A 1,153,433-nucleotide genomic window follows, 5' to 3' on the forward strand; every position below is an offset into this window, starting at 1 on the left:
TTATGACAGTAGGGATAACAAGGCTATATTTATTCAGTTTTTAAAAAGAGCAGGGGATTTTCATAAATAAAACTTTAATATTGGTGTCAGTGAGCTATACTCATGGGAGTGCGAGGTGTAGAATTGGGTCTTTTAATACTAGTTCCCAGATTGGAATGCTTTCCAAAGCCAGATTGAAACCTCTTCTAAAGCAAAGGAAGATATTTACCTTAAGAAGCTAAGGCACAGGAACTCGATTGGAGACTGTTTGCTGCACAAATAAATGCTAATGCAGTGGAATGTGATTTGCGTCAGTCTGTTCCTAAATACATCAATTTTCTCTTTTGGTATTCTAAATGCTCAATTAAATTCTTCAATTTATTTTTCCCTAAGGAGAATAACTTGAACACAGAATTAGTTCCAGCTGAAGCAAGACTATGTTAACCTGTTATTTCTGGGCTGTATTTGTGTATTTTGTATACTAGTTTGAAAATGATTTAATAATGAATTTGCAGATCATGACACAAAGTAATACTATTAATGCGCTGAACTATGTGGTTAAATGAGCACTGAGTTTTAAATGAGTATTACCTTTTAACGGTTTATAATTAAGATTTTCCTAACTATATATTTTTACAGTACATTTCTTCTGAACCTATTTTTATATTTGCATATACTTCTAAAAAGAAACCACACTAAAAGAAAAAAGGATTTAACATAAAGGCCCAGGAGTAAGGCTCTGCAATTTGGAGATATAAGAAGATACATTAGATCTGGCTCTTTTTTATACAGCTAATGGCAAAGAGGATTTTATTGTGCTTTTATTTCATAAACTAAAGTACATTGTTATCACTTGGATAGTACCTTGGAAAATGTTTACCACTCTTTGTGAAGCATTCATTTTCTACAATATGTTGTATATTGAGTTAAGAGATTTATGTGGCAATAACGGAGTAGAAAAATAATGTAATGAAGAGTCATTTATCATTGAAATAAATTCTCCTTTTGAGAGCTCATATTGGAAAATCTGAGATAGAGTAATGTAAACAATATCTATAAACACTGAATTTATTATAGAAATGATGAATTATCATTTTTATGGAATCAAAATCAAATGCCAAGAAGAGACAGTTTGAAGTGATAAAAATCAAGGCCACTGCCTCTTATGCCCACCCCATTTAGATAGCCAATGAACTTGAGTCCTTTCTTTAGACTCTGCTGAGGAAAAGTCACTAATTTATACAGAAATTTGATGCTTAATGAAAACAAGATATCTATCTATCTATCTATATACATATATATACAAGTAAAATATCTCTTTATAATTTAGCTAAGTAAGTTGATAACAGCAATATATAAAATTATATGTATATTATTATTTATAGCAAATATACCTATTAAAAGACTCTTCAGAGACCTATTACATATGATATGTAGACATTGTTTGGATCCTGATTCAAATACCAGGTCTAAAAGGACAGTTTTGAGATAATTGGAGAAATTAAACATAAATTAAAATATAGACAGTATGAAGAGTTCAGTAATTTGTTGAGTTTAATAAAAGAACAGTGGTTTTGTTTTTTAAAAAATCTCTTATTTGATGTAAATACTGATATATTTGTAGGAGAAATGATATAATATCTGGACTTTGCTTTAAAATATTTTGGAAAAATTTTGGAAGGAGGTTGATGAAACAAGATGAGAAAGTTGGTGGTTGTTGAAGCTAGGCAAAAACATTTAAAATCTTCCATAATAAAAAGTTGACAAAAAAATAGAGCACTCACATATGCATGCACACAATCAAGTATTATTTTAAAAGTAATCATCTTGAAAGGTCTTAAGCTCATTCTATACTCATTCTAATAGTATCCCTGGTAGTTACAATAACTCTGAAACACTTATTTTGAAATTGTGTTCATAACAGTGGAATTCTCAGTGTGGACCACATGGTTCACATCAGAATTTGGGTTTTCAGGCGAGCCAGGTAGAGTAGGGAGTTCTTTGTCAGCAAACACACAGCATCCAAAGGCAAAAGAAAATTTTAACTCAGAGTATACTTAGAAAACTACTAGTTTAAACAATGGGGAAATCATAGCTAATATCCAGTTAAAAGAGCCACAAGTAGAATCAAGTTCTGGATTCAAGATCTTTAAGTTGGAAGTAGGGTTGAGATGGACATAAGGCTGAAAAACACTGCTGAGCTCAAGCTAAGTTATGTCACATTCTTCGATAATAATGAACACCAGTAGGCTCATTACAATAGGTGAACTGGGGGGTGGGCAGGAAATGAGCAGAAGAGCCAGCACAGGAAAATCAGGATAGTTTACTCCAGAACTGCACCTCCTTTTTAAGCCCAGATTATATCACCCAGTGTGGACATCTACTTGTAATCATTGAACTTGGCTCTGAATGCTTTTTATTTTCACCAATTAGATACACTCTGAAGAGAGAAGTTTTGTCACTATGGACAATATTCAAAAGAATGTCATGGGTTCCAAACACCATTCTAAAATAAGAGTTGCAAAAAAAAAGACTGGCCAATAGAATCCTTGAAATAAACATATAGCTTCTTTTCTTTACAAGGACAAAACTTGTTTACGTAATGTAAAAACTCTGTTTTATTTGTTAAAAAGTCAGTCATATTACTTTGTAGTTATACCTCACCATTGTTATTAATTTGTGATTTTTCATTTAAAGATGGTAAAATGAACAGCATAATTAAATTCTAATAATTCACAGGAAAAGGAGTGTGTATATGTGTGTGTGTGTGAGAGAGAGAGAGAGAAAGAGACAGAGAGACAGACTCTCACTCTCACGCACGCACACACACATATAGACAGACGCAGAGGCCTTCACTTTTAGCTCTTTGAGCAGCTGGGAGGTTCTACTCCCTTGCTTCCTCCTCTCATGTAATCTATCTTGGTTCTTATAACAATTGATTCTGTCAGTGATTCATGTGAGACGAAGCACTGACTCCTCTGTTCTAGCTGTCCGCAACCTCTTTCAAATCAAGCACCTATTTTGTGGAAGACAATTTTTCCACAGACAGGGGAGGAGGGATGGTTTGGGGATGATTCAAGCACATTACATTTATTGCTCACTTTATTTCTATTATTATTACATCAGCTCCACCTCAGATCATCAGGCATTAGATCCCGGAGGATTGGGGCTCATGCTCTAAAAGATTGGCTTATTCATTCATTAAATGCCTTCAACCTTGCTATATCCCACAACATGAGAGCACTTTCCCTGACCATTAGGAACACTGAGAATAAATCCAGTCACTTCCTCTCTTTCCCTTGGGGCTCATGACTACCTAGCCACACAAAGATGAGGATGTAGGTGATAAACACAAAGCTTATGTTGACACACACACCGCCACTCACATGCTACACGAATGAACAAGATGCCTTATAACTAGAGTCTGAACAGAAATCATTGCAAAGGTGCCCTTGATCCTGCGGGTCCCTCTGCGGTCACCACCTACATGGACTGGGGATTGCTCTTCTAGTGATACTGTCATGCGGACAGACGGGAGGAAGACAGGAGCAAATGCTGTTTCTCCTTCTTTGTAGTTCTCACAACCCCACTGTTCGCCTGACATCTGACACAATGAATGCATTATCAAGTCATTAGCCCTCATCAAATCTGTGATGCCTGGATCTTCTGTCAGTCCATGTAGTATAGATTCAGAAGAGAAGTAGTTAAGTGTTAATGGATTTGCTTTAGGCATTTCCCAACCTATTGGTCCTGATTAGCCTGAAAATGGGTTGCTATAGACAACCTGGAAATTTAAATAATGCATTTGTTCTCATATATTCTTCCTAAACAAGTCAGCAAGAACCTAAAACAAAAAGAGCGATGTCTTAAAGCAATATTGGAATTTGCTTTTTCTAAACATGGGGCCAAAACCACACTGAATTTTTATGTGCATCTGATAGTTTGACTTGGCAAATCTCAAAATGGTATTCTGAATATAGCAGCACATGCAATAAGCTTACACCATGTATTACCTAAACAATGTGGTTGCAAAAGACATTTAAATTGATCACTAGAAATGAAAAGGGTAAACCGTAGAAAAGCACAGATTCTCCAAACAAGGGGTGGGGTCTGAAACCAGCATGGGTCCTGTGATGTTAACCTGGAAAATAAGAGCAGAGGGGGTCATTTTTATATGAGATTTAATTAGCTACAAGAAAGCGGTGCCACAGTGGAGATCCTTTGAAGTACCCAGAACTCTCAGAAGGCAACGTTTGGAGAGACATACAAATGTTTACAATAGTCAATAGGAACCGTGGCAAAAGCATTCATTAAAGCTGCTGCAGTTTCGTGCAATCTAGCGAGGCTGAGGTTTCAGATAATTGTAGTACAGTAAATGCACTAAAGAAACTAAAGCTATTTGTCTCATATGCAGACCAATTTTCCATGCACAATCAAATTTTACTCCTTATATTTCCTAACAGCTGCTCTAAACCCACTGAGGATTCGGAAGTCGTGATACAATATTAGTAAGAAAATTAGAGGGGCAGCAAATCGCAAGTCGTTTTCTGAGCAACACAGTAGGAGGTCAGTTAACAGTAAATATCCACAGCCTGTGTGCACACACTCATGTTTCCTAGGAGAGTCTAAGCACAATACTGCCTTTAGGTATCCACTCTTAGGAGATTTTGCATAACAATAACCAAGATGCCGATAGCAATGAATGAAATTCTGATGCTGAAGAAGGAGCCCCAAGGCTCAGAACAAAGCCCTCTAGGAAAACAGGGGTAAACTCCTTATTTAAAAAGTAAACAGTCAGTCTAATTACTCACTCATCATATATTTATCAGGGACCTTCTTTCTGTCACTTTGGTTAGGCTCTGGAGATGTCATAGTGAGAAAATACAGACTTTGTTCCTGACCTCATGAAGTTTAAAAATAGAAGGAGACAAATTCTAATGAAAACAGTCACATGAATAAATGTACTTTTACAAACAGTGAAATTGCTTTGAAGTAAATGTACCTGGTACTATGAAAGCAAAAAATAGAAGACACTGACCTTGACTGGAAAGGGTGATGAGGGAATATGAGGGATGGCTAGAAATTCTAGAGAAGAGGAACTCAATAAAACTCCTGTTGGAAGGGAAAGTATGTGCAAAGAACCTATGGCCTGAAGGAGCTTAGTGCTTTAAGAAGTGTGAGAGCCAGGATGTTTGCTGGACAGAGAGTGAGAAGCAAGATGTGAAATGAGATGGAGACACATAGGTAGACACTAGACCCTGCAGGCCCCAAGAACTTTTTATTCCACAAAACAATGGGAAATGGTTGAAATTTAGGCCAAGGAATGACATAGCTTGTTGAAATGGTCACTCTGGATAGACTGAAGAATGGACTGGAAGAAGTTAAGATTTGCTATAGCCAGTGGCCCCGGAAAGAGAATGGCAGTTTGGACAAGGATGGTAATGAGGTACCTAGAGGGCCATGAACAATTCAGGGGGAGAATTGTACCTCCTAAATAGGAGGTACAGTGCATAGGAGTTAATACAATTTTAGATATGGGGGTGGCATATGAGAGGAAGCTGTTGGGGATGGCTTTGGATTGTGACTTCCGTAATAGGATGCAAAAGGCATGATTTCCTTGGACAAAAACCTTGGAAAACTAACTGGTTTATTATACGTTCATTTAGGGGCATATATGGAGGTTGGAAGTAATTTTGATGGATGCATGCAAGTGGAAGTTTTTGACTCCAATTAGATATTTGATTCTGGATCTAAGATAGGACATATATAAATTTGTGTGTCATTGATATGTAGCTGATAACGGAAGCTATGGGTGTGTATGAAATCATCAATAGAAAGAATAGAAAGTGAAAAGGGTGGATAGCTACAATTGAGCCTAGAGGAAATGTATTTAATACAGGGAAGCCCCATATTTAATACAGTGGTTCCCAAAGCATAACCCCCAGACCAGCAGTATCCAAATCACCTGGGAATCCATTGGAAAAGCAAAAAAATTAGAGCTACTGAAATCTAAAACTCTGGGAGTGGAGCTCAGCAACATGTCCAGATGATTTTGCGTGTGCACACTCAAGGAATGGTTAGGGCTAATCCTGACCATTGATAACAGAAAGGTGGTGGATGTGTCAGTAAAGATAGAGACTGAGCTGCTTGCCAGGTGGTGAAAGGAAAATCAAGCATCATTAGAGTCTTTGGGGAAAGGGATAGAAAAATTCAAGGAGAAGGTTAAGATCAAGAGCTAAGTGTAGTTGGGAGATCAAGTGAAATGAAGATCACTTTTGGCTTTAGGAAAGCTGTTTTATTCTAAAGATGGAGATGGAAATATACTAGAGAGTACTGAGGACTGAGTGGGAGGGGAAGAAAAGGGATAAGTACTGACAACTCTTTTTTAAATATTTATTTTTATCTATTTATTTGGCTGCTCCAGGTCTTAGTTGCATCACGCAGGATCTTTGGTTTTCATGGCAGCAAGTGGGATTTTTACTTGTGGCAGGCAAACTCCTAGTTGTGGCAGGTGGGATCTAGTTCCCTGATCAGGGATTGAACTCAGGCCCCCTACACTGGGAGCATGGAGTCTAGACTACTAGACCACTGAGAAAGTCTAGGCAACTCTTTTTCAAAGTTCAAATAGGCTCTGGATCTGGAGGAGAAAGTGGAGGTGTGTTGTGAACATGTTTAAATGCTGATAGAAAAGAGCAGATTGAGAGAATACAGAAGAGGTAGTCTAGTAAATCAGCTCTGAGCATCCTTGGGAAAGCAGAGGGCTGGGTTTGATAGCCCAGATAGAAATAACTGCATCCAGCCAGGTCAGTATCCCTTGTTTAAGGGATGAGTCAAGAACTTGTCTCATATCATTCTCTCCCTTGCTCACTGTGCTCAGGCCACATGAGCTTCTTTATTGTCATTGTTACTTCAACATGTAATAAAACCGTCTCTTCAGGAACTTGGTTCTGGATTTCTCTCTTGATCTTTCCATGATTGATTCACTCTAGTCATCTGAGGCATACCTAAAATGCCCCTTCCTCACAGAACACTGTATCTTTTTAAAAAATTTTTTTAAATTGAAGGATAGTTGCTTTACAGAATTTTGTTGTTTTCTGTCAAACCTCAACATGAATCAGCCACAGGTATACGTATATCCCCTCCCTTCTGAACCTCCCTCCCGTCTCCCTCCCTACCCCACCCCTTTAGGGTGATACAGAGCCCCTGTGTGAGTTTCCTGAGCCACACAGCAAATTCCTGTTGGCTATTTTACACATGGTAATGTAAGTTTCCATGTTACTCTTTCCATACATCTCACCCTCTCCTTCCCTCTCCCCATGGCCATAAGTCTATTCTCTATGTCTGCTTCTCTATTGCTGCCCTGTAAATAAATTCTTCAGTACCATTTTTCTAGATTCCGTGTATATGTGTTAGAATATGATATTTATCTTTCTTTTTCTGGCTTATTTCACTCTGTGTAATAGGTTCTAGGTTCATCCACCTCATTAGAACTCACTCAAATTTGTTCCATTTTATGACTAATATTCCACTGTGTATATGTACCACCACTTCTTTATCCATTCATCTGTCAGTGGCCATCTAGGCTGCTTCCATGTTTTAGCTATTGTAAATAGTGCTGCAGTGAACAATGGGATACATGTGTCTTATTCAATTTTGGTTTCCTCAGGGTATATGCCTAGGAGTGGGATTGCTGGGTCATATGGTGGTTTTATTCCTAGTTGTTTAAGGAATCTCCACACCATTTTCCATAGTGGCTGTATCAATTTACATTCCCACCAACAGTGCAAGAGTGTTCCCTTTTCTCCACACCCTCTCCAGCATTAATTGTTTGTACACTTTCTGAGGATGGCCATTCTGACTGGTGTGAGGTGATATCTCTCGTAGTTTTGATTTGCATTTCTCTAATAATGAGTGATGCTGAGCGTCTTTTCACGTGTTTGTTAGCCATCTGTATGTCTTCTTTGAAGAAATGTCTGTTTAGGTCTTTCTCCCACTTTTTGATTGGGTTGGTTGTTTTTCTGGTTTTGAGTGGTGTGAGCTGCTTGTATATTTTGGAAATTAATCCTTTGTCAGTTGTTTCATTTGCTATTATTTTCTCCCATTCTGAGGGTTGTCTTTTCACCTTGCTTATAGTTTTCTTTGCTGTGCAAAAGCTTTTAAGTTTAATCAGGTCCTACTTGTTTACTTTTGTTAATATTTCCATTACTCTAGGAGGTGGGTCATAGAGGAACTTGCCTTGATTTATGTCATTGAGTGTTCTGCCTATGTTTTCCTCTAAGAGTTTTATAGTTTCTGGTCTTACATTTAGGTCTTTAATGCATTTTGATTTTATCTTTGTGTATGGTGTTAGGAAGTGTTCTAATTTCATTCTTTTACATGTAGCTGTCCAGTTTTCCAGTTTAAATTTAGCACAATTTATTGAAGAGGTTTTCTTTGCCCCATTGTATAATCTTGCCTCCTTTGTTAAAAATAAGGTACCCATAGGTGCATAGGTTTATTTCTGGGCTTTCTATCTTGTTCCATTGGTCCATATTTCTGTTTTTGTGCCAGTATGATTACTGTCTTGATGTCTGTAGCTTTGCAGTGTAATCTGAAGTCAGGAAAGTTGATTCCTCCAGCTCCATTCTTCTTTCTCAAGACTGCTTTGGCTATTCAGAAAAGGGTCTTTTGTGTTTCCATATGATTTGTGAAATTTTTTGCTCTAGTTCTGTGAAAAATGCCATTGGTTATTTGATAGGGATTGCACTGAATCTGTAGGTTGTGTTTGGTAGTATAGTCATTTATACAATATTGATTCTTCCTACTCAGAAACATGGAATATCTCTCCATCTATTTATATCATCTTTGATTTCTTTCATCAGTGTCTCATAATTTTCTGTGTACAGTTCTTTTGTCTACTTGAGTAAGTTTATTCCTAGATATTTTATTCTTTTTGTTGCAATGGTGAATAGGATTGATTCCTTAACTTTCCTGATTTTTCATTGTTAGTATATAGAAATGCAAGTGAATTCTGTGTATTGATTTTGTATCCTGCGGCTTTGCTAAATTCACTGATTATCTCTAGTAATTTTCTGATACTATCTTTAGGGTTTTCTATGTACACTATCATGTCATCTGCAAACAGTGAGAGCTTTACTTCTTCTTTTCCAATCTGGATTCCTCGTGTTCCTTTTTCTTCTCTGATTGCTGTAGCCAGGACTTCCAGAACTATATTGAATAACAGTGGTGAAAGTGGATACCCTTGTCTATTCCTCATCTTAGCGGGAATGCTTTCAGTTTTTCACCATTGAGAATAATGTTTGCTGCAGGCTTATCATAAATGGCCTTTACTAAGTTGAGGTAGATTCTTTCTCTGCCCATTTTTTGAAGAATTTTAATCATAAATGAGTGCTGAATTTTGTCAAAGGCTTTTCCTGCATCTATTGAGATGGTCATATGGTTTTTATCTTTCAGTTTGTTAATATGCTGTATCACATTGTTTTGCATATATTGAAGAATTCTAGCTCCCTGGAATAAACCCAACTTGATCATGGTGTAAGAACTTTTTGATGTGTTGCTGAATTCTGCTTGTGAAAATTTTGTTGAGGATTTTTGCATCTATGCTCATCAGTGATATTGGCCTGTAGTTTTCTTTTTTTGTGTTCTCTTTGTCTGGTTTTGGTATCAGGGTGATGGTGGCCTTGTAGAATGAGTTTGGAAATGTTCCTTCCTCTGCAATTTTTGGAAGAGTTTTAGAAGGATAAGCTTTAGCTCTTCTCTAAATGTTTGATAGAATTCTCCTGTGAAGTCATCTGGCCCTGGACTTTTGTATTTTGGGAGATTTTTGATCATAGCTTCAATGTCTGTGCTTGAAATTGGGTTGTTCATAATTTCTATTTCTTTATGGTTCAGTCTTGGAAGATTGAACTTTTCTAAGAATCTGTCCATTTTTTCCAGGTTGACCATTTTATTGCCATATAGTTGTTCATAAAAGTCTCTTATAATCCTTTGTATTTCTACATTGTCTGTTGTAACCTCTCCTTTTTCATTTCTAATTTTGTTGATTAGATTCTTCTCTTTATTTTCTTGATGAGTCTGGCTAAAGACTTGTCAATTTTTTTTATCTTCTCAAAGAACCAGCTTTTAGTTTTAATAATCTTTACTATTATTGTTCCTATCATTTCTTTTTCATTTATTTCTGCTCTGATCTTTGATTTCTTTCCTTCTACTAATTTTGGGGTTTCTTGGTTCATCTTTTTCCAGTTGTTTTAGGTGTAAAGTTAGGTTGTCTATTCGATGTTTTTCTTGTTTATTGAGGTAGGATTGTATTGCTATAAACTTCCCTCTTAGAACTGCTTTTGCTGCATCTGATAAGTTTTCAGTTGTTGTGTTTTCATTGTCATTTGCTTCTAGAAATTTTTTGATTTCTAGTCCCTTTTGATTTATTAACCTGTTGGTTATTTAGAATGTATTGTTTAAGCTCCATGTGTTTGTGGTTTTTACATTTTTGCCCTTGTAATTGATATCTAGTCTCATAGCATTGTGGTCAGAGAAGATGTTTGATACGATTTCAATTTTCTTAAATTTACTGACGTTTGATTTGTGACCCAGGATGTGGTCTATCGTGGAGAATGTTCCATGTGCACTTGAGAAGAAGGTGTATTCTTCTACATTTGGATGAAATGTTCTGATGATATCAATGAGATCCATCTCACCTAATGTATCATTTAAGATTTGTTTCCTTATTAATTTTCTGTTTTGATGATCTGTCCATTGGTGTTAGTGGGGTGTTAAAGTCTCCTACTATTATTGTGTTACTGTCCGTTTCTCCTTTTATGTCTGTTAGTGTTTGTCTTATGTATTGAGGTGCTCCTGTGTTGAGTGCATAGATATTTCCGATTGTTATGTCTTCCTGTTGGATTGATTCCTTGATTATTATGTAGTGTCCTTCCTTATCTCTTGTAGTCTTTATTTTAAGGTCTATTTTGTCTGATACGAGGATTGCTACTCCAGCTTTCTTTTGTTTCCCATTTGCATGGAATATATTTTTCCAACCTCTCACTTTCCGTCTATGTGTGTCTTGAGGTTTGAAGTGAGTTTCTTGTAGACAGCATATATATGGGTCTTGTTTTTGTATCCATTTAGCTGTGTCTTTTGTTTGGAGCATTTAATCCATTTACATTTAAAGTAATTATTGGTATATATGTTCCTATTGCCATTTTCTTAATTGTTTGCGGTTGATATTGCAGATCTTTTTCTTCTCTTGAATTTCTTGACTTTATAAGTTCCTTTAACATTTCTTATAAAGCTGGTTTGGTAGTATTGAATTCTGTAAACTTTTGCTTGTCTGAAAAGCTTTTGATTTCTCCATCAATTTTGAATGAGATCCTTGCCAGGTACAGTAATCTTGGCTGTAGGTTTCTCCCTTTCAGAACTTGAAATATATCCTGTCATTCCTTTCTGGCCTGCAGAGTTTCTGCTGAGTGATCAGAAACCCATAAACATATTGTACATTACTTGTTGCTTTTCCCTTGCTGCTTTTAATATTATTTCTTTGTGTTTAGTCTCTGTTAGTTTGATTAGTATGTGTCTTGGTGTGTTTCTCCTGGGGTTTATCCTGTATGGACTCCTTGTGCCTCTTGGAATTGATTGACTATTTTCTTTTCCATGTTGGAGAAATTTTCAACTATAATCCCTTCAAAAATTTTCTCATACCCTTTCTTTTTCTCTTCTTCTTTTGGGATTCCTATAATTCAAATGTTGGTGTTTTTGATATTATCCAAGAGGTCTCTGAGACTATCCTCAGTTCTTTTCATTCTTTTTACTTTATTCTGCTCTTCAGAAGTTATTTCCACCATTTTATCTTCCAGCTCACTGATTTGTTCTTCTGCTTCAGATATTCTATTGATTACTTCTAGAGTATTTTTAATTTCAATAATTGTGTTGTTTGTCTCTGTGTGTTTATTCTTTAATTCATTTAGGTCTTTGTTAATTGATTCTTGCATTTTCTCCATTCTGTTTTCAAGGTTTTTGATCACCTGTACTATCATTATTCTGAATTCTTCTTCAGGTAGTTTACCTATTTCTCCTTCATTTTTTTTGACTTCCGTGTTTCTAGTTGTTCCTTCATTTGTGTAGTGTTTCTCTGCCTTTTCATTATTTTTTTTTAACTTATTGTGTTTGAGGAGTCCTTTTCCAAGCTTTCAAGTTTGAATTCCTTCTTCCTTTTGGTTTCTGCCCTCCTAAGGCTGGTCCTGCGGTTTATGTAAGCTTCATATAGGGTGAGATTTGTGTGAGTTTTGTTGTTGATGTTGTTTTTCCTCTGATGGGTAAGGCTGAGTGAGGTGGTAATCCTGCCTGCTAATGATTGGGTTTGTATTTTTGCTTGTTTGTTGTTTAGATGAGGCGTCCTGCACAGGGTGCTACTGCTGGTTGGGTGATGCCGGGTCTTGTATCCAAGTGGTTTCGTGTGAGTTCTCACTGCTTGATACTCCTGAGGGTTAGTTCTCTGGTAGTCTAGGGTCTTGGAGTCAATGCTCCCACTCCAAAGGCTCAGGGCTTGCTCTCTTCCAAGTGTTGGGGAGCAGGTTCCTTGTTCACAAGGCTCCAGCCCCCTGATGCCTCCACTCAGTGTTACTCAGACACTGCCAGTAACCCATCTTGTTGGCTCTTCTCCAACTGATTCTTCCTTCCTAGTGATAAGCTCCATTGCCAAGGGGACAGATGTGATGTCATCTGTCGGGAGCACTTGCCCTGGAAGTGCTCTGGACTCTCTGTACCCACTGCAACCAAGAGACAGCCTGGGTGCTGCCTCCCAGCCTTTCCTGGGAGGGGGAGGGGAAGAAGATGGGAGCGGGTCAGAACACTGTATCTTAATGTCACCTCCTTTTATGGCCATCCCCAGTTGTGGCCTAAGCCAGTATCCTGTCATTCTTCACAACTTCACTTTCCCCTCCCTTAAATTATTTATTTATTCTCTGGTAGGTAATTCCACCTGCTTACCTGGTGTCTCAGATGGTACATAATCTGCTGCAGTGCAGGAAACCTGGGTTCAATCCCTGGGTCAGGAAGATTCCCTGGAGAAGAGAATGGCTACCCACTCCAGTATTCTTCCCTGGAGAATCCCATGGACAGAGGAGCCTGGTGGGCTACAGTAACTATATAGGACAGAAGGATTTTTTTCCTGTTTCCAGATTTAGCTCTGGTTTTCAGAACAATATGTGGAGTATGGTAGGCATTCTATAAACATTTGTTGATGGAAAGAATAGAGTGAAAGCAGATAAATCTACCTTGTACATTTGATGAAGGGAGGTAGAAGAGTTTCCTTTCACTAGGTTTTACTTTCTCTCAAAGGAATAAAAGGGGAGTCATCATCTAAGGACAAAGGTCAGGGGAAATCAGGGCTATTATTTTACTAAAGAGTGGAGAAGGGGCTTCCCAGGTGGCACTAGTGGTAAAGAACTTACCTGTCAGTGCAAGAGAAATAAGAGACATGGGTTCTATCCCTGAGTCAGGAAGATCCCCTGGAGGAGGGCATGGCAACCCACTCCAGTATCCTTGCCTGGAGAATCCCATGGACAGAGTAGCCTGGTGGGCTACAGTCCATGGGGTTGCAAGAGTTGGACACAACTGAAGCGACTTAGCATGATTGTAGAAAGTTTCCATCCAGAGTGAATTACAGGTGGTGTTGAGAGTCATTTGAGAGAGATAACCAATAACCTTGAACTTAGGGTGACGCAAGTTGTTCTGCTGAGTGACTCTTTCCAGTGGTGCTCAGCTATGTAGAGGAAATCTGGAAAACCCAGGTGGTTAGGTACATCAGGGCTGGTATTTTTCCCAGTATGATGGACTTCAGGGCCTGACAAGGCTACAGGGTCATAGCCGAAATAGTTGAGTAGGAAACACGAATGTTTGGAAAGCCGTGCCCATGACCAGGATGTCTCGTTTTGAGTCACAGCTTCCATGATCACCGAAGGCAGAGGCAGAGGTGGAAGAAGTCATTAGGAAAGGTCAGTGAATCGAGTTTTCCTAAAATGTTTTGAGGGCCTGAAATGTCTTATAAACCCATTAGATATTTCAAATCATAATATAAAATACTTCACTAAAAAAAAAAAAGCGGATAAAAATTGCCTTGTAAATCCTAAACCATGAGTGTATATGTATTACCGTGAGTGTAATCTGTTACCATCACAGTAGATGTCATTTTTGTGCAGGCCTGAAAGTTGCATCTCTGAATTGTAAATGATAAAGTGAAACCTCATTACCTCCTTCCACTAATGAAGAATTAGTGATAATTTGATTACCAGCTGGGCTAATACTTTGTTTCATTAGTGAAAAAGCCATAGCATAAGAAGAAATGGATTTGTATATTGACTTTGTCACTTTTTCTGTGTGTGTGGCCTGGGACTAGCTTCTTAACATGACTGAATCTCTGGTTTTTTGCATCTGTATAAAGGAGGGAAAATTATATGTTTCACAGCATTGTCCTAAGGATTAAATGAGGACATGTAGGTGAAAGTGTAAACAATAAACCCCCCCGACAAAAAGAAGGCCTTTTTATGGTCTACAGAAAAGATATCCACTAAGGAAATTAACATTCTAATAAGACCTCAATCAAATGCTTATCTCATTACAAATTTTTAATCATCTTAGAAGTGCTGTTTACAAATAACATAATTGCATAAGGTGGACCAAAAAGAACTGCCCTGTTTTGCCAACTCTACCTGAAATTAATGAAAACACATTTATTCAAAATAGTTTATAAAAATGCCTTATAGTCCTGATTTTTCCTGATGTTAGAGGCTATTTTATCAGAGCATAATTTTATTTTATTTTAAAATACAGCAATTCAATCAGAGCAGAAAAAGAAGTAAAAGGAATCCAGATAGGAAAAGAAGAAGTGAAACTCTCGCTGTTTGCAGATGACATGATCCTCTACATAGAAAACCCTAAAGACTCTACCAGAAAATTACTAGAGCTAATCAATGAATATAGTAAAGTTGCAGGATATAAAATTAACACACAAAAATCCCTTGCATTCCTATATACTAACAATGAAAAAACAGAAAGAGAAATTAAGGAAACAATACCATTCACCATTGCAACAAAAAGAATAAAATACTTAGGAATATATCTACCTAAAGAAACAAAAGACCTATACGTAGAAAACTATAAAACACTGATGAAAGAAATCAAAGAGGACACAAACAGATGGAGAAACATACCATGCTCATGGATTGGAAGAATCAATATTGTCAAAATGGCTATTCTACCCAAAGCAATCTATAGATTCAATGCAATCCCTATCAAGCTACCAACAGTATTTTTCACAGAACTAGAACAAATAATTTCACAATTTGTATGGAAATACAAAAAACCTCAAATAGCCAAAGTAATCTTGAGAAAGAAGAATGGAACTGGAGGAATCAACCTGCCTGACTTCAGGCTCTACTACAAAGCCACAGTCATCAAGACAGTATGGTACTGGCACAAAGACAGAAATATAGATCAATGGAACAGAATAGAAAGCCCAGAGATAAATCCACGCACCTATGGTCACCTTATCTTCGACAAAGGAGGCAAGGATATACAATAGAAAAAAGACAACCTCTTTAACAAGTGGTGCTGGGATAACTGGTCAACCATTTGTAAAAGAATGAAACCAGAACACTTTCTAACACCATACACAAAAATAAACTCAAAATGGATTAAAGATCTAAATGTAAGACCAGAAACTATAAAACTCCTAGAGGAGAACATAGGCAAAACACTCTTCGACATAAACCACAGCAAGATCCTCTATGACCCACCTCCCAGAATATTGGAAATAAAAGCAAAACTAAACAAATGGGACCTAATGAAACTTAAAAGCTTTTGCACAACAAAGGAAACTATAAGTAAGGTGAAAAGACAGCCCTCAGATTGGGAGAAAATAATAGCAAATGAAGAAACAGACAAAGGATTAATCTCAAAAATATACAAGCAACTCTTGAAGCTCAATTCCAGAAAAATAAATAACCCAATCAAAAAATGGGCCAAAGAACTAAACAGACATTTCTCCAAAGAAGACATACAGATGGCTAACAAACACATGAAAAGATGCTCAACATCACTCATTATCAGAGAAATGCAAATCAAAACCACAATGAGGTACCATTACACGCCAGTCAGGATGGCTGCTGTCCAAAAGTCTACAAGCAATAAATGCTGGAGAGGGTGTGGAGAAAAGGGAACCCTTTTACACTGTTGGTGGGAATGCAAACTAGTACAGCCGCTATGGAGAACAGTGTGGAGATTTCTTAAAAAACTGGAAATAGAACTGCCATATGACCCAGCAATCCTACTTCTGGGCATACACACTGAGGAAACCAGATCTGAAAGAGACACGTGTACCCCAATGTTCATCGCAGCACTGTTTATAATAGCCAGGACATGGAAGCAACCTAGATGCCCATCAGCAGACGAATGGATAAGGAAGCTGTGGTACATATACACCATGGAATATTACTCAGCCGCTAAAAAGAATTCATTTGAACCAGTTCTAATGAGATGGATGAAACTGGAGCCCATTATACAGAGTGAAGTAAGCCAGAAAGATAAAGAACATTACAGCATACTAACACATATATATGGAATTTAGAAAGATGGTAATGACAACCCTATATGCAAAACAGAAAAAGAGACACAGAAATACAGAACAGACTTTTGAACTCTGTGGGAGAAGGTGAGGGTGGGATGTTTCGAAAGAACAGCATGTATACTATCTATGGTGAAACAGATCACCAGCCCAGGTGGGATGCATGAGACAAGTGCTCAGGCCTGGTGCACTGGGAAGACCCAGAGGAATCGGGTGGAGAGGGAGGTGGGAGGGGGGATCGGGATGGGGAATACGTGTAAATCTATTGCTGATTCATGTCAATGTATGACAAAACCCACTGAAAAAATAAATAAATTAAAAAAAAAAAAGAAAATCCATAAAAAAAATAAAATAAAATAAAATACAGCAATTCTAGCATAAAAACTGTGGTGTGTGTGTGTGTGTTTGTGCTCTTGCACGTATAGTTTGCACATTATACCTGTAACTTCTGTAATATTTTTTCTTGTCAGATCAAAGTTGATACCTATATATACCTATCCTCACCCAGACCAGTTTAATTATGGGGGCACAATTTCCTATATCAATGAAAAGATTGATCGATGCAACTTTATTAACATCTATAGCATGACCAGATATTTAAAGTCATAACATAAAATACATAACTGAAAATAAGAAGACAGCATTACTATGTAAAATATACATAAATTATTTTGCTATATTTTTATAGTGTTTTTCTTATTTTTAGGGAGAGACACATTGACCCAAACCTAGTGTTTGGTGGTGTGAGCAGGAGAGAAATGGAAGATGTTATTTATTCATATATTAATATCAAGATGTGAGGACAAACCTCTCATTTTTACAGTGTGGCCAAGGTTATAAAATATCTCCAAATCTATTTACTGACTTGACAACACCTACATATTGAGTTGGCCAAAAAGTTTGTTCCCATCTTACAGAAAAACCTTAACGAACTTTTTGGCCAACCCAATACCTCCCCTGCACTGGCTTCATGTTGGCTCCATGGGGGTATAATTGAAAACAGGCTGGTTACTTGGTTTTTTGAAAAATCATGGCTGTGTCTGCTCTCCAGTGTGTGTTGCCCAGGACCTGTTGAGTGAAGATGCTGTTTGAAAGTTCTGTGAATACTTGTTTTGATTGCTTACATTTAGGTTGTCTCAAGCTATTACGAGAAGGAAGCTATGTTTCTTTCCACATCAACTCACTGAAGTCTGAGCTTACTTACCATCAAGTGAAAATGGAATTTAATTGGTGGCTGCTGAGAAAGTTCAACAAAAATTCGCCAGTATGATTTCCCGAGCTATGGATGCTTTCTGAGTTAAACCTGCCAGGATGCTAGCAAATGTGAACCAATTTTCAGTAAACATTCTGTTATTCTAAAAATTTTGGTAAGGAAATTCTTAATTCATGTTTTTTCCTCCACCTGTTTTGGAAAACATCACTCAGGGACAATACAGATCATTGTACCATAGACCCGAGGAAGTGAAGTAGAATATTCAAATGTTATAATAGAGGGAAAACATGTCAAACACAATAATGTTTGTAACAATGATGCATATTTTGTTTTCTTCAAGTTGGGTATAGATTAGGAAATGTAATTAGGTAGACTATTACTTTCCTATTCATGCTGCCTCCTGATTGAAAAAGGCAACAATTTGAATTCTTTCATGTTTTTCCCATCTTGTTTTGGAAGAGCCTAGAAATCAGAGCCCAGCTATGAGCTCATAAAGAAAGCATTCTACCTATACTCCCTTCTAAGGGAAAAGTCAGAACTGACATCTCATTAGATGCACACTTGGTTACTTATCATCCCGTGTAGCCCTGGCATGGTGTTCTCTAGTGTCAGGGCCAGCTGGGGACAGTTGACTACGCAATGGGCAGCGATGGATGCTTCAAGGATTCACCAGTCAAATGGATTGGTGGCAAGATAGGGAAAGGGCCAGGAAATGAAATCCCAACTAATATTGGGCCCTCTGCATGCCATCCTTGTCATTGCTTTGCTCATCTCACCCTTGTCTTTGATTTTCAGCCACAAGGAACTTCTTTCACTTACTGAATCAGTGATGTATCTGGAGGGGGTGGGTGTGGGAGGAAGGGGGAACACCTGTGGTCCTGAGCACATCTCCAAAAGCAGTGCCTGTTCAGACCATAGTGAGGACAAGAAAGTTGAAGAGTGGCCCATAACCCCAAGAGGAGACTCTGACTGCACCTCTGATCCGAAGGGGCCATTTGTTTATGCACACTCCCTCTTCCCAGTCTGTCCACGTGCTATTCCTTTTCCCTGCTCTTCCCTTTTATCTTGAATAAGTCTTGCTCACACTCTAGGTCTCTGCTTGGACATTGCTTCCAGTTGGAAGCCTTCCCCATCTCCTCCTAACTAGTCTGGATTCTTTTCTATGTATCCATTGCCCTATTTACAGTTCAGCATTCATCACAGGGTGTGTGCCAGCCTGTTGATTGGGTCGCTCACTAAATCATATGCTCTCTAAGGAAAAAAGTTCAATCTCTAGTATCTCAGGGTCTGACATCCCCACTGGATCATAATAGGCATGTGGTAAACATTTGTTAGATGGAGAAATGAATGAATGAACGAATGATGAATGAATTGCAACAGTGTATACATCATCTCAGGTGGATTTGAAATACAGCTTTTTCTTATTTAAAATCACATCTGTTGTAAATAAAACATCAGAGCTACAATGGCAGGGGAAAATTACATGAGTTTAATTTTGGTCTACTCATTGATTAGGAGGCCTTAAAATGAGACTTTAACAGATCGATCTCAGTTGACTTATTAAAAATACCAATGTAATGACTTAGCTATTATTTATAGAATGTACATGCATAATGGCATAAGTTAATATTTATGCAGTTCCAGTTTTTTACAAACAAGTCTTTATAGCAATGAGTATAAAATTTGAAACTAAGAACAACAGTTCTTTTAAAACCTGAATTAGAGTACCAAGAAAGTTGTCTGAAGATGGCATGGTATCTATTTTGTTGATTGTGTGAAAGGAGGTAAGAAGACATGTTCTAGAAGTCTTGTCACTTGAGACCAGACAGGAGAAATTTCTGCTGGGGGTCAAGTTAGGACTTAAATATGATGAAGGAAACAAATATCAGTAAAGCTCAGAGATGGTAATGGTAATGGATTTGGGCTTCTCTGGTAGATCCCTAGTAGAGGTTTGACAGTTATCAACCTTGAATGGGACAAAGGTTTCTATATTAATAGTTGGTCATATACATGGAAATTTTAGGAAAGGACATATTCCGTTGTGATCTCAATACTTCTATTGGGACGAATCTTCTCTATTGTGCTAATCTCACTTGTTGTTGTTGCTCTTCAGCCGCTAAGTCATGTCCAGCTCTTTGTGACCCGTGGACTGCAGCATGCCAGGCTCCCCTGTCCCTCACTATCTCCTGGAGTTTGTTCAAATACACTCTTGTGTTTGTTCCTACTGGGGAGAACTAATTTGGTTGAGCCCCTTTTATCTCTTACCTAGACCACTGGATAACCTTTTCATTGGCTCTCGTTTGATTCTATTCTCTTCATTCTTCAGGAAGTTTGCTTCAGCCATTGAGGTGATCATCTAAAGCAGGCACTGGCAACTCTTTCTGTAAAGGGCTAGACAATAAATGTGATCTCTGTTGTAACTATTCAACCAGACTGGTATAATGTGAAAGCAGCTATAGAAAATACATAAATGAATGAACATAGCTATGTTCCTATATGACATTTATATGGGTGTTAAATTTTATACAATTTCCATGTATTGCAAAATATTCTTATTTTGATTTTTTCAGTCATTATAGAATATAAAAAACATCTTGCTCGTGGGTCATACAGAAACATAAAAGGGAAGAGATTGGCTTGCGGACCATCATTCACTGACTCCTCTTTTCCCCTCTTTAAAAACTTTTATTTTATTTATTTATTTTTGGCTGCACAGGGTCTCCCTCGTGGCCCATGGGCTTTCTCTAGTTGCAGCAGAGGCTTTGTTGCCCTGCTACATGTAGGATCTTGGTTCCCCAACCAGGGATCAAACCCACTTCCCTTGAAGGTGGATTCTTAACCACTGGACCATCAGGGAAGTCCCTGACTCCTATTTTAAAGCATAAATTTAATTGTAACATCTGCATTTTCTTTTCTGAAGTCCTCTGGTTATAGTTAGGTTATTGATTCCCCTGGCTGTGACAGGTGGCCTCTCTATATTGGCTTAAACTGGATTAAAGGTGATGTTTATTTTCATGTAATAGCCTAAGGGTGATGATTCCAGGGCATGTGTGGAAGCTGCAGGGAGCTGGGGACCCAGGCACCTTCAGTCTGGTTGCTCCCTATCCTCAGGGTGCTGCTCTCATCAGCAAGGTCCAAGATGGCTCACCACCAGTATGTTTACACTCTCAGTTTTCAAACACCTGGAAGAGAGAGGAGAATTGGCCTAGCTTGAATCTAAGACCAACGTGTAGGTAGCACATGGTGGAATATTGACAGTGATAGTTTGCAGACAGCAGGGAGGGAGTAAGAGGCAGTTCCCCAAAGAAAGGGATACATCACCTCACTATTAAAAAAGTGGATGACTATCACAAAGGTTTCCAGTAGCCATAACATGTTTCTATTTCATTACTGCTCCTTGGAGATGGTGTCACTCTGCTGTAGAGGTAGTATATTAGCCTTGAAACTGCTCTGTGGTCATGAGCCGGATGCCAGGAGGCAGCACTGTCTGTTAGAAATCTTAGCTCACCGTGTTGACAGCCTCTGTCCCAGTGAGTCTTGCCAGGAGTAGAAGGGAAGGAGAAAATTCATAGAAAAATCCCCGATGACATTCCAAGGAGAGAAGAGAAAAACAGCAAGAAATGCAGAATTTTTAAAAAAATAGTTCTTCCTGTATCTAATTCTGAATCATTGATTCACCTTTTCAATCAGTTAATGTCTCCCCCCAAGGGAATGGAGACTATGAATGACTTTGTATGACTTTGTTATTGCTACTTTGTTGTTGTTATGGATGTTCTTTTTCCATAAACCTTAAGCAGAGGGGTTTGTTGTAAAATTTGTATTTACCCAAGATACAAAAGAAAAAACTACCATCTCATCAAAATTGCAGAAAATCGATATCATTAAATACCTTGAGCATAAAAGTGGTATCAGGGTTGGGACTGAGAGGGGAGATGTAAGTGGGAAACTGAAATTAGAAAAACGCGCAAGAGGAAATTCTTTGACGAAAATGTCCCTAGAATTCCTTGGAAAATGACAGAAGACTGGATGTAGGGCTTTGGAGGGGACAGATTATCTGGAGGGAGAATGTGAGCAGATTTGTAGAAAGTTGTACCAGGTAACTGATTTAGCCCAGCGAATTAGAGAACAGTTGAATACACTGAAATGATATCAAATGTCGTCCAGTTACATCATGGAATTTAATACATTAAATTTTATGCTCACAAATTATGAGAAGGGAGGGATAAGGGTTCTAAGATGGGCCTCCAAGAATGACTTCTGGAAGAGTTCATAATTTACTTGGAGTTACCACCTGTAACACTATAAATGGTGCTATAAGTTCAAGGACACAGCCCATAATTTTGATCCCAGGATTCAGTCATCTTTACTAAAGCAGGACTATGGTGAAGCTGCTGCTGTGAACCACTTCCTCTCATCACCCAGGAATCTACGGAATGGACCTAGAGTTAAGATCCAGAGATCTCAAAGCTAGAAGAAGCTGACCCAATCATGTCTTAACACCCAGACAGCTCTTGAATAGGGCCTGAATCATTGCTGCAGAAAGCAGCTCCCATTCCCACGCATTGCTTGCCAGCACAAAGAACCCAAAAGGAACAGACGGATTCTTTTGTCTTTCTTGGTCTCACATAGCTCATGCAGGTGCATTGAAGAATCTTATTTGTGAGACTTCCCTGGTGGCACAGAGGTTAAGATTCTGCCTTCCAATGCCGGGGACTGGTGTTCGATCCCTGGTCGGGGATCTAAGGTCCTTTGAGCTGCGGGCAATTTAGCACGTGGGCCACAACCTGAGCCCAAGTGTGTGAGCGCCACAGCGAGAGAAGGAGCCCGTGTGCAGAGGGAATTTTTCCAAGACCTGACACGGCCATACATAAATATGTTTTAAAAAAGAATCTTATTTGCAACAAAAATGTTAGATTCACATTAAGAATTTTACATTCAAGGAAGCCTAGATGTTTATTTTTAGGCTTTCCAGCCTGTCTAATTAGAAGATAAAGTGGAACTTGAGAATCTAACCTTCGCTACCTGGGTCTTCCCAGGTGGCTCAGGGTAAAGAATCTGCCTGCCAAGCAGGAGACATGGGTTTGGGCCCTGGGTCAGGAAGATCCCCTGGAGAAGGAAGTGGCAACCCACTCCAGTATTCTTGCCTGGGAAATCCCACAGACGAGGAGCCTGTTGGGCTACAGTTCATGGGGTCTCAAAAGAATCAGACACAACTTAGTGACTAAAAACAACAACCTTCAATATCCAGCATATATGTGTAGCATTTATTTATGTGTGTGTTTACATATGTATATGTATTTGTGTCATATATGTATATACTTACACCATGTAAAGCATAATCGTGCCTTGTGTATTTGTGTATAGTACTCAATTAACTTGTAACTGAAATGATAAAGTAGGCTTAAAGGTCTTAAGAAAATCACACCTGTAAGGAAGGAAATATATATTTTTAGTTAGCTCTACTTGTAGTTGAAGAGGATAAAGAGAAATGCGGCACTCCAAGTTAATTTTTTAGGTGGCTTAATACCTGATGAATTTATATGCAAAACACATGCTAATTAAAAAAAAAAGCTTTCAAAAGTCAATAACCACTACCTTCAATGGTGCTTTGATTCATTTATCTATAGATTGTCTTTCCTACTTTCTGATTTTCCCCTTACATCACAGGAACTCTGGCTTAACATAAAGCGCTTGATATTTGTGAGGTATCAGCTTGCCCTTTTGCTAGTCCTCTCCTTTATGCAGCAAATAAAATGACTATAACCACAGTGAGCTAATTTTTACCTCATTTCCTTCTCTTGGGGAGCAAGACAAGGGAATATAGTTTGACCTCAATAAAACAAAATGGATTTATATTAATTGCATACTAGAGAAAATCCATTAAAGTCATTTCAGATGATGAAAAAAAATTGTTAAGATTTTCAGACCATATTAAGGTTTTTAATGTAAAATAACTAATTTTCTTATCACTGGAATAAAATTAAAATGCAGCTCTTTTCTCATTTCTCTGACTGGGGAAAAAAATTTGCAAGGGTTTGGTTTAACCATACTACTGAACTAAATATACGACAATGTATGTGAAGCTTTTCAAGCTATGAGGACAATTCATCCAGGAGACAGATTCATTTGAGGCTATTCTTTATCAGTACATTTTAAGCCTAGGGATATAGTATATCTGAGAAGGATGATGCATGCTTGAAGCATAAAGGTTCTTAGGTAAAAATAAACAAACATACATATTAGTAGCTTTTTTATAAAATGGGGAAATAAAAAGGATTGGGAAGGAATGCTGTGTGGTTCATGCCACTGTGAGGGGGTGTTTGCTTTTTAACGGGCTATTCTACTCAATAGAAGATAAAGGCCATATTTAGTTTCCTTTTTCCTGAGAGGGTTTCCAGTACCCTTTCCTCACTGTAAGCCAAGAATATGCATCAGACAGCAGACTCACAGCAGAAGGCTATCAGAGTTAGACAGGGAAAAGCCCTTCTGGGTTATTAAATAATTCATTGCAAGCATTTTCAGAGCATGCTGGTTGGAGGAAATATACTTAGATATAAAAAAATAGACACATAATTTTAAGTCCAGTCAACATTCTTAAAGTCCGTACAAGGAGATTGAAAATGATATCCTAATACAAAGAAGTGATATCCCAGAATAGGGTGATGTGGGGCCAGAGATGGGGGACATGGAGGAAGAAAGTAGCTAGCTAGCTGTTTCAAATTCTCTCCCTTGATATTTTGCCATTCTAAATTTCCCAGCCCTCTTGTGTGTGACCAAGTTCCCGCCAATGGCATGTAGATGAAAGGAATGTGTGCCATTTTCAGGCTTGGTTCATATGCCTCCCATGAGAATATGCAGATCCTCTTCACATGTTGCTTATTAGCTGGTCTGCATCTAGAGACTGCAGAGAGGCTCTGAAGTATAGTTGCTACAAAGAGCCTTCAACTGGAAGGAGCCTGGTCCTTCTGTGATTGGTGGAGTGGACCACCCTGCCCCATCTCACTGACTCTGCCTTTATGGCAACCTGAAAAAGAAAGACACCCTTGTTGGTTTCAACCACTACAATCTACGAGTTGTTCATTGCAATGATTAGCCACTCTGACTAATAAATCACATAAGTGAAACAGCAGAACTTAAAAAGTTCAAGAAGGAATGTTCAGACCAAAATACAGAATAGAATAGAGACTTGCCAATAAGGATGTTCTGGCAGAAATCCCTCGGTGCTGTTTACCATTACTAACTCTAAAATCTGGTCAAATTTATTCTAAAAATTTCATTTGTTTTTAGGCTTACTTATTCTCTCTTGACTTTTTGTAAAGTTAAAGCACTCTCCAGGTTTTATCAAATTCCCTGAGGTGAGGTTCTGATGCCCCAAGTAGATAATATTATTTGGATATACTCTGTATTTTGAATGCATGTTATGATGCTATCAAAATCCTCTGTTCATTCATTCATTCAGTCACTCAATCAACAAACAAAAAATAAACAACACATGTGCCAGATATAGTGACTGGGTGGGTGGGAGAGAAGGAATTCTTGCTTCTTTCCACAGGTAGTGGCCCCAGGACTCCATCTGTATTCCACATGCCTTTTTAGGAATCCCTTTCACTTCAATGCAGCATCTTCAATGGTTACTTCTGAGTCAGTTACTATCACTTTGCTCACTTTAAAATACTCACATCTTAGACACTCGGCAGTTTCACGCACAAATAAAAGTATGTAAAGACAAGATTTCAGTGAAAAGCAAAGTAAAGTTTGGAACCTCAGTTTTCATCATGATTTTTGGGTTTTTCATGTTGTTAGTCTCACCAGATGATTATACCTACTTGAGTTAAAGAACTCATCTTAGTTACCTAAATCTTTAAAGTTGAGGCTCTACAAATAGGATGTTTGTTGGTCCTGAGTAAGAAGGTGTATCAGAGGAAACTGTCTTTCTTTTTTAGGATATGATCGTATGTATTTATCTATGTTATTTTTGGCTGTGCGGGTCTTTGTTGATGTCTGAGCTTTTCTCTGGCTGAGGTGAGTGGGGACTCCTCTAGTAGCTGGCTCAGCGTCTGGTTGCAGTGGCTTCCCTTTCGTGGAGCACAGCTCCAGGGCATGCGGGCTTCACTAGTTGCAGCATGCAGGTCAGTAGCTGTGACTTCTGGGCTCCAGAGCACAGGCTCATAGCTGTGGTGCACGGGCTTCGTTGCTCTGCGGTATGTGGGATCTTCCCAGATCAGGGATTGAACCCATATCTCCTGCGTTGGCAGGTGGATTCTTCACCACGGAGCCCCCAGGGAAGCCCAGGAAATGTCTTTCACACACAGGTTTATATATTTTTTCTCTCAAGTCCAAGTGTTGGAACAGTGATTGTGTTGCAGACATTTTTGAATGTGAGATAGAGCTTTTTCTGCTTTAAGGAAGAATGAGTCATTCTTATATAAGTGACCAAATAAAACGCCAGTGATTCTGATACAGAATCATCAAATCAATTTTTATACAAGTCCTTCTCCCCCAACAAAACCACATAATTGTTCTTTAAAACCATTATTAATTAGATTTGTGACTTTTCCTAGTGTTTTTCTCCAATGTCTTTACTAAAAAGAAGCATTTCAAAATAATTATCCGTGTTAATGGTTTTCTGACTAAAATTTGTTTTATGCTGTTTATGTAGATTATATAAAAAATTCAGTTTCTTAACTAAATATTGAACACCATACCAGAAATTTACTAATGACTACAAAAAAGTTACAATTTTATCTCATGGAATGGGGATGATGATATGCATCTAAGAATCAAACAAATAAATTCAAATGATTAGTTTTAAAATTTGTTTTAATTTATTGGAGTATAGTTGATTTACAATGTTGTATTAATTTCAGCTGTACAGCAAAGTAATTTTTTTTCATTTATTTTTATTAGTTGGAGGCTAATTACTTTACAATATTGTAGTCATTTTTGCCATGCATTGACATGAATCAGCCGTGGATTTACATGTGTTCCCCATCCCAGTTATGTCCATACTCATTCTTTTTCAGATTCTTTTCTCATATGAGTTATCACAGAATATTGAGTAGAGTTCCCCATGCTATACAGTGGGTCCTTGCTGGTTATCTGTTATATATAGTAGTGTGTATGTTAATCCCAAATTCCAGATTTATCCCTCCCCACCACCTTTCCCCTTTGGTAACCATAAGTTTGGTTTTGATATCTTTGACTCTGTTTCTGTTTTGTAAATAAGTTCATTTGTATCATTTAAAATAAATTAGATTCCAGATATGGGTGACATGATATTTGTCTTTGTCTGACTTACTTCACTTAGTACAATAATCTCTAGGTCTGTCCAGGTTGCTGCAAATGGCTTTATTTCATCCTTAATGGCTGAGTAGTGTTCCATACGCCACATCTTCTTTATCCATTCCTTTGTCGATGGATATTTAGGGCTCCTCTCTGCAAACGATTACTTTGATAAGTGTAATGAGGGAGAAGCACATGAAGAAAGTGAGACCTGGTGATCAACTGAGTGAAGCTTTCCTGAAGGCTGTGATCGCAGAGCTGAAGTCTGAAGGAAGGGATAGCTTCCCCCATCAGTTTCGAGCTGGGGTACACCTAGAGGTAGAAGGTGGAGTGTGTTTCAAGTCCCAGAGGTGGAAGGAAGTGAGGACTGTTGGAGAGGTTGGGCGGAGGGGTGCGTGGTAGATAGCAGACAGGGGAGAGGGAAGGGAAGCAGTCCCTGGAGAGGAAAAGACACGATAATAAGGTACGACAGGGTAGAGGCACAGCGTTGTTTTTTACCCCAATAATTGTTAGAAGCCATTGACAGAATTATGAAGAGAACTGGGGCTAGAGGGTTCATTTAAAATGATAGAATTTATCTTTGGCTTATTCTTCTCAGTTCAGGTACTGCTTGTTAGAAAATTATAGTATTTCCTGTTGTTACATACAGTGAAACACACTGAAGTACCCAAATAGGAGCTACCACAGATATAAAAATAGGGTCAATTTCACTCTGCACAGGAGCAAGAGTATTCTGTTTTCAGAAGCAACAGGATTCTGAATCAAAGAATGAAGCTATAATTTGTACATACTGAAAACTTCCCCAAAACAGAGATAAATCATGTTGTTTTAAAAGTATTAGTTGCTTACAGGAAGGACCTTTGAGGTCTTTGCATTATCAACTTGGGTGTAAAATCATTCAGCTCAAAGGGGGATTGAGTGTTGTGTCTATGAAAACACTTTGAAGATGGTGATGTTATATTCCCAGTGGATTGAAAGCTACAGTTTCCATCAAATTATGTAAAGTGTATCAGAGAGGCTTAATGTTCATGGTGATCTATCAGTTCAGTTCAGTTGCTCAGTCGTGTGCGACTCTTTGAGACCCCATGGACTGCAGCACACCAGGCCTTCCTGTCCATCACCAACTCCCAGAGTTTACTCAAACTTATGTCCATTGAGTCAGTGATGCCACCCAACCATCTCAACCTCTGTCATCCCCTTCTCCTCTTGCCTTTAATCTTTCCCAGCATCAGGGTCTTTTCAAATGAGTCAGTTATTTGCATCACGTGGCCTAAGTATTGGAGTTTCAGCTTCAACATCAGTCCTTCCAATGAATATTCAGGACTGATGGACTGATTGGATCTCCTTGCAGTCCAAGGGACTCTCAAGAATTTTCTCTAATGCCACAGTTCAAAAGCATCAATTCTTCCTCACTCAGCTTTCTTTGTAGTCCAACTCTCACATCCATACATGACTACTGAAAAAACCATAGCCTTGACTAGATGGACCTTTGTTGGCAAAGTAATGTCTCTGCTTTTTAATATGCTACCTATGTTGGCCATAACTTTCCTTCCAAGGAGCAAGTGTCTTTTAATTTCATGGCTGCAATCACCATCTGCAGTGATTTTGGAACCCCCAAAAATAAAGTTTGACACTGTTTCCACTGTTTCCCCATCTATTTGCCATGAAGCGATGGGACTGGATGCCATGATCTTAGTTTTCTGATTGTTGAGTTTTAAGCCAACATTTTCACTCTCCTCTTTCACTTTCATCAAGAGGCTCTTTAGTCCTTTACTTTCCGACATAAGGGTGGTATCATCTGCATATCTGAGGTTGATATTTCTCCTGGCAATCTTGATTCCAGCTCGTGCTTCAGCCAGCCCAGCATTTTCATGATGTACTCTGCATATAAGTTAAATAAGCAGGGTGACAATATACAGCCTTGCTGTACTCCTTTCCCAATTTGGAACCAGTCTCTTGTTCCATGTCCAGTTCTAACTGTTGCTTCCTGACCTGCATACAGATTTCTCAGGAGTCAGGTCAGGTGGTCTGGTATTCCTATCTCTTTAAGAATTTTCCAGTTTGTTGTAATCCTCACAGTCAAAGGCTCTGGCATAATCAATAAAGCAGAAGTAGATGTTCTTCTGGAACTCTCTTGCTTTTTTGATGATCCAATGGATGTTGGCAATTTGATCTCCGGTTCCTCTGCCTTTTCTCAATCCAGCTTGAACATCTGGAAGTTCATGGTTCACGTACTATTGAAACGTGGCTTGGAGAATTTTGGATATTACTTTGCTAGTGTGTGAGATGAATGCAATTGTGGGGTAGTTTGAGCATTTTTTGGGATTGCCTTTCTTTGGGACTGGAATGAAAACTGATGTTTTCCAGTCCTGTGGCCACTGTTGCATTTTCCAAATTTGCTGGCATATTGAGTGAAGCACTTTCATAGCATCATCTTTCAGGATTTGAAATAGCTCAACTGGAATTCCATCACCTCCACTAGTTTTGTTCATAGTGATGCTTTCTAAGGCCTACTTGGTGATTTATACCCATAGATTAAACTTTGTTGGTCCATGTGCAATGATGTAAATAGATTGAATAATGAGTTATTTCTTGATATTGCACAGAAAAAGAAAGGGACTTTTTTCAGTTGCCTTAGTGTCTGAACTGAAAATGTAATTATGGATTGGAAGGATAGGATTGATATGACTTCTGTGTGGCTGAGTCAATGAAAGGTTTTGTTTCTTTGAGAGTTTCTGCCTTAAAGAAGGACTCTTGGCTGATAACAGGGACAACTTGGTGAAACTGATGTCTTCAATCTAATGACTAATCTGTTACAAAGCAGGTGGCTAGTGCCTCGGTGCTTGGGAACACCACAGCAGTGAGGCTGACAAAGGACCAAAGGGAAGAATGGGACCTCATTAGGGACAGTCTGGAGCTTTATGCATGACCAAGAGATGATGCAGGCAAACTCAGTTGTATCTGACTCTCTCTGACCCCATCGACTGCAGCCCATGAAGATCCTCTCTTCATGGAATTTTCCAGGCAAGGATACTGCAGTGCATTGCCATTTCCTTCTCCGGAGGATCTTCCTGACCCGGGGATCAAACCTGTGTCTCTTATGTCTCCTGCATTGGCAGGTGGATTCCTTACTGCTGAGCCACCTGGGATTCCAAGAGATTATTAGTCTTTGTTGTTTTTTGAGCATTGATTTTTATGTTTGGTACATAGTTTTTTTCTTTTTCTCTAATTTATATTTCTTGGTTCTATTTTTTCTAGAATTCTCTTGTCATATATGCAAATAAAATGCTTTCGTTTGTCATGAAATTGACTTTTCCAGAACGTGTCACCCCACCTGGAGTAGAAATCTGCTATTTGTGTTGTTTGAGAAGGGGCATACGTTCAATGTCACCTTTGGATGGGCTCTCAGTTTCTGTCCAGTGGGACATTTTATTCAGTGATCACAGTAGGTTCCATTTCTGCATTCAAAGGCTTGGATCTCTCTCTTTGATCATTTTAAGGTGCTGTCAGAGAAAAATGCTGGTTTCTTTCTTATAAGGTTTGTATTAAGTGCAAACACAAGGAACTCTAACCTTCCTAGAGGTTATCTCTTCTAGCCTCTTGGTTTTAAAAATTTGAAGTAGACAGGCTTTAGTATAAACTGCCTAAAGCATAGACTTCTTAACTTGAAGCCAGAAAAACTTGTTTGTGATCCATTCATTCACTGTTACAGTGTCCGTTGTCTGCCTGGCCTTGAGTCTGCCCGATGCTTAGCTATGAGGGTGTTAAGGGAAGGCAATAATGGTCTCTGTTTTCAAGAAGCCAAAAACTAATGAATAAGAAAGACACACTATTTCCTTATCTTTTAATTGGCAATATCAATAATGATCTCAGGGTTAGATTGGGGCAGAGAGAAAAACAAACAAGGTGGACAGAAGATTCTTTGCAAATGCTCTGTGTTTCTAAGGGGAGGGAACTGAAGACTACACCTCAGCAGGAGTGATAAGGAGGAGTTGGTGGTTTCTCACCCTCCTTTCGGTAGCAGGTAGAGAAAAGATTGCTACTCACCTCACATCTCTTCTCCTTGAGCCTCTGGCCTCTGGCTAAAGGTAAGGTTTCTTTGCCACGATGTGTTCAAAGTTAGTTTAGAGGAAAGAAGCATCTCCTTTACAGCAGAACTGAGTTTGAATCCTGATTGCACACTTATTAGCTATTTGACTTTGGGCAAGCTTTAATACTTCCCAAACTCTTGCTTTTCTCTACTCTTTTCTTTTTTGGCCACTCCGTGCAGCATTGCAGGATCTTGGTTCCCCAACCAGGGGCCCAACCTGGGCCCCTGCATTCGAAGTGTGTGTGTGCTAATTGGCTTCAGTCATGTCTGACTCTTTGTGACCCTTTGGACTGTACCCTCCCAGGCTCCTTCTCCAGGCATGAATACTGGAAAGGGTTTTCATGCCCTCCTCCAGAGGATCTTCCTGACTCGGGGATCAAACCCACTTCTCTTAATCTCTTGCATTGGAAGGCGGGTTCTTTACCACTAGGACCTGGGAAGGCCAGATTTTTAACCACTGGGAAGGACTGCCAGGGAGTTCCTGAACTCTATCTATTTCATCAGTAAAACGAAGTGTCAGAGCCTGGTGGCTCAGAGGTTAAAGTGTCTCCCTGCAATGCGGGAGACCCGGGTTCGATCCCGGGGTCAGGAAGATCCCCAGGAGAAGGAAATGGCAACCCACTCCAGTACTCTTGCCTGGAGAATCCCATGGACAGAGGAGCCTGGTGGGCTACAGTCCATGGGGTCGCAAAGAGTCAGACATGACTAAGCGACTTCACTATGCTATAGAGCATCATTATGCTTTGGCTAGAATAAAGGTGTATAAATTATTTCTTTCAATATTGATCTTTTACATAAATGAAATTAGTGGAGTGTTGTGATTTGAGAGAAAGCCTAAAATATCACCCAGTATTTCTCAAAATCCCACCAGTTACAGATAATAAAATGATACAAACAATGGAAAATTCTTTTCTTATAAATATACATCTACCTTTTAACTCGTATAGACTCCAAAGATGAAGTCATAAGTCCACACAAAAATTTCTCCTTGAATATTCAGAGCTGTTTTATTTCTATCAGCCTCAAATTGTAAGCAACACAAATGTCTATCAACAGGGGAATGGATAAACTGTGGTATATCCATATACTGGGATACTACTCAGCAATAAAAACAAAAAAGAATGAACAGCTGAATGCAATTGCAACAATATGGATAAACTTCAAAAATACTACACAAAGTGGAAGATGCCAGAGACCAAAAAAGTATATACTGTATGACACTTTACATGAACTTGAAAAACAGCCAAACCTAATCTCTAGTGATAGAATAGTGGTTGTTTATGAGAGGCTAGAATTGAATGGAAAGTAACATGTGGAAACTTTCTGTTGTGGTCTAAATCTTCACTAGAGTGGTGGTTACATGAGTGTACATAATATCAAATCTCTTCAGATTTTGCTCTTAAGATCTGTGTATTTTACGTAATGTATGTATGTAAAATTTACCTAAATAAAAATAAATCCACCAATTAAAGATCCATTCAACTTGGAGAGTTAGATCAACTTGGTGAGTTAAAGAAGAGTTAAGCAAGAAGCATAGTGATCATGCCCTTCTTATATTAGTTTATTGTCAGTTGCTTTGTTGACCAAGGGCAAATTTAGAATTAGAAACATCTCTGTTGAAGGTAATCATGCTGAGACTCTCAAAACAAAACTTTCAATTTAAGAAGTGTATGGCTCTAAAAGTGTGAAATGTTAGTCACTCAATAGCATCTGACTCTGCAGCCCCATGGACAGTAGCCCACCAGGCTCCTTTGTCCCTGAAATTCTCCAGGCACTAAAGACCAGCCTAAAATATATTTTCAGTCATAGGTCTCCTCTAGGATGGTGCGTGTCCAGGGGAATAAGCTTCTCAGATCATCAGTTACAGGGAGCATAATGGACGGAGGGCCCCAGATGTGGAGCTCTGAAGGTCATCCCCAAGTTTGGGCCGAGGCCATGCCTCCCACAGGCTGCTCTCAGCCAATGATTGAACTCTCCTAGGATACCAAGGTAGGCCTTCCCAGATGGTGCTAGTGGTAGAGAACCTGCCTGCCAATGCAGGAGACATAAGAGATGCCCGTTCAATCTCTGGGTAGGGAAGATCCCCTGGAGAAGGGCACAACAACCCACCCCAATATTCTTGCTTGGAGAATCCCTTGGACAGAGGAGCCTGGTGGGCTGCAGTGTATAGGGTCTCACAGAATGGGATACCAATGAAGCGATTTAGCACGGATCCCCAGGAGATGTGGGACTCCTCTGACAGGTGACATTGGCTTGAGGTCCTTCCTATTCTCCCCCAACCCTACCTCTCATGGCTCTGCTGAACTTCTCTTAGAAGTTACTGCAGAGTAAGACACGGCATCCAGCCCCCTCCCTTCCTCCCATCCCCTCTTTCTCCACTCAGGCAGACCTGCATCAAGGTTTGGCTGCCTTCCCCATTTTCTCTTATAGGTGGGTCTCTAATAAATTTATTAACTGTGTCATTCTGTCCTGATGTCTACTTCTTGAAAGTTCTGACTAAAAATATCTGTGTTGTGTGTGTGGTGGAGGGCAGATGGAAGGAGTCAGAAAGATGCCCGTGTCTAAGCACACCCATCCCACGGGCCATCTCTGCCCGACACTCATGGGTTTACAGAATTCTGAGGCTTCAGACACCTTGACAGTATTATAAAACATTCAGTAGGCCCTCTCATGCTCCTTTTTATAATAAATCTGTAGCAGAAAGCACAGAAAATCTGTAGCTGTAGTTCTTATGCTGTTCAGGATATTGAATTAGAGCTAAACTTCCACCTGCTTTAAATCTTGCCTAATTTTTTCAAGCCTATGTCAGCTTCTGTAGCTGTAGTGTGTGTGTTTTTTGATGCTATAGCATAAATCTAAATCTGGCTTATGTGTACCTCTAGATTTTTTTCCTTAAAAGATAAGCCCATTAACAACTTCAACAATTAAAAGAAGAATCAAAGTAAATATAAGGGTTTAGTGATCTCTGGGAATATGTAATGGAAAAACCTGGGGATATTTGATTTTGAAGCAATAGATTTGTCATTTGAAATTTGATTTTAAGAATGATAACATTATTCCTCTCTGAGAATAAAATTTAAAGGGTCCTTCGTAGGATAAAGTTTGAGGGAGCTAATTATGGTACACATACTCTTAAGGGTAGCACTTGCTGAGGATTAGTCACGTTGTAAAATGCAGCCTACAGAATCTAAAGACTTGACTTAATCCACTCAGAAGGTTTGCAGCAGCTTAGAGCTAATCCTGTCAGAGACTAGGGTCTAAAACAAAAAATGTGAGGACCCTATCATTAAGAAAGAATCATTTATGCTGTAGTAGGGAAAGCTCTCTTTAAAAGGAGAATTGAGTATATGTGAAGTATTTCTGGCAAAATACCAAAACTGATTGCCTAGGAGGACTAGGACAGGGAACTGGGCTTGCTAGAAAATTTACTTTGCATCCTATACCCCCACTTTCTGTGTTTTTTTAAATTAAATCTTGTGAATAAATAAAAAGTGTTCAAATAAAATGTAGGGCATGCAACAAAGAATATAATAGGGGTGTAATTTTGGTGAATTACAGTTATAAATGGAGGTCAGAAAAAATGAGTAAGTGACTGGACATCTTCGTGTTAATCTTTAGAAGAAAGGGTGTGACTATTGCAAGAGAAACCAAGAAGGGACTTGCATGATATATTATATTTTAAAAGACTTTTTATACAAATCATGGTTGTAATTCTATAACTCAGTCATTTGGTGTCTGCTGGTGATTCATAACTTACTGGATACTCTGGTTAAAATGTCAACATCACTTAGAATGAAAATGCAGAGTTATCAAAGAAAGAAATGCAATGTTTTAGGGAGATCAGCAGATCATCCTGTGACCAAGCTCTGCTAAATAAGCATGATCTCATAGTTGTTGGGGTTTTTTTTTTGCAGAATCAGTCTCAGTATATGAGAGTGTGATTAATAGCATGCATTATGAAAGCTAACGCTCTGTATTTCTATTCCTGATTCTATAACCACAGACTTTTTAAAAAATTAACATGAAATATACAGGGATGGATTTAAAGGATGCTTACACATTGAAAAGTTTTATTAAATGTGGCTCCATGTTTGTTTTCTTTCATCAGGTTCTAGAAATCTTGTTCATTAAGAAATTTACAACTAATTTTTTAAAAAACAAAAAAAGAATCTGAAAATTCAGCTGTGTTCTCTTTTCCTTTTCTATTTCCCATCGAGACTAAACTGCAAATTGCATGATTCATAAAGCAGGATGCAATTCAACTGTTTCTGTCACCATCCTGGGATAGATCCAGTAGGGAAGGCCCTGAAAGTGGATTAGAAGATTATTTTAATAAATCTGTAACTCACTGACTTTAGCAAACTTGCCCCTAATTCTTACCTCTCTCTGTCTTTCCATTTTCTAGAGCATTTGTGAAATTAATGAGATGATAGATTATTGAGAAAGTGTTTTAAATTCTTAGAGAAAAATATAATCTGTGATGTGAGTAGAGGGAACCCCCTGAAAGATGCACCCCCAGAACCTTTGAATGAGACCTTATTTGCAAAAGAGGACTTTGCAAATATAACTAAGTTAAAGATCTTGAGATCATTCTGGATTACCTTGTGGACTCTAAATCCAGTGACAGGAGTCCTATAGAAAAGGATAGGACACAGAGAAGACCATGTGAAGATAAAGGCAGAGATTGAAATGATACAGCCAGGAGCTAGGTCTTCCCTGGTGGCACAGTGGTGAAGAATCTGCCTGCAATGCAGGAGATTCAGTCCCTAGGTCATCAAGATCCCCTGGAGGAGGGCTTGGCAACCCACTTCAGGACTCTTGCCTGGAGCCTGGCAGGCTGTGGTCCAGAGCGTCACACAGAGTAGGGCACTACTGATTCGACCAAGCAGCAGCCGCGGCCCCACGCCAGGGCTTCCCTAGCAGCTCAGTGGGTTAAGAATCCGCCTGCAATGCAGGAGACCCTGGTTCGATTCCTGGGCTGGGAAGTTCCCCTGGAAAAGGGATAGGCTACCCCACTCCAGTATTCTTGGGCTCCCCTGGTGGCTCAGACGGTAAACAATCTGCCTGCAATGCAGGAGACTTGGGTTGGGAAGATCCCCTGGAGGAGGGCATGGCAACCCACTCCAGTGTTCTTGCCTGGAAAGTGCCCATGGACAGAGGCGCCACGGCAGGGTCGCATGGGGCTCATGGGGTCACAAAGAGTCGGACACAGCTGAGCCGCTAAGCCCAGCACAGCACAGCCAAGGAGCACCTGGCGTCACTAGGAGCTGGGAGGGCCAAGGATTCTTCTCTACAGCTTTCAGAGGGAATGTGGCTCCACCAACACCTTTACTTCTGACTGCTGGCCTCCAGAACTCCAGAACACTCTCTTACTTTAAGCCATCAAGTTTGTGATCATTTGTTATGGCAAACACAGGAAAGCAAATACCCTCTGATTCCACGTGATCATTGTTACCTACCTACGGTAATATGATCAAGCTTGTGAGTATTATTTGAAAATGGATGAAGTTGGCATGGGGTATGGCAGGTTTTCAGCGGTGGTGATTTTGCCGGTAAAGGACACTTGGCAACATCTTTGCTGTCGTGATTGCGGGAGGGGCGCTACTTGTTTCTAGTGGGAGGAGCCAGCGATGCTGCAAAACATCCTGCAATACAGAGGACAGCCCGCATCCCCAAAGAGTTATCCAGCCTACCATGTCAATAGTGCGGAGACTGAGAAAGCCTAATGTATGAGAAAGCCTCACATCGTGAGATTAAAACCTTAGCTCTGCCATGACTTTGTTAGACAATTTACCCCAGGCAATAAACTTCTTAGAGCTTTTTAGTTTTCTCATCTCTAAGACATGATGGCACGAACACGTGCCAAAGCATTATACAATTCCAATGTTGGTCAAAGAATTTTATACTTTGGGTTCTTTAATAGTAATGGAGAGGATTTCATTATTATTATCCCTATATTTCTTCAGTGGAAACAAAAGCAAACCTTTGATTTTTAATTAATACCATCAGGAAGTTCACAATGAATGGATGCACTGAGCCACAGGAGACTCCATTTTGTGTTTATGATTATTATCTCCAATAGAATAGTTCTTGGAAATTTCATGGCTATTACTGTTTAATGATGTTTTTCAGTGGCAAGGATACTTTGGAAGTATTCATAAAGTTTCTCTGGGGAGCGTATACTTTATGTCAGATGAATAACAAAACTGAAGCCAAATAGAATATTGCACAGAATTTTAATGTGTAATAAAATGTGTAATAAATAAATAATATGTGTAATGTGTAATAAAAGCAGAGACAGCGCTATGTAGCCTTTAAAGTGTTTTTGCTATATATTTTTTCTAATTATTATTAAAGAGCCCTGTGAAGCTAGTTGGACAAGCGTTATCTTTTTTGGACTTATGAGAAAACTGAAGACTGGAGGAACGTTGCGCTTGGTCAGCAAATGGCAGCACGATGGTTAGAACTCAGATTTTTTTCATCCTTATTCAGTGACAAAGTGTCTGCACACACCAGCCCATTAGAATAGGGTGATAATAATGATCATTGAAGAGCATCAGGAAAAGTGGATATAGGTTTACCTTATCTTATTATACTTTGCAGGCACTGTATTTTTTAAAAATTTAGGGCTTGATTGAGCAAGTCTATTGGTGCCATATTTCCAAACAGCAATGGCTTACTTCCTGTCTCTGTGTATCATTTTAGTAATCTTTGCAACATTTTAATCTTTCTCACGGCTATTATATTTGTTATAATGATCTGTGATCAGTGATTTTTGATGTCACTATTGTAACTATTTTGACATTTCCTAGCAATAAAGAATTTTTGAGGTATATAATCTTTTTAGATATAATGCTATTACACAATAGACTACAGTATAGTATACACATGACTTTTACATGCACTTGAAAACCAAAATTTGTGTAGCTCAATTTATTGTGATATTTGCTTTATTTCAGTGGTTTGGAACTGAACCTTCAACATCTCTGAGATATGCCTGTGTTAATATGAGGTTAAAAGGCAGGAAATTCTTTGACAGACATTTTAGAAAGAAAGTTTTAGTTACAAGACAGAACATAATTAAAATTGTTTTGGAAGCAGGCTGGGAAAACTTCCATGATGCTCACAGTCCTGGACCTTCATCTTAGAACTTTTGTTGACCACCTTGTGGCTCATACGGTAAAGAAATCTGCTTGCAATGCAGGAGACCTGGATTTGATCCCCAGGTCAGAAAGATCCCCTGGAGAAGGAAGTGGCTACCCATTCCAATATTCTTGCTTGGCGAATTCCATGGACAGAGGAGCCTGGAAGGCTATAGTCCATGGAGTCCCAAAGAGTCGGACATGAATGAGCGACTAACGCTTTTACTTTCACTGAAGTGTAATGAAAGGTTTCCTAGACACTGTGGGGAGGGCAGACAGGAGAAGCAGTAGGCATAACCTTTTGTTCAGAAGGGTCGTATACTAACAAAAAAATAAATTGTTTAAATCAACTTATGCCAAAGGGTAATGTAATGTAGAGAAGGAATATATTTAAGGCAGTATTTTTCAAAAATAAGATTCAGGAAATGCTAGTGCCTTGAGACAGTTCTTTAAAAGTGAGGGTTTCTTCTGTGGTTGATCTTGTTTAGGAATAATGATACTTCCATTGATTTTAAGATGAAATCTGTGTGTGTTTTCAATTTTATCATCTCTGAATTCAAGATATATCTTACAAGTGGTGTTGGCCAAGTAGCAGTTGTCGTATAGTTATTTTGCCTACACGTGGGTGAACTTAATTATTACTCCTGGTACCAAACTGGAAAATGAAACCCTCTGGACATTTAAGTCAATTTGCACACCATTTGAATCCTTGACTGGTCTCTGAAACTTTCTTTGACATCTAATCCAAAATGTGCCAACATCAAAACTTCCAAAATAGGTATAAGTGGCTTGGAAGAATATTCTAGAGACAATATTGAAACATACTTAAAAACAATTGCATCATCAGTGCTTCTAGATGTCACAGAGGGAAATATTATATGGAAAAATGATAGTGAAAATCAGTTGAAAAGTGTTCAGAAGAGTCAGACTGAATGTGAAGACATTTTGTTAATGCTGTAACAGATGTTCTTTACTTATATTTTCCTTTTTATATATGTAGGTGGGTGATTAAGTTTAGGTAAATCTACAAGCGCTCAGTCCGTAAGTATCTAAAAAATCAGGTGACTCACAAAACACTGTGTCATACTAAATTGGTGTCATTATTTCCTCTTTAGTGGTACCTAAATTGATATGTCTTAACATTAGAATGCCATTTTAGATTCCATGAAATATGACACATTTCTGTCTTGGCCTATATAGGAGGATATATAATATACTGCTTATTGGCATGCAGAGATGCCAATAATTAGCATTTTAAAGACCCTAAAAAGTTTTACAGTAAAGGAAGTGGTTTAATTTTTGCATACAGTTTATGATAACCCTTCCCTTTTCCTCTAAAACTTATTATGTTTAGGATTACTTAATTTGATATTTTTCACATTGGAGTATAGCTTCCCTGGTGGTTCAGACAGTGAAGAATCCACCTGCAATACGGGAGACCTGGGTTTGATCCCTGGGTTGGGAAGATCCCCTGGAGGAGGGCATGGCAGCCCACTCCAGTATTCTTGCCTGGAGAATCCCATGGACAGAGGAGCCTGGCGGGTTATGGTTCACGGGGTCTCAAAGAGTCAGACGTGGCTGAGTGACTAAGTACGTACACGCACACATGGAAGATTAACAGTGTTGTGACAGTTTCAGGTGGACAACAGGGGCTTATGTCTGTGTAGGTACATATACACATCCTTCCCCAAACTCCTCTCCCGTCCACGTTGCCACACAGCATTGAGCAGTTATCCGTAACAGTTTTTAAAATTCTTTATTGAAGGACAGTTGCTTTACAAAATTGCGCTGGTTTCTGCCATGTATCAGCATGAAGCAGCCAGAGGTACACATATGTTCCCTCCCCCTTGAATCTCCCTCCCACCTCCCACCCCTTCCCACCCCTATAGGTTGTCACAGAGCACTGGGCTGAGCTCTCTGCATAAGACAGTTTTGAGAAAGACAGGCAATATACGCCAAACTTTACTTTTAAAATTGTATTTTTGAGATAAATATTGCCTTCTTTAGTTAAGATGGATTATTTTTATTACCTCTAAAGGTGGTTTATACAGCCAATCAACACTACTTGTCTCCTTCACTTATTATGGATCAAGTTCATAATAAATTAGGGGTTTCAAATAAGTTCTTTGGAATTATTTTAATTAGATTATTAAGATTTGATTGAAATAAAAAAACATGTATTAGAGTAGCAATAGCACTTGAGATGGCTCATTTTATGTGTCAGCTTGACTGGCCTATGGGGTACTCAGATATTTGGTCAGACGTCATTCTGGGTGTGTCTGAGAGTGCTTTTGAATGTCTAACTTTGGGGTTGGTAGAATGAGTACAGCAGCTTTCCTTCCCTACCACGCTTGGCCCTCCTCCAGCAGTTGAAATCTTGAATAGAATGAAAAGGCTGACCCTCCCGCTGGTAAGGGGGAACTGCTCCCGCCTTACTGCTTGAGCTGGTACATCAGTCTTTTCCTGATTTTAGACCTGAACTGAAACATTGCCGCTTCTTGGGTCTCAGCAGGCAGGCTTTTGGACTGGCTGGATCTAAACCATTGGTTCTCCTAGGTCTCCAGCTGCTAATTGAAGATCTTGGGACTTCTCAGGCCCTATAATTGAGTGAACCAATTCCCTATAATAAATCAATCTTTCTTCCTCCCTCTCTCATCTGTATATAGAATAACAGGGTTCTATTTATCTGTGGAACCCTAACTAATACAGCACCCAACCTTGATAAGTTTTTTAGACTTCAAGTATGGCCCTTAACTAGCGGCACTGACATCAGTTGGGAACTTATTAGAAATGCAGAATCTCAGGCCCTCAGGCCTCAGTTCAGACCTACTGAGTCAATCTGCATTTTAATAAGATCTCTAGGTGATCTGCATGCACATTAAATCTGAGAAGCACTTTAAAGTATTTTGAAGTCTTTGCCTAGAATTTGTGTTGCTGAAGAAGAATACAAAGGAACCTTATAATTATTTGACATTAATACTTCAGAAAGACATAATAGGGAGATTGTAACAGAGGGTTTTCTCTTTTCAGACATTGCATAACATTTGATGAATAATTATGTAATGATGATAAGAAAAAAATTTTTTTGAAATTTGTATTCCTAGATAATTTCTAGATTTACCAGTTTCTAAATAGTAATATACTACAATTGACATCTGCTTATCCTTAAGCATTAAAAAGAAGATTTCTGAAATTAATTTTACAGATAAACATTATGGATATCAATGTAAACACCTTCAGACATTTTAATATTTATTACAGTGGATTTCACAACAAATAAATTATGGCTGGCAGTAACAACCAAATACTATTTTGGATTTCTGAATGCTAAGATTAAGATTTACATAGCACTTTATAATTTTCTAAGTAGTTTCATGTTCATCAATAGCTCATGAGATTGTTTCAATAAGCTTATAAGAAATAGCTATAGGGTATTTCTTCTGAAACACTTTTATAATTATTCACTTGTATTTTCACCTTTTGCAAGTCAGAGAAGTCAGCATGAATTTAAATTTAATGTATATGTATTTACACTGCTCAAATAATTTTATTATTTTCAGTTATTTTTAGTTTTATTGCCCAACCAAGGCTAGATTGGTTTGTGGTTGTTGATGACTGAATTTTGCTCTGCTTTCTCTTTGATGTGGCGGTGAAATCAATAGCAGTTTCTTTTCTTCTGTTCAGCCCACTTACCTCCTTTCATATGTAATAGGGAAATACTCATGTGTGATTCATTGGACAGTATCTGCTTCTTATTTCTGGGGAAGTAACTCAGTAATCATCACCCGAAAGTGGCTAGCTGTTCTGCAGGAGATGAAGTTGCTATTATATCTGCCTGTCTAGGATTTAATTGTAAGAGAAAATGATATCCTATCACACTGAAATTTTATCTTACCCAAGGGACATTTAGGCATGGGAGGTTAACTGAGAGATGTCAAAGGAACAGCTGCTTCATCTGAGACTGCTTCTCAATACTAGAGAACTGGGTTGCTGGTGCTTGGAGGAATGATGAAGACTAGAAGGAACATGTCTTTTGGTTTAGATAGACAGTAATACTCTGAACTCAGGGAATAAACTGCCAGTTTAGAATATTGCCTTATAATACTCAGTATTTGGAAGAGTTCAGTAATGCAAAAAATGAGGAAATTGCTTTTTGGTAATTATTCAACTTCATGGATACATTTATATAATTTTTAGAATACATCAATGTCTAATGAGGCAAAATGATTTGAGGGAAGCAGTGATTGATATCACTGCTATGAGATAAAACTTTCAAATTTTTTTATTATAATAAGCTATGTGAGCAATATCTAGTTGATTTTTATGGAAGGTTTTCAATTCCTTGGATTTTTTTAATGTAATTTATAAATGTAAGATCAGGTCAACAATTAGGCTGATAATTCAAAATTTCAAGGGTATAGCGGAATGAAAAAGACTTTGTTTTTAAGAGTGAAAACCCGTAAAAGCAAATGGCAGGGAGACAAAGAGAGCTGATATAGAAACAGACTCACTCTGTGTATAATTAAGCAAAATGATCTCTTTGATAGGGAATATAGAATGACTGATTATTGCTAATAATGATAAAACTGCACTTTTTCAACATTTACCTTTGCAGTCACTTAGCTTCTATCATCAGTTCAGTTCAGTTCAGTTCAGTTGCTCAGTTGTGTCCGACTCTTTGTGACCCCATGAATCGCAGCACGTCAGGCCTCCCTGTCCATCACCACCTCCTGGAGTTTACTCAAACGCACATCCTTGGAGTTGGTGATGCCATCCAGCCATCCATCCTCTGTCGTCCCCTTCTCCTCCTGCCCCCAATCCCTCCCAGCATCAGGATCTTTTCCACTGAGTCAACTCTTTGTGTGAGGTGGCCAAAGTATTGGAGTTTCAGCTTCAGCATCAGTCCTTCCAGTGAACGCCCAGAGCTGATCTCCTTTAGGATGGACTGGTTGGATCTCCTTGCAGTCCAAGGGACTCTCAAGAGTCTTCTCCAACACCACAGTTCAAAAGCATCAATTCTTCAGTGCTCAGCTTTCTTCACAGTCCAACTCTCACATCCATACATGACCACTGGAAAAACCATAGCCTTGACTAGATGGACCTTTGTTGGCAAAGTAATGTCTCTGCTTTTTAATATGCTATCTAGGTTGGTCATAACTTTCCTTCCAAGGAGTAAGCGTCTTTTAATTTCATGGCTGCAATCACCATCTGCAGTGATTTTGGAGCCCAAAAAAATAAAGTCTGACACTGTTTCCACTATTTCCCCATCTATTTCCCATGAGGTGATGGGACCAGATGCCATGATCTTAGTTTTCTGAATGTTGAGCTTTCAGCCAACTTTTTCACTCTCCTCTTTCACTTTCATCAAGAGGCTTTTTAGTTCCTCTTCACTTTCTGCCATAAGGGTGGTGTCATCTGCATATCTGAGGTTATTGATATTTCTCCCAGCAATCTTGATTCCAGCTTGTGCTTCATCCAGCCTGGCATTTCTCATGATGTACTCTGCATGTAAGTTATATAAGCAGGGTGACAATATACAGCTTTGACATACTCCTTTTCCTATTTGGAACCAGTCTGTTGTTCCATGTCCAGTTCTAACTGGTGCTTCCTGACCTACATACAGGTTTCTCAGGAGGCAGGTCAGGTGGTCTGGTATTCCCATCTCCTTCAGAATGTTCCACAGTTTCTTGTGCTCCACGCAGCTTCTATCACAACCCCTTCCGATTTCTCTCCCTATAGGTTTCTCCCTCCCTGCTTGCAAGCAAGTAGAGATGGCAGGAGATTCTAGCTTGATGCTCCTCATCGCTTGAGTCCCCAGTTCTGTTCTATCCCCGTCAACATTCTCTATCTGGTCTCAACATCCAGGGACACGATAAACCTTTTTTTCTTAAACATCTCATGTAAGTAAAAGCACCTGGTACATAGTTGGCATGTAAACATTTCTACCTTTTTCTTTGTATAAAATCCAAGGATTTATTTTTAGACTTTTTGTGTCCTCTGATCTCTCCATGACATTTAATACTGTTGACTTCCATCTCATTGAATTTCTCTTTAGGTTTTTCATGTTATCACTCTTTACAAATTTCCATGTTACCCTGATATTCATTTCCATCTCCAAGTCAACAATACATGACTGTCTTTTTGACCATACAGACGTACCTCATTTCACTGTGATTTGCTTTATTGTGCTTCCCAGATATTTTGTTTCTGACAACTTGAAGGTTTGTGGCAACTGTGCAGCGAACAATTTTTATTGCTCACTTTGTGTCTTTCAGTTTCAATTTGGTAATTCTTGTGCTACCTCAAGCTTTTAAAGTATTACTATATTTGTTATGGTCATCTGTGATCTTTGATGTTACTACTGCAAAAAGATTACAGCTTGTTGAAGGCTAAGGTGATTTTTTTTTTTTTTTAGCAATAGACTGTTCTTTAATTGAGGTATATGCATTACTTTTTAAAAATAATGCTCTTGTACATATAAGAGACTACAGTGTAAACATAACTTTTATATGCACTGGGAAACAGAAATGTTCACGTGACTTGCTTTATTGTAATATTTGCTTTATTGTGAATCTGCAGTGTCTCTGAGGTGCCTGTATTTTCTTTGATTTCTTTGATGACACATCTTTTCCACCCCACTCTTTACTTACCCTTAATGAGCTGATCTATGAGGTTATAAACCTCTGAGAAGTAAAAGATTCAACTTTGTACACATTGACTTCTAATTTTTGACCATGGTCTGTTTTTTAAAATTTTGAATTGTCCATTAATCATTTATATTTGAATGTTCTACTCTTAAAAAGCACAAAACCAATATTTCTCAAAGTGAATGAGTCTTTGCTTAACTTCTACTTCTTCATTGTATCAGTATTATTTTCTTCTCATCTTCATCACTCAGCCTTAAAATTTTGTATCACACTTGACTTTATTTTTTCTTTCCATATTTTATTTTGTGGTCTAATAAAAAATCCAACCTGTCTCTAGGTTCAATAAAGTAGTTTTTTTAGTCAATTATCCTTTAAAGAATTTTAATTTATTTTTTATTGAAACATAGTCGATATATTGTATGTTACAGGTGTACAGACAGGGAGTCACAATTTTTAAAGGCTGTACTCCATTTACAGTTATTATAAAATAGTTGCTATATTCTTTATGCTGTATAATATATCCTTTTAGCTTATTTTATACATAATAGTTTGTACCTCTTTTTCCCATACCCGCATACTGTCCCTCCCTGCTTCTCTTTCCCAACTGATAACTGTTAGTTTGTTCTATATATCTGTGAGTCTGCTTCTTTATTGTTATATCCAGTAGCTGTATTTTTTAGATTCCACATGTGATATCATAAATTGTTTGTCTTTCTCTGTCTGACTTATTTCACTGAGCATAATCCAGTAAAGTTTTTCTTGGGAAATGGCTCTACTTAGCATTCAAACATTTCCATCCCCAACTCCAATGTTAATACCTTTTTCCCCAGGTCTTTGTTAAATCACAATGACACCCACTTGGCAAATAGACACATTCCAGTTTTATTAATCTGTGCATAGCAGAATATCCTTTCAGAGTTTACCTTTTTAAAAACGTATTTTGCACGATTTCTTCTTGCAAAATGTGTAGTTTTATTAAATAAAAAAGGAGAAAATAAAAATAGCAATGTTTGCACCTTCTCTCTCTGAAATTTTTAAAGCTTTTTTAAAAAGAGCTTAAGAGAACTTTTCTAGTTCTTTTAAAAATTCTTTTCCAGTTTTACAGAGAAATAATTGACATGCATCACTGTTTAAGTTTAAGGCATACAGTATGATGGTTTGATTTACATGTATTGTGAGTGATTACCACAACAGGTTCAGCTAACCTTTATCTCCTTGTACAGGTATAACAAAAGGAAAAGAAAGAAAAAGAGGATAAAAGAAAATAATTTTTCTCCTTGTGATAAGAACTCTCAGAGTAACCCTCTTAACAATTTTGCGGTATATCACACACCAGCTACAGTTGTCATGCTGTACATTGCATCCCTAGGACTTATTTATCTTATAACTTAAAAAGAATCTCTCTAAATAGAGGTGCCAACATTTGGTTTTGGAACCATAAGAGGTATCATCCACCTTTATCTTCCTCCAAATGTATCAGAGTTCCTTAATAGCAAGGTAAACGATCTTTGATTCATGGAGTATTGCCTTCTCAGAAGAGTAACACGTTGTATCTGGAGAATATAAGACAACAAGCTGTCCAACACCCTGGAGAGGGGGGCTGACATGGTCTGTGGTTGTCTGACACTGAACCCGTCCATAACCATCTTGTCAACCACATTGACAGCGAAGACCTGTAAGTGTTGCCAGCTCAAGTGAGAGGCACGCTTGCCCTTATTTATACTGAAGAAGTGGGTTCCTTCTTCCTTGCAGAATGACAGTGGCCTGAGCATGGATCTGGATTTTTAAATCCTTATTTCCATGGTGGATTGGCAATGACTCTGGAATTTTGCAGAACACAGCTTCAACAGGGCCAAACACATAGCAGGAGGAAGCGATGCACAGATTACAGTGTTCTTCCTGATTGAATATATGGGTGGGTCTGTGTGAACACTGGAGGTTTTGGTTGATGGAAGGGCAGTTCTAAAGAAGAAGGTATGTGCCTGCCTACTAATAAAGAAATTAGGGGCTCAAGATAGTATTTGGAGGAGTGAAAGAGATTTCACAGTCTCTACATTCTGAGTTTTTAGGGCACTTTATACCAATTTCACGTGCAATCACACTGTAATTTATAGGGTAACACAGGTTTGTTCAGGAGAGTCTTAGTTTACATCTGTTGTTGTGGTATGGTTTTAAGGAATTTTCTCTTTTTACCTAACTTTTACCTAGGATAAAAGTTATCCTAGTTTGAAAAGTATATTGTTAACCTCTCTATAAACCCCCAATTTTGGGGCTTAGGGTTGAGGAGGGCCTTTTACTTTCCTTAAAGAATCTAGACCTTGGGACTCTGGTCCTCAGACAAAAATCCTGCATCTTTGGAATCTATTTGCCCCAAAAGAATCTACTTGATCAACAGGTATCTAGGTCACCAACAAGAATCTACTTAACCAACAAGCTTCCTTGTAAGGACCAGAAGCTGCCTCACCCACCCATTTTTATGAAAAACAGAGGAGGACAGGTTTCCAGATTCATTGCCATTCCCTACCTTCCCAACCCTCCTGTGGGTGGGATATGCAAACTCTGCTCTAGTGTGTTTATTCCACAAGAACAAGAAGTGCAAGATAGTTCTCTAGTGAAAGGGCAGCAAGGCCAATTCATGCTTTTTTAAATTATTTGGCTTCGTGGAGTCTTAGTTGCAGCATGCAGGCTTCTCGCAGCATCATGAGGGACCTTCCCTGGGGTGCCCAGGCCCTCCGATTGTTGTGGCTCGGAGGCTCAGTAGTTGTGGTGGGTGAGCTTGCCCTGTGACATATGGGATGTGGGGGTCTTAGTTCCCCAACCAGGAATCAAACCTGCACTGCAAGGCAGATTACTGACTACTGGACCACCACAAAAGTCCCCCAGTTCATGCTTTCAAGGAACAGAATTTAGGGCCACTAGCAAGACATAGCTCAATGAATCACAGGCTCTAACCAGTAGGATTCACTTCTCTCTCCTTTGGCTGCAAGTACAAATGTTACTTTTAGCTCTTTTTCCTTATGGAAGAAAAGAACTTGCATGGACAATTGCCAGAATACATGGTATGTCTTCTTCAGGGTACGTTTTCCTAATTGATGTCGTGGTTCTCCATATGTGCATGTGTGCTAAGTCATTTCAGTCGTGTCCGACTCTGTGATCCTATGGACTATAGTCCCCCAGGCTCCTCTGTCCATGGGATTCTCCAGACAAGAATACTGGAGTGGGTTGCCATGCCCTCTTCCAGGGGATCTTCCTGATCCAGGAATCAAACCCATATCTCTTTCGTCTCCTGCCTTGACAGGTGAATTCCTTACCACTAGAACTACCTGGGAAGCCTGGTTCTCCTTATAGCTGTTTTCTAATACTTTCTATACTTGATCACCGCGTACAGAAAAATGAATTAAGGTGAACTTTTGGGGCCCTTCACTGTCTGATTTTGCTTATGACTATCATCTTAGCTATTTTGTTCTTTCAGTTCAAGGACACATCTGTCCATAACAGTCTCAAATTTAAAGGGCATATGGTTGATTTTGAAAAAGAATGGAATGAAAATGAATATTCTGATTAACAGATCTGAGTTGAGGGCTGAGATTCTGTATCTGTAACCACCTTCCAGTGATGCATTTATCACTGGTCCTTTGGATCACATATTAAGTATTTAAGGCTCTGTAAGGCCTTGTTAAAAGTCACTCGCTCAGTTTAACCCCATTTCCTCAGACATTCAAATTAAAAAGGGCTGGAAAATTATCATTGTTCTTAATGACAAATCACTCATTTGAAATGTATATTCTCTTATATTACTGTTTAAATGCTTCATTCTCATAAGCTGTATTCCCAGGTAGACAGAAAGCTTCTTTAGTACAGGCATGACTCCTTACAACTTTTGTATAATCTCTTATAGTGAGGTTACTCTGTCCTATATAGGTCCACACTAAATTTGCTGATTAATCATTATTAAGGGATTGCTACTTACCATTTTATCATGTGAGAACTCATGAGGTATATTTAAATTTACGATTTGGCAACAAACAAATGTTTTAGGCAAAATTTTAAAATACACTGAAGTGAGGAAATCTGAGCATTCTGAATAAAATGCTATATTTGAATTATTAAATTACAGTGCTAAAGTAGGAAGTAAAGGTCTTTGCTATTTTGAAGGTAATATAGATCTGAATGAGACTTTGTAAACCAGGTTAGGGAAAATATTATTGTTTTATTGCTTCGATTACAATACATATGTTCTGGAAAACTCACAGTCACAAAATAACAGGTTATAACCCTGACAATTACTTCCAAACTTAGTTTTTAATTGATTTGTTGGATACAGATATTATCAATTTGTATGGGTAGAGTAATCTTTGCAGAGAGTTCCTATTAAAAGGATTTGAAGGATTTAAAATTTAGGCAATCTATAGAAATAACATGCTCTAAACTCTCTTCTTTTGAGAACTTTGAAACAGAGTTGGAAACCTCCCAGACAGCAGGATATAACAGTCTGTAGAAATGATGGTGAAAATTTGGGGAAAAAGTAATAACATGGTCATAAATCCTGAGTCAGATTTTGGATCTCCACTTTCAAATGATTATATTGATTGAGTCATCTCTTAAAACCCCCAAAGGAAGTCAGATGCTCCTGAATAAATTTTATGGATGTGTGTGTTTCAAAATACAAGCTCTGCTATGGTTTGCACTTGCCTTCAATGGAACAAATCTGTGTCTTCAATCACTCTAACACTTCCTCATGAAAAATCTCACCATTTCTTAGAGATCTCAGAGTTCAGGAAATAAATTGGAAGGACCAGATACATTCTCATCATCTGTGCATGATTCTCTATGAGCTTTTTGTTCAGTTTTGCTTCATTGTTTAAATTAATGAGATAATCTTTGGGCATGTGTTCTTATGACTAGCATTCAGATGATCCTTCTCCACTCACACCCTATTTGGCAGTATCAGCAAGAAAGAAATGGTTCTTATCTGGGTGTTTTTAAAGATATTAGTGCAATTTTTATGTAAAGGAAATTATCATTTATCTTCACCAGTCCCAGCATCTGTCATTCTAACTGGATACTGTGTATATAGCGAAGGGTGGGAGACATAAATACATTTTGATTCTCAGGTGGATTAATGATAACTGGTATTATTACAGAACAAACACAGTTGTTGACAGAAGTAGTAAGTGTTGCCCTTTTAGGTAAGACTCCTGATTAAGCTGGAAATAAAAAAGGCTTCGTAACACTCATGACTTCAACAAGTTTATAAATTACCAGGAAAACCTCACTAGTCTGCAAAACATCAAGGAGACAGACGTTAGCATTTCATATCTACTCTCCTATGACAGTTATTATAGGACGTGAGATACGCCTCCACATTCCATATCATTTGATTCAGGTCCTATCCATCCTTTCAGCTTCTCGAATTGCAGACTGTGACTAGAATCAAGTGTTTACACAGAAGAGTTATACAGTGAATAAAATGTGGTTTCAAAATGAAGTATCTTGGTTTGTCATAAACAGGGTTGGGGTTCTTGTTAAGCTAAATAAGATATTCCTTTTAAGAAATAGGAAAGGTTTGAGAATTTTGCTTAAGAATTTTTTGAGAGTGGGAAATCAAAGCCCATGCTTTTGATACTATTTAGGTGCCAATAAGCAAAGGTCTGTCTAGTCAAGGCTATGGTCAGGTATAGATGTGAGAGTTGGACTGTGAAGAAAGCTGAGCACTGAAGAATTGATGCTTTTGAACTGTGGTGTTGGAGGAGACTCTTCAGCGTCCCTTGGACTGCAAGGAGATCCAACTAGTCCATCCTAAAGGACATCAGTCCTGGGTGTTCATTGGAAGGACAGATGTTGAAGCTGAAACTCCAATACTTTGGCCACCTGATGCAAAGAGTTGACTCATTTGTAAAGACCCTGATGTTGGGAAAGATTGAGGGCAGGCAGGGAAGGGGATGACAGAGGATGAGATGGTTGGATGGCATCACTGACTCAATGGACATGAGTTTGGGTAAACTCCAGGAGTTGGTGATGGACAGGGAGGCCTAGAGTTCTGCAGTCCATGGGGTTGCAAAAAGTTGGACATGACTGAGTGACTAAACTGAACTGAAGGAAGCATTTAAATAGTAGATATTAATGAAACATAAATTGGAAATATGCTAGCTCATTTTCATCAAACATGTAGACTGAACCCTTACATGTAATGTATTAGGAACTCTGAGTTTTAAAAGTTTTCCATGCAGTAAATCAGATTTACAGTGCAGATTCAAGTACATTTCTATTTATTATGTATATATTTGTATATATGACATAAGTGTAATATGTAGCTTGAGTATTTGGGGATTGCATGAAGTGAGAAGTAGATTTGGACTGCATGAAGTTATGGGGAAAAAAGCTGTCTTCAAGCAATTTTTAAATAGTTATTTTGCCCGAGGGTTATATCTGCTATTCATCCATTATCCACATTATTTGTAATAAGTTAACTTTTCTATATTTGAATTCCCAACAGCTATGGTTAGGTGGGCATTCTGTGAATGGAATAAGCAAATCAATAAAGTGGCCTATACTGGTGTTTTAGTCTCTAAAAACATTAGAAGAAACCAATAATCCATTAATGAAAATTAATGAAATTCCTCCCCAACTGGCCCTTGTCAATCCCTTGGTAGGAGAAAATGATACACTCTTAGCACTGCGCTTGATGGAATATAAATGAGTAAACTTCTCCTAACACCTACCCACCTCCACTTACTGCAAGCGTTCAGGACTGCACTCTTGCTTTCCTGTTCCATATCACTTCCAGTTAGGACTTGGAACTTTGAATGCATAGAAAACACAGGATTCCCCTTAGGGGAACCAAATTTTACCAAGATCTATTGCTTTGAGGAACAAAACTCTCTCCTATACATCTGAACTTTTCACATATTCAGTGTAGACTCTCTACAGGGCTGAATAACTAAGAGGTGATCCTAGCTTTCTATTTATGACTTATTTTAACTTTATTGAGTGTTCTGTAGAAGTGTGGTTTTGTATTTACTGATGAGGACAATTGAATGTTTAATTCTTCTCCCGATATATTGAGCTACTCAAATAGAAATTTCCTTACCTGATTCTTTATTTCTGAAAGAAAAGAATAACATCCTCCTTGTGTTCTCCTAGCAAACACATCTTGAATTTTTATATGTGTTGTCAGTGTGTGGCCAGAAATGATTAAGTTTTCCTAACTTTATCTTTTCTTTATACCCTCTGGCATGTAGGAAAAAATCACTCTCTGTTCCATTTTATTTTCACACTAACTAGTCTTCCATTTTTGCTTGTTTCCCCCTAAAATTAAAGAATCTATGCAAGTCATGGTGGACCAAATACTGGAAATCAAAATCTTTCCCTCTCCTCATTACTTAGAAAATTAGGATTGTTCTAACAGAAACAGGGCAGGTGCTTTGAAGAAACTGAATATACCTGGCTTATTTTGATCCCATTTTAGTTGGTTATTTGTAGGAATATGTGTCTTCTGGGGAATTCTAAGTCATAAAACTTAAGATAGGCGCTGACTTCATATTTAATGATCTGGGTGTGATTCAGGGTTTGGGATTACTTTTTTGTAAGAATTTTTAAGGAAACCTTAGCATGGGTTACTGGGGTCAGCATCCATGAAGATTTAGCATATGGAAGGACATTTTTATGGGTTAAAAGTTCGTGAAAACAACAGGTAAAGATGATTTAATGACAGGAAAATATATGAATAGTCTGGACATGTCATGGCTTCAAGGGTGATGTTCACTTTACATTGTCTGCTAAGTTGCTTCAGTTGTGTCCAACTCTTTGAGACCCTATGGACTATAACCCACCAGGCTCCTTTGTACATGGGATTTTCCAGGCAAGAAAACTGGAGTGGGTTGCCATTTCCTTCTCCAGAAGATCTTCCTGACCCAGGGATCAAACCCAGGTCTCTTATATCTCCTACATTGGCAGGCAGGTTCTTTACCACTAGCGCCACCTGGGAAGCGAGGTTTAGAATTCTACTCTTAGTTTGGAATACAGAAAAGTATAAATTTACTGGTCCTGGTGTTGTAGTGGGTACCTCTGAGGGGCTCACTCAACTGCTTGTAGCTCTTAAATCTGACCATACAGAAGGTTCTCAGGGCGGCAGCTCTCCTGACCAACCATAAGGGTTGTCATGAGGCCTCTGGGAGAGAGAGAAATGTGATTGAGTGCTGATGAGCAGGGAAATGCAGGCCTCACAGCTGGCCAGGCTTGCTCATTGTCTTCTAGGTAACCAAGGCTATAAACAAGAGGGAACAGGAATGGCTTAGAAATCAATTTGCAGAATATTCAAAGGTCACCATGGTGCAGACTAGTGTTCTGATTGCTTGCAAGATATGATGTGCTAAAATGTGTTTGCCTCATCTCTAATGACAATAATAGTCCTACAAGAGGGGAACACGTTGCCAATCTCTTGTTAATGGTGTTTAGAAGAGACTAAGAATCTATTTTCAGCATCCTCATTTTAAACTCTTTTTGTATTGTTCCTTTGAGTCACTTACTTTGCAGAAATTTTATTAATCTCTTCTTTTTTAATTACACTTTTTGTTTTGAAAAAGTTGCAACTCTGCAGAGAAGTTATACGTCTATTACAAATTACTTAGATTCACCTACATACATCTTTCATTAATGTTCATCACATTTGTATTCTTTCTCTGTATATAAAACATAAGTCTTAAAATTTTTTTAAGTTGAAGTATTGTTGTAGTTGATTTAAAATATTGTGCTAATTTCAGATGTATGGCATGGTGACTCAGATATATGTATATATATAAATTATATATATAAATTATATATATATATATTCCTTTTCAGAGTCTTCCCTTGTAGGGTATTATAAAATATTGAGTATAATTCCCTGGGCTATACTGTAGGTCCTTGCTGATTATCTATTTTATATATAGTAGTATGTATATATTAATCCTATCCTCCTAAATGATCATATTCTTATTCTTATATAAAGATAAGAAAGACATTCATATTCTTATATAAGAATAAGGAACATTTTAATTCTTATATAAGCACTTATTATTATTATTTTTATAGCTGTTTCAGTGTCACTTCAGCTGAAATCTCCTAGAACAGGGATATTCTCTTATGTAACCTCACAGCTACTTTCAAATTCAGGTAGTAATCTATTTTTAACAGTCCTCTGATTTGAAAATTTAGCTTTTTATTATTTTTCCCAAAGAGATCTACTCCCTAATGAAACGCCCCAGCTGTTTCTCTGAAACTGACACTCTCCCAGTGAAGGCTGTCTTGCCATTCACAGCAACTCCCTTCCCAGCTATTCTTACATGCCCTTTCTTTTCATCATCTTTATCTGCTTTTTGTTCCCTTACATTTCCCTCCCTCCCAAATGATATTTCTAAAGGCCACTTCCTGCTGTTCATCTAAGCAACTTAGTTACGTTTCTCAGAGCTGCATTGCTTATTTAAGTATATATGCCTTAAAAAAAAAAGAAATCTAGGTGACATTTTGCTGTGTGGTGGAGACTATTATTTCCTCCAGCCTTGATAGGAGGAGACTTCATTCAAACTTTAAGACCTTTGGAGAGAAATCGGTTCAGTGGCGGATGTAGTAATTAACAATGTGGCTATTTGAAATCGCACAGGCAAACACAGGCTGGTGGCTCACTCTTAGAAAGGCTTTTCTCTTGTCAGCAATTCAGCACCCGAGGTTTCGGCAGGCATCTTGGAGCTCTTTTAGGATCTTCTCCCTGGAGCTCTCATCTGTTAAAGCAGAGAAATGCCATTGATCCTAAAGTAGTCTCAGAAAGAAAATGCAGTTTAGCGGTCTATTTCGGAAATTTTCAAAAGCAATTGCCAAGTAGAGGCAGGGTCTCATACTATTAAAAAAATAAAAAAATAAAAAGCTTATCCCCCAAAGATCCTCCCTGAAGGATCCAGGTTAGTAGCCTGAAATCAATTCAAGCAGCTAAAAGGATGAAAGGAGATTTCATGGTCCGGGGTGTCTTCTTTTGAGTGCTCTGGTTGGGGGTTTTCTCTGGCTGCCTGACCAGAGGCAAAGATTAGTGACACAGTCTTTGCTTTCAGTGACTGCACTTCTATGCTTTTCCCTGGAAAGCAGCCCAGGCTGTGGGAATGGGGGTTCTTTTAACGTCTGTGGCTCAGGATGGACCAAGTTTATACAGTTACATTTACACCAAGGCACTGAGAAGTTTTTTTTTTTTTTTGCTTTTAGAGAATGAACAGGTTTTTCTTCCTTCTTTAAGCAATTACACAAAGAAGAGTAGCCTCTTTGGGAAGGCAAATCGGCTCATATGTGTAGCCAGAGGGCAAAATTTTCACCAGCAGTTTTCTTATGCCCTGGACCTGGTGCTTTGGTTTGAGAAGAGAGGGACTGTCTTTTCTTTCTTTCCTTTTTTTTCCCCTGAGGTTTTCCTGCAATCCAATATAGGAACTTTTCCCAATCACATTCATTACCATGGTGCCCACAGCTTTTAGTGCTGAATACCAAAGGTTTTTTTCTGCCCTGGTAATTCAACATAGGTTAAAAAGTATGTATTAGCATGATCTTCCTTACTTTTTAAAATTGATTCTCAGGGAATAAGGTACAAGAATACTCATAATAAGCTTGATGGAGCCAAACACATTGGTTTTATTTTGGGACAGGTTCCTTTTGAAAACAAATCTCAGGATTATTAATGCTTAGTTACAGGGCTGGGGACATAGTAGGACAGTGGTTCTCAAACTGTGATCCCTGATCCTGCAACATCAGTATGATCTGGAAGCTTGTTAGAACCACCATGGTAGGGATTCAATAGATGATTACCGAAGGTAACACCAAGTTCTTAATGCCAAAGGAGAGTGATGCCATTTAATACCATGTTGTAAGGCATGTTGGTGCACACATGCGTGCTCCACTGTCTTTCAACTCTTTGTGACCCCTATGGACTGTAGCCTGTCAGGCTCCACTATCTCTGGAATTCTCTAGGCAAGAATACTGGAGTGGGTTGCCATTTTCTTCTTCAGGCGATCTTCCCAACTCAGGGATCGAACCCACATCTCCTGCATTGGCAGGTGGGTTCTTTACCCCTGAGCCAGCTGGGAAGCCCAAGTTGTAAGGCAGTGGTTCCCGCACTTTAGTGCACATCAGAGTAACCAGGAGGACTTGTGGAAAGACCATGTTCTGGATCCCACCAGGAGCACTTCCGACTCGACAGATCTGGGATGGGAGTGAGAGTCTGCATGTCCAGCAGGTTCCCAGGTGATGCCTCTGGTGCTGTTCTGAGGACTCTGTCTTGAGAGCTGTTGGTATAAGACCATAATCCTCAAACAGAGCACAACATTAGAATCCCCTGGGGTTGCTTTTAGCTGCAGGAAGGACTGGGCCCCAGCTAAACCAAATCAGAATCTCTACAGGTGGGTCTGGGCCTGGTGGCCTTTAACACTTCCCAGGTGATTCTAAAGGGGTGGCCACAACCGGAGTCTGCTGCAGATCATCTCAGACGCGGTCCTCAATCCTGCTTGTCCATTAGAATCACCTGGTGGGCTTTAGCGTCATTAACGCCTGGATACCAGTCCTGGAGGTTCTGATACAACTGCTTCCAGGTGCAGGGTGGGCACTGAGCTATTTGAATTCTCCACAAGTGACTCTACTATGCAGCTAACCTGTGAACTACTGCCCTAAAGATACCTTCTAGCTGTAAGAATGTCATGATTTTAGCATAATCCTACATAAAGGACACAACATTCATGGCAAATGAACATTCCTAAAGAGAGGTACTAATTTATTCTGTCATTGTACGGTTCCCCATTTTACACTCATTTTATGAGCTCTGAGAGTTGGTTTATTTATAACACATTAGCTGAACTTTTCATTGAAGCCTTACTGCAGATGTCTATAAAATCTTTTTAAAAAAACTCACTTCTGTTAAATATAAAAAAGGGAGCATAAATAATTTTATCTACCTTACTTTTTTTTTCTACCTTACTTTTAATATTCACATATTTTCTTGCTAGTTAGTGTTGACCTCCATTATAGTATTATACGATGTAGTACAGTGGAAAGAACCGCAAGTAAAGAACTCTGGCCCTGTCACCATAATGGATGTTTACCTGTCTGGTTTGGTTGGTTGCTTACAACTTTATATAACATGAAGGACACGACACACAGGTTGAGTACGGCCCCATAGAAATGACATCCAGCAGTCAGAGAAGCCTTGAGTCATGGAAGGATCAGTAAAGCCTTTGAGGCCTCAGCCCTTGAGGCAGATTCCCTTCTGACAGGAAGGGGAGTGAGAGATCAAGCGGCACTCAAAGTAACAAGAACTCATGACTATTTAGATATTTAGATATAGACATTTATATATAAATTAAGCGCATGCATACCTGTGGTAAGCAGTCTCTGTGGTGCTGGCAGTGAAGCGGGAGCTCCCTCCCCTCGATCCACAAGAGCCACCAAACAGCTGCGTGATGTTAAGCAAGCGACTTCACTTTTCCTCGCCTGAGCCTTCAGGTAATGTTTGTCTTGCAGGGTTGCTTTGAGGAATAGGAGAGGTAAGAGTGTCTGGCTGCTCTAACAAGAATATCCGAGACTAGGTTGCTTGAATGACAAATGTTCATGTCTCACAGTTTTGGAGGCTGGTGAGTCCATGATCAAGAAGCCAGATTCGGTGTTGGGTGGGGACAAGCTTCCTAGTTCACAGATGACCATCTTCTCACTGTGTCCTCCTGTGGAGAAAGAGGTGAGGGAACCCTCTGGAATCTCACACAGACATAAATTCCACTTCTGAGACACTATCCTCGTGACCTAACGCCCTCCCCAAAGTCCCCACCTTCAGATACCATCACACTGGAGATTAGCTTTCAACATATGAATTTTGGGGAGATACAAACATTGTTTATCATAGCAAACATGCAAAGCATTTAACCCAGCATCTGATACATGCTAGAAGTTCAGAAATATTCTGCCCCCCCCACCCCCGGCCCTTTCTAATATTATTGTGTGCATTAGTCACTCAGTTGTGTCCGACTCTTGAGACCGCACGGACAGTAGGTCACGAGGCTCCTCTGTCCACGGAATTCTCCAGGAAGGAATACTGGAGTGGGTTGCCATTCCCTTCTCCAGGGGATCTTCCTGACCCAGGGATCAAACCCAGGTCTCTTGCATTGCAGGCAGATTCTTTACCAACTGAGCCACCAGGGAATTACTGCTTCTATTATGTCACTCGATCCTTTGTCTTTACCATCATCACAGTGAAAAACGGTGTCCATCTTCCTCTCCTTCTCTCTCCTCACCCGCCTCCACATTTATTGAGTTGCAATATCTTGGCCAATGTGCTAAGTACTTGGGGATGTGGGAATAAGTAAGCTATAGTCCCTGCCCTTAGCACAGCCAGTCTAGTGAGGAAGCAGACAAACATGCAGTTGTTATACCTAAGGTGTGAAAAGCGGGCACAGTGGCAGCACAAGGGGTGGTGTAAACTCAGGTGTGGGACCCACGAGTGTTCAGGGAGGCATCCTGAACGACTTGAGTTTTCTGGTTGAGCAAGTTATCAGATGCGGTGATGGCGGATGTGGGGAAAGTGGGGGAAGAATTCCTGGCAGAAACCAGCAGATGTTTGAGAAAGCATGGCATCAGTAAGTTTGACTGGCTTAGCAAATGCAGGGTAGGTGTAAAGGATGAAGCAGCAGGAGTAGGCAGGTGCTACATCATAAAAGATGGTTTTAAAAGGATGGGTCCCAGATCCACAGCATCAGCTGGGATCTTGTCAGGACTACAAATTCTGCTGCCCCACCCTTGATCCATTAAAGAGGAAAAGTTGAACAGGAATACAGGGTCTAGAAGTCTTTGTTTAATTTTGGTTATCTGGTTATCATTTTGATGCATGATAAAGTTTGAGAAACCCTATACTATGCCACAGTAAAAAAATTGGTTATTTCCCTGAAGGAAATGGGGAACTATGGGAGGATTTAGATAAGACTATTGTTTATTGCAGGCTCACTCTGGAAGCAGGGTAAAAGAGAGCATGATGGATGCATGGAACAGGTGTCAGTACTGGAGGTCAGTCCATAGGGAGAGACAGGGAAGAAATTTAAGACCCTTGAGTTAGAATGTAGCATCCTTACTCAGTGCTGGGCTCCTGAGAATGTATACGGTCTAAGAGAAGTATCCATGTCTCCTGCCCACAAGGTGTTGATAATCTAGACTGACTAGATTCATTCCTTCGGACAATACATTCTACCAACCCAATAGAATGCCCTCCCTGTTTATGGACTAGCTGCTACCCTTTGCAAGAGTAACTCTGTGAAATCTGCTTGATTGATTTGGACAAGACCACAGGGAGGGTCTCCTTGTTTTTTACCCCCATTGTGGAACTGTACCACAATGGCTGTTTACTATATACAAAGCAGTGAAATGTAGTGGTTAGAATAGTAAAATAAATTGGATCATAATTTCTCTGGTACTCGTACATCCATGATGGCATTAAATCATGTAATTTATAAACACATTCTGCCTGGGCTGTATGTTGGGAATAGCACAAATCTGAGCTTTATTTACAATAGCAGTGACAGAACTGCCCATTGAAAACTGGTTTTCCGCTAGGCATTGAAGAGGGCCAGCCAGACTAGATGTTTCTTTCTGATAGACACATCCATCGCTGTAGGGAAAAGGTGCCGGCAGGAATGCAATTTGTCGGATCATGCTGGACCAGAGGTTGGATTCTACCCTCATGCGTATTCTCCACGGCTGGGAGGGAAGGGAAAAGGAGATGCTTCGCTAGCTGAGAGGAGGAGAAAAATAAAAATTATTTTTTTCAAGATATTTGACAGCTATATCTTCCCGCCACCACCTTCCTTCCAAACCCATGCGTGTCTGCTTAGAGTCTGACATAAAACGAGGAGTGACGCCCTCCATTTGTCTCTCGGTGCTTTCATTGAAAAAAGTCGCTGCACAAGGACGGAAACGAGCGCGGCTGAAAATAGGTGCATGACTTGTTGAGCATACAAATCATTTCCCCGCTAGTCTCCCAGGGAGGGGAAAAAAAAATCCCTCTTACTCTGCTTGCAGCCTGCGTTGCGCATTCGGGAGAGGAGGCCGGGGCCGGTTTCAGGCGCTCCCCGCGTCGTCCCCGCAGAAAACTTTCCTCGCAGGGCTGGCTCGGGCCGCTGGGCGGGGGCGCAGGCGGCGGGCGCCCAGCGTGCCGCTCTCCCGGGCCGCGGCCCCGACCTCGCGCCGCGCCTGTCTCTTTAAATTCCAGCTGCGCGGCCGGGAGACAGCGCCGCCCGGCGCCCAGGCCGGCAGGCGGCGGCTCGCTCGCGCTCCCGCTCCCGCTCCCGGCTGCGCGCCGCGGAGGGCTCGCTCAGCCCGCGGGCTGCTCGGCGGCGGCGGCGGCGGCGGCGGCGGCGCGGGGCGGGGAGGCGCGGCCCGGCCGAGGAGCGAAGAAAGAGCGAGCCGGGCCGGCAGAGGCGCCGCGCCCGGTCCCGCTCCCGCGCCCGGCGGCCCCAGCGGCTCCCTTCGGGGGTGACGAGGATGTGCCTGGCTGCTGGCTTTCCCCTCCGCCCTCCTCCTTAAAACGATTTCCATAGTAACCTGATCAAGTGGCTCAGGATCGCAAACCTGAGGATCTCCGCGGCCCGCCGGCTTGACCTCAGTCAGGTAACGCTCGGATCTCGTCCTCTCCCCTGGCAAACGGCTGCGCTCGCTCTAAACTTCCTTTTGTGGACAATCGCCCAGCCCCACGCAGCCCGGGGTATTTGCAACAGCGTGCTCCTTCCCAGGTGCCTTCCACGGGTCTCCTCCCCTGCTGCTCCCCCAGGACCCACGAGCACGTTATTTAAATATATATATTATATTATAATCGTATATATATGTGTCTAATTTTTTGTTGGTCGCCCCCTCCCCTCCTCTTTTTGATTTCTCCATCTCTGCGCTCTCGCTGGCTTTTTCCCTGAGACTAGTGATGGGGGCGCGGGGAGAAGTAGGGGCGGGGGTGGGCGGCCAGTGCGGTCCAGGGAGTGGCGGGCTCGGGTGGCTGGGCTCCGGCGGGCTACTTTGGGCATTTGGGCGCTGGGTGCGCCGGGCAGGGGTCGCGGGGAGGGCTGTCAGCCCCAGGGCGGCGGTCCCGGGGAGCCCCGCGTCTCCAGACGGGCGAGCGAGGGACGCAGGCTTGGGGGGCGATGGAGCGCTCGGCTGGGTGGCTGGCGAGCGTCCATGCATCATATCTCTCCTCCTTACTCCCCCGCCCCTCTCCGGGTTTCTCTCTTTCTCTTCCCCCCTTGCCGTTTCTTTCTTCCTTTTCTCATCGCTGGCTCCATTATCTTCCCTTCCTTATCTCTTTTTTCCCCCTCCTCTCGTTTCCCTGTCTCCTTTCCCTCTTAAAAGAAAGGGGGATGGTTTGTAACCTTTGGTTTTGCCAACATGGGAAGAGCGGTGAAACCTGCAGCGTGGCCACCTCAAACTGGTCGTTTTCCGACTCGTCTTCATCCATCAACATATTTGTTTCCTGAGTCTATTGATCTCCCTGGATTCTGCAGAAATGCGTTCTGAGCTGGGCGTCTGTATGTCAGAATCAGAGTTCTGCAGCTCGCTTCGGTGCTCGCAGGAGGACGTGTATTGTAAGGACTGCTTATGTTTTAAATCCACATAAGCCAAGGGTGTAAAGAAATCTATCTTTAAAAAAAAAAAACCCTAGTTTTATTCTAGAGGAACTTCCCTCTCAGACTGATACTCCCTTTCCCCTCTTTGATATTTAATTTTAGGAGAACCGAGAGACAGGTGTGTGTTTTTCTTCTCCCAGTTGATTAGGAACATGCAACTTCTATTACCTTAATTATCTCTTTAAACCTCATTCGGTTTTGCGCTTCTTCGTCCCCACAATGAGTAGATAGAGCATAACTAAGGTTCAGAGCCTTGCTTCCAAAACTCCAGGCTGGGTAAGAAAGTAGGGGGCCAGGACATTGAAACCTGCCAAAGAATAGAAAAGGCATAGCAACTCTACTGTAAAATACATAACTAGATTCAGACTTCAGTTCTGAAGACATGAAAATACAGTAAAATGAGACTTTTGCTTTTGGTTCTTAGCATGTGTATAACCATGCTAGGTAGGTATAAGTTAAAACTTACTTGAAAACAGAGCCCCTATGTAGTATAGAACCCATTCAGCCTTGTTTATGTTGAAGTGATTTTCCCCATGGTTTTATTTTTCTTTGAAACTTAAGATGTCTGTATCATGTGAAAACAAAGAAAAAGAGGATGACTTCAATTTTTACCAGAAATAGGATTTATATGGATTTCCTTTGTTTCTCAAAAAGATCTACGTGTGATGCTCTCAAGTTTTCCTGAGGTCAGAATATGTCAGGGGTGAAAACAATGTTAAGCAATGATTTTCCTCCACTGTTTCAGTGGCGTTCATAGTTTATACCGAAAAAGGTCTCAGTTTTTAGAGAGCCCCCCTTGCCTCCTTTGCCTTTGTCTGCACACATGTTTTTAAATTCAACTTTTAATATAGAATAAAGGATCTTGGAGCAGAGAATGAATCAGGAAGAAGAGAAACTACTGGTACAATGGAAACTATACCGAAACCAAGCAAAGATAAATATTACCATGCCACCTCACAGTGTCTTTGTTTTTAGCCAATTAAGAAGCTGCAGCTGTTTTAAATGGATTTTCCTCTGCTTAAATCTGTACCTAATACTTTTCGGACCTGGGGTCGTATTTATGCAGTTTAGATGAATATTTACAAAAGACTTAGATCTCCTTGCCAGTGATATCTGAAAAGCACGTTTTTTTCCCTACGACGTTTTCTTCTTCTAGTGAATGCTGATAATAGTAATGGTCCTATGTGATTGTTTGCACCTGACTTCTGATTTTTGGCATTCTTTGGGTTGGGTGGGTTGCTCCTGACACATTTTACAAGATTCTCCTAGCACGCTGCTTGAAACTTGAATGTGCAATTAATTGTACATACAATAAAATGTTCATTTTTGTTGTTGTTGTTCTTAGTTTAAGAGATGGCATGTCCTCCTGGACATTGAATGTTTTGATGTGATTGCTCGTGTGTGTGTGTGTGTGTGTGTGTGTGTGTAAAGGATTTACTATAAAGCCTGTTCTGACTGAGCCTGTGTGATTTGAGGTTAAAAGGTATGTTAGTGACAAGACATAAATTACTCTCTTATTTATAGTACATTGATCCTAAAACTGTTTTCTCCTCCTTGTGATTGCATGTTTATATGGATCACTTAATGAAAGGTTGGGGATGTTATCTGTTTTAAAATAGGAAAAATATCCCTCACGTTTACTTATCTCAAGTCCCCATTTTCATCTCAAGGGATTAATAGGTATTTTTGATCTGCTATTTTGGCAGACTGTATTGCTGAGCACTACTAATTACCAGGAATATATTTAGTTAATTCTGACATTGGTATAAGACATCTCTCAAGTTGTCTGGAGGGCTGCAAGTGACTCATCCTTGTAACCCATGGCAACAGGAAATGGTTTTCCTGGGTGGAAGCTGAAGTGTGGACCCATATCCACACTTTGTCATCATTCAGGAACTTGATAGGAAGAGTGTGCTGCCTCCTTGGTTTGGACTGGCGTTACGTTTTTGACTTTAGTCAGAATAATAGTTCCCCCCTTTGCAATTCCCCTTAGCTCCTCATTCACTTGAATGTTCTAAAATTCTCAGAAAACAAGTGAGTTATATTTTTAAATTTAAAAGTGTTTATAAAGAAGTGCATAGCTTTGTGCATAGCTAGGATAATTAGGGTGAGAATAGCACCCAATCAAACCTGAGAGACATTGTCAACTTTAAAATGTTGAGTCGGGGAGGTGTGTTTGTAAATAGGAGCCAAGAGGCCAAGGTGTTATATTCTCCCTTCTGACTGCATCACAGAGTGCTTCTTGGAGTGGCTTCCTTGTTCACAGATGTCACTTAGCTTTGTTCTTCTTCCAGAAGAAAAATGGGCATAGTGATCTTTTTCTTGTTTTTTGAATTCTCAAATATATGTGAATATGACATAATCATATACATACAAGTGTACATGTGTAGAAGTGGTGGATGCTAAAATACGCACATGCTCAGAGGCAACAGACAAGATTTCTGTCTCAGGAAAGGAAGTATTTCCTTATACCATTGAGATATGTATAATGGTGCTGAATATTTCCTTCTATTCAGGAAAAGGCAAATACATCTCTCTGTTCTGTGGGTATGGGTAGTCAGTGCTCAGTGAGTAATCATATAATTGAATATGCTGAATAATCCCAGCAGGTTTCACCCTTTTTAGTTACGTGAATTCAAGTGAGGAATAAATTTCTTCTTCTTTTTTTTAACCATTTAAGATCTCCTCTTTCCCTCCTCCATTTTGTAACAAAAAAGTAATTTTCTATTAGGTTAAGTGGACCTCAGGGTATGAAAAATCCCCTGAGCTTTCTGCAGAGACATTTTTTCCTCCCAAGTCTGGCTGTCAACAGTAATATGTGATATGTGCCTCAGGTGGTGGAGTTTCCACAGGTCATCCTTCTCTGGCCCAGATGAAGTCTCAAGACAAGTACTGCAGTAACATAGATTCTGAATTCAGTGCATTGCTCAAGTTGGTTATGTAACTTAATGGTCTTTTTTTTTTTCTTTTTAAGCTCCAGGTCTTTATAATTATATCTGTTTACTATTGTATTTTTCCAAATATTATAATTTTTAAAATTAGCTTGGTCCCTGTAAGAATTTAAAAGCTGCTTGTTCATTATACAATGTTTGTACAGTGCTCCTCTTTTTGTTAATCTGTGCAACATTTTCATGAGAGCCGTGGCAGTTGGGACCGTTGCTGGTTGTGCTTCTTTGGTTAACAGGGACCTGGAGATATGAAGGCCTGGAAACACTACCAGCAACATAGGGCCAGAGTTTTCTAGAGAGAAGACTGGAAAGTCAGCGTTTTTGATGAGTAATAGAGAACAGTTCAGATATAGTCAAGAAGATTTGAAAAAAAAAGTTTCTATATTTTAAAATCTTTCTTTGTAGATATATGCAGAACTCATGTCCAGCTTTCATTTTTTTTTTCTACTGGGAAGCACCGTTGAAATCTCCAGTCTTACTTGGTGGCTTTTGGTAGGTTTGAAGGCGTAGCGTTGAGGAAGAAATGGTTCCTTTTACGTGCTTGTGTTACCGTTACAAGCATGACCACAAAATCATACCATTAGTTTTTTTCCCCAATCAAAAGAAACATTTATGTTACTGAACTCCATCTTAGGCCACCTTATTAAGATGGAATCAGACACCATGGCTGTCTGATTATATTGCTAAATTTTAAGGCAGTATTGCACAGCGCTTGGAGATGTAGCTTCTTGAGTAGACTGCATTGGGATTTGAATCCCAGCTCTGGCACTTACTATTTAGGTTACTTTTGGTACTTTTCCTAATCTGAGTCTTAGTTTCCTTCTCTGTAAAACAATTGTTGAAGGATTTTTTGTAAAGACTAACTGGAAGAGGGTGTTGCTAATAATATTGAGGACGGCTTCTGGCATGTAGCACACATTCATTCATTATTATTGTTCCATTTTGACAACAGCAACATTATCAGAAGTCCAGTTCTTTTTCTGTTGAGATTTTTCCTTCTGAGTCTGAATGTGCTTTATAATATTTGTCCATAGAAGAGCTGTGCCCTTTTCTTGCTCCCCCCACCCCACCCTAACCTTCCACTTTAGCTTTTCCCGGCAATTTCAAGCTGAAAATAATGACCAGGTGCCTGGGTGATAAGAATACATTTATTTGGGAGGGTTTAATTCTCCTTATTTCCAGAAAAGCTTATTTTATATTCAGTATCAACATTAGCCATGGGATTTTTAAAAAATTCACAAATTGAAACTCGCGATCAGGATTAGCTCCAGTAGTACTAAACTACATCAGCTTAGAAAGCTGACAAACGTAAGACTTATGTTATGCTTCAGTTTACAGAGCTGTTTACTCACAAGCCACACCTGCCTCTTATTACCCTAATATAATCATAAAGCTCCAAACTTTTACTAAAGAAGGTTGCTGAATAATTTTTTTGTATGAAGTCGCTTGAAGTCTCATTGATGAGAAAATGTTGTTTAAAGATTTGTTTCATCCTTCTTTTTTTCCTTTGTGAGCTCCGGTATAAAGAGCTGCATTGACTAGGTCAATTTCTTTACATATTGAAAGGTTGTTCTCATCTGCAAAGTGAATATATTGGGTTAGTATACCTCTTTTTTTTTCAAAACTTTCCATAATGAAAAAAATTAAAAACCAAAGTAGAAAAGACAGTACAATGGGTTTCCAAGGACTCATCGTTCAACTGCAACAAATTAGGTAACAACCTCTTAAGATCCTTCCTAGTTCTGCGATTCTCAGACCACGGAAATTCTGATTCCCTCTGGTTTTGAGAATCCAGAATATCTGCCTTTAAATAATATTGACACTATTGTCAGGAATATTGATACTAAAGTGATAGGATTATTATAACACTGAGAATTTAATGGCAGGTGAACAAAATGATACATGAGCAATGTGTTGGGATTAGTTTGGTTCAACAGACACTTATTAAATGTCTCCCTCGAAGAAGTTAGGGCTTCCCACATGGCATGGTGGTAAGAAATCCACCTGCCAATGCAGAAGATGCAGGAGATGCGGTTCGATCCCTGGGTTGGGAAGATCCCCAGGAGGAGGAAATGGCAACCCACTCCAGTATTCTAGCCTGGAAAATTCCATGGACAGAGGAGTCTGGCAGGCTACAGTCCATGGGGTCACAAAGAGTCATACACTACTAAGCATGCACTCAAAAGATGTTATCCAGTAGGATTGATCCCATATTACCATATTTAAGATGAAATTCTCTGGTGGTCCAGTGGATAAGTCTCTGTGCTTTCACTGCCAAGGGCCCATGTTTAGTCTCCCTGGTCGGGGAACCTAACATCTTACAAGCCATGCGGAGTGGCGAAGAAAAATTTTTTTAAAAGAAATTGAGCTCTAATAGTTCTAAAACTGTACTGAGCATTGTCTTTCATTTGGAAGCTTATTTTAAAATAGTCAAAGCCAGCTTCCAAGATGGTCCCCAGTGATTCTTGCCTTTTTGCTATTCATTCTCTTGTTACTTCCCCACATGTACAGGGTGTTTTTCTGTGACCAGTGAAATATGGTGGATGTGATGGGTGTGGCTAAGTCGTAAAAGACATTGCCCCTTGTGCCTTGCTCTCTGGGATGACTCGTTCTGGGAGCAGCTGGCTCCCATGTTGTGAGGATGTTCAAGCCGGCCATAGAGATTCCTGTGGCGAGGCAGGGAGGCCTTCTGCTGCCAGCCAGCACTGCTTTACCAACCACATGGAGCATCATCAGCCTTGGAAGAGGGTGTTTAGCCCCGGTAAAAGTCTTCAGATGACTGCCGTCCTCGGTAACATACTGATTGTATCCTTTTGAGGGATCACAAACCAGAACCACCTAGCTAGGCTGCTTCTGAATTCATAACCCATAGGAACTGCATGAATTATTAAATGTTTGAAATGGCCAAGTTTTGGAGTAATTTGTTATGCAGCAACTCTATAAAAACCTTAAACTGCCTCAAGATTGTTAGTATATAAATAGTTATGATTGTTCTATAGGTAAAAGCATCAGTTAGTAGAGTTCTAGCTGTGAGACTGCTGTTTAAATCTGCATTTAGCACAGTGAATTTCTGGCATCCTAGCTTCCTTTTAAACTTTTAACTCAGAATGAATCTTCTGTGGACATTATCCATAATTAGATGAGGGCAGAAGGCATGGTGTCTCTTCTTTCATTAATTGCTCACCTGGAACCTAATCTCAGCACTTCCATTTGGCAGTGTATCTGTTTAAGAGAGTGGGGCTGAGGTTGAGGACTGGGACGTGCTTTAGCTGATGCTCAGGTAAACTTTGAGCTAGTATTGTAGTTTACTTTCAGCGTGTGTGTGCTCTATTGTGTCTACTTTTTGTGACACCATGGAGTATGGCCTGCCAGGCTCCTCTGTCCGTGAGATTTTCCTGGCAAGAATACTGGAGTGGGTTGCATTTCCTTCTCCATGGGCTCTTTCCAACCTGGGGATTGAACCCATGTTTCCTGCTTTGGCAGGCCGATTCGGTACCACTGAGCCACCTGAGATTCCCCAGTTTACTTTTAGGTTATCCCCCAGAGAGTTCCCCTGACCCTCAGACACACAGAAAGACATTTAAAATTTTGGCTTTCATTGCCATAGAAGTTTTCTTTTGTTATCTTCTGAACTAGGCAAGATTAAAGTGCCTCAAATAAAATATGCCCTGATGAGGCCCTGGTAATGTTACCTAACGTAGCCATTCTTCATGAATTTGTCTGCACTTCTGGTCTTTTGTGAATATTGTTAGACTCAGATGGTAAAGCATCTGTCTGCAATGCAGGATACCCAGGTTCGATCCCTGAGTCAGGAAGATCCCCTGGAGAAGGGAATGGCTGCCCACTCCAATATTCTTGCCTGGAAAATTCCATGGGTCGAGGAGCCTGGTAGGCTACAGTCCATGGGGTCACAAAGAGTTGGATACGACTGAGCAACTTCACTTCACTTCACTTCCCTCCTTAAGCATGGTTCTGGGTTGTACATATCGAACTTTTTTCTCATAAATTTAAGGGAATCTAAAAATTGTATATTACTATAGATATAAAAGATTCTATAGAACTATGACATTTTGGTACATACAAAATGACATGATTTAGAAAACCAAAAAAAGACCATAACCTCACTTTTTACTTCATGGATCTGTTTAATGCTATCTACATAAATTATCATCCCATAAAAATTTAAAGGGTGACTGAATTGGAGACCTGGGTTCAATCCTTGGGTTGGGAAGATCCCCTGGGGAAGGAATGGGTACCCACTCCAGTATTCTCGCCTGGAGAATTCCATGGACAGAGGAGCCTGGCGGGCTACAGTCCACGGGGTCACAAAGAGTCAGGCATGACTGAGCGACTGACACGTACTAGTAGACATTAGGCACTTGGAGAAAACTAAGAAGTAAGGTTTTCAAGCCTTTATATTGGCGTGAATATTATTTTCATAAATGAGCCATTAGTCTTATGCTTTGGAGCTTAAGGTTTTAGTACATTTGCTTTTTAATTTGTCAGGTAGGGTTACTAATAGGATTCTTTTGCCTCTGAGAATGTTTTCAGACCCAAGTTTATCTCAGTATAAAACAATGATGGTGTTCACTGACCTGTACCAATATCATGCTCTCTGGGAATTGGAATTGATTTTTTTTTTTTTTTTTGGTCCTTGGTATGTGCATTTGCTATTTGAACAAGCGTCACCTGGGATGGCTTAGGAAAACCGGTAAGTAGATGTTCAGAAATTAGAATTAGTTTTCAAGACATCACAAATGAGTTGCATCACAAGCCTCAGGAGAAAAATAATGAAGTCACTAGCTCTTCTTGATGTTTTTATGTTTGAGCACAGTGTGTGATAAGAACTACCTTTAGAACTGAGGATAAGCAACATGTCTGGTTTTTCTGTTCTTTTTGAAAATGTAGAAATTAAACTACTATTCATTGCCAGTGAAAAGGCTATATGGCAGATGTGTAGAGAGTCTGGGAGTGTTTTCATAAATGTCTTCTGCTAAGCAGGTTTTTGTTTTTGTTGGATAATGTGACTCATGTGCTTGTTTTATGTTCTTTGCACACTTGATGTGGCTTTAATTTACCCTATAAAGTAAGCTTGATTTATAAGAGAAAGCTTTAGGTATATATTAATTACTTTCTGTACTGTGATGAGGATAACAGGGGCACACAAATGAATAAGACAAGGTCCTTGCCCTAGAGGAAGTTGGGATGTGCTTAATTAATTTAAATTTTTTTTCAGAGTATTTAGTTGCTTATTTATGGTGAACTTTACAAGTTATGGTTAGGCTGCACTCAACACAAAATCCAGTTAAATTATGTTACCATAATTGAGAGTTATCCTGAGTTCTACACTGTTAATTAATGCTAATACTCTTTTGAAGGTCTCCTATGTATGGCCTCAATAACCACAAAGGCTTTTCTGCCTACAGCAGATAAACTCAATAATGTCACAGGAACTTGTATTAGAAATTCTGCCATTACCTATTTTTTAACTGACTAGCTAGTCATGTCTGTTCAGTGTATTCCCTATAGGGCAAATGTCTGTATCATACTTGGGAAATATATATATGTGTGTGTGTGTGTGTGTGTGTGTGTGTGTATGCCAGAAATGCATCTTATAAATGTTTAAATAAATTTTCTGATATTTGTGCTTGCTAATTGCATGTTTTAAGAATTGAGGTGGGGATTAGATAGTATGTTAGAATCCCAGACATACCTGAATCTGTTCTGTCAATTACCTTTGTCCCTGTGCAGGGCCCCCAGGGAAGATAAATGCAGGCAATAGCAGCCAAATGGTAATCAGAATACCACTTTATTAATTGCTTGAGCTGGGGCCAATTACCCTTGATACAGGGCTCTTTGGAAAGAAGTAGTTGGAGCACATACTCTGGCTTAAGTCCAAATATATATGTATTTAGTCTTGATATGTTCTGGTCTAGCTGCAGTTTGGGAAGGAAGTCAGGAAGAGAAAGAAATGATCATGTCCCAAGAGGGGTCCTAATTTCAACTTAAAAACCATATAAAACTAGGAAGGAGAAAGAGAGTGGGACTAGATCTTGGTTTTGTTGCCTTTAAAGCATGGTGACCCTGCTCACTCATAATTAAACTCCAGTCATTGTTTTTATATCTGACCTACTAGAAGAGCAATTCCTTCTTTGAAAGGGGTGGACAGAGGAGTTCCTGATGAGGAGGGAGAGATCCAACTGGACAGATTCATCATAGTACGGGTCACAGCCACTTATCTGAAAGCCTAGGGACAAGAAATATTTCAGAATTTGCACTTTCTCATGTTTTAGAAAGACAGGAGTGTATGTGTGTGTGTATGTATATGTGTATATATCATGTAACAAACCCAGTGTGACCTGTGACAGCTTCTCTTGACGTAACATATGACTATTTCTGTAAGAAAATCCTTGAATATTCAGAATGAGTGAGAGTAGTGGACAGAATAATGCCCCCTTCCTAAAATATCCACATTCTAATCCCCAGAACCCGTGAATACATCACCTTTCATGGCCAAGAGGACTTGAAATTTGTGATTAAGGTTTAAGGACTGTGAGATAAGGCCACGATGCTGGATGGTCTGTGTGGGCCCTGTGTAATCACAAGGGTCCTTGAAAGCAGGGGACCTTGCCCAGCTGTGGTGGGAGGAGGAGGTGCGGTGATGGAAACAGAAGATGCTACCTGGCTGCCTTCAAAAATGGAGCAAGGGGCTGGGGCGAAGAAATGCAGGTGGCCTCTAGAAGTCAGCAAACGCAAGGAAACAGATTGTCACCTGGAGCCTCCAGACAGGAACGCCATCCTGCTGACACTCTGGTTTTGGCTCAGTGAGTCCACTTTCGCACCTTTGGACTCCAGAACTGTAAGACAATAAATTTTTTAAGCTACTACATTTGTGGTAACTTATTATAGCAGTGGTACAAAACTAATATGGGCTTCCCTGGTGCCTCAGATGGTAAAGAATCTGCCTGTAATGTAGGAGACTTAGGTTTGATCCCTGGGTTGGGGAGATCCCCTGGAGAAGGGTATGGCTACCTACTCCAATATTCTTGCCTGGAGAATTCCATGGATAGAGGAGCCTGGCGGGCTACAGTCCATGAGGTCGCAAAGAGTCGGACACAGCTGAGTGACTAACACTGAGTAACTCTGATGCAGTGAGATAATGACTATAACCTTACTTTACTTCAGGTCTAGTTGTGAGAAACCTTTCGATTTGCAGAGCTTTTTAGATTATGAATTGCACTTAGGAACTGTGAGCCCGTAAAAGAAATTGAAAATCTTGATGTTTTAACTGGATGACCTTACGCTGTTTGAATTAATCATGGGATGAAGAATTCTTAGGAGGAAAGTCTTCGTTGTTCTCATCTGAATACTTGAGGCTCTGGTGATTTCTTTGTATGCATGTCTGTTGCCTGTATGGACCTTACACTGGTTGATGATGACTCTGGTCAACTGGCCCCCGTGGACCTCAGTTCACCTTGATTTAGATTAAAGTAACATATATGGAGGGACTCAAACTCTGAAGTACCGTATAAATGTTCATGGTCCTTGATGACAGCTGCCTCCTGTCCCTCCTACCTGTATTGGGGTTGGAGGGGAAGAAATACCACAGGGTGATTTTGTGAATGTGGCAGTGGGGTTGCTTCTTCCTTCTGGCTCTGAGAAATCCTTCCCCTACATTACAAGTCTCTAGTGTTCATGTGACTCCAAGGGAGGTGGCATCTGGGATGAATGTTTCAGCACAAAGGCTGCATACCTTGGGCTCGTCCACGGACCCCCATTCTCACCCATTTAATTACATTAAGTGAGGAAGAAATGTCCATCTTCTGCTCCTTCTCATAGCAGATTCCAGGGCAAAGTCTCTGTATTTTGAAATTTTCCCAGAAAATAACCTGCACAGTATAAAGCATACTTTAGAATACAAGGCACCAATTCGCACTCAAGAGGCAGTATTTGTTTTATTTTGTTGTGAGGCTGTGTCCTTGTAGTAGATGCCATGATTCTGGAATGACTGTAGTTGTCTGATACATGTTTGAAGGTTATACCTTCGGTGAAATGTTTCAGCATGATGATGCTAGCTCTGATTCAAATTAAAATGCTAACATCTAGCATGCACCTTACACTGTCCTTGATCTGTAAGTGAAACTTCAGGAACATCAATTTCCCTGTTGCTTCCTTTGCTCATGTGCTGGGAGAGTGAGTGTTGCTTTGCCTGGTCCCGGGTGGTATGGGTGTGTGGTTGTGTTACTATTTTTCTTTTTTCTTCTAGAAAAATGGTAGATTTTAAGCTGTGATTTATGACCAAATATGTGACTTTAAACATTTTTTCTTACTGAAGACTATATCTCCTCTTTGTCCCACAAGCACATCACCCTTACCCATAACACAACCCTTTTCTCCCCCAACATTTTCAGTAGGATGCATCTGAAATCTCTTCTAAGCTTCTGATGAAAGTGATTGTGAATCAAATACAACCTTACAACGTACCCTAGACAAGAGACTGTGTTGAGACTTCATGTCTGTGTCATCAAGAACAAGATGGCTAGTTGCTCAAAGTTTTGTGCCCAAATGAAGATCTAGAATAATGGGAATTCTGGAGAGAAATTTTATTTGAAATCTGTCTTAAAATTTAGCAGTGATATATAATCATATATTGGTTTTCATGCTTATAGACACTACTGAACTTACTATAAAGTAATTTCAGAACCTAGGGAATGTGTTATTCTTCACACCACAATGTATTAGGCTCTGGGCTATGTTCTGGGTTGTAAGTGGCCTGAAAAAGGATCTAGACTTTGCCCTTAATGAGTTTATGCTCAGCAGGTAAGGTAAGCCTTATACAAAGGAAGAGGTAGATGGCTAGTTCTCTGGACAATTAACATGTGTCCATGCAGAAGAGCAGATAAAGGAGGGAGGGAGGCTTCTTCCAGATGGGAAAATACAGTGTGCTTGGACGGAGGAAGTGTCATTTGAACCGTGAAAGTTAGGAAACCATTCATGCAAAATTTAATCTGTATTATCACGTATGGGCCTCCAGAACCTAGTTCTGCCTCCTCTTGCCTCTGGCCACTTTCACCTTCCACTCCAGCCACACTGAACTATTCATAGGGTCCTACAAGCATCATGCCTTTCACACTTGGAACCTACGCTAACAGGTCTAGGGGCTGTACAATGAGAGTTCCATGTTGGGTACTTTTTTTTCTAAACTCCTCTTAAGACATAGACATGACTTTCTGTAAATAACATCTTCCTGGTTGTTCAATCTTGCCATCCACAAAGTCCTGGAATTCCTAAGCTTATATGTAGGTGATGTTGTTCAACTCCAATAATGCCACTTATGCCGTCTCTGCTTATTCTTTGAAGCATGTGTACTGCTAAAGGAATGACAAAGAAAATAGTTGTTCTTGAGGATCTCACTGCTGGAGAGACTCACAAACAGTTTTAATGTGAAACTTTCATAGCCATACTAGACGTGTGACGAGGGGGCCTGGGAAAGCAGGAGTGGGGGTGACCGTTCCGCCTGCTGGCGGGGCCCCAGGGATGAATGCCCAGAGAGGAGATGCTTGAAGTGAGTCATGAAAGATGAGTGGGAACCTGCCAGATGGACACAATGGAGGAGGATGTTTTGGGATGTGACTCTGCAAGTGTACAAAGACATAAGGGAACATGAAAAGTTAGAGTACAGTCAGTCCCCACCAGCAAAATATGTGCTGGGGATGGGTGCATCGTGATGAAGCTGGAAGGGCAGGCAGCTGAGAAAGAGTATACATTCTAGATCAAGGAGTTGGTACTTTACTCTGCAAGTATCAGGTATGGCAGAATGTTAAACAGGGGAGCCTTATGTCTAATTCCCTTTGAAAGCAGATACAAGGATTATAATATCTTAATAAAAAAATTGTTCAGTGCAGAAGCAACAAAGGAAAGTGAAGTCGCTTAGTTGTGTCCGACTCTTTGCAACCCCATGGACTGCAGCCTCCCAGGCTCCTCCGTCCATTGGATTTTCCAGGCAAGAATACTGGAGCGGGTTGCCATTTCCTTCTCCAGGGGATCTTCCGCCTCAGGGATTGAACCCAGGTCTCCTGCGCTGCAGGCAGATGCTTTACCCTCTAAGCCACCAGGGAAGCCGTACCATGTGTCAACTAAGAGTTGAGGCTTCACAATATGCTAACACTTGTTGCAGGTTGTGTGAGTGTGGACAAATTATGTAGCTTCTCTGCATCTCAGTTTTTTTATCTGCTTAGTGGGCATGATAATACCCCTGTTGCAGAATCGATATGAGAATTAGGTGAGTTATTGTTGCTAAAGAACCCAACTGTTATACTAAGTACACAATAATTAAGTGTACATTTACTATGCATTTTGATTTTATTAAGAATAAAGACTAGATGTCCAGCAAGAACTTAGTGTGAAAACTGAAAGAGTCCTTAAAAGTCAGTTGCAGCATGTATTGTTTTATGTGCTAAGTTGCTTTAGTCATGTCCCACTCTTTGCGACCCCATGGGCTGTAGCCCGCCAGGCTCCTCTGTCCATGGTATTCTCCAGGCAAGAATACTGAAGTGGGTTGCCATTTCCTTCTCTAGGGGATCATCTTTCCGACCCAGGGGTTGAACCCAACTCTCTTAAGCCTTTTGCATTGGCAGGCAGGTTCTTTACCACTGAGCCACCTGGGAAGGCCATTTCAAGTTTGTAATAAAGGCCAAAAGCCATAGGCTGGATGTTACATATGTCTTGAAATCTGAGATGGTCCTGTTTACCTGCCTGAAGAAGGGTCCTTAGAAAATGAGATGTGGTAGGAAGCAAAAATGAGGCAGTCTATGGCAAGTAGCATGTGTGGGGCTTTGACTGGGATTAGCCACATTTGGCTGAGGCTTTAGAAATCCCACCCCACAGTCAGCATTATTGTGTTGCGATATCAGGAAAGGTAGCGTCTTCACGTGATGCGGTCAACAGAACATAGGGAATCTTGGAGATTGAAAGAGCTGCCCCTGCAGTGACTCCGTTGGTTCAGAGAAATGTGAGCGGAAGCTAGGGCCCCAAAATGATGTAACGGTTTGGCATGACTTCTTCTGGCCTGGTGGAGGAATGATCAGTGAAATGTGGATAACCACAGAAGCGTGTGTTTGAATGGTCACTTGAAAATCTCTCACATATCCTTAGGTATCACAGTTCAGCTGATAGTAACCACTTAACATGTAATAAATCTTTCTCTGAACAGAATGAGACACAGATTAATGCTTCAACTGGTGTATGTAGTAGTAGCACAAAGCATTTCACAAACACAAACATTCTAACAATCGAACTCCTGCATACCAAGACGTAGTACATATATCATTGGTCTTTCTGTTAGTGTAAAAATCAAATGTTTTAATAAGATGGAAAGATGAACTGAGACTTCCTAGAATATCTACCATTTTATTAGTTGATAATTACATTTTCTTTGCTGTTTTGAAAACTGTTTTTTGCCTCCCTTTTACTGTAGCAAGATTTTAAGGTAGTAGCCATGATAATTTTTTTTTTGATGTGAGGTGTGACTTATTTTTTTAACTGGAAGATAATTGTGTTGTGTTTCTGCTGGGCATCCAAGTGAATCAGCTACACGTATACATATATTTCTCCCCTCCTGATCCCCCCACTTCTCCCATCCCACCTCTAGGTCATCACAGAGCCCTGGGCTGAGCTGCTGTATTATATAGCACCTTCCGCTAGCTGCCTGTCTCACACGTGGCCGTGTATATATATCTCAGTGCAGCTCCCAGCTTGCCTCACCTTCTTCTCCCACTTGTACACAAGTTTATTCTCTATGTCTGTGTCTATTCCTCTCCTGCAAACAGGCTCATCAGTACCAGTTTTCTAGGGTCCATATATATGTATTAATATATGATATTTGTTTTTCTGGGAGCAGTTTTATTTCCCTGACTTTCCAGCGAACATTGAGATGTCCCTAGTTCATCAGTTTTTTTTTCACTGACTTTCCAGTGAAAATTGAGATGTCCCTAGTCCTAGTTAGCAGGACTTTTAAATACTTGGAACTTCTCATAAAATCTGTCACAGGTAATACAAAGATGAAGTCAGACCTTGGTCCTTCTTGCTGAGCAGTTACTATAGATTGAATGATGAATGATTGTTACTCTGCCAGTCACGTGAATCATGAGTTCCAATGGACGGCACAGTCTGGAGAAGTCTTTAATGACAAGTTGGTGCCACTAATGAAGGAAGTGGTTGGTAAATTACAGATCCAAGCCCTTGAAAATGAACGTCTAGTGCATGTTATTAGTTTCATTTTTTGCTTAGTTAGAGTTTCATTTTTTGGGTAAAGCAGTTTATTGTCCTCTAAAAGATACTTAAAACAGAAAATGGCTTCTTTTGTGGTGCTTACCACTCCCCCCAGTTTCCCAGCTGCTTGTCTCGTATACATTCTGAACCCAGTCTTAGGGCTCTTGTTAGGAACCTGTATGGATTTATTTGTAGAGGAGGACACATTGAATTGGACCTCAGGATTAAATGAATTCCGTGAATTAGAAGGATGACCTTGTAGACAGAAAAAGGCTTCATTATATGTCTTCCCTGCTTTCTGTGTAATAGATTTTGTTGTATGCTTCATATTCAGTCTTTGTGTATGTGTGTTTGTGTGTGTTTTACGTTGGAAGAATAGATCAAAATTAGCACCCTGACAGTGGACAATAAATTGACTGAGTTCTAACTGTGAAGACTGTAGCACTGCATTTTATTTTTCCTCCTGTCATGCTCAGCAAATAAATAATCCCATTTACATTTCAGCCTGCAAACACGCTTGTGTCTTTGGGCATCATGGGGATACCATGTGGGCAAATGGGGTTACGGTTAGAATCCTAGTTATATGGATTTTTATTTCTTGTGTGTGTTGCCAAGTAGTGTAGAGTCTGCTTTTACACAGGTATTAAAGCTTAGCTGGAGCGAGAGAGGAGAAAATAGAGGGGGATGAAAGCACTGGACTGCCAGGGTCTGTTTCTAGTGGAAACACAGTTCATAGCTGACTGTGGCAGGGGGACGCTTTGGAAGCTGCAAAATGATCAAACCAAATGGTAAAGTTTTAACGATTTACTGCTAATTGATTGACTTTATGTAGAAGGAGATGCAGTTACGTGCTTTTACAGCCTACTGTATTTTATTTATTTGTTTTTTTGCTCAGTTTATGTGACTTCTAAACCAGTTTCATTTGCTGCCTCTTCAGAGTTGTTTTATTCTGTACAAGGCCTGATTGATTTGACCAAGGGCTGAGTCTCCGTGATAGCTAACTGTGATGATGGGGGATAAATTAAAATCGCCCATGGCCAGGATCAGACCATCTCCAAGAGTCAATAGAAGAGTCCCTGAGGCCTGGTAACAGAGTGCTGAAATTCTGTTTTCTACTTTGGTTAAAAACTTGTTTAAAATGGTATCATTTAAAATACATGGGATTCAGTAAGTCATTTCCTCTTTACAAATTGTTTATAGGCAACCTCTAGGAAGTCCTTTTGCTTTATTCTGAAGTACTTTAGCATATGATGGTTTTAAATTTGGAAGGCACATGGTACATATATTTGCTTCAATGTACAGGTAGCTAAACTGAGGCTTGGAAGAAAGTGCAGTGATTTATTCAAATTCAGAACAGTGATTGGTGATAGAGTAAAATTAGAACCCAGCTCAGCTAGTGTAGAGTTTTGAATTGGCATCTGTAATTAATCAGGAAAGGCATGTAGTTGCTAAGGCAATGGGGTAGGGATGCTATTTCTCATTACTTCTGGGGCATTCTCAACCATAATAGGGCTTTAATTATATCTGCAACATTGGGGGAAGCATGCATATTTTAAAATTAGTAATAAAAATTGAAGGGAAAAAAGCATGATCTGCTTATTAGGGAGTCATGGATGGAAGGAACAAATACATCCTTTTACAAAACAGTTCTGCTTACATTTGGGGTCAGTGTGTTTCATCTTTTGACACAGGCTTCTGCAGAGTCGATAGTGATGGTAAATTATAGTTCCGTGATGTAGTCTCTTCTTTCTGTACATCACAGTGAATCAGGTGTGGTAATTTTTGTTTCTATTCTCACCGTAAATGATCATTGTGGATAATTTACTCACTTTTTTCCTCAGGAGTGTATAATTTAAAGTACCATCATTTTTTTTTTTTTTTCATTCTCAAAAGGGACTAATAAAACCTGCCTCTGGAATGAGTAAGTAATTAATCATTGGTGTTGAAATTGTTCAAATAGAAATGTTTATCCCATCCTTGAGTAAAGATATATTATCTTCAACACAAACACTGTCAATAGAAGCATTTGAATGTGTCCTTCAATCAGCTCAAGATCACTTTGTATAGCTAGGGTTCAATCAAACACCACTTTTAATCACCTAATTATATAAAAGCAGATCAGGTTTTCCTGCCAAATAAATGACTGGGGAGGACTAATTCTGTAAGTATACAGCCCTGCATAGTCCCCCCTTAACAGATAGTCCTTTGAGGAAACCATCAGACAAGGTGAAAGTTGTATACGTTTCAAATTTTGAAATGGTTGCTTATTACTTTGGGAGGAATTTGGGCATGTTTGATTGTATTTAGAAAAGAAGATTCTTTTGGCCTTTCTTCCTTCCTTGTCCCTACTGCCTAGTCCCCGAATCTCCATGTTTCCCTTCGTGCATTAACCTTTTCTCCCCAAGTCTTCAGGGGTCCTGAGTCTCAGAAGGCCCGGGGCACATGCTGTCTTTGTGGGGACATCATCCATTTGTCATGGTGATGGTTTCCTGGTCCTCTGAAGACCGTGCAGCCTTTCTGTGGTCTTTTAAAGCCAGATAGTTGTATATGTCTTTCGATATTGCTAGAAGCCCCCAACTTACATCATTTTGCACGGTTAGTAGGGTAAAGTTCACCTCACTGGGGCCCAGGGAGGCTAGAGATTTACACACGCAGGTGAGTCCTGCAGTGGAGACACGCGTGCAGGTTTGTTTGCATCCAGATCTTTGCATTTAAACTAGGGCATTGATAAGTAATACAGTTGCCAAGGTGAAATAATCTATCCATCCTTCTACTTACAGTGCAGTCTCAATGACAGTAGGAAGCCGTAGCTCACATACAATAAATATCTTTTAAGGCTGTGAGAGCTGAGAGAGCAACGTTGTTCCTGACCTGGGACTGTTGGAAGCTGTGCTTCAGCTGTTCTCATCGCTGTTCCAGTGCTTGTTACTTGCTTCTACCTTTTAGTGTTTCTTCTGTCGCCGATAGGTTTCATATGAGCATCAGTCAAGTAATAGAAGTAGAGGTTGACAAGATTTTCTCATGTAAACAACTTAGCACGTTGCTTGAGAATGGGAGCATACAATACTCGGAGTGCATGTACTGGTAAGGGGCTTGTCATAACCCCTGTTCTTTTGTCTCTGCACTTGTGTTTATCTCTGGGTGTGGAGGCAGCTTGGCTGTGCTGAGGTACGTCTCTGGGTCAGCATTTGTAGGACAGTGCATCATCTCATCTTGAGTGAGTGTCAGCAGTCTCTTTCCCCCAGCTCACAAAAATTCCTGTTTGGATGTTAATGGCCCAAATGGGACGTGGTCCTCCTAAAGCTTGAGGGAAGAGGCGATACCTTTTTTTTTTCAGGGAGGCACAACATAAGGAAGACTATAAACAGATGCGGTCACATTCTGAAAAGCAGTGATAGTGACCACCATGGCGGGTCAGGGGTGGCGGCTGTAAATAGTTATCATGGGACACTTACAGTAACGTTGATCAGCTTGAAGATGGAAGATAGTGAATACATGCTCTAAGGTTCATGGGGCTGGTCTATGGGAACAAGGAGAGAATCACTTGAAATCTCACATTTCATATGAAAGTGAATGCAGATTTTTCATTCAGCTTCCTAATTTTTATGTTATTTGCATTATTAACAAATGAGTGAAATAGAAAATCTGGAAATAAGGACCCTGTCTATGGTGAGAATTCCCTCTAGTACACATCTCTGGGTCATTCCCAGATGGTTTTTATACCTCAATTTAAGTCTGTGCTACTGAAAAAAAATCCAGAAGTCTAACATAACTTTTCAGATGGACAATACAAACGGACTCTGTGGTGTTTGATTAATATCTAAGGCAAAGAAGCAGTGTAGAATAAAATAAGGAAAACGTTCCAGTGATCATTTATATTTTTTCTAATGGGTGCTATTAGGTTATAATGGAATTCTTTCCCCCGTCAGTGAAACACAAGCAAAATGCAAATAAAAACCATTCTTTCTGATAAGAGGCTAAGTCTGAGTAACAGGAATAACATAAGAGCCATGATCTGGTATTGGCTGAGTCTAGGCTATAGTCAGGCAGTCATGTCTGACTCTTTGTGACCCTTTAGACTGTAGCCCACCAGGCTTCTCCATCCGTGGGACTTTCCAGGCAAGGATATTGGAGTGAGCTGCCATTTACCTCTCCAGGGGATATTCCTGACCCAGGGATTGAACCTGTGTCTCCTGCATTGTAGAGGGATTCTTTACCTGCTGGGCCAATGGATACTGGCTGAACCACACAGGAATGTGGGACCTTGGGCAAATCTGTAACTTAATTGCGCTTGGGTGACTACATAATTTATTGTCACATTATGGAGCTGCTATTCAAAATTACATCAGGTCATCAGGCATCAACCTGACTGTCCTGGGCTGACTTGTTAGCTCTCTTCAGTTCTCCATGTTTGTTGGTGAAATTAGATGGTTCCATTAAATTAGATGTTATTAAACCTCTTTTTTTTTTTTTCCTTCAAGAGGCCCAAAATATAAAAGGAACATTCAGTTTGCAGATGGACTGGGGCTGAGTTCCAGTTCCCCACCCTCCGTTCCACACACACCCAGCCAAAGATCCTAGGAGATCCCTGGAGGACAGTTTGAAAACTCTGACATTCCATGAGTGTATTCCACCCATCACTTGCCCTGGGCTGGAATCCCATGCCACATCTCTATATCCGGAAGATCATAGGCGAACACATCCTTGCAGGAGGAGGATACAGTCACACCCGGGATGTTCCTTGGGGGCTTCATCTTTTTATTTGTGTCTTAAAAAAAAAAGCTCATATTTTGTCTTTCCATCTGGAGTGATTCCATCTGCCAAAAGTGATTGCAACCCTCATCCACACCGGCCATTAAGTGAAACGGGAGAGGAGAAGCCTCCTGATTTTGTGTTTTCCCTCATTATTGACTGGGGCAGCAGGCTCTTGAATTTTTGTGTGTCAGCCCTTCTCCGTGATCATCTGGGGGTTCCTTGTTATGGATGCCATCAGATTTATAGGCTCAGTAGTCTTAGACCTGGCCTGAGGCGAGTAGACATGCTTTTTTGTTATTTCTTTTCAAAGCACTGTGGGTTTTTTCTCTTTTGAATTACAAGATTGCCTTGGGCTAATGATATTCCTGTCTAGGTTTGCTCATCATCAAAATTCAGCTGCATCTTAGTTGATGGTACCTCCCTTTCTGGTTCATTTACTTATCTGGACTATTTCAGGTGCAATTATCTGAGAATGGATGGCTAGAGAATGATGTCTATCTATAACTTTGATATGTGGCAGGAGGCATACAGGTTGCTACAGGTAACAGACATCAGCTGCAGTGGAAAACTAGATGACTGAGGTTTCTGAGAAACATTGAGTCCCACTAGTCACTGGCATCTGTCAGATAGAATTCAACAACCATCATTTATTCAGAGCCTCTTATGTGTGGTGCGTTTTGCATAATACCTACATCTCCTTCTCTGTCTCTGGCTCCTCTGCTTCCCTCTTCCTTGTAAAGACCCTTGTGATTACATCAGATCTACCTGGATAATCCAGGCTAACCTCCCTATCTCAAGACTCTTTTGTGTAATCACAGGTACAAAGTTCCTATTGGCATGTAGAGTATGTATCCACAGGTTCTGTAACTGGAAGTGGGGTCTGCCTGCTTACCCCTCTAAAGCCAGTAAGGAGACCATGTTAGTGGAAAGGAGAGTTTGCTTTATTCTGGATGTGAGCAACCAGGCGGAGGCGGGGGCTGGGGAGGGTGGGGAATCGGGTTCAAAGGCTGACTCCCCCCACCCTCACCTCTTGCACCAACAGTGAGTGGGAAAGAGCTTTCACATGTGAGGGGCGGGGGCTGCATGCAGACGTAGTACAGTTAGCTCCGACGGTCACCTTGAAATTGGTCTTATGGTGGTCTGACCAGCATCATCTTGATTATTTTAAGTACAGTTAATCTGCAGTTCCTGAGTCAGTTTGTTGCCATTTCCTTGAGGCCCATTCTTGGAATTGCAGTGGCTTCTGTCACGGCCGCAGACTAGCTGTCCCGTGGTTAACTTCTTCTACCTGTTAGGGGCTTCAGTGCCTGGGATGTAAGGCAGTCACTGTGTATGGCTCAGGATGCTGTCCATGGCCCTTAAGGAGATGCTAAAGGCCTCGACTTTGCTTAATGACTACGAGACTATCGCTGTGTCCTGTTGGACCGCTCTCCTTTGCTTCTACATTTGCTCACTTCTCTGATTGAACTGACTCTTTGGCTAAAGTTTTACCGCAGACAAAAGGCAGGAGGAGGACTTGGTGGTGGGTGGGGGGGGGGGGGGGGGGGGGAGGACCATAGGGTCTGACTCCATTTCAGTCCCAGGGATTAGGATGTGGCCATCTTTAGGGGACCATTGTCCTGCCTACCACAGGCAGGCAGCTCCCGCCACCGGAATGACGGCGATGACCTTAACCGTAACACGTATTCATCTCCTACCGTGTTCCGGTCGGGTCTTACTCAGCGTTCTTGGCCACTGGAAGGGGTGCTCAGTCGCTCAATTGTGTCCAGTTCTTTGCGGGCCCTAGGACTGTAGCCCACCAGGCTGTCTGTCCATGGGGTTCTCCAGTCAAGAATACTGGAGTGGGTTGCCATTTCCTCCTCCAGGGGATCTTCCAGGCCCAGGGATTAAACCCACATATCTTGCATCTTCTACATGTGGCATACCATCTGGGAAGCTGTAAGGGTAGGTAAGGTTATCCTTATTTTACAGCTGAAAGCACTGAAGCTTGGAGAAGTTAAATAACTTGTCTAAAGTCACAAAGGATAACAATCCATGCTGTTTGTGGCCAGTACGCAGTTCGACAGTTATTGCATGGTTAGTACACAGAGGCTTAGGTGAAAAGAGGGTGCTTTCTCTGGGTCGTGTTGGTGCTCAGTAGCTGGGTCAGCATTCAGATTGAATCTCTGACTCCAAAGCCTCAGGCTGAAATGCTGTTCTGCCTGTGCTGCTGATCCCGGACCTCTGTTCTGGGATTTTTTGTTTTCAGCTGTGGTTACTTGTGACCTTTGTTGTGTTGATTTGCTGTGATTCCGTTTCTGGGTGGCCTTTATATATTGGTGGAGCATGTTGTCCCTTAGGTTGGGGTGTCACAGGGCTGAGAGTTAATGGGTGAAAGCCGTCGGTGCCGGGCAGCTGAGCTCTCCTGGATGGTGGCCGCTACTCTGCTCCTGTGAGGTTTGTTCTTGGCATGGCTTATTGTGGGTAAAGGTGCCAGCCCTGTCTCATATGGCGCGGAGACCCTGCCTCATGGTGCATTTTAAACACGATCCCTGCGATGGAAGGCTGATGTTTGATGGAACCAGCCACAATTTAGTTACCATAACAACTTGGTAATACTCATTCTGTCTTGGCTTACTGCCTCCAAATGTGATGTGCAGCAATCATTCTGGCCAGCTGAAATGGACTCTCACCTTCTTCTTGTCAGGTGTGTTGATAAATGGCTCTGTTTCATGACACACGTTTCAAAGTCATCGCTTTTTGTATACGTCTGACCTTCCCATAAGCCGCAGGTTGTATAAAGAGAAGTGGTTGAAGTAACACGCTGCCATTGTGCCGCTTTTCTCTTCCTGGGCTATTTTATTGTAAAATAGTGTGTGTGTGTGCTGTGTGTATGTGTGTGTAAGGCAGGGGAGGGGTGGTGAGGAGAGAAATAAGTACATAGTTGAATCCAAGTCTTGGAGCGGAATATCATAGTACTGTAGTAGTGTGTTTATGTCATCTGCCCTGACCCCAAAGCTTGAAATAATGTTATTAAATTCAATCTCATTCTTTATGCAGTAAATTTGATATGCTCTGGAAAAGGTGTGGGTAGTACAATTAAAGAGAGGGTTCCTTTCTTTCATTTAAGTGTTACAAATGCACCAACTATTTATGTCCAGTGTTGCCATGATGATAAATAACCTGTAGTAGAATTTGAATTTTTTCATATGGGGAGATAGCTGAGTTAGTGGGAATTTGAGGGAAGGCAGACATCAAGATTTTATTTTCTATTCTAGTAGGTAAGAGAGTGTTCTTCCCATTCAGGAAGGGTTAATAGGTTTTCCTTAGGGGGGATCAGGGAAGGAAAAGGCTGGGTAATGATGCATTCTTTATTCCTCTCTGGGAGATAACAGAATCTATATTCACATTCCAAGGCTCTGAAAAGTCCAGCGGCAGAGAAACCTATTTAATTAACTGTTTCACTCAGCCGTGGGGGCCATGGGAGCCCCCTTTCTAGCAGAGCATCTGTGAATATCTCATAGAACACTGTTTGGGAAATGGTGCTTTAAAGCAGTAATGATGACGAGGAAACCAAAGTCAGAATTTCACCTTCTGTTCCTAACCGTCTCTGTAGTGATTCAGCTATAGGACAGGTTCAGTACTGTACTTTGATTCTTCTTTGTGAGCAGACACATTTTCTCCCCAGATGTTAACATGGTATTTCTTATGATTTGTGCCATCCGGGGCTCCATCTTGGCATTGACTTTGGGCACTTTGTACAACATTCTATTTAGCTGCTAAGTATGTGAGCTTATTGTTATGGAAGATTATGGAATCTCCTTTGAAGAGTTCCAAGGATAAGTAGTGATCATCTTTTTTATGGGATGTCTGGAGTTCAGTCTTCTAGGAAACCCGTAATGCAGCCACAAAAATCTATATTTTTATTCTAATCATTTCATGAAAACGTGAAAGTCTAGTGCTTAATAATAAATTCTGAACTCTTTGTATACATTGGAGAAAATCTTAGAATAAGTTAGTTATACCTCTCTTTCTCTAATGATGAAAAAACTCATGTCTAAGAAAACTGGCTCTAGAATTTGGATCTCCCAAATCCCTAAAAATGGATTTCTTTGTTTTGTTATTGGTAATCTTAAGAAAGTTAGGGAAGCAGAAATACTTATGAAAGGGATATTAAACCCCTCTTGGTGGCAGCCCCTTTTTAAAGAGAGAAACTGGAAAGATCTTCGTCCTTGTTGGCTCTCTAAGGCACTGATTGCTTAAGATACTGAGGAATAGAATTTTTAAGATAATTGCTTTCATACATGCTTATTCAAGATATTATCCAGGGTTATGTGATTTTCTTCCAATCCCAGAGTTGGAAGGAAGCATATTTGAGTAACTTGTTATGTAGGAATAAAGTCATTGACTGCTATTGACTTACCAGATGTTCTCAGATCCATCCCCAACCCAGCTGGCTTGCTGGATTATTTGCCACAGTCATGGAGAGCTGGTGGTCAGTGTATTGTATGTGATTTAGCAGAGTCAGTAGCTTTTAAAATTCAGAACAGCCTTTGTGTACTCTGTTGTCTACCCATGGTTAACATTATCCAAATAACAATGCCATGCCATGGTTTTGAGGTGATTGTTAATCTGTCTGATGAAGCTTTCCTGTATCCCATTTGTTAGAATTTAATATGCTTCTCTCTTCCTTTCTTTCTTTAAAGTTTTCCCCCTACAGTAGCATTGTATGAAATTTTTCTGTAATTGATATTTGCATTCTGGTTAAAAAAATGGATTTATCCAGCACTGTCTATATTGTTAGCCAGAGTAATTGTACGGTAGGATAACTTGATAATGGAGCACCCATATGTATACTTAAAAATTTCAAGTATTTTCTCTTTTGTTGATAGAAATTAGAGCTTAATGGCAATAAGCAGATAATAACCCAAGACGTGTGGAAATATTGGGGTATTGTGCACAGCCCAGGGGAAAGAAATAGACACTTGTGTGTATGACTGCTAAAATGCTGACTCTGTTTATTTTCAATAAACATAATAACTGGTTTCATATGAGTATATAATTTCTTGGAAGAAATTAGAAAGAGCTGGAGTAAAGTGGAAGGTATATAAGACACATATATTTACCCACTAAAGATACACTTCCTGGTATGTAGTCACTCAATTTTTATTTTTAGGAGGGAAAATCAGATGAAGATAATGTGTTAAAAATCCTTCTTGGCTTCAGAAATGTCAGTACTTTGCATATTTTCTTAGGTGCATTTAACATAGTTACTCATTTCCTGGCATGATATGCTGAAAGTATGTCTTTATGATGATTAAAATGAGAAGGAAAAGGAATATAGGGATCGGGCTTTTGGAAAATTATCTCCCAAGGCAGGATAGACAAAGAAAGACATCATCTGTGTTGCTTCAGTGAAGCTATAAAAATAAGGCATGCTGTGGGCATGAATAGGATTGGAACCCAGTGAAAGTCAGATATCATAAAGACAAGAAATGTGTTGACACTGTCATTTCACATGCTCTATTTTTATCTTAATTTTTTCGTTCTGATCAGCCGCTGGGGTGAAGACTTTCTCTTTTATATCATTAAGTCTTTGGTTGGTTAGCCAGTGTGGTTTAGCCTTTTCAGTCTGATCAGCATTGTTTGTCACTGATAGAATTGAGCTATAGAAGGACCATCCCCTGAAATTCACTGAGTTCAAAGTATGCCCTTTGAGTGGGCACCCAGGTGCTCCTCTTGAGCACCCCACACTCTGAACAGCCCTCCAGAGAATGGCCCGTGCACTGTGGGAGCCTAGAGATGGTGTCAGTTGCTGCAAGGGGGAGGGTTTACGCCAAGAAAAGTCTTCAGAGGAGGAGATGATGTTTGAGTTGAATCTCAGAGGATTTATAAGAGTTTGCAAGAGGTATGGAGGGGTAAATCAGCACAGCATATGTAGGGCTCTGAAAATATACTCCGAGTGCTACATGGGTGTAGTCTAGAGAGCTTGATTGGCAGGGGGTGAGAGTCAAGTGTCCAGAGGCAGATAGGGATGGTATCACATGGAGCTTTCTCTGAGGGTTTAGAACATGTGGCACTGGAGAGAGTGATGACCTTGTGTCCTCTAAGGATAAATGCTCCAGGAGAGTGGGGGATTGATTGTGGGAGGGCTGAGACTTGAGAGTAGGAATTTAGTAAGAAAATACATTCAGTGGTTTATGTTAGAGGCCATGAGGACCCAAGATAATGTAGGAGGAATGGGTAACCGGAAATGTGATGCCGTGATCCCCCATGCTTGGTAATGAACATATTAGAAATGAGAAGCAACAGGTTGTTAGAATTAAATGAGATGCTATATTTTAAGTGTTTGACACAATGTGTGGTACCTGGCACATTGTGAGCACACAGGAAATGAGAACTTATAGTTCTTTTATTACCCCTTGTTGACAATAAGAAACATCTTGGAGATTCCTGTTTGCCATAACAATAACTCGGGACTTCACCTCTGTAAAACCCCAGCTCCAAATATACACTCTAGCAGGTTTCATACGTTTGGATTTTGCTTATTAGAGCAACTGTGGCCATCTTGTGTTCACTTTACATGATGGCCTGAGAGTAATATTGAAATATTTTCAAGTTGTTAACAGTCTCAATTTTTACACACCCTCATCCAATGATCTGACTCATGTTTTAAATGCAGTCCACTTGTGGGACCACATCTGTTTACCTTTATGCTCTCATTAGGGAGAAAGCCCCAACCCACCACTCACATTTGACTATTTGTCTAGGGTTTTATTCTGCAAGTATTTCCTTTTCTTCCATGTCTTTGGAGGTACCTGAAGATTCTGTTCCTGCTGAGGGTCAACTTCCTAGCTTTGTAGACAGCTGCCTTCTCTCAGCGTCCTCACTTGCAGAGAGAGAGAGCGATCTCCCTCCTCTTTTAAAACCACTAATCCCATCATGAAGGCCTCACCCTCATGACCTCATTGAACCCTAATTACTTATTGAGGACCCCATTTCAATACCATGACATTGGGGGTTAAGGCTTCAGCATAGCATTTCCGGTGGGTTCAGTTCTGCACTAGTTACTGGGATCGAGAAGTCTGAATTAAGGTGTTTGCTGCCTTTATGCCCTGCTTTTACATACTACCATCTCCAGACCAGACTTCATGGTCATCTCAACGTGGTTCTGCTGGTGGTTTTAGGTATCTTGAAGAGCTGTTCATTAACTGACTCATCAGACAGCCACAGAGCTAGGATTTAGAAGCCAGTAAGATAATTTGGTGCTTTAAAAGCTTGTGGAGCATAGCTGTACTTTCTTAACTGGGAGGTAAAACAAACATGCAGATTGTAACAATGGGAGTAATTGTCTCTTAGGGAATGGGAATCTGGAAGGTACAGAATCAGGGTCTGGCAAAAAGGCTACTCTCCAAGATTCCTTTCAAGGCCCATATAACACTTGATGTGCTGCTGAAATTGACATTGCATCATGATGAAATTCTGTCCTTTGATTAAGTTAATGATTGAGTTAATCTTCACTATAAACATGGATAATTTCCCTTCAGGTATGGTCCTGTATTTAAAGGAAGGCTGTTAATTTAATTACTTTTAGTTAGTATCATTTTTTTTCTCTAATGCTAAAACACACATTCTTCCACATTAAAAAAAAATCTCTGAAGGCTTCCTCGGTGGCTCAGTGGTAAAGAATCAGCCTGCCAATGCAGGAGACACAGGTTCGATCCCTGATTTGGGAAGATTCCTGACAGACCCACGGGAAATGCAGATCCAGCACAGCCATAAGTAAATAAATAAAATTATAGAAAGAAATCTCTGAAACCAGGATGTATCTTAAAAATCAGTGATGCATTACGGTTCCTTGATGGTTTTTTTTCCTTTTCTTCCCTTTTATTGTATATTTTATATTGTTAATTTTATTCTTGTAATAGTATACAATTGATGGCACAGACATTTAATGAGATATGGTATTAAAAGCTATGATGATATGTACTTACGTGAGCTCCTTCCATACTATCTCATTTAATGCTCACAGTGACCCTGTTATCATGCTCAGTTTACAGAAGGTTTAGTGATGTTAAGTTACTTGCTCAAGGTTGTTTTTTCTTTATTTGATTTCTCCGTGAAATAAACACATATTTTTCTTAGAAGGCCGGGCCACACATCTTTTAGTAACTCTCTATAAGGCTGCATATTTTAGAGGAAAATGCTGAGGAGGTTTTCTCTTAATTTTGTATGAATTTGAATCACATAGTTGTTGGAGGAAAATTCTATCTTCTTGTATTTGCTGATGTCCCATATGAATTGTATAGTGGTTTTATCCTTCAGGGTATTAGAAGAGATCTTTGTAGACAGCTGAAATGACACACCCGGCTTCCTCCTACTCGAGTCTTCTAAATCCTGTAGCTGAGACTCCCGAGGTCTCGCTTGCAGACTTAGTCTCATCCCTGTCTCTAAGGGGAATCTCTTAGTCAGAGGGAATTTCAGAAAGCCAGGCAATTATCTTGATTGGCTAAGCATAAAATTAGCCATGATTCTTGTCCTGCTCTTTACAAAGTCTGGGTTCCATTCACTGGGTTCTCTTGTGAGCAGGCTTTGAACCTAGTGTCAGTAGCCGTGTCTGCATTATCTCAGCATGTCAGAGCCTCTGCCCAGGTCTTCCAGCACCCAGGCAGGGCCTGCTTTCATCCTCCCTGATAGAGGCCTTGATCTTCTATATCTGGACTTGTTCTTTGGTGCCAGACACTTTGGCCCATCTGCCTTTCTTTGGGGAAAGTCTGTATGTGCTCTGCTGGTATTCCCTGGCCCTGCCTGTTGCAGATAGGGGTGGGTCCTGACCTCAGTTCATTTTACTCTCTGCCCTGGGCTCTGATTCAGACGTCGGAGATGCTACCTTGAACACTACCCAACTTAGCCTTAGCCTAGCATTCATGCTCTCCAGAATCCACCTGTAACTTTTCCAACAGTTTTGTACTATCCACTACTATATCAAATTTCCTATATTATGGTATTCTTTTTTATTTCTGTATTATGACTTTTGTATTTGTATATTTGTCTAATCTTGGCTAGTACATTCTAAGTCTTTTGTCTTTAGATACTCCCATAGTAACTTGCGCATAGGGAGCATAATGAATGACTGGTAGTAGGACACGACTGAAGTGACTTAGCAGCAGCAGCAGCAGCAGGGCTAATAACTGTTAGGCACCCAGTGTGTACCTGATGATTGAAGGCTCATAATAAACAGAAAAGCATTCACAGGAAGTTGTCCCTGATCATATAATCTGTGCCTTACGGGTTCATGTGTTTTGTCTTTGGAATAAAGCTCTTTAGGTTTTGGGTATTTGGTTATATATCTCTCTAATCCATCTTGTGTATAATCTGTTAACTCATTAACCTAGAATTTTGCTGTTTTTCAATTTCTGGGTACAAATTTTATGCATGATTTATGCATGAAGTGTGTGTGCACATATACACTGTATAATTTTTCTGTATAAATGAAGGTTTATAATGGTTTGAGTTTTTTATAGTTCAGGTACTTTAGAACTGTTTGAATGTGTCACTAGAATATAAGCTCATGGGGGCAGTGGCTTTTGTCAGCTTATTTTTGTATGCCCAGGTCCTAGAACAATGTGTAATGTATGGTGGATGCTCAATAAATATTGAAAAGTGAAAAAGTCTAACACTCTCAGCTTTTCTCAGGAAGAAGACAACTTCAGATAGGGTATATTGTTTTTCTTAATTTTATTTTTAATTGAAGGATAATTTTACAATATTGTGTGATTTCTGCCATACATCAACATGAATCAGCCACAAGTACACATACGTCCCCTCCCTCTTGACCATCTCGCCCCCCTCCCACCCCAGCCCAGCCCTCTAGGTTGTCACAAACACCAATTTGAGCTCCCTGAGCACATTCCCACTGGCTCTGTATTTCACATACGGTAGTGCACACGATTCCATGCTGCTTTCCCCATTGGTACACCCTCTCCTCCCCACCCCCTCCACGTCCACACGTCTGCTCTGTGTCTGCATCTCCCCTGCTGCCCTGCAGATAGAGTCATCAACACCATCCTTCTACATTCCATATATACATTATGTTATTTGCAGTTTGATTCAACTTTAATTTCCAAGTTGCATGAGCTTATACACTCTTGTGTTTGGATTGGAACTTAAAGCTATATATAGTCCAGCTTCTCTACCACAGAAGAGCTAACATGTACCATACACATTGTTGCTGCTGCTGCTAAGTCGCTTCAGTCGTGTCCGACTCTGTGCGACCCCATAGACGGCGGCCCACAAGACTCCCCCCACCCCTGGGATTCTCCAGGCAAGAACACTGGAGTGGGTTACCATTTCCTTCTCCAATGCATGAAAGTGAGAAGTGAAAGTGAAGTCGCTCAGTTGTGTCCGACTCTTAGCGACCCCATGGACTGCAGCCCACCAGGCTCCTCCGTCCATGGGATGTTAGTAAGTAGACTATTAAGAAATTGTCACAGAGAGCGTATGACTGAAACACCAATGAGGAGCTACTGGTTTCTCAAGGACTTCCCCACTCAGACCACCACTTAAAACACTGTTTATATGGGAACTGCAGGAAATTATATTAAAGTAATTTGTGATGTCAGCTGAAGGGGCCCAAAAGTGGCTTGTTGTTGATTGGAGAGATCAGAACCGATTCTTCTGTTTATTCAAACATGTACCATACACGTTGTTGCTGCTGCTGCTGCTAAGTCACTTCAGTCGTGTCCGACTCTGTGCGACCCCATAGACGGCAGCCCACCAGGCTCCCCCATCCCTGGGATTCATCCAGGCAAGAACACTGGATTGGGTTGCCATTTCCTTCTCCAAGCATGAAAGTGAAAAGTGAAAGGGAAGTCATTCAGTCGTGTCCGACTCTCAGTGACCCCATGGACTGCAGCCTACCAGGCTCCTCCATCCATGGGATTTTCCAGGCAAGAGGACTGGAGTGGGTTGCCATTGCCTTCTCTGACCCTGTTTTAAGTAAAACCTTATTTTAGAAAAAGTGAAATAAACATTAACTTAAATTTTGTAGTTGGCCAGTTGGCACTGTCAGCAAATTAGTGGCTAATTAGTCCTTTGCTTGTTTCAGAGGGGAGTATATCATTTTTCTATTCTTGGTTAATAACATTTCTGGTGACCAGGTATCCTATTTAAAAGGACCTGAAATGTTATGGAATCATTTTTCTTAAGCTTGAATTTTCTCTCTAACCTCTTAGCTTTCTGTATTATACTTACACACCAAAGTGCAAAACTCTTTCCATCTTTGTGTGCTAAGTTGCTTCAGTTGTGTCCGACTCTTTGCGACCCTGTGGACTGTAGCCTGCCAGGCTCGTCTGTCCATGGAATTTTCCAGGCAAGAATACTGGAGTGGGTTGCTGTGCCCTTCTCCAGGGGATCTTCCCAACCCGGGGATCGAACCCGTATCTCTTTACATCTCCTATTAGGTTTCTTTACTACTAGTGTCTCCTGGAAAGCCCCTTTCCATCTTTAAATAATGCCAATTAAAAAAAAATATTTATTTATTAAAAAAAATATTTATTTATTTTAATTGGAGGCTAATTATAATATTGTGGTGGTTTTTGCCGTACGTTGACATGAATCAGCCATGGGTGCACACGTGTCCCCCCATCCTGAACCCCCCTCCCACCTCCCTCCCCATCCCATCCCTCAGGGTTGTCCCAGAGCACTGGCTTTGAGTGCCCTGTCTCATGCATCGAACTTGGACTGGTGATCTGTTTTTGCCAATTTTTTAAAATAGGAAGTTTCCTTTATTTTAAGTTGTCATTTGTTTGCCTCAGCTCCTGGCCACTATTATTAGTTCGATATTGGTGCCATCAGGAACCTGTCTAACCCCCATCACATAGGCGGCTCTTCTTGCGTTCAATCTGCTTCCTCAGGTTAAATCAGCACAAGCCTAGGACTGCTTCTCCGCCACGGCTCTCTCCCCTTACTAGCCCACTATCGTTATTTCTTTATTTTTAAAATAAGTTTATTAATTTACCTAGTTTTGGTTGTGTTGGGTCTTCGTTGCTGCATGGGCTTTTTTCGCTAGTTGCGGCCGGTGGGTGCTGCTCTCCTTGCAGTGCATGGGTTTCTCATCGCGGTCGCTTCTCTTTGTTGCAGAGCATGTGCTCTAGGGCACACAGGCTTCAGTAGTTCCGGCTCCTGGGCTCTGGACCAGGGATCGAACCTGCGTCTCCTACAATGGCAGGCAGATTCCTCACCATTGAACCAGCAGGGAAACCTCCCATTATCTTTACATTAGATGTGCCTTTCTTGCTGTATGCTATTTTAAAAAAAGATTTTGGACAACAGGAACATGGAGCCGGTTGTGTCCTGGGCTATAATCATAGAGGTTTTCTCTTGAAATAAATGAAATTTTGTGCATTGTTAAGTGAAAGTTTTATCTTAATAAATGAGGCAAGCATCACTTTTTTTCAATTTATAGTTTGAAAATGGTCACTAGGTGTCTGTGCCTGCTATTATGATCTTTACAACAAACTCAGTGATAATCGTTCTTCCTCAACTATTAACAAACACAAACAGAAGGGACATAAACCTGTAATTGCATAGCTGAGACTTAAGGCCAGAAAGATTGTTTAATATGTATTTAGCATACATAAATGAGATTAGAAATGAGAAGCTCTGTCATCTGCACTTGCTCCAGCCCAATTCTTGTTCATTAAAATGAAAGACGGTTCATTCTCTTTTGGAGCATTGCCATTATAAAAATAAATGTCAATATGTTTCATACTTGCAGAATTTTAGCACTTGTCTACAAAATGCCAAAGGATGACTACACCAGTCCTTCTGGGTGTGGGCTGTGTATTCACAGTAGAATGACATCAATTACAAAAATGTAAGCTTGTGCTCTTAGAGGAGTTTCCCGATTGCAATGGTTATTTAATTACAACAAATGCTTTGTTGACTGGCGAATTCTAAGAAGAAATGTAGGAACAGACTAACTGAGAATAGTTTTGGAGGTTTTCTCTCTGCCACTTGCTCCCATCTAGTTCCAAGGCTTTCTTTTTTTTTTAAATTTTCCGTCTGACTTGTCTAACTCTTTCTCTCTTCAATCATTTTCCCCTTTGCCTTGCGCTGAGCAGCATGGACATTACTTTGTCCTGATGGTGGCATAGGGATTTAATAAGACTGCTGACCTCTGGGTCAGAGTGACTCTTGCCTGGCTGACAGTGGTTAACTCCTAGTGGGCTATGTAGGTAAGAGAAGTGAAGTGATTGAATTTTGCAGGAGCTGCTGCTGAAGCAGGCGTTGAAGACTGGGGACTTCTGTCAGCGCTTTTTTTTTTTTTCCTTTCTTTTCTAGCACTGGGTCTGGGTGGGCATTGATCTGCCTGGTTCAGAATTAGATGACAAGAAGGGATTGGTAGTTTTGTATTCCATTTTGCTTATAATCACAGGTGCTCACTGTAGTCAAGGACTTAGACAGGTAGAGGGGAAAGAGAGCAAGATAAAGAGGTGCTGTGAAGACCAATTGTGTCGTCCTTTTTCTGTTCCTTAGAGTATGGGTTCTGACTGCGGTTGTGGAGGTGGACCTGCTGTAGTACTGATGAGGACTGGGACCTGAAAAATGGGTTTGGACGAGGAAATTCTGGGAATGTTGGGGCGATTGCTATGGTTTCTAGGACACAGGCAGAGAGGAAACCTATAGGAAATGCTGGTTCACTGTTAGCGCAGTGAAGGTCAAGCCAGTTTTGCGAATTATGTATTTGTTTAATTTATTGCTGTTCACAGTAGAACTGCTATGATTTTTATATCTATATAAAACTTTCCAAGTTTTGGACTTCTTAGTACCAATAAATGGATTCAATTTTTTAAAGTAAAGGAATATTTCATTCTAGATGAATGATACCTTATGACTTCTTAATACCTTATTATATGGTATATAATATGAGAGAATATGGTATATTCTCTCATATATATCTGATTTACAGGAAAAAGATATTAGTCCCAAACTGGTCTTATACACGAGGTACCTGTGAATTCCTAGCTTTGGGAACAGACAGGTCAGTTTCATGGGTAGTCTTGCCTGGAGAATCCGCCAGACAGAGGAGCCTGGCAGGCTACAGTCAGTAGGGTTGCAGAGAGTCAGACACGACTAAAGTGACTTGGCATTCACATGATTCACACATGCTTACTTACATGTAACCATTTGCCATAAAAACTGAGAGGGGGGGCAGAGTGGATGAGTAGAGAGTTTTCTGTAATCTACTGAGTTATTGTTTTTTTTTTTTTTTTTACCCAGTACAAAATCAAATAGCTAATCCAAGGCAATCAATTTCTGCCTATCCCCTCTGCCCCAAACCCTTAAACTAGAATATAGGATTTGAAATTTGAAAGTAGTTCTTAAAACTCTCCTGTGAAAATATATATATATATATGTAACAGTTATTTGAAATGGAGAGTTCTACTGACTTACTTGATCTTCCTCTCTACCCTTTCTACCAATAAAACAAAATAAGACTTAGTATTAAGTCTTTGGTTAGGTCAGTTATGATTTATGGGGAATCCATTAATGTACTGCACAGACAGGAATTACACAGATCTGATGAATCAACAAAGCAGGAAATGGAAAACACCTTCTCACCTCTGGGTTTTATGAGTCAGGAAGAACACGTCCCTGGCCACGGTTAGGCTTTCTTATCAGTCATGCAAAAGAAAACGTGAACTGGTTTCCGTTTGTGCTGACCTATTATGCTGTGAAAATACTGTGTGTATTTTCATCTTTAGGAAGGATTTCTGCAAACAGAGCTCTAAGAAAGGAACATAAATGATTGTGGAGATTGTCTTATTTATCCTAAAAGCAATATCCTTTCTGTCAAAGCAAGGGATTGAGATGGCAGAATCAATAACTTGGTTTCCGTGGGGGACTTGCTAATACACAAATTAGTGTATGGTGCTTATGAGCTTGATAAGCTTAAAAGGCTATATTCTCTCAGTATTTTATTGCCATGCAGTCAAATGAAAGAACAGACAGAAACAATGTAAGGGAATGAAGCGATATATATCAGAATCTTCCTAGGATGTTAATTCACATGTGTAGTGGCAACAGCTGACATCTGTGTACTACCTCATTGCATGAAAAACTCCTATAACAAATCACTGGTATTGTGTATGGTGTGTTTTCCTAAAGCAAAAATCAGATAAAACCTGTTTGTTTGTTTTTTTTTTAATAAGGACTCATCATCCTTTGGCATGTATAACTAGGAAGCATTGGCAAATGGACACCCGGCTGGGATTTATTCCCTGAAATGCTCTTTTCAGGGCTCCGTGTGAAAGCGTTAGCTGTGTCAGTTAGTTGAGATGAAATGACATAATTTATTGACCGGTAGTGATAACTTTCTAAATACATCGAACATTTGGCGCCACATAACTGCCTGCCTCACTAATTGCTTAGACGCATGCCTGCTTTTGTAATCAATGTGCTACTTGGGCTAGCCTCTGCAGAATTTATTGCCTCATTTTCTGTTTCAGACTGCTTAACTATTCACTGGGTGGTATCCCTGAAAATGACAGTCCCTAAGGAGAGGAATTCACGTGTCAGGGGCCAGAGGTCTCCCCTTTTCATGGCTTTGGAATCACTCTTTCATATTCTAAGAGTGAGGCAAAGCTGGCAATTTGCATTTAAAGCACTGCTCTCCAAGGTTACCTTCTGCTGAGTGTATCTTTCAGATAGTGGACATTTATCATGGTGTAGCTCTCAAATCTGAAATAGCTGCTGAAGGTATAGCCAAGGAGCCATCACAGTCCCAGGGAACAAGGTAATAAATCAGGAGCTGCCACATGATCACTATGGTAACCGTCAGGCCCTGTCGCACTGCAAACATTATTGAAGGGTAGGTACAATGTTCAGCTCATCACGTGTTTGTGATCATAAACCTGTTGACATTATAGATTTGATATGATCATATTATTGTCTTTGTGGATTGAAAGGAACTGCTCTCAGACTCCATGTTGGAGGAAAATAGTATCATATTTAAGGGCACATTTTATGAATGTAGGCTTGAACTTGTCGATATAGATAGGCATAATAGAGTAGCATGTAGTTTTTCTTTTTAAAGATAAAACCTGTTTTTTCATCACTGTGAGGCTAAACATTTTTTTCTAATGAGACATTTCATACTGAGCTGTACATGTAGACATATGTAATTTTATCCATATTGATTAAAGTCACCAGTTGATTCAATATTTTATCTATTGAATCACTTAGTATTCAATACTTATATTTGACACATTTTTTAAATGATTATCATGAATAAAGGATCTTAAGATAATGCTCTCTTCCAACTCTGGTTTTAAATACATGCACATAATTGTATTTTGAAATTTTATAGCATGACATTTAGAGTTAGATATAGATAGCATGTTGGTAAAATTGTTGATGAATTCATTGTGAAACAATTCGATTTTATTATGGTTATGAAAGGTAGTGTTTTTTAATTATAAGAACGAACTGAATTCTCACAATTATAGTAACTTTAGATAAGTATATTCCCTAAAAGCAAAATTTGTGTATCCAGTATATCTTGTATGAATGTCATGAGTAGTAGTATTTTCAACTGTATTACTCATAATAGAAGGTGGTTCCCCCAAACACATTTAGTATGTACTCATTTAGCATTTTATTAAATCACGTATATTTAGAACTCATCAGCCAGGGAGGAAAACTCCACATTTATCATTATTATAAAATTGTTAGTATTTTCATAATTATTTTTGAATTTTAACATCTTTCTTCCAGCTGTCTGGGAGGGCATTACAAAACGCTAATGGCAGTAACTATGGTAATCCCCTTGGAAGTGAGATAAAAACTCATTAAGAGGATAATAAGGCTGTCACATCTATATATTCCTCCCAAGGTTTTGAATTTTCTTCCTTTCCCTCTCCCCCTTGAAAAGAGGAATCCAACATTAAATTAGTGAGCACACAGCCGTCGTCACGTCTGCAGAACATCCTGTCCCATGATGGGCAGGCGTCATACCCTGGAAGGTTGGCACTGAGCATCATCCTTAGTATCCTGATCAGCAGGCAGGAAGGAACGAAGGAGCATGGGAGGGAAGGAGGGAAGCCATCTAGCATGTCCTATCTCTTTTGTACACTGCATGAGTGTGGAATCAATATATTTTGTGAGTTGCAGAGGAAGAGGCACAGCACATATCTAGCAGTTTTCAAAAAAATAAAGGGCTTCTCCCTGCCACCACTCTTTTCATTTGAAGGGAGCCTGTAATGGGGCCTGGTGCTGCTGAAATGTAATGGAACTCAGAGATAGGGCTGCTCAGCGGCGTCTGAGCTGGGTGGTGCGTGCCGCCTTCTCATGTGGGAGGCCGAGCAGCCGGCGCATGGGGAGCCCCTTTGCACTGTTTATGAGCTGGAGCTGAAGGAGCGGGCTGGAGAGGAAAGACCTGGGGCCCACCAGCTAGCTTCTGAGGGCTCTGTCGCAAAGAGTGCTCATAGAGGCAGCAGGCAGCCGTCACTCGTTATCCTGACTCAGTTCACGTTGCTCAGACTCAGTTTCCGGTATGCTTACTGCATTAGATGCGCATTCAGAGTTACTTACACTAGCATTTTTGCAAAGAAAAACGCCATGAAGAAGTCCCGGATAATTGTACACTGTCAATCAAGGAAGGATGCTAATACTGCTCACTGGCTGTGTGCTAGGTACTCCGATAGGTATTTGCATATATACTTTAATCCTGAGCACCATCCTGAGAATTCCCACGTTACTGATAAGAGGGCTGAGCCTAAGAAAGATTTAAATGCCTACAAAGTGGCTGAGCTGGATTTTCAGCCCAATTCTCTCTGATACCGTGTCTGTGCTCTATTTTTTTCTGTACTCTGTGCATGGTGCTCAAGGAGGCATAGCTTCTCATTTCTTCTGTGTGTTTTTACTCTTGTGGTAAGGAATACTTAACATGAGACCTACCCTCTTAGCAATTTTTTTAATTAATTAATTTTTTTATTGAAGGATAGTTGCTTGACAGAACTTTGTTGTTTTCAACATGCATCAGCCACAGGTATACATATATCCCCTCCCTTCTCAACCTCCCTCCCGTCTCCCTCCCCACCCCACCCCCTATGTTGATACAGAGCCCCTGTGTGAGTTTCCTGAGCCAGACAGCAAATTCCCGTTGGCTGTCTATTTTATGTATGGTAATGTAACTTTCCATGTTACTCTTTCCGTACATCTCACCCTCTCCTCCCCTCTCCTCATGTCCATAAGTCTATTCACCATGTCTGTTTCCCCATTATTCCCCTGTAAATAAATTCTTCAGTACCATTTCTCTAGATTCTGTGTATATGTGTTAGAATACAATATGTAGCTTTCTCTTTCTGACTTACTTCACTCTGTATAATAGGTTCTAGCTTCATCCACCTCATTAGGACTGACTCAAATGCATTCCTTTTTATGGCTGAGTAATATTCCATTGTGTACATGTACCACAACTTCTTTATCCATTTATCTGTCCATGGACATCTAGGTTGCTTCCATAGCTATTGTAAATAGTGCTGCAGTGAACAATGGGATACATGTGTCTCTTTCAACTTTGGTTTCCTCAGGGTGTATGCCTAGGAGTGGGATTGCTGGGTCATATGGTGGTTTTATTCCTAGTTTTTTAAGGAATCTCCATACCATCTTCCATGGTGGCTGTATCAACTTATATTCCCACCAACAGTGCACTGCTTAGCAAATTTTAAGTGGTCTTAACCAGAGGCATACTGTTATACAGCAGGTCTCTTAGAACTTAGTTATCTTGTGTAACTGAAGTCTCATACCCACTGAATAGCAACCCCCCATTTCCCCTGCTACCCCCTGGCTGAAGCTGAAACTCCAGTACTTTGGCCGCCTCATGTGAAGAGTTGACTCATTGGAAAAGACCCTGATGCTGGGAGGGACTGGGGGCAGGAGGAGAAGGGGAGGCAGAGGATGAGATGGCTGGATGGCATCACTGACTCGATGGGCATGAGTTTGAGTAAACTCCGGGAGCTGGTGATGGACAGGGAGGCCTGGGGTGCTGCGATTCATGGGGTCGCAAAGAGTCGGACACGACTGAGCAACTGAACTGAACTGAACTGAACCCCCTGGCAACCACCACTTGACCTTCTGCTTCTGTGATTTTAACTGTTTTGGATAACTCATCTAAGTGGAATCATAGAGTATTTGTCCTGGGTCTGCCTCATTTCACTTAGTGTATCTTCCAGGTTCATCCATGTTGTTGTGTGTGGCAGGATTTCCTTCATCCTTAAGGCTGAGTAATATTCCTCTGTGTGTGTGTGTGTATCACGTTTTCTTTATCCTTTCATATCATGGGCACTCGGGTTGCTTCTGTGTCTTGGTTATTGTGATTGATGTTAAACTTTAACAAGGGAGGGCAGATTTCTCTTTGAGATCCTGATTTTAATTCCTTTGGATAAATACCAAGCTGCAGGATTGCTGGGTCATATGGTAGTTCTGTGTTTAACTTGTTGAGGAAACTCCATATGGTTTTCCATATGGTTGCACCATTTTTCATTTCTACCAGTAACATACAATAGCATCCTATATCTCTGCATTCTTGCCAACACTTGTTATCTTTTTTTTATATATAATAGCAAAGAGCAAACATGACTTATTGACTGAAGAGCCACAAAATTCTAATAGATAGGAGATGATATCTCATTGTGGTTTTAACTTGAATTTTCCTCATGATCTATGATGCTAAACATCTTTTCATATACTTGTTTGTCATTTGTATGTTATCTGTAGAGAAATATTTGTTCAAGTCCTTTGCCCATTTTAAATTGAATTTTTTTTTTTGCTATTGAGTTATAGGAATTCTTTATATATTTTGGATATTAACCCCTTAACAGATACATGATTTGCAACTATTTTCTCCCATTCCACAGATTGTCTTTTCACTGTTTCCTTTGCTATGCAGAAACTTTTACATTTGATCTAGTCCCATGTGTCTGTTTTTGCTTCTATTGCTTGTGTTTTTGGTGTTATATCCAAGAAAGCATTTGACCAATGTCAAAGATTTTCCCCTGTGTTTTTCTCAAATAATTTTACAGTTTCAGATCTTGTGTTTAAATATTTAATCCATTTTTGATTTTTTGTGTATGATACAAGGATCCACTTTTCATTCTTTCTGTGGACATCCAGTTTTCCCAACACCATTTGTTGGAGAGACTGTCCTTTTCTCATTGTGTGTTTTTGGCAGCTTTATCTAAGAGCCGTTGACATACATGCCTGGATTTATTTCTGGGCTTTCTGTTCTAGTTCATTAGTCTGTGTGTCTGTTTTTATGCCAGTACCATACTGTTTTAATTACTGTGGCTTTGTAATATTAGCCTGACTATTGAACAGTGCAGGGGTTAAGGCTGCTGAACCTCTGTGCAATCCAAATTCTGGGTATGATTTATAGTCGACCCTCTGACTACATATGGTTCCACGTCCACAGAGTCAACTGATTGTGTGTTTTGTAGCACTATAATAATTATTATTGAAAAAAAATCCTCATATTCATGGACCTGTACAGTTTAAACCCATGTTGATCAAGAGTCATTATAATTTGAAATTTGATGTGATGCCTTCAACTTTGTTCTTTCTCAGGATTGTTTTGGCTATTTGAAGTTCTTTAAAAGGTTCCATATGAATTTTAGGATTTTCCCCATTTCTGTAAGAACATGCCATTGGGATTTTGATAGAGATTTGTGTTGAATCTGTGGAGCAATTTGGGTAGTATGGACATTTTAAGAATATTAAATATTCCAGTTCATGAACATGGGAGAAATAAAAGGTATCCATATTGGGAAGGAAGAAGTAAAATTATCTGTCTAAAGATCACATGGTCTTGTGTGTTCAAAACCCTAAAGATTCCACAAAAAAACTATTAGAACTAATTAACAGATTCAGTAAAGTTGCAAGATACAAAATCAACATATTAAAATCAGTTTCTGTTTTCTTTTTTTAATTGAGATATAATTGGCATAACATTGTATTAACTACTTTTCTATATACTGACAGTGAACTCTCCAAGAAGGAAATTAAGAAAATGATCACATTTAAAATAACATCAAAAAGAATAAAATATTAGAGCATAAACTTACCCAAGGAAGTGCAAGGCTTGTACACTGAAAACTGTTTAATATTGATGAAAGCAATCAAATAAGACATGAATAAATGGTAACACTTCTTTCGGCTTCATTGGTGGATATTTGTATCTCTGTTCTTCCACTGTGTAGTTCATCATTGCGTACACGCTCAGTCGTGTTTGACTGTTTGAAACACCATGGACTGTAGTCTGCCAGATGCCTCTGTGGAATTTTTCCAGGCAGGAATACTGGAGTGGGTTGCCATTTTGTACTCCAGCGATCTTCTCAACCCAGGGATGAACCTGAGTCTCTTGCATCTCCTGCATTGGCAGGCAGGGTCTTTACCACTGTGCCACCTAGGAAGCCCTGGGTAGCCCATCACCTCTTAGAATTACATTTTAGACACTGTACCTGGTACTAGACAAATGTAACCAAGTTCAGACCTCTGGAATTCCATTTGGTGTTACTATAAAGATCACTAAGGAAAGTAAGCTACTTCTTGGAATAGTATACTTCCACTGGTATACTTAGAAGGTGATAGGGAAGAGAGGAACCTGCACCCTAGCTCTGATGGAGGCAGATTAGGGTAAGGAATCATGCTTTAGCGATCATATTGGGGGTTTGATTTTAGGCCTTATCCTGTATTACTTAACTCTTTAATTTGGGGCTGACAACGTTACCTTTCTGGACCACTTTCCTCCTCTTTAGGGGAGAGAGATAATGCTTACCTTGCCATTTTGCAGTCAGGATTCAATGAGGCGCTTGATGATGAGGACTGGTGTGGACTGGGTGCTGCTCCTCTGCTTTCTTGCTTGCTGATACTTCCAATTATAACAGAGTTAAAGTTAGATTAAAGTAAGCCAAAAAAGTTAATTAGGTCAGAGTCAGCATTCATTTTCATGCAATTCCATTGTATATAATACACTTACTAGTAGAGTATATCGCATTTATAATAATGATATTGTATTCGTATCTTATTAGAGATTTCTTTCTTCACTTATACATTTGACCCTGAACTATTATCTTGACCACTGGAGGCAAATATGGAAGAGAAAAATGAGAGACACTGTTCTCCTCAAGGCTTAATCTGCAGCTGAACCCTGGGGGTCCTGCAGCACCCCCCTGGGGAGCCTGTGCAGAAGAGTGTCCTGTGGATTAGAATCTGGAAGGAAATGTTAACGTGCTAATCCCTACCCTTCCTCTGGGAATTGGGTCCTGTCTGCTTCGGTTAATTTGCCTGCCTTTGTTTTTGTCTGTCATCTCATTCTTCAGAGCAACATCTTAGGTTATATACTTTTCACCTCTTCTTACATTTTATTATAAACTTTGCTGCCCAAGGGCGGGCAGTTGTTTCGTTTCGTCTGGGTTGTTATAGTTACGTTGATCTTTAAAAAAAATAGGCTTCCGGTTCTGCAGCCCCACTACCTGGAGAAATCCGAGTGTGTGAAGGCTCAGTTCGCCCCTGCTGTGGAGATAGGCAGCCAGTGTGGCTGGCTGGGGTCGTCAGAATCATAGTTACAACTTCACGTCGTTGCCATGTTGATTAACATTCTTTTGAAATGATGGTAATTATTTGATTAATTGAAAGATCCTTCTCATAATAAAGGATTTAAAAAAAATTTAAGGTTTCAATTTTGTAATAACTTTGTCTAATGCTGTCAGTTGATGGCGATGGTCTGTGTTTTGAAGTTTTTGTGTGTGTCCTTTTTATTTCAAAGGCTGATGGATGTGTGCAGAAAACATAAAATACTGTGGGTTTTGTTATCTCATGTAATACTTAAAGTAGAGTGGCCATGGTAAGGCATGTTTGGATAGAAATTCTTGATGGCAGTGATATCATCCCTATTCAATTCTGAACAACAGACAGTAGCTTGAAATTCTTGTTTCTATTAGATGAAAACTCACCTTCTTACTGCAATGTTTTATTTATCTTGGTTTTGCTTTTCCAATGGTAAACAAATAAGCATTACTGTGTGCAGAGTTGGACTAAGTTTAAAACAGCTTTTTATGTTTAGGATTCTTGATTCTAGTCATACTATCCCATATATTTTGATGCACTGTTTTCTAAGAAGTTGAAACGGAAATATTTATAATTGGCAAACCAGGGAATGCTGTGATTGATGTGTGTGTATGTGCAGTTGTCTAGTTCTAGAAGTTCTGTGTTTTCTTATAAGATTTGGGAGCTGAATGAAAGGCAACAAGAGACTTAGTGAATATAGGTAAATTTTAAAAATAACTTTTGTGTGTTGAAAAGTTTTCAACAGTTTTACTCACTTTTTGATGAGTATTTCTGTGAATTGTGGCAAGTTGCATGGGATAGTGTAACCATCAGCACAGTCAAAGTTCAGATTATTCCTTGGCTTTTATTTCTTTTTATTTATTTATTTAGCTGTACCGAGTCTTAGTTGCAGCATGCAAAATCTAATTCCCTGACCAGGAATCAAACCCTGGCCCCCTGCATTGGGAGCAAGGAGTCTCAGCCACTGGACCAGCAGGGGAGTCCTTCTTCATTTTCTTTTAAAAATTCCTTCACGCTGCCTCTTTGTAGTCAACAACCACCGCCCCCTCCCCCCCCCGCCACTCCCCACGACCCTTGACAACCACTGATTTGTTCTCCTTCCCTATAATTTGACCTTTTCAGAATGTGATATAAATGGAATAATATGTCGCCTTTTACGTTGGGCTTTTCCCATTCACTACAGTGCATTTGGGGGCTTCCCAGGTGGCACTAATGGGAAAGAACGCACCTGCAAATGCAGGAGATGTAAGAGACTTGGGTTCGGTCCCTGGGTTGGGAAGATCCCCGGGAGGAGGGCACGGTAACCCATTTCAGTGTTCTTGCCTGGAGAATCCCATGGACAGAGGAGCCTGGAGGGCTAAGGTCCAAAGTGTCACAAAGAATTGGATTTGACTAAAGCAACTTAGCTCGCCCGCATGCATACTGCATTAGATTTCTCTAAGCTGTTTGTATGTATCAGTTTTTTCCTTTTTATTGAGTAATATTCACTGTGTGGATTTATCATGGTTTGTGTACCCATATACCATTTGAGACATCTGGGCTGGTTCCAGTTTTTGGCAGTTATGAATAAGGCTGCTTTAAACATTCACATACAAGTTTTTGTGTGAATTTTGTGAATTTAAGTATCTTTCTTGGATAAACATGTAGGAGTGGGATTGTTGAATTGTATGATAAGTGTATAATTAACTTTATAAGAAACTGTCAAACTGTTTTAAAGTGACTAACATTTGAACTCTTCCCACTAGCAAAGTATGAATGTCTTTGTTACTCTCCTCCTTTGTGAGCACTTGGTATCTTTTTTTTTTAAATTTAGCTGTTCTAATAGGTGTGTAATTATCTCATTGTACTTCTGTTTTGCATTTTTCTAATGACTAATGTTGAGCATCTTTTCGTGTGCTTATCTGTTTATCTTCCACAGTGAATTCTGTGTTCAAACATTTTACACATTGAAAAAAAAGGGTGTTTTCTTATTCTTAAGTGTTCCTGGTATTCTCTAGATAGAAAGTCCTTTGTCAGTTTTGTAACTTGAAAGATTATTTTTTTTCCCCACTCTGTGGCTTGTCTTTTAATTCTCTTTTTTAAAAAATATTCAGCTTTTTTGACTGCACAGCATGTGGGATCTTAGTTCCCAGCTGAGGGATCAAACCCATGAACCCTGCAGTGGAAACACAGATTCTTAACCACTGGACCACTAGGGAAGTCCCTCTTTTAATCCTTTTGACAAAGGCCCTTGCAAAGCAAAATGTTTTAAATTTTAAGTCCAGTTTATCTGTATTTCTTTTGGGGGTCATACTTTTAATGCTGTACTTAAGAACTATTTTCTTTACCTATGGTTAGGAAAAAATTTCTTCCATGTTTTCCCATAAAAATTTTATGGTTTTAGGCATTACATTTAGATCTATAATCCATTGTCAGTTAATTTTTGTATAAGATGTAGAATATATGGCAAGAGTTCTTATTTTTTTGGGGGGGAGGGGTCCTTATATATGTTCAGCTGTGGGCTTCCATGGTGGCTCAGTGGTAAAGAATCTGCCAGCGATGCAGGAGATGTGGGTTTGATCCCTGGGTCAGAAAGATCTCCTGGAGAGGAAATCGCAATCCACTCCAGTATTCTTGCCTGGAAAATTCTGTGGACAGAAGAGTCTAGTGGGCTACAGTCCATGGGGTCGCGAAGAGTCGGATACAACTCAGTGATTAAACAGCACCGATGACAACATACATGTTCAATTATTCCAGGACCGGTTATTGAAAAAGTTCTTCTTCATTTAATCACCTTGGCGTCCATGTTCAAATTGATTGTATTTGTGTGCTTTTATTTCTGGTCTGTCCATTCTGTCCCATTGATATATGTGTCAGTTCTTTGGTAACACCATACTTTGTTGATTACCATAACTTTATTAAAAAAAAAGCCTCAGAATCAGGTCCTGGAAATCCCCCAACTTTTTTTATTTTCAAAGTTCCTTTGGCTTTCTGGTTCCTTTGCCTTCCCATATGAATTTAAAAATCAGCTTGTTTGATTTCTACAAAAATCCCTCCTAGGCGTTTTTAAAGAAGTTGTATTGATTCTATAATGCAATTTCTGTATATCAATTTGGGGTAGTTGACACCTTAATAATATTGAATCTTTCAATCTATGAATATGATATATCTCTCCCTTTATTTTTTATTTCTCTTACATCAATGTTTTGTAAATTTTCAGCATACAGATACTGGATATTAAAGTATTAATCATGTAAATGTTTTAGAGAGTGCTATTATAAATGGTAGTTTAAAACATTTTTTATATCTTAATTGCTTATTGTTACTTATAGAAATACTAATTTTTGCATTTCTACCTGTTTCCTACGGTCATAGTAAATTTTATTTACTAGTTTTAGGAACTGCTTATGAGTGTGGGCTTCCCTGGAGGCTCAGATGGTAAAGCATCTGCCTGCAATAGGGGAGACCTGAGTTTGATCCCTGGGTTGGGAAGATACCCTGAAGAAGGAAATGGTAACCCACTCCAGTACTCTTGCCTGGAAAATCCCATGGATGGAGGAGCCTGGCAGGCTACAGTCCATGGGGTCACAGAGTCGGACACGGCTGAGTGACTCCACTATGAATATTTCTTGATTCTTTTTTTTTTTTAAATTCAGGCAGTCATCTTGTCTACAGATAAGAACAGTTTTACTGCTTCTCTTCAATCTGTTGCCTTTTCCTTTTTCATCTTATTGTACTGGTTAGAACTTAGAGATGTTAAAAAGAAATTGTGAGAGCAGATAGCTTTATATTTCCCCCCAATTTTTGAGGAAAGCATCCAGTCTGTTATCAAGTTTGAGGTTAGCTCTAGGGATATTTTTGTAGATATCCTTTACTAGGTTAAGATTCTCATTCTGCTGTTGACATAGCTTTTAAAAAATTATGCATGGGTGTTGAATTTTGTTATGTGCTTTTTTCTGCATCTACTGATATAATCAGATTTTTTCACTAGTCTGTTACTAGGGTGAATTATATTTATTTTTAGAATGTGAAAGTAGACTTGTATTATTGGGATGAACCTCAATTAATTATGAAATAATATATGTTTGCCTATGGTATGTGTGAATTAATGAATGTTTGCACATGCCATGTGTAAGTGTGTGCTCAGTCACTCAGCTGTGTCCAACTCTGTGACTCCATGGACTGTAGCCCGCCAGGTTCTTCTGTCCATGGAACTTCCCAGGCATGAACACTGAGGTGGGCTGCCATTTCCTCCTCCAGGGGATCTTCCCAACCCAGAGATTGAACCTGCATCTCTGACGTCTTCTGCATTGGCAGGTGGATTCCCACTGTGCCACCTGGGAAGCTATGTTTGTGTATACATACATACATATGATGTGCTGGTATTTTCTTGAGGATTTTTGAATCTATATTCATGAGGATATTAGTACTTTTCTTGTGTGCCTGTCTAGGGTTAGTCTCAGTGTAATGCTAGACTCACAATGAGTTTGGAAGTGTTCTTTCCTCTTCCATTTTCTGAAAGAGCTACTGTGAAACTGATAGGATTTCTTCCTTGAGTATTTGGTAGAATTTCTAAGCGGAACCATCTGAGCCTGGAGTTGTCTTTGTTGGAAGGATTTTAAATGTAAATTTAATTTAAAAATTATTTATTTTAATTGGAGGATAATTACTTTATGGTATTAGTTGTAGGCCTATTCAGGTCATCTGTTTCAGTTTGATATTTTGTGTCTTTCAAGGAATTCTCTCTTTTATTTAAGTTGTCAAAAATGCTGTTCATAGTGTCCCTGATTATCCTCTTAATGTTTGTAGCGTTTGTAGTGATACTATCTCTCCCATTCCTGTTATTGGTAATCCTGTCTTTCTTTCATTCTTTGTAAATCTCCATAGAGATTTACATTTCTATCTGATGAGAAAGATCAAGTCTGATAAAAATCAATTTTATTGGTCTTTTCAGAGAGTTGGCTTTTTGTTTCACTGATATTTTTTGTTTTTTTGTTGTTGTTGTTGTTGTCAGTTTCGTTAGTTTTTTTCTCTTGCCTTTACTGTTTCACTTTTTTCTGCTTGTTTTTGATGTAATGTGCCAGTTTTGAACCCAGGTCACCTGCATTGCAGGCAGATTCCTTACTTTCTGAGCCACCAGGGAAGCCCAAGGTGAAAGCTTCTTATATTAATGATTTTGAACTTTCTTATATAAGCTTTTAATGATACCATTTACCCTCAGTGGACTTGGGCAGAATCCAACAGATTTTGATGTATTGTAATTTCATTTTATTTTTATTTATTCAAAATGTATTCTAATTTCCCTGGAGACTTCTTTTTTGACCTGAGGATTATTTAGAAATGTGTTGTTTAATTTTCAAATATTTGGGCATTTTCCAGTTATCTTTCTGTTACTGTTTTTGGTTTAATTCTGCTGTGGTCAGAAAACATACTTTGTAGCATTTAATTTCTTTTAAATTTGTTTATTTTGTGGCCCAGGATGAATGTTCCATCTTCACTTGAAAGAACAGGGATTTGGCTATTGTTGGAGTATATTAAAAATGTCAAGTCAAATTGGTTGGTAGTATTGTTTACTTCTACTTTTTAAATAAATTTTTCTATATACTTTTTTCATAAGTTTCTGAGAAGTACTGAAGTCTCCCAGTATATTTGTGGATATATTTATTCCTCTTTTCTGTTCCATCAGCTTTTGCTTTATGTATTTTGATATTCTGTTGTTAGATGAATAAGATAGTTTTTTAAAAAATGTCTCCTTGTTGAATTGATGCTTTTTGTCATCATGAAATGTTCCTTTTTAATCCTTATTTTTTTGGTTCTGATATGTTCTTTGCCTAATATTAATATAGCTACTCAAGCTTTCTTTTGATTTAAATTTGCGTGATATGTTTTTATTTCTTTTGACTTTTAACTCACCTATATCCTTGTATTTAATGTGAGTTTTTATAGACAAAATATAGTTTGGGTCTTTGGTATTATTGTTGCATTTCCTCATACTTAATCCTTTAGTGTGTGTGTTTAAACCATTTCACTTAACATAATTACTGATATAGTTGGATTTAGGTCTACCATTGTATTATTTTCTGTTTTTATCTTCTGTTTTTTCCCTTCTCTGGTAGGTATCTCTTCCTGCCTTTGTGTGTGTGTGTGTTGTTTGAAATTTTAGTATGTTATTAATTACTTTTTTGACTATTTTATTCATAGGATTTTAAAAAATTACAGTCTACATAACTGACTTCTGCAGTCTACTTTGTATGTCTTTATCCTTCCTACCTACACAGTGCTAGAGTTTTTGCTTTATGTATCATACTTATTTTTAAAAGCTTTGAGAAGAAAAATAATCTATTTACCCTGTTATTTATTATTTCTCTTGGTCCTCCTTCGTTCCTGGTATTTCCCTTTGACATGAAGGACTTCCCTTAAGCATTTCTTTTGTTGTTAAGTCTGCTGGTGACAAATTCTATTTGCTTTCTTTTGTCTGAGAATGTCTTAATTTTGATTTCATTCCTAAAGTGCATGTTCACTGAATCTGTAGACATGGGCTGACTAATTCTTTTCCTCTAGTACTTTAACACTGTTGTTCCACTGTCTTCTGCCCTCCATGGTTTCTCATGAGAAATCCACAGTCATTTGGATCCTCACCCATGTTTAATGGTCTTTTTTTCTCTGACTGCTTTCAGCCATTTGCTTACAATGTGTGTGGGTATGATTTTGAGTTTATCTTTTTTGAGGTTCATTTGGCTTAATGAATCTGTAAATTAGTGTTCTACCAGGTTTAGGGTTCTGTCCACCATTATTCCTTCATATATTTTTTCTGCACCCTGATCATTCTCCTCTCCTTCCAGGAATCCACTAGCACACATGTGTAACCTTTTGAGTTTTCTCTTACATGTCCTTGAAATTCTGTTGCTTAAAAAAAAAATCAGTCTTCTTCAGACTGGTTAATTTCTGTTGATTTATCTTCAGGTCCACTGACACTTTCCCTCTTCATCTCTGTTTTGCTAGTGAGACAATCCACTGAATTTTTAGATTTCAAAATTTTAGTGTAAGTGCTGTACAAATTTTTAACTTTTTGTACTTGCGTCAGAATAAAAAGGAATGGGGAAAAATTTAATACTTACTCTTTCTTTTTTATGATTTCTTGATTTCTATGGAGACCTTTCCCTTTCAATTCAAGAGTGTGTTCATGTTTACCGCAGTTATAATTGCCTTTTAAAAAATCTTCATTAATTTTAAGATCGTCTTAGACTGGTCCCTATTGTTTGTTGTTTTCCTTGTGAATTGGTCAGACTTTCCTAGCATTTTGTGTGTTGAATGAGTTTGGATTGTATCCTGGACTTTTTGCGTGTTGTTTTCTGAGACTATGAGTCTTGCTAAAGTCCCCTTGAGAATGTAGATTTCTTTTGTTTCTTTGTTTGGGCAGGCAGTCGGCCCACTTAGGTGTGTGCCATCGGTGGGTGGTTTTCCCAGTGTCTGTCCTGTTCTCCAGCCCTTCGCTCTGCTGCTTTGGGTCCACTGCATGCATTCCTCACCCTGGACTTCATTTCAGACGCGGGCGGTGGTCTGGATCAGAGCTGACTTCTCAAAGCTTCTGTTGGGTTTGTCTCTGTGTCACAGAGCGCTCAGTTGGAAGGCACTGGGGCTTGTGTTGGTTTATACACAGCGTTAGAGGACCCGCTTCTCTAGATCTTTCCTCCTTGGATTTCCCCCAGTACTCTCTGACTCACAGGGATCTGTTTTCCTATTCCTTTTGGGGGAGAAAGAGGCTAGTGTTCAGTTCAGTTCCCTGTGCTGTTGTCTGGTTCTGCCCATTTGGGCTGCCCTAGGGAACAGAGCAATAGTGGTTGAGTGGAGTGGGAGGTTTGGGGGAAGACCGAGAGAGAAAGAAATGCTGATGCCGTCACATTCTTCAGACCACTTGGGTTCATTTGTGCAGTTCCTCTGAGTCAAGTGAAGGGTTTTCCCTCTAGATCTTAATGCTTGAGTCAGCTGTGGCAGAACTGCTTGGGGGGTGGAGGACTGCAGCTGGTTTCTGGGCAGGACAGGAACAGGAAGAAGGATGATTCCCTCCATACCCTCCTGTTTGCAGGAGTACCTTTGCCACGTCCCCTGTAGAGAGAGGACTTTCTCTCGGAGTTTTTTGTTGTTGTTGCCATTTGTACCTCCCATGTAGTTCTGGGATTCAGGTTCAGCCTTGAGTCAAATCAGGAATGTAAAGAAGAGGGGTAAAATCTAGAAACCACCATTGTACTGGTTCTTTAGGTTTTTACTTCCCTCCCTAAATCACCTGCTCTTGTTTACTTCTCAGAGTTTTCAAGTAGCTGCATTTTGTGTTTTGTCCAGAGTTTTCAGAAGAGGATGTAAAGGTACTTCTCCATCTTGGGGTGGTATAAAGAAACCAAAATAGTGTTTTTTAAAATTATTATTTGACTTGCCAATAATAAAATGCACATTATAGAAAGTCTGGAAAGTACAAAATTAAGGGGAAAACTACCCATTTTACTGTAACTTAAAATTAAGTACTCCTAGCATTTTTTTGTATACCGATTCTCACTTTTTTTTTTTTTTTTTTGATTTGGCTGTGTGGAGTCCTAACTGCAGCGCTCAGCATCTTCATTGTGTTGTGAAGGGTCTTTTGCTACAGTGCTTTCTAGTTGTGGCCTGGGGGCTCCAGAGCATGGGGGCTCAGTAGTTACAGTGTGGACTTGAGTTACTCTGTGGCCTGTGGGATTTCATTTCCCAGACCAGGGACTGAACCTGTTTCCCCTGCATTGCAAGGTGGATTCTTAACCACTGGATCACCGTGGAAATCCTCAATTCTCACTTTTTAATATACAGTTTTTAGTGGTGATCACAGCAAATACAATTTTGTATCTTGCTTTTTTTCTCTTATTACAAAGGAAACTTGTTTTGTGTTATTAAAATTATATTTACAATGATTTTATAATGAGTTAATTGAATAAATATACTATCATTTATTCAGGCATTTCTCTGTTGTTTGATGTTTTTTTGCCAAATATTTGCTCCCATAAAATTGCTGTGATTAACATCTCTGTGGATAAACATTTCCCTAATTTTAGATTTTTCTTTAGGCTATCTTTCCAGATACATAATTACTAAGTCAAAGGGTATGAATGTTTTTAGGAGATTTGCTGCGTAATTCTAAATTGTATAATACCAGCATCTTAGCAACATGTAGGGTTGATCAAAAGAGATTTTCTGTAAGATGTTACGGGCTCTTTGGCCAACCCAATACTGTCCCACTAGCAGTGTGTCAGAGGGCCCAATTCCTAGCAATGGATGTTGCTTCATCATCTTTTAGAAACCCTTATCTTGATCAGGGCTCTGTCTATCCCCCTGAACCCCTTGGACATAATCAGGAATCTGCTCACCACAGGAATGCATATATGTATATACGTATGCATATATGTTTGTTACAGCTGTATTCAATTTATTTTTCATAGATTTCCCCCCTACAGTAGATTATGAACCATGCACAGTGAAAGTGCTTATTTTATATCCCCAGAACCCAATACATGCATGCCAGCACTTTAAGAAACACTGGCTAATTGAATTAATGCATATCTGCAGGAATGAAGGCATTCCTCTGAAATGCTCTTGCTTCTGCTTGTTTTTAATGTTCCGGTGACTTAGAGGAACATCTTACTTTTTATCGTTTGTTTCCGTGTGTGTGTCTGTGACTGGTGATGGTGGGCAGTGATGTATATGGACTGCTGTCTTAGCACTGCTACATTATGAATGACAGTTCTTGAGTCACGGGATTAAAATGAATATATGTTCATGTGGCTTGACCAGTTATTTCAGGCTCTGATATATGACAGGAAGACACAAGTCTTTGTGTATGTTATGTTAACTAATGTTGTGTGCCATGGAGTTAATGCTTTTTTGTCAGTGTTTTTTCTTCATTTCTTTCCCTGTCCTTTGAAGGTTCTACATTTTGTGCCTATAAAAACCTCAGTATGTATGATTGAAATTACTTTGCAGTTGGTCAGTTAAAGAACTCTGAGAACCATTTGGCTTCACTCTTAGAAAGTAAAAACAGATTAAAAATGATAAAATACAATGAGTGGCTTTTCGAGGAAGGGCATTTGAGATAATAAAATTGTTCATCTATAAAAGTATTGCCTGGGCTTTCTACTTTTTTCTCTCCCCCTAATTCTCTAGCACATGCCCAAACTCGGTTAAATCTAGATTTTAACGATTTCCAAATAGGTACTCACTTTAAAGTAAACAGGCTATGAAATAAATTGTAGGCAAATAGGTACAGCAGAATATAAAGTAGAAATAAAGTGAGGTAAAATCTCTTGATTATCAGTTATTTGTATTCTCTTTGGATCTTAACCCATTAATGTGGATTGACACGTCACAATTGTCATTGTCACTTTCAGCTTTTCCTGCTGGCAGTGTTTTCCATTTTCCCCTATCACTCAGCATCCTTTTTTTTTTTTTTCCCCAGCATCCTTTTGTGTCCTTCTACAAGCACCACCATGGGGCAAACACCCACCTTTTTCTTTTCCTGTTTAATAAAATACTTGTTCTAGTTTCAAATTGCTTTTAAGTGATCCTGAACTCTAACATGCTATCTCTGGATCTCAAGATGAGTTAGGGTTTAGAATCTGATAGCTGGTTTGGCCTGTATCATTCATTCATTCATTCAAAAAAAATTATTGGGTGTCTGTTATGTGCCAGATGTAGTACAGACATGGAGTATACATGTCATAAGACACAGTGTCTGCACTAATGGACCGCACATGGGGAGCAAGTCAAGAGGCACCTGCCCATCACAGTATTGTGAAAGGCTCCAGGGTAAGAGTGAGTGTGTGGTTCTTAGGCTTGGGCTTCCCAGGTGGCTCAGTGGGTAAATAATCTGCCTGCAGTGCAGGAGATGAAGGCAGACGCAAGTCTGAAGATCCCCTGGAGGAGGGCATGGTGACCCACTCCAGTATTATTGCCTGGAGAATCCCATGGACAGAGAAACCTGGTGGGCTACAGTCCACAGGGTTGCAAAGAGTCAGACACGACCGAAGCAGCTACGCACGCACGCATTCACAGTAACCTTGGTGAATCAGGAATCATTTCTGGGAGGCAGTGAGAACTTCAGCTGTTGATGTTACTGATTTATCATCTGGGATATAAAAAATCCTTCTGTGCTTTTGGATACGGGTGTTTGGCTCTCACCCCTGGGTTTCCAAGTCAGTCCTTATGACTCTATACCTTACTACTCAAGCAATCTGTCCTTTCTCTTTCTGGCATTACATCTTTAACACCATGAAGCATCCAAAGAACTCTTCTTGGAATCTGTGATGAAATCCATAAGGCACATTTATTCAGGGCCCCATGCTTTCTCCCCTCCTTCTCTGGATCCTTGGGCCAACTGGGAACAGTCTTGCCATCCGTGTTTCCCAAGTGCTGTCTGCCAGAAAGAGTGCTGGAGGAGGCAGGTGGTGAAGGTGAGGTTGTGTGTGGCCTGGCTAACTCTTTGACTATTGACAAATTGTTACTTCAATTTCTCAGAGGCAAAAGAGGGAACTTTTGTCAGCAATTTCAAACAGAGGAAAAAGTGTTGTCGCTAGAGAAATGATAATTTGAAACATACTGTTTTCCATTTTGGAGCTCGTCCTGGTAGCTCTGTGTATTTTCTCTTCCCAGCTGGGTGAATGACACTCTGTCAACTTCCAGCAATTGGGGTGAGTCTCTTGGCTCCAGTCCCTAGGTTATGGCTGAGTAACTGCAAGCGCCACGCTGGCTACACATTCTCCCCTTGAACCATACACAACTATAGGAATTCACATTAAAAAAACACCACCCAAATCTCTTGGTCTTATATATCACTTTACAAATAGATTGAGTGTAATTTTTTTGAGGGGGAATACATTTAAACAGAATATATTTATTGTTTGTTATAGTCAGTGGTGGTATAGGTTTTAAGATTTTTTAATTGAAGTATAATTTACCATGTTGTGTTTGTTTCAAATGTACAGCAAAATTATTCAGTTATGATATTATATATATATTTATTCAGATTCTTTTCCATTATGGGTTATTACAAGATATTGAATATAGTTCCATATGCTGTACAGTAGGTCCTTGCTTACCAATTTTATATATAGAACTATGGATATGTTGGACACCTGATGTGAAGAGCTGACTGACTGGGAAAGACCCTGATGCTTGGAAAGATTGAGGGCAGGAGAAGGGGACAACAGAGAATGAGATGGTTGGATGGCATCACCAACTCAATGTGGACATGAGTTTGGGCGAACTCAGGGAGATGGAGGAGGACAGGGAAGCCTGGTGTGCTACAGTTCATGGGTTCACAAAGAGTCAATATGACTCTGCGACTGAACAGCAATGTGTATGGTAACCCAAACGCTTTAGAACTGTATTGTTTGGGTTCAAATCTAGCTATGTGTAACTTGTTTTTGATGACTCTATAGAGCTTCTCCATCTTTGGCTGCAAAGAATATAATCAATTTGATTTCAGTGTCGACCATCTGGTTATGTCCATGTGTAGAGTCTTCTCTTGTGTTGTTGGAAGAGAGTGTTTGCTATGACCAGTGTGTTCTCTTGACATAACTCTATTAGCCTTTGCCCTGCTTCATTCTGTACTCCAAGGCCAAATTTGCCTGTTATTCCAGGTGTTTCTTGACTTCCTACTTTTGCATTCCAGTCCCCTATAATGGAAAGGACATCTTTTTTGGGTGTTAGTTCTAGAAGGTCTTGTAGGTCTTCATAGAACTGTTCAACTTCAGCTTCCTCAGTATTACTGGTTGGAGCATAGCCTTGGATTACTGTGACATTGAATGGTTTGCCTTGGAAATGAACAGAGATCATTCTGTCATTTTTGAGATTGCATCCAAGTACTGCATTTCGGACTCTCTTGTTGACTATGATAGCTACTCCATTTCTTCTCAGGGATTCCTGCCCATAGTAGTAGACATAATGGTCATCTGAGTTAAATTCACCCATTCCAGCCCATTTTAGTTCGCTGATTCCTAGAATGTGGATGTTCACTCTTGTCATCTCCTGTTTGACCACTTCCAATTTACCTTGATTCATGGACCTACCATTCCAGGTTCCTATGCAGTATTGCTCTTTACAGCATCGAATCTTGCTTCCACCACCAGTCACATCCACAACTGGGTATTGTTTTTGCTTTGGCTCCATCCCTTCTTTCTTTCTGGAGTTATTTCTCCACTGATCTCCAGTAGCATATTGGGCACCACTGACCTGGGGAGCTCATCTTTCAGTGTCCTATTTTTTTGTCTTTTCATCCTGTTCATGGGGTTTTGAAGGCAAGAATACTGAAGTGGTTTGCCATTCCCTTCTTCAGTGGACCACATTCTGTCAGACCTCTCCACCATGACCCGTCCGTCTTGGGTGGCCCCACACGGCATGGCTTAGTTTCACTGAGTTAGACAAGGCTGTGGTCCGTGTGATCAGATTGGCTAGTTTTCTGTGATTGTGGTTTCAGTCTAACTGCCCTCTGATGCCCTCTCAAAACACCTACCCTCTTACCTGGGTTTCTCTTACCTTGGACACGGGGTCTCTCTTCACGGCAGATGGAGAAGCTCTATACAGTCAAAAAAAAACAAGACTGGGAGCTGACTGTGGCTTGGTTTCTTATTGCCAAATTCAGACTGAAATTGAAGAAAGTGGAGAATATCAATAGACCATTCAGGTATGACCTAAATCGAATCCCTTATGACTATACAGTGGAAGTGAGAAATAGATTTAAGGGACTAGATCTGATAGACAGAGTGCATGATGAACTATGGACGGAGGTTTGTGACATTGTACAGGAGACAGGAATCAAGACCATCCCCAAGAAAAAGAAATGCAAACAAGCAAAATGGCTGTCTGAGGAGGCCTTACAAATAGCTGTGAAAAGAAGAGAAGCAAAAAGCAAAGGAGAAAAGGAAAGATATTTGAATGCAGAGTTCCAAAGAATAGCAAGGAGAGATAAGAAAGCCTTCCTCACCAATCAATGCAAAGAAATAGAGGGAAACAATAGAATGGCAAAGACTAGAGATCTCTTCAAGAAAATTAGAGATACCAAGGGAACATTTCATGCAAAGATGGGCTGAATAAAGGACAGAAATGGTATGGATATAATAGAAGCAGAAGATATTAAGAAGAGGTGGCAAGAATACACAGAAGAACTGTATAAAAAAGATCTTCATGACCCAGATAATCACAATGGTGTGATTACTCACCTAGAGCCAGACATTCCTGGAATGTGAAGTCAAGTGGGCCTTAGGAAGCATCACTACGAACAAAGCTAACGGAGGTCATGGAATTCCAGTTAAGCTATTTCAAATCCTGAAAGATGATGCTGTGAAAGTGCTGCACTCAATATGCCAACAAATTTGGAGAACTCAGCAGTGACCACAGGACTGGAAAAGGTCAGTTTTCATTCCAATCTCAAAGAAAGGCAATACCAAACAATGCTCAAACTACCACACAATTGCACTCATCTCACACGCTAGTAATGTAATGCTCAAAATTCTCCAAGCCAGGCTTCAGCAATACGTGAACTGTGAACTTCCAGATGTTCAAACTGGTTTTAGAAAAGGCAGAGGAGCCAGAGATCAGATAGCCAACACCTGCTGGATCATTGAAAAAGCAAGAGAGTTCCAGAAAAACATCTACTTCTGCTTTATTGACTATGCCAAAGACTTTGACTGTGTGGATCACAATAAACTGTGGAAAATTCTTCAAGAGATGGGAATACCAGACCACCTGACCTGCCTCTTGAGAAACCTGTACGCAGGTCAGGAAGCAACAGTTAGAACTGGACATGAAACAACAGACTAGTTCCAAATAAGAAAAGGAGTACGTCAAGGCTGTATATTGTCACCCTGCTTATTTAACTTATATGCAGAATACATCATGGGAAACGCTGGACTGGAAGAAGCACCAGCTGGAATCAAGATTGCTGGGAGAAATATCAATAACCTCAGAGATGCAGATGACACCACCCTTATGGCAGAAAGTGAAGAACTAAAGAGCCTCTTGATGAAAGTGAAAGAGGAGAGTGAAAAAATTGGCTTAAAGGTCACCATTCAGAAAACTAAGATCATGGCATCCGGTCCCATCACTTCACGGCAGATAGATGGGGAAACACTGGAAACAGTAGCTGACTTTATTTTGGGGGGCTCCAAAATCACTGCAGATGGTGATTACAGCCATGAAATTAAAAGATCCTTACTCCTTGGAAGGAAAGTTATGACCAACCTAGACAGCATATTAAAAAGCAGAGACATTACTTTGCGAACAAAGATCTGTCTAGTCAAGGCTTTGGTTTTTCCAGTGGTCATGTGTGGATGTGAGAGTTGGACTATAAAGAAAGTTGAGCACCAAAGAATTGATACTTTTGAACTGTGGTGTTGGAGAAGACTCTTGAGAGTCCCTTGGACTGCAAGGAGATCCAGCCAGTCCATCCTAAAGCAGATCAGTCCTGGGTGTTCATTGGAAGGACTGACGTTGAAGCTCAAAGTCCAATACTTTGGCCACCTGATGCGAAGAGTTGACTCATTGGAAAAGACCCTGATGCTGGGAAAGATTGAGTGCAGGAGGAGAAGGGGACGACAGAGGATGAGATGGTTGGATGGCATCGTTGACCCTATGGACCTGGGTTTGGGTTGACTCCGGGAGTTGATGATGGACAGGGAGGCCTGGCATGCTGCGGTTCATGGGATCGCAAAGAGTCGGACACGACTGAGTGACTGAACTGAACTACTTAACTTTGTTAAGCCACTTAATCTTGTGTCTCGTGTAAAATGGAACAGTAATAATCACTTTCTGTAAGAATTAAATAAATTTATATACATGCATGCATGCATGAGTGTGACCAGTCATGTCCACTGTTTGCAACCCCATGAACTATAGCCCACCAGGCTCTTCTGTCCATGGGGTTTTTCCAGGTAGGAATAATGGAGCCGGTTGCCATATCCTATTCCAGGGGATCTTCCCATCCCAGGGATCGAACCATGTCGCTGGAGTCTCCTGCATTACAGGTGAATTTTTACCACTGTGCTACCTGGGAATGCCCCAAGTTTATTTACAAATAGCACTGAAACAGTACCTGGCATGGGAAAAGTGCTAAAGTGCTATTGGAAGTCATTAAAAATGAACAACACTGAATTAAATGGCATCAGAGAATAACAGAAGTAGGAATTGATTAGGGTTTTTGATAAAGATCTGCATAGCCACTGAAGATTGCTTTGTGTGGCATGTATAAATTTAAAGAAATATGTTAGCAATTTCTGTATTCAGTGTATTGTGGCATTTTTCATCTACTCTGCCCTCCCTGATCCATATCCAAGAGAGAATTTTGGTCCCCTTGGACATACCTCATTCTTTTATCATGGTTAGTTATCATATAAGTTAATTTAAATCACCCTTGAGGTTACTAGTCCAGTGGTCGCCTCTGGCAGCCTTTTTGAAAGTGTCTCATCTTAAATAGGTTTCATAAATAAAGCTTGTTTATCAGAGTCTTGGATTTTTTTGTTTATTTGTTTGTTTTACTCTCTGTTGTGTTATTTATTCACTTGTTATTTCTTCGGAGTACTTTCTCTTTTTGTTTGAAATTTGTTTTGTGAATGGAGGTTCTCCCTTTGTTTATGACATTGCTTTGAAATGCTTTCTGTCCTGCTTTTTCCTGTTTCATTTCTTACCAATTTGAGGAAATTTTTTCTTTCATTTAGTAATAAAATGAAAGGCTTGAAGTGCAGCTTCCACATTGTCTTATTCCTGTTTGCATTAGAGCAGTGAGTGAATCTCAAGTTCAAGGACAATTGTTGCATAGCCTACATATGTGCAGCTTTAAAAGCAATATAAGAGGTAATTTTCATTTGGTGAAGTTTGACTCTAGTTCTCCTCTCAACAAAAATCCTTTAAAGTCACTAGGGTAGCCTCTTCTCTGAGTGCTTTGCTGTATATATGGATTCATAATCCATGATAAAGCTTTATTATCAGTCTGTCTCATTATAAATGTTGCCTAAACTAAAAGGAACTTTTTTTTATTATATCTCGTTTCAGTCTCTGTTCAGGGAAGACCATGACAATGTGCCCTTTAATTGGCTTAAACATAGCTCATCTCAAAGTTAATAAACCTTTCCAGAAATGCTCTTCGTATAACATATATGGAAAGTTTTACTTAAATGATAGAAGGACGCTTAGGGGAAAACACTATCTCGCAGCCACTATTATGACATTTTTGGTAAAAGGTCATTAGTATGTGTAGTATGTGCAGAGTACATACTAGTCTCATTCTTTCTTAACACATGCTGCTCACAATTTACTTATAAACACGTTTCCCCAATGTTTTCAGATACTTTTCCTCAACATATAAATATGGTACTCTTCAATGTCTCCCTTGGTGTGGACTTTTCCTATTGAGTCTCCTTAATTTTACACCCTTTTTATTGATCTGGCAGCTTTGAACACACTCAGCTTGTTTTGAATGCTCCTTGTTTCCTCTAGTTTTTCTTTCTTTCCTGAGATTCTGTGTAGATATTGTTGAGTTATGAGATACTGAACGGGTTGTAAAACTCAAAAGTGGCTTTGTTTTGTTCCGTTTATCTCAGCTAACAGTTCTTAGGTTTCTCTGCAGTGTGATGTTGAAGAGGCCCAAGTATATACAGTGGATACGTGGTTTTGAAATTGAAACCAGTGGTGGAGATATCTGGAAAGGTGTCATTTCTGTACTTCATGCCAAGTGTAATGATAGAACCATCCATGGGAAGTGCCATGAGAGCTCAGAGAAAGAGCACGCAAGTAGGTGGGCTGGCCAGCCATCGAAGTTTGCTGGAAGAGCTTAATTTTAAGGGAAAGTAGGATTTAATTAGCGTGAGCGTAAACCTCAGATGCAGGGTGGCACTCCAGCCAATGGGAACAATTTTACATGGTTATGTAAAATATCAAAATCATGTGGTCACTGCAGGATACAGTCAGGTCTGCTATAACGTGGCATATGCATTCCTAAAAATCACTGTTGCAGAATTCCACAGTGAAAAACCACTTGGCTTATGGGGAAAAGGGGATTGGAGCAAAGCATTCAAAAGCTGTATAATCGTAAGGAACTTGATTTAGGTCATAAGTGAATGATCTAGTGCTTTTCCCTACTTTCTTCAATTTCAGTCTGAATTTGGCAATAAGAAGTTCATGATCTGAGTCACAGTCAGCTCCTGGTCTTGTTTTTGCTGACTTTGTTTTGTATAGAACTTCTCCATCTTTGGCTGCAAAGAATATAATCAATCTGATTTCAGTATGACCATCTGGTGAGGTACATGTGTAGAGTCTTCTCTTGTGTTGTTGGAAGAGGGTGTTTGCTATGACCAGTGTGTTCTGTTGGAAAAAGTCTATTAGCCTTTGCCCTGCATCATTCTGTACTCCAAGGCCAAATTTGCCTGTTACTCCAGGTGTTTCTAGACTTCCTACTTTTGCATTCCAGTTCCCTATACTGAAGAGGATATCTTTTGCGGGTGTTAGTTCTAGAAGGTCTTGTAGGTCTTCATAGGAATGTTCAACTTCAGCTTCTTCAGTATTACTGGTCAGGGCATAGACTTGGATTACCGTGATATTGAATGGTTTGCCTTGGAAATGAACAGAGGTCATTCTGTCGTTTTTGAGATTGCATCCAAGTACTGCATTTTGGACTCTCTTGTTGACTATGATGGCTACTCCATTTCTTCTAAGGGATTCTTGCCCACAGTAGTAGATATAATGGCCATCTGAGGTAAGTTCACCCATTCCAGTCCATTTTAGTTTGCTGATTCCTAAAATGTCAATGTTCACTCTTGCCATCTCCTGTTTGACCACTTCCAATTTACCTTGATTCATGGACCTAACATTCCAGGTTCCTATGCAATATTGCTCTTTACAGCATCGGACCTTGCTTCTATCACCAGTCACATCCACAACTGGGTGGTGGTTTTGCTTTGGCTCCATCCCTTCTTTCTTTCTGGAGTTATTTCTCCACTGATCTCCAGTAGCATATTGGGAACCTTTTGACCTGGGGAGTTCATCTTTCAGTGTCCTATTTTTTTTCCTTTTCATACTGTTCATGGGGTTCTTGATGCAAGAATACTGAAGTGGTTTACCATTCCCTCCTCCAGTGGACCACGTTTTGTCAGACCTCTCCACCATGACCAGTCTTGCCAAGGAATGCTCAAACTACCTCACAATTTGACTCATCTCACATGCTAGTAAATTAATGCTCAAAATTCTCCAAGCCAGACTTCAACAGTACGTGAACCATGAACTTCCAGATGTTCAAGCTGGATTTAGAAAAGGCAGAGGAACCAGAGATCAAATTGCCAACATCCACTGGAACATCAAAAAAGCAAGAGAATTCCAGAAAAATAGCTACTTCTGCATTATTGACTATGCCAAAGCCTTTGACTGTGTGGATCACAACAAACTGTGGAAAATTCTGAAAGAGATGGGAATACCAGACCACCTGACCTACGTCTTGAGAAATCTGTATGCAGGTCAGGAAGCAACAGTTAGAACTGGACATGGAACTAAAGACTGGTTCCAAATCAGGAAAGGAGTACATCAAGGCTGTTGATTGTCACCCTGCCTATTTAACTTATATGCAGAGTACACCATGAGAAACCCTGAGCTGGAGGAAGCACAAGCTGGAATCAAGATTGCTGGGAGAAATATCAATAACCTCAGATATGCAGATGACACCACCCTTATGGCAGAAAGTGAAGAAGAACTAAAGGGCCTTTTAATAAAGTGAAAGAGGAGAGGGATAAGTTTGGCTTAAAGCTCAACATTTAGAAAACTAAGATCATGGCATCTGGTTCTATCACTTCATGGCAAATAGATGGGGAAACAGTGCAAACAGTGACAGACTTTATTTTGGGGGGCTCCAAAATCACTGCAGATGGTGACTGCAGCCATGAAATTAAAAGACGCTTGCTCCTTGGAAGAAAAGTTATGACCAACCTAGATGGCATTTTAAAAAGCAGAGACATTACTTTACCAACAAAGGTCCGTCTAGTCAAAGCTATGATTTTTCCAGCAGTCATGTATGGATATGAGAGTTGGACCATAAAGAAAGCTGAACGTGGAAGAATTGATGCTTTTGAACTGTGGTTTTGGAGAAGACTCTTGAGAGTCCCTTGGACTGAAGGGAGATCCAACAGGTCCATCCTAAAGGAAATCAGTCCTGAATTCATTGGAAGGACTGATAATGAAGCTGAAACTCCAATACTTAGGCCACCTGATGAGAAGAACTGACTCATTGAAAAAGACCCTGATCCTGGGAAAGATTGAAGGTAGGAGGAGAAGGGGACAACAGAGGATGAGATGGTTGGATGGCATCACCGACTCAATGGACACGGGTTTGAGTGAACCCTGGGAGTTGGAGATGGACAGGGAGGCCTGGTATGCTGCAGTCCATGGGGTTGCAAAGAGTCGGACATAACTGAACTGAACTGAGTCAGAACTTCCCAAGTGACTTTCGAGGAAAAAGATAGAAACCTAATAAACATGCAAGCACAGTTTTACATAAGTGTTAGGAATTACAGAAATACCGCAACAAAGGTGGCACATTTTCTTGAAAAGAATCTGAGGTTTACCTGTAGAAGCTGCTGTCAGAAGTGTTGTAGCCTGTGAATTATTGCAAAGTGGTGGCCGGAGGGTTATCTGAGGAAGGAGTGAAAGTTGTAACAGCAGACGTGGGTGGCGAGGCTCATAGGACAGCAACGGGAGCTGGTAGATGCTCAGGTGTGGGTCCTGTCTGGTCCTCTGTATACCTACCTGGCTTGGTTCAGCCGGCTGTGTTCTCTTTGTTCATCTGGTCTTCCCTGAAGATGACATCGCACCCAAGCCCATGCAAGATCTGCTTACGCTTAAGTTGTTTTCTGATACAGTTGATCGTGTTGGAAGCCATTCTTGAGCTGTAGCAGAACTGACTGGCTTGCGCCACTGGAGGGTGATAGGTACATCTGGTGGGGGAGGGCAGGATAATGGGGGCTGGGGTCCAGCCTGTGGCTTCCATTTTCATCTCCAGCATGTTTTAATATTCTTTCATTAAGTAAGGTCGTTAAGATGTCTTCAAACCCTTCGTGAGTCTGCTTGATTTTTCATGACCTTCTTGGTTTTCTGGTCAGTTCTCTTCAGGACACCACCTTGAATTCCAGAGGAATTTCCCCTGTGGTCATGTTGTCTGTTTCTGACCTGGTTGCTCCTGAGTGGCCTGCTTTTTTGTCAGTAGCCCCAGCTTTTCCTTGGCCGCCCGTCCTCTTCTGCATTCATGTGAAGGCCAGCAGGACCTCAGGCCTGTGCCCCCAGCCTTACCTTGAGTGCCTTCTTGCTGTAGTTTGCTTTCTGTGTGGACTGGCCACTCTTACACCTCAGATGTTGCTGCAGGTATGTTTATATGTCATGCTTTTTGAAAACTTACACTCAGGTGCTCACTGTTTATATCTTTGCTTAGCAACTAAAGTGGACCTGTGAAGGTTGGGTGGGGGGGAGGATTAGGAGTTCTTTTAAATCATTTACCTATTTGGAAGTCAGTAATACCTTGCATCTCTCTCGTTCAATCGTGATAAGTAGCTGCTAACATTTCCTGAGTGTGTAGTGTAATGTCAGACATACAGTCACATGGTTGACTTGGATTATCTCGTTTTATCTCCACAATGGCCATAGGAAGTAGGTACTGTCTTCATTTTACATGGAAGCCAACTGAGAGTGAGATAGTTAAGTGGCTCGTCAAAGTCTCCCAGGTACTTGTTCAAGATCACATGGTCTAACGCACATAGGAATCTGGATGGTTTGATCCAGAGCCCGCACTATTAATCATTGCTGCCTAATTGAAAAAGTTCCCTTCAGACGCTGTCATAGACATCTTGAATTTATACTGGAAGAGGGCAGATGTCACTGTGAAGGACGATGACATTTGGATAGTTTTCAAATCAGATATACTAGTACTGTAAGTCTTTGCCCTTAGCTACATGAGTCTTATCTTCATCCCATTGTGTGTGTGGCATTCATTCAGAATATTTCAGTGCTGTGTTAATAAATGTCAGCTAACTTTTCCATCCACACTTTTATTAGTCTTTTGTTCTCCTTAGGTAAACTTGCCTTGTGGCAGCCCAGATGGGGAGAAGAGAAATGTGATCCTTACTCTGTTTCAGGTTATAGAATCCTTCCTACATACTGGGGTGAGAGAAGGGAGATGTTGTGCAATCTACCTATGAGGAATGCGCTCAAGTATGAAACCTGAAAAGTTCATGGTTATAAATAAATCAACTTCTTGGTTCTGTTGTTGTCAAGCTTAGTCACTCAGTCATGTCTGACTCTTAGCAACCCCATGGACTGTAGCCCGCCAGGCTCCTCTGCCCGTAGGAATTCTCCAGGCAAGAATACTGCAGTGGGTTGCCATGCCCTCCTCCAGGGGATCTTCCTCACCCAGAGATCGAACCCTTGTCTCCTGCGTTGACAGGCGGATTCTTTACTGTCTCAGCCACCAGCAAAGGATATCTGTAAGCAAAATACTGAAGATGAAAACTGACAGCGAGGAAGCTCTAGCGCCATCTCGTGGAAAGACCGCCTGCGTCGGGTTCTGCCATTTCTGCTGGGGCACTTGGTGAACGGGGCAGTCGGATGAGGGTGTTGTGATGTGTTTGCAGCTAAGCGTTTCTAACCACTGTTTCACCTCGGACAGTTAGGCATGGATGAAATTGGATACCCCGTGTAATAGGTAACATGGGCACTTTACAGTGCCCTTCCATATGTATTATTTTATTTTTTCATTTCTGCAAGATAGACAGGGAAGCTATTATTCTTATTTAATAGGAGAGGAAATGGGCATTCTGGGAGGGTTAATTTGCTTGCCCAGGGTCACAACCAGTAAGTGATAAAGCTGTGACTTGAAATAACAGCCTTTTGTGTCTTAATCCAGGGGATTTTCTTGCTCTCCCATGTTCTTCATAATGCATCAGACGGTTTCATGTGCAGGCAGCAGCTGTTTCACCAGACAACTGCTTCTGCAGCTTCTTTTATTATTTTATAGTATTTTGATGCCTCTCGTCATCTTCTTTGTGACTGGCAGTCTGGGATCTGAGACTTCATATACTTAAGGAAGCCATAAACCTATTTTTTTCTAGAGCTGGATGGATAGAAAGTGGCAAGTCCATATATACATGGGCTTCCTTGGTGGCTGAGACAGTGAAGAATCTGCCTGTAGTGCAGGAGACCCAGGTTCGATCCCTGGGTCGGGAAGATCCCCTGAAGAAGGGAATGGCAACCCACTCCAGTATTCTTGCCTGGAGAGTCCCATGGACAGAGGGGCCTGGGGGGCTACAGTCCATGGGGTCTCAAAGAGTTGGATAGGGCTGAGTGACCAGCACTTTCATTTACATATATATATATATATATACATACACACACACACGTATATACACACATATGTATACACACACATACACACACACACACATATATACACACACATATATGCAAATATATATATATGCTGAAGAAATTATAGATACAAATTATACATATGTATATAATTTATGTATATATGTATACATATATGTATATATGTGTACATATGTATATAATTTACATATATGTATATATAAAATTATGTTATGTATATAATTATACATATACACAAATTATACATGTATTATATATGTTAGATATAATATACTATATTATATATAGTATATAAACTATATGTGTATATAATATATGTATATATACACACACATATATATGTATGTATATATTGTTTGGAATTTGTCATCAAATGGTCTTTGGGGAGAAAGAGCTCTTTCTATTTGTATGGGAAGCAAAGTTTAACTTTGGGTTTTAAGGGAGGAGAGGCCTCTGTCCATGATTAGGCTGTGCTTTGCCCTGGGCCTAGTTAAAGGGAGTCAGAATTTCTTGAACAAATAGGAAGCTCCTGTTTCTGCTTTGTCCTTACAGGCTTTGTCATCAAAGACTCCAGCTAACCCCAGAGTTTCATTCTGGAGATTTTTCTACCCCTGCTGGTTTGTTAGTTGTCTGAGATCAAGGCATCTGTCTGTCCTCTTCATTGAAGTATTCTTAGCATCTAGGAGGCACTCAAATAATTGAGGGATAAATGAAGGAATGTTGCTTTTTGCCTCTTTCTTTTGGATCAGTACTCTCATTCATTAGGAAGTTGGTATGGTACAGTGGTTAAAACTAGACTCGGGAGTCAGAAATACCTATGTTTGATTCCTACATTTTTCTAATTATTACCTTCTCTCTCAGAGCCTAAGTTTTCCGAAATGTAAAATAAAGTTTATGATAACCACTCAACATTGTGTCTGTAAAGAATCCAGCATGTATTTGGCATGCAGGAAGTTTTGAACTGATGCTAGTTGCTGTTTTCATCATGATCATTATCTGGATTCATTTAAACTTCCATATGTTTCGTAGGATGAACTGAAAATCCCAAGGGTATAATGTCTACTTTTGTTTCATCTCTAAATACAGATGCAGTGCTTAAGATTTTGGTATCTCTCCAACCCCAAACTCTTCGTCTCACCGAATCACTTTGCGTATTTGGGTGCCAGCTCAGACTCATGCTCATGTTCTTTGGTCAGTTGGATAGCAGCTAGACCCTTTCACATCACTATCAACATGAGTGTTAAAGTTTTGTAGAAAACAGTTGGCCTGCTTCTGGGCTATGCAGATCAGCACAAGCAAAGTGAAATCTTTCCTGGTGAACCTTTTGTACCTGGTAAAAAGACCTTGTTTAATTGTCCCTGCAATCATTTTTCATGTTTTACAGGAGTTTAGACCAGGGTTTCTCAACCTCAGCACCAGTGGTGTTCTAGGCTAGGATGGATAATCCTTTTTTTTTTTTAATTAAAAAAATTTTAATTGAAGTATAGTTGATTTACAATGTAGAGTTAGTTTCTGGTGTATAGCAAAGTTATTCAGTTTATGTATATATATGTATATATACGTGTAAATAGAAATTGTTTATTTTGTTTTATATATATATGGTTTATCTGTTTTATGTATAGTAGTATTTACTTGTTAATCCTAAACTCCTAATTTATCCCTCCTCCTCCCATTTCCTCTTTGGGGAACATAAGTTTTTTTTTCTATATCTGTTTCTGTTTTATAAATAATTTCACTTGTACCATTTAAGATTCTACATATAAGTGATATCACATGACACTTGTTTTTCTCTGTCTCTCGTCTCTCACTTACTGGGATAATCTCTAGGTCAGTCCGTGGGCTGGATGGCTCTTTATTGTGGGGCTGTCCTACGTATGGTAAGATGTTTAGCATCATCCCCGACCCCATCTGCTAGACTCCGGGGCATCCTTTCCCTCCCAGTTCTGACAACTAAAAGTGTCTCCAGATGGGCCTCCTGTCTTCTGGGGGACAGGATCACCACTGGTTGAGAACCCCTGCGGCAGGTTTGTTAAGCGCTAGAAACACCTCCCTCTAACTAATGACGGACTTTTCTCAGTTTCTTGCTTTCTCAGTGTCCTTCATTTTCTCAGCTCCCTCCTTTTCTCTCTGAAGATACCCATGTGCTTAGGTTGAGGGAATAACTAAAGTGCTGTTTGCTATTTCAAAAGCATCCCATGATTATAAAAGTCTCAAGGGCCACAACAATCTGCAGAATGTAAAAGTGGTGTTCTTGTTCTCATTTATTAAGGAAATTCAACTTTTGAAGGAAGGATAGGGTTTTGTCAACATTCTGAGGCAATAACATTTGTCATGCTTCCTACTTTCTTTTATCTCCATATGTTTCCTTTCCCAAACTTCAAACGTATTCCTTAATTATGCTCTATAATGCAAAACATTTTACTGTCAGTCCTCACTTTATAAGGAGTTCCGTAGGTATTGAATCTCAGCTAATTATTAGAGGAGCCAGATGATCCATCTGATTTATGTGAAATTAGAAATACAGCTGACCCTTGACCAGCATAGGTTCGAACTCTGTGGGTCCACTTATATGCAGAGTTTTAAAAAAATACATATTACAGTACTACATGTCAGTTGAATCCACGAATGCAGAACCTGGTTGTAAAATTACATATGGATTTTCAATGATCTGTACCCCTAACCCTTAGGGGTCAAGGGTCAAGTATAATTCATAGGAGGCACTGTATTGCTCCTCTGAGCATTTGAATTTTGTTAACAGTAAAGCTTTCTATTAATATCTTAAATAAATCTCATGGATTGTGCTGTTGATACATTGAAATGAAGCATTTTCAGCAGATGGGTGAGATACTTTTAGACAGAGGAGTCTGCCTTGTACTTATTAAGTCATGTCTCCCAGCCAGCTGCTTTTTCTATATAGTGACAACCAAAATCCATTTCCAGAATTTTAAAATAGAGGCTGTCTCATTTTTTTGCCATCTTGTAGCTTCTTGGAGTCTTCCCCTATTGAGCATAATCACTTCTTCTAATTAAACTAATTTTGTTGTTATTGGTATTGATGGGACTTTCCCATATTTATGGTCTGCCAGTGGATAAGGACATTGAGCAGCAGGACAGTTGGTTAGGCATCGATCCAAGCTGATGGAGGCTGCAAGTGAAGTTTCAAAATTGTGTGAGTTATCTGGGGGGCTTTGGAGAGAAGTGGTGGTATAGATCTGGTTATGGGAAAGAGTTAATTTATTCTGAAGATTTAAATAACTTTAGAAGAGAAAAGACAACTGGAGAAAAATGTTCTATGTGGCAGAGATGAGGACACTCTAAAGAGGAAGATTGGGGGAGGATTAGAGAGACTGTAGGGAAACTTTTGAAAGCTTGCATAGAGGAGCTCTGTGAGGATTTATTTATTATCTGTAAAATGAGACTATTGGCGTGCTATCCTCTGAGTCTAATACTCTGTTATTACTAGATGACATTCTTGAGAAGCTGAGAAAGTGGGAATGCTTGCTTTTTAATACCAAAAATGCAATAGGAGGACCTTCTTCTCTGTACTTCATTATAGGGAATGTCAAGTAACAGGGAAATAACTACAGGCTGTGACAGTTGTTTCGGCAAAACCTTGGGCGTATTTCCTCTCTCCTTTTATGCTTGAGTGTAATCTGTGTTCACAGGCTTAGGACTTACAGGTATCTGAGTTTGATTCAAAATAAATGTGTCACTTAAAATATTTTCATGGGAAGGGACAAATTAGGAGGTTGGGATTTATGTGTGTACCCACTACTGTAATATGAAATAAATAACCAACAAGGACCTATTCTGTGTGTGTGACTGAGTTGCTGTGCTTTACACATGAAACTAACATGGTGTTGTAAATAAACTGTATTCTAATAAGAACAAACAAAAAAATAAGATGCTCTCATGGGACTAAGTAGCTTTCATAGGTCTTGCTTTCTTTCTGGATATTATAAAGTATCATAGAATAATATTTTAGTGGAATCACTGTCTTCTTTCATAATTTCCAAAATTTGTCTGGGATGATCTTTAAAAACATGTCAACAGAGCAAGTGATAGAGGCAGTCAAAGTAGTGCCTCTCAGTAGAACATGATGTTAAAAAAATAATTCTTCAACAAGCCTCTATTAAGTGCCTACAATATGCGAGGCATTGTGCTATATGCTGGGGCTATTAAGGAGCAAACAAACACACACAACAGCAACAGTTTTCAAATTATAGTTTGCCTTTCTCAGTTCACAGAAGCGCGGTGATTAGCATGGAGTCAATACACAATACTCGGGAGCCGCGGGCTTGGAGTACAGATGGTCAGGGCCCTTTGCTCTGGACATCTAAACATCTGGGGTCAGCTGCAGAGGCAGTTTCTGAAGGCAGGGGGAGAAGCAGAGAAAGGCACCCCAGTGTGGGAGGGGCTGTGATTCTCGTGGAGTCATTTTCTGTTGTTCTTGATGGATTCTTGGTACACCCTGCCCCGTTTAAGCTTTTCTGAAAGATTGATTCTGGGTTCAGGTTTCAGCTAGAGGCCATACAGTTCTTGGGTCTTTTCCAGACTATGGGAAAAGACCAAAACCATGTTAAAATTCTGGGGCAGGCTCTACTTTCATGGAGGGTCTTCCTGCCTACAAGTGGGTCACCTGTGTGCTTTTGTGGGATCTTCAGGCTGAACCTCCATCTCCTTCAGAGAAGTTCTGGATTGATAAATGGCCCAGACTGAAAGAGAGAAGCCTTGGACAGGAAGGTTGGAAGTGGGTTGTTAATGACGGTTTAATGTAACCAGTTGTTATCCTTGTGGTAAAATGTCTAACTGGTAAAGAGATTGAATTCCACCTCTGGCTTTCAGCTCCCTTTGTGACTGTCAAGTCATGTTTATGCATTGGGACTCTGTTTCACATCTGTCACATGAGGAAACTAGATTCTGTAATTTCTAAAATTGATCAAAGAAGAAATTGTGTCTAATTGTGTGTCTTCTTGCTATTTCTAGTGTTTTTTTTTTTTTTTTTTTTTTAAGAATAGGATTTATTCTGAAGCAATTTATCCTAGTTAACAAAATTGTGCCTGTAAAAACCTTACTTCTTTGCATTAAAGAGGGAGCCATTTTAGGGTGGGAATAAGCACCCATGCTTTCTCTTCCAAATAAGATGCCCCATTTAGTCCTACTGCCAAGATCAAGATGGGTTCTGCGGTTGGCCTGCAGCATCAGAGGAGAAGAGCGATGATGAAATGGGAGAGAGTGGATTGACTGTTACTGCTGCTTGAGTGGACACAGGCATGGGGCCTCAGGCTTCTGGCTGCCAGTTAGTCCAGTTTTATCATTCTTGCCATTTATCTAGAGAAAATGCATGGCTTCCGAGTTGGGAGACTCAGAGTTGGGAGACTCAGAGGGTAACTTACAACAGAGAGTATTTCTGTGTAGAAGGAAAAGGGTAGCAATGGGGGATGGTAGCCAGCTTCAGAAAATGCAGGACTGCTTTGAGATTAAAACATCATGATGTCCAGAAAAATGGTTATGCATAAATGGTACATTCCCACTGAATTTGTCATCAGCCATAGTGTTTGTTTCGTACTGACCTCTTTTGTAGGAAAAATAAAATAAAATTAGGTACACGTGGCTGTTAACATCAAAGAAGCAATCCAGATCTGAAGAAAGAGCTGGACGCTTTCCTTGCATTATCTCCAAAGCTGTCAGTGATGTAAAATGTGATCGTGAACTTCTGCCATTGTGACAGTGTTATAAGTAGGAGGGGTCCCCGATGAAATGTGTGTGGCTGGCACTTACATCCTTGATTTTGATTTATAAAAACAAGAACAGAATCGTGAAGGGAGTGTAAAATTTGCCCCACCTAATCTGTCATTTTGTTGGGTTACATCCAATTTTATAACTTCTTTCAGTACAGTATTTCCCCCTTCCCTCTTACTGGAAAAATAAATGCAGTGCTATCATTTTTAGGAAGAAAATTCCAGTGTTTATTGTATTTAGAGGGAATCATGAGTGATTTATTTATAATAAGTATGAGAGTTTCCAGAACAGTGATTAAAAGCACTTATAAATTCTAGATTAGAAGTGTGGGAATTTCCTTTTGGGATAATCACCCTTTGCTGCTGCTGCTAAGTCGCTTCAGTCGTGTCCGACTCTGTGCCACCCCATAGACGGCAGCCCACCAGGCTCCACCATCCCTGGGATAATCACCCTTTAGAAAGTTACAAATATAACATAACTCACAGGAACCAATTAAAATCAGGTCATTTGCATTTATTCTTTTCTCTTCAGGGCAGTGTATATTTTACCTTTTGTGATTCTTAATTCTAAAAAATTTTTAACTTGCCATCAAAATTTTGAACATTTATTGATTTTTGGAAATCATAGTTCTCCCTGATTTAATGTGATTGGAACCATTCCTGAGACACACATCTTGTATCCTCTGATTAAACTCAGTTTTACTTCTACTAAGTTGGAAATAGGGAATGTTTAAACTGCATACAGTAATCACGAGTAATTCTTCTCTAGTATTCTTTGTTGGAAACATCTGGAACATGACTAATGGTTTGGGAAATAGGACCTGTGAGTAAAAGTGAACAGGAATTGGAAATTATTTCATATGTAGATAAATATATGGTAATTTAAATACAAGTTGCAAGTTCATGAAGAGGAGTTGGAAGAAGGACAGTAAATGTCATCCATTCTTCTCAAAACTAACGAAAATCCTATAAAACAGCAGGAGAAATTTGTGTTGGGAAAGAACTTGACGACTTGTAGGCATGGCCCAGGGAGATATCAGATTCTATAATATGTTAGAGAAAGAACAAATAGTTGACTGTCTACGAAGTACCAGGATTTTGGAGCCCTGGACACAATTATTTCTGAAGTCTGTTGTGATTTTTTTCACTCATCAGTGGAGTGGTAAATATGAACTCGTATTCTTGAAGTTCATAACATTTGTATCCGTTTTTCTGCAGAAGAGTGATTTGATCAGATTCTTCTAGAAGCAAACTGAGGTCCGTGGAATTGGTTGTTTCAGAAAACAAAGTCCAGGAGACAGAGACTCTGCTGGATTCTCTCTGAGCAGATTAGAGGTACTCTGGTAAGAGACAAACCAGGATAAGCTGTGTTTAGCTGAAGGAGTCTCTAATGTCCTGAGCCATGAAAGAGTGTGACTAGGGATTCATAATTTCATGGAGAGGAGTTGTGGGCAAAGTGAACACATTGGTTTAAAAATCACCATTGGAAAATGTGCATTTTTTTTGTAGTCAGATTTCCAGTGCTGAAACTATGGTCCGAAGGAGGGGCTTCAGTTAAAATGTAGTGAGAGCAATCTGTTAGATCAGATTTTCACATATTTTTGAGAAAGTGCTAAATATGTTGAGGGCATTTCTTGACTCCCTGGCATTCCTTTTCCTTTGTTTCTTTACTTCTTAGAATGATATTTTATGATGCATTCTTTTAGTCCACAAGCACCTCTTTCTTCCTCTATGCTTTTTCCTGGGATTGAAATAAAATAAAAAATGTAGGGCTACACAATGCTGTCAAGCCCATAATGAAATCTAGCTTTATTTATGTGTGCTTAGAGGGTTTAGGGCAGTCTAAGCTGCTAACTGTGGTGTTAAACATTGTTTGACACTCCCCTCCCTTAAATCCTTTGAAAGGAGCTGATTTTTTATGTTAGTGGAAAGAGCCCTTAGAGAATTGTGAGGAAGGCTTGTGATTTGCTCATACATGGGATTATCTTATAAGATATAACCATTGCAGCTGTTAGAAGCAGCAGCAGACTTAACATAGTACTGAGCTGTTTCCTATAGGGTGATGTCCAAGCGCTCTATAGCTTAGAAACATACAGGAAGACCCTGGGCAATTGAATATTTTCCAATGGTCTGAATATAGGTGATGATTATTGGGATGCTTTTTAAAAATAGGATTTCATGACCTAAAATATCAGAGCTGACTTTTTCCATTAATAGCTGCCTAGGTATTGCATAATCATGGCCTTCTGTTTGTATCAGGATATTCCTGATGATTTTGTGAGGAGGGACAGGGTGCCTCATGTTTAGCAAGAGGAATATGCACACTGGAAGAACAAGTGATAACTAACAATTAGGAATGTTAAGGTCCAGGAAAGTAAGGGGGATGAAGAGAAATGTGTTACTCAAATTAGCAAGACCTGCAGCCTAGGTGTGACCTGGGAGCTTGTGAGAAATGCAGAATCTGAGTTACTGCCCTAGACCAGCCGATTCCAGATCTACATTTTTCACAAGCCTCCGAGGTGGGTGGTGTGCGCTGTAAACTGTCTGGTATGTTCTCCAAATTCATGTGTTGATACCTCGATATGATGGTATTTGGAGGTGGCGTCTCTGAGAGGTGACTGGATCATGAGGACAGAGCCTTTATGATTAGGATTAATGCCCTTATAAAAGAGACCCCAGAAAGCTCCCCGCCCCTTCTGCTGGGTGAGGACACACCTGGAAGACTGCCTTCTAGGAACCCAGGTCCTTGCCTGAACCTGCAGCTTCCCGGATGCTGGACTCCCCAGCCTTCAGAACTGTGAGAAATACATTTCTGTTGTTTATATGCCTTCCAACCTGTGGTATTTGTTTCCACAGCCTGAACTAAATAGTGTGCACATTCAAGTTGGAGGAAGACTTGATCTACAGAGTCCCCAAAATGGAATGGGCCAGAAATTGAAGTGTAATTTAGAATATACAGAGCTGAAGGAGCTGGAGCCTGGGAAGCTCAAGTTAAATCAAGGGAATCAGGATCAAAGGGAAATATATGAGTTTGGGTTTGCTTTTTAGTGATGGGGCGGGTAGGAGTCAGTGAAAAGATGGTTGGTATCTTGAGTATTTGCCACAGTTAGAACCACAGTTGTTGCTTGGCACTTGGTTTTATGGAGTGTGCATGGGATGAATTTGTTTACAGTTGAGGATAGAACACATTGGATGACTACAGAATTTTGCAGCCATTAAACATTGGAACAGATCAGAAACTTGGATGTCTGGTGAGAGTGGAAGACCCCCACTGAGTCAAGTCTGGGGAAATGAATGTTGTTGGCTGAAGGTGGTTCAGCCTTGTGGAAGTGGAAAACCAATCAAATGTTGCCCTCAGGAGGAAAGACATTTTATTGGTGGGATGTTTGCTGAGTCTGGCTTAGCTGTGTCTATCTTCCAGGTCATATGAGTAACTATTGCATGTATGGATTTTCTCCAGATACCGGTGAGCTGGGTCTTTATGGGCAGGCCCAAAGTTTAGTAAAAAAAAAAAAAAAAAAGGCATGAGGTTTTGCAAAGTTGAGATAAGAGAAGCATTAAGGTGTACATTGACTACTGGAAATAAGAAGTCACCCATCTCATAATTGGGGAAAGATCAATACTTAATTTAAAATTTTAATTAAATTAAAAATTTTAATGTTTTCATTATTTTACTTTTAGAAGTTCACACATAGTAATATGAAAAGTTAAAAGAGTAACAATTTAAATCAATTCATATTATACTATACTTCCCTGGTGACTCAGTGGTATAGAATTCACCTGCCAATTCAGGAGACATGGGTTTGATCCCTGGTTCAGGAAGATCCTCTGGAAAAGGAAATGATAACCCATTCCAGTATTCTTGCCTGAGAAATCCCATGGACAGAGGAGCCTGGTGGGCTACAGTCCATGGGGTCGAAAAAGAGTGGGACACAGCTTAGCGACTAAATAACAATTATACTATACTGCAGTACTATTTTTAGGTTGTATCTCTTTATATACACTCCCTCTAGTTTCATTTCTTCTTCCTTTCCTTGGTAACCATATTATGACTTGGTATGTAACTTTACACTTCTTATGAGAAGAAAAGACTCTTACTGTGATAGCATTTGGAATTTTCAGAAGAGAACAAAGCATATTTTAGTAACAACAAATTTTCTGAATAAAAGTTGTATAGGGCTTTTAAAGATTGTAATAAAGACCAAGGCAAGATGTTTCTTTGAACTACTAACACTGTAGGCAGGAAATGGGGGAGATGAGTTGCAGTGTATTTGCAGTATATTTTGGTCTGTGCCAATTATGTAGTTGAGATCAGAGGTATATATAAAATATATTTTTAGTGGTTGTACAGCACTTAAGCTGTGGCGGTCCTTGTCCTGCACTTCTGTGGTTTAGCTTGGCAGATGTGAGATGAGACATAAGCCACAAAGTGCTACGGGTCTTAAGACATAATGAAGTCATGCATTCATTACGGTAAAGGGTAGGGAGAGGAAAACCAATGGTTTTCAATAGCCAAGCTCTGCACATTGAGATGCTTCAGATACGTTTCACTCTTTCTGTATTTATAACCTATTAAAACTCAGTAAAGATTGCCTTAATTTCTGCACCTATAAATTCAGAGGACTGAGTGACTTGTCTTTGTTCATGTCTTGGGGCTACTTAGGGCTGTGTGGAGCCCTGCAAAGCAATGACCCGGCTCTTCTTGGTGCAGTGAGTGCTACGTGGCCTGTTTTTGTTGTTGTTCATTAGTATTAATATTTTGTTGGGTACCCATGGTGGAACTTCTTGACATTGTAGCTAGGGAGGAACTAACTATGGAGGCCCTTCACTTGACTAGAGTGGTGAATCTGGGTGAGAGGTAAATGCAGTGGAGTGAGGAGATGGTGTGGGTAGACTCCAGCCAGATATAGGAGGATGACACGCCATTTATGATCATGTGGCTGATGGCTCAACCTCCGTGGTCCTCATGGTCTTGATGCCAGAAGTGGAATATGACTGGAGGAGCTCCTGGACTGTGAGTAACTAGGACGGTTAGGAAGCCTTTGGTTTAAGTTAATACTTCAGTTGGAAATTCCCACCAGAGTGTAATCATGCCTGGTAAAGGATGCTTTATCCAAATAAGTTAATGTTGTTTGGGCTCCAATTATCTGTAAATGGTAGAGTGAGAATATATGCTGAAATATAAAGATGAATGAAATGTTTGTCTTTTTGTTGCTTCTGCTGTGTTTTCTATTCAGATTTATAACTATGCCTTCTTTCTGTTATCCACCTGTATTAAAAAAAGTTGTTAGTATGAATCCCTTGCAGAAAAATGACTATTTTTATCCATTTTTTAATGCAAATGCATATTGTTCTTTTTTAAGAGATGGTTTGTTGGTATAGGGAAGTCCATTCATTTAAATATTTTCCCTTTGCATGTTTTTTGTTATTTTAGCCTCATTTGACTCAGTAATCTGTGCTCTGCATTTATGTATATCCCTTCTGATTTAGGGGGATGTATTCCTAGGTTTAAATCCATTTCTCCTGTAGGTGTTTATGATGTATTCAGAAAGGGGAACTGAAAACTATCCTCAGAGTAATCTTGAGAGTTTTCTGTTGCTTCTTTCTTTTTAAAAGACACTAAAGCATTTTCTGAATTGTTTCCACTAAGATTGATTTTGTTTCTGAATGGTCAAGGGAATTGAAAAGTAACCCAATAATTATTTAAACAGGGGTTGTTAAAATTCACCTGGAGATGTTTTTCTTGGAGAAAAAAAATGTCAGCTTACAGTTTACTGTTCAAGTAACTATCATTCTACTGCACGTCAAGTATAGATGTGTATATTGTATGTTAAAATTTAGACTAAATATGAATAAATGCATGGTAGTTGTACCATTGTTGTCTATTAGTGCCTTGATCATTTTTTTATATTCATGTCAAGTCACTTTTCAAATCAGTTAGTTAAATGTATACTTGTTTTTTTAGAGGCAGAAGATTTTTCAAGGGGAAGAGAGGCAGCCTTTTGTCTTTCATAAGTGGATTCATGGAGTGCATTTCAGAAATGGATTTTCTGTGGCAAGACTTGATCCCACATGTTGTTGAAACTTTTTATTAGTCAGGCCTTCTCAAATTTCCATTTAGCACATTTCCCCCTCCATTTAAACACCAGGACATGAAGATAATTTTAAATAGCCTAGAAAATTTAGACATATCTCTTCATGGAATTAAACTACTTCCTTTTACATTTATAATTTTGACATTGAAGATTATGTCATAAAGCATGATCATCACTATTGAGACAGCATGGAGCATAGACAAGAAGGTGCTGGAGCCCCCTATGAAGAGTAACAATTTTAATGGGAACTTATTTTATGTTTTTTGGAGGAATAGTATTTAAGGTCTCACTTGTAAAAACCACCCTGACACTAGCTCTTAATTAAATTTCCGTCTAAAAGCCCTCTGTGTAATAAGCAATGAGCAACTTCCCTGTGTGTTAAGTACAAAGATCTTGAGCCTGTGTGTGTGTGCTGGGTTTGTAAGTGGAGCTGAGGAGCACATGGGTGTTTGCCTGTGTGTGTGTGGGGGTGAAGGTAGGATCTTTGCTCCTGAAGATGCTGTGTAAATGTCTCTTGTTTTCATGCATCTTTCTCTCCCTTTGTCTGCAGTCGGTTGGATTGTCCTCTGCACCAGTACCCTCTGTGACAGCCCCTGGCAGTAATGAGGCTGCACGCGCCACCGTAATTGAACCCTGTCAGGGCTGCCCATTAAGGCCGCAGTGTGTATGCCAGCTCATTAATCCGAGCCTCTTTCTTCTCCTCCGTCATCTCCCTTTTTTATCCTGGCATGGTTTCAAGTCCTGATCCCCTCATTGTGCACGTGGAGATTCAGGAATGGAGACTAATTGGTGTTATTGCATCCGTCCTGAGGAGTAACCCTTTTAATAAAAGACTTGTTCACATCTGCAAACTAAGATCATTGTGTCATGATTGCATATTGTTTGGGTTTCTTGGAGACTCTGTTTGCAGTCAGAATTTTTCGTACAGCTTTAGATCTAGCATATCAAACTCGCATAGTTCCGTGAGCTAAAGATAGGTCTTTATGATTAAAACAACACACATATGTGTATTTGTGTATCTCTGTATATTTTTTCTTATATAACTGATTATATATTATGAAATCCCAGTTGACTCTAAAACTGCAACTAATTGTTAATTTTCTCCAATGCGCTGGTATATAAATAATGGGCTGGTATATAAATAATTGGCTTCTTTATTATTATACTTTCTTTTAGTCAAAATTTCAGAGAAAAATCTTCCCTTCTTTCATTAGATATTGTTAAGTGTTAGGATATTAACATCAAAATAATAGCCAGCTAATACTAGCAGGCTTTCATCTTCTTTACTGTTTCTCATACAATGCATTCAGATTTTGTAATTGTTTTCATTTTTTGTGCTTTGTACACATGATCCTCTTGCATGTTCAAATTCTGTGATAGTACAGCAGAAATGACTTAATTATCACTCACATGGCAAAATGTTTCTAACATTGTTATGTGAAACTCTGCTTAGAACTCTTCTTTCATTCCGTCATGCTAAGTACACCCCCCCTTTTTTTACACTTGAAAATCGTAATTAAATTCCTTTTTGAATCATTTTGAATCTATAATCTAATTGAGGCTTCTCTCTTAATGTGCTTTCTAAGTAGGAATTAAAGAAAACATACTTTGAGCCTTAGTGTAGAGAAGGCAGTTCAACTCAAGGTATCACCTAATTGAAATGCAGAAATGAGGGAGTGGTCTGGTCTGTGGATCCTGGATGAGGAGATGGGTGTGGGAAATAACTTAGAGGTACTGACAAAAATGGTTTAAACATTCAGGTGAGTCTCCAGAAATGAACAGTTCTGAATGAGTCAAATTTGTCAACATTACCACTTGCTTCTATTGTAGACAGCTTTGAAGTTTATCATAATGAGATTAGGGAACACTTTTTAAAAGAACAAAATAAATGGAAATGCTTGATATTTGGTAGTTTATTATCTATTAAGATTTTTTTAGGCTAACTTGGGCCTAAGTATCCTAGGATGCACTTTCTATAAAAGTAAAAGAAAAAAAAAATAGGAGAAAATACAAAAATAAAGTTAGTAGGAAAAAGCAAGTAAATTGCGACTTCTTAAGGGTGAGATTGTGTTTTAATCACTGTTAATGTATTTGCTGTTTAGTTCAATGTCTGAACACAACAGTGAGTTTTCAGTCAAGATTTAGTCAAAGAATGAAGGTTATGCGTGGACAGAGATTATTCGCCTCTTTTTGTCTATACTTTCCCTACTTCCCAGAATGGTGCCTGGCATAGAGGATGGTGCTCAATAGATAGTTACTGAATTCATTAATTAATTCATTTTATAATAGGTAGAAAAATATTGCTGTTGAAACAGGGATTTTCAGTCTAGCATCTAGGTTGATAATGGAAAGCAAAGAGGAGTGTGTAGCAGAATAGCCAAATAAAATATCCTTTTATTATCTAGAAGAAGTGAAGTGAAGTCACTCAGTTGTGTCCGACTCTTTGCTACCCCCATGGACTGTAGCCTGCCAGGCTCCTTCATCCATTGGATTTTCCAGGCAAGAGTACTGGAGTGGGTTGCCATTTCCTTCTCCAGAGGATCTTCCCGACCCAGGGATTGAACCCAGGTCTCCTGCATTACAGGCAGACTCCTTAACGTCTAAGCCACCAGGGATCTAGAAGAATAGTATGCAATATGAAACTTAGTCTCTAAAGTAAGCCTTTAAACTTTCCTCAACCAGTCATCTTTGTAACTGTTCCTATCCCTGTAATCAGATGTCTAAAGTATTAGTTTTAATTTTTTTGCATTTTTCTGATAACTTTTTTCTGTTTCACTGTCAGTTAAAACATACACTATATACATTCAAAATTTAATCTCTGTTAAAGGCCATGTAACCTATATTTTAATTTCTTTTTTTAGAAAAGAAAGTTCAGAAAAGGCTCTTTAAGGTTATTCAGTTGTTTTGAGCTAAATGAAATTGGCACATTTTAAATCAGACCTACCAATTTATATCTAATTTCTGGATCATGAGGTCAGAAAATATTTGAGCTTTTGAGGTTTTTGTGTGTGTGTATGTGTGTGTAAGGGAGTGGAGGTGAAGGAAAATTTGGACACTGAATGTGGAATAGGGGCTGCTGTCATGTATTTCTAAATAAATCATCCAAGAAGCCAGAGTGCTTGAAGCCTCCTTTTATCCTAAAAAGAAAACCTTAAGGTGGGTGTGGCAGTCAAGTGGGCCCCACCTTCTAATTTCAGTGCTCTCATTGATGTTGATGTCATTAGCAATTTCACCCTTGATTATAACCACAGGACTGGGAATTTTCACAAAGATGGAGACATGATTCAATTTTTTTTAAAAATAACAGCCCAATTATGGTGAAAGGAAAATAAGCATATGTTACAGGTCTTGAAAAATACTTGAAGAATTTGACATCATGGAAGTTTTATACACTGTTTAAATGAAAGCTGAGTATTAATTAATCTGTGGTATTGTGAATATTTATGTGAATGAAGACATTAGTATTAGACATCTTCCTGATATTTTTTTCCCCAATCTTCATTTTCCTCTGCATTTTTCCCCCAGTTTTTGGAATTGGCCACTATTGTACCTCTTACAGATGTTGCATTCTACAGGAGTCCTCACAAAACTGGGTGTGCGACTGAATGAGCCTCTGGGAGCCACAGACAGTGGCATAGCCTCTGGCAGGGGGGTGGGTATATTCTCTCTTGTGCAGGAGGTACGGCTCTTGCAGAAAAGATGATCAGGCTTAAAAATGAAAACAAAAAAACTTACCTATTCCCTGGTGGCTCAGATGGTAAAGAGTCTGCCTGCAGTGTGGGAGACCTGGGTTTGATCCCTGGGTTGGGAAGATCCCTTGGAGAAGGAAATGGCAACCCACTCCAGTGTTCTTGCCTGGAGAATCCCATGGATGGAGGAGCCTGGCGAGCTACAGTCCATGAGGTTGCAAAGAGTTGGACATGGCGAGCGACTTCACTTTCACCGCCCCCCCGCCCCCACCCTTTTTTCTGACTTTCCTTGAGGTTCAAGCAAACTAACACCTCCAGAGTCTCATTGAATCCCAGTTCCTAAATTCATCACCTTCCTCTTTGGCCCTACCTTTAGACCTTGGTAGCCTCCAAATCAGCTAATGGTTGTATTTTCAATAAGGGTATGACCTAGTCTGGTCTGGTAGAGAGACCTTATAAGTCAGATTGTCATGGCTCACCAGTAACTTTGGCTGGAGTTGTTGGGTATGTGGGATGTGTGTGTGTGTCAGGGGGGCGGGTGGGCAGCTAATGTAGACTCTTCTATAAGTCTGCTGACGTTAGGTGCTTGGGGACCAATAAGCAAGACTTGCAATTAGATGGGACTGCATGTCACGTGCCGAAGAACTGTGATGTCCATCAACATGAATCAGTCAATACCTGTTGGATCAATTCATGCCTTAAATTTTTGATAATCTTCTTTTTACTGAACTTTCTTGTGACTTGGAACCTTTTGTTTACTGTGATAGAGTTAAATGATAGGATATGACTATTTTTTTATTTTCCTATGTTCTAATTTCTAAATTTTTTCTTGGGTTTATCCTCTTGTGTTCTTTGATAAGAGCTTTACCCATGTCTAGTTACTTGTCTCAGAAAATATGGTACTTTTTGCCTTCTCCCAAACACTTCTGCTTTACTCCTTGAAATGTACTTAGAACTTGACTTCCTTTGAGTGAGATAAATGAATAATTTTTCACTAATTTATTATTTTAATATTCTCATTGGCACAGAATTACAAAACTTAGATTTTACCTGATAAAACTCATTCTTCGATTCTCTTAATTCTTTCACATACTGTGTTATTTCTTCTGCATTCAGCTCTGAGATTTTTGGCCTCTTGTGTACCTAGGACAAGTCATTGTTTTATAGTATTGTTATATGGTCGGTTGCCTGAAGGAGAGGTTAGATTTTAAAAAATCTCTTGATGTGGGCCATTTGTTGATGGTGAGATAGGTTAGGATAAGTGGAGTTCTTGAGTCATAGCTTCTGACTTATAGTTAAAATTCTGAAGATGAGTCTTCTGTTCTGCTTCTTGTGCTGTGAGAAGTTAGTCTTTCTGAAGGATAGTTTGGAAGTGCACAAGGGTGTTAGAATATACGTGTCCTTTCAGGAATATTTCCTAAAGAAACTATTAGGGAGTGCACAGAGAGTTGACCAAAGAGTACCTCTTTTCAGACAAAGGGGAGAATAATAACAGAGGAGGAATAATTTAGATCTTCAGTAGCAGAGGCATTTCTTAAATTTCATTTATTCGTAAAATGACTGTGTATGTAGCCATTCATAATGAAGCTGAATGTTATAACATTCAGCAATGACACTAGTGAAGATTAGCATGGAGTATGATTCCTTGTTTGTTGAAAAAATAAGTGGCTTGAAGTATATTTACTAGGATACAAATGGATGTTAAATGTAAACTGTGAGAATTATGTTTTGCTTTTGTTTCCAAATTTTTCCTGATCTTTCTACAAATGCATACTAGGTTGGTAATTAACATGTTTTTCCTTTAAGAGCCCTGCATGTTTATTGAAACATATTTGTTGAAAGCTTAGTGAAATAACATGTCATGAAATAATAGCCAGTATTCCTCTAGACATCATGTAACTAAAGTGAACTTCATGCAACTATTAGTAGTCATTCCCTAATGAACAAACAAAAAGTCTGTTACTTTTCTTCGAAAAATGAACATGAATATTTTACAGAGTTGTGCTTTTCATCACCAAGGGTATTCTCACTGATAGTGGTGGTTAAAGAAAACTTGTTGAGGACCATTTTTCATAATGAATATTTTTGTAGACTTCAGCCTCATTCCATTTGTCCTGAATTTCCTTTAGGTATGAAGGTGAAGTTTGTCAAGAGATTGTACACACAGGTTATCTCTTCTAACTTAGGAGCAGTTTATACTTAAGAGTCTCTAATCACTTACAAAGTAAAAAAAGTGTATTTTTGTAAAAAGAGAACTCAGCCTAATTAGTAGCTTTGCATACCAAGTGGAGCAGTGATATTTCACTATGGATTTCATTAGTGGTGAGAGGGAGAGACTCTACAATCACAAATCTATTATCTAAATTAAATTCCAAATTAGCCTTTTAGGAAACTTGTTAACGGGAATGCTGTAAGTCCCTAAAATACTGTGTTATTGTGTCACTGTGTTTTTTTAATTTAAATTATGTTTTGTAGTAATGTATTTAACTGCCAAAACAACCATTCTGCTGTTAATAGACCAAGAAAACATAAATAACTTTTTGCAAATTAAAATGGCTTAAACTGTTCAGGATGGTGGTAATGAAGATACCACAGGTTAATTTTAATTAGTACTTAATCAGTACTTTTTTCAAATGGCTGCAAAAGCAAGATACCTCAGTTAGATCATGTAGGAGAATGACTTCATACACTGGTATTCCACAACGCATTATTTCTTGGTATGTGGTAATGATGGTGATAGTACAGAGTGAAGGGTTTTGATAACAAAAATAGTTGGGTAATATTACATGCTGTGTTCTCTCAGAGATACCGAAGAACACAAGCATGCTAAAGGCTACGAGAAATCCTGCAACAAAGAGGCCGACTCAGCTTTGTTTAATCTAAAGGTTTTAAAAATTAAAAAAACAATTACAGTTGATTTCCAGTGTTGTATTAATTTTAGGTGTGTGTTTGTGTGTATGTGTTAGTTGCACAGTCCTGTCTGACTCTTTGCAAGCACATGGACTGGGGCCTGCCAGGCTCCTCTGTCCATGGGATTCTCCAGGCGAAAATACTGGAGTGGGGCCATTCCCTTCTCCAGGGGTTCTTCCCGACCCAGGGATCAAACCCAGGTCTTTATTGCAGGCAGATTCTTTACCGTTTGAGCCATCAGAGAAGCCCGACTTTAGGTATACAGCAGAATCATTCAGTTATACATATACAACCCAATATTGTCACCTTGCTTATTTACCTTCTATGCAGAGTATGTCATGCAAAATGCCGAACTGGATGAAGCACAAGCTGGACTCAAGATTTCCGGGAGAAATATCAATAACTTCAGCTATGTAGATGACACCGCCCTTATGGCAGAAAGTGAAGAGGAACTGAAGAGCCTTTTGAGGAAAGCAAAAGAGGAGAGTAAAAAAGCTGGCTTAAAAAAAGCCAGAGAACATTCAGTATTCAAAAAACTAACATCACAGAATCCAGTCCCATTACTTCATGTCAAATAGATGGGGAAACAATGGAAACAGAAAAGTTATTTTTCTGGGCTCCAAAATAACTGTAGATGGTGACTGCAGCCATGAAATTAAAAGACATTTGCTCCTTGGAAGAAAAGCTATGACCAACCTAGATGGCATATTAAAAAGCAGAGATGTTACTTTCCTGACAAAGGTCTGTCTAGTCAAAGTTATGCTTTTTCCAGTAGTCATGTATGGATATGAGAGTTGGCCCATAAAGAAAGCTGAGCACCAAAGAATTGATGCTTTTGAACTGTGGTGTTGGACAGGACTCTTGAGAGTCCCTTTGACTGCATGGAGATCAAACCAGTAAATCCTAAAAGAAATCAGTCCTGAATATTCATTGGAAGGACTGATGCTGGAGCTGAAACTCCAATACTTTGGCCAGCTGATGTGAAGAGCTGACTCATTGGAAAAGACCCTGATGCTGAGAAAGATTGAAGGCTGGAGGAGAAGGGAACGACAGAGGATGAGATGGTTGGATGGCATTACTGACTCGATGGACATGAGTTTGAGCAAGCTCCAGGAGTCGGTGATGGACAGGGAAGCCTGGTGTGCTGCAATTCATGGGGTCACAAAAGAGTCAGACACGACTTAATGACTGAGTAGACATACAACCATACGTTTGTTTTTGAATTCTGTGACTCTGTTTTGTAGTTCTTTTTTCTCTTTTTGAAACTAAAGTTTAAAAATTTGTTTAACCAGGAATTTTTTTGCATTTCCTTCCTGATAACTCTGTGAAGCCTCCTTGGCCTGGGTGGGCTAAGCTGTAGAGCAGTGTTTCTGAAACTACTATAGTAACAAAGCATCTTGACCATTTCTTCTGTCATAATAGGTCGCTTGTGGTGACGAGCACACAGCTGGGATGTAGCACATGAGTCCGCCCACATTCCAGCTGACCTGTATCCAGTTCAGTATGATGAGTCCAGTGACCATGCAGTTCTTGCAAAAATGCAAGAACAGTAATAGTTTCTCAAAGCTCATTCTCAGTTTTCCCCTTCTGTTCCTGCCTCCTTTAGGCTGATAGCAGATGCTTGAAGAACAGCACTGCTCTATATGGCACACGTGGGTAGCACATGTGCAGAGCCTTGATTCCCAAAGTGAGGTCTGCAGACCAGTTCCACTGGGATCAGATTACCTGGGAGTTTGTTAGAATGCAGCATGTTAGTCCTCACCCCAGACCAGATGAATCATGAAGCTGCATTTTATCAAGATCCCAGGTGAGTTTGATGAACATTGAAATTTGGGAAACATGAATCTAGAACCATGCTGTCCAATAGAAATAGAATGCAAGTCACATGTGTAATTTAATATTTTTTGATACACTCATAAAAAGTAAGGTGAAAGTAACTTTAATAGATCTTATTTAACTCATATATCCCAAGCAATGATCATTTCCACATCTCTCTCTGAAGTGTTTGTAAGATATTCTATGTTTTTCTCGTGTTTTTGAAATTCTGCATGCATTTACACTTAAAGAACGTCTCAGTTCATACTGGTCACATTGCAAGTGTTCAGTGGCTGCTTGTGGCCAGTGGCTATCACATTGGGCAGTGCAGAACAGGCACGTAGTAGGTGTTTAGCAAATATTTATGAAATAGAAGTATTATAGTTGGGGGAAAACATTTATTGAAGGCCGGATATGTACCAGCTACATTGCCAGCTCATAACTTGAAGGGTAGGTAGTTTTCTTGAAACAGCACTTAGAACTAGGTCTGACTCCTTGATCTACCATGTTCTTTTTAACTCCTGACTTTTTTTTTTTAAATTTCTGGTGATTCTCTTTAAGTGCTTTAAGTAGAATTTTTAAAAATTTAACTCTTAAAGAGCTTACTTTCTCAGTATGCATATGCTTATTTTCAGATCGTTCTGGAAAAAAATTTAACTGTGACTAGATAAATAATCAAGACTGAGTTTTTATGGTTTCTTTGTTTCTCTGATACTTTCCTGACCATGTCTCTTTCTCACTTCTTGGAATTTATAACTTAAAATCCACTTTAAGAAAACTAATCAGATATGTCCTTCATTCCAGAAATTCTTTTTTCAGATTCGCGGAGAAAAGTCTTAGGAAACTGAGAACAGTCAAATAAACAGATTATAAATCATGATACTTTTCTATGTAATGAGACCTATTTGATTTAAAAAAAAATACTATTGATTCCTGGTGTCTAGGAGATGTAGAACCTTGTTGGCCTTGGAGAACAAAACAGAACACCCATAGGATGCTGAGGTAGTTATGAGCCTACAGATTTTATTATCATAGATAGAGCTTGTGTGCTTAGCAGTGCAGTCACGTTTGACTCTTTGCTACCCCGTGGACTGTAGTCCACCAGGCTCCTCTGTCCCTGGGATTTCCCAGGTTATCTTCCTGACCAGGGATCAAACCTGTGTCTCCTGCATTGGCAGGTGGATTTTTTCTTTTTTTTTTTTTTTTTTTGCCACTGAGCCACCTGGGAAACCCAGAGATTGGGAGAGAGTGGTAATTGAAAATTTCTCATAGCACAGGATGGTGAAGGGCAAGTACTTCGAAGCCGTGTTCTCTTAAGTGTTGTGGTTAGTGTTTTTGATAGGACAAGAAATGTTTTCCTCTTCTGTCTTCTTTCTTTCCCCTGACTCCTCCCAGTTTATTTCTTTGGCTGTGCTGGGTCTGTTGTGGCGCACAGGCCCTTCGCTGCAGCCCGTAGGCTTTTCTCCAGTAGAGGCACTGGTGGCTTCACTAGTTGCGGCACTGCCTTCTCTTGGGCAGAGCACAAGCTCTCGGGTACATAGGCTTACTAATTTCGTCATGTGGTCCTCTCTAGTTGGAGCATGTGAGCCTAGTTGCTCTGTGGCGTGTGGGATCTTAGTTCCCTGTCCAGGGCTCGAACCCCAGACCCCTGCACTGCAAGGAAGATTTTAAACTCCTGGATCACCCGAGAAGTCCCTCTCCTCCCATGCTAAAGGCAAATAAAATCAGAATATTGATGCTGGACACCTAAATAGCTATTCTGAGATTACTGTTGCTTCTCAGTCATCTACTGCTTGCTTTGGTGGGTGAAACTTCTCAAGACAGCTGGTGGGGCAAGTTCCTAAATTTTAATTATGAGCCCACAGTCTGTTGAATCACATGGGAACTTAATAGATTGGAAAAAGCTTGTCTCTAGGAACTAGGCAGCCTAGGTTTTAATCTTGATTTTGACTCAACCCAACTTTTCTAAATCTGAGTTTCCTCATCTGTTAGAATGAGGATAATACAAAACTTGCAAGATTGTGTTGAGAGGAATAAATGAAACAACATGTTTTAAGATTCTTCCGTAAAGGTGGGCCAACAGAACTTAGTTATCCATCCTTGTTTTTTGAATGAGGGTGCGGAGAAATGGGAGTTTTCACAACCAGTGCTTACTAGTAGAGCATTAACAAGGGCAAGCTTTATGGAAGGCAGTTTGACAGTCTTTGTGCATAACTGTACTATCATTCTTGTGTTTTGGCAGCCTAAGTATATATTCTTAGGATATATGGACTAGGGGGCTCATGATAGCATTGTTTTATAAAATTTAAAACTACTGACAACTGAACTGCTCATAAGTTAGAAACTGATTAAATTATGGCAAATCTGTGCAGTGAGATCGATAGAGATTACAAAGAATCTACCCTAGGTATCCTTGGGAAGATAGCTAAGCCATAGTAAGTGGAAAAAAAAGTTGCAGGATGCTCTTCCTTGTACAGAAAATGTTTCAAAGAATATGCAATAAATTATTAAGCGGTTCGCTCCTGAGAAGTAGAAATGGGGTCTGGAGGAAAGGAGGCCTTTGATTTTTTACCTTCTGCACTGTCTGGAATTTTTGTTATGAGCAGGCATTACTTTTTCAAAGTATTTCTATCAATATTTGTAATAGGGAATGTATTGCCTTCTAGCTAACTATTTTAAATTTTGGATTCAAAAAACAATTAGGGGGTGGGAGCTCAACTTCTTACAGTGTAGTCATTTTGAAGTTTTGCCAGACACACACTACAAAATCAGTTCAAACGCCTGCGTACTCTGAATTTGATTATTCAGCTTGTGAAGTTTAGTCTAGAAGTGATTGTTCCAGTGATTTCATTTTAAACAACCTAGTGTTCTGCATTGGGATTTTGGGAACAACTTAATTCAATATCTTACAAGGATTCAAATGCTTAAAGTAGATAGGAAAAGTGCTGCCTTAAAGTCCTCGATTCCATTTCTTCTCAATTTTGTATAAACTCATTAGGTCTGACTTAATCTTTCTGGGGGAGGTCAGTTTTTAACTCTTTTTTTCTGCACTGCATAAAGATACATGAAAGACGAAATAAATGCAAATTGATTTTTTATAGGAGGGGCATATTCTGAATGAGCTTAGCTAAGTAGATATTAAAACAAATGCAGCTTATGAAAAAATGCAATAATGTAAGGATTTTTTCCTAATCCTGATTAGATTTCAAATTGTCCCTTCAGTAGTTTGCATAATTATAAGGCACTGCCATAGAATGAGTAACAATAGAAAATAACTCATTAATGCCTGTTTCTCTCTGGCATTGTTCCAGGGCATGTAGCTTGATGTTTGCTGAGGAGACAGTCTGGAGCATCTCCCTGTCTGGTAGGGAACATCAAAGATTACTAAGATTTCTCTGTGCTCAGACATTCCTGATTTTGTCTGAAGTGGTAATATCCTGAGGAGCCAATAGCAGCATGAAATTCCAAGTGTTTTGGCACTTCCTATTTCTTGTATTATTTTCAAATGTAGTGATATTAGAGAAGTGGATTGAGATTTCTTGGCTTTTAAACAAAGAAAACTGTTACAAAATCAGGTTTTGAGCCCAAGGTTAGAAGGTCATTATCATGCTGGTGACTGAGCTGATTTGGTTTCCAGAGCTAGGTTTTAAATACCCACCCCTTTTAAGCCATTGTTTCATTAGCCTTAGTGCATTTTCAGTGGATTGCTGTGATGAGATACTAGATATGCATCCCTGATTAATAAATAATGAGATGTTGAGTTTGAGTCTTCACTTTATCATAGTTTTGAATACATATTGTGCCCAGCCATGGTGTATTAGGGAATAGCTATTAGGGAATAGCTATATGCAGCTGATGAGTTGCAAATACTTACAAAGTAAGAAGTTCCTATCTTAAAATGGTTCAATCATTGACAACCTCTATGGTTTTAGACTGATCGCGCCTACTTAGAGGAGAACCCTTTGATATACAGACATGAGTCCAAATGTGAAACTTAAATGTATATGTTCTTTTATGTGTGTGTGTGTGTGTGCGTGCATGCGTGTGCGTGTGTGCTCAGTCGCTCAGTTGTGTCTGACTTTTTGCGACCCTATGGACTTTAGCCTGCCAGTCTCCTCTGTCCATGGAATTTTCCAGGCAAGAATACTGGAGTGGGTTGCCATTTTCTCCTCCAGGGGATCTTCCTGACCCAGGGATTGAACCCACGTCTCTTGTGTTTCCTGCATTAGCAGGCATATTCTTTACTACTGTGCCACCTGGGAAACCCGTGTGTGTGTGTGTGTGTGTGTGTGTGTGTGTGTATTCTCCTTGGAACAGACACTGTGGAACAAATTAAGACACACTCTAGTGGTTTAGTACAAAGATATAGAGTAAGTATTACGACAATTAGCCATTTGACATATAATTCTTTACTGTTGTTTCTTACTAATAAATGCTAAGTTTATCAGTTTGAAACTCTCAAATAATTATTCTTTAGATCTCTGCTTTTTAAAAACATATTCTTTGGGTATTTATTTAAAATTTTTTTTTTACTACTACCGCCCAGTGAAGTTTGAACATTCAACAAGGATTACGTAGTTTTTTGTTAGTTTTTTTATGAGATATAATATTCATGACAGTAAGATATGTATATTTGTATATGTTTATATGTGCATATAGTACTTTCACACAATAATACATATAATAATAATGTATTGGCAATGGTAATTTGAAAATGTTAGGGTATAGATATTGTAAATCGGTTTTACTGAACTACCTGAAGGAAAAAAATTTCATCGTTTAACTTCTGACAGTGAACTTCCGTTTAATTTATTCTTGACAGTGTAAGAGAAAATTGCCCTCTGTGTTCCTCAACCTGACAGGCACGTGCTTTGCCAGATGTGTGGCCTCTGTCTACTTTCTGGCAATCATGTTTATGGTCCTTAAATAGCCACAACCAGCAGGACCGTAGTCACTGATGTCTTCCCTAGGATTGGAGGTCTCCACTTCTGAAATAAGACTAGTAAAACATGCTGCCCTTGTTGACCATACCTGAGTGTGTGGAAAGGAAACCAAACTCGGGTAGCACTTTTTTAGTGGACCTCTTTACTTCTGAATTGTAGACCCAGTTTTTCTACTGAATATGTGGATCCATGGATCTATCAGGTATAAGGTACCTTTAGTGGCTCTGAGCAACTCTTCCTGTGTTCCTCCTGTGAAGAATTTCATGGTGTGCATTAGGAAAGTGAAAAGAACTCAGTCAACATTAAAGAATATCTCTTTAGATACATAAGGACAGTTTTACTTTCAAATACATAATTGTGTTACTCTAACAATAATACCTGTTTGCTTCAAACAGGCTGATTGTGACCTAAAATTGAAAAAAAGACAGTTGTACCAGAATTCTGCATAGCTATATTTTCTGAAATGTCTACTGTAATGTCTAGGAAGACATAGTTCTTTTTTTTTTATTAAAGTATACTTGATTTACAAAGTTGTCTTAGTTTCTCCTGTATAGCAAAGTGGTTCACGTATGCATATATACAATTTTTTATGCTTTTTTCCATTGTGGCATATCACAGGATATTGAATATAGTTCCTTGTGCTATAATGTAGGACCTTGTTTATCCATTCTGTATATGCTAGTTTGTTTGCTAACCCCAACCTCTCACTCCCTTCCTTTTCCACTGCCTTAGCAGCCACCAGTCTGCTCTCTATGTCTATGAGTCTGTTACATAGATAAGTTCATTTATGTCATATTTTAGATTCCACTTATAAGTGGTATCATATGGTATTTGTCTTTCTCTGACGTACTTCACTTAATGTGATCCAGCCATGTTGCTCAAATGGCATTATTCCATTTTTTATGGCTGTGTAGTAGTCCATTGTGTGTATGAACATGTATGTACCGCATCTTCTTTATACAGTTATCTGTAGATGGACATTTAGGCTGTTTCCAGGTCTTGGCTATTGTGAATCGTGTTGCTATAAGCATGCAGGTATGTGTGTATCTTTTCAAATTATAGTTTTGTCCAGATATATGTCTAGGAGTGGGATTTCTGAATCATGTGGCAACTCTAGTTTTCTGAGGAACCACCATGTTGTTTTTCCTAAAGGCTGCACCAACTTGCCTTCCCACCAGCAGTGTAGGAGGGTTCCGTTTTCTTCACACCCTCTCCAGCATTTGTTACTTGTAGACGTTTTAATGGTGGTTGTTCTGATCAGTGTCAGGTGGTATCTCGTTGTGGTCTTGATTTGCATTTCTCTAATAATTAGCGATATTGAGCATCTTTTCATAGGCTTGTTGGTCATCTGTATGGAAAGACATAATTCTTGGACATAAATTTTCCAGATATAGAGTATCAGTGAGAATGTTGTGAAATGAGATCCTCTCTGTGGTGTTGTTCTGTTTCAGAGTGATGCTCATATGACATTGATACATTTTTGTGTTATTAATATTTTCTTTTTCCCCCTTCATTTTTCTTGACTTTTAGATTTTCTCCAGTAGGTATGGATTTGCTGAATGAGAAATGAAATTTAACTTGTAAATACATTATATAAATGAATATATTATGAAAGATGCTGTTAAAGAAAATAGTTTATTATTGACCTACTTCATTATACCAAATCAATATATAAGAACAGATATAAAGTATCTGGGCTTCCCAGCAGGAGACACAGGTTCGATCCCTGAGTTGGGGAGCTCCCCTGGAGAAGGCAATGGCAACCCACTCCAGTATTCTTGCCTGGAGAATTCCCTGGACAGAGGAGCCTGTCGGGCTGCAGTCCATGGGGTCACAAAAGAGTCAGACGTGACTTAGTGACAAAACAACATAATTACAATAAAGTATCTGTAGATACGCCTCTGTATTGGTTTTCTAGGACTCTGCCATAACCCAGTACCCAAAACTGGGTGGTTAAAACAACATAAGTTTATTGTCTCACAATTCTGGAGGCTGGAAGTCTGAGAGAAAGTGCTATAGAGGAGAAGGCTTCCTTGCTTCATTAGATGTCTGGTGTCTGCCACGAGACTTGGTGTTTCTTGGCTGTGGGATGTGTCATTCCAGTTACGCGTCCGTCTTTTCTGTCTGTACTTTCACACTGTCTTCTCTCTGTGTATGTCTTTCTCTTTGTCCAAACGTCTCTTTTCCATAAGCACAACGGTAATACTGAGTTACGGTGTACCGTAGTGACCTCATTTTACCTCGATTTCCTGATAAGGTCATGTCCTTAGCTACTGGAGGTTAAGACTGAAGCATAACTTCTTTGCAGAAAACCAGTCAACCCGCAATACCATCTCATGCTTGAAATGTGGAGGATGTTTATTCATTGATTTAGAACGTGTTTACTGAAGTCAAGTTATAGGATACAGCCAAATAAGCCAGGTAGCAGCAGACAAACCTCTGAATAATCTCTTATCATTATTCATTATTTATTCAATTACTTAAATAGTTTAGAGAATCTCGTGGATTAAAGCGGCATCACAGTTAGCAGAGTGTTTGTTTTAGGGACACTGGTGCTTGAGACTGTAATCGTGAGAAAAAGTTTCTGGGGCTAAAAAATGTACAAAATGCTAGGTTAAATAGTTGAAAAAGTTCTTCTTTGCAAGACTTCTCAGAGCCTTGAATATGCTGTTGTGATTTGAGAGCAACCAGCAAGAGGTCACAATATTTTCCAACTTACTCAACCACAGGATTCTTTTTTAAAATCATCTCCAAGAATTATGTTCCCTAGGACAACACTGGAAAATAATTTAGCATCAAACCATATGATCTTATTTAAAATGTCATTACAGAGTTACAGTAATCTAATGGTACAAAAATAATTCATGGCCCTTGGGAGTTAGACTAAAGGTTTTCAGAATTTACAAAACTGTCATGTAGATAAAGTCAATCTTTCTCAAGAGTACAAATTTCTTTCATGACAGATGCGTGAGAATTATGATTAGAGGACTGAATTCTATGTTTTACTCAGCAAATTTGATTTACTTTCAAATTAATAAAAAGCAAGTGACCTGCCCTTGAAACAAAGCAAAGTAGTATATTTGCTTCACTTTTTACACACACTATTTATTGCCGTATTTGAGACACAGGAAGTGTTCTTAACAGCCAATATTGAACCCTGTCTGATATCCCCTGGGGAATTTTTAATATCTCAATATGGGTGTGGTTAGAAAAATGTGATACATAGCTATTATTCTGGACCTTGAAAATGTGTATATCCTGAATACTTTTGAGACAATGCCTCATTACTTACTGTCTGTGTTAGAAAGTGAAGCCATGTACTAAATTAGGAAAAATCTTCCTAACTACATTTGTATTAGCAGATGACAGTCAGAACAGTTAATTTAAACCCATCTTCAGTATGGGGAATCTGGGAAATAAGGTTATTGAACAGTGGTCTTCACAACATTGAGAACCACAGATCAGCTAAGAGATACTTAAATGAGTAACCTGGCCCGTCTTTTCAATGGGATATGGGATTGAGATGGTTCTAGCTCTTGCAGAGAAGACTAGTTTTATTATGATTATTTGCCATACTTATGGGAAACCCATTTCGAGTCATGAAGTCATGGCCAATCTGAGGTGTTGTGGGGACTTATAGACGTATTTACTCTCCCCAGATATGGCAGTGGTAGTCAGTTTGCTACAACTTTCCAATAACAGAAGCTCCCAATGTTACTAAACCAGACTTACGTCCCCTTACGTCCGTGTGCTTTGTAAAGCCAGTCTGTTGACACTGGATTGTGGTGAAGGAAAGTGCAACATTGATTGTAAAGCCCCATATAAGTAGTCTTGGATAGTTAGTGCTGGAAACTGGCCCAAACTCCCCATGCGTTTCAGGAAGGGATTTTAAAGCCTAGGGGAGGGACGGTGGTTGCAGGGTCTGTGATCAGCGCCTGCATGGTTCTCTGGTTGGTTGATGGTGAAATCACAGGGCAGTGTCACAGAGGTGAACATTTTCAGTTGTTAAGTTCTGGTGGGTCTGGGAGCTGTGTGTTTCTGGCCATCAGGGAGTTAACATCTCCTACTTGTTTGGGGTTTTCACATCTGTAAAACAACTGAGGAAATGTGCAACAGATGCTACTATCTGGGTGCTTACGAGAGGAGTTAAAGCAGAGACTATGGGGTAGAGGTCTGTCTCAAGAAGGCCCCATGGATTCCTTCACAGTTACAGCAAGAATCACTGAATTGTCCTGCATGTGGTTTCTTTTCTTCATTCTACAGCCATCTCCTAATCTTTTTTATCTTCATTATTCTGTACCTACAGATAGAGCTAGCTTAGCTAACCATCTCAGTGGTTCCACCAAAAAAAAAAAAAAAAAAAAAAAGAGGTGGCATGCTTTCCTCTAACCACAGGTCAAATAACTGTGCAGAACTAAACATGAATTCTTTGACTTCCAGGTCCCAGACTGATGATTTTCCAAACTTCCAAACTCAAATATCTCATTAAATGTATCTGTTTTGAGTTTCGTAGATGTTGTTGCTATTAAATTTAAGAAAAAAAAAGAGGATCGGGTCTCACTGGTGTTGGTGTTGTATTTAACATCATAGTGCCCAGAAGACTCCGTGTGCCTGGCACAGCGTTTGTTGAATCGCTTGAAAATGTCCCTGATGTACAGATTCATCGGAAAGCTAAATGGGTACTCTGTACAGCCAGACGGCCGTCAGAAAGGTTACATGTTCCCCAGAAATGGAAAGCCACAGCACTAGACAGTGGTCCCCATTGCCTCTCTGGGGCCTCTGTTGAGTCATCCAGCCTGTGGTATTCTTTGATTGCAGAGTTAATCTGGAGGTCTTGAATATATTCTCTTATGCCTCAAGAATGGCTCACTTTCAGAAATGGATGTTGAAACTTCTGTGTTTCTTAAAAATTTTTTCAGCTTTCAGATAAATAGCAAAAGAGAAATGTAACACATGATGTTATTCTTCATGGTGATAATCTTCTTTGAGGCTACTCCCTGTAAAGAGAGAAAGCCAAGAACTTTCTATTCATTTAAGCTTATGAGGAGAAATCAGAGTATTGGACAGCAGAGGAAGCTCTGGGATGGATATAAACTTCTCTTTGCAGTGGCCAACAAACGTTTCCCCTCCATTGAGCTCATACGGCAGATGTTCTTAATATCTGGCTGATAACTGGAAATGCAACTCATCATTTCAGAAATGCACATCAGTGACTGGTGTTCAAGCAATAGTGTCTGGGAGGAATATTTTTACAGATTACAGGCATTTCTCTAACATTCTGAAGGCAGATTTGAGGGTTATGTTAAAGAATACTATCGTGGCATGCATTTAACTTCTAGGAGGAACAACCATGCAGTTGATTCCATCCTAAGTGTGAATCCACAAGACATGGCTGTTTTTGTTGAGATCATGTGCAGAAGTTTTTGTTTACTTAAGTTATCCTCATTTAATTGGAGCAGCTGTGGAAATGTATTTGGTTTGCTCATCTAAGCTTAGAGCAAACTTTTCATTAGAAATTCCATTGAGGACTGGAATTGCCCCCTTTCCCTTGCATTGAAACTCCCAGTTTTCAGTACCAATAATTAAACTGTTTTCAGAGCATTAGTTCTTCCATTCTGTATATTTATCTCATTGTTACCCAGGTAGGTGTTATCAGGTGACTGCATGTTGTTTTTTTGGACTTCCAATTAAGATTCTTATTGTAGGCAACTTGATACATCTACTGCCCAATCCAGACTGTCTTGTAGCATTCCAGATTTGCTTTCATGCAGAGGTAGCAATCTAAGTGATATCAAATAGGGATGTAGCACTTTTGTTTGGCAGGACTGAAACCATTTACTCATATAGAAACTGTTACTAGAAAAAGCATATATTCTAATGTAATCTATAAAGATATTGGGTGGACAGAAAAAAGGAGCTGACTATATGGCATTGAAATGATTGTTTTCATCTCTGGGCTGTGAGTTTCTTGAGCATGCCTCTTTTAACTGGTATCACAAACCTTATCCATCACCCGACTCCTGTAGTTTAGCTTGAACAACATTCTCAATAATTCTGAGTGGCTTTTTCTATAACCAGTGAAGGGAAATCTTACATCTGATATTACAACTTTCAAATCTTTGTTACAGATTTACAGGGTATGAATACAATTTGACTTGATGCCTGTCACAACCCCATGAAGGAGAAAAGGCATTTTCTCTTCATTTTTCATAAAAGAAAAGAAACAGGAACAGAGAGAGTACATAATATCCTCAAAGCTGCAACTGGAATTTCTCTGTAAGGAAGAATCCAACATTTTAACTGATACCGTTTACCTTGTAAAAAAGAATAAACTTTCTAACAGCCTTTAATTCTTGAAATCACCTGTGAATTATAGGAAGAAATGAATTCTTGTTGGCTTGTCAATTTTAAATGCTAAATCTTTAAATTTTAAATACTAAATCTTGGAAAAGTAGAGGGATTCCAAATTAGAATTAAAAATTATCTTAATTTTGATTAGTTGACTAACTATATATGGATTTAGTTACTTCTCTTTATTTTTGCCTGCTTTTACTTCTGAAATATTTGAATGATAGTAGTTCTACTTTAAAGCATGTCAATAGGCTTTATTTCTGGGTAACTGACACAAGAAATGTCTCATATTAACTTTTGTGTTTCCCTATATTTAAACTTTATTTTCCAATGGGATAATTAAAAAAAGAAATATATTCATGTAAGGCATTATTATTTTAAAAACTTTTTACAGTATATTATACATATCCTAAAATTCACTCATTGCAATGTATAATTAAGTAATAATCAGTTTATGGAGTTGTGCCACAATATAGCACAATTCAGTTTTGCAGGATTTCTATCCAGCCCCAAGTTCCTATGAGCATTTTTGCAGTCACAGTCCAGGTTCACTATTTTTTCCCATAGATTTACACTTTCTGGATATTTCATATAAATGTTACCATAGAATATGCAGTTTTTTTGTGTCTGGCTTATTTCACTTGGCATTAGTTTTTGAGATTTATCCATGTTGTATCAGTAGTTCATTCCTATTTTATTGCTAAATGGTGGTCAATTGTATGGATATGTTATGCTCATTTATGTATGGACATTTGAATTGTTTCCATTGTTTTGGCTAATCTGAATAATAATATTGTTGTTAGCATTTGTGTACAAGTCTTTGTGTGAACATGTTTTCATCCCTTTAATTTAGATTCCCAGGAGTGGAATTGCTGGGTTGTATGGTATGTTTTATGTTTAACTTTAAAGAAACTACCGATATCTTTTTCAAACTGTCTAAGCCAGTTCTTGCCAGAAGTGTTCCATTTTCTCTCTGTTCTCACAAGTTTGGTCTTGTCTTTGATTTCAGCTATCTCATTTTAGATTTAGTTTGCATCTGCTAATGAATGATGGACTTCCCAGGTGGCACAGTTGTAAAGAGTCCACCTACCAATGTGGGAGATGCAAGAGACGCCGGTTTGATCCCTGGGTCAGGAAGATCCCCTGGAGTAGGAAATGGAACCCCACTCCAATATTCTTGCCTGGAGAATACCATGGACAGAGGAGCCTGGCAGTCCATGGGGTCACCAGGAGTCGGACATGACTGATCGTGCACACATCCTTTAAAGAGTAATGATGTTGATCATGTGCTTACTAGCCATTCTTCTTCTTTGGTAAAATGCCTATTGAATTGTTTTGCCATTTTTTAAATTGATTTGTCTACTTATTGTCGAGTTGTAAGAGTTCATTATGGATTCCACAGACAAGTCCTGTATCAGATATATGATTTACAGGTAATTTCTGCTAGTCTTTGATTCATCTTAGAAATTTCTTATTGGTGTCTTTTGATGTGGAAAAGTTTTAGCTTTAAATCCAGTTCATCAATTTTTTAATTTTATGGTTTGTGATTTTGATGTCAAGGTGTTAAGTGGTAGGATTGCTATAGTTTTTGAGTTCAGCATCCCTACTGACTTCTGTTTGGATGACTGAAAAATGAAAGTGTGAAAGATGCTGTTTGGAATGATTTTCGTTCTAGGAAACATTAAGGAAAAGGATCCTGTCTAAGAGTTGGGGTGTATGCTTGTGAACTCCGTGTTGGCACCTGGGATTAGTGGGCACCTGTGAACAATGATGGTGTCCAGGGACCATCTTGACTTCTTGTAATACCTGGGTCTTTGTATTAACATTGCTTTCTGTGAGAAAAATGAAAAGGACCTCTGTAGAAGAAAAATACACTGTATGCAGTCACTTATCCTTTTTGCACTCTTATGTTTTAACTCTTAATACATATACACTTAACTTTTAAAAAGAAAAAAATGTTGATTTTAACACCTCACTAGATTATTCTGATAAAAATTTATTTCCAAGAATTCTGTGTTATAAAAAGGTCTTTAGGCTTTTTATTGTTTGTCCGGTTATTTAAGAGATACTAATGATCATTGACCTCCTTTTTCAAAAGCAGGGTCTCATATGATTTAGCTTCACTTCTTTAAAAAAAAATTTTTTTTAATATAAATTTATTTATTTGAATTGGAGACTAATTACTTTACAATATTGTATTGGTTTTGCCATACATTGACATGAATCTGCTGCGGGTGTTCATGTGTTCCCCATCCTGAACCTCCCTCCCACCTCCCTCCGCATCCCACCCCTCTGGGTCATCCCAGTGCACCAGTGCCGAGCAGCCTGTCTCATGCATCGAACCTGGACTGGTGATTCGTTTCACATATGATAATTTACATGTTTCAATGCCATTCTCCCAAATCAAACCCCCTCGCCCTCTCCCACAGAGTCCAAAAGACTGTTCTATACATCTGTGTCTCTTTTGCTGTCTTGCATACAGGGTTATCATTACCATCCTTCTAAATTTCATATATATGCGCTAATATACTATTATTGGTGATTCTCTTTCTGGCTTACTTCACTCTGTATAATATGCTCCAGTTTCATCCATCTCATTAGAACTGATTCAAATGTGTTCTTTTTAATGGCTGAGTAATATTCCATTATGTCTGTGTACCACAGCTTTCTTTCTTTCTTTCTTTTTTTTTTAATTAGTTGGAGGCTAATTACTTTACAATATTGTAGTGGTTTTTGCCATACATTGACATGAATCAGCCATGGATTTACATGTGTTCCCCATCCTGATCCCCCCTCCCACCTCCCTCCTCATCCCATCCCTCTGGGTCATCCCAGTGCACCAGCCCTGAGCACTTGTCTTATGCATCCAACCTAGACTGACGATCTGTTTCACACTTGATAATATACTTGTTTCGATGCTATTCTCTCAGATCATCCCACCCTCGCCTTCTCCCATTGAGTCCAAAACTCTGTTCTATACATCTGTGTCTCTTTTTCTGTCTTGTTACCATCTTTCTAAATTCCATACACATGCGTTAGTATACTGTATTGGTGTTTATCTTTCTGGCTTACTTCACTCTGTATAATGGGCTCCAGTTTCATCCATCTCATTAGAACTGATTCAAATGAATTCTTTTTAATGGCTGAGTAATATTCCATTGCGTATATGTACCATAGCTGCCTTATCCATTCGTCTGCTGATGGGCATCTAGGTTGCTTCCATGTCCTGGCTATTATAAACAGTGCTGCGATGAACATTGGGGTTCACGTGTCTCTTTCAGTTCTGATTTCCTTGGTGTGTATGCCCAGCAGTGGGATTGCTGGGTCATATGGCAGTTCTATTTCCAGTTTTTTAAGAAATCTCCACACTGTTCTCCATAGCGGCTGTACTAGTTTGCATTCCCACCAACAGTGTAAGAGGGTTCCCTTTTCCCCACACCCTCTCCAGCATTTATTGCTTGTAGACTTTTGGATAGCAGCCATTCTGGCTGGTGTGAAATGGTACCTCATTGTGGTTTTGATTAGTGTTTCTCTGATAATGAGTGATGTTGAGCATCTTTTCATGTGTTTGTTAGCCATCTGTATGTCTTCTTTGGAAGACATGTCTTTCTAGTTCTTTGGCCCATTTTTTGATTGGGTCATTTATTTTTCTAGAATTGAGCTGCAGGAGCTGCTTGTGTATTTTTGAGATTAATTCTTTGTCAGCTGCTTTGTTTGCTATTATTTTCTCCCATTCTGAAGGCTGTCTTTTCACCTTGCTTATAGTTTCCTTTGTTGTGCAAAAGCTTTTAAGTTTCATTAGGTCCCATTTGTTTAGTTTTGCTTTTATTTCCAATATTCTGGGAGGTGGGTCATAGAGGATCCTGCTGTGATTTACGTCGGAGAGTGTTTTGCCTATGTTCTCCTCTAGGAGTTTTATAGTTTCTGGTCTTACATTTAGATCTTTAATCCATTTTGAGTTTATTTTTGTGTATGGTGTTAGAAAGTGTTCTAGTTTCATTCTTTGACAAGTGGTTGACCAGTTTTCCCAGCACCACTTGTTAAAGAGGTTGTCTTTTTTCCATTGTATATCCTTGCCTCCTTTGTCGAAGATAAGGTGTCCATAGGTGTGTGGATTTATCTCTGGGCTTTCTATTCTGTTCCATTGATCTATATTTCTGTCTTTGTGCCAGTACCATACTGTCTTGATGACTGTGGCTTTGTGGTAGAGCCTGAAGTCAGGCAGGTTGATTTCTCCAGTTCCATTCTTCTTTCTCAAGATTGCTTTGGCTATTCGGGGTTTTTTGTATTTCCATACAAATTGTGAAATAATTTTTCTATTTCTGTGAAAAATACCGTTGGCAGCTTGATAGGGATTGCATTGAATCTATAGATTGCTTTGGGTAGTATACTCATTTTCACATTATTGATTCTTCCAATCCACGAACACAGTATATTTCTCCATCTATGTCCTCTTTGATTTCTTTCACCAGTGTTTTATAGTTTTCTATATATAGGTCTTCTGTTTCTTTAGGTAGATATACTCCTAAGTATTTTATTCTTTTTGTTGCAATGGTGAATGGAATTGTTTCCTTAATTTCTCTTTCTGTTTTCTCATTGTTAGTGTATAGGAATGCAAGGGATTTTTGTGTGTTGATTTTATATCCTGCAACTTTACTATATTCATTAATTAGCTCAGGTAATTTTCTGGTGGGATCGTTAGGGTTTTCTATGTAGAGGATCATGTCATCTGCAAACAGTGAGAGTTTTACTTGTTTTCCAACCTGGATTCCTTTTATTTCTTTTTCTGCTCTGATTGCTGTGGCCAAAACTTCCAAAACTATGTTGAATAGTAGTGGTGAGAGTGGGCACCCTTGCCTTGTTCCTGACTTTAGGGGAAATGCTTTCAATTTTTCACCATTGAGAGTAATGCTTGCTGTGGGTTTGTCACATATAGCTTTTATTATGTTGAGGTATGTTCCTTCTATGCCTGCTTTCTGGAGTGTTTTTATCATAAATGGATGCTGAATTTTGTCAAAGGCTTTCTCTGCACCTAATGAGATAATTATATGGTTTTTATTTTTCAATTTGTTAATGTGCTGTATCACATTGATTGATTTGCAGATGTTGAAGAATCCTTGCATCCCTGGAATAAAGCCCTCTTGGTCATGATGTATGATCTTTTTAATATGTTGTTTCATTCTGTTTGCTAGAATTTTGTTAAGGATTTTTGCATCTATGTTCATCAGTGATATTGGCCTGTAGTTTTCCTTTTTTGTGGCATCTTTGTCAGGTTTTGGTATTAGGGTGATGGTGGCCTCATAGAATGAGTTTGGCAGTTTACCTTCCTCTGCAATTTTCTGAAAGAGTTTGAGTAGGATAGGTGTTAGCTCTTCTCTAAATTTTTGGTAGAATTCACCTGTGAAGCCATCTGGTCCTGTGCTTTTGTTTGTTGGAATATTTCTGATTACAGTTTCAATTTCCGTGCTTGTGATGGGTCTGTTAAGATTTTCTGTTTCTTCCTGGTTCAGATTGGAAAGTTGTACTTTTCTAAGAATTCATCCATTTCTTCCAAGTTGTCCATTTTATTGGCATATAGTTGCTGATAGTAGTCTCTTATGATCCTTTGTATTTCAGTGTTGTCTGTTGTGATCTCTCCATTTTCATTCTAATTTTGTTGATTTGATTTTTCTCCCTTTGTTTCTTGATGAGTCTGGCTAATGGTTTGTCAATTTTATTTATCTTATCAAAGAACCATCTTTTGGCTTTTTTGATTTTTGCTATGGTCTCTTTTGTTTCTTTTGCATTTATTTCTGCCCTAATTTTTAAGATTTCTTTCCTTCTACTAACCCTGGGGTTCTTCATTTCTTCCTTTTCTAGTTGCTTTAGATGTAGAGTTAGGTTATTTATTTGACTTTTTTCTTGTTTCTTGAGGTAAGCCTGTATTGCTATGAACCTTCCCCTTAGCACTGCTTTTACTGAATCCCATAGGTTTTGGGTTGTTGTGTTTTCATTTCATTCATTTCTATGCATATTTTGGTTTCTTTTTTGATTTATTCTGTGACTTGTTGGTTGTTCATCAGCGTGTTTTTCAGCCTCCATATGTTGGAATTTTTAATGGTTTTTCTCCTGTAATTGATATCTAACCTTACTGCATTGTGGTCAGAAAATTAACTTCACTTCTTGATGGGGTCACAAAGAGTCGGACATGACTAAGCAACTGAACCAGACTGAACTTGAATTTCTTACACAAAGTGACACTATAGTGTAGATTTGTTTTGTTATTGTTGTCAACAAGCTGCCTGGTATTAATACCAGGATTGACTGATGCCTGTGAAAGTGAAAGTTGCTCAGTTGTAGCCTACTCTTTGCGACCACGTCGACTGTATCATGCCAGGCTCCTCTGTCTGTGAGATTCTTCAGGCAAAAATACTGGAGTGGGTTGCCATTTCCTCCTCCAGGGCAGATTCCCAACCCAGGGATCGAACCTGGGTCTCCTGAATTACAGGCAGATTCTTTATCCTCTGGGTCACCAGGAAGCCCCTGACTGCTGTCTGTAGCTGTCACCTTAGAGAGGTGTGGTGTTACAGTATGCTGTAGAGAATGCTTCTGTGGGAGAAGAATTAGCATCAGGACATAGGTGTTGCCAGGAAGAAGAAATACCTGTCATCATCGCCTTATTCATTTCATTATACCAGTATCACAGCTTGGCTGGCCCCCTGGTCTTTGGGTGAGAGCTATTTGCCAACTTTGATTTGATTTCTAGCTCTCCTGGTTACTAGTTGAATGATTGTGGACAGGCGCTTTGACCTTGTAAACCCTGCAGTTCCATTGCCCATAGAATGGAATAGCTATACTTGCCTGTGCTGGGTTGTTTTAAGAGAAAATAGACACAAGTTATCTAACATTGTGATTAGCATATGGTAGGTGCTTTATTGGAGATGGTTATTATTGCTAATTTTTTTATCCTCTCGATTGTTTATAATTTAAAGGACTCTTACATACAGAAGTATGAAGAAGGAAAAATTGAAGGTGGAACAAATAACCCGAGTACTATAATGAAACTTCAACTTGAAAAATGTTAATTGTTCAGATGTGAATTCATTCCTTTCTCTTCTCAATTTTTTTCTTCCTTTTACATTCTCGAAAATAGAACCTCTGAGAAGTTTGTGTGTCTGTGTTAGTCACTCAGTAGTGTCTGACTCTTTGTGACCCAGTGGACTGTAGTCTGCCAGGCTTCTCTGTCCATAGGATTTTCCAGGCAAGAATGTTGCCATTCCATTCTTCAAGGGATCTTCTTGACCCAGGGATTGAACCCAGGTCTCCCTCCTTGCAGGAGGATTCTTTACTGCTTGAGCCATAAGGGAAGACTAAGTAGTTTAGAGACAAGAAGACCCTAGCATGAATGTAGTCTGTAGCTTGGAGAGATTTGAGCCTTCTGTAAAACTGTGGGGTGCTCTGAGATCATGGAATTCCTGTATATGAATCATTTTTTTTCCTACCTCATGACTCTCAATACTTTCAAGGTCTGAAGAGCTGAGACTCTTGCCTTTGCTTTCTTTGAAGTATCACTTTTGAGAATGAATAATTGAGATTTTTGAGCCTAAACATGAAGCATGCTCTCTCAATTCATTATTAGAAAGTGCAGATATCTTGCAGCTTTAACATAAAATCAAGTTAAAATTGTTATATTGTAATAGTCAAAAATCAAACATTGTCAGATACTCTAGACATGAAGTGAATAATTTGTCTCACGATATGTATCATTCATTATTAAAGTGAATTATTTATTTGCAGCTGCTCAAAAGATTGGTTTTCCTGTTTCTTTCAGATGAAAGTTACTAAAAGTATAGAAAACGAAAAGATTAAATGACTCTCTTCTGTATGTTCTCATGGTTAAAATTCTTCATTTTCCTCCAACATATATTTTTCCCTCATAATTATACATCTCAATTTCAGAACTCAATTACAGATTTATCCATACTAATATTAATAAGAATCTCCTTCTGAATTATTGACTTATGAAATATTGTAAGACATTTAATTAGTTCTCATAGCTAAATGCATTTAAAATGCTGCTGAATATCTTGACAACTAAGCCATATTATGTGTTAAAAATATCCCCAATTTGTATGAATTTAATCTATGTGCAAGTCTTAAGTATTAAAATTAGTTAATGTAGTATGTGATCTGTAGAAACAGGAGCACATGGGTATCTCTCTATAAATAGGATAGGAGTGTTAATACCTAGTCTGCATAGAATCCCAATTATAATTTTCAGTTGGCTTCATCTCAGGTAGCTTTCTTTAACAACATCTTTCTTTAACAATATCTAAAAGAGTGATTCTGATATTGAAAAAGGAGTCAACATTTATCAGCTGCCTACAATATGTAAGAGATGTGCTGCGTGTTGTATTCTGCCATATTTTATTCATGAGTGTGTGTGTGTATGTGTGCGTGCTCAGTCATGTCCAACTCTTTGCCACCCTATGGGCAAAGTGGCACCTTAGTGTAGATTTGTTTTCTTGTTGTCAACGAGCTCCCTGGTGTTAATATCAGGATTGACTGATGCCTGTGAAGGTGAAAGCTGCTCAGTCATAGCCGACTCTTCGCTACCCCTGGACTCTAGCCTGCCAGGCTCCTCTGTCCATGGAATTCTCCAGGCAAGAATACTGGAGTGGGTTGCCAGTTCATTGTCCAGGGATCTTCCCAACCTAGGGATTGAGCCCGTGTCTCTTGCATTTCCTACACTGGCAGGTGGACTCCTTACCATGTGCCACCTGGTTAGCTCCCATTTTATTCATACGTGGCTAGAATATTTAAACCCCCATTTGGTATGGAGTGGTAAAGAAGTAGCTAAATAGCTCAAATGTGGAAACATATGTAGAAAATTAAAATGAAAATATTACTCTGATTTTGACATAGTCAGCTCCTTCCTCTGCCTAAGTACTGGTGCCCTTTTCCTACTCCTCAGCCTCACTGGGGTTCCTCTGGTCTTGATGCTTTTCTTTCCTCATTTACCTGCTTTGTGTTCTCAGCCATTCTCTGTACTATGTTATCCTACATTCCATGAGAAGGTTTCCTAGACTTGCTATGTCTGACATGCTAGCTACTAGCCCCCTGTGGCTATTTGAGTTAAAATACAATTAAAAATAATTAAAAAAAAAATAAAGGTTCACTTACCATATTTCAAGTTCTGTAGCCACACGGACATATTGGATAGAACAGAATAGAATCTCTCCATCATCACAGAAAGTTGTATTGGACAACACTGCATTAAGCCAGCTGTGTCTTTATTTGAACTCATAGGCTAATTGCAGAATATCTTTGCTTCCTCTTCGTGAAAGTTCAAACTTTGGTCTTCGTTAACTCGTTTTATTGTCTTACCTGCTTTTCTACATACTTCACTACTTTACTGCTCTGTGGAATGCTGGAAGCTAAGGGTCTTCATTCTTCTCTATGAAATATAGTCACTGCTCTGTAACTTGCTTTGGCTCCTTTAGCAGAACAATTCTGAAGGATTATCTTTCCATTGAAGGATGCTTTTTTTTGAAATATACTTTGGTAGTTGGTCTTTTAAAATGTTTTTAATACTCAGTACTCCAGGAAAAAGAACTAGTGGGTCATGTCATGTATTTCTTCTTGTAATTGAAATAAGACAAAGATGGGAGAGGTATTTACTACTACTAGTGGGGTGATGGACATTGTTCTTTCTTAGTGCCTCTTCAGCAGCAATTATAATTTAATTAGTGCACTCATCAGTTCAGTTCAATTGCTCAGTCATGTCTGACTCTTTGTGGCTTCATGAACTGCAGCATGCCAGGCCTCCCTGACCATCACCAACTCCTGGAGTCCACCTAAACTCATGTCCATTGAGTCGGTGATGCCATCCAGCCATCTCATCCTCTGTTGTCACCTTCTCCTTCTGCCCCCAATCCCTCCCAGCATCAGGGCCTTTTCCAATGAGTCAGTTCTTCACATCAGGTGGCCAAAGTATTGGAGTTTCAGCTTCAGCATCAGTCCTTCCAATGAACACCCAGTACTGATCTCCTTTAGGATGGACTGGTCGGATCTCCTTGCTGTCCAAGGGACTCTCAAGAGTCTTCTCCAACACCACAGTTCAAAAACATCAATTCTTCAGCACTCAGCTCTCTTTATAGTCCAACTCTCACATCCATACATGACTACTGGAAAAACCATAGCCTTGACTAGGTGGACCTTTGTGGACAAAGTAATGTCTCTGCTTTTTCATATGTTGTCTAGGTTGGTCATAACTTTCCTTCCAAGGAGTAAGTGTCTTTTAATTTCATGGCTGCAATCACCATCTGCAGTGATTTTTGGAGCCAAAAAAATAAATAAATAAAATTAGCCACTGTTTCTCCTGTTTCCTCATCTATTTGCCATGAAGTGACGGGACTGGATGCCATGACCTTAGTTTTCTGAATGTTGAGCTTTAAGCCAACTTTTCCCCTCGCCTCTTTCACTTTCATCAAGAGGCTCTTTACTTCTTCACTTTTTGCCATAAGGGTGGTGTCATCTGCATGTCTGAGGTTATTGATATTTCTCCTGGAAAAGGTCAGTTTTCATTCCAATCCCAAAGAAAGGCAATGCCAAAGAATGCTCAAACTACTGCACAACTGCTCTCATCTCACACACTAGTAAAGTAATGCTCAAAATTCTCCAAGCCAGGTTTCAGCAATACATGAACTTGCAGATGTTCAAGCTGATTTTAGGAAAGGCAGAGGAACCAGAGATCAAATTGCCAACATCCGCTGGATCATTGAAAAAGCAACAGAGTTCCAGAAAAACATCTATTTCTGCTTTAGTGACTATGCCAAAGCCTTTGACTGTGTGGATCACAATAAACTGTGGAAAATTCTGAAAGAGATGGGAATACCAGACCACTTGACCTGCCTCTTGAGAAACCGGTATGCAGGTCAGGAAGCAACAGTTAGAACTGGACATGGAACAACAGGCTGGTTTCAAATAAGAAAAGGGGTACATCAAGGCTGTATATTGTCACTGTGCTTATTTAACTTATATGCAGAGTGCATCATGAGAAACGCTGGGCTGGAAGAAGCACAAGCTGGAATCAAGATGTCTGGGAGAGATGTCAATAACCTCAGATATGCAGTGCACTCATTAATATACTCAAAACATGAATAGTTTAACATGTCTATTTTAAACACCACCTGGTGGTTATCAATAGACAATTAATGATTCATTGACCCTATTATGATAATCAATGCTTTAGAACTTCAGATGCCTTGGAAATGATACAAAAAATTTTATTTTGATTTAAAAATATTCTAATGAGCTTTATAACTGCCTGCTATATTGCAAGTAGAATAACTTTCTGGGGTATCTAAAGGAAATAGGAAGCCATTTATATTGATTATTTAATGCAGAATTTTGTCTTCATGATGTATTAATACTTTTGGATTATGAGACCAATATTTTTGTTTGTTCTGAATGATCCCGTTTATTTGTTCTGTTTGATCAGTACTGTATCAGTTTCCATTATCTTAAGTTGACTCCTGGGAAAGTTCTAATGACCTAAGCATTTTAATGTGAAAAGGAAACTGGGAAAACTATGTGGTAAATAACTTTTAAGACATAGCAAAACACACGAAGAATGGCTGTAAATGCTTTCCATTTGTCCCTATGCGTCTGAGATTGATTATATATCGAGCTAGACTGGAATTGCCACCACTTTAGTCATTAAACTTCACCATGCTGATGCTGCTATGTTAAATGTCCTTTCAGGAGGACACATCCAAGCAATTTTCACATTCTCAAGCAATTTTCAGGTACACAGAAGAAAGAGATAACTTCAAGATATTTGTAAGATTAAAATATTTCATTAAAAATGGCCTCTATGGAGCCACCCATAACTCTACAGGTTTGGATCTACAAAAAGGTGATATAAGACAGTAAAATAATGTGTCTTGTATTGAAAACTATCTCTTGCAAAGCAATTTAAAACATGGTAGACAATTGGTACAGCATTTTGGGTCCTGGGAAAAAGAGTTTTGGGGAACAAGAGTGTGTGTAAAGTGAAAGTGAAAGTGTTAGTTGCTCAAACTTTTTGCAACCCCATGGACTGTAGCCTGCCAGGTTCCTCTGTTTTTGGAATTCTCCAGGCAAGAATGCTGGAGTGGGTTGCCATTCCTTTCTCCAGGGGATCTTTACAGCCCAAAGATGGAACCTGGGTCACCTGCATTGCAGGCAGATTCTTTACTGTCTGAGCCATCAGGGAAGCCCCATGTGAAGTGAGGTTCATGTGTAGTGAGCGGTTAGTATTCCTGTTTTGCTTTTGGAAGCAGAGCCATAAAGTACTTAGAGTTTATCTGGTGTATTAAAACAGGGTTTTCTGAAAATACTCTCTAAATTTCTTCATTTTGGGGAGAAATGTCAATGTTTTCCTTCAAAGAAAACACTATTTGCACACGAATGGTATGTATTAAGCATAATGTTTGTGAGGTTAAAGAAACCATAATGATGGTCATTTGGTAAACTTTGTTCTCTAGACTGTGTACAGGAAAAGAAAATAAAAATTCCGTAGGCACTAAAAGGTATGCTTAAGCTCAGTGTGCTCCTTCTTCTTTTCCTAAATGTGGGTTCCTATCAGTTCTAGATTTTTGCCTTAAGCAATTATAGGAAACTTAAAAGTCATTATACTTTTCCAAAGAAATAGCGCTTTCAAAGGATGTTGAATTTCTTAACAAGGACCAAGTAGTTGTAACAAAATAGTAAAGGTAACAAGATTAAGAATTTCAGCTAAAATTCACTGTGGCCTACAATACTTAAAATATTGTATTTCTGTTAAATATTTAAGGTGTTTTAATACATTTTATTTTAAATACTCTCATAAAATTTGACATCACTCAAATAAATATGCCAGATAGAGTTGTTACAATGAATATTTGATTACCAGTAATTTCCTCTACCTGAGAATTGAGCAGAGTATTTACTTTAGGAAGGATTTGAATTGTTCCTCTGAAATTTCTTTTCAGATTGATTATTCCCACAGAGTTGCATTTATTCACATTATTTGAATTTCCCAACAGCCGAGCAAGAATGTTTTAATCGATTCTATAGCTCAGTAGACCCAGTCTCAGAGAGTAATTCACGTACAGCACACGTGTTTAATCAAAAATTTTATTGCAATTTTCTTTTAAATGTACTCTCAGTCTAACATAAGAGATATTATAATGTAATCTCATAGATGTTGAAGACCTGGATATAAAATTCATTTGGACCTGACCTTGTAGACTGGGGGCTGTCTGAAGTCACTTGGTATAAAGATAAATCATTCACTTTGACAAACATGACTACTATCACAGGGTGGTAAGTTTGGGTCATTTCCAAATAAAGGATGTGGGTAGGAATTTTTTCTGTCTCAAAATGTTGCTGCTACAGAGCAGGACCCAAGTTCGTACTCAGGTCTTCTGATTCCATGTTAAGGCCTGCTTCTAGTGTACATGTGATAAAAGTTAAGTGATTGCTTATTTTACATACTTAGAATAATTCCATGGATCCTGTAATTTTAAGTTGTGATTATCCTTTCAAAACAGGAGACCTAAATATTTGGGTCTTTCATTATTTTAGGTGTGAAAATTTGAGTGATTTGTTTTTTCTTTGACTGTTCCTCTTCCCAGTAAAAAACAGTAAAACCTAGGAAGGGTAAATTAAAAAAAAGAAATCCTAAGGGAATGAGTCAGAGAGCCATACTTCTTTGCTACAGTATTCTGGCTGTAGAGCATGTATGTAAGTTGGAGAAAAGGTGACAGGATTGTGGAAAAGATGTATATTTATTCACCTCCAAGCTCTGATGGCACGCCTGTATCAGCATATACTAGGGTATGCTGCACAACAACCCCGAAATCTTAGCACTTTACAAAAATAAAAGTTTATTTCTCATAAAACATTTCTATTGTGATTCAGCTGCAACACTGCTTCACATTTTCTCCAGTCAATTCCATGCCTGTAAGGCAATAGAATATTGCTGCTCTCGTGGCAGAGAGGGAGAGTTAATGTCCAGTGCATTGATTCTGAAAGCCAGAGGTGGCATATGTCACTTCTGCCTACATTTCATTGGCTAAATTGCAAGGAGAGGCATCATGGCGGTTGCCACAGAATGAACATGGGGTGAGCAGAAATCCAGTCTACAAAAACCCCCTTCTAACATCTTCAGTTTTTTCCCAGAATCACCAGAGGCAAAGGGCCTTTATTAATCTATTTTGTTATGTTAGTCAAAAAGAATATATATGAATATAGAAAATGTGTGTGTATGCACACACGTGCATGTATATACATGTATGTGTATCCACATACACATGCATACATGAATGTATGTTAATGTAACAGCTACTTAAAAAAAAATCGTTTTTGTCTGTGCTGGGTCTTTGCTGCTGCTTGTGGCCGCTCTCTAGACGTGGTGCACAGGCTTCTTATTGAGGTGGCTTCTCCTGTGGAACACTGGTCCGAGGCGGTGGGCTTCAGTAGTTGCGGCACTCAGGCCCAGCATTGTGGGGCACGAGCTTAGTTGTTCCACAGCACGTGGGATCTTTCCAGATCAAGGATGGAACCCGTGTCTCCTGCATTGGCAGGTGGATTCTTTACCACTGAGCCACCAGGAAAGCCCACAGTTACCTTTTTTGTTTTGATGTTTACATTTGTTTTGATGTTTACATTTACATTCTTATCAAGACTCACTGCCTTTCATCACCAGTATTTACTGATGCTTACAGTGTACTAGGTACAGTAGAAAAATATATTTATGCTCTTGAGGAGTGTGCACTCAAAGAAAAATCTGTATGGACCTCTTTTAAAAATAGAGGAGTTTCAGGTTCAAAGCAAAATTGAGGTGAAGGGACACAGTTTTCCTATGTGTCTCCTGAGCCCACACACCCATAGTCTCTCCCATTGCCAGTATTGCCTGCCAGACTGGCAAATTTATTACAATTGGTGAGCCTACATTGACACATCATTATCACTTAGTCTATAGTTTACATTAGGATTCACTCTTGGTGGTGTACCTTGTGTGGGTCTGGACAGATTTATAATGACATGTATTCATTGTTATGGTATCATAGAGAGCAATTTCACTGCCCTGAAAACCTTTTGTGCTTCACTTAGTCATCCCTCCCTCTGTTCCTCTAGACCCTTGCAACCACTGATCTTTTTTAGTGTCTTTATCATTTTTGCCTTTTCCAGTAAGTCTTATAGTTAAAATCATACAATATATAGCTTATTCAGACTGGATTCTTTCACTTAGTATTATGATTTTTGTTTGCTCCATGTCTCTTCATGGCTTAATAGTTTATTTCTTTTTAGCACTGTTGAAAAAGCATTGTCTGGACGTGCCAGAGTTTAGCCATTCACTTACTGAAGGACATCTTAGATGCTTTCAGTTTTTTCCAATTATGAATAAGGCTGATGTAAACATCTGTGTGCCATTCTTTGTGTGGACTTAAATTTTCAACTCGTTTTGGTAAATACTAAAGAGCCCGATTGTTGGATCTTGTGGTTGGGGCGTGTTTGATTTTGTTAAAAACAAAGCAAAACATGGAACTGTCTTCCAAAGAAGCTGTACCATTTTACATCCCCACCAGGGAGTGAGAGCTTTGGTTACTCCCCAGCTTCGCCGGCCTGTGGTACTGTCACTGTCTGGGTCTGGGCTGCTCTGATAGGTGTGTAATCATTACTCATGATTGTTTTATTTTGCATTTCCTGGATGACATGTAGTGTGGAGCACTTCTTCATCTGTTCATTTGTTATTTTTATATCTTCTTTGGTGTGGTGTCCTTTAAGATCTTCGGTCAGTTTTAAAATTTTAGGTTGTTTCATTATTGTTGAAATTTAATAGTCTTTTTTTCCCATTTATTTTTATTAATTGAAAGTTAATTACTTTACAATATTGTAGTGGTTTTTGCCATACATTGACATGAATCAGCCATGGATTTACATGTGTTCCCCATCCTGATCCGCCCCCCCTCCTCCCTCCCCATCTGATCCCTCTGGGTCTTCCCAGTGCACCAGCCCTGAGCACTTGTCTCATGCATCCAACCTGGGCTGGTGATCTGTTTCACCCTTGATAGTATACTTGTTTCAATGCTGTTCTCTCAGATCATCACACCCTCGCCTTCTCCCACAGAGTCCAAAAGTCTGTTCTGTACATCTGTGTCTCTTTTTCTGTTTTGCATATAGGGTTATCGTTACCATCTTTTTAAATTCCATATATATGTGTAAGTATACTGTATTGGTTTTTATCTTTCTGGCTTACTTCACTCTGTATAATGGGCTCCAGTTTCATCCATCTCGTTAGAACTGATTCAAATGAATTTTTTTAATGGCTGAGTAATATTCCATTGTGTATATGTACCATAGTTTCCTTATCCATTCGTCTGCATGATTTTTTTACTAGATATGTTTTTGGGAAATGTTTTCTGCCTGTCTCTGGCTTGTCTTTGCATTTACTTGACAATGTCTTTTGCTGAAAAATTAAAATTTTTTTAAAAAATGAAGTCTGGCTCATCAGTTCTTTGTTTCATAGATCATGCCTATTGTATTGTATCTAAAAAGTCACTTGCCAAACCCTGAATCATCTAGATCTCCCCTTAGGTTACCATCTAGAAGTTTCATAGTTTTGTGTTTTTTTTTTTTTACATTTAGGTCCGTGGTCTGTTTTCAATGAATTTCTATGATGGGTGTAAATTAATATCTAGAGTCCTTCTTTTTTTATTTTTGCTTGTGAATGTCCAGTTGTTCCAGAACCATTTTGGGGGAAAAACACCACCTTTTTCCATAGACTAATTCTTTAAATTTTTATATAATTTTAAGGGTTATAGTCCATTTGCAATTACTATAAAATATTGGCTGTATTCCTCATATGTGTAGTGCATCCTTGTGGCCTGTCTTATACCCAGTGACTGGTATCTTCACTCCCCAACCCCAACATTGCCCCTCCCCGCCTCTCCCCTCTCCCCACTAGTAATTGCTGGTTTGTTCTCTGCATTTATGAACCTGTTCCTTTTTTGTATATTCAGTAGTTCGGTGTATGTTTAAGAGTCCACACATAAGTGATATCATGTAGTATTTGTCTTTCTCTGCTGTATTTCACTCAGCATATTGCCTCCCACATCCATCCGTGTTGCTGTACATGGCAATACTTCCTTCTTTCTTATGGCTGAGCAGTGTTCCCCTGTATATACCACATTGTCTTTATCCGTTCATCTGTTGATGGCCTTTTAGCTTGTTTCCTTGTCTTGGCTTATTGTAAATACTGCTGCTGTCCATATTGAGAGGTGTGTGTATTGTTCAAATTAGTCTATTTGCAGTTATTATCAAATATTGTCTATATTCCAGATATATGCCCAGGAGTGGGATTGCTGGATCATATGGTAAGTAGTTCTATTTTTAGTTTTCTGAGACACCTCCATACTGTTCTCCAAAGTGGCTGCACCAGTTTACATTCTCACCAACAGTATAGGAAGATTCTGTTTTCTCCACATCTTCCCTGGCATGACATGGCATTTTTATTTGGTGGTTTCTGCAGAGTACTTAGGAAATATTCTGTAGGGTGGGCTTTGCTCAACCCATCTCTGAAGAATAGAGGAAGAGAGAGATTATAAAGTTTATTTAATGGCAACTCTGTATTAGCCATTATACGACCCAGTTTATTTATATTATTTAGACTTTGTAACAGACTTTTAATTATGTATTGATATACTTCAACAAGATATGGAATTTCAATGTAGAGCTTAGATATTGATTTCCACCAGATTCACACGGTGCAGGTAGGAAGTAGCATATATACTAGGGCACCATAGCATCTGGAACAAGTTTCCTGTTCAGTTCAGTTCAGTTGCTCAGTCACGCCCGACTATTTGTGACCCATGAATTGCAGCACACCAGGCCTCCCTATCCATCACCAACTCCTGGAGTTTACTCAAACTCATCTCCATTGAGTCGGTGATGCCATCCAACCATCTCAACCTCCATTGTCCCCTTCTCCTCCTGCCTTCAATCTTTCCCAGCATCAGGGTCTTTTCCAGTGAGTAAGTTCTTCACATCAGGTGGCCAAAGTATTGGAGTTTCAGCTTCAACATCAGTCCTTCCAATGAACACCCAGGACTGATCTCTGTTAGGATGGACTGGTTGGATCTCCTTGCAGTCCAATGGACTCTCAAGAGTCTTCTCCACACCACAATTCAAAAGCATCAGTTCTTCAGCACTGAACTTTCTTTATAGTCCAACTCTCACATCCATACATGACTACTGGAAACACCATAGCTTTGACTAGATGGGCCTTTGTTGGCAAAGTAATGTCACTGCTTCTTAATATGCTGTCTAGGTTGGTCATAACTTTTCTTCCAAGCAGCATCTTTTAATTTCATGGCTACAGTCACCACCTGCAGTGATTTTGGAGCCCCCCAAAATAAAGTCAGCCACTCTTTCCACTGTTTCCCCATCTATTTGCCATGAAGTGATGGGACTGGATGCCATGATCTTAGTTTTCTGAATGTTGAGCTTTTTAAGCCAACTTTTTCCCTCTCCTCTTTCATTTTCATCAAGAGGCTCTTTAGTTCTTCTTTGCTTTCTGCCATAAGGGTTGTGTCACCTGCATATTTGAGGTTAATTCTCCCAGCAATCTTGATTCCAGCTTGTGCTTAGTCTAGGCCAGCGTTTCTCATGATGTACTCTGCATTTAAGTTAAAAAAGCAGGGTAACAGCTTTGATGTACTTACTCCTTTCCTGATTTGGAACCAGTCTGTTGTTCCACGTCCAGTTCTAACTGTTGCTTCCTGACCTGCATACAGGTTTCTCGAGGGGCAGGTCAGGTGATCTGGTATTCCCATCTCTTGAAGAATTTTCCACAGTTTATTGTGATCCACACAGTCAAAGGCTTTCTTATAGTCAATAAGGCAGATATTTTTCTGGAACTCTCTTGCTTTTTCAATGATCCAACGGATGTTGGCAATTTGATCTTTGGTTCCTCTGCCTTTTCTAAATCCAGCTTGAACATCTGGAAGTTCACAGTTCATGTACTGTTGAAGCCTGTCTTGGAGAATTTTTTGAGCATTACTTTGATACCATGTGAGATGAGTGCAATGGTGCGGGAGTTTGAACAATCTTTGGCATTGCCTTTCTTTGGGATTGGAATGAAAACTGACCTATTCCAATCCTGTGGCCACTGTTGAGTTTTCCAAATTTGTTGGCATATTGAGAGCAGTACTTTGACAGCATCATCTTTTAGAATTTGAAATAGCTCAACTGGAATTCCATCACTTCTACTAACTTTATTCTTAGTGATGCTTCCTAAGGCACACTTGACTTCTTATTCCAGGATGTCTGGCTCTAGGTGAGTAATCACACCATCATGATTATCTGGGTTGTGAAGATATTTTTGTATAGTTCTTCTGTGTATTCTTGCCCCCTCTTCTTAATATCTTCTGCTTCTGTTAGGTCCATACCATTTCTGTCCTTTATTCAGCCCATCTTTGCATGAAATGTTCCCTTGGTATCTCTAATTTTCTTGAAGAGATCTCTAGTCTTTCCCATTTTATTGTTTTCCTCTATTTCTTTGCATTGATCACTGAGGAAGACTTTCTTAACTTTCCTTGCGCTTCTTTGGAACTCTGCATTCAAATGGGTATATCTTTCCTTTTCTCCTTTGCTTTTCACTTTTCTTCTTTTCACAGCTATTTGTAAGACCTCCTCAGACAACCATTTTCCATTTTTGCATTTCTTTTTCTTGGGTATGGTCTTGGTCTCTGTCTCCTGTTCATTGTCACAAACCTCTGTCCATAGTTCTTCAGACATTGTCTATCAGATCTAATCCTGTGAATCTATTTCTCATCTCCACTGTATAATAGAAGAGATTTGATTTAGGTCATACCTGAATGGTCTAGTAGTTTCCCCTACTTTCTTCAATTTAACTCTGAATTTGGCAGTAAGGAGTTCATGATCTGAGACACAGTCAGCTCCTGGTATTGTTTTTGCTGACTGTATAGAGCTTCTCCATCTTTGGCTGCAAAGAATATAATCAGTCTAATTTTGGTATTGACCATCTGGTGATGTCCATGTGTATAGTCTTCTCTTGTGTTGTTGGAAGAGGGTGTTTGCTATGACCAGTGCATTCTCTTGGCAAAACTCTGTTAGCCTTTGCCCTGCTTCATTCTGTACTCCAGGGCCAAATTTGCCTTTTACTCCATGTGTTTCTTGACTTCCTACTTTTGCATTCCAGTCTCCTATATTGAAAAGGACATCTTTTTCCAGTGTTAGTTCTATAAGGTCTTGTAGGTCTTCACAGAAATGTTCAACTTCAGCTTCTTCAGCATTACTGGTTGGGGCATAGACTTGGATTACTGTGATATTGAATGATTTGCCTTGGAAACGAACGGAGATCATTCTGTCGTTTTTGAGATTGCATCCAAGTACTACATTTAGAACTCTTTTGTTGACTATGATGGCTACTCCATTTCTTCTAAGGGATTCTTGCCCACAGAGGTAGTTATAATGGTTATCTGAGTTAAGTTCACCCATTCCAGTCCATTTTAGTTCACTGATTCCTAATATGTCGATGTTCACCCTTGCCATCTCCTGTTTGACCACTTCCAATTTACCTTGATTCATGGACCTAGCATTCCAGGTTCCTGTGCAATATTGCTATTTACAACATTGGCCTTTACTTCCATCAACAGTCATATCCACAACTGGGTGTTGTTTTTGCTTTGGCTCCGTGTTTTCATTCTTTCTGGAGTTATTTCTTCACTGGTCTCTAGCATACTGGGCACCTACGGACCTGGGGAGTTCATCTTTCATTGTCCTATCTTTTTGTCTTTTCATACTGTTAATGGGGTTCTGAAGGCAAGAATACTGAAGTGGTTAAGCATTCCCTTCTCTAGTAGACCACATTTTGTCAGCACTCTCCACCATGACCCGTCTGTTTTGGCTTCCCTACATGACATGGCTCATAGTTTCATTAAGTTAGACAAGGCTGTGGTCCATGTGATCAGATTGGTTAGTTTTCTGTCATTGTGGTTTTCTTTCTGTCTGCCTTCTGATGGAGAAAGATAGGAGGCTTATGGAAGCTTCCTGATCAGAGAGACTGACTGAGGGGAAAACTGGGTCTTGTTCTGATGGGGTGGGGCCATGCTCAGTAAATCTTTAATCCAATTTTCTGTTGAAGGGTGGGGCTGTGTTCCCTCCCTGTTATTTCCTGGGGCCAAACTGTGGTGGAGGTAATGAAGACAATGGTGACCTCCTTCAGAAGGTCCCATGCATGCACTGCTACACTCAATACCCCCAACCCTGAAACAGGTCACTGCCAACCCACGCCTCCACTGCAGACTCCTGGACACTCATGGGAAAGTCTGGGTCAGTCTCTTGTGGGGTCACTGCTCCTTTCTCTTAGGTACTGGTGTGCACAAGGTTCTCTTTGTGCCCTCCAAGCATCTGTTTCCCCAGTTCTGTGTACGGTCTGGAGGCTCTATGGTGGGGTTAATGGTGACCTCCTCCAAGAGGGCTTATGCCATACCCAGGTCTGCTGCACCCAGAGCCCCTGTCCCTGGGGCCAGGCACTGCTGACCTGTACCTCCTCAGGAGACACCCAAACACAGTTCTGTCTCAGTTTCTGGGGCGTCTCTGGGTCCTGGTGCACACGAGGTTTGTTTGAGCCTTCTGTGCATCTCTGGCAGGTATGGGGTTTGATTCTAAATGTGAATTTGCCCCTCCTGTTGTCTTGCTGGGGCTTCTCCTTTGCCCTTGGACGTGGGGTATCTCCTCACAGCCGCTCCAGCGCCTGCTTTCTGATTGGAATGGAATGTATTGGAATGTGAGCCTCGCCACTTTCCAGCTGTGTGGCCTTTGTCAGGTTATGTAATTCTCTGTTGCATTTTCTCCCTTCCTATAATGTGGGTGATAATTACATCTACTTTAGAGAACTTTTGTAAGAATTAGTGCATGTGAAGTGTTTCCTGCTAGGACTGGTGTGTAGTGACGCTCAGTAAACGAGATGTCAGCCATCGTTCAAACCCAGACACACCCATTCTTTCCATCTGACAGACCATGCTAGTTTTGAGGAGGGAAGCAGCTGCCGTGATTGAGGCCTGGTTGTATGGATACAGCAATGATATTTTTGAGAAGCTGCCCATGTTGCATCACAGGAGAATGATACTCAAGGCACTTCCACATGGATGCATAAAGTAATAAAAATGGTTTAAGATTTAGTATAGCACTTTGAAAACATGTTGCCATGATGAAATAATAAAGAAGCAGTGAGAATTGCCAATGGAGAATTAAAGCTGAGGGTCAACATGAGACACATCTGTCAGATTGCATCAAAACCCTGATTAGCCCAGGTATCATAAATTAAAATGAACTCTTATCACAAGGGATTGTCAGTTGTTAATACACTATTCCACTGAAGCACTTTGGTTTTTTTTTTTTTTGCACTTTGTTTTATAATAAACCAGTAGAACATGTCTTAATCCAATTTCTTGTTGAGGAACTTTTTTGAAAGAAGGTATCAAGGTAGTGTTTTATCTGTGGTCAGTCTAGAAACTTTTAGGGATCAGTTGTGTTCATATGGTTTTGTGGATGTCCATCCTTGTGGAAATCACTAGGTGTTGGATTTGAAAGTGTTAGTCGCTCAGTTATGTCCGACTCTTTGCAACCCCTCTGTCCAGATTACTGGAAGGACTAGCCATTCCCTTCTCCAGGGGATCTTCCTGACCCAGGGATTGACCGTGGGCCTCCTGCATTGCAGGCAGGTTCTTTACTGTCTAAGAAGCTACCCAGGAAGCCCAGGTGTTGGGGGGACCAAGTACTTACATTTAATCCAACCAGCAGTTCTGTGAGGAAGGTCCTGCTATCACCCCCTTCCCCTTTTTACAAATAAAGAAACCGAGATACATAGAGGTTACATAACCAGCCCAAGGTTGTCTGACTAGTATGTGATTGCGGCTGAAATGAGATTCATATCAATATTGTCTGGTCCCGGGTCCTGCCTTTCACCACTCTCTAATGAAGTGTGGGCTTCCCAGGTGGCACTAGTGGTAAAGAACCTGCCCCGCCAGTGCAGGGGACGTAAGAGAGGCAGGTGTGATCCCTGGGTCGGGAAGATTCCCTGGAGGAGGGTATGGCGACCCACTCGAGTCTCCTTGCCTAGAATCCATGGACAGAGGAGCCTGGCAGGCTGCAGTCCGTAGGGTCACACAGAGTTGGACATGACTGAAGTGACTTAGCATGGAGCAGGCACAATGGAGTGTATAAATTATCTTTAATCTTCCAAAAGCTCTATGAGAAACACCTTAATTATCAGCATTACTATTGCATAATCTATTTAAATTGTCCTTTAATTTGGGCTGAAGTTGACACAAATTCTTTTGAAATACAGGGTCTGAGGGGAAAAGGAATAAATGTGAGGTCCTTAGAGGGGAGCTATGAGATGAGACTAATATTTAGAGCAGGAGTTAGGAATTGATGCACATGTGGACTCAGTCTATAGAGATGTTAGTTTCCATCAAATATGGGTTTAAAAAAATATTCACGTTTGGATACGTTGGATCAAGGTGTGTGCAGCCCACCTCAGTTCCTTTCCATCCTCAGATCATCTTCGTTGAGTGTGTGGTTCCAGGTCTAAAGAGAGGGTCCCAGTTAGTTTCCTGAAGTCTTTGTTGCTGTTGGTGTTTCACTCAAAATACAGCATTTCTTTTGTCCTATTTTTCATTTGCTAAACTTTCTTGAGACAGTACAGCTTTAAATACTGTGTGTTGTATTTGGCCCTTAAGATTAGGAAATTGTGTTCCTAACTTTTATGTGTAATGGTTTGAGCCAGTTATTATCATGACCAGTTAATCCATATCATGATTATTCATGGGTTGATTTCCTTTGGCATTGACTAGTTTGGTCTCCTTGCAGTCCGTGGGACTCTCAAGAGTTTTCTCCCGCACCACAGTTCGAAGTAGCCTTATAGACGATGTATTTTCAGGAAAGTTGTGAAATAAATACTGAACAGTTGCAGTTAAAAAGACATTTAAACATTCAGTTCTCTAGTATGTTCTAAACTCAGGTGGCACAGAGATAGCATTGAGGGTGCAGCTGAGAGGGGCCAGGGTGAAGGGCACAGACGCTGAACCTGCATTAGCTGAGGTTGAATCCTGCTCCGTCACATCCTTACTGGTGGTTGCTGTGCCTCAGTTTCTTCAGCTGCATGAGTAGCCCCTCCGTACTTGTATGGTTGTTTAACTGGTGAAGTTAACCTGAGTTAATGTATCGAGCTTGGCTAGAACAGTGCCAGGCACTCACAGATTAAAAAGGTGTGCATGTTAGCCTTCCTCATTAACATTCTTCTCATTGAGAACAGCCTTGATTCTTCAATACCAGAGAAAAATATAAACAACACCACACATATTGTACAATAGAAAATAAGTCATTTAAAAACTCCTCATACTGGAGAGTTTTTAGGAAAATAATCTCGGTTGTCCTTGAGAAGGAGCTTGCATTTAGCAAACCCCAGTTCTTCATGATGAAGTTCGAGTGTCTCCTCAGAGGTCAAGGTTTTGACTGAGAAAGCATTCCCATCCATTGTGTTCAAGGAGGGCTCACCTGTACAGGTCCTCTGAATACGAACTATAGAAATGGATTGAGTCTTATTTTTTTTTTTCCTCGCATAACTAGCTTTTGAGCAGTAACATTCAGTGGCAAAATAGCCTACAGTTGTTTTTGTAAATAAAGGAAGAGTGAATGTAAGCGTTTCTACACGGCACACATGCTGAAGGACATGTTGGTGTCATCACTAAGAGCTGAGAGTAGGTCTAAAAAGAGTGAAAACATCATAAAATTTTGTCGGTGTTCACTTTTATGGTATTCACGGCCTAAAGTTTGCAATAGGTCTGCTACTTCACTCGGTACATCTGCAGTTCATGGCTGCATTTTCTTTAAAATTTTGAATTTTTGATGTTAAGAAAGATAAAGAACATTACAGCATACTAACACATATATATGGAATTTAGATACTGGGAACGTTTCTAATGGACTCTGCCCTCTGAGGACTGACAGTAGTCATTACATGTTTATGCAACTCCCTGGCTTCCTGTATCCCCATCTTTGCTCTTGGGCCCCAGCAATGCACTGTAGTTTGCTCTGCTTAGGAACTCTAAATTTAACATTGATTTTGGATGGGAGGAACCCATGGGTCTGCTTTTTTCCTGGGCCCAGGAGGACAAGAGACAGGGTGCTGTTAAATAAGATAGAAATAGAGATTGAGTGGGAGTCTTCTGGCTTGTGTATTCAATGAGGGAAGTAAAACGCTTTCAGGCAGAAGATAATTTTTCTCTGGTTCTTCTATAGCAAAAATCTAAATCGTCTGGCTAAAGGAAGAAAAAAATAGGAGCTCTATTTTCAACACCTCCTCCAGCTCCTTGTAGACAGACTCCTTATAGAAGCAAGGAGCTCATTAAAACTACACTTACTATCCTTTGCATTGCCCACTTGCACTCCAGGGGTGGAAAAGGTGAGAAAAAGCCAAGAAAGCCGTGACAATAACCACTATTAAATTCGCTCAAATCTTGCATTAATACATACTTAAACTTAGAATGTTCTTTTCCTATGTATTCTTACAGTTGTAATTCTCTTTGATGGACAAATATTTGTTCAAGTAGATTTTTTGGTATCTTAATGCAGCTATGTGAGAGCTTGTTAATTGCAGATAGGAGAAGGGAAACATTGACAGTTTTGTAGTGCTCTCCCAAAGTATAAGCTAGATTTTTTAAAAGGGTATTTACTGTTTATGCTGCAATTTTTGCACGTCATTAGCTATGAGCTTATTCCTTAATTGTTTCTGGCCTTGTTTCTTCTTACATGTAGTAAGATATTTGGAATAAACCTTGTTAATGTCCCATGGCACACATAACATGCGTTTGACTTTGTTTTTCATTCCCTACAACCCTAGTGGTACTGGGCACTTAGTAGGTATTCACTAAATACTTGAATAACCAGGTATACTTTCCGCCCATTCCACAGAAGAATAGGGATAACTGTTACCTTAGGTTTAGTCCCCGGAGAACTGACAGCTTCCTAAGTCCCCACGAGCTCCCTTCTGCATCTGTTGTTCGTGTGTAAACCTCTTGGTTTTGACTGCTGGTCCTTTCTGGTTTAGGAAGGATTAGACCCTGTTCTTCCCTTATGGTTGTGTAGTTGCTTGTTTTAGCAGAGGTGTTATCAGTAGTGGCTAAGAGCATGGGCCAGTCCTATTTCTTCCGTTTATAAGCCATGTGACCTTGGAGGTTGTAAGCACACCTACCTGTTGTTGAGAGAGTTAAATAGAAGTAAATTACAAGGTAGAGAAGAATCTGATACGTGGTGTTAGTTAGATACATATTAGTGTTAGCTTTGTAGAGTGACAGTCCTTTATTCCATGAACTGTGACAATATTGGGTATTCAAAAAGCTCTGTGGAAATGAGGCTGCTTATTTTATTTAGACTAATTCGAGACTTTTGTATTGGGTTTATTTCCCTTGACCTTGGATTCCTTTCTTCAACAGAAACCTTTCTCCTTAGAGTTGCCTCCTGGAAAAGACAATGATCTTTATGTTTAGAGGAGATAGGCTGAATTACAGACAGAATATTCCTTATTTTCACCAATTTTCCTTGGCATGTTAAATACAGGTAGTCTCTAATGGGTTGATGAGACCCTTGACAATACTAATATGTGGCCAATTTAGATTTTATGATTATATATCTTTGGATGTAAAGGGAGTTTTTAAAATTTTCTCAAACAATTTTATATTAAAAGAGCACTGTAACTTGTTCTTTACTTTGGTAAGCACTTTTAGACTATCAGGTCTTCTTTATTTTTGATATTGAGGTATTATAAAAGTGTTCTTCTGGCTTTAGTAAATATGATACCATTGAAGCAGTAAATAGTACCTTCTTGGAATCCATAGGTCATTAGCTGAATATTTTAAAAACTGATTTCATAGGCTGTATAAGTACCTTCCCCCAATAGATCTACACAGACTTAAATGACTTGGTTCTCATAGCCTGATAGTTTTTAAATGTATTTATGCAGATCCATTATGAGGACTGGAGCTTGTAAGGGCCTCTCACTTTAACTCCAGGGAAATTGGCCTAACTTTACAATTCATCTAGAATTCCAAGTTATCAATTAGCTATCAAGTTTGCTGCTTTAGAAATCAAATAGCCTCTAAAATCCAACTCTAAATCTCAGTAGATTTCTTTCTAACCACATCTGAATCATGGTCCACAGTTGTAAAGTGCTGAATTAAATCACCCAGATACTATTTCTGACTCTACCCCTCCCCGTCAAAATGAAACTTCTAGTGGATCACTTAGGAAGCATACTTATTTTTTCATAAAAGGCTCTTATCCTAGATAGAACTTACAAACCGCAAGAACATCTCTCTTTATTTATGTACAGTTTTGGTCAGTAACTCAGATGGCTCTCCACCCTTTGCCAGTATGATACTGAAGTACAATTTCCAGTGAACTATCTGTTTTTTAAATGGGTCACCAGGGAGGATTCATTGTTAAATGACAGCGGGAAATAGAGGCACCGTATTTAAAGTGTGTGTTTCATTTTAGAAAAATGCATTTCAACATTAGAGACGCTAAAGATTCAAAAATATATCTGCCTTTTTACAATAATCTGCTTTGGTTATTGTCTATTTTGACTGAATTAACTCATGGGAGTTTAGGTTTTTAATAGTCCAATTTAGAAAAAAAAGATTCTGTGTTCTGTGACAGTATTTACTAAAAAATCCTTCAAAAGCATTAATAATCATATTTATAAACATTTAAAGTAAAATATAGCTTATTCAGGATCAAACTTATACATATAATGCAGAATACAATTGGATTGATTCCATGGCAGCTTATTTCTCTTTCAAAGATGATGCATATAACTTGTTGCTTTTTCCTCTATGAGTTCTAGCTTTATATAATATGTTTGTTTTTATAATGAACTATTAAAAATAAAATATACAAAAGTATCCCCTGAGAGGTCAAGCAATAAACATTGCTGTATCCTAAGTATTTTTGTCACTTCTGTTTTGGAATTACAGAGGTTGAATCATGCAAGTTAACTTTATAAAGTTAAGTTTTTCTCTAAGCCCTTAAAGTGAAAGTCGCTCAGTCATGGCCGACTCTTGGCAGCTCCATGGACTATACAGTCTATGGAATTCTCCAGGCCAAAATACTCGAGTGAGTAGCCTTTCCCTTCTCCAGGGGATTTTCCCAATTCAGGGATCAAATCCAGGTCTCCCACATTGCAAGCGAATTCTTTACCAGCTGAGCCACAAGGGAAGCCCAAGAATACTGGAATAGGTAGCCTGTCCCTTCTCCAGGGGATCTTCCTGACCCAGGAATCGAACTGGGGTCTCCTGCATTGCAGGCAGATTCTTTACCACCTAAGCTATGAGGGAAGCCCCTCTCTAAACACAGTGTTGCCCCAAATGATCACCAACCTCATTCGTGAACTTTTGTCTGAATGACTTGGCTATAACCAAAAATTGAAACCCTCTTCAAATAATGAAGATATTCTTGTAACAGTGGTACAGATTCTACAAATAGTTCAGCTTTGGAGTCATTCTTATCGATGACTTTGGAGGTTGTTATAAATGTAATAGCTTTGCCAAAGGAGGCAAACATTTACAAAGAAGAGTGGAAATTTGCTGTCTGCTGAGTAGGGGAGACAAGGGGAGATTGAATCAGCATTCACTGCCTCACCCCAGTCCTGATTATTTTCCCTTTTCTTCCTTCAAGTATGTATTAATGCTATTTTCTAAATTCTCAGAATGTGTCCCAAGTTTCCTAACGAAATACCAGGTTGTTTTTTGAACAGTGGGCCAAGGGGGCATGATGGAGTAGCAGAAACAGTCTTGTGTACTATGTGGAACTATTTGTGATATGAAGAATTGCTCACTGTAGGAAGATATGGAATCTAAAGTTAAATTACCTTTTCTTGAAATAGCCATGATTAAAGAGTTGAACTTATGAAACAGCTTAAACATACTTATTAAATGCTACATTGTCCTGATCATTGTTGAAAACACTCCATCTGGGAATCTTCTCTGCCTTCGTGTAGTGAAGACTTGATGGGAATGTGAAAATATAAATCCCATTGTAAGAGCTAAATGACAGCTGTGAAAGGAGAGAGAGCAGAAGGCAGTTCATGGTTTATTGATAGTATTTTACGTATGTTTTACAATTGTCAAAGTACTGCATGTACTGCATCATGTTAGCTTTGCACAATAACCAGGTACACAGGCTAGATATTATTATCCTTATTTGTTGCTTTTGTTCAGTCATTCAGTCATGTCTGACTCTTTGCAACCGCATGGACTGCAGCACGCAACGCTTCCTTGTCCTTCACCATCTCCTAGGGCTTGTTCAAACTCATATTCATTGAGTCGTTGATGCCATCCAACTATCTTGTCCTCTTCTGCTCCTGCCTTCAATTTCTCCCAGCATCAGGGTCTTTTCTAATGAGTCAGTTCTTTGCATCAGGTGGCCAAAGTATAGAAGCTTCAACATCAGTCCTTCCAATGAATATTCAGGATTGATTTCCTTTAGGATTGACTGGTTTGATCTCCTTGCAGTCAATGGGACTCTCAAGAGTCTTCTCCAACACCACAGTTCAAAAGCATCAGTTCTTCAGTGCTCAGCCTTCTTTATGGTCCAACTCTCACATCCATACATGACCACTGGAAAAAACCATAGCTTTGACTATATGGACCTTTGCTGGCAAAGTAATGTCTTTGCTTTTTAATATGCTGTCTAGGTTGGTCATAGCTTTTCTTCCAAGGAGCAAGTGTCTTTTAATTTCATGGCTGCAGTCACCATCTGATGATAAAGAAACCTTTCAAAAATTAGCATTCAAACTGACACAGCCAGAAAAAAATGTTGGCAGTTGAAAATAAAGGCAGATCTTGAAGAAGATACAGATGGCATATTCTGGAAAAATAGGAAAATGAGGAAGTCTAACAGTTTTCTGAACTAGAACTGAGGTTTTGTTTTGGAAGCTTTCTGTGGGCCTCTTGGTTATAAAACCTGCTGGAAACATGGCTTGTGTTAAGTCAGTGATCTTCAGTAGGACCTGATTCTCGGCCATGTCTGGAGATGGTTTTGGTTGTCAAATCTGGGGAGGAATTACTGGCATCTAGTTGGTAGGGACAGGGACGCTCCCAAAAACTGAAAAATCAACAGGACTGTCCCACATAAATAATCTTCTGGCCTCAAGTGTGAGTAGTGCTGAGGCAGTGAAATCCTGAAGTAGATTGTGGAGGGTCAAAAATGTCGATTCAAGGAGTTAGAACTTAACCCTATGTGCATTAGGGAGTCACTGAATTTTGTTTTTTTCTTTTGGTTTCAGGAGGGAGAGCCTGTACCCGGTGGAAGTAGGTCAGAGATGGTAATCTATAAAATAGATGTGACTTTCCAAGTTCTTTGACAGAAATAAAACTCCAATCTGCTACCTTTTACACACAGGAAATTACAAAATCACTTTCTAATGAGCTTTGTAGGCGCTCCTTGCAGGGAAGAGGGAGGTCTTGAAAGGTACATAAAACCTTACAGGCAAACCCTTTCTAGGTGTGTGAGATAATGAGAATTCAGCTCACAGAAAGGTAGACTCGAGCAGCCAACACAAATTTCTTTTACTGAAATGAGTCTGGACATTCCTGTTGCGCCCAGCAGAGCTGATAGGGCACAACACGTCTGCCGATGCCTATAAATCACGACATGGTTTACAGCAAGGGTGGACTGTGCCGAGGTGATGGATGGGCTCCAAACCATCAATGGGACGTTCCTCACGATGATGAGATGCGAATGCTGCCAGGGTCATGGGAATCTTGGATTTATCCAACTCTTCTCTACTCCAAGTAGCCTCACCAAGAGAGAATTATCACACCCCCAGCCCCCATTTCTAACCTGCAGGAGATTTCAAATCAGTGAGCTACACATGAAATTTAGCGGCTAGCTTCCGCTCCATTTGAAATCATCTTCCCATTGCTTTCCCAGCTTTTTACTTTTCACTTACATAGTGTTAGTTTTCATTCTGTCATTGAGCTCTAGGCGCTGAAAAGCTGGTTGCTTTTTGCTGCTGTTCCATGCATCTCTCTTTCAGACATTCTCCTGTGAGAAAAACAACCCACTAACAATGAAAGGTGTCTGTTGCTTTAATAGGGTAGCGAAAAATGAAAGATAAATATCAGGTTATCATTTGATAGTGGGCTCAATGCCAGTATTGATAAGTACATTGCTGTACCTAAGCAACTCCTCTTTGGGCTGACTGCCTGGGCGGAATATGATTAATGTGATGCAGACCTCTCCCAGTGGAAAAACTGGAGGTTTTCAGTTACCTAGATAGGTTACCACTTGCTTTAAGCAAAAGTGCATGTTTGCTCCCACTGTAAACTACCTTCAGGGCTAAGAAAATATCTAACCTTATAGATTGCTTCAAACTGATTCAATCCTGGAAAAAGGTCAGCCTGCAAAAATTTTATTTTATAGTTTTCAAAATCTTCTAGCAGAGAATGTCTGTGTCCTGAGGTATATGCTTTGACTCCTGGGCTTGGGGGCACTTGGTCATAATCTTTTATTCATATTCTTGGTTTTCTTTGGTGCTGTTTCAAGTGTGGCCAGATGCATACCCTGGATCAATGCTTATTTGTAGGGGAATAAGACCCATTTTAAGTTCATTGCATTTAGCCAGTCTTTAAGGGAAAAGAATGTGACTCTTAGGAAGATATTTTAAACCTTTTAGGTTGGAACTTTACTCAAGAAAACCACAAATGCAGTTGGTAAATGACTTAAGCATGGGATGTGTGGGTGACCCATTTTGTTGGTTGATTGTATCAATTCAGAAGAAATATATTGTGATTATCAAACATTAATGTGAGATAATACAGGGCTAAGCCTGAATTTAGCTATTAGAATGAGGTGCTTCCTGAATTTTATCAATTTCACTCCTTTCTTACTGAACCCATAGGTATAGTTACTAAATATCCTTTGAATGTAAATATGTTGTTGGTTGAGTGTTTTTCTTAATAGTTTGGCCATGGCATTTCCTTCATATTCTGAATCTATACTAATACAGTTTAATACATGCACCCAGCATTTATGGTTAGTCTTAAATTTTATTTTGTTTGCTATCTGTTTTTACCTTCTAATTTTCTAGTTCAGTAAATTTAAGCTAATGGATTAGATAAAAAGCAAATGTAACTAGTTAGAAATTTACAGGCATATACTACTTGGCAAACTCAAGAAGGGCGTTTGCATTTTGCATTGCCAGTTTTGAGAAGACTATTCCTACTTTGAATTTGTTTGAAAAATGCTACAGCTTGGGGGAATTCCCTGACGATCCAATGGTTAGGCCTCTGTGCTTTCATTGCCTTGGCTTGGATTCAGTCCCTGGGTTGGGGAACTGAGATTCTACAAGCCACGTGGTGCAGCCAAAAAAAAAAAAAGACTGCAGCTTAATTTGGAAAGTGTAGGTTTGCTATAAGGGAATCTTTAAATAAAAGAACTTAAAACATGCCTTGGAAGAGTCTTCAGAATTCTCAAGAGGCCTGAAATCACTTTGATGATATTTGTCAAAATGTTGCTGAAGACCCCTTTTTGAATTTTATGATACTAGATTTGATGAGAAAACAATAGAACGTGGCTTATATGACACTCAGGTCATGTTAAATAATATATAACAAAATTGGTTACTGGATTCTTTGACTACTGTGAACTTTGGAAATTTTTATGCCATGTTGTACCCCAAATGGCTAAATACAATATTTATGCTCATTTCTATAAAAAGTTAGGCATTTGAACCTTGAACTTGAGTGTAGTTTCCAATTATAAAATATTCATCTTGCTTAATTTATGCTTGTGGATCCTTAGTTAGAAAAGCAATTAGCAAAACATGTATATTATCTATGGTGAAACAGATCACCAGCCCAGGTTGGATGCATGAGACAAGTGCTCGGGGCTGGTGCACTGGGAAGACCCAGAGGAATCGGGTGGGGAGGGAGGTGGGAGGGGGGATTGGGATGGGGAACACATGTAAATCTATGGCTGATTCATGTCAATGTATGACAAAACCCACTACAATATTATAAAGTAATTAGCCTCCAACTAATAAAAATAAATGAAAAAAAAGAAAAGCAATTAGCCAAATACATATGAACTTTTCTTTCTAACTTTGGTTTTGGGTTCTAAGGTCTGGAATTATAGGAGAGATTTTTAATTTATATTAATAATTAATATATAAATATAAATGTTTATAATAGGCCGGCTGGTATGGTTTACACTATGGTAAGATGGTAAGGTTTACATTATGGTAAGATGATCCATGGCTATTAGGTAATGAATAAGTATCCACATGATCCTCTGTGTGTCTTGTAAGATTCATTAAATGAGGGTATCTGGGTCAAGATGGCAGATTAGGAAGATCCAGAGCTCATCTCTCCCTAGAGCCATACCCAAAATACAACTGCATATTGAACGACTGTCTCCAGGAACAGCCTGAAGACCAGTGTAACAGACAACTACGGACGTAAAAACTGAGATGAGATGAGTAGGAGGGGCTCAGACACAGTCCAGTCAGAACCCTTGGCTCCAGTGTTGCAACCTGCAGGTCCAGTGGGAGTGAGGTTCCCCCCAGAGGAGAGAGGGGTCCGAGCCCCATGCTGGGCTCTCCAGCCCTGGGGACCTGCACTGTGAAGAGGAGATCCTCATAGCACCAGGCTTCAAAACCAGCAGGGCTTACATCTGAGAGCTTTGGAGGACTGTGGGAAACAAACTGCTTTCTTGAAGCATTCAACTCATTGATGTTGAATTCCAGTGCAAGGGAGCAGCTTGACAACTATCTGAATTATACAAGGATATTCACTGACAGATTTTAGGTCACGTGCTAGAGTGGTGGGGATCTGGTGGAACTATGTCTGGTGCCGAGTATGCTGGTGGGCACCGCTGTTTTCTGTGGAACAGAATAGCCCAGAGATAAACTCATGCTCATATGATCAATTAATTTATGAGCCAAGGAGCCAAGATTATACAGTGGAGAAATGACACTCTCTTCAATAAATGGTGTTGGCAAAACAAATCACTTTCTCACATCACAGACAAAAATAAACTCAAAATGGATTAAAGACTTAAATGTAAGACCTAAAACCTTAAGAATCATAGAAGAAAATATAAGCAGTATGCTCTTTGATTTTCGTCTTACTATTATTATTATTATTATTTTTGGTCTGTGTCTTCAGGCAAGGGCAACAAAAGCAAAAATAAACAAGTGCAACTGTATCAACCTAAAAAGCTTTTTGCACAGCGGAAGCGTTAGGAAGATGAAAAGACAAACTACTGAATGGGAAAAGCTATTTGCAAATGATATGTCTTATAAGAGGTTAATATTCAAAATATATAAATAACTCACACAACTTAATATCAAGAGACTCATCTAATTAAAAAATGTACAAAGGGCCTCAATAGACATTTTTCCAAGGAAGACATACAGATGGCCAACAGGTACATGAAAAGATGCTTATCATTACTAATCGTCAGGAAAATGCAAATCAAAACCTTGAGATATTACCACATTTGTCAAAATGGCTATTATTAAAAAGCCAAGTGGTGGTGAGGATATGGAGAAAAGAGAACCCTCCTGCACTGTTGCTGGAAATGCAAATTAGTACAGCCACTGTGGCAAACGGTATGGAGGTTCCTCAAAAAATTAAAGATAGGATTACCCTATCCAGGAATTCCACTACTGGGTATTTATCAAGTGAAAATGACACACATTCAAAGTAAAGAACATCTATATACATTACAATTATTACAATAGGCCTAGTAACCGCCTGTCACTATACAAAGTTATTGTAGTATTATTGACCATATTGCCTCTGCAGTACATTACATCCTTGTGATTTATTTATGTATATAAGGGCTTTCCTGGTGGCTCTATTGGTAAAGAATCTGCCTACAGTGCATGAGATGTGGGAGACGTGGGTTCAATCCCTGGGTTGGGAAAATCCCCTGAGTAGGAAATGGCAACCCCCTGTAGTATTCTTGCTTGGAAAATTCCATGGACAGAGGGGCCTGGTGGGCTACAGTCCATGGGATCACAAAGAGTCATATATGACTAAGCATGCATGCAATGTATGTAAATATTGAATTACTTTTGTACACCTGCAACTCAATTAAAAGAAGGTACATTAAAATAAAATTTCAGGCAATTCATACCTGTTGAGACAAGATAACTTATTTATATATTAAAGTCCAAGTTATTTTCAGTGTCTTATTTAAATAACATTCCATCTTCCATAAATAAGCCTTTCATATACAATCGCTTGATAAATTGGTTTTTGAATGCTTGCTAAAATTAAGTCAGTTTGAATGAGTCTTTGCCCTTAGACTAGCTTGCTTTCTCTGTGACATGTACTCAATGCTTTTCACTCAGCGATTATTTTCTCCCCATGTATTCAGTTTTAAAAGCCAGTTTGTATCAAAGATTCTTGATATTCAAATTCCTATTGATGGTGCTACCGTAAATAATAAAAAAGTAGAACTTTGACCATGAGTAATACAAATAATTGTTTATGTAAATTTCAGTGTACTTTCTTTCAGCATGTAGTAGATACTAAATAAAAATATTTTGGTATCTTTAAGTTTCACTGCAGCCAGATTTAGTCTTCCCGATTGCCTTTTTCCATTTAACTTCACTAACCCATACTTGTAAAGCTTTTCTCCCTCTAGCCAACTGCCAACTGGATTTGGCCAACGTCACGTATTGAAGTGATAGCTGTTTCAGTTTTCTATTGCTGCCATAACAAATTACAATAGATTTAGTGGCTTCAAACAATATCTTTTCCTATGCAACTGGAGATATCATACTAAGTGAAGTAAGAAAGACAAATAGCATATCACTTACTCATGGAATCTAAAATATAGTAGAGATGAACATATCTACAGAAGAGGACAGACTCACAGACATAGAGAACAGTCTTGTGGTTGCCAAGGAGAAGTGAGCCGGAAGGGAGAGGAATAGACTGGGAGTTTGGGTTTGGTAGATCCAAAGTATTATAATAAACAACAAGGTCTTAATGCATAGCTCAGGAACTGTATTCAATATCCTATGATAAACCATAATGGAAAAGACTATAAAAAAATGTATATATGTGTATAACTGAATCATTTTGCTATATAGCCGAGTTTGGTGCAACATTGTAAATCGACTAGACTTCAGTAAAAAATAATAAACACACATACACAAAAAACACTGTCCTTTTATTATCTCATGCTTCTGTGGTTCAGAAATCCAGGATGCAGTGTGGCCCAGCTGGGTTCTTTGCTTACAGTCTCCCAAGGATGGTGTGAGGTTGTGCGGTGGGCCATGTCTGTTTCCCGGGGATGGACCCACTCCCAGGCTCACTCTGGCTCATAGCTGAGTTCGGTTTCTTGCAGTCCTGGGACAGAGGCCACCCTTTCCTTGCAGACTGTCAACCAGGGGCCGGTCCTTGCTGCATTCCTTCACGTGCTTTCTGCTTTGCATGTGTCTCTTCCTCTCCACCCTCGGCAGCAACACATGACGTCCCTCTTATACTTTAGGTTTCTCTGACACCAGTGAGAGAAATTGCTCTGCCTTTAAGATCTTGTATGATTTGGTTAACCTTGATGATACAGGCTAATGCCCCTGCTTTAAAGTTTGCAACCTTAATTGCATCTCCAAAATCACCTCTTTCACATAACAGATTCACAGGTTCCACAGATGAGGATGTGGACATCTTTCGAGTACCATTCTGTATACTGAAATTGTAATAGAAACAAACCCCAAAGTTCCTCTAGTCCTCTTTAGTCTCCCCCACTAGTCAGTTTGTGACCTTGATCTTTCTGTTTGCTCATTGAATATGTTGGATCATGAAATCTTAAAAAAAAAGGCCCATCTGGTTGTTTACACAGTGAGTGTTTAACTCTTTCTAACTTTCCTTCTTTTTCTATTTAATCTTGTCTCCCTCATTTAATTTTTGCTCAAATATTTTCATTTTTTCTATTATGTTTGTTTTCATTTTTTTCTCTTAATGTGTTTGAGGATAGCATGATAGTCTTAACTCCCCAGAAAGAGTTGTGTAATATATAGAACATCACCACATTACTTTCCTAAAATCTGGATTGTTTTGAGTTCTGTATCAGTCTGATCTCAGTCATTTGGAAAAGACAGCTTCCTGAGTGGTGCGGTCTTGCATTCCTATGATAGATCATTTGGTTTTAAGGCCTTTTCTATCTTGACGATGCTAGGTGTCAAATATTTGTTGAAAATTAAAATGAATCATACTTAACTGTGATTTGTTTAAAGTACTTTTGAAAATTGCCCACCCATTGTGCTAATAACACGCATCACTTTTGAGAATTGATGTCACAGAGCTTGGCCAGAAAAATACAGTCTCCAAGAATGTGTTCCCAAAACTATTGAGAAGCAAAATGTGCATGAACCACGGAGGGAGAAGACCTCTTTCTTTCAGGGATTTGTTTGGTTTTCAGTTAACAAAAAATTCTGGGCATTGTTCCAGAATTTAAATTTACAGTGTTGATAGCAACACATGAATTTGAAACTTGGGAGATTATGCTAATTGTGGTGGATTCCCATAAGATGCACTGGACTTCAGCTATGCTGGATACAAATTGTGATGGGCAAATTTACTGTGTATATCTAGCAACCTTGCTAATTTATTAATTTGTTTAATTTGTGATGCTAAAAATAATTCTTTTCTTGAGCTTTTTCTTTTATTTTGGATATAGCTCCTGTTAACACTTCATCTGGTTAATTTCTTCACTTGATTTTTAGAAGGCTAAAGAAATCTTATTCAAAAACAAACCTATGGCTGACTTTTAATTGCTAATTTGCAGAAATGCAAATGCATTTATTTTCTGGTAGTGTTACAGACATTTAAAGCAAGAATCGCATATATTGGAGCTGTGAATGTGTTGACATAGAGTTAAATATCTCCAGAATAAGGGACAACCTATATTTAAAAATTTGCTGTCCCCACCCCAACTTTTCTGGAGTTTTACCAAATGAGCTCCAGGTTAGTTATTTTAGCAATGAGCCTCAGGCTCTTAAATAAGAGGAGTTATTAGGATCTTGCCCCGATTATGTTGCCTGGATACCCTGAGGTGTATGGTAAGAGGATGAAAATGAACTATGAACTTGCAGCTGTTTTATATTTATGATTCTCCATGATGGCAGCTTTTTGCGTGCGGTACTCCCCGAAGTACCAAAGGGGTGGTGGTAGTGATTGCTCCTGTTGCTATTTTTCATAATTCTCATTGATTTCTGAACTCAAATAACCTTATTTAGATATCCAACTATTCATTTAAATTAAAGTATATCTACTGTGGTAAATTATTATTGCTTAAGATATGGCTAATTCATTTGTCATCAAGTTCTAGAACAGCATCACAAATAATTTGACATTCTGACTTTCCTTTTCTTGGTTTATTTTTCTCTTTTATAAGTAAACACTAATAGTAGCTAACATGAAAAAATATTTCTTATTCATCACATCTTCACTTCTTTTGGGTGTGGAGTACTTATGGGAATGGAAATTTTTACTCTGTTCTCTTTGCTGTTATGAATTTATTACCTATGAGTATTTCAAAGTCCTTTCAATCAAAATGACTTAATTTCTTTGAAACTTTTTTTCACATTCTACTATTTGTTTAAGTTTATCACCTAATGATGAGAATCATTTCCTTGTTTGTGTCTAAAAAACTTATCTTTTAAGCTTCTAAATGAGTATATGGGATGGGTAGAAATTATAGTCTTAGTTTTCTGTAATTTTATTAGTTTCAATATTCCCAGATAATTTAAAATATCAGGTTTTTAGTGTAACATCATTGTACTTTGGTCACATTCTTTGTTAGTTTTTGGAAATAAGGAACACCCCCTTTACCAGTGGTTCTCAAAGTTTGTCCTGGGGACCCTTGGAGGTTCCCCCAACTTTCAGGAGTCCACAAGGTGCACCAGCTCTTTTTCAACTACAAGTCTCTGTGAGTTAGATCGTCTTTACATACTTCAACCAAAACAGTATACTCAATAGATCCATATTGGTTTTATTTAAGCCAGATAGTAAAGAGCTTAACAAAGAAGTAGATTAATGCCACTCGTCACTAATTATTTTTGTTAAAATAGTTATTTTTCACAAAAGATACATATGTATATTTTAACAGGCATTGGGTACAGTGTTGTTATTTAAAATGCGTTTGGAAATACTGGGTTGGCCAAGAAGTTAAAGTTAAATGAACTTTTTGGTCAACCCATTATTTAAACACTTCTCAATTTTAATTCTAAAAGGAAGCTGAGCACCGAAGAATTGATGCTTTTGAACTGTGGTGTTGGAGACGACTCTTGAGAGTCCCTTGGACAGCAGGAAGATCCAACCAGTCCATCCTAAAGGAGATCAGTCCTGAATATTCATTGGAAGGACTGATGCTGAAGCTGAAGCTCTAATACTTTGGCCACCTGATGCAAAGAACTGACTTATTTGAAAAGACCCTGATGCTGGGAAAGATTGAGGGCAGGAGGAGAAGGGGACAACGGAGGATGAGATGGTTAGATGGCATCACCGACTCAATGGAGATGAGATTGCGTAAACTCCGGGAGTTGGTGATGGACAGGGAGGCCTGACGTACTGCAGTTATGGGGTCACAAAGAGTCGGACATGACTGAGCAACTAAACTGAACTGAATTTTAATTCTTAATAGGTAGATTTTTTTTAATTTAATTAATTTACTTTTAATTGAAGGATAATTGCTTTACAGAATTTTGTTGTTTTCTGCCAAACATCAACATGAACCAGTCATAGGTACACCCATGTCCCATCCCTCCCGGATCTCCCTCCCATCTCCCTCCCCACCCCACCCCTCTAGGTTGGTGCAGAGCCCCCTTTGAGTTTCCTGAGCCTCACAGCAGATTCCCGTTGGCTATCCATCTTACACTCGGTGATGTAAGCGTCCATGTTACTCTCTGCATACATCCTCTCTCCTTCCTCCCTGTGCTGTGGCCATAAGTCTGTTCTCTGTGTCTGTTTCTCCATTGCTACCCTGAAAATAAATTCTTTAGTACTATCATTCTAGATTCTGTATATAGGTATTAGTATATGGTATTTTATCTGTCACTTTCTGACTTACTTCATTCTGTATAATAGGTTCTGGGTTCATCCACCTCATCAGAACTGACTCAAATGCATTCCATTTTATGGCTGAGTAATATTCCATTGTGTATATGTACCCACACTTCTTTATCCATTTATCTGTCAGTGGACATATAGGCTGCTTCCACGGTCTAACTATTGTAAATAGTGCTGCAATGAACAATGGGATACATATGTCTTTTTCAATTTTGGTTTTCTCAGGGTATGTGCCTTGGAGTGGGATTACTGGGTCATATGGTGGTCTCATTCCTAGTTTTTTAACGAGTCTCCATACCGTCTTCCATAGAGGCTGTATCAGTTTACATTCCCACCAACAGTGCAAGAGTGCTCCCTTTTCTCCACACCCTCTTCAGCATTTATTGTTTGTAGACTTTTTGATGATGGCCATTCTGACCAGTGTTAGGTGAGATCTCATTGTGGCTTTATTTGCATTTCTCATTATTAGAGAATTATTAGAGTGACATTGAGCATCTTTTTATGTGTTTGTTAGCCATCTGTATGTCTTCTTCGGAGAAATGTCTGTTTAGAACTTGCTTTGATTTATGTCATCGAGTGTTCTGCCTATGCTTTCATCTAAGTGTTATAGTTTCTGGTCTTACATTTAGGTCTTTAATCCATTTTGAGTTTATCTTTGTGTATGGTGTTAGGAAGTGTTCTGATTTCATTCTTTTGCACATAGCTGTCCAGTTTTCCCAGCATCACTTATTGAAGAGCCTATCTTTGCTCCACTGTATATTCTTGCCTGCTTTGTCAAAGATAAGGTACCCATAGGTGTGTGGGTTTATCTCTGGGCTCTCTTTCTTGTTCCATTGGTCTGTATTTCTTAACAGGTAAATGTTGATAGATCCAACCCATATAAACAAAAGATTGCTATGGTCCTCAGTAATTTTTAAGGGTTTTCAGGGGTTCTGAAACCTCAGTATTTGACAAGACCTACCTTATATACCTTTCACAAAGCCTTCTAAACTTGTATTTCCTTAAAATCTTTTCTTGTGAGTTTTAGTGTTTGGGTATAGAGGGTTTATTGGAGAAGGAAATGGCAACCCACTCCAGTATTCTTGCCTGGAGAATCCCAGGGACAGGGGAGCCTGGTGGGCTGCCGTCTATGGGGTTGCACAGAGTCAGATACGACTGAAGTGACTTAGCACAGAGGGTTTATAACTATTTTCTGATACTTCTCTTTAGTTTTCTGACCTAAAAAATATCAGAAAAGGAATGTTCTGTTTTCCCGTACCTGTCCAGGGATATTTGACTGGTTTAGGGAGTGGTAGTCCAGAATGGGGCAATTGCAGCAGAATATTGTACCTGAAACTCTTGAAGCCATCAATAAGTAGATGAGGGAGAATGATGAATAGCTTTGTAGTCACCACTCAGCTTTATCAAAATTCAACATATTGCTATATTTGCTTTATTTGACCTTCCTACCTGCTCGTTCTTATAAGAACCCTTACTATTATATTGGATCCACTTGGATAATCCCTCACCCCATCTCAAATCTGCAAAATCCCTTGGTCATATAATGTGAACATAGTCATAGGTTTCCGGAATTAAAAGTTAGACATCTTTGGTGGTGGTTTAGTCACTAAGTCGTGTCCAACTCTTGTGACCCTGTGGACTATAGCGTGACAGGCTCTGCTGGGAATCCATGGGATTCTCCAGGCAAGAATATTGGAGTGGGTTGCCATTTCCTTCTCCAGAGGATCACCCGACCCAGGGATTGAACCAGGATCTCCTACTTTGCAGGAGGAATCTTTACCGACTGAGCTATGAGGGAAGCCCTCAACATCTCCTAGTCGTCTTTGGAGAGCCATTATTCTGCCTTATTGTGGGCATATATATCTTTACTAGGTGTTAACACTTCATTCTCCAAAGCTGTTTACCAAGTTTTTCAAGAATTGGTCAACTTCCTTGTCAACACTCATTATTAGACTTTATTATTTTTGCTACTTTAGGTATAAAAGATTTTGTATTTTCATTACTGTTAGTAGGGTTGATCCTTTTGAATAATCATTCTCTGATTACATTGTAAGCACCATCACACAAATATGGAGAAGGAAATGGCCACCCACTCCAGTACTCTTGCCTGGAAAATCCCATGGACGGAGGAGCCTGGTAGGCTATAGTCCATGGGGTCGCCAAGAGTTGGACACGACTGGGCAACTTCATTTTGCTCCCTTCACTTCATGCTTTATCACTGGAGAAGGAAATGGCAGCCCAGTCCAGTGTTCTTGCCTGGAGAATCCCATGGACAGAGGAGCCTGGCGGGCCATGGTCCACGGAGTCACAGAGAGTCGGGCATGACTGAAGTGATTGAGCACCCCGTCATACAAATATAACTTGAATAATTTTGGCTAGGGATATTTGGTCACATTTCTTCTCACTTAGCTTTGTGCAGTCTTCTTGTAGTTTATTTCTGTGATTGACATTTTGCTAGTCAGAAACACTTAGTATCGCCTGCAAGTTGAAAGATGTTTTCAAGTTGTAAATTAAAACCATTCTCAGATTCAGATGGATGAAATTAATCCAGAGATTTACCAGAAATCCACTTGTATGTAATTCTCTTCCTGGTAAATGTATCCTTGGAGATTTAAAATGTATACATACTTGTAGACTCATTATGGTATACATGATTATAGCGAGATTATTGTTGCCTGTTGGTTGTTCTCAGTAGAAGTTCTGAACTGCCTGATTTAAGTGCTGTCTGTATTTTTTGTAGCCTGGGCACTTCCTATAGTCTCTGACCTGATTTCCCTTCTTCAGTATCGTGTACTATCTGCCCAGTCTATATTCAGTCCTTGATCCAGATTCATCTCTCCAATGCATAACCTGAAGAAAATTTCCCTGCAGGTGATGCCAACAGATTTCATAACCATTCTTCATTCATGGACTACTTTTAGAATTTAAAAACAGTTGTAGGTCCTTTTCCAGTGCACACACGCGCACACACACACACACACACACACACACACACACACACACACACACACACATTGTAATTATAGTCTCAGAGTATTCAGTGACCACATCTATTGTCTGTGTCTTGCAAAGTAAAACGTCTGACTTTCAGGATAAAGATGAAACTGATTAGCCCACACATAATGTCATGATGCCTTTTATTATTAGATCCCTATGTTCTGCTTCTCCTGATTAATTTCCTACTACTGTATCCTGCATAAACATTCTACTACTTGAAATTCTTTGAACATTCTGTCCTCTTATCAGTTGAAACCAAATACAAAATTCACTTGAAACCAAATCTGAAATTCTGGCTATAGAATCCTGATATCTAATTCTGGATGTCTGAGAACCATATTGGGGCTTCCCTGGTGGCTCAGATGATAAAGAATTTGCCTGCAATGCAGGAGCCCCGAATTTGATTCCTGGGTTGGGGAGACCCCCTGGAGAAGGGAATGGCAGCCCACTGCAGTATTCTTGCCTGGAGAATCCCATGGACAGAGGAGCCTGGCGGATACAGTCCATGGGGTCGCAGAGAGTCGGACGCCACTGAGAACTAACGCTTTCACTTTAGCACAGGTAGGAGCCTGCTCGTGCCTTCCTCCGTCAGATGCTTTAGATGGCTTTCAGTGTTTGTTTTTTAATGTTTTTCTCCTTCTTTGCTCTTAGTAGTTGTTTGTCAGCATGTCAGCTTTGAATCCCTTTCATGCCAGAAGCCCTGGACAAGGGCAGACCCTGTTTCTTCCATATAAAAACTTTGGGATAATTATTTGCTGCTCATTGTCTTTTAAAAAATCTTACTGTTTTCTTGATTCTGCAGTATTCTACAAGTAATAACTGTTTGAGTGTCTGACAGTGGGAAAAGCGGGAGCCAGTATGGTAGTGGTTATGAAGTTGTGTTTTAAAGCCAGGTGGAGTGGATCTGTCAGCAACCTAAGACTTGCAAGTTTTGGAAAATGCGCGGGAAGGTGACTTGATGAAGAGCACTTTTCTGATTTATGTAAGTGAAGGCCCAGCAGTATGTTCTTCAGCTGGGGCTTGATCTCAGCTCCCGCACCGTTTATCTGTGATTCTCTTGGTCATGTGATTCTTTCTGAATTGTCTTTTCTTTAGAATACTGTCTCTCGTAGGAAAAGTAACTGCCCTAATTCTAGGCCTTATACCCTATATCAAACCATGCAAAAGTACCGAGTATACTCTTTCTAAACCCTAGAATAGGAGCTTTAAAATTTACTTAACTTGAAAAAACTTGGACCACATGCTGAACCCCATGGCTAAGGAAATCTCACGTGCTCATTGCTATCTATAGGGGCTAGTGCTCATCAATAAAAACAGCTGTCTTTGAATAAATTAGCGCATTAAAAAATTAGTGTCTGGAGGACAAGAATATTTAGGGTAAATGACAGGGGCATGAATTCCTCTCATATCACGCCTGGACTAATATCATTGAGATACAGCTTGATTGATCTAAAAAACTAACTGGTTTAAGATACCACAGTTTACTTGGCAGAACTCATCTGAAAAACGTCTGCTTCTGAGATTATGAGTGTTGAGAAATGTGGAGAGTCTGAGATTTTACTCTGTTTGCAAGATAATATATTAGTCTGCAGCAATTCATGTTTGCTGGCAGACACAAGACTTCTGATTCAGATACAAAGGATTTTGTTGCTCACAGCAATAGCAATAGCTGAAGTATTAGCATTTGTACTACTTTTCTTAGCCCTGTTTCCACAGTTAAAAGACAGCTTGATAATGCCTGTATGCTGAGAGGGTTACATTAGAGAAAGGGAATGCAAAAAACCAGGACTGGGGAACTGAATATTTTACATTGGCCTCTAAGCAAACCTGCCTGACCTTTGCCTTGGACAGAGTCATTATTTTTATTATACTGGACAGTAAAAATAAACCTGGTCTTTGCTTCAAAGAGAGATACTGTTCTATCTTCCAAAGCTATTTTCTTTTTTTTCCAAAGCTATTTTCTACACAGACCTCCTTGAAAACATAGTCCAGAACAGACTGTTTGTGTTTCTGCTTGTAAGATGCGTGTAAATGCGAGGACCTCATAGAAAATTGTCTCTAATAATATCCTTCTTTTGTTTCTATTTCATCTTGACTTCTGAAGAATTTTCCCATGGGTGTGCCTCTCCATTGGCCATGCTAATTAATCTGACCAACAGAAACTGTATCAAATCTGTTTATCTTATACAGTATTTAATTAAGACTCCTATCAACAGGATTCCAAGCAGAATGATGAGGCCAAACTCAACCTCCAGGGTCCCAAACTAGCTAACTGAACAAATCCCATCAAACATCAGGGCCAGTCTTAGGAAAGTGAAAGTGAAGTTGCTCAGTCGTGTCCGACTCTTGGCGACCCCATGGACTGTAGCCTACCAGGCTCCTCCGTCCATGGAGTTTTCCAGGCAAGAGTACTGGAGTGGGTTGTTATTTCCTTCTCCAGGGGATCTTCCCAACCCAGGGATCGAACCCGGGTCTCCCGCATTGCAGGCAGACGCTTTACCTTCTGAGCCACCAGGGAAGCTGCTTTTTCTCCTTAAGCTTATGTATTGAGCTTTCCACTTGACCCAAGGCATTAGTTCAGCCATAGCCCAAAATGAGTAGGTCTAGTGCATTTTTATCATCCATAATAGCCTTGGCCAGTGAACTGAGGCTGGCTTGAATGCCTTCCAGGGCCTAGGTGGTGTCATTGATCACTTCAGCTAAAGTCAGGGATAAATTTCCCACCACCTTTTCTAATTAGATGACTCCTGATACAGGGAAAAGTGCCCACAGGGTGTGTGTTAGTTATAACTCTGGGAAGCTCACCCAAGTAACCCTCTTTTTTTTATTATTATTATTATAGATTTTTGCCATTTTCTGAGAGCTATGTGATCTAGTGGTAGTATTTCTAGAAGCAGTTGTGGTATTCCTTAAACCTTCTATGACTTCTCATCCTTAGCAGAACCTAGGAGCTTGTGTGTGTGATCTGGCCTTTGCCTACCTTTCAACTTTATCTTGTCCTAGCTTTCTCTTTGGACATCCCAGCTGATACTAGTGGTAAAAGAATCTGCCTGCCAATGCAGGAGAAGCAGGTTCGATCCCTGGGTTGGGAAGATCCATGGTAACCCACTCCAGTATTCTTGGGTGAAAAATTCCATGAACAGAGGAGCCCGGTGGGCTGTGGTCCATGGGGTCACAAAAAATAGGACACAACTGAGTGACCAAGCATAGCCTTCCTCTCACTCTTTGCATTCTTTAATCCCCTTTTGTTTACCATGCTCTTTTGCCACTGAGCCCTTGTATAATAGGGCCCTCAATATAAAGTGCTTTTTATTAGACAATCTGTGACTAATTAATTTCCGCTTACCCACTGTTGTCTCTGCCCTCTCCTCTTGCATTTTCATTATATTCATGGGGTTCTCCAGACAAGAATATTGAAGTGGTTTGCCATTCCCTTCTCCAGTGAACCACGTTTTTTCAGGCCCTGAAGGTACATGACTTCAGCCATTCCATGTTGCTGGCTCCAGAATCACTGTGGACGGTGACTGCAGCCATGAAATTAAAAGACGCTTGCTCCTTGGCAGAAAAGCTATGACAAACTTAGCGTATTAAAAAGCAGAGACATCACTTTACTGACAAAGGTCCATCTAGTCAAAGCTATCGTTTTTCCAGTAGTCATGTATGGATGTGAGTGTTTGGACCATAAGGAAGGCTGAGTGCCAAAGAATTGATGCTTTCGAACTATGGTGTTGAAGTCTCTTGAGAGTCCCTTGGACAGCAAGGAGACCAAATCAGTCAACCCTAAAGGAAATCAATCCTGGATATTCACTGGAAGGACTGATGCTGAAGCTCCAGTGTTTTGGCTACCTGCAAAGAGTTGACTCATTGGAAAAGACCCTGATGCTGGGAAAGATTGAGGGCAAGAGGAGAAGAGGGTGACAGAGGATGAGGTGGTTGGATGGTATCACCGACTCAATGGACATGAGTTTGAGTAAGCTCCGGGAGGTAATGAAGGACAGGGAAGCCTGAGTTGCTGCAGTTCATGGGGTTGCAAAGAATTAGACAAGACTGAGCAACTGAAAAACAACAATAACACCCTCTCCTAGGCTCGTTATCCTATTATACTATATCTTCTACTTTTTTTTTTTCTTTTAAGTTTTTTTTTTGTTGTTGCTCTGTGGACTATTTTTAAAGTCTTTATTGTATTTGTTACAATATTGCTTTTGTTTTATGTTTTGTTTTTTTTGGGTGGGATCTTAGGCCCCCGACCAGGTATGGAACCTGCACCCCTCCAATGGAAGGCAAAGTCTTAACTACTGGACTGCCAGAGAAGTCTTATCTTATGCCTTCGACGTGTTAGGCATTGCTTCATAGCCCTTGTCATAACTGTAGTTTACATCTACTTGAGTTTCATTCGTGCCTAGTCACTGCTAAGCCGTATGTTCTTTGATGGCTGCTAATGCATTTGATTTGTTTTTACTTACCTTTATACTCCTGCACCTGCCTAGCACAATCTATGGGAAGTAGTCAGAGATTCAGTAAATATTATGAAATGAGTGACTTTTGTAGTGCATTTAAAATTAAGAGTTTAGAATATTATCATCCAGCCCTTGGGCGGTCCCTTCACAGTCATCAGAGCCTGCTCACTGTAGTTGGCTGTAGCTTGACTGACCAGAAATCAGACTGAGTAGTAGGATACCAAGGAAAATACGGGAGGGTGTAATTAGCCGCCGGTAAGGGAGACCAAAGGGACTTTTGAAGCATTCAGGAAAACAACACCTTGAGGCCAAAGAATGTGGCATTGGCTTCTTTGAAATCAGCAGCAGTCCACCTAACGGGCAGGCAACAATTAATCAAGCGGTGACTTAATCTGTAACTAAACCCTGGGCTGCTTAGAGGGCTTAATAGAGCAGTCCTCCTAAGAGCCAGGGTACAAGAAATGAATGTCAGCTGATCCTGTCCCTTAGCTGCTTCCTCCAGGGATTCCGGCTGAGGAAGGCCTTGGGGTGATGCCTGTGAGTTGTAGATGTTCGTTCAAATGGAAAAATAGTGACAGTGTTCCCAGGAAGCTGCCATTCCAAATTTACCTGGACGTTCTTTTTATTTTGTTTGTGCTTTTATTTATTTTTATTAAAGTGGCTTATTATTAGAGTGCTTTTTAGGGTAGTGGAAACTCTCAGTGTTCGCTTTCAATCATTTCCCCACTTGGCTATAAAAACTTCTCCAAGTCAGGAGTCCTCCTTGCTCTGGGTGTCCCGGTTACCTGGCACAGTGCGTGGGAGGTGCAGAGTACTGACACCATGAAGATTTGTCCTGAGAGCTCTGGGGAGAGTCTGCTGGTTTCAGCCAAGCTCCGCCTCCTCTTGCTGTGTTTACTGAGTGTTCCCTAGCTTCAGCTTCCTCCTGGGGATAATCAGGCTAATCCATTCTCGTGAGAACTGTGCCATCACGGACAGGTAATGCTTAGGAAGTGCCTGGTATGTATGTAGTCCTCAATGAATATTAGCCTTCATTTTTAGATATATAACATCACATCCTACATTTTGATAGAGTTTGAGAACCTGAAAATCAGCTGGAACATGAGCAGCTCTGTTAGTAGAGGTGATTAGTGGTAATTGCAAGTTAAAAGGCACTCCTAAAAAAAAAAAAAAAAAAAAGGCACTCCTGGGTGGTTCTCATTCATTGGTGACAGAAGGATGCAGAACCCTTCTTTCTTGTGGCTCTGTCTGTGCCCTAAGTCAGGGGTCCCCAGTCTTCGGGATCTAATGCCTGATGATCTGAGGTGAAAGTGATGGGATAATAACAGAAATAAAGTGCATAGGAAATGTGCTTGAATCATCTGGGCCATCCCCCTGACCCCATCCATGGAAAAATTGTCTTCCATGAAACTGGTCTCTGGTGCCAAACAGGTTGAGGGCTGCTGCCTAGAACACCCTTGGAATTCTAATTGTAATTTCAGTGGCCAGCATCCCCTCTCCCTACTCACTGACCAGGTGGATTGGAGGAATGGAATTCCCTTCTACCACTGTTCTCTTAGCCAGAATTTGGTCATGTAGCCCCACCTGGATTGCTAGAGGACTGGAAAACATCTTCCTGTGTGCCTAGAAAATGTATGAGGGACCCATGTTTCTCTTGCCACAGATTTCATTGCTAATTGTCAAATATCCACGAGCAACTTGAAATAGTATCATTTTCAGTGCATTTACTCTAGTCTTATTAATGTTATTATTTTCCTTAAACTTGTTTTCACAGATTGCCTCATATGGTTGTGTCCTGCCTGTGGGTAAATTCATTTTGGCAGCTGGAAGAACAGTAGGAAAGATGGTGAAAACAAGGGATCTGCCTCCAAACAGGCACCATGAAATTGCTGAAGCTGTTTTATGCCTTGGAAATTATAAGAACTTCAGAGATATTTCATTATGAAATCTATTGATTTCTCATTAAACTCTCCTTTGGTTTAACTGTAGGTTTAAACAGATCCCAGGGTAAGCATTAAACAGCTTCATATTTGAGATTCTAATTAATCTAAAGCTTTTTTTAGTATGGTACATATGGGCATATCTTGGGCTTCCCAGGTGGCACCAGTGGTAAAGAACCCACCTGCCAAGGCAGGAGATGTAAGAGATGTGGATTAGATCCCTGGGTCAGGGAGATCTCCTAGAGGAGGGCATGACAATCCATGCCTTAGAAATGGACATGACTAAAGTGACTTAGCATGCACGCGTATGGTACGTCTTACTTGCTAGTTGTATGATAAGCTTTTAGCAGTTATTTCTCAAGAGACTCATGCTCCAGAGGTCAGATATTACCTCTGTCTCACCAAGTTACTTAATTCTTACTCTAAGGTTACTTAATTCTTACTCTAAGTCAGTTGACCAAGTTGGTTTGACATCCATTTGGGTTTCAGTTTCTTGGCACCTAACCTGGCACATTTCACCTGACCTGCCTCTTGAGAAACCTGTATGCAGGTCAGGAAGCAACAGTGAGAACTGGACATGGAACAACAGACTGGTTCCAAATAGGAAAAGGAGTACGTCAAGGCTGTATATTGTTACCCTGCTTATTTAACTTATATGCAGAGTACATCATGAGAAATGCTGGGCTGGAAGAAGCACAAGCTGGAATCAAGATTGCCGGGAGAGATATCAATAACCTCAGATATGCAGATGACACCACCCTTATGGCAGAAAGCAGAGAAGAACTAAAGAGGCTCTTGATGAAAGTGGAAGAGGAGAGTGAAAAAGTTGGCTTAAAACTCAACATTCAGAAAACTAAGATCATGGCATCCAGTCCCATCATTTCATGGCAAATAGATGGAGAAACAGTGGAAACAGTGAGAGACTTTATTTTTGGGGGCTCCAAAATCACTACAGATGGTGACTGCAGCCATGAAATTAAAAGACACTTACTCCTTGGAAGGAAAGTTATGACCAACCTAGACAGCATATTAAAAAGCAGAGACAGTACTTTGCCAACAAAGGTCCGTCTAGTCAAGGCTATGGTTTTTCCAGTGGTTATGTATGGATGTGAGAGTTGGACTGTGGAGAAAGCTGAGCACCGAAAAATTGGTGCTTTTGAACTGTGGTGTTGGAGAAGACTCTTGAGAGTAGTCCCTTGGACTGCAAGGAGATCCAACCAGTCCATCCTAAAGGAGATCAGTCCTGGATGTTCATTGGAAGGACTGATGCTGAAGCTGAAACTCCAGTACTTTGGCCACCTGATGCCAAGAGCTGACTCATTTGAAAAGACCCTGATGCTGGGAAAGATTGAGGGCGGGAGGAGAAGGGGACGATAGAGGATGAGATGGTTGGATGGCATCACCGACTCAGATGAGTTTGAGTAAACTCCATAGTTGGTGATGGACAGGGAGGCCTGGCATGCTTCAGTCCGTGGAGTCACAGAGTCAGACACGACTGACTGGACTGAACTGAAGTTCTTGGCATTATTTTTAGTCATTCCTTTTTTCCAAATTTTATTTATTTATTCATGACTGTGCAGGCTTTCTCTAGCTGTGGAGAGTGGGCACTACTCTCTAGTTGTGGTCAGGGGCTTCTCACTGCTGTGGCCTCTCTTGTTGCCGAGCACAGGGGCTTCAGTAGTTGCGGCCCACAGGCTGTAGAGTGTGGGCCCAATAGTTGTGGTACATGGGCTTAGTTGCCCCATGGCATGTAAGATCTTCCTGGACTGGGGATCGAACCTGTGTCCCCTGCATCAGCAGATAGATTCTTAACCACTGCACCACCAGGGGAGCCCTATTTTTAGTCTTTCTTTATTATCTATATTTTTAATTCATTTTATGAAGAAGGTTTTGGATTCCCCAAGGTAAGAAACAAGTGAGGCTGAGTGTCCTCCTTATTGCTTTTGAACCTGAGGGATTATCAGATGCATTACAACTCCGTTAGGCTGAAGGCAATTTAATAACTTGCATATTCCAAATCATAAGAACATGTAAAACAACTAGGACAGTAACAGCTTAAGTAGGACATTTCCTTACTAACCACTGAGAGGTAGAAGCATTAGACTGAGCCACACTGGAGCTAAATTCTACTCCTGTACCTGACCTTTGCAATCAGTTAAGACTCTGAAATTGTTTGTAGTGATTGGGTGGATTACCTTTGAGTCTTACCAAGTGCTTATCTTGAATATTATCAAAAGTTTATGTGAAATTTTGATGGTTAGTTATATGTATGGAAACAGATGTGGGTCATGAGGTTATGTTAATATTGCTGCCACTTGGGTACGTGTGCTAGTGTTAATACTAGCCCCTATTGTGGCCCTTCTGCTCTGGGAGCCAGAGGCCCAGGATTTGGGTGCAGGCCTTAAGTTTTCTCATTTTCACTTTTGGAGAGCTGTAAATCTAGATCAGAAAACTGCAATATGCCTACTGGGTGATCTTGTGTAGGGATTCATGATATTACGTTTAAAGGCCTCTTTGATTGAATACATTTCCCTGTAAGTCATACTCTTTCATATTATCTGTGCCAAAAACTCCTGAAAAAGGGCTAGAAGATGAAGTATTGTAACTTCTCCAACTGTGGTTTCCAAATAGCTCTTTATTCAGCTGTATTTAATGACCACATCTAGGAGCTGTTTCAACAGACTCTAAGGTTGTCTTAAAGGGACTTGATCAGCATGAAACTTTTACCCCCCGGTAAGATGTCAACAGCATATTTTTGTCCGTGGGACCTTGCTGGGTGTTGGCTGGAACCCAAGGAGTCAGAAAGAAGGGCAGTGCTGTTTTTCTTTGATTTATTTTTTTCCTGACTGTTGTATTTTTATGTTTCATGTGTGCTTAGCAGCTCTGTGCCGTTTTATTGACTTCTAAACTAAGCAAATAGAACAAACTCTGGTGGTATAAAGTGCTAAGTGAGTGAGCCGCAGGGAGCACATTATAGCAAGGCTCTTGACTCACGTGGCTCTAGCTGCCAGTTTGCTTTCAAGTGTGATTCAGGAAACTGGTTTTGGTCGATCAGGTCCTAAGTAATGTAGGCCTCTTCACCTGACACATTAGCTCCTTGTGTTTATACCATCCCCACGATTAATCATAACTCATCGTTCTCAAGTCACGTGGAGGAAGTTTCTGCAAATATGTCATCTGATGGACTCTTTGCACAACATTGTCCCCCTTGTTTACGATGAGCAGCAGTGTAGACGAGAGGTTAGGGGCTGGACATTTTTGGGAGTGGAGTTCAAAATTCAGTTTTATTATGTAATAGCTGTGGGATGTTGATTGACATACTACAGCCAGTGGTATTGTTAATGGTATGAGCAAACGCAGCACAACACAACTATATGTCAGGTACTTTTGTGAATTTTAACAAGTAATAATTCTTTCACTTATCATTCCCAGCCCTGTCCTACAGGTATTATTGTTTTCCCCATTTTGAAGGTGAAGAGACTGAGAAAAAAAATAGTGAATATTAAAGTCTTCCCATTTAAATGTTAATCTCATTCAAGAAACACCCAGAATAATGTTTGGTCAAATACCTGGATACTCTGTGGCCCAGTCAAATTGACAAATTGAAATTAACCATCACAATAGTATTTCTGATACCATAATTCATATGATAAACATATTCCCCATGAAATGCAGTCATCTTAGGAGAGTCACATCTGATTTATTTTTGACAGTTCGGGGTTTTAGGTCCACCTGTGTGTGGACGTGTGTATGTTTATGGGTGTGTGTACGTTTATTGTTTCCTGTCTAAAATCATCTATTTCCTCCATGCAGACAAGGACATTGCCTTTTTTTTTTTTTTTTTTTTAATGCTTATTTTGGGGAAGGAGTGTCTTTCTTAACTCCTAGATTCCTGGGAATTTGGGCATCCGTGAGGGATGCCTAAAGCGGTGACTCTAGATTGCTCCAGTTGTAACTGCTATTAGGTGAGGATGTGCCTAAAAGTCTCCTACATGAGTGTTTGTTCTAAGGCTGAGACCCAATAGATCACTTTTGTTTCTAAATATATTTGACCACGAGGTAATTTTTTTAAGTTCACCTTTATACGTGGAAGAATCCAGTCAAAATCCACATTTTACTACTCTGTCAATTTCAGTTTCTCTATTTTAGTTGTTTTAAAAAAGGAGAGGAAATGTTTGTAAAGCTCTTCGTGTTTTATGATGCTGTTATCTCCGCAATGGCATCTAGTTATTTCAGGATGTAATGTAACTGGCTTTGTGTACAAACATGCAGCAGCCATTGTGAAATCATCCTTCCACCTGATTCTTCATAATCGCACTGTAACATGTTATCTTTGTACGCAGTTGGAATAATCTGAAACAAAATGCCAGTTTATCAGAAGACATCTGATAATTAATCATTTCCTGTATCTACATTTTCTCTCCTAAACTTGTTTGCAAAATCTAAGGCTCCATAATACTCACTTTAACTCTTTTTGACTCACTCTTCAGTAGGATATTTTCAATGCTGCAGCTGCTCTTTAATTTATGTAGTAACTTAATTTACACACCCCATGCTGTTTGTGAAACTTCTGAACTGTTATAATACTGAGATTGCTGATAGTAAGAAACAAGTCAGAAAAGGGATGTGATATTGAAAACTGGACTCCATACAGCAGGTTGAACCTTTCTATTAAAAAAACAACAGAACAGATAGAATTCAGTCAGTGGGGCTGTCATCCTCTTATATTGGGAAAGCCAGGGTAGAAAGACTAGGAAGACAAACAGTAAAATTGCCAGAAGAAAACAAACCCTCAAGGCGGTTAAAAGTCTTAAACAATGGGGTGCTATTTCTGCCATTCTGTCATTTCCTACCTTAGGCAAAATGAATCTGCTTAATCTTCCTTCAAAATCCTTTCAGTAAACAACTATCGGTGGGGAAAAAGGGAAACAGAAAGCACTGATGTTAAGGAAGGTCTTCTCTTAGCATCCTGGAGAAGGAAATGGCACCCCACTCCAGTACTCCTGCCCGGAAAATCCCATGGACGGAGAAGCCTGGTAGGCTACAGTTCATGGGGTCACAAAGAGTCGGACGCGACTGAGTGACTTCACTTTCATTTTCTCTTAGCATATATAATGCCCACTTTCTCTTTGTAAAAGCAATGCAGTGCCCTATTGTGACTTTCTCTGTGTCACATAATTTGTGTGTAAGGTTCCCCAGTTGATTCCTCATCATAACTGGTTGAAGAGAATATTTCTTTCTTTGAGACTCTGGTGAGATACAGGAGTAAAAACACAATGCCTGATGACTTTTGAGGTGGTGCATTTAAGCGGTTCTACCTGTAGGCAATCCCTCTAGAAAGAATGGCTTTCATGTTTATCGGTGGCTCATCATGACTCCTTAATGAGGGGGACCTTTTGGTGTTCAGCTCCATAGTCTTGAGTAAGAACTAATCTCCAAGGTTAAAAATGGGCAGAGCGCAGATAGAATAGAAGATATGTGTTTTTATTAGCCTTGGCTTGCTTTTTTAAAACAATGTCTAGATGGAAACGAGCCTAGAGCCAGTTTAACAAAGTTGACTCCTGCTGTTGACCCCAGAAGTCTTGACAGCCATCTCTCACAGTCAACTTGGAGAAAAACATTCTCGACTCTACCCCACTGTTGGCTTGGAAACAGACCCATTTAGGCGAGAGGGACAAGGCCGGCCCAAGGACAGCCTCCTCACATGGATAGGCATTAGGCAGAATGCAAAGCCACCTCCTGTGTTGCGCTTAATGAGGCCATGACAGGTGGAGGATTGGCATCTGAAACAGAAATGTTGTAGCATCTGAGCAAGAAACTCTGACCATGAAAACCTTGGAGCAGGTGCAATGAAAATGTACAGGTTGCTGATGACTCTACAGCCTTCCTTCTGCCCTTCCTTCTGCATATAGCGTTCGACTAGTAAGGGAACATTCAAGGGAAAACAGCTCTTAAGAGCGCATGTAGGGTAGCTTCAGGAGACAGATGCACAGCATCAGAGGCTGATGCAACCTGGGCAGTCCAGGCCACCCCTCAACCCTCCTCCCTTCAATGAATATTCCATTCCTAATCAAAAAGATCCCCACCCATTGAAAGGGCTAAAAGTAAGATGAAAAGGAGGATCTTCAACCTCAGTGTGTGAGTTTTCCTTTGTATTTTGTGTTCCTCACCCACATTGTTTTGTATGAGTTGCACAAGAGCCTGGGATTTTGACAAAGCTTTCCCATTATCACTGGTTCATGCATTTTCCAAACTTAAATATGGTAGGTTTATACTCATGGTGTGAAGAAACAGCTCTTGACAAGGTGAGGTTGTTGCAAAGTTGTGAGGTGGAATAAATACCATGGCCCATTTTGTACACTCTACTGAAATAAAGAATGCTTGTGCTTATTTATGGAGATTCTTGATCTAGACTTCTGGCTGTCCACATAGCAGAGAGAAGCAGAGACCGCTCCCCGAAGGCTCAGGATGCATGTTAACAAAACAGTTTCTACTGATAGCTACTCTCCTGGTAGGATCATTGTGGGAGAGCAACTCTTCCCAGCGCCCCGAGGCTCCATTCTGCCTTAGGGCCTTTGAACTTAATATTCTCTTCCTGGAGGCTTGTGACCCAGATCTTCTCAATGCAGGTGCTTTTCTGTTGTTAAGAAATCAGCTCAAAGTGTTTACTTTTCAGAGACTCTTTTCCAGTTCTCAAACTAAAGCAGCAGTTGCTGTCACTTCGGCTGTTTTAGCAGAACACTGTCCCTCTGTCTATGTACCTATTGTCTATCTTTCTCCATCTCATCCCTGGACTGGAGGATCCAGAAGGAGGGAGCTTGCCTTTGTGTTTGGGCTTCTATTACTGCACATAATAATCTATATCTCTATACACATGCATCCCGTGTAGGTGTATATAGATGTAGTGTGTGCATGTACGCTCAGTCACTGGATCATGTCTGACTCTGTGACCCCATGGACTGTAGCCCTCCAGGCTGCTCTGTCCATGGGATTCTCCAGGTAAGAATACTGGAGGTCGTTGCCATGCCCTTTTCTGCTGGATCTTTCTGACCCAGGAATTGGACCTGCATCTCCTGCATTGGCACGTGGGTTCTTTACCACTGAGCCACCTGGGAAACCCTTATATGGATATAATAATAATATAGATATAGTAAGTGCCTTAAAAATATTTGTTGAATGAATTATTGTCACTCAGAAGACGGACACCTTGAGGTTTGTTTTTACTGCTATTTATGGGTAATAATAGCAATAACAACACTCTGTAAAATGTTTTCAGGGCAGTTTCCAGGTACTAAACCTCAGCACAGGGCTTTACCTGCATTTTCTCATGTCAATCTCAAAATAATCTTAAAATCTGGACCTTATCATTATCCTCATTTTATAAATGAAGAAACTGAGGTACTGAAAGATTCTTATGTGTGTGTTAGTCACTTAGTCGTGTCTGACTCTTCTTCAACCACACGGACTGTAGCCTGCCAGGCTCCTCTGTCCATGGAATTCTCCAGAGAAGAATACTGGAGTGGGTTGCCATTCCCTTCTCCAGGAGATCTTCCTGACCCAGGGACTGAACCCAGGTCTCCCTCACTGTGGGCAGATTCTCTACCGTCTGAGTTACTAGGGAAGCCTGAAAGGTTCTTAACACTTGGAAATCTCACATGGTGATAAAGTGGTAAGCGGCAAAGCTGGGAGTACGATGCACACAGTATGAACTCTTAGTAGCTAACTGTGTATTTCACATCCAGAGATGTTTTGCTCTGGATTATGACAGTTTCTGAGCTTTGCTTTAATATGAATTAAGATTATTGATGCTTGGCACTTTGTGCTATGATAGTTTTGGAATTCCATTCTGAGTGATACTGAATGACAGAGTCTCTGAGGGTAACTTTTTTTTCCTCACGCACACTTTACATTACATGTTCTTAAGCTTTCGTGGAGGATGCAAACGGTAATTATTATTGTTCAAGACATATGATGAAGCAAATGTTTCTTGTATCCTGTCTACTGTCAAAATTTTTCTGTTTACATGTATCAACTATTGATAAACGATGACTCTCTGAGGCTTGAGGTAGTGTCTCATTGGCTAAAAGCGTCTTTTCATTTGTTGTAACTGGCAATTTTAGTTCACTCATGGGCTTTAGGAAGAATTTACCTGTGATCTTCACATATATAAACCAAAGGTAATATATTCTGTTAAAAATCCCTCAAATCTCAATGGTGAGACATTTGCCATGTTTGTGCTGTATGTAAGTCTTAACAGTGTCATTTCTTTGAGTAATAATGCAAAATGAAAAATGTTCCTTCATTTGACCTGCAAAATCATTGAATGCCCTAATCTTGTGTGGAGCTAGGATGGCAAAAAGGCTTAGCGTATCAAGCATTTGATTTTGACCGACTCTCAGTAGAATATCAAGGTAGATAGCTAGTCTGACTCACCCTCCATAAACTTAAGTATGCTGAAGATGCTGTATTGCTTCACGTTTTGTAACTAACAGAACTCCATTTGGCAGAACCTGCTGTCATGATGGGAACGCCAAGCTCATTTAAATGATACACGCTCTCCTTCCTCCGTGTCTGTGCAGAGGCCCAGGGCTGTGCAACCCAGGAAGGCATGGTGTGTCATCAGTGTCATGGTGGTGACGATGGGCACAGCATCATTCCCATCCCAGATGTCTCCTTAGGGTCCTCACTCCATTCATGCCATACTGGAATTGTGGGTCAGGATTCGAAAGTGATGTTGAGAATCCAGGAGCCCTGGAAGCTAGGACCTCTTCTCCCTCTGTGTCCCACACAGCCGTTTCCCTTCCTGGCCCGACTCCCTCCCTAAAGGAGAATGAGGTGCCAGCCCTCTGACCTCTGTCCCTCTCCAAGTCCTAGGATATCCTGCCTGCCCCCCTCCTCCCGCCCAGTTCTTCTCAGTATTACTTTCAATGGACCAGTTCAAATCTCCAAAATAAGAAATTGCAAGGGAAGGCAGTTTAGTATTTCAACAGATTATTTTGTCACAATAAATTTGAATGCTTTTTTGAAAAATGAATGCTGCCATGCAGCATGACTTCTATCCACTTACTTCATGTAACAAAATAACCATTTTGGAAGTAAGGTCTAGGTCCAGATGCTATGTAGGTTGGAGATCATACTAAATGTTAACCCATAATTCCTTAGAGCAGGGTTCAAGATACTGTCTTGAAAAATGCTGTTGTCATCAGGACCCTATTTCCTGCGAGAACTTATTTTATTGCATAGTACTAAGCAGGCCTTTTACCAGGGAGGCCTTCATAGCTTCCATACTTTTCCACCATATCCTTAAAAAAAAAAAAAAAGTGAATGAACAAACAACTAAAGAACTCAAATTGGTTAGCCTCCTTCACTAATAGGAATCATACAACTCCCTGGTCCACACCACAGAGCAGCTGAGTGGTGAGATAGGAGGAGGGCCCCACAGCACACCTTCTGGCCTCCTCTGGAATAGCACCCTTGGAGGAGTTACTTCCATTTGGAGGATTTAAAAAAGGGCAAGGCCAACAAATATTTGATAATTATAACACCAGAGATACATATTTGCCATAAACAAAAATGAAAGAGACCTAGAAGGAGGACTTTCTGTTGGTGTTTTCGCACAGTTGATTAGAGAAATATTCTTTTTCCCCCCTTTTTTATTACTGTAATTCTAAATGTTCTTAGAGGTGTCTGGCCTTTGGATGCAAGTAAGTGTCATTCACATTGTTTAATTGTAGCAATTCTCTTGACTTTGTTTCAACTGTTATTTAAGTCTTATTTTTAATTTCACTTTGAAAAGTCCATGATAGTGGAATTAATTTTGCTTTGATGTGGGGCCTTCTTTGTTGACTGAATACTATAATTTACCCAGCGCACTGACTTTGATATGTTTTTCTTGGTTAAGCTTACGCAGGTATTACATGTCTTAACTGGTGGTGCTCTAATAATTTTACTGCTCACTGAATGTCAAATTAAAAATGTATATGAGATAGTTAAGGATCCTGTCCCATTAATTATTCTTTTGGGATTTTTGAAATTCTTCATTAATGAGCTGAAACATTCTAAAGACCAAATTCCTGGATGTTTAAAAGGAGTGAGTGAGCAAACTGGAAAATGCACACCAGACCTCCCTGCATTTCCCCATCTGTGAGAGTTTGCTCAAACTCATGTCCATTGAGTCAGTGATACCATCCAACCGTCTTATCTTCTCTTTCCCCCTTCTCCTCCTTCCTTCAGTACTTCCCAGCATCAGGGTCTTTTCCAAAGAGTCACCTCTTCACATCAGGTGGCCAAAGTATTGGAGCTTCAGTTTCAACAACAAGAAAGTTAATTTGAGTTTTTCTGTAAGATGTTACTGAACTTTTTGGCCAACACAGTATTTTTAATTTTCGAGTTCTTTGAATACTTCTGCAGTTTCTTAGCAATCCATGGCCATTTTGATTGAACTGAGGGAGCTTTGTAGAGTGTGTTCTGTGTTGATTACTCTTTTAGTTCATTGAAGGACAATCTGATAATTGCTTTATCTGTTTTTATATAGGAATGGTTTGTTAGAAAATATAGCTTTAACAAGCTATACCTATTTGGGCAAGTAAAAAAATAAGCTGGAGGAAGGGGTGTGTCATAAGAATTTCAAAGATGTTATGGAAAATCTGAGGTCAGCAATGAATCCTGGTAATGATATTTTGCTCTAAGCAGCCAGGTGGTCCCATATGGCAGAGTTCAGTTCAGTCGCTCAGTGATGCCATCCAACCATCTCATCCTCTGTCGTCCCCTTCTCCTCGTGCCTTCAACCTTTCCCAGCATCAGGGTCTTTTCAGATGAGTCAGTTCTTCGCATCAGGTGGCCAAAGTATTGGGGTTTCAGCTTCAACATCAGTCCTTCCAATGAACACTCAGGACTGATTTCATTTAGGATGGACTGGTTGGATCTCCTTGCAGTCCAAGGGACTCGCAGGAGTCTTCTCCAACACCACAGGTCAAAAGGATCAATTCCTTGGTGCTCAGCTTTCTTTATAGTCCAACTCTCACATCCATACACGACCACTGAAAAAGACCATAGCCTTGACTAGATGTACCTTTGTTGGCAAAGTAATGTCTCTGCTTTTTAATATGCTGTCTAGGTTGGTCATAACTTTCCTTCCAAGGAGTAAGCGTCTTTTAATTTCATGGCTGCAGTCACCATCTGCAGTGATTTTGGAGCCCCCCAAAATAAAGTCATTCACTGTTTTCACTGTTTCCCTATCTATTTGCCATGAAGCGATGGGACCAGATGCCATGATCTTAGTTTTCTGAATGTTGAGTTTTAAGCCAACATTTTCCCTCTCCTCTTTCACTTTCATCAAGAAGCTCTTTAGTTCCTCTTCACTTTCTGCCATGAGGGTGGTGTAATCTGCATATCTGAGGTTATTGATATTTCTCCCAGCAATCTTTATTCCAGCTTGTGCTTCCTCCAGCCCAGCATTTCTCATGATGTACTCTGCACATAAGTTAAATTATCAGGGTGACAATATACAGCCTTGACGTACTCCTTTTCCTGTTAGGAACCAGTCTGTTGTTTCCTGTCTAGTTCTAACTGTTGCTTCCTGACCCGCATACAGATTTTTCAAGAGGCAGGTCAGGTGCTCTGGTATTCCCATCTCTTTCAGAATTTTCCACAGTTTATTGTGATCCACACAGTCAAAGGCTTTGACATAGTAAATAAAGAAGAAATAGATGTTTTTCTGGAATTCTCTTACTTTTTTGATGATCCAGCAGATGTTGGCAATTTGACCTCTGCCTCCTCTGCCTTTTCTAAAACCAACTTGAACATCTGGAAAGTTCATCGTTCACATACTGTTGAAGCCTGGCATGGAGAATTTTGAGCATTACTTTGTGAGCACGTGAGATGAGTGCAATTGTGCGGTAGTTTGAGCATTCTTTGGCATTGCCTTTGGGATTGGAATGAAAATGGACCTTTTCCAGTCCTGTGGCCACTGCTGAGTTTTCCAAATTTGCTGGCATATTGACTGCAGCACTTTCACACTATCATCTTTTAGGATTTGAAATAGCTCAACTGGAATTCCATCACCTTCACTAGCTTTATTCATAGGGGTGCTTCCTAAGGACCACTTGACTTCTCATTCCAGGATGTCTGGCTCTAGGTGAGTGGTCACACCATTGTGATTATCTGAGTCGTGAAGATCTTTTTGTATAGTTCTTCTGTCTATTCTTGCCACCTCTTCTTGATATCTTCTGCTTCTGTTAGGTCCCTACCATTTCTGTCCTTTATTGAGCCCATCTTTGCATGAAATGTTGCCTTGGTATCTCTAATTTTATTGAAGAGATATCTAGTCTTTCCCTTTCTATTGTTTTCTTCTATTTCTTTGCACTGATCACTGAGGAAGACTTCTTTATCTCTCCCTGCTATTCTTTGGAACTCTGCATTCAAATGGGTATATCTTTCCTTTTCTCCTTTGCTTCTCTTTTTTTCACAGCTATTTGTAGGGCCTCCTCAGTCAGCCATCTTGCTTTTTTGCATTTCTTTTTCTTGGGTATGGTCTTGATCTCTGTCTCCTGTACAATGTCACAAACCTCTGTCCATAGTTCTTCAGACACTGTCTATCAGATCTAATCCTGTGAATCTATTTCTCATCTCCACTGTATAATAGAAGAGATTTGATTTAGGTCATACCTGAATGGTCTAGTGGTTTCCCCTACTTTCTTCAATTTAACTCTGAATTTGGCAGTAAGGAGTTCATGATCTGAGACACAGTCAGCTCCTGGTATTGTTTTTGCTGACTGTATAGAGCTTCTCCATCTTTGGCTGCAAAGAATATAATCAGTCTAATTTTGGTGTTGACCATCTGGTGATGTCCATATGTAGAGTCTTCTCTTGTGTTGTTGGAAGTGGGTGTTTGCTATGACCCTTGCGTTCTCTTGGCAAAGCTCTGTTAGCCTTTGCCCTGCTTCATTCTGTATTCCAAGACCAAATTTGCCTGTTACTCCACGTGTTTCTTGACTTCCTACTTTTGTATTCCAGTCCCCTATCATGAAAAGGACATCTTTTTCCAGTGTTAGTTCTAGAAGGTCTTGTAGATCTTCATCGAACCATTCAACTTCAGCTTCTTCAGCATTACTGGTGGGGGCATAGACTTGGATTACTCTGATATTGAATGGTTTGCCTTGGAAACGAACAGAGATCATTCTGTTGTGTTTTTTTTTTAATATGAAAACTGGAAGGAAAGTGATTTTATTTCAGATTTAGCAATATAAAATGTCAATTAGAAAAAAGAAAAAAACATATGCCAATAGCCAAAAGCATTTGCTTATATCATTCGTTGACTATGATGGCTACTCCATTTCTTCTAAGAGATTCTTGCCCACAGATGTAGATTTAATGGTCATCTGAGTTAAATTCACCCATTCCAGTCTATTTTAGTTCTCTGATTCCTAAAATGTCAGTGTTCACATTTGCCATCTCCTGTTTTACCGCTTTCAATTTGCCTTGATTCATGGACCTAACATTCCAGGTTCCTATGCAGTATTGCTCTTTATAGCACTGGACCTTGCTTCTATCACCAGTCACATCCACAACTGGGTGTTGTTTTTGCTTTGGCTTTGTTTCTTCATTATTTCTGGAGTTATTTCTCTACTAATCTCTAGTAGCATATTGGGCACCACTGACCTGGGGAGTTCATCTTTCAGTCTCCTATCTTTTTGCCTTTTCATACTCTTCATGGGGTTGTCCTGGCAAGAATACTGAAGTGGTTTGCCATTCCCTTCTCCAGTGGACCATGTTTTGTCAGAATTTTCCACCATGACCCATCCATCTTGGGTGGCCCTACATGGCATGGCTCACAGTTTCATTAAGTTAGACAAGGCTGTGGTCCATGTGATCAGATTGGTTTTCTGTGATTGTGGTTTCAGTCTTTCTGCCCTCTGATGCCCTCTCTCAGCTTCTACCCTCTTACTGGGGTTTCTGTGACCTTGGACATGGAGAATCTCCACTCTGCCACTCGCCACTCAGGACCACTCTAAATGAAAGCTTTAATTTTGAAATTGCAAAGAATCTTCATTTTTAGGCTTTCATTCATCTTGTCATGTGAGCCACCAAAAGCTTTACTGAGAAATTTTGCCTGTGTTTGGCTGGATTTCTACATTCTTGACAATAATGCTATGTAGCTTTATCCTAAGAATAAATATCACCAAGGAGTTACATAATGTAAGACTATACTTACTCTTTCAGGGGCAGTGAAGATTTTCATCTCATTTTTGTGAACTCTGAAAATTGAGTAAAAGCAAAACAATGGTAGAAAAGTTATGTGGGCTGTGAGTGATTAGGAGGAGTGTGGTATAAGGGCCAACACAATTTTAGGTTTCTGGTTTCTTTTTTTTTACTTTTTATTTTTAAATTTGGTTTTGGCGGTGCTAGGCCTTCATTGCTGTGCAGGGGCTTTCTCTAGTTCCAGGGAGCAGGGCTACTCTCTCGCTGGGATGTGTGGACTTCTCTTGTTACAGCGCACAGGCTCTCGGCAGGCTGGCTTCAGTAGTTGCAGCTTGCAGTCTCTAGAGCACTGGCTCAGACGTTGTGGAGCACAGGCTATAGCTGTCCTACTGCATGTGGGGTTTTCCTGGACCGGGAATTGAACCTATGTCCCCTGCATTGGGAGGCAGATTCTTAACCAGTGGACCGCCAGGGAAGCCCGTGGTTTCTTTAATGAGTCTTTAAATGAGACATTAAAGAATCAGACATTAAAGACATTTAGTGAAACTAAAAGGTATGTTTTGCATAATATGAATTGTTTGGAAAGAGGAGCTAGCACTTCTTAAAATGTTTTTATGTTTTGAATATGCAAGAGGAAGTTCAGTCTGCAGGTGTTTGAGCAAGGATTGCTTTTCCATGACACTAAGCTACGGCTCTAGCTCCATGTTTACCTCTACGGCATCCCTACCCTCTGACCTGTTAACTCATGCTAAATTTCATGTAGCTTGGTACTCTATCTGAACCTTCATCTTAATCTTATGCAGTTACTTCTCTTCAAGTTTTTTCAAACATGTCTGAAAGTGTTTCCATATTCTTATCTTCCATTGAAGCTGCATAGCCGTCAAAGGCAAGTTTTCTGTGAAGCCACTGAGGCTTAAACTTCAGGGCCCCTTATTTTCATGAACTCTTTCCTAGACCTTCATAGGGGCCTTCGCAATTTTGTATTCATAATTTTGTCCTTTTAAAGGGGATTCTAAAACTGGTTAAATTTTACATCCCCTTAAATCTATATCTGTCCAAGTTTCTGTTGCCGGGCACCTCTGACGGGTTGATACTAATGCTAAAATGATCACTAATTTTAAGTTTTGCCTAACTAGACTTCTTGTACCTAACGATTCATCTCTTTCCCATGAAAACATCATTCATTTGGTCCCTATTTTTCCTTGTTTCTGTGTGTTAAGTTCTTCCTCATCTCAGATGTAGGTTATTTTTCCATCATCTCACTGCTCCACTGATGCAATCCAGGGCTCTATTCTTAGGCTTCCTTCTTCACTTACACATTCCTTGTGATGCACTCATCCTCAAGTCTTCAACTACACTCAGTGTACAGTGCAGTAGCCGCTAACAGCATATGACTGCTTAGCTTGAAACAGGGCTAGTGCCACATGCTAAAAAAATATTTTGGATACATTTGTAGAATAAAATATAACTTTGTTTACTCCTTTGTTCTTAAAAAAGGAACTACTAGAAAATTTTAAACTTCATACACGAATTGCATTATATTTCTGAGAGCACTTTTAAAAGATGCCGATGGTTGCCCGATCTGTCTACAGTTCAGACCAACCTCACTGGAATTTCTAATGTGAAAATCCTACTGGATATTCTCCTGAGCATCTTATGAAGTTCTGGACTGAATGAATATGTCACCTCCTTAGCCAATTACTTTTTCTGTTTTCTTTATCTCAGCTGGAGGTACTCACTATTAATTCACCTAAACTGTAGACCTGATTTCATACTTGATTCCAAGTTCTTGCTCATGTACAAATGCAATCAACTATAGGTCCTAGTCAATTTGATCTCAAAAACATATTTCAGGTATTTCCTTTTTTGTCCTCACTGCATCTAACCTGGTTTGAATTTTTATAAGTTTTTATCTGAATTACTGTAACTTTCAAGTATTTTCCCTGTTTGATACCCCTCAAATATGTTCTCTGGTGACTGATGGTTTATATAGGAGAGGAAATACAGGCAAACTCTTGAAAAAAAAAAAAAACAAAACCATGAGGTTTATCAGGAGACATTGTCATAACTTAGAGTGAAGAAGTAACCATTCTAGTATAAAGCAAGTGCCTTATATATGTGGAGTGAATTACTGTATTAGATCATTAATCCCTAGGTATAAACTGCAAACCCCATCAGAAGATAGGGTCAGTTCAGTTCAGTCGCTCAGTCTTGTCTGACTCTCTGTGACCCCATGGACTACAGCACACCAGGCCTCCCTGTCCATCACCAGCTCCCAGAGTTTACTCAAACTCTTGTCCATGACGTCAGTGATGCCATCCAACCATCTCATGCTGTCGTCCCCTTCTCCTCCTGCCTTCAGTCTTTCCCAACATCAGGGTTTTTTCCAATGAGTGAGTTCTTCACATCAGGTGGCCAAAGTATTGGAGTTTCAGCTTCAACATCAGTCTTTCAAATGAATATTCAGAACTGATTTCCTTTAAGATGGACTGGTTGGATTTCCTTGCAGTTCAAGAGACTCTCAGGAGTCTTCTCCAATACCACAGTTCACAAAGCATCAATTCTTTGGCGCTCAGCTTTCTTTATAGTCCAATATCCATACATGAGTACTGGAAAAAGCATAGCCTTGACTAGATGGACCTTTGCTGGCAAAGTACTGTCTCTGCTTTTTAATAAGCTGTCTAGGTTGGTCATAACTTTTCTTCCAAGGGGCAAGCGTCTTTTAATTTCACGGCTGCAGTCACCATCTGCAGTGATTTTGGAGCCCCCCCAAAGTTGTCTCTCACCGTTTCCATTGTTCCCCATCTATTTGCCATGAAGTGATGGGACCAGATGCCATGATCTTAGTTTTCTGAATGTTGAGTTTTAAGCCAACTTTTTCACTCTCCTCTTTCACTTTCATCAAGAGGCTTTTTAGTTCCTCTTCACTTTCTGCCATAAGGTTGGTGTCATCTGTATACATGAAGTTGTTGATATTTCTCCCAGCAGTCTTGATGCCAGCTTGTGCTTCCTCCAGCCCAGCGTTTCTCATGATGTACTCTGTATATAAGTTAAATAAGCAGGGTGACAATATACAGCCTTGACGTACTCCTTCCCCAATTCGGAACCAATCTGTTCCATGTACAGTTCTGCTTCTTGACCTGCACACGATTTCTCATAAGGCAGGTCAGGTGGTCTGGTATTCTCATCTCTTTCAAAATTTTCCAGTTTGTTGTGAACCACACAGTCACAGGCTCTGGCATAGTCAATAAAGCAGAAGTACGTGTTTTTTCTGGAACTCTCTTGCTTTTTTGATGATCCAGTGGTTGTTGGGAATTTGATCTCTGGTTCCTCTGCCTTTTGTAAATCCAGCTTGAACATCTGGAAGTTCACAGTTCATGTACTGTTGAAGCCTGGCTTGGAGAATTTTTAGCATTATTTTGGTAGCGTGTGAGATGAGTGCAGTTGTGCAGTAGTTTGGGCATTCTTTGGCATTGCCTTTCTTTGGGATTGGAATGAAAACTGACCTTTTCCAATCCCTTGGCCACTGCTGAGTTTTCCAAATTTGCTGGCATATTGATTGCAGCACTTTCACAGCATCATCTTTCAGGATTTGAAATAGCTCAACTGGAATTCCATCATCTCCACTAGATTTTTTCGTAATGATGCTTCTTAAGGCCTGCTTGCCTTCTCATTCCAGGATGTCTGGCTCTAGGTGAGTGATCACGCCATCATGGTTATCTTGGTCTTGAAGATCTTTTTGTATAGTTCTTTTGTGTATTCTTGACACCTCTTCTTAGTCTCTTCTGCTTCTGTTAGTTCCATACTATTTCTTTTGTTTATCGAGCCCATCTTTGCATGAAATTTTCCCTTGGTATCTCTAATTTTCTTGAAGAGATCTCTAGTCTTTCCCATGCTGTTAGTTTTCTCTCTTTCTTTCTACTGATCACTGAGGAAGGCTTTCTTTACTCTCCTTGCTGTTCTTTGGAAGTCTGCTTTCAAATGGGTATGTCTTTCTTTTCCTCCTTTGCTTGTAGCTTCTCTTCTTTTCTCAGTTATTTGTAAGGCCTCCTCAGACAGCTATTTTGCTTTTTTGCGTTTCTTTTTCTTGGGGATGGTTGTTCCTTGTCTCCTGCACAATATCAAGAACTCAGTCCATCATTCTTCAGGCCCTATCAGATCTAATCCCTTGACTTTATTTGTCACTTCCACCGTATAATCGTATGGGAATGTTGGATCCCACCAAAAAAAGATACCACAGGTCCAAGGGCAAAGGAGAAGCCCCAGCAAGATGGTAGGAGGGGCAAAATCGCATTTAGAATTAAATGGAATTAATTTAATTCCTTTTCCCCACCAGAGATGCTCAGAGGGCTCAAAGAACCCTTGTACACACCAGGACCCAGAGGCCCCACAGAAAATGAGCCACAACTGTGTTTGGGTGTCTCCTGAGGATGTACGGGCCAGCAGTGGCCGGCCACAGGGGCAGAGGCTCTGGGTGCCGTAGACCTGGGTGTGGCATGAGCCCTCTTGGAGGAGGTCACCATCAACCCCACCATGGAGCTGCCTGAACTTACACAGGACTGGGGCAACAGACTCTTGGAGGGCACAAACAGAATCTTGTACACACCAGGACCCAGAGGCCCCACAGAAAATGAGCCACAACTGTGTGTGGGTGTCTCCTGAGGATGTACGGGCCAGCAGTGGCCGGCCGCAGGGGCAGAGGCTCTGGGTGCCATAGACCTGGGTGTGGCATAAGCCCTCTTGGAGGAGGTCACCATCAACCCCACCATGGAGCTGCCTGAACTTACACAGGACTGGGGCAACAGACTCTTGGAGGGCACAAACAGAATCTTGTACACACCAGGACCCAGAGGCCCCACAGAAAATGAGCCACAACTGTGTGTGGGTGTCTCCTGAGGATGTACGGGTCAGCAGTGGCTGGCCCCAGGGGCAGGGGCTCTGGGTGCCGTAGACCTGGGTATGACATAAGCCCTCTTGGAAGAGGTCGCCATTAACCCCAGCATAGAGCCGCCAGAGCTTACACAGGACTGGGAAACAGACTCTTGGAGGCACAAACAGAACCTTGGGCACAGCAGGACCCAAGAGAAAGGAGCAGCAACCCCACAAGAGATGGACCCGGACTTGCCCAGGCGTGTCCAGGAGTGTCCCGCAGAGGCGTGGGTCGGCGGTGGCCTGCTGCAGGGTCGGGGGTACTGGAGCAGTGCCTGTGTAGGAGCTTCTGGAGGAGCTCCCCATTGTCTACATTCTTTCCACCATAGTGTGGCCTCAGGTCAAGTAAGGGGGAGAGAACACAGCCCCACCCATCAACAGAAAATTGGACTACAGATTTCCTGAACATGGCCCCACCCATCAGAACAAGACCCAGTCTCCCCCTCAGTCAGTCTCTCCCATCAGGAAGCTTCTATAAGCTTCTAATCCTTCTCCATCAGAAGGCAGACAGAATCAAATGGCAGACACAACCACAGAAAACTTAGCAATCTGATCACATGGACCACGGCCTTGTCTAACTCAATGAAACTATGAGCTATGCCGTGTAGGGTCACCCAAGATGGACAGGTTATGGTGGAGAGTTCTGACAAAACGTGGTCCACTGGAGAAGCGAATGGCAAACCACCTCAGTATTCTTGCCTTGAGAACCCCATGAATAGAAGATAGGTGGGTTCCATGACCCAGCGAAATGCCTGTGCATTCTCTCCGAGAATTTGGGTGAACACATATGACCTCATAGCATTTTCCCCTTATAGGAGAACTTAAACTTCTTTCCCTGACTGTGTTATATACTGTATTATATACTCAGGCTAAACAGTCAGCTACTGTGTATGTGACAGCTATCGTTTTCATACTCCTCTCTTGCTACTGTTCTGTGGTATCTATTTTGGTTGACTATTTTAGATTATAGGTGCCTAGAGTATAGAAAGTAAATTTGCTTAAACAACATGTGCACGTTGGAAATCAATAAATTTATTTTAATTATGATAATCATGTTCCCATATTAATATTTATTAAGGCAAGTGGTAAGGAAAGTAAATATTAATCTTCAAATCATATAAGATTCTTAGAAAAATTAGATAACAAATTAACCAGTTGTCATCTTTTAATTGTTAATTCTTTTACACTGAAATTCCCCTTTTCTTTGATCATGCATTTAATTTATCAACATCTTCACTAGTTTTTCTCTTGAGGGTCTTTACATTTACCAAATCGGTACCTGGTACCTGGTGATACTGCCTTCTCTTTATCTGACTTGGAGAAGGACTGTTTTATTCATAGAAAGTGGGAAGCCTAGTAAAGATGTAAAAAAGGGAACAGTCATCTCCAGATGCAGAAATGAGTTATCTTGGTTATATGTCATGAATGCAGTAATACATGGTTAGAATCATGTTTTGTGTTTTAAAGGTATAAAGGATCTCTGTTCTCCACTCACAGCCTTCTATTTGGTGTGAGCCATTTCAATTTAAAATTTGTATCAAATATGCATTCAATTATTTAGATTTCAATGCAATTTGATAAGCATTCTTATTAACGTTCTCTATTGTGAACCCTTCAATTTTACTTCTGTGCTGAACTAGGGTTGTGCTGGGATGATTACATTAATAATACATCACTATCCAAAATTAAAGTGCCGAGTAGAGAACATGCTAATAGGTTTCATTGATTTCAACTTGGAAATGGGTGCAGGCAATCAGCAAGCAGGTGCAAACCTGACTAGCGATGAACTACTGTGAAAATATTGAGCTGGGATCAGTGGCAAGATTCATAGCTGCGATCTGAGTTAGAAAAATGTTAAACTTAATGAAGTTGGAGCGATTAAAGCCTTCTGGGAGAAATGTGAATGCTTCATTATGCTTTTCAGATGGTGGCTTTGAGTAATAAGAGTTCTAAACTCTGTCATAGGGATTTCATTGCTTTTCTTCTACTTTCTGTGGTGTTATCTACACATAGATTGGCTCTCATTTTAGTTTTCTAAAAATCAAAGGTGAGGTTAAAAGTGCAGCTCAAAGCATTCAAGCATCACACTACGCACGCACTTTTCTTTAAAATTAATTTAGATTTAATTTCAATAATATAAAACTGCTTTGTTATTTTTGCTAGTTCTGTAGTTAAGTGTATATTCCTTTACTCTTTTATCTTTGCCCTTAATTTCTTATTATTTTTTTTTTTTTGGTTATGCTGGGTCTTCATTGCTGCATGAACTTTTCTCTAGTTACAACAAGCAGCGGCCACTCTAGCTTCATGTAGGCTTCTTTTCGCGGTGGTGTCTCTGGTTGCCGAGCATCAGCTCTAAGGCATGTTCAGTAGTTAAGGCTCCCTGGCTCTGGAGCACAGTCTTAATAGTTGTGGACCACAGGCTTTATTGCTCCACGGCATGTGGACATTCCCAGGTCAGATATCAAAACCCAGTCTTCTGCATTGGCGGGCCGGTTCTTCACCACCAAGTCATCAGAGAAGTCCTGGCCTCAACAGTTTGAAAGGATAGGTGGTGATGTACATAAGAAGTGATTTTAGAGTTAATTGGAGGGAAATGTCTCTTCAAATGCAAAGCAAAAGCAGTAGTAATATTTCTACTTTCTTTTTTTTTTGTCTGCTTGAAATGCATACCTTCAGGCACTGTACTTCTTGATGCAGGTAATAATTCAAATGATCATCATCATCACAGTACATCTAGTTTGTTTTCATTCTTGAGAAATCTGAAATTGACTTTCTGACCCTTTCTACCAAATCCTTAAGCGTGGGTGTGTGTGATGCCAGAGAAGGCATTTTATTCATTGTATTGAATGGAAAGAGTGCTCTTGCTTGAATCAGGACCAGATCTACCTCAATGGCTGATTCTTATGCTGGGATTGTTGGAATGAGACACAAAGAATAACTTGGTCCCATACAGGACTCTCCTTCCTGAAGCTCTTTTCCTAAATCTTCTCAGCTACTATTTTACTGGCATAATTTTAGTTTTTAATGGTCTTTCATTCATCTAAAGAAATTGAGGTCTCTTTTTTTGCTCACGCCACTTCCAGTTGTGTGGTTTTAATCACATTGCTTAATTGCTCTGAGGCTGTTGGCTAATCTATAAACGAGGATGAAAATAGTATCTACTTGATAGGTTGTAGCTAGGATTTACTGATTTAATGAATATGGTGTACCTAGTATACTGTGTGTGATCTTAATAGAATGTTGCTATTGTTATTACCAGTAAATATTCTTTATAGTTATATTCCTGGCAAGATCCTGACAAGTCCTTCAGGCCACGGCTCTACTTCTCACTGTGGCATTTGGTGAAGGCCTTTGAGTCACATGAAGGAAATTTACTTAGGCCAGCCCCAGGTGGAATTGGGTATCAAGCCCATTCCCCAGGCCACACCTCCTCCTAACCTGCTGCCTCCTTGTAGCTGAGAATGGTCCTGATTCCTTCTGCTTTCTTTACACTTGATTATGAATATTACTTTGTTCATCTCTTCAACGGTAAGCATTGGTCTTGGTGAGCTAGAGATCAGTATTTTCTTTCTTCAGAAAAAGAGAATAATATTTAACATGAAATAACTGAAGCAGGGAAAATGTGAAGAGGGCATACATGAAGAGGAAAAAGACAAGCATGATACATGGTACATGACACATGTCAGTGGTCTTACGTGTTCTACAACAAAATGAAAGAACAGAAAAGCAGACTCTCAGAGGTTCACATTCTTCATTAGTGTTCAATTAAGGGCTAGAGCCATCACTGTGTGAACTGTTTTACCTGCTGATAACTAAATTAAAAGTGAAGAAACTGAGGCTGTATAGAATTTTCACTATAGCCAGGACACAACCAGAAATTCAGCCATTGATTCATTATAATCAAATTATTCCCTTGTGCATTTTGTATTCTATACTGGAAAGTGCTTAATGGTGTTGGTAAGCTTATTAGGAAGCCCTGTGTCATTGTTCCTTAATTCATTTGATGGTAATGTTCATTAGAGTTTGTGAGGTGTACATGGAAGGTAAAATTAGCTGTTGTTAAGCTGCCAATAGCCATGCTATGGCCTTCAATTATACACTAATTCCTCCAATTATTCAGTTTAATTTTCTAAAGCAAGGGTCACAAGAGCACATTTTCTTTGAATGACTGAGCAACAAGGAAATTATTTGAGGCTACTGTGTTACCTAATGTCAACTTTTCTTCTAGAGGCACAAAATCCCAGAAGCTTTGGGAAATAACTGCCTGATTTTGTTTTGGATATCCAAAGGAAAAAAGGAAGCTTGCAAAGGATTGTTGTGTATTTCCTTAGCTATGTTTGAAAAAGAAATTCAGCTTGGTCGATTTATGGATATGTATATGCTTCAGAAATATTGCTTCTCTGTTAGCAATTGGATATTTGTAGACATATCCTCAAGTTTGTAATATCACAGTGGATTAAGTGAAATTGTGGAGAATACCTCAGTGAGCCATACCTACCATTAGGAGAAAGTTTATTCCATGACCACACCCATATTTATTTCTACTTTGACTCTTCCTATCATGAGTGTGTACAAGTGTGTGCTTGCATGTCTGTGTTTCTCATAGATTCTGCTTGACCACAGTTCAGTTGAGGGGGTATCTCTGTTTCCTATTGATATTTGACTATATCCTTTCCATTTTTGTGACTTCCTGGGGCGGGGGGTGCAGGTTGCAGTGTATCTTGTTGTTTAGTCGCTAAGTCGTGTCTGACTCTCTAGCGACCCTATGGACTATAGCCTACCAGGCTCCTCTGTCTGTGGGATTTCCAAGCAAGAATACTGGAGTGGGTTGCCATTTCCTACTCCAGGATCCTTCTGACCCAGGGATCGAATCCACACCTCTTGGACTTACTACACTGGCAGGTAGATTCTTTACCACTGCAACACCAGGGAAGAAGTATATCTAGAAAATGTCATATGCTAAATTTGTTTTCCTTCCAGATCATTAAAGTATAAAACAACAGACCCAAAGTTTATTTTCTGGCGAGCTATTGCTACAGGAAACAGACGTTATAAAACTGACTTGCTGAATTTTCCACCCTCTCAGCCTCCACCTCGATTCACACCCATGATCTTCAATTAAGGGGTGTATTGTGGAACTTCTCTGATAGTCCAGTGGTTAAGACGTTGGCTTCCAATACGGGGGGGGGGGGGGGGGAGGGTAGGGGTTTCCATCCCTGGTGGGAGAGTTAAGATGCCACATGCCTAGTGGACAAAAAAACCAAAACATAAAACAGAAGCAGTATTGTAACAATTCAGTAAAGACTTGAAGAGTGTGTATTGTGAAATTCAGTTCAGTTGCTCAGTCCTGTCAGACTCTTTTTGACCCCATGGACTGCAGCACACCAGGCTTCTCTATCCATCACCAACTCCCAGAAATTACTCAAACTCATGTCCATTGTGTCAGTGATGCCATCCAACCATCTCATCCTCTGTCATCCCCTTCTCCTCCTGCCCTCAATCTTTCCCAGCATCAGGGTCTTTTCCAATGAGTCAGTTCTTCGCATCAGGTGGCCAAAATATTGGAGTTTCAGCTTCAACATCAGTCTTTCCAATGAATATTCAGGACTGATTTCCTTTAGGATGGACTGGTTGGATCTCCTTGTTGTCCAAGGGACTCTCAAGAATCTCCTCTAACTCCACAGTTCACAAGCATCAATTCTTTGGCACTCAGCTTTCTTTATAGTCCAATATCCATACATAACTTCTGGAAAAACCATAGCCTTGACTAGATGGACCTTTGTTGGCAAAGTACTGTCTCTGCCTTTTATTATGCTGTCTAGGTTGGTCATAGCTTTTTTTCCAAGGAGCAAGTGTCTTTTAATTTCATGGCTGCAGTCACCATCTGCAGTGATTTTGGAGTCCCCCAAAGTTATCTCTCACTGTTTCTGTTGCTTCCCCATCTATTTGCCATGAAGTGATGAGACCAGATGCCATGATCTTAGTTTTGTGAATGTTAGGTTTTAAGCCAACTTTTTCACTCTCCTCTTTCACTTTCATCAAGAGGCTCTTTAGTTCTTCTTCTCTTTCTGCCATAAGAGTGGTGTCATTTGCATATCTGAGGTTATTGATATTTCTCCTGGCAATCTTGATTCCAGCTTGTGCTTCATCCAGCCCAGCATTTTGTATGATGTATTCTGCATATAAGTTAAATAAGCAGGGTGACAATATATAGCCTTGACATGCTCCTTTCCAAATTTGGAACCAGTCTGTTGTTCCATGTCCAGTTCTAACTGTTGCTTCTTGACCTGCATACAGATTTCTCAGGAGGCAGGTCAGGTGGTCTGGTATTCCCATCTCTATTAGAATTTTCCACAGTTTGTTGTGATCCACACAGTCAAAGGCTTTGGCCTAGTCAATAAAGCAGAAGTAGATGTTTTTCTGAAACTCTGTGGCTCTTTGATGATCCGATGGCTGTTGGCAATTTGATCTCTGGTTCCTCTGCATTTTTTAAATCCACCTTGAACATCTGCAAGTTTATGGTTCATGTACTGTTGAAGCCCGTCTTGGAGAATTTTGAGCATTACTTTGCTAGCGTGTTAAATGAGTACAGTTGTGCAGTACTTTGAGCATTCTTTGGCATTTCTTTTCTTTGGGAGGAATGAAAACTGATCTTTTCCAGTAACTGTGAAATTACTCTACCTCATTTCTACCTCATTATCTGGGGGAAAGAAACTAGTGAGGAGATACACTGTGTCTATAGAGCTCAGTTAATTATTAGTTTTCAATAAATGCTAATTAAAGAAAAATCCAGGACTCTCTACTTAGATATTCATTTACTGATGCATTCTAAAAAACAGTTATTGAATACCTGTGTTATTTAGGTATCATATATGTAAAACCATGTTTATAGACCATGGCTATTGAAAATTAATTGCAGTATGTTCATCCTGGAGTTAATTGGCATACAGCACAGCGAACACTGGGAAAGACCCTGATGCTGCAAAACATGGAGGGCAAGAGGAGAGGGAGGTGACAGAGGATGAGATGGCTGGATGGCCTCATCGACTCAGTGGACATGTGTTTGAGCAAACTCTGGGAGCCAGGGAAGCCTGGCTTGCTACAGTCCATGGAGTCACAAAGAGCTGGACTTGACTGAATGACTGAACAACAACTACAGTAAACATAATTTCAGGTAGTTTCTAGTGTAGAAAAAATACAGGAGTTTGTATACGGAAGTACAAATAGAGAATGCAGTAAATGCCGAGTCCATATGTATAGTAGCAAGCAATATTTTCTTATTCAATGATTTTCTGATACATATAGAATATTGATGTGATTGCTGTCAAATCTAACATTTATAGATGTCAAAAACTGGAAATAATTTACTCTGTACTTTTATTTTCCTCTGTTATGTTTTTATTCCTTTGTCTTGCAGCATTTAGAGTGTTTTGTTGTTTATTTCATTCCAAGTTTTTTTGCATGCATATTTGTGTCTTGACAACTACTGTTTGACTTCCGAGTACATAGATACACACCCTGTCCAGACTCTTGCGGATATTTCAGCATGAAAATAGTGAAGATAGCAGGTGATGCGTGAAATGCTGCCACAGTATTGATTTTCCTGCCACACAAACAAGAACAAACTGAATTACTGCCATCACCCAAGCCTTTTAATAATTATGGGCAAAGGCCAAGGTTAAGCTGAAAGGTGAATTGTATTTGGAATGTAATATGACATATGGATTTTTTGGAAAGGATGGAGGTTGAAGATGAAGAGATTGTGAACTCTGCCCTGTTACATAGTATGCATTTGTTTGACCAAGATTAAAAATCTGCTGTAACAGGCAGACGTGTCCCCTTCAAATAATATAGCTATTATTTGAACTGTAAATAAGGTGGTTGAAAAAAATTACCTAAAAAAAAAAAAATAACTCATAGTTGGTGATTGATACACATCACTGACAAAATGATGTAAGTTGACTGATTTTAAGATACCAAACAAAACAGTGTTTGTTTCATCCTTAGTACTAGGAGCTCTGCCTTGTAGGCTTCTAAATTTCAAATTAAAAATTTCAGGTTTCTGCTTTGAAGTTTCCTCAGAATTGTTTTCTTTCAATTTTCAGAAACCTGAATTCCTCAAATGTAGACATTCCATTTGCTTACAAGTGATTAAAAAAATCTTGAGTTTAATATGTGAGTATATGACATCTGAGATACTATTCAAATTATGGTTTCTATTAATCATCAAAATGTTGAACTCAATCAAATATCTTTTGTTTTCCTCTAAATAAACATTTTCCTATGTTTTCACATTTTAGTCACTTGCTTTAGTACAATGCAGAAATATAATCTTGTAGACTCTTTTGGTCCTAATCAGTAATGTTTAAGATAGAAAACTTGTTAGGTAATAATTTCTACTTTTAAAAAATCTTTATGAGCTGTGGTTCATAAAGGTGTGAGATGTTCCATCTCACACATTTCAGCACTTGATTACATTCCTCCATTTAATTTTATTTTTATTTTATATTGAATGTCTTATCGCATATATAATGGCAAACTTCTTCAGGGTGAGGAACATAGAAAACCCTCAGAATTATCACCTTTTCTGAGGCTAACATGCCATAGTATAAATAGTGTCATGCTGTGAAAAAATAAGAAAATGAAAGAATTCTAAATCCAGCAGTGTTAAAAGTCCACATGGCCCTGATGGTAGGGATGGTCCAGTCTTCTAATGCTGGACAATGTTGGCAAGGACCTATGGGAAACATGGCCAGGAGCAGACAGTGATGGAAGAAGAGAAGGGGACAGAGATAAGAGGAGCAGAAAGATTACTGGTAGTAATGAGGAGCAAGGAGAAGGGCATGAATGATAGTAGTTTTTCACATGAATGAGTCAGAAATGCACTACATAAGTCAGGTATGTAATTATTGCCTCTAGGTGGAAGATTATAGCAATCTAATACTCTTGCAGGATTAGGTATGTACTGAAATACTGATTTATATTTTTTATAACAGCCCTGTCCAGTAGAAATATAACACAAGCTGAATATGCAATTTTAAGTTTTCTAGTTACTGTATGTCAGTAGTAAAAAGAAACAGAGGAAGTGAATTCTCATCATAGAATGCAGATGACACCACCCTAACGTCAGAAAGTGAAGAGGAACTAAAAAGCCTCTTGATGGAGAGGAAAGAGGAGAGTGAAAAAGCTGGCTTAAAACTCAACATTGAAATAACTAAGATCATGGTGTCTAGTACCATCACCTTAGGCAAACAGATGAGGAAACAATGGAAACAGTGAAAGAGTTTATTTTCTTGGGCTCCAAAATCACTGCAGTTGGTGACAGCAGCCATGAAATGAAAAGAGGCTTGCTCCTTGGAAGAACAGCTATGACAAACCTAGACAGCATATGAAAAAGCAGACACAAATTACTTTGCTGACAAAGGTGCATATAGTCAAAGCTATGGTGTTTCCAGTAGTCATGCACGGCTGTGAGAGCTGAGTCATAAAGAAGGCTCAGCGGGAGAAACAAGGCTGCAGAGGAGTTGGTGGACGTGGAGTACATCTCTCTCCACGGATGCATCAGGAGTACAGCTTCAGACTCAGAAGTGCACGCAGAGCACCAGCTGAGCGCCGACAGGAGGACCTGACCAGCAGAGAAGAATATACAGACCCACTCAAAACTCGACATCAAATCCTCAGCTTTTGGGTGGGAGCACTGACTCCAAGACCCCAGACTACCAGATAACTAACCCTGCTGCTGCTGCTGCTGCTACTGCTAAGTCGCTTCAGTTGTGTCCGACTTTGTGTGACCCCATAGACAGCAGCCCACCAGGCTCCGCCGTCCCAGGGATTCTCCAGGCAAGAACACTGGAGTGGGCTGCCATTGCCTTCTCCAATAACTACCCCTAGGGAGTATCAAATAGTGAGAGCTCATACACGACCCCGCATCACCCAACCACCAGTAGCACCCGGTGCAGGACTCCTCATCTAAAACAACAAACAAAACAAAAATACACACCCAATCATCAGCAGACAGGATTACCACCTCACTCAGCCTTGCCCATCAGAGGAAAAACAAAGTCTCAGCACACATCTCACCCTGCAAGAAGCTTACACCACCACTGGACCAACCTTAGAGGGCAGAAACCAAAGGGAAGAAAGAATTCTACCCCGAAGCCTGGGTACAGGAGACCTCAAACACAATAAATACATTTAAAAAAATAATGAAAAGGCAGATAAATACTACACAAATGAAGGAACAAACTAGAAACACGGAAGTCAAAATAAATGAAGAGGAAACAGGCAAACTCCTGAAAAACAATTCGGAATAATGATAGTAAAGATGATCAGAAACCTTGGAAGCAAAATGGAGAAAAGGGAAGAATCAATTAACAAAGACCTAGATGAATTAAAGAATAAACATGCAGAGACAAACAACATAATTACTGAAATTAAAAATACTCTAGAAGGAATCAATAGCAGAATATCTGAAGCAGAAGAACGAATCAGTGATCTGGAAGAAAAAAATGGTGGAAATAACTTGTGAAGAGCAGAATAAAGTAAAAAGAATGAAAAGAACTGGGGATAGTCTCAGAGACCTCTGGGACAATATCAAATGCACCAGCATTTGAATAATAGGAGTCCCAGAAGAAGATTTCCCTGGTGGCTCAGTTGCTAAAGCGTCTGCCTACAATGCAGGTGACCCAGGTTCAGTGCCTGAGTTGGGAAGATCTCCTGGAGAAGGAAATGGCACCCCACTCCAGTATTCTTGCCTGGAAAATCGCATGGACGGAGAAGCCTGGTGGGCTACAGTTCATGGGGTCACAAAGAGTTGGACACGACTGAGCGACTTCACTTTCACTTTCAGAAGAAGAAGAGAAAAAGAAAGGGCATGAGAATTTTAAAGAGATTATAGTTGAAAATTTTCCAAACAGGGAAAGGAAAATAATCAATTCTACGAGGCACAAAGAGTTCCATACAGGATAAACCCAAGGAGAAACATGCCAAGACACATCCTAATCAAACTAACAAAGACTAAACACAAAGAAAGAATATTAAAAGCAGCAAGAGAAAAGCAGCAAGTAACATACAAAGGAAACCTCATACGCTTAACAGCTGATCTTTCAGCAAAAGCTCTTCAGGGCAGAAGGGAATGGCAGGATATATTTAAATTACTAAAAGGGAAAAATCTACAACCAAGATTACTGTACCCAGCGTGGATCTCATTAAAAACTGATGGAGAAATCAAAAGCTTTTCAGACAAGCAAAAGTTAAGAGAATTCAGCACCACCAAACCAGCTTTACAACAAATGTTAAACAGACCTACATAGTCAAGAAATACAAGAGGAGAAAAATGATCTACAAAATCAACCCCAAACAATTAAGAAAATGGCAATAGGAACATATATATCAATAATTACTTTAAATGTAAAAGGATTAAATGATTCAGCCAAAAGACACATACTGGCTGAATGGATACAAAAACAAGACCCATATATATGCTGTCTTCAAGAAACCCACTTCAGACCTCAAGACACATAGAGACTGAAAGTGAGAGGATGGAAAAATATATTCCATGCAAATGGGAAGCAAAAGAAAGCTGGAATAGCAATCCTCAAATCAGACAAAATAGACCTTAATATAAAGAATATTACAAGAGATAATGATCAAGGGATCAATCCAAGAGGAAGACATAACAACTGTAAATATCTGTGCACCCAACACAGGAGCACCTCAATGCATAAGACAATCACTAACAGACATAAAAGGAGAAACTAGCAGTAACACAATAATAGTAGGAGACTTTAACATTCCACTCACACCAATGGACAGATCATCAAAACAGAAAATTAATAAGGAAACAAGTCTTAAATGATACATTAGATGAGATGGATCTCATTAATGTCTTCAGGACATTCCATCCAAATGCAGAACAATACACCTTCTTCTCAAGTGCACATGGAACATTCTCCAGGATAGACCACATCTTGGCTCACAAATCAAACCTCAGTAAACTTAAGAAAATTGAAATCATATCAAGCATCTTCTCTGACCACAGCACTATGAGACTAGATATAAAAATACAAGAGAAAAACTGTAAGAAACACAAATACATGGAGATTAAACAGTACATTTCTAAATAACCAACAGGTTACTGAAGAAATCAAAAGGGAAATGAAAAAATTTCTAGAAACAAATGACAAAGAAAACATAACAACTCAAAACCTATGGGATGCAGCAAATGCAGTTCTAACAGGGAAGTTTATAGCAATACAATCCTACCTCAAGAAACAAGAAAAACATCAAATAGACAGCCTAAAACAACTGGAAAAGGAAAATTAGTAGAAGGAAAGAAATCATAAAGATCCAAGCAGAAATAAATGAAAAAGAAAGAAAACAATAGTAAAGATTAATAAAACTAAAAGCTGGTTCTTTGAGAAAATAAGCCAAATTACAATCCTTCAGCCAGACTCATCAAGAAAAAAGAAGAATCAAATCAACAAAATTAGAAATGAAAAAGAGGTTACAACAAACAATGCAGAAATACAAAGGATTATAAGAGACTCTTATGAACAGCTAAATGGCACTAAAATGGACAACCTGGAAGAAATGGACAGATTCTTAGAAAAGTTCAATATTCCAAGACTGAACCAGGAAGAAATAGAAATTATGAACAACCGAGTTACAAGCACTGAAATTGAAGTTGTGATCACGAATCTCCCAAAAAACAAAAGCCCAGGACCAGATGGAGAATTTTATCAAATATTTAGAGACGAGCTAATGCCTATCCTTCTAAAACTCTTTCAAAAAACTGCAGAGGAAGGAACACTTCCAATCTCATTCTGCGAGGCCACCCTCACCCTGATTCCAAAACCAGACAAAGACAACACAGAAAAACAAAACTACAGGCCAATATCACTGATGAACATAGATGCAAAAATCCTCAACAAAATTTTTGCAAACAGAATTCAACAATACATCAAAAAGCTCATACACCATGATCAATTTCCTGGGTTTATTCCAGGAATGCAAGGATTCTTCAATATACCATATTAACAAATTGAAAGATAAAAACCGTATGATCATTTCAGTAGGTGCAAAAGCCTTTGACAAAATTCACCCATTTATGATGAAAACTCTTCAAAAAATGGGCATAGAAGGAACCTACCACAACATAGTAAAGGCCATATATGATAAGCCTACAGCAAACATTCTCAATGGAGAAAAACTGAAAGCATGCCCTCTGAGATCAGGAACAAGACAAGGGTACCCACTTTCACCACTTTTATTCAACATAGTTCTAGAAGTCCTAGCTATAGCAATCAGAGAAGAAAAAAAAATAAATAAAAGGAATCCAGATCATAGAAGAAGAAGTAAAGCTCTCACTGTTTGCAGATGACATGATCCTGTATGTAGAAAACCCTAAAGATAGTATCAGAAAATTATTAGCGCTAATCAGTGAATTTAGCAAAGTTGCAGGATACAAAATCAATACACAGAAATCACTTGCATTTCTATGTACTAACAATGAAAAATCAGAAAGAGAAATGAAGGAATCAGTCCCATTCACCATTACAACAAAAAGAATTAAATATCTAGGAATATTCTTACCTAAAGAGACAAAAGAACTGTACACAGAAAATTATAAGACACTGATGAAAGAAATCAAAGAAGACATAAACAGATGGAGAGATATTCCATATCCCTGGGTAGGAAGAATAAATATTGTGAAAATGACTATACTACCAAATGCAATCTAGAGATTCAGTGCAATCTCTATCAAATTACCCATGGCATTTTTCACAGAACTAGAACAAAAAATTTCACAATTCATATGGAAACACAAAAGACCCCAAATAGCCAAAGCAGTCTTGAGAAAGAAGAATGGAGCTGGAGGAATCAGCCTTCCTGACTTCAGATTATACTACAAAGCTACAGTCATCAAGACAGTATGGTACTGGAACAAAAACAGAAATACAGACCAATGGAACAAGATAGAAAGCCCAGAAATAAACCCATGCACCTATGGGTACCTTATTTTTGACAAAGGAGGCAAGAATATACAATGCGGCAAAGACAGCCTCTTTAATAAATGGTGCTGGGAAAACTGGACAGCTACATGTAAAAGAATGAAATTAGAACACTTCCTAACACCATACACAAAGATAAACTCAAAATGGATTAAAGACCTAAATGTAAGACCAGAAATTATAACACTTAGATGAAAGCATAGGCAGAACACTCAGTGACATAAATCAAAGCAAGATCCTCTGTGATCCACCTCCTAGAGGAACAGAAATAAAAACAAAAGTAAAAAAGTGGAACCTGATTAAACTTAAAAGCTTTTGCACAACAAAGGAAACTATAAGCAAGGTGACAAGACAACCCTCAGAATGGGAGAAAATCATAGCAAATGAAATAACTGACAAAGGATTAATTTCCAAACTATACAAGCAGCTCATATAACTCAATACCAGGAAAACAACCAACCCAATCAAAAAGTGGGAGAAAGACCTAAAGAGACATTTCTCCAAAGAAGACACACAGGTGGCTAACAAACATGTGAAAAGATGCTCAACATTGCTCATTATTAGAGAAATGCAAAAAAACTAAAATGAGATATCACCTCACACTGGTCAGAATGGCCATCATCAAAAAGTCTACAAACAATAAATGCTGGAAAGGGTGTGGAGAAAACCGAACCCTCTTGCACTGTTGGTGGGAATGTAAACTGATACAGCTACTATGGAAGGTGGTATGGAGATTCCTTAAAAACCTAGGAATAAGACCACCATATGACCCAGCAATCCCACTCATAGGAATATACCCCGAGGAAACCAAAATTGAAAAAGACACATGTATCCCATTGTTCACTGCAGCACTATTTACAATAGCTAGAAAATGGAAGCAACCTAGATGCCCATTGAAAGATGAATGGATAAAGAAGTAGTGGTACATATACACAGTGGAATATTACTCAGCCATAAAAAGGAATGCATTTGAGTCAGTTCTAATGAGGTGGATGAACCTAGAATGTATTATAAATAGTGAAGTGAGTCAGAAAGAGAAAGATAAATATCATATTCTAACACACATATATGGAATCTAGCAAAATGGTTCTGAAGAATTTATTTACAGGGCAGCAATGGAGAAACAGACATAGAGAATAGACTTATGGCCATGGGGAGAGGGGAGGAGAGGGTGAGATGTATGGAAAAAGTAAAATGAAAACTTACGTTGTCCTATGTGAAATAGATATCCAATGGGAATTTGCTGTACGTCTCGGGAAACTCAAACAGGGGCTCTGTATCAACCTTGAGGCGTGGGATGGGGAGGCAGACGGGAGGGAGGTTCAGAAGGGAAATGATATATGTATACCTGTGGCTGATTCGTGTTGAGGTTTGACAGAAAACAGCAAAATTCTGTAAAGCAATTATCCTTAAAAAAATATAAAAGGCTGAGTGCTGAAGAATTGATATATTCAAATTGTGGTGCTGGAGAAGACTCTGGAGAGGCCCTTGGACTGCAAGGACATCAAACCAGTCAATCCTAAAAGAAATCAGTCCTGAATGTTCATTGGAAGGACTGATGCTGAAGCTGAAGCTGCAGTACTTTGGCCACTTGATGCGAAGAGCTGACTCATTTGAAAAGACCCTGATGCTGGGAAAGATTGAGGGCAGGAGGAGAAGGGGATGACAGAGGATGAGATGGTTGGATGGCATCACCGACTCAATGGACATGGGTTTGTGCAGACTCCGGGAGATAGTGAAGGATAGGGAAGCAGGCATGCTGCAGTCCATGGGATCCCAAAGGGTTGGACACAACTGAGCAACAGTACAACTGAATTTTATTTAATCCTATGATCAACTGAAAGTTTAGTGAGCATCATATATGTGTGTGTGTGTATACACACAGATACATGTGTATGTAGGTACTAAATTTTAGAAATCTAATTAATTTAGACTTGTAGTCACATTTCCAGTGCTTAGTAGCCTGTAGTGACTGTATAGGATAGTGAAGTTAGGGATTTTTTAATAAATAAAAAAGTATTATTTCCTGTCTTCTAAAAAGAGAAGCACACCCAATTTGGGGGCATTTCTCACATCTGTATGTTGCCATTGATCATCTTAGAAGTAGTCTTTCCTGTATAGTGTTTAGAAAATTTCCCACGATATTCCTAGTGTTATTAAAGTTGCACTGTGTCCTTGGGATCTTGCTCTGGCTATGAATGATGTGGGAAGCCCAGGAAACCCCTGAGAATATTGTTAAAATTCTGTGTTTGAGCATATACATGATATGTAAATGCACATGTTCTCATGTACTTCTCTGGGAGGAGAATCTGTGCCTGTTTTTTTCTTTTTTGGCCACGTAATTTTTTTAACTGAAGGATATTTGCTTTACAGAATTTTGTGGTTTTCTGTCATACATCAACAAGAATCAGCCATAGGTACAAGTCTGTGCCTTTTGTTTAATTCTCCAAGGGGTCATGACATCTGCACCCCACCCCCCAAACAGATTAAAAATGTTTGTCAGTGTTTATTTCCTTTATGTGAAGAACCCCCACATTAAAATAAAGTTGGTGAAGTGAAAATCAGAAGTGTAGTTAAAATACGCATTATAGCAAATGCCTAATTAGGAATCTGTGTGTCTGATGTACAGTATGAATTAAATTATGAGATTCTATAATACTGTATTCATTATCAAAATGTGACAAGTCATTGTTTAATCCTTTAGGTTTTTAATGAAGTATTTACAGAACTCGGAATGACACATTAATTAACATAACTTGTCTGGGGGCTCCACAGTCTTATTCATCAATGACGCATTTCTGGCAAGTTTACCTATTCAAAAAGTGTGATGAGAATAGTTTATCCAGGAAGCTTTATTTCTAGTGTAGCTTAAACTATAGGATTTTTCAATCTCAGATTTCCATGGGGAAAAAAAAAATGGAGTTCTCTAGTTCAGTGATCTGTACCCTAACTCTATATTATTTTGTTTTCCATGAGATATTTTCCTTGTTTAAAGAGATCATAATTATATTTCCACCTTGATCCATTTTAGGATGATAAGAAGTCTGTGTTCCATATTTGTTTATAAGAGGTATCAGGTGGTGAAACCTTATTTCCTTTTTCTAAATAACCCTTCATTTAAAAATGCACTTGAAATGCAGAGACTGGAAAACATTTTTTAGCAATTTGTAATTATTAATTGATTACCATTATATTATACATACTCTCTAGTGACTTGGCTGGAGACAACTGTAATATATCCCAGCATTAACATAAATTAATCATGAAAGAAAATAGGAGTTATGTGAAGAGCTGAAAATAAGATTAGAGGTGACATTCCCCCTAGAAAATAGCAAAACGAGAACAAAGGCTTTAGGGAGAATAGAATTGGATCATCCCACAGACAAGGAGAGATGAAAAGCAGATCTGAAAGGATTGATAACATGAGTGGGTGGGGTGAGGAGAGGTCCAGGTTTATGTACAGGCTGCAAAGGAGATAAGAGGAGAGTGAAAAACTCATTGGTGAATCAAGAGGTGAAAGTCAAATCTAATACAAAGCCATTTGGAAAGGATTAAAATGTAGTTAGTAAAGATAATTGTCATGGAGAAGAAAGGGGGAAATTACATGGAATAAAAAAGAGAAAATCCAAGAAATAGGTACTCAGCACAGCCTGGCAAAGCTGGATCTCCTGCAGCCTGGCTCCATCACGACATTTGGATGGAGTTATCCTGTAGCTTGGGTCTCCCAGTCTCCTCTGAGCAACCGAAGCTGATGTCTTGGTTGTGATGGCAAGAAATGGACTTGAAGGAGTATTTGTAGCTTAGCCTGTTTGGGCTCCTATAATAGAATACTACAGACTGTGTGGTTTAGAAACCATAGAACTTTATTCCGCTTGGTTCTGGAGTCTGGGAAGTCTAAGATCAACGTTCCAGCAGATTCCGTGGCTGCTTCATGAATCATAGATAGCCTTCACCCCCGTGTCCCCGCATGGCAAAATGCGAGAGCAGTCTCTTGGGTCTCTTTTTAGAAAAAGTTTATATATATGTACATATAAAGCTTTATTTATTTATTTTGGCTGTGCTGACCCTGGTTGCTGCATGGGCGGTCTCGGTTGCAGTGAGCGCGGCTGGTCTGCAGTCGGCACGTGGGCTTCTCGTCGCGGTGGCGTCTTCCGCTGCGGAGCACAGGCTCTGGGGCGTGGGCTTCAGTCGTTGTGGGCTTGCGGGCTCCTTGGTTGCGGCTCCCAAGCTCTAGAGCTCAGGCTCGGCAGTTGGGGTGTGCAGGCTGGGGCTTAGTTGCTCCGGAGTACGTGGGATCTTTTTGAATCTGGGATCAAACCTGTGTCTCCTGCGCTGGCGGAAAGATTCTTCACGCCTGAACCACCGAAGAAGCCTGTCGGGCCTCTCTTGTAAGGACACTAGTCCTGTGCAGAGGACTCTCCCTTTAGCACCTAATCACCTCCCAAAGGCGCTGCCTTCTAGCGTCATGCTGGGAATATGGTTTCAGCGTATGAATTGGTGGGGGACACAAACATTCAGTTTACAGCATTTTGCACCTATAATTCTACTCAAGGGGTTGACTTTGAAAATCACACTGAACACAGGAACACACTCTTTTGTGCTGTTCTCATCCTATCAGCAACCTGCGTTGTAGTTGGACCAGCCCTTGGGGTTCTTACTGTGATTGTGAGATGCCCTCCTGATGGTTATAACACAAAAATATGATAAAAATAGATTTATTGCTTAGAAGACTGGGAAACTACAATGCACAGTTTGGGGGAGGGAGCAAGCTGCAGGCGCTGTGGTTCTGCTTTTATTGGGGTGGAGGGCTGGGCCCTAGGATTTCTAGGGCTCATTCTTTGTTGGTGAATTTAAAACATAGAGCAGAAATATAGAGTGGTAAGAGGAAAAAAGAAAATAGTCCAAATCAGTTGTTGAAATCAGCCAAGATGTCTAAAACAAAGGAGCCTGCCAAGGGGAGATGGCCTGGCTCTTTATCTAGTCTAGTGGCTGGCAATGTGTTTCTGTAAGATAGCCAGGTTTGGAGTGGATGCCTCCTTGAAATGAAAGCCTGGGCAATCAAAGCTTAAGCCAGGCACTTGTGTTACAAAAAAGAAAAAAACACAAGCATCTGTGAGCCCTTATACTACACAGACCCACACATAGGGGAGTGTGTAAATACTAGCATCTCCTGGGGTTGAATGGATTTGAAGTACATAACAATGGCGGTGCTGCTACGTTGGAATTTGCAGGTTTCAAAGAAGTCCAGGAGCCGATGTGGCAGGGCCTTTCCTGTAGCTCATGTGGATTATTAGTTTGCGGAATGTGGGTTAAGGACAGGAACTTAGCTTCAAGGTGGGCATAATTATTAAGGGGATTGGGTTGGTTAATAAATATGATACCATCACAGTATCTCTCCTCCTGACTCTTCTCTTTATATGGTGTGTGTGTGAAGTAAATAATATCTTGGAAAGGGAAGTGGGTAGCCACATATGAAATAAGGCAATACTTAGACAGATGGACAGTCTATATGGGTATTGATTTATTAGGAGTTTAGTAGTTTGGACTCTCATTTTGTAGAAAATAGTGCTGTAATAGAGTACAACCAGAGAAGTCTGAATCCAGAGAGTTCCTGCAGGAAAGGAGTGAAAGGGGTGCTTTTCTCTCGGGGCAGGCAGAAGGGAAGGCTACTGTCGAAAGCTCTAGCAGTATTGCACTTGCCTGCTCCCTGCCCCTCAAATACTTGTTTGCTTCCTTCTGATAAAATAATCCATCAGGGATCTGGTACTTGCTTCTGAAACTCTGTCCTGAAGGTTCTCAGCAAAACCTTGGTTCACTTTTCCTTCTGCACTGTGAGCATGTGTTTCTTCTCTAGTCCTTGACACTGCTGAGACCCCAGTAAGAATGTTCTTATGCATAACCTGTGACAACCATCTTCAGCATTAATCTACCCAGCTTCTTATATCCAGAAGTTCCTAGAGACATTTATACCCACTAATTTTTATAGTGGTACATCATTAACTTTGGGGTTCTTTCATTTTCTTTCTTTCCAGCTTTATTGCATAATAGTTGACATACAATATTGTATAAGTTTAAGGTATACTATGAGATGATTTGATTTGGGTTATTTCTTTGGTTTGTTTACATATTGCTTCCAGCTGCAAGTCTTCCTTCGACCAGAGACTCAGCATTTTCTGGGAGACGAAGACTTGTTGAATGCCTAATATGACATGGATACATCAGTCATCCTACTTGCTATTTACATATTTGACTGATGATACCCAGCGATGGATGGTAAAGCTGTGTTGTGTTTACTGCTAGTATTTCAAGAAAGAAAATGTGTGCCAATAAAGTCCATAAATTTTAAGAGCTTTATAACAAAGTGCATTTCTATTAAGCATAATAAAGGTAAATAAGTTTAGATTTCCTGATACACAGAAATAACCGTCCTCTGGCAGAGCAGTAGAAAAAACTCTTCTTCTCACCCTTGTCACAGAGCCTGATGTCACCTGGTAATGTGCATAATGTTTAAATGGTGATCTAAACCACAAAATGCAAAAACTGTTCATGCAGTCTGTAATGTCTAAGTCTGTGCAGTGAGAATTTCTTTCCTTCCATTTTCCTTGGTAAACAGAATCTGAGTAGAATATAAAGTAGTCTTAATAAATAAGATTAATGAAAGTTGGTAATCAATGTATCTTACTCTGGATAATAAAATTTCCCAGTAGGAAATTTTCTCCCCAGCAGCCTTCTCAAAGTAATATTTATTAATCTTCCTCATACACGTGGTTGTGTGCTATGGGAAAAGATTTTTCTGCTCAATACTTGAATAGATTACATATTTTCTACCCAGCATGTGGTATATTTTAAGAGAGTATTGGTTTTGCTGTTTTAGTGTATTGTGTGTCTATAAACAATGTAATCTTTCAACTTGAGCCAAAATTTTTGCATTTGAGAAATAGCTCATTTGCTTTATTTATTGTCTCCTATTTCTTCCTGCCTGTGTCTGGTTACTCACAAGCCTAAGGAAAAAATAGTAATGATGCTAGATTTTGGATGTTGTTTACTCAAGCCAATTGTGTCCATTTTGCAGTGCTTTAAGCATATTATTGTCTTTGTGTGTCCCACTGTAGAAAATGAACTGAAAATATTTAATTTGGGGCAGCATCCTTTTCCTTCTAATTGAGACAAAAAATGTATGATCACTTCATCCATTTTTTCTTTTAATGAATGAGAGAAAACATATTGATTGTCCTCAAGGTCTGAATAACTGTTCATTAGAAAAGATAATATTACATTTGCCTTTACACATTTTTTGTCACTCTGTAGTATATTAACAGTTGCACCCATTGTTTTAAACTTAGAGACACTTTACCCAAAATGTTTTCTAGGAGTTGAGGTAAAATGCACTGAGGATATCATATTTAAAAATGTAACTAACAAACTGTTTTCAAGTAAGCTTTTCCTATGTTTGCAGACTTTTCAGAACTCTGTGTGTGTGTCTGTACACACACATACATACGTAACCACATTGCTTGACATTACAAAGTTGAGAGATCTTACCAAATTCTACCGTCTGGGGAGCAAGTGAATGGTAAATATAAATTTAGAAAATTAGCTCCAAAGTCATTGTGGACTGGCAGATAGTATGTATCGAAGAGAACTGAGATTTATACGAAACCAAGTTTTGTTAGGTTGGCATAGAATTTGGAGAAATGGTTCCCCTACATCCACCTGCTCAAGCAGTTGCGTCCACATTTCCTGTGTGTTCTACTCAACACCTGCAGTGGGTGACTTCCAGATTCCCTCAGCCGTACTTCTCGAGAAATTCCGCTGAACTAGGTATGTATACGGAACACTTGACAGCAAGACTTCCCACCAGGAGGCTTTTGTGGAAGCAGAGAGAATTCAGAAAAAGAATAGAATCAGAAACTAAAGGAATAGCCTGCCCATAAATGTCAATTCTAGGGATAGAGTCACTTTTTTGTAGCTCTTCTGAATATATGCCCAGAGGACATGAAGTCGGTATCTTGAAGGGATGCCTGCACTCCTATAGTTGCGTGTGTGTGTGTGTGTGTGTGTGTGTGTGTGTGTGCGCGCGCGCGCGTCATTGCTTCAGTCACGTCCGACCCTGTGTGATGCTATGAACTGTAGCCTGCCAGTCGCCTATGGGAATCTCCAGGCAAGAATACTGCAGTGGGTTGCCATGCCCTTCTCCAGGGGATCTTCCCAATCCAGGGATCAAACTTGCATCTCTTACATCTCCTGCACTGGCAAGAAGGTTGTTTAGCACTAATGCCCCCTGGGAAGACCACTCCTATTTATATTGTGGCATTATTCCCAATAGTCAACATGTGAAAACCCATGTCTGTCACTGAATAGAGAAATAGTGTGTGTGTATATAAATATGTATATATATATACAGTGATATATATCACTATATATGTGTGCATATGTACTATATATACACATGAATGTATATAAGATGTATTATCATTATAATATTGCTTCCCTCATAGCTCAGTTGGTAAAGAATCTGCCTGCAATGCAGGAGACCCGCGTTCTATTCCTGGGTCGGGAAGATCCCCTGGAGAAGGAAATGGCAACCTACTCCAGTATTCTTGCCTGGAAAATCCCATGGACAGAGGAGCCTGGCGGGCTACCATCCATGGGGTTGCAAGAGTCGGACACAACTTAGCGACTAAACCACCACCATCATTATAATATATTGGAATATTATTTAGCTTTAAAAAGGAAATCCTGCTATTTGGGACAACATGGATGATACCGAGTAAAATAAGCTGGACACATAGGTAAAGATTCTGCATGTTCTCAGATATGGAATCGAAGTAAGTTGAATACATAGAAGCAGAGAGTAGAATGGTGGTTGCCAGAGGTGGGGAGGTGGAGGAAATGGGGAGAGAATGACCAAAGGGTACAAAATTCCAGTTATGTAGGATGAATAAATTTAGAGATATAATATACAACATGTTGGCTATAGTTAATAATACTGTGCTGAATATTGGCAATTTGCTTGATTGTAGATTTCAGGTACTTACCACCCACCCATACACAAAAGTTACATGAGAAGATGGATATGTTAATTAGCTTTCTGTAGTAACCTTTTCAAAACCTCATATGGTATCCTTAAATGTGTGCAGTTGTAGTGAAGTATATTTGATTTACAGTGTGTGTTAGTCTTAGCTATACAGCGAAATGATTCCATTATGCATATGCATATATCTGTTCTTTTAGAGATTCTTTTCCCAGGTGGAAAATTACAGAATTATTCCACAATACTGAGTAGAGTTCCCTGTGCTGTGTCTTTGTTGATGACCTATTTTATATACAGGATTGTGTGTGTGTTAATCTGAAACTCTTAATCTATCCCTTCCCTCCACCTTTCCCCTTTGGTAACCATAAATTTGTTATCTATGTCTGTTAGTCTGTTTCTGTTTTGTACATAAGTTCACTTGTATCATTTTTTTTTTTAGATTCCACATATTAGTGATATATATATATATATATATATATCTTTCTCTGTTTTATTTCACTTAGTGTGATAATCTCTAGGTCCATCCATGTTACTGCAAATGGCATTATTTCATTCTTTTTGATAGCTGAGTAATATTCCATTGTATATTTGTACCATATCTTCTTTATCTGTTGATGGGTATTTGGGTTGCTTCCATGTTCTTTTTACTTTTAAAAAGGGCAGTCTTTCATTCTTGTCAAATTAAAAGAAAAAACAGAAGAAAGTTCACCATAGAATCTGCTAAACTGAGTTGCACACAGTGGTGAACTAGGCACGTTGCAGCTCCAGCCACAAGGCGAGGACCCGCCCTCCTGTGTCTGTCCTGTAGATGCACCTGTGGATCTTATGTGAGATTCTCAGATGCCACTCCATCCTTGGAACCAAAGGCATTTCCAATAGAACAAAATTAGGATTTGGAAACAAGAGTTTTTCCCTCTGTTTTCTATCCTGTTGTCATTTTTGGATAACAAAGCAGGATTAAAAAAAATATTTCATGTATCACCAATTATCCTACTGGGAACCTGCTCAAGTAAAGGCTAATATTAAAATGGGCAGCCTGCAAGTCATCTGGAACTCTGTAAAGTAATACAGATAAAGTTTGCCCAACACAGGAATTTAGAAGAAGAGGTGTAAGATTTTAGTTCCACAGTGCCCCTAGTTAGGTCAGTGCATTTCTGGAAGCCAGATAAATACCAAATGATGCTGCTGCTATGTTAAATAAAGGGATAGTTGTTATGGGATAAATCCATGGAATATCTTTTGCTACTTTTTTGAGAAAAGAAAAGAAAAATGCAAATCAGATCTTTTATATTGATGTTTATTTCATTGAAGATGGGTAGCATGCGGCCCTTTGAGATCATCCATGGTTTAAACTGAAGTTTGCAAACTTGAGACAGAGAGTCCCAGTTTGTTTTAGGGAGATGTTTGAGTGGGGGTGGGGAAAGTAAGCTGACATTTAACAATTAGAGGTTTTAACTTGAATGCTTGCATTTTTCACTTCTGGGAATATTTGGAAGGTCAACCATGCTGAGCCTATCTTCATATGTGGTGATATTTTTCTAGGACTCAGTCGATCTCACTGTCATCTTTAAAGGAGTGTATGTGTTCCCTAGTCTACAGGCCCCGTGACTTTCTGTCATCTAAAAGTGAGGTCATGTGCAATGTTATGCTGGTCAGTGTTTTCTTGGCTCTGCAGACAGTGAAAAAACCTAGACCTGTAGCATTTGATTTCCCACCATGGCCAGTGTCAGGTTACCTGGTGAAGTCATTGAGCACAGAATAGGGAAGATGCTCAGACAGCATGGTGTGAGCTTGTCCTAGCCTACCATGGTCAGTGTTCATTTATCATCACACTTGTATCATTTTTCTTATGTTAAAGAAATATTTCTCAATTCTTTTCTCTATTAAAATTGGAAACTTAAGACTAAAGACAAAATGCTTAAGAAAAAAAAAAAAGGATGTTTCGTTGTGGTTCAATATGCAAATAACTGGCATGGTTTTCTAGTTCATGGTACCTGTCTGGACCTTCTAGGTATTTGTTTGCTCCCTGTGGTGTGAAGGACTCTGAAAATTCAAGAGGATTCTAAGGGAGCTTTAAGGAAGCTGTGCTATGGTGGAAAGCATAACAGAGGAGCTCTTGGGAGTTTCAAATTTCAAACTTCTGCTAACTTACTGTTCAGTCTTCCACAGATCATGAACCCCACTGTTAATATTTTGAATCACAGACCTTTAGCTTTGGAAGGAGCAAAAGCAGCTCTGCCTGACCCACTGTTCTGGACCCAGCCGTGTCTCCCCGTCCTCGTTAACCTGCCTGATGTTTGGCCCCAACACCGTTGCCGCCGTTGCATCTCCTCACTCCTCTTCTGGAGCAAGGTCCAACCATGGTGGTTCACACCCAAGGCCAGCCTTCAGGGCCAGGGTGACAAGACTCCCTCTGGGAGTCCTCTCACAGCTTCCTGCCTCAGAGGAAGTGTGGTCCCAATGTGCATAGGGCCTGGCTTCTGTCCCTTTAGCGAGGTAGAGGGCAGGATAAAGAAAACAGAAAGTATGAGAGGATTACATGACAGGAGGCTGACTCTGACCAATGAGGAAGATATGACAGGAAGCAGTGTGTAGATAAAATTCTCTCCTGATTGTCCCAAGCTGCTGCGGTTCCATGTGGCATCTCTGAAGACCTCCTCTCTATGTACCTGAGCCACTGGCTATTTTCTTGTAAGCTTCATAATAACCCCACCTTGTGTTTTCTTTCCCTCCTTATCTGCTTTTCCCCTTCCTCCTTGGCTTAGTTGCCTTGGAGTTGCCCCTTCCATTCAAGCCTCAGTCCAGAATATTTGCCTCAGACTTGGATTTTTAAAGAATCAGTTATTAAGGTATTAGCCACTTGTCAAAGCAGGGATTCTAATAGATGGCCTTGTGACTACATCTACTTCTGCTTTATTGACTATGCCTATAAGCATAGTCTTTCACTATGTGGATCACAACAAACCATGGAAAATTATTCAAGAGATGGGAATACCAGACCACCTGACCTGCCTCCTAAGAAATCTGTATGCAGGTCAGGAAGCAACAGTTAGAACTGGACATGGAACAACAGACTGGTTCCAAATTGAAAAGAAGTACGTCAAGGCTGTATATTGTCACCCTGCTTATTTAACTTATGGGCTTCCCTCGTGGCTCAGAGGATAAAGCATCTGCCTGCAATGCAGGAAACCCGGGTTTGATTCCTGGGTTGGGAAGATCCCCCGGAGAAGGAAATAGCAATCCACTCCAGTACCCTTGCCTGGAAAATCCCATGGATGGAGAAGCCTGGTAGGTTACAGTCCATGGGGTCGCAAAGAGTCAGACACGACTGAGTGACTTCACTTTCTTTTCTTTCACTTTCTTTATTTAACTTATATGCAGAGTATATCATACAAAATGCTGGGCTGGATAAAGCACAAGCTGGAATCAAGGTTGCTGGGAGAAATATCAATAACCTCAGATACACAGATAACATCACCCTTATGGCAGAAAGTGAAGAAGAACTAAAGAGCCTCTTGATGAAAGTGGAAGAGGAGAGGGAAAAAGTTGGCTCAAAACTTGACATTCAGAAAACTAAGATCATGGCATCTGGTCCCATTGCTTCATGGCAAACAGATGGAGAAACAATGGATACAGTGAGAAACTTAATTTTGGGGGGCTCCAAAATCACTGCAGATGGTGACTGCCACCATGACATTAAAAGATACTTTCTCCATGGGAGAAAAGCTATGACCACCCTAGGCAGCTTATTAAAAAGCAGAGACAGTACTTTGCCAACAAAGGTCCATCTAGTCAAAGCTATGGTTTTTCCAGTAGTCATGTATGGAGTGAGAGTTGGACTATAAAGAAAGCTGAGCACCAAAGAGTTGATGCTTTTGAACTATGGTGTTGGAGAGGACTCGAGAATCTCTTGGACTGCAAGGAAATCCAACCAGTCCATCCTAAAAGAAATCAGTCCTGAATATTCATTGGAAAGACTGATGCTGAAGCTGGAACTCCAATACTTTGGCCACCTGATGTGAAGAACTGACTCATTAGAAAAGACCCTGATGCTGGGAAAGATTGAAGGTGGGAAGAGAAGGGGACGACAGAGGATGAGATGGTTGGATGGCATCACCAACTCAATGGACATAAGTTTGCGTAATTTCTGGGATTTGGTGATGGACAGGGAAGCCTTGCGTGCTACAGTTCATGGGGTCGCAAAGAGTTGGCAACGACTGAGTGACTGAACTGATGTGACTACCATTTGAGTAAATATTTACTGTATTCTAAAACAATTTCAATGTCAAGCTTTCAAGGTGTATACAGAATAAACATAATTCCTATTTCACATGCTTTGCAAAAAAAAAAAAACAAAAAAACCTATTATAAAATGGTTAATAGTTGGGACTGTTGGAGTCAGGGAAATCTGAGGTCAGATCCTGTTTCCAATATTTGCCAGTACTTGGTGTGTAATTGTGGCAAAATGTACAAAGTCTTTCCCAGCTTTGGTGTTCTTAAAATATAGGCCTGTGACAATTTAACTGTGTGTCCTGGGCCTTGATTGAAACTGCCATGGCCTCGAGGAACTTAGCCTTTGCATGACAAGATGGGCGGGGACTGAAGATGGTTGATGAATGTATGGTTCAGCCTGCTACTTTGCGCCAGATATCAGTCACAGGGGTTCAGGTGGGGAGGTTATCTGACAACAGCATCTATACGGTTGGAAGAGACTGGAAAGAAAAAGAAAATGCAGTCAACACTAGAAATTGCAGTTGTGCTTGTCAACTTGTCAGCTGAATAAAAAAATAAATAAGAGGTTAGTAAACAGCATCGAGGAATGTAAGATAAGATTAGATGTGACAGCTTTGCCAGGACGTCTTCTTGGGGCTATGGAAAAAGTCGAAGCAGAAAAGCACATTTTGGTTTCTCTGTTTCTCTTATCGGCATAGCTTAGGGAAAGTCTCTGTGTTAGAAATATCACCTCACATACTATTTTCTTTTTCTCCCAGGCAGTTTACTAACCACTGTTTTTCATTGTGATATATTGAATATTTCATTTGCAAATATCCAAAATCCTAAGAGGAGGAAAAATGAGAGAAAAAAATACTTCAACATAAGTTCTTTTTTCCTGGCTAGCTGACATCAGTTAAAGAAATCTTTCGTTTGTGAAAAGTTACCCATTACTATATTTTTTAAGATGATTAAGTGTCATGAAATTAGAGTTTTGTGACAAAACATTGTGTTTGAAGTTAAAAATGTCTTTTAGAATATATATTTGATCCACACTACATAAATTTTTTTGGACTCTCCATTTTGTAGTATTTTCACTTTACAATGAAGAAAATTGAGGCTTTGTTGATATTTATTGGTTCACAGTAATAGAATGTGCATGTTATTGAGTTCTTAGATAAACCTCAAAATGCATTTGGCAGGGAGGAGTTAACTACAGGGTATTGGGTGACCCAAAGAACATTTGAGCAGTTAGAACTTGGACTCAGGGCTTAATTTTCTGGGATACTGACTCAAGTCAAGCTGCTTAGCTGGCCTGTTGAGGAAGCTGACGCACCCAGCCATTAATGCTGGAAACTTGAACTTGTTGTATTGATACCCCTTGCACATCAGGAACTTGACCTTGCCTCCACTGAGACCTCAGGAAACTGGGTGCCTACCAATGCCTGCCATTCCCAGTGCCAGCAATATGGAACCTGCCCAGAGAGCTTGTTTCCACTTGTTGCTTGCCTGTGAATTGATGGCTCAGTGGGTGCATCTGATGAATGAAGCACAGGTTCTATGTCTGGGATCTGGCTGCAGTTTAACATCAACAATGGGTACATTAGAATACCTCTAAACATGGAAAAGTTATTCATAGGAAGATAGACTACCACTGATCTGCCAAATTTAATACAGTTGGGAAATTCTAATGCTCACCTGCATGTCTGGTCCTAAGTTGGTGCTCTTTAGCATTATGCTGTGTGGCCTCAGTACTGCCTCTGCTTTATGCCAGTGCTCTGTGAAGGGTCCTTCCTGGGCCAGTAGCATCAGCACCCTTAAAACTTGTAGAAATGCGGGGGCCTCCCCAAATCTACAGAATGAGAGACACATGCTGGAACCCAGCCATGTATTTTTTTTTCAATTTTTTTTTTTTTTTGATGTCTGATCTTATTTATTTGTTACTCTTAGAACATCTCATTTTTGACTGGACTCAGACTTAGAAGTAGAAGCTCTCAGAGGGGACAGCTTCCATCTCTTGGCAATCTGTTCCTGCCGTTTTTCTTTGGCCTCCTTCCTTCTCTTGACCAAAAGTTTAGCATATTCTGCAGCCTCTTCTTTGTTTTTCTTAGTAGCTGTTTCTTCAGAGCAATACGCCGGCGATTGTGTTGCAGAACTCTTGGGGTCATGAGACGCTGAATCTTGGGTGCTTTAGTCCTAGGTTTCTTACCTTCTTTGTTTAGGGGTTTTCGCACAACATACTGGCGGACATCATCTTCTTTAGAGAGATTGAAAAGTTTGCGGATTATGCTAGCTCTTTTGGGACCCAGGCGACGAGCCACTGCAGTATCAGTGAGTCCAGGAATATCCTTCTCCCCTTTTTTCACAATGACCAAGTTGAGAACACTCAGATTGGCATCCACAATGCAACCCCATACAGATTTGCGCCTTCTCTTTCCAGTCCTCCTTGGTCTGTAACAGGAATGCCCCTTACTCAGCAGCAGGCGAACTCGGCCATGGGTCAAGACACCCTGCTTCCTGGGGAAACCCTGCTTATCGTTCCCGCCACTGATTCAGACCACATAACCCTTCCATTCACCCAGAGTGTCAGCAGCAACTTCAGTGGCTGCACGCTTCTCGTAGAAGGTACAAAGTTTTCGTTCATCATCCACTTAAGTGAGCTTCTGGCAGCTAGTGGCCGGGAGATGTTCAGCTTCATTCTGAAGTGGCTGACAGCCTCCGAGGTGCCACGAAAAAGAGCTACTTTTTTTTTTTTTGATGTGGACCATTTTTAAAGTCTTTACTGAATTTATTACAATATTGCTTCTGCTGTTTATGTTCTGGTTTTTCGGCTGTGAGGCATGTGGGATCTTAGCCCCCCGACCAGGGATCAAACTCACACCCCCAGCTTTGGAAGGCAAAATCTTAACCATTGGGCAGCCAGGAAAGCGTCATGTATGTTCAGCCAGTCCTCCGGGTGATTCTGAAGTGACTGCTATTTGAGAAGCACTATATAACCAAAGCTTAATTTTGAGGAACTTGGTACTTTTTGAAAGCTGGGGGGAAAGCAATTGAAAACCGAGAGAATTAGAAACCATTAACGTATTTTTACATAGTTCCTTTGTGATTCTTATCCATGTGTATGTGATGTCTTCATTTATTAGGACTTCATAAACTCATAGTAATTTATTAGAGTTGAAATATATCAGATAGAAGATTTGTTCAGTTGAGCTTTTAAATGAAGATGATGGGGTGCCAGAGATTTTTAACTCCATGTTACAGACCAGAAGGTCCCTTTATAACTGCACCTTAGAAGCTGAATCTTTTAATTTTTCATAAACCCTGGAGGAATTCTCTTGGCTTGGTTACTCTATGGAGTTATTGCAAAACAAATGGCACTTGCCTGCAAGGGTGGAAATGTGCATAAAGTCTGGAGTTCAGCATGCCTTTCCTCCAGGTCTGTCTGTGTGCTTTGGTCTTTCTGAATTTAGAATTGCTGGCTTGTTATAAATTCTTAGCCACATCTGCAAGGAATGGGATAGGAGATGATGGAACAGATTGCAAGGTTCTCAATCACATATTCACTCGTTCATCCAGCAGTTATTTATCAAGAAAATAGCTTGTTTTACTGTGCTTTTGCTTTATTGTGCTTCATAGATATGCAGATTCTGTGTTTTTGAAAAACGGAAGGTTTGTGGCAACCTTGGATCGAGCAAGTCTACTGGTCCTGTTTTTGCAACGGCATTTGCTCACTTTGTGTCTCTGTCATATTTTGTTAATTCTCAAAATATTTCAAAGTTTTAAATTACTGTTATATTTGTTTTGGGGATCTACACTCAGTGATCTTCAATGTAATTATTGTAATTGTTTCGGGGTACCACGAATCACATTTATATGAGACAGCATACTGAATTGATCGGTGTTGTGTGTTCTGACTGCTCTACTGACGGGCCATTCCCTACATCTCTACCTCTCCTCAGACTACCTTACTCCCTAAGACACAACAGTATTGAAATTAGACCAGTTAATAACCCTACATTGGCCTTTAAGTGTTCAAGTGGAAGAAGAGTCAATCAGTCTGGCAGACTTGACTGTTGTCTTATTTTAAGACAATACTTTAAGAAATTGCCATAGCCACCCCAACCTTTAGCAATCACTGTCTTGCTCAGTCAGCAGCCATCATCATTGAGGCAAGATCCTCCAGCAGCAAGAATACCACAGCTTGCCGAAGGCTTAGATGATGGTTGGTTTTTAACAATAAAGTATATTTAAATTCAGTTATGCACATTGTTTATTTAGACATAATGCTATTGCTTAATAGACTACAGTATAGTGGGTGTGTGTTAGTTGCTCAGTCATGTCTGACTCTTTGTGACCCCATGGACTGTAGGCCACGAGGCTCCTCTGTCCATGGAATTTTCCAGGCAAGAATTCTGGAGTGGGTTGCCATTTACTTCTCCAGGGGATCTATCCAACTTAGGGATCAAACCCAGGTCTCCTGCATTGCAGGCAGATGCTTTATCATCAGAGCTACTAGGGAAGACCCACAATATAGTGTAAACATTGACTTTTCTCTGCACTGGGAAACTGAAACATTTGTGTGGCTCACTTTCTTGTGATGTTCATTTTATTGCTGTTGGATTCTTTACCACTGAGCCACCTTGGAATCCCATATAACATACTAACAATGTTCACAGAGTTAAGTATCAAGCGAAATACTTCAACACGAAAATTAATGGCTTGAAACTTACTTGGGGGAGAAGACAAGGTAGGCGTAATTTAAGAACCCTGTTAGCTCTTGAGAATCTGCTTTGGACTGAGCATTTTACTAGTCACTTAGACATTTAAACTGCAGTCCATGTGAGGTAGGTGTGCTGTGTGATGAGAGCTGGTGGAACAAAGCCCGTGAAAGGGCCACTGTCCTGTCCCCAAGGAGTTTACACGCCAGTGGAAGACAGGCATGGGTAATTTCAATGCAACATGACCTAAATCCAAGAGAATAGGAATCTCTACCTATAAACATATGAGCTGAAATCCACCACATGCCGCACACACCCAAGTGTCAGCCCAGGCCCAGTGGGGACACGCTGCTTCATCAGAGCGGATGCACGTGGGGCTGACTGACATGTGCGGGCCTCAGTGCATGTGTGTTCTTCCATTTGGATGCTGGAGAAGGAGAAACTGGGGGAAAGATACGGGTGTGTTATTTGACATCTGTAGTAGGGCTGACAGTGCAAGATCCGAGTAAGTCAGATGGTCTCCCTGTAGCCTTGGAACAAAGGTGATGTTGACATGCACTCCCAGTACAGTGGAGTCAGTAAGAGTTACAGTGGGCTACCCAACCAATAGATCTTTTTGTGTTCAAAACTAATGAGTAGGCACTCCTGAGACACAGAGATAAAATGACTTGACAAAAATTATATAATTGGTAAGTGGCAGGGCCAGGATTACTCTCGAGTGCCTGCTCTTAGCCATTATATCAGCATGTCCACATAGTTACCACCGCTAGATAGAGCAAAGTGAGGTTTAGGGACATAAAGGAAGACCCCTTCCTTGGTGGTACACCTCTTAAGGGTCAGACACAACTGGGTCTAATTACCTATTGATTTTGCTCCAAAGTCGTATCATATTTAGGCTAATTATTGTCAGGAAAAAACATTTGCTCTTCAACTGTGTTGGAGCTGGTTTTGGGCATAAATTGTCCAAATTCACATGGATACGATTAAATAATAATTCTTAGAGGCACAGCTGGGAAGACAATTTGAGTATCTCTTTTGGGGCTCATTCATTCTGGCAGGCCCTTCAAGAATAGTGTTGTGTGCTAGAGTGAGAACAAAAGATATTTACATTTCCCTGGCTCAGTGCAACATTTTTTTGCATGTTCCCCGATACAGAACTATGCAGTCTCAGCTTAGTACTGGTCTTATCACTTGAACAATTCAGACTTTTATTCCTTCAGAAAAATGTTAGCTTTTTCTCCCAAGGCATCTCTGCAACCTGTTGAGAGCTGAACTAACCTTTGATCTGGGTGGCGTTAGATGCCACAGTTTCCACTATGCGATGTCTGCTTGTCCCTTTCCTCTCATGTTTCTGAAGGCTTTCATTCTCCTTTCAATGGTCAGTATTATGTTTGTCCTTTGGGCACTCACTTGAAATGAAATTGTGAATTGACTGCTGGGCACGTTACTTTAAAATGTACAAGATGCTCACAATATCTTAGGCAGGACTGGCTACATAATTTGGGGATGTGTTTGTGCATGCTGAGTCACTGAGTCACATCCAACTCTTTGTGACCCCATGGACTGGAGCCCACCAGACTCCTTTGTCTACAGGGTTTCTTACGCAGGAACACTGGAGTCGGTTGCTATTTCCTTCTCCAAGGGATCTTCCTGACCCAGGGATCGAACCTGCATCTCCTGCATCTCTTGCATTGGAAGACAGTTTTCTTTATCACTGAGCCACCTGGGAAACCCTTGGGGATGCCCAAGGCAAACTAATAACAGTAGGCATTTTGTATTTTTGAGAAGCTCAAGGTAATGACCACAGAGCCTTAACCCTGCCACGTGAGAGGCCCTTCTGAGTCCTGGGCCCTGTGAGACTGCAAGGACCACTTACCTGTGAGGCTGACTCTTCATTTTAGGAAGATTGTCTCAGGGGGTCATTCCCAAATGTCTGTATTCTGATACTATTCTGTGGCAAAGCTTTCACTGGTGGTGGCAAATAGCGAAAAAAAGAGGACATTAAAGGTTTGAGGTGATCTTTAAAAAAAAAGTATGAGGTGATCTTATGCATTTTATAAAATTTACTAAAGGACTAGTCCTTTAACTTATATCATTTTGCCATGTAAAATAGCCTTTCTTTTTGAGGTTATTGCAATGACAAACATAAAGTTATCTTTATCTGACAAAAATAACACATGGCAACCCCCTGTCCTGGTGTTTTTTTCTCCCCTGGCCCCTGATTTTACCCATTAGAAATTCCTAACATCTTGGAACCATGGATCTAAAGTACCTAATAAGAATATATCATTGCTTTCCCCAAATTTTTCATCAGGAGGTACCTTCAGAAAGCAACATCTTATTTAAGCTTCATGAAATTATTTGCTATTATGTTCTAAGTCATCATCAAGGATTTTGTATAAGAAATGGCTCTAAGATGATAGTTTCACCATTCCGTATTAAGAAGCTGGGGCTCCAGGTGGCACTAGTGGTGATGAGCCCACTGGCCAATGCAGGAGATGTAAGAGAGGTGGGTTTGATCCCTGGGTTGGGACGATCCCCTGGAGCTGCAGGAAATGCAGGAAGAGGACTCTCCTGGAGGAGGAAATGACAACCCACTCCAGTATTCTTGCCTGGACAATCCTATGGACAGAGGAGTCTGGAGGGCTACAGTCCATAGGGTCGCAAAGAGTCAGGCATTACTGAAGCAACTAAGCATGCACACTTGCATATTAAGAAGATTGTTTGGCCATTCCATATGCAAATAATAGTTTCTGTCCTATTTCTAATATCTCCTTTGCACATAAGGACTCACAGAATACATTCTTCCCAGGATTTAATGCCAGCAAAATCTGCCTCTCAAATGAGCTTGCTTGCACAAAGAGAGCGATAAAATCCACCCCAAAATTTAGTTGAGTGCTGAATTCGCTCTTCAATTACAAGATGGTTTTATGTCATTTTTCTAGGATCTCTCTCCCTTTACTCTAAATGGTTTCTGATCTCTCTTGAGAAATTTGTATGTTAACTGTTCTTACTTGGTTTTAAATGTTCTTACTGTAACACTTTTCAGATGTATTCTTTTTTAAAACACTAGGTTGACTACGCATTGTAAACAGTCAAAAATACGGAATATTGAGTGACAAGAGCTGTGAGTGTAGAGCAACATTTTGATGAGCTTGGAGAGCTTTATCCTCCAGAAGGAGTAATGCTCCAGTCAAAGGGATACACTTTCTTCTCCTGATATTTCCTGTATCTGCCTCGTTTGCATTTTTCTCATATGATCATGCCAACTGGTAGGAAGAAAAGGAAGATGAAGATGACTTAGCTTCTTAGTGTACATGTCAATTCCAGGTTCTGCAACGCTGACAGGCTGTTATTCTTTTTCCTCAGATGTGTAGTCAGTGTGAAGTATAAAGTATTATTTCTTTCTCCTCTAGAATATAAACTGCTTCTCTAAATTGCAGTTGCAAACAGGAAGCATAATCCTGGGTTCAGTCTGAAAATGCATAGGCAAAAGGTGGTGTGTCTTGAAAATATTGTGGAGGGGAGCCTCTTGCTAGCCGGGTTCTATGTCAGTAAACCTACATCTTAAATGGGGCTTTACAGACGTTTTCTTACATTTTAATAAGTGACTTGCAGTTCTGTAGATCCACATTCAGTCAGCAGTGCTCTATATTCTTACACTTAGGCAAGTTTTAACTTTTATTTTCATGGCGGATTGTGTGTGCTCTTCATGAGTAAACAGTACAGAATGGTGGTTACATGTTCCAAAAGAGGGGAAACTGACTTCATTCAGTAACCTAGAGTTACTGCATCTCAAGAATGCATTCATTGTCCACCCATTATTTTATTTCATTTGCATAATAATTTCATGAAAATACATTATTTCTATTTTTCATATATTATGAAAATGAGACTCAGAGAAGAAAATTGCCCAATATGACACAACTAGTAATTTGAGGAACTAGTCTGTGACTATATCTGTCCAAGTCATCTGATTTCAAAGACTGCACTTTGCCCTTTGTGTTGCTGAGCTGGATATTTGAAGTCTTCAGGCAGCTTGTAAGGGGGTCACTTGGGAGTTGATGATATTGGCTGTGTTCCCGAGTCATCGTCACTCAGCCACACTTTACTGCCTAAAGACTTACCTACCAGAACCAGCCCTATCATCTTGCTAGAACTTTCAGAGCTCCTTTGACACTGCAATTGTTACCTTTGACAAGAACAGAATTAGGAAGCCTCAGATTTGAGGGAAGACCTCTTTTTCCCACTCAAGGCCACTCCGTGTAACATCTCATCTATACTTTAATTGGACACAAAACATTTTTCTGGACTATGTGTCATGTTAGAATGTCTTAGGAATGTAGTAATGAACAAGCACATGGGCTTATTTCTCCGAGTGCATTGTTTGAGATGCGTAGTAAGCTAATAATCACACAAATAATTCACTAATTAGAATTCTGAACAATATTGCAACAGAGAAGTACAGTGTTATGAGTGTTAGAAAGAAGAATTAAGAAGTCTGAGATTGGGTAGTGGTCAGCTAAATGAAAGAGGTGGGATGCGCTGAGCTTTCCAGGCCTAGCGTACAGATAGTTTATAGAGTCATCACATGAAAGTAAGCAACATATGTATTAAGTTGCTGGAGGACAGAATGTGAGGATGCGATTACCTGGGGCTGTCAGATACTTACAGTTAATACTTAAACTAATTCTGAATTCCATCCTCACCCCAAACAATTTTGTGACACACAGTACAAGCTAGCTCAATACCTTACATATACATTAGGGATCTTGTGTTTTTCCTGAATTTTCAAATTACCTATTGCTGTGTAATAAACCATTCTCAAACTTACTACCACATTACTGATAGCTTATTAATGTTCTTTCATAGTTCTGTGAGCTGTCTGTCTCCAGCTGGGTGGTTCCAGAAAGCCCAAATTAAAGCTGTAGGATTCCTTCTCTATCTTTCTTGGTCTCATGACTGCAGTTTTGCCATATTCTATTGGTCAATAAACATCACTAAGGAAATCCCAGAGTCAAGGGAAGGAGGATTTGATTTGACCCTTCAGAGGTGATCTTAGGACTTCAGGAGTGGGTGAGTCCCATTGGAGACGAGCATGTGGGAAGGGAGATATTGTTGCCACCATCTTTGAAAAATGTAGTCTGCCTTGCTGAATAAAGAATTTGGATGCTAGTCAGGATTGAGACACACTCAGGGGAGCGGGCTTGTCTGCTCCTTCTGGTCCTTCTGATTTGATTCATGTTTCAGGCAAGATAGATATATCTTCCTTCTTTTAATCAGATCTTACTTGGATTCATTTAATCTTTATGATATGGCTTTAAAAAATACATTCCTGCCAAGTATTTTTGGTCAACTTATGTTATTTCTCTAAGTTAAGAAATCTGGTAAAAGTATAGAGTGTAGAAGCTTCCTTATCTGCTACATCAGGTTGTGACAAGGTTGTTGGTGATTCGTTGATTGACAACCAACAATGACAGTAAACACTTGGGTGCTTGCTGTACGCTTGAAAGTCTTCCATTATTCTAAGGACTGTATATAAAGCCTCATGACAGGATAAGGGCCAGCTGTATGCCAGGCAGCATGCTCTGTTCTGGGTGTATAAGTATGAAGACAAAAAGGTGCAGTGCTGCCCTCATGAGTTTCTAGCATAAAGGAAGGTTAGATTAGTCAAATGTTCACACACATGTGAATTGACATCTCATACACAAAAGCACTTCATGAGGAGAATAGCAACTTAGCTTAATGAAGATGTACCTACTTCATGCCAGGCCTGGAGTACTTTGCATCAGTAGATGATAATTCCTAGTGTGAATGATGTGTAGGAATTATCATCCACTGATGTAAACTGTCCCATGAATGATGTGTAAAGGTCATTACTTAGGTGAGTATTCAGGGGTTTGGGGAGTTACTTGAATAATTGTAAGCTTCTGTCTACGCAGACTTTAGAAAGGAGCTGAAATACAGATTTGATGACGATGAAGCTCCTTTGAGTGCTGTGGTAGAGTTAGCTCCTTGTGGAGCTACAATTACAATTATTCAAGTAACTCCCCAAACCCCAGAATACTCACCTAAGTAATGACCTTTACACATCATTCATGGAACAGTTTACATCAGTGGATGACAATTCCTACACATCATATTGATTTGAATGGACAGACATGACTGAAGAGCAATGGGAATTACTTAGAAATAGTGTTTCTTAGCAAATTCAGTCATTTTTATGACATATGTGACAACTTTTTCCTCCTGGAAAATGAAATAAAAATAAAATTTTTCTGGCCCCATAAGTTAGAAAGAATGATGTCCGCCCCCCCCCCCCATAGAAGTAATAAAGAAAGGTACTTCTCTGGCCTTTTTGCTAAAACACTTACAAATATTCTTTAGAAGTCATGGAAGGACAGTTTAGAACACCAAAATCTTTACATATGGAGCCAAGATTTGACTCTGTATTTCATCTCTACCTTTTCTAACCAAGTGTCCTTGGGTGTGTCACTTAGCATTTTTGAACCTCAATTTCCTCATCTATAAAGTGGGATAATAATACCTTTATATTATATGGCAGTAAAACACTATGGAAAGCATTATATTAACACATTATAAGTATTTAATACTATTTGGCAGCACTTGGGATAGAATATTGTTTCTAGCTTAGACAAAAGCCTTTGTATCTTATGTATTCTATTTTATTTTAAGATCAATAATTGCTTTCAAAATAATATTGGACCTTGGTATCAGTTGTTGTTAGGGCTGATGGCTATTTGGTGTGTAAGATCACATTTTATGTCATCATTTGAATATTTGGCTAATTTGGTCACCTATGGGTTTAGTGACTAGTCAGTTTATTCTGCTCTATGATATTTTACCATAGAGAGTCCTTATTATCTATTTAAAAAGTTGAGTAGGGCAAGTAATTGCTATAACATGAAACTGTTTATTGATATTTACCTCAAAAAGTAGTCTCCATTCAAACATCTCCTGTGCTTAATGAAGCCATCTTATCCTACACCTGACATCAAATATCACAATGGGTGGTTACTTGCTGAAATATAATGCAAATGATGTGAATCACTGGAAAATTATCTCTTCTTTTGAGTGAATTAGAAATGAAGTGAACCATATCTTGTAATGTTTTCATGCAATTTTGTCAGAAAAATAATGCCTCTGAAATTGTATTTTTTGTTTCATTTAAAATTTTTTAAATTTCCGTTTTCAAGGAATTCTATCAATCCAGATTTCTCAATCATTTAATATAAGATTACAGTATACTCTTAATTGACTGCTTTTGGGTACAACTGTCCTCTAAAACAGAGTTCCTATTTTATTTTAAATTAGAACCTGGCATTCAGTTTAATAAAGTGTGAAAGGAAGATGATAGAGATCAAGAAGATACATTTTGAGGGCTAAAGTTATTTTCAGCAATTAAAAAAATGGATTCATCTTTTTCTTTGTGTTTATTTAAACTATATATCAAAAAATACAGCTTCTTAAAAATGGTTACTAGTTTAATATGAATTATTGTTAACTTGATTGTTAGTTCAATAATAACCACTATTCTTCTTTAGAGACTTGGGATTAAAAGAAGTAATGATAACTGGAGGATGACCCAGAGAGGAGTGGATAAAATATAACTTACAGTTTTTCTTTTAATTTCTTCTACCTTCCCCTTGTTGCAAATGTTTCTGTTGAAATCACACACTGACTATTATTTGCTCTGATTGATGGTTCTCAAAGTGAAAGTGAAAGTTACTCAGTCGTGTCCGACTCTTTGTGACCCCATGGAATGGAGTCCATGGAATTCTCCAGGCCAGAATACTGGAGTGGGTAGCCTTTCCCTTCTCCAGGGAATCTTCCCAACCCAGAGATTGAACTCAGGTCTCCCGTATTACAGGCGGATCTCAAAAGAGGTGACAAACTCTAGAATCACCTGGAGAACTTTTAAAACACTAACACCCATGCCCCACCCAATCCAATTAAATGAGGGTAAGGCCCAGCCCTGTCTACTTTTAGGATTTATCCAAGTGAGTCTACAATATGACCAAGGTTGAGAACCACTGACTTGGATCCTTACCTAGCACTCTCTCAGAAGTCAGTGTAGGATGGCAGTTAGCAACCCCTCCAGCCCCTGGAACCCATCCAGTCAAGAACGTCTGCAGCTTTAACTTGTTCTTTATTCTCAGCCGTTCTCCTGTTGCTCCCACTTAGGAGATCTGAGCACCATCATTTAGAGCACAACTGGACCCAAGATGCAGTTTAAGCAAGGTTCCCGCTTGGCTGCCATTGTTGGCTGGACTTGCTTTCTTTAGAACCAAGCCAATTATTCTCTCAAACAACTTTCAGCTTAATATCATCATAGATTGGCAAGGGATAAACAGCCACCTAATCTAAATACCCTCCGACCCTGCTGAAGCTTTTTAGCTGCTACATACTGCCCTTGAAATGGACTGGTACAAAGTCACGGTGGGAATTTCCCTGATTTTCAATCGAGGAGGTGCCCAGACATGCTATAAGGTGGAAAGACCCAGCTGCTGAGAAGGATGAAGCTGCCAGGAATAGCTTTGGTGCTGGAGCCAGGAACCTTGTCTGTCTTGCTCACTGCTTGGCCCCTGGCTCTTAGAATGGTATCAACCACAGAGTGTGCACGTGATGAAAACTTGTTGGCTGAAGGCATAAAGCGTGAAAAGCTGAAGTGCTGAGTGGCTCTGAGAAAAGCTATTAAGTACCAGCGCTTTCCCTCCCCCAACACAGCTGAATGATTGTATGATAATGGTTATTATTGAGTGCTTATTCGTGCCAGACATTGTCCTGAGATTACACACACACTCACACACATGTATGGGCACACAGATATGCACACACAAATTATATTCTTTCTTGTTTAAAACTTGTGACAGCCTATGCAATACTCATTGTCCTCATGGCATAGTTGGGGGTAATGAGACTTAAACTGGCTGACCAATATTTCTAAGTAACATAGCCAAGTAATAGCAGAATTGTCATCAGAGATCAGGTCTCCCAATTCTAAGCCTGTGTGATGGAACCAACTATGTGATACTAATAAATCTTTCCACGTCCAGCTTCTGATTCCTTAAACATTTTCACAAGCATCACCCCTTGTAGAGCAATTATCACTCTCAGAAGTCAGGTTATTCCTGCATTTGATGACTTGCCTACCTCTCTTGGAAAATCAGTTTCAGGGAAGAAAGGTATTGTTTTTGCTGTGTTGTTCACCATGTTACGCCCTGGAGAGTGATTAGGTACTCACCTTTAGTCCTTGTTTGAGTGACTAGCCCCACCATCCAGTTGCTGAGTCAAGGTAGCTGGGCATTATCTTTGCCCACTGTTAAATTAAGCCTCATTCGCTACCCATAATGGGATGCTGTGTTTACCTCCCCGGTGGAATGCAAATATATTTTTTCCCTTCATTCCCCACACTACTGCTTTAGTTCTTGCTCTTATTCTCTTTGTAGAGTAGCCTTCTGATCTATCTCCCCGTCTTGAGTTTCACCTTCTGATTCACAAAACTTACAGTGCAGTGGTTCTTCCCTGGAGGAAGTGTTCCTCTCCGCCTCCAGGTGAAATTTATCAGTGTCTGCAGATATTAACTGGTTGTCACATGTGGGTTGTACTGGCATCTGTATGGAAGGGACTAACGATGCTGCTAAGGATTCTGCTTTGACAAGACAACAAAGAATTACGCGGCCACAATGTCAACAGTGCAGGCGTAGAAAAACTCTTCTAGAGTGAACTTCTTAAAACCTCATTCTGATGTATGTATAGTCAAACCTTTTCAGTGACTGCCCTCTACCAAGAGGGTAAAACACAAAGCCCATAGTGTCACATATGGAATATAGTTGTGATTTGCTGCCTCCTTGCTACTTCAGCTACATCTTTCATTTTTCTTCCAAGTGTGCATAAAATTCCAGCCACTTTAAACGGTTTGCATGTTCTCAAAAGTATTCTGTTATTTGCTGCATTTTACTTGTTAAAGTTCCCAGGCAAGATTCTGAGACGTGCTCTTAGACTGTCCTAGGTACAGTCACTCAATAAACCTTGAGTGAGCTGTGTGGTTGCCGTGTTAGGCCCTGGAGGCACAGCAGAGAGTAGAATAAATGTGGTTCCTCCCCTGGAGGTTCCTGTCTTCATCTCCTGTAGCTAGCTTAGAGCTCTATAGCACTTGAAGCTGTCATTCCATCATCAGTAGGCCACTAAATACAATTTAATTATCACTTCAGATAAAATGAGCACTACTTACTTAAGGTTATTCTCAGTTCATATCAAATTCACATTTACTTCTCTAAAAAATGTGTGTGTGTTTTAAGCAATTGTTTCTGCAAATCAGTTTCTAGACAAGAGTCATACCTTGTTTGTGGTTGTGTTCTTTAAATCTCTTTGAAGTCTCTTGGGTTTTTGGGATCTAAGAACCAACTTCTTCCATCTTCCCCTCCCTCTCTCCTTCCTCCCTCCTTTTCTCTCCATTCCTCCCTCTCCTTCCTCCCTTCATCCCTTCTTAATTTCCCCTATCCCAGTCTTCATCTCTTCCTCTCTTCTCTATCTCCCATTCAATTATTTTGTAGAAGCAATCGGTTAGTTGTCCTGTAGAAAGTCCCAGGTTTTGGAGTTTAGATTTTTCTGACTGTGCCTTTGTCCAGGTATTTAGCTCATTACCCTATTCTACATGTTCCCTGCAGACTGGAAGTTGATAGAAATAGTTAGATTTACATATATTTTTGCAAGAATAATTCATAAGGGGTGCTGTGTATTCTCATGTATCATCGTATCACTTGTAAACAGTGTGTGGTTGTTTCAGTTTTAGCAAATATTTAAATTGGGTCCAGATGCTGAGAGGTGACAGTCTGAACTTCCCCATCAACTTTGCACTTACTGGTTTTACTATTCATTAATGGCTACTGATTGCACAAATCAGTTATTTATTAAATATTATAAAATGGTGGCAGTCCAACCATTTCATTCTGTTTGCACTTATTAGGTAAGATTTCCCTCTATCAACCTGCCTATATTTACTGTGAAATCCAGTTTAAATAGGAATAGTGGCATAAATTTTATTTTCTCTCTTTATTCATTAATTTTTGGAGAAATACAGTGGTGCCTTAACATTCTTTAGTGGAATCCAATGAATCTAATTTTGTTTTTCCCTTTATCCCTTTTCTTCCTTTCCCCCTGTTATTATAAGTGCATGGCCTTTCTATCTATTACCTCTTTTAAATGGATGTCTTCCAATGTTTAATACAAACCTTTGTCCACAGACAATGAATGTTTATAGTTTTTTCTCATAATCGAAGAAGCAATTTTTATTTTAGAATGTGGAAAAAAAGTTCTCTGGGAGAATTAAATAGGGGTTGTTACTTAGGACAATAGATCTCACTGTTCTGGATGTCTTGCCTTACTTGTTGAGGACCTACTATGTGTCAAGACATCAGACTCGATACAAGTTTTATAGCAGATTTACTGTTGGTCATCAGATCTATGAATTATTTATCATTAGAACCAGATACTGGTGGAATATGCAGTTTGCTAGATAATCTAGAGATGTCTCAAGCCTCCCTTTTGCAGCAGGCTTTGGAGGATTGCAGGTCACAGTGGAACCTCTGTGACGTGTGTGTAATTCTTGTAAGCAAGTGTTAGAGGTTCTTGGATAGTGACATTTTCTAGGTGAACTAACTGGTTGAAAAGCACTTCAGCTGCGTTATAACAGGAGCATGAGTTTAAAGGAGTTACTGCAATATTTTAATTTGCGATTGATTTCCTAGACTTTCTTGATCAGCTCTTTCCATCTCCCTCTTTACCTGACTGCTTCATATTTAACATGGCATTTATGCCACCCTGCTTGCCTTTTAGAGTTGTGGTGTAGTTTAATCAAGGGGCTTCCCTGGTAGCTGACTGGTAAAGAATCTGCCTGCAATGCAGGAAACCTCGATTCGATTCCTGGGTCAGGAAGATCTGCTGGCGAAGGGATAGGCTACCCATTCCAGTATTCTTGCGCTTTCTTTGTGGCTCAGCTGGTAAACAATCTGTCTGCAATACGGGAGACCTGGGTTCGATCCCTGGGTTGGGAAGATGCCCTGGAGAAAGGAAGAGCTACTCACTCCAGTATTCTGGCCTGGAGGATTTCATGGACTATATAGTCCATGGGGTCGCAAAGAGTCTGAGCGACTGTAGTTTAATCAAGGTTATGTAAAGAGCCTAAGGTATAACTGAGTTTTCAATATCCTATTCCTGTATATGTCTTGATGTCTTATAATTTTACCTGGTTGATGCACACAGATTTTCTGTGCTGGCAGTGGACTGTTATAGAGCTGATTTCAGTTATAATTACCTTTCATTATTGGAAGTTGGAACACATAGAACAGTCTGGGTTTTTTGCTTGTCATATATCAATTTAAAAAAATGATGAATATAGTAGTTACGTGAACTGGTGAGTGAAAGTTGCTCAGTCATATTTGACTCTTTGTGACCCCATGGACTATAAGTCCCTAGAATTCTCGAGGCCAGAATTCTGGAGTGAGTAGCCCTTCCCTTCTCCAGGGGATCTTCCCAACCCAGGGGTCAAACCCAGGTCTGCTGCATTGCAGGTGGATTCTCTATCATCTGAGCCACGAGGGAAGCCACGTGAACTGGTAATCAAGATTGAATCATTGAATGATCCTGGTCCTTGTCTGATTGCTTACAGGAGCAACATTCTAATGTATCCACTCACTTTCTCTTGATTAAAATGGACTATATCTTTGGATTATCTGCTTTAAAATACTTTTAAGGCTTATAAAATAATTTTAAATAAAAATAGCTTCCATTTACTGATACTATGTGCTGGGTGCTAGGATATTGTACTCTTTTACTACTATGCCTTTTATTATTTGATCTTCAAAGCAACCTATGGATTTTCTGAAGAAAACTGAGTCTTATACAGGTTGAGACATGTTCCCAGTCTACCTGGGAAAATATGTAACTGGAAGTAGAAGTCAGATTAACTGAAATCTGCTTGATTCCAGAGTTTATGCTTTTAACTGTAAACTACTGTCATCTGTTGAAAAGATGAACTCCCTTCCCATAGAGCGTTGTTAAATCTTTTCCCATCATAATAAATACCTGTTTATGTAAATTAGCATATATTAGTAAGTATGAATATATTGCGTAGTTCTTAATAACCTAGAAGTTCATTTCTTAACATCAGAGCAGAATGAGATGAAAGAGGCAAAGTTTATAGTCCAAAATTATTAAAAATATATTCTTTATTTGCTCTGACCTTTAACAGACATAAAAATAACCTAAATATGTGGCTCGCTATCAGTAGTTTTTTAAATTCCCTTTTCTAACTCACAGCTCTTCTCTCTTCAGATTAATTCTTCAAATTCCTTTTTCACCATCTGTCTTTTATAAATAATATTCCCCTTTCTATCTTTTTCAGTTAATTTAGGAAAGAGTTATTCCTGTTTAAGTGGTAAGAGATAATCATTTGTGGCTTTCAAACTTTCTTGAACATACAAAATGAGTGAAAAGTATCAGAAAATAATGTATTGGACTCTGACATTTCTATTTTACTCCATTCCATTCTGCTCCACTCAACCCTTCTCCACCCCTCTATTCTCCTCTGTCCTCTATTTAAAACTTCCAGTTACAGTTTTATGATTCATTAATGAGTTCTGAGCAGCAATAAGAAACTGAATCACATAATTATCTTTGATTAGAGAAAAAGAGAAGTCTGTGAACATGGTTAAATTAATAATTTTGCTCCTAATACCCATATAAATGCATGTCACCATTGCTTTGCTAAGACTTACTTTAGTGGGAATTTTTATTTTGAAAAGTCATATTAAAGTTATTATTAATGAAAGAAAGAGGGGTAATGATGAGGTCAGAGGGGAATGAAGTAAAGCACTTTGAAAATAATAGGATTAAGCTGGATTATGGCTTTAGTATATTTTGTATCATTTAAAAGTTGTTTCATAGACTTGTTTGGCAACATAGGTGTTTCCTTGGAAAGGAGATCAGAAGACAACAAATAATTTTAATAGGGAGTAAAAGGAACAAGAGAAATTATAAGTATTGAAAATACATGTTTTAAGACAGACGATGACAAGCGTTGATGAGAATGAAAAATTGGAAACCTCGTGTCTTGCTGAAGTGAAGTGAAGTCGCTAAGTCGTGTCCGACTCTTTGCGACCTCATGGACTGTAGCCTACCAGGATCCTCAGTCCATGGGATTTTCCAGGCAAGAATACTGGAGTGGGTTGCCATGTGTATTGCTGAAGGGAATGTAAAATAGTGCAGCCACTCTGGGAAACAGTTGACTGTTCTTCAAAATGTTGAACGTAAAGTTACCATTTGATACAGTAGTTCCACTTCTGGGAATGCATATGAGAGCAGTGAAAGTATATGTCCACACAAAAACTTGTATGTGAATGGATATTCATGGTAGCTCTGTTCATAATAGCCCCTAATTCTCAATAACCCCCAAATCTATCAGCTGATAAATGGATCAAAAACAACATAGTATACTCACTCAATGGAATATTATTTGGCCATAAAAAGGAAGGATGTCTTGTTACATATTACAAGATGAATGAATCCTGAGAGCATTATTCTAATTGGAACCAGTCACAAAGGACCACCTGTTGCATGATTTCATTGATATGAAATGTCCAGAACAGGCAGATTTATAGAGCTAGACATTAGATTAATGGCTGTCTGGACTAAGGGTAGCGTGTGGAGTGAGGCGGGGCTGTTAATGTGTTTTGGAGTTCTGTTTTAGATGATGAAAACATTCTAAAGTTAGATCATGTTGATGGTTGTGTAACTCTAGTAATATAATAAAACCCACTTTCAAGTACACTTAAAGTGGGTGAATTTTAGAGTGTATGAATTATATCTCAATAAGGCTATTTAAAAAAGAAAATATATATTTAAGGATTATGTGGAAGTATTAAGTAAATTCTGCCTGGTGGGCTACAGTCCATGGTGTCACAAAAGAACTGAACACAACTTAGTGTCTAAATACCAACAACAAAATAATTTGATGACCTGATGACAGCCCTTACGTTTGCAGTGCAGTTTACACGTGTACTCATCACGTTATGGTTGTAACACTAGGTGCCTTCACATTTTGAAGCGCACACTAGCATAGCAGTTTGGCTTAAGTTTGTGTAAAATGCACGTCCATAAGAATGTAGCCACTTAATAAAAAAGGTATTTTCAGAAAGACATCTAAAACTAAGTCCAGTAAAATTGCCAAAATAGTTTAAGAACAGAAGGAAAACAACTATACACAGAATAGTTTTTACAATGTAGGCAGTAGATTTCATGTTTCTAATTTTAATTCAAGATTTTTATAACTACACTTTAAAATTAACCTTTTATTCTGTTCTCATGCTTTAACTGGGGACATGATTGCTTCTGTTGAAGCCGTTTAATTAAAATTTGAAGTAATTCAGAAATAGATAGCAGGCTTTCCTGGGGCTCATATGGTAAAATAATCTGCCTGCCATGGGGGCAACCCAGGTTTGATCCCTGGGTCAGGAAGATCCCCTGGAGAAGGGCAGGGCAACTCACTCCAGTATTCTTGCCTGGAGAATCCCATGAACAGAGGAGCCTGGTGGGCTACGGTCCATGGTGTCACAAAGAGTCAGACAGGACTGAGCGACTAATACACACGGAGAAATAGATACCAGGATTTTAATTCCTTTTTTTGAAAATAAATTTATTTTAAAATAAACTTTGTATTTGGGAAGTTATTTTTTAAAGTAGAAAACTTGTGAAGATAGTAGAGAGTTTCTTTACTCCTCTTACTCATTTTCCCTTAACGTTAGCCATGGTATTTGTGAAAACTAGGAAAGCTATATTAGCACATGAATATTTACAAAGTTCTAGAATTTGTTTGGACTTCTTAAGTTTTTCTGCTAATGTCCCTTTTTCTGTTCATTGATTCAGTCCAAGTTATCACATTGTATGGAATCATCATGACTTAGTTTCCTCTGACTTGTGACAATATTTTACTTAGCCTTCTCTCATATGACCTTGACACTTTTTAAGAGGTCCTGTTCAGTGAGAGGTAAGAGGGAGGGTAGATCTATGTATACATATGACTGATTCACTTCATTGTACAGCAGAAGCTAACACAATATTGTAAACAATTATATCCCGATTGAAAAAATTCTAGAAAAAATAGACATTTTTAACATGTGAAGAAAAGAAAAGGATTCCTCAACTTAATTTTGACTAACTATTAGGCGAGTTTTGAGGCTTGGGAAAGAATATCACAGAAATCATGTTTCCTCCTTCCCACCTCCTGTCAGGAGGACACGGTATCAGCATCGCTTATTCCTGGTGTAACTTGGATCATTGGCTGAGCTGGTGTTTGCTAGATTTCTTGACTGGAAAGTTCCTATTTTCCCCATGTGTATCCTATTTTTTGGAGGTGAGAACATAATTTTAATTGATAAAACAAGAGCTACATTTTTATTTTTCTGTTTTATCTAGACACAAATACACCTTGTATATCTGTGCAGTAGGAAGATTCTTTTTTATCTTTCATTAAAACATTGAAATGATACATTGTTTATGATTAAGTGAAAAGTGGTTTTCATAACACACCAAAGATTCCACTGTGAGTTAGGTAGCTTTTTACTGGTGACAGTGAAAGTGTTAATGTAAGATGAAAAATTCTCGTATCAAAGGGAACATATATTTAGGGCAATCTAATTAAAAAGCTCTTTCATGAGTGTGGGGAAAATACTCTTAAGTGTGCATTTTGTCTTGTATCTGGGAAGATATGTACATGTACTTTTCCTGTGTTTGTTTTTCCATTTATGAAGTTCTATCCTTGGAAATAGTATTTTAGTTTTATTTACTCCATCATGCACTTTACAGGTTCTACATCAAGAATTATATTTCCCCACTAGAGATTAAAAGTATCTTTAAGACTTTAAGATTGTCTATAAGACTTTTCCTATCCAAGGCTAATTCCTCTTGGTCCAGTCACATCCTTTCCTCTTCAAGAATTGATTCCTTAAATTAGTTCCTCTCTTTTATTTAATTTTCAGCCTCTCCTTTAATATGGGCTTCTTCACTAGAGCTGGAAAGAAACTGGCTTAGCTTTAAAATGAACATATGTGCAAGCCCCATATGTGTGTGTGCATGTACACACGCATGCATGCATGCATATTTTGCACTTTCAGGCAAACACAGAAAAGTGTCTTGAGGCTTAAGGGCTTAGTCTGTCTGTCTGTGTCTCTAAATCTTTCCTTCTTCTCCTAAATCTCTTAAAAGAAGAGATTACGTTTTCTCTTTAGCATCCTCATTTACCAATTTTAAACCCGTTTCATTCTGACTTCTATTGAGATCTCTCAAATGAAATTGTTTTGTCTTTGTCACCAATCGTCTCTAAATTTCAAATTAAATGGACTTTCTCCCACTAGAGTTTGACAGTTACTGAAACAGTGTTTATTTAATAAATATCAGCTTATTGAATGTTGCAAGAACTTTGAATACTCAATGAAATTTTGGCATATAGAAAAATACATTTCACAGTATTGTGAAGTTTAAATGTGCTTCCTTTATTATGATTGATGCCTTTTCCCTTACATTGATGTATGGTTCATATCTGTGAATCTGAATGGAGAGTAATAGCTGGTATAGTGGGACAATGTAATAGCCTTTGCAATGTTCGTATGGATGATTATTGTGCATTTTTACTTAGTTCTATAATTTCAGTAAATGGTTTCAGGCCAGTCCATGACCTTCTTTTACCCAACCACTCTACCCTTTGGATCCCCAAAGGAAAACTTGTACTTGTTCTGGACAAGAGAAAATGGGATGAAGAGAAACATTCCTCACCCAGAATAGGTTACATGTTCTCTTTCCTGAGAAGGATCATCTGGTCTTCTGAACTAAAGATACAAATTCTTAAAAATGAAGGAGGAGCCCTATCCTCTGGTCACAGAAGCAGGATGAGTATCTGGCCACAGAAGAGAGGGGTTTTTAAGCAATGCTAGAGAGAGTTTCACCGATCAAGCCTTGAGAAATATTTTCCCAGGCTCAAATACAGAACCACAAGAGGAAACTTCTGCATCTTTATATAAGCCAAGCTGCTTCTCACAGTGTTTTATCTATGCATGTCGGGTTCCAGTGGATCTGCTCAGAGGTTTTCTCCCTTTCTTCTCTCATAAATTTACCTTCATTTAAGCTTCCTTTATTTCTAGACACATTGGAGAGAGTAATGAAATAGATGTTCCTACTAGGGGAAGGTACCTCAGTCTCATCTCAGTATTGTCAGCATTTTGCTGAGTTGAGAATGATGCTAATAAATATTAATAACAGTGACAGTATCGGTTACCATTCATTGAGTACCTGCCATGTACTTACAAAAGGCATCCAGGCATTTTACAAATATTCTGACATCAGGAACCACATCTCTTATTCACTGCTATATCCCCATTCTTGGCGGAGTTACTGTGATGTGGAAGGCAGTTAGTAAGTGCTTACACACACACCTCAAGACATTGAGGGTTTGGTTTCCAGCTCAAAGCAGTAAAGGGAACATAAGTTTATGTTTGTATTTAGTTTATGTTAAGTTAATGTTTATACTATCTATCAAATGTGCTTTAGTATTTTGTTATTAAAGAAATCCAGACCGTCTCTGGGCCTTCAGCGAGTTGTAATCTTTTTGCTGGTGGCAGGTTTTGCCTAAGTTTGATGGCTGATGACCTATGAGGGTGGTGGTTCACCTTCACCCCAGGTGAAGGCTGGGGTGGCTTTAGCAATTTTTTAAAAATAAAACAATAGTGAAGTTTGCTGCATCAGTAGACTCTTCTGTTCAAGAATGATTTATCTGTAGCATCAATGCTGTTTGATAGTATTTTACCCAGAGTAGAACTTCTTTCAAAATTGAAGTTAATTCTTTCAAATCCTGCTGCTGTTAAAACAGCTAGATTTATGTAATAGTCTAAATCCTTTGTTATCCTTTCAACTTAGGATAGATTTCACCTCTAGAGAACACTTTCTTTGCTTATCCGCAAGAAGCAGCCGCTTATCCATTTAGGTTTTATCATGAGATTGCAGCGATTCAGTCTTAAGTTTCCACCTCTAGTTCTAATTTTCTTTTTATTTTCACCATATTGCAGTTATTTCCTCCACTGAAGTCTTGAGCCCCTCAGAGTCATCCATGAGGGTTCAAATCAACTTCTTTTAAACTTTTGTTAATGTTGATATTTTGACCTCTTCCCATGAATCACAAATGCCCTTAATGGCATCTCGAAGGATGCCCACATTCTCCAAAGGAATCACTATCTATGGCAACTGTAGCCTTTAAATAGCCTTTAAACTATAGCATATTAAATGTCTGTTTTTTCTTTTCTTTGAAATATTTGGTCGTGCCATATGGTTTTGCAGGGCTGCCCAGGGCTTGAATGCACACCTGCTACAGTGGATGTGCAGAGCCTTAACCAAGGACTGCCAGGGAAGTCCCCAAAACATATTTCTTAAATAATAAGACTGGAAAGTTGGAATGGCCACAGGCTGCATAATGGATGTTGTGCTAGCAGAATGAAAACAACATCAATCTCATTGTACATCTCCATTATAGCTCTTGGGTAACCAGGTGCATTGTTCATGAGTGATAATATTCTGAAAGGAATCTTTTTTTTTCTGAGCAGTGCGTCTCAACATTGAGCTTAAAATATTCAGTAACCACGTTGTCAACAGATGTCTTGTCATGCAGGCATTGTTGTTCCGTGTATAGAGCACAGGCTGAGCAGATTGAGCATAATCCTTAAGGCCCTAAGATGTTTGGAATGCTAAGTGAGCTTTGGCTTCAACTTCAAGGTGACGCTGCATTAGCCCCTAACAGAAGAGTCAGCCTGTGCTTTGATGCTTTGAACCCAGGTGTTGACTTCTCCTCTCTAGCTTTGAAAATACTAGATGGCATCTTCTTCCAATGGAAAGCTGTTTTGTCTACATTGAAAATCTGCTTCTCAGTGTGACCACCTTCACTAATGAACTTAACTAGATCTTCTGAATGACTCGCTGCAGCTTTTACATCAGCGCTTGCTGCTTCACTTTGTACTTTGATGTTATAGAGGTGGCTTCTTTTCTTAAATCTCATCAGTAATTTTAAAGTTTAATCCAGTTTTAAAAAGTACAATGTGAAGTTAATCTCATCTCAAACTCTGCTAGCTACAAAAACTTCCTGCAGCTTCCTCAGTTATCTCTGCCTTCTTGAAACTGAAGAGAGTTAGGACCCTGCTCTGGGCAGGCTTTGGCTTAGGGCGATGCTCTGGCTGGTTTGATCCCCTATCTAGACCATTATGACTTTATGCCTATCAGCAATAAGGCTGTTACACTTATCATTCATGTGTTCACTGGAACAGCACTTTAAACTTCTTTCAAGAACTTTTCCTTTGCATCTACAACTTGGCTAACTATCTGGCACAAGAGGCGTAGTTGTCCGCCTGTCTTAGCTTTAGACGTTCCTTCCTCACTAAGCTTAATCATTTCTAGCTTTTCTTTTAATGTGAGAGACTTGCAGGTCTTCTTTTTCACTTGCACACTTAAAGGCCAGTGCAGAATTATTAATTGGCCTGATGTCAGTATTGTTGTGTAGAGGCCCAGGATGACAGGGAGATGGGTGAAGGGAGGTTTGCTGAGTAGTCAGGACACGTGTTTGCTGATCAAGTTCACAATCTTCAGTGGGTACAATTTGTGGCACCCTAAAACAATTGCAATAGTGATGTCAAAGGTCTCTGATCATGGATCACCATAACAATGTAATAATAATGAAAAAGTTTGAAATATTGTCTGAATTATCAAAATGGGATACAGAGATACAAAGTGAGCAAATTCTACTGGAAATAGCACCAATAGACTTGCTTGATTCAGGACTGCCACAAACCAACTTGTTAAAAAACATAATTATCTGAAACGCAGTAAAATGAAGCACAATAAAATAAGGTATGCCTATGTTCAATGAAAGAGTCATTCTCATCTTGAGAACAATCCTGAACAGATCTGTTATTACTTCTCTTCTCTAGACAGAGAAACTGAAGCTTATAAATAGGTAACTTTTACAAGGTCATTTAACTAGTAACCAGTAGTATCATGTTTGAGCTCAAGTATATACAGCTTCAAAGCTGTAAATGTTTCCACTCTGCCATGTGGTTAGTAGGTGGATGGATGACATGACAAAAGAATGAGTTTAATGAGTGAATTGTTGCCCTATTTACTTGTATTTGTTACTCAGCCATCCCTAGGCTACTTTGCTCATGAGAGTTTCTTCCTTTGGTTAAAATGATAGAATTGCACTTGCTACTGGGGAGAAGGTGACTTTGAACACTGCTCCCTGTTCTCCATCTCCATAGCATCTGTGGAGATCAGAAAAAGCCAATGGGCATCAGGTTTCTAGATGGATCCACACTGTGGAGACCAGCCTGCCTGTATAGCTGTCAGTCTCCAAGGCTTCCCTCTCCATTAAGTCACGAGAGCTTGTCACCAAAGTTTCTCAGGACTCTCTTGTCACCAAGGATGGGTATGTGTGAATGAATGATTCAAATGCCTGTGTCATTCTTTAGGCCTTGTGAGCCCAGCTTCCAAATGCATTATACTTATGTAATTCTGTTTTGTGCTTTGTCTGGCCCAGAACCTGGTTAACTGTCAAAACTTGGGGAACTCACAAATCAAAACAGTCAATTTCAGAGAAAAGCGGCGTATTTAAATGCAATTCCAGGAAGGTGCTGGAATAGGAGGAGTCTTTAACATGGCAGATCAGAGCAAAGGACTGAAATGGACAAGGACAGAGGAAAGGCATTGTTCGCAGAGAATAACAGGTTCATTATCACACTTGGGCATCTTCAAATTTTGATCCTTTTATTTCCCTTTTGTATCTTTTCACCAGAAATCGCTAAGGGAGTTGGCCAGAAAGTGGAGTGAAGATGATAAAAGGCTGTAAATCATTGACAAGTTTAATAGTTCTTATCTGCATTGGAGAATTTCAAGTTATTGGATATTTAAATAAAATCAAATATGGAAAGAAAATTGAAGTAGCCAACAACACTCCCAGAATGCTTTTGAAGGATCTATTTAGCAAAAGACATGCTATTGTATCTTTCAGAATCTTTTTCAAATTTCTAGTGAGAGTTCTAGCACCAACAAGGTGTATCAAATATTACTGCCTGTTTATTAGAGGGGTGTAGTTATTCAGCTGGAAATACAGTATTTTAGTTGCTAGGCAAAATATGCCTGTTATGTTCAATGGTGTTTTTATGTAAATTTACCTGACATTTTGAAAGAAATGAATTCTCATCTTCGTTTATGTCACTAGTGTATGCTTTTGACTCCGCTGATTCTAAAACATTGGTTATGACTGTGTTATATTGTTAGTTTATACAGTAGTACACTGTTTATAGACTACAGGCTTCTGGGACTTGAGACAGTTTGAGAAGGACATACTGCCATTCTTCCTATGACCTTTTATTTAAAACAGTAAAGCATTTTGAGGTTGTTGAATTAGAATACTTTGAAGATTGTTGAGCACATCCTGTTTTGTGTTAAATCATTGGCTCTTTGTGCTTTTCTTCACGTGTAAAACAAATACTTGAGGAAAAAAGCATTCTCCAAAATTTTGTTTTACATCACTTTTATGTCTCTTCCACTTAACTTGCTCTTTAACTTAACAACTATCTAAACATGAAATAAAGCCATTTCTTTTATGGGCATAATTGAAGACTTCATTGATAATGTTTTGGTATGGTTAAAAGCATGTGCTGAAAATGGACTTTCGGGAGTTATATCCTAATTTCATCATTTACTAGCTGTGTGATTTTCCAAGAACTCAATTTTTGCCTGTGCTGGGTCTTCGTTTCTGCGTGAGCTTTTCTCTAGTTGTGGCAAGCGGGGGCCACCCTCGAGTTGTGCGCAGGCTTTTCACTGCGGTGGCTTGTCTCGCTGTGGAGCAGAGGCTCCAGATGGTATCCTCGGACTTCCGCGGCTGGGACTCCTCGGGCTTCCGCGGCTGTGGCGCGTGGTCTCGGCTGTGGCTCCTCGGGCTTCCTCGGCAGTGGTGCGTGGACTCTGTTGTGGCTCCTCGGGCCTCCGCGGCTGTGGCGCGTGGACTCGGCTGTGGCTCCTCGGGCTTCTTCGGCTGTGGCACATGGTCTCGGCTGTGGCTCCTCGGGCCTCCGCGGCTGTGGCGCGTGGACTCGGCTGTGGATCCTCGGGCTTCCGCGGCTATGGCGCGTGGTCTCGGCTGTGGCTCCTCGGGCCTCCGCGGCTGTGGCTCCTGGGACTTCTGCAGCTGTGGCGCGTGGTCTCGGCTGTGGCTCCTCGGGCTTCCTCGGCAGTGGCGCGTGGACTCTGTTGTGGCTCCTCGGGCCTCCGCGGCTGTGGCGCGTGGACTCGGCTGTGGCTCCTCGGGCCTCCGTGGCTATGGCGCGTGGTCTCGGCTGTGGCTCCTCGGGCCTCCACGGCTGTGGCGCGTGGACTCGGCTGTGGCTCCTCGGACTTCCGTGGCTATGGCGCGTGGTCTCGGCTGTGGCTCCTCGGGCCTCCACGGCTGTGGCGCGTGGACTCGGCTGTGGATCCTCAGGCTTCCGCGGCTGTGGCGCGTGGTCTCGGCTGTGGCTCCTCGGACCTCCGCGGCTGTGGCTCCTGGGACTTCTGCGGCTGTGGAGCGTGGACTCGGCTGTGGCTCCTCGGCCCTCCGTGGCTGTGGCGCGTGGACTCCGTTGTGGCTCCTCGGACTTCCGCGGCTGTGGCGTGTGGACTCGGCTGTGGATCCTCAGGCTTCCGCGGCTGTGGCGCGTGGACTCGGCTGCGGCTCCTCGGGCTTCCTCGGGAGTGGCGCGTGGTCTCGGCTGTGGCTCCTCGGACCTCCGCGGCTGTGGCTCCTGGGACTTCTGTGGCTGTGGAGCGTGGACTCGGCTGTGGCTCCTTGGCCCTCCGTGGCTGTGGCGCGTGGACTCCGTTGTGGCTCCTCGGACTTCCGCGGCTGTGGCGTGTGGACTCAGCTGTGGCTCCTCGGACTTCCGCGGCTGTGGCGTGTGGACTCAGCTGTGGCTCCTCGGGCCTCTGCGGCTGTGGCATGTGGTCTCGGCTGTTGTGGCTCCTCGGGCTTCCGCGGCTGTGGCGCGTGGACTCGGCTGTGGCTCCTCAGGCTTCCGCGGCTGTGGCGTGTGGACTCGGCTGTTGTGGATTGCCCAGGCTCCAGAGCACAGGTTCAACAGGGGAGGCACACGTGCTTGGTTGCTCTGCAGCCTGCGGGCTCTTCCCAGTTCTGGGATTGAAGCCATGTCTCCAGTATTGGCAGGATGATTCTTTACCACTGAACCATTGGGGAAGCCCTAGCTGTGAGATTTTGAAGCAATGTATAAACTGCTTTGTGCCTTAGGTTTGCCAGCTCTAACTGGGGGTTATAATAGTACCTACTTGCTAGCCTTGTACTAAGGATTAGATGAGATCCTTCTCATGATGTGCTTACTTAGAACAGTACCTGGCACATAGTAAACATAATTTATATTATAATTTTTGTCTTTGAGGTTTTATAATCTCTATTCTTATTTTGATTGGTAATTAAATTTCTAGTAATCAGTATTTGAATTCGTCTACCTGAGTCTTGATCAATCAGGGTTCATTTACTGTATTTACTGTGGGTTCCTATATTAGCAATTTGTGAAGAATATTCTTTGAGAGAATCCAAAGATAATGTACAGTGGCAATCAAATCTAAATATATAGGTACATATATAATCATTTTGTATTATTATTTTGGAAATGATAGACTATTTCTACCTAGTTCATCTGTTTTGAAGACAAAGTGCTTTAGTACTTTGAAAAATTCCTGTTAATACTGTATGCTGCACTCTTATGCTCCTTAGTAAGCTATGCTTTGTTCTCAGAAGATGAACACTTCACAGTACAAAACCACTGAAGTAGAATGATTAAATATTTTAATTTGGTAATTTATGTTATGCCCCTTCTTTAGAGAAATATTAGGAAAGTTTGAAACTTTATAGAGGCTATTTTTATTTTAATAAGGCATGGGATGTGAAGCTCTAAGATATGGTAATAACTTGATTTCATGGCATGTGGTCAGGAAATGATGTATTCTAGATAAATACACTTTTTTTTCAGGTGATTTCCCCCAGTGATATGGTACTCTCTTCCTTGTCTTTTGATGCAGTATGCACTGAAAATAGTATCAGTTTTCTTCATAATGCAAGGTCATCATTAGGCATTTTTTATTACACTGCTCAGTGATACAATACTGTCCTCAGGATATATGAAAATATGTAGGCCTGCTTGACCATGTACTAAATGGATCCAGACAGCTGTCCTGTTGTGAATTCTCATGTCTACTGTTATTTCTCACCACTGGCGAAGTGCCTACTTTTAGAAAGCTTATCTTTATTTGCTAATTCTGACTGCAAGCTATGCTTGCTGGGATTGTGTCTAAAATAACACCAGAGCTTGTGTGAAGACTTGGTATTTTCTCAAGTGCAGTTTATGGAATAAGGGAGATGTCAGTGTTTGTAGATGGGCTGAAGACTGCCTTAGGACTTACTTTGATTTCTGGAACACTGTTTTCTAATATGCAATCAAATGACCTATATGTTTAATATTTTTAATATATGCCTAATTTAAGAACTTGAGCACAAATGCTAACATTATATAGATGTTATTTAGCTCAGTTATGCCCTACTCTTTGCAACCCCATGGAGCCCACTGGGCTACTCTGTCCATGAAATTCTCTAGGCAGGAATACTGGAGTGGGTAGCCTTTCCCTTCTCCAGGGGATCTTCCCAACCCAGGGATTGAACCCTTGTCTACTGCATTGCAGGTGAATTCTTTACTGTCTCAGCCACCAAGGAAGCCTGATTTACTAAATCTATGAGGAGGAGTGATAGAATTGTGAATTCATGAATTAGACATCTCAAATATAATGATGGTTAAAATAGGTGGTGGTTTAGTTGCTAAGTCGTCTGTGACTTTTCTGACCCCATAGACTGTAGCCCTCCAGGCTCCTGGGTCCTTGGCATTCTCTAGGCAAGAATACTGGAGTGGGTTGCCATTTCCTTCTTCAGGGGCTCTTCCCAACCCAGGAATCAAACCTGGGTTTCCTGCATTGCAGGCAGATTCTTTACCAACTGAGCTACAAGGAAAGCCTGAAGGTTAGAATAGGAACATAATCTAATGCAAGTGGTGGAGAAGTCTCCATCCCTGGGGATATTTCACAGCATCACTGGAGAACTCACCCGTTTTGGGGAAACTCTGGTAGTTGGTGTTTTATGGCCATTTGAAAGTTCTTTGGCATTGCTTCTTCTCTACTTCAGATATAAACATTGATGGATTGATTCATTGAGTCATTATTTGTGAGCTTATCTTCTAAATTAAAGGTATTATGGGAGGGACCGTGGAGGTGAATGAAATAGATATGGCCCTTACCCTTCTGAAAGATAGGAGTAAAATAATTGCAAATAAATACATATTTTCAATTGTCATGTTTTATGAATGAAAATAATTGAATGCTACAAGTTATGAAAAAGAGGTAATTAAATTGGAATTCAAGACTAGTTGAGCTCAAGTTGAGGTCTGAAGGATGAAGAGAAACTCAAAAAAGAACACTCTTAACAGAGTACACAGCATGGGAAAATTCTTAGAAATGGAAAAGACCTTGGCGTGTTCTGAGAAGTGAAAGAGGGCCCCGAGGTACCTGGTGTGCAATGAGCAAGGATGGATATGTTAGGTAAAGATGGAGAAATATGTTAGTGCTAGGTCTTGAAGTGGTTTGTAAGGATTCTGAATCTATTCAGAAGTAGAACGACACTGAAAATTTTTAAGTAGGTGGTGGCATAATCACAGCTGAGTTAAAAAAATATTTTCTACTATTCATTGATTAATGGAATTTGGTGAAGAATTGAAGGTGGAAATGTAGTGACTGGCTAAGAGGCTATTGAAAGAATAGGAGAGTGGGCAAAATGATGGAAAGAGTCAGGATATACAGATCTAGCCTTCAGTTTCATTATCTGAAAAATGGGAATAGTCATGTTTGGTATAGAGTTCATATAAGTAAATATTACCTACTGTCATTATTTGTATTACCCAATAGAATACACTAGTTAGTTAGTTACTTGAAAAGCTGATTAAAGGGAAATATTAAATAATATGTACTCAGATCCTATATTTTAACTTAAAGAATATAAACTCATTGCCAGTCTTTTGATACAGCTTGCGACCATTTGTTGAGGGTGAATTTGTGAACTGGAATTCTGACCTGATTTTGTTTGGTTTACTTTTGTGTGAATCATACGTATAGTTACATCTTCCATGATTTCCAGTTTTGGTTCCCTTATATGAAAAGAATTTTAAAGACATCTGTAAATGGCTTTGTGAAGTAGGGATGAGGATGAGAACACAAAACTTTCTAGTTTCTTTTTTTCCCCCACTTTTGCCCATTATGGGGTTTTAAAACAATTCATATAGCAAATTTTCTTGGAGATTTGCCCAAACATTCTACCTTGTGTTTATGAAGCCAGACTTTTTAAAATTCAAAATTAACCAGTTTATGTAGTATTTAATTGAAATATATCATTTCAGTAATAAGTGCATAGTGGTATCAGCAAGTTTGGAGAAAAATACAGCTGACTTCTGGCACAGATGTCATTTAACTGGAGGGAGTAAAAGTATAGGGGGATGCTCAAAGTAAACCTTGTTCAGCATTCCATGGTCACACGTCTTTATAGAAGAAGTGAAAAATATCAGTTACTCTAACAGCCGAGTAACTGGAGAATAATTAAGAGGGCTTTTACTGGCTTTTGGATGTAGAGTTAACAAGACAGGCACTGGTGTGTGGTGAGGGAAAAGAGAGTCTTAAGAATTTGTCTCCAATATTTCTGGTGTAAGCGAGGAGGAACTGATAGACGGGTGGGAAGATGCGAGACAGGGCCCAAGTGTGGTTTTCCATTTAAGATGCCCGGAAGACATTCAAGAGCCAGTCTTACAAAGGCTATTGACAAGTCATCCCCAGAGCTTAGAAGGGGGTCTTGGCTGGCTTTGCTTGAGGAGCTTTAAAGGGAAATGCCGTGGGGTCCTAAAAGAGATGGTGAAGCCCATCTGCTAGTCTGGATTATGCCAAATATGGAGTCATGGTGGCTGGAGGACAAGGGGTGAGAGGATCTGAATCCTACCAGAAGCAGAGGGGTATAACTGCAGAGATAGTACTCATTGTCAGGAACCAGGGTCAGGGTAGAGCTCCAAATGCAAAAATGAGTAAGATGCATAATAAGAACATGACAAGTCTACAGAATTAGGAGTAGGAAATAGTGAAGTATGGAAGGGAATATATTAAGGTAAATGCTTTAATAGTAAGACTGGAAAATGCCGAGGTGTTAGAACATTATTTTTGTGTAGTACTGACTGAACAGTGCGTGGGCCAATCTGGGAGCTCCTGATACACAGTCACCCAGGCATAAACATTAATTTGATTTTCTGGAAGTGTCGATGGGTTTTTCATAATGTAGCCTAAATACGAGGATACCCTTGGAATCAGTTGTTTGCTTCTATGAGCACATTAGCCCATGTTAGGGGTGATGAAAGAAAGCAATTTTGAATTCCCCCCAAAAGGACTAAGCTCTTGAATTTGGCCTTATTCACATTATTCTGTTACAAAATAAACAAACTGTGATCCTAGCAGTGTATCATCTGCATGCACAACAGTACAGATGTTTGTTATCACCAGATCCCTCAATTCATATTGATGTGAGAATCATTCAATTGTGTTGGAATTCATGCTGAAAACACAACATGTTCAAAAACTGGGAAAATTATCATTATATCTGAAAGTACTCTGTCAATCACAATGAATATTGTGTTGTTTTACCCAGCTGAGTTCAGAGGCAAATTGTGGTCGGGAAGGAAGTGTTTATTTTTAGTCGATGAGTATAGCTAATCTGCCCCTCAGTGTAGGGATGCTGGGCTGTGATATGAGATAATTTGGCTCAATGACCACGTGATGGCTTGTTAAGTAATTCCAAACACACTGGCATGATGATTCTCATTGATTTCCCATTTTCTGAAAGAGAAGATTGCTGAATCTGGGTATCTTTTCTTTTTGAAGAGGCAGTTTCTTAGAGGATAGTTTCTTCCTTCTGATGGGAATATTTATATACTGAATATTAAAACTGAAAGTAGCAACTATTGATTTTGGGGAGGGAGGCTTGATCCCTTTCTGACATAGTGAAAATAATTTCCTAAATGTTTTAATATTTAATGTACAAATATTTGGTGCTTATTAAATTTTTTTCCTTAAGCATCTATTTTTAAAAACACCCCAGAAGGAATATTCCTATATGTGAGAAATCTGTCAGTTTCTCATGTGTATAATTTTTTCATTTTATATTTAAAAGGAGCCAAACGCTTCATTATGATTTACCATATTCCCTTACCAGCTGTTCTTCTTTTCAATTCCCTTTCACAGACTTTGGTTCTACCATTGAATCTCTTGTATAAGTCAACAGTCTGGGCTTTATCCTTGACTCGTATTTTTTTCTTTTTGTTTGTTTGTTTCTAATTTTAGCTACCAAAAAAATTAAAGAAGGTTTTTAAAAAAATATTTTAATTTGTTTGGTTGTACCAGGTCGTAGTTACAACCTGTGGGATCTAGTTCCTCAATCAGGGATCGAAGTCGGGCTCCCCGTATTGGGAGGGAAGAGTCTTAGCCACTGGACCACCACTCCCTCTCTTTCTCTCCATTGAACTCATCCTAGAATCTGGTCAGGATTCCCCATCTCCAGAGCCACTGCTTAATTCAGCCACCGTCTCCCTGGATGATCGTGGTGGCTTTCTGCATTCTCTCTGCCGCTCCTTTTCACTGTGTCCTTCCCACGTTAGTCAACAAGATGTATTGGCATGCTATCTCTGTGCTTAAAACATCAGTGGTCTTGCCCTTAGGGTGAGAACAAAACTACTTGGAATGTTGTAAAAGTGTTCCAAGGCTTGACCTCCCCGCTTTGTTCAGCTCCAGACTCACTTCTTAACTTGCTCGCTTTCTGAGCTCCGGTCACACAGAAGCTTAATGCGTGGTCTCAAATCTTGCATGGCTACATGGTCCCCCAGCCTTCACATATGATCTGCCTTTGGTTTTAAATGCTGCCTTCCTGCTTTCTTGTCCTCAATTTAGATGGGGCTACATGGCGGAAATCTTCCCTGAGAACCACAGACGAGGAGAGATGTTCTTGCTAACATCTCAGTGCAGTCATTCCATCCTTTCATGGCCCTTTTTAGTTCTTCATTGCTGTTGTTTGTTTGCTTCTCTATATCTCCCAATAGACTATAAATGAAAGTGTTAGTTGCTCAGTTGTGTTGGACACTTTGTGACCCCATGGACTGTAGCCCTGCAGGCTCCTCTGTCTGTGGAATTCTCCAGGCAAGAATACTGGAGTGGGTTGCTATTTCCTACTCCAGGGGATCTTCCCTACCCAAGGATTGAACCTGTGTCTCCTGCACTGCAAGCAGATTCTTTACTGTCTGAACCACTAGGGAAGTCCTAAGAGACTGTAAGGGATGGGATAGAATGGGACCATATCTGTTGTTCTGTGTATCTATTGTTCTTGTTTTAAGTTTGTTACAGTGGTACTCTGCTTACAGGAATCAAAATCTGTTCCTGTTACTATTAAAAAAAAAAACAACCCTCAAAGCTTGGTGGTAGAAAACAGTCATCATTTGTATGCTCATGGAATACATAGATCAGAAATTTGGAAAAGACATAATGCAAATGTGGGCATGTTTTTCTCTGCTCCATGGTGTTGGATGTTTTAACTAGAAAGACGAGACATGCAGGGGCTATTTTAATGGCTAGAAGATGGAATCCTCTGGAGCCTTCCTACTTCTTTACTTTTAATAAAGTCCAATTGATTTTTTCCCCCTATTGTCACTGGTACCTTTGGTATTGTACTAGTACCTTTGGTGTTGAGAGGTCATTGTCTAGCTCACGATCATGGAAGTTTGGCCCATCAGCAGTAAATGCGCTAGTTCTCACATGTGCTGTGCCTAGTAGCTCAGTCACGTCCGACTCTCTGCACCCCCGTGGACTCTAGTCCACCTGGCTCCTCTGTCCATGGGATCCTCCAGGCAAGAATACTGGAGTGGGTTGCCATTTTCCTTCTCCAGAGGATCTTCCTAACCAGGGATCAAAGCTGGGTCTTCTGCATTGCAGGTGAATTCTTTACCATCTGAGCCACCTGGGACTCAATTTGCCTTACACATAGTATAAAAAGGGATAACAAATATACAGTCCTGTCTCCTGACCATTCCTCAAAAGAAGCAAAAGACAAAACAATGAAAACAAACATCCAAAAAAAAAAAAAGAAAAGAAAAAAAACACCACCAAGTAACAGACAAAACAAGCATAGGGCAGCCTGATAATGTGAAATAGTATCATATACCAGCTGAGCCGCTAGGGAAGCCCAACAAAACTTAATTTAATTTGTAAGGAAACAGCAACAAAACAGAAATAAGTTACTCATAAGGCAGAATGTCACATTACGGTAAAATGTCCGCGGATCTATCGGTACAAACCTGCATTGACATACGCAGACAACACTCCGGGTAGGAAAAGTTTCTTTAGTTTAACTAAAACCTCTTCAAAACAGAATGCAACTTTACCAAGTTGCCACATACTGAGCCTTTATCCATAATATTTTGGCAGGCAAAAAAGTCTTAAAACTCACCACTTTTCTTATCTTTAAATTAAAAATATGTGCCAAAATTCTTTTCCTGTTTTTGGCATCTGCCATTCTCTGATATCTCAGTTGGTAAAGAATCTGCCTGCAATGCAGGGGACCCCGGTTCGATTCCTGGGCTGGGAAGATCCACTGGAGAAGGGATAGGCTACCCACTCCAGTATTCTTGGGTTTCCCTTGTGGCTCAGCTGGTAAAGACTCTGCCTACATTGTGGAGACCTGGGTTCGATCCTGGGTTGGGAGGCTCCGTTGGATCTTCAGGGAGTCTTCAGGAAGATTCTCTTCCTGGAGAAGGGAAGGGCTACCCACTCCAGTATCTGGCCTGGGGAGTTCCATGGACTGTATAGTCCATGGGGTCACAAAGAGTCAGACACGACTGAGCGACTTTCACTTTCATTAACTAATATTGCCATGAAAAGTACTCGTAAAGCAGCTTGGCTGACCTAAGTCAGCACCATCTAAGGAATATATACATGCACAAAGCTGTGTGCTAGTTGGTGGGATGGTGTTTCCCAGAGGAGGAGAAGAGCTGCGACATTAAGGATTCCAGAAACCACCTGCTCAAACAAACTCGTTAAATCAAGCAATTGTGTAATTGGTGTTGACCCAGCTATTAAGCAGACTCTCTGAGAAAGCTTATCGGTTTTTATTCATGGAGAAATCATGTTAGAAAACAAGATCACAATCTCTAGTGATATCTTTGGAATTGACTGTGTAAGTTAAGCTTCTTTGTTTCAACCAGTGAATTATGATCGGCTTAAGCCAATAAATGAGTTTATTTGAAGTTTATGGTGGTAGTTTCCATTATTGAAAGGAATAATACAAACCAAGCTTCAGATAGACCGGGACTGGGTATACTAATATGGCTTTTGGGAGTAGAGACACTTTAATCATCCTGCTCTGGCAGCCCCCTGGGATTTTTGAGCTCATGCTCACTCTATCCTTGGAGTACCTCTCTTGAGTTTCTCAGAGCTTGCATTTCAGGTTGTTCCCACAGCTTAACCTTATATGGATGGAAAAAGAAAAAGACCCATGATGAGACCTTTAGGCAGACCTTTAGGCACTCCTTGGGAGGGTCTGTAGTGGGAGCGTGTAGCCCTTGATTTGCTGCTCCAGCGAGATAGCCCTGTAGAGAAGGAAAAATTGTTTCCTGAAATGAAACTGGATATTGTTAGCAAAGCAGGGGTCTATCGGGCAGCTCGAGGGCAAGAGCTCTCCTCTGCACTGGCTGTTTCAGGAAACTTAAGGGCAGTTTGGCTTTGCATGGTTAGTCCTGCTTCTGCTCACAGTTCTTCTTTAAAAGAGTGAACAGCCATAGCTTAAAACTAAATAAATATGTATTCTGGTGTTCTGGAACCTTCTTCACAATGTTGTCCTGAAGACTCACGGTGATTCTATACTATGCTTGGCACAATACACCTAGAAAATAGAGTTTAGGTATTAAGACAAGTACTGTTTTCGAAATGAAAAAAATTGCGTTGCTACCAGTTTAAACAGAATTTGAGGATAAAACCACAAGAAAATCTTATAAAAATGAACTGCAACCTTAAATCTAATGGGAGAGCAATTAGAAAATTTTGTTACTCTCTAAAAGATAAATATTTGCCTTTAAGAAGCCACAGAGCATTCAACAAGCTTGCCAAGATAATTCAATAGGGAAAGAAGAGTCTTTTCAACAAATAGTGCTGGACTAATTGGATGTGAAAGTGTTAGTTGCTCAGTTATGCCTGCCTCTTTGCGTCCTTATGGATTGTAGCCCGCCAGCCTCCTCTGTCCATGCAATTGGACAGAGGCAAGAATACTGGAATGGGTAGCCATTCCCTTCTCTGAGGGATCTTCCTGACCCAGGTAAAACCACATGTGAAAGAGTGAATTTGGTAAACTTCATACCATATAAAAAGTTAACTCAAAATGGATTACAGACATAAATTTAAGAGCTACAACTATAAAATTTTTTTTTAAAGAAAATGTCGGAGTAAACTTTTATGATCTTGGATTAGGAAATGGTAGGACATCAAAAGTATAAGGAATGAAAGGAAAAATAAATTGGACTTTATTAATATTAAAAACTGTTCTTCTTAAAGGGATACCATCAAGAAAGTGAATCAATAACCCATAGAATAAGAGAAAATACTTGAAATTCATTTGTTTGATAAGAAACTACTATCCATATATGTAAAGAACTCTTATAATTCAATAGTAAGACAATTCAATTAAAAATAGGTAAAATATATATGAGTATATTTCTCTAAAGAAGGTGTCACAAATGGTCAGTAAGTGCCTGAAAACATTCTTTAGTCATCAGAGAAATGCAAGTTGAAACAACATTGAGATACCATTTCATACCCACTAGGATGGCTAATATCAGAAAAACAGTAACAAATGTTTGGAGATGGAGACAGTAGAATCTTAAATGTTGTTGTAATTGTAAAATGATGCAGCCGCTTTAGCCAGCAGATTAGCAGTTCCTTGACTTAGTTAAGCAATTCTTCTCCTAAAGAATTCCCCACCCAAGAGAAATGAAAACCTATGTTCCATGAAGACTTGTATGCATAAGTTTGTAGCAGCATTATTTATAGTAGCCAAGAAATCAGAACAACCCTAATGTTGATCATTTGATTAGTGGGTAAATAAAATGTAATAATTTATGCAATAGAAGGTAGTGTGCAATGAAAAGGAATGAAGTAGTGATATATACTACAATACAGATAAACTTTGAAAACATGCTTAGTGAAAGAAGTCAGTGACAAATGGCCACATACTGTATGATTATTTATATGAAATGTTCAGACTAGGCAAATCCCCAGAAATGGAAAGTAGATTAGTGGTTGCCAGAGACTAGAGGGATGAGGAAATGGGGAATGGTTGTTATGACTATATGTTTTCGTTTTGAGGTGAAAAGATTTTCTGAAATTAGCTCATGTTGATTGTTGGACAACACCATGATTTTTCTAAAAACCTCTGAACCATATCCTTTAGAAAGATGAATTTAATGTTGTGTGAACTATAGATCAATTAAAAAAACCCAAAAAGAGTGACGTCAGGATCAAGACTCGGTACCTGTGTATTTGTAAGAGGAGTGCATCTTTGGTCTTGATTTTCAAGAGCGATGTGTGCTCCTGGTATGTAGAATGACTTTAACCCTTTACTGGCTGTGGGTGCATGTCAGGGAATGTTTGACGGGAGGATTCCTACATGCTGTCTCTCATGAGTCCTTTGTCCCTCTTCAAGCGGAACAGCACACTGCTCCCAGGGACTGAGGTCATTGTGTGAGTCTCCTTTAGTATACATTCTCCTTAGGACAAAACAGCTTAATCTCCTTCCCCTTTCTTGAGATATGGATTGTCTCCTGACCTTGTGACTAACATTACCCCTTGTTCCCTTGGTAACGGTTGCTGTACATTTGGTTTTCTGATCTCTATCATTCCCGAAAGAAGTTTCTTGTACTGTAGCCTATATATACTCATAGAAAAATCATTAAAGCACCTTTGCTCCATCAGAGCTTAGGTCCCCGGGTCTTTTCTCTCTCTCTCTCTCTCTCTCTCTCTTTCTCTCTTTCACTTTCTTATCGTCGACTCCGCACCACAAGGTTCCGGTCCATTAAAGGACCCCAACAGGTGCAGGGTAGAAGATCTGGGCCTTCCTTCTCTTTCTGGAGCTGTGACCAAAGAAGGAAGTATAAATTATCCTTTAGTAAAAAATTCATTGGTTCAAGTCAGTGAGCGTTTATTAGGCACCTAGTGAATGGCAACCCCTGTGCTAGACAAATTGGCAAAGATAACTTGATGCATTTTTGTTATTTGTGAATTAGAGCATTAGTTTTCACCTCTGCTGACAAGATTGCTAGAGGTCAGAGAAGAGGACAAAGTCTTGAAATTGGATGGCATTTCAAAAGAAATAATAAACTTCATAAAGCACAGCCATTAATTTCAATGCTAAGAAAACATTTATTCACTTAATTTGGTGATTTAATGCTATGCTTTTTAAAGCTCTAATAACTGGTAGCTTGTTTTCTGTTTATAGTGATGCAACAAAAATAGTAAAGACCATTTATTTTGTTGTATGGTTTATTTGTTAATAATAGAAATTATTTCTAGGTATTTAAATGATGGTAAAGGTTAAAATCTGTTTTTAATCTGTATGTTTAAAATAGTTCAAAGATAATTGTATGTTTGGCATAAAATTGTAACATTCTGTTGTGTTTTACTTAGGAGTAATTAATATCATCATGCTTTGTAATTTAATTCAGCTGAAAGAAAATCTATTTTCTTCATGTTCAGTTCAGTTCGGTTCAGTCGCTCAGTCGTGTCCGACTCTTCGCGACCCCATGAATCGCAGCACGCCAGGCCTCCCTGTCCATAGGTGTTTGCTTTTTATTATCTTATTTCCATTTTTTTTTTGTAAAAAATACACACATTATTCTCAACACATAAAAAAGATGAAGACAAGATATGAGTAAATTATTTTGACATATGTATTCATTAAATAAAATACAGTTGTCTGGGAAGGGAGTTTAAAGCAAGCAGTGTAAATGTATTAGTGACAAAGTAGGAAGAATGTGTTAAGATAAATGTAGAACAGGTTTGGGGGGCACTCTGGTGTGTTTTCATATGCTTAGTTGCTTTCTATCAGTGTTTCTGCTGGTGGAATTTGGTAGTTTTGAATTTTATGTATCTACTATTCAGTAACTTTTTAGTAAAGGTAAAGAGTATACTCTTTAATATTATAATCATGAAAGCAACTTTTTGTTTGTATGGTGGTGCAAGCAGTAAAGAATCTGCCTGCCAACACTGGAGATTAGGGTTTGAATTTCTGGGTCAGAAAGATCTCCTGGAGGAGGAAATGGCAACCCACTCTAGTATTCCTGCCTGGAGAATCCCATGGACAGAGGAACCTGGCGGGCTACAGACCATGGGACTGCGAAGAGTTGGACACGACCTAGTGACTGAACACACACACACACACACGGAGTTATTAAGTATAATGGCTATTGCTGTATATAAGCAGTCTTATTTGAGAATATGTGAACCCTTAGAGTAATTTCTTTGCTTAATATAATCACATGTCTGATTCTGTTGGCAAAAATAAAAAGATTTTGCAAACAATCTAAGATGACTAAAATCTATTTTATCTTAGTAATTTCATTGACCAAGAATATAAATGTACCCAAATATACAAAATTTACCTTTTTTCTGTGGCTATACTAATGGTATGTCCTATACTAATATTAGAAAATTGTTATGTTTTCATCTTTATAATGAGGCATAAGGTCCTTTAGAGGTTATCTGGTAAGAGTGATAAAAGGAAGACCTTGGTGTTAGTTCACTACTCATGCTGTGTGACAATTTGTTATGTACGTTGAGTGTCCACAGCTCCATAATTTATAGCAAATGTTACAAAATGCAAACATAACAGATTCTCACTTCTAGATTTGGCAGTTACCACATTTTTTTACATAGACAAAAACTTTATCAAGTATACTTTTAATTTTGTTTTTAACATCACAGTTTTAGCACTTGTTAATGGTAATACATGAAAGGTGGATTTAACCAATAATAGTCTCCAAGCTTGATATTCTGTTCAAGGAGGGTTTGATATATCTGAGCATTTTGAAAAGGATGCAGATATTACTCTAAGTAATTTTAAATTCATGTGTTGTATAATTTCTTGAATTCTGGTCATGGCTATAAAATATCACAAAATGTTTTTATAGTGAGTAGTTAGGCTCAAAAGTATATTTGGTATTTTCAACATCAGTGTATATACATATGAGTGAAATGAAGGAGAAGCAGACACACAGAAGGAGGTGGAGGAGAATGAAAAGGATGAGGAGGAAGTAGAGAAGGAGGAGAGAGATTAGTGTTGATAAGAAATGTGTTTCAGAGTTTAATATGTATTTATTGAATATAACACTATAAGTATTGATATCTTTTTTAAAATTGAATTTTTTCTTTCAATTTGCATTCTCTTTTATTTCATTATAGTTAGTTTATAGTATTACAGGTCATGTATATAGCATAATGATTCACTATTTTTGAAGGTTATACTCCATTTATAGTTATTATGAAATATTGATTATATTTCCTGTGTACAATATATCATTGTAGCTTGTTTATTTTTTACATAGTAGCTTTCATCTCTTAATCCCCTATTCCCTTCCCTCTCCCCACTAGTAACCACTAGTTGGTTCTCTATATCTGTGAGATATATATCTGTATCTTTTTTATTATATTCACTAGTTTGTTTTCCTTCCTGGATTCCATATGATAAATGATATCATACAATATTTGTCTTTTTGTTACTTACTAGATTTAGTGCCCTCCATGTCCGTCCATGTTGCTGCAACTGAGTTATTTTATTCTTTACTATGGATGGGTAGTATTACACTGTGTACATGTGTGCGTGTGTGTGTGTGTGTATCACATCTTTATCCATTTGTCTGTTGATGGACATTTAGGTTGCTTCCTTATCTTAGCTATTATAAATAATGCTGCCACAAACATTGGGGTGTATACATCTGTTAAATTCATTCCTTGGATATATACCCAGGAGTGGAATTTCTGAGTCATGTGGTAGTTCTATTTTTAATTTTTTGAGAAACCTCCATACTGTTTTCCACAGTAGCTACCCCCATATACATTCCCACCAATGGTGTACAAGGGTTCCCTTTTCTCTACACCCTCACCAACATTTATTATTTGTGTTCTTTTTGATGAAGGCCCTTCTGGCAGGTGTGATGTGTTACTTCACTGTGGTTCTGATTTTGCAGTTCTCGAACGATTAACAAAGTTGAGCATCTTTTCATGTGTCTGTTGGTCGTCTGTCTGACTTCTTTGGAAAAATGTCTGTTCTGATCTTCTGTGCATTTTTCAGTTGGGTTGTTTGTTTTTTGATGTTGAGTTGTATGTATGAGCTGTTTGAGTGTTTTGGTTATTACTCCTTATTGATCATATAATTTTCAAATGTTTTCTCCTATTCAGTAGGTTGTCTTTTAATTTTGTTGATCATTCCCTTTGCTCTGCAAAAGCATTTTGGTTTAATTAGGTCCCCCCCACCTTTTTTTATTTTTGCTTTCTCCAATAGGAATTTTTCTGTGGTTCATACTTTTAAAGAGACAGATCAAAAAACTTGTTGCTATGATTAATGTCAAAGAATGTTCTGTTTATCTTTTCTTCTATAAGTTTTATTGTTTCTGGTCTTATATTTAGGTCTTTAATCCATTTTGGGTTTATTTTTTATATGGTGCTAAAAATGTTCTAATTTCATTTTTTACCATTTGGCTCTCTAGTTTTCCCAGCACCACTTATTAAAAAACTCTTTTCTCTGTTATGCCTTCTTGCATCATTTTTAATAGATTAATTCTTGTGTGGGCTTGTTTCTGGGCTCTGTTTGGTTCCATTTATCTGTATGTCTGTTTCTGCCAGCAGTGTAGTGTTTTGATTACTGTAGCTTTGCGGTATAGTCTAAAGTCAGGGACTATGCTATTTCAGGCTCTGCTGTTTCTAAAGATTGCTTTGGCTATCTAGAGTCTTTGTGTTTCTCACTTCGGCGGTGATGCTGGTACTGTGGGTACTTTTTGTGCAAACTACATTCCTTTGTCTCCTTTTTCAAGCAAGATTCTGACCCTCTCACCCCTTGACCTCCAGCCACCATGACTCCAACCTAGCGGATGGGCCACTCCATCTTCACTCAGACTGTCACCACACTTACAGCTCCTCTAGTGTGGGAAACAAATGTCTAAATAAATAATAATGATTGCAGCCAGTGCTTGGAGAGCTTAGGTAGAGATGTGGGGTTGGAGCCCAGAGGATGGAGTGACTGCCAACCAAAGGTAGACAGAGGACAACCTGGGTCAGGGATGAGCCGTCACTTCCACGGCAAAGGAGGATAAACGCCTTTAGGGATGAGAAGGAGCACAACAAGCAAAGCTCTGGAGTTGTGAAGAAGAACATGCCTTGAGGATGAGGAGAAGTGAAGCAGGTCTGGAGTTTGAGTTGCAGAAGTGAGAATCTTTGGAGCCAGATTATAATGCTCTCCAATGGGAACTTTTATGTGGTTCATACTTTATTCTCAAAGTAGTGAGGAGCTGTGCTAAGAGTGATGATAACAACCAGCATTTATTGAGGGCTAACCATGGGTAGTGGGTTGCTTAAGTTATTTGCATGTATTATCTTATTTCTAATTGGTAGGGAAGGAAACTAAGAGGTTAAATAACTTAACCAGAGTCACCTAGTAGGTGACCTGCGTAGCTGCATTTGGAGCCACAGAGGCTCAGATTCCAAAGCTTTTGCTCTTAATGCAATACTTCACTGCCTTCTGTTAACAGTTTTTAAAGAGAGGAGATAAAGATTGATGTGAAATGTGTTTAAGGATGATATTGTAGAAATAATGTGGAGGAAGCCTCTGGAGGAAAAGGTAGGCTACAGCAGTAGTGAAGGTGAAAAATCCTGAGTCTGAATAAAAACATTGGTGGGCAATTTTGAGTCTGTTACTGAAGAAACTGTCTCTCTGCCTGTGATTCCTCTCTCTGCTCCTAGAACCCACCCTGCCTCCCCTTGGAATCAGAATGGCTGTCATCAAAAAGAACACAATAACAAAAGATAACAAGGCTGTGGAGAAAAGGGAACCCTAGTACACTATTGATGGGAATGTGAATTGGTGCAGCCACTGTGGAGAACAGTAAGGAAGTTTCTCAAAAAGCTAAAAATAGAACTACCTTATGACCCAGCAATTCCATTCCTGGGTGTATATCTGAAGATAATGAAAACACTGATTTGAAAAGATACATGCACCCCAGTGTTCATAACAGCATTATTTATAGTAGCCATGAGATGGAAGCAACATAAGTATACACACACACACACACACATATACATTAACACAATAGCATGCTCAAAGTGAAAGTGAAGTCGCTCAGTCGTGTCCAGCTCTTTGTGACCCCATGGACTGTAGCCTACCGGGCTCCTCTGTCCATGGGATTTTCCAGGGAAAAATACTGGAGTAGGTTGCCATTTCCTTCTCCTTGGGATCTCCCCGACCCAGGGATCGAACCAGGGTCTCCGACATTGCTGGCAGACGCTTTACCATCTGAGCCACGAGGGAAGCCCTCAATAGCTTCCTACTCAGCCATAAAAAAGAGGGAAATCCTGCCATGTGCAATAACATGGATGATACTATGAAAAGTGAATAATTCAGACAAAGACAAATCTATATGATACTACTTATATGTAGAACCTAAAAACATACAACACACTAGAGAATGTAACAAAAAAGACTCCAGAGAACAAGCTAGTAGTTACCAGTGTAGAAACAGAAGCAGGGGAGAGGCAGGACAGGAGTAGGGGGTTAAGAGGTACAGACTAGTAAATGTATGAAGTAAATTACAAGCATTTGTTGTACAACACGGGGAATATAGCCAATACTGCCCGTACTGTGTATGCGTCCTCAGTCATGTCTGGCTCTTTGTGACCCCATGACCTGTAGTCGACCAGCTTCCTCTGTCCACTGGATTTTCTAGGCAAGAATACTGGAGTAGGTTGCCATTTCCTTCTCCAGGGGATCTTCCTGACCCAGAGATCCAACCTGTGTGTTTTGAGTCTCTTACATTGGCAGGCAGGTTCTTTACCAGCTTAGCCACCCGGGAAGCCACATTGCCAACATTTTATAAAAGCTGCAAATGGAGCGCACCTTTAAAAACTGTGAGTCGATGCTTTGTATAAATTGTAACATATAATACTGGACATCAACTTTGCTTCAATTAAAATTTTTTAAAAAGAGAGGAAGCTTCTTGTAAGCCAAAAGCTCACCTGCCATTGTAATCTGTCTATATAAACCTACAAAGGAGGAGGCCTCTGGATCAGAGATTAGACCATTTACTCACACAGTGTCTTAGACACAGTAATTCCCCTGGATTCCAGTTCCTTGTGGGGCCATGCAGTGCGGACTAGACACATCTGTGCATGCAGAGACTGCACTGAGCGAGAGGAACCCCTGAATTATGAAACTCACAGTTTCTATAAGGCAGCAAGCATGTTTTCCCCTCTTTCCCCATGGATAGATAAGTTCTGTCTGGGGAGGGGAGGGAAAGGTCCAGAGATTTTTATTACCCTTAACATATAAGCAAATATCTCTAAGGCAGATAAGCCCTTCAATCTCTCTGGAAAAATTCTCTATCTCTAGCTTCCATTCAATCATCTTTTAACCCAGGTTGCTGGTAATTTTTACCCAGAAAGTCCTGAGTATGCAGAAATGTGAACCTATTCATGAAACATAGTCTCCCAGCAGTGGTATGAACAATCTATTGAAATTAGACAGAATTGCTACAGCTTTTATAAGATACTGGAATTAGTCCATTTCTAGCTTTGAATATCTACTACACCAATTGAAGTGGACAGTTTTTGAGACCAAATTATCTGTTTAAAAGGTGTTCCTGAAACAAATCTCTGGATTATTCAAGTGATAGTCTTGGTTTGTATGTTTTTATGTTGAGTGCCAATAAATTATGTTTGAAGGGAATCTTATTTATTCTATGCTCTGCAAGTTTCTCAAGAAATATTGATAAATGTTTAATGGAAGCATCAAGGAATCTTGTTTTTATTCAGAAGCCTGGGAATTTCAGGATTATAGAAATGTATCTTTTGAATATATTCTATGTAATAAAAAATTGCATGGGATGTGAAATTTTAAAAAAATAGGTTATTTTATAGTTGATAATGTAAGTCTTAGTTTAGACTTTAGTTGAATACTTTGTAGGTCTTGCATTTTATTTCTCAAATGTATATATATATTGAAATGATGATAGCAATAACAAGTCATGTTGAAATAAGAAATTCCACTATTCTGCAACTACCAATTTACTTTTCTATATCGCCTTGTACTTCAGACACAGTTAGCAAAATTTTAGTACATATTAAACACTTTCATCTTTCCTATTAGCATTGTGTTATGTTTATTTATGGAGTTGTGAAAAGCACGAAATAGAAAATTAATCATATGAGTTAGATGTAGTCAGTCTTTCTATTTTGCTTTACGTTGGCCAGAGTAGCCCTAGGCTAGTGTTATTCCTGACAGTGACAAGTTAAACTAGTGACAGGGATGAGGTGATCTCTTGTCATAGCTGTTAGCCAAGATGAGGGTGCCAATTTCACTTTATGTTCATAGCTTTGTAGTAGTGATTTTACAAGGCCCTTTTGGAAGCTTGACTGTTGCTTCATCAGAGTTGTTCAGCCTATAATTTCTTTAAAATATCTATTATTTTTGCATGTATATTCATACATACTTAATAATCATTTTAAGAGAAATGCTTTTGCTACATAAGCCAAAAGCTCCTTAAATCTGTTTAAAGCACTTGCGCATCTGAGTATGGATCAAGTGAAGTCTCAAAATTTGTTGTCTACCTGGAGTGTTGCTTTGCAGTGGGGGTTCGTACACATCTCTGAAGAATCTGGTTCAGTTGGTCTGATGGGAGGCCTGCTAAACTTGTAGTTTTAAACTGTGCCCCCAGCTGATTTTGATGCACGTAGTTATTGGACCACATTGGGAAAATTTCAACTTAAGAGTTTGTCTACTTCAAGCACTTATTTATCAGGTGAATACACTGTGGACTAGGGAGAGTGACTATCAGAAAGGCTGCAGGTAACAAGAAACAGCCGCACACTGTGTTAGTAAGAAAGGTTATTGGCTCCTTCAAGAGGAAATTGAGAGGCAAAGGGTTTCAGTCTGGCTCAGTTAAGACACAGCTGTCTCTTCCTGGTTACTGAGCTCTTTCCTTCCCCTGAGCGACATGCCACTGCGCTCACTTCTGTGGTTGCTGGACGGTCACATTGGCCACGGGAGCTGTATGTTCCTTGTTTCTATTTGGCAGTCATTCCCTGAAACTTCTTACTTTTTTGGCCAGGATTGGATCACAGTTCCATCCCTAAAATAATTTTTGACAGAGGAAATAGAATCACTATGATTGATGTAGACTAATTCTTTCTCATTTTTGGAGCTGAAATCAAGTTTATGATCTGCCTTGCCTGTTAGTGAATGGGCAAAGGTGAAATAAATGTAGTAGAAATTGAAAGCTACAGTGCCTTGTTTAAGAAAACATTTATTTTGAATGTTGTTTTTCATCAAAATTATGAAAATTGTTATTGCTTCTCTATAAAGCCTTTCTGTTATTTTTCTTTTCTTAACATGTTTAACAGCCTAACTCTCTTAGGATAACACTGTAATCTACAAACTTTAAAGTGTTTTTAATATGTAAAAGTCAAAGTTGTTCAGTCGTGTTTGACTCTTTGCAACCCCATGGCCTATACAGTCCATGGAATTCTCCAGGCCAGAATACTGGACTGGGTAGCCTTTCCCTTCTCCAGGGGATCTTCCCAACCCAGGGATCGAACCCAGGTCTCCCACACTGCAGGCGGATTCTTTACCAGCTGGGCCACTAGGGAAGCCCAGGAATACTGGAGTGGGTAGCCTATCCCTTCTCCAGTGGATCTTTCCCATGCAGGAATTGAACCGGGGTCTCCCGCATTGTAGGCAGATTCTTTAACAGCTGAATTTGCAGGGAAAGAAAGCACCAAAAGGCAAGTTTTTATATTATTTAATAGAGGTTCTATTAGGAAATATAATTCATGTGTCACATTTATGTCACATCAGCTTGCTATTGTCAGTAAGTCCCCTTATTAACTAGACACTGCCACGTCAGAGACCGTGTCAGTGCTGAGAACATGGTGTTGAATCCAGATAGGTAAGTCTCCGTGCCAGTGGACGTGTATACAGCTGAATACAATATTGTCTCTCATCAGAGTGCTGTGACTTATCACAGACTGAGTGGCTGAAATAACAAGTAATCCTGTTCTGGTGCCTGCAAGTCTGTAAGCAGGTTGCCAGCATGGTCAGGGTCTTGGTGAAAACCCTCTTCTTGATTATGTTGTCACATGGCCTTTCCTTGATGCTTTGAGAGGGGAGGGGAGAGAAATCTTTGAGTCTGTTAATTTCCTTTCTAATTTTCAGTTTCTTAAAAAATATTTGTTTTAAATATTTGTTTTCAAATAAGTTCAGTCATGTCCGACTCTTTGGGACCCCATGGACTGCAGCACGCCAGGCCTCCCTGTCCATCACCAACTCCCGGAGTTTACTCAGACTCATGTCCTTTGAGTCAGCATCCAACCATCTTATCCTCTGTCATCCCCTTCTCCTCCTGCCTTCAGTCTTTCCCAGCATCAGGGTCTTTTCCAATGAGTCAGCTCTTTGCATCAGGTGGCCAAAATATTGGAGTTTCAGCTTCAGCATCAGTGCTTCCAATGAATATTCAGGACTGATTTCCTTTAGGATGGACTGGTTGGATCTCCTTACAGTTTAAGAGACTCTCAAGAGTCTTTTCCAACACCACAGTTCAATAGCATCAATTCTTTGGCACTCAATTTTCTTTATAGTCCAACTCTCACATCCATACTTGACCACTGGAAAAACCATAGCTTTAACTAGACAGACCTTTGTTGGCAAAGCGATGTCTGCTTCTTAATATGCTGTCTAGGTTGGTCATAACTTTTCTTCCAAGGAGCAAGCGTCTTTTCATTTCATGACTGTAGTCACCATCTGCAGTGATTTTAGAGCCCCAAAAATGCAGTCCGTCACAGTTTGCACTGGTTCCCATCTGTTTGCTGTGAAGAGACGGGACCGGATGCCATTCCATTTACTTATTTGACTCTGTCAGGCGTTCGTTGTGGTGTGTGGGATCTAGCTCTCTGATCAGGGACTGAACCTGGGACTCCTGCATTGGGAGCACAGAGTCTTTGCCAGTGGGCCACCGAGGAAGTCCGTTGAGTCTTATAATTTTCAATAAGGGCATTAATCCCACCATGGAGGCTCGACTTTCATGACGTCATGTAAACCTAATTATCTTCCAGATGTCTCATCTCCATCCATATGGGTGATCAGGGCTTCAGAATGTGAATTTGTGGTGGAGGGGACACAATGTTTAGTCTGTACCAAGTATAGTGTGGTGAGTATAATGCACGCCAGGAGCCATGGAAGCTTGGGTTAGGAGAGGATCTAACTAAGATCGAGAGGGTTATGTCAAGCACCTGGAAGAAGTGATATTTAAGTTTGATCTTTATCAGTAATAAGGTAGAAAGGGGTAGCAGAGAGAATGTCCAGAAAAAGAAAGGCAAGGAAGGACAGTTTGGTTGAGTGTACCCCACATTCAGCATGTCATTGTGTTTGAAGCAGGGCTGGCTGGTGGAGGGGGCGGTGCAGAACACCCGGGGATGTGGGTGGAGAGACCCCCAGTGCCAGATCCTTAAGGGCCTTTGTAAGTTATACTCTAGAGTTGTGACCTCAAATAGGGAGCCAGTGAATGCCATTTAAAGAAGGAATTGCCATTCTTGAATCCATATTTGCAAGGGGTGACTTTTTCTTCTGTGAGTTGTGGATTTTAGAAGGTAAGGTAAACAATTTGAAAAGTGTTGGTTGATCAAATGAGGGAGGCCGAAAGTCAGATTGAAGCAGCAGAGGTGTTTCACAGGTTGAATCAGCAGGGCTTTGTGTTTAAGGGACTTCAGTGGGTTAGGATTTAGATGCCTTGGAGAAGGGAATGGCTGCCCACTCCGTGTATTCTTTTCCTGGAGAATTCCATGGACAGAGGAGCCTGGTGGGCTACAGTCTATGGGGTCACAAAGAGTCATACATGACTGAGTAACTAACACTTTTCACTTTTTCCGGTGGGTTAGGACAAGGGGACTTTGGGGATTGATGCATAGTGTCTAACCTGGAAAACTATATGATTTGTAATGCCAGCCACTGTGATGGCCGTAAATTGGATGATGCCTATGTATCCTTTTCAATGCCCATAGTATCTCCAGGACATGAACATGATGAATACATCTGTGCCTGACAAAGTGATATATGTGTGTGTGTGTGTGTGTGTGTGATGTTATCAACTCTTTTGTTCTTAAGTTTTACATTTTAAGTTTTGTATCAATACCACTTATATCCGTAAACATAAAAAGTGTATTTAGACATATCTTTTCAACTCTTACTTGAAGTCTTCCTGATTTTGGTCATTTAAAAATAACTGATTTTCATTTGGCATTTAAACTTATAATACTGCACAGCTATGTCAGTTTTGAATTATGAAATACCAATAAATTAAATATTTGTCAGTAAGAGTTTTTGCACAGTAATTATTTTCTCATTACTTCAACACATAGAGCTTTCTGAAATAAAATATAATCAGATCTCTGTGAATAAATCCAAACCAGTCAGAGTTGTTTCACAAAAGTGTTTCTTACTGCTCATGGTGAGCTTGAAGTTCCTTGCCAGCTGCAAAAATATGTTACTGTAGCATCAAAAAAACTACATGAAGAAAATGAAATGTATGATAATTTCTTACATTTTTCTTCAGTTCAGTTCAGTCGCTCAGTCGTGTCCGACTCTGCGACCCCATGAACCGCAGCAGGCCAGGCCTCCCTGTCCATCACCAACTCCGGGAGTTTATCCAAACTCATGTCCATGAGGTCGGTGATGCCATCCAGCCATCTCATCCTCTGTCGTCCCCTTCTCCTCCTGCCCCCAATCCCTCCCTGCATCAGGGTCTTTTCAAATGAGTCAGCTCTTCGCATCAGGTGGCCAAAATATTGGAGTTTCAGCTTCAACATCAGTCCTTCCAGTGAACACCCAGGACTGATCTCCTTTCGGACATTTTTCTTAGTTGAGCACAAATGCTGGCAGAACTGACAGCCTCACATATACAGGCTCTTGCATGAAAAGCGTGTCTGATTTGACACTCAGACTCGGAATCGTTCATGCTCTCTTACATTTTGCAATCTTTTTTTTCCTTAAAGAATCTCTTTTTTGTTGTGGTTCATTCCGAAGTACCTGGGATTCCACTGTAGGATCTTTAAAGATTTTTGGCAAAATAAATAAGAGAAAAGAAACTAAATTGTGCCTTTCTACATATCCTATTTATATATTCATTTTTAGGCAGAATTGCATTATGTATATAGGTTGACTTTAAAATTTTGAGCTCCAGGGTCATACTTGGTATCCTTTTTATTTATTTATCTTTCGCACTGTGTTATTTCAGAGCAAATAACTGTGGCCTGATTTTTTTTTTCTTGCATGTGTCCTTATTAGAACGTTTTTTAAAAATCCAATTCAGTCATATTATTCTGTCTTTTATTCTTTTTAAGCGATATGCGTTGAGTGTTCTCAGCTGATCACCAGGTCATTATTTAGCTTTAATGTTTTAATATGTTGGGTTATTACATTTGTCCTAGTCTCTTCCTCCAAAAAATACCTGCTATCCGTGTGTGGAAAATCAGTTATCTAATTTCATTATTAACTCTCTTTTTCAGAGTCAACTTTTGTATTCTTCCTTTCTGTTTTTGGGAAGTCTGTCAAATATGATAAATCATGATTTGATTTTTACATTATTATGTAATGTTCTTTTGAATTCCACCATGGCTTTAGAAATGATCTATGATATTTTATGCAACCCCCTTAGTATATTTTATTCTTAGCATTTGTGCTAAACAGCATGAAATAGTCTATGTTGCAAGAATAAATGCATTTTTATTTCTTTTCTTGCTGCATAGCTTTGGTGATGGTGTGCACCATTCCACACAGGCACTCGGTGATCAAAGCTGATGGACCTGACTGTTACCAGCACCATTTGGGACAGGCCACATTATCCGTTACCACATTCTGATTTAATTTTTCTGGCTTACTGGCCAGAAGCAGTCAGTAAGCCCCTCTCTTAGCCCACCGAACTTCATGTGCCTAGAGGAAAAAGAGACCCATGTATGAGTGAGGGCTGGAAACCTCTTATCACATGGTTTATGAGATCAGTGGTTACCTTCTTAAGATTTATCTTTTTTTTTTGCAGTTGTGGGTCTTTGTTGCTACACTCAGGCTTTCTCTGGCTGCTGTTTGTCGTGGGGCCCAGGCGTGTCCCTGCTTGTCTTGCTGTGGAGCGCAGATGCGAGGCACGCAAGCTCCGTGGTTGCAGCAAGCGGGCTCTGTAGTTCTGGTTCTGGGCTCTAGAGCCTGGACTTGGTAGTCGTGGCACACAGGCTTACCTGCTTCGTGGCTTGTGGGATCTTCGGGGACTAGGGATCTTACTGATGTCCCCTTCGTTACAAGGCGGATTCCTAACCAGTGGAGCACCAGGGAAGCCCAGTTACTTTTAAAAGTTGTTTTGAGTGTATAGAGCAGATGCTGTCTAATTGTTACCTGTTGTGTTTTTGGTGCAAAACTTTCTCAGACATATGATTGTTCTCTTGCTTTGGTTTGGCAGAATCTGGGATGCAAAGCATGAGAATATCATGTTTTACTTGTAGTTAGTGTATTTTAATATACCAATTTATACTGTATGAAATACTTACAGATATCTTAAAATGCTTTCTCAGATTGAATACTAGCCAGTTGCTCCTGCCTACCACTTATTGGATATTTCTTCTCATTGCTGATTTGAATTGACTCTTTGTGTACTAAATGCTTATGTCTTTTAACCATCTGGTAGGGAAAAGCATTACATTTTTTTCTTAAAATTTTTTTGAGTCATCTGTATGTATTTAACCTTCAAGTGAATTTTAGAATCATTTTATCCCTCTTAAGATTTCTGAAAGACAAAGGAAAGGGGTTTCACCCCATCAGTATTATGCATGATTAGTAGAAAGCCTTAGAATTATTTTCTGTGGAGTCGGATTCCTGGATTCTAATCTCTACTGAGCCGCTTTATGGCCATGTGACCTTGGGAAAATCTAGGCTGTGTGTCTCAATTTCCTCATCTGTAAAATGGGGATAATAATACCATCTATCTTAACGAGTTTCTCTGCAGATGAGTTGAGTTAGTATTTATAAGGCTCTTATCACAGTCTCTCATACGTATAAGGTTTTGTATATGTGGGATTTTTAAAATTTAACTGAAGTAAATTAAAAGCATATTGTTGGGATACAGTAGAGATGTGTGAGCTTCTTAAGGATATTGTGTTAGAGAAATGTAGTGATTTCCCTAGGAGGAGAAAGACGCCATGTGTGAGTGGAGACACACAGCATCATCCTTTTGGGTGTTGGTTTTTAGGGCGGATGAACTGTAGATGTACCTGAGAACATCTGAGCTTAAAACGTTTGATATTCCTAAGGAAAGAGTAAAATTCCTGTCAATGGACCCATACATATTGGGGAAAGGCTAACTGAACCCTGCCCTCAAAGCATTGTTTTCATAGTAAAGCTTGCCTTTAGAAGGCTGCATCTTTAGCCAAAATGAACTTGTTGGTTGTGAATTCTTTGAATCAAAGATAGCAATTAAAAAAAAAATAGTGTGTGCGGGCAATCATACACACTCTGAATCTTCTATGTCTGTTAGTAAGGTTAAGTTGGAAATTTTATGTGATGATAATGCTTTTTAAAAGTAGGCTTTGTTACATGGGGTATTATATTTGAAGAATTATGAAATCTACAAAGAAGTAATATGATCTGACTAATGTACATTAAAATTAATATTAAAATATGGAGCTGTATGAACTGAAATATGAGTGTACTGTTTACATGACCACCTGAAGCCGCATGAATCAGCTCACTTTAAAATGTTAAGAATCCCTTGCCTTCCCTTGAAAGAGGAAGAAGTATACGAGATGAACTATTATTGCCATACTACCAGAGAGCAATATACCTTTTTTATTACAGAATCAGGGAACAATCCTCTGAGATTCTGACTTGAAGTAGAAAGGAATGAATTTTTATTGATTCGTTATTTCATTTAAGACATCACCCTGCCCTCTTGCTCTCTTGTAGTATGTGTGTTCAGTAAATAATACATTCTCTTTTCTCCATGCTGCCCTCTAAGAATCTGTTTGGCTCAAAATAAGCCAGGTGTTTCCACAACCCACTGTTCAGGCTTCTCTGTGGTTTTGCATAACAGGTGTCAGGACTGGCCTCCTTAATTGTTTTATGTGAGTGGTGTGAATTCGGGTTGTAATATCAAAGGTGGTTGGGGGTCACTAGCTGAATGCCACTTGCCCAGCTCCCATGGTAAGGACACGTACATTTCACACTGTCTCTGGCTGACTGCGATGATGGCCGTTGACCCCTGACTGTTGTATGTGGCTGGAGACTGATCGATTGAACCCACCTCGGAATGATCAGGAGCCAGGCTTGTGAGGCTAGCAACAACCAGAAGCAGAACTGCAGGTAAGACCCTCGTTTCATGGTCTGCTTCAGCAGGGAGCTTGGTTGTGACACAAGCTACGTTTCCCTAGTCAGGAAAGCAAATGACCAGACAGGTCTTTCCAGAGAGGGTTATTTATATATTTCATCAGTGATTCCTTTTAGTTTTTATTGGGAGGACTAGGGTTGTCACTTTTAGATGGTTTTAGTAGCCCTAAAAAAAGAAGGCAAAGGGTATAATTTAATTTTTAAAATGTATTTGTTTTTAATTGGAGGATAATTGCTTTACAATGTATCTGCCATACATCAACATGAGTCATTCATAAGTATACCTATGTCCCTTCTCTCTTGAACCTGCCTCCCATTTCCTACCCCATCCCACCCTCTAGGTTGTTACAGAGCACCGGGTTTGATCTCCCTGCATCATTCAGCAAATTCCCACTGGCTCTGTATTTTACATGTGGTAATGTGTATGTTTTAATGCTATTCTCTCAATTCGTCCCACCCTCTCCTTTCCCCACTGTGGCCCCAAGTCTGTTCTGCTTGTCTGCCTCTCTACATTGCTGTCCTGCAGATAGGTTCGTCAGTACCATCTTTCTAGATTCCATACATATGTGCTAACATGCAATATTTGTTTTTCTCTTTCTGCCTTATTTCACTCTGTTTAATAGGCTCTAGGTTCATCCAGAGGATATACTTTTAAAATGGTACCTAGAAGGATTTCTGTGAGTGTTTAATTGAAGTTTGGATTCAACTAGAGAGCCTCTTTGGTTATTTCCAGACATTCGTTCCTCTGTGAAACTGCTGTGCTGTTTAGGGGAACTGCATAGATAGAAATCAGCCTCAGTGGGAGGTATCACAATTAGAAAGGCAGCTTGAATTGGGTATGTGGCTTGCATTACATAACTTCCTCAACCTAGAAGTTAGATTTTTGCTTTTGGAGAGAGTATGTTCATTTTTATTCTTAGTATCCCACTTGGTCCTTCCCTGTCACTTCTAAGAGCTCAGTTTACTATATTCTACGCTTGAACCCTGACACACCTTGACCCAGGCTGGAAGAACAGGATTGAGTAGAGGGAAGGCACATCTCTTCGATGATGTATTTGTAATGAAGTGTCTCTCTGAAGGCTTACTTAATACAAATCACCTTTCATTTTCCAACAAGGTAGCCAATGTTGAAGTCAGGTAGTAGTTTTAAGTAAAAGTTCGTTTTACTTCCAACTTTAGATCTCAAATTTAGCATGATTTTTTAAGGGCCATGACATAATATCTTTAATATGTTTTAGTTTCCAAATATCACTTTAGAATGAAACATATATTTTGAAGGTACATGATGATTTGTGCTTGATTCTCATTAGGTTTTAAAATTATAAATATCCTAGGTTTTTGTCTCATTCAGCATTTGAACATTTTTGAATTATGAAGAGGATGTGTAAATAGATGTTAAACATGCATTATAACACAAAGCAGACATGGCAGAAAGAAAGTGTACATTGAGGTATTGAGGAGGAAATCAGTATCTTTGTTGTGAGCATTCATCTTAATTTCAAGTTTTGTTTACCAACAGTTTAAAGGCCTGTACTTCCACCAAAATTGTGAAAACATTAAGAAGTCAAAGATAATTGAAATAGGAAATGGTAATAAGAGGTCTTCAATGCCAAGTCAATATATATTATGATCCTTTGTATTTCTTATATACCTATTCTTTGTTAATAGTGGTTTACAGTGTCTATTTAGCACTTAATAGTCTTTTGGTCCTGCCTTGGATTCCATATTTTTATTGAGAAAATTTATTGCCTTTTTCTAGTATAAAAGAAACAGTCATGTTAAAATATTTAGAAAATATATACAATAAAAATTAATGAAAAGAATTTGTGATTAGATGATACATGCTGATATTTGCTTCAGAATAATTTTGGATAGGGAAAGAGGTGAGGGTCTAGATGAAACTGTATTGGCCCTGGTAAGTTTTGGGTATGTAGTGGTTCATTGTGCTGTTCACTTTATTTTTGTATCTTTTGATAATTTCCGTAAGTTAAAATAATAAAGGTCTCTAGTCCCATTGCTCAGAGAAAATAATTTCTTCTTCTCTATAAAAACAGATTCACAGAAATACACTTAACACATATTCATATATATATATATATTTTAATTTAAGCAAAATTTTACCACCCTAAAATAGAGACTCTGAGTTCAGTAGACTCAAGTTGTTCTCTCAAATGCCTGGGAGGCTCCTGTGTAGGGCCACCATTTGAAATTTGTTGACTTGTTGTTGGATGGTCAGGTTTGGTGATTAAGTAAGGCTACCTGTGAACTCATTTAGGGGGCTTCAGTTCCAAAACACATTTAGTTGCTGTATTTGTTGTTGTTTAGTCACTAAGTTATATCCAACTCTGTGACCCTATGGATTGTAGCCTGCCAGGCTCCTCTGTCCATGGGATTTCCCAGGCAAGAATATTGGAATGAGTTGCCATGTCCTTCTCCAGGGGATCTTCCAGACCCAGGAATTGAACCTGCATCTCTTGCACTGGCAGGCAGATTATTTTTTTAACCACTGAGCCAGCTGAGAGCCCTTGTGTTCAGTCGCTAAGTTGTGTCCAGCTCTTTGTGACCCTGTGGACTGCAGTGTGCCAGATTTCCCTGTCCTTCACCATCTCCTGGAGTTTGCTCAAACTCATGTGCATTGAGTTGGTGATCCCGTCCAAGCATCTCATCTTCTGTTGTCCCCTTTTCCTCCCGCCTTCAATCTTTCCCAGCATCAGGGTCTTTTCCAATGAGTTGGGTCTTCCCATTAGATGGTCAGAGTATTGAAGCTTCAGCTTCAGCATCAGTCCTTCCAATGAATATTCCAGGCTGACTTGCTTTAGGATTGACTGGTTTGATCTTGCTGTCCAAGGGACTCTCAAGAAGCCCTTAGACATATCTTGAATATTTTCTGTAGGCTGAGATGTGGGAAAAATAGAAAAGTAGGGAAGCTGCCTCATTCTTTCCTCTCTCCCTTTGTGCTGTTACTCTCTATTCCTCTGAAAGAAGAAATGGAGGGAAAGCAGAGCAGCAGCTCAGAAGGGTTTATTTCAGAGAGTGAGGAATGCGAGTTGCATTGCCGTCTGCTTCCACTTGTTCTAGCCCCTCCGTGTCATCCACCCTAAGCCCAAGTGTATGTCAGCTTCATATGTGCAAATTCTCTTTCCATACCCCAAGCAATACAAAAAAAAGTCATAAAAATAGAATTTCCAGGACAGATCCTTAGGTGGCATGAGTCAAAGCGTTGTACAGATGGCTAGATAAGTCTTCTAGAAAGGTAATTCCTTTAAAGAGATTTAATTATAGTCCTTTTATTTACTTTAAAGGTAACTTTCAACTTCTGTTTTTAGCAGATGTTCACATAACTTCAACTTTGTGTGAATGGCATTATATCCTAAAAGCGTGTGAGAAGCATTGTTGGTACACTTGGCCCTTATCCACGTTCATTTTCAGAACACTTCAGGAAAGTGTTGACCCTGTTATGGAAAATAATCTCATTGATTATGGAAAGTTCAGTTTGACTCATGAAGCAAATGGCTGCCGATCTATAAAAGACTTTTCTTAATACGCACAGGTCTCTTGGACTAGCCTACCTTGGCATGACTAGTCATTCTTGCAAACTTTTTCATGGTGTATGATCTGTTTAATGTGTTGTTGGTTTCTGTTTGCTAATACTTTGTTGAGGATTTTTACATCTATGTTCATCAGTGATACTGGTCTATAATTTTCTTTTTTGTGTGTGATATTTTTGTCTGGTTTGGATATCTGGGTGGTGGTGGTCTCATGGACTGTGTTTGGCAGGGTTCCTTCCCTTGCTTGTTTTGGGGAGACTTTGAGAAGGGATAGGTGTTAGCTCTTCTCTAAATGTTTGATAAAATTTGCTTGTGAAGCTATCTGGCTCTGAGCTTTTGTTTGTTGGAAGATTTTTTTTTTTTATCAAAGTTTCGATTTCTGTGCTTGTGATTGGTCTGTTCATATTTTCTGTTTCTTCCAGATTCAGTCTTGGAAGGTTGGACTTTTTTTTTTTTTTTTTTTTTTTTAATTTTTTTATTAGTTGGAGGCTAATTACTTCACAACATTTCAGTGGGTTTTGTCATACATTGATATGAATCAGCCATAGATTTACACTTATTCCCCATCCCGATCCCCCCTCCCACCTCCCTCTTCACCCGACTCCTCTGGGTCTTCCCAGTGCACCAGGCCTGAGCACTTGTCTCATGCATCCCACCTGGGCTGGTGATCTGTTTCACCATAGATAGTATACATGCTGTTCTTTTGAAACATCCCACCCTCACATTCTCCCACAGAGTTCAAAAGTCTGTTCTGTATTTCTGTGTCTCTTTTTCTGTTTTGCATATAGGGTTATCATTACCATCTTTCTAAATTCCATATATATGTGTTAGTATGCTGTAATGTTCTTTATCTTTCTGGCTTACTTCACTCTGTATAATGGGCTCCAGTTTCATCCATCTCATTAGGACTGATTCAAATGAATTCTTTTTGACAGCTGAGTAATATTCCATGGTGTATATGTACCACAGCTTCCTTATCCATTCATCTGCTGATGGGCATCTAGGTTGCTTCCATGTCCTGGCTATTATAAACAGTGCTGCAATGAACATTGGGGTGCACGTGTCTCTTTCAGATCTGGTTTCCTCAGTGTGTATGCCCAAAAGTGGGATTGCTGGGTCATATGGCAGTTCTATTTCCAGTTTTTTAAGGAATCTCCACACTGTTTTCCATAGTGGCTGTACTAGTTTGCATTCCCACCAACAGTGTAAGAGGGTTCCCTTTTCTCCACACCCTCTCCAGCATTTATTGCTTGTAGTCTTTTGGATAGCAGCCATCCTGACTGGCGTGTAATGGTACCTCATTGTGGTTTTGATTTGCATTTCTCTAATAATGAGTGATGTTGAGCACCTTTTCATGTGTTTGTTAGCCATCTGTATGTCTTCTTTGGAGAAATGTCTGTTTAGTTCTTTGGCCCATTTTTTGATTGGGTCATTTATTTTTCTGGAATTGAGCTTCAGGAGTTGCTTGTATATTTTTGAGATTAATCCTTTGTCTGTTTCTTCATTTGCTATTATTTTCTCCCAATCTGACGGCTGTCTTTTCACCTTACTTATAGTTTCCTTTGTAGTGCAAAAGCTTTTAAGTTTCATTAGATCCCATTTGTTTAGTTTTGCTTTTATTTCCAATATTCTGGGAGGTGGGTCATAGAGGATCTTGCTGTGATTTATGTCGGAGAGTGTTTTGCCTATGTTCTCCTCTAGGGGTTTTATAGTTTCTGGTCTTACATTTAGATCTTTAATCCATTTTGAGTTTATTTTTGTGTATGGTGTTAGAAAGTGTTCTAGTTTCATTCTTTTACAAGTGGTTGACCAGTTTTCCCAGCACCACTTGTTAAAGAGGTTGTCTTTTTTCCATTGTATATCCTTGCCTCCTTTGTCAAAGATAAGGTGTCCATAGGTTCGTGGATTTATCTCTGGGCTTTCTATTCTGTTCCATTGATCTATATTTCTGTCTTTGTGCCAGTACCATACTGTCTTGATGACTGTGGCTTTGTAGTAGAGTCTGAAGTCAGGCAGGTTGATTCCTCCAGTTCCATTCTTCTTTCTCAAGATTACTTTGGCTATTCGAGGTTTTTTGTATTTCCATACAAATTGTGAAATTCTTTGGTCTAGTTCTGTGAAAAATACCGTTGGTAGCTTGATAGGGATTGCATTGAATCTATAGATTGCTTTGGGTAGAATAGCCATTTTGACAATATTGATTCTTCCAATCCATGAACACGGTATGTTTCTCCATCTGTTTGTGTCCTCTTTGATTTCTTTCATCAGTGTTTTATAGTTTTCTATGTATAGGTCTTTTGTTTCTTTAGGTAGATATACTCCTAAGTATTTTATTCTTTTTGTTGCAATGGTGAATGGTATTGTTTCCTTAATTTCTCTGTTTTTTCATTGTTAGTATATAGGAATGCAAGGGATTTCTGTGTGTTAATTTTATATCCTGCAACTTTACTATATTCATTGATTAGTTCTAGTAATTTTCTGGTAGAGTCTTTAGGGTTTTCTATGTAGAGGATCATGTCATCTGCAAACAGTGAGAGTTTCACTTCTTCTTTTCCTATCTGGATTCCTTTTACTTCTTTTTCTGCTCTGATTGCTGTGGCCAAAACTTCCAACACTATGTTGAACAGTAGTGGTGACAGTGGGCACCCTTGTCTTGTTCCTGATTTCAGGGGGAATGCTTTCAATTTTTCACCATTGAGGGTGATGCTTGCTGTGGGTTTGTCATATATGGCTTTTATAATGTTGAGGTATGTTCCTTCTATTCCTGCTTTTTGGAGAGTTTTAATCATAAATGAGTGTTGAATTTTGTCAAAGGCTTTCTCTGCATCTATTGAGATAATCATATGGTTTTTATCTTTCAATTTGTTAATGTGGTGTATTACGTTGATTGATTTGCGGATATTGAAGAATCCTTGCATTCCTGGGATAAAGCCCACTTGGTCGTGGTGTATGATTTTTTTAATATGTTGTTGGATTCTGTTTGCTAGAATTTTGTTAAGGATTTTTGCATCTATGTTCATCAGTGATATTGGCCTGTAGTTTTCTTTTTTTGTGGCATCTTTGTCTGGTTTTGGAATTAGGGTGATGGTGGCCTCATAGAATGAGTTTGGAAGTTTACCTTCTTCTGCAATTTTCTGGAAGAGTTTGAGTAAGGTAGGTGTTAGCTCTTCTCTAAATTTTTGGTAGAATTCAGCTGTGAAGCCATCTGGTCCTGGGCTTTTGTTTGCTGGAAGATTTTTGATTACAGTTTCGATTTCCTTGCCTGTGATGGGTCTGTTAAGATCTTCTATTTCTTCCTGGTTCAGTTTTGGAAAGTTATACTTTTCTAAGAATTTGTCCATTTCATCCAAGTTGTCCATTTTATTGGCATAGAGCTGCTGGTAGTAGTCTCTTATGATCCTTTGTATTTCAGTGTTGTCTGTTGTGATCTCTCCATTTTCATTTCTAATTTTGTTAATTTGGTTCTTCTCTCTTTGCTTCTTAATGAGTCTTGCTAATGGTTTGTCAATTTTGTTTATTTTTTCAAAAAACCAGCTTTTAGCTTTGTTGATTTTTGCTATGGTCTCTTTAGTTTCTTTTGCATTTATTTCTGCCCTGATTTTTAAGATTTCTTTCCTTCTGCTAACCCTGGGGTTCTTCATTTCTTCCTTCTCTAATTGCTTTAGGTGTAGAGTTAGGTTATTTATTTGGCTTTTTTCTTGTTTCTTGATGTAAGCCTGTAATGCTATGAACTTTCCCCTTAGCACTGCTTTTACAGTGTCCCATAGGTTTTGGGTTGTTGTGTTTTCATTTTCATTCATTTCTATACATATTTTGATTTCTTTTTTGATTTCTTCTATGATTTGTTGGTTATTCAGAAGTGTGTTATTTAGCCTCCATGTGTTTGAATTTTTAACAATTTTTTTCCTGTAATTGAGATCTAATCTTACTGCACTGTGGTCAGAAAAGATGACTGGAATGATTTCAATTTTTCTGAATTTTCCAAGACCAGATTTATGGCCCAGGATGTGATCTATTCTGGAGAAGGTTCCGTGTGCACTTGAGAAAAAGGTGAAGTTGATTGTTTTGGGGTGAAATGTCCTATAGATATCAATTAGGTCTAGCTGGTCCATTGTGTCATTTAAAGTTTGTGTTTCCTTGTTAATTTTCTGTGTAGTTGATCTATCCATAGTTGTGAGTGGGGTATTAAAGTCTCCCACTATTATTGTGTTACTATTAATTTCCTCTTTCATACTCGTTAGTGTTTGCCGTACATATTGCGGTGCTCCTATGTTGGGTGCATATATATTTATAATTGTTATATCTTCTTCTTGGATTGATCCTTTGATCATTATGTAGTGTCCTTCTTTGTCTCTTTTCACAGCTTTTATTTGAAAGTCTATTTTATCTGATATGAGTATTGCGACTCCTGCTTTCTTTTGGTCTCCGTTTGCATGAAATATTTTTTTCCAGCCCTTCACTTTCAGTCTGTATGTGTCTCTTGTTTTGAGGTGGGTCTCTTGTAGACAGCATATATAGGGGTCTTGTTTTTGTATCCATTCAGCCAATCTTTGTCTTTTGGTTGGGGCATTCAACCCATTTACATTTAAGGTAATTATTGATAGGTGTGGTCCCGTTGCCATTTACTTTGTTGTTTTGGGTTCACGTTTATACAACCTTTCTGCATTTCCTGTCTAGAGAAGATCCTTTAGCATTTGTTGAAGAGCTGGTTTGGTGGTGCTGAATTCTCTCAGCTTTTGCTTATCTGTAAAGCTTTTGAGTTCTCCTTCATATCTGAATGAGATCCTTGCTGGATACAGTAATCTAGGTTGTAGGTTATTCTCTTTCATTACTTTCAGGACGTCCTGCCATTCCCTTCTGGCCTGGAGGGTTTCTATTGATAGATCAGCTGTTATCCTTATGGGAATCCCTTTGTGTGTTATTTGTTGTTTTTCCCTTGCTGCTTTTAATATTTGTTCTTTGTGTTTGATCTTTGTTAGTTTGATTAATATGTGTCTTGGGGTGTTTCGCCTTGGGTTTATCCTGTTTGGAACTCTCTGGGTTTCTTGGACTTGGGTGGCTATTTCCTTCCCCATTTTAGGGAAGTTTTCAGCTATTATCTCCTCAAGTATTTTCTCATGGCCTTTCTTTTTGTCTTCTTCTTCTGGAACTCCTATGATTCGAATGTTGGGGCGTTTCACATTGTCCCAGAGGTCCCTGAGGTTGTCCTCATTTCTTTTGATCCTTTTTTCTTTTTTCCTCTCTGCTTCATTTATTTCCACCATTTTATCTTCTATCTCACTTATCCTATCTTCTGCCTCCGTTATTCTACTCTTGGTTCCCTCCAAAGTGTTTTTGATCTCATTCATTGCATTATTCATTTTTAATTGACTCTTTTTTATTTCTTCTAGGTCTTTATTAAACAATTCTTGTATCTTTTCAATCTTTGTTTCCAGGCTATTTATCTGTAACTCCATTTTGTTTTCAAGATTTTGGATCATTTTTATTATCATTATTCTAAATTCTTTTTCAGGTAGATTCCCTATCTCCTCCTCTTTTGTTTGACTTGGTGGGCATTTTTCTTGTTCCTTTACCTGTTGGGTATTTCTTTGCCTTTTCATCTTGTTTAGATTGCTGTGTCTGGAGTGGACTTTCTGTATTCTGGAGGTCTGTGGTTCCTTTTTATTGTGGAGGATTTACCCAGTGGGTGGGGTTGGACGTTTGGCTTGTCAAGGTTTCCTGGTTAGGGAAGCTTGCGTCAGTGTACTGGTGCGTGGAACTTGATTTCTTCTCTTTGGAGAGCAATGGAGTGCCCAGTAATGAGTTTTGAGTTGGGTCTATGTGTTAGGTGTGACCTTGGGTAGCCTGTATGTTGACATTCAGGGCTATGTTCCTGTGTTGCTGGAGAATTTGCGTGGTATGTCTTGCTCTAAAACTTATTGGCTCTTGGGTGGTGGTTGGTTTCAGTGTAGGTATGGAGGCTTTTGGACAGTCACTTATCACTTAAAGTTCCATGTAGTCAGGAGTTTTCTGGTGTTCTCAGGTTTTGGGCTTAAGTTTCCTGCCTCTGGATTTCAGTTTTATTCTTCCTGTAGTCTCAGGACTTCTCCAACTATACAGCTCTGATAATTAAACTTCTAGGTTAATGGCGAAAAGATTCTCCCCCGTTAGGGACACCCAGAGAGGTTCACAGAGTTACATGAACAGGAGAAAAGGGAGGAGGGAGATAGAGATGAGTAGGAGGAGAAAAAGGGGGACTCAAGAGGAGAGAGACAGATCTACGCAGCTGTCTGTTCCCAGAGTGTTCTCGTATCTCAGACACCTACAAGGATTCACAGAATTGGATGGGGAAGAGAAGGGGAAAAGAGGAAATAGAGGTGTTCTGAGGTAGAAAACAGAGAGTCAAGATTGGGAGGGAATAATCTTCGGTTTAAAGATAGGGCTTCTCTTTTTTTTTTTTTTTTTTGTAAGGTTATAGTGTAGTGAAGATGAAAATGAAGAGTAGTAGAGGAGTACTAGAGGACTTTAAAAGAAATAAGAGAAAAAGAAAAATAGAAAATAGAAGAGAAAAAGGAAAGAAACAAAAAAAAGAAGAAAAAGGAGAAAAAAAAAAAGAAAGAAAAAAAAAGAAAAAGAAAAAAAAAAAAAAGAAAAAAAAAATTTTTTTTTTCCCCTAATTAAAAAAATCGTAAAAATCTATGAAAATGAAAGTTAAGGAGTAATGGGGGAGTAATAGGGAATTTTAAAGGAAAATAAAAGAGAAAAAATAAAAAAGAAAAATATAAAAAGAAAAAAAAATTTTTTTTTTTCCTTACTTAGAAAAAATAGAAAAATAAAAAAAAAAGTAAAAATATGTCTAGGAATTTCTCTGGAGCTGTTGCGGTCAGTGTGGGTTCGGCTCAGTTTCAGATAGCTCCTCGTTCCAGCTTGCACTTCTCGATATCTACAGGGCCCTTCCGGTGAAGTCGGTGTTTTCTTCAGGGATTTTAATCTGTTGCACCAGTCCCTTCTGAAGCGGTTCCCTTTGTTTATTTGGCTTCTGTTTGCCGGTCTCTTCAGAGGCTCATTTCCGCCCTGACACAGGCGTCCGGAGGCGGACTCTTATTCAGGTAGCTAGTTCCGTTGCGCTGCTGGGAGGGGCTGACGCTGCGGGGCGGGGCTGGCCCTGCGGGGGCGGGGCTGATGCTGCGGGGAGGGGCTGGCCCTGCGGGGGCGGGGCTGACGCTGCGGGGAGGGGCTGGCCCTGCGGGGGCGGGCTGGCGCTGCCGGAAGGGGCTGACGCTGCTTTCTCCGTCTGCGCTGCTCAGGCTCCCGGCTGTTCTATATGGAGCGCGCCCCGCGCTGCGCGAGGTTCCAGCCCTCGGGTGTTACACAAAAGCGCGGAAGGAAAAGCTGCGCCTGCTCTCTGTGCCTTCCCCGTCAGAGCGGTCCAGGCAGCCAGGGGCTTGGTGGGCGCGCTATCCCCAGGTGTGGCGCACCCACTCCCTTCCGCGGACCCAGTCTCAGTTTCCGCTGGCGCCAGGCGGGTGCGCGCGCCTTCCGCCCTCCGCGTCCCCAGCCCCAGTCCCCGCCCCGCGCCGGTCGGGTGCCTGCGCCCTGTGTCTCGCCGCGACCTTCCCCTCCCCTCTGCCTCCTGCCTCCGGCGGGGCTGGGCCGGTCCGCAGCCTGCGAGCTCTTCTCGGGACTTTCCCCGTCCCTTTGTTCTGCGAACGGCCGGCAGTGTGTTCCGGCCGGTCAATTTTCTCTCTCTCCTTTGGTCTCCCACAGTTCAAGTTGGCACCTCACAGAAGCTCCCCCCGATTGTCCTCAGGGCACTCAGGCCCGGACCCTAGCCCAAGCAAGGCCGCCTAAGACTCCCTTCCCGGGACGGGTCTCCGTCCTTAGCTCTTTTGTCTCACTTTTTATCTTTTATATTTTGTCCTACCTCCTTTCGAAGACAATGGTCTGCTTTTCTGGGCGCCTGATGACCTCAGCTAGCGATCAGAAGTTGTTTTGTGAAGTTTGCTCTGCATTCGGTTATTCTTTTGATGAATTTGTAGGAGAGAAAGTGGTCTCCCGGTCCTACTCCTCCGCCATCTTGGCTCCTCCCTGGAAGGTTGGACTTTTCTATGAATTTTCCATTTCTTTCAGGTTGTCCATTTTATTGGACATTGAATTTTCCTTTAACAAGGGAAAAAGTATTTCTTTATTATAGGTTAGTTTGCAAGCCAGAATGATAAAGGCATAAACCCCTCTATTCCTCCATCTTGGCAAGGGAACACTATTATTTTCTGATATTTGGATCAGTAAAACATTGCTTTTATAGAAAAGCGGACACTGTCACTTACTGAGGAATTTGCTTGGAGTCAGTTCTTTTTAATTTGCTCAGACCAGGTACTGGAAGACGGTTGTTTCTAAGATGTGTAAGGTATACCCCTTGCTTTTTAAATTTGCTTTGAGTTTCTTTGGGAACATAGGGATTTGTGAGATGTTTGAATTAATCCCTCTTCTGGCTATGATAGCAGAAGTGCAGGTTTATTTAACTGTTAACCAATCCTCTTAAGACGTCTTCCACTTCTTGTTAGATTTATTCTCTAGACCTCAAAGCTTCAGAGAGCCTGGAACTGAGAGCCTCATCTCACCCCTTCTCTGTCCTCTCCCCTGTTTAATCACCCTTTCTCCCCTCCTTGCTGTCTTTTCTCTTCTCCCTTTATTTTCCTTCTTCTCTTCTTTCTCTTCCCTCTATCTCTCCTGCTTTAAGCCCCTCTTTCTCTACCCTCTCTGCCTCCTTCTATCCCCCCTGTCCTGGAATGTGCAGTTTCAAATCAATGGTGACTAAGTTAAAATGAGAGATCACTAAATGCCATGGCCAAGTGGCAGTCAAATACATTAATAAGTATCCAGAAAAGATGTTTTCGAACTTGACTTTAATTAAAAATTAATCTCTCCGAAATAACAGGATTCCTTTATGGCTAAGGAGTAATTCAGTCAAACATTACTTGAAGCAACCTATCAACTTCATTTTGAAAGTGTCCTAGGTCTGTTGACCTTAAGTGTTGGCATAACGACTATCTTGCTTTGGTTTGGCAATATGTTTCAAAAAATTATTGTTATTTTTATGTGGGTCCAGGAGTCAGTGGAAGTTTTCAACAGAAATTAGTTTATTACAAAACAACTGAAAATTCAAAGCACATAAAATTTTTCCTAGTTTCTTAGAGTTTGAGTTGAAGAATTAAAATACAAGTAGACACAACACCTACTATGAAATGATATTTGGAGGAAATATTAATACTTTTACTAAATGTTTAGGTATCTTCTGATATTAGAAAAACACCAAATTACAGCAGAAGTCAATGTAAAATATGATAGAATATAAAGATACTAAAACTAAAGACTAAAAATCACTCCTTAGTTGTGCCAGGCACTCCTTAGCTATAGTCAACATGGGTTTTTAAAATAGCCATTAATGAAAAAAATCATGAATCATAAATTATGTTTATGTGGTGATATCATTTAGTAGTTTCATCTGCAAAACTAAGTCGGTAACTAACTTGAGAATATAATTCATAATAGATCTGTATTTTAAAATAAAGAGTTCTTTAAACCCAGGTTATGGATGAGATAGTTAGATGGCATCATCAGTGGACATGAATTTGAGCAAACTCTGGGAGATAGTGAAGGAAGGACAGGGACGACTGAGGTGGTCTCAGAGTCGGACACAACTTAGTGATTGAAAAACAACAGCATCAAAATATTTATGTACCAGGTACTTCCCTGATGGCCAGTGTCTCAGACGCCACTCTCCCGGTGCAAGGGGCCTGGACTCGATCTCTGGTCAAGGAACTAGATCTCACATGCCACAAATAACAATTTGCATGCTAAGGATCCTGCATGCTGCAACTAAATGAATAAATAAAAAGAAAGAAAAAATGCCAGGGCATCCTAAGTTGCTGGAAAGATTTCAAAATCAAATGGTGGAACTGTAAGTATTAGACATAAGACTACCAGGAATCTTCTCTTAATCTAGTCAGTCTCTTTTATTGGTGTAATTTGAAATGTGTCCTCAGGAAAAAGCTTCTGTGGGAGGAGAACTAGGACAAGTATATGGGATCATAAGAACCTAGACAGTGAGACAAACTGGCTCCTTTGATGAAGGACGTAAGAGCTTCACAGGCGTATTCAGCCTGGCACATTGCTGAGGGCTTCCAGGCCACAGCCAGGCAGCGTGGTCCAGGGGTGACCCAGTGAGACAGAGTGTAAGACCAAATCAGGACTCTAAGCTAAGTCATGCTAGCAGATTTATAGTCTAAGCACCCCTGCGAAGGAGGAGTAAGGTTAAACTTCCTAGAAGTGGGACCTGGTCGGAGTAGAGTAGACCCAAATACTGAATAGAACAGTTGCCCTGTGGAGTAAGGTGATGATCAGTTAAAGTTGCTATTACAAGAAATTCTCTCTACCCCTCATGATGTAGCTTAAATATGACAGGTTTTTGGAGCATGTGCATGTGTGTGTGTGCATATGTGTGGGGGGATGTGGATGTATGAATATGCTCATATGTGTGTTTTTTTCTTACATGGTGCTCTACAGGTAGACCAGATCTAGTGTGTAACTTTTCACACAGGGACTGAGGCTCATTCAGTCTTATTGTTATTTCTTCTCTATAGGCAGTTTTCATGTGATGGTTCAAGAAGAGTGTTGCCATAATATGTATACTTGAGGTTATCACAAGAGGAAAGGTCAGCTAAGCATATATCCATTTCTTTTCTGAACAGTAACACACTTCAATTCTCTGTAGGTTCCATTAGCCGGGTATTAGTCATGATCACATTAGATGCAACAGAAGCTGGAAAATCTCTAGCTAGGCTGTTGTTTACCTATTTAATTCAAAAGTTTTAATTTGGCATTTTTGCCATTAAAAGAAGTAGATGGTGCATATTCATGTAAAGCCAGTGATCTCTTCCAGACGTGTTGTGTATGCTAATCCACCAGTGCCTTGTGGTCTAGTCAGTAGATGAGCCCAAGCTACTGGTTCCGATCCTCACTGGGCCTGAGGAATATCATTTATCACCTGCTATACTTGGCAGGAGCCAAGGGCTGCATTTCTGAAAGTGACTGGGTGTCGTCTGACATTATAGTGGATGGAAATATTTCCAGTTAGCAGAGAACAAGCTAAATTGCTTCACTGAGAAATGTATTTTTTGTACCTTTAAATGTACAAAAGGATTTATTTAAATGTACTAAAGGATTTAAATGTACTAAAGGATTTATTTAGTTAATTTTGTTCTGGTGTGTAAATAAATGTTCTGGCATGCTCCAATGAAAAGCACATAAATAGGGAAGATAATTCATAGAGAAAGTTTAAACATACTCAATTTGCTGTAATTATAGTCAGAGCAGAAAAACATTCCATAATGTATTTGGTACAAATACTATGCATTTTTGCAGATATGCTATTTATGGCATATCTTTTATAGCCTTTTTTCTCTGACCTGAATAGCAAGGCTTGTCTGTATCTGATTCATTTGAAAAATATATTTTGAGCTTTTTGCATATTTCTGTTAATATCCCAGGGTAGATGCTTTCATATACATTATACTGTTTAATCCTTTGGATATGAAGGGTATTGTTATTTTCTCCTTTTCACTGATGAGGTCATGAAGTCTGTTGTCAGAGGAGGGCGGGGATATAAACCTAGTTCTGATCACTGTCTTTTGCTTCTTGCAGTTTGCTCTGCATCCTTTTATTCTTGGGGCTCCCCAGTGGTACAGCAGTAAAGAATCTGCCTGCAATGCGGGAGACCCGGATTTGATACCTGGGTTGGGAAGATCCCCTGGAGGAGGAAATGGCAACCCACTCTAGTATTCTTGCCTGGGAAATCCTGTGGACAGAGAAGAGCCTGGCGGGTTATAATCCTTTTGTTCTGATGGATACCAATTATTACTTTATGTTTGTCTATATTTTAACTTATTTACTCAGTTGTGAGTTCCTTGTAGACAAGAACTTAATTATAGAAAACAAAGTATTTGTTTCTCACATGTCAGCTATGAAAGCGAGTAGCATTTGTATATCCAGGACACTGAAAGATGCTCATTTTGATTAGAAAAAAATCTATGAATGCTGTTTATTTTCCTTTTGCATATGGAGCCCAGGTTGTGTAGTGTGCAAAGGATCTGAGGAACTTCCTTGAAATTTCTTCTGTGCTTTCATCTCATTGTTTCTGCAAGTCCTGAATCTTTTAACGATGACTTCCAAACAAAATAGAAAATATGGGATGAAGCTATTAAATATTAAGCAGTAATTAAAATAGATACTTTTGCTTTTCCTTTTTCACAAAAATATTTTTCTATTTAAAGAAATTAAGAATTTCCTCTTCATTTGTTTTTTAGTTAATATCACTTAACTAATTTAATTTGTAGAAATATCTTTGTGTAAAAAAATGTTGAGACTTCCCTGGTGGTTCAGTGGCTAAGACTCCATGCAGGAGGCCTGGGTTTGATCCCTGGTCAGGGAACTAAGAGTTCTCCATGCTGCACCTAAGATTCCACATGCACAACTAAGACCCAGCACATCCAAATAAATAAATGTCTTTAACAATTGTCATACACACACTGAAAGAAAACAAGTGATTTCCTCTTTACCTTGGTATAAGGAAAGACATATCTACTTATGATTCAAAATCCAAAGTCAATAAAAGAAAAAAAATTGATAATTTGGATACCACACACACACAGCTCATGGGATAAAACACCATTAGCAAATCAAAGACAGCTTACGAACTGGTAGTAAATATTTGCAACCTATGCCACAAACAAAAAGCTTAGTACATCCTTAATGTACAAAGACTTCTGAGAGGATGCAAAACAAAAGACTAAAACATCAAAAAAAAAGTGGGAAAAGTTATGAACTATCAATTCAAACTTACAAGTAAAGATGCAAAAATGGGACTCGAGCATGAGGGAAAAAAGTTCAAGTTCATGCTTAATTAAGTAAATGCCAATAAACATAGTACTGAGATGCCATTTCTCAACTATCAAGTTAGTGAAAATTAAATACTGTGGTAACACATCCCACTGATGAAGCCATAAGGAAATAGGCACTCTCAAACATTGCTGGTAGGAATGTACCTACTACAGCATTTCTGAATGGAAATTGGACAATGCTTGGCTCTATTACATGTGCTACTCTCTTTTGACCAGCAGCTGTACTTTTAGGAATCTCCCCTGTAAACACAGTACTCTGGAAATACCTATACAAGTTCATACATTGCAGTTTCAATGAGAATTACAGAATAGTGGAAACACCCAAATACCCACACACAAAGGAATGGTTGAATCAGCTATTGTATAGTCATTGAGTGGAATACTATGTAACAGTGAAAAAAAAAACAAAAAACCCAGCAGCATTATTCACAATTGGTAAAACCTGAAACCAATCCAAGTGTCCACTGACACATAAATGGAAATACAAAATGTGATTATTATTATTATATTATTCAGAATATACAGAATATTATTATTAAGAATATTATTCAGCCTTTAAAAGAGAGGAAAATCTGCAATATGCTAAAACATGCATGAACCTTGAAGACATTATACTAAGTGAAATAAACCAGTCACAAAAAGGCAAATGTCATGTGATTCCACTTACATGAAGTACTTGGAGTAATCATATTTAGGGATTAGGTCATTATTATAAATGTGTGAAGTGACTAGTTTTAAGATAATAGTAAGTGTCCAGACATGTTTGGAATTGAGAATGCATGATAACAATTAAACAACAGCAAGAAAAAATTCCAAAACCTCTTCAAAGCCACATGTAACCCGCATGCCTAACATATACTCTCTGGTGCTAAATTTCTGGTCAGGTAGGCTGTCATGAGCCCTGATATATTTCCTTTTCTTTCCTCTACACGAAGCTGAAGATCTGTCGTTCTTAATGAACACCTTCCTATGATCCTTTTTCATTTGAAGTCATTCTACAAAAATTTAAATATAACAGTTTTACCAAAATTTTACTGAAGTAGATAATTGGAATCAGGATTAGTTTGCCATTTTCTAAAGTCTGTTTTCTAGAATATTTGAGAAAATATCATTTTATTGTGCTATTGTAAAGCAAAGTAGAGTTCATGCTTGGCATTTAGTAGGTACTTGATGCATATTAATTGAATGAAGGAATACCTGAATTGCTTTTATGAATAATAAGAGCCATTTGTAACTAACCGATTCATCACTTGTAAACAAATTACATAGAGCTGAAGTGCTTTGAATCAGCTTGTGCTTGTTGAAGTACGATTTGTACTATTGATTTGCTCTGAAACTCCTTTCAAACTAACATGAAAGAAAAATTAAGTTCAATATAATTCTAGCTTCCTAATATAAATTATTAGTGTGATGGGTCACTGGTGATTGAAATATTTTAAAATATTATATTTCCCATTATTAAACAGTTCTTTTTTTGATACATATCTTTATAGTATGTACAAACCCAGAATTTCAGAAAGTCAAATATAGAATAATCCTTTACAAAATAACTGAGTAGTAAATTTCTTTGGTGAGCTACTACACTCTTTCTTCCTTCCTCCCTTTCTCCTTTTCTGTTTCCTTTCTTATTTCCATAATCATTTCTTCAACTCTGTGCTAAGATAACTTACTTACTCCTGAAGAATAAAGATAAGATTGTCTTAACTGTCCTTTAGTAACATTGTGTTAGAAGGGTATGAGAGTGGCTATATCCCATTTGACTATATTTCCTATTTCTCAGATATTTATAGTCATTGTGAATGTTTAAACATAAAAGAGCGTGTCTTTGCATTTCATTTTTATTTCTTACTGCCTCACATGAATGAGCATGTTAAATTCATTAGTAAGTATTAAAAACTCTTCCATAATGAAATGAAGATTCTATAAAACTGTAGTCCATTTGGAAAGTGAGCCACTATATAAAGCGCACCTGCCTTTTTCCTGAGCACTCTTCTTGAGCACTCCAAGAGTACTCTTGTGAAGTGGCGTGTTGTGTATGTCAGCAGAAATACAAACATTAAAAAAAAATTAGGGGCGTTTTTCTTTATTTCTACTTCACAGGTTTATCCAGATTTCATTGATGAACAAAGAAAAACAGTTTTCAGTGCATGATAGCAATATTCCAGCAGAGAAGAAGAAGAGCCGTGCAAAGCTGTGTGGGGATAGGACCCAGTGATCTTGTACGGGTGAGGGAAACTATGGTAATAAGAAATTTCAGATGTCAGTGGATTAACATGGCAGAGGTTTATTTCTCAATTGTATCACTTCCTGATGTGAGTTGGGCCACTCTCCTGGGTGACTCTCCCTAAACAGTAACTCAGGAATTCCAACTGTTTCCCTCTTAGCTACACAGTTGGGAAAGACCGTTGAGAACTCACACTCACTGTATATAACCATCTAGTTCCAGAAGTAGCAACTCACTTTGGCTATTGGTGAGAACTAAGCAGTGTATTCCCAATCGTGTGGCTGAGAATCGGGGTCTTCTTATGCCCAGGAGGAGAAAATGCTGGTGAACACACAACCTGGTTTCTTACACACCTGTGGATAGTGATACATAAAAGTAAACTGCTGAAGAAAGAAAAAAATTATGCCCAAAGCAGGTTTTTACTGGACACAAAAATAGTACAGCCTTTCCCCAAAGGGCTTTTCGTATCCCCGTCCTGTAACAAATCTTATTACAAAAAAGAATGACCTCCACTGAAGACTGGTGTTTCTTTGATCTCTCTTCAAAATATATTACCAGTCTCGCTAGTAGAAAGTTTCCACAGTTTTATATGTTGGCCAGAATTCTGATTCTCTTAATTCACAGAGAATTTATGATATTTAATAATATAATTTGCTCCTTTATTTGTGTCATACTGATGTCCAAAGGTTGGATATTAAGAGAAAGTAAACTGTAGACTCATTGGGCTATAAAATGGCCACAAATCACAACTTAGGATGATCTGAAATCAAGGAGGGCTGAGAACATCTCTTAACAAGGGGAATGTTACTCTACTCAGAGTATCTGTAGGTTGCAGTCCACCAATCAAACTAGTAAAGGGTCTTGGCTAAGAAAGTGGTGGAAATTAGGAGATAGCATACAAAGTCTTAGAAAATCAAAGTTGTGGGGATTCTTAAAGATAGTGTACTTAACCCTTCTGTTTTTGAAGATCAAGAGATTGAGTTGAAACCACATAAAATATTTTAAAACTTCTAATTCCAAGTTCATGAAGTCCAAATTGTTTTAACATAGCATCCCATCTTCTTTCTTTTCAGTATTATATACTAGTTCAATAATGTTGCCTAACCTGTCTCTGTTCTCTTCCCCCCAAATACAATAGCTCAGAACAGCAGATGTGGAACTGCCTGGGAGGCCCGGTGGGTAACACTCCGTGCTCCCAATGCGGGGGGCCTGGGCTCCCTCCGTGGTCGGGGAACTAGATCCCACATGCTGCAACTAAGAGTTCACACGACACAACAAAAGCGTCTCCCATGCCACAACTAAGACCCAGCACAGCCAGCTAGCTAAATCAATACATATTTTAAAAAAAGAACAGCAAGTGTTTATTTTCCCATTGATGGGTAAAGCTGGGCTTGACTGAATTTGCCATAATGCTATGGGTTGGATTTAGGTTTTCTCCATGTATTTCCTCTTCCTTCATGACCCAGTAATTCCCAGGGTTCCCAGGTTTTTTCCATTCAGGGCCCTGACATTGCCCATAGGATGGTGTCTTTGTCACACTGGTGAAGTTTTCTGACCAGCACGACATTGCATTCCAACTCATGGGCATTGGGGGAAGAGGTACAATTTCCACAGAAGCAATTGCCTTTTGAAATTATTTGACAGGGATTTCTGCTCTTATTCCATTGGCCATAGCATTGTAAAGTGGCAGGACCTTGTGACCAGGTAAACTGGTGGATGTAGTCTTTCATTTTGACGCCCTGTATTCAGGTAAATAAAACCTTGAGGATACACAGAGGACAGATATTGGCAATCAGCATCTGTACATTCAGAAAAGTTTGAACTAATTATATACATATGTGTGTGTGTGTGTGTGTGTATGAGTGGCGTGTGTGTATGTATTATGGGGGAATGAGCATGAGTAGAAAAGATGAAAAAAGCCCCCTTCTGCTTAGGAGAAACTATGTAGATAACAGTGTTTTCATAGCAAGAAGATGAGATTTTTGAACTTTTCTTAGCTCATCAGCCTTCAGTATAACTTATATGATTACCTCGATAAAATGATTGTCTATTTGTTTTTGCAACAAGAAACAGCCATGTGTTTCAAATCTCCCTTATGGGAGTCTGTATTTTCTAAATAACCAAATTCATGTACAGATTAAATGTGAGAACTTGATTAAATGAAAAGTTTGATTAAAATGACATAATAAGGCCTTGCATGTTTATAAGCACACATCATAATTTTATTTCACATAATGTGTGCTATATAATCTGGGTTGTGACCTGAATTATTGGAAATATCATGCATGTATGTGTTTTCTTCTCTCTTCAGAGCTTAGAAACTCCATTTCAGAACTATTATTGAAGATCGAATTGATGTCAGCCAGGAAACTGTAATTTCCTGTCACTTGGCATTGAATTACTGCATTGAGTTTTTAGACAATGAACAAATTTAGCTGAAAGATGCAACCTTTTTTTTGACTTATCATTAGTACCTAAGAACATGAATCTTTGATACTGTTTCATCTCCATTACAGATATGGTTATTGGCTCAGAATCATATTCAACCCTCTTTGCATCCTTTTATCTTGAACTAATCAAGTCCAAACTTCCTGCTGGAAACCCATGTATGTTCTTTAAATGTGGGCTGCAGAGCCAATTTATCTGATAAAGCAAATAACATACCATTTTCTATAGAAATGAAGGAGAGCAGCCATGTTGCAAAGAACATAATGTTTTCCTCTGCTGTTTTTATTTCTCCTGTGTATCACCAGTGGGAAAGATGGGATTGTACAAGAATGTAGTTGGTGAAGCCTGATTCAAGGCAGTATTTTTTAAAAGTAATTTTCCCGAATATGTGGTATACAAGAGAAAGATTTGTTTTGTCTTTGAAAATTGGGTTGCAATTTTCTGAAAACCCACAAAATTTGCATTATATTTTTGTTGACTTTCTGTTTGCCAGGTTCTCTGTGACACATAAAAAAAATGTATACATTTACGTGTGCAAGGGCATTTATGGGGCAACCAATAGGGCGAAGGCTCTGTTTCATTCAGCCTAATTCAGTGGAGCATGAAGGTGTCCTGGGGTTGACTTGATGGAGCCCAGGTCTTTGCCTGAGAGGATGAGCTGGGAACTCAGCTTATGGGGAAGGGGCAAGACAGAGCCTTAAGCATCTACTTTCTTCCTGGCCCTAGAAAAATCTCTGACACATGGGAGGCTCTAGGGAAAAAAAAAATGTATATATATATGTGTGTGTGTGTGTGTGTGTACATATATACACACACATATATATGTGTGTGTGTGTGTATATACACACATATATACATATATATACACACACATATATATATGTGTGTATGTGTGTGTGTGTGTGTATATACACACACATATATATATATTAAAGGAAGAATCCCAAGGGAGAGGCCATCGTCTCAAGGTAAGGATCTTGAATTTATATTGTGATCAAGTCAGACATGTTCCAGGGCTGCTTGGTATAGTGACTGTGAAGATGTAGGGACAGTTTTTCTTTGTGCTGAATTGTACAAATTGCATTGCAAGATATTTATCACGTTCCCCCTCCCTCCCAGTAAATGCCAGCAGTGTCTCCCGTTCATGGGACAACCAAAAAGAGCCCACTCCTCCTGGCACATTGTAAAATGCCCCTTACAGAGAGGTTCTAACCCTGCAGAAAACCACGTGCTATAGTCCCATAGTTGGTTGCTTGGTTGATTTATCTATTACAAATAATTTTACGTTCCGTAAGTTCTTTTTTTTTTTAACATTTCTTAATTTTATTGTGAACTAGTTTAAGTGTTAAGAAAAGCACAATAAGCATAGAGAATATACAGAATTAATACTTATGTGTACTCAACATCTAGTCTTGCCACATTTTAACATGTGTCTTTCTAAATTTTTTGAAGCCATGGGGTACTGCATCATTATTTAAAGCTTTCTTTGTGGTCCTCCTCAGTCTCTTTTCTGTATTCTTACCCCAGGGGAAAAAACTGCTGTCTTGATTTCAGATTTTTAATTTCTTATGTGTTTTTATGATTTTACCATATTTCTGTGTATTTATTAGTGGTATTTAGTACTTATTTACATATTTTAAAACTTATTATAAATGCTGTTATAGCCTATTCTTGTGCATCTTCTTTACTTGATGCATGATTATATTATCAAGATTTGTCTGAGATATGGGCAATTTTGATTATTCATTTTAAAAACCTATAAACCAGGTAATGGCAATACATGCCACAATTGATTTATCTGTATTTCTGATACTTGGATATTTAGAATATATCTAATTTTTCAGAACTCAATACCAAGGATGCTATATTGAATGTTCTTATACATATCTTTTAGTGTATGCATTTATCCCTAGAAATTCAACTTATGGGTGTGAGGATCTGCTGACGTTTAATATACTAGGTTTTGCAAGATTACTCAATAGTGCTTGCCTGTACCAACAAAGCATTGCAGGACCCACTGAAAGTTTATGAAATTTCAGTATTATCTTTTGCAACAGCTACTATTGGTAATATTAAAAAATGTTAACAATCTTTGTGTGGGACATTGTTTTTAACACTTTGTATTTCCCCAGTTACTACGTTTCATATGTTTATCGGCTATCCATGGTTCCTCTTGTGGGCCTTCTCTGCTCATATGATTTTTTCCATTTTTCTACTGGGTCTTTTGTCTTCTTTGTAGACTTTTTTTTAGCCAGATTTCTGTTTTTAGTATATATACACACACATATGTACATGTATACTGTAAACAGATTTTCCCAGCCTCTGGCTTTTGTATGTTATATGCTTTTTGTTGTACAAATGGCTGCAACCAATTTTTATCAGTCTCTTTTATTAGAGTTAGCAGTTTTCCTGTATTGTGTAAAAAAAATCTTTTTATATTAGTCTTATTTTCTCTAGGTGGAAAGCCCATTGTCCAAGAATCAGCTTTTAAAATTGTAATTTTTTTCGACATTGGATTGCATATTAAATAATCTTTATGTGGTATTTCTATTTCTGAGCTATATATTTCATTCTGATATTTATCTTTTCCTTTGTCCAATACCTCTGTGACTTAAATATCTTTGTTGTAGATAAATCTTGATGTTTATGAAAGCGTGCATTTTTCAAAATTACCTTGGCTAGCCTTATACTTTACTTTATACTTTACTTTCTTTGACCATCCCAGGTCTTCCTTGCGGCATGGGCTTTTCTCTAGTTGTGGAGAGCGGGAGCTCCGCTCTGGCTGTGGTGCAAGGGCTTCTCATTGCGTGGTTTCTCTTGTTGCGGAGCCCGGGGTCTAAGATGTGCGGTCTCAGTAGTTGGAGTGTGTGGGCTCTGGAGTTACAGCTCCCGGGTTCCAGAGCCCAGGATCAGTAGTTAAGACACACGGGCATCGTGGCTTTGTGGCATGTGGGATCTTCCTGGATCAGGGATGGAAGCTGTGTTTCTTGGCATTGGCAGGCATGGTCTTTACCACTGAGCCACCAGGGAAGCCCATCCCTTTGTTCTTATATATGAATTTAATAATCCTTTAAAGTTATTAGTACATAAAAGTTATACATTGAAATTTTGATTGGCACTGAATTAAACTTACAGAAAATTAGAATAAAACTGTCATCTCTATTCTATTCACCCCTCCTGCTCATGAACATGTTATCTCTCCATTTATATAGAAAATCTCCATACATTTCAATTTAAAATGATACCATTCTATTAAAAAAAAACTTTTATTTTTTTCTAGTTTTATCTCTAGGATATTATGTTCTTATGTGTCTCTTACTAATGGAATTGGTTTTAATATTATATTTTCTTTCACTGATTTTATTGTTGTTCCTGCTACAAAGGTATATATTTTGCTGGTGTATTGTAAATTATAGCTTTATTTCTCCTAAATAATTTCAAGATGAATTTTCTCAAATTCTCCATATAATTGGTAATATTATATGCTGATATTTTTTCTACCTTTTCTATTCTTATTACTTTAATTTTTTGTCTCAACATGGTGATAAGTGCCTATGGTGTAAAGGTTTATTGAATGGGTGACAGACATTTTTTCTTATTCCTGCGTTTAGAGACTTATCATCTCATGCATGATTTTAGATGTTATATATACTTATAAATGATGCTTAGTAATGATTTACATTGTTTTAAGTTGCATATGTTGTTCAGTCACTAAGTCATGTCTGACTCTTTGAGACCCCGTAAACTGCAGCATGCCGGGCTCCCCTGCCCTTTGCTATCTCCCAGAGTTTGCTCAAGCTCATGTCCATAGAGTCACTATGCCATCCAACCATTTCATCCTCTGTCAGCCCCTTCTGCTGGTGTCATATTTTATATGTTCACCATTAATATGGTATTCTCTGCTGTAGCTTTTGACTTCTTTCTATTCCTATTTCTATTATTTAGAATTTTATATTTAAATCATGAATGGGTATTCATATTTATCAAAAATAATTGTAGACTTTTTTTTTACAGCAGTCACGCTATTCCCGTAGTTTTCTAACAGTTGTTCAGTGGTCAAGTTCTTTATTACAGGGAACACTGGAGTCATGGATCTGGGACCCACTGATGGGAGGAGAACAAGTGGGACTTCTGGCTCCAAAGCCATTTGCCACTGAAGCAACTTCTTAGCCCTTTCCAGTTGGGCTTGGATCCTTTGTGCTTCAGAAATACTGACTGAGCTACGTAGGGATGACAGTTGGCCCTTGAGCAACATGGGTGTGAACTCTGAGTGTCCACTTACTATGGACTTGGTACCAGTAGTGTTAGGACAGGGGCCAAGGTTGGTTGAATCCAGATGCAGCACCGGCTATGGGGGGCAGCCTGCGAAGCTATCCTGAGATTTTCTACTGTGCAGAGGCGTGGGCTCCCTTAAGCCCCACTTTGTTCAAAGGTCAACTGTATTTAACAATTCATTAGCAGAATTCAAAGCATGAACAATGGCTGTTTCACCTCAGATTAATGGTTTAAATTCCCAAAGAAACTTCCAGCCATTTTTTAATGATTTCTGGATCTGGTTTTATTACTCAGTCAGCAGTATGGACACAGGGACTGTTGATTCTTTTTACATTCTCTTTGCCTTGAATAGGGGTCATAGAGCCTGGGGAAAATATGTGAAATAAAGTGAGCCTCTTTATTCTCTTCATTTGTAAACACAAGGCATCCTGAAAGGCTGTATTAGGATATTGAGTTCTGGATGGTTAAAATTCTCAGATGATTTTAGGCTTTCTTTTGGGCAAGTACATGAATTGGGATGCATAAGTGTAGTCCCCCCTCCATAGAGCAAAACAAAGTAATGAACTACTGCTGCAAAAAAATGATACAGGTGAATGCTGCAGAAAATGAACGGAGGGGAGACACTATGTGATTCCACTTAATATGAAGTTCTAAGAATAGAGAAAACAAATCTGTCGTGATAAAGCATTAGAGTGGTTATCATCCGAGTGAAAACAGCTTCACTTCCGGCTTTCCACATGGCTTAGTGGTAAAGGATCCCCCTGCCAGTGGAAGAGACACAGGAGACTCGGGTTTGATCCCTGGGTCAGGAAGATGCCCCGGAGGAGGAAATGGCAACCCACTCCAGTATTCTTACCTGGAAAATCCCTTGGGCAGAGGAGCCTAGTGGGCTACAGTCCATGGAATCACAGAGTAGGACACAACGGAGCACTTACACATGCACTCTCACTGTTATGGGAGTGGGGAAATTAGTAAGTCTCAGGAGTTTTGGAAACATTTTGTATTTTGATATGGTTAGTGGTTCACTAAGTGAATCATAGGCTGTACCTTTAAGATTTTTGTACTTTGTGTGTGTGCGATGCCTTAATCAAAAAGAGAATGGCCAAAATAAAAAGAGTATGGCTGAAATAAATTCAGAAAGGTCTCAACTATATGTTTTTGATAAAAGACAGTTTTGATATAATCCTTTTAGGTTTGTAGGAAATTACAGTTGACCCTTGAACAACAAAGGTTTGAACTGCACAGGTCTACTTATATGCAATGTTTTTCAACAAATAGATACTCCACTTTTACATGATCTGTGGATGGTTGAATCCATGGATGCAGAGGGCTGACTGTAAAGTAGATTTCAACTGTGTGATGGTCGGTGATCCTGAAACCTCCTTTGGTCAAGATCAGCTGTATTGGTTGGAACATGTATGTATGTAAACATGCGTGCGTTTCACATACTTGCTTCATAATCATATGAATCCCTTTATGAATGGCTACCAGCCTGAAGGCATTGTGTCAGGCCTTGGGGGAATCTGAGAAAGTATATCAGGCTAACAGTCCAGTCGGTGCTGAGTAACTGGATAAGTGTGATGGTATGGGGGAAGTCTGTGAATGCCAGTAGTCTCTTGGGAAAGAAGGGGCCAATGTGTTTGGAGCAGGGTTGGGGACATAAAGAAAGTAGAGACTTTGGAGAGGCGATGGATTTGAGGAGACATTTTAACGAAAAGTAGGAGTTTGTCAAGTAGATGTGTGGCACTTATGGGTGTGTTAATGCCCACGCTCTACAATGAGGCATTGTACTCAGGAACTCTGTATTCTTTGGTGTAACTATAAAAAAATAAGCTCCGAAGTGGTAATACATGAAGCTGGAAAGTTGAGAAGGGATCATGAATAGGGTAGAATGTTGAATGACATGCTAAGGAATTTTGATTTTCCTTTTGGCTTTAGGGGTTCGGGAACTGTTGAAGAATTTTAATTAAGTGTCATGATTATGTTTGCATTTTTTGAGATAATTTTGGCAGTAGAGCCTAAGACAATTTTGATCTTCCCTGGAGGTACGCCTTTGGTGCTTTTCTCAATTTATGTAACTTCTATGAGCTATCTCTTTAGACTGATGACTCTTAAATCCAAATCTCTATTCCAAACATCTCTCCTTTTTCTTCACACTTCTGAGTAGAATTATTTCTCTGTCCCTGGATAGAAATTTGTCTTATTTCTTGTGTTTGTTCACCTTTAATAATATAATCTTTATGATCACTTTAGGTCACAAAACAAGTTTCAATTTAAAATTTAGAATATTTATTTCAATACATTTATAAGCACATCATTATTCAAAAGCTCTTCCTTTTCCACCAAACCACGACTGGGTACCAGTGCCCCTCCTTCCCACACTTCAGCCATTTGGAAAGAACCTTCTTTTTTCACCTCCACACCCATTCACTAGGATCTTTGTAAGGAGGTGAGGAAGAGAGAAGAGGTATAGAGGTAGAAAATTTCTTATTGGTTGCTCCTGGCTTAATGGCCAGTATTGGCTTAGTGACCTAATGGCCTAATTCTCTGTAGGACTGGGGGATATGAAAACTAACTCTTGGTTATTTATGTGAGATGTTTGAGGACTTCCCTGTTGGGTCCCTCTGATCTCACCTCCCTTGATCTGGAAAATGACCTCTCCTTGAGATGAGCATTTCAGATCACGCCTAGGCTTCTCTTTTCTGCAATTCCTATAGCCGCCTCCTGCAGGAGTCCCTTACCATCCTGGCAAATGGCTGTTTTGAGCAGGATCCCTTTCCTATTTTATATGGATTCAGGCAAACATTCCTACCACAAATTCCTATTCTTGTTCTAAGGCAAATGCATCTTTGATCTACAATCAGAGATGGCTACAGTTTACTCCCCAGATGCCTTACCCTCTTCTGTCGCCACAGGCCACCTTACCACACTTAGGTCCTGAGCTTCTGGGTTTTCTTACTCCCAGGGGACCTACAAATGCAGGGAAGCTCTCTGATGATCCCCTTAAAATCCCTGAGAGAAGGCTAGGTCAGGAAGTAGCACATATCCCAATCACCCAAAAATCCTTTCAAAAATCTCATATTCTTCATCTTTTTCACCCTGCATTTATGTGAGGGACTTTTAGATAAGTTTGAGCAAGATGGAAACCTCTTAAGCTATATAAAAATGAAACTATTTATACTTATGCATAAAGTAAGTGAATTTCACTCCCAAACCCGACCACTGAATTATACCGAGTAAGATAAGCAGAGAATTGCTATGACATACTTGTGATTACCTCCAAATGAGAGAATAAACTATGAGAATTTTTTCAGTATACATAACCTGTTCTTTTTGAGCCAGTTAGTTTAGTTTTATTATAAATGGTTTTTATTCCATGAAAGTAAGCATAAGTTGTATTAGATTATTTATGCATTTAAAATGAATTGAGTGTTAGTCACTTAGTTGTGTCCAACCCTTTGCGACCCCATAGACTCTAGCCTGCCAGGCTCCTCCATCCACGGGATTCTCCAGGCAAGAAAAATAGAGTGGGTTTCCATTCCCTTCTCCAGGGAATATTCCCAACCCAGGGATCAAATCTGGTTCTCCCGCATGGCAGGCAGATCCTTTATTGTCTGAATCACCAGGGAATATATTTAATATTCGTTTCATCCCATCCATGTGAAATTCCCTTTTATCATTGGTGTAAACTTCTCATAGGTATTCTAAGGTTTTGATGTTAGACAAAACTGAAGAGTTTTCTGCTGCTCCTTGGTTTTAGTTAAATCTGACTCCCCACTGGACTGTAAACTCTGTAAGGACAAGCAGACTAGATTTGAAATTTGACTCCTTTGTCCTGCATGGTGTTGAGTACATATTAAGCTCTCAGTGCTGTGTTTTTTAAATGTCTTTTAACACTGTAATGAAAGGTAAATTAGATAACATTGGTAAATTTAAATAATTTAGAGCATTAATGATACTTTGGAAACTCTATTTTATACTCATATAAATTTGTTCAGTTGCTAAGTCATGTCTGACTCTTTGTGACCGCGTAGACTGCAGCATGCCAGGCTTTCCTGACTCACAGAGTTTGCTCAGATTCATGTCCTTTGAGTCAGTGATGCTATCTAACCATCTCATTCTCTGCTGCCTTCTATTTTGCCTTCAGTCTTTCCCAGCATCAGGGTCTTATTTCCAATGAGTCAGCTCTTTGCATCAGGTGGCCAAAGTATTGTTTCAGCTTCAGCATCAGTCTTTCCAATGAATATTCAAGGTTGATTTCCTTTAGGGTTGACTGGTTGGATCTCCTTGCAGTCCAAGGGACTCTCAAGAGTCTTCTCCAACACCACAGTTCAGAAGCATCAATTCTTCAGCACTCAGCCTTCTTTATGGTCCAACTCTCACATCTGTACATAACTACTGAAAAAACCATAGCTTTAACTAGACGGGCCTTTGTCAGCAAAGTAGTGTCTCTGCTTTTTAATATGCTGACTAAGTTGGTCATAGCTTTTCTTCTACGGAGCAAGTATCTTTTAATTTCATGGCTGCAGTCACCATCTGCAGTGATTTTGGAGCCCCCCAAAATAAAGTCTCTCACTGTTTCCTTTGTTTCCCCATTTATTTACCATGAAGTCATGGGACCAGATGCCATGTTCTTAGTTTTCTGAATATTGAGCTTTAAGCCAACTTTTTCAGTCTCCTCTTTCACTTTCATCAATAGGCTTTTTAGTTCCTTTTCATTCTCTGCCATAAGGGTAGTGTCATCTGCATATCTGAGGTTATTGACATTTCACCTAGCAATCTTGATTCCAGCTTGTGCTTCTTCCAGCCCAGCGTTTCACATGATGTACTCTGCATATAAGTTGAATAGGCAGGGTGACAATATACAGCCTTGATGGACTCCTTTCCCAATTTGGAACCAGTCTGTTATTCCATGTCCAGTTCTAATCTTGACCTGCACACAGATTTCTCAGGAGGCAGGTCAGGTGGTCTGGTATTCCCATCTCTTGAAGAATTTTCCAGTTTGTTGTGATCCACACAGTGAAAGGCTTTGGCATAGTCACGTAGTCAATTATGATGTAGTCAAAGTCTCACATGAAGCATATTAGATGTCAAAAGAACTGCGCAGATTGGTTATTGGTCATTTGTATATCCTTTTTTTTTCTAAAATTAAAAAAAAAAATAATTTCAGCTTTGCCATAAGTGGTTGAACCTCTTTTTCTACAGTGGTAACATCTTGCATAACTGTAGCACAATGTCAGAGCCTGAAATTGGCATCAGAGATACCAGAATTGATTCATATTTCACCAGACTTACATGCATTTATGTGTACGTGTGTATATGTGTTGTTTCATGCAGTTTTTCACATGCATAGTTTCATACAACCACCTCTACATTCAAGATTCAGCATTGTTTCCTCACTGCAAGACTTCTTTGTATCATGCTTTGGCAACCCGACCCTCTCTCTCCATCTGTAACCCATAGTAACCACTAATCTGTTCTTCATCTCTATTATTATTTTTGGAGTGCTGTTAAATATCTTTTATTGTAACCTGTCTTTGCTCGACTTTTGGATGTTTTTACATGTAATTTTACGTTTAACAAGTACATTTTCCTACTCTATGGGTTGCGTTTATATTTTCTTCTTTGTACAGCCTGATGATTTTGGTCATCTCATGCGCACATATGACTCATTGGAAAAGTCCCTGATTCTGAGAAAGACTGAGGGCAGAAGGAGAAGAGGGTGTCAGAGGATGAGATGGCTAGATGGCATCACCAATGCAATGAACATGAACTTGGGCACACTCTGGGAGATGGTGAGGGACGGGGAGGGCTGGCGTGTTGTAGTCCATTGGGTTGCAAAGTGTCGGACACGACTGGGTGACTGAACAACAGCAATAGTGATCTAATGAATAAAATTTGTGATTTTTTTTTCTTTATGTTTAGCAACTGTTGTCTTGTTTAAGAAATCTTTCCCTTCCCTCAGATCACAAAGGTGTTTTCCCATAAGCCTTATTGTTTTGTGTACAATCCGCCTGAAATTGATTACTGGTGTGAAGTTGAGGTCAAGTTTTATTTTTTTCCTTATGAATATCCAATTGACCCAGAACTCTTTCTTGAAGGCTTTTCCCTCAGGCTTTGCAGTTCCACCTTTGTGAACCGAGTTTGTGTTATGAGTCCTTCTTTGGATTTTTGCATTCCATTGGTGAACTTGTCTACCCTTGTACCAGTGAAATAGTTTTTTATTTACTGTTGGTTGATAATAGGTCTTCACATCTGGTAAAGCAAATAGTTGCAACTTGTTCTTCATGAGTGTCTTGGATTTTCACGATCCTTTACATTTCCATATATATTTTACAAACATCTTTTAAACTTATAAAAAGAAATTGGGATTTTGTTTAGTAATGCACTGAATCTAGGCATGAGCTGGCATTTCTACAGTACTGAATCTTAATTTATTAATATGGCATAAGCCTCTTTCATTTAGATATTTATTTTGATGGTGTTTTATTGCCTTCTCATAAAGTTTTTATCATCTTTTATGAGATGCATTCCAAGATATTTGTTATTTTTGTGATACCATTAAATAGTATATTTTTAGAGTTTCATTTTCTGAGTATTTGTTGCTGTTATAAAGAATATAAAGGAATATTATATATTTTTATCTAGGAAAATTACTAAACACATTAATTCTAGTAATTTATCTCTTGAGTTTTTGGTGTTTTCTGTATGCATCATCATGACATTTGCAAATAATAATATTTTCTTCTTTTTGATTCTTTATGCTGCTCGCCTGCCTCTGTCTCCTTCCTCTCTCTCCTTCCCTTTCTCTCCCTCTCTCATATTTTCTTTTCTCAATGCATGACTAGGACTTGAGGTACAATATTTAGTAGACATAATGTTAGCAGGCGTTATGTGCTTTTCTTGAGCAAATGGAAAGTCTTTAGCTGTTTATCCATAAAGTATGTGTTTGCTATAGATATTTTATGCACACACTTTATCAGATAAAGGATGATTGTGAAAATCCCTTTTTGGTCCTCATTTGCCAAGATATTTTTGCTTTTTTTTTTTTTATCATGAATCAATGTTAAATATGTCAAATTATATTTCTGTATGAATAGAGATGAGCACATCATTTTTCTTCCTTGTTGTGTTAATATGGTGAATTATACTGATGGATTTTTAAATCTTAAACCAGTCTTTTATTCACAGGGTGATACCAACTTGAAATTGATGTATGATTCATTTTATACATTACTGGAGTCAGCTTGCTAGTGTTCCTCTAGGACTTTTACTTTTATGTCCACCAATGAGATTGATTTGTAATTTTGTGGGTTTCAATAAGCATCTTTGGTTTGCTTTACAAAATCTGTGATCGTCCCTGAATCTAAAGTGCTTCTCATATGGGATTTGCTAATCTTAGATAGTGATATCATCATCTGTTCTCATGATGAGGTTCACACATGGATGATGTTTACGGATGTTCACGCATCCATTCTCCTGTCCAATCAGTTACCAGTTCTGTCGACTCCACCTGTGTACCGTGGCACTCAGCTTTGTCATCTCTTCCCATCTGTCAGCTCCTACACTTGTTCAGAATGCTGTTGTCTCTTTGATTGTTCTAATGATCCCTATAAAGTTTCTCTGCCACAAGTTTTGTTCTTTCCCATCCATTTTCCATACTTTAGTTGGATGGACTTTTAAAATGAAAAAAAAAAAATTATTTTCTGTTACATTCTTTCTTTAAAAATGTCATTGGCTTCTCATTGAATTTCTTTAAATTCCTCAGATAGGCTATGTTTTCTCCCATGTCCAAGTCTTTGCCTATACAGTTTCCTTCACTGGTAACCTTCACATAGGACAGAAACTTTCTACATTGTATATAGTAGAAATACCTATGCTGCTGAGCAGAGTTTTAGAACGAGCAAGGGCTGGCCAAAGAATGACTCGTCAGGAAACAGTCCAGGAGCTGATTTTTCAAACATTATCTGTCTACTTTATCATATATTTTATGCTTGGTTTGGCATGTTTAGTGGTACCTGGAGGTGAGTTCTTAAGGGGAACATACCATGAGCAACTCTTGTGCTCATTTCTGGATAGAACAGTTTATGGGTCATGTCAAAAGTAAAGCCTTTTAAGTAAATAACCAGGGTGGTGAGGAATGGTTGAAGGCACAAGGCATAGTTAACCCTGCTGAAGTGATACTTGAAAAACTGTCAGATGAAAAGGGAAATTTAAAAGATTTTGTGTACATTGATGACTACAAGGATATGAATAATTACAATGTACAGACACATTCAGGAATGCAGACTTCATTTCCAAATTAGGAAGAACAATCTAAAGCCTGGAACTACCCCAATCTGGACAGAGCTGCCTCCTGAGACACTAAGTTTCCTCCTGTTTGATGTATTCATGCAGTTGTTGGTCAATTATGTAAATGGAATTTATATATTAGAGCAGTGATTCCAAGACTCAGGCCGTATCTCAGACTAGTTAAATTACAGTCTTTGGAGATGAGACAAAAGAATCAACTGTTTCTGAAGCTTCCCAAGTAATTCCAAAATGCAGAAAAAAAGTTTGGAAAGTGCCCTGCATTAGAGGGAGGTTTCAACTCTTCAGTGGTTTTCTTGTATCAGGAGGGTTTAAAAAGGATGGAAAAACAATAAAGGCCAGAGTGTTTGTGAGCACTACCCTGTCGCTTCTGAATTGGCAGAGTGGGGTGGAGCCCAAGAATCTGTGTGATTAAGGTTATGAAACCGCTGGATTATAAGGAGAGTGCCTGTGTGTTCATTATCTAACAAAGCACTTAATAAACTCATTTATGGTATCCTTTTGGACAATAAAATACATAATGTGAATTGAGACAACTGTGTCTGGGACAAAGAATGTGGTTTGGATTCAAAGGTATCTGAATTGAAATTCTAGTCCTGTTACACTTATTTAACTAGACTTACAAAATTTACTTTCCCTCTCAATCTCCTCATTGTAAAATGGAAAAATAATGTCCATTTTATAGATTCATTTGGAAGTTTAAATAAAGTTGTTTATGAAGAGTGTCAGTCTTGTACGATGTCTAGTTATATCAGGCTCCTTTCTAAATTGTAGCTGTATGAATGCTGAAATTAATGAGTGGGACCATAGAGCATATACACATTTGGTGAATGTGTGTGTATTCTTGATTGATTTTTTTTTTTGCTTCAGTATACTGTAAATCCCTGGTTTTAATATTCTATTTTGGTTTGAGTATTATAATTGGTATTTTAAAGGCCCTAGGGTTAAAGAATAATGCCGTTTATTTCCATTCCTATTATGTGAAGTATAATCCATGCCTACAGTTTTTTTCTAAATTGGATAGTTCAGATAAAATTTTTCATTAATTGTACTATAATTGGTGGGCTGGAATTAACTGTGTGCTTTTTTTTTTTTTATTATAGGCTTGCAGGAACTGTAATTATTTATTAAAATGGAAATCTGTGAAGAAAGAAAAAGATAGCAGTTGCAGTTAAAATTCCTGGATGAATATTTTGCTTTTGAGAAGTCTGCATTTAAAAACGATATGTTGATTTGGAAAGTCCCAGGAGTCAATTACAAAATTCATTTTTTCCATTCAATCAATGGATTTTTTAATCATTCCTTGGATCTGATGAAATTCAGAGATGGTGCGTGATGGAAAGTGTTTTCCTAGTGATTGCATCTTGGATTAGCCTGCTGCTTTTTTGAAGATATTCTGTTGTGAAGGGCAAGAACCTAATGTGATGGATTTATCTTCAGAGATGAGCAGACATGGGAAGAATCCAGTGAGTCACAAGCTAGAAGATCAGAAAAAGGTAATACAGATACATTTCCTTTTGCTTGGTCACTATTTTTTTTTGCTTACACAGAAGATTGCAAATTGAAAATGAATATGCTCTGAGAAATAACATGCTATTTCATGAAAATTAATCCTGCCATGTAGCCAAGTGTTGCGCTGGGCCTGGATTTCATTATCAGTGAGTGGTTTAGTTTCTAAACTCTTCTGAATTCATTCATCCAATGGGTTTGTAAAGGTTTCTGCTACGTTTGCTCACCCTTGACTTGATTCTGTTAGTAGGAACATGCTGGGTGACTGCCTGTGGACAGTTTTCTGAGATCCAGATGAAGTGTGAGTTGTGGGGCATCTCTGGAGTAATGGGGCAAGACAGAGTTCTCCTAAAAGAGAAAAACTGCCTTGCTGCCGTTGCTGCTCAAAGTCTTAGTTGGCATTTGAAATTCTCAGATTTCATGTCCTTGGGGCACATCAACCTCTTAGTTTTCCACCTAGCCTAGAAAGAGAGTCATGAGCCAACTGTGAGCTATGGTTTGCCTCTTCATGTGTGATGTCCAAGCAACTAATGGAAAATATCAAGAAAGGACTGTACTAATATATATATTTTTTAAATGGACTTAGAGAGCTTTTGAGAGGGAAGCTGGGAATTGAATACTGAGGGTTGCATTTCAACCTCATTTTTCTACCCTTTGAGAAACTCTTACTTGCTAAACGTTGTACTGTTGTGAGAACCACCTAGACAGCACTTAGCCGAAGGGTCAGGGATGGTCCCCAGGAGAGAAAGCCTACTCTTAATGAAATGCATTGTCTTTTGTGGTGCGTTTCATTGAATCCATTAGTACAGGAGAGACATGTGGGGACCCAGGGACTAAGGCACAAAAGCAAGGAATAGCGAGATAACAGAAAGATTTTTAGTTAGAACTGGATCTCAGGGACACAATTAAGTTTTGTTTTTACATGGGTCTCGGAAATTATTTACTACTCACTTTGTACTCCCAGAATACAACTAGCTCTTTCACAGTTTTAGAGGTAAGAGATGTAGAAAAAGCCAAGAAGAGTCAATAGCTTATTAATTTGTTCTGATTTTGTGACCATTGCCACTAGAATGGGGGCTACAGGGATCCTTTTGCATCAGTTTGGGCATAAATGGATGGATTATTTATGCCCAGTTTGGGTCCTTCATGGAGTCTACCTTCAGTGTAAGTGAGTCTTGGAAAACACTAAGTATTGTAAAGTCCAAAATGGCTGGAATCTGTTTTCAATTCATTGTGGATATAAATGTCTGCACAAATAAGTGTGTTACCAGGAATGCTGTTGGTGTTTTAAGTGGTCGGCATTTTTTTCCTTGCTGTTTAGCAGTAAGGGTGTTCATCTGAAAAAGCTGGCAAGGTAAGTTTCTGTCTAAAGCAGGCTCTTCAGTTTCTTAACTACAAAGGAGCCATTTAATCTGTTTCCTCTATCCACGTTTCTAAAAATGTCCTTCACACTGATGATAAAATTCTGCCTGCTGTATTGGACCAGTGAGGAATGTGAATGACAGCTGCTGCCTGCCATGTCAATAGACAAAGGATGTCTCTGCCTTCAGTCCATCCACCACGACAGCAACCCCTGATGGTGTGTACCCTGAGGAGATGCAGGATGAGAAAGCTCAGGATGCTGGCTCTAGATAGCTGAGGTGCATATCAAAGGAATGATTCCAGTTAGCCAGGACTCTTGCCTCTTCCAATATATAGAAAAGCACTAAATTCCTTAATGTCGGTATTTGGTATTCTTTAATTAATGATAATTTTCCAATGTTCTGACTACCTGGTCTTTGTTGCAAAAACTCCTTCATATCCTGAATTCTCCTGTGGCTCTTTGGAGCAGTCACTCAGAACTAACTGAGAGGGTCTGTCCTGGGCTTAAGTCTTCAGTTTTGTCTGCCCGAATAAAACGTAAGTCTCAACTTTTAGGTTATGCATTAATTTTCATCTGAATAGGAGAAAATGAGTTCAGTTCAGTTCAGTCGCTCAGTCGTGCATGACTCTTTGTGACCTCATGGACTGCAGCACGCCAGGCTTCCCTGACCATCATCAACTCCTGGAGCTTGCTCAAACTCATGTCGATTGTGTCAGTGATGCCATGCAACCATCTCATCCTCTGTCGTCCCCTTCTCCTCCTGCTTTCGATCTTTCCCAGCATCAGGGTCTTTTCAAATGAGTCGGTTCTTTGCATGAGGTGGCCAAAGTATTGGAGTTTCAGTTTCAGCATCAGTCCTTCCAATGAATATTCAGGAATGATTTCCTTTAGGATGGACTGGGTGGATCTCCTTGCAGTCCAAGGGACTCTCAAGAGTCTTCTCCAACACCACAGTTCAAAAGCATCAATTCTTCAGTGCTCAGCTTTCTTTATAGTCCAACTCTCACATCCACACATGACTACTGGAAAAACCATAGCTTTGACTAGATGGACCTTTGTTGGCAAAGCAGTGGCTCTACTTTTTAATATGCTGTCTATAATTGAAGTTGGACTGAGCAACCCAGGTTTTATTGCTCAAAGCTTGGTTGGTTATAAATAAAACATTTTCTTGGTCAAAAAAAAAAAAAAATGCTGTCTAGGTTGGTCATAGCTTTTCTCCCAAGGAGCAACTGTCTTTTAATTTCATGCCTGAAGTCACCTTCTGCAGTGAGTTTAGAACCCACGAAAATAAAGTCTGTCACTGTTTCCATCATTTCCCCATCTATTTGCTATGAAGTGATGGGACCAGATGCCATGATCTATCTTAGTTTTCTGAATGTTGAGTTTTAAGCCATCTTTTCCCCTCTCCTCTTTCACTTTCATCAAGAGCCTCTTTAGTTCTTCTTCACTTTCTGCCATAAGGGTGGTGTCATCTGAGGTTATTAATATTTCTCCCAGCAATCTTGATTCCAGCTTGTGCTTCATCCAGCCCGGCATTTCACATAATGTACTCTGCATATAAGTTAAATAAGCAGCGTGACAATATACAGCCTTGATGGACTCCTTTCCCAATTTGGAACCAGTCTGTTGTTCCAGGTGCAGTTCTAACTGTTGCTTCTTGACCTGCACACAGATTTCTCAGGAGGCAGGTCAGCTGGTCTGGTATTCCCATCTCTTTAAGAATTTTCCGTAGTTTGTTGTGATCCACACAGCCAAAGGCTTTGGCATAGTCAATAAAACAAAAGTAGAGGTTTTTCTGGAACTTGCTTGCTTTTTTGATGATCCAGCAGATGTTGGCAATTTGATCTCTGGTTCCTCTGCCTTTTCTAAATCCAGCTTGAACATCTGGAAGTTCACAGTTCACAAGCTGTTGAAACCTAGCTTGGAGAATTTTGAGTATTACGTCGCTAGTGTGTGAGATAAGTGCAATTGTGCAGTAGTTTGGGCATTCTTTGGCATTGCCTTTCTTTGGGATTGGAATGAAAACTGACCTTTTCCAGTCCTGTGGCTACTGCTGAGTTTTCCAAGTTTGCTGACATATTGAGTGCAGCACTTTCACAGCATCATCTTTTAGGATTTGAAATAGTTCAACTGGAATTCCATCACCTGCACTAGCTTTGTTCGTAGTGATGCTTCCTAAGACCCACTTGACTTCTCATTCCAGGTTGTGTGACTCTAGCTGTGTTATCACATCATCGTGGTTATGTGGGTCATGAAGGTCTTTTTTGTATAGTTCTTCTGTGTAGTCTTGCTCTCTGCTTCTGTTAGGTCCATACCATTTCTGTCATTTATTGTGCTCATCTTTGTGTGAAATGTTCCATTGGTATCTCTCATTTTCTTTAAGAGATCTATAGTCTCTCCCATTCTATTGTTTTCGTCTGTTTCTTTCCATTGATTGCTGAGGAAGGCTTTCTTATCTCTCCTTGCTGTTCTTTGGAACTCTGCATTCAAATGGGCATACCTTTCTTTTTCTCCCTTGCCTTTCACTTCTCTTCTTTTCTCATCTATTTGTAAGGCCTCGTCAGACAACCATTTTGCCTTTTTGCATTTCTTTTTCTTGGGGATGGTCTTGATCCCTGTCTCCTGTACAATGTCATGAACCTCTGTCCATAGTTCTTAAGGCACTCTATAAGATCTAATCCCTTGAGTCTATTTGTCACTTCTACTGTATAATCATAAGGGATTTGATTTAGGTCATACCTGATTGGTCTAGTGGTTTTCCTTACTTTCTTCAATTTAAGTCTGAATTTGGCAATAAGGAATTCATCTTCTGAGCCACAGTCAGCTCCCAGAGGCAGAGAGACAGGCTTGTGACAGCCAGAGCCAGAAGTCAAGGGGCTACTACAGTCCTAGCCCCAGAGAAGACATCTTCCACCAAACTCTGAGCAGGCTCCCAGCTGCTAACCTTCCTGGGATCCTGGATGGTTGACATCTGCCGGTAGAGTCGCAGCCTGAGATCAGCTCTCCAGAGGAGACATACGGCACACCTGAGGTGGTGCTCTTGTGGGGCACCCGGGAAGCTGAGTGGCCGGGACTGGGGACATGATTACGATGCACAGTCCACCTGGGACACTGCGCTCACCAAGCACCTGGTCGCCTGAACTGTTCAGACCTGGGAAGGGCACAAAATGCACACCCAACCCACAGAGACTGAGCCAGAACTGTGTCTGAGTGTCTCCTGTGGAGGAATGGGTCAGCAGTGACCTGCTGCAGGGACTCTGGGTGCAGCAGACCTGGGTATGGCACAAGCCCTCTTGGAGGAGGTCACCATTAACCCCACCATAGAACCACCAGAATTACACAGCATGGGGAAACAGACTCTTGGAGGGCACAAACAAAAGCTTGTGCTTGCCAGGATCCAGGAGAAAGGAGCCGTGACCCCACAAGAGACTGACCCAGACGTGCCCATGAGTGTCCAGGAGTCTCTGGCGGGGGCGTGGGTCAGCAGTGGCCTCTGCCGGGTCAGGGGCACTGAGTGCAGCAGTGCGTGCACTGGACCTTTTGAAGCAGGTTGCCAGTATCTTCATTACGGCCACATTGTATCTACTACCATGGGCAAGAATCCCTTAGAAGAAGTGGAGTAGCCATCATAGTCAACAGAAGAGTCCAAAATGTGGTAGTTGGTTGCAATCTCAAAAATGACAGAATGATCTCTGTTTGTTTCCAAGGCAAACCATTCAATATTCCAAGTAATTGGATATTTTGACAGTAATCCAAGTTTGTGCCCCAACCAGTAATGCTGAAGAAGCTGAAACTGAACAGTTCTATGAAGCTGAAACTCCAGTACTTTGGCCACCTCATGCAAAGAGTTAACTTATTGGAAAAGACCCTGATGTTGGGAGGGATTGGGGGCAGGAGGAGAAGGGGATGACAGAGGATGAGATGGTTGGATGGCATCACTGACTCAATGGACATGGGTTTGAGTAAACTCCGGGAGTTGGTGACGGACAGGGAGACCTAGCATGCTGCAATTCATGGGGTCGCATAGAGTCGGACATGACTGAGTGACTGAACTGAACTGATGAAGATCTACAAGACCTTCTAGAACTAACACCCAAAAAAGATGTCCTCTTCATTATAGGGGACTGGAATGTAAAAGTAGGAAGTCAAGAGCTACCTGGAGTAACAGGCAAATTTGGCCTTGGAGTACAAAATGGAGCAGGTCAAAGGCTAGTAGAGTTTTGCCAAGAGAACACATTGGTCATAGCAAACATCCTTTTCCAACAACACAAGAGAAGACTCTACACATGGAAAGTAGGTTAGGTAAGCAATTAATGCTACAGAGTTCTGATTTTTGATAGCAGCCCTCCTTTTCTGGCAGGCAAACAAAGTACTGCTGCATGTGTTATTCTTTAATTTCCAGAATAAAAGATATTTTTGCAAACACGGAAGGGAGTGCACACTAAAGAATGGAATGAATTGCAATAGGATGTATTTTAAAAGTCATTTGAAAATTTCTTGAGTGGAACTTTAAACAATGGTCTGTAGTGATGCTTAGTTGCCCAGGCTGATTCACAGAGGACTGTGTAGCACATAGAGAATAGTAATAGAATTTGGATAAATTATGGGGATCCATGACTTTGTGGGAAAAAACATAAAAGACCAGCTTGGTGTTGTATTGTGAGAGAATCCTCATTGCCTTACCTTCTAGCTGGCAGGGAGATGTGGGAGGGATGAACATTTTCATTAAGCAGTATCAAGATGGAAAACAGGGTTCTAAGGCTATCCTGGCCGCCCAACTGATGCAGGCATTTGCAGTGAATAAGGCAGGAACTCAGGTGTTGATTGATCAATACAGAAGATGGAAATCTGTTAAGTGTCAGCAGGAATACTTATTCTAATGACAGTTTTGTGCATTTGTATTAAGGAGAAAAATGAAATGTTGCATCATAAATCTTCATAGATTAAGCTCTGTGCACAGCCCCGACACCACACAATTGCCAGCAGAGATTATAAGATCATTCATGTAATTACTCTGTTTGTAGTCCTTTGAGATGAATTCATTAAAAAGGAACAGTGTTTCACAGAAGTGGAATAAAATTCATTGATTCTAACTCACAACTTGAAAATCCAGTGGTGAAACTCTTTTTTGGCATTACTGAAAAAAATGTGTGTGCTTTTCACAGCTTGACACATGGTAGACATTCAAAGCAAGATGCACTGAACTGGCTTGAGTCTAGGTTCTTATTGTGAACTCCGAACAACCGATTCCTTGTTTAGTGTATAGATAGCTCACTAGCTTTTGTTCTTACCTTAGATAGCTCACTAACCTTTGCTCTTAACTTAAAATGTGTGGATTTGTACTTATTCTCTGCTTCCACATAGAAACTTTTAGAGTACTGAAACGTGAGAGTTTGTGAGTATGTCTATTTTATTGCAATGTGTAGGTAAATGTCATTTATGGAGTACTTACTGTATACCTGGGACTTCCCTGATAGCTCAGTTGGTAAAGAATCTGTCTGTAATGCAGGAGACCCTGGTTCGATTCCTGGGTTGGGAAGATCCACTGGAGATGGGATAGGCTACCCACTCCAGTATTCTGGCCTAGAGAATTCCGTGGACTGTATAGTGTCTGGATTCACAAAGAGGCAGACATGACTGAGTGACTTTCACTTTCACTTTACTATGTACCTGGCGCATGCTTTGTCCTCTCTCATTTACTAAGAATGTACCTTCATACAAAGATAAAAACTGCTTTTTGCCTCTTTAAGATAGTTGGTCCTATAAACATAATGCTCAGTTCTCATATATACACACAAACATACATACACACACTATTATTCAAAATTAATAATTCAGAAGTGTGTGTATATGTGTGTGAATTCTTGGGCTTCTTTTAAATAATACCTCATCATCTGAATAACTCTGAACAGAGGAAAACATACTTGAAAGTTAGAAAGATATGATGTTCACAAATCCTATACTGAAGTGCTCTTCATTATGGATAAACCAGAAATGTGGATCTTATAAGAACTGAGAATACATCTAAGAATTTCAAATCACCTTGGGTTAGTGTAGAACTAGGTGGAATTCCATTGTCTTTTTTGATTCCTATGATTATTATCAGTAGAACTTTCAGTTAATATTGGCACATAATCCTCCTCTTGGCATTCAACTTCTGGAATGTCCCAGATGGCAGAATTATGATGGCATTTCGAGACTTCTGGATGCCCGTAATGAGGTGTTTATTTTTGGAAACTTTACCTTTTGACCCTTGTTTGCTCACTGATGCCTGTGAAGTTGGTATATTACTTTCCACTAATTGTATTGCTTTCTGGAATTATTTCTGCAAAAGCTCCCAGAACAGTGTAAGCCCTATAGGTACAGATGTCACTTCTATATAATTACTTGTGACCTTGAACTCAAAAGCACAGCTTGGATGATTTTACTGTCAGTCTAATTGCAGCAGTTTGCTGAGCAGACAGCCCTGGGACACTGCATTTTTGCTCTACAAATATTTTGTGTATTAAGCCAAACCGTTTGTCATGGTCAACCATTTACTAAGTACTGCTCACAAAGGGAGCAGGATACACATTTTGAAATTGTGGCTGCTGCTGCTAAGTCACTTCAGTCGTGTCCGACTCTGTGCGACCCCATAGACGGCAGCCTGCCAGGCTCTGCAGTCCCTGGGATTCTCCAGGCAAGAACACTGGAGTGGGTTGCCATTTCCTTCTCAAATGCATGAAAGTGAAAAGTGAAAGTGAAGTGGCTCAGTCGTGTCTGACTCTTAGCGACCCCATGGACTGCAGCCCACCAGGTTCCTCCATCCATGGGATTTTCCAAGCAAGAGTACTGGAGTGGGTGCCAATGCCTTCTCCGGAAATTGAGGCAGTGACATGCAATAAATAGAGTGACCTGTTGGAATTCTTTTGTTTCTCTGTTCTCTAAAGCAGGAAGGAATGAGCAGCATTATTGCATTTATGCGGAGCTACTTACTTTTATGGACATATCCAAGATGGATGCTGTCTCAGTTTGTCACTTCTAAAATCATGTCTTTTACACGCTAGGCATTATTTTCACACTGCAGTGCAAAAAACTCAAGATAAATCCCAACACATCCTGTCTTTCTTTCTAAGAGATGACAATTATTTCAGTAGTGAATGAGTTTGACATGTGGAAAATCATGGAAAATGAGAGAAGTTATTGTATTTATTAATAGAAAAGAATATGCTGATTGTTGCTCAGTCACTTAGTCATGTCCAGCTCTCTGTGACCACATGGACTGCAGCTCGCCAGGCTTCCCTGTCCTTCACCATCTCCCGGAGCTTGCCCAAACTCATGTCCATTGAGTCGGTGAGGCCATCCAACCATCTCATTCTTTGTCATCCCCTTCTCCTCCTGCTTTCAATCTTTCCCAGCATCGGGATCTTTTCTAATGAGCCGGCTGGAACAAGCCTGTTATTTTAAGGGCAGCCCCTGTAAAGCTGTGGAATTAAAATCAAGTTTAAATAGCGGGTTAGAGGAAGCATCATCTGTAAATGACAGTGAGTGCTTCGTCATTGTCTTTGCCCATTGACTAGTTGTGTTCTTTTTTTTTTTTTTTTATCTGTTGACTCATACGGAAGTGTGACCCAGGTTGTGTATCTGTATATGATTGTGTTAGGCTGCTCTAATAATTTTACTGAAACATCTTGCCCACTTATGGTTGCCACTGCTTTATAGAGTAAAACTGCTTTATCAATTTAAAAAAGGATCGGGATGGGGAATACATGTAACTCCATGGCTGATTCATGTCAATGTATGACAAAACCCACTGAAATGATGTGAAGTAATTAGCCTCCAACTAATAAAAAAAAAAGAGAAAAAAAAATAAAAAAATAAAACTACCATAATATTTGCTATTTATTTAGTATGCTGAAATTTCAAATTTAGATTACCTATGTTGCATTTTCTTGCAGTGATGGTAAAACAGCATCTTGTATGAGTACAGAGGTGTATTGGGATTATTCTCACAGGTGTTGAAGACTACTTGAAATTGTTTATGTTAGAAACTGATTAAAGATCTGTCTTCTTAAGATAAAATATGAAGATAAATCACCATAGAAGAGAGGCTTAGGATAGATTCAGCTCTTTGTTCTTTGATATTCTTCAAGGTTAGACTCATTTCATGGTGCTTTATTTTTCTAAATCTGCCTGACTTCTTTTATGTTAGGGTGTGTGATATATGTTAAAAGAACTGTGCGGGAGGATGAGGTTTCTGAAGCAAAACCACATCGTTTGTTAATCATCAAGTTCTGAAGCGTGAGTGCTAATATGAATGCATTATCAAGGGTTTCAACAAAACTGACCAGTCATTCCATTATGGGTTACTCAAAATTTTAATTTTTGAAATATTGCTGACCTTTTATTAACACTTGGGTTGAACTGTGTGGGTCTGCTTACATGCAGACTTTTTTTCCCAATGAATATGTACTGCAGGACATGGTCCATGCTTGGTTGAATCCAGAGACTCAGAACCTCAGCTAAAAAGGACAAGTGGAAAATTTTAGGTGGATTTTTGACTCCAAGAGGATTAATGCCCCAACCTTTGTATTGTTCAAGGGACAACTGTACATCAAGCAGCCATTTTGCACTGCTATTGGATAAATCTGGAATACATGTATAGACACAAATATGAATATCAGGTTCACAAAAAACTAGCAGTGGCATTGTGACACGCAATGCCAGTTAGGAGTGCCCCTAATTTCTTCTTCTGGCCCATTGTCTTTTATGAAAGGATGCTAAAAATAGCTGTCTCTCAGCCATTTGACCTGGAGTTCTCTAAGGATGAATTAGATAAGGTGAGCTCATTTTCTGCTCAGAAGTGATTCTAGAAATGTCTCTTTTCAATCTGAACTTGGATTTGAATTGCATAGAATTTCCTTTAAAACTTCCTCTATCAAGTCATTCATGTTCCTCAAGTGAACGTCTGAAAACTTGTACGGCCACTGGCCTTTTTGCTTCTGGCAACATATATTTGCCCTATAAACAGACTTGGGATAATGGAAAGAGCTGGAAATAGGTAAAAGTAAACACTGTGTGCCATGCTTCTTGGGTCTATTGCTTATTTTCTAAACTAAACCCTGTTCTTTTTCCTGATTGCTGGATTTAAAATGTCAGAAGATATAATGACCATATAATCTGCATATAGATAAATAGCCCAGTCTGAAATATATGGTACTTGAGTTATAAATTAAGAAGTGGTGGCAAGAATATACAGAAGAATGATACAATAAAGATCTTCATGACCCAGATAGCCATAATGGTATGATCACTCAGCTAGAGCCAGACATCTTGGAATGAGAAGTCAAGTGGGCCTTAGTAAGAAGCTAGTGGAGGTGATGGAATTCCAGTTGAATTATTTCACATCCTAAAAGATGATGCTGTGAAAGTGCTTCACTCAATATGTCAGCAAACTTGGAGGACTCAGCAGTGGCCACAGGACTGGAAAAGGTCAGGTTTCATTCCAATCCCAAAGAAAGGTAATGCCAAAGAATGCCCAAACTACTGCACAATTGCACTTATCTCACACGTTAGTAAAGTAATGCTCAAAATTCTCCAAGCTAGGCTTCAACAGTACATGAACTGTGAACTTCCAGATGTTCAAGCTGGATTTAGAAAAGGCAGAGGAACCAGAGATCAAATTGCCAACATCTGTTGGATCAAAAGCAAGTGATTTCCAGAAAAACCTCTACTTTTGCTTTATTGACTATGCCAAAGCCTTTGACTGTGTGGATCACAACTATGGAAAATTCTTCAAGAGATGGGAATACCAGACCAGCTGACCTGCCTCCTGAGAAATCTGTGTGCAGGTCAAGAAGCAACAGTTAGAACTGGACATGGAACAACAGACTGGGTCCAAATTGGGAAAGGAGTCTTATCAAGGCTGTATATTGTCACCCTATTTATTTAACTTATATGCAGCGTACATTATGTGAAATGCCGGGCTGGATAAAGCACAAGCTGGAATCAAGATTGCCAGGAGGAATATCAATAACCTCAGATACGCAGATGACACCACCCTTATGGCAGAAAGCAAAGAAGAACTAAAGAGCCTCTTGATGAAAGTGAAAGAGGAGAGGGAAAAAGTTGGCTTAAAACTCAACATTCAGAAAACTAAGATCATGGCATCTGGTCCCATCACTTCACGGCAAATAGATGGGGAAACAGTGGAAATAATGAGAGGCTTTATTTTTGGGGGCTCCAAAATCACTGCAGATGGTGACTGCAGCCATGAAATTAAAAGACAGTTGCTCCTTGGGAGAAAAGCTATGACCAACCTAGACAGTATATTAAAAAACAGAGACATTACTTTCCTGACAAAGGTCTGTCTAGTCAAACCTTTGGTTTTTCCAGTAGTCATGTATGGATGTGAGAGTTGCACTATAAGGAAGGCTGAGCGCCAAAGAATTGATGCTTTTCAACTGTGGTGTTGGAAAAGACTCTTGAGAATCCCTTGTACAGCAAGGAGATCCACCCAGTCCATCCTAAAGGAAATCGTTCCTGAATATTCATTGGAAGGACTGATGCTGAAGCTGAAACTCCAATCCTTTGGCCACCTGATGTGAAGAGCTGACTCATTTGAAAAGACCCTGATGCTGGGAAAGATTGAAGGCTGGAGGAGAAGGGGATGACAGAGGATGAGATGGTTGGATGGCATCACCGACTTGACGGACATGAGTTTGAGCAAGCTCTGGGAGTTGGTGAGGGACAGGGAGGCCTGGCATGCTGCAGACCATGGGTTCGCAAAGAGTCAGACATGACTGAGCAACTGAACTGAGCTGAGTTATATATGTGTTGGACATTATTTATTTTTGGCCGTGCTGAGTTTTTCTTGCTGTGTGGACTTTTCTCCAGTTTTAGCGAGCTGGGGCTGCTCTCTAGTTGCAGTGTGCAGGCTTCTCTTCTTGCAGAGAACGAGCTCTAGGGCACACAGGCTTCAGTAGTTGTGGGGCATGGGCTTAGTGCTCTGCAGCATGTGGAATCTTCCTAAATCAGGGATCGAACCTTTGTCTCCTGCATTAGCAGGTAGATTCTTTACCACTGAACGACCAGGGAAGCCCTGTTTTGAAGGCAGCATTATATATAAGTTGTTCTATGTTTATCAGTCATTATATCTGTGATAGTGCTTACTTAAATACAAGACTTAGTATGTTTTCATTTCTGTCTTTTCATAAATACCTTCCTCTGTCTTGGTATTGTCATGGGAGTTGATCAAGCTTTTATCATTTCATGAAAGATTGACTGAGACTAATTTTTTCTTTAAAATATCTGGGGAAAATGTGTGCATATGCAGTGTAGGAAACTTGAAATGCATGAATCCATCCTTCTCTTTCATGTTTCTATACATATATCATTAGATTTTATACATATATTTATGTCTAGTATATATAAATACCTTTGGGGCTTCCCAGGTGGTGCTAGTGTTTTGTAAAGGGCTGCTTGCCAATGCAGGTCAGATGTAAGACACTGCATTCCATCCCTGGGTTGGGAAGATCCCCTGGAGAAGGGTATGGCAACCCACTCCAGTATTCTTGCCTGGAGAATCCCAAGGACAGAGGAGCCTGGCGGGGTACAGTTTATAGGTTCACAGTGACTTACCACGGCAATAAGTAAATGCCTAACTTTTTAAGCAAATGCTACATATTTTGTGACCTGTCTTCCATGGTCAATCAGATAATTGTTAGTTTCTGGTTAAGGCTTTTTTTGTAAAGGGGCTGGGAAAGACTGACAGTGCAGTGCCTGGGATAAGAGTTGCATATGAGATGAAGCAGATTTAATGACAGGTGATGAAAGCGGTGGGCAGGAGAAATTCTGTCAATTTTAGATGCAAATTTTGAAAATTTGAATGAATTAAATATCAGCATCTTTGTTCTTCAAAGTGTTCTGAGGAGCAACAGCAGCATCTTTCTAGTCTGGAAGCTTGTAAGGAATGCGAACTCTCAGGTATCAGGCTCAATCTGCAGAATCAGCATATGCCGGATCCTGAGGGGATTGGAGAAGCCCTGCCCTAGAAACCAAGTCTGAGAGGCCCTCGGTGGAATTGAGCTCTGGTTACCTACTGTGGTGATCAGATGCCCTTTACTTTCTATCTTCTGGTTCTCCTCTCCCATCCTGACTTCCCTCCTAGTATTTCCCGGAATCATCAGCCAGATCCAAAACTTGCATTTGAGTCTTTCTTTCCTGTCTGTTCTGGGGAGACTTAAACTAGGACATTCTATAGCGAGAGTTCTGGGCTAGTGTTCAGCTCTAAGTTCATGCAAATGCTTGGAATTTAATTTTTGTTTTACGAACTCTTCTATCATTTTTATTCAGATGTATTTTTTTCTTGGCTATTGCAAGTGTGTGGCTTCACAGGTGGTACCAGTGATAAAGAATCCGCCTGTCAATGCAGGAGACACAAGGGATGGAGCTTCGATCCTGGGTTGGGAAGGTCCCCTGGAGGAGGAAGTGGCAACCCACTCCAGTATTCTTGCCGGGAACATCCCATGGACAGAGGAGCCTGGTGGGCTACAGCCCATGAGGTTGCAAAGAGTCAGACATGACTGAACACACATGCACACACACACAACCCAAGTGCACACCCAGTGCACACCCAGACATCCTGAGTACACGCTCAGACTGATGCTCAGTCAGCACCTGTGGTGTGGCTGGCCCGGGCTTGCATGCTGCCAGCCGACAGGTGACCACTCCCCGCACTGCTCTTGGATCCTCCCACTGCCACCCCGTTGTTGCTGGCCCTTGGGACTGCGATGTTCCAGCAGTTGCTGACGTTTCTGCTAGTACCTCTTTCCTTCTTCTGCCTTCACCCCTTTCACTAAAAAATCACACAATTAGAAGTCATTTATTAGGAATTTCCCTGGTGGTCCAGTGGTTAAGACAGGCTGGGCTGTTTGCCTGTTTCCTGGAGAGAGAGCACAGGTGGTGCTCAGGATATTTCCTGTTTTAAAATATGGATCACGGTCAACCACATGTGACGAGAGCTCAACCCTAGAGCGGGTCAGAAGAAAAGTCTGTAAGTTCAGAGTCTTTATTTCCCTTAGGATAATGAATTTGATAAGCCAAAATACTTTCTGGCCATGGAATGGTTTGACAGGTACTAAGTTGCCCTCTAATACATGGTACATTTAAAATGTTTACTTTCTAAATTCTGAACATTAGTATGGATTTTATTTCAATTTCACAGAGAGGCAAAGATTATTGAATATAGGGAAAATTGTCAATACATCAAGTAATTCATGCTTTATCTCTGTCACTTCCAAAGTGAGGCTGAGAATGTAAAAATTGTGTGTTACAAAGACATATGATAAAGGAAACATAGAAGATTGTTAATTGTAGACTCTAGCGTTAGGTATGTAGGTGTTTACTGTAAAATTATTTCAGCTTTTTTGTTTCTGAAAATACATGTGAAACAGCGTGGGGGAAAATGTTAACAAATGTGGTGCTTGCTCTCAGTGTATCAGGTTGGCCAAAAAATTCATTTGGTTTTAAGTAAAATAAAGGACACATATTTCATTTTCACGAAGAACTTTACTGAACAACATATTTCTTAAATGAACAAACTTTTTGGTCAACCCAGTATTTAAAATCTGTTTTTCTGCCTTACTTTCCCAAGCTTGCTCCTTCTCTCCAGTGTAACTTGGGGATCCAGAGAGCTTAGTGGATTTTAGAGGAGTTAAAGGAGATTGCTATTACTAGTTTTATTAAGCTGAACTAGATTGTTTTTTTCAATTCTCCTTGGATCTTCAGCAGTGTTTTTTACATGATATATATGGGAAATACACTCACAGCTTTTAATGACATTCTTAAAAATTAGTTTTAGGATGCCATTGCATATATATTGATTTTTCCTTGACTTAAAAATAAGTTTTGTATATTTGATCATTTGTATGTTTCATAAAAGAGCATGATTCTTGTGCTCCAGTTTGAATCTGAGTCATTAGGTCTAAGTATTAATGCAATAAAAGAAAAAAAAAACCCTATTAATCATTTTTGGAATCATGTTCTTTGATCAGTTTGTCATATTTGGTAGAATATGCTCTTTTATAAATGCTCCTTAACACATATTTTACTGTACAGTGTAGTGGTTAAAGTACATTAAAATGTGCAATATTAAATTGCCTTTTTAGAAGCTATTTCTTATGAATATTTTTGCATAATGGTAAAATAGTTCATTAGTGTGCAGTGGATGCAGTTCTTGCCTAAGAATTTTCCACAGTATTCAGAGGGCTCTGCATATTACTTGCTACCTTCCTCTTAACTAATTAGATTTTGAAAAGTGATTGTTTCAGAAATAGAATTAGTTGATTCAGGTTAGTAGTGCTACCCTTAGTTGTAATATATATATATATATATATATATATATATATATATATATTAGCATAATATTTGTTTGAAGGTGGAAATTATCCATTTGTGGATTTACACAGGTTTTAAATGGCACAGTATTTTGGCTGAATTCAATGTGTTTTCATGTATTTATAGAGTGCCTTTCGGTGCCCTGTGGTAGGTAACAATAATACACTTTATGGTGTTAACAGCATTATTAATGAGTTTATCCATTTATATCCCTCCACTTCCTTTTGAATAACAAACGGGGTTAGGCTTCTAACTAATAATCGAATAGCAGCCTGTGGTTTACAAAGCACTTCCTTACATTTGTATCTACCCTTGCATCTCAGTGGAGCTGAAGGTCAGATATTCTTCATGTCCATTCTTGTGAAGGACTTGCCCAAGGTCAGAGAACTCACAAGGCTGCATCTGTTTTTTTTTTTTTTGCTTAGTGGTCTATGATTTTATTCAAAATTCTTATCTACCTATGTTTAGCATGTTTTCTGTGTGCATGAAAATTATGTATCAAATAATTTCTCTTTCTTAAAACCATTTAATTTTTTCATGGTTTATTAAAATCTGTTTGAAGGATATACATTTACAGAAGTCTGTCTAGTTTTCTATTCAACTTTTCTGCCATATGAGTCTGAGCATGATATATGTTCTTTGAGCAACTATTTTTCAAAATCTACTCCCTAAATGAGTTTGAAAATGTGTGAAAAATGAGAATTCAGATTTGGGAAAGTGCAGTTCTTTGTTGGCGTTCAACCTGGTTTGGTCACATTAGACTTGTCACATTTGGGGACCCGGATTCAAGGTTCTCTAGCTTATTAAAGGTGACAGATTTCATTAAATCACATCAGGAAGCTTCATTCGGTTGTTGGAAAATACATTGTAAGGGACACAGGTCACGTTTAAATTTGATGGGCTCCTTGGAGAAAAATCATCAGTCCACACAGGTAGGCCCATGCTCCATCTCAGCTTCTCCGTTTTGCCAGGCTCGTCAGCCCCCAGATAACCCACAGACTTGGCTGCCAGGTCCCCTGGCTGTGCCAGTGACACATGTGAGTACATGTAGGTATGAGGGCCGCCTCGCCCTCCTGTCATGAGGCAGCATGTTCTGTTGGACCATGTTCACATTCAGAATGAATGCTCACCCTGGTGGAAATGAGTGGGAAGCAGGGCCTGTCCCAGAGGCAATATTGCTGGCTGATTCCAGGCATAGCCATGTCATTTTTGAGGGAATATTAAAAAATAAACTGGATTTGTGCCTATCTTTGGACCTAATTTGCCATATGTTTGATTTGTCTGATGCAAAATGAAGATGAGCATAGTGTTCCATATAAATGGCCCTTTTGATTTTCTACTCTGAAAATATTTTTCTTGTTTTCTGGGGTTTTTCTTTTAATTGTTTTTTTTTTTTAATAATATTTTACAGTGGTACTCTGGGTACAAGCATCACATTTTCCTAATGTCTGTGTTTTCATAAACACTAACAACTGTAGTGTACTAATCAAAGTGTTCCCAATCAAGGCTACCTCTTCTTGTGAAGGTGATATAAACCACATGAATTTTCCTGCTTGCATTTTGCTGATAGTTAATTTTCTATTTTATATTTTTCATTAAAATTAGATGTTCTCCTTCGAAACCCTTAAAAACTCCCTGAGGAAACATGCAATGTAAAAGTTTCACCTCATGCATTCTAGGTAAGAAGGGCCTCTGGCTTTTAGCAGTTGCTAGTACTTGGCAAATAGTAATGTTTGCAAATAACAGATAAACAACACCTTTTATATATATGTAATCTCTAATGGGAATTAGTGATTCTAATTAGAGAACAATGGGAAAGGGTTTAGGGTTAAATGTTAAAAACAATGTGAATTTTGTAATTAATGTCTTAGTCTGCTTTGTGGTGTAAAATCTTTTTATATAATTATGAACTGATGCAGCGATTTCCGCATTGCTCTGAGAGAAAAGTACAGAATTCTGTTAAAAACCATGCCTTAATATTTCTACAGCACTTGCCATTTGTAAAATGTCTTTCATAGCCATTATCCAGTACTACATTAGTGGGTTCAGCCTAAAAGATGACACTAAGAGTATTAACAGTGTTTTTTTTTTTTTTTCCAATGCACGGTGGCTCCAGATTTATTCCTTGCCATTGTAAAACCTATTAGTGACTTTTCAGTGCATTCAGAGTACAGTCTGAACTCCTTAACATGGCCCGTGGGGCCTTGCGTGAAATGACTTCCATTCTCTCTTCTAGTCTGGTCTCCAAGCTGCAGTGTTCAGTGTTCCTCATTTTGGGGTCTGTACATGTGTTCACTTCCCAGTTATCAGCTGATATCAGGGACACTGGGTCACATCTATTTCCAGGGTCCCGCCACTATAGGCATTTACACTTTGATATCAGCCACCATTTTTTTCCCTACTGTCAAATACAATGTGCTTGATTATACTCTCTTTTATTGGGTAGTGGGCTTCTAGTAAAACTTCCCTGAACCTTAGACAAAAATCAATTTCAATGACTTTAAGATAATTTCCAGCAACTCTCTTTCTGGGGAAGAGAAAACATAAAAATGAAAAAAATAATCATTCCTCTGAGGAGTCATACTACTTTATGAAATATATGATGTCACATTAGGCCTATTGGTTTCTTTACCTCTGATATATCACACGTGTCCATCTCAGAAGCTTACTGTAATGTTATTTGTCATTTACATTGACTGCCAGCTCCTTTTACATCAGTTCTCTTCTGTAAAGTCTTATGATATCGATTGGCCAAAAGTATGAATATTCTTTCCTGGAAGAAAGACTTTATTGTTGGTGCTTAGGAGAGCACTTTCCTAGGTAAGAAAATGCAATCAACTCTCTATGTGCTAGTTTTATGTGACAAGATTCTTTCCAATATTTAGAAAGACTAGGGGTCCTTTAGCACACGCTGCTGTTTTGTTTTTTCTCAGAGATAATGGACTTCTCATACTCTTGTTTACAAACATAATTAAAAATAGGCTTTTTGTAGAGTGGAACTTGTTTCTAATAGAATATTGATTAACTGAAGTGTTATTTAGTTTTTTTTAAAAGTCTTAAAGAGCACCTGACAAAAATTTAGGATTATTTTCAAGAGAAAGTAAGGCTAGAACAACTATTGCAAAATAGAAATGAGAGCTTAGAAAAAATTTGAATACTCTATCTGTGCTTATTGATACTGTATTCACTAGTCAATTTAAAATAATTAAATTAATTAAAATTAAGTCAGTTCTTCAGATGTTCTAGCTATATTTTAAATGCATAGTCATCACATGTGGTTACTGGCCACCATATTGGACAGTATACGTTTATAACATTTTTACCACTGCAGAAATCTCTGTTGGACATCATTGCTGAAATGTTGTTGTGGTTAAAATGCAGTGGATAATGGGATGTTAGGGAAGCCAGAGTCAGATTCAACCAGTGAAAGGAAGGAAAAAGAGCATTCATGAAAGGTATTTTGTAATTTTTTAGTGCACAAAATTGGAATGGGAGGCCATCATTGTTCCATGATAAAGAGGACAGTTACCTCTTTTCCTGCTATAAATTAGTGAATAAAGTGCTTGAAAGAATCTTAAAGATCAGTTAGACCAATTACCAAATTAATATTTGAACGATTTATATTTCTTATTTTTTCTTACATGGAAAAGCCCAAGCTCCTTACCTTAGGAAGCAACATACAATGAATGAGATGATCAGCTTTGTGTTATATATAAGGAAAATGTTGAATTATCATATATAATTATCCATAATAAATTATTTGATCATAAATTTTCACTAGTGCACTAAAGTAAAGACTTTGCAAAGCAAAATTGCTTTCCATGATCTCACAGGGAACTAAATGCTATTTCGAATCATACATCATAATACAGTCAGCCAACAAATTAGTACTGGGGCAAAAATATTGAGGTCAAAAAGAATAGTAAAATTCTTACAAAAATACTTGCATAATATTTTCCATCATTTTAGCAAGTGATTTAAAATCATAACTGTACCCATTTATATTTTAGTTCAACTCATCTGTTTTATATTTATTGTCTTCTTGCCAAATAATAAGATCAACAGAGCCATATGTTTTCTAAGTTCTTGTTAGAAATTTTACCAAAGCTAAAACAAGTAAAATGTTAGCTAGTTAGCAAAGGCATTGTTAGTTAAATTTGTTTTCCAGGCAGCATTGATCCAAAATAGGTATTGTGAAACTCCATTTTCAGTGAAGTAATGTCAGACCACTTTAGGTACAAAATATAAAACTGAACAGACCTCAGAAAAGCGTGGTGAAGCCATTATATTCATTAAAAATGAAAGATTTGCATGGAATTTATATAGTAATACAAATAAAATATGTGAATATTTAATTTACCAGGAATGTTAAGTAGACTGAAGTATGTGTTTCATGTAACAGTTACAGAATTTTAAAACCAAAAAAAGAAAAATCTTAGTGATTACATAGTACACTTGGAGTGTGAGAAATCTGAGACGGAGGGGCCGTGTAACTCTATAACCAAGGTCATAGCATCAGATCTGTGGTCAAAGACACATATGTACTAACAGTTACAGTTCCATCAAGGAGATTTTTTAAAAAAATTAGACCATCCATTACAATGTTTGACAACTTATAATCATCACTTTTTTAAAAACATACATTTATATACACCAATCATTCCTAAAGTTAATATAGAGAAGCTTGTCTTAATGTTATAAGCCAATACAGGTTTACTGTTACATGTGACCAGTGATAGGATAGGAACAACCCACTAGGGAACTTAAACTGAGCATCTTTCACTGTCTTCTTGGCAATTTCAGACACTGGTGTCCACATCCCAACTTGTGCCATAGTTCTTGATGAATACTAATCAGTAGGAGATGAAGGCAGTCAGTTTTAAGTAAGGACTGTGTGCTTAGTCGCTCAGTCATGTCCAACTCTTTGTAGCCCCATGGACTGTAGCCCACCAGGCTTCTGTGTCCGTGGGGATTCTCCAGGCAAGAATATTGGAGTGAGTTGTCATACCCTCCTCCAGGGGATCTTCCCAAACTGGGGATTAAACCCAGGTCTTCCGCAATGCAGGTGAATTCTTTACTGTCTGAGCTACCAGGAAGCCCACGTTAGGACTAGGCACAGCAAGCTAAAACCTAGGAGGAGCTGAAGAGATATTCAGTTGGTGATATACTAGAGCTTTAAGTAAAGGCAGAGTAACAATTCCGGGAAGAGGTGGTGTGCCTGGGCACCTTAGGTCAGGTGATGGGAGAACTAGGGGAGGGGGTTTTGAATGTCTCATCAGTGATGGGTTAAGCTCCTGGCCTATCTTTTGCTTAAGCCCTCCCTCCACAATTAAGATGAGAAGACTCAGTAGCATATTCCTCAGCAGGAGGAATGAAGTTAAGACCCCATCTTGTAGTTTTGATTATCCACATCAATGTACTCATTCGTGGAGATGGGTCATCAAGAGTATATACATAGATGCTTTTGTGGAATTTGTGAATAGACATAGAATTTTATAATGATTAACAGAGAAGGTTGTAGAGTCCTACAGATCTGGGTATGAGTGCCAAGATCACTCTTTGTCTTTATGTGATCACAGCTCTTTTAGCTTCAGTTTATTTATCTGAATTATGGGAGGCATAATAATATCCACCTTATTAGGTAGTTGTCGTAATAAGGGTGATAAGCCATGGAAGTCCCATTGAATAGTGCTCTTTGTCTAAGAATGGCTCAAGGAAAAGAGGAAGAGGAGGAAATGATATCAGATAAGCAGTGGTGACTTATCGAATTGGTTTCCCTGAATATTGCTCATAGTCGTTTAACTGGAAAATTGAGGGGGGGCTGGGGGCAGAAAGTATATGAGATAAATACAATTCTTCTCATGTATATTGGTTATTTTTCTAAATTCACTGCTCACCAAAGCCAATATCTTCTTAATCTGTCATTTTGGAACCTTATTTATTAAAAAGGAAGTTGTAATTAATTTAAAAATTATGTTACTTCAGTTCATTTCAAATACATTGGAAGATATTTGTCTATTTCATTTACTTTTATGGCTAATTGGATAGATCTTATCCACCAGATTTCTTTTGTAGGTTTTTAGGATTATTTGCTGTGAAAACTTTATAGCATGGGGGACATGCTGGTGATGTTACCTACTTAATTATTTTGTACAAACTTTGAAATTGGAGATATTTCTGGAAAATTTAGAAAAGATACAGACATTAATGTCAACTCTATATAGATGGAAGAAGCTGAGGAAGCCCGTGCTACTAATTTCTTGAATTGGCCAATAGAGATAAGTTGAGTGGTCAGGAAACTTTATACATAATACTTTGATCAGCCTTATTTAGATGTATCATTTAATTTCAAAACCACTTAAATGTAAAGCAAATATTCTAGATATACCTATCTAAAAATGAGTGCACCAGGAGGCAATCATATTTAAATATAAAAATAATATGTGCATATTTATTTATATAAGCTTGGATTTATATATCTATGTGTGATAAATGTGTTTATATATATGTTTCTATATAAATATATATATATATATATATCTCCAAATGTGTAGATGTGTGGCTAAGTACAATATTGTATTTACTTTATTATTGATCAGAATGTCTATGTGATTTTTAGTAAAATGTAAAGAATATGAATTTCCATGATGATTTATGAATTGTAAAATACGCTTTCTGTTGAAGCAAGGCTTCTGAAATAGGTTTCAATGGTAGGTTGGTACATTGTTGTTAGAAACTAGAAATTTGGGCTTCTTAATGACTAGACGTTTTGCACTGCGTCTGGCTCCAGAACCAGCTTGGGATCCTCCCTGGCTCATTGGGCTTCTCTCAGGTTTCCTGATCAGGAAATTGAAGGCCAGCTTCTGCCTGTCATTAGGAAGCTTATCGAAAGTCAGCATGGGGCTGGACGCTGGCTGAGGGCTATTGGGGTACTGTCCACACTCGACTAAAGGGTCACTTAGAGAGAGAGCCTATGCTAATGCTGCTTGGGGCCTGCTGTGTGATGCTCTTGCTCTACAAGCAGCCACAGAGAGGTAATAAACCAGTTCCAGTGTGTTCTGTTGTAGATACATGTTGCATGTCTTTTGTCTTTCTTTGAGCTCATGCAAACATTAATATGGGCTTCCCTGGTGGCTCAGTGGTAAGGAATCCACCTGCAGATGCAGGAATTGTGGGTTTGATCCCTGTGTCAGGAAGATTCCCTGCAGAAAGGAATGGTAACCCACTCCAGTATCGTTGTGAGGAGAATCCCATGGAAGGAGGAGCCTGGAGGCTTACAGTTCATGGGGTCGCAAAGAGTGGGACACGACTAACAGCGATTATCATGCTCTAATGAAGATTCTTTCGGTTTTATTCTGAAACTTAAATTTAGCTGTTTGTCCTTTCCCTTTCTGACAGGAGTCTTACCATGCCCACCTGATTTTTTCAGTAGAGTAAACCTCAGGAGGTGAGTTATTTTCTGACCTTCCTTAGTGAAGATATCAGATTATGTTCTGTAGCTTAGCTCCTAGTCTTTGGTCTGATATATTGGCTGGTGCTGCTACATATGTTGTACTTAGTCACATGTGCTAAGCTTTAAAACTTCTCTAAATTCCTCTAAGTATTTTGGTTGAATGATCTCCTCTGCCAGTTGATTATCCAGGTTGCCCAGATACTAGGTATTCTGAATTTGTCCTACTTGTAGCAAACCATTTCACACAGAGTCATATTTTTGTTGAGCAAAGTCTACTGAAAGAAAAGAAAATGCTGACATTTGAATGGAAAGGCCAGTAGCCTGAGGAAATGCCAGAGAAATTCTACAAATACCCTTTCTCAGTGGCCTAGACAACTGAGATCTAATTCTTCTTAGGCAGCAGATGGAGGTGGTAAAAACTGAGCTTCTAAATGGTCTGAGTCTCTGCGTTAAAGGGCTTCGTGCTGTGCTGTGCAAACAACCCTGCTTTTTGTAGCCTGGAGCAAGGATAGAAGCCAGCTTGCAGAAAAGACTGGGCCTGCCAGAGAAAAGAGAAACCCTGATCACCCTTGGGTGCCCAGAAATGATCATAGTGGAAAAAAATGAAATCTGTTGAAAAAGAATGTAACTGTTAACACTATTAACACTCATTAACTTTATGGAGTATGTGTGTGTGTGTGTGTGTATTTTTATCCTTTATATTTTAAATAATATAAAGCTAATTATATATTATTCTAACATATTTAACTTCTCTCTCCCTCTCAATTTCTCCCCCCTTGCCCCGCTTCCCTTTTACCCCTCATGTCTTCCCCTTTCCCTCTCCCTGGCTGTCTCCCAAATAGCCAAAGTGTCACATTTTTTGTTATTTTTGCAGGGAGGAGGATGAATATTTTGGGTAGATGAAAGTGAAAGTTGAAGTTCATAGCTTGTTACCTTGTCAGATGTCTTCATGCTCTTTTCTCTGTATTTCCCCTCTTCTCTAACATTCCATAGTTCTGCTGCCTTTTTGCAATCTTGAGTATATGAAACTACATGTATGCTGGGACAACTTCTGTCACATAATACTCACTTACTAATTTTTCAACACTTTTCACATAATTTTTATCTCTTCTTATTTGTAGCCAGCAGATCTACTTAATGCCAGTGACTAACAAAACCCTAAAAGGAAAATCTTACTAAGGCCCTTTGCTGCTGGAACAGCAAAAAAGATCGTTAATACTTTTTATGTCTTTTAGCAGAGGAATTGTGGGGACTGTCTCACACATTTACAATTACATTTTATGTAATCATTCCTACTGCCCACAGGGGAAGTGGTGATAGGAGGAAGTAGCTAGTCTGCTCTCCTGAAAATACTGTCATGGAGAAGAAAACAGTCACTCAGGATTCTACAAACATCTTCTGTAATCATCTATCTGTGCTAAGAAAAAAAGAAAAAAAAGGCTTAGCCCTTCTTCCAGTGTTTAAATAAAAGTACCCAATTATTTTAACTAGTTTCCACTGACTTGTCAGAGATCCTTGTGTATAATAACGGTCTGCCAGTGGCAAGGCTGGACAGAAATACTCTGCAGTAATTGATTTTGTTAGTTGAACATCTGGCAGAAGAACCTGAATATTTACTTGGAAAGAATGTTGCCCAAGCAGAGTAAGTTTGCTGTTGCGTTTTAGGGCACTAAAGCGCCAGATCAGGCTTCTCTGGGCATAAAACACATAGTTGACAATAGGCAAGTGAATCATAAAAGAAAAGGAGGAAGAGACAAGACACTTACACATGGATTGAAGGTTAGAAGACCTTTTCCCAGGGCCTCCTTCCTGGGCTTCAAAATGGAAAGCAGGCAATATACAATAGGATCATTGTTTTTACTTCATATGATTTGTATTATTTTCCTTAAGTGTAGTTTTGCTTTAATAAATGCCAGGTGAGGAAAACCCAATTATGGAGGAAAAAAGGATTCATTATCAGTGTAATGCTTGCAGAAGTTTATCTATGGTGTAAGATCCTACTGATTGGAATGCAATACTGGCTATGATAAATACAATCATTGGGCTTATTTCATATCTAACTTGTCTAGCATGTGTATCTGTATGTTTAATGGTTTAATTGCTTTTCTCATAAATGCATGATTTGGACAACAATGAAAAGTACACAATGGGTTCTTTCTCACCCTTATTTCTCTAGGTGGGCTATAAACTACAAAGCGTGCCTGAGGATGTAAAATGTTGTGGATATTTTTGTTGTTTATTTAATTCTAAAGATCTTGTGGTAGCTTATTTTCTTCTGGGACACTAACACAAAAAAGTTTTCCAAGGAAATGGTCAATTGTACTAAGCATGAATGGTAGGATATGTCGGCATGACCTCCTTATTTGTATTCCTCAAATCACAACAGTTCATTCATTGTACCTACAGAGGTAGATTTGCCAAGTGGCTGAGATTGCCATGTGGGTAAGGCTATATCAGACCAGTTTTTATATTCTATTCAGTTACTGACTTTTAGTAGATTATTAAGTAAATATGTGTTGAACAAATCCCTCTATAATTTATATTTATTTTCAGCACATCTTTTATCATGTCAAGAAAGTTTATGGAAGATATAAACCATCTTATACAAATGTGAAGTGTTACTTTGCTATGTATATGTTTAACTTGAATACTTGTCACATTCACATACTTCTAATTAGCTTCATTACAGATACATTTGTCTGGCAGATAAATAATAAACAGGAAAGTAATGCACTGAATTGTGAAATTGTTTATCTCAAGTAGGAAGAAACTTACCTTAAGAACATTGGAGATTTACTGGATGCATAGGTTTTATTCAACTATCTGGTGCATTCTGGCCATCTCTGAGCAGCATGTCATTTTTTAGTCATGTAACTAGTGACGCAAAGGTTGGAGGGCAGGCAGATCTGAGTGACAATCCCAGGTTTACCACTTTCCAGGATGTTTGACCCTGGACAAAAGGCTTGATCTCTCTGAATCTCTTGTACTCAAGGGAAATGGTAATAGTATTCTGGGATGGTTGCAGTGTATTCTAAAACCTTTACAAGTGCAAGGTACATGGCAAGAACTCAGAAAATGGTAGTTTTTGATTATTTGAGCATATCAAATTAACAGGTTTTATTTGTACAGACTCTGGATTTGATCACCATTTAGCCTTTATGGGGGCTTCCCCAATGGCTCAGCAGGTTAAGAATTCACCTGCGATGCAGGAGACACAGGAAATGTAGGTTTGATCCCTGAGTCGAGAAGATCCTCTGGAGGAGGAAATGGCAACTTGCTCCAGTATTCTTGCCTGGGAAATCCCATGGACAGTGGGCTACAATCCATGGGGTCGCAAAACACATGGCATATGTGTGTGTGTGTGTGTGTGTATCCCATTTTATTGAAGTATAATTGATTTACAATGTTTTAGGTATACAGTGAAGTGATTCAGTTTTAGATATATATATATATATATATATATATATGTTCTTTTTCAGATTCTTTTGCCTTATAGGTTATTACAGTAAAAGAATCTGAAAAAATTTAGACTTTTGTCAAGTCTGTTTTAATATTTATTGATTAATACATTAGAACATAAATATTTTGCCCTTTTAATACCAGTGAGATAAAACTTTAAACGTAATACTGCCAGTATAATACTGTGCTGGGCTTAGTCACCAGTCGTGTCTGACTCTTTGTGATCCCATGGGCTGTAACCCACCAGGCTCCTCTGTCCATGGTCTCCTCCAGGCAAGAATACTGAAATGGGTTGCCATGCCCTCTTCGAGGCTGTATAGTAGTACTAGTATTTAAGTGTAATACTAAAATTTAAATGTGGTACTAATTAAATGTATATAATTGGCAGTTCAGTTTTCTGAGCTATCAAGTAAAACTGAAACAAGTCTGAGAAAAAATTTATGCAGATAATCACATATTCAGCCAGTTTCCTAGATTTTAGTTAGAGTAAGTCAGAATATTTTAGCATATCTTTATACTTTCAAATTAAAGATCTGTTCAACAATCTAGTCTTGAAGCAGTCACTTCCCGATGCTGCACTGGGTGCTGAGAAGAGATGATGTAAATGACAGTGTCTCAGACACTAAGAATGAAAGAGAGTTTAATAGGTTAATCAATGAAATGAGAAGCTTGAATAATGTAGAGAGTTAACACAGAGGAAGTAGTGATTAGCTATTAAAGAGTTATTAAAATATTTAACTTTTTTAGTGATGGATATTTATTCCAGAATTTTCAAACATTTGTTTTTTATTATCAAGTGTCATAGTCCACTTTGACAATTAACAAACTCCAAGTATTTTATGTCTTCTTGTTTTTTTCAACATAATAGTGTTATTTAAAGAAGATTCACATCATGCTTCCTTTTCTAATAAAATACTGTGGTTTACATTTGAGAGACTGTTTATTTTTAATCTGGTTAGTTTTTAGTTCATAAGAATCTAAACACAACCCAAGAAATATAGAGCAGGAAGGCACATTAACGATTATTTAGCTTTTAGTCCAGTCCTCTCACACTATGAATGGAAAGTCAATTTGCAGAAATATTTTGCCATTAGGCCAGTACAGCAGCTTTTTAATTATTAAAGAAGACTGTCAGATCTTTGAAAAGCTACACAACATCACAGATTTTCTTCTCCTTTGTAGCTATACTTGCTGTCAGAATATATTTAGAAACATTGATACTTAAGCAAATGTGTAATACATGTGGTCAAAGTAATGCAGCATTGAGTGTAAGCTTACTCCAGGGAATGCAAAACTAGAGTTTTGATGTTTGCGCTTAAATATTTAGTACCTAGGCAGAATTGGGAAAGCATTAGTAATACCTTTGGCATTCACGTATTCTTTCATCTTTTTTCTGTATTCTGTATACTGCGTCTGTGTCTGTGATTTGTTACTGACCAGTACATCTTAGCTCTCTTTTTTACTGAAGTTTATGGGTTCCTATGCCCTCCTGATCTCCTTTAGGATGGACTGGTTGGATCTCCTTGCAGTCCAAGGGACTCTCAAGAGTCTTCTCCAACACCACAGTTCCAAAAGCATCAATTTTTCAGCACTCAGCTTTCTTCACAGTCCAACTCTCACATCCATACATGACCACTGGAAAAACCATAGTCTTGACTAGGTGGACCTTTGTTGGCAAAGTAATGTCTCTGCTTTTTAATATGCTATGTAGGTTGGTCATAACTTTCCTTCCAAGGAGTAAGCCTCTTTTAATTTCATGGCTGCAATCACCATCTGCAGTGATTTTGGAGCCCAAAAAATTGAAGTCTGACCCTGTTTCCCCATCTATTTGCCATGAAGTGATGGGACCAGATGCCATGGTCTTAGTTTCCTGAATGTTGAGCTTTAAGCCAACATTTTCACTCTCCTCTTTCACTTTCATCAAGACACTCTTTAGTTCCTCTTCACTTTCTGCCATAAGGGTGGTGTCATCTGCATATCTGAGGTTATTGATATTTCACCCAGCAATCTTGATTCCAGCTTGTGCTTCATCCAGTCCAGCATTTCTCATGATGTACTCTGCATATAAACTATAATATCTTCACAAACACTGAGTCAGGTGAGAATAATTCATCATTTCAGGTGAGAAAACAAGCCCAGAAGGCAGGTAGCACGCCCAGCGTTGTACACCTGGTAGGTGGCAGAGTTAGGATTGGAAACCAGCCACTGTGACTTCAGTCTCATGCACTTTACAATTCCTAGGCTACTATGTCAACTAAGACTTTTCTTTTTGTAACCAAAAAGAAAGACTTGATTGGGGGAGACTAGGATGAATATAAGGGAGAACGGTCACCATTGTATATCTTAATACAGGTAGGATGCTTCCTTATATTCCTTAAATCAATCCTTGTAGATGTGCTTAAACTTTTGGAGCATTTGTGTAGTTATTCAAAAAATATTTACTACTGTTTACATACCAGGGTGATAGAGATACAAAGATAAGTAATAAAATGATTTCTATCCTTCGTACATATTAGAGTGAGTCAGATGTGCAAATAGATACATTAAAGTACGATTTATAACTGTTGTTACAAAAATATGAGCAAACTCATATAATAAATAGAACACAGATAACAGAACAATGATTTCTAAGGGAAGATTTCTAAGAGTCTTTATTGATGATATCACATTTATACTGGGACTTAAGGGTTTTTTCCTGTAGGTGTTTTCATGACCAAGGAGAGGAAAGGGGATATTTTAATCAAAGAGACTTCGTGAACAAAGGCCTAGTGTCTTAAGAAGGCTGAGGTCATTTCAGAAATAATGGGAACTTCTGTGTGACAGGAGCAGGTGGTGCATAGTGAGGGTGATAGGAAGTGAGAAGGATTTCAAAGATCTTTGTATACAAAACTAGGAGATTGGGATTATATTTGGTAGATACTGGGAACCTTAAGAAGATTTGATGCTGAAGACTGATAGCCAAGGATTTATTTGATAGGAAGATTATGCTGTAGGCTGTTGAAGAATAGAAAGATGCATCAAATATGAGACTTAGAAAATTCTAAGCCAAAGGCTTTGGCAGCTAGAGTTCAAACGGTGTCCCTGCACTTGGAGAAGAGATTTTAAAAAACTTTTCTTTTAGATTTTTAAAATTTAAGTATATTTGATGTATAAAATTATATGTTACAGGTGTGCAATGTAATCCACAATTGTTAAAGTTTATACTCCATTTTAGTTATTATAAAATGTTGGCTATATTGTACAATTAAAGTTTATACTCCATTTTAGTTATTATAAAATGTTGGCTACATTGTATAATATATCCTTGTAGCTTATTTTGCCTCTTATTCCCCTATCCCTATATTGTCCGCTCTGACTTCTTTCTCCCAACTGGTTACTACTAGTTCATTCTCTACATCTGCAAGTCTGTTTGTTTTTTTATATTCACCCATATTTACCAGTTGTATTTTTAGATTCCACCTATAAGTGATATCATGTAGTATTTGTCTTTTTTGTCTTACTTATTTCATAATGCCCTCCAAGTCCATCCATGTTCTTGCAAATGGAAAAATTTCATTCTTTTTATGGCAGAGTAATATTGCATTGAATATATACCATGTCCTCTTTTCATCTGTTGATGGACAATTAAGTTGCTTCCACATCTTGGCATTTGTGAATAATTCTGCTATGATCTTTGGGGTACATGTATTTTTTTTTAATTAGTGTTTTTGGTTCTTTTGGATCCATACCTCCAGGTGGAATCGCTGAGCCCATTTGGTAGTTCTATTTCTACCTTTTTGAGAAACCTCCATATTGTTTTCCACAATGGCTACACCAGTTTACATTCCCACCAACTGTGTACCACGGTTCCTTTTTTTCCACTTCCTCACCAACGGAACACTTTTTACTTTGTTCATTTTGCTGATAGCCATTTATCTGAGGTGTAAGGTGGTATCTTGTGGTTTTGATTTGCATTTCCGTGACGGTTCATGATTGTGAGCATCTTCTCATGTGCCTGGTGGTCATCTGCCTTTGCTCATTGAAGTGAAAGTTGCTCAGTCGTGTCTGACTCTTTGTCACTCTATGGACTATACAGTCCATGGAATTCTCCAGGCCAGAATACTGGAGTGGGTAGCATTTCCCTTCTCCAGGGATCCTCTCAACCCAGGGATCAAACCCAGGTGTCCTGCATTGCAGGCAGATTATTTACCAGCTGAGCCACCGGGGAAGCCCAACAAAACTGGAGTGGGTACCTTTCCCTTCTCCAGGGGCTCTTCCCAATCCACGAATTGAACAGGGGTCTCCTGCATTATGGGCAGATTCTTTACCAACTGAGCTATCAGGGAAGCCCATTTGCTCATTGGAAAATGTCTATTCAGTCCTTCTGCCCATTTTAAAAATTGTGTTGTTTGGGGTTTTTTGATATTGAGTTTTATCCACTATTTATATATGGTGGATATTAAGCCCTTATTGGGCAGTTCATTTGCAAGTATTTTCTCCCATTCAGTACGTTGTCTTTTGGTTTTGTTAGTGGTTTCCTTTTTGCAATTGCTTTTGACTTTAATTAGGTCCCATTTGTTTATTTTTGTTGTTATTTCCTTTGCTTTAGAAGATAGATCCAGCAAGTGTTGTTTCAATTTAAGTCAGAGGATGTTCTCTTTTCCAGAGATTTATGGTTTCTGGTCTTGCATTTAGGTGTTTTATCATTTTGAGTTTATTTTTGTATATGCTATTAGAGAATGTTCTAATCTCATTGTCGTATGAGTAGCTATCCAGTTTTCTCAGCACCACTTATTGAAGATAGTCTTTTCTCCATTGTATGTTCTCTCCTCCTTTGTCATAGACTAATTGACCTTGAGTATGTGGGTTTATTTCTGTTCCAATGATCTGTGTGTTTTTGTGCCAGTGCCAAACTGTTTTGAATTTGAGATTTTTTTTAATCAGAATAAATAAGATTTGTTAAATGAGTGAAGGTAGGGGATGAGATATATTGATGAGACATGCCTATGAAGTTTATAGCTTGAGATATGGTGCGTAGTATTTAGAATCCTGGCTATCCTCTGTACCAAATCCAGTTTAACAACACTTGTTTAAATAAAGCAGAAGTTGATGGGTGAATGGATCAAGAAAATGTGATATTTATATAGTTATTCACAGTGGGATATTAGTAAAGCTTAAGAAAGAAAGAAATCCTGACATTTGTGACAACATGGTTTGAGCCTAGGAGACATAATACTAAATGAAATAAGCCAGATGCAGACAAACAAATACTGTATTATCTCAACTATATCCAGAGTCTAGAATAGTCAAACAAATACAGTGAGCAGGTGGAAGAGGGGATGTTGGTCAAGGAGTACGAAGTTTCAGTTGTGTAGGATGACTTTATGACAGCAGTGTAGCTATAGTTAACAATATTTTATGCTTGACATTTGTTGAAAGTATAGATCTTAAGTGTTACTACTTTAAAGCACGTAGAAAAAGGTACTTGTGAGGTGATGGCTATGATAATTAGCTTGACTGTAGTGATTATTTCACAATACATACATATATCCAATCATCAAGTCATATACCTAACATGTGTATAATTTAAAATTGTCAGTTATTAAAAAATAGCAGAAATTAATTTCTCTTTCAATGAAATCATCCAAGTATAACAGTCTAGTGATGGTGTGGGGATCTGTGGTATTACCAATTCAGGTATATATTTTTTTCTTGTTGCTCTGCCTTCCCTTAGGTTGATACCCTCATTCATATGTTTGAAGAGATCTCTTTACCAGTATAGAAGACAGGAAGAAGCATGGTCAGGAAGTCTGCTCACATTTTACTGGCTACCACTTAGTCACATAGCCATTTCTAGTAGTAATGAAGGCTGGGGATTGGTGTCTTTATTCTGGATGCCCATGTATCTAGCTAAAACTCGGAGGTTCTGTTGTTAAAGGAAAGGAGAGAAAGTGAATTTTGAGGTATCTTTAGTAGTTCAGCTCTAGAATGTTTTATGATCACATTAATAGAGATCTGAGATGAAGGAGGTGGGGCGAATTTAGGAAGACATGGGGAGATAATGAGTTCTGTTTTGGATATTTAAAATTTTAAGTGTCTGTGAGACTGACGGTTTTTGTCCAGCAGGTAGTTTGGAATAAGGATTTTGGTCATGACAGAGATAAATTTGAGTCATCAGAAATGTGGTGCTGTTTCAGATGGACAGGGGAGGGCATTAGTAGTCAAGACTAATAGCAGAATCTAAAGGACAGAAACCTTGGAGGGCATGGATTAGAGAGAAGAACAGAAACCAGTCAGAAATGTTAATAGAGTGAAGCGGGAGATGGGGAAGATTGACATCAGGGATCTCTCTTGAAGTTGTGCACCCCAATCCACTGCTCCTGTAGCAGTCTGTAACATCCTTGCATATATCATCATGCCCTTAAAAGTGATTCCACTCTGCAGCCTCCGATCTATCAGAAAACGGTTTCCAAATTCCTTGAGTGCAGTCACAATGACCTTCACATGAGGCCTCAGTCTGCTGTTCACTCTAATCATGCACAGCAAAGACCAGTGCGAGAGGGAACTCTAAGAAGTTTTGAAACACTTAGCCCTCAGTTCAGACAATTGAATAATATCATATCTCTCTGTTTCTCGCAACAGTTCGGCATTTATCTCCTACCTTATTGAGCCAAAGCTACGGGCATCCTGAGCCTTCTGATGCTGAACCTGTTGGATATTAAGGCAACAGACTTTAGAACTGATTCATAGGGTTGTGGCCCTTAGGTTCACCTGTAAGCGCATCAGTCCATGCTCACTGGCATGTGGAAACCACGACAGAGTGCGTATTTGGAAATAGCAAGTGCTGAGGAGAGATCAGGTGAGCTGAGAATGAACATTGATGACATTAATGAACTCTTCAGTGATTTCAACAAAAGAATTCCAGGCTGGAATACATGAGTGGGTAGCCTTTCCCTTCTCCGGGGGATCTTCCAACCCAGGGATCAAACCCAGGTCTCCTGCACTGCAGGCAGATTCTTCACCAGCTGAGCCACAAGGGAAGCCCAAAAGACATTTTAGGACACTGGTATTAGTAGAAGCTGAAGGATCATAACTTGCTAAGTAATGCCCATTGGGCTGTGTACTAACAAAAATTGAGCAAATAAAGACAGAAAATATAGATTGTGATGCTTTTTAAAACTTCTTACTGATGAGCAGAAGCTGGATACATGATTATCATGAAGGGAAAGGGAAGCAGGATAGAACCTTGAAAGGAAGACAGATCTCTAATGAGTTATAGTCTTCCTTCTGCCCTCCTTCCACCTTATTTTCTCCTTCTCTTCCTTCCTTTAACCTGGAAGTTTTAAATGTGTTTATAATCTCAGAAGAAGAAGCCAGTATGAAGGAATCTGCTTGAAGCATAGGAGGGAAAAGTCTAGTATATGGAGGAAGTCCTTCATAAGAAAGATAGGCGCAAAGGGCATAAGAAAATATTCTGTATTGGATAGATTTAGAGATTACATTTAAGGAGACAAGTTGGTAGAGTCCCTGTTTGATATTTTCTCTATGAATTAGAAACCTGGTTTATTAGGACTTCCCTGGTAGTCTAGTGATGAAGACTCTGTGCTCCCAATGCAGGGGGTGTGTTTTCATCCCTCGTTAGGAACTAGATCTCTCATGCTGCAACTAAATGAATAAGTAAATATTATTTTTTAAAAAAGAAAAGCTGGTTTATCAACTAAGTGTAATGGCAACCCACTCCAGTACTCTTGCCTGGAGAATCCCCATGGACAAAGGAGCCTGGTAGGCTACAGTCCATGGGGTCACAAAGAGTCGGACATGACTGAGTGACTTCACTTTCACTTTCATAATGTCTGCAGTTGTAGACAGGACAAGGAACTCATTGAGGGCAAATGTGATGAGTGTAGAACAGCACCAGTTGCCCAGATGGAGTTGGAAACCACTCATCATGCATAGTAGATACTTTTTTATCTAGTACAAAAGGATGGGTGCTAGAAAAGAATAAGAGAGAAAATGAATCAAGAATGAGAAGAGGATTAGCGTTCTCAGAAAGATGAACCCTTAAGCCAGACATACTGATACCTTAATAAAACTGTGAACAGAATCATTGGTAAAGAATCTACAACAATGCCTGGTGCAGAGTAGCCCCAGATAAATATGCTCTAAGAACCATACATTTATTCTTAAGTGGCTTTCGAGGGTGGGGACACATTTTGGGAAACATAGCTGGCTAGAATGTAGCTGAGATGCAAAGTGAGGATTGGATTGAGTTGCTTTTTCTTTGATGAGATTTTCTTCCTTTTGAGTGTCTACTAGGCTGTATAGTTTGTGTTGATATAGTCATTGGTTCATTTCTGTTTCTTTTGCCCTTATTTAGTTGGGTTTAAGCTTTGTGTATAAGGTATAAACTTTGTTTATGGTTGGTAAAGTTCCAAATATCTTGGGGATGTTTAGGTAGCTTATTAAGAGGATTTATTCACTATTTCTCACAAAACTGGACTCTTGTATTAACACTTCACTATGTATAGAAATAAACCTTGTTCCTTTAAACTCTAACGACTTAACTATTTTAGGTGGTACACTTAAAAAATAAAAAACAAAGCAAATGGGATACTGTAGAATTGCTGATTGCTTTGTGAGTTGACCTTATGTTGCCCTTCTTTATTCAGTATTTGTTAAGAGCCTGGTTTTTGAATAAAGCTATAGCTTCAATGATGAAAGATGAACTGAGGACTCAATACTTACGGAATAAGAGAGAAGGGGCTGAATTAATGATGGATCATTTCAAAAGCAGTTCAATTTCCTATGCTATAGAAATGCCTCTTAGCTACAGCAACTGTAAAGAACAGGATTATAAGATAAATTGGAATCAGGTTTAACAAAATACCTTACAAGCATTTGTTCAGTCAAGTCATTTAAGCTTTGAGAGTCTCAATTTCCTCTTCTGTAAAATGTGAGTAATCGTGCAAACAAGGTAGTTATGAAATAAAACTGATAGCACTTATCCTCAAAGGGGATGGTTGGAGAAGGGCATGGCAGCCCACTCCGGTATTCTTTCCTGGAGAATTCCACGGACAGGAGAGCCTTGCAGGTTACAGTCCAAGGGGTTGCACAGAGTCAGGCACGGCTGAGTGACTAACACTTGCACTGCTTCATTAGTTTGCCCTCTTTCCTGTTACATTAGAAGATTCGATTAATCAGTGGACTCTTACTGTATTCCTTCCTCAGTGACAAAAGGTAAGGGAAACAAAACTCCACACCGTGCCTTCTGGTTTTATCTGCACAGATCCCAGTAAGAAGAGTCAAGTATCAGTTCTTTATTTCCGCACAGTGATTTGTGTTGGGCCTTCTTTAACATGTTCATTCCGTCCTCTGGGATTAACGATATCAGAGGTAACCGCACGGAATAATCATACTTCTGTATCTCTGATTATAGTAACAAGATACACTCTCAAGAGTGTCAGTAACCAGCATTTGCCTTCAGTTCTTTATACTCTTTAACTTGCTTCATATCTTTTATTGCTTATGATTCCACAGGAAACATTTTACTGGTAGAGGAATATATTTTAACATCCAACTACTGTTTTACCACTGTGGTTTTTTGAAACTGCCTCACTGAATTTGTTGAATTCAGGTCTTCAGAGATTCCTTCTGAAAAACCCCTCAGGTAAAATAAGTTACCTGATAGTGGCCTAGGAGTTAATACGTTGCATTTTATTCACTGGAATATCTTTGTCATGCCACAAAGTAAATGACAATTTATTTCAGGAATGAGTTGGTGATTTCAAGGGACTCAGTGTTGGGTGAGTGTATTAGTATTTGGCATTTCAACCACAGGCATTTCATACTGAATACATAGGGCGTAGCCTTGCTGTTAATTGGCTGATACTGCATATAACTGGTTATATAAGATAATGGTGTAGTTTAGTCTTCATGTTAATTTTTTAAAGTCATTTTTTTTTAAACAGTGCTGGATTAGGTCCCCCTTTTCATAACTTTCTATTGTTCTGTTTACCTTCTTAATTCATTATCACACTGTATTAGTTTAGTTGTGTTGTTGTTTTATTTTTTTTCAATTTTTCTGCTAGAATGTAAGTGACTTCAGGGAAGAATTTATGTCTCTTTCTTTGCTGCACTCCTAGAACTTAGCACATAGCATGTGCTCAATATATATTTGCTCAATTCATGAGTTACGTATTTGGTTGCAGGTTAAGAGAAAACCTAAAAAAATGCCTTGAACGATGAAGGAATCTGACTTAATAATTTAGCTCTAATTCAGTCAGGACTCACATCACATCTCTCTGCGGTTTGTTTGGTCCTTCCCGTCTCTGGGTCAAAGCTTCACCCTTACGCCTGCTTCCTCAGGCTGTGACTGTATCTTCACGGATTTAGGGCAGGGGCCAGCATTTGTGTCTCGCACTGCTGTAAAGAGTCCTGAACACACTCCAAGAAATTGGATTCTTGTAGGTCACGTGCCATTCTTAAACCTGTGACTGTGGTCAGGCATAGAATCTACAGACTGACTTTGCTGGGTTTATAGTCTGCCAAGAGATGACTGGAGTCAGAAGACAAATGAGTGCAAGGATGCTATAAAAAATATTTACTACAGCTAATGAATGGAATTCCAGATCTTTTGTGGCATTTTATTTAGTAAAGTGTAGTGAACTGAGAACATTTAAAAAGTTTAAGTCTGAATTATCTCAGTCTATCATAGTTCAAAAACAGCGGTACACTTGTGTAAACATGTGTTTTGAATCTATTAATAATGATTCTGGCAGCGCACAATTAACTAAAACCTAAGACTCAGTTTAGCAAAAGTTATAGTGTATACTTACATTCATGATGCAATTTAGGAAAAATCTTCTACCACCACCATCTCCACCAACCTACCCTCCTAACTCTGTGAGGAGTTTTAGCCTTCAACAAGGGGTGTATTTTCCTTTTGACGCTAGGAAAATGACTGAATAACTGGGTAAGGAAATCACACATAGGAAAGGGAAAATAGAGGGAAACAGATGCATAGTTCTACCTAGAACCATCCCAGTTATCTCAGACTTCTTAAAAACTTGATTTTGTGTGAGCATTTCCATTTTGAAACAGTATACATCATGAGTGCATAAGGTGTCTAAAGGATGGAGGAGGAATAGCCAGGAGGGGAGCTAGGAAGCCAAAACCAATATTGTGGGGTTGGTGCTGCATATAAAACTTAAGTCATCAACTTGTAGGATATGTGTTTATCAAGTATTCACCTCCATGGCAGTTCTCCTTTCTTCCTTTTCAACCCCATACAAATCCTATTATCGAATCCTTCCTTCTCTTACTCCCCTTACTGCTTTGAAATATCATTTAACTGTTTTCATCCACATAGATTGTCTCCCTAAATAGAGTGTAAACATCCTGAGAGCAAGAATTTTGTCCTGTCCTTTTCTGGAATTAACCTCAGCATTTTGAGAGTTGTATAGCAAATAATTGGTGCTGAGTAAATGCTTGTGAGAATTGGCTCAAATGTTCTATTTCATAGTAATTTTGGACACAGGTAATTGGATTACAGCGATGTGAAAGTGTTTGCCTAGCTTTTTTTCCTCTAGAAACTCAGATTAAAATTTAAATATTGCCATGCAAAGAAAAAGATCCAGTAAGAAAGAAGACTGTTAAAAGACTTTCAAAGGGAATAGAACCACTTGAAATTATTTTTCCTGCTTTTCTGAGGCCAGGTTTCTAATGACTTTCAAACAACTAGATAATAAAGGAAGAAGTTTTATGGGTGTGTCACTGTATGTATCTTACTTCCATAAAATCCATAAAAGTGTCAAGATATGGACATGCTATAATGTTATTCAAACATTCTTCTTAAATAGATGCAAGGGAATGAGGAGAGTTGGTACAGTACCATTATTGTTTCCATATTTGTTGTCATAAGCAATGAAATCCTTTATGAACTGTCCACTTCAAACGTTCTGCCAAAAACTTTCTAAAGCAAGTTCTTATTAGAATTAATCACAAGTGTCAGTTGAGACAGTATTATCCTTTCTATGTAATTTAAGCAGACTGTTATAGCCTATATGCAAAACATTTGCTTTGTTTTAGATGTGGGGTTGGGCCATAACAAGATACTAATAAGATTAGGAGGATCTTTTGGGCTGGCTGAGGCTCAGCATGCCGTGCAGTTGAGGTCTCAGCCTTTTGTCCCTAGTAAAGCTGTTTTCTATGTCTCTGTCTTGATTTATCCAGGCTGGTAGTAGCATTTCCCCAGCCACATTCCAGAGTGAACTGGGAACTCTCCACTTCATTTTCCTTATCTAAGCATTTGACATGTCTTATCAGTCTTCTCCTTGAAAATTCTGGCTGTATTTTCTGTAGCAAGCCGTGTGGCATGGGAGAAATCCCTGTGGAGTGGAGACAGTCAAGGACGGTGAAGGAGTTGTGCTGGTCGTGGACGGAACTGGTGATGCCTCAGTAGCTTTTGTAGTTGAGATCCCATCCTAAAAGTCTTTCTGGAATCAGGTGGACTTCATTTATTGAGATTCAGAAGAAAATTTCAAAGGAAGTCTCGTGTGTGCTCGGAACTGTAGGGCTTCCTACCTACAGACAGTACTGCAAGATTTGAGCTCTGCTGAAGGACTGAGAACCAGAACGCGGTCTCTATGGGCTCAGAGGGAAAGTGCCTCTTCTCTGCCTCCTCATTTGGAAAGTGGGGTATTTTAGGAGACGAAGCGTATCTGACCCAAGATGTGTGTGACCTGTGCACTTTTAGAAGTAAAATAGACAAACTAGAATAAGAGGCAAGTGAAAACTAAACCCTTGAGAATGGAGGATGCCCAGTTTTCAGGTAATTCTGAAAAGTCTTGTTTAAAAAATATTCCTTAGCTCTGCTTAATAGGAATATTCGTGTTTGCTAATTCTGACTACTGTAATAATAGTTTTTCATTTTAAATGTCAGTGTGAGAAGAGTTTAGTCTTGTACCTAATAACTCACATCAGAGGGTGAAAATAAAAGGACTTTAACCAGGGCACCTGCAGGGCAGTGCTTCCCAGTGGAATCTCTCTCCTGACAGGGCAATTTTGTTTTCTAATTTTCCATTTCTTTTAATGTTCCATTTTTGTTTATCTTTTCCTCCTGTCAGAAAGCCTTTTCTTTGACTTGGAGGAAATTAGTGGCAATGCTTAGATTTATATGCCTCCCCTTTCTGGGGAAAAAAGAATTATAATTTTGGTTGAGTTTGATGAGCCTGGGCAAAAGGATGAAATGCTAAATATATATACAAGCTGTTTATTCTCCTATTAAATATTACACTCTTTGAAAAAGTTGAAACTCAGTTTTATTTTAAAAGAAATATGTGCACATAGAAAATTGCATAAAATATGTTACAAGGAAAATTCTTCTTTAAAACTCATTTTATTTATTTATTTGTGGCTGTGCCGGGTCTTTGTCGCTGTGAGGGGCCGCTTTTCTGGTTGGGCATGTGGAAGTCTCATTGCCGTGGTTTCTCTTGTTGCAGAGCATTGGCCCCATGGTATGGACTCAGTAGTCATGGCCCTTGGGTTTAGTTGCTCCATGGTATGTGGGGTCTTCAAGGATCAGGAATTGAACCCCTGTCTCCTGCATTGACAGGCGGATGTTTTACCACTGAACCATGAGGAAAGCTCCAAGTGAAAACCCTTTAGGACATTTTCTGTGAATCACCAGTTCTGCTTCCCAGAGGCAGTCACCATTAACAGGTTTTTGTGTATCCTTTCTGTTTGTATAACACACACACACACCAGAAATTGAATCATGTTCTCTATAGTTTACAAAGCCTTGATTTTTGTTCCTGAAGTATTTCAAAAGTGCATACTTAATGAGAAGCAAAACTGCTATAATAAAAATAGAAGAAATAAATAATTGAGGACAGCTTAGCAAGTGTACCTTTTTTAGAAAAAAAAAAAACCTGAAGCAGATTAACAGTACTCTATCCCTTGGAAGAAAAGCACATAAGCATCTCTTCATTATTAAATTGTTGATTCAGGAAGCTGGTTTTCATTTATGTTTGCTTCTACTCATTGCCTTTTTTAATTCTGTAAGTACTGTTAATGAGCTAAGGAGATAATGACCCCAGAAACATCCTCTCAGACGTTTTGGACGGTATTAATGTTATGATTTTATTGTACATTTCTAGTTTAAATTCTTAATAAACTATTAGCCAAACTAAATTTTAAATTATTTGCCAGAAAAGAATAGACCTTATGAGTTCACAATCCCACAGTAAATAGTGTGAACAGACTTGTAGGAGTGTAATTGCTGGCAAAAATATTTTGTATTACAATATTATTTGAAATATGTGAATTTGGTGAAAATACAGCCTTTATTTGACCTTGATTGTGGAAGATTCACTCTTCAGTCATTCATGTGGAAGGTACCTTCAAATGATGATCTACACTTGAAGAAAATACGTAATTTTGAGTTTTTATAGAGTAAAACTTAAGTATCTGCTTCACTGTTGGATAAATCTGTGATTCCTATAATTTCCCCATGCCACAGGTGGGAAGCAGCAGAATAGAAAGATGCTCTGTGGTGATAGTGTGCGAGCATGCTAAGTTGCTTCAATAGTGTCCGAATTTTTGGGACCCCATGGACTGTAGACCAACAGGCTCCTCTGTCCATGGGATTGTCCAGGCAAGAATACTGGAGTGGGTTGCCATGCCCTCCTCCAGGGGATCTTCCTGACCCAGGAACTGAACCCCTATCTCTTAGGTCTCCTTAATTGACAGGCAGGTTCTTTACCACTAGTGCTGCCTGGGAAGTCACGCATTTATCTGAACCTATCACTGCTTCTTGTGGATTTGGAAGCCATCCCAACAGATTTTGGAGCAAGGAAATATTTTTCCTTAATGTTGCTTTATTATTTTATATAATTAAAGTTTTCAGAAAGATTTTTGATGACCTATGGTCTTTCTTCTCACTTTAAAAATGCCACTCCTTCAACTGGAATGGAGTCTCCTTTAGCAGCAATTGCGATCTCATTGAGTTCTAGAGTCATATTGCCCTGGAGGCAGAATAGATTTTGTTTATTGGCCAGCTGCTGCTGCTGCTGCTAAGTCGCTTCAGTCATGTCTGACTCTGTGCGACCCCATAGATGGCAGCCCACCAGGCTCCCCCATCCCCGGGATTCTCCAGGCAAGAACACTGGAGTGGGTTGCCATTTCCTTCTCCGTTATTGGCCAGCTACTTGCCTACTTTTTCCGGAGATCTAAATAGGGCAGTGAGTGGATTTTATGCATGCATGAGTCCTGTACTGTTTTAATTTGTTTTTTGTTTACCAAGGAATCCAACAACGTTCATTTCTCTTTACCAGTGTTTTCTCTGTCTGAGGACATTGATTACACTGGTGCGTCGTTTGGGAGCATTTGGGAACACTCTAGTAAAGAGAAGTCTGGGAGATGCTGTTAGCAACCTTTAGGCTCAAGGGCTGGTCCACAGCCTTTTACACGGAAATGGTGCTCCAGGGACTCAGGCGTCCTCTGTCCGTGACGTGTGCGTCTCTTTTGCCATGGTGTTTTCTTTCACCCTTACTTGGTATTCACTTTTAGAGAAAAGCAGAGGGAAATTCTTGGTGTTCAAGGCAGCCCATGTTCTTCCAACACTGGTGCCCGTGACGTAGAAAAGGACTTTGTTCTCCGTGGTTGCAGGTGAGGCTGGAAGGAGCATGTGGAGAAGACACGGCCTTTTCACAGCACAGACCCACACACGATGCTGGCATTCGCTTCTGTTTTGTATGACGGCCCCCTGAGCTTTGCCCCTTCTGTGTCGATTTGTCTTTTTGTCTCTTAGAGATTTCAGGGTTCTTGTCCAAGAAGCCATTTATATCGCTACAAGCCAAGCTGACCCAGCAGCTGTTTGTTGGTTTGGTAGCAGGGGGCCTGCCTGGCCTTCTGGTTGGGCACCTCTCATCTAACGCTAGGTTTATGATCATGGAAAAGGGGAGCTTGGGCCTTTAGACCAGGTACCTATGTGTCTGGGCCTTGCTGCTGCACTAAACCTATGACCCCAGCAAAGCTACTTTGTCTTTTTAGAACACAATCCCTTCTTGAATGAAATGTCCAGGGTGTTGGAATGTTTCCAGATGCCTAGCCCTTGGCCTGAACCAAGTAGGTGTATTTAGTGAATAAGTCTCCTTCCCACCAACCTTTACTTTTATTTTCCTGTTATCTATACATTCCTTTTTTTAAAAAAATGTTCTTATGTTAAATTTCTTATTTAGCATAACTATTTATTGATGTTTAGCTAATTTAAAATGTGTTAATTTCAAGTGTAAAGTGAAGTAATTCAGTTACACACACACACACACACATATATATATAAAAAGCAAGATATTGAGTATAGTTCCTTGTATTATACAGTAGATCCTTGTTTGTCTGTTTCATGTATTAGTACAGAGTGTATGTTAACCCCAACTTTCTAGTTTATCCCTTCCCATTTTTACTCTTTCATTACCAGAAGTTTGTTTTCTCTGTCTGTGGGTCTGTTTTGCAAGTAAGTTTATTTGTACCTTTTTTTTTTTAGATTGCACATATAAGTGATTTCTCTTTCTGACTGACTTCACTTAATATGATTATCTCTAGATTCATCCATTTTGCTGCAAATGACATTATTTCATTCTTTTTTATGGCTAACATTCCATTGTATGTATATATACCACGTCATTCCTTTTTTTACAATAAGGCAGCAGGGTATTTTTTTTTTTAATTCATCATTCAATAAATGTTGTTACACTGTGAAATATTACATTTTAATCTAATTTTCAACAGAAAGGTTTTCTAAGGAGATGACTTGGCGCCTTCCACATTTATCAGATGGCTTTTCATTATTCTTTTCTATTTTTGCAATTCTGGATCCAGATTGCCCGGCCTGCTTTGGCAGAAGACCAGAGATTTGTTAGACCAAGTTCCGGTGCCACAAGGCACAAAACTGGTTTTTCACCAATTCCACAAGGTAAAGTCAAGTTTGCCTTTTCCCAGACTGGTAGGAAGTTTAGAAAGGAGACAATATTTTCATTCAGGAAGGGACGTCTTGCTTCTTTTCCATGATCATCAATAACTCAGTCATCACGACCAAGATTTCTAGAAGAGATCTGACGCAGTTCCATTTCAATTTCCTTATTCAGTCGTTCCAACCTGTGTGTCTGGAGGCAGACGAGATGATGAGAATAACTTGCGGGCTGCTCCTCTGCACCAACTCCAGTGCGAACCGCCTTCATGCGGCTCTGATGGGGTTTGCTTCATCTTGAGTCACTAACCAGTCAGCTCCTCTAGAAGCAACTCAGGCCGTGCAGCCAGTGCTATCATCCGGCACTGAATCCAAGGGCCGAACTACGTGGGGTATTCAAGTTCTTCTTACCCTTTGCACTTCTAGAGAAACATTAATTTCAACAAAATTCCAAGTCCGGGAAGGGTTGGCAGCTTGTCGTGCCTTCAGTCCTGCTCTTCCTGTGATGAGATCTGGTACATTGAATTGTTCACCAGGGTTAGCAGCAATAGTCATAGCAATAATACTTTTGGAGGATTCTTCAGAGGGTATTTCATAATGGTTTTTCTGTTTTCTCCCCTTTTTGTTAAAACTAGCTGGTATGATCTATTCTTTAGTCATGAAAGCCACATTAAGAAGATCAACTGATTCATTGCACGGCAAATACCACACACATTACTATGTAAAATCAAGGTGGCCGTTTCTTGATTTTGCTCTTCTCTGAGTTTTTTATTCCTTGATATTCTTTCCTCAGCTCTCCCAATATATCCTCCTCTTCTTCAGGTTAGAAGGTTTATCCACAATACATTTTTGTTCTTTTATCTTGCTGTTGAGCACTTCCTTTTGCAGGGTCAGGTTGTCGGCAGGGACCAGCGCTGCACTGTTCTTTGGGGGCACACCCCAGCTGGGCACCCCCATGGAGCATCACATACACGCAGCCTGCCTGGCCCTCTGCAGCCCCGACCATGCCGTCTTTATCCATTCATCTGTGATGACGTTTAAGTGGCTTTCACATACTGACTGGTGTAAATTGTGCTGCTATGAACATTGAGGTGCTTGTATTTTTTCAAATTAGACTTTTTCCTGGATATATGCCCATGAGTGGGACCACTCTGTTTTCAGTTTTTTAAGGAACCAAAATACTGTTTCCCACAGTGGCTTTACCAATTTACATTTCCACCAACCGTGAAGCAGGGCTTGTTTTCCTCCACACCCTCTCTAGCATTTATTATTAGAAGACTTTGATTTTCGTCGTGCTGTGAGACATGCAGAATCTCACTTCTCTGACCAGGGGTCAACCTGTGCTCCCTGCGGTGGAAGCACACAGCCTTAACCACTGTGTCAGCCTTTGCTTTTGATGTCCTAGGATTCTCGGAGGTCAGTGTTCATCATCCCAGAAGTCATTATTTTCCAAAGCATTGGCCTCTCTCTCTTGTCCTTTGAAATTGTTTTTATTATTTTTGGTTACTGCTACTTAGGATATAAAGCATTATGGGATTTGGAGGTTAGTGGACAGCCCTTCAATATTAACCAGCTTGTTAAGGTTTGGAAGGGAATATACACTCAAGACTAGCTCTGGCACTGCTGACGTTTTAAGCCAGGCCGGGCTTTGTGGGGGGAGCTTGTTTTGCAGCATCCCTGGCTTCTGACCGCTAGATGGCAGTAACACTACCCGCTCAGTTGTGACGACCGAAGCTGTCTCCAGCCAGTGGTCTCCCCAGGGCAAACCCCCTGATTGAGAACTGCTGATCTGTAGGGGAAGGACGTCTGCACAGAGATACCTCTTACACACATCGCTTTTATAACGCGAATGCCGCCCTTTACTGTGGCCCCGCGTGTTTGTGTGGTCAGCTGCACAGGCCTTTCCAATTCTTGGTGACCCCGTGCACTCTAGACCACCAGACTCCTCTGTCCTTATCGTTTTTCAGGCAAGAATACTGCCGTGGGTTACCATTTCCTACTCCAGGCGAGCTTCCTTTCAGGGATCGGACCCGCACCTCTTGTGTCCCCTGCATTGACAGGATGATCCTTTACCACTCAGCCACTTGGGAAGAATCCTGTATTTTCCAGTAACATTTTGTCCTCAGTCTGACCGTAATAGTGAGAAGAAACTTTTAATTAATATTTAGAATATTTATCACTATTATATTTTAAATCACTTAGTTATATTTTGAAAAATGAAATCGAGCACCTACGTGGGCCAGGCACTGTCCTACATAATGTGTATTTTAAAATAAATCAGATGAGGCAGTATTCACTCAGTAGTGAAGAGGCTGTGTCTGAGGGTCAGACTGCCGTGTTCAAAGGCTGGTTTCAGGATTTCTGGCTGTGTGATCTTACCAGTGAGTACCTCAGTTTCATCATATGTAAAATGATAGTTGTGGTGTTGTTTAGTCACTAAGTCGAGTTCGACTCTTTGCGACCCCACGGGCTGCAGCACGCCAGGCTATGTCCTCCACTGTCTCCCAAAGTTTGCTCAAATTCATGTCCATTGAGTCGGTGATGCTATCTAACCATTTCGTTCTCTGTGTCCCCTTCTCCTTTTGCCTTCAGTCTTTCCCAGCATCAGGGTCTTTTCCAGTGAGTCAGCTCTTCACGTCAGGTGGCCAAGAACTGGAGTTTCATCTTCAGCATCAGTCCTTCCAATGAATATTCAGGGTTGATTGATTTTGTTTAGGAGTGAATCCAGACCCAAATAATAGTTACAATACCGCCTGTTTTTACACACTTGTTCATAAGGTTAAACAAAACCATAGGTAAAGCACTTAACGCAGTGATTGGTGCATAGTAAATGGTTAAAGAATGTTAGCTGAGGTGCATGTTACCACTGTCTGCATCAACATTATGACTGAGGTTGCTTTTCTCTTTAGGAGAGCAATACCTCATTGAGTGGAGGGGCGGTAGTAACATCAGAAGTCTTTCTTATAGAGCTGAGCCCTGTAGGACTAGGTCACCCAAAAGGACGTGTGATAAAGAAGAGGGTAGGGCATTCCACCAGAAGCGTTACCTTTTAAAAAAATATATAATCTGTGATACAGAAACAAATGCCTTATTTAAATATTTTAATATGTAACATTTACTTTCAGCCTGTATTACTTAGGTCACAACTCTCTATACTTTATAAAAGTTTATTTTGTTATTAGAACTTTTGTGGAGTATTTTTATCCATTTTAATGAAGTATTGACTCTCAGTGAAAACCTAATTTTTTCCTTGAAAATGATATCATTACTATATGAATCTTACCTAATTTTAGAATTCCTTCTTGTCACAGACTCAGGAAAGCCTGGCTATTTCCTACTTCCTTTTGCTTCTTTACAAATAATGTCAAAGTGCAAGTTTTATTTACCAGATTTTTTTCTTTCCTTCATTTCCCTGTTAGCTATCTTATTTGTGTGAGAATAGGCATCTAATCATCCTTGGGCAATTCTTGATGAATGCTCAGCTGCCCTGGTGATGCAAATATAATATTCAAAAACAAATCATACCCCTTCCTAACATATGCAAGACCTGGTGCTATTTCTGACACATGTACAGGCCTCTGGGACCCACATAATAACCAATGGGGTAGGTAGGACAATTTTAGAGATTGGGAAACTGCTGTCAGAAGTATTGTTGCTTGCCTAAATTGAGCCAGTAAATATCAGAACTGGGCAGGGAAACGAGGTTTTCCTGACTTCAAAGTCTGTTATTTCTAAACACCAACACATATTAAAGTAGGCCCTATGCTGTCATACACCTCCTTTTCAGAGACCTTACTAGCTTATTAGCTGAGAAGGTAGGGTAATGTTCTGCAGAAAAGCTCAGTATGTCTTCTTTATTTTTATTTTTTTATATTTTATGATCCTAAGCTGCTGCCAATGGATTTAAATTACTAATTATTTTAACTCTTCACTGATTTAGTGATTTTTTTTTTATAATTCAGGAAGAATGTATTAGAATCCATTTTAGTATTTGCATGATTCTGCATAATCATTTATCTTGCCCATTCTTGTGAGTTTCCTGAGGACATCTTCTATGACTTTATATTGGACATATTTCACAGTTTTCCTCATTTAGTATCACACCTACTGGAAATGTTTTGGATGAATGACTATTGACTTTTCTAGAGTAGATCACACAGTTCTTTATTTTTGACCATTTTACAAGATAGGTGGTTGTAGTAGCCAACTTCCAAATGTTCCCAAAATGAACCTTATGATCCAAATGGTCCTTACTCCCTTGTATTCATGCCCTTGGGTTCCATCCCACATGGAGTGGGGCTGACTTGTGTAAAAGGATGCTGCTGTCAGAGACTGAGATCCAAGACTAGATCATAAAACCCATTGCAACTTCCATCTTGCTCTTTTGGATCGCTTGTCCTGGGCAAAAGCTAGCAACCATCTCCTGAAGACACAGCTGTCTTGGGTTAGCTTTGTGGAGACATATATGATGAACAAAGGAGACCCATCAAGTTCGTATGAGTAAACCATCTAGAAGTGAGTCCTCCAGCTATGGTCAAACTTTCAGATGACTGCAAACTCTGGCCACTGTATTGACTGCAACATCATGAAAAACGGACTGGAGCCACGCAGCTAAACTGCCGCCAAGGTCATGACCTGCATAAACCATAAAATGATGTTTATTGTTTTAAGCCACTAGGTTTGGGGATAATTTGTTATACTGAGCAATAATTAACAAATATAGTCTTTATTTGAGATGATTTTAAACCTCTTGATAGTTGGGCACTTTTAAAATGGAAGTGATCATTTTTTTTTTCGTGTATTTAAAATGGAAAGTGAAAGTGTTAGTTGTTCAGTCATGTCTGACTCTTTGCAATCCCATGGACTGTGACGTGCTTCTGTCCATGAAATTCTCCACGCAAAAGTATTGGAGTGGGTAGCTGTTCCTTTCTCCAGGGAGTCTTCCCCACTGAGAGATTGAATTTGGGTCTCCTACGTTGCAGGCAGGTTCTTTACTATCTGAGCCACCAGGGAAGCCTACAGAATGGAATACACCTTTTATTTGTTCACCTACATTCAATATTATAATTAAAAAATTATTCTTTTATTTTACCAATAATCATTTAGTATTTTTAATTTAAGATGTAGGAGATAAATGGAAAACATTCATAAAACTGAAGTGTTAGGAAGTGATAAACTGTTGCATTCACTTCAGAACTGTTATAATATGTTTTAACCTATTTATAGCTCATAATATTAATAAATGAGCTTGAAGAGACTCCCCCTTAATAAAAAAAAAATAGTGTAACCCTTGAGTATTACTTTTGTCTTAGTATTTGTAAGATTTATTCATTGATCTAATAATGCCTCAATGAATTTGAAGTAAGGATGAGAGGAAGAATGATAAGGCAATAAATATTTTTTGCCCTCATCTACAAATCAAGAATTGAAAGCATACAGAGTCTAAATTGATTGCCAGTAGCCTGGTCGAGTTTGCTTCTGGTATCCAAGGAGCCTGTGTTTCTTTTAGTTTCATTGTCAGGATAAGCTTTGTGTTGTGTAACCAAAAAGTGTGGCTTTGAAATGTAAGGATGTAAAGGATGGCTCAGAAGATTTGCTCAAAAATTGAGTATCTTGTAATAATCATTGAAAATATATTTTCATAAGTCAGGTTATCAGATGCTTTTAGTATTAAATTTAGTATTTAGTGTATCCTATTTTCCTTTTAGCACAATGCATTTCCTTCATGAAAGAATTTTCCTTCTGCATGTTTTGAAAAAGTGGTTTATTCTGTTGGCATAACATAATGATCACTGCCAACCACATTTCTCCATGCTTCCTCAGAACATAAAGCTGTTTCTTTATCCCTACTTAAGTTTATGAATATTGTCAAAAGCCACAAAGCTTCCTAAAATATTTAAAAGGAATGTGTGTCCATCAATAATATTTTTTAGATTTCATAAGTTTCTGCTGATTAAGACCATAAACCACATCAGACAGATCCAGAAATCAGGCTGGGTTAAGTCTTTTCTGCTGGTCCTTTGTTCTGACCCGGCCAATTTCCTTTCATGATTTCCTCTTACTTTGACAATTTTCTTAATTAGTAAGGTAAGTAAAATGCATGTATTAAAAATGTAGCTGTGAATCTTAGCACATTTGCTTGTCTTGAGCTTTGATGGCCGGTGTACTTGGCATTCTAAGCAGGCATTCTGTGGTCCCTGCAGACCGTGTGTCCTGTCGGTTGGATTCACCCATGATGTATGGTATTAATTGTGTCTGGACTATTGAAGGAATGAATGCTTTTGCTATCACAGGGAACTTGTGAGAACGAAAAATGAGTAAGTAGAGTTCTCATGTGTGAATCACTTTTTTAAGTCGCCATTTTTCTCCATGTGTATTTAAAAACACACACACAGGGAGGCACTCCATTCTCAGAATGACTTTGGAGGGGAAGCATTTTTTAAGACAGACAAATTGCAAATTTGGAAGGTCTGTCTGTTTCTTTTTTTTTTTCTCTCTCTCTCATGCACACACACGCAAACCCACCCCAGATTTGGAAATTTTCAAATGTTTATACACCTTTTGGGTAAAGGGTTTATTACAATGATGTGAAAGACAAATGATTCTGAGTTTATTTCCACTGCCCAAATAGAAACAAATTTTGTTCATTGTAAAATTAAGGATGCTTTTAATTTGGAGACTTTTAGACCAAATCATAAAAATAAGTGTCAGTTCTAGAAAAACTAGCAATGTTGCTAGTCTCATACCTGAAATTCAGCCTTCCCCTCCTCCTGTGCCCGACTTTGCTACCTGTGAAATCCTGGGCAACTTATCTGCCTGAACTTCATCTTTCTAATCTTTGTAATGGGTTTTTTTCAAGATAATAGATGATGAAAGCTTCTTATGACATGCTACTTCATACAGAAGTCACCTAGTAAATATGTCATTTTGCTACTCATGATGATGTTGGCAGGTGTTGCTGGGACAAAAATGTAGGCACCCTAATGGAATCCGTTCACACACCATTTACCTGTTTTTGGGCCCAATCTTCAGAATAACACATCTGATTTTGAACATTCATTTTATGAAAAAGAGGCCAAATGGCTGTTGAAAGAGTACAGAAAGAAAATATGTTGGGCTTTATATGAATGAATTGAATGAACAGTTAAAAACTTAAAACTTACAAAAATCAAAAGTCATAAAATACTTGAATCAAAAAGAGTTGATAAGCTTAGATGACATCATGATCAAAGCTAGAAACTGGCATTGATACAGCAGCATAAGTGGTGGAAAAGTTGGAGAAACTGATGGAGGGGTGAAACACATGGTTCGGGGTTTTATTTTTTACTAAGTTTATTCTTGGAGAAGGATTGGGTTTTTGATGTGTTTGAGTCCATTCTGAAACTCTGTGAGGTGTACTGAAAGTGATAAGCAAACGATTGTTTGTCGTTTACAAGTTTATCACTTATAAAATATTTTCCCTATATTTTATGGGTCAATCACTGTGAAACCAGAGGGGATGGTAGTTAGGAAGCCTTCCTACAACTTTTGGGTCTTATTTTCATGGTGGAACTATAGACATTGGCACTCTACCCAATAAAGCACCCAGCAACCTAGGACATGCGAGAAATGAAATACTGCAGGTTCTGAAACAAACCATCGCTTTGAGGCTTTCCTGGTGGCTCAGCGGTGAGGCGGCCTCCTGCCAATGCAGCAGACTCAGGTTCGATCCCTGGTCCAGGAAGATCCCACATGCCAGGGGGCAACCAGGCCGCCGCACCGCAGCTACTGCGCCTGCGCTCTAGAGCCTGGGACCCACGAGACAGGCGCCCGCAGTGAGCAGCCGTGTACCGCACCGAGGAGTCGCTCCTGCTTATTGCATGCAGCTCGAGAGGAGCCCGCGCAGCAAGGAAGACCCGGCACCGCACCCACGCCCCGCGCAGGTAAATAATTTTAAAAATCCATCACTTTCTTTAAACCCCAAGGAAGTAATTAGAAGCTAATACAACCGTCATTGAACTCTCCCTTTGAACCACAAAGCTCCATTGCATGCCACCTTTGAGCTCAGAAAGTCTTATCAAAAGAAGAGACACGTGCACCCCAGTGTTCATCGCAGCACTGTTTATAGTAGCCAGGACATGGAAGCAACCTAGATGCCCATCAGCAGACCAATGGATAGGGAAGCTGTGGTACATATACGCTGTGGAATATTACTCAGCCATTAAAAAGAATTCATTTGAATCAGTTCTAATGAGATGGATGAAACTGGAGCCCATTATACAGAGTGAAATAAGCCAGAAAGATAAAGAACAATACAGTATACTAATGCATATATATGGAATTTAGAAAGATGGTAACAATAACCCTATATGCAAAACAGAAAAAGAGACACAGATGTACAGAACAGACTTTTGGACTCTGTGGGAGAAGGCGAGGGTGGGATGTTTTGAGAGAACAGCATCAAAACATGTATATTACCTAGGGTGAAACAGATCACCAGCCCAGGCTGGATGCATGAGACAAGTGCTCGGGCCTGGTGCACTGGGAAGAACCAGAGGAATCGGGTGGAGAGGGAGGTGGGAACGGGGATCGGGATGGGAAACACATGTAAATCCACGGCTGATTCATGCCAATGTATGACAAAAGCCACTACAATATTGTAAAGTAATTAGCCTCCAACTAATAAAAATAAATGAAAAAAAAAAAAAAGAAGATAACCCCCAACCCCAACTGACAATCACAGAGTTAACATTTTCCTGCCCATTAGTACATCACTCATGTCTTAGAACCTGAAAAATAATATTTGCATGAATACAGTGTATAAGGTTCAATGATGCGGCTGGGGATTATTGGACATGTTCAAATTTAACATCTTATTCTTTCAACAGGAACGTTTTGGCTCCCTTATGTTTCTAGCATAATGCTTGCCCGAGCCATTATTATTATTTAATTATGTAAATGAGGAAAATGAGCAGAGGAAGCAGGAGACTCGCAGCATTGAATTTCAAGTCTTCAGTCTTTCTCCACCATACCACATTGATCAAGGCCCATTGTGCTCTGCATGATGCTCACCCTTATGAATTTTTCATTGGAAGTTGGAGGAGAAATGATTAGGCAAGCACCAAGAAAACATGATGCATAGGCTGGTTGTACTTGTTCCAAAATATTTAGAAAGGCAATAAAGTCCTCATGTTTTAGTTCCTGGCTTCAACACATCGTGTTCTATCAATCACAGTGATTTTGCTCCATTTGCTAAATGAATTTTGATGTGGAGAATTTATGAAACATAAAGTTGAATGAAATATGTATGTATGTGTGTATATATAATGTGTATCTATAATTTATATAGTTTAAAAAATGCATTTGGTATCTGAAATGTACTGAGAGTTGGATGTAGATGTAGCATTTCTTTTGTCATCTAGGAAGGTACAAAAGTACATATGTGTATGTACCCAGAGAATGTGATATACACATAGTGATTTTTAGTCAATGATATTTGTAATACAGTTTTATGTTGGACGGTCTCACAATGGAAAGTAATGGATACTAATTTATGTTGACAGGAATGTGCATTGGCAGATATCAGGGCAGGAAAAGAAATGATTCATCAAAGTGTTGCTTAGATGTCTTGGTATAGGATGGTTTTGAGGGCAGAACACATTTGTATTACTATAAGTATGTTCTTTTCCAATTAAAATATAGTATTCTTTTGTTACATAAAATTGCTTGATTCCTTTATAAGAATATAAAATAGTGTAAGACTAAAAATAAAATATTAATTAAAATTAAAGATATGAAGGACCCTTTTTACCCATCATCTCTTAAGCAACCAGAGAGCTGTGGGGAGCGGCTTGATTAGAGATGGGCTTCAGGAGGCTAATCTGAGGATAATATATTCACTGGGTTATCAGCAGATAAGGAATGAAGTCTGACTTGGAGGGGAATATTACAGAAGCATAAGAGTAAACCTGGAAGGTTTCTCGCCTATCACAGGTTCCTCACCGGAGGGGGGAGATGTTTGGAAACCTTTTTTAGTTGTTACGGTCCCTGGGGATGCCTGTGGTGTTGAGTTGGTGGGAATCTGGAAAGTGAAAGATCCTACATTATGAGAGATCACCTTCACAGCAGAATTTCCGATTTCAAGTGTAGGACAGCCCTTTAGTGAATTGTCTAAGACAGTCAGTGGGAGTTTGGGGGGATACTTTCTCTAAGAGGCAGCATAATAAGGGATGAGACACTTCAGGGGAGTCTATCTTCTGCACACCATTATTAAGATCTAACATGTTCTCTGAGATGGAGGCATCTTTGTGTTTTCATTCTTGTCTTAAAGAATACTCAAATGCCAGGATTTTCCTTGAGTTTTCTCTTGCAGAGAATCAGGAAGATAATTCTTCTCAGTAATATAAAGATACATATTTCAACCTTTAAAATATTAACAGCATTTTACAGGAGAAAATTATAGCTAAAAATATCTGTTAGAAACTCAGGGCAAGAGCTTATGATTCATTCTTCTTAAAGAAAATAAGATGATGAAGGACTAGATTCAGTTTACTGCTGTACTTACTCCTTGGAAGGAAAGTTATGATCAACCTAGATGGCATATTAAAAAGCAGAGAATTACTTTGCCAACAGAGGTCCACCTAGTCAAGGCTATGGTTTTTCCAGTGGTCATGTATGGATGTGAGAGCTGGACTGTGAAGAAAGCTGAGCGCCGAAAAATTGATGCTTTTGAACTGTGGTGTTGGAGAAGACTCTTGAGAGCCCCTTGGACTGCAAGGAGATCCAACCAGTCCATCCTAAAGGAGATCAGTCCTGGGTGTTCATTGGAAGGACTGATGCTGAAGCTGAAACTCCAATACTTTGGCCACCTCATGAGAAGAGTTGACTCATTGGAAAAGACCCTGATGCTTGGAAGGTTTGGGGGCAGGAGGAGAAGGGGACGCCAGAGGATGAGATGGCTGGATGGCATCACCGACTCGATGGGAATGAGTTTGAGTAAACTCCGGGAGTTGGTGATGGACAGGGTGGCCTGGCGTGCTGCGATTCATGGGGTCGCAAAGAATCAGACACGACTGAGCGACTGAACTGAACTGAACTGAGTGAAATGATTGTAAGAAGAAATATTGTATCTAAATCCACCTATTCTTTCAGCAAATGTTTTCAGCATCCACTGTGTGTCAGACACCGCTCTAGGAATTAAGCCTACAGCAATGTCTAAAGGGAATTTACATAATAATGAAGGCAGAATATCAGTAATGTCAGGTAGTGCAGGAAGCTCTAGGAAGACAGGGTGAGTAGATAGAAAATGACAAAGGGTTATTTCAAAGGGGCTGGCCCAGAAAAGATTGTCTTAAAGAAGTGGCATTTTGAGTAGAAACTGAATAAAGGGTGATGTCAGCATGTGAATATGTGAGATGTAAGAAATTAAGCAGAGATATCAATGAAAGCTCTGAGAATAATGGTCATGTTGAGCAGCAGTAAGGAGACCAGAGAACAAGAGGAAAGTTGTGGAAGCAAAGTTGGAGAACCAGCCAATTGGCCCAGAGGAATGGCAACTCCATGTTAGCCCATGGAACGACTTTTGTTTGGAGACACCTTAAATGCCACTGGAAGATCCTGAGTGTAAAAGAGACGCAATCTGACAAGTGTTTCCAGAGGTGTGCTCTGTACTCAGCAGTCTTCTTCAGTAGTCTGACAAGAGTGGACTCGGAGGTTGACCTAAGCCAGCTGAAAGGGCAGAATTGTGAAGTGGCTGCTGAAGTTTGCAGGATGTACTGAGGGATGCAGTGTAGGCTGGAAGAGAAAGAGAAGAACCGAGAATGACTGCAAAGTTTATGACTCCTCTCAATGTACGGGATATTCATTTGAGAAATTAACATGTTACTGCAAAGTTTAAAGCAACATTATCTGTCAGATTTAACCTCAAGTCCTTTCAAATATTACATTAGTATTAATGCAGACATCCTAACTCTCAGGGATATTTTAGTGGCTTATTGCAGATTGGAGATTTTTCCAACCTTTGTCTTTGATTTTCTGTAGTTTTGTAAATAGTCATTCTATAGAATAAAGTTTAAAAATACATGTAAGAAATACTTTTGGAGGAATGAAGTATCAATAATAGTGGAGTTGTTAAAAGTGAATTCTAAAAGTAGACTGCCTCGGTTTAAATGCTGACATCCCCACTCATGAGCTTTGAAACGTCAAGGAAATTAACTACCCTCTTTTCCCTCATCTGTAAATTAGAAATATTAATATTGCCTACTTTAGAGGATTATTGTGATGATTTAGTGGTTTACTGTATGTAAAATGTTCTGAGCAATGCTTGCACATAATAAGTTCTTAATAAGCGTTGATTTTTATTGTCTATCAATACCATTGCTAGTAAGAACAGATATGTAGTGATTTGAATTTGAAAAGAGGCAGGTTCAGAAACAAAAGGCCTGAATAATCCATAAACTGAACAAGCCAAGATGAATAATTGAAAGCGAGTTCTGCATAAAATTAATGGAAAGAAATGAAATTCAGTAAATTCATGTGTAAGAAGTTAAAAATTACATCAAACTATTCTTGCCTAACAAGATGCTTAAATTTGTAAACTGAGAGAAGAAACAAAATATCAGGAAGAGGAACAATTTTTCAATTATTATTTGTGTCATTAAAGTATAATTACGTTATACATTTGCTGTTTTTTTCTGTTTGCAAGTTGCTTTTGAGAAATCCAGACTGTATATATTTTCTGCATTTTCCAGAATTTAAAATTTTTTAATAGCATTCTCAAGCACATTGAGGGTACTGAATTGAATATACACAGTAAGTAAACCTTAATTGCTCATATAGTTGAAAATAATTTTATCATATTGAAAGAAGTTCTCAAAATTGCCTAAAGGCACAGTTTTATAAGCTGTTGATCAATATCTATACTACTTAATAACAATTTTATCCTAGCATAGAAATAATAAAGTTGTTAAAAAAAAATGAGGGCTGACTTATTTACAAGCGCATAAATACTGTCTTTCTTTTAGAGTCTAGTAATAGGATTCCAGCTGGCTTGGATGTAAGTATTCAATAAATATTTGCAGCTTGATCAATGTTTAATTATAAATTTCATGTGCTAAGTGAAGGGAAATAGAAATTCTGAGTCTGCTCTATGAATCGAAATAACGTGACTTTTAAAGTGTAATTGTGATAAGTGGCCTTTAGTTTGACATTTGAAGCTGACCTGAGAGCATGGGATCATCCACAAATGTTTATCCAGTGCCCATTATTTCATGTGCTTTGTGATTGGAGCTTGGGCATTTTGCTTGCAAAGCCGTGGATAAATCTGATTCTTTTCTGGTTCCTTTTATCTCTTGCTTTGGACTATTGCAATACCATTTGCTTTAATTTTCCCCTAGAATAAAATCCAAAACATTAAATATGCTTTAACTGTGGTGCCAAGAAATCTTTCCAAGCTGTTTGTGAAGTAGTATCCTATTTTGCTATCATGATACGCTGTATTGCTTAAATATATGTAAGCCATATTAACTTTTGTACGTTGAAAATGCTCCCCTCTTTAAAATAACATTCTGCTTGTTACCTGCTTCTTGGGTGTCCTGGGGATTCCTAGCATGCTGGAAATAGGAGCCAAATAGGCTTGGGAGAAGATGGGAGGAGCTACCTATACAACAGATGATTCCTTGCCAGGCTATAGAAGTCTTAAAATATCCATAATTGCATAATCCAGCAATCTGTGTTGGGGCCAGCTCATGGCAATAGTGGTTACAGAAGTAGTTCTTGGAGAGGGTCCCGTAGGTTTAGCACCAGAGATGATGGAAGTAAGGTGAGAGAAACATTTCAGTCAGAAATTGGACAGCAAACTCCAGGACTCAACTAACCAGGGTCAAAGTTGAAAAAGCTGCAGCCAGATTTTCTTTCAAATACTCTGGTACGTAGGGATTTGTCTTGGGTAGTTTAGTCATTTTAACAATATTGATTCTCCCAGTCCAAGAACATGGTATATTTTTTTCCATCTGTTTGTATTGTCTTTGATTTCTTTCATCAGCATCTTACAATTTTCAGAGTACAGGTCTTTTGCCTCCTTAGATAGGTTTTTTCCCCAAGTACTTTATTATTTTGATGTGATGGTAAATGGGATTGTTTCTTTTATTTCTCTTTCTGATCTTTTGTTGTTAGTGTATAGAAATGCCACAGATGTCTGTGTATTAACTTTGCATCCTACAACATTACTGAATTCATTGGCAAGCTCTCCTAGTTTTCTGGTAGCATCTTTAGGATTTTCTGTGTATAGTATCATGTCATCTGCTAACAGTGACAGTTTTACTTCTTTTCCTGTTTGTACACACTGCTATATTTAAATATATAACCAACAAGGGCCTACAGTAAATAAATAACACCAATAGTAGAAGAGGTCACCAGTGGTCATATGGGGGGACAAATATTCCAGGACATAGGAGTGTGACGAGCAGGCCATCAATTGCAGATTTGCTCTCCGTCGTGCTCAGGGGGTCTCCTGATTCAGTGTCCACACCATCTTCCTAGTGGAATTCAAGGTTATGTCTGCAGGTGAGCAAGTTATTCCTTCTGGCAGCTCTGAGCAACTCAGCAGGCCAGAAATTTCACCATCCTTCAAGTATATTGGGTAAGGTCTGTTTTCATCGGTCTCCTGGGCTGGATTAACCTGCTTTTCTTCTGAGTTCTTCGTGCTTTCTCTGACTTGTTAATGGACCCTCATAGGGTTGGCTTTGTAACAGAGTAAAACCATGTTTCTTTGGACCAGGCTTCCATCCCTCCCCGGTACCTGGTAAAAACTCAATACATACCTTTTTGAGTGTGTTGGGTGTGTGAAATATTTTAATGAAGTGAGGGAAGAGTCAGATTTACTTTTTCTTGGCAGCACCGTCCTATTCTCTTAACTGCTTGTATTTAAGATTTTAGGCTTCAATAAGGACCCCCATTCTTATTAAAGCATATGGGAGAAAGACAAGTCTTTTATTTATTGCTTTATTTAAATAAAATCGGCAGAGTCACACCTGAAGATTTAATCATCTATTTTTAGACCTCATTCACCCTCTGCACACTGGGTGAACAACTTGCTGCTCATTAAATAGATTGTACATTAAAAACTATAGAGTACAAAAGCAGAAATATCATACATTTGGTGATAATTAGTAGTGTTCATTTCCTCACTAAGTACTAGGGCATACCACACTGTTTCTATAGCAACCTCTATTCTGTTCAATTAACTGCCTAATGTGAATATATGAATAAGTTTCTGTATTTAAGGGAAAAAAAAAACCAAACAATGGGGTGATTTAAGAGTTTACAGTTACAGATGTAAGAATACTGGTTTTACCTTATTTTCTACTTTACTTTTAGAAACACATTTTTGATGTTCTTAGGTACTGGTCATAGCCATAAAAAGCATAAAGAGTGAATAAATTTTAATGAATTTCTAAATGGCCGACTGAACCAGATTCTCCCAGTCTCCAGCTACTCCCTAGTTGTAAATTATGCAAATATACAAGCTGCCTTAACTCTTTCAGGACACTAGGGTACCATTTGGCAAGTAGCTACTCCAGGGAACTAGTCCATCATGGAGGCAAGAACGAAAAACAAAGGCCATTTCATAGCAATTAAATCAGTGTTGCTTTAATTTATAAAGTATCCCTGGAAAGCAGGACTGACGTTACATTTGTTTATCTGAAGAGACAAGCTTAGATATTTTCAGCAGAGCCTCAGACACCATGGCCAACAGCATGCCACAGAGGAGAGAGCAATGACTGGATTCAGAGAGCAAATCCTGGAGCCAAAATACACTAAGGCTGAGGCTAGAAATACCAGCTTCCCCCACCGTGAAAGTGATAGTAGTACTCTTGATATTGAGGTGATTCTTATTCTTGCTCTATCACCTTTTTATGTGATTATGTCGAGGCACAAGAGTAGAGCTTGATTAGTTTTCCTCTTTCCTTTGGTGGAATCTTATTAAATTGTTAGCATTAACCATTTCTGACACCAAAGAAAGTATAGTTCACTGGGGCCTAGTCCGTTTTCCTAAAGCACTGAAATGTATTGTTTGGCTAAATAACCTGTGTAGCCTGACACATTGCAAGCATCGAGGAATCATTAGCGCCTTTTCCATTTCTAATGACTGGTGGGTAGTGGGTGGAGTGTCAACCAGAGCAATGTTGTCATCAGCCTGTGCCTGCCTGCATGGTTTGGGGTGTTGAGATCAGGTGGGGAATCAAGAAAACAGCATTCCACTAGGACACACGCCTGGTGAGCGTAACTATTATTCCTCCATTATCTAACTAAAATGAGAATGGTGATGTACTTTTTCCAAAGAGGTTGCAATCTTTTGATGTTCTTTGTAAAATAACAACAACAAAAAAGCTAATAGATTTATATTATCATACATTTTTATATCACTGTCAAATATTTAATATTACCTCTGTTATCTTTGCTGGCTATTTTAAAGAAAATAAATCTAAAGTCCATAGCATATGCTACGAGGAATGATGAGTCTTTTAAAAGCAATATATCAAAAAAAATTAAAAGAATAAAAGCAATATATCAAGTTTGGGGTTTCCTTTTTTCCTATTCTATAAATATCTATAGATACTCTATATATATTAAAAGATATACACACATATATGTTGATTTTTGAATAAAGTATGTACAGATGCTTTTGGATAGCTGTATATTGAAAATATCTTAGAAAATATACAGATACATATCCCACAATTTAAAATCTTTACTAATGTTTAGCATTGTGCCTAGTAAGTACTCAGAAATGCCAGCTGTCATTTCAACTGGTTTCCTTTTTATTTTTCATATAGTGATGCTAATTTAAACAAAATTATGTTATAGATATTTCTAATTTTGACTAAGAGGTTCATATTCAGAGAGAAGTGGAAAAACGTTTCTGTTAGAATAAATTCAGCTGTAAAATGAATTTTATTGATTTTTTAAAATATGCTTAGCAGCATATTAAATGTGATATGATTATTATTTCATTGTATGCTCATTATATCCCTATGAATTATGTGCCATTGTTATGTCCACTTAGTATCTTAAGTGTACATCATCACTTTAATACTTTTATGAATCTGTAACTATTTCCTTATGGTTTTTTTTCCGTAAGCAGAATGAAGGGTGCTTAAGATGAGTCGTCATTACAGTCCTCAGACTTTTAAAAACTGTTTCTAACACTTATTGTTAAAGTCAGTGTATACTTAATATAACAGAACATTTATGTTGCTGAAGTTATCACACATTTTTCACAATGAAGAAGTTAAAATGGTAATTAAAATAGTCATCTTTCAGACTTCTCTGGTGGTGCAGTGGCTGAGTCCGCATGCTAATGCGGGGGGCATGGGTGTGATCCCTGGTCAGGGAAGCCCCACGTGCCAAGGGGCACCTAAATCCATGCACCACGGCTCCTGAGCCCTCACTCGGAACCCGTGCTCAGGAGAAGTCACGGCAGCGAGGCGCCTGAGCACTGCAGCCAGAGTAGCCCCCGCTCCTTGCAGCCGGAGACAGCCCATGCACAGCAATGCAGACCCAGCAGAGCCCAGCATTTTTCTATAACAGTCATTTTTCTTCAAAAATTGACAATTCTTATGCACTCATAAAGATGTTTATCAAAAAAACCTAGATATTATTCTTAACACTGGCCAGAACAAAGTCTAAAAGATTCAACGCACTTGCCAAATATTAAATAATTGACTTCAATTTAAAGGAGAAGCTAAACCAATTTACATTCCCAAGTAACATTTTATGTTAGTTGTGAGGTTGGAAATGGAAAATAATTGTTAGAATTCGGCTACTGTTTTTAAAGTGCTGAGAGCTCTTACAAATGTTAAGTTCATAGTCAGAAAATATTTATACACCATTGTTTCAGTGAAGGGATTTGCAAGATAACTATTTCCGTTTGCCACTTCTTTCTTTTCAGTAAGAATATACTTAGATAAAATTAAGCATACTCATTTTACTGTTTGGAAAACATGATTATTAGAGTGCTATTTGGGGTTGCATCAAATGTATATATTTATCTTGGGAGATCTAGCATCTTTATGATCAATTTTCCCTTGTCAGACTATAAAATGAGTTTTTAATTGTTCAGATCTTATTCTATATCATTCAAAGATATCATGATCTTTTCTTCATATAGTCCTGATCTGTTCTGTTACATTCATCTCTAGCTGTTTAACAGTTTTGTTTTTAATGTAAACAGAATATTTTTTCCTGGTTCTATTTCTCACTTCTTTATGTGTATTTTAATTTTGTTTCCAGTCACCTTGAAAAATCTTCTCATTAATTCAGGTTGTTTTATAAGAATCCTTTGGGGTTTTGAGAGGATTGAAATGAGAAGTGTTGTTTTCAAGCTTAAATGATGCCTGACACAGAGCAAATCTTCAGTAAATAGTGGCCGTTCTCATTATCTAAGGATACACTTGCAGGCTTCATGGTCTTTATCTATAGAACATCCTCTTCAGCATTGGATTGCATGCACTGCCATTTTGGTGGTTTAATGCATTCACTTTTCTTTTGAACAGTGAACAGTGAAAGTCACTCAGTCGTGTCTGACTCTTTGTGACCACATACAGTCCATTGGTTTCTCTAGGCCAGAATACTGGAGTGGGTAGCTTTTCCCTTCTCCAGAGGATCTTCCCAACCCAGGGATCAAACCCAGGTCTCCTGCATTGTGGGTGGAGTCTTTACCAGCTGAGCCACAACGGAAGCCCAAGAATACTGGAGTGGATAGCCTATCCCTTCTCCAGCGGATCATTTATTTGGCTTCTGCCATCACATGCTTGTTGCATTTACAGAGATACTTTTTTTTCATTCTGTGAATCAGCATGAGCAATAATTTCTTTGTTTTAAAGACTGTCATACCATAAACAGTACTACAAGGAACCAACTGCAAGGTAATCTAGATTTGGGACTACAAATAATGTTAATTAATTAAAGATAGTTATCAAACATGTTGAAAAGAGAGATGCTCTTTTCCTTGCAACATCATCATCTTTAATAGATGATGACAATATTTTTGCATCCTCAAACACAAAAATATATATGTTTTAATAAGAAAAATGTGACATTCATAGTGTGAAACTTTGAAGTAACTGTCATGTGTTTTTTTTTTTTCTATTTTGGAAATTTCCTTAAAATATTCCCTGTGGAAATTATTCCTGGGGAAATTACAGCTCTGAGAATTGAATAAACTTCCCGAAGTTACAGAATTACTGTAAAGCTGATATAATACTCAAATCTTAATTAAATTCCAAAGTCATCCTCTTATCCTCTAATTGTACTATTCATTACATCATAAATTATGATTTTATAGAAATCATTTTATAGAAATAAATAACTTTTCTTTAAAAATATTCAGCTAGTTTATAAATATATAGGGCTGCATAATGGATTTAATATGTAACTTAAATCAACATTATAAATGTTTGACTAAAGGTGATTACTGATGCTTGTGACAAAAAATTGGCCATAGAATTTGTAATATTTAAACCACCACTGAGATTGAAAACTTACTTCTGGCACTTAGAATTGTAAATTTAAGTATTCATTAGAATTTTAGGGGGGGGAATAGCATCATAATCAGGAAAATTGCAGCCTTTTTACAGTTTTTGTTCTTAAAGGTAAGAGTTGAAGCAATTTCCAATATTGACAAAAAGTTTTTACCCTACAGATACATCATAACTGCTCTGTTCTAGAGATTGCCCTAAGCATTTTATAAATATTAACTTACTTAATCCTCATACTCACGGGAGGTAGGCACATTATTACTCCCACCTTAGAGTAAAGAAAATGAAGCATACACATTGGCTTATGTTTACACAGCTAGTAAACGTGGCCATCAGATTTAATCTAGGCTGTCTAATTCCAGAGTTTATGCTCAGGGCTGCCTTTCATCCATATCACCCAAATACTTACTTCAGTAGTTCAGTCAGTGCTTTATTTCAAATGCATTGCCTATATGACCATGTTCTGTGTTCTACAAAGTAGCTGATGCATGCAGCTGTAATATCAGAGAACCCCATTATTTTTAAAATTGTGCTATGATAGGGCAGAGTCCTGTTTTTAAATAGCATTCCCTTATTTGACTGCTGTCATAGAAATTTTTAAAACTAGTTGACATTTTAATTAATGAGTCAAAGGTTCTCAGCAGACACTGTTTGATGGATCATGAAGTCACCTTTGTGTGTGTTCTGCTGCCGTATGTCATCTCGTTTGTGCACTAGAGCGTAGGACACAATGCTTCTTGTCTATAGGGATTTCTTTCACAATTGATCATTAATGGAACAACGTGGCATAACTAAGTCTTAGGAGAGAAATTAATGTCTCATCCCAATTAAATGCATTAATTAAAAAATAGGATCTTTGAATGATTTTTATGAATGGCCAAATGTCTTTATACTGCTGTCTTGAGTATAGTGGGGAATTGTTTCTGTTGCTTAGTTAGAAAACAAAGGATAAAATCGTGGAATTTCTCTTCATGTGTATGTGCTGTGCTTAGTCACTCAGTCGTGTCTGACTCTTTGTGACCCTGTGGACTGTAGCCCACCAGGCACCTCTGTCCATGGGATTCTCCAGGCAAGAATACTAGAGTGGGTGGCCATGCCCTCCTCCAGGGGATCTTCCTGACCCAGGGACCAAACCCAGGTCTCCCACATTGCAGGTGGAATTTTTAGCATCTGAGCCATCAGGGAAGCCCAGATGGATCTCACCAGCCCCTGGAAAGGATAATTCCTTGCTCTTCTGCGTCTTCATTCTCCTTAAAGGCTAGGATTCCATGCTGTGCGCTTCTTGTCCGCTCACTCCCCCTCCTGCTCTTTCTGTGTCTCGTTCCCTTCCCTCTCTGCCACGTCCAGTGTGCATGTCTGCTTTCTCTGAGAAGTCACGGTCTCCTGTGTGAAGGTAAGTGTGCACAGCCTTTCACAGGGATCTACAGGTCACACTGCATTAGCTATAGTTCTCTTATTTGAGAAGTATCGTCTGGATATTCTGAAAGTACTGACTGGAGAAAAGAACGATTTAAGAGAGGATTTTTACACTATTTTTTGAACATGTGACATTTTTATATATGAATAGTTTGTCCATCATACTTGAATAGATTAAAACTCTCCAAACAAGAATAAAATCTGTAATATTCATAGCGCCATCACTGCTATGTTACAGTGGTGCAAATGAAAGATATCATCTGAGTTGTTTATTCTTTATCTTATTACTCTATTTGAGTAGGACTGTTATCTTGAACCTGCTCTCTAATGTGCTTAGGTGACAATGTTTAAATGTTCTCTAGGAAGGATGAATATTTATTTGGACCCATGCTTTGCTTTGCTTTTTTCCCCCTTCAATATACTCCACATTCTATTTAAAGGACATTGGAATGACTGTATCTATATTCAGCAAAAGTTTTAAACATTGAAAAATAATTAGTGATAGGCACATTGCATCCTGATTTAGAACCACTGTGGTAGGTGTGGGGAAAATGCCCATTGAAATAAAGTTTGGGGTAGCTAGACCATCTCCCTTTGGGTCTAGATTGCTGGCATATCAAGGATCTATAAGCAAGTTTTTACTTACCCTCATCTTCCGTGTATGAAGGACATTTGAGATTCCTTCAGGACTTAATTTAGTCAGGTGGCAATCTAATCTAGGTGCCAGACACTTGTCTAGGTATAAATGGCTCAGAAATGAGCAGGATAGACCCACTCTCTGCACTTGAGCAATGTATGGTCTATGGAGGGATGCTGAAGCAGAAACTGAATGGTTCGTTCATTCCCTGATTCAGCACACTTTATCTGTAGCACTTTTTGTGATCTGACCCATTATGCATTTGTTGGCGGTCTCCCCCAACCAGGATGTAAATTGCCTGAAGGCAAGGGTTTGTCTACTTTGTCCATTGCTGGAACTCCTCGGCTGGAACACGCGCTGGCTCCTAGCATGAAGTCAGTGTTGAAGGAGAAGAATTAAGTGACACATATCTCCTATTTATCTGCTAAGTAAGCGGGTGCTTACTGCCAGGTATAAAGAGATGAATGGGAACCACAGGGAGGAGGAAAGTCTGTTTGGGAACAGTCTACTGAGAGCTGGCGGCAGGCAGTGACAGACCGAGAGGCCAGGTACTTTGAGAAGCACAGGGCAGGACCAATAGGTGCAGGCTTTCGAGGCGAGCAATGGCTCCTAAGAGACATGACGTCTGACTGCACGGAGCAGTCATCAGCCTTAAAACTCCAGACTGGGGTCTTGGTGTCAGTCCCCTCCTTACCTGCATTTGCCCACACCCAGACAGTCGCCTGCACAGAGATGTAACGCATGCACTGTGGCTCCTAGGGCATCCAGGCAGCAGCGAGGGAAGTCTGACCGGAGGCCCCAAAGAGACATGACAAGGAGGAAAATTGGCCTAAACTCTCAGAGGGGGTACACTGTTACGGAAAAAAGCTGAGAAGAGGCCCCATGGCAAAGGTGGTGGTGGTTGTTTAGTCATTAAGTCATGTCTGATTCTTTTGCAACGTCATGGACTGTAGCCTGCCAGGCTCATCTGTGCCTGGGATTTCCCAGGCAAGAATACTGGAGTGGGTTGCTATTTCCTCCTTCAGCGGATCTTTCTGACCCAGGGGTGGAACCCATGTCTCCTGCTTTGGCAGGCAAATTCTTTACCACTGAGCCACCTGGAAAGCCCCATGGCAAATGGCTTGTATAGAATCTTCCTGGCCATCATCCAATTCTTGGATTCAGTTCTTAGAGATTAAGGCTGGTTGATTAGTCTTGTATCATATACCTTCCCCCTTATTTAGATATGCTTATATTTATTTCCTTTGACTAAATTTTATGGTATTGAAATGTATCAGGGAAGTAGAACATTATAATTGCCAAGCGAGCTGTTCAAAAGAGATGATGAATTTGGAAAACTACTCACAGAGATGCAGAGCAGAGAGAAAGACTTGTCTTGCAACACCTTGGAAAAAGCAGTTCCTCAGTGGGAGATGAGTCATCATTTTGCAGAAAGGACTGCAAAAAAGCAAAACTTTCTTTAAAATACTCCTGATAAAGAAAATATAAATTGCAAAACCACTTTGGAGAGCAATTTGGTAAAACCTAGTAATCCTGACATGACCTGGCAATTCCACTTCTATTAAGTTGAACCGTCTGAAATTGCTGATACTTACCTGTTTCTGACCTACAAAAACAGCATTTTCAGATGGTCTACCTATATATTTCTTAGAGACATGTGTCTGTGTGTGCAAGAAATACAATTGTAGTAGCAAAATTTGGAAATGAACTAAGTAATGCCATCAAGAAAAGAATGGATAAATTATTGCATATTTATACAATGAAGAGTAAAAAGCAAAGCATTTAACTTCAGTATAATTAAAAATGACTTGGGGGTGACATTTCTTGGTAAGGGGAGAGCAGCTCCCTTGTATATTAGAAAGGCTTTATGGGTCTTAACTGGTACATCAAATGATACCTTCCTCTGTTTCTGGATCAGCTAAAATCACGTAAGCGCAAGTCATCAGTCTTTTAAAACAGTCTGTGTCACAGCCAGCTGTGGACTTGTAGCATATTTTTCTTTGCTGAAACTGAGGAGACACTTTTCTTTAATCTCAGAAATTTGAGAGAGTTTGGGACTTGAGATTTTTTTGCCTCCATTTTACCCTCCTTTCATCTTTCCAGAAATGCTTGGAAAGGCACATGATCAGAATCAATCACTGCTTGTTCAGTGCTGTTTCTGAGCCTGTTCGTTTTGATATAAAATGAAGTGATTTATTAACATTTTACAGCCAGTACTGTTATACTGAGCCAACGCCCTCTAAGGCTTGGAATGAAATAATATAGATGCACTACTCTTTCCAGTGATATTACTACTGTCTTAGTAGCATTTCTACTACAGAAGAATAAAGCCTGCCAGTCAGGAAATTGCTTGATTTAAAAGCACAGCTCTACCATTCCTATACCATATAAAAGAAAAATGTGCTTTCTGTACCTTAATGTACAGTGTACATCTCAACTTCTCCTAAAACAGGTGGGGAAATGCAATAGCATTACATTTTGGGCCCTCAAGACCAAGGAGAAACCTGGCAGCTCTTCAGAAATAATGAAATAACCAAGAAAACAGATCCTGATACTTCCCTCTTGTTGAACCCTCTATCATTGCCCAAACAGAGATTTTGCCCTATTTGAAAAATCATACCTATTTGGAAAGACATACAAAGTATAATTGAGTCTTGCAGCATTGTCCGGTAAAAGTAAGGCCTGGTTTCAGAGAAATTTCTTTGGAGGAGTATAAAAGCCAAGAAGCTTCTGAGATTTATCATCAAACAAGGTCTGATCCTGAATTATGCTATAATTTAGCTGTAGTTAGAGACTTGATCTTTATTATCTTTTCAGGAGCACATACACATGCACACGTGTACAGCCAGACACCCTTAATTTTACTTAATTAATTGGGCTCTTGGTTGGAGACTTTGTCATGTATGGTGTTTTAAGTCAAAAACATCAAAGGTGGTGAACATTGCAGGCAATCAATTTAATAGCAGTATTTATATCTCACAAATTACAGAGTCTTAGAATATATTACTGACTGGTTATTAAATGGTAATAGTTGGATCAGGGCCAAACTGATTATTCAAGTATTTCTGCTTCTTTATTATGAGCTTGGCAGTCAGTGGAAGAGCTCTCCTCTGAATGTTATTGTTCATTCAACTGTGGAGAAAACCTGTGAAGAAATTTGCAAACAGCAAGTCCCCTAATATATGTCACAAAATTTTTGGCACCTGTTTACTCTAATAATTATCTCAGTTTTGCTTTGTGTATGAAGTGTAGAGCTGATGGAGCTTGCTAAAATTTCAACTCTGCATTCTATGAACTTTCCTGAACTTTTTGCTGGCAGATATTATTGGTTAAAGTGTCTGCTGAGAAGATAAGTCTATTTTTTTTCCCTTTCAGAGTCAATTGGAAGTCCTCTGTTTTCACCCCATATTGTTTTTTGATGTAACTGATTCTTTCAGCATATCATAAAGTAAGCTATTTGGGAACTAGGAAGGTAGACTAGGGAGGTGGTTTAGATAGAATCAGGCTCAGATGATAAGCTATAATCATACATTATCCCCAGTAGATGAATTTCCTGGGTTCTTCCTTTCTCAATTTCTTAAATAAATTTCAGAATATAATTTGGATTAGACCTTATTCAAGCCAGTGGTTCTGCAAAGAGACCACTGCAACATAGATGTACCTAGACCGGGAATGAGAAATTCATTCCATCTTTCAATCAACATTGATTGAGCTCCTCTTATATGAAAGGCACTGAGGATAACTTAGTGAATAAAATGCAGGTTGTTAGTAACCTTAGATTTTTCAAAGTCTGATGATATTTGTGTATTTCAAGTTCTATAATGAGTATTAGTAACAAGAGATGGAGACAATACATTACATGTAACCCCTGGATAGTAATACACTATGTGCTATATTATTTTTTGTCCTGTTGGCACTCATTTCAAGTTTTAATTTATCTTATTTAATTAACAGGCATAAATTAGCACATCATGTTGTTTGCATCAAATTATGCAGCTCAGTGCTTGGATTATCTTTGATTCACACAGTGAATTCAAGATACAAACAAGGGATGGTAAATCAGAAATACAAAGAAACTTTCAATTTGAATTTTAAAGTAGAAGCAGAATTCATGTGCACTGTATCTATACATCATTGTGACCATTGTATTGATTAATCTTCTTTAAAAATGACTTTGTTATCATAGACTCAGTTTGAGCAGTCTTCGGTAATATGACAAATACAAACTCATTTTGCCATTAAAACTTGCTCTCTGCTATGTTTTGTATGACTAAAGATTTTTTACTTGTGCCTTTGGAAAGGAATCATTTACTAGCTCTTTCTTTTCAAATGACAGTCTTCACTTTTGCTTCTCCTTGTGTTAGTTTTATTTTCTTTACCGAGGTCATTTTGAGTTCCTCTTTCACTTTAGTTTAGGTTCTTTCATGAGTCATTTAGTCAGAATGTGTTGAAACAAAGGTCTTTCTCTTCAGATATGTTGAGCTGTGTTGCTTCATTTCAGTGGTGACGCCCTGATGTCCCCCCATCCCGTCTTCTCTTTGTCTGCTAAGCTTGTCTTGTCCACTTTTGGCTCCTGGCTGGCCTTCTGTTTCTCCCTCCTTTTTCAGATAGTTCCCAGGTGCCAGGCTCTGTGCTGGCTTCCAAAGGTGCAGTTGATGAGGCCATTAATCACATGTGTCTTCCAGCTAGTAATCAAAAAATATTCCTTAAACAAATAATCACACAGTGATTTGATTTCGTGTTTTTCATGTCCTGAAAGGAGAAGTATGAGGTATATTGAGAGGTGTCTTTGGGGAACTTACCCTAGGCTGTGGAGGAGGGGCTGAAAGAAGAAAGTCTCCCCTGAACTTGACATTTAAGATGAACCTTGAGTGCTGCTTAGTTGGTGAGAACAACAAAAACTTGAGGAGAAGCAGTCTAGTTGCTACTTCTCTGCTGACAGGAGATTTTTCACTTGATGCCGAGTTTCAAGGAGATAAACCTGGAAAAGAAGCCTTGTTATTAGGTATGCTGAATTAATCTAATCATGATTTGAAAAGAGAGATTTTGTCTTAAGTGCAAAATCTGATGAAAAGAACATTTTACCATGTACAATGAACCATTTCATATTTCTGTATTTCTTTGACTTGAGTTATTTTGTGTGGTTTATTATTTTAATTTAAAAATTATATAAATTGTAATAGCTTTGTAAAAGGGATGCTTTGTTTTATGGAGTCAATAAATCTGAAAATGTTTTTGGAGCCCAATACCAGTCATGGGAAAACATTGTTTGCTGGTTACTGTAAGTCATGTCCAACTCTTTGTCCATGGACTGTAGCCTGCCAGGCTCCTCATCCATGGGATTTCCCAGGCAAAAATACTGGAGTGGGTTGCCCTTTGCTTCTCCAAAACATTAATTAGTGTTAATGACTTAAATTTCCAACTTTTGATATTGTTTAATAACAGGCTAATAAAGATTATAGAAATGGTCTTTATAATACCTATTACTAGATCAGCAATAAGATTGAGAATCACACTAAAGGTGCTCCTGCTGATTTGTGAGGAGCCTGGTGGGCTACAGTCTACAGGGGTCCAAAGAGTCGGACATGACTGAACACACATACAGATAGATATAGGAACATTTTTCAAACTTTCATGGGTTTTAAGTGATTTGATCCTATTGAATGAGCACTGAGAATTGAAAATTCCATTTCTCATTAATTTTTAGCAACCTTCTTAAATCTAGAATAAAGTCATCCCAACAACTCAGATTGTTATTAAAACTAGCTTCTCAGCCTTTTAGACTCGTCAAAATACAAATATGTTTTACACTGCTAATAACATTTTAACACAAAATGCCTTAGAGGGCAGGGTCCCTTTGATTTAAATTAATTGTACAACTTTTGTACTTTTCAGACCAGCTGCATTCATAATTACCTCTTGGCGAACATAATCAATTCCTTAGAAAATTTTGGTCATTTATACTCAAGGGAATTCCCCACCGTATGTATACTGACATTAAAAATATTGAAGTAAAATTCCAACTGCTTTTCCTCTGTAAGCCCTCGGTCTTTTCAAATGTACACTGAATGATCCATTCTTATGTTTTCTCCATTTTGTTGGTGACTTAGTTTGTTACTACCAGCATCTTTCCTATGCTTGTATTGTTTTTTTTAGTAGTTCTTGTTGCTTATATGCATGATGATTGGAGTGGATTATTTAATAGCCACAGGGATTTAAAATACTTAAAAAAAAAAAAAAAAAACCTCTGAAATTTGATCCATTATTAGGTCAGACTTCTCTGTGCTTAACTTTTTAAGGGCTTCCCTTGTGGCTCAGCTGGTAAAGAATCCTCCTGCAATGTGGGAGACCTGGGTACGATCCCTGGGTTGGGAAGATCCCCTGGAGAAGGGAAAGGCGACCCACTCCAGTATTCTGGCCTAGAGAATTCCATGGACTGTATAGTCCATGGGGTCACAAAGAGTTGGACACGACTGAGTGACTTTCACACACACACACACACACACACACACACACACACATATGTTATACATAAATGTATTACATAACTGTATTTAAAAAAAGAAGTTAATCACTCAGTCGTGTCTGACTCTTTCCAATCCCACAGACTGTAGCTTGCCTGGCTCCTCTGTCCATGGAATTCTCCAGGCAAGATACTGCAGTGGGTTGCCATTTCCTTCTCCATGGGATCTTCCCTACGCAGGGCTCAAATCCAGGTCTCCTGCATTGCAGGCAGATTCTTTACCATCTGAGCTACTGGGGAAGCCAGTATACATGTAAGCACTGTATACATGTATGTATATGTCTTTATTTTCACATTTGCAAACACACAGGTGTATCTCTGTGGGAAGGGTATTGGGAAAAATTGTAGTTTTCCGAATTAAGAAAGACATTCAGATAGCCCTGAAGTGAGGAATACCAGATAGCCTTTTTACTTTATGGTAACTATATATGTGTACATTATATATATATATATATATATATGTATATATATATATATGTATATATATATATATGTATTAAAATAAATCAGAAATTACTTATGGTGAATGGAGCAAAATCTAAGGAAGTTCTTATTCAGTTACCACCATCAGTTTAAATATATGGTTTATTAAGCAGAATAATTTTAGCAAGTAGGTGTTAGTCCCATTTTCCTACTTTAATGGAATTTGTTTTATCATAACATTTAAGTCAAATATTGTGAAATCATAAATTAATAAAGTGGGAATTTGGGAAAAGTCAGGAAGATTTACTTCTATGAGATAATTCTGTGCCTTCAAAGGGATTAGATATTTTTTTATGTATATGCCACAAGGTTTCTACATGAATTGTCTAGAGTTATTGCTTTTATTTTTAATAAAGAATTAAAGTAATATGTAAATTGTACTTCATTTTTTTAAGTATAATTTATATATAATAAAGTTCACCATTGTATGTTTTCCGTTTGATATATTTGAGGAAATATGTGTAATTGTGTAACCACAGCCTCAGTCCAATTTTAGACTGTCTGTCTTCACCAAAAATTCCTCTGTGGCCCCTTGCTGTCCATTCTTTTCCCATCCCTGGCCAACTATAATCCAATATGGGCACAGAGTTTTATATTCCCACCAGAAATTATTGCAAGTTCTAATTAGCCATACCCTCAACAAACAGATTTTTCAGACTTTATGGTTTTAATCATTCTAGTTAAGTAGAGGTATTTTATTGTGGTTTTAGTTTGCATTTCATAATTGTAGAGAGAAAATCTGTATTAGTGAGTTGCATGTGTTTTCTCACGGTTGGGTCTTATCTTTTTACTTAATTGTGTTTTTTTGAAGAGAAAGGTTACTGATTTTCCTGAGGTTAAATTTAAAAGTTTCTTTAATGGATCATGGCTTTGGAATAACACAAGGAAATTTTACCCAACTCCAAAGTCAGGGGTTTTCTCTTATTTTTCTTACTGTCTTCTCCTGTTTCTTCTAGATAGTTTGTAGTTTTAATTTGTACATTTGAATATTTGTTTCATTTTGTGTTTATTTTTGTAAATGGTGTGAGGCTAGATGTTATTTTGTCATATAAATATCCAATCATCCCAATGGCATTTATGGAAAAGTTTTTCTTTTTTCTTCATGTTGCCTTGGCACATTTATGAAAAATCAGGTGACATAATTAGAAGGTATGTTTCTGGAGTCTTTATTTCATTCCGTTGGTATTCATGTCTATGGAAATAACATGCTGTCTTTATTACTGTAGCTTTATATTAACCTCTAAAATCAAAGAGTATGTGTGTGTGTGTGTGTGTATATATTCAACTTTGACTTTCTTTTCCAAAATTGTTTAACTTGTGTAGGTCTTTTGCCTTTCTATATAAAATTTAAGATTAACTTATCAATTTCTATAATAATGAGATTTGGAATTTTAATTGAGATTTCGTTGAATTTATAGATCAGCTTGGAGAATTGCTTTCTTAATCATATTCTTCCAATCTATGAATGTGGCACATCTCTCCTTTTTTGTGTGTTTTAAAGTTTTTCTCAGCAGTGTATTATAGTTTTTAGTCTGCAGGTCTTGGATTTATGTTAAATTTATTCCTAAATATTTTATTCTTTTAATGCTACTGTCAACATTTGTTTTCTTAACTGTATTTCAGATATTTTGTTCATATCAGATGCAAATAATTTTTATATTTTATCTTTTATCCTATATATATATATCCTCTATATATCTTGTATCCTATCCTATGTTTATCATGTACACATTTATTAATTCTAGTACATGAACCACTTTTTCTTTTTTTTTTAAATCTTTTTAATATTTATCTATTTTTCATTTATTTTTATTAGTTGGAGGCTAATTACAATATTGTAGTGGTTTTTGCCATACATTGACATGAATCAGCCATGGATTTACATGTGTTCCCCATCCCGATCCCCACTCCTGCCTCCCTCCCCATCTGATCCCTCTGGGTCTTCCCACCGTTTTTTTTTCCATTTATTTTTATTAGTTGGAGGCTAATTACTTTACAATATTGAAGTGGGTTTTATCATACATTGACATGAATCAGCCATGGATTTACATGTATTCCCCATCCCGATCCCCCCTCCCACCTCCCTCTCCACCCGATTACTCTGGGTCTTCCCAGTGCACCAGGCCTGAGCGCTTGTCTCATGCATTTTTTTTTTCATTAAATGTTTTTAGGATTTTTAAAGGGTATCTCATTCTGGCTGTCTCCCAGAAATAGTCTTTATGCTACCTGAGAGTAGATAACCATGCTTAGCACATAATGGATACTTGATACATATTTACTGAATGATGGAATGGATTTTTGCATGTATTTCTCCAGTGTATTATCCTTTTTCTAACTTCAGTTTACAAGTACTTTACATTTATAAAAATTAAACTTTAATAGGTTTGATTATATATTTACATTTTGTCACAAATACATTGCAAATGTTTAATGCTTTAGACTCCATTCCTAGGTCATACAGACAATGTAATAACAAAACCCAAGTTGGCAATAAAATAAGAATTGTTTCATCCAAGAGCATTTTGGTGAAAAAATTCACTTTTTTCTTTTTTCCAAAAGGATGCAAAGTTTAAGGTGAATATGTGATCAATACTAAATGCATTAAGAATGCATTCCTTACAATCAGGTTTTTATTTCATGAAAGAAAAATGCTTATGCCATATGTTTATTGTGTAATTTGCAATTTACAGCAACAGTGCATTTATTTAATTTTCACTTAAATTTTGTAAATTGCATTGTTTAAGAATACACTGAGCACAAATCTTTTTCATTCATTTCATTTTTTTTTTAACCAGCAATCTGCGTCATTCTAAACATCTCACATGTTACTGGGAAGATCTTTTTTCCCTTAAATAATTTTTGAGTGAGGAATTTTAATTGCATAAAACAGAAACACCTGTTTTCCCTAGGTATGAATTTCCATAATGCCAAAGATACATCTGTCTGACTACTGTGTGAGTTGTGTCAAAACATAACTTTTCAAGCCAAAGACAGGTTTGTGGGGTTTTCAATTTGTCAGCTCTGAAACTGCATCAGTTTGGAAATTAAGGACCCAAAGAAAAATGTAAACAAACATAAACAGAAAGATTCAACCTACAAAGTTCGCTTTTTCCGCTACAAGTGAAGATTATCCTACATGTCAAGCAGTATTTCTTGCAAGTGTGTGGAGTCAAGCCTTCACCATGTGAGCCTGAGTGTATATCCACTGCACTTAATCACATGTATGCATTAATATTACGTGGAAAGTATTCAGTAATCAACAAAAGCTCAAGCGCTGTTCACCATTCTGGCATCTCTTCATGTTGCTACCCCTTCCCAAACAATCCGTCTGTCCTCACTCCCTGTCTTACCTGTTGGTTACCATTGCTCCCAGAGGCAGCTGTAAGCAATGGGTAAGGGCCAGGACTCTGGACTGTATTATCTAGGTTCACATTTGTGGCTTAGTCACTTATTAGCTATGTAATCATGGGCAATTTATTTATGTGGGAATGGCAACCCACTCTAGTATTCTTGCCAGGGAGAATCCCATGGACAGAGGAGCCTGGAGGATTACAGTCTGTGGGGTCACAAAGAGTTGGGCGTGACTAAATGACTGAATACACTCACCCAACACACATACACGTATGTAGTTATGCATTTGTGTGTTGGAAGTGCTATTCCTATCTGTTATCTATCTATCTCTATATACATATTTCCATTTTTTAGTATTAATCCTTTAGCTTGGCACTAAGTTTGATGAAGGTAAACACTGATAAGAAATAATGTCATTATCAAAAAAATTGATTAGCTATGAGCTTATTCAGGTTTTGGTATGTGCCAGTGCTAAAGTACATATATGAATAGTTAATAACATGTTTAGTAGTTATTTTAGATTCTGGATCCAAATTACTTTAGCAGTACTTTACTCAACATTCTTGTAAGTAAGTACCCATGGTCATCCTGCTTAAAATATATTAGAAAAATTTTCCATCCTGTTCCAAATAATTGTCATATTCAATGAAGAATTACGTTCTATTGAATATTTTCTTATTTTTCTTTTCCCTAGAGGAGCTGGTTTGATATTCAGTAGATCTATCCATTGCCTCCTCGCAATGCTTGAGGATGTTTTAAAATACATTTTCTTTTTGAGACTTTTAATGTGTATTTGCAATTATATTAAATAGGTAATCTGACAGCATCATTATTAAAGACAAATATGATCTAGTGAAAATATATTATTTTAATACCTATCTGCTAAAGTCACAGATGATAATCTCCAAGAACTATTATAATCCCTAAATCATAAATTCCATTGAACTTCAAAAGTAAAATACTTATTACTCTATAAATCTTTGTTCAGAATTTCTTATCAGTTAAGATTATTTATTTTTATTTAAATTAAAAACAAGAAAAGAGAAAGCACACTATAATCTTGTTAATCCATGTAGAGTCTTCTCTGATAGCCTGTTGTTTTTGTACACTAAAAATAAACATTGAGTGACAGTTCCTGTAGATGACTTTGCAGTGCTCTGCACCGTGTAAGAGTTGTGATGTATGTTGGCACTTTTGGAGCAGGGCTACTTTTGTGTTTGGCTTCTGGATCCTTGTGAGAACCTATAAAGAATCTATGAAAGCCTTAGACTTTTCCTCTGAGAGAAGCATATAGGCACTTATGCAAGTACAGTTTTGTATTCAGTGCCTTTAGGTCACTGGATCCCCAAAAGCTAAATCAAGGAGATATTCATAGTGTAATTCTTAGTACTTTAGGAAACCCAACTCACGTGGTGTTGGTGGTGGTCGTGGTTTAGTCACTCAGTCGTATCTGACTCTTGCGACCCCATGGACTGTTGCCCGCCTGGCTCCTCTGTCCATGGGCTTTTCCAGGCAAGAATACTGGAGTGGGTTGCCATGTCCTTCTCCAGGGCATCTTCCTGACCCAGGAATCGAACCTGGGTCTCCTGTGTTGCAGGCAGATTCTTTACCGACTGAGCCATGAGGGAAGCCCATAACTCTCATATTCCTGTATAAATCAGAAACAATTAATAATCCATAGTTTCTTGTATTTAGTCAGCATCACAGAAATCCTACTGACTTTTCTGTTTTTCATTTTTAGTTCTAAGGACCAAATTATTATGGGCCTTGTGGCACTATTTCATATTATGGTTCCTTTGTAAAGATTACAAATGTTTTATAAGTTATTATAAAAAAAAATGAACAGTTTCTCTCCACCATGTTTTTCTTATTATGACAATACTCTTTTCTGTTAGAAAGTTGTGAGGAAGCCTCCATTATTGTTCAAATAGCTCAGTATGTGGGGAAGATGAAAGCAATGTAGAGCTTAAATAGCTTTAAAATATTGTATATTCTGAAATTCAGTTATAAAAATACTATTAAACTTTTGTGACAGGCCAGGCTTTATATTTGGCATGTTATTGACATCATTTCATTCATCTTCATAAAAAACCCACAAGTTGTATTAGTCTATTCAGGCTGCTCTAACAAAAATGTCATAGACTAGGTGACTGAAGCACAGAAATTTGTTTCTCCCAGTTCTGGAAGCTGGGGAGTCCAGGTTCAAGCACTGGCAGATTTTGGTATTTGGTGGAGACAAGCTTCCTGGTGCATACACAGCCGCCTTCTTGCTGTGTCCTGCATGGAAGGAAGGACCGGGCTCCTCTCTGCAGTCTCTTTTATAAGGGTGCTAATCCCATTCATGAAGACTCCTCCTTCATGGCCTAACCAACGTGGGGGTTAGGTTCCAGCATATTAACTGGCTGGGGGTGTATGGGTGAGACAGGGGGACATAAAACATTAAATCATTACAACATTAATCTTTAAATGATTAAAACAGATCATTCCCATTTTACAGTTGGAGGGGCTGTGGCTGTGAGTGAGACTAACCTTCCTAGGATCACTGTCAGTAGTTCCTGGAGGACAGATGGGGATCCCCTGGTAGTTTGTCTGACTTTCAGCCTCTCATTGTAACCATTCCACTGAAAGTGAAAATGGTTTGCCTAGAGTTACCAAGGAAATGTTGATTTGATAGTTTCTTAAAGAAAAGGGCAGCCCACACCAGTGTTCCGTAGGGTTGCAAAGAATCGGACACGACTGAAGTGACTTAGCACGCAGCACGCAAATTAGAGAAGAAACACATCATATGACCTTTCAAACTCTTTACACATTTCATTTTAATCAAATTATTCAGTATTTACCTAGTGCTTAGGATTAACTATCCTTACTTGACAAATAAAACTTGAGGAGCCTTTTGGATAGCAGCCATCCTGACTGGTGTGTAATGGTACCTCATTGTGGTTTTGATTTGCATTTCTCTAATAATGAGTGATGTTGAGCATCTTTTCATGTGTTTGTTAGCCATCTGTATGTCTTCTTTGGAGAAATGTCTGTTTAGTTCTTTGGCCCATTTTTTGATTGGGTCATTTATTTTTCTGGAATTGAGCTGCAGGAGTTGCTTGTATATTTTTGAGATTAATCCTTTGTCTGTTTCTTCATCTATGGCTGATTCATATCAATGTATGACAAAAAAATAAATAAATAAAAATTAAAAAAAAAAACAACTTGAGGAGCCTATACAGTTATGAATATAATTACTTTATTGTCCATTAATCATAATTTAAGTGCAATTTTATTCCTAATCTCCTCTGTTTTTATAAAATTCCACATTAAAGTTGTTCAGGTATACTCAGGTAGACATATCCAGCCCCAGGTGGTTCCAGTCAATTGCATGTTTTGTTTGTTATCCAGAGGCCTCCCTTGAATCTTTCAAATCTTACATAAACAATTTCTTTTCAAATTACTGGTAGAGCAGTGGTCCTTGGTTTGTGATTTTAATAACTACTCCTGTTAACCCAAGCACATTGTGTATAGCAAAGAGCAAATACCTGTAGAATGAATGTGTGAATGAACGAATTTCATAATGTCTAGACTACAAAAAATTAGATTAAAGGAAGGGATAGAGTTGTTTAATCAGATATGTGTTAAAATAGAAGCTGAATTCCTAAATATCTATTAGGAAAAAATACTCTACAAGAAAATGATAGTTTTAATTTAGTACATCCTGAGAATGAATTCAAAGATTTTAGAGCAATTGACTTGTGCTAAGTAAGTCTAAATATTCTGCTAAAAGTATTAAATTGAAGGAGGAATTAAATCCTATTCTTTAAAGGTATGTTGTGCTTCTTTGAAGCTTATTCTATCTGAATTAAGTATTTTTATTTGATTTAAAACTTTGCTTTGATTCCCACATCAGATAGGAGGATAAAATTTGTTTGAAAGGAATTCTTGTAAGTTTGATTTGATTTCTTATACTTCCGTTGAAGATTTTCTATGTGTTGTTTATTATGATGGGTAATAAGAGGTTTCTTTCAGAAGCAGAATACCCACTTCTGAATATTTCATATTTAATTTCTTAAACCAAAAATTTTAAAATCATGGTATCCTATATTCAAGTGTTTATTAAGCACAGATTATATGATCTAAAATGGAGTTTGTATTATTATTCAGAAATAATAACTTAAAAATCAATTTTCAGAGTCAAAGGGTTTTTTTTTTTTAATTCATCAGTCCCATGTCAAAGTTCTAAAAATAAATTCCCAATCACAGAGAATGTGAATGGAGAATGCAATTTTGTGGGAAAGGAACTACTTGCTAGTTTTAGTCATTGTTAAAATGGATTTAATTTTTTTGGACTATTTTGAAGGGTAATAAGAAAAGAGGATAAAAAAGAAAAAACTTATGGCTTCCAAGTAAAAGATGCTTGACCTTTGTTCTTTATTTCTTTCCCCTACTTTGAATAACGCATGTATTTGCACATTAATACTTTTGTTGAAATTAGTAGTGATTGTGTTTGCTCACATTTGGTAGTAATCAAGTATAGTTTGCTATATAAATTCAAAAGTTTTCATTAAATCAGGGATATTAACTTATGGGAAGAGCAATTTTTTTATTCATCATTTTTTTGTTGTTGTTGAATGATGTGTCCTTCATTTTGATTTAAAACTCCATTGACAATGATTTTTATTTTCACTGTTCATACATATTTGAATTTAAACTTTAGTCTTTAATAATCAAATTGCATTGCCAGATCTTTAGTCTTTAATAATCAAATTGCATTGCCAGACCTTCATACTCAGAGTACTGTATGAATGATTAAATGGAGCTTAATAGCTATAATAGTAATTTCTTTTGATTCATTGAAAGGTGTGGTGCATGCATGCTAAGTCGCTTCAGTCATGTCTGACCGTTTGCGACCACGTGGACTGTATAGCCCTCCAGGCTCCTCTGTCCATGGGATTCTCCAGGCAGGAATACTGGAGTGACTAGCCATGCCCTTCTCCAGGGGATCTTCCTGAGCCAGGGATTGAACCTGCAGCTCCTGCATTGCAGGCAGATTCTTTACCTGGGCCACCAGGGGAAAAGCAGTAGTTTAGTTGTTACGTTGTGTCATACTCCTGTAACCCCATGGACTGTAGCCTACCGTGCTCCTCTGTCCATGAGGTTTCCCAGGCAAGAGTACTGGTTGATTGCCATTTTCCTTCTCCAGGGTGTCTTCCTGACCCCCGGTTTGAATCCAAGTCTCCTGCATTGCAGGCGGACTCTTTACTGATTGAGCAGCACTAGTAGATACTAGATGTAACTGTTAAAAAGATTCCCTCTTAGCAGCATATCCAAAGCATAACGTACATTTTAAAGTTTCTATGTCTGCTTTCAAGCATGAGATCTTGCTTGAGCCAGTGAAATTATCTTAGTGAATGTGAAAGATGCACTAATTTGTTGAACATGCATCCAAGTAATGCTCTGATTCACAAGTGGCATCAAAGTCATTTGAAAGTAAATAGTTGTTCCTGAGTTTTTGTATTGAGTGTTTGATTTTAGCCTTTTCTACAATTTCTCCACTTAAAAAGAAATAAATGAGTAGGTAGTTGAGGATCCTTTTCTCATGGGAAGGATTTTAAACATGAAAGATTTCACTTCCTAAATTACAGAATACATAGAATTATAAGGAGGTTCTATTTCATTTCTACTTTTCTGCTAATATGATCAATGTCTAGTGTTTAGGTTGTGCCAGTATACCAAGAATTTGGCTTGCCTTTAGCGTGTGAACATAGGTTTTTATTAAAAATATTTACAACTCCCCAAATTCTCATTACCCAATTTAAACTTCCAAATTAATATCCCAAGTCATAAGATGAATCATTATTTCCAAGGGATTCAAATACTATTAAGAATGTCATAAAATGTGGTGTCATTTAGCTGTCTTGGAGAACCATAAAATCTCTGTTTCTGCATAAATGTAAAATTGGCAAACCAATTTATGAACTCTTCTTCATGCAGCTCTGGCTTTGAGCCATTTTTAGCTCATGTGATTTGTATGATATTAACTAAGAAGAACTTCATGATTGCTATGGTCTGAATGTATCTCCCCCAAATTCATGTTGAAACTTAACCTCCAAGGTGATATTATTGAGAGAGGAGGCTTGGCAGGTGGTTAGGTCATGAGGGTGGTGTCTTCATAATGAGATTGTGAAGCGAAAGTGAAAGTCGCTCAGTCGTGTCTGACTCTTTTCGACCCCATGGACTATAGAGTCCGTGGAATTCTCTAGGCCAGAATACTGGAGTAGGTAGCCTTCCCTTCTCCAGAGGATCTTCCCAACCCAGGGATCAAACCCAGGTCTTCCAGATTGCAGGCAGATTTTTTACCAACTGAGCTATCGGGAAGCCCTTGTGTAGGATTCAGAATGTGGAATTTAGAGGTAAGAAAGGCAGGAGTTATTAGCATTGCCTGTGTACACAGCCCACTGAATACCACTGTTGGTCAGTTTGGGCTGCTACAACAAAATACCACAGGGTGGGTAGTTTATAAACAATAGAAATTTATTTCTCATAGTTCTAGAGGCTGAAGACTGAGAAAAGTGTGCCTGGTGGTTAAGCAAGGGCTCTCTTCTGGGTTTCAGATTTCTTGGATCCTCACTTGATGGAAGGGTTAAGGGATCTTAATTAGCAATCTTATAAAGGAAGACCCTAGAACGGTTTTGTTGTAGCAGTCCAAATTGACTGACTGAGCTGTGTTCACAGGCAATGGTAATAACTCCTGTTATTTTTACCTCTAAATTCCACATTATGAATCCTAAACTAGAGTTCCTTGAAAGGTATTGCTAAGGATCAACTACCAAAGTCAGATATTTTCAGATTATATTCAAATGTGAAATGTGGGGTGTTTTTAAATTTTATACCAACTTATATCCATGCATTCACTCAGCTAATACTTGTTTAGCATGTGCTGTAAGTCCTTGACAGTTTGCTTGATAGTGAGGATATATTGCTGGCCAAGTCAAACCTGACTGTATCTTCATAGAGCTTAAACTTCAGAGGGGAAGACAAATGAATATCAAATAATGAGACATTCGTTTCAATTGTAATAAGTGCTACAAGAGAAGAACAGGTGTCATGAGCATGTTTAGTAGCAGACCTAACTATGACTGGTGGTCAAAGGAAGCAATCCTCAAGGAAGTAGAGTTTTAGATCAAGTTTCGAAGGAGGGTGGGCTTCCTTGATAGCTCAGCTGGTAAAGAATCCACCTGCAATGCAGAGACCCCGGTTCGATTCATGGGTCAGGAAGATCCCCTGGAGACAGGATAGGCTACCCACTCCAGTATTCTTGGGCTTTCCTGGTGGCTTAGCTGGTAGAGAAAGGCTCATATGGTAAAGAATTGGCCTGCAATGCAGGAGACCTGAGTTCAGTCTCTGAGTCGGGAAGATCCAAGAGCCTCTGGAGAAGGGAATGTCAAGCCACTCCAGTATTCTTGCCTGGAAAAGTCCATGGACAGAGGAGCCTGGCGGGCTACAGTCCATGGGGGTTGCAAAGAGTCAGACATGACTGAGTGATTAACACTTCAGAAGGAGGATAGAGACTAGGAGAAGTGCATTTCAGGCCAAGAAGGGGAATAGGCACAAAATACTCTAGGTATGTTGGTCTGGTTTACATATATTAAATTACTCATACCATAAGCCAAGATGTGAAGAAAAATGTAATATTTACATATTTCATTATTATTTTGGTTTTATTTGATTGTGGTTATTTGATTCTATCAATCCAAGTTCAGCCAGAGAAACAGAAGTAGGAGGAAATATGTATGGAGACTTATTGTAAGCTATTGGCTCACACAGTTGTGGGGACAAGCTAGACAAGTCCATTGGCATGCTAAGGTCAGGCTAGTACTCTTGCCTGGAGCTGAAGCTGCTGTCTGAGGCAGAATTTCCTTCAGTTCTGCTTGGAAGACCTATCAACTGAAAGGCCCACCCAGAATCTCTTGGACAGTCCTCCTTCAAGTTTACTGATTATGGATTATAGTCATATGAATCATATCCACAAAATACCTTCACAGCAACACCCAGGTTGGCGTTCGATTGAATAACTGGGAACTCCAGCCTAGTCAAGTTGACACATAAAACTGACCATCACACCAATACAAGTTAAATTTGTCCAATATGAACATTTAAATGGTCTTTGTTATAATGTGCTCTTTGAACTACTCCCCTTTCCATCTTCTTTCCTCTCTACGATGGCATCTAGGTGTCTGAGGGTGGGTATTCTGGAAGGGTTGTGCGTCGTGAGACCTGGGGTCATGGGAAGAATGTGGGGCTCTCTCCCATGCAGTCCCTTGTGTGTGTGTACACTCACTGCTGTTTGTACTCTTCGGGTTTCTGTCCTTGATATACTTGATTGATGCATGATCTTCTGGTGTACTTTGGTCGTGGCTGATGTTTCTAGACACTTCCCTCAGTGGCCAGTCATGTAGACGTTCAAACCTCTCTTTCATCCTCCATTTGTTCCGTGGCCTGGGAGTTTTCATAGCCCCTCACTCACCAAGAGGGCTTAATGGTTAACCCACTGGTTCTCAACATGTCATTAACTTTGACATGGGAAAGTGAAAGTCACGCAGTTGTGTGTGACTCTTTGCGATCCCATAGACTGTATAGTCCTGTATGGACTGAATTCTCCAGGCCAGAATACTGGAGGGGGTAGCCTTTCCCTTCTCCAGTGAATCTTCCCAAGCCAGGGATCGAACCCAGGTCTCCTGTACTGCAGGCGGATTCTTTACCAGCTGAGTCACAGCAGCTTCCAAATGCTAGTGCTAAGGTTATCCCCTACCTAACCTCTATGTCTTGGCTCCCTGGCTGACAAATAAGAGCTGACAAGATGGCATTCTCCCATGGACTCTTTCAGAAAGATGATACTCTGATTCCAGTACTCTCCCAGCAAAGCCACCGAGGATGTATTACATTCATTTTTAATTTTTATTTTTTCCTTCCTAACAATCCCCCAGGACTAGAAAAGGGGTGGACTTTCGTTTATTTTTGCAGAACTCTTCTCGTGTGGCTTACAAACCTGACCCTTAGTGTCTTTTGAAAAGCAGAGTTTGAGTATCAAGTATGTTGGCCTTTCTAGGCATAGATGGAGGAGAAAGGACACTTTTTTGCTTCGGCTGGTAAACTGTTTATTAGGGAAAGTTAAGGGCTTAGGGGTGGGATGAGGGTGGTGTGTATTGGGGATGGGGGTGGGAAAGAGAGGAGTGCATTCTCTAAGCTTTGCTTAGAGCCCCAGAATTTAAATGTCAACTCTAGATAGAAATGATAATTAGATTTTAAAATAGCTTCTTGACAGTCATAAAAACTCCCAAACCGGCACAAATGGAGCATGCAGTGTTTCCACCAGTGGTGCGGATGGATTCCTAATGATCCATTTATCTTTTCTTAACTTATCTCTGCGTTTAACCAGAGGCATTTTCAGCATGAGTTATTGAAGAGAGGGGTTCAGTTTGAGGCCAAGAAACAGGTTTATTTATTCAACAAATACTACTGAGTGTATCTAGGTACAGCCCATAGTATGAATTCTGAGTCTTAGGTTATAATTAACTGACCATTACAGATACTTATTCTTTGAAGAATATAGTTTAGATGGGTTAAAAAAAAAAAAGAGGATTTCAGACATTTTGCGATCTGGTGGAGCAGAGGCGGGCAGACTCCTGCTGTGCTTAGAAGTGCCCACGCTTGGCTTAATGCGCTGCTGTGGCCATCTTAACATTCCTAATCATTTTTGAACAAGGACCCTCACATTTTTGCTTTGTCCTGGGCCTAACAATTTGTGTAGCCGGACAGGAACGGATGGTATTTGCCTTCTAATCATGATTTTGCTTACTAGCTCTCAGGCAAGTTACTCAACCACTCTAAACTTCACTGTCTTATCTGTAAAATGGGGCTATACCAGTGTCTGCATAGGCCTGCTGAGCAGTTAAATGAGATGTATAAATGGAGTGATTCGTGCTTCGCTCAGCAGTTAGCAAGCATGCTGGAAACCTTGGCACCTGCTGCTGCTGCTGCTGTTAGTAATACATAAAGGAATGTGTTTTGGAACCAAACTGTTTTCCAGGCCCGAACAATCTACTAAAGTAGCAAATAAATTTCACTGTTCTAAAATAACAATGATATAAAATCATTTTTTAAAAAAATTATCATCTTATTACCTTCACATTGCCAACCTCTATTTTCTGATCATTGGCTAGTTTCCATATAGCAAGTAGACTGTTGTTTCTCACAGATTCAAATTTGGAATATTTTGTTTCTTGTAACTTCAAGATTGCTAAATTGTATAATTTTCTTTTTTTTTTGTATAAATTGCATAATTTTCTAAAGGAGGAGTAGTGGGCTCTGATATTATGCCTTGTTATCACTGATTTGCTGTTAGGTTTTTGACAATGTAACTTCTTTAAGGACTTAGTATTTGATATGGATTTATAAATAAAGTACACATAAGCTCTAATAAATAGAAAAGGATGAAGGTGGTAGGCAAATAGGAATGGAAGATTAGGAGGAAGCAATAGACATTATACAGTTATGTTGTATTTTTAAAATGTATAATCAGCCTTATTTGAGAAAAGATTGGAAGCAGAATACCTCAGCCATTCAGCATGCCAAGGGAAAGGGTAGATGGACTTTTCTTATAACTGACATTTAAGCACTTAAATTTGTAATGTTTGCTTTAACACGTTTTAGAGGAAATTATCATTTCTATGGGAACCTTAAGTATTGCAGGCATTTGATTCAGAAAGTAGAGTGTAGTAAGCATTTTTTTATTAGTAACTCAAGATCATCACTATATGAATATCATGCCTTAACTGTTTTCTCTTTGGAGACAATAAAAGGACATAGGGATTCTTTATTTCTTCAAGGAAGCTCCCCAACCTTCTGAATGATGCTTGCTGGTACTTGTTTCATTTGTTACCATAAGCTGTGTTTTCTAAATAACCCTTTAATGGATATGTCTGTTCTAGTAACTTCCCCCTTTCTCAGGAAGTTTTAGTAATTTGATTCTGTTCAGCCTCCATGTAAAGATCTGTAAAAATGCAGGAGCAGTACCTCAGCCATCTTATGCCATATGGTACCCTCAGAAGGAGAGGAATCTAGTCACAGAGAAATCAGAAGTAAACAGAAGGATGGCGAGGCAAGAGAGGAGAGTTGAAGAGAATGTGCCCAGATTTCCTGAAGGCTTTCTGGCTTGTTTCTAGAGCCTCCTGAGGTCCTGCTTCCTTTGAGATTCTTTAAGTATCTCATTATCTTTTAGGTAACTCCAAAACTTAAAAAAAAAAAAAAAAAAAAAAAGTTTGCATTTGCATTCCTTTACTTGTGACCAAAGGCATCTTAAATGAGACTGTGTCTATATAGAGACCTCTGAGCAGTTACCATTCAATGGTAACTCATTTGAATTTGCAGTTCAATAGCTCTAGCTCTTTTTCTTTCTTTTTAATCCCAATTCAGGACTTTATGTTTAGCTCTTCTTAATTTAGGTCCTGAGCACAATGTAGGTATGACTGAGGTGGTGCTTTCAAATATCAAAACCATCTAAGTAAGAGATGGTAGAGGCCTCTGCTAATGTTAGGGGCCTAATGGAGATTCTGGGGAAACCATGAAACATAGGATAATATTAGGAAGAGGCCTGATAGGTCCTGAATGAAGATAATGAGATGAATGAGCGGTTCAGTCTTGAGGAACATTTACAAATGCATGGGTAGAGTTTGATGGCATTCACTAAGATAGAACACATACAAGTTGGTGAACAGGATGGTACATTTCTTTCAGACCCTGTCGTGTTTATAGATGGGAAATAAGTATTTGAGTCTGGGAATCAGAAGAGAGACTCAAAGGACATTTTTTTTTTTAAAAATTGAGAGTTATCCATTTTTAAGTAAAATAGTTGACTCCACGGTGGTGAAAGAGCCCACTGAGCAAGGGGAAACCGTGTGAGAAGAGAAAGCTAGAGATGGGACATGGAGAACTCCAGCCAGCGGAAGAAGAGGAGGAACTTCTGGGAAAGTAGAGATGCCACAGCCTGAAAGGTGTGAAGGAGGCTGGAAAAGACACTGTCTGAAAAGACAGCGAAGAGGTATCTTGGAGAAGGAAAGGATGGCAACAGTGTCAGTGAAAAGTGCAGTGGGAACAGGAGTGATATACACTCAGTAGCTTTGATAACTCAGAGAGAGTTGTTGACTTGAGGTACCAAACTGTCAGTGGGTGGATGGCAGGAAGGCCAGATTACAGCGGATGGGAAAGCAACGGGCAGTGTGAGGGCAAGCATCATGTATCTGTTCTTCAGAAGCTGAATTGAGAATGCAAGGAGACAATTTATAGATGCAAGAGGGTACATGGTGAAGGGAAAAGTTTTTAGCAATAGAGATTACGTACTATTGCACTGAAGGAGCAAGGAAGCCAGGAGGTATAAGGAAAGCAGAGATTAACTGATAAGAGGGAGAGAGAAAATGAAAGGTACTAAAGCTACTGTATCCCAACCCAAAGAAAGGCAATGCCAAGAATGCTCAAACTACCGCACAATTGCACTCATCTCACACACTAGTAAAGTAATGCTCAAAATTCTCCAAGCCAGGCTTCAGCAATGTGTGAACTGTAAACTTTCAGATGTTCAAGCTGGTTTTAGGAAAGGCAGAGGAACCAGAGATCAAATTGCCAATATCCACTGGATCATCAAAAAAGCAAGAGAGTTCCAGAAAAACATCTATTTCTGCTTTATTGACTATACCAAAGCCTTTGACTGCATGGATCGCAATAAACTGTGGAAAATTCTGAAAGAGATGGGAATACCAGACCACCTGACCTGCCCTTGAGAAACCTGTATGCAGGTCAGGAAGCAACAGTTAGAACTGGACATGGAACAACAGACTGGTTCCAAATAGGAAAAGGAGTACATCAAGGCTGTATATTGTCACCCTGCTTATTTAACTTATATGCAGAGTACATCATGAGAAACGCTGGGCTGGAAGAAGCACAAGCTGGAATCAAGATTGCCGGGAGAAATTTCAATAACCTCAGATATGCAGATGACACCACCCTTATAGCAGAAAATGAAAAGGAACTAAAAAGCCTCTTGATGAAAGTGAAAAGAGAAGAGTGAAAAAGTTGGCTTATAGCTCAACATTCAGAAAGCTAAGATCATGGCATCTGGTCCCGTCACTTCATGGGAAATAGATGTGGAAACAGTGGAAACAGTGTCAGACTTTATTTTTGGGGGCTCCAAAATCACTGCAGATGGAGACTGCAGCCATGAAATTAAAAGACGCTTATGCCTTGGAAGGAAAGTTATGACTAACCTAGATAGCGTATTGAAAAGCAGAGACATTACTTTGCGAACAAAGGTCCATCTAGTCAAGGCTATGGTTTTTCCAGTGGTCATGTATGGATGTGAGAGTTGGACTGTGAAGAAAGCTGAGCGCCAAAAAATTGATGCTTTTGAACTGTGGTGTTGGAGAAGGCTCTTGAGAGTCCCTTGGACTGCAAGGAGATCCAACCGGTCCATCCTAGAGGAGATCAGTCCTGGATGTTCACTGGAAGTTCTGATGTTGAAGCTGAAATTCTAGTACTTTGGCCACCTGATGCGAAGAGTTGACTCATTTGAAAAGACCCTGATGCTGGGAAAGATTCAGGGCAGGAGAAGAAGGGGACGACAGAGGATGAGATGGCTGGATGGCATCACCGACTCGATGGACATGAATTTGAGTAAACTCCGGGAGTTGGTGATGGACAGGGAGGCCTGGTGTGCTGCATTTCATGGGGTCGCAAAGAGTCGGACACGACTGAGCGACTGAACTGAACTGAACTGAAAGCTACCGTATCTGCATGTGACCCAGATAAAACTTGAGCACAGATATTTTTATGTCATTAGGGAAGGGTACAGCAGGGGTGGAGTGGAAAATAGGGATGTACTACTCTCCCACCCAGTGGTGCTATTTCCCTCCATGAGGGGAGAGTACTTATCGGGGAATACTAATACTGCTTCTTTCCACCTTCTACCCAGTACTCCCCTAGGGGAAGAAGGAGACATAATTTACTTAATTTGTGAATTTGACAAACTGGGTGTTTATAGCCCCCTCTTTCTCTTTCCTTCCTGTTGTGACTCCTCCTCTGTTTGTTTTTTTAAAATTATTGTTACGACTGGTTTGATAAGACTGCTTAGTTTTGATTTTTGATAATATGTAGAAGCTTTAATTAACCCTTACACTTTAGACGTTGTCTCCGATGTTTACTTCAACAGTAAGAAAGATGAGATTTTGGACTTAATTGATTTTTGTCTTATTTCTCAATTAGCTCCAAATTCAGCTAAAGAAGAGGTACCTTTACTTCTTGGTGCCCCTTATTGATTTTCAGGAAACTTTTCTTCTAAGATAGGTGGAAAATGGTTGACGATAGAAGATGAAATATCTCCATATGTATGCAAATGAAAATTTAAGAGCATCTTGACCTTTTGCCCTCAGATAGGAGATAAGGGTAAATGCTAGGAGAAGGGGTCAGGGTACACAATAGAATCTGATGAATTGAATGTGGACAGGCAGGATAAGTACTGACTGCCATTTTTCATCTTGTGGAGGCAAGAATTTATTAAAATAGCTTTTCTTTTTATTTTTTTATCAAGGTTGACTCAGATTATAAGAATTTTTTTCACATTCTTTGTCAGATTTCTGGCAATGGGTTTTTATCTCTTAAAAAAATTATATTTTGAAGTTGTTATTACATACCTAGATATACATAGTATTTTTTTATTGCTATTATTTCCAAGATGGCTTGGTAACTTATCAGGCAAGTACTTTATCCTAGTTATCTTTTAATTCTGAAAAGATTTCAGTCCAAAGCAGGGGTTCCCCACCTTGCTTCGTCTCCCTTTTGAACAATAAAATTGAAAGCCTCGTTAAAATAGCGCCCAAATAATAAAAACACACTTTGCATGTCTTTTTGTTGAAAGGCAGGTAGGTAACAGTAGTTTCTGTTGGCGATGACAATTCTATCAAACCTTTAGACCTTTAGTGGGTAGGAATTCTGGCCCAGGAAATCTTTGGCATTCCTATTGTTAGGTAGGTAGAACAGGAAAAAGGAGTCCAAGATGGCAGTGGCTAAAGACAAAGAAAGGGAAAAGCCTGGGAAAAGAGAACAAAGGAAAAACTGCAAACCGGAATGAGAACTTCCTGTGGGACAAACACGCCCCCTTTCGGGCTGTCCCTAAATTGCATAGGGCAGGCTCACGGGGGAGGAGATGAAGCTTATAAAAAGAGGGAGCCAGGATGGACTGAGGCCTCTCTTTTGGGGTCGCAGGCCCTCATGCCCCGAGGGTGTTCTCTTCTTTGTTTGCTGAATAAAACTCTGAGCTGTAAACTTTGCTGAATAAAACTCTGAGCTGTAACACTGGTCCGCCATTTCAAATCTTTGTTGCTGCGAGACAGAGCCCGGGAAATTACACACGCTCCCGATACTGTGAGTCCTAGGAAATAGAGCACAAAGCAATAGGACAGGAGCCAGTTGGTATTTTCAGTAAGATAAAGGCGTATTTTCTTACAGAAATGTCTGTTTTAAAATTTTAACTCAAAAAGAATCTCACCTGTGTTGAATACCTTCATGTGAGTGGGATTTGCAGTTCAGAAAAGGTAAGAGCAGTGAAACGTGTTAAATGATCACTTTTTTGTCAGTAGGTTCTGATGCAAGTATTCTGTTCAATTGGATATTTTATCCTTTTTTGCTGGCATTAATTTCAAACAGTCACAGATCTTAAGTGTATTTTGCAGAGTTCGGATAAGTGTATGCACTCATGTAACCACATCCTCAGTTAGGATACACAGCATTGCCATCTTTCCAGTTTATCCCCCTTTCTCCCAGAGGCAATGGCTCCTCTGATTTCTTGCTTCATAGAATGATTTTGTTTGTTCTTGAACACTGTAGTATTGTGTTATACAATGAGCAAGTGAAAGTTGCTCAACCGTGTCCAACTCTTTGTGACCCCATAGACTATACAGTCTATGGAATTCTCCAGACCAGAATACTGGAGTGGGTAGCCTTTCCCTTCTCCAGGGGATCTTCCCATCCCAGGGCTCAAACCCACATTGCAGGCAGATTCTATAACAGCTGAGTCACAAGGGAAGCCCATTATACAGTAGATATGTTTTTAGTCTGGATTCTCCTAAGAATAACATTTTTGAGATTCATTCCTTTGCCCTGCATCAGAAGTTTATTCTTTATTGTGGCATAGTGCTCCATTGTATGAATATGTTGCAGTTTTATATTCTTTTTCCTATTGATGGATGACTGGGTTGTTTACAGTTTTAGGTTATTATGAATAAGATTTCCATGAATATTCATGTATAAGTATTGGGAGACATGCTTTTATTTATTTTGGGTAAATACATAGGAGTGGAATTAATAGATCATAAGGTAGCTGTATTTATAATTTTATTAGAAACTGCCTCATGATTTTCCACAGATGTAGAGCAATTTTATATTTCCATGTGCCATTGCTCTGCATTCTCTTCCACATTAAATGCTAATCACACTTTAAACTTAGCCATTCTAATGAGTTTGAAGTGATATCTTCTTGTGGTTTTTATTTCTATTTCCTTGATGGTTATGCTGAACATTTTTCATGTGTTCTCACTCCAATGTACAGTCTTCTGAAGTGTCAAGTCTTTTGCCCTTTTTTAACTTACTTGTTTGATAATCATATTAGTATTTATTTGTAGGCATTGTTTAGATAATCTGGATCCAAGTGTATGATTTATATATTGCCAATATTTTCTCACTTTGTGATTTGATTTCTCATTTTCTTAATGGTGTCTTTCAATGAGCAGAAGTTTTAAGTCCAGTGAAATCAAGTTTATTATAATTTTTTATGGTTTGTTCTTTTTTTGTTCTACTTAGAAATCTTCTCCTGATTGGTCACAGGGATAATTATCACAAATATAATTGCCTATGTTTCCTTCAGTGAACTTTGTAGTATGATTTTTACTTCATAGTATGGTTTTTGCATTTTCTGTGATCTAGACTTGGTGTGCATGTGTGTGTGTGTGTATATATATATATACACATATATATATATACACACATATGTACACATGCATACTCTAGCAAAAAAAAAAAAAGCAACTTTCCTTTCCCCATTGAATTCCATTGATACCTTTGTCAAAAGGCATTTGGGTCATTTATGGACTCTATTCCATTGATCTTTTTGCCTTTATGTCAGTTCCAGACTATTATGATTACTTTAGCTTTAAAGTAAGTCCTGAAATCAGTTAATGTTAATCCTCTAACATGACTGTTATTTTTCAAGATTTCTGAAGCTGGAATTCTTAATTAGTATCACTTTGTACTTATTTAGAGCCTCTGTTCTTCCTCTGCTTTAATTGAAAAATGGCTATTTTGTGAATGGGTTATTGAGGAATCCCAATATGTAAATGTGCGTGCATCTTCCCACTGTGCCTCCTAGATGGATGTGTGACATGCTATGAAAATGTCAAGTAACTGAGCACGTCCTTAGTTCTTGTGAGACAGGCTTCCTAACAAGTGTGCCATCTGCTGTTCCCAGTCGCATCACAGGTGATAACCTTCCTTTCTTTGTCCATTCGGTGCATTCAGGGACAGGTAATCTAACTCAGTTGTTAACATACTCCCAACACAAGTGCAAATGTTTGAATAACTAGACTTTAATTTCAAAGGCTATTTTAAGCCTCAGAATTAATGATGAGTCCACACATAGCATCCATGACTGCTGAATACTTTGTATATATTATTTCACTGTAGTATTGTCCCCATTTATAGATGATGACACTGTGCTTAGATGGCTGAGATAACATATCCCAGATAATAAGTACATGGTGGAGAGAAGCCAGTATTTTAACCAGATCCATCTGACTTCACAACAAGCTCTTAATATGCCTTACTGCCTATTTCTCTATTTCAAACACTCTTTTAAAATAGCTGTTCATAAAGGCTCTGATGAAATTTTCAAAGCTCAGATCTGTTCTTATTAGAGTTTATGTTGTAATACACAAGCAGTTATAGGAGAATTAAAAAGAAAGAAACAAAATTAATAGTATGTACGTGTCTAAAATGCAATACTGCCTCTTAGTGGGGTCTCTTTTCCATAACAACCTTTTCATGTTCACTATCCCATGAGCCACTGGACAGTGTACTTCTTGTACTGCATCCATAATTTCCTGCATATGCACACTTCAGTCTGGTTAAAAATCTCCTTTTTATTTTTTTCCAGTTTTATTGAGATATAATTGACATACAGCATTGTGTAAGTTTAATATATACAATATGACTTCATATGTATAGAAAATTTGTTTTTTCTTACTAACATTTTCTGAGTCTTATCTCTGGTCAACCTAGTCTTCTGATTTTATACCTCCAGGCTGGAAGAACATGAGCAATTGATATGCAATGTTCTTTCCTCCTTTTGTTTTCTTTCTTTCTTTTTTTTTTACCATGACAGATAATCAGTTACAAAAGCTGAAAGAAGTGGCCTGGTGCATTTTATTATCTTAGGTCTGCTATTTGATTTTTATTAGGGATGTTCTTCATTATTTGGACACATTATAAGCTCATATATGAGAAAGGATGTGTGTGTGCATGCACATATGGAAGAAAGCTCTGTGGAGCCCATATTTATCAACCAGTCCTAGAGTGTACACTTTATCCTTCCACTTCTGGGTCCATCCCAAACTCATTTCTGAGAATCCAAGATCTGAAAACACCTAAAATGTCTGAATCTGTGGACAATCAAGAGATGGGAAATCGACCTAGGAAATGCCTAGAGATAATGAAAGAGACTTAATTAATCAAGCTTATATCTGCCAGAGCTTTAAATGGACTATTTATTTGCCCAGTCACAGGCCAAGTATGAGCAAAAAAAAAGAACAGCATATGGAATCATTCTAGCATGATGCTAGGATGATCATGAAGAAAACTGGATTTGTAGGCTGAATCCATATTACCACTAAATGCTAATATGAATTAGGTAGGTTCCCTGAACTTTCTCTATTAAAGAGATGATAATGCCTTTCTTGATTATAAGCTACTTGTGGATCAGGACAGAATCGATTACCCTATTGCATAATAACAACTTGTAAAGAACATCACTATGTCATTTAGTGTTTTTAACCTGTTGGACTGAGTATTCCCTCAAAATTATTTTTATAAAAAATGTATGCTAGACCACATCTTTTTCATTGTATCTTATAAGGATAAAGTTTTCAGTATATCATAACTATTGATTTTACATAAAACTGCTATATCACACTTTTAATTATATCCAGTGAAATATAAATATGATAGCAAATGAAAACCCACTGATATCCATTTAAATAGTATATTTGCAAGCTCAAATTTAAGTTATTTTTTCTTCTTGAAATTTTTCTTTCCATCCACTTCTCCCACATAATTATTGTTGGTCCACAAGGTTTAAAACAACATTGATGTACTTATAGTTTTTATGAGTGATAAAACTTTACATGAAACACTTATCAATTAGGTTAAGAGATGGTGCAAATGCTGTTTGATTAAGGAGCATTCAGGCTCTTCCTCAAGACCATTCCTGACTCCTGGATTAGGTTAGATTTGCTTACTCTATGAGCTTGCTGTAGCCTGTGCTATTTTTTTCTTAATACTGTGATTACCTTTTTATTGTTTCCTTCCCTGCGGATAAAGACCTTATCTTGTTCACTGTTTCATCTCTAAGGTCTCGTCTAGTGACAGGATAGTAATAGATTCATAATGAATATTCAGTTGAATTTTTATTGGAGAATCAGTAGCTGAGGGAGACAGAGTGAGAGACGGAACAAGAGTGAAGTATTATAAAAACCAATGTTCAGATAAAGCACAGTTATTACAAAAAAATGATTTGTTGCAAATGCAAGATTTTGGAGAATGAATTTTCAGTAGAAGGAAGTTAATGGACGTTAAATTCTAGAGAATATTAAGGACTGATGGGTAACGAAAAAGGAGAAGCAGTATAAGAAAAGAGAAATTTGGTGAAATTGGGATGTATAGGGGTGGGGGTAAAGAAGCAAGAGTTTTGCTGACTACTCTAAACAGTGTGTTCTGTAAGCAATATGGGGTGAATGAAAGGACTTCTAAGACATTATTAGAAGCCAACAGAAATCAGAAAATCTGAATTATCAGTGGACTGAAGTTCCATAGTTCTGTAGCTTTCTCTGGAAGGGCCTAGGATGAAACCAAGATAATAAGAAGTGTAAAAGAGGGGAAGTTCAGGATTTAAGACTGAAACAGCAGTGGGCTTTCCAGGTGGCCCTGGTGGTAAAGAATCTCCCAATGCAGGAGACATAAGAGATGCAAGTTCAATCCCTGGATTGGTAAGATCCCCTGGCAACCCACTCAGTATTCTTGCCTGGAGCATCCTCATAAACAGAGGAGCCTGGTGTGCTACAGTCCACAGGACCACAAAGAGTCAGAAATTATTGAAGCGACTTAGCACAGCACAGCTGAAGGATTAAGGAGGAAACAGGGTTAAGAACATTACTAAAGACCTTATCAGTAGAAATATGGAAGATCTCAACACACTGAGGAGGCTATTTCCAAGTATTAACGAGTCTGAAATAAGATAACATTTCCTGCTGAAACTGCTGCTGCTTTTCCAAGCAAAATATGTTATTCTCATGTCTTGAACATCAGCTGCCAGGAAAAAAAAAAATCTCAGAAAGCTCAACATTATGTACCAGTGTTCAAGCCAAAGCAGTGCTAAAATTACTGAATGAATCAAGATGAGCTCATTCGAGAACCATTTTAGAACATAGCTAGTCTTCTACTGATGTTTGAAGTGCAATGAAGATTGTAAACTAAAAATATCAACCTCTTTTGATGCCATAGGCTCTCTAGTCTGAGATGTATAACCAATACACGGGAACCCAAATTTCTCTAGGCAGTGGCTTTTATGTTGGATGTTTCAGGAAGGTGGGTTAAGATGTCTGTGAACTCAGACTTTTAAGGGACTAGCAGATGGTGGTTACCTTAGCAACTGTAGCAATGAACTATACTTAGATGTTTTTCTCCGAGAGCTGATTGTAGAAACACTATCCTGGTGCTTAGATGCAGTGAAAAATGAATAAGAAGGTAAACTGAGGTAAGGGTTTATTGTAAAGGTAACATTTCTAAATGACCATAGTTAAAGGAGAGCTTCATTTTTAGCTGTTTTTATTTAAGGTAATAATTAAAATGGGGAGTCAACATTTTAAGTAATGCATCTGTTTTTTATTACACAAATTTTATGTTGCCGTGAAATATTCAATATTTTCAGAAGTCATAGTAGGACTAATTAATACCATGTCAGCTGTTAGATTTGGGAGTGTTTAAATATTATTTGCAGTCTCCATCTCCAAGAGTGATGATCATATCAATAATAAATATGACCAGAAGTATTTTTTTTTCCCATTTGCCATTCTGAAACGAAATTGAATAATCACTAACATTGAGCCATTTTCTCTGCCTCTGATAAGTGGTTCTCATACTTCGGGGTATGTTAACCTTCAGCTTAATCAGGTTCTTCAGGAGCCACCTGTATAAGAGAAATTTATGGAACTTGATAAAATGCCGATTTCCAGGTCCCTTTCTCAAGTATTCAGTGGGGCTGAATTGCTTTCAGTTTCACAAGTGACTCTGATGCAGATGGTGCCTAGACACCACTTGGGAAGGAAACTGTCTCAGTGTGACGCCCCAGGGAAGCCTTGGGTCGCTTTGACAAATGAGAGACTCCAAAGGAGGCAGATAAATTTAGTGTTGATTGTATGAGGCTGGGAACAATAAAAGCACTGCTCAAATGTCTAGAAAACTAAATCCATTATTGTAAAGGATAAGAAAATCCATTTTCTTGAAAATCCATTCTTGTAAAGGATAATGTTTAGTTACCATTTCTAACAAGGTAATTAAAATCCAATAAATGCTTGGAAGATGTTTTATACTTGTAAACATCATTCCCATATAAATACATTTTAAATGCCTGAAACTTAACATTTTAAAATTTCTTTCTGTTGTCAAAGGCTTGCTTATCTCATTTCTGCTGCATATGGGGCAATATGGTGGAGTGGAAAGAGCCTGGGCTATGCAGCCAGACGGCTGTGCATGCCATTCTCAACTCTGTCATGTAACAGAAGGATATTAGGCAAGTTATCTGCTTTTCTAGAACATTACTATTCTCCTTTGTTAAAGTGGAGGTTATCTTAATTACAATCCTGGATGCTTCTGAATAATACGTCATAAAATATATGTGTGATACCTAGAGTAATATTCACTTATAAATTTCCCCCCTTTCCTCCCTTTCTCATTAAAAAAAGGAACACTTATGCAGTGTGAACGATATTCTGAGTTTGTTTCAGTAGTTCACATTGCTAACATTAAAACCAAACTCTTAAACTGTATCTGCATGTTAGCAATAAATTATGTTCTAAATTTGTTTTCTTTCATGCAGTTTGTCAATTGTATCCACTATCTTCCTCACATTAATCTCCCAGATCTGAGCCAAACTAATATTATTTTTATATTAATAATATGATTATTAAAAAAAGATCCTAAATGAAATAATATTGGAAAATTATATTGAATCTCAATTATATTAAAAAGAAGAAATAGTAGAATCAATCCATTACTCTTTGTTTTCCTAACACCTGCAACATTTCTTCATGCATGGAGTGAATAATCAGTCAAGCCTTGATCGATGAAAAATGAATGAGATTAAATGAGGACCTCATATTAATAGTTGGCTACTGTTGTGCATCTACTAAAAGTAAGCAAGTAATATTCTGATAAGAATGACATGAATGAACATCTTTCTTATGTTTGTTTTAAAATTAAGAGCATTTAAAATAGCACTTAGAAATATGCAGTTACAGTTTTGAAGTAAAAATAAAGCAGGAGCAGAGAAAATCAAATGGTTAAATATCATAAGATGGGGCAGCAGGTGGCAAGTTGGTCAGGAGGGACTTGACCATTCTGGAGCAAGTTCTTTTAGAGCCATTAACAACTCAATTATTGTCAGGAATTATGGCTTTAGAATTCAATTATGGTGTGACATTCCCTTGTAAATGGCATCCTTTATTTCTGCTCGTTTTATCTGAATCTTTAATAATTTCCTTATCACAGTGGCAACTTAGATGGTGGGGTCTGGCATCACCTCTATAGAAAGTAGTACAGTGTGATTTCCTGAGCGAAGTCCCCACAAAACATGTAAGATGGAATATTTTGGGTACTATTCTGAAGCCGAAAGTGATTCTTTGAAAAAATAAATAATTTGTCTCATACTTTTTAATTTGTCAATATTAATACAGCTTCATATGAATGGCTGGGCATTCATGATAATGACCCTTTATGATAAATGTAGCTTTTCTTTTTTTGAATTTTCATGTAATGCAGTACCTATATTAAGTGGTATCTTACTATTGTTTCCATTTTTGAATGATTGCTAATATAAATTATATATAATCCTATGAGGTTGGTTATTACATTGTCATTTATAGATGAAATCACTGAGGCTTAGAAACTAACTTCCCTCACATTGTGATTGGCGAATCTGGGATTTGAACTCAGATCTGTCAGAATTCAAAGTACTTAAGGTCTTACCCATATTACTTTTTTACGTAAAATTTTAATAAACACACACATATATGTTATTAAACTCTAAGTTCATTTAATGTAGGGACTGTACCTTGTACATCATGGTATCACCATTAGCAATGATGCCAAATGTTCATCTACAGTGCTGACTGTTCCTCTGTATTTGTATTAAGCTCTCTCCAGGTATTATAGTACACAACCTAGTTGGGAAGTTTCTTTGCCTAATATTGTGTCTCAAATAAACATTACATTGGAATATGTAAATGAAAGACAAGAATAGGAGGGCTGAAAGTGTGAAATTTATCTGTTTATGCAATGAGTAAGTTTATAGTGGTACACTGATTATATTTTAAAGACTTTATTTATGAGATATCCATAATGAAATATTTTACATTTATAGTTTCAGAATATAAGAACTCACTGCTATTTCTGAAAAATGGACTAGGACTCAAAGAACTTGGGTCAAAGGCACTGTTCCACCATTTAATAGCTCCATAGCATTTAATAAATAATTTCCCCTGTAGCCTATAGTGTGTCAAATTTGTAATGAGGAAATGGCATTATTACCAACCTTTATTGGTGGTAAGGATCAGATGAATTTGTTGAAGCACTTTACTGAGCGTGGTATACTCTATTCTTTGGATCTGGCAGTGGGTACTACTCATGGTGGGTCCAACAGATGCTTCCCATCACCATTCATTACCATTATTAGTGATAGTTCTGAGCTATAGTCAATGCTTAAAACAAAGAAGCATGTTTAGCTATTAATATAAAGGTACAGTAATTGTATTTCATTAGCTAATTCAGCCATTCATTTTTGGGTTGTTTTCAAGTGTTGTTATGTGCAAGAGAGATACTAATGTGCAAAAATATACATATATATCTATTTTTTTTCCATTACACATTATTTTATTTTATTTTTTTCCATTTATTTTTATTAGTTGGAGGCCTATTACTTTACAATATTGTAGTGGTTTTTGTCATATATTGACATGAATCAGCCATGGATTTACATGTATTTCCCATCCCGATCCCCCCTCCCACTTCCCTCTCCATCCGATCCCTCTGGGTCTTCCCAGTGCACCAGACCCGAGCACTTGTCTCATGCATCCAACCTGGGCTGATGATCTGTTTCACCCTTGATAATATACATGTTTCGATGCTGTTCTCTCAAAACATCCCACCCTCGCCTTCTCCCACAGAGTCCAAAAGTCTGTTCTGTACATCTGTGTCTCTTTTTCTGTTTTGCATATAGGGTTATCGTTACCATCTTTCTAAATTCCATGTATATGCATTAGTATACTGTATTGCTGTTTATCTTTCTGGCTTACTTCACTTGTATAATGGGCCCCAGTTTCATCCATCTCATTAGAACTGATTCAAATGAATTCTTTTTAATGGCTGAGTAATATTCCACGGTGTATATGTACCACAGCTTCCTTATCCATTTGTCTGCTGATGGGCATCTAGGTTGCTTCCATGTCCTGGCTATTATAAACAGTGCTGCGATGAACATTGGGGTGCACGTGTCTCTTTCAGATCTGGTTTCCTCAGTGTGTATGCCCAGAAGTGGGATTGCTGGGTCATATGGCAGTTCTATTTCCAGTTTTTTAAGAAATCTCCACATTGTTCTCCATAACGGCTGTACTAGTTTGCATTCCCACCAACAGTGTAAGAGGGTTCCCTTTTCTCCACACCCTCTCCAGCATTTCTTGCTTGTAGACTTTTGGATAGCAGCCATTCTGACTGATGTGTAATGGTACCTCATTGTGGTTTTGATTTGCATTTCTCTGATAATGAGTGATGTTGAGCATCTTTTCATGTGTTTGTTAGACAGCTGTATGTCTTCTTTGGAGAAATGTCTGTTTAGTTCTTTGGCCCGTTTTTCGATTGGGTCATTTATTTTTCTGGAATTGAGCTGCAGGAGCTGCTTGTATATTTTTGAGATTAATCCTTTGTCTGTTGTTTCATTTGCTATTATTTTCTCCCATTCTGAAGGCTGTGTTTTCACCTTGCTTATAGTTTCCTTTGTTGTGCAAAAGCTTTTAAATTTAATTAGGTCCCATTTGTTTATTCTTGCTTTTATTTCCAATATTCTGGGAGGTGGGTCATAGAGGATCCTGCTGTGATTTGTGTTGGAGAGTGCTTTGCCTATGTTCTCCTCTAGGAGTTTTATAGTTTCTGGTCTTACATTTAGATCTTTAATCCATTTTGAGTTTATTTTTGTGTATGGTGTTAGAAAGTGTTCTAGTTTCATTCTTTGACAAGTGGTTGACCAGTTTTCCCAGCAGCACTTGTTAAAGACGTTGTCTTTTTTCCATTGTATATTCTTGCCTCCTTTGTTGAAGATAAGGTGTCCATAGGTTCGTGGATTTATCTCTGGGCTTTCTGTTCTGTTCTGTTCCATTGATCTGTATTTCTGTCTTTGTGCCAGTACCACACTGTCTTGATGACTGTGGCCTTGTAGTAGAGCCTGAAGTCAGGCAGGTTGATTCCTCCAGTTCCATTCTTCTTTCTCAAGATTACTTTGGCTATTCGAGGTTTTTTGTATTTCCATACAAATTGTGAAATTATTTGTTCTAGTTCTGTGAAAAATACCATTGGTAGCTTGATAGGGATTGCATTGAATCTATAGATTGCTTTGGGTAGAATAGCCATTTTGACAATATTGATTCTTCCAATCCATGAACACGGTATGTTTCTCCATCTGTTTGTGTCCTCTTTGATTTCTTTCATCAGTGTTTTATAGTTTTCTGTGTATAGGTCTTTTGTTTCTTTAGGTAGATATACTCCTAAGTATTTTATTCTTTTTGTTGCAATGGTGAATGGTATTGTTTCCTTAATTTCTCTTTTTGTTTTCTCATGTTAGTGTATAGGAATGCAAGGGATTTCTGTGTGTTAATTTTATATCCTGCAACTTTACTATATTTGTTGATTAGCTCTAGTAATTTTCTGGTAGAGTCTTTAGGGTTTTCTATGTAGAGGATCATATCATCTGCAAACAGCGAGAGTTTCACTTCTTCTTTTCCTATCTGGATTCCTTTTACTTCTTTTTCTGCTCTGATTGCTGTGGCCAAAACTTCCAAAACTATGTTGAATAGTAGTGGTGAGAGTGGGCACCCTTTTCTTGTTCCTGATTTTAGGGGAAATGCTTTCAATTTTTCACCATTGAGGGTAATGCTTGCTGTGAGTTTGTCATATATAGCTTTTATTATATTGAGATACGTTCCTTCTATGCCTGCTTTCTGGAGAGTTTTAATCATAAATGAGTGTTGAATCTTGTCAAAGGCTTTTTCTGCATCTATTGAGATAACCATATGGTTTTTATCTTTCAATTTGTTAATGTGGTGTATTACATTGATTGATTTGCAGATATTAAAGAATCTTTGCATTCCTGGACTAAAGCCCACTTGGTCATGATGTATGATTTTTTAATATGTTGTTGGATTCTGTTTGCTAGAATTTTGTTAAGGATTTTTGCATCTATGTTCATCAGTGATATTGGCCTGTAGTTTTCTTTTTTTGTGGCATCTTTGTCTGGTTTTGGAATTAGGGTGATGGTGGCCTCATAGAATGAGTTTGGAAGTTTACCTTCTTCTGCAATTTTCTGGAAGAGTTTGAGTAAGATAGGTATTAGCTCTTCTCTAAATTTTTGGTAGAATTCAGCTGTGAAGCTGTCTGGTCCTGGGCTTTTGTTTGCTGGAAGATTTCTGATTACAGTTTTGATTTCCTTGCTTGTGATGGGTCTGTTAAGATCTTCAATTTTTTCTGGTTCAGTTTTGGAAAGTTATACTTTTCTAAGAATTTGTCCGTTTCTTCCAAGTTGTCCATTTTATTGGCATAGAGCTGCTGGTAGTAGTCTCTTATGATCCTTTGTATTTCAGTGTTGTCTGTTGTGATCTCTCCATTTTCATTTCTAATTTTGTTAATTTAGTTCTTCTCCCTTTGTTTCTTAATGAGTCTTGCTAATGGTTTGTCAATTTTGTTTAGTTTTTTTAAAAAACAGCTTTTAGCTTTGTTAATTTTTGCTATGGTCTCTTTAGATTCTTTTGCATTTATTTCTGCCCTAATTTTTAAGATCTTTCCTTCTACTAACCCTGGGGTTCTTCATTTCTTCCTTCTCTAGTTGCTTTAGGTGTAGAGTTAGGTTATTTATTTGACTTTTTTCTTGTTTCTTGAGGTAAGCCTGTAATGCTATGATCCTTCCCCTTAGCACTGCTTTTACAGTATCCCATAGGTTTTGGGTTGTTGTGTTTTCATTTTTGTTTCTATGCATATTTTGATTTCTTCTATGATTTGTTGGCTATTCAGAAGCGTGTTAGTTAGCCTCCGTATGTTTGAATTTTTAATATTTTTTTTCCTGTAATTGAGATCTAATCTTACTGCACTGTGGTCAGAAAAGATGACTGGAATGATTTCAATTTTTTTGAATTTACCAAGGCTAGATTTATGGCCCAGGATGTGATCTATTCTGGAGAAGGTTCCGTGTGCACTTGAGAAAAAGGTGAAGTTGACTGTTTGGGGGTGAAATGTCCTATAGATATCAATTAGGTCTAGCTGGTCCATTGTGTCATTTAAAGTTTGTTTTTCCTTGTTCATTATCTGTTTAGTTGATCTATCCATAGTTGTGAGTGGGGTATTAAAGTCTCCCATTATGATTGTGTTACTATTAATTTCCTCTTTCATACTTGTTAACGTTTGCCTTACATATTGCAGTGCTCCTATGTTGGGTGCATATATATTTATAATTGTTATATCTTCTTCTTGGATTGATCCTTTGATCATTATGTAGTGTCCTTCGTTGTCTCTTTTCACAGCCTTTATTTTAAAGTCTATTTTATCTGATATGAGTATTGTGACTCCAGCTTTCTTTTGGTCTCCGTTTGTGTGAAATATTTTTTTCCAGCCCTTCACTTTTAGTCTGTATGTGTCCCTTGTTTTGAGGTGGGTCTCTTGCAGACAGCCTATATAGGGGTCTTGTTTTTGTATCCATTCAGCCAATCTTTGTCTTTTGGTTGGAGCATTCAACCCATTTACATTTAAGGTAATTATTGATAGGAATGGTCCCATTGCCATTTACTTTGTTGTTTTGGGTTCACGTTTATACAGCCTTCCTGTGTTTCCTGTCTAGAGAAGATCCTTTAGCATTTGTTGAAGAGCTGGTTTGGTGGTGCTGAATTCTCTCAGCTTTTGCTTGTCTGTAAAGCTTTTGAATTCTCCTTCATATCTGAATGAGATCCTTGCTGGGTACAGTAATCTAGGTTGTAGGTTATTCTCTTTCATTACTTTAAGTATGCCTGCCATTCCCTTCTGGCCTGGAGGGTTTCTATTGATAGATCAGCTGTTATCCTTATGGGAATCCCTTTGTGTGTTATTTGTTGTTTCTCCCTTGCTGCTTTTAATATTTGTCCTTTGTGTTTGATCTTTGTTAATTTGATTAATATGTGTCTTGGGGTGTTTCACCTTGGGTTTATCCTGTTTGGGACTCTCTGGGTTTCTTGGACCTGTGTAACTATTTCCTTCCCCATTTTAGGGAAGTTTTCAGCTATTATCTCCTCGAGTATTTTCTCATGGCCTTTCTTTTTGTCTTCTTCTTCTGGAACTCCTATGATTCGAATGTTGGGGCGTTTCACATTGTCCCAGAGGTCCCTGAGGTTGTCCTCATTTCTTTTGATTCTTTTTTCTTTTTTCCTCTCTGCTTCATTTATTTCCACCATTTTATCTTCTACCTCACTTATCCTATGTTCTGTCTCCGTTATTCTACTGTTGGTTCCCTCCAGAGTGTTTTTGATCTCATTTATTGCATTATTCCTTTTTAATTGACTCTTTTTTATTTCTTCTAGGTCCTTATTAAACATTTCTTGCATCTTCTCAATCTTTGTCTCCAGGCTATTTATCTGTAACTCCATTTTGTTTTCAAGATTTTGGATCATTTTTATTATCATTATTCTAAATTATTTTTCAGGTAGATTCCCTATCGCCTCCTCTTTTGTTTGAGTTGGTGGGCATTTTTCATGTTCCTTTACCTGTTGGGTATTTCTCTGCCTTTTCATCTTGTTTAGATTGCTGTGTCTGGAGTGGGCTTTCTGTATTCTGGTGGTCTGTGGTTCCTTTTTATTGTGGAGGTTTCACCCAGTGGGTGGGGTTGGACGATTGGTTTGCCAAGGTTTCCTGGTTAGGGAAGCTTGTGTTGGTGTTTTTGTGCGTGGAACTGGATTTCTTCTCTCTGGAGTGCAATGGAGTGCCCAGTAATGAGTTTTGAGATGGGTCTATGTGTTAGGTGTGACCTTGGGCAGCCTGTATGTTGACCCTCAGGGCTATGTTCCTGTGTTGCTGGAGAATTTGTGTGGTATGTCTTGCTCTGGAACTTATTGGCTCTTGGGTGGTGATTGGTTTCAGTGTAGGTATGGAGGCTTTTGGATGGTCTCTTATTACTTAATGTTCCCTGTAGTCAGGAGTTTTCTGGTGTTCTTAGGTTTTGGGCTTAAGTCTCCTGCCTCTGGGTTTCAGTTTTATTCTTCCAGTAGTCTCAAGACTTCTCCAACTATACAGCACTGATAATAAAGTTCTAGGTTAATGGTGAAAAGATTCTCCACCATGAGGGACACCCAGAGAGGTTCACAGAGTTACATGAAGAAGAGAAGAGGGAGGAGGGAGATAGAGATGAGCAGGAGGAGGAAAAGGTGGACTCAAGAGGAGAGAGACAGATCTACACAATTGTCTGTTCCCAGAGTGTTCTCCGTAGCCCAGACACCCACAAAGATTCACAGAATTGGATTGGGAAGAGAAGGGGAAAGGAGGAAATAGAGGTGTTCTGAGGTAGAAAACGGAGAGTCAAAAGTGGGAGAGAGTAATCAACACACTCCCCAGTAAAAATGGGTACTGAATATTGGATTCTTAAATGTCCAAAATGGATATCAAATACTGAAAAACAAAGATTAAAAATCTAGAGTAGAGGTTAGACTCTTAAAAATACAATATTAAAAACATAAACAAAAACAAAGAATTTTAGAAATATATATGAAGTTCAGTTTTAAAATAGGTCTTATCCTTTTTTTTTTTTAATTTTGCAAGCTTATAGTGAAATGAAAATGAAAATTAAGGAGTAGTAGAGGAGTAATAGAGGACTTTAAAAGAAAATAAGAGAAAAAAATAAAAAAAATTTTCTCCTAATTAAAAAAATAGTAAAAATATATGAAAATGAAAGTTAAGGAGTAATGGAGGAGTGATAGGGAATTTTAAAAGAAAAGAGAAAAAATAAAGAAAAGGAAAAAAAAGTAAAAACATATCTAGGAATTTCTCTGGAGCTGTTGCGGTCAGTGTGGGTTCGGTTCAGTTTCAGATAGCTCCTCGATCCAGCTTACACTTCTCGATATCTGTAGGCCCCTTCCATTGTAGTCGGTGTTAACTACAGGGATTTTAATCTGTTGCACCGGTCCCTTCTGAAGAGGGTCCCTTTGTTTATTTGGCTGCTGTTTGCCGGTCTCTTCAGTGTCTAATTTCCGCCCTGAGACAGGTGGGCGGAGGTGGTATCTTGTTTAGGTTCGCTGGTTCAGTCCTGCTGCGGGGAGGGAGGGGCACTGCAGACAGATATCGATGTGTGTGGGGAGCACTCACAGTCTCCAGCCACCTTGGGTTTGCCCCCGCTCACGGATATGTGCTCTCCCCGTCTACACTGCTCAGGCTCCTGGCTGCTCTATATGGAGCGGGCCCTGCGTGGCGTGCGGTTCCCGTTTTCAGGTATTCCACAAAAGCACAGGCTCAGTTGGGCCTGTGTTCTGTGCCTTCCCCAGCCCGAGCAGCTCAGGCAGCCAGGAGCTTGACGGGCACACTCTCCCCAGGTGCGCCTTCTCCCCTCCACGGTCCCAGCCTCAGTTTCCACCCGCGCCAGTCGGGTGCGTGCACCTTGTGTTTAGCTGCGACCCTCCTGGCAGATGTCAACCATCCAGAATCTCAGGAAGTCTTTGGTTAGAAACTGGGAGACTGTTTGCAGTTTGGTAGGGGTGCCATCTCTGGGGCCAAGTTTGCCCCTCCCCCCGCCTCCTGCCTCCGGCGGGGGATGGGCCGGTCCTCAGCAGGCTAGCTCTTCTCTGGAGTTGCTCAGTCCCTTTGTTCTGCAAAGGGCCGGCAGCGTGTTCGGCCGGTTAATTTTCTCTCTCTCTCTTGCTATCCCACAGTTTAAGTTGCTATCTCACGTTTGCTCCCTCCAATTGCCCTCAGGGGATTCGGGCCTGGTCGTTACCCTAAGCAATGCCGCCTGCTCCTCTCCGTTCCGCCCCCACTTGCTGGTGGTGGATGCGGGTGTCTGGGCTACTTTTCTGCTGGGAGTTGCTTTTTGGCATGTAATCTGTGGGTTTTATTTATTTTTCCTCCCAGTTAGGTTGCCCTCCGAGATTCGAAAACTTCCCCCAGACCTGCCAGTGAGAGGGTTTCCTGGTGTTTGGAAACTTTCTCTATTATGACTCCTTTCCCGGGATGGGTCTCCATCCCTAGCTCTTTTGTCTCTCTTTTTATCTTTTATATTTTGTCCTACCTCCTTTCGAAGATGATGGGCTGCTTTTCTGGGTGCCTGATGTCTTCTGCTAGCGGTCAGAAGTTGTTTTGTGAAGTTTGCTCAGCGTTCAAATGTTCTTTCGATGAATTTGTAGGGGAGAAAGTGGTCTCCCCGTCCTATTCCTCTGCCATCTTGGCTCCTCCCCCAAAATACATATTTTAAAAGACAAGAATATATTTATGTCCATATAAAACTTACATTCTCTAAAGAGAGAGAGATGCTAATCAAGGAATCACAGGAATTATAACTATGATAAGGATGCAAACTTTCCTGTAGCTCAGATGGTAATGAATCAGCCTGCAGTGCAGGAGACCTGGGTTTGATCCCTGAGTCCGGAAGATCCCCTGGAGAAGGAAATGACAACCCATTCAAGTATTCTTGTCTGGAGAGTTCCCTGGACAGAGGAGCCTGGTGGGCTACAGTCCATGGGGTTGCAAAGAGTTGGACAGGATTAAGTGACTAACACACACATATACAAGCTGCAAAGGAGAAACACATAATTTTAAGAATATCATTAAAAAAGGAGAACTAAGCTAATCCAGAAGGTCAGTGACAGCTTTTCTGAGCAAATTACGTCTGAGTTTAAAATCTGAAGAACAGAAATTAACCAAGCAGATGTGATAGGGAAAAAACGTCAACATTCATGTTAGAGGGGCAGCGTTTACACAGACCCTTCAGATGACAGCGAAGACCGGAGTGTCCAGAGTGCAAGGGAGGAGGCAGAGATTAAGGAGAAGTTGTCAGGAAGCAATTCATGTAGCATGTGGGGGGTGGGGCGTGACTTCTAGATCTGTGTTTCCCATGAGCAAGGACAACTGTAACCGTGCCTCAACCTAGGAGCCCAAATAATAGGCCACGAGAACAGCTTGTCATCTTTTCATCTACAAACCTTGTACCTGGTAGTCCAGCCTGTAAACTAGCAATCACTTGGACTAGCATCATCACCTAGAATTTGCTGAATGACTACTTTGTGATGATGCCATTCATGCTTACCGTGGAGCCACTTACAAGTGGAGGCTCCTTTACTGACAGTCTGTTGTTTAGCATGGCTTCCAGCTATTTACTGAACACTCTGAGAACTCCTATTAGAATTAGCCCTTAGTCTAGGCTATGGTTTTTCCAGTGGGCATGTATGGATGTGAGAGTTGGAGTATAAAGAAAGCTGAGTGCTGAAGAATTGATGCTTTTCAACTGTGGTGTTGGAGAAGACTCTTGAGAGCCCCTTGAACTGCAAGAAGATCCAACCAGTCCATCCTAAAGGAGATCAGTCCTGGGTATTCATTGGAAGGACTGATGTTGAAGCTGAAACTCCAATACTTTGGCCACCTGATGCGAAGAGCTGACTCATTTGAAAAGACCCTGATGCTGGGAAAGATTGAGGGCAGGAGGAGAAGGGGACGACAGAGGATGAGATGGTTGGATGGCATCACCCACTCAGTAGACATGGGGTTGGGTGGACTCTGGGAGTTGGTGATGGACAGGGAGGCCCGGCATGCTGCAGTCCATGGGGTCACAAAGAGTTGGACATGACTGAACGACTGAACTGAACTGAACTGTTTTGCTGGAGTCATGGGGTTGAACGGAATATTTTACTTATTCTTATGCTATTGGGCAACACCTGTTACTGTCTTCCATACCTGATTAGCCTTGAAAATACCAGGTTCATAGTATTATTCTCCTGGTAGCTATGCTCCCAAAAAATATCCATTTTATCTCCTGCTCCAGACTTGCACTCTTCTACAAAAAAAGGCGTTATGCCCTATGGCTCTCTGGATTGCAGAGTTTGGTTTCTTTCTCTAGGTACCCTTTTTAATGTCCTTCAAATGAAAGAGCATCCAGCTCTGCTTACAATCTTTAATTCCAGGTGACACAGTGTTCTAATAGGCTACATGAGAAATACTTAGGATACTGTGTCTCTTATCAGCAGAATAATTGGGACACCATGCAGGTCCCTGAGGTTTTGCTAATGCAATGCAATTCCCCACTGTCTCCTTATTATCAAGCTTTATAGTGTCTGTGATCTCTGTTCCTATATATCTCAGTTTTCTCTTCCAGAATCCTTGTACCTGCAGTAGAATCCTGTGATTAAATGTCGTCATGGTTAATATTTTCTACCCCAGGGATGGTTATAAAAAGAGTCCCTCCTTTCTCTGAGTCTATAATCTGTCATGCACAACAGTCAATTTCAGTGTCCATACCACATGTTTACAAATAAAAATCAACTACCGAACTTCCTTCATCATGAATGGCCTCTCTTTGAGCCATCTCTGGTTTGCCTAGCCCTCCTAGATACTGATATACTTGATATTTTTTTAAAGAAAAAGTTGTTCAGACACTTGTTAAAATGGAGAGGAAGACTTCATTCAGAACTGTTGTGATAGACGTCAAGATTTCACCATAAGGGGGAGAGATAGACTCAACTTTGAATGCAGCAAGGACAAAGAGGGGTATTATAGTCAATGGATGGAAAAGATGAGAGGAGGCATCAAGGGAAGGGGACGATTCTTGTTGAAGTCAGGCGGAGTGGTCAGATATCGAGGGTGGAGGGATTCTCACTAAATGGACCCAGTAGAATTGTTGCTTCAGCTGAGCTTTGACAGGGCGCAAGGACAAGGCCTGTTTAAGGTTTGATTAGGGTCTTTGTCAACGTCTAATACTTTAATCTTTTTCATGGTTCTGTTCATGTGTTTCCCAAACTGGTGGCTCTCTGAACTAAGTGTGGTATATAGTCAAAGTTAGTGAATTATAGAGTTTGGAATAAAAAATGATCAGAGATCAAAACATATATACCCCCGGCTTACTAGGCTACCACAGATAGGTTACTCTAAGCTGGATATAGAATAGTATCTAATATATAAAGTTAAGCTAAGCTAGAGTGTGCTCTTCATGGCCCCAGGGACTGTAGCCCCCCATAGAATTTCACAGGCAAGAAAACCAGAGTGAGTTACCATTTCCCTCCAGGGGATGTTCCTGACCCAGAGAGAGACTTGCAACTCTTGCATCTCCTGCATTGTCTGGCAGATTCTTAGAGCCATCTGGGAAGCCCTATCTAATATATAAGGAAATTAAATTATATGTGTATTGAGTAGAAGAGATATTTAATGGTAAAATGCATGTAAAATAGTCCATTGTCTGGCACCCAGTAAACACACAATAAATATAATCTTTGATCAAATCTCCAAATCATCTAGGAGCTTGTCCCCTACTGGAATGTAGGTTTTTTAAGGACACAGCTTTTTCTGTTTTGATGCCAGTGTATTTCCTAAGCTTAAAACAATACTCTTAAAGAAACACATATTTGTTGAATGATTATAAAACTCACATTTCTTCAGTATAGAAATTAAAAGGAAGAAAACCTATGGCTACTACTTCCCAAAAAAGATCTGCTCCCACTTTAAATAATCTGGGCCTGTAGCCCAAAAAGACATCCTTTGCCCATGTAACACTATTACTGGTATTGTTTCAAATTAAGGTGAGCATTCTTGGATTTGAAAGGGGGGCCTCTGGCCAACAGCCAGTAAGAAATGAAGTCCTCAGTCCAACAGCCTGGAAGGAACTGAATTTTGCCGACAATCATGTGAGTTTGGAAACAGATTTCTCCCCAGTTGAGCCTTCAGGTGAGATCCCAGCCCTGAAAAAACACCTTCAGTGCAACCTTGGGATGGACCCCAGAGCAGAGTCTAGTCTGCCTGGTCTCCTGACAGTGGGAACTGTGAATTCCCACATGCTATTTTGAGCCACTAAGCTTGTGATTTGTTTAACAGAAGTAAGTGACTAATACATCAGGCTAGCCTTTGGAGAAATTGGAAGAGTAAGTAAGTGGAACAATGTTGTCTGTACCCACTGATCTTTCCCCTGGAAACTGCGTCTACCTCAGGGACTGCTCTCTGTAGCTGATGCTCTTGGTAACAAGTGCTGAGACAACCTCCTCATGCTGCAGCACATTTTGTTCTAGGCAGCTAGCCTCTCATAGCCATGTCCTGGCTTTGGAACTGTAGGTGTGGGGTAGAAAGGAGGTGGTTCTCACGGCCTCTTTTACCATTCACAGGATGAGAAGCACTAAGGAGAATGTTCAGATGTTTCCATGTTCACTCTTGGCAGTAAGGCATGATGCCATCTATTGGAGAGCCCAGTAGTTACTGGAGTACATGAGGACTTGAGCACCATCCATACTTTCTGGATTTCCTGTAGGAACTGTGACCAACAGAGAAAGCCTCTTAGCTGGGCACTTCCTGCTTTCAGAAACTTTTTCTGGCTTCCTAACAAGTGGCACTAGCTCCATCCTTAGTTGGAATTTCTGGTAAGCCATGAATCTATCCCCGAATATATTTTTAAAATTCCCAAACATACCTAGAGTGGCTTTTCTGTGTTGTTTCTGAGTGAGAATCTTCTGGCTCTCTAGGAGATGCATGGTGTGACGCTCTTATTCTTTCTTCTTTGAGACATGTGGTGACACTGAGTTTGTTGAGTACAGGACCATTTCTTTTTCTTCCTGTTATCCCTGGTGACTGTTTGTGTGCCTGAGACATGACAGTTGCAAATACATTTGCTGGATGAGTAATGACATGGAGTGACGTGTGGATAGGCTTCTTACACTCACGTGTTCACCTGCTGATAATCTGATGTTGCTTGAATGCAAGCATCATGGAAGCGATTGTGCTTTATTACTAACTCATGTGCATTGTACTGTTATTTCCAACTACTGCTAGTTCATTGAACTCATTATTTATGCTTATCAGCTTCATCTTTGGTTACACAATTGAAAGGTTCTTGTGGGATCCTCCCTCTGGCAGCTGACTCTTTCCCTTAGTGCAGAGCTGTGTTTCTCTGCTTCTGACCCAGTTTCTTTCTCCCAGAGGAGTCAGCACTTCTTGGTATCCTTTTCCTGTACTTTCTCCTAGCCTGGAGCAGTCTGAGTTGTGGAATTAACTCCCACACTCCTCTGATCTTCCAGTCACCTCTTTCTCCAGGCTTCCTTGAGCCCAGCACTCTCCCAGGCCTCTCTGTGCTTCTAGATGCATCATCCCTGTGTTTTCATCCATCTTTTCTTCCTTCTCCCTACAGCTGCCCTCATGCTTGTCCTGGGGCATCTCCCAATGGGGATGAGCAGGCTGACATGGCTTCAACTCACTGACCAAGCAGAGTAACTAAAATCAGGGACATTGGAGTCAGATTGTCCTAGATGTAGATCTGGATTTCTTGTGAATAGTGCACATGACCAAGTTGATTAATCTTACCTTCTCAGTCTATTCATCTGTAAAAGGAAGATGATGATTCTTATTTTTTGGCCCCAAGTTCCATTTCCCACATTAAACTGTGAGAGATGTCCTTGTAATTTCATATTTTCATAGTTTCAGAATTGTATGAACTCATGGATTTGTGTTTTGCCTTGACTCATTCCGTTAATCTCTCATGCATTAAATAAAATTTGAGTTAAGTGCCTGCATATGGCAAACTTATGACACATGTCTTGGATAAAAGGAGTAAATGAGAGGTTATTCCTGCCCTCAGAGTACTGACAGACTAGAATGAAAGGCATAAAATCATATGCAGTGCCATAAGGTAAGAAATAAAATATGTGACAAGAGCTTGAGAAGAAAGAGATGGAAATGGTAAGTTAGGGATTAAGGGCCTTCCAAAAGAAGTGATAGATGGTTGAACGGAACCTTGAAAGGTGAGAAGGAATTTATAAGTTAAAAAGCATTAGAGATTAGAGTCCAGTTACAGAATTTTCTTTTTGATCAATACATATATAAATAGTCCTATATCCACCACATGGCAATCCACTCCAGTACTCTTGCCTGGAGAATCCCCGTTGACAGGAGGCTGGTGGGCTACAATCCACGGGGTCACAAAGAGTTGGACACGACTGAGCGACTTAGCGCACACAGCACATATCCACCACAGCAATATAAACATTCCTTATAATCTAGAGTATTCCCTATTCATACAGTTTTCTCATGCCTCTCTGATCCCTTTCTCCTTTCCTAGCTCCTGGCAACAATTGATCTGTTTCCTGTCTCTAATTTTTTTTTAATTTTTATTCCACAATGTTATATAAGTGGAATTGTTGCTTAGTTGCTAAGTCATGTCTAACTCTTTTGCAACCTCATGGGCTGCAGTCCATGGGATTTCCCAGGCAAGAATACTGAACTAGGTTGCCATTTTCTTCTCTGGGGATCATCCCAACCCAGGGATCAAACCTGCATCTCGTACATTGCAGACAGATTCTCTATCACTGAGCCACCAGGGAAACCTATAAGGGGAATTATGGAGTATTTATGATTGAGTCTTCTTTTACTTAACATATTTTTGAAATTCATTCATGTATTGCATATATCAGTAATTTATTTACTTCTATTGTGGAAGAGTATTCCATTTTATGGATTTACCACAATTCATTTATCCGTCCATCAGTTGTGGTTATAGGATTCATTAGATACTCTGAATAAAACTGTCTTGAACATTTGCATACAGATTGTTTTGTAGACGTATTTTTACATTTTCTTTGATAAACATCTAGGAGTGAGCTCACTGAGTCATAGGGCAAGGTATGCTTAACTTTATAAGAAACCATCAAAATTTTGTAAAATATTTGTAACATTTTCCTTTTCTGCACACAAACTAGGAGAGTTCAAATTCCTGAGAGAACAAGTCCAGTTGGCCTGGTTTCAGACGTATATGCATACCTTGGTCAGGAGAGGGTAGAATTCCTTTTTTGGCAATTCTAAAAAGTTAAAAATCATTGAAGCAGCAGTAATTTTGTAAATAAAATAAGATGCTGACAATAGAAAAATGATTTGTGAACAGAAGAAAACTGATGTTTTCTGCAGAACAAATCACTTAAAAGTGCTGCAACAATAAAGGCAGTTGGGCCACAGGGTTTTACTTTAATGCTACCAATCTTGCCAGCAATCGTTTGCATTACCTGCTGCTCAAGCTCTGACTTTGCTTGTCACTCCTCTCGCTTGTAATGCTAGAAGGATGGAATGGGTGATCTTGGTGAGACCCTGCCATTTGAGATTAATCTAAGCCATAGAATATCAATTAAACATGTATGGAATGAACACATTACAATCATGTTCAACTGAGATCTTTTCTATTTTCATGTCTCTTGTCCATTGTTGCTTTTAAATTGGACAAAGAACATTATTCTCTGTTAGTTTTGTTCTTGTTTAGTCACTGAGTCGTGTTGGATCCTTTGCAACCCTGTGAACTGCAGCAAGCCAGGCTTCCCTGTCCTTCGCTATCTCCCGTCGTTTGCTCAGACACATGTCCATTGAGTTGGTGATGCCGTCCAACCATCTCATCCTCTGTTGTCCCCTTCTCCTCCTGCCCTCACTCTTCCCCAGCATCAGGTCTTTTCCAATGAGTCAGCTCTTCACATTAGATGGTCAAACTATTGGAGCTGTTAGTTTTATTAATATTTAAATCTATTTAAAAGCTTTAAGATTAGAGACATGCTTGTGTGTGTGTGTATTCATGCATATATGTGTGTAGTACTTAAAAATAATTGAGAAGTGATTCACATAGATTGGATTACTAGGAGTAGTGCCAGGCTGGAGTTTATAAGGTATTGTTAACAAAGCTTACACACTTTGAAGCACAAATGAAAGCTACCGTATCCCAAATGCTATTTGGTGCAGCTGCTCTGATTCCTGTTTGATTTCCAAAATAATATTGGGTACACATGCTCTGGGAATCCCATGATAATCCAACAATTGTTGCTCTTAAATCCTTTAAAAGAATTCATGTAATTCCATAAAAACTGCTGTTTAAATAGCAAAATTGAGCAGATTTTTTTCAGGGTAAAACGCTCCTGTTAATGAGTCAGTAGATTTTCATATGCTCATTAATAGCTAAGGGTAACAATAATAAAAAGCCAAGTCTCAATATTTGCTAAAGTAAAGTGAACTGGACTGCATTGTAACAAACTGGACATTAGTAAACTAGATTGGCTAAAAGTGTATTCCAAAAAAGTCTAAATGAACTAAAGCAATTGCATAAGGGATTTTTTTATTTTCCAAGTTGCAAAGAGCCTTTCTTCTGTCTGTTCTCTATGACCTATACTATCAGTCAAAGACCCTTAGCATATCTAGAAATTTCCCACTCATCTGTGAGTTTCTATAATAGCACTACTTCTTTCTAGGATATTTGAATTTTAAATCTAGTTTATTTTTTTATGTTTATAAGATTTTATGATACAATTTTAGGAACTTAATAGCACAATGTAAGTCATTTTTAAGGTTCCAGAGACAGTGAAAAGCATAATGGAGAAATCTTATTGTTGCCCTAATATCACACTAACTTTATTTCTATGTTAACTTAAAGGAGACTGTATATTTATCATGTTTGCATATGTATTAACCAGGAGTCTTTCTCTCATGACAGTGAAATAAATGATGTAAACTAGCTCAAACTGGCTTGAAATTCAAAGAGAATTTATTGGCTAACAAAACTCAGAAATTTAAAATTATAAAATGGTTTTAGACCCGGTCCCCAAAATTATATTTTAAAATGTTATCTTGCCTTTTCTTTTTAAAATGAATTTATTTTTTAACTTTTTATTTCATACTGGAATCTAGCTGGTTAACGATGCTGTGATAGTTTCAGGTGAACATGAGGGGCCATCCATAAACATGTGTCCACTCTCCCCCAAACTCCCCTCCCAGCCAGGCTGCAACATAATACTGAGCAGGGTTCCCTGCACTGTACAGTAAGTCCTTGCTGGTGATCCATTCTAAACAGAGCAGTGTGTACATGTCCATCCCAAACTCCCTAACTATCCCTTCCCTTATCCTTCCCCTGCAACTGTAAGTTCATTCTCTAGTGACATCCCTTATATGTGGAATCTAAAAAGAAAAGATACAAATGAACTTTACTTACAAAACAGAAAGGGACTCACAGACTTCTCTCTCCATTTCTTAGTATTACTTTCCTCTATGTGGTTTCATTCTTGGACATAGTTTCATGGGAAAAAAGGAAATAATATGGCTATTGGCAGCTCCAACCAGATAGGGTACTTAGTTGGTTTTACCTAGGTCATTTTTTTGCCCTTAAGTTCAGGCATGATTCACTGAAATCATAGGTACTGTTTTATTTATTTATTTTTTTCACTTGTTAGCTTTATTTTTTTTTCATTTATTTTTATTAGTTGGAGGCTAATTACTTTACAATATTGTAGTGGTTTTTGCCATACATTGACATGAATCAGCCATGGATTTACATGTGTTCCCCATCCCGATCCCCCCTCCCGCCTCCCTCCCCATCCCATCCCTCTGGGTCTTCCCAGTGCCCCAGGTGCTCAGGGCTGGTGCACTGGGAAGACCCATAGGTACTGTTTTAAATGCTGATTGCAAACAGTCCAAGTTTATGCCATCAAGGAGCTTAATGTCCTAGCCACAGTTTGAGGACGTAGAGCTGTCAGTTATTACTAATGAACATTTCTAATCTCTGTATTACAGTTGGCATTTTTTCTTAGTCTTATACGGGTTTTCAGATATTTTTAATACCCATCTTATTTTTTAAGTTACATATTTTCAGTTTACTTCTTTCCTCAATTGGAGTAAGCCTTTGATGTGTCTATCCATCTTGATTGTGTTTTCCCATCAAAGCTGTTAGAATAGAGGATATTCTTACAGTGTATGATATCTACAATTGAGACTTTACAATTCCTTTATAAAGACAGGAAAGTTATTATTGAACAACCTTTAGTTTTTATGATTCATACTTTATATCAAAGGAGATTACACTGTTGTGTAGCTAAGAGATACGATTTAATAAAAACTTAATAAAATTTCAGGTAGACTTATCACTGTGCAAACTACTCTAGAAGCCTGGTTAATCATTTTGGAAAATGCAATTAACATTAACAGATCTCCATTATGAATGGTGAAAAATCATATTAAAACTTTAATGAGTAAATTTAACTTCTAGAAGTGCATACTATATTTCCCAAGAGTTGCTCAAAGACTTTGAGATCATTTTCTCATTTCCACATAAGGAGACTTTCCTCAGATTAGAGACAAACTCGACCTGTTGATCTATGCCCTCCACCCATTACTGGCACCTCTTTGGCACTCGCCTTTTAACGTGCAGCCTCTATTACCTGCCAAGTGCTAAGTTATTACAATTGACTTCCCTGGCCCTGATCACTCTTCTCACACTAGAAATCAAAAGATAAAACAGACCCAGGATTACAACATCTGAGGAAAAAGGTGTGGGGTTTTTTGTTTCTGTTTTTGCATGTTGATAGTTTGCAGGTTGATAAATGTTTTGCTAGCTTTCAATTTCCTGCTAAATCCCCATTTTCTTTTCAAGGTACTAGCTAGAGTCCTACCTTTTTTCTTTTACTACCAAGTAGTTTCAACTTTCTTTTCTTGTACATTTAAAAACATTTTAATTTATAGTGACTCGTTGCCTACTTCGTGTCTGCTCTGCAAGGCATCGTGTTTGTAAACATCCAGTACCTTACAGGGCCATGCAATAGAGAGGAACGGGAGCAATGTAAGTTCAGTAAAGTATTTCAGGTACCATGTTTGGTAGGCATAGCAAGGGATTATGTCAAACATAGTGTTTTAAAGTATAAAATATTCTTTATATGCAATTTCTTCTTAATTACAACAAAATGATGAGTTAGTTATATCGCTACCTGATCATTTAGAAACTGAGATATTGAGTATTGCCGCTGTCATAGTCTGGCAAAGGACTTTTCAACAGAAGTACTCTTTCTACTGTATTTGTTTCACACCCTCCTGTTAAATTGCAGCCTTCTCAATATTGATTTTGTATTTCCAGCAATTAGCATTGTGCCCGACATGGAGTAAACACTCAATAAATGTGTGCTTAATTATAAGGTGTGTGTTTTCCGTCCATATATATTTTCCAGTGATCTTTTAATCTGTCTCTGTTCAACTTGTTAATGTTAAAGACTGAGCCAAATTCAGGCGGCCCAGTTATACAACATGAACCCAGAAGAACTATCTGGAATCTTGAGCTTTTCTACTGTGGGCCTCATATGAGCATCAGTAGAGACAAGTCTCAGCTCACATTACTTTAAAAAAAATTCTTGGAGTACAGTTGATTTATAGTATATTAGTGTCAAGTATGCAGCAGAGTGAGTCACATCTGCTCTCTTTTAGGTTCTTGTCCTGGGTAGGCCATCAGAGTGTTGAGTAGAGTTCCCTGTGCTCACAGGGGGTTCTCATTGGTTACCTGCTTTCATAAAGCAGTGTGTTTATGTCAACCCCGGTCTCCCCATATACCCCTTCTCCTGCTTATCCTCTGGAAGTTTGTTTTCTACATCCATGACTTGACTTCTGTTTTGTGAAGAAGTTCATTTTACCCTTTTATTTTAGATTCACATACAGGCAATATCATATGTTATTTGTCTTTCTGTGTCTGACTTATTTCACTCAGTATCACTCAGTATGAATATCACTAGGTTCATTCATGTTGCTACAAATGACATTGTTTTGCTCTTTTTATGGCTGAGTAATATTCCATCCTGTGGTTGTACCACATCTTCTTTACCCATTCCTCTGTTGCTGAACGTTTAGGTTGCTTCTATATCTTGTATTTTATATGGTGCTACAATTAAGCCTCCTACACTGTTGTTGGGAACATAAATTGGTATAGCCACTATGGAGAAGAGTATGCAAATTCCTTTAAAAACTAAAATAGAACTATCATATGACCCAGCAATCCCTTTCCTGGGCATGTATCTGGAGGAGACCATAATTTGAAAAGAAACATACTTTATTTATATATACCTCAACAGTACTTTATTAAAATAATTACTTTTCATAGTAGTATATGTCTTAGAAAGCTGCATTTTGAAAGCCAATAGTTATTAAGTGGATTCCAACCCCCCCCAAAAAAAAATCAGTTGATTATTCTTGTTAGAGTGTTTACTTTTTTCTTTTAAATATCCTAATGTATTTCAAATATAACATACTTCAATTCAATAAAGATTCAACTCTCTCAGAACACTTAAAATCACTTCAGAAACAAAATGCTTTTGCACAGACTCTCTTGATTATGAAGCAAAAATTTTACGTCTAACATAGACTTAATTTGTGATTCTAAAACTTGTTTTTCTCTTGGACTTGATTCTAGGCAGCTGTTACCTGTTCAGAGCTCTTGTCAAATAAATAACATTTTGGATGCCCTACAGCTTACCGACTCTCAAGGATTAAAAGCAGAAGTAGAAGACAGTTCAAGTTTGAATCTGCCAATGTTCCCTGTGATGTTGAAATTCATTTATCTTCTTTGTACCAATTTTTACATCTGGTAAATGGATGTTAATGTGATTTATCTTACTTCCCTCCCCTCATAGGTACCAGTAGAAATTACTTACAAGTGTTTAGAAATATATCAGTATTACATAACCATAGTTGAATGAACAAATTAATAGAAAAGTTATCAAGAACAAAGTCCTGGTAGAGTGTCTCTGACATGTACATAGACAAGAACGTGTGTTCTTTTTTCAGGCTTTCTTGAATTTTCATGGAATTCTGTAACATATTAGAAAGATAGTACTTCACATTACTTGTATTTCTAGAAATGATTTGAGTATTTTCCTTGTTCTAGCTCTTGGCAGTGGATTAAATGAACTAATCTAATATACTTGGCAAAATTTCTTTGAGTCAGCTTTTCTTTTTCTGGCAGCTACCTTTAAACATAGTTTTAAAAGTTATTTCTAAGAATTTTGAAGTTATTCAATTTTTGTTGATCAGAACTTTTGTACCATGATATTTCTTGATTCCATTTCAACCAAATGACCTTATAAAACAACAAACTGAATAAAAATCCTTGTCAAATACTATGTTACTTTGCACCTCTCAAAGAAATGAAGTCACTAGACATTGTGCATTGTGGAAATAATTGCTAATTGAACTGTCTCGGTATGCAACAAAGCTCAAAATGCTTTGCATTTTGAGAAACATCAAACCCACTTAGAATCCCACTGTCATCTGCAGACCCTCTGTGACTTTGCATTAGAATTACCAGTTGGAGTCTCAGAGACTCACGTATTCTTCACTCTTGTTAGTGTGACCTAACCCCATGCCTCTGGACTAACATAGAAGATTGTTTTTGTTTAGTTCATTGGCTGTTTTTTTCTTTTTTTTCGCTTATTTTTTAAATTTATATTTTATTTATTTATTTATTTTGGCTATGGCCTCTGCCCTGCCTTTTGTTGTCTGTACCTAACTAGTCTCATGAGAAATTCCCAGTCTTCGCTATTCATGTAACAATGTTAAATTTATCTTTCCCTGACTCTAAGGCAATCAGTGAAAGTAGGAAGGGTATTGGGCTAGTTTTCTTTTCTCATCATTTTGCTTTTAAAATCTGGGGCAAGGGACAAGAACTTTGAACTGATCTTGAAATTATAACTTAAAACTAGAAGGAATCACATCCAGGACCTTGTCTCTGTCTGTGGCATGGAGCGCGGTTTCAAGGGTAGCTGAAGGGTAGACACTCCTGATGTCCTGTCAGTCTTGTTTCTTAAGCTGCCTAAAGACGATTAGCCAGGATATCAGTGGGACAAGGGACCTTGGAGGTAGGAGGTATCCACAGATTGGAAGCTTTTAGCTGGAATCCCCATTGCTGTGAATCTAGTGATAATTTTTTTATTACCATCCCCTGAGAGCCAAAGCAGCAGCCATCCTTTAAGCCCGAGATGCCTGTCTGTTACTTCTCTCTCTCTCTTTCCCTCCCAGGGGTCTGAAGCTGCCCTGTAAGTCATGGAACCTTTTTTCTCACAGTGGGAGGCAATTGCAGAGTGGAAACTATAATTGCTTGTAGTTCATCAAATGTAGTTACTTGGTTATATCCAGTGAGATGCAGGCATGCAATGTTTGACAGTCTGCTTGGGGATGCTACTGTCCTCTTTTTATCAATTCTAGGCTCTCATCTTGAACACTGGTCAGGGACTAAGCTCTTTTCAATCTTTAGGTTTGGGGAACAGATGACTTCATTTCCAGTCTTAGATAAAAACTGCTACCCCAGTGGCCACTAAGCAATGACTAAATCAGTTCTCAGGAACTTTCTGATTAGGCTTCTACTTCTCAGCCTTTGGGCCAACAAATAGAGCTAAGGCTATTTCCCCTCAAGTGTGAGCTTCTTGTTTCCTTATTTATTGCCTCCTGTATTTGGTTTTATCCTTTCTCTGGTGGACTATTTGTAGAACTATTTACAGTGAATTCATTCCGCCTCCTCTTGCTCTCTCCCTCCCTCTCCCTCTTTATTTTTTCAAAACCCATAACTCCATTAAAAAGCTTTTAGTTCTTTTGAATTAAGACTATATGCATCTCTTCTTCAACCTCCAGGTCATTTAAACCACTTGTAACTTGAGCATGGTAAAAGCAAACTCTGGTTTAGATGTCTTATATTATTTTCTAATATTGCATTTTATCATGTCTAGCTTTGGTACACCCTTTAAGCCACACTATCCTTTTCAGAGAGAGGAGAAAATAAGCAGCAGAGACTAAAGGAAAGCCAAGAGAAAAAAAGAATGCTGGACTAAGGGAACATTTAAGTAGACGGAAGATACCATTGTATGTTTATTATATAATGTTTTCCCTTGTGGATTTGTTCCACTTGCAAGAATACTCATTGTTTCTAGAAAGCACCATTCTAAACGTACCCAGGCTCCCTCTAAAGTAAAATACATCGAAAGCCCTATCTTTATATTAGGAAGCAGGAAGATGCTGGTCTTCGATAACTTCAGGACCAACCAATGTTGAGGTCCAAAAAGCATTTCCAATGAAAGGCCACTTCTGTTGATAATTAGAATTGAGACTCTAGTGAGGTATTAATCTGATTCCCTGGCCAGAATATGTTTACAGTGACCTAAAGGTGCTTACAATCTTAGTTCTGCCTGTTGGATTCTTAATAACTGATAGTTACAATAAGTGCCCAACTATGGACATTTCTTTTCAAATGAGGCTTCATTTGTATAAAATGCCAAACAGTTAACTTCTCTCTGATAATAGTGAAGTAGTTCAGTGGTAAAGAATTGGCCTGCCATTGCAGGAGACGCAAGAGATGTGGGTTGGATCCTTGGGTTGGAAAGATCCCCTGGCTTAGGAAATGGCAACCCACTCCAGTATTCTTGCCTGAAAAATTCCATGGACAGAGGAGCCTGGAAGGCTACAGACCATGGGGTCATAAAGAGTTGTTCACAACTGAGCGACTAAACACATGTGTGCGCGCGCGCACACGCACACACACACACAACCATTGTTTCAGAGTTTGCATAGAAATAAAGCAAACTCATACATGCAAATAACTCATTAAAAAACAGGCAAGCGAGGTGATGGAGATCCCTTAACACAATTATATATAGCTGAATTTCATAAATGACGCTCTGGAGCTGTATCTGGTTTTCTCAGCAAAGTGAGCATGTGACTCAGCCCTGCTGGACTGTTTGGTGACGGTTCTTCCACTGCTCATGGCCCCTGCAGCTGTGGCCCAGCTGCCTTCGGATCAGACGCAGCCTGTCCTTCCACCCTCTGGACCGCATCACCAGGGAAGTGCGTTCAAGCCTAGGTTTCTTCCGTGGAGGCAGTATGAAGGCCCAGAAATGGCCCTTCCATTGGTGACGGTTGACTTATGCAGCATGCCTATGCATTACCAGCTGTGTGTTCACATATTCATTTAGATAAAAGAAAACAGCAAGTAATCAGTCATCTGAAAGAGGGAGGTTGATGTGTGTATGCATTAGTTTCTGATTTCTTCAAGCATTTGGTTTTCTATCCAGTTATAAAAATATCTTCACTCACAAAAATGTTATGTTCAGAAATTATCTATGCTGTGTATCTGTACCTATCCCTATAGTTTTAAAATTTGATTTATAATGTATATTCAGTTTTATATACTGTTTAAAACTTACAGAGTGAGTAAATTTTGCATTGTAAAATGGTATTCCAAAGCTTGATTTTAGTAACATGTCTGTTATTAATTACACATTTAAGTGAAAGTCAGTGAACCAAAAAGTAGAAATGATGTTTGGTAACATATAGAGTATATGAAACTCATGAAATGCTGAGTGGAAACACTCCTGCTTATTCTATTTTATACTCTTTATCATGCTTCAAAGTTACCTTTAATAATCTTCCTTTCTGATCTTTACTATGTGACTTTTTGATGTCTTTATTTCCTCTGTTGCATCCTTACTTTTTATCTTTTTCCAATCTAAGATTAATAATGGAAACGTGCAAGCCAGAAATGGAAATACAACAATGTATATACTATCTCGTGGTGGGTAACAGCATGGACTTTATGGTCAGAAAGTCTGGATCTGAATCCTGGTTCTAACATTTACCAATTCAGTGGATACTGTCAGCTAAGTAATTCATTGTTTATTAATATTATTCATTTTCATTATTAATTCATTGTTCATTTTCTTTTTTTAATGACTTTTTGGTGTGGGCTGTTTTTTAAAGTCTTTATTGAATTTGTTACAATATTGCTTTTGTTTTTTGGCCACAGAGAATGTGGGGTCTCAGCTCGCTGACCAGGGATGGAACTCATACCCCTGCGTTGGAAGGCAAAATCTTAACCACTGGATTGCCAGAGAAGTCCCTAGATATGTTTTCATCATTTCTAAAAAGGGCCAATAATATTTCCTAGCAATATTAGGTGCCCAATAAGCCTTAGTTGTTATTTTTGTTACTATTATTATTATAAGACTTCTCAGATGGCGCTAGTGGTAAAGAACCCTCCTGCCAATGCAGGATACCCAAGAGACACAGTTCCAGTCCCTGGATTGGGACGATCTCCTGGAGAAGGAAATGGCAACCCACTCCAGTATTCTTGGCTGGAAAATCTCATGGACAGAGGAGCCTAGTGGCTATGGTTCATGGGATTGCAAAAAATTGGACAGGACTAAAGGACCTTATTAGCATAGCAAAGCATATTATTATTGTATATTTTTATAATATAACATTATTACATTGAGGAAATTTTTTTCTGCATGGTAGAAAATATCTTACTATTTTATGGAGACAATAAAGATACATATTTTCCGTTTTCTTTTGGGGATATTATTTATTATATGTATAATGCATGGCTTGTGACAGACATTTGGAGAAATTCCAAAGAAATTTGCTACAGACTCTGCTTCTCAAAATCTAGATTTGAGGATATAAGGCATAAAGATGTCAAATATGTAAAACTTAGAAATTTGAGAAATGAAGCTATGAAGAGATATCCAAAATAATACTGCATGGATGGATAGAGAAGATCTAATGCAACTCTACCTTATACTCAAATTTATCCTAGGAAATTCATCACCTGAGGCTATTATTTTATTATTTTTTTCAGTTTACTAGCTACATGCTGAACTGTAATGAGCCCAGTGCACAATCTCTGATTAATCAATTTAGTTTCTGATCTTGACTTTATTCAGCTTTGTGTCCTACAGCCTATCAGATCTTTTTAGAATTGAAGGTGCAGCTCTACCTTTCTGTGAGATTCAATTCTTATTTTATATCTCTCACTCTAGTCTTCTTGCCTGCAGAATTCCTTGGACAGAGGAGTCTGGAGGGTTACGGTACTTAGGGTTGCAAAGAGTCGGATACGACTGAGTAACTAACCTTAGAACATTCGTTCCTTTAGGGATTTCTATGACTGGCATCTACCTTAAACAGCTACCCATTTAACCCTGAAAAATTAAAATATATTAGATTCAATGACATCTATGGTTTTATTTATAATTAAATGATTCAACTTATTGAATTCAATTTCTTATTCTGTGATTAAAAATTTTGCGTTCAAGTCTCATTATGTGCCATCAGGAAGGAAATTTGCAAAGATATGCCTTTAAAAAGTATCCCTTACAATTTGGGAGTCTTTGCCATTTTAAGTAGGCTGTGAAAGTGAAAGTGTTAGTCACTCAGTCCTGTCTGACTCTGTGCAACCCCATGGATTATAGCCCACCAGGCTCCTCTGTCCATGGAATTCTCCAGGCAAGAATACTGGAGTGGGTAGCCATTTCCTTCTGCAGGGGGTCTAAATCCTAACCCAAAGAGTCTATCGTGACTGAGCGCCTGAGCGTGGGTTCATTACTGAAAATACTAGTCTTAGATATTTTAAACCATGGACCATTTTGAAGTGTCTTTTGTCACTCTATTCAGGGTGCCTCATTAAGTAGGTGCTGAGGGGCTGAGTAGCAAAGCTTTGCTGACTTGGCCATTTTTTACTTTTTGTGTCTTTTCTCTGTGTGGTGGGTCACTTTGCTGAATGATAAAGTTATGGTGGCCTTCAGTCATTGTTGTAGGAAGCCATTTATTTACATCTTGAGAACTTGAGGTCTTTATAAAATTATACTTAGGTATATCTATATGAGCCACTTTATACCTACAGTGCAAATTCTCAAAACTCTGTAGAGCCTAGGCCATCATCAAGATTTAAAGCCAAAAAAAAAATCACTGTACTTTACAAGTACAATATAATTATGTTATATCTGCAATATACAAAACCTGTAATTGTAACTTTGAACGTCTTAGAGTTTGTCAAATTCTTACAATGAAATTTTGACTCATTTTTAAAGCTTCTTTCCAATCTATTTGTCTTGAGGACATCAGTGTGTTTTTCCTAATTAAGAGTTTAAATTAAATATGGTAATACTTATTTTTTTAAACAAATTTTGAAATTAAACCTGTTTTTTAAAAATAAGTTTTGGAATTCAAGAAATCTAATTTCATTTATCAAAAGGAAATGATGTAATTTTCCTTTCTTTACACATCTTTAATGTCCTCAAGAGCAATCACATTTAAAGGAATAGCAGAAATTATGATCTTTAGTTTTTCTGCACATTTTTCAGTCATGACATAGAGATTTATAAGCATCTTATCTAAGCAACTAAAATCATTTATCATTCAGGGTCATATAGTAACAAATCAAGTTACCAGTGAATAAATCTAAATTCTCAACTTTTCTCTTGGACAAAAATTGTTAGAATCCTGGACTAGAGCTCCACATATCTAATTTCAATCTAAACTATGCTATTTATTCCCTCTTACCATGTATAAACCTCAACTTTCTTATCTGTCAAAAGGGAGGTACAATTCCCACCACACCAGATTTTGAATAGTATTAAATGGGATGAGGCAAACCCCATTAAATGCAATGAGGAAGGAAATTAGACACCTCATATTGACAGCAGAAATCATATGGAATAAGGCTTTTAGGAAACTGCTTGTAATGTTTATTCTAAGGGGGCTCTATAATAAAAAGAGTATAACAACTGTGTTTTGCAGCTTGCTGAAAATTAGACATATGTCTGTGCATGAATGTATGCACATGGTTATGTATAGGGAATTATTGAATATCTCTGTTTTTTATGCTTTTTTATTGTAATAAAACACATGACATGGAATCTACTGTCAAAGTTTTAAGTGTACAGTACAGTATTAACCATATCCACATTGTTGTAGAGCAGATCTCCAGAAGTTTCTCATCGTGAGTGACCAAAGCTCTATACTCACCGAACAGCGACTTCTCACTTTCCTCCCCCACCACCAGTCTGTCAATCACCATCCCATTTTCTGCTTCTTTGAATTTGACTATCTTGGATACCTCATATGAGGGAATCGTACAGTATTTGTCCTTTAGAATAATGTCCTAAAGGTTCATACACATTTTAGCATGTGAGATGTCCTTCCATTTGAAGGATGAATAATATGCCATTGTTCTTGTTGTTTAGTTGCTATGACTTGTCCAACTCTTTTGCGACTCCATAGACTGTAGCCATCAATCTCCTCTGTGCATGGGATTTCCCAGACACGAATACTGGAGTGAGTTGCATTTCCTTTCCAGGGGATCTTTCCTACCCTGGGATCAAGCTCACATCTCCTGCATTGGCAGGTGGATTCTTTACCCCTGAGCCCCCATGGAGGCCCATAATATTCCATTACATGTGTGTACAGTTGTCTTTATCCATTCATCCATCAGTGAACATGTAGATTGTTTGTACTTCTTGGCTGTTGTGAGTAATGCTGTAATAAACATGGGAATGCAAGTATCTTTTTGAGAGTTGCTTTCAGGTTTTTTTTTTTTTTTATAAATACACAGAAGTGGGATTACTGGATCATATGGTACTTCTATTTTTAATTTTTTGAAGAAACTGCCTGCTGATTTTCATACTGATTTTACCATTTTGTATTATCATAAATAGTACACAAAAGTTCCAGTTTCTCCATATCCTTATCATCATCATTTTCTGTTTTTCTTTCCCCTAGTGGCCATCCTAACAGGTATGAGGTGATCACTCGTGGTGATTTTGATTTGTATGTTCTTGATGATTAGTGATGTTGAACATCTTTTCATTTAGATGTTGGCTGTTTGTATGTCTTCTTTGGAGAAATATCTATCAACTTCTTTGCCCACTTTTTAATATGGTTATTTGTGTATGTGCCATTCATACAATTGGTTCATTTTGACAGTAGCTGCCTGACCCTGTGTTAGGATAATGAAGGTATTTGAGTCTGCTGCAAATTCTGAGTAATTAAATGTTTAAAATTACCTGTTTATATTTGTCTTAATTCCCTCACGGGCTTCCCTGATAGCTCAGTTGGTAAAGAATCCTCCTGCAATGTGGGAGACCTCAGTTCAATTCCTGGGGTGGAAGATCCCCTGGAGAAGGGATAGGCTACCCACTCCAGTATTCTTGGGCTTCCCTTGTGGCTCAGCTGGTAAAGAATCCACCTGCAATGTGGGAGACCTGGGTTCGTTCCCTGGGTTGGGAAGATCCCCTGGAGAAGGGAAAGGCTACCCACTCCAGTATTCTGGCCTGAAGAATTCCATGGACAGTCCATGGGGTTGCAAAGAGTTGGACACGACTGAGCGACTTTCACGTTGACTTTCACTTTAATTCCCTCACATATGTGAGTGTATATCTATTTCTCATATGTGAAATCGTATAGTTCAGTAACGTAGGTACACATTTTATACTTAAATTAGTGCGAGTTATAAGTAAGAAGCATGGGTATAAAAATATGAAGCATTTAACGTAAAGAGAGTAGCTTTAGTCATCTATCTTTTTAAAATCAGTGATCCTGTTACCATCCTTTATATTGAAATTTTAAGATGTTACATTCAAGATCTGAAATGCTGAAAGTCATACTAGTACATAAAAAACCGTTTTAGAAAATTGTTGTATAGGAATGTGGCAATTCACAAGGCACTTGTGGAACAAAGGAACAAAGCAATTCAAGACTCTTATCTGATTTGTGGGGGGTAAAATCTCAAAGTCTATTAATTAAAGGAAAAAAGGCTTTTCTGATTCAGGAGAGCCAACCCTAAGCCGGTCTGCAAACCACTGCACTGCTTAGGTTTTCTGAGAGTAAGAAATTAAGGATAGCACCCTTGGAAGAATTGTGAGTTTTACTCTGTGCCAACAATTGCCATAAACCATGTACTCCTTGTGTTTAAATGGAGCTGAAACTCAACTCAATTTTCTGCTGGACAAATGTTTGCATTGAAAACAGCAATGATGGAGCCCACAAACAAGCCTTTCAACATGATGCACATTTTTTGTTTATCCTCGTGTTTTATTCTAAATGGGATGTCTCTAGAAAATGAAAGACATGGAAATGATTTCAGTTGTGTTTGGCAGTATTTTTTACACTGTGTACTGGGCTGTGACTGACACTTCATTTGATAGGAATTATAAGCGTTCTTTGTTCATGAAAAAGAGGATTTAAGACTTCCTGTAATTAATATACTTGTGTCCTTTCCAGCAAAGTACATGTTGTGTATTTATATGTTAAAGTGCCAGGTAGTATAAAAAATTGTTGTTAATATGCTGTGTGATAGCTTTCAGCTTTTTGATGTTTAAACCTTTGTTTCTACAAAACATTATGCTAGTAATGCTGCTTAACAATAAGTTTTGATTACTGAAGGGCTATGAGACTCTTTTTAAATGGGCAGTATTAAAATTACACATAAATTGCACTGATGGAAAAAAATCAAAAATATTCTGCTATAGTCTGGGAGAAATTTTGTTAAATAATGTTATTATATGGGTCATTGAGTTCTTTTAGAGTCTTTTGAAGAGTGTCCAGGCTGTTTCTATGCTTTGTTTATGTGGGAACATGGTTTAAATAAAAGAATGATCTGAACTATTCTTGAATTAGGCCAAACATTTATCTTATGGCATTATTGATAGAAGTTTTGTCATGTTCCTTGGAAATCATGCAATGTTTACGAGGATAGCGATTTTCTAGCCAAGACCTTACTCATGAAGTTCAGCTTTCAAACGATTTCTTTTTTCCTCTTCTTTGCCATGCGTATTTGGCATAAGCCTCAATGAGGCTAAGTCCAAATGAGTGTGTGCAGACTCTGTTGCTGAGTCTACATAGGGGTACCGCTGTAGCTTTTGGGTAACAAGCTTTCGTGATTCTAAATAATCTTTCTACCTTTTAGAATCTTAGTGTTTTTCTGGTTTGTGATTAACTCTCTGTGCTTCTCTGATAGCTCAGTTGCTAAAGAATCTGCCTGCAATGCAGGAGACCCTGGTTCGATTTCTGGGTTGGGAAGATCCCCTGGAGAAGGGATAGGCTACCCACTCCAGTGTTCTTGGGCTTCCCTTGTGGCTCAGCTGGTAAAGAATCAATTGCGAGGCAGGAGACGTGGGTTCGATCCCTGGGTTGGGAAGATCCCCTGAAGAAGGGAAAGGCTACCCACTCCAGTATTATGGCCTGGAGAATTCCATGTACTGTATAGTCCATGGGGTCACGAAGAGTCAGACAAGACTGAGCAACTTTCATTTTCACTCTGTGAAATATATAAGCTGTTTCATTTATTTATTGTTCTTCATTCTGCAACAAGTATTGGGTTGTCTGTCTACTGTGTGCCAAACACTGAGCTAGGGTGCAGAAGTATCAGTGGTGTGGTCTCTGCCCTCAGGGGAGACTATGTGATCTATGAAAATATCTCTTCTCAGTCCCTTTTCCTTTATCAAACCTTGCCATTTACTGAAGTACCTATCAATACAGTAAAGACTGTATGCGTTAACACTTCACTTTTGCAGAATTGCACCGCCTGTTACACTTAATGCTGTTGGAAAGTATTGAACATTTTTGGCTTCATAGGATGGTGTTGTGTGAAGAGTTGTGATGAGATGTTCATTAAGGAGACAGGCAGACTGCAGAGGCCATGTGGAGCGATTGAGCAGATGCTGAGCACGTCTCACTCACCCTGTGCCCAGCACTACGGTGGCTGTTGGGAGGTCAGTGATGCACAAAACAGGGATGTTCTTTGCCTGCTTAGTGTAAATAAATTTCAAAACTTAGGCTATGATAAATACTGTGAAAGGTTTGGATCTTCAGGCTTATGTATCTTCTCCTTGCAGCACATCTAGATGCAAGCCAAATTTTTATTCCTTGGATGTTTAATGATCATGGAAATAGAGGATTAATGGGAGATCCTGATCACTAGCCAAATCTGTCCTTTCTGTGTCTTCATACAGATTTAGGGACTTGGGTTGGCACTTCTGACATTTGGTACATATGTGTCTGTTATAATAGCATCCTATGATATTGTTGCATTTATAACTTTTGCAACTTACACAGTGAATGTTTTCAATGTAGTAATGAGCCTTCTACATATTAAATTCCCAATTTTGGTCTTTGATATGTGCATGATATTCACATCATATACATATCATGTACATACACTGTATCATGTACATGTACACATCACATACGTAACAAAGCTTCCCCTATGGCTCAGAGGGTAAAGAATCAGCCTGCAATACAGGAGACAAAGAAACCGCAAGTTCAGTCCCTGGGTTGGAAGATCCCCTGGAGGAGGAAATGGCAACCCCCTTCAGTATTCTTGCCTGGGAAATCCCATGGACAGAGAAGCCCGGTGGGCTATAGTCATGAGGTCCCAGTGTCAGGCATGACTGAGCCACTAACACTTTTCATGTTAAATTTCCCAATTTTGGTCTTTGATATGTACATGATGTTAGGTAATGAATACATTTATCCATACATTTATTCTTTGAATATGAGAGTGCATTTGAGTATTTGTTGTGTTTTTCTATTCATTATTTTTAAATATGTCAATGAATTATTACTTTTCTGTATCCATTAAATGTGGATAATAGCACACATACACACGCATACATCATTAGCTTATTGTTTAACCAAATGAAATTATTTATAACATACTTTAATGTTATCCCAGACATTCATGTAAGATCTCAATAAATGTTAGAGATTGCTGACACTAAATAATATCACCTTCTAAATCTAAAAAATAAAAATAAAGGTACTTTTCTCTTAAAATTTCTTCTTTCATATATAATCCAAGCTGAAACCACATATGTGGGTACTTGTATATTTATCTACAGTCCTGTTTTCTGATTCTGCCTTATCCACTTTTATTTTTGAGTTCAAATCTTCAAAAAATTCACCATACCTGCAAATAAATTAGCTCAAAGGTCTGGAAGAAATATTAAAATTATCTTTTCTGATATGGTCATTTTATGGACATATCACCATAAGTACAGACAAAAAATATATTTGGACTGCTTTGAGGGACAATCAAGATACTGAGTAATACCTCAAGCATTAAATAATGTTTGCAGTAAATTCTTCCTATTCATTCTAGAGAAATCAGCAGTATACCAAGTTTGCCACCAGAAGGTGCTAGAGGGAAATGAAACCATCTCTGAATGCTTTGCATTAGCTTTTTTCCATTTGCTTGGTGGTGTTTTCTCCATCTAAATAATTTCCTCTGTTCACTGACAGGTTTTCATATGGTTTAAATATTAGATTTACAAAGTTTCAGGATTTTGGCCATGTGCAAAAACAAAAGCAGAATTTTAATCTGTTTATTCATCAAGATAACTAGAAGAGACCTTGGGGGGGGGGGAATGTACAACTTATTTGAGAACATAACAGTCATGTAATTGAAGATAAATATTTTATGCTTCTGTGTAAAAAATCATCTTTTAAGTCAACTATGTAAAGAAACCTTATGATCTATTCTAATTTAAATTTCAGATCTTTCAAAAGTCAATTTACACTCATTTCAAAATAATATAGAACTGAGAATGGTAGTTTTGAATGCATACTTCTAGAGCACATTTTTTAATCTTGTTAGTAAATTGATTAACTGTAAATACTCTGCTGTCCTCCAAGTTTCCTAGGTATAATATCAGGTATGTATGTGTATTTTATTGAGATAGTTTATTTCAAGATGCTGACATTAAAAAATTCCATCGAGGATTTCCCTTTTCTTTCCGATTCAGGAATTACAGCATACATCTCAGATTCCAAAATCCAGTACTTACCTTAATTACTACTGTAAAGGTATAGAAAGAGGATAAAATAGTAAAGGTACAATAATATTATCCTGGGAGCTCTTTCTGTCTTTCAGTGTTAAAAGTCATCAAGCTATATACATATTTTCTAAAGTCCTTTTCTGATATTAATGTAACTGATGAAAGTTTATTGAGTCATAATTTTAGCAAGAAAAACTATGGAATTTCTCTCTGTATTTCTTTGAATATCTACCATTTACATTTTCATTTAATGTCCTTTTAGGGACAAAAAATGCTTGCATGTGTGAACCAGAAAATTTCTCCACTTTATTTTTTTTTTAAATTTTATGGATTGAGTGGAAATATGGCACTCATAAGGACAATGCTGATAAAATTGGGCTAAAAGCGGAGAAAGGAGAAGTTACAGAGAACTTATATGAAAAGCATGCAAACTTTGAAAACAAAAGCTCATCCACTCTCCTATCCTCATATATCCTTTTATAGTATGAGGCTCCTATTTCTGTTTTAACAGATTACCACAAACCGATGGATTAAAACCCTAAAATATTTTATCTTAAAGTTCTAAAGGTCAGAAACTCCACCATGGGTTTCACTGGTTGAGAATGCAAAGCTGTGTTCTTTCTGGGGTCCCTGGAGAGAATTTTCCTGGCCTTTCTCAGTCTAGGAGCTGTTCACATTCCTCTTCCATCCTACTTGGCTTTGGCTCCTCTGCATCATCTTCCATATTTAAGAGACCCTTGTGATTACATTGGGTCCGACCAAATAATCCACAGTTCTCTTTATTTTAAGGTCAGTTGATTAACAGTTTCCATTTCCCCTTCCCATGTAATACAACATATTCAAAGGTTCCAAGGATTAGAATGTGAACATCTTTGGGGACGGGATCATTTCTCTGCCTACCACATTTGTCTTCTGTGCATTTTTTACAAAATTGAAATAGTATGTGTGTAACTTGTATGTAGCATTTTCTCATGTCAGCAATTTTTAGTATATGTCTTTTCACCTCTACTACATTGAAAGGATTTACTATACTCATCTCATATTGGCCATTTCACTTATTCAAAAAATATTTATTTTGTTCCAATTATGTTGGAGGTATTCTGCAAAGAAATGGGGCTTTAATCATAAGTAAGATAAAGCTTCTGCCTTTGGGGAATTTATGGGAAAATGGAAAAGAAAGGAAAGTAAGGGATTAACTGAAGAATTAATTAATTAAAATTCTGATTTGTGTGTGAAAACCAAAACAAGGGTGCCATAAAAATGGAGAGAATATTCCTAGTCAGGCCCAGTTTCCCTCATTAAGTGACATTAAAACTGACTAGACGGATGGATGGATTTATGCACGTTAGAAAGTGGGGAGGAGTGTTTGAGGAAAAAGAAGAGCATAATTAAAGACCACAGGTCAGGAAGTTGCTTAGAAAATTCTTGGAATCTAAAGAAGTCAAGAGGGGCTTCCTTGGTGGCTCAGGTGGTAAAGAATCCGCCTTAACTCAGGAGACCCCAGTTCGATTCCTGGGTCCGGAAGATCCCCTGGAAAAGGGATCGGCTCCACACTCCAGTATTCTTGGACTTTCCTGGTGGCTCATATGGTAAAAAATCTACCTGCAATGGGGGAGACCCGGCTTCAATTCCTGGGGTGGCAAGGTCTCCTGGAGGAGGGCATGGCAACCCACTCCAGTATTCTTACCTGGACAGTAATCCCCATGGACAAAGGAGCCTGGCGGCCTACAGTCCATGGGGTCACAAAGAGTCAGACATGACTGAGCGACCTAGCACATGCACAGAAGTAAGAGAAATCTCCTCCTTGGTAAGCAGGAGAGTGGCTTAAGATAACAATGGAGAGGTGGGCTAAATCTAGATCCTACAAGACTTCATATGCCAGGGTGAGAATATTGGGTTTTGTGTTAAAGATGAAGGAAAGCTATTGAACACTTTTAATCTAAGGGGAAATACACTGAAGTTGCATTTAAAATGATCCATCTGGCTGTAGACATTCATGAATGAAAGGAACAGAATAAAACTGGGAAAGGAGGGTTGTGTTGAGAAGTGTCGACAAGTTGATAGTGAGGTGAATAGTCAGGGTGACAGGAACCACTGGAAGGTAATCTCCATTTACAAGAACAAGTACTGTCAGAGAAAGCAGTTGTAGGGGGAATATTGAGTTTGGCTTTGGGTAGGTTGAGTTTGAGATGCCTTTCCATCATCAATGTGACGCTTCAAGGGGAAAGTTTAATAATTTATTCAAAGTCTGAGTTCAGTCTGAGCTGAATCTATATCTGTGGGCATCTTTAGTCTGTATAAAGCTACAGTAAGCATGGAATGGAAGCAAAGAGGGCGGAAGAAAGGGAACCACTTCCTATTTCAGCTCTTAAGAGGAGCAATGAAAATGTTGCATAAATCTTTGACTACTTTTTGTATCATCCAGAAGTACCATTACCAAGTTCAAGTATAAGTATTTTAATATTGAAATGAAACTTACATGGCACAAAGGCAGACAAAACTAGGGAAGGGCATTCCAGAGACAGAGAATGGTGCCAGCGTGGCCAAGAGGCACAGAGAGAGAGTTTGTCTAGAAGTGTGAGTATGAGGAACAGGGTAAGAAATCATGCTGAAATATTAAGCAAGGGCCAGATTGTAATGGGTTTTCTTTGTTATGGTAAGAAAAATTTATTTATACATGACTAGTATTTATTATAGACTATGGAGCTAAGACTGTTGTAAGAATTTTATCCTTATTAAATCAACAAGTCTATGAAGTAATTAGTGTCATTACTCTCATTTTAGACAGGGAAGACACTGAGAATTTACTTTCCCTAGTTACACAGCTAGGGAGTTGTGTCAGAATTTGAGTCCAGACAGTCTATATTACATAGTGGGCAGTACTGTTGCTCAGCATCCTTCTATTTATTCCTTCTTTAGTGGGAAAACACTCCTCTATTCATTCTGTCAATCATCTCCATTCCCACTGGCTATCAGAGTAGACAGGAACCTCATGAGAATCTTTAAGATTAAAAGTTAGAATAAGAGAGTATAAATCCCTACTTCTCTCATAGCAAAACCAGTAGGATGTGCACTGTGGTTTGCAGATGACATGATTCCAGCCTTGTGGGCATAGTCAGTGGGATTCATCAACCTAACATACCACGAGAAGCAGAGGAGAGATCTAGTGAGTCTTTGGGAGGTGTTCAAATACCTGATTCATTCCAGTCCTATGGGGGCAAGCATTGCTTTTCAGCAGTTTGGTCACATGAACCAAAAATTACTAAGGTTATCTGAGTCGTTTATTAGGGCATATGCTCAGAAGTGTTTTATTACTTTTCAGTAGGCAATGGCACAGATAGATTTGTGTCTGGTAAAGTTCTCCCTTATAATGGTACAGAAAGTGTAAGACTAGAGACAGAAAGAATATAGCTGGACCCTTCCTATAACCCCAATAAATGTTATTACAAAGTGGGTTAAAGCATTTGCACCGAGGAGAGGGGCCATAGTTATATAAAACATATTAATTTAATCATGCTTGTTGATTTTTTTTTTTTAATTACATGGAGAAGGATGGGGAGGAGGGAGAAAATATCCAAGTCTCTAGCTTGAATTTTAAGTTGAGTAGTGGTATGGTTTAATGTAGTAATAGCTTCAGGGTGGAGAAAACAGTGAGTGCAATTTTGTAAATGATGTCCAGAGCACACTTGTATATGTGGAGAAGAGGCCTTGGCTCATATATATAGGTTTGGAAATCATCAGTATGTTGATTTTAGAATGTAAAGTGTCATTATTGACCCTGGCTAAAACAGTGTTGGCAGCAAGTAGGTAGCCAGAGGGGGCCTACCGTATAGCACAGTAGCCACCTCCGGGCTCTGTGATGCCCCAGATGCATGAGATGGGGGCAGGCGGGAGGGAGCTCGAAAAGGGAGGGGATACATGTATACATACAGCTGATTCACTCTGATGTAACAGCAGGAATGGACACAACATTGCAAAGCAATTATACCCCAATTTGCAAAGGCTAGAAGCCTGATGTTATAATTGGAAAGGGAAGAGAAGTCTTCTTCTACTGAAACATGGAAGATTGAGTTCATGTGTTTATTTTTACCTCTCAAATCTGACTAAAATGTTAGCAAAGGGAAAAAAATACTCTAGGAAAAGTGATGGGAGAGGATAAGAGTAAGATGTATGGCTTGTTCAAGAGTGAAGTGCAAAGGAAAAACGGTCAGTAGAATACAGTAGAGCTGCCGTGTAATTACCTTTAGAAGGAAGCACCAATGAGAAATGGAGTTTTGTCTTCAGACCCTGGAATGGCTAAGGAATCAGAGGTGACAAGAATCCCTGAAAAGGGTGATGAATGATCGCTGAAATTCTGAATGAGCTCTTAGTCTCCCAGATTCCCTCCAGAGCCATGTAACAGTTCCTCCTCAATCCAGAAATAAGGCAGAAAGTTTAATCACTGGTAAAATTGAACCAGAAATAGTATTAGACACAGTATCCATATCTATATATTTATATCTGATATATACAGATATATATATATATCTGATACAATAATTTCAGACACAATAGAAGCTCTAAAAACACTTGACAATGTAGATGTAAACAGAAAAACCATGAAATCCTTCCTCTTATATTAACAGAATGCTGCCTCCAAGCTTTTAGCTCCCGTGATGAGAGAGTGGTAGCTTCCTTTCTCAAGAAAGGGGAGTGGGAAAAGAATTTCTAGATACTGACATCTGAAAGCTTCTATGTTGAAAGCAGACTATCCACTCACTCCACGATAAGACCCATGAACCCATAAACTCTAAACATTCACAAAGGTCTTCTAATCTACTTTATCTGCTTCATGTTAATATATAGACTCCCAAGGATCACAAGACATTTGAGAAATTCCTTTAATGTGAGACAAGAACCTTAGGAAAAATAACTCAAAAGAAATGAAAACATTTATATACATATAGCAAAAGAAAAGCTAAAGAGCAATAATTGATAAGCTCAGAGAAAAAAATAGAAGATACAAGAAAGAAGAATAGGATGAGATTTTTGAAAAGAGCAATTAATGAAAAATAAGATGTGATTCCAAGAAATTAAAAAATAATAAGATTTAACAGTTAAAATCAGGAAGACAGTAACAGCTAAAGAAGGCATGAGAGAATCATAATAGGAAAGCAAAGTGAGGAAAGTAAACCAAGAGGTCTAATATCCTAATTGTTAGTATATTCAGTCAATTTTTATTAGCAGTACTTTGTGTCATCTATTAGTCTAGATGATGGGAATATGCAGTGGATAAAATAAAATCCTATGATAATGAGATCTAGTAAGACAGAATTGAGAAGTTACACCTGAAAAAATTAGGAATGAAATAATAGAAAACTAATCTTGAATTATTGAGGTTCCAAACTGAAGTGCCCATTGAATTATATGATATAATGAATAAAAAAAAAAGAAAGGCACATTATGATGGGATTTTTAATAGTCAGAATAAAGAGAAAATTGTTTAAAAGCTTTCAGAAAGGAAGGTAACTTCCAAAAAAGAAGACAACCATTCTCGAAAGGGGTGCTAGAAGCTAGTAAAAAAGAAAATTCCTGCAGCACTCAAAGGAAAATGGTTGCCAACCTACATTTTGAAATTTAGCTAATCTCTGAATAATGCGAGGATTAAAAACAAAAGAAAGGTATTTGAGAAAATATATGGCATTGGAAATTTTACCAATTACGTCACATATGGTCCGTCAGATAAATGGATTAAATCAAAGATGAAGGTAGCATTAGATTCAGGAATAAGGAGAGCTAACCCAGAAGAGAGGCAAAGGTGATTCCTAGAAAAACAAAGTTGAAGGTAAGGGTGACGTCTGTGTACCAGACCTACAGGGCAACCAGCACTGACTATTGGAATAAAAGGAAAGGGTCCAGGGGAAGGTCTTTCAAAGAAAAAGTTAAAAGGATGGATTAACCTACATGCTTCACCATAGAGATTTATAGAATAATTTAGTGACAGGAACATAGAAATCAGTGCAGATATTTTAAAAGAGGCATTTAATTCCAAGAAAAGCAAAAAACAAAACAAAACAGTATAATAAAGTAAATGATTTTATGCTGCAATGCGTGGCCCAGCGGTAAACAACGTTACTTAGTTACTGTAATATAAACACTGAATATTGACTTCTATCCAAATTGTGATTGGAGAGAGCTCTTCAGGGAGTAAGCTCATAGGAGAAAGAAAAATCTTCATCTTCCATGTAGAAATTCAAGAGATTCTTGAACTTTGAAATAATAGAAAATAACACAGATATTGTTTGTACCTCTGAGATAAATTCTAGGCAAATTAGCTGAAAGAGTTAAAATAATTGCTTTTCAAGGAACTGAACTCCATGTTGACACAGGGGACTGCTGTCCTTATTAAAATCTTTAATTTAAAAAAAATTTATGTTAGCCTAGGATTGACTTACAATGTTGTGCTAGTTTCAGGTGCATAGCAAAGTGATTCAGTTACACGTACACACATATCTGTTCTGTTTCAAACTCTTTCCAGTATCTTTTAAATTTAAAAAAAAAATTTTTTTTGACTTAAAAAGTTTGCACATAACATTCTGGTTATAAAATTATTCTGAAATAGAGGCGGAATGCTTGAAGAAGAGTCTGCAAATGTAGTACAATTGTAGTTAGAATTCAGCAAGGAAGGGCAGAAGGAAGAAAATCGAGGGATGGTTGCTCCATTTAGCAGCTTTAGTGTTGAAGAGATTTGAATAGATTACAGAGAGTGAGACAGGAGAGAGAGTTTGAAAACAAGGTGGCAAATGAGAGCCCACACATTAAATCCCTCAAATAGTAAAGTTTGCATGGAGGTCACAGAAAAGGATTAGGGTCCCTGTAACTTAACATTCTTCTCTTTCTTTCTGGATCCCTACTGCTTGTCCATCCCAAACCCCATAGCCCACTTTGCAGCCCATACGCAGGGGTAGTGAAGTAGGCTTTTATCAGTTGATGAGCAATTCCCCAAAAAGGTCATGGTGTCAAAATGAAGAACCAGTGAGAAACAGTTTAGGAAGGGAGTTAAACATCAGCTGAACTGGAGAAGAATTTGAAAGAGAACATAAGCTGATAGAGGGAGATTGGAAGGGAGGCTCTTCTCATTGTTTTTTGAAGGTGCCTCCATGGCAAAGTGGAACCAAACTATAAGGCCTCAACATTGCATCTTAGCTGCTTGATTAGTTTTGTGAACTATTTCTCAAACTGGATAGAATCGAGTACTTCATATAGATACTCCTTGCATGTATGTTTGGTGATTACTGCTAACACTTACTAAGAGGTTATTGCTGCCCTGTTTTCATTGCTTCATATGGATTACCTCACCTAATCCTTGCCACAACTCTATGAGGTAAGAGTTGTTTTCACCCTATTTTGAAAAAAAGAAAAACAAGAGACCTAGAAATTTAATTGGCAAAGAGTCAGGAAGCAAGGGAATGGAGGAGGTGATACTGAAATGTGAGTAGCCCAACTCCTTCCCTTTCTGGTTAGTTATTATCCTATATCAGTTGTAACTAAGTTGTAGACAGAGGAATAGCAAGTGCACAGGTTGGAAAAAAAAACAGAGTGATTTGGGCAATTGAAAGTTTTAAGCAGAGCTGAAACATAGAATACATGATGCACATATAAAGGGGGCATGTGGGGAACTAGTAGAAAAAATGGGTAGACATCAGACAAACTAGTTCATGAAGAGCCTTCTTGTCCTATTCACGACCTCTGTTTGGGCATTAGCCCGATAGGTAAAAGTAGGCAGTGAGTGATGAACTTTAAGTAAGAAAATAACATGATTGGATTTGTGTTAGAAAGAGCCCTCTGACATTATAGAAGAAGATTGTTTGAAAAGTCAGAAGAGGAGATAATGCATTGAAAACTTTTAAGAAACTGACATTGATTGAGTTGAAAATTTGGCACAAAGAAGAGAGGACCAGTAGGACAGGCACTATGGAAGTACAGTTAAACAGACTTAGGGAAAGGCTGAGAGAGGGGATAAAGGGCACAGTTCCTTTGTTTTTGCCTTGAGTAACTTGGTGGAGGAAGCCCCATTCACCCATCTGAGAAAACAGCAAAGAAGAGCATTGGAGAGACAAAGAAAATGTGTCTTCAGTTTTCAGACATATCAGCTCTGTGACCTGGAAAGCTTCTAGATGGAAATATTCAGTGTCGGTTATTTTAAAGTGTGTATGTGTGTATGTATGTGTGTGCCCATGCATGTATATATATGTGTGTGTGAGAGAGAGATAGAGAGAGGAGACATGAATGAATGGATGAATGGATGGGAGACTCGTATATTTCAGTCTGGGTTTCACCTGTGTAAGTCACCTGCGCATATTGGCCATGGTCGTAACCGTCACAGGAATGTATAGCAAAGTTCCAAAACATCATCTGGGATCATTTGATAGATATAAACGAAGTGGTAAAGAGGAATGTGGTTATAATTTTGGGGGAAAATCGCATTTAAATGGTAGCTAGAAACCCAGAGGAGATTGAAGAGGAGCCAAGTTCTAAGGGAAACCTACAAATCATGGTTTCATGAAAGCTTGAGAATAGTGAGTAGAATTTCAAGGAGAGAGTAATCAAATTTTACTGAGAGTCCACTAAACCTTTGGCACTTAGCAAGCCATTATTGACTTGTTTAGATTAGATTCATTGAGGAAGCGGGTTTAAGAACTTGTTTTAAGTTTATAGATAAAGAGAGGTGAGGAAGTAAATCTAATTTTTGTATACTAGACATTTCCCAAAGCTAAGAGATAACAGGAAAAAATAGGGTCAAAAGATTTCTTTTTTTTTAAGATGAGAGAGATTCAAGGGAAAGACTCAGAAAATAAAGGTGAATTGGAAGATTCTGGGCAAAAAAGGAACCCTGGGGAAATATATTGAGCTTCCCAAGTGGTGCGGTGGTGAAGAATCCTGTCTGCCAATGCTGGAGACACGAGAAACACAGGTTTGATCCCTGGGTTGGGAAAATACCCTGGAGAAGGAAATGGCAACCCATACTATTTTTCTTGCCTGGAAAATTCCATGGACAGAGGAGCCTAGGCTACAGTCCATAGTGTGCAAAGAGTTAGCAGGACTGAGTGATTGAGCATGCTTGCATGGGGGAATGTATTAATGGGAAGGATGGCATCCAGAGTAGAAAAGGGACAATTGACTTGGATTACAATTGAGATATCTTTGTTCACTAATGCTATAAAGGATGAAAGTAAGAACTTGGTGGACAAAATCTAGCAGTTTGTCAACTTGATAGACTCTGCTTTTTTGTATCCTATCCTGTCTTCCATGAATCACTCATTTTTCCTTTCTCTGAATTCCAGTTGTATTTGTGGTCTTTTTCATTTGCATACTTAAATTGGTTCTGATGCTTAGTAACTTAATTGCATACTTAGATGTCCATTGTGTGTGGGAGGGGGTTCCCCTCAACTCCAACATGCCAGTCCCAGTTATTAGCAGGGTGTCCAGGAATTCAACTCAGTTCTGACACAGTTTACTCAGAGATAGCATCAGATTCCACAGGTGTAAGGTTGGAGTCCTTCAAGACTGTGCCCCTACTTCAGATACCAGTGGTACGCCCGAGTTGTTATATTTCCTTCTGAGCTACTGAGTCTAAATCAGAGGTTCTCATAACATCCTTCTTGGGTTTAATTAATTTAATAGAGCAGCTCATAGAACTTAGAGAAATATTTTACTTACTAGAATACTACTTTTTATAAAAAGATAGAAGTCTGAACAGTTAGATGGGAGAGAGACTAGGGCAGGGTATGGGCAATGCCCATTTGGAGCTCCCATGCCTTTTCTAAGTAAGCACTATCCCCCATCTCAACAGTGTTCACCAATCCAGAAGCTTGCTGAACCTCATCCTTTGCGGCTTTTGGAGGCTTCATCATATAAACGTGCTTGGTTAAATCATTGGCTGTTGGTGATTGATTCAACCTCTAGGTCTTCTCTCTCCAGAGGTCAGGGAGTGGGACTGAAAGTTCCAACATTTTAATCATATGCTTGGCTTCACTGGCACCAGAATCATCCTCAGGTCATCCAGATGGCCAAATATATATTCTTACAAATTGCAGTATCACGGTGCTTTTTTATCTTGGCACCACAGACGATGTCTCTTTGTCCTTTAATTTCTCAGATTCACCATGTATGCTAGCCATTTGATAATATTTAAGGAAAATTTGACAGATATCTATACATGAGAAAAATACCTAGCATCAAACAAACAAAACAAAAAACAAAACAAAACAATAAGCAACAACTAAGTTTCAAAGCTTTGGCTAAATGACTTTTATAGAAGTCAGTCACAGCAACTAAATTTGAGGTTTTTGATTTGCGTATTTGGATATAATTTTGCAGTCTGAGCTGATGATCTACAACCTGGCCTCAAAGATCTGCATGCAGTAAATTGTAAGATGTGCCTTCTTTTTTTTTTTAACCTCTAAGAGTGGAAGGGATGAGTCAGCCTATCTGGGATTTTAAACAGTCAGTTCCAGGGACACTGCACAGCCCGAAGGCGTGCCTCCAACAAATCACCATTAAAAATATTCTCTGCTAGGCAAGACCGACTAATGTGTCAACCTTGACCAGTTCCTGTAAGGAAAAGAAACATTTAGAGGCAAAACCAACAGAATTATCATTGAAGGCAATCATAAGATTACTTCCTTCATTTGCCTTTGAAAATCTGGTGTGTGTTTTATTCCCTGGTAGCCTTGATGTTTTACATGAACAGTTGTTTTACTATGGACAAGAAGTTGAATCAATTTTCTCTCTGAAAAAGCTAATAATATGTAAATTGATATACAAATGTCAGTGAATACACTGTGCATGGGCGCTTAAATGATATTATAGGCTTTTTTTCTGCACAGATATCAAGAACATGATATTATTCACATAATTGCAAACATTTTGACACAAGAAAAAATTTTAAAGAAAAAATGGGAAATCATGCAAGTTTTATTAGTCTTTTAATGTCTTATAAGACACATTGAAAATTAGTATCCTGAACATTGTTTATAATATCAATAATGAAGCACTAGAAAATGATACTTACCTTTAAATATAAACACTGTATTTTTTCTTACATAACATTTGAATTTCAATACCAATGAGAACGTACAAAAATATTAATAATAAATGAATTTGCATAAAAGAAAGTGCAGATCACTGTTCACAGTAGGAGTTCAACAATGGTTAGCTGAATTTGAATGATGTAAAGATAAGAGGGAAAATGTGTTAAACCCTCCTGAAAACAGAAGATGCTCCCTGGCAGGGGTCCATTCTTTTTCTTAGTGGATTAAAGACCTTCTTACTATTCAGGGTGATTATTGTTTTTCTTTAAAATTTCCAATATTCCTTTAATTTTTCTGCCCTGTTAGACATTATTTTATTATTATAGTAGAAAAATATGTTTTTATCCTGGAAAGGCAAGTGACTTATTTATATGGAATTTTACTTTAAAGTAATGGTGCATGAAATATCTGCCATCTGAATCTGCTGTTATACTCCAAACACTGACTTTCATAAAATGAAGTGCCACGTGCAATAAATGAGTTCATGTACCACTACATAGGCTTCGCTGGTGGCTCCGTGGTTAAGAATCCCCCTGCCAATGCAGGAGACTCAGGTTCGATATCTGGTTTGGGAGGATCCCCTGGGGAAGGAAGTAGCAACACATTCCAATATTCTTGCCTGGGAAATCCAAGAGCAGAGAAGCCTGGCGGGCTCCAGTCCATGGGGTCACAGAAGAGTCAGACAGGACTAAGCAACTAAACAGCAACAGCAAAACCTCTACACAAGATGTGTTGATGTTGCTGTTTCTTTGGATGTACAGGTAGAAGTATGTATTGGTTGCAAGGTTTGTGAGTTTGGAACAGAGAGAGATCTAGAATGGAGAAGAAGGTTTAGGAGTCATTAGCATACAGCTGGTTTTTGAAGCCTTAGGAGACATTGAGCTCATCCAAAGAATGCATAGAATAGTGTTTCATAAAGAGGAGGGTGTAGTAGAATTCGCTAGAGGCCATTTGCAAACTTTGCATTCTAATCTTCTGCCTGGCCTCCCAGCATCACAGGGGTGGAGAAGCAAGCAAGCAAACAAGCATGGAGCACAAGCTTTGAAGCACCACCGCCAGATCCCCGTGTGCGCGTACACACACACACACACACACACTTCCAGGGGATGTGGACATTGATGCTGTTTTTAAAAGTTCTTCAAGAGATTCTGATGTAAACCAAAGATTAAGAAACACTGAAGAAAAGTGAAAAGGGAAGATGGGCCAGCATTCCATCTAGGATGAATAAAACTCAAACGAACAGGCCAAAGCTGGTAGTGTTATCTACAGATATAGATATAGTAACTACAGAACATTAACAACTATCACAGATTTAAAGATAACTTCATATATGTAATTTCTGTGAAGGACTCATTGTCATTTATGGGGCTTTTCAGCAACTTGTGTACCTTCTGTCTTGTAAGAATTCAACAGTCACTGTTTTTCTAGAGATCCGTTTCCAGTATTTCACATTGATTTGGTGACTGAATTTGAAAGCTGGAAACTTTCAAACGTGCTTTTCTGTATTTCTCTAGTTCCCTTTTGGGGTGACGGCAAATTTCACTAGCTTATCCCTTGCTTCATAGCCTCTCTTTTCTTCCCTTGATGTATCACCACATTTATCTTAATTTTACCATCCTTTAAGGATGTTTCCTGTACCAACTTATTCTTCCTCCTTAGGTTCTTGGATGTTTACTTTAACTTTAGTTTCTTTCTGTTGTTCCCTGGTGAATCTCCTAAGATATGCCGTCTAGTCCACATCTACTTGGATTCTGAAGGCAAATCAAGTGTAAATGTGAATTATGGAATTTTCTTCTTGGTATATAAAAATAACTCCTAACATCCATCTATCTTACTATCTTTTTAACTGATCAGTTAGTAGAGTGAAAATTCTAGGTCTTACTGCTTCCTCCTTTTTAGCGCTTCAATTTCTAATCTGTAAAATGAAGACAGTTGCAGTATTTTCCTCATGGGGCAGTTCAAAGGCTTATAGCAGGCATTAGATATAAAATAGCAAGTCATAGAGGTGGCCGTTTAGTGATCACTCAATAAATGTTAATTTTTGTTTTTACTTCCTAATGACACCTTCTTTTCCCAAAAAGTTTATAAGCTTTTCTAAATAAATTTATAGCAAAGTATAATTAATGGAAAGTGAAAAAGTGAAAGTTGCTCAGTTGTGTCCCGACTCTTTGCGATCCCATGGACTATATAGTCCATGGATGTCTCCAGGCCTGCTGGAGTGGGTAGCTGTTCCCTTCTCCAGGAGATCTTCCCAACCCAGGAATTGAACCCAGGTCTGTCTTGCATTGCAGGCAGATTCTTTACCAGCTGAGCCACCAGAGAAGCCCATGATTAGTGGAAGCCAGACTCAAAAGTGCACAAGTGCACACACATACACACACACACACACACAGGCACACTTAAGCATAATTTGATTTGGGTGGTGGTTACATAGACGTAACCATTTGTCAAAGTTTCTGAGATCTGTACTTAAGATGTATACATTTTCTAGATATAAATCATACCTCAATGCATTACTTGAGGGAAAAAAGTGTAATTAGGAGCAGAGTAGTGGAGCAGTTAAGATTGTGGGTTCTGGAACTGGATTTGGCTTAAAGCCTTGTTCCAACACTAACTATCTATGTGATTTTAGGCAAGAGATTGACCTCTATACTTCAGTTTTCTCGTTAGTTAGATCTGGATGAAAGGACCAAATGTTATGAGGACTAAAGGAAGTGATCTAAAATAATGGCATTACATACTTCCAGAGTATGTATCTTTGTCTTTGTATATCCTATATATTTACTTAAATAATGCCTTTTTTCCCCCAGAGAATACGGTTTTCTAAACTTTTTTGTTACTTCTGTGTGTGTCTAGCATTTAGCATGATGCTACATTTAATAGCAAAATCATCATACATTGAACACTGACCCAGAAAGTCACACTGGATCAAAATAAGACATTTTTTATTGTAAAAACTGATTAAAGTGGATATTCCTGACAAGTAGTGAAAATTGTATCTGACTGATTTAAAGCAAATCTACCCAAAACATAATTATTCATTTCACAGCAAATTTTAAAATGGTATGAAAATAAGTTTGTGAGATGCAAACAGATTTTATTTTAACCTCAACTATTCTACTCAACTTTACAGATCCCAGAAAATTATAGTAATATTAAAATTGGAATAATGTCAGATGATGGGAAATTCAAATCCACGTGGATAATTGTCTCTTCTAAGTAGAGAGTGGCTATGGTTCTGGAGAGTTAAACATTTAAATCTAAAAGACAAATGTGCTAGTGTTTTATAATGATTCACTCAGTGACCTTTTTCATTATGCATTTGAATTGTTTAAATAAAATTTTAATATTAAGTGCAAAATCTGTTTAACTATCATTTGTTTGAATTAAAAGAATGTCATCAATGCCTTAAAAGAAAATTGCAGACTTTATTTTTAAATTAGGTTGATGGTAACCATATTAATTAATAAAAATATCTATTCTTTCAGTCATTTAGTAAAGAGAAAAAAGATGCCGCTTGATTCCCAGTTCTTGGGTTAGAACTGATAATTTCAATAATCACCACTTATTGCATATTAATTGTTTTTCGTTTCCTATGCTTGGTGGATTTTACAGGTTTTATTAAAACTATGCAATTATTATCCCCATGTAGGCATAAGAAAACTAATAATATAGCACTCAGTTTAAATCTTAAAATGGTTCATTGAATGTGTGGACATTTTCTTCTTTAATACGATGTTTCTAATATGTTGAAAGCTGGTACACAGAACCAGAATGCTTTAAATGTTATGAAAATAACCATCTAGAAAGTGATAAGATGATATGTAACAAAATAAGGGCCATTACAGAAGTCAATAAAACATATTATTGGTTGGAGGAAACATGATTTTGCAAAAAAAACAAATAGAGGGTATATTTATTATATATGAGGGGAGAGTTATTCTCTTATAAATTAATTTCAAAACAGTATGCTAAATAATTCAGTTTGAATAAAAGAATAACAGTAAATTAGGACTCATCATATATTAGTTAAGGCATATTTCCGGTGAAGGGAGTGTTTCCCCTGTGGTGCTGGACTGATGAATGCCATTCTGTGGTTAAGACCACATCTGGAGTACTGAATCCATTTCTAAGGTCATTTTCTAAGAGGATGAGTAGGAACGTAAGAGGTCTTTCATGGTTCCAGTGAGGATACGCTGTCATGATTACTCCTTCTCCGTGGAAAGGAGAAGCCTTGCCCATTGACTGCAAGAAGGCAGAAGATGAACAAATGGGTGAATAATCCTGGGAGGTAAATTATGGCTCCTGGAAGAAAAGCATCATTTTCCATTAGTACTGTTGCAACCATGATGCAAGGTAGTTAGCAAGGAAGTTAACTGTCATTTACTGTGACTTCTTCAGCAGAACCTGGGTGACCTCATGTCAGGGATGTGATAACTGAGGATTCCTCCTTGGGAGAGAGGGACCGAGAACTTCTAAGCAACCTTCTGACCCGTAGCCTTTCAGACCAACCGAAGTGCACAGAAGTTTGCCAGGTAGATTGTATGTTATCAGAGTAGGAGGGTCCAATAATAAAAAAAATTAATTTATGGGGAAAGTATTTCTTGAAATGTCATTTGTCACTGGTTTAAAGAATTATTTGATATTAGAAATAAGCACAGCAAAATTTAGTTGGCAAATATAGTAAAAGTGAGAATAAAAAAGGAGAGACAGAACAAAATAAAATCCTTATAAGATGTGATACAATTAGCACTTTCTTTTAAACTTGCCTATGTAAATTTAGCCATTATTTTCCATTGTATTATAATAATCTAGGTCTTCCCCGGTGGCTCAGTGGTAAAGAATCTACCTGCAGTGCAGGAGCCGTAGGAGATGGGGGTTTGATCCCTGGGTAGGAAAGGTCCCCTGGAGGAGGGTATGGCAACCCACCCCAGTATTCTTGCCTGAAGCATCTATCTCAGGGACAGAGGAGCCTGGTGGGCTACATACAGTCCATAGGGCTGGAAAGAGTCAGACATTGAAATGACTTGGCATGTATAATAATCTGAGGTTTAGGAATTCTGTTATTGTTACAAGCTATAATTTTTACATTATATATTTCTGTCCTTTAAATATGCACTTTTAATTTTTATATTGCTTTCAGGTTTTTTTAAACTATATTTACTACAATTGGACAACTTTTATTTAATTGATTTTTGTTATCCCTGCCAGTATTCTGTTCCACCACTTATTTATTCAGTATCTCTTAAATTTGATTTATTACTCAAACACCTAGAGTATGCATTCAAATTTTCTTTCATAAATAGGTAGTTTGAGTTACTGGAGATATCTTTCTCTTGCTTCATATATGAATAAAAATATGGCTAAATATAAAGGTACTGGTTGATCATTAAAATTGTAGGCAGTGCTTAATATTTTAATAGGAATTCAGTTTTGCAGATGGGTGTAATAACAAATTAATGTCTTTCTTTTTCATTGATAACTGATTTTCCTAACTTCATGCTTTTTTGACAATTTATCTTTGTACAAAAAAATATTAAATATATGATTCTTCTTAGGCAGACGGGTAAAAAGCCTGTTATTAATTAATTTGAATTTGTTAAGAACCCAGTGACCTCTTTTGATCTTAATGTATAGCTTCACCAACTTTTCTTTCATAATTACCACATATTATTCAATATATATTGAGATTATTCTTATTGCTTATTTTTCTGGTTTCTGCATCCAGTATACCTGAAAATCTTTTATTAGTGATCTGCTCTGCTATCTCTATAAAAATTTTCTTCTGACGTAATTTAAGCTTTTTGCACTTTTTTGCTCATGAGTTTTTCTAGTTTGATGTGTGTGTTACAGTTTTAACCAGCATATCGGCTGTACCCTTAATTCAGCTGGTACAGGGTTAGTATATATGTAGCCTATCCTGTTTGAAATATTTATCTCAGCACATTGCTTTTGCTGGAGGCAATGTTCAGTGATACTCATCGTTATAAAATTAAGTGTATACTTTTCATCTTACACGGCAATTCGCTCCTAGGTATTTACCCCAGAAATCAGAAACATAAGACTCTGATTTTGAGTTGAGACAACGCGTTGCAGGAGTAAGTGAGAAGCCTTGTGTATTGAGAAAGAACTTCTCTGTTTAATAAGTGGAAGCATATCTGTGTGTGTGCTCAGTTGCTTAGTCATGTCCAGGTCTTTGTGAATCCATGGAAGGATATATAGGGTACATTATTTTTCCTCTGTCTAATTTCATGGAGCTTATAGAGTGTGGCAGTTCCTAAGATTCTAGACAGGCTCTTTACTTAGTTTTTGATTGTGGTGGGTTTTTTTTTCAGTGTTTTTGATGGTATATTAATAAAAATATGTCAGGAAAAGGTATGTCAGGAAACTACTGTTATTAGTTAAACTATTTAGGTATTTTTATTTTATTTATTTAAATATTGTATCTCTTTTTATGTAAAATAAAAATCATAATGGACTTTTTTATAGCTATGAACTTTAAAGTATGTTTCTAAAATAGAGCATGAGAATATCCTTTGATGCTAAGTAGCTCCATCTATCTATGTAAGATTTGCATTTCAAGGAGTGAACAATAACTGTATTTCTGTCTTGATTTGGACAGTGTTGTGTTAAATGTGATGAGGAACTCCCTTTTTTATTTAAAAAATTGACAATCTGGGCTGAAGTGTTGTCTTTTGGTTAAAAACTAGTGTTGCAGCAATTTTTGCTGATTTTAGTATCATTAAACTTTGTCAAATGAGATAGTATCTAAAACCAACACTTTGTTAGTGGTGAGTAAGTATTACATCATTCATTCTGCATGAAACTAAGGCTGTCTCTTTTCCTTTTATTAGTAAGAGTTTAGACTACTTAGCCAGGTAGTAATCATTGGTTCTTGTGAAAGCTGGGAATGTTTGAGTCAGTTAGAAGAGAGAGAGAAACAAAAGCAATGATAAAGTAGCCAAAAGTGTTTGATGGAACAAATTGTGAGAAGATTGGGGATAAGTCCAGGAGGCTTGGAAAGTGGAACTCAGTGAAAAAGGATGCATGCAGCAGAAGTCAGCCACATCTTCTGGTGGAGAGGAAGGAGACTGCAAGATGTCATCTCCAGCGACTGTCATCTTCTCTGTAAATTTAGAAGCAGAGCCACTGCCCAGTAAATACTCATTGAATGAGTTAAGGGCATTGAGAGAGGGGAAGAAAAGACTGGGAAGTTCTGATGGTAAATTTTGGGGTCAAGTGTGGAGGAGAATGCAATAAGGAATTACTGAGCATCAGTGAGGTCTTGGTGTGGTTATATGTGTATTCTTGGTCAATTACAATGGGCTTTTCTGGCAGTTCTTGACATAGGGGGACAAAGTAAAGTAAAACTCCAGGATAAATGGGACAACAGTGACTGCCCAAGTGAATAGGAGACCAGGAAATTTTATGGGAAAATGGAAGAGGGATTTAGAAACCCTGATTCTGAAAACTTAAACTGGAAATCTATACATACATACATTTCTGTACAAAAATTCTCTACAAGACTGACTAAGTGCACTGTGTGTGTGCTCAGTCGCTCAGTCCTACTTAAGGTCGAAGCATAGGAACATATTCTAGGAGCCATTAGTAAAGAGTGGTAAAGAAAAGTTAAAGTGAAGTCACTCAGTCGTGCCCGACTCTTTGCAACCCTATGGACTGTAGCCTGCCAGGCTCCTTGTCCATGGGATTTTCCAGGCAAGAAATTGCCATTTCCATCTCCAGGGGATCTTCCCAACCCGGGGATCGAACCGGGGTTTCCTGCATTGTAGGCAGAGTCTTTACCATCTGAGGCACCAGAGAAGCCCTAAAGAGTGGTAACCTGTTCCCCAACTGGCAAGCTGATAATAACAGCAGTCAGAAGAAACCTATCAGGCTAGCCCACCTTCTACCGCTGTTCCAGGGCTTTCCTCAGAGCTCAGGCGGTAAAGCGTCTGCTCCTGTTAGGTGAGGGCTACTCTGAGTTTCGTATTTTCCTTGTATGAGATGTTGACAGATGTTTTCTTACTGGGCTAGTTAGTGTATATTTTTGGCTTTGTGGGCCCTATTCTCTATTACAGCTACTGAGATCTACCATCATAGCAAGCAAACAGCCATACACAATATGAAAATGCTTTTACATGAAAGCTATAGATTGTTGCCCAGAAGCATTAGTGTGAAATCCCCATTAAAAGTCAATATACAGAAGTATCATTATAAACAGTGTTGCAGTTCTTGTAAAAATAAACTGTCTAGCCTCCTGGATGTTAAAGAGCTTTTTTAAAATCTGTCTACAACAACCTCTTTAACAAGTGGTGCTGGGAAAACTGGTCAACCACTTGTAAAAGAATGAAACTAGAATACCTTCTAACACCATACACAAAAATAAACTCAAAATGGATTAAAGATCTAAATGTAAGACCAGAAACTATAAAACTCCTAGAGGAGAACATAGGCAAAACACTCTCCAACACAAATCACGGCAGGATCCTCTATGACCCACCTCCCAGAATATTGGAAATAAAAGCAAAACTAAACAAATGGGACCTAATGAAACTTAAAAGCTTTTGCACAACAAAGGAAACTATAAGCAAGGTGAAAACACAGCCCTCAGAATGGGAGAAAAATAATAGCAAATGAAACAACAGACAAAGGATTAATCTCAAAAATATACAAGCAGCTCCTGCAGCTCAATTGCAGAAAAATAAATGACCCAATCAAAAAATGGGCCAAAGAACTAAACAGCCATTTCTCCAAAGAAGACATACAGATGGCTAACAAACACATGAAAAGATGCTCAACATCACTCATTATCAGAGAAATGCAAATCAAAACCACAACGAGGTACCATTACACATCAGTCAGAATGGCTGCTATCCAAAAGTCTACAAGCAAGAAATGCTGGAGAGGGTGTGGAGAAAAGGGAACCTTCTTACACTGTTGGTGGGAATGCAAACTAGTGCAGCCACTATGAACAATGTGGAGATTCCTTAAAAAACTGGAAATAGAACTGCCATATGACCCAGCAATCCCACTTCTGGGCATACACACCGAGGAAACTGGATCTGAAAGAGACACGTGCACCCCAGTGTTCATCATAGCACTGTTTATAATAACCAGGACATGGAAGCAACCTAGATGCCCATCAGCAGACGAATGGATAAGGAAGCTGTGGTACATATACACCATGGAATATTACTCAGCCCTTAAAAAGAATTCATTTGAATCAGTTCTAATGAGATGGATGAAACTGGAGCCCATTATACAGAGTGGAGTAAGCCAGAAAGATAAACACCAATACAGTATACTAACACATATATATGGAATTTAAAAAGATGGTAATGACAACCCTATATGCAAAACAGAAAACGAGACACAGATGTACAGAACAGACTTTTAGACTCTGGGAGAAGGTGAGGGTGGGATGTTCTGAGAGAATAGCATTGAAACAAGTATACTATCAAGGGTGAAACAGATCACCAGCCCAGGTTGGATGCATGAGACAAGTGCTCGGGGCTGGTGCACTGGGAAGACCCAGAGGGATGGGGTGGGGAGGGAGGTGGGAGGGGGGATCGGGATGGGGAACACATGTAAATCCATGGCTGATTCATGTCAGTGTATGACAAAAACCACTACAATATTGTAAAGTAATTAGCCTCCAACTAATAAAAATAAATGAAAAAAAAATCTGTCTACAAATATCTACCTATATGTATGTATCTTTCTGTATACCCACACATGTACAAATACACATATATGTGTATATGTCTGTTTATTACATTATATAGCTAATACTGTTATAGCTATTAGGATATAACATAATAAAGGTATATATGACTTCCATGATAGCTCAGAGGGTAAAAATTCTGCCTGCAATGCAGGAGTCCTGGGCTCGATTCCTGGGTGAGGAAGATCCCCTGGAGAAGGAAGTGGAAACCCACTCCAGTATTCTTGCCTGGAGCATCTCATGGATGGAGGAGCCTTTGCAGGGATTGCAAACAGTTGGACGCAACTAAGCAACTAATATGCACAATACTGTTATAATCTCTGTGAGAAATGTATAGAAAATAAAAAAATAGTCTGTCTTCCCAGAAATGAGTATCTATTTGAAGAAGGAAATGGAAAAAGGAAGATTGGAAGAATGGAAGTAATTATCAAATATCATATCGTTGGACAGTGAGTTACTGTTAAGAAGGTTAGTTAATGACTTTGAATGCAGAATGCCTGCACACCACGCAGGGAGATATTTCTGCCTTTGGACTTGAGATTTGAGACATAGCCAACAGGGAACTCTTTTCTAACGTGTAGCATTTCAGCTGCTCTTGTGCTTTGGAAAGGCAAAATAATGACTCATTTTTCCAGGATTATTATTTCTACCGCTTAGTTCTGCTAAATATCATATAGTCTGAATAGTTATTAAAAGTCAGAAAAATCTAGAAATTAAATGGGCACTTTTCAAACTCAGTCACATTTTGACTAGTATGATAATGGTCTCCCAAAATATTTGATACCTTGAAAGTAGTGCCCCATTATATTTGATATCAACTCCCTTTTCTTTTTTTAAAATACTTTATTGAATTATAAATTAAATTTATGTGGCAGTAGATTCTTAAAGTCTGTTGATTCTATTTTGGGAAGTTATACCTATGAAAAATAAAGACCAGTAGATAAATCTGATTTAGAGTTTACCACATTAAAATAGGCATTTAAAATTGTTAAACCATATTTTGAAAGTAAACAGAAAGTAGCCTATCAAGAAAAAAACAGGATTATAAATTTATTCCCTTTTGGTATCATAGAATAGTATGTTGAAAGGGCCAGTGCTATCACTTTCTACTGGTAATTAAAAAAAAAATACAGTCTGTGATTCTAGATGGAAAATTGTATTATCAGTTGTTCATTGTCATGATGGTGGTGTCTATATAAAGTTTCCTGAGCAATTTGGTTGCTACAATCACTGTTCTTCTTCCATTTGTGTTTTTCCATTGTCATTGTCAAATTCAAGGTTTCTGTTGTTCTAGCTGACCAAAAAAGTTTGTATGTAAGCTTTTATATATAAGCTTTCAAGATGGTGGGTAAGATTCAAGTTGGCCTTTTAAGATATATGTGATGTTAAACTATCACACAATGCTGATAGTAAACTTTCAGTGACATAAAGTGAGAAAGATTCTCCCAACCCAGACTATTGAAAATAGATGTTCTTCTTTAAAGATGACAGACATGATGAAGGAAAACTTAAATGAACTGCAATTATAAAGAGAGTGATTCTAATTAGACTGTGGTGATGGGCATCAGATTAACAGAGAAGGAAATATTATTGTAAAATGGAAAAGGGAAGGCTTTTCATTTCTAATAATTCTATGTTTAAGGATATCTAAGGATTTGTCTATGAAGGATTCCTCCCTGAGACTGGGTGTAACATTTTAAAGTGTTTATAAATATTAAAACTTGAATGAAGTCATAAAAGATATGTAATTTTTGCAGATAAAAATACAGGAGGGGGACTTCCCTGGTAGTCCAGTGGCTAAGACTCTGTGCTCCCAATGCAGGGGGCCAGGGTTCAATCCCTGGTCAGGGAACTTGATCCCACATGCTGCAGCTAAGGCCGGGAACAGCCAAATAAATAAATAAAATAAATAAATATATTAAAAAAAAAATACAGGAGGGAGCATTAATATGATGGATGAGAACATCAGTGCACAAAGTTAATAGCTTCACTTGATGGATATCATCAAATTATGGTGTTAAATTTGACTGTAAATATTTATTTAAAAAATCAATTTGGGCAATTTTAAGATAATGGACCACAGCTTGATAGCAAATGATGCTTTTTAAAAAGGTTAAGCTGGGTATTTTTATATGACCATAATATAAGCCAGTAGTATGAAGCAGCTGCTAAAAATAAAAACCTTAGGCATGAGAGAAATGTAGTAAAGATCAAAAGAATCTTTTGATTCCTACACTGTTGGTGGTAGTGTAAATTGCAGCCACTATGGAAGACAGTAGGGAGGTTCCTCAAAAAACTAAAATTAGAATAGCCATATGATGCAGCAATCCCACTCCTGGGCATATATCTGGATAAAACTCTCATTCAAAAAGTTACATGTACCTCAGTGTTCATAGAAGCCCTATATCACAATAGCCAAAGCATGGATGCAACCTAAGTGTCCATTGATAGATGAAAGAGTAAAGAAGATGCATATATAAACACAACAGAATACTACTAACAGAATACTACTAAGCCATTAAAAAGAATGAAATTATGCCAGATGCCGCAACATGCGTGCACAGGGTCGGACATGACTGAAGTGACTTAGCAGCAGCAGAGACGATCACATTAAGTGAAGTCTGAGAAAGACAATATCACCTGATATCGCTTACATGTGCAATCTGAAATATGACACAAATGAATTTATTTATGAAACAGACTCTCAGATGTAGAAAGCAAACTTATGGTTACCAAATAGGAAAAGGGGGTGAGGAGGTAATAAATTAGAAGTTTGGGGTTAGCAGATAAACACTACTGTATAGAAAATAGATAAAAAATAAGGATAGCACAAGAACTATATTTGGTGTCTTACAAAAATAAACCATATTGGAAGAGAATACAAAAAAGACTGTATCTGTCTACCTATCCCTATTGTATAACTCAATCACTTTGCTCTACATCAGAAACTAATGCAACGCTGTAGATCAATTATACTTCAAAAAAGAAATAGATTTAAAAATATTCTTAGACGCTTAGCATCCTGTGATGTAAAGGCCACATCCAGAGGCTTGTGCTGCCCTCGATGAGCATGATCTAACACAGTGCTTAATATGTCAGACTGGGTCCAAATGAAGCTGGAGGCTGACCAGTTTTCCTTAGATGTTCAACTTGCCAATAGAAAAGATGCTAGAATTATTTTCCCTCAAGTAAAAGCTTGAAGAAGCAGACTCGATTCTCCTAGAAGTCATGGGCAGCCACTGCCAAACAGATATAATAAACAGGAATCTTTGGTTTGGTAGAGATTAAATGGGATAACTTCTGTTCTACTTTTAAAAGTCAAAGATATCATGATTATTTAATATAAATGAAAAATTTGAGAGAGCAAAAAGAAAGACAACCCTGGGTAATAGCTACGATAGGGTTTCCCTGGGGGATCTCACCGTTGATTAGCTTCTGCGCCTATTAAAGCACATTGTTTAGACCTCGGGCCTCTGTTTCAATACTGAAGTGGACTTAATTGTGATACAGTGTTGAGTGGTAAAAGATTATGTCACACACTGTAACTGTTAGCATTAAAAAGGGAAAGCCAGAAATAGTTCTATGCGGATTTTTTCCCAAATCAAGCAATGCAATGAAGTACAATAAAAAAAGCAGAACACGAAACTCGCAAAAAATGAGTCTGTCTCCTTTGAAGGTTTTCATGAACTAACAGGATTATTGTTTTTTACATTATTCCCCTTAGTTTTTTACATGATTTCACTTACACTATTTCACTTAGAATTGAAAATAAAGGTGCCTTTGGCTACATGACTGCCTTTATAATATGCTCCGTGGTTCCTACAATCTCATGGCTAATTTTAAGAATTTTCTTTTTCTCCTTGTTTATTTTCAGAGAGATGGGCTAAAGGGTTGTGTTCTTTAGAGCTTCACAAAGATGTAGTAGATCTTAGTTTGAACAAATTGAACCTCTTATTTCTTTAGGATCTTTTAAGTGTATGAAAGTTTAGTTTGGTGTGGGCCAGGGGAAAGAAAATGTAAGGATACCACGTAACAAAAGAGAGAAAAAGGATGACTAACGTGACACTCTTTAATGCCTCTCTACTTCAAAAATGAGTCTTGAAAGGACTCTTTATTTCTCCCTCAAATCCAGTACCCAGACATGCACACACATATATGTAGACTCATTTTATAATCTAAAAATGTAATAGGAATCTGAGAATATACTTTATATTATTATATGACACAATGTTCAGTTTTCTTTTGTTTCTCAACTGAGTTTATAGTCTGTTGGTCTGTAATGTTAACACATTGTAGTTATTCTTAGTTTGTTATTAAAGAAAATATTGGTACTACTAGACATCTTCAGGGAAATTTTTTAAAAACATGTTACCAGATGAGTGCACATTTATCCTTTCCAAGAATATAAAATTTGTGACTCATTTTCATCTTTGGTTCTCCACTGTAAAGAATGGGTGTCAGCTTCCTATGTAATTCTGATTTGTTTATCCAGCAGTTTTGTTTGTCTGTGCAGCTTTCTGTGTGCCAGTTGTGGTCAATATTTGGTTTCCATAAAAGGTATGAGTTTTCTTTGAGGCTATCTTTCTTGCCATTGCCAAACCCACAACTGATGCACCATTACTTTGACTTTTGTTCTTAATTTAAACTTGGCACAGATCCTGTCTTTGGTGTAAAATATGAAGCAAACTCCATTTTGACCTGGAATCTGGGGAGGAAACTATTTGCTTGACATTCTCTAAAGGGCCATATACACAGGCTGTTTGTGTTGCTCTAAGATAGAAGTGCCACCTGAATGCGCCTGTACCCACAAGTTCATTAAAAAAAAAAGTGCTATTAAAAAAAAAATCTAGCCAAGTCCATTCTTCTCAATTTATGGCTAAAAGCAGATAAAGACACACCAAAATGTCTCAGTTTAATGGAATGCAAAGCAATCCATTCAAACGGCCCAGTATAGGATTTAGATCCAGACGGCCTGAGTTTGAATTCTGACTCTATCACTTATATGCCCAGACAAGTTATTTCCTCTCCCTGAGTCTTTGTTTTCTCAACTGTAAACTGAGATATCAAAAGTTTCAACCTCATAGAGGTCTTGGAAGGATTAAGTTAAGGGATTTTAGAACAGGGATTGACACAGAGTATATCCCTTCCTCCTCCTCCTCTCTCAAAATTGAATATAGAAGTTAATTCCTTTTGGCAAGACTATGGGATTTAAGGTCTTTAAAAAGAGTTAGCTTTGGGCATTCTGGCATCACTGTCACCCTGCTCTCACTCACCTAGTCAATGACATAGTCTTTTCTTCTTCTCTAGTGAAGTGAATGGTAATGCAGTGACCTGAAGGGGCTAAAACATCTCTAAGATGTGAACCATTCCATCGTGAAGGTCAATTCAGCCGCTCAGTCATGTGTGACTCTTTGTGACCCCATGCACTGCAGCACGCCAGGCTTCCCTGTATATCACCAACTCCTGGAGCTTATTCAAGCTCACCCATCCATTGAGTTGGTGATGCCATCCAAATATCTCATCCTCTGTTGTCCCTTTCTCCTCCTGACATCAATCTTTCCCAGCATCAGGGTCTTTTCAAATGAGTCAGTTCTTCACGTTAGGTGGCTAAAGTATTGGAGTTTCCGCTTTAGCAATGGTCCTTCCAATGAATATTCAAGACAGATTTCCTTTAGGATGGACTGGTTGAATCTCCTTGCAGTCCAAGGGACTATCAAGAGTCTTCTCCAACACCACAGTTCAAAAGCATAAATTCTTCGGCACTCAGCTTTCTTTATAGTCCAACTCTCACATCCATATATGACTACTGGAAAAAACCATAGCTTTGGCTACTAGATGGACCTTTGCTGGCAAAGCAATGTCTCTGCTTTTAAATATGCTGTCTAGGTTGGTTATAACTTTTCCTCCAAGGAGCAAGCATCTCTTAATTTCATGGTTGCAGTCACCATATGCAGTGATTTTGGAGCCCAAATAAATAGTCTCTGTTTCCATTCTTGTCATGAAGTGATGGGACCAGATGCCATGATCTTAGTTTTCTGAATGTTGAGTTTAAAACCAACAATTTCACTCTCCTCTTTCACTTTCATCAAGAGGCTCTTTAGTTCTTCTTCATTTTCTGCCATAAGGGTGATGTCATCTACATATCTGAAGTTATTGATATTACTCCTGGCAAGCTTGATTCCAGCTGTGCTTCATCCAGTCCAGCATTGCTCATGATATACTCTGCATATAAGTTAAATAAGCAGGGTGACAATATACAGCCTTGATGTACTCCTTTCCTGATTTGGAACCAATATGTTGTTCCATGTCCAGTTCTAACTGTTGCTTCTTGACCTGCACACAGAATTCTCAGGAGGCAGGTCAGGTGGTCTGGTATTCTCATCTTTTAAAGAAGTTTCCACAGTTTATTGTGATCCACACAGTCAAAGGCTTTAGCATAGTCAATAAAGCAGAAGTAGATGTTTTTCTGGAACTCTCGCTTTTTCGATGATCCAATGGATGTTGGCAATTTGATCTCTGGTTCCTCTGCCTTTTCTAAATCCAGCTTGAACATCTGGAATTTCACAGTTCACATACTGTTGAAACCTGGCTTGGAGAATTTTGAGCATTACTTTGCTAGCATGTGAGATGAGTGCAATTGTGCGGTAGTTTGAGCATTCTTTGGCATTGCCTTTCTTTGAAATTGGAATGAAAACTGACCTTTTCCAATCCTGTGGCCACTGTTGAGTTTTCCAAATTTGCTGGCATATTGATTGCAGCACTTTCACAGCATCATCTCTTAGGATTTGGAATAGCTCAACTGGAATTCCATCATCTCCACCAGCTTTGTTTGTAGTAATGCTTCCTAAGGCCCATTTGACTTCACATTCCTGGATGTCTGGCTCTAGGTGAGTGATCACACCATCGTGGTTTTCTGGGACATTAAGATCCCTTTTATATAGTTCTGTGTATTCTTGCTGCCTCTTCTTATCTCTTTTGCTTCTGTTAGGTCCATACTATTTCTGTCCTTTATTGTGCCCATCTTTGCATGAAATGTTCCTTTGGTATCTCTAATTTTCTTGAAGAGATCTCTGGTCTTTCCTATTCTATTCTTTTCCTTTATTTCTTTGCATTGATCACTGAGGAAGGCTTTCTTATCTCTCCTTGCTATTCTTTGGAACTCTGCATTCAAATGGGTGTATCTTTCCTTTTCTTCTTTGCCTTTCACTTCTCTTCTTTTCACAGCTATTTGTAAGGGCTCCTCAGACAACCATTTTGCCTTTTTGCATTTCTTTTTCTTGGCAGTTGTCTTCATCACTGCCTCCTGCATAACGTCACAAACCTCCATCCATAGTTCTTTAGGAACTCTGTCTATCAGATCTAATCCCTTGAATCTATTTGTCACTTCCATTGTATAATTGTAAGGGATTTGATTTAGGTCATACCTGAATGGTCTAGTGGTTTTTCCCTACTTTCTTCAATTTAAGCCTGAATTTGGCAATAAGGAGTTTATGATCTGAGCCTCATTCAACTCCTGGTCTTGTTTCTGCTGACTGTATAGAGCTTCTCCCTCTTTGGCTGCAAAGAATATAATCAATCTGATTTCGGTATTGACCATCTGGTAATGTCCTTGTGTAGAGTCTTCTCTTGTATTGTTGGAAGAGGGTGTTTGCTATGACCAGTGCATTCTTGGGCAAAATTCTATTGGCCTTTGCCCTACTTCATTCTGTATTCCAAGGCCAAATTTGCCTATTACTCAGGTATTTCTTGACTTCCTACTTTTGCATTCCAGTCCCTATAATGAAAAGGACATCTTTTTTGTATGTTCTAGAATGTCTTGTAGGTCTTCATAGAACCGTTCAACTGCAGCTTCTTCAGCATTACTGATCAGGGCATAGACTTGGATTACTGTGATATTTTAATGACTTGCCTTGGAAATAAACAGATTCATTCTGTCGTTTTTGAGATTGCATCCAAGTACTGCATTTCAGACTGTTTTGTTGACTGTGATGGCTACTCCATTTCTTCTAAGGGATTCTTGCCCACAGAAGTAGATGTAATGGTCATCTGAGTTAAATTCACCCATTCCAGTCCATTTAAGTTCTCTGATTCCTAAAATATCAACATTCACTCTTGCCATCTCCTGTTTGACCCCTTCCAATTTGCCTTGATTCATGGACCTAACATTCCAGGTTCCTATGCAATATTGCTCTTTACAGCATTGGACTTTACTTCCATCACCAGTCACATCCACAACTGAGTGTTGTTTTTGCTTTGGCTCTGTCTCTTCATTCTTTCTGGAGTTATTTCTCCACTGATCTCCCATAGCATATTGGGCACCTACCAACCTGCAGAGTTCATCTTTCAATATCCTATCTTTTTGCCTTTTTATACTGTTCATGGCGTTCTCAAGGCAAGAATACTGAAGTGGTTTGCCATTCCCTTCTCTAGTGGACCACTTTTTGTCAGACCCCTCCACCATGATCCATCTGTCTTGGGTGGCCCTACATGGCATGGCTCATAGTTTTCATTGGGTTAGGCAAGGTTGTGGTCCATGTGATCAGATTGGTTAGTTTTCTGTGATTGTGTTTTTCATGCTATCTGTCCTCTGATGGAGAAGAAGAAGAGGCTTATGGAAGCTTCCTGATGGGAGAAATTGACTGAGGGGGAAACTGGGTCTTGTTCTGATGGGCGGGGCCATGCTCAGTAAATGTTTAATCCAGTTTTCTGTTTGATGGGCGGGGCTGTGTTCCCTCCCTGTTGTTTGACCTGAGGCAGAACTTTGGTGGAGGTGATGAAGACAATGGGGAGCTCCTTCAGAAGGTCCCGCGCAGGCACTGCTGCACTCAATGCCCCCAGCCCTGCAGCAGGCCACCGCCGACCCACGCCTCTGCGGGAGACTCCTGGACACTCACAGGCAAGTCCGGGTCAGTCTCTTGTGGGGCCACTGCTCCTTCTCCTGGGCCCTGGTGCACAAGGTTCCGTCTGTGCCCTCCAAGGGTCTGTTTCCCAGTCCTGTGTAAGTTCTGGCGGCTCTGTGATGGGGTTAATGGGGACCTGCTCCAAGAGGGCTTATGCCACACCCAGGTCTGGTGCACCCAGAGCCCCTGCCCCTCGGGCCGGCCGCTGCTGACCCGCACCTCCTCAGGAGACACCCAGACACAGTTCTTAGTCTCGGTCTCTGTGGGGTCTCTGGGTCCTGGTGCGCGCAGGGTTTGTTTGAGCCCTCTGGGCATCTCTGGCGGGAATAGGGTTTGATTCCAAATGCAGTTTTGCCCCTTCTACCAACTTGTTGAGGCTTCTCCTTTGTCCTTGGGTGTGGCGTATCTCCTCAGAGTTGCTCCAGCACCACGCAGCCACCACTCCATAAAATTCCTTTGTATTTTATGAGTAATTTAGGTCTCATAGGCTCAGTTCATCTATATTTTGGAAGGTTTTCAAACTATCTTCGGTAAGAGCTATGTGAGGCTAGAAATTGAAACCACGTAGAAATAGTAAAAGAATTCTAACCAAACTTTACCTGTCAAATCAACCCTTTTATTCATATTTATTGCGTGTCTAGAACGTTCGCCGTGGAGAAAACTACTTATCATTCTCATGAGCTCCCTGTCTTGCACATTGTAGGCACCTAATAAAATTTTTTTTTTTCAATTGAAGTTTATGACCAACATTTTCACAGTGAAGAGTCCTTCTAAAATATTCTCTAAATCTCTCCTTTTAAGAGTATAAACCCAGTCAGAGTGGAGAAGTAGCGATTGTTGAGCTTTGTAGTAGCCAAAAGTGAACTTCATCCCTAGGTCTAATGACAGCTTCTTGGATGCAGCTCATGTGTGTTTCTCTGCTCTCTCTTTTTAAAGACAATCCCTAGGTCTGGATCCACTGCTGATTTTGCAGTTTTTACCAGTTAGGTCATATTGAGAATGATGATAGCCTTAAAAATGAAGTGTTGGATTCTTTTTTATTTTTTGCCACAAATCAGTAGAAAAGGAAAAGAAGAGGAGGTGGTCCATTACTGTTGTTCTACAGCCCTGAACTCCTGGCTTTTTAAGAAATGGTGTGAAAGTTGTAAACGTATAAAAAATTCTTAGTCTACAGTGAAATTATTACAGATGAAGAGAATGAGTGCTTATTGAGGTAATAATGCATCAAATTATATTCAAAGAAGAATTAAATGAGAGATGTTTTGTCATTCTACATGCTATTCACTAATATGAGATTCAGATTTTTTTCACACTGGTCAGCTAGCCACTTTTAGTGCCATTAAAATATGCGTCACTTTTAGTGTAACATAATTAACCGTTATTTTGAGTCTTGATATGTGGAAAAAATGAGGCTGGTACACTTGTTTGTTTCTGAAATAATAATTTTAGGTTTCTCACTGAAATTATAGATATTTCTGAATGAGCTTTTTACAAAGGCCTGTTGTAGGCATCTCATCATTTCATGTCACCCTGCTTATCTCAGCTTTAACCATTTAGAGCTTCTTTCTATTTGGACATTCACTGCCATGTCCTTCACTTCCTCAACTTGAATCTTGGCATAGGATTAGCAGTGCCAAAGCTTTCAGTCACATGGAACTAGAGTCAGACAGATTAACTGAATCATCTGTTGGCTTAGTTCCCCTCTTACACTCACATGGGAAGGGAATAACAATATATGTGAAAGTTCTTTTACATGTACTCCGGTATATGTAACTATACTCAGTACAAGCTGGGCTTCCCTGGCGGCTCAGATGGCAAAGAATCAGCTACCCTCCAGTATTCTTGCCTGGACAATTCCGTGGACAGAGGAGCCTGGTGGACTACAGTCCACGGGGTCTCAAAGAGTCAGACACCACTAATCGACTGACACTTTCACTTTCCAGTAGAAGCTATGGCTATTACCAGTTCCCTGTATCGGATTATTATGGTGACCTTCATCGCTCTTAAAAAACTACTTTACCTTGTCTTTCTCTTCCGTGGTCTGTACAGCCCAGACTGTGAGGTTAATTGAACATCTATTTCTTATGTACTAAAACTTAGATAGCCTCAGAAAACAAGCTTTTTAATCACGGTTTAATGTTCCTTGCTGCTACTAAGAGAGGAAGAAGGCACAGTTATTAACTAGTATTAGTGCTACTTTATGAAAATCCTAGAAAAATGTAATGTTCCTTTTGGCTGTGCTTCCAGTGAATGAGTTGTTTATGTGAAATTTTGCCTGAATTGTTCATGAGGTTTTTTTTTCCCCTCCACTTTGGAAAGAAGTGTTGCCAGAATCATGTTCCTTATAATATTGTGACTTTGCTCCTGATTTTGCACTAAATTCAAAGATATAATCAGGTAGTGTTGGGTGAAAACTGTTAACATGGATATAGAATCCTTTATCAAAATATTTAAATATAATATTCTAAATTACAAGTTTCTTTCCCAGATTAAAAAAAAAACAAAAACCTAATAGTTTAATTTTCCCTTTTCTTTCAGTTAGCCGTGAAGGTAGGACTACAGATAAACCTTTTCTTACAGATGCATACCTCACCTCATCTTGTTATTTCTAAGCCTGGTTTTTCCTGAAGTTTGTTTTACTCAGTCTTTTTTTTTTTTTCCCCAAGAGATGATTTCAGAAATTGAATTAGATACCTTATATCACAATTAATAATTTCCAGTTTATGTTTTCCTAATAAAATAAAATAAAATGAAATACACATATTAACACATATGTTAATTTGATATATTAATATGTGATATATAAATATATATATTAATTTAACATAGGCTGCATATATTTTGACCTCTTTGCTCACCTATGTCTACCATGTACCAGCTATGGCTGGGCGTATGAGAGGTGCAAAGCCCTCTGCCTTTATTTAGGGGAACTTGTAATCTCCTTTTTGAGAAACTATTGGATAATAACATTAATGGGTTGAAACAATAAGTCAAATTAGAAATCCTTTTAAGACATACTGAAAGATTAATACTACCTTAATGATCTTCATACATTATAGGAAAACACAGGAAAAAGCCTACAGTGCTAACTTAAAATGGACTTGGGAATAGCGATATCACCTTTGGAATCCTAGCACTGTTACTTAGCAGGCACAAATTACACTTGCCTTTTTGCATTCTCATTTTGTTTTCTTTAAAAAGATGGAGGTAATAAAAGTATCATCTTATAGAGGTGTGTAAGGACTGTGTGATATAATATGCACAACCGCCTCTCAGTAGACTCTTAATGCATGTTTGCCTTCTATTTTTATTACCAAAGTTATTAAAAACAAGATTTTATGGAAATTAAGTAGACTTACAAAAATTAGAAAATTATAGGCTAGAATGATCTTTCAGAATGTTGGCTTATATGGCTTTTGCAGTTTAGGCATGCCATGCTTACTTAACTGTCAGATTTATTTTTAAACTTTTAATTCCCTCTCCTATCTCCAGGAAGCATGTATTTTTATTTTTCCACACAGTGTGTTGTCCTATTTATTATTCTGGACATGAGAATAAAGGCGTTCTTGGAAACGTCTCGATTGTCTTTGCCACTCTCTTGTTACATCCTGCGATATCAGTAAGACAGGCTCCTTCAGGAGCTGTGCAGTTTATGAGTCTGGAGTGTCATATAAAAAAGAAATATCCATAACTTTCTGTTTTATAGCTGGAGGTTATATAAAGATTCTTGGTTGACTTTCTTTTGAGATTGAGTATTTCAGTAATGGTTTAAAAGTGATATCCTGAATTATCATGTGGTTATTTTGTGTTGTTCTTATTTTCTTATTTGAAAATCGAGGGCTCCTAATAACCAAAATGTAGATGTACTTTGGAAGTCTTTGAGATACACGGTGTCCACCAAATCTATCCATCTGTCTTTAGTGGGTACATTTCAGCTACTCTATTTAATTGTATTAACTGCATTAAAAGTATATATATATATTTAGTAAATTTACCTCATGCCTGAAAAGATTCTTCTGTCATTTAACTTGCTAACTTCACTCTTCGCTTAAGATTTTAGTTACTACTTCTTTAAGATGAAAGGGACCTCCCTGATTGACTCAGATGGTAAAGAATCTACCTGTAATTCAGGAGACATGGGTTCGATCCCTGAATTTGGAAGATCCCCTGGAGAAGGGAATGGCAACCCTCTCCAGTATTCTGGCCTGGAGAAAACCATGGACAGAGGATCCTGGTGGCTAGAGTCCATCCAACAAGCCCTTTGCATCTATTAGGTAGCCTTTTCTAGTTTACAGTGCAGTAAGAGAAACCTCCATGGAGTCTAAACTTTATTCCTTGCTCATGTTCAATGTTTTCTGAGGCTTCCCTTCATGTTTTTGTCCTGGTGGGACTCAAACTGAAGGGCAGCCCTTATCTAGGCCATGCCAAGAGGGTTGCAGATTGGACAGAAGAGATTGTGAGACCACATGCTGGCTCTTACTTCTTCTGCTTTCAAGAGGTCCATGTCTCACTCACGTTTCATGAGCCATAAGTCACGTGGCCATGCTGGATAATGATGTGTTGGGAAGTATGGCTGCCTGCAGCAATGGGCCTAGTTTGCGGGGGAGGAGAGCAGCAAGAATGTTTAGACAAAATTATAGTCTACCCCACTACGTCAGTAGTGCTATCATTACATGATGACATGTCCCTTCCTCTCCCTAATTTGAAAACATCATATATTCACTTTTCAGACATATATTTAATAGTAGCTATTATATGTTCCACATAGTTAGTAATTCTAAGCACTTTCATTTTTAATTCCCATTTTTGATCAGCAAAAGTATTTATCATAACTGATAGTCATTGAGAGCCACCTATATGCTAGGGTTGTAGTAGTTATACATTTATAAATGTTATCTGGCAGCAGCAGCTCTACACAAAGAAATGAAAATGGATTAAAAAGAAAAGGAGGTCTAGAAGGTACAAAATTTGCCAAAACTCATGTAGCTTAAAATGGCAGAGCTGTGATCTCAGATCTTAGTTTTGGACTGATCTAGGAATTTATGTAGGACCAGTGGTCTTCAATTTCCAGAGAGTTGTTTCTTTCATAGGGAATTAAACTCATGAAATGAGTGTGAAGCTGTAAATGTGGTCCTCTGACTCTTAGGTAACTGGTCAAATAAAATCATTCCTGGTGGCCAGTATAGCTGAAGTTAAGTTGAGAAATGGGCTCTGAATGGATTAAATGCCATTATTTTGGTTATCTACTATGTTCAAGTGAACAAATATTAATTTTACCCTATTGTGGTTATTCACCACTCTATGAACAAATATGCAGGAGTTAAAGTAAGGTTGCTTACTGATGAAGACTGACTCATTTTAAAAATATTTTGGGGTTATATTCCAGTTTGATTCTAGAGGAATCAACAACTTTTTTTCTAGTAAAGTAGTCCATCTGCCCAGTGCTGCTGTTTTTCTGGATTCTAAAGCACTGTTACATGACTTCTGCTTGAAGTTATGCTTAGTATGCAACAGTTTCCTGTTTGCAGCAGAAGCCCAAACAGTGAATTGAAAGTGTCCTCTCTGTATATAATTAATGCATAAGAGCTTCTTTCCCAGGATCAGTTAAAAATCCAAGGGAGCTGGAACCTTTCTAGTGGTGATTTGAACATCCTAGACTGTTGAACATTGTGAACATCAGATCTCTGGGGTAGAATAATGTTTAATGTTTTGAATTTCTGTTAGAACAACATTAAATCCAGATATGGCAGGAGATACCCATGTGTATGAGGAAAGCAGCATCTTTTGAGTCATTGAGTAGCCATGTAAAAAATAATTTTTTTTTTTTTGATTCTTGTTCCAAAATAATTTTCCTTTTTTCAGGATTTTAGTTGCACTTTCAGGTGGAGATCATTTTTTATGCTGAGAAAGTATCTTGGCCTTGGTCCCACTGTGCTGAATGGAATCAGAGTGGGCAGATGGGTTTCTGGGGAGCCACAGAGCAGCATGCAAGTTTACTTTGGATTCTGGGGTTCTTGCCATACGTGCAAATTTCAAAGTGAAACGTTAACCTGTCTTAGCATCTCTAAGCCTTCACTGTTGATCTTGGCTATTGTTTCGTGACAGTTGTGCTAGCAGCAGTTGGACAGTTTGCAAAGCTATCTGTAGCCTTGTTTTTAATATTCCTCTAGCTGTCAGTAAGTTGGACTTCAAAGCTATCATTATGAAGAAGTTGCATTGAAAATGAATTCTGTTTTAGATGAAATTCTTGGTCAAAGCAAGGGAAATATTATCATATAACTTTTCCAGTGTCGACTTATGGAATAGGAGTATGAACCCAGGACAACAGGGAGCTTAGAGAGACCGAAAGGAAGGTAGAAGTTCATAGTGTTGGATCACTAGGGGGCACAATTTTTTTACCAAGCTTAAGTGTGATTCAAGAACCTGGGTATACTAGGAGTTAGTTCTGAGTGATCATGTTTTTCCAGGCAAGTGGATTTCTAGGAAACAAAGTTAGGTAATGTTAAGCTCTGACCATTTTAAAAGTAAAAGAAAACCCAGCCTCCTATTGCTGTCTCTCTGACTGAGGCCATAATCTTACCCCAGCTTTCAGGTTAGGTTGCTAAGCATTAGCAGAGATGGAAAATACTAGACAGTTCCAGAAGAAGTATCCTCCAGTAGATTCTATAGGCTTCCCCAGGAAGCGAGACTGTCTAGTTATAACTCTGCAAGAAGTCCTCCCCTGCCACCCGTTGAAGCATAGGTCAGCAGGAAGTATATATCAGCAGAAAGTATAGGTATCCAGCAGGTGGCCAGTATTTACCAGCGTAGGACGGGGACAGAGGACTCATTCAAAGCCAAGTGCTAATCCACAGAGTGCTTCACATATATTAGAGGGATTTCCGAGTGTCCAACACTGAATGCATTTCACAGTAGGGTCCTTGTCCCAGAAGAGTTCAAAATGATAGGCCTGGTCAGGAGTCAGGGAAACTTTAGGGGAAATGTGGCAATAGCCCAAGTCATTCTGAGCTGCAGTGGGGTTATCAGGAAGAATGTATCCCTGTGCGTGGATGTTGGGCGATGCAAGAGAGCAGGGGGGTGAGCCAGCACCTTAGATGATGTGAGGAGCACCACCTCTTGGAAGTTGACCCTAGCACCGTAGGAGAGCCCTGCTGAGGTACTCATCACCTAAGTCAAGGTTGATCCAGGCACAGAAGCTGAAAGTCGGTGAGTGCAGGGACCCCTGCTGTGATCGGTTGCCATGGCCTTAAAGAACTCACTGACTCTAGGGACTTCCTGTTGGTCTAGTGGCTGGGAGTTCTGCCAATGCAGAGTACGTGGGTTTGATCTGAGAAGACCCTACATGCCTCGGGGCAACTAAACCCATGCATGACAAGTACTAAGTCTGTGGAGCGCAGCATGCCTTCCCTGCAAGAGAAACCACCAGGATAAAACCCCGGCACCACAGTTAGAGAGAGCCCTCATGGAGTAACAAAGACCCAGCACAGTCCAAAATAAAGGAGTGAACAAAGAAAATTAATACAGGAAGGAACTCTTTCTGTTGTCTTCAATTAAAAAAAAAACCAAGAATACACTGACTCTGCACTAGATCTAGCAGGCAGATACTGGACATGTGTATAGATCATCTCCTAAGGTAGATCCTAAAAACAATATGAATAAGCAAAACAATTTGCCATTAAAAAAAAAGCTGATTAGAAATTATGTTAGTTCAGTGCCTACTGCTCTCACTAGTCAGCTCTTTTTCCTGTGACTGTACTGATCTCTGCTAGGTTGTTGTAGGTTAAGAGAACATTATATAGTGACACTGTTAATAATTCCATTTGAATTCAAATTCACTTAAAAATCAAATATATATATATATATATATATTCAAATGAAGAAATGGAGTATTTGAAAATATCTTAGATTGATGATGATGATGTTTTGTCCAGAATGCTTACAGTTCTCCCTGCGTAATAGTGGAATTATATGAAGGTAGTGATGGAACTGGATGATTCAAGGGAGAGAAGAGTGAAGGAGATAGAACAAACCACAGATTCTAGAAACCTCAGTGCACAATTTCCCCTTACTCTAGTAGGAACACTCACAGTCATTGCACAAAGTCATGAGGCTTAGTCAGATTAACAGAACGATGGAAGAACAACAATCTTAGAAGATTTTTAAAATTCTGTTTCAATGGTATGTTTTTCAAAATTGGCAGATTACGCAAATATTAACATTTTAAACTCAGTTATATCAACTTCATATTTACTTTGAGAAACCCTATGCTATACCTTGCAGAAACTTGAAATTACTTAGAAAATTATTTTGACACCACTTTGGGAATTCCAGTGTCTCTCACCAAAGAAGGAGTGATTGAACACTGTGATAATTCAACAACACCTTAAAGATCATCCATTTCCATCTGCTGCACTGCAACTATCAACTCCCGACCTTGCTGACATTCGATCCATGTTCTTTGAACTCTCTTATCATGGAAAATGTTAAAAGCATGACTATTCCACATATAAACAGGGACAATTGCTACAAAGTTATTAATCGGCAGAACTCTTCCTCCTTAAAATTCCACTCATTTCTTCAAATTCTTTATTCTTAAATGCATAGTTTTTGGCTGATTGACTATTGCTCACTGTGGGCATGACTGTTTTACTCTTAGTGTCACACATCTTTAGAAACTATTCATATTGGAACAATATGCATCTTGCCTCTGCATTTCATTGAAGCTATTTATTGAGTGCTCATTAGATTATTCACGATACTGCATTATCCATTGTTCTTTCCCTGTATACTGACTTGTGGTGGCTCCCTCAGAGGTTATTCCTATAAACACTGATAACCGTGAATGGACATCTTACTCAGAATATGGAGGAAAATGTGAGCCATAATTTGTTTCCTGTTTACTATTTAAATTTACTATCTAGAGTGTGGACCGAAAATAACATATCCATCTTTGTTATATCTTTTCATGAACTCCTTAGACCGTAGTCAGTGTATTCCTAGATAGTGATTATTTTTAATGTAGACTGTGTCCTTGCCTTATCCACAAGGCCATCCCTAGGGTGGGGATGATGAAAACTTCAATAGAGAAGTTGCCTCTTCATACAAAGAATACATCTCCTTTGTCCATACAGCTTAGGACTGGACTGGGGAAGCAGCTCAGTAGGCAGTAAGAGGATATTGATCACAGTGACTCATAAGCATTAGGGAAAAGGCCCTTGAGAAGATGGATATGGCCACCACTAGAGGACATTCAGCATGGGACCTGCAAATGGGGATTGATGGCGGCCCTGGATGCAGTGGGTAAGGAGCCCACAGAATAAAGAACGCATGCTGCCGCCCCTGCTCCCCTTGAGTGCTGCAGATCAGCAGCGTCGCATAGTTGGAACATGGGTGAACTGATGGATGAACCCATGGAGCTCAAAGTAGCCTAGACCTGTGGTTGCCCACATTCTGAATTTGCCCTCTATCCAACATAAGGAAACATTCTTCAAAACCAGTTATGTGTGCACAACTTTTATGACCTAACCTTGCACAACTTTCTGAAAGAAATCGTGCACTGACCAGTATGAGGGATTCCTGGCCAGGCTACTCTCCTGGAATGAGGGCAGGGTCACTAAGTCCTGAAGTAGGTGTGGGTCCCTCAATAAAGCATTGCAGGAGACCTCAAACGGAGGAAAGAGGAATAGTTCCCGTGAAGTTCTGGTCTGAGTTTGAGGTACCACACCTACCTCGCACTGTAGACCCTGCCCGGCTCCAGGCACTAGAGAGGGACTTTTTAAGAAAATTTCAGTGTTTAGTTATGCAAGAGGAGTAAGTTCTAGAAATTTTCTATACAACATATTATTAACGTATAGTTAATAATACTGTATTGCACACTTAACATTTGTCAAGACGATAGATCTCACATTAAGTGTTCTTACCACACACACACACACACACACAAAAGAGGAAGGAAGCTTTCAGAAGTGATGGGTATGTCTGTTACTTTGTGGTGATGGCTTTCTGGCTTTATGCATATGTCCAGGCTCATGAAGCTATGTATATTAGGTATGTATAGTTTCTTTGTTTATCAATTATACCTCAATAAAATTATTTTAAGAACAGAGGAAAATTTCAAAGAAGGCACTTCAGATGTGGGAGACCCTGAATCCTGGGACCCAGGACGGGGGCCTCACTTGCCTGTTTGTAAAAGGTGGTACTGCCCATTAGAGCTATTTAATCATGTAAACATTTTTCTTCCCAGTTCTGAGTCGTCTTTTCTTGTCCTTTACAATCTCTTCAAATACTCCCACAAGAGGATGGATGCCTCCTGAAGTATAACAACATTGTAGATGCCGCTCTTTTATACGCGTGACCATCTGTACACAGGTCCTGTCCTTCCTAATTAACTTGTACATACTGGCATCTTCATTGTTTATACGTTTGCTTGGCACTCGTGCCCTAAGTAATACAGCCTGCTCAAAATCAGTAAAATCACCCCAATTGTCCCTCATCAAATGCAAATATTACCACATAGGCCATCATTATTATTTTGGTATATGTTTTAAGACCCACCCAGAGGACCCTGGGCATTTTGTTACTGGGACCAGTCATTGGTTATTTTGAAAGGAAGATAGAAATGAACTATTTGTATCTGTTTAGGGATTTAAAGACAAATTTAATCCTGAGGTGTTTTAAGATCCCTTTAATCAAGTTGCAAAAGAGAATTTAACTTCATTTAAGTTGCTGTTTAGTTGATTTGAACATGAGATTAATTTCATTTCACAGGATTAAAGAAAAGACTTTTATTAAATTGGTTTTACACTATTTTTAAATCTAATAAAATAGTGTTGTCAGCTGTTGGAAAGGAAGAAGTTTTCTTCTGCTCTTCTAGCTTCCTCTGGCTGGCCTAGGAATTAAATTAACCTGAGACAGGTCATGGGAGAACATCCATCAAATGTTTAATAACGTTTGTGTATATATGGGAAAGACCCAGGAAGACTAGCTAGGCAAAATGGCCAAAGCCCTCACCTTGAAAGCCATTTCAACTAAAGCCAGAAGAGGATGTTGGGGGTTGTGGCTTGGGACTTCAAAAGAAAGGAAGACAGTTCATATGGAGATGGAAAAGCAAATGTTTGGTAAACAAAAGTTGGCTGGTCCATGCAGAGACAACTGGACTCAGCGGGGAATTTTAACAAGCAGACTGTGCTAGATTCCTCCTGGTTCATGCTCTATGTCTATGGTATTAGTTCCTTTCCTGGAATAAGTTCTTTATGTACATTCTTTTAGGCAGGTAAGAGGAAGTCCACAGGGTCTTCCTTAGTCTCGGGCCTTGGTTATTTTCAGCTCACAATAATCCTCATGCAAAGAGACACATTGTGGGGTGGCAAATTTTGCTCTCCCGCATGGCATTATTGCATTTTATTCTGCTTTAACTATTTTATCATCTTACAGGAGGTCTATACCTCTGAATTAGCTAATGGACCTCCCATTTACAAATGGAATGAATAGGTACATAAATTTCTGCGTATTCATGTCAGTGTATAAGTGACATTTGTGAAAGCAAGTCTGGGTCATTGTTTTGGAAGCTATCCCAGTTCATGTAACTCATACCTCATCCAGAAAGTGTCTGCATATGTATGCATCGACAACCCAATCCTCCCCATGCCCTCTTGTAAAACCTCTTAATGGTCTGTTCTCAATTATGCTAGGTTAGGAAACCTGCTTAAAAGTTTTCGTGAACATAAAACATGATGAAGGCTATTAAATTAAACAAACTGATGTTTGGAAAGTGGAAATCCCCCGAAATCCTAATATTTGAAACATTCTTCTTTATTCACATCTTACTGGAAGAGCCTAGCAGGTTCATACCCTGAGCTGAAGGAAGACTTCTGACAACAGTCTTGCTGCCAGCCCTGAATTCTTTAGTCTCCGAGGTTCTTTGACCTTTCTGAGACCCTCAGCCACAAACCTCTTTTCCAGTCACCTTGGCCTCAGCTCTGTGTTCCTCTAAATGAAAGTGTCAGCTGCTTAACCCATGACTCCAGATTGTTCACTGATCAGACTGTTAAGAACTACTTGTGGAAGGGTCTATGGTATATAGGTATCATGACAATTACTTGGGCTATGAAGATAAATAATGCATTTCAAAGTGGTGCCTTTGAAGATCACATTCTGCTGTGGGAGAAGTCTTTTACAAAAGAAGGTGATAGGCGCTGCAGAGACTTAAAAATATAGAAGCATCAGCAGCTGACTGTGTTTCAGGCATTCCGTTAAGATGGGTTTTAAGCTAAGTCAGGAAGCAAAGAAGAAAAGAGCCATGCAAATAAAAGAAGTGACATGACCAAAGGCATGCAGTTCTGAAAGAATGTAGGGTATTGGAAGGATAGTATGGATGGAGCCGAGAGTTCATGTGAGAGCTAGTAAGAGCTGATTACCAGTGGAAGAAAGTAAGAACTGATTACAGTGGAAGAAAAGGAAATTCAAGACAGGCACACAGACTGAGGATAGAAGGAAGGCCAACATTGCAATCTGATGAAACTGACTGGATAAGAAGAGGACACCAAGATCAAAGAATGAGAGAAGAGAAAGTACCGGGAGACGAATGTAACATAGAAATAAGAGAAAACTGATGGGAGAGGAAAGAATCACTGATGAACTTTGAAGGAAGGGCATGAAACCCAGTGAGATGTGCAGTGTGTTTTGAGTGTCCAAGCTGTATCTGTTTTAGCTGCCTGGTTGAGGAAAAATGGCCATAGTTTGAGAAATTTAAGCGGTGTGAGAGAAAGGAGATGTTGAGTGGTCATTTGTTGAAGGAGAACAGAGAGCAAAGGAGTGGAAACTGAAGCCTGATCCAGACAGGCTACCTTTTTCTTCTAGATAGAAAAGCTTAGATCACATTTATCACACACGGGAGAAGAGCTAGAGGAAAGGAAGATGGTGAAGATACAGGAGATAGAAGAGATGATAATTACTTTTAAAGGAGGTGTGGAAAATCCGTCAATTCCTTTTACACATCAACACCACCATTTTCTCTTTCTCCATTTCCTTTCCAAGTGAAACTTAACTCCCCTTTTGGCACAACTCTACTCCACCAACACAGCTATTCCTTTTATCTCCGTCTGAGAACCTGGCTCGGCAGTTCTGTTAGCGACTGGTCCTTTCATTCCCAAGTTATCATGGCCTCATACGTATTCATCAACTCACTGTCTAAAATGGATAATGGCCAAGAGAATGTTTTTAACATTCAAAGAGAATGGTTTTTTGTATAAAGAACATATTGATAGAGCTGAAGAAAGTAAAAAACAGGATAGCCACATGGCCTTAGAACAAATGCCTTCAGCCCTCTTAAGTTTCAGTCTCCTTCTGCTTTTTTAAAAATATATTTATTTTTAGAGAAAGTCTCAGGTTTACAGTAAAGTTGGGGCAGGCACTGAATTTGGCTCTATGCCCCTGACCCATAGTCTCCCTCATTATTAGTATCACTCACCAGAATGGTACACTTTTTACCAAAGATGAAGCCACATTAGCACATCATACTCATCCAGAGCCCTTAATTTACTGAAGGGTTGACTCTTGATGTCGTATGTCCAATGGGTCTGAAAAAGTGTATAATGACATATATTCATCGTTAAACTATCATATCATGTATATTAATTGCCCTAAAATTCCCCTGTGCTTTGTCTGTTCATCTCCCTTTCCTTTAATTCCATGAAACCACTGATTTTTCTGTTGTCTGTCTATCTAGTTTTTTCTTTTTCCAGATTATCCTGTTGTTGAAATCCTACAGTATATACCATTCTCAGATGGGCTTCTTTCACGTAGTAATATTTGATTGAGTTTCCTTCATGTCTTTCATGGCTTGATAGCTCATTTTCTTTTCTTTTCTTTTTTTTTTAAATTGAAGTACAGGTGCTTTACAATCTTGTATTAGCTTCTTCTGTACAGCAAAGTAAATAAGTTACACATACAAACACACACACACATATGTATATATATATATATCCCAGACTTTTTATCTTTTTCTTCCCATTTAGGTTACCACAGGATAGCTAATTTTCTTAAAATGCTGAGTAATACTCCATTGTCTAAATGTACCACAGTTTATTTATCCATTTATCTGCTGAAATACATCTGGCTTGCTTCCAACTTTTGTCAATTGTGAATTAAGCTTTTGCAAAAATTCCATGTGCAACTTTATGGGTGGACATAAATTTTCAACTACCAAGGAGAGTGATTGGTGATTGCATGGTAATAATATGTTTATTTTATTTAAAAATTATATTTAATGGGAGGATAATTGCTTGACAATATTATGTTGGTTTCTGCCACACAGCAACGTGAATCAGCCATAAGTATAGATATAGCCCCTCCCTCTCGAGGCTCCCTCCCACCTGGTTTGTTTCGTTTTATAATACTGCCAAATTGTCTTTCATAGTAGCTGTGCCATTTTGTATTTGCACCAGTAGGGCATGAGAGTGTCTGTTACTCCATATCCTAACATTTGGTGGTGTTAGTGTTTCAGATTTGGGGCATTCTAACAGGTATGTGGTAGTATCTTGTTTTAATTTGCATTGTCCCAATGACATATTTGTGGAACATCTTCTCATATGCTTATTTGTCATCCATATATTCTTTAGTCTCTTAAGGTCTCCCCTCCCCCCGTTTTCTTTCTTTATGACTTTTGTTTTAAAGTCTATTTTGTCTGATACGAGTATAGCTAATCTCTCTTTCTTGTTTCTATTTGCATGAAGTATCTTTTACTATCCCTCACTTTGAAGTTGTGTCTTTCACCCTGAAGTGAGTCTCTTTTAGGCAGTATATTGTAGGTTCTTGTTTTTTAATCCAATCAGCCACTTTATGTATTCTGATCCACTTTTAAAAGTTGCATAGTTTTCTTGTTATTGAGTTTTAAGAGTTCTTTGTATATTTTGGGTAGCAGCCATTCATCAAGGGTGTCTTTTGCATACTTTCTCCCCCAGCCCCTGGCTGTGGATAGTTTTCTTTACAGAGTAGTCTTTAATTTTAACCAAGCCTTTGGTGTTGTGTCTTAAAAAATGCATCACCATACTCAAGGTCATCTCGGTTTTCTCCTATGTTGTCTTCTAGGAATTTTATAGTTTTGTGTTTCACATTTATGACTGTGATCCATTTTTAGTTAATTTTGTGATGGGCATAAGGTATGCCTCCTCTTATGCTTAAAAATGATAACTTTGTATAGCTTCTATCTAAGATGTATTCTAGATAAAAATTTAAGGATACTAAAATTAAGCAATTAATCATTTTATGAAAAGAGATGAAATGACTAGTAGGAAGTATGGTGGAAAGTTGGGGATTACATGGATAGGTTCCAATCTTGGCTTCTCATGTGGTAGCTTTGTGTCTCTACTAAAGTTTCTTGAACTAAGTCTCAGTTTTGACCTCTTCATAGTGGGTACATATAGTTTCCTACAGGATTGTTGTCAGAACCACATGTGATGATCTGGGCAAAAAAGCCAGCACAAATGTGGCACGTGATGGGTGCCTGATGAATACCTGTGATTCTCTTCTTCCTCAAGTTAATTTTGCTCAATGGCAATGCCTTTTTCTTAATAGCAGACATCAAATGAAAATTTCTTGTGAGCAAGCCATTGTTTTAAGTCTTTTACATAAATTAATATATCTAATCTTCTTTAGAAAACTCTTTGAGGTAGGTAGGTATTATTTTCATTACCATCTCATGGTTGAGGAAATAGGCAGAGAGATATTAAATAATTTGCTATAGTAACAAACTAAGACCAGGCTGAAATCCAGGCAAGTCAACTCCAAAACCTGTATTTTAAACTTCTACATATAGTTGCTTCTTATTTATGAAATAATTCTTTTCAAATATGTTTTTGATATAAATTAAATTTGATATAAGGCTTAGCAGTTAATGGCTTCCAAGCTTTCAAATATTATTTCTAATACAACTTCAGACATATGTAAAATACCCAGTTTGTCATTAATAACTAACAGAAGAACACAGATCTCAGAGCAGTCATGCCATCTGTCAGAAGCATTTTCTGATAATGCAGTAGTTGCTGTATTTGAAAAGAGGAATGTTGATCTGTTTTGTATGGTTAGCCAGATAACTACTTCAACATCTGAGACTTTTTCTGTACATTTCCTTGACTGCAAGAGTAAACAGTATATTCATAAAAGAAAAGTAACAGGAGTGTTTGAAGAGACAATTCTGATTATGGATTAATAAACACAAATTATTGGACTTTTATAAATTAGTAAAGGAAAACATTGAATCATTAGAATAGTAATAATCTCAACTAAAACGGTTTATTTTTATAATTAAGGTCTTTGATGCCAGAGTTTGAAATATACTGCCATTATAGAAACTTAGATGTCTCAACAAGAAAGTGATTTTCAAAAGTTAAAATGATGACTATATGACATTGAGTGTATCCTGTACTGATTTTTCCCAAACAACCTGGTAGTGAATATTATTAATTAAAAAAACTGTCAGTTCCTGTTTCAAGATAGTAACCTCTCATCATTACATCTAGTGAAATGAATGCTTGACTAATAACTAGGATATTCAGATAAATTTCTTTTGAAAAAATGAAATTAAAGAAATGAATAAGAAGGGGAGATTGTCTTTTTAAAGAAGTTGATAAGTTTGAATCTGGGTATGTTTTATTGAGAAATGCCAGTAGGAATATGAAAAGAGAAGACATGGAAAGTTGCTTGTGCTAAACTTGTAGATTTTCTTTGCCCTCAAAATATTATGAGCCTGGGAGCAATGGGCTTTCTCTAGTTTATAAGAAAGAATATTGGCATTGAGGACAACATTTATAGGAGTGGAAAAATCAGAATTGAGAAAATTAAATCCCTGTAGGAGGAGAGTAAATTGTCAGTTTGCAGTCTTAGAGATGGAGCAATTCTGAATGAAGTGAGGTCTCTGCTGAAGTGGCCTTGGACTTGGATGTCACTGGGATTGACTGAGCATGTCAGAGAAGTGGGCCAGTCAATAAACTGTCCTCCCAAGTAAGCAGGAGAGTGTTATTTAGTAGGAACTTTGGATTGGGAAAGACCCTGATACTGGGAAAGATTGAAGGCAGGAGGAGAAGGGGGCAACAGAGGATGGGATGGTTGGGTGGCATCACCCACTTGATGGACATGAGTTTGAGCATGCTCCGGAAGTTGATGATGGATAGGGAAGCCTGGCATGCTGCAGTCCATGGGATCACAGAGTTGGACGTGACTGAGCGACTGAACTGTAATGAACTTCCCTGAACTACTTAGCAGCTCTTGAGAAATAGAAAGTTGAATTTGACTTAGAGGTGGCTTGCCTCAACAGTTGCCAAGAGCTTCAGATCTGAGTAGTTAATGATAGCCTAGCAATCACACTTGTACCCCTTTTGGAGCTGGTCTACTCTTCCTTGTTTTTATATATGAAGCATTGGATTTAGGTTATCCCAGGATATGATAAAGTATGAAAAATTAACACTATATATTCAACATTGGTACCTACTAATAATACCTATTAATAATATGTATCATTCTTTTCTGTTGTACCAGATATTGTGCTAAGGGCTTTGAATGATGATCTTGTTTATACCTTACCTCAACCCTGAATTTGATATCATTAGCTTTATTTACAGATGAGAATTCTGGGAGTTGGAGAGGTTGTGTAATTTGCTCCAGGTGAGATCGCTAATAACAAGGGGCAAAACTAGTATCCCAACTTGAGTATGTCTAATCTCTTAAGTTATACTGATTCTGTGAAGGCTTTTCAAAACTTTGAATGTTTTGTACTCTGAGCAACAGATGATAAAAACACAAAGATGATTTCAAAATAATAGAAGAAATTAAGTTTGAAATTTTTTAATTAGGAAAAATCAGCCACTAACCACCAACCAAGTGTTGTTATTCATGAATCTTTGATTTTGACTGTACCTGTCACTCTTTTTATGCATATATGTCTTTCTATAAGGAAATATTAGAATCAAATCCTTGCTCAGGTTAATGATAAATTGTGTTAACACTGATGTTGACTTCACTGAGCAAAATTAGTAAGGAGATTCTAGCAATTTTTATATTGAAACCTGAACTGAGGTTTTTGGGGGCGAGGGGGCTATCCTTTTAAATTTCAGTTCTTCTTGGTTTAAGAGTTTCTATTTCAATGGGTAAACTCACAGTCACATGAGAAACTGTTTTAAAAGGAAAATCCTTGATGGTTCAAGCAGTTGGAATCTGTGTTGAATTCTTACTGAGGTTTAGGATGACTGTTGATGGCCGAAATGTGCTTGTGGGATACACATGATACATGATAGCACCCAGACCTAGCTTAACGAACTAAACAGATTGCTGGTCTTTCCTACCAGCTGTTCCAGCCTTCTATAGTTGTTTGCATTATGACTCTTCATGAACAACAGATAAATTTGGACATTTCAATAGCAGATATGTTACATGAAGAATTTGTAATGGTGAAAAAATAGGCTAGTTTCTGACACTCTTTCATTCCAGTATTTAATCATCCTAAACGGCAGAAACAGATGAGTTCTCCAATTGGCTACAAAGCCATCCGCTGTCATAGATATGACATCATTATGGAATATATATGTCTGGTTGCCATGTAATTCAGTAATAAATAATCAGAAATTGTTTTCCCCCAAAGTGTTGACTATTTACTGTAACACCTTATCAGAACTCCCTTTTGCTGAAATCATCAGTTTTTTTGTTGTTTTCTCCAGTGATCATCCTCAGTGTTTTAAAAAAAGAAGGTATTGGAATTATTGTAGACAATGGCAAAAAGGCTATAACTGTTAGGACCAAGATTTCAAAAGAAAAGCAATCTTCCATTGGAATATTCTATTTGATGTCTATATTAGTTTGGTTGTTGCAAGGTGTTCTATAATTTTAAATAAAATTGACTCTAAGTCATTCTGTGTATTAATTCACAGCTGTTATCAAATACAAAGTGCCAGTAAGTAATACTTTCTTACACACATTGGAAATAAATAATGTCTGGCTCCGTGAAGAGGAAGCATAGATTGTCCCAATGGAGTTTAAAACCTAGTTGGACGAATGGATAAGGAAGCTGTGGTACATATACACCATGGAATATTACTCAGCCATTAAAAAGAATTCATTTGAATCAGTTCTAATGAGATGGATGAAACTGGAGCCCATTATACAGAGTGAAGTAAGCCAGAAAGATAAAGACCATTACAGTATACTAACACATATATATGGAATTTAGAAAGATGGTAATGATAACCCTATATGCAAAACAGAAAAAGAGACACAGATGTACAGAACAGAGTTTTGGACTCTGTGGGAGAAGGCGAGGGTGGGATGTTTTGAGAGAACAGCACCGAAACATATATTATCTAGGGTGAAACAGATCACCAGCCCAGGCTGGATGCATGAGACAAGTGCTCGGGCCTGGTGCACTGGGAAGACCCAGAGGAATCAGGTAGAGAGGGAGGTGGGAGGGGGGATCGGGATGGGGAATACATGTAAATCCATGGCTGATTCATGTCAATGTATGACAAAAACCACTACAATATTGTAAATTAGCCTCCAACTAATAAAAATACATGAAAAAAAAAAAACCTAGTTGGAGAGTCAGGCAATAAATGAGAGACGTAAGTAAGCTATATAATGTTAGATGGTGATAAGAACTATGAAGAAGTACAAGGCAAGAAAGACAAATAGAGAATGCTGTTGGGGAGTATGGGGAGGTGCAATTTAATAGATTAGTTATCACACATTAACTCTCAAATGTGTTTTTTGATAACTTTATATTGTTTTTTCCCTGTGTACATAATGTGTAACTTTGATGTATTTGTCGACTTAATTGTGTAATTATACTATACACTATTTTTGTATTTATGTCCGCCAACCCCTGCTGTTATGTTAATGAACAAAAATAAGTGGGATTTGGCAGATTCACAAGCTGCTCTTCTTTCTTAGGAGCTGTAGGCATTAGACATGATTATTCTGCATTAATCACTGTTATACTTTGTACTATGTTGCCAAAAACTCTGTTTTTATTGTACTTAACTTGCCTGTTAAGCCCATGATCAGAAATTGGTCATGGGTTAGAAATGCTTGCGTTCACACAACATTTTTACATTAATATTACTGAATTAATGTGAATGAAACAATATTCTTGAGAATTACATAGCACTTTCCAGCTGTGATTTTCATGCTCCGGTGAACAGCATGCATAGTTGCCTGCCTCGTTATAGAGACTAGGAAGAAGAAACGTCCTTTTCTACTCAGATGCTCAAATGCCTATATTCTCACACACTGGGAAAGACATGGCAGGAAGTGTCTGCAGGTATCCAGTCATTGCCCTCCTTTGACCCACTTCCATGAAGACGTAGAGTGGACTTCATTAGCTTTCATAAGTTGGTGCTGGTCTAGTCTTACTTTTCTGAATAATCACTGCTCAATCAGCAATGTACAATAGTGTATTCAAGGCATTTCTTGGAGATTATTATTTTGATGTCACTGCCCCAAATATTTATCAAAAGCTAGAATGAGAAAAGGAGTACTTATGGACGATTCTTTGAAGGAGGTGCAGATCATCTACCCTTCTAGACTGATAATTGCAAACTTAAAGGACTAGAGAGGCCAAGAAAGTAACAAAATTGAATGAAGGCAAGTGTGTGACCTCCTGGAGGTCACATGCAGGTCTGAGAGACAGTTATTCCTCATTCCACAAAACACACTCATTGAAGGTTGATTTCTGGAACCAGATGACCACTTTAAAAGCATGCGTTTAATCCTTCAATTAAAATAGGCTGCTATCTGATTAAAATACCCAAACCACATTTTTCCAATCTCTGGTAAATATATTGTGAATCTAACAGTCTACATTATGGAAGTTAAAAAATAAAGATTATGAAGCATGCAGTTCTATTTATTTATATATCACAGATTATTCCTATGAGGATCCTTGGGAGAAATTTCTGTCTGTTCTTAGTACCAGGATTAGTTGAGCTTAGCAGCTCAGAGCTTCTACTCTGAACAAATGGCCTATTTTCCTTATGAATAAAATAAGTAAGTTTGTTTCATTCTATACCAGGAGCTCCTGACTTTAGACATGGATATTTCACCTAAAAGAGTCTCTCTATTTGCCAATTTGAGCTGTCTCTTGCAAAGTTAATTTAAATTCATGAGCAAGCTCTAACCAGTGAATTTCATCTTGCAAGGTATACTTGTCTATCAACTTCACTGCTTACTTTATCTTGTCTTTCTTATTCTTATTTTCCCTCTCATATATTTCCTCATCCATTTATTTAAAATTTTGTATCTTGTTTTAGTTCATATGACTATACAGAGCACCTTAGAACTTTTGGAAAATGTGGGATTAAAAATAAATGGATAATCAGCTTACAGAATCTGTACTGGTTGACATTTTTCTTACCACAATAGCATTGCATACCGGTATATTATGAGGTCGAACACAAATGCCCCTATTTTTGTTGGGGTTTCCTTGGTGGATCAGATGGTAAAGAATCTGCCTGCAATGTGGGAGACCTGGGTTCAAAACCTGGATTTGGAAAATCCCCTGGAGAAAGGAATGAGGAATACCCACTCCAGTATCCTTGCCTAGAGGATCCCATGAACAGAGGAGCCTGGTGAGATATAGTCCGTGGGATCACTAAGAGTTGGACATGACTGTTACCAAGCATAATTAAATAATAATACCAAAATATTTACACTGACATGAACTGATGATTACTAGGTGGTACTTATAATGCAATTTTAAATAAGACCATTGTTCACTTTCTGAAGTTTGATAAGACAGGTAAATTTACATCTAATGCTAGAAGTGGCATGTCTACGTATGTTTGTACTTGTGTGTATACATTACTGCCACTAGCTCATTTGCTATCTTCCTGTGATTTAAGAAAGGGCCATTCTGTCCTCTCAGATGATACAACCCAAGGTCGGGACACACATTTTTGTCCTCAGGATGTGGAAAGGTTTGTAGTCCCCATCTCTCTGAGACCAGGAATTATTAGAGGGGAAGACGCAACCTACTGGAGCATTCAAGAAACCTTACTAGTGTGTTACATGTGAAGTTCATCAGTCACACGTGTCTAACCAAGGAAAACTAGATTGGGAGCTGATGGGGCAAATTCTAGGGTGGTGGCATTTTATAAACATGTGAACAAAAACAAGCAGTTCTAATATCACAGAAAAAGAAGACATGACAACAGGTAGATATGTGTCACATAAAAGATTAATAATATTTTTGATATGTATTGAACTTTTCCTGCATTTAAAAGCTAAGTACTTTTTGATGGGTCATAGACCTCTTGAGAATTTGATGAAAGCTAAAGTCCTTCTACAGAAAAATGCACAAAACTGTAGAAGTAAAGTGAAGTGAAAGTCGCTGAGTCGTTTCTGACTCTTTGCAACCCCATGGACTGTAGCCTGCCAGACCCTGTCCGTGGAAATTCTCCAGGCAAGAATACTGGAGTGGGTTGCCATTCCCTCCTCCAGGGGATCTTCCTGACCCAGGGATCAAACCCAGGTCTCCTGTATTGCAGGCAGACTCTTTAATGTCTGAGCCACCAGGGAAGCCCTTTTTGGTAGGTCATAGACCTCTTTTGAGAAACTGATGAAAGCTCTGGTCCCTCTACAGAAAAATACACAAAAACATAGGCATATAGTCTTTAAATTCCATTTCTAGAGGTTATCAGATATTTGGAAACAAACTCCAACTATTGGTTATGGAGAGCTCATTCACTGCCAGCCATTTGTTCAGTAGGACGATGATAACCTCCTTATGAAGGGACTGCACTTCTCTGACCCTGTGTCTCAAAATCATCAGTCCTTAAGCTCATCAAAGTCGTGTTCTGGGATTGCATCACTGATAAATACAGTCTCTGAACAAGTAGAAACAGGAGCTGAGAGTTTTTCACTATTCAAACAGTGATTAATAGAAATGAATGTGAAGATTTCCTTATCCATGTAATCCAATAATTCATATTTCATTTGATGGTTAAGCATATGCTTACTTTCCTATTGGAAAGCAAAGATTAAGTAAATCATTGTACATTTATTCAGTGAACAATCATATAGTCATTTAAAAGAATGTTTGAAAAGAATTAGTATCCATATAGGAAAAGGCTTGGTATATACTGTTATGATAAAGTAGACTACATAAGTGTTTCATCAGTATATTTGCAACATTTTCCCCTTAAAATGTATTTTAAAAAGATTAGAAGATACTATACCAAAAGTGTTAAAACTGATAAAATTGATAAAGTTGATAGAATTATAGATCATTTTCTTTTTTGTTACACTGTTTTATTTTCTGCATTATTTTAATGAACATGTATTTAAAAATAAAATGAGAAAAAAGTTCCCTTAAAAGTTATAAAAAGTAGTTTGCTGGAGAAAGGAAATTGTATATAGTAGGAAGCATAAAATTGTGTCATCAAGCAGAGTTCTCAATCCTCAGTAATAAATGTATATATAATTAGATAACATCAATTATTGTCTTTGGGACAAAGAAATAATCAATTTAGTGATTACTGAGATTTACTGTCTCATATGACTAAGTCTCACGTGACTAAGTTAAAATGTGCATTGAAATTTGTAATTTTCTCAAATTATTAATAAAAACAAGCATTAATAGGCTTTAAAAATGTAAATTTAATAGAAGTCTTTCTGATACTACCCGGTGCCACTTTGTATATGTGAGAATAAATTATTGGAGTCTGTACTTATATACTGCTTTGTAATGACACTTTTGTGGCAATTGGTCGCATTACTTATTTCCTCTGCAAGTGTCAGTTTTGGATAAATGTTATGAAGCCACTGAGATTTGTGGTTTTGAATTGAAATTTTGTCGCTACACTGAAAAAACCTCACCCAGAGGGTATGAATTAAATTTCTGGTGTCTACCAGAGTTGAGTGAAATCACCACTAAAATGATATCTCAGTGGGCATAAAACCAACCATTCCAGTAAGATGGACATCTAGGCAATGCCTCGTTTTGTTGTGCTTCCTTCATCACTCTTTGCAGACTTTGCTTTTTTTTTTTTTTTTTTTTAACAAACTGGCAATTTATGGTAACCTTGTGTTGAACAAGTCTACTGACACACTTTTTTCAATAGCATTTCCTCATTCACGTCTCCATATAACATTTAGGTAATTCTCACAATATTTCAAACTTTTTCATTATTATTTTCTCTGTTATGGTGATCTATAATCAGTGATTTTTGGTGCTATGACAGCAAAAAGATTATAATATCCTGAAGGCTCAGATAATAGCAGCTTTTAACAGTAAGTATATTTTGATTGAAGTGTATACATTGTTATTTTAAACATAATGCTGTTGAACAATTAAAGACTGCAGTGTGGTATAAGCATGTCTTCTATATGCACTGGAAAACCAAAATTTTTGTGCGATCCCTTATATTGTGATATTCACTTTATTGTGATGATTTGGAACTGAATCCATAATATCTCTAAGGTGCCTCCATTCTGAAATTGAGTTCTGTACAGCTTGTATATACTCAGATCATCCAGGACTGCTGGAAAAGAGAATTAGCAACAGTCTTAAACTGCTCATTGGAAAGAACTAATATGTACGTCTTGTGTTGCACAACTTCATGAAGTTCTATGTGAATAAGTATGAGAGGTGCCTTCTAGAACTGAGCAAATACTGGATGGAGTGAAACAGACAAGGCAGACTTTACTATTCGTGTCTGTTGCAATGGGGTCAAGACTATTGCAGTGAGGTTATTCAAGATTATACAGTAGAGGAAAGAGATTGTTTTAATTCTGCTGAACCAAAAAACAGTAGAATTTTTAAGTACTTGTAATGAGCTAGTAGAAAAGTTTGTGGGATATCTGTGGGGAGGTCCGTCAATGTGTTTGCAGTATGATAGTTTACCTAATTTAGGCTCCTACCTTTCACAGAGACTGGAAAATTAAGGCTAAATCTTTACTGATGATAAAATTTCAAAGAGATGTTTCCCAGGTCCTTGAGAAAGACTTTTCTAAGTAGTAGAAGGAGCCAGAGGCTGGGAAATGATTTATATCTCAAAGAGAGAAAGGATTTACAAAATCAAGTTTTTAGAAGCAAATATAAGAAAAGAGAAGGCAAGGGCCAAAAGTCAGGAAGAAACTTGTTTAAATGTTAGTGATGCTGACGGTGCTCTTAAGGCCATCTTGGTTACATTCATTTTCCTTGGAGGCAGAATGAATGTAGAGAATTCTAAACATAAGAAGTTAGGTTTTATGCTGGAGAGTGTTTTGCCTATGTTCTCCTCTAGGAGTTTTATCGTTTCTGGTCTTACATTCAGATCTTTAATCCATTTTGAGTTTATTTTTGTGTATGGTGTTAGAAAGTGTTCTAGTTTCATTCTTTTACAAGTGGTTGACCAGCTTTCCCAGCACCACTTGTTAAAGAAGTTGTCGTTTTTCCATTGTATATCCTTGCCTCCTTTGTTGAAGATAAGGTGTCCATAGGTTCGTGGGTTTATTCTGGGCTTTCTGTTTTGTTCCATTGATCTATATTTCTGTCTTTGTGCCAGTACCATACTGTCTTGATGACTGTGGCTTTGTAGTGGAGCCTGAAGTCAGGCAGGTTGATTCCTCCAGTTCCATTCTTCTTTCTCAAGATTGCTTTGGCTATTCGAGGTTTTTTATATTTCCATACAAATTGTGAAATTATTTGTTCTAGTTCTGTGAAAAATACGTTGGTAGCTTGATAGAGATGTTTTGAGAGAACAGCATCGAAACATGTATATTATCGAGGGTGAAACAGGTCACCAGCCCAGGCTGGATGCATGAAACAAGTGCTCAGGCCTCGTGCACTGGGAAGACCCAGAGGAATTGGGTGGAGAGGGAGGTGGGAGGGGGGACCGGGATGGGGAATACATGTAAATCCATGGCTGATTCATGTCAATGTATGACAAAACCCACTACAATATTGTAAAGTAATTAGCCTCCAACTAATAAAAATAAATGAAAAAAAAAGTTAGGTTTTGTCTTTGGCTCTGGTTTCTGTATATTTTGTAGATGTTAGTTCTTTATGCGTTTTCTGTGGTGCATGAACATTCCCACACACCTAGTGGCTTGAAACAACACGCATTTATTTATCTCAGTTTCTGTGGGTCAGGGATTGCTTATGCTCTGTTGAAATCAGTGTGTTGACCATGGTGGTGTTTTCTAGTAGACACTCAGGTTTGAAAGCATCTACTCCCTCTACTTGCATGATTATAACCAACATTCAACTCTCTGGCTATAGGATTCACAGCATTTTTTTTTGAAAGTAGAAAAGGGAAGAGAGAGATCCTGGGGCAAGTTGGCTAGCAAGGAAAGTTGTGCGTAACACCGTGTAATCCTAGAAATATCATCTCAGCACCTTCACTATAATCTATTGGTTAGAATCAAGTCACATTTTCCACACACATTCAATGGAAGAATTTTACCTAGAGATATAAATACCAGGAGGCTTCCCTAACAGTCTTATGTGCCATATCCTTCATTTGCAAATTTTGTGAAATTAAAGCAGTTTCACTAATAACAGTTTTGTTTGATCTGTAGGAATCCTCAAGTTGCTGCTAGAGAAGTTTGGTGGTGAAGGTGATGCCCTCATATCATACCGCTCTAATTCTCTAAATCTACTCTACCCTGAAAGCGTGCTGAGGTTTCTCGTGAAATTTGTTTTTTTCCCTTTCTTCTCTTTCTTCTTTCCTTTTTTGATGAAATTCTTCTCTTTCCTTCAAAATATAATAAAAAATGCACTGTATCAGATAATACTTTTGACCACACTAGCTGGAAAAGCCATGATTCAAATAAAATTTAAAATGCAAACTTCATGAATTAATGCTTAGTGTTATGAATTTGACCAATCATAGTTTATGTAACTTTTCCTAGAGAGATTTTAAAGATTCCCTATATTGTGCAAAGAGCCTGTAAGTTGGGGGTTTACTTTGCACAGAGGCACATAGAAACAATTCAGTCAAACTTTTCCACACAATTTCACACCATTTTTATCCTCTGCATTTCCTTTCATCTTTCATAGCGGTACCTTCTCAAAGAAATTATCCCACTTGAAACAAGATAACAAGAAAATCCTAGTGAAGCTGAAAGTAGTATCCAGATGAAAAAGGAACATGTCACATGTTGCTCTCATTCTAAACTTTTATTACTTAGTCGCACTTTCCACTTTTGAGAGCATACTTTAATTTGTCCACACTTTTTATTTGCAAAGTTCTCTTTTCTATCTTAGTGTGAAAATGGAGCATCTGCTGATGCAATGTCCTGGGCTGTGTTTACAGACTCTCTGGAGGTGAGGCGGAAGTGGAAGGAGCATGGGAAGAATCAGTTCCTTAGCAATCGTTTTTCTCATTATGTTGTAAAGCAGCCCATTGCAAGTTATCCTTCGAACATATTTTTTTTTATATTCATTCATACCATTGACTCCATTGTGATAATTTATTTTCAATTTATAGTATAAAGGTTGTCATTTTAAAAAGATGCTATATTATTTTTTTCCAGTGGGTTTTGTCATACATTGATATGAATCAGCCATGGATTTACATGTATTCAAAAAAATATTTAATATGCTAAAAAAAAATAATAAAATAAAAAGATGCTATATTAATGTCCAATTTGGGCTATGGATTCCAGCTCCCACTTCATGTTTTAATTATTAGGACACTTGCAACCAGTCTTCTCCTTTGTACTTATAAAGTGTAAGCACATGACCTTTCCAGGCCTGATGGGAGAACCCATCCAGAAGGAGCACATGCATCCTGAAATTGTGAAGGAAGATAAGCAAGGGCAGGCTTGGTGGCCTCTGATCATCGGGGTCTGGCAACCTCATTGCATTCCTTCAAGAAATGCTGGGAATAGGATCAAGAAGAAGACTTAAGTGAATCCAACAGTTGAGCTTACCAGGGAAGAGAGTGGTTCACGGAGCATGTATTAGCAGAGAAGATCGCCACGTGAGCCTCCAAGGAGCTCAACATCTTGTTGAGGTGCTGTGGGTTACGTAGAGAGTAAATTAAGTATTATGAGAATTAAAATGAAGGGCACATTTTTTTTAAGTCGGGGGATGCTGGGGCAGGCTTCATGGAAAAGGATGTGTTTGATCTGGATCATATGGAATGAATAGGACTGAAAACGGAGATTATAAGGGTAAGAATGTTTTATATTATAGGAAACTGCATTAGTAAAAGGATGGCCATCTGGGGCTTAAGGCATAGAACTTATTTGTCGATATATGCATTTCGATTTGCATGGAGTTCAGATTCCATGTGGCTGAGAGAGGGATGAGGGACAAAAGGAGAGAGAATTTTGGAAAGAAAAACAGGATCAAATCATAGGGCGCTCAGTTAGGAAGTAAAGACTTGATGAGTTTTTTCATGGCTGTGTGTGTTGCAGGCAGATTGGAGTTAGAGTGTGGTGATTCAAACCACAAACTTTGGGATCAGAGCAACTTGGGTTTCCATCCTTACTCTGTCATTCACAAACTGTGTAAGCCTGTGTAGTACATAATGCTTCTCACCTTTGGTTTTCCCCTCAATAAATGAGGAGCAATAATGCCAATTGCTTCAAGGCATTCTGAGGATCAAATAAGATTATTAGGTAAAGTGCTTAGGCTGGTACCTGCCACTCAGTAACAGTAATCTGTGAGCAGTATCTATTATCATGCTAAAAAGAAGGATGAAAATCCCATTTCAACACAGTTATTCTCTTGATTTTGAGTGGAGATATAACAATCTGTCTCCCAGCTGAAGCTGTCCCTGCTGGATTGAGCTTCTTGCCAAATGGATGAGAACACTGGATTGAGTGGGAGTCCAGTGATCTCATGGAGAGAAATTGAAACCAAAGTTACATAGAAGAATGTGCAGTAGAACAATAATGAATAGGGGAAGAATCTAGAGATATGGTAACAAAAAGCAAAAGAGAAACTAAAGGAGATGGAAGCTGGTGGAATTAATTCATTGAGGTTGGATTAATGGAAGCCTGAAATTAATTCATTGAGGTTTTAAGGCTGGGAGAGATTTGTTCAGTTCAGTTCAGTCACTCAGTCCTGTCCAATCTTTGCGACCCCATGAACCACAGCACTCCAGGCCTCTGTGTCCATCACCAACTCCCGGAATCCACTCAAACCCATGTCCATTGAGTCAATGATGCCATCCAACCATCTCATCCTCTGTCGTCCCCTTCTCTTCTTACCCTCAATCTTTCCCAGTATCAGGATCTTTTCAAATGAGTCAGCTCTTCACATCACGTGGCTAAAGGATTGGAGTTTCAGCTTAAATATCAGTCCTTCCAATGAACACCCAGGACTGATTTCCTTTAGGATGGACTGGTTATATCTCCTTGCAGTTCAAGGGGCTCTCAGGAGCCTGCAACTATGAGTTGTTCAAAGAGAAATCTATTGCGGTTTTTCCCCTCATCTGGACAGAAAGGGATAATAGTTCTTTATCCTTTCTATTAACATTTGATTGTCATTGTCATCAGATACACATCATGAATGGGAGTTCAGACTGCATTCTGATTGAAGTCAGGATCTGAAAATGTTGATAGTGGAGCACATACAGCTGTGAGAAGTTAGGCCATGCAGGGAACATGAAACAAGGACAGTGTTACCCTAAGGAAGGATGATGTAACTGATATCCCATTATCAAAAATAGGAAGTTACCTGTTAAAGGCATGCCAGGGTTAAAGGTGCAGTGAGAGTCAGCAGTAGAACTTCACCTATGGCAGGAGTTGGTCAGTTTGGTCAGTGAAGCAGTTAGCTGAACTAGTATCTCATATTTTCCATTTCCTGTTTGGCTGGAGGAGCAATATGTTGGGAGGATCAGTTTGGGTACAGTTGACATTGGGAGATGTATCCATCAAGGATCTTAGTACCAAGCTATAGTAGCCGACACATGAAAGCGAAATGGATATTAATTAGGATAATGCAAGTTCAGTGAATCCAGTGAAACGCAGGAGGTTCAGACTTGGCAAATGAAGAGAAGCTATAGGAACAGCACAGGGTGATGAGCAAGAACCAACGTGAGGACCATGCGGTCTCCCTGCCTCCACTCTGACCTCCCGCGCTCTGCATATTAATGTATGGTATCATTTGCTCAACACTGAAAACCTCAGAGAGCCTCATATTGACCTGGAATCTGTCCACGCCTGGCTTCTGTCTGTCCTGAACAGGGTCATGATGGTATATTACGTTGACTTCCTTAGCAAGAAGTAGCCACTGTTTCCTAAGACAATGTGCAATGTGGTGTGGCGGAGATGGGGACGATTCCCTAAACAGAGATGGATGCTGATTGGAAAAGGGTTAGCATGTTAGACAGAAATGTCCCTAGGAGGCACTGAGGTGGAGAAGTAGGAGGAGGAGGGAGGGAACTGAAGAGGTGAAGGGACAAAAAAGGAAAGCAGGGCAACTTCTGCAGATCCATCCTGGTACTGAAGACACACAGACATTTTAAGTATGGATTCAAGGGGAAGGTGGAAACGGAACTGATCCTTGAAGGGTTGAGGAGAAATAAGCAAAAAGACATTCCAGACGACAAAACAAGTCTGTGTGCATGCATAGAAGGGCAGAGCCTCATGGCTGTTCCTGCTGTGTTTGTGAGCAGGTCAGTATTCCTGGAGTGGGAGACCTGGAATATGTGTGGCCTATTTACTCCGTAGTCTCACTGACGAAAGGAATGTAAGAAGGGAAAACGTCTCCTTCTTTGTAGATCCTAATAATTACATTGATATGAGACAGATTAACACGGAAAAATAACAAACATTTTAATTTTGAAGGTATGGGGGACTCATAGAAATATGAGACTTAGAGAAATGAGCAAAAGAGGCAGCTTTTGCTTTTAGGCAAAGAAACAATACGCTTGTGAAGAATTGACAAGACAAAGAAGTTTGGGCTTAGAGAAGTAATTTGGGATAGAAACAGCAAGGTTTGTTTATCCAGCCTCCTCAACTCTATAAATTCTCTCTCTCTGAGGAGATAGATAAGAAGTCTTTCTCTTCCTCCTGGCACAGGAAGAATATCTTTGACATGAGAGATTCATCTCCTGCTTTCAGGGAGACAGGGGAGGGTCAGTGTATTCTTGTATTGGCTGTTTCTTAAGTAGCTTTAATTCAAAATCATCAATATCTCAAAGTGGCATTTGGCGGGCAGCCTACCCTGAATGCCACCAGGAATAATGGTGGGCTCCTATAGTAGCTTTAAGATGACATTTATCAGGGGGACAATTTGCTCAGTATATACTTTGGAAACCCAAGAAATGCATAGTCATCCATCCTTCCAAATCCCTCAGTAACAGAGCCTGTGTATATTGAGATGAGGAGAGGTTTGTCATGTTAAATCTTAAACGAGTCAAGCCGTAGCAGGAGCTGAATGATCTTTTTTGATGAGTGTCGATTTATAAGAATTTTGGCTTGGGGTTTGGGATCAAATTCTCTCACCTAAGCTATGGGAGCCCACAAAATCTTTCCAATAAAAATCACTGCAGTGAGATTTTTGCCAAATAGTGCCTCTTAAAAAAAAAAAATCCCTATTTAAGTCATTTCACAAGAATAATTGAAAATAGCTATTTTGTTATACTAATGTTATGTGGCACTGCTTATTTTTTTTGAGAATATGATAGAGAATAAGATAATTCTGATTATGGTGAAATATGAGAACACTGATACTATTTTATTTGGGTTTTTTCCTGACTTAAAGCTTTATATTTTCGGATTGTTCATCATATACCCGTTTGCCTGCTATCATTTCCAAATGGTGACTATTATCCATGTATTTTAATATTCTTCATATGTCATTTTAATGTTATTCATATGTTAAAACTGAAGTGACTTTTTTTTTGTCTTCGTAACACTAGGATAATTTAAAGAGAATGGTTTGAAACTTCATTCCATTTTTTTGTAAAATGGGCCAAATAAAATATTTTTGTTCATTTGGGCAGCATATCAACAGCCATGTAGTTCAAATAATAAGCATAATTTCTTTGAACATTTTGAAGCAGTTCAGATGGAGGCAGTGTATAAGGTGGATCCTTGGAAAAGGTCATGTTAAAGCTGATATTGAGACATGGGGTTACGGTTGCAAGAACTATATAGGAGAGATGCCTGCGTCTCTAACTCTTCCCTTTTTACTGTCCCCACATCTCCAGCTTTTGCTGACTTCCCAGGGTCTTTCTTTCCTAATCCTACCAGCAATGGAATTGAAGTCTTAGAATCACATTGTTCTTCTGAAAGATGGCTTGGCCTTTCATCTCTCAGCATGTATTATTTTCAGTTCCGTTATGCCATTTCTCTGCTCTGTTGTTCCCGATCTTTTGTTCCCCATTATAGCTCAGTACTCAAGAAAGAAGACCTTTGAAGCTTAAGAACTATTTATTACTTTAAGTTGATTGATAAGTACTTCCTTTATCCTATCATGTGATTGGACAATGTCATCCTGAGGTTGAAGGGTGATGAATGTCAGAGACAACTGTGGAGAGACAGAGTTCTTATTTGCGTGGCTTATCTGTCCCCATCTGTCCTTTAAGGCCGGCAGCACTTGCTTAGATGCCCAGAAGGTAACTTAGGTACAAACACTGATGTGACCAACATAATTTACTGGCACTGTTTCCTTTAGGATGTATTCACTGTCTAATGGATAAGAATTTCCATAAAGTAGTGATTCCTTGAACTAAGTTAAACAGTTTTTTAAAAATAATCTTCTTTGTTATTTAGCAGGTTTTTTGGGAAACTGTTCATTTTATGTAAACGTGGTTGACCAAGCCAAGATTGTTTTGTAGATCGTCATTAAGTTATTATGGAGTGTACAGTTACAGTTTGATAGTTGTACAGATATACATATTTTAAAATTATTCATGGACTTGTCTTGATAATGATTAGATCTATATTTAAATGGCAACATGTTTGAAGGTATTTTGGTATTCTTAATGTGTCATTAGCTCTGTTAGCTTGTGAACAACAAAAAAAGAGATGATTGAGAGACAGTATATAATAGAGTTCAAAATGCTGAAGCTCGATGACTTGTGTTCCAGTCCTAACTCCACAGATTATTAATCCTCTGACCCGGAGTCAGACATTTGACACTCTGTACCTTGGTGTTTTCATTTATTAATACAAAGTATAGCTAATCCTCATGGGATTGTAGTGAATATCAATAGACCCAAAGGATGTCTTTACTGTGGATTTTATGGAGGTGTATTACATGCATATATGTGAATTGCTTACTGTTATTACAGTTATTCAGATTGATGTTGAGAGGTTTCTAGTGAAATTAGAAATTCTGAATGTTAGAAAGAAACGCAACAGGCGTTCAGTTCTCAGCCTGTGGGCGTGTTTCCAGTTTCAGTTGGTGCTGAATGTGATCCCTCGAGGCAGCAGCCTGGCAAGAAGAGCAGTCCTGAGATGGGCCCCTGGTGATCTTGGCTGAATTTCTTAACCCTTCCTTACCCCTGTTGCCTCATGTAGAAAAGTGCTAACTTGGGTTACATGATCTCTAAGATGCCTTTCGTCTCTAAAGGTCTGTGAATCTTTCAGTATACTTGGACTTAATGAATTTTACACATGCCGTGTTCTTAAACACATTTAGCCTTAAAAAAAAAAAAAAAAAAACAGACTTTCTCAGGTGTTTCCTCTTCCTCCTCCTCCTTCCCACCCCCCTTTTCCTCCTTCTCCCTTTTATTATATAGAATTTGTAGATATTCCAGACCTAACTGCTGCTTTCAGGATGGGTAAGTAATAGGATGTCCGTTCCTAAGACACAGTAACTGAGATTTCTTGAGATTAAACTCTTACAGTGGATTAAAACAATAACGACAAAACAAAGCCTCATGTTGCCTCCTGACTGAACCCATCATCTTCTCTATTTCCTGGCTCCTCAAACTCAGTCCCTTCCCTGCATCTCTCACCTGGCGCAGGGTGCCCCTTTCTGCTTCATCTTCCCCAGCCAGAGCACCGGAAGCCGTGTAAACAGACCCTTATCTCCTGCCCCAACCATGGGCTTCCTTGGGGGCTCAGCTGGTAAAGAAGCCCCCTGCCAATGGAAGAGACACAGAGGCAAAGGGTTCTGATCACTGGGTCGGGAAGATCGCGGGGCAGGAAATGACAACCCACTCTAGTTTTCTTGCCTGGAAAATCCCATGGACAGAGAAGCCTGGAGGGCTAGTCGGACGTGACTGAGTCTGCACGCGCATGCACACCCGGTCCACAGGAATCCAGGAGCCACGTCGTGACTCTTCCATTTCACGTGTGTCCTAGTCCTTCTGCTCCCTTCCCGTTGCCACTGCCTCGTTTCAGGCTGTCATCCTTTCTTGCTTGGGTTATGCCAGCTCATCTAGTTTCCTCATTCTGATATCAAACCCTTCCGGTAAATTTTCCATTTCTCCGCCAAAGTGGGATTTCCTGGAATGAAAATGTGTATCTGATTATCACATTCCTCCCACAGTAAATTTTTCCAGTTTCTTACCATCTCTTCATCAACTGCCTCACGCATACATTATTACTTGGCTTATTAGTCATTAGTCCCTGTTTTGCCTGCCCCTCTGCCCTCTAACTATTATTGAACTGCTTTATTTTCCTTAGTCTATTTTCTGGTACCCACCACCTACCTTTATCCTCCTGTTCCCACTTTCTAGAATACCTTTTCCTTCATCTGTCCTGTGTCTGCCAGGTTAAGTATTGATTCTTTCAAGATTCAGCAAATCTGTTTTGCAGATTCTACCTCCATGAAACTTCCCTTACTAGCCTACTAGCTCACATCACAAGTAACAAGCCTATCTCTTGTACCCCTACTGTCATTTTTAATATAAACACCCATAAAAGAAATGATAGCAAAGTTTCTCACACTGAAACAGATGCACAGTGAACACCTGATATCCTGAACTGAGCTGATGTCCTTCACACAGGCTCACATCTTCTGACTCACCAGAAAAAAAAATAATAATAATGAGACAACTGGCAATTGTAAAATAGATATATACATTTGGCTCTTTAGGTGATGCTTAGCATCCGTAGGAGAAGATACTCAATCTTGGGTTCAGGCCTCTGCCCCATTTTAGGTTTCTTTCCTAGACTGGTCTGCATGTGAGGTATTGAGGAGTAAATGACTTTCATTATCTTGTGGGTAAAGAGTTGAGATTCTTGGGTTCTGGAGCTTCTGTTTTCCCTGACCCCTGGGTTGATTACCCTTGCCCACCTGGTGCTGAGCTTGGCAGGTGGGGGCAGCTACTAGTATAATTCGCAGTCTGACTTTGTGGCTTGGGCAGGGCCCACCTTTGCCTCCAGTTGACCAGATGTTGCTTGTTTTAGAGGCTTTCTGGCCTTTGAGGCTGTGCATCCTCTGTAGGGTTTGAGATCTGGATATTTATCCCCGCGTATGGGATTCACTACTCAGAGGATTCACTACTGCTTAAGTGACTCTCAACTCACTGTCCAGTGATGTAAGAACATTCAAGAGTGAAAACCACAGACTCTGTGTCTGACCACGCCACTCAGGTACCTTCTGCAGACCAAAGTCCTCCTTTTCTTGCTACTTTCCTCCATGTACCTTATGTTTTAAGGTATTTCTCTCCACCACCCACTTCTCCCCATATACCCATTTAGGATCTTCTTTCAAAGGAGGCGAAAATGAGGAAGAGAAAAAGGCAAGACCCTTGACCCCAGTTTGGCATTTTCTTAGTACCTGTAGGAGAGTAAGAAAGGTTTCCTTTCATTTTCTCATTTCTTCCTGCTGGCTCATCCTATGAGATGGTCATCAGGATGGGCACTAATGATAAAGAGGGCATTTTCCTGGCATATGAAACAGGTTCTCTGATGAGACGGAACAGACTTAGCTCTTAGAAACTTACTATGGATGCTTTCAAGATATTGTCTCATTTAGTCCGCATAACTCCCTTATGACAAAGGTGCTATCATAATTCTTGTTTTGAGAAGAGGAGGTAAGACTCACAAAAAGTTACAGTAGCCCATGGCTAGCCACAGGCATGGAGTAGGACCCCGCATCTATATGTATGCCTCCAAAATCTACCTAAGCACCAAGCACCAAGCACCTTATATTTTTTCATGAACATCATCTAACATTAGTACCATTCTTACCGCCAGACTTGCTTTATTTCATCTCCTACAAATTGTCTTTCTGTTGTTGTTGTTTTCATCTCTGGACCATCTGCGTTCCTCTCTGTTTAGAATTCTTTATCTTCCAACATGCAGCAAAAGAGAAGTTCAGTTCACAAATGCAGGTGCCAAGCAATAAAATAGTCTTTGTTTCATAACTCAATTCAATTGTTAGTTACCCTGTCTCTTGTCAGGCTGGCAAAATTTAATCTTCACCCTTTTTTAAGGTCCACTCATATACCCACCTACCATGGTGCACATATATCATGTAGGGCTAAGGCACTGGATGTGGGTCATGGTGGTCACGACCACAGTCTAGAGGGGGTGTCACTGGACCCAGACCCCTGCTGATGTGCCCTGAAATCCATCAGCCCACTGACACGGGATTCCTGGGGCTGCTCTCAACCAGCTGCTAAGCACAGCAGAGATGTTAAGGTAGGTTGATTGCTGAAAGGCATGGGATTCCTCTGATGGTCAGCTCTGGTTCACGGACTCCCCTCAGCCTTGCTCAACTATCCTTTGATTACTCAGCACCTTGAGGTACTTTCGCTCTCAACTGCCCTTCCCGCTTTCCTCCACTGGGGTCAGACTGGTACAGTCTGAATGAAGGCATTCACAGCCTTTTAAGCCTCCCTCTCTATTTTCTTTCATAGCTGTTTCCTATAGGAAAACCTTAGCATGTTTAATCCTGTCTTCATGTCTGTTTCCAAGAACTCCCTTCCTGGGAGTTCTCTGGTGGCCAGGTGATTAGAATATGGTCCTGTCACTGCCCTGGCCCATGTCCCTAGTCAGGGAACTGAGATCCCACACGTCATGTCGTGTAGCCAAAACTAACTAAATAAAAAATATTAAAACCAACCAAACAAAAAAAACCCCTTACTAACAGGTAGAGGATTTGGACATCAAATCATCACTTTCCAGCAGTTACTACCAGGAGGCGTGTCTCTTTGTGGACATACGACCATGCCCCTTCAAGTCTGCTGACCCTTCCTGGGTTCATTCCGAACTTTCAGTGCAAGAGTCTTCAGAGAGGCTATCTGTGGTCCTCTGTGTGGACTTACCCTCAGAAGCTGGACACTTTCTTAGGCTTTGCTGATGCCAAACTGACCCCATCCATACACCCAGTGAGGTTGCCCTCTATGAACTTAATTTCACTGAGCAAACACAGGCAATAGTGAAATGAGATGAGTGAGTGAATAAGTAAAATAATTATATCTGATAGTTAACTTTGTGAAGGAAAAAAATAGTAAAGGTGTAATAAAGAGAACTGAGTAATGCTATACTGAAATCAGGAAGGTTTCATTGAGAAGGTGGTATTTTTGTCTAAGATTGAAAGGAAAGTGACAATTATTTCTTAATGCCTTCTATTTATGATGATATAGCAGTTAAGTTGTACTGCCATCTTAAAATGAAGAAGAACACTGAACTTAAGGTCAGGAATCTGTTGATAGTCAAGTCTTCTTTACAAACTATCAAGTAAAATCTTGGGCGAGTAAGAAAACTCAGGTACTCCATTTTCTTATTGTTATTTAAAGATCACCTCACTTCTTATGGTCCTCAGGATGTAATCAGTCTACAACCTAGCTCTTGGTCAAGATGACTGATCTTGCCAGCTATCTACCTAAATAAAAATATATCCTTTAACATCAGCCTTTTTCAGAGCACCATGCAGCAAGTCCTGAGATACTTGGGTTTGAGTACTGGTTTGTTTTCATCTAAGATGTATGATCTTGGTTCAAGTTTTCAACTTCTTTTTACTATAAAATGAAAATAAGAGCACTTTTTCATGTTGTGTGTCAGAATGGAGATTATGTGTGCACAATGCCTAGCACATATGAACAGTTTCTCTGGTTTTATTTCATTTATAAAATATTCAGAGGATGTATTATTTTCCTCAAGTTACAAATTAGAAAACTGAGGTACATAGAGCACAGCTTGCCCGGATATTAATTGTCAGTATCAGGGCTAATAAGAGTATTAATCAAGGTCATGGGGCATACTTTTTTTTTCCTATAATCAACTATTTATGTGTGGCCTTCTTTTAAAAGCCCTATTTGTGGGTTATCAATATATATGTGTTTGTGTATGTTAAACTAATTCATAAATTACCTTGTGACTGCACTTCATTATGTACTCAGAGTAAGTAAATCAGTAACATGTGTCCTGATTTAATTTTTTGTGTCTAAGGATTATACAGATTTTGTATAAAGTAGAAAGTAGTTTAAAGATCATGTGTTCAAATACGTTCATTTGATAAATGAAGAAGTAACCAAGTTCAGATAACATACACTGCACGTTTAATAAATTTGCTTTCAGTTCAGGTCAGTCGCTCAGTTGCGTCCAACTCTTTGTGACCCCATGGACTGCAGCACGCCAGGCCTCCCTGTCCATCACCAACTCCCGGAGTTTACTCAAACTTACGTCCATTGAGTCGGTGATGCCATCCAGCCATCTCATCCTCGGTCGTCCCCTTCTCCTCCTGCCCCCAATCCCTCCCAGCATCAGGGTCTTTTCAAATGAGTCATTTCTTCGCATCAGGTGTCCAAAGTATTGAAGTTTCCACTTCAGCATCAGTCCTTCCACTGAACACCCAGGACTGATCTCCTTTAGGATGGACTGGTTGGATCTCCTTGCAGTCCAAGGGACTCTCAAGAGTCTTCTCCAACACCACAGTTCAAAAGCATCAATTCTTCGGCGCTCAGCTTTCTTCACAGTCCAACTCTCACATCCATTCATGACTACTGGAAAAACCATAGCCTTGACTAGACGGACCTTTGTTGGCAAAGTAATGTCTCTGCTTTTTAATACGTTATCTAGGTTGGTCATAACTTTTCTTCCAAAGTCTAAGCATTTTTTAATTTCATGGCTGCAGTCACCATCTGCAGTGATTTTGGAGTCCAAAAAAAAACAAAGTCTGTCAGTGTTTCCATTGTTTCCCCATTTATTTGCCATGAAGTGATGGGACCAGATGCCATGATCTTAGTTTTCTGAATGTTGAGTTTTAAGCCAACTTTTTCACTCTCATCTTTCACTTTCATCAAGATGCTCTTTAGTTCTTCTTTACGTTCCTTTTTAAAACTCATTGTTTTTGTGATACCTCAATACATTTAGTTTTACTATTCTTTTAAAATTATAAGCATAGAGAAATGCATAACTTTTGTAAGTATATAGTTGTAAAACTGTAGAAATCATGGGAAAATAGTCCATTTAATAGCTGTGTGATGGACAAATTATTTAACGTCTTGAACTTCACTTTTCTCCCCTAAGGGATAAGAATAGAAGTGAAACCTCTTTTATCAGTCGTGTGATGATTAAATGAGATAGTGTGCTTATATATGTAAATATTAATTTTATTTTATCTTTATTTTTAATGATATTTGAATGATAATAAAATATCATACTTGCTATGACTACCATTGATGGGGACTTCCTTGCCTTTGATTTCATGTTGCTGCGATGAGGAGATTCTGTTTTGTTTGTTTGTTTAATTTTATTGGAGTGTGGCTGCTTTCCAGTGTCTCTGCTGTCCAGTGAAATGAACGAGCCATACACATGTATATTTCTGCTTCCTTTTGGAATTCCTTCTCATTCGGGTCCGCACAGGGCATGAGGTAGCGTTCCCTGTGCCGCACCGTATGTTTTCCTTGGTTATCTGGTTTATACACAGTGTCAATAGTGTGTAAGGGTCAACTCCAGTCTTCTTGTTCCTCCCACTGCCTCTCGCCTCCTTGGTGTCCACATGTTTGCTCTCTGTTTGTGCTTTGCAAATAAGATCATCTATACCATTTTTCTAGATTCCACATTATACATTCATGCTTAATACTTGTTTTTCTCTCTGTGTGACACTCAGTATGGCAGTCTCTAGGTCCATCCACGTCTGTACAAATGATCCAAGGGGGAGCAAGATTCACATATGATTTGACTTTGTTTTTCAATGTGTATGTACCAAAAATAGGTATCAATAAATGAAAATGAATAAATGAAATGAACCACATTTTTACCCGGATGAATAACTTAGAATTACTTCATTGGAGCAGAAATACTGTTATCAGGTAGCTTTTACTGCGTAATTTATTAACAGATCGTTCTGTGTCCGAGCTGGAATGGCTTTTCTCTGCTCCATGTGTTTTGGCTGCATTCAAGCGTCTGCAGTGAGCTGCCTGCTCCCTCATGGCCATGCTCACCTATCTGGCAGCTGACACTGGCTCGCAGCTGGACCGCACATCTTCAGCAGCCTAGCTTGAGTCTGTGGAGCAAGAGATAGGGCACACCCTAGTGTGCAGTTTCCATTCAGGCCTCTGTTGGGATAGTGTTTGCTCTTTTGTCATTGGCCAGACCACATGTGGGAGGAGAGGAGGAAGAGAGGAGGAGGAGAGAGAATACAAGGGTTGCGATATCAAGGAATATGATTCATTGGAGGTCTTTCTTAAAACAGGCTACTACAAATACAACTTTTGAGCCTCCCTTGCTTTATTGGACTTTTAATTTACATTAAATGCTTTGAATAGCTTAATTAATGAAGTAGTTAAACCATGGAACATGATTTTGAAGACCTTAGTCAACATGGTCCTTTATAATTTTAAAGTCAGGATGTGATAGAGTCAAAGTTCAGCTGCTATGACTGGTGAGAAATACTAAGAAGGTTTATTCCTCCCCCAGGGATGATGATGATTACGATGGCGATAATGCTTAAAATTAATTTTGAGATCTTAATGTACATTTCACATGCTATTATTTATGTATATTCTCCTATTTTAGCCTTGTCATAGATAATTTTTTTTTTATTAAAAAATCAAATAGGAAGGTGAAATACTCGGAGGCTAGGGAACTCTTCCAGAGTTACATGCTAGTAAGTGGGAGAGGTGATTGACATTTGTTGCTCTGATATTAGAACACAGACTTCTGGTTACTATACTATACAGTGTCACAGATTTTATTTGTGTGTACATGCATTTGTATATATAATGTATATGTATATATTAAAGCCTTTATTGAATTTATTTCAATATTGCTTCTGATTTATATTTTGGTTTTTTGGCCACCAGGCATGTGGGATCTTAGGCTCCAGGCCAGGGATTGAACTCACACCCTCTGCATTGGAAGGTGAACTGGACTGCCAGAGAAGTCCCTATAATATATATTTTAAATATGAAATGAATATGTGTAGTTATGATGTTTTATATTATCTGTACTTAGTTATAATGCTATTATTTGATTCTTCCAGAATCTCAACAGTTATCTTAGTAAATATTCAGAATCAGTGATATAAAAAATCAACGGCAAGAGTAGAATAATGTGTTAAAGACATCATTTTCACCATGACATGCCCTTGCTTTCTGAGAGATATAACAGTAAAGATATGTCAAACCATGGGTGAATAATAGTTTAATAATAGTAGAGTTGGACTTTCCTGGAACATCAACAGGAGTGTCATGAGATGGCTTTTGAGGCCTTGAACTTGGCAGCCACTGCAAAGGTTCCATTTGGCCAGGAAAGCATCAGTAAAGGCCAAAAGGGAAGATGGTAAGAAGGAAGGGACTGGTTTGTATTTATGGGTGGTCTTTAGAAATGAAACTCTTGTTTCATTCTTTTACAAGTGGTTGACAAGTTTTCCCAGCACCACTTGTTAAAGAGGTTGTCTTTTTTCCATTGTATATCCTTGCCTCCTTTGTCAAAGATAAGGTGTCCATAGGTTTGTGGATTTATCTCTGAGCTTTCTATTCTGTTCCATTGATCTATATTTCTGTCTTTGTGCCAGTACCATACTGTCTTGATTACTGTGGCTTTGTAGTAGAGCCTGAAGTCAGGCAGGTTGATTCCTCCAGTTCCATTCTTTTTTCTCAGGATTGCTTTGTCTATTCAAGGTTTTTTGTATTTCCATACAAATTGTGAAATTATTTGTTCTAGTTCTGTGAAAAATACCGTTGGTAGCTTGATAGGGATTGCATTGAATCTATAGATTGCTTTGGGTAGTATAGCCATTTTGACAATATTGATTCTTCCAATCCATGAGCATGGTATGTTTCTCCATCTGTTTGTGTCCTCTTTGATTTTTTTCATCAGTGTTTTATAGTTTTCTCTGTATAGGTCTTTTGTTTCTTTAGGTAGATATACTCCTAAGTATTTTATTCTTTTTGTTGCAGTGGTGAATGGTATTGTTTCCTTAATTTCTCTTTCTGTTTTTTCATTGTTAGTGTATAGGAATGCAAGGGATTTCTGTGTGTTAATTTTATATCCTACAACTTTACTATATTTGTTGATTAGCTCTAGTAATTTTCTGGACCAGCCCAGGTTGGATGCATGAGACAAGTGCTCGGGCCTGGTGCACTGGGAAGACCCAGAGGGATTGGGTAGAGAGGGAGGTGGGAGGGCGTATCGGGATGGGGAACACATGTAACTCCATGGCTGATTCATGTCAATGTATGACAAAACCCACTACAATATTGTAAAGTAATTAACCTCCAACTAATAAAATTAAATGAAAAAAAAAAAAGAAACTCTTCCCAAAGCATAAATGGAACATGGAGCTCAACTCCCATAGGTAATAAACTGAGGTATTCACATTTACAAATTACATGAACTTTAGTCTGACTGTTTTTATAGGAAAAGTGTTTGTTATCATGGTATAAAGTCAGTGGGTTCTATATCGGGTACAGTGGTCTGATGTTCTTGGGTCTCATATTCTTCTTGAGGGAATGTGGATATTTTGATGGTTACTAAATATTCATAAAATACCTAGTGCATTTGCCAGTAAAAGTCATCAGTTTGATATTATCCTTAGTATTCTAATATTTACTTTACTAACAAAATAAACATTCTTTTTGTTGTTTTTAAGTACAGTAGGCAAAACTATTGTCTATGAACAATCTAAAATTTTATTTAGACATGATTATGTAGCTTTGCTTTTAAAATACAGTAGCAGTATACTTTGGCATCTATATAAGTGACCTACATATCTCACTTTATACCAGAATGAATTGTGAAGAACTAATTCAGAGGAATGTTTTTTAGATCTTCTTGTTAATGGACATAAATTTGTGAGAAAACACATGATAGAGAAATCCTCATTTATCTCTAATAAATTCGTATGTCCTTTTTAGGGAAGGTAGAAGTTAGTATTCATTAGACTTTTCTTTATTCTTAAACCCTTTTATTTACCCAGGATATTCCTCATTGTTTTTTTTTTTTTAATGTTTTTATTATTCCCAGGGGATTCTGTGATTTTGTTTAAGAAGCAATTAGGAGAAAACATGACAACAGTCTTTTCTTACCAAAGATGATATGTTTCTTTGCGTTGCCTACCTGAGCATTAGAATCTGAAAAAAATGATCTATTTTGGAATTGATTCTAATCCATCCAGATTGATCAGGGGTACAATATTGAATCACACAGAGTCTTAGCTCTGTACAACAAAAACTGATATGATAATCTCGCTCAAAGTGCGATGCTCAGGATTCAGTGAGCTAACCTGGCAGAGTGGCTGTCACATAGATATTACTCAGCAGCTATTAGTTCCTTTCCCCCACTTACATGATTACATAGTATACTGTATGTATGTATATAGTATACTGTATGTATGTATATATGTATGTATATTGGAGAAGGAAATAGCAACCCATTCAGGTATTCTTGCCTGGAGAATTCCATGGACAGAGGGGCCTGATGGGCCATAGTCCATAGGGTCACAGTCAGGCACGACTGAACTGACTGAGCATGTGTGTATATATATGTGTGTGTGTGTGTGTGTGTGTGGGTGTGGGTGTGTGTATATATATATATATATATATATATATATATATATATATATATATATATATGTAATACTGTGTATGCAATTTACATCATTACATAACATACATTAAAGATACTATCATTGTGAACAAAAACTAAATGTTAACTAAAAGTGATTTTAGAGATATAATGGATCTTAAATTTTAATTATAACACATGATTGTAATTTCTTCTCCTATTTTTAAAATTCATATCCTCGACATTTATTTGTATCTCTTGAACACAAATGTACATCCAGAGGAAGAGATGGATATTTATTTTTCCCATGATTTCAGAATTTCTATTTTGAAACTGTGTATTTACAGTACTGGTTCATTAATATTTTTTAATTTGCATTATTTCATTATTTGATGAATAAAAATGGTCCTTGGGATATTTGATTTTGCTGAAACTCTAAGAAAAATAGTGTGCTCCCTCTAAATTGGAAAACTTAGTATATAAAGCTTAAATTTTTCTTTCTTGGGTTTTGTACTTAAGACAATCTGGAACACTTGTTGTGACTTGCTCCCAAAGACTTCAGTTTCTTGCGTGGAATAGCTAAAAGCGTCCCCTCACGTCTGACCTTCCTCATTCCTTAGCCCTTTGGGGGTAACTCTGTTAGCCCATCAGAGATGTTCGTCTTGACTCTTGAATGATTTCTAGTGAAAAGATCCTTATCTTCGCTTCCTTTTCAGCTAAACTACTGAGGAGAGATGACTTGCCTAATGTCTCTCTTCTCTCTTTGTTCTTTATTAGACTTTTTTAAAAATTTTTTTCCATTTATTTTTTATTAGTTGGGGGCTAATTACTTTACAATATTGTAGTGGTTTTTGTCATACACTGACATGAATCAGCCATGGATTTACATGTATTCCCCATCCCGATCCCCCCTCCCACTTCCCTCTACACCCAATCCCTCTAGGTCTTCCCAGTGCACCAGGCCCGAGCACTTGTCTCATGCATCCAACCTGGGCTGATGATCTGTTTCACCCTTGATAGTGTACTTGTTTCAATCCTGTTCTCTCTGAACATCCCACCCTCACCTTCTCCCACAGAGTTCAAAAGTCTGTTCTGTACATCTGTGTCTCTTTTTCTGTTTTGCATATAGGGTTATCATTACCATCTTTCTAAATTCCATATATATGTGTTAGTATACTGTATTGGTCTTTATCTTTCTGGCTTACATCACTCTGTATAATGGGATCCAGTTTCATCCATCTCATTAGAACTGATTCAAATGAATTCTTTTTAAGGGCTGAGTAATATTCCATTGTGTATATGTACCACAGCTTCCTTATCCATTCGTCTGCTGATGGGCATCTAGGTTGCTTCCATGTCCTGGTTATTATAAACAGTGCTGCGATGAACATTGGGGTGCACGTGTCTCTTTCAGATCTGGTTTCCTTGGTGTGTATGCCCAGAAGTGGGATTGCTGGGTCATATGGCAGTTCTATTTCCAGTTTTTTAAGAAATCTCCACACTGTTCTCCATAGTGGCTGTACTAGTTTGCATTCCCAGCAACAGTGTAAAAGGGTTCCCTTTTCTCCACACCCTCTCCAGCATTTCTTGCTTGTAGACTTTTGGATAGCAGCCATCCTGACTGGCGTGTAATGGTACCTCGTTGTGGTTTTGATTTGCATTTCTCTAATAATGAGTGATGTTGAGCATCTTTTCATGTGTTTGTTAGCCATCTGTATGTCTTCTTTGGAGAAATGTCTGTTTAGTTCTTTGGCCCATTTTTTGATTGGGTCATTTATTTTTCTGGAATTGAGCTTCAGGAGTTGCTTGTATATTTTTGAGATTAATCCTTTGTCTGTTGCTTCGTTTGCTATTATTTTCTCCCATTCTGAGGGCTGTCTTTTCACCTTGCTTATAGTTTCCTTTGTTGTGCAAAAGCTTTTAAGTTTCATTAGGTCCCATTTGTTTAGTTTTGCTTTTATTTCCAATATTCTGGGAGGTGGGTCATAGAGGATCCTGCCGTGATTTATGTCGGAGAGTGTTTTGCCTATGTTCTATGTAAGACTAGACTTTTTATTTTGTATTGCAGTGTAGCCAGTTAACAGTGTTATGAGAGTTTCAGATGGTCTCTAGTCTTTATAGCATCTTTGCTCATAGTTGCTGCTGACTCAGTATTTGATAAATGAATGAATGGTCATTTAGTTCTCAGGCGCTCCAAGCTGAACATCCTAGAATTGTACACATAAATATAAAAGTGGGTAAACCACAGTTTAAAATAATCCATCTTTTAAAAGAAACCTTTGGCCTTAAGCTGTTTGTATGAATGTAAGAATATGAGAAATGATTCTTGTTCAGAATGTTTGGTGTATATTTTGATGCTTGGTATATATTTTAAGAATAGCACTCCCCCACCCCCACTCCCACCCCCATTCTCTCCTTTCCCAAGTTAACCTGGACATTCAGGGGATTGTGGTTGTTGTTTAATTACTAAGTTGTGTCCAACTCTTTTGCAGCCCCATTGTAACCTGTAAGCTCCTCTGTTCATGGAATTTCCCAGGCAAGAAAACTGGGCTGGGTTGCCATTCCCTTCTCCAGGGGATCTTACAGACCCAGGGACTGAACCCACAACTCCTGCTTGGCAGGTGGATTCTTTACCATCTGTGCCACCAAAGTAATACTGGATAGAAATCAGCTAAAAATACATCATTGACTTTTTATAGCAAATACAATTAATCCTCACCTAATAAGTGACTCTAGGAAAGCCAGTCCTAAGCGATTGAGAAGTTAGGTATGTTATGAATTTCATATTATATTAACTTTGTGGTTTACATTTTTAGCTCAGTCAAGCTTATCTCTGATTTTTAAAGACGAAAGATGGAAATAAAAGAAATGGATTTGGTATTATTCTCAGGTATTCAAAAGGAAAACAGAATTTTTTCCTGAGAGTTCAAATAATTGTTTTCTGTAAATGGATACTAGAGTAATGGAAATGAGTTTCAATTAAACTGTTAATGAAGCCCAAAAGAACTTTAAAGATTACATTCTTCTTGTTTAGCTTTGAGAATTCCTTTTGATAATTTAAAGGGTACATTTATTATACAGCATCGTATATTTGATATTTTTATGACAGTGTTATATTGTCTAGCTTTCTTCCTTGCTATACTATTACATTTTAGCCAATGAACTGAGGAATGAGTTACTAACCTTTTTTTTTCAGTTATGAAAAAAATTCAGAATAGAAAAATACTTTGCTAATGTGGGTTGTTTATTCTTTATATTTGATCTCTGTCCTTTAAATTGGGTTAAATTGCTAATTTCCAATTCATAGCAAAACCACTGTTGTGTGGCTTTCTCCACGGTGAATTACAAATCATTTTGGCTTTAATGTTTGGCAGATATATAGTTGGTCCATGTATCAGATCTGCCTTTGGTTGGGTTCCTGGTTGCTCCAGTGCAGCAAAAATTGAATTGCTTAATATTTTTATTGGCTTGTCACCTTTGCTGTTATAAAAATACTAACTCAAGTATCTATTAAAACCAGATTCTCAAATGCCTGACTATACAAACCATTCTGCTCAGGACTGATCCAGGTTTTGCCTGGATCTTTTCTTTTTCAGTTTAATTCCAAATTCTGTTAGTCAGTTTTCTGAGCTTCTTAGTCATTTTACACATTTTTTGGTGTAAGATCCATTATGTGTTTTCATATCGATCAATAATTGTTTATTACTTAGTGAATAATTGTTTTAAAGTGATATTATATGATTCCATTTATAGACTGATAACTATTTTAAAATCAGAAAATACTTTAAAACTTAGAGTAATGTTGCAGACCAACAAAGCTAAACAAATTTTTCTTCCCAGGATTAAATACTTTGGGGCAGTTAATTAAAATAAATAGAATTAAGACATTTCATATATAATGTCAACAAATATGTTTCTTACAAATTTTTAAATTCTTTTCACTACTTAAATATTTCTGTCAAGCCATTATGAATAAAGGTAGTCCAACACTCAAATTAAGCCTTAAAAAAATTGCCACTTAAAAGTTTTATGTTAACTCAGTTTTATTGCTTTTTTATTTTAATTCAAAATTACTTGCTCATGTTAAAATATGCAGTTAATGATAAAAATAAAGCAAAATGCTTTATATCACATTCCCCTGATATGACTACTGAGTAATAAATATTCAAGGCAGTTAGATTTCCTAAAGGGAAAAATTTAATATTTTCATTGAAAAGATGTCTCTCAAATGGCAAGTAAACATGCATAGCAGGTGAATTTTTAAAATGTAAAAGAAAAAAGTGTTAATTAATACAGTAATTATTAATTATTTAGATATAGTGCAAATTTGTTTCCATCAAGTTCTTCACCATCTACTCCTCTAGTCCAGAAATATCTGTCTACTCACCATCCATTCATTCTTTCATTCTTTTTGCATCATGTAAGAGCATGATAATTTATGTAGTATGTGGTCTTGTTTTCTGATATTTGGGAACTAATTATAGTAATTAATAATTAAGAGAGTATATGATAAAGCAGGTATTGTTAATTCTCTCTTCTGACAGCCTCCATCACCAAGTCTCAGTCACATTATTTAGTTGTATATTCTCAAGGAATGTTTCTTTTTATCAAAGCACATTTACTGATTTGATCTAGACCTTCTTTAGTTTGATTATGTAATTCTTCCCATTTGTCTCAAGTGAAAGCTTTTCAAAACTGAACACAGTGCCATACATACAGTGGGTTCTTGGTGAATAGTTGGTGGCTGAATGACTGAATATGAAATACAACATAAACACTCAGAGAAATAAAAGTTGACTTGGCGTTGGAATTATCAAAGAAGGTATTAATAAGTAAATGACATGTGAATTGCCTTTCTGAGAAGGACATAGATAGGTGGAAAGAAGGAAGACAAACAGTCACTGAAAGTGCTATAAAATAAGATGAGGGAACACAATTAACCATTTTGAAGTGAACAGTTTGGTGGCATTTCAGTTCAGTTCAGTCACTCAGGCGTATCCAACTCTTTGCGACCCTATGAACCACAGCACGCCAGGCCTTCCTGTCCATCACCAACTCCCAGAGTCCACCCAAACCCATGTCCATTGAGTCGGTGATGCCATCCAACCATCTCATCCGCTGTTGTCCCCTTCTCCTCCTGCCCTCAATCTTTCCCAGCATCAGGGTCTTTTCAAGAGTCAGCTCTTTGCATCAGGTGACCAAAGTATTGGAGTTCCAGCTTCAACATCAGTCCTTCCAATGAATATTCAGGACTGATTTCCTTTAGGATGGGCTGGTTGGATCTCCTTGCTGTCCAAGGGCCTCACAAGAGTCTTCTCCAGCACCACAGTTTGAAAGCATCAGTTCTTCAGCACTCAGCCTTCTTTCTGGTCCAATTCTAACATCCATACATGACTACTGGAAAAACCATAGCTTTAAATAGATGGACCTTTGTTGGCAAAGCAATGACTCTGCTTTTTAATATGCTATCTAGGTTTGTCATAGCTTTTCTTCCAAGGAGAAAGCATCTTTTAATTTTATGGCTGCAGTTACTGTCACAGTGATTTTGAAGCCCAAGAAAATAAAATCTGCCACTGTTTCCAGTTTTTCCCCATCTATTTGCCATGAAATCTTGAGACTAGATACCATGATCTTAGCTTTTTGAATGATGAATTTTAAGCCAGCTTTCTCACTCTCCTCTTTCACCTTCATCAGGAGGCTCTTTAGTTCTTCTTCACTTTCTGCCATAAGGGTGGTGTCATCTGCCTATCTAATGTACATTAAGGGATCACTGACCTAATATTATGCTAGAGATTGGTGGACACTCCCAAGTCCAGTCTCCCAGAGAAAGCAGTATGTCAATGCCCAAGAAGACTCATGGATTTTCATGGCAATCAGTTGAGGAAAAACTGATTTGAGATGAACATGACAATGTCTCCTACCATTTTCTGTCCTGTGATAAGTTTATCAAGAAACCTTTGGGAAGATGCGGTCTCCAAATCAGACACTCTGCCTTCTGTGCCATGGCCTGGCACTGAACTCTACTTCCACCAAACTCTACATCATGCAAATCGAAAAAGAAATAAACCAACACAAAGCAATAGAGATCTTTTTTTGAAATGTTATACCAAGAAAACATCAGTAAGAAGGGAAGATTGAGTTCAAAGGGAATGAGTGGGTTGGTGCCAATAAAAACAGCCGATGTGTGGTAAGCAGAGGAAATAATAGAAAGAGGGAAAGCACAGGATCCTATGGAAAGGACTAAAGCACTGTGGAGAAGCAGTTTGTAAAGTGAAAAATTGAGCACTCAATAGCACAGGCCTGCTTTCCTCCTAGTTACAACAGGAATTGCCCATTAGAGGGACTCACCTGTGATTAAAAACCAGCAAAACTCAGTAAGCTGTGGTTTATGTCGGAGAGTGTTTTGCCTATGTTCTCCTCTAGGAGTTTTATAGTTTCTGGTCTTACATTTAGATCTTTAATCCATTTTGAGTTTATTTTTGTGTATGGTGTTAGAAAGTGTTCTAGTTTCATTCTTTTACAAGTGGTTGACCAGTTTTCCCAGCACCACTTGTTAACGAGGTTGTCTTTTCTCCATTGTATATCCTTGCCTCCTTTGTCAAAGATAAGGTGTCCATAAGTTCGTGGATTTATCTCTGGGCTTTCTATTCTGTTCCATTGATCTATATTTCTGTCTTTGTGCCAGTACCATACTGTCTTGATTACTGTGGCTTTGTAGTAGAGTCTGAAGTCAGGCAGGTTGATTCCTCCAGTTCCATTCTTCTTTCTCAAGATTACTTTGGCTATTCGAGGTTTTTTGTATTTCCATACAAATTGTGAAATTATTTGTTCTAGTTCTGTGAAAAATACCGTTGGTAGCTTGATAGGGATTGCATTGAATCTATAGATTGCTTTGGGTAGAATAGCCATTTTGACAATATTGATTCTTCCAATCCATGAGCATGGTATGTTTCTCCATCTGTTTGTGTCCTCTTTGATTTCTTTCATCAGTGTTTTATAGTTTTCTATGTATAGGTCTTTCATTTCTTTAGGTAGATATACTCCTAAGTATTTTATTCTTTTTGTTGCAATGGTGAATGATATTGTTTCCTTAATTTCTCTTTCTGTTTTTTCATTGTTAGTATATAGGAATGCAAGGGATTTTTGTGTGTTAATTTTATATCCTGCAACTTTACTATATTCATTGATTAGCTCTAGTAATTTTCTGGAAGAGTCTTTAGGGTTTTCTATGTAGAGGATCATGTCATCTGCAAACAGCGAGAGTTTCACTTCTTCTTTTCCTATCTGGATTCCTTTTACTTCTTTTTCTGCTCTGATTGCTGTGGCCAAAACTTCCAACACTATGTTGAATAGCAGTAGTGAGAGTGGGCATCCTTGTCTTGTTCCTGATTTCAGGGGAAATGCTTTCAATTTTTCACCATTGAGGGTGATACTTGCTGTGGGTTTGTCATATATAGCTTTTATTATGTTGAGGTATGTTCCTTCTATGCCTGCTTTCTGGAGAGTTTTAATAATGAATGGGTGTTGAATTTTGTCAAAGGCTTTCTCTGCATCTATTGAGATAATCATATGGTTTTTATCTTTCAATTTGTTAATGTGGTGTATTACATTGATTGATTTGCAGATATTAAAGAATCCTTGCATTCCTGGGATAAAGCCCACTTGGTCGTGGTGTATGATTTTTTTAATATGTTGTTGGATTCTGTTTGCTAGAACTTTGTTAAGGATTTTTGCATCTATGTTCATCAGTGATATTGGCCTGTAGTTTTCTTTTTTTGTGGCATCTTTGTCTGGTTTTGGAATTAGGGTGATGGTGGCCTCATAGAATGAGTTTGGAAGTTTACCTTCCTCTGCAATTTTCTGGAAGAGTTTGAGTAAGATAGGTATTAGCTCTTCTCTAAATTTTTGGTAGAATTCAGCTGTGAAGCCATCTGGTCCTGGGCTTTTGTCCTCTATGACCCACCTCCCAGAATATTGGAAATAAAAGCAAAACTAAACAAATGGGACCTAATGAAACTTAAAAGCTTTTGCACAACAAAGGAAACTATAAGTAAGGTGAAAAGACAGCCCTCAGATTGGGAGAAAATAATAGCAAATGAAGAAACAGACAAAGGATTAATCTCAAAAATATACAAGCAACTCTTGAAGCTCAATTCCAGAAAAATAAATGACCCAATCAAAAAATGGGCCAAAGAACTAAACAGACATTTCTCCAAAGAAGACATACAGATGGCTAACAAACACATGAAAAGATGCTCAACATCACTCATTATCAGAGAAATGCAAATCAAAACCACAATGAGGTACCATTACATGCCAGTCAGGATGGCTGCTATCCAAAAGTCTACAAGCAAGAAATGCTGGAGAGGGTGTGGAGAAAAGGGAACCCTCTTACACTGTTGGTGGGAATGCAAACTAGTACATCCGCTATGGAGAACAGTGTGGAGATTTCTTAAAAAACTGGAAATAGAACTGCCATATGACCCAGCAATCCCACTTCTGGGCATACACACTGAGGAAACCAGATCTGAAAGAGACACGTGGACCCCAATGTTCATCGCAGCACTGTTTATAATAGCCAGGACATGGAAGCAACCTAGATGCCCATCAGCAGATGAATGGATAAGGAAGCTGTGGTACATATACACCATGGAATATTACTCAGCTGTTAAAAAGAATTCATTTGAACCAGTTCTAATGAGATGGATGAAACTACAGCCCATTATACAGAGTGAAGTAAGCCAGAAAGATAAAGAACATTACAGCATACTAACACATATATATGGAATTTAGAAAGATGGTAATGACAACCCTATATGCAAAACAGAAAAATAGACACAGATGTACAGAACAGACTTTTGAACTCTGTGGGAGAAGGTGAGGGTGGGATGTTGTGAAAGAACAGCATGTATACTATCTATGGTGAAACAGGTCACCAGCCCAGGTGGGATGCATGAGACAAGTGCTCGAGCCTGGTGCACTGGGAAGACCCAGAGGAATCGGGTGGAGAGGGAGGTGGGAGGGGGGATCGGGATGGGGAATACGTGTAAATCTATTGCTGATTCATGTCAATGTATGACAAAACCCACTGAAAAAATAAATTAATTAAAAAAAAAATTTCCAATGTTAAAAAAAAAAAAAAAGAGTTTCACAAATGCTGGTCGGGGTCCTTGGCTAAGAGGAGACGCTGCCTTGGGCCTGCCAGTGTAATAAACCACTCCACTAAAAAAAAAAAATAATAATAATATAAAGTACAATGTCAAAGTTTTTCAAGTAATAATATGCATAAGTAGGGAGAAAAGAACAATTCTTTTTACTGTAATGTACCCTAGAAGGAGCCCAGATTTTGTATGACTAGTATGGATATGACTAATGAAAACCAACAGTTGGTATGGGCTTAACTTGCTCTGAAAATTTGTAATAAATTGAGACTCAGAGAAATATTAATTCTACAAGGACCTTTATGAAAGTGGGATAACTGGTGTTTGTTCTTTAAATGGTATAAATTTAAATAAATTCCATAATCTCAGGATAGGAGATTGCTAGACTAATAAAATGTTGGTTAAATAATAAATCAATTTCAAATAAAAAAAAAAAAACTCAGTAAGCTACTGGATGTGCAAGGTTTAAAACAAGTTAAGACTGTCTTCAGCTTGATGGTGGTTGTACAATGTTGATTAGGTTGTTGCTATTGCTGGTGCTATTAATCAGTTAGGCTGGAAAGTGAATCCCCAGTTTGGGGAGAGGAAGAGATATGTATTTTTTGTTCATGTTCCCAAAGATGTGCTGCAAGATGTGCTGATTTTACTAGAACTTATGTTGGCGCTATTAATGGAGGGGATCCTTGAAGACTGTCAGGGGTGGGAAGTGATATGAACCAAAGAGCTTGGCAGTGTAATTGACAAAGTGGTGAGCATTGATCATTGAAGGGAGTGGGGTATATGTTTCTTGAATTTTAGTCCTGGCTGTATTCACTACCAGTCAGATGTTCTTTGTTATTTCAAAGTAAAATTTTTAGGCTGAATAAATAAATAATACAAAAAGCAAATAATTTGTAGATAGAAGTTTTAGTCATAACTTCCTCAGTGAGTTTTTTTTATTTATGGCATGACAGTTACTTATATTGTTTATATTGAAGCAAATGAGGATCAGCCTTGATCCAGAGGATACTAGAATAGACAGGGATGCAATTACTTTAAAAATTCAAGTGGTGAAATTTGAACATCTAGTTCTGTGAAGATGTTGCTGTGTTATTAACCTACTATTTTCTCATTTCCAGAATTATAGCATATGTATTTTCAGGAGCACATAGTAAATATTGCCCTTTCATTTTAAATATTTCAGTAGACTGAGGATTTCTACTATGAGTAGATAGGTTAAATATAATTCATTTAAAAAATCCTGATACACCCCGTGATGAATGGGTTTTTAAATTATCATGTATATCATCTCCAGTAAGTTGTAGCTTTTAAAATTACACTGTAGTCCCATAAAATTATCACTTTATATGAGAACATCTTAGTTCTCATATAAAGTGTGGTCATGGCTTCCTTAGATGTCATAGTTCATCAAATCATTTTTGCCTACATTTCATCTCCATATCCTTTCTGAACTGTACACTGTAATTTTTAGATTGCCAAGTATGAGCTCTCAAAATGAGAACTTGGGTGTGGTACCTAACAGTTTTAGATATTCCAATAAAATAATCATCTGATGTCTAAGAAAACTGGATCATTTTCTATTGATATTTTATGGTATATTGAAACTTCTTAATATGTCACCATACACCAGGGGAAGTGGGGAGTTGAAATACATTATATTATGTGTCAAGCTAGCCTCATACATTGAATTATTTGAGAGGACAGGGAATAAGAGCAGGGATATTGAGGAGGTATAAGATAGAATTTCAAAGGCAGGAAGAAGCTTGATGGGACAGTTATTAAGAATGAATTAGTGGAGATCTGTTTATAATCACAAGGTATGTTTGGGAGAAATGAGCACTGCATTCATTGGAAAGTGTTAAGAAGGAAGACTTAAGAAATACTAGAAGCAGAAAGTCTGGAAATGAAAGCTATCATTTATAATGTTTAGAGTATAATATCCATGAATCGTTTGAAGTATTCATCTATATTTTCGGACTTAGTGAATACCATCTAATGTGGTTAATATGTAAAGAAATGATTTTAGCTCTGTCAGAAAAGAAGGTGCATTTTTACTGGAAGACAGAACTTAACAGACTTCTGAAAGGTGAATACACTGGAAAACCACGTTTCACTTTCTGTTTAGAACTGGTACTGGGTCAATATTTTCAAATTGAGTCTAAGATAATGACACTTGTTTTCTTTAGCTTCCCTTCCTATGAGTTTATCACCCAGGATTACCTTGAAGTTCTTATGCAATGTGAGCACAAACAACTAGAAGAAATGGAAGGTGAAGCCTCCAGGTAGCATGTGACATGCACTTTTATCTACCTTCCTCTCAAATGATGCCCAAATGTTGACCCTACACTCCTTGTGCCTGAAAGTAAACATGAAAGCCACTCAGTCCTGTCTGACTCTTTGTGACCCCATGACTATACAGTCTATGGGATTCTCCAGGCCAGAATACTGGAGTGGGTAGCCCTTGCCTTCTCCAGGATCTTCCCCACCCAGGGATGGAACCCAGGTCTCTCACATTGCAGGCGGATTTTTTACCAGCTGAGCCACCAAGGAAGCCCTTGTGCCTAGCTGGCTTTGAATATTACTTATAGACACAATATCTTATTCTATCTAGCTTTATGTTTATTTCATTACTTGCCACTCCTCACCTCCCTATCCAAAATTGGAGAAAAAATAAATTTTATATCAGTAAGCAAATATTTTAAATGAATAATGTAGATTTCAGGCTTTATGTTTCAGCTCACTTCTAAACATCTTTATGATCTGTAACCTATGGAGGGAGTGTTTGCTCTTTTCCAGTGAACCTTTAAAGCTAAAATTTCAGAATAATAAAGTGCCATCTATTTGTTAACAACTCTGTGAATTCTTGCTGATGGACAAACTGAATTCTGAGGCGTGTGTCTGCACAACTGGCATTTTAGATGTTTTTGTCAAACTGCAGTTGCTCCTATTAAATTCCACTTTTTTTTATTCTCTTTTCCAATTTATTATACTCTTTCTATCTTCTGGGTGGTTTTTTATTGACCTTTAATCCCAATTTGGGCCTCCCTCGTGGCTTAGTGATAGAGAATCCACCTGCCAATGCAGAAGGCATGGGTTTGATCCGTGGAAGATCCACTGGAGATGAAAATGGCAACCCACTCCACTATTCCTTGCCTGGAAAATCCCATGGACAGAGGAGCCTGCCGGGTTATAGTCCATGGGGTTGCAAAAGAGTCACACAGGACTTAGGAACTGAACAACAACAATCGCAATTTACTATGTACACATTGGTGATAAGATTTTGGGAGGATGCTTATAGGGCCTCAGATACTAAGAAAATATACCAATAAAATGTAAATTGGACAGACAGAAAGTGGGTAACCAAATTTTAAAGCTTATCTAAATTGAGCTCACTATTTTGAAATTGTGGGCCTGGAATGGCTGTATCCTCTTTCAGATTTACTAATAATTTTATGCCTTTATTAAATATTCTGTGTAGCGATAATAAGCCCTGTTGTTTTTTGTTTGTTTGTTATTCTTGTTTTTGTTGTTGTTTTTTTTTTTGCCAGAAATGCTTTGTTTAAGTCAGATTCTTTGCAGAAAGACTCAAGAGGAGAAGCTGCTGAGTTTACCTTAAAAAAACAAAATGTTTGAATTTTTATTTATTTATTTTTTACTTTAGAGTAGTTTCCTTGATGGCAATGCCTGTTAATTAGAAGGCTTTGCAAAATTCTTCCAGTGATTCTCTTAAGACCACACTGTACTTTTTTACTAAAAGACAACTGTAACCTCTCCTGAATATTTTCTCCTTTTCAGCTCTTAGCATTGCCAGATGTGCAGTTAAAACGGTCCCTTCACCTTCAGTGTAGATTTCGTGGCATGTTATCGTCATTGTTTTCCTTCTTTATGTACACTATAGCAGTTATGCTCTCCATACGCTTATTTTGTAAAATAGCTTTTAAAACCCAGCTGAGAGATGCAAGCTGGTGGGTAAAAAAAATACCACTGGTCTCTCATTTATCTTCTTTTAACCCTCAAAGGTGAATTCAACTGGGTAAATGTGTTTCTAAGCATCTTTCAGCAATGTCTCTAGCAAGATGGAAGATGCCTACAACAATGGAACCTGCTCTTATCACTTTGTATCTTTGGGGTGTTGAGATAACAGTTTTTAGATGATACAGTAAGCAAATGAATTAGAAGCTGAGGTGTGATGAAATAAATATAGGTAGAAACAAGGCTTTCTGTGTTTGGGGAAGGGAACATGTAAGGATTTCCTTCTGCTGAAGACAAGGAAACACAGCTTCAAAAACATGAGACTTTAATAATGGAGCTAAGTTCGAGTAAGCCATACAATTGAATGGAACTGATTTCTCATAATGCTTTTCTTAGAGAAATCCCAAGTATTTCGTTTCATGAGTCTGGGATGTGTACAATAGAAAATGCAAATATGCCGTTGTTGCTGAAAGAATTACAGAAATAAAACTTCTAGAATGCATATGCTTTGGGGCATGGGTTTTAAAACTATCCTATGAAAATGATCTATTTGTAATGAGTAATTTTAATGTTTCATAAGAAACAAGGAAATTGGCTTTCTGGGGGAAATCTCTATCCCATCCAGTTCGAATTATGAAACTTTCCATTTGTTCAAAGTGTTTGGTCTTGTTTTGTTTGCCTGTTTTTTGTCAGAAAGTGTGGAAAGTTGAAAAGTGTGGAAAGTTGGCAGTGTTGTCCCCAAGACTGAGTATGTGAACCCTGTTTTTCAGTGACCTCGTGTAAAAGTTAACCCTTCCGTTAGGAAAGTCTGGAGAAAATCAGTACATTTGTGAGATTTCAGGTTAGCATCTGATAGTCTCCATCAGATGGGATTTAGAGGAGATGAGACAACATATTACCTTTCATCTTTAACATTTCCTCTTTCATCTGCCTGCATCTAAGAGAAGAAAGTTTTCGTATTAATTCCAGAAATGTATGTGAGAGATTTTGTTTTGCTTATGTTAAAGAATATGAAAATGAGTGCATTTAATATAAGCAGAGTTTAAGTAATGAAAAGTGAGATTATTGTAAAAGTTAGCAAACTGTTCATATCCCTGGTTCTATATTCCAAGTTCCCATGTAGGATATATTGTGCCAATTGTTGATAGATTTCAGCCCATCCCATTTTCAGCAAGTCTAATGGTACTTAATTCCATTTTATTTTGGCTGTGCAGATTTTCTCCGTATTCTTAAAGTCCACTGAAGACATTTTCAGTGACTACAGCGATATCTGTCAGTGATAGTGGAATTGATTGATTTCAAACCTTCTTGGTACTGTTATAGAACTTGGCAAAAACAAGACTTATGGCAACAATAGATGTTTCTGTGAACTTTTTATGAGACCAGTGAGAATCTTTGGGGAGTTCCCTGTCCCCTCACCCTCTTTTTAATTTTTGTCTGAACTGAATATTAACATAAACATGGTATAAATATGCTACTCATCCTGAGTACAAGAGTTGACTATTAGAATTTTAAGCTGAGGTTACTGAGTCAAAGTTGCTCTATTAGATGAAATTCTACTGTATCACCAGCCACTAAATAGCATGCTATCAGCAAATTTTGAAAGTCTCATTTCTTCTAGATTTGTGGATTATAAATCTTCAAAATATAACTGTTGAAAAATGAAAAATAGGCTCATATTTTAGATACCAAACTTAGTTTTCCTTTTTTTTTTTTTTCCTTCCATGTTCTCATCCTTGGCTAGCAGATAAAGCTTATAAAGGTTTTGTGGATGCATTGTAGGGAGGATAATAAAATGTTTTTGTTAAAATATTTAGTTAAGAGACTATAGGTACACCGAATAAAATGAAGAAAACAAAACATCTCAGCCTTAGCCTAAATTTTCAGCTTTGAGAATTAGATGCTCCTCACATATATCTTACATTGATAAGATATCAATGTAAAATGATAAAGAATTTCCTGTTAAATTAATTAATTAGTCATCTTTAGAGAAATCTGTTGCACTTTGTCAACATTATGCTCTTCTATTCAGCCATCTTCAAAGTCCAAGGAATTAAAACAGGAAAGAGGAAGATTTTTGAGGGCAACATATGTGTTGTTCATAAAAGCAATAACCAAAAATATGTAAGAAAGAGTTAGGCAGCAGTTTCTATTGCTGTCAGAAATCATTCTTCCATTTTGAAATTTCAAGAAAGGAATCCTTGAAATGTGGATAATGTGGAAGTGAAGGGAATATATATTTGGATATCAATATGTTGGTAAGAAAACTGGCAAAGGAAACAGATGTCAAGATCGGGAGAATATTATGTCAGTAAAAGGATATACATAAAGAAAACCATTTTGGTGAAAGGTAGATTAAAAAAAGAAAAACTTTTAAGTGTTCCCTCAGACTTATTTGAAGCTTTCATCTTTTATGGTATATTTTCTGTGTATTTTTGAATCCAATGGGTTAGATATCCCTGATACAAAAACCATGGGTTTCCAGTTATTAGTCTTATTTTATCCCTGGGCTGTTGTGAATAGGGCCATTGCAAACAGCTGAGAAGACTGTGCACTGCACCAATCCAGGTGTGAGAGGCACTAAACTACAAGTGGTAGCCCTGGATCATTACTTTTGTTCAGTGGGATAAACACGTGCTCCTAATGTACGTGGACTTTTATGTTGCTGTTCAAGCACCTGAATAAAATACTTGGGATAGTAGGAGAATCATCCTTAGACCACATGTTTTCATCCTCACTCTTCCTAATTCCTCATTTCTTATTTTCATGTCTTCAAGTAGGATGAATAATATGTGAACTTGCTAAATCTCTCAGTATTTCTCCACTCCTCCCCCACCACCCCCCAACAGCTGTTTTGAAATATCCCCAGGGTTCCTAGTAAAATGTTACATGATCTGATAAAGACCACCTTTGTGAAGCTATTGATTTGGGTGGGTTTTCTGGGTGGTCTCCTATAATGGAGATGGAAGTTGGTTATGTCTGAAATTCCCTCTGCTAAAACAGATCCTCCTGATCACAGGCAACAATTAATTTAACTCACTTTTTGAGTTAAAATATAAAAATAAGTTAGAAAGACATATTTAGAAAAGATTTCTTCTGAATTCCTCAAAGAATTCTGATGTACCCTCAATATATCTGAAATAAAGCAGGGGAGAATTAACAACATTCTGAAAGATATAAGAACAGGGGTTATATATAATGCCATAGGGTACTCAGAATGTGAGAATGTGTAATATTTCAAGTGATATTCCTACAAATTCTTCACAAGAAGTGAGTACAACCTTTGCAAGCAATAATTTTATTGATACCTTTTAAACAGTTATGCTTTATCTCTTATTTTAAGCAACTCATATTTATGTAATATAATTGAAAATAATGAACGGTGGCAACAGTACTAAAAAATATATTATGTGAAAGAAGTGTGTTAGGCACTCACTCAATGGACTATAGCCTGCCAGGCTCCTCTATCCATGAAATTTTCTGTTAGCTATTCCCTTCTGTGGGGGTCTTCCTGACTCAGGATTGAACCCAAGTCTCCCACATTGTGGGCAGATCCTTTTCTGTCTGAGCCACTGTATACTTTTATAAAAATAGACTTTATATATTGTCATGTCTAAAATTGGGCTTCCCAGGTTGCTCTGGTGGTAAAGAGCCCACCTGCCAGCACAGGAGACGTAAGAGGCGTGGGTTCAGTCTCTGGGTCAGAAAGACCCCCTGGAAGAGGGCTTAGTGACTCTCTGCACCATTCTTGCCTGGAGAGTCCTGCGATCAGAGCCTGGTGGGCTACAGCCCATAGCATCGCAGAGATGGACGTGACTGAAGCAACTTAGTGCTCACGCATGCCTGAAATTATTTGGCTGCGTTTCCCAGGGCCAAACTGTCAGGACTTGGATTTGGTTCCCTTTCTTTACCGTCATAACACAGTGTGTTTATGTACTTATCTGTCAATAGAAATAGTCTTTTAAAGTGTAACTATTTTTAAAGTTGCTAATGTCCTTTGTGAGTAAGATCTGCTGTCTTATTGGAGCACTGAAATTTATCTGGCAAAGCTATCAGAGAGACTTTTGTCTGAGTAAAATAACTGTTCTTTCTCCGGATGTGTATATTTTTTACTCTGGAAGATGATATTCTGAAAGGGAGAATGTCAACATGCAATGCCATTTCAGAGCTTACTGCATTTGCTTTTCATTATACCTTGTGGTTAAGAGACTTCTGAATTTGGTGAATTTTATTTGCTCAATTGACTATATCAGTAGTATATTGTAAGGAAGCCTGTAAGATGCTAAATATATGCCATAGAGCAAATGTAATTAGTTTCAACTCTCTTGAATTGTTCCTCATTTTACTGGGTATCATGTGCATTTCCAAATGTTTGTTTTAAGTTTTAGTGTTGGCTCCTTTGCACTCATCACCTGCCTTTATATTTGAGCCAGCTGCTTTACTTTCTTTTTCCCTGTCTAATGCCACAGTAGAGGCATATTTTGGCTTTCTGCCCCTTCAAATATACTATATGGGTAATACTTCTTTCTGCATCAGATATTTCCCAGATATCAGGAGAAAAAAAAAACGGTGCCAATGGGGATTTTGGAAACAGACATTCTAAACCAGATCTCAGTGTTTTAAGTGTTTCAAGCCAAGTTTGGAGACTAGTTGTAACTTCATGCTCATTGTATCTTATATTAGTTTTATTATTTAAATTTTCCCATTAGATCTGGCAGACAGTCTAACCCAATCAGTCAAACACTTTGCAAGTTGTCAGTACAAATTATATCTTCTCTGAGCTTTCAGGGAAGTACTCAGCTAAATGAAAGAGGCTCCCAAACCAGAGAAGGTTTTGAGGTGTATGTGAAAAACTATTACCAGTCAACAGTTTTCAGGATGGAGTGGAGGGAAAAAAAATTAAGATCTGACTCTATTTCTGCTTCTGACCATTACAGATTAATAGGGATCTGACTTAATCGCCTGTCTTAAACAACTGGAAATAGGACAAAGTTATAAAAAGCAACATTGTTCAGTCTTTAGACAAAAGGGAGCATGAATCTGTGATACCCAAGATAAGGGTAATTAAAAACCGGTTCTATTATTGTGCCACCTTACTTCCTGGAGGCAATATCCAAATTCAGAGAAGGTCTAGAGAACCCAAGTAGAGTCCAGCAGTTGTGCTGAGTTGTAGAGACTGAAATCCAAGTTCAGAAAACCTAGAGGTCTAAATTTTTTAAGAATACCAGAAAGGAAGGGAAAAATGAATGAGAGAGAAAATGAGAAGGAGCACTGGAAATGTGCAGAGTGTTTTGTCCAGTGTTTGGTAGAGGACTGCACTGTGCTTGTATGAGAAGGAAGAAAGCAAAGGTCTAGAAAAGACGCACCATAAAGTATGATGAACAGTCCGCAGAGCTCATGTAAGTCTAGGGACTCTTGGTATTTTCCCCAGCTAGAGTGGAGAGGCCACTTAATAGATGAGGTATTTGTATTTCTTTAGAAGCAGTGTTAAATTGACTCTAGACAACAAGCTGCTCTGTACCTTTTTTAAAATAGCTTGTGATAAAGTCTCAAAAGTAACTTAATTGTGCCATTACAAGCTCATACATGACATGAAACCCAGCAGACAATAATGTATGATTCAAAACATCTTCCATTCAGGGAAAAATTACCAGACATGTAAAAAGCAGTATAAATGAGTCATATCCAGGAAAGACAAAAAATTCATAAGACGAACATAATCTAAAATGACAAAAAAGGATGAAATTCATGTATAAGAATAGTAAACAGCTGTTATAAATATTCCTCATAAACACAGAAGGTAGAAGAGAACATAGATTGGTGAGAAAAGAAATGCTAGATACAAAATATTTAAATATTATAGAAGTAAGGGTTGGTGAACTTGACAATGTAGCAATAGAGGTTAATTGATTGTTAAAAACAAAACAAACAGAAAAAACAGAGTTAAAAGATCTTATGGCAGAAAGTGAAGAGGAGCTAAAGAGCATCTTGATTAAGGTAAAAGAAGAGAGTGAAAAAGCTGGCTTAAAACTCAACATTCAGAAAATTAAGATCATGGCATCCGGTCCCGTTACTTCATGGCAAATAGATGGGGAAACAATGGAAATACTGAGAGACTTTATTTTCTTGGGCTCCAAAATCACTGCAGATGGTGACTGCAGCCATGAAATTAAAAGACGTTTGCTCCTTGGAAGAAAAGCTATGACCAACCTAGACAGTGTATTAAAAAGCAGAAACATTACTTTGCCTAAAAAGGTTCGTATAGTCAAGTCTATGGTTTTTCCAGTAGTCATGTATGGCTGTGAAAGCTGGATATAAAAGGATAAGCACAGAAGCACTAATGCCTTTGAACTGTGGTGTTGGAGAAGACTCTTGAGAGTCCCTTGGACTGTAAGGAGATCAAACCAGTCCATATTCATTGGAAGAACTGATGCTGAAGCTGAAGCTCCAATACTTTGGCCACCTGATACAAAGAGACGACTCATTGGATAAGACCCTGATGCTGAGAAAGACTGAAGGCAGGAGAAGGGGGTGACAGAGGATGAGATGGTTGGATGGAATCACCGACTCAATGGACATGAGTGAGCAAGCTCCAGGAGTTGGTGAAGGACAGGGAAGCCTGGCATACTGCAGTCCATAGGGTTGCAAAGAGCTGGGCATGACTGAGCGACTGAACAACAAAAAGACCTAAGGAATAATTAGAGCATTAGTAATCTGTGGTACAAAAGCAAATGGTCCAACATGTGTGTACCTGGAGCCCCAGAAGGAAAGAGAGGCAACAGATAGTTTTAGAAACAACTATTCTAAACTTTCCATCTTTGACAGAACTCTAAATACTAAGGAACCTAGAAGAAACATAACAAAATCAAATTGTTAAAAATGAGTAAAATGAGCAAATCATAACAAAAGCTGGATAAACCAGCCGCAGTACATGGGGAGGAACAAAGATCAGAATTACAACACACTTCTCCTTTGGAACTATGCAAATGGAAAACTATAGAGTGGCATCCTTAAAGTATCAAAGAAGGAAAATCGTTAACTCAGAATTCTACACTCAGAAAAAAATTTCTTTTAAAAATGGATGTGAAGTAAATCCTTTTTCAGACAAGCAAGCTGAGACAGTTAATCACTAGCAAATCTGTAATAAAATAAATGTTATTGAGGTTGTTCAGAGAGAAGGGAAATGATACCAGATGGAAATTTGCATCTACACAAAGGAATACATACCGCAGGAAATAAAGTTATGTGGATAAACATAAAATGCATTTTATTCATTTTGGTTTTCTTTAAAAGGAATTGACAGTTCAGAATAATGTAATAATATGCTATTTTAATGTATGCTGCTTTTCCTCAGATTTGATGAGAAAAATGGCTTAATTTATCTCATTTTTTAAATTCTCACAAGTAACTTGTGAAAGAACTGCAGATTTTTCTCCCTTTTTACAGAAGATGAAACTGAGTCATAGCAACTGCCAGTTTCATACAGCGAGTAAGTGTAGAAGCAAAATTTGACCACAGGCAATCAAGCTTTTCAGAGTCCATCCCCTGAACTGTCAAGCTGCAAATCAAATAAAATGTAAGATTCTTAATCTTACATTTTAGTGTATATTTAGTGTACATCTAGTGTATATATGGGAATCAATTTATTAAATTCAATTCATAAACTTCTCCCTCATGATTCTTATTTAGTAGATCTGGGATGAATTTGAGAATCTGTATTTGGAATCTGTATTTTTAGCGAGCACTCCAGGTGGTCATTTGTTGAATCCAGTTTGAGAAACCCCATTTTCTGTGACTTTAAGTTAATTACTTCTCAGCACCTTTGTCTCCTATTCAAAGGTGGTGTTCTTTTTAGGATGAAATGGATGATGGTGCCTGGCACACAGTCAATTCTCTAAAATAAGTTAGCTTGTTTTTATTGTACTTAGTGGTTGATGTAATTTCCTAGGTTATCAGTGGTGACTACTTTCAATTCTATATTTCTGTCCTAGTGAAATGATATTGTGTAATAAGCAAAAGGTATTTCAAAGTGAAAGATACCTTTTTGCACGTGGACATTGTTTTCCAACTTGATTGTATCAGGAAACACAGTGTGTTCCCCTCCGGCACATTTCTGAAATACCAGTTAGCTTATTTACAGTTGGTAAATAGAATTATGTTGATATAATGTAGAAGTTATATAGCTTTGTATGTCATACATTCTAGATCAAGGGAGGCAGAATAACACAAGGTAGAATTATAGACTTGGGGAGGAAAAGAAATCCTCAGCTTTAATACTATCCCCTCAACAGGTGCCCTTTTGACTCAATTCTAAGAAAATTTAAAGAGTAAGTCCCTGTATTCAGGGTCTCCTGTTTTGTGTGACTTTTAAATATTTGCCAATTGTACTGCCCTATATGCCCATTTCAGTGGCAAACCTTTGGACTCAGAACTTTGCCTTTCAACTAGAATTTTTCCTACCAATTCTAATTAAAATATCCCCAGTGCTTCTATTCAATATTTTATTTGTTTGTTTTGTTTTTAACTCTGAGCTTGATTGCTTGCCTGGGTGGTCCAAATTATATTCCGGAGTACCAGTATTATTTTTTGTTAGTGATCTGCTCCCAAAGTTTGCTTATATTTTGAATGATCTTCCCAGAATGTGATTTCCCCACCAGTACTATTATTTTAGGTATGCCATTGTGTCTGCAGTGTGAGGATTGCAGGGTGCATATATCTTCTCACAGAATTTAAAACCTGCTTTAGGAACTTGAACATCTCCTGGTTTGCAGTATCTCATAGTCTCTGGAAGAGACAGTGTGTTAAGTGGTCGATAAATGTAAAGTAACTAACGTTTCTTTATCACTACTAGTGTTATGTTTGTTTCTTATTATCCCATTGTGTAAAGCCCACTTGAGGTACTTTTTAGGTTTGCAAGATTTCTAACTTGTATTCGAATTTCTTCTATACTTATATCAAAACAACCAAAAAAAGTACTTTAGTTCTTGGATTAAATTCAAGTTTAAGTTGGATAAAAAGTACATAATAATTTTAGACCTGGAAATAGTAGACAAATAAAATCATTCCTTCACTATAGAGAGATATTTTCTACAATAGTGATTATGATTCTCATATTTGCCACCAGTTCTTGAAAGACTCCTGAATGTTCATTCATTTTTCCATGAGCTTTACTTGGAATATTACTAAATCTTAAAATAGTTGATAATTATAACATAAATAAAAATTTTAAAAAGAGGAGGAAATCTGTGAATGTCTTACAGAATTCTCCAACATAAGGGATATAAAATCAAATAAATTCTTGTTACTACGGATAAATTTTCTTTTGAAATCTCAAGACCATCATATAAGTATGGTTTTGCTAAATGGTGGAGGAATTTCTCTGGGGACCCATTATCTAAATGCAACTACTTTAAAGACCATATGCTACATTAGATGCTTTCTTAAAAACATACCCCTTGCTTTTATTATAGTTCCTGATATGCTTTTACTAAAAATGAAACTTGATCTGATAATCATAAAATCATTTTATGGATAGAAGCATTATTGTTCATAGCCATTGAATATATCAGTGGACGCCTTTTAGAAGTTTAGAATTTTAAGTTAGATTTAATGAGCTTGAATAATAGTTTTATTTTAAATTGTTTCTTAGTTTTTAAATTTACTCTTTAAATAGTACAGGCTCTTTCACTTTTTAACTGCATGATTTTCATCAAATTACTTAAATGAATCTGAGTTAGCCTTTCTCTGAAGTGGAGAAAATACATGTGCCTATTCTTGAGTTATCCCATTGGTTAAGTGTGATAATGTGTGAAGTGCTTGCCCAGTAACTGCTATGCAGTACATTTCCCATATGTATTAGCTCTCAATATTTTTATTATCACCATTATTAAATTTTAAAGTGATTACTGTATATCTGGTGTCTTGCTCTTTGTATTTACTATGTTTTCATAACCGAGGCAGTCATGATCTGCTGAGTGATTTAGCAGTTTTAGCTGCTATTGCATGAATTTAATCTGATTTCATGGGATGAAACAGAATGAACACCATGGTTCATGGCTGTCAGTAGTGAAAAATAGCTGGAAATGAGACAAACAGCTTCATTGCTGAGATTGTTTCCGGGCTAAAAGTTCTTCCAACAGCTGTTTGTTTTGGCGATTAATTGCATCCATTCTTTTTTTTTTTAAGCTGGGGGAAATACAATTTTCTTTAAAAAGAGAATATAGGCTGATGATTTCTGAAGTCAGGAAGAATGCCTGTCCTTCTGCTATTGTGGTCTCTTGGCTGCTTTGACAGTTGGACTGAAGGGTTTCCCTTTTGTTCTTTTTCACTCACAATGCTCAGACTCAGACTGCTCTAGTGAGAAGAAAGAGTAAATCTAGGAGCTCTTTAATCCTAGAGAAAGAGCTCTGTAGCAGTTACCTTCAAGAAAGTTTTCCTCCCCAAAGGAGTATTTAATATTACATGGGCAGTGACGCACTGAACAGAAGAGAGAGAATGAATATATGAGAGAATGAAAACATGAGAATTCAAGCCAGCAAGAAAGAAACTTAACTAAAGATGAAGGGGAATTTTGCCTCTTCCTGAAAGTTATATTATTAGTTTTTTTTTTTTTAATCATGATGACTGCTAGTTTTGTTTAAAGTATTTATTCTGGAAATACTAAAGTTGGAGTCTACCAGACTGAGGTTAGAAGCATTTTCTTTGGCAGCAAGAAGATACTTTTATATGAAGCCATGCCTGTAGTTGGGGTTGCCTCAAAACTAAGGCAGCCAGCTGTTGGGTCAAAGCCTGTTCATACTGCTCTTCTGATACCAAATCTTGGCACGACTGGGTCACAGCGCTCTTCTTCGAGACCTCTGGAGCTTACCGAATTAGAGAGCTCAGTGCTTTCTTGTCAGCTCGCCTTCAAATCCAACTGTGAATTTGCAGAGAAGAAACTCCTCCAAGGAAAAGCTAAGGAGACAGAAGACAGCAAGGTTAGTGACTAAAGGTTACCTGCAGACTTTAAAGCTGAAATGCAGATTTCCTGTTAGGTAGAATATAAAGCATGTTGTGAATTGGGGAACAGTAGAGGAATATGGGTGTAAGAAAGTTAAGCAGTTTGTATGGTCAAAAAGCCTCTGTACAGTTGTTGTAAAAGTTATGAACAGAATTCTCTGAATATGCCTGTGTTATCAGAATAACTACTTATTGATGAAGTGCCTTGTTAAATCCTAGATATCTCTCTTACTGAAAACCATAGTTGATCACAAGTATGAGGTAAAGGGAAGCTATTTTTCACATACATTATAAAGTAAAAATAAGATTTATTTGTGGAAAGTCATACAGACACCAACACTTTTCTCCAAATCATTTGTATTTTATACACTTTCTGACTGAATATGCGAATCCTAGCCTGCTTAATTCATTACAGTATAGAATAAAATGAAATATGATTTTCCTTGATACTGCACATTTATCTGGGTTTTCACTTGTAAATTGAAACCCTGGTTTTACTTATTACTGACATCTCTTTCAGTCATTTAATTTATGACATTTGTGAACAGTAGCTCTTCGGTTTTAAACCATACTACACTCATTTTCTCCAGATGCTGAAGGGTAGCATGACCCTTTCGGTGGTAAACTTCGCAGGAATTCCTTTGTACCTTGCCTCACTTTTTAATGCAGCATTAACTTAGGATGTCCAGCTTTACAAAGCTACCATTCTCATCTCTAACTCCTTTGGGATGAGTTGATTTTACTCTCCCACCCAAATGTATGTTAAAAATAATTTAAGAAAAAGTCTTTGTACAGAAATCAACTGTGCAAGGTTGAAAAGAAAGTCACCCTTTTGTCTGAAATGTCCATTCTGTCCTCACTTGTTCACATCCTCTCAGGTACAGCAAAATGCAACTTTCTTCATAAAGTCTCTGCTAGTTACCTTTCCTGTCCCTCTGTCTTCTGTTGTTCTTTGTAGTAATGATTGCAACATCTTGATTTATATTGATTTTTAATTATCTGGATAATTTATTTCTATCCCCACTAAACTGAAAATATATAGAGCCCAGGACCTTATTCTCTGTTACAGTTTCCTCTCCTCAATCCTTTATTCATAACAATTAAATAGCCATTGAATGGATTAATACATGAATGAATGAATCAATGAATGAAAAGACAGTTATACTGACAAAGATTTAATTATGTTCATGAGTCTCTTTGGACCATTCTGCCTGTAAACCATATGGCTTAGAATGAATGATTTTTAAAGTACTTCTAGTTCTACAATTATTCCTTTTGTTTTAGGACAGCATCTTCTACCCAATAAAACTCAGTTAAAAGAAAGTAATTAATTTCAGGCTTAGAGTTCTCAGCCCAAAATAAGCATTTCAAGGTGAAAGTAGGGAAGTGTAAACTACCAACCAAAGACTGAAAAGTATTTAACTTTATGAAAATAATTAAAAGCAAATGGATGTCATTCTCCTCTAATATTCCATGTACCCATGATGGCTTATCTGACCTAGATGGAAGAGAAACCACTTTTGTCTCCTGACCATGGCTATTATCTCTGCAGGTTTAGTCCAGCTTCTACTTTGATAAATGGCCTTGGCCTAAGACTTGACCACCGTAAGTACTGTTCACAAGAGAATTTTGGTTGGTCTCTGGTTAGTGAACATATCAGTCATACATATGATATTCCAATAAGACTCTGTGGTTAAGTAATGCTATATTTATAAGGACGTTTTTAACATGTCACTTATCAAATTAAAAAATTTTCAATCAAATGTAAAGAATGCCTGGTCAGCATTCCAGAATATTTCTAAATGTTAGAAAAGAATAAAGATTTACATAAACCTTTGAAAAAATTGAACTGAAGAAAATAACAAACATGATCAAGGTAGCTATATTAGAGAAAATTAGATGTGGCTACAAATTGTTTACAAAAAGACTCACCCTAACAATAGCAGAATTAAAATTGGGGTTTCTTTCTTTTTCATTTAAAGGCTATCTGGAAGTAAGTACTCCATGACTGGCAGGGGGACTTCACTAAATTGTCGGGGATCCAAGCTCTCTCGGTTTTGTTTACCATCATCATTTTGGCATCCGTCTCTCAGTCTTGAGTGGATAACTGACTTTCACTCAATTAACAAGATATGTCCTATTTCATTAAGGATTCTTCCACATCCATTTGGCCTGTTCTGTAGTTCCAAGGCCTTATCTAGTTGTAGTGGAGACTGGAAAATGTAAAGTTTATTCTAAGCAACCATGTGCCCAACTGAAAATTATGGGTTCTATTTCTAAGGAAAAGAGACCATGGATAGTACCCACAATACATGACTATCATTAAGAAACATTTATGTGGAGTATTTGGCCAGTCCTTGCACCAAACAGCCTCACAGTTTGGTGAGAGAGAACAAACCTGTATATGACAGTGTCAGAAATGGATCTTCAACGCAGTACTCCCTTCTCCTATTCTTGTTTTTGGTTAGTGTACATGCCAGCATTCCAGGCATCTAATCTTGATTTCCTAATCTAACTTCTGATAATAAACATTGCCATTCCACATTCCATACTTTGCTAGAAATTGGAGATTTTACTTCTATACCGCAGCTTGTTTTATCCTCTCATGCACATCTTCATTGATTCTTTTATGCACAAGCTTGACCCTTGTTAAGTTTTCTGTCAATTATTGTAATAATTCCAAATTGGTCCCTCCCCCAGGGATTCTTTTATCACATCTGTTCAAAGCATTTACCATTCTGATTAAAAAAAACAACAAAGACTTTAGTTATTTCTCCTGTCTTATATTTCAGTCCTCCGATTGGTATTAACTTCTATCTTAGCTCCATCTGGCTACTCTTTGTCTCATGCTTGCTTGTCCCAACCTTTTTCCGTCAACTAAGACTCCCTGTTCTTTTTTTCTTTTTTTAATTGAAGTATAGTTGTTATACAATACTATATGTTGCAGGTATACAATATGGTGATTCACAACTTTTAAAGATTATGCTCCATTTATAATTATTGTAAGATATTGACTATTTTTCTCATGTTGTGCAATATATCCTTATAGCTTATTTTATACATAATAGTTTGTATTTCTTACTATATTATACCTGTCCTAAGTGTGCTAAAGTACCAAGTCACTTTCAGTCATGTCCAAGTCTTTGCAACCCCATGGACTGCAGCCCACTCGGCTCCTAGGTCCATGGGATTCTCCAGGCAAGAATACTGGAGTGGGTTTCCGTTTCCTTCTCCAGGGGATCTCCCTGACCCAGGGATCGAACTGCATCTCTTATGTCTCCTGCACTGATAGGCAGGTTCTTTCCCACTAGTACCACCTGGGAAGCCCATACCTATACTATACCTACCTAAATATAGTGTACTCTCTACCCTTGGGAGAAGGCAATGGCACCCCACTCCAGTACTCTAGCCTGGAAAATCTCATGGACGGAGAAGCCTGGTGGGCTGCAGTCCATGGGATTGCGAAGAGTCGGACACGACTGAGCAACTTCACTTTCACTTTTCACTTTCATGCATTGGAGAAGGAAATGGCAACCCACTCCAGTGTTCTTGCCTGGACAATCCCAGGGATGGGGGAGCCTAGTGGGCTGCCGTCTATAGGGTCGCACAGAGTCGAACATGACTGAAGTGACTTAGTAGCTACCCTTCCCGGTCCCTACTGGTAATCACTAGTTTGTTCTCTATATCTGTGTCTGCTTTTTTTTTGTTATATTCACTGGTTCTATGTGTTTTTTAGATTCTACATACAATTCACATCAGAGGATATTGGTTTTTGTCTGACTTATTTTCCTTAGCATAATGACCTCCAAGTACATCCATGTTGCTGCAGATGGCAAAATTCCATTCTTTTTATGGCTGAGTAGTGTGTGTGTATGTGTGTGTGTGTACACCGTACTTTCTTTCTCCACTCATCTATTGATGGACGCTTAGGCTGCTTCCATATCTTGCCTATTGTAAATAATGCTCTATGAACATTGGTGTGCATGGATCTTTATAAATTTGTGCTTGGGAGGTTTTCCAAGAGTTGAACTGCTGGAACATATGGTAATTTTGTTTTCAGTTTTTTGAGAAACCTCAATACTGATTTCCACAATTTACATTCCTACCAACAGAGTGAAAGGGTTCCCTTTTTTTCATATCCTTGCCAGCGTTTGTTATTTGTGTTCATTTTGATGATTGTCATTCTGACAGGTGTGAGATGATAGCTCATTGTGCTCTTAAAAAATAAATAGCTTTAATTACAGATTGCATTTCCCAATTTCATATTCCACCATGATATTTCAAGGATTTCTACTTTTTTCTGTCTACCTTTTGTTCTGATTTCTATCTTTTCTTGAATTTTCTAGTGTCTTTCCTCATATGGATTTGTTTTTCTTTTCTTCTTAGGTGTTCACCCAAATGAACAAGAGAGTCACTTTGGTTAGGAGATCATACTTAAAAATCTGGAGATTAAGGTTAAGAAAGAGTGTTTTACATTGTCACGGTTCAGCAAATATTGTGTGGTTAAGCATTAGACATCCCTGTTTGTGAAAGTTCCTTAGCCGACCTACCACTGAACACTGGCCTTCACTTTTAAATTCCCAGCCTCCTTTCAGCTTGATCTGTCACCTACACGATACCTCTGTTCTCATTTTTAATTTCTTTCACACATGGCTTGTTCACCACTTCATTCTTGGATTACCTATGCAAACTAAAGTTTTTTAATATTATTTTAGAAAGCAATTTTTTGAGCACCTACCTTGTACTTTGTAATCATGATGGTGTGATCACTCACCCAGAGCCAGACATCCTGGAATATGAAGTCCAGTGGGCCTTAGAAAGCATCACTACGAACAAAGCTAGTGGAGGTGATAGAATTCCAGTTGAGCTATTTCAAATCCTAAAAGATGATGCTGTGAAAGTGCTGCACTCAATATGCCAGAAAATTTGGAAAACTCAGCAATTGCCACAGGACTGGAAAAGGTCAGTTTTTCATTCCAATTCCAAAGAAAGGCAATGCCAAAGAATGCTCAAACTACTGCACAATTGCACTCATCTCATATGCTAGCAAAGTAATGCTCAAAATTCTCTAAGCCAGGTTTCAACAGTATGTGAACTGTGAACTTCCAGATGTTCAAGCTGGATTTAAAAAAGGCAGAGGAACCAGAGATCAAATTGCCAACATCCATTGGATCATCGAAAAAGCACGAGAGTTCCAGAAAAGCATCTATTTCTGCTTTATTGACTATGCCAAAGCCTTTGACTGTGTGGATCACAATAAACTGTGGAAAACTTCAGGAGATGGGAATACCAGACCACCTGACCTGCCTCCTGAGAAACCTGTATGCAGGTCAGGAAGGAACAGTTAGAAACAGACATGGAACACAGACTGGTTCCAAATAGGAAAAGGAGTTCGTCAAGGCTGTGTATTGTCATCCTGCTTATTTAACTTATATGCAGAGTACATCATGAGAAACGCTGGGCTGGATGAAACACAAGCCAGAATCAAGATTGCTGGGAGAAATATCAATAACCTTAGATACGCAGATGACACCACCCTTATGGCAGAAAGCAAAGAAGAACTGAAGAGGCTCTTGATGAAAGTGAAAGAGGAAGGAAAAAATTGGCTTAAAACTCAACATTCAGAAAACTAAGATCATGGCATCTGGTCCCATCACTTCATGGCAAATAGATAGGGAAACAATGGAAACAGTGACAGACTTTATTTTGGGGGCTCCAAAATCACTGCAGATGGTGACTGTAGCCATGAAATTAAAAGACACTTGCTCCTTGGAAGGAAAGTTATGACCAACCTAGACGCATATTAAAAAGCAAAGTCATTGCTTTGCCAACAAAGGTCCATCTATTCAAAGCTATGGTTTTTCCAGTAGTCATGTGTGGGTGTGAGAGTTCGACTTTAAAGAAAGCTGAGCGCCGAAGAATTGATGCTTTTGAACTGTAGTGTTGAAGACTCTTGAGAGTCCCTTGGATAACAAGGAGATCCAACCAGTCCATACTAGAGGAAATCAGTCCTGAATATTCATTGGAGGGACGGATGCTGAAGCTGAAAGTCCAATACTTTTGCCACCTGATGCGAAGAACTGACTCATTTGAAAAGACCTTGATACTCGGTAAGATTGAAGGTGGGAGGAGAAGGGGGTGACAGAGGATGAGATGGTTGGATGGCATCACTGCCTCAATGGACATGAGGTTGAGTAAACTCCAGGAGTTGGTGATGGACAGGGAGGCCTGGTGTGCTGCAGTCCATGGGGTCACAAAGAGTCGGACACGACTGCGTGACTGAACAGAACCGAACTGATCTTGTACTTTGTAGGAAATTTCTCATTTTAGTCTCACAGAGTTTCAGAGAAGGCATTGTATCCACATTTACAGAGAATTAAACTGAGGCCTGGATGGAGTGGGACACCAGATAGGATCAAACAGTTAAAGTACTAGTGTCAAAATCCAGAGTTTGAATCTAGATTTGTCTCTACCATGCCTTTTTTTTTGCCTTTACGTTACATTCTTTCTTCATTTTACTTGCAATGTTCCATTTATACTTTTTCCTCCAAATTTCACCTTTTTTGAAAGACTTACTTCCAAAGTCAAAGAAAAGAATAAATAAATCGTTATTCTGGTTAAAAGGAAGAATCATTTACATTCAGTTGGGAAGATATAAAGAAAGTACTTGTGCATGATAGAATGGAGGTTTGGTTAATATTCTTACCCTATTAGTTGTAAGAACAATCAAGGTAGATATCATTTCTTATTATTTTGTTCATATAGTCACAACACTAATGCTCTGAAAACAGAAGACACTCAGAAGCATTAAATTGAATATTTTTTTTTAAAAAGCAGAAATTGTGACATAGACAAGAAAATATATGGATAATGTTGCTAATGAGGGCAGTTATTTTGTCAGATTTTACATCTGATAGAAATCCTATTTGGCTGGAACATTCAAAAAAGACTTCATCATCAAGTAGTTGGAATTTAATGGGCAGATAGGATGCCCATGTGGAAGGGAAAAAGCATTCTTTTGAGGAGAGGATTTCACAGAGGAATACCAAGTGGGAAAGCCATTATAATTTGAGCAGACTATTAATGAAAAGGAACTGTTTAGGGGATCAGATTATAGATGTAGGCAGATGGAGGCATTTGGTAGACAGTGGAGTCTCTTGTGTAAAAATGAGACAAAATTACACTATCAATGCCATTTCAGAGAAATCAGAGTGGAAAGGAACTAATATTAACTAATGCTTGTAGAGGCTTGCTAGATGACATTTATTGGACCAAACACTTCATGGAGTATTCCATTCAGTCCTCGCGATAGCTTTATGATATAGGTACTGTTATTATCCCCATTTTACAGATGAATAAACTGAAACTGAGATTAAATTGCTTACCAGTATCTGAGTGTGGTAGAATATGGATTCAGACTAAGACTGCTTGGTTCCAGAAGATGCTGTTCTTACCAATAAACAACATTGCAACAAGGAGGACTCCTTGTGGTGCCAGGGGAAGAGAAGAAAGGCTATTGGCTGACTTAATTTCTGTATGTATTAGCAAGGTTTAAGTATTTAATTAGCATTGCTGCTGCTGCTGCTGCTGCTAAGTCACTTCAGTTGTGTCCGACTCTGTGCGACCCCATAGACGGCAGCCCACCAGGCTCCCCGTCCCTGGGATTCTCCAGGCAAGAACACTGGAGTGGGGTGCCATTTCCTTCTCCAGTGCAGGAAAGTGAAAAGTGAAAGGGAAGTCGCTCAGTCATGTCCAACTCTTAGCGACCCCATGGACTTCAGCCTACCAGGCTCCTCCGTCCATGGGATTTTCCAGGCAAGAGTACCGGAGTGGGGTGCCATTGCCTTCTCCAAATTAGCATTGCTAGTGAGTTGCAGATAAAACACTGGTGTGCCCAAGTACCTCTAATGATCAGAAGACAATTAAGTTGACACATGGTCTCCATCAAATTGTATGAAAAACAAACATATTGATAAATAAAAGAAACCCCATGATAGAAATACATAGCAGCAGATGTCAGTAGAGCCGAGGGCGGTCTCTGGCCTCCAGCTGTTTCCTTCGTGGCAAGGATGCCTGGTTGCCGAGGACTGTGGACCCATGTTGGCCCGCTCACATGGTAGCACTTGCTGCGTGGGTCAGCCCTCTGTTCTCTAGATGATTCCCCCTGCACTGCCTACTTCTGCTGTGCTTGCACATTTAATTACTTGTATTTAAAGAAACAAGATGATTTATTTTTCTCATTACAGCTCATGCTCCAAGTTTTATAGTGAAGCCATTAATTGTTTTTGTCTTTATGACAGCATAGTGTAAAGAGTATTGTAATGATCTCTGAATTTTAACTTTCTTCTCTGATGGCTGAAGACTCAGATTTTCAGTAGCATACATTTCTTTCCCTTGAGTAACAATTTATAGAAATGTGACAGTGTAATACCATAATTTATTATTTTAATTTGTGCCTTACAAAATCTTCAAAGAATTACATGTAATGTTTTAAATTATGAAATTACCAGAATTTCTGGTGTAAATTATATGTGATTAAATGTAATTCAAAATCTCATACAACTTTTAAATTGTTCTTCTTCAGGTGTCACTACTGAGTGAATACTTGATGCCAATGTGCTAAGTACATTCTTCTTAGCTTCTTCCTTTCCAGGGCTATAGACACTTTCTCTTTCCTGTAATAAAAATGAAGGTGCTTATTAAAAAAAAAACGAAGGTGCTTAATATATTGTTTATGGAAACATATAGTCAATAGGTATGTCATTAATTTGTAAATAAAACAATTGCTCTATAGTTGATATTTATGCTATCATGTCTCCAGGAATTACCTTTTATCTTGAACTTAAAATACTAGTTGGCATAGTTAAAAGAACATCAAACTGGGAGCTCAAAGATTTGAATTAAACTTCTGATAGATTTTGAAAGGACAAGTTATTTAAACTCTCTCAACTTCAACCTCTGTATCTCTAAAAAATAAAAGAGAACTGAGGACAACAGTTCTTGACAAAGTTTTTCTAAGGGTAATATTTTTGATATGTACTCCTTTTATTCTTCTTTGTGATTTTTGTCCTATCAGTTATCACATTTCTCTTTTTATTCAATCTTTCTCTTCAATGGATTTTTTTGAACCAGTATTTTTCAAACTCATCAAATTTTGTACCTGATGATTCTGTGATGTGGGGGAGCCATCTTACCATCATGGGGCATTTAGCATAATTTAGGCCTTTATCTACCGCATGCTAGTAGGATCCTCCAGTTGTGACAACTGGAAATGTCTCCAGATGTTGTGAAATGTACCTGTGGGGAAGGTGAAGTCAAACTCAGTTAAGAAACACTGCTCTAGAATCAGCTTCTGAAAATAATCAGGTCTTTATTTACTATGTAATAATAATAACCACTATTATTATTAATCTTTTAAATGTTAAATATATTCATTAATTTTAGCATTTAATATTTAATGATTATTATTTGCAGATACATTTCTTTAAAGAGTAGTTTGTGTTTATTGCCAGTATTCCAAGCTTTACATTTGCTTTACTTTTCTTGATTTCTGACTTTTGTTTTCTGAGAAGTTACTAATGGCTTTTAAAAAGACATCTTTTCTTGGCTCACATTTACTTCTTATTTTCATCCTGTTTGTACTGTTTAACATCTGCTGACCACAAGTCTCAATTTACAATACTCCAATATTCACTAACAAAGTGACCCTGGCAAGTCAGTTAATACTTAAGTCTCAGCTTCTTCATCTGTAAAATGGGGACAATAATATAAACTAACTACATAAAATTGCTGTAAAGAATAAATGAGATATTGCCTATAAACTGTGTGCCACCATACATAGTTGGTGGTCAACTTATTACTTATTATAATACTATAAAATATGTAATACTTTATTATAAAGCTTAGCAATATTAAGTGTTGTTAGTAGAACAAAGGAAATAGTGATTAATTTCCATGCATGAGTAAAGTAACATTTCAACCATGTTTTGAAGACTGAATTTGTTTAGCCAAATAAATACAGAGTAAAGAACATTTTAGGTAGAATAGCATCTACCAAGGTAGGAGATACTGTGCTGTGGTTAGAAAACTATAGATTATTCAGCAATCCTAAAGGGTAGATAAGAGAGATGTAGTTGAGATGAGGCAATGGGAAGGTGACATTGAATGCCCAATAAGCAGTTTGTACTTATTCTGTAGAGGATAGGGGGAGGATATTAAAGAGACAGGAGTAAGTCTATCTATTAGAAAGATGAGGATAAAACAAAGTATGGAAATGTCCAGTAAAAAGAGAGTTTGGAAATACAGAAGTTTAGGAGTGTGTAGTGGAGCAAACTTTTGTCTAAAATAACCCTCTCAGGAGTAATGGAAGAGGGACAAAAGTCTAGTGAAATAAGCTATGGCTTTTTGAATTAATGTACTAATTATCAACAAAACACAAAATTCTGTGTTTTGAAGTATAAGGACATTTTAATTCAAACAAAAATTTACAGTTTATTTGAAAATGATAATTTGTGAATTTGGCAGCAAGTAGCAGTTAAAACTAATGATAATTGTTAATACTTTCTGAGTACCTACCACATGCTGGATGCTATACCCAATTTATTATTATTACAATTAAATATATATAGGAACAGCTCAGAGAAGTGTCAAAAGAGAGCAGGAATGCCAACCTGTATGACCCTTAAGTCCTCACTTTTCAATCTCCGTCTCTGTCTCTCTCTGATAACAATTTATAAACCACAGTCAAAATCAATGTTGTTATTTCTTCTTTTTGTTGCTTCAATCACATAATGGGAAAGTATAGAAAACTGTGGATTCTTGCAGGAGGGCTGAATTAAGTTTTGACAGTTTTCACTTTGAACTCTTCGTCCTCCCACTGTTGCTCCATTTTTGCTCTGAGAAATGCTTTACTTTGGATTCCTGGTCATTGGAGCCAGTAGAGAAATTCAATATCTGTGGGAGAGATCATTAATTGAATGCATGGCAGGATTTCTCCACTGTTCCCAGTAAATGGAATGATTTGTTAAAAAGTGTTACAAGTCTGCCTGGAGATGGGAAGACGGTGGCAAAAATTTACCTGTTTCCCCATAAAATAAGATGATGCAGTCTCCATCGAGTAGAAAAACCAAACAAAGAAACGAAAACAGCAAGTCATCTCTTTCTTCTGTATTTCGATGTTTTAAAGGACTCTTGTAGAATTGAAAACCCGTGGGGTGTCAGGTTCACAATTTCCCATCATGACATATGTTAAAGTAAATTTTGTAAACAATCAAAATGTCGTTTGGTTAGCTAAGGTAATGCTAAATTCTCTAACAGATAAACTCAAGGGCTCAATGGCTTAACACAGTAGGAGGTTATTTTTCAATCTTTTGGTTGTTCTATAATATTGGAGTTTGACAGACTGTGGTACATAGGTCAAATCTGGGTTGGCACTCAATTTCAGTAAGTAGAGTTTTATTGGGGATGCAGTTATCACATTTGTTTCTGTGTTGTCAATGGTTGCTTTTATGCAGTGAGACCAGAGTTGAGTAGTTGTAATAGAGACAGTACAGCCTTAAATATTTACTGTCTGGTCCTTTATAGAAAGTTTGCTGACATGGGTTTCTGGTAACTCAGGAAATCTGATTTTTTTTTTTTTTTTTTAGCTTGTGGTTGTACCATCCTACCTTTAGCTAACCGTCAGTGAAAGAGAGAAAATAGAGGATTGGGTAAGAGCCTTAGAAATTCCATATAACTCACTTCCACCCATTTCTGTTGGCCAGAGCCCTATCACAGGCTACCTAATTGCTGGAAAGACCAGGAAATATAGCCTAGCCATGCATCTGGAAATGGTTTGGTGAAATATTAGTCAGAATTTAGCTAGCCCATGACTTCCTAATTAGTCAGATGTTCAAAATCAGCCAAAATTTGCCGTGTTAGAAATATTCTAAGGTGCCCAGAAGTGGTTTCCAGATTGTCCAAAAGTTCTTGATATAAGGACATGTCTTAAAGTGCAAACCATTGAATGAGTGGAGGGCCATAATTATATTCAAATTGTTAAATGTACAGAAAGAAAACACCTTGTATTTGATTCCGCTTTTAAAAACTAAACTAGGCTCATGTACACAAATTCACCGTATGTTAATAATAACAGCAGTATAGTGACTCTGCAGGCTGCTTCCCGCTTGATGATTCTGCTACCCACCTTTAGTTTCTCCTGTTCGAACTGGCTGATCCAAACATATCCTGAAGGCAACTCTCTCTTGATCCTGTGCCCTTGTTTCTACTTTGAGCTTTACTGCTCAGCTGATAGCATTTTCCTCTTGCTGGATTTGGAAACTCTCCATCAATCTGGGAGCCAGAGGGTCAAGAGTGTCAGATCTGAATTCTAGAAGTGAAATGTAGAGTTGGGCTGGAGTCAGGAAGGGAGTCAGCAGCAGGAAGGAGGTGTTTGGTGGCATCTAGGTGTCAAATGCGTGGCTGCATGGTTATGTGAGGGAATATCTGCTCTCTCGGCCTGAAGACACCACCTAGCTCTGTAGGCACATTGGCTCCAAAGTGGACCTAGTTGCAATGTATGAATGAGTCATTGACAAATCCACCACGAGTATTGGAAGAAGCAACTCATATTGCAGTCCTTTCAGACCTTGGTGAACAAATACAAAGAACAGTGCATAAAACAACCTCTTTTCAAATGCAACATAAATTTCTAGATGACTTAATTGGTCTTTAGATTTAGTTGTACATCTGGGACTATCTACTTGGGTTTCTGCGTCTTTTTGTCAGTGTTTACTGTTTAGCTTTAACATGGATCAATTTAAATTGCCCAACTTTTAGACTCTGAAAAATATGCAGGTAATAGGTATTTCTCTGTATTGCCCCGGAATGCTTACATTTTTAATCTTGCTGTGCCTTTCTGGTTTTGGCCATTTGTTGCATTTCTCCAGAGCCATATTTTTGCCAGAATCATTTATGTTATTATTTTGACCCATATACTTTTTTGGATTCTGTTTTACATTTCCTTTCTCTTCAAACCATCTGCTTTTTATAGCTGTTTTTTCCTTCCTTTGGCTGGCTTTTTGATATCCACACTTGTGTGTTGCCTTCTTCCATTGAACACAACGGTTATCATCTCCAACAATATGTTCTCTCTGCTCTTTTCCTCTAATTCAAGCTAAATCTATTGTATTCTAAAACAAGCTTGCTATTTCACAAAGTAAATCCCTCCAAGTTTACTTCTGTGTCTATGTCATAGATCCTAGGTGACTTTTCCTTTATCTATTAATTAGTCCATCATCAACTATTTATACTTACTATGTAAAAGGAAGTGTGTGTGTGTGTTTGAAAGCTCATTTTAACATGATGGGCTTTGTGGGAAATATGCTAGCAACAACTATGAGTCTTTAGGAATTTATATTTATTATTGAGGGCAACATTAAATTCCTCTTTGGTATTACTTAGAAATACCAGAAACAATTATACTGATAATTCAGGTTTCCAATAATCTTAATATTTATTATACATTTGAAGTATTTTTTTTTAAATTTCAAACAGGTTTATTCTGTTCAGTTGTAACAATCAAAAAATGTCTCCAGACATTGTCTGTCCCCTTGGTGGGGGAGAAATTGCCCTCAATTTAGTACTGCCAGTTTAAATCCTGTCTCTCTTAAAAAATGCTTTAGTAGAATTTTTTTTAAATGCAACATAACTTCAAAACATGTGTGAATAAAATAGTATCATAAGAAGGAAAGAACAATAGAATAAGATAAAGCTAGAGGAAAGACTGGTGTATAAAATTTATTCTGTGATGTTTTGTATAGTTGCTAAAGGTCACCTACACATTTATTTTTTTTTTTTTTTTTTTTTTAAATTTTTTTATTAGTTGGAGGCTAATTACTTCACAACATTTCAGTGGGTTTTGTCATACATTGATATGAATCAGCCATAGATTTACACTTATTCCCCATCCCGATCCCCCCTCCCACCTCCCTCTCCACCCGATTCCTCTGGGTCTTCCCAGTGCACCAGGCCCGAGCACTTGTCTCATGCATCCCACCTGGGCTGGTGATCTGTTTCACCATAGATAGTATACATGCTGTTCTTTTGAAACATCCCACCCTCACCTTCTCCCACAGAGTTCAAAAGTCTGTTCTGTATTTCTGTGTCTCTTTTTCTGTTTTGCATATAGGGTTATCGTTACCATCTTTCTAAATTCCATATATATGTGTTAGTATGCTGTAATGTTCTTTATCTTTCTGGCTTACTTCACTCTGTATAAGGGGCTCCAGTTTCATCCATCTCATTAGGACTGGTTCAAATGAATTCTTTTTGACGGCTGAGTAAAATTCCATGGTGTATATGTACCACAGCTTCCTTATCCATTCATCTGCTGATGGGCATCTAGGTTGCTTCCATGTCCTGGCTATTATAAACAGTGCTGCGATGAACATTGGGGTGCACGTGTCTCTTTCAGATCTGGTTTCCTCAGTGTGTATGCCCAGAAGTGGTATTGCTGGGTCATATGGCAGTTCTATTTCCAGTTTTTTAAGGAATCTCCACACTGTTTTCCATAGTGGCTGTACTAGTTTGCATTCCCACCAACAGTGTAAGAGGGTTCCCTTTTCTCCACAGCCTCTCCAGCATTTATTGCTTGTAGACTTTTGGATAGCAGCCATCCTGACTGGTGTGTAATGGTACCTCATTGTGGTTTTGATTTGCATTTCTCTAATAATGAGTGATGTTGAGCACCTTTTCATGTGTTTGTTAGCCATCTGTATGTCTTCTTTGGAGAAATGTCTGTTTAGTTCTCTGGCCCATTTTTTGATTGGGTCATTTATTTTTCTGGAATTGAGCTGCAGGAGTTGCTTGTATATTTTTGAGATTAATCCTTTGTCTGTTGCTTCATTTGCTATTATTTTCTCCCAATCTGAGGGCTGTCTTTTCACCTTACTTATAGTTTCTTTTGTAGTGCAAAAGCTTTTAAGTTTCATTAGATCCCATTTGTTTAGTTTTGCTTTTATTTCCAATATTCTGGGAGGTGGGTCATAGAGGATCTTGCTGTGATTTATGTCGGAGAGTGTTTTGCCTATGTTCTCCTCTAGGAGTTTTATAGTTTCTGGTCTTACATTTAGATCTTTAATCCATTTTGAGTTTATTTTTGTGTATGGTGTTAGAAAGTGTTCTAGTTTCATTCTTTTGCAAGTGGTTGACCAGTTTTCCCAGCACCACTTGTTAAAGAGGTTGTCTTTTTTCCATTGTATATCCTTGCCTCCTTTGTCAAAGATAAGGTGTCTCCTTACCTTCTATAAGGAACCATTAACATGAAAAAAATTCAGTCCACATAGGTGAGCAGCTGTAGTGGTTTTCCCAGGACTGTCCTGATTTTAGCTCTGAAAGTTTTTGTTTGGGGAATCTCTCGGTCCAGGGCACACTGGGATGGTGGGTCACCCTAATTCTGAATCCGATGTTCTTATTTTTCTCTTTACTTTTATTTCACTTTTATCTCATTATTAATTCTAATTTGGTAGTGGTTGAAAATGTATTTTATACTTACTGATTTTAAAGTATCACCTTATTTAATTAAGGATTCATGTCAGACTCAGTTCTCTAGTAAACTTTGACAGACCATGTCCTTTCTTGAATGCCAGTCATTCAGATTAGAAGTAGTTTCTGTGGAGGTTTCAGTTGTTCAAAGAAGGACTCTTTTGTTTTGAGGTTCAGGTATTTCCATCTGCTCCTTCTTATCTCTGCCATTTTCACTAGTGTTGGCAATAGTGAATGCCCTGTTGTTTGGTTTTGTGTGAAAGACTTAGGGGTGTCAGTAAAACAAACATAGCTCCCTGCATTCATCAGGTGATTTCCAACATAAGTTCCATGGTTCTGAGTTGAATTTGGAACTATCTTGAAGTTAATTTGTTTTCTCTCCACACTCAGAAAAACAGGGCTTTTCAATTTACTTCAGCAGCGTCCTTCTCCGTAAGACAGACAGGATGTGGTCTGGGAGAAAGTCCACACTTTTAACAATAGCCCATTGACAAAAACTTGGGGAAGTACAGAGGAAGAGAGCATCTGTCTACACCCAGAATTATCAGAAGCATTTGTGTGTGTGTGTGTGTGAGAATCTTAGGTTTCAGAAAAATGTCTTTTAAGGTCACCCGTTTTCCCTCTCTGTTTTTATTGGATGAGGAAGATTGCCTTCAAGATAACACAGCATTTTAAATTCAGGGGAGGAATTGCATCACACTCTGTCTAGTTATCCCAGGCAGAAAATTAATTCCCTCAGGCCCTAAACACAGTTCGTTTAGCTCTTATGTCTGGTGTGTGTGTGTGAGGCAAGCTGAGAGAATTTAAAAAGCAAGAAGATAAAATCCAACTGAAAGATAAGACTGCAGAGGTTTCAGCAGGAAAGAAATCCTTTTAGGCCGAGAGTGGGCCAGGTGCCGACAACTATCTACACCTCATTCTGGGTGCAGTTTGAGAAAAGATGCTGCATGCAGTAAGGGTTATCACAAGCCCTGATACATCCCTTTCTCTTCTGCAGGCTTGATCAGACAGTCATTAAATTTTTAATTACATTTAACATTTTGAGGAGTTACAAGAAAATCTCAGACATCATATCCCTGCGTTCATTCTGTGGCATTCATAGTTTGTCTTGCCTTCCAGAGGATAGTTCCTGTCTATATCCACCCCCTCACAATGGTGACTTGTATGAACACATTCAGTGGGAGCAGCTGCCATTGAGTTGAAAGAGTTAGAGCGAGTCCCAATGACTGCCTTGTCTTTTGTTTTCTTCTTTTCAAGTGTGGTTGTGTAAAACTTTTGTTCACATGTCTTACCACCTGGGTCCTCTGGTGAATGTGTTGCTACTCTCCAAAGGACTTGGCCATTGGTACTTCCTGTTGTACAGTGGGCTTTCATTTACAGGACATCTGTAAAACCACCACATGAATTAGTCATAAGAGCAAAAATGGCATTCTAATAAATATAATAAAACTTTAGAGGACATTCTTGAGCCAGGAGAAAGTCCCCCAAACAGATGTGATTTAAGATGAGTAAGACATAAGTCAAGGTGCAGGTCTTATACTCTCTACCAGAAAACAGCACTTGGATTTCCTGGCAATGCAATTATGTAATAACTGTGGTTTCTTTCTGTAAACTGTGTCTCAGACAGGGAGGAGGAAGGAACCAACTGGATTGTGTAACTTTATAAATAGAAACAGCCATGTTAAAATAACAGGACTGCTCTGAGTAAAGCCTATGAATGTTGCTACTAGCTGCAAAGCTGGGCTGCTGAATGAATATAAAATCCATTCTGTGGAGTATATCTCAGGTTTGCCCAAGAATGCTTAATGGGAAAAGTCAGTGAGAAGTCCTTAGCCTCCTCCCATTGTATGTCAAGTATTTTAGTTCCAGTAAATGAAAATTTTCTCTGCTAGAAATAGTCAAGTTGGAGACATATAGGAACTTTATCCTCCAGTACAAAAAATAAATAATGAGCTCACACCATTTTTAATACAGCACATAATTTACTAAACACTTGGAAGAGTTTATCCTGGCAGTGGTATAAAGGATAAAAAGGTACCTATCATCTATTGAACAAAATGTGTGCTACTTTTGCCATATGTTTCTGGAACATTAGATGATTTAAACTTTATTGCTGTTCTTTATTTTAGAGGGCAGAACCCAGGTAAATAGAGATAAATTTCTTTAATAAAGACTGAACCATCAGTCTTTTCAGCGTGATGCCATTCGATTAGATATATGTTCCAAAAAAGAGACTATGCTATGTTTGCCAGTTTGCTGAGGTTTATAGATCGTAAGTTTTTACTCTCCAAGGAATGACTGTACAATAGCAGTATTTTCTGTGATGTTTGTGACTATAAAAGTGATACTGGTCCTTCCTAGATGCTGTTGACCAATTAATCTTCCGTAGCACATCTGGGAATCTTGGCATTCATTCAAAGTTCTCCCTTATCTGATTGAAATGAAATTTCTCATTTAAACTCTAACTTTAAGGAGAGTCCTATTTGATTCATGTTTATATCCCCTGAGATTCCTAATATAACATCTTGCATGCAGTAAGATTTAGAACATATTTTGAGTTAAAAATTAATAATGGTTTTTATAATTTGCCTTGTGATGGTTTTATTTCAAAAAGAGCTACTGTAGAGTATTCATGGTTGCTTGGATATAAATATTGACTCTATTGTTTTGGTATATTTCTGCTATTTTAGTAATTGAGGATCAAAATCTTCTTAATTCTGGCTTTATTATAGTGTTCTAGTCCATCTTGAGTGACTCTATCCCAATTCAGTGGTGGCTTCATAAATCTCTATATCATCATATGTATCATATGAATAGGACTTCCCTGGTGGCTCAGATGGTAAAGAATCTGCCTACAGTGCAGGAGACCTGGGTTCGATCCCTGAGTCAGGAAAATCTGCTAGAGATGGAATGGCATTCCACTCCAGTATTCTTGCCTGGAGAATGTCATGGACAGAGGTTCCTGGCGGGCTATAATCCATGGGGTCGCAAAGAGTCGGACATGACTAAGCATCTAACACACATACATCATGTGAATAGTGGAAGGGATAGTGGAGGGTCTTCTAATACAAGTTATCTGTCTTTTGCACATTGATAAAATCAAGACCCAGCAAATTGTATGGCCTATCTTAAAGCCATATCATCTTAAAAAGTGAATATACAAATCTTTGACCTGAGTGTCACAGTTGCTGTTAGTGTTTATTTAGGTTGCCCTAAGAATCCTGCTTGAGAAAAATGAATAGACTTTCACATCAAATCCAAGACTCATTGTTTCATAGGAAGCCAGCCATAGCTTTGCGCTGGAGGAACAGTAGGGAGGTGGGAGATGTTCCAAGCAAACTCCAACACCTCACATTATCTTGGCATTCTTTGGCTTCCTTGTCAGTTAAAACATAATTGATGAGATCACTCTATTTAGCAACAATGTCCATGCCCTATCACCAGGGTAGGCTTATGGATATTAACACAGTTTTCCTTGTCTAGGATGATGTATGATCTGGATCATCCTGTAAGTAATCACAGATCCATTGTAGTGTAGTAAATTCAGCCAAGTGCATTGTAATTTATATGTTGGACTTACAAGGCTTTAAGATACATTACTTTCTCCAATGTGTAAAAAAATATAATTCTGCATTTTCTGTAACATATCTCTCCTTGCTTTCAAGCCTCAATTCCTGCTGATGTGATAGAAAAGGACATTGATGATGATGGGAGAAATCTAAATTAGATCCCCCCTTTTTTTTGTTTGTTTAGGAATGCCTCATTAGAGTAAATGTTTATTAACTGGAAGGTCAAGCTTCTTATCAGTGCTGCTTTCCTTTCTCTGTGAGGTTTCTCTCCTCTTTCCTCATTTATTAAATGGCATCGTCTGATAGATAAACACAGTATATTTAGGAAACTGTGTGTCTTCAAGCTGTAGCAGCGACAGTGGGAAAGGCTTTCGGGTTTGCTGGCAAGCATGTGGATCCTTACCGCTCTGTGCTGCAGTGACCTCACACAGCTCTGGGCTTGCTGTGCCAACTCCTGCTGAGACTTGGGCTTTGCCTTCTGTGTGGACACCCACTGTTAGTGACCATTGCTGGATCCTGCATCCGCCTTACCCTAATGCCGGTTTTCTTTGGGGACCTGGCCCTCACATCACTTTCACATACCCTCACTGGATGGAGAAAGTCTGGATTCAGTGCACATCAGGGATGCTGTTTCAAACTCTGTCTGGCTAACTGTGTCCTGTTGCCATTTTCCCTGTATTTTCAGTATTGATTGTGGCAAGAGGCACCTGTGTTTAGGGTTTCCCAGGTGGCTCAGTGGTAAAGAATCCACCTGCCAATGCAGGAGACACAGAAAACCACAGGTTTGGTCCCTGAGTCTGGTAGATCCCCTGGAGGACAAAATGGCAACCCATTCCAGTTTTCTTGCCTGGGAAATCCCACGGACAGAGGAGTCATGGGCCCACAAAGAGCCGAGCACAGTTTAGCCGCTGAGCACGGGCACCCTGCGTTTTGGCCCTGTGTGCGTGTATGCTGAGTTGCTTCAGTGGTGTCCAACTCTTTGCAACCCCGTGAACCATAGCCCTCCAGGCTCCTCCCTCTATGGGATTCTCCAGGCAAGAATACTGGAGTGAGTGTTATGGCCTCTTCCAGGGGATCTTCCGGATGCAGGGATCAAAGCCCAGTCTCTTGCGTCACTGTATTGGCAGGAGGACTCTTTACCGCTAGTGCCACCTTTCAGCTACCACGAAGAAGCAGGATGCAAGTTCTCTTAGCTTTCACTCTAACCTACAGCCTGTCTGGGAACTGTTCTTATCCAACAGTCGATCCTGAGAATGCTCTCCAGGGTCTGCAGTCATGGACTTCTATGTGGATCCTTCTGGTTTCTTACTTTAGTCATACCCCCTTGTGAATCTCCTTGCTTCCTTCCTGCTATTTGAACTTCTAAAAATTCTCACCATGACAATAGGTCTCTCTGAAAATACCTCCTGCATCCTCTGAATTATGTTTCTTATGAACTCTGTGCTCAGGTTTTCAGTTTGCTAGGTAAAAGGAAATTTTGCCGTCTTGAAAATACTTTCTCATTCACTGAATCCTAACTTTCAAAACTACTTTGTCACTTAAAAAATATTTGAAATACAGTTGAGCAGTGAGTTCCTTGTTCTATGCTAAATTCTGTCTTCTTGAAGTTATACATATCATTGTTTCAGTGGATGGAGGAACCAGGACCCAAATGTCAACTAAGAAATAGAGATAAATAAGAACAAACATATGCACTCAAAAATACACTCCTTTCTACATAGATGTAATGAATATATATTATGATCATGAAATTCACAAGTTACTGTATTTGTTTCCTAGAATGTTTAGAACATTTTCTAATTCTGGCCTCAATGTCTATTATGTATGTCATAAAAGACCACTAATAATTATTTGATATAAAATTGAATATGTATAATATATTTGATAGCTACTTTTTAATACACATACATAGAAACATATACTAAAATGTGCAGAATTGCTCATTGTGCAGAAGAGAAATAATCTTATCTATTTTAAAAAATTAGTGTCAATTTTGTTTTGTGTCACGTTATTTCTGGATTCAACTTCATTCTGAAGTAATATGGTGAAACCTCTCATTTTAATGTAGAAATCCTTCTTCTTGTCTTCTTTCCGAGAAGAGGCCTATTCCACATATGATATGGAGTCTAGACTCTTTAACATCTTGACTATTCTTCTTTATATATGGCCTAGTTAGTTATGATATCTTTACATTTAAAATTAATAGCAAGAGATAGTCCCACGGTGAATTACTATTGCAGGAAGGGGGACCGCTTCCAGGGCCCGAAACTGGGCTCTTGTCAAGCACTCGGAAATGAATTGTCTGAGGAGACTTATGTGCTGACAAAGCAAGAGATTTCATTGGGAAAGGGCGCCTGGGCAGAGAGCAGGAGGGTCAGGGAACCCAGGAGAACTGCTCTGCCGCGTGGCTGGCAGTCTGGGGTTTTATGGTGATGGGATTAGTTTCCAGGTTGTCTTTAGCTAATCCTTCTGACTAAGAGTCCTTCCTGGTGGTGCATGCCTTGTTCAGCCAAGATGGAAGCCAGAGAGAAGGATTCTGGGAGGTGGTCGGATATGTGGTGTCTCCTTTTGACCTTTCCTGAACTCTTCCGGTTGGCGGTGGCTTGTTAGTTCCGTGTTCCTTACCAGGACCTCCTGTCATAAAACAACTCATGCCCATGGTTACTATGGTGCCTGGCCAGGGTGGGCGGTTTCAGTCAGGGTGCTTCCCCTAACATTACTGACAAAGAGCCTATGGTTTCCGTAACTCTTACAAATGGAAGGCTGCTTTTGCCTATTGTTTGAAGGTAAAACATCTTTAGTAAATTTTTGGCAGTGCTAATGTTATAAGCACATACTGAACTTGAATTTGAATAAATCTTAATAAACCCCATTGATCTGTTCTTATGATCGTTGTCAATGCAAGTGTCCTCCTCAACATTTTAATTTGTGAATAAACCACAGTTGCTTGTCTTTTTTTTAGCTTTATTTAGCTTTACATAAAGGTAAGTGAAAAGGTTGGGATATAAAGTTGTGTGATGATTTTAATCCAGTTATGTGTCTCTGTGTATATATGTGTATTATATGTATCTTTGGATAATAACGTGATTTTAAATCCAGATCTGCTAATTTTCTTACCAATCGTGCTAGCTAGTCCTACAGTCTTTCCTTAATCTTTACATCTAAAGGAATACCATCTAAATCTTTTAAATCTAAGTGTCTATTAGAAATGCTGGTTAACACATCATTGTCTATGGTTCCTAAGAATATTCAGGTAGACAGTGGTCTGTTAATCATCATTCTTTAATTGTATTTTTCTAAATATATGTGAAATTATCAAACTATTCTGTTGTATAGTCTGAATGTCAGTATATTTTTGCAAAAAATTAATGAAGTCATTATCTAAAAAATCTGCTCAAACTAAGATATCTATGTCTTTGTTATTTCCTTGGCTGGCAACTTAAGTAATGCTGCCATAAAATGAAAGAAAGTTGTTTGTTAGAATCTATTCCTAGAGAATTCATCCTATTCCTAAAAAGCCCTGGGCTTCCCAGGTTGCACAACTTGTAAAGAACCCACCTGCTAATCCAGGAGAGGGAAGATCCCTGGATTGGGAAGATCCCCTGGAGAAGAGAATGGCAACCTACTCCAATATTCTTGCCTGGAGAATCCCCTGGACAAAGCAGCCTGGTGGGTCCCAGGCAAAGAATCAGAAATGGCCAAAATGACTTAACGTGCATGTTAAAGGGCGCCACATATGTTTCTACTTTCTCATAAAGTCTTTGTTTAATGACTGTGTTATTTATCACTATTATAAAAATTCTACATGACATTGTAGCTCCTCTCATCAAAGTGGGATGCGGGACTCTATCCCCATTTTGAATCTGAGTTGACTTTGAAATTTGTTTCTAGCAATAGAACATAGCTGAAGAGACAGTGTAAGAATTCTGAGCCTAGTCATTTTCCCCCTTGCTGCTCTTGGGAACCTTAGGTGAATAAACCTGGGTTGGCCATCTGGATAATGAATGGGACATGACTCGGGTCCCCCACCAACAGCTACTGACTGCCACACTCACTCAAATGTCCTATGATACCAGCCACTGATACCAGTGCAGTGTAGTTACTTAAGGGAGGCCAGCCAAGATCAAGTGAAAACTGCTCATTTGCGCTCAGCCCACATTGTCAACCCACAGTATCATGAGCTAAACAAATGATTTACTACATTTTTGGTAATGTATTTTATAGCAGATGCTAACCGATATTGATTTGTAGTACATTTTCATGATAGTGTTATAAAGTTTACTTCCATGTAAGTTTATTATTAGAATTTCTTTTTTCTATACATTTTGAAATATTATGGTATTCACATCAGTGTAGTTCTTCTGAAATTCATTTTATCCTGGCACATGAATTGGCAAGGGAATGCTTTATAATTCTTTTTTATTTTTATTTTTTTATAATTCTTTTTACCAGTGTATGTACATTAAAATCTTTTAAGTCCCTTCTGTGTCTTCTCTTTTAGGAAAAACACTGGGCTTGTAGATCTTGGGCTTCTGTTTACTAGATCACTCTTCTTATTTTCTTGTTCCCTTTAGCTGTTTAAGTCTGAGTATAAATACCAGTTTTGTTGTTGTTGTCCAGTTGCTCAGCCATGTCCAGCTCTTTGTGACCCCATGGACTGCAGCACGCCAGTCCTTCACTGTCTTCCCAGAGTTTGCTCAAACTCATGTCCACTGAGTTGGTGATAACTGTTTAACCATCTCATCCTCTGCTGTTCTCTTCTTTTGCCTTCAATTTTTCCCAGCATCAGGGTCTTTTTCCAGTGAGTCAGCTCTTAGCATCAGGTGGCCAATGTATTGGAGCTTCAGCTTCAATGTCAGACCTTCCAGTGAATATTCAGGGTTGATTTTCTTTAGGATTGACTGATTTGATCTTCTTGCTGTCCAAGAGACTCTCAAGAGTATTCTCCAACACCATAATTCAAAATCAATTCTTTGGTGATTAGCCTTCTTTTTGGTCCAACTCTCACATCTGTACATGGCTACTGGAAAAACCATAGCTTTGACTATATGGACCTTTGTTGGCAAAATGATGCCTTTGCTTTTTAATATGAAGTCTAGATTTGTCATAGCTTTCCTTCCAGGAAACAAGTGTCTTTTAATTTCATGGCGGCATTCACTGTCCATGGTGATTTTGGAGACCCCAAAATAAATACAAGTTTATGAAGTGATAATGGTAGGGTGAAACTGAGAGAAAATACTGATAAATTGCTCATAAAATTTGAAAGTTGTCTCTTGGTTCTTCTGGGCCTCAAGGGGTATGTTCTCACACAGAAGGTTCACCCCAAATTTGTTGTTTTTATTCTAAAGTATTAAGATACTCATTGGAAATCTAGACTTCTTTAAACTAAGACTATATTGGTTTAACTCAGTGTTTAAAGTTCATAACTCTAGAAATAAATGAAAAACTTTCTCTGAAAATTTTATAGTGGAAAGAATATTACAGAATGTTGAATTGATATAATAAATAAATAATAAAAGTGAAAGTCTTACTGTTATAATATAGCTTTACAATTTAGGGAAATACAGAAACATTAAAATGTTAAAGTGAAAACAGGAAAATAAGGTTTATTATCTACTTTCTTTTCTAAAATAACATTAAATATTTGAATATTAGGAAATGGCTTTAAAAAAAATTTCCCCAGACATTGTGAAAGTAAACATTTAAAAATTTGAATTGTTTGACTTGAAAATAAGAAATGATTGCTTCTGAAAGTAAGATTTTTACAAATCTTAAAGTGATTTAACATTTTTACACTTTCTTTGGACAGTGAAAGATTAACAATGATTAAATTCTAAATGTTTAGACTTCATTTAGCATTATCAAATAGTTAAAGCTCTTTTTTTTTCTGACTTTGCTTAGAATACATCTTAAACTTTTTTTTCTTTTTGTTTTCTGGTGATTTTTTCTTTTCCCATTTATTTCTATTAGTTGCAGGCTAATTACTTTACAATATTGTAGTGGTTTTTGCCATACATTGACATGAATCAGCCATGGATTTACATGTGTTCCCCTTCCTGATTCCCCCTCCCGCCTCCCTCTCCATCCCATCCCTCTGGGAAACAAATGCATTTATTTTGATAAACTGAACAATGAGATACTGATTAAGGGAAACTCGAACCTACATGTTTCTGATAAATTTGGAGAGGATTTCAAGCATGAAAATTGGAACAAGACAATTTTGCATACAAATACTAGCCCTTCCACTTATAAAGGGGGTAACCTTGAATATATCGTTTAACCTCTATGTGTTCCATGTTCTTTCTCTATAAAATGGAGATTATAAGATGACCTTCATGAATTGTTTGTAAGAGTTATATATCTGTGCCTAGAATAAATTGAGCCTTTAAAAATAATAACTTGTTGTATACTCTAAGATTTTGGTTTCAATTTTCTTTGAAATCATATGATAATTGTGGGATTTCTGTTTTATTCTTCATGTGATGATTGCATGGAATAAGATGCCTGCAACAAAAAATTAAAAAAGAAAAATCAAGAGTCTCATTAATTCAGCAACTAAAAAAAAAATAACCAATTGTGTTATCTTTAAATATTCATCAATGCTTGTAATGGGGAATTTAAAATATCATCATTTTGGTTTCCAACAGTTTCTTTTGTCTAAATTTTGAACCATTATCTTTAGTTAAATATGACATCTCTTGAATTTTTTTAGGGCAAGAAAAAAAATAAGATTTTGGAAAATGTCTGCCTTGGATAATCTTTTCCTCACAGGAATTAATCATATTTAAATGTTCTTGCAAAAAAAAAATTAAATGGTCACATGTAAAACCATGTCTTAAAACTGGGGATAATAAAAATCTGTATTATGTAGATGGAAAATGATCCACCCCACAAACTTATATTTACAATGCCATGGAGTTGGTTACATTTTTGTGACACAAAGTTGATGAGTTTTGAAATTGTTGTTTTCTTTGCTTTTTTTTTAAGTATCTTTGTAAGGATGTGAGTGAAAAAATTCACATTAGGTACCAAATGTTATCTGTGCATTTTGCCAAAAGACATTTTGCATTTGAGACAAAATACAATCCATATTTATTTCATGGGTTTAAGAATTTCAAGGGGTCACTTCTATGGGAGAGTTCCAAGGGAGTTAGGAATCTGGCCTGTGATTTTTACTTTTGGCAGTGGCTTCTGAAATAAAACACAATAGCTTATAATATTTCAAAAAGTTATCCGTCATTCACACTGTAAAGTACATTGCAGTATTTTAAGCTCTGGAGTAGGGCTTGAAAAATGTGCTGTTCATGGGAGGTGGAAAACATGAAAAGAAAATGAAAATGGGAGACAAGGAGTTTAGGAGGGATTGGGTTCCATGTGGATGAAGGATTTGACTCAAAATACATATGTTCCAGGAAATGTTTCGGAAGGACTGTGTTGTTAATTAAGATTTCCAAAGGTTCAGCAATACCTTAGGTTCTCAGAAAGTATAATGCATACAGCCACCATGTTAAAAGTTAATATCTAAGACTCCAGCTGTTTACAGACACAATTGATTTACCAGGAGAAATGGTGAGAAAGCAGCTCTATTGAGGACAGACTGGGAACTCACAGTTGTGTTTTATTACCACTATCTCGTTGTGGTTTTTCACACTGTGGGAATTCTGCTTCCAGAACTAGGGGAGCCTCTCTACTCTCATTTCAGTCTGACCACTTTTCTTCAGGGAAAGCAAAAAGCTCACAAATCAAAATTGTGTTCCTGCTGAACCCCAGGAAAATATTTAACAGGAAAATCCTGCTATATAAGCATGCTTATCCACATAACAATAGCTGCTGTACCCAAACCCAAACCAATCCAAATAAAATCTTACAAAATCTCATTAAGTATACAAGCTCATGTGCAGTGCTTAGCAGAGGAGTTAGTTACCCTGGATGATTCTGTTATGGGTTCCTACTGAGGGCGATGCGAGCTTGTTTACCCCAGCCTAAGATCATAAACCTTTTGTGTTCATTGACTGGCATTACAAGTTGGTGTGCATTTCTCCTAGTTTATTTTCATTACAACTGTAGAAAGTATAGCTCCTTTCTCTATTTTTAAATGAGTAAGAGTGTATCATTCACAATAAAAGAGACTCAGTCATCCAATCCAAGAATGAAAACTAGTAGGTGTAAAGAACTCTTTGAGATACCTCTTCATTCTCTTAGGGAAGAGAATAAAATTTCAGTTGAGCTGTGATTTATCTTCAGTTCATGAAACTTTTAGCATATTTTATCATAATTTACACATTCCTTCGAATACAGTTATATTCCCAAATTGCAACCTTTAGAAATTATAAGTCCCTGGAAACTGCTGCAAATGTGTCTCAGAAACAATTTAAAATATAACTCCAATCTTCAAGTTTCTCAGTTTTGTCTAAGAGAAATATATAGTCCCTTGAGATATGTCTTTTGGCCCTCAAGGCAAAGGTTCTGTGACAGAGCTAATAATTTTTCAGGCTTAAGGAAAATTGGATGTGACTTTTGAAAGAACAGTTTTTTGAGTGATGGCAAAAACTAAATTGATAGCCTTTTTTGCTTTATCTTTCTGATATTCAAGACAATATTTTAAAATGACGACTTTACCTTGAATTTGAACTGTGACATGCCTCATCATCCTTGTATTCTTTTCCTCTTGCTCACACTGTCACTATTTTCATTATTTTTATGCTTAATTGTATATCCTCGTGAGTTTAATCAGTTCCTGCTAACAAGTAAAGCACATTTAAAATATTTCCATGTTCCTTAAAAAATGTGGTTGATCTACATGTACTGGTAATGAATTAGACTGAAGATACGGTAAGTGGAAATGTAGAGTCCATAACATGGTGGCTAGGATACTTCCAAATAAACACAAAATATATTCACATGTATACGTACTTATGTATTTATGTATGCACATACCAGCTCTGGAATAACACATTGTGGTTGTTTAGTCACTAAGTCATGTCTGACTCTTTTGCAACCCCATGGACTGCAGTCCACCAGGCTCCTCTGTCCATGTGATTTCCCAGGGAAGAATACTGGAATTGGTTGCCATTTCTTTCTCCAGTGGATCTTCCCAACGCAGGGATCAAACACATGTCTCATGCCTTGGCAGGAGGGTTCTTTACCACTGAACCACCAGGGAAGCCAAAATACTACATAAGAAAATAGTAACAATGATTGCCTCCATGGAGGGGAAGGAAGCTGAGAAGTTTAGGGATCAAGGGTAGTGGTGGTCTTATTTACTGTTATATATAACAATATAGTGTTATATATATTCATAAGTCATATATATAATTTATATACAAAAGAGTACACATAATTATATTCATATATACATACAACACATATTTATACAAATATATATACACACACTTATTACATATAAAAGTTATGCATGTAAACATACACATATACATATATATGTATATACACACTTTGTATTGTTTAAACTTTTATTATACACATTATTTAAAGTCCAAGAATATTAAAATGTTGCTGAGGTTTAAAAAGTAATTGTTAAATCCTTTTTTATACTTGAATTAGAAATAGCCATTTCCAAAGTAGTATTACACAGCAGCAATCATGAGTATACAAAAAATTATTTTTCTAATTGCTAGAAAACATTTCTCTTTTGTTAAATGTTTTCTGGGTAGAGGGCACAAATTGCAAGTATTAAATGAAGCATTATTTCTTTCGGGTTGGAATAAACTGGCGTTATTTTATTTGAATAAAATGCAACAATCCCAAGTCTGCATTTGACATTTAAATAGAATAAAGTTAGTTTGTGCCATCAAAATATTAGTGCAAATGTAAATGCCTAAAGTCAGGTTTACAAGTTTAAATGGAATCCCATATAGGTTTCTTACTGAATGAAAACATATGGTAGCAGTGTCTCATACCATTTGAAATGGAAATTAGCTTAACATTTTAGTAATTCTTAGTCAAGTAGCTTTAATTGGACTGTAAAAGGGAAATAAAGGACTCAAGGATCAAAGCTGTTTTTACGGAATGGGTAAAAATAATTCATTTTAGTCTGAGTTATTGAACTGTATAATAAAATATTCGTTTGCTATGTGTTTGTGAAGAAATGACAGAGTCATGAGCTACCAGGGAAGCCCCAGTTTAAAAGCAGAGCATTGGTAAATCCCATTAATTCCTTTCCTGATCATAGAGACGTTTGTTGTGGCTATTCACGTGCTTCAGTTTGATATCATAGTCATGGTTGTCTCCTGGGTAGTAGAGATAGCAAGTGATTGCAACATCATATACAGGCTCATAATTGATTAAAATGTTTCCTGGCTTAAAAAGAAGACATCATTTTCTTCTTTTTTCTCTCCTGTTTTATATTCATGATTATATGCAGTCATCTGCGTGAAACACTCTTAATTAACCAAGACCAGCAAGAAGTTTTACGATTTTTTGTCCAGTTTTCTTTTATCATATAGCATCAGTCATTATCAGGACAATATTTAATGGGTTAAATTAATAGCATTTACATTCTGATCAAATGCTAAGAAATCTGGAGTAGTGTTCTCATGAAACCAGCTTGGATGTCTCTCTTGAGAGCACGTTAAGAAATGCTTCAATGTTGACTATACAGTTTTGTTGCAGGAAAGAGAACTCCTAGCAAGGCCTGAAAGGGGGGTCTCATCTGACACTTGGAAATAAATTGCCTGAAGAGACACACATGCTGACAAAGCAAGAGACTTAATTGGGAAGGGGTGCCCCAGTGGAGAGCAAGAAGGTGAGGGAACCCAGAGGACTGCTCTGCACGTGGCTCGCAGTCTTGGGCTTATGGTGATGGATTGGTTTCCAGTCGTCTCTGGCAATCATTCTGACTCAGGGTCCTTCCTGGAGGCGCACAGACTGCTCAGCCAAGATGGATGCCAGAGAGGAGGATTCTGGGAGGTGGTAGGACACGTGGAGACTCCTTTTGATCTTTACCAAACTCTTTCAGTTGGTTATAGCTTATTACTTTCTCCTTCCTTACCAGGACTTCCTGTCATAAAATAACTCATGCAAATGGTTACAGTGGTGTCTGGCCATGGTGGGCAGTTTCAGCTGTTGTTTCCCCTAACAGTTTCATATTATATCCTCATAAAATAATGTGAAGTACTATGAAATGTGAAATGTGTCCAACTCTTTGCAACCCCAGGAACTATACAGTCATGGAATTCTTCAGGCCAGAATACTGGAGTGGATAGCCTTTCCCTTCTCTAGGGGATCTTCCCAACCCAGGGATAAACCCCAGGTCTCCAGCATTTCAGGTGGATTCTTTACCAGCTGAGCCACAAGGGAATCCCAAGAATACTGGAGTGGGTAGCCTATCTCTTCTCCAGCTGATCTTCCTGACCCAGGAATCAAACTGGAGTCTCCTTCATTGCAGGCAGATTCTTTACCAACTGAGCTATCAGGGAAGCCCAAAATAACATTAAATAACATGACATATGGCCTCCTGGACATTTGCAACCTGCTATATAAGCAAAACCAGGGCTTCCCTAGTGGTTCAGATGGTAAAGTGCCTGCCTGCAATGTGGGAGACCCAGGTTTGATCTCTGGGTTGGGAAGATCCCCTGGAGAAGGAAATGGCAACCCACTCCAGTACTCTTGCCTGAAAAATTCCAAAAACAGAGGAGCCTGGTAGGCTACAGCCCATGGGGTTGCAAAGAGTCGGACACGACTGAGTGACTTCACTTTCTTTCTGTCTTTCTATATAAGCAATAGTATGTCTAAGAGTTTTTGTTACCTTTTGGCCAGATGTCATGGAAGCCAATTTGACTTTAAATTGATGGGATTGGGAAGGAAGTAGATTATGGAAAAAGCTCCTGAAATCTTAGAGGACACAATAAAATGTCCTGAGATCTTAAATAATTTTTCTGCAATATGTTTACTAGTCTAGATTCTATTTTATGTCTAAACTCCATTATTCTGCAAATGAAGTTCATTTTTTGAGCCACTGGAAAAAATAGTCACTCCCTCCCCAGGCTAATATCAATGTGAATAAACATTAGGTAGGATTTGGGTCATTTTTATCAATTGATATAAATAGTGTTTATCTAAAATTGCTTTTAAAATATACAATGAAAGGTAAAGAACAAATTTCATACACACAAAGAGATACTTTTCTGCTGTCTCATTTCTGACATATTTTCTAATTTTTCCAGTGGATAATATTGTTATGATTGTTATTTTAAATAACAGGCAAATGCAGCTCTTCAGCAGTTTCTGCAGATGTGAGATGCACATTAAAATGAGTTATGTTTCTATTTATGGGTCTTTGTAGGAGTACTGAATAAAGTAACAGTCTATTAATTTTATTTTGTATATCATTAAAATAGCATCTTTCAAATGCTTTCAAGTTAAGTATATAGAAAAGAGCTGTTCATCAGTTGTCTCTGAAGGGTGTTTGGAAAATTTGGTGTGACATTTTAATTACCTAAAGTTTAATGACAAAGATACTGTGGTATCTTGCCTTCCTCGAGTCAATTCTGCTGTCAACAAGATGAATTTATTTCCAGTTTTGTAAAGCCAAAGGAGTTTGGGGATAGGTGAACAGAAATTTGAATGACCAACTGAAGCTGATGCTGAATCTGCAATGACCAGCCTGTCTAGAATCTATTGAATAATTTGAGATTGTTTCCTTTGGCCTGATGTTCTATTTTGAGATGGAACCAAAAGTGAAAACATGTATTAAATTCATAATCCTTCCTGTAATCCTTCATAGCAAGGTCCAATGAATGTACCAAGCACATCATAACAAAAATTTATTAAAAAGACAGCATCATTATTCTCCTTTTGTTGGAGAAATGAAACCCCAAAGGGAAAGTATTGTTTCATTGGTGGGGATATGTGATTTTTTTTTAAAAAACATTAATTTGTTTAAATGATAGCTTATCTAATGTTTCCATATTAATCAGGCAGAAGTTTCTTGGATGAAGCAACTATTTATTTTAGGACTTGAATGGGGACAGGATGAAGGAGGATACTATCACACTCATTTTAGAAGGTCATGAAACCTTAGTTTTTTTTCTCTCATCTTAAAAAAAAACAAAACAGGACTACAGTATCAGCTTTCTTTGTTTCTATCATATTATAAACACTGCATGTTACCATTCTGAATCTCCTTTCTTCTTTGATAATGAAAACTTTTTGCCAGTGACTGGATAAACTGTATGCATATTCTTAAGAAATTGACATGTTGAAAATCTTTGTTAAATTATCTGCAGCTGCTCATACCAAATACAACAGATTTATATTGAAAATGTAAGGCCTGTGAGTGCCAACTGTCCAAATACTAGAGAAACAAAGTGCAAAGTGTAAACAACTAACAATTCTGCTAAAGATAGGTAGATCAGCATGCATACTTGTTTGACAGTGTTAACTTTTAACTTATTTATCTGAAGCTTGTTAGAATGAATCATATATACTTCAAGTCATAAAAGCTCAATTCTCTTTAGTACATATCATATGTTGACATGTTGAGAAGATGCTCTGACTCTCAGCTAAACTTGTGCAAATCACTCAGATATTTTTTATCACTTCATATTTCCTTATTTATAGTCACTATTTGGTAGACAACTTTTTGAAGTCCTCATAATTGTTTTATCTATTTTTTTAAAGTAAGTAATAGCATAGGTTACTCTACTGGTCATCTTAGCAAGATATTTTAAAAATGTATTAATTCATGTAATTATATGTTTAACTCTTCAGTTTTCTTTTTATCATGATTCTTTGCATTTCCCATTGGCATAAATGTGTGTGGAAGTCAACAAATTAGCAACATTTCTAGTCTTAAATCTTCCCTTTGTATGGAAAAGTTTGAATTGATTACAAAGGGAGAAAAATTCTTCTATAACTGGAGTTGTGTTTTAAGGCTACAATGAGTATTGAACTTTCAAAGTCAGAAAATTGAGAGCTAAGACTAAAAATTTACCTAAAGACAGTTTTCTCACAATTCAGTCTTACGTGTCTTTTTGCTTCTTTTATTTGTTGGTTTGAAATAATAGGACTATTAAATCAGAAGACAGGAAGAGAAAACAAAAATCACTTAAAGCAATCATGTAGGAAGTGAAGTTAATAGTAACACATCCCCAAATTCTCTAACATATGTATTTCAATTCATCTTTCTCTGTAAAAATGCCTCTTGTGGCAGATATTAAAGTGGGGACAGGACTGATGAACATCTTTGATATATCTTAGAAAATACCTAAACACAAAGATTCATTTAAACACTGCAGTGAGGTCATCTCTGATTTGTACTTCCATCCTGCTATACTTTCCTCATTGACCCCTGGTTTAATCTCCTTTTTCTATTTTCAGTCTTTTACTGGGTTCTACCAAGTTATACTTCCCTTTTCCTTATCAGTCTATCATGTTTTCAGAAGTAGGGCCCAATGGTTTGCCAATGTATCTATGAATAATAGTGAAATTTGTTTAAACATACATCATTATGAAATGGCTTTGAGTCCTTTTCATAGCAAGTCATCTTTATTTTAACTACCTTTAAAAGCATCACATGTCCACTAGTGTATGTTCACCACAAGAATTACCTTGGTTCAGTAGAATGGGGGCTTCCCTGGTATCTCAGTGGGTAGAGAATCTGCCTGCAGTGCAGGAGACCCGGGTTAGATCCCTGGGCCAGGAAGATCCCCTGGAGAAGGGAATGGCAACCCACTCCAGTATTCTTGCCTGGAAAATCCCATGGACAGAGGAGCCTGGTGAGCTGCAGTCCATGGGGTCTCAAAGAGTCAGGCATGGCTGAGCGACTGAAACACGCACACAGCAGAGTGGGGGACTTACTATTCCAAAGCTGCGCTCTGTAGTAGCGTTTACAAAGTTTTGATGCAGTTGGTTATGATTTCTGAGATGGTTTAGACAGCAAAGGTTTTTATATTCTTAATATTAATTGATTAGAAGTAGATGTCCCCTAGAGCTATGTTCCAGTGGGGTCTGCTCACCTCCTAAGCAGCCTTTTTCCTGTCTAAAATTCCCTCTACCCAACCACTGGGTGTTATGTTACCATGTTTTAAAAATTTCTCTCTTAATATGTATCTCAGTCTGTATTTCTCTTTCCTTTTATTTGTTTAAGAATTATGTACCTTGAGGGGAGAGCTCTTGCCTGTCATATTTTTGTTTGTTTGTTTGTTTTTCTTAAAAATATGGAACGCATCACGAACTTGCGTGTCATCCTTGTGCAGCGTATTTTTTTTTTAATCCCAAATCCCTCTGTGTCTTGAGCAGTCTTATACAAAGTTGGTGCTCAGGAAATATCTATTCAAGTAATAAATAAAGGAATGAATGAGTGAGCTAAACTGAAAGAAACCCTTCAAAGGTTCAGAGTGTTTACTCTTCTCCAGGATTAGCTTGTTGGCGTCAGGCACATTTGTGATTTATTTTGATGATTTAGGGCCATTGCATGTATTATTATAAAATCTGTGAGAAAGATGTTTATATTGTCAATAGATGATGACTTTAAATGAAATATGAATAGTTGGTGAGGAAATGTAAGATATGCTTATTTACATTAGCTCCTTTTGAAAAAACTGATGGCTGAACTGAAGTATATTCTACAGTTCAAAGCTCCTTTGTAGTTCACGTAGATGAGTCTATATGTTTTCCTATTTTATTTTATTTTACTTTGAAATGGGAGGGAAAACTGATATGAGACGTTTCTCTTGAACAAGAAAGGATTAAGGCTTCCCTTTTCTTTCATAATTCCCATAAGGATACTGAATATTTCAAATCCTTTTTCAAACATTGTAGACCTTGTTTTTGTTTTCCAATCTTCTGTTGTCAGAAATACTTTTTCCAAGACATATTTTGAGGTTCTTTGGAACCATGGATATCTGTTAGATATAGGAAAAATACTCATTAGTTAATGTCTCATACCTTAATATGTATTTAATCATTTCTCTTGATAGTAGTGATTAAAAAAGTTAGTTTCCTAAATAGTCTATGTATTATAATTTAAGGAAATTATAAGTAATATTTAGACACATTTATAAATTTTAAGACAATGAATTTAATAACAAACAAATGGACAAAAGCTCAACTGTTTCTACAATATAAAACAACCCATTGTTCTCTTATCCTGCTTGCATGTTTTTGTCAGCCTGATATGTTCGCTTAGTGACCACTGTAAAACAAACTTTCCCATTTCCCCCTTTTTCTCAAACCTTTGGGATCCCCTACTAGGTAATGCTCAGTATACACTTCTTTTTTAAAATGCATCAAAAGGCAATCCACTGCTCCTAGGGGTGCTCCCATCGCCTTCACACTGTAAGAGTGTGTCAGCTTGCCACCAAAACAATGTGTGACAACGTTTTTCCAGTATTTTTTTTTTAAACAAAGACATTTTATGAAGAGTAATTAATCAAATTTTAAGCTTATAGTTTGAAACCAGATTTTAACATTAAATAAGGTAAAATCTAAATGTAAAACAAAAAATATGATTCTTGACGCAGTTATATTGATCTTGAATAACTGGTCAACTTGGATAAAATATGAATGGTGGTATAGGAGTTACAGGGATATTAGAATATTGTCTTTCTACATTCTCCTGGAGAACTGGCAATAAATGTATAAGGCTTAGGGGTTTAGTTTGTTTGTTTGTTTGTTTGTTTTTTAATATATATTTTATTTATTTGACTTCATGAGGTCTTAGTTACAGCACATGGGATCTTGTTCCCTGACCAGGGTTTGAACCCGGGCCCCCTGCATTGGAAGCACAGAGTCCTAGCCACTGAACCACCAGGGAAGTCCCCGGCTTAGGGGTTTTTAAAATATTTTTATTTGCTCACTTTTGGTGGTGCTGGGTCTTTGCTGCTGCCCACAGGCTTTCTCTAGTTGACGAGTAGGGGCTGCTCTGTAGTCGCGCCTGTGGGGTTCTCACTGAGGGGTCGTCTTTTGTTGCCGAGCATGGACTCTAGCCACGCAGGCTTCAGTAGCTGTGGGGCACAAGCTTAGTTGCCCCAAAGCATGAGGGATCTTCCCAGATGAGGGATCGAACCTGTGCCACCTGTATTGGCAAGCAGATTCTTATCCACTGAACCCCAAGGGAGGTCGCAAGGCTTAAGGTTTAATTAAAATGGCTTTGAGGGTTTCTATAGTGCTACTGGATAGCAAAATAAGTTTTTTTTTCTTTTTTTAATTTGATTTTTCTATTATTTTCTGTTGATGTATATTTGATACATTATATTTCATATGGACAGCATAGTGATTTGACATTTGTATACAGTGTGAAATGATCACCACAATAGTAACCATTTGTCACCATACAAAGTTAATACAGGGTTTCCCTGGTGGCTTGGACTGTAAAGAATCTGCCTGCAGTGTAGGAGAACCAAGTTTAATCACTGGGTCAGGAAGATCCCCTGGAGGAGAGCATGGCAATCCACTTCAGTATTCTTGCCTGGAGATTTCCATGGACAGAGGACCCTGGTGGGCTACAGTCCATGGGGTCCAAAACAGTCGGACATGACAGAGTGACTTTCACACACTCACAAGTTAATATAATATTATTGATTTTATTTCCCATAGGGTACATTACATGCTCATGATTTATTTATTTTATTAGTGGATGTTTGTAGGGAAGGGAGTTTTTTAAAAACAGGAACAAGTCAGCCTAAGTGACTGCAGGCTCATGCAAGTGGTACAGGCCTCTTGGTCTAAGGGATTATAGAAGCACTTTGATTTGATTCACAGAAGCCAGAAAATCCAGCAACCATAGGATGTAGAACCAAACATTCTCTTTATCCCACATAAAGACCAATAACGAACATTAATTTTAATCACAGAAAACTTTTGAGAAAGGCCTAGAGACAGATTTACTGTTGGCTAGCTATAAAAAGTGTGATTAAGATTTAAAATCTAACTTTGTGCATAGAAGGTACATATTTTATCTATATTCTTCTTGAATAACTCAGCAAATAATTTGGATAGTTCATTTAATAATTGTAAAAGTAAAAAAAAATTCCTTGTAATATCCAAACAAGCTTTGATCTTTAGCTAAAATGACAAACATACATTCCCAATAAAGATCTTATTCATATTTAACCTCCTCTTCAGTGTAACCAAATAAAATTATTAACATATACATTTGTTCTTTAGAAGATACAAATAACATGGCAAGGATTAAATTTAGTAATGTGACAGTCAAAACAAACATTAAATGTAACAGTTTAAAATGAAGTCAGTGTTTAGACATGATAAATGCAATTATTCAAGTTGAAAGTGGATGAAGTCCAAGATACATAATTATTCTTTGTTCCTCCTGACTGTTGTATTTCTTTTTACATATTGATTTTTATCTGATCTTTTTTCCTAAAAGAATATTTGGCATTTCTAAGATGAAAGTATATACAGAGCTTAAGTACATTGAAAAATATGTAAGCATTGTTATTAATATATATTAATATATATGTTATTTATATGTATATGTATATAAAATCCTGAAGGTTACTATTTAAAGTAAGTGAAATTAAAATTTAGCTAGGCATGATACTAACAGGAAGATGAATATCAAATGCTCTTTGAAAAAATAATGAATAGATGGGTGTGAGGAAAGGAGTGGAACACATGATGTCCTTTCAAACAGAATCAGAGATGTAGAAAATTCTAGAGTATGAGAATAAAATGTGAACATCCCCAAGCATAGCAGACAGCCATTCCTAGAGCGGTGACACTTAACCGTGAGTAGAACCAAAGATATAAATAAAAGCTTAAACACTATTCTACAGAAGGAAATGGCAACTCACTTCAGTATTCTGGCCTGAAGAATTCCATGGACAGAGGAGCCTGGTGGGCTACAGTCCATGGGTTGCAGAGAGTCAGACATGACTGAGTAACTAACACATGCAAAACACTAATTAGTTTTAGTAATTGTCGTGTGGGCTTCTGTGATGGTTCAGTGATAAAGAATACACCTGCCAATGCAGGAGGTGCTGGTTCGATCCCTTGGTGGAGATCTCCTGGAGGAGGAAATGGCAACCCGATCTAGTATTCTTGCATGGGAAATCCCAAGGACAGAGAAGCCTTGTGGGCTACAGTCCATGGGGTCGCAAAGAGTCAAAAAAATTCACTGACTAAACAGCAACAACAAATTGTTGTATAGCAAAATTTAAAAAAAATCACGATAATAGAATAAACCCTAGGGTGCTGTTGTGACCCCACCTCTTCAGGCTCCAAAGAGTATAAAATGTGGCCAGCTTGCATTTCTGGGCTGCACTGATCTAGTAGATTGTATGCTGCTGAAGCCACTGAAGTTTGCATGCATTTAGGCAGAGCATTGAGGAAGACGAGAGAGTGGAGCTGGCTCACCCCAGACACTGTCCTTCCTTTCAGGCACAGAATCTGCCTTGTAGATTTGCTGGTTCTGTGATTAACCAAAGTTATTTTCCTCTAATCTTCAAACTTTGTGATTGGCTGTAACTCAAAGAGCTATTAATATTCAGAAGAACTTGAGAAGAATCAATGGAATGCTGGGATATCTGGATTATAATGTGGGGAGAAATAGAGCCAGGGCATATGTTCCTATGAAATAAAAATAGGTACTCCTAAGAAACTTAACGCGTGCATGAAGTCTGGTTAATTTAAATAATTGTATGAGAGCCGTAAACATCACTATGCAAAAACCTACCCTTACAGATATGTCCAAGCTGTTTAAAATGATGATTTAAAAAGACTGACAATGCTCTGCTCTACTAGCTGAAAATGCAAGTTTTAATTAATATGGTGGAAATGAGGTCAAGTGGAAAGAAGCTGGGCTTTGAGCAGGGCTGATGCAGTTCTTAGGTTTGCCCTTTATTAGCTTTGTGACCTTGGGCAAATCAGCTATTCTAAGCATCAGTTTCCCAGCTGTACAGGATTCCATGAAATTAGAGATTTCTTGTCGTATAGTAAGTACCCTATTTGGGAAAATAAATGTCAAGTAGAAACAATATTGTATTGAAAAATATGGTAATGATAATTTTTTATGAAGCAAATCGCATAAGGTACTGACATTTATGCCTATGATCATTTGTTGAGTAAATGAAAATTTGTGTTAATATATGTGGTCCTGACCATGTCAGCTGTTTTAACATTGCATGACCTTCCCTCCTCAGGATTTTTGAAAGTATTGTTTCTATTTGGAACTTTCTTCCTTTGTTCTTAACCTGGTTAACTCTTACTCATTTTCAGATTTTAGTTCAGACTTAACTTCTTCAGGGCTAGCTTCCATGACCACCTGCCTCCACCATCCAAACTTACTTTCCTTTGCTTCATGCTCTCTTAATATCATGTTCCTTCCATTCAAAGCCACTATCTCAATTTTTAATAATGCATGTATTAGTATAATTATTTATTAAATATATTTCCCAGTAGGCCACAAACTTTATGGGGGCAAAACTGTGATTTCTTTTGCCCACCAATATATTTCTAGTGTTTAACATAAAATATATTCTGCATATAAGTTAAATAAGCAGGGTGACAATATACCATCTTGACACCCTCCTTTCCCAATCTGGAACTAGTCTATTGTTCCATGTCCAGTTCTAACTGTTGCTTCTTGACCTGCGTACAGGTTTCTCAGGAGGCAGGTAAGGTGGTCTCATATTCCCATCTCATTAAGAATTTTCCACAGTTTGTTGTGATCCACACAGTCAAAGGATTTAGCACAGTCAATGAAGCAGAAGTAGTTGTTTTTCTGGAATGCCTTTGCTTTTTCTACAATCCAATGGATGTTGGCAATTTGATTTCTGGTTCTCCTGCCTTCTTCTGAATTCAGCTTGTACATCTAAAAGTTCTGTTGAAGCCTAACTTGAAGGATTTTGAGCATTACCGTGCCAGCATGTGAAATGAGTGCAATTGTGCGGTAGTCTGAACATTCTTTGGTTTTGCCTTTCTTTGGGATTAAAGTGACAACTGACCTTTTCCAGTCCTCTGGCCACTGCTGAGTTTCCCAAGTTTGCTGGCCCTTTAACAGCATCGTCTTTTAGAATTGAAATAGCTCAGCTGGAATTCCATCACACTGGCTTTGTTTCTAGTGATGCTTTCTAAGGCCCACTTGACTTTACACTCCAGGATGGCTGGCTGTAGGTGAGTGATCTCACCATCATGGTTAACGGGTCATTAAGACCTTTTTTTTTTTTTAAATCACATTATAGAAGGTTAAATCAGATTATATGAAGTTTCTCTTTCTAAATACCCTGTGAGTTAGTTCTTTCAACAATAATGTTGTAAGATTGTCCATTTTTCTATAACTTAGTCAATACTAGTTGTTGATATTCTTTTTAATCTTCTCAAATAGGTTGAGTAGCTTTTAAAAACATCTAAACCTTATTCATTGTGTTAGTTACTGGTGAATGCTTGCATGTGTGTAAGCTTTAAGCTCTGGGATCTCTCAGAATGGGTTTATATACTATAATTACCTCTTGGGAGCCCTTCTGGAACAAGTTACAAAAGCCTGTGATACTTTAGATTTTTGGTCTCTAAAATGGGTTTAGTAATACCTACCTTACTATGTTATTCTAATGAGTGAATAAATTGAGCATAGAGGGGCATCTCTCTCAATAAATGATTATTTCATTCTCCTTACTCTATTAATTTGGTTACTCAGTTTGATATTAACAGTTTCCATGATGAATGTGGGCTTCGCTGGTGGCTCAGATGCTAAAGAATCCACCTGCGATGGGGAAGATCTGGGTTCAGTCCCTTGGTTGGAAAGATCCCCTGGAGAAGGGAATGGCTACCCACTCTAGTATTCTTGCTTGGAGAATCCCCATGGGCAGAGCAGCGTGGCGGGCTACAGTCCACGGGGTCGCAAAGAGTCGGACACAACTGAGCGATTAAGCACAGCACACAGTATGATGAATGTATAAAAATATAGAGGAAAGTAACCAAAGTTAATTAACAAGAAATTTATATTTTGTTATAAGAAGACTGCATATTTATTTTAACTTTATAAATAATGAGCTGTTTGGCGAGAGAAAAGTTTTTCATGGCAAGACTGTGGCTGCCACTGATAGAGGTAAAAGAGACATGTTTTTGGTCATTTGTTGCTTTTTATACAGAAGAAACACTTTAAACGTATATTTTCTCCAAAAGTATTTTTGGGAAAGCCCCTTTTTCTTCAAGCTGCCAACAGACTATAAACATTTAAATTACTGTTTTACACTATTAAGCACTCCATGCGTGAGAGCCTCAGGACCTCTGTAGTAGTTGTTACCCTTAGGTTACCCAAAGCTCACTTCTATATTTTACACAACTTTCTGCTCCAGTTACACCTTGTCAAAAAGATCTTCTCTGACTATACTTCTCAAGAAAACACCATTGTTGCCCCTTATTATCCTGTTTGATTGTTCTACTTGGTAAGTGATAGCACGTACCAATACATTATAGTTATCAATTAATCTTCCCATTGGAATGTGAGATCTGTGGGAATAGGGAGTATTCACTACTGTGTTCTCACTTCCTGAAACGTCACCCAGCATACAGAGCAGCCAGAATACATATTTATTAAATGAATGAGTAAATTGAATCAATAATAAGAAAGGGTTCCCTGGTAGCTCAGTGGTAAAAGAATCCGCCTGTGATGCAGGAGACATGGAGACGTGAGTTTGATCCCTGGACTGGGAAGCTCCCCAGAGGAGGAGATGACAACCTACTCTAGTAATCTTGTCTGGAAAATACCATGCTCAGAGAAGCCTGGTGGGTACAGTCCTTAGGATTACAAAAGAGTCAGATGTGACCGAGTGACTAGACAACAACAACAATAATGAGAAAAAGAGTTCTTATTTGATTGTGGAATTTGCTTAAATTGACAGTATGATTATATCCCTGCTCACATGAGTGATGAATTTAATCGACTATATGTATTTAGGCTGTATGTATATTGCATAGTATTCTTTGTCTCCATTTGCATGTTCCTCTATCAAAAGGCAATACTTAGAGGGAGCCATTATAATTTCCTCTTTGTCCTTGTATCTTTTGAGAAAAATATAGCATACTGGAGAAGCACTTAGCAATTTAGGTTCTTAGTCTCTTTCCAAGGCATAGGGTAGCGTGACAGCGGCTCTGTGTGCTATTATTGTTCTTACTTCCATCAAAATTCTAAAATAAATTATATATATATGTATATATATATATTTGGAATAATATATTTGGAAATGAAGTTGGCTAATGTTTCTACTACTGTTTTGTAGCCATGGTCTGAGAAGCTGGCAGAGCCAAGAGGAGCCTAAGCAGACATGCCAACTGAAAGTATTAGATACTGAATGGGATCCTGGAACAGGGATAAAAGACCTTAGTTAAAAACTAAGGAAATAAGAATGAAATATGGAGTTTAGTTAATAACAAGGTATTAACATTGATTCATTGATTGTAACAAATATTCCACAGTAATATAAGATGTTAATAATAGAGGAAATTTGGTGCTGGTTCCCATATAACTCTTGATATGGTCTTCTCAATTTTCTGTAAACCTAAAACTGTTCTAAAAAAGTCTGTCCATTAAAAAAAGGAAAAAAAACTGTAATGTGATCTCATGAAGAGGTCTCTGGCAAATCGAGCTTAGTCATTCTGGTTACATTTGTTTTAATTGTATAAGGGTTGTTAGAGTTCTCACAGTATATATACTCTGCTCTATAAGCAGTTGTTGGCCATCAAAGTCAGACCTGAATTGCTTTCTGAGAATGGGTGAGAAAAATTAATGCTCACGTCAGTCACATAAAGTTCAGTAAGATGTTTACAGGACTGCTCAGTGCTCAGTTGCTTCAGTGGTGTCTGACTCTCTGCGACCCCATGCACTGTAGCCCACCCCGCCCCCCCCAGGCCCCTCTGTGCATGGGGTTCTCCAGGCAAGAATACTGGAGTGGCTTGCCATGCCCTCCTTCCTCCAGGGGATCTTTCCCACCCAGGGATTGAACCCGTGTCTCCTGTGTCTCTTGCGTTGAAGGCAGATTCTTGATGCAGTGAGCCCCCTGGGAAGCCCGTTTCTGGGAGAGAGACCTGAATTTGTAGATATTCAGTTCCCCGTTGAGCATCTTTGTGACTTTGTCTGCACACACTTTGTCTCAGACAAGCATTTCTTAGTTTTTAATGACTCTTGTAGGAGGAAGCCGCTCTCAGTAGAATGTGGCAGCATGGGGGTCGGTCACTCTGTGCCACCAATTACAGCGGATGCAGAGGAACTATTTATGAGTGAGTAAGGGAGAGCTGCAACACAGTCTATATTAAGCAAGTAACCCTGAAAAGTCCCCAGGCTCAAAAATTTCCCCTGCATACCTTCAGAGAGCCATAGGGTTTTAAGACAGCAAGGCTTTAGTATCTGTCTAAATCACATCTCTTTGTAATGCAAGATTCGTGTTCACAGAATTCCCATTAAATGGGAATTAAAATGTTTGACTCATAGGACTATACAAGCTAAATGAGTTCATGTGTATGATAATCATTTTACCGTGTAAAGTACTCCATATGGATATACATAATTGTTATGTGTAATCATCAGAGTTCACTGCCTTACAAGCCAATTTGTTTCCCTTGTTGGTTGGCTATGGCTTTTTAGAAAGCATTTTGTCTCATTAAGTCAATCATCTCTTCCATCATTTTTGTGGGACAAAGCAGGTAATAATGAAGTCCCATAGATGTGGGTTCAAATGCTGGCCCTCTTAATCAGAACCTTGGATAAAAGATTTCACTTCTTTACTCTCATTTTCCTCATTAATACATAAATGGCCATAATCTCTACTTTACAGCGATCTTGGTGATGTGATATCATTTGTAAAAATGTGTGTGTATCCTAAGTGCCTAATAAATAGTAGTAGTTATTATTTTATGAATTTGACTGTTTTGATTCTACATTAGGTAAGAAAGAGTGAGTAGAAGCCCCAAGCCTTTCCAGCCTCCCAATGACTCTTCATAAAAATATGCCTAAAAAAAAAAATAAATAAATAAATAAATAAATAAAAAATATGCCTGAACCTCCATTTCTAAGTAATAAAGACAGTGAGTGGCATGATTCTATTTCTCTTATTGTATTTCTCATTCTAGGAAAAGAAAACCTGAGGGACAGATTCTTTGTTTGGCAAATGGTTTGTCTCATACTGAAGTCACATCATGTAAAATGTGGATTCCCTTCATTATCAGGAAAATGGATAATTCTGTTAGCATGCAGTTAATTTTTCCTTACAGAGGTTACGTATTTAGAAATAGGATAAACCCTGCAGGCAAGCAGTACTTTTTTTTTTTTTTTCTCATGCTGCGACCCAGTCACCTCTTTATTTTATTTTATTTACTTATTATTTATTTATTTATTTATTTTTTAAATTTTTTTTTCATGTATTTTTATTAGTTGGAGGCTAATTACTTCACAACATTGCAGTGGGTTTTGTCATACATTGACATGAATCAGCCATGGAGTTACATGTATTCCCCATCCCGATCCCCCCTCCCACCTCCCTCTCTACCTGATTCCTCTGGGTCTTCCCAGTGCACCAGGCCCGAACACTTGTCTCATGCATCCCACCTGGGCTGGTGATCTGTTTCACCCTAGATAATATACATGCTCTTCTCTCGAAACTTCCCACCCTCGCCTTCTCCCACAGAGTCCAAAAGTCTGTTCTGTACATCTGTGTCTCTTTTTCTGTTTTGCATATAGGGTTATCATTACCATCTTTCTAAATCCCATATATATGTGTTAGTATGCTGTAATGTTCTTTATCTTTCTGGCTTACTTCACTCTGTATAATGGGCTCCAGTTTCATCCATCTCATTAGAACTGATTCAAATGAATTCTTTTTAATGGCTGAGTAATATTCCATGGTGTCTATGTACCACAGCTTCCTTATCCATTCGTCTGCAACATCACTCATTATCAGAGAAATGCAAATCAAAACCACAATGAGGTACCATTACACGCCAGTCAGGATGGCTGCTATCCAAAAGTCTACAAGCAATAAATGCTGGAGAGGGTGTGGAGAAAAGGGAACCCTCTTACACTGTTGGTGGGAATGCAGACTAGTACAGCCACTATGGAGAACAGTGTGGAGATTTCTTAAAAAACTGGAAATAGAACTGCCATATGACCCAGCAATCCCACTCCTGGGCATACACACTGAGGAAACCAGATCTGAAAGAGACACGTGGACCCCAGTGTTCATCACAGCACTGTTTATAATAGCCAGGACATGGAAGCAACCTAGATGCCCATCAGCAGACGAATGGATAAGCAAGCAGTACTCTTAAAGAACATCTTATTTAATAATTTGGCCGCAGTGAGTCTAAGTTGTGGCGCACAGGCTCTGTGGTTGTGGCGGTTGGGCTTAGATGCTTGAGGCATGTGGGATTCCAGTTCCCCAACCAGGGGGTCGAATCTGCATCCCCTGCATTGCAGGGTGGGTTCAGAACCACTGGGCCATCAGCGGAGTCCCAAGTAGTGTTTCTTGTAAGTTCTCCAGCCAGAGCCTTAGCGCTGTGTCGCTCCAACTTTGCTAGATATTATCTACGTAGACAGCGTGTAAATGACGCAGTCTGGAGCTGTGCCGCGTGTTGCTGCCTCCTCTGCCTTCCCTGCCGATTAATAATCTGCTATTTTACAGTTGTTCTGAGGCAGAATGCCTGGATAGCTGTGCTTTTCTTCAGGCCAACTTAGTGGATCTCAAACGTGAGCACACATAAATGTGAACTTATTCTGTCAGCCTAACATTTTGTAAAGGGGCTTTTTGTCATGCTATTTTTGACCTTAGGCTTTAAGATGACTCTCTCTCTGTCTCCCTGCCCTGTTCTAACACTTGGCTCTGCTGTGCTGTCAGGGGAAATATCGAGTCATTACCGTGTTTGCTGGCGGTTAGTAGCTGGGTTGGAATCTTCCTTGAATTGCATGTCGGGATCAGATTTCCTCATCCATCAACATTCATGGAAAATGGCAGCTAGTCTTTTACAGCTCTTCCTGCTGCTCAGCAAAATCATTTGATATAATATTTGGTTAAAAAGCTATTTTCTTCTAGCATGTTTACTAAGAGAGAGTTCAAGAGAGAGGATGTGCACTGATGAGCATATTTCATGGTGAAGAAACATATTTTCTCTTTTCCTCAAAGATGCTCTCTGTTGCATTAGGATTTTGCTGTAGTTACTTGATATTTCTTTCTCTTAACTTTCAGTATACCACAGGGAAATAAAAAAATCACAGGTCCATCTGGAAGTCTTTCCTAGAAAAGATTGGCTATACATTCAAGCCATATTTTTTTTTAAAGATAGATACATTTTACAAAAGATACAAATTATATTTGGCCACCTGAAATATTTTTTTTCCATGTGATCTTCTTGCAATTTGAAATAAAGTCGGAAGTAAACTCTCTGGGAGGCTCAGCGGCTACCATAACTTTAAAACTTTATAGCTCTTTCAGCTAAAAAGCAGAGCTGGCTTCTAAAGCTAGTTGGTTCGTTTTATAACTGTGGCCCTTGAGCTTGGTACCAAGAAGCAGCTCCAAATGGTAGCTCTGATTCTTTATTTATGCAATTCTCAGTTCACCATCAGTTTAGTAAAACTTTAGAAAAAGGAAACAAATATTGACAATGGCAAATTATTATTTAGATGTACTCCATCTTCAGAAATGTCAAGTATGTTTTATCATAAGTGTAATGATGAGGAAAGAAGTCTAATGATTTTATTAACTCGTTATTCCTGAAAACATGAGATTATCATTATATACAGTGGGGGAAAAACAATTAAAATGTTAGGCTTTTTCTAGGAGTGAGTGTTTTATTACAGTGAAATGTGATTCAGTTCCTCAATTTATGTCAGAGTCACAGATTTTGAACAGCTCTTAGAATTCAGTGACCTGCTTGTATAAATGATCAATCTGAAGTCTAAAGAGACTACATGGTTTGCCTCAGCTGTCACCATTGTTTGTTGTTTTGTAACTGTATAGGTGCCTCTTATTTTTAGGGGAGAAAAAAGATGGCAATACACAACAATACCTTGTACAGAACATGTGCTCAATAAACGCATTTTAGATTCTTGTCTAATAAATGTCTACATAGAGATACAAGTGATGTTGCTCATGTATGAAGGTTCCTCTGCTTCTTACCAGTGTATCTGCCCCAGAGAAGTATTTTTGTGAATCAAAAATTTCGAGAATATGCTCCAGTCTTAAGTTGGAAGTGAATTCTGACATTCATTCCAAATGCCCGTGCCTCTGGTCGCCTCCTTCCTTTAGTTTCTCAGTTGAGTAGCTGACAATCATTAATGTGCTCTTAAACACATAGGAGTGGTCATATTCCTGAAAAAACAGTGCTGAAGCAAAGAACATACTTGCAGTTTGAGTCATTCTGTAGCTCTCCTGTTGCTTAAGATTAGTTTTAGTCCAAAGTGAGGCATAGCTGTAGTTCTGTGATCTTTCTCACCATATTTGACAGTGGGAGCTGCATTAGGTTAAATCAAACTGGTCTTCTCAGTCTTTCCATTTAAGAATATTTCTGTTTAAGCAAATGATACATTATTTTTGGCCGTTATTTCTCCCGGTTAAAAGTGGCATCATTCATCTCTTTGTCTAAGCCAAATATCTGTTCTTCATTCCTGGTATCAAATCAGTCACCAGATCCTGCTCATTTTATGTCTTGACTATTTCTTCAACCTCCTCCTTTCCCCATTTATCGCTTTTATCACTACCCTAGTCCCCACCATTGCAATCTCTCATGTGTAGTTCCTAAAGTCACCTTGGTGATAGTCCCAATCCAGTTATTCTGTCTCCCAAACAGTCTTTAAACTGTTGGCTGAGGAATGTCAGTTCCACCATGCCACATACATGTGAACGGTCCCTGTTGCCACAGGGGGAATGCCCATCCACCCAGCGTACTCCACGGGGCAGCTGTGATCTGCTCCCTGCATTCATTTACAGCCTCTTCTCTTTGCTCTAATAACACTAAATGGCTTCTGCTCACACAGCCTGCTGTTCAGTGATTTAGTTTTTCCCCCAGCTCCTTTGAACTTTTATATCTTCCCCTACCATCACTACAAAGCATGTGTCGCTTAGACTTAACATATTATATTGATTCATATTATCCTTCTCTGAATCTAACACAGATTATTAATCCCTCAAGTGTAGTTAACATGCTTTTTATTCATGTTTTTTTCAATGGGTATAGTTTCTCATTTGAAAATATCTCAAATCTGACTTGGATATTGTTTAAGCATTTTGTTGCTTCCACCCCTAGACAACTCGTTGCTGAATTCTTCTTTCTCAAAGATATAGTGACATCCTACAATTTTTTCTGGTATTCTTGTTTTTAACTGTTGTGGCTTGCTGAATAAAAGTCATTAAATTTGATACATTTAATGTCATTTCCTTCATTTCTGGAATTGGAGATACTTTTAAAATAATCTTTTCTTCTTAAATAAATATCTACAATAGGAGCTACCACAAAGCCAGCTCTCCATAAATAATTACTAGGCTGAAATGAGCTATATAATTGTGGTTCTGTTCTGATGTTGCCTTTTGACATGATTTATATATAACTCTACCCTTTGATTTCAGTCACCATAATCAATTTAAAATGTCTTTGTGTAAGATTTTTCAGTTGTCTTCATGAAGGATAGTGTGTATTCCAAGCTTTTTGAGAAAGAAGAGTTCTCTTCTAGGCTTATGGAGTTTTGGCAAGATTTCCATGCTAATTAAATAAACAATTATTAGGTTCCAGCTACAATGTCTGACTCTTTGTGACCCTATGGACTATAGCCTGCCAGGCTCCTCAGTCTGTGAAATTCTCCAGGCAAGAATACTGGAGTGGACTGCCATTCCCTTCTCCAGGGGATCTTCCTGACCCAGGGATCAAACCCAGGTCTCCCACATTGCAGGCAGATGCTTTACTGTCTGAGCCACGAGGGAAGCCCGCAATGTTAGATGCTAAGAATACAAACTTGGTGTTGCCTTAAGGAACACCCTGTTCTCAAGGAACAGATGTGCCTCCTAAGTGGTGTCCTATCACAGCTGCATTTAATTTAGACAATTTTATTCATCTGAGTTGATAAGAGAGAGAGAGATTGGGACTGAGTAATGAGAGAAATTAATTTAAACGCCATGGAAAATTTAGTCCATCATTCCATCATGAGATGGACTTGAATCTCTTCTTGGTTTAAATTTCTCCACGACTGATTGATTCCTCTACTTTAGAGGAAACTTGAGTATTTGAAAGTGAGAAAAGTGTGTCTTATATGGTAACTTCAGAACCAGTATTCAGGGAAAGACTGTGACATGCTGTGTTTAGGGAGGTAGTAAAATTTTATCTAAACTTGTATTTATTTGTGTGATTATGTGACACTGTTTTCCCCACTAGGTTATAAGTTCCCTGATAACAGGGACTATATTTACCATGTTTACCCTTACACCATTAGCGTTTGTGCTCAGGGCTGTCCTGTTGGGACTCTGTGACCCTTTGGACTGTAGCCCACCAGGCTCCCCTGTCCATGGGATTTTCTAGACAAAAATACAAGAATGGGTTGCCATTTCCTCTTCCAGGGGATCTCCTTGACACAGGGACCAAACCCACATCTCCTGAGTTCCTTGCATTGTAGGCGAATCATCTACTGGTAAGCCACTTGGGAAGCCATTAATTAACATTTAGCAAAACTTAACGGGAACTCAATAAATATTGAAAGGAGTTATCATAGGTTAATGTGATTTTCCTTTTCAATAGGTTTATTTAGATATTTAAGCTGCTTTTGTGATCTTTAATTGTGAATTTATTTTCTCCAACTTGTAAATTATCTGCTTTAGTGTTCTAGTTTAACATATATGATTTAATTTATTTTTTAAAATAAACAGACTTTAGTAGAAATAAAACATCTCTATTTTATCTTAAAAGTTTGATGAAGTTTAAAAAGAACACTCACCTTTTGGGTCATATGATCATTAATTTTTTGTGTTAACTTGATTGGGTCAGAGAATACCCAGACATTTAGACAAATGTTACTGTGGGCCTGACTGTAAGGGTGTTTGTGGATAAGATGACATTTGGTTTGGTAGACTGAGTGAAGATACCCTCCCTAATGTGTATGTGCTTTGTCCAATCAACTGAAGACCTGAATAGAACAAGACGGCTTGAGCCAGGAAATCAGTATTTTCCTGCCATTGGGCTAGAACTCACCCTTTAGGTTCCCCTACTTCTCAGGCCTTTGGATTCAGGTTGGAACTACACAGCCCTCTCTTGTGAGCCTCCAGCTTGCCAACTGCACACCTTGAGATTCTTAGACTATGTGTCACGTGAGCCACTTCCTTTTAATAAATCTCATTAGATGTATACCTTCTGTTTCCCTAGAGAACCCTGACTAATACAGGTGGATTTATCTAAGGTTAAAATTTAAGTGCTGGACAATCCATGGTAAACGCAGCTATTTTAACTACCATAAATTATTGCAATGATAACTCAGTAAATACTCTTTTACACTGTAATAATTATTGTTATACTGAACTCAACAAATCATGTTTATATCAAACTTAACGAACCTTATCATTCATGTTTATCACCATTAGTTACAGTTTAGGGTTAATGGCTGTTGAACTGTTGAAATCCAGTTGTTATTAGAGATGTACATGAATCAATAACTTTGGGTTCTTCTTAATATCATGCCTAAATACAATTCATGTTTTTAGAGCAGAAGAACATTCTAGTTCTTACATAAGCATGCAAAAAAAGTCCTATAGTTATACCATTTATCTGCGTTGTGAAACTTCTCTGGATACACAAAGAGTATAAATTTGAACTCCAATTTATGGAATGCGGTAGCTGCCACTCCTATCCTGTAGCTGTGTTAAGCCTGGCTAGGTATTCACAACTCAAACCAAGCTTAGTGGGTGGGTAGAATAAGAGAAAAAACTAAGAACTAATGTTCTAATGAACTTAACCTTTGAATTTTGTCTTATGTTAGTCTCATAAACCTTCATTTTATAAATTCTTGTTCTATGCAAATCGTAATCCATAGTCAATAAAAGTTTAGCTGTTGGTAAAATTTTTTGATGAATAACCTTCCTGAGAACTTTGCTGTTTACAACATACTATGATTTCTTTAATTTTAAAGAAATTATGAAGTAAAGAAATATAATAAATTTAACTTTAAGCCCTAGCTCATATCTAATTCTTATGTGGTTATCCATGGTTGGAATTAGAAAAACATGTCTATTTTTTACCTCTCCTTTTTAATTTAGATAACATCTGTTATGCTTTGATGTTTATTTTAACAAAAAACAACTCAGGGTAAATAGCCTGCTCTATTTTGACTTAGGAAAATATCCCTAAATCTCAATATAACAACTATATTTTTAGAATTTAAAGTATGAAGATGACTTTATGCACAAAGTAGGTACTCTATGACGTGAATAGATCCCAAAGTGTCTTAAAGAGCTATCTGTCAACTCTACGGAAAAGTTTCAAGTTCTTTTGAAAGTAGCTTCAAGTCAGACACATCAACATCTGAAATGCCTATAATGTTTCAGAAAATGGTTCAAAAGGAGGGAATCATGCCCAATATTCTAATATGATAAATGATGTAATAATTTAGACACAGGATAGTTCTCCAGAGCAGCCTGTGGTTAGCCAAATATTTTCCTCCCTTTCTTCTCTTAAGCAAGAGTATCCTGTTTTATAACAAAGACTCCTTGTAAATTTAGTGTTCCTAATGAAATATTAGAACTTTTTCTTGGTATTTCTGCTTTAAAAATTGGTAAGTGAAACAAAGTGAAATAACAAAATAACCTAATCAAGTATATTTCTCCAGTCATCTAGATAGGCTATTCTGTATCTATGTTGTGATTCATGATAAATGTACTTCCAAATATTATTTTCATGATAATTCAGTAAATGTTTATGTGGTAAGCATTGTTTTTATAATATGTTGAACTCAAAATATTCCATATAGCACTTTTGTCTCTCATCTCTTTGTTTATGTTCTTGGCAGACATATGTAAATATGTTGTCTTTTGGGGGAAATGCAATCTCATTTCTTGTACTCTCAAATCTAGATACAGGCAGGAAATATTTCAATCATACTTGAGATATAGTAGGTTCAGCTATAGACCATCGCAATAGAGCAAATATTGTGACAATGCAAGTCACAAAGTTTTTGGTTTCCCAGTACGTATAAAAGTTGTGTTTACACTATGTCATAGTGAAGTGTTATGACAAAAAATTATCTACCTCAATTAAAAAATATTTTATTGCTAAAAACTGTAACCATCATCTGAGCTTTCAGTGAGTCATAATCTTTTTACAATAGTAACATCACAGATCACCAATCACAGATTACCATAACAGATACGATAACAGTGAAGATGTTTGAAATTTTGTGAGAGTTATGAAAATGTGACTTAGAGACACAAAGTGAGCCAATAAATGCTCGTGGAAAATGACACCCAGAGGTTTCCTCAACACAGGGTCATCAGACATCTTCATATTGTTAAAAATACAGTATCTGTGAAGCATCACAAAACAAAAGCACAATAAACTGTGATATGCCTATGTTTATCTCCAGAATTCTTTAACAAATTTCCGGTTGTATTATTTGTGCCTCATAACATTGTTTGAAACAGGAACTACCTAAGTTCAGTGACTTAATATATGATGCACTGTATCATGCAAATCACAAACATCTGGCAATTTAACAAACCCTTGTTCACTGAAGCTGTGAAATTAAAAGATGCTTACTCCTTGGAAGGAAAGTGATGACCAACCTAGATAGCATATTAAAAAGCAGAGACATTACTTTGCCAACAAAGGTCCGTCTGGTCAATGCTATGATTTTTCCAGTGGTCATGTATGGATGTGAGAGTTGAACTTTGAAGAAAGCTGAGTGCCGAAAAATTGATGCTTTTGAACTGTGGTGTTGGAGAAGACTCTTAAGAGTCCCTTGGACCGCAAGGACATCCAACCAGTCCATCCTAAAGGAGATCAGTCCTGGGTATTCATTGGAAGGACTGATGCTGAAGCTGAAACTCCAGTACTTTGGCCACCTCATACAAAGAGTTGACTCATTGGAAAAGACCCTGATGCTGGGAGGGATTGGGGGCTGGAGTAGAAGGGGACGACAGAGGATGAGATGGCTGGATGGCATCACCAACTCGATGGGCATGAATTTGAGTAAACTCCGGGAGTTGGTGATGGACAGGGAGGCCTGGCGTGTTGCGATTCATGGGGTCGCAAAGAGTCGGACACGACTGAGCGACTGAACTGAACTGAACTGAACTGTTCACTGAAACAGTTGGAGTCGTAGGACTTATACACAACTCCAAAAGCCAGTAGCAATAGAAATGTCACTGGACTAATGCATTTCAGTCTAATATACTTCTGTAACACTATGCCGCCTTCCAGAGACAAACCATTCGTTCTAAGTCCTGCTGTTCCCTTGTCTGTTTATTTTCTTTCACAGGAACTGTGTTATTGATTCCATCAGTTTCTCTCCTCTCTGTGACCGATAGCCTTGCAGGTCTAATTCCCCATCTACTAGTCTGCAGCCATGAAATTAAAAGATGCTTGCTCCTTGGAAGAAAAGCTGTGATCAACCTAGACAGCATATTAAAAAGCAAAGACATTACTTTGCCAACAAAGGTCTGTCCAAAGCTATGGTTTTTCCGTAATCATGTATGGGTGTGAGAGTTGGACTATAAAGAAAGCTGGGCGCTGAAGAATTGATGCTTTTGAACTGTGGTGTTGGAGAAGACTCTTGAGAGTCTGTTGGACTGCAAGGAGATCCAACCAGTCCACCCTAAAGAAGATCAGTCCTGAATATTCATTGGAAGGACTGATGCTGAAGCTGAAACTCCAATACTTCAGCCACCTGATGTGAAGAACTGACTCACTTAGAAAAGACCCTGATGCTGGTAAAGATTGAAGGCAGGAGAAGGGGACAACAGAGGATGAGGTATTTGGATGTCATCACTGACTCTATGGATGTGAGTTTGAGTAAACTGCGGGAGTTGGTGATGGACAGGGAGGCCTGACGTGCTGCAGTCCATGGGGTCATACAGAGTAGGACACGACTGAGTGACTGTACTGAACTGGTCTAGAAGAAGCCTCTGGGAGTCTATTCATCCACTCTGTCATTCTCATGGTATTTAGAGGAATTGACCTACACAAATATTTCTCAGATGTTTTTGATCATGGAACACTTTTATAATTATAATTTTTTTTTTTAGATTACTGTATTAGCAAGGTACTCATGGTAGCAGAGAGGAATAATTCAAACTAACATTAAAGTAAAAGGCAAAAATGGTCTCATAAATTGCTTAATAAATTATCAAAACATGACATATTTAATACACAATAAGGCTACTGAATTTGTAAGTCCATGGCATAGCCTGTACTCACTGACTAGAAACATTTAATGCAAAGGTTGGTTGATGAATGCTGCTTGTATCTTCTTGCTCAGGGAAAATTAGTTCTTTTTTCATCAGATGATCACCGAAGGTTCCCCCAAATTCATCGAGGAGGCAAGTTGTGGAATCAGACCCTCTGAATTTAGTTTAAGCTTTGTCACTGGCCAACTACATGATTTTGAGAAAATTATTTAAACCTGATAAGCCTAATTTTCTTTATTTCAAAATGAGAATAATAATGAGAAAATAGGAATGCAGCAGTTGGTACAAAGTAATAAATATATGTTAGCTATTATAAAGGACTTCCCTGGTGGCTCAGACGGTAAAGCGTCTGTCTACAATGAGGGAGACCCGGGTTCGATCCCTGGGTCGGAAAGATAGATACCCTGGAGAAGGAAATGGCCACCCACTCCAGTACTATTGCCTGGAAAATCCCATGGACAGAGGAGCCTGATAGACTACAGTCCATGGGGTCGCAAAGAGTCGGACAGGACTGAGCGACTTCACTTTCATTATAAAGGAAAGAAGGGAGGGGTGATGATTATTTGGTAGATATCTAACTTTGATAATTATTTGGTAGGTAGCTTAGTGATGAGTTTCATGAAAACCATTCAGTGCCATTGAGTAATAACTATTAATATCTCAATGGATGTTAGTTTTCTGAAGAACAATGCTTAGAAATATTACATAGTTATAAGAACTTTTTGTCTAACTGTAGCATTTTCCCTTTCATGGTGTATAAAAGATCTCTATCAATATAAAATAGGATTCAAAGGAACATAAAGTAAGGAAAGAAATTTGTTATCTTTAAGAATCTCAGGAAGGAGCTAAATAACCAACTACAACTTACATCATGCTACAAATCTTACAGTGTCAAAGTTTATAGAGGTTACTTTCTACCAAATTAAAACATTTTCTTAGGCGTTTACTGTGAAGTCAAACTTCCCTGCTGTTCAGTATGAAGTTTTCCCTCAAGCATAAAACTCAGTAATTAAGATGGTTTAAATTGTTATTTATTTATATATTTATTTTTATTGAGGAATAGTTGATTTACAAGTTTCTGGTGGACAGCACAGTGATTCAGTTTTAAGATTTTTTTTTTTCCTTTATAGGTTACTTCAAAATATTGAGTATAATTCTCTGTGCTATACAGTAGATCCTTGTTATCTATTTTATATATATGTGTGTGTGTGTTTAGTCACCAAATCATGTCTGACTCTTCTGCGACCCCATAGCCTGTAGCCCACTGGGCCTCTCTGTCCATAGAATTCTCCCGGCAAGGATACTGGAGTGGGTTGCCATTTCCTTCTCCAGGGGATCTTCCCAACGCAGGGATTGAACCCGTGTCTCCTGCATTACAGATGAATTCTTTACCCCTGAGCCATCAGTGAATCTCCTATTTTTTATATAGTAGTGTGTATATGTTGATACTAAACTCCTATAAATATAGGAGTATAATAGGTGCCGGGGTCCAGCCCCAGCAGGATCCAGGGGAACCCTCAGGATGAACGGCGTCGGCGAATGAGAGAGAGAGTGAGACAAAGCTCAGGGCTAAGTCTGAAGTTTATTTTTGCACGGCTCCTTTATACCCTTAACAACATCTTTGGGGGAAGTGCATATTGCTTACACACAGGGCATCTCAAAACATTACAGCAACTTGACCTTCAACAGAAACTGGATGTCACCCACATACTTTTTCGGTCACAGGAGTCTTTCTTATCATTTGGCCTTCAGGCCTGCTAACATTTTATGGTGTGACTTAAGCAACTTCAGTAGCCGACCCTGTTTTTCTTATAATTAATCTATTTTCTTTCTAATAAGCGTCATCTCTATGGGAACTAGATAGGACTACATTTTTTACAGAACAGAAATGCGAAGGACTGCAAAAACAGCAGATGTGGCACAAAACAGGCTCTTAGTCTAAAAGTTAACCACCTGCAAGAAGTCGCCAGCTAATCTCTATCTAAAGTATTTTCTATTAGGCACATTTGTGGCTATCATATTTGTGGAGCTTTTCTCACCCTGTAAAGGGGCCTATGCTTAATAGTTTCTTTTGTTAACGTACTGTGTTTAGGATGTTTAGAACAATCAAGAGCATTTTGTGCAATGAGATTACACATTTATCAAACAAGCCAGAATGCCTGCAAAATGTTTGAATGGAAGCATTTCCTTCATCTTTGGCCCCTTCATAGGGTTCCAGCATCCAGAAGATTTATTAATTAGGATTTTAAGTTGGTCCTCATTCAGTGAAAGAGGAGCAGGAGAGCTCTCGGCAGGTAACACAAGAATCTGCAGCAGGGCAAACAAGAACAACAGCAGAAAAAGGGGGGAGGATACAGGGTGGGGTAGAGGCCGAGGCCAACCTGGAGGGTCCCTTATCCTAGACGGCCTTGCCTGTCAGGTTTTTTCCTCATGACCTCGTCATGGATGGGGTCCCGGACGGCCTTGCCTGCCCGGTATTTTCTTCATGACCTCGTCATGGGCAGGACCCCCCATAACGGCTCCCAGCAAATAGGGATAAATATCCCTAACTCCCCTTTCCCTTGGTAACCATAAATTTGCTTTCTGTGTCTGTGGGTCTATTTCTCAATAGGTTCATTTGTAGATTTTTTTCAGATTGCACATATAAGTGATATCACATGGTATTTCTCTTTCTCTGCCTGATTTACCCTACTTATTCTGATAATCTCCAGGTGCATCCATGTTGTTGCAAATGACATCATTTCATTCATTTTGTGGCTGAGTAACATTCCATTGTGTGTGTGTGTGTGCGCACATGCATGTGCAAATAAACTTCCTTTTAGCTGTTGATACGAAAATGAAAATTCCAATCATGATTATAATATTGCCTTCCTAGTTGCCTACTAGTTACACTAATGTATTCTGAAAAGTAGATGAACAGCTACCTATTTTCTGCAGAAAACTCTAGGATGTCATAGACAACTGGTTTTTGCCCATCAGTGCTGTTGCTTCTGTGTAATTTTTGGCAGTTATCTGTTTCCCCTTTCAAAAGCATAATTTGATATCCTGGGTCCTAGAACTTTGTCTTCCCTCTCACCTCCTGACTTCCTGAAACTATACCAGCTTTACTTTGGTTTGCTGATTCTGGAATTTTGCCCGGCACTTTCCTAGATATTTTTCCAGTTGACTAACACCATGGTGTTGTCACCGCCCTCTCAGCATGACAATTATGAATGTAACCTAGAAAGATTTCTATTTTTAAAATAAGACTCAGGCTAGTTTCTAAGCCAACATAAAAGCTAGAGAAAATACATGATATAGGTCTTTAAATCTTGTTCTAAGTGATTGTCGTTCTTGTTGTTCAGTTGCTTAGTTGTGTCTGACTTTTTGTGAACCCATGGACTGCAACACGCCAGGCTTGCCTGTCCTTCACCATCTCCTGGAATTTGTTCAAACTCATGTCCATTGAGTCGATGCCATCCAACAATTTCATGTTAATATAAAAATTTCAGTAATTTGGGTTTGGAAAACAATAATCTACTGACAGTGAAACAGGGTTGATTATCAGAAAAAAAATCCTTGGGATTGCTTTATTTTTATCCACCTCTACCAACTGTAGCCAGCAGAATGAGAAAGGACCAGCGGATGTCTAGTACAGGAATTGCAAAGTTAAAGAAATGTCTCTGGGGACCAGACAAGAAGAGTAAGTGTGTGGAAAGTGCTGACACAATCCTGCAGGTCGTGGTGAAGAGTATCGGTTAGCTGAAAAGTGCAGGTTTCATCTTAAAGGGCGAGCTCACTACTGACTTGCCAGAATGTGGACCTGGTCCTGCCAGATCTTCCCACTTCTCAGAAGAAGCCAGACCTCTCAAATATTCTGAGTTTTTAAAACTAGCTAAAATCTTATTAAAATTATTATTATTTTTGTTGTTAGAGTATTCCCAGGTGGCTCAGTTTGGTAAAGAATCTGCCTGTCGATGCAGGAGACACAGAAAAATGCAGGTTCAGTCCCTGGCTTGGGAAGATCCCCTGGAGGAGGAAATAGCAAGCCACTGTAGTATTCTTGCCTAGAAAATCCCACGGACAGAGGTGCCTGGTGGACTGCAGTTTATGGGGTCGAAGGAGTCAGACATGACCGAGCGACCGAGCATACGTAGTTAATTTACGATGCTGCGTTAGTTTCCGCTGCAGAGCGGAGTGAGTCAGTTAGACGTATCCATATATGCACTCTTTCTAGTTCTGCATGTTGGCCATCAGACAGTACTGAGGAGAGTTCCCTCTGCTGTATACTGAGTTCTTACCCATCTCACACACAGTGGTGCGTGTGCACACACATGTCCATCCCGGTATTCCAGCCTGTCCCTGCCCTGCTTCCCCCGGTCACCATCAGGCTGCTTTCCACATCTGTGACTCTATTTCTGTTTCGTAAATAAGTTCATGTGCACCAGTCCTTTAGATTCCACACACAGTAATGTCTTCGATATTGCTTATACGTGGAATCTAAAATCTTTTTTAAAACATGGTGTTTGCCAAACAAATCACCTTTGGGAGGCTTGATCCTGTTGACTACTTCTGCCCTCACAGGTACCATCATGTATTCTTATTTTCTTGGCATGTTTGAAAGAGACATGAGATGACAGGGTCTTATCGTAGAAAGAGGAATAAGAAAAGGACAGCAGTGTTTTCTGAAACCTATGTTATTTTCCGGGATTCCTCCAATGGCTGCCTTGCATGGCTGGGCCTCTCATGCTGGGGTAGGATGAAGGGAGCTGAGGATGTCAAATACTAGCAACCAGTGTAGTAGGAACAGAAAGTCAGCAGAGATATGCTGGTTCATCTGGGACTGACCTGATTTTAAAAACATATTTTGAAAAGCAGGGGTGTGTGTGTGTGTGTGTGTGCGTTTTGTGGGAAGGAGAAAGAAGGGAATAGTAGGATGTGGGTGGTATAATGTTCAAACCTTGCTGCTCAAACCTTTAGTGATAAACGGTAAAGGGAACTTTTTTTGAGTCTTGGACATGCTGATGAATAGAAAACTTAGATTATGCTGTCCAAATACAAGGCAGGTACTGTGATTAGAGCCCGCCTTTCTATTATTTGGCTTTGACTTTATGTTGTTAATCTTCTCAACATTGCTCTTCACAGTGCAAAATTGCACTCCTGAGCTTTTTATAAAATATATTCAGTTTTATGTTTTCTTAAATATTTAAAGTGTCTACTTTAAGTAAGAATAATGATTCTTTTTCACATCTGCCTTCTTTCCATGCCACTCCACCCTATACCAACATATATACATACATACACGTTTTAAAAAATTCTGTCTGGAAACATTTATGCAAATATTCCCTTTTAAACAAAATACTCATATCTGATAAGAGGAGTTATATTTCCCACTCTTTTGCAAAGAGCTCATATAAAAGTATACATTATGATTTATAACCACTGAAACTGAGATTTTATTTTATTCTGAACTGTTACAGCCATTTATTTTGTCTTTTGATCTCAATTTCCAGTAAAAACAAAACAAGAGATTCTTTTACTGCCATTTTTAGGACAATGAAAATCTGTCACACTACTGAGAAAGTAGTGCTAATATCGAACAATGAATGAAGTAAGGCACTTTGTAATAATGTTGTATGTTTAATTTCAAGTTGTATGTTTAATCAAGTTGTATGACTTGATTCCAGTCAGCAAGATCTTTTTCAGGATAAGTGTAGCCCCATTCTCTAATTTTGTTAGAACATAAAATTCATCTAAAAGATTGAATGAACCTGTGGGTTGACTGTAGGCAGGTACATTTATAGCTCATGGATCTGCCTGCGCACGGAAACCAGTGGAAACACTCATGTAACAAAACAGGGTACTGCTAAAGGATTTCAAAAGAAGGCTCTTGATTCCAAGTCTCTGTTTTCTATTAGCAGTTCATGTCATAGTATTTTTTGCTGGGCTCTGTCTTAGGTTCTAGAAATAGGTGAACAAACTTAAACACGTGAAGGGGCTTGGCATATAATATAAATGATTGATATAGATAAAGCATATAGTGTGATACAACCTGGTTTCCGTTTTAACAGACATGGGATAGAAAAGCCTCTCTCCCCCAAACAAATTCAACATAAAATTTGCATGATGAGTAGAAAAATGGTCTCTGCCTCTGTCAGGGAGCTACTTGGTAGTGAATGAGGCTGTTAAGGATTGGAAGGGAAATACCTCTCCTGAGGGGTAACTTTCCCTCTGCTCTAATGCCAACTGGTGGTGGACAGGTGCGGTGATGCCAGCTGTCTTAGGATTCCAAGAGAACTGAGAAACCCAATCTTTGCATATAATCTCCTGTTTTTTCACTGTGGGCTTGAAAATCGTGTGGGCCAGACAGAGTGAAGCTGTGCGTCGCGGCCGGCAGGAGGCCCGTGGACAGCCACAGAAGACCTGTGTGAGGCTCTCAAGCCGCTTGTGTATCAACGCCTCCCTGATTGAAGAGTGCAGCCGTGGGCTCATCACCGGTGTTGCCTATGAACTTGCTAGAAATGCAGGATCTCAGTCTCTGCTCTAGATCTCCTGGAAAGGAATCTGTATTTAAGTAAGTCTCAAGTGACTGTGCTCCGGGGGTAAAGAATCTGGCTGCAATGCAGGAGACCTCGGTTCTATCCTTGTCTCAGAAAGATCCCCTGGGGAAGGGAGTGGCTCTCCACTCCGGTATTCTTGCCTGGAGAATTCCATGGACAGAGGAGCCTGGTGGGCTGCAGCCCATGGGTCCACAAAGAATTGGACACAACTGAATGACCAACACTTTCACTTTCCTCACTTTTATGTCATTTTTAGGCTTATAAGCATTTGACCAGTTCTGGCCTAGAAAGGCATCAAAAAAAAAAAAAATTGATTTTTCTCTCAGTCACGACTTTGAATTTAGGGTCCTTTCCTTTTACTTCCTATTCCTATGCCCACTGGCTATTTTCATTGATTCTTGGTCTCTCCTAGAGAGCAGCTCACTGTAACTTGCATGGAAATAAATCTTCTGAAATGATTACATGGTGTTTCAGTAAATGACTAGTACATACCGTCACATCACATCATGCTTTAACTTAATGGGATATTTGAGTATTTACGGGCATTCTGTCTGTCACCCTGGAGCTCTGACATCAATCTTTATTGCCCTTTCTTGCTATTTTGCTTTATATCTACTTTCTCATATTTATTTTACTCAAAAGTATGTGGTCTTTCCCTAGCTACACCTTGGTTACACCTCTGTGAACTTCAATCTCTAGTTACTTTGTAACTGCAATTTGAATTGCAAGCCTGTATGTCCTCCTGGGCTTCCTACTGGTCTGGCTTCTGTGGTTCTTTCTTCTGCTTTCTTTCATCATGAATGGTTCATGTGGTCTCCACTAGCCAATTCTAAGCTCCTATTTTGTCTTGTTTTTCTTTTGTATTGGCATACTGTATGTTCCAGTCGCTAATAGGCATGTGTGTGGAGATGTCTGTATGTAAGATGTGTCTGTGTTCTTTGTTATTCATGAGATTAAACATGGTCTGGGAATTGTGTAATTCTAAAAATATCTCAAGAGAGAAAATCTATGTACATATTTTATTGTGAATTCTATACCCACTGAGCTCAATGTCCAATCGCATAACCCTTTTTTTCTTTATAGCTCTGTGTCCAAGTAGTTAACAGTTCAGCTGACCTTATATAGGAACATCTTATCGATAATTTCTATTATAAGTACCTATTTTTATTTGACTTTCCTTTGCTTTTGAAAATTATACTCTATTTGTTTCTTATAGTAGCTGTTACAGGTTAGGTGTCTCCTATATTCCCATTTTATAGAATATGATGATTATGGAAATTAGCTAATTAACTAAAGCCATACACACTTGAACTGACACTGAATCTCTGGCTTTTGGTACTTTTCTGGAATCATGTCATATCCCATATTCTCTGGAAAGCATGATATCCTTATAGTCCATTTGCATTTTATCTCATTTCAATTATCATCAAACTAGTCAAACTGAATGAATATGTTTTCTTCTTGTCATATACATAGTTAAATATTAGAAAGCATAAAGCTATCGGAACTTGCTGACAGATGGTGCACAGGATATGAAAGAAAGAAGATAGTCAAGGATGACACCAAGGTTTTAGAATGACCAGTTGGAAGGATAAAATTGCTGGGATATAAAATGGGGAAGAATGGAAGAGGAGCCATTTTGGGTGAAGTTGGGATCAGTGGCTAAATTTTGTAGATATTAGGTTTGAGATATGTATCAGGGTTCTCCAGAGAAATAGAGTTTTATATATACACACACACACACACACACACACATATATATATGTATATGAAGAGATTTACTATTTATTGTAAGGTATTGGCTTGCAATATTATGGAGGCTGATAAATCTGACTACCTGATCTCTGAAACCTGGAGACCCAGGAAATCTGGTGCAGTTCAAAGGCATAAGAGCCAGGGAGCTGATGGGGTAGATTCCGGCCCAGGTCTGAAGACCTGAGAGCCAGGAGTGCAAAGAGGGGCAGACCTGTGTCTCACCTTAATCAGTTAGGCAGGGACCAAATTCAGTCTTCCTCTGCCTTTTGGTTCCGTCAGGACCTCAGTGGATTGGCGGATGTGCATCCATATTGGGGAGGGCCACCTGGTTCATTCAGTCCATCAGTTTAAATGCTAATCTCTGCAGTGACACTCTCACGGACACCCCAGAGATAATGAAATAATGTTTTACCAGATGTCTGGGCATCTTGTGGCCACGTCAGGTTGGCACATAGAGTTAACCAGCACATGATGCTTTTTGGATCGCCAAGTAGAGATAGTGGATTGGAAGTTAGTATAACTTATACTGCGTTATAATGATAGTATGAAAAACGGGCCCATGAATTTAACACTTGGAAGTCATTACTGACCTTGACAAAGCCCGTGTAGAGATGGAATGCAAGGTGGAATCATAAAATGCAGTGGACAGGGTTTTATCTGGACTAGATGCTAGGGGATGCAGGATGGTCTGTCCAAGGCTTCTTGAGGAGAAAAACTGGTCATACCTGAAGATATGGTGCGAATTTTAGAGCAGAGAAGGGTAAAGGGTTTAAAATTTCAATGATATCTGGATCATAAAATGAGGCATATTTTATGTGTTCACATTTTTTAAGTTTTATATCTTTTTCAAAATAAGTTGTTCATCCACTAACTACAAAAGATCCGTACTATAGTCAGCTTAATTTCTGTTCCTTATATCTCTTTTTCTTCTGTTATGTTTTCTCTGCCGTGTACTGACTTCCTTCTTTTCTCTGGCTGCCTCCTTGAAATTGTGACCCTTTTGTTCCTTTCACCTCCAAATTTGTTAAATAGACTTCTCAATAGAAGGAGCAGTTTTATTCTCGTCAACTTTCTTGTATGCTGCTGCTGCTACTGCTAAATCACTTCAGTTGTGTCCGACTCTGTGCAACCCCATCCCTGGGATTCTCCAGGCAAGAACACTGGAGTGGGTTGCCATTTCCTTCTCCAATGCATAAAAGTGAAAAGTGAAAGTGAAGTCACTCAGTCGTGTCCAACTCTTCACTAACCCATGGACCGCAGCCTACCAGGCTTCTCTGTCCATGGGATTTTCCAGGCAAGAGTACTGGAGTGGGGTGCCATTGCCTTCTCCGTCTTGTATGATAGAATCACATTAAAGCTTCCATGCAGGTTAGGCCTGGTGTCTGCCTCTTTGTTTCTTTATGGAGGGAGAACTTGGCCTTTTTATTCTTTTATTTATTTGATCTTTTTTCTCAATATGCTTTCCTTAACTCTGCTCTCACAATGCAGTCATCCTGAGGGCAAGAGAAGGCACAGATTCTGAACATGAAGGCAATTTAGCATAGAATAATGTCAGTGGTTATAAAGTCTTCCCCAGTTGAAAGGGATTCCCTGATAGCTCAGTTGGTAAAGAATCTGCCTGCAATGCAGGAGATCCTGGTTCCATTCCTGGGCTGGGAAGATCCCCTGGAGAAGGGATAGGCTACTCACTGCAGTATTCTTGGGCTTCCCTGGTGGCTCAGCTGGTAAAGGATCTGCCTGCAATGTGGGAGACCTGGGTTCAATTCCTGGGTTGGGAAGTTCCCCTGGAGAAGGGAAAGGCTACCCACTCCAATATTCTGGCCTGGAGAATTCCATGGACTCGGGGTCACAAAGACTCAGACATGACTGAGCAACTTTCACTCCACTTTCCCCAGTTGAATGTGGAATGTGAAGCTTACCTGGAGATTGTTCACTCTGTACACCTCCCCATATCTGGATTATCCTTGTCATAGATTTTGCCTTCTCTGGTTCTCTGAATCAACCCACCTGTTTTTCTTGCAGCTCTATCCTTCTTCTGTGCTTCATATTCAGACTGAGCTGTTGCAGCCTTGCTTTCAATCTCAGCTGAGCTACCCTGCTTTCTTTTTTTTTTTTTTTCATTTATTTTTATTAGTTGGAGGATAATTACTTTACAATATTGTAGTGGCTTTTGCCATACATTGACATGAATCAGCCATGGATTTACATGTGTTCCCCATCCCAATCCCCCCTCCCACCTCCCTCCCCATCCCATCCCTCTGGGTCTTCCCAGTGCACCAGCCCCGAGCACTTGTCTCATGCATCCAACCTGGACTGGTGATCTGTTTCACCCTTGACAGTATACTTGTTTCAATCCTGTTCTCTCTGAACATCCCACCCTCGCCTTCTCCCACAGAGTCCCAAAGTCTGTTCTGTACATCTGTATCTCTTTCTCTTTTACATATAGGGTTATCATTACCATCTTTCTAAATTCCATATATATGTGTTAGTATACTGTATTGGTCTTTATCTTTCTGGCTTACTCCACTCTGTATAATGGGCTCCAGTTTCATCCATCTCATTAGAACTGATTCAAATGAATTCTTTTTAATGGCTGAGTAATATTCCATTGTATATATGTACCGTAGCTTCCTTATCCATTTGTCTGCTGATGGGCATCTAGGTTGCTTCCATGTCCTGGCTATTATAAACAGTGCTGCGTTGAACATTGGGGTGCACGTGTCTCTTTCAGATCTGGTTTCCTCGGTGTGTATGCCCAGGAGTGGGATTGCTGGGTCATATGGCAGTTCTGTTTCCAGTTTTTTAAGAAATCTCCACACTGTTCTCCATAGCGGATGTACTAGTTTGCATTCCCACCAACAGTGTAAAAGGGTTCCCTTTTCTCCACACCCTCTCCAGCATTTATTGCTTCTAGACTTTTGGATAGCAGCCATCCTGACTGGCGTGTAATGGTACCTCGTTGTGGTTTTGATTTGCATTTCTCTGATAATGAGTGATGTTGAGCATCTTTTCATGTGTTTGTTAGCCATCTGTATGTCTTTGGAGAAATGTCTGTTTAGTTCTCTGGCCCATTTTTTTATTGGGTCATTTATTTTTCTGGAATTGAGCTGCAGGAGTTGCTTGTATATTTTTGAGATTAGTCCTTTGTCTGTTGCTTCGTTTGCTATTATTTTCTCCCATTCTGAAGGCTGTATTTTCACCTTGCTTATAGTTTCCTTTGTTGTGCAAAAGCTTTTAAATTTAATTAGGCCCCATTTGTTTATTTTTGCTTTTATTTCCAATATTCTGGGAGGTGGGTCATAGAGGATCCTGCTGTGATTCATATCGGAGAGTGTTTTGCCTATGTTCTCCTCTAGGAGTTTTATAGTTTCTGGTCTTACATTCAGATCTTTAATCCATTTTGAGTTTATTTTTGTGTATGGTGTTAGAAAGTGTTCTAGTTTCATTCTTTTACAAGTGGTTGACCAGTTTTCCCAGCACCACCTGTTAACGAGGTTGTCTTTTCTCCATTGTATATCCTTGCCTCCTTTGTCGAAGATAAGGTGCCCATAGGTACATGGATTTATCTCTGGGCTTTCTATTTTGTTCCATTGATCTATATTTCTGTCTTTGTGCCAGTACCATACTCTCTTGATGACTGTGGCTTTGTAGTAGAGCCTGAAGTCAGGCAGGTTGATTCCTCCAATTCCATTCTTCTTTCTCAAGATTGCTTTGGCTATTCGAGGTTTTTTGTATTTCCATACAAATTATGAAATTATTTGTTCTAATTCTGTGAAAAATACCATTGGTAGCTTGATAGGGATTGCATTGAATCTATAGATTTCTTTGGGTAGTGTAGTCATTTTGACAATATTGATTCTTCCAATCCATGAACGTGGTATATTTCTCCATCTATTTGTGTCCTCTTTGATTTCTTTCATCAGTGTTTTATAGTTTTCTATATATAGGTCTTTCATTTCTTTAGGTAGATATACTACTAAATATTCTATTCTTTTTGTAGCAATGGTGAATGGTATTGTTTCCTTAATTTCTCTTTCTGTTTTCTCATTGTTAGTGTATAGGAATGCAAGGGATTTATGTGTGTTAATTTTATATCCTGCAACATTACTGTATTCATTGATTAGCTCTAATAATTTTCTGGTGGAGTCTTGGATTTTCTGTGTAGAGGATAATGTCACCTATAAACAGCGAGAGTTTCACTTCTTCTTTTCCTATCTGGATTCCTTTTATTTCTTTTTCTGCTCTGATTGCTGTGGCCAACACTTCCAAAACTATGTTGAATAGTAGTGGTGAGAGTGGGCACCTTTGTCTTGTTCCTGACTTTAAGGGAAATGCTTTCAATTTTTCACCATTGAGAATAATGTTTGCTATGGGTTTGTCATATATAGCTTTAATTATGTTGAGGTATGTTCCTTCTATTCCTGCTTTCTGGAGAGTTTTTATCATAAGTGGGTGTTGAATTTTGTCGAAGGCTTTTTCTGCATCTCTTTGCAAGGATTCTTTAATAACCACAAATCAATCAATGTACTACACCACATTAACAAATTGAAAGATAAAAACCATATGATTATCTCAATAGAGGCAGAAAATACCCTGCCTTCTTAAAGAGGATGATTCTCTTCTTTCCTTTCTGTCTGGGGTCTCTGGGTTTGGTTGACTCTGCAGCTCTAGACTTATCCAGTAGTGTCTTTCTGGGCTGCATATAGAGGAACCTCCTGAACTTAGCAATAGTTGTCCACCATAGGAATGTATGTAGGGTGCTTGTGGAAGAAGAGATGGTCCTATAGTAAATGATTTCATTATAATTACCTTCACTCTTATTTCTCCCTCTGAAACAAGTGATATATATTCTTAATGTTTTTATTTCTGGCACTTCGTTTTAGTTGTTAGATGTTGTTTTCCAAAATTATCTCCTGACACTTTGACTAGATATTTTATTGATGGTGGAATTGCCCTGAATTGCCTCCCTTACTTAATTGTCTTTAATTAGTATGCTTCTGTACCCGAAATTGGTTTCTGGACAGATCATGCTTACTCTATGAGTGGTCAATCCCACTAAACCTGTAGTTTGCCTGACTGGTAACGAACCATTTGATTGAATGAACCACTATGCTTTTTTTACATATAGCTTTCATTTATACAGATATTTTATTTTTTAAAAATTACTAAGAAAGAAACTGGAAATAAGCATGGTTGAATGGTGCCAATGCATAAATGAATGTGTGTGCATGCTAAGCTGCTTTAGTCATGTTTGTTTGCAACCCTATGGACTGTAGCCCGCCAGGCTCCTCTGTCCATGGGATTCTCAAGGTAAGAATACTGGAGTGGATTGCCATGCTCTCCTCCAGGAGATCTTCCTGACACAGGGATTGAACCATGTCTCGTATGTCTTATGCATTGGCAAACATGTTCTTTACCACCAGCGCCACCTGGGAAGCCCATAAATGAAGGTATAATAAGTTATCCTTATACTTACTGCTCAGTAGTAGCAAAGTCAATATGTCATCTCCCTAGTCTCTATGCCTTTGAACGTATCTGCAATTATTTCATTAAAAGCTCACCTTTCAGCATAACAAAATGTAATCTATGTCTTCAGGGATTTCGTGATTTTTAGTATCAACTGGAATCTCAGTATTCAGATTTAGAATAGATGGACTGTGAAGAAAGCTGAACACTGAAAAACTGATGCTTTTGAACTGTGGTGTTGGAGAAGACTCTTGAGAGTCCCTTGGACTGCAAGGAGATCCAACCAGTCCACCCTAAAGGAGATCAGTCCTGGGTGTTCACTGGAAGGACTGATGCTGAAGCTGAAACTCCAATACTTTGGCCACCTGATATGAAGAGTTGGCTCATTGGAAAAGACTCTGATGCTGGGAGGGACTGGGGGCAGGAGGAGAAGAGGGACGACAGAGGATGAGATGGCTGGATGGCATCACCAACTCGATGGGCATGAGTTTGAGTAAACTCCGGGAGTTGGTGATGGACAGGGCGGCCTGGCATTCTGTGATTCATGGGGTTGCAAAGAGTCGGACACAACTGAGCAACTGAACTGAATATATTATAAGCTATAAAAAATATTTTATGGAGAAAAATATATCTACTTGCATTCATTAATGATTGTCTGCAAGTGGGGAAAAAGGATTTTCTTTGACATGGATTTCTTTATGTCATCATGAAGTATTTTGTTTGAATGAAATTCTCTAGATTTTGTATCATTACCTAAAATACTATATGCATGGAGGGAAAAGCATCATTAGTTTGTAGAGTAGGAGGCCTACAAATTGCATAAGTCAAATAACAGGATGGCAAGGATGTAGAGAACTTGAGTGATTTGTCCAAGGTTATAGAAGTTGGGTGCCGTAACTCTGTGTATTCTTTTTCCTTTTTTAAATGATACTCTATTTTAGATCACATTATTTTTTTATCTCTTCTCAAACCTCTTGCTATGAAGCTGCCTAAGGTACGAAATGGAAATCCTTGGCCACGCTGCACATTCTCTCTTGTCGTTGTTTAGTCTCTAAGTCCTGTTCAACTCTCTGTGACTCTGTGGACTGCACATGCCAGGCGCCTCGGCTCATGGGATTTCTCAGGCAAGAATATTGGAGTGGGTTGCCATTTCCTTCTCCAGGGCATCTTCCTGACCCAGGGATCGAACCTGAGTCTCCTGCATTGGCAGGTGGGCTCGTAACCACTCAGTCACCAGGGAAGACCCCTTTTCCACATTTAGTTTCAAATATATTAAGTTTATGTTTTTGGTTTACATTTATGTTTTCAGTTTTCAATTAAATATTTACACCCCACTGGATTTTATCTCCAAATTTTATGCATTTCTCATTCTTGGAAGCTTTTTGAATTAATAACAGTGAAACTCAATATAGAAGTAATATGTTTATCTTCTATAACAATAGTACTTGTTTTGTTTAATGAATGCTATATTAATAGCGATTGGCCAGATCCATAAAAATATTAGAACAAAAATTGCCACAGTAATTAACTTTTGTGTAATGAAAAGTATGTAAATGTTCTGAGCTAACTAGAACATTTTGGATTGATGTCGAATACTGGAGTACATGGGTCATGGGGACCTGGGGCTTCCTGCATTTTGCTGAGTACTTTTCACACAATCTACTGAGCAGGCAACATGACTTGGGACCTGGTTCCTTGTGGTCACTTTTGATTGGATAAAGGGTGGGTTTTTGATCGATGCTATATCAATTCTGTATCTGCTTTCTCAAAATTGTGGACCAAGACTATAAGTGGCTTTTGACACTGGCTTTATTAGTTCAAAAACATCAGATCTGCTTTTGCCATGGACCTATAGAACAGAGAAACTCAGCTGGCCCCCAGAAAGATAAACGACATTAAGGGGAGAGGAGAGGATGGAGGGGAGTCCCCCAAATGCGGTGTCCTGTTTCCAGCATCCGTTTGATAGCTTGTCTGTAGACATGCCAGGAAACCCTAGTCCCCATGCTTCCTCCAGCACTCCACAGCTCCAGGATATAAGACAAGAGGATGGAAAACCAGATTGCAAAAGATCCTAAAAGCTGGATAGAGAGCTGCAGATTGAATTCAGATTTTAGATTCTTAGGAGAATGAGTGACAGTCAAGATAACTGATCGGAGAGGAGAGGGGAGAAGGGGTGGAGAAGGTAGTTCAGTAGACGTGAGAATCTTCTGTGAGAAGATGTGACTTAAAGAATGAACTGAAAAGCACCCCACCGCCCCAGGAAAAAAAAAAAAAAAGAGGAGGGAGCGCCTTTGAGTCAGAAGGAACAGAATGCATGAAAGCCTGGGTTCAGAAGCGCTGAGAGTTCATCCATCTTGTCACATGTAATTTTTCCCAGTCTGAGTCTTTGCGAATTTTGTTTCTGTGGAAAGCCTTGCAGGCAGTGCTTTGGTTGACGTGGTTTCTAGAAGCGACCAGTGAAGAGCTGTTGGTAACTCTTTTATCTCGAGAGATTTTATGCAATCCCATCTCTTCTTTGTGACGTTTCTCACATGCTCCAGACCTCTTCTGGTTCTGCCTTTGTGATGGATAGTAATGCAAGTCAACAGTTACCACTCTCATACACTTCTTTTTAATTGGAGGACAATTGCTTTACAATATTGTGCTGGTTCCTGCCATATATCAGCATGAATCAGCCACAGGCATACTCACGTCTCCTCCCTCTTGAACCTCCATCCCATCCCCCCCCATCCCCCTCCTCCAGGTTGTCACAGAGCCCTGGGTTGAGCTCGCTTTGTCACACAGCAAAGTCCCCAGAGCTCTCTCTCTTACACATGGTAATGTGTATATTGCCACACCATCCTCTCAAGTCATCCCACCCTCTTCTTGCCCGTGTCCACAAGTCCGTCTCTACGTCTGTGTCTCCGCGGCTGCCCTGCAAATAGTTTCGTGAGTACCACAGTTTTAGACTCCATATGCATGTGTTAGTATATAATATTTGTCTTTCTGACTTACTCCACACACTTTTATAAGGTATCGTTAATCTTATTCATGCTATATACATACGAGTCCTCGCAATTCAATAGGTGTTATCATACCTTATTCTTCAGTTAACATAGCTAAAACTTCAGCACCTAAAATGGTGCTGACCTAAAAGGGAGCTAACACGTTCTATGTATTGGATGCAGGCATGATGCTGGGCAAGGGAACCAGCTCAGCAAACAGTAACTGACAACAAGATTTCACATCTGAATAACATTGGATGTGCCACATCCTTGTAAATAAGTGTGGATTTTTAGGAACTTTTCTTTCACTGTGTGAGTGGCTGAATAAAGTTACTGGCCTTTATTCAGTATCCATGGTGATTACCACACATTTTCTTCCATAATATTCTGGAAAGCTGGAAACAAACCACTCTCACACAGAAACTATAGAATTAGAGTTAGCAGTGGTTTTTAGCTTGTTTTCTTATTTTAAAACATAATGAGATCTTGATTGTAAGGAGTAATCACAAATTATATATATATTTGTCAGCAGGCTATTCCAAATATGTATGCAGAATTGCTTATTTCCATGTAGACTACTAATAACATATTGGAAAATATACATAAATGTTAAAATCGCCATATTGTAAATATAGTATAAAACCAACAACATATGCTTCTAGAAAGTATTGAAGCTGACGTAGTTAGTCACTTCATATGGGCTAAATATATCATACTTCACTGAAAAGTTTGGATGTCTTTTATTTATTTTAGAACTATAAAATGGTTTCCAAGTGGTCATCACTTAGCAAAGTGTCCACAAATGTATTTGTTAGAAGAAAAAGAAACAATGATACCAGTATTTTTAAATGGGAGAAAATACAATTTATAAAGAATGTGAGTGCTAAGTCACTTCAGTTGTGTCCGGCTCTTTGTGACCCTATGAACTTTAGCCCACCAGGCTCCTCTGTATGGGGATTCTCCAGGCAAGAATACTGGAGTGGGTTGCCATGCCTTCTCCAGGGGATCTTCCTGACCCAGGGATTGAACCCATGTCTCTTACATCTCCTGCATTGGCAGGCAGACAGATTCTTTACCACTAGCGCCACCTGGGAAGCCCTTCAAAAGAATATATCCTTGTTAATCTCTCTAGTTTCTGATGTGTAAACAATTTTTGATGATCATATGAATTCTATTTTATAATAATATATAGACTTTTTAAACTATTTTTATGAAAATAATATTCATCAAAAATGAAATGCATACTTTGGTTTTGTAAGTGGTTTCAATTCAGTTCACTCACTCAGTTGTGTCCGACTCTTTGCAACCACTTGGACTGCAGCACGCCAGGCTTCCATGTCCGTCACCAAATCCTGGAGCTTACTCAAACTCATGTCCGTTGAGTCAGTGATGCCATCCAACCATCTCATCCTCTGTCATCCCCTTCTCCTCCTGCCCTCAATCTTTCCCAGCATCAGTGTCTTCTCAGATGAGTCAGCTTTTCGCATCAAGTGGCCAGAGTATTGGAGTCTAAGCTTCAACATCAGTCCTTCCAATGAACACCTAGGACTGATCTCCTTTAGGATGGACTGGTTGGATCTCCTTGCAGTCCAAGGGACTCTCAAGAGTCTTCTCCAACACAACAGTTCAAAAGCATCAATTCTTCAGTGCTCAGCTTTCTTACATGGTCCAACTCTCACATCCATACATGACTACTGGAAAAACCATAGCTTTGACTAGACAGACCTTTGTTGGCAAAGGTCCAATAAGCAGGGTAAGTGGCTTCGATACAGTTAAAATACCTTGAGTAATAGTTGGATTTTCCCACTGCTTTACTATTCACAATATTTCAGAGAAGCATTTGGCATACCACCCTCAGATATTTTTTCTTCTTTGTGTAATTTATAGATCAGATTACTCCTTCTGTGTGATAACAGCACTTTATCCTTTCCTGTGAAAATAGATTGAATAGTTTTTATTTAAAGAACTTGGAATCAAAACAAACCATACATAGTTCAGGGAAAAGAACATAGACCCCAGATGTCGAAATATGCAGACTGGTCATGCAGATCATGACCCTTCCATTTGATGGCTGATGCTGCTCAAGCTATTTATGTTCTCTCAGCCTCAATTTCCTTATCTGAAAAATACGATTAGTGTTATCTGCCTTATAGTTTTGTTGTGAGGATTAGATTCTGGATATAAAGCCCCTAATATAGGTCCTAGCCTGTAGATGGTACACAGAATGTAACTTCTACATTCAGAAGCTATTATCTTCTTCTATACACTCTTCTGTTATCAGAATTATATTTGTAGGGATAGGATTTTACAACTATCTGATCTTTAAAGATAACAGAAACTTTAAAACTGGAAATACAAATGAGTATCTGTTATATAGTTGAGAAATTTTTTGGAATTTTTCTTCTTTATATTGCTTGAAACAGTGGTGCAACTTAGGCCCATTTCCAGCCAGATAAAGACTGCATTCCACTCGGATCTAAGCTAATTCAGAGATAAGAAGAATGAACGTAAGAGATGCCAACTCAAAGTCTGTTAGAAAAAATGTTATGAAGAGACTGTGGCACTACATACCAGTGCTTGCCATCACAGAAGGAAAGGCAAACCAACTTGTCTATTCTCTTTTGAATAGAAATAGTTCTTCAATGGAACATATGTGAAACAAAATACTTTTGCCTTTTAAAATCAGCTACTAAAAAGAAGTTGTCGCCCATAATCTAATATGACTCAATGCAGATGGAGGCTTTATTTTATGATTTTTTTATACAAATAATCTTCATAAATGTTTATATATTGTAGAATGATCTCTTCAGTCTTTATAACTGTCAGATTCTATGGAAATTATTAAATTGGCATCAGAATTACAGTTACAAGGTACATTTTTAAAAGGTATCACAATTTACTTTAAACACAAAATTGAATATCTACAAGTGCCTATAGTATACAGTTGCCCTGGTGGTATAAATACCTTTAGAAACTAAGATGAATCATTATAATTAAGCTATCATTTGAATATTTTCACTATTTCCATTCTTGAGCCATCTGTACAGTGTTCCTACTATTTTTAATTTAAAATTTTCTTCAGAATAACACTAACTGATTATTAAGGCATTCTTAAACTATACCCCTCAGGGAGTTCAATTCAAGAGGATGTCTTATGTTTGGTTATGTGCTTAGTCACTCAGTCGTGTCTGACTCTCTGCGACCCCATGGACTGTAGCCTGCCAGGCTCCTCTTTTCATAGGAATTCTCCAGGTAAGAATACTGGAGTGCTGCCATGCCCCTCTCCAGGGGACTTCCCAACCCAGGAATCAAACCCAGGTCTCCCACAGTGCCAGGCGCATTCTTTACCATCTGAGCCGCTAGGGAACCCAAGAATACTGGAGTGGTAGCCTATACCTTCAGTTCAGTTCAGTTGCTCAGTCGTGTCCAACTCTTTGCGACCCCATAGACTGCAGCATGCCAGGCCTCCCTATCCATCACCAACTCCCGGAGTTTACTCAAACTCATGCCCATCAAGTCGGTGATGCCATCCAGCCATCTCATCCTCTGTCATCCCCTTCTCCTCCTGCCCCCAGTCCCTCCCAGCATCAGGGTCTTTTCCAGTGAGTCAACTCTTCACATCAGGTGGCCAAAGTATTGACGTTTCAGCTTCAGCATCAGTCCTTCCAGTGAACACCCAGGACTTATCTCCTTTAGGATGGACTGGTTGGATCTCCTTGCAGTCCAAGGGACTCTCAAGAGTCTTCTCCAACACCACAGTTCAAAAGCATCAATTCTTCAGTGCTCAGCTTTCTTCACAGTCCAACTCTCACATCCATACATGACTACTGGAAAAACCACAGCCTTGACCAGATGGACCTTTGCTGGCAAAGTAATGTCTCTGCTTTTTAATATGCTATCTGGGTTGGTCATAACTTTCCTTCCAAGGAGTAAGCATTTCTTAATTTCATGGCTGCAGTCACCATCTGCAGTGATTTTGGAGCCCAAAAAAATAAAGTCTGACACTGTTCCACTGTTTCCCCATCTATTTCCCATGAAGTGATGGGACTGGATGCCATGATCTTAGTTTTCTAAATGTTGAGCTTTAAGCCAACTTTTTCACTCTCTTCTTTCACTTTCATCAAGAGGCTTTTTAGTTCCTCTTCACTCTCTGCCATAAGGGTGGTGTCATTTGCATATCTGAGGTTATTGACATTTCTCCTGGCAATCTTGATTCCAGCTTGTGCTTCCTCCAGCCCAGCGTATTGCCAACATCCACTGGATCTTCGAAAAAGCAAGAGAGTTCCAGGAAAACATCTGTTTCTGCTTTGTTGACTATGTGAAAGCCTTTGACTGTGTGGATCACAATAAACTGTGGAAATTTCTGAAAGAGATGGGAATACCAGATCACCTGACCTGCCTCTTGAGAAACCTATATGCAGGTCAGGAAGCAACAGTTAGAACTGGACGTGGAACAACAGACTGTTTCCAAATAGGAAAAGGAGTACGTCAAGGCTGTATATTGTCACCCAGCTTATTTAACTTATATGCAGAGCCTATACCTTACCCAGGGGATATTCCCGACCCAGGGATCGAATCAGAGTCTCTGGGATTGCAGACAGATTCTTTATCAGCTGAACTACCACAGAAGGCCTTATTACCAATGTATCAAAGTTAAGAATGCTGCAATTCTATTTAGCTTGAGTATAACCAAACATGGTTATATATTTTATAACAAAGGATGACTAATAATAAAACATATAACCGTGTTTGGTTATACTCATAATAAATAGAATTGGAGTATTCTTAAGTTTGATACATTGTTAATAAGGTTGTTCTTGTTGTTCCTATTAAATTACTCAGCCTTATCTGACTCTTGGTGACCCCATGGACTGCAGCACACCAGGCTTCCCTATGCTTCACTGTCGCCTGGAGTTTGCTCAAATTCATGTCCATTGAATCAGTGATGCCATTCAGACATCTCATCCTCTGTCATCTCCTACTGTCTTCAGTCTTTCCCAGTATCAGGGTCTTTTTCAATGATCAGCTCTTCACATCATGTGGCAAAAGTATTGGAGCTTCAGCGTCAGCATCAGTCCTTCCAGTGACTATTCAGGACTGATCTCCTTTAGGATTGACTGGTTTGATCTCCCTGCAGTCCAAGGGACTCTCAGGAGTCTTCTCCAGCACCACAATATAAACTTATCAATTCTTTGACACTCAGCTTTCTTTATGGTCCAACCCTCACATCCATATGTGACTACTGGAAAAACTGTATCTTTGACTCTAGGAACCTTTGTCAGCAAAGTGATGTCTCTGCTTTTTAATAAGGTGTCTAGGTTTATCATAGCTTTACTTCCAAGGAGCAGGTGTCTTTAATTTCATAGCTGCAGTCACCATCTGCAGGGATATAAGAGCCCAAGAAAGTAAAGTCTGTCACTCTTTCCATTTCCCCCCATCTATTTGCCAAGAAGTGATTGGACTGGATGCCATGATCTTCATTTTTTGAATGTTCAGTTTTAAGCCAGCTTTTTCACTCTCCTTTTTCACCTTCATCAAGAGGCTCTTGAGTTCCTCTTCATTTTCTGCCATTAGGGTGGTGTCATCTGCATATCTGAGGTTATTGATATTTCTCCTGGCAATCTTGATTTCAACTTGAGCTTCATTCAGTCTGGCAGTTCGCATGATTTTCTCTGCATATAAGTTGAATAAGTAGGGGACAGTATATAGCCTTGATGTACTCTTTTCCCAATTTGGAACCAGTCAGTTGTTCCATGTCTGGTTCTACCTATTGCTTGTTGACCTGCATGCAGGTTTCTCAGGAGACAGGTAAGATGGTCTGGTATTCTCATCTCTTTAGGAATTGTCCACAGTTTGTTGTGATCCACACAGTCAAAGGCTTTGGTGTAGTCAATGAAGCAAAAGTAGATGTTTTTCTGGAATCCCCTTACTTTATCTATGATCCAACAGATGTTGGCAATTTGATCTCAGGTTCCTTTACCTTTTGCATATCCACCTTGAACATCTGAAAGTTCTCAGTTTTCGTACTGTTGAAGAAGCATTGTTTGAAAGATTTTGAGCATTACCTTGCTAGCATGTGAAATTAGTGCAATTGTGTGGTAGGTTGAATATTATTTGGTATTTCCTTTCTTTGGTATTGGAGTGAAAATTGATCTTCTCCAGTCCTCTGGCCACTGCTGAGTTTTCCAAATTTGCTGGCATATTGAGTGCAGAACATTCACAACATCATCTTTAGGATTTGAAATAGCTCAGCTGGAATTCTGTCACCTCCACTAGCTTTGTTTATAGTAAAGCTTCCTAAGACTCACTCGAATTCACTCTCCAGGATGTCTGGCTATAGGTGAGTGATCACATTGTTGTGGTTATCCGGGTCATTAACATCTTTTTTTGTACAGTGTTTCTGTGTATTCTTGCCACCTCTTCTTAATCTCTTCTGCCTCTGTTAGGTTCATACCATTTCTGTCCTTTATTGAGCTCATCTTTGCATGAAAATTTCCCTTGGTATCTCTATTTTTCTTGAAGAGATGTCTGTCTTTCCCTCTATTGTTTTCCTCTATTTCTTTGCACTTATCACTGAGGAAGGCTTTTTTTTTTATCTCTCCTTGCTGTTCTTTGGAACTCTGCATTCAGATGGGTATATCTTTTCTTTTCCCCTTTGCCTTTCAGTTCTCTTATTTTCTGGGCTATTTGTAAGGCCTCCTCAGACAGCCATTTCGCCTTTTTTCATTTCTTTTTCTTGGGGATGGTTTTGATCACGGCCTCCTGTACAGTGTTATGAACCTTCATCTGTAGTTATTCAGGCACTCTGTCTATCAGATCTAATCTCTTGAATCTATTGATCACTTCCACCGTATAATCATAAGGGATTTGATTTAGATCATACCTGAATGGCCTAGTTGTTTTCCCCACGTTCTTCAATTTTAAGTCTGTATTTTGACATAAGGCATTCATGATCTTAGCCACAGTAAATTCCTGGTCTTGTGTTTTCTGACTGTGTAGAGTTTCTCCATCTTTGGCTGCAAGGAATACAATCCGTCTGATTTTTGGTGTTGACATCTGGTGATGTCCATGTGTAGAGTCATCTGTTGTAATAGCTTTCACAGTGTTTGCTATGACCAGTGCATTCTCTTGGCAAAACTCTATTAGCCTCTGGCCTGCTTCATTTTTTATTCCAAAGCCAAACTTGCCTGTTACTCCAGGTAACTCTTGACTTCCTACTTTTGCATTTCAGTCCTCTTGTAAGTCTTCATAGAAGCTTTCAACTTCAGTTTCTTTGGCATTAGTGGTTGGGACATAAACTTGGACTACTCTGATATTGAATGGTTTGGCTTGGAAATGAACAGAGATCATTCTGTTGTTTTTGAGACTGCATTCAAGTACTTTTTTTTCGAACTCTTTTGTTGATTATGAGGGCTGCTTCATTTCTTCTAATAAGGTATAGAAATCTAAAAATTCTCTCTTGTTCTTGTCTAAGTCTGTTTGCTCTGAATTTCAGCAATTTGCTAGCATTTAGTCACAAGAAGCATTAAAACTTCATATTTGAGAAACTGCAGTTCCAGAAAGTCACTCTTCAACAGAAGAGCCAAGGGACAACTCCCCAGACATCTGTATTTGGGATTGAATTGAATGGCCACCTCTTTATACTTCTGTTAGCCTGTAGCAGTGTTTAGAGATTCAGAAGGAAAGAAAGAAAAGGCTGAGGGGACAGAAAGAGAATAACCTTAGGGCAGTATTGTGTCATTTTAACCAAACATTAGCGGTAGAGCAACTAAGGAGCAATTAATAGAATAACTAATAACACTGCTACTTACTTTAGTTTCTGGGGAGAAACCAAAGAGCATCTTGATGAAAAAACTGATTAGGTGCCTCAAGTTTTAAGAAGATCAGAAATGGAATTTATACTAACCTTTGGACATTCTAGAATTTCCTTGAGGGAATGGAATTAGAATCTGGCATTTTCGTAAAACGTAACCAATTTTCTGAGTAGTGAGAGGATACAGCTTTGCTACCAAAAATTTATTACTCTTGATTTATCATACCAGAATTGTTTTACATTTTTTACTCAACTTGTATCTTTGTTTCTGTTAAAATATTAATAAGAACAGATTAAATGATGTTTTAGTTTATTATCCATGTCAATTCAAAGAATCAAATCCTATCCAAGACTTTCTGGAACATCCTGGCACATGATGATCCATCTTATGTATTAAAAAAAAAAACTATCACACTAGCAATACTTCTTTAATTATTTTTAACTCAAAAAATAAAGCATCTACAGACTAATGTAGTGAATGTTTACTTATAAGGGTTTGCCAAAAATCCGTTCTCCCGACTTGTTTTGAAAGTAAAATTATTTATAACAGCCTATGTGATAACATTCCATTATAAAATATGTTGATTTTAAAATAAAATTTATGTTTTAAGTCACTCATCATCAGATAAATTTGATTTCCATGGAAGATGGACCATGTTAATCAGAAAAATTCTTATACCACTAGTCACACATTTTGTATCTCTAGGATGTTCTTACCCCTGTTTCAGAAACACAGGCTTATCAGTCAGTTCCATGTTTGAGACTCTGCCTCTGGCTTGCTGTGTCCTTCCTCATAACTAAATTAACCTTGGTGAGCTTTCTTTTCATCAGTTAAAAGGGAATGTTGCCCTCTACTGACTTTATGGCAACCATTCACTGAGGCAGCATAATATGTGTTGCCTGGAATAATGTACTCTTGGGGATTGAATTGTGTCCTCCCAAAGTGTATGCAAAAGTCTTAACCTCCTGTACCCGTGAATGTGACTTTATTTGGAAATGGGATCTTTACTGATATAATCGAGCTAAGATAAGCACATACCTGATTAGGGTGGGCCTAACTCTGCTCACTGGTGTCCTTATGAGAAGGGGGAAATCTGGACACAGATTCATAGGAAAAACCTGTGACCATGGGGTGTGATGGGCCTACAAGCCAAAGAATGCTGGTAACCTTATTACAAGTGATACAGTGTTAATTTGAATTGATTTGTTCCTAGTAAATAGTCTGATTGCTGGAAACATCTTTTAGTATGTAAATGCTCAGTTATCAGTTGCTCAGAAATTGACACTAGAATTTTTTCATGAATCAGCATCAAATGACCTGCAAAGACATATTTTCCCCAATTTTGGAAACTGGATCAATCTCTTTCTTAAAAGATGATCACAATCACAATTATCATTGTTATTATCCCTGTAGTTCTTAAAAGATGTATTTTTTTTCAAGAACATGAGGAAATAGTTTGTACTTAAAGACTTTAGTATCTTTAAAGTGCCTAGATAATTTTATTCACTGTATTTTCCTTTATCTTCAGTTATTTCTATAACCCTTAATCATGTTTTCCTTTTCCAGATTACCAGTTATATTTGAATCACTCTTTTATTTAATGTAACTTCAAAGTCCATTATGATGTGAAAAAATGTGCCTAGTGGAATAAAAAATCTTAAAATAATTTGGCCCTGATACATGGTATACATGATTATTTAGCATGTCATGGTGGTGGTTTAATCGCTAAGTCGTGTCTGACTCTTTGGGACCCCGTGGACTGTAGCCTGCTGGGCTCCTCCGTCCATGGGATTTTCCTGGCAAGAATACTGGAATGGGTTGCCATTTCCTTCTGCAGGGGATCTTCCCAACCTAGGGATTGAACTCTGGTCTCCCGCATTGCAGGCGGAATCTTTACCAACTAAACCACCAGGGAAGCCCAACTATTTAGCATATGTACATATATACTTTTACTTCGAACCACTTAAGCACACTGAAGGAAGGGATGGAAGGGAAGTCCACATGCCCCTCTGTGTCCAATGGAGCTCAAGTCCCTGTGGTGACTGGGTTATGGGTAGAAAACTCTAAACAGCCCCTGCAACTTGTATGTCCCATTCAGTAAACCACTGGAAGACTAACATATTTGAATAAGAGGGAAGATTATGAGAATTATCATAGCTAACATTTAGCTAGTATTTACCCATGTTCTAGGCTTAATTCAAAGAGTTTTATATTACAATATTAGCTCTGTTTTTTTAGTTATGATAATTTGACTTAGGTTGTAGTTTATTGGCAGATTAGACTCTCAGTTCAGGAAAGCAAATTGGGATTTGCGTGTTTTGTATCTTCTCTCACTTAAGTTCTATCTTTAAATATAACTACTTAAAATGTTTGCACAGTTCTCATCTTGTGCTGGCCTTCAGACATTTTTACAGATGGTTTTTAAAGTATTTTCTTAGTTCCGTGCCTCTTTTTTCTGTCTGTTGTACATACTCTTTTTAAGTCTGATGTGGATCTTATATTTCTCAGGCAGCTTTTTTTAGCACTGTGCCTAGAATTCAATACAGATTTATTGAATGTTAATTTTTCTCCTAATCCTTTGTGGGCCTTAATCATTTCCAGTGCAGAGGTCACTCTTTACCTCTAACCATGACATTTTAAGGAAGCCAAGTCAAGATTTTAAGATGTTCTGCTGTTAATTGAATGAAAATTACAACAGATGTTTAGCTGGTTCATGTGTCCCATAATTTTCACATTTTGTAGCTATGCCAACTTTTTAAGCTGCTTCAGGAGAGAATCATGTAACGATCTCTTCTGCAGATGAATCCTTATTGGTCTCACTGGCATGTGAAGAGAGCATGCCTTTGGTTCACTATTAGAAGCTTTGATCCTTGATTCACTCAATCATATGGGAAGGTGTAAGATGTTTGAGGAGGTACCAGATGATTTCTACTGCCTGTACTTCAGCTGGCCTCTGAGTTTAGCAGCTACTTTGATATCTTAGTGAGGGGTGCTCTCTAGTGTTTTGCTACAAATGTTTCTGTGTCATGAAATTGTAAAGTAAATGATTTTGTTTTATCTAAAAGTCATACTTGAAAGATAACTTCTCGTTTGGGGGATACCATTAAAATAAATTATGGTCATAGGCACAGATTAAATTCCATCAACGGGCTAGCTCGTGCCCTGTGGGAAAGCCTGTATATCTTGCTTTTGTTGTCTTGTCCTTGCACAAATATGGAGTGACAATCCATGGAGTCTTGCCTAGTCTGTTGTAGACTGAAACAGATGTTGAATAGTTTTAAAAAGAAATTTTCAGATATCTGTTCTTATTCAGAAAACAGATACTTAAAATTCAAAACAATAAACTTAAACCTGTTACCAAGTTAAGAAATGTGTAGGTGCTTAGTCTTTGTTTCAGGATCTAGTATTTTTCCATTTTATGCCTAGTGTGTATGTTGCAGCATGCGTATTATTTTACAATGTAAGTCATTTAAATGGCTTTTAAAAATCCAAGCCAAATGCAACTTATTAATTTCTGAAGATCATTAGTTTAGTTATGCAATGTGTGTTTAAGGGATATCTTGCATCTTTTTTATTCCAGCTGTCAGAATCTCAAAAACACCATAATAAAATCTAAACATCATCCTTCATGCCTTACAATCCTCTCTTCCTGAGCTCTGCAAAAATTTCTCCACCCTGGATTCACTTCCCGACCAGCTGCAAATTTTCTTTGACTTTTGCCTCCTCCCTGAGTCAAGAGGCTTAATTTCAATGTGTAATTAACTTTTATTTTTAAATACAATAGTGGGCATATCACAGAATTTCACATTATATGCCTTATGCAAAAGAATGCATAGGTAAGTAGTCATCTGTGTATACATTAAATTAAACCTAACATTTATAGAATGGCTAAAAATTCTTCCTGGCATTGCATAGTGCTGTGGAGTTTCTTTAGGGCTTTTCTGAAATTTCCACTTGTATGGCCCTCTGGAGATTTGTCAAATAAATAACAGATGTAGAGATTATCAGTTACTGTTGAATGTTTGACAAAAACAGACACGCAAGCCAGGGATTTCCCACTGGGTCTCTTCATGTTAAAAGGAAGAAAAGGTCTTCCAACCAGAATCAAGTAATTCAACTGAATAGTGTCTTCTTTTTATGCCTTTTTTTTTTTTTTGCTATTTTATATCTACAAAATTTGCAAGCCAGGGATTTCCCACTGGGTCTCTTCATGTTAAAAGGAAGAAAAGTTCTTCCAGCCAGAATCAAGTAATTCAACTGAGTAGTGTCTTCTTTTTACGTGTTTTTTTTTTTTTTTTTTTTTGCCATTTTATATCTATAACATTTGCTCAAGACCAGGAGGGTAAATTTTCTCTGATCTTTTAAGATTATCACTTTATCTTTGAGAAATAAGTAAATTGACTGCATCATTATCTTCTCTGTAGACCTATAAAAAGACAAAGAAGTTGTAATATTGGTAAGATGTTTGCTATGTATACTCTGTGGCCACATTCATTCCTCATTCATTCATTTTACCCTATCAGTATTTATCAAGGACTTCTTATAGGCTAGACTTGGTCTAAGCCACAGGAGATATATCAGTGAACAAGGCAATGCTAAATGACATGAAACTTACTTTCTTATGAGAGCGTGGAGGTAATTGACAGCCAAATCTATAGGGTATCAGGTTATGTTAAGTACTTGGAGAAAAAAATAATGGAATTAGGCTATGACAGAGTTGCATTGGCCAGAGTATTTTATCAAGAAATTTAAGGAAGGTTTCTCTGAGATGATGATTTGAACATAGACATGAATGAAACTGTTAAGTGAACACATGACTGGTTAGGTGAATGATTAATTGATATAAAGCAAAAAAGCAGTGGATGCAATGTCCTGAAGCTGGATAGGACTTATGGGATACTTAAAATGCACCAATTTTTTATTTAACAAGGCAGCTTCCTTGGTGAGTCAGTGGTAAAGAATCTGCATGCAATACAGGAGACCTGGATTCGATCCTTGGGTCAGGAAGATCCTCTAGAGAAGGGAATGGCTACCCACTCCAGTATTCTTGCCTGGGAAATCCCATAGACAAAAGAGCCTGGTGAGCTACATGGGTTTGCAAAGAACTGGACACAACTGAGTGACTAACACTTTCACTTTATTTAATCACACACCTAAAGGACTGTTTATTATTTGGGAATCATTGGAAATTATGTATTACTGGTCCAATACTTAGTTCAAGGAAGAGGAAAGAATAAATCCAGAAAAATGTTTTGTAGGGAAACACTACGGCTTCTTTCTGGTTGTACTTTGTGGGAGTTCAGTTCCTTCAACTAAAAGGTACCAAAGCAAAGAGGAAGGACTGGTTAATCATAGCAGGAAAGGGACCAAAGGTATAAAGATTGTATTAGTAACAGAGAAAGGCTATTAGGCATTTGTTGAAATAGGACGGAGGCAGGTTTTCCATAGATTTGAGTCAGCGTTTTTAAAAAAGTCTAAAATACAAAATCTACCTAATATCTTTTTGTCTGTTGTATTCAATGTATTTTAATCTTTTAACACCCATGGGTAGTACATTGGCATTTTTTACATTGAATGTGTCTTCTCTTCTGTGGTCTCATCTCTCTCCAATTGTAGCTTTTATTAGCAGTCAGGTTCTAGGATCAGCAATACCACACTATTTCCCCTCTGCTGTAGAGATGATAATGACTTCCTGCTCTTTTAAAATCAGGATTCAGTTCAGTTCAGCTCAGTCCTGTCCAATTCTTTGTGACCCCATAGACTGCAGCACGCCAGGCCTCCCTGTCCATCATCAACTCCTGGAGTTTACTCAAACTCATGCCCATCGAGTTGGTGATGCCATCCAGCCATCTCATCCTCTGTCGTCCCCTTATCCTCCTGCCCCCAATCCCTCCCAGCATCAGGGTCTTTTCCAGTGAGTCAACTCTTCGCATGAGATGGCCAAAGTATTGGAGTTTCAGCTTCAGCATCAGTCCTTCCAATGAACACCCAGGATTGATCTTTAGGATGGACTGGTTGGATCTCCTTGCAGTCCAAGGGACTCTCAAGAGTCTTCTCCAACAAGCTTTCTTATTTCCCTGGTGGCTCAGATGGTAAAGCGTCTGCCTGCAATGCGGGAGACCCGGGTTCAATCCCTGGGTTGGGAAGATCTCCTGGAGAAGGAAATGGCACCCCACTCCAGGACTCTTGCCTGGAAAATCCCATGGATGGAGGAGCCTGGTAGGCTACAGTCCTTGGGGTCGCAAAGAGTCGGACACGACTGAGTGACTTCACTTTCACTATTTGTCTTTATGGCTATTCAGTGGCGGTAAATTCAGTTCTTCAGTTCTGCTACTCTAGTGCATGTATGCATGCTCAGTTGTGTCTGATTCTTTGTGACCCCATGGACTGTATCCCACCAAGTTCCTCTGTCCATGGGATTTTCAGGGAAGAATACTGGAGTGGGTTGTCATTTCCTTCTCCAGGGAATCTTTCTGACCCAGGAATGGAACCCACGTCTCCTGCATTGCAGCAGATTCTTTACAGTCTGAGCTACCAGAGAAGCTTCAATTTCTCTAGAGTGATTGCTATTTTCATGACTAGATCCTGACTCATACTGTGAATCTTGCATCCAAAGGCAGTGACCAAATGGATCCTGTTAATCTGTAGTATCTCTTCTTAAACATGGAAAGCATGTGATGACATTTTGAAAAACTTTCATTCACCTGTACATTGTCAGCAGCATTTTTTTTCCTAGCACAAGGGCCAACAAACTATATAAAGTCCAGATTGAAGTAATAAAAATTAACCATTAGCACGTGAACTTATACCTAAAGAACAATATTCTGGCTTTCTGTATGGAATGGTCAACTGTGGTATTTTTTCTCTTCTTTCTCAATCCTAGGGATTTCTCTTGCTTTAATTATTAGAGCTCTTCTTAAATGAGATATGTTAGCACAACTTTGTTACCTTTCCTTTGAACAAGTTTTCATGGTCAGGAAGGCTTTCTTTTAGTAACTCTATCATCTTGCATATGACATCTACATTCTGTTAGACGTGATCCACAAATAGAAACTGTTTGGCTGAGAGTGTTTATGGTCTATATTATGGGGACCTTTTACATCAACTAGTCCAGAGTTGTTAGCTACTGATTCTTTTAACACATCCAAACCTAATTTGAGTTATTGGAAAATATATCTGGTAGCTTTTGTTGCAAAATCCACACAAACTCCATATCTTAAGACAACAACTATTTAGTTCATAACTTTGTGGGTCAACAATTTGGCTTGGGTTCATCCAGGCAGTTTAACTGTATTTCATGGGTCACTCATGTTTGTGGTCAGCTACCAGACAGATGATTGTTTTTGAGAGTCGGATAGCTCTTCTCAAGCTGGCCCACAGTCTCCTTATCTGATAAAACTGGGATGACTGGAACCTCTCTCTACGTGTTTCTTCCTCATCCAGTGGAATAGTCCAGACTTGTTCACGTGGCAGCTCAGAGTTCACTCAGCTTCTGTGGTTCAGCCTAACTGCGTGGCAGTGTTCTCAGTGGCATTTATATATTGTTTGCTTTTTGTTTGAGCAGATCAACAAAATTCTGACTCTCAAAGGGCCACTGTTTATTCAACTTCATGGAAACCTAATTGAGCCTTGATTGTCTGGTTACCTTTTGTCATTGTTGGGGCTGTGTGATTAGAATTTGAAGAGAATGAGCAATGTTTTTCTAGAGGGGACTGAACAATCATTTGTATTTCAGTTCTGGAAATCATACTATAAATATAGCAAGTTTAGAACTTACTACCATTTTAGGCACTATTTATCACATGCATTTAAAATATAACATTAAAATATAACATAATGTTAAAAGTTTCTGAGGCTTATTTTGGCTTGCCCAAGAGCCTGTTCAGTCACTTACTACCTGCATGAACTTTGGCAAATGGCTTAACATCTCTAAACCTTAGTTTCCTCATCTGTAAAATGATAGTCATAATAATTTCTTTAATGTATTGTCTTGATAGTTACATTAAGTGTACCTATGTGCTATGTAACACATAGCACAGTGCCTAGTGCGTGGTAAAGATTCATACATCTTACTGTTATCATTACTGTTACTATGCATTCTATAATTCATAATTCAAATTTGAATAGAAAATACTTTGCTCTATCAATGGCAACCCACTCCAGGACTCTTGCCTTGAAAATCCCATGGACAGAGGAGCCTGGTAGGCTATAATCCATGGGGTCCCAAAGCGTTGGACACAACTGAACGATTTCATTTTCACTTTCATGTTATATGTAATTTTTCTGTTACTTTATCCAATTCAGTTTTCTTCAAAAGCATTGGAATTTGTCTTGAGAATGATCTAACATTTTACGTAAAGAAAATGGAAAAGATAAATTTAAAAAACACAATAAAAAAGCCCCCAAACTATAAAATGAAATGTCTTAAATGACTTTTTATTTAGAAATTTCATAGGACAGATAACTCCTTCTTAGCATTTTCCTGGAAACAGTTAATTTTGTATTGTGGAAAATAAAAGTTTTGAGAAATATGCATTGTGAAAATTAGAATTATCTGAAAGACAAGTACAAATATGTGAACTTACTTTTTTTTTCTTTTTTTCTTTCTTTTTCATTTATTTTTATTAGTTGAGGCTAATTACTTCACAACATTGCAGTGGGTTTTGTCATACATTGACATGACTTTTGTGTACCAATGCTTAAACACCTTCTCACTCATGTAACCAAATATTTGACTTTTTTTCTACTTGATTTGCTAGTATAAATTCAAATATTAACAACAATATTTGTCATAAAAACTTGTATTAGACAACGCAGGAGATTATCCTTGTCTTGTGGAGAAGGCAATGGCACCCCACTCCAGTACTTTTGCCTGGAAAATCCCATGGATGGAGGAGCCTGGTGGGCTGCAGTCCACGGGGTCGCTAAGAGTCAGACATGACTGAGCAACTTCACTTTCACTTTTCCCTTGCAAGCATTGGAGAAGGAAATGGCAACCCACTCCAATGTTCTTGCCTGGAGAATCCCAGGGACGGGGGAGCCTGATGGGCTGCAGTCTATGGGGTCGCATAAAGTCGGACATGACTGAAGTGACCTAGCAGCAGCAGAATCCTTGTCTTGATACAGACATTATCAAAGAATCAGGTGACATTGATAATTGTTTTACCTTGCAATTATGGAGAGTATTAAAATTTCAAAGGTCATTTTTAGGGTTCTTTGGGTTTTCTGCCTATATCTTTGTCAAAAAAGAGAATGGAAAGGCTGTAGGCATTTCTGAGCAGAGAATTTTGGTTAGAAAAAGCACTTCTAATTATTCCATCATAAGGACATGAAAAGGACACTGAACTGCCAGTGAAGAAGTTGAAATTTATGAGTAGAGTTGTATGAAATATTCAGCAGATTTTTTTACAAAAGCTAAACTTTAAATTTAACCTAGCTTGAAAAAAGTGATTATTTTTTAATGAATTACTTATTTTTTGTCACTGTGAATCTAATAACTGAGGTCATGTATCCTCTAGATATAGAATTCTATAAATGTTAATTTTTATTCAGATTTTAATTTGAAATCTTAGAGACTAATAAATGTCCTGCTAAGTTCATATCAACTGCAAATATGTGTTGGAGACACATAGATGAAAATAAAATTCCACTTTTACTATTGATAGAACTATTGAAAAATTATAGCTATGTGGAAACAATACACTTATAATCCTACACTCCAGAATTAGCCATATATACCCCATCAGAGAAATTAGCAGTTTGGAGCAATCAACAAATTGTAAGCGTTGTTAATGCAAATATGAAATATATTAGAGGAAAAAAAAAAACAAAAAAAAACAGTGCCCTTAATAGCTGCAGCTTGGAACTGATTTGGGAAAAGATTGTCTAACAGTAAGTTCTTTCTCATAGCTAAGTCTCTTTGCCATGGAGTTAGCATGAGCCTTCTAATATGAAAAGATGAAAAATTTTTTTGGAAAGCATAGGGTTAAAGTGATATTTTCTTAAGGAAAATGGCTGTTTTATGGTCATATAAAGCTAGTACCAAGACAAACATTTTGAACATTTTTAATATTACCCTTTTTCTTTGTTTATGCCAACAGAGAGGATGGTATGGTGTCAGTGAAGGCCTATGGGTATAGGATAGAGAGAAACAAGTCTGGCTCTGTGACTTGCTATTGACTTTGGGCAGGCTGGTAAACTGGTCTGATCCTCGCTTGTCTCCTCTGTAAAATTAATATAGTTGTCCTATAGAGGGCAAGAGGAAAAGCAGGTGGCAGAGGATAAGATGGTTGGATGGCATCACTGATTGAATGGACATGAATATGAGTAAACCCCAGGAGATAGTGAAGGACAAGGAAGCCTGGTGTACTACAGTCCATGGAGGTCACAAAGAGTCGGACATGACTTAGCGGCTGAACAACACCACTTTGGTGTCCATGATGGATTGGTTCCAGGACTCTCCGCGAACACCAAACCCTTGTATAAATTGGCATAGCATATTCAGCCCCCGTACTTCTACAGATTCCACATCCGCAAATGCCAAGGGCCAAGAGTATAACAATGCTCGTCTCATGGGATCCTTTGGAAGGTATGGGAAATAACCCTTGTGAAGTGCCCAGCTTGTGGGAGTGAATGTTGTGCTGGAGCAGGTGTCCTTCGTGACTTAGTGGGAACTGTGGCGGTGAGATTAGCGCGCTCTCTGAATCTGTGTGTCCATCAACTTCAAGGCCAAGAGCTTCTGGTCATTTGCTTAAAGAAAGCGCCCACCTCTGTCAGCCTTGAAGACATTCTGTAATTCAGCCGTCAGTTCCAATTACCTCCCTTGCCTGAAAGTGCCAGAATAGTTATCTTTGGATGATCGCCTGTCTATGTATTTTAAAAAGGGCTTCTCTGGTTACGCTATAGGTAAAGAACCTGCTTCCCAGTTCAGGAGATGCAAGAGACTCGGGTTCAACCCCTTGGTCGGGAAGATCCCCTGGAGAAGGGTATGGCAACCCACACCAATATTCTTGCCTGGGAAATCCCATGGACAGAGGAGCCTGGCTGGCTATGGTCCATAGCGTCGCGAATAGTCTTATGCGACTAAAGCTACTTAGCACATGTTTTAAAATCTCTGAGCTGAGAACGGGAGAGGATTTTGTTTTTATGACTTCTCCCCTTTGGTGGGCTAGTGATTTAAATTCAGTCTCCTAATTGCTTTTCTGGCCACTGGGTTTTTATGAACATCCTGGTTCTTGTCTGAGCACTTGATGTGTTAGTTCTTCACTTTTCTACACTCCTCTACTTCCGGGAAGATTTCCTCATCAGTGTTCCTTCTGAGTTTTCCAGTTACCCTGTGCCCGCCTTCTGTTTTCATCCTGCACACTGTTGGTCTTACCTTCTGGACATAAATGGACCACCCCAAAGTGCTACGCCCTTTCAGACCACGTGCCGACTTTTGCTCATACCTTTGTCCAGATTTGTCCCCACTCCTGTCCCTTTGGCATGTGTTGCTCGGTCTGTATGTGGTCCTAAACCCCTCTGGTTACCTGTGGTTCTCTCTATAGAAGTGATAAGTCATAATGTGTGTTCATTTAACTGTTTTGATTTCAAAGTCTCACTGCATCTTTTTTCCAGAAGACCAAAGTTTTTTCCAAATGACCAAAGAGTGCTCGTAAAGAACTCTTACTGACCTTCATATAGGTCAGTATCACCTTCGAGGTGATGCTCTGAAATCAGTTTTGATTATATAAGAAATATAATATTATAGAGTCTTGTTAAATATAGAGAAAACTCTGTAAGTCTGATCACCCTCATTACAACTACTGTTATACTTTGCATTTGTTCACAGTGTTTTCTACATGCATATCTAAAGACTGCCTTATATTCTACTTTTTTTACATTATGCTTTCATATTTTGATACACAAGCATCATAATTTCTATTTTTCATGGCTACTTAATATTTCCTAGGGTGAGTGAATCTTATTTAGGAATAATAATTTACCTCTTGGGTATTTATTTTAATACTTATTTTTAAGTACTCTATTTCATAATATATGTGACATTTTCTTGGCACACAAGACACATTAAAAAAAGAGTACAGAATGTTATAGGGGTGTATGCCAAAACTAAAGCCAATTTGAGAAATAATTTTTAAATTAATTTATTTATTTTAATTAGAGCCTAGTTACTTTACAATATTGTAGTGGTTTTTGCCATACATTGACATGAATCAGCCATGGATTTACATGTGTTCCCCATCCTGAACCATCCTCCCCCCTCCCTCCCCATCCCATCCCTCTGGGTCATCCCAGTGCACCAGCCCTGAGCACCCTGTCTCATGCATCCAACCTGCACAGGCCATCTGTTTCACATGGTAATAAACATGTTTCAATGCTATTCTCTCAAATCATCCCACCCTCGCTTTCTCCCACAGAGTCCAAAAGTCTGTTCTTTACATCTGTGTCTCTTTTGCTGTCTCACATATAGGGTCATCGTTACCATCTTTCTGAATTCCATATATATGCATTATTACACTGTATTGGTGTTTTTCTCTCTAACTTATTTCACTCTGTATGATAGGCTCCAGTTTCATCCACCTCATTGGAACTGATTCAAATGCATCCTTTTTAATAGCTGAGTAATATTCCATTGTGTATACGTACCACAGCTTTCTTATCCATTCATCTGCTGATGGACATCTAGGTTGCTTCCATGTCCTGGCTATTATAAACGGAGCTGTGATGAACATTAGGGTACACATGTCTCTTTCACTTCTGGTTTCCTTGGTGTGTATGCCTAGCAGCGGGATTGCTGGGTCATATGGCAGTTCTATTTCCAGTTTTTTAAGAAATCTCCACACTGTTGTCCATAGCGGCTGTACTAGTTTGCATTCCCACCAACAGTGTAAGAGGGTTCCCTTTTCTCCACACCCTCTCCAGCATTTATTGCTTGTAGACTTTTGGATAGCAGCCATCCTGACTGGCGTGTAATGGTACCTCACTGTGGTTTTGATTTGCATTTCTCTGATAATGAGTGATGTTGAGCATCTTTTCATGTGTTTGTTAGCCATCTGTATGTCTTCTTTGGAGAAATGTCTGTTTAGTTGTTTGGCCCATTTTTTGATTGGGTCATTTATTTTTCTGGAATTGAGCTGCATGAGCTGCTTATATATTTTTGAGATTAATTCTTTGTCAGTTGCTTCATTTGCTATTATTTTCTCCCATTCTGAAGGCTGTCTTTTCACCTTGCTTATAGTTTCTTCATTGTGCAAAAACTTTTAAGTTTAATTAGGTCCCATTTGTTTATTTTTGCTTTTATTTCCGTTACTCTGGGATGTGGGTCAAAGAGGATCCTGCTGTGATTTATGTCGGAGAGTGTTTTGCCTATGTTCTCCTCTAGGAGTTTTATAGTTTCTGGTCTTACATTTAGATCTTTAATCCATTTTGAGTTTATTTTTGTGTATGGTGTTAGCAAGTGTTCTAGTTTCATTCTTTTACAAGTGGTTGACCAGTTTTCCCAGCACCACTTGTTAAAGAGGTTGTCTTTTTTCCATTGTATGTTCTTGCCTCCTTTGTCAAAGATAAGGTGTCCATAGGTGCGTGGATTTATCTCTGGGCTTTCTATTTTGTTCCATTGATCTATATTTCTGTCTTTGTGCCATTACCATACTGTCTGGATGATTGTAGCTTTGTAGTATGGTCTGAAGTTAGGCTGGTTGATTCCTCCAGTTCCATTCTTCTTTCTCAAGATTGCTTTGGCTATTTGAGGATTTTTGTATTTCCATACAAATTGTGAAATTATTTGTTCTAGTTCTCTGAAAAATACCTTTGGTAGCTTGATAGGGATTGCATTGAATCTATAGATTTCTTTGGGTAGTATAGTCATTTTCACAATATTGATTCTTCTGATCCATGAACATGATATATTTCTCCATCTGTTTGTGTCCTCTCTCTTTCATCAGTGTTTTATATTTTTCTATATATAGGTCTTTTGTTTATTTAGGTAGATTTACTTCTAAGTATTTTATTCTTTTTGTTGCAATGGTGAATGGTATTGTTTCCTTCATTTCTCTTTCTGTTTTCTCATTGTTAGTGTATAGGAATGCAAGGGATTTATGTGTGTTAATTTTATACCCTGCAATTTTACTATGTTCATTGATTAGCTCTATATTTCTGGTGGAGTCTTTTGGGTTTTCTATGTAGAGGATAATGTCACCTATAAACAGTGAGAGTTTTACTTCTTCTTTTCCAATCTGAATTCCTTTTATTCCTTTTTCTTCTCTGATTGCTGTGGCTAAAACATCTAAAACTATGTTGAAGTGGTGAGAGTGGGCACCCTTGTCTTGTTCCTGACTTTAGGGGAAATGCTTTCAATTTTTCACCATTGAGGATAATATTTGCTGTGGGTTTATCATATATGGTATTTATTATGTTAAGGTATGTTCCTTCTATTCCTGCTTTCTGGAGGGTTTTTATCATTAATGGATGTTGAATTTTGTCAAAGGCTTTCTCTGCATCTATTGAGATAATCATATGGTTTTTATCTTTTAATTTGTTAATGTGGTGTATCACACTGATTAATTTGCAAATGTTGAAGAATCCTTGCATCGCTGGGCTAAAGCCCACTTGGTCATGATGTTTGATCTTTTTAATATGTTGTCGGATTCTGTTTGCTAGAAATTTGTTAAGGATTTTTGCCTCTATGTTCATCAGTGATATTGGCCTTGTAGTTTTCTTTTTTTGTGACATCTTTACCTGGTTTTGATATTAGGGTGATGGTGGCCTCACAGAATGAGTTTGGCAGTTTACTTTCCTCTGCAATTTTCTGGAAGAGTTTGAGTAGGATAGGTGTTAGCTCTTCCCTAAATTTTTGGTAGAATTCACCTGTGAAGCCATCTGGTCCTGGGCTTTTGTTTGTTGGAAGATTTCTGATTACAGTTTTGATTTCTATGCTTGTGATGGGTCTGTTAAGATTTTCTATTTCTTCCTGGTTCAGTTTTGGAAGGTTATACTTTTCTAAGAATTTGTCCATTTCTTCCAAGTTGTCCATTTTATTGGCATATAGTTGCTGATAGTAGTCTCTTATGATCCTTTGTATTTCTGTGTTTTTTTGTTGTGATTTTTCATTTCTACTTCTGTTGATTTGATTCTTTTCCCTTTTCACAATATATGTGACATTTTCTTGTCACACAATGCATATTAAAAGAGAGTACAGAATGTTACAGGGGTGTATGGCAAACCTAAAGCCAATTTGAGAAATATTTTTTAAAAAAACAAAAAAACTTTCTAGTGCTCCAGCATTCTACCACCTAATTGTGACAGTAAAGAATTCTGAATTTTAAAAACCAATGCTTATTTTTTAAATATAGTTTATAAGCCACTGAATTTAATGTCCCAGGCACACACATATCAATACTAAATAGACAGGAAGCAGTGATAAATTTAGAAACTGATCATCTTTCATGTTTTTAAAAGCACATTTTATTGACATTTGGAACCAGCATTGCCATAGAAACAGTGTTATAAATGATGGGCAATTTTTCCAAACAGTGCTCCTAAAACTGTATTACCCCTTCCATAGGCCTGTAAAGTAGGACCATGATTATAATACCCGCTGCAGATGCTGCTGTTAAAACACTTCAGTCGTGTCCCATTCTTTGCGACCCTATGAACCGTAGCCCACCAGGCTCCTCTGTCCGTGGAATGCTCCAGGCAAGAATACTGGAGTGGGTTGCCATCCCTTTCTCCAGGGGATCTTCCCGACCCAAGGAAGTCTCCTGCCTTGGCAGGCAGATTCTTTACCACTAGAGCCACCTGGGAATTCCATAACAGCTACTCTGTTCAACTCAGAAGAGTATTATGAGGAACAAATGGGATGAACCATTTGTAAATTGTAAAGCAAAATAAGGATTTTGCATGTATTTAATAGTTCAATTTTCAATTTTTTTGTTGTTGTTGAGTCACTAAGTCATGTCCAGCTTTTGTGACCCCATGGACTATATATAGCCTAACAGGCTCCTCTGTCCATGGGATTTCCCAAACAAGAATGCTGGAGTGGGTCACCATTTCTTTCTCCAGGGGATCTTCCTGAAGCAGGGATTGAGCCTGAGTCTCTTGCATTGCAGGTGGTTTCTTTATCAATGAACCACCCGGAAAGCCCGTTTATTAAGGAAAAAAAAAAAGCAACACTTGCACAAAAAATTGTTATAACAACTTCTAAGGATATCAGGAATGGAAGTTTGACCAATCTATGCCCACATTCCCACCCCAGGACCAGTAGCAACAAGTTGAATGGCATTGCTGAGGGTCCAAGCACAGAGCTTCATAAGGAAGAGATAAGTATTCCTAGTGATGGAGTGGTAAGTGTTCAGATGATACATATGACATGAATTAATGAAAAGATTATCAAGAGGAGAAAGTCCTTGATAAGGACTGTGGATACAGGGCAATGGTCTCTGGAAGGGAAAATAGAAGAGGGATATTTCCTGTTTCCCTCTGTTGGCCTCATCATCAAATTCTGGGACACACAGGAGCTATTCTGTGATGAATCTTTCACTGCAAGGAGATTTAATTTAAATTAACACCAGTCTCTAGCAAACACCTAATTCCAGTAATTTAGCATGGTATGTAGTTCTTTCTCACTCCAGCTATCCAAGCTATCCAGCTATTCAAGACATTTTCTGCTTGTTGGATGTGGACCCAGGATATTCTGTTTTGGACTCTCAAAAACTAATACTAATGGTAGCTTTGCCATTTTCATCATGCGGCTTCCATGTTCCACCTAGATATGAACTTCTAGCTGCCTTGAGGTCAAAAAAATAAAAAGGGATAGAGAACAGGATATGGGATGTTTTTATATGCCAGGCTTGGAAGAGATGAATATTACTTCAGTTCACATCCCCTTGGTAAGAACTAGTCCACATTTTCCTACCTAAATCCAAGGAGAGGAGAGTTGGAAGTGGGGTTTCTGTGTGAGAAGCTGCTTGCTAGAAGAGATCTTATCCATGGAAGCTGGAAAACCAATTTTTGGTGAACAGTAGCTAAAGGATAATAGATTTCCTGACATGGGGTGGGAGTGGGGCCACTTCTAATCAGGAAGCAGCTGGAAGGGCATCCTTGGTTGGGTCAGCTCCACATAAAAATCATCCATTGTCAGCACACACAGCTGATGTATGACCTTTTTTGGAAGAGACTAGGAAATACATCGGATATGGACAAAGACAAAATTTGAGTTAAGGGTATTTTGTGGAAATAAATTAGGTTCTGTGTCTCATTAATGCAGTTAAAAACTAAAACATAGTTGACCTCAATAGACATGCACAATAGTTCTTTGAAATGGTTGTATGCTTGTTTTGGGGGAATATGTTTTTAAATGTAATTCATGGGTAACATGTTTCATGGCTTATAATAATGATGCCTTATTTTGTATAATATTTTTGCTTTTGCAAATGTTTTCTATTACAGTTAATCCTCACAATAATCCTCTGAGATAGGCAGGGTAGATAAGGATATGATCCCCGAATTAAAGAGGAGGAAACTCAAGATCCAGTAGTAAGTGGTGGGACTGGGAAAGAAGCCCAGAATTTCTGACTCCAGGCTCCACTTCTGAAACCCTTCAAAAATTTTATTTTATGTTATTTTATTTTTCTCAGAGGGGTTGGGAGTTAGAAAACAACATCAACTGAGATCAGCTTCTCTGCTTAGCGAGAAGTTTTGCTTCCTGAGTCCATCATGTGGAGTGAATGACCTAGACCATCTTTCACATACCTTGTGGGGAGCAGCTTCAGTCACTGGAATGGTTTCATAAGGAAACAGATTGTAAAATTTGATTTGGAGGCTTGAACTTGAAATATTGGCCAAATTAGAATCTTTGATTTCTATTTGCTACCTTGCATTCGTATATAAATACAGTGTGAATTCATATAATGAGCAGTCTGCCTATGTGGTGTTCTTTTTCCATTTTACTTTTGTAATAATTTGGAAGGGATTTAAATTGAATCCTTAGCAACCTAGCTGTTGGGTACATGGAAAATGAACGGATTTCATAATGAAATTTGGAGTGGTGAGTGTTAATGTGATAGCTTCTAAAATGTTGAGGTTCTCTTAGGGGTCAGCAGACCACTAGTGTGGTTGTCTCAGCAGGTTACTCTGCAGTGTGACAGAGTTGTACGGTGGCTGTACTCTGGCTGATGGTCTTGGATTATGTGGCTCTAGCCCCTACCCGTGGTGATTTGGAGCTATAGCATGTCACCAGACAGAAACCATCTGCAGGAAGCCGATAAGTAATACTGTCTGATTGGAATATAAGCTGGATCCATCACAGTGGCCTTAGCAAACAGCAGTCTACATGAGAGATCTCACCATGTGTCACATATATGTGTATGCTATTGTAATTGATGATAGTTTCAAAATTGTCAAATATTTATGAAAATAGCATATGCCCCCAAATCTTCCAAGTAGTGTTGTGTTGGTTTAGAATTAATGTGATAATAACAACAACAAAAAAGGCACAAAACAAGAATATTTTCAAAAGTCTCTTTTTTTCCCCCAGGAATTTCACTCTTATGGACTAGCAGTGACTGAACAGATGTATTAGGGACCCTGGGGTGATGCACTTTTATTTCCATTACTTTTCATTGCAGGTTTTTAGCACAGCAGAAAGTGTCTCTCTCAGCTTCCAAGTTTATGTTTTTAGTCTAAGTAAATACAAACCAACTCTTGTTCACCTTCTTATAAATAGTTATTTTTAACCTTGAAAAAACTTTGAAATAGATGCCTACTTTTATTACTAAAAATGTAAAGATTTTAACATAGAATTGAATGGTTTGCAAAGAGCATTTACAGTCAGTATTTTCTGGGCTTATTGTGAGGTTTTTAATGTACTTAGAAATGACATTCTCTTCACATTAAAACACAGTTTAAAGTATTAGAAATAAAACCATTTTATGTGTGTACATCATTGTCTATGCCGGTAGTTCTCAAACGTTAGCATACATCAAAATCACTTGAGGGGTTTGTTAAAACTCAGATTACAGGCTCCACCTTCAGAGTTCTGAGTTAGTGGCTCTCCAATGACAACTGATAATTTTCACTTCTAGCAAGTTCCTAGATGACTCTGAGAATGTTGGCATAGGGACCATAGTACTTCGAGAATTACTGGGCTATGTTTAGTATTTCTATCAGTCAATTCTTCACTGATAATTATAGGTACATAAAGAGAAATATCCGGGTCAGAAGCCTAGAAACCGTGAATTGCTAAGACTAATAGAGATTTATGCTCTTTTAATTTTGTGTTTCATTAATATGATTTTCTTACACATATTTTTCTGCCATATTATTTGGTCTTTGAAGGCTGGTTGCTAAAACTTACCTTGAATTTAAATTGCATCAATTATCAGACTGAGATAAAAAGAAGGTAAGAGAATTTCAAGTATCATGCTTTTTTTCCCCTAGAAAACTATGGGAACTAAAAGTTCTCTTAACCGGTTCTAATATGCAGATTTTAGCTCATGTTGCCACCTGGGTTATTAGAATTTTGCAAGCTGTTGGGATTCCCCATAGAGCATTCTATAAATGCCAGATGTTGTAGCAGTCAAATAAAGGAGATTTTTTCTCATATTTTGAGATGCATGTCACATGCAATGGAAATAACTATAGGAGGCCGGAATTAGGAAAGCTCGTGAGATATTTCCTTTTGTGTGGGCTAAGAGTACAGATTCTGAGACAGAATATCTGGATTATTTGGCACCCTTACTGTTGAGACCTGGGGAAAATACTTCACCTCTATGTTTCAAGAACCTCATGTTTGAAATGGAATGATAGTGTCTTCCTGTTAGGGAACTTTGAGGATTGATTAGTGAAACCATTTAACATGTACAAACAGTACCTTACTCTCAACAAATTATTAGTAGATGCTACATCTTGGAGAAAGAATACTATAAAGACCCCCCCCCCCTTTTTTTTTTCAGTCACGTTGCTGGTGGCAGTGGAGATAAGATTGAAGTTAAGTGAAAAAAATTAAATAAATTAGTACCAGAATTGCACTGTATGATTATACTATCCAACTCCTTTTTTAAAAAAACTTGCAAGATGTCATATTCTCTATGGAAGAAAAGATCATTAAAAAGAAAAGCACTGTGAATTTAAAACAGGATCAGTTTGGTTCAGTTCAGTCGCTCAGTCGTATCCAACTCTTTGCGACCCCACGGACTGAAGCACGCATGGCCTCCCTGTCCATCACCAACTCCCAGAGCTTACTCAAACTCATGTCCAGTGAGTCAGTGATGCCATCCAACCATCTCATCCTCTGTCGTCCCCTTCTCCTCCCACCTTCCATCTTTCCCAGCATCAGGGTCCTTTCCAGTGAGTCAGTTCTTCACATCAGGTGGCCAAAGTATTGACGTTTCAGCTTCAGCATCAGTCCTTCCAATGAATATTCAGGACTGATTTCCTTTTGGATTGACTGGTTGGATCTCCTTGCTGTCCAAGGGACTCTCAAGAGTCTTCTCCAACACCACAGTTCAAAAGCATCGATTCTTTGATGCTCAGCCTTCTTAATAGTCCAACTCTCACATCCATACATGATTACTGGAAAAAAAACATAGCTTTGACTAGATGGACCTTTGTCAGTAAAGTAATGTCTCTGCTTTTTAATATGCTGTCTAGGTTGGTCATAGGTTTTCTTCCAAGGAGCAAGTGTCTTTTAATTTCATGGCTGCAGTCACCATCTGCAGTGATTTTGAAGCCCCAAAAATAAAGTCTCTCACTCTTTCCATTGTTACCCCATCTATTTGCCATGAAGTCATGGGACCGAATGCCATGATCTTAGTTTTCTGAATGTTGAGTCTTAAGCCAACTTTTTCATTCTCCTCTTTCACTTTCATCAAGAGGCATTTTAGTTCCTCTTCACTTTCTGCCTTAAGGGTGGGTCACCTGCATATCTGAGGTTATTGATAATTCTCCTGGCAATCTTGATTCCAGCTTGTGCTTCATCCAGCCCAGCATTTCTCATGATGTACTCTGCATATAAGCTAAATAAGCAGGGTGACAATATACAGCCTTGACGTGCTCCTTTTCCTATTTGGAACCAGTCTGTTCCATGTCCAGTTCTAACTGTTGCTTCCTGACCTGTATACAGATTTCTCAGGAGGCAGGTCAGGTGGTCTGGTATTCCCATCTCGAAGAATTTTCCACAGTTTGTTGTGATCCATGGTCAAAGGCTTTGGTGTAGTCAATAACGCAGAAGGAGATGTTTTTCTAGAACTCTCTTGCATTTTTGATGATCCAAAGGATGTTGGCAATTTGAGCTCTGGTTCCTCTGCCTTTTCTAATTCCAGCTTGGACATCTGGAAGTTCACAGTTCAAATACTGTTGAAGCCTGGCTTGAAGAATTTTGAGGATTACTTTGCTAGTGTGTGAGATGAGTGCAATTGTACGGTAGTTTGAGCATTCTTTGGCATTGCCTTTCTTTGGGATTGGAATGAAAACTGACATTTTCCCATCTGGTAGCCTCTGCTGAGTTTTCCAAATTTGTTGGTGTATTGAGTGCAGCACTTTAACAGCATCATCTTTTAGGATGTGAAATAGCTCAACTGGAATTCCATCACCTCCACTAACTTTGTTCATAGTGATACTTCCTAAGGCCCACTTGAATTCTCATTCCAGGATGTCTGTCTCTTCTCATTCCAGGATGTCTGTCTCTAGGTGAGTGATCACACCATCTTGGGTATCTAGGTCATGAAGATCTTTTTTATATAGTTCTGTACCAGGTAGATGCTTCTTATTTATATATTTTATTTCTGGCAGTGTTTAATGGATTACCCACTCATGAGGAAACTCCCCAGGATGATGGTCACACTTAAAATCTTAAGTGGAGGAGAAAATAGGACTTGAAAGCCGAAGCAGTCAGTCCATTTGCAGTGCTGAAATGGATCAGTGACTCATGACTGCAAACAGATGCCAGGGAGCCTTCACAGGATTGTGGGAAATGATTATTTGGATAAAGGAGCCAGGTGGCTAGAATAGCACCAGGTTTTCCCTTTGCATTACATTATGTCTGTTCCTGCTCATCTAAGATTTTCTTATTTCCAATAGCAATGAGGCAGATCTCATTTTGTTGTTTCACTTTATTGCACTTCACCGATAATAGGTTTTTTTATAAATTGTAGATGTGTTACAACCCTGCATCGAGCTTTCCCAGTAGTATTTTTTCACTTCATGTTTCTGTGTCACATTTTGGTATTTCTCACAATATTTCAGGCTTTTTCATTATTACTATATTTGTTATGATAATCTGTGATCAGTGATTTTTTTTTTGATGTTACTGTTGAAAAAGATTATGACTATCATCTGAAGGCTCAGATGATAGAATTTTTAGCAATAAAGTATTTTTAATTTAAGGTATGTAAATTTTTTCAACTTAATGGCTATTGCACTTAATAAACTACAGCATAGTGTAAACGTAGCTTTTATATGCACTGGATAACAAAATTCCTCTGACCTGCTTTGTTGAGACACTTGCTTTACTAAGGTATTCTAGAATGGAACCCACAATATCTCTGAGGTAGATAGGGAGGTATATAGGGAGAGGTCATTAGATTCCAAGCTAATAATTTGTGGTATAAATTTAAGCAGATAAATGCAGTTGTAAATGAAAATGTCAATATAATTTGTTTCAGTAAATTCAGTAAAATGCACCCCTTGACTAAGAAAAGTCAAGGGGTGCATTTGATAGCTTCATACCAAAAACATGTCACTAGGATCCATAGGGTTGCAAGCATGAGATTTGAGAATATTGATGATAATTTGGTCCGTCCGGCTTATGCTCAAAATAAATGCAGTAGGTGGTCTAGGTGTATTGTAGTCTCATATAGGAAATAACTCTCAAAGAACTTGAAACACTAAGTGCAGTAGTAATGGAAAGTGGTATTTTTGCATGTATATGAATTTTAATCATGTTTAAGACTGGCAATCCCTTCACATGGAATGTATTATTAGTAATATTTGTGACATGTACCTGAAGTGTACATGTCATCATTAAGGTGTTTTCTTCTTTGCAGCCATAAATCAGATATTTTAAACAATTAAGAAATAATAAATCTATGGCTGATTCATATCAATGTATGACAAAACCCACTGAAATGTTGTGAAGTAATTAGCCTCCAACTAATAAAAAAAAAAAAGAAATAATAATGTTTTATTAAAATATAAAAATCAAAGTATCATGTATATATCATCTATATGGATTGCATACAGATGACTCGAAAGACTGAAAGCCAGACTCTTTTGGGTGGCTACTAAGTGGTAGACACCAATATTATAACTTCCTTGAAGTTTTAGTCTACTCCTGCCTTTTACAGTATTTTATTATCTGACTCTTTTATCTGCCCATCTGGTGTCTGTATTTTATTTTAGAGTATTTTATCAAATGTATTGTAAGCTTCAACTCTGTGTGCACACTATAAAGCTATGTTCACATGTCCACACATTTCTTAATGTCTTCTGGGATTAATTATAGGTCCCCCACTGGCCAGCTGCTTGATTCACTGGGTACCTTAAATTTTGCTGTCTTTGGTCTTAGAGATAACTACTGTTGTCAGAGAAAGACTTTCCAGTTCTGGAATGAGGCTGGAATGAGGATGGGGGAAATATACTCCTGCATTTCTGAAGGAGAAAGAGTGCCAATAGAGGAAGACAGTTGCTGGAGTCTCAACTGCATGATGCATAATATTTAATTTCTCATTTTCACTCTTACGCTTCCACCCTCCTGCCTGACTGGCAACTCTCAGTCTGGAATTTCCCTGGTCTGTATTTCCAGGCTTTTGATGGTGTGAGTGGGAGACAAGGAATTCTATAGCTCTTGTCTCTGGTTCCTCCATTTGGTCTGTTGCCCACACTTTCTGAGCTGTTCTGGGGTTCTATGGGAAAACTTCCTTGCATTGCTCTGGTATCTCCCTCTGCAGATCCTGTGGGTTTGATGTTTCATTACTTCTCTTTGCTAAGTCATGTATCACTCTTTCATCTGCTTTCCAAGTTCATGTATTATAGTCATGGAGTTAGAGTTTTTGGTTTTTGCTCTTGCTCTTTTAAGGGAGAGTTTCTGGAAAATACCAGGGTGGTGAAGTATTTATTTCACTATGAGAAAGAAAAGTCTTACATCTTAACTTACTGTTCAGTTGCTAAGTCATGTCCAGTTCTCTGTGACCCATTAGACTGTACACACCAGGCTTCTCTTGTCCTTTACTGTCTCTCTGAGTTTGCTCAAACTCATGTGTGTTGAGTCGGTGATGTCATCCAACCATCTCATCCTCTGTCACCTCCTTCTTGTCTTGCACTCAATCTTTCCAGCATCACAGTCTTTTCCAAGGAGTCAGTTCTTCGCATCAGGTGCCCAGAGTATTGGCGTTTCAGCTTCAGCATCAGTCCTTCTAATGAATATTCAAGGTTGATTTCTTTTAGGATTGACTGGTCTGATCTCTTTGCTGTCCAAGGAACTATCAAGAGTCTTCTTCAGCCCCACAGTTTGAAAGCATCAGTTCTTAGGTGCTCAGCTTTCTTTATGATCCAACTCTACATCTGTACATGACTACTGGAAAAACCATAGCTTTGACTGAATGGACCTTTGTCAGCAAAGTGATGTCTCTGCTTTTTAATATGCTATCCAGGTTTGTCATAGCTTTTCTTCCAAGGAGTGAATGTCTTTTAATTTCATGGCTGCAGTCACTGTCCGTAGTGCTTTTAGAGCCCAAGAAAATAAAGTCTGTCACTGTTTCCATTGTTTCCCCGTCTATTTGCCATGAAGTTATGGGACTGGAAGCCATGGTTTTAGTTTTATGAATGTTGAGTTTTAAGCCAGCTTTTTCACTCTCCTCTTTTACTCTCAATAAGAGGCTTTTTAGTTTCTCTTCCTTTTCTGCCATTAGAGTGGTATCATCTGCATATCCGAGGTTGTTGATATTTCTCCCAGCAATCTTGATTCCAGCTTGTGCTTCATCCAGCCCTGCATTTCTCATAATGTCCTCTGCATATAAGTTAAATAGGCATGGTAACAATATACAGCCTTGATGTACTCCTTTCCCAATTCGGAACCAGTCCATTGTTCCATGTTCAGTTCTGTTGCTTCTTGACCTGCATACATCTTTCTCAGGAGGTAGGTAAAGTGGTCTTGTATTCCCGTCTCTGTGTAATTTACACAGTTTGTTGTGATCGCCACAATCAAAGGATTTAGCATAGTCAATGAAGCAGAATGTTCTTTTTCTGGAATTCCCTTGCTTTTTCTGTGATCAAATGGATGTTGGCAATTTGATCTCTGGTTCCTCTGCCTTTTCTAAATACAATTTGTATATCTGGAGGTTCTCAGTTCACGTACTGTTGAAACCTAGCTTGAAGGATTTTGAGCATTACCTTGCTAGCATGTGAAATCCACTTACGTAATCTCCCTTTATTGTTTTACTCTGTTCCAAACTATCCTCCATAGCTGTACCAGAGCTACAGTTTAGAAATACAGTCGTATCTGTCAGCTTTATGTCTCCTACATAAGAGTAAGCTTTCACCTAAACTGTTGACATATCCTTCTTTGCACAGGACCCTTACCTGATTCCTGTTATCTTTTCTCTAGCTTTTCAATGTGCCTCTTCCCCATGCTCTGAACAAATGGAATTATTCTGAACAAATGGATTCAGAATTCAGAATATGAAGTACACCCCCCTCTGTTTCATTATCCTTCATCATAGAAATGGGAGGTGCTTTTCCCTTCTCTCTGCTTGTCAAAGCTCATCCTTGTGGATGGCATTCCTCAATCTTCCATCATTCTTCTAGAACCTTCATAGCTGTGGCTTCTTTTTTATCTTTTTTTTTTCTTTTTGCCATTTTTCTTTGAGCAAAGTTGCTTTTAAAAACTGGAGTAAATTGGCTTCAGAAGGAAACTTTTCTTCTCAAGTCAAGTGGGAGCTATCCTGCAATTTTTAGGTAGGAAGGTAAATTACTTAATAATTTAATAATCTTGCACTTTAAAGCAGTTCCTATCTATAGTATATGGAATAGTTTAGCACTTAGCCTGCCTAACTTAGAAACAGTTGCTAGGACTTTTAAAGTAATTTGTGTGAGAGATGATGAAAAGTTGAACCAGAACCATTACATCAGCAATGGAGCTGAAGGGTCAGAAGGCATGAAGAAGATAGAGTTAACAGAACTGGGTTAGAGATTGGATGTGAGAAAGAAAAAACAGTAAAAGGAAATTATCGGAATTTATTTTATGCTTACTTTAGAATTTACCTGTTTTCAAAGACCTTCTTCTGATTTGCTGGGTTGTTTATTCATTAATATTCATTTTTTAACTTCAACAATTTTTTATTAAGTAACTGCTTTTCAGCTCATTTATTCAACAAGTTTTTATTGAGTGACTACTGTATGCCAGGGAATACATTAGGCACTTTGGATATAAGGTCAACAAAACTAAATAAGTCAGTCTAGTAGGGAAAGCTAATTAAATAATCAGTCATACAAGGGCTTACATATCAGTGATTAAAAAAGTGACCACCCTAGGAAAAAATGGGCAAATACACAATTAACTCATCAAAGAAATACAGTGGCAGTGAAGTTCTCCCTCAAAAATGCTGAGAAGCACTACTTCTGAATCTGGGAGGTAGCTTTTCAGAAAAGTTGGTCAGTCTACATTCATCTGGAAGTTTATAGGAACGCCCTGTCACACTCTTGCCAGCACTAATTATTATCATGTTTAAGTCTTTGCTAATTCTGTAAGCAAAATTAATGTTCACTTTTAATCAACGTCCAAACGTGAATTGTTTGAAAAACTTCATAAACGGTATGTTCCTAGTAGCTGAGATAATCATATAGTCGGTGAATCTATTACATACATTGTGATGATACTGATATTATCAAAAGCTTTTAATGTGTCCATTTTATAATAGTACCTCTTTGGGACTTCCGAGATGGTGCAGTGGTAAAGAATCCACCTCCCAATGTAGGAGACGCAAGAAATGTGCATTCAGTCCCTGGAGAGGGAAATGGCAACCCACTCCAGTATTCTTGACTGGAAAAATCCCATGGACAGAGAAGCATGGTGGGCTAGGGTCCTTGGGGTTGCAAAGAGTCGGACGTGACTGAGCACGTACACTCACTCATAGCCCTCAGTACTGGGATTTCTATAAGGTCCGCAAGAGCCATGTCATTGACCTCCATGGACCTTTGGTCTTATCGGTTCTGTGATAACAACTGAAGATCCAGTCTGGGATCAGATTTCAAGCTGACTAAAAATAGCATGTTTTAAATCTTAAATCCTTTGTAATTTTTCTAATCCTTTTGTCCAAATTTGCCTATTATTCAGGGATTTTTGAGTCATATACTGAGGTGTATAAAATTATAGTTTTTAAGTCTCTATTCCTATTCAGCAGGAGAAAATTGATTTTTCCCAAATCAAAGTATTCAGTTACTTCCAGTTTAAAGCCCGGTGTGACCAGAAAAGGCCCAGTCGATTCTGGAATCTTCCCTGTGCACATTTCTTTCTGAAGGGTAGTCTGGGGGGATTGGTGCACAGGGTTACTTGTTCCCATGGCTCTGTGATGCCACGTCTTCTGGGTCACCAGTCCCGTCTGCTGCTGCCTGGTGAGTGCTGAAACTTAGGCGGCCTGTCAGGCTGTACTGATCATAACCTGTGATCACATCTTTCTTACTTTTTGTCCTTTCACGTGTCAGTTCTCAGCATTCTTCCTGTCCTGATTTCAAGTACTCTCTAGGACAGTGGCTTTCCCTTAGATAGTTCCATATTGTTTTCAGGAATTGCAAAAAGCAAAAACAAACAGACAGATGCTGTCCCATAACCTTTTGGTACATGTGATGCTTTGTGAATCTCTCTTGGGTCCAAATGTTACTGTGAAATTCTACCCAGACAAGCAGCCTGTTAGGTCACACCTTAGCACCTTTCCTTTCTTCCAGTTCTCTTGCCAGTACTAGTTCTCTTTCTGGGAAAACTACTTCCCTAATCCACCACTTATGGCTTATCTTTCATGTGCTTAGTACTTTGCTGATTTATATAATGCAGAAGCCTCTTATTGCCATGGAAATTCTTGGCTTTCAGAATGATTCCTGTCTGCTGTGGATTTAGGAGAGCCTATTTGACTTCTGAAAGTCAGTAATTTTAATAAACTGAAGAGTGGAGCTTATGGGAATGTCACTACTCCTTGAATGTTGGGGAGAAACTAATGGTATAAGTAAATGCAGGATTAAAACTGGCTCAACTGATATTTAAAAATTATCAGACTTCATTTATAATATTTTCTAATTAGGTTGTCAGTTCAGTCACTCAGTCATGACCAGCTCTTTGTGACCCCATGGACTGCAGCATGCCGGGCCTCCCTGTCCATCACCAACTCCCAGAGCTTGCTCAAACTCATGTCCATTGAGTCGGTGGTGCCATCCAACCATCTCATCCTCAATCGTCCCCTTCTCCTCCTGCCTTTGATCTTTCCCAGTATCAGGGTCTTTTCTAGGGAGTCAGTTCTTCGCATCAGGTGACCATAGTATTGGAGTTTCAGCTTCAGCATCAGTCCTTCCAATGAATATTCAGGACTATAGGTTATAGGTTAGTGTATTTCTATTAAAATAGATTCTTGACTAAATAGTCTGTCTTTCCCAACCTACTTCTCTACATTCTTTTGATCGTTTAGCACTCATTATAAATAAATTGTTGTCTCTCACTGACACATTTGTGTACCTCTGAGCACTATATGCAGTAATGAAAAGTCATAATTATTTTATTTAACTGTCAGGTTACTTAAAATACACTCATCAAATTCTGAAATTATGGTTAAAAAATTCAGGAATAGATTGCTGTAATATACAACAGCAGTACATTATGTTGTCAGCAGTTAAAAAGAAGTTATCATGAGCAAAAGTTTAAGACTCCATGGAGAATCAAAGTAGAACTCATGATGTTTTACTGTGACAGAACAAAAGCAGTGTGGTGTCTGTGTATTGTCTTCTATTTTTGTTTGTTTTGTGTGTTTTGCCATATTTATCCATTTGCAGTTTTATTGAGAAATATTTGTTATGTATCACTCTATAAGTCTAAGGCATACAGCCTGATAGTTTGGTTATATATGCCAGTGTGTGTGCTAAGTGGCTACAGTCGTGTCCGACTCTATGGGACTCTATGGGCTAGCCTTCCAGGCTCCTCTGTCCATGGGATTCTCCACACAAGAATACTGGGTGGGTTGCCATCTCCTGCTCCTCCAGGGTATCTTCCCAATCCAAGGATAGAACCCATGTCTCTTACGTCTCCTGCATTGGCAAGCAAGTTCTTCACCACTAGCACTACCTGGGAAGCCTTTGGTTTACAAATACTGTGAAATTATTACTACAGTAGGTTCATTAACATCCATCTTCTCACATAGAGTAAAAAGAAAAAAGCAGGGAGGAGGAAGTCTTTTCCCCACATTCACACCAGCGTTTATTATCTCATCTTTTTGATAACAGCCGTTCTAACAGGCATGAGGTAACATCACATTGTGGTTTTAATTTGCATTTCCCTAATGATTGATGATACTGAACATCTTTCCTCATACCTGTTGGCCTTCTGTATATTTTCTTTAGAGAAATGTCTATTCAGATCCTTTGCCTATTTTTAATTGGATTATTTGTATTTTTTTCCTATTGCATTATATGATTTTTTAAAATGTATTTTAGATATTAATTCCTTCACCACATGATAGTTTGCAAATATTTTCCCCATTTTATGGGTAGTCTTTTCGCTTTATTGATAGTTTCTTTTGCTGTGTCAAAGCTTTTTAGTTTGGTAGAGTCCCATTTGTTCTTTTTTTAATTTTATTTTTTGAACTTTACATGCCATATTCAAAAATTCATTCCCAAGGCCTATGTCAAAGAATTGATTCCTGTGTTTATTTCTAGTAGTTTCGTAGTTTCAAGTCTTAGTCCATTTTGAGTTAATTTTTGTAAAGTGGCGTAAGTCATGGGTGCAGTTTCATTCTTTCACATGTGAATATCTAATTATCTCAGCACCATTTACTGAATTAACTGCCTTTTCTTGTTGAGTGTTCTTAGACCTTTTGTCAAATGTTACTTGCATGTATATGCTTGGGTTATTTTTAGGTTTTCAGTTTAGTTCCATTGGTCTATTTATTGGTTTTTATGCCACTATCACATTGTTTTGATGACCATAGCTTTATAGTATGGCTTGAAATCAGGAATATTGCCTTCTCTCTGACCCTATTATTTTGTAAATTAAAAACAAGCATTGTGAAAGAAATATTTTAGTGTATGTGCTGCTGAAGTGAGCACTGTAAAAGAAAAATGATAGGATCAATACTTAAGAGATCATTATAACTTGCAGCAATTTTCCTTCATTAGTTAGGTTACCTACCTTTGGGTAGACAGCTAATATTTAAGGATTTGACAGTGATAATGATGAATTATGTTAATAAAATAATTACAATTAACATATTTTATATTGAAACATGAACTACTAACACTATTTGACACTTAACACATATTTAGTAAATGAAAGGCCATGTTCCAAGAGTATAAATTTACTCAATCCTCACAATAATTCCATTAGTAGATAATACTATTATTACCAGCTTATAGGTGAGAAAAATCTGATGCTGAGAGGAAATAAATGTTCGTTCAGTATCCACATGGATATTAAATGGCAGAGCAGAAATTTTAACCCTGTAGATTGTTCCTTAAAGAATACCTGCTGTTGCATACAGGCCCTAAAACACATGCTGATAAATATGAAGTATAAAATATGCCATGGTGCAATTCATTCTATTATTTTAAATTACTGTGAACGAAAAATTGGACGTACAAATATGCTAGAGTTTCTAAGTAGCACTTTGGTAAGTGTAATCTCATTAATTCTTCTGAATTAACTGAAATATAATTACTACATGAGATAACATTTATACTCATAACATTGCAGTTAAAATGATTGAGGAAAGTTGGCTTAAGATGCTTACAGGTAAATGCTATTTAAAGTTTTGGTCAGAACCTTGATGACTTAAATACTCAGTGATCCTGCTATAGAAAATACAAAATATTGATTTATGAGTAATTTGATGTTATTTTCAATTATATAGGTTTCTTCACACACATAAAAAACCCCTCTAATTCAATTCTACAAAATATGTTACCATACATTTTGCTCATTCAGCTGAGGTTAAAAGGTTAAATGATGTGATTATTTTAGTGGAAACTAACCAAGGGCAACTTTGGAGCTCGGATCCAAGATCTGGTCATGATGTCACCATTCTGAATTCACCATTCTGTTCATTCTGTATTTATTTGAACAACAGATTTTAATGATGGTTGACAAGGTTGTTTATATCTGCTCTCATCAGATTATTACAGTAACTTTATTGATGATTTTTAAACACATTTACGTACCATGTGTCCTTTACTTGAAGATTGTCTTCTTAAAGACACACTTCCTATTTCCACTCTTTTAAATTTAAGTTTTAATTTATTAAAGATATGAAACTATAAGCTTATATTTAAAATTTAAAAATGTATAAAAGTTTCTAGGTAATTGTTTTATATTTCATCATCTATATTATAACCTTTTGGAAAACACTGATTTATTTTAATCAGATCTTCTCCACAGTAGAAGGACTATTAGAAGGACTAAGTAAAATACATAGGAACTAATTTTTAAGTTCATTTATTTAATCTGAATATATTTTTCTGATTGCATCTAAGTCAGAGTTATTGTCTGAGCAAAATTTCACATGTTGGAGATGCTGGACAAGTCAAAGCACTTGGGCTTGGGATTCCCCTAGAAGAAATCCTGGACCAAGTGAAAAAATGTTTCTTGAGCTCAGTGAGAGGCTTTCTCAACAAGGTCTTGAAGCCAACCAGCTGGCTTCCCATCTGTTTTCTCACCTAAGTCCCAGAGGGCTTTGGATAGAGGATAAGGCACTGTTAGCTTGCATTTGGAGAATAAAAGTATAATTGTTTTTACTTTGAACACATTCCATTTTGTATATATTTAAATAAATATTAAATAAGCACTATTTCTGCAATTTAATGCCTTCATTTAAAAGAAAAAAAGCATCCATGCAGTATGAGCTTTGTTGGAGGTGGTGTAACGATGGAGGCATTCACTGCAGGTCTGGATAAGAACATTGCAGCCTCAAAATTGGACACATTCCTCAGAGTTTGGATGGGGGACAGATCTGTGGCCTCAGTGAATTAGATAGCAGGAGTCAGAGATGTGACTAGTGTAAGAAAGCAAGGAATACAGTTTCTCCAGTCTTCGGCTGCCAATACTTCCACATTTTTTAACCTTTGAGCAATGATAACATCAACAAATATTTGTTGGAAAACCACCATAGCAAATAACATTTAGATGCCATAAAATAATAATAGGCCTTTTTTTCAGGATTAACTTTGTGACAGGCCCTTTACAAGTTCAATCTTATTAGTCCTGACATAATACTATAAGTATTGCATCATCCTTATTTTGCAGATGAGGAATCAGGTTTAGAAGATATAAGTAATTTGTTCAAGGTCCCAGGGGGTAGCGAATAGTCTGCTGGGCCTCCAAGCAGAGGCTCCAAGCAAGACTCCAAACACACACTATCCATGTGTGTTTGACCCAGAACTCATATTCTTCATCATTGTGGATCCTTTAAAGTCAGTTAACTGGTCCTTATAAATAACTCGCTGCCTCGGAGATAGGCACAAATAAAGTCTGGCTCACATTGAACTTTCTACTAGGCACCAAATGATTAATGCTATCGTTCGATTGATGTGTAGGTGAAGGGAAAGTGCTCAATTTTTTAAGATTATGAACAGTGTAAATATTATAAAATTAAAATTTTGCCATAACACAGATAGAATAAAATCTTAATTAAGGAAGATGATCAACAAATAAAAATGTCAATTTAGAAAGTGTGCTTGTTTTCTAATCAAGGAGACAGTTGTGCAAGTGATTTTTCTTACACTTTAATAATCTTTAGTATAAAGAAGATAGTGAATGTGAAGACAGAAGATGTAGTGTTGCCATCATATATGTTTTTCTTACGCAGTAGACTATACCTCAAATTACTGATATCTTTCAGAACACATTCTACCAGTACATACGCACTAAGATGCCACCTTATGTTTTCTAAAATAAAGAAACACTCTTTCTTTTGTGTTATATTTTGAAATGTTTGTACCTAGGATCCATTAAAAAACACTTGGCAGCCCCGTTTTTAGATTTTGGTCCTGTGAAAAATACTAGTAGAGGTATGTGCCAAGACACATATATAAGATGTCTCTTACAAATTTAGAAGTGATAGAAACATTTTTAAACAAAATAAGTATCTTTCATTAGGGGGGATTGATGCTATGTATAATATAACATCAAAAATAGTGATAAATTTTTGTAAAATGGTTTTGGAAGTATTAAAATATTGTTACATAAAAAGCTGAAAATGCAGAGTGATAGGTAAAATTGAGCTAGATTTGGTTACACATTCTGTCATGAATGTGTGTATATGGTGTGTAATATGATGTCATGTGGTGAAGTGTGTAGGTGTAGGAAAAGTTCTAGAACTATTTATATCAAGTTATTCAAAAGTGGGTGGGGTTGCAAGTTGTGGGAAACTTTTATTTGTCCAGTTTTTACACTTCCTTTTTACTTTATTTTTATAAAAAATATGTATTAATTTTGTTAAAAAATTTTTTTCTTTTTTTGCATTTTGCTTGGGTCTCAGTGCTCATGACCACAAGACACAACTTACCTTTCCAGTCTGATTTGTCCTAATTTCAGGCATCCTGCCTTAATTACATGATTTTCAACTGTGCCCTTCACCTCTCTGTATCTTGTACCCTCTGGGGGAAAGCCCTTCCCTTCATTTCCTAACTTCAGGTTCTGTTACGTTTCCAGTTTTAATTCCAGTGCTTCTTCTATAGTGCATTTTTATATTTCTCAGTTATTTGTCCTCCTCTATTCTTATTTCAAGTTTACCTTCTTCTATCACATCAATGTTATGGTCTGCCTTGTAATAAGTGTACTAATATGTCCATGTAAGCCTCTTATGGAATTGAAATTTTATCATTATAATTAGATTATATTACATCAGTAAGTGCCTGTAACATTTGAAAAATTAGTAATATTTTATTTTTGTGAAGCTTTTGAACAGTTTCAATTTTTTCCTCTATCATAATCTGTTATTGGAGAGATGCCTCTACTTTATATAGATAGCCAAGCTTAGAGTTCATAATATACCTCAATTCTATATTAATTATAATATCTATATAATAGGTGCATATACTTCCTCTGTTCTCTTATAAAAACACATTATGAGAAGCTGAAATGGGATTTGACGATTCAAATAAAATAACTTAGGCATCTGCAATTATTTCGTAAAATGATGCCAAAATATCATCACATGCAGTATCTCACATGACAGATTTAATAAAGTCTGCTCAGAGAAACACACATTTTATAGTGAGATTCCTATATAAGTCAATCCAGGTGGCTTCCTTTTACAAGGACAGACAGGATTATTTTCAGTATGAGGGAACCAGAGGCAAGAGAGTAAAAATTGAAACTGATTTGCAAACAGGAGCTTCCTCAGTAGTCATCCAGGAAGGGAGTTTTGCTCTGTCACAAGTGACTAGTCCCTGGTTTTGAAAAAGAGTGAATTTAAAAATTATTTTACAACTATTTCCTTTTGAGCTATGACTTCTTAAGCTGGAATGTGATCCAGAATAACATCCCTTTGTATCCAACATTTGCCTGAAGCATTTTTATTGCCTCTCTTTTCCCTCATCTCATCTCACTTCTTCCCTCCCTCTGTTCAACAGATTTACACAGACTGGGCCAACCACTACCTTGCAAAATCGGGCCACAAGCGGCTGATCAAGGATTTGCAACAAGACATTGCAGATGGAGTACTGCTAGCAGAAATCATCCAGATCATTGGTAAGACCTACCCTCTGGAAAACAAAACAAAACAAAACATGAAAGTCTCTGCCCCCACCTACTTTGGGTAAAATACAATTTAAGTCGAATGCTTAGAAACTTGGTCCATGTGTCTGGGAGATTAATGTAGCTCTCCCTGTGATTTAATTAAAATGTTTATGTGAGAATGTTTGAAGAAGGCAGCTTGGCCATACTTGTACACGGCTAGAGCTGTATCTTTGCATTCACTGAATTGTCAGAAATGAACGCTTCATTAAACCATATGTCTCTCATGTGTGCTTGCCGTTAGCTGGAGCAACTCATACACTCTGAGATTCCTTGAAACTGTATCCTGATCCAGCAGGGACAATTGTGAAAGGTTTCATGTCAGCAGTCATTTGGCACAAGCTGAGGAATTAGCAGCAACTTCCTTCTCAGTCACTTTTTTTTTTTTTTATTTGCCTGATTTCTGCATATGGACTTGGCGGCTGCTAACAAGTATGTCCTCCTGTACACAGCTTAGGAGCCACAGTGAATGTAGCAGCAGCGTTTTACTTGTTTTTTTCCTTTTTTTTCCCTTAGTCTCCTGTGTGTGTGTTTCACTTCATGGCTTAAGCATGTTGTTCTTTTTTTCTCTCTTTTATTTTATTTCTTGGCTTTAGCAAATGAAAAAGTTGAAGATATCAATGGATGTCCTAGGAGTCAATCTCAGATGGTAAGAATCATCTTTATTCTAAATATAATGCCTGTCTTCACTTCCAGAGTTAACTGCATTTATAAATGGACTAGGAATTTCTTTTGCATATGTTCCTGCTTATTCAAGAAACCATTTGACTGTATTCTATCATGTATGTATATTTTCTTTGGGTGCAATTTAGGAAAAAGTGATAGCATCAATATGTTTGAATATGTATGACTTTTGAAAAAAGTCTCCAGGTGTTTTATCAGATCCTTGACATTTTTTGTGTTCTGATGTCTGAATAATTTCACTGGTGGTAGGAAATCCCATTTCCAGTTTTAAGTGGAGCCTTTTTGTGTGAACAACTGATTTGAAGAACAAAAGTTTGTCATGTGCATTTTAAAAATATATAAAGAGTATTTTCTTTGCTCATAACAAAGTCCGGTATAAACATATGGACTCTTCAGCACTTTTGGAAATGACTCTCTAAAGGCAGGCTGCTGGTTTTGCTGAGCAGGGACTAACTAGGGGATATGATTCATAGCCTTTTCCAGAAAGTCGCCGATCTAGGTCTCTATCTCCCCCAGCCCTCTCTTATCTTTACCAGTTGGTAAAGGGTAGAATTTCGTAATAAAACAATAGATTGATAAACTGCTGAGATAGAAGCCCACCCCTTTATTAATTAAATAACCACAACTTAATTTTATAGGACAAACTGACCCCAAAATGCCTTAGCTGAAGTTATGTCAGTAGATATAATTAGGAGTGACAGCCAAAATTCAGAAGATGAGGTTTTTCCAAAACTCTTTCTAGTGTAGAATAGACATTTAAAATAAAAGTAATGAGTAGCTGATTGACAGCAATAGGGAGAATGAAAAGAAATGATAAACTTTTTGACCTGCTGACCTGATATAGGTAATGTTGGAAAACTGAAATCCAAAATAATAAAAAATAATTTAGTTTTAAAGAGCGATTAACTAGCATGTCTGGTGTGTGTGTGTGTGTTTAAGCCCTCTAAGGACCTATTACAGTGTCATGAACTCTCTGTCGCTGTTGTGAAAAAAATCACTGTAAAGAAAGATTCTCTGTAAAACACTTTAGTTTTAGGGAAGGTTCCTGATCTAATCACTCTGGGCACAGAGATGACTCTATAAGAATTAGTTATGGTTGTTTCCTGAAGTTTTCCTGGACGCAATTATAATACCTTCGGGCCCTGCTGCAGTGAAAGCTCCTTGATGTTGGTAAAGACATGTAACTTCTCGGAGCCTCTGCTTTCTCATCTGTAAAATGAGCCCTGATTACAATATGATAATAACATATAACTATGGACATTCTTTACTACCTAAACTGTTATGGAAATGCAGAACATTACTGCTACAAACTTTATAAAGGGCACATTCACTAATTAATACCTGTTAAAAAATTTTTAAGGTTTCTTATTTAAAAGCACTATAGTCCCTGAATATCACATGTTATGTTTCTCAAACCCAACACTATTGGTTTTACTTCCCTTATTTCAATCATCAAGAGATGTTGGATACTAAAATTCTTATCTTCACCACTGTCATTCCAACTTGATTCTGATAACAATTCAATGAATAGCCAAGCTATTGCTTCATGATAGATAATAAACAAACCTCCAAAGCTCATAACTATAGACAGAGACGCTGCAGTCCTTGGATATTCATCTGAAACATCTGTGCCTGAGATTCTAAAAATATGAAAATATCTCATAAGATTCTCTTAATTGTTTTGCTTCCTGCTCATTTAGCCCTCAAATGTCATATAACATCTAGTATACATGTTATATTGATATTTCTGCTTCTGATGGAAAAAAAAAACAGAAAAATCAAAACCTGAGAAATGCATATGTTATAAAATAGGTGTTTTTTTCCAGCCAAAAGTCTTAGTCAGAATTACACTGAATTATGAGTAACAGTGACTTGTAACCTCACTTTTGTTTTTTGGGTTTTTTTTGTGGTTGAATTTTTAACCTGAAATTGTCATGGCTTCCCTGTGGTGATTCACATGAATACATGTGACACAAATGTAACTTTTTTGGTTGAATCATTTTTGCCTCTGTTCTTGAAAACTGGCATTGGTAACATGTTATTAATGAATAAAATTCCAGATTTTAATCTGAGATAAGAAAGTAGAGGAAATAGAATTATGATAGCATGACTAAGTTTATAAAGTTCATATATCTATCCCAAACAGGATGTGGCCTGCTTCTTTTTTTGTGTAATAGCCAAGCAATGCTGCATTAGTAACAGTGAGCACTGTCCTTACTCATAGAACTACTTGTCCAATTCTTTATATATATGTATAAAGGATTGTTCATGGCCTTTGGGTTGGCATTCATGTTTGATAACAAAAGGTAAGGTACAACTAGGTCTGCTACTATTTCTAGTTACAAAGTGTTTGTTTGTTTTTTAATTTTAAACTTGATAACCTTTTTTTTAGCAGTTAGTTGCTCAGTCATGTCTGATTCTTTGCAACCCCATGGACTATACAGTCCATGGAATTCTCCAGGCCAGAATACTGAAATGGGTAGCCTTTCCCTTCTCCAGGAGATCTTCCCAACCCAGGGATTGAATCCAGGTCCCCCACATTGCAGGCAGATTCTTTACCAGCTGAACCACAAGGGAGACCTTTACTGGATTATTTTAAGCCTTTAAGAATAGACATTCTCTTGTATGAATCTACAGGAAACTGATGAATAACAGCCAGATGTTCATATTTGGGTAAGGCTAACTGAGCACATAAGGTCCCAGGTATAGGGACACTTGAGAATCAGAAACAAATATTCAAATAAGTAATAACGACAGTGTTACATAGGGAAGAACCAAAGGAATGTGGAGGGAGTGAGCTTGGTGTGTTTCAGAAACAGAAGACCATGTGGTTTGAGCCCAGTGAGAGGTGTTCAGAGGGGAAGATGGAAGCCTAATTGTGTGGAACCAAAGTAAGTTTCACTGTGTTACTCTGTTGATTGAGGAGACTTTGAAAGACTTTTAAAGCTGGACCATGTTATGATCTGATGTAAATATTTAAAAAGATCATCCCAGGTGCTTTCTGAGAATTGTAGAATCCTTAAGTGTTGACTTTTAGTTGACTGTGGGAGATGAAAAATGTAGGGAGTATGCAATACTCCCCGATTTTTTGGCCTGAATGAGTAAATAGTTACCATTAAATAAGATGGTGATTATGGAGGGAGAAAACAGGTTAAAAGGCGAATGGGGGGAGATGACAAATTCAGATTTTCACTAATATAATTTGATGTATCCATTGGAACGTCAAGTGGAGGTGATTGGAGGCAATTAGGCATGTGTTTCCTAAAGGTGAGAGGTAAGGTATTGGTTAGAATATACCTCGTGTGTAGGCACCGATTGAAGTGGACAAGGGTGAGATCTCTAGGAGATCTGTGTGAAGTCAGACAGGAAGAAAGCTGAGGTGCTTACTTTGGGGTATGCCAGCATGTATGTGACGAGGAGAGGCGTAGGAGTCAGAAACAGGTGAAAAGAGTGGTCAGAAAGTGAGCCCATCATTGAGAGGGTCACTCAACAGATGTGGATTGTTAATCCTTAGGGTCGCTATGGTAGCTTAAGCTATAGTGCATACTTGGGTTAGCCTAGCGGGAAAGGGAAAAGTAAAATGAGGGAATGTGATGGATGCTGTCCAGGGCTACATGAAAAATAGGTTGGTATACCAAGGTGAGAAATTAGTTCTAGTGATTAGACAGGCATTAATGACCTTTAAGTAAACATCTTCTGTAAGAGTGATCACGTATTCAGGGGTGGCTGAGAGGGGCAGATAGCCACTGAGTCTTTAATATTTTCCTAGGATTTTCCTGTTGAAGGGAAAACGTGGTTTGAGAGGAAGGCAGGGTGAGGGGAGTTTTTGCAAGGGGGAAGTAGGAGAGGAGGAAGCGGTAAGGAGAGAGGAGGGAGATTCCAGGGAAATGCCAGATCCTCAGGGAAGTGGCGGAGGAGGAAATTTGAAGTCTGGGTGGAAGATTTAATGTTGGAAAACAATGGGAATACATTCTCCTTTATGTCATGTCATAAGGGAATATGATTGCATGAAGCGGTATTTGTTAGTGGATTACATAGAAATTAAAGAAATTCAAATAAACATGATAATGATTTTAGATTATTGGATAATATCAATGTGCTCCTTTCCATGTCATTCTGTAATGGTTACCTTACAATATAAAGAAAAATTGATATAGTATTTTATAACATAAAATTCAACAATATTTCTTTCAAATATCATTGACTAAAGAGCAGATATTTAAGACAATATGAACTTGTCTTTACAGCAGTTTATTAGCATGATTATTGAGAGCTTCCAATTCATATTTATTGTTTCAACTGTTATCTATTGCTATCTTTCTTTAATAAGCTTAAGACTAAATTCATCCTGGAAAAAAAAAAACAGAGCTAAATTTGTAGGAGCTTATTCAATACTATATTTAACCTCATCCAAAGATGAAGTTACTAATATGGATGGCACCTGTTAAGTAATTTCTAGGTGGGTGGTTTCAGGATTCAAAATATATGCTGCATACCACAACTTTGGTGAGATTATATGAGGAAATAAATTAGCCAACTATAAATACCAGGAATGTCCAGAATGCCCAGCAGATTAAAAATAGCAGAAAAAAAATGCCCAATATGTATTTGAAATGCAGAGGCACAAGTGCAAGACAAAAATGAAAGACACGTAGGGGAAAAGTCGTTTGGAAAACAACATTTTTTTTATTTTAAAATAGCCCATTAGAGCACTTGGCCAGTTAGCTCCATTGGTTAGAGTAGAACACTAATAAAATAGACCATGGTATTTAACAGTCTTCATAAATGCATGGAGGGATTAGGGAATTTGATTATGTACAATAGCTGCAAACCAAGAATTAGATTATGGGGCAGAACTGAGAATCTGGAAAATGCAGTTCACAGCTTGTCCTTCTTCTTTGCTGGCTCATCCCTTCACCTCACTCTAGTAACTCAATTGTTTTCTCAGCCACAACCTTCTACCTTCTTTCCTATCGTATCATATTGTTTAAAACTTGCTGATATGAAGATTTTTGGAATGTCTGTGCCTCTACCCTTTTCTGTTCCTAGATGAAATAATAGGTTTTAGTCTTCCCTTAATTCTCTGAATCCATGTTCTACAGAGTTGTGGCTGCCACAGTAATTACTGTACTTCACAGGCATCTTTGTTCCATTTCTATAGTTTACAGGAATCCAGACAGGGAAGCTATTCTTGATAGAAAAATTATTCTGTTGTTTTATCTGTATGTTGCCCTTTCAAGTTTTAATTCTTCCAGCCACAACTTGTTTTTGCTGCCCTTTTAAAGGATCTATTTAGGTAAGATAAGATGAGGTTTCTAACCAAATAGGGAAAAGATAAAATATTGGAATGCTCTAAAGATTTAATAAAATCTTATAAATGGCACACTGCAGGATTCTAGCACTATGACTCAGAGGAGTGGAATATTGCTAAGTTAGTCCATTCACATGATCCCCTGCCATTTTGAAACTGTTCATCTTCTGGAATGTCTAGAAAAAGATAGCTTAATGAAGACAAATGTTTTCCTACAAATAGAGCTCTGATCTCTAAAGAACCACTAACTAAAAATCTACTTTGTTAGTTTACTTAACAGTTTCATTATTTTTTATTTAGACTCACACTTCAGAAAAATAAGCATAAACTACAAGTGTTAGGAAATTTATATTAAATTATTGATATAATTTATTTATATTATTAATATAAATCACCCTGATGATTTTTAAAACTGCGTTTGTCTCTAGAAGTTGCTCGGTATACTCATAATGTAAAGTGTGAATGAAGAAATGGAAATAAATGGGGACGTTGAGAGTAACTGTGTCATGTTTAAAGGACAGTGATCACTGGAGTTCTAATTCTGATTAGATGATTCAGGAAAAAACTCCATAAATATTCAAAGTCTTCGCTTATTTCTGTAGTGAGGAAATCAGACTGATGAACTCCGAGATCCGTTGGAATGCTGACTTGCTATACTGATTTAACAAACAGCAAAGACCATGCTTTCTGTTCAATGTTTCATCTTAAGATGTACTTGGGTTTTCAGTCTTTATAACTTTAAAACAGCATCCATAGTAAGGTAAAAAAGATATTTCCTAACATGTGTTAAGTCTAATTTACAATGAAAAACAATACTTTTATGAATGCTATCTAGTCTGCCCTCCAGAATTTAAGTAAATGCTGAAAATATAAGAATGCTTTTCTACATTAACTTTATAATATGGAGTAAATAGTGTAAATGTTTTTCTTATAAGTGTCAATATTTTAATGGTTTATGTCATTAGTAGTTCAAATAGAAATTAAAGTAGCTAATTTTACATTGAATACTGGATTTCCACATACATTTTTTTCTTTCTATTTGAAGACAGGATGTAACTTATTTCTGTTTTTTCAGGTAGTTATTAAGTTTTATACCTGTGTGGAAAAAACAATTGCAAATGTACTTTGTATTTCTGCTGTATATTTGAATATCAACAACTTTCTTAAATATTTAGAATGTTCTTATCCCTAATAGTTTGACATAAAATGCTGTAAGTTGTTTCCCACTGATAAGCCACTATCCCAGTAAACATGAAATACAGTCATACCTAATATTAGAAAACATATTTTATAGCAATCCTTTCATAAATTTAGCTTTTATTACCTTAAATGGCCTAGTTTTTAAAAAGAACCTACCTCTCCATCTTTTTCAATTCCCTTCTTCAAATTAATAGCAAATTACCACTTTCAATACTCAATAGTAAAAAAAACATGAAAGAAGAGAAAATTTTAAAATCTTAGCTTGGAAAACAATATACTAAGATATGAGATCATTTTAAGTATGACTTGTGATATTCTTAGCTTAAAAACCTGTAACTAAAAGTGGACAGAAAAACAAAATGAAATAGGGGAAACTTGTTCACTTGACCTCAGTATGTTCATTTGAGAACTATATCTTTGATAAGACAAATTACTTGAAAATCAGCAGATGTATCCAGTCTCCTTTATTAAATGATTTAATATGAGTTAAATTAAACTGACCTGTGTGGATAGCCATAGACAAAAATTCATGACATATCGGGTTACACTTTAAAACATTTTATTGCCCTTTAATTTGTATGAGTCATGTTTCAAACATAAAAAATATTATGAAATTGCATCACATGCATGTATCCTAAGTCACTTTAGTCATGTCCTACTTTTTATGGTCCTGTGGACTGTAGCCCACAAGGCTCCTCTGTGCAAGGGATTCTCCAGGCAAGAATACTGGAGTGGGTTCCCATGTCCTCCTCCAGGGGATCTTCCTGACCCAGGGATCAAACCCAGGTCTCTTATATGTCCTGCAGTACCGGTGGTTCTTTACCACTAGTGCCACCTGGGAAGCCCATTATGAAACTGCATCATAGACACATCGAGCCTTAGAGATGGACCTGAGAGTGTGGCAGTATCAGCATCACTTATTGACTCACTCGTAGATTAAATGCCAGCCGTCTTTATCCAGTGATGTATGAGATGCTTTGCTTGCATTTTCATTGCGCCATCAGAGCAAACCTACGAAAGAACTTGCCTCATTGAGGCTGCCTGTGTCCCTTTTCAGGAAGTAGAAGAATCAGTGTTTATTCTCATGTCTATTTAAGACTAAAAAAACAACAGCTCTTTGAGTCTAGGCCAGATTGCTTTTAAACTTATTAATAAATGCACTTAACAAAATAAGGTCTGAAATTCAAGTCTTTAGATTTTAACCTCTTCCTCTTCCACCTCTCCCTCCTTCTTCTTTAGTGTTTGGATCCTTCTCCTCTCCCTCCTCCCTCCAAACTTGCAACATAAATGAGTGTTTTTCTTTAATACAATACTTGCTTCTTCCATCTACAGCAGGAATAAAAGCTTTGGTTAGTTTGGGAGAGCATACAGGCATATGGGATAATGATTTATAGATTTTATGGTGAAATTATACATTTGGAAAACATTATTATATGTAACTTTACCCTGATATATAGTATATATAGATAGATATTATGTAAGTTTAGAACAGTTTTATAACTTCATAATAAAAAACAAAAATTTCTTGTTCTGTTTTGTTCTCTATAACAAATGGAGAAGCAAGAACTTACTGAAAACCCAGAGTATATATTTTCAGGTTAATAGGTACTGATGCAATATTTTATAATTTTATAACACTTTATATTGGCAATTATAGCCTATAATAAAGATTTAATATCATCTTTAATAGGCAACTAATGTTAAATGATGTTCATTATTCTCTAATACCAAGTCAGTTGAGGTAGAATATAGAATTTTGAACAAAAAACAATTTTTATCTGATAAAGTCCTAATAAATTTTCCATATGAGTACCCTTATATATCTATCTAATTGGTCATGTAAACTCATTCTGTAATATGTGTGTTTATATGGGACATTTCTAGTATGAAAATATATACATACACATGTATACACACAGACATAGATACACATATGCCTAGTATAGAGCTAAGCTCTTCATAAACATCTGTATTCCCCACATAATATACTATGTGGGAGCTGCTTTCCATCTCATTTCACAGATAGGTTAGCTGAGGCTTCAGGAGAGTAAAAACAGTATCAATTTATTTTGCTGATTTCTTACAGGGTGTAAATGTCATAACGAGGATTCAAACCCAGATTTGAGTGCAAAACTTTAAACTATTATTATGTAGTGCTTAATCTTGTGTCTAACCCCAGACCAACTTAACACAAAAACAAACTGAAGAGCTAGACAGAAGTACTATTTCCTACCTCTCCCTACCCCACGGCACAAACTAGCTTGAAAGAGAAAAGCAAAGCATGGGGTATAGTGCACAGTGGCAGGAGGTACCTAGTGAAACTTCATCTTTCATCTACACTCCCCACAGATTAACAAATCAATCCTCAGAGGACAAGGCCCAGAGATCTGCATGCTCACAGGCCCCAGCTCACCCTCAGACGTGCTAAAGACTCACCATTGCCCTGCTGCTCTTCTAAGTAGATGATTGTGTTAGTTTCTTGTGCTTACTATAACAAATTATCACAAATGTAGCTTCAAACAGTAGAACTTTAATCTCTCACTTGTCTGGATGCCAGAAATCTGAAATCAGTAGTCAGTCAGTTCAGTTCAGTCACTCAGTCGTGTCTGACTCTTTGCGACCCCATGGAGTGCAGCACACCAGGCTTCCCTGTCCATCACCAACTCCCGGAGTTTATGCAAACTCATGTCCATTGAGTTGGTGATGCCATCCAGCCATCTCATTCTCTGTTGTCCCCGTCCCTTCCCTCCTTCAATCTTTTCCAGCATCAGGGTCTTTTCCAATGAGTCAGTTCTTCGCATCAGGTGGCCCAAGTATTGGAGTTTCAGCTTTAGCATCAGTTCTTTCAATGAATATTCAGGACTGACTTCCTCTAGTATGAACTGGTTGGATCTCCTTGTTGTCCAATGGACTCTCAAGAGTCTTCTCCAACATCACAGTTCAAAAGTATCAATTCTTTGGCACTCAGCTTTCTTTATAGTCCAACTCTCACATCCATACATGACTACTGGAGTAGTCTTTGACTAGATGGATCTTTTTTGGTAAGGTAATGTCTGCGCTTTTTAATATGCTGTATAGTTTAGTCATAGCTTCTCTTCCAAGGAGCATCTTTTAATTTCATGGCTGCAGTCACCATCTACAGTGATTTTGGAACCCAAAAAAAAAAGTCTGTCACTGTTTCCATTGTTTCCCCATCTATTTGCCATGAAGTGATGGGACCGGATGCCATGATCTTAGTTTTCTGAATGTTGAGTTTTAAGCCAACTTTTTCACTCTCCTCTTTCACTTCCATCAAGAGGCTCTTTAGTTCTTCTTTGCTTTCTGCCATAAGGGTGGTGTCATCTGCGTATCTGAGGTTATTGATATGTCTCCAGGCAATCTTGATTCCAGCTGGAACTCATCCCCATCAGTCACTCATTCGTGTCTGATTCTTTGAGACCCTGTGGATCATAGCCTGCCAGGCTCCTCTGTCCATGGGATTCTCCAGGCAAGAATACTGGAGTGGGAGTGGGTTGTCATTTCCTTCTCCAGGGGATCTTCCCGACCCAGGGATCAAACCTAGGTCTCCTGCATTGCAGGCATATTCTTTACAGTCTGAGCCACTCGGGAAGCCCATACTCTCCCACTGAACAATTTCATCCTTACATTCAACCACATTGTTCTGCAGCACCTACCTTGTGCCAGACCTGTGTCCTTCCTAGCTGTCTGTTAATCATGTAGAGAGCTTGAGTCGAAAGCTGGAACTGACTCAGAATGCCTCAGTTACAGTGGTAGGAAGCACAGTGTGACAATAATTGTTATTTCATTGAAGACTGATGGGGATGAGTTTGAATTCTGGTTCTGCTCTGTACTCAATTGTGTAAACTTATAAAAAGGTATGTCATTTCTAAGCCTCTAGTGAATGATCAAAATATCAAATTTTCCAGCATCTATGGTGAAAATGATAAGGATTTTGCATTTAGAGTAAATAATATACATGCTTAATATATATGAATTCCCTTCCTGTGCTGGGATTTTGAGTGATGGAGAAAGAAGTGGCTTCTAAACCATGTTCCCTGCTTCTGTGCTTGACATGTAGTATCAGGTTCCTCACAGTGCAGCCTGTTGTGAAGTTAATATTTTACAAATGGCATATTAAAATGAAACCCACTAAAATAGACTTTTAAAAACTAAAGTGCATGGCAGATAGTATGGGTAGAAATTGATTTGTGAAATGTTTATTAATTTCTATCTATAAACCTGTGTATATGCTGTGTGATCATAAAAAAAAAAATATCTTCAGTGCAACACTGACAATTTATTTCTTCAAATACACTATTACCATCCTGAGCTTTAAGATCAAGTCCAGCCACTAGCAAGACATGGAAGATGTTACACATCCAGCGCCTATTTATCTCTATGGATTCATCTTCTGCCATTAGATTTGCCAGATCTCAAGATTCTTGTTCTTAGAGTCCCTTCTTCCTGATCTCTCCTCCGACACAATTTCTTGAAACATTTTGAAGGCCACCAGAGAGGCCTATTTTCACACTGATAACAAAGAAGTTGTGGAAAAAGTTTTAAGTAGCGTTCAACTCTTAATATTCCTAGCTATTCTAAATTCCTTGCGAGTTCTTTAACTTCAGGTGTTTTTCAGCCCTCAACAGTCCCCGTATTGCACCTTCCTTGGGTTCACTTCACCTCACCTCCTGTTCTTTGGTTAACCCTTCCTAACCTTTCCAGGACTAGCTCAGGCTTCCCTTGAAGCAGAAATGTGTGTGTGTGTGTGTGTGTGTGTGTGTGTGTGAAGTTAATGACACAGACTCTGACATATTCTCTCTGTGTAACCTTGAGCATCTCAATTTAATTAGCTGATCAACACTTACCCCTGGAAAAAATGTTATACTTATGGCAGCTTTAGAAGAAGAGATCTTTGTAACCATGATAGATAATCTTCAGTTCAGTTCAGTTCAGTTGTTCAGTTGTGTCCGATTCTTTGTGACCCCATGAATCGCAGCACACCAGGCCTCCCTGTCCATCACCAACTCCAGAGTTTACTCAAACTCATGCCCATCAAGTCGGTGATGCCATCCAGCCATCTCATCCTCCGTCGTTCCCTTCTCCTCCTGCCCCCAATCCCTCCCAGCATCAGGGTCTTTTCCAATGAGTCAGCTCTTCACATCAGGTGGCCAAAGTATTGGAGTTTCAGCTTTAGCATCAGTCCTTCCAATGAACACCCAGGACTAATCTCCTTTAGGATGGACTGGCTGGATCTCCTTGCAGTCCAAGGGACTCTCAAGAGTCTTCTCCAACACCACAGTTCAAAAGCATCAATTTTTTGGCGCTCAGCTTTTTCCACAGTCCAACTCTCACATCCATACATGACCACTCGAAAAACCATAGCCTTGACCAGACGGACCTTTGTTGGCAAAGTAATATCTCTGCTTTTTAATATGCTGTCTTAGTTACTAATCAATTTCCTAGTCTCTTTACTTCTGATCATGAATAGACTGTTTAGCAGTCTGTTTCTCTACAACATTCATTGCGTTACACTGGAATCATCTCTCCTTGAGATTGTATATGTATTTAAGGTCTTAGAAATGTCTCAAAGAATAAATAATCACTATGTGAATGAATGAAAACAAACATCTTAACAGTTTTAACCAATGCAAAAACATTATTGCATTTTATTTTAATTCTCTAAGTGTTTATATTTAAAAGAGTTATAATAAAATCTTTGGCTAAAGTCTATATAATCATTTGAATTTTGCCATATGATAGGAGTTTGCTCAAACCGAGCTATCATATTTATTTTTTTGGTTGAAATAAAGTTTAGTTAATGTATACAATGATATTAGCAATATTTGTTTATCATGAAAAATGGGAAGAATCATTAATTTAAAATAGCACAAGTCACAAAAGAATTTACATCCAGAGAGGATAAAAGCTACATTTGGTTTATATTCTTCTACATATTTTCTGTGTGTGATTCATAACGGCAATACCTACAGACATGCCCTAACCAGGCTGCACTGTGCTGCAGAGAAGACTCGTCTGTGAAGTATTAAGCCTGCTATCTGGTTTATAGTTATTTAACTTTTTATATTGCAGTGGTTTTAGGATCCCAGTGGGTATTGGAACCTTTTCAGTTCCAGGCCAAGTTTACTCTGTAAGCATGACTGCAAAGAAGAAAGGCTGGCACGGTCTGTTTTCAGATGTCCTTGTGAGCAATTGTATTGCTCTGGGTGGCTCTGATGGGCATGCCTGCTCCTCCTTCTGAAGCTTGTCCAAGCTTATCAAAATCAGACTTATCCTGTGTGTTAAATGATACTTCTTCCATAGTGAAAGCTGGTAAATCCATTCTCTTCACTGCCACCCAGTGTTCTTTATAATTCTCTTTTGGAATATTATGCCTTGTGTTACGCTGATTTACGCATCTTTTTTCGTCTTTTCAGCTGTATTACAAACTCACAAAGCTCACAAAGGCAAAAATATTCTTTCCTTCTTTATGTTATCTCATTTTCTAATAACAAAATGAAATGTGAAGAAAGGAAAGAATTCAAAGTAGGTTCCAGAACTATAGGGTTTTTGCATATTTCAATGTAAACAGGTAGAACAAGAAGGTCCACTTGATCATTTAATATTTAGCATCTTCAACTCTATAATTCTTTCAGTAAAACTTATTTTGAAATGAATTAATATAAAGCATTTTTTTTTCTCAAAGCAAGTGTGTATACCTTGGCTGGAATCATTTTAAAGCAAAAAAACCTCTCATTGGGTATTATTGCTTTAATTTTGCACAAAATTGCATTTAAAAAGAAATGTAAACAGTTGTCCATTTTATAAAGACAAAGTCTGGAATGTATTTTTTTCTTTTTATTTTCTTTAAAAGACATTTTGACCTTCCTATGAAGCTCAGCTAGAGAAGACATTGGCAAAACTTTGTATGTCCTCATACATAGCTTTTGATGAGAATTTAATAAGACAGAAAATAGTACCTTGCCAAGTATTAACTTTAAATCTTATTTACTTTAGAATTTCAAGATTTATGGAATACCAAAAAACCCAGGGAGATGACTCACAAAGAACTGGAACCTTCTAGTTTCCTACACTCTTTCAAAGTCTTAGTTATTTAACTTTGCTACATACTGCCATGACTGATACTGAGATCAACCCATGAATTAACATAAATTAATCTGTTTCTTTTGGCTTCTCACCCCAAATGGTTAATCATTCGCTGGTTATCATGTGGAAATGGACTATTTAAAAGCAGTGGCATTGCTCTTTTAAATTACAAACATGATATCTGTATTTAATCAGAGAATTACTCAACTATGGGAACGCAAATATAGTTTTTCTCTTTGTATTTTTAAATTATGAAAATAAGATAACATATTTACAGGAGACTTAGAAAATACAGAACAAAGTTTCATAGAGTTCCATTATATAATACAGTTATTTTTAAGTAGATAAATTAAGATTTTTGTTGGAGTTTCAATATCAAGCTCTCAAAACTTAATAGAATGAATATACAGAAAAGTAGAAGGATATGGTAGACCTGAAAAGCACCATGAACCAGTTTAATATAATTAAGATTTATACAATTTTCACACAACAGTAGGATGCAAATGCTACTCAAGTTCCCATAGACTGTAGACTAGGAGACACTGGAACACACCAGGGACATAAAACAAGGTATTAAAAGTTAATGGTCTAAAGGTATTGAAATCATAGAGTCTGTTCTCTTATCACTGTGGAATTATGTTAAAAATCAATATCAAAAGATATTTTAAAATAATCCACATATTTTCAAGTGCAATGTGACATTTACCAGGAGAGATCTTTGACTTAGCCATTGAGAGCCTCAGTAAAGTTAGAAGCCTGAAAAAACACAGAGGGTGATTGCTGAGATGACACCAGCCCAGGTTGGATGCATGAGACAAGTGCTCGGGCTGGTGCACTGGGAAGACCCAGAGGGATCGGGTGGGGAGGGAGGTGGGAGGGGGGATCGGGATAGGGAATACATGTAAATCTATGGCTGATTCATGTCAATGTATGACAAAAACCACTACAATATTGTAAAGTAATTAGCTTCCAACTAAAAAAGAAATTGCTATCAAGATGAGAAATTAATACCAAAGATCCTTTAAAAACCTCATGTATTTGGAAATTAAATGTCCACTTTTAAATGATGGGTGTATCTAAGAAGACATAGCAAGGAAAATTAGAAAATATTTGTAATGAAATACCAATGAAAAGAGAATTTACCAGAATTTGTTGCATGCAGCGGAAGCTGGCTCATTACACAACTGAATACAATGTGGAATCTTGAATAATGTATAAAAACAAAGAATGAACACTAGCATAGCATTTTGGTAAATTTGAACAAAATTTGTACTTTAGTTAATAACACCATATCACACGTTAATTTCCTGTTTTGTTTTTTATTTTAAACAACGTAGCAAATACAGTTTTTAAAAGAAATAATTCTATGGTTTAGAATGAAAATATACTTCATTTATTTCCTGTATATCAACCCCTTTTCCATCTTATCTGTCTTTTGGCATACTTACTGACTATTACTATTTGAATCTCAATTACCCACATCCTAGCATTCTGAGTCTCCTGTTTGGATGCTTTAGTTGAGACTTACTTGTGAAGCACAAAACCAGTTTGGTTTTATGTTAAGTAGGTGGGTTGCTAATCCGTAAGAATGCCGTTCTTGATCAGGCCTCTATGAATTGTTTGTAAGTACCAAATCAGACAATGCAGTCTTTATATTCATCCTGCAATTAGACAAAATTATTCTAGTTATAGTCCAGTTAAAGATCTCTAGTATGAAATGAATGTTAAGTATTCATTCTTTCTTTATATTTCTCTCTGGCTTCATTCTAGCTCATTTATGTATTTAAAAATAATCTTCTAAGTTACTTTTTCACTGCTTTTCATGTTGCAGATTGAAAATGTTGATGTCTGCCTTAGTTTTCTAGCAGCCAGAGGAGTAAATGTTCAAGGCCTATCTGCTGAAGGTAAGAAAAAGCACAATTATCACAAATGGCATCTGTGTTTGAAAGACTTTTTATAACACTAGAAATGTCAAGTGACAGTATATAGGCCCTTAATATAGAAAAGGAAATTAGTAAAGTTTCCAAAATAATAGAAACATAAGTTCTGTGGTTATTAATGTATGCTTTCATTATATAGCTATGTTCCAGGTTTTGTCAAAGTTGTTCTTTACATTACTGAGTATATGAAAGGGGGGCATATTAACAAAATATCTTTATGTTATAACGAGTAAGTAGTATTTTTAGAATATTAAGTAGACGGATGGATAGATAATGCTGGGTAATAGATGGACATAAATACAGTTAAATGGTGTAATTAATGCTTAAATATTGTTTTATCAATAACAATTCTATAATTTGATCAAGTTAGTAATCCAAGTCTAAATATTTGGTAAGTTTAATGAAGTCAGTCCTTGGGAGTTCTTCAATGATTAGTATTAATAATTGTTCTTTGTAAAGGCGTTAACATTTTTAAAAGTTTAAAAGATCAACACTGACGTTGAAATAAAGAAAACAGGAAAAAGACAACTAAATCTGTCACTTTTTTTCCCTGCATTCTTTTTCTTCAACATATAATTTTAGGAAACCTTTTCAAAATTGTCAAGTAGTAGTAGTAACAAAAACAATTGCTAAAGTTATGATCCATCAATTCCTTTGAGATCGATATCAGCAACAAGCATTTTTTAAGTTAGAATTTTAATTATATTACATTAATCACTTTTGGCAATTTATGTTACTTAATGTTTCTACTACAGTCAGTTTACTCTGTAAAGCCTTCCCCACCCCCACAGATAGTAGACATGTTAGATCTAAGTTTTACAAGTTTTACTGCTATTGGAAAAGTATGAATTGTGTGATATCTGAAATATTATGAACATGAACTAGGATTATTTACTTTTGTTAATTTTTCTGCACTGTTTAAATTTTAGTTTGAATTTCTTCTATTCTTTATATGTTTATGTCATGATGTTTAATATTAAATTATATATTTAATGGCCAAAACTTAGGTTCAAACCTAACTCATGGTTCTGTTACTTAGAATAATATTTGATAAAATTCTCCAGGATGATACTTTACTTTCTAAGAGATTAAAAGTAGGTGAAAACTGTTACTATTTGTTGGTTTTATGTCTCTTCCTTTTAACATGACATCTTTTATTAACATAAGCCTGTTGCTTTTTATTTATCTCCTAAAAATATTTGGGTAGTCAAAATGATTTTCTGTATTTATTAAGCATGAATAGTAATAAAATAAGAAGTTTAAAGAATATCTTTCAATAGGTTTCACAGGAGAAAATTAATACTTTCAGGTTCATACAAGAAAATTTATACTTTCTCACTGTAGCTTTATATTGATCAAGCCTATACTTATGGCCCCTGTGAGGAAGGTTAGGGGTTATAATAACTCAGCCTTATTTTATATGAATAATTCCACTGCATAGTGTGTGTGTGACATTATAAACCATCAGAGAGCAAGAAATTTAAGTAGTTTATTAATGTTTCTAAATTCCAAAAAAGAGGCATAAAACCTTGACCTCACAAGAGGATATATTTTATTGCCAATGGCAAGTTTCATTTAAAGTATGATTATAGGTTGCATAGCATTATATCCAGCTTTACTGGCCTCTCTTTTTCTGATTCTAAAATTGTAACTCCAGAAGAAAAAACTAGCTCATGTTGTGGCCTACTTTGTACATTTAATCTCTTCTTCAGTGTTAGAAAAACTTTCACAGGAGCCTCATGTTTTAGAACTAGAAATTCTACTTATTCTATTATGCTTATTCTACTTATACTATTATGCATGCATAATAAGCATGCATCTAAAGTCATGCACAAAGTAATCTTAATTATTTCTTAATATATAATATGAATTAAAAATAAAAGAATTGTAGCATTAAAGTGGATAACTATGGTGCCATCTGCTCTTTGGAGGACACATACATAGTTTTTTAATAAATTGGTTGGTGGGTGATTTAGAATACTGCTGACAGTTATGAGGTACACCCATAAAGCATCAGTGGAGAAGGCAATGGCACCCCACTCCAGTCCTCTTGCCTGGAAAATCCCATGGACGGAGGAGCCTGGCAGGCTGCAGCCCATGGGGTTGCAGAGTCGGACACGACTGAGCGACTTCGCTTTCACTTTTCACTCTCATGCATTGGAGAAGGAAATGGCAACCCACTCCAGTGTTTTTGCCTGGAGAATCCCAAGGATGGGGGAGCCTGGTGGACTTCCGTCTATGGGGTCGCACAGAGTCGGACACGACTGAAGTGACTTAGCAGCAGCAGCAGCATATTGCATCAGTATTTGTAATGCAGGGCACTGAGCATTTGAGTGGCTTTCTTTCTCTAGCTCATAGGCATCCCTCCGCTGATTGTGAGGGAAAATATGTGTGTATGCGTGAGCTCAGTCATGTCAGACTCTTTTGAGACCCCAGTGAACTGTAGACCACCAGGCTCCTCTGTCGAACGGATGTCCCAAATAAGAATACTGGAGTGGATTGCCATTTCCTGCTCCAGGAGTTCTTCCTGACCCAGGGATCGAACCTGTGTCTCCTGAATCTCTTGCATTGGCAGGCAGATTCTTTACCGCTGTCTCACCTGGGACGCCCATTTATGAGAGAGACAGAATGATAAATCAAATGATGAACGCAAGACAGAGCACCTGTCCATCTGCATGAAGAAGCTAACTCGAGAAAAACTGTAGTTCAGGGTCAACAAAGAGCATCCCTTGAGTAAGCGTTGTTCTCTCTCTGAAATTTCCAAGCTATGTAAAAAATGTTAGCATGTTTTAGAAAATCAGACTTAAATGTGTGACTGAGAAAACCAAGTCTTATTTCTATCTTCAAAGATTAGTCTATTTAGAGTCTATTGGAAGCAATTAACAGTACTGCTTCTAGAATTTCTTTTGTTAAAAGAAATCATTTTATGTGATCCTGTTTTTATATTTTCCGCTTGATACAGAAATAAGAAATGGAAACTTAAAAGCCATTCTAGGGCTGTTTTTCAGTTTGTCTCGCTACAAGCAGCAGCAGCACCACCAGCAACAGTATTACCAGTCCTTGGTGGAGCTGCAACAGCGGGTCACCCACGCCTCCCCTCAAGCAGAAGCCAGCCAGGCCAAAACCCAGCAAGATATGCAGTCCAGGTAAGGGAGGGAAGTGGGGGATGTGTTTAAAATGAATTGACATCGATGGGAGTCTGTGGGAGCATGTAGACACAGCCAGGGTGGGATGCTGGCAACTTGTTTTTAATGTTTTTGTTTGTGAATTTGGCCACCGTATTTATGTAGTTGTATCAATGTGATGTGATTATTTGACTAATGTTATAGAATCTAAAACCTCTTCTGCTTGGATGACCAACATTTGTCCACTCTTTAGGTGAAATATTTGTGCTTGTTTTCTAAAGGTGATTGTGGTTTGTATCTAAATGTGTGAAGTGTCTTTCTTGTAAGCTGTGTGTCACAGTTACTTTCTTCTAAAAACTATTATTTAGAATGCACTTTTGGAGTCCTGGTCTCCAGTTGTGTAGTTTTCTTTTGTCAGTGCTTCTGATTGATTAAACCATTAAATCTGGCAAAAAGTTTAGGTCTGTTAAACATAGGGTTTGAGTGTTTGGGAGCATGCTGTTTTGATGTGAGACTGTATGTGTGCACACATGTGTATACGTGTATGTGTGTGTTTATATACACAGGTTATGTTTGTCTTACTTGAGTCTGTGCGTACATGTAGACATAGCCAGGATTGAGTGCTGACAAACCATTACAACATTTCTTTACTCTTTCATTACTGTTTTTTTCAGTTTGGAATTACATCAGTCATGATTCAGCCAGAGAAGCAGAATCAGTAAAAAATAGTGTTAACAGATTCATTGTAAAGAATTGATTCACATGATTGTGTGGCTGGCAAGGCAAATCTGAAGCCAAACGGCAGCCCAAAAGAAAGGACAGGCTGAGACTGTGAGCGTGAGCCAAAACTGCTATAAACAGGTGGAGTTTCATCTCTCAAGGAGGCCGCACTCCTGCTTTTAAGACTGTTCAAGGAGTGAATTGGGCCTAATATCATAGTGATAATCTAGGATAATCTCCTTTACTTAAAGTCAAATGCTATGGATTTAGACCACTCCACAAAACGCTTTCACAGAAAGACCCAGATTGGTGCTGAGTGGGACTAAATAAACCTAGCTAGGTTGGCACGTCAAAAAATAATCACTGAACAAGATTAACAGGTTTCATGCAAATTGTTTATTTGTTTCTGATCAGTGTTTGGGTTATCAGCTCATTAACTCTATCACATACATAGCTGTGATTGTTTTTCTTAAGGAGAGAGAATGTCCAATACAAAAATACTCTTTATCATCTTCTAAAATATACACATGTATCAAATATTTACTTTTTCCATCTTAGATGCCAAACCTAAAACCTAATGATACAGTTTGCCTTGAGTTTGTTTTTGGCAATTAATACTGACTGAAGAAACTAATACAAATTTCCAAAATACATTCACAAACCACTTCCCACTTATTGTCAAATAGTCAACAGTTCAGAAATCTCCTTCTCTTTCATCTGTCAACCACCCCTTGCTTCATATTAAATAATATTTCTGTCTCTGTACAACCATGTAAACTCTACTTCTTTTGGCAAATTTTACTCATTAGTGAATTATTAATAAAGAAAAATTATAGTTTCACCAAAAAATTTGGGATGTCCTACAAAGGCTGTGGAATATTTGTTTTTACTCAATAATGCAAATGCGCTTCTGCTCTTTGAACTTGTCTTGGCATTTTGTGATGTTGTGTGAAACTGTTCAGGAATCAAAGTGAAAAAAAAAAAAAGATCTATAGTATAAGTTCTTTGTATTTCCTTAAGGATAGAGGAGAAAAATAAAACATATGACATTAATTTGGGGGGTGTTGGTTAATAGAAGCAGATCTAGATTTTGAGACCTGCCAGAAATAATATTTCTTAGGAGTTTGGTTTAAGCCATTTGAATAGACAAGAAGCAAGAATAGTAGCTAGAAAAATACAGGAAGTGAAATGGTATTGTGCAAAGAATGTTGACTCTGGAAATGAGATGAGCTATCATTTGTCACTTTTTTTTCCTCATTCTACTTCTGTATCTGTCGTTGGAGTTTCTTGCCCCAGACTTCTCAGTGGTTATGACCCTTTGGGGGAGATTTATTTCTCTTCTTGCTAGATATACATGGATATTATGAAGCTGTATAATATTTTAAAATATAGAACTATATATAGAATAGGCATGGCCATTTTACAGCATCTTGGGGAGAGCTATCTTATTTTTTTTTTCAGTGAACGTTTATAAAAAGCATTAAAAAGCCCTTTCTTTTCACTAGTGTCCTTTAATTCTGGGATAGCAGGGGAGTTCTTTACCACGAGCGCCACCTAGGAACCCAGACTAAATTTTTTTCTTTTGATAAATTGGATTTAATTACATTTTGGATTAGTAATTTAATAAATCAGAGTACTTATTGTACTAAATGTAGTGCTTCGTTAGGGTCATGATAAAGAGGAGCTCAAAGTCTTTATTTCAACAGATTTTATTATATGTTTTGGAGAATGCTCTATTTCAGAGATTAATACTTATTTACATTTGTATAGGTTTGATAAGCAATCTAGATCTATTTCTTCAACCACCCCTCAAAAGTTAATAATAAAGTGTATGTTTTATTTTTTCTCCTTCTCCATTCTTAAGGAAATTCAAAGAACTTACACTGTAGATTATACTTTTCACTTTGATTCCTACACAGTTTCACACAACATCACAAAATGCCAAGACAAGCTTAAAGAACAGGAGCATATTTGCATTATTGAGTAAAAACAAATATCCCTTATCATTCCCTGGCCTTTTTGTAATTCATTTTTTGTGTGTGTGAAATTGTAATTTTTCTTTATTAATCATTCACTAATGAATAAAATTTGCCAAAGGAATTAGAGTTTACAATGTTGTACAGAGACAGAAATATTGCTTAAAGATTGCTAAAATATTACTTAAATGTTGCTAAAGGTTGATATAGTGAAATAGTATATGATTATAGTTTATGTGAACTGAAATGTAATAACATATTTAAGTATTTTCAAAACCTATATTGACAGTATACATAGGAAAGGTTTAAGTGTCCATACTATAGAACCAAGATGATAAATGTGGAAAATAGCCCAGTGACACATTTCTGTTCGTTTGCTTGAGATGTGTGTCATAAATCATGATTTATGAAGATTTTCTATTGATTTCAAAGGCCTTTCCAAGTGAATGGTTTAAATGACTGGTTCCTATATTATTCTAGATATTTAGCCAAAAAATGTTCTTCTATTTTTCTTGGTAGACCTGAAATGATTTTAGTGCACCTTGTTTCATGAAAATGTTTTTGTTTTGTTCACTTTGCTTATTAAATAAACTGGCATAAAGGCCTAGATTTCCACAATATTTATTTTATACACTAAGAATTGCTAATTTGTTTCACTCTTTTGAGAATAACACCAAATGTTTCAATTTGAACATTTTTCATTCAAATATACATTTTAATCTAAAGGTTAGCAAGTAAAATATACAAGAGAGAAAATAAAATGTGAACCAAGAGAAACAGAGTGGGGTGCAAACTCTCCTCCTCCGACTTTGCAGCTTCCTCTGGACTCTTGAGTGTGTGTTTGTGTGTGTGTGGCTGTGCACGCAGATGTGAGCACAGGTGCCTGTGAGTGTCCTGCTCAAGGACACATCTTCTTGTTGAGAGCTTACCTCTAGAATCAGACTGCCTGTACCTGGATCCCAGTTCCACCTCTTTCTAGTTGTGTGACTGTCGGCAACTTACCAAGCCTCTCTGTGCTCAGGTTCTCGTTTGCTAAAAGGGCAATGGCACCAATATCATGAGGTCGTTCTGGGGGTTCACTGGGTAAGAATCTAAAACTCACTGAACATACCTGGCAGATGTCACTCTTCTGCTCAAAGCCTTGAGATGCTGTCAAATAGCCTCGGCCTGCCCCCCCTTAGGAAACATGCTGTGTCTGATTCCTTTGCCTAGCGTGTGCTTCCTCGAGGGGCACTTGGCTAAATGTCTCAAGTTCACTGCCCACGCATCACCTTCTCACTGATGGTGACCGTGACTACTCTTTTAACACTCCAGGCTGCCCATCCCTCGTGGTTGCTGTACTTTCCCTTCCTTTCCATAACCCTAATCACTCTCTAACCTAAAACATATTTATTATGGTCATTGTTTATTATTACTACTTCCTCCCCTCCAGATTGTAGGCCCTGAGAGGAGAGTAGTGTTTTTATGTTTTAATACGTTTTGAGGGATTAAACAAGAACATTATACACAGTAGGTGCTTAGTAATGATTTCTGAAGTGAGTTAAGGTAAAAATGAATGAATCGATTATAGCTGCTTCTAATTTTAAGTAGGAAGACTCTCTAACATTTAAAGTTGCAAATGATAGGTCATTTAAAATGAAAATTGTGTATATTTATAAAAATATTATATTAAAGATAAATGTATTCTGGATTCTTAGGTGGTCATGATATTGAACTATAGTTAGTTTCAGAGTGGTATGTAGTGGAACCATCAGACCTTATCTGGACGCATGAAATTATTTGCCTCATCCTCACTGATCCCTGACTATATTCCTTTTTGGTCTTTCATGAAACATCTGAGAAAGAAACAAAATGCATGTGAAAATGTAGGTAAGAAATTGCATAGATGATAGAGTATTAGAGGCAGTGATAACAAATCTTTCTGAACTAAACTGAGAGCTATTTTGGGAATTTGGGAGATTATGACCCCCACAGAGGATCATTTGTCCTTCTGCTTTTCATTTTGTAGGAGAAAGTCAAGAATGTGTCCACTTGCTGTTTAGATGAACTTGCTCCTTCCTACAGGACCCACAAGTCAAATTGCAAAATCTCTGGGCACATGCTTTTTGAGTGACTTGCCTGTTCCCTTTGCAGCCCCTTGCCAAGGTTCCCGTGACCCCTGCCACACACATTGCTTTTGGAACCCTCTTCCATGAAAGACATTTGCCTTCCCCTTTTCCAGGAAACATCATTTCCTTCTGGGAGATTCACTGTGAAACTGGGACAGTTTGCAGCTTTTCAGCCTGGGGTTATAAATCTTAAGAAGTATAGAAGAAGTTTAACTTAAGATGACAGGAAAGCTCTGGTAATTTAAGCCCTCGTGAGCCTGGCTTCAATTAGTTGCTTAATTCAGATCTGTGTTGCGGACTACAGTGTGCTCTTCAAAAACGACAGCGAATCAATTAAACTTTCAAGAAAATGAAACAAACAACAGAGACATTTATGAATCTCCTTTTTAATATCAGGATCTTTTTATTCCTAAAGAGAAATAATTGGAGGGAAAGAAATTATTCTTTAATTGATTGAGTGAGGAAACCAAGAAAGGGTGTAATACTAACAGTGTGTGTATACACAGTGCTTATGTTCTGTGCTTTTAGTCAGTGTTTTTAAAGCTTGACAGCTCTTCATAGTTCTGCTGTTATGATGGGGTATCATCTCTATAGTTTTGGTTATTTTAGAATCAGGCAAACATGGGTTTCACTTCTGCCTACCAGTTCCCAGTGATGTGGCATGAGACAAGTTATTTTAACCTGCTCAAATACCAGTGTTCCTACCTCTAATATTGGAATGGTGATACCTTTCTCAAAGGGTATTGAGAAGACCACGGGACATAATTTGTGTTTAAAGTGCCTCCTTAACACAACCCTTAGTGTGATAAACACTCAAACCAGCCGTTTTCATCTTCCCTCCTCTCACTTTAAGGTCATATCAATGTATAATAAAATTATAGATCAAAATTAATACCTCAGGTCAACCGCGTCACTCTTCCTTTCTTTCTTCCTTTCTCTGATCAGTTCTGTCCATTACACTTCTAACTTCTTTTATGCATTACATAAAAGTAGTTCAAAGTATAACATCATGATTTAAAAATAATGACCCAATGCTCAGAGCCTCCCAGGCCTGATCTAGCTAAACAGAGGTAACCCCATTCATTATTTTAGGTATTTCCTTTAGTAATTATTCCCCTATAGATAAATAAAATACTACTGCCACTAACTTTTATTCATTCATTTGATCATTGTTTTTTAAATTATTTGTTTATTTGGCTGCATGGGGTCCCAGCTGCATCTTTCCTTGCAGCACAGACTTCCAGTTGTGGCACATGAGCTTCGTCACTATGTGGCATGTGGAATCTTAGTTCCATATTGTTGCTGCTGTTCAGTCACCAAGTCGTGTCCAACTCTGTGACCCCGTGAACTGCAGTTCACCAGGCCTCTCTGTCCTTCACCATGTCCTGGAGTTTGCCCAAGTTCATGTCCATTAAATTTGTGATGCCATCCAACCATCTCATCCTCTGTCACCATCTTCTTCTGCCTTTGACAGGCAAATATACTCCAAGATATATTCTCCAGGCAAGAATACTGGAGAGGGTGAAAGTGAAAGTCACCCATTCTTGTCCCACTCTTTGCAACCACGCTCCTCCATCCATGGGATTTTCCAGGCAAGAGTACTGGAGTGGGTTGCCATTTCCTTCTCCAATGGACTATACAGTCCATGCAGTTCTCCAGGGCAGAATACTGGAGTGGGTAGCCTTTCCCTTCTCCAGGCACTCTTCCCAACCCAGGGTCAAACCCAGGTCTCCCACATTTCAGGCAGATTCTTTACCAGCTGAGCCACAAGGGAAGTCCAAGAATACTGGAGTGGGTAGCCTATCCCTTTTCTAGCGGATATTCCCAAACCAGAAATCGAACTGGGGTCTCCTGCATTGCAGGCAGATTCTTTACCACCTGAACTATCAGAGAAGCCCACTGGAGTGGGTAAGCCATGCGTTCTCCAGGGGATCTTCCCAACCCAGGGATCGAACCCAGGTCTCCAGCATTGCAAGCAGATTCCTTACCATCTGAGTCACCAGGGGGGCCCCTTAGTTCCTTGACCAGTGATCAAATCTGCAACCCCTGATGTATGCACTCTCCCATCTCTCCAATCCCGTATTAATATATTCAACAACTGTTTATTAGCACTTAGGTGTTCCTGGCACTCTTTTAAACATTGGAGATACAACAGAGGATAAAATAAATTGAAGAATCCTTGCCCTTTTGGAGCTTATATTTAGTTATAGACAAACCATAAAAAAATAAATAAATAAATATGTACTAGTAATTGGGCAGCTGTTGGTAGAGAAGCATAAATCAGAACAGGAGAAATAAATGTTTTTCTGCATTTCAACAGGTTTCTGGGAAAGTCCTCACTCAGATGATACTGAGCAAAGGGGGAAACAGAACTAGCTGTGTAGTTATCCTATAGAAGAGAGTGTCAGGCAGACAGAAGAACTAGAGCTAAGACCTTGAGTTAGGAGTCTACCTGTTCTCTTTTTTTTTTTTTTCAAGAAGAGGAAATAACCCAATTTGGCTGTATCAGAAAGAAGAACGTAGAAGAAGAGTAGGATATATTTCAGAGAAAGATCAGGTAGTATGACCCTGTTGCCATGATAAGAATTGTGGATTTTATTCCAGGAGAGATGGGAAACTATATTATGCCATGTTGGTGGAAATGGCATTATTTTATTCTTAATGGCTGAGTAATACATTTCAATAAAAAAGGAAACAGAAAAGAACAGGCCATGGCTCATTTAATGTTGCTCTAGAGGGATATTATAAATTGAGGGACCCCTCTTTGCCAGCGTCTTTTCTCTGGAATTATTTAGTTGTTATAGTTAAACTTGTTTCTTGTTTGTTTGGATGGTCAGTGAATTGGTTTGTTTATGTCTGGTCATAGAGTGAGCAGCAATAGTAATTGACATAAGTCTTTGATTAATCTCCCTCTTTTTATACCTCCTTCATCTCTGCAGTTTCCTAGTCCAGCCTCCCTCTCTCTTATGGACTGACAGCCTCCCTCACTCACATGAACTTAAACCTTAATTATTTTTTATCAACATGTTATGGCATCACATCCTTTGACAGATTGATTCTTCATTCCAATCACTTTATTATTTTCTTTAAATACATGAAAATCAATTTGCTGAACTTATCCAGGGAGAAAATGAAAACATCACAATTATGCTCTACCTTCCCAAGGGAACTGTGAGAATATATCTTTTAAATTGTTAGACTTACTCCTAATTTAGAGAATTTAAGACTTGTGTTCTTTCTGACATAAATGTCTTTGTGACATGAGATGAAAACAATGTAAACCAATGTTTCATAATTTGGTGTTATGACTGCCAAACACATTCATGTATCATCACAGTGCCATGACTCATAATAATTAACTTGTGATTTATTTCTTGAATATTTTACTCCAGGACATTTTGATATCCTGTTTATGTATTGTATGAACTTTGTCTCCCAAACACTAGAAATTTTTGGTTCTATTCAATCTTTACTATTTCTGGGACATTCTCTTCTCAAACAGAGCATTGGTAATGTAGAGTTGAAGAAGGAAACAACAACCTGTTCCAGTATTCTTGTGTGGGTATAGGAGCCTGGTGCGCTATAGTCCATAGAGTTGCAAAGAGTCAGATATGACTTAGCAACTGAACAAATGTAGGGTTGATAATTATATCTGCAATTTTATGCCATATGCAATGATTATGTATTAATCTGTTTTGCACTGACATCTGTGTATCAGAGATTCAACTTACTGTCTTACAGTGGAAAAACCCAACTGTCACAATCATTTCAGTACAACCACCGAATATTTTCCTGTCATAAGGTATACAGAGAAAGGCAAATTATAATCAGAGGATGACAGAATAAGCAAAGAACTGAATTTGGGGGACTTGCATGTTTCTGCAGCTGAGGTAGTCTTGCCATGGGTCAAGAGTCTTTCTTCATTGCAAAGCGCACTGTTGACGTTTTCCTTTTCGTATTCCATGCCCTGTGCTTCTGACCACCCTCACTGCCCACACCACACCACCCCCCTGCACCCACAGCTTTCTGGTTGACCTCTCAGTCTCAAAAGATGTATAAACACAACCCTGCAGGGAAGACTGCAGATCAGAGTCCACCATCAGAAGTGTTTTGAGACCCCAGTCACCCCTTAACAATGTGAGACTTACTGTACTGATGATTACATTTGCTTTGCAGTAAATTGAGAGAAGCTCAGTTGCAAGGACTCCTTGAAATCTACTTTCTCATAGACCTTCAAACATTTATGTAATTATTTTATATGTCATTTTCATGAACGAGTATACTGAGAAATAATTTGTTAACATATTTTGTGCTTACTACAATTAAGTGTTCAGAAGTATTAAATAATCCAGATTTTTCACTCCTTAGGGTAGTCTTTGCCAACATTTGTCATTTATTTATTTTTTTTGCTTAAATAGTAACAACCAATATATATAGAAAATAATATGAAATTTACTTTGCAGATTCTTTTCTATATATATACATTACTTTTCAGATTCCTTTATATATATAAAATGGGCTTCCTTGATGACTCAGACAGTAAGGAATCTGCCTGCCATGTGGGAGACCCAGGTTCGATCCCGGGGTCGGAAAGATCCCCTAGAGAAGGGAATGGCTACCCACTCTAGTATTCTGGCCTGGAGAATTCCATGAAAAGAGGAGACTGACAGGCTATAGCCCATGGGGTCACAACAGTCAGACATGACTGAATGACTAGCACACATTTATACATATTAGTATACAGCTGAATCACTTTGCTGTACCCCTAAAGCTAGCACAACATGAAATCCACTATACTCTAAAACAATAATTAAATTTTTAAAAATAGTTTTATCTAGCAGAATTGAGGGTCCAGTTGTTTTTGTTTTTTTGAGGTAGTGGCATTAAAATGGACCTTTGGAATGGAGCCCTGAATGCACTGGGATGTAATTTTCCTCCACACTAAAATTTGTAAATGGAAAAGATCCATGCAGCAGCATAGTGTTTTGAGCTACATGTAAGTAAAAGCAGTGTGGAAAATCTAATTTATGGTAACATTGTGAGAGAAATATGAGCCTGGTTTCCTGAGTTCTCCTTTATCTTGAAGTTCTGCATTCCTAAAAGAGCATGAGACTTTGATGCAGTAATATCTTATCCAGGCATCTCTCTCTGTAGTTACTGTTTTGAGACCCCACAAAAGCAGACCATGCAGGTGGCCTTATTAACTGTCAGCTGAAATTTAAGATTAGACAGAGGTTGTAAGATATTTACATACCATATTTCACTAATGGGATAAGTTAACACAGTAACCTGTCTCATGTGTAATCAGGATGATATTTCAGCCACCCAGCTGCTAAAAAGAAACACATGTGGATGAAGGCTAAGTTTCTGACTCATTTATGGATTAGGCAATAACTGTTTTTAGTGAAGTCTCAGCAAAATTTATGTGTAGGGACAATATATTTTAAAAAATGCTCTGAAGTGAGTAGTTGTTACAAAATGTCTTAAATATTTTTGAATAAGGTACAAAAGATATTTTGCAGAAGTGTCTGAACACTTTCCTCCTTTTTAGAGCTATTATCTTGTCAGTTATCATTTTATAACATTGCATAAGGATCCTACAGAAGGGAAACTATACCTACTAAAGGAAGAATTTGGTTTAAATAATATTTATTCTGAAGATCTGGTTTCATTTCTACCCTTAGCAATCATAGGATATATAAGGAAATATATTTCAATCTATCTCAGTCTTAAAAATTTTAGGGAATGTGCCCTATTGTCTTCAGTGTTTGTTATTTTATATAAAAATCCTAGTTTAAAACTTTCTTGCAATGTGTTAATTATAATACATCTTGGGTAATTTATCCCTGATTTCTCTCAAGCCTTATTTAGTAAATTTGAAAGGAAATAAGTCCTGTAGTCTTCACATGATACTGTCATAAAAGAAAGGTAAAATTTGGAGGTAAAAAATTCCACCAAAATTTATGCCCCAGAAATGTCTTACCTCCTGTTATAAAATGTGTTTCTTTGTATTCCTCTTTGGCTTTTTGGGAATAGTGTTGTTAAGAGAACAATGTGATGTTATGATTAAGCATCATTTCCCTTTATTTGGGAATAGAGTACTAAAGGTCTGACTGAGAAGGATTTTGTATAGGGATTTCCATTCTTATAATATTTGTGTGACTCCAAGTCTAAAGTTATGTAGACTAAAGGAAGGAAAGATGATTGATTCTAAGATAGTTTTGTATAGTTTTCTTAATATAGATGAGTTGTAAAAACCTACATGATATGAAAATTGCTCTGGTTAACACAGTCTATTCAGTTATATTTATATTAAGTACATCTATTTTAAAAATTACTGTTTTTGTGTCTTATTTTTATGTTTTGGTGAGCTAGTCACTATGCAGTTGGGCATAGTCCAAGAATACCATATGGCTTAATGGAAAACAATATTGTTCTAATGATCTTTCGTATATTACCTTAGAGCACAATGTTCTTCTTTATTGGTGATTTGAAAGCTCACATGTGACCTTTCGGCAAATAAAGATTCAGCCCCCTCTATGTGCCAAGAATTATGCTAGATGTGCAGCTGAGATCCAGTGATGCTTTAATCTTTCAAATCACCCACAAACTAATAGAGAACCTGGATGTTTAAACAGACGGTTCTGTGAGGTGTGGAGACTCCTCCAGCAGAGGACAGGAGTCCAAACAAAGGAACTGGTGAAGGATGCCATTTCACATTCAGGAAGCTGCCACTTTTTCAGCTGAGGAAGAAGTGAAAGTAGAAATGTGTTCTAGGTATCTCTTGCTATATAAAATATTTTGGCCCAAGTGATAATGATTTTCTTATACTCATGGACAATATAAGCTTAGGAGTCAGACAGGGCACAGCAGGAAAAGCTCCTCTCTACTCCACTGTGTCTGGAACTTTCACGGGAAAAGGTGGAATGGCTGGGGTGTCACAGACCGGTAGGAGGCAAAACGTCTTTGGAGAATCATGTCCAAGGTGACTTTTTCACTCACTTGTCCAGCAGCTCAATTGCAATAGTGACAACATAGATCCTCACCAGCATGGACGTCTCAGGGACATCGTACCTCAAACATGATGACCTACTGATCAAAGGGAGTGACAAGACCACCCATCTTCAAAAGGAGAGTGGGTGGGACAAGACCACACTTCTTTTTTTTTTTTTTTTTGGATCATTACTTTTATTTTTTAAAACTTATTTTTTAATTGAAGGATAATTGCTTTACAGAATTTTGTTGTTTTCTGTCAAAGCTCAACATGAATCAGTATAGGTATACATATTCCCATCCCTGTTGAATCTCCCTCCCATCTCCCTCCCTACCCCACCCCTCTAGGTTGAGACAGAGCCCCTGTTTGAGTTTCCTGAGCCACACAGCAAATTCCCGTTAGCTATCTATTTTACACATGGTAATGTAAGTTTCCATGTTACTCTCTCCACACATCTTACCCTCTCCTCCCCTCTCCCCATGTCCATAAGTTTCTATGTTTCTTTCTCCATTGCTGCCCTGTAAATAAGTACTTCAGTACCATTTTTCTAGATTCTGTATATATGTGTTAGAATATGATATTTATCTTTCTCTTTCTGACTTAATTCACTCTGTATAATAGGCTCTTGGTTCTTCCATGTCATTAGAGCTGACTCAAAGACATTCCATTTTATGGCTGAAAATATTCCATTGTGTATATGTACCACAACTTCTTTATCCATTCATCTGTCGATGGACATCTAGGTTGCTTCCATGGTCTAACTATTGTAAATAGTGCTGCAGTGAACAATGGGATACATGTGTCTTTTTCGATTTTGGCTTCCTTGGGGTATGTGCCTAGAAGTGGGATTACTGGGTCATATGGTGGTTTTATTCCAGGTTTTTTAAGGAATGTCCATACCATCTTCCACGCTGGCTGTATCAGTCTACATTGCCACCAACAGTGCAAGAGTGTTCCCTTTTCTCCACACCCTCTCCAGCATTTGTTGTTTGCAGACTTTTTGATAGCAGCCATTCTGACTGGTGTGAGGTGATATCTCATTGTAGTTTTGATTTGCATTTCTCTAATAATGAGTGATGTTGAGCATCTGTTCATGTGTTTGTTAGCCATCTGTATGTCTTCTTTGGAAAAATGTCTATTTAGGTCTTTACCCATTTTTTGATTGGATTGTTTGTTTTTCTGATATTGAGTTGTATGAGCCGCTTGTATATTTTTGAAATTAATCCTTTGTCAGTTGTTTTATTTGCTATTATTTTCTCCCATCCTGAGGGTTGTCTATTCACCTTACTTATAGTTTCCTTTGCTGTGCAAAAGCTTTTAAGTTTAATCAGGTCCCACTTGTTTACTTTTGTTTTTATTTTCATTACTCTTGGAGGTGGGTCATAGAGGATCTTGTTTTGATTTATGTCATCGAGTGTCCTGCCTATGCTTTCCTCTAAGAGTTTTATAATTTCTGGTCTTACATTTATGTCTTTAACCCATCTTGAGTTTATCATTGCATATGGTGTTAGGAAGTGTTCTAATTTCATTCTTTTACATATAGCTGTTCAGTTTTCCCAACACCATTTATTGAAGACGCTGTCTTTGCCACATTGTATATTCTTGCCTCCTTTGTCAAAAATAAGGTGCCCATAGGGGCATGGGTTTTTTTCTGGGCTTTCTATCTTGTTCCATTGGTCTGTGTTTCTGCTTTTGTGCCAGTACCATAGTGTCCTGATGACTGTAGCTTTGTAGTATAATCTGAAGTCAGGAAGCTTGATTCCTCCAGCTCCATTCTTCTTTCTCAGGACTGCTTTGGCTATTCGAGGTCTTTTGTTTTTCCATATGAATTGGAAATTTTTGCTCTAGTTCTGTGAAAAATGCCACTGGTAATTTGATAGGGATTGCACTGAATCTGTAGATTGCATTTGGTAGTATAGTCATTTTCACAATATTGATTCTTCCTACCCAGGAGCATGGAATATCTCTCCATCTGTTTATGTCATCTTTGATTTCTTTCATTAGTGTCTTATAATTTTCTGTGTACAGTTCTTTTGTCTCTTTAGGTAAAAATATTCCTAGATATTTAATTATTTTTGTTTCAATGGTAAATGAGATTGATGCCTTAATTTCTGTTACTGATTTTTCATTTTTAGTATATATATATGCATATATATATGCAAGTGATATATATATGTATATATATATGTATATGTGTATATATATGTGTATATGTGTATATATACACACACATATATATGTGTATATATATGTATATATGTGTGTGTATATATATGTGTATATATTTATATGCAGGTGATATATATATATATAAAATATGTGTGTGTGTATATATATATGCAAGTGATTTCTGAGTATTGATTTTTTATCCTGCAACTTTGCTAATGTCACTGATTAGTTCTAGTCATTTCCTGACACTATCTTTAGGGTTTTATATGTGCTGTATCATGTCATCTGCAAACAGTGAGAGCTTTACTTCTTCTTTTCCAGTCAGGATTCCTTTTATTTCTTTTTCTTCTCTGTTTGCTATAGCTAGGACTTCCAGAACTATAATAGTGGTGAAAGTGGACACCTTGTTCCTGAGGGAAAATGCTTTCAGTTTTTCACCATTGAGAATAATGCTTGCTGTAGGCTTATCATATACGGCCTTTACTATGTAGGCTCCTTTACTATGTAGGGCCTTTGCTATGTAGGAAGGTTCCTTCTATGCCTACTTTTTGCAGATTTTTCATCATAAAAGGATGCCAAATTTTTCAAAGGCTTTTTCTGCATCTATTGAGATTATCACATGGTTTTCATCTTTCAATTTGTTAATATGGTGTATCACATTGATTGATTTGTGTATATCGAAGAATCCTGGCATCCCTAGAATAAACCCAACTTGATCATGGTGTATGAGCTTTTTGATGTGTTGCTGAATTCTGTTCATTAAAATTTTGTTGAGGATTATTCATTTTTGTTCATCAGTGATATTGGCCTGTAGTTTTCTTTTTTTGTGTTATCTTTTTTCTGGTTTTGGTATCAGGGTGATGGTGGCCTCATAGAATGAGTTTGGAAGTGTTCCTTCCTCTGAAATTTCTTGTAAGAGTTTTAGAAGGATAGGCATTAGCTCTTCCCAAGATGTTTGATAGAATTCTCCTGTGAAGCCGTCTGGTCCTGGGCTTTTGTTTTTGTAGAGTTTTTTGATTACAGCTTCAATTTCAGTACTTGTAATTGGGTTGTTCATAATTTCTGTTTCTTCCTGGTTCAGTCTCAGAAGATTGAACTTTTCTAAGAATCTGTCCATTTCTTCCAGGTTATCCATTTTATTGCCATTTAGTTATTCATAATAGTCTCTTATACTCCTTTGTATTTCTGCATTGTCTGTTGTAACCTCTCCTTTTTCATTTCTAATTTGGTTGATTTGATTCATCTCTCTCTTTTTCTTGATGAATCAGGCTAAAGGTTTGTCAATTTTGTTTATCTTCTCAAAGAACCAGCTTTCAGTTTTATTAATCTTTACTCTTATTTGTTTCATTTCCTTTTCATTTATTTCTGCTTGGATCTTTATGATTCCTTTCCTTCTACTAATTTTTTTGGGGGGTTGTTCTTTTTCCAATTGTTTTAGGTGTAAAGTTAAGTTGTCTGTTTGACTTTTCTTGTTTCTTGAGGTGGGATTGTATTGCTATAAACTTCCTTCTTGGAATTGCTTTTGCTGCATCCCATAGGTTTTGAGTTGTCAGGGTTTCATTGTCATTTGTTTCTAGAAATTTTTTGATTTCCCTTTTGATTTCTTCAGTAACCTGTTGGTTATTTAGAAATGTATTGTTTAATCTCCATGTGTTTGTGTTTTTTACAGGTTGTTTTTTTTTTTTTTTTTTTTGGAAATTGATATCTAGTCTCAAAGCGCTGTGGTCAGAAAAGATTCTTGATATGATTTAAGTTTTCCTAAATTTACTGATGTTTGATCTGTGACCCAAGATGTGGTCTATCCTGGAGAATGTTCCATGTGCACTTGAGAAGAAGGTGTATTCTTCTGCATTTGGATGGAATGTCCTGAAGATATGAATGAGATTCATCTCATCTAATGTATCATTTAAGACTTGTGTTTCCTTATTAATTTTCTGTTTTGATGATCTGTCCATTGGTGTGAGTGGGATGTTAAAGTCTCCTACTATTATTGTGTTACTATCAATTTCTCCTTTTATGTCTGTTAGTGTTTGTCTTATGCATTGAGGTGCTTCTATGTTGGATGCACAGATATTTACAATTGTTATATCTTCCTCTTTGATTGATCCCTTGATCATTATGTAGTGTCCTTCCTTATCTCTTGTAATCTTCTTTATTTTAAGGTCTATTTTGTCTGATATGATGATTGCTACTCCAACTTTCTTTTGCTTCCCATTTGTACAAAATATATTTTTCCATCCTCTCACTTTCTGTCTATATGTGTCTTTAGGACTGAAGTGGGTTTCTTGTAGACAGCATATATATGGGTCTTGCTTTTGTATCCATTCAGCCAGTCCGTGACTTTTGGTTGGAGCATTTAATCCATTTACATTTAAAGTAATTGTTGATATATATGTTCCTCTTGCCATTTTCTTAATTGTTTGGGGTTGATTTTGTAGATCTTTTTTCTTCTCTTGTATTTCTTGACTATATAGTCTCTTTAACATTTGTTGTATAGCTAGTTGGTGGTACTGAATTCTGTAAACTTTAGCTTGTCTGAAAAGCTTTTGATTTCTCCATCAATTTTGAATGAGATCCTTGCCAGGTACAGTAATCTTGATTGTAGATTTTTCCCTTTCAGTACTTTAAATATGTCCTGCCATTCCCTTCTGGCCTGCAGAGTTTCTGCTGAAAGATGAGCTGTTAAGTGTATGGGTTTTCCCTGGTATGTTGCTTGTTGCTTCTCCCTTGCTGCTTTTACTATTCTTTCTTTGTGTTTCATCTTTGTTAGTTTGATCAGCATGTGCCTTGGCCTGTTTCTCCTTGGGCTTATCCTGTATGGGACTCTCTGTGCCTCTTGTGACTGTGTGTCTCTTTGTGAACTTGGTTAACTATTTCCTTTTCCTTGTTGGGGAAAGTTTCAATTATAATCTCTTCAAAAATTTTCTCATACCCTTTCTTTTTCTCTTCTTCTTCTGGGGCCCCTATAATTCAAATGTTGGTGCGTTTGGTATTGTCCCAGAGGTCTCTGAGACTGTCCTCAGTTCTTTTCATTCTTTTTACTTTATTCTGCTCTTCAGAAGTTATTTCCATCATTTTATCTTCCAGCTCACTGATTTGTTCTTCTGCTTCAGATATTCTGCTATTGATTCCTTTTAGAGCATTTTTAATTTCAGGAATTGTGTTGTCTCTGTATGTTTATTCTTTAACTCTTCTAGGTCTTTGTTAATTGATTCTTGCATTTTCTCCATTTTGGTTCCAAGGTTTTTGATCACCTTTACTATCATTATTCTGAATTTTTTTCAGGCAGTTTGCCTGTTTCCTCTTCATTTATTTGGACTTCTGTGTTTCTAGTTTGTTCCTTCGTTTGTGTGGTATTTCTCTGCCTTTTCATTATTTTTTTTAACTTACTATGTTTGAGTTCTCCTTTTTTCCCAGGCTTCAAGGTTGAATTCTTTCTTCCTTTTGGTTTCTGCCCTCCTAAGGTTTGTCCAGTGGTTGGTGTAAGCTATATATATGATGAGATTTGTGCTGAGTTGTTTTTTTTTTCCCCCTTCTCATGGGCAAAGCTGAGTGAGGTGGTATCCTGTCTGCTGATAACTGGGCTTGTATTTCTGTTTTTTTGTTGTTGTTGTTTGGATGACAACCAGTGTCTCAAACTTTATCAGAGGCAGTGGGGCCAACAGCCAGTATCAGGACCTCAGAGCTTGGCTTTTCCAATTTTCTGATGTTTCACCTCCCTGGGTGAAGAGTGAGGTCAGGAGAGACAAGGCTTTTAAGGCTGCCTGCAGTAAATGTGGTTGGTAGGTATGGTCGCTGTGTGAAATGAAACCATCTCCTGCCATACCAACAAACAGGAAATGACATCCCTCAGTGATTTCTGGCCTCCAAATGTGAATGAGGGCTCCCAAAACTGCAACCCAGCAGATGCTTCCACCCCGCACGGTGAATCCTGAGGAGCCCAAGATCCCACTTCTTAATGACAGGAGTACCAAGCAATTGATTATAGCTCTGGGTTTAAATTGTCACAAGGTTTGATGATAGGATAGAGAACGAGGCAGAGGTCAATTTATGGGTCTCTGGATGCTCTGTCTGGGAGCTGACTGTTCTTTCTTCAAGGTGTAGGGAGTCGCTTTGGGAATCTTATAACAGAGGAAAGATGATGCTATTTATCAATTGGGAACTTGACCTTGATGACAACGTAGAGAAAAGAGAGGAGAGGAGTCAGAGGGACACGAGTTTGAACAGTTTAATGCTAGTAGGCGTGAGAGCAGGATGCAGAAAATGTATTTGGGCTGTTTGGAGATAAGGGCCAAAAAAGTCATCATGTTTCTAGTTTTGCTGGCTCATTGCTGATGATGTGTTTTAATAAGGAAAAAAGATAATAATGCTGTGGTAGAAACACATGAGAAGGAGATGCAGAGAAGGAAGTTTAGCTTTGGCCTTTATGAGTTTGATATGTCACTGGGACTTGTAGATGGTGATATCTAATATGAGGCTCTGGAGCCCAGGAGAAAGGTCAGGGCCAGATATACGGACCTCGGAACATTGATTTAGCAATGGTTTGTTGGTTGAAACAATAAAAACGGAAGAGATTACTTAGAAAGAGAGTATCATGCTCTTCCATTGCTGTAAAGAAAATGAGGTCTCAGAACAAAATCTGGAGACAGCAAAGGTTTATTGGTCAAGTAAGCAAACAAGAGAATGTTTCTTTTGTTTGTTTTGCAATGTATTTAGAATTGTGAGAGCCCATTAGCTACCTTCTTAAAGGCAAATCATTTTTGTTGTTGTTTCTTAGGCATGTTATCTTTGTCTTTCTAATTAGTTGTGGAATTTTGAGTACAAATCTAACACAAAACTGTGGTTGAATATTAAAGCAAATGTATTGTAGCATTAAACATAGCAAAACTATATTTTCATCTAATGACATATCACAAAATAAAACATTTATGAAATTTATGTATTTGAGATACTTTGAGGATTAAATACAGTGCTGAGAATTATAGATTCTGGAAGGCTTACCCTCTGCATGTTGTGATGGGAATGGTGGTTCTTGGATGCCCTATTGGGATAGTTTCTGATGATTCTTTATAATATTAGGACCTATAGCGCTGGCTATTGTTGAGTTTAGGAAACAAAAAGAGTGAGTGGTATCCAGGGAGGTTTGAAGGGGATTAAGACAACTGTATTTGCTTACAAGAAACCATGGTCTCAAAGTAATTATAAACCTGGAGACTGAGAGCCAGAGTTAAAGCTCATGCACTGGCCTGGGTAGTCCATGCTCATTGGTCTTAGAGTAAGAATGTAGTAACATTGAAAGTGATAGGTGGGACCAAAGAATGTGGTGTTGAGACTAATACCAAGCACAGGAGGGCAGGGTAATTATAAGAACATAGGAAGTTATCTTGTACTGAATTCACCAGACTATTTATAGAGCCTCACATGGGGGCTTAGTGAATCCAGGGACTTCCAAACATTCATCTGAATTCCACTGAATTGTCTTTTCAATTGTTGCAGCACTTATTTCTACCAGCCACCTTTCTGAGTGATTTACAGTTTAATCCTTATAAAAGCCATGAGGTAGGTAACATTGTCACCCTTATTGAACCCACAGGGACACAGGCACAGAGAACAGCTGAGCTGAGATTCAGGTAGAGCCTTCTAGAGACTGTGCTGTTAACTGATACATTATGATAGGTCTTTACTACTGGCATTTCATTTTAGTAATTCACAGAGAGTAAATACTTGAATGTGTCACTTTTTGCACACTTGCCTAGTACTTTTGGGTTTCTCCTTCCAAGCTTGAAGTCAATTCAGTTTCCATTAAATATCAAGTTATGTTTTTAGGGAGGGATTTGAATTAAAATACCTGGCCTTAAGGGTTATGCTTCTCTGAGTGAAGTTTTCATCCCCGCCTGCCTAAACCTAATTTTCCATATTGAAACTTTGTGGTCAGAACAATGCTGATGCTTTGTCAGTGGTCAATAAAAGTGTTTTTAATGGTTTATTAATTGGTGGATAATACCAATCAATATATGCTTAGAATAAGTGGAACACAAAACAAAATTAAATTTCTCAATATCTATGTGCATCTCCCACTTTAAATACTATAGGGGTATGAAGTCAATGTCTTCTTTATTTATTGATTCACTCAGTATCCAAAAGTCTTGTGTGCTTTATAAGAGAGCTATTATAATAGGATCATGAAGCGATCTTTCTCTCTGCTGTGAAAGTGGATTTACCCACCTGTGAATATCCATCTTTCTAGTATTTCCTGTTATTTATTCACCCTTTGACTAATGACATAAGTTATAAGTGGAGTCTTTTTTTTTTCCTCTCTTTTTAACAGTATCAAGGATGTTAAATCTCTTCTCTCTGCTCTTATGTAACTGTACGACACAGCTCAAGCCATGATCCAGGAGCCGTCTTATATTTTTTCCTTCAGTTCCTGTGTCTATGATTATAACTTATCTCAGTCATCATTTTTTCTCACTACCTGTGCCTCTGCCTCCATTTAGGCGCTCATCAAATCTTTCCTGAGCAGTAGCAGTGATTTCTCATGCTGTCTGGTTCCAAGCTTACTAAATACCCCAACCTCTTTTGTCCCCCAGTTTCTTCATTACATATTGAAGAAAAGGATCTCACTAATGTGGAAGTTTATTATTCATTCTACAATTTAAACTTTTTGGTGTGCGATGCTATATTCAGGACAGAGTCTCAATTTGTTAGTAAGTTGCTGTGCCTCTCCAGGTTCCTGTCTGAATATTTAATTATCACACTAATTAAGCACCAATTAAGACAATTCAAATATTAACTGTCTCAAATGAGATTTATACAAGGCAGAGGAACCAGAAATCAAATTACCAATATATGTTCTATCATAGAAAAAGCAACAGAATTCCAGAAAAACATCTGCTTCTGCTTCATTGTCTATGCTCAAGCCTTTGACTGTGTGGATCACAACAACTGTGGAAAGTTCTTAAGGAGATGGGAATACCAGACCATCTTACCTACCTCCTGAGAAACCTGTATGCGTGTCAAGAAGCAATAGGTAGAATCAGACATGGAACAACAGACTTGTTCCAGATTGAGAAAAGTGTATGTCACGGCTATATATTGTCACCCTACATATTCAACTTTCATGTAAAGTACATCATGAGAAATGCCAGGCTGGATGAATCACAAGCTAGAATTAAGATTGCCAGGAGAAATATCAATAACCTCAGATATGCAGATGATACCACACTAATGGCAGAAAGGAAAGAGGAACTAAAGAGCCTCTGATGAAGGTGAAAGAGGAGAGTGAAAAAGCTGGCTTAAAACTCAGCATTCAAATAAGGAACATCATGACATCTGTTCCCATTATTTCATGGCAAATAGATGGGGAAAAATGGAAAGAGTGACAGACCTAATTTTCTTTGTCTCCAAAATCACTGCAGATGGTGACTGTAGCCATGAAATTAAAAGATATTTGCTCCTTGGAAGAAAAGCTAAGACAAACCTAGACAACGTATTAAAAAGCAGAGACATTCCTTTGCCAACAAAGGTCCGTATAGTCAAAGATATGGTTTTTCCAGTAGTCATGTATGGATGTGAAATTTGGGCCATAATGTTGGACTGAGTGCCAGAGAATTGATGCTCTCGGATTGTGGTGCTGGAGAAGACTCCTGAGAGTCCCTTGGAGAGCAAGGAGATCCAACCAGTCCATCCTAAAAAGGAAATCAACCCTGAATATTCATTGGAAAGACTGATGTTGAAGCTGAAGTTCCAGTACTTTGGCCAACTGATGCAAAAAGCTGACTCATTGGAAAAGACCCTGATGCTGGGAAAGATAGAGGGCAGGAGGAGGATGGGATGACAGAGGATAAGATGATTGGATGGCATCATCGACTCAAAGGACATGAATTTGACCAAACTCCAGGAGATAGTGAAGGATGAGGAAGCCTGGCATGCTGCAGTAAATGGGGTCACAGAGTTGGACATGACCGAGTGACTGAATACAACAAATGAGATATTCAGAAGCTTGATAGTAGCCAATGGAGATAAAGAGTAATAGATGTGTGATGTTCAGATGGTACACCTTGGTGATTTTTAAAAGATGCACATATCCTTTATATCTGGGTCCATTTTGATTTTTGAAGATGAAAGCTAACTAGTAAGATTACGTAATTTTTACTACTGCATGGAAGTTCACTGTTAGTATAATTACAACAGAAGTAGATTCTTCTACAAAAGTCCTGCACCGAACCACTCAAAATCTTCTTTATATTTTGATGAGAGCATAAAAGAGGGAATCAAGGAAGTTTTTACACTCATTCTAAGCCTTTTAATTAATATAAGTTGCTGGAATCCTGGCCAGAGGTTTTGAGGTTACCATAGTGCTCAGCAGAAAAAGTTCAAAAGTTCTGTGATTGATTGCTTAGTTATGTGTGTAATGAACAAGTGGCAAGTTATAAATAGTATGACTTATTTTCTAGTTCTTACTAAAAGGTGACTTAAAAATTTTAAATATAGTGTTTACTTGGGGGATTTTTGAGGAGAGCTGTCTGGATACTAAAAATACCTTACAATATAAGTTTCTTTTACTGCCTACTTCATCTTTCTACATAAAGTAATCTGTTGAATGAAATTATCTAATATTCTCTCTCTGAATGCTGAAAAGTATCTATTGGAAGTAGATGTATTTGACACTGGAAAAGATGATACCCTGAAGGAGATATTCACAAATCCAAAGGACAATGAATTCATAGAAAAATAAGCATTAAAATATTGCCAGTTGTAATATGTAAGTAAATAATATGTCATAGTAGAACACAGCATAGTTTATAGAATTCAACAAACATTTAAATTTCAGTACTATCATTTATAAGATGCATAACTTGTACAAGTGAGTTAATGTTTAAAGCCATCAATTTCACATGTTTCAGTGAGGAATAGAGCATTAACTTTGCAGGACTATTGTGGCTAACGTCACTTAATAAGGACACAATGAAGACGTGTTGTTTTCCCTCCTTTAGCGTAATTTTGATAATTCCATTCTTATAACAATTTCACTTGGTTATAAAATGGTTATATCATTACCATTGTTGGATACTGGAGTGAGTTGCCATGCCCTTCTCCAAGGGATCTTCCTGACCCAGGGATCGAACACACGTCTCTTATTCTCCCACATTTGGCAGGCATGTTCTCTACCACTAGGGCCACCTGGGAAGCCCGTTGTTTGAATAATACTACTCCAGTATTCTTGCCTGGAGAATCCCACGGACGGAGGAGCCTGGTGGGCTCTAGTCCACCGGGTTGCAAAGAGTCGGACACCAATGAGTGACCTCACTTCACTTCACTTCAAACCCATGATAGGAACTGGGAATGCAGAAATGAACATACCATTAGCCTTGTCCTGGTGAACAATGCCATCTACTCAGGAGGCAGACATTTACCATGATAAATTTCCATATTAAGCAAACACTTAGAGATGAGTAAAGACCTGGGGACTCGTGGAGGACAAAAGTAACTCTACAGTACTTGAGAAATGCCTCAACAAGGAGGAGACATTTGAGTAGGATCTTAACGTAGAAGCAAGATAGCATAATGTGGGGACAGGAAATAATGGTGTTCTAGGTTGAAGGAAGCCTCATGAGGAAATGCAGGGAGCTGGGAGAAGAAGCCCCAGGCCATGGCTGAGGTCTGGTGACAGGGGAGAACGTGGGGTGGAGGATGTGCCAAGGAGAGGAAGCTGTAGGAAAGTCTGAGGAGACACGCAGAAGCACTCTGTAAACCAGACCACAGAATTTGGACTCTGTCCTGCAGACAGTGGGGAGTCAACAGCAAGTTCAAAGAAAAATACTGACATCTATTCTTTCTTGGGAATGTTGGTTCTGTTGACTCTGAGAAGAATGAATTAGACTAGCTGTGAAAAAAAAGACTGATAACAAAGTGACTAGTCACCCGAGTCATCATTAGAATCCATGAGCGGGATGGCACAGGGGGAAGAATGGAGTGGGTCATGATCAGGAGGAAGCTCTTTGTTCAATGGAAAAAAGTATTTGACACTAAATTTAAACAGTAACAGCAAAGAGAAAGAGGACGATTTGGAAGAAGAAGAGTGAGTTGAGGTTGGAACATATGGGGAATATCTGGGAGAAATCTATTAATAGCTGCTAGATCCAGGTAGATTATCTAGGAGATAATGAGATATTTTAGAAAAAAGGCTGACTGTAGAATTGAGATTGGATTATAAAATAGAGATTTAATATAAATAATGGAGGGGTAGATTAGCTGATGCCTAGGATTATGATTTTGAAAATATTCATGGTCATAGTACTAAATTTAGAAGATGAGTGTGGTGAGTGAACCTGAGTCTGGGAAGGAAGAGGAGGAGCAGCTCAAGAGAGAGCTGTTGTGTTGAGAAAGCTAAGGGACCTGATGCATGCTCAGTCCTTCAGCCGTGTCCAACTCTTTGCGACCTTGTGGGCTGTAGCCCACCAGGATCCTCTGTCCATGGGATTCTCCAGTCAAGAATACTGGAGTGGGTGGCCATGCCCTCCTCCAGGGGATCTTCCTGACCCAGGGATTGAACCCATCTCCCATGGACTGAGGTAGGCTACAGGCTCTGTCTTCTGCATTGATGAACCTGCATTCAGGCAGGTTCCTTACCACTGGTGCCACCTGGAAAGTCCAATTATGTATAGGAATCCTGTTAAAATGAAGATTCAGAGTCAGTAGGTTTGGGAACAGACCAGTATTTCTAACAAGGTCCATCCGACTCTTTGTGACTCCATGGACTATACAGTCTATGGAATTCTCCAGACCAGAATACTGGAGTCTGCCATTCCCTTCTCCAGGGGATCTTCCCAACTTGGGATTGAACCCAGGTATCCTGCATTGCAGGCAGATTACCAGATGAACCACCAAGGAAGCCTCTCAGTTCAGTCGCTTAGTCGTGTCTGACTCTTTGTGACCCCATGAACTGCAGCACCCCAGGCCTCCCTGTCCATCACCAACTCCCTTACTCAAACTCATGTCCATCGAGTCGGTGATGCCATCCAGTCATCTCATCCTCTGTCATCCCCTTCTCCTCCTGCCCTCAATCCCTCCCAGCATCAGGGTCTTTTCCAATGAGTCAACTTTTCGCATGAGGTGGCCAAAGTACTGGAGTTTCAGCTTCAGCATCAGTCCTTCTAATGAACACCCAGGACTGATCTCCTTTAGGATGGACTGGTTGGATCTCCTTGCAGTCCAAGGGACTCTCAAGCATCTTCTCCAATACCACAGTTCAAAAGCATCAATTCTTCAGCCCTCAGCTTTCTTCACAGTCCAACTCTCACATCCATACATGACCACTGGAAAAACCATAGCCTTGACTAGATGGACATTTGTTGGCAAAGTAATGTCTCTGCTTTTTAGTATGCTATCTAGGTTGGTCATAACTTTCCTTCCAAGGAGTAAGCCTCTTTTAATTTCATGGCTGCAGTCACCATCTGCAGTGATTTTGGAACCCAAAAAAATAAAGTCTGACACTGTTTCCACTGTTTCCCCATCTGTTTCCCATGAGGTGATGGGACCAGATGCCATGATCTTCGTTTTCTAAATGTTGAGCTTTAAGCCAGCTTTTTCACTCTCCTCTTTCACTTCCATCAAGAGGCTTTTTAGTTCCTCTTCACTTTCTGCCATAAGGGTGGTGTCATCTGCATATCTGAGGTTATTGACATTTCTCCCGGCAATCTTGATTCCAGCTTGTGCTTCCTCCAGCCCAGCGTTTCTCATGATGTACTCTGCATATAAGTTAAATAAGCAGGGTGACAATATACAGCCTTGATGTTCTCCTTTTCCTATTTGGAACCAGTCTGTTGTTCCATGTCCAGTTCTAACTGTTGCTTCCTGACCTGCATACAGGTTTCTCAAGAGGCAGGTCAGGTAGTCTGGTATTCCCATCTCTTTCAGAATTTTCCACAGTTTGTTGTGACCCACACAGTCGAAGGCTTTGGCGTAGTCAATAAAGCAGGTCAAATCATGCCAGTTCTGCTCCTCTGTGGACAACACTTTGAGTAGTGAGACTCTGGTGGTTAATAAAAATAGGTAATCAAAATTCAGGATCTGTTTACTTTGAGAAGCATTCTTTCTTTATAAATATATGGATATTGCAATTCCGTGTGGAGATTTGTGCTGAAGCTGTTTTAGATAGTTCTGGCAGTTGGGATCCTTCTGTGTTTTGAATACCAGATGAATTTCATCCTTTGTTTAATTGGCTGTCTAGAAACTCCACCTCTTCCCTTCCATGTTAGAGGAAATAAAAAGCATTCCCTTGATATTCTACTTTATTATATAGATGAGCAGATGCTTCTTTAGTATAGGACTCACAGTGAGTTCTAAGTATTTTTTTGTTTTTCTTTTGTTTCTGATACCTTTTGCCATCCAAATTATTAACTAGAAGGAGTTTCCTTTGATAACATTTCTGGAAAAGAAGACACAATCTTCCATCCAGATGTCTGCAAATCCTTAGTTGACTGATGCTCTAACTCTTTTACCTCCCCTCACTTGCCTCAGAGCTGTGTCTACATGTCCCTTGTGTCTGTTTCATTAATAAATTGTTTTGACTGTGTCCACTCACCTACTTTGTTACTAGCCAGTTTGTAAATCTGAAACTAGGGAAATGGTATTACAAGCATTGTGAGAAAAAATATGTTTCTGCTGCACAGGGAGTCAGAGCCAGGTTAAAAAATAATCAAGAAAAATGAAGGGAACTAGAGTCGCTGTGGGAAGTGTTGAGGCTTGCGTTAGCATAGGAGACATGAAAATTGAAGGAGAACATAGATACAAATAAATTTGTAGAGGTCGAATCAGCATGGCAGGATACTGATTGTACATCTACAATAATTAAAAGGAAGAAAAAAAGGGAAGAGTTGACTCCTGAGGCTTCAAGTCCAGAGGGTTAAATAAAATGGTGATCTTGTGAACAGAAATCATGAAATGAAAGATAGGATCTGATTAGAACTTGGGAATTAAAAAAGAAAATGGTGAGTTTGATGTGGTAGTTGATTTTGAAGGTCATGGAAATGGGTGTCTTTTATTCATTTGATGTTGATCACTGGCAATATGGTGCAGATATTAATCCCAGCCTTCAATTATTAATTAACACCAGCAGGAAGCAGGGTTTAATCCCCGGGTGGTGAAGATCCCCTGAATAAGGGTATGGTTGCTGCTGCTTAGCTGTTTCAGTCATGTCTGACTCTGTGCGACCCTGTTGCCTGCCAGGCTCCTCTGTCCATGGGATTCTCTAGGCAAGAGTACTAGAGTGGATCGCCATGCCCTACTCCAGGGGGTCTTCCCGACCCAGGGATAGAACCTGGGTCTCCTGCATTGTAGGCAGAGTCTTTACCACTGAGCCACCAGGAAAGCCCAAGAGTATGGCTACCCACTCCAGTATTCGTGCCTGGAGAATTCCATGGACTGAGGTGCCATTCCATGGGGTTGCAAAGAGTTGGACATGACTGAGTGACTAACACTTTCACTTTCTGGTTTATTTTACCTGAAATCTTATGTAAGACTCAAATGAAAGAATGCATACAAGTGCTTGAGGAAAGATAGCATATGAAAAAGCATGTCTTTAAGAGGTGGATAATGGAAGAAGTGAAGGAAAGAGAAAATGATCAAGAATGATGGTGGGAAGATCAATTGAGTTTATCTAGTAGGACAGTCTATGAAAGAGAGTCAGAAAGGCAGAAGGAACAATATGGTCAAATTCAAAGATATTAGAATATGTTAAGAACTGAATCAGACTCTTGTGTTCTTCAAATAACAGTTTCACAATTGCAAGAAGAGAATAGAGCAGAAACCAAGTTTTAAAGAATGGAAGTAGGGTGGCTCAGTACAAAAATATAGGCAACTTGTAGAGTATTCTCTGATGTGCATGTGCTCAGTCATGTCCAACTCTTTGTGGCCCAATGGATTATAACCCACCAGCTCCTCTATCCATGGGATTTCCCAGGTGAAAATACGGAAACGGGTTGCCATTTCTTCCTCCATGGGATCTTCCTGACCCATGGACCAAACCTGCATCTCCCGTGTTTCCTTCTTTGGCAGGTGGATTTGTTACTTTTAAGCCACCTAAGAAACCCTATATTCTCTGATAATGAGAAAACACGCATGGGCAATAAAATCAAATTGATTTTGGCCAAGTCAATTAACTTCTCTAGATTTTGCTGTTGGTTTCCACTTCCATAGTAGAAATTATGATACTTTATAAATCATTGAGGAAGGTATCAATGAGGTGGCCTCAACTCCCTTAGGGAATGTGCATTTTTTTTTTAATGGGCATCTCTCCTGCTAATATTTGTCTTTAATTTGGAAGGTACAGGATAGAAGACATCATGGTAAACCTTTAGGTAGTTCTCTTTTTCTCAGTTGACACATCCACAGAAGATTGTTTTTTCACTGCAGGTGCTTTAACATTTAACTTTTGAGTGAATGTCCCATCCCACTAGAACATTTTGTTTTTGTGTTTAAGCTGTCCTCTGACGTTGTGGTAGTCGAGGTGTAGTTTGGCCATTGTGGCCAGTTGTCTTTGTGGCCGGTGCCATTGGAATACAGAATGTACTCTCTGCAAATAAGAATATATCATGTATCCTCTTGAAAACAAGTGCCCTGAAAAGCTATCTCAGTATGAAGATGTATTTATTCCTCTCTAGCCAAGCAATTCTAAGGACCTGCATGCTCCCACACCGCCTGCCTCTGTGGAGTTAGAGTTTACTTAGGAAACGTGTCACCATTTTAAGGACACCATTAATCACCATTTTGATTAAATGCCCTCTGCTTGGCAGCAAAGCAGTTGGCTGAAGAGCAGGGCTCCACACAACCCTTCTACCCTGATTCCAACACCCCCATGTTGTTCCTATCTCCTTGAAGGCCTTGAAAACGGTGCATGTGCAACTGGCTTCATGTAGAGGCATCACAGTTCACCAACACGGTGATTCTCTACTCACATGTCAACCCATGACCATCACAGCGCAGGTGGAAATGTTTGGGTCCACTGAGTCTTACTATGTCCTCAGAACTCTAGTTTCAGAGCCATTAGGTAATTCAGAAATCAGTTCAAACTGAAGCACAGATGTTGATTTTGTTTATAAAGTATCACTGCTCTTCAAAACTCGGTTTCCATGATGCTCTTTGGTATATATTTGGCCAAAGATTGTGATTTAAAAAATCATTAAGAATTATAATTTAAGAATTCCCAGAAATTGTCCTCAACAGTTGTTCAGTCTGTTTTTGAAGAGTTTGACTCCATTTTAATCTCAATTTTTGCATGGCTCTTTCTCCGGAAAGGTATCTTTTATTAATCACTTCCTTTAAATGCTGTATCCAGGGCTAGAGATCAGCAATAACTTATTAGACAGAAACCAGATATTTTAACTTTTGGTATTCAAAATAGTATTTAGGTTAAAATTTTCTAATTAGAGGTCATAAAATAATGACTCACATTTCATACTTTTTGTCATTTGAATCTTTTTTTGAGAAAGAGATCTTGCTATGGTATAAGTCAAATTTTAGCTTTCCTGAAGTTTTCACCGCCATTTACAAAGGTTGAATTCTTTATAAGATGGAATATTACTACTTAAGAAGGCACTAATATTGTCACATAGCCATTATTTTACAGTCATTGACAACACACTTACTAAGGGGGTACACAGCATTAATTATTTAATAATATGTTCATAATCAAAGATCATGGTGTATATGTTACATTATCATAATTTTCTAATTTATTCTTTATGCATGTTTATACATGTTCCAATTGCATTTCATTAACTCATAGTTTTCTTGTAAGTTTGTACTTTCTTTCCATGTTCAAGGAATCTCTTTAATTCAATTTCTCTGTTTCTCCTCATACAGTCTGGCAGCCAGATATGCAACTCAGTCTAATCACAGTGGAATTGCAACCAGTCAAAAAAAGCCTACTAGGTCAGTTAATATCTCTAATTTATTGCTTATTAGTGATAATAAAGTAAATGCCCAGTGATATTTTGTCCTATCATTCTAAATTTTTTTCCAAAAATGACATACTTCTGGATGAAAAGGTTAGAGTACTGAATTTTTCCAAGTAGATGTCCACATGACTTCTTGAGGATGAGCTTGTTGTGTCAAATTATGAAATGGATCTTGAGTTCCTCTAACTTAGTTTTGTTATACATAGTGCTATGACTGGGCTAAAATCTAGGTTCTAGGCTTAGAGAAAATCAAGGAAAAAATTACTTTGAAGACCCTCTTCTTTCTAGAAGTAAAACTTCTTTCTGGAAGTAAAACAAGATTATGATTGCTTTTTGAAATGGCCTTGCATTGATAATTGCACATTGTGAAGCAGCACTGAGACACATTGGAAGATTTTTGGAGGGCAGTTAGCACCAGGTCAGCCTGGGTCATTCTTTTATCTTTAGCACTTTAAATTTTTTCTTCTTTATGAAATGCGTATTTTAAAGTCAGTGTAGTATAATAAATGACAGTGCATTACATACTTTTTGGAAAATCAATAGTATATAAAATGTGTGACAGTTGATCTTTTTTTAATGTTAATGATGGCACAGCTAAGTGAGGCCACAGCAAATGTGTTTTGCCCCCTGAGTAAGATGTAGTTATTTGTGCCACCTCACTCACTGGGAGAGTGTCTCACTGGTGATTAACCAGTCACTACTCAATCATGAGTCATATTATGCAGTGTTTGACCACAAGGACCTCTGATGGTGCCTTGACATGAAATATTTTCCCCTTGCCTTGGTTTTCTAACTTATGCTCATTTCCATAGTAATTAAATGGATTCTGAATAGGCAAATTGAGAGGGTATTTAATGAAAAATCAGAAGAAATGAGATATGTTAGGATATGGAAAGAACAGAGACCTACCATGTTCAGTAAGCATTCTTTATTACTACTTCTAAGATTTATGAATGTAAAATGTATTTTAAGTACTTTTCAATTTAATAGAACATCTCTCTCTTTTTTTTTTTTTTTTGCTTCATTCTCATTTCTCTTTTTATTACTTTGATGAATGATCTGGAGCTCTGGCTGACTGTCAAATTAGGGTAATGAGAAGAGCAAATGGATTTTTTAATTTGTTTTAATTTGTTCTTCTGAGAACTAAAGATCACTTGGCTCCATGGGTCACAGTCAAGATTAAAATGCAATTTAATTGCTTTCTAGAAACACATCAAGTTTCATTGCAATCAGGGCAAATTTTGTAACAAAATCTGTTTATAAATGTGAGTTTGGACTGAACTTTCTAAGTCTGTGGCTGAGTCTACAGGACTAGTTCTCATTTTTATTGTGATTGGGACATTCAGCCAAATTAATTAATTGAGTTCTTTCTACATAGTGCAATCCCTGGTCTCCAAAATTCCTGGTGTCTGTGGTTATTGTGCTAGACTTACACATCCTGCAGATCCATTTGAGCAGAAGTTAAATGCTGGAGTCATTTGGAAAAGATTCTAATCTTATTATGACACAACCTCTAATTAGCAAAATAGCTGAAGGAACTATTAACAGCCATATGTATTTAAACTCCAAAATACAGTCAACATTTTGAAGCTATTAACTATTCCAAGATATCAGCATTTCTGTTTTCAGGCTGGTGTGTGTGTTTTCCTGATGTACTTCCTTTTTGCTATACCTGTTACTATTTTAAAACATTTATAGTATACATTTAAGAGTTTGATTTCCTAATGATCTGTGGAGATAGTATGTCAGGTAGTGTAATAAGGTGAGTTAAATTTTGAATATGGTAGCACATGATTGTGAATTTGTAATATGTTGGGTACCAGTATAACAGATATAAACATTCTTTTACTTTAAACCTTTTCTAAAGGATAACAGTTAAAAAAAATAAATTGCTACCTTTATAAGTTCTAGATTATTTTTCTTATTTTTCTCTTAAAATAGAGTTTTTAGAGCAGTACACAGTGACATTCTCATGGTGGCAGCAAAAACTAGCAAAGACGCTGGCAGTGCTCAGCGTCATGTTTCAAAACGTGTCTAGAATACCAATGCCCGTTCTTAATTTCTAGTTTTATGTGGATTGTTTATTATAAATATGCAATATACACTAAATAAAATATTGTAATTGCATATTTTAGGCACCATCCTTGAAATAACTGAATACTTGAAATTTTAATATGGGAACTGTTTAAACAGTGAAATAAATGATCCAAACTGGCTTTTAATTATAGTTCAAGTAAAACAACTTAAGTACGTTAACTCCTGTCAAGCTTTCCCTAATTTTAAGATAGTCTACATTATTTCCTCATGTCTTGTCCTTCATATAAGAAGAGCTGAAGCAACTATCCCTATGCATGTATTTTGAATTGTCATTCTACTAACAGATTTTTTTTTTATGAGACTTGCATCTTTTTTGTCACATGGCCTGTGTAATTATTAGCCACACTTGTGGGGTAACCAAGTAAAGTCCAGGTCTTTACTTTTGGCAAGCAAGTGAAAGTTTTTATGTGAGACAGGTGGGTCCAATATGAACAAACTCATGACCCTGGTTTCCACACCATGTTTTAGAGTAATTAACTAGCTCAGATATTCAGTAAGTGTTTGCTCTGTGCAGTTTATTATGTAACTTTATTCTTCTTGTTATTAACATACAAGTTCATTTAAAATACCGCCACCTAAGATAAAAACAAATGTCCCATACATTGAAAAATCTTAACAATAATTGCAGGCAGCTGCTTAATATCCTGAGAACATAATATTATTATTTCCCTTGCTTTTCATATAATTGTTACAGCCCTTTTAAGCAAAGTTGTATTCATCACGCATGTGATAAGCATGAGTTTTTAGTTAGAATTACTTTATTTCTAATTGTCCTACATTTTTAATATACCTTGGAGGCAGATTACATCATATGAAACAAGACTTTTCTGGTGATTCTCAAATGTTGTATTTAGCAATTTGTCACTTAAACCAACAATTTTTGCTGAACTCCATAAATTATGATTTTCCCATTAACCCTTCCCTACCCAGAACCTCCTCTTCTCTTTTTGTAATGTACAATAATGATGTAATTTTTCTTGTACTATTTCAGGCTTCCAGGTCCCTCTAGGGTGCCAGCTGCAGGCAACAGCAGCAAGGTCCAGGGAGCCTCCAATTTAAATAGGAGAAGTCAGAGCTTTAACAGCATTGATAAAAACAAGCCTCCAAATTATGCAAATGGGAATGAAAAAGGTAAGTGTTCTCCCCTTACATCATAAAGGCACAAGTGTAACCTATGAGCCTCGTAAATTACATGCTAAATCTAGCGTGTAAGCGGTGTTACAGCATTTGGAGTGGAAATGTTATCAGTGGAATTTCTTATGTTTTCTAAGTGCATCCTCTTGCATTCCAGCTTTCTTCAGGACCTTTCTTATCTGGAGAATATTTTAAGGAAATGTAGTCATTTATATTAAAGCAGTTAGTGATATCCCCATGTTTAAAATCTGTTTCTCAAAGATTTCCTCCTGGATGCATGTAAATACCATTTTCTTTTGTCTTCTCATGTTTTGTGAACGTTTATTCTGAAGTCATGAACCTGTATAAAATGTCTTTGAATCCTTAGTTTTAGTTAACTAAATTAATTAAGTGCCCTAAGTGTTTGAGGAAATTGAGTTTGAAGCAATCAGAATTTAAGACATAATTATGAAGGATATTTAGTCTTTGGAAGCAGCAGGACAGATGAATATTATGACCTTAATTTTTCCTTTAAGAGACAAATTATTCAGGTTTGTTTTACTTTCTTGAAAGGGTATGTAATAGAAATATTCAACCACATACTAATCAGGAAGAAAGGACACAGAAGTGTGTTAAAGGCAGATTATATATTAACCATATGATACACAGTTCTCTGTAGTGTGCTCAGCGTGTGTTTAAAGAGGCCCTGGCTTGATGCATATCCCTGGGGAGCATGCATCCAAGTGGGAAGATGTGCAATTTACATCTAAACCATAAGAAAACCAAGAACCTCTGCTGTTGGAAGCACTGTGACCCTGGAGAGACTAGGCATGTTGCAAGATTTTGAGATAGTGTTTTCTAATCAATAAAACTTCTCTTTGCAGTATTTAACTCTCCATGCAACAGGAAATTCAATAGTGACGTGACTAGTATGCTTAGTGGTAGAACAGCTGACAAGTTTAGTTTGAATAATTCAACCAGGTCAAAAGTTTTTTGACTCTGATTAGAACATTTCCGATTGTTTCATATGGATGATCTGATGAGACTTCTTTTACTCAGAATTGACAGGGGTGATCTATGAATTATACACTTTATTGAAAATTTCTTACCCATTAAAACACAACCGGGCAGACTCTAAACCCCTATAAACAAAGCAGTGTAATATCCCTAGTTCTTGAGTTTAAATGGAAAAAGAAGAAAATAGTATGTATTTGGAAGTTAGGCTTTTGTCTTTAAACAATAAGATCTTTGATTTGAGAACCTAAGAAGTATTTCTGAAGAATTATACTTCTCCTGGACAATAATTTCTTATCACAAAAATATCTCCCCCTCGTTTTGTGACTTTTCTAAAAAGTGTCAAAGGCCTTTATGTGCTGTGAAATTCAAAGGGAAAGTAAACAGGCTTAGACCATATATGCCAAGTGGAATGCTCAGGTGTCCAATTTAGCTACATGATACTACAGTTACATAATATTTTTGTAAGAAATGACTAGTAACATTGGCAAAGAAACATGGAAATGCTTTAGATGACCTAACACTTTGATATAACAATGTATTTTTTCTGTCATTTAAAAGTGAAATACTTCTTAAATTTCTGGTATCTAAAAGTAAAAATCCAAAGATAGCCAAATACTCCTATTTTTCCATAGCCATTCAGCCTCTCTAAAAAGTAGCAGTATTTACAATAACCACAAGATGGAGACAGATGACATACATTATGTGGTTTTTGACCATAAGCAGATTTCCTCAGGTCGGTCTCAAGAGCAAAAGTTTTCCTGGTGAATTATATCCATTACTTTTAATTCCAACAAAGTAAAATTCCAAAACCTTTAAAGTAGATGATATCACACTCACAAATACTTATATTAAATGTAGGCATTAAATGGTCAATAATAAAGCTTAAATTGTATTATATAAAACAGGGCTTTCCTCATAGCTCAGTTGGTAAAGAATCCACCTGCAATGCAGGAGACCCTGGTTCGATTCCTGGGTTGGAAAGATCCACTGGAGAAGGGATATGCTATCCACTCCAGTATTCTTGGGCTTCCCTAGTGGCTCAGCTGGTAAAGAATCCACCTGCAATGTGGGAGACCTGGGTTTGATCCCTAGGTTGGGAAGGTCCCCTGGAGAAGGGAAAGGATACCCACTCCAGTATTCTGGCCTGGAGAATTTGTTTTATACATTATGTGGCATTTTCTATTAACATGGAGATGCAACTTCATGTCAGTACTTACAATCTCATTTTTAAATTAATCATTGTATCATGCTATTTTCTATTGCCAAATGTGTGTGCGTGCTATCATCAGTTGTGCTCAACTCTGTGCAACCCTATAGACTGTAGCCCACCAGGAGTTTCTCCAGGCAAGAGATGGGATTCTCCAGGCAAGAATACTGGAGTGGGTTGCCATGCCTTTGTCCAGGGAATCTCGCTAATCCAGGGATTGAACCTGTGTCTCTTAGGCCTGCTGCGTTAGCAGGCAGGTTCTTTTCCACTAGTGCTACCTGGGAAGCCATATTGCCAAAATATTATCTTAAACTATAGAGCAAACAAAGCAAATATAAACATCACGTATGAAACAGTTCATAATTTATCCTTTAGACTGTTCCTGTGGTACATCTTTTTGGATAAGAATGTATTAAACCTTTTTGACATGGAGACGTTTTGTGGTAGGATAACATCTAAAAATAGTCTATCAGATATTAAGTTGATCTTTGTGACCAACTAGTTTGCATACATATCCTGGGCATGTCCACGTAAGGTGAAAGTTAAACAAGATTTTCAAAGATTACAGCATTACAATGACAGAATTCAGAAAGTACTGACTTGAGTATTCTAATTGCCATTTCTTTTTAGTTATTAGAAAGTATAATATTTATGTTTAATAAATATTTTGCTAGAAAAAAATAATCACACTATCTGTAATGTGCTCCCTGAAGGCTTCTAAAAGAAAAATGTATTTTCTACTTTCCTTAAGTCTTAAATGATGAGTTATTTGAATCAATTTGGGAATCTCTAGAATTTGTAATAGATAGTAAAGACTTATTCACAATTAAAACAGTTTCACTTCTTATTTAAAAACAAAATTTTGAAAGCACAGTAGCTTCTCACACGTTTGGGATGATAAAAATAGCTTATTTGTTTCTTTAGGTAGATATACTCCTAAGTATTTTATTCTTTTTGTTGCAATGGTGAATGGTATTGTTTCTTTAATTTCTCTTTGTTTTTTCATTGTTAGTATATAGGAATGCAAGGGATTTCTGTGTGTTAATTTTATATCCTGCAACTTTACTATATTCATTGATTAGCTCTAGTAATTTTCTGGAAGAGGCTTTAGGGTTTTCTATGTAGAGGATCATGTCATCTGCAAACAGTGAGAGTTTCACTTCTTCTTTTCCTATCTGGATTCCTTTTACTTCTTTTTCTGCTCTGATTGCTGTGGCCAAAACTTCCAACACTATGTTGAATAGTAGTGGTGAGAGTGGGCACCCTTGTCTTGTTCCTGATTTCAGGGGAAATGCTTTCAATTTTTCACCATTGAGGGTGATGCTTGCTGTGGGTTTCTCATATATAGCTTTTATTATGTTGAGGTATGTTCCTTCTATTCCTGCTTTTTGGAGAGTTTTAATCATAAATGAGTGTTGAATTTTGTCAAAGGCTTTCTCTGCATCTATTGAGATAATCATATGATTTTTATCTTTCAATTTGTTAATGTGATGTATTACATTGATTGATTTGCGGATATTAAAGAATCCTTGCATTCCTGGGATAAAGCCCTTATTTGGAATTTTGTGACTTATCTAATAAAGGGAAATCAGTAGCGAATCACAAACCGCACTTCAAATGATACATCTAATATCATCTTAATAATAATACAAACCAAAAATAATGTGCTCCTTTCACCAACTGGATTAAAATATCAGTGAATATGGCTATACATTAATTATCACTTGCAGAGAAGGCTAAATAGAAATATTAAAATAGAAAACAATGCCATCCACCATTCTGTTGAAATGGAATGTAGTAGGGACGAATTTCACAGAACAAACAGTGAAATGAAGACAGCATTGTTTGTAGAGAAGCATTTCTTTGGGGAGTCCAAGTTTCTTCCCTTGATGACGTGCCATTCAGAAACTGACAGTGACTAACATATTCTGACACTAGCATTTAGCAGTTTGCTTGTGAACCCTATAAAGTTACTCTAGACAAATATATGCTTTTAAAGAAAAATCAAATACCTATTCAGTGAAAATCAGGGATCCTGTGGGAAAAAAATGCCGTGGTTCATTTGGACATAACATTTTTTATGACTGAAGTAAATTATCTTAATAATTCTTGTTTTATAAAATTGACATGATAAATATGAAAACAGCTTAACAGTCCAGTGTTATCATGAATGTAAATATTCCTGGCTCTATTTGGAATTCACTTTCTGAACTATGATCCGTGAACGCGTATTACTTGGCAGAGTTTCTTAGCAGAGAGATGTTTTCCTGTGTCGCTAAGGAACGTGCCACAGCAGCACAGGGCAGGCTCCTGTCTCTCTTGTTTCTCCCATGTGATTCTCACATGGTACCTGCACACCTCCGAAAGAGGTTTGTTTTCTGTTTTCCTAGATTCTAATGAAGCAGCTTCTGGTGTGGAGGTGTTTTCTTTCACTTACATTCAGTATAGATTTAGTAGACTTGACATAGAGAATTTAGCAAAATTGATTTTTTTAAAACTATAGGTTTAATGTAAATGTTGCATTACTCATGTTTTTTTTTAAATACAGTTATCTAGTTCTTAAGTATTTTTAAAAATTATTCTGAAATTACTATAAGACAAAAAATGAACTCTTTCATTTTCTTTCCAATACAATGCAAATATTACTTGTTATGTCCCATTACTGGTGATGTCTTTATGTATTCTGCCAGGACTTTTTGCTTTATTTCCTTAATGATTATTTAAACCTATAATGACAAGATAACTTCAGGTTAATCTTGGGGATTTTTATGAGGTAAAGTAATTAAGTACATAGATCAAGTGATACGATTAAATAGACAATTAAATATGTTGTTTTCTATGTATACATGCTCACATATTGAGGTGTACACATATGATACATGCTTATATATAAATTAGGTATGTTTCAAGAATCTGGCTGGTGAACTGAAGCCTCCCTAAATCTTGCAGTAGCCCACAAAGCCGCACTCTCACCTTACATATGCTATAATATATACACGTGCAGAATGGACAGTGCCTCTTCAATCCCTGTAACAGCATTCCATGTTTCTGTTGAGTCATCATAAAACTGATGATTGAGGCATTTTGAAAACTATCATTTATGGGAGACAGTGTGGTCAGGTAAACCAGGGCCAGTTGATAACAAGCCATATTTAAATCTGAATGCTCCTTTTTTAACTTTGAAAATGTTCAAAGTATTTTGGTATGTTATTATAAAATGAGAATCTAATTATTTACTAAAGGAATTACCATGACTACATTGATCAATCATTTCCTCCCTTCCATAATGATCTGTGATGCTGAATATTTAGTAGGGACCGTACATGTCACTAACCACAATACCTGCTAGACAGTGAATACTTGGAAAAGAGAGGTGCTGTTGTTATTTTTGGTAGTGTTTTTCTTTGTCATTGGACTTCCAAGGTGACTCAGTGGTAAATAACCCACCTGCCAATGCAGGATATGTGGGTTTGATCCCTGGGTTGGGAAGATCTCCTGGAGGAAGATATGGCAACCCACTTCAGTATTCTTGCCTGAAAAATCCCATGGACAGAGGAGCCTGGCGGGGCTAGCCCATGGGGTCGCAAAGAGTCCGACAGGACTGAGTGACTGAGAACACATGCCCTTTGTCATTACTTTGTAAATTGAAGGCTGGCTTGTTTCCATCTGAACAGCACACTACTCAGTGAGGAAGAAGAGATAAATAGCTGAGGGTGTTCCCTGGTCCTTTCCTCAGGCTAGTAGCACTGTTGGCAGCGTGTCTCTAAGCTCTGAAGCTAACCTGCCAAATTTCCCCAGAGAATCGTCTTTATCTAAACTTCCCATATGCCTGTTGTGACTGCCACATTTACCTCCGTGTAGTAATTTTAGAACAGATTGGCATTTTTCCCAGGTCATCAAAGTTATCTTTTTGCCATATGAAATAACTAAAAATTAACTCTCTGAATTTAGCTGTTTTCTGAGCAAGAATTAAAATCTTCTTTAACATCAGCTCAGAAGGATGGTGTCAGTAGGATGTCCCAGGAGATAGTATATGGTTAGCTGAATAGTATCTTCTATGATATCCTCCGCATGTATATTCTCCTCTATTTGTTCAGGAAGAAGGAACCCACACTTCAGGGAGTTATCCAATTGCCTTCACTGTTGTGACAAATGTGACTTTCTGGAGAACCGTACTGGCAGAATTTCTGGGTGGGCCACGGACATATGGAAAGAAGAGAGTATCCAAATCTTCCAAATTTTGGAGTCACATAAGCCTGGTTTCAATTTTGAGACTCTTTTCTAAATTTTACTGTATGTATGACTTGGAGCAAGTTGCTTTCTCTGAGCTTCAGTTTCCTCATATATAATAGTAGAAATCACAATTATATTGTAGGTTATTATTAATTTAAACAAGGCATGTCATTAGAGCTCTCGGGGTGATACCATATATCAAAGTAGCTAGGAAAAGTAAGCCGTTAGTAAATAATTGGTTATTGTTTGTAATGGAATTGATGGTGGTGGAGAAGGGGGAGGAAAAGAACAGGAGTGCAAGCACCTTTCTCTTTGGAGATCAGAGACAAGAAACAGTTATAGGCAGAGAGGGGCCCCTGCAAACACAGGCTGCAAGTTTGTTGCAGCAATGCCTTTAGATGTGTGCTGTACATAGCTGTGCTTTCCCCCGTGCCCAGCTAACCATTCAGAGAAGCTGAGTTAACAGCACTCAGAAATGGAGCTGTGAGACCAGGCTGCTTACTACTGAAGATGTAAATGGCGCAGAGAACAGAATGCGTGGCAGCCCCTACTCCGTCAGAGCTGAAAGGCTGCCATTTCAGTGGCTGTTGTTCTGCGGCCTTTCTTGTGAGGAGTCCAGAGACACTCATTGTTCTGTTCCCTGGATGCACAGTGACCTGTGAATCGTGCTCTTCATGAAACCTGAAGCACCGCGTTGCGACTGTGTCGCGATGGGGGCAGATTGAGAGCTGAGCTCAGAAAAGTGTCTTCTCTGTGCGCATTCCTCTGAGGACAGATGTGCAGCTGTCGTATGACTGACACTGTGGGCTGGATACAGATGTCATAATCTGGAGTCCCTCCTGCCTCTTTTTCGAGTGTCATGATGTTGAATTTCCCCTCTACTTGAACGGTGATAGCAGTCTGTCTGGCCACTAGCAGCACGCTTAAAGAGCATCCTGACTGGTCCTTTTTGACCCTCTCCTCTCATCTTCACCAAAGCTCCCAGGCAGGCAGCAGAGGAACCCCCTGACTTCTTAACCTGGTTGTAGAAACAGAAGATAACATACTAAGTATGTGGCTAAAATGATGAAATAAAAGACATTAGGAAAACCTGATAGGCTTCTTTTGTTTTTAGTGATCCCTCACCACAAATTGCCAAGCATCTAGGGAAAGATTGAACTGGCCAAAGTTCCAGAAGTTCAGAGTAAAGAATATTAATGCTGCATAGTTGTGGAAACTTTAATGAATTTAGCTAATTTGGATAATATCATAAGAAATAATTCTTTAAAGCCAATAATTTCAGCAGTTACCATGATTTCCCAATCTTTTCATACTCTATTATTCAAAACAAGGTCCGTGACCAGCAGCATTGGCATCACGTGGCAGCTGGTTAGAAATGCAGGATCTCAGGGCCTCCTGCAGATCTGCTAAAGAACAAGTGATGGGCATTCAGTAGGATCCCCAGTGGCTGAAGCACACACTGGCGTCTGAGACCCTTACATTCCACTCTTAGAATGTCACACTGTACGGCAACGACAGAGCCTGGGCTCTAGAATCACACGTACTAAGTTGCTTCTGTGGTGTCCGACTCTTTGATGCCATGGACTGTAGCCTGCCAGGCTCCTCTGTCCATCAGATTCTCCAGGCAAGAATACTGGAGTGGGTTGCCATTCTCTTCTCCTGGGGGGTGGGGGGGAGGTCTTGCTAACGTAGGGATCAAACCTGTGTCTCTTATATCTCCTGCATTGGCAGGTGGGTTCTTTACCGCGACCACTACCTGGGAACTAGAATCACACATGTGGTGTCAATTCTAGCCACACAACAATTCCTAACTAGTTGTGTACCACTGAATGAATTGTTTAGACCCTCAAACCCTTGGCTTCCACAAGTGAGTATTATAAATAGAAGCCCTTCCCCCCCCAAAAAAGATAGGCAAAGTAATTATAAAATTAAAAAAAAAAAAAAAAGCCAGAAAAACAGATAGGAACCCTTCTCATCTCATCATGTTGTGAATGATATGAGAAATATATAAAGAACCTTCAATAAAATGTTAGTAGCTAGTAGGCATTATTATGTTTGTGAGGCCATTATGTTCCTATAAGCAATAATACAGCAGACTATGCTTTCATTTTGGGGGTACCTTGTTTCTCTCCAACTCTGAATCCCAATATGCATATGTACATATTTTTAAAATAAATAAGTAGAATAAATTTTCACATAGTTTCCTGGAAAACTCCTATATTCCTCCTGCCATGAATGTCTGTGTATCTCCCTTAGCTCATTTGTCTTGATCTTATTTAATATTGTACAGCCCTTTGTGCACTTCTGATCTCTTCCATTTTCTTTCCCACCTCCTACTTAGCATTTAGTATATGCCATTCATCTTTTGTGAGTCCAGTTTCTTTCCTCTGACCAGATTGTGTCTTGGGGAGCCTAAGGATTTTGCACAAAATAGCTACTCAGTAAGCTTTAACAGATGTTGTGCCTAGATTCATGTCCTAGAGATCATAGGAACTAAATAGCACTGATTAATATTTCTGTAGATAATCAATATAGAGCCATAGATGTTGACAAAAATCACTGAAATAGTAAGTTCATTCTGTGAAATGCACAGGCATGTACACAAGTCACTGAACTTGAGAAGATTCATCTTGCTTGGGGGTGTTCTTAGTTTCCAGTTCAACCCACGTAATCAAGAAGTAAAGTTCATTTGGCAATTCTATTCAAGGCATTAGTTTGACATTGACTCTCTTCTGTGTTTCCAGAGTCCAGGAATAGTATTATTCCTTATCACTTTCAGAAACTGTAAAATTGTATTTAGCACTATATACATTTGAAAATATTATGACATAGTCGTTGAGAGAATTAACTTAGAACCCCAAGCTAAATTCAGTTCTCAAACTTGTCACTTACAAATTTTGTAATGTTGGCCAAGTTATTTAATATCATTGTGCTTCAGTTTCTTCACATGCAAAATGAGGGTAATAATGAAAATTTCATGCAGTTGTTGGAAAGATTGAATTAATGAATGTCAGATACTTAGTGTCCTATACATAGAAGGTGCTGTGTACATAGTATAGAACTATGCATAATATAGACCATAATATATGGTCTTTGCTTTCATGGACCAGATATTTATAGATGTAGAAGAAGAAACAGACAATTAGAGTGAAGTTATAACGGCTATAATAAGAGAAATAATAAAGAAAACACCTGCCAAAGCAGGAGACAAGAGGTGCAGGTTCAATACCTGGGTCGGGAAGATCCCCTGGTGTAGGAATGGCAACCCACTCCATTCTTGCCTGGAAAATTCCATGGATGAAGGAGCCTGGCGGGCTACAGTCCATGGGGTCACAAAGAGTTGGATACGATTGAGTGAGCACACAGAATCGTCACCTAACCCAGACTTGATGCTAGTGAGAGCAGAGGTGACGGTGGAAATGATGTTTTTGTTTTGTTTTTACAGAGGAAGTGAGGTGAAAGTGAGACCTGACCAATAAGTAGGAGCTGTTCTGAAGAAATGTTTGATAGGCATTTCTAACTGTAGGTAATCAGTGTACTCTATCTGCTTCTGAGAGTGATTCAGATTACAATGAAATGTTAACAGATTCTGAAAGGAATCTGTAAGTGAAGTAAATCTGGAATAACCTATACTTAAAACAGATACAAGTAAAGGATTGAAATCCATTCACAGAGACTGAAGGTATTTGAGACATTGGGCATTTGAATCTCGTTGGATTTGTCTGGAATTAGTCAGATACTTCTACTGTTTATAAGAATATCTTACTGTTTGTGTATGAACCAAATGGAGCCTTACAGATATTCTAGAAATGGATACATTACAGACTTTAAATACTGTAAAAAATAAATGTATTATCCTATGCTTTCATTTTTTTTTTTGCTTTCAAATTTATACCATGTAAGCGTATTGAGTTATCAGTGAACTACTACGTTTTAGTGAAGCATATATAAATCCAGAATTACACCAATTTTTATTAGTTAAAATGAGGAATTGTAGGAAACATAGAATTACAAGTCAATGTTGGTGTATCAACTTAATATAAAATAGTTGTCTATTTGTTATTGTTGTTTTAGTCACTAAATCATATCTGACTCCTGCGACCCCATGGACTATAGCCTGCCAGGCTCCTGTGTCCATGGGATTTTCCAGGCAAAGATACTGGAGGGGTTACCAATTTCTTCTCCAGGGGATCTTCCCAACCCAGGGATCAAACCTACGGCTCCTGCCACATCTCCTATATTGCAGGTGGATTCTTTACTGCTGAGCTACCAGTGAAGCCCACATTTTTCTATACAGTTGTTTATATTAATAGAAATGTCACAAAGCTACTCTATTATTTTAGGCACATTTATTAAAAAAGAAAACCTAACTCATACAAAAATTCAATAAACAATTTAACCTCTTTTCATTTCTTTAACTTCTTTATTAACTTTTTATGTAAATTTTTCTTCTGAAAAATAGCTAAGACAAGTATTCTATACCAGTTGACTTAATTACATGTTTTTTATCATGCATTTTGATACCATTGAAGAAAACATTTAAAAGTGAAAGCATTGTAGTTTTATATTTATTAATATTTAATTGGTTTAATGGACTCCAATTCTGGAATAATATTAAAAGATTCTTTAGTAAACAATTTCCTTTGGACATTTCATGAAAACGACTTTGCATTAATTTGACAATATCTAGTATGTTAACAGCATCATTGTTGTCTCTTTTACATAAATAGCTAATTTAATTGTTTATCACTCCATTTCTCAGAAAAAGAGGATGGAAGAGGGAGGTATTTATGGTAGATGAAACTTCAGGCAAATGACATGACAGAATTATATGGTTCTCAAATGCTATATAGTTCTCAAATTGATGCTGAGATCTCTTAACTCCAAACTCATTTTTTTCTTCTGTATGATATTATAAACTTTTTTTTATTTAGTTCTTTAAGACTTTTAATCAAGCATTCATCAGTGTTGTAATAGTCATATAAAAATTCATATCATAATGAGATTGCTGAGGGGAAAGTAAGTTAACACTCGTGCACTGTAAGTACTTATATGACAATAAGCCTTATTTTCTTATAGCCTTCAAAAAAGTAGCTTGATATAAATGATCAAAAACTAATGAGCCTTTTAACAATGTTTGTTCTTAACCATGTCCAGATTCCTCCAAAGGACCTCAGCCATCTTCAGGGGTAAATGGTAACATCCAGCCTCCCGGAACGGCGGGGCAGCCCCCGGCCTCCGCCATCCCTTCTCCGAGCACCAGCAAGCCTTGGCGCAGCAAGTCCATGAATGCCAAGCACAGCGCCACCTCCACCATGCTCACCGTGAAGCAGGCCAGCCCAGCCGCCTCTCCCACACCGTCTGCAGACAGACTGAAGCCCCCTGCCTCAGAAGGGGCCAAAACAGCTCCCTCAGGACAGAAATCCATGCTTGAGAAATTCAAGCTGGTCAATGCCCGGACCGCTTTACGCCCCCCGCAGTCTGCCAGTTCAGGACCCAGTGATGGCGTGAAGGAAGACGATGCCTTTTCTGAATCTGGTGAAATGGAAGGTTTGAACAGTGGTCTCAACAGCGGTGGTTCAACAAACAGCAGCCCCAAAGTGTCACCGAAATTAGCCCCTCCGAAAGCTGGAAGCAAAAATCTCAGCAATAAAAAGTCTTTGCTACAGCCAAAGGAAAAAGAGGAAAAGAACAGGGACAAAAGTAAAGTTTGTACTGAAAAGCTGGTCAAGGACGAGAAAGATCAGATGATGGAGACAGCTCCAAAAAAGACCTCTAAAATTGCAAGCTTAATCCCAAAGGGTAGCAAGACGACAGCAGCCAAGAAGGAAAGCTTAATCCCCTCTTCCAGTGGAATTCCAAAGCCGGGCTCTAAAGTGCCAACAGCAAAGCAGACTGTTTCACCTGGCAACTCTGCAAGCAAAGAGTCTGAAAAGTTCAGGACTACCAAGGGAAGCCCTTCCCAGTCCTTCCCTAAGCCCGTAACCACTGAGAAAGCAAGCACATCGAGTTGCCCCGCTCCCTTGGAAGGAAGGGAAAGCAGCCACGCTTCTCTGGCAGGTTCCTCTGTTGGTTTAGTGGTGCAAGGCAGTGGGCAGAGCATGGGAAATGGTGCTGTCCACCTCCCTCAGCAGCAGCAACACAGCCACCCAAATACCGCCACTGTGGCTCCGTTCATCTATAGGTAAGGTGGCCTCTCTTCTCCACAGCTTTAAACAATGACAGGACGCGTACCCAGAGTGTCATGAGGAAGGTTGCAGAGTCCTGTTTCACATAGTCGTTGTGTAACAATGGTTCACTCTGAAGTTAGAGGCCCAGAATGAAAAATTTTAAGAGAAAAGCTCCTGTATCCAGTCTGGTAGTCCTCTTGTCCTCCCCTTCTCCCGCTTTTATTCCCCTCTCTACTCAGGAAATGGAGGCCTTTGAAAGTGAACCCACTCATTGTCCAAGGCAAAAGAGAACCCAGGTGCCATGATTTTTCTCTTGGGCCTCTTACTATTAGTCATTCAAAATAATTTTATTAGTCATTTAAAATAATTCTTGTTTTTATGGAGTTTAGAGATATTTCACCCATGGGAGAAAGTAGACCCTAATGGTTAAGGGTGCAGGTTCTAGAATCAGACATATGTAGACTTGATATTCAGGTATGCCACTTATCAGCTATATATGCTTTTGGACAATAAATTTAACATCCTTAATCTCATTATTTTCAAGTGTCAAAGAGGAATAGTATCTAACTTGCTGAGTTGGGAAGAATAACAGGCATAATGCATATAAGATGCTTATTATATATTCCGGCACCTTGTACATGTTTGTTATATGTTGTTTATAAGGCATTGTTTTCCCAACATAAAATGTATATTAACTTTCCACAGCTAGGCCTGTGTTTCTAGGCACAAATAATGACCTATGTAATTATTATATTTATACTTTATTAACTTTTTGTTTTATTTATATTTTAGTTTTCATGTATTAAAATATATAGCACATGCTATATTTTCAAATATATATCCTACTATATAGCTCTAAAAAGGATACATTGTGCCTATTGTTTTGTGGTACGTTTTAATCAGTCAGAAATGTCAATACTGTTGTGTCACCATTTTCATTCCCTGTCTTTTCAGTAAAGAGGTTACTGGAGAGGAATAATGCCTATAATTTTGGCAGTTGTATAGTTTATCTACAGGAAAAATAGGATGAAGCATTTACTACAAATAGGAAATGCTCAAGATTATATTGTTTCAAATTTTATTAAATGTATTGAATATATGAGTCTTTTAAGAAAATAAAATAATTATAATGCTTTGTTTTCCCTCCCTGAAAAACCTAAGTGCTTTCAGTGATTTCCCCCCATTCTCCCCCACCTCCCCCCCGCTCCGCTTTATGTACTCATTCAAACAAATGTTTAGTTACCGAATTTCAGATCTTAGGTTACCTTATTTAAGTCTGCTCTTCTGACTAATAGCAATGATCCATTTAAAACTGTTGTATTAAAATCACATGGTGTCCAAACTCACTCTGCTCGCTGCAAGGCAGGGCAGTACATCCAGAGACGAGTTGCTGGGTCAAGGAATAATGACCTTAATCAGAAAGCTAGCAGACCAAGAAGATGGCAGACTAGTGTCTCAAAACCCATCTTCCCTCAGTCTGAATCCAGACTGTCTTTATACAAGGCGGGGGGCGGGGCCCCCTGCAGCGCCAGCCAATGTGTGAGCGGGATCTTAACGGTTACTCCCTGACAGTTGCTCTAACGGCCGCTCGCTTGGGGGAGGGGCATGCTGGGCTGCAGACCAGCGGCTGAGTGGGACTGCTCGAGGGCATCCCTGCCTCACCCCCATTACAGCGGGAGTCAGCAGAGCCTTTTAACTCCAGAGACCCTACCTGACAAAAAAAATTTAAGATGTTGGAATCATAATCCACATTTCAATGATATAAGAAGAAATTATCAAGTTTGAAATACGTCACACTCAGAACTCTTGTGGCTCTCAAATATATTCCGTAAAAACGTCCCTCATTTCAAATCACCACAGATGAATTTCACAGGAAAGTATAAATCCAAGCAGAAAGGACATACCCACCAATTTAGCAAGCTTCTTTTTGTAAGTAGCAGCAGATGTTTTGGGTTGTTTGCAATAACATATCCAGTGGGTACAGATTTAGTGATTTCCATTTGAAAGTATAGCCTTTGCTATTTAGGAGAGGAAGCAGCATAGTTTAGAGGTTAAAGTGTGAATCAGCTGTGTGACTTGGCCAAATTCTCCAGCCTCTTTCAGCTTCTGTTTGCACTCTTTAATATGAAGCCACAAACGTGAGGTAATATAGCCAAGTAGCTAGGATTGCAGGCTGTCAAGTCTGTGTGTTCCACCATGGTTCAGAAATAGCACCTTGTATTGTTGAGACAGTGGCCCCAAGAGCCTGGTTCCCTGGGTTGAAATCTTGATGACATCACTTGTTAGTCATATGACTATGTGTAATACATTTAAAGACTCTGGACCTCATTTTTTATAATCTGTAAAATGGAGGTAGTAATAATAGAAGCTTCCTCATAAGGCAATTTGAAGGTTAAATGAGTTGATACTTATACAGGGCTAGTAACAGTATCTACCACATTGTAAATGACCTTCCCCAGACTTCAGTTTCTAACCTATATAAACTGTAAAGTATGGTCGAATATCTACCATATTCTGTTTTAAAGATTAAATTAGGACAATCTTGTGTAAAGACTTAAGTACAGAGCCAGATTCAGAATAAATTGCTTATAAATGTCATTAATTCTGTGTTTTATTTCCAATAAAGTAATTGAAAACAAATAAAACCACTTAATCAGAAATGTCACATCATAGTCTACATATGAGGCAAAGGTTGCTTGAAGTGTTTTATAAATTCAGAATAATTTATTAATGATAATATAAATCATCTTAGTCAGTTTTCAAGCTTCTTAACAGTCAGTGAAAGTTGTAGAGTCACATCATACGGCTTTTGTGACCCCAATGTCTTTTCAACTCTGACTACTCTGACACCGTTTACAAATTTTTCTTGGAAGATCCCTGACAGACTTTCCTAATGTTGCTAATCATTTGATAAAAATAATGTACTATTTTATAATAGTGTTTGTCGAGTGCTTATGTAATGCAAGTCTCTATTACAAAATTTTTATTCATTTTTTTTTCATTTAAACTGTGTCATAAACCCATGAAAAAGGGATATAATAGCATTTTACAGGGATGAAGAAGCAGCAATTTCAAGGCAGAATAATGATAATCCCTTAAAGTCACAGGGCTAGCAGGAGTTTGCCTTTGAACCCATATATGCCTGAATCTGTAGCGTGCTCTCCTTTGCTTAGCAGTTCTTTCTGTACATGTAGAAATAGGGGATACTGTTACTAGGGAAATTCTGGCTGGGAAAATGTCAATAGCAGATTTGCAGATCTCTTCATCAGAATTCATTTATAATGGAAAATACTTTACCGCTTTTAAGTAGAATAAATTTAAAATACATATTTATGTGTGTGTATATATATATGTATAAACATGCATATGTTTGATATTTAAAGAAAATTAAATAACCTTTATATAATGAGAAGATTGATGGGTGATGTATATTTTTCCCTGTTCTCAGCCCACTTCTAGGTCATGCTGGTTATTAATTATTCCTTTGGGGACTTTAATATTTGCTTCATAATACTCTTTACTGCAAATTGAATGTTCAATGTCCTATAAATATAATGTTGAGTTCTAGAAGTTAATGAGTTTTATATTAGACCTACTCCTGTACAGTGCAAGGATATTCTATATTAAGTTCCTGTAGCTCATTTATCACTACAATGTGATAAAAGTAGTTCTGAATTTGGCATACCTTATCCATTTAATGTGTGGATAGCACTAAAATCAAGTTGAAAACTTGAAAAAGATTTTAATTCACTATAAGAAATTTCCAATATTTAGACCTGTATGAATGGATTAGGCTATCTTTTTAAGTGTTAAGGTGACTACTGAAGATTCTTAAGTGATACAGTGACCAGTTTCCATAGTTTAAGTAAAAGAAAATCACCAAAGTTTTTTTTTTCTTTTATGTACTCATTACTCATTCTGAAAATACTATGTTATAAGAGATACAAACAGTAAAGAAAAATAAAAAAAAGGGTGGGGGGGGGGTCTCTGCTCTGTGGGGGGTCAGTATATTGGTGATGATGATAAGAATTTAATCAAGAACTTTTAAAAAATTCATTGTTCTCATAGAAATGTATACAACAAATAATGTAGAACAGTTTTCCTGACTCTTGTGTGAGGGTCGAGTCAATGTATGCATTAAAGAAAAGGTGAAAGAACAGATAAGACTTAAAAGATGAGTTAGAATTTGTCAGGTGGAAGGAAGAATGTTATGGCATCATCCAGACTTGACATTTTTACAATCCAAGCATGATGGAAAAAATAACAGGCAAATTGCTAAATAGTATGCAAATGCTAGTAACTGCTAGACTAGAGGTTAGAATCCATGATTACTTCATGGGGAAACTAGGAAGAAAATTTAGAATGAATCCATATTTCATTTTTCTCTTTCAATCATTCCCTCCCAACATGTCTTATTTTCAGCTAGTCCTATTGTCTCTTCCTCTAAAGCACCCCTTACTTGTATGTTTCTTTCTATTTCCACCCTCCTCCCTTGGCCCAAGGCATGGTACCACCAATTTCCACCTAGTTTCCAGTGAGTCTTCTCTTTGCAGTAACATCCTTTGCACAACAGGGACTCTAGTCTTCTGGCAGAATAAATTTTATGTCATTTAAGTTCATAAGACCGTCTATTGACTTTCCATTACACTTAGTAAAACCCAAGCTTCTTACCAAGCCCTGCAAGTTCCTACACAATCTGGCCTCTATCTAGCCCTTAAACTACACTCCCTGCATCCCTGCATTCCTGCTGTTCTCAGCAAACTAACTTGTCCTGCTTTGGGGACTTTGTCATAGATGTTCTCTCTGCATATAAGGACTTTCTCCTGGATCAGAACGGCTCCTTTTCATCAGATCTCTACTTACATGATGCTTATTAACACAGTCCATCTTTAGCTATCTAATCCGAAGGAACACTCACAATGCCTCTTGCCAGAATTGTACGCTATATTATTCTCTTGTGTTTTGTTCATAGTTTATCACCATCCACTGTTCTTTTTGTTTACTTATTGACAAGTGTGAATTCAGCCACCTCCAGCTGTAACATAAACTCAATGAAAAACAAGAGTCTTGTCTATTTTTATTTGGTAGCATAATTGCCCAGGACAAGCCTCCCGCAATAGGAACTAAATAAAAACTGAATGAAACACCATCATCATGGCTTAGACTCACCCACTATAGAAGAATAGAAACACTGCCAAAAATGTACAATGGAGTAAGAAAAAGTCAGAAGTCTTTCATTCCTGTAAATGGTAAAGCTTAGTTGAAATATAAACAACTCTAAAATGTTTACAAAATGAAACCGTATTTACTCTTCAGGACATTCATTCATGTAATTGATGTATTCCCCTCCCCCCTTTTGACTTCCTGCTAAATAGCTTTATTTTATAAGGCATCAGGGTCAGAGTGAAACATCACACATCCCATGTATTATTTTCTTTCTGTGGTCCACAGTGTAGTAGAAAACAGACTGACTCAAACATAACCACAGAATGAAGCAGGAAATGTAAAGAAAAAAACAAAAAACAAAACAGTAGTGAACCAGATTTGGCAACTGAGATTTCGAAAAATGGAAAATTACTGCTAGCTGTTGGAATCGGAAAGTAGCACTTAAGCTGGATTCTGAAAGAGAAGTGAGAGTTGAACATTTAGAGATGAGAGGGGCAGATAAGGAAATGTTAAGACTAAAGGAACCAAATATACAGGGTCAACACAAGATACGTAGGTTGTTGGCAAGATCAGTTTTCCTAGAAACAAAGATTGATGGAGCCTGATCGTAGTAAACCCTTGAATGAGCCTGATTAGAAACCCTTGAATGTCAAACACTTTAACTTTGTGTAAGTGTGTAGTCTCTAGCACTTGAGAGCATGGGTATGCAGCACAATCTGAAAATTTACTTTGTCTTCTTGTGTAAGTAAATTGTTAGTGGGAGAGGTCAGGGAGGATATACCAGGTTCAGTGGCTGGATGAAGGAGACATTTACTGACTTTCAGAGTCAGCTTTGTTAAACTTGAATTAGAGGTACTGATTATAGGAAGAAAAGAAAGATAAAGAGTAAGAACATACTTAACAAGAATAGCTTACTTTTCCATGTTCCTCTTCTTTTTGGTGTCTACCCTCTATGTTACAATCTTCAAACTTGTTTTCCTTGCCTGGAGTTCAAAAATTGTTACCTTAGCTCCTTTGGACCTTCAAAATTGCCTCCCCTCTTTCCATGTGTCATTTTTTCTTCTATTTCTTTTACTTTCATTACTTCACAGCGATACTTTTTGTGCTTGTAAAGATACATGAATAGTGAAGTTAGTCAAGGAGGAATGAAAGACCTGTACATTTTCTCTAAACCTCAGTATTTTTAACAGCACCCAATAAATTTCAAAATAGCTGTTAATCAGATTCATAACTTATGAGTTTGACGTCTATGTGTTCTTTGTTATTTTCTGACCATTTGTAGTAAATGTCAAGAAAAGAGTATATTGGACATAGAGCAAACATCTAAAGGCAAAGAGAGAGAATGGGGGTGGGGGTGGGTATTTCACAAAGGAAAAAAAAATGAACTCAATCTTTAGATAAGGCAAAACATTGTTAAACTAGAGAAAAATCAATGTGCTTCTTAAATCCACTGATTAAATATTAAATATAAGCAGAAACCTTCTATACACATTTGGTTTATAAAATCAGGTTAAGAAAGTCTGAATTTAGAGGTTTCCTTTTGTTTGATATAATGTGTCTTGAACAACAACATTAGGGGTTTTCAGGAAAGATTTAGGTTGTAACAAGATTTTGGACATCTCAGATTTGCCTAGAAAGTGACACAGAAAATTGGCACCTGAGTATACTATGTTCTGAAAGGCAAAGAATGCAAAACCTTAATTTTGAAAATGCTTACTCGTATGGTTTTAAGTTTAAATTGTTTGTTGAACCAGTATATTGAGTAGGAGGTTGTGTTTACAGAGATTGAAATGTGAGGCATATAACCATCTTGCAGATAAAACTTCTGTAAGCCCTGCAGCTATTATTACAGATTACGCTGCACTTGTGGTTTTATGTGAACTGGGCATAATTGGTCATTAGCACAAACTAAAGCTTACTGAAAGCTTGCCTTGCAAACTTGTCTCTGCTAGATTGGATATAAGTATCTGCATAGGGTATGGGGTAGCAGTTTAACCTCCCTCACACAGCAGGATTTTAAGTAGTAATACAGAGCCAAAGCTAGAAGAGGGTCTGTTGTGTAGAAGATGGCCAAGTTGGCCAAGCTTGGTAAACTGCCCTTTCTGTATTTAGCTTACAAGCTTCAGTGCCAGATTGCCCAGCCAAACCACTACTGTTTCTTTTTCCTATATTTCATCTTTTCTTGGAAAAGATTTTTTTTTTAATTTCACAGCATGTAAGGTCTTATTTCCCCCACCAGGGATTGAACTGGAGTCCCTTTCATTTGGAGCACGAAGTCTCAACCCCTGGACTACCAGGGAAGTCCTTGAAGGCAAGCATTTTGCAGACTATTTCTTAGTGTGGGGTTGTTTGATAGTTTCTCACGATTAGACCCACAAATATACTTTTTGTCTAGAATGTCACAGAAATGATGCTGGATTTTTTTTCTGTTTCCTTCCTTTCAGGTATCAATAATATTAATATTTCCCATCTTAGTGATGTTGAATTTGATCACTAGTTTGAGATATTATTTGCTAGTTTTCTACTCTATAGTTATTTTGCCCCATTTCTATTTCACATATATTTTTATGGGAAGATATTTGGAGACTCTATAAAAATTCTATCCCCTGATCCACTTTCACCCATGGGTTTTTAGCATGCATTGAGATTTCTTGCCTAAATTAATCGTTTACTCCAATTGATGTCATGTGATTTCTAATTCCATCTGCATGTATGCCTTGCCATACAACTTTTAGAAAATGATGCCCCTTCTTATTTTTCTCCTCTTTCCCCTCTTCCTTTTCCTTCTCATATACTCTGTCCCTCTCCCTCACCTTAAATTTTGTGGACTGATGGACTCCTCTTGTCGTCAATGGATTATAATCTGTCAATAATGACTCTTTATTGTGATGTTTAAATTTTCTCAAATCAGGCTACTGGGATGCGCTTCACACTGACTTCAGCTCACTCCATTATTCTTTCATAACTGTTTAATTTTGGCTCAAGCCAATCTAGACTCATCATGTACTCTCACTGACTTAACGTGAGCCTTTACCTATGGTGCCTTGAGTTCTTTTGTGAAGAATAGTATTTAGGAGCCTGATCTCACTGACTCTAGGTTTCCTAAATAGTGAAATATATATAGGTGTATACACACATACATGCACTTATCTCAGTATCAGTGAGGCATCTATTAGATAATTCACAATGCCTCCAATTCCAAATCAACATGCAAAGTTTCATCTGGCTTTCTCCTTTCCACAATTGTACCTTCTTTTGTCACCTGACAAGCCTGGCCCCCACTATCCTCAGTATAGTTTCTTATTTGCTCATCACCCTCCCACAACATACAAATCTAACAAATGTCCCATCCATCCTGGCCTGCTCTTCATCCTGGCAGATTGCTGGCCTTCGCCTGGCTGTCACCTGACTGCCCCCCACCAATAAGGAAATAACTGCTTTTAGAAAGATACTTGATTTTTCTTTATTTTATATTGATTTTATAAAGCAGGAACTATAAGACCATTGGCTAATGTTGCTGATGCAAACCAATTTTGTTTGTGTCCACATTTGTGACTGGTATATCCATAGAAAGATGAATTCATATGGATAGTTTTTTTTATATAAACCAATGTGCAACACATCTATTTGTGAAACTGAAAATCTGAACACTGATAGTATCTAGATGTATTGCTGAATTCCTTTAGATGGCGTGCATAATAGCTTCCTTTTCTTAAAACTAAAAGTTTAAAGTAGTAAAGCATAAAATTAAGGTTAGACCATTGAGTACTGTTACTTTATTAATTCTTGGTTAATAACTTAGTAGCTAAGCTATCTGTTATCTGGGGAGACATCACATACATTAACATGCTCAGTATCCAGAGACACTTGGATGGTGTTAAATTGTAGGGTAGTGGTTCATTAAACAATATTTATAATATGCCAGGTTTAAATACAGTTTAAGTATCTACCAGCTTGTTATACAGGGCAAACTGTTAAACCTCTAAAACCCTTAATTTATCCACAGCACCTACATTACCAGTGTCTTAGTCTGTTCTGGCTACTCTAATAAGAATAGCATAGACTAGGTGGCTGAAACAACATTTATTTCTCATAGTTCTGGAGGCTGGGAAGTTTAGGATCAGAGTGCCGGCAGATTTGGTATCTGATGAGAGCCTGGTTCCTGGTTTTTGATGACTGTCTTCTCATTCTGTCCTCACATGGTAGAAGGGGTGAGGGACCTGTCCAAGATCTCTTTTATAAGGGCACTAATCCCATACAGAAGGGCTCCATCCTCATGATCCTATCACCTCCCAAAGGCTCTAACTCCTCATATCATCACGTTGGTTTCAACACATGAGTTTTAGAAGCAACCAGCCCTAGATAAAACACTAGGCATAGCACTTGGCACATAATGAGTTCACTTAAACAGGAAATAAATTTTATGTTAATCATTGGTGAAATCTGCTTTTAGCTACTAAGACTGTTAGTAACAGATGCTAGCACTAATGTATTAATATTAGAACTCTAAATAAATTAAATGGTGTTTTTGCCATGCCCTATCTTACAGTTTCAATAAGTACTTGTTACATGTTGACCATGTTGTAAATGCACAGTCAGATAGTCTGCACAGGATAATGTCTTCTAAATAGTTTGAAGGAACTTCATGATACTCTTTTTTTTTTTTTTTTTCCTTTTCCCAGTCAATATAAGGAGAGTTCAATATCAAATTACATGGAAGCAGTGAGTGATGCCACTGTGACTGTACCTTTTGTTTAGAGAACACTATTGATTCTTATATCTTCATGAGTTATTTTATGAATCATCCCTGGAGCCTTTTATTTTACTGGAATGAAGCATACACAAAAATAGAGGACATGCTGAGAGAATTCAGAGTTTAAACTGAACTTCTTTGATCATTTGTATAAAAGTTAAATCTTTACCAGTTAGCGTTGATTGTCCCTCTAGAGACTAGAGTTAAAATCTGACTCCACTTTAACAAATAATGAGGTGCAAATCGTGGAGAAATGGATGGCTTAAATCATATGTAGAGCAGGAGGTCTGGAACCATATACATGTGAATACAAACCAAAGATGATTTCTCGGGTCTTTTTATAATTCTTTGAAGTTAAACTTATTTATGTTCCTTCCCTTAATCAGTCTGTTGCTCTATCATTGCTATTGTAGGTAGCTCAGATAGGGAATATAGTGACACATACACCAAATAATGTGAAAATATGGTATAAATAAAATTATCTCTAGTGACCTAAACTAAAAACAGCAATGGAGAAAAAGGAGGAACACAGCTAAAGAGCAAATCAGCCAGAAATTGTTCACTGTCACAGTAAAAAATAAAATAAAACAAAGGTTTCTAAGACTGAAGTTTCAATATTTTTTATCTAAGGGTGGGGACTTGGCCAATGGAATTAAATACCAGGTTTCATATACTAAGGAAGATAGCCATACACTGAGAAGTACTTTTTAAGGTGTGTTTATTTGCAGCAAAGAAAAACTCTACTCCCAAAATACATTGTTAATATTCTTTTGCTCTGTAGAGATTTTCCTAGAGGGAGATGCTCTGCATCTTTATAACTAACACGGCTACAAGTATTTTGATTCCTGAGATAGCTCAGGTTTTGTTCTAGTAAGACCCAGTTGGCGTTGGGCATTAGACAACCATCTTTGAGAACTGCTCTCCGTGACTCGGCGTCTGAGAGGCCAGGCTGTGAATTCTGACCCGTGTGACTGTAGACTACCCCGGCTCCCAGCCAGTTCACCTAACCACCCATTCCTCCCAGAGACTTCCTGGCAGGCAGCCAGGACGCTTTCCCACGGTCTCCTATTTCACTATATGTCATCAATTTAAACTTCTTCTGCAAGTGATAACAATCCTTAGAAAGTGTCAGAGGAATGTTTCCCCCCTCATTCATAGACACGGGGCTAAAGAGTAGGCCGAGGAGGTGCAATGACTCAAAAGTAAAGATCCAAGTGGAGGAATAGAGGAACTTCAGAAGTGAGTGGGCATGGACAATAGACAGGGGAAATAGGAGACCCTGGGGGCCGCAGAAGAAAATAAATAGCACAGAGAGCCAGACATGCTCCCACATTTTAACATTGGCCAGAATCCCACAAGCCTCAAGAGAATACTTTTCCAGACCTTTAGTAATTATAGCACTTGAGCTCACAGTTATTTTGTGAAGAACATATTTTTCTTTACTTTTGCACATAAGCAAATTGAGGTTCAGAGGAACTAAGTTACTTTAGAAGGTCACATGAGTTAATAACTGCTTAGGGAGCCAAGTTTCCAACCAGGCCCAAAGCATGCATCATTATCCCATGCTTCGTTCCATATACTTTACCCACCAAGAACACTATTTTATAATCACTACTGATAAGATTTATCCATTCATATATATGTTAGACGTGGGGCTAGGTATTGGAGTATAATGGTGAGCTCAAATACGGAGAATGGACTCTACTTTGGAGATGAACATTTATGAAATAATTACACAAATGTCACACTGTGAGAGTGTGAAGTGCTGTCAAAATAGGAGAGAAATAAGTATTTGTTATTTGGGACTTTGCCTGAAAATTAGGAATGTCTGCCAGAAAGCACTGGAGGTCAAGGCACAGCTTTTTATGAACTCTTGAATTCCTCTATCTTTCTTTTATTACATCAGTTCCTGTATACATACACACAATATTTAATTTTCCATTTTTTATTAAGATCCTAATGAAATTTTCAGACTTTCTAGATATATCAGATAAATTTAAAAAAATATTTCTAACATCAGTGACTACACTTTATTTTCTCTTAAAACCAGGATTTAAAATAAAAGTAAGATATTAGGTGAAAATGTATTAAAGATATACTGAATTTTTCTTTCACATATAAATATTCTTTTTAGATTTTTTTTTAAAGTAAGAAATATTTAGTGATCACTTTCCATGGTCCAAACCCTGTAGGAATGGGACCCCAAACAAATGAGGTAACTGTGAAGAGCAAATTCCAAAATGCTGTATTGTCTTGTCTCCTTCTTTCTCTTTTCCTTCATGGTGTGGACTTTCTAAATATGTGGTGTTCTTGGCCAAATATATGTAGATTTTGAAACTGCATAAAGAAAGATAGAGCCTCTTAAAACATTTGCCTGGGCATAAAAGGAAGAAGCATTGCATGAAGACTGGACTATCAAAACATATGCAGTCCCTCTGTGGAGAGCTTCTTATTTAGTTAGAGCCAATCTTTACACATTAATCACACACAAATACATATCCACGCACATATATAGACAAATATAAAGCAATATAAAAAGGGGGTTTTCAGAATGAGAATTTATTTTTGATTGACTTTTTTCTGAAATGAAAACATCATAGTGACATTTATAGCCCATAGCAAAGTCAGTATTTATTTTACATATACTTTGTATTTTAGGATATATTTTATAGAATTTTCAGAGAAAGAATATTTGGGTTACTTTCAATGCATTTATTATTCTCAGAAAACACAATTTAGCCAGACTTTCTCTAAAACAGCAAAAAGAAAAAAGAATCTTTTCAAACCTTTTGTCAAAAATAAAAAATACATTGGTAATTACAAGCTTTCAAACTTAGAAAAGTCTAAAAAATCTGATTTAATATCTCATTACAACTTGGGTTGAATGTGAAAAATAAGGAAATCTGATTTAATATCTCACTATAACCCATGTATCTCGGTTTTATGTGAAAAACAAAGAAATTTCTCAGACATAAAGAAATGCTCATGCACCTTAATAGAAAACTTTTAATACGTTGATTTCTTCTTGTATTAGAGAACTTTGATGAGTCCCTGATGACAGCAATCTGTATTTCTGTCTTCTTGGTTAATTTCAGAGCTCATTCAGAAAATGAAGGTACCTCTTTACCATCTGCCGACTCCTGTACCAGTCCTACTAAGATGGACTTATCATACAGTAAGACAGCTAAGCAGTGCCTAGAGGAGATATCTGGTAAGTGACCTGATTGATGCACAGGTCAAACTCAGAATTCTTGTAATCTCTCTACATAAGTCTTTTTTATTAAGTCATATTTGTGCTATACTGTTTTCCCTTAGGCATATATGGACTGTGTACATTTCATGCTTGAGAGGTGTTTAGGTATTTGACTGTTCTGCTTAGAATGATCTCTTTGTTGTTCTGTAAAGAATTCTGTAAAGAAAAGTAGTGCTCTCAGAGGCTGAGATTTTAAGTAATTGTTGCCCTCAGTCAAGTTGAATACTGTCAGAGACAATCTAGAGAGACTTCTGTTGTTAATAAGGCAGTACTTGAATGTATTTGCAGATTTAAAAAGTATTAATGATCAGGTGGGAATGTTAAAATTTCATGGCCAATCCAACCCTACTTGATCTTCAGTTCTGTATTATTTTGTGTATTTCTGCAGAGTGGCTCTAAATGTGTATTCTGTGAAAAATCTAATTATGGAAATTTTTAAATTTTATATAAATAATGTAAAAAAATGCCATATGCAAATTCGAGACCCAATTTGTCAGATTCTCAGCATTAGTGCATTGTTTTTTCTAGGATCTGGATAAGCCTAGGCACATAGCGAAAGCTTTTGGTATAATTTTATTATATACAGGTCCATATTCACAAGGAACTAAGTAGGCTCTTAACACAATACACTGCTCCTAAGGAGAAAAAATCCCTGATTCTGGGAAAGATTGAGGGCAGAAGGAGAAGGCAGAAATCAGAGGATGAGATCACTGGACGGCATCACTGATATGATGAACATGAACTTGGGCAAACTCCAGGAGATGGTGAGGGACAGGGAAGCTTGGCATGCTGCAGTCCATGGGGTCGCAAAGAGTCGGACATGACTGGGCAACTGAACAACAAGGGGGAAGAGGGTTTAAGAACATTTTATCTGTTTCCAAGTATAAGAATGCATAGACATAGAGGTATGTTGGTTAGTTCAATAAATCTCTGGCTCAGCCCTTGTCTATTCCTAAAGAAAAAACTAAAAGAGCTATTTAATTTTTTTAAATTACCACAGTACTCCAAGGACTCAAAATACCACTCTGAAGCTCATGAGCCTAACCATATCACAAATTTGGAAGTTAAGAAACGTCCTCACTTCATCAGACTTTAAACACTTTGGCAAGCACTAGCTGTTACTGCAGTATCCACCAGTGGGTACTGACCACAATAACAGCACAGCATCCCAGGTGTTCCTTTTGGATTTAACGTCCATGGTATCATCAGGCTTTGGAGTTTTCATGCGGGAATCAAAATGGGTCAGTGCAGCCTAAGGGCTGAAATGGTAATGCCTAGGCATAGCTATGGGGATGTTATGGGGGGAATTGCTTTAACAATTTGTAGATTTTTTCAATCACTAGGAGAAGGTGCCGGTTTCCCATAGTTCCAGATAACCCCATGGTGATTGATGATATGTATCTGTATTGTGACTATATATTATTTAAACATAGTGTGCTATGGAGATGTACATGTTTTACACATTTCTTTATTCATGAATGCCTTCAAATAGTATCAGTATGTCTACAACATATAAGGACTCAAATCTGTAGGAGAAAATGCTTTTATTACACTTTGACTTCTGATTTTTATGTGAATTTTACAAAGAAACTTGTTTTTCTGAAATTAGAATATCACTTAGTATCTCTGAATCAATAACACGTTTGATTCTTTCTTCAGTTTTTTTACTCTTTTGAGCATTTGATCATTTTTTCATACTTCCAGCTAATATTTCTACTTATGTAAGTCAAATCATTATGTTGTACACCTTAAACTTATACAGTGATATATGCCAATTCTATCTCAATAAAACTGGAATTTTTTAAAAATTTCCATTTAATGTTCTGATTTTAATAAAATATTTGAAAGTGAAATATAAACTAGACTTTAACATAATACAATAGCATGATAGATTTATTAGAAGGTATAATGTTAGTTTTTATAATAATTATTGATGTAGAATCATAGATTTGAGTCTATAATTTAGATAGGAATATAATAAAAGAAAGAAAATGGCAAATAAGTGCTAAAATGAGGCTGATTTGATTGTGTCATTCTTATGATCATGTTTTTAAAGTGAGTCTGTAGTGGAATATTGAAAATTTCTGTCAATGCAAACTGGAGGTTTCATGGAAGGAAGATATTTACTTATACTCAGTAAGCTATCATTGGAGTACCATAATCGGAGAAATCTAGGTGAGAGAATACTGATAGAGCAGTGATGACAGGATGACAGTCATAGGGAAGCAGACCAGCGAGATGGCAAACCCTGGCGTTTCTTCTAATGATCTTGTCTTCTTATCCCTCCTTGAGGTACTTACTCTCCCGTTTGTACCCTAGATCTGGGCATCATCAGAATCTGCACCTTCTCTATAATTCCAATTGCATGCAGCCCACTCTTGCTCATGACAACCTCCTTTCTTTTCAGTGCCCTCCCTTTCATTCTCTGACAACACCACTGGTTCTAAGATGTCTAAATCATTGATCCCACTACCTTTTACTTGCCCTCACCAAACTCTACATATCCTTTCTTCCTTCCTTAATCAGATGATTTCCTATAGTGACAGAATATGGTTTTACTTTTGCATGTATTCTTTACTCCCTTACCCCACTCTTACTGCATTGTACCCATTGGATGAAACCATAGACCTGGTGACATTCAAATCTTCACCTAGTCTGTACCAGCAATGAATGAACCTGGAGAAAAACACGTGACATGTTGATGTGATTCGCTTTACATTCATGACCACCAACCTCAACTGAGTAATTAATGCTGCCTGGCAATCATTCTATATTTCTCTGGTGCATTTACTCTTGTTTGTCATCTAAGAACCATCTCAAGGTTTTGGATGACAATTTTATACCTTTCCTCTGCTTCTCAAATCTCCAACACCACTTAAGCGGAGAAAAAACTTTCACAAACCCCTGCCGCCATAACTACCCATGCCCAGCATTTGTACTTATTTGTTGTTGTTCAGTTGCTAAGTCATGATCGGCTCTCTGTGACCCCATGGACTGCAGCACACCAGGCTTCCCTGTCCTGCACTATCTCCTGGAGTTTGCTCAAACTCATGTCCTTTGAGTCGGTAACACCATCCAACTATCTCATCCTCTGTCGTCGTCATCTTCTGCCTTCAGTCTTTCCCAGCATCAGGGTCTTTTCCAGTGGTCAGCCTGTATACCTATTTACTCCACTTTTATTTGAATTAGTTTCTTCTCTACCTCTTTAATATCTCCCTCTATACCAAATCACTCTATAGCCCACAGGATGCTGCTCTCTCTCCAATCATAAAAATAAACAACTTTTGTCGATCCCTTCCACCACTTTCTTTCTCTTTCTGATTTCTCTTATTGCTACAGAAACCACAAACTACACAAACACTTGATTTTATTGCTAAACCATGCCTTAGGCTGGCCCATATAATATTTCTTCAAAGACAGTGTGAGATATGAGAAGGTAAATGTTCTAGGAAGTAGAAAAAATTAACTCTGGCTTTTGTATTACTATTATTTAGCTGTTTGAATTGTTCATTGGTTCCCTTTTTTATGAGGTGACTATAATAATGCTTAATAAACTCATAGAATTATTATGAGATGTGGTTTTTATTCCATTCATCTTTTCAGTAATCATCACCAGTACTTTATAAATGCCAAGCATGCCAAGAACTGGGAAAACACACATGACTAAGACATGAGTTCTCCTATAGAGGAATAAGAGAGAAACTAACACCATGAATAATTGAATTACTAGATTTATGGGAACAACTAACTTTGCTGTAAAGATTTATTTAGGGCTTAAAAGAAGATCACACATGTGTATAGTAGAATTCTAATGAATAAAGAAATCAGCAAATAATATTCCAGGAAAAAATAACTTCAGTGAAAAAAATTTGAAAACAAAATTACTTACCTTACAATTTCATCTATTTCTTGTTGTAAAATTAAGCACATTTTGGATTTTCTTAACCCACAGCTTCAATGCTAGTGTTATTGTTGAACCCTCACTGCTAAATGTTGCTGTGGGGACCTCATTCATGTAAATAATATAGAACTCCTCTGATACAGTTAGTCTTGACTGAATAAGTTCAGATTTTGTGAATTTTTAGAGGCTATACAATTTGAAAAAGCCTGAAAATAATTTAAAAAATACAAAATTGCACTGTTTAGAAAGGGGCGCAATCAAGTTAGATGCTCTGTATCTTAAATATCATTGGCTTCACAATGGACATACCTTGATGTCCTGGTACAGTCTTACCTGACCGCATTGCCACATCTTCTAAAAAGAGTGCCTTGATTTTCTTTTTGGGAACCAACCATAGCCTCATCAACCTTTGTTCATGTGGTGCAGATGAAATTTACCCAAGCAGATCCATTCAGAACAACCCGTTCTGTTGACCACAGTGAGTCTTTCAGGGTTGGACATGTGACCCAATTGAGTTGAATTGGAACCAGTGAGAATCAGTCTCAGAACTTTACTTGACTGTTAGGAAAGAAACGTGTTTTTCCACTAGATCCGAAGTTAATTGAAAGAAAGCCTGAAGGTGCTAGCAGTTACCTTCACCCTCCCGTGAAACAAATGTAGAGAAAACAGAACCTTAAGTAGGAGAGATCAATGTCTGATCTCTTGAACCAGCCATATCAGAAACTCTCTCTCCCCTCTTCCCTGCCCGTTTATGTTGTGTTACTCAAAAAAATCCCCTTTTGTGCTTAAACAAACATTAAGAGCACCTCTATTGCGTGACCTATGAGATGCATGACCTATAAAGTTCTCTGATACTGTTAGAGAGCAAACCTGAATGGTTCATTTTGAAAAGCAGAATTGTTAGAGGGATTCACTAAGTTACCTAGGAAGCTCAGCTTGTCATATAACTCATGTGAATTTATAAGAACAGTGTCTTCGTGATTAAATGGTCCCAGAAGTTAAAAATGTAGTTAAATTGAGGTGTAAATATAAATATCAGAAATGAATGACACTCAATAAAAATAGCATTTTCTAGAGGAATTCCAGGACTTTCACAGTTTGGAAACCTTCTATCCCTCCAAAGTCTCTATGTGTTTCTCTCAAGTTTCCTATTGTTTCCCATGTTCCCCATGTTCTTGGGGAGCAAACTAGTAATACTCACCCAATCTAATGATGATGTTTCTATTAAGTATTGCAGTCAGGTGATGTGTTTCATGTAATTTGTGACACAGAGTGAATGAGCTTCTTGCTTCCAGCCTATCCTTTAGGAGTCATGCCATGCTCTCAACATTACAAGTTCAGCTGAATTAACGGTTTAGATTTTACTGCTTGGCTTGGGTTTTATTCTCTATTTCATTGACAAAAAGAATTTGGCCTCAGAAACCATCCCTTTCATCAAGTGCCAAGAGATTCTGCCAGATGTAAAGTGAGCTCTACTTTTCATTTCACTGGAATCATTTAGAAAGTTTTTAGATATATTTTAGTACATATATCCGCACATGTCCCTTGTTTGGCATAAGGCTATCCACCAATGTATATCACATTTATTTAATCCACTTTTTAACCTTTATCTAGAATTTATATTCAACTGAAAAATGATGGTAGATGCCAAGCTGAAACAGAATCAGCAAAGCCAATATGTCATTTGTACAGACGTAATTAAATATTTGGATAGATTCAGGAAGTAAGAATTTAGATTAAACAAAGAGATAAACTAATGGTTATATGTGTCTTTTTCTGACTTTACAGACTTTGTATTGAATAATGGGAAATACTTCATATTTAAGACCTTTGTAAATGATCATTTATCTTGCCTCTTTCTTGGACGTTTATAAAGACTAAGATGATCAAGCTCAGGTCGTTTTAAATCAGTTTAGATTTTCTACTTAAATGGTTACTTTATAATTATGCTTACTAAACAGCTCAAAAACATTCCTTCTCAGAACATTGTAGTAGCTATGTTTTATGTGAGGTATGGGCTAAATTAGAGTGATTCACATTTTCAGCATTGATTGGGCGTGTTTGTCTCTTATGCTCTGAGGCTTGCTCTTCCACCTTGTGTAACATAGATTTAAACAGTTTAATATAAATACGTATGAATACACCCATGTTTAAATGTACTCCCAAAGTAAGTAGAGATAACTGCCTCTAGAGAAGCAATAATTAGGTTCCCAGCTGTTGTTCAGGGTAAACTTAAGGACTTAAGGATATGGTTCCCAGAGGAAGAACTACTATAACTACAAGTTGACAGTGTCTTTAAACAAAGAAACAAACACAAATGCCCTTTTGATCCTTTTCTCTATTAGGATTATGTCTTCAGAATAACCACCCCCTCATTACTGAATCCAGTGAGCTTAGCCACCCCTTCCTAAATTCACTCCTACAGGAAGATTATATGTTTTGCTCCACTGGATCAGAATGGACCATGTGGATTCATTTGACCAATAATCATGAATGGAAAAATGACAGCCATTCTTGAGCAGGATCTGGTATTTCTCATCTCTTTTTCCCTCTTTCACATCAACACATCCCAGACTATGGGAAGTTGCTCTTTCAGTATGGTTCTTAGTATGAAGGGTACCTGGATCAGAACTGCAGCCAACATAGAGTGGACATTAATGTGAGCAAAAGTGCATCTTTGTTAATGTAAGCCACTGACATTTCTAAATCATTTATAAATACAGTATAACTTAATCTAAGCCAGAATTTTTCAACCTTGGAACCACTGATACGTAGTCTGCATAATTCTTTGTTGGGTGGGAGGAGGTTCCCTGTCATTGTAGCATGTGTAACAGCATCATTGGCCTCTACCTTCCAGGTGTCAGAAACACCACTCCCCTATTTGTGGCAAATAAAACTGTCTCCTGATACTGCTAAATATCACCTCTGGAGGACCCAGTTGAAAACCACTAGTCTCAGCCTATACGTTCTTAAAGTGGGGTTCCAGAGCCCGCAGTATCAACTACATCACCTGGGAATATGTTAGAAATGCAAAGTCTCAAGCTCCTTTCAGACTGTCTGAATGAATAGGGCTGGGAATGGGGCACCACCAGATAAGTTGTAATAAACCCTCAGACAGGTTCTGAACATTTAGGTTTGAGAACCGCTGGCCTAAGCTGACTGTTACACAAGTTTCCTTGTATAAAGAGAGGGCATCATTATTGCTTTTACTTATATATGCTCAACTCTTGATGCTTAAAGCATAAGAATTCCATTTTTGGTGAATCTGTAAGACTTTAGAAGATGCTACATGTGTACTTCAGCATGATACCTATCATACAAATTAATGTTTTCTAACCTTAACAAATTTACTCTGGTCTTGTAATCTAGTGATTCACTGGATCACAATAACTCCCAATGAAGAAAGACAAAGCAAAACAAAACTCCAAAGTGGAGTAGCATTCTAATCTTTAAAAACAACACTTTATGAAATGATGTAGGACAGTTTTTGGCTTCTGTGATTTAGGCTATGTACCTTCGTTTTATGTAAGCACGATATATTTATTTATTATTTATTTCTGGCTGTGCTGGGTCTTTGTTGCCGCGCAGGCTTTTCCCTGGCCGCCGCCAGCAGGACTGCGCTTTAGTTTCAGTGTGTGAGCTTCTAATTGGGTGGCTCCTCGTTGCAGAGCACAGACCCTAGGGCAGGCAGGCTTCAGTAGCGGCCACTCCCAGGCCCTAGGGCACAAGTTCAAGAGTTGATCTGCGTGCAGCAGGTGGGATCTTCCAGCGTCAGAGACTAAACCTGAGGCTCCAGCATTGGCAGGGGGATTCTTAATCACTGAGCCACCAGGGGAGACTTAAGCACATTTTATATAAACATAATTTATTTTTGACAAGTGGAGAATTGAGAATCTGTACTTACAATTCACAGGTTCATTGAGTCGCAACATTTTTTATCGCAAATAATTGCCATTCTTTCCATTTGATTCTCTTTTATGTATCTGTGTACTGGTGGTCCCTCTTAAGCTTGAGCGTAAGAAACAGTTTTGCAGAGTACGTTGTTACCATATGTAAAGGTGTAGGCAGTATACATTGTAATGATAATTTATATAGTTAGAGGATTGGGCATCCCCTACCCCCAGCCTCGGCCTTCCCTGGTGGCTCAGTGGTTAAGAATCCACCTGCTAATGCGGGAGACCTGGGTTCAATCCCTGGGTCAGGAAGATCCCCTGGGGAAGGAAATGGCAATCCACTCCAGTATTTTTGCCTGGTGAATCCAATGGACAGAGGAGCCTGGCATGTGGTCGCAAAAGAATCTGACATGACTAAGCAAATAGCAACAACGACCCCTAGTTGAAGTTAGTAATAAGAGGTGAAAAATCAGAATTAATTTGATCATATTAGCTCAGAAAATTATGTGCTAGGGAATTATATCACTTTGAATGACATAAATATTTTAATCTGTTTCTCCATGCTTTCCCCTTTTAGAGAGGAATGTTTACGGACAGAAACACTCTCATAAGCTTTTCCTTGATACTCTTCTCATTAGCTCTCAGTAGAATGTGGTCTCTACTACACTTGATAAGTATTTTCAAAGTCTTCCTAAAATCAGAATTTCAGGATGGTAATTGTAACCAGTGCAAGATAAATACAAGAAATTTACCCTTTAGGTTTTCTGCTTTTTATCAAAAGATTAAAAATAAAGAGCTGATTACACAGTGATAGGTTTATAGAATAGACTAGGAAAAATGCTCCATGTCAGAAAACACAATATACATCTTATGTTTTTGGCATGTCACTGTCTTCCACACACTTAGCCATTAACTCTCAATTATATGCTTTGAGTAAAAATATCCCTTCTCAAAATTAAAAAAAAAAAAAAGAAAAACTTTTAAAGGTTTTATTTTTTGCTATTTTTTAAATTTTTTTGCTATTTTTTAGGACGAAATCTTGATTTTTATTGTACAGTAGGATTGTATAAAATTAAACATCCTCAAAATAAAAAGCCCTTGAATTTGCTCTTTAAAAGAGAAGGTGAAGTCTTTCCCTGTAAGCCATTATCTGCCTGCCGGTGGAGAGTGTCATGCTCTATTTTTTAGGTCCTTTACACTTGAATTTGATTTGTGCTTTTATAGCACGAATCCCAACATTCGGGAGGCAGGTCTGCCTGCTTCGGCTGCCTGCAGCTATGGAGAATTAGTCTGTCATTCTCAGTGTCGTGGAGTGTGTGTTATGTGTGAGAGTGAGTGAGTAAGTGTGTGTGTGAGTGTGTGTGTGCGCCCGCGCGCATGCCTCTGTATCTGAGGCGGGGTAGCCTAGAGTGATTTAAACGTGAAGAGGGTTAATCGTGCAGCATCTCATTCAGGCTTGGCTTTGAAACCTGTGGCATGCTAGGCTGGACAGCCGCTTCCGTGCCTCTGTTTTAATTTAGCAGGATGTTTGCTGCCATGGCAGCCAGCAGCATCCACTGCAGCAGCAGGGCAGAGCCATAGATCTCCGAATGCAGGTGGAATACTAAAAGACGAGAGGCTCGTGCAGGGCTGGCTTCAGCGCTTAATCTGCTCTTACGGGGCTCTGAGGAGGAGGCTCTGCATGCCACACCGTGTCAGTTCCTCCGGAGTTAAGGGCTGCAGACCCAGATCAGTGAAGGGCTGGTGAGAGACGGGCGGGGGGGGGGGGGGAAACACAGTCAGAGACATCTGGGGTGCTTGTGCTTTACTTCCTCGCGTTTGGGAACACAGAAGCGATAGAGGGAAATGTGGACCCATCTCCCTGCTGAGACATGTGATTGGATGAAGACTGGAAAACGTAGTTGGCTTCCTGGGCTACTTTGCAGCTGGAGAAGTGTCTGGTGAACTCTCTTCTGCTTCCGATATGTCCAAGCAAAATGTTTGTGAGTACTGCTGATGAGGGTGATGACGTGGCAAGCCGAATCGTGGGCAACTCATTGACTGTGCTGCAGCTCTAGAATCTAACATGAATGTCTGAGCCTGGCCTGGACTTTTCTTGAAGTGCATGTGTTAATTATAAGCGAAAGACAATATGAAGTCTAACTGAAAAAGAAGCCAATAAAGAGAGCCATGCAGCGGCCGGCTGGACTCTCTGTGTTTCGGAGCAAAGAAGGAAGGCCAAAGAGAGCTTGTCTCCAGAAGCAGAAATCTCTGACCAGCCTGTCCCTCACCAGCGAGGGGGAGAGGCGCCCTGCTGTGCGCATTTCCAACTGGTTTGGAAATGCCGCCAAGGCCAGCCAGAGGGAATCCAGCTACGCAGAGAGGCGCTCCCTCTCCAGGTGCTCATCCCGCTCTGTGCAGTCCCTGTATCACACAAGCCTCCCTGGGGCCTGGAGCCTCCTGCCCGCCAGCCGCTCAGGCAGTGGGAACTTAGAGGAGTGGACTTCCAGCAGAGGCTTGGAAGGTGACAGTGATGAAGACAGCTGGTCTGAAGACGAAAATGTGTCCTCCAGGCCCGGCAGCCTCAGCCGGAGCTGGGCTGAGGAGGAGGGAGAAAGCTGCCTGCGGGAAGGCACAGCCCATCTGGATGAAGACGTCATCCTGACGATGCTGGGCGATCTGGAAGAGGCCCTTTACACTGACTTGTTGGGTAAGTCGGGTCTGCTCCTGAAAGGAGGATGGAGTTTTAAGGAGATGCCCTTTTGCATGAGCCATAGAGCTTCTGTTCTTCCTACTGACTTAAAAAAAAAAAACATCATGACTCAAAAGAATTTTAAATTCCTTCTGTCTTGAAATGATTGTCTTTGGCAAACTGAACTATGAGAAGTAGTTGTAAAGTCTACGTGGGGAAAGGGAATAGCAAGCACCTGTCCTGGGCATTATTGGTTCAGAGTCTAGATAGCCATAATTAAGTGTTCACGATTTAAAACTCCAAATGTGCTTTTCACATAGTCATCAGTAGGGCCTGTTTGTTCAACTTCTCTCAAGGTGACCTCACCACAGATTTGGCATGAAGAATGATGAGGCTCGTGGGTCAGTTTTTTGTGTAGTCAACTTTCTCCTGCTGCCTCCCTGGTGTCTGAATAGATGGCCTTGTTTGTACCTCAGTGACAGCACCATACATTCTAGTTACACTTCCAGAAATGCAGAGGTCTCTTCTGACAGCTTGACTCACTCTTTAAAAAGTGTTGGACAAAAAATATTTCTGAGTGTGTGCATTGAAACTATTTAAATCTCTATGTAGATGAGTGTGAACTATTCTGATGCTTAGAAACTAGGCCTTTTTGATGACATGATTGTTAGGAGTAACTTCTGACATAATCTTTAATTAACTGGGTATGAATAAGTCTGAAGTAACTCTTTAGTTTGCCACTTGCCTGAATAGGTAAACTATATGAAAGTGAACTGAAATAGTTTAAATCCAGGGCTGTACTGAACCATATTTATATCACAGGGTGCCTTCTTCAAAAACTCATAAGCATTTAACCATTGACCACATCCTCTTTTATATCACTGTGTTTATTTCCACAAAGGCCTTCATATAGGACCCCTTATATTCATAAGAACTAAACCAGACCAGTGATCTCTTTGTTTCTGATTCATTCAGTTGATGCCAAATACAGGTTTGCTTTTATTGTCTTTGTAGACCTTCCTGTTTCGGGAGGTTTTGTGAGATTTTCTGGAATCTCAGTGAACCAGCTTAAGAGGAAGAGAGCTTAGGGAGACAGAGAGGCAGATACCACTCCATTCTGCATGTCAGCTTAGCTTTCAAAGAGGAATGTTTCTGCAGGTGAAGGAATGGTGATTTCTGAACCTGAATATACCAGGTGACCAGACATTGAAGATTTACTTCTTCACCATTGTGTGATTTCTGTGATGAACTGCTGCTCATTTAAAAAAAAAAAAAAAAAAAAAAAACTGCCTCCAGTACAAAGGCAAGAGAAGGAGTCTTAATCCTTAAGACTCCTTTTTCTTCTGTTGATCATCTGAAACTGTAGAATCAAATCACATTTGTCTTTTGCCTTGAAAGTGGTAGCATTTATCTTGTTCCGAGTACCTCTTATGTAAGTATTTTCAAAGATATGACCAGAGTGAAGTCTTCTGACAGCATGTGTTGGTTGTTCTGTTAAATTATAGCAGGCTGTGGGTGGGTGTGTATATGACACATGCCTTTTTGTGCATAAATAACTTGGAGCATTACTGTCAGAGGGTCAGCTCTCCATGGGTGTCTGTGTAGTCCATGGTTTTTAAACAGTATCTGCTAATTGTATTTATGGGACTGTACTCCGTAAGGCTTTTTTCTCCCCCAACAGATGCCAGTATTCAAAAATGCAGATGAGAAAGTAAGAGGAAGAGTTTATTCAAATAGCTCTGATATGAATAATCATATCAGGATAATGAAGCATTGCAAGGCAATTCCCTAAATAATGATGCATTTTAAGTTGGTAAATATATCCAAGCCCATAGCACACAGGAATTTCAGGATTTCTGCCACGTGCTTAACTGGGTTCTGCTTCTGACTCAAAATGGCTTCTTCCAAGTTAGTTTTTAGTCAGAGTTCCCTGAGTTCAACTCTTTATTCTTATATCTTCTAATAAATCAGACAGATTAGGGTTTGTGTTATAACTACATAGGAGAATATTTAAAAGGTAACTAGTAAAACTGCTAGCTATATTATGTTATTTTTGCCCCCCAAAGTGTCTGGTTTACCCTGATGAGTTGAAAAATTTTGTATCCAACTCCCTGTGTTGGGGGTAATCCATAAAACTAGGGTGATTTCTCCAAATAAATCAGACAGCTAAACTCTAAAAAATAACATTTGTAATATGGTTACTGTAGAAGATATAATTCTCTGTGAATGAAGTTCATTCGTATATAATTTGTTTTCCTCCTAAAAGATAACAGGACTGGTAGTGTTAATTACAATGCATGTAATTAAAGCCTGAAAAATAAGAGCAGGACCACACAGTTTAAGTGGTCTGTCTGCCATTAAGTAAAAATGCAGAGGCACCAAACTGAGCCTGTATTCTGTGTCCTGCTCAGAGAAGAGATGCTCCCAGCAAAGAGAAAATAGTTCACACTAATGTTGAAGACTCGAAGTGAATTTCAGAATATGGCCTTCGGGAAAATGTGTGTATAAGCCTTTACTATTTTGTCTGACACTTAGGAGGCTTCCTTCAGGAATAATAGCTAGATTTAAGGTTATAAAAGTGAAAGGGAATACATTTTTGTGACTAAATACATTTCTCACTAAATACATTTTCTTCTTATTTTTGTTACTAAATATCTAATATTATTTATGCTTTTATATTTGACCTTTTAGGTTGACATTCTCTCCCCACCATGGTTTCTCTAGACATCACTTAGATACAAATTTACAAGCTGTTTCAAACTTGTGCCATCCTTAGGGGGTTTGCAAGTACAGTTAACTTTATCTTGCCTTTTGTGGGTCATTGAGAACATTTACTGCAATAAATTTTGATTTGGTTATTATCTTTCCTGACATGAATGAGGCAGCGATTATGTTCTGTTCAGTAAGTGCTGGGGGGAAAATGTTCATTTGTCTGGTAGTTATGAGTGGTGCAGTGTCATGAGTGGATGTCATGAGGAGAAAAACCAGAGGAGGGAGAGAGGTGATGGTTCTGAAACATGAGGGAGGCTGTGTAAACAAGCAGTGGATTCAATGGGAAGAGTCCAAGCACTTAAGATGGCTGTTGGATTGGATGAAGGAAACTTAAAATGTGATAAAGATGCTTAAAAAAATGCTGAGTGAAAATGGAATGTCTGAAAATACAGTGTTCTTAAAGTTTATGTAAAATATGTTGAAAGTAATTCCAATATCAGTGTTTTTAACATTAAGAAATTGGCAGGTTTTAATATTAAGAAATTAATTTGATTGCAGTGTGAAAGTTCTCCCTGAGGGAAAGGGCTCGGTGACAGGGCACATGCAAAGGTGTATTTTGGGAAACTTGTACAAGGGCAATATTGTCTTTCTTTACTCCCTCCAGTAAAAGTCATCTCAACACTTTCCTCTTTAAGACTCTTCTTCTCTTACCGTCACTTAGAATCATCGGCTTCTCTACTGTGTGACGTGTTAGATATACCACCACGTCAGTATTAACATTGGTGTGTCTCCAGTTTGGTCTCATCCTTCACTATTACTTTTTTTCTGCCACTTTTAGTAAATCCCTGTCTTTACCTCTGCTATTCCTTTGACTGTAATGATATTTTTTTTCTGTTGTTATTCAGCTGCTCAGGCGTGTCTGATGCTTTGTGACCCCATGGTCTGCAGCACGCCAGGCCTCCCTGTCCTTCACCATCTCCCAGAGTTTACTCAAACTCATGTCCATTGAGTCAGTGATGCTATTTAACCATCTCACCCTCTGTCGTCCCCTCCTCCTTTTGCCTTCAGTCTTTCCCGGCATCAGGGTCTCTTCCAATGAGTTGTCTCTTTGCATCAGATGGCCAAAGTATTGGAACTTTAGCAACGGTCCTTTCAATGAATATTCAGGATTATTTCCTTTAGGATTGACTAAAGTCAATCTCCTTGCAGTCCAAGGGACTCTCAAGAGTCTTCTCCAATACTCTTCTAAAGCACAGTTCTAGAGCATCAATTCTTCAGTGTTCAGCTTTCTTTATGGTCCAACTCTCACATCCACACATGACTACTAGAAAAACCCTAGCTTTGACTAGATGGACCTTTTTTTGGCAAATTAATGTCTCTGCTTTTTAATACACTGTCTAGGTTTGTCATAACTTTCTTTCCAAGGAGCAAACATCTTTTAATTTCACGGCTGTAGTCACCCTTTAAGATTTTTCTTACAAAGCCTTCCTTTTCCCTCAGGGTTCTGCCAAATTATTTGGAAATAAGAGATAGACTTATTTATAACCATTTCTCAAATATGCTGTGTTATATTTATGCAGAGGAGGATAGGAAGAATTTCTGGAGAAGGTATAATTAGAGTGTTAAGGGCTAAGTTAAATACAGTTCTGATATTTAAACATATATTAATCTACTAGGTTAGAAATCACATGGATTAGGATTGGAAAAGTTTATGCCATGTACATGAGGATACAATGGGTGACTTTTTAATTTCTTTTTTTATTGAAGTAGAGTTGATTTACAATGTATTGTTTTCATGTGTACAACAAAGTGATTCAGTTTTATATATATATATATATATTCAGTTTTATATATATATATAAATAAAATACATGCATACTTACATAGTTTTTTTCAGATTCTTTTCCCATATAGGTTATTACTAAATATTGAGTGAAGTTCCCTGTACTATACAGTAGATCCTTGTTTACTTTATATATAGTAGTGTGTATATATTACTCCCAAATTCCTAAATTCCTAATTTATCCCCTCCAACCTTTCCCATTTGCTAACCATAAGTTTGCTTTCTATGTCAGCTTCTGTTTTGTAAATAAGTTATTTGTATCATTTCTTTTATATTCCACATATAAGTGGTATCATATGATATTTGTCTTTCTCTGTATGATTTACTTCACATAGTATGATAATTTCTAAGTTCATTCATGTTGCTGCAAATGGCATTATTTCATTCTTTTTATGACTGAGTAATATTCCTGTGTGTGTGTACACATGCATGCATCTTCTGTATAGATAATTAGGGAGGTTTTTCAATATTTTCTAAGTTTAAAATAATAATACAGTTATTAATCATATTTCAACAACTCAAATAATTTGTAAATTAAAAGGAATAGATTTGCAGACTGGCAGAAGAGTAGTGGTTGCTTTGACAACCATCCAGGATGAAGAAAAATGAACAAGCTAGTAATATTTGGCTGAACAGGGAGTTAGCGGTTGTCTTTTTGAGGGGCCACCATGGTAAAGTAGTTTAAAGTTGTTCCATTGGTTTCAGAGTTATTGGGATCCCTGGGTGGAAGTTAAATGTAGACAAATTATTACTCATCCTCAGAGTTGTTTTTATAATTAGATCTAATTAGTCTAATATTGGAAAGAATCCGTTCTTACTGGAGAAGAGAAAGTCTTTCTAATCTTAGAGGTTTCAGATAGATATCCATGGCCACCTGGCTAATGAGACAAAGATTTGTTCCTTCATTGGCTGGTAGGTAAGGCCAGATAATCTCTGAAGTCCCCACCAACTGTAAGTTTCTATTATAGATGTTAAATGCTATACGGATGTTAAATGGGTACACTTTTTCTGTATTTTTAAAAAATCTGGCATGAATATTGTGGAAGAAAAGTGAACAGGTTGACGATCTACCTATATTCTTAAGACAGAGTTTAGATATGGACTTTGGCTTGTTTATGTTACAGTCTTTATTCTGGAATTTAATACCTGCTGTTTTCTACCTTCACTTTTCCTTCTTGTTTTTTTCTTTTCCTTCTTTCCCTTTTGCATCTCCTTCCCTACCATCCCCTCCTTTGTCTTCTTCTTTCCCCCTCTCCTTCCCATACCTCTGTCTCCTTAATTCATTCATTCCCCTTCCTCTCACCTTTTTTTTTAATTCCTTGTTTCTTTTTATTTAAAATTCCTAATCGTTGGATATACTCCTGAGCTAAATTGAACAAAATGGAGACTATGATTTCTCTCCTCCCTTTCCATGTTCTGATTTCCAGATTCACCAGCTTGAAATGGTCACTGGCCTGGACTTTATTCCATGGCCATAAACAAACTGGCTTAATGCCGCCTCTGCCCCTAAATGCTATGCTGAGGTTGTATAAGGCCAGCATTTGTCACCCTGGCAGAGCTGTTTATTTTATGCGTAGACTTGTTCCTGGACTAGATGCCTAAGACTTTGTTCGAACTCTTGATGTATGTGCATGATTTGGTTCCCTGTAGAAAGTGGAGAAATAATTACAAATCCAGTTCTGAATCTTTGTTCATTAGTCTGTTGAAAGTCTTGAAAAGATATTGCTTCTATGAGAAAAGGCCTCCATCTTATTCACCTAAGTCCAAATGTATACTTGCTACATAAGGTTATCTCAGCTTCTATGAGCACACTTTGAAACAGGTGATTATGGAAATAATTAGGATCCAAATAGTTGCAGATTTTTAAATTAAGCTCAGAAACATGGAGCTAGTAACTCTCATTTTGCAACAGTTAAGCTCATAGACCTAAGAAATATTATTATATTATCACCACTTCAAATTATTACTTTTAGCATTACATTTGTTTCTATTCACACTTTATTTGTAGAACAAAGAATTATAATTTCAGATGATAATAGTTATTTGGAATTCTCTACCTATTTTTTCAGTTTTGATAAAAGGAGCTCATATATACATATACACAATAAATGACATTAATAACAAATGATTGTGTTACTTTTCTAGGTGAAGACCCTGAAACAAGAAGAATGAGAACAGTTAAAAACATAGCAGACTTGAGGCAGAACTTAGAAGAGACGATGTCCAGTCTTCGTGGGACCCAGATAAGCCACAGGTCTTCTTCAGTTCTGCCTGTTTGGGGGCCAATAAAGAAAAAATTACAGCAACTGCTTAACTTCTTATAATGATAAAGAAGGGATTTTAGTTTCCCTTTACTCTTTTCTCGCTTAAATTTTATGTGACAATCAACTGGTGACTTCTCAGCACCTATCCAGTGATGTTTTTTACTCCTATCCATCTCTTCATATAATTTCCCATTCAGTCTGAATTAGCTACTGAACTACCACCATCCCTGCTAAATGGATTTTCATGCCTGCCTTAAATAGCAATGGCAGATGTAGTTAAAATGCATCTGAGGAGGGATGTTAGAGTTTCAAACTAATTGTGGTTTACTTTCAGAAAAGTTCCAGGAAGGCTGCAATGAGTTAAATTAAGGGTTAGTTGAGAATATGAAACATTGTTTTACCTAAAGTGTAATGATGGCCTTTGTTGGAAAGCAAAAAGAAAAAGCTATGTGAATGCCCCTTCCTACATTTTGATACCTACAGAGGTGTTGAGAAATCTCGAAATGAATGTATAGTTTGACTTCCATGAAAATGGACATCACTCCGAGAAATGACTCTCAGCTATAAGCCTTCCCGTGTTCATGCACTCTGGGTCGGTGGCCCCGGGTGAGCCAGCGTCCAGTGACTGCTCTGTTTTATTTGACAGCACCCTGGAGACAACATTTGACAGCACCGTAACAACGGAGGTGAACGGCAGGACCATACCCAACTTGACAGGCCGGCCCACCCCCATGGCCTGGAGGCTGGGCCAGGCGTGCCCTCGACTTCAGGCTGGAGATGCTCCGTCGCTGGGTGCCGGCTACCCTCGCAGCGGTACTGGGAGATTCATCCACACAGACCCCTCAAGGTTCATGTACACTACGCCTCTCCGTCGAGCGGCTGTCTCTCGACTGGGAAACATGTCACAGATTGACATGAGTGAGAAAGCAAGCAGTGACCTGGACATGTCTGCTGAAGTCGACGTTGGTGGATACATGAGCGATGGTGATATCCTCGGGAAAAGTCTCAGGACCGATGACATCAACAGTGGGTAAGTGGCCGTGGGCCCTCGGCTCCAACAGAATTGTGTAAAGAGAGTGGTCTACCGAGATGCATTAGCTATAGGAAGGGATTTGTTGTTGTATAGTCACGAGGTCCTGTCCGACTCTTGGGACTCCACAGATTGTAGCCCACCAGGCTCCTCTGTCCACGAGATTTCCCAGGCAAGAATACTGGAGTGGGTTGCCATTTCCTTCTCCAGGGGATCTTTCTAATCCAGGGACTGAAACTGTGTCTCCTGTGTCTCCTGCATTGGCAGGCAGATTCTCTACCACTGATCCACCCGGTAAGCCTCCAGGAAGGGAGTATATAAGGTTAGTTAATAAAGTTGTTAGAAAATGTGAGAAATCTAAGGTTATTTGGGGGTATTTCAGCCTTCTCTGATCACTCATGAATAGTAAAATATCCAAAATTTCTCTAAAATCTTTCCATTATAATCCATTAACTTTTTCTATTGTTAATTCAGAGAAACACATGTGCCATGTGTTTTTCAGGGTGATTTTCACATGCTTCTTAAATAACAGATTTTGTAGTGAAGGACATGGGAAGGAGACATGTTTTGCTGAACTGCTTGATTTTTAGGGGGCTTGTCAAAACTGCCTGTAACTGCTCTGAGGAGCACATATTTTCTAGCATTCTTAATTATACACCTCTGATCTAACTTTTAGATTTGAAAGTTTCCATCTGTTTATTCTCTTTTTTGTTGGCATCTTAGCCCATTTTCCTTCTGTTTCCTATTACATTCAAAAAAAAAAAAATAATGTGATATAAAACTCTCAAAAAGCATTTTGGCAATTTGGAATATTTAGTTCAACCTGAGGATGATCCCCAGTGGCAGAAATAGGATATTCTATTAAAACTACTTCTATTAATGACTGTAGTTGCCACTTGGAAAACTTATTACCTACTTCACTCTTGTTAAGTTCATTAAGGACATTGTCATTTAACCAACCATCCACTAACAACCCTTATGAGGTGTGTATTTTTAAACCTGTTTTACAGATAAGGAAACTGATCACAGTTGCCTTAACTGTATTAAAGCTAGTGAAGTGAAGTCACTCAGTTGTGTCCGACTCTTTGCGACCCCATGGACTGTAGCCTACCTGGATCCTCAGTCCATGGGATTTTCCAGGCAAGAATACTGGAGTGGGTTGCCATTTCCTTCTCCAGGAGATCTTCCCGACCCAAGATCGAACCTGGGTTTCCCGCATTGTAGCAGACGCTTTACCATCTGAGCTACCAGGAAGGCCTGTATTAAAGCTAAGGAAAGACTAAAATGGCATCGGAACTCAGATACATCTGACTTCAAAACCCAGGCTCTGTAATACAAGGAAAAACTTTCCAATTAACTTTATCTATATTGTTCATGCGAATCTGGGTTTTGGCCTATTCTTTGTCCTTATGCTTCTGAGAGGACTAGTCTCAGAAGTCATTCTTTATACAAGTAACCTTTACTGACTTCATTCATGAAAAACTTGTGTGAATGGGGACAAGACCTTAAAAAGTACAAAAGAGCTTTTGATCAGACTCATAGCTCTGCTTTGATATCCTGATACCCAGCAGTGCACTCCTGGTGGCCACCTTCTTTGAGCTTCTAAGGAGCTAGAATTAGGGAGACAGGTTATTGTTGATTAGGGTGGGAGGTAGTTGAGTTGCCACTGGAGTCATAGCGTCTAAATTAAGTCTGTTTCTAACATGTGCTGTCTGTGATCTCCTCAAGAGCTTAATTTATCCAAATTCCTCTCTGTAATAAAGACAAAATTGCAGAATCTTCATTAAATTGTTAGGAATGAAGAAAAACCCACAAGTTGTCCTTAAGCACAAAGTCTTTCACAGTGTAAGTGTTCAGTAAATTATCATTGTCATCACAATTAGATTTTTATCAATAAAGTTATTAACCTGATGATTAATAACCTAATAATCATAGGGTATGACCTCATATAGGAGATGGTTGAAATTGTGAGAGGTATGAAGAAAGAATCCGGGAAAATAATAGAGAAGAGGGATCATGAGATGGATTATGTATGTACGTATTAGAAAAATTTGTTGAGTTCTTCCTATGTGTAAAGCAACATTCTAGACACTATGTGTTCAGTTGTGAACATACAGACACAGTACCAGCCCATGTATTGTTCGCATGTTAGTTTTTTTACATTTTTATGTGTTCATTTATTCAATAAATGAATAGTGATATATGTACATATATATGTAAGTGTGTGTATACACATTCTTAGATAAGTGGGTTTTGAAGGCTTTTCTTTTTTTTTAACTGAGTTCTGCTTATAGTAATATATTTTACCAGCATACCCATATTCAGGAGCTATATTAGGTAACTAACTTCTGTAGCAGAGAAATTTCAAAATCTCAGCAACTTAACACAAATAAGTTAATTTCTCCTTCATGTAAAACCCTTCCTGGTGTTTCTGATCATCAGTCGGGGAATGTGTATATAAGACACCGTCTTTCAGAGACTAGGATGATAGATAACATGGCTATTACCCAGCCAGACAGCCGATGTCACCCTGGGGGTTGATTTCAATAGGCAGATGACAAAGAGATAGAGAACTGAGGTGTAGGAGTATTTCATATGCACAAGGCCTGGAAGTGGGGGTATGACTTCTACCCACCTTCCCTCATGCAGAACTCCAGTGGTCGCATCTAATCGTCAGGGCAGCCAGGGACCACTGTTCAGTTGTGTGCCCAGAAGGAAGAGGAAATTGGTTTGATGAGAGCTGACTAGTCTTTGCAGAACTCTCTAATGAGAAATTTTTAAAAATACTTTATACCCCTTTTCCTTCTTGCGTGTTCCCTGACTCACTGGAAACCTGTTTCTCACTTCTGTTCTCTGGTTTTGTTCACTGTTGGTCTTTCAGATGAGGTCTTGAACAGTCCCACAAATGAGTCTGTATAAGTACGTGTTCGTGGTCTGTGTGTGTCGCGTTAAACAACCAAGTCACCCATGTTCAGTGACTAAGATAGAAGATAAAGAAAAAAAAAAAAAGTAAAAATAACACAAAACTTCCTTGAAAGTTCCCTCTGATGATGTTGACCTGCCTGGCCTTGTACACGCTGTCTTTCCCATGGTGGAGTGCAGACACGGGAATGTGACAAGTGACTCAGAGTCCTGACCCTGAGTGGAGGGTGACTAGCCGTGGTCAGAGGCAGGGCCACCGGTCTCAGTTCAGCGCTGACTGGCGTTGTGGGGAGGACACCCAGGATGTGCGGTGTATCCCACTGCTCATCTCTGAACATACTGTGCCCCTGTTGGCATCGGTAGGAAGCGGTCCAATGTGTCAGCCTAAAATTAAGACATAGAAAGACATGCTCAGCAGAATTTAAATTTGATGTTTTCTTTAAGAAAAAGGGCATAGAAATGTCTATGCTACAATTCATGAAAAAATACTGAATCACAAAGTTAGTTCTCTGTTCCCAATTTTTAGAAGTGATGTTTTAGTGATTAAATGGACAAAAAGAGGCTCAAAAGGCATAGCAGTGAATGAAGATGTTTAATTTAGGATTTTCTCTTCATGTAACTGCAAGGTATGTCATGAAGTAAATGGAAATGGAGTTTCATTTTTTTCACATACTTCAGGTAGAACTGAGAAAATTGGGTAATCGGCATTCTGAGAATTCAAAATTTCTTGAAGCATGCAAAGGCTTATCTCTTTTTTCTCTTCTCAAAATTACTTTAAACACTTGGGGATGTGAATCTGCCAGTAATTAGGAATTAGTCAGAGGAAGGCCTCTTACTTATAATGAATATCTTTGGAAAAGTCTCCATGTCGGAAGAGAAAAAAAAAGGAATACCCTAGAAAATTGGAGGGAAAATTGCATATTTTAACTGGGTGGAAACTGGAGTTATCTCCAGGTGTCACAGTGATAAATAATTGTGCCAAGAATATAACCTAAAATTCTACTTTAAATGGCCCAAACACAAAGTAATTTAATTCTGGGGAATGACATTTTTAAAAGGGAGGTGGATACTTTAATCCTGCTTCTCCCCTGCGCACGTGCATGAGTGCTCCATCGTGTCCAACTCTTGGTTGGACTGTAGCCACGGACTGTAGCCCACCAGGCTCCTCTGTCCACGAGGTGTCTCCGGCAAGAACACTGGGGTGGGTTGCCGCTTCCTCCTTTGACCCTCCCTCATTTCTCCTGTAGTAAGCTTTGTGAGTGACCGAAGCATGCATAACGTTGGAAAAGATAGGGTTACCTGAGTTGGGTTAAAAGGATGTACATGGTAAACTACTTATTCCTAATCATCATGCTTCTATTCACTTCATATTCAAGATATGAGAGTTATTTTTAGTGAATGTGGAAAGTCTAATGGACAAATAGCTGGTTATGCTAGTCAGCATATACATAGCACTTATTATATGCTAGGTAATGCTCTATGCATTTTACATATATTAACTCATTTTGATGTTGTTCAGTCACCTGATCATGTCCAACTCTTTGTGATCCCATGGACTGCAGCAGGCCAGGCCTCTCTGTCCTTCACCAACTCCTGAAGTTTGCCCAAGTTCATGTCCATTTCATCGGTGATGCCATCTACCATCTCACTCTCTGGTGCCCTCTTCTCCTTCTGCCCTCAATCTTTCCCAGCATCAGGGACTTTTCCAATGAGTCAGCTGTTCGCATCAGACAACCAAAATACTGGAGTTTCAGCTTCAGCATCAGTCCTTCCAGTGAATATTCAGGGTTGATCTCCCTTAACATTGACTGGTTTGATCTCCTTGCTGTCCAAGGGACTTTCAGGAGTCTTCTCCAACACACAGTTCTAAGGCATCAATTCTTTAGAGTTCTGCCAGTTCTTTGGCACTCAGCCTTCTTTACAGTCCAGCTCTCACAACCGTACATGACTACTGGGACAACTAGCATTGACTATATAGACCTTTGTCAGCAGAGAAATATCTCTGCTTTTCAACATACTGTCTAGATTTGTCATCGCTTTCCTGCCTAGAAGCAAACATCTTCTGATTTCATGCCTGCAGTCACCGTCTACAGTGATTTTAGAGCCCAAGAAGAGGAAATCTGTCACTACTTCCACCTTTCCTCTATTTGCCATGAAGTAATGGGGCCCAATGCCATAAGCTTAGATTGTTTAATATTTAGTTTTAAGTGTGCTCTTTTACTCTGCACCTTCACCGTCATCAAGAGGCTCTTTATTTCCTCTTCATTTTCTGCTGTTAGAGTGGTATCGCCTGCATGTCTGAGGTTGTTGATGTTTCTCCCGCCTGTCTTGATTCCAGCTTGTAACTCATCCAGCCCGACATTTCTCATGATGTGCTCAGCGTGTAGGTTAAACAAACAGGGCGACAGCAGGCAGCCCTGCCGTACTCCTTTCTCAATCTTGAACCAATCAGTTGTTCCATACAGGCTTCTAACTATTGCTTCTTGACCCGCATACAGGTTTCTCATGAGACAGGTAAGAAGGTCTGGTATTTCCATCTCTTTTCCTCAGTTAATTATGATCCACACAGTCAAAGGCTTTGGCACAGTCTATGAAACAGAGGTAGGTGCTTTTCTGGAATTCCCTACCTTTCTGTATGATCCAGCAGATGTTGGCCATTTGATCTGTTTCCTCTTCCTTTATTAAACCCAGCTTGGACATCTGGAAGTTCTTGGTTCACATAATGCTGAGGCCTAGCATGCAAGATTTTAAACATGACCTTACTAGCATGGAAGATGAGTGCACTTGTCTGATGGTTAGCACATTCTTTAGTACTACGCTTCTTGGGAATTGGGATGAGGATTAACCTTTTCCAGTCTTGGGGCCACTGCTGCCTCGTCCAGATTTGCTGTCATATTGAATGAAGCACCTTGATGGCATCATCCTTAAGGGTTTTGAATAATTTTACTGGAATTCTATCAGATCCACTAGCTTTATTAACAGCAGTGCTTCCTAACTCATTAACTAATTTATATCTCACCATAACGGTAAGAGGTAAGCTTATCATTACTGTCTCCATTTTACAGATGAAACATCTGAAGCATGGATAGATAAGTAGCTTTAGGTAGAACTCAGAAAATTAATTCATTGGCATCCAAAAAAAATACAAACTTACTTGATGCATGCATTGCTGAATTTGAACTTGAAAACAATTTGCCTCCAGTCTGCACTCTTAATCATCTTGACATACTGACCCTGTTGTCTACATGTCTCCTTGTCCACATTTCTCTCACAGAAGTTTATTCTTTTACAAACAAACATAAAAGAGCTTCACAGCAATCATTCATTGTTAGTATAGTTTTCCTTAGCTACCACCTTTGATCAAGGAGAGGATCCTTAAAATTATCTATGCTCATGATCTTTGTTCTAGATGCTAAACTAGAGTTCCTTGGAAGTTAAACATGAACACAAATTTTAGATGCCCTGTGTTTTCATGTCATAAAAAAATATCTAATTGTTAAGTTTCTGATATGAAATGTTGAATGTAAAAATAGTTCTAGGAAGATTGGTAGGGACATGGGTTTTGCATCTTTCCAAATCTCCACAAAAAAACAGAACAACTAGATAGCAAAGCCATAAAAAAAATGATCATTGTTTACTTAAAAAAGCTGATACAAGGTATCATCTCAAACCCCAGGTATGAGTAATGAGGGGCAATCAGTCAAGAGCCAAAGAATCAGATTGATACTAGCTTGCATGTGTGCTCAGTTGAATTCAACTTTTTGCTGCCCCGATGACTGTAGCCCACCAGACTTCTTGTCCATGGCATCTTCCAGGCAAGAACACTGTAGCAGGTTGTCATTTCTTACTCCAGGGGATCTTTCCGACTCAGGAACTGAACCCACATTTCCTGTGTCTCCTGCATTGGCAGGCAGATTCTTTACCACTGATACCATCGTCTATGTGCACCGAAACGGGGGGTAGTAGCGGGACATCTGATCACACTGAGAACAGAATAACCCCAAAAGAGCCAAGAGACGCTGACTGGAATACACACAGAGGCCCTATCTGAAGGCAGCAACTGGAGGTGGGAGGGCTGTGGCCCGGCAGGGAGAGTAGGGCTGAAGGTCATATCTGGAGGGAACGGAGCTTTCTTGTTCCCATGAGTTCATTAAACTCTCCAGTCACAGCTTCCTTCCCAGACAGGGCGCCACTCTGAGGGGAAACTTCCAGGAGAGGAAGCAAACTGAACAGGATGTGGCAATAAAAGTGACGATAGAGAAGGTACAGATCAAGATGAGCGGTGGGAAGAGAGTCCAGAAATCTCAAAAAGCTAGCTATCGCATTTTAAAACACTACACAAAAGTAATAGAGGCAGTTACTGTGTGAACTTAGAAAGGTATCTAGATCAAGTTTATTTTTATTCCAAATAATTGATTTCACATAAAAATAAACAAGGCAAAAATGCCAAAATAAAAACCCCACATAAACCCAAACATATGCAACACATGCAACTAATAAAGGAAGAATATCAATGAGAAAAGAAAAAACATAGAATCCAATAGAAAAATGAGCAAAAATCATGAACAGACATTTCACAGGCAAAACATAAATGGCCTTTAACAAAGTAAAAATATGATAAACCACTTGATAATTTGGAATTTATAAATTAAAGCTAACATGAAAATTCTTTTTCATAAGCCAGTTTACTTTGTAAGCAACTTCTTATTCATAAGAAGTTTATTCTGAAAATATTTTCAAAACTCTTGGGCACTGACTAGTAAGGTTTGAATATGTGTGTGTATCTATTATGACCCAGTGATTCCCTTTCTAGATATAGACTTCAGACAAACACTTGCTTGTGAGCACAAGGAATTATGCTTATATAAATGTTCATGGTAGAGTTTTTTGTCACATCAAAAAAACTAAAAACAGCTCAAATGTCTGTCGCAGTCAAAGCGATAAGTAAACTGTGCGTGTGTGTACTCAGCTGTGTCCAACCCATTGTGACCCCACTGCAACCTGCCAGGTGCCTTTGTCCATGGAATGTTTCAGGCAATAATACTGCAGCAGCTTGCGATTTCCTACCCCAGGGGGTCTTCTCAGCCCAGGGACTGAACCCGTGTCTCCTGAATCTCCTGCGCTGCAGGTGGGTTCTTTTATCGCTGCGCTACCTGGGAAGCCCTGCAGTGCTTTTGTAAAGTGAAGCTACACAACTCTGACACGCAAAACACAATGATATACACCAAGGTAGATGATTTGCAAAAATTTAATTTTGAATGAAGGAAATAAGTCACAGAAGAATATATATAATATGGTTCAATTTATATAAAGTTCAAATTCATGAGATGCTAAGCAATGTATTTCTAGGAATATATATCCATGTGGTAAAATCCTAAAGACAAGTAAAGGAATGCGTAATACAAAATCCAGGACAGTAGATATCTCTGGAAGTGAGGTTTGGAAATGTAGGGTTAGAAAAAGCCTCTATGGTCATTGAAGACTGAAAATATTCTCTTTCTGTATCCAGGTTATGGGTACATGAAAATTGATATTATTTTTTACTTATTATTTAATGTATATTTTTATACTCTTGTAAAAATATGATATATTTACCTATGATGCTTAAAAAATTATGGATTTGCTGTGAAGATAAAGTTGTACATATTTATGTTGACTGAGAAAATGAGATTGAATCACATACAAAAATATTTGAATACTTCTTCCTATTTTAGTGATTTCTAGATGTAATTAGAACATGGTGATGCTGATTCACAGTTCTGAATAGACTGTTCTGTAATAGTTGAGGGTGCTGAGTGACAAGTAGAAAATCATCTGTCTGGATTGCTGACTCGGTGAATGGAGTGTTTTTCCTGTAACTATATTAGCATACACAGAGCCTCACCTTCGTGGTGAAGGTGACATATGGTCAGTTTATGCTATATGTGAGGTGCTTATGGGAAATACACATTATCTGTACACAGGGAGCAGTTTGATATCTCATTCTAGTTCAGGGTGGAGCAGTATGGCCTAGAAATATTAATTAGAAACACACACACCTAAAGAAAATATGCCAAAGTAAGCAAAGTTTTTCTGCAACAGAAGGAAGAAAAGAGATAGCAGTGGGATGGAGGAAGAATTAGAAATGCTTTTGGAGACCATTGAGTTTTTATGTGAACCATCTTAGAGCTAATAGAATTTCGACATGGCTGAAGTTGTCTTAAGACTTTCATATTTTTAGAGATTTTTCTTTTTGTCAGTAACCTTCACAGGTTTCCTTTGCAACATTTTGTTTATACCAATCTGCCTTATGACTATTACCCGTTAAACTCAGCTTACGGTTTAGAAGTTTACATGTAACATTATAAGGAAATGTTTTTAAAAATTTTACATTTTCTTTCACAATGATTTCCTAACATTTATGGTTCCCAGATTGTAGCAAATTTTTCTAGAGGAACTATGAAATTCATTAAAAAAATTTTTTTTAAATCCTTTAGAAAGACTGAAAAGAAGTAAGAATTTTCAAGAAAAAAGTTTTAATCAGAAATTTGCTTTACCTGTGCTTTACCCTATATATAATTTCTCAAATAGCAGACTCATGGTTCGACTATGAAAATGCCCTGCTGGCATTCCAGTGCAACAGTGTCTGTAAACAGAGGAATTAGACATGAATGGCTTTTTTGGTACAATTAATACCTGATGTAAACCTATTTAATATTACCTGGAAAATCCAAGGATCAATGCAAAATGAGTATCCTTTGAAATGCTTCTTCAAAAGAATGCTTTTTTTTTTTCTTAATTCATTGAAATTTTCAAGCATTTTTTTTCTTTTGAAATTGAATTTTCAAAGCATTTAACCTTTTTCTATAGAACTTACTCTTCTGTAAACATTGAATAATTGAAAGGTTATATTTCTAATAGAAGTGATCATCCATCTAATTTCTGGTTTACATACATTGTCATTGTGAATAAAGTGCTGAGATCTGCTGTTATGGTTTCTTCCTACAGTATGGAAGCCTTTCGAATTCAACTGAACAAACAATATACATTTATTGACGCCAAACTATGCACAAAACACTTGGCTGAACACTTTTAGATATTTACCAATGAATAAGAGAGACCAATGAGTTGTAAAACTTAACACATAGACATTGTTATTTCTTCCTCCTGAAGTTAAATTTAGGATCAACGATGTTGATTTTTTTTTTTTGATAAGTATCTCAGTTGTCCTTAGAGAAAATTTATACCATTCTCAAACATTTAAGACAGTTTCAAAAGGTGAGTGAATGAGAAAGCTATTTATCTCTAAACACTTTTACTTTATCAGGAATTCCATGTATTTCACCTTAAAGCAATTAAAATTATATAGAATTGGTTGAGAATGATGTGGAAGTAAGAATAAACAATAAAATGTTGACAGCCCCAGTACGGCAACTGAGAAATTAAAAAGGACAAAGGACAAATATCCTTTACTCTTTGTCTCATTTAGTATCATTGTTATGATACAGGAAATTAATGCTCATAGTCGTGAATTAGTTGTCAAAAAATGTTGTCATGTCTAAAACATTCCCTGTTTAAAAGAGTATGTCAGTTTTCAGCACGTTTTGGAACCAAAATACTCTTTTTCATTGTTTTAATTTTGATGGGATTAAATTATTTGGTTATCAAGAAAATTAACCATGTAGAGTACCTTACAAGGATAATACACCATGACTTGTTGTTTGTGTATAAAATTTATATATTTCCTTTTTAACATGTGGGAGAGACTTTGTGAATAACAAGTTGTTATTATAGGATTCTCATTTTAAGAGCTTTATGTATTTTTCCTTCAATTATATAAAATCTATCTTCAGTAAATATTATTCTCCCCATTTTCATAGGCAGAAATTGAGATATAGTTTAAGAAATTCATTTGCGATCCTTCACCTAAAATGGATAGAATTTATTAATCATGTGAGTGATTAACAGGTTTCATAATCCTAGTTTTAACTATTTGAGCAATCTTTAATATGATCATGATTAATTTTTTGTACTAAATAGTGGAATCAAATTTGCTTAAGCAAATTGGTGATCTGATTATAAGGAAGCGAGGACGTCTCCTAGAACCCAAGACAGAGTGAAGATGAAACCACGTGACCAAAATGTGCCTTTTGTGCATCTGTGTCGTTCTTTCCATTCTGCTGACTGGTTTTCTCTGCGCCTCTTTGCATTCTATGAAGACAAATATCCACAGCTCCTGGGCTTTCATTATCATAAACTTTCCACGTAGAAAGACTGATGAGCAGTCTTAGTCCCATTTTTCAAGATAGAAACATTTGATTAGCCCCACATGGGGTAGAAGATTAACACCTGTTCTAACCCCGATTGCCAAGGAAGCAACATGACTATGACAGGCTACCAGCCCTATTGATGGTGGTGGTCCTGTGATGGCAAAGAAGTAGTTCCTAGGGACAGGAAGCGAGTCAGGCGGTGTGGTCCTTCAATTCAGATAGCTGTGCGTGTGGCTAAGGTGACGGTTTCTGAAGCTGACTTTCCAGATTTATCCTCAAATCTCCTGTGACTTGGTTGAGTGACTTGGTTTAAATCCTTAAACATTTTGTGCTTATTTTCTTTATCACTGACATGGGGATAATAATGTTATTGCAAGTCAACCATTTAGAACAGTTCCTGGTGACATCTTAAACGTTTAATACATCTTAGTTATTTTGTAATAGTGGTCAACTGTGGTGTACATTTATTTATCAAATTAATCAAATTTTAAAATGACTCCTAGGACCTTCAATTCTTCAAAAATGGTATTTATAAGATGAAATGATCTTGCTTTTATTTTGCTAAGTCTGTTCAAAATATTGATAACAAGGAGAGAAAGAAGGAAGGTTTTATAATAGGCTAGTTATTGTTGCAGTAAGGAAGATTAATTTCCTAATAAACTTCAAGAGATTTTCTAATACTTCCTGGCGAGTAGGATATTTATATAGAAAAACCAAAATAGAGCATATTTCATAATTGCAATATTAAAATTTGTGAACACTGTTAAATTAAATTATACAGAGGAGGTCATTCAATTCTCTGTTGACTAATTGGGCTCTTATTTGCAGGTACATGACGGATGGAGGGCTCAGCCTGTACACGAGGAGTCTGAACCGAGGCCCAGACACAGCAGCTTCCAGGGACGCCATTCAGAGGGGACTGCATGATGTGGCCGTGGACGCAGACAGGTAATGCCATCAGCGTGTTTGATGGTGAGGAGTGCATAAAGCAGTTTCACAAGTGAGATCCTAGGAGTTTTACAATATAAACCAAATGAGGTTTTATCCTGATATAATCATCATTTTGGAACATTTTGAAAACTAAGGTGCTTTTGTTTATAAGAATTTTCATTCTGTATACTAAAAGGAATTGTGTCGCTGGTGAGAATATTTAATACATTTCAGGTTACATGGTGGCAAATTTTAATATCTACAAAAGCAAAATTATAAATATAGACCTTTGCTCCTTCCCTGAAAAGAACCCTGGCTGGTAAATTCCTTTCAATTCAGATGCTCTCAGTTCTACCTGGGGGCTAATGATATAAAGATTAAAACATAATTCTAATTACGTTGTAAGATGAGCTTGCTGCTTTTCTTGATGGCTTTCTTGAAAGCATACAACTAAATCTTGCTTTAGGCTAACCTCTTTCGTATCTCAAATTGCTTAAAGGCTGGTGTGTTTTCATATACTGGTTATTATTTTGCTAGGAATAGTTTTGCCGATTTTATCAGAATCACTGCTGTTTGAAAATATTGTCTTTGTGAAATGTTGTTGTAAGACATACTCTGACCTGATTTTACCCACTCTTCACTCAGAATGTTTGATTTCTTAAGCAAGAAGAGATTGCCTATTTCTAGAATTACTGTATATCAATCCCTGGAGTAGTTCTTTAATTCACTATTTAAGAAGGAGACAAAATGTTAAGACCTAATGTATCCACATTCTGAAATAAGAACTGTATATAATTCGTTGTGCATTTTAATACAGCCAACTCCTAAGGCTAGACAGTGCATTCTGATATTAGTCTTCAGTTCCTGCTCACCAAAATGCTGTTGATGTTTTAACTCTTGCTGGCCTAGATCCCATCCTGTGAATATGCTAGTCTCCTAGGCTGTATATAAGGTGTCCGTGTGAAGCATGTGGTTACAATAGGCTTATAAAAATTTTTATTCACTGTGACCCCCACCTGAAGTATTCTTCAACTGTTTTCTCTCACTAACTCTAACTTCAAACACAATGGTCCTCTTTCTGCTTTCAAACTGATGCTTCCTCTGCCTAGAATGCCCTTTTCAGTTTAAATGTTACCTTCTTAACAAAGTGTTTTCGGAGTAGCTAAGGCACATTTCATTTCCAGTCACTTTCTTTCCCATTATCTTAAATTATTTTCTTTAGTGTACACATCAATCTTAATTATTTGTTTATACATTTATTTTGTATCTCCCTCACAACAGTATAAGCACAGAAATGCAAAAAATTTTTGTCGCATTTATGATATGTTGAGCTTTTAACAAACGCTTTTGGAGTGAATGAACAAAGGAATGAATATAGCGATCCATTCATATAGGCTAGCAATACGGTCTGGTTAGTTGAAGAAACAAACAAGTCTGGGGAAAGAGACAAGATACCACAAGGATATTATATAAGAGTGGGAATATACTGTAAGGATATTATATCAGAGCGGGAGTGAGTTATGTTGGGAAATAGGAAGTAGTGATTAGAGGGAAAGAAATCCAAAGGGCCACATTTTGAAACTAATGACCTACCTATTGTTAGCTGACAGTGGAAAACATTAAAGGAAGGGAAAAAAATCTGTTAGTCTTTGGGAATGAGATGTATTATGGCAGAACCCGGGAATTATTACAAAGGCAACTTATTTTGGAGACATATGGGATAACCAGGTCTCTTTGCTCCCTTAAGGCTTCAGATTGGGGCCTGGCTGACGAACCTCAGACCAACAGAAAGATGCAGGGCTCCATCTAATAAATTAGGACCAGCAAAAGTCATTATTCTTGAAGTGTGGTACCTGGATCTGCAGCATCAGCATGACTTAGAAACTTTTTAGAAATGCAGATTATCAGCTCCATTGGAGACTTGCTGACTTGGCGTCCAGCAATCAAAGTTTTAATCAGGTGATTTGGATATACACTAAAACTAGTGAACCACTATCTTAAAATTAACAAGTAGAGGCTGCTGCTGCTAAGTCGCTTCAGTCGTGTCTGACTCTGTGCGACCCATAGATGGCAGCCCACCAGGCTCCCCCACCCCTGGGATTCTCCAGGCAAGAACATTGGAGTGGGTTGCCATATCCTTCTCCAATGCATGAAGGTGAAAAGTGAAAGTGAAGTTGCTCAGTCGTGTCCAACTCTTAGCGACCCCATGGACTGCAGCCTACCAAGCTCCTCCGTCCATGGGATTTTCCAGGCAAGAGTACTGGAGTCAGGAGCCATTGCCTTCTCCGAAGTAGAGGCTAGGCCTAAGAAAACTAAACACTGAGCATAAACATGTAAAATTAAAACAATAACATTTGGAAATATTTACTTTATTAACTATGCTTTGTCAAGTGGAAGAGACTATTAAAATAACAATGGCACGAATCTTTATTGTATTTTTGACACTAATCTTTTGCTGTTGTTATTCAGTCACTAAGTTGTGTTCAACTCTTTGTGACCCTCCATGAACTGCAGCATGCCAGGCTTCCCTGTCCTTCACCATCTCCTGGAGCTTGCCCAAACTCAAGTTCATTGAGTCAGTAATGCCATCCATCTATCTGATCCTCTGTCATCCCCTTCTCTTCTTGCCCTCAATCTTTCCCAGCGTCAGGGTCTTTTCCAGTGAGTCAGCTCTTCGCATCAGGTGGCCAAAGTATTGGAGCTTCAGCTTCAGCATCATTCCTTTCAATGAATATTCAGGGTTGATTTCCTTTAGCATTGACTGGTTTGATCTCCTTGCTGTTTAAGGGGCTCATAAGAGTCTTCTCCAATACCACTATCCAAAAATATCAATTCTTTAGTGCTTAGCCTTCTTTATGGTCCAACTCTCACATCTGAAAGTGACTATTGGAAAAACCATAGCTTTAACTATATGGAAGTTGTTGGCAGTTGTTGGCAAAGTGATGTCTCTGCTTTTTAATAGGCAGTCTAGGTTTGTCATAACTGTGCTTCCAAGGTTTTCACGAGGTTTTCAAGGGAGGAACACTGAAATGGTTTGCCAGTCCCTTCTCCAAAGGACCACATAGTGTCAGGCCCTGACTAGCAGGGACGTGCCCTGCAGCCAGTCAGCACAGCTGGATGACAGGCCCGGGGCCATGGTTGTCCCACTGTGGGTCTTGGTGGACGTGTAAACCATCGCTGGCCATCGGGTGTCCTTCAGTGTACGGCCACGGGTCGAGGCAAAGGCCCTGCTAGACAATTCAGTGCTGGGAAGGAGGTCCGGAGAAGGCTGGAGCAAATATTCTTCCAAGGAGCCAGCATATTTTAATTTCGTGGCTGCGGTCACCATTTTTTAAATTAGATAATGATGTGTTGTATCTGTCTCTGTTGGATGCAGATTTTGAAAATCATGTAAAAGTTTTCTGAAAGAATTATGTAATATGAGGAATGCAAAAGAACTTTGTCCACGTTTATATATTAAACAGCAGCATAGTGATAGTGAGAATCCTACTATAGGAGCTGTTTCTCTGCTACTATAGATAAATCTCAAGCTCTTTTCAAAGCATATATTCAGAAAGTGATTCCAGAGGCGTATCATTTTAAAGTGCATCATCTTACATATTAAAGTTGTGAAAGTCCTTGTGTTAACTTCTATTGTTTTGTAAAATTTTCTTAATTCTGATATCCACTCCAAAAAGGATAGACAAGAATGACTAAAGGTACTGAGGAGTCTTTCAGTTTGAAATAAAACCTGCTTACCTTTATTTGATTCATTGCTCCTTAAACTTTTCTCATCACTGATTCCCCCACCTTTTTCCCTATAATGATAATTTGCTCCTATAATATTTTAAGAAATGCTCATTTAGCCTAATTCCCTCATTTAGTGGATATAACAGTGCAAGGAGTTGAATATTTTAACTCCTTGACTCGTAGCTTCCCAACTACCTTAGTCATTTTTTTTTTCCTGGATTTTTTTAAATTTAATTTTTATTTTTTATTGAAGTTTTAAAAAATTTTATGACATAATTTGTGATTAGTTTATTTTAGTAAATTGGTAAATGCTAGGACTTGGAATAATTCACTAAAAAGAAAGTTTAAAAGCTAAAAAAAAAATCCTTAATGTTTTATTATTTTTTTGTATTTCTTAGATATTCTTTCTGGAAGGTGTATCAGTGAAAAATGCACTTGTATAATGAAAAGTACCCAGCTGGCTAGGATGGCGGTGGATTTGAATTGTTTGTGTTGCTGTAGTGATGGTTGCAGGCTCCCCTTTGATCAACTTCTGAAGAAAATGTGATGAACAATAGAGAACAGCTGAATTCCTCTTCTTAGCAGATTAAAACAGCCCCAAAGAAAAGAGGAGAGCTTCCAACAGCCAGCTATTTTGTATTTCAAGTATTCTGTTACTCAAAGATTGCAGTTATATCTGTCCAACACCAGCCCCATTTCCTCAGTAACCTAAGAGAATATTATAGAATGGGACAAATCCTTGTAGACATGCTGGAAGCTCTCTGAGAACTTCAGAAAATAAATTCATAACAGAATGTGTAGACTCTATCTGTTTGGAAACTAAAAGCTGCTTATGATGTGCCTTCAACAAGCTGCTCAGTCCTGTCCATCAGCAAACTTACCAGTCTGTAGTTGCTTTTATCCTTTTGTAAAACCTATAGCAATGAATGTAGATTTAGTCCAACTTTTAGTTCTCTCAAACTAAATGGCTCAGACGGTAAAGCATCTGTCTGCAATGCAGGAGACCCGGATTTGATCCTTGGCTGGGGAAGATCCCCTGGAGAAGGAAACGGCAGCCCACTCCAGTATTCTTGCCTGGAAAATCCCATGGACAGAGAAGCCTAGTAGGCTACTGTCCATGGGGTCACAATGAGTAGGACACGACTGAGCGGCTTCACTTTCACTTTCACTTATAGTGAGATCAGTCCTAATTCACATACACTTTAACAGTTTCATTGAGCTTTTAAAAGTTAATTTTGGGGAGAGGGTGGGAGATGATTATTATTTTGACTTACTAATTTCTATTAATGTCCTCACTAGCTTCTGTACTAGCACTAACAATATTTGGTTAATAAATATATAATTTTTCCTAAGTGCCTAACATCATAATAGCACCTTGGGTAAAAGTAAAACAAAATAATAAATGTGAAAGACTCTGAGTTTATAGAAAGAACAATGTGAACAAAAAGTAAAATGATAGTAAAATTGACCTAGTCATAATAGATGTGTATATAAAGTGCCTTAGAGGCACCAAAGAAAGATAATTATGTAAACTTGGGAGTATAAGAAAACATTTCCAAAAGCAATATGGTTTCAAAGGGGCCACAAATAAAACACTGGATGTGAACTTGGGCAAACTCCAGGAGATGGTGAAGACCAGGGAGGCCTGGAGGGCTACAGTCCGTGGGTCAGAGAGTCGGGCGTGGCTTGGTGACCAAACAGCATCAGTTACCAGCTGAGCCACAGGGGAAGCCCAGCCTGGGAGTAATCAGAGGGAACAGGGGAATGAGCGTGTAGAGGCATGGTACAGTTTGGTTTAAGCAGTTAAAGAAATCCAGAAGCCGACAGGAGCTAAAGGAGTAAAAACAGATTTCATTAGGATACCATTGCCGGAAGGGAAAGAAGGCCTCCATACAGAACTGGGCTCAGTTCAGAAAACACCAAGAATAAATGGGGTCATAGCCAACAAGCAGAATGAGGGGGTTAGGGAAGGAAGCCTGTTGACAGGAGATAGAGGGCAGGGGGATTCTTGTTAAATTCATTCAGTGAGATTCTTGCTAATATCTAGGCCATGCCATTTAGGAACTGAGGGTGGAGGATGGACAAGTTGACCAGATGTTGAAGATGATTAGCTGTCAAGAGTGGAGGATTCTTTCTACATGGAGGACCTAGCAAGATTTATAATAAAACTAGGCTATGCAGCCCAGCAAGGGGCCAAGGTCAAGGATGAGTTGAGAAGCAACCTCAGAATAAAGTTTCGTCATGGAAAGAGTATTTGTCAGAGCCATCAGAAATGCAATTTTGCTAGTGTCTTGGGGATGTGGGCCAAAGTGGACAAGAGACAATGGCTCCAGATGACTGTTCTGGAGTATTTGGATCTCTAGGTAATGAGAAACTATTTTACCTATTTTACTTAGTTTTTTTTAAAGCAAGAACACATGTTATAATCATTATCTTTTAAAAAGAACATTAGCACAGCAAATAATGCAGAGGATGATTCACACGTAGGTAGACTGCTTAGGACACAACTGTAAAAGTCCAGGTGAGAGAAGATGAGCACTGACTGAGGAGCAGAAGTGGGACCTCATTTGGAGAGAAACTTGGATTTAGGCTGTATACAGTACTCTGCTCAGACTGCCTAACAAAGTGTCACAGACTGGGTGGCTTAGACGGTAGATGGCTGTGTTCCCACAGTGCTGGAGGCTCCAAGTCCAGATTACAGGGTCAGAAAATCCTTTTTCTTGTGAGGGCGTCCTTCTGGCCTTCACACAGGCACCTTCTCACTGTGTCCTCCCGTGGCCTTTTCTCTATGCTCCCTTGCAGTGAAAGAGATCTTTAGTGCCTGTTCGTCTTCTGATAGGGACTCCAGTTGAAGTGGGATGGTCACCCCTCCCTTATGACCTGCTTAACCTTAATTATCTCCATAAAGGTGCAATCTCCACTACAGACACATTGGAGAATGAGGATGTCACCATGGTAACCTGGTAGCGGAAGGTGATGATGTGGACACAATTCAGTCCCTAAAAATATGTAACTCCCGTGTGGTTTTATCCTTTGAGATATAGGTTCAGACATTCTATAGGCACTTGAGTAAATAGTAAATACATGTATAATGCACATCACAAGCCCAGATCCTGCAGGGATGAAGAGCATCACATGAAGTGAGTGAAGCAGAGGAAATATGGTAACATGACGAGTCCAAGTAGGCATCTGTCCTCAGCTCTTGGGGGTCGCTGCCCGTGAAAGTGCACAGATGGGGAAAGGAGGGCTGAGGATTGCCAAACCATTTGATGTATTATTTAATTTTTATTTTATATGAGAGTATAGTTGATTTTTAATGTGTTAGTTTTAGGAATAAAGTTAACTGATTCAGTTATACATATATTACATATGTCTAGTCTTTTTCAGATTCTTTTCTCATATTGCTTATTATAGCATGTTGAATAGAGTTCTCTGTGCTGTATAGTAGTTCCTATTGATTATCTATTTAATATATAGTGGTGCATATATGTTAATCTAAAACTTCTAATTTATCCCTCCCAACATTCCCTTTTTTGAAAACCATGAAGAAAAATCAAGTGTCTGGACTTTTTTGAGAACTCTCCCAATTTTTAAGTATTGGTAACCATCTTAGCAGATCTGTGAGGCCAACAGATAGCTAAAGATACACATACTTTTTCAATGTCAGATAATCTTGGAAATCATAGAGGAGCTCATAAAAAGCAGGAGACCATGAACATTCTACTATATGGTCTTGTAAATTTCCTAGGTCCATTTAAGTTTCCTAAAGATATTCACTAGTGGTGATACCTGTGAGGCTGCCAGTCATGAGAACCCTGCCCAGCAGGTAGAAAGAATGGGAGCAAAACTATCTGAGTTCATTTTTAAGTTTTTAATACAACATAGGACCAAAAAAAAAGTCTGTATCCCAGTCATAGCATCACTGAGGCAAGACTGTGAGGCCTGTTATGGAAGTAACTGTAATTAATTTTGTTTAAAAGACTGCAGATAACGTTGTTCAAGCTAAGAGCACATTTGGATCTGTGATGTGGAGTGAAAAAACAAACCTTGAGAATGAACCCTTGATATTTGAAAAGAGAATAAAGGAAGAGTAGCCATTGAAGAGACAGAGAAATCAGCTCTAACACAAAGCAGAGGACAGATTGAGTTAACTGGTATTTTTGCAATGGAGAGAAGGGGGACTAGACACCAATGTCAAATTCCATGGAGATTCGAAGGTAGGGCAAGAAGGTTTGTGAAAAAAATTAAATAAAATATAATACGAAATTTAACATTTGAGAGCTAAAGTTCTAGATATTAAACAAGGCCCAAGTCATCACCAAAGTTACTAAAGTAGAATGATCGCAGAAGTCAGAATTCAGAATTTATTCAGGTGCCAATTAACTCATGATGATAGAATGAATGAGTCTCAAAGAGAGGAAGACAAAGCTCCAGGTGTCACTCTTTACTGAATATGAACAAAATCCCTTAAATTTCAGTAACAAAGATACCTTTTTCTAGCTCTTTTCTGGACTGTCTTACATTTCATCTAAGTTCAGTTCAGTCACTCAGTTGTGTTCAACTGTTTGCAACGCCATGGAAGCATGCCAGGCTTCCCTGTCCATCACCAACTCCCGGAGCTTGCTCAGATTCATATGCATAGAGTCAGTGATGCCATCTAGCCATCTCATCCTCTGTTATCCCCTTCTGCCCCTACCTTCAGTCTTTCCCAGCATCAGAGTCTTCTTCCAAGGAATCAGCTCTTTGCATCAGGTGGGCAAAGTATTGGAGTTTCAGCTTCAGCATCAGTCTTTCCAATGAATATCCAGAACCCCATGAACAATAGGAAAAGACATTTCATCTAAACTATACTCTTAAAAACAGGGCTTCCCTGGTGACTCATATGGTAAAGAGTCTGCCCGCAGTGTGAGGGACCTGGGTTCGATCTCTGGGTTTAGAAAGGTCTCCTGGAGAAGGAAATAGCAACCCACTCCAGTATTCTTGCCTGGAGAATCCCATGAATGGAGGAGCCTGGCGAGCTACAGACCATGGGGTCACAAACAGCTGGACATGACTGACTAACACAGTATATTCTTAAAAGCAGTGATTATTTCAGTTATAAACTAATCAATTTATTCGTCTTTTTCCTTATTTTTGCCTGTTTAATCATGACTTTTTAAAAAAAATACAAAAGCATCATATATCATAGAAATTATTATTTTTGTATTGTATTAAAGGACAGCCTGATTTCATTTGTGATACTATAATTCAGAAACTAAAATCACAACTTATGGACAAATTTACAAAATGCATGAAGGATTATCATGATATTACATGCCTGTCAGATTGTTGGTCATTCTAACTTATTGTATTGAAGGAAGTCTAGTTCCAAATACTGAGTCCCCTACTAGAAGGAGAAATCTTTTTTTCCACCCTCTTAGGTTTAGTGGTTGGCGGCCTGCAAATTGCACTGACTAAAAAACAGGAGCCACATTCTTATCCGCATATCTATGCAGGGAGCACAGAAAGACGCGACTCAAGGAGGTGATTAGAAACGGGACATCTTCATAGGGAAATGGGGACCAGGAAAAGGATACTTATGGGAAAACAAATGACTTTTAGGAATAGTCAGTGGGACTGTGGAAGAGGAGATGGGAGATGTGATGGTCGTGTGACAGGGTCTATTTAGGCATTCTCTTACTCAGTGCCATCTGTCTCTGCTGATAGCAGTCAGTCCTGACTGATTGTGAAGCACCCTGGGAGGAGATTGAGGACAGTTGCATTCTTTGGGGGAGACTCTTTTAGGCAGATGAGGGGACTTCAAAAGAAACACAAAAGCTCTTCACAGTGGTATATTTTGGATGCCTTCACAGTTTTCATCAATGTGTAGAAAACTGCACGGCCTCTGCAAAAGGACTCATGAAAGATTCTTCTAAAATCAGAAAAGGGTGTCATTTCTAAGGGTAGGAAGCCTTTGGTATTTTTATGGCTTCTGCAAACAAGATTCACAAAAGCAACAGAGATTTCTCCTAAGCCACCAAGCAGATATATTCAGAGTCTGGATTCATGATGCTTGTCACTAATTTATGCACATTTCAACAGTTCCTTCTATTCTCTGTTGATTCATTCCCACATAATCACAGAATTGGTATATTCCCATATCTTAAGTATTTCCTTCATTAACTTACTGGTTTTCCACAGTAATTAAAAACAAACACAAAAAAAATTAATAGGCTGTGATGAAAATAGATAAAAGTAAATGTAATTATTTCATTTATAATTAAATGGCCTGTCATTTCCCCTCCTTTCTTTAAGTAGGGAGAAGCCAATGCAAAACACTGGAGAAGTAGGAAAAATTTTATTTGCCCCCTCAACTTTCCTTTGGTACCTTGCTCATCTTCGCAGGCTTACAAACTGCTGCTAACTTCTCTCCTGTGTCCTGATTCTCAGCATTACCTGACCTCATTGTGAATAATCTTATAAACTTCCAATACTTTTAAGTAATATCCCTCATAGGATTAATTCACACTGTATACATGCATTGAGAACCTGCTCTCTGTCAAACTCTGTACTCAGTCCTGGGGGACCCTGTACTCAAAGGTCTTACATTAGAAGAGCTTTTTAGCCTGGCTTAATCAAGCCTAAAAAGCCACTGAGGTTCAAAGGATACATGGACAACACGACTAGCCCAAGTTGTTTTGATTGACATACCTTTTAATATATTTTAAAACATATATCATGTGACATATATCATGTGGCTGTAAGCTTCACCACCCTTTTTAAGACTGCCCCCGATATTAAAATTGGCCATGGCTAACCTTTGCCATTATATTAGAATTAATCTCCCAAAAGAGGATAAGGTCCCCAATACTCTTACTTCTGCAGTAGTTTTAACTTATCTCCTGCAAAACAATTTACTAATAAATCTTTTGAAAATGGTGATGATGATGTTCAAGACAGAGGGGACATGCTTATTATAGTAAAATAGCCATATTATATATTATCTGTCTATATTGAGGATGTAGTATTATAGCCCACATACCATAGTATTTAAGTACATTATTACATTTTATTTTTATAGCACCTCTATGAGGAGAAGGACATGGCAACCCACTCCAGTACTCTTGCCTGGAAAATCCCATAGACGGAGGGGCCTGGTGGGCTACAGTCCATGGGGTCATGAAGAGTCAGACACGACTGAGCAGCTTCCCTTTCACTTTTCACTTTCATGCATTGGAGCAGGAAATGGCAGCCCACTCCATTATTCTTGCCTGGAGAATCCCAGGGACAGAGGAGCCTGGTGGACTGCCGTCTATGGGGTCGCACAGAGTCGGACACGACTGAAGCTACTTAGCAGCAGCATCAGCAGCACCCCTATGAAGTGGAATTTTTATAATGTCATTATTATAAGTGAGGCAGACAGTGCTTTGATCAAGTCACATGCTTACAGATACTGTTAATGAATGGTTGTTATTCAGTCTTTCAGTCGTGTCCAACTCTTTGCAATCCCACAGACTGTAGCACACTAGGCATCCCCGTCCTTCACCATCTCCTGGAGCTTGCTCAAACTCAAGTCCATTGAGTCAGTGATGCCATCCAACCATCTTGTCTTCTTCTTGTCATCCCCTTCTCCTCATGCCTTCAATCTTTCCCAGCATCAGGGTCTTTTCTAATGAATCGGCACTTCCCATTGACTGGTGAAAGTATTGGAGCTTCAGCTTCAGCATCAGTCGTTCCAGTGAATATGCAGAGTTGGTTTCCCTTTGGATCAAATGGTTTGATCTCTTTGCTGTCCAAGGGACTCTCAAGAGTCTTCTCCAACACCACAATTCAAAAGCATCAGTTCTTTGGCACTCAGCCTTCTTTATGGTCCAACTCTCATATCTGTACATGACTACTGGAAAAATCATCCTGGAAAAGGGAAAGGCTACCCACTCCAGTATTTTGGCATGGAGAATTCCGTGGACTGTATAATCCATGGGGTTGCGAAGAGTCAGACATGATTTTCACTTCACTTCACTGGAAGAACCATAGCCTTGACTAGACAGACCTTTTCAGGCAAAGTAATGTCTCTGCTTTTTAATACGTTTTTTAATATGCTGTCATAGCTTTTCTTTCAAGGAGCAGGCGTCTTTTAATTTCATGGCTGTAGTCACCATCTGCAGTGATTTTGGAGCCCTAAAAATAAAGTCTATCACTATCTCCATTGTTTCCCCATCTATTTGCATTGAAATGATGGGACTGGAAGCCATGATCTTAGTTTTCTGAATGTTGAGTTTTAAGCCAACTTTTTCATTCTCCTCTTTCACCTTCATCAAGAGGTTCTGTAGTCCCTCTTAGTTTTTTGCCATAAGGGTGGTGTCATCTGTCTGAGGTTACTGATATTTGTCCAGGCAGTCTTGATTCCATCTCGTGCTCTGCATTTCTCATGATGTGCTCTGCATATAAGTTGAATAAGCAGGGTGACGATATACAGCCTTCATGTTCTGCTTTCCCAATTTGGAACCAGTCCTTGTTCCATGTCCTGCTCTTAACTGTTGCTTCTTAGCCTGCATACAGATTTCTCAGGAGGCAGGTAAGGTGGTCTGGTATTTCCATTTCTTGAAGAACTTTCCATAGTTTGTTGTGATCCACACAAAGGCTATAGCATAGTCAATGAAGCAGAAGTAGATGTTTTTCTGGAATTCTCTTGCTTTCCCTATGATCCAGTAGATGCTGGACATTTGATCTCCAGTTCCTCTGACTTTTATAAATCCAGCTTGAACATCTAGAAGTTCTCAGTTCATGTACTGTTGAAGCCTGGCTTGGAGAATTTTGAGCATTACTTTGCTAGCGTGTGAGATGAGTGCAATTGTGTGGTGTTTGAACATTCTTTGTCATTGTCCTTCTTTTGGGATTGGAATGAAAACTGACCTTTTCCAGTCCTATTGCCACTGCTGAGTTTTCCAAATTTGCTGGCTTATTGAATGCAGCAATTTCACAGCATCATCTCTTTAGATTTGAAATAGCTCAGCTGGAATTCCATCACCTCCAGTAGCTTTTTTCATAGTGATGTTTCCTAAGGCCCACTTGACTTTGTACTCCAAAATGTCTGGCTCTAGGTGAGTGATCACAACATCATGGTTATCTGGGTCATTAAGATTTTTTTTTTTTTGTATAGTTCTTCTGTATATTCTTGCCACCTCTTCTTAATATCTTATGCTTCTGTTAGGTCCATACTGTTTCTGTCCTTTATTGTGCCCATCTTTGCATGAAACGTTCCCTTGGTATCTCTAATTCCCTTGAAGAGATCTCTATTTTCCCATCCTATCGTCTCCTCTATTTCTTTGCATTGTTCACTTAGGAAGGCTTTCTTATCTCTTCTTGCTATTCTTTGGTACTTTGCATTCAGATGGGTATATCTTTCGTTTTCTCCTTTGCCTTTCACTTCTCTTCTAATAAATGGTAATGGCTGGATTTGAATCCAGTTCCTGTACTCTTACTATTATTCATAACATTAATAATTTAGATAAGGCTTTTGTCATGACTGGATAACATTTTCTGATTTTTAAAATTATTTTAACCGTCCTTTTTGGTCTAGACATACTGTAAAATATGAATAGATCTTTGTTTTCAACTTTATAAGTGATGGTAAGTTCCTTCAGTACATGTAATCATTTTCATTTTCAATTTCTACTGAAGACTGTCAATAAATGTAAAAACACAACTGACCGTGGAGACAGAAATGGCACCCACTCCAGTCCTCCTGCCTGGAAAATTCCATGGATGGAGGAGCCTGGTGGGCTACAGTCCATGGAGTTGCAAAGAGTCGGACACGACTGAGCGACTTCACTTTCTTTCTGTAGTTCCTTTGGAAGAAGGAAATGGGAACCCACTCCAGTGTTCTTGCCTGGAGAATCCCATGGACAGAGGGGCCTGGTGGGCTGCAGTCTATGGGGTCAGACACGACTGAGCAACTGACACACACACACACTCACAACTGACAGAACAATATTTTCACATGCGTTACAGCTTCCAAAAGGCCGATAGTTTGTTAATATTGGTAACACTTCAGCAGTGTCTTGCTTCTTTTTATACATGTAAATCTCTCATAATCTTGAAATCTAATGTCTATTGAAATATCTATTTCTAACAGGCTCATGGAGGTAATAGAAATGCAAAGGGGAGAAATATGATTCATCTTACATGTAGGAAGAAAAAACTAAAAGAGTATTTATATGAGGGGAAAAACAATGTTGGCCTTTTATATAATATGATTTTTTTCCACAAAGAGCAATAAAACAGGAGAGTTGTTTATTGGTGAATTTAATTGTTTAAGAGTTGCATCTATACATGAAACAGTTGTTTTTATTTCCCCTTCAAGGGCTGTGGATGAATTCTTTTTTTATAGGCTAACTAATGGGGTGAGACATTCAACTTGGGATCATTAAACTGAGGGTTTCCGGCTGGCAGCTGATATTATAAATTCTGTACCTTCCTCATTCCAGTTGTATTGAGTGAGTGGCCTGGACATATTTATTAGTGTCATATGTGCTCTGTCTATATTCCTTTCCCTTACTTGCTTTAATTTGTCTTTGAAATGGTTAAAATTATTTGCAGTGAGCTGAGATTTTTTTTTTAAGTATCAACAGAGCTTCCACATGTTTTTTTTTAGATAAGTTGCAAATGAAAGTGCTTTCATTACAAATAAGTGCTTATTTTCTGAATTAAATAGTTATTTTGTTACTGTAAAGCTTTTCTGTGATTATTGAGGGAAGTTCACAGAACAAATGAAAGTATAAAAAAGAATCTAAAAATAATTCATAATCCTCCCACCCCCAAAACAACCAAGAATACTGCTTTGACATATTTCCTCTTAAGCTTGCTAATCACTCTGCTTATACCGTTTGTGCTCTACCATCCATATGACAGATTATATTTTCTTTACCCACTGACATAAGGAACCTACCCAATAGCATTAAATATTTTTTAAACTATGCCTTTTAATGTTTGCATGCTCTTCTATCACATGGGATAAATCTTATCCAAGGAATTTGTGTAAGTAATTCTTACTTATACATATACACATGCTGGAATCAGCTGTTCCATGTTTGTGGAATTCCACACTCAATCCTTCTAATTCTTACTTGTTCTCTGAGACTCACTTCAGGTGTTCTTTATTCTGTGAACTTTCCTGAAAACCTTAATAGGCTCAGTGTTTCTCCTCGGTGTACTTCAATCTTAAAATTCACCACATTATTCTGAATGCTGTTTTTATGTGTCTGTCTCTCCCAGAAGCCTATGCTATATCTTAGGACAGGGGCTGTGCCCTATTCGTCCCCTTATCCCGAGTTTCAAATGCAGTTATTGTCTATGTACATCTATTTTCCTGAAATCCCATTTCAACTTGTATATCCTTGTGTTATATAATAATCTCCACATGGTATCAAAAATATTTTTCCATGTCTTATCTGACTTTATATTCTCAGCATCTAGCACGGAGCCTGATACACTGTTAGTACTCAATTAGTGTTTTCTTAAATGAATGAATGAAATGTTTTTCTATGGAGACTTTGTTTGAAAACTGTAGGTAGAAAAGGATGAATGTAGATACTAATGTTAACATTGAAGACATTATGGAAGAGTTTATTATGTGTGAATGTCTTTGAAAGTCATTATTATCCAGAATACTGCTATTCGCTTCTTCTTTTAAAACTGAGATAAGATTGACATATAACATTGTGTAAATTTAAGGTGTAAAATGTGTTGATTTAACTCTAACTGGTGATCGTTTAAAAATATTTTGGCCAAGACACCACTCAAGCCACAAATTTAATTGAAGTATAGTTGCTATATAATGTTATATAGGTTATTATATAAGTTATAGGTGTACAGGGTAGTGATTTGCAAATTTTAAAGGTTATATTCCATTTATAGTTATTATAAGATATTGGCTATATTCCTCATTTTGTATGGTATGTCCCTGTAGTTTATTTTATACCTAATAGTTTGTACATCTTAAATAGTGAGGTATAATACTAGGATGGATATATAATGACAATTTTCATCAGAAATTCTGCTTTAAGTATGTTTTGATTGCATCTAAAACAATGCAGAACTCATCTCTGAGTTTAGAAAATTCATTGAATAAAACTGTAGACTTCTAATGTTTGCTGTTTATGTAATTTATATTAATATTTCTAGGGAAAAACTATAACTATATGTTCATAGACCTTTCAACATTTCTTAAGTTTTTCACATTCTTCATCTTTTGATTTACTCCTTGTTACTAATTCTGTGAAATTGGAAAATTATTATAAAGCCTTATTCTGCAAATAAAAATAGGAAAGCTCAATGAATTTAACTGAACTCCCAATAATGGGAACTGAACTCAGCTTGATTCTTATCTAGACCAGGGATCAGCAACATTTTTCTGGTAAGGGTCAGTTAGTAAATATTATAGACTTTGCACGTTAAGAAACAAGTCAAGAAATTATGCGTGTGCTTAGATAACAGAGAAAAACAATTGGCACAAATGTTTCCAACCATGTAAAAATGTAAAGAGCATTCTTAGCTCATGGGGTCTACAACTTGGATTTGGCTCATAATCATAATTTGGTGATTCCTCTTCTAGTCTGTTTTTAAGGCCTGACATTTTTCTCTGTATTAGTTCGCTGGGGCTGCTGTAACAAACTCCCACAAATGGGGCACCTTAAACAATGGAAGTGTGATGTCCTGGTTCTGGAGGATGGGAGGAGGAATGCAGTGTCTGCAGGTGTGGCTCCTGAGGCCCATGAGAGGAAGACCCGTTCTTGTCCGTCTTCCACCTCTGTAGACGGCTGTCTTCCCTTCATGTCTTCACATTGTCTTGCTGTGTGTGTATGTATCCAAGTGGCCCCTTCTTACAGTCACATAAAGAGTTGTGTTGGATTAGTGCCCACCCTACGGACCTCACTTTAACTTAATCACCTCTGGGAAGATGATAGCTTCAAAGAAGGTCCCGTTCTGACATGCTGGGGGTCAGGACTCTGCCATGTGATTTGGGGCTGGGTAAGGATGGTGGCCGGAGAAGGCAATGGCACCCCACTCCAGTGTTCTTGCCTGGAAAATCCCATGGACAGGGGAGCCTGGTGGGCTGCCGTCTATGGGGTCACACAGAGTCGGACACGACTGAAGCGATTTAGCAGCAGCAGCAAGGATGGTGGCATTCTGCTCAACTATAACATTCTCATTCTCTTTGTATGACATCAAACTCAATAACTATCAGAATGTAAAATAACAGATATGAGAATTGTATCTTATTCCTTCTGTCCTTCTAAATATCAAGCCATAGCTTCTCTGTTAGTAACTCTACAGGGTGATAATAGAAAAATAGAACTAAACCAAGAAAATGGAAAGGTGACCTTATAAGACTTACTGCTTCAACCCTACAAAACACCTGGAAGAAAATGTGGCATCATATCAATCATCTATTTACCATTTTAAGAAACAGGCAAAAAAAAAAAAAAAAAAAGAAACAGGCAGCAATATTTAGAAAAATCAAATTATAAGGAAAATTAATAATTTTCATCATATTTCTAACAAATATCCTTCTGGCTAACATCCTTAGCTCTGCGATTCCCTAAAAATATCAAGAATAATACATAAATCATACCCTCCTGTGTCCAACAGCAGGGAGCACTGACTCTAAAATAAAACTGTCATTTGACGTCCCCAGCTGTGAATGTGCCTTGTCGTTTAGAAGTGTCATACCTTTTTGTAACTGGAGTTGTCACAGCGTGCAGAGCTGAGATGCCACTGAGTCAAACAGCCGGGGCAAGGATGGGTTAGCACAGGGATTCTAAAGAGGTTTTTTGTTGTTTTTTTTTTAAGGTTTAAATGAAAAGACTGTGTGAGGTTCTTAGATATAAAAGCTTAGATTTGTAGGGTACATTCCTGAAACTGGAAAAATTAGTCCATAGTCATCAATTTTGAAAGAAACTTGCTTTGAAATAGAGCATGGTATTCTGTCTCTTTGAAGTCTTATTAGACTGCCATTGGATTTGTGCATTATTCTCATGACTGACGACATTTTTCTCAGCAAAAAGAAGCAATATACTTTGGTATTTGTGGTTTGATATTCAGCTCTTATACCTGCTCCATCATCCCAAGTCTACTTTAATAGGACAGTTGTAACCTTTTAGAGTGCCAAGCACAATTCTTTTTCCTTCTCATCACAGAAAAAAATTGTTAATTTAAAAAAAAAATTTCCCATCTTTAAAAGTAAGAAAACAAACATAAGACTTCTTTACTTACCTAGAACATGACTAATATCTGGTCCACAGATCATACCTCTAGAATAGAAGCATATAGAAGCATCTTCAGGGAGAGCACTGGAGAACTGATTAGGCCCGTCTACTGAATGGCGTTTCCATCACATGTATGCAGGATAATTGATATTTGCTCCCTTTTCCCTGCATACGGCAGCAGAGAAGTGGAAGGGGACTTAACATTGTTTAATTAGAAGCGAGATGCCATGCCACATGTCCTGTATTCGTAACCGAAGTGTTGTATTCTGCATTTTGCAAATGAGGCAACCAAAGCAGGAAGAGTGGGCGCATTTACCAAATGCATTTTGTTTATATTTCAATACCACATGAACACGATCCTTCCCCTGTCTCTCACACACACACATTCTGTTGACTGCCAAACCTCAAACTATATCCACATACCTGGGCCTTCTTAGCTGATATTCCAGTTTAGAGATTGGATATAGTTAAGATTTTTCTAACTTCAAGTGTCTCTTCCCTAGTAAGGCACTCATGTGGTGTGGGTTAAAATGTAACAGTACAAAGAACCAGTAGGAAGCAGAAAAGACAAGTGTCACATCCCCTTAGCCAGCAAGCAGCAGGAGGAGAGCTGGCCTCCTCTCATTTTCTAAAAATCAATAAGAACCCTTTTGTAAAATTAAGTTGTCTGTGTGATATATGGAGTGAGCCTCAAATGAACTTTTAAATGTTTTCTATCTTGCAACATCCTTTTGAAATAAATTTTCACCCACAAAAATGTTCTCTTTGGATTAAAGGCTTAATCACCACACTTTGAAGAGATGCTTTTCTTAACCTTCTGATTCCATTGTTATTGTGATGACAGCAGCTCATTAACACAGTGGGTGTCAGTATTGATTATGACTTTTAGGTTTTACTTCTGCTTGTTATGGTTTAATTTCCATCTAAAATAGATCATAATTCTTGATTGTCTGCCGCCTTGGAGTTTTTCCAAGATATTGGACTCACGGTAAGATAACAGTGTTCAAATGGATACTGATGGTCACTAGGGACTCTGAATGTTTTTCCCTTACTGCGATGCTCTGTTTTGCAGAATGCAATAGTACGGGTAGTCTTCAATGCAGAAATAATTATGAAAGTCAAGTGCATACCCCAGGTACAACCAGTACCATCTAATTATCTCAAAGTTGTTTGTCTTATGACTTTATTTAGCTGAGCACATGCACACAGTAATAACAAACAGGCTAATTCAAAGTCCTGTCAACCACAGGCCATTTAGTCATTGTAAATGTGGTCTGGTGCATTTTAGACATTGTATCTATGTGGCAAGCTAGCAGGTATGAAGAGGAAAGGCAACAAGATACAAGATAGAGAAGTTAGAGTTTGATTTACCCCCTTAGGAGAAAAATCTATCAAGCTCTAGAAGTTCTCTTTGTTCAAAGGATATTTGAAACATTCACTTATTTACATTGTTATAGCATCTCATAAACTTCCCAGGTGGTGCCAGGGCTAAAAAATCCACCTGCCAACACAGGAGATGCAAGAGACTCAGGTTCAATCCTGGGCCTGGAAGAGCTCTTAATGTCTTATAAACTGTTTAAACACTATAATACATTAAGAGAGAGTGAGGTTGATTTTTCAGACTACAGCGATGTTCTTTTCTTGAAAGACTCTCTCTTGGTCAGAGTCAGCAGATGCTATCATGCCTTTTATTATCCCTTGTGTGTAGGTGCAAGTAATGAGCCTGTTAGTTCAGCTCCGCAAGGCTCATGGTGGGTCTGGTGCAGACGCAGAGCATGGGGCTCAGCATAGCCAAGGGCCCCGAGGTGGTGAGTGCCAGCCTTTACAGGCTGTGAATGGCAGGAGCTGCATGGAGGAAGCGCTCTCTGTCCTTGCTGCTCCTCTCATCTCTGTCTGCTGTCTGTCTTGCTGACAGTCTCTTGCTTGCTGTCAACAATCATTTCCTCTCCTTGTCTCTTGCTTCTGTCTCTATTAAAACCCTGGTATAGACTTTTTATACACCTGGGAAATCTAATAGGGCCCATCTTGAAGTGGGAGAGAGGCTTGTCTGAGGCTGTAAGCCCACCATGTTCATTCAGAGTGGAAACGATCATCTTTCTTCCAGTCCCCAGAGAAGGGCTGCCCGTTACCCTCACAGGGTCAGGCGTCCTGAGTGTTGAACCCTCCACATTCACTGGCTCCATGTTTTTGTCACCTGTGCTGGGTGTTTCAGCTGCTGACCACACCACAAAGGTACTTTTTCATTTTAAAATACAAAAAGTCCCTAAAGACAAGAATGTTAACTCACTATTTCCCTGGGTGTTCTTTAATTTATCCCATTCCCTGGCATAGGCACATTTTCCAGTATAAATATACAAGCTGATGAATTAGTCTTATCTTCGTTGTTTTGTCAGATTAATGATGTTTTGAAAATATCTTTGCAAAAGGTTTCAAGGAAAACATGATCTTTTAGGTTAGTTAACTTTTTTCTGCGAAAATTTAACTTGAGAGTAACAAGTTATATGTTGAACACTTTGGTATTTTGTTTTAGACATTCTCTCTGTGTTTTCTGTTCATCTGTTATTAAACAAAAGCTTGTTTGATGTAGTTTTCCTACTGTTAACATTTATATAGAAGATGTTTGATTTGCAATCTGTGTTGTTACATACATCAGACTTTTCAAGGGTCTTGAAATGTAATTTAATGTGATAATTAAAAGTTGCTCTCACATATCTATACCCCCAAGCTATAGAACTTGGTAAATCCTCTTTTTCCAAATTCCATCTTCCACACCTTCAGATATTAGAAGCCTTTTCACCACGCTTGTTAGAAGTTAAAACCATCGTCAGCTAAGTTGCCTCTAACAGTATTCTCGTCTTGAATCACACCCTTCATCTTCCTTTCCTAGTCAGCCATCTCCGCCGCTGCAGGCTTCTGATTCCCTGCACACAAGTCACCCACAGACCTCCTGCAACCGCGCCCGGACGTCGCTGACCGGTCCTCCTGCCTCTAACCAGCCCCGCCCCACCCCGCCCCTTCCTACCACATCCGGTTTTGAAGCTCCTCCCTCGCATCAATCTAGACCCCCTGCTGCCCATTCTTGGTGCCCTCATTCTGAAAACCGTAGGCTCCTCTCCCTCAGTTACTCAGATGGTAACTCAGCTTTTGTCACTTCCTCTAACACGACTCCTGTGGTAACTGGTTATGGTATCAGTGTTCACACACAACTTCCCCAGAGCCTTTCTCAGGACCTTGACACCACCCCTTGCGACGATCCTGCCTTCTGTTCTGTCTTAAACCATGTGCTCCCACCGTCACACCCTAGGACTTGTTGATAACCAGAGCTTCTGCCCTCCCCGTTGGAACAATTTTGAATATTATGATAATAATCATTCTAATTCTTTCAGTTTACTCCTTTCATTATCCCTGCTCCAAGAATAATATAATTCTACTGTGTGTGCATGCTTGCTCAAGCCTATCTGTTTGCAACCCTATGAACTGTAGCCTGACAGGCTCCTCTATCCATGGGATTTTCCAGGCAAAAATATTGGAATGGGTTTTCATTTCATCCTCCAGGGGATCTGCCCAACCCAGGGATCAAACCCACATCTCCTGCATTTCAGGTGGATTTTTTACCCCTGGAGTCATCAGAGAAGCCACATAATTCTACCAAGACCTTTTATTCCTTAATTTCAAACTCGCCAAAATGACATACCTTCATTGTATCCTCATAGTCTCCTTTATGCAAGTTAGATTCCATGATCACTAAAAAAAAAAAAAAAAAAAAATCCCTTTATTGGCTATAGAAATCCCCTCTATCCCACCGCCCACTCTTCCTTTTGCTTACTTGACTAACAAAACTTTAACCTATAGTTGAATCCAACATTTCATCTACTGCCCAGCTGAATGTGACCGGAAAATTTAAAAAATCCTGCAGACTGATTTCTGACTAGTAATGTCAAGTGGACTCCTGCTTTGCCCCAAAATCCTACATCCCCTTAATCACTCATCCTTCCATTTTCTTAACAGGTAATCCACACCTCTTCTTTCTCCTAGGCTTTTGATCTCCTCTTCCCATTCTCATTCCCAGTTAGCATGCTTACTGCTTCCCTGAGAAATGGAAGCAATTCAAACAGAACTCTCACCACCCTAGATCTCTTCTTACAGCTCACTTTATATCTTCTATTACGCTATTGGAGTGGGCTCAGCTGCTAACACAAGCCTGATCACTCCAGTTAAGTACTGGGTCCCCTCCACTATCTGGTGTTCAAATGTTTAGCGTATTACTTCTAAGCTGCCCGCATCATCAGTTTTTTCTGTTTGCTCCCACTAGGTTATTCCTATCAGCACACACACATGTTGACATTTCTCTCTCACTGTAAATAAGTACAACAAAGCCCCTTTGGCCAAGGCCATATTGTCCTTGAGCCACTACCCTCTTTCTCTGCTCTTCTTTACACCAAACCCTCGAAAAGTTTTTTTTTTTTTTTTTAATTCTCTTGCTGTCTCCATTTCCTCTCTTCCTATTGTCTCTAGACTCTGCACTTCCGAATCTTTTCTTTCTGAGGTAATGAATGACTTTCTTATTAGGGTTAGAAGTGACTTTCATTGATGTCAAATACATGTTGCTAAATTTAGTGGTCATTTCTCATTTCTCTCTGACTTTACCTGTCAGCACTATTTGATAAATGGATTACTTAGCCTTCTATGAGACTTTTCCTTGCCCTGGGAGAATCATTTGTATTTGAATAGTGAGATGCTCAAAGAGAGATGTTCAAAGTTCACTTGAGGAAGAGTCCTCTAGACAGAAACTAGAGAAAAAGACAGGCATAAGGAATTGCAGTCACCAAAGGAATTGTATTGATCAACATAATTTGGATAGTGGTGGTATAAAAGTAAAAGGATGGAAGATACATTACAAATGTAGAACTAATAGAAATTGCAATGGATTTGATGTCAAAGTAAAAGGAAAACAAAAATGTATATTTGAAGCTATAAGAAATAGCCTACTAAAATCAATGGTTTACAATAACCAGTATGTGTTCCTTGTTTACAAAACATGCCACGATTGTGACTTGCCTGGTGTTGCTTGGCTTTGCTTTATTTTCTCATTCCTAGAACCAGGCTGAAGGGGCAGCCCCTGTGAGGGTATTGTGAGAGAGGAAGAAGCAGAAAGTCAGCAGAAATGTGCAGTGCTCCTTAGAGAATGTGGCATGTGTCATATTTGCTGACATCCCTTTCACCAAAACACATCACCAGATCAAGGTCAAAGTCGGTGGGTTAGACATGGAACAGTCCTTCAAAAAGAGATAAGAGTAGGGTATTTGTGAACAGCAATACCATTTTCTATAGGGGTAATTCAAACTACTAGCTTCTATCCTCTTAAGTGATTGTGAAAAGGGTAGGCAGAAATAGAAAATCGAGTAGAAAGGATAAATTTGAGAAGGAAGAAGATGAATTCAGTAAGAAACATATTTTGTGTAGGCTGAACATCCAGGAGCAGATGTCAGACAGGCAGATTGAAATGGAAAACTGCACTTAGGGAAAAGTTCAGGGCTGGCGATTCTGAACAGAGCCAAGAACAGATCATTTGGAAACACCTACATTTTGGCAAAAAGAAATAAAGGATTTAACTCTAAGAAACAGAATAGCTGGTTCCCAAATTACGAAAACCCAACTCAAAGTAAAATGTATCCTGATAGAAGTGTGGATTGGTGATCCACTATTAAATCACCTAGACTTACTCAGCAAGTGGGTTCTGAGTTTTGTGAACTTATCAGAGAGACAGTATGGCATGGATATTAAAACATAAGCTTAGGAGTCCAAGATATAGGTTTAACTTACCACTAAGCCATTTTGTAACACTTTCAGTTTGGGCAAATTATTTCACTTCCCTAAACCTGTTTCCTTTTCTGCAAAATAGTAATGATAACACTTACCTTACAGGATTGTGGATAAGTTGAAATGAGATTATTTTTGCAAAATGCTCAGACATTTCCTGGCTTGTTTTAAATATTAAACTGATGATAATAATGCTTTAACTAAATAACAAAAATAAAACATTAACTCTGGTTTTATTTGCCTTTGCTTTTCTTGAAGTTGTTTCTTGAAACATAAGTTTTTTGTTTTTTGGTTGTTTTTTTTTCCTGTGTTAAAATTTCTTTGGGCAACTAATAAAAATGCCTGGAATGTGTATTATTAGCCAATTATGTGAAAAATGCAAATAAGATTAAATTCGATTGTAATATGTACGCAGCACTTTGAGTAATAACTTTAATTTTTAGATTCATTGTGCCCAAATGCTCGCCTCATGCCCCTTGCAAGAGTATGGCTGTGTATTATATACATCTATTGCTAGCAATATTTTTATCACAGTGACGTTACGAGAGGTTATTTGCATGGTGTTGATACATTTACCTTCAGCTTCTTAAGTTTTTATGCTTAATAAGAAGTCATATAGTAATTAAAAACATCTGAAGGAATGAAACATTGCTGAAGGACTATTCCATTTAGCTTGAAGAATTAAATGAACCAACTCTTGAAAGTTGGCTAGAGTTAAAAAGTTGGAACAATATCTCTCTTTCACTGTCAGAATTTCTATAGCCCACTTATGGCCCAGGTTCTCTTTACATTTCATTCTGCACTATCACTTCTTTCCACTGAGACATGATTTCCACTGAGATATATCTTTTTTTTTTTTCATTTATTTTTATTAGTTGGAGGCTAATTACATTACAATGTTGTAGTGGTTTTTGTCATACACTGACAAGAATCAGCCATGGATTTACATGTATTTCGCATCCCGATCCCCCCTCCCACCTCCCTCTGCACCCGATCCCTCTGGGTCTTCCCAGTGCACCAGGCCCAAGCACTTGTCTCATGCATCCAACCTAGGCTGGTGATCTGTTTCACCTTAGATAATATACATGTTTTGATGCTGTTCTCTTGAAACATCCCACCCTCGCCTTCTCCCACAGAGTCCAAAATTCTGTTCTGTACATCTGTGTCTCTTTTTCTGTTTTGTATATAGGGTTATCATTACCATCTTTCTAAATTCCATATATATGCATTAGTATACTGTATTGGTCTCTATCTTTCTGGCTTACTTCACTCTGTATAATGGGCCCCAGTTTCATCCATCTCATTAGAACTGATTCAAATGAATTCTTTTTAATGGCTGAGTAATATTCCTTGGTGTATATGTACCACAGCTTCCTTATCCATTCGTCTGCTGATGGGCATCTAGGTTGCTTCCATGTCCTGGCAATGGGATGCACGTGTCTGTTTCAGATCTGGTTTCCTCGGCGTGTATGCCCAGAAGTGGGATTGCTGGGTCATATGGCAGTTCTAATTCCAGTTTTTTAAGAAATCTCCACACTGTTCTCCATAGTGGCTGTACTAGTTTGCATTCCCACCAACAGTGTTAGAGGGTTCCCTTTTCTCCACACCCTCTCCAGCATTTATTGCTTGTAGACTTTTGGATAGCAGCCATCCTGACTGGCATGTAATGGTACCTCATTGTGGTTTTGATTTGAAGCAACAGACAAAGGATTAATCTCAAAAATATACAAGCAACTCCTGCAGCTCAATTCCAGAAAAATAAATGACCCAATCAAAAAATGGACCAAGAACTAAACAGACATTTCTCCAAAGAAGACATACACATGGCTAACAAACACATGAAAAGATGCTCAACATCACTCATTATCAGAGAAATGCAAATCAAAACCACAATGAGATGTATCTTTGTGTTGGGGTTATTGTAGCTTCACTGTCCATCTTTTATACTAGTAAAAAAAAAAAATTCTCTATAGTGAAGAAGATTCCCTTTATGATGCCAACACTTTTTTCCTTTTTTTTGAATTAACTGCCTATGAAGTCTTAACAGTAGTTGTCAGTAAAACAGTATGTATTCGAGAGCCTATAACCCATATTGCTGTTTTATACTATCTTGTGGTTTTCCTGTGAAATGGTTTTTGGTGTTTATTTTTTTAAACATCACTAGCCATTTGTTAGCCTGCAGCACTAATTAAAACCCAGACTCCTGTATGAGGCTTACAGATGTTGCAGAATTAAAGGAAATTAGCTTCAGATCTGGCAGTGATTTTCTAAAAATGGTTCTGTTGATCTCACTGAAATCTAGGATTTCTTTGCTAAGCTGCCAAAATATATACATTTTCTATGAGAGCTGATTTTGTAACAGACCTTGACATGTATGATCTAATTCTAGAAATCAAACTTTTAAACGAAAATCAACAGGCTCAGGGCAGATTAAAGATTATATTGGTATTCATATGTTTATTTTGTCCTGTGTTAGGCAGATGAGTTTGGAAGTTGTTACATTCAGAAAGAGTCCAAAAGCGTCCATACATTATCACTGTAACCTCCCCAACCTTCCATGCTTAGTTGCAAGGCACAGTCAAGAAATGGATGTTTAGAAGATGGGGTTGTGACCTAGGTGACCTGCATGGGATTTGTTCTGCAGTTTTATGCAGTTATGTTGTTTAAATTATTTAGAAAAATTTAATTGACAGCCTTATTGTACTGTGCATAGTTGCTCAGTCGTGTCTGACTCTTTGTGACCCCATGTACTGTTGCCCACCAGGATCTGTCCATGGATTCTCCAGGCAAGAATATTGGAGTGGGTTGCCATGCCCTCCTCCAGGGGATCTTCCCAACCTAGGGATCAAACCCAGGTCCCTCATTGCAGGAGGATTCTTTACCATCTGAGCCACCAGGGAAGTCCAAGAATACTAGAGTGGGTAGCCTACCCCTTCTCCAGAGGAACTTCCCAACCCAGGAATTGAACCAGGGTCTTATGCATTGCAGACAGCAGTACTAAAAAGCAGAGACGTTAGTTTACTGACAAAGGTCCCTCTGGTCAAATCTATGGTTTTTCCAGTAGTCCTGTATGGATGTGAGAATTGGACTATAAAGAAAGCTGAGCACTGAAGAAATGATGCTTTTGAACTGTGGTATTGGAGAAGACTCTTTGAGAGTCCCTTGGACAGCAAGGAGATCCAACCAGTCAATCCTAAAGGAAATCAGTCCTGAATATTGATTGGAAGGACTGATGCTGAAGCTGAAATGCCAATACTTTGGCCACCTGATGCGAAGAATTGACTCACTGGAAAAGACTTTGATGCTGGAAAAGATTGATGGCAGGAGGGGAAGGGGACGACAGAGGATGAGATGGTTGGATGGCATCACTGACTCGATGGACATGAGTTTGAGCAACCTCCAAGAGTTGGTGATGGACAGGGAACCCTGGTGTGCTGCAGTCTATGGGGTCGCAAAGAGTGAGACATGACTGACAGACTGAACTGAACTGAACTTCTGCATTGTAGGCAGATTCTCTACCAGCTGACCTCCCAGGAAGCCCTATTAGTGGGTGGTAAAGTAATCTAGAGTTGTCATGTAGATTTATAAAGTATAAGGTCTCACCTTCTTGTCTACATCTAGAAACAATAGTTTATAAAATGCAACCTCTAAAATGAATTGACCTCTTTTGACTATTTTCCCTGTATATTATGCAAAGAGTATTTTAGAATTAAAATGGCCAGCTACCTAATTTCATAGTCTTACAGAGACTTTCTATTGAATTAAGGATCTATTTACTTGCCCTAGTTTTGCAGATGAACTCCTAATAGAAAATTAATTTGAATATTCACTTATGAATCAATGTGATTAATATAAACTATCATCTTTTTATTGCAAAAGCAACATAACATCATAGAGAGCTTTTGCGAAATAGAAAAAAAATTTCCTGCCTCTTGTCTAAGCACAGCTAGTATTACCATTTTCTTTGTCAATCTCTTTTTATATGCATATTTGTATATTATATGATAATGTATGTTTCATTCAGCTTTTTTTTTTTTTATTTTTTTATTTTTTTATTATTTTTTTTTTTTTTAATTTTTTTATTAGTTGGAGGCTAATTGCTTCACAACATTTCAGTGGGTTTTGTCATACATTGATATGAATCAGCCATAGATTTACACTTATTCCCCATCCCGATCCCCCCTCCCATTCATTCAGCTTTATATGCTACTGATTCATTTGCCCTTCTTATGATGATAGTTATAATTGACCTTTATTGTCACAGCTATGTAATTCATGTAATATATAAAATATATTAAAATCAAATAGTTGTTCTGAAATGAATTTGAAGAAAAATAAATCCAGAGGTAGCATATTATATGCAAAATATAACAGGATAAAATAAAAAATTCATTCAACATTGTGTTTTCTTTCCAACACCTTTCCAACAAAACATAAAGTGCTATTTGTTACAGAATTTGTAAATGGATTATCACGGCAACAATATTTTCTAAACTAGGCAAACAAAGGGGGAAGACCCAATGATTAAATTAACTTGGCAACTTTTACTTTTCACTGCTTTGTTGAAATGCAGTCACATACATTTATAAGAAGTGCTAAGGACGTCCTCTCTAAAAGAGAAGATAAAAAGTTCTTCATCCTCCTCCTTTCTCTTTTTGTTCTCCTGTCAAGAGAGAAATTTAGAAAAGCAACTATAATAAATACTCTTACCCAGAACTCTGCTTAAAGGCTATTTCTCTTGCAGTATTGCAATCCTATAGGTCTTGTTGTCTTAGGCAGCAAATGCTTGCTTTTACAGGGGTCCCCAGAGACTTTGAAGATGGGGTGGCTCACCCGGAATCAGCAGCATGAGCAGGAAGACGGCTGTATGTTCCATATCACTGCAGAATTAACCTAAATCTGCAGGCTGTAGTACAAAGATGGGAGCCAAAAAAAGAAGAGAAATTACATCACAAACCTCTCAAATCCCTTACTGGCATTTAAATTAGGTGTTTTGGATTTTGAGAGTATTAAGGATTCTATTCTTTCATATATTTTGAAATCAGTGTGAGAGACATGATTGTGTATTGCACTCTCTTTGTAAATATGGCAGGTCTGGCCATTTAAATATGCAATTTAGTCAATCAACTTATTTTCTCCCACCACTACTTCCTATCCCCTCCTCTCCCCCCAAAAACACCTTATGGAACTCACCTATGTGTAAGCCTATATTTGTTTTCTCTGAGGTTTAATTCAAGTGGAGAGATTTAGCCAATACAGGGGAAACAAATGAGAAAGATAAATGCTAAACCATGAGAGGAGGCCATAATTGTTAATAAAATATTGAGATAAACATGTTAACATACCTAACAAACTCCATTTTATTTCACATAGTAAAAGAAGCAAGGCACTTTGCCTTGGTTAGGTAGATACTCTGGTTTTTCTGATTTGTTAAAAAGTAAGCTATAAACCTCCAGAGTGTTAGCCTTTTCAAAGACAACTACATTTGGTTTTCCAGAGGTTTCCTTTTTCTAATTTCCTTCCCTCTTTTTTGTGCTGTGCTTAGGCGCTCTGTTGTGACTGACTGTTTGTGACCCCATGGACTGTAGCCCGCCAGGCTCCATGGGCATTCTCCAGGGAAGAATATTGGAGTGGGTTGCCATCCCTCCTCCAGGGGATCTTCCCAACACAGGACTCCCACGTTGCAGGTGGATTCTTTACCATCTGAGCCACCAGGGAAGCCCTCCCTCATTTTTAAGATGAGATAAACTTCATTTCAGTTGTTTTACTAGCTTGGATAGTGGCTTTTAGGTTTAACATTACAAATAACTTTTGAAATGTTCATCCTGTTTGAATGCACTGCTTAGTGATGGGATCAAGAGTGGAAATTAGGACTTGGGGTTTTGATGAGAAAGACTCAGTGTTTTATGAGAAGTTGGTTCTGTTATGCCTCCTCATCATATGCAAGTTGGTACTTGTGGCCACCAGTATATATGTGTCCTACTTGCTAACCCCTCCTTATTCTTCCACTATATCTCACTCATCGAATAAAAAATAATTTCAGACCCCAGATGCTTCTGTGTGTCTGTGTACCCCCACCTTCTGCTCTTGTTCAGCGTTGACCTTGACTTCCGGCCTGGCTGGTATCTTCAGCCCTTCTGTGCCTTTCCTCTATCTTCTACAGCTTCTCATTCAAAATGGCCTCTGTCTCAAACTCTGACTTAAACTTTCTTCTGCCCCATTTGACTTTTATGATTTTGTTTGCTTATTTTATGAATTTAACCCCGTCATCTTTTTGCAGAATTAATATTGTATGGAGGTTTCTTCTTCTCTCATGTCTCTATCATCCTCTTCATCAAACGAACGATGGCAACCGTACTTTGTATTCAGGTGCCCCCAAAAATATTTTTGAAAATTGAACTAAATTGCAGATGTTCCCATGTCCGTGCTTCTTTGGTTCCAGTACTGCAGATAAATGTGGATGGTGTAATAATAAGCTATGGAAAATTCAAAAGTGTCAAGAAATTTATCCAAGATTCTAATTTCAGCTTGTCTGCATTTAGAGCCTCTGCTACTAACATTAACCACATTGCCTGAAGATGACTGTTAGATCTCACCATGGGACTTGTGCCTTAAATGATTCCAAACAGTTAGATAATAGAAAGTATATGATGAGTGAGCTTTTGGGAATATTTTCCCACTGATCATGGTACCACTGACATTAAATAGAGCTTTGTTGTCGGTGTACTGCGAACTTTATTACTGAGTAACCGTGGACAGTGCTTTTATAGGTTCTTAAATTTACCACGACATGTATTTTAAATTCTCTCTAAAACAAAAACTGCTGTGGTTGACACTGCATACAACAATCTTTATGATCTGTCTTTAAAGTGATAAAGAGGATTCTACAATAGTTGCTCTCATATTTCTAAAATCCATTGATTTCTAAAATAAAACTTTAAAAGATGAGAAAATCCCTCTTCATGGGATCCATCCTTTCACTTCCAAACTCTAACAATAAAAGTAAAACGTAAATGGTATCTTGCAAAGTGTCAGAGCTAATTCTGTGCTTTGTGTGGACATGGACACGTGTGTATGTGTAAGTGTGAACACATCCAAAGACATACAAGTTTGGCTTTTACTCAAGTAACTAAAGTATTGTAAAATGACAATAAAATTGAAAAAATGTACAGTTGTTAATTTAAAATGCCTTTTTGAAACACTCCAGATTAATAACCTAGCTAATTAGGAGATCCTCCTTAAGATATGGGCCTGAAATGTTAAAGATCATAGAAATTATACCTACTGGTTCTTACTGATATTTTGACATTTAAAAGTTCATTTGGAGATATAACATTTAATAATAACTTTAGTTTTGTAAACAAAGATGGTTTCAGAAGAGGATTCTGATGAGTTCTTTGGAGGTGCGTTATTGGCCCTTTTTTGCTAAAATGCATTGTTCTTTGATTAATGTTAACAATTTTTAGATTGTTGAAAATCAGTAATTTAGGAAATGATCCTAAGTCAGCAGTTTCAACCATTTACAGACTTTATTTAAAATAAATGTTAAGTGAAAACAGTGTTTTAATCAAGGACCAGCAAGTAATTCATCTATTCATTGGCAACATTTCTTTTTGTTCCTTCTTTTATTCCTTTTTGAGTTTCATTTTAAGGCCTGGACAAAATACAGAAAATTAGTTCATGCTCAGTCCATTCTCAAAATAGCCCTCGCTCTAAGTTAAAGAACAGTCATAAGGGTAAGAAAGAAGATAGTAATTTAATTTTTCTGATATTTTCAGCCTACAACATTTATTCATTATTATTCTACCAAATATCAAAATGTAATATGTACAAAACAGTGGGAATACAACAATGCAGAGTACAGATTCCATATAGCCTAGATTCTTGCAGAATTTCTTGATTTAGTGGAAAGTTCACATTCAAGTTCAAGGTTATTTTAAGTAACATTTCAAATCAGTACCTGTGTAAATTGGGAGGCAAGGAGGCAAGGAGAGATAAGCCCCATAGGAAATACTTGGCTTATATTGATAGAATATTATAATGTGTAAAGTAAATGCATCTGTACTGATGTGCTCACACTTGATTTAGTATTATTTTTCTAATGCCATGAAAAAGACTCATTTTATTTGAAAGTATTTATTATTTTCCCAGCTGTTTCATCAGTATTCACTTGGGCCTTAACCAAAATTCTAAGGCTATTTCATACTAAGGAGACAGACATTTTGTATCTCTCTATTACACAGTGCAGAGGAAGGTATGTATTTGGCTCATACCATGATTAAGTTACTTGGTTGGTTGATCAAATCACCCAGATAAACTTGCCATGTCATGTCTGCTTCCCACAATAATACCCATTTGGTCAAGCCCTAGGAGGCTGGATTTTGTCTCTTTCATTTTCATGAGTTAGCAACTAGTAAGTCCTTGAAGAATGAACAAATAAATGAAAATAGAAATTATTCAATAAATAATAAATGATTCATTGAGTAACATTTTCAAGTTTCTGTGGCTAAATCTGTGACTGCCTGTTGTGGCAACAAATTCAGGGGTAAGTTTTACATAATGCTTCCTTAGTTTTCTTTGTTGACTAAAAACAAGTTGAAATAAATGTCCTCAATTACAGATATTTACCCATCTGTATTTTTCTGCATCCTCTGCTTATAGAAGACACAATCTAATTTTCATTCATTATTTTATAACAGCAAGTAGTGTGGAGCTTGGAATTTAGAAGGTGTTCAATAAATTAAGAATGGAATAGAAGAACAGAGGAGGCATTTTAAGCTTTGATTCGGAAGTTGAAAGTATTCTTAAATCTCATGATATGTGAAGTTGTGGTAGAATAAATGCAAGAAATCTAAATACTGTTTGGAAATAAAACACACACCACTGAAGTATGAAGGTTTGCAGAACACGGGAAGAGCTTTAGGCACAAGACGCCAGAAGCTCTCTGTGTCAGTCTGGCAAAACACAGGGACTCTGGGGATTCAAAGAAACGAAACAGAATACAGTGGCACATTAAACCGGAAAACAGACAAACTTCTTCTTTCCCAGTGAACGTTATTCCGTACCCCAAACCATCTTTCCTTTCACATTAGAAGGTATATAGATGGCATATTCAAATGGTTGTTGTCTACCAACATGTCTTAAAAGATCATTTTATTACTATTTATATTTTTAAAGATAGATTGTTAAGTGCCAATCTGAGTACCATTGGAGGATGAGATGTTCACCCTGTGTCCATCTATCTGAGTTTGCCTGAAAGCACTGTAAAGCTGACTGCTCGTAAAGACTGGGGCCAGGTGGGACTTTCCTTCCAACACGCAGTTATGAAGTCGGCTTGCTCTTTATCCCAAAAGCAGTCTAGAAAATACAAATTTCAAATGCCCGAGGGGTAATGTTATGTTCAGTGTGTTAAGTTATGGGCTGTTTATTTTTTAAAAGTAGTTTTGTTTAGTTTTCATTTTTGCTCTTCTGGGTCTTCGCTGTTGCACAGGCTTTTCTCTGTGGACAGCAGGGCCTGTTCTCTAGTTGGGGTGTGTGGACATCCATGGACAGGGCTTCTCTTGTTGCCAAGCCCAGGTTCTGGGGTGTGCGGGCATCAGTAGTGGCAGGATGTAGGCGCAGTAGTTGCGACTCTGGTCTCTAGGGCACAGGCTCGGTAGTTGTGGCATATGGGCTTAGTTGCTCTGTGACATGTAGCATCTTCCCAGATCACAGGTAGAACCTGTGTCTCCCGCCCTGACAGGCAGATTCTTCTTTACCACTGAGCCACCAGGGAAGCCCTGGCTTGTTTATATTTAGTTAAAATGATTCAACAGAAGTAATGATACAACTTTTTAATGAGAAGAATATAATTCCCCAAATCAAAAGCTGTACCTGATAAATTATTAACAATAACTGAGATGATTACAGATTACACACATATTTAAACTTGGAGGATGACGTTAACCCTGTCATATCATTATGAACATCATAGATCATTTGATCTTTTAAGGTCATAATTATAATACTTTGTAACTACACAATTATAAATATGTTCTATTATAGTTGTTATTGGAAAAAACTCTCAAGAATATGATGAAGAATAAAATTAGTGTTTTCTTAATTGCCAGATTATAAATCAGAAGCATACAACTACTATTTATATTGTCTTACATGTGAAAGATATTTTAAAATACTTCTTTATATGATAGATATAATTGCTATTCTTCCCAGTTGGCACTGGTGGTAAAGAACCAGGCTGCCAATGCAGGAGACGTAGAAGACACCGGTTTGATCCCTGCATCAGGAAGATCCCCTGGAGGAGGGCATGGCAACCCACTCCAGTATTCTTGCCTGGAGAATCCCATGGAGAGACGAGCCTGGCAGGCTATGGTCCATAGGGTCACAAAGAGTCGGACATAACTGAAGTGACTTAGAATGCATGCACACACATACTATGTGTTTACTCTATTCATACAAAAGTTCCAGAGGGCTTTGCAAGTTAGGTAGGCTGCACAAGAAGGAATTGCAATTGCTAAAAGTTACTTCTGTACACTTCCTCAATTAACTCAAACTCAAGGGTTAAAGAAAGTGTATGTTACTAAAGAAAGTGTACATTACCAAAGAAAGTGTACATTACCATATGTAAAATAGATAGCCAATGGGGATTTGCTGTGTGGCTCAGGAAACTCAAAACAGGGGCTCTGTCTCAACTTGAAGGGGTGGGAAGGGTAGGGAGGTGGGAGGGAGGTTCAGGAGGGAGGGGATATATGTATATCTAGCCAACTTATTCAACAAAAGAGTCTGAAATGCAGTACTTGGGTGCAATCTCAAAAACGACAGAATGATCTCTGTTCGTTTCAAGGCAAACCATTCAATATCACGGTAATTCAAGCCTATGCCCCAACCAGTAACGCTCAAGAAGCTGACCTTGAATGGTTCTGTGAAGACCTACAAGACCTTCTAGAACTAACACCCAAAAAGGATGTCCTTTTCATTATAGGGGACTGGAACGCAAAAGTACGAAGTCAAGATACACCTGGAGTAACAGGCAAATTTGGCCATGGAGTACGGAATGAAGCAGGGCAAAGGCTAATAGAGTTTTGCCAAGAGAATGCACTGGTCATAGCAAACACCCTCTTCCAACAACACAAGAGAAGACTCTACACATGGATATCACCACATGGTCAAAACCAAAATCAGATTGATTATATTCTTTGCAGCCAAAGATGGAGAAGCTCTATACAGTCAGCAAAAACAAGACCGGGAGCTGACTGTGGCTCAGATCATGAACTCCTTATTGCCAAATTCAGACTTAAACTGACGAAAGTAGGGAAAACCACTAAACCATTCAGGTTTGACCTAAATCAAATCCCTTATGACTATACAGTGGAAGTGAGAAGTAGATTTAAGGGACTAGATCTGATAGACAGAGTGCCTGATGAACTATGGATGGAGGTTCGTGACATTGTACAGGAGACAGGGATCAAGAACATCCCCATGGAAAAGAAATGCAAAAAGGCAAAATGGTTGTCTGAGGAGGCCCTACAAATAGCTGAGAAAAAAAGAGAAGCGAAAGCAAAGGACAAAAGGAAAGATATTTGAATGCAGAGTTCCAAAGAATAGCAAGGAGAGATAAGAGAGCCTTCCTCAGCGATCAGTGCAAAGAAATAGAGGAAAACAACAGGATGGGAAAGACTAGAGATCTCTTCAAGAAAATTAGAGATGCCAAGGGAACATTTCAGGCAAAGATGGGCTAAATAAAGGACAGAAATGGTATGGACCTAACACAAGCAGAAGATATTAAGAAGAGGTGGCAAGAATACACAGAAGAACTATACAAAAAAGATCTTTATGACCCAGATAATCACAATGGTGTGATCACTTACCTAGAGCCAGACATCCTGGAATGTGAAGTCAAGTGGGCCTTAGAAAGCATCACTACAAACAAAGCTAGTGGATGTGATGGAATTCTAGTTGAGCTATTTCAAATCCTGAAAGATGATGCTGTGAAAGTGCTGCACTCAATATGCCAGCAAATTTGGAAAACTCAGCAGTGGCCACAGGACTGGAAAAGGTCAGTTTTCATTCCAATCCCTAAGAAAGGCAATCCCAAAGAATGCTCAAACTACCGCACAATTGTACTCATCTCACATGCTAGTAAAGTAATGCTCAAAATTCTCCAAGCCAGGCTTCAGCAATACGTGAACCGAGAACTTCCAGATGTTCAAGCTGGTTTTAGAAAGGCAGAGGAACCAGAGATCAAATTGCCAATATCCGCTGGATCATCAAAAAAGCAAGAGAGTTCCAGAAAAACATCTATTTCTGCTTTATTGACTACGCCAAAGCCTTCGACTGTGTGGATCACAATAAACTGTGGAAAATTCTTCAAGGGATGGGAATACCAGACCACCTGACCTGCCTCTTGAGAAACCTGTATGCAGGTCAGGAAGCAACAGTTAGAACTGGACATGGAACAACAGACTGGTTCCAAATAGGAAAAGGAGTATGTCAAGGCTGTATATTGTTACCCTGCTTATTTAACTTATATGCAGAGTACATCATGAGAAACGCTGGGCTGGAAGAAGCACAAGCTGGAATTAAGATTGCTGGGAGAAATATCAATAACCTCAGATATGCGGATGACACCACCCTTATGGCAGAAAGTGAAGAGGAACTAAAAAGCCTCTTGATGAAAGTGAAAGAGGAGAGTGAAAAAGTTGGCTTAAAGCTTAACATTCAGAAAACTAAGATCATGGCATCTGGTCCCATCACCTCATGGGAAATAGATGGGGAGACAGTGGAAACAGTGTCCGACTTTACTTTTGGGGGCTCCAGAATCACTGCAGATGGTGACTGCAGCCATGAAATTAAAAGACGCTTACTCCTTGGAAGGAAAGTTACGACCAACCTAAACAGCATATTAAAAAGCAGAGACATTACTTTGCCAACAAAGGTCCGTCTAGTCAAGGCTATGGTTTTTCCAGTGGTCGTGTATGGATGTGAGAGTTGGACTGTGAAGAAAGCTGAGCACTGAACAAATGATGCTTTTGAACTATGGTGTTGGAGAAGACTGTTGAGAGTCCCTTAGACTGCAAGGAGATCCAACCAGTCCATCCTAAGGGAGATCAGTCCTGGGTGTTCATTGGAAGGACTGATGCTGAAGCTGAAACTCCAGTACTTTGGCCACCTCATGTGAAGAGTTGACTCATTGGAAAAGACCGTGATGCTGGGAGGGATTGAGTGCAGGAGGAGAAGGGGATGACAGAGGATAAGATGGCTGGATGGCATCACCGACTCGATGGGCATGAGTTTGAGTAAACTCTGGGAGTTGGTGATGGACAGGGAGGCCTGGGGTGCTGCGATTCAAGGGGTCTCAAAGAGTCGGACACGGCTTAGTGACTGTACTGAACTGATCTGATGGCTGATTCATGTTGAGGTTTGACAGAAAACAACAAAATCCTGTAAAGCAATTATCCTTCAATAAATAAAGAAAGAAAGTGTAAGGGTAAAAGGGAGAAAGAATATGAACATATATGTTTATAAACTCAGTGGAAGGGTTCCTGGAGTTCTTCTTTCACCACTCCACTGGACGAGCCCTGACCCCAGAGTGGACACAGATGGAGAGAGTTCTGTGTGTGGTTCCCTTAGTCTCCTTTCCACTTATCCTTTATAGAGTGAGAGACACAAGGATTCTAGCACTGGAGATATGTTTCTTTCATATATTTTGGGATAAAGTGAAGAAATTGCAGTATGTTGTAATGAGACCACCTAGGGAGGAAGTACTGATAAAGAAAGGAAGATCAGTGTAAACACTTCGGTTTAGGAATGTCAAAATCTGCCTCTTTTACCTTACGTGAATTCTTACTGGACTCAACCCAGAGTTTTATGTGTTAACGTTTGAATTTTAATGTGTTAACATTAACCTACTTACCACATTTTATTTTTCAGAGTTTTTGTCTAAAAGACAAGCAGAGATTTGGTGATTATAATATTTTAGCTTTCTGAGAATGAAATCTACCTATCTTATATAACCTATTGTAAATGTAACCTATGGTATTTGTACATATTACAAAATTCATTGTATATGTAATCAGAAACTCTGTTTAAACAGATCACATGCCAATGAAAAACATAGATAAGTAGAATAAATAATATCAAATTTGATGAGAGTAGTGCTATAATGAGTATAAATATTTGAATTGGATACACACAGTATACACAGGAGGGTTATTTAAGAGCCTTGGGTGTTTGAAAAGTTTTTTTGAGAAGGAACTGAAGCTATATAACAGCCTGGGGGAAATGTACATAAAAATATAAATTTTAAAAATACTTTTTGTACATATAAAATTTTTTATTTAAATGTACATATAAAAATACAGTAAGGAATGCATGAATTTATGAAATTGAGAGAAGACTTGAAAAAGTACAAGATAGGTCCACATGATTACAGGTAGGGAAGCCATGGGAAACTAGGTTAGAACAGTAAGAATAGACTTGGAAGAGTCTTTGTACTATGCAGAGTTCTTAGTAGTGTGTTCTGGCTCTTTGGAGGATCCATTGGCTCAGACCAGAGGAAGGGATGGCCACTAGGAGACAGCAGTACTAGTCTGCTGGGAAGTAGTGAGATCATTTAAGATAGTGGCAATGGGAAAGAAGAGGTGCAAATGGAGGGAATATAGAACAAATTGAGCTTGTTGACCAGTTGGATTTAGGTTGTGCCAGATAGAGAAATCTAGGTTTTGTCTTGGGCGCGTGCTTCCATGACAGCACTCAGGATGGCCATTATGATCATGCACGCTGTGTACTATTCAAGGATCACAGCTGAATGACAGTGGAACTGAGCTCCAGATCATATTCTGCTTTCAAAGCCACACTCCCACAGAACTGTGAAAGGTACTTACTCCATAGGCTATTGGCAACCCTAGAAGCAACCCAGATGAAATATAGAAAATGCAGTATATTTGGTTTAAACACTATTGAAAAAAATCCATTTGCTGATTCTAGCATTTTAACTCACATCAGCCTGACAAGAGTCTTCCATATATCTGTTGTATGCCTGAAGCTAAGACAAGACAGTATGAAATCCACTGTGTGGAAAACAGAAATACACTTCTCGTAATCAATCCCATGACTCAGTACCACATCGGATACACCCCAACCAATTATCTCACTTCCTCCAAGCTTATAGAATAACACCTAGTTCTTCTCTCTTGAGAGGACCAAAGAATACCATTATAACCTGCATTCCAAACCAACTGGAAAGGAGATGCTTTTATCCGAATCTTTACATCATTCTGTCAGACCCTTCTGTTTGCTCTCACCAATCTGAAGAAATTGATTTCTGCTTGAGTGATATAAATGCTCTCTGTTTGAGGCAAGAGACTGACCCATTTCTCAAAATATTTTTTTTTTACTGAGCATTGCATTTTTTTTTTCCTCCTGCTTATGTTCAGAGCCTTTTCAACCCCTGTAAATCCTCTAGCTCTCGACTATGCAAGGACTCCATGACCTCTCTCTTGCTTGTTTCTGTTCTGCCTGCCTCTTTCTTTTCAGGTGCACCCTGACTCCGCTTTGCCTGTCTGAGGTGAGAGATGTTCTTTTTACCAACCACTGCCTCATCTTTGAAAGTGTCACCTTTTCTGAATGATCTGTTCATGCTGGGTGTGACACAAGATGAATCTGGTCAGATATTATGATCCAGGTTTAGCACTAGACATCTATGGATGAAATCTTCCTCTGGAAGAAAACAGAAATCAAGCAGAATTTTCTAAGCCATGCTCAGAGACACAAAGACTGGGGTGTGGAAAGTGAGAGAGTCGTTTGGAAGCAGCTGGCAACATTTCAGACACAGATAGTTCAGGCAAAGCATCAGCCATGCATTGGTGCCTGGGACATCTCAGGAGACTCAGACACCTGGCCAGGTTCATGTCATCACTTCATTCTTTTTTTTTTTTTTTTTTTTTTTCATGTCATCACTTCATTCTTGCTTTTAAGGTTCAATCCTTTCCCTGTGAAGGCAATTCAAGTGTCATTCTTGCATTTTTTTTCTCTTCTATATCCATACATGCGATACAAGGAAACAGCAGTTGACTGTTTGTGGTGGGAAATATAAATGGCCATTTTGAAAGTGTGCCAGCCAGGATCTGCTGCAAGTTTTCATTGTTACTGCTGCCATCTGTGGTTCTTCATTGCCGGAATGTGAATTTCCTGGCAGACATCTCTCTAATTCTGAACTATCTTTGACTTCCTCCTGGAGATATTCACTCTCTGGAGTAGCTTGTGAGGGAATGTTCTTTACCAAGGCAGCTTTGAGAATGTTTTAAAATAGAAGAATCTGGAATGTTTTTATATGACCTATTTTATATTATTTCAAAGCAAACATATTTCTTCATTGTTAATAATATTTCTCCCTTAAAATAAAAATACTTTATTGAGATCTTGTTACTTTAATGTATGCCATTTCAAGTAAGATAACACGGAACAGATTTCCATCTTCAACCTTGTTTTGTGGATAGATCTGTAGCTAAGTTGTCGGGTTTTATCTAAGTTCTTTTATTTCTACATAACGTTTCTCTTCACTCAACCTTGAGATTATAGTAATTTGAGGACTCCTATTCTTCTGAAAGATAGAGCTAATGCCAAAAATATTTCGAGTGGGAAAGGAGGTTTATGAGAGAGCAGACAGTTTAGCTGAGGATTGCTGCCCTGTGCCTAGTCGCTCAGTTGTGTCCAACTCTTTGCGACCCCATGGACTGTAGCCCACCAGGCTTCTCTATCCATGAGAATTCTCCAGGCAAGAATACTGGAGTGGATTGTGATGCCCTCCTCCAGGGGATCTTCCCAACCCAGGGATCGAACCGAGGTCTCCCACATTGCAAGCAGATTTTTTTACTGGCTGAGCCACCAGGGAAGTTCAAGAATACTGGAGTGGGTAGTCTATCCTTTCTCCAGGGGATCTCCCGGACCCAGGAATTCATCCAGGAATCCAACCGGGGTCTCCTGCATTTCAGGCAAGTTTTTACCAGCTGAGCTACAAGGGAAGCTCTTAGCTGAGGATTAGCGGCTGTGATTGCTACTTGTTAAGTAAAATGCCTATAACTAAATGTTCAGATATCAAAAAAAGTCTGAATTCTCAAAAGTGAAAATTGCACATTTTCTACATTAGAGCAAATGTTGTATCTTTATAATCTTGTATTGATTTCTATAATCTCAGTATCTGCGATAATGATATCATTCAGTCAACTTGTCATGCACTAACTGAATAAAGCTATGAAAGTGAAAGTTGCTCAGTCATGTCCAACTCTTTGCAACCCCATGGACTATACAGTCTATGGAATTCTCTAGGCCAGAATACTGGAGTGGGCAGCCTTTCCCTCCTCCAGGGGATCTTCCCAACCCAGGAATGGAACCCAGGTCTGCCGCATTGCAGGCAGGTTCTTTACCAGCTGAGCCACAAGGGAAGCCCTTATGGCTATAAATGGGAATAATTTTTAGAAGAATAGCTAATAAGTGTAATTTTGAGAAAGTTTTTATAAAGGCTTTGATTCTTAGTTTTATATATATATCTAGACATATATATATAAATATTTTGAAGTTGCAGTCTTCACTGTGTAAAAAAACCACAACACTGTACCTCATATACTAGAACAGCATGTATTACTGCAAAAATCAACAGGTAAGTCAGTGGAACATATCTGATAATCATTTTTTAAAATACCATGCATTAAGACTTGATAAGTGAACTATAATAATAAATAGAAAGGAATAGTTATCAATAAATGATGTCTATAAAATTCACTGGCTGTTTTTAAAAAAAAAAACTAGTTTCTCACTTTACCATAACAATAGTATGTAAAAAGAAAGAGGCAGACAAATCAAATTATACATGCAAAATTTCCTGGGAGAAATTGGAGAAAAGATCAAAGATGGATTATTTTCAATTCTATACATTAAAACGTAATAAATAAAAGTTGAAAACCATGAACTAGATAGAGAAAATATTTGAAATGTTTTTAATATATAAAAACATTATTAGATTTTTTTCTTATTGTTGTTTAAACTCTGTTGGAAAAATTTACAAAAACATAGTCAATTTATGGTTATAAAATTACCTAATAAACCTATAGAAAATGTAATCTCACTTACAATTTGATCAATTTAGACTACATTAAGCAACTATTTCACATCTCAAAACTTTTGAATTACTGAAGGAAACCACATACCTGAAAGTATCCATAGTTTTGTAAGATTGGCACTCTTATGGCTGGCAGGAGCATAAAATGATGTCTTTCTCACTTATTATTCTGCATCTTCAGTGCTTGAAATGTTTGTATTTTGTGAATCACTAATTCTCTTTCTAGGACTTTATCCTAAGAAACTAACTGTAAATATAACCTAAATAGTTACATACAAATATTCATTGAAGTGTTATTTACAATATTAAAAAAATTATAAAGTATTTCATATATCCTAAAATGGAAATGGTAAAATATATAATAGTTGATACAATTATATCAAAGAAAATTTAAAGATATTAAAAATCATCATAAAGTAATACAAATGAAGAAGGTACAATCAGACATGCCATCAGGTATAATCAGCAATGTCTCAACGAAGTCAGTTTACATATGTATATATTACACATCCAGAAAATGACTTGACAGAAATCACAAAATTTTGGTGGATACTTCTAGTGGGATTACAGATAAATTAAAAGCTTTGTCTCTTTTATGTATTTCTGGACTTCCGAGTTTGCAGCAATGAGTGCATACCGGTTTTTTAATTCACGTAAGATAAAAAAAAGATACCAAGTGGATCTTAACCCCAAGTTAGCTTTCATGTGAGTTATATGTTATATTCTCAGCTTATCACTAATCAGTTCAGTTCAGTTCAGTCGCGTCTGACTCTTTGCGACCCCGTGAATCCAAGCACGCCAGGCCTCCCTGTCCATCACCAATTCCCAGAGTTTACTCAAACCCATGTCCATCGAGTCGGTGATGCCATCCAGCCATCTCATCCTCTGTCATCCCCTCCTCCTCCTGCCCCCAATCTCTCCCAGCATCAGGGTCTTTTCCAATGAGTCAACTCTTCACATGAGGTGGCCAAAGTACTGGAGTTTCAGCTTCAGCATCAGTCCTTCCAATGAATATTCAGGACTGATTTCCTTTAGGATGGACTGGTTGGATCTCTTTGCAGTCTAAGGGAGTCTCAAGAGTCTTCTCCAACACCACAGTTCAAAAGCATCAATTTTTCGGCGCTAAGCTTTCTTCACAGTCCAACTCTCACATCCATACATGACCACTGGAAAAACCGTAGCCTTGACCAGACGGAGCTTAGTTGGCAAAGTAATGTCTCTGCTTTTTAATATGCTATCAGGAAACCTTTAAAGAAGCTTCTACACTTTTCATCTATGTCGCAGAATCATTAAAGAAGGCTTTGAAATAAACTAGCTAAACTATAATAGGCACTGTTCAGTGATGTGTTTCAGCAAAATAATTTTAATAATATTATTTTATCTCTTATGGTATCAGCCTGTATAATAATAAAATCAAAAATAGATGTTTCTTATCTGCCTCAGATACCATTAATTCTTAAAATCTGCCTGATTACATAGATTCATTTCAAGCTAACATCATTCATCATATTTAATCAAATCTACCTGGGGCTTTCTTTCATAAAGAACAAGAGCTTTTTCTTTTTTGTTTATCTTATCCTATCTGATGCCATAATAGAATAACTGTAATATTCATGATTTGTTTTCTAGAAAAAAGAAAGGGGAATGAAAAGGCCAGTGAAAAGAGTTTATTGATGCTCTCCTTATCCAAAACCCCCACAGAATAATGGTAGTCTCTATAAATATTTCATGGATAAATATATAGCATGTTGTACATACTAGAAATAGTGAAAATGGAGAAATTATAACTTCATGTTTGTGTCAATTGCCAGTTTTGCCAAGAGTTATGCACTTAAACTATGATATTAAATTCATATATATGTTTCCCTTGATGTATAAAAATAATGGTACTAAGTGCAAACAAAATTTAAGATGAAATTATGCTTTGTGTTCTGTTGATGCATTCTTTACTTTTCCAAAAACCCATTCATGACTCTATTGCCAGTATAAACTCTACAAGAGATCTAGTCTTTTTTTTTTTTCTCTTGCTTACCACATTCCAACTAAAGGAAAACTTCTGTTTTCTATATAACTCACTCACTAAATACTTCTGACACCAAATGTCTTGTGTTTTCTTTTTTCCCCACACCAACCAATTCTTTGACACCAGCTCTGTATCCTGTATTCAGTTCAGCTCAGGTCTGGCCCTATCTACCTGGAATTTGCATCTGATGCCACAAAGCTAAAGCCTCAGTCCCATAAGACTGCTCCCACTTCAGAGGCCAATTGCAAGCCCAGGCCTCCTGTTTCTGACTGACCAGCTATAAACTGGAAGTTCCTATGACCCTCTTCAGGTTCTATAATTTGCTATAATGACTCACAGAACTCAGGGAAACATGTTCTTCTATTTGCGGGTTTATTGTAAAGGATATGACAAAGGATATAGGTGAAAAGCCAACTGAAGAGCTGCTTAGAGTAAGGTAGAGAGGGACATGGAATAGCCAAGCTCTCTCTCGGCAACCTACTGTCTCAGCACCTCTGTATGTTCACCTGGAAGCCCTCTGAACCTCAGCATTTATGGATTTTTATGGAGGCTTTGTTATATAGGCCTGATACATTAACTCAGTCTTCAGCCCCTCTCCCTCCCAAAGACTGGAGGCATGAGATAAGTCAGTAAATGATCTAGTCTCATATAGTCACAAACTAAGGCCTTAATCTGTGATACATTCACTCACTCTAATATATAAGTGCAAGGAATTTTGAATTGTGGTTTTAAAGAAAAAGACCAATGGACCATACAGGAGCCAGCCAAGAGCTGTCTTATTAGAACAAAAGATGCTCCTATCACCCAGAAGATTTCAGGGAATTGAGGAGCTCTGCATTAGAAACTGGAGTCCAAGACCAACTATTAGAACAAAAGGTGATCCTGCCATACCTATCACCTAAAAAAGTTACAAAACTCTTAGGAGCTCTGTATAAGGAACTGGGGATAGAAACAAAATATATATTGCTTATTATGTCACACCAGCCACCAGCAAATCCTGTCATTTCTACCTCCAAATATATCTTGAAACTGCCTTCCTTTTGTAAAATCTTATTTATCTGCTCTGAGTCTTTGTTTGCAGCATGTGGGTTCTACTTCCCTGACCAGGTATCAAACCCAGTTCCCTGCATTGGAAGCATGAAGCCTTAGCCACTGGAGCACCATGGAACCCCCGAACAGCCTCCTTTTAATTTACTTCTAACCCCCTCATCAAAAACTGACAGATATTATAATAACCTCTTCACTGAGCTTCCCAATACTATTCCTCCTTACCTCTAATATACTCATAACACTGAAGTATTATTTTTAAACCTTAGATCTGCTCATGTCATTTCATGGCTTGGAACTATTTGATGAATTTCTTTCATACTTCCAAGGAACTCTAATGTCTTAACATTGTCTAGAAGATCGTTCAAGAGCTGGCCCCGCCTACTTCGCAGTCTCAGAACTGACACTTGCCCCTTGCTTGGGGCTGCACGGTCCTGCGTCCCCTTGACCTTTGCTGCTTCTGGGTCTTTACACTCGCTGTCTCCTCTCCCTGTTGTTGTCTTCACCTGTTTCACAGACTGCTTTCCTTTACCCTTCGCTCGTCAACCTAATGACTGTCTCCAGCTGCCTCCTCAAAGAGGCTGTTCTTTATTCACCTGACGTAATAGGTCCTTCTGATTGGTTTTTCTCTCATATAATCACATTGATCCTTTTTAACCACAGTCCCTAATGAAGTGCACATTTAAGTGTTAGAATGAGTAAATGAACCATAGATTACGGTTGTAGTATATGACTGTAAGACTAGATGATTTATTGTGTCATTTGAAAAACATGCACAACCTAAGCATTGAAATTATTGTCGTGGTCCGGGCATGGGTTGGAAAAGAATTTCCAGACATGAGACAGAATGAGAGGGAAATAAAGCTTAGTAGAGTGGGAGACGCTGTTAGGATAGGGGTCTTGCGGGTCATTTGCTGATTGGATGAGGTGCATATACTGAGTGGGGGAAGGGTGAGGCAAATACCTTCTCCCTATGGGGTAGGAGAGGAGCAGGTTATACTGCTCAGGAGGACCTGAAATCCGTTAATAGTTACAACATGGGGGAGGGAAGGACGATAAGGGTCTGGTTTTTCTGTTCCTGAGTTCCAAGACCCTCCTTGGTTTTATCTGTTCTTTCATCCTTGGGTCACCACAATTATGTTTTATTTATGGAAAAAACTGAGGACTTCAGTCTGGGACACAGACACTCAGGTAACTTTGAGAGACTATTCCAAAGAAGTAAGGGAGGAGCCAAGATATACACGAGTTTCTGCAACAAACACAGGTAGTCAGAACATCAAAATATTACTGTTACTAAAGGCAAACCAGACATCTCAAGGGACTCAATGCAGTGCTTTTCTGTGTGCAAGAAGATGCAAAACACCGGGCTCTTTGAAATCATTCTTCAATGTGTACCTCAGCTACTTGGGATCCATATCCTGCGTTTCCCTCCGGAGTCACCTCAGGGTGCACTGCCGGGGAGTGGCTGAGGTGGTTGATGGCTTGAAGGAAGGCATGCTGTTTCTCTCCAGAGTCCCCTCAGGGCCCACATAGGGGCTGGATGATTGCAGCATTCTTTGTTTACTGCTATGGGCAGGCAACATTTTTTCACTCACAACTGATTTATCCCACAAACATTAAGAACCTATCATGGGCCAGATGCCAGCCTGAACACCGAAACTATGAAAAAAAGCCACTCTCTTTGCCCTCAACCACAGTCCTGTAGCTGTACCTACATTGCAAGCAGATAAATTACAGGACAGTAGAAGCACACTGGTAGTACGTACAGACAGGGGAAGAGTTAATGTGTCCTTGGAAATCCTAGAAGGGTTCATAGAGGAAACGACATTTCAGCTGGATTATAAACCCGTTGCTTATACTCCACTGCAGAGTTAATGAGCAGTGAAAGGACAGAATACCTTTGAAAGTAGGACTTTTTTTAAAAAACTCAATGAAGACCATGTTCATTTTATAGGTTGAAAGGACTAGTTTTAACATAAAATTGTGTTTAGTATGTTGATGTTATTATATACTTAGGTTTCTCCAATTATAAAATCTTTTTTAATGTCTCATTCTTTTTTTCTTGGTGATATTTTTCCAGGGAAATGCTGAATGAATCGTTGTTGAGATACGCGCCATTGCTTTCTATCAATGACCCTGAAGTAATGTAGAATTTACACTTCAGTGGCCTCAGTGCTCAAATGTGGCAGGTAGTGGGTTATGCTTGCTGATTTAAAAAAAATGTATGGAATAGGTCTAAGTGGTTTTATGCTCATTTAGTTTTGAGGAAAAGATCATTGACAACATATTAGTACCAAACTGCAAAGCCTCAACAGTTGATTGTCAGTATTTTTAAGATCATTATTGCAAAGATCATTATGTCTAAATATTTCTAAGATAACTTATCTTTTTATGTGTATTATGTAAAATAACAGTGGAAATGGAAAACAAAGCTATCCCAGAGTGTGATAGAGTTTTAAGTGGTACCTTTATTTTCTTAGGCAAATGTTATTTACTTTGGCCTTAGAAACAGAAAGCCTATCCAGAAGTTTTCACCCAATGGTCTTACAGATAACTACAGAGACTCCTCTTATTTTCATGAAGAAATTACTTGTCTTAAGAAATATATAGTAAAATCCATAGAACTTGTACTTTATCATATATTATTATTTTTCATATATTATACTGTACTATATCATATATTTGTACTTTATCACATATTATATTTAGGTTGGAAGAAAACAGCCTATTTTTCTCAGTATGACTATCTTATGAGATTTTTAACATTGGACCTCTGCCATACGCATGGAATGTTTCCCTTTTCTTCTATCCTCTACGTATTTCCTGGTTTTGCCACCTAACTTATAACTAAAAAATCCCCATTTTATAATAGACATTCATGGAATAAATGGGAATCTCCACACTTGTCTGTCTGCAGAGCCTAAATGCAACTAGTGTATTGGACTGTATGTGTGAGATGTCCCCAGACTCAAGCACTGGAGTGAACACTTTATTATGTTATCTATGTTATTTACCAATGGCCAACTTTGTTTAAATCATGTATAAAAATAATGGATTTGCTTATCATTCAGGTGTGTGTTGAAAAATTACTGACCATCAGCATTAGCATTTTCCCCTGAAATTAGTTTTATATCTGCAAATTACTTTAACACTTATTTACTTAATATTTCAGAATCATTCAACATAAAAAGCAAAAAAAAAAAAACCATTTTAAATATATGCCACATATGTTTGCTTCTCAGTGTAAATCCAGGGGTGAACATGAGTGTCAGAGCCACAAGTGCATAGCCAAATAAATAAAATAGATCCCCAGCTTCATTAAGTTATTCAGTTCAGTTCAGTCACTCAGTCATGTCCAACTCTTTGCAACCCCAAGGACTGCAGCATGCCAGGCCTCCCTGTCATCACCAACTCCCGGAGTTTACTCAAACTCATGTCCATCGAGTCAGTGATGCCATCCAACCATCTCATCCTCTATCATCCCCTTCTCCTCCTGCCTTCAATATTTCCCAGCATCAGGGTCTTTTCCAATGAGTCAGTTCTTCACATCAGGTGGGCAAAGTATTGGAGTTTCAGCTTCAGTGTCAGTCCTTCCAATAAATATTCAGGACTGATTTCCTTTAGGATGGCTGGTTGGATCTCCTTGCAGTCCAAGGCACTCTCAAGAATCTTCACCAACACACAGTTCAAAAGTATCAATTTTTCAGCTCTCAGCTGTCTTTATAGTCCAACTCTCACATCCATACATGACTACTGGAAAAACCATAGCTTTGACTAGATAGATCTTTGCTGGCAAAGTAATATCTCTTCTTTTTAATATGCTGTCTAGGTTGGTCATAACTTTTCTTCCAAGGAACAAGCATCTTTTAATTTCATGGCTGCAGTCACCATCTGCAGTGATTTTGGAGCCCTGAAATATAAAGTCTGTCACTGTTTCCGTTGTTTTCCCATCTATTTGCCATGAAGTGATGGGACTGGATGCCATGATCTTAGTTTTCTGAATGTTAAGCTTTAAGCCAACTTTTTCACTCTCTTCTTTCAATTTCATCAAGAGGCTCTTTAGTTCCTCTGCACTTTCTACCATAAGGGTGGTGTCATCTGCACATCTGAGGTTATTGATTTTTCTCCCAGGAATCTTGATTCCAGCTTGTGCTTCATCCAGTCCAGCATCTCTCATGATGTACTCTGCATATAAGTTAAATAAGCAGGGTGACAATACACAGCCTTAACATACTCCTTTCCTGATGTGGAACCAGTCTGTTGTTCCATGTCCATTTCTAACTGTTGCTTCTTGACCTGCATACAGATTTCTCAGGAGGCAGGTCAGGTGGTCTGGTATTCCCATCCCTTGAAGAATTTTCCACAGTTTGTTGTGATTCACACAGTCAAAGACTTTGGCATTGTCAATAATCTTCAAAAATATAAATGTTAAAGACGTGCCAAAAGAGTCACTTTCTTCTTAGAATAATTAGTAATCTAGTGTATATCCAAATTGTGATTTACCAACAGGTTAATTAGCTACTTTTTAAAAACTTTACATACAATAATTTTTTTCTATAGTTCAGAATTTTGACATATGCATCAAGTCGTGTAACAGACTCCACAGATCTTCCCATACTCCTATCCACTGGCAGTCACTGATTTGTCCTACATATCTGTAGGTTTGCCTTTTCTAGATTGTCACATAAATGGAGTGTATGTGAATGTTCTTTACAGCTTTATTCTTAGTATTTTAAAACTGGAAATAACTGAATGTGTAAATGCAAACTGTGTGTGTAAGATACTCAGATTTGTAATTTTTTTTAAACTGTCCTAGTTTGTTGAGAAAAACTTAGCAGAGCAATAAATCTGTAACTTGGAGGAGATAAAGACTTGCTCTTTTATAAAAAAAAATATAGCCAGGAATTCTTAGAACATCTTAATGAAATTAAAAATGAAATGATGAAAATACATTAAGTTTGAGACATACTACTTGGAGCTAATTATTTGAGTAAATTAACATTTTTGTCAGTTAAAAAAGGCTATTTTCTATGGAGTTTTCCAGTTCAGTAAGTGTGCCATAATAAACAAGATTAATTGCATCCTACCTAGGGCACATTCTTGTTCTAATAAACCAAAGATGAAAGTCAAAACACAGAACCTTAAGATGAGGAAAATCATGTTTTCATCAGTCAAAAGGTGTTCCTTTAAGATTACTTAGCAAAGAAATATGTTGAACACATTTTTTTTCTCAAATTCTACATTTATTATTGGGTTTAGTCTAACTTAACATTGTAGGATAGAAGCAGTATTCTCAAAAGTAAAACTGTTTCATTTATTTAACAAACATCTACTAGTCATCTGGTCAATGGTTGACCACCATGTTATATGCTGGAATTATGAAGATAAATGTCACACACACTCTGACGTCAGGTAATCCAGATTATGACCAAGAAGACGGGAAAACACCAAAATAGTGGCCTAACAAGCGATATATGCTCTGGTACAGTGATTAACATTTATTTCCTCTGATCACGCCGCAGTATCCCTGTCTCGAAGAAATGCTTGAACTCTTCTAATGAGTGGTGGGGGTGCTGTCCTGCCACATATTTACCATTTATCTCTATTACAACCCTTACCATTTTGTATTATAATAGTCTGTTTACCTGTTTGCCCTCCACAATATACAGTGAGTTCTTCAAAGGAGAGGAGCTATAATTTATTAATCACTTAATTAATAAGAGCAGATTCTTACTAATAGCTCTTATGGAAGGAGTATACACACGGGTAATACAAGACACAAAGAGGGCCGTGTTACCTATAGCTGAGACAGACTTTATAAAGAGGATAAGAAACAACCTGATTAACAGTGAATCCAGGTGAGAGAAGAGAGATACCTGCAGAGTAGAAGGCTGGAAAGGCTGATCAATTAATCAAGAAAGAAGTCTGAATTAGAGATGTAAACTTGAGTTTCGTCGTCATGGAGGTGATATTGAAGCTGTGAGAGACTAAGAAATTGCTAAAAAAGAATCTCTAAGGTGATTTAAGATTAAGTTCTGAATTTTGAGGAATTCAAAGGAATCCTGAAGAAGAGAAAAGTAAAGGGTTCTGTGGACTGGTGAACTTCGCGAAGAGCCTCTAAAGACTCATCATTGGTGTATTTCAAGATACAGGGGGTGAGAAGATGGGAGGCAAGGGAGAGAGGTGCTGACCAAGTTTTAGGGCAAAATTCCTGGGTTCACATCCCAGCTCCATCATTCAAACTACGTGAACCCCTTTATCTATATAATGTCTATCTCTTGGCTTCATTTGGGGATTAGGTAATATATATTAAGTATTTTGGAGAAGGAAATGGCAACCCACTCCAGTATTCTTGCCTGCAGAATCCCAGGGATGGAGGAGCCTGGTGGGCTGCCGTCTATGGGGTTGCACAGAGTTGGACAAGTGATTTAGCAGCAGCAGCAGCATTAAGCATTTAGAAGAGCAGGACACGTAGTAAGCACTCAGTCCATGGACTTATTGACCTTTGTGAAAGCAGTTTCACGAAAGTACTAGGAGGAAGATCTTGGAATCCAGAGAAAGAAGAGAGAAACAAAGATATATCATTGGAATTTGAAGAAAATCACTTTTGGATTAGGCAGAATTTCTAAGTGAGAAATCGAACCTCAGCTGAGAAATCACCTGAGGTCAGGTAACTTGAATCTGTATGCAGTCATTATTACATATTATAAATATATATAATAATATTTTTATATTAGTCATTCTCATTAATTGACTTTGTTGTCATTTTCCAAAATAGTAATAGGGAAAACATGTTTCATTAACAGAGTCAAGACAGGTATGGAAGACCACTATGGTGGCAAGAACTAATAGAGTACTTCTCACTTTAGCAGTCCTTTTGTTCCAGCATCTTTGGATGCTGCATCATTCAGTAAAGAAATCAGTGGCATAAAAAACACAAGAAGGCCATTAAAAGTAGACAACAGGAAGTAGCTATAAAATAGTCTTAAAAATTAGGAATCAGTAGATTTTAGAATGCTGGAAGTATGGAAGATTGTGATCGAAAAAGGAGACTGCAGCATTTGAGATCTTGGAGGTAAAGCAGTTTGAGGAGACGGAAAAGTGTGAAGTGCTACAAAATGGTTCCTATAAATGGCTCATTTGCTTCCCATGCTACCCTGTGAGGTGGGGAGCTCAGAATAGCAAGACTATGTGCCTCTAATAAAGGCTCACGTGAAAACCTTTAATTTTAGGAATCCATTGTTCTTTCCATTACACCAAGATAAATTCAGATTGTTCTTGTCTATGATATTTCTTAATTTGATATATTTTTTAATTTTTCTGTTGAGAGATTGAAACTTTATATCTTATTTTGGATTCCCTCATTTATATTATTTTAACCACAAAGCCAGTGTGATCATTTGAGACTTTAAATGGCTTTAAAACACAAGTGATTTTTTTAAATTCCGTACGAGTTGTTGCATTTAATTTTGAGTTACAAATGCCAGGATTTACATTGGTGAAAGCTATAGTTATAAATATTGATTCTATCTTCCTTGCCAGAGAAATAGTTACCTAAAAAGATTCATTTTTAAAACAGGTAAAATTTCCTTTTTGTTTAATTTTGAGTACTTAATATATTGTGATAAGTATTTCTTAAAACTCCATTTCATATAAGTATGAAAGATTACCTCTGTAATTTTCTTTCTTTTAATCTCAATAAAACATGAGAATTTATTCAATATTTATGTCAGTCATTGCCATATAGTAGAAATTGCCAAACAGTAGAAATTCAAAGAAAACTATCACACAGTTCTGTGCTCAGAAAACTCATGGGCTAATGATCCATTTATACACATTTTTGTAGATTTGTAAAACAGTATGCTACATCCCATCCTGTAGTCTGTGCGTTAGTATTATGACAATGCAGACAGGAAGCTACCTAATTTATCCTGAAGATAGTTGCTCGAATTGCTTTATAAGGCAAGTATGAGGTAGTCAAGTAGGCCAAAGGGTAGCTTGGTCAAAGGCAGAGGTTGCAGACAATGTGGTGGCAATGGGAACTGAATGCAGCTCTAAGTCAAAGTGCACACAGGCAGGCAGGGGATGGAGAGTTTAAGCTGAAGAGGTAGTCTGGGGCCACATAATCCAGAAAGCCATGTATCTTTTAAAGGAATCTGATAAGTAGTTGCTTAATTAGATAGCAATCAGTAATTGCTTAATCTAATTAAATAACTACTTAAATAGATAAGTAGTTGCTCAAGTATGTATATTTAAAGTTTTCTAATTATATGCACTCATTCCTATGAGAATATACTTATTATGCTATGCTAAGTTGCTTCAGGCATGTCCAACTCTTTGTGACCCTACGGACCATAGCCCACCAGGCTCTGCTGTCATGGGATTCTCCAGGCAAAGACACTGGAGTGGGCTGTCATGCCCTCCTTCAGGGGATCTTCCTGACCCAGGGATCAAACCTATATCTCTTATGTCTCCTGCATTGGCAGTCAGGTTCTTTACCACTGATGCCACCTGGGAAACCCAGTATATGTATTATATAGCATATATAAACTTAAAAAAAATTTAGAGGATATATGAAAAAAATATTATTTTTAAAATTATGAATTATTGATAGAGGTTCTTAGTTTCAAACTACAGACTCTATCTAATTTAAGGAATGAAGTGATATAAAAATGCTGTTGGAATAATTGGGGTGATTGGATAATGAGACTCTTTGCAGGCTTTTAGCCAACCATAGATCTAGGGCATCACGTCTTCCTCTACCAGGAACCTCTGAAACCTGGAACTAGAGACCAGATATCTGCCAGTGTTTATAACAGAAAAATTGAATGACTACTACTATGTTTGCCAGAAGATTATTTTTCTCATTTGTGACTGCGGATGCATGTGTAGGTCCTGTGTTACGTGTCATATCTGTCTATAAGGAAATCTGGAAATGTGAGGTTCTTACATTCTGTCTTGAGAAACTAAGACTCCCAGTGAGGAAAATTATCAAAATAACATGTGGGGAAGATAATCAAAAGATTAGAGCAGCCACAAATGGCAGGTATTTCCTACAGTGAAACAAAATACCCTTTTGCTGTGATTAAAAATATAATTATTATTGGTAATAGTATGATATATAAATGTGTTTGGTCATGTTTTATGCTCTCAGTAGCTATATCTCAGCAAAATTCTCACCTAGGGACAGCTCATCGATAACAGTATTTTCTACAAATTAAAATTTCAAATTTTCTTCTTGATAATTACACTCTAGTCAGTTTGCTCTATGATCTCAAGCCATCCCTATTATTTTTAATGTATGGTGTGACTCAGAAAGTACACGTAGCAGAGTAGGAAAAGTTACCAGTTTACCCTTCCTTTGCGGTTATCTTGTCCTTCCATTATGCATAGTCTCTTTGTGTGGATTACTTGCAGATGGTTTTTTTAAAGCCACTTGTCTATTTTATGAGACTTCACTTTTGTCTGCATGTGATATATGTATCCAGTTTACACAAATCAATTAACAGAGTGCAGGTGAGCAGCGATATTTCACAGGAGACTCAGTCAGTGAGAGCCATGGTTCACCTCTTTACTCTCTGGAGTTCCCCTTCTCATCAGGTGACCCTGGCCAGCCTGCATGGCTTCTGCATCATCTGACATGTTGACTGAGGGAGGGTTCCCGTGGTAGTCTGCACATGAACATTGATATAGCCTATTTTATGTATTCTTCTTTCAACTGAGAACAGATTTATTCAGAATTTCAGATACTTTCCTTATGTCCCAGATGATTACTTTGTGCACCTTGAAGGGCAGGAGCTTTATATTGTGGAACCTACAGCTTTGGTAAAGAGAAGTCTTTGAAGAGTATTAAGTAAGGGAGTGACATGGCTAGATGTGAACTTCTGAACGTTGGCCCAAGTTTACCAAGTGAAGTTCATTGAGAAGGACTGATGGCAGGAAGGCCAGATGAAAGAATATGGTATGTTGTCCAGGTCAGAAATCCTTAAGTATTGCAAGAGGAGTGCTATGATAAAATAAGTCTCAATCTTCAAGATTTGGTAAATCCCTGGGAGTAGTTATTGGTAGGAGAAATAATGAGGAATGATTTTCTGGTTCCTCACTAAGGCACAGTTTGTGTGTATATGTGTTTCTTTCTACTTTTTAACACAAAGGATGGATTCTTACATGCCATATGACTCCTGATTGCCTTCTTGGGGTGGGGGGTGGAACAAAGCTTATGGGTATAATGTCTTTTTTTCCTGATGCCTTGCAGTATTTGTAGCAATATTTTTTGTTGTTGTTCAGTGGCTTAGTCATGTCCAACTCATTGCAACCTCATGGATTTCAGCATGCCCAGCTTCCCTGTCCTTCACCATCTCCAGGAGTTTGCTCAAACTCATGTCCATTGAGTCAGTGATGCCATCCAACCATCTGATCCTCTGTCATCCCCTTCTCCCCTTGCCTTCAGTCTTTCTCAGCATCAGGGTCTTTTCCAACGAGTCAACTCTTCACCTCAGGTGGCCAAAGTATTGGAGCTTCAGCTTCAGCATCAGCCCTTTCAGTGAATATTTGGGGTTAATTTCCTTAATGATTGACTGGTTTGACTTCCTTGCTGTCCAAGGGACTCTCAAGAGTCTGCTCCAGCACCACAGTTCAAAGGCATCAATTCTTTGGCTCTCAACATTAATTTTACTCATTCTATAAACATTTCCCCTGTATGTGCTCTAGGCACTGACTCTTAGCAAACCTTTGATAAGGTTATTTTCAGGTTTGTGCTCAGTTCTTAACAGTATGATTTTCCGAAAATGAAAAGTGAGTCTTTTTCATCATAAGATTAAGAAAAAAAAAAGAATATTTTCCCAATTACGTGATACAAGTTAAGTGGAAATTCGGGTGATTGCGTTGTGCATCCTATGCTTAGTCTTTGCTGCTGCCTGTCTTTAGCTGGGATGACAGCAGCTCCGTGAGCAGTGGCCTCAGCGACACCCTGGATAACATCAGCACCGATGACCTGAACACCACATCCTCTGTCAGCTCTTACTCCAACATCACTGTCCCATCCCGAAAGAACACTCAGGTAAGAACTGCCTTCTTTCTTTTTCCAGTGCTTCTGCCAGATTTTTCCTCAAGTTATGTTGCTGCTGCTAAGTCTTCAGTCGTGTCTGACTCCTTGTGATCCCACAGACGGCAGCCCACCAGGCTCCCCCGTCCCTGGGATTCTCCAGGCAAGAACACTGGAGTGGGTTGCCATTTCCTTCTCCAATGTGTGAACGTGAAAAGTGAAAGTGAAGTCGCTCAGTCGTGTGTGACTCTTAGCGACCCCATGGACCGCAGCCTACCAGGCTCCTCCATCCATGGGATTTTCCAGGCAAGAGTACTGGAGTGGGGTGCCATTGCCTTCTCCACAAGTTATGTTACATTGCATTAAAATATAGCACAGCCTCTTAGTCTGAAGTAATTACATAAACTGAGGCAGCTTGTGTATATGTATTTTTTTCAATTGATTACAATCTAACCCAGAAAGCCTTCTGTTGCATATCTTTCTTTATAATATTGATATAATTGTTTAGGAATCCAAAAATGATTTTTAATTGTCTAATTTTGGATAGTTTGGATTCATTTTATATTGATCTCTGAGATGCATCGCTGAATCTCTTGAGAATGGTGAATCGAGAATGAATATTAGATAATTAAGTTTTATCTTGTTTTACTTTTCCTTGTTAGATTTGACATAGAAAATGCCTTCCTCTCTGGAGTATTTAATTGAAGTTTTCTGCACATATTTCTTCTGATATTCTCTAATATGTGCAAGTGAGAATTATAGGACTAAAATTAATGAAACTTAAATGAAGAGAGAGATAAAAATAGAGGCGTCTTTGGAGTTCTTTTGAAATACAAATCACTGCTGCTGCTTTTTTTTTAGCTAATTATCTGAAAGGACATTCCAGGGCCCAATTCACACTTGATAGATTTTTCTGCACAAAGTTTTTCTGTCCTATTTTCTTCACAGCTGAAGACCGATTCAGAGAAACGATCTGCAACAGATGAGCCTTGGGAGAGCACCGAGGAGCTGAAAAAACCCGAGGAGGACTTTGACAGCCATGGGGATGGAGGTGGCAAGTGGAAGGGTGTTTCCTCTGGACTTCCTGAAGACCCTGAGAAGACGGGGCAGAAAGCCTCCCTGGCTGTTTCTCAGACAGGCTCCTGGAGGAGAGGCATGTCAGCCCAAGGAGGAGCGCCATCCAGGCAGAAAACTGGGACCAGTGCACTCAAGACACCTGGTGGGCTGGTCTTCTGGCTAAATTGTCTCCATTTGATCTTTGTTGTCTTTAATAGTAGCTTTTCATAATTATGTCAAAAATATAATTATTTATATTTATATAATACTTATAATTCTCCATATAAATACTTTTTCTGTCTAAATTTCACTTGCCTTATCGTATGCATCCACATGAATATAACACTCCAGGCATCCTCTAGAGGGTATCATCACAGTTTGGTGAGTGTTTTATTTTGCCACAGTCATTCCTGCTCATGTGGAAATAAAATAAGCCAACTTATTAAAAAACATAAGATAGCTTTCATTCTGATTTTCTATAAAGTTTGGAATATTTGTGTTAACTCTCCCCCTATGTTTCACTTCTAAGAGGCAAGAAAAGTCACACTAATCTAATGGGTTGGAAGGCTGGAGATTTGAAACATCATTTCCAAATTAGACTTGATGAAAAAATAGAGTAAAAGATTTCTGCAAATTGTACCATCCTCTTTTTTTTTCTTTTTTAAACTCTCTCCCTATTTTTAAAATGGTGCCTCATATAAATAGTGCCACCTGACATACTAATGTAACAGGATACTTCAAATACAGTCATCTGATGAACTCTTTTTCAAGCACTTAGTTTGATGAGATTAAGTGCTGTCTTTATAAAGGAAGAGAGTTGCAAGCTATAAGGCAATAATACATAGCAAAAATATGCATTTTCATTTTATCTCCTTGATCTCTAGTCACTTTCCTCTAACAGCCATATTTTTAAAGTTTTGTACTTAATCTTCTGAATATATTCATACATGCCTATTTAGAGCTAAAATAATGAATAGGAATTTAAGCAGAAAAAAAATATATTTGGGCTTCCCAAGTGGCGCAGAGGTAAAGAATCTGCCTACCAGTGCAGGAGACGCAGATGTGAATTCAGTCCCTGGGTCAGGAAGATCCCCTGAAGGAGGAACTAAAAACTCACTGTAGTAGTCTTGCCTGGGGAAGCCCATGGACAGAGGAGCCTGGTGGGCCACAGTCCATGGGGTTGCAAAGAGTCAGACATGACTGAGCACGGCGCACACACACAGATGTATTCACATTTTACACTCTGTTTAAAGAAGTGTGAAATCACAGTGTGCAGGTACCTAAATGTGTGTATTCTCACTCATCAGGGAAAACCGACGATGCCAAAGCTTCTGAGAAAGGAAAAAGTCCCCTGAAAGGATCATCTCTACAGAGATCTCCATCGGATGCAGGGAAGAGCAGTGGAGATGAGGGGAAAAAGCCCCCCTCGGGCATTGGAAGATCAACGGCCACTGGCTCTTTTGGATTTAAGAAGCCAAGTGGAGTCGGGTCCTCTGCCATGATCACTAGCAGTGGAGCCACCATAACCAGCGGCTCAGCCACGCTGGGCAAAATCCCCAAATCCGCTGCCATTGGTGGGAAGTCAAACGCAGGGAGGAAGACCAGCTTGGATGGGTCACAGAATCAGGACGATGCTGGGCTGCACGTCAGCTCCAAAACCTCCCTGCAGTACCGCAGCCTGCCCCGCCCGTCCAAATCCAGCGCCAGTGGCATTCCCGGCCGAGGCGGCCACAGATCCAGCACCAGCAGTATCGATTCCAATGTGAGCAGCAAGTCAGCTGGTGCCACCACCTCGAAACTGAGAGAACCCACGAAGATCGGCTCAGGGCGCTCGAGTCCCGTCACGGTCAACCAGACCGACAAGGAGAAAGAGAAGGTTGCCGTCTCAGATTCAGAGAGCGTTTCTTTGTCAGGTTCCCCCAAATCCAGCCCCACATCTGCTAGTGCCTGCGGGACACAAGGGCTCAGGCAGCCGGGGTCCAAATACCCTGACATTGCCTCGCCAACTTTTCGAAGGTAAGAGAGCGTGGTGGTGCTGGGACAACATAGAGCGCTTCATCTTAGGCTATCTGTGTGTCCCATGGCCTATCCTATAAAGACGTGTATCCTCAGTGTGTGTGTATGTGTGTATATCCTCAGTGTATGATATATATAACTTAGACTCTGAGTCAGTTTCTGAGTACAATGAGTTTGCAGAAGCTGATGCTATAAATAGCTAGTGGAAAAATACTGCTCAGTTTTAGAAATGGTCCAACTTTGCAGTTTCACTATTGTCACAGCAAAACAAACAGCATTTATGAGTAAAAGCAGATGGTAGTACCTAGGGGGAGTGATAAAATAGTAGCTTGTAATAGATTTTCATCTTTACACAGTTAATAACAAAATAAAATAGGTCTTTATGACTATTGTCCATTTCTAGTGTTTATTATCTTGTTGGCTCTTAATGAGCTGATGATAATCATGAACGTAGATGAAGTTGTGTTCCTTATACAGTATCAGATCACAGTGGACAGATTTATGTAGCACCATATCCTGAAATATTAATGAAAATCAAGGTATGATATGATTGACAGAATTTGAAAACCTTTAGATGCTTGATATAGGATTATAGCTAAGAAATGTACTAGGTTTTCTAACTCATCATCAGCTTTCGTTGATATGACTTGAATAACTTACAAGACTTGGTTTCTGCGTGGGGATTGTCTTTGATATTCAACATATGGAATATACATTCTCCTTCCCAATATCAGTGTTTTTAAATACTGATGTGTTTTAAGTGGCAGGAAAATACATACAGGGAAAGATTTGGGACGGACAGTAAATTATTCTGGGTCTGTTTCTTCGTCTATGAAATGATAGAATATGATTTATAGTCCATTTATAATCCGTTACATGTTTATGTTTAATATTTTTAATGTTTGCTTTTATTATAGTGACTAAACCAAGAGCCTTGATATCTGGGAAATAGAGTGTCTTGAAACATTTACTTTTACATTTCAAAAATCTCAGATACATGATTGTTTGAAAGACCTAGAGGTTTTATATTTGTCAGTAGAAATATTAATCCTGAAGAAGTGGTGTTTTGAAGTGTTGATTCTCATTGGAAAGAATAATCACCTGTAATGAGAGTAAATATTTCTGTTGCTTAAGTAAAAGCCAATAGTGCCCTCCAGTGGCCCATTACCTATGAAACAATTTCTCATATTCGTCATAAAATATTTCACTATAGGAAATAATGATTTCATTGCAACTTAATTAGTAATCATTATGTCATTTTTCATATCACACTTTATTTCCATATTTACATAAATTCGATTATATCATCTGCTTCATTTACAAAACTAAAATGTTTTCTGAAGAAACTCCAACGTCTACCTTAGCACCAACCATGTTTCAAATCACTATTATAAATATGTATTTGAATAGCACTGGCATCTGACCCTTTGGTCTCTCTTGGGGAAGCTACAGACACATGGACATGTTGCCAACAGTATCCAGTATCCAGTGTTGTTTCTAACCACCTCCTCTCTGACAGCCACTTAGGCCCCCAGCTATCAACACAGCCTCCAAACTTTGCCTTAAGCATTCCTTCTAGATTTTGAGTAAGCCGTTAACATGAAGGAAAACAAAAGAAAAGAAAAATAATTTCATATTATATACCGAATGCGTAGAAGTTGTTTCATTATAATGGTTCTATAAATAGGTAGCAAGTATGTGCAGACTACTTAATTTTGCAAAAAAAAACTCTCATGATGGCTTAACTGTGGAAACCAGGGATTTTGATGTTTGGTTTACCCTCCCTTCTGTGTGGCCCACGTTCCCCCATCAACGGGATGGCAGCCCAGTACCAGTTTACGTCTATGGCAATATGAGAGAGAGATTAGGAAGTTCAGGCTTATCAAGTTCAGGCTTATCAAGTTCATTAACACAGAGACAGCAAGTGCTCGGGGCCGTCCACCAGAGCACGCTTGGCTCTGGGTACTGTAACCCTAAGTATTAAATGTGGATGTTAGTTTCTCGGAACAACTGAAGTTGTTATTTGTTTTTCTTTTAGGTTGTTTGGTGCCAAGGCAGGCGGCAAAGCTGCCTCGGCACCTAATACTGAGGGTGTGAAATCCTCCTCTGTAATGTGCAGTCCTAGTACCACATTAGCGCGGCAAGGCAGTCTGGAGTCGCCGTCGTCCGGTACGGGCAGCCTGGGCAGTGCTGGCGGGCTCAGTGGCGGCAGCAGCCCTCTCTTCAATAAACCCTCAGACCTCACTGCAGATGTTATAAGCTTAAGCCACTCGTTGGCGTCCAGCCCGGCGTCGGTCCACTCTTTCACGTCAGGCGGCCTCGTGTGGGCTGCCAATCTGAGCAGTTCCTCTGCGGGCAGCAAGGACACCCCAAGTTACCAGTCCATGACTAGCCTCCACACGAGCTCGGAGTCCATTGACCTCCCCCTCAGCCACCACGGCTCCCTATCTGGACTGGCCACAGGCACTCACGAGGTGCAGAGCCTGCTCATGAGAACTGGTAGTGTGAGATCTACTCTCTCAGAAAGGTGAGCTCTCCTGGAGGCCTTGCTGAAGTCCTCACCCCCCTCCTCCCCACACTGTACCTACCCCTACCCTGCATTCAGTTGTGGTTTTTTTGTTGTTTTTTTTTTTTTTTTAATTTCAGTGAGAGTGCCACTTTGCAAAGGGATGTCGGATTGTTGATACTGGGCCTTTTATTTGGTGTTACTACCACATTTGCAGAAAGTGAAAACCATTAAGGATCCATAAAATATTGACTAGTTAGTTTCTTGGTGTGATGCATACATATACACCCACTATCCAATTTAAATAAAATGCAAAGCATGTTTTTATGTATTGAATGATGTTTTCTCCAGACACAACAATGATTTAGCTTGAGCTCCAGGATGACAGAGCTCCCTAGGATGATTTAAGCATATTTAAAGATCACATCTAAATGGATTCTACAATTATGCTCAGAGTAAAATGTTCAGTTGGCTTTATTAGCATTTCTTTGGGAAAATAGCAAATGGATAGCTAGGAATCCTAGTTGAACTGGAAGAAAAAAAGATCAGTTGTCAGATATGAATTGTTAGACAAAATTACAACTCTAGTGACATTTTTATTAGGCCCTTTTTAAACTACATTACAAGATGTTTCTCATTGATTTAATTAATTACTGATTTCCTTTAAATGTAAAATGACCATAATAAGGCATTCCTTACCTAATATACTTACGAGAAAGCATCTCTGTTGGTCAAGAAGGCTCTGGATTCTCTTCCCTAAAAAATCCTTTCTCAGATATTTTGGTACTGATTCTTTTCCCCAGGAATGTATCTTAAACCTGCCTGGTTTTCCCTGATAAACTTAATGCTGTTTGTTTCTTGGCGCACCTAAAGCTTTCAGAAATGCCCTTGGCTGTATATCTTAATTGTGTTGTTTGTGAAAGTGCCACAGGTCACTCAAAATGCCTGATATCTTTCGCAAAGTTTAATCCAGTCTATTGTTGATGGTGACGTATCACCTCAAACACAGCACACTGCAAATGGGTTATTAATTGTTAACAATAGTCACCTTCCAAAATGCTGATTGTTTTTACCATGAATATGACTACAGGTTGACCATTTAGCCATCAACCCATTTCTTTGGCATTCATACATTAAAACACAGGAAAATGTCCAAGTAATTATTTGTAACCAAGTAACTCTAAAATAAATCTAGTTGATAATATTGATGAGTTTTATAGCTGCAATATAAATGCAGTGTTAATATTTTACTTTGATGTATTCTAGCAGAAGTCAGTGTATATATATATATATATATATATTTTTTTTTTAAACTATGGAAATACACTAACAAGTATACAGTTAATTATTCTCTTTAAACAAATCTTATTTTTAAACTTGGTTGTCAGTCTTCAAATAGACCTGTTTTACAGATGGATGTGTTCTGGTATAAACAAATAAATAATTTTTCTAAACTAAATCTTAAAACTAATTTTGAAGAGATGAATTTTTTACCTTTTATTCTTAGTAAGATATATTCATGACTATTAAACTGTGAAAAAACAAATTATCTTCATAGTTACAGTGTACAATATAAATATTAACTAGTTTCTTCCAATAAATTAACTTGATTGAAATAATTTTTGATATAAGAAGTTGTACTTTTTTTTCTGGTGAACAAAATTGCAAGCAAGAGCAATTCATTCTAATTCTTTAAAGTACACCCAAGAACTATATGATCCCTTGAAGAGAAAGTTAGATCCTATCAGAGATCCTGGCTTAATTACAATAGTCCACATAATGTTGGGAACATTAGGGAAGCCAAACATTTAGCCATGACTAAAAGAAAATGTGCCAAAGTCTGAATATTTTAGACAAAGTAATTAGAAAGATATAATAGAGATGTATGTAAGTTAATGACTTACCTGTTGATCTACAATTTCAGAAGACTGTATTGATGTTTATTATTCTAATACTATTAAATAAGTAGATTTTCATATAGGTTTTAATTTTGGTCTAAATTTCTCCTCATTAAAGTAGCATAAACAAATTATTTAAAATTTAACAATTTTCTCCTCTAACTGCTCTAGATCAGAGCATTCTTTGGCTATACTTAGTTCACATTTGTTTTGTACATTTTGTTTTTTGTGGCCAGACCAAACCATAAAACATTTAAAGCTGTAGCCAACCTTAAAAACGTCTGACCTGGTTTTTCCTGTCAGATCTAGCTACCCTGCCTTTAAAATCCTGTATCACGTTTTTACTGGCTTCAGACAAACAGTGCCTGTCGCCTGCAGACTGTTAGTTAAAACTGCTGCTTCATCCGTTCCCATTGCCCTCGTGGCTCCTGCAGGCATAAGAGTTTTTAGCCTTTCAGCGTTTGTGAGGAGTGTCTGTATTATAAAATCATTAATATCCAGATTCAAACAGATATTTCTACTTAAAGTTTTAACTTATATTGATAAACTTATCTTCTGATTTTCCTTTCATTAAGTTCTCTGTACAATACAAGCATATAATGTTTACACAGTTAATAACATGGGCAAAACAATGCCTATTTTCACTGTTCTCTGATGTTAAAATTTAATAAATTCATACGCATGAAAGAGATAATCTTTCAAGTAGCTTACAAAGATATCAATGCTTCAGCATATTGTAGTGTATATTTAGAGTACTCTCACAGTGGTTCAGTATGATTCCTTTTTGTTGTACTAAAAATACAGATGTACTAAGAATACATCTAGAGTCAAGATACATACTAGAATTGGCCTCTACATAATTGTGTGATTACCGTATTTGGACATTCCCAGTACATAAAGTAAAAGAAGATGATGCCTTTGGATGCTTTCTATTGCAGTGCTAATTAATGGAGTAACCATAGAAGAAAACATTTTAGCTTTGATTTTTAGTGATTAAATTTCAAGTCATTGTGTTGGCATTCATGTTATATCATCCTCATGTGCATAACCTGTGTATTTAATTTTGACCATTTGAAGTTTAATGAAAGAGAGATAACATTCTGCAAATTCAAATCAGTTTTATTATTTGGTTATCCATATGCCAGAGATTATAACAGAAATTCCTAGACTCATCCTGCTTAATTCTTGACACCCTCTTCCTCTATTTTTAGGGAGGCCTCTTCTCATTTTCTCCAGACACATTCTTTCTTCCCTTTTTAGGACCAATTGAGAATTCTTTAAAATAGACAATGAAAACTCATAGCCTTTTAAACATCTAATTTATAATTTGAAAAGATATCATAGATTAATTGTATTAAAATATTTAAATAAATGATGCTAGAAAGATTACATTTCAAGCAGATATATATTTCTCTTCTTTTTCTGTGGATAAGAATATATCCGCCTTTATTTTTACTAAAGATCATTTAAATACAAAAAATAAGTATTGAAAGGTGATTTATTACATCTCTGTCTGTTGGAACATGCCACTTTAACTTAGGCAGAGATCTTTCTCATTCCTCCTCTGTGATTCTCTTACATGTGAAATCATAGCAGAAATCTAGTCATTTGCATGGGGAAGAAAAACCTACTGTAACACTAAGCCAATAGAATCTAGAGGAGAAGTATGTTAATATATAACTTAATCTATCTTCAAATAGACCTGTCACTGAGTTATCATTGAATGTGTTACAACAGTGAAATCCAGTCTCCTTTGGTTGGCCTTTTACAATGAGTTAAGCATTAAATATGTTTTTACCAAAAAAGAAAACCTTATTTTGTGTAACAGATTTCAAACAGAGTCATTTATGTTGGATGTATAATTTGGAGGTTTTTTTTACATTATGTCCTTAGGGGTTTTCTTTGTTTTAACAGCATGCAGCTTGACAGAAATACACTACCCAAAAAGGGACTAAGGTATATATTTCTTTCAGCACAATCGCTGCCTTTCTCTGTTGTTACGTAAACTTTGTGTGCTGTCTCTCTACCTCTTTCTTTCTTTCTTTGCAAAGAAGCGCCTGACATTGAGGATGAACTCACTCTTAATCCTGATGTTTTCCCTGGCCTGAAGAGTTGGTGAGATGGCCCTCAGGTAGAAGTTTTGATAGAGGCCAAAACTCAGTAAATTAAATGTGATATAAAAGACATTATTTGGGGGGGGGGGGGCAACAATTTTAGTAGAATTCAGAACTCACTTCTGAAGAATAAAATCAGTTTCCCTAATGTTTGTATTTTGGAGGCATATGCCTACAAAAGCCTCAATCCCTATAGTCTGCACCTGTGGCCAATGAATGTTGAGAGGTTGAACGATGCTCTAATTTGAATCAAAGAAAAGTTATTTTCATCATCAGAGGACAAATAGTGTAATTAAGGGATAATTTTTAAGGAATCCTTTTAGTAAAAACTCAGAAAAGCTTTTTTTTTTTTTTTTTTTTTAGAAAAGCTTTTTTTTTATGTTTTTCAGAAGTGCTGATATCTATCAAATCAATACAGACATAAATTAGTCTAGTAATACATAATAATATCAAAATAATTATTCAGTTCATAAAAAATATAAAATGAAAGTTTAATGCATGGCCATCTTTTACTGTGGACTTTTATCTAATGGGAAGATATGGATTGAACTATGACTAGAGATATGACACTATAGGAACATGATAAGATGACTACTATTTGGAACTAAGAATTTACTTACTCTGGCAAAAGTGAATACTGGCCGTTTAGATCTTCATCTATTATCCTCCTTCTCTCCAGTTTCTTAGCAAGAGCAAACAATTTGCAAATATTCCATTTTAAGATTTTGTCCCAGAAATTTATTTTCCAATAAAGGAAGCTTATTTCTCTTTCCATCTTTTAAAAAAATCCAGACATGGTGTCAAGTGGCATTTTTAACCAAATAAATGTTTTCCCTTTCCTTTAAAAAAGATCCGTCAGTTTGTGTTCTGTTTGCTGTGTCTTATTGTAACCATCCCTCCCATGCCCTTGGCTTCTGGCCAGCTACTGTCTACCATATTTGCTTTGTGTTTTCACCCTCTTCACACCCTTCTAAACACCATGCTTTTGCGCCCTTCTCGATTAACCTGGCTGTCTGCTCGTTGCTTATGATTTTCAACCGCATATCTCACAGGAACATAATTTTCTTTTCAAAATCCTTTATTTTTTTTTCCTGTGAGATTCAAACAGATGGTGTCAAATCATCTGGAAGAACTAAGCAATTATAATTAGATTCAATCTGTTTGAGAATGTTGTTCAGTCTGAATAGTAAGCTCCTCTCAGTTGTTTTCTCGTCCTGATATTGCCTTGCCCTTGCAGGTGTGCTCAAGTGTCTTAGCTGTGCTGTCTTGCAGATACACCCCGTCGTCTCGGCAGGCCAGCCAGGAAGAAGGCAAGGAGTGGCTGCGCTCCCATTCCACTGGAGGGCTGCAGGATGCTGGCAGCCAGTCACCCCTGGTGTCCCCTTCTGCCATGTCGTCTTCTGCAACAGGAAAATATCACTTTTCCAACTTGGGTAAAATCTTCTAAGACATCAGTTTCATCTTGTTCCTTTTACCACCTACTCTCCCGGGAACCCTGTCACATGTTCACAAGAATTGCTCATTTAAAGAGGAGATAGACACCTTAACATTATCTTTTATTTGTACGTTTACAATCCCCCAAATAATGCCCAACCATTATGCAGTTTATTTCTCATGACAACAAGTTGGCATAGTTAATACTGTTGTTATCTTATATCCTAAGATCCCGAGGCAAAAAGAGATTTTTTTGACTTAAAAAAAAATCACCAATCTCAAGGGGCAGAGATAGTAACTGATGCCAGAACACCTGACCTTAAGCCTAGGAGTTTTCTCAGAGTCCTCTTGTTTAATTTTTGTAATCCTTATAAGAAAATTATCATTTTGTAGAAAAAAAGAAAATAGAAATAATTAAGAAGAAGAAAAAATAGCATTCCATGACTCCATAGTTACATCTTCATTTTAAAGTTAGAACTCTCCTTAAAATGCATATGAGAATTCCTATTAAGATAATACCCTGTGAACATTTTTGGATGAAGGCAATGAAAAGAAATGATTATTTGAGCCACTGGATTACCTTGTGTTTAGCATAACTTTTAGAAAATATAAAGTCATTTGTATAAATATCACAGAAAACAGAAGGGAAAGTGACAGAATAATGAAAGCCTAAATATGCCAGTTATCATTGAACAGATCCATTGCTTTTAAAAATAGATGTCTCTTCTATAAAGTCATGTATAAGATAGTCACATTACTTTTTTCACTTGAGACTGTTTTTTTGGTAATAGTAGACCAACAGAGTGTCCAAGTTCTTTGATAATTTGGACTTTTCAACTTACCTCCCTGTTGGAATAGTGAAGGCTATTTCTCTTCTATTATAATTGTTCTGCTATAGAGAATAGAGATTATGACAATGAAAAACAGTTACTTAGGTTATCATTCTATACATACTAGTGAATATATATCCAACACCAAGTTTTTATTGATGAACCTACACAGTGATGAGATTTCTTTGTCTCATAATGGCAAAGGGTGGTAAAACTATTACTTTGAGTTGTAGTTATAAAACGCAACAGGAAGCTTAAAACTTTGATTTCAAAAAATGAAGTGAAAATGTTTTTGTAGAGTCATAGACATGTGAAACAAAATCTGATAGTGTACAGTATTGAAATCAAACCCATGTTACCTGGTTTGCTGAATTTGCTGGGTATCTCACGGCTCCCTCCTGTCAATCTTTTCGTTAATTGATATTAATCCGCGTATGTGAATCCTTTACTCCATTATTTTTCCGTTGTTATTATTCTGATTCAATCTATCCCATTTTTTGTTGAGAAGGAAAAAACTCACTACTTACTGTGTGATATTAGCAGTCATTTAACTTCAATTTTCTCACCTATTAGATAGATTCATAATACCTAGGTTATATCGTAAGGAATGACTAACATTTGCAAAGAGACAAGAGAGAGAGAATCAGACTTGGTAGACTCTAGTACGTCATCATTTTTATTGGAAAGAGATGTCTTATACTAGCAGAGAATTGCAGTAGGTTTCAAATAGATCTTACTATCTCTACTTTCATACCTCTCAAAGTGTTCACCTAGTGGGACTTAGGAAGAAAGATCTTCCCATACATATCCACACACTTCTATGTGCCTACCCATATTTTATAAGTGGGTATGTGGATGCATATCAGATATGCTATATTATTTTACAAGAGAAAAATAAAATAACTAGTTTCAAAACCATGAATATTGCTCTTAAAGACTTTTGGTTGTGTTTCCAGACCACTGGAACTTACATTTATTAGGCAAGAGAGTGGATACCATTAAAATGCAATCATAAATTAAAATTACTTTATTATTAAATTTTAAAAATATATCAAATGTAACACTATAAGTTGAATATGGGTAGCATTGTTCTACATTTTACTTTAGTAATCACGTGTTTTCAATTTGATCTTTTTTTGCATAATCAGTAAGATAAGTGATTATTACAAACACTTAAGAGTTGCAGTAACCATGCTTTTTATTCTTACCCACTAAAAATATTAATATTGTATATAAATTTTTAGAAATATTGCTGTAAAAATCACATATAGTAAATGTTAGAAATTTAAGGTCACTACTATTATGTCATTATTAATAGACTACTGTGAGCTACTGCTGAAGTCAACTCTGGTTTGTATGTGGTTTCTGGCATGATAGCTATAATAGAAATCATTCCTCTTGAAGAAAGCATTAGAGAATATAACTTACATAAACAAATTATTATTGGATGCAATTTTATTTACTATTGGTCACAGTCCTTGTGAGGCATCCCATAACCCAGTGAGACATTGTCATAGTCCCATGGGTGATGACAGTTGCTCAGATTCTTTTTCACCTTGCCTCAATGGTTACCATGTAGAAGCATTACTATTGACGTGTCACTTTCAAAGTCTCCATATTTGATGGGCTCACACGGTCCTTAAAGAATCCGTCTGCAATGTGGGAGGCCTGGTGTCAATCCCTGGAGAAGGGAATGGCTCCCCACACCAGTAGGCAGCAGTTCTACCTAATTCTCTGGCCTGGAGAATCCCATGGACAGAGGAGCCTGGCAGGCTACTGTCCATGGGGTCGCAAAGAGTCAGACACATTTGAGTGACTTTCACTTTCATTTTGCAGAGTGATGTTTAAACACCTTTGTATGGGAAATTTCTTTGCATTTACTCCCAAAGGTCCCTACACCTTGAATTCCCTCCCCTTGTATTCACCCTTAAGCCATTCAGGATTAAGCCTTTTCTTCTATACTCAAGGAAGAGTAGAATCTCACAGTTCGAAGAAACCTACATCTGATTCAATTGTGAATCTGTTATGCAAGTTCTTGTGACAGCTCTAGCGTCTCTAAACCCACCAGTGACAAACTACCTGTATCTAGACATATTCCACTTTTAAAGTTCTTTAAATGATCAAATAAACATTTTCTGAATCTCCACCTAGTTCCTAGTTATATTCCAAAATTCTACAAAATAAAAGTAGGCTGCATATGACAGCTCTTATTAGAAGAACATCATGAACTCATTTGCTAATGTGTCTACAGCAGCGGTCTGGAGTCACTTGCTGTATTTAAAAACCCACTCCGTCTTTCTGTTAGTTTCTGTTCTCCTCAGATCATCACAAATCAACAGATAATTTAATAAAAACAGTGACGTTAGTATGATATACGATTTAAGGCAAAGCCAGTAGCCCTCTTTTTCCATAATATCTTGTTACACCTATATCTCGCTTATTAGAAATGTTTACATGTTCCCTGGTTTTAAATGGATCTTAGAGGCCATTTATTCTGCCAATTTTTTTTTTTTTTTTTTTTTTAGCTTACAAAGAAACTGAAGTGTAGATATGGAAATATTTGCCTGAAGCAAGTGGAAAGCAAAGCTACCACTAGATGCCCTGTACTATTCTGTGTCCCATTACAGAAATTCTCTGTCCATCATACTTTTGTCTTCTATTACATACCTTTTCTTTGTCTCTTTTATGTTATTAATTTCTCTACCTTTCAATCACCTCTTCTAGAGGTCACTCTTGAAGCCAGAGATCTTGCTATATTGATCTTTCTATTCAACCACGATAACAAAAAAGCAAGCCTGCCATAGATTTAGCTTAATTGAACATTCTTAAATAAAATGAATATGTTTCCAATGGAGAACCTCTCAGAAATGCTTATAAATACGCACTGTTCCTTTTATTTTTAAAATACAAAGCACAGCTTTAATGACTATTTCCAAGTGAACATGCATGCGGCTCTCATTCTGGTCAAGACGAGGACATTCTCAACACCTCCCTTCCACCCATCTAGCAACCCAGCCACAATCCATACCTTCCCCCAAAGCTAGCTACTATCCTTATGTTGTTTTTTAAAATCAGAGTGTAATTGCTTTGTAACGCTGCGTTAGTTTCTGCTGTATAAGAGTGAATCAATTACGTGTGCACGCGGCCCCCTCCCTCTTGAGCCTTCCTCCTGGTCACCCCCCCACATGTCTGCATCCCCACGGGCCATGAGCTCAGCTTTCTCCCCTGCGTCAGCTTCCCCCTCGCGCTGTTTCACACGTGGTGGTGGGCTTGTGTCAGCGCTGCTGTCTCAGTTCGCCCCAGCCTCCCCACTCCAAAGCATCCCTTTTAAAATCCACCCTAGTCCTCATTACGACTTCATTTTGAATGAGTGAAATGTTATGCTTTGAAATTATTTAAGGAGAGTTTACCTGGCTATATCTGCAACCATTTTGTGAGAATTTGCGCAAAGTCAGTGAATGAAGTATGTTTCTAACCTCTCTATATGTATATGTATTAAAATGATACGCTTGCAAATGTATTCAGTCAATTCATAAGTATGAACCTAAGATAGTAAGATTTACTCCAGTCCAGACACCTCAGACACACGCATTCAAGTCTAGAATGTCCTTTGGGGCATCTGTTGGTCGTCTTTAGCAATCATTGACTCGTCACTGCCCACTGAAGGAATGTACCTGAGAGATCTTTCTTTAACTTTTACTCCCTCACTCTCCTTTCTTTCTTTTTTCCCCTGCTACTTTCCACGCCTTCTTCCCTTCTTCCAGTGAATTGGGGACTTTGCAAACCCAAAGTTCCTTTCTTTCATTATTGTATGTCACATATGCACACGTAGATATAATTCCAAGTCTTGTTACTTTTCTTGCTCTTATTTTACTTCAATTCACAACTAGCTTTGTCAGAGTTGTTTTGTGCATTGATTCATTAATACCTGTAAAATATCCAGCATTGTACCTGGCAAATACTAGATAGTCTTCTAAAGTTATCTCATAGTATATATGCCCCATATTTTACATTGTTCTGAGATCCAGCGGTTACGTTAAGAAATGTAGTGCCTATGTCAAAGAAAAAAAAAAGCAAGTTTTGAAATTTTATCGGACCAATTCTAAGCCAAAGACATAAATTCAAGATTTTGAAAGTACTCAGCCATTCTTTTCATATCTTAAGGGTCTCCTGCCTGCTTCCTCATATGTCTATAACAACTTGTATTTCTTAAATATGAGCATTTATGATAAATATATATCTTAATTTTTCTGTTTTGCTTTTATTCCAAATTTAAAGCAATATTGTTTTCCTATTCAGTCAACCACATATTTCTTTAAATTGATGACAATCAGTTGGCCTAAAAACTTGAATGTTATTAGGACTATTTGGCAATAGGCACTAGGTAAATAAATTCATGTTTCATATTACAGACTTAAGGCATTGCTTGAGAGATACAAGTTTGTGACTCTTGATAGTCTCACTGTGACATTCTCATCATAGATACGACAGAGAGTAGTTTTAAGTGATTAAATTCACAATGAGCTGTGGATAACCATGTACCTTACATTATATTTCATTTTTATTTTTCTTTATTATAACCTAACTCTGATAATAGTGATGGTTCTGATTATGAACTGACAAAAATTTAGAGCTCAAACTGACCGAAAATCTTTTGTTGGAAGCTTCATATACATTTTCCTAGAAAATTTAGATTACCTTTTCTCTAAAAATAAATGTTCAGACTCTAGGAAGACAATTTTTCCTTCATAATGGGCAGCAGGAAATACCATATTATTTCTAGGAAAAAAACAGTAGAAGTGACTTGATGGTTTCGTTTAATATTGTTTTAGAAATTGACATACTGCTTGCCATGAAAGTGCTAGAAAAAAGAGGGACTCCACTGTAACTGCTATTGGAAATTTCAGAGGCAAACTTCCAAGTCCTGGAATAATGGGCTGTATGCACTTTGTTTTTCAGTGAGCCCAACCAATCTTTCTCAGTTCAACCTTCCTGGGCCCAGCATGATGCGCTCAAACAGCATCCCAGCCCAAGACTCGTCCTTTGATCTCTATGACGACTCCCAGCTTTGTGGGAGTGCCACGTCTCTGGAGGAGAGGCCACGGGCCATCAGTCATTCAGGCTCATTCAGGGACAGCATGGAAGAAGGTAGGCATGGGGGAAATAAGGATGAAGTTGGTTAATTCAGGCCTGAAAGCTCTCACGTCACTCATGTCAAAAGGATGCCTTCAAGAGTAAATCTAGTAGGGTAGTTCCGTTTCGGGAGCCCTGGAACTTGAAGACGTTTTAGTCTATATTACCTTCTGTTTCTTTATGCATTTGGAAATATGACAGAAATAGTTTAGATTAATACTTGACTATAGGACAGTTCAGAATAAATCTGGTGTTCCCCTACGCAAACCTGGGCAACTTTAGAGACTGTTTGCTGTGGTTTGCCAAATATCAAAGTGAATGCTTCGTTTGACACGTTGGTTAAAAAACCATAAAAGATACATAAACCAGAAAAAAGTTCTCGTGTGAAACAACCACATGCTGCCAACTTTTATTCTCAGAAACTCCGCTGGTGTTAGTTTTTATTATCATATCATTTAAGAATTCAAAGTGCACCTACATTTTGCTTTATAAGTTATATTTCCTTTGTCCATTACATTAAAATTCTCACCTGACCTAATAAATGTCTTCATAGTTGTAAAGTTCTACAGGGACACTTTATAACAAATACTCTTTGAAAAACTCAGGAGGCTTAATTGATTTTCGAATGTGAATAATTTTCTAAACTGTATAACCCCAAATGTAAAATTTGATAATAATATTTGAGAGATTTTCCTCTTTGATTTAATGAATGATTTTTAAATGCTCACAAAGGAAAATTGTGGCACACATTTTATAAAGCACTTTTCATTAAGAATAAAACAAAGGTAAACATAGAAGTTCAAATTGATTAGAATAAAATCAGAGGCAGTCAGCTATACTGTCCTGGTCCTTAGTAAGTTTTTATAACAGAAAAGACTCTAGATCTTGAAACATACTGGTCATCTGTCTATTTGTGGTATAAACTTAAGAAAGTTTCATAACTTTGTTAGGTCTGATTTCTGTATCTGTAATTTCTAAGGATGAAAACACAGTAAAGAATGATTCTGTTCCTTTGTTTTTCCCCTTCCTACCTTCTTTTTTAAAACATCTTCTGACTAAAATTGAGGCAGCTGTGAAAATTGACTCATGGTCTTCAGGTCATCATTGTAGTATGAATATTTACCAGGCTATTACTAAATCACTTGACCACAGTTGCCACTGCCTTTTGGGATATTAACCAAACCACTGAATTCACTGTGACAGATAGTGAATTCTACCCTGAGAGCCTCCTGATAGCTGCAGATGTAGACAAAATATAACAAATCTGAAATGTAAAGTCGTTGCATTTCTAAAATGGTTCTCTCTCTCTCTTCACAGATAGGCCTTTTATAATACTGGAAAAATGATGTGCTAAACATGCTCATGGCTTTCTGTGGTGCTTCACTGGCAGAGAGAACGCTATTTATATATATGCTTGGAAATTCTGGCCTTCCTTTATATGGATAAATAATCTGACCTTATATCTCTCAAAGTCACTGCTTTATTATCATTTCAGCTGCTTTCCTAGACCTCTCCAGACCAGTTGTGAACGCCCCTAGGTGCATTCTTACTACCCAGTACATTGCTCTCAATAGTATTTATATGACCCCATTGGGATTATTTTTTTAGCTACATATATTTCTATTTCTCTTTGAGCTCTGAGAATTGTGGCATTCAATTTTATAGTCCCAGCATCTAGCAAGTACACACACTGTGTGTACTCAACTAATGTTTCTTTAATGGATGAATAAGCAGAAATAACTATGTATTATCCCATAATGAAAATAGGAAGAACTTTTCTACAAGTATAATTAAGCACAATTGTATCCTCCTTTGAGCTTAATATCTTGGACTTGCACAAGTAATAAACCATTCTGTTAACTGATCAACATGGTATTTTTCTACACCTCCCCAAAAGACAGTATAAAATTTCCACTCTTAATTTCTAAGAGACACCACCTTGAAATAAGTACTCTTCTATTACTAAAATTATGAAGAAACCATACTTCATTTAAATGAGTATAATCAGCTCATCATAGATAATGTTGAAATAGCTTATTTCCCTGAACGTATATGGAGAAAAATACTGAAAATCAATCTTTGTTGTATAAAAAATGAAATTGAATAAAATACATAAAAAATTTTTATAAGTTTACACTTTCATAGTAATTTAAGATGTCCTTGATTTTCTGATTAATTATTATGTGAGAGCTTACTCTGGTTTGCAGTATGTGCATGGCACACTAGAAGGGCTTGCATTTGTCAATTCTTCTCTGTACATGATGGAGGAAGTACTTTAGGGGAGAGGTATGGGACCTTTCCATGGTTCAACATTTGGATCTCTAAAAATTAATGGTAGGCTTGCCCTCAGATTCTTATGTTATTTTTATTTCCTTAACCACCTAGCCTTCATTTTTTGGTAAAGGCCTAGTGGTTCTGAACAGACGTCATCATTTCACCTCTTGTTCTTTTTTGCTTTCTTCAGTTCACGGCTCCTCACTATCACTGGTCTCCAGCACGTCTTCTCTTTACTCTACGGTAAGTGTTGGTTGTAGAGAAAAACCTTTTGCCTTTGCCAGCCTTTGTTAAATAGGTTGACATTTACACAGAAGTTCCACAGTGACGTAGAGGTGTACGCTCAGCTCTTGCATATCCGGTAAGGAGGCAGGTACTCTACCAGTTCTCCTCTGACACACGTATTTGTAATCAATGAGTGAGTGAAAAACTGAACTCCAGAAGACCTGGTGGTTTGTGACTCAAAACCCTGAAGACCATGTGCTGGTCTCCATCATAGCTTTATCACACTGACCACTTTTCTTTGTTTGGTTCTCTGACTGGTAATTGTTCTGTGGTATCTTCTTCATTTTCTTTTTTTTATTGTTTAAGTTCATTTTTTGAGAAGATTGTATTAAAGGATAAAAGCCTAAAAGGCATAATGAATTTTTAAACTAAATCTTCTTAAAGAGTGTGATTTTTAAAACTTCATTTCTTAAGAGGGAAATGCCAGTATATCAACTTATTTTTCCAGTGTGTGAAATATATTTTGTTTTTGCAAGTGTAAGTTTTCTACCCAGTTAATATAATTTCATCATTTTCTAAAAATTAGTCTACATGGAGTTATGTTTTACAAAAAACTTCCTTCATCCTAGGTATATTTTAGTTTATGAATCTCACTGAGGCTTGAACATTATGACTAACCCCTAATTCTGTATTAAAAGTTCATGAAAAGTTCAAAAGCCTCAGCTGTCAGTAAGTAATTAAGCATTAAGGGCAACACTGATTTTTTTCACTCATTTTCATTTATTCAAATATTATGGCCCTCTTATATATTTATTGCTTTAGAAAGTTCCTGAAGATCAAACTATCATTGGTAGAGGCAATATTTTTATCATTTCTCCTTTTAATGAGTAAAATTGTCAACAGATCTAAGAATAATGAAATTACTGTTAGTGTTTAGATAAATCTACTGTTTTGGGGCTTCCCTGGTGGCTCATACAGTAAAGCATCTGTCTGCAATGCTGGAGACCGGGGTTCGATCCCTGGGTCGGGAAGATCCCCTGGAGAAGGAAATGGCAGCCCACTCCAGTACTCTTGCCTGGAAAATCCCATGGGCAGAGGAGCCTGGTAGGCTACAGTCTGTGGGGTCACAAAGAGTCGGACACGACTAAGCGACTTTACTTACTGTTTTGGGCAGATGGAGAAAGAAGTGAGAAATGTAAAAATGTATAGGAAACAACATGCAAAAAATATGTTAATATGTGAAGATGTAATATTCCTCCTATTGGGCCAATGCCACTGCTTGAGGGGAGGTATATTCTGAATTAAACATTTGCAGTTGAAGTCTCTCTATAACATCGAAGGTGTGACATCATTGCAGTCATATTTTAAATTATATAGAAGCAGTATTTGGATAAGAAACCACCTTCACGTAGCCTGAGAAAAACTCAAGAAAAAGAGTGTGAGTTGAGGAAAAGCAGATGGCTAATTAGTATACACAAGTCCAATAGACCTTTCTGCAATAATAAAAATACTCTACACCTGTACTAGATAATATAGTAACCTCTAGTCACATGTGGCTATCGAGTATTTGAAGTGTATATGGTATGACAAAGGGACTGAATTTTTAATTTTGCATACTATGAATTTGGGCTTCCCTGGTGGCTCAGATGGTAAAGAATCTGCCTGTCAATGCAGGAGACGTGGGTTCCACCCTGATTCAGAAAGGTCCTCTGGAGGAGGAAATTGCTACCCACTCTAGTATTCTTACCTGGGAAATCCCACAGACAGGAACTGGGGAGGATACAATCCATAGGGTTGCAAAAGAGTCAGGCACGACTTAGCGACTAAACAAAAACAACTTTAGATTTATATAGACACATGTTCCTGCGGCTACTATATTGGATATTATAGGTTTACAGGAGTAGATGTCAAAATAAGGAGAAATTAGAAAGTATAATGGGAAGTATTGCATTAAGAGTACAATATGCCAAAGACAATAAAAACAAAAAAAAAAGAGTACAATATGAAATAGGAAGAGATGAAAATAGAGTCTATACACACATGTTTATGTGATAAAATAGACGCTCATGTTAAGTGTGAAAAGAATGGATTAGGTGATCAAAGCATGAGAAGGTGATATTGTTAGGAAATGAGGAAATTTAAATAGCTTTATTGAAAATGATGGAAATTATTTACTTGTACTTAGACAATTCAGACAAATGCATGTTTAGTGGAGTAATGAAGAGAAGGCTCCAGATGATGAGGAGTCACTCTGTCTCCAGTGCCCCATTACGATGCCCTGAGATTTAACTGGCAGTGAAAGGGTATCTGTGAAAGTGTTTTTCAAACCATGAAGTGAAAAATCAATTTATCATTTTTTTCCATGCCTCCTTAAGGACTGTGGATAAAGATTCAGTTTATTTACATTTTTGACATCAGAAAAGTTGCTCAATTTCTTTGGACTATACCTGTAAAATAAGGTGGCAAAAAGCAGCCAGATCTATCTGATCTGTTCAAGGGACTTCCGCAATTATTAGAGAAGAAGAGGGTCCTTCTATACCATTAATTACAAAAAAACTGTAAACTTCATGGGAGCACCATTTATGTCATAGTCTTTGTGAACTGCACCTTTTGAAATATGCCATGTGCAAGTAACACAATTGCGCATGATATTCCTTCATAAAATAGTTAAAGAGTTCCCTGACAATCCAATGGTTAGGACTCCACACTTCCACTGCCAAGGGCCTGGGTTCAGTTCCTGGTTGGAGGACTAAGATCTGCAAGCCGAGCTGGATGACCAAAAAAAGAGGAAAAAAAAATTTTTTTTTTTTTTAGAAGATTGTTAGACACTTGTTTTATTAGGCAATATACTATTCTTAGGCACCATGGATAGAAACAATCTTTGACACTATCATTTGTACAATTTATGGGATTATATTAAACAAACAAAGATGGCATTTGCCTGTCAAATTACAGGTACAATAAATCCAATTGAAAGGATTCTTTCTTCACATACAACTTTTGAAGTCTCTACCAATTATAACTTGGTAAAATTTTCAAAGGTATCTTGTTATAAAGCTGAGTAAGTAATCTTTCAGAATTTTTGAGTAGGGAGATTACAAACTGGTTGAAAAATCACACTCAATCTGACCTGCCAAGCTGTTACCCTTGGCAAATTTTGGGTTTGTGTGTTTGTCTTTAATTCTAAGCCAACACCGTGAAATATGGAGTTTTACATGAAAATTCTAATTTCTAAGTCCCTTTGGAAAGTGAGTGGAATATCTAGCAACACAGAGAGGAAATTTCTTCCAGGTTTATGCGTGCTAAGTTGTTTCAGTCGTGTCCAACTCTTTGAGACTCCATGGACTGTAGCCTGTCAGACTCTTCTGTCTATGGGGTTTTCCAGGCAAGAATACAGGAATGGATTGCCATTTCCTTCTCTAGGGAATCTTCCTGACCCAAGAATCAAACTAACATCTCTTACGTCTCCCTCATAGGCATAGGCAGGAAGTCTTTACCACTAGTGTTTATAGCATCACCCCTTTAAGATGTTAGTGTGATCTCAGACAAGACCCAGCCTCCACTGATTCTTCCCTTGCTGACAATGAAGCTGAGTTTGCATTGTTAATTATTACTGTGCTTTTGCATTTCTTGAAGAAAAGAAATAACTCTGTAGTATCCATATCTTTATGAAAAGTGGGGGGAAATAGCCTAGGAATGGTGTGTGATTCTTCTTTTTAATACCCAGGGCACTTTTTATTCTTTAGTTCTATTAAATATTTAAATTTTTGATCTTTGCAATAGATATTTTCTGAGTGGCTGTACATTAAAAATTGTATTGAACTGGTTTTGTACTTTTAATCTACTTTGTATTGATTTAATAAGAGTGAGGGCTGTGTTAGTTCTTTGTGGATCCCTTCAGCATAGTTCCTAACACACAACTAATAATAAAGCAAATATTTTTTAATTAATAAATTTGAAAGCATGAGTGGATGGCCAAGAAAAGCTTGCAGAATAAAGAAACATCTAATATATTTTTATTTAGGCAAGACGTTTTGTACTGTTTACCATCCTTGAGGACATCGAGCCAGCTTCAAAACCATTATTTAATACTGAGAAGTAATCATATTTCATCATATATCATCAATCCATGCCTAGCCCACCAAAAGAAATATAATATTCATGATCTGGCTCACTGCTTCCACTTTATGGTAACAGCTACCAAGTATTGCTAACCAAAGCTTATGAAAGAAAGCAAAGATTAAACAAAAAGTTCTGAAAAGTCAGTAAACAAAATGATTCTATACAGTATGCATATACATGCATATAATTAATATGTAATAGTTATGCATGTAGTTAGTGTATGTAACTTATTCAGTTTTTTATTAATAATAAAAATGTGATGAATTTCTTTTTAGACAGTTTTCATAAATAACTTACAATGCTCTTTTAAACATGCAGATTACTTATTGAGCATCAGTTCTGTATAATCCTAGCAAGCCTAAAAGCAGGATTTGGACAGAATAAACTGGCAGTAAATATTCAAAATACCAGGGAAACCAAATAGGGTTAATCACACCATATGTCTCAAGGCAAACAACTTCCAACTTTCTTTCTGTCTATGAAATTGTCTTAAAATTCCTTTATATGTCTGATACAAAAATCAAACTATATGAACCTTGAAATTATTATAATTTTAAAATACTGAATCTTTACTTAAAGCTTCACTTCACTTTAAAATAAATTTGAGATGTAAACCTTTATGTCAGTGTTTATTTTTAAAACAGTTTTGCTATAAAGGCTATTGGGATTCTGCTAGGTAACTACTCTTTATTTAACTTCTATCTTACTAAGTATTCAGTTCAGTTCAGTCACTCAGTTGTGTCCGACTCTTTGCATCCCATGGACTGCAGCACGCCAGGCCTCCCTGTCCCTTACCAACTCCCAGAATTTACTCAAACTCACGTCCATCGAGTTGGTGATGCCATCTAATCATCTCATCCTCTGTCGCCCCCTTCTCCTCTCGCCTTCAATTTTTCCTAGCATCAGGGTCTTTTCCAATGAGTCAGTTCTTCACATCAGGTGTTTCAGAAGTTTCAGCTTCAGCATCAGTTCCTCCAATGAATATTCAGGACTGATTTCCTTTAGGTTGGACTGGTTGGATCTCCTTGCAGTCCAAGGGACTCTCAAGAGTCTTCTCCAACACAGTTCAAATGCATCAATTCTTCAGCACTCAGCTCTCTTTGTCGTCCAACTCTCAAATCCATACATGACTATTGGAAAAACCATAGCTTTGACTAGATGGACATATGTTGGCAAAGTAATGTCTCTGCTTTTTAATATGCTGTCTAGGTTGGTCATAACTTTTCTTCCAAGGAGCAAGTGCCTTTTAATTTCATGGATGCAGTCACCATCTTCAGTGATTTTGGAGCCCCCCCAAAAATAGTATGTCACTGTTTCCACTGTTTCCCTATCTATTTGCCATGAAGTGATGGGACCAGATGCCATGATCTTACTTTTCTGAATGTTGAGTTTTAAGCCAACTTTTTCACTCTCCTGTTTCACGTTGATCAATAAGCTCTTTAGTTCTTCTTTGCTTTCTGCTGTAAGGGTGATGGCATCTGCATGTCTGAAGTTATTGGTATTTCTCCCGGCAATCTTGATTCCAGGTTGTGCTTCATTCAGCCTGGCATTTCGCATGATGTACTCTGCATATAAGTTAAATAAGCAGGGTGACAATATACAGCCTTGATGTACTCCTTTCCCAATTTGAAACCAGTCTGTTGTTCCATGTCCAGTTCTAACTGTTGCTTCCTGACCTGCATACAGGTTTCTCAAGAGGCAGGTCAGGTGGTCTGGTATTCCCATCTCTTTCAGAATTTTCCACAGTTTATTGTGATCCACACAGTCGAAGGCTTTGGCGTAGTCAATAAAGCAGAAATAGATGTTTTTCTGGAACTCTCTTGCTTTTTTTATGATCCAGCGGATGTTGGCAACTTGATCTCTTGTTCCTCTGCCTTTTCTAAATCCAGCTTGAACATCTGTAAGTTCATGGTTTATGTACTGTTGAAGCCTGGCTTGGAGAATTTTGAGCATTACTTTACTAGCGTGTGAGATGAGTGCAATTGTTTGGTAGCCTGAGCATTCTTTGGCATTGCCTTTCCTTGGGATTGGAATGAAAACTGACCTTTTCCAGTCCTGTGGCCACTGCCGAGTTTTCCAAATTTTCTGGCATTTTGAGTGTAGCACTTTCACAGCATCATCTTTCAGGATTTGAAATAGCTCAACTGGAATTCCATCACCTTCACCAGTTTTGTTTGTAGTGATACTTCCTAAGGCCCACTTGACTTCACATTCCAGGATGTCTGGCTCTAGGTAAGTGATCATACCCTTGTGATTATCTGGGTCATGAAGATCTTTTTTGTACAGTTCTTCTGTGTATTCTTGCCACCTTTTCTTAATATCTTCTGCTTGTGTTAGGTCCATACCATTTATGTCCTTTATTGAGCCCATCTTTGCATGAAATGTTCCCTTGGCATCTCTAATTTTCTTGAAGAGATCTCTAGTCTTTCCCATTCTGTTGTTTTCCTCTGTTTCTTTGTATTGATCACTGAGGAAGGCTTTCTTATCTCTCCTTGCTATTCTTTGGAACTCTGCATTCAAATGTGAATATCTTTCCTTTTCTCCTTTGCTTTTCACTTGTCTTCTTTTCACAGCTATTTGTAAGGCTTCCTCAGATAGCCATTTTGCCTTTTTGCATTTCTTTTTCTTGGGGATGGTCTTGATCCCTGCTTCCTGTAGAACGTCACAAACCTCCATCCGTAGTTCTTCAGGCTCTCTATCAGATCTAATCCCTTGAATCTATTTGTCACTTCCACTGTATAATCATAAGGGATTTGGTTTAGGTCATACTTGAACGATCTAGTGGTTTTCCCTATTTTCTTCAATTTAAGTCTGAATTTGCCAATAAGGAGTTCATGATCTGAGCCACAGTCAGCTCCCAGTCTTGTTACTGTCTATCCCGGTATCTTACTAACTATACGTATTTTTAAGAATAGAGAAAATATATAAAAGACAAAACCCTGTTTAAAAGAGGTGCTTATGCATAAAAAATATCCTGAGAGTTATATTACTTTGTTTCATTTTATGTTTTCTGGAGAAATGAAATAATTAAAAAGTGGTTCATGTAGTTCTGTATCAGTTAATCAGGAAGTGTCCCAGAAAGAGAGATAGGAGGTAAGAGATTGTTTTCTAACCTTGGAGCTGCTCAAGGCAGTGAACAGACTTGTAATGTTCAGCAATATTATGCATTCTCCAGCTTTTTTCAAATTGAGGGAGCTTCCCAAGTATAATGGCACATGTAACTCATTGTCTGGCATTTTTGCAGCCCAGTGAGAAGAAGAAAAACAGAGCTGGGAGTTTTCTACAGCTGAGGCCAAAACACCCCTGGAGGCCCTACAGCAGTGCTTATTTCCGGCATCTGTAGAGCCTGTGTTTGCCAACCACTTTTATCACCACCTCACCACTGGGTGTTTTACTGTTTTGCTGACTTGCAGCCCAATAAAGTTATTTAATGATCATTAGGAAAAGTAAACAAAATAGTAACTAATAAGCTGATTTTCTGTGGTTGTCAGTACAGGTAAATGTTTTTCCTGTAGTTGTATTTGGCATTCTTTATGATTTTTAAATCACTGAATGAAGTTCCGACTCACAGGTCTTGGCTAAAAATCTCTATGATTTCACGGGATACAAATTTCCTAAAATCTGTATGAAAAAAAAATTTATTACTTTTTTCTGCACTCACCTTTTTTAAAGTATAATTTTATAACTTTTGTTTTTGTTATTTGTGGTCTGGATTTTAAGGTAGCACCATCTTTTAATTCTATACGTTTAAAGATTTTAAGACACAGTATATACCCATCAGTCAAATAACCTATGTTTTCAAAATACCATGTTGTCTACATATAAATAAATATCATTTGCAGTCCTATAGTTCCTACTTTTACTATTAACTTTTTTAATATCTTATATTTTATTATTCTTATGTTAGACCAAAATAACATTTTAAATTACACAGTATATTTATTGTATTCTTTTATACTTGTGAAATGAATTGATACCCTTTATAGTTAAATTGTTTTTCCTTTTGTCTATTACAGGCTGAAGAAAAGGCTCATTCAGAGGTAACAACCTAGCAGCATTTTTAGCTATTTTCGATTTCATTTAGGATGAAATGAGTAGTTCTACCACCAGAGGGCTCTGTGATACAACCCATAACTCCAACACTGCTGCTAGAGGTGACCCCGCAGTGATAAATAGTCTTGGATATTTTGTCTTAAAAGAAAGTGAAACTTAAGTTTTTAGAAGCAACCTCTCTTCTCACATTCTAGCTTGGAGTCTTAACTCAGCACCTATTAAGTTGTCTCTAGTAGTAATCACTTAAAAATCTTTGATGAATGAATAAATGTGTGGTCTCTTCCCCCACTGCTGTGAGACTAAGCACATAGGATTATGGCAAGCATTAATTGAGGCACTAGACCTCCACAATGCAGCTTACCAGCATCTCAGTCCATCTATTATTTGGTCCCAGTACTTTTCTGCTTCTAATCACTTGATGTCTAGTGCAGTATGTTATTCTAATCACACACTTCACAAGTATTTCATTACAATCACATACAGATCAGATTGCAACCTGGAGAGAACATTTTTTTTCTTTCCCTTTGTTTGAAAGTTGTCCTTCCAAGCAGAGCAGAGGGACTTTAATTAGGCCTTTATTCAAGATGTGCTAATGACTATTTGATTGGTTTTACCCTGAGCAGAGAAAAACGCATTGGCAATAGCCTTTGCAAAGTAACTTTTCCCTTTGAAGTTTTGTTTTATCAGTCTTCTAAAGTTTGTACTATTTTACTTTACAATATTTACAATAAAATGTATTTTATTTTCTATATATATTATAATAAAAATATTGAGAAAGTGTAAATTATGCCAATTTTATCTATAAAATTGCTAGACCAAAGAGTAAATACAGATTTGAAAAACCTAAACTATTTATATCAAGGGGACATGGCGAAGCTTCCTACATTGATCGTAATATGTGTAGCTACTAAGGCGTACAAGTACCACATCTATTTGCCATATTAGCAGTTATCCACCTCCACTTTAATTATTTATACCCATAGTGGATCATTTTCTTTAATGATTTACATTGGTTTCAGGTTTCTTGGATTCTTAATTTTAAAGGAAATATAATCATGTAATAGAGAATATTAATTTGAGAAATGTTCTTTGGACTTTGTACTGTTTCAAGGATAAAATAGATGCCTCTAGAGCTATTTGTGGTCATCATCATTTGAATGAACCCAAATTCTCTTTGGATCTGGGTGTGTCTTTTTTTTAAAGTACAGGAGTCAAATGGAATCACATCTGCTGAAATTATATAAATATCCCCTGTCTCTATTCCCAGATTAAAATTTAGTTCTTTTTTAGAATCTTTGAATATTGACCACCATGTCTTCTCTACAAAAATCTAATGAGTAGGAAAAAATAGGCACTTAATGAACTGTATCAAGAATGCTCTTTCAAACTAAGATAGTGTTTTGAAAGTCCAACTACAACAATAGCAACTTATTTTTGAAGAAATGAGAATTATCAGGGTAGAATGTTTGACATCTAAGTAATTAAAATCCCTTAAGACCAAAAGTGTACTTGTAAACTTTAGTCTCAGATTCTTGTAAACATTTTAACCTTATTAATCACTGTTTATATTTCATGGCATCATGAGACATGCAGATTAAACTGTGGAAAGTACTGAAACTTCAAAATGATACATACTCTCACCTTTTTTTTGGTTCACTTTTATTTGAGTATGGAGTTAACCAAAAAAGGAAAACATTTTAGCATATTTTTGTTATTGGTTTATCTAGCCATTTACACAGTCTTACTGATTTTTTTCCCCTTTTTTTCCAAACTACGGGTAATCTATAAAGCGATTCTGCTTGGAGCTCATAGTAACTCACTGAATAAATGACATCATAATAAATATTTGAGAAGGCTTCTCTAAGTGTTAGTAATGAAAACTCCAGCCAATAAAATTATTTTCAAGTATGGAATCATTAAATGTTGAATTGTAGCTAACTTTCAGTGACTGTAGGAATATTCTACAGCTTATTAGTACTTGCCAAAATATAGGAAATAAAAATAAACATACAAAAATGGGTAGAAAATGAAAAAGACCCAGAAAATATATGTATGTGTTTAATTTTTTAAAAGAAAAGCTTTTATTACCATAAATTTGTAGAGGTAGAAGGATCAGTAGACAAAGTGAACTGATTCTGGATTCAAATAGCAACGGCAAATAAGCATTGAAGCAAATGGCAAGTGAACAAATAAGCATCCTTTAATGTGCCAATTTGAACTTCAGTTGTGAACATAGGCACTTGCCTTTCTTCTTATAAGTGGCATTTAATTGTTACTGGGTAGCCAGTTTTCACTTTTCTTTAAGTTTTAGAAATTGGTGCTGATACAGTGGTATTAGAATGAACTGATTATAGTGTTTGCTTAAATTCTTAGTTTTAAGTTAAAATCTACTACCATATGGATTTGATTTTTTTTAATTACATTCAGCAAATCCATAAACTACGGAGAGAGCTGGTTGCATCACAAGAAAAAGTTGCCACCCTCACATCTCAACTTTCAGCAAATGTAAGTCACTTTTAATTTTTTTGACATATTAAAACAGATGTTTATATAGTAAATGGGATAATTTTAGTAACAGACTTACAAACATTAGATGTCCAAAATGATACAGACTTAAGTTCCTAAATCAGGGGACTGTGCCCACTGGATCATAACATCTAAATCCAAGTTGATGAGGAATCAGAATGTGGTTAAAATGGCTTTTTGTTTCTTGTAGGTTTGGAACATTGGTAACATCTAGAAAGCTTATTTCTTTTCTTGTTTCTTATTTGTATCATTCCCCATACATAAGGCTTTCTTAAGCCACAAGACAATGAGGGGTTTACAGTGATTGACCATGGAAGATAAAAAAATCATGCACTCTGCCTCCTTCAGCACAATTTATTGAACAATTAATGGAGCATCCAATTAATTCTCAAAAATTAGATTGGTCTGAATTTGGGTATCATAGCTATATTGTAAATGAGCTGTAGTTCTCTCAAAAACCTTGGTAGCCTTCTCTTAGTTTAAGGAGCCGAAGATAGCAAAAATGATGGTGATAAAGACTCCCAATGATACTGACACTTACTGAAGATCTTTCAGGGTGCCGGGGGCACTCATAGCAGACGCGGCCGTCCAGGAGGACGTGTGGCGTGTGCGTGGGCCTGAGGAACAGTGGTACTCGACGCAGCGGTGAGGGGAGAGGAAGCTCCGGCTACTTTGCCATATGTGCTGACACCTTTGCTCAGCATCAGGCTGCTCGCCCCCACCGGGTGGCTTTGGGCCGGTTCCCTGCCTTACCCCTCTCTGTTCTCCCTTGAGTTTGTCCATCTCAACAAAGCTTGGCATAGCGAAAGTGAGCAGGTGTGGGCCCATTGCATATGATTTAAATAAGAGGGATTTTCCTTCTGCAGTGTGTAAGTTAGTTCCTTCACAAGGAGTTCATCTTGGCACTGTATTGGAATTGATTTTGCCTTTTTTTAACTTTGAGAGAAGTTTGTCTGCAATGAGGAAGGCTCAGTAACTGACCCTATGCCCTGGGTAGTAAAGATACAAATGTCTTGAATGATTCTTCAGAGTTTTATTTTCTTTTGTAAATGTCTCTTGCATGGACTTCTATACCCAGTTATTAGATCAGTAAATTACTGCTACACATAATGGAATTTGGGCTTTTACACAGTGATATTTATACCATTTCTCCATTTTAAAAAGTAATACAGTTGACCCTTAAACAACAAAGGTTTCAACTGTGCAGGTCCACTTAGGCATGGATATTTTAAACTCCTCACATAAGTGGATTCAAACATTAATTATCTGTATATAAATGGACCCACAAGTTCAAATCCATGTTGTTCAGAGCTCAACCATACACCATCCATGGTTGGTTGAACTCCTGAATGTGTAATTCAGATGCAGACGGCCAACGTAATACATGAGCATTCATGGACTTTGGTCCTGAAACTAATCTCCCATGGATACCAAGTGACAAATGTACATGTATATTGTATTAAAAAGAAAAACAAAATAAGCACTTAATAAAAGATATATATATTTGTTTTTCCCTCTGAGACTCCCATTTCCATTCATGGTTATTGATTTCTTGTGTGTCCTTTCAACATTGTTCTTCTATATACTCATGAATACATACATATATATAGTTCAGTTCAGTCACTCAGTCGTGTCCAACTCTGCGACCCCATGATCGCAGCACACCAGGCCTCCCTGTCAACCACCAACTCCCAGAGTTTACTCAAACCCATGTCCATCAAGTCGGTGATGCCATCTAGCCATCTTATCCTCAGTTGTCCCCTTCTCCTCCTGCCCCCAACCCCTCCCAGCATCAGGGTCTTTTCCAGTGAGTCAACTCTTCACATCAGGTGGCCAAAGTATTGGAGTTTCAGCTTCAGCATCAGTCCTTCCAATGAACACCCAGGACTGATCTCCTTAAGGATTGACTGGTTGGATCTCCTTGCAGTCCAAGGGACTCTCAAGAGTCTTCTCCAACACCATAGTTCAAAAGCATCAATTCTTCAGCCCTCAGCTTTCTTCACAGTCCAACTCTCACATCCATACATGACCACTGGAAAAACCATAGCATTGACTAGATGGACCTTTGTTGACAAAGTAATATCTCTGCTTTTTAATATGCCATCTAGGTTGGTCATAACTTTCCTTCCAAGGAGTAAGTGTCTTTTAATTTCATGGCTGCAATCACCATCTGCAGTGATTTTGGAGCCCAAAAAATAAAGTCTGACACTGTTTCCACTGTCTCCCCATCTATTTCCCATGAGGTGATGGGACCAGATGCCATGATCTTAGTTTTCTGAATGTTGAGCTTTAAGCCAACTTTTTCACTCTCCTCTTTCACTTTCATCAAGAGGCTTTTTAGTTCCTCTTCACTTTCTGCCATAAGGGTGGTGTCATCTGCATATCTGAGGTTATTGATATTTCTCCCGGCAATCTTGATTCCAGCTTGTGCTTCCTCCAGCCCAGTGTTTCTCATGATGTACTATGCATATAAGTTAAACAAGCAGAGTGGCAATATACAGCCTTGACGTACTCCTTCTTCTATTTGGAACCAGTCTGTTGTTCCATGTCCAGTTCTAACTGTTGCTTCCTGACCTGCATACAGGTTTCTCAAAAGGCAGGTCAGGTGGTCTGGTATATGTATAGTACACACTTGCAAAGGCTTACACACACACACACAACTGATGGAAGGAACCAAGTTCTCACATAGGAGGACGGTCCTGGGGGACAACTCAGCACCACTGTTTCAAAAGGTAACAAACATTTTAAAAACATGTGAGCCATTGGCTACCTACTACTTCTCTCAAGTCATGCATGCCGCACAGTTTTCACTGATTTCTTTTCATGACTATGGAGTATGTATCCTCAGCTGAGCGTTGATATAACCTTTGAAGCATGAATATGGCTTCTTACAGTAAAAAAAAAAAAAATGAAGTATTCTTTTATGCATAAAGCAGAGATATACAGAGAGAATATAAACAGGTATCCAGCATATCTGTGATAATAAAATGGTCATGGAAGAAGGGAGCAATTAGGGGGAAAAAATCTATATTGTCTCTCTAAGGGGCAATAAAGAAAAAAAAGTATGAAACACAAAATTAGAGAAAGTGGTGCCAAACACATAAATTTGTTTAAAAAGTGCTAGTCTTGGAAAAATTATCCAAATATCTCCAGCCTCTCCTGTCCACGTCTGTGTTATCAATAATAGTATATTTTACACATGGGAGGAAGCTTAATCCTATTTTGTATGCTATTTTATGTCATAATACATTTTAGAAATATTCTCAAATCACCTCAGACCCACCCAAAAACCTGTACATAGAACGTTTATTTTTTTTAATAGTGAAAAAATTGGAAACAGAAATGTTTTCTTAATAGGTCCATGGATAAACAAATTCTGATACATACATACATACCATGAATGATAGCTATTAGTACACACAGCAACTTGAATGGATCTCAAGTGCATTAAGCTGAGTGAAAAAAGTCTGACTTTTAAAGGCCACATGCTATATAATTCCATTTATTCAACATTCTCGAATGACAAAATTGTGTTGATTGCCAGGGTTTAGGAATGGTGATCACCTGTCTCCTGAGAGGTGGGTATAAAACTAGGGAGAGCTTGGTAGTGATGAAAGGAGGTTCTTTACATGTGTGAATGTGCGTATGTGTACCAATAATGAACTTCTGACTTTGATATTACACTATAATTATATAAAATGTAACCATTGAGGCAAGCTGGGTAAAGGGGTACAGGAGTCCTCTGTACTCTCTTTGAAACTTCTTGTGACTCTGTAATTATTTCAGGTTAAAAGATCAAACACCTAAAGATCTATCACAATTTTTAAAAGAGATGTCTAGTTTTTAGTTTCTTGCAAATTTCTATCTTATTTCACCATTTAGTGCTTTTTTTATTTGGTGGTAATATGCATTGTTAAAGTTTTTTACCATCAGATAAATGTATTGCTGAAACTGTCAGAAGATAAAAGTCAGGAGATTCAGGTAATGAAGATATGCATTATCTTCCACTCTTTTACAAAACAGTTTATCAAAATTCACTTTAAAGCTATTGCAGTAGCAAAGAACTTGTATAAGTGGATGAATTCATCAATGTTTATAAAATAATTTTAATGCCAATCCTATTTTAAACATTTAATAATTTCATAATTACTAGGGGTGGAATCTTTATATTTATGTCCATTTGTATTTTTAAGGATATAATCTCCTTTACACATTCAGAAATTTGAATTATTTACAAGGTACAAACTGTCTTGAACTCATTATCTTCAGCATCTAGTTTAAAATGTCACTTTAGATTCAGTGCACCATTATGAGTCATCAAAGGATTTACTTGAGAAAACACTTGGTTTTTCCTCAGTTCTAGGAAATGCTGCATTTGAATTTCATTCAGAGTGTGCTTTACTTCATTGCCTCTGAGTCAGCATCTGTTGATATATGTAATATATATGCATACATTTTAATATACTTGTATAAAAATTAATTATAAGACTGAAAAAAATTTCTGTAGAATTGCTTCAATATAAGTTGAAAAATGTTTACTCTTGTACATTTCCTATTTGGAGGTAGAGATATGTCTTTTATTATTTTATTCAAACCACAAGTAAACTTTACTTTGTGGCTAAATGAGATCACTATAATGGCCATTGGTGTATAGAAGTGTAATAGCCACGATTTATAAATACAAGTTGCAATGTAGTAGTCATTTTAAGATCTATTCAGTTTACTTAATATATGAATAATTCTGTCAGGACTTAAATGTTTTTCCTAAATTTGGGGTTTTTCTTTTTTTTTGGTAATTGATGTATCAGATGTTTGGACCTGGCATTATTATATTTATATGGAGTCCACACAGTAATCTGTGTTTTAATATTTAAATTGGAAACATCTGCTTCTCTACTAAAATGTCTTTCTCCCCTTCGTTAAAAGGGGCACTGGTAAGTCAGAAATATATTTGGTTATCTCATCTCATTTACCTGACAGAGTATAACCCACATTCAGTGGAAGGTATGCTGAGCCTACCCAACAATTTGTGCAGGTCTCTGAGCAGAGTGGAGAAAGCCCTAGGAAGCCTCTTTTTAGAGATGTGTCCAGTAGGATGTCTGTAGAAAGGAGAGGAGCAATGTTGGCCAGCACTGTTGTCTGGCTTTCTTTGAATCAGTACCCCACCATTGAACAGGAGCTCCATAGTCCACACGGCCCCCAGGAATGAATGGTCGTATCAAACAGACAGCCAGTTGCCTCTCGCCCACAATTTCTTAAAGCCAAGCCAGGTGGGATGCATTTATTTGTGTCTTTATGTATTTTCTTACAAATTTCAGCCCTTAGATGATCTGGAAATGGGCACAAAGGCTAGTTATTACTACTAGCTTTCAAAGATATTGCTGAATGAACTTGTAACCAAAGAAAGTGCTTTGCCTTTCAGCACATAAGTCTTTTAACCAAAAATTTCTCAGGTTTTATTTTGCTTAGGATTGTGCCCTATTTCTTTGCTCTATTTAATATTTTTACATAATCAGGCAGTTACTTTTGTTTTTCTGCATCTCGTTTAAGAAAAAAATATTTTGCACATAATTAACAATGCCAAACTTTGAAGGGATAATTATATATATATTTTATATGTATATATATATGAAATCTTTATGATGTTTCAGAGTCATGTATATAAAATCATCTATACCTAGCTACCTACCTATCTATCCCCATATACATCTATGTAAAGAGTATTTTTTATTTTATTTATGGGATGTTGTTGAATTCTGAATGAACAAATGCAATTGCAGGCATTTTTCACAATGATATTCCATCTTATTGTTTAGTACCACAATTCTTTACATGTATATTCAGATTATGTTATGTGATTCAAAAACTAAAGACAGTATGTATTAAAAATTTATCCCTTAACTAATATTCAGTCTTGTCTGTTTTATTACCTTGACAGACGTCACCTAACACAAGCAGGGAATATTCATTAATCAGTTCAGTTCAATTCAGTCGCTCATTCATGTCTAACTCTTTGAGACCCCATGGACTGCAGCATGCCAGGCTTCCCTGTCCATCACCAACTGAAGCTTGCTCAAACCCATATCCATCGAGTTGGTGATGCTAACCGTCTCATCCTCTCTCATCCCCTTCTCCTCCTGCCTTCAGTCTTTTCCAGCATCAGGGTCTTTTCAGTGAGTCAGTTGGCCAAAATATTGGCGCTTCACCTTCAGCACCAGTCCTTCAAATGAATATTCAGAACTGATTTCGTTTATGATTGAAAGTTTGATCTCCTTGCAGTCCAAGGGACTCTCAAGAGTCTTTTTAGCAATTTAAACTAGAGTCAACTCTAATGGTCACCATAGACAAATAAATTTTAAATCAGATAGAGCAGTGCTTTACAGTACCTTCTAACTCCTGCTTACACACCACATGTTTGAATCTGAAAACACAGTGTTAAGCAAAAGAAAACCGTCACCAAAAAAATCATGCCATGTGATTTCACATGGAAAGTTTAAAAATAGGCCAAGCTAAAACATAGTGTTTAGGGATTCAGGTTCAGGTGGCCAAACTCTTTAAAACAGAGGCAAGAACATAATTATCACACAAGTCACAGTAGTGGTTATCTTTGCAGAAAGCAAAAAGGACAAAGATGAAAAAGGGACAAGGGAGTATTTCCAGATCTTTAAATGTCCTGTTTCTTGACTTGCTGCCAAGTGCATGAATGTTCACTGTGATAACCCAGTGGGCTATGCATGTTCCTTTTTTTTCACTTTTAACATAATGTGAAGGTTAGTACAAGAGAAAGTGAACATAACCTTATGCCAACTTCTGAGGGTAATGAGTCTGATGTGATGACCTTCCTTGTCATTGGAAACATTTTCAAGTATAAGATACTGTTCTTCTAAAAGAAAAGATTATTTATCCAAATAAACCTGCTAGCAAACCTTGGAGTTCCGTTCTCAAGGTTGCGTGTATGTGTGTGTTTGAAAGAGAGAGAAAAGAGGCGAGAGGGAGAAGGGAGTGGGAAAAGAATAGATGGGAGTTTTTTGGGTTATTTTTCACATTTTTTATTCAGTAGAGTTGATTTACAGTGTTGTGCCAGCCTCTGCTGTACCACAAAGGGACTCAGTTTGACACATATAGACATTCTTTTTTATATATTTTTCCCATTATGACTTGTTAAAGGATATTGAATATAGTTCCATCTTCTAAACAGTAGGGCCTCATTGTTTACCCATCTGTATATAATCAACTATATATAATAGTTTGCATCTGCTAATTCCATACTCCCAGCTCTTCCCTCCTCCCACCCCCTCATCATGGCAACATGTGTGTTCTCTATGTCTGTGAGTCTGTTTCTGGTTTGTAGATAGATGGAAAGAGAACAGAATTTTACACGTGGACTGAAGATTAATTGCATTTTCTACAAATTATTTTTCTATATATTACAGTGTCTGAAAAACAAAGGCATCCCAGGATAGACTCAGAGCTAGGAACAAAGATACTTTTGTATTAATATCATCCTGTTAATGGAAAGGATTTGTACATTCTAGCTGTAACCAATAAGGGAATAAGCTTTTGGCTGTTACTCATAATGATATAAACTTTTGGTGCCCTAACTCTTAGAACTCCTGTGATCCATTTGATAATAGATACCTCAGCCTTTCAGTTCTGGTAGGGTTACAAAGCACTTTATTTTAATTGCACCCTCTCACTCCTTTCTCTTTTACCTCTCATATACTAAATTTCCCCCATACATAGTTTATTATAGGTGGAAGTTGTAAAATATTCTATACCTGAATCTTTTATGGATGCAATAAAACTCGATCACATTGAGACAACATATATGTGGTTCTGCATGGAGCCCCAGTGAGAGGTTGAAGCGTGTCTTCATGCTTGGTATTCTGTGGTTCAAGCCGTTGCACAATGGTGTGTCAGGAGAAACTGGCCTATCTTAGAGCTATAATAAGATTGTCAAATATCTCTTAATCATAAGAGTTATGGTCATGCACTGCACTGTGTATAATTCTCTGAGATTTCAAAGAAAACCACAGAAATTTAAATAAAAGAAATTAAATAAAATTTAATAGACCAAGTATTATCTCTCATTGGCCTACCTACACGTCCTTAGTGGAAGGGAATACAGTAAAAATAAAAGCCCTTTTTATTGAAAAGAGTTTGGAGGGTGAAGACAACTCCTTTTGATTGAATTCTTTGTAAGTAGGAAAAAAGGAAAGATAATGTTAGAGCTGTCAGCAGATGTCTGACACTTGGAGGAAGCATCATTTCAACAGAGGAGCTAACTATCTTCAGAGGTCATCGTGCAGGTATAAAATGTGAAGAACGTTCGTCCATTGACTATTGCAGTGACTTCCTCTTGGGCTTTGAGTCTAAACACTTGGCAACTCAGAACTTTCTGGTGGGTGTCAAATCCTCTATGGTGTGCAAGTTAGAAGGTGTTATTATTTGCAAAATATCATTCCCTTTCAGTAGTTGAACTCACATTACATGTCAGGACTGAAACACTGATTTTTAAGCTGAAGCTTAGAAATAATAGATGAAGATTTGTGTTAAAGGAAAGTCAGCGCTGAAAGCCAGCCGTGATAGTCATAGTACTTAAAGAATAAGAATACCTGAAATTAAGCATTTTGGTAAGGTGGTGGGTTTCCATCCATCCACATAAGGTTCTGACATTTAAGATATGTTTCTTTCATTTTGTTCACAGGCTCATCTCGTAGCAGCTTTCGAAAAGAGTTTAGGGAATATGACTGGCCGACTGCAAAGTCTAACCATGACAGCGGAACAGAAGGTATGTTCAGGAATTGCCACTGGGGCTTGAGAGAAGGCAGCAAGTTGCATAGATGTTTAAACAACACTCGAGATGCAGCTCCTTAGAAGTACTAGTGAAGGATCCATCCTAAAGTATATTGGGACTATGACAAGAGGATACCTTTTCAGATTTTAGTTTAATGACTTATGATTCAGATTAACCTATATTTGAGTGTGTGCACACACACACACACACACACACACACACATTCTTTCAAGGCAGTCTATTATTTTACTTCTGATAGGAACTATTGAAAGAGTACCAAATAATAAGAAACAAGAGATGAGTTACAATATTCTAGGAATAATTGATAATGCTGTTGACAAGAATTGTATGCTGACAAGAATTTTCCCAAATTCATGGTCTATAAGACCATATTGTAGACCATATTGTGGTCTGAGATACTCACAAAGAAGGCCTAAAATGGAGGTTAGAATCTTTTTAAAGTAAGGGGCCATAGGTTCCAGTATCCATGGGGCAAGATACAATCCTATGTAACTGGGGAATAACAAGGATGTGTTGGCATCTGGGGATGCTGTTTTTGAAGTAAAGCTAAGTTACAGCAAAAGCTTTAAAATAAACGTAAGGATTTTACAGATTGGGAGAAGGAGCACTTAAAAGAAAGAAATAGAGAAGTTGGTTCATAGAGGCAGAAATATCAAAAAGGTCCACGCTAGACAGAAACAATCTGGACACTTTCCACATGATGACCAGTAACTTACCTCTAGTCATGAATTTGGTGACCCTAATCTGAGTTCTTGGATGAGTGTCTAAAAAGTCTCTAAAATTGTGTAGAAATATTTTTAAAAATCACATATGTGTATAATGTGAGCAGATGTCCATGGTTTTCCTCTAATTTTCAAAGAAATCCATAATCCTAATTTTGGATAATTTCATAATCAGTACCTATATCTGTCCATGAGGATGGCTTCAATTTTGGCTTCAGTTCTATAAAGTATGGTTTGGCTTTAAAGAACTAGTGTGTGTTACTGAGTTTTATCAGTTTACCACTTTTTTTTAAAGTTAAAAAAAAAAGGTGAACAGTGCAGTTAAACCAAAAGAGAAAATCAAATATGCCTATAGATGCCTGGTATGAATTTAAAACTATATTCTGCTTGCCCTTATCTTTCATTCTCCTATTTTATTATCTATCCTGCCCATGAAAGAGAACATCCTCTATCTCTGTCAAGTCTGTTCCAAAAGAGAAGATAACAAACTGCTTTGATCATAAATATAAATTTTATCTTAATCTTTTGGGAGGATACATATTTACCATTTCACTGAATAATATAAAAACTCAGCAAACAGGATTACAAGGCCTTTTTTAGGGCAGCTTAGTGGTAATGATTATAAATGTTAGAGTCCAGTAGCCTTGTTTAAACCTCGGTGAGGTCTGCCAAGAGCTGTAGAATCTACCTTTCCTAACTCTCAGCTTGATCATTTCGAAAGTGGGTGTTATAATATCTACCTCATAGAATCATTATGAGGAGTAAGGGAGATATTATAATGATTATAATGTATCACAGGCAGTGAATAATCAACATATGTTACCTTTCTTGACATTTTGCTTTTTTCCATTAAAAAATGTAAGGTAAATCAAATTCATCACTGGCCATGTGCCAGGCATATTGTTAGAAATCATGGATAATATTTGTGTCAGTATCTTTAAGAAGTCAAAATTGATATATTTTGCCTCTGCATATTTCCTTCAGCTCTTTTATATTTATAGGCAAAATTTCACATGGAAATCAGAAATATATACATGTATATTACTTTATAATGTCTATGAAAATTTTCTAAATATTTTGCAATATATCTCTATACTACAAAGAATTATATAATTGTTTTCATATTATCCTTGAAGTAATATTGCCAAAATTGTAAAGCTTTCTCAGAATATATATCATAATGTCTGCAATTGCCCTTGACATTTTTTAACTGAAAATGGAATGGTTGCTCTTTTAATTGAAAGCTATATACCCACAAAGCAATGTTCATTTTATTAACATTGGGTTTTTTAACATTAACATTAGCATTATATTTTATTAACCATGTTTATTTTATTAATCTGAGATTATAACTTGCTTTTTTCCCAAAGTGGTTTTAAGAATCTTATAAAATTTATTGGGTTATGATATAGCACAATTCAATGACAGAATCTCTTGAAAACCAGTAGAGGAATATGTAACAAGGTGCTTACCTGGGTAATTACTGCCCCAAAGTAGTGATTTATTGAATTGAATTGATCTCAAAGAAGCTAAGGCACAAAAGGAGGTTTCTTAGAATGTGTAGTTTTCATTTTCTGACCAGGAGAGCATAATTTAGATTGAAGAGACACACTTACAGACACTGAATTCAAGGACAAATTTATTGTGAAGTTTCTTAAATTGAGGTCATGAAATAACAAAAGACAAAACCGCTGTTCAAATAGGCATTTCTCTAAAAGCTGAGGGCATAACATTTAGTCATATTTCAGTAAAGCCATTTCTTCAGGGAGCTAAGATAAAAGGGCATATTACTCTCTGGTGATCCAACAATCCCGAGGAAAAAAGAACAGATAATATAGAGCAGAGGTTTTGAAACTCTGTTCTAGAATTCCAAGGTTCCTTTGTCCATTTAGTCATTCACCAAAGTTGTGTTGAACTTCTTTTGTGTATGAGACACAATTTTAGCTACTGAGAATTCAGCAGTGAAATACAAACACACATACACACACGTCCTAGTTAATAACTGGTTATAATATAGAGTTCATATTCTAGTACATGATAGATTATGATAAAAATATAATGTCAAGATGCATGATTTCAGATGAAGATAAGCACCACTGAAAAATTTAAAGCTGAGAATCAGAATGCTGTACTGAGAAGCAAGGTGGAATGCTTAACACGTGGAGAACTAAAAGCCAAGATGGTCACATGTGCTGTTACCTAATTAACAAATAGATGAACCACACTAACACTAACAAATCCAAGACTCCTGCTTCAGTGTGGGATTTTTAATAATCATATGGCATTAATATCCTGAAAACTGTATCAAAATTTTTATTAGAAATAGTTCCCTTGAATAGTGTTCTAAGTTTCTTCCTCGTTTCCAGATGCCAAGTCACACTGATTCTTTATGTGCCAAAACACCACTTTTATATATGTGTAGCCTGGTCAAAAAAAGGAAAAGACATGTATGAATAACTCAGGAGACAGAAAATTATGAGATACACTTAGAAATATAACAGGTTGATGCCCTGACTGTTTTCACAGAGAACCATTGCATTTTCATACTAGTTTGTTTATAATATTATATTATATATTTACTTATACTTTTATTTTTTTATTGAAGGATAGTTGATTTACAATCTTATATTAGTCTTAGGTATACAGCAAAGTGATTCAGTTATATACAGTTATATAACAAGTTACATCTATTCTTTTCTAAATTCTTCTCCCTTGTAGGTTACTACAAAATAGTGAGTATAGTTCCCTGTGCTATATGTAGGCCCTAGTTGATTATTTATTTTATATAGGTAGTGTGTATATGTTAATCCCAAACTCCTACTTTTTCCCTCCACTGCTTTCACCTTTAGTAACCATAAATATGTTTTCTATGTCTGTGGATCTACACACACTAGTTTTATAAATGAGGTGGCACGCAGAGGACACATGTCAGGCTCTGGGTGGATAAAAAAAAATCAGGAGAGATGGAGGACTGTGAACCACAGAGGAAGGAACACCATGGGAGTGAAGGGCAAAGGGGGAAATGATAGGACACATTGAGGGAAAGAGAAGGAGTGTGTAGGGAGATGTGGAACCAAGGCCTGAAAGATATCTAAGGAATTTGGTCTTTTGAAGCAAAAGTTTTGACACTAGACTAACAGGATAAAAGATAGTTAATGAAGGTAAAAACCTAACTACATTTTCCAGTAGTTTAACAGCATTTCCGGTAGTTGCCAAAAGATCAAGCTTCCCGGATAGTTCAGTGGGTAAAGAATGCACCTGCAATGCAGGAAACACTGGGTTGAGAAGATCCCCTGCGGGAAGAAATGGCTACCCACTCCAGCATTCTTTCCTGAAATATCCCATGGACAGAGGAGCCTGTCAGGGTATAGTCCAAAGGGTTGCAAAAGAGTCAGACATGACTGAACACAAGACAAGAGTCACATGTTATAGAAGAGTAAGTCTATAAATAGGAGTGGACGTCCCAGATGGCGCTAGTGGTAAAAAACCTCCCTCCCAATGCAGGAGACATAAGAAATAAGGGTTCGATCCCTGGGTTGGGAAGATTTGGAAAAGGGAATGACAACCCACTCCAATCTTCGTGCCTGGAGAATCCCATGGACAGAAGAGCCTGGTGGGCTATAGTCCCTGGGGTCACAAAGAGTCGGACATGACTGAAGCGACTTTGAATGCATGCATGCATAAGTAGAAGTAATGAAGATAATTGTCAATAATGTTTGCCTGTACAGTAATATTATTTCTAGGTATTGTCTGATACCTACTGCTCAACAAATTGTAATGGTAACATAGTTTGATCAAGAATTTTACCTGGATTTCAGGTCCTTGTCCCTTGACTAGTACTTTTCTACCAAGATTCTTTAAAAGACCTAAGATCTAATGCCCTGAAGCATTGTGATGAAACAGTATCTTTTCACTGCATCTAAAGTGGTACTAGCAATGTACCAGCCTTGTCAGAAGTGAAAAAAAAAAATGTCACTCAAATTATTATTCAGGATTTTATTTTCTTATGCTACAATAAAGGTCATCAAAATGGCAAGAATTCTGCAAATCTATATTTTTATGAATGAAATTTTTATACAGCCTGCTGTTTTGCTGTCCTTGAAAATTTACTAAGGCTATGTACTCACTGATAATTAAAAGACTTCCAAATCACTTCTTTATATCTAGTGCCAGAGCTGATTAGAACATATATTAAGGTATGCTAGGTTAGTCTTGTTACAAGATCAGGGCATAACAGAGGAATATATTTTTGTATGAGTATTGGAGCTCAGATATTGATCTTTATGCTAAATATAATGTCTAGGGTTTGTTTATTCTCACCTCTGTGAAACTACTTTTTTTGATAACTAGATGAACAGACACTTAAATACTAAAATAGAAAATTCAAAAGCAACTATCTGGAAATGGTTAACGTAAAAGCTAAAATTTTAGTTGAATTGGGTATTTACATTAATTCCTCGTAGCTCAGGTTAAAATATTTATGTCTAGAAATGTTTTCCTAAAAATTCATCACTAGACTCAGAAAATGCATTCATAGATTTTTAGGGTGCAGCATAATTTGAATCCAGAAGTTACTTATAGATTCAAGTGACAGGCTACTGGGGTTTGATGAATTCAGTTCACTTAAACCAGGAATGGCCAGATTCATTTGGTAGAAAACCTCATGGTATTTCAAGACATACACAAGGGAATGGCTAGTGGGACATGTTCAAAGAAACTACAGCTAGATAATGTGTAATTAATTGTGTCAATATGGGGAAGCAAAAGGCAGGTTTAGTGGAAAAATTTTAATAACCTTGCCTAGAAGTTCCGGTTGGTTGATAAGATTTGTTGCCAAGCCATGGGATTCTCAGCAAGCCCTGTCCAGGAGAAATTTGGAAAGAAGTCAGATGTAGTTAGGAAATTAGGTTGGAAAAACACCAAGCAAGGTTAGTATTCTGACACAATATTTGATCATTTTATTTTGAAGCATTTAAAATCTGACCATGATAACTTGTTTTGCCTCAGAAATGTGTACAATACAGTTAGAAGAGATATTGATTCCATCTAACCTCTTTTACACAAGAAACTGTCATAGAATACTGAAATCTTAAATGGCAAGCTTGTGTTTGAGGCATCATTCTCTTGAAAGGCTCATTGTACGTAAATAAAATTTTAGTTCCGTTCTCACATTTTAAAGTATCAATTTTGAAAAGTGGGAAATATATACAAAATACTATCTGATCATCTTATTCCCAAGACCCTCTGCAGAGTTACCCTCGGGGCAGTCTTCTCTTTGGTACCTAATGAGCGGAGTAGGAAACAGAAAACTGCTGAATTGGAGAAATAGACTTCAAATTCATCTCTTGATGCTATATATATTTTCCAGGTTCTTTCTGAAGGCTTAAAAGGGATCCTCAAAACTTAAGTATCTTCTATTAAGTCACCTTTAAAATGAAAAGAATATGTTAATATATTTCAGATTATCAAAGAATTTTATAGTTGGGTATCTCTGGAACTCACTTCTAATTATTTTTCTCATTCACTCTCCCTTGCATCACCCCCCCCCCAAAAAATACAGAAATCATAGTTGTACTTAGAGGCAATGTTGCAAGTTCCATGAATTATAGACATCTTAGAAAATATGTAGCTTAAAAAATGTGAAAAATCAACTATAATTATAAAAGGGAAAGAGGAATACTAGAAGTAAACTATTAAAAAAATTGCTGTCTCAGTGAAGTTTTGAAATGCTTCATATTCATTTCTATATACTTTTAAAAAAAGAGAAAGAAAAAACTCACTTTGTTGCCATCCAAAGGACGTATTCCAGTGATTTAGCTATATTGAGACTTTTGTCTTATAATGAATAATAAGGTTTTGATGTTTTTAGTATATGGCATCTATTTGATGAGACAGACACCCTCTTGTTAAAATATGCAGTAGAGTTGAATTGTTTCATCATTCTTTGAAGGGAAGAAACATCTGTTTAATGAAGACCAGACATTTGAACAAAATCATTCCAACATTTATTGAGATCAGATCGTAAGTCAGATGAAAAGATAAACTCTTCAACAGCTAACTACACTCAATGCATTAAATGGTCTGGACATATAGAGAAGGAACCTTTTCATTTTTGCTCAAAAGAAAACTCGTGTCATTGTGTATAAAGATACTTCACCATAGTCCTTAAGGGTGAAGAAGGATATTCAAAGCACAGGAAGCAATCACATGGAAAGGCTCAGAGAAAAATATGTGCTAGTTTGAGTTATGGTGAGGGTGGGTCTCATTAACAGAAGTAAGAAAAAAGGGATTTTTGCAGATATGGAGAGATAACTAGTTCAGATTTGAAAAGATTATCAGTGTAGAATTTAGCTATTTTGTTTCTTTAAAGTCAATGTGACATTTTATAGGTACTTGCTTATACTTACAAAGTTTTCCTGAGGAAGTACTGAGTTTGACTAAACTAATTTTTCATAGATGTGATTTTCCCATATATATGGGAATATTTCTTACATAGTTATTCTTCCTCTGGGCTTACTGTGCCACCCTGAGTGATAACTACCCTACCAATAGCTATTGTTTTAAAAAAGATAATTAAGATTTTAGAATATGATCATTCTTCTATTTCATTAAACACAGTTTTCTGAAAAAAAAAAAATCAATATTACCTGAACATTCTACTTCTAATTTAAAAAAACAGTAGTTTCTAGAAGAGATTTCTCTATAAAAGAATAAAATTTGAAATAAATGAAATAAGTCAACCAACCCATAAAATTAAGCTAAATTTTTAGACATTTATATGAGATTTAATTTTCATTTTTTTCCTCTTTTAACCTAAAGGCAAATGTTTTAGCACTGTTGATTTTAAATTCAAGTATGAAAATTGAGTTTAATTAAAATTTAACATCCATGCTAGTTGTAAAATTACTTAAATTATGTGATTCATTAAATATGCACTATAGGTGTTCTTTTGTGAATATGTTTCTGGTAAAAGCAGAATGAATTTCCAGTAAATATTTTATCACTTGGGAGATTTATTTTAAATGGGAAGCATATTAAGTTTTGGTAAAATAATCTATTACTAGTTGGACAAGGGGCAAAATATAGATAGAACTTGGAGAGACTGATAAAATATGACAAATTGTGTTAGACACAATTTTTGTCACAGTATTGGTAATTTTCATACACATATTCTTCTTCCTTTATGACAATAAACACAAGTGAAATTACAGTCAAATATTTTAAGATCCATGTGTGAATCCAGGAGGTCACTACTGATTTTCTATTATGAGATTCTTTGATTTATAAGCTATTAAAAGTCTATAAGAGGTGTTTGTTTTTTTTTTAATGCTGTCCTCTAGGAATATGCCAGATACTCAGGGAAAATAGATATATATGAGGTGCTGAGTATCTACGCTGAACTTGGATATCATTTCAATTAGCACCATCTATCTTTTTTAAAAAAAAGTGTTGAAGGCTGGAATAGCCATTGGACATTCCCATGTATGAAGCAGTTTTCTTCAATGGCACTTATCATGACCCTGCTTTTTTTCATATATACTGGGAGACGTTAAGTAGGGATAAACTGCTTACCACTGAGTGAAGAACTCAAGTGCAGTTCTTTGGCTTTCTGCCAAAGATACTGGAAAAAATGATGAATGACAAATATATTATGGAGGAATTCTCCTCCTAAGAGGTCCACAAGGATTCTAATTTTTAGGATTGCTATCACAGCCAGGGATACTCCTTATTTTTGTGCTCCTGGTAGAAATACTGCTTTCGCTGAAACAACACTCCTGTTCCTGGTTGGTGTTGCTGCTACTGTTATCTTATCTTCCTTATAGTGAGTCCTTTATTTCTGGTAAAGATACTCATTTAAATAACTATGGATGATGAAATTTGGACAAGAATTTTCATTGAGACATAGCTTAAAGTTACCCTGAATTCAATAAGAAAATGGTGGTGGTGGTGGTTTAATTGCTAAGTCATGTCCGACTCTTGAGACCCCTTGGACTGTAGCTTGCGAGACTCCTCTGTCCATGGGATTCTCCAGGCAAGAGTACTGGAATGGGTTGCTATTTTCTTCTCCAGGGCATCTTCCTGACCCAGGGATCGAACCCATGCCTTCTGTATTTCCTACACTGCAGGCAGATTCCTCAGCTGAGCTACGAGGGAAGTCCCAATAAGAAAATAAGTGTCATAAAATTTTTATTTGTAAGCTTTGTAAATAATTTAACTATTTTAAGGACTACATGTTACATATATTTCTATTCAGTTTTTAAAAATTCCTGTATTTCTTTGGCTTGCTGAAGCTAGGTCTTTATACTAGGAATTTCATTTGCCTAAAAAGTGCCAAAATCTAAGATGACCTTGATATGATAGCAGATTTAATAATGTGGCATTTAATAGGAGTGAATTAGGAATGAATTCAGGTTTTGTTATTGAATATAAAGACTCTATATCCCAAATGCAAAGCAGATGGGAAAATCTAAAATCACTCATATGACAAAAACTCAGGGTTTCCAATGAACAGTACATGCCATATGATATACTTTTGGGTACTAGTGATAAGTTTGTTATCTAAATGAGCAGAGTGCTGTCTTGTTTTAGGTCACACTGGTCAGCTTTGGGTGTGTGCATGCTCAGTCGTGTCTGACTCTTTGTGACCCTATGGACTGTAGCCTGCCAGGCTCCTCTGTCCATGGGATTCTTCAGGCAAGAATACTAGAGTAGGTTACCATTTCCTCCTCTGAGGGTCTTCCTGACCCAAGGATCAAACCTGCATCTCCTGTGTCTTCTGCATTGGCAGGTGGATTCTTTTCCACCTGGGGAGCCCTCAGTTTTGGGTACACTTTTACAGAAATAAAAACTATTCAGATCACATTTGTAAGAGAATAACCAAAACATTATTTTTTAATTCTATATCAGATTTAGCTTCTTACATTTACAAGTAAAAGGTTGTAGGATACAACTTAGAAGGTCAGCCAAGCATCCAGATCTCCCAAGACAGTAGCACCACATAAAACCAAGCTCATTAGATAGTGAGCTGTGAATACAAGTGGTTTGCTCTTCTCTCTAAGTGTTAAAGCTTCTAAATTCTGTTTGTTTCACAGGAGTCTGAACTGATAGAACTAAGAGAAACCATTGAAATGCTGAAGGCCCAGAACTCTGCTGCCCAGGCAGCCATTCAGGGAGCACTGAATGGTCCTGACCACCCTCCCAAAGGTATCTTTAGAAGTCTTGCCATTTTTTCATGCAATCTGATAGGCATCTATTTTTATTAATTAGAGCAAAGCTGCTTTTACTCAGTCACACTGCCTTTGATAATATGTGAATTGCTATTATTCAGAATCTCAGAATTTAAGAACAGTAGCTTTCAGTATCAAACGGACCTTAGGAATTGGCTCCTACAGCCAAACTCTTCTCTCCTCTTGATTTGGTGAAGTTGGGTCTAGAGAGGTTGGGTAATACATTCATATTTGCCATTGAGCAAAACAAACCAGAGAAGGAATATGGAAATTTAGATCTTTATGTAAAAATATAGCAATCAATACGGTGAAGTAGTGGGTATTGGGAGCAACTTGTCCTGTGTGGGGGCAATAAGAAATATATTTCTTTTGTAGAAAACTTAAAAACAGTAAGAAAATGGACTAAAAGTTGGTGTGTTTTTAATTATTACTATGCTTCAGTAGGGCTTTCAAGGTGGCTCAGTGGTAAAGAATCCACCCGCCAATGCAGGAGACACAGGTTCAATGCCTGGGTTGTGGAGATCCCCTGGAGAAGGAAATGGCAACCCACTCCAGTATTCTTGCCTGGGAAATCCCATGGATGGAGGAGCCTGGGGGACTACAGTCCATGGGGCCACAAAAGAGTCAGACCCAACCTAGTAACTAAACAATAACAATGCTCCAACAATCTTAAACAATGATAAAATAATCTTTTTTTGCCACCCCCGACCCCTTTGATTGCCACTGAAGAAATACTCTGTGATAATATCATGTCATTTTTTCTCCGTACATAATTTCTACTTATTCTTAGTCTCTTTTAAGTAGCATTCAATATGCTCAACTCTTTACCAGATAACAAATGCTTTCTTAAATCCTGAGTGCTCTGTCATCTCTCTGCCCTTTTCCAGGTGAATTTTGGGAATTTTTGATAGAATTGTTCAGTGTCTTTAACAGCCAGTCATACTTCAGACACTGGAGCATGGTTTTTCTTTCCACTACTCCACCAAAACTGTTCTCTCCATCATCAATAAGGACTTATATAATTCTAAATCCACTACATTTATTTTTTATTTTTTTTATTTTATTTTATTTTATTTTTTTTGTCATACATTGATATGAATCAGCCATAGATTTACATGTATTTCCCATCCCGATCCCCCCTCCCACCTCCCTCTCCACCCGATTCCTCTGGGTCTTCCCAGTGCACCAGGCCCGAGCACTTGTCTCATGCATCCCACCTGGGCTGGTGATCTGTTTCACCATAGATAGTATACATGCTGTTCTTTTGGAATATCCCACCCTCACATTCTCCCACAGAGTTCAAAAGTCTGTTCTGTATTTCTGTGTCTCTTTTTCCGTTTTGCATATAGGGTTATCGTTACCATCTTTCTAAATTCCATATATATGTGTTAGTATGCTGTAATGTTCTTTATCTTTCTGGCTTACTTCACTCTGTATAAGGGGCTCCAGTTTCATCCATCTCATTAGGACTGTAAATCCACTACATTTAAAATTCTTATTATATTCATCATAGAAATAGCATTTGATAGTGATGTCCATTCCATCGTACTTGAAACATTCACTTCTTCTGATGCTCATTACATGCATATTCTTATTCTTCTATGATTTGAAAATTCCTTTCACAGTTTCTCTTGTAGACTCACTTGTTTGTTGCATTTGTTAAATATTGATGTTTCTTAGAGCCCAGTCCCAAGCTCTCTTCCATTGTGATTTTATACATTTTATGATTTTCTTCATCCTATCTAAATTTTTATACAAGCCCATCTAATACTCTATAGTTATTGTTTTTGTGTTGATAACTGTCAAATATATCTCTCCAGGGCAGGCTCATCTCAAGTCATACATCTGTAAATCCAGCTGCTAAAGAGGGGGCTCTATCGGGTTATCTTGAACTTGTCTTCTTCTTTTGCAGACCTGCCTTTGCCTTCAATGCTCATTTCTCAATCAAAAGCATCACCATCCTTCCATATTACCAGAAACCCTCCTCTCCTCACTCAACATATCACTAAGTTCTGTTGACCCCACCTCTTAAATATCTCTCATCTCCGTTTCTCTGATCCTCCTATCACCATTCCTCGTCTCTCCCCTGAACTGCGACCACAGCTCCTAAATAGCCTTCCCGCCCTGTCCTTCACCGCTTTGTGCCATTCTTCACACTGAGACCAGAGCAGGGGTCTAACAGTGTATATCTAACAGGTATCCCATTGCCTTTAGATAAAATACAGACTCTTTAACATGACAGAATCTCTTTTTGCCAGTTTTGTTTATTCAACAAGTATTTAATGATCATCATTTATGTTCTAGACAGTCTTTTAGACCTTATGTCTTGCATTTTGTCATTTCATGCTTTAGCTATCCTGAACTTCAGTTCTTCAAAAGTTCTTTACATATTCTGTTTATTCTGCTTGGCACTTTCTACAGTGTTTGTTCAGCATAAAAACTTTCTGAGATCTTGCGAGAGTTAGCCTAAACATACCTCCTTGGGGCTTCCCTGATGGCTCAGTTGGTAAAGAATCTGCCTGCAGTGCAGGAGACCCTGGTTCAATTCCTGGGTCGGGAAGATCCACTGGAGAAGGGATTGGCTACCCGCTCCAGTATTCCTGGTCTCTCTGGTGGCTCAGCTGGTAAAGAATCTGCCTGCAATGTGGGAGACCTGGGTTTCATCCCTGGGTTGGGAAGATCCCCTGGAGAAGGGAAAGGCTACCCACTCCAGTATTCTGGCCTGGAGAATTCCATGGACTGTATAGTCCATGGGGTTGCAAAGAGTCGGACATGACTGAGTGACTTTCACTTCACTTTCACATACCTCCTTGACTCTCAAACTGTATGAAGTCCCTTTGTGATATGTTTTTGAAAATAACTGTAGTTCCCTTACAAAATTTGCATTACACTTTGGTGCCTTCATTTATTTATGGTCTACCTTTCCTGGTTGATAGCAGGGTGATTTGTTCTCTTAAACTAAATCCTGGCTATGTTGATGCCTTGTATATGAAAGGGGCTTATTCAAATTTTATAGAAAATATTAATATAATTTTTAAAAACAAAATTTAACTTTTGGGAAAATAATTATATAAAGTGAGATATACTGAAATTAAAAGAAAAACTAGTTCTCTAGGGGCTACTTCTGTTAAGAATTTAGCAACTTTCCATGTGGGGGAGTTAATTTATATGCAGCATGGAAAATTACTGCATATTTAAAGCTTATCTTAGAGCTATAATAAAGCAGCTTATGTTCTAAATCTTCATGTTGTAAATAGGTCCAGAAGGGATTTAAAAAGACTTAATCCCTTCTTTACTGTGGTGCAAGACGCTGAAGTAAAACTTTCTGGAAAGATTCATTTTATCTTAGGCAACAGGTAGCTTAATATCTACTGGAATTGAAAAATAGGAGTTCCTTTGCTCAGATATGTGAGAGGGGTGACTAAAATGAACAAAAGGATAACAGTTACAATACAAATTGGTCAAGAAAGATTAAATAATAGTTTTTATAAAGTTTAAAACTAACAAAAACAAATAGTTATAAAGGATTGTATGTATATAGGATATTCAGATTAATATTAAAACTCAGTGTTACACTGAATGAATTGTAAGAATATATTTATTCAACAATTACTTGTTGATCACCTACCATATGATATACTCTGTATAAAGCCCTGAATATATAGTGGTAAACCAACTAGACATAGTCTTTCTCAACATTTAACTTTAATCTTAAGCGAAAACAGAAATAAAGAATTGTTGTGATCATTAAGGTAGCTGAATGTGCATATAAAACAGTTATAAGTTCTAAAATGGACAAGAATGTGTGCCATAGAGAGCAAGGGTACCAGAGAACCGACCTACTCTGGTTGCAGAGTCTAGAAAGTCCTTTACCAGATAGTAATGTATAAGGGGAAATCCAAGGATTCATTGTCAAGGCAGATTTTAAATATTGAGAGAAAAGCATTCCATGAGGGTCTTAAGACAGAAAAGAGATCCATGCCTTTATGGAACTGACCCCAAGAAGATAATGATCAAAGATAAAATAAACTGTACCAGGTTGGAGAGATGAGTACTGACCAGATTACTTAGGGATCTTAGGGCCATATTTAAGAGTTGGAATGTTTTCTATTCTTGCTCAAATAGGAATCTACTGGGAAGTCTTAAATAAGAGAGTGATGGTAAGATTTTTCTTTAAAAAGATTTGAAGATGAGTTGGCTGGCTGTTCTTAGAGCAAGTAGGTGATGGTGATAGCTCCAACTAGAACAGTGACAGAGCAAAGGGTGGGAAGTGGAACATGAAGAATGAATAAACATGTAACTGAAATATATATTGTTTCAAACAAGCTTCTCCATTCATTCAGATTGTTGGTATTCATTTGATCAGCCATTCTTTACTGAACTCTGTGATGCTGCATGTACTCCAATACTTAACTCTAGAAAAGAATTGACAGAGAAAAGTAAAATGCATTCCCTTCATCCTGTAATGTTATTGAAATTATGCCCTTGCCAGTCTTTATTGGAAATGCAGTCATAGTTGAACATAGCTAATGCCTCCAAGGACTACTTTTTAACCTATCTTTAAACATTTTGGGATTAATTAAAGTCAAATATAATTTATTAATTCTGGATATAATGAAAACTCTGAAATACTTTTACTCTTAATACATCTGCTTTATTTGTAAAAGTCAGTCATGATGAGAAAACTAGAAAATGCTAATCTTATTCAGAAAAGCTTGTAGCCAAATGTAGCAGATATTTAAAACACAAAAAGCTACACATATTCTTTTATTGCTTATTCACATAATTTCCACATTAGTTGATTAAGGGATAATGTGTTCCTTTATTGTTGATGCAAAATAACACACATTAAAAAAAAAAGAAAAACAAACAAAAAAACACATAAATACCATGATTTAGGTTTTGGCACTGGTAATGCTTTGGCATGCAAAAACAGTAAATGTTTTCATCTTTAAAAAAAATATACTTTTAGACCAAATTCTAGGGATTCTTAAAAACAGCTATTATATTTTTCCCCTCCTATAAGATTTTTCAGCACGGTTATTCTCTTAATGGAAAAATCAAAGTACTTATTGATAGGTATGTGTATGAGATTAAAGATGGAGATATGTATATGTATATCACCCACCCACACGTATACTTATTGTACAATTTGCAAGTAACCAGTTAAGGCTCCATCTCCATCACTCATTTTACTGTTAAACTACTTTGCTGAAAAGTTTTGATTATATACTACTATTTCTATGGGAACTTTTTCAAAGCTATATTGTAATTTCTGACATCTGATAAGTTCCACTGAGATTTTTTGCTTGGCTAATCTGCATTGATTCCAATTAAATATAACAGTAAGAAATGGACTAAAAGCACATTTGACCTTAAAAATAACTTTATAAATGACTTGTGTCTTCACTAACTCTTAAGGTCAGCTCACTATGAGTAGAAATAATTTCAATTTTAATAATTATAAATAAATCTTATATGCTTGTTGTATGAAGTGACTACCTTCAAAAAGTGATTTAGTATCAAATAGTGTCCTTTTCAAAATATCTTATTAGCTAAAGAGAAGTTCATGCTTTTTAGGAGTATATAGAGGTCATATTACCTGGCAGTTAGTACAATAGACAGTAGGATCCGTCTAAGACTCTTTTTCAGCTCTGTTACTACAAGGAAACTTTAGTGATTACACTCATTACAGTGGTTTGCTTTAATAGTAAAATTAGATGCTCCCAGAGCAAAGTAAGCATCTCGTAAAAGCTAGCTTTATTATTACCTGTTATTATTGCTACTACTATTACTCTTCCAAGTCATGGGCTGGGATTAGGTGTAATGGGAGAATTACACTGTCTTAAATATGATTTCTATTTAATTCACAAATGAAGTCTACCTAGATTCTCTCTTGAGGACTCTCACCCCATTGGCTCTTTGACCGTGGTCAAGGTACTTAACTTCTTTGCATTTCAGTTGCCTCATCTATGAGATGAAGTGCTTAGATGACTGGCAAGGTTTGTTTTGGCTGTAACAAGGTATGCTTCCATGAAATGGAAAGTCAGTATATTTGGCTTCGGTAGCTTTAGTCAAAGGACAAATATTAAAAAGACACAATTAATTTTCATGCCATTATGAGTTTCCATTTACTCCATGGAATATATCATTGGGATAAATTATTTTCTAAGTGCTGCTTGATCTAGGTATTCAGTAAAAATCACTAGCATAGCATTTAATTTTGGGACAAAACTCAGAATTCATTAAACTGCCAATGCTACAGACTTAGCTGAGATTCCCATTGAATCTTAATACAAATACCCTAATTAATTAAAGCAAATAGGGTGGAACTTTGTTAAGCTTATAAAACTAAAACTGCATTGAAATGATCTATACAAAGCTGTGTTGAGTATTATTAGAGAACTTCCTCTCAGAAAGCCTAAAAGTCTTATTTGTTCAGATTGAAAGTCTTTATGAGTAAATGTGACTCTCTCTCTCTGTGGCTAGATCTCCGCATCAGAAGACAGCATTCCTCTGAAAGCGTCTCTAGCATTAACAGTGCCACAAGCCATTCCAGCATTGGCAGTGGTAACGATGCTGACTCCAAGAAGAAGAAAAAGAAAAACTGGGTAAGCTGTTAGCATTCATCTGATTCAGAAGCTCATCACTGCACAGTGAGGCAGGAGTTTTCCTTTGGGGCTTTAGAGATTCACAGCATTTTACAGTATCTCATTCAAGTGACTGACCCCTCAAATTCCACACTCATCAACAAATTCAGGGCAGCCTGGCGCTGAAGAGCAGATGTTTTGGAGTTGGGACTAACTGAACTTAGATTTGAATCCCAACTCTAATGCTTAATTTTTGGCTCTTAGGCAAGTTACTTCACCTTTTGGGGAGCCTAAATTTTCTCGTTTGTAAAAACTGGGTAATTAATACTGACTTTACGGGGATGTTGTAAAGAAAAATAGAGTAGCATCTATAAATAAAAGGCTCAGAGCAGGGCCTTATTGTGAAGGTGGAGATGAAGAAGAAGAAAAGGATGATGGTGATGGTGGTGGTGGTAAAGATGCTGATGGAGGAAGAGGAGAAAAAATAGAATTGGTAAAAGAAAAAGAAGAGTCCTTGCAAACTTCTCCACCCCTTGCACCAGCAGAGCTTATAGTGTGAAAATATCACTGTATCAGATATCAACTATATATATTTTCACCAAAAGAGCATAGGAGAAATATAGAAATGTACTTTAACAGAACTATCCCTTGTTAGCTAGAGACATAATTTATGATATAAAGTAACTGCTGAAAAACTGAGAAGATGCTACCACTACAAAATGTTTAAAAAATAATGAAGTATAGGATTTCTTTGAATGCCATGAAAGAAAAATAAGTTTTAAATAAGTAGAACTCTTGATGAAATCCAAAATGAAATTAGGAAAGGATTTTACTAGAGTGCTTTCTGTAAGTAATGAGAGAAATATCTTTTTTGTTTTAAAAAAATGTTTATGCAGGTAATATTTTAAAATACTGATCAGCCTTCATTCCCTTGATTTGTAATTCCACACTCTTTCATGTTTCTGCAAGGTGAACTCTAGAGGAAGTGAGGTGAATATAAACCGTGGACAATTTGGCATGCATCTATAAAAACACCCACCCTTGGCATGAATGCTATTCATTTTGGCAGGAAGCTTTTATACCTTTTAAAAACAGATTACCTTGTTTGTCTCTCCTTTGTGTCTTTTCATTTTAATCTTCAATTTTAAAGACAAGTAAAACTACTTTCCGAATATCGCTGTAGGGCATACCAATTCTGGTTTTGCATAGTCTGGGAACTGAAAATTTGAATAGAAACTCACAATTAATGAAGTGTTAGGTGAATTTGATTTCATTTTGCTTTTTAAGTTTATACTGTCAGCAGGCCCTGACTTGACAGTAGTGCTAAAGTGGCCATTTAAAACAAATTGCCTTGAAGAGAGGAGCCTTCTGAAAGGAGATCCCTTCAAGGTACTTCGTTTTAAATGAGTGCTCTGACAGCCATGCCCTTGTCCCTGCACTGTTTAAAAGCCTTCCATGTTTGCGCTGTGCTGGATTAATATGAGAATAAAACAGAAACACAAAACACGGTATCTTTTTTTTTTTTTTTTAAATTAGAGATACCGTGCTGCAGCTGTTAATCCTTTGCTTATACATACTGACCCCAGGCAGTGGCTAGGATGGCGCCTGCAAACTAACGGCCCAAAGCGAGATGCCCCCAGTGCAAATAGACAAGGAAGGTAATTTCTGTCCTTCTTGCAGCTGAGAAGCTCATTCAAACAAGCCTTTGGGAAGAAAAAGTCCACCAAGCCTCCTTCCTCACATTCGGACATTGAAGAGCTTACAGATTCGTCCCTTCCGGCATCCCCCAAGTTGCCCCACAACGGGGGTGACTGTGGGTCAGCCTCCATGAAGCCCTCGCAGTCGGCCTCTGCGTAAGTCACCCCCTCTGCAGCACGAGGAAGAATCTATTGAAGACGACTTCAGGCCAGGCCCACATGTGTGTTCCGAATGGAACCACAGCACCGTCTCTGTGTCCAGTATTTCCAGATCTTCCTTAGAGTAGCAGACAGCATTCATTTCTCTTATGTTTTCCATACATTAGAACGTGAATGTTTCTTGATCTCATTCTCCCCTTTTCTAAGTTATTATTTTCACTGGCATTTGTCCTTGTATCTATCTAACTGTGCATTAAATGCAGGTCACCCCTTGTCTGGCCACCAAAGAAACGGCAAAATGGCCCTGTGATCTACAAGCATAGATCCCGGTAAAATGGAGTGTGATGCATGAAAACTGCCAAGATCCCAGTTCTAACCTAAGCAGTGTTCACTCCTGCTTTCTCTAAAATCACTCGCATGTGTTTCAACAATAATGACCTCCTCTGCCCTCCTGTTGTGGAAGTAAAATTTTGTTACCTTAAGCCAAACTGCAATCCATTTTTCTTCATGTGTTAGATAATCTAGCATAGCATTTTTTATAGTATCCCACTATAATGTTATAAGAATAAAATATTTAGAATGTAAAACATGTGCTCTGATAATTCTCTTTGTTCTGTATACTATTTAGTTCAGATTCCATGTGTGCCCGTGACGGCAGCTCCCCAGAGCTGGCATATACATCAGGGCCACAAATAGAACCATTTAAGACCTTGCACACCCACTATAATTCCCTGACTTAGAAGAACATAGCACTATCATTTTGTGACCAGCAACTTAATCCTCGCATTTTAAATAGAAAAGATATTCATTAATATAAAAGAACTTCTTTTGACACATTTCCTCCCAAGCTGTCTGCAAAACACCACCACCACAACAGTAAGGATGTAGTGTGTGTGACCTTCAAGCAGCCCCAGCTAGCCTGCTTGTTTGTGTTGAAACCTTGCTTCAGTTTCATTAGCTGACCTCCTAAATCAGCTGCGCCTACCAGGATTATATAACACTCATCCATTACTTAAATGTCCAAAACTAATCTCCCTGATTTGTCTACAGTATTTATTTTGAAGTACCTGAAGTAACCTGAAGATAGTATTATGGCAAATAAGGTTATTCTTTGCAAAATTTTATAAAACTAGAAATCAACATTTTAATGCATAATAACTTTGTTTTAAACAAATTTAATATGTTGCAAATAGAAGGTTAAGTCTCTTGAGAAAATGGTTGAATGAGATGCAGTACTACTCTGACTTTCAGCCCCATAAATATCAGCAACAAGGCAATTTTGAGTATCAGTTTCTATACAGTAAAGATAGATTGTTTTTCAACTTCAAAAAATAGAGATTAAAAAAAGAGAGAGAGACAAAGGCCTACTCTTTTCAGTTTTGAACCTATGAATGTATTACCGTTGGTAGAACTCTTTTCCTTTTCTCTAGGTTTTGCCAGCAGCAAATAATCTCTGTACCTGCTGGATAATATTGCAGTTCAGCTTTTAAAAGAATCATTGCCTTTCCTAATCCTCTGGCTTCCCCAACTGCTGATTTTGTGCTTGTTTCTTTCTTCAGGATCTGTGAATGCACAGAGGCTGAGGCAGAGATAATTCTGCAGTTGAAGAGTGAGCTCAGAGAAAAGGAATTAAAATTAACAGATATTCGGCTGGAGGCCCTCAGCTCTGCACATCATCTCGATCAGATCCGGGAAGCCATGAACCGGATGCAGGTTGGTCTGTAAGCACCTGCAAGGAATGAACAGGAGAGATTTAAAATGCTGCTTATTCTCTCCTCTCAGTTATTGCAAAAGCAAATCTCACATTTAAATCCCTTTTGGAAATGCACTCTTTTCCTTTAATCTCTGCAACTCCTTTCCTAATATCGGTTGGAGAATTTTGTCAAATCCAGGTTTGGAAATGGGAGTGCAAACTGGCTGGTTGCCCTCAAGGACCATTGAAGGCACTTTACTAGTGATTGAATTGGCTGAGAGCTAAGTTTTCAGAGAAACGACTACAGCCCTTGCTTCTTCACTTTCCCATGATTTACCCTTGGCAACTTTTTCCTATAATTTTGAAATCTGACTTTCAAACACCTTTACCTATTTTTTATTGAAAAACAAATGAAATGAGAAAAGGACAGAAATATAACACAAGCTTTCTAAATATGCAAGTAAAAGTGATGTAGAGTGCCCTCTGTCAAAGTAAAGCTTTTGTATGTCTTGGAAGGATCCAAAGGCTAAATTCAGAATCAGTCTGTGCTCAGACTTTCGTTTTATTATTGTCAGCCAGTAATCACTTGGTACCACAGATGACTGAAACAGGAAAAGCTTGTTGCCAAGCAGATTCCTATATCACTGATATAGTCATCAAAAGGCTTGTGTTGTTTCTATGAGCTTCCTGCCCTGTTTTGAAGGAATAAAAACTTTTTCAGACATTAGCTAGGATTCTGAAGTGATAATTTTAAATCACTTCATTTATATTACTTTTGTTTTACTGTGGTTTTCAACTCTCCCTGAATTCAGAGTATTATGAAGGGCATTTTCTACTATGAGGTATTAATAGTATTTCATTAATTTTAAAAAATTTTTATTTTATTAAAGCATAGTTGATTTATAATGTTGTATTACAAAGTGTCAGATGTACGGCACAGTGATTCAGTTATATATGTATAACTGAATATAGATAGATATAGATACATTCTTTTTAGATTCTTTTCCCTTATAAGTTTTTACAAAATATTGAGTATATAGTAGGTCTCTCTGTTGGTTATCTGTTTTTATATATGTTGTAGTGTTTAATTCTAAAATGAGAAATGGAATGACCTCTTCAATTATGTTCTTAATTCAGGTGAGACCACATCCTGGAAAACTCCTCAAATATATGATAGATTTTTTTTTTTTTTAAGTATAAAAAAATTCCACTGGTCAGTGTATCTGTATTTGTGAATATCTGAATATGTATATGTGGGAGACAGAGAAAGATATTTACTTTTCCTTCTTTGGAAGGAAATCTTGTTTTCATAATTTATATTTATTTACTGTCTCACCACATTAAAACACACACACACTGATTAACACTACTAAGAGAGTTGATACCCTTTTCTCTTCAACTTGGCGCCATGTTTTTCGTGTTTCCCGATCTCACCACAGAATGAGATTGAAATCCTGAAGGCCGAGAATGACCGGCTGAAGGCGGAGACGGGGCACGTCGCGAAGCCCGCTCGGCCCCCGTCCGAGTCCGCCAGCAGCACCTCCTCCTCCTCCTCTCGCCAGTCCTTAGGCCTCTCGCTAAACAATCTGAACATCGCGGAGTCCGTCACCTCAGGTGATTTTGCGCGCACACTGCCTGAGCCAAAGCATGCCTGTGACTTCACAAGCGAGGACACCTCGGATTCGGAGACCCTTGCCCACCGCAGCCCTCACCCATTCCCCCTTCAAAGCGTTAACACCCTCATTCTCAGAGAGAGCCCTTTTTCCTTATAAGTTCATTTTCTGTCATGATCATTTTAAAAGAACATTCTGTGTAAAAGAGTGAAATGCCTTAGAGGTATGGTTTTCATATCATTTTTTAAAACAATATTTGTGCTTGAGAAGTGCTTCCTCCAGGATTACAGATAGGACGAAGGAGTAATATTCTCAGTGACGGTCGTTCGTACTCATCACTATATAATCAGAGCCCCGTGCAATTTGATAGCGTTTTAGGTGCAGGAAGCCCATTTACAGGTGTTTCAGGACCTATGCCTAAATTTGACTAGGTGAGCCTGCGTTTTGCAGCCCAGGGAGAATACAGTTCTCCTCTCTCACCAGACTACAGCTCTATTAAACTGTCACCGAACAGACAAAAAGGAAACACTGGATTCCAGCATTGTGTTCAGAATAAGGGTGCCGATTTGGTCAGTTGAAAATAGAATCATATAACATACCATTGTCTTAATATCTGATGAACTATTCACTTATGAAGTATAAGTGCTCCTTTAATTGAGCGCGCACACACAGCATTTAATCATTTTTGAATACATGAAGGACTTGGTTGAGAAAAGATGTACGGGAGGATCTGTGGTGATTACAAAGCACAGCCACTAGATGACGCTGGAAAACCAATAATTTGCATGTTCCTGGGCAATTTTAGATCCCATGATAGAACTGAGAAACTTCATAACTTGCCTACACTGAAGATTAGAAAACAAAGATAAGGTGAAAAACACAAACAGATATACAACAAGCTGATACTGATAATATGTTAATAAATCATATCTCTTGCTTCTAAAAGGTCAGAATTTGTAAAATTCTACTAATTATATCTTCCCTTCATGGGGTAAAATGAATGGCCCAAATGCATACGTGCTTTCTTATAAAAGGTAGCTGAAAACTAAAAGGTAAGTAGGAATTCCCTTAAGTTCATGGAAACAGTGTTTTATACCATTTGGCAGGGATTTGGGAAGGAAAATGAATTCTGAGAAAACACATCAAGCCAAAGAAATATTAGTCCCAGTAGCTCAGCTGGTAAAAGAATCAGCCTGCAGTGCCGGAGACCCCGGTTCCATCCCTGGATTGGGAGGGTCCCCTGAAGAAGGGAAGGGCTGCCCACTCCAGTAGTCTGGCCTGGGGAATCCCTATAGACAGAGGAGCCTGGAAGGCTACAGTTCGTGGGGTCACAAAGAGTCAGACAGGACTGAGCACAGCGGAAGAAAAAACAGAGGTTATAGTTAAATGAACTTATAAGTCATTAGGTAAAATAAAGCTATAGAAATATGGTGATAACTTGAATGTATAAATTATCCATGAGGTGTTATCACCACTTTCTTCAAAAGATGGGGGAAGAAAAGAACAAAAACTTTAAATCTGAGGGTCCTGAGCCACATCCTATATGTTGGCTTCTGAGTGATGGATCTGAGAGAAGTGAAGTAGGATCCACACCTAACGGCAGTCAGTGCTTTCCTGAGTCCTGGGGCTTCACTTCATAAGGGTTAGTACCTTACAGGATGGCTTAATGGTGGGATTTTATGGCCTGTTACATCATTTTTTTTAGCCCAAGGAAATATGATCAGGTTTGAAGGAGGCAAATTTAGTACTGAAAGTAGTTTAGAAAGAATGGCTATGTAAAAATTATACCACAACTAATGTCTAGGGAAGGCTACGACTCATAAAGGTAGATATAAAATCAAAGAAATTAAATTTACAACTTCTGTGGCCATTTGATGGCCATGATTCAGAATTTGGGACAATTTGGTGATGCAGGATATTTTCTTTTTTAATGTGCTTTATAATTCTCCATTTCATCATTTATTTTATTATTGTATTATTTTCTTCCCTCAGTTATTTTTTAAGTGTGATTTGTGTGTCTGAACTGGCAAAAAAATTAAATAACTTGACATCACTTGACTAGGAGAGCTTTTATTCCCTTCACGATTGTTTCAGTTCAGTTCAGTCGCTCAGTCGTGTCTGACTCTTTGCGACCCCATGAACTGCAGCACGCCAGGCCTCCCTGTCCATCACCAACTCCCGGAGTAAACCCAAACGCATGTCCATCAAGTCGGTGATGCCATCCAACCATCTGATCCTCTGTTGTCCCCTTCTCCTCCTGCCTTCAATCTTTCCCAGCATCAGGGTCTTTTCCAATGAGTCAGCTCTTCGCATGAGGTGGCCAAAGTATTGGAGTTTCAGCTTCAGCATCAGTCCTTCCAGTGAACACCTATCCTGTAGGATGGACTGGTTGGATCTCCTTGCAGTCCAAGGGACAGTCAAGAGTCTTCTACAACACCACAGTTCAAAAGCATCAATTCTTCGGTGCTCAGCTTTCTTTGTAGTCCAACTCCCACATCCACACATGACTACTGGAAAAACCATAGCCTTGACTAGATGGACCTTTGTTGACAGAGTAATGTCTCTGCTTTTTAACATGTTGTCAATCTACCGCACAATTGCACTCATCTCACATGCTAGTAAAGAAATGCTCAAAATTCTCCAAGCCAGGCTTCAGCAATACGTGAACCATTAACTTCGATATGTTCAAGCTGGTTTTAGAAAAGGCAGAGGAACCAGAGATCAGATTGCCAACTGGATCAATTCCGCTGGATCATTGAAAAAGCAAGAGAGTTCCAGAAAAACATCTGCTTTATTGACTATGCCAAAGCCTTTGACTGTGTGGATCACAATAAACTGTGGAAAATTCTGAAAGAGATGGGAATACCAGACCACCTGACCTGCCTCTTGAGAAACCTGTATGCAGGTCAGGAAGCAACAGTTAGAACTGGACATGGAACAACAGACTGGTTCCAAATCAGGAAAGGAGTATGTCAAGGCTGTATATTGTCACCCTGCTTATTTAACTTATATGCAGAGTATATCATGAGAAAAGCTGGGCTGGAAGAAGCACAAGCTGGAATTAAGATTGCTGGGAGAAATATCAATAATCTCAGATATGCAGATGACACCACCCTTATGGCAGAAAGTGAAGAGGAACTGAAAAGCCTCTTGATGAAAGTGAAAGAGGAGAGTGAAAAAGTTGACTTAAAGCTCAACATTCAGAAAACTAAGATCATGGCATCTGGTCTCATCACTTCATGGGAAATAGATGGGGAAACAGTGGAAACCATGTCAGACTTTACTTTTTTGGGGCTCCAAAATCACTGCAGATGGTGATTGCAGCCATGAAATTAAAAGACGCTTACTCCTTGGAAGGAAAGTTATGACCAACCTAGATAGCATATTAAAAAGCAGAGACGTTACTTTGCCAACCAAGGTCCATCTAGTCAAGTCTATGGTTTTTCCAGTGGTCATGTATGGATGTGAGAGTTGGACTGTGAAGAAAGCTGAGTGCCGAAAAATTGATGCTTTTGAGAAGACTGTTGGAGAAGACTCTTGAGAGTCCCTCAGACTTCAAGGAGATCCAACCAGTCCATCCTAAAGGAGATCAGTCCTGGGTGTTCATTGGAAGGACTGATGCTGAAGCTGAAACTCCAGTACTTCGGCCACCTCATGTGAAGAGTTGACTCATTGGAAAAGACCCTGATGCTGGGAGGGATTGGGGGCAGGAGGAGAAGGGGACAACAGAAGATGAGATGGCTGGATGGCATTACTAACTCAATGGACATGAGTTTGGGTGAACTCCAGGAGTTGGTGATGGACAGGGAGGCCTGGTGTGCTGGGATTCATGGGGTCACAAAAAGTCAGAACGACTGAGCAACTGAACTGAACTGAACTGAGGTTGGTCATAACTTTCCTTCCGAGGAGTAAGCGTCTTTTAATTTCATGGCTGCAATCACCATCTGCAGTGATTTCAGAGCCCCACAAAATAAAGTCAGCCACTGTTCCTACTGTTTCCCCATCTATTTGCCATGAAGTGATGGGGCTGGATGTCATGATCTTAGTTTTCTGAATGTTGAGTTTTAAGCCAACTTTTTCACTCTCCTCTTTCACTTTGATCAAGAGGCTCTTTAGTTCTTCTTTACTTTCTCCCATAAGGGTGGTGTCATCTTCCTATCTGAGGTTATTGATATTTCTGCCAGCAATCTTGATTCCAGCTTGTGCTTCTTCCAGGCCAGTGTTTCTCATGATGTACTCTGCATATAAGTTAAATAAGCAGGGTGACAATATACAGCCTTGATGTACTCCTTGTCCTATTTGGAACCAGTCTTTTGTTCCATGTCAAGTTCTAACTATTGCTACCTGATTGCATACAGGTTTCTCAGGAGGCAGGTCAGGTGGTCTGGTATTCCCATCTCCTCAGAATTTTCCACTGTTTATTGTGATCCACACAGTCAAAGGCTTTGGCACAGTCAATAAAGCAGAAGTAGATGTTTTTCTGGAGCTCTCTTGCTTTTTTGATGATCCAGCAGATGTTGGCAATTTGATCTCTGGTTCCTCTGCCTTTTCTAAAACCAGCTAAGCATCTGGAATTCACGGTTCACATATTGCCAAAGCCTGGCTTGGAGAATTTTGAGCATTACTTTACTAGCGTGTGAGATGAGTGCAATTGTGCAGTAGGTTGAGCATTCCTTGGCATTGCCTTTCTTTGGGATTGAAACGAAAACTGACCTTTTCCAGTCCTGTGACCACTGCTGAGTTTTCCAAATTTGCTGATATATTGAGTGCAGCACTTTCACAGCATCATCTTTTAATATTTGAAGTAGCTCAACTGGAATTCCATCACCTCCACTAACTTTGTTCATAGTGATGCTTCCTAAGGCCCACTTGACTTCACATTCCAGGATGTCTGGCTCTAGGTGAGTGTGAGTGATCACACCATCATTTTATCTGGGTCGTGAAGATCTTTTTTGTACAGTTCTTCTGTGTATTCTTGCCGTCTCTTCTTAATATCTTTGGCTTCTATTAGGTCCATACCATTTCTGTCCTTTATTGTGCCTATCTTTGCATGAAATGTTCCCTTTGTAGCTCTAATTTTCTTGAAGAGATCTATAGTGTTTCCTGTTCTTTTGTTTTCCTCTATTTCTTTGCATTGATCATTGAGGAAGGCTTTCTTATCTCTCCTTGCTATTCTTTGGAACTCTGCATGGTTAGTGGGCTCAAACTTGACAATCAGAAGTCCTTTTATGCTGGGGCTTTTTTAACAGAAAAGCTTTGTAGAGTACATGATTAATAAAAAAAAAAAAAAAAAAAAGAAGAAGTAGACAAGACAGAGGACAATTGACAGACGTCCAGTTCCTGAAATAATAGTGCATGTTCCATGCATCCAGTGAAGACAGAGGTGTGAAAAGACCTTTGTTTATCTTGTCAGAATTTCGCTTGATTGGAACCAGAATGGCAAAATTTTTATTCTTTTTTTCCAATATGTTGACAGAGGACCATAACTTTTTTTCCCAAAAATAAATAAATAAATAAATAAACCAAAAACAAAACACAAAGAACCCTATCTCAGATTGGCTGTTATTTGTTTTCCGTCGGAGTTGTTTGCTCAGGTGACCATCCCTTCTGTGTCCCGATGAGGAGACCCAGAGTGAGCAGCCGTATTCTCCTCCAACTGTTAATACAAGGAGTTACAGTAGACATACAGAGAAAAGGAGTAATGGTTAGAACAGATGAACTTACTAAATACTGAGGATAAAGTGCTTTAAATGCATTGTCTGTTATGCGCCCAATAACTCTACCAAGCTGATGCTTTTATAACTCATTTTATAGATGAAGAAATCGAGACTTAGGGAAGTGATTACTATAATTAGCTCAGTAAGTGATAGAGCAGGGAATTCATATTCTTTCTTACCATGGTATTCATTCCCAATGCCCAGTACAGTACCTGATTTCTTTGATGCTTAATAAATTATTATTTTAAATAATTATTTTTTAATATTTATGAACAGTTGTGAATAATCGAACAAAGTACTAAAGGTGATTTGGTCATGAATTATAAGATATCTAGATGTGAATTATTAGCCACTTTATTTTGAGAAAAGGAATGAGAATTAAAATGACACTTAAGGAAGAGTTTTGAGCAGGATAAGCAAAAAGATGAAACCAGGAGGATGTTAATCTAGTGAAAAAAAAAAAAAAATAATTCCAGTAAGGGAGATTCTCTTTGACAATTTAAAAATTTCTAGCAAAAAAACTCCTTATTCCTTAAACTCTAAATTTGTTTTTGATTGTTATGGTATTATGGCATTTTTTAAACTCCTTTCTTTGCAAAATTGCATATTCCAATTATTAAAGTAATAGAACCATTTTATTTTCAGAACCCATTTGATGAAATTGTTTCTTAAATATAATGATGCAGTCAAAGTCCTTGTCTCTCTGAATTTACAATTTGAGCAATTGAGTCCTCTTGTCACCAGGCACATGTGATCTTCAACATGTAGCTAAGTTTCCTTTGTCCCCAGAACACTATCTTCATATTAAATATGCCTCTACAATATCATCATTGTCAAAGGAAAACATATGTGGGATAGTTTGCCTTACTCATTCTCCAAACTGAACATTGATCTCATATACTATATTTAAAAAATTACTCTTTAATCACATTTAAAGTTGGTAGTTTAAAGGTTAACTAGCTTTATCATGCTTCTGTAACTCTTAGCTGATTACTAGAAATATCATTTTTGTTTTGAAATTGTGAGCAGAAAGGGGACAGAAAGGGGACAGAAGCAGAAGAGCAATAATTAATATATTTATCCAGGGAAGTATAATGCCATCATTGAAATTCAAAACAGTACCTAAAGTTACAGATATAAGGAAAAGTAGCCATATAGCTGTGTTTGTACCAAATGCTTGAAAATAATTTCAGTTGACAGTCAACCTCAGCACCTTTGCATTCATAATTTCATGGGTTTTGAGCTTGGGTATTTTCAGCTATATAGAAAATCAGATTACTTTTCAATTTGTGGCAATTATGATGGTAACTAAATATTATTCAGGTATTACTCAGACCTGTGCATAACAGGAAAAGAAGCCCCTTATTTCCTCACCTAATGTGATGGCCCAACAGTTGGGGGAAGATCTTTGAAAACAGAAATGAAGTCTTAGATGAAAACTTTAACCCAACCACAGCCACCCATCTTCTTGAAAGCTGAGGTTTTTCACATGTGTTAAGTTAGAATGGATGGCAGAAAAGGTAAATATTCCCGTTGAAAAACGTAAAACTAGGGGGGAGAAAATGATGACAGTAGACAAATCTGAGCTAACGTGATTCTGTTATGTGTGTGTATTTGTGTGTTTCTTTGAAAATTTGGTAGATATTTTGCTGGATGATCCTGGTGATGCAACTGGACATAAAGATGGCCGCAGTGTGAAAATTATAGTCTCCATAAGCAAGGGCTACAGTCGAGCAAAGGTATTTCTTTAATTTTAAGTGCTTTATTACTGTGAATGACCATGAGTCAAATATATTGAAATATGAGTATTTGTCCTGATAAATATACTACCAGCAGTGTTTGTCTTGGCATTGGTTTAATATGTTTCTAAAAGCATGAAAGTTAGGGACTCAAAAGAAATGGCCTCATCCTATAGATAGAAATGTGTCTCCGTACTGCATGTTTATTCACTGAAAACAGTAGCAGTTGTCAGCCACCCTCATTCCTAAAACCTAAAAAAACACACATGGCTTACTTTGACATAAACATCTTATCTAACTAAATACAGGTGATATTTATGATGTATGGTACTGTGTTGCTAGAACTGTCAAGATGGTCTTTTTACAAAGAGGAGATTATAATCTATATGGCTATTCTAGACACTGAAAAGATATATATATTTTGTTAGACTCATTATACCAATGTCCATTAATGCTGCTTGTGTGTATCGTTTTTAAGCAAGGCCTTAGCTGAAAAGACAAATATTTAATTTTTCTGGAATCAAATATTGCCTTCAAATTGGCAATGCCATCCTGATCCTAGACTCTTCTTGAAACAAAAAATATTTTTACAAGTTGAAACTGCATTTCAGTGGCCAAAAATACAAATTTGTAAATATCCAATTTTTCTTTTTTTATCAAACAGAAGAGCAAAGAACTTTAGAATTTTAAGATAATTGAAGTATTTAAGTTTGAAAAGTGAGCTAGCAATTGTGAATTTTTTCATTGAGCATATATTCCAAGAATTCTAATGCCATAAGCTTTCTGCTTGAGCTGCATATCTGTGCCTGAATTTCCCATGTGGGTCTTTTTGTAAAAGACTATAATAGTCTCAGTGAAGCTTGAAGATCTCTGATTTAAAAGCAACTGCTTAAGAGCACTGTAAGCATGTCCATTTTGACTCAGTTACATTAGGAAAACAAGTTTTCTTTTTCAAAATAATTCTGAAAGACAATATTTCTGAATGTTAAGAAGTAGTTGTCTTAGTCTTCTTGAGTTAGCATAACAAAATACTACATATTGGATGGCTTAAACAATGGAAATTTGTTTTCTCCTGGTTATTAACTCCAAGCTCAAGGTGCTGTCTGGTTTGGTGGAAAAGGGCTTTCTCTTTGGGTTGCAAATGGAACCTTCCTGACTATGTCCTGGGGAGAGAGAGAGATCTCTCTCTTACTTCCCCTACTTAGAAGGCTACTGAATCTATGATGTCAGACCCACTCTCATGACCTAATTTAACTCTTATTCCCTCTTGCTGACTCCATTTCCAAACACCATCAGTTGACAGTTGTGGTTTTAATATATGAATTTGAGTGGAAAAAGAATGTTCAGTCTATAACAGTAGTTTAAAAATACCAGTGGTTTTGCTATGAATTTCGAACTTTTTTTTAAACAGATATTGGTTTCAGGTTATATCTAAGTAGTGGTGATAATGATTTTCCCTTATAGAGTTAAATGTTATAGATGAAGAAATGGAGGTCTGAGCCAGCTAAATGACTTGACCTAACATCACTTTTCTTAATTACATGGTAGATGTAGTTTCACTTTAGACTTTCATATTTGAAAAGTAAGCTAACCAGTTTAATAGTTTTGCTATGAAATGAGCCATGTTTATATTTAAAACCCAAAAACCCTACCAAAAAAAAAAAAATCAAGTAAATGAAAGTCTTTGGGTTTTGAGATACAATTTTGAAGATTCTCCAAGAATCTTCAAGGATTTCTTGTAATCCTGTAGGATATCCTGGCAAGTATTCTAAATATTGAATTTTCTGATAAATTCAGAGTGGAACCTGAGTTGTGAATATATGAATGCCATACTACCATGGATAACTTATTTTTCAAATTTGGATTCGATTTTAGAGATAATCTAAATACAAAATAATAAACTGAGTTTTGGACTTAACATTTAGATTGCAAAAACAGTAAGATGAGATTTTAGGACTCAAGATATAGTTCTATTGCATCTCTATCACCATCTCCTTCCCACCAAGCTGCTCCTCTTCAGAAAAGTACCTGCTCGCTAAAATGGAAGACTGTTCTCTCCTGGACCTTTCCTTTCTACTGAACAGGTCATGAATCAGTTTTCCTTGGCCATACCACTTCATCTAACCTCTTTCTCTCTTGTTTTGTTGCTATTCCTGTTACTTTGCTTGTTAGTTAATTAGTTACTTTGGTTGCTGTGTTTGCTGGGGTATTTTGTATAATTCACTGTATATGTCTATTATTATATAAACCAAAAGTTTGATATATATTTTAGTGTTAATCACCACCAATATTAATATTTTTAGTAGATATAACAAAACAAGATACAGTTGGGTTTTATCTTATTTTATTTTGATCTTACTTAGGATCAGAAGTCTCAGGCATATTTGATAGGATCCATTGGTGTTAGTGGAAAAACCAAGTGGGATGTCCTAGATGGTGTAATTAGACGTCTCTTTAAGGTACGTTGTACAAGATATCCTAATACTAATTTTCAAACGTGTTTCATTTTGGATGCTTCCCTTAACTTTAATGGCATGTCCCTATCTGCTTTTCCTCTCCTGCATTTTAAATATTAAGGAAAGTTTTCTCTTTATGCTGTGTGATATTAATAGTTATTGTAGCACCCAATTCTAAAATTCTTGACAGCTAGTTTCATATCCCCATGAATTTTACACTGGTAGCAGAGTTGTACCTCTGTTTTGACTTTGCTCTTTGTGTATACAATTTTAGGAATATGTGTTCAGAATTGATACCTCCACTAGCCTTGGTCTGAGCTCTGACTGCATTGCCAGCTACTGTGTAGGAGATTTAATTAGATCCCATAGCCTAGAAGTGCCTGAGCTGCTGCCTTGTGGATACCTTGTTGGTGATAATAACGTCATCACTGTGAACCTGAAAGGTAAAAATAAAATTGGAAAAAAAACCCCACAATTGCATTTTTACCAATGTTTATTTTCCTTTTTTTTTTTGCAGTTTTACTTTAAATTTTCATATTTGAAAAGTAGGCTAACTACTTTAATAGTTTGGGTATGAAATGAACCATATTTATATTAAAAACACAAAAATCCAACTAAAAACAGAAAATCAAGTAAATTAAAGTCTTTGAGTTTTGAGATGTGATTTTGAAGATTCTCGAGGACTCACAGAGGAATGTGATGCATCAAATTTCAAATTTCTAGGTTTTCTACGTTATCCTCTTTGATTTAGGGGAGATTTCTAAAAGTTTATTGTGTATTCTAAGGTAATATATTCATCCCTATACCTTCAATTTTGAAATATATATACTCAACAAGGGCTTCCCCGGTAGCTTAGATGGTAAAAAAAAAATCTGCCTGCAATGCAGGAGGCCCAAGTTTGATCCCTGGGTTGGGAAGATCCCTTGGAGAAGGGAATAGCTACCCAGTCAAGTGATCTCTCCTGGAGAATCCCATGGACAGAGGAGCCTGGCAGGCTACAATCCATGGGGTCACAAAAAGTTGGACGCAATGAAAAGACTAAGCACAAAAAAAAAAACAACAAAAAAAGAAAAGACTAAGCACATATTCAGTGAATACCCACTGGGGATAGAGAATGGAAGTTAACAACCAGGGATGAGAAATTCTTTTGCTTTGAACAATGTGATTATTTCCAGGCAAATGGAATATCTCAGGCATCCTTGTCTCCATAATTTATCGTTCACATATGTTAATGAGTTCAGAACACATCTATGTAACAATGGATTAATAGAGAGATTTGTCAATATTTGATTTTATGATTAAGACAGTTGAGTTAGTAAAAGAAGATACTCTTGCTCTCCTTAATTCCTTGCCAAATATCACAATATATATCCTTCAAAAGCTTAAGTGATGGTGTAGCAGGGATGTACAGTGAGAGCTAGAAGGAAGTAAAGAGAAGGAGAAAAGAGGAAGAAAGAGGAACACATATTTATACATTTTATTTTAATTTTTATATTTATGCTTAGCAAAACTACCACCTTCAAAGAGAAGGATGGTTCTTGATAGAATTCACAGTAATGCTTCCATTTCTCTGTGAAAACATAAGTGGGAAGCATGAAGTAGGCAGGGGAGAGAGTCTCAGGAAAAGCAAATGGCTTGCTTTCATTCATATGTTCACTCTGCCTTATTACTGATGTTTTCTGTCTTAAAATAGCAAGACATGTTTGTGAGACAGAAATGTCAAGGAAAGTCTCTTGCAAGGATTGTTACTCCTATGGCTAACAAAGCCCAGTTGCCAGTTGACACTTTTTTAAAGTCTAGCTTATGTAGAACCATAAGCCATTCTCTTCCCTTTGTTTCTCCCTTCAGGGGTAGAAGAAAACAGTTTGGACAGTTTTGTTTTTGATACTCTGATTCCTAAACCAATTACCCAAAGATACTTTAACTTGTTGATGGAGCATCACAGAATTATACTCTCAGGACCTAGTGGTACTGGAAAGACCTACTTAGCACACAAACTTGCTGAATATGTAATAACCAAATCTGGGAGGAAAAAAACAGAGGATGCAATTGCCACTTTTAATGTGGACCACAAGTCTAGTAAGGTAAGTCACAGACTCCTAAGACAGCTACTGCTATTTATCCATAAGTGTATTACTCAGCTAAGCTTTAAGATTATATGAAACTTCCATATTGTGCATGGAAAAGTGTCTATCTCATTGGCTAAGGCTAGAATCTGGAGAATGAATAAACCCTATTTTGTGAATTTGAATAAGACTGCTCAGTGGCATTCAGTTATCTAGTACTTCACACACATAGAGAATTTACAGAAGAACAGAACAAGGTCTCTATTGTCTGATTTCTCTTAGACATCCATTTAGGAAGTGTTACAACAAAAAGAGATCCATGCAAATACTATAGAAGCAAGAGGCCAGAACTCTTCCTGGAGGAATCAGAGCTTTACACAAGTCAGTATCTGCTCTGGGTCATAATGAACAACGAATTAAGTGGAATATTGCAGCAATGGAAATTTGGGTATAATTAAAATATTCTAAGCAGAAATTCTGGGAGCAGAAATTTGTTCACATCATATTTCTATAGGATTTCTGTGTAGGAACTTTAGGAAATTGAATAGTATTCCATTTCACCATCAACTAAGGTCTCAGTCAGTTCAGTTCAGTTCAGTTGCTCAGTCATGTTCTTTGCAACCCCATGGACTGCAGCACGCCAGGCTTCACTGTCCATCACCAACTTCCGGAGTTTACCCAAACTCATCTCCATTAAGTTGGTGATGCCGTCCAACCATGTCATCCTCTGTCGTCCCTTTCTCCTGCCACCTTCAATCTTTCCCAGCATCAGGGTCTTTTCCAATGAGTCAGTTATTGGCATTAGGTGGCCAAAGTATTGCAGTTTCAGCTTTAGCATCGGTCCTTACAATGAATATTCAGGACTGATTTCCTTCAGGATGGACTGGTTGGATCTCCTTGCAGTCCAGGGGACTCTCAAGAGTCTTCTCCAACACCACAGTTCAAAAGCACCAATTCCTCAGTGCTCACCTTTCCTTATGGTCCAACTCTCACATCCATACATGACTACTGGAAAAACCATAGCTTTGATTAGAGAGATGTTTGCTGGCAAATAACATCTCTGCTTTTTAATATGCCATCTAGTTTGGTCATAGCTTTTCTTCCAAGGAGCAAGCATCTTTTAATTTAATGGCTGCAGTCACCATCTGCAGTGATTTTGGAGCCCCAAAATATAAAGTCTGTCACTGTTTCCGTTGTTTTCCCATCTATTTGCCATGAAGTGATGGGACTGGATGCCATGATCTTAGTTTCCTGAATATTGAGTTTTACCAACTTTTTCACTCTCTTCTTTCAATTTCATCAAGTTCCTCTTCATTTTCTGCCATAAGGGTGGTGTCATCTGTGTATCTGAGGTTATTGATATTTCTCCCAGCAATCTTGATTCCAGCTTGTGCTTCATCCAGCCCAGCATTTCTCATGATGTACTCTGCATATAAGTTAAATAAGCAAGGTGACAATATACAGCCTTGACGTTCTCCTTTCCCGATTTGGAACCAGTCAGTTGTTCCATGTCCATTTCTAACTGTTGCTTCTTGACCTTTATATGGATTTCTCAGGAGGCAGGTCTCTTGAAGAATTTTCCACAGTATTGTGATCCACACAGTCAAAGGCTTTAGCGTAGTCAATAAAGCAGAAATAGATGTTTTTCTGGAACTCTATTGCTTTTTTGATGATCCAACGGATGATGGCGATTTGATCTCTTGTTCCTCTGCCTTTTCTAAATCCAGCTTGAATATCTGGAAGTTCATGGTTCACATACTGTTGAAGCCTGGCTTGGAGAATTTTGAGCATTACTTTGCTAGTGTGTGAGATGAGTCTATACTAAGGTCTAGTATACCAGAATTATCATCCTGAATACTCTCAGCTCTTAAATAGTCATGAGGGGATATAAAATTCAGCTAGTACTTCCATATACTCCAAGCAAAATAAACAATTTTAAAAAGAAAATAGTTGATGCCTAACATATCTCTAACACGGGGCTAAACTTTTACTGATAGTTACTAATTACATTCTCAGTCAGCGCAGTCTGAGCTTCTCTTAGGAAGCTGCATCTGTTATCAGCAATGCCTCGAAGTTACCCAGATGACTCTAGGCCACTGGGATTTTTTTTTTCAAAAATGACCTGGTTAAATGGTCTAAACTGACCCAGTCTCACAGTAACCTCCCTCCTACAAATATTTAGAAAATAAACATGACTCCCCAAAGCAGCCCAAAACCACTAAATTCTTGAAAGATGTTTAATTTCTTGAACAAAAATGCCTGAATAGTTCATCAAGTTCATGACACCGACCAACTGTGGAACCTAGGGCTGATTCTTGAATTTTTTGGGCCTCAGTTTTCCCAGCTATAAAATGGGGGAAATAGTGAAGTTGTGTTAAGGACTAAAGGAGTGACTGTCTGTGAGAGAGAGAGAGAAAGACAGAGAGAGAGAGACAAATAGAAGCAGGGAAACAGAATAGTACACATAGCAAGCACTGTCTAAGGGTTGCCCACAGTTACTAATTATAGCTCTTGGCTCCAAAGAGTATTTCTTATACAAATACACACAGACCCACACAGACCACCCACCCCTGTGACACGCACAGACCTTTGTTCACATTGTCTTATATGTATTTTTCAAGGAGAACAGAGTTGTGTATAAGGCATGATGTTATCTCCTAATGTTGACTCAATAGAGCATGTGAATTCTGACTACATCCTTGGAATTCAGCACTATTCAGTTGCTGACGAACCAAACAGTCTCATTTCAGGTAGAGAGACATGGCACGTGAGACGGAATATTAAACTCTTCTCTAAGTAAAAGCAGAAGACACAGTTGTTTGTTTGCTTCAGCCTACGTATTTAAAGCCTCCAGTGAATTCTGGGTCTCCTCATAGCTTTATTTAAAAGCTTTAACATATTTTGTTTCTTTTCAGCCAAAATGATAGAATTGACATATCTTAACTACTGATTTTTCCTTAATGTTAATGTGAAAGAGCTCTTTAGAAGTTACCTCCTTTCTGAAAAAAAAGCAACTGGTTGGAAAGTAGGAGAAGAATAGATTTATTAGAGGAAATGGTACTCTGATAAAGTTGGAGAATCACTTAAAGTCAAATTGTGAGTCAAATTAACCGGCCTTCCTCAGGATACAATTTGACATGCTAAAATAAAGTAGGGTAACTTACATTAGTTCTAAATTTTGCCTCATTCCATAGTACACTGTTATATCTAAGTTATTTTTATTTCAGTTAAAAAATGTTTAGTGCTTGGAGATATTTTTAAGCAATAACAATTTATATGGCCTTTAAAATTTGAGCAAATACAGCCAGCACTCTTATTTTCTAGTTTTTCTGAATAAAATCACTTGTGCCATTATGAGGTCAGTTTAATCTTTTTTATTATAAAGTAATAAAGCATGACAAAAGTGAACAGAATGAATGATGCTAGAAAACAGTTATAGGAAGAAATCCACAGACAAATCACATAGCATTCGTCACCAAGAAAGCGCAAAATACAACTAACAAATGTTTATTATTTCTCTATGATTGTAAGATTTGAATGAGCTGTCAGCAATGCTGGATGCCAGGTCCTGGCCAGAGAATTTGGCCAGTTCTTGCCACAATGTTAGAGAATTCACAGTTATTTTCATGGAGTTGATGGTATGTGAGAGTGGTATAGGAGATGGGGATGGCAGGTTAGAACTGTGGGAGGCACAGCTAAGTGTCGGTTTACTAAAGTAAATGGTGAATTAGGTGTGAGGTCAATGACTTCCCTGAGAAACCGAGCTTCGTAACTGCTGACATGCTTTGTGCTATGCCTCGGATAGCTCTGAAGGGACAAAGGCGCAAAGTACTCACTGATTCCAAAAAAGTCCAACAATAAACCATCAAATGAGAAAAAACCTTTTCATGTTTTTGGTGTCTCTGCATTTTACATTCTGCCCCTCTTCCCTTTCTTCAAGCCCTCTCTTGAGCTGCCAGCTGGAATATTTTGACTGAAAGCAGAACACATAAACAGTTACACTTTGTGACATTTGATATAGTGGGCCCAGAAGGCTAGAGATGGATTTAGTAAAGAATATGTGGCCAGCTGAAGCCATTTGGAATGTTAGGTGGGAAAAGATCAGAAAGCTGGACTTGGCAGATTCATTTTGAGTGTGTCTAGAGTCAAAATGAGGGGAAGCAGTGATGAATAGTTTTTATGCAACCGCTGTGTTCTGTGTATATTTTCAAAGTATGGGATTAATCTCATTATCAATATCCATCTGGTAGATATACCTGGTTTTTTTTTTTTTTCTGCCTTATTAGATCTTGGACATGAAACTCCTAATGCTAATTCATCAATATTTCAATCCAAGATTTTACCCCAGTTAAGCTAGGGTGAAGATCATGAAGGGGTTTAAAAATGGGGTTTAAAAAAAAAGACTCAATTTATATGACTGAATTATTTGTATTTGCCTATTTCTACTTCTGACTGAATGATTCCCAAAGGAATCAGCTACCAGTCTCAAGACAAAAGAGAACTGTAATAGAATCTTATAGCCCTATTTTTTCAGAAATTACCCAGTGATTTCTTATTTACCAAATCCAAGTCAAGCTTCTCCACCTCCCTTTTCCCACCTCCCTCCCCCAACCGCCTCCCTGCTTCACCTCCTCCCCTTCCTCCTCTCCCCTCGCCTACCTCCTCCTTTCTCTCTTTTGATTTATGTATACCAGATTACTATAATTGATCCCCCTTTCTAGAAATTGTTCTCATTTTCATGATTATGGAATTCACTCCTTGTTTCCCTCCTACCTTCTAGCAAGCTCCTTCTTAGTGTCGTCCACTGACTGTTTTTCCTTCACCTTCCAGTGAATGAAAATATTCCTCACCATTCTCTTCTCCCTCACATCTGTTCTTATCTGGATAGCTCCCTTGTTTGAACTTAATAGTGTCCAGTTGGACACTATTAGCCATGCCCGTCTTCCATATGATAGACACTTCTGTTAGCTTACAGATAAGTTTCCATTAGTATAGTAAATATGCATGTTTAGAAATGCCAATTTCAACTCTGAAAATGTATCACAAATGCATCTTCTTCTATCCATCTCGGCTGCCACCACCCTCCCATCCAAATGAACACTCTATCACTTACCTGGGCTACTGCAGTTGCTTACTAACTGCTTGATTTACAACTTCCATTAAATTCCAATTCTCTCTCTCTGTCTCTTTTTGCTTTCACATCGTGGAAATAGAATGTCTTTTCATAATTAAAAGCTGACCACTTTAAAATCCAGCAGTGACTCCCCATTGCTGTCTGCTCTAGGTCAAAAATCTTCCCATACTTCTGTTATTCCTCTGGAGTCCCACAGTGTGTCTTGGCTTCAGCAATTTCGGTATTCTCTTGGCTGATTTCTCTTCTTCCTTTACAATATACTTGTTGTTCAGTTGCCCAGTTGTGTCTGACTCTTTGTGACTCCATGGACTGCAGCAGGCCAGGCCTCCCTGTCCCTCACCATCTCCTGAAGTTTGCCCAAGTTCATGTCCCTTGTATCAGTGATGATGCCACCCAACAATCTCATCCTCTGATGCCCTCTTCTCCTTCTGCCCTCCATCTGTCCCAGCATCAGGAACTTTTCCAACGAGTCAGCTATTCACATCGGATGACCAAAATACTGGAATTTCAGCTCAGCATCAGTCCTTCCAACGAATATTCAGGGTTGATTCCCCTTAAGATTGATGGTTTGATCTCCTTGCTGTCTAGGGGACTCTTAGGAGTCTTCTCCAGCACCACAGTTCAGAGGCATCTGTTCTTCACCTCCCCACCTTCTTGATGGTCCAACTCTCACAACTGTACATGACCACTGGGAAGACCATTGCCTTGACTATACGGACCTTTGTCGACAGAGTAATGTTTCTGCTTTTCAACACACTGTCTAGGTTTGTCATAACTTTCCTGCCAAGAAGCAAACATCTTCTGATTTCATGGCTGCAGTCACCATTCGAAGTGATTTTAGGGCCCCAGAAGAGGAAATATGACACTACTTCCACCTTTTCCTCCTCTATTTACCATGAAATAATGGGGCTGGATGCCATGATCTTGGTTTTTTTCTTAGTATTTAGTTTTAAGCTGGCTCTTTCACTCTCTTCCTTCACCCTCATCAAGAGGCTCTTTAGTTCCTGTTTGCCTGTTTCTTTCTGCCATTAGGGTGGTATCATCCACATATCTGAGGTTGTGGCTATTTCTCTCACCTATGTTGATTCCAGCTGGTAACTCATCCAGCCCACCTTTTCTCATGAGGTGCTCAGAGTATAGAGTTAAACAATATATTTACCTCACTTCAAAATCATGATTCTGGCTACATTACGCAGATCTCCAAAATAGTCAATGTTTCTTCACTGTCAGTAGGAAAAGTTCAGTAGTCTTAGCAATCATTCAAAGTTGCAAACTTTTCTTTCCAATTTATTTACAACTCTTTCACAAAACACATACTACTAGTTCTTTCCTACGTGGAGCTCATATTTTTGTGTTTTGCCTTTATCTCTATGTGGAAAGCTAGTCTTCCATTTTTAAGCATCAAAATATTGCCTAACCTTTAGAATAAAAAGTTAATAGCAAATAATACTGCCATCAGAAAGTCTTTCCCAGAAGCCACAAGTAACCTTTATATGCAGTGAACAAAATCTTCGTTGTATACTCTTTTGAGGTAATGTATTATTTTCCACTGTGAATTGTAGTTATCTGCATATTGTATGTGCCTAACCTACTCAAGGCAGTAAGCATCTTGATTGGTTTTTCCATTTCTAATTTATCATCCTGTCCTTCAAGCATCTCCATTAAAAGACACTTGCTCCTTGCAAGTAAAGCTATGACACCTACACAGCATATTAAGAAGCAGAGACATTACTTTGCTAACAAAAGTCCATATAGTCAAAGCTATGGTTTTTCCAGTAGTCATGTATGGATGTGAGAGTTGTACCATAAAGAAGGCTGAGCACTGAAGAATTGATGCTTTTGAACTGTGATGTTGAAGAAGACTCTTGAGAGTCCCTTGGACTGCAAGGAGATCAAACCAGTCAATCCTAAAGAAAATCAACACTGAATATTCATTGGAAGAATTGATGCTGAAACTGAAGCTCCAGTACTCTGGCCACCTGATGCTAAGAGCTGACTTATTAGAAAAGATCCTGGTGATGGGAAAGATTGAAGGCAGGAAGAGAAGGGGACAGCAGAGAATGAGATGATTAAATGGCGTCACCGATTCAATGGATATAAGTTCAAGCAAGTTCTGAGAGTTGGTGAAGAACAGGGGAGCCTGGTGTGCCACAGTCCATGGGGTCACAGAGAGTCAGACATGACTGAGCTACTGAACAACGACAAATCCTTCATATATATGTTTTCTTTGATAAATTCTCTACCCTTGTCAAAACAGCAGCAGCATGTGAATGGTGTTTGTGTTTATATAGTAAAATCCAAATTTCTCTGCATGGATTCAGTCTTTTCTGTTTTCTCTCGTTGATCACTGCTACCATGTACCATTTTCTGCAAAAGCAGACCACTAGTATTTCTCCAAACACATCACACACTCATATCTTCCAGCTCTTCTGCTTTACTCCTTATTCTTCTGTTATACCTCCCACCCCCATAGCCTATTTCTCTGAGCCTTAAATCTGAAGTAGATCTCTCTCTTTAGTTTTTCTATAGTGCTTTGTGCATTTCACTTATCACACTGCACTGTGATTTACTTATTGGCCTGCCCTTTTGTCTGTCAACTCTAACGCCTGGAATGTAGAAGTAAGCTCTAAATCCTGGATGCCAGAGTACCTGGCACAAAGTAGGCACTTGCTAAATCTGTGTTGAAAGAATAAAAAACTACATACTTATCATTTGGAATTCTATTCATTATTTTCAAAATCCATCATGAAATTGATTTTAACCCTGCTCAAGATTTACAAATTGAAAATGTCATTGTAAATATGCAAATATTATGGAAATGCTCTTACTGATTAGGATAATTCTAAGAAACCTAATTATGTTTCTGGCCTACCCATCTGTGACAGCAATCAGTGAACTGGTTATCATATTTAGATTAAAAGCTATTAGAAAGGAAAAATACCTGTAAAGAACCAAGAAACTTAATAAATGTTAAATGCTAATGTCAAGTGACCCAATGAAATATAACAACTTTTGTCATTGTTTTAAACTACAACAGTTGCATGCAGATAACAAATAAGTCAATCAAACAACCAACCAACCACAGTTTTATTTGAGTCCCAGGGCTGTATTTTCAGATGCACCTCATCAAAATGATTAAGACGTTTAGAGACTAAGTGGAAATTTAGGGGTATCATTTTGGATTTAGTCTATACCTCAAATTATAAGGCTTGCTAAAATCCATTTTTATAATTATATCAAAAGTAAGAATGGAGTCTCAATATTTATGGTTTACCATAAGAGCTCATATCAAGAAATCTTTTTTTTTTTTTTTTGCCTTTCTTCCAGGGAGAGAACAACTGAGAAATATGTCCTTGTGTTTACAGTTTTATATTGGCTTCAGATGTTCTGTACTGGCTTTTCTCTTTCCTTTAAAAATGTACACTTTCAACATTATATGTTTTTTGCTTTGTAGAATAAGATTTTATATCTATGAGTTTTAATCACAGAAATCAGATGGAAGACAAAATGCATTATTCCTAAATTATGAATTGCTTACCATTAGTATGAATTTATCATTGATGTGTTTGTTTTCTTTATTTTTTAAAGGAATTGCAACAGTATCTAGCTAACCTGGCTGAACAATGCAGTGCTGATAATAATGGTGCAGAGCTTCCAGTTGTAATAATTCTAGATAATCTTCATCATGTGGGCTCTTTGAGTGATATCTTCAATGGTTTTCTCAACTGTAAATACAATAAATGGTATGCTTGAAATATTTTGAATGATCAAGTATGAAAAGTGGTGATCAAATTTGCATTCTTGTGCCTTTATTCCTTTTAAGACCTATAGTGGATGCCGTTCGGAGAAGGCAATGGCACCCCACTCCAGTACTCTTGCCTGGGAAATCCCATGGACGGAGGAGCCTGGTAGGCTGCAGTCCATGGAGTCGCGAAGAGTCGGACACGACTGAGCCACTTCACTTTCACTTTTCACTTTCATTCATTGGAGAAGGAAATAGCAACCCACTCCAGTGTTCTTGCCTAAAGAATCCCAGGGACGGCGGAGCCTGATGGGCTGCCGTCTATGGGGTCGCACAGAGTCGGATACAACTGAAGCGACTTAGCAGCAGCAGCAGCAGTGGAGGCCATTAATTTGAGAAGCCTTCATTACTATTATACCATGTTTACAAAGAATTTCTGTGTATCCCTTATAACGTCTATTTATTCATTCAACAACTGTGTCCCAGGTGCTTTTTAGCAATAGTATTTACTTGATGATATTAACTTCTACATGTATGATAAAAGTCTGGAAGACTATTGTCAACAAGAGAATGTTTGAATCAGAAATATTAAGAACTAGAACGAGGCTATGTGATGTGATATGAAAGTCCCTCAGTTATGTCCAACTCTTTGTGACACCATGGACTATACAGTCCATGGAATTCTCCAGGCCAGAATACTAGAGTGGGTAGCCTTTCCCTTCTCCAGTATATCTTCCCAACCCAGGGATCGAACCCAGGTTTCCCACATTGCAGGTGGATTCTTTACCAGCCGAGCCACAAGGGAAGCCCTATTATTGACTATTATCAATAACAGAATGTTTGAATCAGGGAAATTAAGAACTAGAACAAGGCTATAGAACTGTTTCATTTTTAGTCCATGGTAAAGTTTAAATTCAACTTTCCTATAGAAGTAAATTTATTACATTCAGATATACCTTTGTCCTTAGTGATTCTAATGTTTAACTATTTACATGAGATAAAAGGTTAAAGTAGGGTATAAAAAATCTGAAAATATTTTTAAGATTCACTGTAGTATGATCTCTAAAAAAGAACATGTAAGAACAACTGCATAAATGTTAGTTTCAATGGTGCAAGTATCCCAGTTATCTCTGCTAGAAATATGAAATAATAAAGGAAAAATTAATGAATTGGATTATAAGCAAAAGAATCATAAGATGTTAGGGTGGGATGAGATCCCTATGATTATTCTGTCTAATCTCTTTATTTTATATATGAGTAAACATGGGATTAGAGAGGGAAAATGATTAAAATGATTTGGCTAGGATGCCAGAGCTGAAATTAGAACCCCAAATCTTAATTCTACTTCAGTGATCTTTGTCATTTTCCAACCTAACGTTATAAAATTACCCTTTTACAGCATAATGTTAAAATGGAAGAATACATGTTTATCCAAATTATTTTCTGAGACAATTTTAATGTATTAATATCTTTTACCTTTAATGCATATACATTTTCTTTTTTTTTTCCCCCAGTCCATATATTATTGGAACAATGAATCAGGGAGTTTCTTCGTCACCAAATTTAGAGCTACATCACAATTTCAGGTAAAAATAAGTTGGAATTGTTTGTATTGTCTCTTTTCTGTTTGCTTTTGGTGGTTGTTTTTTTCCATTTGTACACTGACGAATCGGTAACCTGGGGTGTGGAAATAATTCTCACTTCTTCTGACACTCTTTCTCAAGCAGACATTTTGTGATCCCTGACCTATAATCAGAAGTGTTTCTTTAAAAAACAAGAAAAAAGAAATGTTTTTCCTGCTCACTATGTCACAGCTAAAGTAGAGCACTTTTCTTCTAAATGTGAGAAATGTGAAGAGAGTTCCTATTTCAGGATTTGTGATTCTCCTACAGAAGAGTGCTCAGCGTGCACACTCCCACACACTGCTGTGACGCACATGAGCTTCTCTTTAGCTCAGAAAGAAAAGTTACAAACAGCTTAGCTCTAATGTTAATAGACTGTCTCATCTCTTTGATCATTAACATATGGCCTCCAACTGAAATAGGAACATTATTACTTTATATTGGAGAGAGAATCACTGTTGACTTAAAGTTTAATTTATATAAGGATTCCTGGGTTTTGGTTTTGATTGTTTTTTTTCTTTTCTTTTTATAGGTGGGTACTATGTGCAAACCACACAGAGCCAGTGAAAGGCTTTTTAGGCAGATATCTTCGAAGGAAACTGATAGAGATGGAAATTGAAAGGAACATTCGCAATAATGACCTAGTCAAAATTATAGACTGGATTCCCAAGACGTGGCATCATCTCAACAGTTTTTTGGAAACACACAGTTCTTCTGATGTTACAATTGGTGAGTTGCAAAATTGCAATATGCCATTTTCCAGGAACTAAGAGTACTTGGTAAAGATAGCCAGATTGGAAGTAGAAAATAACAACTGAAGCTAATGTTTTTGAAGCTTCCAAAATTTTTTTTCATTTTTTTTTCTTCTGAAAGTTTGCCTTCAAGCTTTGTGTCTTTTCATCTGACTATTACAGTTTACTGAGGCTTCCCAGGTGGCACTACTGGTAAAAAACCTGCCTACCAATGCAGGAGACATAAGAGATGTGGGTTCAGTCCCAGGGATGGGAAGATCCCCTGGAGGAGGGCATAGCAACCCACTCCAGTATTCTTTCCTGGATTCTTTCCTGGAAAATCCCATGGACAGAAGAGCCTGGAAGACTACGGTTCTTAGGGTTGAAAAGAGTCAGACATGACTGAAAAGACTTAGCACGCATACAAGCATGAAACTTTGCTAACATCAACTAATGTAGACAACTATATTAGTTTAATATAGACAACTAAAAGTCAGGTAGCCATGTGAAACAAACTATCTTTTTAGAGTATCTTTTTTTTTTTTTTTTCCAGTGGGTTTGTCATACATTGTCATTTTTATGCTAAAAACAAATTTTAGCTTATAGCTCATATCAATTATAGTTATGAGAGAAGATTTTATTTTAAGATAATTTAGGTGTTTTATATTTTCATGAAGATAAAATTGTTTGAGTTCTCTTAAGTTGGCATGAAGATGTTTATTTTTATATTCCTTCTTAAGTTGCACACAAAAAAGTCCCCTTTTCCTTGCTGTGGATCAGAAAGATATGCTCACTAAAGGCACAGTGTGGAAAGAATTAAGACAATTCTACAATTGGGATCAGAAGACCACAGCAGAGGCCCACTTCTGGCAAATAATGACATATTTTATATTTGACAGTTCATTCCATCATAGTTTTGTCATTTGTAAAATGGAGCAGATTGATTGGATTATGACCTTTAAGGTTTCTCCTAATACTAAAATGTTATGTGTTAGACTAAGATTTTAGTGTAAAAATAAAGGAGGGTCCTGAAGATGGATCTTCAGTAAAGCACTGATAATAATTAAGCTGACCACAATGATAATTTTCTAAGAATCCTGTAAGAAGCATATTAATTCCCCCAGAACAGTGTCTAAATATGTGTTTAGATTGCTAAATACAGGGATTCTCAAAAATGGCTTGTTATTTCTTACTTCTCAGGCCCTCGACTTTTCCTTCCTTGTCCCATGGATGTAGAAGGTTCTAGAGTATGGTTCATGGATCTCTGGAACTATTCTTTGGTACCTTATATTCTGGAGGCAGTGAGAGAAGGTCTGCAGGTATAGTACTCAATTTTCTCAACTGTTTTAAAAAACCAAATGGAAAAAAAAATCATCCTTTAAAAGCAAAAAAAACCAAAAAATCATTTTTCTGATTTGTGCAGAAAAATAAAGGCAGCTTGAAAGAACAAACAGTTTCTAATACATTTTTTCTGAGAATAAATATGTAGGAGAAAGAATTCTAACAAGAACACATCGAAGGCCAAATTTATTGCCATCAATATTTACAAACTGTTCTTATTAGATAGCTAGTTAATTGCACAGTTCTGCATCTTATAAAACAGGCATGTTTATATGGACCTTGGTCATTTGTTCTCTTCTTCCTTTTTTTTTTTTTTTTTATTATGCCACACAGCATGCAAGACCTTCCCTGACTAGGGATGAAACCCATTCTACCTGCAGCAGAAGCACTGGATCTCTAGGAAATTCCCCACTTATTCTCCTCTTATATAATCTGTAGCAAGTAGTTTGTGCTTATATTAATAGATTCTCTGCTTTAGGATGTTTCATTGTTTGAAGCCCTTTAACATCCCTTGCAAAATCCCTTTCTGTTTTTAAAAGTGCTCTAAATCTAAGGCATTTGATTTTTAAAAACTGTGACAGGTTGGTTTAGCAGCATCTCTGCTCCTCCCTCCTCTACCTTACATCACAAGGCCCTGCAACCACCCCTTCTATTTACTCTTAACTAAGAAATCAAAATATATCACTAATAAGAAAACCCTTTTTCAACAAAATATATCATCCCTTTTCCGTAAGTCTTGATTTTTTTCCTTATCTTGTGTGAATTTTTTTAAGATTCGTGTTGTATAATCACCAAACTTGTGGCAGAAAAATCCAGTCATCTTTACAATAACTCAGCCAAGCTTTAGGCAGTTTTTGCTTTTCTCTATTTCTCAGTTTTAGGCATCTCTATTTCTGGTTATCACAAGTGCTGCTAGAATTAAGATATACTTCATGTTTTTCACATTTTGTCATCTGCAGTTCTGTGTTAAGTCTTTATATCACTGTCTAAAAAAAATTGGTTGTCTATTTTCCTTCATTTCACTTCCTTTCAGTTCCTTATGCTTTCCTCACCTTGTAGAAGGGCATGGCAGTGATTTAGAACTAACAGGATGGTGAACATGATGAATATTATGAGGATGTTCTGAATGTACAGAGGTAATGATCCTAGGGAATGCTATCAACTGGTTCTACCGCAGATTTAAATAACTCTGTTTCATATTTTTAATGGTATGAGCCAAACCAGCCTGAGAAAATGTCTCCAACAAAGTTAAAGACTGTGCCAAAAGTTTTTATTTCCAAGTATAACATAGCACATGTGAAGATTCCTCTAAAACTATTATGCTATCTCAGAAGTGAGTTGGGTCTCTTGGTTTCAGTGATTTGTTCCAAAAGCATCATATATTTGTATGAAAATTTATTTAAAATATTCATGAGGTCATGATTTTTAAATTAATATTTAAATTATGTGTTCCTCTAGATACTATTTCAGCATTAGTAAACTATTATCCAAATCTTTATATATTAAATTTTCCTTATTTTGTATTCATTTGCTAATATATTGGAAGAATTAGAAGGGTTTTAAAAACTCAAAAACAGTAATAGCTAAAAATCCTTAAATCTCATTTTTTAGAAGTATGTAGCATTTTTAATGTTCAAATCATTATTTATAAAGCACCATCCTGAGAATTACCATTCCAGATAAGTCATGATCACTGAGATAATACCAGTTCCCCAAGCTGAGAGATACTCCAAAAAAGTTTTTTTTTGAAGAGGAATAAAAATATTTCAAGTTTTCTGCTGTGGTTCTCGATGTTTGTTAGTAGGTTAGAGTGAAAGTTGGATCAATTGCAACATAGGGAGTAGCTGAGGCTTGCGGGGAACAGAGGTGGCAGGAGGCAGATACAGCACTTTGAGAAAAAAGGAAAACCCTTTGGTGAGTAGAGAGTTATCATCACTACTGAAGGATATGCTGGACTGGAAGACTGTTGGCAGATGATGTTCTTGGAATGGTCCGTATATGACTTCTGGAGGAACAGGAAGAAGAGAAATCACATATGTCATGGACCATTTTCTTGGATCCACTGGCAACAGAGAACTATGAACTGGAACAAAAGGTGGAAAAATAAAGCATGGTTGCAAAGATGAAAATCTGAGTTGAGAGGAATAGAATACTTTCTCTTCAAATGAAGGCTGATGCTTTGGTGGGGAACCATATGGCAAATACTCTTTGCCAGATGTTCTAATTTGAAAAAATACCATGATGCACTGAATTCTGATTTTTACTCTGATGATTCTTTCTTGAAATGTCAGCAATCAGATCATCTCCTTCTGAATATTTAAATGTCTCTTCTTTCATTTCTTTTTCTATAACATCTACTTTACTCTGAAATACAGAATTGTGCCTATTTACCTTTTTATTGGTCACCCCCAATTTTGCTGTCCATGATGATTCTGGACATCATCAATTGATTCTGCTAGACTTTCATATTCTTTTTGCAATGTTTCCGTCCCAAGATTTATATACTTTCCCTCAATTAACTTAAGTTGTGTAGCAAGTTGTATAGCAATCTATGTAGATTTTTAACTGAGAGACAATTTCTACTCCAAAATAATAGAACTATTAAAAAAAAAAAAAAAAAACTGATTACTACCCCTACTGTTATCCCCTAGATGTGCAGATATCAAGACCTGAACTTTTTTCCCTTAAGGCAAGCCTGCCACAACCCCAGGCACCTTCCCCAGGAGAAACTCAAAAGACTGTTCCAAGCAGACTGGGCCTTTCATGGCCTCCACATCCGCCATTTTGTTTTTGTCTCACGGAAGCACAGCAAACCAGATGAAAAGCTTCACGCTGGTATTCGGTGCTGTCTGGATCCAAATATACACCTAGTAACTAGGATCGCCCTCAGTAGAGTAGGAAAGTCCATCAAAGAACTAGTGTAGCTTTGTTACTGCCCTCTACTTTTAATTTTAACCTTTCCTTCTATGCCTCTGGTTTGTATTCCCCCCCTCCCCCCCGCCCCCCGCCCAAGCCCTCCAACCGCTGTCTCCTCAGTGTGCTGTTTCTAGTTTGGTTTTGGCTTTGCTTCCAGTTTAAAAATTTTTTTAACATCGCCTGTGTTCATCTGCCCTCTACTCCACTACCCATATTTTAACCAGGCTTTATAATCTCTTTCTTATCAACTTTATTCTTCCAGAGGCGTTCTGACAAAGTTTTCATTTCCCATAATTTTCCTCTGTACTAGTGGTCTTACAAACAAATATCTCAAAGAAGCTTTAATAGGAAGCAATGAGATTATAGAGGAAATTAATCTGACAGAAATGGTTGTTAGGGGAAGGATGGTTATTTTCAAGGAAAATCTGAGTAGAATGAAGTAGAGAAAAGAAATCTCTTTTATTCATCATCTTTCCAAAGTATACTTTAGTAAATAAAGGCATTTAGTGTCTAGCATGAATCTTTTTATTTCTCTATTACTGGAACTTTCCTTTCTCAATGTTGAGCTTTCATTTATTTTGTAAAATTGCTAACAAGACAGATGTGGGTAGTCATTCTTCATGTATTTAAAATAAACCTCCCTCATGCTCTCCCCCAAATGCTGACCATCTATTCTAGATATTCAGATTTATTTTGTCTAGCCTTCAAGTTTAAAGTGAACTCTACAGACAGATAGTTTAAAATCTGGAAAATAGCATATGCGCACTTCATTCCCCTGAAAGTCCCATAAGGACTCAGTGCGCCATTAGTAAGTCACTTCCGTACTGAACAGGGATGCAGGGAATTCCCTGGTGGTCCAGTGGTTAGGACTCCAGGCTTTCACTGCTGAGGGCCTGGGTTCAATCCCTGTTCTGGGAACTAAGATTCTGCAAGTTGCATGGCAGAAAAAAAAAAAAAAAAACAAGAAATTCATTTTATATGTGCTAAATATGTGATCACTTTTTAGATGTATGGAAAACGAGCACCTTGGGAAGATCCCTCCAAATGGGTGCTTGATACATACCCATGGAGCTCAGCATCTCTGCCTCAGGAAGGCCCAGCATTACTTCAGCTGCGACCAGAAGATGTTGGGTATGAGGGCTGTGTATCCACGAAGGAAGCTACAACCTCAAAGCACATTCCACAGACTGACACAGAGGGGGACCCCCTGGTGAGAAGCTGATGTTTGATTCTTCCTGTCTGATCTTGATCACAGTGTGCAGTCACTAGTATGTAGTCATTTGTATCAGAGACATTAATTCATTTTCCTGGGCAATATTTGAGATTGTCCTGATGTTGGTACTAAGTTTTCAAATTTTTACCTTTGGCCTACTTTCACTGGGTGAAACTCTTAAAACAAAAGACCAAACTTGTATACTTAAAAATAATCAAAAACACTTAAACCAGGCTGAACTCTGAGGCCATAATTTTTCTTTTACTAAGCAGAAAATTATAAATAAATAAACTTCAAACATTGCAGGACTCAATTCATTAGGTATCTAAGAAAAAGCTGAATTTTGTTCTAAAATGACAAAAAAAGAATATAATCTATACTTGAAGAACTAAAGAATATTTTACATGTATCAATTTTACATTTTACATATAAAATTTAGTCTAACTAAATTTAGGATTAGAACTCCATTGCCAACAATAGAGAAGAATGAACTGACTGGGGAATCAGAGGGTTATTATTCCCTGCCTTTCTCAGATTGCATTCTTGGAAATCATACTATAAGTCAATAAAACCCTGAAGCATGAATACTCTGGAAATACTAAGTACATGCTGTTCTTAGTAAAATAACTTTATTTTCATATGTATTTTTTATTTTTAGAGATGACTTTCCATAAATCTGTCTCAAATGTAATGTGTTTGTTAGCTTACTATTCTGGCTAAAGAAGTCACTGAATAACTAATACAGTAAGAAGACATTCTGAGATAAAGGTCCTTATGTTACTTAAACAGAAAAGGAAATGATTAAATCATAGTCTGCAACCATGCCTAAAGACATAAAATTATGACTTGATACTTTGTGGAATATCCTTACACTAATAACCACAACACATATACATCATCGTCATTTCAGCTGACCATTTTGAACATCTTGGAATTTACATGTGAACCATCTGATAAAGTTTCATGATGTTTTTTCCTGATAAAATGCATGCACACAGAAGATTTTCCATATTATTTCAAAAAGTTCCATAAAGTCACAAGAAATATACATTGACCTACTTAGAGCCCAGGGATCTCTTATTTAGGACATTTGATCTAAACTATAAATTTCTTGAGGTTTCCCTTGTAGCTCAGCTGGTAAAGAATCCCCCTGCAGTGCAGGAAACCCCACTTCAATTTCTGGGTCAGGAAAATCCAGTCAAGAATGGATAGTCTACCCACTCCAGTATTCGTGGCTTCCCTGGTGGTTCAGCTGGTAAAGAATCCACCTGCAATGTGGGAGACCTGGGTTCTACCCCTGGGTTGGGAAGATCCCTTGGAGAAGGGAAAGGCTACCCACTCCAGCATTCTGGCCTGGAGAATTCCATGGACTCTATCCATGGGCTTCCAAAGAGTTAGACATGACTAAGCAACTTTCACTTTCATAAACTTCTTGAGGACCTGAACTCACATTTTTATAACAAGTGTCTGGCCCTTTGGCTCATACATAGCTAAATAACTAAACAACAGTGGTGGCGAAATTGGTTTGAATTCCACAAAACTGTGACTGCACAATAAGTAATTCCTCATCAGTTCAGTTCAGTCGCTCAGTCGTATCTGACTCTTTGTGACCCTATGGACTGCAGCACGCCAGGCCTCCCTGTCCATCACCAACTTCCAGAGTTTACTCAAACTCATGTCCATTGAGTCAGTGATGCCATCCAACCATCTCATCCTCTGTCATCCCCTTTTCCTCCCACCTACAGTCTTTCCTAGCATCAGGGTCTTTTCAAATGAGTCAGTTCTTCATATCAGGTGGCTAAAGTATTGGAGTTTCAGCTTCAGCATCAGTCCTTCCAATGAATATTCAGGACTGATTTCCATTAGGATGGACTGGTTGGATCTCCTTGCTGTCCAAGGGACTCTCAAGAGTCTTCTCCAGCACCACAGTTCAAAAGCATCAATTCTTCGGCTCTCAGCTTTCTTTATAGTCCAACTCTCACATTCATATGTAATAGAGAAAAAATAAGCCTTACAGTACAAATATGGGTTATTTCTTCTGAATTTTTTATAATTTCCAGTTCTCTCTTTGCAGTTTCTCATACAGTTCCTGATAAAGGTAAGGTGTTTATAAGGTTTGTTTTCAGGGTTATCCTATAGAGTATGGGATGTTTAGGAGATGTCCCAAATTTTCCCAGTAGACACAGTCCTGGTGAGCTAAACCCATTAATCATTCTTTTCCCTGACTCCAGATGTCTTATCTTATACTTTAGAAAAGGGATCAGAATGTCTACATTCTGAATGAGAATTTGGTTTAAAAAAAAATCTCCAGTTCCTAACCTTCTGCTTCACTCAACATCTTAAAGAACAAGGGGTTATGATGTTTGACATATTAAATAACAAAACCTTCTCATCTAAATATCTGTGAATCAGACACATTCTGATTAGGAAATATCTCTCTGTGTTTATTGCTCAATATTTTTATAATGACTGACATAAGTTAAAAACATATTTGCAGTCCAATCTAAATCAGAAGTACTCAGAGAAAACCTCATTGTCAGTAATATATTTTTTACTCTGAACAAGGATGTAAGTTTTTGGCACATCTCACAGTATTTAAAAATATAATGTGTATTCATCATCAACAGACTCATTCATTCAGTAAATATTAGTAAATAATAAGTATGTACTCAGGGCTAAATCCTGGTGATCATAAAATCAATATCATTTCTGACATTAAGAAGCTCATAGTCCAGCCATGGAGAAAGATATCTACATATATAAATTACAGTGCAATAATGATAGAAGTGTATTCTAGGTAAAGTTGTAAGTCTATTGAGGAAGTGGTTAGGATAAAGCTCCTCAGAGGAGGAGAGGCTTGAGGTAGGTCTGGAAGGATGAATAAAAGTTCATGAATGAATAATGAGGTTGGATAGAGACGATCCAAAATCTAAAAAACAGCAAGTTAAACATGATGAAACAGTACAATAAAAATAATGAGTTTAGGGAGCTGTATACAAATTTGTGGAATTAGAATAGAAGGGACAGAAAGAATTAAAGCTACAGAAGTCTACAATTGATATGTCATGTGAATCCTTGTTTATCTTGTAGGAAGTTAAATTTTTACCACACAGAAAATGGGGAGCCGCCAAAGATTTTTGGGCAAAGGACTTATTAGATTTTCAGATCACCTTGGTAATAGAATAGAGGGCAGGTTAAAGGAAAGAGGATAGAGGCTGGAAGACGGGCCTATGTGTAAATACCAGGGACGATAGGACCTGACCTGGGTGTTACAAATGATAGGTACTGTGTTTATGACTATGGGTCTGGGAAAGAAGCAAGGGAAAAGAGCACAAGGTAATACTTAGTAGAGAATAATGATCCACCCTGATTTTACCCAGTCAGACTACTGACTGATGTGAACCTTATCTACCTCCTTTGACTTGAATGTACAAAGCAACTCTCTGAGAAGGCACGGTAAATCCTTTGTATGCATTTACCATGAATCTGAGACTTTGAACTTATTTTAATGGAACATATTTACTATATGGCACCATTTTCAAAACCTAAGACTTTAATGATACTATTATTATACCATAAAACTTTTATAACAGTCAGCTTTCAAGTGATTTCAAGTATTTGTAACTAAACTGAGATCGAAGCATAAACTTGAAAGCATTTCTATTCTTGAAAGGTGTTCAAAACAAAAATTTTTTTTTTTAACAAATTATCTTCACCCAGGTGCTTGAACATACAGCCAGCTACTTATAAGGGAGGGACTAACAAAAGAAAGGAAAAAGGGAATGTGAATGTGCATGAAGGTAGGGGTGTGTGTGTGTGTGTGTTCAAGAGAGACAGAGAAGGGGAGAGGGAGAGAGAAACACTACGTTGATGGAGATATTTAGCTTTTTGACTCACTGGGTTTAAGAGGTTATCACCAACTACTTTCATATGTTTATGTAGCTAGTTAATAAATTCAGGGAATTAGAAAATCATGTTGAAAAATATTGTCCTAAAAATATTAAAATGACTTTAAAATATGCTATACCTATAGCTTCTTTGTCAGAAAGGCATTCTTGCTGGAGTTGGTAATTACCAATGTGTCATTTTGGAGAAGGAAATGGCAGCCCACTCCAGTGTTCTTGCCTGGAGAATCCCAGGGACGGGGGAGCCTGGTGGGCTGCTGTCTGTGGGGTCGCACACAGTCAGACACGACTGAAGCGACTTAGCAGCAGCAGCAGCAGTGTGTCATTTTATTTCACAAACTTTTTTTTAATTAAACACACATTTTACACTGAATATATCAACAAACAGAGCTTAACATATGACTAAGGAATCCTTTTGGATCAAACCTTTCTATTGGATCAGTTTCCCTAAATTTTAAGTTGGGGGAAAAAATGAACATCTTTGATTACATAATAAATAGTAAAGTTAGCATGCATTAAACAATATAAAGATTATTACCATTTACAGAAACTCTTGATAAGAAAACAAGTCCATACCCTCCCGAAGATGTACCAATTTTTCTGTGCTTTCTAAAACTGTCAAATCATTTATTCACAGTCTGCTTTTGAACACCATTTCTTTATGCATCTCTACTAGTGAATCTGCAGATCTCTCAAAATCCAAGCAAAGTGGCTGCCTTTTATTTTCTAATACCCGGAAACACTAGCTGCCTTTCTCCCCAGCTGCTTTCCTGCCCATGTCCCTTTTATGAGAACAAACGTTGCCATTGTCCTAGAAGGCTGGGGAACGTGAGACAGCTGCTCTTGTTCCAGAAGGTGGCTTTTCTTTTTGGTGAGATACCCATCATATTTTAGCCAGGCGCTCAATAGCCGCAGAAGCTTGATGGTGATTCTTCCCTTTGGCCTCTTCAAATGCTCATGGTCGGCTTCATTCGGTGGCCTCCCCTCGAGGTCCATGCTTAAGCAGCAGATGGGGGGCTTGTACGAAGCAGCTGGTCCATTCTCCTGCAGCCCCGCCTCCTCTCCCGGGCCCTGAGCGGACGCCCGTGTGCCCGTCGGCGTGGAGGAACGTTCAGGACTTTCAGTTCCATTCAGTGCTTTCTGCTCCTCGCAGCCAAAAAGCTGGGCAGCTTGGCGTCCTCTGCAGCCACGAGCCCAGATGTCCGGCTGCGATACAGTTTCCTTCCCACTCTCCCTGTTGGAGCTGTATTCATTTACAATCGCAAATAAAAGACGTATCCAGAGGCCCTATTTTCTCCTTATGGTTTGCCATTGTAAGTCATGCGTGGGAGAAAGAGTCTAGGAGCCGGGGCAGCCAGTCAAAGTCTAAAAGTGTTTTCCGTTTCCCTTGGAGGGGATGAGATGGGTCCTCCGTGTGGCTCGGGGCCGTGTGTTTTCTGGGCCTGGCTTTCTCCATGCATCATCGCCTCCATCAATGTCTCTCTTTCTTTCTTCAGATGAATATGCTGATGAAACTCCAAGAAGCAGCCAATTACCCGGGCACGCAAAGCTGCGACAGCGATAGCACCAGCCATCATGAAGACATTCTGGATTCGTCTCTTGAATCTACCCTCTAGAGGGTGAAAAAAAAAGTTAGGGGAAAAGACTATGCTTAAAAAAAAAAAAAAAAAAAATGTTTGAAAAGTAAGGTATTTTCATGAAACCACTGCCAGTATGAAAGCATCCTGTCAGGGCCCTGACCCAGAGTTGTGGTCTCCAAGGAGGCAGCAAAACTAAGTCTGAAGCACCAAGATGCTCAGTTGACACGGAAGCGTAACTTGCTTTTCTTTCTAGGCATTTTTTTTTTTTTTAATCTCTGTGGAGTGATGTAAGGCTCCAATACTCAACTGGAAAGGACCCTAATGATAGGGCCACTGAAGATTGCACATGGGTTAGCCAAACTGGACTTTCTGTTTTTTCTCTTTAGAAGTTTACAATGCAGACCTTTTTTTCCTTTCTTTTTTTTTTTTTTGTAGTTCCTTCTCTGGTTTCCTCTGAGGGGCTGTTCCCCCCAAGCAGGATCCACTCTTCTGATCCGTCCAACCTCTTTTGTGCCACAAGGTGCTGGTTGCGGAGCCCCAGTAGCGTTTGTGTTGTGCGCTCACCCCATTCCAAAATGAAGAGGCCAGGCCTCTGCAAGCACAAGTGGAATTGTGCGACCCCCCAGGGAAACACTGCTGTGGCCAGCTGGAGATGGGCCAGCGTCACTCTCAGCTGCGGTGATCACAGGCTGTGCTTCACCCACGCTTCAGTGTCTGAGTCACAGGTTTGATAAGGTTGTTTTTCCCACTGTGGTCTTTTGAAACCACCTGCCCATTCCCTTAAAAAAAAAATAATAATAAGTTTTATACCAATTATTAGTCCACACTGACAACAGGCTTTTTAGGGCTTTGTTTGTTTGAGCCTCGTCAGTGAAAAGAAGGAACATTTCCTATGGTGCTGTCCCACTGCCTTAAGCCGATTTCTACAACAGTTTAACCGTTGGTTTAAATCCTGAACCACTGGTCGTTTCCACTGTCTTCACTTACAACACCAGTTAACACAGTAGCCTCATCTCTATTTTTGTGTTTGTTTTTGAAGAAATGGATAGGAGAAAGATCAGTATTTTTACCTTGTGAATAGATTGCTTTGCCTATCCTCCAAAAGACTCAAGTAACCCAGAAACCCTCTTTGACTGTCATTTACAAGCTAAGCCATGTGGCTATCTTCCATCCAGTTCTAGGGGAAAGAGTTTCAGAAGGCGGGAGATGGTGAATTCTTATCCAGCAGAGCTGGAAGCACTAGATGCAGCATGAGCACAGCTATTCGGCTTTTCTCTCCTATTCTTTTTTTTTTTTTTAATTATTATGAGTTTTGAGCATGTTGTTTTGATGGGTGTTATTGTACATGAGAAATTCAGCATTCGAGAACACTGAAGCAGTGAAGTCACTGTGGATGAGAAAGCATTTATACTGTAAAAGAAGGTTAGATTTGCACAGTCTACTGGGTAGGTATTGTAAATAATCACTTAAAAAACTTGCACAAGTCAAAACAAACACACACACACACAAATTGTATTTTATCCTGTGGGTGTTAAGAGATGTTTCACTTGCTGAGATTTCCTGTACGTTGCAAACAAATACAGAATGCAGACCCTCAATGCTGTTGTTACCTGGTGTGTTTGTCCTGTATTTACAGTTGTGATGACCATGCAGGAGCTATCAGTGCTAGAGTGAGCATGCTTCAAAACTGTCCATGAAGCCAAATACATGTTTGGAAAAGTAAAAATGTCTGAAAGTGCATCTGTCATGGCGGGCTTTCAAGAGAGTGCATGAGAGCTGACGGGAGTGACTGAAGTTCCCACCGCGCAGAGAGGACAGGTTTGAAACGAATCACCCCAAGGGCCAGGCCACGGTGTAGACTTGTTCCATGCGTGTGAAAATGTGCTACTTCAGGACGTTCAATTGGTGCTACTCTCTGTGACCACCCACGGGTCAGTTGCTGTAGAACAATAACAGCGCGAGACATCGCTGCAGTCGTCAGAGTGTCGCTCGTCTGTAGGTCCTCCACGGTGCTAGTGCCCCAAGGGAAATCGGAACTGAACTGTGCGCCTAGAAAGGGCACCCTGACTTCGAAGCCTCAAACGTGGATCGCGTCTGTGGTGAAACGTCGATATGCGTAGCTGGATGCGTGACTAGTGGCCCTTGTACAATATGTGATCTAAGAAAATCGCTAATCTTTCCCTGCCATTTTGAGAACCACAGTTCAAACATGATCATTAAACAGAAATTCCTGCAATACATCCCAGTAGGTCCGCCTAGTTTACAACTTAAACTAGTTTGTGAAACATTTGTCTGTATACATTTTATATTTTGTACATTTTTGATGTAACATACCATGTAAATAGAAACAGTGAAATAAATCATCTGAAAAGTTTTGTAGTCTTTGTAAAGCCCCGGCAGCAACTACTTGGTGTCCGTGGACTTAACTGGGTGATGTATTTTCTATTGGTTGATTGTTCCTCTAGCTTGTAAACCAGCTTGCATATATTTTTTTGCAAATGTGCACCCTGTATCTGTCTAAATTATTACTTTGCCATTAAAGTGGAATTATTTATTGACAACAAGGTGTGGTGTCTATATGTGGAGAGAATTGAATAATTATGCACCAAAAGTATCAAACTTTAAAATGTTGCTTGCACTATTAATAAGCCATGAGTAGGATGTGTGTGATTTTTTATTTTATATTCTTCATAGAAAGGACCTCATAGCTTTTAAATGAGTAAATATATTGAAGGCACTAGGTATATCTTTTTAAATGAAAGTTATTTATTCAGTGAATATTTTTAGAAAACTCATTATTAGTCTACCTAAATGATTATAAAATAAGCATTAATATAAAATAAAATGTTAATATTCACTTAATTTTATCAACTTCTTAAATGTTTCTTTGTTTTTATTCCATTAACTTTTTTTTGACCTTTTAGCTCTAAAGATGCTTTTAACATCGAAGAATTCTTCTGGTGGTGGTTTATTTTTAATAGAGATTATAAAAAGAAAAGGAACCCTCTTTAAAATGAAAAATTTTTTTCAAAGCACCCTGGTTTTTCATACCAGTAATTGGAATGCTTATTTGGGTACTCTGAGTAGGGTTTTAATTCTAAAAGCAGGAAAATTAGAACAGTTGTTGAGGGAAAAAAAAGAGCTATTAGTTAAAATGAGTCGAACAACAGTAATAGATTAAAATTGATAAGTGTTTCCTTTTTCATAGTTTCGGAGATTGGGAAATCTCCACAATCCGTCTTATCCAGGTAAACACAGAGCTGATATAAAACTTGAACATCATTCTGACACATTGGGCATCAGGCTGTGTAAGTGTGGGCCCCAACACTATCATGGTCTGTGTAACCTTGGCCAGTTACTCACAATCTTTATGCCTAGTTTCCTCACCTATCAAGTGGATGACTGGAATAATATCCACCTCCTACAGATTACTGTGTTTTCAAAGGTCAGCAGTATTTTTTTTTTCCCAAGAATGCATCTTCTAAAACTCAGTGTCCTCATTTATAACATGGGGTAATAGTGCCTATCTCATAGGGCTGTTGGGAGTATTGAGTTTAGATCTGTAAAGCACTTCAAACAATGCCTGGAACTCAGGAAACTGAATAAATGCCAGCTACTATATTAGCACAGCCATTATAATACATTAATAACATCAGTGGTGTAACAAATACTCTCATTATTGAATTTGTAAATGCATTCATGGTAATATTAAAGTCTTATAAAAGCATGTCTTTTATCCAGTTTGCCAATCTGTAAAATGGGATAGTTTCAGTTTCTACTCATATGATTGCTTTGAAGATGAAATATTTTATTTATTTATTTTCAGTTTCAGTTCAGTCGCTCAGTTGTGTCCAACTCTTTGTGACCCCATGAACTGCAGCACGCCAGGCCTCCCTGTCCATCACCAACTCCCAGACCTTGTTCAAACTCATGTCCACTCAATATTACTGAATTAATATTACTTTTTAGTTCAGAGGAGATGATCTGGATACATAATCATTGGAGTCTCTCTTCTCCACATCAAGTATACATTATCTGTTAGTTACCCAGGAGTTCTTCTACTAGAAAACCAATTTATAGAAATTAAACATAGCACACTCTGAAGTAGAATCTCATTAAAGAAAAATAAAAACTTCTCAAGTTCCTTTCCATAAAATTGTAAAGACATTCATAAACCTTTTATTTATCACTGGAATTTTTAACGTTTGCCAGTGTTCTATAATAGCATGATAGAGTTGAAGCTGGTGTACAACTGAGTAATTTTTGTAGTGATTACATGTTGAGATGAAAATATTTTCAGTATATTGGATTATATTAACTGTAGTATTAAAATTCACCTCATTTTTCTTTTTTTTTTAATGTGGCTACTACAAATTTTACAATTAAATATATTGCTCATATTTGTGACTCACTTGATGTTTCTATTCCCATTGGCTAACACTACTATAGAAAGATTGATCTTTATAAAATTTGATCACCCAGCTCCCTTATCTCTTCTGCATTTTGTTTTTAGGAATAAGGTTCAAATATCAAATAACAATTCTTTGCTAAATCTGGATTTCGCTTATCTCTTGATCTCCTTTTTTACTCTGTTCACTGCCCCCATTTTGATTCTGTTCTCTCCATTACCCTAGTTGTAGAACCAAGAAGTAATTGTTGAAACATTAACAACAACTTTCCAAACAATTGAGCCATGAGCATGTGTCAACACTTTAGTATCATCTTAAAAAAAAAACCAAAACCCTCTGTTGGCCAATTTAAAGGTTGCTCTCCTAGTAGAGAGACATTTATTAAAAATGTGGGTTAGATTACAAAATACTTAAAGATTCCCAGCTTCTTAACTGTCAGGTGGATGGGTAAGTGGAGGGTTTCCCAAATCAAATATTAACCCCATAACCGATTAAGCAAATACTGAACACTACTAACATTTATCAGCATTCTAATTTATTCAGAGACGATTACAGAGTTCATCAAGCAATATTTTGTCCGAGACCAGGTTTAGAACAGCATTTTTTAATGTGATCTACTTCCTCTCACCCCGGTGCTGTGTGCTGTCGTGTCAGACTCTTTGTGATCCCACGGACTTCCCTGTCCATGGGATTCTCCAGGCAAGAATACTGGAGTGGGTCCTCTTACCCCAAGGGCCTTAAATATTCTCAAATGCCTTAGACAAGCATTTCTGATCCTTCAGATAAGGTCAGACAAGACTCTGAATTATTTGCTTTTATATATAAAATCAAATTACACACACACACACACACACACACACACACACACACACACACACACACACACCCCTCCCTCTGGAGGAGGAAATGGCAACCCACTCCAGCATTCTTGCCTGGAAAGTTAAATTCCATGGACAGAGGAGCCTGGCAGGCCACAGTCCATGGGCTTGCAAAGAGTCAGACATGACTGAGCACATGTATCATATATATATATACACTGTGATCCCACTTATGTTCAATTTTAAGGCCTAGAATATAGTGCACTCTCAATAAATATTTACTAAATAAAAATATTTCTGAACATGGAGACAGCAGCTGAACGTGAGCTTATGTTAAATAAAAATATTTAATTTGAGGAGAGCCACTTTCACAGGTGGAGCTCCCCGAGAAGACAGATGAATAATGACCGTGCCGCTTAGTGATCACAGGAGGAGGACAGATCACCTGTGGGTTTGTGTCCTCTGGTACAAAGTTCTGCCTCATGCTTGGAATATTTTTCCTCCTTTAGATGTAATGTACTACATACTTGCGACCAAGTTTTCATTTTCTTTCTGCTTTTCAAGTCCTTTGAAGATGGTCTAGTTATATAGTGCAATTTAAATATATGGACTTTTTTAGAGGAAGAGATAAAATATACCAAGCAGTTGGAAATCTAATGGTAGAGCCTCGAAGACAGGTGGAGGCTGGAAAGATCAAAACAGGAATCCTGAGCATAGAAATGAGAAGTGATGTGAATTTCACCTTGGGATATTTCTCCCACAAGAAAGACCTTGACCAAAGAGAAAACAGAAGAGAGAGTAAGCGCTGTGGTGAACATCTTTATAGTTTATTTGGCTTTAGTTTTTAACTAACATATTTAAGCCTGTTTAATGGGACACTTATAAAGGAGGAGAACAATGTAAAACCATTGAAGTCCAAATCAGAAAAATCTATATCCTAATCCTAATCGCATTTTGTGATTTTTTTTCTAGGAAAAATTAACTACTGTATAGTCAGTGTTAATCTAGATTTTATACCCTACAGATGGCATCAAATAATGAAATGCAGCCAAAGTGAATGGAGCCACTCTGTACATCATTTGTGATACAAGTAATGTGTATCTATCAGAGAAGCTAGAGGAGAGTCTTTGCCAATAGCAGTAGTTCTCAGGGGAAGGAAATTCACCTGGACTCTGCTCACTCATGAGACTTCATGCTCTTTAGACAATTACAGCCCTTCGACTAGAAATATAACAGGAGCCTCACATACCATTTTAAATTGTCCAGTAGCAGCATTATTACTAAAAGTAAAAAGAAACAGGTGAAATTAATTATGATAACATACATGCTTTCTTATCTCAACATGCCAAAATATTGTTTCAACATAAAAGAAGCTAAAATATGTCTTAATACAGTTTTTAACATCTTGCATTTTCTCTTTTTTCTCTACTGTCTTTGAAACCCACCGTGTGTGTGCCCTTCGTACACACCTCAATTTGGAGACTAAATGTTCACCAGAAGAACCGCATCTGTACTCAGACTGCAAAAGTTTAGGTCAGAAGATCCACATAGGTAAGCTGTTCCAAACATAGTTGACATGAGCTGAGTACCAGTTTTAAAGTTAAATTTTAGACAATTAACATTAAAGTTAAAATATGAGTTCCTAAATTGCTATACAGCCTGCAAGTAGACACTAGTGGACAGTGGCCACTCCTGAATAAGACGGCCCAACCTTAGCCTCACCCAGCAACCAGCTTTCTCAGGTCACAGTGTGTTCATTTCTTGTTTGGGCATCTCATCTCATATAATATATACACATATGTATATATATGTATATGTGTACATACATACATATGTGTATACATATAGTAATTACATAATAATTACAGGTATATAACTAAATGTATTTATATCTTTACATATATATCTCTCCATATATTCACATATGTCTTCTAAATCCCAGGACATAAATTGTCTACTCATCCTACACTTGGATAAAAAAGGACCTCTCCTGAAAGAGAGACAAAAGTTCTTTTTCCACGGGGAAAAGTTCTCTTCTATAGATTAAAAAGAAGAAGAATTAGCAGGTAAAGACATTTTAAATAGCAAAATGACTCCCAGAGCAAGATCAGAACTTCAATTCAAACCTGAAAATAATATTAGCATATATAAATATAAAAAGAGAATTTTTTAAGATGAGGTAGTAGAATAACAAACACACTAAAAATGGACAATCATACTAACTAAGAGATATAAGAAACAGGTTAAAGAAGTGGATTTCCTGATCTGTATAAGATATCCCTGGGGGCTAGCCACCTACTGTTTTTGCCAACGTTCGCTGTTTACCAAATCTTTTAATTGTTTCTTTGCCTTTCCAGAAACCCCCAAACCTATAAAGGTATTTCTCTAATGTTTTTTGCTTTCTTTCTCTTATATATTAAAATTCAGTGACTATTTCCTTCTAAGATCTGAAACTTCATATTTCCTTGACTGTACATTTTTTTGAAGATCCGCTACTAGAAATTTAGTTCATCTGCAGAAGCCACGGGGCTGACTATAGAGAGCAGGCTGTAAGACATCCCCCTGTTAACATAACACAGTAAGTAATTAGCCTTTTTTAAAAATAGTATGCCCTTTAGCTGTTTGCGTTTTCAGTACCAACCAAGAGCTTTATTAGCCAGCTTGAAAAAGGGATGTCTTATAATTGGGCACACTCAGAAACTGGAAATGATTAATACCCCAAACATACTTTACGGTTTAAGTAAAATGAATGGGTTATCAAATAAAATTATACTTGATACTAATGTTATCTAAATTGCAAACTTGGAAATAAAATTTCTATATGCCATTAGTAAAAAAACAGAAGTAGAGGAAAGTTTTCCAGTGAGCCAGCTGGCGTATTCACTACGTGAGAGCGATTCCTGCATGACTCCTTGTGGGACACCGTGGATTTGCAGTATGCTCTGGAAATTTCCTTCCCACAGAATGATTTGCAGAAAATATCCAGGACCTCTAGAGAACTAGAAAGTAGATCGTGTGCAAACAGAGGAAAACATTTTACCAGCCAGGCAAATATTGATACCGCCAGAAGCCAGTTACTCTGTCACTATTAATTTCAAAGAAAGGTCAAGTTGCAAATCAAGTCTCAACATTACTAAGGCAAAAATGGAATAGGAGCTTGAACATGTCATAGGAAAATACTGTAAACAATTTTAAACCATTACCATTTATTGCAAATAATTTAAAATTGTTATCATGTTAATTTGAAGAGAGAAAAAAAAAGATTTTGTGGCCAAACAATTGTAACTTCTAGCGTATTATGTTAACAATATCATAGAGATCTGTCTAGGGGGTAGCCATGACCAATTTTTAGAAGGTATACAAAAATATGTATTAAGTAACTTTGTATTTCTCTTCATGTAGAACAAGGGACCCGAACTGAAAAAAAAGTGGAATACCTGAATCAACACTACTTTTTGTTCAAAGGCGAGAATTTAATGGAGGTCCTATTTAATATGTCTGGGACACTAATTGGAAAATTCCAAAAGAAACAACAGGATACTGTGATAATTATGTTTTACATATGCCTTAGCATTTCTAAACAGGTGTTAAAAATCATCTGTAGCCCCTAAAGATAAGACGTTTGCTTTATCTATTGAACATCCATTATCTGATGGCTCTATTGAGTATGCAGATGGCTGATTTTAAAGACATAATAAGTGCTAGTGAAAGGATAACATTTCCCATCTCCTCACATTTTGGCCTTAGGCCACAGGGAATAGAAATTTCACCTGGAAAGAGCTGCTGAGGACTCTCTCTCCATCCCCACCCCCCAAGGTAAGGACCTTGTATAAACAATGGCCTGGCATTCTGGAAAGGAGGCTTAGGGTGATGGGGCTGAGTCAGAGTCTGAACAAGGTGTGTGTAAAATTCATGTGGAAAAAATGATTAGCCAGAGTTCCCTCAGGTTTACCCCAGGGCTGTAACCTGCTCTGAAAAGCTCTACCCCTGATTTGAACACGCACAAATGGGGAGTACTTGTGTGAATGGTAATACATGCAGCTATCACATTTATCTCTCAAGAAAGGCAAAAGGCTCTCAGATCTGCTTGTGTGCAGATCTAGCTCACCAGCATTTATGTGTAAGCACCCCTGGGCAGGGTCTCTGTAAGCACTGGGAGGAGATTTGGGGAGGATGGTGAAGTTCCCCAACTTCTCCACTTGCAACTGAATGGGTCCAACTGTCTTCTGTCTTTAAATTGTTATTTATCTGTGTGATGGTGAACAGCGGTAGTTAGGAAATGTTGATAGCATCTTTAACAGAATCCATACATGCCCACTTCTAACTATAAGAGAAAGATTGAATAAGAAAAGGAAGATAGTAAGGAGCTTGAAGGCAGCCAGCTATCATGTCTTTTTAGTTGTCTTTGTTTTTAGAATCCTGTTAATGATACAGTGCCTTAAACATAATAGATGTTCAGTTAAAGATGCTGAATAGATAAAGAGTCTTGTAAGGGCCACAAGAAAAGATACTTAATAATTAATCACTTGTATATTTAAAAACTACTTTAGCCAAAGAATGCTATTATTGGGAACAGAAAATGAGCATAAATATATTTCCAGGGCCACTTGGAATAATCTTCCAAAATTTGTTTACACAAAAGAAACCACCTCATTTAGAATTTCTGAACTTACCCATATGTACTGTTTGCTATTCAAGCTAGAGACCATTTGGGAATACAAATTTTTTGCCACTTGTCTTAAAGATATGCCCCAAATCAAGAATAAATGAAGCACATCTGTGGTGCATTCAGTAAGAGTTTTAAGAAAATAATCATTCCCAGTTTATTTTTAGGAAAAAAGTAACAGAAATTTTCCTTCCTCTTGATTTACCTCAATAATCCCAAAGTAACAAATGCAGAAAACATCCACAAAGCTGATAAATTAATGCACTTATGTACTTCATCGCCTTATGCTTTCACCCATTATCCAAAATATGGGTAATTTTTATTTGCACTTCAAATCAAAACATTTTTTTAAGGATGCTTTTAAGTGATGACCATAAGAAGTACATTGAATAGTTTGTTACCTTGGAAGATGGAAAAATGCTTCCATCTGAATTCATTCACCTCATCTTATTTATAACATGCATGTGTGCCGAGTTGCTTTAGTTGTGTCCGACTCTTTGTGACTCTATGGAGTGTAGCCCGCCAGGCTCCTCTGTTCATGGAATTCTCCAGGCAAGAATGCTGAAGTAGGTTGCCATGCCCTTCTCCAGGGTATCTTCCTGACCCAGGGGTCAAACCTGTGTCTCTTATGTCTCCTGCATTGGCAGGCAGGCTCTTTACTACCAGTACCACCTGGGAAACCCTAGTTAAAACCAAGCTGCAAATAATACCTCGTGCCTGACTTGTACTAAGTGACCTACCAACAACTTTAAAAATTTTTAGTTGCTTACTGTATTAAGTTTTCTGTTGCTGGGTAACAAACAACCACATAGTGACCTAAAGTCACACCTGTTTATTATCTCAGAGTCTGTGAGTCACAAGTCAGACTGGGCTCAGTTGCATTCTCTGCTCAGGGTCTGACAGGACCAAGATGAAAGTGTTGACTAAGATGAGCTCTTCCTGGAAAAATCTGAGGAAGAATTTGCACCTAATCTCATTCAGGTTATTGGCCGAATTCAATTCCTTGTGGTTGTGGGACTAAAGTTCCTTGTCTCTGCTGGGACCACTCTCAGCCTCTGCGGGCTCACTGGATCTTGGTCATGGCCTTCTATATTATAGAACCAAAGCCAGCAAATGCCTATCATATCTACCTTTCTCCTGCTTTCCCCCTCTGATGCTATGTCATTGATTAGATCAATTTAGATAATCAACCTTTTGCCCCATAACATGAAAGTCATGGAACAAATACCTCATCATATTAACAGACCCCATTTACATTCAAAAGGGATAGGATGAGACACGGAAGGTCATACTTAGAATTACACCTACCAGTTACTACTTACCTACTTAACTACTACTACTTACAACTATTACTAATTTCCTACTTGCCAACATTTAAACATCAGGGTATTTCATATAGACATCCAGAAATATGGTTTCTCTCAAAATGAGAATGTCCAGCCATTCTGGACCATATTCCATCATTATAGTTGGCTAGACTTAACAAATGACAGCCTCTTTCAGAAGAGCATTCCCTAGTCCCCGTTCATGTCCATCTACCCACTTTCACTCTACATATCCATTTTCAACAACTGCATTATGGAGCAGACAAAACTGCAATACAGCCTTCCTAACAAAGTATATATTGATACGTCTTCAAACTTAGATTTATCCAGGAAACTCATCTCAATGATGTCTGCACTTTGAAGATAACAAGATAATCTCAAGCTGGCACTGATGTCCCTTTGCCTCTCAAGACTGATTCCTGTAATAACATTGCAATAAACTTAGTAATTCTGAGCATGTACCGTCTTTTGGTCTGGTAAGTGAATAATAGTGCACAAATTAAATGCTACCACTGAGTTAACCCATGCAAAAGACACAAATGTACTCTCAGTGGACAAATGTATTCCCGTGTAATCATGCCAGCAGCAGAAAATGGAATCTGTCATAAAAAATAAATCATCCAAGAGTCAGACCATGTTCACACAGCTCGGGACTAAATTTCATTTTCCTTGTTCTTCAGCTGAGAGTCTAAATAAACACTTATAATATAGTCTGAAAGATCACATTGTTCATCAAAGTTGGATTCTACAGCCTCAGAATTCAGATGTCTGAAACCGTGGCGGTTGGCAGACCCGCTGCTTCTCGTGTGCTGGTTTCTCTGTGATCTTACCCTCTTTCAGTTAGGCTTTCTGGCTTCAGAAAGCGCAGAGGTGCAGAAAGGTGGTGATAGCCTGCTGGCGCATGTTTTGGGTGACTGTGGGAGGAGAGTCTGGAGGTGATAAGGGTTGAGGTGATGGAGTTAGGTAAAGGTTGTTGGCTAAATTGTGAAGGCACTACGTGTCAGTATAAGACATTTAGAAATTATTCTTTCGCATCCAAGGAATCTCATTTAGGATAACAAAAGAGTACCATGGCTAGAAGTCAGCCTTTGGAGCCAGACTATCTAGATTCAAATCCCACTTCTGCCACTTTCTAGCTGTATGATTGGGGGGTTAATTATTTTTAGGTATGTGCGTCCTCAGTCACTCAGTCATGTCCAGCTCTTTGTGACCCCCATGGACTGTGGCCTGCCAGGCTTTTCTGTCCAGGGAATTTTCCAGCGAGAATACTGGAGTCGGTTGCCATTTTCTCCTCAAGGGATCTTCCCAACCCAGGGTTCAAACCCGTCTCTCTTGTATCCCCTGCACAGACAGGTGGATGCTTTATGACTGAGCCACCTAGGAGGTCCCCTGTGTTAAAATTTTGATGTAAAAATGGAGATAATAATGAAGACGTATTAATATATTTAGCACAGTTCCTGATACATAGTAACAGTGCAGGATATGTTAGCCATCACTGTTACTCTAATAATCCATGTTGAGACTAACATTGAGTTTTAAAAAAGAAATAAGAAACCCCAAGTAAAACTTGTGGGACAATCACAAACACAATTTTTATCCCTTTAAATATGTATATTAGATTCCTCTGGGTTGCCAGGGAGAAGCACACTTGAGTTGCCTCAGTTAATTAGACTTTATTTTGAAACTATTTTGCTTCTTTCTGCCTCAGGTCTAATGTTTATGCAAGGCTTACTGCCATATAGCTCTTCATCTCTTTGCTTCTGTTCTCTCTACTAACTTATTTTCTTGCTAAGTGTTTCATATTTAAATTTAAAAGAAAGGACGTGTGTGGTTTTTCCAATCACCATTATGTTTGGCTGTCTCAGCTGTGCCTAGCCTGGCAGAGAAAACGTTTATAAACTTGTGTTTCGCCTACTGCATGGTAGGTTACTACGCCTACTCCAAGGTAGGTTGCAGATAAATATATTGTTTTGCTGTCTCTTCTGCTTTTAAGGTCTTTAATGATTTGGGTTGTGGTGTTGGGTCTGTGAGAGAAAAGACAGAAGTAATAACTGCTTTACTGCCAAACTTTTCAACAATAATGAGGAAAGAATAGCTAATATACTCAGGGGATATTGACTCAAAGAAAGGCTTTTGTGAAAGCAACATATTGTAGGTGGAGTGGGAGAAGGGGAGAAAGCAAGGCATAGAAGGGCATGGAGGATGGAAAGAGTTTTGTCAGAATGAGAGGCTTGGGAGTGTTCTGTGATATTAGAGAAAAAGACGGGATTTTAGTAAGAATTCTTGTTGACTATATACATGGATCCTCTTTTTTTGTTCTTTGAGAGATTAGGCAAAAGTTGGAACCATCACTTGAACTGTGCTTCTTTGATGGTGAAAGTTCCCTAGCCTAACCATGTGGGACACAGCTGAAATAAGACTATACACGGGACCAGCAAAGAGGAGGTTGAGATCACTCTGAGACCCCTGGAAGGGCAGTTTAATTGGTTATTCAATATAGCAGTGGATTCTGGGATTCCAAACACCACATTGATTCTAGTACCTTCTTTGTAAACATAAGTCTAATTATTTGACTTATAAATATAGAGATAAAATTATAGACATAATATAAGTCTTTATATTTGACTTATAAATAGGACTTTAAAAAAATACCTAGTTATAGCATTTTGGAACTAACACGTTTTTTAAATGCCTTTTGAAATCAACAAAAATTGAGTTAGATACTTGCATTTGGCTTCCAAATGTACTCCCAAGAGATCATGTGTTCAAATGTATGGTTGCTCTAGGCAGTAGAGAGCTGTGATTAAAACATCTGGTCCAGGCAAAGATTGAAACTGTCGGAAAAAAAACGCACAACGTGAGCGCTTTATTTGAGACAAGATGAGGACTGCAGCCTGTGAGACACCGTCTCAGCTCTGAGAGACTGCTCAGAGGAGGCAAGAGGCGGGCTGGGGTATGTAGGGATGTTGCAACAAAGGGAACAGTCCAGAACATCAAAAGGTTACTGTTAATTAAAGAAAACCAGATACTCCAATTTAAGGAATTTAGCACTTTTTTTACATATGGGAAGCTGCCAGAGTCTGGACTCCCTGAAATCATCCCTTTGATGTGCACCTCAGCTCTCTGGGGTCGGGATCTTGTATTTCCACGTCCAGAGTTTCCTCAGGGCTCAGAGTAGGGCGGGGCTGCAGTCTGGGGGCCGCGAGATGACAGTTACTCTTTCCTGGCCTCTGTCTCCTCAGGGCTGCTGGCTCACGTTGGAGGGCTGCAGTTGCTGATAACTGTGACATCCTTGTTTACTGATATGGCAGGAAATATTTCCATTTCTCAAAACAAATCCAAATGCAGGCTCTTCCACTTATTAGTTCCATTGCTTTAAATAAGATGTCTATAGTGGATTTAAATTATGCATACAGATTCTTTGATACTTTTTCCTTCAAGAGTTGGAGCCCACTTCCCTTCCAGTTAAGCCTCTACTGAATGTGGTGGTTTGCTTCTAACAAACAGATTAAAAAGAAAGTGAGGAATTTGGATTTAGAGAGTAGGTCACAGAAAGCACTTCAGCCTGCTCTCTTGGACGGCATACTCTAGAGAAACCCAGCTGTCATGAGTGAGAATACAGCAAGCAACCCTGGGAAGAGGCCCATTGGATGTGAAACAAGGCTTTCTGCCAACAACCTGTGACTGAGCCATTTCAGAGTTACTCCTTCAGTCCAGTCGAGCTTCCAGATGACTGCAGCCCCCACAAACATAACTATAGCTCCATGAGGCCTTGAACCAGAACCACCCAGCTAAGCTGCCCCCCAATTCCTGATCCATGGAAACTGTGAACAGAAAGAGTGCTTGTTGTTTTAAGTTGCTAAATTCTGTGGGTACATGCCGAGTCACTTCAGTCATGTCTGACTCCATGCGACCTATGGAGTGTAGCCCACCAGTGTCCTCTGTCCATGGGATTCTCCAGACAAGAATACTGGAGTGGGTTGCTGTGCCCTCCTCCAAGGGATCTCCCTGACCCAGGGATCAAACCCTCATCTCTTAAGTCTCCTGCATTGGCAAGTGAGTTCTCTACCATTAATGCCACCTGGGAAGACCCCAAATTCTATGGGTAATTTTTGCTATATAAGAAGTTGTTTTGGTAATATTTGGAAAGCCAGCATTTGACAGAGGTTCAAAAAAAAGTACTGTTCTGGCCATTACAGTAGCTGCTAGACAGATGTGGCTATTTAAATTTGAATTAGTTAAAATTCAATAAAATTTAATATTCAATTGACCAATCACATTAGCTACATTTCAAGTAACCCTATAGCCACATGGGACTATTGTATTGGATAGAGCAGATGTAGAACATTTTCATTAGTGCAGAAAGTTCAATTAGTGTTTCTCTAGAGCAGTGAGGCTCAAATTGGAACCTGCAATGACTCATTGGAAAAGACCCTGATGCTGGGAGGAATTGGGGGCAGGAGGAGAAGGGGACGACAGAGGATGAGATGGCTGGATGGCATCACCAACTCGATGGACATGAGTTTGAGTAAATTCTGGGAGTTGGTGATGGACAGGGAGTCCTGGCATGCTGCGATTCATGGGGTCACAAAGAGTCAGACACGACTGACCAACTGAACTGAACTGAACTGAAGACTTAGGAAAATATGGATACATTTTGTGATATTTATTTGGATTTATTTGATATATTTAGCTTTTTTAAAAAAAAAAGCACACCCACCCACATTCTGTGTCATTTGGACAACTATCCTAAAACCAAATATTGCTAATTGACTTCTGTTCATGATTTAAGACCTTGAATTTGGATATTTATAGTGGAGTTCCAACCAGGCAGTGCTACTCTAAAGACTGAAGGCTATTGATTAAAGAACAAAGTCTCTGCGTAAGCAGTGGGCACTTAAGATGAATGTTGTATCAGCTTATAGTGTCAAACATACTGACTGAAAGTCTAGTCATGGGAAAATTGGTTTTTCAACATAACATTTTGAGCAGTCAGTGATATACTTTAAGCCAAACAGCATTCTCTACATATGAAATTTATGTTCTTCATTAGCTGTTATTGATTATTATAATTTTGTTTGCATTTATAATTATCTTTGAAGGTCAGGCTATACATGCAAATACATTTATGCTTATCCATGATTGTCATATAAAAATTATTATGATATTACCAAGGTTCCATGATATTTTCCTCCTTTAAAAGTCTACCTGCATGACTGAGATTTGAGAAGCAAAATCCTAAGAGATATTTCATTCATCTCAATTTGCAACTCCTAATTTCTGTGTATCCAAGTTTAAATTCTTGAGCAAAAAATCCTGGCTGGCCCAGCTTGAATCATGTATCCTTGGTTGTCCAGCAAGCTATGATTAGAAGACAGGATCACCCCAGATAAATATTTCTCTCAGGCCAACTCATTTTAATTGGAGTACGTTAGAAAGAAGAAAAGCTGGGGAGATACCCCCAAGTTACCATCTACAATGCTATTAGAGATGAGAATCATGTCTAAAAAAGAAGTCTAGTTTTCCTTTCAGTTAATAGACTTACTTTTTTACCTGACTTCACAGAAAAGAATTCCTTAGTCTGAATGACTCAGCTGGGGGTACCTTTTAGTGCACAGTAGCAAGCCCTGGAGGGAGGTATTTTTAAATAGGGAACTGGTCCTTGCACTTCACAGCATATCCAGTAGGTGGCCATGCCTATACTTTTGCAAATGCCCATGAATACAAGTACCTCTTTGATGATGCATTTCATTAGCTCTGTGAGACATCTAACTGCTTGCAGAGAATAGGCTTCTAAAGAGAGAAAGGCTTTTGATGAATGTAATAGAATTATATTAAGGTATCGGCATACCTTTTGTTATGTTGATTGTGTCCTGGTTTTTACTCGAACTGGATGAAAAATGAAAAGTACTGAATTTCTCCCTCAGCTTCGTCCATGCAGTTCTTTCCAACAGTTCGCAGAACTAGGTCAGTCCTTGCTGGGTAAAGCAGGTTGGCCTTGGGGCATGCTGTTTTCTCCAGTCGTTTTTTCCTGCGCCGGACAGTGGCCTTGAGAAATGCTTTCTGTTATTGATGGGGAAACCAAACTGCCTTTAGTAAATATCAGTCTCGGTTTCACTGCTCTTGCTTCCTCTTTGCCTCCTCTCCTCCCCCAAACCCACTTGAAAAAGTCTTCCGTCCTCTCCTTCTGCCCTGCCTTGTCACTGCCCCAGGTTCCTGTATTTTCCATCCTTGCTTAGTTTATTTCTCTTCCTTTAATTACATTTAAACCGACATTTATTTTTCATTTGGCCTTCTGAGAAGTCTCACCAAGCTTTTCCTCTCAAAGGTTTTGCAATTAGCTTTTTTATTAAGTGTTGCTGACTTCCCATTGGTGAGATCCATTCAGATGGTAATGTTATCTATGTGATGTGTTTATTCGAAGAGGGAACAGGGCCTGCTTCCATGGGTCTGAAAGCAGGAAGTTCCCATTTTCTCATAAAATTAATTCTTGAAACTCAAAGAATAAATCAGGGCTCCTTGAAATGTGTCATATTTCCCATAAGAACAATTTTATGACTGGGGAATTCACATCGGTGATAACAGACATTTAGTTATATAAAATATGTGTGCATCACATTCAAGTTCTTAGCAATTCTACAAGAGTTAGAGCAAATATACCTGATTCTTAGGGACCCTGGCCCCGGTAAGAAATGAAGTGAAATAAAATCTTATGTGTACTTAGTCTCTGAGTTGTGTCCAGCTCTTTGCAACCCCATGGACTACAGCCCACCAGGCTCCTCTGTCCATGGGGATTCTCCAGGCAAGAACACTGGAGTGGGTTGCCACGCCCTCCTCCAGGGGATCTTCCCGATCCAGGGACCAAACCCAGGTCTCCCGCATTGCAGTCAGATTCTTTACCATCTGAGCCACCAGGACTGTGCCTTATATGGTATTAGCGCTCTCATTTCAGTTTTTTAAATAATATTATTTTGTATGTGTGTCTCAACACTCATAACTAGAATAGAAACAGTGGATTAGGTTCAGGTACTTAGCCTAATGCTTTCTACCTCCATAATAATTTAAATAGTAAAGTTATGTGGAAACGCTCTAAATAGGCACAATTGAATCACGCTTGTTTCTAGTACAAAGATGTCACATATACCATAAAATATTGTCAACAGCCAAACTCTGCACATGGAGTGAAAAAAGCAGAAAGATGAGTTTATTGCAAAGATTTCAACCTGAAAGCTGAGAAATTCAAGGTACAAGAATAGCTCTGAGTTGCTCACAGACTGAGGAGTTTTTATGGGACACATGTGGAGCTTTTTCAGCTGATCAGTTGCCTGGAGCTCTCAATCCTCATTTGGATGCAGATAGCTGGGTCAGGGGAGTAAGAAATCCGGAGATAAGGTACACAGACTTGGCATTTGGGGACCGGCTCGCATCCTCTGTGGATTTCTGAGAAGTTCTGTAAATTCCTGCAACTTATATTAGGTAAACTTAAGTTTCATTTTCTTTAAGGCACCTGCATTGGCCATCTTATGTTAGGTAAAGTTAAGTTTCATTCTCTTTAATGAGTCTGCCTTGGCCAACTCCATTTTCTCCCAGACTTAAGTGACTGCTTCAACAACATTAAAGAAAATTCTACCCATGTGTAGAATTGGGTCACAGGGCATGAAGGATCTATTGAAATTTGATATTGTTAAAAAAAAAAAAACTTAACTGAAACAATTTAAGGACCTACTTGGCTTTGTTCAATGATTTGTGAATTGGACAGCATGCAATCTGACAGATAGAAAGGAGCTCTGAGGAGCCATTCAAAATGAAAAACTTTTACAGGCAGAAGGACACAGGAATAAGAAAGTTATACTAAAAGAAAAATCAGGTTGGTTATTGCAAGGTCTAGTACCTTTAGGGCAGAGGTCCTCCAACCATTTTTGGCACCAGGGACCAATTTCCTGGAAGATAATTTTTCGACGGGGTAGGGTGTGGGGTGGGGAGGGGACGGTTTGGGTTGCTTCTGTTGTATGGCTTGGTTCCGAACCAGGGGAGGGGGTGGCTGGAGAACCCTGCTTTACGGAATAGCAGGGGGTCTATCCGGCAGCTTACGTAACTAATGCTGATCAAGTGATTCCTAACTTGATTTAAGACTCCATTTCTGAGAGAACAGAAACTCTAATTAAGTCAAGTCTCAGTTTGGCAGTTTGCTGACATTAGCTTTAGCATAAGCAGCCCCATTTTTTGCCTCTTGTCTTGTTTTCTAATAGTATGCTTGAAAAAATAAACATCAGTTAAAATCACCAAATAGTATCTTTATTGGTGTTTTAGGTTAGAGAAGATTTATTTTAAAGGGCCGTATCTTTTATAATGTTGATTGCTTTTTAATAAATGATCCAAATGAGTTTGTACAGATAAGGTCACCATAGTTAATGTTCAGAGTCCTTTTATTAACCTTTTAGTGGCATTCACATCTGTGGTCATGCTTTTCAGAACAATATCCGAAAGGCTAAGTATATCAGTAAAATATTTTAATAGTTAATGTGAGTTCTTAGAATGCCTTTTGGTAATGAATATACTTCTACATTTTGTAGTTAATTTGACAATCAGTTTATTAGAGTTCCAAATTCAAAAATCATGTTTTCCTTAGGTCTTTAAGCTATTTTTCACAAAATTTATCTTGTCCTTTGTACATCTAATAAATTCTACTTGAGAACCAATAGTCACCTTTACTCCCTCACTTATTCTTTAATTAAATTTGATTTGCTCAAGTCTAATGGCTTAAGCTCTCAGATAATCAGTTCCTTGAGCAATAGTGTTAATTAAATCCCCTTAAATATTTTAAACAGATTTTATAATTTTAATATCTTCAGGTTTTAAACACTGAACTGACAAAATCTTGAAGTGAAAGTGTCAGTGGCTCAGTCTTTTCCGACTCTTTGTGACCCCTGGACTGTAGCCTGCCAGTCTCCTCTGTCCATGGAATTCTCTAGGCAAGAATACTGGAGTGGGTTTTCATTCCCTTTCCCAGGGGATCTCCTGGATCCAGGGATCGAACCCACGTCTCCTGCATTGCTGGCAGATTCTTTTTTTTGCCAAAATGCTCCTTGCCCAACTTTGAAGCCTATTTATTTATTTTTCAGTTGACTGATTTAATAAGCATATAGTGCTTACTTTCTCTCAAACTTCCCTGCCCCATAGTCAAGTAAATGTTTTAAATTCCAAGGTCGATGGGTAAACAACTCACTCTTCTTTCCCTGTGGGTGAGGGATTGGAACAGGGAATCATCTACTGGAGCACCGAGATGAGATGGTGAGATCGAAAGAAAGATGCTCCGTCACTCACCCAGCTGACATACATACACACACTCAAAACCTCCAGTCTTGAAACTCTGTTACTCCTCAGGCTTAACCATTAAAACTATGCTCAGACAGGGCCCTGACTCTCTGGGTCAGAGGAGGCCATCAGCATGTGACTTGTCCAGGTAAAACTGTACCTAATGTTACAGGAAAGGACAACTTTATTCAAGACCATTACAGTAGGAATCAAGACTCGCAGGAAGAGAGAGAATGAACTAAATTTCACTGATACAAAAAGTGATAAATAAAACTGCCATGAGCCGGGGGTAAGTACAGGAGGATTTCGGTGGCTTCGTTTATGAGATCGAGCCGTCTGAGGTTGCTAATTGGTGCTGATCCTGAAGGTAGGCTCCGATGCTCTCACAGAGACTGGGAGACTGAGGCGCCACCTTTCTTTAAAAAGAGTTATTAAAGTGTAGTTGACTTGCAATCTTGCGGTAAGCTGTGCTGTATAGCAAAGTGATTCAGTTATACAAAAAGGGTTTCCATGGTGTAAGGGTGAGCACTCTGGACTCTGAATTCAGTTATACATATATATTTATATACACACACACACACACACATATATATATGGGCTTCTCTTGTGGCTCAGCTGGTAAAGAATCCGCCTGCAGTGCGGGAGACCTGGGTTCGATCCCTGGATTGGGATCCCCTGGAGAAGGGAAAGGCTACCCACTCCAATATTCTGGCCTGCAGAATTTCATGGACCATATAGTTCATGGGGTCACAAAAAAAAAAAAAGAGTTGGACATGACTGAGCAACTTTCATATATATATATATGCATATATGCATTCTTTCTCATATTCTTTTCCATTATGGCTTATCACAGGGTACTGAATATAGTCCCCTGGGCTGTACAGTATTTAGGTCCCCTGACCTTGTTATTTATCCATACAGTACATAGTAGTTTGCATCTGCTAACCCCAACCTCCCACTCCCAGCTCTCTCCCCCACTCCCACCTTGGCAACCAAAAATGTTCTTTTTGTATCTGTGAGTCTCTTTCAATTTTGTAGATGAGTTCATATGTGTCACATTTTAGATTTCACATATAAGTGTTATTATATGATATTTGTCTTTCTCTTTCTGACTTCACTTATGTCTCTTAATACTTTAATATAATGATTATATATATATTTTTTCCCATTTATTTTTTATTAGTTCGAGGCTAATTACTTTACAATATTGTAGTGGTTTTTGTCATACATTGACATGAATCAGCCATCAATTTACATGTATTCCCCATCCCGATCCCCCCTCCCACCTCCCTCTCTACCCGATCCCTCTGGGTCTTCCCAGTGCACCAGGCCCGAGCACTTGTCTCATATAATGATCATATTAAGTTAAACCATCCATGTGGCTGCAAATGGCATTATCTCATTATTTTTTATAGCTCAATAGCATTCCATTGTGTGTATATACCATATCTTCTTTATCCATCTGTTGATGGACATTTAGGTTATTTCTATGTCTTAGCTATTATAAATAGTGCTGCTATGAAAATAGGGGCAAATGTATCTTTTCAAATTATAGTTTTGCCCAGATATATGCCCAGGAGTAGAACTGCTGGATCCTATTAGCCTCCACACTGCTTTCCATAGTGGCTGCACCAGTTTAGATTTCCACCAACAGGGTAAGAGAATTCCTTTTTTTCCATACCCTCTCCAACATTCATTATGTGTAGACTTTTTAATGATGGCCATTCTGACTGGTGTGAGGTGATTTGCATTTCTGTAATAATGAATTTGAACATCTTTTCATGTGAGACTCCATCTTTCTCGATTATTTCATTTCAAAGGGATGAGTCTCTATAGATACCTGAGGAAAAAAAAATCTGGTTTGTAGAAGATTTACATCTCCAAGTGTCAGAGAAAGGATAAAGTAAATGCCCTAAGAAAGGCAATATAATGAGCCAGTAGTTAAGAAGAAAGCTGTTTAAAATTTACTTAAGCTGAGGGGTTAGACCTCATATGGGTAGTGACAGGTTTCACTGAGAAACCTCAGAAGTGCTTAAAAACAGTTACGCAATGAATCAGATCTCAGTTACGCTCTACCCAATGAGAAAATATTAGGAAGAGACAGCTATTCTTTGTCCAGGCTAATATTTAGGGGTGTCTAAGAGCTATTTGTATAATAGAGGACCTTGCTGCTGCTAAGTCGCTTCAGTCGTGTCCGACTCTGTGCGACCCCATAGATGGCAGCCCACCAGGATCCCCCGTCCCTGGGATTCTCCAGGCAAGAACACTGGAGTGGGTTGCCATTTCCTTCTCCAATGCATGAAAAGTGAAAAGTGAAAGTGAAGTCGCTCAGTCCTGTCTGACTCTTCGCAACCCCATGGACTGCAGCTTACCAGGCTCCTCCTTCCATGGGATTTTCCTTAGATTTATTCTAATCTCTAATGCAGTTAAAGTTTCCATTACATCCTCTGCTTCTTCCTCCCATATCTTAAATGCCACTTCATCCTCTTCTAGGAGGTGCTTAAATAAGAGCAGAAATATATATTGATACTTGTTATTCTGAGCATTATAAAGAGTAGAACTGTGTTTCTTTTTTTGTATTCATTCATTTATTTATTTTTGGCTACGCTGTGTCTTTGCTGCAACATGCAGACTCTCCAGTTGTGGCTCCCAGGCTTAGTTGCCCCACAGCATGTAGGATTTTGACTCCCCAACCAGGGATCAAATATTTGTCCCCTGCATTGGAAGGCAGATTCTTGATCACTGGACCACCAGGAAAGTCATGGAAATTTATTTCTTGATTGGCACATAATATTACAAATTAACTTACTAAAATGTGTGTTTTGAAGAAGAGGAGACAAATTCACACTAAGGAAAATTCATACCTGGGGAGTTTAATCTTTTTGAAAAAAAATTTTCTCCAACCATCTTCTTCATGACATACTGAGCTTTTGTACCAACCTGCAATTTAATTTTTCAGTTCTTAGAATGCAGCTAAACCTTCTGAGGGCAGAGTTACTAGTCTGGTTTAATAAAAGCAGTGAGCCTTGTACAGAAGGTGAGACGAGGTGGACGCAATTCATAAGGGAGGAAATTAAATTTTCAAATTTTGATTGATTCTGGAATCCACACTTTTGGGGGCTGATAAGTTGATAAGATACTTTACCTGAAGGAAAGCTGAATTTAATAAGGTGCAAATGTGAGTATGTGCTAATTGAAAAAAGTTAGAAAGTGTTAGAAAATCAATTCATTTTGTAAGTACAGTGATAAAGAAGGTACTGCAAGGGGATTTTTGTAACTATAATGAATTAAAACATTTCTCTTGCAAACTTGATAAACAGCAATAGGCACTTTAGAAGGTGAAAATAATTAGTTCTTCAGCTCCCATGTGAGCCCAAATCATTGTTACAATTATATTTATTTATTACAGCAAAATGACTTTTTATTTTAATGCAACACAGACGTAGAAGCCTATAATCACATCACTTTTTTCCTAATAAGTTTTGTTTGTGTTTATTGTAAGAGTGAATTCCCATTTCTCATGTTATTGACCTTTTATCTCTCTCTCCTTAAGAAGACACAGTAGCACTGAGTTATCTGCTTGTAGACAAGACAGTTTTAGAAACAACCACTTCTCTCCCTAGCCCTTCTCTAATACATTATCTAAATTTCACTCTGTGATTTTATTTTATTTCTTTAGAATAAACATGAGCTCTTGTCACTCCCTTCTTAAGAATCTTCCAATGCCTCACAATTATCCAGCATAAAATTTTCATGAGACAACTTATAACTCCTGATAATTAACCCAAAATCATCCTAAACTATCTGTCCCCACCTTGAACTTTGCTTATCAGTCAGGTGGACTCTGGTACTTGTGTGCAAGCTCAGTCATGTCCAGCTGTTTGCAACCCCATGGACTGTAGCCCACCAGGCTTCTGTCCATGGAATTTTCCAGACAAGAATACTGAAGTGTGTTGACATTTCCTACTCCAGGGGATCTTCCCAACCCAGGGATCAAACAAACACTTGTCTCATGTGTCTCCTGCATTGACAGGTAGACTCTTTACCACTGTGCCAGCTGGGTAGCCCTGAATGAACTCTTATGTGCCCTTACATATGTTGTCTATCTGGTACCAAACATAAGTCCGTGTGCCTGGCGTGTGTAGTGAGGCCAAATAAACCAAAATGTCAGAGTTTGGAGCAGAGTTTCATTGCAGGGCCAAGCAAGGTGAGTGGGTGACTCGGGTTCAAAATCCCTGAATTCCTTGATGGTTTTCTGGGAGATTTTATAGGCAAAATTTGGGGTGAAGACTGCAAGGCATGTGACTTTCTTCTGATCGGTTGGTGATGCAGTAGCATGGCAGTGCTCTCGGAATCTTGCGCTCAGCCTGAAGTGACCACCCTCCACCTGGACGGGGAGGGTCTCTGTTCCTGCAGAAGAATGCAAAGATACTGTTGTGCATATGCCCTGAGGAGGCACCAGGATGCTGCTTTATCCCTGCTTGTTTCTTGATGGCTCCTCCTTTGTTTCTGCATGCCCTTCCTTCTCTCATTAACAACTGTTTGAACCTGCTCTTTGCTGGTCTAGGAGGCTAGCCTTCATTCTGCCAAGAAGAAATCTGGGACAAGAAAGGCTTTGTACCCAGGAGGGCCCCACAGGTCCTACTCATTTCAATCACACTGACCTTAAATTCCTCCTGCTCCTTAGCTTCTTTTCTATCCCAGGCCTTCACAAGTGCTGACTTTGTGTTTAGAACACTTCTCACATCTTCCTATCTTGTTAATTCATTTCCACTATTCGCATCTCAGCTTAAGTCTACCTTCTCCAGCAGCCTTTCTTGAGTTCTCCGGCCAGTTCAAATTTCCCCGTTTTCTTAGCACCATAACCACTACACACCTTAGCACCATTGTAGATTTCTTTATAACGCTTTACATAGGCTCAGTAAACACAGGGCCACAACTTCTTTATGCCCTCCACTATTCTGAGTGATACCTAGTAGGTGCTCAAATATTTGTTGAGTGAATAATGATTGCGTGCTTATTTTATCCGGGATGTAGTTGCTTCTTTAGTCTTCATTTCTGCCATCAGACCTTCAGGTCCTGGGTGGAAAATCACTGTGTTCACCATACTTAATCATGTTGGTACAGTAGTGTACCGACTAAGATAGACGAAGCTTTGCTCCAGTAATAAGTACTGTCAGTGCAGATTGGCACTTGCCAAGAACATTTACCAGCAGCTGAATAACAACCACACGGGCATTTGCCATCTGCCTCTGCAGAGACTGAACTCTGTGCTGCTGCAGCTGCCCAGCTTCAGCACCCCTGAGGGGGATTCGGGGTGGAGAGGGAGGCACTCGGTGTTCCGGGGAAACTGGTGGAGCAGGCCTTTGGGTAGTTAGATATTTTCAGAAACTGATTTCATGATCCCACCCTTGCATCTCTTCATATCTAGAAAATCACTAAATGCCTTCATGGTGACATTAGCTCCTCATGACTAGCAGAAAGACTTCTGTAAAGTGCTTGATTGCACAGAATTCCCCCCTCACCAAAATCTTATATATTGAGCTTCTCCCACTGCCTCTTTGGAGCAGTCTCTCAGAGCTATATGAGGTGCTGTCTCCCCAGCTGCCATCCTCATTTTGCCCTCGATAAAGCTTAACTTGCAACTTGCACATTGAGGATCATTTTAGTCAATAGTACCGCAAAGTTTTAGAGTATTAGCACAGAAGTTTATCTCTCTCTTATTTGGTGAATAGCAATAATGACTGCAAAACAGACGGGGTCTGGCATGTATACTGACTTGAAACAAGGGGTTTGTCTTGTCTTGTTCAGTCAGTCGTGTCTGACTCTTCATGACCCCATGGACTGCAGCACACCAGGCTTCCCTGTCCATCACCAGCTCCTGTAGCTTGCTCAAACTCATGTCCATCGAGTCAGTGATGCCATCCAACCATCTCATCCTCTGTCGCCCCCCTCTCCTCCTGCCCTCAGTCTTTCCCAGCATCAGGGTCTTTTCCAATGAGTTGGCTCTTCACATCAGGTGGCCAAAGTACTGGTGCTTCAGCTTCAGCATCAGTCCTTCCAATGAATATTCAGGGCTGATTTCCTTTTGGATTGACTGGTTTGATCTCCTTGTTGTCTATGGAACTCTCAAGAGTCTCCTCCTGCATCACAGTTCAAAGGCACCAATTCCTTGATACTCAGCTTTCTTTATGGTCCAACTCTCACATCCATACATGACTACCAGAAAAGGCATAGCTTTGACCATACAGACCTTTGTCAGCTAAGTGATGTCTTTGCTTTCTAATACACCATCTAGGTTTGTCATAGCTTTTCTTCCAAGAAACATGCTTCTTTTAATGTCATGGCCGCAGGCACCATCTGCAGTGATATTGGAGCCTAAGAAAAAAGAAGAAGAAGAAAAAAAAAAAAGGGATTAGTTGATGAATGATTCATAGAGAAATCAGAGTGGAGTGTCAAGGAAGAAGAAATTTTCCTCTACAATTCTAGATTCTTCTGGCTGGTCTAGAATTAAATTGACATGACTCAGATTAACAGGAGAAAATAAAACAAAGTTTAGTAACATGGATACATGGAAGAAACCCAGGAAAACAAACAAACAAAAAAAATCACCCAAATGGCTGCAACCCTCACTTTAAATACTATCCTCAGCTGAAGATAAGAGAGGATGTGGCCATGGGGGGAAACACAGTAAACAAGAATAAAGTTGTTGTGCAGATTTAAGTCCTTACCTTCTCTGTTCATGGGCTTCCCTCGTGGCTCAGCTTGTAAAGAATCAGCCTGTAATGCAGGAGACCTGTGTTCAATCCCTGGGTTGGGAAGATCCCTTGGTGAAGGGAAAGGCTACCCACTAGTATTCTGGCCTGGAGAATTCCATGGACTCTACAGTCCATGGGGTTGCAAAGAGTTGAACACAACTGAGTGACTTCACTTCTCCATTCATAAGAATTTCTAGACATGTGGTCATCTTTCTCTTTCTTATAAAGCAAGGGAGACACCCTTACAGATAGAGATTGCCCTTATGTGTAGATATTTCTTGCAAAAGGGTAACTCCTACTTGGTTTTCAGAATTTTTCTCATATCTTCTGTATCTTAAAAAATAATCAGCTTAAAATAATTAATGTGCCTAAAAGAGATGCAATTTGAGGTGGCAAATTTTTCTCCCCTACAATAATTAACTTTATCTCAATTATAATCTAAGGAGCATTCCATCAATTTGCTATTCCAAAAGTTAATCAATTATGATCATGTTTAATAGATGAAACTATAATTTGGCTAAATATCCAGGAATGCAAAACCAGTACTTAGAAAATTATAGGTTTCAAGGTATTGTTACCATCCAAGGAAAGGATTTTAGGCAACTCTAGACTGCGTGTTGAGGGCAATGTGAACTATGCTCAGTAGAAATTATGCTCAGCAGAAATAGATAAATATCCTGTTCTGCTGCTGCCACCACAGAGAGATGTGTTATCAGAGAAAACAGGAAATTAAACATAGGAACCATCCAATATCTTTGCTTGACTAGACTCACCAAACCAAAATGATTTCACCAAATAGGATCTGTTGCTTGTCTACAAATATTTATGTGTAATCAGAAATTCTCAGTGTAGGTGGCACAGGGGAATATGTACAGCATAGGCCTTATCTTCAAAATACCGCAAAAGTACTGGAGAAAGAGTGGGGCTTCCTAGGTGGTACCAGAGGTAACGAATCTGCCTGCCATTTCAAGAGACACAAAAGAGACTGATTTGATCCCTGAGGCAGGAAGAATTCCCTGTGAGAGGAAATGGCACCCCCACTCCAGTATTCTTGCCTGGAAAATGCTATGGACAGAGGAGCCGGGTGGGCCACAGTCCATGGAGTTGCAAAGAGTCAGACATGACTGAGAATGCACACACTCCATATATTTGTATTAGAACCATAAATTTTCACCACAATGTTGAATTCCAGTCTGAAAGCAGGTGTTCATTTTTAGCTTTCTTCCTTTTCTTCTTTTGAGCATCTTACTCCAACAATGAGAAACTAGGCTCTTACTATCTATCATACATTTACCTATTTGGTTTTAATCTAGTATACATATAAGCAGTTTTTGAACTCACTTATATCCCTGTGATTTTATCAGCTAGATAACGACACTTATGTTCACATTTTTGGTCATGCTGTATCTGAAGACCCCCTGGAGAAGGGAATGTTGACCCACTCCAGTATTCTTGCCTGGAGAATCCCATGGACCTGAGAAGGCTGGTGGGCTGCAGTCCATGGGGTTGCAAAGAGTCAGACATGACTGAGAGACTTAGCTCCCTCGTATCTGGTTTAGACACTGTTTTCCAGTTATCTAAGTTTATTTTTCTCTTCCCCACCACAAATGAATGAATGAATGTGGTTACTATTCAGTTGTGGTGCATTTAATGTTCATTTGTTAGTGTTTGTATTCTATTTTGGGTTCTTACCCATTTTGGCTGGTTTTATTCTTTTTTGTTGTTTTCTTTGTTGAGTATATGAAACATTATGATAGGTCTTTGGGTCAGAGCTATGCAAAAAAAAAAAAAAAAGGTCATGCTTCTCTATCTACTCAGAGAAACAGCATTCTCTCCTGCCCCTGCTACCATGTTCCCACGTCTCACAAGTCTTTCACTAGTCCTCATATTGAATTCATTGTTTTTAATTTCTGGTTTATCCTCCCAATATTTGGTTTGCACAAATGAACAGATATGTGTGTTTTTTCTTATTTTCCTTTTCTTAAGTAAAATTTGCATACTCTTTTGTGCCTTGCTTTTTTCACTTAGCAGTATGTTTTTGAAAGCATTCCATATCAGGTCATACTTATTATTAATTCTTTTATTACAGTTGAGTAGGATTCCATTCTAAAGATATGCTAGAGTTTACTCAACCACTTTCCTATGTATGAACATTTAAGTTGTTTCCATATTAAGTAATTATAAACAATGCCACAATGAATGACCTTATGCATATGTATTTCTGTATTATTGGAAGTGTATTTTGAGGGTAGATTCCTAAATGTATGATTGTTTGTCTGAAAGATCTGTCTTATATCCTTGTGTTAGGCAGTGCTAATTTCATTTTAGAAGGGCTATATCTATTTTCGTTTCTATCAGCAATGTATAAGAGTGTCTATTCCCCAATAGTTTCACTGACAGAATGTTCTGTTATATTTTAAAACTGTTCCAGTCTCTAATAGATTAAAAATGACATCTTAGCATTATCTTTGGAGAAGGCAATGGCACCCCACTCCAGTACTCTTGCCTGGAAAATCCCATGGACGGAGGAGCCTGGTGGGCTGCGGTCCATGGGGTCACAGAGAGTTGAACACGACTGAAGTGACTTAGCAGCAGCAGCAGCATTATCTTAATTTGCAGTTCTCTCATTATGAGTGAGATAAAACATTTTCTCCCTATTTGAGGAGACTTATATATGTATATATATAAGTATATACTTATATAAGTATATATGTATATATATGTATATATACATATATGATTATATGTAGAGAGAGAGAGAATTGTCTGTTCATATTTTTTGACATTTTAATGTTTTCCCCTTCATTTTAAAGTTTTTTGTTTGTTTTAATGTGCTAGAAATATTAGCCCTCAGTGTGTAGAATATGTTGTGAATAGTTTTTCCTAGTTTCCTTTAGACTTTGTTTATGGTGATTTTTTTCATAAAAATTTAAAAATATTGTCAAACTTACCTTTTTATTATTGCCTCTGAATTCTGAGTCATAGTTAAAACACCTTTCTCTGTGAAGTTAGAGGAATTCATCTGTGTTTTCTCTTATCATTTGTGGTTTATTCTTTTTTTTTCCATTTTGGTTCCTAATCCATTTGGAGTTTATTCTTGTTTATGGTGAGAGATATGGTTTAATTTTATCCTTTTTTTCCCCCAAAATGACTCCTTAGTTGACCCATCACCATTTATTTTAAAAACCTCCATCTTTACCCAGGAATTTAGAATGATGTCTTTGTCAAATAGTCAGTTTCCATGTATACTTGCATCCAGTTATGGACGTTCTATTCTAATCCACTAACCCTCTTATCTCTCAATGCACTAGTACTACTATACTTGTAATGGCAAAGATACTAAACAGTATGTTTTAATACCTACTAGGGCTAGTTCTTACCTCATAATTTCTCTTTAGCCATTTTTCCATGCTATTCTTGCATGTTTGTTTTCCCATATGAACTTTAATAGTGATTTGTCTAACTACAAAAAAGCTTGTTTGCATTTTTGTTGGAGTTATATTGATTGTATATATTAACCGAGGGAGACCTGACATCTTTATGTTGAGATTTTCTATCCAGGAAAAAGAATGTCTATTTCAAGTCTATTTTTGTGACTTTTGAATTGTTTTACCATTTTCCTTGTAGAGATTTTATACATTTTATGTCAAATCTGTTCCCAAGTATGCTATCTTTTTTTAAAATAAGATTTTAAATGGGTTTTTCTCTACCTTTATGACCTTTAACCATTTATTACATGCTTATATGAAGACTGTTGATTTTCATATATTAATGTTATAGTTTGTTATTTCACTGAGTTATTTGATTATTCGGGGTAATTTATCATTGATCCCCTGGTGATATTCCAGTATACTATCATACCATTTGCAAATGAAGATAATATTGCTCCTGTATCTGTTTTTATTATCTTGTTTGCTTCTCTTGTCTAATTTGACTAATATCCTAGTAAACTATCTGGAGAAGGAAATGGCAACCCACTCCAGTATTCTTGCCTAGAGAATCCCATGGACAGAGGAGCCTGGTGGGCTGCTGTCCATGGGGTCGCACAGAGTCGGACATGACTGAAGTGACTTAGCATGCATGCACGAATGCCCTGGGGAAGGAAATGGCAACCCACTTCGGTATTCTTGCCTGGAAAATCCCAGGGACAGAGGAGCCTGGTTGGCTGCCGTCTATGGGGTCGCACCGAGTTGGACACAACTAAAGCTACTTAGCAGCAGCAGCAGCTAGTAAAATATCAACAAGTAAAAGAGATAGTGGAAATGCATGAAGTATCTCCCCTTTAAATGAGATAACTGTTTAAAGAGTAAGGTATACACATACACACATATGTTAAGAAAATATCTATGTCTCAATTCTTATTTTCTTGAGATTTTTTTTTTTTTTTTTTAGCAATAGTGGATGTTAAATTTTTGTCCAAGGTACTTTCAAAACCTTTGAAGATAATCATAGTAGTCCCCTTAGATTTCATAGTATGGTATGTGATATTAATAGATCTCCTAGTGTTGAACTAATCTTACATTTTGGGAACAAATCCTACTTGGTCATGGTACATTATTTTCTTAATGTTGTGCTGTATTTTGCTTACTAATTTTTTTAAAATTTTTTCACCAGTATTTATGGGTAAAATTAGTCTTTAATGTTCTTCCTTTGTACTCTTTCTGGTTTAAATTAGATTAATATCTTGTTTAATAAGAGAAATTAGGAAGCTTTTCTTCCTTTTCAGTGCTCTGTAATAACTTTAGAGTATTAAGACTACATGGTCTTTGGAAATTTGGTAAAATTCGTATGTAAAAACCTCCAGGCATGGGGCATTTTTATTAGTGTGTTTTAAGAATTGTTTCTATTTCTTCTAAAAATGTGTCTGGTTCAACTTTCATACTTGAATGGGGTCAATAATGGGGTTTTATTTTTTTGAGCCAAACAGAAAATCTTTTTTCTTTACTAGATGAATATTTTAGGCTGAATTGTGTTCCTCCAAAACTCATATTAGGGCTTCTCAGGTGGCGCTAGTGGTAAAAAAACCTGCCTGCCTTTTCAGGAGACAATAAGAGATGCCCCATTCAATCCCTGGGTCAGGAAGATCCCTTGGAGGAGGTAGTGGCAACCCACTCCAGTATCTTTGCCTGATGAATCTCATAGACAGAGGAGCCTAGCAGGCTACAGTCCATGGGGTTGCAAAGAGTCAGACACAATTGAAGTGACTTAGCACACACACAGAATTCATATTGAAGCCCCAAATTCCATTATATAGAATGGGGTTGAATATGAAGATAAGGCCTTTAAGGAAAAGATTAAGTTAAAATGTGCCTGCAAGAGTGGGTCCTCAGCCAATCTGACAATGTCTTTATAAGAAAAGATTAGGGCAGAAAGAAAGACACGAGGGATGCACGTGGAGAGGAAAGACTATGTGAAAATATAGAGGGAAGGCATCTGCAAGCAAAGGTCAAAATAAACCAGACCTCCTGGCACCTTCATTGTGGATTTCTAGCCTCCAGGACAATGAGAGAGTGAATTTCTGTTGTCTAAGTCACTTAGTCTGTGGTATTCTGTTATGGCAGCCCTACTAACTAATACAGTGAATTAAGCCCACTCACAGTTATTTATGTGACTACTATGTGTGGTCTCAATTCTGTGTGCCATATATTATTTACTCATTACATATGTTGCCTTATGAGATTCTTTCTCTTTAAGTTGCTTGTATAGTTTGCTCTTTTTTTTCAAAAATGGGGGAGTACACAGGAAGGTCTGTATTTTTGTCAAATGCTACTCTTTCAAATGTCCTTTATTTAACCTTTTACCACCTAGCTTATCAACTTTCATTTTATTTAGCACCCATGTTTTACCTATGCAACAAGGAACTTTTTATATTTCCTCTTTTCCCCTCCTCCCTTCCCATTTTCAACTGCAATATTTCTAATTTATCACAATACATACCAATTGGGTATTAGTATTCCACTCTCACCTCTGACATTGCTTTAGTCTTATATGTATATTCCTATATTTTAAAGTGCTTGCATTCAGTCCTTATGCCAAAGTTTTCCTCATCGTTACTTGGTTGGAAAGAGCTCACGCTCTGGTTGGCAGAGGCCAGCAAACTTTTTCTGTAAAGCGCCAGATAGTGAAATCTTGGGGCGATGTAGAGCAGGAGACCACAAACTGTTTCTGTCAGAACTCGATCATAGTATGAAGGTAACCATAGGCAGTATGAATGAGCGTGACTGTAATTTACCACACAGGACCGTGGGCCATAGTTTGCTAAGTAGTACACTGGGATATTTTTCAAAAAGGACTGATATATACAGAATTTCTTAAGTTCTTGTATATTAAAAGTGAAAGTCACTCAGTCCTGTCTGACTCTTTGCGACCCCATGGACTATACAGTCCATGGAGTTCTCCAGGCCAGATTTCTGGAGTGGGAAGCTTTTTCCATTCTTCAGCAGATAGTCTCAACCCAGGAATTGGACTAGGGTCTCCTGCATTGCAGGTGGATTCTTTACAAACTGAGCTATAAGGGAAGCCCCATTTTCTCCCACGAGAACTCCAAAATTACAACTCGCGACTGAACAACCCTCGATGGGAGAATGTTGGATCCCACCAAAAAAAGATAACCCAGGTCCAAGGGCAAAAGAGAAGCCCCAGCAAGATGATAGGAGGAATGAAATCACGTTTGGAATCAAACCTCATGCCCGTCAGATATGTTCAGAAGGCTCAAACAAACCTCGTTCACACCAGGACCCAGAGACCCCACAGAGACTGAGCCAGAACTGTGTCTGAGTGTCTCCTGTGGAGGTACGGGTCAGCAGTGGACTGCCGCAGGGTTGGGGCACGGAGTGTAGCAGTGTGTCAACAGGGCCTTATAACCTCCACCACAGTATGGCCTCAGATCAAACAACAAAGAGGGAACACAGCCCCACCCATCAACAGAAAATTGGATTAATGATTTACTGAGCATGTCCTAGCCCATTAGAACAAGACCCAGTTTCCCTCTCAGTCAGTCTCTCCCATCAGGAAGCTTCCATAAGCCTCTTATCCTTATCCAGCAGAGGGCAGACAGAATGAAAACCACAATCACAGAAATCTAACCAATCCCATCACATGGACCACAACCTTGTCTAATTCAATGAAACTATGAACCATGCCATGTAGGGCCACCCAAAATGGATGGGTCATGGTGGAGAGTTATGACAAAACGTGGTCCACTGGAGAAGGGAATGGCAAACCACTTCAGTATTCTTCCCTGAGAAATCCATAAACAGCATGAAAAGGCAAAAAGATAGGACACTGAAAGATGAACCCCCCAGGTCGGTAGGTGCCCAATATGCAACTATATAGATCAGTGAAGAAATAACTCCAGAAAGAATGAAGAGACGGAACCAAAGCAAAAAGAACACCCAGCTGTGGATGTGACTGGTGATGGAAGCAAGGTCTGATGCTGTAAAGAGCAATATTACATAGGAACCTGGAATGTTGGGTCCATGAATCAAGGCAAATTGGAAGTGGTTGAACAGGAGATGGCAAGAGTGAACATTGACATTTTAGGAATCAGTGAAGTAAAATGGATCAGAATGGGTGACTTTAACTCAGATGACCATTACATCTTCTACTGTGGGTAAGAATCCCTTAGAAGAAATGGAGTAGTCATCATAGTCAACCAAAGAGTCCAAAATGCAGTACTTGGATGCAATCTCCAAAACAACAGAATGACTCTCTTCGTTTCCAAGGCAAACCATTCAATATCACGGTAATCCAAGTCTATGACCTGAGCAGTAAATCTGAAGAAGCTGAAGTTGAACGGTTCTATGAAGACCTATGAGATCTTCTAGAACTAACATGCAAAAAAGATATCCTTTTCATTATAGGGACTGGAATGCACAAGTCAGAGATACCTTTCAGTCAGTTCAGTTCAGTTCAGTCACTCAGTGGTGTCCGACTCTTTGTGACCCCATGAATCACAGCACGCCAGGCCTCCCTGTCCATCACAAACTCCCAGAGTTTACTCAAACTCATGCCCATCGAGTCGGTATTGCCATCCAGCCATCTCATCCTCTGTCGTCCCCTTCTCCTCCTGCCCCCAACCCCTCCAAGCATCAGGGTCTTTTCCAATGAGTCAATTCTTCACATGAGGTGGCCAAAGTATTGGAGTTTCAGCTTCAGCATCAGTCCTTCCAATGAACACCCAGGACTGATCTCCTTTAGGATGGACTGGTTGCATCTCCTTGCAGTCCAAGGGACTCTCAAGAGTCTTCTCCAACACCACAGTTCAAAAGCATCAATTCTTCAGTGCTCGGCTTTCTTTATGGTCCAACTCTCACATCCATACATGACCACTGGAAAAACCCATAGCCTTGACTAGACAGACCTTTGTTGGCAAAGTGAAGTCTCTGCTTTTTAATATACTATCTAGGTTAGTCATAACTTTCCAAGGAGTAAGTGTCTTTTAATTTCATGGCTGCAGTCACCATCTGCAGTGATTTTAGAGCCCAAAAAATAAAGTCTGACACTGTTTCCACTGTCTCCCCATCTATTTCCCATGAGGTGATGGGACTGGATACCATGATCTTAGTTTTCTGAATGTTGAGCTTTAAGCCAACTTTTTCACTCTCCTCTTTCACTTTCATCAAGAGGCTTTTTAGCTCCTCTTCAATTTCTGCCATAAGGGTGGTGTCATTTGCATATCTGAGGTTATTGATATTTCTCCTGGCAATCTTGATTCCGGCTTGTGCTTCTTCCAGCCCAGCGTTTCTCATGATATACTCTGCATATAAGTTAAATAAGCAGGGTGACAATATACAGCCTTGACATACTCCTTTCCCAATTTGGAACCAGTCTGTTGTTCCATGTCCAGTTCTAACTTTTGCTTCCTGACCTGCATATAGGTTTCTCAAGAGGCAGGTCAGGTGATCTGGTATTCCCATCTCCTTCAGAATTTTCCACAGTGTATTGTGATCTGCACAGTTGAAGGCTTTGGAGTAGTCATTAAAGCAGAAATAGATGTTTTTCTGGAACTCTCTTGATGTTTCAATGATCCAGCGCATATTGGCAATTTGATCTCTGGTTCCTCTGCCTTTTCTAAAACCAGCTTGAACATCTGGAAGTTCTTGGTCCATGTATTGCTGAAGCCTGGCTTGGAGAATTTTGAGCATTACTTTAGTAACGGGCAAATTTGGCCTTGAAGTACAAAACGAAACAGGTCAAAGGCTAACAGTTTTGCCAAGAGAATGCACTCATCATAGCAAACACCCTCTTCCAACAACACAAGAGAAGTCTCTACACATGGATATCACCAGATGGTCAACATGGAAATCAGATTATATTCTTCACAGCCAAAGATGGAGAAATTGTAGCCAAAGATGGATGAAGTCAGAAAAAAGAAACTGGGAGCTGACTGCGGCTCAGATCATGAGCTCCATATTGGTAAATTCAGACTTAAATTGAAGAAAGTAGGGAAAACCACTAGACCATTCAGGTATGGCCTAAATCAAATCTATTGCAATTATACAGTGGAAGTGACAAATAGATTCATTGAATTAGAACTATGGATGGATGGATGTTCATGACATTTTACAGGAAGCAGTGATCAAGACCATCCCCAAGAAAAAGAAATGCAAAAAGGCAAAATGGTTGTCTGAGGAGACCTTACAAATACCTGAGAGAAGAAAAGATGCAAAGGCAAAGGAGAAGAGGTAAAATATACCCATTTGAATGCAGAGTTCCAAAGCATAGCAAGGAGGGATAAGAAAGCCTTCCTCAGTGATCAGTGCAAAGAAATAAAAGAAAACAGTAGAATGGGAAAGATGAGATCTCTTCAAGAAAATTAGAGATACCAAGAGAACATTTCATACAAGGATGGTAACAATAAAGGACAGAAATGGTATGGACCTAACAGAAGGAGAAGATACTAAGAAGAGGTGGCAAAAATACACAGAAGAACTGTACAAAAAATATATTCACGACCCAGATAACCGTGATGGTGGGATCACCCACCTACAGCCATATATCCTGGCATGCGAATTCACGTGAGCCTTAGGAAGCATCACTACGAACAAAGCTAGTGGAGGTGATGGAATGCCAGTGCGCTATTTCACATCCTAAAAGATGATACTGTGAAAGTGCTGCGCTCAATATGCCAGCAAATTTGGAAAACTCAGCAGTGGCCACAGGACTGGAAAAGGTCAGTTGTCATTCCAATCCCAAAGAAAGGCAAGGCCAAAGAATGTTCAAACTACTGCACAATTGCACTCATCTCGCATTCTGGCAAAGTAATGCTCAAAATTCTCCAAGCTAGGCTTCAACAGTATGTGAACTGTGAACTTCCAGATGTTCAAGTTGGATTTAGAAAAGGTAGTGGAACCAGACCCACTCCAGTATTCTTTCCTGGAGAATCCCAGGGGTGGGGGAGCCTGGTTGGCTGCCGTCTATAGGGTTGCACAGAGTCGGACACAACTGAAATGACGTAGCAGCAGCGGAACCAGAGTTCAAATTGCTAGCATCCGCTGGTTCATCAATAAAGCAAGAGAGTTCCAGGAAAACATATAATTCTGCTTTATTGATTACACCAAAGCTTTTGACTGTGTGGATCACAGCAATCTGGAAAGTTTTTAAAGAGATGGGAATACCAGACCATGTGACCTGCCTCCTGAGAAATCTGTGTGCAGGTCAAGAAGCAACAGTTAGAACTGCACCTGGAACAACAGACTGGTTCCAAATTGGGAAAGGAGTCCATCAAGGCTGTATATTGTCACCCTATTTATTTAACTCATATGCAGAGTACATTATGTGAAATGCCGGGCTGGATAAAGCACAAGCTGAAATCAAGATTGCTGGGAGAAATAACAATAACCTCAGATAAGCAAATGACACCACCCTTAAGTCAGAAAGCGAAGAAGAACTGAAGAGTCTCTTGATGAAAGTGAAAGAGGAGAGTGAAAAAGTTGGCTTAAAACTCAACATTCAGAAAACTAGGATCGTGGCATCTGGTCCCATCACTTCATGGCGAATAGATGGTGAAACAATGGAAAAAGTGACAGACTTTATTTTGGGGGCTCCAAAATCACTGCAGATGATGACTGCAGCCATGAAATTAAAAGACACTTACTCCTTGGAAGAAAAGTTATGATGACCAACCTAGACAGCATGTTAAAAAGTTAAGATATTACTTTGCCAACAATGGTCTGTCTAGTCATAGCTGTGGTTTTCCATTATGGTATGGTTGTGAGATTTGGACTATAAAGAAAGCTGATCACCAAAGAATTGATGCTTTTGAACTGCAGTGTTGGAGAAGACTCTTGAGAGTCCCTTGGACTGCAAGGAGATCCAACCAGTCCACCCTAAAGGAAATCAGTCCTGAATATTCATTCAAAGGACTGATGCTGAAGCCGAAACTCCAATACTTTGGCCACCTGATATGAAGAACTGACTCGCTGGGAAAGATTGATGGCGAGAGGAAAAGGGGACAACAGAGGATGAGATGTTTGGATGGCATCACCGACTCAATAGACTTGAATTTGAGTAAGCTCCAGGAGCTGGTGATGGACAGGGAGGCCTGGCGTGCTGCAGTCCGTGGGGTCATAAAGAATCAGACACAACAGAGCAACTGAACTTAGCTGTATACTGAAAATTGCTCATTGGCTTTGTTTTGTAACCTTGGTGTTTGAAGGGCAGATTGACTGGTTACAAAATCTTTGGTTCATATATTCTTTCACTGAATTTTTTAAAAATGGAAGTCCTCCTCTTGCCTTGCTTTTTATGTTTTGTAAAGTCAGACATCTTTAAATGGCATTTTGCCTGCATGTCTTGAATATCTTCATCTTTGAAATCAAATAGTTTTATCTAGGATATGTCTCAGAATTGATTGTGATGTGGTTTAACTTGTCCAGGTAATTCTTTAATTTCTTTCAGAGTGTACAATTGGGTCTCATTTTATATTTCTGGAAACTTTTCTGAGATTAGAGTGTTGAATATTATCTGTGGTCCACTGCCTGTTTCCCTGCCTCCCCCACCCCCCGCCCCGTGATTCTGATTATACTTTTGTTGTTCTTTCTTTGCCTGTCTTCCATTCCACTGCTTTCCTTCTGATTCCTTTTCATTTCTTTCTTTATGTCAATTTCACTCTTTTGATTATTTTCCTGTATTTCTTGATTGTACCTATAAATTTTAATTTGAGTCTATTTTCCCTTGAGTATTTTAAAGCATTTTTGCATTTGCTCTTTACAAGGGCTTAAGTGTTAAGGTACCAAACTAATATCCACATTTTACACATGTGAAATCTGAGACTTCATGCCCTGAACAAACTATAGACCTGTTGGAATGGAAGTTCATGAAATAGAATCCAGGATCGCCAAGTCCTAGGGAGCAATGTTTGCATAACAATATGGCCTGATCCACATTAGTGAAGAACAGAAGGATCACAACACTAGAGTCACTGTATATGGGTCTGCAAATGCTGAAATGTGAGCTCCAACATCTGGAACAGAGGCTGGGACCATAGAAGATATTGAAAAATGTTGCTGTGTTATTATTGAATGAGTCATATCCACATTGAAACTGCAAAATACCCAATCTTCAGGACACCAAAACACAGCTTGTAGGCTAGCAGTTCTTGTGATGGTTGGTATCTGTATTGACCAGCAAACCACTTACAAGCCTCCTTAATCTCCCAACATCCAGTTGTTGTTTTCCCACTTTCCTTCAGCTTTATCCCATCTGCCCTATCAGGCCCATGTCTCCCTGCCAAATGGTAACCAAAGCACTGTTGGAAACTTGAGGGTAAGACTAAGAACACTAACTAGATGCTCACACGAGATTTTTTTGAGTATTTACTGGACAAAGTGGAAACTCTCCTAAAAAGATCCTGAGGGTTAGACCCTGTAGCAAAAGCCATGGAAGATTATCTGTGGGTTTATCTACAGAGAACAGAGACATGTTTGGGGAGGAGGAGGTAGAGATAACCGAATAATTGAGGAACATAAATTTTACAGATTTCTACTCCCCTCTCCATTTTTAAAGATCTCCTTAATTACACAGACCTATGTGGCAACTCTCCTGCCTTTATATTTGCTTTGTTTCACTTATTTGGTCATGTACTCGCCCCCACTTACTGGGGAATGTATGCAATAGGAAGTGTAGGTGCTCTATTCAGTGAGATAGTACAGTGAAATATTGAATGTGAACTTCCTTGAACCAATTCTTCCCCTAATCAGTCAGAGTATGCACATTGCCTGGAGAATAAGGCTGTTGTGGCAGGGGTACAAAGGAAAAGCAACAAGTTTCACTTTGTCTTCCAGGCTGGCAGTCAGCATCAGAAATCAGAGTCAGCACCGGGAGACTGCTGAAAGCTCTGTCTGCTGTGCCAGGAAGGAGAGAGGGAGACTGGCCAAGGCGGGTGGGCCACGGGAATCACTTGAGCAAGCTCCGTGTGTCCCTGATTCCGGGGAGCCTCGTTAGCAGTTCTTGTCAATGCCAAGGGAGTTTTCATTAAAATCTGCTGCCTGAACTTGTCCAGGTGACGCCCACCTGTGCTCACAGACTTTGCTGACATTTATTTAAATATGCTCACGTACGCCCTACTCCCCTCCCCTTTTCTTCCCTCTCCCAGTCCCCTTTTTCAATCCCTAGGATCTTTGAAAGTCAAATGCTCGAAAACAGAATGCAGTGGGCCATGAAACCCAGAGTTGATCATGCTGTAAAGAGAATGTCCATGATGCATCACTTGGGGGAGATGAAGCAGTGGAGAAATTCTCAACTGTGAAAAGTGAAAGTGAAAGGCACTCAGTTGTGTCCGACTCTCTGCGACCCCATGGACTATACAGTCCATGGATTCTCCAGGCCAGAATGCTGGAGTGGGTAGTCTTTCCCTTCTCCAGGGGCCCAACCGTACTGGAGGAGTTTTTAATACTTTTAGGTGAAAACAGACATTCTGGGGAGGCCAGCTCTTTAAGTTATAAAAATATAGATTAGAAACATTTCTGAATGTGTATGTACGGTTGAGGTAGGAGTAAAGAGAAAAGTTTAAGAAGAATTCTAGCCCTGTCATGAGGTCTTTCTAGTGGCTGGTGTAATTGAACTGGTTGTTCCATGTTCTGCAATTTGCTTTACTCAGTCTACTGATTCAAATGTTAATGTCATTCAAAGACACCCTCACAGACACATCCAGAATTACGTTTGACCAAATATCAATGGCCTTGGCAAGTTGATACATAAAATTACCCATCCCAGGGGCAAATAAACACTCTGGATATAGTGAACCAAGTTGGGGGTTGGGGACTGCAAGAGAAGGCTCTCAAAACTATTTTTCCTTCTTTAACTGTTTTGTTGGATCTTTTGAAAGAGAGATAAGCTCAAGATGGGGAGAAATGGGATAAGTAATTTGGGGGAAAGGGCAAAGGAAGTAAAATATATCCTCTGTATCTTTATTTTTTATGAGACTGTGATGATGTACATACACAATTTCTGTCACAGACAGCCCAACCAGACATGCTTTAGTCTGAAATAGTAGAGGAAGAAAGATTTTGAGGTCATTTTGAGGTCTGGCACAGAACTCCTCCTAGGGAAAAAAGAGTCATGTTCAGTCATAAATATGAGGATCAGGCTCTTTGGGCATGAGCAAATGCTTTGTGATAAAACAGAGAGTTAGCTAAACAGTTCTGCAACAGAAATGATCTTAACCTTGGTGGGAGCTTTGGATGAGTGAGCTTGGTTTGAAGAGAAAGATGGACAGCAGCATCATGCAAGGTTAAAATACTACTAGGAAAAATGGCCACCACAAATTCCCTAGGTCAGTTCAAAAAGAGAAGTGCCTAATTGTCAATATAAGCCATTTGTCCTGCTATGCAGCTAAGTAATCCTACCTCTTTCCTCGTTATCTCTAAATTCTTAAGTTAGATCTGAAATGCACATCACCTTGAATTGGAGGCTTTTGGGAGAATAAAGGTATCTATGTGTGATTCAGTGGATCAATGGGGTGTAGAACAAACATGTAGGAGATGTCACTTGTGACAGAGAGTAAGAATTAAGCTGAAATGACACAGAGAAACATAGGCTTGCCTACCACATCTCTATCCAAATAATTATAGGGAATTTAAGGAGTTCAAGCCAATTTCATACAAATATTCATATGGTCACCACAGCCAGCTGGAGAAATTAAATATGTTCAGATATTTGGATTACACTGTAACAGAAAACTATTCTGATGTATGTCTTCCTTTAGCTTTCAAAAAAATCTGTTGGCCTATATTGGAAGGCATACCTGGGGTTACAGTCAAAAGTGTATGAAATCATGCATTGGATATTTTGATCCACATTTGTCCTTTGGTCCTTTTTCCTTAAAAACTAAGCTCTGGCACATTTGCTCTGGGTTGTTTTCTCTTCCTTTCTCTGTGTACATGCTGTTGCTTTCATATTCATGCTCAGTGGTATGTTCTCTGAAACCCATATCAATCAAAGCCTTTCAAAACAGAGCCAATGTGGAGAAGATCTGGAGGTCTCCGCTGGAGTCTCACTTTGAGGCGGACTTGGAAATCAAACAAATGCAAACTGTGTTAGTAATCAAAATAAGCTCAAAGAATATTTGCTTGGGCAGCACTATAGAGAGCAGTAATAAAATTAAAAAGCCCCTGTGGGTAGTTACATATGAAAAATATTTCTTTACTTATACAAGGACAGATAAATGGTGAAATATATTAGGATCTGAAACCCACTTTGGAGGAAGCCTGTGAGAATGGCCCTTTACAGACCCCAGCTGGTTGTCAGAGTCTTCCATGTACCCTAATGTCTCCTCTGCTGTGGTTGCCAGGGACTGACATTCACATCTCATAAAATAAGAGTCAGAATCTCTTCATTGTTTCAAACTGGAGGCTAGATATTCTAATAGGAAGTGGCACCTGGAAACAGGGACTGAGTATCATGCCAAGGATTTGGACTTTAGGTCTTTCATTGGCTCATTCATTGGGCTAACAGATGCTTACTAATTCATCATACTTGCTCACTACTGCAGAATACAAACATGATGTAGATATGTTTCTTTACATAAAGGAACTTTCCATTTAAAATGAAAAAGAAGGAAGATACACATATAGTCAGAAGTGCCACAGATAAGGAGTGCTAAATGTTAAAAGAGTATTACTAGGTATATTTTCACTACTACTATATTGTGTTTTTAAGTGATTGGAATGGATGAGGCACTATAGATTTAAGAGGTCTATACTTTATGTCTGCCATTCTTTACCTCTCATTCATCCCTCAACCCTCTGTAATCTGATATTCATCCTCACCAACTTCTAAGAACTATGCTTTGCACACATTATCAATGACCTCCTAAAGCTAAAAACTTCAAAAGATCTTAAGTCCTCAAGCAACTTGATGTTCATACCTTTACTTCCTTCTTTATTTTCTGTTCCATATTGAGAAGGTGGACAAACTCTTCCATTAAGGAGCTGATTTCGCCATCAGCTTCCAAGATGGGCCTCTTCCATTTTCCCCCTGTGTCACTGGTTTCTCTTTTCCAAGTCTCTTCCTTTGCTACACCATCAATGAAAATGACGCTTTTATCTTGACATCCTTTCCTCTTTTCATTTCTACTTCCTTTTCCTTGAAAAGTCCCACATGTGAACAGAGCTTTTCCTATCAGGTTTATGTTGTGGACTCCCAGATTGCTATCTTTTTAGTTACAATATTTTTTGTTCTCTCTATTTCTAAATCCCTAGTAAGAAAATCCAACCGGGTGTTACTCAGATATCCCAAATTCCTAGTTCTGAAATTGAATTCATTAAATTCCTTCTACATACATTTTCTATCTGCCCAAATCAGCCCTCATCCTATTTTCTTTATTTCTGAATGGTCCTACTGAAAGTTTGTTGCTGAACGATAAGACGTGGGATTCTTGGCCTCCGGAGGAGACGAATTCAATCCAGGGCCAGAGACGAGGCTGGATTGCTCAGAGATTTTGTGTAATAAAGTTTTATTAAAGTATAAAGGAGATAGAGAAAACTTCTGACATAGGCATCAGAAGGGGGCAAAAGAGTACCTCCCCCCCTCCTCCCCCAGTCTTTAGCCATATAGTCACTCACAGTCTGTTAATGAAAAGAAAGGAATGTCTTGGAATTTAGAATGGCACCAGATAAGTCATCCCTGGCCATAAAATGATTGACTTGAATCTTGTAGAAGGGCAGATTACCAAACAAATAGTTTTGTTTACATAGATTAGGGAAAAATACCTGAGTAAGTAGATTGGGCCATTTGGTGGAACTTACAGAGTCTGGGGTAAATTAACATAGCTTTACGATAAACATTTCCATAAAAAAATGTATTGGTTAACTCAAGGTTTGAGAATAGTTAGCTTCAGGTGAAACCAGGTGTCATGGCAACACAGCATTTTAAGAGAAAATTCCTTTTAAATTTGTATAGAGAAGGAAAAACATATCGCTGGTTTGTTTCCTCCTGCTGCTTAAGAGAGATAAAAATGTCTGGCACTTGCAGCCTATTTCCTCCGTTTGGACACCCCTGGCCTTCCTGCCTGTTACCCTTTCACTACCATAATGATATTCAATGGCTAAGCCAGAAACAGAGAGTTCACCCTTCCCTCCTTCCACTGCTTGACACTTAGCAAATTCCCAATATCAACTGAACCCATTATATTGTCCATCTGCAGAGTTAATTATGGCCCTCATATTTTATTTACATTATTAAAATAGCTTCCTAATGAGTCTTTCCACCTTTTAGCCTATCTTCCAATCCATCCTTCATACTGCTAGCAGAATTATCTCTGAGGAATCCCAGATAGTTGAGGACAATGGTAGCTGCCTATGTCCATATTTCTTAGTATTTCATCCACAAATAATATGGATCAACAAGGAGGAAAAATCAATACTTTCAGCCTAATTTAGAGACAGAGAGTAATAAAATTCATACAAATTCTAAGACAGAATTCTGAAAGAGCAAAATCCAGCCTGAGTTCTCTCATCTAGCATCCCTGAAACAAGATCTTGCAGTAAGCAAAGAGGGGCTGGAACCATTCTGCAAGAGAGAAGGTGTGAGCTAGAATTGGCTTAGAGTTAATTCAAACCTGCCGCCAGAAAGACTAAGCCTTTAGGAAGGCTGGAAATACTAAATGTGCCTGGTGGATCAGAGCATAAATGAAAGAAAGGAATTTGAAAGTATGCGGGATTTGAGGAGGCAGTTTTTGAAAGGCATACCTTCTGGAGAGAAAAAAAAAAAAAAAGCCAAAAGGAAGGGAGATGAGCTAGTTGGCAACTAGTTTGTTTGGGCTGCTATAATAAAAGACCATACACTCTGTGAATTATAAACAAGAAATATTTATTTTCACCATTCTGAAGGCTGGAAGTCTTGAGATGAGGGTTCCAGCAGGGTCTGGTGAAGGCCCGCTTCCAGGCCCTTTTCTTTTTTTATCCTTATGTGTTGGGAGACTCTAGGGAGCTCTCTCAGGTCTCTTTTATGAGAGCACTAACTCATGTATGAGGGCTCCACCCTCATGACCTAATCACCTTCCAAAGGCCCCACTTCCTAATACCATCACCATGGGGGTGAAGATTTTAACATATGAAATTAGGAGAGGACATAGTCAATCCATGGAAACATGTGTGCATTTTGTCAGGTAAAACATCTATCCTTTTCATCAGATTTTCACAAACATCCATCAGTCAGAACAGTTTAAGAACTTATACTTTTGATAGAGATAGGGAAAATCTGTCTAGATATGTCAGTACCTTGGGAAAAGGACTTTTAGACAGAAAAACAACAATATCTTTGGAAGGAAGTGAATGAGCTGGAGTATTTATTTCACATAGTCAGGCAAAGAATAAACATACCCACTCTAATTAGACTAAAGGTATATCTGTGAGGACTGATACTGTGTATAATATTTTATAAAGTCTGGATTATTCTGTCTGGAGAATGATAAATAATAAATAAGTTTAAGATACAAGAAAAAATTTAGAGATGATATATTTCTGAATTAGACCAAATGGTAGAAGGCTGAGACTAAGACATTGTAATTCATATACAGAAAATCGGTAAAAGTATTGGCTATTGGACTATAGCCACGAGGACAGACTTTGGCCTATTTGCAGTATTGCATCAGGTAATAAAATGTACCCAATAGATGAATCAAAGATGGCATACTTGCTTCTGAGGTTTTCTTTATTTTGCTCCATGTGGACAGAACTTATAGTAAGAAAGCAAGATAATTAGAAGATAAAAATAAGATCAGTTCAGTCAGTTAGTTGTGTCTGACTCTTTACAGCCCCACAGACTGCAGCATGCCAGGCCTCCCTGTCCATCACCAACTCCCCGCGCTTGCTCAAACTCATGCCCATCGAGTCAGTGATGCCATCCAACCATCTCATCCTCTGTCATCCCCTTCTCTTCCCACCGTCAATCTTTCCCAGAATCAGGGTCTTTTCCAATGAGTCAGTTCTTCATATCAGGTGGACAAAGTATTGGAGTTTCAGCTTCAGCATCAGTCCTTCGAATGAATATTCAGGACTGATTTCCTTTAGGATGGCCTGGTTGGATGTCCTTGCAGTCCAAGGGACTCTCAAGAGACTTCTCCAACACCACAGTTCAAAAGCATCAATTCTTCAGTGCTCAGCTTTCTTTATGGTCCAACTCTCACATTCACAAGTGACTACTGGAAAAACCATAGCCTTGACTAAATGGATGTTTGTTGACAAAGTAATGTCTCTGCTTTTTAATATGCTGGTTTAATATCTAGGTTGGTCATAACATTTCTTCCAAGTAGCCAGTGTCTTTTAATTTCATGGCTACAGTCACCATCTGCAGTGATTCTGGAGCCCCCCAAAAGAGTCTATCTCTGTTGTCATTGTTTCCCCACCTATTTCCCATGAAGTGATGGGACCAGATGCCATGATCTTAGTTTTCTGAATGTTGAGTTTTAAGCCAACTTTTTCAATCTCTTTCCCTTTCATCAAGAGGCTCTTTAGTTCTTCTTTGCTTTCTGACTTAAGGGTGGTGTCATTTGCATATCTGAGGTTATTGCTATTTCTCCCAGCAATCTTGCTTCCAGCTTGTGCTTCATCCAACCTGGCATTTTGCATGATGTCCTCTGCATATAAGTTAAATTAACAAGATGACAATATACAGCTTTGACATACTCCTTTCCCAGTTTGGAACTGATCAGTTGTTCCATGTCCTGTTCTAACTGTTGTTTCTTGACCTGCATACAGATTTCTCAGGAGGCAGGTAAGGGGTCTGGTATTCACATTTCTTTAAGAATTTTCCATGGTTTGTTGTGATCCACACAGTCAAGGGCTTTGGCATAGTCAATAAAACAGAAGTAGATGTTTTTCTGGAACTCTCTTGCTTTTTCGATGATCCATCAGATATTGGCAATTTGTTCTCTGGTTCCTCTGCCTTTTCTAAATCCAGTTTGAACATCTGGAAGTTCACTGTTCATGTACTGTCGAAGACTGGCTTGGAGAATTTTGAACATTACTTTGCTACAATGTGAGATGAGTGCAATTGTGGTATAGTTTGAATATTCTTTGGCATTGCCTTTCTTTGGAATTGAAATGAAAACTGACCTTTTCCAGTCCTGTGGCTAATGCTGAGTTTTCCAAATTTGTTAGCATATTGAGTGCAGCACTTTCACAGCATCATCTTTTAGGATTTGAAATAGCTCAACTGGAAAAATAAGAGAGTAAGATAATTATTTAGTGACGATATTTTACAGATACTAGAAGCTTGGCTGTGGCTTTACTGTATCTATTTTCATTATTGTCATTATCAGAGCTAACATTTGCTCCTCATTTCTTATTGGGCTATGAAGTTACATACATTACCATGTTTAATCCTTAATAAAAGTCCCTATGTAACATATACTATTATATGTTGTAGGGAAATTGAGGCTGATCGCAGTTAACTCACTTCCCATAAGATGGCACACCCCTTGGTCTGTATGATATTGAAAGCCAGTTTGCTACTGTGCTCCTGGCAGAACGTTTTTATTTTAGTTATGAGAGAGCATTGAAAAGAGAAAATTAGCATTGAGAGAACCTGGCACCATCTTTTGCCTGGAACCAGTGATTCAGGATGATGTATCCTCTAAAAAGGAATCAAGAACATTGGTTATGATTTGCATCAAACCTCAAACACATGGCCAAGTGGCAGGATAGAAGATTCCTAGAAAAAAAGGCAGAGAAAAGGAGAAAAGAAATGGAGATGTAGTGAGAGAGAAAAGGAAAAGCTGGAGAAAACAGGAAAAAAAAAAGTCAGCTAGCAGAGACTAGCGACATCTGAGAAGAACAGGAACATGGCTGCTTCCCCTCGGTCTCCACCCACACAAGCACTTGTGCTGAACTGTGTGAAAATCTGTGAAGTATGAGAAAGAGCCACAGTCTATTATTGTTTCTTTTTCAGTTTTTTATGAAAATTATTCTTGAATTCAAGGAAACCATTTTCCTCCCCCATGTATTTAGCTTTCTTCAGTGTCTCAGGTTTGGATCTTCAATTTAATAAATTTTTGTTGACATTTAAGCTTTTCAAGGTATAATTTTGAACTACTGGCTTGAACTGCTTTTTCTATACATTTTGTTTATGACTTTTAAAAATCATTTCCTTTAAAGTTCTACCAGTACCAAATACAATGAAGAAATCTACATACTCCAGAATTATAGGTAATTTCCTATTTAATGAATTTTAAATAGTAGAATCCAATGTCCCTGGTAATTGACTAATAGTAATAATGGTAGCTTCTGGCTACTGACAGTGGATCAGGCTCTGTGCTAAGTTAACACGGATTAACCATGAAATTTGTCTAATAATCCTGTGTGCTGCATCGTGGCAGAGACTGCCGTTTGCTTAACAGTCTAATTTTTCTTTTCCTCTCTTCTACCCAAACGTTAGCTGAAGTGACAAAGTGTTAGCTAAAAGATTCCATTTCCAAGCCCACGTGGCAGCTTCACAAGGCCCTGGGACTGAGTTCTGTCCAGTGAGAGGTGCACAGACTGTTGTGTGGATTTTAGGCTGTCAGGAGCTTCCTTTTAAGCCCTTTACCTCCACTTTGCCTTTTTTACTTTCTGGAACACAGGTGTGATGCCTAATGACTCAGCAGCCAGCATGGACTATGGGAACTTGAGGAAGGAAACCTGTGCTAAGCAAGGGGGAGCAGAAAGCCAGAAAGGTCATAGGTTCTGGATGACTTCCTGGAGCCCCCCTACCATAAGCTTTGGAATCCTTGCACCTTTACCTTTTTAATGAGATAGATTAATCCATATGTGTTTAAGTCACTGTATTTTGGATAGTCTATTTAATACTATTCCCCAGAATTCTTAGTTGGTACACAGGTATCTCAATTTTATGAATGAAGAATCCTATGGTTTAACCACGTTATGCAACTTTTTAAGTAAGTGGATTCAAATTGGGGCCTGACTCTAGAACTCAACAATTTACTATTGATAGAGAAATTTTTACTGTGAACATCCAAGTCATATAGCATTCAACAATTGTTTCAAAGCAGCAATAGTAATTCATAGAGGAGTAGAGACCACAGCAAGTCAAGGTCATGAATTCCTTTCCCAAGGAAGTCAGATTCATTTCAACAATTTGTTACTGCCTCTGGCTACTCCTCAGCTTCTGACCCCTGCTATCCAGTCATCGTACAGGAGCTGGATGAGGGTGTGCACAGCTGTTCACCAGCAGTGAGAAACAGCAAAGAGCACATCCATGAGGCAGGGCATGTGTGTGTGCACATAAAAATATTTGTATTCGAGACCTAGCAATTAGTTTACCTGCAACAATCTACTTTCCTTCTTGCATCTCCTTTCTGACCACAACCATAGCCATTTACTTCAAGCCTTTCACTCTTTGCTTTATTCCCCCTCCAGAGCTGACTCCAGCAGTGGGAGCACCAAATGTTAGCCAAACCCTCCATGGATGAGGGTAAGTCAATCCGATTCCCCAGTTTAACAACAGAGACCATAGGCTAACTGTAACAGCCTAAGGGTTATGTAATTTCTGGATTTGAAATCATCTATATTTTGGGTCTCTGCAAAACTTATACTTAGACAAAATAAATTGCAGAGACAGAAGGATAAAGCAGACGTATAAAGAGAATGGGTTTAGACAATACACAATTATACTAATTGAAACTTCATAGCATCACTTACCTGGTTACCTTCTGTTTTTTCTTAAAAGTTCAACCTCAACTTCCCTTCTAAGAAGTTTTTGCTATCCTCTCAAAATCAGCTTGTTTCTGCATCTAGCATTTCTTCTTTGTACAATATTACTACTATAAAAATATTTTAAATAATTAATGTCTGTGACCTCCATGAAACTGTGTCAAGAGGGTTTCTCATTTCTACTGCCTGGACAGGGCCTGGCACATAGAGGTTACTCAATATATATGCGTGGTAGACACTGACTCAATAGAAAGAAAGAGTCATCTTAACCCTTGACTTTCTTGTCCTGGTCCTAATTATATACGGTGGTACACTGATTTTTATTTCTGAGTGACAAATAAACTGCTTATGATGATAAAAATAACTCCATATTTTCTTTGTTTAGTTTCACGCAGTTCTATTTCTTGAAAACAAAAGAATATATAATTAGAGAATGTATATATAATACATGGTTATGTAAACAGAGAAGGAAAAAGCCATAAATGTAGGAAAGTAGAAATTCACATATTGCATCATGTGAAAAAATAGCACATGTTCAGTTAATTTATTGCTGTATGTTTAAAATGAGTGTAATTATGATTCTTGTGATACCATTACATCAAACTTCTATTTGACCAGCAGTTTAATAAATGGTAAATTTCAAATTGAAGAATTATGTAGATTTTCTTCACTGACATCTTCTTCTTCTTCTTTTTTTTTTTTACCCAAGGAGGGTATAAGGGGTTCGGTTCAGTTCATTCAGTTCAGTCACTCAGTCGTGTCCGGCTCTTTGCCACCCCATGAATTTCAGCATGCTAGGCCTCCCTGTCCATCACCAACTCCTGGAGTTTACTCAAACTCATATCCATTGAGTTGGTGATGCCATCCAGACATCTCATCCTCTGTTGTCCCCTTCTCCTCCTGCCCCCAATCCCTCCCAGCATCAGGGTCTTTTCCAACTCTTTGCATGTGGTGGCCAAAGTATTGGAGTTTCAGCTTCAGCATCAGTCCTTCCAATGAACACCCAGGGCTGATCTCCTTTAGGATGGACTGATTGGATCTCCTTGCAGTCCAAGGAGAAGAGTCTCTCCAACTCCACAGTTCAAAAGCATCAATTTTTCAGTGCTCAGCTTTCTTCACAGTCCAACTCTCACATCCATACATGACCACTGTATAAGGGGTTAACATTGCTTAAATAAGGAGAGAATACTTACGGGGAGTGATGTTTTATAGAAAGCTCATCTGGTTGACTGGCATGTCCACGAGAACCTCCTTATTGAGGAAAATAATGGTTTAAAAACCTTCTGTGCAACCTATCAACTCAAATGCAAATTTCCATTATGTTTTATGAATTCATTTAAATGTAAATTATAAATAATACAAAATCATAAACAAGTTTCTGGTGGCAGACAGGGAACAAATAGGTTTGTGTCTAGCACTTCGGAAGAAAGGGTTGCCTGGAACAATTTAAGCTAAGAAATGCCACACCATTGCTTTCCTTGAAATCGTGCTTCATAGGTAACAGATGGCATCACATCAATAGCTGATCGGAGAATAGCACTTGGCATTCTATCCGCTGGGTAGGAGGAAAAGAGTGTTTAAATTTTAAGGGGAAAAAAAAAACACAGCTCATGAGCAAGACTGGCATACAAATACAGAGAAAAGTGCTAAGGAAAAGAGTCACTTTTCTTTCCCTTCAATATCCAGAAAAGTGATGAACAAAAATCTGTTTGTCAGAGCTCAAGTCAAATGATAAAATTTCATTTGGGCTTATTTCCCTAGGACTGGTTGTTTAGTTTCAAATCATAAGTACTGTTGGGGATATATTCCCTCCTTCCTTAGGTAAACCTACTGGGCTGTTTCTTCACATGACTTGATGTGTGCTAGAAAGATCGAGGGCTGAGAAGACTACTGGTGCTCAGCCCCATCAACTCGCCATCTTGTTACAGTACGTTATAGGCATCAGGAAAAAAATCCCGCGGTCTCTTCACTCTGTTGTCCTCTTCTCATACCTCAGGCTGTTCATGCTGACTGGGCGTGGACCAAGTCTCTCTGGGGGCCGCCCTGACAGCACGTCTGTGAAGTCTGCTGTCAGCACCTTCTGTCAAGTGCTAAGTTCTGAATTCTTCCACCCATGCTCCACTGGAGTTGACCACCAGACATCACATACAAAGGAGAACATTTAGAAATATTGAGTGTTAGGTGGCCAGTGGACCTACTTTGTGTGTGTGTGTGTGTGTGTTTGAGAGAGAGAGATTTAATTACTGACAGAGGCTGAAGTTAGTTAGTGTTAAAGCTAAAAGTTGTGCTTCCCTGGTGGCTCAGACCATAAAGAATCCACCTGCAATGCAGGAGACCCAGGTTCAATCCCTGGGTTGGGAAGATCTCCTGGAAAAGGGAATGGCTATCCACTCCAGTATCTTGCCTGGAGAATCCCATGGACAGAGGGGCCTGGTGGGTACAGCCCATTGGGTCTCAAAGAGTCAGACACAACTGACTGACTAACACTAACTAAGACTGAAAGTTAGCAAATCCCAGCAGTTTCTGTAAGAACCTTGAGTTTATGAAGGTGTCTGTGGTGTATTAGGGAGAAGGCACTGGTGCCCCACTCCAGTACTCTTGCCTGGAAAATCCCATGGATGGAGGAGCCTGGTGGGCTGCAGTCCATGGGGTCGCAAAGAGTCGGACATGACTAAGTGACTTCACTTTCACTTTTCACTTTTATGCATTGGAGAAGGAAATGGCAACCCACTCCAGTGTTCTTGCCTGGAGAATCCCAGGGATGGGGTCGCATAGAGTTGGACACGACTGAAGTGACTTAGCAGTGGTGTATTAGCACAGACTTCATGAAGAAAACATCCATTAACTCTGGAAAAATACAAGTGTAAATCAGATTTCCAATCTAAGAAATCTGGTAAGCAGCCAGGCATTTGTCTACAAAAGTGAAAACAGGATATTCATGAAATCAAGATCAGGGAGAACAAATGGACAAGAAGTGTGTGTGTGTGTGTGTGTGTGTGTGTGTGTAAGAGAGAGAGAGAGAGAGAGATTGCTGCTCTTTCCTTTCCCTCAGAAAAGATTTCACAGTAAAACTTAAAAAAGCTCCTGGCTCTCTAGGCAGAAGATCAGGAAGGGGGAAGGAAATACAGATGACTGGAGCTGGTAATCAAATGATAGGTCTTCCGTTAATCGTCTCAGTTATGAGATCTGAAACCATCTGTAGTTAAGACAGATAATAGAGTACCTGGAGTTGTTTTGTGTAGATTAGGTTCTAAAGGTAGAATTTCAAGGGAAATTCTCACACACTCCAATTCAGGCAACAGTAGTCACGGATTTTAGTATTAATCAACCTGGGCTATGTTGCCCTGCAGTAATAAACAGTCCCTAAATTTTAGCAGCTTAAACTCAAGATTCTTGTGTTCATTGGCTAGATTTACTTGCGGGTTGGCTCCACATGCTCTCTGCATTCTGCGATCCCGCCTGCCTGGGTGCTCCTCTCAGGAAGTCCCATTCTTGCTGTAGGCTGTGCTTAGTCACTCAGTCGTGTCCAACTATTTGTGATCCATGGACTGTTGCCCACCAGGCTCCTCTGTCCTGGGGATTTTTCAGGGAAGAATATTGGAGTGGGTTGCCATTTACTCCTCCAGGGGATCTTCCTGACCCAGGAATCGAACCCAGGTCTCCTGTGTCTCCTGCACTGCCGGCAGATTCTTTATCCGCTGAGCCATCGAGGTAGCTCATTTTGCTGTAGATAGTGAGGTGCAAAGGGGAGACTGTTTGATGGCTCTTTGAGTTTCTATTCTGTTAAGGAAAATTTCCCTCCTGCTCACATTCCACTGGCCCAAGCAAGTCACATAGCCAAGCATCACGTTGATGCCAGTATAAGATATTTACATTTTTTCCACCAGGAAAGAAGGCACTGGAAGTCACATGCAATGTGGCATGGTGGGGGCAGGGGGGCGTGGCGGGGGGGGGAGGGAGCATAAAATGCTACCATTGCAAGTGTAGAAAATAACAAGAAAAAGATTAAAATCTGCATACAAATAGGAGCAACAATATAATCTGGCAACTTGTCACTTGAGGTGTCACAGTGCTAATATACATATGATGATTTAGTATAGAGGTCATGTAAGCATGACCTTGGTCCCTCTATATGTGCAATTGATGAGATAGGTGTTTGAGGAGAGGGAACATGGGATTTAACACAGGACTCACACTGTCTTCTGGGAGAGGTGCACATTTGGGGGAGGCAGTTGGGAACCAAGACTGAGTTTCCAAGAGATGCATCATTCTCGCTTTATTCTATCCCCAGGGATAATCTCTACTGACTGGAACAGCAGCCAAAATCTTTCTCACTATTGAATTTGGTATTGTTTTTCTTCTCTCTCTTTTAGTGTCAATCATATATAGTGAAATTACAAAAGTTAAATATTTGTCTAATGAAATTCCATTATAGTTGAGAGGTTATGCAAGCATGTCTTCATATGTATGTCAACTGTGACACTTACTTAACTCTTCCTACTTGACCTAGACCTGGAGAGTACAGAACAGTGTTTGTTACTTCTAATAACTCAAAACGTATTTGTGTGGTGGTACATTCTTTTCTGTGGTATAGTGCAATGTTTAAAGTGTATACTCTGGAGCCAGAGTGCTTAGTTAGAGTTCTGATTTTACTACTTCCTATGTGTTGCTTAAATTTTTTATGTCTCATTTTTCTCATCTGCAAAATGGAGATAATAGTTCCTATTATATAACACTTATTAAGGGTTAAGTGAATTTATACTCATGTGTGTGTGTGTATGTATAAATATATATAGGCTTCCCTGGCGGCTCAGTGGAAAAGAACCCACATGACAATGCAGGGAGACATGGGTTCAGTCCCTGGGTTGGGAAGACTGCCTGGAGGAGAAAATGGCAACCCCCTCCAGTATTCTTGCCTGGAGAATTCCATGGACAGAGGAGCCTGGTGGGCAACAGTCCATGGGATCAAAAAGAGTTGGACAAAACTGAGCAACTGAACATGCACACACACACACACACACACACACACACACACACACACACACACACACACACATATTGTCAGTTATTACAGTGTTTCAGTTCAGTTCAGTTCTGTTGCTCAGTCATGTCCGACTCTTTGTTATCCCGTGAACCACAGCACGCCAGGCTTCTCTGTCCATCACCAACTCCTTGAGTCCACCCAAACCCATGTCCATTGAGTCGGTGATGCCATCCAACCATCTCATCAACTGTCATCCCCTTCTCCTGCCCTCAGTCTTTCCCAGCATCAGGGTCTTTTCCAATGAGTCAGCTCTTTGCATCAGGTGGCCAAAATATTGGAGTTTCAGCTTCAGCATCAGTCCTTCCAATGAATACCCAGGACTGATCTCCTTTAGGATGGACTGGTTGGATCTCTTTCAGTCCAAGGGACTCTCAAGAGTCTTCTCCAACACCACAGTTCAAAAGCACCAATTTTTTGACCCTTACCTTTCTTTATAGTCCAACTGTCATGTTGATACATGACCACTGGAAAAAACCATAGCCTTGACTAGACGGACCTTTGTTGACAAAGTAATGTCTCTGCTTTTTAATATGCTGTCTAGGTTGTTCATAACTTTCCTTCCAAGGAGGAAGCATCTTTTAATTTCATGGCTGCAATCACCATCTGCAGTGATTTTGGAGCCCCCAAAAATAAATTCAGTCACCATTTCCACTGTTTCCCCATCTATTTGCCATGAGGTGATGGGACCAGATGCCATGGTCTTAGTTTTCTGAATGTTGAGCTTTAAGTCAACTTTTTCATCCTCCTCTTTCACTTTCATCAAGAGGCTCTTTAGTTCTTCTTCACTTTCTGCCATAAGGGTGGTGTCATCTGCATATCTGAGGTTTTTGATATTTCTCCCAGCAATCTTGATTCCAGTTTATGCTTCTTCAAGCCCAGCGTTTCTCATGATGTACTCCATATAAGTTAAATAAGCAGGGTGACATATACATAAATATACAGCCTTGACGTACTCCTTTTCCTATTTGGAACCAGTATGTTGTTCCATGTCCAGTTCTAACTGTTGCTTCCTGACCTGCATACAGGTTTCTCAGGAGGCAGGTCAGGTGGTCTGGTATGCCCATCTCTTTCAGAATTTTCCACAGTTTATTGTGATCCACACAGTCAAAGGCTTTGGCATAGTCAATAAAGCAGAAGTAGATGTTTTTCTGGAACTCTCTTGCTTTTTTGATGATCCAGCAGATGTTGGCCATTTGATCTCTGGTTCCTCTGCCTTTTCTAAAACCAGCTTGAACATCTGGAAGTTCACGGTTCACGTATTGCTGAAGCCTGGCTTGGAGTTTTTGAGCATTACTTTACTAGCGTGTGAGATGAGTGCAATTGTGCGGTAGTTTGAACATTATTTGGCATTGCCTTTCTTTGGGATTGGAATGAAAACTGACCTTTTCCAGTCCTGTGGCCACTATTGAGTTTTTCAAATTTTACATATTGAGTGCAGCACTTTCACTGCATCATCTTTTAGGATTTGAAATAGCTAAATTGGAGTTCCATCACCTCCACTAGGTTTGTTCATAGTGATGCTTCCTAAGGCCCACTTGACTTCACATTCCAGGATGTCTGGCTCTAGGTGAGTGATAACACCATTGTGATTATCTGGGTCATGAAGATCTTTTTGTACAGTTCTCCTGTGTATTCTTGCCACCTCTTCTTAATATTTTCTGCTTCTGTTAGGTCCCTACCATTTCTGTCCTTTATTGAGCCCATCTTTGCATGAAATGTTCCCTTGGTATATCTAATTTTCTTGAAGAGATCTCTAGTCTTTCCCATTCTATTGTTTTCCTCTATTTCTTTGCATTGATTGGTGAGGAAGGCTTTCTTATGTCTCCTTGCTCTTCTTTGGAACTCTACATACAGATGCTCATATCTTTCCTTCTCCTTTGCTTTTCGCTTCTCTTCTTTTCACAGCTATTTGTAAGGCCTCTTCAGACAGCCATTTTGTCTTTTTACAGTGCTTGGGACACATTAAAGAGTCATAAATATCAGGCATTATTATTCCAGATACATGTCTCTATTTCAGATCCAATCACCTAGAATGGTGCTTGGCATATAGCAAGTATTCAATATGTATTTGTTGAATAAATGCATAAACCCCAGGCTTGGTCCAGGTTATTACTTCTCTGACTCACTGCTTCTTAACCCAGAAATACAGGAATTATCCTTGAAATCTCATTCTTCCTTATTCTCCAATTCCATCTATTTTTCCTCTATAAATAAATATTTTTGTACATTTCCACTCCCGCTAAATTGGTGCACAATTCCATCATCTTCTCCCTGGACTAAGGAAGGGTCTCTTTCCTGGTCTCTGCTTCCTCCCTTGCCCGTCCAACCAATTCTCCATACAGCATGGAGGGAGATTTTCTTAAAGAGGTAGATACTGTAATAGCATTGCCTTGCTTAAAACACTCAATGATCCCCTATCTTAGAGTATCGTCTGAAATCCTCAGTATCTCTGACAAAGCTCTGTTTGCTCAGAGTCTACCAGCCTCCTCTCATGCTTTTATTTTCCTTTGCTTTTTCCACATTAGTCACTGACTTTTGTTCCATTTCTCAAACTCTTTATACTGCATCTTTCCCCCTGATCTTCACAACCAAAGACTGGATTATAATCCAGTCAATAGGCTGGATTACTACTGCTTTATCTTTTCCACCTGTCCCCCCTTAGCTCATCAATAGTCATTTAGAAAGACTGAGATTAGTAGTTGGTTCCTGAGAAAAACCTTCTGTCTTTACCAGGTAAGACGTGCTTTTTCCATGCCTTTAGACACTTCTGATTTTCTTCTCTAACACTTAAGCAAGAAGTATTCATTTAAGTGGTTTTTAAAATTTATTGGAGAGATTTTAGTTGTTGTTTAGTTGATAAGTCATGTCTGTGTCTTTGTGATCCCAGGGACTGTAGATCCCCAGGCTCCTCTGTCCATGGGATTTCCCAGGCAAGAATTCTGGAATATGTTGCCATTTTCTTCTGCAGGGGATCTTCCTGACTCAGGGATGGAACCTGTGTTTCCTGCATTGCTGGCAGATTCTTCACCCCTGAGCCACCAGGGAAACCCACTGGATAGATGAGTGCGGCCGTTTTATTTATTTTTTTTAACCATGATTTAAAGCATGGAGGCCTCCAAAATCCAGATTAAAACCTTTCCCACTTGGATATAAAGCTCTTCAGTGAATTCCCCGTAAGAGCTTGTGCTGAATATTGCAGGAGTCCTCAAAACAAATATTTGCTGGAGTCCCAGATGTAAAGATTCAAAATGCATCTTCTGGTATAGCAGTTTGAAGACAATTAAGAAGTGGTAAGCACAAATAATTTCTTGAGTAGGCTTATTCTCTTCTGCAATTAGTGCTTCCATGCTCAGTAACAGGAGACAAATAAAACAGATTTAACCTAGAAGTGTTACAGCACCTCCTGGGCTTGGCAGTGGATTGTGGAAGGAATCATCTGAAGACATTCTGAATTGTCCAAGCTATCGAGTGGAAGAAGACCTTTGGCAGACAGTCTATAGGTCCAGAGCTGCACTAAGTTCCTTTGACCATTATCATGAACTTTTCCATAGGCTTCTTATAAGATATGCACTTGTATTAATGAATATTCATTAATATAACTTATGAGCATTTGGTATGTGCCTACATTGTGTTTTCCAAAGCAAGAGCCCATTCCTCAGGTCTAATAACTAACAATGTTTTAATAATTCATACTAGAAATATAGTATGACTGTCATGGGTTAATGCTTGCATGTTCTTTTCCCAGCCCCCAGTTTTTGTTTAATTTTAACCAGAAAGACATCAAGAAATATTTTTCACTGTATCTGCAAATATGGGAAATATGGGTCTCAAGTGAAGTTCTTCCCCAAGATGAAAATAGCAATGAACAAACTTTTAAACTTCTAAGGAATTCCTATGTGCCAAGACATGGCAGTAAGAAAAAGACAAAAGATACCAGAAAATTATATCTTTAAGGCATGACCCTTTAAGTTCTCAAGTACAGTTTACAGCAGGGAGTCTGACAGTTGGCCATTTTAGGACAAATGCAGCTGAGGCTTGGTATAGAGGTTATTTGAAAATTATTTCCCCCAATATTTGCCTCTTAAGTTAAAGGACCCAAAGCATATACCTTCTCCCTGCCCCGCTTAAATAGAATATTCAGTTGATCTACTTTTTAAATACACAAGTCGACTGTTCTTGGTAAAGAAAAATGACTAAAGCCTGTAACATCTTTAACAGGTGCTTAAATTCAAGCAGCTGTCTTTCCACAGAGAGCCTGGGCCCGAGAACCTCACTTAATGGAATGCTCAGGCTTTCGTTCTGAGCAGTCTCTCCCATTCTATCCTGGGAGCTAAGATTTGCATGCTTCTCCCAAATTAACTTCCCCTTTTAGAAACAAAAGTATGCGTGAGAAGCTTCTAAGATAAAATGCTCTTCTTGTTTCCTGAACTGAATTCAGTCCTGGCTGAAATATTAGTTCATGAGTTTATATCTCAAGCTAATGGGAGACAGAATTTAGCCCTTAAGCCCAATAGATTTCAGAAGCATGGATGCTTACTGTCTTCTTACCTTCCTTTTCACTGTCGAATGATCATGAGCAACATCATCCTATTATGCACTGTTTTCCTCTGCATTTTGAGAGGCAAAGAATGCTTTTTAAGTTATTATATAAACCGTGTTTTGGTTGTCTCTAAGCGTTAAACCATGTTGATTGGGGAAAGATTTTCATCAAGCCATAAAATTTAAAGGGGTTTATTCCATCTTGCTGTCTTGAAGTGAGATGGCAATTTACTGCACTGGCCTAAATTTTTCAATAAGGAGTTCATGATTTGAGCCACAGTCAGCTCCTGGTCTTGTTTTCGCTGACTGTATAGAGCTTCTCCATCTTTGGCTGCGAATAATATAATCAATCTGATTTTAGTATTGACCATCTGGTGATGTTCATGTATAGAGTCTCCTCGTGTGTTGTTGGAAGAGGGTGTTTACTATGATCAGTGTGTTCTTGGGCAAAACTCTGTTAGCCTTTGCCCTGCTTTGTTTTGTATTTCAAGGCCAAATTAGCCTGTTACTCCTGGTATCTCTTGACTTCCTACTTTGGCATTTCAGTTCCCTAAAATGAAAAGGACATCTTTTTTGGGTGTTAGTTCTAGAAGTTCTCGCAGGTCTTGAAGAACTGTTCAAATTCAGCTTCAGCTTCTTCAGCATCTACTGCATAGACTTGGATTACTCTGATGTTGAATTGTTTGCTTTGGAAACGAACAGAGATCATTCTGTCATTTTTGAGATTGCATCCAAGTACTGCATTTCAAACTCTTTTGTTGGCTGTGATGACTACTCCATTTCTTCCAAGGGATTCTTGCCCACAGTAGTAGATGTAATGGTCATCTGAGTTAAATTCACTTATTCCAGTCAATTTTAGTTCACTGATTCCTAAAATGTCAATGTTCACTCTTGCCATCTCCTGTTCAACCATTTCCAATTTGCCTTGATTCACGGACCTAACATTCCAGGTTCCTATGCAATATTGCTCTTTACAGCATCAGACCTTGCTTCCATCACCAGTCACATCCACAGCTGGGTGTTGTTTCTGCTTTGGTTCCGTCTCTTCATTCTTTCTGGAGTTATTTCTTCACTGATCTCCAGTAGCATATTGAGCACCTACCGACCTGGGGAGTTCATCTATCAGTGTCCTATCTTTTTGCCTTTTCATGCTGTTCATGGATTTCTCAGGCAAGAATACTGAAGTGGTTTGCCATTCCCTTCTCCAGTGGACCACGTTTTGTCATAACTCTCCACCATGACTCATCCATCTTGGGTGGCCCTACATGGCATGGTTCATAGTTTCTTTGAGTTAGACAAGGCTGTGGTCCATGTGATGGGATTGGTTAGATTTCTGTGACTGTGATTTTCATTCTGTCTGCCGTCTGCTGGATAAGGATAAAAGGCTTACAGAAGCTTCCTGATGGGAGAGACTGAGTAAAGGGAAACTGGGTCTTGTTCTAATGGGCTAGGACATTCTCAGTAAATCTTTAATCCAATTTTCTATTGATGGGTGGGGCTGTGTTCCCTCCCTGTTGTTTGACCTGAGGCCATACTGTGGTGGAGGTTATGAAGATAAAAGCAACCTCCTTCAAAAGGTCCAGCTCATACTGCCGAACTCTGTGCCCCCAACCCTGCAGCAGGCCACTGTTGACCCATATCTCCGCCGGAGACTTCTGGACACTCATGGGCAAGTCTGGGTCAGTCTCTTGTGGGGTCACTGCTCCTTTCTCCTGGGCCCTGGTGCACAAGGTTCTGTCTGTGCCCTCCAAGAGTCAGTTTCCCAGTCCTGTGTAAGCTCTGATGGCCCTATGATGGGGTTAATGGGGACCTCCTCTAAGGGGGCTTATACCACACCCAGGTCTGCTGCACCCAGAGCCTCTGCCCCTGTGGCAGTCCACTGCTGACCTGCACCTAGACAGGAGACACCCAGACACAGTTCTGTCTCAGTCTCTGTGGGGTCTCTGGGTCCTGGTGTGCACAATGTATGTTTGAGTCCTCTGAACGTCTCTGGCAGGTACGGGGTTTGATTCCAAATGGGATTTCGGCCCTCCTACCATCTTGCTGGTGCTTCTCCTTTGCCCTTGAACGTGGGGTATCTTTTTTTCGTGGGATCCAATATTCTCCAGCTGACAGTAGTTCAGCAGTGACTTCTGGTTTTGGAGTTCTCGCAGGAGCAAATGAGTGCACGTCCTTCTACCCGCCATCTTACACCACTCCTTATTGCAAATTTCAGGCTTAAATTGAAGAAAGTAGGGAAAACCACTAGACCACTCAGGTATGACCTAAATCAAATCCCTTATTAAATAGAGTCAAAGGATTAGATCTGAAAGACAGAGTGCCTGAAGAACTATGCACGGAGGTTCATGACATTTTACAGGAGGCAGTGATCAGAAACAAGCCCAAGAAAAAGAAATGCAAAAAGGCAAAGTGGTTGGCTGAGAAGGCCTTACAAATAGCTGAGGAAAGAAGAGGCTAAAGGCAAAGGAGATAAGGAAAGATATACCCATTTGAACAAAGCTAGTGGAGGTGATGGAATTCCAATTGAGCTACTGCAAATCCTAAAAGATGATGCTATGAAAGTGCTGCACTCAGTATGCTAGCAAATTTGGAAAACTCAGGAGCAGCCACAGAACTGGAAAAGGTCAGTTTTAATTCCAATCCCAAAGAAAGGCAATACCAAAAAATGTTCAAACTACCACACAGTTGCACTCATCTCACATGCTAGTAAGTAACGTTCAAAATTCTCCAAACCAGGCTTCAACAATACATGAACCATGAACTTCCAGATGTTCAAGCTGGTTTTAGAAAAGGCAGAGGAACCAGAGATCAAATTGCCAACATCCGCTGTGTCATCAAAAAAGCAAGAGAATTCCAGGAAAAATGTGTTTCTGCTTTATTGACTATGCCAAAGCCTTTGACAGTATGGATCAGAAGAAACTGTGTAAAATTTAAGAGATGTGAATACCAGACCACCTGACCTGCCTCCCAAGAAATCTGCATGCAGGTCAAGAAGCAAGAGTTAGAACTGGACATGGAACAACAGACTGGCTCCAAATTGCAAAAGGAGTACGTCAAAGCTGTGTATTGTCACCCTGCTTATTTAACTTATATGCAAAGTATGTCATGCAAAAGGCCATGATAGATGAAGCACAAGCTAGAATCAAGATTGCTGGGAGAAATATCAATAACCTCAGATATGCAGATGACACCACTCTTATGGCAGTTCTCGAAGAAGAACTAAAGAGCCTCTTGATAAAATTGAAAGAGGAGAGTGAAAAATTTGGCTTAAAACTCAACATTCAGAAAACTAAGACCATAGCATCTGGTCTCATCACTTCATGGCAAATAGATGGGTAACAATGGAAACAGTGCCAGACTTTATTTTTCTGGGCTCTAAAATCACTGCAGATGATGACTGCAACCCTGAAATTAAAAGACACCTACTCCTTGGAAGGTAAGTTATGACCAACCTAGACAGCATATTGAAGAGCAGAGACATTACTTTGCCAACAAAGGTCCGTCTAGTCAAAACTATGGTTTTTTAGTAGTCATGTATAGATGTGAGAGTTGGACCATAAAGAAAGCTGAGTGCCAAAGAATTGATGCTTTTGAACTGTGGTGTTGGAGAAGACTCTTGAGACACCCTGACTGCAAGGAGATCCAACCAGTCCATCCTAAAGGAAATCAGTCCTGAATGTTCATTGGAAGGACTGATGCTGAAGAGGAAACTCCAATACTTTGGCCACCTTATGTGAGGAACTGACTCATTGGAACAGACCCTGATGCTGGGAGGGATTGAAGGTGGGAGGAGAAGGGGATGACAGAGGATGAAATGGTTGGATGGCATCACTGACTCGATGGACATGAGTTTGAATAAGCTCCAGGGGTGGTTGATGGACAGGGAGGCCTGGCGTGCTGCAGTCCATGGGGTCACAAAGAGTCGGACACGACTGAGCAAATGAACTGAAGGAACTGCCCTGTACTGATGTAGCCTTTTCCCTTCCTCTGGGGATCTTCCCAACTCCAGGATTAAACCCATGTCTCCAGCATTTGCAGGTAGATTCTTTACCATCTGAGCCACCAGGGAAGTGCAGATATTTAGTGAAATGATTTGACTGCAGCCCCGCCCTCAAATGTGGTTTATTGCTGGGCATGAAGATTAGTAAGATCAGCTCCATCTGAAACTCTTTTTTTTTTTTTTTTTTGAGAAATGCAAAGTCTCTGACCTAAAATATCTCTGGTTGTGGGCCAGAATGTATGTTTTAACAAGACGTCCTGGCTATTGTTTTCTTTGTTTAAATGTGGGGAACATTGAGCTGTAAAATACATCAGCTGTACACTCTGGATGGTTGAGTGTCTGACTGTGCGTTTTAGAATGCCTGAATTCAAATTCGTTTGGCAGTCCCATTAAATTGTAAATTTGCTTGGGTAAATTACCACTCTGTAGTCCATGTTTTCTCATCTGTAAAAATGAGATGTTAAAAGCATCTAAACTCATGGATTTAAATGAGTTAATACACAGAGAACATATGGAATTGCACTTGGTATATAGATAGTAAGTCCTCATAAGTAGTTCTCATTATGAAAAGCTGATTTTATTTTACACAAATATTTGGCAACAATTTTGTGTTTTGCATTTATGGGAAACTCAACTAAAAATAAACCTTTACTAGAAATCCAAATGGATCAGAAGGCTTTTTGAGAAGTGAAAAATGTTTCGTCATTATTTATTCTAAAGAAGAATAGCCTGTCTTCTGCATGTCCTGAAGTTCATGTGAATCAGAAAAAAAAGAAAGAGAAAAACCAGAGAAAATGTGTATAATATTGCAGACTTAATTTTGGGAGTCAGAGTAGTTTGAGTACAAGTTCTAACAGTTTGTTAGTCATGAGACTATTGATTTTTTTTTTTCTTTGTTTTCTTTTTAGGAAGTGCTTTTGTATCCTTAGAAATATTTATCTTTCAGGTTGCAAAGATTTTCTATGTTTTCTTCTGATAATTTTATAGTTATAGTTTTTTTTTAATCTGTAATCCACTTCAGTTTATTTTTGTGTACAAGTTGAAGTTATGGTTAATGGTCATTTTTTTCCTTAAGAATATATAGCTCTTCTTTCATAACTCGTTGAAAAGACTCACTGAATTCCTTTGCATCCTCAGTAGAGCATTCATGCTGTTCTATTTCTGACCACTTTGTTGACCATCTACACATCTTCTTTACGTGAACATCACTCAGTCTTGAGTACTTTAGCTTTACTGTAAGTTTTGAAAATCAGTAATATAACTCTTCTAAGTCTGGCCAGACTTTGACATGTTTTTGGCTATTTATCTTCTAAGTCACTTCGGTCGTGTCCGGCTGTTTGCAATTCTGTGGACTGTAGTCCAGGCTCCTCTGTCCAGGTAAGGATACTGGAGTAGGTTGCCACTTCCTTTTCCAGGGGATCTTCCTGACCCAGGGATTGAACCCACGTCTCTTGCTTAGTAGGCAGATTCCTTAACACCGAGTCACCAGGGGAGTCCCTCCCTCTGTTTACTGAGGTCTTCTCTAGTTCTGTCGCTGATGCTTTCTATTTATTAATGTATATCCCTCTCACATAATTTGTTAAATGTTCCCCTTGGTATTTAATATTTTGCATGCTTTGTCAATGGTAATTTTTTTCTTTTTTTTTTTTTTTACTGTAAATTTTCTTTTAATTAATTAATTAATTTTAATTGGAGGCTAGTTACTTTACAATATTGTGGTGGTTTTTGCCACACATTGACATGAATCAGCCATGGGTGTATGTATCAGCCATTCCAAACCCCCCTCCCCATCCCATCCCTCTGCATTGTCCCAATGCACCAGCTTTGAGCACCCTGTTTCCTGTGTTGAACTTTGACTTGTCACCTATTTCACATAGGGAATAATATACATGTTTCAATGCTATTCTTTCAAATCATCCCACCCTCGCCTTCTCCTATAGAGTCCAAAAGTCTGTTCTTCATATCTGTGTCTCTTTTGCTGTCTTTCAAGTAGGGTCATCATTACCATCTTTCTAAACTCCATATATATGCATCAATATACTGTATTGGTGTTTTTCTTTCTGACTTACTTCACTCTGTATGATAGGCTTCAGTTTCTTCCACTTCATTACAACTGATTCAAATGCATTCTTTTTAATAGCTGAGTAATATTCCATTGTGTGTATGTACCACAGCTTTCTTATCCATTCATCTGCCAATGGATATCTAGGTTGCTTTCATGTCCTGGCCATTGTAAACTGTGCTGCAATGAACATTGGGGTACACATGTCTCTTTCAATTCTGGTTTCCTTGGTGTGTATGCCCAGGAGTGGGATTGCTGGGTCATATGGCAGTTCTATTTCCAGGTTTTTTTAGGAATCTCCACACTCTTCCATAGTGGCTGTACTAGTTTGCATCCCACCAATAGTGTAAGAGGGTTCCCTTTTCTCCACACCCTCTCCAGCATTTATTGTTTGTGGACTTTTTGATAGCAGCCATTCTGACTGTTGTGAGATGGTCATAACCTCGTTATGGTTTTGATTTGCATTTCTCTAATAATGAGTGATGTTGAGCATTTTTTCATGTGTTTATTAGCCATCTGTATGTCTTCTTTGGAGAAATGTCTAGTTCTTTGGCCCATTTTTTTGATTGGGTTGTTTATTTTTCTGATATTGAGCTGTGTGAGCTGCTTGTATATATGTCAATGGTAATTTTAAAATTTCATTTTCCAAATATTGCTGATTTATACAAACATAAAACTCACTTATTACCTGCTACCTACTAAAATCATTTATTAGTTCTAGCAGCATCTTGTAGATTCCTAAGGATGTTCTTTAAGTACAAAAATATCCTCTAGGAAAAGATAATTTACTTTTTTCTTTCTAGTACATATTTTTTCCTTGGTTTACTGCACTTGCTAGGACTTTTAGTACAAAGATTAATGCAGTAGTAAGTGGCTGTTCTTGTCTTCTGGTGTTCCCATCTTGGGGCAAAATATTTTTTGTTTTTCCTTATTAAACAAGATGCTATGTCTAATTTTTTTTTTTTTAAGATACTCTATCAATTTAAAGGGATTATCTTCTGCTCTTAGTGGGAAGTTTTAATCATGAATTAGTATTATATTTTCAAGTGTTTTTTCCACACTGATTGAGATGGTCATAGTTTTTTCCCTTCTATTCTGTATATATGGTAAATAACTTTAATTGATTTCCCAATACTAAGCTAACTTTGTATTTTTTTTGTGTGTCAACTGAAAAGTAAAATGCTCAATGTGAGAGTTGAGAGTTAAGATTTATTTGAGGCAAAATTAGGAGATCACTTTGAGGAACTGCTCTGAAGAGGTAAGGGAAAGGTCGGTATTATATCTGATTTTACTGAAGGGGCTTACATGTAGTCAAGCACACCTTTTGGCAGAGGCTTGCTTCGAGTCATGTCTCCATTAATGATTTTAGTGCTTTTCTAGATAGGAGTAGATTCAGGAATTTGGACTCGTGAAATCTTCTCCAGGTATTTAACTATCTGAAGGCCCATTCTGCCAGTTTTTCCCAGAGCACAGAGTGCCTCATACCTGATATCCACCCTGAACTCCTTTCCATGGCTGTTGAAGGTCAGTGACTGCAGTGGCTACTGAGCTAATCCTTATAGGGACAGATGGCAAGTGACAGTTTTTATTTGACATGGAATAAACCCAACTTGTGTTATACTTTTTGTTCATCTGGAAGTGTTCCATTGTGTCCTAAAGTTTTATGGATTGTCAAAATGTTCTGCTATGTATCCTTTCATTTCATTAAATTTTGGTAACTAAAAAGGTGAATTTTCTCCTTTGGGAGAAGAAAGCTTTTCAAGAAGCTGCAACCCAAAGCCAAGTAAAATGAAAGGTGGCAGCAATATATATTCTGAACTAACAATCACCAGTTTATTCTTTCAAGAGACTTATGTCTATTCCCTTTGTTCTTTACAAAATCATTTCAAGATTTGGGACCTATAATTTTTGTAGGCATATAAATTTCAACTTAACTCATGACTAGTTGAGATAATTAATCCATGTAAGCCAGTGCAACTGATAACCATCAAGAGATTGTTATGAGAAGGGATATGAAGGGATATATATATACATATATATATATATCCCTGTATATTAAAATGTATGTTGTTTTGCAGTCGCTAAATCGTGTCTGACTCTTTGCGACCCCATGGACTGCAGCATGCCAGGCCTCCCTGTCCTTTACTATCTCTCGGAGCTTGCTCAAACTCATGTCCATTGAGTTGGTGATGCCATCCAACCATCTTATCCTCTATTGTCCCCTTCTTTTTCTGCCTTCAATCTTTCTCAGAATCAGAATCTTTTCCAATGAGTCAGCTCTTTGCATCAGGTGGTCAAAGTATTGGAACTTCAGCTTCAGCATCAGTCCTTCCAATGAATATTCAGGGTTGATTTCCTTTAGGATTGACTGGTTTGATCTCCTTGCTGTCCAGGGGACTCTTAAGAGTCTTCTCCAGCATCACAAGTTGAAAACATCAATTCTTTGGCACTTAGCCTTCCCTAAAGTCCAACTCTCATATCTGTGCATGACTATTAGAAAAACCATAGCTTTGACTATACAGACCTTTGTGGGCAAAGTGATGTCCCTGCTTTTTAACATGATGTCTAGGTTTGTCATAGTTTTTCCTCCAAGGAGTGAGCATCTTTAAATTTTGTGGCTGCAATCAATGCCAGCAGTTACTTTGGAGCCCAAGAAAATAAAATAGAACACCTTCCATTTTTTCCCCATCTATTTGCCATGAAGTGATGGTGCCCAATGCCTTGATCTCAGTTTTTTGTATGTTGTATAAGCCAGCTTTTTCACTTTCCTAGTATATTAACAACTAGCACAGCAATATTAACTAGTACATGGATGCTCTATTTATTCAAGTTTAATTTGGAAAAATAAAGATAAACCTATCATCAATAGCTTTGCCAAAACCATTAAGAAACAAACAAAGCAATAGAAAATTCTTAAAAGATCAAAGTAGGATCTAGCATGGAGAAGCAAGCTATACAATATTCCCTCAAACAACCACTTTAGATAAATATCAGTTAATTCATATGTTGTCACAAAATTGTTGACTCCTAGATTTACTACATCAAGCATAGTTCTCTTGGCCTTTAAAACAGCTACAGAAACCCTTAAAAGAACTAAATGAAGTTAGCCTTAAATAGATATAGTTACTCTCATAAGACTTGTTCTATTTTGTCAAAAGCTACCACTTTAAACATTAGTTATAAATTTTTTTGATTCAGAACAACATAAATTAAAACTGTGCATAGATGATATAGTATCATGAAAGAGTGAGCAGGCCTTTCTTTCCACTGTTATTTCTCCATCACCTAGTACAGTCTTTGGATGTAATGGAAGTATAACATTTATCAAAAAATGAATGAAAAGTCTATCTATTTTCTTTATAAAAGTAAATATCGTTAAAACTGAACTACTGTGCTGAAATTTTTAATCTTATTCATTAAAAAATAGTTACACTATATGTATATACACATATAAGTGAAATATAAGCATTGTTTTGCTTGATTTGAATATTTAAAATTATATAATTAGTATCAAATTATACAGTCCTCAAGCAACTTTTATTTTTTCACTGTAAACATTATATTTGTGAGATTTATTTGTGTTTATAATTATAGCTCTAATTTATTAATTTTTACAGCTATGTCCTATTTCATTGTGTGGGTACTCCAAATGCAGTCATATAATTCCTAAATGAGATTCCCTCCAATCTTTCATGTCACCATTATCACCAATCAGTATCATTCTTCTCCTCATTTTTGTATTAATATAATGCACAAACAAACTTGAAATATCTGTGATAGATTGTCACAAAATTACCCCCACTGAACCACACTTCTCTGCACTCATACTCTTGTATAATCTCCTCCTACACTGTATCTGGCCTAGCTGGCATGGTTTAAGCTATTAGAGTATTAGAGATATGATGGTGTCTTAGTTCAAAAGCCCAAACTTTATGGAACATGTGGATTGTTCTTTGACCCTCTTGAGATTCCTGAAATGTAATGTAAAGAAACCTGAGCTATGGTAATGGTGAGATCCTCTTATTGACTTTGAAGAAAATACTTCTAATGTTTTACTTTTTTCCCCTCTCTCTCTTTTTAGAGGCAACCGTGATAGTTTAGTTTACTTCTGAGTATTTTAAATATAATGATGACAGATATAACAATTTTGTTTTCAGAACTCTCTTGAGGTATCAACCATTAAAAGATGGGGGTTTTGTTAAACACACACACACACAGTGGTTTGCTGAATACTTACAGTGTTTCCACCCTCAGTATTAATTCCACTTAAAGGACAGAAGTGCACAAAACAAGGAGCTGTTGGAAACATCTTCAAGGTGGAACAACCACAGGTGGGACGGTGGTGCCAAACACCCGCCCCCGACTTACGTGGTGGCGGTGGTGATTTAATCACTCAGTCGTGTCATAGCCCGCCAGGCTCCTCTGTCCATGGAATTTCCCAGGCAAGAATACTGGAGTGGGTTGCCATTTCCTTCTCCAGCTAGCATTTTCCTTTTAAGCATAGTGTTTTCTGTAATGCTTCTTGGGTACCATTCAACAAGTTAAGACAGTTTCCAATAGACCATAGTTTACAAAAACTTTAATTTTTTAACATCTTTTCCCTGTATCTATTGTAATGATACTTCTTTTTTCTTTCATGTTTTAGCATGGTTAGTTACATTTTCAAATGTTAAATAATATTTTCATGTCTAAGGTAAACCAAATTTTATGTACATTGCTACATTGTGTTTGCCAATATTTTATTTAGGATTATTATGTGTATGCCTGTGAATATAACTTTTGCATTAGTTTTCTGCAGTTTTTCATATCTACTCTTGGTTAAGATTTTATTGTCCTCATACAGTGATTGCAAAGACAGGCATCCTTTGTTATTAATATCTAATATATACCTGGAAATATGTTGGACAGAACATATTTGCATGTTATGTGTGTGTTATATTCCATTTTTAAATGGTATAAATGCATTCTTGGACCATCCTAAGCTCTCACTCAAGTTGCTTCACCTATCACTAAAACTTACTTTTTTTCAAAATTGTATTTATGAATGTATTTTTGGCTGCGTTGGGTCTTTGCTGCCGTGTGCAGGCTTTCTCTAGTTGCAGTGAGTGGCGTCTCCCTTCAGCTGTGGTGCACAGGCTCCTCTTGTTTCAGAGCAAGGGCTCTAGGGTGTGTGAGCTCAGTAGTTGCGGTACTCGGGCTAAGTTGCCCACAGCTTGCGGGGTCTTCCTGGACAGGGATTGCACCCATGCCCCCTGCACTGGCAGGCGGCTCTTAACCACTTGACCACCAGGGAAGTCCCGCTAACACTTTCTTGATTCTAAGCTATTCCATTCTATTCTAAGCTATTCTATCCTATTCTATAATAGAAAGCATCTAAAACCATTTATTCAACTATTTTCACTGTTCAGTGATGACTCTTAATCAGATACAAATGATGCTTGTAAAATGTACATTACAAAGAATATGTTCTAGCATATTAAAATAGTGAAACAATAGGTTAACTTTAACCAAACCCAATTGCTTAGCATAAGAAAACTATAGTGCCCAGGGAATATGTGGGAACATGTAATGGTTAGGCAGAATCTTTTAAAATAATAGGAGATTAAAATACTATCCTTAGGAGAAATCCAGTATAGAGTTAAACCACATTGCTTTCTATGACCATGGGTAGTGTACCAATTCAACATTTTTTTCCTGGTGTATAAATGTAGATTTTTAATAGAGAGTTTTGACTCAGATAATGAATTTGAGCAAAAATTTGTGGTCCATCATGTTGAATATTCATATCAAGAAAAGTTGTGGAGTGAGGTAAAACTTGTAGATATTTAGCTTATTTCCCAGAGTTTTAACGTGGCATTTTCATATTTGAATATTTGAAACTTATTCTAACTTCTATTATTTTTTGGTTTACTAGTTATTTAGAAATGCTTTCTAAACTTTTCAGATGTTTCTTTATTTTTAAAATTGTCTGTAAGTGCCTGCTCTATCATTAAGAATGTGCTCTACATGTTACTTATCCTTTGGCATTTATTTCAGACTCATTTTATTATTTGATGCTTGATCATGTTTATGTAAATCTATCTTGTGAATTTGAAACATTGTGTAGGCTTTAATCTTGGCATGCACTGTTCTATACATGTGACTTTTGCATCCGATTAATTTTACCGTCCAGTCCTCCTCATTGGTCAAAATTAGGTTCTAAATGACTTCCCTTAGTTGACGCCTCTTCTCTCTGGGAGTTTTAATTTTCAGCAAAGCTAAGACAGAACTTGTCACTCTGTTTTGAGTCAAAGGATTCTCTCAATATACTACTAAATCTTGCTTCTGAGGAAGCTTCTTTTTTCCCGTTTGGTGGCCCTAATCCTAATTTTACCCCTCAGCTGAACCTCCTGATGATGATCCATTCTGTAACCCCGTAGCAAAATCTCATGGATTATTATTGTTTTTTTTTTTTTAAATTACCTTTTAGATCTTAAGAAGCTTTACCTCTTAGAATCTTGGTTTTCTAGATGAGACATAAAATTATGCCACTCCTTTTCCATTTCTTAGTAGTTCTATTTGCCTTTCTAACACTGTATTCCCCTTGTACAAAAGTCTACCAAGTCTACGAACTGATTTTGCTTTTTCTCCTAAAGTTTAAAATTCACAGTACTTGGACCCTGCTCAGCAATACATACTTGCATTTGAGGTCCTCAGTGCATTTGGAGTTACACTGATTGGTACCAGGTTCAGCTGTTTTCTCATATGACTCACTGGTACCACCCATGGTGTTTTCCTTCTTTCAATGTTACAGCTCCTGTTTTCCATAGTAAATTGATTTACATACTTATCTCCATGTTTTTCACCTCCCTCACACATTAAGTTTCAATTTCTCTTGATTAGTTTATCTAGCCTCAAGGCAAACACATTTTCCAAAGAGAAAACTGTTTGAGCTTGACAACGCTTAGAGAATAAGATGGAAATAAGGAAGGCATTCTAGACAAAATGAATGGTACTGAGGTAGACACATAATATGTGACTAGGGAATATTACATGGGAAATTGTGGGATTTCTGAAAGAAAGCAATAAAAGTTTGGGTAAAAATGGTTGGAATAGGGTACAAAAATAGCCTTGAATTTCAAGTTGAAACGTTTAGTTTGCCCTATAGATTTTTAAATTTCATCTGAATCTGTCAAGCAGTGGTGCTCAAAATGACATTTTAAAAAAGATGTCAAAAGATTTTCAATCTTTAGAAAGATTACTGTGGAAATGACACGAAGAAGAACATGGGAAATAGACATCAGATACATGGATTTGCGTAACAATCTGGACTACAATTCTAGAGAAAATAGGAAGTGAGAAATACGAGAGATCCTAGAAAATGGATGAGAATGAAGTGAGACAAATATGAAAGAAGAGACTTTGGTAAGATATTTTTTGCTTCTTTGAGAAAAACAGTAAGGCTGATACACACAGAAAGTCACATTGGGAAAGTAGTTGCAGAATAAAGAATATATTTTTGTTACATGTGGGGAACTAGAGGCACTTTCAAGTAGCTTTGGATGAGAAGTCTGTTAACTGATGCTTTATACTTGATAGTGGAGAAGGAAATGGCAACCCACTCCAGTATTCTTGTCTGGAGAATTCCATGGACAGAGGAGCCTGGCAGGCTGCAGTCCATGGGGTCACAGAGAGTCAGGCACGACTGAGTGACTAACACACACACACACACACACACACTTGATAGGGTTTGAAAGATACAATCAGCATCTTCCTTAATAAGGAGCACTAATATGTGATAGTTTAATGCTATATCATGACTTTCTGTTGTTTAAGTGATAGTAACCTAACTTGAACTAGTTTAAGCAATCAAGATTTATTGGACGTGGGCTAGGGTAGCTCACACAATGAAGGAACAGTTTTGCTACAGAGCAAAATACGGAGAAATATAATACCTAGAAGCCAATACCGAGGCACTGGCTTTTGAAAAAAAGAAAGGGCTTTAATGCAAGGTCAACTGTCAAGGAGACAGCAAAGTGTGAAGGTGAAAGTGTAAGTCGCTCAGTCATGCCTGATTCTTTGCGACCCCATGGCTTATACAGTCCGTGGAATTCTCTAGGCCAGAATACTGGAGTCCAGGAGGCATGGCCCAAATCTGTTTCCCCTACCTGGCGTCGGTCAAACTTTCATGAGTCAGGGAAAGAGGAATACTATGCTGAAGTGCTGGTGGGCAGGTTTTGGTTGGAGGGCCCTGGAATGTGGCCCTTTATGGTAAGGTATGGTTAAGAGCCTTCTGGACTGCATCTTTGTGGACATTAGACCCTTCGCTTCAGAACATTCAGTTCCAGTGGTACCCTGGTCTTTTGACTCCATGAAGGGAGAAACCTTGGTTCTGGGTGTTATGTGAGGTCAAAATGTTCTCCTCTGCCCATGCTTCAGCTGTATGACGCAATTGTGCTCTATTGTCTCTGAAAAAGAAGGGCTTCTCAGATGGTGCTTGTGGTAAAGAATCCAGCTGCTAATGCAGATTGGACATAAGAGACGCGGGTTTGATCCCTGGGTTGGAAAGATCCCCTGGAGAAGGGTGCGACAACCCACTCCAGTATTCTTGTTAGAAACAGGATAGGGCCAGATTGGGCTGGTTCTGTGGTTACAGTTTCGGGACTTGGACAGTTCCAGGGGCCCAAGGAATAAAGCTGGGGCTTGGCCATGACCAGAACTCTGCCACTCTGCCTCTGCATGTTTATCTCCCTTTGGTCCTATTTTCTTCTTTGGTAAACAAACTTTTCCCTTGTGGTGAAAATAGTAATTGCTGAACAGCTTTGGAGTTACATCATTAGAGAATTTTTCTAAAGAAGAATTGCTAGTTCCATAAAATCTGGGAAAGGACTCCGATTCCTTTGGTTTGGGTCATAAACCTATTCCTGGGTCACTCAGGGCACTCATGGGTAAAGGGCATGCTGGTTAAGATCCATCTCTGTGGACAGTGTTGGAGATAAGGGTAAGCCACCATAAATATGCCTCAGTGGCATATTGATTATTTTGAATTAAAGTGACTGAAGAATGACTATCTCATGAGAAACACACTCTCCTTTCTGTCTCCGTGAGGATAGGCAATAGATATCTCATGTGAAGGGTGGACTCCCTGAATCTGGAGGTAGAAGGAAACCTTATTGCCAAAGACAGGGAATTTGGGGCCAAGAGGTCTATGTAAACAAACCTTGTTGCTTCTTTAACTTACTACCTGAAACGTACACTGTTTAGATTCTTCCCTGATTGGGCATCCAAAACCTAAATTTCTCTGTTCTAGCAATTCCTCACAAATGTATTGTTTCTTTCTAAAAGCATAAAGACTGCCTACTTTGGCAACTTTTTAGGATCTGTTACTGTGGGACCTCCATGCACATTAATTAAAATTTGTCTTTTTCTCTTATTTATTTGGCTGGTGTCAATTTTATTGTTAGTCCAGCCACAAGAACTCAAGAGGGAGAAAAGTCCCCTTCCATAACAACTGGAAGGTAGAATGTATCACTGGAAGTGATGGAGGGAAATATGTCTACAGAGAAAAGAAACTACAGTTTTGGTTAAGGTGGCTTAAATTGTACCTCCCAATTTTATGATACAGCAATGAATGAAAGAGATACATACCTGTATCGTTGTGCTGATATTAATCCTAATGCATGTTACACTAGTTGACTGGCAACCTCCTCAGTGATGATTAAAAACACAGCCAAATAAAAAACTGATGGGCTGACACTGAAGTAAAAAAAAGATAACTAAATTAAGCGACTCCATACTGTCTTATAGCAAATCTGTGTGCCTCTAAAGTCAGTAAGGGTATCATCAAAAGCATTGTGTTTCTTTGAAATAATTAGGATCAAGCATGATCAGACATCAAAGGAAAGGTTTCAGGATGAGCCGCCGAAGAAAGTCTGCTTCAGAAACAAACAAAATTTGCTTGATATGCATACCATTAGAGTAGGATGAAGTCAAAAGCATGAAGACAATAATCCATCAACCTGTGACAGGTTGACTCTGAACAAGTCAGAAAGCCGATGATGTTGTAAGATGGGCTTACAAAAGCCATGTAACAAAAGCCATGAGGCAACTGATGTCTAGGGAAAGCAGAAGTTATGAGGCAGTCAGGAGCCTAATGGGAAAAAAGGGAGCATGTGGAGAGAGAGAAAAACAAATGGAGTTATCATCACGTCAGGGCAGAAGATATTTGAGGTAACTGAGGTGACTCTGGAGCTGTTTGTAAAATCAGCATCTCACTTCTCTATGAAATTTGACTGTGTGGCCCACGTTAGTTCTTACTTCCCTATGGAGTTCCTTAGGACAGAAATCTACTCACTAAAACAATCTCTTGGTTATCTCTGTTCTTTCAAACCTTTAAGAATCCTAGTCTTACATATCATTTTTCAGGCAAATCTTTTGTTTAAAGACAATAGGCTCCTAATAAAAATCTGTGAACTCTTTTATTGCTGTATCCTTGATTAATATGTATGTATGCAAATATGTATCTGCATATTGTTGAGATTCAAGCAACAATTACAGGTTGAATTACGCTGAATTCATTTTCCAAATAAATTCGCTAGTTTAACAAGAACATGCTGAAAAATATGATTTTGAGATATTTAAATATGATTTTAGAACTTTTAGTTAGACTTTGTTTTCAATTGGGAAAGAGTTCTATGTCCTCAAGCAGCTTTTCTAAGCTTGAATTTTAACTTTTAAGTAGAGATAATAATAGTGCCTCACTTCAGGCTGTTTTGAAGATTAATTCGACAATATGTTTTCAGTAGAATTATCATCATTATTAATGCCCAAGAATTTTAGCTATTAATTATCATTTCACTGCTATTATCTCACATTAAATTATTGATCTGGAATTAATAAAATGAAATTTTGTGAATACTAATGTCTTATTGTATCTTTGAATAGGTTATTCAGATAATTGCTTTTTTATGCTAAAATACTTATATGACAGTCTGGCTGGTCAGAAGAAAGCATGAGGAAAGAATGGTTTTCTTTCAGGTCCCTTGATTGTTCCAAACATATAGACATATAGTAATGATCTTTACATTATTTACTCTATTTAGTGATAAACAAATTAAGTAAAATATATTTTCTTCAAACATGGGGGATTTGGGAAGCCTAAGAAGCGGTACTATCAATTTCCTACCTGGAGATTTGAACTGACATATAAGGCAAAAGAATAAAGCAACATTATTGGTAATACTGATATTGCAAATGGTGGCTTATGTCTGCAGGAAGGTGGGATGTCTAGTAGAGAGCCACAGAATTATCTAAACCCACCCCCAGGCAAGCTGGCTCTGGGGCCAGGCTTCCATGCTTAGGGTCAGAGCACATAAAAGCAAAGCAGAATGTCTTCTCCTGAAAACACACTGGCTCCAAAGAGGAAGAAAAGGGGAGTCCCCACTTTTTCATTGCAACATCACCAACCGTTTTAAGTCATCTTTTGTACCTTGGGAAAAACGAGTTAAGGAGACAGAGAGGACAAGGGATGTTACTTACTGGAGTCTCTTCCATATGAAAGGAAACACCAAGAGAATGAAAAAGTAGCCACCCCCAAATGAAACACATTTATTTACTCTGTTTTAGCCTTATACTTTTTTCTCTAAGTACTCTTATCTTATATTCTTGACATGAGTAATTGCCAGAAAATATCATAGCATCACTGACTCAATGGACGTGAGTTTGAGCAGGCTCCGGGAGATGGTGAAGGACAGGGAAGCCTGGCGTGCTGCAGTCCATGGGGCTGCAAAGAGTCGGACAGGACTGAGCAACTGAACACCAACAACATTCTGGCTTAGACATGATCGAACTCAAACTTGAAACTGACACAGCCTATTTTCAGCTTGTCAGATATATACCATGCATGTGTTTTAAGGATTAAGGAGAACATTGACCAGAAGTAAAAATATTCGTGTTAAAAATGAAGAGTGAATGCCTCCCTTCCTGGGATGTGGATGCTAGCACTCTTTAAATAAGAAGACTCCCTTCCCAGGCATCAAGGCCACTCCGACTTGTTGTGGACATGATGATCTGTTTTTTAAAAACCTTGGAATGATGTGTCCCTGACTTGTTTGACGTTATTTTTTCTAACAAGATATAAAACTGTACTGAAAACCATACCTTCCCTGAGTACTTCTTCAGAGTTACCTAAGAGGTTGTCTTCTGGGATAGCATCCCATTTGGCTCAAAGAAAACTCTTTCCTATTCCTATTACACATTGCTTATCAATGATTTCTATAGATAAGGCAACTTGTGGAAATATAGATCACTGTTTAGAATAGAAAAAAAAAAAGAGTGATGATAGTGTTAAGTAGACTTTGGACAGATTACAAAAAACACCACCAAAACATAATAGCCTGAAGACTGCCATTAATGACTGAGTGTGCAGGGTCAGAGTGGCTGAGACAGGTCAGAATGCATCCTTGAGTTCTGCTGAGCTCCTGAATGATGAGGATCACGGGAAAACTTAAACCTAGATCCTGTGGAGTAAAGTAGAGTGCATGAGTTGGGGAGAGAGTCTTAGTTCTGAATTTTCCTCCTTAGGAAATTCATTTAAATGTGACTAATTTTAGAGCAACACTGTCTTAGTCAAAGTTGCCAAAATATCCTTTTCCTCTAAAGCCAAGACGTCACCGGGGTCTGGGTGCAACCAGATGTGGGTAATGATTTGCACTAGGAACATGTGATGGTGTAGAAATGTATGGGAGAATCACTGATTCTTGGTTGAGAGGTAATATTTCAGTATGGTGTGGTATTCATGCAGTGGCAAGTGGCTACCAACTTACCAACAAATTTCCTCGTCTTTGATTATGTTGTTTTAGATTTAGAAAAGCTTGGTGCTTCTTTCACCTAACAAGTGCTGCATTTTTTTCTTTTTCATTTTTTTGTATAACTTATGAAAAATGTGTTTAGATGGTGAGATCTCAGCTAAAGGAGACCTGGCTCCAATAGAACAGCCTCTGTGATGTGGGGTTTCCATCTTAGACATTGTGGGAAATTGTTAATAGATGAGCCTGCGTACTGGTGGTTAATACTATAAATTTCTCCCAGCTGTAATAGCTTAAGCTTTATTTCTCTTCCAGTGGATCCAAATAGAAATGTCAAATTCATGGAGAGGTAAAATTGAAAAGTTCTAAAGGGTAGAATACATGAATTAAAATCTAAAATAAAGTTCTGCAAGAAATAAGAGGATATTGTGTTGTATGTAGTGAATTTTTTATTTATTTCAGTGAGAATGAAATTATTAGGTAATTGCTGTATTCTAACAATGATATTGCTTCCCAAGAAATTGTCTGGTTCTTATCACAGAGGGAAACATGGTTGCCCTAGAAAAGAAACATTATTGGAAAACATTAAATCTTTAGGGGAATTAGAAGAAAAGTTTTGAAAGTCACTTCTTAAAAAAAAAAGACAATGTGATTTTCACTTGGATTTTTCTTTGCTGCTGAATTCACATTTCTAGTTTTTTTGGGTGACTCATGGTTTATTTTAGAAACGTACTGTTTAGACATAGATGAGATGCAGGGAATTTTCTTAGCAGAGCTACTTTTAACAGCTGCATTGATGTTGAGAATTATTATGTGAGTTTTCCTCAATAATTAATTTTGATGACATTAAACGTTTCTCTTTTTCCTCCAAATCCAATGAGCCTTCCATAATGAGTTAAAGTATGGTACAGAAGGGGCTTTTCCATAAACCTAATGAGAGTCTGGGGAAGTATTTGTTATGCATCATTTCTGGTTTATGTGGAAGGATATTAGATATTAATTTCCTATTGACAATTATTTAGTCATGGAATACTTACTGTTATTTCACTTTCTTCAGAATTTAAAGTTCCTACCTTCTAAAAATGTCAGTCTTTAACACCCAAAGTTGTATTGAAATAAATGGGGACAGTTGGCTAAATAGTAATACACAAAACTTGGCCTCTTTTTGTATATTGGATATAACTTTTCATTAATGTTGTTTGAGAAGATATTTAGCACACAGGCCACTATTCTTTAAAGTTGAGGGGGTCTTTTATTTGGGAAAAAAAAAATAATAAAAACATAACTGTGCCACACTGTGGTGCTATCTAGGCTGTCAGGTGATGCAGTTCTTATCCAGAAAATACTAATTTAGACTCTTGTCTTATTTTGTGGATCTGGCAAGAGTACTGACTTAGTAAACCCCAAAGGAAAACTGAAATAAGTGGATAGGTTATCAATTTCTACTTGATGTATATTCCTTCCTTCTTTCATCAAGACCCTATTAAGTTGTTTTATCTTTTTAAGATAGAAGACGAGTCAGAGATCAAAATACTACTACAACTTTATTATTAACAAACTGAATTGGAAAATGTATTTCAGATTTGTAACTCTAATCAGGCTTCCTAATATTCTTCCTTCAGAATAAAATTCATACACTCAGAAATGCAGTCATCTCCCCTTGACAGATGCAGCACCTGCTTTCCCAAAGAAAAGAAAGCCTGCATCCTGAAGCAAAATGATTGGCAAGAAATATAGGAGCAGGGATGTACAGGCTTGGGTTCTTCTCTGCTTAACCACTTAGATAAGTCACCTCTCCTTGAGGAGGGGAGGGGCTCCCAGGATCCTCCCCTCTTTCCTCTCCAGGCTGTGCATTCTCCCTCTGCAGAAAAAGTGAGACAGAGAACTGAATCCAGCACCCCCATGTCTGCCCTCTCCACCAGTATTCATTCTGGGCAGGCGCTTTGCCAAGAGATGAGAGATATCACAGCTAGAAGATCCAGCTTCCTTGGCCCTCGAACCATCTCATGTAGATGGGAAACTGATACCTAAAGTGCTAGGTGTCAAAGAGACATAAACTCTTCTTCCTTCTGGCCCAGGTATTGCAGGAACATCAAGGTAAGGAGAGCTTGAAGCTGGGCTTTGGAAGATAAGTAGGATTTTGTCAGAAAGAGAAGGATAAAAAGGCATTAAAAAAATTAGAGTGAACATAAATAAGGTGATTAAAAATCAGAATAATAGTTGGACTAGGAAAAATAAAGGTGTATGCAAGGCATTCTGAAGGAAAAATAAATTAGTCAGATATTCAAACAGAGAACACAGAGAGAATAAGAGTATACTCAAAGAAATGGGTTTTTAGGAGCTTAATATTTCTGGATTTAGTATTCTTGATTCAAGTATTTAAGAACTACTCCCAACATTTTGTGACAAAATTTGAGTGGAATTAATTCTACTTCATAGGCTTATTCTGAGTTTCATATGTGCTTATACATGTAACACCACTTAAAAAGTAATTCTGTGGCCTGTAAACTTGGGCTCAGATCACTTAGCTCAAGACCAAGCCCAAAGCTCACTTCCAAAATAATGGTTGATAAATAAATGATTGGATGAATCCCAAACATTTTTGATAAACCAGTTTCAAATTTCAAAATAGTCCACTCTCCTCAAAGAAGAAAGTGAGGATTTTGTCCCCTCAAAATCTCTGAACATTCCAAGTTCCATTCCCTTTGCAAATATTTAAATTGTGGTAAGTAAGAAAGAAAAGATGATACCATATTAAACATTCTTTAGTTTTTGAACTATTCAATTCTGTTTCAATCTCAACCCCTTGCCTTTTAGGGAAGCAAAATTTGTCACCCCAAAATGTGCCTCTTTGGCATGAGAATTAATTTACACTATTTTTAAGGCCCAAAAGACTCAGGAAGAAATGTTAACCTTCCCCTAGCTGCCTAAAGAAATGTAGATAGACGACCTGTTCCAGGAAGGGAGCCATTACCACAGATAATTACAGTATGAACTAGGTGTATAAACAGGAGGAACCCAGCAAGGTCTATTACTTAAAACCCCTCTTTATGTCCCAGTGTCTCTGCTTGGCCCAGCAAACATTCGGTTGCCAAACATTTGCTTTTCCATCTCCATGTCAATTGCCTTCCTCCCCTCTGAAGTCCCAAACCACTACTCCTAAGATCATTTTTTTGTTTAATTCTTAGGCCAGCCAAGGGAACCTATTAATAGAAGGGAAAAGGAAAATTTCTTCCTCCCTGGCCCTTTCTGCATGGACTACTTCAACTTTTGCATGACTAGCTTCCTACTCACCATTCATGTCACAACTCAAATGACACTTTCTTAGAAAATCCTTCCTAGTATACCACCCTGGGCTTCCCTAGTGTCTCAGATGGTAAAGAATCTGCCTGCAATGCAGGAGACCCGGGTTTGATCCCTGGCTTGGGAAGGTCCCCTGGAAAAGGGACTGGCTACCTACTCTAGTATTCTTGCCTGAAAACCCCATGGACAGAGGAGCCCATCACTCTAGAGTAGTTACGCTAAACTACTCAGAAAATTAGTTTCTCTCCTACTTAAGGCATCGTATTGCAGTGGCATCTTTTATTTCATTCAGAGCACTTATGAAATTCTCTCTCTCTCTCTTTTTTTTTTTTTTTGGTCAACTTACATATTTTCTTTTTTCTTCCACTAGATGGAAGTTCTCTGGGGTTGGGCAATATTTCTGACTCTATACTATTTCATTCTCAGCAAACAGAAGAATGCCTATCAATCAACATGTATCAATAGCTTTTGGATGAGTGAATGAATCAATGAATATATAAATAGGCCATCGCTTTGAAGAACTGAGGGGCGTAAATCCTAAACCTTGGCCAATTTCGGAACCAGCTAATCAATCTTTAATATATCTTTATGAAAATAAGAATCCTTATAGTATACAATCAGTCCTGAATATTCATTGGAAGGACTGATGCTGAAACTCCAAAACTTTGGCAACCTGATGTGAAGAACTGACTCATTTGAAAAGACCCTGATGCTGGGAAAGATTGAAGGCGGGAGGAGAAGGGGATGACAGAGGATGAGATGGTTGGATGGTATCACCGACTCAATGGACATGAGTTTGAGCAAGCTCTGGGAGTTGGTGATGGACAGGGAGGCCTGGCGTGCTGCAGTCCATGGGGTCGCGAAGAGTCGGACACGACTGAACTGAACTGAACTGATGTATATGGGTGGGTCAATGTCTATCAAGGGGTACCTGGCCAACGCATGAGTTGCTTTCTTAACCTGATGCCACATATGCAATAAGGAGAATGGTTATTGTAGGGACCACATTCCCTTGATTCCACAGGGCACTCCTGCTATCTTGTGCCCTGGCTGTGGAGCATTGTCCTCTGAGAGAGCTATCAGAGAATGAATAAAAATAATGAAAAAACAACAACAAACATACAAAAAGCTTGTATGAACTTTCAAAAATTTTGTTCCAGTGTTTCATTTCTTGAAACAATTGTGAACACTTGGTAATTTTAAGTAGAGCTTTTAAGCCTATATTACATATCTTTGATCACCCCAACTTCTACAACAATAGGACCAGATTCATTTGAGGAAAATATTGATTTGAAAAACCTGAATAACCTAGCATTTTTAGCTAATTTTACAATAAATATTCATTTTAAAGCATTCAAACAGCTGTACTGATCCTGAATGGGTCAATTCACAATCACTATCAGTTTTTCATGTTGCTGCTTTCACTGTACTGAGGAGTTAGAGACAAAAATTGTGATTCTAAATCTATAGAAGCTGTTTGAAGCTATACTTTCATCAGAATACAAAATGGGAATATTTTTTCTGTTTTAACAAAACTTATATTTTAGGTAACATAAATAGTAGCAATTTAAAGATATTTTCTGATGCCTGAAGTAGTTTGATTTTTTTTTTTTTTTTGGTCACTATATCTGAAGATAATTAACTAAAATCTATTGGGTAACTAATAATGCTTGTTCTAAATTCTCACAAATAATGTTTATACTCTCTTAAAATGTTGAGCTAGCCTGATATGTCGTGATATAAACTCACATCTCAGAAAAATTACTATCTTTACAATAACATAATCTATTACATTTGACCCTTGAAAAATGCAGAGCTAGTTCCTTGACCCTTCACATAGTAGAAAATCATTGAATAATTTATAGTCAGCCATACATAAATACAGGGCTTCCCTGATGGCTCAGTGGTCACGAACCCACCTGCCAATGCAGGAGACGCAGGTTGGATCCCTGGGTCAGGAAGATTTCAAGAGAAGGAAATGGCAACCACTTCATTATACTTGACTGGGAAATTCCATAGACAGAGGGGGCTGGTGCACTGCAGCTCATGGGGTCACAAAAGAGTTGGACACAGCTTAGCAGCTAGACAACAACAATACATAAATATGTGGTTTCTCCCTATTCCAAGTTCCATATCCATGGAGGTTTCAAGCAACCCCAGGTCATGAAGTACTGCGAAGTGAGGTGAGTGTTAGTTGCTCAGTCATGCTTGACTCTCTGTGACCCCATGGACTGTAGACAACCAGGCTCCTCTGTCCATAGAACTCTCTAGGCAAGAATACTGGAGTGAGTTGCCATTCTTTTCTGCAGGGGATCTTCCTGACCCAGGGATCAAACCTGGGTCTCCTGTATTGCAGGCCAATTATTGACCATGTGAACCACCAGAGAAGCCCTCGTGAAATTCTGTAGTGTTTATTATCAACAAAGAAATCCACAGGTAAGTGGATCCATGCATTTCAAACCTGTGTTGTTCAAGGGTCAACTGCAGTATGTATGTTAGTTAGTGTGTTGGAAGGAAGAGAAAGAAATTTTCATAAGATGCTTGAGGAGTTTTGGATTTGATTTTTAGTTCAGAGATTACCAAAATATTTATTCTTGAAATATAAGCAACAAGAATAGAACATAGAATTTTAAATGTTTCAAAAACCATGAAATATAATACAGAAGGAAAAATGAGAAATGTGTTCTTGACCATTGCAATTTTATAAATCAGTGATAGAATTAAAAGGGTTTAATTGGACATTGTGTGTTATTTCATATTTGCTATTTTTCTGTAATAAAAAGAAGGATGAGAAGCATGGTTGCAAAAGAGAAGAATTTTATTTCATTTACAGAAGAACTTAATTACAGTATATTTGCTAAATCCAAGTTTACTGAAATCTAAACTCAGCTTTTTGTTTTTTGTACTCTAGATCCATGATAATCTTTTAAATCAATTGGAATTGAATTTTTAAGCAAGAAAGGTTTACTGGGAAATGCAATTTGGATGAGATGTCTAGAAATCAATGTGCTAGCATTAAACCAGTTCTCATCTTTCTTTCCTTAGGTTTCTGTTTTAGCTTTTCCTGAACTTGTGGTTTTCCCCTTTAGCTTATGACTTCACTGTACTGTATTGGCATGTTCTATGAGGAAACAATTTTATTATTAGAAAAAAATATTGCTATGTGCATTTAACATGCCTCGCTCGGTTATGTAAGCTTGGGGATTTCGGCCTGCTCTCAGCTCTCAAATTGTGTTTGCTTCACTGAATTATCTCTCTTTCCCAAAGTCCCTTGTGCCAAAGTACAGCCCCAAGATGGAAGTTCTGAAAGAGCAAATCATGAATCATAGTAGTTGGTACCGTTTGGAATAAAATGATGAAAACTTATAAGCAGCACCTTCGGGTTACTATAGAAAACAAGAAATGGTCTTTGAATGTGTGGTTTGACTTTTTCATTCTTATATCGATCGGCAACAAAATATTCACTAGAGCTAGAGGGTAAAAAAAGAAACGAAAAAGGAAAGTCTGCCCATAAAATCTCCACAACATCAGGGAAGAAACTTTGCATTTTCTTTGAGTATTCATGGGAGGGAATCTTGACTTGCTCAAAGGCTGGTTGTTATTTTACAGTTCATTAATCACTGAGTGTTAAAGGGCTGTGGAGGAGCTGGAGGAAGCTGGGGTCAGCCAGCCTGCAGACAACCCATAATAATGACAGGTGGCAGAGGTCTTCAGCTGAGGGCGGCCAGCCCAGGCACAGGGACCATGATGATTAGTCACCACAACCAATTGGTTTTGACATGCCCTCTGATTTCAAAGAAAGCAATGCTGAAACTTGCAAGTCCACTGATGTAATTATGTAATGCAAATGGCCTATTTTTCTAGATTTTTCAAAGTAATAAAAGCTGAGATGTATTGAAGAGATAATGACTAAATCAAAATGTACAAGAATGTTTCCTCTCTTTAAATAATTGCCAGTTGATCTACAAAAACATTTCAGGTTTGGCAAAATAATTCTCACTTGTTCAATATTAAACGTACTATTACAATTATTTTACCACAGGAATTTTTTTTTTTTTAGTTGCCGTACAATTCTTTTTCTTTTATTCTTCCCTAAATTCAGTCTGCAGACCTTGGCAATAAATATTATATAGACTTGATTTGCAGAGTTCTTATAGTCACAAATCCTGGCTATAAATGCATAACAAATTGTACTGTAACTTAATCAATACAACAATTGAATATTGCTTATAAAAACAATTTAAAACCAACTAGCACTTTCTTTGTAAGAGTCTTATAATAAACATGCCTTCTTTCAGAGGGAAATTATTTACAAGTACCTAGAACTGAATGCCTTTCAAATGATAACCAGATATTTTGGTGTTTATTTAAAGGATTTGGTGATACTTTTTATGTTTTAAAATTTTACTCATCAATTATTGTTATTGTTTTGTGTCTTAATGTAAAAAAGTGAAAGTGAAAGTCTCTCAGTCATGTCCAACTCTTTGTGAGGACAATAGAGTCCATGGAATTCTCCAGGCCAGAATACTGTAGTGGGTAGCCTATACCTTCTCCAGGGAATTTTCCTGACCCAGGTTCAAACTGGGGTCTCCTGCATTGCAGGAGGATTCTTTACCAACTCAGCTATCAGGGAAGCCAACTGAGCTATTAGGCAAGCTCTTTATGTAAAGAGAAGTATATTAATGGAAAACTCAGGGTTACATGTATTTAAGTGAAAATTTTATTCATTTAGAATATATTGTCTTTCATATAGCACCTAACATGAAGCTTAATTTTGCATTTCATGATTAGAAGCTTCACTAAACAAAATGAATTATGCACAGTTAATTGTCAAGAAAATGTTTTAAAAGAATTAGAATGTACTAATGAATGTTGTTTTTAGACATATGAAATTTGGAAGCATTCATTTACTTATAAATAATTGAATTCCTAATGATAAACCATTTTTCTATATATCCTATATACTTATAAGGAAAAATGCTAGCCTTTTATGGTCATTCACTATGCTTGAAATATATGACTTTTTGATTTATGAAAAAATTATAATGTTTTCTTTCTTTGGATTCATCTTTTTCTTCACTGAAAGTGAAAGTTTTTCATTTGTGTCCAACTCTTTGCAACCCCATGGATTATACAGTCCATGGAATTCTCCAGGCCAGAATACCGGAGTGGGTAGCCTTTCTCTTCTCCAGGGGATCATCCCAACCCAGGGATCAAACCCAGGTCTCCTGCTTTGCAAGCAAATTCTATACCAGCTGAGCCACAAGGGAAGCCCAAGAATACCGGAGTGGATAGCCTATTCCTTCTGCAGCAGATCTTCCCTAGCCAGTAATCCAACTGGGGTTTTCTGCATTGCAGGCGAATTCTTTACCAACTGAGCTATCAGGGAAACAATAAACAAGTCTATTTACAGACACATTTAAAACTTATTTTGATGTGTGTCTTCCCTAAGGGAATTGGTTTAACTGTGGCAGTGACAGGGTATATTGCCTGGATTTTGCTTTCTAATCATCTTTATATTATAATAGGATATAGTTCCTACAGCATTGCATCTTGGACACTATCAAGCCTTGATTCGGATCTTATATGTACCATACTGATCACTCCAAGATGTACATGGAAGAAAAGTCTGATAAAAACCACATAGATACAAGGATAATCTTTATTAGGTAAGTCAGGAGAGATGCAGATTTACATGGGGGATGAGCGTTAGTTACATCGACCATAAAGGGGTACATACGTAGACTAGGCAAAGCTGGCCAGTACAATCAAGCTGCTTCCAGGTAAAATCATCTTGTTTACTTGAATTCTTGATTGGAAGAGCTCTGGATTCTTATCAGAGCCCCCACTTTGCCTCTCCTTCGTCTCCCTGACAACTATTCAAATTGCTTGCTGACATCCTGGTTAAGACGTATATAACTGATTATAGCAAGTGCTTATGTCTTCCAAATTCTGCCTAGGGCAATAGAAAAACCCAGCAGATAAATTATGGGTTGAACAAAGGGAGACTTATTACATTTCTAAAAGGTTTCACCTCAGGATTTATTTAAATATTGGACGTCTCTAAGGCAATTGAAATAATTCAATTAACTTAAAAAAGACTTTCAGAAAGATATCCATATTTAGTTTTGGTTAATTCTTGTCATGTAGCTATTAGCACAGTGGTGATGTTTTGAAATACCATTAAAGCCAAATGAGAGCTTTCCAAGACCCCTCAATGTTTATAATTTCTCAGAATTAGAAATATCATGAAATTATTCGGAAGTATTTATGGACTATCTAGCAAGTGAAAGGCACTGACAGAATGCAGAATAAAAAATATATACTAACAGTAACTGAACATTTGACTTCTTATGTATTTATTAACATTAGTAAATAAATATATATAAATAAATATATATATATTAAAATTTACATGTCAGTAATTAAAGTGAAAGGCAAAATATAAGGATAATAAAAGAAATGCATCCATAGAAATTAGAAAATGAAGGTAAGAATTATTTATCTTTGAAAATAACGATGAAAAATAACTGAAAATCTACAGTATTGGTGACATATATGGGTGAAAACTAAAAAAGGTAATGCAGTAGAATGGATACAAGTTTGAGCAAACTCTACAAGATAGTGAAGGACTGGGAAGCCTGGTGTGCCGCACTTTAAGGTATCGCAAAGTCGGACATGATTAGTGAGTAAACAAATGGACATTTTAGGGGGTCTTAAAAATGTAATAAATTAATGTTGATTTCTGGCAAATTTCTCGAATAGATTATTTTAAAAAATTATGAGAGTTAATATTGTGTTTAGCTGCTTAACAGAACTCTGACTGCTGTTACTTAATGTTCAGTTCAGTTTAGCTCAGTCGCTCAGTCGTGTCCAACTTTTTGCAACTGCATGGACTGCAGCATGCCAGGCCTCCCTGTCCATCACCAACTCCTAGAGTTTACTCAAACTCATGTCCCTTGAATCAGTGATGCCATCCAACCATCTCATCCTCTGTTGTCCCTTTCTCCTCTCGCCTTCAATCTTTCCCAGCATCAGGGTCTTTTCAAATGAGTCAGCTCTTTGCATCAGGTGGCCAAGTATTGGAGTTTCAGCTTCAGCATCAGTCCTTCCAATGAACACCTGATCTCCTTTAGGATGGACTGGTTGGATCTCCTTGCAGTCCAAGGGACTCTCAAGAGTCTTCTCCAACACCACAGTTCAAAAGCATCAATTCTTTGGTGGTCAGTTTTCTTTATAGTCCAACTTTCATATCCATGCATGACTACTGGAAAAACCATAGCTTTGACTAGACAGACCTTTATTGGCAAAGTAATGTCTCTGCTTTTTAATATGCTATCTAGGTTGGTCATAAATTTTCTTCCAAGTAGCAAGTGTCTTTTAATTTCATGGCTGCAGTCACCAACTGCAGTGATTTTGGAGCCCCTAAAAATAAAGTCTGTCACTGTTTCTCCTGTTTCCCCATCTATTTGCCATGAAGCGATGGGACCAGATGCCATGATCTTAGGTTTCTGAATGTTGAGCTTTAAGCCAACTTTTTCACTCTCTTCTTTCACTTTCATCAAGAGGTTTTTTAGTTCTTCTTCGCTTTCTGCCATAAGGGTGGTGTCATCTGCATATCTGAGGTTATTGGTGTTTCTCCTGGCAATCTTGATTCCAGCTTGTGCTTCATCCAGTCCAGCATTTCTTACAATGTACTCTGCATATAAGTTAAAAAAGCAGGGTGACAATATACAGCCTTGACGTACTCCTTGCCTAATTTGGAACCAGTCTGTTGTTCCATGTCCAGTTCTAACTGTTGCTTCTTGATCTGCAAGCAGATTTCTCAGGAAACAGGTCAGGTGGTCTGGTATTCCCATCTCTTTCAGAATTTTCTACAGTTTGTTGTGATCTATACAATCAAAGGCTTTGGCATAGTCAATAAAGCAGAAGTACATCTTTTTCTGGAACTCTCTTGCTTTTTTTGATGATCCAGCAGATGTTGGCAATTTGATCCCTGGTTCCTCTGAGTTTTCTAAATCCAACTTGAACATCTGGAAGTTCATGGTTCATATACTGTAACAGAATTTAATTTTTTTTGCAAAAGAAAGTTGTCCTGACATTTATGATGATTCAGTGATACCAACAGTGACCTGAATCCTTTTCTCATCTTGCATTTATACATCTTTCTTCCTCATACTCCTTACATTGTTGGTCTACTTCTAGATACATGTCTGTAAAAGATGTTTGCCCGCTAAATGGATCCCTCCTTTTTTATCAGGAGGACAAAAGCAGAAGTCAACTTTGCTTGCATCTTATTATCCAGACTACACCACATAGCCTCCAAGTACACACCATGGCCCATCACCAAGTGCTCATAATTTCCCGAGTTTAAACTTCTGCCTTGTCTTGACCAAGCTTTATCTGGCTCATATCTTTCCCTGAAAGCCAAGAACATCAGTTTGCCTCCAAGCACAAACTACCACTAAAATGCAGAACACACTCACCTATCAGTATATGCTGAGAAGAGGCTGACCACAAGTCAACCCTGTCCACCCTCGCAGAACATAGAGTGTTTACTCCCTCTTTTATGATGACTTCCTCTTATTTACTGCTTTGTTGTTGTTCAGTCACCAAGTCGTGTCCAACTCTTTGTGACTCCATGGACTGTAGCAGGCCAGGCTCCTCTGTCCTCCACTATCTCCTGGAGATGCTCAAATTCATATCCATTGACTTGGTGATGCTATCTAACCATCTCATCCTCTCCTGCCCTCTCTTCCTTTTGCCTTCAATCTTTCCCAACATCAGGGCCTTTTCCAGTGAGTTGGCTTTTCCCATCAGTGGCCAAAGTATTGGAGCTTCAGCGTCAGTCCTTCCAATGTATATTCAGCATTGATTTCCTTTAGGATTGACTTTTTGAACTCCTTGCAGTCCAAGGGACTCATAAGAGTCTTTTCCAACACCACAGTTCAAAAGCATCAATTCTTTGGCACTCAGCCTTCTTTATGGTCCAACGCTCACATCCATTCATGACTACTGGAGAAAATACAGCTTTGACTATACATATGGACCTTGGTCATCAAAATGCTGTCCTTCTTTTAATAGGCTATCTAAGTTTGTCATAGCTTTCCTTCCCAGGAGCAAGTGCCTTTTAATTTCATGGCTGCAGTCACTGTCTGCAGTGATTTTGGAGCCCATGAAAGGAAAATCTGTCACTGTTTCCATTTCCCCCCCATCTCTTTGCCATGAAGGGATGGGACTGGATGCCATAATCTTAGTTATTTTAATGTTGAATTTCAAGCCAGCTTTTTCACTCTCCTCTTTCACCCTCATCAAAAGGTTCTTTAGTTATTTTTTGCTTTCTGCCATTAGAGTGAAATCACCTGCATGTCTGAAGTTGTTAATATATCTCCTGGCAATCTTGATTCCAGCTTGTGATTTGTCTACCTGGCATTTCACATGATGTACTCTACATAGAAGTTAATTAAGCAGGGTGATATACTCCTTTCCTGATTTGGAACTGGTCTCTTGTCCCATGTCTGGTTCTGTTGCTTCTTGACCCGCATACATATTTCTCAGGAGGCAGGTCAGGTGGTCTGTTATTCCCTTCTCTTTAAGAATTTTCCATAGTTTGTTGTGATCCACACAGTCAAAGGCTATAGAGTAGTTAATGGAACTACTCTGGAACTTCCTTGCTTTCTTCATGATCCAACAAATGTTGACAATTCGATCTTGGTTCCTCTACCTTTTCTAAATCCAGTTTGTACATCTTTAAGTTCTCAGTTCATGTACTGCTAAAGCCTAACTTGAAGGATTTTGAGCATAACCTTGCTAGCATGTGAAATGAGAACAATTGTACAGCAGCTTGAGCATTCTTTGGCATTGCTCTTTTTTGTGATTGAATAAAAACTGAACTTTATCAGTCCTGTGGCCACTGGTGAGTTTTCCAAATTTGCTGACATATTGAATGAAGCCCTTTAACGGCATCGTCTTTTAGGATTTTAAATAGCTGGAATTCCATCACCTCCACTAGCTTGCTTATAGTACTGCTTTCTTGGGCCACTTGATCTCACACTCCAGAATGTTCCAACTCTAGGTGACTGACCACACCATCTTGGTTATCTGGCTCGTTAAGACCTTTGTATAGTTCTTCTGTGTATTCTTGCCTCTTCTTCTTTTTATTTTTTTTTAATTGAAGGATGATTGCTTTACAGAATTTTGTTGTTTTCTGTCATACCTTAACATGAATCAGCCATACGTGTATATACATATATCCCCTCCCTTTTGAACCTCCCTCCCGTCTCCCTCCCCAGCCCACCCCTCTAGGCTGATACAGAGTCCCTGTTTGAGTTTCCTGAGCCATACAACAAATTTCAGTTGGCTATCTGTTTTACACATGGTAATGTAAGTTTCCATGTTATTCTCTCCACACATCTCACCCTCTCCCCATGTCCATAAGTCTATTCTCTATGTCTGTTTCTCCATTGCTGCCCTTTAAATAAATTCTTCAGTACCATTTTTCTAGTTTCTGAATATATGCATTAGAATATATTTATCTTTCTCTTTCAGACTCACTTCACAATGTAATAGGTTCTAGGTTCATCCACCTCATCAGAACTGACTCAAATGCATTCCTTTTTATGGCTGAGTAATATTCCATTGCATATATGTACCACAACTTCTTTATCTATTCATCTGTCCATGAACATCTAGGTTGCTTCCATGTTCTAGCTATTGTAAATAGTGCTGCAATGAACAATGGGATACATGTGTCTTTTTCAATTTTGATTTCTTCAGGGTATATGCCTAGGAGTGGGATTGCTGTGTCATATGGTGGTTTTATCCCAAGTTTTTTTAAGGAATCTCCATACCATCTTCCACAGTGGCTGTATCAATTTACATTCCCACCAACAATGTAAGAGAGTTTCCTTTTCTCCACACCCTCTCCAGAATTTATTGTTTGTAGACTTTCTGATGATGGCCATACTGACCGGTGTTGTAGTTTTAATTTCCTTTTCTCTAATAATGAGCGATGTTGAGCATCTTTTCATGTGTTTGTTAGTCATCTGTGTGTCTTCTTTGGAGAAATGTCTGTTTAGGTCTCTTTCCCACTTTTTGATTGGGTTGTTTGTTTTTCTGGTATTGAGTTGTATGAGCTGCTTGTATATTTTGGGAATGAATCCTTTGTCAGTTGTTTCATTTGCTATTATTTTCTACCATTCTGAGCATTGTCTTTTCACCTTGCTTATAGTTTCCTCTGCTGTAAAAAAGCTTTTTAGGTCCCACTTGCTTACTTTTGTTTTTATTTCCGTTACTCTATGAGGTGGGGCATAGAGGATCTTGTTGTGGTGTGTGTCATTCAGTGTTCTGCTTAAGTTTTCCTGTAAGAGTTTTATGTTCTCTGGTCTTACATTTAGGTCTTTAATCCATTTTGAGTTTATCTTTGTGTATGGTGTTAGAAAGTGTTCTAATTTCATTCTTTTACATATAGCTGTCCAGTTTTCCTAGCATCATTTATTGAAGAGGCTGTCTTTGCCCCATTGTATATTCTTGTCTCCTTTGTCAAAAATAAGTTACCCATAGGAGCATGGGTTTATTTCTGGGCTTTCTATCTTGTTCCATTAGTCTATGCTTCTGTTTTTGTGCCAGTACCATACTGTCCTGATGACTGTAGCTTTGTAGTATAATCTGAGGTCAGGAATCTTGATTCCTCCAGCTCCATTCTTTCTCAAGACAGCTTTGGCTAGTCAGGGTCTTTTGTGTTTCCATATGAACTGTGAAATATTTTGTTCTAGTTCTGTGAAAAATGCCATTGGTATTTTGATAGGGATTGCATTGACTCTGTAGATTGCATTTGGTAGTATAGTCATTTTCACAATATTGATTCTTCCGAACATGGAATATCTCTCCATCTGTTTATGTCATCTTTGATTTCTTTCATCAGTGTCTTATAATTTTCTGTGTACAGTTCTTTTGTCTTCTTAGGTAAGTTTATTCCTAGATATTTAATTCTTTTTGTTGCAATGGTGAATGGGATTGATTCCTTAATTTCTCTTTCTGATTTTTCATTGTTAGTATATATAAATGCAAGTGATTTCTGTGCATTGATTTTGTATCCTGCAACTTTGCTAAATTCACTGATTAGCTTTAGTAATTAATTATCTGATATTATCTTTACGGTTTTCTATGTACAGTATCATACCATCTGCAAACAGTGAGAGCTTTACTTCTTTTCTGATCTGGATTCCTTTTATTTCCTTTCCTTCTCTGATTACTGTAGCTAGGACTTCCAGAACTATGTTGAATAATAGTGGTGAAAGTGGACACCCTTGTCTTATTCCTGATCTTAGGGGGAATGCTTTCAGTTTTTCTCTCTGAGAATAATGTTTGCTATAGGCTTATCATATATGGCCTTTACTTTGTTGAGGTAGGTTCCTTCTATGCCCATCTTTTGAAGAGTTTTAATTGTAAATGGCTGCTGAATTTTGTCAAAGGCTTTTTCTGCATCTAATGAGATGATCATATGGTTTTTATCTTTCAATTTGTTAATATGGTGTATCACATTGATTGATTTGCATATATTGAAGAATCTTGCATTCCTGGAATAAACCCAACTTGATCATGGCATATGAGCTTTTTGATGTGTTGCTGAAATCTGCTAAAATTTTGTTGAGGATTTTTGCATCTATGTTCATCAGTGATATTGGCCTGCAGTTTTATTTATGTGTGTTGTCTTTGTCTGATTTTGGTATCAGAATGGTGGTGGCCTCATAGAATGAGTTTGGAAATATTTCTCCCTCTGCAATTTTTTGAAAGAGTTTTAGAAAGATAGGCATTAGCTATTCTCTAAATGTTTGATTGAATTTTCCTGTGAAGCCATCTGGTCCTGGGCTTTTGTTTTTTGGGGAGATTTTTTATCACAGCTTCAATTTCAGTGCTTGTAACTGGGTTGTTCATAATTTCTATTTCCTCCTGGTACAGTCTTGGAAGATTGGACTTTTCTAAGAATCTGTCCATTTCTTCCAGGTTGTCCAGTTTATTGCCATATAGTTGTTCATAATAGTCTCTTATAATCCTTTGTATTTCTGAATTGTCTGTTGTAACCTCTCCTTTTTCATTTCTAATTTTGTTGATTTGATTCGTCTCTCTCTTTTTCTTGATGAGTCTGGCTAAAGGCTTGTCAATTTTGTGCATAACTGGCTTTTAATTTTATTAATCTTTACTATCTTGTCATCTCTTCTTACTCTCTCTTGCTCCTGTTAGGTTCTTAACATTTTTATCTTTTATCATGCCCATCCTCACATGAAATTTTCCCTTGATATCTCCAGTTTTCTTGAAAAGATCTGTAGTCTTTACCATTCTATTGTTTTCCTCTATTTCTTTCCATTGTTCACTTCAGAAGGTCTTCTTATCTCTCTTTGCTCTTCTCTGGAACTCTGCATACTTATTGCCTACCCACCCCCTATAAAAGTAAACCTATTTTTTTTTATTTGATTTGAAAATTTTGATTTCTAAGATTGAAGAGCTCTCCCTATTGCAATAGTCTGTCTTTTAAATAATGTCTCTTGTTATCTAAGTCCAGTTTTGTTTCTATTTGACCCTTCACTGACTGGTATGAGGGAATAAAGAGAAAGGGCAATATTGGTATTGGGTATTAGGTCAACATTCAGAAAACTAAGATCATGGCATCTGGTCCCATCACTTCAAGGCAAATAGATGGGGAAACAATGGAAACAGTGAGAGACTTTATTTTTTGGGGGGCTCCAAAATCACTGAAGATGGTGACTACAGCATGAAATTAAAAGAAGCTTGCTCCTTGGAAGAAAAGCTATGATCAACCTAGACAGCATATTAAAAAGCAAAGACATTGCTTTGCCAACAAAGTTCCATCTAGTCAAAGCTATAGTTTTTCTAGTAGTCATGTATAGATGTGAGAGTTGGACCATAAAGAAAGCTGAGCACTGAAGAATTGAGGCTTTTGAACTGTGGTGTTGGAGAAGACTATTGAGAGTCCTTGGACTGCAAGGAGATCCAACCAGTCCATCCTAAAGGAAATCAGTCCTGAATATTCATTGGAAGGACTGATGTTGAAGCTGAAACTCCAACACTTTGGCCACCTGATGCGAAGAACTGACTCATTTGAAAAGACCCTAATTCTGGGAAAGATTGAAGGCAGGAGGAGAAGGGGACAACAGAGGATGAGATGGTTGGATGGTATCACTGATTCAGTGGACATGATTTGAGTAAACTCCAGGAGTTGGTGATGGACAGGGAGGCCTGGCAGGCTACAGTCCATGGTGTCACAAAGAGTCAGACTTGACTGAGCAACTGAACTGAACTGAATAGGTCATATGGGGTGTCTGAAAGTTTATAAGCATTTGGCAGTGCTTAAGCAGAAGCTGGCCTATTTGCTGGTATTGTTATGTAAGGAAATCATTTATTCATTGAGAAGAAGCTTTGGCTATATGATCTGAATGTTTTCTTCAAATCTAGCACAGTGGGATTCTAAGCATGGTTCTCACAAATCCTGAGATCAGCTTTCAGGCAGAATTCATGTCTTATTTTAATCAATTGGGAAAACATTTAGAGACAATCAAGTTTAAAATTAAAGTTTAATCATGTGTAGAATTTTGATCATTGAGACAACAGCAGGACACGTTTAGGAAGAAAATGCTCAGGATTTGTAGTTCTTTGTCATATAGCTGTCTGATATCTTGTATCTAGCCACTAGTAACTTCTCAACTCTCAACTTTGGTGAGGAGAACAACTAAATTCATGTTGATATTTGACCCTCGGAGATACATTCTTTGGCTTAAAAAAAAAAAGAAAATCTACTCTATCATTCCCATTTTAGTTTAATCTAGTCATGGTGAGAAAATAAAACCAGTTTGCAATTTTGTTTTCTCTTGATTTGATGAAAAAATGTGATAAAACTGTATCTCTAGCTCATCAAAAGTAATTTAAATCATCCAAAGTGTCAAATATCTAATAATATTTGGAAATAAGATGTAAAAAAAAAGTCCTTCACTAATTCTCATGGAAAAAATAATCCTGTTTTATGGGTACTCTGAAAGGTGTTAATACAGCTTTCAGACAGAAAATATATATAATTCAGTGTTCTAGAAGAAACCCTATGAGTAAGACAGAGGCTGTTAAGAAAAATACATTGATAAAACTTGAAAAATATCATTTTCCTGAAAACTTACCTCCCTTTTGCTTCATAAACACTTTTCATTCACATTAGCTTCTTGGTTTTTTTTTCTGAAGAAGTGAAAAATTATCACAATTTTATCATATGCTCATCTTAATAGTATACATTGGCATAAATCACTTTAATAAAAAAGGGAGCAGAAAGTCATTTTGGAAGTTTTATAGAAGGTTTTAATTCTACTGTTCAATTCTCTGTACATACCTTTAAATAGACTTTAATATTTCCTGATCTCAATCAGCAAATATTTTTAGGCAGACACCCCACATGAAACATGTTTGTCTTGGTTCTAGGAATATAATAATTCTGTCAAATTTTACTTCTAAAATAGCCTTAGTAGGAAATTTCTGCCATTTTTTCATGAAATAAAATATATTTTTCTTTGTGGAGATATAAAGTTTCTTTTACTGATTTGTCTTTGTTTTCAAAAGTAAATAGATAAATGAATAAAAAGGCAAGATATAATAAGTAACATAACAAATACCAAGTGCCTACCATACAAAATTGGGCAATACTGACGTGTTAAAAGTTTTACTTTCTGTATAAATAGGAATATAATGTATTCCCTCACTTATTCATCTTTTGTGTTCTTTAATATTTTGTAATTTTTTCTTTGCAGGCCTCACACAAATTTTATTAGGCCTACTCCTAATGGGTACTAAAATAATTTTCTTTGCTTTGTGAATGTCTACACTTTACATAGGCATTTTCTAATTTGCTATTGCTTGTTTCTAAAAATTCTAATGATTTTAGTATTTTTTTCATATTTGACAGATTTACTAAACTCTTTATTAGACTGAGTGATATCTAGGATTGTCTTGATTTTCTGTGTAAATAGCAAATATTTTGTGAATATTTTTTGTATTCTTCATATTTATTTATTCTTTTAATTATAATATTGGCCAGATTATCTAGTGCAACATTCAATAATTGAATGATAATAAAACCCTACTTTTAAATTTCTAATGTTAGTAGGAGTGACCCTTGCTTTTTACTTTTAATATTCCTGTAGATTTTTTTCAAAACTTTGTTAGGTAAAAATGTTCCGTTTGATTCTTAAATACTAAATATTTTTCAAAAGCTATTTTTTCTGCACTTATTTTTTCTTCATCATATAACCTTTCACTTTAGTAGATGTTTTATTTTGAAATGCTAATTTTTAAAATGTATCAATCTTGCATTCCAGAATATAAACATTTCTTGGTATTTTTAAATACTTGATTAGGTTGAATTTAATTTCCAAGTTTTCTTTTTATTTCTTCATGTATCTTTAAAAATGAACTGTAATTTTTATGCCATTGCCTAATTTCCATATATGTTATATTCAGTTCAGTTAGTCAGTTAAAGTCCGACTCTCTGCGACCCCATGAATTGCAGCACGCCAGGCATCCCTGTCCATCACCAACTCCCGGAGTTTACTCTAACTCATGCCCATCGAGTTGGTGATGCCATCTAGCCATCTCATCCTCTGTCGTCCCCTTCTCCTCCTGCCCCCAATCCCTCCCAGCATCAGGGTCTTTTCCAATGAGTCAGCTCTTCACATCAGGTGGCCAAAGTATTGGAGTTTCAGTTTCAACATCAGTCCTTCCAATGAACACCCAGGACTGATCTGCTTTAGGATGGACTGGTTGGATCTCCTTGTAGTCCAAGGGACTCTCAAGAGTCTTCTCCAACAGCACAGTTCAAAAGCATCAGTTTTTCGGTGCTCAGCTTTCTTCACAGTCCAACTCTCATATCCATACATGACCACTGGAAAAACCATAGCCTTGACCAGAAGGACCTTTGTTGGCAAAGTAATGTCTCTGCTTTTTAATACACTATCTGGGTTGGTCATAACTTTCCATCCAAGGAGTAAGTGTCTTTTAATTTCATGGCTGCAGTTACCATCCACAGTGATTTTGGAGCCCCCAAAAATAAAGTCTGACACTGTTTCCACTGTCTCCCCATCTGTTTCCCATGAGGTAATGGGACCAGATGCCATGATCTTAGTTTTCTGAATGTTAAGCTTTCAGCGAACTTTTTCACTCTCCTCTTTCACTTTCATCAAGCGGCTTTTCAGTTCCTCTTCACTCTCTGCCATAAAGGTGGTGTCATCTGCATATCTGAGGTTATTGACATTTCTCCTGGCAGTCTTGATTCTGGCTTGTGCTTTATCCAGCCCAGCATTTCTCATGATGTACTCTGCATACAAGTTAAATAAGCAGGGTGACAATATACAGCCTTGATGTACTCCTTTTCCTATTTGGAACCAGTCTATTGTTCCATGTCCAGTTCTAACTGTTGCTTCCTGACCTGCATACAGGTTTCTCAGGAGGCAGGTCAGGTGGTCTGGTATTCCCATCTCTTTCAGAATGTTCCACAGTTTATTGTGATCCACACAGTCAAAGGCTTTGGCGTAGTCAATAAAGCAGAAATAGATGTTTTTCTGGAACTCTCTTGCTTTTTGATGATCCAGCCAATATTGGCAATTTGATCTCTGGTTCCTCTCCCTTTTCTAAAACCAGCTTGAACATCTGGAAGTTCTCAGTTCACGTACTGCTGAAACCTGGCTTGGAGAATTTTTAGCATTACTTTACTAGCGTGTGAGATGAGTGCAATTGTGCGGTAGTGTGAGCATTCTTTGGGATTGCCTTTCTTAGGGATTGGAATGAAAACTGACCTTTTCCAGTCCTGTGGCCACTGCTGAGTTTTCCAAATTTGGTGGCATATTGATTGCAGCACTTTTACAGCATCATCTTTCAGGATTTGAAATAGCTCAACTGGAATTCCATCACCTCCACTAGCTTTGTTCGTAGTGATGCTTTCTAAGGCCCACTTGACTTCACATTCCAGGATGTCTGGCTCTAGGTGAGTGTGAGTGATCACACCATTGTGATTATCTGGGTCGTGAAGATCTTTTTTGTACAGTTCTTCTGTGTATTCTTGCCACCTCTTCTTAATATCTTCTGCTTCTGTTAGGTCCATATCATTTCTGTCCTTTATCAAACCCATCTTTGCCTGAAATGTTCCCTTGATATCTATAATTTTTCTTGAAGAGGTCTCTAGTCTTTCCCAATCTATTGTTTTCCTCTATTTCTTTGCATTGATCGCTGAGGAAGGCTTTCTTATCTCTACTGGCTGTTTTTTGGAACTCTGCATTCAAATGGGAATATCTTTTCTCCTTTGCTTTTCGCTTCTCTTCTTTTCACAGCTATTTGTAAGGCCTCCTCAGACAACCATTTTGCCTTTTTGCATTTCTTTTCAGTGGGGATGATCTTGATCCCTGTCTCCTGTACAACGTCAGGAACCTCCGTCCATAGTTCATCAGGCTCTCTGTCTATCAGATACAAAATGATTAAGATAGTTTTTTATATATTTTTTTAAAGTCTAAGATATTTTAGTAATATAGAAATTACTTATACTTTTAAGGTCTGGTAAAAGTTAACTCTGCAATGATCTGGATTGAATGACAATTTTAGACAGTTTTTTTTCACATGATTAAATTTTAATGTCTATGGATTTATTCAGCTTTTCTATTTATTAAATCAAGTTTTGTAATATATTCTTTTATTTATTTATATATTTTTAAATTTGCTTTTGGCTGTGCTGGGCCTTCACTGCTGTGTGGGGTTTTATCTAGCTGCAGTTAGCGGGGGCTACTCTATAGTTTCAGTGAGTAGGCTTCTCATTGCAGTGGCTTCTCTTGCTGCAGAACCTGGTCTCCAGGGCTTGTGGGCTTCCGTAGCTGCAGCATAAGGGCTCAGAAGTTGGGGATCCCAGGTTCCAGAGCACAGGGTTAGCAGTTGTGGTGTTAGCTTGGTTGCTCCTCGGTATGTGGAATCCGCTCGAATCAGGGATCAAACCCAAGTTTCCTGCATTGGCAGGTGAATCCTTCCCACTGAGCCAACAGGGAAGCCCCTGTAATGTATTCTTTACCCACAATTGCTTATCTATATTTTTAGATATATTGGCATAAAGTAGTTTATAATATTCTCTTATCAAAAATCATTCTCTAATGTACTATCATCATATTGCCCCTGTGAGAAATACTGTTTATTTGTATCCTTCTTTTGTTTTCTTTCTACCATTACATACTTTATCAGTCTTGCTAGAAGAACTCACATCTAAGCCTGTAACACATGGAACTCACCCAGCCACAATAATTATTGAATGGACATACTGGGGAGGGAGAAATTTTCCTGCAGCCTTCTAGGTTCTTCTGGCTGGCCTAAGAGTTAAACTGATGTGAGATAGATTAATAGAAAACCACACAAAAGTTTAATAACATGTACGTATCGGAGAGATTCAGAAAAGCTGAGTAACTCATCAAGATGATTTAATCCCTCCCTTAAATACCATCTTCAGCTAAGGACAAAAGAGAATGCTGCGGGTAGTGGTTTAAGAACTCAAAGAAGGCAATGGAAAAGCAAAATGTTTGGTAGACAAATGTTTGCTGGACCGATCAGAGACAATGGGACACAGTGAAGAATTTTCAACAGCAGACTGTGCTGGGTTCCTCCGTGTCTACACACCATCTCATATGACAGTGATTCTATGGTGACAGTGTCCTTCATGGACTAAGGCCTCTATATCCTTTAGGCAGTTAGAGAGATGGTCAGAGTTTCTCCCTGAGTCTTTTGGGGCTTGATTGTGTTCCTCTGAAAATAATCATCATTCCAAAGAGGTATTTTGGGGTGGAAATTTTGCTCCCCTATAGACACATGCCCTGATATATAGCCCATGATAAAGGAGGATGAGTTTTCTGGAGCTTTTGGAAAATATGTTCTTTCCCTTAAGAGACAGTTACAAAAAGAAGTTGTTTCTTCCTTCTGAGCACTTTCAAGCACAGATGTGTTGCCCCAAACTGCTGTACCTCATTCATATTATCCTAATAAGAAAAGGCACCCAAATATGATGAAAGAGTCGAGCATGATTCAGGGAGAGTTAATCTTAGCTACTGGATTAAATCAACACTCTACCTCTGAACTCCAACAAAAATCCGATACAGTTTAAGCCACTTGGAAGTAGGGTTTTGGGCTTCCCTGGTGGCTCAGTTGGTAAAGAGGTAGATTTTTAGTTATTCAAATTCTAACTGTTCCACTGCTGCTATATTCTTTTTGATATGTCCATTAGGTTTACTCTCTTTTTGTTTCTTAGACTTCTTTGACAGAGTTTCCACATAGTTGCCTATACCATAAATGTGTATTCAGAAATTGGTCAGTAAATGTTTATCATGAGAATGAAGAAATCATTTCTCCTTCCCCTTAACCCTACATATTTATAAGTTCTCAGCCATTGTCTCTATTCTTTTTGCCCAACACCATTACAATAAATGGCCATCAGAATCTTTAGGTTGGCTGCTTGCAACCTCAGCTCCAGCAAAACCACCCTTCTTCCTGTTATACACTGTCACTAGACATATTGTCTTGAAGTGTAAATCTCTGTTTACCAATTTTCTGCTTAAGATTTTGTAAGTACTAAATTATCAGAAAATTTTATTGTAAATAAAAGAAACCAACTTGGGCTACCTTCCACAGAAATGGAGTTCTGTGAGGATATTGGAGATTTTACACAATCCATGCTCAGAAAATAGAACAAAAGAAAGGCAAAATACAGCCAGGATTATGTCACAGGCCCAGTCTGCTCTGGTTGGCTAAGTTTTAATCCCTTGTAGAATCTTAAATCCCCAGAGTTTTAGAGAGGAAATATCTGTCTGTGTCCCGCCCCCCCCCCCCTTTTTATAAATCCTTTTCTAGAGCATCATTGGAGCTGTATTTTTAAAATTAGCTCATTAAGTTTTAGTTGTACTGGGTCTTCACTGCTGTGCAGGCTTTTCCCTAGTTGCAGAGAGTAAGAGGTGCATGGGTTTCTGATTGTGGTGGCTTCTCTTGTCACGGGACATGGGCTCAAGGGTGCGTGGGCTTCAGCAACTATGGTGCCTGGTCTCAGTAGCTGGGGCTCCAGGGCTCTAGAGCAGAGGCCCCTGGGCTGTGGAACATCAGTTTAGTCATTCCTTGGCGTGTGGGATCTTCCTGGATCAGAGATCAAACCCAGGTCTCCTGCATTGGCAGGCAGATTCTTTACCAGTGAGCCACAAGAGCAGCCCTCTGTATGCCTCGTTTGGGGAACTCTTTACCAAAAGGAAGGATGTTCACATAGCAGTGGTTCTCAAGTTCTCTAGTACCAGCTCCACAACATGGCTTGTTAAAAAAAATAAATTGAGCTCAGGTTTTATTTCTTCTGGAAAGTTCTTTGTTTTCTGGCTGTCATTCATCCTACTGTTCTCAGATTAGAAACTGCTTCCTCCACTGGAAGCTATCCCTATTTCTCATGCCCAGGTTGGATGTTCTTCAATGTTCTCATAGAACTGAGTGCACCTAAAATGTCTTCTTAGTTTAGATATCATTCTACATCCCCTTCCCTGGACTTTATACTGTCCTCTGTTTTTGCCTTTCATATAAGATGATACATGGCACAAATAGACACTCAGCATGTATTGAATAAATAAGCATTGGTGTAAACATTCAATGGAATTTCTAGGAAATATTTTGGTATTCACTAATATTATCTTTTCCCCTTCTTCTCTTTGTTTCTTTATTTTGGCATAGTATAACTTGAGATTCTTTACCAATAAGAGCTGGATTCTGATGTTCTAAAGGTGAACAAGGGGCAAGAGCTTCGACAACTTTTTATGCTCTTTTTCTACAATAATAATTTCATCTCAGTAATGGCTCTTAGGATTTTATTTTCCATCTAAGCAGAAATGCTGCTATGAGCCCTAGGGCATAGCTGGTGCATGTGATCCTCTTCATAGTGTGACAGCCTTTGTTCTCGAGCTTAGAGCTGGTGGAGGCTCATGCTAATTATGTATGAATTTCTTTAAATTTATCATTGGGAGCCCAACATGCATTGCCTGCTGGTTTCATAAATGATGGTCTTTTTCCATCTACTTGCTAATAATTCAAGCTATGTATTTTCTATAGAAAATGAGCTAATTGAGATATTTCTTACTCAACTATTATTTTCAAAGTGAAACTTTCAACTATAACTTTGAGGGGGAGGCTATTTAAAAGTTATGTCATTTATTTTTATTCAGTCAATCTTTATTTAATATGCATGTATTGAGTTTGATCCCTGGGTCAGAAAGATACCATGGAGAAGGAAATGGCAACCCACTCCAGTACTATTGCCTGGGAAATCCCATGGACAGAGGAGCCTGGCGGGCTACAGTCCATGGGGTCATAAAAGAGTAGTACATGACTTAATGACTAACCAACTAACCAAACTTTGGGTACCTACCAGGTTTTAAGCACTGAAACAAGTGCAAATGATACCAAGATAAATAAGATTCATTTCCTTCTTAAAGGAATTTACAATGTAACTGAGGGGTACAGACGTGTAAACCATTCATTGTAAAACAAACAAAACAATGAGAAAAATAGAAACACTAAGAGGGATATCCCTGGATAGAGACAAAAGTGGCAATTCTGTGTCCTTGATAAGGAGGGATGATAAACCACAGGGTTTAATTGGAACACCAAGACTTTTGATGCTCCTTACATTCTGATTCTAAAGAAGTCAGATATAGGGAGTTGGTTAAAACAAGTATCAGTCATATTCTTCCCATGTAAATCAGACTAAAATTGTGAAAGCGTTCACCCAGAGTACCTGAAGAACATTATACATTTCAATGTACAGTGATGAAAAATTTATTTTCTAAACTAATTTCTGTAATTTAAAACTGTTAGGCATTACAATGAGGAATTATGGAATAAAGAGTTTCCAGAGAATGACTAAAGACCCATGGTTTCATTTTGAAAAGGATGGGTTTTAAAAAATAATAAAAAGATGGCTTTTGTCAATAGACACATTAAGCAGTGGATGACTAATAAACTAGGAAGCAATTTTTAAATTATGATAAATTTAGGGTATGACAAATTTAGGCAATTTTATAAATTATGATGAAATTTTAGAGTATAAATATTCCAACAACTTATTCAGTGTTTACTTGATAACATTCCCATAAATGCTTTATTATTGTTTCTCTTCTCTATCCCTGTTGTGATTCTTGGTAATCTTAATGTTCTTGCCTGCCCATTGATTTTGGGTTGGCCATGTGACTTCCTTTGGCAGTGAAATGATGATTCCAAGAGAATGTACGAACTCTGAGGTGAAGCCAAAAGGAACATTAATTAGTTTCTCTCATCCTTCTTGGAGATTCTTCTACCCATAAATGATAAGCACTCACTCTGGGTATTTGGTAGACTGCAATGAGAAATACATGGTCCTAACCCTAATCTTAAATCTGAAATAGAACTTTCCAGTTAATCTATAGAGCTGTAAGCATGAAATAAATTTTTGCTTTAAGTCATGGAGATTTGATGGTACTTATAAAGCATATGTCAGCAGAAACCTGACAAATACAGATAGTTAACTCACTCTCTCTCAAGTCTATCTTTGCATGAGGATGATGAAGAGAAAGAAATTAAGCTGGTATAAACTAAGCTGTGCTAATGCTACTTTAGGTATATAACGCATATTATCTCATTTATAGTGTAGTTCAGTGATTACAATCTTAAAAAGTTCAATTCCAAGGTTTATCACTTACGACCTGTTTGTCCTTAGCAGTTACTTAATGTCATGCTGCCCAGATTCCCTGTTTGATATATAGGGAAAAAAAAGTCTCTGTCTCATTGGTTCTCTTATGGTTTATATGAGACTTTAAAAATACTAGAAAATATTGCCTAAAACTTGAAAAAGTTGGCTTAAATCTCAACATTCGGAAAACCAAGATCATGGCATCCGGTCCCATCACTTCATGGCAGATAGATGGGTAAACAGTGGAAACCGTGGCTGAGTTTATTTTTCTGGCCTCCAAAATCACTGCAGATGGTGATTGCAGCCATGAAATTAAAAGACGCTTACTCCTTGGAAGGAAAATTATGACCAACCTAGACAGCATATTAAAAAGCAGAGACATTACTTTGCCAACAAAGGTCTGTCTAGTCAAGGCTGTGGTTTTTCCAGTGGTCATGTATGGATGTGAGAGTTGGACTATAAAGAAAGCTGAGCGTGGAAGAATTGATGCTTTTGAACTGTGGTGTCGGAGAAGACTCTTGAGAGTCCCTTGGACTGCAAGGAGATCCAACCAGTCCATCATAAAGGAGATCAGTCCTGAGTGTTCATTGGAAGGACTGATGTTGAAGCTGAAACTCCAATACTTTGGCCACCTCATACAAAGAGCTGACTCATTGGAAAAGACCCTGATGCTAGGAAAGATTGAGGGCAGGAGGAGAAGGGGATGACAGAGGATGAGATGGTTGGATGGCATCATCGACTTGATGTACATGGATTTGGGTGGATTCCAGGAGTTGGGGATGGACAGGGAGGCCTGGCATGCTGCGGTTCATGGGGTCGCAAAGAGTCGGACATGACTGAGCGACTGAACTGAACTGAATTGAACTCACCAAAAATCAGCTGGTATTACATGAATACCCTTTATCATAGGCCAATGAGACAAGTTTTGTTAAATCAGTTTTAAGGATTAAAGAAAAAGAGGATAAGTAATATTAACAGTTCTTACATGGTTTCAAACTCAGGTTTGCTTAATTATTGTCTTTCCTGGGGTTCAGATGGTAAAGAATCTACCTGAAATTCAGGAGATCCATGTTTGATCACTGGGTAGGGAAGATTCCCTGGAGAAGGGAATGGCTACCCATGCCAGTATTCTTGCCTGGAAAATTCCATGGACAGAGAAGCCTGGTGGGCTACAGTCCATTGGGTTGCAAAAGAGTTGGACATGACTGAGCGATTAATACTAACACTTGCTTAATTTTAAAGTTCATACTTACTACATAGATCTCTCATCTAGAAATCACTCCTACAAATCCTGCATTTAATAAAAATCTTTTAGGATTTTGCCCTTGTTCTATGCTATGTTGCTCTTGGGCCAATGTATCTAATTATTTCAATATGCTTTAAACCAGTGGTCCCCAACTTTTCTGGCACCAAGAATCCATTTAATTGAAGACGATTTTTCCATGGACCATTGGGGTGGTTGGTTTTGGAATAATTAAAGCACATAACATTTATTGTGTACCCTAGTTCTATTATTATTACATATATTATTACATATATTACAAATACATATATTATTACATATTGCATATATTAATACATATAGTTCCACCTCATATCTTCAGGCATTAGATCGCAGGGGTTTGGGACCCCTGCTGTAAAATATATAGGAAAAAAAAAAAAAACTAAAATGATGAGGAACAAGTCCTTTGAGAACGTGTAGAAGGAAATAATGTTTAATCTGAGGAAAAGGGGGGGAGGGGAAATGTGCATTCTCTCTCTAATGATATGCAGCATCTTAAGAGCTTTTTTTTTAATATACAGAGGTAAAGAGGGTCATAAACTCTGGTGTACTCATATCCCAACTTTAACAATGAATGTTTTCTAGGCATATTAAAATTCAGGAGCTAATTATAAGATGTAGTAAAACAAGTCAATTGCACTTTGCTATGGATATAACAAATAATTTCACTATATATCACAGTGTGAAAAATTGCCTCAAGCCTTTGTGGCATAAAACAACAAACATTTATTATCTTACGGTTCCTCTGGATCTATTATCTGAGCTCAACTTAGTTGGGTGCCTGTACCTTAAGTTCTCTCCTGGTGTTTCAGTCAAGCTGTCATTTGTGGTCTCATCTGAAGGCTCAAGTGGGCAAAGGCTTCTTTTATTTTTTTTCTTTTGAAACTCAGTAGTGTGGTTGTTGATAGGATCAAGTTCCCCACAGAACTCAATTGTTTGCTGGCTTGTTAGCAGGAGACTTCTCTCATTTCAGGTGGCAGAATTTAGTTCCCTAACATCTGCCAGCCAGAGAGCTTCTTTATTCCCTTGCCTCACGGTTCTTGCCATAGTATAGCTTGTCATAGTATAATACATTGTGAACAAATGAGTGAAAGAACAAAAAAGAAGAGTTACCCAAGGTGGAGGCCATAGTCCTTTTTACAGCCTAATCTCAGAAATGAAATTCTTATTACTCTCACTGTATTTTACTAGTTAGAAGTAAGTAAATAAGTCTAAACCACACACAAGGGTTAGAGAGCAGGAATATCAGGAAGCAGGATGTTGGCCCCATCTTGGAGGCTGCCTCCCACAGGTGAGGTATAACTTTAAAGTCTAAGATGTCCAAGACACCAGATCTATAAACACGGGCAGTAAGCATTAATGAAAAATTCTTCTCTGACTTAAATGGTAACTGTGTGATTGGCAGCTGACAACAGGGTTCTGGACATGGTTATAGAGTCTACATTCTCAAAGCTTTTTAAGATGATATCATTATTTATCTTAAATCAACCAGGCCAGTGTTTTTCGATCAGTGATCTACAAAATCCTTGGGTGTTTAGAACTGTTTTCAGGGTTCTCTACTTTTAGAAACATGAGCTTTATAAAATCTATTATATTTTTAAGGGAAAATTCATACAGCTAAATCTAAAAAAGAAAGTTTATGAATGAATGAATAAGTGAAACTTACTCATTTGTCTGTTAGACATGCTGACATGATGGTATAATTTAGGAGTCTTTGCTCTGATGTTAATTATATGAAGAAGGAGGTTCTCCTTGATTGAAAACTAATCCTCATTACTATACACCCTCTTACAAATTTTCCATGGACTAGAATATCTAGCAATTGACACTGTATTTTTAATACTAATTTTCTGTATGCATTTCTATAAGTTTTCTTTCAAATTATATTGACATTTTAGTTATATTTGAGTGACAATCATTTTCTATGAATTGTGAATAGATAAGTTTTACATTCAGGCCTCAGTTGTGTTTTCCCAATGATTGACGACATTGTGAAGTTAGGTTTTTACTTTCCAGTGCAAAATCAATTTTTCAACTCGAGTAACCTGCAAATGTAATGAGTTTGGAAAAGTCTTTTCTGGTTTCATGCTGAGATTCCATTAGCTGCATTTAGAGATTGCTATGTACACAGATGCACAGTACCAATGGAATGCTGTGTTTCTGTGGTTGCCCCAAACAATTCAGTGTCATAAAGTTTGAATGAGGGTCCTAAAATTACAGCCTTTGGAGAGCCTTGAAAGCCTGGGAACAAATGGTGTAGAGTCGATTAGTGTAGATATCTTCAAATCTGGGATTTTATTCTCCAGAGTAAATGTTTTACTTGGGAAACTTCCAGAAATACTAGGCTTCTAGTACCCACTGAATTCTCCAACTAAAAATGTCCCTAAAATGTCTATGTTCAGAGGAAGTTAACTAATTCTTCATTTTTTTTTTTTTTTGGATATTCAACAATGCCAAAGCAAAATACATGTACTGCCTTTCATAAACTAGAAGGAAATTAGTATTAAACTTTATTTGCAAGTTGCAGTATTTTAGCATGAATATTTTATCCATATTACCATGCTCTTTAGTGTGAATTAGTTAATTTAAAAATATTTGAAGTTGAATCATTCAAGGGTTTCACAAGTAGCATTAATAGGAAATGTTATAATTATCATAAGAGAAAATTTAATAAGTGAAACCTCAAATCTCTGTAGTCATGATAAGTGCATTTTGCATAAGTTTTTTCCCCCATCTCTTTTTAAGGCTTTCTCTCTTTTATTATTGCATCCTCATGACACTAATATGTGTTTAAAAGCAAAATAACTTATTTGATCAATTAGTCCCCTTGTTAACATAATGACAAAATAATCCACTGATTATTTTTTTCCACAGAATTTCTGAAATCACTAGTATTCTCCATCCCATATGGTATCCACAGACTTAAAATGTTCAAAAACTTGTTCCAAAGTTGACAAAAAGGAAGTCAATTTAATTTTGTTGAATAGACGGGATGTCAAGACCACAGGTTTGAACACCTAGGCAGTCTCTCATACTAAATCTAGTGCAAAGCATAGAGCAAGAAGGAAAACTTGCGAAGAAATAACGTTAAAATATCCAGAGGTGAGAGCAGAGAGAAAATTGTATATGACATTGCATTATCCATCCAACTGATGCAGGACTGCACAAAGTGCCATTGAGTTTTCCCACTGGATACAACTCCCATCACGCTATCTATTAGGGAGGTGACAGACTTTCTCCTTATGCTTCCCTTGTGAGAAACCCCCTAGGGCCTTAAATTCAGTCCTGTACACCTCAGTATTAGAGAAACAGACCAAGGGTTTAACTACACACACACACACACATACACACACCCCCCACATTGTATGAAGTATCTTAGGATCCTAGGGCTGTCAGGGACCCAGAAAGGTCATTTAATCTCCCAGCTTGCCTCTGGGCATAATTGCATTAAAACCACTGAATCTCCTTTGAGAAAGTAAATTGTACAGAATTTCTACCGTTTTAATATTTCAGACGTATACTTGGCATCAGTTCAGTTCAGTTCAGTCGCTCAGCCGTGTCTGATGAATCCCCATGAATCGCAGCATGCCAGGCCTCCCTGTCCATCAGTTAACCTAAAATCGGGCTTCCCTAGCAGCTCAGACGGTAAAGCATCCGCCTGCAATGCAGGAAACCCCAGTTTGATTCCTGGGTCAGGAAGTTCCCTGGGGGAAAGGATCGGCTACCCACTTCAGTATTCTCGGGCTTCCCTGGTGCCTCAGACAGTAAAGAATCCAGGAGACCTCGGTTCGACCCCTGGGTTGGGAAGATTCCCCTGGAGAGAGGTGTGGCAACCCTCTCTCGTATTCTTGCCTGGACAATTCCGTGGACGGAGGATCCTGGCGGTCTACAGACATTAGGATCGCAAAGTCTGACATGACTGAGCCACTAACACACAGAACCTAAATTCGTTAGACTATAACTTTTTTGTAAACATCTTTTAAAATTACATTGAACAAATTTTAGGTTTAAATTTTTACAAATAAATACACCAGTGGGATTACAACTCAAATCAAAATAAAATACCATATTATCTGCATTACAGAGGCTTTTATCAGTCCCTTACAATTCAGTATTTCCCCACCACCCCACAAACAAACTGAATGTGTGTTTATATACCTATTAATTAGTTTTTATAATTATTTATATACATATTATCATATACCTTATTTATATAGATATTAATTTGTTTTCCTATGTTTGAACTTAATATAAACATAATTACATATATTGATCTTTGTTTTGGGGCTGTTTTTGTTCAATATTACATAATTCCACTTTGACTAAAGAAATTTTTGGTTCTATCATATTCTATTGTATAAAAATAATATAATTTAGTCATTCTACTGTAGATAAATATTCTTTTTTCCATTTTATTATGAAGAAAGTTTTTTTGAGCATCCCTATGTAATTGTTTGGTCAAGCTATGTGTGCATTTCTGTTAGGGAAATACATAGGATAGGGATTGTTAGATCATAGTATGTATATATATATATGTGTGTGTGTGTATATATATGTGTGTGTGTGTATACATATACACACACACACATGATTAGCTTCAGTAGCATCAAACTCTTTTTCAATTTATACCATAATTATCAGTGTATAAGAATTTCTGTTCTTTCACAATCTTACCACTATTGGTTTTATGTTATTTTAAAATCATAGCCGTTCTGGCAGTGTATAAAGATATCTCATTGAGGTTCTAACTTGCACTTTCTTGGTTACTAATGCCCTGGAAGTCATTCCATGACAGTTAATTAAAGATGAAAAAAAAAAGAGAGAGAAAGTAGGATTGCATGAAGATGCATTTATTGGGAAGACCTGAAATTGATGTCACTTCCCCACATATTGTGTTGGTCAAAATTTAATTTGGCTACAGGAGTTCCATTAACTGTACGATGTTTTAATTTTGTTGAATAGACAGGAAGTCAAGACCACAGGTTTAAACACCTAGGCAGTCTCTCATACTAAAAAGTGATCTATAGAAAGGTTTTTAGCAAGCAAGGCATCTCAGTATCATTATTAAATCAGCTTATCTTGACTGCTTCTCTATTAAAAGCCAAAGCTATGTCTGTGCTTACCATTTATTTCTGATTTTGATGCTATGTATATATACATGTATATGTATATATATATACACATATATATGATGAATTGATTCCATCTAACCTTTGTTAAATTGAATCCATCTCATATATATTTTGTTATATTGATTTTCCAGGTTTTTTATAGAATCTCAGAGTTGAAAAAGACCACAGAGGTCATCTGGTACAATCCTCATCCAATGCATAAATCCCCTCCAGCTGGTTAAACTCATTTTTAATTCCAAAGCTATTCAAGCTTCTAGTCATTTCATCATCAAACTTAATTAACAGGGACTCTATTGACTCACAAGGCCAGCTTAACAAAATTAATAAATATATAATTTGGCTGACTGCACAGTGAGGTGAAAGATTTGGGAGTAATGTGCATTACTTCAATGCCTGTAATGCCTTTCATAACATTACCAAGCAATATTAGATAATCCTAAATTCACTTTGCTATGAGAAAAATTTATCTAGTTACAACAGCATGCTATGGGGAGATCAAAAATACTGTGCTTATAAGTAAAATGTGCTAGATGGGCAAATTAACATTTCAGATGAACTAGAATATAAAGCAAATAACATTTAAATATGAACATTTAAACATTTAAATATGAAGCAAATAACATTTAAATCAGTAACTTTATTAAATTTTTCTTGAAGAATATACCATTTTTAAAAGTTACCATGACTGTGGATCAAGCTGCAAATCCGAGGTGCCACGGCGTGTATAAACTGCAACATGAAAAGTATTTCCTGGGCTTGTGCAGTTCACAACATTTGATCCTAACCAGTATGTTCATGTATAAAACTCAACAAATAGTAAAATAAAAAATTTGAATTTGTATTATATAAAATTTCAAATTTAATTATGGTAACAAAGATGCCATTAAAAATACTTGACATGTACTTATAAGGCAAAGTAGGTAACTTTATTTCATATTGCTGAAAGTATTTCCTTTTTCATTAGCATTATGAGTTTTCGTAGGTCATACCATATCTGATGATGATGTCTGATTGATCAATTGCATGTGAAAGCTTGTTTCTCTACAGAGGCACAATAAAACCCACATTATGATGGACAATAGCTATCATAAATTACCTAAAGTGCAGATTAGAATAATGAAAAAATATTTTATCAACTTTGAAGTTTCTTACTGGTAGAGTGAATTTTTGATGGATTCAAAATGACTTTTGCAGACACAGAAGATTATTCAGAGGTCAAATTTAGTTTTTAAAATATATATTTCATCTTAAAGAAGCTAGATCTTAAAAATTTAAGCTTACTTTACAACTATTTCTATTCTGTTTGGAAGTCTAGCAAATGTGAGCAATCATTTATAAGATGATTTGTTATTAATATGTAGTCTCCTCCCTAAAATTGAAAAATTAAAAATTATTATAAAAATTATAATTATAAACTTTCACAATATTAAATTTCTTCTTTATGTACTTTAGTTCCCTATAGATAAGTCTTCTAATTCATTACAGTTAAGAGAGTCTCCACATGGACCATTTTTATAGGGTAACTTTCTTAGATAACAAATATTACTTATTGACCAGATATGTAAACTAGGAATACAACTTGAAGATGTTCAGAACCAGAGGGGCTTGTTTGGTTTTTTTTGTAATATCCTTTTGACGGCTCTAATGAAACACTTCTTACAGCCCACAGACTTTGAAATTTACAGAGAAGACTGGTTAGGCAGCACAAAAAGGAACGTTTGAGCCTTATTGTTGCCAAAATTCTGATTAGAGTCTGCAATCTTACTGAAGGTGATTATGCCACTGGTTTCATATAACTAGTGAATTTTCTAAAGTATTCAGCTCTGTGAATGCTGTATGTATTTTCTTTTTTATCTGTTAGGATCTTTCCCAAGATAATAAAACAGTATCTTATGTGCTCAGTGGCTCAGTCATGTTGAACTCATTAGTGATCCCCTGGACTGTAGCCCGTCAGGCTCCTCTGTCCATGAGGTTTCCCAGGCAGGAACACTGGAGTGGGTTGCCATTTCCTTCTCTAGAGGATCTTCCCCATTGAGGGACTGAACCTGGGTCTCTTTTGTCTCCTGCACCGCAGGAGGATTCTTTACTGCTGAGCCATCAAGGAAGTAAACAGTACCTTTTATGTGCGCTTACTCGCTCAATCCTGTTCAGCTCTTGGAGACCCGTGGACTGTAGCTCACCAGGCTCCTCTGTCTATGGAATTCTCTAGGCAAGAATACTGGAGTGGGTAGCCTTTCCCTTCTCCAGTGGATCTTCCCAGCCCAGGGATGAAACCCAGGTCTCCCATACTGCAGGCGGATTCTTTACTGTCTGAGCCAGCAGGGAAGCCCAAACAGTATCTTACTGAATTTTAAATATTTTTTATTGATATACCTGTGCCTTACAGTCCCAACTTTTAAAGTCATTATACTGAACTATAAAATTAAACATTTTGAATTAGTTTTACATATATCTGATCTACTAATTTCATACTGTATGCCTAAGGTTAGAGTAAGGTAGATTAGAGAGTAATGATAGAGAAATGAAGTCACTCTTGATCATCAAAACCTCCCAGTTACTATTCTTAGATTCCCTGGTATTTCATCTCTCTTATTGCTCCAGGTATATCTTCCAACCGGAGAAGGCAATGGCACCCCACTCCAGTACTCTTACCTAGAGAATCCCAGGGATGGGGGAGCCTGGTGGGCTGCCGTCTATGGGGTCGCACAGAGTCAGACACCAGTGAAGTGACTTAGCAGCAGCAGCAGCATATCTTGCAACAAATTTTATAAAGTAGTATAAGTTTTATATCACAGTAGCTCCGTGGTAAAGAATCTGCCTGCATTGGAGATCCCTAAGTTGAGAATATCCCCTGGGTCAGGAAGATCTCCTGGATAAGGAACAACAACCCACTCCAGTATTCTTGCCTGTGAAATTCCACAGACAGGAGAGCCTGGTGGGCTGCCGTCCATGGGATCGCAAAAGAGTTGAAAGTTACTTAGTGACTAAACAACAACAAAAAGTAGTAGCTAGAACACATCCACTAAGTACTCTCAAACCCTCCCTGTTTATTCAGGGAGAGCATCATAGCAAAGCTCAGTCTGAGGGATTTTCTCACAGTCCACTGGTTAAGAGTTTGCTTTCCAATGCAGAGGGTGCCGGTTTGATCCCTGGTCAGGGAGCTAAGATTCCATATGTCTTGTGGGACAAAAAAAATTAAAGAAAAGAAGAAGAAGAAATATTATAACAAATTCAAAAGAATTTTAAAATGATTCACATCAAATAAAAGTCTTAAACACACACACACAAAGAAAACAAAACTCAGCTTGAGTAGAGACCAAACCGAACAAGGGAAAACATTCGATGCAGCTCCAGTAACATGGATTCATCTGAAAGCAGATTTCCGAGTCCCTGCAATCCTGAATTTCAAACTAGAGTACTTCCAGATGACAACTCAAACAAGCATGTCAATAAGTTTTCACAGCTACAGGGCAACCAAAGCATGTTTCAGTTCAATGCCAAATTTCCCTGAATACTAAGAGGCAAAGAGTTTTGAGTGTGTACATTCTTGAAAGGTATTTTAATGCATGCCCATATGCAAAATCAGTAGAATCCCACTTTACTATGTAAGCCAATTTCATAGATATGATTTGACAGTGGGTTCTTTTATAGTACTAGGAATTCCATGAGACTGTTGTATCAGTGTGAACAAAAGTACTATTTTAGAATAAGCAACACATAGTAATTATGGCATTATTTGAAATGAATTGATGCTGAATTGATGCTTTTGGGTTCTGATGCTGGAGAAGACTCTTGAGAGTATCTTGGACTGCATGGAGATCAAACTAGTCCATCCTAAAGGAAATCAGCCCAAATATTCATTGGAAGGACTGATGCAGGAGCTGAAGCTCCAATGCTTAGGCCACCTGATGTGAAGAGCCAACTCATTGGGAAGATCCTGATGCTGGGACAGACTGAGGGCAGGAGGAGAAGGGGACGACAGAGGATGAGATGGATGGACGGCATCACTGACTCCATGGACATGGGTTTGAGCAAACTCTGGGAGACAGTGAAGGACAGGGAAGCCTGGCATGCTGCAGTTCATGGGGTCACAAAGAGTCAGACACGACTGAGCAACTGAATAACAGCAACAAATGGGATGGAATAGCTTTAATAACTGCTTATTGAAGCTGTCATATTGCAAGTCTGTTTTTAAAATTTTATCTCCTTTTAAACCAGTCTAATTTTTCTTTTTATTTCGATTACTTAAAAGAAAAACTTGATTCTCAAATATCTACTCATCTTTCTGTTGCAATTACTATAGATCAGATCATTTCGTTATGTGTTGTATTGCTTAGCTCCACTTTTTCAGTGAGAATACCAATTAGTCCAAGGTTGTGATTTAGTTACATCCCTAGTTGACCATTTTACTATACCTTATTTTGAAAATGTGTGTTAATTTGCAATGATAATTCAGGAATTAAGAAACTAAACAATGTTAAAAGTATAAGAATAGATTTTCTAAAATAAATAATTTATCAAAAGGTTCAAAGGAACATTAAATTATTAAGATAACAGCATAGAAGTTACTGTCATCGTTCTAATTATAACACGTGACTTGATGGTAGGTGGTAATAAACAGCCAAGTAGTAGGATATACTTACATGCTTATTTAAACTATGAACACAAAAAATGAAATGTCATCCCCCTGAGTAAAAATTATGTAAATTCACCTCTTTTTTATAGTGTGTACATAATCATGAATATAAATGAAAATCACTAGAAGATTGTACAAAGAAAAGGAGAAAAATGCTGCATGTAGGATACAATAAAACAATAACTTGATCAAAACAGCAAATAAAAATTGTTTGAATCTTATTTCAGGGTCAGTTTTAGAACTACCTAAGAAGGTTAGAGCTCCCTCGTGGCTCAGACAGTAAAGAATCCACCCGCAATGCAGGGATACCTGGATTTGATCCCTAGGTTGGGAAGATCCCCTGGAGAAGGGCCTGGCAACCCACTCCAGGTTGCCTGGAGAATTCCATGGACAGAAAAGCCTGGCAGTACATGGGGTCGCAGAGTTGAATGGGACTTAGCAACTAAGGACAGCACAAGAAGGTTGAGTTCTAGACTAGTATATGAGATTACCTTTTTAGGTAGTTATTATTGTAATTATGATTAACCTATTAAAGAAATGGACAAAAATATTTGGGTCAAAAAGAAGCAGCAAAACTAAAAATATAGAGTGCTTGTTAAACAATGCTATCTAATTACAATTTAAATGTAGTAAAAAACAGGTGGGTACAAATGTGATTCTGAATCTTTATTTACATTTGGGTTACACTATTAATATGAATTACTTATCCATTTCATATATTTATATTTTTATAATGATATCTGTGAAAACATGAAAATTTAAAGAATGATGAATGATAAATTACGTGATGAAAAAAGATAGGTCATGTAAAGATGACATTGATTCTTTAAAAAACTTATTTACTGAAAAAAAGTGATCAAATTTGCATAAAAATGATTGGAATGGTAACTAATATTAAGATCATTCAGTTCAGTTCAGTTCAGTCACTCAGTCATGTCTGACTCTTTGTGACCCCATGGACTGCAGCATGCCAGGAGACCCTGTCCATCACCAACTCCTGGAGTTTACTCAAATTCATGTCCATTGAGGCAGTGATGCCATCCAACCATCTCATCCTCTGTCGTCCCCTTCTCCTCTTGCCTTCAATCTTTCCCAGCATCAGGGTCTTTTCAAATGAGCCAGTTCTTTGCATCAGGTGGCCAAAGCATTGTAGTTTCAGCCTCAGCATCAACCCTTCCAATGAATCTTAAGGACTGATCTCCTTTAGGATGGACTGGTTGGATCTCCTTGCAGTCCAAGGGACTCTCAAGAGTCTTCTCCAACACCACAGTTCAAAAGCATCAATTCTTCTGCGCTCAGCTTTCTTTATAGTCCAACTCTCACATCCATACATGACCACTGGAAAAACCATAGCCTTGACTAGACGGACCTTTGTTGACAAAGTAATATCTCTGCTTTTTAATAAGCTGTCTATGTTGGTCATAACTTTTCTTCTAAGTAGCAAGCGTCTTTTAATTTCACGGCTGCAGTCACCATCTGCAGTGATTTTGGAGCCCCCAAAAATAAAGGCTGTCACTGTTTCCACTGTTTCCCCATCTATTTGCCATGAAGTGATGGGACCTGATGCCATGATCTTCGTTTACTGAATGTTGACTTTTAAGCCAGCTTTTTCACTCTCTTCTTGCACGTTCATCAAGAGGCTTTTTAGTTCTTCTTCACTTTCTGCCATAAGGGTGGTGTCATCTGCATATCTGAGGTTATTGATATTTCTCCCAGCAATCTTGATTCCAGCTTTTGCTTCATCCAGCCCAGCATGTCTCATGATGTACTCTGTATATAAGCTAAATAAGCAGGGTGACAATATACAGCCTTGACGTACTCCTTTTCCTATTTGGAACCAGTATGTTGTTCCATGTCCAGTTCTAAATGTCGCTTCCTGACCTGCATACAGATAAGATGATTGTGTATCCTCTTTACTTTTCTGCTTCAAAATTGTCTGACTGTTCCTGTCTCTCTGCATTTTCTCTTCATTTTAAAAATCAATTTGTCATATGTCACGAAAAAATGTCTGGAATTTTAATTGAGATTTCATTGATATTAGATATAAATTTGAAGGAATTTGATATTTTTGCATTATCGAGTCTTCCAATCTATGAATATCCCTCCAACTATTTTTGCTTTCTTTAGTATCTCTCAATAATATTTTGTAGTTTTGTGTATAAACTGGTTTTCTCTATTTTCTTTCTTTTACTTTCCTTACTTTAATCTTATTATAATCTACTAACTTATCTCCAAATAGTCTTCTCTTTATCTTGTCTAATCTGCTGTTAATTCTACCTCCTGAGTTATTTTTTATATTTATTGTATTCTTTAGCTTTGGTTTTCCACAGTTTCCATAGTAATTCTTCATAGATTCTGGTTATGTGCTGACATTAACCATATTACCACCACCACCACCAATTTTATTAAATATTTTAATTATAGCTATCTCAAAGTGAAATCTGATATCTCTAAGATCAGAATCTCCAGTAGACTTTTAAAATTCTTGACTGTAATAATTCATGTGTCAAATGTAGTGTAGTCTATTTCTGTATAAAATTATTTGTGATAGCATGCTGAAAATTATATATGAAAAATTATAGATACAATTTGAATCTTTTAAAGATTTTATGTTTTTTCATTGAGGATTTCCTCTAGCCTGTAGCAGGAGTAAGATTTGGAAAACTCATTGAAGCCTATCATAGATTAAATTGGCTTTCTGTCACTGTGAAGACTGTATCTGATTCTCCATTAATTCTTTGGTGTAGCCATTTAAGAATCCAACTGAAAATCTGAGAATTTCCCCAGGACCCTCCTCATTGATAGACTCTGGTTTTTCTTTTCTTTCCAGGCTTTTGAAACTACTCAACCTGCTCAGTGGCTCATCCGTCACTGATGAAAATGTGCTAAATGGCAGACTGTCCCTCTGCACTTCTCACCAGGATCTTAGGTATAAACGAAGGTGCTCTATTCGCTCTCTCATTTTTTCAAAAAGCTATTTTTAATGTGTATTATCCATCTTTTCCTGTTATTACTGGTGAGAGGATTGGTCTGATGTAAACTAGTTAATTACAGCCAGAATAAAAAGTGGTGCTTTTACCTCTACATTTCAGATTTCAAGGAGTATTTATGTGAGACAATGTCCATGACTAATCAATGGTTCCTAAACACTCATAGCAATAATATGTAACTTATCTCCTTACAAGGAGACGTACATCAAAATGTCCACTTTTGGTGATCTGTGTTGTCAATATATCATGCTTTCGGTCATACTCTAAGCAGCCCTTCTATGTGATCTTATATATCTCTAGCCATTTTTTCCCTCACATACTGAATTTTATTGTGTTTAAGATAACATCAATTTTAAAGAATAAAATTTTATATATCATAATTTTCTGAAAAAATACTATGAGTTATAATTATCACATCAAAGCTATAAAAATGCCTCCTGATTAAAAAAATGCCAATATGTTAATAACATGAAACCATATGAAATATAAAACTACATTTAGTTTCATAAAATAGGAAAAAGTTTTTATTTAAATTAAACTTGGGATATCAAAATATTGGAAAACAAAGAAATAAAACATTGCCCGTCATAAAAATCTGATACATAGTGTAGGTTTTTATTAACTCAGTCATATTTTTTGCCGTTGATGATGAACTAAAAAGCATTATTAGCTAATGAAATAGGCATGGAATTTTAAAAAATTATTTAATAATAACTAATGTAAAATCTTTGTGTTTTAAAATATATACACAAACATATTATGGAATAGGGTCCAAGATTTTTTAAACACTACATACTGAAAGTTCTTTTGTGAAGGATATGAGAATTACTGATTACGTGTAATGGATCAATTTTGAATCCTTTTTAAAATTCTTTAAAATCATGATCCTTTAATATGTATCAAGTGGTGGCTAGTCAAACATTATTATATCCCCAATGAATGAAAATTTGTCTGAATGAGTAAGGATACTATAAGCATATATATAAGTATCATTTTAGTTTCTAATTTACATTAATTCAACATGTTTAGTACCAGTGCATGAACCAGGATAACGAATGCTGAAATAGCTTCAATAACAATTCTCACTTTATTACCTGGTGCTGGTGGTATAGTTTTTGCTCCCAAGTATATAACACATGGAACAATCAAGGAGTTAATTTCTATTTAGAAAATCATATAATAGAGTACTATAGCAAAAAAGAAAAGCAAACAAACAAACAAAAAAAACAAGATGGTAAAGGTATAATTCCATAGAAGATACTCTAGTTCTCCACTGGGAGGTAAAATTCATTGGGCAAACATGCTAGTTTCCAGAGTTCTAATCTCTTGAAGGCACAGAGATATGAGAAAGCATTGCCTATTTAATATGAAATTGTTGGATCTGGCTAAAAGATTAGAATGTCTGAGAGTGAGAACTAGAAGTTAGCATTAGAGGGATTATCACAAGCCAGCTTAAGTTTTATGACCTTGTCATAAAACAAGGGATTAAGAAGTTACCACATAGACTTAGTGAGTCTATTAAAGAAGAGTAGCAAGGGGTGACCCATATGACGGGATATGGCAGGTGTTTTCCAAGATGTTCTAGTAGTAGAATTTGGCCCATGTAGCAGCAGTCTTCTATTCAAGGAAAAATACTCCTGAAAATGTGTCCTCCTTATCATCTTTAGCTTTGTTATAAGAACTAGCATGAATTAATGGCTTCATAAGTGCCAGGTATAGTTCCAAGTGTTTTACACGTATAAACTCATTTGTTTGGCATAACAATCCAGTGGAGTAGCCCCCATTCTTTCTTATCCCACTTAACAGATGAGGACAGGCTGCAGGAAATTATATAACTTGTCCATATTCACATAATTTGAAAATGTTGAATATGGCATTCAGTAGACATTTTAACTCCAAAGCTTGAATTCACAGCCTGTCCTTTAACTATACACTTGCTACTCCATGGAAGTTCATGAGCTGTACCACTTCTGACACATTCCCTGACATCTTTTGAAAGTTGTGGGAAATATAAAATTTCAGGCCCTGTCCAGACTTGCATTTCAAAAACATCTGCAGATAATTTACATGAACATGAAAGTTTGGGAAACATGGCACACTGCTTCTGCACCCAAAGCTCTTTTTGCAGATCATTCTGGGGTAATAGGCCTAACATGCCTCTTCTTCCTATGGACTTTGTTGCAGTTTTTCAGTCATAGCCAGAGATTACAACTAAGAAATAATATCAAGGAATCTGGATGAAAATTGGAAAACTCACTTTGGATGTTTGTCTGCACAGTAAAAATGGCTGTTGTATCTGTCTTATCTGCTTAAGTAGGAGCACCAGATTTGGAGGTGAAACAGGCTCAAAAGATACATCATGGAAAAAAATATAGCACTACTCTGCTTCCCAAAGGATATGGTAAGTATCGCCGGATGTCAGACAGATCTCTTTAGGTGGTTCATGGACATGATGTTACACAGCAGAGGTTGAGGAACATAACTCCATTTTCAATTCTCTCTCAATCCTTTGATCAACTCGGATCAAGAGTTATTGAGACTATTTATCATAACATCTTTCTACCACTGTCCCTTTTAAAAAGATAGAAAACTAGCTTTGGGGCATGCAATAATAATAAAGTGGAATTTTTATAACTTTTGGTTTTGTTGCATTTTATTTATAATCATTTTATATTTATGGTTTTAAAGGATGATGGATTTGAAACTTCCTTTAAAATAAAAGTTAAGTAAAAATCTATTTTAAACAAAGTAATTAAGGCAGTAATAATATAATTGATACATGGGTATGGGAAACACTGTGATGGATGTGTGTCAATACTGAAGATTACAGATGTTCAGGAAAAACAGTGTTAAAATATTTAGGCAAAAAATCTAAGCATGTAAATCCATGACAGAATTTATTATCAAAGAGTTTTAAGCAAGTCTAAAAATCATGTCAGTTCACAATGGCTTTTATTTCCCTTTGTCTGGAGTGCGGTGTTAGCTGAATGTCCTGCCAGGAGGGCAAAGGGTCTGGGTCACTCTGTGACTCACCACTCTTCCTTCCAACCGAGACGACACCTGAGTGGAAGAAGGAACATGATGCAGTCGGTTGAGATAGGAACACATATTTCCTTTTGACAGGAGCACAGGTTTTTTTCCCCTCTCTGGGAGAATCCCTAAAGACAGCAGCTAGTGGGTACTCAGCTAACCTCCATCACATTCCTGACCTTGTCTTTGTTGGAGGAGGACCAAGAAATTCCGGGATGAGACAAAGAGATAGATACACTATATGAAAGATCCTTATGTAGAAAAGTGCTATACAAATATTGCTGAGACATAATGTTATTATTTTAAGGAGAAAATTATCTTCCCCATATGTAGGTACCAAATGGAATAAGGGGATATTTGGGCTCTACCTTACAATCTTCTTTTTTTAATCCAAAACTTATTTAAATAACAACTAACTCCTTCTCAGAGCCACTAAGATCTATAAATCACTGTATTTTTTAATGCTGAGGAAAATAAAATTGCCTCTAAGTGCTTCAAATCCCAGCAGTGTTTTTAATGAACCAAGCTTGTTTTTAATCAATACTTAAGCTGCAGGGGTTTTATTTTTTATTTTTATTTTTTGTGTTGTTGCTTTTAGATTTCTGTGCTTGCAAAGAGAAAATAGTCAATGTCATGCTTGGAGAAGGGAAGTGACTTTGATGCCACAAATCAATAAGAAGCATTGTTCAGCTAAGTATGACAGATAAAAGTGGGGGAAAAATGCCGTTTCCCAATCTTAAAAGAAATCACCATCACGAGGCATCCTCAGGTAAGCACCAGAAAAGGTAGCTTTTGAGCCTGGAGCTTTAGGATGTTTACAGGAATCTTTTCAGGTTAATATGAGTCAAGTGTAATGCATTCCAGAACATTAAACCTGTCTTTAATTGTTAATCTCTTTTATTTGTAGACCATTTTATTTTGTACAAACTACCTTTCCCTCACATTACATCCTTTAAATCTCACAACATTTCTGACAGGTAGACAGAGTGAGGTTTTATTATACTCATCCCGAAGATGGAAAATTGGAAATTCCAAGATATTAAACAATTAGCCTAAGGTCATGCAAACTGGTAAATGGTAAAGCACAATGGGTACATAATTCATGTAGAGTGTCAAGAGAGAGAATTTGTTCTTACTTCATAGCCAAAATGTTCCCAGTGAGTATATTGAAGAGAAGGGGTTCAGTTTCCAATATAAAAGTAATTAGATGCAAATTAAATTCTTTAAATCCCACATAATCTTTATTAATTTAGTCAAGTAATATTTACTGTGTGCTGACTGCATGCTAGATGTAGTTATCATGCCGAGAATAGGATAAAATCCAAGACAGTAGCAGTCCCTGAATTTGAGAAATTTACAGTTCCCTGGTGGCTCAGACAATAAAAAATCTGACTGCAATGCAGGAGACCTGGTTCAATCTCTGGGTTGGGAAGATCCCCTGAAGTAGGGAATGGCAACCCATCCCAGTATCCTTGCCTGGAGAATTACATGGACAGAGGAGCTGGGGGGCTATGGTCCCTGGGATCATAAAGAGTTGGACATGACTGAGCGACTTCCACACACATACACACAGTCTAACAAATTATGGTAAAGTGGTTGTTTTTTTGACCACTTATATGCAGTTTTCCTGTTAAGTAATTTGACATTGTACACTCAGATTTAAAATAAATAAAATTTGACACAGCAATTCTACCTTTAAGAGTTTTTTGTAAAGTGTGGCCAAGGTGTTGGTATAGGGGGAACCTGAACGCATTTCCTCCCATAAGCACACCATAATTACAAATATTTACATAATAGTTGTATGATAATGACCTAAGGACTAGCAGGAAAGATTTTCCATAACTAGAAATATAAAGAAGGAACCACAATTAGATAGGTAGGAGGGGCAGGGATGTGATATAGTCAAGACCTACACTCTCACGTGGGCTACCCACAAGTGGGAGGATGTTCCTAATTGTGGAGGAGACCTCTGAGTGACACTTAGAGTTATTTTATTTTTGTGAAGGATTATATATATTCATAGCGGAGTGGATCTATTAGCCTATGTCCTGCATAGAGGGTCTCAGAATTCCAACTATCACCTTTATTTCATCTCATTTCTGCTCCTTTCTGTCCAGGCTGGCAGCATTTCTGCTTAATTGACTGATTGGATCCATGGGTTGCATGTCTAATCTCTCCAGCAGAAACTTGTACAGTCAGACCTTGGCCCTGTCTCAGATCATACTGTCTGAACAGGCTGAAATTTTTCCAAATTATAAAGTTCCTTTTTGCTTAACAATTCCTTAGCAATAAATGCTGGAGAGGGTGTGGAGAAAAGGCAACCCTCTTACACTGTTGGTGGGAATGCAAACTAGTACAACCACTATGGAGAACAGTGTGGAGATTCCTTAAAAAACTGGAAATAGAACTGCCATGTGACCCAGCAATCCCACTCCTGGGCATACACACCAAGGAAACCAGATCTGAAAGAGACACGTGCACCCCAATGTTCATCGCAGCACTGTTTACAATAGCCAGGACATGGAAGCAACCTAGATGCCCATCAGCAGACGAATGGATAAGGAAGTTACGGTACATATACACCATGGAATATTACTCAGCCATTAAAAAGAATTCATTTGAATCAGTTCTAATGAGTTGGATGAAACTGGAGCCCATTATACAGAGTGAAGTAAGCCAGAGAGAAAAACAGCAATACAGTATACTAACGCATATATATGAAATTTAAAAAGATGGTAACGATAACCCTATATGCAAAACAGAAAAAGAGACACAGATGTACAGAACAGACTTTTAGACTCTGTGGGAGAAGGCGAGGGTGGGATGCTCTGAGAGAACAGCATTGAAACAAGTACACTATCAAGGGTGAAACAGACCACCAGCCCAGGTTGGATGCATGAGACAGGTGCTCAGGGCTGGTGCATTGGGAAGACCCAGAGGGATGGGATGGGGAAGAAGGCAGGAGGGTGGATCGGGATGAGGAACACATGTAAATCCATAGCTGATTCATGTCAATGTATGGCAAAAACCATTACAATATTGTAAAGTAATTAGCTTCCAACTAATAAAAATAAATGGGAAAAAAATAAAATTTATCTATTTCTCTCACATTTGCTATAAGCAGCAATGAGAAACCAGGTTACATCTTCAACATTTTGCTAGGAAAATTAGCCAGGAAATCTCCTCAGCTAATTATCCAAGCTTATTGCCTAAGTTCTACTTTTCCACTCAACAGCAGAAAATAATTCAGCCAAGAGTTTTGCCACTTTACAAAAGAATATATATTTTGAAGTATGGCCAAGATGGATTCAATGTATAATTCAATGGATAAATTCCTAGAAATGCACAGTCTCCCATGACTGCATCAGAAAGAAATACATAATATGAACACACCAATTTAAAAAAGTTTCCTCAAACTTGTGTCCATTGAATCAGAGATGCTATCCAGCCATCTCATCCTCTGTCATCCCCTTCTCCTCCTGGCCTCAATCTTTCCCAGCATCAGGGTATTTCCCAAAGGATAGGCTTTTCACATCAGGTGGCCAAAGTACTGGAGCTTCAGCTTCAACATCAGTAATTCCAATGAATATTCAGGGTTGATTTCCTTTAAGATTGACTGGTTTAACCTCCTTGCAGTCCAAGGGACTCTCAAGAGTCTTCTCCAGCACCACAGTTCAAAATCATCAGCTCTTCAGTGCTCAGTCTTCTCTATGGTCCTTCCCTCACATACATACTTGACTACTGGAAAAACCATAGCTTTGACTATATGGAGCTTTGTCAGCAAAGTAATGTCTCTGCTTTTTAAACTCTATCTAGGTTTGTCAGTCACTCAGTCATGTCAGACTCTTTGCAATTCATGGACTGTAGCCTCTCAGGCTCCTCTGTCCATGGAATGCTCCAGGCAAGAATACTGGAGTGGGATGCCATTTACTTCTCCAGGATATCTTCCTGATCTTCCAGACCTGGGTCTCCTGCGCTGCAGGTGAATTCTTTACTGCCTGAGCTACCAGGGAAGCCATAGCTTTCCAGGTTTGTCATAACTTTCCTTCCAAAGAGCAAATGTATCTTAATTTCATGGCTGCAGTCACTGTCTACAATGATTTTGGAACCCAAGAAAATAAAGCTTGTCACTGTTCCCAATTTTCCCCCTTTTATTTGCCATGCAGTGATGGGACTTGACCCCCTAATCAACTTTTTGAATGTTGAGTGTAAAGTCAGTTTTTTCACTCTTCTCTTTCACCCACATCAAGAGGCTCTTGAGTTCCTCTTCATTTTCTGCCATTAGAGTGGTATCATCTGCGTATCTGAGGTTGTTGATATTTCTCCCAGCAATCTTGATTCCAGCTTGTGATTCATCCAGCCCAGCATTTTGCATGATGTACTCTGCGTATAAGTTAAATAAGCAGGGTGACAATATACAGCCTTGTCATACCCCTTTCCCAATTTGGAACCAGTCGGCTGTTCCATGTCCAGTTCTAACTGTTGCTTCTTGACCTGCATACAGGTTCTCAGGAGACAGGTAAGGTGGTCTCTTTAAAATTTTCTACAGCTTTTTGTGATCCACACAGTCAAACATTTATTGTAGTCAATGAAGCAAAAGTAGATGCTTTTTTGGAATTTGCTTGCTTTCTATATGATAAAATGAATGTTGGCAGATGGTTCTGGGAAAACTGGATAGCTACATGCAAAAGAACCAAACTGGACTAGTTTCTTATGCCATATGCAAAACTAAACTTAAACTGAATTAAGGACTTAAATGTAAGACCTGAAACCACAGAAAAGTGAAAGTGTAAGTGTCCACCTCTTTGCAACCCCGTGGATTGTAGCCCACCAAGCTCCTCTGTCCATGGAATTCTCCAGGCCAGAACACTGGAGTGGGTTGTCATTCCTTTCTCCAGGGAATCTTCCCAACCCAGGGATGGAACCTGGGTCTCCCATATTGCAGGCAGACTCTTTACTGCTGAGTCACCAGGGAAGAATTCTTAAAGAAAATCTGGGCAATATGCTCTTTGACATTGCTCTCAGCAATGTTTTTTTTTGCTCTGTCTCCTCAGGCAAGGGAAAAAAAAAACACAAAAATAAGCAAATGGGACTACATCAAATTTAAAAAAAACTTTTTCATAGTGAAGGGAACCATCAACAAAACAAAAAGTTCACCTTCTGAATGGGAGAAGATATTTGCAAATGATATACCCAATAAGAAAATATTAAAAATATACAAACAACATATAACTCAAAATCAGAGAAACAAAAACTTGGTTATTCCTTCAACTTCAAAATATTCTCTTCTTATGGTTGGTTTCTTGCTATCAAAATTTGCTAAAAGCAATAAAAAGTACAGCTTCTTTGTCAGCCACTCTCAGAACCATGGAAAAATCTATGTGAAGAATTTTGATTCAGTGTTTAGTTTATATTTCTTTTTAGGTAGAATTTTCCCACAAACAAGCAATCATTCCTCCTAAATTCCATCTAAGAGGACACAGTTTCTTCCAGTTTCTAAATCCTGATCTTAACTTACACAATAAAAATGTCAGCTTTGCGTTATCTGAGATGAGTGCACAAAAAAAGATGATCTGTTTATTTAATACTTTGATTTATATGATTCAGACTTCCTGAATATTTTATTCCCCCTTTGGGAGCCTTTGGGTTTGGAAAAGTAGTTCTAAACTTCTATTCAGTAGTTCAGTTCAGTTCAGTTCAATTGCTCAGTCGTTTCCGACTCTTTGAGACCCCATGGACTGCAGCACGCCAGGCATCCCTGTCCATCACCAACTCCCAGAGTTTACTCAAATTCATGTCTATCGAGTCAGTGATGCCATCCAACCATCTCACCCTCTGTTGTGCCCTTCTCCTCCTGCCCCCAATCCTTCCCAGCATCAGGGTCTTTTCCAATGAGTCAACTCTTCGCATGAGGTGGCCAAAGTATTGGAGTTTCAGCTTCAACATCAGTCCTCCCATTGAACACCCAGGACTGATCTCCTTTATGATGGACTGGTTGGATCTCCTTGCAGTCCAAGGGACTCTCAAGAGTCTTCTCCAATACCACAGTTCAAAAGCATCAACTCTTCGGCACTCAGCTTTCTTCACAGTCCAACTCTCACATCCATACATGACCACTGGAAAAACTGTAGCCTTGACTAGACAGACCTTTGTTGGCAAAGTAATATCTCTGCTTTTTAATATGCTGTCTAGGTTGGTCTTAACTTTTCTTCCAAGGAGTAAGCGTCTTTACTGCGATTTCATGGCTGCAATCACCCTCTGCAGTGATTTTGGAGCCCCAAAAAATAAAGTCTCTCACTGTCTCCACTGTCTCCCCATCTATTTCCCATGAAGTGATGGGACCAGATGTCATGATCTTAGTTTTCTGAATGTTGAGCTTTAAGCCAACTTTTTCACTCTCCTCTTTCACTTTCATCAAGAGGCTTTTTAGTTCCTCCTCACTTTCTGCCATAAGGGTGGTGTCATCTGCATATCTGAGGTTATTGATATTTCTCCCAGCAATCTTGATTCCAGCTTGTGCTTCTTCCAGCCCAGCATTTCTCATGATGTACTCTGCATATAAGTTAAATAAGCAGGGTAACAATATACAGCCTTTACGTACTCCTTTTCTTATTTGGAACTAGTCTGTTTTTCCATGTCCAGTTCTAACTGTTGCTTCCAGATCTGCATATAGGTTTCTCAAGAGGCAGGTCTATTCAGTAGAGACTTCTGCAAATTCTCATCTGTTGTGTTTAGATTGTGAAAGGTGAAGCCTGCATCACTCTTTATATAAATGAACAGATTCTCTTACTGACATGGTACAATACATCACCAAAGATTATCTACTATATCCATGCCAGGGACTGGGGAAGGGGGGGCTGTAAATAAAATTAGGGAAGTCATAACTTTGGACTCCCAACCTCAGGACTCTGGACAGTGAATTCTTTCATCTCTGTGTTGAAAAGAGTGATGATATATTGAGGGGAAAATAGATGTGTGGTCTGAATTGCCAACTCGTCATCCAGGGAGTGACATGCATTTTGCAATTTTGACTTGGTCCAAAAGGTCAATGTTTTGTGGCTGACTTCTCCATTCATTATGTGTGCTTTAAATGGGAACCAGCAATCATTATTTGTTTTGACCAGAGCCATGTAATTATCATATTAGAATGACATTACTAACATTTTATTGGCTACTGGAGCTGTGAATAGGAAGACATTGAGGTCCAGCACAAGCTCATTGGCAGAATGTTAAACTCCATCAGTGGTATCTGCCATCGGCAAAAATGTCCCACATTTGCCCTCTGTTGAAGTTGCCAACCGGCACTCTACATTCTGGAAAGTTACACAAACCAGGCTTCTCTGGCTGATTTATAAGAGAAATCCTTAAGAATGAAGATACTAGTGAGAATTTTTATTTTAGGAAGAAAACAAGAGGCAATTTGCTGTGGGAAAAGACTCTAACCTAGGTCTTTTTAATCTATGTGACTTGAACAAGTTATTATAATTCTCTGCATTATTATTTCTTCACTGGTAAATGGGGATTGTCCTTGTCTTTCCTCCAAAGGTTGTTAAAGGGCATTTTCCAAGGTTTTACTCTGAATCAAGTACTTTGCTATACATTGTATCCAATTGAAAGTGAATAAACTGAGTCAAGTCCTAAAAGATAAATTCTAGTGGATAATCTAGTTCTAATGGATTAAAAGTTTAGTGATATAGTGGGTTTTACTGACATAGCAAGGGTGGCAAATGGTCTTTTACAATTAGGCCTGATGTGTTACTCTTTGAGGCTTGTGGTCAAAGTTACATTAATATCATCTCAGTAAACCTGGTGGCTTAGATGGTAAAGAATCTGTCTGCAATGCAGGAGACCTGGGCTCAGTTCTAGGGTTGGGAAGATGCCCTGGAGGAGGAAATGGCAACCTACTCCAGTACTCTTGCCTGGAAAACCCCATGGACAGAGGAGCCTGGTGGGCTACAGTCCATGGCGTCACGAACAGTCAGACAAGACTGGGTGACGAACACTTTCACTTTCATAATAATGGGCACACTGGTTCTAGATCTTGGTTATCAAGGATTCTTGAAGAAATGGTCAAATGTATAACTTGATCAGTAAATACATAAGATGAGCCTGGAGCATCTTTAATTTCAGAAGCAGTACTACCACAAATACAGTGTATGGTAGAGGAGAAAACTGAAGAGCTCCCAGCAGCCAGAGCTGGAACAATTCGATCAGCCCATTCTGGATTTTCATCCAAATCATATATTAATATGTATGAGCTCATACTTATGTAAATAAATGAATAAATAAGTAAATGGGGAATAGACAAATCTCTCACATAGGAAAATCTGAATAATCTTTGCAGATAACTTGTCCTGAAGGAAGTGGACTATAACTCCCCATTCCCTACATGTGAGCTGTACGCAGGGACTTCATCCCAAAGAGTTAGTGTGGAAAGAGGGGAAAAGAGTCATTCTACTGTAGAGAAGCCTGACAACTAGGACCTCGGCCAGGTGATCAGGACTAACACCAACAGTGACGTACTGATAGTATACACCCTTGCTGAACTCTGATGACAACGGTCTTTTTAAAAAGATTACCTCTCTGGTCTTTCTCCCCAAAACCCATAGCCAACATCAGACAAATCTCAATGGAGGCATGTTTTATGAAAAAATTTGGCAGTACTCTTCAAAATTACCAAGGCCATCAAAAATAAGGAAAGTCCGAGAAACTGTGACAATCAGGAAGAGGTTAAGGAGACATCTTAACTACATAAATTGTGCGTCCTGGATGGAAGCCTGAAGCTACAAGAAGCCATTTGGGAACAACTAAGGAAATCTGAATAAAGTGGAGACTTGAACCTATCATTATTTATTCATTAATTATAAGAAGTGTACCATACTAACATTCCTAATGGGGAAACTGAGGGTGAGGTATATGAAAACGCTTTGTACCTACATCTTTCTAATTTTTCTGTCATCCAAAACTATCCTAAAATTAAAATTTATTTTAAAATCATATTAATAGGAATATATCTTCCCCATGGGGATATAACAGAGTTCTTCACAATAAAATGAGAAAACCAATGAAAGCCAGGAGTAAAGTCAACAATTCTCATCCCTAAAAGCTAGACCAGAATTTATTCACTACTTTCTCCCTTCCTCTTACAGAACAAAGCAAGATTGAGAAACGAATGCCTGTTTCTATCTTCACATATCATTTGCTGGGGGATTTTTGCAGAAGCTAAGGCCTATTGCTAGTGATTTGTTACATAAGTGAATACTGAAACATCTCTGGTCAATATCATTTGGGTAACAAAAGATATACTCATATGTCTCTGGTCAATAAGTGGTCAATAAGAAATGGCAGAAATTATGTGTGGATATTTATCTAACAAATTGAAATAGAAAATGTTAAGGTGCTAGCAAGTAGGACCTGATTAATTTTCTATAGAAATGTATCATAACACCTAAGGAGAAGATGAGGGTTAGAGAGATCTTTTGAAAGTAAAGGGCAGAGACAGAATAAGCAACACACCCAAATGACACTCCGGGATTAAGGAGGGAGTGAGGCAGTGGGGTCTAGCTCAGGGTGTGGAGTAATATCCTACACCCCTCCTCTTGCTAAACCTCCACAGCTTTGGTAAATTGCTTACATCCTTGAGTTAAAAAATGCATAAAACTTCATTGGAGTCCTGTGTGTGTCCAGTCAGGTAGCAGTGACCCTTGAAGTGATGAACTTGCCCACCAAAAACTGTTTATGTAATGGACATCATGGGCTGCTGGTGCTCCTGACTTGCCTCTGTTCAAGGTGATGCAACTTAAGGTGTTGCAAGTTTGATTGCTCATCTTCTAAGGATGCTTAGGGACACTGTGGGTCAGAAAACAACTTCTCAGACAATTTCCTCTCAGAAGAAAAAAAAAAAAAACAGGAACACTTAAATAATACTTTGTCCTTTATTAATAGTTCAGTTAGGTCCTTGGTTATTTAAATGACATCATGTACTCATCACCCTGATGGTAAAAGTGAGCTGGATAGAAAGAAAGTGGGGCATACCCACAACACTTCTCCATCCCCAAGGACACAGAAACTCTTGGAGGTGCAAGCAGTCACCCTCAGAGTGGCATGGGGCTGAATCAGCTCTCCTGCCCAGCAGCCAGGCAGCAGGACTTGGCTTGTACATGGCAGCTGGGAAGGAAATATAGATGTTCAAGTTTCACATAATGTGTTGAGTGTCCTCTTTCACTCAGAAACCTAGGTGCCCCTTTTGTCCCCCCCTTTTTTTATTCTTTTAGTTGGCAAAGAAAAGGGATACATAAAGGAGGCTTATTATATGAATATGTAGGAGGAAATAGCAGCTAGAACTTGTGAAAGCCAGCAATTGCCTTTAAAGTGTGCCTTACGGAGACTGATTTGACATTTGGAAGCTGGAAGATTGTTCAGAGGAACTCACTGATTCCTCAGAAACAGGCATTATTTTTCAAAGTATACTAGTGCTCTATGATTTGGGTGACTTTCTTCTGTTCTCCCTATCTCTCTGCCTTTTATATTTTGGGGTCTATGATTACTTTTTCACTCTTCATCACACTAGCCTATGTTTTTCATAGCATCTGCTTTCTCAAGGTTTTTGCAACCATTATCTGAGTCTCTCTGCATGCCTTAGAGTTACAGGAGAATCTGGTTCATTTGGAAATTCACCTTCTGGTTCAAGGAATGCCCACTGGGCTTTTTGTCACAGTAGACTGGTGACCATTCTATACTTCGGTAAAGTCAAGGGGCATAGACAACATGCTTGTGGAAAGCTGGACAGTGAGCACTAGCTGTTCAATATAATTCAGCTGAAGAAATCCCAGATTGATTCGTGCCCCTCAGAGAACACTTCAATATGCTCAGTGCGTCAGAAAATGAAGGAGCCTGTTAGGTGCAGTCAACTTTGGTTAAAGGGGAGAGCACCACTGTCCATGGTCCTGTATGCCACTGTCCCGGGAAGAAGGCAGCAATGGACATGGATATTTTCCTCAGGATAGCCTGTGCACATAGCAGGCACTTGGGTTCTTTTTCCTTTCTTTCTTCTTCCATTCCTTCCCAGACTAGAAATAATTCAAGATGCAATAATGAAATGTTTATAAAGTTTACTAAGAATAAGGACCAAACTGTGCTTAGAACAGAATTTTGTGGTACATGTACAAGGAAGCTTCAGTTCAGTTCAGTTCAGTTCACTCACTCATTCATGTCTGACTCTGTGACCCCATGGACTGCAGCATGCCAGGCTTCCCCATCCATCACCACCTCCCGGAGCTTACTCAAACCCATGTCCATTGAGTCAGTGATCCCATCCAACCATCTCATCCTCTGTCGTCCCCTTCTCCTCCTGCCCCCAATCCCTCCCAGCATCAGGGTCTTTTCAAATGAGTCAACTCTTCTCATGAGGTGGCCAAAGTACTGGAGTTTCAGCTTCAGCATGAGTCCTTCCAATGAACACCCAGGACTGATCTCCTTTAGGATGGACTGGTTGGATCTCCTTGCAGTCCAAGGGACTCCCAAGAGTCTTCTCCAACACCACAGTTCAAAAGCATCAGTTCTTTGGTGCTCAGCTTTCTTTTAGTTCAACTTGAGAGACTATAGTCCATCTATACATGACTACTGGAAAAGCCATAGCTTTGACTAGATGGAACTTTGTTGGCAAAATGACCACATATACCATGGAAATAAAAGTTAATAGCCTCAGGACCCTCTTGACTAGTGGGGCTAGTCATGGCTGGGAAGAGGCACCCAGTGAGAGGCAAGTGGTTTTCTCCTTTCTTCTTTATTTGGACTTCTTTTCCCTATAGTCAAGTTGCATTCCTTTCATTTGCATTCTATTTTTGGCACTAGCAGTTTATCAGTGGTCTCCCTTACCTCTGAGATAGTTTCCCTGCAAATTGTTAAAGATTCTAAACAGAGCACTGTGGTTTATTTCTATCATTTAATTTCAATAATTAGTATATTACTTTTTTATAATTGCAATTTTAAAATTTTATATCCTTCTTTGAATAAAAGTTTGATTGCCCCTGTTTGCATATGTGACTAATACTGTTTGGTGTGCACTGAGAGAATTTTTCTTAATGTTTTAATTAAAAGCCATGCAAATAATTTTCATCCACTATTATATATAATAAATATTGGTATTAGATTAAACTGTGTTGTACAAACATGCCTTCAAAAGGAGTTCCCTGTAATAGAGATTGGTTTCTTGCAGAATTTATATCAAAGAATACAATAGTCAAATCTAAAATTGAAAAAACTCACAAAAAGTCGAAAGTTGTAGTTTCCTACCAAATCTGTCTAAATTATACTTTGTAAAATAATGCATAAAATTTAAAGACAAATGAGATATTATAACATTTTATAGACATATATCTCCTAAAAGTACTAAGTAAAAATAAGTAAGAGCAAGATACAGAAAAAAATATTCTGTAGATATTCAAGGTATTTTGGACAACTTTTTCTTATTTTTCATAGGTAAAACTCTAATGCTAAGAATATAGTTTCATGTTTTTGTAATGTAAAAAAGTTATAAATTATGCCTTATAATGATCTTACTATGGAGACATGAATCTCTTCTTTTTGTTTCTCTTTATATTCTATTTCACCACTGCTCAAAGATAATAAAGACTCCAGGCACTGCAGTACTTACTAACCTGTTTCTTTTAAGTGTGGAATTGGTAACAGTTCCAATTCCAGTTTGAGATGAATATACATACACATATTTACATATACATATAAAATCCAGCAAGTGTTTCACATATGAGTTTACTTGTGATTGTTAACTGAAAGTTGATAATAATTGCTTTCACTGTTACTGTTAAGGTTGAGCACTTGGAGCCCTATTAGCAATCTCATATCAAACATAAGGGTATTTTTCAAAGTCTTGATGGATGTGTTTCATGTTTTAGCTAGACAGAATACTTAAATGCAGACAATTTAAATGGATGAGCTGTTTGAATACTTTCCTTTCTAAAACTATATTCATTCTAAAGCTCTTTTGACTAGTACCTTTTTAATCTCTGACAGCTAATAGTTACTTTGTATCCTCAAGCACTTAACCAAGGGTAGAAACCATTCTAGGCTTAACTTCACACAAGTTCTGGTTTAGGAAATTGCTGCCAAGTTGGACCAATTCCCTCTTGGTGGTTACATTTTCTGTTCTCAGTGGACCAGCCTAGTTCAGGTCTTTACAGTCTTTTTCCTTGGAGTTGCAGTAGCCTTCTGTCTGAACTGTGCACACAGTCTTACTCTGGCTGCCAAATTAATGTTGTTCAAGACACATTTTCTGATCTTGTCAATTTCATATAAATGAAATTAAAGTGACTACTAAACAGTAGTCATTTAATTAATGTAGTCATTTAATTAAATTCAATGACTACTTAATGGTTTAAAAGATATTATAAGTATTTACTAAGTTCAGGAATTGGGCTGAGCCCTATTAATACAAAGATGAATAAAACAGCATTCTTGCCTATAGATATTTACAGATTTCTAGGGAACAAATATATATATTATTTACTAAGTAGAATTTACTAGAAACTAAATGCATAAATTTATAGCCCTATTGACATGTCAGTATGCATATTTAAACACACATGTGTTACAGAATCACACAGATAGGTCTCAGATATGTCAGTTCAGTCAGTTCAGTCACTCAGTTGTGTCCGATTCTTTGTGACCCCAAGGACTGCAGCATGCCAAGCCTCCCTGTCCATCACCAGCTCCTGGAGTTTACTCAAACTCATGTCCATTGAGTCGGTGAGGCCATCAAACTATCTCATCCTCTGTCATCCCCTTCTCCTCCCACCTTCAATCTTTCCCAGCATCAGAGCCTTTTCAAATGAGTCAGTTCTTTGAAGCAGGTGGCCAAAGTATTGGAGTTTCAGCTTCAACATCAGTCCTTCCAATGAATATTCAGGACTGATTTCCTTTAGGTTGGACTGGTTGGATCTCCTTGCAGTCCAAGGGACTCTCAAGAGTCTTCTCCAACACCACAGCTCAAAAGCATAGATTCTTCAGTGCTCAGCTTTCTTTATAGTCCAACTCTCACATCCATACATGACTACTGGAAAAACCATAGCCTTGACTAGATGGACCTTTGTTGGCCAAGTAATATCTCTGCTTTTTAATAAGCTGTCTAGTTTGGTCATAACTTTTCTTCCAAGGGGCAAGCATCTTTTAACTTCATGGCTGCAATCACCATCTGCAGTGATTTTGGAGCCCCCCAAAATAAAATCTGTCACTATTTCCATTGTTTCCCCATCTATTTTCCATGAAGTGATGGCACCTGATGCCATGATTTTAGTTTTCTGAATGTTGAGTTTTAAACCAACTTTTTCGCTCTCCTCTTTCACTTTCATCAAGAGGCTCTTTAGTTCTTCTTCCTCCGTAGGATATGTAGTGTGGGTATAAACATAAGTCCATTGATTCTGGTATGCAAAAAATAACACTGCATTTTATAGAAAAATTCAATTTCCAATCTGAGCCTTTATACTACTCACATGACAGAGATATAGTGCGTTTGGACCAGATCCCTCCTCACTAGGCAACCCTGGATAAATCCTGGAAGTTAATATACATCTCTGCCATTGACTCTATGTGTGTCCCCAGAATTTCTATATTGAAACTTAAATCCCAGTGTGATATTTGGAGGTGGAGTCTCTGGGATGTGATTGAGGCATGAGGACTGAGCTCTCATGAGTAGAATTAGTGCTTTTATAAAAGAGACTCGGGGGAAGCACTTGGGAATCATGATTGCCAGACAGGCCGTAAGACCCTTAAGGACGGCGGGGCCATAAGCGGTCTGAGGATAACAACCATTCAAAGCTCCTTACAGGCGCAAGCGTAGAGCACGCCCTCTCCCAGGCCAGGCCGGCCTGCTCTCAGGGCGCAGTCGGGCTGCAGACTGCGCATGTGCTGCGGCTGACGGCGTTCAGGTGCTCGGGGTCGTCCAGCTTCCGGTCGGCGTTGGAGGAGGGCAGGCCGCCGGCGAGAGAGCCGGGGGGGCTCTGTAAGCCACACTTGGCTGCTAGGGTCCGTATGTCTTTTAAAGAGAGAGAGAAAGATTCCAGGAGAGCTCCCCTGTACCTTCCACCATGTGAGGCCTCGCTGAGAAGACGGCCAGTTGTTGAACCAGGAACCTGCTCTCTCCAGACACTGAATCTGCTTATTCCTTATTCTTGGACTTCTCGGCCTTCGGAAATGTGAGGAAATCTTTTCTTTCTTCCTTTATTTTTTTGCTTACTGGTCGCCCAGTTTATGGCGTTTTTGTTACAGCAGCCGAGGTACGAAGACAGCCCCAGTGAAGGGAGGGTGTATGGCCTTGCATGTTGCCTGAGGGCGCAGGCAGTCACTGAGGTGACCTCCATCCTGTCTGGTCCACTCACGTCTCTGATAAAACATGCTTTGTTCGCATCTACTTGGCCATTTCAAGTGTAGTTCCGCCTTCCTCCATTTTCTGTTTGTTACTTCAAGTTCTGGAACCTCTTCAAACTGTCTTTTTAAGTGTTTTGTTTATATTTTTTCCCCCCTAGTGAAGTGAAGTGAAGTCGCTCAGTTGTGTCTGACTCTTTGCCATCCCATGGACTGTAGCCTACCAGGCTCCTCCCTCCGTGAGATTCTCCAGGCAAGAATGCTGGAGTGGGTTGCCATTTCCTTCTCCAGGGGATCTTCCCGACTCAGGGATCGAACTCAGGTCTCCTGCACTGCAGGCAGACGCTTTAACCTCTGAGCCACCAGGGAAGTCTCCCGTAACATGACTGTTAAGTGTTTCTAAGTCAACACTAACTGGCTTCTTTTTGACCTTGCTTTCCACGTCCACAGTGAACACTGAACAGCCCAGTCACTGTTCATAGAAGGGGGGCAGTGCATCAGGGAAGAAGCAGGGCCAGGCAGAGGGCCATAGAGGGGACTAACAAGGGGGACCACTGACTGTTTCAGAAGTGTTCTACCCCTCATGACACACGTCATAGACGTTAGAGGTATAACTATAGCTGACCCCGGGGTGGTAGTGGCAAAGAGCCTGTCTGTCAGTGCAGGAGACACACAGACACTGGCCCTATCCCTGGATTGGGAAGACCCCTGGAGGAGAGCATGGCACCCCACTCCAGGATTCTTGCCTGGAGAATCCCATGGACAGAGGAGCCTGGTGGCTACAGTTCATGGGGTCGTGGAGAGTCAGAGACGATTGACTTGACTTAGCACCTGTGCTGCAACAGGAATCATAACACAGTTACGTTGCTTATACCACTTTTCAGATCCCATGGGCCTGAGTAGCATATACAGAAATGCAGAGAGACCCTCAGGATTTACAATAATGGCAAACATTAACAGTATTTCGGTATTTTCATCTAATTACATAGAACCCATGCTATTTGTTTGGGGCTAATATTCTAGACAGTATTTAAAAAACGTTTTTCAGAAAACCATAATCCGATATGGAAATCTAGCATTTCACTCTAAGATCAGTATCCACTCTGGTATATTATAATAGACTTGCCAGTTAAGTATGAGCAGAACTCTAAGATTTTCATGCTCTATGTTGCTGTCTAATCACCTATCTAAAATAGATAATGATGGTAATTGATAATTCTTTTACTTATTGAGTGTTTATTTTGTTGAGATTATAAGTGAAATTTTTAATATGAATTATCTTACTCAGTCCTCCACAACCATAATATGATATGCACGCTCAGTCGTGTCCAACTCTTTGCGACCCTGTGGACTCTAGCTTTCCAGGTTCCTCTGTCCGTGGCATTTCCCAGGCAAAAATACTAGAGTGGGTTGTCATTCCCTTCTCCATGGAATCTTCCTGACCGAGGGATCAAACCTGTGTCTCTTGCAGGCAGATTCTTCACCACTGCACTACCTGGGAAGCCCTATAATGATATACTAGATTTTAATATAACCCTTTTGTAAATGAAAAGTTAAACCTTAGAAAGGTATAAAACTTATCCAGAATTACACAGTGAATTGAGTCTTACCTGAGACTCTGGCACATATATCAAGTTTTGGGGGGACAGAGTACAGACAATGGAAAGGAGTATGATAAATTAAGCCCTATGTTGTATGTTTTCTTTATCCCAAAACTGGCATAATAGTGGTATGTATCTCATAGAGTTTTGCTTATTGAGAATAAATAATGTACCTATAGCATTTAACATGTTGACTATACCTACAAAAAGCAATAAATGCTCTTCTCTCCATGGGATTTCCCAGGCAAGAATACTGGAGTGGGTAGCCATTCCCTTCTCCAGGCGATCTATCCAACTCAGGGATCAAACCCAGGTCTCCTGGTTAAAAGCAGTTGCTTTACCATCTGAGCCACCAGGGAATCTCCAACAAATGCTAATTGTTATTCTTATTAAAATTTTCATGAAATGAGTTAGAGGTAACTATATTTGGAATAATAGATGTAAGTATAAGTAATGTGGTGTAAACCGCACTGAGACATTGCAAGTGGCATCTTACCAGTGGCTAGCTATGGGACAGACTATGGTGCCACTGATGGGAATATCCATTGACTGTCTATTTTCGAATAACTTTTGTTATCTCTTTGTTTTCTTCATGTTCTCTGTAATCCTCCTTACCACCTCCCTCTCATGTCTTTGTCCATGCTGCTTCAAATGGTCCAGCAATTTTCCTTTATGTTTTTCTATGTCATTTACCTGTCAGGCTGTTAACAATTGGCTATAATATTGCACTTAGGAGCCTGCCTGGGAGTTGTTTTTCTCATATAGGTCCTTAGGGATTGACCTATCCCACCAAAATGTTAATTGAGCAATACCATATATAACAGGCTAAGATGAAAATATGTAGGAACACTCTCCTGCATTCAAAATCATGAGAATTCAGGGTGAAAATTTTAATTTACTTGTGGGGAAATTGTTTTTCACTGTGGAGTCACTTTTCTCAAAATTGTATTTAGGTAAAGATATGTTTCATAATGACAATGACATGTTTTGCTAGTAGATATATTTTATGATGTCACTTCCTGAGAGCGGGCTCCAGCTCTTGTCCTTGTGCTTCCAGTGCCTAGAAGAGTGCACATAGTAGGTGCTTAAAAGTGCTGAAAGAATAGGGACGTAATTAACAATAACTCGTTGTTACATAAGTATAATTACAGTAATAATTAAGGTGTGTGAACCTGTACTCCTTTTTTGGACAGTATACCCATTGACAGTGTCTCAGCTCAGGTCTCATTGATTCTGGGAGACGTATGTACAGAAACACATACACTGCACAAACACGGCCTAAATCTAATTTAATCTATAATTTAAATATTTGCTTCACTGTGGAAGCCTAACATTGATGATGATATGCACAGATCTGTGTGATTTTCTAAAGAAGTCCAGTGATGCTTTTCAGAACTGTTTTACCCCCTAAAAATGTCCTAGGGATAAAGCCTTAGTGGACTTTTTTTTTTTCTGTTTGCAGGCATGTTTTAACCGGCCTACTTGAAATACTGTTACGAAACTTAGGGAATCCACGGTTATTATCTGTGAATTTCATGTTTATATTTTTGGTTATAGCAGACAGACTTTAAAATTTGACTTATAAAGAAAGACTTCTGAATACCAGATGATTAATATTTTTTACAAAAACAAGGATCAAATCGAGAAGCAAAGGAATTCATTACCCTTAGTAAAATAAAATGACTAATGTGCAAATATGGGAAAGGTCATTGTATTTGATGCTTGCATTATGCATAAAAAGATGAGACTTCTTTTGAAGTGTTTATTATAGTGATTTGCCATGGGACTGAGTTATAAAATCAGTGCATGTAATTAAAATGCAAACTGTCTGAGTCCTGTGGTAACACACTAGTGGCTTAATACAACCTAGGACACACACACTTGGTTATTTGTGACCATACTTTTTGTTTAGAGAAGAAAAAGGAATTAGCCATCTATGGACAAGATGCATAACCTCATAATAAAACAGAGACAGTTGGTATCTCAATATGATTTGACTTTCTCCTGTCTAGTGAAAGATTATTTCATGGGCTTTATTGTGGGAGTGTTAAACTAGAAATTTATTGAAGGGAGCAGAGAGTGGTGACCTGATGATTTTAGTCAGAACATATGAATTCACATTATGGCTTGCTTTCTTTTCCTTTTGATAAAACTAAGCCAATATCAACCTCCTTCAGCCAGTGATTCTTCATCTTCAGGGAGGACTGAGAAAGCAGTATCCGCTCTCCTATCACCAAATAATTTTTTTTTAAATATAAAATTACATAAAATGCTAGTTAAGCTTCAAAAGTAATAATTTTCTATATTGCAAAGGATTGATAGGAGTGAGACATTTTTAATGACCAAAGTGAGCGGGGATGGATCTTAGGATACTTGCTGACTTCTCTGTGGCTCTTGCACAGTCTCTCACAGTTGGGAAAGACGTTTGTACAACTATGCCTTTAGTTTCAGTTCTTCTTATAGCACGTTCATGATTTTTTTATGTCACTTTTTGAGGACCAGGTTTCCCAAGCATTTTACAATTTAGCTTTTATGCATCTATGCAAGAGATTTATGTGTGCTATTTTTGAATGTTTTTAAAGGAACTGTTTGGAATAGTTTTATTCTTTCTATTGATTATTTTTTTGGCTCAGTTAATAGGTTGCCACATTACTTAGTGAGTCTAAAATTGAATATCCTGTTTGTATATCTGAAGCAGGTAATGGGTAATTATTGTCATTTTGAGGCTGGTAGTGTTCACTTGAAAGTAAAAATTACATTGATTCTCTGACTTGAGTAAAAATACTTTCTACAGAAAATGTTCGTGACACTTTGTTCTAGACTTAAAAAAACTCTGTAACTGTCATATCTAAGACATATGCTGTCTTTGTTCAAGTTCCACCAAAAAAAATGAGTTTATAGTTGTACTGAAGGCAGTTATCTTCAAATATTATCTGTTTAGTTATTTAAATAATTTCTATAATTGAGAATATGTGGATTGGTTTTAGCTAATGACATAGTTTTCTAAATATTTTAATGAAAAAAAAACCTCTCCATGCAGTTCAGATATAACTAGATTATTTAGTGAACTACCTGGAGAAAGTGGATTCAGCAGCCATGGGCTACCAGCTATGTAACCTTGAGAGAGTTAATCTCTCTAACCCTCAGTTTCTCTTCCATGAAATACTGACATAAATGATAATATCTAATCCAGTTGTACAGATTTGTGGTTGAAATCAAATGATGCTTAATATATTGTACAAGGATGTACTATAAAGTATAAAATATTACATACTTTTTTAATACTAGTAAATATCTATCATAATAAAACATCATTTAAATACATTTCAGTGTTGCAGGCTCTTTTCTTCTTGGAATGCCTTTGTTAAAAGAAAGGCTACCAATTTCTATCTTTTTGGTTTCTTTCTATTGTCTCCTCCTCCTCTGTATATCTCTTCTGGTGTAGATGTTAGTATCCTTTGGTATTTGATCTGCCTTCTTCACTCCTTATAGTCCACTGGTTGGAATTTTTCTGTAATTCACTAATCCATCTAGGGCATGACTGTCTCCTGAATCATATTTCTCATTGTGGAAAAGTGTAATAGCACTTATCAAATCACTGATCCCAGATATATTTCTTCTTTAGCTTCTGTATTCAGCAGATGACCAAGGTTCGTTAAATTCACCACTCAGATATTTCCCAGATCTCTCTATAGATGCTCTCTTTGTTCAAGCCTCTCTCATTCGGATTGCTTAAAGAGCCAGTTAATTTTGCTGTCTTCAGCCTCACCTCAATCCAAATGAACCCTCCACCATTCTGTTTAGATGAGTTTTCTCGATCACTTTGTGGACTTTGTTTTCACATGGTTTGCAGTTCCACATGGTTTTTGATGGGTTCCTGTCAGGATGAAGTACAAACTCCATGTTACGGCAAACATTGTTCATACTGTGTTCCCATACACCCCTCACTGCAGGTACACAGATCTGATAGGATTTCCCAAAATTCCAAAATTCTGGAATAGAGTATGAATTCCAAAATTCTGTGCCTTTGTACGCATCCTTTCCTCGAAACGGCCCTTCTCATTTTCATCCCTCATTGCCTGGGAAAATGCTTACCTCAAACATGACTTTCTCTCTTGAATTTTCCTGTGCAAAATCACTACATTCCTTTGTGATTTTATGAACTCCTTCATAGTCAGGACTACAGCCTTTAAGAAGATTCCTTTAAAATTATTGTGTTCCTCGGTAGGCTGAGCTTATTCTTCTCTGGTCTGCTTTTCCTAATGAAAATGCTCGTTGAAAATGTTCATGAGAGAATGAATGAATGGTAATGCTGTTTTAGTTTTCATTTCTTATCACTTCCAAAATAATAAGTTAAGGAGAAGGCAAGGAAACTCAGGAAATGGGAAGAAGGCAAGGCCTGGTGATAAGCTGCCATCAGCCTTGACAGGAAGAAACCTCTTTTGCTGTTTGCTGTGTGCTTCTAAAGAGATTCTTTATGACTCATGCTGTTTGTGACAAGTTAAGGCCTGTCCTCTGTTCCTCTGTTTTTTCTTTAAAGTATATTTGTAGACACCATTGTATAATGAATATAATAAGTTTTTCTAAGTTTTTCTGAGGCTTCAGATTAGTAAATAGTTTTCTTTTCATGGAAACATTAAAAGCTAGTGATTCTGACAGACATTGCTTCTCATTTTTGAACAATAGATTTCCTTTCTCCCTTTAATTTAAAGATCTTGTGAGCAAATTCACAGTTACTACAAACGTCAGATAGAAAGATATTCTGAAAGAAATATACATAGTATTTTTTATTTATGCTAGGTTATTTGTGACATTATATCTATGTTTAAGACCAAAAACAAATGCCTGAGTAGTACATTAATAAGGTTTAAAAGCAGCATGTTGTTATCAGAGAAACCTGATCATACTATGGTGCGATCATATTCCTGAAGCCCACGATCCATCAAGACAGGGAGCTGGTGTATCATATTGTCATGGCAACAGGATGTCGTCTTAGGTTTAAATTTGTTTGTGTTGCAGATTCATAACTTTAAAAGCTTATCCAAAGCTTTTAAAGAACAACTTGTATTGCTTCCATGGTTCATGCTTATGCTAAAAATTCATGGCTATTTTGTAAATGGTAATTTGAGTGTTCTTTACTTTTGTTCTCTTTGTCTCCAAAGTGTGCAGTTATCAGACTAAAATGGTTATGCCTGAGTGTTGTGTTTTGTCACTTGTGTGGCTTCAATATAGAAGTGTGGGGGTAAAGATTTTCTTCCCTATCTTTGCCATACAGAGACTCTGCATTTAGGCTTTTGGATGTAAACACGTATATGCTTTCACTGAGGCAATAATGTTGAAACACAGACAGCTATTTTAACCTCCTGAATATTCCAAACTTAATAAGCTTATTGTGTTGTTCCAAAAAGCCAAACCTTGCAACACTCTTAGTGCTTTCTGCACAGCAAAGACACGTCTCTTGCTCAGAGAGTCTCCGTAAACACTGAAGAAAAAACAATGATCAATGGTCCTGTTCATTGCTTAGCAGAATGCCCTTGACACCCCTCGCGTTGCAGCACAAGGCTGACAGCTGGGTTCTCATTTGGAAGCAGGGAATAGGGAATCAGGGGAGTAGGAATCACAAAGGGTGAAAAGGAGACAGTGAGGGAGGGTGGAGGGAGGGGAAAGAGACAAACAGCAAGAGAGACAGAGAGAGAGCTGGTTGTTGTTACTGTCTTTGCAACTGTTAACCCCTTAGAGTTAGAGATGGAAATTTCCCACATCAGCATGCCCTGTATTATCGCTTCCAGTGAAGCAAATTGTTTTTGTAAGTTAGCTTTATTTTTAAAGAGGCATACAGATGAAGGTTATGAAAGGAATGTGAAATAGAAAAGGCACTCTGATAGTGCTAATACTGAATTGAGAGGAAAAGCATCTGCAGGAAAAAAAAAAACAAACTAGGAACTAAACTCAAGTGGGTTTTTTTTTTTCTTTTCTGTTGCCAATTATTTGTCTCAGTGTATGCATATTTGGGTGATGAAAAAGACAAGATCAAAGACATTCTGTAGGTTTTTCAAGTGGACCTCAGATGTTTCTTTTGTTCCTATTTTTGTTGTTGTTGTTTTTTTTTTTACTTCTTCCTGGATGTAATAAACATTATAAGAATTAAAATCTTGCAGTTTTTATGCCTGTGTATCTACTTGCAGTTTGCCAAGAAACATGATGACTTTTATAAAGTCAGTTCGATTATAATTTGATTTTAGAAAACTCAATTTGTGGGTCTAATTGTAATTCTTTAGTATTCATAACTCTTTCTGAAGCCCTGGGTCATATGCTTTAAGAAAGAAAATGAGGAATATTGAATAAAAAAGCAAGCCTTTGTTTGGTCAGCAAAAATTCGTCCTTCACTTCTATTTTAGGGAAATTGAGCTTCTAACATTCCTGGTGATGATAAAATATGCCTATTGCAGAAAGATAGACAATAACATTTTAATATCCCATCAAGCCAGATGTTCAAGGACATGATTTACTCCAGCTGTGTGTTGGACATTTTTCTTTTTGTTTACTCAAGCCTGGGATTATTTATGACTATCAGAGACCCTCAGTTGATCTCTGGTGACTTGAAATTGTAGAGCCTGATGTAGGCACCTGATGCCTCTCTATGCCAGGCTCTACCCTTGCGCCCAGCCCACACGAAGAGAAGTCTGAGCTCACCGTCATCTGAGGGAGAGAATTATCAATAGGAAAACAGACTGTTTCAGCTCTTCAGTGACTCTGTTTGTGAAGAATATTCATTCAAGGTGCAGTTGGTAGAAATGTACCCCCCTCCACTTCCCTACAAAAGATGAGCATCCATGTTAAATCCTTGGAACCATTGGATGTTACCTTATTTTTAGAAAATGATTTTGGCAGATGTGATTAAGAGTCTGGAGATGAGATCATCCTCGATTATTGGGTGAACCCTAAATCCAATGACAAGGCTCCACTCCATATCGGAGAAAGACAGAGGGAGGTTTGAGACAGACAGCAGGAAAGATAACGTGAGCATGTCGGTAGAGACCGGAGTGGTGCAGTCACAAGTGTAGGAAGGCCAGGTGCTCCCAGGAGCTGGAAGAGGCAAGGAACTGCATCTTCCCTAGAGCCTCTGGATGGAAGCTGATCCTGCTGATCCCTTGATTTTAGACTTCTGGCCTCCATAACTGAAAGAATAGGTGTCTGTCTTGTTTGATGATGACAAGTTTATGGCAATTTGTTACAGCAGCCATGGGAAACTAATGCACAGAGAACTGTGGGACCTGACTCATCTGTGATGGTCGCTGCTCTGGCAGCAGCCTTCCTCTCAGCCTCACTCTGTCTCAGGCAGTGCAGAGTCCTAGAGAGAAGCAACCAGTTAGAAATTGAGGAAGCCATCATTTTGGCTTTGGCTTTGGCTTTAAGTTATGTCTGTTTCCTTCTGTAAACGTTCTCCTTTGGCTCTTATGCATCATCCAACTCTAAATCACCAACTTTCGCATCTTTGGTTTTTGCTTCTAATTTACATTCTCCCTTCTGCCTTTCCTTCTTTAACCTCAATACCCTAGATTTTATGTCAATAAATTATAGCTTCTTCCCAATAGAATGTTGTTTGTGTGTCTTAAAATCTCTGAGGTTGTTTTCTGAATCACAGCTTTTGCAACTTCTGGCTTTTTCTCTAAAAAAAAATATTCTGGGTTTAACTAAGAGCTGATCATAGAGGAGTATCAACCAAATGGAATATACAGAAAAGGGCTGGCTGCCAAAGGCAGTCTCTTCTTTTGCTTCTGATTTTAGTGATCCATGTGGTTTTTTCCCCCTTGTAATTATCAGTATCCTTTATGGCTAGCACCTGCCATCCCTCCTAAAAATCATAGCAGTCTGAATGAACAGTAGCTAGTGAGTTTGTTCCTTTCTAGCAATTTTAGGTCAAAAGCTGTTGAGAGATTCTGATCATAGAAAAATAGGAGATCTTGGCTTGTCTTAATAGCAACAAATATAATTTCTCAAACATTACATGAAATAATTGACTTAGAGGAGATGGATTGTTTATTCACGTTTCTTTTCATGTCTGGGAGACAGAGATATTACTCTAATGGCAATGGTTTAAAGGATGGACAAGGCTAGAAACTCTCATGGCAATATCCTTTGCCACCATCTAATAAGAAGAAATCTAATGGCACGGGTTAGACTTTAATATGCAATAGCTGATAAAGCTGACTTTTTTCTAAGACATGTTTTGATTGTGTGTGTAGAGCGTAGAGCCTAATGGCTAACAATGGACAAAATTTTGATGAAAAATGTGATGCTTTCTTTGGTGGCACTGGGGAAAAATCCCATTTAGCAATGATGTAATTGTGGAACTGCTGTCTTACATAATAGTTGAAAATTATTTTACTAATCCAGCATTATTATACATTTCAACAGGACTCTGCCTAATAATTAAACTTGTGATTTTTGGAATTAGACAGACAGCTTAAAATTCTGGCTCAAACATATTCCTAGACTTGTGTGTTATCAAGCTTAATTTATCTGTACCTCATTTTCCACATTATTATTGGGATAATTATAATAGCTACCTGAAAGAGTTATGAAAATTAAAGGAGGCCATGCATAGCAAACACTTAGAACAATGGGTATCATATACTAAGTGCTCACAATATGTGTTTTATTGCTACTTCTTTGTATCAAACCTTGGAAATCTTCAGTATATTTTTTAGTATAAACCCAGAGAAGATGAAGAGGAACATGTAATAAGTTGGTATGAGTTAAGCATTTCCTGTCCTGCTCTCAAGGTCTTGACAGTAATCTAGGGAAGCAATAAAATCTGGAAAAAAGGAATTGATTAAGATGCAAAGGAAGAGTGGATTTTTACATAAAAGGACAACTTTAACTTAAAAATCTAATCAATAAAAATAAGGACCAAATAAAAGTCAACTTGGAAAGCTAATAACATTAAAGAATTTTCATCAGCAGAGGTCCTGAATTTACAATCATACTGTAGTTCTCCAGGATAAAAGCTGTTGTTGTTCAGTCGCGGAGTCGTGCTTGACTCCTTGTGACCCCATGGACTGCAGCACGCCAGGCTGCTCTGTCCTTCACTATACTCCGGAGTTTGCTCCAATTCATGTCCATTGAGTCGGTGGTACTATATGATAAAACAAAACACTTCCCCATGATTTGTTTTTATCTTTGTTTTTATGAAGTAGTAAGATAATCAGAGATAGAAGGGAGGATTGAGAGCCATCAGCAGTATTTTGTGGCTTGGTGATGGGAAAAACTAGTGATTTAGTTCTTCTAAAAATACTAGAGACAAGTACCATTATTCTCAATTTACAAGTGAAGGTGTAGGGGAGGAAAATTTTTCCTTAACCCTTCTGAGTTCATTTGGCTCATCTAAATAAATTCACATAAGACTGATTTGGGCTTCCTTGGAGGCTCAGACTGTAGAGTCTGCCTACAGTGTGGGAGGCCTGAGTTTGATCCCTCACTTGGGAAGATCCCCTGAAGAAGGAAATGGCAATCCACTCCAGTATCCTTGCCTATAAAATCCCATGGACAGAGGAGCCTGGTGGGCTACAGTCCATGGGGTTGCAAAGAGCCAGTCGGACAGTACTGAGTGATTAAGCACACAAGACTGATTTATAGGAGAAAACAAATTTAATTTCATATATACAGGAGCCCTGCATACCTGAGAATCTCCCAGATGGTCAGGCAAATGAGGCTTATATGCCATCCTGAGCTAAGAAGGTAGGAATCAGGGCCGCAAAGGAAAGGAAGGTAATTCACAGGAAGATGGGAAATGAGAATGTTTGCAGGACATGCAAAAAGCATAGGTTCGACTCCTATATTGGGGAGATCCCCTGGAGGAGAAAATGGCAACCCACTCCAGTATTCTTGCCTAGGAAATCCTATGAACAGAGGAGCCTGGCATGCTGTAGTCCACAGGGGCACAAAGAATTGGACACGGCTGAGTGACTGAGCACACGATGCATACATGTCTATCCCAAACTTCTTAACTTAACTATCTCTTCTCCTTAGCAACCATAAGTTCATTCTCTATGCTTGTGAGTCTGTTTCTGTCTCCTAAGTTCGTTTGTATCATTTCTTTTTAGATTTCACATATAAGGAGTGTCATATGATATTACTTCTTCTCTGTCTAACTTACTTCACTCAGTATGTCAATCTCTAGGTCTGTCCATGTTGCTGCAGATGGCATTACTCCATTCTTTTAAATGGTTGAGTTATATTCCACTGTATATATGTACCACATCTTCTTTATCCATTCTGGCTGATGAGCATTTAGGTTGCTTCCATGTCTAGGCTGTTGTAAACAATGCTGCGTTCTGTGGGCAGTTAAGGGGGAGGTAAAAAGCTCTTTGAGTCTGTAGATCCTTGAGTATCTTTAGCTCAAAGAAATCCATATTCCAAAGTGGCACAATCTGAAGAAGCCTGCCTAGACCCCTTCAAAGTAATGGAAGCTCAGAGAGGTTAAAAAAAGTTGTCCAGTATTTCAGACTATAAGTGGTTAAAAAAGTGCTGACCACTTTACTGGAGTTTAAGGTTGAATTGATAATAATCAATAAGAAATCTGGTAGAAATTTCCCTCTTTTTGATCCCTGAGTTTAGTTGTCTTAACGTATTTATTTGTGTTCTGGATGGTATCATGGGAGAGAAAACAGAAAATCTACTCTACAAGGAGAGAAAGAGGTCGCAGAGGAGCTGTTTTCTCTTCCTTGGATTAAACTTCCTAGGGAAACAATTCAATGTGTATGGCATATTACCTCATTTAGGCTCATCTCTGACATCAGTTCAGATATCCTGTTACTTTGGATAATTTAGGCAAGTAAGCTAACAGGTCTAGTTTTCACTGGAAGCAGGAAATTCCAAGATTCTGAAATTTATGCTCTTAGTAAAAGTTACCATATTTTAGAGGCCATAAAACATGTAGTCATTAAAAATATACTTACAAGTGAGAAGATAATTTTAGACTTGGTTCTTGATATAAGCCATGGAATCCTTAAATGTTGATCCCCAGAACAACAGCATCAGAATCTCTTGGGAACTTGTTAGACATGCAGATCATGGGCATGTCTCTAGAATCAAAATCTCTGGGGGTGGGGCCCAGCAATCTGTATGTTAACAAACCTTCCAGGTGATTCATTAATGTTTCAGAACCACTGCCCTAAAGCTACAAATGAAGCTTAAATAAAGGGATTGAGAATGGGGAAGATCTATAAATGGGGTTGCAGAGAATTCTAAGGAAGAAAATGAAACAGTAATAGAAAAATTAGCTTTAATTAGAGCTGTGTCCACCAGAGCTAGCACATAGCATGTATTTGTTGTCTGCATGTTTGTGTCCTGTGATCAATCTTCCTTACTATGGAAAATAAGCAGTTTTTATAATTCCCTGGAATGAAAGCATCTGCTGAAACCCTAATTAGAAAGGGGTTATCTCCTATAGAATGTGAAAAAGCCCAAATGATACCCTCATTTCCCTACCCCATGTGTAACATGTATCAATAGTTACCCCGGGCCTAAAAATTTCCTCTTCCTTCACCAATAAATCTTTGTTGGGCATTTTCCTAGTGGTACAGTGGATAAGAATGAGTCTGCCAATGCAGGAGACATGGGTTCAATTCCTGCTCCAGGAAAATCCTACGTGCTGCAGAGCAACTAAGCCTGTGCATTGCAACTACCAAAGCTCATGTGCCTAGAACCTGTGCTCCACAACAAGAGAAGCCACTGCAATGAGAATCCCATGCGTTACAACAAAGAATAGCTCCTGCTTGCTGCAACTATTAGAGAAAGCCCACATGAGGCAAGGAAGACCCAGTGCAGGAAAAAAAAAACAAACAGGTTGGAAGGCAAAGGAGACAGAGCTTCCTGTACTGCAGCCAGCACAGATGTTATGGACTAAATTGTGTGTCTGCCCCACCGCCCCTAGCCCTCATATTCATATGTTAAAGTGCTAGCCCTCAATGTGACTGTTTTTGAAGGTGGGTCTTTTAAAGAGATAATTAAGGGTAAATGTTGTCATAAGGGTGGAACCCTAATCCGATATGACTGGTGTCCTTATACAAGGAGAAAGAGACACCAAGGATGCCAGTGCAGAGACAAGGCCACGTGGGGCACTGAGCGTGAGCCGTAATGGCTCCTCCATATGGCGGGAAGTACCCAAGATGCAGCCTTTATGCTGAAAACAGAGATTAAAGTAACTCTTGTGTTCCTGAAAAGGTCATAGGTTTCCCTCTTTGCTGCTCTGTTATTGCACGTGAGTTAAAAGGGAAATTTAGGTCATGGTGGAGAGTTCTGACAGAGTGTGGTCCACTGGGGAAGGGAATGGCAAACCACTTCAGTATTCTTGCCTTGAAAAACCCATGAACAGTATGAAAAGGCAAAAAGATAGGAAGCTGAAAGATGAACTGCCCAGGTCGGTAGGTGCCCAGTATGTTACTGGAGATCAGTGGAGAGTTATTTCTCTCCAGAAAGAATGAAGAGATGGAGCCAAAGCAAAAACAACACCCAGTTGTGGATGTGACTGGTGATGGAAGCAAGGTCCGATGCTATAAAGAGAAATATTTCATAGGAACCTGGAATATTAGGTCCGTGAAACAAGGCAAATAGGAAGTGGTCAAACAGGAGATGGCAAGAGTGAATGTCAACATTTTAGGAATCAGCAAATTAAAATGGACTGGAATGGGTGAATATAAGTTAGATGGCCATTATATCTACTACTGTGGACAAGAATCCCTTAGAAGAAATGGAGTAGCCATCATAGTCAACAAAAGAGTCTGAAATGCAGAACTTGGATGCAATCTCAAAAATGACAGAATGATCCATTTGTTTCCAAGGCAAACCATTCAATATCACGGTAATCCAAGTCTATGCCCCACCAGTAATGATGAAGAAGCTGACATTGAAGGGTTCTATGAGAACCTACAAGACTTTCTAGAACTAACACCCCAAAAAGATGTCCTTTTCATTATAGGGTACTGGAATGCAAAAGTAGGGAGTCAAGAAACACCTGGAGTAACAGGCAAATTTGGCCTTGGAGTACAGAATGAAGCAGGGCAAAGTCTAATTGAGTTTTGCCAAAGAACACACTGGTCACAGCAAACACCCTCTTCCAACAACACAAGAGAAGACTCTACACATGGACATCATCAGATGGTCAACACCGAAATCATATTGATTATATTCTTTGCAGCCAAAGATGGAGAAGCTCTATACAGTCAGCAAAAACAAGACCTGGAACTGACTGTGGCTCAGATCATGAACACTTTATTGACAAATTCAAACTTAAAGTGAAGAACTTAGGGAAAACAACTAGACCATTCAAGTATGACCTACATCAAATCCCTAAAGATTATACAGTGGAAGTGAGCAATAGATTTAAGGAACAAGATCTGATAGAAAGAGTGCCCGATGAACTATGGACTGAGGTCCGTGACATTTTACAGGAGATAGGGAATGAGACCATCCCCAAGAAAAAGAAATGCAAAAAAGCAAAATGGCTGCCTGAGGAGACATTACAAATAGCTGTGAAAAGAAGAGAAGCAAAAAGCAAAGGAGAAAAGGAAAGATATACCCATGTGAATGCAGAGTTCCAAAGAATAGCAAAGAAAGATAAGAAAGCCTTCCTCAGTGATCAGTGCAAAGAAATAGAGGAAAACAATAGAATGGGAATGACTAGAGATCTCTTCAAGAGAATTAGAGATACCAAGGGAACATTTCATACAAAGATGGGCTCAATAAAGAACAGAAATGGTATGGACCTAACAGAGGCAGAAGATATTAAAAAGAGGTGGCAAGAATACACAAAAAAACTGTACAAAAAAGATCTTCATGACCTAGACAAACAGGATGGTGTGATCACTCACCTAGAGCCAGTCATCCTGGAATGTGAAGTCCCGTGGGCCTTAGGAAGCATCACTATGAACAAAGCTAGTGGGGGTGATAGAATTCCAGTTGAGCTATTTCAGATCCTGAAAGATGATGCTGTGAAAGTGCTGCACTCAATATGCCAACAAATTTGGAAAACTGAGCAGTGGCCACAGGACTGGAGAAGGTCAGTTTTCCTTCCAATCCCAAAGAACAGCAATGCCAAAGATGCTCAAACTACCACAAAATTCTACTCATCTCACACACTAGTAAATTAATGCTCAAAATTCTCCAAGCCAGGCTTCAACAATGCATGAACCGTGTACTTCCATATGTTCAAGCTGGATTTAGTAAAGGTAGAGGAACCAGAGATCAAATTGCCAACATCCTCTGGATCATCGAAAAAGCACGAGAGTTCCAGAGGAACATCTATTTCTGCTTCATTGACTATGCCAAAGCCTTTGACTGTGTGGATCATAATAAATTGTGGAAAATTCTGAAAGAGATGGGAATACCAGACCATCTGACCTGCCTCTTGAGAAACCTGTATGCAGGTCAGGAAGCAGCAGTTAGAACTGGACATGGAACAACAGACTGGTTCCAAATAGTAAAAGGAGTACGGCAAGGCTGTATATTGTCACCCTGCTTATTTAACTTATATGCAGAGTACATCATGAGAAACGCTGGGCTGGATAAAGCACAAGATGGAATCAAGATTGCCAGGAGAAATATCAATAACCTCAGATATGCAGATGACACCACCCTTATGGCAGAACATGAAGAAAAACCAAAGAGCCTCTTGATGAAAGTGAAAGAGGAGAGTGAAAAGTTGGCTTAAAGCTCAACATTCATAAAACAAAGATCATGGCATCCAGTCCCATCACTTCATGGCAAATAAATGGGGAAACAGTGGAAACAGTGACAGACTTTATTTTTTTGAGCTCCAAAATCACTGCAAATGGTGACTGCAGCCATGAAATTAAAAGACGCTTACTCCTCAGAAGGAAAGTTATGACCAACCTAGACAGCATATTAAAAAGCAGAAACATTACTTTGCCAACAAGTTCTGTCTAGTCAAGGCTATGGTTTTTCCAGTAGTCATGTATGGATGTGAGAACTGGACTATAAAGAAAGCTGAATGCCGAAGAATTGATGCTTTTGAACTATGGTGTTTGTAAAGACTCTTGAGAGTCCCTTGGACTGCAAGGAGAGCCAACCAGTCCAACCTAAAGGAGATCAGTCCTGAATATTCATTGGAAGGACTGATGTTGAAGCTGAAACTCCAATACTTTGGCCACCTAATGTGAAGAGCTGACTCACTGGAATAGACCCCGATGCTGGGAAAGATTGAAGGTGGGAGGAAAAGGTGATGACTGAGGATGAGATGGTTGAATGGCATCACTGACTCAATGGACATGAGTTTAAGTAAACTCCAGGAGTTGGTGATGGACAGGGAGTCCTGGCATGCTGCAGTCCATGGGGTTGCAAAGAGTCAGACATGACTGAATGAGTGAATTGAATGAAACTGAATCATTTAAAATGTTTTTAATTAACAAATAACTATCTAATGTGCATCCTGGGATAAGTTTCAAACTGCATATATTCCATACTACCTGAGAAAGAGTTTCATTTTTAATAATTGCATCACACTTTTTGTAGTACAAAGTGAATTAAAAACTTTTAAAAATAGCCTCAAGGTAGTGCAAATTAAGTATACCATCTTTATAATAGAAGCCTTACACAATTTTAAAACAATCCTTTCTCTTAATGGTTAAACTTAGTAAACACCCAAAGTGTACTAGCTTATGTAATAAATGCAGAGACAGTAAGAATCTGAAATATGTGCTAAACAAAGAGGCAAAATAGCATCATACCACTGAGGCAGAGAGATTCACTTGGAATGATGATGAGTAGGTGCTATGCTTGTATCTTTTTAGCTGTCAGTGTTTCGACTTTTAGTGCATTATTTTTAGCAAAACATTCAATACAAATTTCAGAATGACAAAAGCCGCTCTTCACATATAGATCTATAATTCTAGACACTAGCAGGATGAAAAATAATAGCCCTTGGGTACCATTCCTAAAGGTTGTCAACTTTCAAAGATTCAAAGCATGCTAAAGATGTCTTTTCCTAGGTTCCTTGAAGTAAAGTTTTGCTAAAATTGGAAATAATTGCTGTGAAATCCTACTTCTGGTGAGTCATTGTGGTAGAGTAGGCAGTTTGACAATAACAAAAAGAGACCATTTTAATTCCTATCTTGCAAGGGGATATCATGAACCCAATTCCTAGCTAAGGACACAGGGTCTGAGAGTTCAAATGACTTGATGAGGACCACCCAATGATAGGAAAGAGAGAATTCAGTCTCAAGCATATCTAATCTAAAAGCCAGGGCATTTTCCTACTCTTATCTGCCATATGGCAAGAAAGTTCTGATGTAAGTTATTGTTTTTGTTCAGTCACTAAGTAGTGTCTGACTCTTTGTGACCCCATTGACTGCAGCATGCCAGGCTTCCCTATCCTTCTTCATCTCCCAGAGTTTGCTCAAACTCAGGTCCATTAAGTTGGTGATGCCATCCAACCATCTCATCCTCTGTTGTCCCTTTCTCCTGCTCCCTTCACTCTTTCCCAGCATCAGGGTCTTTTCCAGTGAGTCAGTTCTTCTCCTCAGATGGCCAAAGTGTCGGAGCTTCAGCATCAGTCTTTCCAATGACTATTCAGGGTTGATTTCCTTTAGGATTGACTGGTTTGATCTCCTTGCTCTCCATGGGACTCTCAGGAGTCTGCTCCAGCACCACAATTCGAAAGCATCAGTTCTTCAGTGCTCAGCCTTCTTTGTGGTCCAACTCTCATATCTGTGCATGACTACTGGAAAAACCATAGGTTTGGCTATATGGGTCTTTGTCAGCAAAGTGATCTCTCTGCTTTCTGATGGTACTTAGGGGGGTATTAAATTGTCAAAGGGCTCCTGAATGGAGTGCTTTCCTGGTGCTTCCCTGGTGGCTCAGATGGTAAAGCGTCTGCCTGCAATGCAGGAGACCTGGGTTTCATCCCTGAGTCAGGAAGATCCCCTGGAGAAAGAAATGGCAATCCATTCCAGTACTCTTGCCTGGAAAATTCCATGGACAGAGGAGCCTGGTGAGTCCATGGGGTCGCAGAGTCCGACACGACTGAGCAACTTCACTTTTCTTTTTTTCCCGAATGGAAAATATGCAGCAAGTATTAAAATTCATCCTTAATTTACTAGATTTGGGAACAGTAAACAGCCACACCAAACATAGAAGATATTCACCATGAAAACTTATCTTTCTGACTTGAATGATGACTGTGTAAACCACCTGCAGAAAAGCAAATAAAAGGAACCTGTCTTTGAAGATTCTCATATACTGAATGTGTCCCGCATCCAAAGGAGCAGTCCTAGTCCATTTAAGTAGACACACCTATGGAAACACAGTAAATCCACCTCAGTCATCTTCACATGACTTCTCTATATTGGGGAAGGAGGAGGACATTCAGAGTGAAGACTTCAGAAGTGAGGTCCTAAACAATTTAAAATTTTGATTTTAATTTTTTCTCAATCTTCCTTGACCACATGGGCCTTGTATTGCTAAAAGGCTGTTTAAAGGAGATGATTGAAGTTTTTAAGAATTAAAACCAGAAATTTCAGAAATTACAGCCTTACATAAATATCAAAGTAGTTAATCAAACATTAATTTTGCTCTAAAATGTGCTATATAGAATATGGTTACTGAGGACAGCGTTATGCTTATTAATGGGAAAGAAGGGATAATTATTGATCTAGCCAATGATAAAATCTTATTCATAACCTAGAAATTATAATCTGGACTCTCACAGAATAAGATATGGCAGATATGGCAAATTCACCACCCATAGCTAATTTCTTCCTTTTCTTTATTAATATATCCCAAATTTGCTCCAGGAAGCAATATGCCCAGTTCAGATCTTTGCCTCCTGCAATTCCCATTTAGCTATGGGTAGCTATATGATGAAGTTCTGGCAGACATCTACTGGATGGGGCTCATGGGAAAACCTTGTTATCCTAAATAAAAGGGGGTAGACACACTCCTGTTCTGTGTGTGTGGCAGCTTTCTTTCAATAATTAGGGTAATGGACCCACTCAAAGAATGGCAATGCAAAGCAAAACAAAACCAAACAAAAATGAATAGAAGTCTGGCATGTGAAATGGCTATGCCAATCAATTTATTCCCTTATTCCCTTCCTAGGCTTATTTTTGGGTGAGAGAAATAAACCTATCTGATTAAAGCAAATTGTATTATTTGGAGTGGAATGCAGTCCCTTAAGTAATTCATTTGTTAATATCCAGCAAAATCACAGTATTGATAATTAGCAGTGGCTCTGGATCAATCTTAGTAACATTTAAGACAGTAATTCACAGAGCTCTTTCCAAATTTATTTGATGGTTTTATAATAACCTGGTAAAATAAATCAAAACCTGTGGTATATATGTGGATAACAAAAATGATATAATTGCATAAAAACATAGTGGAATTCAAAAGGAGAAGACATATCATCAAGTAGGTACTAATAGTAAGGACAATGATTTATAGTAGCAAATACATTGCTTAGAAAAACAGTAGAGCTTTTTTCTGTGTCATGAAATAAATTGCTGTTATGGTTCTGAGGTGAACAACTAATCTACTTACTAAGTACTTACTACTTCTTACTAATATACCAACATATGCCTGCATGTCACAGGGAAGATACTCCATTCTAATTTGCATTACTCAGACTCTTCCTGGATTACTTCAACCCTCTTAGGGTTTTTCAACTGGGCCTGATGTAAAACAGCTTAGCAGGTGAACAGCACACAGATTTATATTGTTTTACATGACATGGAAACCTTCATAAGGATTGAAGACCCGAAGACATTGTAGAACCTACTAACTTTTATCTTAGCTTGGACAAAGAGAGGAAATTGTGGAAAAGTGATAAACTATGTGGGGAACCTAAAGAAATATGAGCTTGATTTTACCAAAGTCTGTGCAGAATTCTCTCAGTCTCAACCCCTTGTCCTTAATAATACTACTGTCCTGGTAAAAAGACAGTATTTTTCATGTTGAAATGTCATCTCCAAGAAAGAAGATCTGAGTGTTGTTCTTGTATTTGCTATTTTTCAAGTGACTTTAACTCAAAATTGTCAGTATGCCTGTGCGGGTTATTTTGCGATGACATGCTCCAGACTCCTTCACTGTACAGCTTATGTGCATATTTAATCATTACATTTTAAAGACATTCAGAGAAACTGAATAGAATCCAGAGGAGAGTGACCGTGACATAATGATTAAAGTGCTGAAAAGTAAGTCTTTCAAAGAAAGGTTAAAAGAATTGGCATTGAGCCCGGAGGGGAGTAAGTTGATTACTGTGCTCAAACAGATGAAGTTTTTTGGTGTGAGGCTGTGGTAGGCTAAAAAAACACTAGTCACTCTTAGAATTCTTCAGTGTCTATTCAGTATACATTTCTTGAATGTCAGTATGAGTCAGGCCCTGGACTATGTAAATAAGTCATTGTTCTTTGAGAATGTCACCCTAAAGGATCAGGATAGTTCTATGTCTGAGGGTAAAGGCTAAGTTGCCTTATCAATGAGATCCTGAAATACATTTATTCAAATACTATAGAATGCAATTATCTAGTCACAGCTGCTGTAGCTGACCTGCTTCAAGAGTTGTTAGGGAAATGGTCCTTCTCCCATGTCTCCCGCCCTCAGGGGTAGTATGTTTATCTATATGATTGAAGCTGAGTCATCACCCACCCATGGAAGATGATAACCCCAAATGGAGGGCATTAGTTTATTAGGAAAGTGAGGAGAAGGTTGCTGTTAAGTTCACTGCCCTTATTATGAATTTAATCATCGATCTAGTTGTCAGGTGAGCTGAGAAATATTCTGTCTAGCTGGGCAGATGTATGGTCAGCTGCAGTCATATTATTATGGAGGAAGGAGAGAAAGATGTTAGGAAACAGCTAGCAGTTTTCCACAGATAAGAAATCTTAGCATACCAATGTTTCCAGTCTTAAAAATTATGTAGCAAGTAGCCTGCAATGCTGCTGGGAAGTTAAGTTATACTTTGCCTAAAGTCCAAAGGGTGAGTTGATTTCGTCTTTAACATGTTTTACAGAGTTGAGATTATTTTTAGTCATTTTTGACAACTTGGTTTTTAGTCTTTTTGGTCTCCGAGGATTGCTCTCTATAGTAGTCGAGAGAATACCTAGAAGTCCTTAAATTCTGTAAGTGAAAAATAGGATCAAAGAGTGAATTTGGTCTTGAGTTTCTGTGTTTGTCTTCTTGCTATGAGGCTTCTCATCCTGGGGAAAACTTTTCCCCTAACCATCGCAGAATATTAGAATCCAGTTATGTTCTACTCACCTGTTTGTGTTGACGAAGCATTTGGGTCTTCATATTCTCTTAATGTCTAGTGAAGCTCAAGCATAGAACTTTATTGAAGTCTCCCTACAGTGGTTGCTCTTTATCTTATGTGTATTTAAATTTTTCTTAAATTTAAGCAAAAGTTTGAATGGTTATTTTCTATAAAATCCTATCTAATAATCCTGACATCATATGCAGTACATTGGAAAGGTCTCATATGATCTAATAACATTGTCAATCTCAGATTAATTTAGTACACTTCTTACAATTCAAATTCCATAAGCATTGTAACAAACAATTTTATAAAACATGGCAAGACTTTTTAAATAATCAGTCCAAAAACCAGGCTCTCAAAAACCCTTCTAATAAAATTACTTGTAATTTATCCTCAAGAAGATATTATTTCAAACAGAATAAATCACATTCTGCATCATCATGTGTTGTATTTTTTTGCAGAATGACATATATGCCCTGTGACTCCATCTTACAGTAATAATTGGAAATAGGCATTCTTTTAAAGAAAACACTAATTATCAGATTAAATAAATATTTAATATTAGATTAAATTACTAAATCCCAGTTGAGTATTTCTAAAACACAATGATTTTTTAAACTATTATATCCACATAATACTCTTGAATGAAGTATTAATTTAAATAATCATTTTTCTAAAACAAAGGTTCTAGTAAACACAAAATTAATTTGATTTTTTTTTCTGTACAGATTGGCTAATTGATTAGTCATTTGAGTCAAGATGTTCATATTTATGGTGTGTGCAGATAAAGCCTTTATATCTTGAAGTTCCAGTTTTACTAATTCCCATCAAGTACAGTCACAATGTATATAAAGTCTTAAGGAATTGAGATTCAAATTATGTATTACTAAGTGATTTAGTCAGTCAGATTTCTGCAGCTAAAATATGGGCCCCTGAAACTTTATATATTCAGAAATTATAGCCTTAGTCCTTGTGAGACTATTTTAAATAACCACAGAGGAGACAAAAACTTCATGTTCTGGGTATAGCTGGAAGTACATTGAAAAATTCAACCTGCCTTTTATGCACAGTTGAAGTGGTTCTTTTCAAATGTGTTTGGTAATTTTTAATACAATTGCAACAAAATTCTTAATAACTCAGATCTGTCACTACAATATGCAGAATATGATTGCTGTCCAATTTTTTCCCCCATCTTTTTGATTTTTTGACTATTGCTAGATTAATGCCAAAATTGGAATAAGAGTGAATGTTTCATGCTGGGCTTCACTGCTGAGAGTAAATATTGTCAGTAACTAGTTTCTTGCATTTATGGTGTTGTAGATAATTGACGTATGTTCCTATACAGTGTTGAGACCAGGTATAAAGATGTCTGGAGAGAACATCTGGAGAGGCCTGGCAGTCCAGTCTGGGAGCATCTCAGTGAATCTGTTTTGGCATGGTTGAGGATAGGAAGGAGGGTTGTATTTGCTTGTTTACTTTTTTACCACCTTTTGCATGGGATATTTCTTATCTCCCCAGGTCTCTGACATACTCCCAGTCTTTTGCTGAAGCAAAGTTTTCAGCAAAATTATCTGATGTAAACTTTTCTCTAGTCTTCCTTATCACCTCAGGACCTGAATATGGTTCAAATGATTCTGTTTCTTCTCCTAATGCCATGACCTCAGTCCTCTTCTTCACTAATTACTGCCTGGACTTGGCTCATGTTTTCTTCCCTCCCTCTGGCTTGGCGACTGTGCTATCCTGGATTCTCTCTAGAGCAGGGGGACCACGTGAGTTCTGTTCTCATGCTCCATCCAGGTCTCATGTGCTCCCAGAATTCCATGTTATTACAGCCTAGTCTGTGTTAATTCTTTTCTAGGACAAGCTTGGGACATGTAAAATTACGGGGGAAAAAGTGAAAACAGGAAAAAACAAAAAACAAAAACTGCAACTGTAGGGTTGTGTTTAAGTCAATTATATGTATTACTGTATTCCCTGAAATACAAGCACTAAATATTCTTTGGAAGGACTGATGCTGAAGCTGACGCTCTAGTACTTTGGCCACTTGCTGCGATGATTGAGGGCAGGAGAAGGGGGTGACAGAGGATGCGATGGGTGGAAGGCATCATTGACTCATTGGACATGAGTTTGAGTGAACTCCAGGAGATAGTGAAGGACCGGGAAGGTGGGCACGCTGCAGCCCAGGGGGTCACAAAGAGTGAGCCATGACTGAGAGACTGAATTAACAACGAATTCCCTCAATTGATAGATGTTTTCTGTTCTTTTACTTTCCCAGTTTTTTGCAATTACAGAAAAATATTGCAATGATTAGCTCTATAGATTTGTCATATTATACATATGCTTGTTAATTTGCGAAACAAATTATTGGGGATAGAGATAGATGCATCACACAGTAAATGCGTTTTCATTTTAATAATCATTGTCCAGTGGCCTCCATAGACATTGCATAATTTTTTACTCTACTAGTAGTGTATAAGAGCAATTATTTTCTTTCACATAATCTTAACAGAGCTTATTATAAATTTTAGATTTTTGCCATATCTAAATAGGTTAAAATTATATCATTGTATATTTTATAGTTTGCTGTTCTTTTATTCTGACAGAGATTGATTATGCTTTCATATGTTTAAGAAACCTTTCTTTTAACCTATAAACACGAGGCTCATATTATTTGTCCATTTTAAAAATTTTTAGAGCTTTTTGTACATTCTTTCTGTGATGTTTATTAGGTTTGTTTGTAATTTGCTTTTCTTAGAGTGATTTTAATCTTGCAAAAATTGAATTTACAGAACTTTCAATGGCTTGTGGAACTGAGGTCATAATTTGGAAGGTTTTTAGAACTCCAGGGGTACAATCAACAAGACTTTAGAGAAATATGCTCATGTTTTCTTCTAGTATTTACATGGTCTTGTTTTCCCTTCTAGACTTAGGTTACCATCTGCTCTGTTGCTCTGTAACAATGTGGCAATTTATACTCTGACTCAATTTGGGTTCTTATTAAGAAAGAAGTCAATTCATAGTGTAAAAAAAAACCGTAAAATGGACTTCAGTTAATAAATATGCTTTTAAATCCATTTAACATTGGAAAAGTAAGAAAAGGATCCAACATGCTGTAAAAAATGAAAGAAGTTATTTCTTGTTGATTATTTCTGGATAACTAGTGGGAAAGTAAGTGTATCTTTGAAGTCTATTATAAAACTACACACACTGTTCTTTTCAAAGTAGCTGTTTTCTGTGAAAGAAAATGGAGTCTATTTTCAGACAAGAAAAGACTAGAACACTTTTAACCACCTCCACGTATATTCTTAGCTAGGCATAAAGAGAACGGTTGAGAGTATGGCAGGCCAGGCACACCTCTCTACTGCTTATATTACTTTGGGAAAGTCACTTATCCCTCAGCTTCAATTTCTCAGAGGTGAGCTATAGAAAATAATGTCTTTTTCATAGCCCTGAGAGGATTAAATGAGAAGAAATAAGCACAGTGCCTGGAACATATATATATAAAATAAGCAGCTTTCATTGGATTTTGAAATTAGATTTTATTTTAGATGACTCCATATTTTTAAAAAAGACTTTGAAATATTAGTATGAATATGCACATTTATGTTAGCCAAAAGTAGAGGCAGCGTTGGAAAATATGGAAACATGCATCTTCGGACTGTCTCATTTCCTGATTGAAAGTGGCAACATTGCTCTATTGGATGAGGCCTTGGAGATATTTCCAAGGTATCTGGAGAATATCCTGGCAAGAACTCACTTGCTGGTGACAATAATTTAGTTGGTTCCATACCTTTCTAGTGGAATATCGAGTAAAATATACAAAACCAGGTGGTAAATTTTGAAAGAGGCTCAGGTATGGTGGCATCATGCATTAAGTATACATCAGGTTTTCTGGAGGCAGCTCGAGATGGATGTTCAGTATGTTGGTGTCACGTTTGTAGACATGTTCCCAAGGTCTCATTATTTTGTCTTTTCATTCTTAAACATCAGCAGTTAGAAATGCCCTTGCTACTTCAAAATCCTGTGATATCTCTTTACCGTAAATTTAGGTTCTAAGTGCCATTGTCACTTGCTGAATGCATTTGTAAGAAATGTGCAAATCAGCAAGACTTTTTGAAGTGTATTTTGGCTAAATTATCTTTATTTAATGAATAGTTCCAAACAAAAGGCATGGGTGCTGCTCATTATCCTACTTTTGTTCTTGCTGCCTTGGCAAAACTACAGAAGACAATTGGAAGCAATCAATTGTTCTAATGCATGAATAGTAATGGGTCTTTGTTACTGTGGCTTCTGAAATTTGGCTTTGTTCAAGCTACTGTTAGAGAGCTAGAGCTATAGAAATATAAATGTTATAGTAACAGAGCAAAAATGCATTCTCACATAGACACAGATTACACCTTGTGCAGACAGTGATTCTCTGTTGCTTGAGTGTTTGCTTCAGCAGTGGTACTGAAATGTTGAATAGCAATAAGAAAACATTCTTAAAGCTGCTATGTAATTATAAGAAGGTTTGCCAATTATTACTAGTAATAAAGACAACACAGCATTCAGCTTTAACATTCGTGAGTTGAGTGAATTTGGAGGAAAAAAAAACTGCTGTGAGCCTCCGTGTGTTCAGTGTGGTTAACAGTCCCTGTCTGAGCCTTAGATGATCATGAGAATAAAATGAGAATATGCATCTAAAGCTGTAAGCACAGTGTCTTATCTATAGTAAGCACACAATTCTAGTTATTTGTGTAAAGAGAGAAAGAATGCTTGCTTATATTATGGGCATAGATTCTTACTTTATACCTCTGTGTGCCTTCACATGGGTTTATTTCAGACATGAAGCTTATTGACATACTTTTCTACTTATAGACTAGGTGGTTGATTTAATAACCATTGTCAATATTAAAACCACATATAAATTCATATTTACAGCCAGTTTTTGGTTCTGAAAGTGTCTTTTTAAGTCTGTTCAGGGATTCAAGATTTGCAAAGGGTGATTAAAGGTGATAGTTCTTTTTGCAAGTATGAATGTTACTGTATTCTCTGTAGCTTTAAAAAAAATTCATGGTCTTTCTTGCAAATACATGTTTTACATGGCAACTTTATCTAAAGTAGGCTACCCACTTTGTCAACATTGAAAATCTGTGGAACCAGATAATGTCCCAACATGACTTTCTTTCACTTTATCTTAAGTCAGTGCTATCCAGGAAGATAGCTACTTACCACTTACAGCTGTTTAATTTATTAACATTTAATGATAATATTGATTTTTAAAATATGATTTATTAGCTAAATAGTATTAGAAATTTATTATAATTAGAAATGGCCTTAGTCATACTAGCTACATTTCTAATGCTCTACAGTCACATGTAGTAAGTGGTTATTTTATTCACCACAGATGTAGAATATCGCAGGTGCCGTGACGAGTGTTATAGAAGCTTAGGCTCTACTCCATTGTAGATGAAGTAACAGACTCTGACCCTCTGTGGCTTGAGATGTTTTTATGATCAGACTGTTTTCCTATCTTACATTTAAGGTTTTGAATGAATTCGCAACCTCCTGCATTAGCATTATATAGCTGGCATCTGGCAGGGATGCTGTTACCTTAATTCAGTGATCCTCAGTCTTGGCTGCACATTAGACGCACTTGGAGAGACTGAAAAAAATCTAGATCTCCAGGCCACATGCTACATCACAGACCAATTATATTAAAACCTCTGGGGAGGGGCAGGCAGACATCAGGATTTTTAATGGTCTCTCAGTGAGTCCGGCATCTGGCAAAGTCTGTGACTGTGGATCCAGCAACACAGAACTGGGTTTCCCTTTTGTAACTCATTTTTCTTATCACTGGTGATTGTGTCATATTGCAAAGGTCCACAGCTCTTTCCACACATTGCATGGGCTTACTGTTTTACTTTAAAGTAATTCTCCCTACTATTCTTTATGTACATGCATTATTTTTTCACAGATTGCTTAATTTACTTTTACTATTTTCATTCCAAATCAGAAGTCTTCTTTACATGGAACTTCACATTCTCACTGCTTTTGCATTTTTGAAGTGCTGGTGAACTTAAGTTCACAAAATACATAGCACCAACTCTAAACAGGAAAAAATGCAAAAACCAAAAAGAGAATGAAGAAAATAATATGACCTTATACCACCCTCCTTCCAAATGCTTGTAAAACCAGAATTAAGGTGCCTTGCCCCAGAAGGAGCTTTTGTACATGCACAAAACTTCTTAATTTAAAAATTTAGAAATGTAGGAGCATCTGTATTGACATCCTTCCAACCAAAATGATTTTCTAGGAACAAGTTTTAAGCTACCTGATTATTTTGGGAAGTCTCATGATGCAAAGAAAAGTTTATATTGAGAACTTGGGGCAAATGCTAACACTTTCTTAAAATAACAGGTGAGGAAAATCTGTGGATGGTGATAATTGAGAAATAAACTTGTTAAATAATGTTTTAGGCTGATGTGCCACTGAAATTGTATTTTGTTCATTTACCAAAATAAGCTAGTATGACAAAAACTTCTAGTTGTTCCCAATATCTAGTCTTCCATTTTTGTCTAGTGATAACACTTTTAGATGACTGTATTAATCTTTCAAGAGAGAACAAAAAATAAAATTAAAGTTTTATTTATTTAAGGACCAAATGCTATATATATGTGTATGTGTGTGTGTATATATATATAGAGAGAGAGAGCGAGGAGGGGGCAAATGCTAATTCTTTATGAGGATGAGTGAATACATTAGTTTGAATATTGGTTCATCTCAGTAGTAGAGAGCAAAGATAATAGTGTTTTGATCAAAACGGAATTTTTTCTCTTTCATGTGAATGCCTAGGAAATTGGTCCAGGCTAGCATGGTAATTCTATAAATATCCAATATCCAGGCTCCTTCTGTTTTGTTGCCCTTTCATCTTTAAGAAACAACTTCCATCTCATCGTATAATATAGGTTTTGCTAGTCAAAGAAGGGAGAATAAAAATGGAAAACAGAGGCTACATTTTTTTCCTTTATGGATGTGATTTGGAAATTGTCCATGGTAACACCATTCATATTTCATTGGCTGGAACTTAGTCACAAGATCCTGCCTCACTGTGAGGGAAGTCGGGGAACATTGTTTTACACTGAGCGGCTTTGTGATTAAACAAAAATCCTATTACTATGTAAGAAGGAAAAAGTGGTTTTGAGAGGGAAATGTTAGTCTGTGCAGTAAGTCATACAAATACACAGATACTTCTCCCTCCTTAAGTAGGCTGCGCCCAGCCCGCTCCTCAAACAAGAGCTCTACTTACTGAACTCAGCTCAAAATCAAGGATTTCTAAAAGCTCTACAGTCTTCCTCTTTAGATCTCAGGCCACAGTTTAAAATAAAGATTTTATCCGTGGCCAGTTTCAGGGTCTGGCTTATTGTTAGCAAGAATCCATACAGAGTTAATAAGAAAGGAGAAAACATCAAGTGTTGCTGTTCAGACTTTTGAAAATAGTATTGTCCTGCTTGAGTTGCCTTTTGATATTTCTTATTAGAAAGTGAAAGTTATAAGCAGTGGCAGTGAGACAGTTAAGAGTTCAGTTGTCAAATCACATTTACAAAATCTGGAAATCTGACCCTATGTCAAATTTCTCTAATAGTTTGGAGGAAACATAGGTGAAATATGGCAAAGTTAGGGACTAATAACACAGTATTCTATTAATATGTCTTTTTATAGCATTGATATTTACCCTAGTCCAGATTTAATATATAAAGTCTCTAAGTGATGTATATGGGGCCTTGCTTACACAAAGGGAGATGTGATGGTTATAAAACTCTTCATTTTATACTGTTAATTATGTAACTGAGATGGCATTTTGTATTTGGCCAAGTCTCATAAATTGATAAATTCCAGACTTGTTTACCATTAACAATCTGCACAATCAAGATAGAATCTGTTAAAAACATGAGGAGATAAGAATTGTCCATTACCTTTGTGCTTGTAACTACTAGTAAAATGTAGCAAAATGTTTAATGAACATGTTTACTTATAGATTTAATCAGCTCATCAAATAAAGATAAGTTATGCAAGGGAAAAATGTAATGGACCAAGTAATATAAAGCATAAATGTAGAGTGACTCCAGGCCCAGTTTAGATACTTTATTATAACACTGGGGACCCAAGTTCTTTTTTTCTGATCTGGGGTTTCAGTGTTGACATCTGTCCATAAGTTCATTTCCTCATTGTCAGCAGACGGCCGCCACAGCTCCAGGCAGGACGTCCTCTTTTTATGAAAAACAAAAGTGTGTCCCAGGAACCTATCAGCAAACTTAACCTTGTGTCCCACTGATGAAGATTTGGTCACATATTGATGCTCTACCTGAAAGGGATTGAGTGAATGTGGCATTTTCTGCGTCTATAGCAGAAAGAAGAATATACTAGCAAAGAATAGGGCAGCGGAAAGAATGACTGTTCTCCATACCCCATACATTTCATTTTTAGCAAAAAATGCAAAGAGCATATTGTATAGAAGACACAAATAATGTCTTCTATATTTTTGCACAAGGCTTCCAAGCCCAGGGCTAATTTGCTGTACTGAACTTAGATGAAATTTTATTTAAAACTGCCATTGACTGGAAACATGGAGGGCTACACCCAAGGATTCACTTAGGAATTTAACTCAGGAGATCCTTAAATTGAATGGATTTCTAAGAACAGATAAAAAGCAAGTTCAAAAGGTGGCTAAAGGGGATTTTTAGAATTGGGTATTATATTGTCCCTATTGGTATTCACCATTGTGAAAAGGTCTATAATTTAAAAATCATGCTGATATAATGTATGTAAGCTTACACACATTATGTGAAAAATAAATTCTAGGTAGCTTTGTCATCATTGAACAAAGTAACCTGAAAATATTTTAAAATTCACAAAACTGTTGTGCTGTAGATAATGATCCATACTTTTTAAGTAGGTCATATAAAATATTTGTTCAGTTACCATTTAAAAATATTTTAATCATTTTTATTCTGCATTAGTGTTACAGTACCCCTGGCAACTAAACTAAAGTTCATTATACTCAGCAGTAATTTTGCTCATATTAAAAGAAAAACTGTGTGACTTTCTCTTCTTTGCTATTGGGGCTCTCAGCTGTATAAGGTTACCAATGAGATATACCTGCAAATCAATATATAGTATAATAGTGATTCTTTAGCACACCTTTTATAAAATAATTTTCTAATTTTGATCAAGTTATCAACCAAATAATTCTACCTGGTTGCTTTCAAGCAAATGATTGCTTAGCATTGAGGCAACACTTTTAATTAATTAATCCCTGAATTCTGCCCCAAGATTGAGGGTTTCTGACAGAGAACTAGAGAGACAGACAGCTCTAGTTAAGAGGCTGTGACTGGCTCACTGGAAGTAATGCAGCAATTGTGGTAGAGATGCAGGACAAGAAACTACAGTGGAGGGAAGAGGGTGTTGTAAGAAAGGGATTTACGTCCTGAGCCTTTGAAGTCTTTGTGGAAGCTGAAGAGATGACAGTTGTTAAGATTCATTGAGAAAGTGGAAGAGACCAGTAGCGGATTTGGTAAAGAAAAATCAGAGGTGATTCAGAAAGTGACCTTACTAGTTAGGACAAATGCTGTCTGTGGGATATAAAATTGCGAGGTGGAAGACTTAAATGATGGACTAAATCAACCTTGCCTTCCCACCTTCATTTCGTACGTTCATCCTTTTTGTCTTTAAGCACCTATGGCACTTTGCTCCTGCATATGTGATGTTCTGGCTGCTTTAAACTGCCCTGCGTATTCTTGGAGCTCATTGCATAAAAAGGGAAACCTATCTCTCACCTCTGCCTGCCTGAGTTCTGAAGTGCTTTCACAATGCAAATCTGTTACATCTTTTGCATAAATGACTTCATTGGCTTTCCATTGGTCTTCTGGTAAAGAGCAAAATACAGAAAATGACCTACAAAGTTCTGCATGACCTAACTCACTGCCGGGCTCCATCACCCTTTTCTCCTTCCCTTTCTCTCTTCTGCTCCACTGGGCTCTTTTTGGTTTCTCCAGCACCTGCATCAAGGTCATTGTATGTGCTCTTTCTTCTGTTTTGCCTATCACGCTTCTTCCTCAGGCTTCAGCTCAAATTTGCCTCCTTTTTTCACAGCACTTATCAGTATTGGTAACTATGCATTTGTGTAATATCTGTCTCACAACCAACAATGAAGCTATTTCTAGATATCATAAAAGCCTAGACATGTCCAGCAAGCAGTGAGGACAGATCTAGTAGGAACTTACTTTCATGGGACAGAGAGTATCCTTAGAGAAAAACTCATTCTAAATAATGGATTCCCAATGGAGATGGGATAAGGCAGAATTTTTCTGAAGAGGCACCTCTGAATTACATGGTGGGGGATGATCTTTAGTTGTTGTATATTCTGGCATACCCTTCTCCAGAGATATGGTCCAGTGGCTGCAAATATTGTAGATAATTACTGTTTGTCAATGGTGCAAAGATGGTGTAAACTTTAGGACTTTGAAGTGGAAAAGATTCAGTATCTCCTCCCCATTCTGCAATCTTGGCTTCTTATTACCCTGAAGAAAATAGAAAACGATCAGGAAATAAATTCCACCACATCTACCATGATATACCTATTCCTGTATCCCTGTGATCTATGTTCCCTGCTGTTAACTATGGTTAACATGCTTCTGCTCATGTCTAAGACTAATTTCTCCTGTTTGCTCATTTGATCTTACCCGTTCTTACTGACTGAAGAACATTTCCACACTTACTTCCCTCACTCTATCCAGTATCTTTACTTTTCCTGATTGACTGGTTTAATCCCACAGACATGAACACATACTGTGACACTAAGCGTGTTAAAAATAAAATGACAACTCCTTTGACCCAGTATCTATCTCCAGCTGTCCTCCCAATTCTCTGCTCATTTATACAGCTCTTTGAAAAAGTCATGTGACCCCGTGGACTGTAGCCCGTCATGCTCCTATGTCCATGGAATTCTCTAGGCAAGAATACTTGAGTGGGTAGCCATTCCCTTGTCCAGGGGATCTTCCTGACCTGGGGATTGAACCTGGGTCTCTGGCATTGCTGACAGATTCTTCACTGTCTGAGCTACGTATACACTATGTTTTTGTTGTTGTTCAGTGGCTAAGTTGTGTCCAACTCTTTCTGACCCCAAGAACTGCAGCCCGCCAAACTTCTCTGTTCATCATCATCTCCCTAATTTTCCTGACTCATGCCCATCGAGTCGGTGATGCTATCTAACCATCCCATATACACGATACTCTGTCTAAAATTTCTGTCCTCCCATTTTCTCTTGAATTCTCTCCAACTACTCTTTTGCCCACACTGCTTCACTAAAACACATTTTATCAGTGTTACCAAAGACCTCCAAATTGCTAAATGCAGTCAACCTCCTCATATAAAAACCTTGAAGAGAATTCAGCACTCGATTACCTTTTCTTCCACAGAGGAAAATTTTCACACAGCTTCCAGAGCATGAGGGTTCTCCTGTCTTACTCATGGTTCCCTCTGAGCCTCTTCTATTGGCCCCACCTCATTACCCTCACCACCCGATGTTCTGCACCACGGAGCTCAGTCACTGCACCCTGTTGTCCATGCCCACTCACTGGCGGGAGCTCCTGGAGTCTCATGGCCTTAAAATCATCTGAAAGACACCAAAGATTTCCCGATATATAGAAGCAGATTTATGTAACAGGCCAGTCTTTGAACAGGTGTACTTGGAGGTCTAACAGACACCTCAAACTTAGTAAGTCCAAGACCAGACCACTAATGTTCTCTTCCCTTTTCCCAACACGTTCCCACCACAGCCGCCCAGCGGCCACAGAGGTCCCTTTAACATGTAAGTCAGGGCATATCACTCCTCTGCTCAATGCTTTCACTGCTTTCTTATCTCACTAAGAATAACATGCAAAATACTTACAAGGGTTTACAGACACCTGTATCAATCATCTGCACCTTTTCTGGCCTTGTCTCCTATCACGTACTTGAACTGTGTTTTCATAAATTTTCTATTTGTCCATTTGGCGTCCATTAATCACAGGGCCAGTCTAATGATCAAACTTGCTTACATCTCCCTGTGATCCAGTTTTTGTAGGCACTTAAAAACTGTATTACTAACCATCTAATCTATACTGAGTCGATGCTTCCAACCACCTCTTTTATCTAATTCTCACATACCACTTCAGGATTTCTCCTGCTCAGACCAGGGCCAGGTACCAGATAACTAGATCCAACCCCAGTGTCCCAGAGTCCACTGGAATTACGCAAACCAGCCAACCCTAGGCTGTGTGCCCTGCTTCCTGTGTCTTCCCACGGAAAGCCCGCTAGAGGCTGCATCCTGTGCTTCCCCGTCACTCACGCTCTGCCTCCTGACCAGGGGCAGCGCTTGCCCGTGTGGCTCTGTGTGATGTGGCAGGTTGTCTTGGGAACTGCCAGCAGTAAATTCTTCTTTCAGTGACGTTAGCCAACCTATGTCACTCGGTTATCTTTCTGAACCTGGACCTAGACACGTATCACACTGTTCCCCTCGTTTACTCCCTGCCATCCTCACTGGTGAGTCCCCTTAATGCTCCTCCAGTGAACCAAGCATGCCCCCCACCTCAGGGATTTTGTTTGCTCTGTCGTTTGCCTGCAGTGCCCATCCCACAGTTGTTCATGGGATTCAATACTTCCCTTGCTTCAGGACTCGCTCAAACAGGTCATCTTATCAGCAAGGCCTTCACTGAGTCCTTTTCAAAGATTGTGTTTTCCTCTCACCTTCCCTCACCCTAAATGGACACTGTTCCCCTTAATCCTCTTTATTTTGTTTTCCCAGAGAATGAATCCTCACTGAAAATATTACCTATTCGCTCTCCTAGAAACATAACTAGAATATAATCTCCATGAAGATTCACGCCCAGGTGTCGTGAAGACAATAGAATTTTATTTGTCCCAGTGTCTTGCAACAGGATATTAAATTGATTAGTGTTCAAAATGATTACATGTGATGAAAGCCAAAGTCTAATGGAAGTCTTGACCCTACCCAGTTTCTTGAGGTCTTCCTCTCATCAGAGATGTTGGACTCTCTGACAAAGAGAAATATGAACTGCTCTGATACTTTCTTTCAAATATTTATACCCTGATTTGCATGTAATGTACTTTTTCCTTTTTCTAGATGGTAGCAAGTTGGTTATCATATGATTTCTTCAGTTTTTCACCCAGATATAAAATATAATTTCTGGATTAATTTTCCTGCCTGTTTACATGCAAAACAAACAAACAAACCTTTTCTGCTTTTAAGAACTTATGTTAACCCCAAAGATACACATTTTCACTTATTATTTCTACCTATGTATTTTATATGTGAGCACTGAATGATTCTGTAAATGCGTATGTAGATAGGCGTTTTCATGGTTGTGGTCTTCTGTTGTTCCACAGCAGGGTCACGAAAACCTAAAACCAAGGCAAGTGAATCCCATTATCTTGTTAGTTAACACAGTGCTTGCAGCCTACAATTTTTTCCACAGTTGACCTTTAAGAAAAACCCACTAAATGATTATGTTGTGCCAAGCAATGTTACATACTATTTTATGGCAGCAAGAGTGAAATAGTCAGTGTTCATCTGTGCTGTTACGTATTTTTGTCGGTTTAAAATTACATAACACAGAAACTCACGTAGAAGTTGAAACACAAAAAACTGACTGAAAAGTAGAAACATCAAACCGATGTGGCAGGTGGTTTCCAGCATTACGTGGTCGTGGCTTAGTGGTTTCTTTCTTCAACTCCCTTGTTCATTGTTCCCTCTGTACTTTAATTTCCTCTTTAGAGGTTGGTTGCTTTTCTTCCCATGTCCACTCTTTTTCCCTTTCAATTTTAATCTTTTCTACAGCTGTAGAAGGATCTCTGTACATTATGTATGTATGTCCCTTCTAAAAATCCTTTGCAGATATACTGTTGTCAATCAAATGGAGCCCCACTCCGTAGCACAGAATCCAAAGCCCTTCCAACTTCATCCCACTGAATTCTTTTTTCTTTTTTAAGATTTATTTTATTTTGGCTGTGCTGGATCTTCATTGCTGGACATGGACTTTCTCTATTTGCAGTGTATGGGTTTCCCATTGTGGTGGCTTCTCGTGCGGGGATTCTAGACACATGGGCTTTAGTAGTTGAAGTACACGGGCTTAGGTGCGCTGCAGCATGTGGGATCTTCCCAGATCAGGGATCAAACCTCTGTCCCCTGCATTAACAGGTAGATTCTTAACTACTGGACCACCAGGGAAGCCCGCATCCAACTGAATTTTGATCTCTTGTCTTTATCCTTCCTCTCTGTTACTTTTTCCCTTAAACTGTGATATTCATTGTCCCCTCTAGAGAATGTGAGCTTTTCCTTTTTTAAAACTCTTTATTTTGCTCAAGCTGTTTTCTCTGCCTAGAAGGCCTGAATCCTATTCATCCTTTAAAATGAAGGATGAAGCGAGTCTTTCTAACTACCTGTGATTGGAACTAGCTTGCTAGAGTTTTTACATAGAACATTTTAATAGCATTTATAACATTCATTATCTTAATTGTTTGTGTCAATGGTTTATCACATTTCACCTTGACCTGCATACAGTGAAGTTGCTCAGAAGTGTCCAACTCTTTGCGATCCCATGAACTCTAGCCTACCAGGCTCCTCCATCCATGGGATTTTCCAGACAAGAGTACTGGAGTGAGTTGCCATTTCCTTCTCGAGGAGATCTTCCCAACCCAGGGACTGAACCCAGGTCTCCTCCTGCATTGTAGGCAGACGCTTTACCATCTGAGCCACCAGGGAAGTATGAAGTTGACCTACATACTTGAAGTCAAAGGCTATCCATAGCTGTGTCTTTTATAGCACCAGTTTAGGACCTTGGGTGTGTAAACACCTCAAATATTTATCAAACCAGAATTGATATGAAAGTGAAAGTCTCTCAGTCATGTCTGACTCTTTATGACCCCATGGACTGTCCATGGAATTCTCTAGGCCAGAATACTGGAGTGGGTAGCCTTTCCATTCTCCAGGGGATCTTCCCAACCCAGGGATCAAACCCAGGTCTCCCACATTGCAAGCAGATTCTTTACCAGCTGAGCCACAAGGGAAGCCCAAGAATACTGGAGTGGGTAGCCTATCCCTTCTCCAATGGACCTTCCTAACCCAGGAATCGAACTGGGGTCTCCTACATTGCAGGCAGATTCTTTACCAACTGAGCTATCAGGGAAGGTTAGTTATATGTAATATAATGAAGTTAAATAATCTTCCTTTTGTTCATGAGTTTCCATATGTTCTTTTTATTTTTTAATTTTTCCTGTCTTTGGAACAGCCTGGCTAGGAATGAGTACATACATCTCCCTGACAGGCCTTCTGTCAAGATTTTCTCACAGAGATCTAGTTTTGAATGTTTAAGGTCTCAGTAATACTAAATCTTAATGCACAGATCCAGGCTTTCCTTTTAGCTCAGTTGGGAGAGAATCTGCCTGCAATGCAGGAGACCCAGGTTCAATTCCTGGTTTGGGAAGATCCCCCAGAGAAGGAAATGGCAACCCACTCCAGTGTTCTTGCCTGGAGAATCTCATGGATAGAGAAACCTGGTGGGCTACAGTCCATGGGGTCACAAGAGTCAAACATGACTTATCGACCAAACCACCATCACCAATGCACAGATCATAAGTATCTTAGTAACTAATGATGTATGAATAAATAGAAACACAGTCCCCATGGGAGATGGCCTCATCTTTAAGTTTCCTGTGTTTGGTTTCGGTTTCCTCTTCCGTAATACGATGCGGATGATCCCTGCCATCATTTCTCACCTGTGCATCCTGTTTGCATAGCATTGTCCTTCAAGACCCAGGCCAACTTTACCACTTTGATTTTCATATTTTAAAGCTGATTATTAAAATTGAGTGGGCTGTCTCTGGTAGCAGCATTGAGTTTATTAGAGAGACAATCACATCACCAGGCATCAGTCCCCTTCTACAGGAGAACAACAGATGGCTCTCAGGTAGGAGCACATCCATCCCCGGGCACCAGCCAGCTTGCCGGCATTGCTCTCATCTGTCGAGGGAATTGAATGAAATTGAGGATGTGAAACTGCTTAGTAAGGTCTAAAGCAGTAGTCACATCTAGTGGATCACTATTATTAGTTTTGTCACCAGCTTTATAGTGAGATTATAAGGCCATGACACTTTTGTTTTAAGCAAATTTACTAGGAGTTATACCTCTGGATGAGTTTTAGCCTCTTCAAATAATCTTTGGGAAGTTATCCACTTACACAATGGTGTGGCTTTAGTGCTCAGACATGATTTAGAATCCATTCAAAAATAGACTCATTGATTATGGGCTCACTGTGATTTTAAAGAAGATTAGTTGTTCATGTGGCATAATTGCACACGCTAAGGCTATATAATGCTAAGCAAATACATAATTTTGGAATATTAGATATTTAATAAAGAATGAGGAAGAGGTGGGGAACTTCACATAAGAGACACTATTCAACATTTTTTGCTTCTGGTTTGATAGAAGAATTAAGAACTAAGTATACAGGACCACCTATGAACTATTCTTGCCAAAAAATGTGAATATAAGTCTTATCAGCATCTAAATATGAAATTAAATAATAGAGATAGGAGAGAGAGACATTTTATGGTAAGGCGATATAGTTAGCAAACATCTGTAATTTTATGAATTTCTATACAATTAGTAACTCAGTTTCTTTAACCAATCAAAGAGATTATGAAAAGAAAGAGGATTTGAAACATATTTGAAACATAGATCAAAACATATTTGACTCACAGATCAACCAATTGCTAAATGTTGAACTTATTTGGACTCCAATTTAAACAAATCAACTATTAAAAGACATTTATGACACAAGACAGTTAAACACTGATGGCATATTTGATGACACTAATAAATTAAGTTTACTTTGAATTTACATGTGATAATAGTTTTATGATTATATTATAAAAAATGTATCTTTTAGTGGTGTGTACAGAAATATTTGCTACAGAAATGTTATAGTAAGTCCAGAATTTGCCTTAATAAGTTCTAATAATGTAGAGTGAAAGAAGAAAGTAAGAGATGAAATGGGAATGACAGAATATTTTAATTGATGAATCTAAGTTATAGGTGAACTGCTGTTAGCTATCTATATCCTTTCCTCTAATTTTGTGTATCATTGAAAATTTTCATAGTAAAAAGTTTAAGATAAAAGCGTACAGTAGACATATAAAGAGAAATAAGAGGAGTGAGATTATTTCCGGGCTGTACGTTACCCCAGCTTACAGAAGATAGACCAGCTGCTATGCTGCCCTCGGGTTACACAAGATATCCTCAGACTTCTCTTTCTTTAAATTAAATTTGTACTAAGATTCTATTTGCAACTGAGATCCCTAATACATCAAACCAGCCAAAAAGAATGCTAATGAGCCTCCTTAATAATCATATTAGAGAACTAAAAATATTTCAGGCTACTTTAAAAATACCCTGAAAAGATGTGCTTTATATAGATATTACTGCTTCCATTCAAGTGTCAGTCATTTTCTTAGCTAAAGATTCCTGGCCTATATATTGAGCATATTTATAACCTAAACCAAAATGAAATACAATTGGGACTATTGAAGTAACATTAAGAAAAAAAAATAATAAAAATAAGCTAGAAATACTCAGATCAGTGCTTCTCAACCAGGAATAATCTTGCCTCATGAGAGACGTTTTGCCATGTCTGTAGACAGTTTTGATTGTTGTCGTGACTTTGGGGAGGGGATGAGAGGAACCGGGGCATCCTGTGATCACAGGACAGGCATCCTTCCTCCTGTATACAGCCGGGATTACCCTAATTTATTCAAAATAGGCTTTGTGATGAAACCATCACTTCACATGTGGGACAGTCAGATACTCTTAGAATTCCTCTTTTTATTTTAGCAGTCTTACTTTAGTACTATTTTATCACTATTTAGCACTATTACCATTATGTACTTCATGCATGAAAATACAGAAAAACGTTTTTGTCTGTTGTTTAATTTGGTAAACAGATACAAAAACAATCTGAAAAAGTTGATCATTTATGGTTTCTTTCTGGCAAATCAAAAAAATGTTACTATCTTCAAAATTTTATCTTTTCACCCATTTGAAGTCACTAATTCTCTGCTAGCTCAGTGACCTATACATGGTAATGTTTGTATCTGTCATATCTGTAGTTTGTATATATCTATGGTTAATTTCTATATTAATTTTCAGGTGACCTAGAACATAATTTATCAAAAAAGTAAAAATATGGATTTTATATGTTCCTAGTTGAAATTTTAGATTTTGCAGTCTCTAGACAAACACTATACTAATAACTTAATGAATATCAAAGTTGCTAGAAAAGTTATTATTGTAATGAGTATAATATTTATACATGATACAGAAAATGTAATAGTAAAGCTGTATCTTATCTTTGTGGAGCCTCATTGTTTTATTTAAAACCCGATATGTTTTTTAGATATTAAAACAAAAGGAAAAGAATGAATATTTTCTCCCTGATTACCTATTATTATATAAATAATACATGCCACCTGTTAGTGACATGGGAAATGCTATTACTTAAGCTGATTTTAAAAATGATTTATAAAAATATGCTGTGGCATTTTAATGATATACCTAAAAATATTTTACTCTTAATTTTCTTACAATTCTTTTTCCAAACTACTTTTCACCTGTACTTCTAGGTGTATATTTTGTAAAAGTTATTGCTAGATTTTAGTTATTTAATCTCATCTATCTTATCTACTCAACAGTTGACTTTAGTTCATTTGATTTTTTTTAATAAATGGTATATTAATATTTGCAATTAGTTCTGCCATCTCACTTATACTTACTATGTTTTAGCTTCCTTTAGGTATTTCCTCATTATTTATTGCCTTTTTTAAAAATTAAGTTTTTAAATTCTGTTTTCTCCCTTCAGTTAATTTTGGAAGTACACTCTCCGTATCCATTATTCATTCATCAGAGTTTTCACATGCCTACTTAAAATCTGATGTTACTGTCTCTATAATATTCTTAAACCTTGGAAAGTTTTAAAACCATCCACATCAGTCTTACGTAATTCATTACAAAACTGTGATTCTGTTATTTTTTACCACAGCCTGGCTGGCTTAAATAACAGAAGTTCATTGCCTCACAGTTTTGTGTCTTGGTGTCCAGAATCATGGAGAAGGAAATGGCAACCCACTCCAGTGTTCTTGCCTGGAGAATCCCAGGGACAGAGGAGCCTGATGGGCTGCCGTCTATGGGGTCGCAGAGAGTTGGACACAACAGAAGCGACTTAGCGTGCATGCATGCATTGGAGAAGGAAATGGCAACCCACTCCAGTACTCTTGCCTGGAGCATCCCAGGGACGGAGGGGCCTGGTGGGCTGCCGTCTGTGGGGTGGCCCAGAGTCGGACACTGGACACGACCGAAGCGACTTGCTGCAGCTGCAGCTGTCCGGAGTCGAGGTGTCGGCCCGGCTGGTTCTGTCTGAGGGCTGGGAGACGAGAGTCTGCTTCAGGCCACTGTCCTTGTCTTGCAGATAGTCGTCTTCTCTCTGTTTCTTTGCATCATCTTCCCTCTTTGCATGTCTCTGTGTCCAATTTTCTCCTTTTCATAAAGACTCCTGTCCTGTTAGATTAGAGCCCACCCCAGTTTTTTAAATTGATTAGGGCCCACCTCATTTTAACTTGATTATCTCTGTCAAGACCCATCTCAAGATATGGTCACAGTCTGAGCTACTAGGGGTTAAGGACTTCAATATATGGATGCCAAGCAGTGGGGGAGATACAATTAACCCATAACCCTACTCAAATGTGGCATATTATCATGATTATTAATTTTTACTGTCAAGATTTAATTTATCCATGTTTATAATTTTCTTTGTTCTAAAATGAAGTGTTAGATTCTGAAATATTTCTCAATATGACTCCTTATTTCCTCAAAACAAGTTATTTTAAGGAGGTTTTATTTGTAATAAACTACCTACCTTTATCTGGAAATGTCTTTATTTAGCCTTGGCGGTTGAATGGTAATTTATACGTGTACCTGATTCTGGGATGACAGTTACCTTTTTCAGAAGTTTGAAGGTATTGTTCTACTGTCTCTTGGCTTCCTCTGTTGCTTTGGGAAGTCTTGTGTTGGTGCCATTTTTATTTCTATGTGCATATTACGTCTTTTGCCTGTAATTGCTTTGAAATTCCCCCCTTTATGCATTTTTACTGTAAAATGTTTGTTTTGATTTTTATGTATCTAGGTTTGGATTTGTTAAGCTCCCTGAACCTGAAGATTTGCATCTCTATAAATTCTAAAAGTTTTCAGACATTATTTCTTTGAAAATTTTGGTTCTCTTTTCATTCCTCCTCTTTGAACTGGAAGACATTTCTCATTATGTCTCTCATATCTTTTCATCTTTCTTTTATATTTCCTATCTCTGTTCTTCTATGACTTTGGAAATACTCCTAACCTTTTTATGAAAGCATTTCTGTATTTGTAAATGTTTGAATTATATCCGAAGTAGGAATTTTGTTTCATAAGGTTTTTAAAGAAAATTCAAGTTTCATTTCTAATCTTTCCAGGGCTCAGAATAAGTATAAAATAGAGGTCTACATGTCATACATGTACATATTTAAATATCATAAATTAAGCCATTAAATAAAATATGTGCTGTTCTCCAGCCTTGACAAGTACATGTTTATAATGATGTGAAAAGCCAAGTTTGAATTTAGAATTCTTGGACTCATCGTATATCTTTGCTAGAATGTGGTGGTACAGAGAAAGCCACCTCCTAGCCCCAGGGCCCCTGGTCTGTAGCCTGCTGCCCACTCCCCTTCTCCATCCACCATCACATCTCCCTCATAGACAGTTCCCCTACTTGCATGTAGACATGACATCCATGGATCCAAGCTCCATTCCCGCCCCCATAAACTGCTTTCCCTTAGTCACCCCTCCAACCCAGGGATGTGCATACCAGTGATTCAGTCTGTTCTTAGGGTAATCAACCCAGCAAAGAGACACAAGATAAATGAGGTTTACAGGGCCCTTCTCCTCCCGCCTTCGATCTTTCCCAACATGAGGGTCTTTTCTAATGAGTCAGCTCTTTGCATCAGGTGGCCAAAGTATTGAAGTTTCAGCTTCAACATCAGTCCTTCCAATGAATATTCAGGATTGATTTCCTTTAGGATTGACTGGTTTGATCTCCTTTCAGTCCAAGGACTCTCAAGGGTCTTCTCCAACACCACAGTCCAAAAGCATTCTTTCTTTGGTGCTCAGCTTTCTTTATGGTCCAGCTCTCACATCTGTACTTGACTACTGGAAAAACCATAGCTTTGACTAGATGGACCTTTGTTGGCAAAGTATGTATCTGATTTCTAATATGCTATCTAGGTTTGCATAGCTTTTCCTCCAAGGAGCAAGCATCTTTTAATTTCATGGCTGCAGTCACTATCTGCATTGATTTTGGAACCCAAGCTGAGGGACTACTGAATGTTAAAAAATGGATTATGTGTATTGCCTTACCTGTTTGTCTCCCCCTAGTGGATACAAGAAACTTGTCTCCACTGACTGGAGTTGCAGGGGCTTAGACCTTGTGGGTCATACACCACTCAGTAAATATTACTTGAGCAAGTGAATAAATCAGCCGTTGAAGTCTGTCTTGCTGCCTGATTAATTCTAAGGCAGTATATTCCAGACTGTTCCTTTTCTCTCGATTTGAGTCCACCTTGTAGGATAGTCTGTAGGCTTCCTGGTGGCTCAGAGGGTAAAGCATCTGTCTGCAGTGCAGGAGACCCGGGATCAATCCCTGGGTTGGGAAGATTCCCTGGAGAAGGAAATGGCAGCCCACTCCAGTACTCTTGCCTGGAAAATCCCATGGACAGAGAAGCCTGGTAAGCTACAGTCCATGGGGTTGCAAAGAGTTGGACGTGACTGAGTGACTTCATTTCATTTTGTAGGATAGTATAGGGTAGTGCAAGATTAGGCAAAAGCAACTGGTTATAAGTGCAGTTGAATTCCTTAGGGCTTCTTGTACTGTATAGAATTGGCAGTGACTCTGCAGCTAGGTTGGTTCTTGTGGACTCCTATGGAATAAGTTTAAGATTCTCTCAAATTATTGTGGTTTATTTTTTTTTACTAAATTCTTTCTGTCTAATATTAAGGAAAAAATATCAGATAAATTACGAAGAACGAAAGTGAAGAATGTTACCTCTTTCAAGTCTAACTTAGAAAAGCTTCCAGGCAAATCTTCCCAAGAAGAAAACAGTTCTAATTGCCTTTAAGCCTCCAGAGAAAATGAGACCAAAGTATGCCTTTCCATTGTTGTTCCTTTTTTCTTGTATATAATGTATAACTGTCTGAGTGCCGTTTGCTATGTGCTATGGCCCATGTCATTTCAGTGCAAATGCTAAAAGTCTTAGTTCTTATGGATTAAATCCTATCTTAGAGACAATAGTACAGAAATGATAGTTGTAACTGAAGAGGCTTTAGAAATCAGAAAAAAAATTTTTTCAGTTGAAAGAGTTTGAGGGGCAAAAAAGTAATTCATTTATTGCTTTCTTAGATTATATATTATATCTTAGTAGTCAACCAAATATTATATTGGTACATTTTTGTCAGAACACAAGGGACCATTCTATGACTTCTCCACACTGCTTTATAATGACCAATTCTGGGCTCTTCTGAAAGGTTTTTGGATGGCTTAGAAAAAAGATGCCCATCACCAGGAAGTCTCCACTGTGAGCTATTAGAGGCGCTCCCAGCCCATAAAAAGTCAGGATATAGAACTTGGTTTAGCATCAGCATTGGATACTTAAGGATGCCTGTTACTTGGCTTGAGCAAAATCACAGTCTTTAAAAATTGATAGAATGAAAATGTTTACCCAGTTAGTACTTCTGTATTTTATAGGTATGGCTGTAACTGCATCCAAGTCAACCTGAAGCATGGAAAAGGCCAATGAGCCAGAAACATAAGATCTGAGTGTTTAGTGGTGACTTTCCGATAGTGCTGTGTGTGTTGAAGCCTCCCCTTCATACTTCTGACCTCCCCTCCTCCAGTTCAGACTTCCGCGGCACCGTGTGTTCTGGCTGTTATGAGCACACTCTTGTTCACGTGTTTGTGGGTTCATTTAGGAAGCTTTTATGGTGGTAGTGTTATGTATGGCACTGTTCTAGATGCTGATATAATTAGGATGAACTTGGTAGAGGCAATATTCTTAAGGTACTCATGATCTAAAAGGCCAGCTATGAATGTAGACAATTACAGTGCCTGCATTAAGGACAACCTCTAGGTAAGCATGAGATTTCAGGAGCCACACAGGAGTGAAGTAGCAGTGGGATTACTAAAAGGGAAACTGATTCCAGATAAAGCAGATACCATGACCAAAATTTGGGCTAAAGTCTCATGTTTAGGTTGATTGAGCATCACTCAAAGTTCAAGTACAAGAAAAAGAGGAAGGGGACTTGGACATAGCTTCAAACCCCTCACCAACTTTCAGAGTTTGACTCATGTGGATTATTGTGCAGATCATATGAGCCAAATAATACAGCTAAGTCAGCCCGACTCCTGTCTATGGTGATCAGAGGGAAGCATCATGCATATGTGTGTGTGTGCGCTCAGTAGCTCAGTTATGTCCGACTCTTTGTGACGCCCTGGACTGTAGCCCAGCAGGCTTCTCTCTCCATGGGCTTTCCCAGGCAAGAATACTGGAGTGGGTTGCCATTTCCTTCTCCAGGGGATCTTCCTAGCGTAGGGATCAAACTCGTGTCTCCTGTTTCTTCTCCATTGACAGGAGAATTCTTTATAACTGAGCCACCTGGAAAGCCCAAAGGGAAGCATAGGTAGGGTTAAAGGAGAGTGAACGTAAAAGAGAAGCATGCTTCTAAAGTATAATCATGTAAATGCCATCTGTTTGAAATAACCCTTTGTCTTTTGGCTTCCCTGGTGGCTGGGATGGTAAAGCGTCTGCCTGCAATGTGGGAGACCCAGGTTTGATCCCTGAGTTGGGAAAATTCCCTGGAGAAGGAAATGGCAACCCACTCCAGTGTTCCTGCCTGGAAAATCCCATGGACAGAGGAGCCTGGTGGGCTATACAGTCCATGGGGTCGCAAGGAGTCGGACATGACTGAGCGACTTGACTTCACTTCTTCACTTTGCCTTTCAGTAAATGTTAGCAGAGGAATTCCCTCAGTGGCTCAGCAGTAGGGAATTTTCCTGCAATGCAAGAGCCATAGAGACAAGGGTTTGACCCCTGAATCGGGAAGATCCCCTGGAGGAGGGTATGACAGCCCACCTCACTATTCTTGCCTGGAGAATCTCATGAACAGAGGAGCCTGGCAGACTGCAGGCTATGGGGTTGAGCAACTTAGCGTGCACTTTATGAGATAGCATCTTGTAGTTGATAAGAGTGGTAAATTTGTCTCAGATATTCTGTTTTATGCCAGAATACTGGAGATATCAGACTAGTGATATCAGTTATGGAGTATGACTGAGCAGAAAGCAGAACGTGCGGAATGCGTCACAGTCTTCGTTGCAGGGTTTAATGTGGTTGCAGGAGGAGCGTGGGTTCTGCGTCAGGGTGTCACATTAGGCAGAGTAGGTCTCGGTTACTCTGAAATGAATTTACTGTTTTATATTTGCTTTGGAAATACTAATGGGAGGTTGGGTTTGTTATTTCTGTAATGAAAACTCTTAATGGCATATTGCTATTTGACAGGCAATTTTATTTAAATAATAATAATTAATGAAAAACCCAGAAGCATCAAAGTTTAGCACCACCACCTTCTCTGAGGAGTCAGTGTATTGCCTCAAACCACATTTTTAAAGTAAAGCTTTGTCTCAGATTCATTTTTGTTTGAACACTTGCAAAACCTTGTTCACTGTTGAAATTTTTATCCGCTGAGAATCAGTGTTTATTTTCCTCCAGATTTCATGTAATTCCAAAATGGAAATTAAAAAAAAAAAACTTTAAAAAAGGAAAGTAATTCATTTTTTAAAGATGTACATTTATTTTTTTTTTTTTCCTACTGCGAAGCCATATGGAGTACACCCTCAGACCTGTGCTAAGAAAAAGACAGCTGCTTTTTCCTATCTTAGTCATGTGCTGGGGATAAATGCAGTCTGAAAAGGATGTGACTGTGAGCTCTGAGAGATCCTTAGAATTTGAGGTATGGTAATGGGGTATTATTATTTATTTTGAATAGCAAAGTAGTAGACTGTAGTTAACCCTGCAGGGTATGAAACCCGCTGAGAGTATTCAGAGTCATCTGTTAAGACCTGCAGGTGCTTGCATCTCTAAGCTTTTTATCTCTGATTGTGAAAGACTTATGTCTCCAGTTAAAGGCTGTTGGGAGACTTTAATTTCCCCTTTCTTCTCCTTTGTCCTTGTTGTTTTGTCATATATCTAGGAGTCAGTTTGTTTTTTGTTCCTGACAGCATCCTATACCTGAGATTATCATCAAATGTGAGCCTCCTTTAGACATCTAGGGTACAGAAGTAAACTGATGGATGTAGAACATAAATTTGCCTTCTAGACCCATGGGTTTAAAACTGGTTTTGATGCATTAATGAATGGAGAAATTAATTTGTGGGCTCAAATGTCACTTTTATTGGAATAGACTAGTAGGAAATATCACAAGGTATTGCAAACAGAGTAGGTTTCTTGTTAAATTTTTCTTTCAGTTATACGTACAAATGAATGGAAAAGACTGCTGCATTTTCTCCAGATACCTATTCTCCTCTTCTCAAATGATAAAGCAACTGAGTTTTAACTATTTTTCACAGTTATCCCCTAGCAATGTGGTCATATAACTTTGAAGGGTACCAGAATATGCCTTCACACAATATGCCAGTTTTATTTTGAGCTGAAGGCCACTGAAAACCAGGAGAGGCAGTAAAAGCTCTAAAAACAGGGTGCCTGTTTTTCCCTTTGTAAAGGAAATTTCCATTTGTGAAAGATGTCTCCCTCTCACATAAAAGGAAGAAGAGAACTCTTAACAACCCGTCCACTGCGAAGGCACCCACTTAGATCTGCACAACAAATCTTCACAAACAACCCTGTTACCTCTACTTGTCAGTCGCCTTATCTTAATCCACCTGCCCTGCCAAGCAGAAGCTCCTTTTCCTTTGCTGAGTCTTTGGGCTTCTCTTGTGTCTCAACTGGTAAAGAATCCACCTGCAGTGCAGGAGACCTGGGTTCAGTTCCTGGGTTGGGAAGATCCCCTGGAGAAGGGAAAGACTACCCACTTCCAGTATTCTGGCCTGCAGAATTCCATGGACTGTATAGTTTATGGGGTTGCAAAGAGCTGAACATGACTGAGCGACTTCCACTTTTTCAGCCTAAGATGGTATACATGCCAAGTTCAAACCAGTCCTTTGGGGTTGTGCCTCAGTGGGAAGTCCCACCTGTATGCGCACAGCACACACATTAGTAAACTTCTGGGTTGTGTTTTTTTTCCCTCTCTTGTTAATTTGTCTTTGGTCAGTATAATTTACATGGTCCCAGTAAGGTAAACCTAAGGTAAGTTGAGGATAAGATTTCTTTTCCTGCTCTACAATCTAACTCTGACTAAAGGGATAAGTGCAGTGCCCTGCTTTGGGATTGAGTCTTTGAGGGAGTGAAATGGGACCTTTTCCTTCCTCTGACTCCTCCCTTAGCTAGAAAACAAACGTTGGTGACAGCTGGAGTAGCCAGAGCACTAAATAGAAATCACATATTGTGAATGACTAGACAAGGAAGGTAAATGAGCCTGCACCTGTAATGGTTACAGAACTTCCATATCAGCCCTGGACTTCCTCACTGTCTCCTAATTAAGAGATAAATAAGCACATCTCCTGCTTCAACTTGTATTATTTCAGATTCTTTCTGACCGTGATTGAATTGGTATTCCAGTTGGTGGCTCAGATAGTAAAGGATCTGTCTGGAGTGCAGGAGATGCCAGTTCAATCCCTGGGTCGGGAAGATCCCCTGGAGAAGGAAATGGCTACCCACTCCAGTAGTCTCGTCTGGAAAATCCATGGACAGAGGAGCCTGATGGGCTACAATCCGTGGGGTTGCAGAGTCGATCACAGCTGAGCAACTAACACACACGCGGTAGGCAGGAATGGGGCTGTAGGAGCAGCACCTAAAGATAGTCACGGCTTAGTTAGTGGGTGGGGTGGAATGAAGACACCAGTGTTGGACTGGAGAGCTGCTGATAGTAGGTGTGTTGTGGCGAAACATTGACCACAGTTCATGTGGACAGGTCAATATATAAGACCACGTGCCAGTCAAGCCTTTGATACATATTCTTGTTGCCTATTGGGTATTTTTTCTTATATTATATATATACATATATATATTAATTTTGCCATGTGACAAGGCCTATCAGAGAGGTGAATTCAACTTAGAACAAGCAAGGAGTTAAAAAAAAAAAAGAGAGAGTGAGGCTCTGGGAAGGTAGGCTTTCTGTTTCTTTGGCCTGCAAACTAAATGGACTGAGAGTCTTAAAATACAGGGTTTTATAAATCAGTCCTGACAAGGAACAAAGGTGTTTGTGCCCAAACTGAGGCAGTGATCAAATGAGTCTCTAACTCCAGAAGCAGTCTTAGCAGGAGATAAGACTGGACAAACCATTAAGACTACCAGACAATGGGAGCCAGCCCAGGGGGAACATTAGATTAAGGACCTTGGCTTCCTACTGAAGCCAATTGTTTTATTTGGCCTTAAGGTGGCCACTATTAAATTGGGTAAGAGAGTGAATGACAAGGCACAGAGGCAAGTAAACAAAAGACCAAAATTTTGGCTAAAGAACTAACATACAGATGATAATTTTGTCTTTATTTGTTTGCAGTTAGAATTAATGGAAATAGAGTCCATGGACCCTCTAAATTTTTCGCTACAATATATTACGAAAGACATCATGCGCCAGGCTTTTAGAATTCTGTTACTTTTCACCCCTTAAAGCAAACTTTGTCTCCATAAACCTGTCTGTTTTACCAGCAGGAATTAGACTACCAACATTCTGCAGTCCCCAGGCTGGGGATATTCTCTAATGCCTACTTGGTATGTGGCCATATAAAAACCTGTCTGAAGACAGAATCAGACACCGGCAGGACGGTAACCAAGGAGGTGTGCCCTACAGAGTGGAATCAAGAGCTGCCGGGTAGCATATTAACAGGAAATTATTTCATGGCGCTAAGTCCAGTTACTATGAGCTGTTCTTGTTCCTCTCTTTTCAGAGCTGAGTTGTTTTTTTTAATATGTTCTTTTCTTATCAGCACTTTATATTAGGTTACAGGTGGGTACAGATGACTCCATTTTAGCTTCTAGACTTCATGTAAAACCACTGCCGGTTTTGATAGACACGCACGTTACCCAGAAATGCTAGACTTGGGACAGGATGCATGACACAGATGGGACTTGGGGTTGTCTCTCTTGCAGAGTGGGAGGACAGGAACCTGGTCTAGCTATGAAAGTAAAGGAGATGTGACTTGAATGGGTCATGAGGACAAAGACTCAAGTAGACTTCAACATCTACTTTCTGTTACAGAGAAAACTCCCTTTCCACTGAAATTCATGTCCCACTTGGAAGTGCATGCTTATCCAGGGACTACATTTTCTAGTCCTCTTGTACCTAAATGAGGTCATTTAGTAACTTGCTAATGAATGTGAGCCCCTGTGACACGTGGAGTCTGTCATTTCTTGGCCAAGTTAAGAAACACAAGTACCTTTTTCATCCTCTTTCCTCACTATCCCGTGGCTGGAAAGGAGATAAAATCCTTCCTGTACCCCCAGCAGTAGACTCTGTACGTTGAAGATGGCAGAGTCGTCTTTCAACTAGTTTTTAAATATGGGCCAGACATAAATGGGAAGTAAATTTTTATTGTGTTTGACGTATTTTGCATTTGGAGGGGCATCTCTTTCTTTCCCTCTTTTTTAAATAGCAGCTAGCATTACCCTACCTAACACACCTTTTTACATCTAGTAGAATATTATTTTGGCACATGGCTACCCGACTAAGGCCTGCGTTTCCAGTCTCTTTTGCATCTGGATGTGGCACATGGCCAAGTCCTGCCTGCGGGCTGTGAACTGACGTATGTGTGTAACTGCAACTTCTGTGACATGCCGTGTAAGAACATAGATGTGTCTTTCTCTTGCTTTTTTCCACACTGAGTGTGGGCATGATGATAGGAAGTAAAGCACCCATCTTAGACAAAAAGTGGTCTGATCAGGAAGGAGGGACACCAAGGTAGAAGGATCCTAGGTCAACATTTCAGGCCTGGGCCTCTTATTTGGAACTTTACATAAGAGAAATGAACTTTCTTATTTAAATCATCGTTATATAACACATATCTGTTATAGCATATGAACAGATAGCCTTTCTAATGCATGTACATATGTGTGACTGACAATACAATTTATATGTGCTTTGGGTGATAGTTTTAAAATGTTTGAAGAGGCCATTGCATTGTATTAACGCTACTGATATTCTTTTATTACTCTGATGTCCATTCATTCCTCCTAAGCATTTGCTTCTTTATGCCACCTCAGTAGATGAATGACTCATGAACTCTGTCTCCATGGCAATTATGCTGACACCCTCCCCTAAAAATGATCTTTAGTAAATGTATGGAAGGAAAGATAATCTTCCCTTTGCCCTTCTAAGTTCTTGGCTGAATCCTCTCCCCCTGTAATAAAAGACATTAACAAGAGAAAAACAAACAGAACTTCAAGAACATATATACCTTCTGTATACTTGGGAGATACGTAAGAAAACTGAGTAACTCCTTGAAGGTGAAGTTGCGGTGGCCCAAGTCACCGCCTTAAATACCATCATCTCCAGCTAAAGACAAAGGATGTTGGGTGTTGAGGGAAGGCAGTTATGGGAGGTTACCAGGGAAAGCACAGTAAGTCAGGATACGGTGATTATGCAGATTTAAGTATGTGCCTTCTTCATTGATAAGAGGTTCTAGGGGTTTGGTCATCCTCGTCTTCCTGGTACAGAGAGGGAGATATATTTGCAAATAGAGATTTCCCTTATAAATGCAAGAAAAGGGTAACTTTAGCTTGGTTTTCAAAGCTTCTCCCTTGTCTGCAGTTTATTAAAAATAGTTAGCCCTGGGTATAAAAACCTTATACCCAGGGGCATATTTAGGGGTGGCAAACCCTGCTTCCCTTCAACAGTTATTCCAAAGGCTTAGCTATGGAGAAAGGTTTCTATCTATTATGCCTAAAGGGTTGGACAGTATAGTAAGCTATGGGGACATTCAGAGGACTCTCCCCAGATGTTCCCTGTGTGTAAGGGTAAGACCCTTGGAAATCCCATTCACTGGTGAGTAAAATTTAGGACTTCCAAATTCTAATGCAAGTAAAGTTGACTTAATTTTAGCTTATATCAATAAATTGTCCAGCCCCTTTGAATAGGAATAAATAAATATTGATGAATAAAGTAATAAATGAATAGTGTTAGTGATGCTTAAATATATATAGCAAATAAGTTAAAAAAACTAACAGAAAAGATACTGTGTGAAGCTATACTTCCTGCTAATTTATGATTTATTTGTACTTTCTATATAACCTATTGATTAGCTGTCTTACTAAGCAGAGATCAAACTAATGTGGTTTCATTTTGTTTTGTTTTTTTTTTAATTATAATATTCACTATGCAAGGACCAACGCTTTTTTCTTTTTTTTCTTTTAAAATGCAGCAACAGCTCTGAACCTTATGGGAAATAAATACCAAAGGCTCATAAAGGATAAGTAGGCCAGTCTATAAAATAAGCACACAAATCAATCAGGGCCCCTCACTCTTCCACCTTAATATCTTACCTGTCTTCTCCCAAAGGTATGTATGTACCTTAACATTAACACTTTTGTTGACTCATTTGTACATGTGTTTTTCTCCTGGGAGACTGGCCAAGTGATTCTTTACAAGATTGGGAAGCTTCTATGGTCTGGTATTACTGGGAACAAGATCTTACAGAAATGAGGACATTTAATTTGGAGACAAGAGACTTGTGTCTTTTAGATCTGCCATTAGTAAGTTATAAGACAGGGCAACTTGTAGCAGTATTGGACCCCATTTCCTCATCCCTGCAAGGAGGGGCTTGTGCTCGGTGAGCCCCCCAACTCCTTTGGGTTCAAATTATGACTTACAGGCAGTAGAATAAAGTCAAAAAAGAAAGTGATACAGCATAAGGACTGAATCCTATTTTGAAAGAAAGGAATGTATTTAGATGTGTATGTATTTTGCTTTAGGGGAAAAACAGCAAGGGTAGGAACAGGACTTCACACTTATCTGAGAAGCACTCTCATCGCTGTCAATTTTTTCAGATTGTTACGGAATCTCACCTCTTCCTCTCAGCTCAACAGCAAATGACTGTTAAAATTATACCCCCAGATGGCAGTGCAGTATTCCAAGTTTAGAATGGTCTGGTCCAGCGCTCTGGAAAAAGGCAGTGCAAACTTGTCCCTGGCACGTTGATGTGCCATGTTTCTCCTCTTTGGAGGAAATATGCTATAACTGGGCTTCCCAGGTGGAGCTAGTGGTAAAGAACCCACCTGCCAATACAGGAAACATTAGAGACTCAGATTTGATCCCTGGGTCAGAAAGATCCCCTGGAGGAGGGCATGGCAAGCCACTCCAGTACTCCTGCCTGGAGAATCCCCATGGACAGAGGAGCCTGGAAGGCTTCAGTCCATGGGGTCACACAGTCGGACGCGACTGAAGTGCCTTAGCACACCCGCACATGCTATAATTCTGATGCAGCAAGACTTGAGTAATCAATCATTTCAAAGCGAGCGCAGCTGCCGTCTACTTTGGTGCTTGTGTAGCCCCATGTCAAGTAAATAGGAAGTGAAACAGTCCCACCAAACAGTCTAATGAAATGCTAGGAGTTTAAAATGTATAAGTCAAAGAAATTCCCTATATTTAAATTTTTATTTTACATATTATTTTATCAGAATTAGGAAACATTTACTAAATGTAATAGGATTAAGTAACTTTTATCAGCAATTCCTTTTAAAAGTTACAAATGAAGCCGGTAGCATCCACTGTAACCGTCATTCGAAGGACCATAAGCTTCTTGTTCTACTATGGTTGCTGAGACCTGTTTACGAGACATATAAAAATAAACAAAATAGCATCACATTGAAAGTAGGAAAAGAAATCAGGGAAGGAAAAGGGATACATTTCAGTTTTATAGTAAAAATCCCACAGAACCATTTGGATCAAAACTCTATCTGGTCATTTGTATGATGGTCAAAGAGATTAGAGTGAATCCTTTAAGTTTCTACTGTTCATTAGGGAAATTAAATTTTATAGATTTATAGTACTAAGGCAGTATTCATTGGTAGTTCCATGAAGCGGTGTAAGATAGGAAAGTAAAAAGTAAAAAGGCTATGAAAGATTGCCCTGAAAATATTTTATTTTCATGGCTGTGGAATGTGGTCACATTTTTATTTTCTAGAGATTCCTTTACCTTTAAGTTCAGTGAAGTCTTCTCTCTAGTTTTATATTTCCTAGTAAGAAAAAGGATTCATGCCACAGAGATTATGAGTGACAAAAATAAGTTATTTTTTTTTTTTATCCACAGAGTTGGGTTATTTTATTGGATCTACTGCTTAGGAATTGACTATCTTTACCAGAAGCATCCCAAAGGTATAATCAATCAAAGTATAAACTCTTATATACTTCCGTATGTAGTTTTCCAAACTACTTCTTTATTCAGTTAAGTTGAGGAAAAATTCGTATATGCACTGTAATATTCTAATCAGTGACAGGAATGCAGAGAAAAATATATCTCTGCCTTCGGTGAGCTTGTATTCTAGTGGGATGATAAGCAAATTTCAAATAACAGTGAACAGAGCAGAAACTGTAAAAGAGGTAATGTGGTAAGAATAGCAGGCTCTGGAGCCAGCGTGCTTGGATTAAAATCTTGGCTCTTCCTCCTGATGTTCCTGTAGCTTTGGAAAGATTATTTTTCTGATTCCTTATAAAGAAGATGATTGGATACTTATCTGAAGGAAATGAAAACACTGACTCAAAAAGATATCTGCACCCTCATGTTCATGCAGCATTCTTTACAATACCCAAGACATGAAAACAACCTTAACATCCACGGGTGATGGATGAACGGATAAAGAAAAGGTTACTCAGAGACACACACACATATACAGTGGAGTATCATTCCGACTTAAAAGAAGGAAATCTTACCACGTGTGATAACGTGGATGGACCTTGAGGGCCTTATGCTAAGTGAAATAAGTCAGACAGAAAAAGACAAATACCATATAATCTCACTTTTATGTTAAATCTAAAAAAAAAAAAGAAGAAGAAGGAACTCAAAGATACAGAGATTGATGGTTACCAGAGGCTATGAGTGGGGCAGGAGGTGGGCAAAATGGGTGAAGGTGGTCAAAAGGTAAAACTCCCAGTCATAAAACAAGGCGTGAGGATATAATGTACAGCATGGTGGCTGTAGTTAATAATACTGTATTGCACCCTTGAAAGTTGCTGCAAGAGTAGATCTAGTTCTCACGACAAGGAAAAAAATAATTATGGTGATTGACTTAGTATGGTGATTATTTTGTAATATAAATAAATATTAAATCATAATGTCATGCACCTGAAACTAATATAAAATGTCAGTTATCTCTTTGGCACCTGAAAAATTCATTAACAGTTTAAAAATAAAGTTCCATTGGGTTAAGAGGAGGGAAGGACCAGTAAAGAACTAACAGTGGAAATTAGACTTTAAAAATGCCCTGTAAGGACTGTCAGTGATTTGTTAGAGTGTGGGGAATGGAAAGGGCCCTGTGGCCTAAGACAGCAGTGTGCCAAAAGTTAGAGGAGGAGACAGGAGCTTAGTCTGACTGCATGTGGAACAGGAAGAAGGAAAATGTAGGCTCTAACCTACAGGTAAAGGATGACTGCACTAGGCTAGATCCCTGGGTTGGGAAGATCCCCTGGTGTGGGACATGGCAGCCTACTCCAATATTCTTGCCTGAAAAATTCCATGGACTGAGGAACCTGGTGGGTTACAGTCCCTGGGTTCACAAGAGTCAGACACGACTGAGCAACTGAGCATGCACACACCATCTGGAGATACTTCTTATCGACAAAATAGGGGCAGCAGTGAAGATTTTCTACACAAGAAGTGGATAGTCACATTGATACTGTCTACATATCATTCCGGCAGCACTGTGAGATATTGACCCTAGGATGGACTGGAGATGGGGCTATCAGAGATGAGAAAGGCAACACCGTGCAGAAAAATAGGAGTGGCTATAGACCTGGCTTAAGGATCATGACTAGATTGCCACTGACTCAAAAATGGCATTATCTACCTCAAGGCCTTTTCAGGAGTCTACACATTTTTTTCTTGCCTTTCCTATCAGGATGCAGAATTCTATTCTTTTCCCCATATAGGTAGCATTTTAGACACAGAGTTTAAAAATTTTGCTCACAAATAGCTACATTTATCCACAGGCCTTCTCCCCTGCTCCCCGCAGGCTCCAAACCCAAATACAAAAGGAACCTCATCTTAGCTTCAGACTGAAGTTTGTTTTGAAGAAGATTGAACTGGTCAAGGCTTCTAAGAACAATCTTATTTTTTGGCCACTTAGTTCCTTTTAGAAGTCCCATCAGTGCAAAACTTGACCTGCCAGCAGGAAACCTGTTAAATAGATTACAGGGTCTGCCTGCCTTATTTTCTCTTCTTATTTCTTTTTGTCTGCCTAATTTTCCCTTTCTATCTGCCTCTGATACGTTCCTTACAGATGCATGGAGACACCATCCACTTCTGTTTTCCCTGCTTCCCAAATGTAATTAAAATGTTTTAGCACTTTCCTTCTTTCTCCCCACCACTGAAGCCAGAGGATCTTCATTTAGCTAATGTGTCTTGCTCTTCTGAACAAACAATGTGATCTGAAATAAAGCAACAGGCTGTCCAGATGGGACAGTGATTCTTGCTCCCTGCTGCTGTTGGGGGAGAAGTACCTGAATTACTAAATTGGAACAGTGTGATCTGAACTTTAGAGTCTTCACTAGAGAGCAAGTTCAATGATTAGTCTCTGGAGGAAGAACGATAAATGGCCTTGATATGAGGTCTGCTGTAGGAGCTTTCCCAACTCCCAGCTGCGATCAGAAGACAACTCAAAGAAAGGCTTAGAAGTTTCAATTAATAAGAAAACCAGGAAATCAAAAACTTTCAGGAAGCCAAGCTGCTCCATCACATCTTACGTTACATCTCTGGGTCTCATGGTCTCTCTCCCGGGTACTCTGCCTTGATTACTCACTTCAGCACTTTGGTTTTACTTACTTTTACCTCCATAGGACCAAAGGAGGCTGCTCCCAGCTCCTAAATTGACATGTCCTCAGTTCCAGAGGTCAGTGCAGAGAACAAGAACCTGGCCCAGCAAGAGTGAGCTACTCAATCTTGGTCCAATTAACTCAGGCCCTGGAGCCGCAAGACTTGGCTTATAGGGACTGTATTGGTCATCGTGTGATGCTGCTGTAATTAAAAAAAAAAAAATCAGTGGATTTCCAGACTTTGGTTCTCCCATCTTGTCAGAGTTCTCCTCTGGATCTTCTGCAGAGGGAAGCTAAAGGGTAAAGAGAGAGAACAATAAGAGGAACTCGTGGAAGGAGTTTCAGGCCAGTCCTGGAAGAGGCATTCATCACTTCCACCCATTTTCCATGTCAGGGCTCAGTCACTGGACCCATCTGCATGCAAGGGAGGCCAGGGAATTCTACCCATGAGCTCAGGAATAAAGGAAATGGAATTATTGTTTTTACCACAGGGACCATCCTTGTTGGCCAGCAGAGTTGTTGTTGAAGAAAGTGTTGGGCCCTGGGTGAATGCACCTAAGCTATTTTCTATTGTGAGATAACCACCTGGCTTTTCCTGGGACTCCAGCAATGCCTTGGTCGTCTGGCTCAGATCCTGCAGCCTAGTTTGAATTACTTGTTTCTGTGGGATGATGTTATTTTCTGACAGCGTTCAAGAGAATTGAAGAAATGACTTTACTCCCTCTCAGTGCTACTCATCTAGGTTCTCAGGCTGTTTATTGGTAATCTCTATTTCTTTTTAATGTCATCTCCAGGGGAGAAAATCCTATTTCAGCCAAGAGATTTCATTCTGTAATTACATCACAAAGAATCACTTCATAAGGAAGGCATTGACTTTGAATTTCTGTCAGCTTCAATTTAAGTAGATGGAAAACTATGGAATATATACTATAAACAACAGTCTTTTTTAAGCTTTACAACCAGGAAGATGTCAGCTCTCCAAGTCAGCTGGTAAGCCGAGGACCCGCTCATCAATTCTCTGCCTGAATAGTTCAACAAGTAAACACTTTGTTCATAAAACACAAAGTGGATATGATATTTCAGACAGAAGAGAACAGAGCTGTCTCTCAAAATGAGGTTTCATTGTTTCAGTACATCAAATTCCCAGCCTCCCTCACTCCAACTATCCTAGCGAGGCTGACTGCAATCTCTCTGTGTGCTGAACTTCCAGAAATCTATACTAATCAAACCTTTAAATTACCTCTTCTGTTTAGCAGAAATCTGCCAGGGGATGTGCTGTGGGAGTGAGGAAGGAATCCTAGCAGTTAGAAACCATGTCAGCCCATCACAGAAATGCGATTTCTACTATCATTATCATGCCCATATTAAAAATTTGGGAAATGAGCCTTTTTGGGAAATGAGCAGAAGTTACCCACTTCTGCTGCTAAAGTCAAAAGAAACCCCTCTGGTGTGCTTGCCACTGAAGTTCCGCAGTGCACTGTAACAGTACAGATCTGCATGCTTGCAAGACCGTGGATACTGAATGTGCATGTCACTGTGTAGACAGGAAGCTAATCCCTAGATTGTTTGTTTGGAAAGAACCCAAATACCGTGTCAAGGCAATATGCTTAAACGTATGCATTTTCTAAACCACTTAAAACATTTGAGAATGAAGACATTGGATTTCATGGACCAGAGGCAACTGACTGGAGAAAATTTCTTATATATATGAGAAGCTGAAAATAGAGTGTTTTGTTTTGAATCGTAAATAACATGTTTAAAGACACCACAACCTACCCCATCCCACTGGCTACACCAGAAATTTGAGAGGCATTCTTTCCTCTCCCACACCTAATATGGTTATGAAGACCTACTACCGAGTCTGTCTTCTGTACCCAAATCCATCTACTTCTCTTCAGTTTCACTGCTGCTGCCTCATCCAGTCTCTGTCGTTTCTTACCCCAGATCCCTCTATTTGCTACTCAGAGTGAGGGCCTCAGTTCATCAGCTTTAGCAACACTTGGGAGCTTGTTAGAAATATGGAATCTCAGGCCCCACTCAAACCTAGAAATAAGCTCTAGAAGATCCCTGATGATTTTGAGAAACACTGATCTATCTCCCTGCCTCGAGTTTTATTCACCTCCATTCCACGCTGAACAATGAAAGCAGAGCAATCATTATAGAATTCAAATCTGGTTGTGTCACTATCTTGCTGAAGCTCTATAATTTCTTCTTCTTGACTTTTGGCTAAAGAGCAAAAGCTTAAAAATAAATTCCCAAGCCCTTTGTGACTGGGTTCCTGATTACCTCCCTAAGTTCAGCTCATAACACTTGCCCTTCCAACACTTATGCTGTAGCCATCTTTGTTCCAAATGTGACTTACTGTAAGTATCAGTTTGTTAGAACCCTGCCCTCTGACCCCCTAGATCTCATCGCATCGCTTCTTGCCTTGTCATCATACTCAGTGTTGTATTAACTTCTTCGATGAATGTACTTCCAAATAAACCTTAATTTGCATTAAGACAAAGACCATGTCTCTCTTGGGCAAAGCAGTACCCCGTGCTTAGCACAGCAGCTGGCACAGTGCGGTTGTGAAAGAGTGACCAAATGAACCAACTTCTCATGAAGACGAATGGGCAGTTTTCCACATCTTTAAGAATAACTGTCTTCCAAAATTATGATGCCCTGTCACAGGGAAGATGGATCAGACTTATTCCAGTGGGTTCCAGAGGGCAGGATGATACTAGCAGGGCCCGCAGATGATTCTACTGCCAGATCTTAGCACACTGTTGGCATTAAAGTATCTGCTGAAAAAGTGAACCAGAAACAATATATAAAAATTTCAGGGAAAGAGAGAAATTATTAGACAAACAATTTAGTATCATTTATCAGATGCTAAAAAATGGAATTGATTGTTTTGTGAGGGATCTCAGATTGTATGACCATTTAACAGCAGCCTATGGGGTCGCAAAGAGTCAGACACAACTGAGCGACTGAACTATGGACTAAATATTCTTACCTTAATAAAGTGGTCGAAGTAGATGATTTCTTACATCCTTTGCAACTGTAAAAATCCATTGTTTAATCAGTTCCTCTGTAAGGGGAAACAGTGTTAATTATAAGTTAGCCTTATTTTAATCATAAATGCTAACCTTAGTTTTTTAAAATGTCACATAATTGTTAATGATTGTATGACTAGTTTTATGTAGACACTGGTAGTTAGTTGCTTAATTATTTAGTATAAGCAAAAGGATACTGATATTTGCCTCTTCTCTTGTAACTGCTCCTTACACTCCACTGTTAGAGGGTCATTCATTGGAAGATGTTCCTTCTCCAGGCACCAATGCTAGGAATGCAGATGTCACAGGAGAGGCAACATATCTGTCAGTTACCAATAATCACCATGTTTATTTGATGTCTTGTATGAGCACCTAGTGTCTAAAGTGTTAGTTGCTCAGTTGTGTCTGACTCTTTGCGACCCCATAGACTGTAGCCCACCAGGCTCCTCTGTCCTTGGAATTCTCCAGGCAAGAATACAGGAGTGGGCAGCCATTCCCTTCTCCAGGGGATCTTCCCAAACTAGGGATCAAATGCAGGTCTCCTGCATCACAGGCAGATTCTTTACCGTCTGAGCCACCAGGGAAGCCCCTACTGATCACCATCTTTATTTGATGTATTTTGTGAGAACCTAGTTTTAGAATTGAGAGTAAGTGATGGAGGAGATACAGAGAGAGTAGTAGCATTTAGAACATGAGAGGGCTTCAGCTAAAATAGCTTTCCATCAGAGACTGCTTTCTGATACCTCAGTCTAAATGATATATCCCTTCATGCGATTCTTTCCCATATACTTCATTCAGAATGTATTTATTGAGTGCTTACTATGTGCTAAGCACTGTTCTAGGTGCTTTAGGTACATTCAGTTCAGTTCAGTCGCTCAGTCGTGTCCGACTCTTTGCGACCCCATGAATCGCAGCCCGCCAGGCCTCCCTGTCCATCACCAACTCCCGGAGTAGTGAACCCAAAAGACAGAAACAGACAAAAATACCTGCTGGTGTGAACCTTGCCTTGCATGATAGTGAAGTGTGGTCCAAGGACCAAGAATTCCAGCATCACCTGAAAGTTTGTAAGAAATTTGGAATGTGTCACCCACACCTACTAACTCACCTTTGGCCTTTTAACAAGCCCCTCAGGTTAATCTTATGCATGTTTAAGTTTGAGACACACTTTTCTAGTGCACCTGTCTTTTATTTTGGAGTATTTTCATGTTTTCAAATGACTTCTCTGTCTGTTTACTTGCTTAAAACCTGTTTGCCCATGAGGTTGTAAGCTGTTTGAGGTCAAGGATTAGTGGGCAAAGATGGAAGAGACGAGAAAATGTCAGTAACAAACCTCATCTGTTGCTCAGCTCTGCCAAGGCACAGACTTCTCTTTTCAGTCTCCAAAGCTGATTCACCTACTGCTGAGCAGGCTGGGCAGTGGAAACCTCTGCAGGGGAATTAGCTAACATCTGTGAATTCTCCTCCACCTTCTGTCTCAACTTCATCATCTCTAGCATTTTTTAAAACTCCTGTAAAAAAATTTACTAGCATAAGGATATTTGTGATAAAATTTTTTGGTACTCATTCCTGTGGACTTAAAAAGAAAAAAAAAAAAAAAGAAATCCCTGTGGTTTGTGATAACCCTGCCTCTTTTATCCCTGCAGTCCTCATTGAAGATTTTCTTTTCTATTCTAATTTTACAACATAACCTAGTCCTCTTTAACATGGACAGTATGTGAGTGCTCAGTCGTGTGACCCCATGGAGTGTGGTCCACCAGGCTCCTCTGCCCATGGAATTCACCAGGCAGGAATACTGGAGTGTGTTGCCATTTCCTTCTCCAGGGGAATCTTCCCAACCCGGTATCCAACCCAGGGCTCCTGAGTCTCCTGCATTGGCAAGGGGGTTCTTTACCACTGAGCCACCTGGGAAGCCCAACATGGACAATAGGCTTTAGTGAATGATAGGATTGGCCCTACATGGTACCTTCTGTGGCCCATATGTAGCAGGAATTAGCAAATCCATGCCCCAAATCTGGCTGATCATCTCCCATCTATTTTTGAATGACTCATGAAGAAAGAATTTTTTAATGTTTTAGATGGTTGAAAAAAATCAAGAGAAAAATATTTCATGCCACATGAACATGATATGAAATTCAGACTTCTATATTCATAAGTAAAGTTTTATTGGAATAGAACCATGACCATTCATTTGTTGTTGTCACTGCCTGATTTCATACTATAATGGCAGTGTTGAGAAGTTGAAACAGAAACCATATGGCAGCAAAATCTAACATATTTACTCTCTGGACCTTCTAAAGTACAGTTTGCCAACTCCTACTCTATTGTAACATTGTTCAGTAGGAATATAAGCATATGTGTAGTTTTAAATTTTATGATCGCCACATTAAAAGGTAAAAGAACAGAAACTGTTAGGTGAAATTAATTTCGAAAAGATTTTATTTAGCCTAATATATCCAAATGATTATTTCAATACGTAATCATTCTTAAAAATTATCAATATTTTGTATTGAGCTTCAAAGTCAGTCACACAGCTTACCTTTGCAGCACACCTCCACTCAGACCTGCTGCATTCCAAGTGCTGCTAGGCACAAATGGGTGAAGTTTTACAGGATGTAGCTAAGAGGTGAATAATTTATCTTAATTCTAAGTATGGATATAAAGTGATTTCTAAAATTCAGTAATATCCATGATAAGTATAAGGCAGAAAGAAATTATGCCCCTGAAGCACCCCTTTTCTGATGTATCAAAGAGGCAAAGAATCATGGGCACATGGGAAGTAGCACCATAAAAGTCAAGTGTCTAAACTTCTTGGTCCTCAAGTTTGCATTGCAGACAAACTTTTTTCCCCTTAGGTTTCTGGAGAGGGCAGCAGAACCTTGATAGGATGGAATTTTGTCAAGGGAAAAGGATGGACTTAATTTGTGGATTCAATTTTTCTGAAGGTTCTATAGAAATGAATGACAGGGGAAAAAAAAAGACCCCAGGGAACTTCATCTAACAAAAAGCACAGTTGTCTCTAATTACTCAGGATAATCCATTTTAAACAGACCACTGGGACGACCACCCATTATTAAAAATAACTTGTTTGAATTGGACTTGTTGAAAACAGGTCACTGAGGATATTTTTAATATGGGCCACCCTTTCCAAAGAGACCTATTTTTACAGCCTCATCTAAGGCAGTATGACTGGCTTTCAAAGTTTGGAATTTCTCTCATACTTAACATGCAGAATAGCACCTGACAGCCTTCCAAGTTACTAAAGGAAGACCTCCATCTTCGTCCTTGCCTTCACTTACCATCTGTTCTTTTTCAAAGTCACAGTGCCTCAGCTGTGCTGTGGAAATTGACAGAGTTAATGACTTCTGGCTCTGGCTCCTGTTTCGGAGCACTAGGTAGCTCTAATTATCTTCCACTCTCTCAATTTCCCCAGCTGTTAAATGGGGATAATGATGACTGAAGAATGGGTGTGATGTGACCTGGAGTTAGAAGTGTTCTGTTTTGTCTGTTTGCTTAGGTGGAGAGAACATGGTGTTGTTTTAATGCTGTAGAAAAGCCAGAAAATGCCCTTTGCTATTTAGCAACTCATATGCTTCTCCTGCTTTAAAAGATCCAACTTTCCTTAATTAAGTTTGGCAACAAATGGGCATCTCCTTCAGGTGGAACCTGCTTCATAACAAAAATAAAAGGATTTGACAGCACACTGGGACACTTCCCAGTTCAGTGCAGGGCATTAGAGGGTAATTCAATGAGAGGGATATATGGTCTGAGAAGGCAAGGGAGGACTCCTAATTTTATGAAGCAACAAAGCATGTTTGCAGCAGTCAACAGTGAGCCTCAAATGAGAGGATTTTCCTGAGGAAAATCACTCCCACCTGAAGACGGCTCTAAGTTTTAGTGGTTGTTCGATGTGGCCCTATCCCATGCTGACAGAACACATCCCTTTATCATTCTTTGTGATTCTTCGCTCTTAGGGCCCTGAGCCCTGTAATGATGTATGATTTCTACAGAGGGCAGGGTGTGCCTTATGATGGATGAGCGCACCCACAGTGAGGGAGATTCATCATCAGTTCCAGTTGACTTAGTTGAAATGACTCTGCCTGTGGCCGGATGCCTGAAAGTACCCTTTAAAAAAGAATCTGGATGTGGCAGGACAGGCGTGTTATTTCTGGACTATGGCTGACCCTGCCATAAGAGCCTTAGTAAAAACAACTAACCAAGCGGTCAACTAAAATGAGAAGCAAAACTATGAGAAGGTGACCTGTGTCAGCTTGGACCTTTGACTCACTTCAAGGAAAGAGTAAAATGTGAATTTAAAGAGTGCCCATTTCTTCTAACCAGGCGGCAGAGATGCTGAATGTGTCATAAAAGCCCCATTTGGAAATTTCCGAGATTTATAGCACGGTTGTGGTTCAGTTGCTAAGTTGTGCCTGACTCTTTGCTTCCCCATGAACTGTGGCACGCCCGGCTTCCCTGTCCTTCGCTATCTCCTTGAGTTTGCTCAAACTCATGTCCATTGAGTTAGTGATGCCATCCAACCATCTCATCCTGTGTCACCCACTTCTCCTCCTAACCTCAAACTTTCCCAGGATCAGGGTCTTTTCCATTGA

The 1,153,433-nt window shown here is 38.3% G+C and overlaps 2 protein-coding genes, 1 long non-coding RNA gene and 1 other non-coding gene across 17 annotated transcripts; 2 read left to right on the top strand and 2 right to left on the bottom strand.

The window, feature by feature from the left end:
• Positions 1-55,554: 55,554 nt before the first annotated feature.
• LOC122679453 (formin-like protein 5) lies at positions 55,555-60,547 on the bottom strand. Of its 4 annotated transcripts, none has more exons than XM_043880186.1 (4): positions 60,021-60,547; positions 58,206-59,740; positions 57,349-57,690; positions 55,555-56,265 (listed from the first exon to the last, which is right to left on the bottom strand). In XM_043880186.1, the coding sequence occupies exon 1, from the start codon at positions 60,545-60,547 to the stop codon at positions 60,071-60,073; it is 477 nt and encodes a 158-aa protein (XP_043736121.1). In that variant the 3' UTR covers positions 55,555-56,265; positions 57,349-57,690; positions 58,206-59,740; positions 60,021-60,070. The 4 variants fall into 4 exon arrangements, with proteins under 4 accessions (XP_043736121.1, XP_043736105.1, XP_043736122.1 ...); XM_043880170.1 differs by having other exon boundaries at positions 55,558-56,265; positions 58,206-59,744; XM_043880180.1 differs by having other exon boundaries at positions 55,564-56,265; positions 59,522-59,744.
• On the top strand, positions 60,500-952,788 carry NAV3 (neuron navigator 3). 11 transcript variants are annotated; one of them, XM_043880083.1, is made up of 42 exons: positions 60,500-60,619; positions 329,355-329,479; positions 345,615-346,007; positions 576,366-576,633; positions 690,459-690,576; positions 691,218-691,270; positions 706,752-706,824; positions 709,823-710,006; positions 739,817-739,885; positions 743,000-743,139; positions 754,736-755,762; positions 768,763-768,878; positions 786,086-786,194; positions 786,851-787,234; positions 799,234-799,353; positions 855,242-855,374; positions 856,308-856,578; positions 857,723-858,431; positions 860,470-860,958; positions 864,750-864,791; positions 866,222-866,382; positions 872,173-872,361; positions 874,811-874,863; positions 882,984-883,007; positions 885,448-885,525; positions 894,254-894,337; positions 904,179-904,290; positions 910,803-910,924; positions 911,873-911,893; positions 912,584-912,756; positions 914,319-914,472; positions 915,892-916,066; positions 923,424-923,521; positions 925,885-925,980; positions 926,252-926,420; positions 927,826-928,061; positions 936,766-936,920; positions 938,434-938,505; positions 939,074-939,270; positions 940,473-940,591; positions 944,536-944,739; positions 950,144-952,788. In XM_043880083.1, the coding sequence occupies exons 4-42, from the start codon at positions 576,391-576,393 to the stop codon at positions 950,261-950,263; spliced, it is 7,092 nt and encodes a 2,363-aa protein (XP_043736018.1). In that variant the 5' UTR covers positions 60,500-60,619; positions 329,355-329,479; positions 345,615-346,007; positions 576,366-576,390; the 3' UTR covers positions 950,264-952,788. The 11 variants fall into 11 exon arrangements, with proteins under 11 accessions (XP_043736018.1, XP_043736004.1, XP_043736077.1 ...); XM_043880069.1 differs by lacking the exon at positions 329,355-329,479 and having other exon boundaries at positions 60,546-60,619; XM_043880142.1 differs by lacking the exons at positions 60,500-60,619; positions 329,355-329,479; positions 576,366-576,633 and adding an exon at positions 363,365-363,438.
• TRNAG-UCC lies at positions 612,451-612,523 on the bottom strand. The gene has a single exon. It is a non-coding gene; the product is annotated as a tRNA-Gly (tRNA).
• Positions 710,506-725,831, top strand: LOC122679461. Its single transcript, XR_006336406.1, has 3 exons — positions 710,506-710,517; positions 715,456-715,459; positions 725,662-725,831. It is a non-coding gene; the product is annotated as an uncharacterized LOC122679461 (long non-coding RNA).
• Positions 952,789-1,153,433: the final 200,645 nt, after the last annotated feature.

Source organism: Cervus elaphus, chromosome 3 (assembly GCF_910594005.1).
Source record: "Cervus elaphus chromosome 3, mCerEla1.1, whole genome shotgun sequence".
NCBI classification, from domain to species: Eukaryota; Metazoa; Chordata; class Mammalia; order Artiodactyla; family Cervidae; genus Cervus; species Cervus elaphus.

Coding starts and splice junctions, on each gene's coding strand:
- LOC122679453 (XM_043880186.1), bottom strand. CDS start 60,547: ATGGAAATCGTTTTAAGGAGGAGGGCGGAGGGGAAAGCCAGCAGCCAG.
- NAV3 (XM_043880083.1), top strand. CDS start 576,391: ATGCCTGTAGTTGGGGTTGCCTCAAAACTAAGGCAGCCAGCTGTTGGG. Junction 866,383..872,172: donor ATATCACTTTTCCAACTTGG/GTAAAATCTTCT, acceptor TTTGTTTTTCAG/TGAGCCCAACCAATCTTTCT. Junction 926,421..927,825: donor CATCACTGTGAACCTGAAAG/GTAAAAATAAAA, acceptor TTCTCCCTTCAG/GGGTAGAAGAAAACAGTTTG.